Genomic DNA, 1,153,433 nt, shown 5'->3' on the forward strand with positions numbered 1-1,153,433 from the left:
TTTTTTCATTCAAACTTCTTATTGCTAATTTTCATAACATTGATTTTTTTCTGATTATGAATTTTGTTTATGGATACCTACTGATGTATAAGAGGAAGAAATAGTCTAGAATAGACTAGAATTAGAATAGAAATAGTCTAGAATTTTGCTCAAAATACTGCACCAAAAACACATACAATAAAAACAGTGTTTGTGTGTATGTTCATAAAATTCATCTGGCTTCCAGGTACATGGGAGTATACTATTTTGCTAATTTGTCTACTATTCTAAGTACCTGAAAATTTCTAAAGATAAAAAGTAAAGAGAATATTCACTTTCATTCAGGATGTGAACCACCCAAAGCCCTGCGAATCTCAGGCATCATGTTGGGCTGAATTGCTGCCACAGGCACATTCAGTGGAGCCAGGAAGAATAAGCAGGAACTAGATATGCTACATAAGACATGGAAGAATTCTTCGGAAGAAAGGAAGAGCTTGTGTGAAGATGGCACAGGAAGAAGTGATAGGATCTACTCAATGTCAAGTAGTGTCAATAGTGTAACCTTGAATATGACATGAACAAAGCCAAATGGTGAAAGACACAGTTGGAAAGGTGGACTGAAGCTTGCATATCAACCAATTGCACCATGGCAAGATGATGGCAGAGACACTGCCAGAGTGATTACAATAATGCAGGTCTCAAGTGACAGAATAACCACAACATCCTTGCTTTGCATGCCTGTACCCAGTATTGAAGATGATAGAAATCACAGAGATGAAACATCTAATCCTTTCATCTGCTCATAAGAAAGGTGCCATTAGGTGGGGGGGGGGGCGGGGGGGGGAGGCTGGGAAGGGATGGGAAGGGGAAACAAAGGAGGAAGCTACAATGCTTGATAAGAAATGTACTCATTATCTTGCCCATGTAATTGTAACCCCTCTGTACAGTATTTTCACAATAAAAAATAAATAAAAATTAAAAAAAGAAAGGTGCCATCTGATTAGATGTACAAAGTTTGTTTCTGAAATGAAGCACAGATTAAACCATGGAAACTATGTAAAAATATATGAAGACAGCATGAGAAATCTCACTGAAAGCTGTTGAACAATAGGATGTTAGGGTGGAGAAAAAGAGAGCAATAGAGGGGGGAGCTATAGTGATTGAAATATAATATATGCACATGTGAAATATCATAGTGGATCCCTTGGTACAAGTAATGTACACTAAAACAATGAGTAACAGGAGAGTATAACAGGTTCTTCTAGGGGGCACATATCAGCGGGAGGGGAGCGCAAAAGGAGGAAAGCATGAATGAAGGTTAACATGATCAAAGAGTTATATATGTCTATATGCAAATAGAACAGTGAAACCAGTTGAAATCATTTGAAGAAGAGAGTATAAGACAATGGAGAGTGGTAGAAAGGAGTAAATTGAGCAGAGTACATTGTACACATTTATGGAAATGATGCAATGAAACTTCCTTGTGTTAGTAATGTATGCTGACATAAAAAAGCCTTAATAAAAATGCCAAGGCTAGTAATAAACAAGACTAAGGAAAACTTAAGATAAAGGGGGACTTTAGCAAAATGTACACAGTGAACACTTTTACTAATGATTCCTAGCTTTGACTTCTTAATACAAATGGATACTTAGCCTATTAGAAATTTAGCAATTGTTATACATGCCATATACATAATTTGTGACTTATGCCAACAGAATAACAATTCAATTATATATAATACTCAATGAATTAAAAATAGTCCTGTGTTTCTACTGTCATTTTTTCTTTATCATCTAGATCTGTTTTTCAGTTATCAGTCCCCACCACAAGCCAAAAGATACCTCAAACCTAATGTTAGAAACATAATTCATCAGCCTACTCCAAACTGTTACTGAACTCTGCTAAAAAAAATCATCCATAGCCAAAATGGTCCCGAGTACTTGCTTTTCTGGATCTTTTGTATGTACTCAGCAAATTCTGTTTTGCACACAACAAATCAAAGAAAAGTTGGACAAATGGGATTGCATGAAGTTGCAGAGCTTCTGCATGGCAAAGGACATAGCTAGCAAGATCAATAGAAAGCCCACGGATTGGGAGAAGATCTTCACTAGCCATACAATGGACAAGGGTCTCATACCTAAAATATACTTGCAACTCAAAAAATTAAATCCCCCAACAACAAATCCTCAAAGAAACAACTGCCCAATAAATAAGTGGGCTAAAGACTTAAAGAGAAACTTCTCTGAAGAAGAAAGAAGGATGGCCAATAGACTCATGAAGAAATGCTCAACCTCCCTAGTCATAAAAGAAATGCAAATCAAAACAACATTGAGATACCACCTCACCCCAGTTAGAATGGCAAAAATCAAGAACTCTAATAACAACAGATGCTGGAGGGGATGTGGACAGAAGGGAACCTTACTGCATTGTTGGTGGGAGTGTAAACTTGTTCAACCACTTTGGAAAGTAGTATGGAGGTTCCTCAAAAGACTCCACATAGAGAGAGCTCCCCTATGACCCAGCAATCCCACTTTTGGGCATTTATCCAAATGTTTACAAACAAGACCACACTAAAGCTACCAGAACAACTGTGTTTATTGCAGCATTATTTACTATAGCTAAGATATGGAACCAACCCAGATGCCCCTCAGTAGATGAATGGATCAAGAAAAAGTGGTATATATACACAATGGAATTCTATGCCTCCATCAAAAAGAATGACATTTCCCCATTCGTTAGGAAATGGAAAGACTTGGAAAAAATTATATTAAGTGAAGTAAGCCAGGCCCAAAGAAACATAGGTCCCATGGTTTCCCTTATTTGCAATATCTAGTATATGTCTGGGTCACGCAGAAAAGGTCAGATAAGGTGATATAGGGAAATGAACCCTAAGATATGTATTAAAATGTTTTTTTTTTCTTTCATGCGATTGTTTCCAATGCATTTATAAGATTATTTCTTTGTTGCTTTGTATGTCCCTCCCCCACAGTATAACCCCTGCTTTCACTGTATTTGATGTCGGTATAATTTGTGGAGGGGAAGGGGAAAAACAAGTCATTTAAATAAGGATACAGGTGGACCCGTTGCAACAATGAGAAGTACAAGTTGTTATGTCGAAAACGAACTTCACAACTTTGTTGGGGGGGGGGGCGGGGAGGATTGGGTGAGGGGGGGAGGATGGGAAGGGGAAACAAAGGAGGAGGCTACAATGCTTGATAAGATATGTACTCATTATATTGCCCATGTAATTGTAACCCCTCTGTACAGTATTTTCACAATAAAAAATAAATAAAAATTAAAAAAAAAACAAATTCTGTTTGCTCCTACCTTCTAACTACCCCTGCAATCTTTCCATTTCTGTCTTGGCTGTTAGAACAATTATCTAACAAGTACCCTGCTTCTAACCCTCTCCTTTTCCACCTCTTCTTTACTCCTCCTTCAGGAGTCAACTTAAAGAATCACTTTCTTTTAGAAGACTCCTGGGCTGTGAAGTGTCTCCTATATGCTCTGAACTTACCCTTGCACACGTAATAATAAGCTTACTAGTGGAGATGTTAACTGGGATGTTATTTGCTGTCTTCCTCGCTACTCTAAATTCAAGGAAAGGACTCACAACATTGTTCTTCACTGCATTCCCAGCCTGGCCCAACACTCAAAAATTCAGTAGATAATAAAAAACTGCTGAATATTTATAGTAAATACCTTAAGCCATTACTATAAAACATAGTTATCCTACTATGAACCACCAAGGAGAAAAGAGACCTTGTGTTTGAAAAATAGCTTGATTTCCTACTACTCATAATTTTTCAGGTAAAATCTATTAGAAGATAGATTTGCAAATCTTATGGTAGAAAATCTTTTTTGAGACAAGAGGGACAACTTCTCTATAGCTACAAAAAATAAAAGAGGTAGTTAAATGTAGCCCTTTGATAAGCCCATGATATATATCATGAAATTATTAATGCATCTTCACAATTTAAATAAAGTAAATGCATTTAAAATGACTAAGTTATTTAACATGACTTTGAGGCCCATGCTTGTTTTCAAAGTCAAACAAAAGTAACTGAGGATAAAGAAAAAACCGATTAGTAGAACAATGGGTCTAGAGGGTCTAGGCATGTTGGTATGTATGTGTACTCCCAGCTACTTAGAAGATGGAGATAGGAGATTTGTACTTCAAAGTCTGCCCTGGCAAATTTGCAATAGACGTTATCTGGAAAACAAACAAAAAGTAAAAGGATCAGGGGTGTGGCTCAACTCAACAAATATTAGGCCCTGGTTCAGACCTCAGTACTGGAAAAATAAGAAAGAGAAAGAAAACTTAGAAGAGATATGAACAGATAATCCACAGAGGAGGAAATCAATCTACAGTTTGATGAAAACAGATAGTTATTCATGTAATTGTCAGGAATATGTTCATTAAAACATGGTACAACTTCATAATCAGATTTTTAGAACTTTCAAAGACATGGAATAGTAGAATTCTCATTGGCTTTTGATGCTAGTACATATATATATATATATACTTATATACATATATGTACATATATACATATATACTGTACATAGATATCTATGTAGATATCTATATCTATATATAAAGAGAGAAAGTGTGTGTCAAAAGCAAAGTACACATATAAAACAACAAAAAACAATTCTCAAGCCAGGAGACCTTCAACTGAAGGTGGTAAGAAGGTCCCTTTACAGCAGTTGCAGTCCAGCTTACAAAGCAGAAAGGAGGAAATACTTCCTTGTGATTGGTTGTTTCTACCACTTTTGCGGGGAAGGGAGAAGCAGAGCTGACTTGTCTGTAGCTGATTGGTTTAATTCACTGAATCTGGTTGACAAGGAGGAAAAGCTTTCATTTGTGGACATTTTATGATTAGAAATAACATATAATGAATTCAAGATGACTTAAGATTTTGTGTATGGTTGGCCTTGGATTATATCCAAGCATGCCTTTCCTTTTTATTAACAATTGGCAGACATGTTAGACAGTCATTTGGTTATGTCTGATAAAAGTGGAAATACATATATGCTTTGATAATTTATCCTTTGTTATATGCCATAAACTTCTACTAAGGCACACAAGGAGACTTTCAAAAAGTGTTTATGTCAGAAATGATTCTTAAAGCAAAAAAAAATGGAAATAAGCAACCTCATGGAGGTAGAGGGGTAAATTGTGACTGATTTCTACAAAATAGATACATTAATTTATACTCATTAATTTGTATCTCAAGTGTGTAAATCAAGAAAGATACACGTACTAGATATATATGAAATTCCTTTTCAAACTGCTCTACGAAAGGAAGTAAATTCTTTAATTTTACTTGTGTGTTTTAAAATCTAAAGTAAAATGCTCAAGATGTTAACTTAAGAACCACAACCATTTTAACAAATGGTGCTTGCAGAATTGGTTATACATGTGAAGAAAAATTGAAGCTAGATCCTTATATATCACCCTGTACCAGAATCAATTCCAAATGAATCAAAGACCTCAATGTAAGACCAGATACCCTGAAAATATGACAGGAAGGGATAGGGGAAACACTAAGGCTCCTTGGCATGGGTAGAAACTTCCTAAGTAAAGATCCAGAATCATAACAAATCAAAGAAAAATTGGATAAATGGGACTGCATTAAATTGAAGAGTTTCTCCATGGCAAAGGACAAAGTTAGCAAGATAAATAGAAATAGACCTTTTCTAGCTAGGCATCAGGCAAGGACCTCGTATCTATAATATACTTAGAGCTAAAAAATTAACACACTCCCAAACCAAATCCTCAATGAAACCACCCAATTAATAAATGGGCTAGAGACTTAAAGAGAGACTTCTCAGAAGAAATAAGAATGGCCAATAGATAGTCAACAGCTTTACCACAAAAGAAACATAAATCAAGACAACACTGAGATTCCACCTCACCCAACTTTGAATGGTCATAATCAAGAAAACCAACAATAACTAATGCTGATGGGGATATAGCAAAAAGGGAACTCTACTACACTGTTGGTGGAAATGTAAACTTGTTCAACTACTCTGGAAAGCAGTTTGGAGGGTCCTCAAAAGATTAAACATAGAGCTTCCCTATGACCCAGCAATCCCACTCCTGGGCATTTATCCATATGACTACAAACCAGGACACACTAAAGTCATCAGCACAACTATGTTCATTGCAGCATTATTCATCATAGCTGAGATATGGAATCAATCCAGATGACCCTCAGTGGATGAATGAAGAATGGAATTCCATTGTCATTGCCCCATTTGTAAGATAATGGAAAGACTAGGAAGAAATTATATTAAATGAAATAAGCCAGACCCAAAGAAACATAGGTTACATGGTTTCCCTCATTTATACTAATTAGAATGTTCCTATAAATCTACAAGTAAACCCAATGGAAAGTAAAAGACAAAGAAATCACACCTGGACATGATAAATTACACAGCATTCTAAATATTCACAGAGTGAGACCAGAGGAGAATATTCTTTGGAGAAGATCACAAGGACTCAATAGCTATGTGCTTATGATTAAATAAAATGAACTCCAAGAACAGAAACAAGAGTTTATTTTTTGTTTGTGTTGTTGTTTTTTGTTTTTTTTGTCGGTTGTGGGGCTTGAACTCTGGGCCTGGGCGCTGTCCCTCAGCTCTTCAGCTCAAGGCGAGCTCTCTACCACTTGAGCCACAGCGCCACTTCTGGTTTTCTTGTGGTTTACTGGAGATAAGAGTCTCACAGACTTTCCTGTGGAGGCTAGCTTTGAACTGTGATCCTCAGACCTCAGCCTCCTGAGTAGCTAGGATTACAGGCATGAGCCCATCAGCGCCCGGCTAACAAGAGTTTTTTTTTTTTTTTTTTTTTATTGTACAGTTTACGGTTCTTCTTATTTTTTTTCTATTTTTTCCCTTTGTTGTTATTTTTGATTTTGTACCCTTTGCTTATATGTAAATTTATCTGATTTGGAGAGAGGAAGAGGAAACAGAAATGGTGGGACAAAAGGTAAACTAATTTAGCAGTGATACTCACTAGATATTATGTTGGAAATGAAATATACAATTTGGCGGGTTGGGAGGCTCTGGAGGGGAAAGAACTGCAAAAATGAGGGAGGGATGACACTATGCAAAAATAAATGTACTCATGACCTGACTTATGCAACTGTAACCCCTCTGTAAATCACCCTTACAATAAAACTTTTAAACAAGAAATGCTTGAGAATTTACTATTTTAGGTTTTGAACCTTTATTATCTCTGGGCTAGTTTTAATATAACCCATCTAAACATTGATTTTAATGAAGAGTTTTAGTTCTAATAAAATAAAAAGGGCTTGTAGTTACTTATTGAGGACATTATGTGCTGCATACTGTTCTGTACACTTTATGCAGACTCACAATTGTTCCTATTGTTACACTTTTATTCTCCATATTTTAAAGATAAGAGAGCTGAGTCCAGACAAATCCAAAAAATTTTTCTAGGGTTTTTCATCTAGTGAGTGATGCAAAAATGGAACTTTGAGCGGGTTAGCACACCAACAATTATTTGGGTAAAGTGTAATATGATGTGTCAAGGAAACTGACTGGTTTTTAACCAGAATTAGCATGTGTGTAGCCTCAGAGCCAACTCCTTAGGGCTCTCTCTCCATCCAGCAGATTAACTTCTTTTACCACCTAATATATCTGTATGTCCAGTTTTCCATACAGTAAATACTGTGACTCCTGATGATCAGACAGTATCTGTGGCAGGCAGAGAAGACAAGGACTTTATTTGGAAAATGCCATGGTTTGGCTGTCACACTGTCTAAGACTACTAGTTGTCCAGGACACATAATAAATAAGGACAGAAACCCAGAGAAGAGCCTGATTGCATGTGCCTGCCATGCTTTGCAGCAAGAGGGAAGTGCTTATGCCTGTCCGTCCACCCACCACACTTATCCACAAAGTGCTATTAAAATAAACTTCAGTAGGGAAATCCATGCTTTGTACTCTGATCAAGCAGGAGGTTAGGTCTTTAGAGCACAAGAATGAAAATCTTTTCTGCTTCTCACTATAAAATAGATTTTCTTTCTCCTTTTCATGGTGATAACCAAATGAAAAATACATTTAGCCCAGATCTGGCACCCTGTGCTTTATGACTCAAAATCAGATTTAGTATTTTGTCAGATATTGATCTGTGTGAAACTCCTATGTGGTATCTGTGCTTAGTTCTGCTCTGTATAAATAATTAAATTTTAATAAAATAATTTTCATGTTCCAAGCAAATAGTAATATGTTTGGTTATAGCTATTGATTGGTCCAAGCTTCTCAGGGCATCTTTGAAGATGACATTTAAAATACATAAAACAGAAAAAATACTCCCTAGACTTATGCCTGTTACACAGTAGCATCTAATTACTGTATAACAAATGGACCAAAAAGCACAATTGAATATAATCTTCAAAGAAGCTAGAATCACCAGAATACAAAAAGGTGGGTTAGTTATTTCAGTTCTTCAGCAATCTAGCTACTGTTCAGTGCCCAGTACAAAAACAATCCACTCTTTCTCAAAGTAGCATTTCTTGCTATACACAGCCCTAATTTTCATCTGGCTGCTCGTGTTTCAAATATTAATTTCTAATCAAATTCCACTGTAAACTTTTTTTTTGTTTTAAAAGATTTGTAATACCTACAAAGTTAACCAATACAAAGATGAGCAACAAAAGTATAAGGCTTGAGAATGCTTTCAGCATAAAAGCAATGGTTTCAGTCATAGTTTCATTTAAAGGAAGAAACCTCTTCTGTGAAAATAATTGCCAATTAATTGGTAGCAATTAACTGATAAATGATAACATGAGCCATTCATTAGAAAGAACAACTTTAAACGACAGTTTCTTGACTTGGAGCCTAGACCTTGTGTCCAGTCTTGGTCAGTGCATCACATTGACATAAATTTCTTTGTGCTAAAGATTTTTTGTGTGAATTTATAGGGGCAGTCAAGCAAGGAAATCAACAAAAGCAAATGTAGATGACTTTTGTACTTTGACACTAATATCTACAAACACTTCTGGGATTGCTAACATAAGTATTCTTGTTCACACAGTATCTCTATAATTAATGTTTTCTCTGTTTCTTCAGGGGAAGCTGAAAGTCCATTCTACTCAAGCACAATGCAGCCAGCAACATGATCCAGCGATGAAGTTAAAGGTATGACAGGTAGGGAGGGGAGGGGCAATCATAAAGATTCTAAAGACAAATTAGCTTTCTCATTCTCCTTTTTTATGTATCAAAATAGAACAATTTATTCAAGAAACTGAATATGATCCATTGATTTTCTCTTGACACAAATGAACTATGACACAGTGATTTTCCTCCCTCAAGAGTGTAAGGTGGTAGTTTTGTCATTTTCAAGTATGACATCGTTGCTACCAATTGTTGGGATTAATTGCAATAATAAATAAATTTAAATAAATTTTTGTATAATGAAATTATCAGAGGATTCTAGTAACATGTTTATCTTACATAGCAACTATTTTTCTGCAGACTCTTCTTCTAAGAATTTATTCAGTTTAATCTTTAAGAAAGTAGATTTGGAGCTTGGCGTCTGTGGCGTGTAATCCTAGCTACTCAAGGGGCTGAAATCTGAGGATTGTGGTTCAAAGCCAGCCCGGGCAGGAAAGTCCTCAAGACTCTTATCTCCAGTAAACAACTCAGAAAACTGGAAGTGGTGCTGTGGCTCAAGTGGTAGAGTGCGAGACTGGAGCTGACGAGCTGAGGGACAGCGCCCAGGCCCAGAGTTCAAGCCCCATGACTGACCTTTCCCCTCCCCCCCCCAAAAAAAGTAGATTTGGGTTTAGTATATTTGATACTCATTTTTGTATTTTATAATAATGACCACCAATAAACCACTCATTTATAAGTCCCCATTCCTTTGCAATATAGTTAGCAAGTGGTAACAAGAGAGGGAGCCTACTTTCCACTCTTCCTGCATGAGAATCTCATTTTGAGACTTTCTTTGACCAATTGTGTAAGAGAGAATCGCCAAGCCCTCAGTGTTTAGAGGCCTTTTTCTGTCAGAACTAGTTCTAATGTTATGACATCCAGGCTAACAGTCTGGGAGAGAGGACATGAAAGATAAGAGATAACCTAATGCCACACATTACAGTAGACACTAGTCCTGAGTCCATCTTGGACCTTTCAACACAGCTCAACCAAGGCTAGCCCCCAAATAGATGTGATTAACTGAGTGACCCTAGTACAACACAAAGCAGAGTTTCAGCTGAGTCCTGTCAGAATTCTGACCATTGGAAGTGTGGGTAATAAAGTGACTGTTCTTTTAAACCTTTATGGCTTGTTAGGCAATCAATAACTAAGGCAGCATAATTTTGGAAATGTAATACAGTCCACAGAGATCAATAATTGTCACCATTGTTTTTTCTTTCTTTTTTTCTCTTAAGCAAGGACTTCTCTCATGTTAGGTCAATGTGTGTGTATTTGTGTGTGTGTGTGTGTGTGTGTGTGTGTGTGTGTATGTGTGTGCATGCGCGCGCGTGCACAGGGGAAAAATTCTACATTCACAATTAGTTGTGATTCAGGTAAGATGATCTGTTAGAATATAATACTTACAATTTTATAAGTAATGGTTTCTTAGTAATAAATACAATGCAAAATAAAATATCCTAAAGTCTTAAAAACTCATTTAAAGACAATGTGAACGTAGTATTGTATGAAATCTTATCACAATCATAAAATTGTAAGAAATAATAACAATAGCTTATGACAGACATGTTTCACTTGAATTAATCCTTCACAGAATTTCATGTTATTTGCATATAATGCTAACTATAAATATAGAAAAGTTTTATGTTGTATATTTTACTCTAATAGAAAGGAGAAATTTAAGTCACAGTATGAGAAGTAATGAGAAGTTAAGTTTTATAACAGCAATTTTTGTGTAAATTTTGCTTATCTATACTACACAAAATCTGTACTATATAACTTTCATTTGTCCACCAGATGTGTATTTTAAATGGTCCTTACTAATATATACCTTTAATCATGTGAGTTTTTCAGAGAAAATGCTAAAACTTTGTAATTTTATGCCTCTTGAGGTTACTCTCAATGTTATGATCTGCCTATTTTCCCTCTGCAACAGCTAAAGGAAAGATCTGCATCTATGCCATAGGCCAACCACAACTAGTTTAGTAAGACTAACATGTAGAGAATTTGGTGCAGGAAGCAGAGACAGATGTCATCTGAGGCACGTAAAGGAGTTTGGACTCAATTTGGTTGTCAATGAGAAGCTACTCAAAGTTTCTAAATGGGAAAGATTAATGATCAGATTTATGCGTTAGCAAATCTTTCTGGAATGTGTAGAATGGACCTGAGTAGAGAGGATTTAACACCTCAGTTCACCTCTCTAGAAATGGAAATATGCCATGGGCATGAAATGAAGTGTTGTACCATAGTTGTGGGATGTTTTGCTACCTCATGCACTTAACTTGTCAGATTTGTGTCTGTTTTAATTTTTTAATATATCACCAAGGGAGAATTTATGGAATTAGGAACATGTAAGAAGTAAGGAAAATTTAAAAAAAGAAGTAAGGAAAAATCTCACAAAGAAATCCAGAGAGAAACAGATAAACAAAGGCAATCAAGAAGATACAAATCCATAAGGTAGGAAGAAATTTGAATCTGAAGGAATAATGTAGGCTAGAATAAAAATGGGCATGTATCAGTACTAAACAAGGCTGGTAAAGAAGAGCTTGATAAGACTGGAGAAAAACAATGTGACAAGAGTTAAGTCCCCAAAGAGAGGAGGAACAATAAACCAACGTGCATCTGAACCAAGCATCCATGCTTTAAAAACAAAGAGGAAAATCATTAATCTTATGCTTTTCACATGCAAGGAAGAAGTTTGGCTGATGTGTAAATACTGATTACACATAATTTTCAGATGGCATCAGAATCCCTGTAAAGACCATCAATAGATGGGCAAGAGTTTGGATCTCTGCTTCCTTCTCCAGGCTGTTCTCCGTAGGCAAGGCTCTCCTATCCCCTACCATGAGGTCCTCCACTCTCCATTTCTTCAGTCTTCTCTGGTCCTGGCTAACTCTTTCTTGTTCACCTGTTTATGTTTTTGTTTCTTTTGCCTATTAGAGTATAGGCTTTGTCAAGAGTAACAACTTCTTCAAGATCACTAGTTTTATCTTCAGGGTCTAGAACAGTGGCTCATATCAAGTGCAGAATAAAATATTGTTTAAATGAGTTAACAAGCCTTATCTAAAACCTACAAAAGTAAAATACAGAGTTCACTGTATTTTGGAAGGGAAATTATTTTCAATTTGGTAGAGTGTATTCTTCATAAACAGCAAGCTCTATTTTATCCTTTTAGAAACAGGTAGGTTAAGTGTTTGGTCTATAGATTGAATCAATTCACTGCCATCATGCTCTCTTTCTTTCCTTTCATACTGGCTTTTGAACACAGGGCCTGAGCACTGTCCCTTAGCATCTCCACTCAAGGCTGGAACTTTACATTTGATCCACAGCTCCACTTCTGGCTTTTGGTGGTTAATTGGAAATAAGAGTCTCACAAACTTCCCAGCCTGGGCTGGTTTCACCCATGACTCTTAGATCTCAGCCTCCTGAGTAGCTACGTATGAGTCACTGGATCCTGGTTATGAAGCCCCCACCTTGTTTTTTGAAAATGCATTTCCCTTATTAAACAACTATTATTGGTAAAATGGATTCAGATTAGGATGACTGAGGATAGATTTATAATGTATCCAAAACTGATAGTGTAGCAACTCACCAAGTCAATGACCTTGGAGGGACTTTTTGGTGATGAGCCTAAAACACCACCGAGTGGTGCTTTATATAACTACAAACTCCTTTGAAGAAATGGCCCCTTTTCTGGATGCCACTTGCATGTACTTATTGTTTACAAATTCAGTACTTATTTAGGTTATCATAAAGAACATAAGGTTGTCCAATATTCTATACATTAAAATCTAAGCCCACTTAGATATACTTTCAAAAAATAACTTTTTACTATGAGAACATCACCCACTTCAATTTCAACAACATAGATACTGTTCACAGCTTTTATGTATTCTACAGAACCATGCATTCATGGTAATGCAGTTTGCACTTCTTAATTGTAGAAACAATGATTTATTATGAATATTAAACCCAGTGTCTTAATCCTTAATTTCATTGTCAGTATTAACTGGGGAAATACTAATTCTAAACTCTGAACTAAAGATTTTACACCTATTATTTAATCTTTAATTTTACTTCTTATACATGGCAATATGAATAATCACTTACCTATGATATTAGAAGCCTAGAAATCTTGAATGTAAGAAAGAAAAACATGGGAAAATTTGCCCTTAAATGATAAATGGATATCATTCAATATGTTGTCAAGGGGCCCAGGAATGACTATAAAAATTCTACTACTTAAAACATAAAAATAGGTGGGAAAGGTATAATTCATTTGAGTCCTCTGAATATCAATAATGTCCAGATCGATGATGCCCATGAATATGCATTAATACTTTGCAAGGTTCATCAGATTAGGCTTTCTCACTGTATGTTGAACTTGTCTGTTTTCCATTCAGGAATATTGACATGGAAGATCTTGTCTGTCCTGAAATTGATACTTGGCTAGTTAAATAGTTAACTGCACTGATCTCTTATTTCAAGTGGAAGGAAATTAAGTTAAAACCATAATTGAAAATCATTTAACATTTAATAGAGTTACTCCAAAGCTTCTCAAAGTTCTTTAAATTTCATTATTATAAAAGTGCTCAAAGTTCTTTTTTAAAACGTGCTTTTAGTAACCTTCTTGAATACCTTTTTTTTACTAAAAAAGTTGCTGATACATATTGTGAAATACTAAAAGTTGTTATTGCATTGTAAAATGAAATATATACTTTAGTCATAAAAAATAAAAATCTTTGCTTTACAAAGCAATGTTTACAAGTCAATGTTGGGAAGTTTAAATTAGAATTTTAGTAGATTTTACCTTTTCATTGTTAATTCATAAAAATTATGAGTTAGCTCATGAGTGACAAAAATTTGGTGGAGACATGGCTCAATTGATAAGTAGAATGTTAGCCTAGCAAGCACAAGGCCCTGAGTTCAAATCCCAGTACCGGTAAAAAAAAAGAAATATAACAATATGTGAAACATAATTGTATGTAACTATGTAAAATAGATTTTTATATTTCTTACCATTCATTTCATTTTTATTACTAACTCTCAAATACTGTAGAATAACATGATTTTAAGTGATTTTTTTTGATACAAGACTTTGCTATGTAGCCCAGGCTGGCCTTAAACTCATGATCCTCTCTCTTCATCCTAAGGGCTGGTATTTCAGATGTACATCACTGTACCGGATCCATACTTTTTTGTTATCAAAAGAAAAACAAAAAGACAAAGGATAAGACATTCTATTAGCTAGGCGCCAGTGGCTCACATCTATAATCCCAGCTACTCAGGAGGCTGAGATCTGAGGAGGATCACGATTCAAAGCCAGCCTAGGGAGGAAAGTCCACGTGAGACTCTTTTTTTTTTTTTTGGTAGGTTGTGGGGCTTGAACTCTGGTCCTGGGTGCTGTCCCTCAGCTCTTCAGCTCAAGGCGAGCACTCTACCGCTTGAGCCACAGCACCACTTCCGGTTTTCTAGTGGTTTATTGGAGATAAGAGTCTCATGGACTTTTCTGCCAGAGCTTTGAACTGTGATCCTCAGATCTCAGCCTCTTCAGTAGCTAGGATTACAGGCGTGAGCCACCAGTGCTGGGAGACTCTTATCTCCAATAAACCACTAGAAAACCAGAAGTGGTGCTGTGGCTCAAGTGGTAGAGCGCTAGCCTTGACCTGAAGAGCTGAGGGACAGCGCCCAGGTCCAGAGATCAAGCCCCACGACCGATGAAAAAAAAGAACTTGTATTGGAAAGCAATACTCTGATCAACAAATAACAAGTGGGATAATAGTGAATTCTCAACTAGAAGGCAACATATTTATAGTCTTATGAAATGCAAGCGGAAAAGCCTATTATGAGTGACATTTAATACTAAGAATGAAGGTAATGGACAACTTGCTGGCTAACTAAAGTATCTCTCCATTATGGCAAGTTGACTGCCAAAGCTAACACCCCTATCTGACTGTGTTAGGTGCTGTTCTGAGCACGCTGTACACTAGCTCATTTGGTCTTCACAATATTGTGAGGTAAATATTAGTTTTACAAGCTAGGAAGGGGGTCACTCAGAGATCAAGTAATTTTCCCCTGTAGCTAATATGTCCTAGAGTTGGGGTCAAAATCCTCACTGCTTTTGAAGTTAACTGTTTAACCTCTGGGATCTCAAATTGTTTTCTGATTATAGCGTTCACTACTGATAGCACAAAAAACAGAAATGGGGTTTGCTGAGGAAGGTATAAAATAAATGTATTCACACTTTCTAGAAAGCTTTTGTTTCTGCTATGTAATACAAGAACAAAAACTTATCCCCACCCATGGATCTGAACAAATCCAGATGCTCTTTTATTCCAACTCTTCCAGGCCCCTCTACAATCCCTAATCACAGACTATATCTCTGTTTCTACATCAACATCGTATTTTGTAAAGGAAATTTAGTAGAAAAAGATTTGTTTGTTCTTTTCTTATCATGAGAATAGTTTCTATCTGAGAAGACTCACATAAGCTTCAAAGTGGCAATTGGACAAGCATTATGGGATCCAAGCAGCATCCAATGTGTCACAAAAGCCACTGAAGAGTTTCATAAAATAGCAGAGGTAAAAATACAACCGCAAGGCACTGGTGGCTCATGCCTGTAATCCTAGCTACTCTGGAAGCTAAGATCTGAGGATTGCGGTTTGAACCTAGCCTGGGCAGAAAAGTCCCTGTGAGACTCTTATTCTCCAATTAACCACAGAAAAACCTGAAGTGGCACTGTGGCTGAAGTGGTAGAGTGCTAGTCTTGAGCACAAAGAGGCTCAGGGGCAGTGACCAGGCCCTTTGTTCAAGCCCCACAACAAACAAATGAACAACATTTTTGTACATTTCACATTTAATCTGATAAACTCCTCTACAATACCATATCAAAATAAAGGTGAGAAATTCCATTAAGTATCATCAAATCAAAAGACAGTGACTACTTGGACTAGTATTGCAGGATTAAAAACAAACAAAATTTCAATCCCTAGACAACAGGAAAGGTTTATTAAAGTAGCAAGAGCTCACTGGACTTTTTATAGTATTCTTTGAGTAGATATGGCACTTAACTGGTACCAGATCAACTCATTCTGATGACTACTGTCTGGATGGTTTCGTTTCCTGAGGCAGGATCGACAGATGAGGAAGTAGGGAAATTAAAGTTAATAAATATCCAAAGAGCCAGCCTCAGACATTAGAGCCAACAAGTAAACCAAAGCGAAAGAAGCAAGTCAGAGCATCTGGCAACTTCTCATCTACTTGTAGAAGTTACATGAGAAAGGGGTCAAAAAGGAACTAATCTGCTTTGTCCTTTGAGAAAAGAAGTTGTAAGGCTACTTGAAAGGGTAAGAGAAGCAGAAAAATGAGATGCATATCTAGGAAAAAGAAGCTCTAACAGGCACTTCCTGTCTGTTTTGGATAGTCCCAAATCACGTTTGAGTATTGGAGAAACACAAACAGCACCCATCTTGGCTGCCCGGAATCAGTATCTAATGAGAAGGTTGAGAAGGTTCTGACTTAATGATGTATCCCTCCCCAGCTTAGAGTACATAGAGTTTATAAGAGAGCTGCCATTTTTAAGTTTATCTTCTACCCCCACTCCTTGCCAAAAGGAGGTGCTCTTCCTCTTCCCTTGCTTTCTCCCTACTTTATCTTGTAATACCAAAATGAATTCCTTAATAAAACTTCTACTTTATGAGAATCTCCTTTTGTAAAGACGCCTTTGAAATGCTTGCTGTGTGTGGACCCCAAATACCTGTGATTATGAGTGGAAACTGGGAAGCTGGGAAACCTTTTCACCTTACATCTGGCGAAAGTTATGCCTGTTCTGGAAAAGCTGCAGGCACCAAAATGACAGGCATGTGCAATATGCACGTAGCCACTAGTGACTGCACACATCATGAGCTTATCATAAGCTCATTTTATTCTTACAGAAAATGTAAGACTTTTCAATGGGGAAAAGATCAGTTTATTGTACTGTGCCGTGTTTATCTTAGACAATTCCTTCATTGGAGAAGAGAATATGCTAATTAAATAGTTTGCTTTTGTTTTCTTATAAACAAACTCACTCTGTATGATGTTACAGGTCACACTTGGGGAAAGTCTTAAGTATAAACCTTGACTCATTCTGATAGGTAGCAGTTAGCTGAATGGGAAGGAAATGAAAAAGAAACTTAAAATGGAAGATGAGATCACAAGGTCTCTGAGGAAAAAAAAATACTGTAATTAAATTTCCCAACTCACGGGTGACCTCAGTCGTGTAGACCGGACCTGTGAATAGGAATTTCCCACAAGCAATAGCAGCGAGTACTCGCACTCCAGAGGCTACTGGCGTTGTTCTCACTCTAGAGATAACCTACTTTTAGTCTATTGAAAGTGTATCTGTACCGGGTCCTTCAGCTGTTTTTGTTGACATGAATTAACTAAAAACAGAAGAAAAGCCTGACATTTCTACCTCCATTTTGTCTTTCCACAGTCACTTTACAATCACCTTGGGCTCTAGAAAAGAATGGACTGAATAAAGAATATCTTTATTAAAAGGGATTGAAACTGCATCTAAGGAACAGCAAAGCTGTACAAGACAGAGCACCTATATAATAATAGGATAATTATTTATAATGGTCAGGCTGCACCCTAGCGCCTGAGGAATCATCCCATGGAAACCAGAAGGCTCCCCTCAAGTGATGGTCATGATAATGTCCCCAGAGCCCAGGAAAAGCAAGCTCTGAAACAGAAGCCCACCAGACCAGACCTGTAACTAGGACTCTTCAACTATGCACATCTGTCTCTCCTTCCTCTGTTTAAACCTATTTGTATCCCAAAGATGGCTGAAAATGAACCGAAGCGCCGTCTTCCTGTGGCATCATGCCACATAACGATCTCCTTTCTCTGCCATATTCATTCTTCTTAATCAATATTTCTATCACTTTGACTGTATTTCATGTTCTTCTCTCACCAGCAAGAACTGAGGTAGATAATTATGCTGACTTTCTGGAAGCAATCCTATATCTTAGTATCAACAAGTATACTTGAATAGCAAACCCTTCCTTCCACTACAGAATCAGGTACAACTAGGTTTAGTTATTCATAATTCTCTCCAGGTTGAGGAGAGTGAAGAAAGCATGAAGAACATTGCTTCTGTGGTCTCTTTAATAAGGAAATACTTATTTTTCTAATTTTCTTGTTGGCATTAGGACCTAGTACTACTTAAAGACTAGTCTTCATCACTTTCTGTTTTACTGACTGGACTGCACAAGTCAAGTGGATGTCAACTTGTACAGAAGCTGAAAGCACCAAAGAACTCTATGAGTATTGTAGGTCAAATGCAGAAGACAGAGTCAACTCTGAGTATACCCACACTGCAAGTTTAAGGGCCAGAGAGTGTCCCCAAACACCTATATTTAACATTTATTCTTTTTCTTTTAAAATGTAAAAATAATTTTAATCATATTACAATATAGACTTGGTGGCTTTAAGTCATTTGCATTGTTGTGTAATCATTATTACCACCCTTCTCTAGAATGCTTTCATCTCAAGCTGAAATTCTGTACTCATTAAACATTAGCACTTCATTATTTATTCCAATACCTCCTAGAAGCAGAATCCTTTTGTGTCTGACTTAGCTTAGTAAAATGTTTTCGGTGCTGGGAAGGTGGCTCAGTGGTAGAGCGCTTGCCTTGCACGCCTGAGGCCCTGGGTTCGATTCCTCAGCACCACATAAGCAAAAAAGAAAGAAGTCGGAGTGGCACTGAGGCTCAAGTGGTAGAGTGCTAGCCTTGAGCTGAAGAGCTGAGGGACAGCGCCCAGGCCCAGAGTTCAGGCCCCACGACCGGATCCCCCCCCCCAAAAAAAATGTTTTCAAAGTTCAGATTGGAATTTCACTTTTTTTCCAAAGTTAAATCATATCCTCTTTACTGAGTTACAATAATCAGACTTTTAAGGTCAGTATCTTTCTAAGTTTCTCTATTCCCATGATGGCTTTCTTCTTTGTTATTAGATAGAGCTGTTATTTAAACAGATTTCAGTAATGAACTGTGTGTATTTAAGTGTGTGTGTGTGTGTGTGTGTGTGTGTGTGTGTGTGTGTGTGTGTGTGTGGAGGGGGTGTAGGGGTGGGTAGGGAGACAGAGAGTTAAGAATCATCATGATTTCATGGCATGAAGGCAGAGCAGAAGGCTCTCTTGGCTGCTAAGGCCAAAATGTATGTGATAGAAAGCAGGCCCAAAGTTATGCATAAAGGTACAGACTGGAAATGGAAGGTAAGGAGCAGGGATGAAAGGGCAATGGGAGGATGGGGTGTTTATGGCTAAAGAACATTATCTTCATGTGTAAAAACATAACAGTTAATCTTACTATTTTGAACAATATGTGCTAAACAATTAAATGTCAAAAAATACAAGACATGATCTTTACCAGTTCCCTTTCTTTTCTGTTCCCTAAATAAAGAAGTTCCACCTATATCTAGTCTAATGCTTACATCTTAATAGAACTTTCTGTGAAGATAGAAAGGTTCTCTATGGAAACTGTTCAATACGGTAGCCACTAGCCACATGTGGTTATGTCTGACGTGTAATTGGTATGATGAGTGAATAGAAGTTTAAATTTAATTTAATTGCAATTTTAATGGTACTTTTTTTTTATCGCTTTCAGTATTCACTTTTTGTTTTGTGTAGTTATTGTCTTAACTATAATATATTGTGGAGGGGTTGTTTTCTGATCTGGTTTATTGTGTGTTCTAAAAGTCACTTTTACCTGAATAGACTTACCTTTTTCAAGATTTGGGAAGTTTTCTGTTATTATCTCTGTTGAATGTTTCCTATGGCCTCTTCTAATTTATGCCTATCATTTGGTAGTTTGGTCTTTTAATAGAGTCCTGAACATCCGGCAAATTCATTTCCTATGTGATTTCTTCCCCTGCATTTTCTTCTCCCTTTTTGTAGTATATCTGCTCTGTCTTCAAGCCCTGAAATTCTGCCTTCCATTTAATCTGTCTTCCATTTAATCATCAGGCTCTCCTGATTATTAAAGTTTTCACTTTATTTATTTTTTGACCTCTAGGACTTTGTTTGATATTTTTAATCTTTACTAGTCATTGAGTCTGCTTATATGTTTTCTGGAGTCCTCACCCAAGCTTCATTTTCTTTAAACCACACACCTAAGTTGGTCCTCAGAGACATGGAAAGATGGCTATCATCAATTCACCATTTTCCAACAACCTACTTTTATTTCATGCTTTCATTGTATCTTTTAAGTGCTCACCCATCTGGGATTTATTTGCCATAAAGACTTAGGTTTAATTTTCTCCAAACCTGAGGTTACGTCCTCTTGTTTATTTAACCTTTCCATATGCTTTCCTATTTTATTGCTGTTACAAAGCAATGGTCATACAGATTTATCAATTACATATTTTGTCTTTATAAGTTTCTACTTTTAGTTTTACTAATTAAATTTCTTCCTTTATTTGTTCTTTTACTATTTTCTTTAATTCTTGAATCATTATATTTCAATATATTACACAATTAAAATGCTTTCTCTGACCTGACTTCCTTAAGAAACATATGAAATACAAATTATAAAAAGCTAGTTTTAATTGGTTAAGAAATCACATAAATTAGTATATATTTCATATTTTTCTAATTTTCATTTTCTAAATGAATTATGTTACCATGAACTGTTACCATGAACAGTTTTCCCAATGGTGTAGAAAACTGAAGATAGCTTCAATAATTTATTCAAGAAACACTTGCTTGGGTACTTATTATTTGCCTGTTAAATACTGTTAAAACTGGAATTTGGAGTGGAAAAAAAATCCTATCCCTCCTGAAGTGTATGGTCTTATAGAGGATATAGAGACAGAAAACAGCATGATGAATAAACAAAAGCTGTCATATCATAAATAATGACAGGTGCTAGGAGATAAAGCATGGACTAAGTGGACATACCTGTGTCTACATGAGGAAGAGTTTGAGATTCAAACATGTGGCCAGGGAAGATCTCACTTAAAAGGTGGCATTTGAATTAAGATCTGAGTAAGAGGAACAAAACGAATAGGCATCTTGGGAACATCATTTCAGGCAGAGAAAAGAAAAATCGTAAGACTCTGTAAGGAAAGAGGGAGCCTGCTGTGATTAAGATGGTAAGAAATTCATCTTGACTTGGACATGGGAAATGAAGAAGGAGGAGGAAAAGTGGCAGCTTTACAACATTGTATTTTATAAGGCCCAAATCTAAAACCTTCCATGGGAAAAAAGTTAGGATTGGATAACTTCCATTTTTTTGTTTTCCAAAACTCACTTTCTGGAAAACTGTTAATAGTCTATCTTAATATGAAAAGTCATGTATTTTACTAAAGAAATATTCAAGTAGTGGGTAATAGGGTGCTGTTGCTGATTGTTCTGAGTGATTCTTATTAATAGTATATCTTCCATAGTACTTTTTAAAAGTCCCTCCCCAAATTGAATTTTGGAACCCAGCTGGCCTTAAGGACTCTGAATAAAGGATGTTAAACCAGTAGCAGAATGTTGAGAGGGCTCACAGAGTGCTAACATTATATTTAGTGTTTGGTTGACCACTGGAAATGTTTTGGCTTTTAATCTTTAGTAATGTCGAAAGCTACTGGGCTCTGATCAGAAATGTGACATGGATTCACTTGTTTTTTCATCATTGTTTCCTATCAAGCTACTGACACATAGATTTATAAAGTACATATCTTTTGTTTTATAATGTACTTTTAGAATGAGAATAGATGGGAACAGGGCAAGTGTAGAGGCTGAGGGCCAGCAAAGACTTTATATATATAATATAGTAGGTAAGGTAACGCTTGCCAGCAAGAGAGGTGGTAAAAAATGGTTAGATACTGTGTGTATTTTCAAGAATGATCCCAACAGAATTGCTGGTGGTAGGCTGGGAAGGTGGCTCAGTGGTAGAGCCTTGCCTTGCATGCCTGAGGCCCTGGGTTCATTTCCTCAGCACCACATAAGCAAAAAGAAAAAAGCCAGAAGTGGTGCTGTGGCTCAAGTGGTAGAGCGCTAGCCTTGAGCTGAAGAGCTGAGGGACAGTGCCCAGGCCCAGAGTACAGGCCCCATGACTGGACCCCCTCCCCGCCAAAAAAAAAAGAATTGCTGGTGGTAAGAGAAGATAATAGAGTATTCAAAGATGAAACCAAAGGTTTTGGCTGGAAAAACTGGAAGAGTGAAACTGCCTTTGAGAGGGGAGAAATAGGATTTGTAAGTAGATATCAATATTTAAATCTTGGCTATCCAGATCTGATATGAATTAGATCTTTAAGCAGAGATACCACAGAGGCAATTGTATGTAATGAGACTGTAATTCAAGGGAGAAGTTCAACTAGAAAAACTGAATTCAAAAGTTATTCACTGAATGTAAATGATTTAGTTATAAATTTGATAGATGTGATATAGGTGATAACACAAATGTAATATTAGCTATAATAATTATATTAGTTATTTAAATAAGTATTAAATTGGCTATAATTATTTTACTTATGGCTGTACGATATGATAAAAGTATACATAATAACTAAATTTTATGTAAACATATTTTGTTATAAATTTTCACTTGTTTCATTTCTCTTTTCACTCAGATTAAAGTCCATGATCAACTATAAACTCTCTTTTGAGTATATCTTGAACTTACCTGCTATGCCAACTTCACTTGGTTTAACCATGACTCTGGTTTAATGCAATAGTTTTTCCTGCATCTACTTGTGAAGCAAAATATGCCTGAAAAAAAAATCATGCTAAAGCTCACTTTTAATTTGTAGTTATTGAGCTAAATAATCTCAAATCTGCCCAATCATCATGTCATATTTTCATAGATTATTTATAAATTTCTAACACTTCCTTACCAATCTTTTTGGCTGGTGACTTTGCCTCCTATGTGAAGAAGAAAATAGAAACAAAGAGCTCTACAGGCTCTCTGCACATCCATGTAGCTCCCTGCCTATGACTGCAAACATATACATTCTAAGAGATGAATTGTTCCTGCTACCCACAAAAGTCAACCTTTCCTCCTATATATGCAACTCAATTTCCTCCCACCCATGAAAAATAGTCCATAATACTCTCCTCTACTTCTGTTCTACAATTTTTCATCTGTCTATTGTATTATTCCCAGCATTACACAAAAATGCTATTATTTCTCTCATCCTGGATGGCTTCCAGGATGTCCACTCCTTTTGGTTTCTCCCTGATCTCTGAGTACTTCTGGCAGTCTTTATTAGTTCCTTCCCATCGTCATCGTCTCAATTTCTCAAAATGAGGGTATCCTAGAGCTCGGCTCTTGAACCTTCCCTGTTTTCTCTCTGCTACCACTCCCTTGTTCATTCTTCTCTGTATCTGTGGCTCTAAATGTCATCTCACAATGATCAGGAAAGACTGACCATTTCTTAATTCTGTGCTCAACAGCCTTCAGAACTATGTTAGGGCAAGAAACACAGGCAAATAGAGAACAGTTCCTGGGACCTATAACATCTAATGATAGTTCTATTACCTTCATATACTTTTTTTTAATCCTATGGAGCAAATGTAGACTCCAGGGACTAAAAATACTGAACCAAAAGTGAAAGATTAACCATTACCACCAACTAACATCCTGGCCTTGCATACTTAACATGTCTGTGACTGGTTTTCTTCATCTGTGAAAAAGAGAACCATATTTTATTGGCTACTCACTATTAAAATGTCCCAGATCCCAAGCTTAACATTTTGCATAAATCATCTTACTTAATTATCTATTGTTATTATTGCTCTGGCTTCTAAGTGAAGAAACTGAAAGCTTAAGTAACTATGTGAAGGTAAACAACTACTAAGTAGCTGAACCAGGATTCAAACTCAAGCAGGTTAAGAATTTAAACCAGTGTTTTAACAGCAGGCAGGACTTAGAAAATGTCTTTTTAGTTCCAAGCCATATCAATTAGATACTTCATACTTCAGATAATGGGATTGGTCTGCCTATTTTACCTCTTTGAGCAGTGACTTCTTTCATTCTACTTGGTTAAAACAAATAACTGTTACTTATAGATAGGCTATTGAATCAAGGCGCTAAGAATAGACAAAAACCAGTAACTGCTACACAGTCATGTATTTAGAGCCCATCTGATAAACAGCATGTGTCAATGAATATTGAGCTCTAGAGATCATAGATCATAATACTATACCTTCATAAAACCACATTACTAATTCAATCATTCATTCATTAAGACATATATTGAACATTTCCTGTGAGTCAGGTACTGAAATGGAAACGTTTCTTACATTTTTCTCATTCACTGATACAGACAAAAATTTATCTAGATGTCTAGAAACTGAGTTATATCCAAAGTTGTAATACCAGGAGGTGAAAGAGTAGAGAGCTCAGTACAAGACTGTCCAGGAAATTAGTTTTTCATATTTTATCAGATTCATTATTAAGAAAATTATGCAGGGGCTGGGAAGGTGGCTCAGTGGTATAGTGCTTGCCTTGCATGCCTGAAGTCCTGGGTTCAATTCCTCAGCACCACATAAGCAAAAAGAAAAAAGTCAGAAGTGGTGCTGTGGCTCAAGTGGTAGAGCACTAGCCTTGAGCTGAAGAGCTGAGGGACAGCACCCAGGCCCCATGACCGGACCCAAAAAAAAGAAAAAGAAAAAAAGAAAATGATGCATTTTACTTAATTTTATGACAAATAATGAAAGTATAAAAGAGCCAATGTTCATAAACATGTTACTTTTAAAGAATGAAGTTAGCAGTAATTTCCAGTGAATAAAGTCAGTCAATTACATTTTGGATATGAACACACTTATTATTTTAAAAGAACTTATTATAAATTGTGAGTCTTACCTCTTCACGTGCAACCTAAAATTCTAAGCATCAAATTATTTTTAAAAATCATATAAGTTTTCTTGAACATATTTATTTATAAAGTCATCTCACCGTAAAACATTGAGATTTTCTTTAAAATGACATCACTTGAACATTTAAATTCTACGTCAAAAAGAACAGAAGAATATGTACCTCACATACCTTTGATGTCTAAACTGCAAATTAGTAATACATATGGTGTGGTATAATTCTTATGACTAGAGGCAAAAACTTCTGAGGTTTGGTTATTTTATTAGTAGTAATTTTTTGGTTTAACACAAATAGAGTCACTCTTGAAAGTAATATGAAGAATTTGAAATGCTACATAGTATATAATTGAAAAGTCATTTTGTCAAACCAGAATTTGACACTTTCCGTGTTTTTTCCCTAACACACTGAGAATAAGTATGAACCTAATGGAAATAGACCTTAATAAAATATGTTCTCAAGTTCAATAAATGAGCACATCTAATCTACCTCTTTTTTCTGTGTGACAATATAGCATACTGGTTATCATTACTGACTCTAGAGTCCAATATCTGGGTCCAAAAATTCTGGCTTTGTCATTTATTTAATAGTGTATCAACATAGGCTAGAAAGTTTTACTATTTCTTTCCTCTCTTGCAAAATAATAATGTTACTAACATTCTGGGCACCAAGCAGTAGAAGTATATAAACAAATTTACATTTACATATAGTTAAACAAACCCTTTCAGTATTAAAATATCTTTATGATATACTTCTATGTAATAAAAACTTGCCTTTTAAACTGTCTTGATTTAAAGTGATAAGTAATTCAATCCAGAAATATTCTAAGTTTTAAAGTGTTCATATAAGATATCTAAAAGTATTGCTTGAATTTTCTCTATTTGTTTTTTTCTTACCATAATAGCATTAAAATTTCAGTAATTTATGTGGCACCCTGCCTTCTTATACAAACCTTGTTACATTATGCAAGAATCAGCCTCAAAGAAGGTTATGAATCAGAGTGGTTTCAAGTCCTGGGTGCTTTGTCTGGCTGAAATACTTCCTGGCACTCACAGTACCCAGTCTGCACTGTCTAGAAGACATACAGTAAGTACAGAAGTAGAGATTTAGCAGCCATGGTTTGGGTGCATGGCACATCACAGGGGTACCCAGGTCATGGAAAAAGTATGCTCTAGAAGCTTCACCAGTTACAACTACATCTTTTCTCCAAGGAAAACTTAAAGAATCAATGTTTTCAGCCATGTCTGTAGGAAAGTCATGAACAGTGAATACAGCAGCAGCAGATTGTATCTTATGCGTGGCTGCATCCTAAGTGTCAAGTACACTGTCTAGAACATAGAATTTTAAAATTAAAATATTTTAAAATTAAAATACAAATAACAATTTTAATTTCCTTTTCTTTCATATTCTCACACAACTTTTCAACGAATCTACTACACTTAGCATGATAAAAACTTATTAGGCTTTATCTGTTAGTCTCCTCCATTAGACAAAACTATCTGGAATCAGGCCTGGTTTTTACTCATCTCTACGTTTCTAGCACCTATCAATAGGTCTATCAGATGCTTGGTCAATATTTTCCAAAGTCATAGCATTAATTTCATTGATTGCATATCATCTGAGACTACCATTCTGCGAGTAAAAGGCTCCCATGTTAACAATCACCCTTAGCAAGGACCAGATGCTGGTGAACCCACAGGAACTCTGGGAATCATAGCAGTTCTGTCTGAAAAATGTCACACAGAGGAGTCAAAAACAGCTTTAAAAGGTTCATCACAGACCCAACATAATATTCATCTCTCCCCAGTGCTTTAGCCTAGCATTACCTTCTGGACTTTTCCAACTGGATGCTCTATGTGAATTGTAAAAGTACCAATTCCAAATCCTGAAAAAAACCCATCTTGTCTAGAATCCTTCTTTATGCCTTCCCTGTTTATGTTATTAGAAATGTTGGTCTTTGAATACATATCTTAGGGTTCGTTTCCCTAACATCACCTTATCTGACCTTTTCTGCTTGACTCAGACATATACTAGATATTGCAAATAAGGGAAACCATGGGACCTATGTTTCTTTGGGCCTGGCTTACTTCACTTAATATAATTTTTTCCAAGCTTTTCCATTTCCTAACAAATGTGGCAATGTCATTCTTTCTGATGGAGGCATAGAATTCCATTGTGTATATATACCACATTTTCTTGATTCATTCATCTACTGAGGGGCATCTGGGTTGGTTCCATATCTTAGCTATAGTAAACAATGCTGCAATAAACTTAGTCGTGCTGGTAGCTTTAGTGTGGTCTTGTTTGTACTCATTATCTTGCCCATGCAATTGTAACCCCTCTGTACAGTATTTTCACAATAAAAAAAATGGAAAAAAAAGAAATGTTAGTCTTTGAATCATGAGCTAGATGTCCACATCATCCTTAATGATTGAAGGTCCTTGACTCCGCTATTTAATGAGTTGTTTGAGCTCTGTTGATTCTCCCTAGATGGTTCCTCATTCAGTTTTACCTGTTAGAATCACTGTCGCAACCCTCGGTGAGGATTCCTATCTTATTTAAAATATTGCTATCATCACCAGTTCTGTCTTGCATCATGCATCCTAGACAATACTAAGTCACATCACTGATCAGACTCCTCTCAAATATCTTCAATAAATAAAATTCAGAATATTTAACTTAGCTCAAAGACTCCCTGTCCTCTCCTTAGTCAACCTCAGAGCCTTAAAAATCCATGTCCCTTCATATCCATTGCCCAATCCACCTTCTGCAGCTTTGACTCAGGACATTCCTCCCACCTTTATGGTCCTTCCCCACCTTTCTCTGCACTAAATACTCTAAAATAGATAAATATACTATAAAAGAACAACTACATGGTAAGAATTCAACTTTGATACTGGTGAGCACTTATCTGACATGAGATCAAATAATACATAATTTCATTAACAAATTCAATATTATTCACTTCTGCTTCCATATTTCCAAAATGTCTGGTTAGCTCCATTTTAATGAATCTATATTGACTTAGAAGATAACTTGTGGATAACAAAAAGACAATTGAGTTTTCTCTTTTCACTAGAGTCAGTACATGAGCTGTTATAGACAATGGAATACTACTATTAGAGGTTTATGGAGTACATCCTTAATATCTTTACATGATAAATCACAAATGTATTTTAACAAAAACTTACTTCTTCTGAAAAATGTTTAAAAGTTTACCTGACAGGATATTATATAGAAAAGACAACCCAATTTGACATCTGAACAGAGTGGTGTGAGAAAGAGCTATCTGGAGACACAAATAAATGGAAATAAAGTCAGTAGAGATTTTGGTTCCACTAGGTAGCTATGATCTAGGACAGTGTCCTCTTTCTGAGTCTAGATGGTCTTTCTACAAAATCAGGACATCGAACCTTGTGATAGAAGATCCTTTGTGTTTCTAATATAGTCTCTGTTTTGAATCTGAAGGATCACTTTCATAGATATTTGAATAAGCTTTACTGGAAAAAAAAGACAAATTTGGTGATCTGTCTCACAGCTATGCTTTATCTAAACAAACAAAAAACAAGAAAATACCCCAAAATGGTTTGATTTCTTGGCACCTGTGCTGTCTCAGTGTTGATGAAAATAAAGTAGTAATTCTTGGTATCATCCAGAAAGGAACATCTCTTTTGTAACAGGATCTTGCATCATTGTGAAATGTTAGGAATGGAGACTGACTTTAATTGCAACTAAAACAAAGAACCAGTGTGCCTAGATGTGTAAAGAAATGTACTTATGACAAGTAAAATCTGAGATTTTACAGTGACATTAAAAGTTCCATTTCTTTGAAGCAGCAGAGACTGAAAATACCCTTATTTTCATTGTGGAAGATGATAAAGAAAAATAATAATAAGTTAAATACTTCCATTAAAAAGGAAGCCCCCTCTTGGGCTTTTCTTAGAGAAAACGCTAGTTATAAATAGGGACTTGGGGATTTAGGTCTGCCCTCAAGGACACTACAGTTTGGTTGCTGCTGTATGGTGTATGTACAAAGAACTCTAAAAACAGGTAGTAGATAAAATTTATGAGCTGAGTAGCAAGGAAATAAATCCAATGTCACTGGCAATGTTCAGAAGAGGTAGTATGACTATTTGGGGTGATGTAAGAGATTTATGCATCTGGTACAATGTTAAACTGCATGACCTTCAAGATTCTCTCCAACAAATGCCTTCTGGTTTCATTAAGTCCATCAAATCTATACTAAGGATTCTTAGGAACAGGATTTGTCTGATCTTCTGTTCTATTTACATCTCAGTTAGATGCTGACTTTTCTTTCTGAAATATTGTATTTTACACTAACAACTTCCAACATTAGTTCTTAGGAAAGTATTCTTAATGAATTTACCCCAAACTCACCTGAGAATGCAATCAGTTACAAAAAGCAAATAGAGAATATTACACATTACTTCTAAAACACAAATTCACACTTTTTTCAATAAATTTATGATGGAATTTTAAAAAATAAAGTTTATTTTATATAAGAACAAAATATAAAAACATGGGACTACTATAATAAAATTATGCATATTTATAGTTTCCATTGACTGTTCTCACTACTTCAGCTTTGAGATTAGTTGTTCAGAATCTTATTTCACAGTCACTCAACTTTTACTGACTTCAATACTGACAGACTTGGTACAACTTATAAAGTCTTATGTGTCATGTCAGAGAATGCCTATTGTCTGAGAAGAATGTAAACCCACATTAATTAATTTATTGTGGAAAAGCCTATTGGGGTTATTAATTACTTTGCCTTTGTCAGCAGCCCAGGTCAATGTTGAGAGCACTAGAGTTTCATCTGTTCTTCTTTGATGTGACTTCTATTCACAGTAAACTCATTCAACTAGCCTAATGGGTAAAAGATGTAAAGCCACTAGATTAAATTAAAAGAAAAATGCAACATTCATAGAAACATCTTTTATTTTCCATAACTACTCAAAAATAACTTTTAAAAGTTCCTAAATATCCCCCAAAGAGCTCACTGTATTCCTTTTGGTAGATGAGCAATGTCTGATCAAGGAGAGCTACTTGAGTAATCTCAACCATTGTTATCAATCTAGAAAAACATGTTGCATCTACCAAAACAGCAACAATATTCTTGGGGCCACTGATCTAGGAATATTTTCCTTATAGGCAGTGCTGGAGACAGGTTGACAAATTACTGTTCTTTGGACTCTATGGTTGTAAACCTCATATGTATTACTCTCCTTAATATAGCCTTTCATCATCATATCAAAGCTCAGGTCAGACTATGGTCATTTATTTGAATCGCATACAGGAGCCATCAGGTCATGGAAATAAGTAGAGCAGACTAGATGCCAGCCTAGGCATGAATCAGCAAAACATCCCAAATTAAATTGTATATCATAAGCCATGTAATAAACAAGTATGCATGACATTAGCAATTTTTGAAATTATAAATAACTGCATTGAAAAATAGAAATATCTCATTATCGAAGTTATTGAGATTGTCTTTCATAATTTCTTTTTTTTTTTTTTTTCCTTTTTTTTTGCCAGTCATGGGGCCTGAACTCTGGGTCTGGGCGCTGTCCCTCAGCGCTTCAGCTCAAGGCTAGTGCTCTACCACTAGAGCCATAGCGCCACTTCCAGCTTTTTCTGTTTATGTAGTGCTGAGGAATCGAACCCAGGGTCTCATGCTTGCAAGGCATGCACTCTACCTCTGAGCTACCTTCCCAGCTCCGTCTTTCATAATTTCTGACCTCTTCCATATCCTCTTTGACTAAGAACAGTAATTTGATTTACTCACTCTCATTCACCAGAGTTCACAAACATAATGTTACTTAACTTGCACAGACTCAAAGCTACAGTGATCAAGGGATTTATGATCAGTTCTGACTGTCCAACATAATTGCACATTATTGAGTTTTCAGTTACTTACTGAATTTGTAGTTCTGATTAATTATTAATATCAAATTAGAAAAGCAAATTTGAGCAAAATCAGTTTCTCGTGTGTGTGTGTGTGTGTGTGTGTGTGTGTGTGTGTGTGCGCGCGCGCGTGCACACTGGTTACTGGGGCTTGTACTTGGGGCCTAGACGCTGTCTGATTCTCACTCAGGATTGGCACTCCACCACTTGAGCCATACTTCCACTTTCAGGAGAGAAGAGTCATGGATCTTTCTGCCTGGGCTGGCTTCAAACAGTGATCCTCAGATCTGAGTAGCTAGGATTACAGGTGTGAGACACTGCACCCAGCTCATCTGTACAATTTTCACAATGTACTTCAGAGTGACATTTCTATTTCATAAAAATCATAAGGCTAATTAACCTGGTTATTCCTTGACAAATTAGTTTGCCATGAACATAATTTACTTAAAGCAAGCAAATAAAATCATACAATTGTTCATCTGTTTGTAAAAGTCTTCAAAGTCGATAGGTTATGACAGAATTACATATTCAAAGTCAGCAGGTTAAACTATCAAGAGAAAAGACCAAGACTGCTGTTTACTGTTAGGATCTGAGTACAGACTTTTTAATCCTATTTAGAAATAGCTGGGGAAGTGACTGTTGTGGTAGAAAACTGGCCTAATAAGAATAAGGCCCTGAATTCAAAACCCTAGATGCACTAAAAGTGTCTAGAAATAACTCTTGGTTCTCAGTCATGAAGTTTATGTATTGTAACAGGCAACCCATATATAATTCATGAAAAGATTCCTTATAGTATCTAGATTTTAGTCAGAGGGTGGTATCTGGTTCCTAGTGACAATGACTACATATTAATGATACTACATTTAAAATCATAGACACCAAACAATTCCTGGCAAATGATGCAATTAGAAAACCTAAATTCTATGTGTCTTGGAAAATGTTCCCTTCTTGAATTTTAAGTTTTTACATTAAAACATTGTTCATTGCAGGAGTTGAGTCACATTCACTTATTTTTGATGAAACACATTACATTTTGCAAAATGTTCTTTAAGTCAGTTATTTAGTTCCAGTCAGGGTATCCCATCTTCTGGGACGTAAGAATTCATATCCACATCATTAATTAAATATAGATAAGTAGGTGGTATTACTTATATCTGTGCTGCAATCTACTGAACTGCTTTCATACAACTTGTTTGTAAGGCTTAGCTATAACTTGAATATACTGGCCAGCAGCATTTCCAGTAAAACCTACATTTACAAATGCTTTTCTCAGTATAGGATACTTAATTTCTGCTGCAATCTACTATGCTCTTTTATAAATTTGCCATCTAAAAAGGCTTTTGATGTCTGGGAATTCTTTTTAACTTAATTTAGAACCCAATTTATGGTACCATCAGATATTTTATTCATATTCAGAGAACTGCCTACTGAAAGTTCATTCGTATTTTCACTTTAAATTCTTCATCCTTTGTCTTCTCCATATATCAGTCAGCTTTCTTATAATAGTTTATTTCATAATGACCTCTGAATTTGTAGTCCTTTCAGTAGTCTTCTTTTACTTGCATATTACACATGGAGGAATATTCCCTACTTTGTCAAAGAAAGAGCTCTTCCATTGTTCATGAATCAAGCAAGCTTCATTTTCCCACACTTGGATGATAAATGGCATACAGAAAAATCATCTATTCTAGGAAAAACAAGTGCAAGTGGCAACTGAAATCAACCTTTGTGTCAGAAATAGAATAGGGAGTAAAGATGCTTGGGGCTACTGAGAGCAAGTGCTCCATCGAAAGGGAATAGATGCTGTTGATTCACATAAAAGATGGTCCTGACTGCAGGGTCAGTATTATCAGAAATGATTTCTTTAAAGACAAGCTAAATATATGACTGCTTAATTAAAATGAAAGAACAGAGTTCAAGTCAATAGGCCAGATAGAACAGATAATCAAGTTAGATTTAACCCTAAAGGCAATCGGCATATAATTTCTTTATTAAAGTATTAGACATTTGATATTTCCCATAGAATTTTACTTTTGTAGAACTCCACCAATCACCTTGAGTAGATGCCACATATTCTAACACCTCAAATATTTGTCAAAATGTGTTTAGATAGTACAGTGCAGGTCTCATATTTTGGTTATTTCAGTAGGTTTTCCCACCTGGTGGGGAGGGCTGCTGTACAGTCCTTCATCCTTTGTCATGAAAATGATGTAGAGTAATGTAGCATAGCCATACCTGGGATTTAAGGATCACTACACAATCCAAGCCCACCCAGGCAGAATCTTACTCAAGTAGTTGGGAGATGACTTTTTCTCTTGGAGTTATAACCTGAAGGAATAACGAAGTCTAGAATTGTTTAAGGTCATTTTTGCCTCTGTTCAGGAACAATCCACCTGAAACTGATGCCAAAAAATGGAGGAAAACAGAACCAAAAACTAGAAGGAAAGAGACAGACTGGTTGCCAAATGACTACAGGAGAGAGTGACTCAGGGAAAGGATACAGATATGAAATAGAAGCAGGGATACTTAGCTTTGTTTTCCTGCTTTTAGCTCATTTTGTGCAGGAAAATCTGTGAGATTCTTATCTCTAATTAACCACCAGAAAACCTGAAGTGGCACTGTGGCTCAAGTGGTACACCACTCACGTTGAGCTGAAGAGCTGAGGGACAGTGCCCAGGCCCAGAGTTCAGGCCGCACGACCGACAAAAAAAAAAACAAAAACAAAAAACAAACCTGGTAGTAGATCCTCACATGCCACCCGCTCCTATTTACAACTTTCTGGACAATTAACTCCAACCAGAGTCCTGAAGCAACAAGTATTCCTTTTGGGCTATGCTACTATCCTGGAACTCTCCCCATTTTGTGTTATCCTGCCTCTATCTACAGCCACTATAGGCTCAATATAAACAAATATTGCCCCCTTTCCCAATTTTTCAACATAAAAATGTTCTTGATCCTTGGATCCAGTGGGCATATTTTCAACTGCCATCCAGCTGTGCTGCTGGAAGCTGCAAAATGTTCCCATCTGTTCCATTTCTTACTAGCATCTGTAATTGCTCACTAAACTCTTCTATTTCAGAGAAACTTCGGTTCAATGTTAGGCTTAACAATTATAACTACTTTAAGCTCAAAGAGTGAATCTGGCTTGTCACTATGTTATCAGCACTAATGGACAGTGACTTATACTAGCTCATCACTAATTATTGATGGATGAAAGAGGGCTCACGCACATATGTGCTCACTTGCACACACACACACACACACACACACACACACACACACAGAGTCATACCAGTCATTTTGTAAATTTAGTATAAATAACTACGGTTTAAAGAAAACCTTAAGTGTTTATCTAGTTCTCCAGTCCCTTCTTGTCCCTCTCATCTTTTTACCTCATTTTTGAATTGCATCAGGAAATTCAACCTTGTTTCTGTTATCAAGATCATTCTTCCTGCTTCATAGTGTCTGCTTCCAAACTTGCCTTCAGAAACAAATGAAGGTATCCAGCAGCATGGAGACTTATCCTACAATAGGGTGATCATTCTTCCCAATTCCATAACTGACATTCACAATAGGAAACTAGAGTTAGGAAACTCACATAATTGCTGGTTTTTCATATATAAAATGGAGAAATCTACTAAGACAATTTTACATTTTAAAGCTAATAGGGAAACATGGAGTAAATAATTTTTAAAATTGTCAAAATTTTAATATATTTATAAGCAGTTTTAGATTTTAAAATGATTAGCGTATATACCGAGTGTTATCAAGCCTTTTTTTTTTTTTAACCAAAATAGATCCAATTTGCTCTAACCATAACCTCTGTAACAAATCTCATCTTAAAATAAACTAGCCCAAGGGATTGCTGGAGGAAAACATCAACTATAACCTAAATAATTTTCATACTATAGTCAATAATCCCATAGTAGCTAATTCAAAGATACTAATACATGGAGAAGAAAAATAATACATAATTTTAATTGGTTAAAAATAAACTTAGCCACAGGGTGCCAGTGGCTCACACCTGTAATCCTAACTACTAGGGAGGCTGAGATCTGAGGATCACAGTTCAAAGCCAGCCCAGGCAGGGAAGTCCATGAGACTCTTAGCTCCAATAAACCACTAGAAAAAAATGGAGGTGGTTCTGTGGCTCAAGTGGTAGAGTGCTCACCTTGAGCTGAAGAGCTCCGGGACAGTGCCCAGGCCTAGAGCTCAAGCCCCACAACCAACAATAAATAAATAAATAAATAAATAAAATTAGCCAATCTAAATTTTAAAAATCATAAATTTATACTTTTAGGATATTTTGCTCTAGAAAAGCTTTGGTGTTTAAAAGTATCTTATAAAGTGATATTTTATTCTAATGTACCTTTCTCCCATTAACCTGGAAAATAAAGAGGCTTTTAGTTAAAACAAGTACCAGGTGAATAAACAGGAATGTATGATCAATATATACTATATTAATTAAAATAATAATATTCTCAAGTTTTTGTCTTTCATCCAACAATGAACAAGTCTCTGTGCAAAATCAATCGTATCTTTAATGTGTTGCTTAGCTACTGTTGCTAAGCTTTTATAAATTTTATTTTTCTTGGAAAGGAATATTGTGTCATATAATCTGTGGGCTCCTTTTTCCCTACTTGAACTTTTGATTTATACACATAAAACTTAAGATTTTAGAAGATGTATTTTTGTTTTCAGTAATCATACGTGGAAGTAGCTAGAATTTAAACTGTTTTAAATGTTTATAATTATCTGAAGCTGTAAATTCCTATAAATGAGAAATTTCAACATACTGGCCATCCTATTCAGTTGTTCTATTCATTCATGTCAATCTAGAAAATATTTATGTTAAAAAGAAAGTATCTGTTAGCAAAGGTAAGCCTATAATTTAGGAAATAGAAGATGAAAGTATATTTAATCATTTAAGAAATACAAAGCAGTAATAATTTGCAGTAATCTTCCTGTAGTTATATAAAGCCAAATGTTGATCTAAAATGAAACATTTTTCCTCTACTAGTCTTTGGGCTAAGAAGAACTCAAAGTATGGCCCTTTGCCATGCAGAGCTGGAGAACAGTTTGAGAATTAGTTTTGCTGACCTTCATCTTCCTTTTTGAGATTAGCCCTCAGCATTTTCCCACACTGGTTTTGCAATCCTGGGCCCAAGTGACATTCCTGTTTCTGCCTCCTGAGTATCTGGAAATCTTTTTAAGATGAGCTTTTTGGGAAACACTGATGGAGATGAAAGAATTAGTCACTTGTGTATGCCTCAAGATTTCCTTGATGGCTTTCCTTTGTGCAAAAGCCAAAGGACCCTGAAGTTTCTGGTAATTGTGGATGGATTTTCATAAGATCTCTGATCATTATTACCTCATTTAAATGAGCACATTTGACTATGAGAGTCCTAACATTAGACATTTTCAGAGATCGAAACTTCAAAAATGGAACCAGGAACTACATTGCTTCTAGTAAAGACCTGTACATCTGCTTCTACAATTCATTTTTGTTTTACATTTGATAGGAGGGGACAAAACTCCATTGTATTAATCTGCTTTCTGATTGTAACAAAGACTGAGACAACGAAATGAAAAGGTTTATTCTACTTCACAGTTTAGAAGATCATTGCTGTGGCCAGTGGTGACATTTTTATGGCGAGTGTTTGACAGAACAAACCAACTTCTTAGATCTGGGAAGTGGAACACAGGCAATAAGAACATGCCCCAGTGGTCCAAAGACCTCTCAGTAGGCTCCTAAAGACCCATTCCTGTCAGGACTGCCTCCTGAGGAGCAAGCCACAGAGACCTTTGGGGGATAGTAAGATCCAAAGGGTAACTCCATTAAGTTCTTCCTAACTGTAATCAGCAACCATGAGGTCACCAGTCAGTGAAATGACACAATTGGGCATCTTAATCAGTGAAGAACCATATCCTGACATTAATGTTGTCCATATTAATCAGGAAAGAAGCTGTTGCCTACAAACAGCAGATCACAGGAAACACATACATCAGAACACACAATGTCAAATCTAGCTCTGACTGTTACTATCTAAAGTTTTGTCTTTTTTTTTTTTTTTTTTTGGTACTAGGTTGAACCCAGGCCCTATGTATTCTGGAAACATCATGAGCTAGGCTCTTATTTTAAAGCTTTATATCTAAATTCAAGGATATAATGTGTACTTTTTATCCAGGAAGTATTATTATTATTATTATTTTGTTGGTCATAAGGATTAAACTCTGGGCCTGAACGCTGTCCCTCAGCTCTTCAGCTCAAGGCTAGCACTCTACCACTTGAGCCACTGCACCACTTCCAGCTTTCTGAGTGGTTTATTGGAGGTAAGAGTCTCACAGACTTTCCTGCCTGGGCTGGCTTTGAACTGTGATCCTGAGATCTCAGCCTCCTGAGTAGCTAGGATTACAGGCATGAGCCATCAGCACTTGGCTTCAGGAAGTATTATTTTGAATGAATCAGCCAAAGGGATGAAGACTTACAAATCTTACAATATAAATGATTGGATGTGAACATTTATGTGGCCTTAACTATGAAAGTGCCTTACTCAGAAGGCAGACAAATATAATCAGTAGCCCTCAGAAATGGTATGACTGAACTATGTCTAGTACAGTCCTTGGAGTCAAGCAACAGTAAGTTCTTTTTCACACAGTCTGTTGCATTCATCAGCACCAGATCTAAGGTAGCTAGAAATTGTGTAGAGAACACCTAGTCATGGTAATAGCTTAGAAAAAGTTCTTGGGAAAGAAGTGATTTTACCAAATAAGAATAAAGGTTCACAGTCTTGAGATGGAACACAGCCATATTAATATCTTGATATAAATTAAGAGGAACACTAGTGTGTAGGATTGAATGAATTGATATAGTTGCTTTCAGCCATTAATTTTGTGACAATTTGTCACAGCAGTAACAGAAAACAAATGAAATATATCACCATCTATAAAATATGCAAATTATACATTACAGGTTTATAAAATGTTATTTAAAATGTTAATACATTTTTTAATTTATGTCTTGGCATGAATTATTTTAATTTCAAAATAGCTTCCTTAAAAGGTTTAAATTTTAAGGGGAGTCGGAGGAATGAGTAAAAATGAGGAAGGGGATAACACTGGTCAAAAGGAAATGTACCTATGCGGCTGGGAAGGTGGCTCAGTGGTAGAGTACTCGCCTTGCATTCATGAGGCCCTGGGTTCGATTCCTCAGCACAACATAAGCAGAAAAAGCTAGAAGTGGTGCTGTGGTTCAAGTGGTAGAGCACTAGCCTTGAGCTGAAGAGCTGAGGGACAGTGCCCAGGCCGAGTTCAGGCACCATGACGGGCAAAAACAAAACAAAACAACAAAAAAAAGGAAATGTACCTGAGACCTTGCCTATGTAACTGTAGTCCCTCTGTACATCACCTTCATAATAAAATTTTTAAAGGTTTGATTTTAAAGTTCTATTAAGCAAATGTATCTCCAGAATGGGAGAATAGGCTATAAACAGCTCCCATGTAAGTCCCACAGTATATAGAAATGAAGCATTTAGTTTCATAAAAGATATTCAATGGTATAGACATATGAATAGTTTTTTAAAAATGGTTTCCAAGTGTTTCTAAGCTGTAAATGAAGCTATTTCTTTGTTCACAAATACCAAAACTATCTACCAGGAAGGGACCTAATAGTACCTTCTGGGATATAAATTAAGGATTTAAAATGTTAACAGATTTTCTAAAATTGTAGCTTAAATCATGATCTCTTTCCCTAATTTTATAAATTTGAATAATCCTTCTGTTAAATTTTTGCAATTTGTTGGAAAATTGTTTTGATTTTATTTGCATTTTAAATTATAAATGAGTTTGAGCTTCTTTTAATATGAATATTAGCTTTTGCATCTTCTCTCTTAATTATTAATATCCCTTGACCATTTTTGTATTATTTCTTTTTTATTAAATTTTTGAAGTTCTTTCTATATTAATAATGCTAATACTTTATTTATCACTTCAGTAGCACAGGCAGAATATTAGGCTGATACCATTAACCAATGTACCATCTGAGGTATAGAAGTAGTTTTATGAGTTGAATACCTACTGTGAGGTGTAAATGATCCCAAACCTTCTAAACTGTCATCTTGTTTTAATCACAAACAATAAATGATATTCGCAACAAGTGATACATAAAGGATTACCATTTTCTAGGCACATAGATGAGACCTCATTTCTACTTTGCTCCCTAGCCTAAAGATAATCACATATTCTGTTAACAAACCTGTTACATTATACCTTTGAATGAAATTGATTTCAAATTAAAGTAATTTATACTAAGACATATTCTTTTGCTTGAGAAACAAAAGTAAACAACATCCTTCAGAGCAAACTTCTTCAAAGGAACTAAGGTGCTAGTTAGGCCTGTAGTCAATGACTTATCCCTCCCCCAGGATGAAAAATACTGCATTCCTCCATTTCAAAGAATGAAGCATGTTCAAAGAATGAAGAATGGTGACATAATTTTCTGTACTCCCTTCTGTCACAAGGAAAAGGTTTTAGTGGACTTTTGCTTAGCTTGATCCAACAGACTTCAAGGTAAGAACATTTTCTGAAATTTGGTATATTTTTAAAAGTGTCACAGGCTCCATATGAACATAGATTAAATAAGTTATAGTTTCTGAGGAACTGAGAGGTCTGAAAGACAAGATATACAAATGAAGCCTCTCAAATGAGAGATCCTAATTATTCTTCTATTTCTTACTTCACCTTCCAATGACATCCTTCACCTACCAATGACATCTTCCTTACCTGTTTTATTCCCTCTTCAAATATCTTCATCTAAAGTTTTAACAAAAACAGTTTACTTCATTACTCATTTACTCATCAAACTGCCTTTAACAATTAACCACGTAGTAATAAGTTTTTTCCTTCATTTTTTTCACCCTTAGTTCCAAACACTGAGCCTCATGCAATTGTTGATACATTTTTGATGCATGAATATAAATTTAGGCGCTATGCTGAGAAGTTTGGACATGCCTCAGTTGTCCAATTTCTTTCTTGAAAGCTGTATTCCTAGACGTGACACTCAACTGTGTTTTTCTGTAAGTTCTTAAGGCAATCCTCACTAGTTCATTGCTGACTCTTCTTTCTCCAGTTGACCCTGAAACTTCAGTAGTTCCTTCAGGGACTCTTTCAAGCTTGTGTCTGAGTTTACTCATTCTCCTCATGCCAATTCATCTCCAAGTCTTTAATTATTGTCTATCAGTTGACAACAAGTATTTATTTCAAACCCATTTCTCTCTTAAATCAATAATCCAACTGCCTTTAGGTTTCTTCATGTGACTATCTCATGTTCAGAACTGTGAAGCAGAACTGCAATATTTCCCCCTTCACACAATATCTGTTTCCCATGCAACCTAATATTTAAGCTAAAAACCTAGAAGTCATGCTTCATTACTCCATCTCCCTCACTTCTCCCATTCTTTCTCCCTTGAAAACTACTAAAAAGTTCTCCTGATGTTAGTGCATAATTTTTTCTCAAATCCAACTCCTTCTAGTCATCTTACTATGACCCTAGTCGCTCGCAAGCCACTATCAATTTTTACCTCTTACTACTACAGTGGCCTTTGTTCTCTCTACTCTGCAGTTTTGCTTTTCTTGAATTGGAATTCCTTGTACAACTATTTTAAATCATTTTGATATGAAGAATAATTAAAAATGGTATTGTATCCATACACCCACTCATATGCATACAGGTTGGGTCTACAATTTTTGCCCAGACCAGCTTTAGTTCTAGGCTGCATATTCATATTCACTACACACACACACACACACACACAATTATACATATAGATGTACATATATTACTTAATGTATAAGCTGATCAGAGCGATTCACACCTGTGATGCCTCTATCCAGCAGGCCATAAGTAAGAATCGCTAGATAGGAGGCTGACCTATAGTGAAAAATTAAGACCTTACCTGAAAAAAAAACTAAAGCAAAAACAGGCCAAGAGTGTAGTTTAAGTGATAAAGCACACGTCTAGCAAGTGAACCCTAGAACTACCAAAAATTGAAATAAAAATAAATAAGAGGATTTCTTAGGGATCAAACTTGAACCCAAGAAATGATCCTTTCAATTTTGTTGAATTATCTTGCTCAATGTGGTACCATAGAAATCCAGCAGATGGCACTCATATATTTTTCTAAATATGGTGCAAAAAAGGATTGCTTAAACTTTGTATTTAAGAGCAGAAAAACTGAATAAACCATAGAAGTAAACACACTTCAAAATTTCTTATTACCATGGAGAAATAATGCTTTTAAGGTACTCTAATGCACATTCATAGCTTGCAAGCAACTTACAATTTTCTCTTTCTATTCTAGCAGTTGATGGAAAGGAAGCATTCATAACCATTATCTGTCAATCAACAGCTTGATAATAGAGAGCTATACATGACCGCTGAGAGACCCACAAACTTTTTCCAGGACTAGATGTGGGATCATTGTTTTCTTCTAGTTTGTTTCCAATGCTTTTTTTTAAAAATTTAGACTGGCTCTAAATTTAGGAAGGATTATCACCTCCATTATTATCATTTTTTTCTTCAGTTAACAAGGTTAGAAAGAGTAGAAAATCGGAAAGTAGGTAATTCGATCAAGAATTATTCATTAGACATTAGATTCATTCAATAATGAATGAATCCTCTCTAGAAAATTTATACTAACTCTTCAATTAATGAATATGATCAAAAAGGATAAATTATTTCAAATGAAATTTCAACACATATTTAGTTGAACATTTCCTATATGCCAGACAGACACTGTTCTAGGCTTCAAGGAAAAATGAGTATACAAAAAAAAATAACATCCCAGTTCTCATGGAACTTATATTTCTGTAGTGATAAACAGAATAAAACAAAAAAACCCGAGGAGTGTGAAGAGAGTTGAACTTAGACATTGTGTTAGATTTCTTTTTTTCTGTGAGGGAATAACTTACAGGGAAGTTTATGCCGGGTCATGCTCTCAGAGGTCCCAGGCCATAGCCAGCTGAATCCAGTATTTTGAACCTGAGGCGATGCTGAACATCATGGTAGAGCAGTGTGAGGAAAGGGAAAACTATTCACTTCATGGTGAAGAGACAGCAGAGAGACTGGGGAAGGAACTAGGGACTAGGTATGGCTTCAAAGGCATGCTTGCAGTGATCTACTTCATACCTGCAGTGATCTACTAGTGAGGCTCATCTCTTGAAGTTTTTACCACCTCCCCCAATAGTGCTACCAGCTGGGGACTAAGCACAAAACACACGAGCCTGTAAAGGATATTTCATAATCAAATCATAAAAGATGGGTTCTATAATGTGACTGTATGAGTATTTTCGATTGTTTAAAGGAGGGCTTCTTTGAAGAGGTTACACTTCTGGTGATAACTGCCTAATGGAAGTGGCCATGAAGGAGTGGGCAAGGGAAGAATTCCAGGCAGAGAGGATAGCTCCAAGAAATCATCCTAAGGCCAGAACAAATTTGGTGAGCAGACAGAAAGGCCATGTAGCTAGCGAGAAGTATGCAAGAAAGAGGACGACAGTATAGGAGTTCTGACAGACAGGAGCCGGCAAAGGCGAAAAAGCAGACTGAAAGAAGAAAAGGAAAGGAAAAGAAAATGATGAGCAAGAATGCTAAATTCAGGTCATTCAAAGATTCTTCTACCTTTTGATTTTTTGTAAGTTTTCTGTTAGTCAACATTCTTGCCTTGACAATTACGAATAATTATTTTCTATTTTAAGGCATTGTCATCCTTTAGTTATTACCTTAAATATCAGTGATCACAGGACAGTACAGAAAATATATCTAGAAAGCAGAACAAAGTAAGATGAATAGGTATTACTTTCAAGAAATATCCAGAAAGTGAATTCCCAATACTACTTGACTTGAGACTCTTATCCTGACTTACACTTTTCTCCTCAAGGCATGGGGGAAGATTTTCTTAGCTAATTAAAGAATCATATTTGCTGACTCTGACTAAGTCAACATTTTCTGGAAACAAAGGACGAGTTACACAATTCTAAATGTCTCTTTTCTTTTAATATTTTCTTGTATGAGATTTTATGGTAAGCCCATTTTTCAGAAACAATATATTTTGAAGTATGTTACAACAGAATTCCAAGCAATTAAACTATAAAAGGATCCACTGCTCTCTGTGACCTCACACAAATCAGATAATCAATAAAAAATTTTAGTTTCTTCTGCAGAAACTAAAATATATGCTTAGTCTCCAACTACAATATCAATAAAGAGTCTCCAGTTTATTGGGTAAAAACATTTATGTTAAATATAATCTTGGCATTTTACAAATTGTAATTGACGCTAGATTTAAAGCTGAGATTATGCTGACCCTATGACAACCCCAGGTCACCCATCCTCAGGAGCTAACTTTGTTTAATGTCCATCTACAGAAACTGTCCCAACAAGGACACTGCTCAATGGTGGCCTGAATTAGAAAATACTTTCAGTAATCACAAAGCACATGCAGGAATATTCATTAGTAACTGTATTTGCATCTATTAAATGTAGGTTAAGTGGGTTTTTATTTTAACAAGATTTTATTTCCTAACTAATTAGAATGACAATTTATTACAAGTACAAAAATAATTAATTTATATTCTATTAGGATAGTGTAGCTCTTTGGACTGTGCGAAGAGGGAAAAAAATTATCTTGTTATGTGGGCCTCATTTTTAATAGCTACTTAAGTCAGTAACTGTTATTAATGTCACATATATACTTACTCTATTTTCTGAGACATTTGAATTTTGGTGCTATTGATTTTATAAAGGCCATTTAAAAGATAAATTTTCTATGTATCAAAAGGAGTTGTTTAAATACGCATTCAATTCTGACAGCTTTGCTCTGGGTACTTTTCCTAGTGCAAGCTGGGAGAGCCCTGCACCAGTCATTGCTGCTGTCTTTGTTTTGCTTTGTCTCCTCCTCCCATCAGAGTAAGTATGGTCTAACCTCTATTAAATGGACAACAAACATCTCTCTTACAGAGGAGAGGAAAGATCTTATGTCATTCCCTTCATATGGTCAGTGATGTTTCAATACTTTGTGACATACTGGTAAATCAAATGAGAATAAATTACTCACTGGCTATTAGTACAAGGAAAAAAAAACTAATTTAACTTGAGAACATAATGTTTAAAAGCACAAATGCAACCATGTATATATTTCCATTCTGAACATTTTCAAAATTACTTCAGGTTCTCACTCTTACATCAAAATAAATAAAACCTGTTGTCTTAAGATAAAAAGTTCATGAAACTCTGAGACTTAATCCTTGTTCCAGGCTAATGATAATTTTATTTTCAGTTTTAGTTCAAATTCTGAAAAAAATTCCCTTGACAAAAAATGTTCAGAACTACATCCTGAAGTTTTTCAGGATGACAAAGGAGAGAAGAGGGGTCAAAAAAGAAATATAAAAGTTCATCTAGTATCGATCAGCTTCAAACGTTGATACTTTTAGGGATTTTGAACCACTTCAAATTATGAATTTTTTTACTACAAATATTTAAAGATAGAGCACCTTATCTTGGTATCCCCAGGATTAAAACTGCCTCATATTTATTTCTAATCAAGTCACTAAACTGCTACTGTTTTCTGGACTGCACACAAATGATTTATTCATCATAGCCTGACATAATTATTTATGATTGATTGGTATGAAATAGAAAGGGACTTTGTCCTCAGCAAAAGCATAGAACAGGACTTGTCCAGTGTATGATTTCTGTCCATCTGCAGTCAGCCAGCTAAATTACTGCCTTCCCATCTGGTAAGAGACTTAATAGATTTTTCACAGCATAATTCCTACTCCATAATAAATTATCAATCCCATTTTATTCTATTTTCTACATCCTAATTAATTATAATGACCTCAACCTTATCTTACACTTGTTGAATCTCATCATGGCTTCTGAAGTTCTAAGGAAAAATGGGAAGGCAGGCCAAGTACTATTTAATGTTTATTTCTTTTACAAAAGAAAGCAATGTAAAATAATTGCTATTGTCAAAACAATGGTACTATAGAAATCCTCCTGATTGTGCATTCCTTAAGCTTTCCCTTTTCTTTTCTTTTTCCTCTCTTTCCAAAAATAAGGCTGAGAAGGAAGAAAGGGATCTCAGCTCCAGTTCATGCTCTATATCCTTTTCCTCTAGCCAAATAGATCCATTAAGTAAAAGGAAAAAAGAAATAAGCAGCAATCTATATATCTCGCCATTGGGGCAGCTGACAACAAGGAAGTTGCTTCTGAAAGAACTTTGGTTAAATTACTATGGTGGCATATCAGGGACCAGAGTAGTTACCAGTATTACTCTTAGTTTACACCTTGATTAGAACTAAGGACATGGCTAATCTGATGAATTTATGTAGTGAACAAACTTTCTCTAGAGCCAAAGTCTTAGTTCCAGATTAATTAAATTTAGCCTGAGATGTATTTATACCCAGATATGACTTACTCATTCTTAAAAAAAGACAACTCAGACCTAATCTACTGCTAGTATTTTAGCTTTATACACTGATTTTTACTTTTTGTTATCTTTATTTATTATATTATTGTCTTTGCTTCCGAGAAGTTGTTTCTTTGGTTATAGTGACCCAGTTATTTTGATTGGTATCACATGTCACACGGATAGTGCTTTGTATTACTATACCATGCAGTGCTAAATAATCATTCATTTGATTATAGGAAAATGAATTTAAGTCTTAAAATACATATATTAAGCATTTTGAAATTAAGTATTTTTCTCAAAATCAACTCATGTGAATGTTGATCCTATTTTTAATATTAAATTTACACATTCTATGTGGCACATATGTGAAAAATAGTAGTACACTGACAGTCTACTTTGCACATATACCATTATACGTGAGTTGTACAAACAGGTAGCAGATTTTTAGTATACATCAATATTTTAGTTCCAAACCAGTAATGAACCAAAGCTACTAGCAAATATAAAGGGGTTTATGTATAAATTTATTCTGTATATTAATAATATGATATTACATACATTAAGACTTGAAATGTTGGTAGATAATTGGTCTAAAATAAGACAGAAGTGCTGGGTGCCACTGGGTCATGCCTGTAATCCTAGCTACTCAGGAGGCTGAGATCTGAGGATTGTGGTTCAAAGCCTGCCTGGGCAGAAAAGTCCTTGTGAAACTCTTATCTCCAATAAACTACTCAAAAAAGCCAAAAGTGGTGGTGTGGCTAAAGTGGTAGAGCAGTAGCCTTGAACACAAGAAAGTTCAGGGACTGTGTCCAGGCCCTGAGTTCAAGCCCCAAGGCCAGCAAAAAATAACTAAAATAAGACCGAACTGAAGTCATACTCAATCCCAATAACTATTTCTATTCTACATTTATGTATAAAAAAGATTACAACTCTGACAGATTTTTTTCTTAATAATTCATTAAAATATTTAAAAATAAAAATAGAAATAACTTCTGAACATGAAAATTAAACAGATGGAAATTGCTAGGTATCCCAAAGGAGAGTATAAGTATTCTTAGTTTTCAAAAATAAGGGGTGGAGCTGGGAAGGTGGATCAGTGGTAGAGTGCTTGCCTTGCATGAATGAGGCCCTAGGTTCGATTCCTTAGCACCATATAAGCAGATAAAGCCGAAAGTGGTGCTGTGGCTCAAGTGGTAGAGCGCTAGCCTTGAGCTGAAGAGCTGAGGGTTAGCCCCCAGGCCCAGAGTTCAGGGCCCACGACTGACCCAAAAAAATAATCAAAAAGTAGACATAAAACAACACATATCAAAAAAATCAGAAACTAGACCCAGGTATCAGTAGATTTTAGGTATTTGTGAACATTTCATATTGGACATTAAATGAATTCAGCTACAACAACAAAAAAACATGACTCTAACATTAAAAACTCAGTACTTTAAAATACAGCCTCTCCTAAGTGCATTTTGTTCCCTTTCCATCTCTGTCCTATATTAGGGTCTAGATGAACAGTTTCACTACACTTTTTGACACTGGTGAAAATACACTTTTCTAGCTAGTCAGGAGTAGTAACAGTGGGAAAATAAGTGATGTTGGAAATCTGATGCCAGTACTGTTTGATCCAAATATAAGTGCAGTTTCAGTTGGAGTGTTTTAGGCAGCCAGCAAAAATGAATCCCAATGGCCATAAGGTGATTATTTACCTCCCCAAGTAGATAACACGCTTTCATTCTAACCACCACTGACAGGAAGAAAACTGGCAGGCACAAATTGTTGGAAAACATCTGCAAGTGCCTCAGACTTTAGGTTACAGACTCAGAGAGAAAACGTAGGAAACTAGCTTTTACAGATGAAAGAGCTCAGAAGAAATCTGTCAAGACATTTTACAACTAGTAAAAAGTTAAGCATCTTTGTAGAAATGGCACTACCAAAATTTAGCCAATAATCAAACATTTCTTGCTATATGTGCCAAACTGATTTGTGATAAATTATAAGAAAAAAATGAAAAAGAAAATAGGGCTGGGGTATGGCTCAAGGAGTAAGCACAAGATGCTGAGTTCAAATTGCAGTGTCATCAAAATAAACAAATGAAAAGAATAGCTCAGAAAGGATGGATCCATTCAAAGGTTGGAGAATGATTAAGTACCCTGAAAACAGTGCCACTTTATTTTCTCTTGCTTTAGAATTAACATCGGAGCACACAAGAACCTTAATTAAAGTGACAAAACAAATATTATTTCAATGTGAACACAATTTTATATAGCAACAACTATGAATATTCTGGACCTTCTGTCTTCCACAAAACCAGTTGTAATAGATCTCAAACAAATCCATTGCAACAATTTCATTCTAAGATACTTTGGACAAGTATTAGATGGTTTATCAATTCAAGAAAAGTTATTTGTTCTCCTGAAGATCTTTCTGTGCCAGTTGCTGAAAAGGAAACATGTAATAGAAACGGAATTATTTTTAGTGCTGAGATACAACTCCAGTGTTGTGTATGCTAAGCATCTATGCTACCACTGAGTTACATCCAACTAAATTCTCAAAAAGGATTAAATAAAATTTACTAAAATTTAGCACAATGATAACTGGGCATTGCTGAATGATATTTTTGAAAGCCTGTACAGAAATTATAGTTCTATAATAAAAAGGAAAAGTAAAAGAAATTATAGTTCTAAACATAATTTAAGATTTTTTAAACAAGAAAATGTTAAAAAAAAAAAAAAAGCATTAAATAAGCTGGGCGCCTGTGGCCTGTAATCCTAGCTATTGAGGAAGCTGAGATCTGAGGATTATGATTCAAAACCAGCCCAGGCAGAAAAGTCTGTGAGACTCTTATCTCCTATAAGCCACTAGAAAACCGGAAGTAGTACTGTGGCTCAAGCAGTAGAGCACGCGCCTTGAGCTGAAGAGCTGAGGGACAGAGCCCAGGCCCAGAGTTCAAGCCCCACAACCAAAAAAAAAAAAAAAAAGAAAAAAATTAAATTAAATGTAATATATCAAATTTAAACTGTATTTTAACATTAAGACTATTTATATCTTGTATTAAAATGGAGCATAGAAACAATGTGCTTGTTTTATAAACACTCTAAATAAACAGTTTAAGAATTTAAAGTGCTCAAACATAACCTAAAAGTAAGTTTCCAATAATTGAATCAAATGTTTTTGAGATTATAAAAAACCTGTAATATGAAGTTTGAGAATGAAATAAAAGCATAATTTAGGCCTATCAAAAAGCTTTTAAGCATTATGATGGTAAAACTTCTTCAGCACAGTAATCCTCTAATAACAGAAAAGGTTTCAGTCAAGGAAATCTTGTGAAGTCATATTTGGATTTGTTAAAACTTAGTTTGAAATTGTATAAAATTCTTACTTTTTGTAACACTCAACTCTTCAGGAACTTAAAATCCTTCATAGATTTATATCCTGATTTTAGTTTTATTCATTGTTGCACTTTGCTTTTTATAGAAGTGCAAAACTCGAATTTCAACTTACATAGCTCAGTAAAGTCATTCTTATCAGAAATTAGAATAAATCTTAAGAGTTAAACCATGAGGACTTGCCAATTCCAGAAACTCGATTTCTGTTTGTAGAGCTTCACAGACACTTTCCATGTCATCCTCCTTATAAAGTTCTAATTCTTTCTTAAGCCTGTTTTAAAAGAAGAATTCATTTAACTGCTTGTTTCCAAATAATTTTAATTACACAGAGTATATTGTTTGCAGCCTCCAAAATCAAAATTTCTACTTAAACACAAAGAATTTAGAAATTTTTATTCTCTATAAAGCTATAAGGATCATATAAAAAATTTGAGGGAAAAATCTCATAAAGGAAATAAGGTACATGATAATAATAGGCACTCAACAATTTGATGTTAATTAAAAGATTGACACAGGTTAGTGAAATGTTTATAGTAGTGTGTCTGAAAACATCTGCTTCAGTTCTGGACACTAAATTGAACAAGCTTGTTTAAATCACTTAGCATCTTTGGTCCTCATCTGAAAAATCTTAAGTACCAAAAAAAAGCCTCTGCCATTTCTTCCTGCTCTAAAGTTAAATAACTTTGAAATAGACATATTTAAGTAAAATATATTTTGAGAGTTAGAATGAATGTTAGTTTCTTTTCTCCAAATAAGTCTAAATTCTTCAAGAAACTGAATTCTTTTAAAAAATATTTTATGCCCTTATTTGACAAAAGGACTGATTTTTCTTAAATCCTCACATGGTTGTACAAGGTGATTACAAATTAACATGTTCATTTATGTGTACAATACATCTTGATCAGAGTAGCCCTTTCCATCATTCTCCCCACCCATTAGTCTTTTGCCATTGGTCATATCAAGTTCCCCCCTTCCTTTTTTAACATGCATAGATTGAATATTATGACTGTATTTGTTCACTGTACCCTTTGCCATACATCCACCTTCCTCTCATTAGCACCTCGCCCCCATTCAAGACATATGTTTCAGATTCTTGATATTCATTTTGTTAAACCATCTATTAGTTGTTAAAAAGTTTTAGACCATGGAGTTTCACTTTGTTTTTCTGGGCCTGGCTTTCTTCACTCATTATGATTTTTTCCACTCAAGCTCCTGTAAATGACATAATTTCATTCTTCCATGGATAAATAAAATTCCAGTGTGTGTGTGTGTGTGTGTGTGTGTGTCCAATCATTGACTGTTGGGCATCTGGGCTGGTTCCATAACTTGGCTACTATAAATAGTGTTGCAATGAACATGAAAGTGTAGGGGATCTTTCAGTCTTTTGTCTAAATGATTAACAGTGATATTATTTGATCATAAAGAAGCTTTTTTTAATACTTTGAGGACTATCCATACTGATATCCATAGTGGTTGCACTAATTTACATTCTTTCAAAAGGAAAAACAACAGTACTCCAGGTGTTCACACATAGTGAGATCAAAGGAGGATATTCTTATGGGAGAAACACAAAGGGGCAATGCCTATGTGCCTCTGATCATACAAAATAATATTGATCAAAATGAACTTTATCTTTGGTTTGGTCTGCTTTTTTGGGGTCTTGTTTGCTTATTTATCTGTCTTTGGAAGGGTAAGGGAGGCACAGAAATGGAGGAGAAAAGGATGAACAAAGGCAGCAGTGGTCCTCATTAGGCACTATGCTGAAAATGAACTATATAATTTGTGAGTGGGAAAAGAAGGGAAAAACTGGGAAAAAGCAAGGGAAGGTAACATTCTCAAAAAAGACATGTATTCATTACCTGACTTATGGAACTGTAACCCCTCTGTATATCACCATTAATAACAATAAAAAATAAAAGTTTAAACGTAAGTGAAGGAAAAATATAATTATAAGCCATGAACTGTGGCTGGAGACCTAGAGCACTCAGACCTGATGATGAATAATGAAGAATTTGAACAACCCCCTTGCACACATACTAAAAGTATCATTGCTTTCACAAAGTTAAGCAACTCTTAGGCCAGAAAAAAAAGATTAAAAATTTAGATCAACTTGGACCTCTGTTCCAGCTGTTAAGGGAAAAAGACAAGGGATTCAGAGCAGCAAAATTCCTTGGATAACAGCAATAGAAAAAGAAAATTCTTTCTGAAAGAAACATTCACATATTTGGATTCATAGTTCTTTCCCAAACTGACAATGAATAATGAGTTTACAATAAATATCACAACAAGAAAACATAATGTAAGAAAAAGATCATTAGAAACAAGAAATAACAGATTATATCCACAATGTATAAAAAAGCTATAAATCTATAAGAAAAAGAAAACACAACAGAAAATGGGAATAAAACAAAACCCCCAATTTTTAAGATAGTTCACAAAAGATAACCAGTAGTTAATAAAAATATAAAATGGTGTTCAATTTTATTAGTGACCAGGGAAATACAAAGAAAAGTACAATGAAATGTCAAAAATGGTCACCATAATAGCTAAAATAAAATAATAGAATAGCAAAAATGCAAACTAATAGTTAGCAAGTGTTGATAAAGATGTGAAGAAACTAGATTTTAAGAATTCTGGCAAAAGATATTGCAGTCCCATTTATTTTTAACTTATCTATGGCTTTGTATTAAAAGGGATTTTTATTTTTTTTATTTTTTATTTTTTTATTGTGAAAATAGTGTACAGAGGGGTTACAATCACATGGGCAAGATAATGAGTGCATTTCTTATCAAGCATTGTAGCCTCCTCCTTTGTTTCCTCTTCCCATCCTCCCCCTGCAGCCCCACCCAATTCTCTCCCCCCACCACCAAAGTTGTAAAGTTCGTTTTCGACATAACAACTTGTTAAAAGGGATTTTTAAATAGAAAAGTAATGTAATTACCTCTGAAGTTACTGAAACAAGCTTTGAAAAAATAAAAAACATATACTTGATTAAAAACATTTAATAAAAAATCTGATTAATGGATACTATTTTTATACAATAAAAACATATGTCAGAGCAAAAGTAAGCACATTATTTGCAGGAGAGATATTAGAGGAAATCCCTTTAAAGTCAGGAACAATGATGCTCATTGCCTCTATTACTTCCTAATGTTTTGTTAGAATACCTTGCTATTGAAATTAGAGAAAATAACTAGAGTTATAAGAATTTGAGAGAAAAAAAAGCAAGGAACTTCAATTGTCAAGTGATCGGGCAATGTATCTGGAGAATAAATAATGAAACCCAAGGAATAAAATTATTTAGCAAAGCAACAAAATTGGCCTACAAAAATAAATAGCATTTGTTTTTTCTTGGATAGAAAATCATAAAATGTTAATAACACCAAGTTAAATCAACTAAATATGGTCCCATTTCAAATACTAGTACATTTCTATCCCTGCCACTAAGAAAATTACCCTAAGGTTCATATGAAAAGGATAAACATTCAAGGAAAGCTGTTGAATATTGTTCTTTGCAGAAGAGTCCTGGAAAAAAAAACAAAAGTGCAAGAGTACTTGCCTTGCAAACATAAGGCCCCGAGTCAAATATCAGTACCACTAAGAAAAGAAAAAAGAAAGAAAAACAAAAAATGGGGGTGACTAGCCCTATCAGATATTAAATCGTATCCTGAGTTCAAGAAACCAGGCCAGGAACAAAAATTATGAGAATTAAAACAGTGAAGTACTGGATTATTAATATAGCAGTAGGACATAAATAGAAATGGATACAAGCACAAATGACCAGTTAGTCACTAAGAATAAAAATACTGGACTTTCTAATAATGTTGAAGCAACTGCATACCCATTTGTAAACAATAGTGAATGTAAAAAGACATTCTGAAGTAAAATCAGACTTTAATTCACAGTACATCCACTCTAAATGGATCAAATATTTAAATGTTAAAAAGCCAAAACCATACAGGGGAAGATGAATATATAGGTAAATTACCTTAAAGGCTGGTTTTGGATAAAGAGTTTTACTATGGTTCAAAATGCACCTGTAGTTTTAAAGAATAAGATTTTAAAATTCAACTGTGCTAACAAGTTTGCAGAGCACAATATAAATAAAGTTGAAGATAAATTATATTCTGGAAGAAAATATTTGCTGTATATATAACAGATAGAGGCTAAATCGAATAAAGGCTAAATCTCATAGAGAAATTTTCTAGCCAAGGGAGAATAAGTCCGAAACCCTGACAGAAAAAATGGGGAGAAGTCACAACATGATATTAAAAAAAACCCACAGAAAATTGTATGCAAATGTTCCTTAAAGGTATTAAAAATGTTCAAGCTTCACTCATAATACTGATTTGTAAATACCCAGGTACATTTATGGTAATACTACCTGTAATCACCACAAAATATGACAAAGCATTCCTCAAAACATTAGGGAAAAAAAACTTTAGAAAAGTGGGCTTGGATGGTGGCTTAGTGGTAGAGTGCTTGCCTTGCATGAATGAGGTCCTGGGTTAGATTCCTCAGCACCACATAAGCAGAAAAAGCCAGAAGTGGCTGTGGTTCAAGTGGTAGAGTGCTAGCCTAAAGCTGAAGAGCTGAGGGACAGCACCCAGACCTAGAGTTCTGGCTTACAACCGACAAAAAAAAAAAAAAAAAAAGTAAAGAAGATCACCTCATATTAATAAGAGAGCAATCCATCAAAAGGATGTAATGATTTTAAACTTGTATGCAACAGATTCTGGTGTATCCAATTTCATAAACACTAGTGGATATACAGGAACAGATAGGTCCAGATACAATAATAGTGGTTATTTCAATACCTATTTGCATTGATAAATAATCCAGAGAAAGGATCAGCAAAGTCACCTCACTTCAGGGAAAAATTGCACTACAGATCAGAAGGACATCTATAGAACATTCCATCCAACAGCTGAGGAAGATACATTCTCCCATATTAACCTCCAAAACAGATACATTTTGGACCATATGTTAAAGTCTAAGAAATAAATAATTGAAATAGCTCTTACATTTCTCCAGACCATAATGGAATAAAATTACAAATCAATACCAAAAGAAACTATATAAGCACATGGGGACTGGACAATATATTTCTGAATAACCAGTTGATTACTGAAGAAATCAAGACAGAAACTAAATATTCCTAGAATCAAATGAAAATGAAACAGATGAATTAAATGAAAATGAAACAGAACCTACTAGAACTTAAGATTCAGTGAAGCAATGCAAGCTTATAGCTATGAGTGCTCATAGAGATATCAGATCAACAACTTAATGATGCACTCCAAGATCTTAGAAGAATACCCCCAAATTGATGGAAAGATGGAAAGGAATAATAAAGATTGGGGCAGAACATAATGAAATGGAGAGCAAAAAAACAATGCAAAAGATCAATAAAACACAGTGGATTAAAAAACCAAAACAAAAACAGATGAAAAATGTTAAGGTGGCTGCCAGTGTGGCTCATGCCTATAATCCTAGCTACTCAGGAGACTGAGATGTGAGGACTGAGGTTCAAAGCCAGCCTGGGCAGAAAAATCTCCATGAGACTCTTATCTCCAAATAACTAGTCAAAAACCTGAAGTGGAGCTGTAGTTCAAAGTGATAGATTCCTAGCCCTGAATTCAAGCCTTGGGACCAACAGCAACAAAGATTGGCAAACCCAAAGCCAAATTAACTAAAGAAAGAGGAAGATGACCTGAACTAACCAGAAAAAAATCATCCAGCCAATGATTTTTGTTTTTAAGGGCTAAGGGTATAGTGCAAGTAGAAAGGGATTTTCATTTTCATAAGGCCCTGGGTTCAATCTGCAGTAACACACACACACACACACACACACACACACACACACACACACACACAAATTTATTAAATAGGAATCAGAGTTGATTCCATATCTTAGCTATACTAACAATGCTGGTAGCTTTAGTGTGGCTGGGTTTGTGGTTAATTGAATAAATGTCCAGGAGTGGGATTGCTGAGTCTATGTTTAGTCTTTTGAGGAATATCCATTCTGCTTTCCATAGCTAAGATATGGAATCAACCTAGATGCCCCTCAATGGACAAATTGATCCAGAAAATGTGGTATATATATATATACACAATGGAATTCTATGCTTCCATCAGAAAGAATGACATTGCCTGATTTGTAAGAAAATGGAAAGACTTGGAAAAAATTATGTTTAGCAAAGTCAGCCAGACCCAAAGAAATATAGGTTGCATGTTTTCCCTCATTTGTAATAATTAGAATGTGCCTATAAATCTACAAGTAAACTCAGTGAAGAGTAAAAGACAAAAAAAAATTTCACTTGGATGATAAATTAAACAGGACTCCCAACATTCACACTGTGAGATCAAAGGAGGGTATTCTTAGAAGAGGATCACATGGGCTCAATAACTGAATGATCATATAAAATGATGCTTATCAAAATGAACTCCAAGAAATGGAAACAAGAAATTGCTTATTTTACTTTTTGTGTTTCTTTTTTTCTGCTTCCCTCCTTTTGTCACTGTTTTTGATTTCTGTACCTTTTGTCTTGTATGTAAATTTATCTGATTTGGGGAAGGGAAGAGGAGGCTCAGAAATGATGAGAGAAAAGGTGAACTAATTCAGCAGTGATACTCATTATGTTGAAAATGAACTATACAACTTGGGGGGAGGGAAGCTGGGAGAGAAAAAACTGCGAGAAAATGAGGGAAAGAGTGACACTGTTCAAAAAGAAATGTACTCAATACCTGACTTATGTAACTGTAACCTCTCTGTATATCACCTTTAAATTAAAAATTATGTCTATAATTTTTATCATGTCTATAATCTTAGATACTCAGAAGGCTGAAATCAGAGAAGAGAAATTTGACACCAGTCTGGGCAGACAATACTACAAGCCTCTTATTTTCAATTAACCAGCAAAAAATGTGGAAGTGAAGGTATGATTCAAGTGGTAGAGCAACAGCCATGGTAGAAAACCCAAAAGAGACTTCAAGCCCAGCACTGGAACAAAAAAAATATTCCTGAATGAATGATTAATTTACAAAGAGAATAAGTTGTTAATCACAAGTGTTTTAGTTTTATATTTACACAAGCATGAAATTCTTGTAATATTTTTAAAGAGTACATGAAAGTTATATGCTGAATTAACAATGCACTGTGGTTGGTATAATGTACCTAGCTGCTGCTATTACTATGTAATAGGCACACTTTAATATATTTACCTTTTCAAATAAAATAGTACAGATCTTTCTCACTACTATGCCATCAATACTTGCTCTTCCTTGTTTTAGTTTACATAGACAGTATACTCTCTAAGGTACTTTTTGCCCATCAGGACTGGGTAGTGACCACTCTCCATTTTAGTATCCTAATAATAAGCAAGAGAGTCTTGAAATTAAGGAGGACATTCAGAGCAAATTATAGGAAGCATTTCTCTATTGAGCATATAATCAAGATGTAGAATTTAGAATTGCACTTAAAGACTGCTATTCCCAGCTTTAAAATAGGCTAAATGATAATGGTATGAATATTAATATATTTGTAACTAGCCAAAGCAATATATGGTAAGCAGAAATCATGCTTCAGTGATTAGACTGATTGCTTAAAGGAGTTCCCTCAACAACTACACAATAACTAAGAGTTGCCTGCATTAGTTATTGTTGCTTTCATTATTTGAGTTACCAAATAATGTCTAGGATGAGTTAATATAGTTAGTTTACAAACACTATATTCTATGTAGTTTAACAAGTTCCTGCACAATTCCAAAACTATTCCCAGTTACCACTCAGAAAAACCTCAACAGTAGTACACTCTTTGTAGCTACTGAATTGTGTATTACAACAGTTTAAGAAGAAAGGACAAAATTCACACAAAGTTCTAGAGCTCAACCTCAAATGCTATTGAAGTTTAGCCATACTTTGTCTTTAATTTCCACATAATTGTGAGTATATAATTTTGGTTTCTCCTTTTGTTTCTTGTACCATGCAATTCCCCCCATATATTACATATGCTAACTAATATCATTTAAAATAAATATATAGTAGTCTAAATGGCAACACCACAGTTAACCTAATCATTCATTTATAATAGAGCATTTGAGTTATTTCTAATTCTTCTACAATAAATGACATTATTATGAACATTTCTGTGCTCAAAGCTTATTCTGCACTTAGAATAGTTTTCATTGGGACAGACATCATAAATAGATTATTGGGTCACATTGCACAATCATTTAAGAGATTCCCGTAATAATTTTTATGTAGTAACACATATAAATGTAATTTAAGTTTAAAAGCAATTTAAATTGCAGTCCAAATATTTGCAATATTTGCAAATATTTGATGGCAGAAATGTATTAGTGATCTTTGCATGGCACCTTTGGCCATTTTGAATATGGTCATGGTAAGAATATCTTTCAGCTGGGAGCCAGTGGCTAAAATCCTAGTCTGTAATCCTAGCTACTAGGAGGCTGAGAGAGACCTGAGTATCAGTTTGAATCCTGCCCAGGCAGGAAAGTCTGAGACTTTTATCTCCAGCTAACAATCAGAAAGCCCAAAATGGATGTGACTCGGTGGTATAAAGCTGGCCTTCAGCAAAAAAGCTCAGGTATCGCACTCAGTCTCTTGAGTTCAAACCTCAGAACCAGTACACACACACACACACACACACACACACACACACACACACACACACACACACACACGAGTTCAAACCTCAGAACCAGTACACACACACACACACACACACACACACACACACACACACACACACAGAATAGTAACATTAAATGCTTCAATTTGCCTTTCATTGGTATGCAGTATACCTAAATTACTTTGTTTTATTCATTTGAGTGAAGTCAGTAAAATACCTTAACAGTATATGATACAAAGGAGGTATTTAATTCCTGTTTGTTGAATGAATGCACAAATGGAAAACTATTTATGTGAATGTTATCGTATGGGTTTTATCAGTTGACTATGTGATAAGCTGTTATTTCTTGTTTGTCATAATAAATATACAGTTTACCGCTATATTTTGGTAACATTATATGTTGCTATTTTGGGCATATGAAATTTTAAATCTTACATGTTAATGTGTTAGTCTTATGTGTTCAATCTTGTCCTCTTTGCTTTACTTAATTACATTAGCTACTCAGTATGTACTACTTACTAAAGTAACAAATTTCCACTAGATTTTTGATGGCTTGATTTTCTTTTTTTTGTGGGGGGGGCCGGTTGTGGGGCCTGAACTCTGGGCCTGGGCGTGTCCCTCAGCTTGTCAGCTCAAGGCTAGGGCTCTACCACTTGAGCCACAGCACCACTTCTGGCTTTTTCTGCTTATGTGGTGCTGAGGAATGGAACCCAGGGCCTCATGCATGCAAGGCAAGCGCTCTACCACGGAGCCACCTTCCTAGCCCTGATTTTCTTTTTCTTTTTTTTAAATTTTTTTTTTATTTTTTACTGTGAACATACTGTACAGAGGGGTTACAATTACATGGGCAAGATAATGAGTACATTTCTTATCAAGCATTGCAGCCTCCTCCTTTGTTTACCCTTCACATCCCTTCCCAGCCTCCCCCTGCCCCCTCATCCAATCCTCCCCTCCCCCCCACCAAAGTGGTAAAGTTCATTTTCGACATGACAACTTGTACTTCTCATTGCTGCAACGGATCCACCTGTATCCTTATTTAAATGACTTGTTTTTCCCCTTCCCCTCCACAAATTATACCGACATCAAATATAGTGAAAGTAGGGGTTATACTGTGGGGGGGGCACATACAAAACAACAAAGAAATAATCTTATAAATGTGTTAGAAACAATCGCATGAAAGAAAAAAAAACATTTAAATACATATCTAAGGGTTCATTTTCCTAACATCACATTATCTGACGTTTTCTGCTTGACTCATTCATATACTAGATATTGCAAATAATGGAAACCATGGGACCTATGTTTCTTTGGGCTTGGCTTACTTCACTTAATATCATTTTTTCCAAGCCTTTCCATTTCCTAACAAATGGGGCAATATCATTCTTTCTGATGGAGGCATAGAATTCCATTGTGTATATATACCACATTTTCTTGATCCATTCATCTACTGAGGGGCATCTGGGCTGGTTCCATATCTTAGCTATGTAAATAATGCTGCAATAAACATAGTTGTGCTGGTAGCTTTAGTGTGGTCTTGTTTGTAAACATTTGGGTAAATGCCCAAAAGTGGGATTGCTGGGTCATAGGGGAGCTCTATGTGAAGTCTTTTGAGGAACCTCCATACTGCTTTCCAAAGTGGTTGAACAAGTTTACATTCCCACCAACAATGAAGTAAGGTTTCCTTCTGTCCACATCCCCTCCAGCATCTGTTGTTATTAGAGTTCTTGATTTTTGCCATTCTAACTGGGGTGAGGTGGTATCTCAATGTTGTTTTGATTTGCATTCTTTTATGGCTAGGGAGGTTGAGCATTTCTTCATGTGTCTATTGGCCAGCCTTCTTTCTTCTTCAGAGAAGCTTCTCTTTAAGTCTTTAGCCCACTTATTTATTGCCAGCCCTGATTTTCTTAATATTATTTCTCTACATTAATTCATATAAAATTGTTTTGGTGCTATTTAAACACAAAATTACTCTTTAGAAGTGAGTATAGTAATATCATTGCTCCTCTTTTATATATCATTTATTTCTGAATGTAGGTTTCAAAAATGAGTGTGTGAAATTACAATGAAAAAAATATAAAACTATGCTTTCCCACAATCCAGGTCACATATGGTGGGCAAGACCATTCACAGGTATACAGGCTGAACCAGAGGAGTCTTCTGAGGATCTGTAGGATGGAGCATTACTCTTACTCTAAATTCTGGGTTGGTTGGACTAGGCATGTCCTTTTACCACATATTTCCTGTCATCATCTCCACTTCCACACCAAAAGGGATTTGTTTATAAACATATGAAAATGAAGAAAGACCTGAATGATAATAAGATACCAGTGGATTTAGAAAATAATTAGTGATTATTTGTGTAGTACTCATTTTCTCCTAAACTTATGAAAATGAATTCGAATATAACTTTAAAAAATAATCAACTTAATCTATCATCAAAATTACCTCTGTATTTACTTAGAAGCTTTAATAACTGTAGCATGTGCCAAAAATTCACAAAACAGGAGATTTCTATTAGCTTGAAGGCTATATAATCAATGCTACAGAGATACTTCTGTGAGTGAATAAATGATGATCTAACAGAAAAAATGCAGAGTCAACAGAAATATTAACAAAATACATAGCTAAAGTTGACCCTGGAACAAAAATGAAGATTGTTGTATTAATAAATGTTTCTTGGCATATAAAAAGATATAAAAAATTAATATTACAAATTAATGTTATGGATTAATCTAGGACACATATATAATTATTTAGCATTTCAAGACTTTAAAGCAAAAATAATCTTAAACTTCTCCATTTTGAGTTAATTCTTATTAAAAATAGAGTCAAGTCAATAAGAACTATTTTTCTAAATGTTGCCTGGATAACAATCTAGTACTATATTATAAAGAATGTTACAGAAATACTCCTTATAAAATCTAACTTAGAGGCAGCCAATGATGTTTTTAAAATGAAGTTGATCAATGCAAACTGATGTGGAAAGTATCTACAACTGTTAAACAATGAAGCAAACTGCAGACAAGTACATTACCATTTTCTCATTTTTCTAAATAAACATGAACACACTGGCATGCATGTGCATGTGTTCATGTGCACACACACACAGAAACACACAAATCCTGACAGCATACACACCCAACTTTTAACAGTGTCCTAACTCTGGCATGCGAGTGAGGTGATGAAAAAGGAAATTCTGATGTTTTACATCTTCATGATGTTTTTAAAAAATTCAGTAAGTATGTTATGCTCTCATAAATATATGGATATATTTAATGAAATAAAAATACACATGTATAATGCATATTTATCAGTGTATCCTTTAGAGCGGTTGGGATGTTTTAGTACTATAACATGTTTATGCCTTTGTATAAATCAAAGGACCATCAATGTGACCCTTATGACCAGCTTAAGAGGATGACTTTTTCACAGAAGACGTAACAGCACTGCTTTACTACTACCTATAAATGCATTTGGGAATATTTCAGTAGCAGATGTAGATTAATTTTTGTACAGTTTCCATTGCAAATATGCCCTTCACACAACTGTACTACCTTTTAAGTGTTCAGAATGAAAATCTCCTGCTGTTGAATTTGCAGGTTTATTTCTGATGAAAGTTTCCTGTTGTATTAAATATACACAAAAATTGATTATACAAGATGTAAAATATCACTCTAGAAAGGAGCTCTGTAGTTATTAAAATGTGTAAAATGTTTAAAGTTGTCTCATATTACTATTTGCAGTAATTAAATTTAAAAAGTTAAAATGACAAGTGTAGTGACACATGCTTGTAATCTCAGAATTTCAGTCCAGTCTGGGCTACCTATAGAGAACCTATACAAAACCAAGCAAAACCAAAACTAAATATCCTATAGTCAAGAACTGTTCTAGTAACCCTGGAATTGAGTAATAATTTATTTGGGGAGTTCACAGAGACTCAACAAATAACAAACCTTCCTGCATCAAATCTGTCCAACTGAAAAATAATGAAGGAAGAAGGGGCAAAACTATCCCTGTTGTTATTGATATAGAAGATTCTGGAGAACGTGATTTATCTTTCCAGACCAGCATTTTCTAATATTAAAACCAGGAATTAGAATAACCTTCCTGCTATCATTCAAGATGGTACCAGACCCCATATGCTTTCTCTCATAGAAACCTACCACTGCAAAACCCACAACAGAAGGGAAAGCAACCTTTCAAAGTGAAAGGGAAAAGAAAAGGGCTTTACTCTTCCAAATTCTGGTCAGATTGAGTCACTTCTTATCACAAGATAAGGAGTATGGAGGCAGCTGGAATTCTGGAGAATTGCACTAGTAAAAATTTTCCATATTGAAGTAGGAAGACCATTTCATTGCCAACTGAAGCTATCTCGATAGAACAATACATCAGGACTTTGCAAATGTTAAAACAAAACATATGAAGTTTTATTTTTATTGAGTAAAAACCCAATCATATGTATATATAATCATCGGCTAGATGAAGAAAAAGAAAGATGAACACTCCAAGACTACTAAATAGACTGATACATGAACCATCATAGGCTAATATACCAGAATTACAGCCAGGTGCTGGTGGCTCACACCTATAATCCTGGCTACTCAGGAGGCTGAGAACTAAGGATTGTGGTTCCAAGTCAGCCCAGACAGAAAAGTCCATGAGACTCTTCTCTCCAAATAATCACAGAAAAAGCCAGTGGCACTGTGACTCAAGTGGTAGAGTGCTAGCCTTGAGTAAAAGGAGCTCAAGAACAGCACCCAGACCCACAGTTCAAGACCCAGGACCAGGAAAAAAAAGTCATACACAAGTTCTCTGTGAACACAGAAAAATAACTATACATATATATATATGCATATATATACATAAATATGCAATGCAATATGGAACAGGTTCTACAAAGGAAAAATACATAGTACTATTAGGGAAAATATATGATTTCAATTAAAAGTAAGAAAGAGCTTTTTTTTTGTCTGTTGTGGGGCTTGAACTCAGGGCTTAGGAGCTGTCCCTGAGTCTCTGTGTACTCAAAGCTAGCACTCTACCACTTGAACCACAGAGCCACTTCTGGTTTTTTAAGAGTGTTTGATGGGAGATAAGTGTCTCACAGGGACTTTTCTGTCCAGCTGGCTTCAAACCGCAATCCTCAGATCTCAGCCTCCTGTGTAGCTAGGATTACAGGCATGAGCCACTGGCACCCAGCTAGAAAAGGCTTCTTTAAGGAAACATTCTGTCTAAAAATCTAAGGATGAGTTTTGACTCATCAGGTAGTTGAGAGGCAGACAAGAGTGAAGAACAAATAATTTCAAGATTCAGAAAGAGGTGGGACCCATTGTAACAATGAGATGTACAAGTCGTTATGTCGAAAAACAAACTTTACAACTTTGGTGTGTGTGTGGGGGAATCGGGTAGGAGGGGTGGGGCGGGGGGTAATGGGAAGGGATGGGAAGGGGAAACAAAAGAGGAGGCAACAATGCTCGATAAGAAATGTACTCATTATCTTGCCCATGTAATTGTAACCCCTCTGTACGGTATTTTCACAATTAAAAAAAAAAAAAGAGTCAGAAGATAGCTGCAAAGCTTTTAGTTGAAAGAAAAGTTTGGCAGTTTGAAGAAGAAGAGTGAGAAGAAGACCCTGATGAAGATAACATGATGAAGGTGGTCAGAGGCCACATGGCGAAGAGTCATGGAGGCCACATTAGGACACCAAAGAGTGAAAGGAGGGTAGAAGAGATTTTTATTGAGACATAGGTAAAAGAGAGTCGTAGCTATAACTTACATAGAAGTAATAGCTAAAGAGAAGTAAATTCAAAACATGTATTTTGAAAGTAAAACTAACAAAATATGGTAAGGGATACTGTTTACTGAGAAAGCAGAAACAAAAGCTCATCTCCCAAAATTTCAGACATAGTTTATGATGAGTAATTGAAAACAAGGAAATGGAAACTGGATAGGAGAGGATAACTAGAGAAACAAGTTCATAGTGATGAACTGATATTGAAGCATTCTTGTGTAATGTCTTTCTTACTGGAGTTTAATCAAGGCAAAGGTGTAATAATAATCTTAAAACACGTTTTTCAACTAAGGATGGTTTTGTTGCCTTCCCACTCCTGCTCTGGAAATATTTAGCGATGTGTGCAGTCATTTCGGTTGTCACAGCAAGTTCGGAGGGGGATTACTTCATCTAGTGGACAGAGGCTATTGAACACCTTACACAGGCCAGCCACTCTCAACAAAGAATGGTCTGACCTAAAATTCCAAGTGCCAAGTTTGAAAAATTCTGTTTAAAAATAACACCTATTGCAATATAGGTCAAACCTACTAAAAAAATAAGAAAAATGCAACTATGATAACCTTCAATATACTTCTTAACACTTAGATGAAAAAGACTATTCTATCCCAGAATTTTAAAACAAAATCAATTTAATTTTGGCATTAATTTACATGTCACATTATTTATTGTCATCATTAGTTTCTTGTTTCACTAATAATAAGGATAATGGTATTTTTCTAGGAAAACCTTTATATACAGTACCTTAATTTTGTTCTTCATACTTAGGAAAACTTTTATGATGTGTACTAAAGAGAAACTAAGGACACATACCAAACAATTTAAAATGGGAATTGATAAAACATTAGTATGTCATTAATAAGTGTTTAAATCAAAGAATGGCTAGATAATAGACTGATACTCTATTCAAATTCGCTTTGTCACTATTTATGAAGGAAAATCATTCTCTAAAAGATTTTGTGTTTAATCCTAACTCAGGGAAAAATTATGATTGAGTGATAAACCCACAAAACTGGAGTTCATATTGGGAGCCTTCATGCAACTAAGTATAATGATACCAGTGGGCATGCCCATTTTTAAGAATGTGAAGAAATCAATGAGCAGATCGTCATTAAGAAACTCATTCTGCATCACACACATCACCCAAGAGACTGATATTTTATGCTTATAAAACCTAATATAAAATTAAATTGCAAGTATTTTCTCACTATCTCCTAAAATTATGGCCTAAGGCAACACACTGCTAATATGAAACATTTGTTCAGCTCTAGTGGACATATTTCCTATATGATTTATGTAAAAGAAGGCTTCATTTACTTCTTCATGGAGTCAGTAATGAGGTTTACTTTCCTCATATTAATCCTGGAAAGTAAAGGAATTCCTTAAAATAAAGCCAGAAAATATGACCATGAATAATCAATAATAGTTACATTTTTAAAAACTAAGATCTTTTCTTCTTTTATAAGCATGTCATTCCAAACATCAGCCATTATTACATACATAAAAAATGTAAATAATCAGCACCAAAAACACATTTCAATTATTTAGGAAGTAAACTAGAGTAGAAAATTTCAAGTAAAGCAATAGATTATGATATTTATCCCTGAAATATAGAAAGATTATTATAGTTTCAATTGTTTCCCCCTAAAAAGAAAGGAATAAGTAAAAAGAGTTAACTTACCTGTTGAGATACTAATAACAGATCATGAGCATGAGAGATAAGAAAAGGGGGAAAAAATGGTTTCTTTATTGTCAATCCAATGAACTTACATTGTACTTTCTAGCCAGTGAAATGTTAACTTTTTAGTTATCTCTAGATGGAACTTTAAATATATATTGCATTTGATTTTGTGATGAAATCTTTTAAACTTAAAAATTACCATATTTTATAGAAAAGTATCATAGCTGACTCTTACCTTAAACATTCAGAATCACTTTGAGGCTTTTTGTTGATTTTTATTTTTTCTGCTTCAAGAGACTTGGTAGTGCAAATGGCTTCATTCTCTTCATCTTGAAGAACTAAACAATTAAAAAAAAAGTCTCACATTCTTTAAAATTAAAAATAAAGGTTATTTGTTTTTCTCATATGCAAAATACTCTAATTTTTGATATAGCTTATCAAATACGCATAGTCTATTTCATAGTCTATTTCAATATAGCAATTAAAGACACAAAAAGATCTTCACAAAATTTGTGACATTAAGAATACTAGTTCTAACACACAATTCTGTGCTGTGTGTATTCCTTTTTTTATACCAATGTGAGCACTATATCTGAACTGATTAAGTCATTTTGAAAGAATATAACAATAATAATAATAATAATAATGTGTATAATGCAATACTGTCTTCAAAACGAACTGACTCATAATAAAGTTACCTTTAAGTTTTCTTTGGAGATTAAATAACTCTTGCATCAATTCATTCTTTTGTTTTTGAAGTTCATTTAAATGGTTATTATCATTTTTCATTAACTTTATTTCTAGAAACAAATATAGCAATATCCAAAAATTAGTTAGAGAGAAATTTAATCAGAATGGTAAAGATTTGTACACTGAAAACCATAAAATATGGATGGAAGAAACTGAAGAAGACAAAATTAAACAGAAAGTTATCCCATGTTCATGAATCAAAAGAACTAATATGGTTAAAATGTCCATGCTACTCAAAGCAATATATAGATTCAATGCAGTCCTTACCATGATTCCAATGCCATTCTTTACAGAAACAAAAAGCAATTTTTAATATAGAGAGGCAGACAGACATTTTTAGAAAGCATTTAATCTATTAATTTACTCTTATCTTATTAAGACAGGGCTTTTTTGTGTAATAAATTTTTTGTTTTATGATAAGAGTGAATGTGAATATCTCCAAGTTTTCTGTGAGTTCTTAGAGTCATTTACCTTCTACTTTTGTTCATTAGTACTTTTCCTTTCTACTGGTTCCCTTAACCAAAGACTCAAGGAGACTTGTATACAAATTTCTGTAACTTTTTCATAGTGTGAACCTATCTTCTCAAGTACACAGTCTTGAACATTCTAGTTGTCTTCCTGAACTCCAAACTAAAACAGCTGGGCACTGGTGGCTCATATCAGTGTCTGATACATAAAAGCACATGATAAATATCACTGAATGAATAAATGAATGAATGTACTAAGTGAATTTCAAAAATACATTTGTAAGCCAGGTGCCAAAAGCTGTTGCCTGTAATCCTAGCTACTCCAGAGGTTAAGATATGAGGATCATGGTTCAAAGCCAACCCAGGTCAGAAAGTCTGTGGGACTCTTATCTTCAATTAATCATCAAAAAGCCAGAAGTGGAGCTGTAGCTCAAATGGTAGAGCAGTAACCCTGAACAAAAAAAGCCTCAGGAAAGTGCCCAGTTTCTAAGTTTGAGCTCCAGGACAGTGACATAAAAAATACATCTGCGATAAAAATATAGCTCCTATCCCCACAGAAAGGTGTACTGCAGTGGAGAGATAGACATGAATTATTTAGTATGAAATTACATTGCTATGAAGAAAAACTATAGAAAACTATGAGAGACCATATCCAGAGAAACTGAGCTAATCTGGAACTCTTTTAAGAGCCAGTAGCAGGGAATTTCCTGAGGAAGTAACATTTGATCTGAGATCAGAAGAATGACCAACTTAACAAGATAAAAGATAAGAGGACTTCTGAATTTAAAGTCCCAAGGCAGAAAGCACTGCAATAAGGAAATAAGAGACTGGCCAGTGCACTATTAACACAAGGGCAAAAGCTGCTGGGCCAGCTTTTGGAGAGATAGTACACTGTAGGAAAAAGACAAAACATGTTGAGAAACTTGGTTTGCTATGTTTATCATGACACTAACAAGAGATTTTTAATAAAGCATAGCATAGGAGGCTTGATATAACAGTACACTGGTAATAATACTTCAAAAATAAATAGATGGTAATGTTCTAGAAATATTAAGGTGAAAACACTGGGGTTAAAAAAAACAATAACAAAGCTGAACACTGTTGGCTCACACATGTAATCCTAGCTATTCAGGAGGCTAAAATCTGAGGATCATGGTTCAAAGCTAGCCCCAGCAGAGAAGTCCATGAGACTATTATCTCCAATGGGACTACTCAGAAAAAGCTGAAGTGGCATTGTGGCTCAAGTGGTAGAGCACCATTAGTCTTGAGCGACAGTGGCCAGGCCCTGAGTTCAAGTCCCAAGACTGACAAAAATAATCAATCAATCAAAAAAAAAAAGTCTGGAAGTGGAAAAAAGCACTTGTGTAGTACTAAGTAATAAAATCAGCTATGAAGAGCTAGAGATTTTTTTTTTTTCAAAATTCAATGTAACTGGATGACTAATCAGTTACTATCAAAAGCTTGTGGGAAAGGTCAGAGGGAGAAGCCATGGGTAGAAGGGAGAGAGAAAATTCAAGTGTCAGGAAATAACATAGGTGGTGGCACAAATTAGTAGAGGGAATGGAAGAGTAAACACTGACAGGAAAGAAGACAAATGGAAACTAAAACTGCCCTGGGAGAACAGCTCCGAAATCTGGACAAATCTGAACAACTCCTTGCCCTACTACGGAGAAAAAGTCACCACAAACTCTTTCTTGAAGGAACAGATAATTTCAGTATTTTCATTTTCTAACTAGAGAAAGAAAACATTAAAAAAAACTTTGTGAAGTCAATATAATATATAAGCACAAGAAGACCAAGCTCACTTATAAATACTGATGCGAAAGTCTTAAAGGAACAATAACAATAGAATTTTGCCATATATTAGAAACACAAGGTTAATAATGTATTAGTTAATAAAATTTATAATTATATTAAAATAGGAAAAGGATATGATCATTTACAAAGATCTGGGGTAGGAAGGAAAGAGAGAGGAGTGGCTAATAATCTGCAGTTTGACATTATGATTACTTAACAGAGATCCTGAAGCATCTCTGTAAAAGTTAGTGATAAGCAAAGTACCATCTAATAGAGTTCCAAGGCATCAGCTAATGAAATTGGCTAAGAAAAAAAGAACAAGATAACTTTTTATAGAAAAGAGACTGGAAGCAAGAGGAAAGGGCAAGTGATACACCACACAGAATCATTTCCAAGTGGGAGGATGACTGAGATCTAATAGAGAAATTTCTAATATTTCTATAGCTGGACTTCAGAATCACTACAGGGCACTGACACTCCTGCTTTTTCCTGTATTTGCCCTTTCCGCAATGTGTCCCTGCAAATATCCTATGTCTAGTTATTGTAGTATACTGAACACTTTAGTAGATAACTGCTTTATATTGAGCTTTTCGGAGCAACAAGAAATATACTTAAAGATTACAAAGGAGCCTCATTTGCAATTGGACATGTGAGATTTTGGATTTTAAGCTAATGTTACAATAGAATTTCTCAAATTTGAAAACTGATTTATTTTGGATTTTTCCCCATCTCTGTCTAACTACAATCCTGCTATTCTTCCTAAACATTTCCTTAACTCACTCCCTTCTTTCTTTGGCAACTGATTTAATTCTATATGATCATAGACTGCAATAACTTTCATACTAGTCTTACTTAAGTAAAATTTGCCCTACTACATGCTAGTTTATTTTCTAGCTTATAATAGATTAATGGTAAGATAAAATTCAGAGCACCAGTCAATCCTAACCATTATAATACTTTATATTGTACTGTAAACACTGCCTCCATATTTGTTCCTCACACTTTTTATTTCTACACACCCAGGACCTAAAACAGTATCTATCAAATAACAAATAAGAAAAAAATATATATATATATACTGGGTGAAAGGTAAAATGCTTATATAACATGAACTTCTAAGAAATGTGAAACTGCTCACAATAATGTATATATTATATATACATCTATATAGATATTTATTTACATATATGTGCATATACATATATGTGTATATATTTATAGATAGGCTTGTACATGTATACATATTCATTAGGAAAATTAAGATAGAAGCAAGAGAATAACTATGCAACAACCCAGTCTGCTTATGAAGTTAAAATTTCTATAAAATTCATTCATTCATTCAAGATAACGTATTCCCATGAATGCCAAATAATGAGATAGTAGGTTTATTCATACCCCTTTCCAAAATTTCTGCTTGATTTTCTAAATCAGATATTTCAATCTTCGCATTTTCTTTCACCAAAAGATCTCTTTTCTTTGATATTTCAAACTCATTATTGAAGTCTGTAATTTCCTTAATAAATTTTTCCTCCTCGTCTGTCATTTTTTTCTTAATAGCCTCCTGAAAAATAGAAATTAGAAATAAAACACAAATGTTGGTTGCAGTATTTTTCTTTAATTATGTAAATTAAAATAGAATTATTAACAACAAAAGAATCAATTAAACTTTCTCATCTTACTACAAAAATGCTTACTGTTTTAGTATTTATTATTTTTTTGTTGGTCATGGGGCTTGAACTCTGGGCCTGGGCACTGTCCCTCAGCTCTTCAGCTCAAGGCTAATGCTCTACCACTTGAGCCACAATGCCACTTCCATTTTTTCTTTTCTTCTGTTTATGTGGTGCTGATGAACCCAGGGCCTCATGCATGCAAGGCAAGCACTCTACCACTGAGCCACCTTTCCAGCTCCTACTAATATTTTTTAAACTGAAGTTATTATGTAATAAAAAGGCTCTCCTTCAAGTTTTGAGGTAATTATTGAGATAGAAATACTATCAGTCATCATTATATTGAGCTTATTAGTGAATTAAACTCTATAATCATATATGCCATCATTACAACATCAAATTGGGTGGCCCAATAATGACTAAACTTGAAAATCTACTGAAAAGAATGACTGCTTTATTAGAAACATATGATCAAGCTAGCATATCCAAAGAAACCTTTTTAGAAATGTAAACTGATGAAGGCAAAGTTATATACTCATTTTAAAATAAGTTCTAACATAGTTTACATATTATTAAAAATCAACAAACCATGGAAATAAGAATTTTTAAAATTTGGACAATGCAAAAAGCTATACTTTTTTACAATGCTACAATTAAAATATTATTGGACTTTTCTATTATTTTTAAGAGATAACTAATTATGAACCACAGAAATTGGCCATGTTATTCAAAATGACTACAGTTTTTGGTATTGACATTTGAACTATGTTTTAAATATCATTAAATGTATTTTCTTTAAAATATCAACTAATCACAAGTCAGATCAAACCTCTGTCCAGTGTTGTTTCTGACATAAACTGTGTCAATCCCACATCTATTCCTAAAATGTGACCTCTTGAAATCTGAGCACTTTTCAAAGTCTTGCACTACTCTTTTTAGTCATATTACAACTACAAAAATTTCTTTCAGGCAGTTGTAGTTTACATCTGAAACCCTAGCTCATCGGAGAGCTAAGATCTGGATGATCACTATTCAGAGCCAGAATGGGCAGAAAAAAAACGCACCTAAGATTCCATCTCCAAAACAACTATTGAAAAGACCAGCTGGTGGTAGAGCTCAGCGCAGAGTGTCAGCCACCAAGCAAGCTAAGAAAGCACAAGGCCATGAGTTCAAACCCCAGTGCTGACAAAACAAACAAATTGTATTACATCCTTGCCAATAGAACTCTTTCAATTTATATTACATTACCACTAATTTTAAATAGGGCTTAGCATTTTTCCTTATTTAACTAGTACTAGCTGCCAATATGCAAACAGATAATTTTCTAAATGTGTACTTTTTAAGCATATGAAATAGATTTTTCTAAATGGTTGGAGACTTACAAAGGTTTGAAGAAGCATATTCCTTTGGTTTGTAATTTCACTGCACTGTCTTTCCAGAGCATGTTCATGAGTTTTTGAAAGCTGTAAGAGGAAAGATTTTTCAGATAACTGTTGAACCTTTAAAGTAAAGAAACAGAAATTAGAAGGAAGCAATTAATTAAATATCTGAACAGATACGTATAGTATAAAATTTCTTCTGTATTAAATCTTTAAACCACAGCATAAAATTCACACTAAACTACTTAATGAATATGTACCATCTTATAAGCACTCCATAATTTTTTTTTTGTCAGTCATGGACCTTGAATTCTGGGTACGGGTGCTGTCCCTCAGCTCTTCAGCTCAAGGCTAGAGCTCTACCACTTGAGCCACTGTGCCACTTCCAGTTTTCAGAGTGGTTTATTGGAGATAAGAGTCTCACAGACTTTCCTGCCCAGGCTGGCTTTGAACTGTGATCCTCATATTTCAGCTTCCTGAGTAGCTAGTATTAAAAGTGTGAGCCACCAGCACCTGCTTTTATAATTACAATTTTATAGCCTTTTTCTCCCTGAAAGACTACTGGCTTCTCAAGGAAAAGTCATGTTTTCTTTTTCCTCCCTATACTTAGCACAGTTCATTCCTTATAGACTAAAGCTTTCTCACAATATACAATAAAACTGCTTCTTCAAGTCAGCTCACTTGAAAAGAACACATGTATTCTCATAACTTATTATGGGTGGATAAATCATTCCTATAACTAACAAAATGAGTATAATATACAAAATACATGTAAAAAACAGTCATATGGTTATCATATCAAATAAAACTAAATTTCTCAAGGTTTGTTGTTGTTTCAACGGTACTGAGGTTTGAAATCAAGGACTTACTACTTGCTAGACAGGTGCTCTACCACTTGTTCCAAGCCCCAATCCTTAGAGCTTTAGCTGTTTTTTGATAGGGTCTCATACTCTTGCCCCAGCCTGGCCTAAGCTCACAATTCTCTTATCTCTGTTTCCCAAGTAATTGAATTGTGCCCGTCTTCAGATAGATTTGGGGAACTTATTTTTTACTTCATTTATTTATTCTGAGGGATCTTACTTTATTATCGAAGTCTGCAACAGTTAATTAGTAATGCTATATAAACCAGTTTAATTTAAAGCCATCTTACCTTCTAGACATTTAACCAACAGATTCCTTGTAAACAATTACAGCAACCAACAGAGATGTGTTTCATATGTATATGAGGAAAGAGGGCTTTTTCTATTCCCTAGTTCACATAAGAACTCATTTATTTTAAAACTTCACTTGGTTCTCAAGAGCAGGTAATATAATAAACATTGATATCAGATATGTAACTATTTCATTTGGACTTAAAAATGGTAGCTCCTGAGATATGGATATGAAAAAAACAGCCTGATATACAAAAGCTAAGACTAATGCTAAGCTAAAAATAATTTTTCTACAATTTTCAGTACTAGCCCTCACAAAAACACATCACTTCCAGTTTGGGGCTGTTCCCATCCCTACAGAGAAAAGAAGAAGGATATAAATTCACCTCAAATTGCAGAAAGCAAGATTTATGTTAGTTATAAGAACTTCTCAAGGTGAAAGGCAGATTGTGAAATCTCTGTCCGAGAAGATATTGAATAGTAAAGAATACAGGAATAGTCTAGTCTAGAAGCAAATGGTAGGTTTGAAGACACTTTGAAATATTATTGCTACAAAATCCTAAGAATACTGGCATTTAAAAAAAGCAATTGAAATAAAATAAAAATATGGATCTTATATATTAGAACACATCTTCTCACACCTACAGTACAAAGTGCTGTTCTCATCAACTCAATTTTTTTTTGTTATTGCATGTTGTTTTATTTTTTTTATTTTATTTTTGTGAACATACTGTACAGAGGGGTTACAATTACATGGGCAGGATAATGCATACACTTCTTATCAAGCATTGCAGCCTCCTCCTTTGTTTACCCTTCACATCCCTTCCCAGCCTCCCCCTCCACCCCCCCCACTCAATCCTCCCCACCTCCCTCGCCCACCCCCTCACCCAATTCTCACCCCTCCCCCGCCCACCAACGTTGTTGTAAAGCTCCTTTTCAACATGACAACTTGTACTTCTCATTGTTGCAACAGGTCCACCTCTATCCTTAAACGACTTGTTTTTCCCCATCTCCTCCACAAGTTATACTAACATCAAATACAGTGAAAGCAGGGGTTATACTGTGGGGGAGGGACATACAAAGCAACAAAGAGATAATCTTATAAATGCGTTACAAACAAATGCATGGAAGAAAAAAACATTAGAATACATATCTAAGGGTTCATTTTCCTAACATCACATTATCTGACCTTTTCCGCTTGACTCATACATATACTAGATATTGCAAATAAGGGAAACCATGGGACCTATGTTTCTTTGGGCCTGGCTTACTTCACTTAATATAATTTTTTCCAAGTTTTTCCATTTCCTAACAAATGGGGCAATGTCATTCTTTCTGATGGAGGCATAGAATTCCATTGTGTATATATACCACTTTTTCTTGATCCATTCATCTACTGAGGGGCATCTGGGTTGGTTCCATATCTTAGCTATGGTAAACAATGCTGCAATAAACATAGTTGTGCTGGTAGCTTTAGTGTGGTCTTGTTTGTAAACATTTGGGTAAATGCCCAAAAGTGGGATTGCTGGGTCATAGGGGAGCTCTATGTGAAGTCTTTTGAGGAACCTCCATACTGCTTTCCAAAGTGGTTGAACAAGTTTACATTCCCACCAACAATGAAGTAAGGTTCCCTTCTGTCCACAACCCCTCCAGCAGCTGTTGTTGTTAGAGTTCTTGATTTTTGCCATTCTAACTGGGGTGAGGTGGTATCTCAATGTTTTGATTTGCATTTCTTTTATGGCTTGGGAAGTTGAGCATTTCTTCATGTGTCTATTGGCCATCCTTCTTTCTTCTTCAGAGAAGTTTCCTTTCAAGTCTTTAGCCCACTTATTTATTGGGCAGTTGTTTCTTTGAGGATTGGTTGTTGGGGGATTTAATTTTTTGAGTTCCAAGTATAATTTAGATATGAGACCCTTGTCTATTGTATGTCTAGTGAAGATCTTCTCCCAATCCGTGGGCTTCCTATTGATCTTACTAGCTATGTCCTTTGCCATGCAGAAGCTCTGCAACTTCATGCAATCCCATTTGTCCAACCTTTCTTTGATTTGTTGTGTTTCGGGGTCTCTATACAGAAAGTTTCGGCCTGCGCCAAGGAGACCTAGGATTTCTCCTATTCCATCCTGTAATGTTTTCAGAATGTCTGCTTTCACTTCGAGGTCTTTGATCCATTTGGAGTTGATTCTGGTGCAGGGTGATATATAAGGATCTAGCTTTAGTTTTCTACAAGTAGTTAACCAATTTTGCCAGCACCATTTACTGAAGAGGCTGTCTTTCTTCCATTCTATTGTTATAGCTCCCTTATTGAAGATTAGATGGCTATAGGTCTGTAGGTTCATTTCTGGGTTTTCAATTCTTTTCCATTGGTCCTGAGGTCTGTTCTTATGTCAATACCAAGCTGTTTTGATTACTATGGCTTTATAGTAGAGTTTGAAATTTGGTATTGAGATGAGAATGGAAACATCACCACGGAAACAACCAAGATTCAGAACATTTTAAGGGAATACTTCTCAAAACTTTATGCTAATATGTTTGAGAACCTGGCAGAAATGGACCTTTTCCTAGCAAATATTTACATGCCAAAACTAAACCAAGATGAGGTAAACCAGCTTAACAGGCCCATATCAAGCATTGAAATAGAAACAGCAATAAGAGACCTCCCAGCTAAGAAAAGTCCAGGACCAGATGGTTTTACAGCGGAATAATACAAGGCCTTCAAAGCAGAGCTCACACCAATACTCCTCCAACTCTTCAATGAAATTGAAAGAGAAAGTTCACTACCAAACACATTCTATGAAGCCATCATAACCCTCATCCCCAAACCAGGCAGGGACTCATCAAAGAAAGAGAACTATAGACCCATTTCTTTGATGAACATTGATGCAAAACTTCTCAATAAAATTTTGGCCAATCGACTTCAACAATTCATCCAAAAAATCATACACCATGATCAAACAGGATTCATTTCAGGGATGCAAAGCTGGTTCAATATACGCAAATCAATTAATATTATTTGTCACATCAACAGGAGCAAGAATAAGAACCACATGGTTATCTCAATAGACGTAGAAAAAGCATTCGACAAGATCCAACACCCCTTTATGATGAAGGTTTTGGAAAAATTAGGAATCCATGGAACATTCCTCAATACAATAAAGGCTGTATATGACAAACCTACAGCCAGCATTATACTTAATGGTGAAAAACTAAAGCCACTTCCTCTTAACTCAGGAACAAGACAAGGATGTCCACTCTCTCCACTTCTCTTCAACCTAGGATTAGAATGCCTAGCTACAGCAATAAGACAAGATGTAGACATAAAGGGGATCCAAGTAGGGAAAGAAGAAATAAAACTCTCCCTCTTTGCAAATGACATGACCTTGTATTTAAAGAATCCCATAGAGTCCACTCCCAAATTACTCAAGCTGATTCAAAACTTTGGCAAAGTAGCAGGGTATAAAATTAACCCTCAAAAATCAATGGCTTTTCTGTATGCCAACAATGAGAAAAGTGGGGCTGAAATTAGGAAAGCAACTCCATTTGTAATAGCCCCACAAAAAATAAAATACTTAGGAATTAACTTAACCAAAGAAGTGAAGGACCTCTATGATGAAAACTTTAAAATCTTGAAAAAGGAAATCAAAACAGAACTTAGAAAATGGCAAAAACCTCCCATGCTCCTGGATTGGAAAGATTAACATCGTGAAAATGGCAATACTTCCCAAGGCTATCTACAAATTCAACGGGATACCTATCAAAATTCCAACGTCATTCTTCAAGGAAATAGAAGAGGCAATCCAAAAATTCATATGGAACAATAAAAGACCCAGAATAGCAAAAACGCTCCTTAACGGAAAGAACACTGCTGGAGGAATATCAACTCAATTTTTAAAAAGGTATTAATAGAGAAAAATACAACTTATATGATCAAAGGAATTGAACTAAAACTTGAAAATAATTACACAGTTGGTATATTACTATATGAGAAGACAGAAGTTAGAATACATGTATACATATCTATAAAATGACACATAAATTGGAACAAGGGAAAGTAAATGGTGATCATGAATTCTAAACATTTGTTTAGAATAAGAAATTGCACCCGGACTATTTATCTCTTAATATGTAAATGAGAATAAAGTCCAGAGAAGTACAATAATAAATGGTATACAATTAACTAAGAGTAAATCAAAGAATAAAATCTCTTTTGATTTCCATTTTTTCAAATTCATGATACTAACACAGAAATATCATAACTAATTCAAAGTAATGAAATAGTAATTGTGAAGGTATAAAAGGACTCCAAATAGAATAAGTTGAACTTACATAAATTTAGACCAGGGCTTAGTGTCACATACCCATAATGCTAGCTAGTTAAGATGTAGAGATTACATCAGACTACTATATGAGGGCATCCTAGGAAAAAGTTAATGAGAAAAAACAAGCCTGACTATGTTGTAGATATATGTGGAAGGATCATGGATCAAGACTGGCTTTGAGCAAAAATGTGAGACTCTATCTGAAAAAACAAAAAGGATTGGAGGCACAGCCACTTGCATGGCAAATGCAAAGCCAACAGCTCAAACTCTGCTGAAAAAAAAGGGAGACAGGGAGAAAGTAAACAGGTTTAAGGGACTTTTAGAAAAAACTATTAAATATTTGGTCCATCATTACTGTTTGCTGTGCACACCTAATTCAAAATTGCTATTGCCAAAAATGGTTGTAATAATAATTACTGTGTTAGATAAACATTAGTTTGTTCTATTATTTCAAGTATAATAATTATTATAAATATAAAAACACAAAATGATAAATATATGTATTCAAATGTTTTTTTTTCTCTCATGCGATTGTTTCTAACACATTTATAAGATTATTTCTTTGTTGCTTTGTATGTCCCTACCCCACAGTATAACCCCTGCTTTCATTGTATTTCATGTCGGTATAATTTGTGGAGGAGAAGGGGAAAAATCAATCGTTTAAATAGAGATACAGGTAGAACCATTGCAGCAATGAGATGTACAAGTCTATGTCAAAAATGACCTTTATAACTTTGGTGGGGCGGAGGGGGGGCGGGAAGATGGGAATGAATGGGAAGGGGAAACAAAGGAGGAGGCCACAATGCTTGATAAGAAATGTACTCATTGTCTTGCCCATGTAATTGTAAAAAGCGCAATAAAAATTCCCAAATTCTAATTGTTTCTAAAACTAATTTGTTATAAATGGTTCATGTCAAAAACCCAGAAAGGGAGAAAACATTACTTACCAAATGAATACATTTTAAAGAGATAAGCACAATTATTAATGAAAATCAGAAATGTTTTATGTTATGGATCAGTTCTCAACAACAGCTAAAACTACCCACTGAAAGAAAAAGAAAGATTACTTGGGAAAAGGAAGAAAATCAGTGGGAGGGAGATGAAGTTAAGACAGAAAAAAATGGACAGAATACAGTGGAAGTAAATTATATATTAAGATACCATCATGAACCACATTATAGCTATGAAAGACAATAACATATACTTGAAGGAAATGGACTACTGGGCAGATCCAACTGTTTTATCCCTTTACTTCCACTGGAATATGAGAACTGTGTATTAATAATATTGGGGTTCTGTTAGCTTCCGCAACCTTCACCAATCACTACCTTCAATCATCTGAATCTGTTCTTGTCTTTCCAGACTTCAGCTTTCCCAAACACTTGCCACTTTCTCCTCTATGATAGTATTTCCCTGACTGTCGAAGATATTTCACATGAAATATTTTCATTATGGATGTTAAATAAATTTAACGTTATACCATGACTTTTCCATGATAATTGATGCTATAGAAGTTTTAAAGTATTGATTAAAAGATGAAAATATCAGCTGGATGCTGGTGACTCATGCCTATAATCCTAGACACTCAGAATGCTACAATATGAGGATCATGGTTTGAATCCAGCCTAGACAGGAAGTCTGTGAGGTTTTTATTTCCAATTAATCACTAAAAAGCTAGAAGTAGAGCTATGACACCAATAGTAAAGTAGTAGAGTGGCAGTCTTGAGCACAAAGGCTCAGGGACAGTGCCCAGGGCCTGAGTTCAAGACCCAGCGCGTGCATGTGCACACACACACATACACACACACACACACACACACACACACACACACACACACACACAGATAATAATGTGGAAATAAAATATAGACAGAAAATAAGGTAGAAAGCAGGAATTCAGAGGAAAGAGACATAACAAAAAAAAGACCTTTCTATAAATTGTACCACAGTGGGTGGTAAGCAAGGGGTTACAAATGAATTAACTGAAGTTAACTGAAGTCTCTATGAAGAGCTCAAATAGTATAATTCTCTAGGAAGACTAAGTCAAAGCTCAACAAAGTAAGTACCAGGAATGGGTACTTGCAAGAGGGGAGGGGAGGGCCAAAGGGAGAAGGGGAGAAGAACAAAAGGGGTAAGGGGGAAGAAGGCTGGCAATTAATTATATTTACTACAGAATTGAGAAATACAAGGGGAGCAGTGGGACAAATAGGGGGAGAAGATGTTGAAGCAAGAACACAGATCAAGATGCGTTGCATATATAAACTGTTTTTGTTAAATGGCAGAAAAATTCAACACATAACCTAAAAATTAGAAGTGAGGGAAAGGGTGGATTGGGAGGGAAAAGTGAGCACTTTGAAAGAGGTGACATTGATCAAGATGCACTGTATCCATAAACTATTTTGGTGAATGAAAATTTCTTTGTATAATTACTTAAATAAAAATATTCACAAAACAAAAAGACCTCAAAACAAATAGGAAACACAGCATTTAGGGAACAGGGAGATTATGGATATATTCTTTTATGAATCTTCTGAATAGAAGATTCATAAAGAACTACATATTAGTTCTTGGGACATGTGTTTGTGATGAAATATTGCAACTAAGTGCCAATATGTCATATAGTTCTCTTTAATATTATTCTCCCTTTAAGACACTATGAACAATAGAGTTTCCTTCAAGATACCTTGTAAAGGGCACAACTTACAATGAATAATATTCTCAATAAAACATTCAAAATTCATGCAACATCCAAGTTCTGTGACTTCTGTAATTTTTACCTGGGGCCCCAAATAAATTATCATTTACCATTTGTTAGAGATTGTCTTTTCTCCCAATGTATACATTTGGTTCCTTTTATAGAGAATCTGATATCTGTAATCATGTCTTTTGTTCCTGGTCCTCTATTCTACTTTATTGATTTATGTTTGTTTTTGTGTCATGTTGTTTTTATTACTATAGCTCTGTATTATACTTTGAAATTAGGTATGATACCACTACTATTACTTCTTATGCTCAAGATTGCTTTCAGTATTCAAAGTCTATTGTACTTCCACATGAATTTTAGGACTGTTTTGTCCAGTTTGATGAAAAATGTTACAGAATTTTAATGAAAACTGTACTGAATACATAGACTGTTTTTAGTAGTATGGCAATTTTCTTATTTTGACAATCATTGAAAAATTATCATGTTTCTTCTTTAATTTTTTCAGGGTTCCTATAGTTTTCATTATTCAGGTCTTTTGCTCCTTAGATTATTCCCAGTTGTATTGCCTTTTTAAAAAGCTATATGGAGTGGGATTATTTCCTGATTTCTCCTTCAGTAAAATTATTATAATTATGCAGAAAAGCTACTAGTTTTGTATCCTTTGCCTTGGCTGAAAGTGTTTAACTGACCTATTTAGGACCTTATATATGGATCACATGATCTTCAAGTAGGACTACTGTGAATTTTTCCTTTTTTTTCTCTTTTATTTCTGTCTTGTTTTATTGCTCTTGCTAAAACTCACCATAATATTAAATAACAGCAGATATCTTCATATTATTCTTGATTTTAGTGGAAATGCTTTTTTGACTTTTTCTCATCAAGTATGTCAGCTATCAGTTTGTGTTTAGAGACTTTATATGTTGATATATATAATCATTCTATTCCTAATTTAAGAGCATTTATCATGATGAGATGTTGAACTTTGTTAAAGATATTTTCAGCAGCAATTGAGGTGAAAATGTGATTTCTGTTATTGCTGCTGTTTATATGTTGTATTACATTTGTTCTGTATGTTGAACCATCCTTGCTTTCCTCAAAACAAATTTACAAAAATATTTCAGTGAGAAAGTTTTGGGGACAACAATGTAATCAGAGTAGCCGGTCTATAGTTTCATTTTTCTGTTGTACCTGATTTTGGTTTCAAGGCAACACTGGCTTCATGGAATGATTTTGGAAGGGTTTGTTAAACTTTTCCAAGAACCAATTTCACTTCATCAATCATTTGTATTATTCTTTAAATCTCCATTTCATCTATATCCTCCCTAAACTTCCTTATTCCTTTCTTTCTTTTCATCAGGGTTTAAGACCTAGGGGTGTATGATTAGGTTATTTAGTTGAAATTTTAGTGTAGGCACTTAAAGCTCTAATGTTACAACTTACAACTTCATATCCCAGAGTTCTCGTAAAGTGTTTTCATTTTCATTTGATTCTAGAATTGTTATTTCCTCTCTGATTTTCTTCAGTGATCCACAAATCATTTTGAAGTAAATTGCTCAATTCCCATGTTTGTATAGTTTCTGGAGTTCTTCTAGCTACTGATTTTGAATTTACTCCATTATGAGCTGAGAAGTTAGAATAAATTATTTCAAGTATTTGGCATATCAATAGATGATTTATAGAAGTAAGATGTATTTTAGAGAGAGTTTATGGACTGTTGAGAGAACGTGTGTTCCAGAGCTCTTGGGTGGAATGTTTCATAGATATCATTAAAGTGCATTTGACCTATGGTGGAGTGTAACTCTACAGTTTGTTGAATTTGGTCTGGATAATCTATCTACTGATGACAGTGGGGTATTGAAGACACCCACTGTTGTTGTAACTGCACCTATCTGTTATGTTCAGTAATGTTTAACAGAGTGCACCTGTGTTTGATGCATATATATTTACAATTGTTAGATTGTCTTGGGGAGTTGTTTTCTTTCTTAATATGTGATGGTTATTTTTGTTCTCCTAATTTTGGCTTGAAATATGCTTTGTCAAATATGAGTCTTGATACTTTTGCTTATTTTCAGATTGTGTGTTGAGAGTATTATTTTCCATTCTCTTATTTCTAGTCTGTAGTCATATTTGTCAAAGCATGAGTTTCTTATGGGCATTAAACAGCTGAAACTTATTAATCAATTCAACCAGTGTACCATCTTTCATTTGGAGAATTAAGACTGTTTACATTTAGTGTTATTATTTAGAGGTATATATTAACTTCTCTGTTTAAAGATTTTGTCTTTCAGGGTTAATCCTTTCTTAATTCTCATTTATCTATTTGCCTCATGAAATTTATTCTTTCCTCAAGTCTCCTGATTTTTTATATTTTCTTCCCCTTCTCTGTGTAGTTTTTTTTAAATGTATTCTCTTTAATGTAGTTTTAGTAGCCATTAATTGCTTAAATTTATGCCTATTTTTTTTCCTTTGATTTTAATTATTTCTGGGTATCATAATGGTAGTCATCACTTTTTTTTCAAGACTTGAATTCAACAATCCATATTAGTCTTTAGGATTTGGCTTTGAAAGTAATGTGGCACTATTTTCAGAACTTCCAGTGTTTGTTCTTTAATTGAACTATAATTAATGTGGAGAGGTCATGTCAACAAGGGACTCTAAATATTTTCTACATTAATGTCAATTTCTTTCCCTCAGTCTGGGAAATTTTCTGTTAAAATTTATTAAATAATTTTTGTGTGTATTTACTCTCTATCTCAATTTCCTCCAGTGGTGAACAATCTTAATCATGTCCTACAATGGTTTTGTCTAGTGTGGCCATGTTCGTCCTTTTGTCTATTGCTTTCTGAATATAGTAATTCCTTGACTTACATTTAATTCCTGTTAGTTCTTTTTCTGTCTGATTTTGTCTATTGGAGATATTTTCCGTTGAGGTTTTTTTAAAAAAAAAAAATCTCTGCAATTATTGTATCATCTAGTGTTCAAAATTCTTCTTGGGGATGCATAAAAATGCAAATGAAAAGACTCAAAAGTCAAAATTATTCAACAAAGCCCAGCCTGTAATCCTAGCTACTCAGAAGGGGTGAAGTCTGAAGATCACAGTTCAAAGTCAGTGCAGCAAGAAAGTTCATGAAACTCTTATCTCCAATTAACCACCAAAAAGCTGGAAGTAGATCTGTAGCTCAGGTTATAGAGTGCTAGCCTTGAGCAAAAAAGCTCAGAGTCAGCACCCAGGCTCCGAGTTCAAGCCCTAGGACTGTCATAAAAAAAAGCGTCATTATGTAACAAAGCACTAAATCATAAAGCCTATAAAATTACAATAATACAATTTTCCATTAATTGATATACTGAGCTTTTTATTTCTATGTGATGTGGGGGGGCACTTAAGAAATGCAGATCTTGGAAATTCTTATTCATGTTACTTTTTTTCATGTCTAGGTCATGAATTGGCCTCTTTACTGACCTCATCTATTTATCTGAATCCTCTTTGAGGTCATTGCTGATTTGTAAGAGTAGACTTTTGAATTGTGTAGCATTTTTAGCATTTCAGTATCTTCAGATTCAGTTACTGAAGAGTTATTAACTCCTGGGAGATCATGTGGCCCTGCTTTTTCATATTTCATGTGATTTGTACATTTTTTGGAATGGGTATATCTCCAATATAATCTGGGAGTCTTCTTAGTGATCAGTTTCCTCTTGAGAGACAAATCCCATTTCCATTCAGGTAGAAAAAAAATTTGCTGTAACAATACCACCATAACAACCAGATTTAGAAATGCAATAGAAACTAATTAAAGACAACTACAATACCACTAATTTCCATAGAAAAATAAATGGTAAAAATAACATTGAATAAATTATATCATTAAAAGTCAATTAAGGGGCTGGGAAGGTAGCTCAGTGGTAGAGCGCTTGCCTTGCATGCTCGAGGGCCTGGGTTCGATTCCTCAGCACCACATAAGCAAAAAGAAAAAAAGCCGGAAGTGGCGCTGTGGCTCAAGTGGTAGAGCGCTAGCCTTGAGCTGAAGAGCTGAGGGACAGTGCCCAGGCCCAGAGTTCAGGCCCCACGACCGGACCCAAAAAAAAAAAAAGTCAATTAAGATGAAGGATATAAATATAATGAGCAAATGAAATAAAAGTAGTAGCAGGAAAGGGGAAAAATGAAACAAGTTTAATTTTTTTGGTGAAAAATTAAACAATAAAAAAGAATATGAAGAGAAAGATGAGAAAATATGATTACAAAATAAAGAATACATAAATGAAATTAGATAAAGGTAAGAAAAATAAAAATAGAAACATGATTTGCAATAGCAACATTAAAATATAGTTTAAAAATCATTAAAACCTGACAAAGACTTAAAGAAGTTTTTTCTGGGTTCTCCAATATTGGAGTCTGCCAGGTTGAGGGGATGTAGAAGTTAGCGAAGCTGGAAACTGTTCTTACTGTTTAGGTTGGTGCTATGTATGTATTAAAGGTTGGGGCAGACAGGGTCACTGGTTTGCTTCAGGACTGAATTGACCTTATAGATATCCCTTCGTGGGGTGTCGGCCTCAGTGAGCTTTGCAGCTTGTGGACCAAACAGGTTCCCACTCATTCTTGATGTCCCTATTTTGTGCACCAAGGTGATGCAAAAGTGCAAGCCTAGGAGTGTGTGTACCAAGTATACCAGAGAATTGGGCAGCATAGGTGCAATGAGATTTGCACTGGAGGAAACTTAGGAAACCCAGCACTCTGCCTGCCATTCTCAGTCCTTTAGGACCCTGCCTAGCAGTAAACTCCCTGCAGGAAACCAGAAAGGAAGAAAGGGATTTGGGTTCACAGTTCTAAGTCCTACCCACCCACAGCACAAGCACCAAAGAGATATCCCTAGAGGTCAAACTCAGAGCCTGCCAGTTTCCATAATAATTCTCAAGGAAATGAGGTTCGCTTCTGTACACAGACCCATCAACCCATTGTCATTCACAGCCTGTGTCTGACCCTCCTCTCCCTAAGACTGGTTCTCATGGCCATTTTCCACCCAGACACTGTAGCAAGGTATCCCTATACTCCCTGAGGTATAACTGTTCCTTGTTTTCAGGTCCCCAGAGAAACTCAAGTCTCAGACAAAAGTCTCCTCTCAAGTTCTAGACTGTATCATTCAGATATTGGGAATAACAAAATGGATTTCTTCTCCAATGTTGGCCTGCCGTGCAGGAGGAATCATTGTCTCACAAAATTCCTGTACTTGACTTAAGACCTTCAAAAACTATAGGCTTATCCTGTGGCTAGAACTGCCAGTATGTTGCTACTGATGCTGCCCTGGCTTGTTATGGTTGTGGCTTTGACTTGTCTTTAGGAATAGTTGGAGTACTGCAGACTATTTCTTGCTTTTCTCTATATATCCTCCTGTTTCTCACATTTTCCTGTCACTTCTTTCATAATTCCTGGTGCTTTTTATTTCTCTCCTTGGAATACAGTCTTCTCTTTATTTGACTCTTCCTCCTATTCAAAGGGTAAAATGGAAGCTGATAATTTGTCATTTTACCCCAGGAGTCTATACTATTTATTTTATTCCTTCCATTATCCCAATTTACTTAAGGAGTTTCTCATGCTCCTGTGTTTGAAAATCAGACCCACTAAATATATGTAAGTTCTAAGTAAATATTCAAAATATAATTCTGAATATACTGATATCAACACTTCACAGAATAAGTAGCCTTTAGAAACATGTTACTTCTTGTTACAAAGGTAATAGATAGGGATCATAATGGGACAATATAAGAAATATTACATTGTTTCATAAAAACTATTCTGAAACATATCTATTTGAATCAAGTTTGAACTGAAGCTCTAAAATAAATATGGTAGGTTGAACCATTTAATTTATAATAAATAGAAACTTCAACAATTGACTGTATACTAAATTATCCAAAAATCTCAGGGTCTACAAACAATGGAAAGAAAAAGGGTAGAAAGTTTCTCCAATGACAGGCATACAGATTTCTCTTTCTCATCTTTCTCTATCATCTGACTAGAAATGAAAATGTTTACATGCAGCCTTAAAGTTGCATTCTAGAATCAAATGGCCAAACTCTGTCAGAAAATACTGCTGTTTTAGGAAAGTTTAATTTATAGCTGGGGTTAATTCTGCTTCTCTCAGCAATAAAGATTATTTTCCCTTTCCCTGTTTGTTCCTCTTGGGATATTTGATTTTTTTTAACAGAACGTATAGTTTTCCCAGTGCTGACTTATCTGGTCAGCGAGGTCAGTTTTCAGTGAAGCTATGATTTGTGACTCTTCACTACTCTTGCTGCCTGGGTGCCTTTAGGTATTTTTCAACCAGAAAAATCTGAAAATTGAAAATGACTAAGGATTTTAAATTAATGTTTAGGTCCAAGTAAGCAAAACGTAGAGCTAGTCTTTGTTGTGGCTACTGCTATTAAAAATAATTTCATTCTTGAGGAACTGACATTTTGCCGATTAAATGCTCTGTGCAGGAGCATAATAGGACACTTTACATAAAAAAGCACAAAGAGAGTTATATAAAAGATTTCACATTCCTAAAATCATAACCAAGGAAACAAATACAATTATGACAAATGTGACAGAAGACATTGTAAACAGTAGGGCACATCAATGAATGTTCTATCCACAGCAGATATTAACACTTTCTAAAAAACAGATTTTTGTAAGTAGTATCTCACTATGGCACAGGAATTCTGATACAGTAAGCAAGGAAGGTTTAATATTAGGATGACTTTTAAGTCTTTACATTGTAACTCTTATCAACATTCCAATCATGTCTCCTATCAGCCTATCCTTGCTTCCTTCTCTGACTCAAGGGTATCCTAGATGTTCCTCAAATACATCACACATACTCCTTTTTCAAGCCTTTAAATATGTCCTTATCTCTGCCTGAAAATCTTGTTCCTCAGATTCTCCATGCTACTAGAAGGATATGACTTAAAAATCTTATAGTAGGACAAACTTTCTCAAACAGATTAAAGTGTTAAAATTCTAACAAGTCAAATAGTTATTATCTTTTCCTAAAAAAACATGCCCTGGCCAGGACTGGTAATACATGCCTGTAATCCTCCCAATAAGATGGAAGAGGCATCTTGAAACATCATTTTAAGGCCAACCAGTGGTACAAAGTAAGACCCAGTTTCAAAAATGAAATCCACAAAAACTCAAGATACAACTAATTCAACTTGCCACAAATGACAAAAAGGGTAATATGTAATATATAAATGCTACAAGTCAATAAGAAAAGACAAAAATTGATAAACATAAAACAACTACAAAAAATGAAAGAATATTGTAAGTTACCTTAAAAATCGAATTAAAAGCATAAAAAGAAGCTAATGGATTACACTTGCAATTCTATCCAATTCGTAGGCTGAGATCCAGAGGATCAAAGTTCAAAGAGCCTGGGCAGAAAGCCCACAAGACAGCCCTCTTCCCCAACAAAACCAAGCTGGAGATTTAGCTCAAGTGGTTAAGTACCAACTGAACAAGGAATCCTAGGTAGAGAGCAAAGGCCCTGAGTTCAAACTCTGAACTCAGGAACAGAAATAGGAAGATAGACAGATTAGATAGATAGATAGATAGATAGATAGATAGATAGATAGATAGATAGATAGATAGATAGGTAGGTAGGTAGATAGACAGACAGACAGACAGACTGACTGACTGACAGACTGACAGACAGGTAGGTAGGTTGGTGCTATAGATGAGCTAAGCGTTGGGGCAAACATGGTCAGTTGTTTCCTTCAAGACTGATTTGGCTTTATAGGTCTCCCTTTGTCAGCTTAGATGAGCTGAGATAGATAGATAGGTAGATAGAGATATAAATATATAGAAATGTGTGTGTGTGGTCTGTAACATCTGGGAAATGCAAACTGGAATATCCTTTCTTTAGGACAACTTCAAAATTATCAAAAGCCTTGAAAATTATATATTCACTGGCATATCTATTTGATTTGTAAGACTTACTCCTAAAAAGATTGGATACATGAACAATGATATTTTTGACTGTCATCACAATGATATGAACAGTAGTAACTTAAGATATATATTTACTGAAATACCTGATATAAAAATTATATACTATCCAAGATACAATAAAAACAAAATATTAAAAAATATGTACACATTTTAAGTTTGGAAGAAAATCTACTAAAATGTTAACTTCACAATGGAACAATTTTCATTCTGAATTCTTCCTGTTTTTATAATGTGTAATAAGCATGCACTGCTCTTATGAAATTAAAATAATAGAACTATTTTAATTTGGAAAAAACTCTACGTTCAATAAAGATAATGGTAGAAGGTCTTCAAAAGTTTCTAGAAATATAACCCACTCTTTCCCACAGGGAAATAAGCAAGACTAGAGAAGGTAGAGACAAACAAGAGCTCATAATGAATTAAAAAAAAAAAAAAAACACCTACTTTAGAATAAGAATTTTACCTATTTTTTCAATGTGATGGTCCTCTCTCCCTTTACTTCCTCTTTTATCTCTTCTTCAGGAAGGAATTGATTAGAATTTCACTCTGAAGAAGACTGTTTAATGCCGGGCACCAGTGGCTCATGCCTGTGATCCTAGCTACTCAGGAGGCTGAGATCTGAGGATTGTGGTTCAAAGCCAGCACGGGCAGGAAAGTCCATGAGACTCTTATCTCAAATAAACCACTAGAAAGCTGGAAGTGGCGCTGTGGCTCAAGCGGTAGAGCGAGCGCTAGCCTTGAGCTGAAGAACGCAGGATAGCGCCCAGGTCCAGAGTTCAAGCCCCACAGCCGACCAAAAAAAAAAAAAAGACTGTTTGGAACTTTGAATTTACCTTGAAATATGAATTCAGGCAATAATAAGTCATATGACATAGAAAACAAAAATGTAAAAATATGAGAAATTGTACCCAGAAGTTTAGGATTGTAGGCAGAGCATCCAGTTTTCCTTTTATCTTTTTCATCACTTTTTTGAATTTATCTGGTGTTCCAAAGTTCCTACAACCTAAATCTATCCTTCTTAGAAATAATGCCTTCATTATACCTCCTATTCCTGAGAACCTGTTGGTCTCAACAAGATATTAACTTATTAGGGAATGAGCACTAAGCAATGAAATTATGTGACGGTATTTTTTTTTTTGTCGGTCTTGGGCCTTGAACTCTGGGCCTGGGCACTGTCCCTCAGCTCTTCAGCTCAAGGCGAGCGCTCTACCACTTAAGCCACAGCGCCACTTCTGTTTTCTGAGTGCTTTATTGGAGATAGTCTCAGGACTTTCCTGCCCGATTTGGCTTTGAACCATGATCCTCAGATCTCAGCCTCCCAAGTAGTTAGGATTACAGGCGAGAGCCACTGGCACCCGGCCTGTGACATTATTTCTTAATCTGAAAACCTCTGAGGAAGTGCTTTGAAATAAGATGACTTTGAAAAAGCTGGAAGTGGTGCTATGGCTCAAGTGGTAGGGCGGGCGTTAGCTAAGGGACAACGCCCAGGCCCAGAGTTCAGGCCCCATGACCAACAAAAAATAAAAGAAAGAAAGACAACTTTTGTTACTTGAGCTCTAGGTGACAGTGCCTTGCCTATAACCTTATGTACCTTTTCTGTCAATGCAATGCTAAAGGAAAGGTTCTAGGTAAACAGGACTATACAGTTTCACTGATACTATTTTTCTCCTCATAATTAAAAAAAAACGGTACATACGCAAGAAAAAAGTCATCCTCACCTCATCTAAGTAAAACTAAACCACGAGAATACTAGAAATTGGTTGGGATCACATAAACTCATACAGCTTTAGCTCTGAGAAGACAATTAATTCTTCAAAAACTCAAGGAAACAAGAACAAGTAAAAGAACATGTTATTTATTTTATCTGTTGGCAAATGGTAAGTCTCAATGGATCTTACAGAGTAACAACATGAATCCAATGGCAGGAAAATAAGTCTGAACGAAAGGAAAATGAATTATTACACAGATTTCAAAGAAAGAGCACTACAAAATGTCAAAAAAAAAGTGTGGGTGGCTTTTTTGTTGTTGTTGTTAATCAATGGTTTGATGTCCATAAGATTCTAATAAAAGGTTGTCTATGAAAAACAAGACCAAGTAAGGGTAATAAGAGAAAAAAGTAAAAATAGAAGCTGAGATTAAAAGGAAGACAGAAAAAAATTTAAAAATATGAAAAAGAAGGCAACACGAAATTTAAATTGGCAGAAAGCACTGAATAACAAAACTATACTGTAGAAGGTAGAATTGGTATTAAGAGGTATAAAAAAATCTCTCAGATTGCTAACGATCAGCAATCAAATAACAGAAGATAAATATTCAGAAAACACAGAGATCTCAACTATGTAAGTGGAAGTACTTGAAAAAAATCAGAATTATAATTTTAATGTCAGGTTAAAATGGGAGGCTAATCCTTGTTCCAGATAAAATAGGTGTATCTATGCACTGAAATTGTAGATTTAAAAATTTTAAAGCAATCAGAGAAAAATTGAACAAAATGGTTTATCTAAAAATAATTTTTTAAATCAGGCTTTAGTACTTCTTTTCTGCACTAATAACTTTAGGAGACTCTAGTGCTGGATTCACAAATTTTTCTAAAAAACAGGTCTGACTCAATATTCTTTATACGGACAAATGCTGCACAAAATGTTTCACAAAGTATGAAGTTAGAAATAAAATTCAGATATTAATGCCTTAGAAACTATCATTGGCATATTTTTTCTGATAACTTCCCTAACAACTACACAGTTCACCAAATTAAAAATAACTCAAAAATGAGAACTATTTCAATGAACTTTTTATTTTGTTATAGTAAGATCTATTGGTCCACTGTGTGCTTTCAATTAATCTTTTATCCATGCAGTTCTGTAACACTATGTACTAGCCCACACCTCACTAGTTGTAGAAAGCCTACAAATGTTGATACATTTCATAATATAGTATCAAAAATAGCATTCATATTCACTAATATCACTAAAAAGCTCATCAGAAAAACAGTAAACTATTGGGAAGTTGTCAAGCCTTTAGTGGCATACATGGATCTACCACAGTTCTAATTTTTTGTTTGATAGAGTGAATTATCACCAGGAAAATAAATATAATAATAAAACAAAATACGGACCATGAATTACGAGGCTAACTTCATTTTTGAGAAACTTATGCCAAGTACCTGAGTCTAAATAATTACAATTTGTGTGTTAATTATCCAAATAAAAATGTAGAAAAAGAATTGCCACTGCACACAAGTGAATGCTCCCCCAAGTGTTCCCCAAGTGCTCTGAAATGCAGAAACATTTCAGTGAGTGAACTTCCATGTCAACAAATTCAATATTGAAAATACACAGACTCATGGGTCAGATTCAATAGTTAGGTTTTTTTTTTTACACCTTAACCATAAAATGAATTGGTGGTTTGTATTATCTTACTATAGGGTGCATAGCAGGAAAAAATACACTACTCACATAGTTTGGTTCTACTGTGTTAAGATCATAATCATTTTACTCACCACTGCTTTTGCATCACTAAGGCAGATTATTAGCACAGGGAAAATGACAAATAATATCTTTTTACCATTAGAAAAACAGTGTAACCTCACAGAATCTTAAAAAGTACCTTGGGATCTGAGTTCCATAAATCTGCAGATAATACTTTGAAAACCAACACTTTAAGGTGACGACTGAATATAGATGGCTAGGGTAATCAACCATGAGGATCTACACAAGACTGTCCTGGTATGAAGTCAAAAGTCCTGTCTCAGTGGGAGGTCTGGTTACCCCTACCAGAACCAAATGAAGTGTCCATGACACAATATTAGCAGAGAGGAGAAGCATTTTAGACAGATGACAGAGCAAGTACAAAGAGCCTGAAAGAATAGTTGATATATTCAAGAACAAAAGGGCCTCCTACAAAGATAAATACTCCTAGAAAATCATATTATTGCAGGCAGGTAGGCTACTGGATAGCACCTAATATGATACTCAAAGGACACTTTTTTTGGCCAATTACAAAACTTTGGATAATTACTCATGACAAATGTGATGAGGCTTCCTTTATAGAAATTACAGGGAGACGTAAAACTAATAAACTATTTTTAACGGGAACCTCTAAAGTTCTGAGTTTAAAGTGAGCTTTATACAGTTAAAGTTGCTTGATGTCAATTCTCTTAAGACAGGTATACAATTTATTTGCCGATTTTTATCATTAGATTTAGGAGTTTCCTAATGAATGTATATTGAGTGAATATTTATATAATGTATGGTTAGAGATATTTAGAAGTGAGAACAGAGTTAATTGGCTTTTCAAGCATCACAAATACAAAGTAAACTTTTAAAAAGACACTTGGCTAGGTGCTGGCGGCTAATGCCCGTAACCCTAGCTATTTGGGAAGCTGAGATTAGGAAGATTCCAGTTTAAAGCCAATCCGAGCAAAAAAGTTTACAAGATCCCTTTTTAACTGAGAATTAGGTCCAGTGGCACCTGCTTGTCAAGGTGTATCTCATCCAGGCACATGGGCTTGGGCAGGAAGCAAGACTCAATACATAAAATAATCAGCAAAAGGCAGGAAGCATGGCTTAAAGGTAAAATCATCTACTTGCAAGGATTAGGCCCTGAGTTCAAACAAAACAAAAAACCCAGTACTGAAAAAAGTCATTCTTTTGTACATTTTTATGAGAATACCAAACTAAAACCAAATCTCATGCTTTCTGCATATTGAGCACAAATATTGCTGTTCTGAGGATCATTCCTGGAATTTTTTCCCTATTTAAACATTTCAGATTGAACAATTTATTTAAAGAGCAGTTCTTTGACGAACCATTAGATTTTAAAATTAGAAACAGTGCAATGTATTCTACATTGTATTCTTCATAGACCCAAGCCAGAATATGTAAAATGTTTAGAATTATTAATACCTGCAAACAGAAATGCTGTTTCATTCTATAGTTTGCTCTAAACTGCTTTATTGTTTGTATATTTTCTTATAATCATGTAAAAAAAAGTTAAGAAAAAGGAGGCCAATAATGCTACACATGGTATTATGACTTCGCTTAGAAATGTAGTCATTTGAACGCTATTAATAGGAAGAAGAGTTGGTATTTCTAGGACAGGTCTCCTCATTAAATAATCACAACCAAGAATATGACTAATAAATATGGAGATCAGATTAAGAATAAACATGCCGAATGGCCAATAAATAACTGAAAAGATGTTCAATATCAATGATTAGGTAACTGAAACTATCCAAAGACACCACTAAGATGTCTTAAAATTTAAAAAAAAAAAAAAAAATCCAGAAAATTGCAAGTATCAAGTACCTAGAGACACTAAAATCCTTCTACATTCAGAGAGTTGGCATTTTCTCGCAAGATAAACCAGACAAATAATTACACTTGCACATGATCAATTAAACGGCACTCTAAACATTTACACAGTTAGAACAAAAAAGGATATATTTAGGAGAGGATCACAAGAGTTCAACAGCTATGTGCATATGATCATATAAAATGATACTTATTGAAATGAACTCCAAGAAATGAAAAGAAGAGGTTTCATATAGTACTGTTTGCAGTTATTTTCTTTCTTTCTTTTGGTTTATTCCCTTTTGTCACTGTTTTTTTTTTTTTTTTTCTGAACCCTATGTCTTGTATTGAAGTTTATCTGATTTGGGGAAAGGACGGCAAAGCACAGAAATGATGGGACAAAGGGTGAACCAATTCAACAGATACTATGTTGGAAATGAACTTTACAATATGGGAGTAGGGGTGTCAGGAGGGGAAAAACTAGGAGAAATGAGGGAGGGGGGTGACTGTTCAAAAATAAAAGGTACACATTATCTGGCTCATTTAACTGTAACCCATCTGCACATCACCTTTACAATAAAATTCTAAAAACATAAACCCAGTTATCAGCTAATGTATAAATTTCATTCTCACATGGAATACTCAAGAGATTTAAAATGTATGTTCAGACAAATACTTGTACATAAATGTTCAGAGCAGCATTATTTAAAATAGATAAAATGTAAATAGTGATCAACTGAAGAATGACACATAAAAGTGACATGTGTTAATGGAATTCTATGCCTCCATCAGAAAGAATGACATTGCCCCATTTGTTAGGAAATGGAAAGGCTTAGAAAAAATTGTATTAAGTGAAGTAAGCCAAGCCCAAAGAAACATAGGTCCCATGGTTTCCCTTATTTGCAATATCTAGTATATGTCTGAGTCAAGCAGAAAAGGTCAGATAAGGTGATGTTAGGGAAATGAACCCTAAGATATGTATTCAAATGTTTTTTTTTCTTTCATGCGATTGTTTCTAACGCATTTATAAGATTATTTCTTTGTTGCTTTGTATGTCCTTCCCCCACAGTGTAACCCCTACTTTCACTGTATTTGATGTCAGTATAATTTGTGGAGGGGAAGGGGAAAAACAAGTCGTTTAAATAAGGATACAAGGTGGACCCATTGCAACAATGAGAAGTATAAGTCGTTATGTTGAAAACGAACTTTACAACTGTGGTGTAGGGGGGAGTGGGGACCGGGAGGATTGGATGGGGAGGCAGGGGGAGGATGGGAAGGGATGGGAAGGGGAAACAAAGGAGGAGGCTACAATGCTTGATAAGAAATGTACTCATTATCTTGCCCATGTAATTGTAACCCCTCTGTACAGTATTTTCACAATAAAAAATAAATAAAAATTTTAAAAAGTGACATGTGTTTATATATATACATATATGAAACATGCATTATTAATACATTATATATTATATATACAACTATGAACAATATACATAGACAAAAAAATGTACTATATATACAATAAAATATTGTTCATATGTAAGAACAAATGAAGTACTGATATTTACAACAACATGGATGAACCTTGAAAATATGATCAACAAAATAAACAACTCACAAAAGGCTATTATTGTGCAATTCTATTTATTTGACATGTCTAGGGACAAAAATTGGATCAACTGTGGCTTGGGGCTAGTGGAATTTGGAGTGGGTTAAAAGGGTGACTATAAGATTTTGAGAGTGATTAAAATGTTTTGGAATTAGCAATTATTGCACAACTTTGCATAAAGACTACAAATCTCAACCCTGAAAAACTTCAAATGTATTTTGTAAAGTGACCTAGCAGTTGTGTCACCACCTCTAGCTTAAGAAATAAAGCTTTACCTAAAAGCTTAAATGCCCTGCATACCCTTCTCTGATTACAGCTATCTTCCGCCCGGAGAGATAATCATTATCTTGATGTGCTATCTATCATCCTCATGCATGTCATTATGCTTTTCCAATATTTATATATTCCTCACAAGATATCCTTTTGCTTTGCATATTTTAAATGTACTATACTTAGGCAACTTCCATAGTTTGCTTTAATCACATTATGTTTTAGAGATTTGTTAATTATTTTTAAGCCTCATTAAGTGACAACTAACACTTGAAATTCTGAGGTCATACTTTCAGGAATGATAACATAGTCCATTAAATGTCTTTGTCTTCTTTTTATCAATTCAATCAGAAGATTTCTCTAAGCATCTCAAATGACCATACTGTTTTATCCAAAGTAAGGGAATATATAGTACATTTCATGATTTGCAAAGCTTTTTAAGGACCCTAACATAAAATAACTCCTTAAATGAAGGTTAATTTAGAGTGAAATCTTGCATTATATTCTATCATATGTAATAAATTATACTGAGTAAATGATAAACCATTATCAGTAATGGAGCTGAAACATTTGAACCATCTACAGGCACTCTCTCCATGAACATTCTGATTGTAATCACAAAAACCTTTAAAACCTTTTCTGTAGGCAGTTTGCCTACTCAGATACAGACCTTATATCTTTGGTTACTAATTCTAGTATTTTAGGAAACTACCATGTCTGGATGGCCCACTGAATTTTAAAGATCATAGTTAATGGGTCAGATGGATTCATAAGTCACAATTTATGCAAATGAAATGGAAGAGAAAACTTATCTATCTGCTGAGAGTCTGGGAAAGGCAGGTCCAAGACTTTCCAGAGATAGCTTCTAGTAACATCCTTCTCTCTGATTTTGAACAAAAAAGCATGTGACCCTGAGAACTGATAGACCTACTTGGGAAACACAAGGACAGTCAATCATTATACTAGTCTACTTTAGTAATAAAACTTAAATATTATTCAGTGCAAAATAACATACTGTTAAAAATATACTTCCAGCTGGGGCTCAAAATGTAGCTCAGTGGTAGAATGTTTGCCTAACATTCATGAAGTCCTGGGTTCGATTCCTCAGTACCACATAAACAGAAAAATCCAGAAGTGTCACTGTGACTTAATTGGTAGAGTACTAGCCTTGAGCAAAAGAAGCTCAGAGACAGTGCCCAAGCCGTGAGTTCAAGCCCCATGACTCACTGAAAAATAAAAAAATATATATACATAGATGTATATATATGTATCTATGTATATATTATATATTATGTATTATATTATATATGTGTGTATATATATATACACACTCCCATATTTTATGTGGCAAAATTCAAATCCTAAAATGCAGGCTTAAGTCCTTGAAAAGGTCTTCCCTTCCCCTAAAACAAGATAAACTTGTATGAGAGAAGCCTTTTTGTTTCGTTGGTCATGAAGATTGGACTCGGCCTGGGTGCTGTCCTTGCCCTAATTCACTAAAGACTAGCACTCTACCATTTGGAGCCACAGCGCCATTTCTGTTTTTCTGGTGGTTAATTGGAGATAAGAGTCTTATGGACTTTCCTTCCTGGACTGGCTTTGAACTGTGCCTCAGAGCTCAGCCTCCTGAGTAGCTAGGATTATAGGCTTGAACCGTGGGCACTCTGCTGAGAGAAGCCTTTGACTTTCATCCTTTCTCTTTTTCCAGGTCAAATTTAGATATGGTACCTTGGATGAAACAGCACTTGTGTTTCATATGGATGAAAGACACATCATCAAAATGGTGGAACTAACGAGAGAATATGCTGTGGTCATTAGTATTTCATTAAGCGATTTAGTAAGTGGTCCTAGGTTGCCCTGGACTTCCTGCTAGACCAACAAATATAACACTTTTTTTTAATTGTGAAAATACCGTACAGAGGGGTTACAATTACATGGGCAAGGTAATGAGTACATTTCTTATCAAGCATTGTTGCCTCCTCGTTTCCCCTTCCCATCCTTTTTACTAAAGCTTCCATGGCTAGATTTTTGCAATCAGCAACCTGCTGCAATGACAATGTATAAATATGCTGAATTAAATGCTGTGTTTCCAATTACCTAAGTCAGTAAATTTCCAGTATCATTTAAGCCACTTTGAACTGAATTTCTATTACTTCCAACCAAGAGCACCCTAAACTAACAGAGCCTCTTTTTCAATTAATGTCAGTCATGGGGCTTGAACTCTGGACCTGGGCGCTGTCCCTCAGCTCTTCAGTTTAAGGCTAGTGTTCTACCTCTTGAGCCACAGGGCTACTTCCAGTTTTCTGGTGGTTTATTGGAGATAAGAGTCTCATGGACTTTTCTGCCTGGGCTGGCTTTGAACTGCAATCCTCAAATCTCAGCCCACTGAGTAGCTAGGATTACAGGTGTTAGCCATCAGCACTCGGCTTAAAAGAGCCTCTTTTTAAGACCAGGGTAATATCGCTATGTCCCTCAAGGACAAATAATACATACTATTATTCATCTTACTAACTGGCTTTCTGAAATGAGTCTTCAGTAAGGAGTAGCTACACAATTACATGGGAATCTTTCCAAAAGAATGTTAGTGTTGCTGGCGCCGGTGGCTCATGACTGTAATCTTAGCTATTTAGGAGGCTGAGATCTGAGGATCTCCGTTCAAAGCCAGCCCGGGCAGGAAAGTCTGTGAGACTCTTATCTCCAATAAACCACCAGAAACCCAGAAGTAGCACTATAGCTCAAATGGTAGAACGCTAGCCTTGAGCTGAAGAGCTGAGGGACAGAGCTCAGGCCCAGAGTTCAAGCCCCATGAGTGACCAAAAAAAGAAAAAAAAAAAAAAGAAAAAGGTTAGTGTTACCTTGCTTACATAAGAAAATTCAACTGACAAAACAGAAGAACAAAGAAATGGTACATGTTTATTAAAATCTACTTTAAACATATATGACACATAGTTACCAAACCGGTTGGCATAACAAGGCTAGGAGACAACATTCAGAGAGTCATTTATATCCTGTCACTAAGACTAAACTTCCCTGCGGCTCCTTTCCTTCTTTCCTTTTACATTGTAGTATAGTGCTTAAGGCTGAGGGATTTCTTAGGTAGCCAATACAGATGTATATGTACTATGTACATAGATGTACTAAGTATTATTTATGTGAACTCATGCAAATTCCTCTATTTGTCCAAGTTTCACTTTTGTTAGATGTCTTATGAGGATAATATTGCCAACCACATAGTGCTTATGTGCAGTTTATGAAGTGCTTAGTATAAGGTGTGATATAGAATAACTATTCACTAAATGTTCCCTATTACTTTTAGTTATCTGTCCACCAGTCTAAAGCTGTCTTATATTCTACATCTATTTCCCTTCTGCCTCCTCAGAGATTTTCAAAATTAAGCCAAATTACTTAAAGAAATTTAATATGAAGACATAGAAATTGTAGGGCAATAAAGTGTAACTTACTCCCCTAATTTTTTTATAGTTGTCTGTCAAGGGGCTTGAACTCTGGACCTGAGATCCTAAGATGTCAGCCTCCTGAGTAGCTAGGATTATAGGCATGAGCCACCGGTGCCCGGCCCTAATCCCAAAAATTTATTGGTCATAATCATTGTATACGTAAGGAATTTTTAAATTTTTTAAAGCAGTATTTCTACTTGGTTTTCTAAAATTCAGATTAAATACCTTAAATGTTATTTCTGAAATGCAAATTAGAGAAGAGAAATAATGCCATTGTTTTACTCATGTTTTAAAGCAAATTATAATCAATAATAAAATTAGACTTAGGAAGGATGTAAATTCTGCTCTGACCAAAAACAAATAAAGGAAGAAAACAATACTATCTTAAATACAAATTGTATTTCAGTACTACAAATTATAGTAACTTGTGATTTTGTACTTTCCCTAATTAAGTAATACTATACTAAAGGATATGACTTTGCTATTGTTATGATAAAGTTTTTAACTTCCTCTAACTAAAAAAGTGAAAACTGTATATTTCGAAGAAGAGAATGGAGCCATCTTGTTACTTCTCTATGTACTTTATATACTTTATTACTTCAACATTTTTGTAAATTATTTTTTATCACTGCTCTGCTACTTATGCAGTAAATTAAGATTGGAAGCAGAAAAATATTAAAAATCCATAGTCTCATACTGTCCTCTATTTTCTCTATCTTAAGGGAGTATGGAATCATATCAGACTTTATATAATACAAGGATAAAAATTAAATGCCCATTTTATAACTACATAACCAGTTTCGAAGAAAACATTCCAGACTCTTAAAAGAAAATACAATGGTTCTGTGAGTTTTTAATTTTAGTTTGCTGTTATCAATAGGGTAAAACTTTGCCTTGACTATCGGAAGCTATGGTTGTACTGCAAATCCAAGATATGTTCTCATCTTTCTGTTGGTTTTTTTTTTTTTGTATTACCAAACCTAACCAGGCATACTGTAGCTGTCCAATTCACAAAGTATTCATACTATATAATCTGAGACTTCTGCAACCATTTATTTTAAAGGACTCATTGAGCCCTGAAAGGCAAATGCTATCATTCAAGTTCTAATTACATGCTACCTGGGTTTTACAGAACAGAAACAAAAATGAATACTGTACTTCCTAAATTCATTTTTTGACCACAAGCAACCTTCAAAATAAATGCTCAAAATATCTTCTGAATATGACTGTGTAATAGCACTATGTATTAAGATTATCCTATTCAAATTATGTTGTACTTTTTCCTTATACTACTTCTGTTTGATAAATGGGCCAATAAATGCCAAGTCAAATAGTCAAGTTAATATATTTTCATGGTTATTGACAGACATAATTAACTCTAAGAATAAAAGAAACAAGAAATCAATTTTTGATTACTTCTTTAGTTCTTCCCATTAGTCATTTACATTGTAATTGTAGTTCCACTTTTTAAAATCTTTATACACATACCATCTTGGCTGTAATTATAAATCAAATAATTTCAATTACAAATTAGTGTTATATGAACTGTGCCCATCATATGTTAATTTTATTAGTATGATACAATTGCATTATTACCCATGTATATGAGCTGATTAAAAAGCAATGCACATTTATAAGCCTATATTAATTAGTAATTTCAACAAATGTTTCCAAGCAATGCTAGAGATGTGCGCTGTTTTCTCTTTAATGCAAACAATTGAGTCAACATTTTCTTTATGTGTGTGATAAATCAACAAATTAAATTTCCATTTTCAGGAAAAATAGGCTGCTATCAAAGAAAATATTACAAAGCAAACACTTTTTACAAAGAAATATTACAAAGAGTGCAAACCTTTATTTAAAAAAAAAAAAGTTACTGTCAGGTCAATATCTTCACCAACCCAGAAAAAAAAATGCATCTTATTCAAAAACTTACATAAGTGACCTTTAAAAAATATTGCTCTAGATGCAAGCTTTGGATATATTATTATATGTCACAAAGAAAAATGTTTAAAATGAGCTCAAGAAATCAGTTTTAAAAAAATATTATTTTCATTATGATAGTTTAATTGGTTTAAAACTATATATCATAGACAAGTCATTTAACCTCTCTTTTCCTCACCTATAAAAAGAGCTGATTAGGGTAGGATCCTGTTAGAATTAAAGTTTATATAGGAGAAGCATCGGGAATGGTACTCAACATGTAAGCATTCACTAAATATTCACTGAGTGTGGCTTACTTTTATATTTACATGCATATTGCTTATTGCTTCCATTAGCTTCCAATTACCAGTCATGACTGTATCATAATTATTTCTCAAGAAAAAGTTAAATCATGACATTCTTTGTGCTTTGCCCAGGTCACCAGCATTTAGCACTGTTAGTATGAGATAGTTTCTCGGCTATTCATAGGCAAAATAGGAAGTAAGGTCATATGGAGTAATAGTTCCAGATTCTATTTTCGAAGACAGCACTCCGTCTCAGTAGGGAGAGAGGAATTGATAAATACTGACCAATGCTTATTTAGTTGAAGTTAAGACAAAAAGAAAAAATCTGGAGTTCTACTGCACAAGATGATTATAAATAACAATCATGTACTATATATCTCCAAAGAGCTGTAAGAAGACGTCTGTAATATTTTTACCGCAATCAAATGATAAATGATTGAAGAAATATGCTTATCATAAACTGTAACTTCTAGAGAAACATAACACCCATCTATGTACAATTTTATGTATGTCAGTTACATTAAAAAAGACAGAAATTTCCTGAATATCTACCATACTATATTAATTCATCAAATGCACTAATGTATATTACACTCTAAGCAATAACTATAACAAGAATAAGAGAAATAAAGAAAAAAATCATAAATACGCAACAGAAAATAACCAAGGCCACAAACACATGTAACATATTTTTGTTTAATAATTAACATCTAAAGAGGGCTTTATGCATGATGTTTGACCAAGACATGGAAAGAAGAGCTGAAGCTAACCAGGTGAAGGCTTAACAATTATTCACAAAAAAAATCTGAATTTCCTAACGATAAGTTGAAATAGAAGTATTTGATAAAAATAAAATTGTTTAAACAGGCTAACCACTCAATGCTGCTTGTTTAGTTCATTATTAGGTACTATATAAGTATTTTAAAATAACTTTTCCCATCCATAGTGAATTCTTCACTGTGATCTACTACTTGTTCCCATACTCCAATTCAGAGTCAGAGAGATCTTCCTAAAATATTTATCACATGATCAAAAACCATTAATAATTTCACCTAATCCTAGACATCAATCCTCTGCTTTTGACTACATTTCACTTCAATGTGTCTGGACCACAAATGTTTTCTATTATTTTTCTGTTTATCCAAAATTTTTCCCACTCTTCAAAATTCTTCTCAGAGCCATCAGACTATCTTGTTCATATTTTAGCTAACAGAACTTTGCAAATGCTACAAAAAAGAAAAAATTGAAAAAAAATTTAAAAGTATATTTTTGGATAAAAGACATGTGCAAACAGTTAGCAAGCTGGAAAACTAAAGGCAGAAACTCATTTGAGAGTTACATTGAATCCATTACATCCACACAGCACACTTAAATTATTTATTATTCAAAATTTATATACCTCACTAACTACTTATTGAACAATTATTCTTTCAACGACATTATGCTCTTATAAAAACTTAACCATCCCACAAAATGGACAATGAATTCTCCATTACTTAAACTCGTTATTTAGGGTGAGTTCATGTTAGAACTGAAGGTATCTCTGACTGAACTTTAAATACCCCTGGACAGCATGCAACACCACCAAAGTCCTGTGCTTTCCAGTTGAAGAACAAGGAGTTAAATAGTGAAATATCCCCTCACACAGCCAAGGTAAAGCAGAGTTTTTCAACAAATAATTTGCACGCTTTATGCAGCCATACCTTAGATTCCAATTTGATTTTTTCTTCACTCAGCTTCTCCGTTGCCTTCTTAATGTTTTCACGACATCTTGTTATTTCTGACCTTACTGTAACACAAATTAAATCTGTAGTCACACTCATCTTTCTCAAGTCCCCACACAGGTAGCATTTGGTACGCCATTTCTCCAATGTTTTTCCTTTAGCGTGTAAAGCCAACTTTCCTCAGTGGCTTCTGACCATTCCTTCTGGGCTTCTTCCCTTCTGCTCCAAGCACCCACCAAACGCCCCCAGGTGAAAAGGCAGAAAGAAGCACCTGACCTTCTCGCATCACCCGGCGACTCTCTTCGGCCTTATGCTCGGTGAAGATAATGTGCTGGAACAAGGACTCTAAACTCATCTTGGGCCCGGGCTCCTGCGGATCCTTTATTTACCCTTAAATATTTTATAACCAAGTCTGAGGATCCTGGAAAGCACAATAAAGGAATGTTCTAGAGCAACGCCCGGCGGCCTCCAATTCCTGCCCCCACCCACCCGGCACAGGGAGCTGAGCGGGGCGCAGGGCCCTGGGGTCCACCCTGACTGGGACCCGTCCCCCCTCACAATGCACGGACCCGGGGCCTCTCGGCCAGGCCCCCCACCTTTATCCCGGCCCAGGCCGCAGCCTCCCTCCGTGTGTGTTTTTGCTCTGGCGGCAAGTAAGAACAGAGGCCTCTGGCGGCCCTTTCTATGACCAACCTTGTACCCCCAGTCCTCGTCTTCTTAAAAATGAAACCTTCGAAGTTATTTTGTCTCAGCAAAACCGAGCCTGGTAGCCGTCAACCCGACCCGAAACGTCTCACGCCATCGCCCGGGCCTCGATTGGCGGGAAGTCTCGCACGGTCTCGCGAGACCTTAAAACTACGGATGCGTTGGGGCTGGGAAGGTGGCTCAGTGGTAGAGCGCTTGCCTTGCATGCCTGAGGCCCTGGGTTCGATTCCTCAGCACCATATAAGGAAAAAGAAAAAAGCCGGAAGTGGCGCTGTGGCTCAAGTGGTAGAGTGCTAGCCTTGAGCTGAAGAGCTGAGGGACAGCACCCAGGCCCAGAGTTCAGGCCCCACCACCGGACCCAAAAAAAACTACGGAGGCGCTTTGGGCCCACTCTGCGGCCAGGGTGATTTCATCTAGGCAAATCCTCAAAGACTTTTGGTCTTCCTAGAGTTGGGGCTCTAAATCTCCAAGGCACAAACACTTCAAATCTTAAAATACCAAGTACCCATGATTCTAAATATAAACTTTTTCCTTTCAAAGTCTTATCCTTTGAGGATGGCAAAGACTACTATAAATGTGCAATGCCTGACATTCCGCCTTAATCATTCCTTTGTAATCAGGGCATATCTTTTTTGTCTCCTGTAAAATTAATCATTGCCTTTTGTAATCAAGCAGCAGTAATATTAACACTCAAATATCTGCACAATTTGTGTCAGAGACCAAAGTGGTTGATAATTAAACCTTACACAGGAAAGGCACCTTTGGGGCCTTTGCAGGTTTTTTATTTTTAATTAAAAAAACATATTTTTACTTTTAGTAGGTCAAAATATTGACATTATAATAAACATTTGACTTTATGTCTAATGTGAAATTACATTGGATACTTTAAGATGTAATTTCAAAATTAGAATTTATTTAGAATTAAGGTGAATGTAAATTATTGCCACATCACAATAAGCTTACTTAATAGTTCATTAATTCTATAGTATAATTGCTGAGAAATTTCAACATATTCTAAATTCCAATCTTAATTTCCATCAATTTGTATCTAAGATTTAATTTTTTAACTTTATTATAAAATAATACATGTTGAAAATTGTAATAAAACGGAAAAGAATTGCTCATAAGTATATTCAGAAGTAAATGTGAATTAAAGTTTGACTTGTTTTTCACTTGAAATTATTATGAATAAACAACAATGAAAAGTCATTATTTGCTTTTATATACTAATAATGATTAAGAAATAGTGTAATGGCTTGCATATTTGCTAATATTTTGAGCAGTTTACATACTTTTGAGATGAGTTTTTTTATTTCTTAGGTAAACAGAGGCACAAAACAATTTAATGAACAAATTGAATTTAATAAACAATTCTTCAATCACCATCTGAGAACTTGATGTATGTTCTTTTACACAACCCAACAATTCTATGAGGTCAATGATTTTGTTACTTGGGGGACTGAGGTAGAAAAAAATAAATAGTCTGTCCAAAATCATTTTCAATACTTAGGAAGAACTATTGAATCAGGATTTGAACGCTGTAGCTGATCTAGGTTGTATACCTAATACATGGCAGAGAAGTGAAATCAAGAAATCTCAGATTAGCCAGGCATGGTGATTCACACCTGTAATCCTAGCTACTCAAGAGGCTGAGATTTGAGAATCATGGTTCTAAACCAGCCCAGCCATGAAAATCTATGAGACTTGTCTCCAATTAAGCACCAAAAAAGCTGGAAGTGAAATTGTAGCTCAAGTGGTAAAGCACTAACTTTGAGCAAAAGTGTTCAGGGACAGTACCTAAAGCACTAAATTCAAACCCCAGGACCAGCACACGCACTAAAAAGAAATCTCAGATCACAAATCATGAATTTAGTTTTGGATTCTACTCTTTGCCCTTTCTTACTACATCACAAGCATTTTACCAATTCATTCAAAAATCCTTCAGTAATATATTTTTGTAATTTGTAATCCTATATACATGTATCTAATCTGGCTCTATAGAAAAAAAATTCATCAACTATACCTATTCAAGGATGGAAAACAAAGCTAGGATTTTCTTTCAGAACTTATTTTGATGCTTCTAAGCTATACCACAGTGACCATCAAAAAAAGGGGGGGAGGCTTCCAGAAGATAAATTATATTACTAATTAATATGGCTCCCTTCTGAATTATTTCCCGTGGACTTGCATAGGAAGCATCCTCACAAGGAGGCTGATTTTCAAAAGCATGATGCTATTTAAAATTCTAGTTTTATTAGTTACACTCAAACTCCATTTATTATTTAACATGCTCTTTCAGTACTGAAACTTGGCAGCATGAAATCTGGGCAGCCTTTGGAAACTCAGTCCCCTCACTCACACAGGAGAATGGAAAAGAGAGCTGCTGAAAATTCAAGCAAGGAATAATGAGAGAAATGGCATCCTCATGTTCTCCAGTTATCCTCTTCCCATCACAGAACATTCTGGTGCTTTTAAATCTTGTCAGAATCTTCTTAGAGGAACTTTAACTATAGCATACACATTAGCAGGGGTTTAAATTTTTATTTTGTTTATTGAAGCAAGCATAATTATGTAAGCCCACAGTCCAAGTTTTACATGTTTCATAAATGAATAGCTAACATATTAAGAAATTAAAGCATTGCTATCATATATTTATTTAGCTTAGAGCGGTAATATTTCCCCATATGTACCCATATGTATATATTTATATGCTGATTACAACCTATAATGAACATAGTATGAGTAGCATGACTTAAATTTATGCCAAATAAAAATGGTATATGACATGATAAAATTTTGTGGGCGTACTATTTTCTGAAAATGTATCTTATACATCTAAAAAGAAGGAATGATTCATTCAACAACTGTTTAATGAGTTTCTGCTTTTCATTCAACACTCATTCAATGAAGACTATTGAACATTTCCTATGTGCCATGTTAGAGAAACTACAAGATTTAATAAAAACAAAACTACATAAAAATACTTTTCTTTCCCTGGATAATTCTAACCTCACTGGAGAATTATTATATTTTCCAGCATTTTGGCAGTCATATAAACAACTTCTTTCAGATGTTTCAACAGATGTTCTTCAAAAAGAAAGCCAATTATTTGCATTATGATACCCACATATGATTCTTGGATCTATAAACTTTCCATCTGTGCATATTTCACTGAATTGCATACCTATACAATATGAAACATAAGATAAGATCACCATTGTCTCTCAACCTCATATTTTTGTTCATAATAACAGAAGCACCTGGGTTATGGAGCCATCAATAATTGCTTTGCTAGGAGGCCTTATATAAGGCTATATTGTTCTTGTGATTTAAAATTCATTTCCTCTCTTTTCTTAGATTGATGACTTCCCTAAGTTCTAAACCAGGCTTGCAAATACTCACTAGCCCAGGGCATATATATTGCAATGGGAAGAAGAAAAGTAATTCATTTATTTTATGTTTTTCTTAGGGCATCTAAACACACAAAAAATATGTGGGTTCAACCAAGTTTGACAATCATTTATTGAGTGTCTACTAAGTGTAGAACTCTCTTCTGGGTACTGTGTGTGATACATAGTTGAAAAGACAAAGCCACGCTGTATGTATTAAATAGGGGCAGAGTACATACAATAACTCCTGGGCAGGCTGTGTGTAAGACTTCCACCCTTGTACTATAGAAATATGGTAGAAAAGGTGAGAATAAGTCTAATAGAGATGATCTAGGAAGACTTATCAATAAAGAAATAAAAGGGGGCTAAAATTCAAAAGATAGAAGGTAAATGAGAGAAAAAGCAGGAAGTTTTGGTAGGATTAATATTTGGAAGACATTTATCATTTTTATATGTAATAGAGAGGACTGTGAATTTTTTTCTGATTCAAGGTAAAGTTGCCTGCAAATTCAGGTCTGGTGAGAGATCCTTTCTTCGTTCCTAGAATGTATATGTTCATTTCATCCTCACCAAGTGGGAGGGGCTAGCTAGTACTATGCAGTCTCTTGTATAGGGATACCATGTCAACTGTGGGGACCCTGCCCTTATCAATTATCTCTCAAACACCCTACTTCTGATAGTAACACTCTAGAGTTAGAGTTCAACATAGGAATAAAGTGGTAAGGAGATTCCAACATTCAGAAAATAGCTCTCACTGTGTGCCAATCACCATCTGAGAACTTAGCAGAAATGAATTCTTTTAATCAGTCTAACAACAACCTATGAGAACAATGATTTTGGAAATTTGGGGGACTGAAGCAGAGAGCGCTCAGTAACTTGTTCATGAAACACACAGTAGCTACTGTACTTTAACCACTTCACACTGCTTCAAAAATATAAACATATAAACATTGAAGGAAAGGAAACTATATGCCTGTCTCATTTCAAGATAGATATATGTTAAATATTCATTAAAAAGTAATCTTTTTTCTGAAAACCTTTTCAGGCTTCTAGAAAGTAGACTAGTGATGCTTTCCATCTGCAATGTATTAAAATAAAATGTTACCTAGAGAAAAATAGTGGAAAATGGATCACGCATAGTAGTAAACACCTATTTATCTCATTATTACCAAATTACCAAGTACTTGTTATAATCCTTAATATACTTTTTGCTTACCTAATAACTAAAAGATGACTTCTCCACTAAACCATCAGCTCTTAACAAACATTTAAACAAATATTTAACATATTCTACTCTACCTGATTTCTTATTAAAACTTCAAAGATTGAAGATTCCTGGACTAAAGCAGAGCCACCCAGTAGTGTATCTGCTTAGTATGCATGAGCCCTTGAGTTCAAGCCCCTGAACTACTAATAAGAAGGGAGAAGTGGGAATATTTCTATTAATTTGAGGGAATTAGTTATGGTGACTATTTGGAATATTAGATTACATTGTAATATTTCTATTCCTTCCATGAGTTATTCAGTTACTCTATAAGCTTAAATATATTAAAGTGTATATATTTACCTATATGTGTGTAAGCAGACCAAGTATAAATCCTTTTCCTTCTTAAAACACTTTGCTAAAATGCTCATTTATCAGCATAAAATTATATTATGCTTTCAATGTTTAAAATGACTTTAGTGGCCTTCGTCAAATGGTATTACCTTATAAAAACTAGACACTACCATTATTTTCCCTCCACAATGCCATAGACAGCTCAGAATATTTTATCACAGTGTACATGGCTCATAAACCTTATCTTTTATTTGACATTGCTGGTGTTGATAATAGAATATAGACAACCCTGTAAGATGATGAAAGGAAATAATTAGTTAGTATTTGAATAAAAGAGCCCACTAAGAATCCATTATTAAATCCAAAATACTCTGAATATCTCGTAAGGAATAATAAGTAGTTCTGAAATATTATGGAATAGATGATTTAAAAAGAAGAACACAAAGAATTTAAAGGCCTATAAGGAAATATCACAAAATATTAGAATTTCTGAAGAAGTTGTATACCTGTCATCACTTAACACTCTTACTGTTATGTACTTTCTTATCTCTTCATTCTACTTATAAAATACATACATATATAGATTTCTTGAACCATTCTCTAATCTACCCTTTACCATCTCTCTTTTCAAAACATTAACCTAGAGAAAACCAGGGAACAACTGAGATCCCATGTGGTATTATGGTTCAGCATCCAGTGAATAAATGCAAGGATTATGCACACACGATTCAAACACTCATAAAAAAGATTCATGGTGATATTCTTGGAGAAATTAATAAAACCAAAGAGAACTTGTCAGAAAAATGTCCTACAGATGATTTTATTTCAGTAATTGTTGTATTTTAAATGCTTTCATTTTCTTTTGTGGTATCCTTTATCTTACTTACAGATGCTATTACTCATTTCAGTCCAAAAGGCTGTAACTGTAAATGAAACATAATATTCTCATCTATGAGTAGATAAGGAGATTCAAATCTCCTATTTCACAGTATAAGCTGATTACCACAGAGGTCAGAAAGCTACTTTCTACTTCCTTTAAGTGTAGCTGTGATATTTTTTGTAACTGACCAAACATTTTCTTTTACTCAATTCAACATTTAGTTAACAGTCCATCTGAGTGGTTTACAAGATGGACTAGTCATTCTGTGCCTTGAGAGAGGTGTTTTGTGATGTTAGGGTCAGCCCATAAAAATTGACCATGGCCATCACTCAGTGTTTATTGAAAGCCTACTGTGTGCCAGACTCTGTGACTCGACAGGGGCAACAAGAAACAAAGTACACACATTTGTTCATTCCATACAAACCCAGTAACTGTAGGGGTCAAACAGGAACGTCTAGGGGAGGGATCTGCTACAACATAGACGATCATTTGTTTTTCAAATATTCCCTTGACTAGACAGAACTTGACATCTGTAGAATGGAGAAAAAGCCAATGGCATTGCTATACCAATGAGTTGTCTGTAGTGTCAGGGCCCTAAAGACAATTTAAAGAATTTGGATTTTATTCAAAATACATTGGAAGCCCCTAAAGAGTTGTGTGGAGGACTGATGGAATTTGGAGGATAAGATGACAATGAAATTCCTTTCCCTAAGGTAGAGTGATAACACAATTATGGACAAGATGAATTGTGTTGACACAGAGTTCAACTTGGCTGCATACTAGTTGTGTGGTCCTTAAAAAGTCATTGGCTCTTTTGTTTCCTAACTTCACTTATTTTTCAAACGGTGACAGGAGAAGCAGTGTGTTTTGTTTTGTCGGTCATAGGGCTTGAACTCTGGGCTTGGGCACTGTCTCTGAGCTCTTCAGCTTAAGACTAGCACTTTACCACTTGAACCACAGTGCCACTTCCAGTTTTCAGGTGGTTTATTGGAGATAAGAGTCTCACAGGTTTTATTGCCCAGCTGGCTTTGAACTGTGATCCTCAGATCTCAGCCTTCTAAGTAGCTAGGGTTACAGGTGTGAGCCACCGGTGCCCAGCTAAGAAGCAGAATTTTTAAAAGGGGATGAAATAGGAGAAAGGAAAGGAAGTAAAGACTCTATCTTTGTAGATGGAAATTTCAATTTGTAAGACAGAAAAATCATTGCCTTAGCAACTTTGATTACAAGAACTTACAGAGGAAAACAAAAGAAAGCAACAGGAGTCAGGACAGACTTTCCATCATATGCTTTAAGATTATTGAATACAGAGGAAAAATTCATTTGTATATTCATGGTGACTATATTGAAATAATACCACACTGGTTGTAAATAATCACTGCCCTTGCCTTTCAGAGCTGGGTCCCCACCAGAGACCCATTTCCACAACCATGCACACACACACACACACACACACACACACACATACACACACACACATCAACAACCTGTCTTACCTACAGAACTATAGCCATCTAATCTTCGATAAAGGAACTAAAAAAATAGAATGGAAGAAAGACAGCCTCTTCAGTAAATGGTGCTGGCAAAATTGGTTAACTACTTGTAGAAAATTAAAGCTAGATCCTTATATATCACCCTACACCAGAATCAACTCCAAATGGATCAAAGACCTCGGAGTCAAAGCAGACAATCTGAAAACATTACAGGATAGAATAGGAGAAACCCTAGGTCTCCTTGGCACAGGCCAAAATTTTCTTAATAGAGACCCAGAAACAACAAATCAAAGAAAGGTTGGACAAATGGGATTGCATGAAATTGCAGAGCTTCTGCATGGCAAAGGACATAGCTAGCAAGATCAATAGAAAGCCCATGGATTGGGAGAAGATCTTCATTAGCCATACAACGGACAAGGGTCTCATATCTAAAATATACGTGGAACTCAAAAAATTAAATCCCCCAACAACAAATCTTCAAAGAAACAACTGTCCAATAAATAAGTGGGCTAAAGACTTAAAGAGAAACTTCTCTGAAGAGGAAAGAAGGATGGCCAATAGACACATGAAGAAATGCTCAACCTCTCTAGCCATAAAAGAAATGCAAATCAAAACAACATTGAGATACCACCTCATCCCAGTCAGAATGGCTATAATCAAGAACTCTAATAACAACAGATGCTGGAGGGGATGTGGACAGAAGGGAACCTTACTGCATTGTTGATGGAAGTGTAAACTTGTTCAACCACTTTAGAAAGTAGTATGGAGGTTCCTCAAAAGACTCCATATAGAGCTCCTCTAGGACCCAGCAATCCCACTTTTGGGCATTTACCCAAATGTTCACAAACAAAACCACACTAAAGCTACCAGCATGACTATGTTTATTGCAGCACTATTTACCATAGCTAAGATAAGGAACCAACCCAGATGCCCCTCAGTAGATGAATGGATCAAGAAAATGTGGTATATATACACAATGGAATTCTATGCCTCCACCAGAAAGAATGACATTGCCCCATTTGTTAGGAAATGGAAAGACTTAGAAAAAATTATATTAAGTGAAGTAAGCCAGGCCCAAAGAAACATAGGTCCCATGGTTTCCCTTATTTGCAATAACTAGTATATGTCTGAGTCAAGCAGAAAAGGTCAGATAAGTTGATGTTAGGGAAATGAACCCTAAAATATGTATTAAAATGTTTTTTTCTTTCATGCAATTGTTTCTAACACATTTATAAGATTATTTCTTTGTTGCTTTGTATGTCCCTCCCCCACAGTATAACCTCTGCTTTCACTGTATTTGATGTTGTTATAATTTGTGGAGGAGATGGGGAAAAACAAGTCATTTAAGGATATAGGTGGACCTGTTGCAACAATTAGAAGTACAAGTTGTCATGTCGAAAATGAGCTTTACAACGTTGGTGGGGGGGGGGAGGATTTGGTGGGGGGGGAGGCTGGGAAGGGATGTGAAGGGTAAACAAGGGAGGAGGCTGCAATGCTTGATAAGAAATGTACGCATTATCCTGCCCATGTAATTGTAACCCCTCTGTACAGTATGTTCACAAAAAAAAATTAAATTAAATTAAAAAAAAAGAAAAGAAATGTAGTCATCATCTTGCCCATGTAATTGTAACCCCTCTGTAAAGTATTTTCACAATAAAAAAAAGAAAAAAAAGAAATCTGCAGACCAAAATGTGTCATAGCAAAAAGATAAATTATACAAACATCTGAGCCATATAGAAAAATATAAAAAGGCTCATGTTGTAAGAATGTTCTGTAACATAGTAGACTTTCAGTTTTCTCCTCTGAGATGCTAATTATCAGTATCAAATGGGTTGAATACTCTAAAGAAAAGAGTTGAGGCAAGGAGTGTGAAAAAAAATGTGAATTTCCTGGTAAGTCCAGATCTCATGTTTGAAAGACTAAGACAGATGAGAGACCTTCAGATGGCTAGATCCTAGCAAAGACAAGAAGAAACACCAACAGCAAGGATGAACCAATAATTCCCCACCCTTCCATAGCCAATTATCTCCTTTCCTGACCTGTGATTCAGAGGGAAAGTATCATGAAGAGATAGTCCACAGGAGATATTGTACTCTGCAAAATAATGCCCATGGGATTGGCTGGTAAGGCTTGGAGAATTTTGAGATAGATAAGAGATAGCATTTCTAGCTAGTTTATCTTCTCTCTGTATGCAGAAGCATATCTAATGGATCTTTGTATTTGGAACAGTGGCTTGTATGGGAGTAAATGTCCTGAAATAAAAATTCAGGAGCCAGAAATGTATGGGTGGGGGATGCTGTGTCTCTTTGGAAACATCAGATTCCCAGCTTCTGAAAGGGTCAGTCAAATACCAAATACCCAATAACTTTGTGTTGAATTAATAAATAAAAATAAGTCTATAAAAAGGTTTACTATAAATAGCATTTTTGGTGTGAGCAATGACCATTTAAGTGTTTCTTTTGATAGCCAGAGAAAGGTAATAACCAACACTCTCTTCAGCATATTGGTATTTTGATATGCCATATCAAAGCCTAAGTGGTCAAATGCATTTAAAGACCTGTAGTTCTGTCCCTCCCCCACAGTATAACCCCTGCTTTCACTATATTTGATGTCGGTATAATTTGTGGAGGAGATGGGGAAAAACAAGTCGTTTAAGGATACAGGTGGACCCGTCGCAACAATGAGAAGTACAAGTTGTCATGTCGAAAACGAACTTTACAACTTTGGTGCGGGGCGGGGGTGGGGGGGGGTGGGGGGTGGTGACCGCGGAGAATTGGGGGGGGGGAAGAGGCTAGGAAGGGATATGAAGGGTAAACAAAGGAGGAGGCTGCAATGCTTGATAAGAAATGTACTCATTGCCCATGTAATTGTAACCCCTCTGTAAAGTATGCTCACACACACAAAAAAAGACCTATATTCCTGTTTATAAGTAGGCTGGCTATTTTTTGGCAAATAATAGTGCAGAATGTCCAGTTAACGTTGGATATCAGTTTAATAATAAATAATTTGTATAATTATGTCCCAAACATTTCATTGAAATGTATTTTTGAAGTCATCTTGCATCATGTTTTAGGTAAATTGTATTTTCATAATGATATTATGTTTTTAATGTTGGTAATTAGGAGGAAAAAGGAGATACTTTCATTAAATAAGTATGCTCAAAATAAGAGTAGAGGATTGTGGAGACATGCTGTGTTATATCATGCTGTTTCTCTGTGTGTCCGGGCCCATGGAGGAAGACTGAAATTCTGCTCCTTATAAATTCTGTAGAGATACTGGGAACAGTAATCAGCAAGGATAAAATCTGAAGGGAAGGTCGGTGAGGCAGGTAAGCGTTACTGCATTTGTATTACCTTAGACACATACAATCCCACAAAGCAGGACGGAAAGGAAGCCGGGGGAAGGAAAGAATCACACCATGAGAGCACTGTTAAATTGCTATTTTATTTATGTTCATGTTACACTCAGTCCATTAAATGGAGTTGAGCATGTTCTGTGTACTCTGTCTGTCTTCATAATGCCTTGTTATCTATGAAGAAATACACTCATTTTGTTTTGCTTTGTTTTGTTTTTTGAAAGGGCATGGTGTTTCTGTGTTCACTTGTGCCTGATCCAAAGAATCTCTATTGATGCCTCCTTTTTAAAGAAAAAAAATCAGGCATTTACATGCTACCTGGCTCTTAGGCCTGAAAATACCAGATGGAGCTTGGGAGCAGATACTGTTGTCATAGAAACGAGATGCTATCCTCACTCTATGCAGCTGCCATTTTTTTTCCTTTCAATTTTTACTATGAAGAAGTGATGATAGAAACAAGTCTTGATAAAATATGGAGATCCATCTCCCAACACACACACACACACACACACACACACACACACACACACACACACTCACAAGTCTCTAACACACAACTCTTATCTACCTTGGAATAGACTCACTGCCAATAAATACATCCCTTAGCTTTCTGAGAACCTTTGGGGAAAGAGACTTGATTTCCAGATCTTCTAATAGGAGTATGACGGGTAACCATATGCTTTGATATCATCTTCCCTTAAACTATGATGATGCATTTGTCCCCAAATGAGAAAGTAGTTTTTGTGGCCAAAGAAGCATTAACATTCCTGGAAATGTTAAGTGTTTGTAATGGCTATGCAATATCTCTACTCAGCAGGAGAGTGGGGAGTGACCTCTCCTGATTCTCTGAACTCCCCTCAGTAGCTACCAGAATGCTGAGCACACAGAAGGAGAAGGAATTCTTGGTGTGGGCCATGAGCCCACACTGCTGTCTTGCCTCTTCCCACAAGGGAATAGGACTATGGGGGAGGTGTTCAATACAGATTGGAAGAGGAGGCAGAAACATTTTCTAGAAACTAGGTTGCTTTCCTGTCTGTCTAGAATTGGGATCAGGCTAAATGCAAAGACTTTGAAACTAGTTTAAACCCTTCTGTTTATTAATAAAGGGCTAGTAAAATTGAAGTGGGTTGAGACAATGGTGCATGTAATAATTACTTTTACAAGTCTGTGACATGCTAGATATCTTAAAACAATGCGCAATTATTCTGTATGTTTCGAAAGGTCAGAAGTCCAAAACCAGTTCACTGGACTAAAGTCAAGATATCAGCTGGGCTACTTCCTTCTGGAAGCTCTGGGGAACAATCTTTTTCCTTACCTTTTCACACTTCCATAGCCCACCAGCATTCATTGATGTTATTTTTAGAGTCAGCAGTCTAACATTTTACTTCCAATATTAACTTTGTGTTGTCTTGCATGGCAAGCCTGTCTGATTCCTTTTGTTACAGGGACACTTTGGTTACATTTAGATTCTGCTCAGCTAATCCAAAATAATCTTCCCATCCCAACATTCCTAATTCAATCATATCTGCATGCTGCATTATACCACAAAATATAGTTTACTAATTATAGGTTCTGGGAATTAGAACATGATATTTTGGAAAACAATTATTCAAGTAACAAAACTTCTCAAATCAGGAGAAAAGTACTTGTAAATCCTCTCAAGAAAATGAAGTTTACTGGGTCCTGCAATGGATTTTCCTATTAGAATTTCTTAGTGGCTTTTAAGACAGATACCAATAGCTCATGACTATAATCCTAGCTTCTCAGGAGGCTGAGATATGAGGATTGTGGTTTAAAGCCAACCCAGGGAAGAAAATCTGTGAGACTCTTATCCCTGATTAATCACTATCCTTGAGCCAAAAAACAAAACAAAACAAAAAAAAACAAACACTCAAAGACACACTGAGTTCAAGCTCCAAGACCAGTTCTCTCTCTCTCTCTGGCTCTCTGTCTCTGTCTCTGTCTGTCTCTCTGTCTCTGTCTCTGTCTCTGTCTCTCTCCATCTCTCCCTTTTTGTGTCTTTCCTGAAAACATAGCAGTGAAGACTTAGTAGCTGTGATTGGATTCTCCCAATCATGTTTAAGGACCTCTGAGGACAGGGAATGTTTTCAAAGTGTCTCTGTTGAAAAATTTGAAATGGTATAGCCTTCTCTGAAGGTCACTACACTTCCACAGAAGAGCTTTGGGAAACCAATAGTCAGGTCTATCAACTCCTCAATTCAATGGTAAGGATATAGAATTGTTTGATACTACTTTCCAGATTTTTCCACTGGCTGTCTTGGAATATCACTTTCCTTCAGCTATGCTGTCTACATTGCCTCAGAGCTCTGAAATTTGCCTATTTTGTCTACTTCAAGAAAAATGGCCGTCAAAGAGGAAAAAACCCATGCAGTATCTTTAGAAAAATTGTAAATATTTTATTGTTTTTTTTACTAAACATACATTATTAACTCTGTAATGTAAATATTTTATGGCCTGCGACTAGCAATTTTGGAATATATTGGTATGTTTGGAGAACTGTGGTTCAGTTAAAAAGTGTACACTGCGCACCCAGCTCATATTTAAGTTACACAACTCTTTAAAAAGCATTTAACTCTAAGTATTAAGGGAATAAAAGAATCTATTTTTTCAAAGGAGCCTTGAGAACCAAACTCAAAACCTGAGACAGCATATTTGTGGGGAAATGGAAACTTTCGTTGTAACAGCTCTGAATTTCCTCTTCTGAAGGGTGGCAGAATGATATGATATAATCACCTGTGCCTGAGTAGATCTAATTTTATCTGGGGCGGGGGGGGGGGGGGCTCAGAGAATAGATAGACCCACAACCACCTGTTTAGAATGTCCAGAATCTGGTAGGGAGTAGAATCTAAGAAGAGCTTTATCACATACTAAAAAGGCCAAAAATCTTCCCCTGCAGGTAAGTATTTGAATTGTGCACAGGACAAGAAAATCTTTTCACTAAAAACTTAGCTACATATCAGAACATTAAAACCACGTTTTCAAATAAAGACTCAATGTGTTTGGAGAATTTTTTTCTGTTTTAATTCCAGGGACTTTCCAATACAGAGGTCATAGAAGCTGCCATCATTCTAAATTACAGCCCATTTCAGAAGTTGGCTCTAATCCAGGAGGTTGCATTACTCCAAATTGCCTGTCAAAAGCTGTCAAAACACTGCCATTATCAAAAAGTAGTCCTTTTAAATAATTTTCTCACTCTTTCTCCTAAAACTTTACTGGCATTGAGCCTTAATACTGTATCTTATAGGCATAGTAAGTGAGAGGCTTTCAAATGAGAAGTGGCAAAAAATAAAATAAAACCCAGGCATACAACAATATACCAATGTGTAGGTAGGAAATTGAGTCCAATTTGATGATTCTGTCTCCTGCAAAGCAATAGCCACTGTTAATCTATGTACAGAATGGTAATGAAGGAATTCAGAATGGGTGAGAGAAAAAAGCACAACTTTTCCACATCTAAAAGTGTGAGAATTCTATAGTTAGGGGTTAGTCTCCATGTTTTACTTTTCTTTTCTTCCCTTTTGTTTCATACCAAGTTGCTAATGAACAAGGTCACAGTTTACAGATTCTCTTCATCTCATAAATATGGAAACTGATACTTGGAGATCCCCTTTATTTATCCAGTCTTCATGACAAATCTGAACCTGAATCCTGTATTCCACACTCTCACTCAGTTTTACCAAAGATTATTTGACAATTATAAAATCATCTATAAGGGTACCAACTTGATGATTCTATATAATTATGTATGGTACGATTATCATAATCAAGCTAATATACTGGCCACTTCATACAATACTTAATTTTTCCTTTGTGGTAAGAATACCCTCTCAGCAAATCTCAAGCACAAAATACAGTATTATGATATGGCTATAGTACTGTATATTGCATTTACAAAACTTTTCTGAAACTTTGTGCCCTTTGACTAATATCTCCTTTTCCCACTCACGTCCCTTGAAACTAGCTTTTACTCTGTTTTAAAATAGTTTAACTATTTTAAATTCTACATTTAAATTCATGTACTATTTGTCTTATATGTCGGGCTCATTTCATTTAACATTTCATTCAAGTTCAAGTATATTGGTATAAAAATGGCAAGATTTCTTTTCTTGGTGGTGATGGTGGTAGTTATGAGGTTTGAACTCATGGCCTAGGTGCTATTCTTGAGCTCTTTTTCCTCAAAGCTAACACTCTACCACTTTGAGCAACAGTTCCACCTCTGATTTTTCTGATGGTTAATTGGAGATAAAAATCTCATGGATTTCCTACCCTAGCTGGCTTTAAACCATGATCCTTAGAACTCAAACTTTTGAATAGCTAGGGTTACAGGTATGAGCTCCTGAAACCTGTCAGATTTCTTCCTTTTAAGCTAAAAAGTATGCTACTGTATAAATATACTATATATTCTTTATTCATCCATCTGGGCAAGGAATCAGCTTTTTTCTATGTCTTGATCATTGTGAATAATGCTGTAATGAAAATGTTGTCAATGGATACAGCCATTACAAAAACAGGATTGAGGTTCTTCAAAAAATTAAAAATAGAACTACTTTAAAAGTCACACATATCCAAACAAAATAAAATCAGTATCTTGAAGAGATAACTATACTTCATGTATTCTTTCTTAATACACATCCCAGTTCTTTTGTTAACTTGGAAATTCACTTTCATTATCTCTTTTACTTTGGATTTAACTCCAGAATTCTACTATTTGAATTAAGGAAAAAAATTCCACCAAAAGAGTAGTCTTGGCCACTAACATTCTCTTATAAACAGAACTTGATGTTCAAACTTCAGTTCTAGCAAAGGATTTCAGCAACTACCCTACTTAAGACCATTCATCTTTCAAGCAGTGTAAGACGACAAAATATTTTAGAGAATCTGCACTTATTCTGAAGCTTTGCAATTCAAGGAACGAATTAGGAAATCAACAAGGTAATTCAGTCCTACAATCATGGTGACAGTCTTATTTGTCAACAACTAGTTTTTAGAAAAAAGAAATGCAGCTCAAAGAAAATGCATAGCTTCCAAATTCAGACAAAGAGATACACAGAAATATTTCTTTATGCTATTAGTAGTATATTACAGAGAAAATTTAATGTGCAGGTGAATTCTTTCAAAAGGAAGACAACACTTTGAACAAATGTAGCATAAAGAGATTCCAAAAGTGAATCTGCAGCTTAAGAGGATGTCAGTAATATATGTAATGGTGCTTGATCTCATTAGCAAGCAACTCAAATTCTTCAGTTACCAGAAAATAAGAACCATAATCAGCATATTCTCAGGAGCAGTATATCTGCCTGACCCAACTTCTGCTCCGCAGTTAACAATTTTGTTTTATGATATATAAAAAAAGTCCCTTCTGGAGGTGAAGGGTAAACAAAGGAGGAGGCTGCAATGCTTGGTAAGAAATGTATGCATTATCCTGCCCATGTAATTGTAACCCCTCTGTACAGTATGTTCTCAAATAAAATAAAATAAAATTAAAAAAAAAAAAAAAGTCCCTTCATCTCAAAATTTGTGCAGAAAGAGCACACTTCTGCCTAGCTTCCATGTTGCATGTTATTCTATGTCCTTCAGCAATCTCAATAGGCTTGGGAAGTGTTGTTTTTCGAAGTCACTGACAAACCATAATTAACTCATTACCAAAAAGACATCCCTGGGGGCTGGGAAGGTGGCTCAGTGGTAGAGTGCTTGCCTTGCATGCTTGAGGCCCTGGGTTCAATTCCTCAGCACCACATAAGCAAAAAAAAAAAAAAAAAAAGACATCCCTGAGACCTTCCAGTGGAGGAAGCCAAATTCCAAGAAACCTCCCCCAAAGAGCATTTATTGAGTACTTTTGGGATTTTTGTCACCCTGTTATTTAAAAATGTACCAGCTTAAAATATTCAAACTTGAGAAAAATATATTAAGAAGTATTTTCAATCTGTACTTAAGGGAGCCCTAATTTTTCCTCAAGATTTTCATGTCTTACTTAAAAAACAAAGTCCATAATTCTATATGAAAAGAAGGTAGAAAATTGCATTGTATTGATACTCTAGAGACGCAGAATGTACATTATGAAAAGTTCTGAGACATCTCACAAGAAGGAAATCTGAAAGCCACCAAAGAAAGTCCAGTAACACATGGAGGCTGAACAACACACTGCTGAATCAAGAGTGGGTCAAGGAAGAGATTAGAAAGGAAATTCAAATGTTCATGCTATTCAACAAAAATGAGCACACAAATTACCAGCTCCTCTGGGACACAGCAAAGACAGTACTCAGAGGCAAGTTTATAGCTCTGAGTTCCTACATCAACAAATTGGAGAGATCTGAAACCAACCATTTAATGAGACATCTGAACCTCCTTGAAAAAGAGCAGCAAGATAAACCCCAATCCAGTAGATGGAAAGAAATAATCAAAATTAAATCAGAATTAAATGAATTAGAATCCAAAAAACTATAGAAAGAATCAACAAAACAAAGAGTTGGTTCTTCGAAAAAATTAACAAAATTGACAGACCCTTAGCAAATCTTATCAGAAAAAGAAGAGAACACACCCAAATAAATAAACTCAGAGATGAGAATGGAAACATCACCACGGAAACAACCAAGATTCAGAACATTTTAAGGGAATACTTCTCAAAACTTTATGCTAATAAGTTTGAGAACTTGGCAGAAATGGACCTTTTCCTAGCAAATATTTACATGCCAAAACTAAACCAAGATGAGGTAAACCAGCTTAACAGGCCCATATCAAGCATTGAAATAGAAACAGCAATAAGAGACCTCCCAGCTAAGAAAAGTCCAGGACCAGATGGTTTTACAGCGGAATAATACAAGGCCTTCAAAGCAGAGCTCACACCAATACTCCTCCAACTCTTCAATGAAATTGAAAGAGAAAGTTCACTACCAAACACATTCTATGAAGCCATCATAACCCTCATCCCAAAACCAGGCAGGTACTCATCAAAGAAAGAGAACTATAGACCCATTTTTTTGATGAACATTGATGGAAAATTTCTCAACAAAATTTTGGCCAATCGACTTCAACAATTCATCCAAAAAATCATACACCATGATCAAACAGGATTCATTTGAGGGATGCAAAGCTGGTTCAATATACACAAATCAATTAATATTATTTGTCACATCAACAGGAGCAAGGATAAGAACCACATGGTTATCTCAATAGACGTAGAAAAAGCATTCGACAAGATCCAACACCCCTGTAGGATGAAGGTTTTGGAAAAATTAGCAATCCATGGAACATTCCTCAATACAATAAAGGCTGTATATGACAAATCTACAGCCAGCATTATACTTAATGGTGAAAAACTAAAGCCATTTCCTCTTAACTCAGGAACAAGACAAGGATGTCCACTCTCTCCACTTCTCTTCAACCTAGGATTAGAATGCCTAGCTACAGCAATAAGACAAGATGCAGACATAAAGGGGATCCAAATAGGGAAAGAAGAAATAAAACTCTCCCTCTTTGCAGATGACATGATCTTGTATTTAAAGAATTCCATAGACTCCACTCCCAAATTACTCAAGCTGATTCAAAACTTTGGCAAAGTAGCAGGGTATAAAATTAACCCTAAAAATCAATGACTTTTCTGTATGCCAACAATGAGAAAAGAGAGGCTGAAATTAGGAAAGCAACTCCATTTATAATAGCCCCACAAAAAATAAAATACCTAGGAATTAACTTAACCAAAGAAGTGAAGGACTTCTATGATGAAAACTTTAAAAACTTGAAAAAGGAAATCAAAACAGAACTTAGAAAATGGGAAAAACTCCCATGCTCCTGGATTGGGAAGATTAACATCGTGAAAATGGCAATACTTCCCAGGCTATCTACAAATTCAACGCGATACCTATCAAAATTCCAACCCCATTCTTCAAGGAAACAGAAGAGGCAATCCAAAAATTCATATGGAACAATAAAAAACTCCGAATAGCAAAAACACTCCTCAGTGGAAAGAACACTGCTGGAGGAATATCAATACCAAATTTCAAACTCTACTATAAAGCCATAGTAATCAAAACAGCTTGGTACTGGCACAAGAACAGACCTCAGGACTAATGGAATAGAATTGAAAACCCAGAAATGAACCTATAGACCTATAGCCATCTAATCTTTGATAAGGGAGCTAAAACAATAGAGTGGAAGAAAGACAGCCTCTTCAGTAAATGGTGCTGGCAAAATTGGTTAACTACTTGTAGAAAACTAAAGCTAGATCCTTATACATCACCCTGCACCAGAATCAACTCCAAATGGATCAAAGAACTTGGAGTCAAAGCAGACACTGAAAACATTACAGGATGGAATAGGAGAAACCCTAGGTCTCCTTGGCGCAGGCCAAAATTTTCTAAATAGAGACCCGGAAACACAACAAATCAAAGAAAGGTTGGACAAATGGGATTGCATAAAGTTGCAGAGCTTCTGCAAGGCAAAGGACATAGCTAGCAAGATCAATAGAAAGCCCACGGATTGGGAGAAGATCTTCACTAGCCATACAACAGACAAGGGTCTCATATCTAAAATATACTTGGAACTCAAAAAATTAAATCCCTCAACAACAAATCCTCAAAGAAACAACTGCCCAATAAATAAGTGGGCTAATGACTTAAAGAGAAACTTCTCTGAAGAGGAAAGAAGGATGGCCAATAGACACATGAAGAAATGCTCAACCTCCCTAGTCATAAAAGAAATGCAAATCAAAACAACATTTAGATACCACCTCACCCCAGTTAGAATGGCAAAAATCAAGAATCTAACAACAACAGATGCTGGAGGGGATGTGGACAGAAGGGAACCTTACTTCATTGTTGGTGGGAGTGTAAACTTGTTCAACCACTTTAAAAAGTAGTATGGAGGTTCCTCAAAAGACTTCACATAGAGCTCCCCTATGACCCAGCAGTCCCACTTTTGGGCATTTAACCCAAATGTTTACAAACAAGACCATACTAAAGCTACCAGCACAACTATGTTTATTGCAGCATTGTTTACCATAGCTAAAATATGGAACCAACCCAGATGCCCCTCAGTAGATGAATGGATCAAGAAAAAGTGGTATATATACACAATGGAATTCTATGCCTCCATCAGAAAGAATGACATTGCCCCATTTGTTAGGAAATGGAAAGACTTGGAAAAAATCATATTAAGTGAAGTAAGCCAAGCCCAAAGAAACATAGGTCCCATGATTTCCCTTATTTGCAATATCTAGTATATGTATGAGTCAAGCAGAAAAGGTCAGATAATGTGATGTTAGGAAAATGAACCCTAAGATATGTATTTTAAATATTCTTTTTTCTTTCATGCATTTGTTTCTAATGCAATTATAAGATTATTTCTTTGTTGCTTTGTATGTCCCTCCCCCACAGTATAACCCCTGCTTTCACTGTATTGATGTTGGTATAATTTGTGGAGGGGAAGGGAAAAAACAAGTCGTTTAAATAAGAATACAGGTAGACCTGTTGCAACAATGAGAAATACAAGTTGTCATGTAGAAAAGGAATGTTACAACTTGGGGGGGGGGGGAGGATTGGGTGGGGGGGAGGGCGGATGGGAAGGGATGGGAAGGGTAAACAAAGGAGGAGGCTACAATGCTTGATAAGAAATGTACTCACTATCTTGCCCATGTAATTGTAACCCCTCTGTACACAATAAAATGTTCACAATAAAAAAAAAAGAAGGAAACCTGATACATGTGGTTGAATATGCTCACGGTTTATTTTTTTTTCCACAAAGCCCTTTATAAAGTGTATTCAGTTATGGTAGGGTCAATGATCTCCTGTAAAAATACAAATTGTAGTTCAAATTCTGGTATAAATTTTTGTTCAGGCAGCTATGGAAGCCTTGGTCACAGGCCATTCAACACCTCTCTAAACCAGCAGCTCCAAACGTTGTAATTCTCATCTATGTTAGTAAACTGCTACCAGTGGGACTAGAATATGTTTGTAGGACATTATTTTACTGAGGCTCTAGTTTGCAAAGTGACAGATTGATTCTAGTCTCAAAATCTCCTACTTTTGATTGTCATTTTTTCCAACCTGAGAATACTTAAAGCATACCACATCTTCATTTAAAAAACTTCCTTCAATGTCACTTTTTAGAAGGAAGAAAAATACTCAGGGTAGACATAGCCAAAGACCATTAGAATGTCATGGACAAATCTAATCTAGGATATCAGTATTTAATTATGAAATAGGAATCATTATTTTTACCTATTTTGTGAAGCCTCTGTTTCTCTGATTCTGCAAAACCTAACATGTCTATTATAATTTTCTGATTAAATATTATTTCTTATGTGTGACTTAATCCTGTTATTCCAACTTCATGTTGCTCTTTCTCGAAATGGGCTATCCTTTTTGTACTAAATCATCATTCCAAAAGAGAGATGACCATAGGGCCTATATTTTGTAACTGATCAGCTTCTTCAATAAATAATAGTCAACATATATATTTGGTATGCATATCTTTCATAAGTGAGCTTAAATATTCAGTCTATGAACAAAATCATGGAGAATTCTGCCTGTGTACAGCCCACAGCACTTCCTTCCAAGTGCTTATTTTCATTTTACATACCGGGTAACCTATGTCATCCTACATTATTCTTTGTGTATGAAGTTAACAAATGTACTAACAGTTCAAAATAGTTAATTATAAAAACGGGTCACAAAAAAGTCTATGTACTATGTAAATGTCCAGAAATCCTGTCATAATTTGTTTCCACATAAATTCTTCCATTGAAGAATGATTTGCGCCTTTGTAAGAAATCAGTTCCAAAGTCAAGAGCCCAATAGGCAGATATATTTTGAAGGCATGCAGCACTAAATTATGTGTACTTCTTAAGTGTAACATAAAGGGAACATTATGGTCACTTCTGGAGCAATAGCGAATCCACTGATACAACTCTATGCTTTAGTAAGAAACTTCTCTTATAAAGAGAATGTGTAGCTCAAGGCAAATGTCGAGCATTAGCAAATTTGAAGATTTAATGCCTACAAAGTGGTGTGTTGTATCTGAAGTATACTTTCAGATAACAGAAGAAATTCTGCCCTAGGGTAGAAGAATGGCTTATGTCATAGCCTTTGGGGCTCAATGGTAACATCATAGTAGGACTTCCTCTATTTTTCTTTACAATCAAACTCTTGTGATGCCAAATGGCCAGGGTTTCCAGAGAGTGGGATTCCATTTCCTTCTTTTTCCTTTCCACCAAAAAAATGGTCAAAATCACTAAAGGTCATCCCTTGACCATCTGGTGGTATCTAGCATGGATCAATGTCATAATAACAATCCCTAAATTATGTTAATGTCAACCTTTGATGAAAGAACAAACAGATGAGGTAGATAGTACTGGTTTACAATCCTGATATAATGTCTGCATTGTGCTTAGTACCAACACTGGAACAATTTGTTCTACTTCCTTTCCTCTGCTGATTTCTAAATAATACCATGTCCTCATCACTGTGTTGACCTTTTTGTATGGAATATTCTTCTTAATTCTTAAAACTATTCTAGGCTGTAGAGACTGTCACTACCAAAATCTAGAAACTGAGGCTGAAAGGCATGATTTTGTTTAAAATCAAATAGTGTACCATGTTGTTAAAATTCAAATGGAAGATTATCCAGTTTTTGTCATTTTAGTGCATTTTGTGGACTTTAAGTCAGAGTTTATTTTCCTTTATGCATACCTACCCATCTTGTTTTCACATAAATTTATAATCCCTCTTGTTGTAAGGCAAAAATTTAATGCTATTTAATCTTCAAAGGAAGTATTGAATGTCAACAAACTACTGAGACATTTGGGGAGACAGGATAATGGAAAAGAGGGCATAGGAATCAATTTCTGGAGGTGCATTTGATTTTTATTTTGATATTGGTAAGTTCTTGAAAAAGTATCTGAATTAATTCCCATCATTTTACCACACGAATTTATTAAGCTCTCAGAAGGCAACAAAGGCATCTGTACTTATATGATTTTTTCTGAATGGATTTTCTAAAGTAAAACATTTCCCTCTCTGCCTCAAAAAATGATAATCAAAGGAAAGAGTGGACTGAATGCAAGAGAGGAAAAAGGAGAAAGCCTTCTGTTTCCTTTCTTATAAAAGATAGTTTTGTTTAGTTGAATTCAGGTGCTGTGGTTGTGCTCTGTTCTGCCTAAATAATAATGTTTCCATCACTTAACATTGTGTGGTCTCTGGAATTAAGACTCTTTCTCTTACAAAAGTGCAGCAGTGGCCAGATTTCCATAGCCAGGAGAAAAGGAAAGATTGAGACAATTTTCTCAATAATTGCTTCAATCCTCCCTCTTATGTGGGCCTTGGAAACTTGGCCAGCTACTTCTATTAAGGAGTAATGCATTGATTTCCCCTTTCCCTCCTATTACTGCTTACTCTGCCTGAAATGCTAGTCTCCCCTAAGTTATACTCTTTCTCAGCTTTAGGTCAGATGTTGTTACCCACCCCCCCATAAAAACCTATACTGACTTCCCCTCTATGCCTCTTTCCTATCACTGCTCATTCTATTTATAGCAATTAATCCTCCCTCCTCGTTGTCCTTTTAACACTGTCATATCATTGTTGATACTTACCACATGGTACTACACATAGTTGGCTATTTGTTTTCTTTGGATCCCCTAAGAATTGTGAACATCCTAAAGGCAAAAAAATAATTAATTAATTAATTAAATTCTATATGACCTTATAATGCTTGACCCTCAAAAGATGCTCAGTTCAGATTTTTATTTGACCATGTTTGTACCAGAAAGGGCACCTTCATCTCCTTAGCCAAAGTGAAAGACAAAGTACATTTCTTCTCCTCATTTCTTGAAATAATTGCCAAGTTCACTGCTCCACAGCTCAGTCGCTCAGGGGTCCTTCCTGTGTGGAAACCTGGACAGGCTGGAGCAACACATTTGGGATGAGAAGGGAACCCATGGCACCGCAGCAGTCAGAAACAAGCCTTCCTTTTCTGCTAGAGCCTAGGGAGGGGATCCAGATTTGACTTGTTTCAATTGGCTTTCTGGCTCTCAGCTAAATCAGAAAGCTGGATTCCAAGGGAAAAAATGGCATGGAACAACCAACCCTGACCCTGCTCAGAACTTTCAGTAGTTGAGTACAATCTGTTTCTTGTTTCCATGTGGTAAAACAATTCTTTCCGGGGACTGCTTCCTATACCCCATTGTTCATGTAATTGATGAAGCTGTCCATCAAGAGATATTCCAAATCCCATGGGAGTAGACTATGTCCCAGGCCCATCAGAACGTTCTATCTACTGAGCATTGTTAGTGGCCAGGGTGGGGAGTTACCCAAATAGAATCAGAAGGTGTACAGCTTTGAAATTTGGTATGGATTAAGAGTAACATGGGGAGAAAGAGAATGAGAGAAACATAGGCTGCTGCTTTTTGAAATTCTAAATGTACAATCATGGAGCACTATAACCTGAGCCATTGAGGTTTTGGGGCACATATCAGTTTTTTGTAACAAAAGAGGTTCCAAGCAATATCCTGGGCCATAGTGCACAGTTCAGTACAATGATAACTGTAAGGATGTTTCACCAGCTAACTTTGGTTGTGAATGCTTGGCTAAGTTTCCTCCAAGCCTGCCCCAGTTCCCAGCAGCCCAGGGCCGTTTCACGTTGGTAACAGCCAGTTTGGGAATGAATCCATCATTAAGGAAATACAGCTGGGAGACAATGAAACAGATACATTCCTGATTACATCATCTAAACTCCTGGATCCAGCCTGACTTGAACTTTCCAATAACAGACAACAATAAATTACCTTTTTGGCTTAAGCTGGTTTGAATTTGGGTTCTATCACTTGCAACTGAAAGAATTCCAACTCATAGATTTTGCTAATCCATAAATCTGCTTCCCATTTTTCAGGCTAGGGAAAGAGCATTTCAAGTGCAATGATGCAGGACCATTGACTTAATTTTGATGCTATACTTGACCATTACTTTGGGGAAAATATTACCTAACGATGATTTTAAAGGACTTGGCAGGTTGAGAGAGCTCAGATTCACACTTTCATGTCTCACCCATAAATCAGAAGTTACTCCTGACATACATAAATACATTCTGAGTCCCTTAAGAGTGATTGCTTTGTCCTGCTAGGATTTCCATTAAAGGATGTCACTGTGTATGGATTCTACCCAAATGTGCACTTTTGCTAACATTAAAGTGAGTTTATATTCTGAGTAAACATCTCGCTACTTTTCAAGCTACAATAAAGGTGCTAGGTAAGAAAAGTATGAAGTTAATGAGATTTCATTTATTTTGCATTGGTGTTTTTTATATAACCTTAAGAGAAAGAACTCAAACCTTAATAATTTAAAATGATGATGGGCCAGTCAAATCATCCCTACATTTTCAATTTTCCTGTAATTTATCACATCTCCATTGAAGTGGACTATTATAGCTGCCTGAAAAAGTATTGTTTGATGTCTGTAAGCATAGTCAGCAATCAATATCTTGAAATTTGTACCATTTGTACCTTTAAGTCCTGGCACATCATTTTTTATTTCATTCAATCTGCTTACTGTTGAAGAAAAAGGATCTTGAACCACTGCCACAAAGCACATTTATGTGTGAAACAGGGTTCGTTTATATGGTGGGAAGTATATCATTTTGACATTTATTTGCAATATTAATTGTATATATTGATTCAATTTTTTTCAGAAATTGTAAATTTATTATAAATACTCCTAATGATGACCTTACTTTTTGTGAGACCATTCTGCTGAACTCAAAAAGGTTTTGGAGTTGTCATGAATTTTTAAATTCAGAAAGGCAACATATGCTGTAATATTAAATTAAAATTCCATGATCAGTTTGTTAGTCCAAGGACAAATGAGCAGATATCTGTCTTTCAAAAAATGTTCTCTTTACTGTGAGATTAAGAATGAATGATCCCTGCTGACCCTGGTCTTTATTTGTCTTCATAACTCGTTCTGATGTTTGGTCTTAGCCCAGATCCAAATACAGCATGGAAACTTAGCCCAACCATTAGTGAATCTTACTAGTATTTTAAGTTTTTCATCTGAAGAGCAGCCTGTAGTTATTTGCAAAGCCTTTCTCTGCCTTGTCTAAATGTACTAGCTCATGCATAAGCACTAGAAATAGTATTTGTAACATCTTTTTCCCCTACAAGTTTGAAATAGATGTTTACTATAAAGAGCCTTTATAAAGAAAGTCCGAATTCAGCATACCCAAAGGAATAAAAAAAAAAAAAAGCAAAGAGTTACTTCATAAGAGTTCTGGAAGCTTCTTTGAAAGAGGAAGCATAGAGAATGAGGAATTTTGTGATTATTGAAAGGAAGAAAAGGTTTAAGGTGTTTGGGCAAGCTTATCCCTACAAGACTGCTGCCTGCAAGAAGCACACTTCAGAGTGATTCATCACAGTCCACGAGAGAGAAGGGTACTCTAGACCTTGTTCTTTTATTTGCTTAAATGGACAAGTCTGTTATTTTGTAGGGTGTGGCAGTTTAACAAGTTTCCATCAAAGCATTTTGTGCTTGTCCTTTTATCAAGCTCATATGATGATGTGATAGAACTGCAGGGGACAGAGGGTTGGAAAGATGAAAGATGTGGCCCCTGAAGCTCTGAGCTTCTACCATGGAAGGATTATTAAAGCAAGTGTATGCCTCATCAAGATAATGTGGAAGGACCAGAGTGCTGAAGAGATGCGTAAAGTGCAATACATTTTTATAAGACAGAAAGTTGATATCTGCCCAGGAAATTCTAGACTTCATAAAGAAATGGGGATTTGGGTTGGATCTTGAGATATGGGCAAAGATAAAACATTAAAGGAAAGAGAAGATGCCAAAAGAAAGAATAGATAGAATATGTATATGTGTGTGTGTGTATATATATATATATATATATATATGTATATGTGTGTGTGTGTGTGTGTATATATATATATATATATACGTATATATATGTATGTATATACGTTCATGAAGAAGTAGAAGATATGACTGGAAAATGCAAGTTGGAGCCAAACAGGACTTGGCCTTTCCTCTGTAGACTCTGGGAAACCACTGAATGTTCTTGGGAGGAGAGAAAGGATCCTGGGTAGAATTCAGTGTGTTTATCACAGAAGTGAGGTCTCTGGCAGACTGAAGGAGGACAGAGAAAGAAGGCAGTGGGAGGGAGGCTGGTAGGGATAGGGCAGTGAGAACAGAAGGAAATAAAGAAATCAGGCAGACCTGGAAGAGAAACTCATCAAATCCCAACAATTAGCTCACTAGGAATACAAGAGACAGGGATAGAGGCTAAGCCTGGGTGATGAAGGATAGTGGGAAGTGACCTGTTGACTCACAACTTCCGGTGTAAGATTTAGGAGAGTCCAGCTGACAGCTGGAAATGTGTGTCTGGACCTTGGGAGAGAGGACGGAGCTAAGACAGAGACTTGGGAGTCAGCCACAGAGAGGGAAAGCAGAAGTCATGAGAACAGATGAGATCACCAAGGAAATGCCATATGGAGAGGAAGACAAGTACAGAAGAGCTGGGGGGGGGGGGGGGGAGGGTGGAGAGAAAAAGAGAGAGGTAAGAGGGAGACAGACAGACAGACAGAGACAGAGTCAGAGACTTTGGAAGACTAAGCAAGTGGACTCAGAGAATAGGAGAGGATTATTTGGAGCTAAAAGAGACCTCAGAGATCAGCAGGTCCAATCTGTTCATTTGACAGGAAGCAGAGACAAAAAATGACAGCTGGCTAACAGCTCTATTCTGGCTGTAGCTTAGTACAAATTGAGAAGTAGGCGAAGCCATTCCTAGCTGCCTACCATCCTTTCCCAGACCTGTCTTCTGTCTTTTTGTTATTTATAATAACACAAATAGGGGCTGGGAAGGTGGCTCAGGGGTATAATGCTTGCCTTACATACATGAGACCCCGAGTTCAATTCCTCAGCACCATATAAGCAGAAAAGAAGCTGAGTAATTAACCACAGTTACGCTGGGCAATCACTTCACATGAACAATGGCTTGATTTATGGATTAGAAATCTCTTCTAATTCTATACAATGTGATGTTCTGTAGAGTATCATTACCTCCCATCCCACGCATTCCTAGTGAACCAAGTGCTGAGACCAGATGCTGGCCATGGTGTGGAGTTTCTCCAGAGCGCAGTGTTCTGATGATGGAGATGGTTCCTCAAGTCCTGTCCTTACAGAAACTAGGTATCATTGTGAAGAGATTGCTGCCTATGAGCATTCTGCTTTGTTGACTATTTCCAAACTTAAAAAGTAAAGCAGTAGGAACCAATCATCTATCAGGACTGTATATGAGATGACATCACATGGTGGACAGAAGTTGTAATTCCGGCTTTGTTCCTGGTTCCATAAGACACAGTTCAGAACAAGCTGAAATGAACGCTATACACTGGATTTGGATTTGTTGACATATACTGTGAACCCCTGTCAGGTTTCAAATTTATAAGCATACTCTCCAGAAACAACATGCTTTAAGTTATAGTATGTCAGCCAAGAGGATTTTACAGTGTTTTTTATTTTTGTTTTCACAGAGTAACAGAAGGACTTGAAAATTTCTCCCCGCTGCCTTCTCAAGGTGTTTTTCTTGACTTCTTTTTTTTGGGGGGGGGGGGGATCTGGTCATGGGGCCTGAACTCTGGGCCTGGGCACTGTCCCTCAGCTCTTTAGCTCAAGGCTAGCGCTCTACCACTTGAGCCACAGCTCCACTTCTAGCTTTTTTCTTATGTGGCACTGAGGAATTGAACCCAGGGCCTCATGCATGCAAGGCAAGCACTCTATCACTGAGCCTCCTTCCCAGCCCCTCTTGACTTCTTATATTCTTCCTTTATCTTGTTAATACAACAACCCATAAATTACAAAAAATTTGACCTGGATGGAAGTTTCTCAAAATGTAAGTAGTAGAGTTAAATCTGGGTCAAAAAACAGAATCACTGGACAGTAGGAAAAAGAGGCCTGGGATATCGGCTGCTAACAATCTGTAAAAATAAACAGATTCAAACATTTTCTTGAACTCCTTATTAAGACCAGTGGAGCAGTGACATGTCATGGGACATGATTTTTGCTCTCAGAAATAGTAGATTGCAGATAAGCAGGTATGTGTGAACTTCAATATAAACAGCTTTGGAATTTTTCTCCCTAAAATAATCACCTATAAAAATAAAAATTATTTTTTAGAGCTGCATCTGGTGGTATGTGCTTGCAACTCTACCACTGAGGAGGCAAGCATCACTATCTTTTTCTGGAATAGCCTTTATATATACATATATATACCTATATAGTGTGTACATATATTTCAGATATATACATATATAGTGTGTACATATATTTCTGATCTATATAAACATATAGTGTATATATGTATGTATAAATGTATAGTATTTGTACATGTATAAATATGTAGTATACATATATATTTAAAGGCTATTCCAGAAGATTCTTCAAAGACATTAAAATAATTTTTAAACCATGATCTCTACTGATTACTGTTTAATTCACCCTCTCTCTGGAATAGACAGAAATAGATCTCTAAAACTTGAGCTATACTTCCCTTTCTATTTTCCTCTTCACCCTTATTTTCTATGCTTTTCCTTACCTTGTTTAAAGACCTGGTGAGCTATCAATCTGATTTATTGGAACACAGAGATGACAAAATACATATGTTTGCTCTCAGCTGTGTTGCTTCTCTTTTTTCTACTTTTGATGATCCTGCAATTTGAACTCAGGGTGGTGTGCTTGCTTGCCTTGCTTCAACTGTCATCCTTGTGAGCTCAGCCTCCTAAGCCATTAGGACTACAGGCATGAGCCCCTGGCTCCAACAGCCCTCTTATTCCAAGCAGTGCAAGGCACTCAACAAGTCTTAGCCTGGCCTGATACGTGTGTGGGTTGCGTTTCTGGACAGAAAAAAACCCATGTCTAAGAAAGGCTCTTTCTGAAGGTCTATTTTGTTTTCATATTAAAAATCATTCTCTTTGTTGCCTTTTCTAGCACAAAAATGTGCCCACTTTAAATAAAAGTTAATTCACTTTTGTGTCTTTCCAAATTACTCGTTTAGAAATAATATTTATTTCCTAGCATTGTGTTTTCATGAGGTTTCTAGTTTATTGTGTCAGTGTCCAGAACAAAATGTGATTAGCTATTTAGTAATCATCAAAGATGGCTCAAGTATGATTCCTACCTTCAAGAAACTTGCAATCCGGCAGGGTGAAATACTAACATAACACAAAATAGACTGGTAAGTATTGTTGAAGTTCAGTCATGTCGGTATTCAGAAAAGTGTTCTTTTCCATTTCATTCAGCTATTTGGCACTTGAAACTTTGATTTCTGACTCACAACATTTCAAATTATAAACCACCACACACGTTATCTAAAATCAGGACTGTGTGTGCACATATGCCCACATGTATTCGTGTGTGTATGTGTGTGTGTGTGATGCGTGCACACATGTGCACCTGTACTGGAGCTTGAACTCTGGGTCTGGTCTCTTAGCTTTTTTTCCCCTTAGATTTTTGGTTCAAGGTTATCACTTTATTATTTGAGCCACAGTTTCATTTCTGGCATTCTGCTGGTTAACTGGAGATAGAAGTCTCATGAGCTTTTCTTCTTGGATTGACTTCAAACTCTACTCCTCAGATCTCAGCCTCCTGAGTAGCTATGATTAAAGGCATGAGCCACCAGTGCCTGACTAAATCAGGTCTTGTAAAAATGATTTAGTCATGAAAGACTTCCTGTATTTTGCCTCTCAGAGAACACAGCTTTCTCTTCGATGCATTACTGTAGCCTTTATAGCAATGGGGAAAGTCTGGTAAATGGGGGAATCATTTGTCAATGTAGAAACTAAGAAATCAATGCCAATATATCATGAGTAGCAAAAGGACTGATTAATATAGAATAAAGAATTCCTCAAAAACTTAGAAATCATCATTGGTAACAATTCCCTCATTTAAAGACAAGAAAAAATTAATGCCATCAACTCAGGTGCTTCAGATAGGTTTGTTGAGTGTTCCCTGGTTCTTTAGCATTTTCAGCATCAGCATAGAGGGAAAATGTTAATTATAACTGGCCAATGTGGATTTTGTGAAGTATTTAAATTTATCTAGTGTAACAATTTCTATCATTTTCTCCTACCTGGAACAGCACCTGACTCATTGTAAGTAAATGGATAAATGGACCTACGCTACTTCTTGTACCTAGCAAGACACCTAGAAGGCACTCAATGCCAGAGGAATGATCAGTGAATAACTCTATTTTTTTTTAATTATGAAAATACTGTACAGAGGGGTTACAATTACATGGGCAAGATAATGAGTACATTTCTTATCAAGCATTGTAGCCTCCTCCTTTGTTTCCCCTTCCCATCCCTTCCCATCCTCCCCCTGTCTCCCACCCAATCCTCCCCCCCCCCCGTCACCCCTTCCCCCCCTCCCCCCCCCGCGCACCAAAGTTGTAAAGTTTGTTTTTGACATAACGACTTGTACATCTCATTGTTGCAATGGGTCCACCTGTATCCCTATTTAAACAATTTGGTTTTCCCCTTCCCCTCCACAAATTATACCAACATCAAATACAGTGAAAGCAGGGGTTATACTGTGGGGGATAACTCTGGTTCTATGCACTCAACTAAGCAATAATACTCATTTATAAATCCTAGCATTGATGACTGTCCACAATCTCAGTGGACAATTCCACAATCTCAGTATTTCAGGTCAAAGTCCAAGTCTACTTTGCTAGTCTGTAGTGGTCACTGGTATAAATGCCCTTCATCTGGTCAACTCCTACCCAGTCTTAAAAACACAGATTGAATGTCAATTTTACCGAGATCCTTGACCGGTAAGGCTACCATTTACGAAAATATATCACCCATGACCCACACAGTCACTTGGATAATTGTTAAAAATTTAGATTCTTACTTGAACTGATATTGTTACATTTTTATTCATAGCAGCATTGTTCACAGTAGGCAAAGGTGGAAGCAACCCAAATGTCCATCAACAGACAAATAAATAAAGATGGTACACACACACACACACACACACACACACAATGGAATATCATTCAGGCTTCAAAAACAAAGAAAATTCAGATACTTTGCTACAATTTGGGTGAACTTTGAAGATTCAATGCTTCTGGGAGAGGAGATTGGGAAGTCAACTGAACAAGTCAGAAGATGACACAGTTCCTGGAGCTGGATGGTGTGGATGCTGAACCCTACATTAAAAGGGCGAAAGTGGTCCATTTTTTACCTACCACTGTTGTTTAATTTTTTTTTAAGTGTGTAAGTCTGGTTCCCACTAGACTTACGAAATCACACCATAGAGAGGGGAAGGGTAACGGACCAGGTAGGAGCAGAGGGAGAAACTACATGTTCTCCAGAATTACTACAAATTCTCCAGAATTTGAACACATTTTGATACAGCTTGCATTAAATTCCTGCCACTTGACAACTCCACAGTAATGAATGCTTTCACTTTGTAACTACTGAAATTTGACTGAAGCCCCATGTTTTTTCCAGCACTGCATTTCCAGTATTTAGTAAAATACCTGCTTCAGGGTGGTGTTCATCAATATATGTACTGAGTTACTAAATCTGAATATAAACCTCATCTTCCTTATTTGAAATAAGTATAATAACGGTTCTGACTATTTGGGATGAAGATTTGAGATAAAGTATATAAAGCCCTTGGTCCATGCCTGACTCATACTATGTACTCAATCCCAAGATGTTATTTTTATTATTACTATTATTTCAAGGAGGAGGGGAGGGAAAGAGATAAGAGGTGGAGAAGGAGCCAGAAAAAGAAGAAGAAGAAGAAGAAGAAAAGGAGGAGTAGAAGGAGGAAAAGTAGGAGGAGGAAGAGTATAATTACTCAGGGTTTAGATTGGGAATTATAAACTCAGATCCTATAGACTCTAATCAGGTAATATGATTATATTCAGAGTGCTAGGATGCATCATACAATATGAAGTGATGAAAGACCATAGTGGGCAAAATTGCAAACATCTCATGGATGAACTGACTATGACCTAGCACTTGCCTATTGGTGCTGTAAAAGCACTTAAACCCAGACTTTGGGCATTTTCAGATGCAATACAGATTTTCATCTGGAATCTTCTAGTTTATATAAGTTGCACAACGAGCTGAATGGTTTTCAACCTCTGCACAAACCAAGTAAAACACATTTGTCTGTATCCTCTAACTCATCCCCATATTCTGGATATTGCAGGTCCCTGAGATAGATCTAGTTACTGAAAACTGAACTAGAATCCTTTACCCTAAATGAACTCACTGAATTTGAGAGACAGTCTAATTCAGATCAATCAAAACAGCAGAGGAAGGAGGAATAATGTTAGCCTAATAATTAACCTATCAAGAAGTTCAAGGTGGGAAGGTCCAGATAGCTGTTCATAGATGGTCACTGCTGTGTTGACTGTACTACCAACCCAAATGGTAGGACAATAGGGAAGAAGGATCATACTGTTTGCTTTCATGTTTTCTAGTAGGTTTTCATGGTGAGCTACTTACCCACCAGAATTATTTCCCACAGCTAGGGGGCTCTAGCAGTCCATCTTTCAGACACAAATGGATATGTGTCATTTGCAAATATAAAAATGAATGACTTCTTGTAATCTCTAAATATTAATAGATTAACCTACTCTAAACATTTTTTAAATCCACATGCAAATTTACTAATATGGTCAAAATGGTTTTACCCTTTTTCATTATTTTTTTTCTACTTGCATGCCTCTGGGTATTATGTTCAAAGTATTCTTCTATTAAATGATTAAACTAGAAAGTAAATATCTACTGATGTTGGCTATTACTGTCAGATGTTATATGCCCAGTTTCCCTTTCATTCAGATTTGTGTGTTTTAACCCAATTCTTACATAGCATATCTATAGGAAAACTCTGCATTTATAGTGATAGATAGCCAGATAAATAAATTCTCACTCCACAAAAACTCCACTTAAAACCCAAACAACTTTTCAACTCTTAGGGCTGCTCAATAAAAGATTTAAGTTCAGCATCTGAAGTTCTATCTGCCTGCTAGTCCTACTATTTTTCTGACATTTCCACCAGCAAGGCAGTAAAGTGTATTAATTTACCCCTAATTCCCAGTTTCTCCTTCTTGTGCCCTCCATTCTGCTCTAGGACATGTTTTAAAGGCACTTAGAGTCACTTAATGGACAGATTTAGCAAAATCTTCATCCTGTTTTCACAGCCCAGTTGCATACAGAAGACTGAATAAACTCTTTCCTCCTCCTGCCTTCATCACCTAAAAAATATTGATTGTGGTCAAAGAGGGAAGCAGAGGGCGATTTCTCTTGTGTGCGGGGGAAAAAATGATTTTTTTTTGAATTGGTTCTTTTCAGATGCTAAATGCTCACTTCCTCTTTCTTATCAGCCACTTTAATGTAGTACTGGAAATAACAGTACTTAAACAAGTATCCACACATATATTCAGTTTCCTGAGTATCTCAAACATCACTGTTCCCCAAATACACTCACTTCAACAAAATAGAAAATGCATTTTACCCCAGAACCTTCTTTCTAATTTGCAAACCCAAGAGAATTTAAGGGAAATGCAATCCACGTGTTTCTGGGCATTTCCACTCAAATGCATTTTTTTCTTTTCCTTTATGAAAGTAATTTGGCATCTGTGAAGCTTTTAAAATAAATCTTGCTGTTTGTTTTTTTACCTAAGGAAAAGGAGGTTTCTTTGGACAAGATTAAATTAATATAAACCTTTTAATATTTGTCTTTGGCTTTAAACTTAAGAATCACTTTGGTAAGGAGGGGTCCTGAATTAGTAGCTATCACATTACATTGCCCCTCATTTTGTTTTATAAATTTCTGCACATGTTGTTTCAAGTCCTTTTGTACAGTACATTATTATTCATTCATTCAACTAAATGTTACAGTACCTACTTGTATTTTTGGTTTGTTTACGGGTATAACATCTTGCTATATAGCTCAAGCTGGCTTCAGATGCGTGATTCTCCTGTCTCAGCCTCTAAAATGTGTGCTGCTGGTTTAATAATGTCATTTCCCTGGGGAGAATTCCCTGAGAAGCCCAAGATCAACCTCTGATCATCTGGGAACAAGATTCCTGGACATCAGACTGGGTGCTGACTTAGGACTCTGAGTTCTGCTAAGGGATGAGAAGGAGACAATGCTTACACAAATGAGTACACAGTTCATTCTAAGTTGTGAGTAAATTAACAACCCCTTAGCATTATTGGAACAGCCTTCTCCATAAAGGAACCTATAACAGGGAGAAGTTCTGCCCTATGCAATTGCTAAGCAAAAATGTCAAGTGGTGAGACAGTAAGCATTTGGTGTTACCAGATGTTTCACCCAAAGTATCACTTTGACCCAAGATCCAATGTACAATACAATACAAAGTTAAAGCAGCATTATGAATTTCAAAAAAGCCAACAGAAAAGCATTAAACTAAGTTCAGGACATTTTTAGACAGAGGAGCCTCATGCGGCTGCACAGATCTCATGGTCATAAAGTTAGTCTTGCTTTGGCTGATTCAACATAGTCCTGTACAATCTTACACGACTATCTATCCTTTCCAAGAGTTACAGCTAAAGTATTTTTGTGTTGAGGGGTCTCCAAGACCACATCTATATTTAATTGGCTTTCTAAGAGGGTTTACAAGATTCAGCATATAGTTGCATTTGTGGCTGTGATTTATCAAAGGGAAAGAAGGCACAGTAAGCTCGATGAAGAAAAAGGTACATGGAGCAAGGTGCAACCAACGTCACACTTCCCTGAGTCTTTCCACAGGAACCACACAGATGCACCTAAGGAAGCTTATTAAGATTTCAGCACCCAAAGTTTCTATTAGGAGCTGGTATACAATCACCCGCTGCCTAACATGCACTAAAATTTTAGTTTTGCTAAGAAGTGCTTAGGCTACCAGGAAATAGTGAGTTCAGGCAGAAATCAGCTCCGCTGGTACTTTCTCCTACTTGGGCTGAGAGGATTCAGTTGTCAATGAATTTAGATCCCTTCTGTTCAACAGAGTCTAGAAAGCTTATAAAATATAAACACAAGTGAGTGGTCCAAGATGAACCTCTGATAAATCTTTTCTGCTTCAAGAGATGTCTCTGGCCCAGACTTACCTCAGCATTTTGTCCTCATTGCGTTCACTCTCCACTCTTAATCTTTACAGTAATTATAGTGTGAATAACTCGGGTTAAGACAAATACTCCCTTGCCAAATATTTTGGCAAGACAGATAGGGAAAGGGTCTTGGGTAAGTCTCCAAAGAATTAAGATTTCTATTTATCCAGATTTACTTTTGTTACTACATTATTTCATGAATGGATTGATTAGATGATTCACCGATAATTTCTAATGTTAAATTATTATTTACCACTTGCCAATCCAGTGTGCTAAGGAAAGTCAGGAATCTTGAAACACATGGGAAGGGACACTGAACTTGGAATTTGGCTCTTTGACTCAGAAGCCACCTGGATTTGGACAACTCAATAGACTACTCTGAGCTTCACTTCCTCATTTGTTTTTAAAGGAGACACACAGTAAGTCTAAAGGTCAAATCACGTGAAAATGTTTGGCAAGCCATACATTGTATATATATATATATATATATATATATATATATATATATATATGTGCACATACACGTGATTGAAATACACAGGGAGGTGATGGCATTTAAGAAAACCAGCATGTTTAATAGATGAAGGCAATAAGCCACCCCATTATGAGGAGCAGTTACTGTCATCCCCTGCATCACTGATGGCACAATTAACTTAATTAACACATACCTCTGTGTCTGGTGAGTCTGCTGAAATAACACTTTTCCTTTTAAGATACCCATGCTTTGCCAGCCAGGCATCTCTAAGTCATGTATCTTCTATGTAGGGAGGCTCAAGTGTTAAATGGCTTCTAGTTGGTATGCAGAATGCAGTAGTCCACAATATCCATCTCATTAGCAGCAGTCCAAAAATCACCTAGAAAAATACTAGAAGTCTCACTGAAATATGCAGCATAGAGCAATGGTCAAAGCAACCTAAAGCAGAGATGTGTCAGTGTGGGATGGATAGGAGCCCATCAGAAGTTGTTGGCATCTAATCCACAAGGACAGCAACCAAAGAATTATAGGCATAGGCTTCTATATCCAGTTCAGAGTACTTTAGTGATTATGAATTCCCTGTTTCCAAGGATTTCTTTTTTTTTGGTCGGTCATGGGGCTTGAACTCTGGGCTTGGGTGCTGTCCCTCAGCTCTTCAGTTCAAGACTAGCGCTCTACCACTTGAGCCACAGCACCACTTCCGATTTTCTGAATGGTTTACTGGAGATACAGTCTCACAGTCTTTCTTGCCCAGTCTGGCTTTGAACCGCGATCATCAGATCTCAGCCTCCTGAGTAGCTAGGATTACAGGAGTGAGCCACCAGCACCCAGCCAATACTAGGTATTTTGAACCTAGGGCCTCCCACTTTATCTACCAAGTCCTGCACCAAAATCCTTTGTTGTTTATGTGCTGGATGTGTTCAGGTAGATTATCGCTAACTTTGCCTTGAACTAAGTCTGACTCATTTTCAAATCACTGTTCACAATAAGATATACTTTTTGCATGGCAACCCAATACAGGTACCTGAGACACATAGGAATGAAAATAAAAGTTTTGTGAGATAATACTTACCCTTGTTTTATGTAGCGTATCTCCACATCTTAAAAAAGCAAGTGTTGTTTGTGACTGATGAATGAGACATAGTCTGTAATTTGAAAGCTCTGCTATAGGAGAACAAGAAAAGAATCCCCCAGAGTATCTCCAGGGAACCCCACCAAGGGGGAAGGAAGCTCTCAGCCTGAGCTTAGGTGAAATAATTGACCTGCCTTGCAGCGAGCATCATGAGAGAGATACAGGAAAATAAATAAATCAACCAAGGAATCAATGAAATAGTATACTATAGATGTCTCTGCTGACACTTGGACAAAATATTGAAATCCAGAGGGTTCTTTCCTAAGAGATCCTCTGAGGATAGGAAGAGAAATTCTCTTTGTCTCTTAATATGTGTAGCAAGTAGAAAAGAATTTTTTTTAAAAAAATCCACTTATTGATGCTTCTGTATTTTAAGATTGCCAGATAATTCAGATCAAACTCAAATGGATCTAATTTCAAATCTCTGTCATTTATGAACCATGTCAGGAACAACATCCTATCTTCACTGGGATAGTGAATCTCTGAGGCTTACCTAATTCACTTTTGTGTTAGAGTCATCTGTAGAGCAGATTTGTCATTTCTTCTGTAGACTTCAAATTTGTGGCAAACCTCATATTGTGTGATGTTTTTTTCCTTGACAGTTTCAACTGACTTTTGTCAGATTTTTGACAGCAAAATATAAAACCAGCAACTCTAAGAACATTGCCTGTGTTTGTTTACAGAGCAACAGTTTTGGAAGACTTTAAAATGATTTATAAATGATGTCACAATAGACATTTTAGAATAAGACCCCAACTTTTTGTGCTACTAGCATGCTTGGCTTAATTAGCTCTGGTGGAAAAGGCCTGGTCATTAACTGCAAGATAATTGTGTTAGTAAGTTCCTACTACTATGGTTCTAGATGTTTTGGTTGTAGTAAACAGTACATTCCTATGGCACTTATTGAAAGAAGCCTGGATAAAAAGAACCATGAGAGTAGTGCCGGGCTACAGAGCTTCTACTGTTGTACATGGCTTGCAACCAGGATGCTCACCTCCCAGTGCTGAGTCACACTGTTGCTGCTATATCCCCATTGGGAGAGGCCCCCTCTCATCACTTCAGATCTGATGAACATCAATGGCAATGAGAACTTTTAACTGCTTTAAAGGCTGCTAAAAGGCTTCTGAAGAAGTGAGTCAATGTTTTCAGTCTTGTTTTCATTCCATGTCCCAGAGCTCATCTGTGTTTGCTGTCTGGGGGCGGGGGGAGAGACAGAGAGAGAGACAGAGAGACAGAGAGAGACAGACACAGACACGGAGACACAGAGACTAATTACTGGACAAAGCAGACAAAGCTGGAGACTGAGCTTCCCTTTTGCTCTCCCAAAGCAAGTCTACTGGATCAGGATTTAGGGCTTATTGGGAGAGTGAAGAGTTTCTTCTATGCTGGCATCCCCATTCTACCTGGATAAAGAGGAATGAAATGCACTGAGCTTTTAATCCAACACCTTGGTGACGATGAGAAAACCCTTGCAAGTCTCCCCCAAAGCTGGGTATCTTTCGCCATATATTCAAGCAGTAAGACATGACAGGTACTTTATTTCATCAGGGCCAGACACCTTATGCATTTTGTGGCAGAAGGCCAAAGTACAAATGACTTCAATTCTCACCAATATTCTTCCACAAATGCATTAAAATCCTCACACTGAGTTATTAGCACTACGAAATGAAAATTACCTGAAAACTAAGGAGGAAGAAGATTTTTTTTTTTTAAGATAGATTCCTAAGGGTCAGGAGTCCAGAGAGCCAATAAGAAACTTCCATTTGTAAATAATGTCTAAAAGCCATTTCTTAATATAGTCAGCCTAGAAAAGGATTCTGAAACCTGAGAACTGGCTCATTCTGTATGGCCAAAGTGTTAATTGTCAAAGTTTAGCATTAGAAGGCAGGATCTATGTCAGCATATAGGTCCTTATGCCAGCTTTTGGGTTTGGATGATTATTTTCTCTATGATGACTGCAAGAGGACTTTTGTATTTGTAGGAGAATTTTTAACAATTTTGGCCAATTTGGCTTTTAAAAATTCACCTTTGAAGATGAAGGCTCCAGGGTAGTTACAGTCTGGCCCTTCTCCCAGAGAGAGGTACATTTCTAGATGATTAGAGAAACTTCAGGTGGGAACAGTACTCTGCTGCTGGCTTTATGCCTTAAAATATGACCTAAGGCAAGCTATCATTTCCCAGAAATGAAATATGTCATATGTTACTATTAAAGTGAACCAGAAAAGGAGCATTCTATTACAATAATGGATTTTGTTTTTTTTTAAAAACATAAATGTCAAATCCCCAAAGGAATAATACATACTTGATACTATTATTGGAACCGAAATACCAGTAATTGTATGAAGTACTTATATTTAGTATTGTTCATAAAGTAAAGGGATTTCATGTAAAATTTTCAGTAAAATTATGGTGTCAGAGAAAATGTAAAAGAGCAACACTCATTATCCACATAATCAATACGTACTTATGGTGGGTAAGTGTGCGTCTGCCACAAGTCTAAATGCAGCAGCAGCAACAATAACAAAATGACTACAATGTCTTCCTGCCTTCAAGGAGCTCTTATTCCAACTGAAGAGACAAACGGAGCAACTAACTACAAAACAATGTCACCACAGATATGACTCAGGTTCCAGTGGGGCCTGAGCTAAACTGCAGGCAACTATTGGTTCTCACACAAGAGTTCTTTGTTCTATTACTGCCCTATTCAACCAAGCTGGACCTAATGTACCAGGCTGAAGCTCATAGTAGGCAGATGGAATGAATGGGCAAAAGCGAAGCGGCAAAAACTGAAACAAATAAAAGCATGGTGCATTTGATGAGGGCTTTTGTGTAGTTACAGCGATAAGCTTGTTAATCGTCTAATGCCAAATGATGGACTCTGATGAGCTAGCTTCTGTTAAAGAAACTTGAATGATATTGTGCAGTATAATTTTAACAGCATGATTATTTTTTACATCATATTCTATAGTGCCAAGACAACAACAATAAGTGATCAAATGATTCATGGCATGGCATTGTCATTCTCATGGACTCATCTGTTAACTTCTGAAAACATATTTACATTAAAAAAATATAAGAAGACTACTCACTTCACATGGCTTCCGGGTAGATGGAGCCTAATTTTCTAGCATTAAAATCAACTCTTTTTTTTTTTTTTTTTGCTGGGGAAACATGTCACCAAGGATTACATGAACTTTTGTAATGATTAATATTTGATATTTTGATATCACCTTTCATCCTAAGATCAGTCCTGTACTGTACATGTGGGAATAGCCGACTGTGAGGAAATCTAGGCAGTGCTAATATAATAGGTTACAGGGCTTTTCTACCTCCCACATTCCCAGGGTTTTCTGACCATGTGTTTCTTGTAAAGCACTGGTATTTTTATTGACTAGAACAAGTCAATAAAAGTACAGTATGGGACACATATTATTTGCAGTTCTCCTGGGGAGAGGATCTTTTGACAGATTCGTTTCTCTACTTCTTGGTTCTTTTGCTTTCTGATCTCATCCTATGTGGTGAACATAACATAAGTGAGCTTTGTCCTCACAGATTGTTTCTACTTCCTCAAAAGTATTATTATTATCTTCTACTTCTTTACCACCTCCATAAATTTTTTACACTTCCTCAAAAGTATTATCATCTTCTACTTCTTTACTTCCTCCTCCTCCTCCTCCTCCTCCTTCTTCATAACAATAACTCCCATTGCTTGGAAAGTACTCTCTATGCCTTTGCTAATCTAATGTTCTGAAAATTAATTAACTCTAAATATTAACAAATTTCACACCAACATTAGAATAGTGCTATCCACTAGAACTTTCTACGATGGTAGAAATATTCTACATCTATGCTATGCAATATGGTAACCACTAGTCACAGGTGGTTATTGACTAGTGCTACTGATAAGCTACATTTTTTTTTCTTGTATTCAACTTTAACTAAAGTCATTGAAATTGTTCCATGGCTTAGTGTCTCTTGTATCGGACAACACACAGGTGGTGGCTTACCCATTATTTTTAAATAGCAGTAAACATCAGTAAGAATGAGTAGAGTGAGCAATCGGTCTGAAATATTCTTGAAACTATAAGTAGTTTTTAAGAGAAGCCTCGTTTGTATTCTACAATTGGAGAAAACATAATCCACCTTCCTTCCACCCTATTAAAATTTAATTTAAAAGATTTCTGTGGAGCATATAGTGGAACATAGAGTCTTTTCCAAACAAAGAATACTTACAAAAGATGTCGACGATATCTTAAATGAAACTCATTGCCATCCAACCATCCTTAAAGGCCAGCAATAATATACACTGGTCCATCTATTGAAAAGGAAGGGGAAGGGAACACAGAATGATGAGACAAAGGACAAGGGGGAGCCAATGCAACAGTGATATTCACAATTGTCTATGTTGGAAATGATCTGTACAACTTGGGGATGGGGGAGTGGGGGGAGGGAAAGTAGGAGACAAATGAGGGAAGAAGTAACAAGTTTGACAAGAAACGTACTTAATACCCGACTTATGTAACTGTAACCCCTCTGTACATCACCTTGACAATAAAAAATGTGGAAAAAAAAAAGAAAATTAGAATTCTGATTATTGCCTTTCCAAAGAAATTTGCTTCCACTCTTGAAATGGAACAACAAAAGAGAGATTTACATTTGAGGGCTACAGATAAACTCTTTATTTCCCTTTCAGCCTATCACCAAACCCTTCTCCCCAGGATTTATGTGGTTTGTGTGTTTAAAGACGAGAATAAACGTAGTTAAGACAAAGAAACTGATTGGAAGATTTAATTACATGTCTGCTTAGTCCCGCCTGTAACAGTGAAAGAGGGAACTTAAGTAGCCCTTGGTTTTGAACCATCTGTCGCCAGAACGTGGCATATGTTTGCTTTGTTTACTCAACCACCAAGTGTAAACTGATACCCAGCACTAGAAATCTGTGTACAGTGTCTGCTGGGGAGGAGTTCCCAGAGACACCACTCTCTCCCTACCTGTCCCGGAGGACACGTGCACAGCAAAGAAGGAACTTGGATTGGTGGGATGTCCCCAGGGTTTGGGGACGCGCTGGGAGGCGACCTGCTCTGGGCACTGGGAACAATGCACAGCGCACAGGCTGGCAGCCAGCAGACGAAGGGCGCGTCTGGCTGATGTGTGGTTGAATGGGGAGCTACCCATCCCTCTCCCTCTTCTCCCCGCCCTCACACCCGGGCCCCCAACTTCTACCAAAGCCGGGTGCCCTTTTGCATTAACCCCCTCTTGTCTAAAGAAACAGCGTCTCTTCTCGGTCCGTGGAGCGCCAGCCGCTCATTGTCTGGCGTGATGGGTTTGCGGAGTTGACAGCTGGGGCTCGCGGAGCCTGGATTCAAATGCGGTTTCGCAGAGAAATGAACTTGGTCGTCCACAAAGATCTCCAGCACAAGTCTTGAGCGGCCGCACGGCCACCCACACGCGGCGGACTGTCCTCTAGACGGGACCTCAGGATCCAGGGTTAGACTTTGGGGCGTCCCCCCCCCCCGGCTTGCTTGCGGGAAGGGGAACGCGTCCTCACACGGGAAGCAGGAGCGGAGCCGCACGGCGGGGCAAGGCCGGCTCTGGAGGTTGGAGCCGGAGGGCTTTGTATGCGTTCGCCCCCTTTTTATTCTGTTTGTAAATTTACTTTTGAAACAGTCACGATGAAGGTCACCTTATATTTTTTTCCCCAAAGCTAGATCTGACTGGACTTAAATGCGGGGGGCGGGGAGGGGCTGGAGGCTACGCTTTTGTGTCATTGTCCAAGTTGGAGGAAAGACAGAGGCAGAGATGAGGTGTGCGCGCGTGTCCGTGCGAATGGGGGGACGAACGCGTGCGGCGGCGTGCCATCCCACGACGATCGCCGCGTCAGGGGCTCGGGTCTGAGTGTGTCTCTAACCGGCCAAGTCTTGAGTCACCCTCGCAAGAGACTGGGGGAGGGGGCGGGGAGAAACTTTGTGTTCAGAAGAAGGGTTTGGTTGGATTGCAGTGAGAAGAACCCTTGTGCATTGTGCCTTGTGTGTGTGTGCGTGCGTGCGTGTGTGTGTGTGTGTGTGTGTGTGAGAGAGAGAGAGAGAGAGAGAGAGAGAGAGAGAGAGAGAGAGAGAGAGACTGTCTGGCAGCGCCCACAGCTGGCTGCATAGCGCTGCGTGTCCTATGCGCGCTCCTGTGTGCGAATCAGCCCCGGTCCCTGCGCGACCAGCGAGTGTGATCTGCGGCTGCCGGGTGTGTGAGCTCAGGAGCTGGCGGGCAGTGCCCTGCGGGGCAAGATCAGGCCGAGGGTCCTCTGCCGCTCGCAATAGCCACTCAACTCTGCTCTCTAAAGATTACCGCATCCTTTTTCTCCCCCCCCCCCACCGCCCCCTAGCTCAGAGCAAGTGAGCCCGTTAAGGAAAGAGGGGGCGGAGACAACGTCCCCAAAGAATGAATAAATAAACAAATAAATAGTCTCCTCACCGCAGCTGGACGTGGTGGTCAGTTGAGACCAGGTTGGTAGCAATGTGAGTTTTGCGTTTTGTTTTTGAATTTCTTTTCCTGTTTTTATTCGGGAACCCATCGATCATCGCTTTCCCCCCTCAAACGCTCCACACCCCCCCCCCTTTCCATCTTGCCGACGCCGGCCAACTTTGGGGTCGTGGAGGGGTGGCACTGTGTCGCGGAGGTGGCCCCTGGCCGGGCAGCGCGGGCGGCTGCGGCGCAGCACGCTGGCTCCCGGGGCGGGCGGCGGTGTGGCCGCGCCCGGGTCCGGGGCGCTCGCCCGGCGAGTGGCAGCGGCGCTGACGCCCTGGAGGGGATCGAAGCGCGCGCGGCGGGTAGAGCTGGGGTGGGGGGCAGAATCTGAGATTCTAGCACGGGGGATGTTGGCTTCCTTTTGCCCGGCTGCCTGGGGCAAGAGGCGAGCCCGGGAAGAGCGGGGGGGGGGGGGGGAGAGGTAGGAAGGGGTGCGGCGGCGAGGGCTAGCGATTGGTGCTTTGGATGCAGAGGGCTGGCGGCCGAGCTCGCGCGCGAGCGGCGGGGCGCGAGGAGGGGGCGGCCAACTTCCCAGGAGAAAGGGGAGGGGGGGGGGACGACGGTCTTTCCGCGCAGGGGCTGGCTCCGGGGCTGGCACAGCCGCTACCGAGGGCTCGGACCCTGGGCATCCGCCGGCTCTGCGCCCCGCGCTCGCAAAGTAACGTTTATTCATTTATTTGCTTGCGTTCAGCCTCTTGGATTGCACTGATGGAGGCCCCTTTGGACTTTTTTTGGGGGGAGGAAGGGGTGTTCCGCGTCCGACCTCTCCAGCCTCAAACCTCCAGTTCCCCGCGCCTCCCTAGCCCTGGGAATCTAAGCACACGCACCGCCCCCCCCCCCACGCGGCCCGACTCGAGGGGGGGGGTGGGACCCGGGTGTGTGTGGGGGGTGGGTCCCTGGGTCCCTCCCCGGCGCTCCCAAGTCCACCCCCCCCCGCCGGGGGCGGGGGAGGGGAGAAGGCCGGGAGGGGCGGCTTCAGCACTCCGGGCTCTCATTTCAAAGTGCGCTCTGCCTTCCAGGTTGGGTCGGACCTGAACCCCTCAAAGCGGGACCGCCCCCCCTCCGCACCCCCCTCCCGCACCCCGCACGCCCGCCGGGAGCTGAGTCGCCGGCGGTGGCGACGGCGGCTGACAGATCGGAGTTTCCTCTCGCGCTGGATGGAGCTGAACTTTGGGCGACCAGAGGAGCGCAGCCGTCCGGGGATCGCTGCATGCTGAGCCCCCCCCTCGGCGAGACCAGGATTTTATTTTTTGGGGGGAGGCGCGGGACCAGCTGCGCGCCGGCACCATGTTCCTGGCGACCCTGTACTTCGCGCTCCCGCTCTTGGGTAAGTCGAGGCCGCTGGGAGCGTTCCTAGCCACGAAGGCTTTCTTTCTGTGGGCCACTTGCGGCCGTCTCCCCCCCCCCCCCAGAAATCGCTGCGCGGGTGCGGTGGAGGTTGGAGGAAGAAGTTTCGGGTGGTTCTTTTCTTGGGGGAAAGGGGTCCAGGAATCTGTGGATTTCAGGAGTGGTGACCACGCAGAGCGGGCAAGCATTTTCTGCCAGCTTTTCATTTGGCTGTGATTTTCAACCAGCCCAGCTTGCCTAGGCGGGAAGTGGGGGGGGGGGGCGCGGACCGAGCCCTGAGCCAGTTCCAAGGCGTTCGTGGAAAGCGCCCCGGGGCCGGGGATCGTGTGCGCGAACGCTGGGCAAGGGAGATCCAACTTGGAACCCCAAACTTTTCCTCCCAATATGATCTTGGAGCTTTCCGCCGGGCACCGCTCGCCCGTCTCTCGCCCACCGCGGGGCCCGGCGCCCAGTGGCCGCCCCAGGGGCTTCGCCATTCAGAGCCCCGCCGCCGCCAGGCCCGGCCAGGCCGGGCAAGTGGATGGTTGCCTTTGGGAGTGGGGTGGGGAGAGGGGGCGTCCGGGGAGGCGGGGCAGCCGCCTGAGAACCGAGGCTGGGGGCGATGCACGGAGCCGCGGAGACTCCTGGGCAAATCCCTCGCCACCTTCCTTCGCGGGACAGGGAGGCGGGGCGGGGGGGGGGAGCGCTAGGGGGGGGAAAATGGACTTCCCTAGCTTGCAACCTGCCCAGGGCGCCCCAGAAGGCAACTCCAATCACCATTCCCGGGGCACCCGCCCGGCGCCCCGCCCCGCTCCGCAGGACCTGGAGTCCGGTACCGGTAGGATCTAGGACCGTACTCAGGTTGGCTCTTTCCCACCCGGCAGATCTGCTCCTGTCGGCGGAGGTGAGCGGCGGGGACCGCCTGGACTGCGTGAAAGCCAGCGATCAGTGCCTGAAGGAGCAGAGCTGCAGCACCAAGTACCGCACGCTGAGGCAGTGCGTGGCGGGCAAGGAGACCAACTTCAGCCTGGCGTCCGGCCTCGAAGCCAAGGATGAGTGCCGCAGCGCCATGGAGGCCCTGAAGCAGAAGTCGCTCTACAACTGTCGGTGCAAGCGAGGCATGAAGAAGGAGAAGAACTGTCTGCGCATCTACTGGAGCATGTACCAGAGCCTGCAGGGTACGCCTCCCACTCGTACACCCCCCACCCCCCCCCCCCCCCGCCGTCCAGCTCCGGACGCTGGCGGGGCCCCTCGGGGCCCTGGCGGGCGGGGTTCAGCTCATCTTCCACTCCCTTCTCCCCCAGCTGCGGCAGGAGGGCCTTTCATTGGCCCCTGGGGACAGCAGCAGCTGGCGTTGGCTGCTGCGGCTGAGCCGCATCGGTGGGGCTGGTTGTTGGAAAACCCATGAGGGAGTGTGCGCAGCCCCCCTCCTGCCCCCAGGACCCCGCTGGACCCTTCTGAAACGCAGTCAGAACATCAGAGTGAGAATCCACTAAGAGCCACCCAAGAAACCCTCCGCTTCTCCCCAAGGAGAGCCAGCCAGAGATTTCCCTTGTCTAGCATCTTCCCTAGAGTTTTTCCTCTTCTCCTCCCTGGTCATCTATCTGACCTGAGATTAAGAAGTATAAAAGGTCTAGTAAAATCCATTTTCTTTTTTACACCCTCTCAAACTTGATCAGAGGCACATGCGTGACAAACCATTTGTCATCTGAGATTAGCTGTGTCTTGAACCAGCTGTTGTGGTTCAACCTTGGTTAACACAGAAGTAGCTCAGGGAAAGAAAGATCCACTTGTCACAACCCTCTAGTCCAATGGGAGATACATACATATTTGTGTGTGTATGTGTGTAGCTATATAGATGTGAACTTACCTGTCAGACGTGGCAGGAGTTTGTAAACCTTGCACAAACATCCCATGCTACTCATTTTCCACTGAGGCTCACGCTGAAACTTTCCAATATGCAGATTTGACATGTCAGCTGCCACCTCCTCCAGAAATCTATAAATGAAAACCTGTTTCTGAGATGGACTCTTGAATAGCCAGAGTACCTCATTTCTGACCACATGCCATGGTTTGGGAGCAGTCATGGGTGCCTCCTCTGGGTCACCTTCCTTCCATTGGCTCCTGGAGGCCAGCAAGGTTTTTGACGTCACTGGCTCTTTCTTCTCAGATTTCATTCCTTTGCAGAGTGGGGGAGTTTTCTGGCCAAGACCAGGCTGGATTGTGCTCCAATATTTTCATGGCCCTCTGGGGAGAACGGGACAACAAAGGCAGAGGAATAAAAAGAAATAACCATAGCCAAATACCTGCATTGGAAATCTTTGAAAGTTTTAGCATCTTTTTGTTACACAATCATAACATACTTAGAATTCAGACTGAGCAGTGAAACACTGCTACAAATATATGTTTTTCAGGTCTGAGCCCCATCTTTCTGTTTCTAGGAAATGATTTGCTTGAAGATTCCCCATATGAGCCAGTTAACAGCAGATTGTCCGATATATTCCGGGTGGTCCCATTCATATCAGGTAAGCAGATTTATACTTCCATTCTGATGCCTTTGTCAGCTTGAAATCTGTTGGTTTGCATTCTCTTTCAAATAGTGTATAATAAGTAGATACCTGAATGGCACATTGTTTCCAGGAAAATCGAAATAGGATGAGGATAATGAAGAAGAAGAATGCCTAGCAATGATTGTCTGACTTAAAGTAATGCTAAATGAAGTAATGTGGTGTGATGGCTTGAAAGAGGTTGGAGGGAGATGGCTTGGCTGCGTTCTTTTTCCACATTAAAATATGATTGGTTGACTTCTGGCAAAGGGAATGCCACTTCTGTCTGTAGGTGGCAATGCTATTCTTGTTGCTGCATACCTTACCCAGTGGCTCACCACTGAATGGCATTTGTTCCATTGATGCCACTTTCTTTAGAAGATGCTGAACAGAAGCCTAAGTTGCTGAAGAATTTTGGATAGACTCATCTGTCTGCCTTTGATTTTTTAAACAACTTAAGCTGTACCATTTGTTAGTCAGACTCCTGTTTCTAATTGTTCCTGAGCAACTGTGCATTTCAGAGAGGATATGATACTGCCCCACTGACCCCTTTAAAATGCCGCCTTGCTTCCTATGTCTGAGGTTGTCTTTCTTTGCAATTCTCCATTTGGTTTGGCAGTTTAGAATTAAGTTTTTCGTAATATCTGCATTCACTCAGCCTGTAAATAATGAGAAAAGTAGTACTTCCTCTTAATGACATACAGATTCCAGACTGATGTCTTTGCTTATTTACAGTTAAGATGCTTTCTCAAGTGTATATAGTCACTACTAATGACATGTTTCTTAGTGGTAAAACAGGGCGGTTAGCATTGAATTGGAATCTCTGAGATTATGGTCTGTTACCAATGAGAAAGTCCTAGTATTCCAAAAGCTTTTCCTGGTGAAAATCATAAAACCTGGTATGCAAATATTGATGTTAGGTGTGGATGTATTACACATACATCTATTCATTGGCCAAATACATAGTAGGCCAAGTGCTTACTGTGGTTCAGCTATTGCAGTTTTGGCAGTAAGCCAGGTATCATCTCTGCCCTTGTGAGTGAGAGGTTGCCAGCCACTGACATTTATTAAGCCTTCATTATATTCTAGGTCTTGTACTAAGAGCTTCACATTATTAACTTGTGTAATTCATCATCAAGTACTTCTTAGGTGTTATCATTTCCATTTTAAAGATGAGGAGACTGAGGCATAGTGAAGATGGGAAACTAGCCAAAAGCTCCTAAGTAGTACAACCAGTCTTGAATCCAAGATTCGTTAGATTCCAAGATTTTCTTTCTAACATCTACCCCTCGCTACCTGAAAGAATATATTCCTCAAACTGACAGCACCAACAGTGCAGACCACTTGAGACCCTCTGTTCTACATGATTTTGATCTTTGGTTTAGAGGAAAATGTGTGTGTGTGTGTGTGTGTGTGTGTGTGTGTGTGTGTGTGTGTGTTGGGGATAAGACATAAGGCTACATGTTTAGTGTTATTTTATACTGAATAAGTTCTACTTCATTGCCCTACTGATACTTCCTGTCTTGTCTTGATGGTTCAGCTAGGACAGTGGCTCAAGCAGTGGAAATGATGCACAGACAAGTGTATGTACCATCTGAGCTCTTGTATGAATAGATATGGTAGAAGTAGGGTGGTGTGTGGACAGTGTAGCACCAGAATGAACCTGGCTGTCCTGTGCTTTTGAGAGACAGAGCCTCTTGCCTAATGCCCCTCCTAGGAATGCTGCTTCTAGCCAGTATTGATGACTGGACAGGTAGGAACCTGTCCAGAAAAGAAAGAAGGTCATTTGGGTTTTAATTTCAGATCTGGGGCCTTTTACAGACTCATTTTTTTCCCTCTGTGAATCTCTCATTTCTCCTTGGTATAATGAGGCAATTGGAGTAAATATTCACCAGTCCTAACAGACCATGATTCTGATGGAAGGATTGAGGTCACCTCTAGACTCTCTCTTTTTGCTCTTGAGTCACTTTTCCAATCCTTGCATTCATTTCTACACTTGAAGTGGCAGGGTCAGTGGGTATCATTTGCTTACCTGAATATTTTTATAAGTGTTGGAAAAATTTTTCTGTTGTAGCCAAGTTTCACTCATTCACTTATTGGATCTCTCTTTTAGCCAGGTATCTTTTTACAGCAAATGTGAGCCTGAGTTTGTAAGATCTGTCTTATTGAGAACCCGAAAATTCATCATGAATTAAGCAGAGCCAGGAAGGCTTTGTCTGGAGCTTTATTTTATATCTCAAGGGTATTGACTTTAGGTTTCAGCACTAATAAGCTTTGACCTCTGACAGTGACTGTTCCTTAAGTGGGTATAGGAAAGCCAAATGGAGTCTTGAGAGATTTTTAAGTCATTGAATAATGTATATTACTCAGTTTGGTCTTTGTAGAATTGAGAAACTGGATGATAAATGTTTTTCTAGAACATCTCTTCTGTCTTGGAAATCTGAGGAAACCAGGACAACAGGGACTTTGCCTTTTACAGATGTGGTAGTTCTCAGAGTTTCCATATTAGGATGTCTCTGCCTAATGTGAAGAGTGTGTTTATACATATGCATTATAGTATGAGCGGAATCACCCCACTGAAGGAGACATGTTTGACTTTCTTGTATTTCCTCTTTCTTTGTATTCATCAAACCCACAGTCATGTTAGACATTATTTACTTGCTAACCTGATTAAAGCCATGTGAAGTATTATCAGTGACCTGGTGGAAACAAAGAAAGGAATAAAAATAGCAAAAAGTAATGTAGAATCTAAAAACTCCTCTGAAGCAAGAGAACAAAACTCCTGCAGACTTGTCAGGTAAGACTTTTAGATGGTTGTTGGGGCCTATTTCTGGTGGAAATTTAGTAAGCAAATCCTTCACCACTAAAGGCATGCTAAAGGACTTGTATGTTTACTGCAAGTGGTTGCCAGTTTGGTTATCTGGGCTCTGGAACATGAAATTCACAAAGGAAAAGGAGAGCCAGGAGGAGAGGATGTTGGGGTGGAAGGAGAAATGCTTCAAAATCCCTTGGGAGCCAACAGGGCAGAACTTGTGTGGGTGCTGGAGGCTCAGAAACTGAAGTTGCGATGTTCAGTTTAACATCTGCCTCTATCCTGGCCACAACCCTCTGCCCTTTAACCTCTGCCTTGCCTCCCTTTTTCTTCTTCACAAAAGTTCAAACAACAGCAGGAAGTAAATAGTGATTTGAAAGGGTGATGAGCCTGTGGGCAATTTTGTTTTGATTCTCCAGAAGGGGGAAAGAACAAAGCAGCAAGAAAGTTTGAAAGTCCAATGGACACCAAGAAAAATCCGAGGGTGGAGGATCTGAGGGAGGAGATAAGCTCTTCTTGAGCAGCAAGAGAAAAAGAACCTCCAAGGTTTCAAAACATTGACTGGGATATTGGATTTTATAAAGAGTCAAGGGATGCCAGGGTTTCTGCCCTGAGACTCAAAGATAATTGTATCACATACAGGAGTCAAGTATAGAGAAAGGAGGGAAAGAACCTTAGGATTGGAATAGCCTGGGCTGGATGGGAAGGACAGATGTCGTGGCTGCTTAGGCAGAAGTGTGAGGTCTTTCCTAAAAAACAAACTCATGAAGCAAAAGCACTAGTGGTTGAGACTTAAGTGGCAAGCACTTGCCTAATAAGTACACAAGTCTCCAGTTCCCTTACCCAAAAGAAGGAATTGAAATATCTTCAGTGTGATTTGGTGAAAGGCAACCTCTCACCTTTTTGAATATATCATCATACCTCTACCAAGTCCTAGCAAGGACTGAGACTGACTCCTGTCTCCAGAGCTGTAGGATCTTGAAATTGATGTGATTGGAAGTGATTTACTCTGAGAATAAGATGTACCGAAACTCCCTTGTGTCTGAATAAGGCTGTGCATCATCAGCCATGCTTAGCATTTTTATGGCACTATTTAAAAACAAAACAAAAAAATGAGGTCCTCAAAATCAGAAAGAAAAAGTAGGACAAAACACCCGATGGACATGTGAAAGGCCTTCCCTTCTCACCTAGCTTTTGAAACGGCTTTCTAAATGTGTTTGTTCTATGTTCAAGAACCATACTAACATCCTGTTTATCAGCTTTAGCCTAGGCCACTCCTTAGCAGGCTGAGAAAGGCTTGGCTAGCTTCATTCTTCTGGCCTTCTTTTAAGCTTTCCTGGAGCTCTGGGGTCAATACCATTTCCCAGGTATTCTAAGTGAAATCACTTTCTCAGACCTTTGTGCTTGGCCTTGCCTTTGCTTGGAAAGTTTCTCTTCTTCAAGACCAAGATAAGATTTCATCTCTGAGGGGCTTGCTGGAATTCCCCCAGCCCACCACTTCCTCTCAGAACTCCCTCCTGCTGCCTTGTACTCTTTGCTTTTATGGTAGCAGTTAATCACTCCACACGGGGAATGCTTATTTATGGGTCTGTCTTTCCTATTGGAAAGTCAGGGACTGGCTTGTCATGTTGCATACTGCTCAGCCACAAGCATTCTTCCTGGTTATCCAGAGCCGATAACCCATCAGCCATGGGTGACTGAATGTTAGAGAACTGGTCCATCTCTCTGTGTTTCCAGATTCTAAAATCAGAGAGGGAAGTGGTTTGGCTAGTGTCACACTCCTTGAGGGTAGCCACAGGTACACTTCCACACTGGAGGCCATTGGGGTCTTACTGAGACATTGTCTGGACACACCTCTCCCATTCCTGAAACCTTCCAGAAGTGGTAGATTCTACCACTTCCCAGAGTCTCCCTTCCTACTCTAGCCCTCTACTTAGTTACAGCCACCCCAGCAAGTCTAAAACAGATCTCCCCCTCTCCCCCCTTTTTCTCCTTATAGTTTCTCTTGCTTTTTCTTGGCTTATATAATAGCATTATCAGCTGTATGATTATCTGTGCAATCAACTCTGGAGTTATCTCCTTTCTGGCTGCCTCACTCCCTGAACAGGCTCATCACCAAGTCTTGCAGAGATTGCCTGCACTCTGAAATTGTACTTCTCTCTATTACCTGAATGTACCCACCTTGTCTCTTACTTCAATTTTGTCTTGGCCTTTGCTCCCTTGTGTCTGGTTTTTCCCAGAGCAATCCAACCTCCTCAATTGTGAGATCTTATCTGGATACCGCCATGATGCTCCAGTCCTCCTTCACAGACACTTACTGAGTGACTTCTATCTTGCTACTATTCACGCTGTGTTGTCTGCAACAGGTCAGATTAGCTAGACGGTGCTGTGGGAAGCTTTGCACTACCACCCTGTGCACATTCTTTGGAGGAAGAACATATACTCTGACTTTCACCCAATCCAACCTCTCCCAGCTAGGTCACCGTCTTTTCTTAGCAAGTCATTTGAGCTCAGTGTGCCTCAGCTTCCTCGTATGTAAAATGGGGTGATGAGAATGCTCACTTCATAGGTCTTTGTAGACTACTGATGCTTTATGTAAAATTCATACCAAGTGCCTGACATGTGCTTGGTCCTCAGAACACCTTGGTCACTTGAGTACTGAGGGCCTATTAGTGGCCGGCTCACTTCTGACTTCATTAGGCCTTGCAGCAGAACACAGCCCTCAATCACGGATTGAAGAAGGTTGCAGTCTCAAACCTTTAGGAGCCCTGCTTGTAAAAAACAAAAGCTAAGAAGAATCTTTCCAGTATTTATAAAGCCCTGGGGGAAGTTCTACCTCTAAATAACCCCGCTTGAGGCTTACCTACCCTTTGGAGAAAGGGCTCCCATCCAGCTGCTCCTTTGGACGCCTCTGTCCTCAAGCTCTTTGGGCTGAGGTAAGCTGTTGCAGCAGATGCCCACCTGGGGCAGGAGCTCTTCCTGTGTTTGAGGATTCTTGTGATAAGCCTTCCCTTCTCAGCTTCACTGATTCCTATTCTCCAACCTCACACCATAAATCTTCCCAGCACCCCTCACGGCAGCAGAATTACTGCTCCCTGAGAAGGGCAGGCCTTAAACCTGGGAGAGGCTTCCGTTTCTGAAGCTCACATTTCACTTTCACGGGCAGCTACTTTCGGAGCTTGATTCTCTCCCTCTCCTGCCCTCAGCGGCCCATTTCATTGCACAACAATAGGGAGTGACAAACAAGCCAAAAAGGAAAAGGAAGCACAACCACATTGACGGAAGGCTGGTCCGGGTTTCCCCTGTATACGTGAATATGTATATCTGTGTGGACACATAGATAGGTACACACCGGCACACGTACATCTTCTTTGACAAAAACAGGCTCTTGCTCTGCGCATACTCTGGCATTCCCTGCGTGATGACATGAGGACTTTTAGTCTTTCTATGTCACTCTCAGCTTCCTGAAGGCAACCATTGCTATCTCAGTAAATGTCAACTGAAAAATTTCCTGTCTAAAGCAATAGGAACAGTTCGAGTATCTAACTACTTGAAGGCTGTGAAGGTGCAGACAAATATTTTGTACAGAGTTACTGTGCGTCCTGTTATAGAGAAAGGGAGATAAAACATTATTGAGTGACAGGTAATTGCCTGAACTGAAGATTGTTACAAGGTGCAAAATTATTTATAGCCAATATGCTTGTCCCCATTCCATCTCCTTAGTCCTCTGAAGTATCTCTCTGCCATCTCTTAATTTTTCTGTTGTTGAAGTTTATTGTTTCTTTTTATTTCTGGGACTGAAATTCTCAAGAGAAGATAGCAAATCAAATCAAAGAGTACTGGTTAGTGTAGGCATTCAGCGTCTGTGTTCTGTTTCTAGCTTAGTCCCTAACTGGAAGGGTGACCTTGGGCTGGTGTTGGTCCTTCCTACAAATTATGTGCTAGTTTTACAATGTGGGAACAGTGGGCAAAGATAATCTCTTAGCCAATGTCTCCTCTTTTTGTTGGAGGGGGTCTGTATATTCACTTTTGCTATTCTGGGTCATCCTGCTTTTAATTTTTTTAAAAATCTTTTTCTTCAGACCAGGGATACTGGTGACCTTGGCATATATATATTTCTTATTAATAACATTTATGATTTGTCTAGTGTATGGCTTACTTTGAGTGTAAGTGTATTCAAGACATGTTATTTGAGTACATGGTAGAAGATAAAATAACAATAATCAGTAAATGGAGAAAAGAAGGAAAGAGGAACGAGTAAGAAAGAGAAGGAATCAGGAGTCAGTTTGATACACAAAAATGCATGCCATAAAATTATACTTGAGTGAATTAAATTATTAGAAGTGGTGTTTGTTTAATAGAGATAAATAAAATCACCAGATTATATGTGCAGTAGGACTTTTAGAGGTCATTCTGGTCCAGTCCTCATATTGTACTGATAAGAAAATGGAGAGTTCCATAAATTTGTAGTACAGGGGAACATAAATTGTCTAGGACGGTGATGACAAGTAAAATTAGGTGTGTGTTTGTTTTTAAATTGCTACTTGGAACTCTCCGTATCTGGGCATTTCCCCCACCTCCTTTCATTGCCCTTGATCTGCTCAGATCTGTGCCCCCTTCCAGACAAGACAGCATCTGTCTCACACTGAGTGAAGGGAGAGCCACCGCATTGAGGGCTCAGGTAAAGGTGTGACTGCTCACTGTATCTGATCAAGGGTTAATTAGAAATACTTCTCAGCAGGAACTAATGGCTGAATGATACTTTTCCTACTTTTTGTCCCCTTCAGAGTTGTCTGCAAGAAAAAAAAGAGAAATTATTTGTTGCCCTAAGTTCTCCCAGCCCCCAGACTTAAAAAAAAAACAAACCATAAAAAAAACTTTCATCTGGATTTTTGTTGTTGTTGTTAAAGAAGCTAACCACTTCCGTAATTTAGAGACTCAACTCAGTGATGAAAACGAATGGGTAATTTGCATAAAGGGCTAATTTATTATGTCCTGTGGGTATTTCTTTCATCTCTCCTTCCATTCTAATTAAGGTTCTAAGAGGGTCTATCACCATAACAGAAATTAGGGGTGAAAGCAGCCATTGTTAACCTTTAGTATGATGATTCCTTATCTCAGGGATCTTTTAACCATTTCCCTCATTCCCAGGCTTTGCACAGTAGGGCTATAGAGCCTGGGGAGAAATTTTAGGGGTATGCTTCTTTATGATCTTTCTTCAAACTGTAGACTGTAAAAATTAGAGCGATTAGGATCACTTTCCAGCCACAGGGGATTTGTAAAACACACAAAAGGATCTAGCCCTCCTGGCAGAATTGTTTCTAAATGTGAGCCTTTTAAAACATCTATAGAAATGTGTGTGTGTGTGTGTGTGTGCGCGCGCGCGCACACACACACACATCCTTCCTTGTGGGAGGGAGTGTATTTATACTGCTTTAGCTGTCTGTGTATCAAGCATTTTGCCTTGCAAAGATCTTCGTTGACATGTGTTCAGTTGGTCTGGCTGTGACAAAGGCAGCTGTACGAGAGAGTGACACAGCTGAGGAAAGAGAAGTAGCAATTTCTTCCAAAATCAATTGCAATTTACTCCTACTAAATTGGCCAAAGGTCCACTGTGTCCATGCATTAGCATAGGCCAGTCTTTTAATCACTTACCCAAATGGCCGATTTTTTGGTCAGACCACAGTTCCCTCTGGAATTCTGCCCATCCGCAGTTGGTGTAGTCCCCAAACCTGCAGACTCTTTAAAGGCCTCATGAGTGATATGTGAGGGGTCTCTTTGGTAACTACACAGAAGTCCTGCTGTGTGTCTGCCCCTCAGCTGCCCATGCACAGGAATGACTTCTTTTTGGTGACCCTTGTTTCCTGCTGGAAGGTCAGTATTATGTCTTCTGAGTTTTGAAGAGGAAACATGAGCTCAGAGAGGTTGAACAACTTCTTTAGGGTCAATCAACCAATGATATCTAGAAGAGCTCAGATCCACATTTCCACTCCAAACACAGTGCTCTTTCTACTGTTCAGTATGGCATTTTGCACATATGCAGGATCGTGTGTGTGTGTGTGTGTGTGTGTGTGTGTGTGTGTGTGTGTGTGTGTGTGTGTGTGTGTGTGTGGTCTCTAACTCTGAGGCTCAATTTCTCTTCCTTGGTCTTCCATTAAAAAAAAACAAAACACCGCTACTTGACAAATGGCTTCTAAAGTGGAAATGAAGTCAGTATCTATTATTTTAATACTAAGCCCTTCATTCTGGTAGGTCCTTAATTGACAACCAAAATCCAGAACAAGCACACTATCAAAACTATACAGAAATGCACATTTTAGCCAAAGAAGCAATTTGTAAGTTCTATCTTTTTTCATTTCAGTGTGAGACAGAAAACTTCTAAAGTAGAGCGGAATGCCTAGGGCCATTTTTTTTGGTCATGTTGTCATATAAATAGCATTACACAGTGGTAAAGAAAGAAATACATAGTTGAGTCCCACTTTAAGGTGACCTAATATGCTATTCATTTGTCTTCCGCCATCGCAGCTACTACTTTTCCTTCACATCTCTGTGACTGGCCTAAGAAATACCAGGCCAGCTGTTATTTCTGTTGCGCTTTGCACATTATCATTTTGTGTACACTTAATAATGTATGAAAATAGGCATCTATTGCATGCTTTGTAGGACTAGGCCAGCAGGTTTCCTAAAGCTGATGTTTATGAAATATTTCATTGATCCTCATTTCTCTGAGTTTCAGAGAAACTCTTGATCATCTCTGAATTCTGAGGAGTCCTCAATAGAGCCATTGTTTTTTGTTTTCATGAGCTTAAGCAGGGCAAGTGACATTTGAATGGGGAAAGGAGTGACCTGATTGGAAATGAGAGACACGTCATCAGGTGTTTTACATTATAGCATAATGTGTTTAGACGTGTTTAATCCTTGCTCAGTAGTAGTGCTAAGTGCCACTTGGTGGATAAGGAACCAGAGGCTCAAGTAAGAAACTGATCTAAAGGCACAAGCCCAGGGAATGGCAGAGCCAACATTCTTATCTAGGAAGTCTGACTCTAGAATTCATGTGGCATCATCAATTAGCATATGCATATGTATCCATCTATTTGCATATGCATGGAAGGGTGAATAGACGGGGAAAATGAAGTGCAAGAATTGTGAAGGATTATCAGATTTTATTTTTACTGAACAATATATATTTAAATAATGTCAATTATATATGTAACCTATGGTATGTCATATTTAGTATATGTTACTTATGTACCATATGTAAATATATGTGATAATGTATATGTTAGATATAGATATATATAATTTATCTATCTATATATAACGCATATTTATTTTGAAGAGAGACATTGGTCAACTTCTGGCCTCTCAACTTTCAGATTTTTTAGTGTGATAGAATTTTACTCCTGCCACTTCATTCATAAGATGCTATAAGAACTCACTATGGGCACAGTGGGAGGCCTCAGTGTCTGAGAGGTAAATAGGATCCCTGGATGCCTTTTAAGGATCCCCTAAGGACAGAAATGAACAAAGTTATCATGAATGAGTAGAACTCTGCTCATAGTATATGGCCCTAAAGAAGGAGTAACAGGCTGAGAGTGCAGCCCACAGGCTGGTTTCTAGGGAGCTCTGAAACTCAGTCCTCCCTGGGGCTTAGGGTGTGTTGATGTCATTGCTTCAGTGACTGTCTGGAGAGTTGGGGGTGAGGCACTCAGTGCCACCCTTTCCTGGTGCTCTCTAGGAGAAAGACACCCAGAGCTGGGCAGAGACTCCTCACATGGGCACATGGGCATGACACTCACTACCTGCAGTCCTCCTAGAGACTGGCGTGAAAGGAGACAGGAAGGGCAGGAGAAGACATCCTGATGGTCCCAGAAAACTATTTAATACACAACTGCCTTGGAGTAAAGCACGGTAGGGTTTGAATTCCGCATTCCAGCACTCACTAGCTGTGGGAACATGGGTAAATAGTTACTTACAACCTTCTTGGTCTGCTATCTGTAAATGGGATAATAATACGATACAGTTCCAGGGTTGTTGGAGGTAACACTTAGAGCCTATTTAGTGTGCTTGGCACTGCTTAACTGCTCAGGAAGCCGGAAACCACTCCTTGCCAGTATGTTTTTTTCACATGCCTTCTAACTTCTGTCTTCCTCCCTCAACCCACTTGCATGAAACAGGAATAGTAGATTGAGTGGATTTAGATGTCTTCTGCTCTGAAAAATTATTAAAAAAGAGGAAGAAGAAACATTAGTATCTATCATACCTGAAATGACAATCATCAATTCAGTTCCCTCCCAAGTATAGACATCTGCTGGGAAAGTAGCAGCAGCTCTTTCTTCGAGAACTTACTGTGTGCCAGGCACTGTGCTTGTTGCTGGGAATGTGATGATGAGCCAGAAAATGCAGGCAGGGTGAAGTGTCATACAGGTGGGAGGATGTGCCTAAGAAAGTTCTAGAAGACTTGGGAACAGGATTTGGGGTGAGCTCAGGCATGGTACTGGGAGAAGAAAGAGTATTCACCCAGCACAGAACACTAACATTGGAAGCCATGAGCCCTGTGTGTGGTGGTTTTTTTCCCCCCTGATTATCCTCAAGAATGTTTTTTTTTTAAAAAAATGTAATGTTTGCAAACAAAGTAGAAACAGTCGAAGCATTGTTTTCTATTAGTGGTATAAGGTTCACTGGCTCTGGGTATTTTTTCATTCTTGTCTTCCAAATTGTAATTTTAAAAGATGAGGCATTTCATATTCAAGAGTTTCCTTTGTCTGAAATAAATTATTCATTTCTTCCCTGTTTCAGAAACAATGAACATAATCCTTAATGCATCACAATTAAGCTGGTGTAGCTTCATAGAAAATTATGTTCTGTGCATTTTGGTGGCAAATAGAGCAGTGCACCCTATATCTTGCTGACATTTGTTCCTTAGCAGCGAAAGCATGAAGTGTCAGAGATCCAGAATGTGTTTTCTTCCTCCCATGGTGGGGGAGGGGGGACATTAGCCCCTGGCAGTCTTGTTTTTTGACATTTCCCAGCTGTTGAAGGCTCTGCCCCTATGCAGAGAAAGTGAGTTTTCTGGGACTATATTGTGCACGGGGTCAGGTAGGGGTCAGAATTCTTGAGCATCACCCATTTATCTTAGTTCTCTTTGTCTGGGCCTGAGATCCCTCTAAATTCCTTTCTTAGAAGGCCATTGCCTGGATGCAGCTTTTTTAAGGATTTGGTGGCCACTAGTTCCTGCATGGTGGCCTGTTGGTCAAATGGAGATGACCAATGTCATCAGGTCTCTGGCATCTGTCTCCAGTGACCTGGTTTCTTGCTGTGCAATGCCCAGCAAGGATCTAGATTTCCATAGAAATCTTCTCTACACTGGAAAGAAAATCTATGGTGGTTCTCCAGAACATTTTTGGGATGCCTCCCACTCAAATCCCAGCCCTGAGGTCAAAGTCAAAACCAGCTGTGGTTGCCAAAGAGCAACCGCAAAGATGACTTAATTGTGAAATGTCTGCTGGGTGCCCATAAATAGGATAAGTGATGCTTTCATAGGTGGTTTCCTTGAATTCTCACAGAAGCTCTGAGTGCTGGCCTAGAGAGGGGCTTTCACTATACTTTGCATTACAGGAAACCCAAACTCAGAAAAGCTGAGCGACCTGTGTAATACCACACAGCTTGTTACAGGGCAGATCTTGAAATCCAGCCAATTTTGCCCAGCCCTAGAGGCTTAGCTCCTGGCATGCCATCCTGCTTACCATCGTTTTCTGATTGGTCAAAAACAATCAAAAGCAGCTGAAGGCAAGATGAACCTATCAGCTACCTCTCAAAGTACCATTTAGTATTTGAGTGCAAATAGCTGTCTCTTATTGCAGGATATAGGTTAGGAAGGAGGCTCTGGATATGGCTAGCAGTTGCCCTGAAAACTGCCTTGTCCTTGACTTTGATTCAGGGTCTCATACCAGCACTGGCCAAACTGCAGTACCCTCTGTGGGTGTCCGCGCTCTTGAAATGTTTGCTTGCTGCTGGATGCCTATGACTTATACCTCCGGTGACTCCCACTTCGAATTGTGGAGTTTATAGAACTCCTAGGAACCAGTGGTTGCTTGGATTTGAGCAAATTTAAGAAGTCTTTCTTTGTAAATATCCATTTGCCTGCTGGGTACTTCCACTGAGGTATCCTGGCCAAAGCTCAAAACAAGTTCCATCTTGAACTTTGTCTTCTCTCTTAAGCCTAGGGCACAAGGAAGAGACAGACTGTTACTGAGAGGTTTTTAATTTGTGAGGAGTAGGGCTGTGGTGGAAAGAATGTGGACTTGGAGCCATACCTTGTTTGAATCCTGGTATCGCATATTGTAGACAAGTTGCTTAATTGCTGTTAACCTCACTTTCAGGACTTGCGGGATGTGGATAACACACAAGTTCTGGGAAGTCATTGTGAAGGCTGGATCTGTGTTGTAAGATCACATGTTGATGTGTATCACTGCATGGAGGGGACTCACAGCAACCTAAGTTCTTACTAAAAAGCAAGACTTAGGTAGGCACTGCGGTACATGCTTATAATCCTAGCTAAGAGGAAGGCAGAGCTCATGATTCAAAGCCAGGCCTTGGCTAAAAGTTTGTGATACTCCCATCTCAAACAGCGAAAAAACTAGATGTGCTGTGATATATGCCTGTCATACCAACTACATGGAAGACATAAGTGGAAAGATTGTGGGTCAGGCAGGCCTAGATAAAACACAAAGCCTTCTTTTGAGAAATAGAGCCACACCCCAGGGTTAGGGATATGGCTCAAATGGTAGAGTGTCTGCCTAGCAAGAACAAGGTGCTAAGCTCAAACCCTAATAACCAGCAAAACAAACAGAAACAAAACAAGGTCTGTCATCAGCCTCAAGACACCCTGCCCTAGGGCCTGCTTTCAGGGTGGATCTCAGACTTCCTGACTGTTTTCTGGATGCTTCTTTGCTCTTGGACTTGCCATCCTGAGGAAACACCACTGCTGATCACTAGGATTGCCTCTAACACAAAGTGACCCCACTCTCAACCTGAGTTGTTTTTATCTGCACCCTGGTCCTTGCCCTGTGCCTCCACACCCTTACCTTTCATTATGAGACGTGAATTGAGGCAGATAGAAATAGTCTGCCAGAAATGGCTCAGACATACCCTTGGCCTTGCCGCTCAAATTTCAGGTGAGGCTCGGGGAATGAAGGAAGACAAGGACTTCTGGGTTCACAGGCAGGTGAGTAGCTGAGTTGCATGTGTAGAAATTTCCTATTAAGAGCAGAGCCAAACAGCTTTCTTAGATAAATACTTGATTTGGGCCTCAAATGCCTGGCAAATATTTACCCTCCATGGAAAATATTCACCAAGTTAAATGTTTAGAACACACTAAAATAGAAAAATTTACACTCAGCATTTTATATTTCATAACTGTGGGAAGAAAAGCGCAACAAAGCAAAAGGCCAGCATTCTCCATGTACTGTGAGGCGCCTCTTACAATACAGCCATAAGGTTAGCGTGTCTTCCACACCTGCTTGTCCCTTTACCCTTGTTTTTCTTTTTGAACTAATGCGTGTTAATTGTACAAAGTCAGGAGTTTCATTGGGATAGCTGAGTAGGTGCAGGTTTGCAAATTTTTAATTTTATGACATTTTCATACATACATACAATTACTTAATCAAATTTGACACTCTATTACCATTGTCCCCCCAAAACACCTTCTCCTGGTTCTCCTTTTCAATAGTCCCCCTTCTACATTTGTGTCTTTTTTTTGTCTAAAATTTGCATATGTGAAAAAATGTGATTTTTATATTGAGTCTGTCTTAGATTTTTCCATTTATTTTTCTGCAAATGATAGAAGTTGGTTCTTCTTTATGACTATAACCTCCATTGTATGTATTTTTCATAGTTTATCCATTCGTTTGTTGATTGGAACCTATGTAATTGGTCTCGTTTTTGATTCCACACCCGCTTCTCAGACTTGAATGAAGGCGCTTTGGTATTTTTGCTCTGTAACTCTTGACAGTCTGTTAGGTGCTACCTCACTTGCAACTCTTCAGGAGTCTCGTGTGCAGAGGGTGAGATCTGGTCTTTGGGGATTGGGCTTTCCCAGAAGCTTCCAGGAGTAAATGAGCTCTAGTGACTGAAGGGTTGAAATTTCTGGGTGACAGCTAGATGATTTCCTTAGGAACTTTCTGGTTAGGACACACCATGTGTTCTCTGCTTTGTTGAGGGTCTTTGAGTGATTTCTTCCTTCCATTAGCCAACAGATACTCTCAAAGTTAACTTCCTGTCGTCTAGACATTGTGGTCCTGGGGCCACATATGGCACTTACATTCTGTTAGGGGTAACTACAGCATGGTCCAAGGAAGTTCTTTTCTATGGCTCTCTGTACCTGGGAGTCCAGCAAGATAGGGAATAGAAAAGAGAGGGAATCTTGCTACATGAGAAAGTCACAAAAGGAGGAAGTGACTTTGAAGTGAGACCTAATTGACAAAGAACTGGCTGGCTATTGTGAGTGCCAAGCAAAGTGTGTTGTTGGCAGAGCTCCAAGATTCAAGGTAAATCAGACCCGGGTGGTTGATGTGTGCCAGCAATGATGTCCTTCTGCCATCATGGACAGAGGGCCAGGTCACCACTGAGCATCAAGAGAATGCTAAGACACAGGGGTCATGGTGGTACTAGGCCACTTCAGGGTCATGATGCTTGGTTTGAGGGGAGAAGGTTCATATCCCTTAGTAGAGAATCCATCTTTGGTTGTGCAGATTTCTTTACCCTAGCTTCTTAGATAGGAGCAAATCTGCTGTCCAAATTGGAAACTTGGAATATGACTGAGTGAACCAATTTGCTCTGTTGCACTTCAAGTTTATGCGTTAGCTCACTACCAGTGGCTCACGCCTGTAATCCTAGCTACTCAGGAGGCTGAGATATGGGAATTGAGGGTTAAAGCTAGCCCAAGCCGGAAAACTCATGAGATTCGTACCTTCAATTAACAGCTTAAACAAAAAGCCAGAAGTGGAGCTGTGGCTCAAGTAGTAGTATGGTAGCCTTGAGCTATTTTTTAAAAAGCCCATGCTTTCTAGCCATCTCTTGTTCCTATTCTTTTCCAGCCTCTTAAATATATCAGACATGTTCTGCTATGTCTCATTTGCTCTTGTTTTTCCCAATTATCTAGAATATTCTTCTCTGTCATTTTCATTTGGCTGATTGCTTATCATTTTTGACTACAGGTTCTCCATAACTGCCAGTTAAATACATTCCCTCTTCTTTTATTGTTTACTACATTTCCCTATTGGTGACCACCATACAACCAACTCCATTTGTATCCTCCCCCTGCCCCCCCAGCCCTGTCAAGGGATATGTTGGAACTTCACTTCTCAGGCTTGCTTTGAATTCAAGGGCTCAAGTGTTCCCTCTTCATCCCAGCCTTCCAAGTAGCTAGGACTATAGGCACATGCCACCATATCTGGCTGATAACTTGTTTGGATTTTAGAATTTATAAGAAGTCTAGAGGTAGGGGAGCTTTCTGGCCAATGCTGTCACCAAGAGTATGACTTTTGGACCGGACCTCTAGCTCTTGGATAATTTATTTGTTCGTTTGGTTTTGCTTGTCCTGAAGTTTGAACTCTGGGCCTGGGTACTATCCTTGAGTGTCTCTCTTGCTTAAGGCTAGTGCTCTACCACGTGAGCCACAGTGCCATTCTGGCATTTTCTCAGTAGTTTATTGGAGATAAGAGTCTTATGGACTTTTTTGCCTGGGCTGGCTTTAAACTTCAATCCTCAGGTCTCAGCCTCCTGAGTAGCTGGGATTAAAGGCATGAGTCAGTGCCTGGTTCTACCTTTTATGTTGGAGATGTTCCTTCCAAAGTCAAAAAAAGTCCTGGCTGTTCCACAAACTCCCTTGTTGGTCACAAATGAGCCTAACAACCACTGTGGGACCCATAGCTTCACAAATGGACTCTGTGATAGAATAGGGACCAAAGCCAGACATAGACCCCTGCCTTTGGAGCTCATAGTTCAGCAGGGACAGGGACATCATGCAGAAGACTTCCAAGTGGAAAGAATGCTCGTGGAGAGAGGCAGGTGGTATGAAGAGAGCCTGCAACAGGGATCAAACTTGTCCAGAAGGGCAAAGAATGAATCCTACGAAGGAGCAAGTGAGAGGGGCCAGCAAGATGAGCCTGGAGAAGTCATCTCGGGCTGGTGGCAGCTGGCAGGAAAGAGTAAGGGCCCGTGGCAGCCAGGAACAGGCCTACAGATGCAGCCGAAGCCTGGGAATGCATGCTGGCAGGATTTGTCCAGCCTGCATGGTTTCCTCAGCCTGCTGTCGTCATTGTCACATTTGTGAGGACCAACCACACCCATCTAAGAAGAGCACAAGGGCTGGGGTAATAAGGATTTAACTCATTTACTTTGCAAAGAGAATCCCATTCTTGTAAACTGACCCCTTAACCCTTCAGCCTCAGTCCCCTTAGCTGACATTATTTTCCTATCTGGGCAGACATGGGGACAGTTTGGTGCAGACAAATAAGGACAAAGCCCTTGGCACATGCCAATGCCCTAAAGCAAGTCACTTCCAGTTTTGACTTTCCCTCAGCTTTGGGTGGAGAGCACATCCACTAGAAATAGTGAGTTCAGGGGCTTTTGAATAAGAAGGAGCCTGAGGGAATTTTGGGTCAACTCAGGAAGGCGAGACAGAAGTGTTGCTGTCTACCTGATGGAGGTCATCCCAAGGTCAGCCCCTCCTCCCTGGAGCATCCCCTTTGTGTCTCCAGAGGGAAAGGGAGCTGTTCCTCTTCTAGCTTGATGGGGGCACATCTGCTTGTTTCAGGGAAAACTCAGGTATAGGACTTAGGGGACTTGCCCAGCCTCATAGCAGGTGGAAGGCAAAGCTGAGGAGACTTCTTGTCTCCAGCCGCATTGCTGCCTCTTTGTCTCCCATTCCCTCTGCCCCACTAGCCCACCTTCTAGAAGATAAGCAGGGCCACGGATCTGCCAGGATTTAGCCTGTGGAACATACATCCAGATTTTCCACTGACTGGGAACTAGGATCTTATGTCAAACATAAAAATAGTTGAGAGGATTCCAGCAAATGCTTGAGTACCCACCATCCAAAATGAGGCAATGTGACCATTGCCTCACATCTTCCTTCCTTCCTTCCTTCCTTCCTTCCTTCCTTCCTTCCTTCCTCCCTTCCTCCCTCCCTCCCTCCCTCCCTCCCTCCCTCCCTCCCTCCCTCCCTCCCTCCCTCCCTCCCTCCCTCCCTCCCTCCCTTCCTCTCTTCCCTTCCCTTGCCTTCCCTTCCCTTGCCTTTCCTTCCCTTGCCTTTCCTTCCCTTCCCTTCCCCCTCGCCCCCATCTTTCTTTTTGTGCTGTTTCTAGGGCTTGAACTCAGGGTCTGGGTTTATTTCTGAGCTCTTTTTTTTTTTTTTGGCACAAGGCTAGCCCTCTACCACTGGAGCCAGAGCTCTACTTCCTGTTTTTAGTGGTTCCTTGGTGATAAGAATCTCACAGACTTTCCTGCTCAAGTTGAATTTGAACAAGGATCCTCAGATCTCAGCCTCATGAATAGCTAGGATTACAAGCAAGAGCCCACTGCGCTCTTTTTAAAAGAACGACTATAGTAGTTGATAGTGGAGGTCGTCTTCCCAAAATGTCACTGGATGATTAATCCTGGAAGTATCTTCGGAGCGGTGCCGCTGGGCCAGGTATGTTGGGGATATCAAGCTGGGAAATGTCCTTGCCATCACCACAGAGCCTCCATCCAGTCTAGAATAATACATGAATATATCATGAAGATAGAGTGGAGGGTGGGCCCTAGAGAGTAATGGGATGGATCAGTTTTAGGTGAGACATTAATGAGTGTTACATGCTTCGTGAGGTCTGACAAGTCTCTAAGACTGAGGGACCAGCCAGGGCTCAGAAGCGAAAAGGGCCTGTTGCCCAAGGAATGAGATAGCCAGGGCAAATGAACTGACAGAAAGGACGGGGAGAGCAAGCCAGAAAAATGATCACATGGCTGCGGGACTCTGGAAACCACCATAAGGCCTTCAAGTTTTGGCTGCAGCATGATGAAAAGCTCTAGTGGAAAGCAGGATTTTAAAGAGGAAAACATGGTGATTTGAATTTATGACTTGGAATTATCACGTATCTGTAGATGAGGAAGAAGAGAAAGACAGCAGTTACAGCCTCAGCTCCAGTGGTGATGGGGTTCGCCCTTGGGATAGTGACAAGAAGAGGTTAGATTCAGGGAATCGGCAGGACGCACTGACGGACTGGCCAGGGAGGAGAGGCAAGGAAGCCAGGAGGACTTCCAGGCATTTTGCAATCCTTTCACCGGAATGAATGATGGTGCCAGTGCTTAGGTGGAGAAGAGAAGAGGGGCAGGACTTGAGCGGTATGTTTCCTGTGGGAGGTGCATACTTAGTATATGCATGTTATCTCTAATATTCCTTTGCCCACGTGACCAGCTGTGCCTCTCCATAATTCTGTGTTCACAGAACCGAAGTTCATCCTGTTTCCCACTGTCTGGTTTGCCAAATATATTTCCCATAAATAATATCCTCCTCTCTGTGAGCATTTATGTTATTTCCTTGTTTTTGAAATTGCAAATAGTGCTGCAATGATGTTATTTCTCTGGGCCCTTTGTGAATATAGGGAGACATATTTTAAAAATGAAATTACTGGGTTATGAAGCATGCGTGGTTTTTGGTAAACAACCACATTGACATATAATTCATATACCTACAAAGGGATATACATTTTCACTTTTAAAAAATAGCCTTCAAAATTAGTTTTTTGTTTGCAAGAAGATATTATATCTTTTACTGTCCTACCATATTGACTGGTTTCTTTGCTTACCACTCAGGCCAATAATTTTTCTGTCAATGGAATAGTTATTTTATTACATCCATGTGATTATGACCTTTCCTTTCCTTTTTTTCCTAATGACTAAACTCCATAGTTTTTAGAAAAACTTTAAATCTACAGAGAAATTGACTGGACAGTACTGAGATCAAACAACCATTAGAGAATTGGCTTTAGTGTGATACATTTTTCACAAATAATGAGTTCATATTAATACATTGTTACTAAATAGAGTCTACAATTGTTGTCTGTTTCCTGCTTATGTTATACACTTCCATTGGCTCCCACAAATGTATAATGGTATAATATCTATCATGATCATACAGAATAATATTATGGCCCTAAAAATCCTTCCTCTTTCCCTGAGTTTCTGGCAACCACAGACCCTTTTAAAATCATCATGATTTTGCGATTTTGTGGTAGAGATGGAATCACATACTCTTGCAGACTGGTTTTTACTTAGCAACATGCCTTAAGGTCCCTCTGTGTCTTTTCGTTGCTTGATAATGCACTTCTTTCCACAACAGTAATTGTGTTGCTCTTTTTGGATGCTTTGGGTGCTAGAGGATTTTGAAAAAAGTTTTGTTGGATAGACTTATATTTGTAATTCAGTTGGGCCAAAGATCTAGGTGTATGATTGCTGGATTGAATAAGTGTATGTTTAGCATATTAAAAAATCTGTTAATGCCAGGTGCTGGTGACTCATGCCTATAATCCTAGTCACGTAGGAGGCTGATATCTGACCATTGCAGTTCAAAGCTAGCCTGGGCAGGAAAGTCTGTGAGACTCTTCTCTCCAATTAACCACTAGAAAACTGGAGTGGTGCAGTGGCTCAAGTAGTAGAGTGCTAGCCTTGAGCTGAAGAGCTCAGGGACAGTGCCCAGGCCCAGAGTTCAAGACCTACAGTTCTCCACCCCGCCCACCCACCAAAAAAAAAAATCTGTCAATTTCTTTCAAATTGGCTGTAGCATCTTGCATTCTCACCAGCCATGAAAGAGGATCCCTGGCCCTAATCACCTCATCGCCTGCTGGTATTGTCAGGTTTGTGTATTTCAGCCATGTTCACAGAAAGATCGATCATGTTGGTTTCATTCTACCTTGCAATTCTCTAATGGAATATGATATTAAACAGCCTTGCATATGTTTGTTTACCATCTCTGGCTCTTATTTGGGGAGATACCATTTCATACCTTCACCCATTTTGAAAACTGAATTGTGTGTTCTTATTGTTAAGTTTTAAGGGTCCTTTTCATATTTTGAATATAAATTCTATTCCAGATGGGTGCTTCACTGTCTTTCCTTGGGCTTGAAATGTCTTTATTGACTCTATATTTTGAATAATAGTTTTTTCACTTATTTGTTTTCAGCATTTTATTATTCTCCTGGAATCTGTTGCAGGTGTAAAGTCTGTTGCAAGACTAACAGTTATTTCTTTGAACTATCCTCTTATATTCCTTTTTACTGATCCTTGGCCTATTGTTTATGTTTACTGGTTTCAGCAATGTTAAGGCATGGTCTTTTGTTAATTTCTTCTATTTGGTATTAGGTATTAATTGTTTCTTTGGATATTTCTTTGTTTATTTCTAAAAAAAATTCTGTCATTTCTCCTCTAATACCTCTCTATTTGTTCAGTTTTCTTCCTTTCAAACTTTCATCAGACTGAGCTGATTATTATTTCTGTACTTCTCATGGATTTAGATTCACATTTTTTAAAATTAATTTTTATTTTTTTGTGAACACACTGTACAGAGGGGTTACAATTACATGGGCAGGTTAATGCGTACATTTCTTATCAAGCATTGCAGCCTCCTCCTTTGTTTACCCTTCACATCCCTTCCCAGCCTCCCCCCCCCAACCCCCCGCCTTCCCCTCTCCTCCCTCCCCCCCCCAACATTGTAAAGCTCGTTTTCGACATGACATCTTATACTTCTCATTGTTGCAACAGGTCTACCTGTATCCTTAAACAACTTGTTTTTCCCCATCTCCTCTACAAGTTATACTGACATCAAATATAGTGAAAGCAGGAGTTATACTGTGGGGGAGGGACATACAAAGCTACAAAGAGATAATCTTATAAATGCATTAGAAACAAATGCATGAAGAAAAAAAACATTAAAATACGTATCTAAGGGTTCATTTTCCTAACATCACATTATCTGACCTTTTCTGCTTGACTCATACATATACTAGATATTGCAAATAAGGGAAACCATGGGACCTATATTTCTTTGGGCCTGGCTTACTTCACTTAATATGATTTTTTCCAAGTTTTTCCATTTCATAACAAATGGGGCAATGTCATTCTTTCTGATGGAGGCATAGAATTCCATTGTGTATATATACCACATTTTCTTGATCCATTCATCTACTGAGGGGCATCTGGGCTGGTTCCATATCTTAGCTATGGTAAATAATGCTGCAATAAACATAGTTGTGCTGGTAGCTTTAGTGTGGTCTTGTTTGTAAACATTTGGGTAAATGCCCAAAAGTGGGATTGCTGGGTCATAGGGGAGCTCTATGTGGAGTCTTTTGAGGAACTCCATACTGCTTTCCAAAGTGGTTGAACAAGTTTACATTCCCACCAACAATGAAGTAAGGTTCCCTTCTGTCCACATCCCCTCCAGCATCTGTTGTTGTTAGAGTTCTTTGCCATTCTAGAGTTTTTTGCCATTCTAACTGGAGTGAGGTGGTTAGATTCACATTTTTGTTAACTTAATTCTTGGTGTACATTTTGGGTCAGGTGCTCATGTCTGTCTTCCTGCCCATTAAATCTCTTCTTCTGTGCCCCATTAAATCCCTGTGTTGAGTTTTAATTTTAATGCCTATGAGTTTTAGTTTTAAGATTTCTCTCTCTTTACTTTTTTTTTAAAATCTTGTTGTTTTTGGTGAGATGTGCTTTATTCCTTTCTTTATCTCCTAGATCATAGTTATTATGAAGTCTCCTTTCAGACTGACCTGTTGCTAGCTTCAATCTTCAGCACTACCATAAAACAAAACAAAATACATAAAAACATTCATAGTTTTTTTTAAGGCCAGTGAGCAGAGATACGGGCCTATTTTCAAGAGTGGTGGGTGGTTTTCATGCAGGGAGATTGGGCCTAGATGAGGGTCTATCACTATGTGCTACCTTTCCATTTATGTCCCTGTCACAGTTATTATCAAGATGGGCTTCACATGTTAAGTATCCTGCAGCTTCCAGTATCCAGACCTCTGGATTTTCCCACAGAAAGGAAAAAAAATGTACAGATGACTAAACCTGTGATCCAGCTTGAAAATTGTTGCCTTATAAGCACATCTTCAATTCCCAAGACTTTTTTTCCTGGCTTTCAAAAACATTTTTGTTGTTTTTGGTTATTTAGTATTTTTTCAGTTTGTTTTCTAATATTATTTTTTTGAGTGGGGGGAGAAGTATCTGTATACTCGCATTATTCAGTGCTGTATTTTAACCAGCATGTGTGTAGATAAAAAGATTTAGACAGAAGGTTCCAAAAGCCTCCCTGGGTTATTGAATTCTTCATGTGATTTTTAATTTCTCCACAAAAGATAACTCTTTTTCTTCCCGTGCCCTCCCCCCACTTCATTCTTTCAGCATGGGTGCTTATCAAATATCTTTAATTAAAATGAATTTATAGTTTGGGGCTGGATTTGAGTTAATGGCATTCTCTACTTCCTTGTGATACAAGTATTGAATCTATTCTGTTGCTGGAGACTATATTTCAAAATAAGTGAAATTTGAGGGGCATACATGTAGTGAGATTTTTAAATGTCACATAAGAAAATGATGAAAATATATGTTTTAGGGGTGACAGGTGGATTATTCAAAAATCAAGGTAAAAAAGTATTGGTTAGAAGGGAGGTAGTTTTTCTAGTTGATTTATAAGAACGTTAAATGAGTATGACAATTTCCCTAAGTTAGTGTGTATCCATACATCATATTGTACATCTTAAATATATGCATTAAGAAGGAAAATATATTTATTGTAGATGTGGTTTCTGAAGCAAATAAGGGCAGTTTTTTAAGGGAATTCTTTGCTATTAAAAAAAACCCCGTGTTTTCATGGCTCCTTCTCCCACAATGATAGGGCAGTTTTAAGGAAATGCTTTATATGGTTTAGCTTTTTGGAGAAAAAGGGAAATAACCTGCCTAAGTGACTTTTTATAGGGGATTGAGTTTTAAAGGAATTATCTCTGTTTATAGTCACATTTTCAAAATAGGCTTCCAAAACTTTAGAGCCAGCTCTGGTCTATGCTAGATTGCATCTGCATATAATTGCAAACCACAGACACTGGCGTCCCTAAATATAAGCATCTGTAAATAATTGTACTTTCAATTGCCAATGCTCAGGATGGGTTTGACGGGGTGCCCAAACAAGAAGAGTGGGGAGATGAAGCAATTATCTGGATAATTCAGGTCACCAAAAAAGAAGAGCCCCCCCCCCCATACTGTATCTTTAATTTTCTGGATATTTCACTTTCAGGAGTGTTTTGATTAAGGTCATCTGGGAAATTGCCTGAACTTTCCACTTTGCTTTGTATGTGTAAACACAGCTGTTCTATGATTGACAACTTAAAAAAATCCCCTTTTTGGAAATAGCCGTTATTTTTTCAAGATCACAACTCATGCTCAGAGATTGTGTACTTCAGCAAACTCTTTGGACCCTTAGCTGTTAGGTACTCTTCCCAGTGGGAATGGCTGGGTCCAGTTGTTTCTTGTATTCTTAGCATGAAAGAAACTTCTTAGTGACCTAGTGGTGTTTCTAGCTTGTCTGTAGACAAGTAGAGCACTAGTCCAGCCAGTGCTTCCCAATCCTGCACAAAACAGCAATGACAGTCTCCACCTGTGCCCCCCAAATCACAAGTAGCATAGCAAACACTTCCAAGTCAAGAACACCATCCAATTTGACCATCCCATCAGTTCCAGATGGTACCTGTATCTGTTGAACTTCTGTTGAGTTGCCAGAGTGGAACCTCGGCCAACGTTTGCTAATTCCAATCCCAAACTCATCTGCATCATGTAGCAATAAGTCCTGATACCCATGGAGCTGCTGCTTGGATCAGCTGGGGATGCTAATAAGGTTTCTGAGGGGGAGACTGTACCGAGACACTCAGCTGGAGGCCTGAGGGACCCCATGTTTTGCCAGAATGTGAAATTATGTGGCTGAGATATGTCTTGACAGATTTGTTTCTCCAAGGCCCCTCTGTTTTCTCAGTCTCTTCCAGGCAATTTGATATGCTTTGCAAGACAGTTAGAGGAAAGCATGGGGACCATGAACGTCTTAGTGACAGGTTTTTGGAAAGGTTTGGCTTTGTTTTCCTCCCTCTGGTTGTTGATCATAAAGGTTCTTTGGTTTCTTCTGGCAAAAAACACCGTCACTTTCACTATCTGATTGTATTGTTTTGCAAAAACCACACGTGTTAGAAATCCTATGTATTATGAAATTCCAGATTATCCACTGTGTGGAAAGTAGGTGCATCTTAAGGAAGAGCTTGTTTGTGAGTACTGGGAGCCATTTCATCAATCTCTTAAGCTCTTCCAGCACATGGCTGGAAGTGTAAGTCTGGAACAGATGGTTTGGCTTCAGATCCCACCTCCACAAGTGGTAGATGGATCACCTTAACCCCTTGAAGCCTCCATTTATTATCTGTCAAGGGGGAAGGACTTGATTAGGCCTATCCCATAGGACTGTATTGAAAGACTAAAATGCTTAGCATCACGCCTGACTCAGTCATCATTCTGGAGGCTAGCTAGAATTCAACTGTATGTTCCCTTCAGTCTGCAGACATTAAGAGAGTGCTTACTGGATATCAGGTACCATGGAGGTTGCCAGTTAGAGATACCCAAGGCTTAGCTTCTTTCCTTCAATATTCCTTCTTCCTCCCCACTGAGGACTAAAGGCTCACAAAGCAGGTAACATTGACTGTGATGCTTTGTGGGCAGAGAGAGTAGAGAGTGCAGGCTGTTGTGGAAGTAACCCCTTTCCTGTTTCCCAGGTAATTAATAGAGGGCTTTTGTGGAAGTAACCCCTTTCCTGTTTCCCAGGTAATTAATAGAGGGCTTTTCTCCAGCTCTGCCCATGAGTTTTATTCAGATGGCACGTAGGGACAAAAGCTCGGACTCATTTACTCTTTGGGTTTTGAGAAATGGTGGGATTGAGTTCTTGAAGCTATTCCATCTCTAGAAAAAAACAACAACCTCTGTAAATTTTATGTGGTGCATGAAAAAAAAATTACTGGGTATCAAGAATTCCGTCTTGGTTTTTACTACACAGTAGGAAGAACTCTAAAGACATTCAGCTACAGGAAGAGTGACCCATGGGTGAAATGACCAACTAAACGTGGTGTTGGAGGGCTTCTCCCCAGACAAGAATAGGAACAGCAGATACTTCAATCACCATGAGGAAATCAGAGGCGGGTGCATTAGGTCAGCTTGGGGGGAAACACTGGGGGCTTTGTTCTGAAGACTTGAAGATTCTACCAGCTGCTTCCTAAAATTCAAGAGTCACTAGGATTTTCTTGGTGGCCTGATAAACCAGATACAGAAATTTAAGATGCAGAGGATTCCTGAGTTTTGTATTACACCACAGGGAAATAGAATGAACACCTGCTTGTTGACATTGTTTTTTCCCCTCTGTGAAGTTCTGTGATGTCTTGGATCTAGTTAAGCTCCGAGAGTCATATTGGGACCTCTTAATCCAATGACCCTTCAGTTCTGTAATGAGGAGCCATTTAACAGGGCTCTATTGTGCAACACGTTCAAAATTGCTTTGATGATTTCACTCAAATTTAACTCTTCAAAAATTTTGCTAAATTCTCAGAGACTTGGCTCTCAGCTAAAGAGCCAGAGGCTTTTGTTGATATATATATGTATATATATATATATGAATTGAAATATAAATTATCTTTTAATCAAGAACAGCAACCTCCTTTTGTTGAAGATGATACTTGTCTATCACCAGATAAGTAATGACTTTAATTATTATGGTGGTGAGGGAAACTACTTTTTAGAAAGAATTTCATTCTAAATGTGTGACAGGCTAAATTAGTATTTAAGAAGTACTGAAAGGAATTCATTGTTAAGTTATGTTTTTTATCTTCCACCCTATCAGTTTTTCTTTCTTTAATTGAATGTTATTATTTTGGACCTCATAATATTTGCTGTGGGTAAAGTAACAATAACTCATTAGATTCACTGCCTCTGCATGAGATCAATAACAAAATTTCCATTATTTATTTTCCCCAAAGACCTTTAGACTCCACACTACCGGCATGGTATGAAGGAAAGGGATTTTATAATGATTTATTTTAAAAAGATTTTCACTTCTGATATATATCTGGCAAAACCCCACTAGAATTTCACTGTGATAATAATAATTATAAAACAAAAATGTCAAGCAATTGTTGCATCGTGATCTGCATTTTGACTATGTCTGAAGCTTCAGAAATACAAGGTTTGTGATACCTCACCACGTTTAGATACAAGTTTACTTGAGCAAAATTTATCTACAGGATGTGATAGAAAGGAAGAACCACAGATATAAATATTTGAATGGAAACCCACAAATGATGATGAACATGTGTGGTCATCGATTGCCTGGCTGATGCCTGTCCCTTTGCCCCCAATCTTGATAAAAATCCTTTTTTCTAGTTGTTTCTAACACTGGGAGACATGAATCTAATATCTAATGTTTCTAATATAGGTATACCTACTTTGAGATTTCTGTATATTTCAGTGCAAACTGAAAAGACTAACACAGAAGCTTTGGAAGTTTCTCCCTTTAGGGCAATTGTAAATACTAATTTGCATTCAGCATGAGCCAAAAAAAATCGAGATTCGTTTTGTATCATAGCATTTAAAAAGAATAGTCATTTGTTTTGTATGTCAATAGTTGAAACTTAAATGTGGCAGAAGGGATTTAACTACTCTGTCTCAGGAAAATCTGTAATGTCTCATAGATTTTTAGATTAAATGGACCAGATTAGAATAATTGCGGAAGACATTATTTCTTCATTGAGCAGATTACAACCAATTAAATTGTAATTCTCAGCCCTTGTTAAATAAATATCTCTTGTTATCAATCATGTTGGCAGAGTGTCAGAGGGATGACAGGTGTGTGTTTTCTGATCAGCCACTAGCTCTCCAGAATTTCCATGTGTGTACCTAACATGCACAGGCAATGGATACAAAGTATTGCCTGATGCATGTCCATATACATGGCATGCTCCAAAGTAGTTGAAGTCTGGCACTTGGGAAGACAGGCGTTTTGCGTCTTTTGAGGGTTGTGAAGGCTAAAAGCAGATGGAGAAAGTCATTGTGTCCTAACACAAGCCAGATGAAGTAAACTTTTCTGATACCTTGCAAGGTCACTGGGAGGTTACCTCGCAGGCGCCTTCCCCAGGCTCCGCTCGCTCGCTGAAAGATGTAGCTTTCCTGTTGTCAAACGCCATCTCGTTCCAGCAGCTGCTCAGGAAGAGCCTTGCAAAGACGTCAGCTGGGTTGGTGTGCACTTCATGTTGTATATAATTCCGGTGTGAAATTTATTGGAAGGCTGAGCCTAATGTAAAACACAGTGTAAAAATGAAGCTTCGTGTGTCAGCTTTCTGGCACATTTGGAAGGAGTTGAAGGCTTTCAGGATGTCGACCTCATGGAGGAAAACCGATGCTGCGAGCCCTGGAGTGAGTGGGGAGTGGAGCTTGGCTTCCTCACCTGCACTGGTGCTCAGATGTGGCCCTGTGGTGCCTGGGGAGGGAGCATAGGCAACCATTACCAGCAGGAGCCTCTTCTACCCATTTGGGACCTGGCTATGCAGGGCTTTGGGGCTTTGGGGAAGGGAGTTGATGCTTCCATCCATACTAGGATGTTCTTCAGGACTTGCTTAGGATTAGCTAAGTATACAAGGTTCCAGCAGATCTTTCTGGGATGTTGACTGGCTGGAACTACTTGTGTGTGTGTGTGTGTGTGTGTGTGTACTGAAGCTTGACTTTAAGCCTGGGTACTATCTCTTGGCTTTTGGGCTCTCTACCACTGGCACCACACCCAATGGACTTTCTTGCCTTGGTCCTAAGATCTCAGCCTCCTGAGTAGCTAGGATTACAAGCAGGAGCCTCACCAGCACTTGGCTGAAGTGTCTTTGCTCTACATGTCGATAGGACACACAGGATAGGTGTAGGTAGGTGCAGTTTTCTAGATAGGAATGATGAAAAACAACAGAGAAAGAAAGAGCAGAGGAAGCAGCATGCTTGTTTTATCTTTATTTTGCCACTCAGTTTGCTCATTCATTAATCTATTCAAGTATTTATTGAGTGTCTAACAGGCGTGTGCCAAGCAGTAAGTGTAGCAAGTTTGCTAGACTGGAAGCTAACCAACTTCAATTCTGCCACGTATTAGCTGTGTGACAATGGACAGGTCATGGAACATCTCTGAGCTCTATGTTTCTTATCCATAAAACAAAGTAACAGAGAAATCCATATGTCCATCCACAGACATATAGTTAAATATCATTAAACCATGGGGTAGAATACTATATAGCTGTTAAAAAAAAAAAAAAAAAAAAAGCCCAGGAGATAGCTGTGTATGTAAAAATCTCCATGTTGAATAAGTACTTCAGAGGACCCAGGGCAGTTGTGTCGAGGATTAACTGCACATAAACTACAGATATATAATGTTAATATTAATGATAGAGGTGAAGACCGGTGTGTGGGAACTTGGCTTGTGGAAGATAGAAATGTACAGGAGACTTTTTACTGCGTCTTTGTAATGCTTTTGAACCATATGTTACCTCTTATATAATAGCAATAACAGCTTTATAAGTTTTCTGTGGGGATTCAATAAGCTTAGGCTCTTGAAGCTGTTATCCCAAGGCCTGGCTCAAACCCAACACTCAGGTTATAACTTCACTTGCATTATTGTTGTGGTGATGTTGAAACATAGCTGCATAGAAGAAGTGAACAGATCCTGTTAAGCAGTGAAGATGGAAACTATCAGGATAAAACCTTTGCATCAGGGGAAGGAGAGAGCAAATTCCCTAGGAACAAGATGGTGTTGTGCTTCAGTTACTTCTTTTTTTGGCGGTGAGGAGGGAGGTAGACCACCATCTTCTGCTGGTGGTGACCAGATTTTCTCCTCTGACTTTCGTCTTTCTACTTCAGCTCCTTTCTTGATGAAATAAATGCATTCTTTCATTCAAACAGTTGCTCTGTTAATTCTAACTTGTCCTTCTCCTCATATAGATAGGAGTCATATAGAATAGCTCAATTGGTATATGCAATAGAGTCCATAAGTTTTTATCAATTGCCTGCTTTTTTTTCTTTCTGGGTCTGTGTTGGTCCCCTCCCCGCCCCCCCCCCTTCTCTCAAATTACTTGCCTCCTAGAAGGCAAGGATGATATTAATTCTGTTTTCCTTCACAGCGATTTGTTCTGACTTGGTGATTTTTATAAATATGAAATAGGAGATACTTCTCTATCTGAAAAAGTGCTGGTAATTTTTTTTGGGTCATAAAGGGGAAATTTCCACCCTAGGGACCTTCCTCTACTGAAAGAGACTTCTTGTTTCTCCTTTGATTCCTGGCAAAGGTTTTGACCTCAGGGCCTTTCGGAAATGGGGAAGTGATTTGGGCAGAGCAGAGTTGGCCAAATCAGTGATGCAGGCAGGTCCCCCGGGGCAACACAGGTTGAGGTCGTTATCCCCAGCAAACACTAGGGGGCGCCCATACTCACAACCGGCTGATTGAGGTCTTAAAGCAAACATTAAATGCAGAGAAAAAATTATATTAAGCAAAGTAAGCCAGACTCAAAGACACATAGGCTGCATATTTTGCCTCATTTGTAATAACTAGAATGTGTCTGTGAATCTACAAAGTAAAGCCTATGAATAGTAAAAGACAAAAAATTACACTTGGACATGCTTAATTAAACAGTACTCTAAAACGTTCACACAGTGAGAACAAAGGAGGCTATTCTTAGGAGAGGATCACAAGGGCTCAGTAGTTATGTGCATATGATTACATAAAATGTTGCTTATCAGAATGAACTCCAGGAAATGGAAACAAATGGCTCCTTATTGTACTGTTTGCACTTATTTCTTTTTTCCATCAGCTTATTTCCTTTTGTCACTGTTTTTTATTTCTGTACTTTTTGTCTTGTATATAAGTTTATCTGATTTGGTGAGGAAAGGGGAAGCACAGGGGCAGAGGGTGAACCAATTCAGTAATGATACGCACTAGACAACTGTGTTGGAAATGAACTATACAACTGGGTGGGGGCGGGAGAAGTCGGGAGGAGAGAAACAGAGGGAAGATGAGGGAGAGAGTGACACTTCAAAAATGAATATACTCCTGACTTGTGTAACTGTATCCCCTCTGTATATCACCTTTATGATGAAATTTAAATAAAGAAGAAAAGAAGCAACAAAAAAGTAAATTAGGGGTGGGAATATGGCTCAGTGGTAGAGTGCTTGCCCAGCATGCCTGAAGCCCTGGGTTTGATTCCTCAGTACCACATAAACAGAAAAAGCCAAAAGTGGTGCTGCGGCTCAAGTGGTAGAGTGCTGGCCTTGAGCAAAAGAAGCTCAAGGATAGTACCCAGGCCTTGAGTTCAAGCCCCAGGGCTGGCAAAAAAAAAAAAGTAAATTAAAAAAAAAATCAAAGATAGATTCTGTTCACTTCCTGCTACCATGGTTCCTGGCCTTTTGAGCACAGACAAAGCACACTGAAATTGACTGTGTCTAACCACAGTGAGGTATCATAGATAGGTTGGTGACTTAAATAACGGGACTTTATTTCTCTCAGTTCTGGAGGCTGGGAAGCTGCTAAGAAGGCTGTCAGTTTAAGCCTCTTTCCTTGACTTGTAGGTGGCCACCCTTATGGGGTGTTCACATGACCTCATCTTTGTGCATCTGTGGGGCTGAGAGAAAAGAGAAGTTCTCTGCTATCTCCTCCCATGAAGTTACAAATCCCACCAGAAACCTGAATAAACACCCAACACAGTAGAGGTTAGGACTTCAATGGATGACTTTGGTAGTGGGATGCTTATATCCCATCCAGGAGAGGAGGATTTTGGGAGCACACCATGTGGGACAGACAGCTGGGGACTTCCAGGAGAGGAGGAGGATGGTGATGGTGTGTCTCAATATGCAGGGGAACAATGGCTTTAGGGGCAAGACTTCCACAAGGCATCTGGATAGCCAATCAGATGCGGCCAATACCATTTTACTCACTGAAGAGTGAATATGCCATCTAAGACTTACTTCTTAAAAAGAAACTTTCAGATATATAAAAAAGAAACTTGAACAGACAAAGAATCCTGTAACTAAGTTTTCAGGCAAGATGCAGTGGCCTTTAGTGTCTCTTATCATCCCTTTGACTGACCATGGCAAACCAGCTCCAGGGCTTTGGTGCCTGCTTGTTGTAAGGGACTGGTGACCCTGACCCAGTGGTGTTCCAATGTTGACTTCCCAGTTCTGCCCAGGTTGGAACTGTAGACCTTTGTTATTTCCACTCCGTGCACTGTCTAGGTAGGGCTTAGGTTTGTGTATGTGTAGAGCCTCCACTACATAAAACACCGTTTCATTCTGTAGACCAGAATCTATCTCTGCTTTTTAAACACAGCGGTTACAGTTTAGAAACCTAGTCCCTACTTCCTCACACTTGCAGGAGCCATTTCTTCTCATCTCTCCCTTCATTTCTTAAGGTCTCTGAGATGCCATCCAGTTCAGGTAAGGTTTGACTCAAAGTAGCTGGGAATTGAAGGGTTTCCCATAGCGAGAAGCTCTTCCAGAGACCTGAAATATTTCACTGGAGGGAACTAAAAGACCAGCTGGTTGTGGACATTTTCCTTGAAAGCAATGAGTGAAACAATTCCACCAGCTGAACTCCGGTTTAAAAGGAAAATCTGCATTCATCAGGGCTGTAACTAAAGATAAATTCCACCTTCTCTCAAAGAGCAGAGAGATTTAAATGCTCATTCAAGCCAAGGGCTGAGGAAAGGGAAAAGGAGTCCTATCCAAACATGAATCAATTTGAAACTCCCTGTTTCCAACAACTATGGTAAGGAATATCGATTATAGTAAACAACAGCTTCTTCCCTAGAGCCATATTCAGTGGAATTTAGGGAACATGATTCTATTTTTACCCCCTTTTTTTTCTGTGCCTTAGTGTTTATACATAATTTGTGTTGGGGAGAAATGGAAAATCAAGTGTTTGTGGAAAGAAACTGAGGAATGTACTTAGAGTACTCTGCTTTGAGAGAGTTAGGCTGTTAGTTCAGAACCCACTGGAAGAGGAAGAGACTGATGGACCAGACACAACAACTGATAGGTGACCGCTCTTGGTGAGGTGGTGAATGTAGATAAGGGACACGGAAAGCAGGTAGGCTCTGTGTATCTGGAGCGACTGGTCTTAAAGGGGGAGAAGGTCCAGAAGAGGGTATTGAGCTGTAGGTACTTATAGCACACATGGAATGGGAACTCAGCATCTGCAATGGTCTAGGCCAGGCTGAAGCAGTATCTGCCTAGGTGTCTGTGTGGGGGAAACATTAGCTTGATAGCCCCCAACCCATGCTGGGAATCCATCCTAGGATTTCTCTCATGTAGGGGATCTTTATATGTTAATGTATTAATATGTTAACATACTCTCAAGCATATATAGGTAGAAAGCTGATTAGCTTAAAAAAATCATGCTTTTTAAATAACAAGGAAGACTTACAGATGGCTTGTTAGAATCCTGATGTAGGCCTAAATTTAAAATAACCTTTCTTTTGGCCTAACTTAGCAGACCTCATTTAATTAAAGGTCAGAGATATGGCCAGCTCCCACAAAGAGTTCCCCAAGCTGAGAAGCATCTGAAAGGGGCTCTCCAGCAGGTGTCTCTGAAGGGATTCACACAGGGGGACCTGGTTACACACTTAGATGGAAACCCTGGGAAGATCTGAAGCTTTGGAGCCCTGGGATTGGAGGCCGTCCCATAGCCCTCCCGATTACTTCTCAACACCTTTGAGGAATTTAATGATTAAAACGTGTTCCACTTCAGGAAACTTCAGAGCAAGCTGTAAAAAAAAGTAATTTGCCATTCTCCTTTTCTCCATATCTATTTTGAGTGTGGTGTTTAATTACTCTATAATAGCTTTTTGTTCTGGTGATTCATTACAAAAACAGATGAGTCCTTTATCATCATGAAACACCAGGATTAGTAATATATATGTTTAAAAATTAGGAATACTTAAATACTGTAAAAGGTTTGAAGAAAGATACTAGAGAAGTTTTGCGTGCTTTTTTTTCAGATGGGAAATACTCAGCACAATGCTTTGATATTTACAATAAATGGATTCATTCCCATGGTGTATGTTTAAAGAAGAAGGCTAGGCACTAAAATACTCACCTTTTTAAATCACCCAACTGTTATTTTAGACAAGACTCTGGAGAGCTGCCAGATTTTACTCTGCAATGTATATTCCCTGGGTGAATGAATTTTGCTCACCTAATTCTGGAAAGTATAGAGCATGCTTAATGTTTAATCTGTTTCTTTCGGCCCATGAGAGTCCATTTACCCTGACTTTGATGGTTTAACCTGAAGGGGCATGCCCTCTTGCCTGACCCACTCACAGGATGGCTCGGTCAGCTCTTCCTCCTAGGAGGATGGAGTGAAGAAATTGAAGTTCCTTTCTCTTTCTCCTCCCACCCTGGGTTCCCAAGTCAATCCCAGTAATAATGTCTACTTATCGAGAGGGCCAAACGATAAGAAAATTCTTCTAGAAGATTCCTCTTTTCAAAGAAGGAAGTGCTCTTGATTCACAATGTGGTTGAATTCATTTTAAGTAAGCTTGTGTGCAGAGGTCTTGATTTAGGTATTGGGGAAATGTGAAGTAATGCCTGTCACAGAACATTAGCTTTTATATGGTAGTTAGAATTTAAATTTATGGGTGTATTACAACAGATTATTTTTCTTCACTAAGCAGGTGAGGTAGGAAAAGGTTGGCAGCTGTTTTTACTTAAGAAAAAAGAAAAAGGTCTAGAATTTGGGAAAGGGAAAAGGGGAATATTTACTAAGACCAGACAAGGGAAGCTTTACTTAATCAGTGCACTAGTTGGAACAAGAAGCTTTATCTTGGATTTACTTAACACACTTCAAATAGTTTTGTATCACTTACATAATCAAAATCCAATGAGTTCCAAGTCATCTGAGAAGGATTTATCTCCATGCCTTTAAGTGATACAAGGGCAGGGCACAGCTTCCGTTCTATGTATAAAGGTCTGTTCATTGTTGGGAACATTTTGTTTTTCTGCTAGAAGTCATCATGATCATTCGTTAAGTAAATTTAAAATATCCATAAAATACTTTAAAAACAGAAAATAAATCCCAAACTCCCCTGAATGTTATCCTCAAAATCTTAGCCCGTTTGTTATCTAGCCTTGTCCTTCACAGCCTCCTCTCTCTTTTCCTTTTTCCTAAAGAACAAAGATGCTCTCCTCACCCAGAGGTGTTCAATAAGTGTCTATCCTGATTCTACGGAGAGTTGCTCCATTCGAAGTCTGCATTAATTGCTGTGGCTTCTGCTTATTTCGATAACACTTCACTACCTGAAGCTTTGATAAAGCATTTATTCTCTTTCATAGGTTAGAGTATGTGTGTGTACATGTGGGTTGTGTGTGTAAGGATGTGTCTATGTGGCGTGTGTGTGTGTGTGTGTGTGTGTGTGTGTGTGTGTGTGTGTGTGTGTGTGTGTGTGTCCAAGCCTGTGTCTAGTTTTCCTACTACTGGATAGAGTCTTGGTCTGTTTATGTTCATGGTCTCTGTCTAAGGATTCTTCAGTAAACATTGCTAAGGTCTAAATAGTCTTGTTTTATCTCAAGAACTTTTCCCTTCCTTAGCTAGAGAAGATAGACTGTAACTGAGAATTGACACAGGGCAGACTTTATATATGTGTGTCTTGACTGTAACCCTTTCAGGAACTTCTGAGGGATGGGAGTCTCCATGTAAGAAGGTGACTCAGCAGATGCAGATGAGCTTGTATTTTGGCCTGATCTAGACTTGATTTTGAATTGAGTTCTTTGAACTGTGACTTTGAACAGTTCGCCCAGCTCTAAAATGAATTCTTGATAGTCATCCTTCAGGGATGCCTTGAGATTGACATCAGAAAGCTTTGACAAGTGCTTTGAGGAGAGTGGTTGCTCACCTAGGAAATAGTGGTTGTAAGAGTTGCTGCAAGGTGTCAGGGATCCCCTGGGCAGGAATTACACCCTAGGAAGGTTTGCTAGTCCTCAACTATACCTTATAATTCAGTGATGTGTATGAAGTGATGAGATGACACTCAGACACACTGAAATGTTCAGAAAGTTATCAAATCAGTGGGTGATTATTCTCTTGGCCAAACCAAGCTCCTTGAGAATGCAGAGTTAAAGATGCAGCTAGGGACTGGCTCAGGGAATAACCCAAGGAAACCTAAAGAAACTGGTAGTCTTCCAGAAGGTGCTGGCATGGATTTATGACATGGTGGGACAGTCTCCTGGCCAAAACAGTTCTTTGTATCAGAGAAGATGTACTATATTATAGTCTTATCTAAGGAAGGAGAAAGATGTCCACCTATTCTTCCAAATGCCCAGCCCACTTGAGTCTCAGCACTGTAATTTTTGCTTGAGGCATGTGTTAGTCAGACCTTAATTGCTGTGACATGGCTGAGAGGACAATTTAAGGGAGAGCAGGATTACTGCTTTGGCTCTGGTTAAGAGGTTTCAGCTCATGGTTGGCCGACTCTATTGCTTTGGGCCTGAGGTGAGGCAGAACATCATGGTGGCAGGAGTATGTGGCAGAGGAAGCAGCTTACCTTCCTCTTCCTTACGAAGCAGAGAGAAGAGATGAGGACTCTGTAGTAGAGGGTGTCCTCCTTCTTCCCTGTTTGTTCTATCTGGACTCCTCACCTGTTAGATTATGGATGACATCAGTCAGGGCAAGTCTTACCCCTTAGCCCTGCCTGGAAATGCTCTCACAAATAGCAGAGGTTGGAGATCAAGAGTAATCAACAGAATGCAGGTATCGGAGAAGAGCCGGCCCCTGGAAGTACAGGTCTATATTTCAACGAAGAGGAAAGCTACTTCCAAATCTTCATGTGTCACTCGAAGTAGTTTGTTTCCATTCATGATTTTTACTGAACTTTATCATCTCACTATTTCACTGTGTCTGATAAGTATGTTTTCGATTGCCTCTGTAGCAAATGATGCCAAATTTAGTGCCTTAACTAATATAAATATATTAGCTGCCAGGTCTGTAGATTAGAGGTCCAGTCTGGATCTTACTGTGTTGAAGTTGAGGTAATCAGCAGCCCTGTATCCTACTGGAGACCAGAAGGCAGAATTCACCTGCAGTTTTTGGCTTGTGGCCTCCTTTCCTATCTTCAAAGTCAGAAGCAGTATCTCTCTGGCCCTTTTCCTGTCATCACAACTCTCTAGAGGAAGATTCTTTGCATTCTGATATTGGTGGTTAGGGGGAACAACCAGGATAATCCAGGATAATCCTTCATCTCATTATCCTTAATTGAGTCACATCTACAATGAGACTATACAGTCCCATTTGCCATATAAGACCTACTGTTTTCCATACATATATATATACATACATATATAGTAAAAATATTGTACAGTTACATGAGTAAAGACATGAGTACATTTCCTATCCAGCATTGTTATCCTCTCCTTTGTTTTTTCCCCTACCATCCCTTCCACCCCACCTCTTCAACTACTCCCTCCCCCCCTCCAAAGTTGTAAAGTTCCTTTTCAACATAGTGTCTTGTACATCTCATTGTTACAGTGGGTCAACCTGGATCCTTATTTCAGCTCTTTGTTATTTCCTTTCCTCTCCTCAAATTAGAAAAATGTATATACAAGATGCAGGGTACAACAATCAAATATAGTGAAAACAGGGGTTATACCATGGGGGAAGAACATACAAGAGAAGCCAAAAAAATCACGTAGTACATTATAAGTACATTAAAAACAACAGCAACAAAGATAAAACCTCTTGTGTCCCTATCTTGGGGTTCATTTCACTTAGCATCATCTTGTATGGTCATATGTATATAGCTTTTAACCTTTTCTGCTTGTCCTAGGCATATACTAGTTATATTCCTTTATTTTGTATATTCAGAAGTTCCAGGGATTACATTTTGTGGAGGTACGTTTGTGTAGCTGGGGGTTGAACTTAGAACCTTAAACATGTGATGAGCTCATTGATCCACATCCTCAGCCCAATATGTACTCCTCTCTCTCTCTCTCCTCTTCCTTCTTTCCTTCCTTCCTTCCTTCCTTCCTTCTTTCCTTCCTTCTTTCCTTCCTTCCTTCCTTCCATCCTTCTTCCTTCTTGCCCCCCCCCCCCTCTTCTCAGCACTGGGGACCCAGTACTTGCCCATGCTAGTTACCACATGAGCCATATATCTCACCCTTTTGCGTTAGTCATCCTTCAGATATCAACTGCTTTTTCCTGAGACTGGCTTCAGACAGTGATCCTCCTATCTATGCCTTCCAGTAGCTGAGATTACAGGCACATGCCAACCTATCCACCTTATTGGTTAAGATAACTTCTCATTAATTTTTTGCCTAAGCTAGTCTCATACACTAGTCCTCCCAACCTTTGCCTCTCAATTAGTGGTGATTACAGGTATGAATTATGAACTATCATACCTGGTCCCCGAACATGGGCTTTTTCCTTTTTGTTTTTTGAGGTTATGGGATTTGAACTCAGGGTGTTGCACAACTGAATATAGTACAACTGAATAATCTCTACAGTCTCCCCCCACATTTTTTTTTACCCTGATTATTTTTGAAATAGGGTTTTGCTTCCTGCCTGGGTATGTATCTGAGCTGCAATGAGCTCCTTTCATTTCCAACACCCAGAGTTTTTCATTGAGATGGACTTTTGTGGACTTTGCTGCCTGGTCTGGCCTAGAACCAAGATTTTCCCAGTCTCTCCTTCTGTATAGCTAGGATTATAGCTGAATCCTTGGTGCCCAACTAACATGAGTATTTTTGATTAGTGATTGATTTGCTCATGATAGCCAGAGACAGAGAAGGGGCTGTAGCCCCTGTGAATCCTTTGTAGCCATTCTGGCTACCAACTTAGCTGGAGTGCCTTGCGGGGAGATGATGAGACCTCTTGAAACTTCTTTCATCAAAAAGCCTCCAGACATCTGGTTCTGTCATCCCAAACCAAACCACCCAGGATGTTCTAAACCAGCCTAGTGCTTACTATCAAGCCTGGGAGAAAATGGGAGTGGTAGGAGGAGGAGATTGGAAAAATGAGAACTTTGATTATCCAAGCCTGAAAAGGCCCATCTAGAAATAGCCACTTTACAGCCAGTTTTTTTTTCTTGCAACTCTAAGTCAGGTACATTTTGTAACAACTGCTATAATTTGAAGACCTCTCAAGCCACAAACTGACTTCAGAAATGAGCTTGTTCTTTATAGCACCACAGAGCACAGGCCCCTTAAAATAACTTGATGGGCTCTAACTAAGGAACAGTCTAGAGGGCAGAGATGGTGATGCATTTTGGCTTTTGCCTTTGTTCAGCTCTGAGCATGGCGTGTGGCCTGCCCTGGGTGCTACAACAGGTGTAGTGCTTGGTGTGCTCTTTGTTTCTGAGCACGTAGAGGAAGTGGGTCTAATGGAACAGGAGATGGGATTAAGTACTGTATTTCCCACCTGGACCCATAGCGTGCTCAGAAGACATTAAGGACCTGGGATCTTTGGTCTCTGCTTTCATAATGCACAGAAGTGGAGACAATTAAGCCAATGAAACCGTCTGGAGATTCAGACCACACAGAGTGTCAACATGATTCTGGTTCATATCTTCACCAAAAAATTAAAGATAAAAAGATCACAGTAACTCAATGTACACTGCAGTGAGTTGTATCATGCAGCATGAGAGGGGAAACAGAGTAGGTCTGTGCTTGTGAAGGGCATTAACTTTGGAACTGGGCTCATTTAAGGTGGAATAATAAGTCTATCATCTACTTAAACTGTCATTCTTGCCACACTGGGGCACATCCATATCTTAACTCCTAACTCAGGTTACTTGATGAACTACTTTGGCTGAATAAGAAAGCACCAGACAGCCTGGTAGATCTCCCAGCTCTACTGCTCCATGCTAATGTCTGCACCATGAGGATCTACCACTTCTGAGATCTATTTCTCTTTACTCTCAGGAATATAGATATACTTCTGGATTTTTTTTGACAAATATACCCAAGAGTTAGAATTCATAGCCTGCCTCACAGCTTGGCCATGTTCTCATTGTCCTGGATATGTGTATCAAAGAGGATCCTGAAGAAAGAGAATCAAAAAGCCTCCTAAATGTGGCCTAAATGTGGCCTAAGGCAAACGCTTCCAGATTGATGTGCAAAAGGCTCTTTACTTGGAGAAGAATTATCCTTTCTGTGAGTAATAGTCTATTATCTTGTCTTTGATCATTAAGCATTTTCAAAAACAACCCTTTGATCGTGAGTGTTGAAGAGTCCAGGCAAAGTTTTCCAAGCCTGCCTTATTTGGGAAACATTTGTGCTTCATACAGATTTGGACATGCCGATATTTGAAAGGCCATGCCAAGCTTCTTCCACCCCTGTCCAGGGAACCAGTTGGCAGAGGGCAGCAAACAAGGAACCATTTGTGCCTCTGTAATTGCAGAGCAGAAGGCATTTTATAACTGCTGAGTGGACTTCAAAGTTAATTACCATTTAGAAGTCTGAATAAAATAATCTTCCAAAACACCAGGGATAAGGACAATTCCAATGTTTTATTTATTTTTAGAGATCAGTATTAGATCTTAAAAGTACATGAGAGATCAATAGTAGGTGGGTAGGACACTCTAGGCCACATATGTAATTTAAAATCTCCTAGTAACACATTAAGAAACTTTAAAAAGCACAGGTGAAATTAACTTTAATAACCTTTAATTCACCCAAAATATTTCTGCAAATCATTCAATATTTCACTATTTTTTGGGGGGGTGGGAGAGGTCTGACCAATGTTTGAAATCTGGTGTCTCTTTATACTGAAAGCATGTTATAATTTGGTTCATCTCATTTCACATGGCTGAGTCTACCTTATTGGATAACCTAAGGGGAGATGGAGGTAGCAAGCTGTAACCCCTGGAGGAGAGGTGATGTGGAACTTCATCTGGATGTAACCTTGTCTGCACAGAGTATGGCATCTCACATGGTGTGTAGCATCTGCATGTGATTCTTCCAATGTGTGATTTATAGGATGGAGAGCTAGGATGCAGTTGTAGGAGATTGATGTGCCCAGCTGTGGCTCAGAGAGACAAAGTCTGTCACCACTAGACATTAATAATGCATCCAGTTTTTGAAACAGTCCCATAGAGATATAATTCACATACATTATAAGTCACCCTTTTAAGTACACAGTTCAGTGTTCGGTAGATTCATAAATTGTATATGCATCCTATATCCCCCAAAGAAACTCATCACCCCTAACTTATACCCTTCCTCCCTCATAACCTCACATCCTCCATCCCTAGAACCAACTGGCCTATCTTCTATTTGCCTCTATTCTAGTCTATTTGCTTGTTTCTGTTGCTTGATATAAACAGGATCATTTAATATGTGCTCCTGTGTGACTGACATATTTTACTTGGCCTAACATTTCCAAGGTTTATTCCTATTGTGGAGGAAATTCATGTATTTTTCATGTAATCATACTTGCTAAAACTTTGTGTATTTTATAGTTAATAATATTTATAAATGAAATGGACTTTTGTCTATCTATCAGTTGATGAACATTTAGATTATTTACACTTTCTGGCTACCATAAATACTGTTGCTGTAAATATTTGTGCACAAGATTTGGTGTGGCCTATATCCAGGAGTGCAGTTGTTGGATGATACAGTGAATTCCACTGTTTTCCAAAGTGTCACAAACATTTCAAATTTCTCCATATAGTTACTAACACTTATTACCTTAACTCTTTAATTATATTGATTACTATTAATCTGTGCTATCTGAGTAGTTCAGAAGGACAAAAAGTTTATTTTCTCATACGAGAACTTCAAGGTCAGAGCACCAGCAGACTTTGATTTTCTAATCTTACTGCTTCTTGCTCTGAAGAGCAGACCTCTGTGTCAACCATGGTGTTGAACTCTATGTATAAATGAAGCAAGATTTAAAATTTTGTTAGGTTCGGTAATATTATGGAATTTCTTTTTTTCCAGAAGCTCCTAGCAAGCCAGCAACATAAATACATCATGAAAGTGACATGTGTGCTTCATGATTTGTGTAGAGCCAGTGAGTAATACATGTATCACACAAGTTTAGAATAATCTTAAACGGTCAAGTAGACTGTCTCTATTTTTTTTTAAAGAGGACACTTAAATGGAATGTGGTCTGTAGTAAATACATGACTTGCTGACTTTTACAGAGACGGAGAGATTCCAGATTAGGGTCTGCTCACAGCTGCAGAGGTGGTTGGTGAGGTGTCTTCTTTGGTTACTTTCCTCTCTAAATGCCTTGCTACAGAGGAGCCCAGCCATGTACAGCCATGATGAGAAATGATAGAGTTGGGTGGCTGAGAAGGAAGATTCCTGAATACTGATAGTTTATATTGATAACTTACTTCCAACCACTTCTGAGAAATACTAAGGCTTGGGGTAGTTTGGATTGTGAGGTAATGCTTCTAGGTTAAGGGCTTGCTTACATGGTAAACGTGATCATACTTCTCAAGAAACCCCTATGACTAGGAAAAGATGGATGGTCTGTAGCTAGTGATGATTTGTCATCTGTTCCCTGGGCTGCATCGGCCCATGCTGGAGGTGGGTGAGAATTTTGCTGGATGCCTTGGATATTTGAGTCTTGAGAGCCACACAAGTGCATTTTAATCCATCGTAATGAGCACAGTTTACAGGGTGCCAACTGATGTTATTGATCTTAGTGTGCTATCCTAAAACTTAATTTCTTATAATGCCTGTCGTAGATCTGTTGAGGATGTGCCCCATCGATGTGCAGAGCTCTGCTTGTCTTCCCACAGGAGCCTGATCTCTTGTGATCACCACACTAACACCACATCTCTGTTGTCCCAGTGTGGATTTGAAGATGCTGGGCCTGCTTAATGACATCTGACCTTCCCTGTGGCAGATTCAGATCCAAACACAAGCTTTCTGATTCTAAAGTCCACCCCCTCGTGGCCTGCACTCATTAATTTCCTGGTACTTCCTTCACGACCTCCCGCTTGAATGTTTTTCATGAACTTTGGTAGGACTGCAGCTGGCAGGGGCAGCTTCCCAGATCTCTGTGGCTCAGCCATCTCTCCTATCTTGTCTTGGTTTCCCTTGTTTAGACTCTTCTTGAACTGTTCTTTCTTCCATCTCCACATCCTTTCTTACATCGTTACATTATCTTTGCCCAACAACAGACATTGACCTACTGAAGTGGTTCCACTTTCTAAACAAGAATTTGTAAAGTTAAGGGACAAATAGAAAAATGTATACATCTGGGTAGTTCCTGAAGTGGGACCTCCAAATCCAGAGATGATAAATTACAGGAAAAAAATGTGATCGAGGGATCTAAAACATTGGGATCTTGATTCTAAAAGTCTAATGGATTTGGCTTCTCTGTCTCAGATGTTTTAGAAGAGATGACGCATATTTATTTGTTCAGCTTACTCTATGTATCTATTGGTTGGACATTCACTGAAGACAAGATAGTGTAAGATGGTCTCTGAGATCAAGCTGCTTCAGTAGAATTCTAGCTTTTAAACAACTTTTAAATTCTCTGGACCTATACTTCCATATCTGCAAAATCAGCATAGCAGTGATAGCTCTCTTTTAGGGTGATTGAGCCTATTAAGGCACCGACTATGGTTCCTTATGCCTATAATTCTGGTACTTAGGAAACTGAGGCACAATGATTGTGAGTTCAAAGTCAGCCTGATCTGCTACAATATCTTAATCCAAAAATGAAAAATCCAGAGGGAGAGAGAATTAAAATAGTCTGTGTAAAGTACATAAATTAGCACCAAATACATGAGTAGCTTTGAAAATGTATCAGTTAATATTAATAGACATCTACTGTACTGTCATGTTTTACCCTGGGCTTTAGAACAACAATGAACATAACATAATCCCTGGGCATTTTGGTACTTTCAGCTTAGTTGGAGAAAAAGGAGACCAAGATAATGATAAGTGTATATTCATGCACCCAGGAGATGTGCAGGAAATTGGGGAGCAATGGAGCAGAGGCTCCTAATGAAATAATTAGTAATTTTCAATGATAGATCTTAGGAACTGGGGTAGTTTGCCAATATTTTCTTGTAGAATCTCCCACTGAAACCTAAAGAACTTAAATGATTGGGTTTTTCAAGTTTATTCCAGTGATTTAGCATAGAGCCACCCTGAAACCTGTACATCCTGAAACTGAAGGCAGCCTGGAGTGTGTCATGTGGCCAGACTCGAGCCCATTTCATGATGATCAACAGTGCATGGTCATTGGGGATAGCCTCTCAGAACCCAGACTTTAATTGTCTCTGGCTCCTGGGAGCTCTCCTGATAGTAATTTATGCCAAGCCATCAGAATAATGATGATGGCCATTGTCTTACAGTTGCTTTCAAGTTGTTCATCTTGATAATGATCACCTGGCAAAGAAGAAGATATGTTCTGCTGGACATTTGTAAACACCCAGTTTGAATTTAGGAGACTGACTAACCAATCTGTTTAAAATCTGGACCTCACAGACCTGGCAACAAGATATATTTATAATCAAACTAATCAGTTGACTTGAAAATGGGAGATGAAAGAGCATGTTCTACAAGCATTCATTGGACATGTGGGCGGAGATTAGAAATTGATGCAAGAAGCCACTCTGCCCTTGAAGATTTCACCTGGCTTATAATTTATCTGTAATGGGAAAAATACTTTTACCACTGAGATAATATCTTGGGATAAATTTGAAATCACAGGCTGCATTATGAATGTGTTTGTGGATGGATGTGGATTGCTGGGAATACTTTTTTTTTCTTCAGTGAACATAATTTAGTAAAGATAAGATGACGAATATGCCACATTCGGTGAGAACCCATTTGATATAATGTGTGTAATTTTAAACTTAAAACACCACTTTTAGGACTATAAGGGACCTGAGAGATCATCTAATACAGAATTATTTTGCACATGGAGAAACTGAATTCCACAGGCTGTGGTGGCTTTGTGCTCAGTGGGTAGTGGAAGTCAGATATTCAGACTCCTGTTTGGAGACATTTTAGAAGATAAGGTTTGCTATCTGTGGGCTCACTTTTAGTATTTTCTCAATAGCAGTTTAATGTCATTGATAATCAGAGCTATAATGGCATTTTTTCCCCTAGAAGATGAGCCACCTCTGCAGTCTTTTGTGTAGATGGATATTTGCTAAAAATATTCCATGACTTCTAATTAATACTCAATTATGTAAGTTTAGGAAAGTTAGAATGGTGTTATTTGTCAGTGAATTCTTTTGTTTGCTCTGTTAATGTGGCTTCTCATGGTTTTTCAGCACACATTCAAAAGAATTCAGAGAAAGTCGTGTGTGCTGTTCTTTTCAAAGAAAAACACTGGCTGCTAGAGAGATCGAGTTTAATATAGTTTCATATCATAGCGATTTTAATAATGCAGTCTAAAGTATTTGTACATGAATTCATTAAGCCAAGATTAGTCTTATTATAATTACTCAAAAAGTAATTCAATTTAAGGGAAAACATTTTAAATGGATATAAAATACACTGTTAGCTGGGAAGCCATGCTGTTCTACTTTCTCAGCTTCATAAAGTACTAGCAGACTCGAACATAACTTTCATAGTATACAGAATGCAATCATAAAAAGTATTATTCCTAAATCTATTTTTTTATGTGCTTTCCGTAGTTAAGAGTTTTATCCCTCAGTGCTAAGAGTGAGATATACTAGGGATAGAAAGTCATAAAATGCTAGGGACTTTTACCAGCTCTTGTCTCTCTCCTGCCTCACCAAATCAGTGTCGGGTGATGGTTACAATCACAGGGCTTCAGATTGATGTTGCTAGCACACTCCCTAGAAAATGTAAAGGGAAGAGTCTTCAGGGCTTTTATCTTTTTTTCTCATCCACAAATAAAAGACATTTACTGAGCACTGAGTGCCTTCAGAGGTACAACAATGACAGGCAAAGTATTGGTCTTTATTTCTAACATGATAAAAGGTGAAGGGAGGCCAGGAGGAAGGCAAATGGTAGAACTTTCTCTGCCTACATCTATAACACAACTGGGGAGAAAAAGAAGAAGGAGGTAAAACATCCTGCAGCCTCAGAGAATGGACGGGTCTGGGACATCAAGGCTTTCCTCAAAGCTTTGGCTGTTCAGTTTGTGATGCCTGCTGGTGCCAGGAAGAGGCAGGAAGGTCATGGGTATGAGCTGGGTGGCCACATGGCTGTCTGGCTTTGGAGACAGAAAACTAATCATAGTCCGTGTGGTGCCACTGAGGCCTACCAAAACCTCTGGAGGAGTGCGTGACTGGCCACGCTCCAGCAGGAACAGACCTGCACCTGCAGCAGACAGGAAGGGGCTCTGCCTAAATGGTGTGGTGTGCTCAGACTCTGACATATTTGATAAAACAGTGGAACCCTTTTCTCAGGCAAATTCTCCCTAGCACCCTGCTGTAGGGAGCAGCGTGGTTCTCTTGGAAGTACTGACAATTCAGTTGTCTCCAGACCATTCTTACTTCTGTTGATCCTTCATCAAGAAGGATAGTGGCTGAAGGGGAGTATCCTTAACCCCTGGGGGATCTCGAGAAACAAAGACAGGGCCAGAGGAGGTAGATAAGAACAAAGGGATGAATGGTACCAAAAGGAAAGGCCAAGCTCTGGGTTTCGTTTCTAGAGCCTTTAAGTGCTAAAATGGATGTTTACCTGATATCTTCCTTCATTGGTATTTGAAAGCCCAGTGTCATCAGATCTTTGACCACAAGGCTGAAGAATGATTCTTTTAGGCTGGGCATGGTGGCACACACCTCTCATTCCAGCTACTTGCTAGGCATAGGTAAGAGAATCATAGGCAAGGCCAGGTCACTCTCTCTAAAAAAAATGAACTCAGTATTATCAAAAAAAAGAAAGAAAGAAAAAGAAGAATTCAGTCATTCATAAGATAATATATGAGAATTGCTTTGAGGTTTCATCATTGCATGTAGCTAAAGAATGACAAGAAGGATTTAAAATGATCATTTAAATGAATTTTTCATAGACTCCTCCCTATCTAGTACTGTGTAAGTCACAGTTATTTCAAATAGTAGCTAATCAATAAATTACATAAAAAATTAGAATACTGGTAAGTATTATCATTTGTAGAAACACTCCATCTACCAGTTATTTCACACTCTGGTATGCATTACTTCATTTAGTCTCCATGGTAGTTTATGAAGTTGCACACAAATTAGCTATGGTTACTTGCAGTTTGCTGATCAGAGGAAACCAAAGCTTGGGGAGATGGAGAGTTTGTTCAAGATCACACCCACAGATGACTTTGGCACCTGAACTTTCCATTACCCTCTTCGATTGCTTATAGTAACATTGACTTCCATTTATGAGGTTTGTAGCATCCACTAACCACCATGGACAGAGAGATTTATGCATAGGATCCGAGTGATGGTCGTGAGAATTCTAAAAGATAATTTCATTGCATTCAAAGGAGGAAACTGAGATTCAAAGAGTTTAACAGGTAGCAAAAGATGGCCAGAGATGTGCTGCAGCCAGGCTTTAATCGACTACCATTTGACTATTAAGTGCATGTGCTGATTAAATTCTCCAGCTTGATGTTCATGGTAGAGCTTGTCCGGCCTCTTCTCTTTACAGGTGAGAAGACAGGATGTAAGAGGTTGAGGGAATACCCTGGGTTCTACCCAGTAGGGAGCTGGGGGTCCCATCTCAGGTGTTTGGAATTCAGTGGCCATGATCATGTGCTAACTTACGTTGGGTCATATTTTGGAGAGAAGGAATTCACCCAATCCTTTTGGGGAAGTCTTATTTGTATATTTGTCCATTTAAAACAGCTACTCCAGAGTGCTGATACTCAATATGGCGAGGAAGGCAATGGTGGTCCCCACTTTTCAACATAAGATAGAACCCATTTCATAGACAGAGGTTGGCAGAACTAGACAGACTGAGTTCTGGTTATATGGGCAGAGATGGTTGGGTTTTGAAATTTGGTAAGGAGGTCACTAGGTTCTCCTTGAACTCAACTGTGGTGAACAGCCAACCTGACTCCTTTCAACAAAGTGGTCTTCATTCCAGGTGTTCCCTGGATCCTTAGCCCTGGTTATTTGGGTCCCAGTAAAATTTACAGTGCTTTACTGTAAAAGCACTTCTACTTGGAGGAAAAAAAAAAGAATTTTCTTTTTGCAGCTCAAACCACAGGAGGACTCGTAAGACAGCTGTCTCCCCAGGTGAGACTTCTTAAATGGGAGTTAAGTGCATGCATTTTCAAGAAACTAAACTCTCCTCATATATAATTTAACCTAGAAAAGAAAGCAAAATTGAGAGAGTAGTGTGATTACATTGTTTGAGAACTAGTAACTTTACCTCCCCCAGTCTTTGGGAAGCCAAGCACACTTTCTGTGTTTGGCATATCTTGAATGCTATGGGGTGTGTGCTAAGTGTGCTATTGTAATAACAATGAAGGGTTCTCTCACCATAGTTATGGACTGTGGATTGGAATAGTAAATTACTCCTAGCAGACTGAATAGGCAGTAAGACTGCCATCCACTTCTCCTCATAAAACAAAGCAATAGATAAATAAAGGAGAGCCAACTCACTTAACCCGAGTGGATCTGTGCACTGCTAATTATTAACCCAGGCACAAGGCAGGGGTTCACCCTGAGTGTAGTTAAATCATTTTTAATCGAGGTAAACACTAGCCATGTGGATAAGCAGCACTCAAGAAAGTTTTTAATCAGCAACGTTTAGGAATCACCCAGCCTAATTGCCATAACTTATTAATAATAATAAATAATCTAGTCTTTTTATGGCCCATTCTCTGGAGGACTCAGTGCATTAAAGATCTCTAGGGTGTGAATCTCTCAGTAGCCGTGGGGGAGGGGCACATTGCCTCCATGCTCATTTCTAATGGAATAAATGGGACATGGTGACTGAGAAAGGCAAATCTGAGCTCTTCGTTCCTTGTTTTCATCTTCCACCATCTTACACATGGCCTTTCATCTCTCTCTAGGACCAGAAGGGCTCCAGGGGCTGGGGGTCAGGGCTGGGAAACAGACTTTCTTTGTTCACTTGAACGATAGAGATTGAGGTTTCCTCCCTTGGGAAGTGAGTCTGAGCACAGCTTTGTCTCAAAGAGTTCATTTCCTCTGCACAAGTGTCCTTGCTGGTCCTTTGGGCTCAACCTGATTGTGGCTTGCAGTAGTAGTCATTCACTGCTCTCAGCTCTCGACTTTGGTTGCTGGCCCTTATAAGGGTGGAAAGATGCCACTGGTTTATCCTTAGCATGAATCACCATAGCAAGAGGGGAAAATGTTCATGTAAAGTACTTAACTTTCCCAACAGGAAGGCTAAAGGTTTCAACTAGGCCTAAGTTGACATGAAAGGAAATGCCAGTTCAGAAGGATTGTGATTCGTTATGCTGAAAGAAGAATATCACATTCAGATTTGGATTTTACAAATGGTGACTTCTGATGAGTTGGTAGGTGGTGATGGACCTGAGGACCAGAGTGGAGGTGGCTTCTATTCCTTCTGGAGCATATGGTTTTGAGGGTGGGAATGTCTACACTACACAGAAACTACCTTATCAACTATTTTCTATTCTTCGGCCCATAAATCATTTGGGCCTGAGCCTGAGTAGCTGTTTCCCTTGCAAAAGTGAAATGTTAAAGAAGGTACCCAAAGCCATTATTATACAGAGTGAAAAGCTAAAGGATGCTAAGAATGGAATAATTTATACCACAGAGGACAGAAGCCACAAATCTAGAGTGTAAATTACAAGACACCTCATGTGCAAAATTGTTGCAATATTTATACTTATGTTTATGTAGCTTTACATTTGAGTAAAAAGGTGTAAAATGTAAATAAGGCTGAGAGAGGTTTTTTTAAAAAAAAAAAATTTCTAAAATAGCTTCCATGAACATCAAGAGAGTTTTTAGAGTAGAAATTCTGAACAGTACTCTCTGCAAATTTTTCTGCTAATATGAAATGTACTATAGGACTGGAAGGAATAAAGTCATTGAATCCCTTCCTCCTTACTCACTGATGCTTTCCAATGATTCAAACCAGTACTGAATTTCCAAGGAAGTGTTCCTTGTCAAGATCATGCAGGGGAGGTTGCAGATTCTAGATGGATGTCGAGACTGGATCTGTATTTGAAAGACTAATCTTATTTCCCTGATGTTTTCAAGGTTGGACATTTCTGTCTCTCTTCATTAGAGGCGAATGATAAATCTTTAATTTGTTCTTTGCTAATAAGGGTGATGAGCTTTTGTGCTTCATTAAGGTTAATGAATGTAGTCCTGACTCAGTCTTGAACTGCATGTGTGACCTTAGGAAATACTTCCAATTTATCTGCAACTCAGTTTCCTTATCTGTATAATGAAGGGGTTGGGCCTGAGGAGGCCCGAGGCAGACTGGTCCTCTTTCTCTCCCTCCTTAGGGGTAGTAAACCATGCCAAGCGTGTGAGGATCCAAGGATGTGATCAAGACACATTGTTCTTGTTCCAAGGCTCTATATAAATAACTAATTGATATAAATAACTCACAATTCATATAGATAACTAATGATCAATTTCAACCTGCACAAATTACTCTAGGAGCACAGAGGTGGGAATAGTAAATTCCCTCTCTCTGGAGACAGACTTCACAGTGACCAATATTTGAAGATGTGTAGGCTGGTCAGACAATGGGTAATTCTGACTACGGAGTCCAGGAAGCAAACACTGGTGAAACTATTCTATTTAGAAAGCTGACCACTGTCCTTCTCTTGATCTCAGGAGTGTTATCATACTACTGGGTCAGAATTTGTACAAATGATGAATTACCAAAGCTATATTGTATAGCATGTACTGTTGGCCTTTGGTATCTACGAGTGATTGGTTCCAAACTCTGCTGATTTATCAAATGGCATAGTATTGGTATATAATGTATGCTTATCTTTCTGTATGCCTTAAATAACATCTACATAGTTTGTAATACATAATGCAATGTAAGTGCTATGTGAATAAGTTATTCTATATTGCTTAGAGAAAAATGACAAGAGAAGAAATCTTCACATATTTAGTGCTGATGCAATTTTTTGAGGGAGGTAGTGGTCCTGAGGATTAATCTCAAGGTCTTGATCTTGATAAAAAGATGGTCTACTACTTGGGCCATGCCTCTGGCCCCATTTTTTTTTATACCTGGGCCATAGGTTTTATACCTGTGCCAGCCTAGGTTCTGATCCTCCTATTTGTGCTTTTCACTTAGCTGGAGATAATAGGTGTACCACACCACCACACTTGGACACTGGTAGAGATGGAGTCTTGTGAACAACAACCAAGTTGTTGTTGTTGTTGTTGTTCTTCTTCTTCTTCTTCTTCTTCTTCTTCTTCTACTTCTTCTTCTTCTTCTTCTTCTTCTTCTTCTTCTTCTTCTTCTTCTTCTTCTTCTTCTTCTTCTTCTTCTTCTTCTTCTTCTTCTTCTTCTTCTTCTTCTTCTTCTTCTTCTTCTTCTTCTTCTTCTTCTTCTTCTTCTTCTTCTTCTTCTTCTTCTTCTTCTTCTTCTTCTGCTTCTGCTGCTGCTGCTGCTGCTGCTGCTGCTTCTGCTTCTTTCTTCTCTGTCTCCTCTCCTCCCCCTCTTTCTTATGTCTTCATCTTCATCTTTTTCATCTTCTTTGCCTAGAACGTTCTTAAACTGTGATTCCCCCTAATCTCCACCTTCCAACAATTAGAATTATTGCCTTGAGTCACTGTGCCAGGTTCATATGTAATTTTCAAAATATTTTCAATCTGTAGCTGAATCTGTGGATGTAGAACTCGTGGAAGCCTCATAAATTAAAGCAGGGTCACGGTTGTCCTGTAGTGGTATTACTGTGTCCCATTTGCATCGCCACTGTCTTACTTGGGTGTGGGAGAAAAGGTGGTATGAAATCTGCATTCAGATTTCCTCTTGCAATGTGGCACACTGGTATATATTTCCTCTGCACCACTCATGGACCCTTGGCTCATTGTTTTCCTTGGGAGTTGGGGTTCAGGGGACCACTAACAACAAAATCAGATGTTGATAATAGAATACTTAAGTTTGTAAAATGGGAATAACTTTGGTGTATGTGTGTGCGCATACTGGAGCTTGAACTCAGGGCCCATTTGCTATCCTTTAGCTTTTTCTCTCCAAGCTAGCACACTACCACTTGAGCCACATCTCCACTTCCAGCTTTTTAGTGGTTAATTGGAGGTAAGAGTTTCACAGACTTTCCTGCCCAGGATGGCTTCAAACCATGATTCTCCAATCGCAGTTTCCCGAGTAGCTAAGATTATGGCAATGAGACTGAGCTGCTGGCACGTGGTGAAACAGCTACTTCTTAATCCAGATTATAAATATAAGGCATTGTTACTAATTAAAATAATACATAAATCTTACAAAATATTTTTAAAAGCCCCAATTCCACCTCCTGTAGATAGATAATTGTGTCATCACAAGTCTCCCTTTATATAGTCATGTACACACACGTAGGTAGATAAATGGATTTGGGACTATATGTTCCATTTTGGCGTCTGTTCTATTAGTCAATGTGTGCAAAATCCAAATACAGGCAACATGTTTTTTTACTGTGTCAATAAAAGGTCATGCGAGTGGTTACTCTTAGGGGCATGTAACTGACTGCTTATCTATGGTTTTTGCGCTATTTATTTGTTACTAGTGAAAAACAGAACTATTGGCATCTACTAACCTCTCAAATATTTCTTGAAAAAAGGCAATCATATTTTCTACCTTTCTAACAGACTTTGATCTAGGATTTACTATGAGGACACACTTAATTATTAATCATGAGTTGAAATGTAAAGAATGCATGCACATTTTGTTTCTATTATTTAAATACAGAACTATATTTAGAAGTCCTTTTTCTGTTCTCTTATATGCCGTTGTTATTTGTGGTTATTTATAAATCCATCAGGCAGTGGGTATGAAAATAGGTTTTGGAACCAGACAGACCTGATATCAATCCTGAGCTCCTTTTTTCTTCTCTGTGCCCTTGGGTGATTTATTTAGCTTTCTAGTGACTCAGTTTCCCAGTCTATAGAATAAGAATGATTATACGGCCTATTTTATAAGGTCTCAAGGTGAACGTAGAAATATTAAGACTACTCACCAGTTTTTCTGTTTTCTATGTGCCAGGCACAGTCTGAGCCCTAAAAAGTGTGATAAAATGCTCAATCTCTCTAGGACTCCCACTTAGCCTGTGGTTTAGAGAACCGGACATCACAGAGTTTGCAAATGTGAAGGCAGGATTCAGACCCAGCTGGTATCCTTCCACAGCCTGAGTGTTCAACCATGCCTCCCAAGTTCAAGGGCACTATGTGTAGAGAGTGCACTGCAAAGACCATGTATGTTGGCTGGTTATCATGTTGTCTTTTCATCCTCACTAATGATGTGTTTCCCTTTCTCTCCCCCTTCTCTCCTCTGGTGTTCCACACTCCTGGCAGATGTTTTCCAACAAGGTAAGTCTTACTGATTCCTGCTGCTCTTCTATTGGCTGTGTTCTTTGACTTGTGGGGCTTTGCCCTCTTTGGGAATGTTGCATAGACTTTAGGGGGATACTATGACGACAATGGCCTTAAATGTGGTCAAACTTCCTGGGCCTCCGCTTCTTCCTCTGAACCCTGGCTAGAGGTTATATGTGGGGGAAATAGACAGATGGAACAGGGACAAAAGGCATCAGGTGTTTGGCTGTGCGAGGTAGAGGGCAGGGATGCTGGACCAGGGAGACCTGGGAGACCAGGGAGGCTGGTGAGAAGCAGGTATCTCTGGAGAGCTCAGGTACAAGCCCTCTGTTCATCCCAGCCACCATATCAAAGTGAACTGCTGCTCAGTTAAGGCTGTGACAGTACCAGGGGAAATGTCTTTGGTGAGAAAAAAAATATATATCTGTCACGGAGATGTGGTGAGGCCATGGCTGGCTGCTCTGTACCTTTTAATGCAAGTGTGTCTCACAACATGTCCAGTGGAATCTGTGAGTGTATCAGGGCCATGGGAGGGAGAGGCAGTGGCGTTTGTTTCCCCATCCAAGGGCATGTGTTTTGGAGTGCTGGAAATCAAAGTCTGATTCCACATGGTGTCTTCCAGTCCAGGTTTTAGATCCCACTGAAGATGTGTTCCCCTGCCCTTCACCCCCCCCCCCATCTGAATTTGGGGTCACAGCTTCATGGAACCTTCTTGACACATATGATGGGGAGACTGCCTTTTCATGCTAGCTTAAAACTGCTGGATAGACATGTCAGGTCTTCACTGTCTGTATTCAAGCTGGGAGATACGTTTAGAGCATACATTGGCTGCATCTTCCTGGAAACCTAAAGTTGGCTTAGAATAAAAGAGACCAGTTTAAAAATATACCCAGGCATTCCATAAATAACTCCCAAATCCTCTTACGGGCTTGATATTTTCATAACTGCTATTTCACCCCACACATGTATCGCGCCTGTTACAGAGACTATCTGCTCTCTGATAGAAATGCAGTTGTGGGTAACAATGAGAGCTCTGTTGTGTGGTCTTTTTAAAAGTCTGGAGTCATAGACCTAGTTTTATAAATAATTCATACATCCCAACAAGCTATAAGTAATAAGTTCCATTTGGCTAGAGACTAAGAGACGAGCAAAATTGAAAAGGTGCCGGGGACTGTTGGTGTAACAAGCGTGCCGCTGTCAGGCCCTGCTGCCCCAGCCAGTTCTCTGTCTCAACAAATTGGGGGTTCAGTGAGCCACTCTGAGAGGAGACTATTTTTCCCCCCATGAACTGAAATACGAGCCACACCTGATGACGAATTGCATTTGTTTCCTCAAAACACAACATACTTGAACTGGGAAAGTCTTTCTAGAATACGCGTTCCGATGCTTCTGGTGAAGGGTTAAAAAGAGAAGCATTATTGTATCAGGCCTGACTTTTCTAGACAACCTAGCGAACATCCTAGGGGCCATAATTAGTATTAAAAAATGCCTGTGGCTGCCTGTGTCAAGCCTGCCTTGTTCTTTCATCGGTCTTGCCATCTGATTGATGGGATTTGCCTGTCAGTAGCAATGATATTCAGAGCAAAAGTTATAATCATCTACAAATCACCGGCTATTGAGACTTAATAGCATCTGCCAGAGATGGAAGCCAATAGCTACCCATGGCTCTGTGCAAAGGTGGGTGGCAGCTCCCTAAAAGATACTGCTAGGGGTATGAATAGAGAGAACTGAACTTGCTTTGGTGAATTACTTACATATCCTGACCTTAGAGAGGCCCATTTTGTATGGAGACCCATTTCAGAAATGATGGCCAATGGTTCCCCATTTGGTACCTTCTCCTTGCCTTCATTTCTGGCCATTCTGCCTGGGAAAACAACGCTCTGTGTAATGTTCTGTCAAGTGACGGTTGTGCAAGACAAAGACACAATGTCCTGTGTCTTATAGACAGAATCTGATAACACAAATCTCCACAAGACCTTCTGTGGTCCAAATCACCAGAATTCTTCTACCATTGACCTGAAACTAGGAGCATGGTGAATGAGGTTAGAAATAAACAAGCTGAAAACTTGGGGGCTTCAGATGATTCAGTGCTACCTGGGTCATTTTCTGGGTTTCAGATGATTCAGTGCTACCTGGGTCATTTTCTGTATCCCAAGTCCATAATGGCAGCTCGCTGTGGCACCGCCCTCCTGAAAACACCCTGGCATTCAGGTTCTACTTGCTCTGGCGTGGCCAAGGAGTTGGCAGGCAGAGGGGAGATGCTGCTCATCCAGGTGTGCTGCTGGCAGTGAGTGGGGAGACCTGTCTGCCCACAACAGTGCCTGCAGGTTTGTGCTGCCTTGCATCGTGGCAGGCAGGCGAGAGAAGCAGGCTAACAGCTGACAACATCAGACATTCTCCGAGGAAACAGAAGTTATTTCCTCTAGATTGCATTATCTTTTATTTCACTACAGATCAATCTTGTTACAGTGGGTGACAGTGCAGCAGTCAGCGCAGCAGAGACTGCTGTGTATTTTGCCGCTGTCTCTGGGTACATACACGTGGGAGTGTGTTGCTACTTTGTGGCAATTGTTGTTGTTTTCATGTATAAATGCCACTTGCTCTGGTGCTTAGACCACAGGATCTGAGGATGGTCAAGCACCAGTGGGCCTGCAGCTGGGGCTTTACTAAAGAGGAGTTCTAGAGCCACAGGGCTCCATTTTCAAGTAGCTTTAATTGACCCACATTCCCTGTTACTCTCAAGCTCACGAGCCATTGGGTAGCTCTCAGAAGTTCCGAAGTGTCATACAATCGCTCTTCCCAGCATCACGTGGATTGGAGAAGCTCTATTTGCAGCTTCTTGAGTTTTGCAGCGCTTTTATACCAATGTTTTACTAATGAAGTCAGGACTCCATGCCCACGTGCACCCAGCCCTGCTCAAACACCTCGTTTGAAGTCACTGAAGCACTTTTCTTGAATGCCTGTCCGTAGATTCAGCCTTGATTCTGAAAATGAGCAGAAACCGAGTGAGTGGCTTGGAAATGAAAGCGGTATCACTCAGTGGAGCATTTTAAAGCTTAAGTGGGTGTAGTATAAAGATTTCACCATTGAGTTAATTCTCTCTGCACTGTCAACTATAGTCCCTGAAAGACTTGGAGACCGAACAGGCATAGTCTTCCCTCTTTCCAGTTCTTACCAGGGGCTGAAATCTTGCTAATGGAGAGATTTCTCCTCCCATTCCAGTGATTTACAGTACCTCTCAGACAGGAGGCACACGTTTTATTTTCTAGCTGCTAAACAGGTGCCAGGTACTTTTTGGACCTGGTTTTCTTATGGGGATAGGAGCTGTGAACAAGACAGCGAAGCCCCATTCTCATGGAACTTACAACTAAAAGTGGGGGACATTTGGTAGCCAAACATGCAAAATTAATTAACCAAGGAAAATTGAGAGAGGATTAAATGATCACAGGGCGATGGGCTAGTAGCTAAGAAGACCACTTTAGATGGTGTGGCCAGAACATGAAAGATGGATGGCTGTTATTTGTAGCTCTAGAAGAATGGGGAGGAGGTCACAAGGGAAATGCTCCTTGGGCAGGAGAGCACAGAATTCCAGACTTGGAAGCAGACAGATGTGGCTGCAGTTGGGGAGTGGAGAGCCCTGTGTGGAATGAGTGACAGAACAGGCAGGCACTGGAGATCAGGGGAAGGAAACAGGAGATGGCTTTTCCAAGAACAGTGGAGAAAATGACCCTTCTGGCTGCTGGGTAAATGCTTTGGAGCAGGGTGTGAACTTTGAAACCAGAACCAGGTCTGTGTGTCCAGTGGGTTCACTACCCTTCGTAAATCTCTTTGCGCTGGGGAACCAGCAAACCTTCCTAGCCAGCTTACTTGTGCTGAGTGCTGGCTTTCTGCTTACTTTGCTCATGGAAGGTCTCTTGCTAGCTCACATTCCCTTTCCTGAAGGCTGTCAAGTCTTGGTCTTTAAGGACATTATTAAAATATTCTTTAGGTTTTAAAATACACCTTCAGGCTTAAAAACCAACTTTTATGCAACACATGAACGTGCACACACACACACATACATACAAATGTACCATTTGTGTTATATGTCACATGCATGTTTTTACTCCAACAAATACAGACATTACATATGGACCTCTGTATCTGTGGCTCCATATTCATGGATTTAACCAACCACAGATGGGAGATGTTGCATCTGCTCCTGAACATTGGCAGACTCATTGTCTTGTCATTTCCCTCTGAAACAATTCATTGTAACAAATATTTATATGCCACTTAGACATTGTCTTCTTGTAAACCAACTAAAGATGATTTAAAGGATGCAGAAGGATGTGCATAGATTATACCCAGAGATTGTGCCATTTTATATAAGGGATATGGAAGTTCAGAGATTCTGTATTCTAAAGCTATCCTAGAGACCACTCCCAAAGAAGCTAAAGGATGACTGTATATGAGATCTAATAATACCTTATATATGTTTTTTTTTTTATCCTTAGCTGAGTATGATGTAGAGAAAGAATAACAAATTTCTAGGTCTTGAGGGCCTGTGGCAACAGGTTGTCCATAGTACTGTGATCGCTAAGTACCTTGTTCCCATTTATTTTTCTCAGCTCTAAACAATGAACAAAAATTTGTATCCATAGTTGACAGATACACAAGATTTTGCGAAGAAGCCAGTCAACAAATTGTGTGTAAACCTTTCAGTTTGAGTTTTTAACTAAAGCTTAAACAAATGAGCGAAAATGTATCTGTAACCAGAAAGGTCTCAAATCCATGGCCCTGGCTTAGGTCACCTCAGTTTGGCAACCAGTAGATTTTTCTGTCTTTAGTGTCTTGGAGAAGCTGATTTGTTCTCTGGCCTTAGTTTTCTCATCTGAAGATTGGGAGAATTGGAGAGAGCCACATTCTTGGCTTCCTGCCCTGCTTTATCTTGAGAAGTAGCAAGTGGATTTGAGTTTATAGCTTCTGTACCTTCAAGCTATTCTTTAGAGGATCTGGGTGAATGCAGAGGCTTCCTCTAGTGCCCGAGTAGGGTTAAAGAATGTGGTTTCAGAAGTATAGCCTACTCACAGAATCCTCTAGAAACACTGGCTCTTTCTCCCTTGAATGCATACTGGAATTTACAGTGGTTGGTGGGTGGCACTGCTTTTATTAATTTGAAGAGAATAATAAATCATAGTGTGGTTTCTGGCAGCTGAGCCAAGCTTGTTAATTGTTGAGGTGCACTGGTGGCAACTGGGGACCACTACCATTTATAATGAGCTTGACTTGACCTCTTTTGCATATTTCCAACTTACTGGTCAAACTGCTGGGATTGGATCTTAGGTTTTCCCAGCCACTTCAGAAAGCCCATCTATTATAAAGGAAGCTCTGACCCCTTAGCCATAAATTATGGTCCCCCTGGTAGTGTTTTACATTATGAAATATTGTTTTCTTTATGAGTGTGGGATTTGGGTGAATGAATTAAGTCTATTGTTACCATTTCCAGGCAAACATCTCAAGTTGTTATATATGATGGTTAACTGGCAATTGTATGTGGGGTGCTTTATATGAAAGTGGTGGGAAGTGGTGGGCTGTATTCTAATGTGTACTGTGCCTGTGCCTCAGCTCCTTAATCTGTCTGGAAGCAGTAGAATATTCTGCACCACGTAGGCAATGCATTCATCTTTCCAGCACAAAATGCAACAACATTGCTATTTACATAGATTCACTGAGTGTGTGTATGTGTGTGTGTGTGTGTGTGTGTGTGCGTGTGTGCGTGCGCGTGTGTGTGTACAGGCTGGAGAAAGAAGGAGAAAGAGAAGTAAAGAGGTAGGAGATGAAGAAGGAGAAGGAGAGGAGAGAGAAAGAGAAAGGAGAGGGGAAGAGAGAAAAAAAGAGGTGAAGAGGAGAGAGAGAGAAGAAGAGAGAAAGTAGCAGGGAGAGGCAGCCAGTGAGACAGACAGGCAGAAACCCTCAGTTGAAATAGTATTCTCCAATCTCCCCTCCACAAAGTTACTTCTACTCATACTTCATACACTGGAAGGAAGTCTACTCCCAGCTCACCTTTAAGGAGTGGGGAGTTGTATCCACTTCATTGAAGGGTAGAATATATGTCAAAAATATTCTTCTGTATTGATGTTTGCCTTTTCTTTAATTATTGATTCATTAATTTTGTATACTTGTAATCATTTTTATGTGTTATGACATATTTATGAAAATATGCATAGTGGCAACCAATATGGATTTGTGGATTTATTTATTTTGTACTTTAGATGATAACCCAATAATACTTATTCATTTTCTTTTTTAATTAATTAATTTTAAATTTAAATTTTATTGTAAAGGTGATATACAGAGGGGTTACAGTTATGTAAGTAAGGTAATGAGTATATTTCTTTTTGAACAGTATATTTCTCATTTTCTCCCACTTTCACCACCCCCAAGTTGTAAAGTTTTCATTTCCAACGTAGTGTCTAGTATTACTGTTAAATTGGTTCACCCTTTGTCCCACTGTTTGCCTTGGTGATCGGGAGCTCTTTCACATACTATACATCAGAACTATACTTTGAGCACTTAAATAATAAATTATGGTACCAGGAGATGCTCAAAGGTGTCTTGCTCACTCCAAACCCAATCAATCAATCAATCAATCAATCAATCAATCAGTCAGTCATCAGTCAGTCATTTTTTCCATAGAGTCTCAGTCTCTTTGGAACCAAAGTCTGGATGCTAGTACTGCTTGTTGCTACACAGAGAAGAAGTGCCATTTCTTTTAAGCCCTTTGACTAAGCAAATAATATAGATGCATATACTGACCTGTGCATACATACACATCTCTCAGTCTTTTATACTGAACCCAGTGTGCCTGGATTAAATTAAGCATGATTTCTACTGATGCCTAATTCTAATCCATTACCACATGGTCATTCTGACCTCTCTTGCTAATTTGGAAATTGTCATTCCTCAGTGTGATACCTAGGACAGAACTTTAATGCAGGTAATATGTGGCTTCATGTTCTTCAATCTACTGGCCCAACTCAACTACTCCCAGTGATGTAGATAGAATTCCAGACTTTTGACCCATTTTAAGGCCCAGCATGACTACCTGGAGGCAGAAGTATACATTTACCAAGCACATCTCTGCTTCCACCCCAGACCATCTGACCTAACAGCCTTGCTTGGCTTTGCAGGCTTGTCAGTGCAAAAGCCAGTTGCTTGGGCTCTTGTTTCTAAGTCTTATTGCCTGTGCAAACCAGCGGACAAGTCACCTGATTTATTCATAGCATCCCAGCTCTTGAGTGCTGTCCATTCCTTACATTGATCAATCCTCCATAGGAACCATGATAGAGCCATTCTTAAGTCTTCAAGTTTCCCTAAGGACAGATAATGAAGGTTTGGGATGCTTCTTTAAAAAAAAACCCTCAAGACAGGAAGTATGGTATATCTGAGTGGTTGGGCATGTTATCTGCTTGGGCCAGAATGCATTTATCAGCTCCTTTCCTTAGGTTTCTTGCCTGATGTCCATGCTAGCGCACAGCTGGCTCTGAGTTGCAGACCTACTGTGTCATCCACATTCAGCCAGTAGATGGGGAACTTGGGGAGACACAGGTGGTTTCAGCATTTTAGCGCTTCCAGCTTTCTTCAGAGTACCTGCTCTGCTCCAGCCCCGCAGTCTAGGAGTGGGGTGGACTGGTCTCTTGAAGCCAGTGAACATCACAGTTTGGCTTTCTGGACTCCAATAGAGCATTCCGAACAATGATGGTTGGTTCATACACATGTTTTGTCTGTAGATGACTAACATTTTTGAGAAACAATTTTCAAGTTGATTATATGTCCTTTATACTTGACAGTGAATGTGATGCACACGCTCCCCTGCGGAGGCAGCTTGCAGTTGACAGGTGTCATTCATTTCTTCTCAGGGGCACTGGGCAGACCTCTTAGAGTTGTGGCCACACCTTTATTTCTAGCACCCCTTCTTTATCTCACTTTGCCAACCTCATACAGTTGCCTTGGAATGATCCTATTTTTCCTGCATGCTCCTGTAGCCCTTGCCCTATTCTGAAGCAGCAAATAAATAGGCTGTGCCTACATGATCCAGCCATGGGTGCTTGTCTTCCAGTGTGTATGGGAAAATCTGCTCTCATTTTTACAGTCCTCTATTTTCCTCTCACTACCATACTCTCAGCCATTGTTATATTTTACCTAGAAATTATTGAGAAAGTGGCTCCTGCTTCCGTTCCAGATACACTGCTGCTCCTACTTTCTCTTCAAAACATCCTCTCTGCTAGGTAGGTTGCCCATGAGTTCCTGAGGCGAGGCCTGGAGCTCTGCCTTCAACTCTGTTCCTGCCTGTTGTCTTCCCTTGCTCCATCAGCCCTCTTTCATACGCTTATCCTGGTCACCTATTCATAGCATACTGAACTCCTCTACAGAAGGGGGTTGCACCTTTTACTTTGAATACCTAGCACTAAAGCAGTGCCCTGTAGATGTTTAATGAATACAAGTGGAAAAGCCAACAAAGCTCGTGGGAATCAGGGTTTTGTGTACAGTCCCGGTGGTTGTGTTCATGCATGTGCTTACGCACACGTGTATTTCTATTTTACATTCTAGGTCCTCTCATGAAGTTGAAGCACAAAGCTGACAGTGCAGTGGATAGTCATATTAGCAATCCTTATATCCCCTCCTTGAGTTCAAAACACAACTTCTTTCATTTTGTTTTCTCAGTGCTTTTTCTGTGTGTGGTGGTAGTGGTGAGTTATGTTTGGATCTGCAATGAGTCTGCAGGCATTCACCTGCTCATATTTGTGCAAAGTATAAACAGGGGTCCAGGAAGCTGAGAGTACACTGCCTCTGCCTTCCAAGAACTGATCACTTTTGCCAGAGACCCAAGATGAGTTAGTGCTATTCACCTCCAGTCCTGCCCAAGGTCATGCATTTTTGGAGATTTTTGGAGATGGTTTAAAGGATGCAGCAGGTCTGAGTGGGTAGAACAAGGGCAGATTTGACCTGGGAATGAGTAGGACAGGGGTGGAGAGTCTGAATGCAGATGGAGAGAAAAGACAAGCAGTGGTTTTTAGACTGTTCCTAGGGCAGTGAAGTGGACTGTGAGTTGGGCCGATTAAACAACTTGTTCATGGCTGAAAATCCTCCTTGTTTTCTTATGTCCCTAAACACTCCCAGTACGACTAAAAGCATTTTGTATACTAAATGATTAATATTGGCTATTGAGTTTCCCTACTATTTCCCACTCATTTTATTACTTCTATTGTTATTGAAGGGCTACAAATAAACTGTTACCATTGCTAATCAGTGAAGTGAGTGTTATGTTCCTGAACTAATGAAATTGCAGCCCATATCTATATAGTTAATATTTTAGATCATTTGAGCAATGATTTTCTTGTTTATTTTGAAATCTAGGCAGTAGAGTTTAGACTTGTTTTCGGAGCCCTCAACATGGCATTGTAGATTTTTGAGCTGAGAAACAGCATGTCCTATACATATCACAAAAGAGTCAACATTGAATGGTGAGTGGCTGTTGACAATGATCATCTCTACTTAATTACTTAGAAAGATTCTGGTTCAAGACCAATTTTCAAAAAGTTAGTGATAGCATCTCAACCAATAATTGGGTGTGGTGGCATATACCTGTCACCCCTACTGTGAGGGAGGTTAAGATTAGGGAGAATCATAGTTCAAGGCCCTCCCAGGCATAAAACGTGTCTGAGACTCCCATATCCACATAGACATGGGAGCATATGCCTGCCATCCCAACTACAAGAAGAAGTGAAAATAGGAGGATCATGGTTCAGGCTGGCTCGGGCAGGAGGTAAGACCCTACTTCAGAAATAACCAGAATAGAAAGGTGTGAAGGCATGGCTCAAGTAGTATAGTACCTGCCTTAGCAAATATGAAACCTTGAATTCAAACCCTTGTACCATAGAATAAACAAGTTAGGAATTAAGTAATTAATTGAACAAATGAATGCTAATCTATGATGTAAAAACTACCAGCCACATTGGTTGCTTCTGGGGAAATGGAACCAGAGATTGACTTGGTAGAGGCAAGTAGGAACCTTCTGGGCTGATGATCATCATCTCCAACTTATAGAGTTTGGTCTATACAGTTAGAAGCATATTCAAAACTCAGAAAATATACTTAAGATTTGTGCATATCACGTTTTGTAACATTCACCTTAACAAAGAAAGGAAAAAAACGGTAAATAAAAACAGACCCCAGTGAATGGTGTGTCCACTAAAGCATTTAGGGGCAAGTGCCCTCGCACATACCATTTATTTCAAAGGAAATAAGATGCGTTGATGGATGGATGGATAGAGGTGCGTATAGATGGAGAAATATGTGGTAAAGCGAGTACGCTACCGTTTAAGCTATGGTAGAATCTAGGCAGTAGGAATATGAATGTTAATTGTAAAATTCATTGAACTATACTTCATGTCTGAACAATCTCTTAAAATATTGAGAAAAGAAAAATGGTTGTTGGGGTCCTTCATGTAAATAGAGAGCATGCGGACCCTATAGTCATAAACACAGGCCACCCAGAGGTGAAACACTCCGGAGGAAGAGGGCAGGCCTGGAGTTCTGTGAGAGATTTAGGGACCAGATGGCTGCAGAGTAGGTAGTAGAGGCTTATTTAATACAACCAAAGAATTATTTTTAGTTCTAAAGATTATAAATTTGAAATCGAAGTGTCATCAGGAACATACTCTTAAAGGCTCTAGAGCAGGAATTTTCCTTGCTTCCTTGCTCTTTGCTAGCTTGTGGTGATTGCCAGCAGTTCTTGGCTTGTAGTTTCATCCTTCCAATGTCTCCATAATCACATGGCCTTTCCTTCTGCGTATCTTTGTGTGGTTGTTTTGGATTTAGAGCATACTGTATTATGACCCTTTAATTTTATCTCCAGAGACTGTATTTCTGTATTTACTCTCCCGGGTTCTCAGTCAACATAGTTTTAGGGGAACACTTCAACCACTGTAGATGGATAACTAACCAGTATGGTCAGAGATGGAGAACTAAGCAGAACAGAGAGAAGTCTGGGTCTAGAAGATAGAAAGGAAATCCTTAGGAGCTTGGAAAAAGAAATCAGATGGAATTCAACTGGAGAAAGGAACCAAAAAAAGCAAGTAGGTTTGCAGGAAAGGACGTCTCTATTTATCTCCTGAATATCTTAAAGAATTAAAATGTAAATCTTGCAAATTACATTCGCGGGTGAGTAGTATAAACAAGGAGGCTTTTAGAGAACACACAAAGCTGTTCTCCTTCCTCATTAAACCACCATGCTGGGGATTGGAGGACCTCATCTGTATACTGCTTGGGTTTTATTTGAGATGGGTTAAAGTCCATGATGAGCGGATATCTGATAGACTGCAGGTACACTTTTCACAGACATGCAGAAGTTCAGCTCCTTATCTGAGGCTTATCCAAACCCAAGGAAACAGTTTAGGCCAGCCTGGAGACTAGGGACCTCCAGCAGCTGAAAGTTAATATCCTGTATCAGGAAACAGGCACCTGTAAGGTATGGGAGGAAGCCTATAAATTAATGTACTCTCTGATCAGAGGCCTGCTGTGGTTTGGGGCTTCCTGGGTTTAGACCACCCACTGTCTTCAGTGGATGGATTACAAGTGCAGTCCTTTTGGCCCTTGTGGAGACAAAGTTAATGTAGCCTAGTTCCTAGGATCTACCACATTCAAATGTCACATCAGATTACGGGATCAGGCCTTAGCCACTTGTCACTCATGTCTTCCCCTTTTTTCTAGTTCCTACCCCCTGTCCCGCACTTGGTCCTATCACAGGCCTCTACGTGGCCTGTGTCATCTGTTTATTGATACCTCAGGGGCCCAGAATATTCTCCTAGTAGTTGGCTGCTGTTCATTAGACAGTCACCTCCTCGCTGCTACTGTTCCTGGGTAGACAGATGGATGAATAGCTGATAGCCTAACAGGTGGAGCAGCTGTAAAGAAAAAAAAACTTACTGTAGAATTTAGAAAGCACTTTGAAAGCACGTGTCAGTGTTCTGTTAGGCTCTCTGGTCACAACTTCTGTGTTTGTGAGGTTCAGCAATATCTCAGATTTTTTTTTTTTACTTTAAGAAGTTTATTGTTATTACTGTCCTTTTTTCAAACTCAGTTTTTTTAATTTTATTTTTTAATTGAAAAAGTGATGTGCTGGGTACATAGGTAAGACAGTAAGTACATTTATTTTTAATCATCATTACGCATCCCTCTTTATCTCTCACTTGCCCCTCCTTATCCCCGCCCCCCCAAGTTAATGTTCATATCCCACACCCCCCCAAGTTAATGTTCATATCCCACATAGTGTCAAGTGAGTATCAGTGTTGCTGTGGTTCATCCATTGTTTCTGTGATTCCCTTTCCCATATTGCACTATGATGCAAAACTTGAGGTACAGAATGCTAAGAGAAATGAAGAAAGTAAAAAAAATAACAATAGAGAAAAAAGAACAAAGTATATACGGGGTCTGATGAGAGCCTCTTGTTTCCATAGCATTTGGGTTCTTGAGATCATCTGTTAAGAGTATCTTCTACATATTCTAATTCTTTTTTTTGGGGGGGGGGGTCCGGTTGTGGGGCCTGAACTCTAGGCCTGGGCGCTGTCCCTCAGCTCTTCAGCTCAAGGCTAGCTAGCGCTCTACCACTTGAGCCACAGCGCCACTTCCGGCTTTTTTCTTTTTGCTTATGGTGCTGAGGAATCGAACCCAGGGCCTCATGCATGCAAGGCAAGCGATCTACCACTGAGCCACCTTCCTAGCCCCATATTCTAATTCTTACAAATGAGGGAGATCATGCAACCTGCTTTTCTTTGGATCTGGCTTACTTCACTTAATATAATTTTGTCCATCTTTCCATTTCCTTATGAATGGAACAATGTTATTCTTTTTGATGAAAGCATAGAATTCCATTGTGTATATGTACCACCTTTTCTTGATCCATGCATCTACCGAGGGGTATTGGAAGCCATTATCTCAAATCTTGATACCTGAGCCTTGATTCTTCTGTTTCCTCTAGCACCAAAGTATGGTCTAGTTCTAAGATCAAGGAAAAGTATAGATGCATAGTAGAAAATTCACACCACATCGATTGGCATTCAGAATGTGTAGCTTACCACTGTGACTTTAAGAAGGGCTCTTTTGATGCCTGCAGAAGATGAATGGAACTTCCATGTGAAGACTCACTCTATACAGTCGAATTCTGTAAGATGATGACTTCCCTTCACCTCTCTGCCAGCATGTTAAATTGTTTTACCTTGTGTCTCTCACTACCGTTTTGTATCTTGCCTCCTTAACTAGTCTTTAACTCTCCTCAACCGCTGTAACCTCCCTGCTGTTTTACACTTAAACTGTTAGTTTGTTTTTCTGATAATCATGAGCTAACTTTGCCCAGGCTGGCCTCAAACCACAATCCTTTTACTTCTACCTCCTAAGTAGCTGGGTCCTTGGATATGCAGTCACTCCTGTCTTGTAGATACATTGAGTGTATGGCTTAGCTTTCACTAGATACAGTTGACAAGTTTGGGCCTGAACTGAATTGTTGGGAATTGCACAGGAAATCCCTACTATAGATTCCTCTAGCTGTTCCCCAACACAGCTCTTAATCTTTCCTCTACAAGACTGTTAAGCAAATATTTAGAAGCTGTTGGTTTGAAGGGTTCAAAATTAGCAATCTGCCTTATTTGTTACCTGACTAAAGTCTGGCCATGAAATCATGACAAAAGAGACTGAACTAAATCAATTGGGCAATTTAAAGTAGAGAAGAGTTCATCAGAAAGGCAGTGAACAAGACTTCATTGAGGAAGGTGTTGTCTGAACTTAGATATGAAGGAAAAAGAAAGCATTACTTTAGTGCAGGGGGTAGAACATAGTGGTCTCCGGGCTGCCTGCTCTTTTGTAAAAGTAAACTTTTATTGGAATACAGTCATACCTGTTCATTTACATATTATTTATGGCTGGTTTAGCATGATAAAGGCAAAGTTGAACCGTTTCCTCGGACCTGAAAACTTTTAGTATCTGATCGTTTGAAAAAGAGCAAGAGAAAACATTTCCTATTCTTTGTATGACCTCTACTTTCCTTAGTCTATACAGTAGGAGTTTGGTCATCAGCCATAATCAATGAGACATTTCAGAAATGGTCCTCAATCTATGTAGTGAGTGAAGATGATGCTCATAATAGGGAGATGAAGAGAGTTTACCAAGGGCTCAATGGTGTCCCTAAATGCTGAGGTATCTAAGTCAGGCATATAACAATTTTTGATGCTCTGTTATGTGTAAGTTAGTAGACTAAGGTTTGAATTTGCAAAAAATTGTTTGATTTACATACTAATTCTTAAGCATTCGTGATCCATGAATGAAGCATAAATATATATATATTAATCAGAACAGTTTTTTCATCAATTCAACTCTTATTTTTTTCATGCTGTGTTGGCAATTGAACTGAGGACTTGCATGCCGTCTCTTAGCTTTTTGATCAAGGCTGGTGCTCTTCCACTTGAGCTACAGCTCCACTTCCATATTTATGATAGTTAATTGGAGCTAAGAGACTTATGTATTTTTCTGCCCAGGCTGTCTTCAAACTGTGATCCTCAGATCTCAGCCTCCTGAGTAGCTAGGATTACAGGCATGAACCACCAGTACCCAGCTTGTGCCAAACATTTTAATAAACCATTCAAACTACCCTTTTAAGTTTTTTTCTATGTAAGTCAGAGAACACAGTGTTTACTGGGTTCATTTGTAGTGAGGGGTATATTACAGACCCAGCAAGGTAATCTGGGTCAAGACTGAGTGACTGGAAATGGTTTTGTTTGCTTCACTGTCTTATGGGAAAGTATTCATGGAGTTATTTTTAGATGTTCTATTCTCATTTATCAGTCAACTTTGGCAACACTGATTTACCTAACAGACCCAATTCGTAAATAGTAAAACAAATCCACTGGAATATTTAGAAACTACTTTGGGCACATGCATCAGGTTGAAAGACAGCAGATTAATAGTAACTGGCCAGTCATCTTGCAACTTCTCATTTAAGGCTTTAGAATGAGCCGCTTTCTTCTTCTTCTTTTTTTTTTTTTTTTATAGAATGTTGACTCTCAACTTGGCCTTGGAACAAGGCTGGCCCAGGGAAGGGAGAGGCACAGGATCTGAAAGTGGGTCCAGATGCTGAGAACCAACACTAAGCTTGGCTTAGAAATTGCCTGTATGTCTTCCTAGGTCACAGGACAGAGAATTTTCCCATTCTGGCATGATTTGTGTCTCTTAGGACATCAACCCTTCTCTGCTAGCTACAACAGAAAGTATAAAACAGATGTGACTGATGGCAAGGCATGTTGACATTTCTGTGAACTCAATGAGACCCTTCGTTCTTTATGCCCAACATACAATGTTTTTTCCATTTCATCTCCTCAGAGTGTGTTTGGTTTTGTTTTCCTTTGAATGGTAAAGAATATGTTAATAGATATTTTTAAGAATCAACCAAAAAAAAAAACCACCCCAAAGTTTAGAAAAAAAAATCTTTTCTATTTCCTTTCCTTCCCCAAACTTTAATAGCCCCTGGAGTGGGTGTGGAGGTGGCGGGGGCCTTTTGTACTTCTTCAACCCGCTGTTTGTACAAGTGCCTGTTATGACTGCAGCAGTATAATTGCTCTTACAATGCCTCAAAGATAAAAAAATCTATTTTTATTTTGTAATCCTGAATCTCCTTGGCTTCCATTTTTTCCAAGCTGTGTTAGTAACTTCTGAAAATTAGCCTCACAAATAAGGCTCCCCACTTTGACCCATGAAGAGCTCTTTGTCAGGGGGGTTGGCGTGGAGGGGCCTGTGGAGCCGTGGAAGTGGGGGGGGGCCTGCAGAGCAAGTGGGGTTTTGATTCCTGGATGGCAGCTGCTCCTGCCTTCTCTTGACCATGCCAAAGGCAGCATAAACATAGAAAATACACTCCTTGGAGACTGCCTCCGCTTGCCCATGCTTTGTTGACAGAGAGGAAGAAGCATCGGCTATTCCTTGTTTCTTCCTGGCCCCTATAGCTCCTGTGTGGTCTGGCCAGTTTTGAGCTTTTGTGCTGTGGTGGAGACTAGTCTCATGTTGGCACAGACCTGTCTTATTTTTTGAACTGTGCTTCTGAGAAGCTGTGCGCAGTGTGGCCAGATAGATGAACAGGACCTGGTCCACTTTGAAAGAGAAGCTTCTCAGTGAGGCAAAGGTGCACAGGGGCCACCTTTCCTATTCCCTGCTGTGGCTTCTGTCTCTAAACCAAGCCAGCTCTGTGTTTGCATTGGATGATTTGTTATTCCGTCCCTCACCAGAGCACAAAGCACCTGTTATGATTTGGCATGAATGTGGGCCTGTTGGGGAGAATTATCTCAGCTAGGTGTTCAGGAGTTGGTAGTAACTCTCTGTTCCATGTAGCATCTCTATAGAATGCCCTTGACACTTGGAAGCCCGGGGTATCACTCTAGGAAGCCTACCCAATCCCTTTCTGCAGGCCAAGGGCCTCACCTGAACACCTGTAGTCACAACCTGCAAACCTAAGTGGTAATAAGGATTTATTTGTTTACATTAAGTATAGATACTCCTAGCCTATCGGGAAAAGGGCTGGGTGCCTCTCAAAACAAAGGTGTCTATATCAAGGCAGGTAAAAGGCCTCAGACCATTGAGAAAGTCAGTTGTTCCTTAGATCTTTGTGAAAAACAAAAGAAAGGCTTTATTTGGACTCTGTATCTCCCAACCATCCCTATTTAGCTGGAAACTGTTAGGTTAGTTCACATTGCTCTGATCACTGAAAATGCCAGGCCTCGATTTTTCTTTTCCATGCTTTAGCTCACTTTAAAATGTTTTCAGTATTTGGAGATTCAAAGAGACAGTCTAGTTAAAACCTTGTAATTTTTCCACGTGGCAGTGCATAAGCTGCCTCTTTGTGGAGACTGAAAAGGTATAGTTAAAATTCAGTCGGTTTGTGTGGAGCTGTTCCATTTAGCACATTGGTTTCTGACAATATAGCTGCCGAAAAGTTTATTGTCTGGTGCCAAAAAAAGTCATTGTGATTTCATTTTCAGAAGTCGAATTTCAAGCGCAGAACATACTTCCTTGGTAATTATGCTTCTTATTTGGCAACATATGGTGAAAATTTATACGACCTATCAATGTAAAAGAACAGGACTGAGGCTCCAGGCTTTTACCGTGATTACATCTACCTGTATGGGGGCTTTATATGCTTCCAATTTGAATCATTTATAGATGCACACTCAACAGAGTGCGAGCATAACTAGTACTGTGGGCTTTTTTTTGCTGACTAAATGATAGGCAAAGCAATTTCCAACAAATGTCTCCCAGTAGGCTGTCATCATAGAAGCTTTGTAATATTGCTTTTTAACCTTAGCATTGGCAGCCATCCAGAAGTTACTGCATTGATACCAAACTGCCTTGCACCAGGCAGTTGCCCTTTTCTCCACGGGAACCTGGTGAACTCTCAAGTAGATGCCTGTTCCCCCACCTGCACCCTTCCCTTGTTTTTATTTGAGGGAGATCTTTCACCTGTTCTCCCTCAGCTGTAGGTAGGTGAGCACAGCGAATGTTTAAAAATGTGGCAACCCAGTTCTCTGCGTTCAATGCCTCTTGTGCATTCAATTAGCATTTGGAGCTTTGTCACCAAATATGTGATGCACACTGGTGGAAAGACTTTCGTTTATTTCCTTCTCTCCTCAGGCAAAGCCAGACCCAGCTTTCTTCTCTCTTTCTCCTCTTCCCTCCCATTTCTTTCACTATTAGAGTAACTTAGAACAGGCTTTGGGGATTGGTAGATTATGAGATCATGAGTCTGTGGTTTGGGGAAGGATTTGTTGAAACTTCTGGGGAAAGACTGAATGAAGCAAGATGGGCAAGAGAGATTTGGTTGCATGCTTCGGGTGTCTGCAAGCGCTGCACCTGATGGGAGCTCCAGAGAACAGTGAGAATCCCACCTCCTGTTGGCCAGCACGGGCTGGGGAGGAAGCTGCCTTCCTGGGAACCCACTGCTGTAGCAAGAGGGACACAGAGCTTTTGATCTATGGACAGGGAGGGAGAGCATCCGCCCTGTGACTATTGGATGTTTGATTTCAAACACCACCAGGTTTTGAGTACATCTATCCTGCATCACGTGGGGCACTGTGTATTGGAAAGATTTCTTTGTAACTGCAGGGGAACTGGTAGCTATTAACACAGGGTTCAGCAAAGAAGCCAAGAAGTCAGTGTGTTGAATGAAGGGTTGTTTTTTTCCCCATCTGATGACACAATATTGTTGCCTCTGTGTGCCACTGGAGCTCTGGGCTCCTTCTTTGCCTTGCCTGGGCCTCTGTAAGACTTCAAATGCCTCCCCAGGGGGCCTTTGTCTTCTCATAAGAGCGCTATGCCCATCTTCACCTTCATCAGGAAAAGAGACCTTAGAAAAACCTCTGGCCTAATGCATTTGCCTTGACCTTCTGAAATGATGAGTGCTGTAAATGGAGAAATAGATAACTATTATACATCCATGGTTCATAGAAAATTTTGTCTTTTGGCTTAGAAAAAAAAGCATTGTACCGGATAAAATTAGAAATGTAAACTGTAATAGAAAATCAAACTCAAAAGTGATGAATAAAATCGTGGAAGTCAATGACTTTCAACCTACTTTGTTTCTATTGCATAAGAGATGTTTTATTCAATAGGAATACATGAATGAATGGTAGGTGCATGAATGATTGAATGATTTCAGATTTCATATAATATTTCCTTTATGAAAGCTAACTGGAAGACATTGTCCAAAAGAAAATATACTTATTGCCTGACTTAGGTCACTATAACCCCTCTGTACATTACCTTTATAATAACAATTTAAAAAGAAAAGAAAAAGAAAATCACAAAGCAATTCCTAACAGAAAACAAAAAGAAAATGACAGTTAAAATAGTTCATTCTTCCAGTTACAAGAGTAAATATTGCATAAAAGCGTAATCATGTTTGGAGTTGGGGGGGGAGGGGTCTAGTGTCTACAGGGAAAGAATAGACAGAAGGACAAGTTAAAGCAAACGCCTGAGGGCAGACTGGGGCTAAAGTGACATTATTTCTTTGGCCTAAGAGGTGCTAATGTAGGAAACTCCTCATAGGCAGGATTTCTTGAGCTATAGACAAACAGAATACTGTGGTGTCAGTGCCTCTTGATCAAGGCCATCTGCTATGTTGGGGCAAGATGTATATTCCATCTTGAAGTCTGGAAAGAGGAAGAGTCACTTCTTAACTCAAGGTAGATTCATTAACTCACACAGGGAGCAAGCTCCAGTATACTTAAAATGTCCAACTAAAATATTTGAAATACTATATGGAGAACACAGAATTTGCCATCTGTGGTAACCATTTGTGACATCTGTGGGGATACAGTTTGGTGGCACTGAGCATGTTCATATTGTTGTCACCACAACTATCATCCATCTCTAGAAGTTGTTCATTTTTCCAGACTGAAACTCTAGGCCCATTGGATAGACAGTAATTTCTCTTTTACCCCTACCCCACCCCCAACCCCTGACAACTGTTCTGTCTCTACTCTTCTCCTCCTATCTTACGGATTTCAGAGTACCTCATGGAAGTAGAATCAGGCACTGTTTGCCCATGTGTGCCTGTATTCCAATGTATTCCATTGCTGTTTGCCTCATGGAAGGCAAGCGAGCACATTTAATAGTCTGTGCAGCAGAGATACAGATTCTTCCACTGCACCTCAGCTCCCATATGCACCCTTGCTGAATTCCACATCTTGAAATCCTCAGATTATATGGCATTGTTGCCACAGAGAGCGCCCTCAACCATCCTTTTAAAGAGGAATTCTGTCTCCTTGCCCCTACAGCCTGTTTATTTCTGTTCATCAATTCTGTTACTGTGTGTATTACATACCGGTTTGTGGCTTTCTGCTCCCTGGCTGACTGTCCATCAGATTATGAGATTTGAGAGGCTGAGAAATCTGCTGTTTATAAAGTTGGTTCTGAGTAATCCACGCTCCTACTACACACAATGAATGTTCAGTGAACACTTGTTGGTGGTTAGGAGGTGTTCAGAGTGGCTGCATTTTGGATGCCTCAGAGATTAAATGCAACTTAACGCTGCCATTCTCATTAAGGTCTTCATTGTCTTCACATAGAATTTTCCCTAGAATATTTGGGTGCATAATAACAAAAATACATAAGGAATCTCACTAAAAGCTGTTGTACAGTAGGGTCTGAGGTGATGGGCTAAGAGAGAGTGAAAGAGGGGGATTAATCTGATTAAAATGTAATATATGCACGTGTGAAATACTGTGGTGAGAACTGTTGGTATAATTAATATACACTAACAAAAAAGAGTGACAGGGAAGTAAAATAAGCTTTGTTGGGAGAGGTACCAGCAGGAAAGGGGAGGGGTGAGCAGAAAGGGTGAGTGTTAGCAAATATGATCGACGTCCTTCACAAGCATAATATGAAAACAGAACAATGAAACCTGTGGAAATTGTTCTAAGAAGCAGGAGGGGATGGGAGAGCAAGATGACAGAGGTGCATTTGATGGATTGCACTGTATCTGCATGTGTGGAAATGTCACCGAGAAGCCTGCCTGGTACAACTAATGTATGCTAATAAAGATTTTTAATTAAAAAAGTTTGGGTTTAAAATGGCTCCCCCTCATAGCTAGGACAAGGTTCTGAACGGCTTTATTCTTGTTCCTATGTGCATGTGTGCTCAGAGAGGGTAAACAGATTTTAATATTAACTGAAATAAAACACAGTTAAAAGCTAAAATTTGCCAAAGAAAAGTCAATCCCTCTGTTATCGTATGTTAGATCAAATGGCTTTTGGATGAGCTTCTTCATAAGATTATCCACACCACTAACTCCTGGATTATTATGTTAATTAGACTTTATTAATATTAAAAATTCCACTGCAGTTTTCAGGTGTGGAGAATTAGAACATCATTCCTTGAAATAAGGCTGCAGTCATAGCCAGTTGGCTCACTGAACACCTCCTCCGACTCTCTTACAGGGTGAAGGGCATTTGACATCAGGGCCACCCAGGGTCCCCGAGAGACTGGCAGAGCAGAGAGCAGAGCTCAGGGCTATGTCTCAGGCCTCCTGTAGACATTTTTTTTGAATAGAGCAATAATGCACAAATGCTAAATAGTCACAGAATATTTGCATTCAGGAGGAGGTGAGTCATTTTCTAGAACCCACAGTGCCTTTATTAACAAACACAGGTATTACAGACACCATTCTTTATATCTCGTTGACTTTAAAGCCCCATCTTCCATTCACACCCAGTGCTTTAAATGACAGAATCATTTAAATAGCCCCATGATCTGAGTCCACCTCTGAAAACATTCCTGTTACTCCTTCTTGAGTCTGTAACCTTAAAGTTCTCAGGCACAGAAGTGGTTCCTGGACAAAGGACCTGGATGTCTTTGGGTGATATAGATCACCTCCCAGCGTTCAGTGAAACAACTTGGAGGGACATTGCTCAAGCTGAGGGAGGAAAAGTGCTTCCAGTTGGTTTAAAGCTTACTGGGGGCTGAAATACGAAAAGCAGTGAAAATGATTCCATTTCCTTGGAAGGAATATTATATTCCTTAGAAATACAGTACTCTTAATTTGCCAGGAAAAAAAATCTCATTTCTTTTATGCTCTGTTCACCTGAAATGCAAATAGGAATCTGCTTGCGATTAATTAAGCAGATAGATGACACTTAAAATGAACATTCAGCATCCCCTCCCCTTTTTGTATGCAGAATATGGAGATAATTGGAAGGGAAACAATAAGGCATTTAAATGTGGAATTTTTTGTTGTTGAGCCATTCCCCTTTGCCTTCTACAGATAAGAGATTGGCCTTTCCAAATTGTGCAATGTCACAGGCATGTGTACACAACAATCAGTTGTGCCACATGCCCTCATTTTGTAAGTGTGCATGCTCATTTGGCTGTTGGCAAAACCCTGCTTAGTGGTGCATCAGTAATTAGGAGCTGCCATCACCTTGGCGTGCAGTAATGTGGCTTTTTTCTCTTGGCACTTAGTTCCTCCAGGGCCTGCAGGGGAGTCACATTTCATCACTGGTTGTCTGGGATTGTGTTAACTACATTTTAACCTCCAGAAGTCCTCTTTCCCAGGACTATCACTGGTACCTAACACCTGCTGCCATCTCTCCTGGGCACTGGGCCCTCTCTTGCCATTTTTGGGGTCCTGCTCTGGGGGCCTGGTCAATGTACAGAATAGCTACTGATCCTGTGCTCCTAGCCCTGAAAAGAAATTTCCCTTTGATACCCTCTCTACCCAAAAGTATATGATTAAATAAAATAAAATAAGAGGAAGATCCACAGCTTGTCAGGAAGTCCATCAGAGTCTCTGCCTAGGACCCAACTCAGGGAATCCAGGCCTGTGCGACACTGTGAGGATCATAATAATAACTAAAATGGCAATCAGAACAATGGCACCTCGCCTGGATGACCTTGCTAGTGTTAAGCAAATTGAGGTGAGAACTCAAAAGCAAAGATTACTACGGAATGCCCTGCACTGGTGACTGAGGCCTGTAATCTTAGCTACTCAGGAAGGTGAAACTTGAGGATCACAGTTTGAAGCCAGCCTAGGCAGACATATCTAAGAGACTCCTTATTTCCAATTGACTAGCAGAAAAGACAGAAGTGGGGGCATGGCTCAAATGGTAGAGTGCTCGCCTTTAGTGAAAAAGCCAAGTGAGAGCTAGAGTCCCTGAGTTCAAGCCCTAGTACCAGGCCATGCTTGCATGCGTGTACACACACACACACACACACACACACACACACACACACACACACACACACACACACACACACACACACAGATTATTAAGGAAATCTCCTTGAAGAAACTACCAAGGTGCCAGCTAGAGGAGCAGCACTGACACAGAACTTAGGAGCAGTGCATAGAGCTGACGAAAGAGAATAAAAAGAGACGTTCTTCTCCATATTGTCACGATTCATAGACATGCTGTTATTATCCTGTCTTAACGATAGAGAAACGGAGGCCATGAGTGGTTAGATCAGGTGCCCAAGATCACAGGCTAGGCAGGTGACTGAGATGGGATTCGGACCCTGACTCTCTTTCTCTTCTTCCACTCCTTACTCATTCTCAGACCGCCATGTTGTGTGTAGTTGTAATCATTGTAGCCTATCTCTAGATCAGGGTTCTTTCCTTACAATCAGAATAGCCCAGCTCTAAGGACATTAAAAGCCTCAAGAAAAAACAATTGCTTCCATGAGGAAACAGCGTATATGCGATCCACAAAGGTGCTGGATGGGGGGAACTGACGTCGGAGGTTCCATGAGGGCCTGGGAAGGGCTGGCTCACAGATGTCTGCAGATGGACAGTCCTGAGAACATGTGTTCCTGGTGAAAGAGGCGTCCCATGAGGAGACTCCACAGTGAACTCTTCCTGGCCCAAAGGGCAGGGCATTCTGGTGTTCTGCTGTGCCAGGGCCTTAGTTAAACAGCCGGGCATTCAGATGACTGATAGGTCAGACGTTCCTGGACCTCTTGCGTTGAGCACTTGGAACAGCCTCATGTCTGGGCAGGACACATGCACTGAGGGGACCTCGGGTCTCCGCTGTGACCCTCTGAGGACACATTTCAATTAGAACGACAGCAGCTGCCCAGGAAGTCCAGCTGCAGTGCCTGCCTCCTCTGAGACCAGGGCCTGGCAAGAGAGGTAGCGTTCTCTGAGGCCAGATGCCACCCCTGGCCTGTTGGGGGTTGGCTTAGAGCTTTACCCAGGAGAGAGTCGCTGCCAGATTCAGTGACAGGAAACATATTGCTCCCTTGGGACAACAGGGTCATTCCTCCTCCGCCCATTGAGTGAGGGTATCGCTGAGAACCGTGGAAGCGGCTGGCATGGGAGCCCAGAGGGAAGGCTGCCATCCATCCTCCTCCATTTTGTGTGGAGGCCTCTTGCCAGGGCAAGATGTGACTAGCCCTGGTAACCCTTGATTTTTGAGGCTCCCTCAAGCCATCTGGGGGCCTTGGAGAGCTCCTCTGTATGCCCAGAGACTCCTCGAGGCTGCTTAGCTAACGGGTTGGGAACGCTGCCCATGCTGGCCAGTCTTTACAGAGTAGAGAGAATTAAAGGGCTTGGAAATGGCATGTCACAGCACACAAGCAAATGGCTTCGTGGGATTCCCAGGTGGGGCGGCCATTGTGGGCTGGGCATTGTGTGGTGTGAAAATGCTCCATGCCATTTCAGGAAGCCCACTCAGTAGCCAGCACTCTGAAGTGTGCCCAGGCTTGGCTGGGGTGGAGGCTCTGGAAGCTTCAGTGCCAGTCCATTTCCCAGGGGAGGCAGCTGGACTAGGAGGGGAGCATCCATCTTGGGAGCTGGGGGACCTGTCCCAGGTCCTGAGTGTGAGCTTATGGGTCTGAGAGAGGCTGAGGGAACAGACATGCTTCTGATGGTTCTGCTTATGCAGAAACTGGGCCTGATGAGTGGGTGGTGATGTGAAGATTGGTGGCACAGAGGATCTTGAAGGAAGCACACTGCTGGGCAAGCAGAGGTGGCCCCCTGGCCTGCTCTGGGTAAGAGACTCGGTGGACATAGAGCAGTAGTAAGTGAGGAGTAGGAGACAGGGAGAGGGAGTAGGAAGTGAGAGGAGACCCAAACACTGGACAATCTCACTTCAACCTGCCAGAGCCCCTGAGCCTCTCAGGAGAGGAGGGGCTAGAAAAGGGAGAATGCTTGCTCTCCACCTTCTTCTCCTGCCCCAATTGCTCACTGCGCTCCATCAGGGCTATAAATAAGGCAGGTTGGAAGTAGGGCCAGACAGCCTGACTTCACACTGCCCTGTGTTCACTGCCTTGATGTTGAGCAGATTACCTTCCGAGACTGAGATTCCTCCACAGAGTGAGACTAACAAAGGGCAGTTTGGGTGGGGGGGTGGCTGTTGAGATGGTTACCTGATATAAAATACAGCTAAGTGGTCAGAGGATTACATTTCCCAGTATTGGGTTTGGGAAAGCTGAAACTCTAGTGAAATGTGCTGCTACGTCACTCAGCTGTAGGCGAGACTTTAAGGTAATGCCTGGTAGCTTGCTTATTACTTCCTGCTGCCCATCTAAGCACCTTTCTGAGCAACGATGAAGACTGAAAGAGAGTAATGGGTCCATTGCGTGTCTTTCCTTGTGTGATACTTGGGAGTGAGATGAACTGGGTTTCTAGAAATCCGAGAAATCATATGCTGCACATTACCATGTGAGCTCCATAGCTCTTCCATCATGGAGCTGCTTCGGGTCATCTGATTGAGGAGATGGAGAACAGCTTGTCCGGGAGCTGGCCTTAGCTTCTAGGGGTTTTCTGAGTACAGACCTTTGAATGTTCCCAGCCGCAGGATCAAGAGCTCTTCAGATCTCCAAATCTCAGCAACTTTCCAAGGAAGTTGTTTACTTAGCTTGGGATTGCCGAGGTTTGGGGAAAATGGCCTAGAGTGGTTACAGACAGAGAAATATTCAAGCCAAACTGACACTTAAAACATGTTTGCTTTTCAACCAATATTTAAGATATGCTCCTTTGTTTGGTTTCTAAATAAAAATACAGCAACAGCAAAATAGTTCTTTATTATTATTATTATTATCATCCTCATCAAGTTGTAATGAGGATTTGTAGGGTGTTTCACTCACTGTTTTGGGAAGGTATAGCTCCTCTCTGGCTCATTGAGGATTTCTCCCTATAGTCTCCTCTACCTTTCCCAGGACTGCCCGGCTCTCATTCATATGTATTTCTTCTGTGTTTTTTGGAAGAGGGAGGTACTAGAGTTTAAACTCAGTTTGTATTTGCTGAGCAGTTACTTTGCCACTTGAGTTATGCCTCAGTCTTTTAAGCTTTGTTTATCTGTCAGGTAGGGTTTCATATTCTTTGCCCTGGCTGACTCCAATTGTAATCCTCCTATTTACACCACTGGATAGCTGGAATGACAGGTGCATACTACCATGCACAGGATTTTGTTAAGATGGGGTCTTGCTAACTTCCTGTCTAGGCTGCTAGTCCTCTCAATCTTCACTTCTGAGAGGTTGGGATTATAGGATCGAGCCTCTGTGCCTGGTTGACTTGTGTACATAGTTATATGCTTATCTTTGAGCAAGATCATCTTTAAACACTCATCTAAAAATGTGTGTATAATTGGTATGGTACTACAGAACTTGTTGGATTTCTTACCATTTTTAGAGATCAACTCATGTTTTTGTAAGCATTTAACTAGCTCATGGCCTCCGTTTCAAGAGTGAGTTGATGAAGTGTTGTTGGGATCATTTCCCAGACCTCAGACAGGACTTCTAGCATCGCTGGACCTTCCTCATGATCCCTGGCCTGATGCCCTGCCTACTACTACATAGTAACCTTGTATTTCTTAAGCTTCACTGTTGCTTGCAAAGAGTTTGAGCTCCACCATCGATTCATTGGAACAAGAGAATGAGCACCGGAGCCCGGGCTGCTCCTATCCCAGTCTACTCATCTCCCCGCATACCAGCTCACAACCCATTGCTACTTATATTTCCTACTCTTCGCTACTTAAGGAGAGATAAGAGTTCCTTCCAATTGAGAACAAAATATTACAACCATGTTATTATTCTTGTGGACATAAGAATAAATTCCTATAGATATAAGAATAATAATGCCTTTGTTCCAGGGTTCTCAAAAATGGCTTATTTCAATCCATTATTATCATCCACCTCAAGAGCTTCCTCAAAATTGACTATCAGGGAACACATTATTTATGGACAAGTGTAATTTGGTAGGATGATTGAGAAGGAAAAAGATTGGGCTTCTGCACACATGCCTTTCCTTACTAATATTGTGTTCCATAAAAGCTAGTCAGAAGTGAAACAAAGCTCCCAGAAAAAAGGATGTTTTCTACAAAAGGAAACTTTAATGTGGCACAGAGAAAGGTCCAGAAAGAACATTCTAAGAGAGGATGATGACGGTGCTGTGGAAGAAACTTTCAACCGGGAAAGAAAAAAGGAAGCTTCAGCCCCAGAATTCAAAACCCAAATGGAAGACCCAGAAAGTTAACCATGAGGAAGGAAGTAGATAGAAAGCAATTAGAAACAGGGAAAGTGGAGACAGTGACTGGCCACTGGGGGGAGGAGGGGTCAGATAATAAAGATGAGATCATTAGCTTTGTTGGCAAAAAAAAAAAAAATATGAAAAAGTTGGTGACAAATCAGAGTCAGTGGAGTTTTGAATGAAGGTTGATACACAACTTCCATTTTATCATTCTGTTATTTGTTACTCTATTATTACCACCCTTTTTATTTAGTAACTGAATAATGAGAAAGAGAGCTGATATTGATGAGGACCTTCAAGTCACAATATTTATCACGAGACCCAACTTTCTTGGAATATGTATCAAAGAGCATAGATTCACAAAAGCAAATTTCATATTTGTGAGGACAGTATAAGTATTTGGCTTTTATTTATGTCCCCACACGCTACACAAATAGGTTTTCTGTCCAGTGTGCTGGAATTTATGCTGCGGAGTCTTATTACAATATTGTAAATTGAGCTATGCATGAATTTTCCTTTGGAAATGCCATTATTTTTCCTGAATGTTCACCCAGTCAGGCACTTTAAAACCTTGGAGTCAAAAAGGTGTTGTCTGAATTAATTATGTTTTTGTTTGGAAAGAAGTATTTGCTGACTGGCACAGATTGGAGTAATGATTATTAAGAATCTAATTCACTGGACAAATTGTTGACTTCCAGAATTACAAGACTCTCTGTGTAGGAAACTAAATGTCTCCTTTCTTCTGGCAGCTTGGTGCGTGGTTCCCGGCAGTCTTGTTGCATCTCTAAGGGGCAGTGCACAGGACAGACTCTCTGGGCTGAGGACCCCAGAGACTTTAGTATCCGTACCTCCAGGATTGGGATAAGTGGTCTGGGGCCTCTACTGGAAGGCTTACCCTGTTCTTCTGACATTTCTCCTCAATGGGATGACTTCTTTCCTTGTCCAAGTCCCATTCATCGTTCCTTGGCCTCAGCCCAGTCATTCCAAATGGCTACCCTATCTTCTAATCCTTAGTACCAGCTCAGGCGTGTGATTGAATACAATACAGTTTATTGTGATTATGAGGAGCATAAGTTACAAACCCTGCCAGCTCACATTTAAAAACCATCTGTGGGACTTCAGGCTAGCCGCTTCATCTCCATGCTTCGGTTTCATCATTGGCACAGTAGAGATGAAAGGACTCACCTCTGAGGGCTTCCCAGAGGAGTTTAATATGTGCTGGGCTTCCAGACAATGGGCTTGATGTAGTGAATCAAATTTGGAGGGTGGGGCCATCTGGTACTGAGGCTGCGATTGGTTAGATCTTAGGTTGCTTTTGGTCTTCTCATTGGACTATGTACTGCTTGGAGGCTGATCAGTCTGTACTTCATTGTAACTCCCTTCTGCATGGAACAGAATACTCTGTGGCCCAGTGGGCAGGCAGTAAGGGAGTGGGCAGAGGGAGCAGATGCCAGCTCTGAGGAGTTCTGGCTTCCATGTGCGGACACATTCTACCACAGGGCAGATACATAGGAGCGCTCAGAGGAGGTGTGGGAAGGGGAGGGGGACTCTCCTTTCAACAACGGAATAGGATGAGCTGTCAGGAAAGGTCCCTAGGGAGAATGTGAGAGAAAGCCCTCTGTGGGCAGGAGAGACATGGTTTTCTGTGTTCACACTGCTCTGTGGTGTGCAGTGTGTTTCTCCCGTCCAATTCAGGGCACCCTTGATCCACTTTTAATCATTGACAAAGACATGTAGACCAGACATGGAGCTTCATTTGCTCTGGTGTCCAATCTATACCAAGTATAACTCCTTTTAGAACTCACTGCAGTTACTTATTGTATGTAAGTCTTCTGTACCCTCTATATTTTTGAAGCAGAATCTTGCTATGTATCCCAGGCTGATCTTGAACTCATTCTCTTCCCCTCTTATCCTTTTAAGTACTGAGATTGCAGGCATACATCACCATGCCCAGCTTCCTGTACCCAATTTTGAAATCTTGGATGGTTTCTCTAAACTGCTGAATTAGGGTCCTGAACTGGTGTGCTAAGTACCACTTTGGTAACACACCCAAAAGTGTCATTCTGCCTTGACATCTGGCCAAATGATAATTAACTAGTAATAAAAATGTAGTTAATTAACGGTACAAGACGATACTTACTGAAGGCATTAGGAGGAGGTGTGGCTAGCAGGCTGCAGTGCTTTAGGGAAAAGCTCTGGAAACAGCTAAGAATCCCATGTTCAGGGGATTCTAAACAAACAATTCACAATTCACCTTTATGCAGACTTCACAGTTTCCCAGATGTGAAGAAGCAATGCCCAAATAAGGCTTACATATAATTCAGCAGGAATATTGTTGTTAGAATTGTCACTGCGTTGAAGAGTGTATTAGTATCGAAGTATAAATGACTAACGTATGCACTTGTATATTCTAAGGTCACATTTTGAAAATACAATCATGGCAGTAACTGCTGGACATCATCGTTGGTGGAAATGACAGAATGGGCTTGGAGTCTGATGGTTTATCGGGCCCCTGGCTTCTGTCTTCAGCATGTGTCATGAGTCTGATCTCAAGGATGGACATGTTTCTTGGCACCTTTCTTTCCTAGCTCAGAAGTTGGAACAGTTTGCCAGAAACCAGTGGCTCATGCCTGTAATCCTAGCTACTGAGGAGATTGAGATACGAGATTCATGGTTTAAAACCAGCCCAGTCGGGAAAGTCCATGAAACTCTTATCTCCAGTTAACCATCAAAACACCAAAAATGGAGCTGTGGCTCAAGTGGTAGAGCATTAGCCTTCAGCAAACAAACAAACAAACCTAAAATACAGTGCCCAGGCTCTGAGTTCAACCCCATGACTAAGAGGGAGCTGGGACCTTTGGCTTTGTCCTCAGTATCTAGATATGCATACGAGTAGGAAGAAATAGCCAAGGAGTGCTCTTAATTGCTTCTGGATGCATTCTGCTAGGTCATTTCTTCTGCACGAGATTGACTTTTCCAGTTTCTTACTATCTCCCCAGCAGTACCCTTGGGCTTTTGGAGCATCAGATGCTTAGTGCCCATTTCTCTTTCCTGTGTACTTAGATCTGGCTGCGTGGTTTCCGTTACCTGCCTGTACTCTGCCAGTGCCACCCTGACCCAGATCCTCTTCCCAAGCTCCGAGCAGCTTCTCTCTGAGCTTCCCTGGGCTCACCATTGCTACCAACTCACAAGCAGGTCTCTTGTGATCTCCTGTTTCGGATGGCAATGCCTCTTTGGCATTGAGCTCATTCAAAATAAGACTCAAGGGGCTGGGAAGGTGGCTCAGTGGTAGAATGCTTTCCTTGTGTGCATGAGGCCCTGGGTTTGATTCCTCAGCACCACATAAACAGAAAAAGCCAGAAGTGGCACTGTGGCTCAAGTGGTAGAGTGCTAGCCTTGAGCTGAAGAGCTGAGGGACAGCGCTCAGGCCCAGAGTTTAGGTCCTCCATGACCAGCCAAACAAACAAACAAACAAACCCAAAAAATAAAATAAGACCCAAGTCTAACTTAATTGGTGCTCTTTTTTCTTAGCCCAAGAGCTTATTTTGCTTAGATATTATACACATCTAATGGGTCCCTCTCTCCCTCCCTCCCTCCCTCCCTGTCTCCCTCCCTCCTTCCTTCCCTCCCTCCCTCCCTCTCTCTCTTTCTTTCTTTCTCTCTCTCTATCTCTCTTTCACTCTTTCTCTTTCTCCTGCTTCCTGTTCTCTATCTTGTCACTAGACTCATCTTCCTAACTCCTAGATGCTCCTATAATCCTCATTGCTTGAATTTCCTGTTAGAACCTGTGATCTTCCTCGTGGGTAATTCTCCTAGACACACCTGCCTTCTTACCTGGTTTCAAATGAGTCAGATTCATTCTGTTACAGCACTGCAGACCAGCAAAGATCAAGATCAATTTTTAGAGAGTTAGATAAAGAAGTTTATTGCCGGTGACCCAAACCAGGCAAGTGCCAGAAAGAAGTTCAGATCCAGTGGGAGGGGAGACCTTGGGTTTTGTTCAGGCTGGTTGCACACAAAAATTCAGGTCACTAATCAGAAAGGCGAAGGTCAGCTGGGGGTGGCATCAACTCCAGGCCAGGTGTACAGTTTCAGAATTTCCTTGTGGGCTTTCTGTTATCCATCCAGATAACCCCACCTGGTGTGCCCCAAGCTCACATTCTGACAGTCAGCCTTACCTAGCCATTCTAGCAAAATGGCCTTTGCTGGGCACATAGTTACTAGGGAGGGGTAACTTTGTCCACTTCAGTTCCAGCCTCTGAACCTATCTGTTCCTGCTCTCTAGTGGTGTCTGCCTCCTGTGTTCCTGGGAAGCCCAGTTCACCCCTCAAAACTAGCCCAAACGTCATTTCTTTGTGAAGCCACATGCTGTGGCCACCGCCCCACCACTCTGCCTGCGCCAGGGGCATCATGTGGCAGTCACTTACCTGTTGTGCTTGCCTGTTCCTAGACATGAACTGAGGACTCACTGAGTCTTTTTTGATAACTCCAGAGCCCAGCCCTGATAGGCTTAACACTACTGGGCATGAAGAGAATTCAAAGAGTGGGTGGATGGATAGATGGACAGATGGATGTGTGGAGGGATGGATGGAAACTGGAATGAAAAAAAAGAGGGAAGGAGGGAATAAGAGAGGGGAGAAACAAATTCATTTTAGAGTCCTAAAGTATTAACCATATGGACACTTTATCTTTCCAGTTTCTAAAGGTATCACGGACGTTTTGAGAACACTGGCAAATAGTGGATTTTTAGTAAATATTTTTATCTGTGAAAGTGGTCTTAAGAATTCTCTGGCCTTAAGACATAAGTTAATATTCTTTCTGCTTTATAAACGAAAGATTCTGTAAGCCTTACTTAAAACAGAAACCATTGTGCTTGGTGTGTTATTTGTGGTAGAAATAGTTTTCCTACACCAGACATTAGTTGTTTCTGCTTTAAAAAAAAACAAAACTAAAAGCAAGACAAAAGGAAACAACATCCACTTAGAAAAAGCTCACAGAAGGCCATTTGGTAACCAGCTGGGAATTCCATGTCCTAGGCAGTCCTATTTTGTGTCTTCATGCACAGGCCCTGGAAAGTTGGAATGGGCACATTCTTTTGGAAAATAAAGTAGTGCACATGAAAAGAAATCCAAAAAGACTTTCCTCCTGAATTTGAAAAGGAGTATCACGGTGGCTGATTTCTTTCCATTATGATATTGGCATTTATATTTCGTAACTGTGGTATTATTTTAGCCTTCTAGGGTAAGACAGTGGTAGGACAATGTCAGACAAAGCCAGCTACTCCCCCCACCCCCCTTTTTGTAGTTTTGAATTTAACTCACAAAACAAAGCTAGCAAGGAAATTCTGGATGAAATTCCCAGGTGAAGGTTGTACTGAGCATAAGATCAACTGACATTAATCCCACCCTTTAATGATCTATGCATGGTAATCTAACATTGAGATTTTTTTCTATCTCTCTCCCTTTCTTCTGTCCTTGAAGGGAGCCTGCTGAGCTCTCGATTGTTCAGGCTTCTTGATAAATGTCAAACCATCTTTTGCAACTGGCATGTAGTTAGACAACTCAGAAGTCACACATTTCCTCCCAAGTCATCCTCTTTTCCGAGGATATGGCTCCATGTTGAGGATAAAGCTCAGGATTCATGTTGCACCAGGTACAGAACAAACACTATTAACCTGGGGAAAGCTGACATTTCTGCAGGCTGCCGCAGTGTTGGTATTTTATTTGCATCCCTTGGGGCCTGACTGTATCCAGCTCTTCTCTATGATGTACTCAGGTGAAGCCTGAATGCTGCGAACAGGTTTTCTAACAGGCTGTGGAAGGAGGGACACCCCCCCCCCTCAGGCTCCCCCTCCCCTGCCCCGCGGCTGCCCGGGTGTGCCTGAGTGAGATTTCATTTCAACTCCTGGGATAGGTCTGTGCACCTGCCAACCTTAAATTGATTAGGACCGAGTATTTGCAGGCAGGATCCATGGCTGAGTCTTTCTCATCAGTTATGGGGGAAGGCCGTGCAAATCTTTTGGAAAAAAATACAATAAATCCATAGCTCACTTAGAACCATTACATATTATGTTTTGCTTTTAGTGTTGAGAGAAGAAAATCGTGTTTTAAAGCTTATTAAAATGTTACCCATCTAGATAGTTTTTTTAAAGATAATTTATATTAGCACTGGTGCATAACCTTTTAAATTAATAATTCAGACCTGTGACTTGAGGCTTCAGTAATCTCTAGTAGTATATTATCTGACTGTTCCACTGAGAAATTAGCGCTTATGGACTAAGGTATAAAATTGAAAAATCTAAGCCATTTGGTAGTCTGTGCTCAGCTAGGAGAGCCTTCTTCAATGAAAACCTATTAGTGGGATAATTCTGATTTCTAGACTCAAATCTGTTTTAGGTCATTATGGGTTTTTATAAAGAAAACCTCTATGCCTAACAACACAGTGGAGTCTTAAAAGTAGGCAGACTATTGATTTTCAGCAAGAGTTTTACTGCCCCAGACACCAAAGAATGGTTCTCATGACGAAAATTTATAGGTTATTAAGGAGAAGAACGCAGGGAAAAGACTAGTTGGAAGATTCACAGAATTAGCTCATTTTATTTGTTAGAATTCACTTAGCACTCTTTTCTGAAATAGAGAAATAGCTGAGTCTATACAGTGTTTCTCAGTTACACGGTAAAGGTATACAGATCAAAAATATACTGGAAATGTATTTTAGCCCACAAGAACACAATTCACATTTTGGAGATTTGCAAACAAAGGGTGCAGTGAGTGTTTTGAAAAAGTCTAATTTGTCGAAAAGATCAGAATTGGCAGGTCTGGCTACTGACTGGCTTTTTTTTCAACCTAGGAAAAAAATTCAACCCAAACTAAACAGACAAATTGGAGAAAAGCTTTTAGGTCTCATTCCTCTAGTTCTGGTTGGTGTTGAATGCAGTATTTTGTTCTGTGACTTAAATCTGGATCTGTGCCTCAGTGTGGGAACAGGAGATCCTTTCTGAATCTCTTGGGGGTTGCAGTCTATCCTGAACCCCTCAGTGGGAGACAGAATTATTGGAAAGGCATTTCTGTACAAGGAGTAGGTGCATGCTTCATCATATATGAGTTAACCAATCAGTGCACCTTATGCCAGAGACTGAAGAGTATAGGTAAACCACTAGGCTGGGGAGGTCAGAAAGGGGGCACATGTCTCAGCTCCGGCGTTTGGAGAGAGTTACAGTGAATACCACAGTCTCCCTGTCCTCATCTGTAAAATGGAGCTTTAATAAGCACCAGTCCTACATCTGTCTTCTGGATAGTATTCTGGCCTTTCCTACCCAGTGACTACAGACAGGATTTGCTCAGCAGCCAGGACAAAGCACCTTCCCCTTAGGTGTCTAAGGGTGGAGGTGGGTTTGGGTATTTAATGATGCTCAGATGAAGACAAGATAAGATTGCCTCTAAGTACATATTGTTGTAAGAAATCAAACATTTCTCAGTTTCAAATATAAATATTTCTATATGATGCCAGACACACACGTTGTGTTATGCAAGTGTTTGTTGTGTGAAGTGAAAATCCATACACCCAAACGAAAAGTGTCTTTTTCCAAAGCCAACCTCTGTCAGCTGCTGCTGGCAGCGCAGCTCACCGAGGACATTTCGTGACAGTTTTACAGCCTCACAATTCCAGTGTCCACAACCAACTTCTGCCCAAGGGCCTCTGGGCCTCTAAGGAAGCCTTTCTTAGCCACAGCTCCTGCCAGAGAGACTTTGAAAGTGCAAGTCTGGGGGAATGGGTGTTTAAACCCCCCTCTCCTTGCCTGGGCACATGATCTGTATTTTCCACTGATTTTTTTTTTTTACTGATTACCCAGCTTTCTCCTCAAACATGCCCTTCTTTCCAGGCCGACTGGAGAGACTTCTCCCCAGGAGCCAGTCCTACTCCACCTCTTGTGTTCACACCTGCCTGCTCTTCTGCATGGTATGCCCACCTTCTAAAACTCTCCACATCCCAGCTCACTCTTCCTCCAAGAAGGGATGCAGGTGCTGTGTCTCTAGGAAGCCTTCTTCTGCTCTTCCTGCAGAATGAGAGTCAATCCTCAGCTTCCCTCAGCAGCTCATCATTTTGTACTCTTGGATATTTGGTCTCTCTCCTCAGTGGAGTCTGAATGTGTTGACACTAAATTACTAGATCTTCTGTTCCCCAACCCCTGTCCCCCCCGCCCCACCCGCCATACCACTTAGTAGGAACAGAGTAAAGGCTGCCGGTGTACACATGTTGGGCATGTGGGCACATAGATGTGTGGACATGGGTAAGCTTTTTACTTCTGGTGCATTAGTTGTCATGAGCAAATAGTATGTAGTAGGACTAGAAGATGTGTATTCTTTAGAGCTTTAGCACTAGTCCTCTTCCTCCTTTTCTTCTTCCTCTTTCTCTTCCTCCTCTTCCTTCTTCTCTAGAGTGCCAAAGCCTTTGTTTGCAAAGGTGATGGAATCTGATTCAGGAAGTTGAACTTGAGTTTCTAAGGAGTTCTCAGATCACAGACAAGGCTAGGGGGCTTAGAATGTATCCACAGAAAACGGGAAGCATTCAGAACGGAGCTGTTGGGGATCCTATTGGATGAGGGGATCCAGAAGAGAAGAGGAGAAGCTTGCAAGATGAGGACTGCAGCACTCACCTCTGGCTAAGCAAACCTCTTTCTTTGCTGTGTTTCCATCCGCTGAGTCTATATTAACTCCTGAAAACTAACCCATCCTGAGGACTGCCCTCTGAGTAGGAGTGAGGCAGTCGATAGAGACCATCAGTACCTCAGGTACTGTGGGCAGAGCTGATGGATGCTTGGTCTGAGCAGCAGGGAAAGTCAAGGAAAGTCACCACCAAGACATGCTTATGGTTTTGCATCTGCTCACAGACAGCATCATTCCAGCTGTATGTGTGTGCTGCTCCAGGAAGCCTAATAAATCTGGTGATTTAATTATACTAAATTACTTAATCAGAAAAAAAATTATGGTACAAATTATTACTTTAATAAACTAGAGAGAATAAAGAAAAATTTCTTGAATATCTTACCCAAATCAGTCTAGGCATCCATTTTCAATTTAATAACTAATAGCAGAGGAGATTGAAATAGATGTTATTACAGATTTTTACAAGGCAAAATATATTTAAGCAGGATCAGAAGGTTAATTAAAATTATAGTTGGGGCTTGTCATTACCCAGCCACTCTCTTTCTTCTGCACAGTTGCTCTGAGTTTAGCATCTGTTTGATAAAAATGCTTAAAATGGAATCCTCATTTAGAAGAGAATTATACTTGTATTATTTCGCGGCCTGATCTCATGTACCTGCGTCGGAAATAAATGCATAATTAACCCTTTTTCATGATAAATTAACATTCATTTTTCTAGGATTAGTAGGAAATAGCATAATACAGGGCAGGTTTTGCTTTCATTCTGATAGTCCCAGGAGACCTCTGACACTCTTAAAGGATTAGTGAAGCCTGTGATTCATTGTTTGTCTCTGTACATGAAAATAGAATGTGGTTCCTGCCTGTCAAGAGAAGTGAGAGTTCCCTAATTGACAGCTTTTGCAAGTAAACATAGAAAGATTTGCCTGTAGATGCTACAAAGATGACTTTGGAGACCTGGTCCGAGTATGTTCGCTAGGACAAATGTCCTGTGAATATTGAAAAGTTCCAGTGTGACTTCTTTTAGGATTTCTAGACATTAAGCACCAGCAGCTGCTGAAATTGACGCCCCCAGAGCACAGATATGCTTTCAGTAGAAGCTCTTTGTCTGGTGTCTGATTAGCCACACTTATGGGGGTTTCTTGCTTACATGAGCCCACTTTCATGAATCACTAGGTTTACATTTACAAAAACAATATGGTTTGTTTCACTCCCTTTACTTAGATCAGACTGAGCACAAGCAGAAGCCTATTGGGGAACGGGATTTTGAGCCTCTTTAAATCTTCAACTCAAAATTCCCAAAGTTTTGATGAGCAGAATGACATTGCCATTAAATATGTATTGTGTGACCAAAAATTTCAGGGGAGGAAGCTGCCATTTTAAATTCTTGAAAGAGGAGGTAGGTACTAAATAACTTCTGCTACTTTACTCGGTCATCAGTAGAGTATAGCCTTCCTTTGATTTCATTTAAAAGACAGAAATTTAGAAGAGTGAATGGGGCGACCATTTGTTACATAGGTACAAGACCCAGGTAGTATGCCAGGCATTTGACATGAAATACTCAATAGAGAGCTTGAGGGCCAAGGGTGAACATGTGAGCAGTGTGACCCAGAAAGATGAGGTTGCCTTGCCCCCCCCCCCCCCACACCCTGCTTTTTCACATACTTCGTAGATTCCAGAAAACAAAGAAAATAAATACCCTTTTTGGATTTGTCCTTTTAGAGGAATCCGTAGAAAGAGTAAGGCTCAGGGTCCTATAATGGATAACCTTGGTAACTTTCTTCCTGTGCTTATCTTACATTGAGCTCATTGGAGGCCTTTGAAACTTTAGGGTTTGCTGAATTTAGGGTTGCCTTAGGCTTTAGTCAAGGAGAAAGAACCCTGGTCATCTCAGGGACATGGGATGAGGTTGTTAAGTAGTTGTTCCATTGGGACAATGATCTCCCTTGGAAAGTGGCCCTGAAGTAACTCTTGTTTCCTGGAAGTAGAGGCAGGACACAGCTGTAGTAAGGAAAGCCAGTGAGGGGTGCAGGAAGCCCAGCCGGAGACGGTGACCTGGCCCATCACTCCTGCTGCAGTGAGGCTATACTCACTGAGACTGGGGCACAGTGAACTTCCCCATCTGGATCTTGTGTCTAAATATCACTGGGGCATTTTGTTTCTAAAGGGTTGCTATTGAAAGCACTTTGAAGTCCTGAGAGGTTGTTTACATAGCAGAGACATTATGGGTTTTCTACTTGAAGGAAAATCAGGTATGCATATAATCTGCATGCTGGCTGTGGATGGCATCAAGAAACAGTTGGATCAAATAAAAGTAATAATGAATAAAACAACCCCAGCAGCAGCCAATACCCATGAAAGATTCAGCACTAACTTCATAGCCTGGGTCTGACAGACAGCGGGAAGGGGAAGTTCCCTGAGGACTTTAAAAGACTCCCTTGCCCAGCCCCCTCAGACCAGACCAGGCCATCACTGACTTGAAGGGGACTTGAACATTTGCGTCAGCAGGCCAGCTTGGATACCCTGCGTTCTGAGGTCTGGAGAGCAAGTGCAGGAGGCTATGACTGTGGGGGGGTGGGGGGGTGGGGGGGGTGGGGGAGGTGGTAACCACAGCAGGTAGACGTTTGCAGAGGGAAATAGCTGACTCATAAGAACACTGGGCCAGATGCTACCCAACCCCCCTTCTCCAGGTGGAAAAGTTACATATGCTCTGGAAACGCTTGCATTTGGGCTAGTTTGAAACCTCCAGGATGTGCTTTTTCTCTCTCTTAACCTTAGTCCTTTCTTACAACCAGTGAAAATGGTATCATGGTGGAAGCAAGGAACTGGCCAAGTTCTTTAGGATCAGCCACAGGGAGAGACTGGAGAGCTACTCTGCTTGATTAACTCACATTCGGCTCTACTCCAAGTACTTAGAGGAGTGCTTTGCATTAATAGTACACGTATTAATGAGCCTTTGTTGACTAATAACCATAATTTCCTGCCTTATCTTTTTAAGAAATAATACTTGAAGTTTTGGATCACTGACTGGTAGTTTTGTTTTACTTTGCCTTTTGAGACGAGGCCTCCCTGTGTCTTGAACTTACACATTCAAGGGATGCTTCCTTCTGTCTGAGCCTACCTGCATTGCTAGGTAGGAACTCCATTGACTCTTTTTTTTTTTTTTGTCGGTCGTGGGGTTTGAACTCTGGGCCTGGGCACTGTCTCTCACTTCTTCAGCTCAAGGCTAATTCTCCACCACTTGAGTCACAGCACCACTTCCAGGTTTCTGCTGGTTTATTGGAGATAAAAGTCTCATGGATTTTGCTGCTCAGGCTGGCTTTGAACCGAGATCCTCAGATCTCAGCCTCCTGAATAGCTAGGATTACAGGTGTAAGCCACCGGTGCCCAGTGGACCATTGACTCTGAGTGTAAGAATTTTGTGAATCAGGAATGAATTTTTCACTTGACATGAAGGTGGACTGTCCTGGGAGTTAGGTAGCAACGGCTTTGCAGAGTTCACCTGTATAAAGCAGCATTCCTCAGAACATGTGGTCACTTGGATCACTGAATAAAAAATAAGAGGTTTGGGGTAGTCCCTAGACCCATTGCTTTCTGCTCTATAAAGGTGGAACCTAGAAATTTCTAGTTACTGTTCTATATAGTAAGGACAGATCTTTGGTCTTATACTTGTGCCAAAGGAGAGTCTAAGGAAGAAACTATGGATGAAAAATGACTTTGGTTACAACTATGAACATTCTGCCGAAAAACACATACCTGAAGTTGGGCTGATTTCAGAGAGCTTTCAAGAGGCTAGAGAGAGTCTCTGCTGACATTAGCCTAGGATGTGATCAGGGAGAGAAGAGGGGAATACACATAGCCATCAAGGAGAAGGTATGATGGTCATGACAGACCATGTGTTAGAGTTGTTCTGAGATGGAAAACTAGAGACAACAATGGGAAACCCTAATAGAACTGGACCTGCAATGATGAGTAGGACTAAAGAGTCAGTGGGAGTGGGAAGGTCAAGTTCAAGTCCTAGGGATTCCTTTGCCAAATTATTGCTATGGAAAGGCTTGAGAAGCTGTTGAAAAATTAACATGACCTTGAGAGTCTTATGTTAGGAAGAAACATCTATGGAGATGCTTAAAACAGAGCATCTTCTGCTACTTAAAGGTTAAAAAAATATGGTTTGAAGGGACACTGCTGGGTTTGAGGTTCAGGAGAATGTTAGGATCCATCAGAAATGGAAAATCCATGACAGATTTTAGCTGAAATTAGACTTGAAGGAATGAGAGGAGCTGGTGGCAGAGGAGAAGAGACTGAGGGTAGGCTCCTCTCTGCCTTTAGACTGTGGTCCTAAATTCTAAAGCACATTGGTGTTTGGAGATGTTGAAGGAAGATATTTTTATTTTATTTTATTTTTTATTTTTTTAATTTAATTTAATTTAATTTGTGAACATACTGTACAGAGGAGTTACAATTACATGGGCAGGATAATGTGTACATTTCTTACCAAGCATTGCAGCCTCCTCCTTTGTTTACCCTTCACATCCCTTCCCAGCCTCCCCCCTCCCCCCCTAATCCCAATCCTTCTCCTTCCTCCCCCCCCTAGTCCCCCCCCCCCCCCACACCAACGTTGTAAAGTTCGTTTTGGACATGACAACTTGTACTTCTCATTGTTGCAACAGGTCCACCTGTATCTGAAGGAAGATATTTTTAAGGAAAAGAGACCTAAAGCATTTATTCTCAGAAGAGGGTAAGGGAAGGAGGTGGAGGGAGAAAGGAAGAAGAAGGGAAAAGAGGGGAATGGAGTGGGGGGGTAAGGATGGGGACAGGAGAGATGAGAAGGAGAGAGGAGAAGAGAGGAGAGGAAAGGCGAGGAGAGGTGAGGAGAGGCCCAGGAAGTAATTAGGAACCTCATAAACACAGTGAGTTCCAGCGTTTTCATGCATCAAAAGAATAACAAAAGAATCCCCCAGATTTATCCTGGTTGGTAGTGACTTTATGGACCAGTAAAAATGCTATTCACAGCCATTATTAAATAGTGGCTCAGAGTTTACCATTTAAGAGATCTGGCCCTGTCACTATGTTTTTGTTGTTGTTGTTGTTGTTTTGTTTTGTTTTTGTAGGTCATGGGGCTTGAACTCTGAGTCTGGGTGCTGTCCCTGTGCTCTTCAGCTCAAGGCAACACTCTACCACTTGAGCCATAGCACCATTTCCGGTTTTCTGGTGGTTTATTGGAGATAAGAGTCTCATGGACTTTCCTGCTTTGAACTGTGATCCTCAGATCTCAGCCTCCTGAGTAGCTAGGATTACAGGCGTGAGCCACCGGCACCCAGCTTGTATCACTATGTTTTTCTCTTGGAATATTGTGTATTACAGGAGGGACATAGCTAGACACTTCAAACATAGCAGAGTGTCTTCTTATCCACAATAAGAGAAAGTTAGTTGTAGAGACAAAGATAAAGCATTGCAACCCAGAGTCTCCTTAGGTGTACGATTTTGAGCATTCTTGAAAGGTTTTGAGGAATAGGTGTGTTGAAGGCAGAATAAGATACATAAAGTTGAGTCATTGAGGGAATTAAGGCTGTGGTTTGTTCAAAACTTACCCATTACCTTGCCCATGTAACTGTAACCCCTCTGTACAGTATTTTCACAATAAAAAACTTACTTAAAAAAAAAACAACAAAAACTCACCCTAGACTCGGAGATTTCAGAACCTCAGGTTCTTAGAAGCTTGCTGTTTCCAGAGAGTTCAGTCTGAGAGATAGTACTAAAACTCAATAACATGTTATTAAGAACTGTCTGTCTCTTACAAGGTGAAACAGGAAAGCAAATATTGGAAAAGAGTGCTGGTTACATACTTAAAAAGAAAATGGTTTTTATGAGAAACTTAAAAAAATTGTTTAGATGGTATCATGAGCAGTGCTTTTAAATGACCTTTCCCAACAGTGATTATGGAAAGAAAATGAGGACTGATGTCTAAGGGCAACAGTGTGTGCTAGGGCTTACGGTCCACTATCAGAAGCACTGGAGTTGCTGCTGCACAAAAGCCAAGTTAAAAACCTTCTATTACAAGTAAAAATCACATGTGATGTTTATAGTAGGAAGTCTGTCAAGTACTTCATAGAATAAATTTGCACACAGTTTAATATAACAAGGGTACATTAAGTAGAATCTGGCATGATAAGACCCAACACCAAATGGGAATCTGAAAATAAATACTCACTTTCTCCCCAGAAACCCATTCACCCTGAGGCCTTGGGCATTAATTTAACCATATGAGGAAGCCACAGGGGCAGCTGTCGGGAGCTTATTTGATTTGTGAATAAACAATGCCTTCATTTTAAATGCTATTCACTCTTACCCAAGCCAAAACAGGACTAAGAGTACAAAAGAGACTAATTGGTTGTACAAAAACTACTGAAAAACAAAGCAATCTGTGATTTAGGGAGAGGGAGGTGTCAGTGTTCATTTTTTTTTAAAGGCAAATGCAGAACTCAGGAAGCTAATTTTTAAAAAGCCTAGCAAGTAGGATGGAGCCCCAGGTTGCATCCTGCTGTTAATTGATACGGTTCAGCCAGGCAGCCAGTAAATGAGGATTGGGGTACTAAGGTTGTCCAGTGAGGCCTAATCTTTGGACTTGTCAGCCTGCATTAGCTAACCTTCCGTCTGTGGTAAACAGAGCTCGTGTGACATGGGAAAGGACTAAGAAGAGTGGCCGTCCTGTGTGGTTCCCTCAGGGCCCTCCTGACCTAGCCGTTGCTGCCGACCTCTTCGGGAATAGGAATGGTGACAATTCAAACGAAGCCACAGGGGATTAGTAGCAGCATCTACAGAGGTTCCACAGGAAAACCCGCGTGGCATTGTACAAGGTCTGATGGCATTCCATATCTGCCATCACCCCAGTGCTAGTGTGGATAGGAAAGGCTGGGGGCAGAGAGCCAAGGGAAGTTCCTTTGAGTTAAAATCCCTGAGTGAATGGGGCAATGGAGAGGCTATCTTGGACAAAGTCAGAGAAGCCTGTGATCTTAGGGCTTTTCCAGACAAACCCTCCCCTCCCTCACTCCCATGAACTAGAAATTACCATGTGTATTTCACCCTGGAGATGGTGCTGAAGGAAGCGAGCCTCTACCTGGGGCCATGTGCTTTGTCCCCTGGACTTGCACTAGACCACGCCAGGCTGAATGAGGCAGCACAGCCCAAGGTGGAGAGAAGAAGACCTTATGGGAAAGGCAAAGGCAGGTTTCTGACCAGCAAATTGTATTTATTCATGAATCCACATGAAGTTCAGGATGCCACTTGGCTTTTGAGTTTGCACTTAGCAACTGACAACCCAAGATGAAATGGGCCTGGAAGGCACCAGGATGACACTGGAAATCTGGGTCTGTGGATAAATTGCTTTCCAACGACGTCTTCAAGTTGTTGAGCACAAATAGCCATGTTGACAATGTTGGGCTGTGCTTTGGCCTCTAGTGTTTCTCCAACAAGTGCCTGATGTGTGGGCACTCAGCTAGTACTCGATGAATCCAAGCAGCGCTGTTGGTACGGACAGAAAAAGAGGAAAGCATTGGCATGAGTACCCATGAGTAATATTCCTTCCCAGATCAAATGTGTTAGAGGAGCCTTGGATGATGCTTTCCTCGTAGATTTTTCATGGCATTTTCTTTTCTGAAGAGCTGGAGAACAACTAGAGATGTTTAGTGACCTTCTTTATGAGCAAGTTTCTCTTATGGGTCATTACAATTGATTTTTCGTATCCAGGCCTGGGGATATTAAGAGTGGGGCACGTGGCCTCTCCCATACTTGTAGATCAGAGGTCACCTGCCAACAGCAGCATGTGACATTAAAATGATCCACAACTGGGTGACCATTGTAATTGGCAAGTTGGCCATCTTCCCAACAGCTCCTACTTGCAGGTACATGTTAAGATGGGTGGCAGAGACCCCAGATCTGTCTTTGTCAATCTACTCATATTGTACGTCCACCAAAGGCCTTCCCAGCCTGTGCAAGGAAATCTTTTCTAAGTCAGAATCCTCTTTTGAGATATCATTGACTTAGCATGGAAGCCAAGCTTTAACAAAAGGAACACTTTCAGTTGGTGCCATTACCACAACACAGTCTCCTTTGGGATAATGTGTCATTTGCCTTAAAAAAAAATCTGTTTAGCTAGTTGAAAGTTTCCACCCTAGATTATTTGCTGTGAGTTTAGTTATTAGGTGAAGTGCCCACATGTGTGCATTCCATTCGCTAAGCCTCTACTGATGAGCTCCATTGGCGTGGGCTGTGAGGCCTGCCCACAAAAGCTTGGCCAGAGGGTTGCCCGGAGCCAGTCGATGGGGAGACATCCTATCCAGGATGCTGCTGCTCCTGGGTGGCTGCCTGGCTATGACACTCTAGCTCTCCCAGCACTCAGCTCCTAACCACCATTAATGCCATGCTCAAGCTAGTGAGAAGCACACCCCTGCATGCCGAGACTAGAGCTGATCGTACATGCCATGGTCAGCATTTGTGATCATCCCAGAAGAAAAAGGTCAGGAAAGAGAATCCTGTTCAGAAACCTTATGCTTGAGAGAAAAAGCTGGTAAAAATAAAACCAGTCTGGAAGAGGCAGGTATTATCTGGGATTAGGACTTGAAATGAGTCTGTGTTTTAAATGATCCTAAGTGCAGCTTCTTATTGGAACAGGGCCAAGTGGCCCATTTGCAGATTGACCCACGTGTGTTTCTGTACAAATAGCAGTCAAGTTCAACAGTAGGTGTCCATTCAATGGCATAGTTATCATCCACTTCCTTCTTGATGTGAGGAGCTTTGCTACAGAACTGCTACTGTTCCCAAACTGGTTCCAGTAGAACATGTCATGGAGTTCATGAAATGAGAATCTGCAGGTTTTAGAGTCAGAAAGGGTCATGGGAACACCTCCCACATCAAATACCAGGCGCAGAAGCAGAACTGTGGGGCACAGAAGGGACTTCCGTGATCACCCTCAAAAAAGCTAGAGTTCCAGAAGACCATAGATAGTTTGGTTGCGGTTTGACACTTTTCTAGACTGTACAGATATTACAGCACCCTTCTCTTCTGTGCAGCCACCTCAAGGATGAAACATGGGGCACAAGGGCTCACCCTCCATCTCCTGTTAACATGACAGTATCTGTTCTTACCCAGGTCTGTTCTCCAAGCAGAAAACCATCACATCTCCTTAGCCACCCCAGCGGCCTTGCCCAGAATTCTCCTGAAAAGGAGTAGTAAATCCTGATGTGTCTTGGTTTCCACTCATGCATGGATTTCCTATGAGCAGTTGAGTAGTAAATTAAGATCCTATAACCAAATTATTAATAATTCATAGCTGTTATTGACAGGTGTCCTCCTTTCTGAGTGTTTCAGGAGCCCACTCTGGCTTGTGTTGTAGAATTGAATGTGGCATGTGAGTGGATTTCCAGATCTATTCATGGCTGTGTGCCTGGTGGTCCCTGCCACTTGGGGGTTGTCTAAACGCATGATTTGTTAAAGGCAATACATCCTTTTGTGAAACTTATATTGCCCATTAATTGGTCATTGATCTCCAACCCATTTAGGACAGTTATTCTTACGGATAATTGTATGCCTTTGTCATGTTGTATAACACTGAATCATAGTTTATTGCTTGTGGATTATGGTTTCATCTCAGGCACTTGAATGATGTCTAATGATTTCTTACTGACATCCATCCAGCAAATATTCCATGAGCATCTATGGACTGTGAGAGAGATGAAACACTAAGGACATGAATACCCAGAGATAGATAAGTGATGTTTGCTGCCTTCGAGGCATTTTCTATCTGCTTGTGGAAATCAGACATATACCCAAATAACTGTCGTGGAAATGTGCTATACAGCTGTCTTCGGTAGTGTTGGAGGGACTATAAAATGGTTACAGCGGTTTTCTGGGAGTGATAGAACAATATATTTTAAAATTTAAAAAAATCCTCATCTTTGACTCTTCAGTCTTCTTTTTTGGCACTTAGGATTCAGAAATACGATGCAGGAAGACATAAATTCCAATTCCAGAATGTTCATTTGTAACAGCTAATAATAAAACCCCAAAGCCTTTTCTAACTAGCAATTAGAGATTGAGGAATAAGTAGAGGAAGTTGATTATGCAGATATAGGTCGTTCTCTATGTTGGCCAGGGTCAGATGTTCCTGAAAGGTTGGTGAGTTGCAAAGAAAATTCAGCTGATTCTGCCTTAGTTCTGTATTACAGTCTTTACAATCCCATTATCAGTGGGAGGCAGGATTAATTTTGTTCTTGGGGTTTATAAACTGTGAAAATGTAGGTGGGGTTCACTTTTGGCTTTCTGACTTGACCTGAGACAGCACGGGTGGTTGGGGGAGGAGGGAGGATGCGCTGGCCCTGTGTACCTGCTGGAGTGTCACCTGTGATCCTCACACTTGGAGAGCAAGTATGTGAGGATCGGCAGAGCTGGCTATAGCTCCGTGCTGGTGACAGAGCATGAACCAAGGAGCATGCACCACACGCAGTGCACTAAGTGCAGTGCTTGTTCCTGGGCAGCTCTGTGTGGCCTGACCCAGCCATATCCAGGTCCCTCTGTTTGTGGGGTCAGAATAATATTTCTGTTCTGCGATGTTCTCCAAGGTAAAAGTGAGGAGCTCAGCACAGTATACTGTCTTCCTTATCTGCCCCCCACCTCCACCCCACATACTGGAATATGAAGTTCTGGCAAGTTCCCCGGTGATGACAATTGCTCGATGCCATTTAAGTCAGGATGTCCCATTTATCTGATGGAGGTAACTTCATGTGATCCTCCATCAGTATCTCAGGAGCACACCGGAGGACTGCTGGGTTAGGCTTTAGGAGGGACTGGAATGGAGTGGGCCAGAGCGGGGATCCTAACTTCTTTCCCCTCTGTAGAAAGGCAGAGTCACAGGCAACTGGGGACCCTGATAGTTGTGTCTCTGAAGTCCTGTTAGAAACTGGTTTCTTTCTCCTCTGTCCTTTTGGCCCGTACTGATTGACCTATGCACATTGATTTTGTTTCATGGTTGGATTGCCTGTCATTGAATATAGCCAGGGTATGTGTTAGCAGTTTTTTAGAACTGAGGAGCCAGCACTCCCAACCCCTGTGAAGGAGGCAAAAGATCCTTCTAACCGGGGGCTGGGAAGGTTGCTCAATGGTAGAGCACTTGCCTTGCATGCATGAGGCCCTGGGTTCGATTCCTCAGTACCACATAAGCAAAAAGAAAAAAGCCAGAAGTGGTGCTGTGGCTCAAGTGGTAGAGCGCTAGCCTTGAGCTGAAGAGCTGAGGGATAGCGCCCAGGCCCAGAGTTCAGCTCCCACGACCGGACCCAAAAAACAAAAACAAAAAAAAAAAAAAAAGAGAAAGATCCTTCCAACCATGGCATATCTGTGGGCACACAGATGGGAGCACACATCTACACATGCACACATAACATGAGGCGTCTTTGGGCTACAAAAAGAGAGGATGGTCCTTCTTGGCAGCAGAGGCATTGCACTTAAAGGAAGCAGTGCATCGTATGGCTACACTAAACAAGTGTCAACATATGCCCTGGCTATAGTCAATGACAGGCGATCCAAACAGACATGCTGCTGTGGTGGTGCTATGCACAGTCTGTCTGGCAGGACTCAGAGGAAGCAGGACATTGAGGGTTGACAAGTAGAGCTCAAGACATAGGGACAGCATGTTCAGAAGCAAAAGCACGAGTGAGCAGAACTCTGAGCCCTTTTGAGGGAAAAGAGCACGTAGGTTCCTAATAGAGCAAATGGATGAGCAGCAAGCGGCCTCCTGCCAATGATCATAGGAATGTGGGCCATTCTCATCATGGCCAAGCCATAGTTTAGAAAGGAACAATTAACAATGTGTCTACTCCATTCCTACATTTGATACCCAGCTGTAGCAGCCTATGAATAGTGGACCTTAGGACAAAAAATCATGAAAATCCTAACTTTGGAATCTCCACCAAGGACAATTTGAGTGGAAGTTAACCAGCAGCATTTCCTCAATATACCACTTCCATATGTTCTCCTTCCAGAATTTTCTATCCAGTCACACCCAATGCCCAGAGAGCTATTGCCAGAGGAAGTGTTTGGATAGGCCTTTCCTTCACATCTTGAATGTGTGAATTCCTACCTTCTTCATACTACTTGAGAGAGCAAGGCAGGTTGTAACTGAGTCCATTGTCCTCTGATTGTTTGAAGATAGTGTAAGCTGCTCAATTCTGAAAAAAAAAAAAAAAAAAGAGAGTTGCGGGGCAAGTGAGGGAGGCTGGTTATAATTAGCTGGTATTGACAATGTTCACTTTATCAATGAAGGGACTTCTTGCAAAGCAAAGGAGGGAGGAGATAATGAACCCTCCTCCTAGTTTGGAAACACAATAGGTACAGCTCAAATTAAAGAACAAAAGGGAAACAGTGTAGAGCCTGCAATGAAATATCATCTCTAATTGGGTTTTACTTCCACAATAGCGTAGATTAAATGCAGAACATCAACTTAACCTTTCCATTTGCTGCCTTTGTCAGACAAAAACAGATGGTTAACATACTTTTGTTCTTATTGTAGTTCTTCACCATTTAATTGGAAATAGATTATCAAACTGTTTTGTAAACAACCCCAGAGTTGAGGTGTTTGTTTTTATCATAGGATAAAATAAATAAGGGATAAATGAAGTACATGTTCAGTTGAACATAAAGCATACCACATGGGAGATGGCGATGTGAGCCAAGATAGATTTTTGAAACAGTTCTAGTTGTAGCTGACATTCAGGCTTCCACATGCTTCTTTGCACATGAAAGCTTTGTAAAAACAAAACAAAAAAAGCATGTAAATATTATTTGTGCTCCGATTGAGACGTGCAAAATAAAATTCTGGGTAAATTCTTTAAAAAAAACAAAGAAAATAATTTAAAACCCATAACTTCATTTGAAATTACTCCTAATGACCTGTAATTTCCTCCTTTTGAAATGGTCCCATTACATTAATCAGATTGATGTAGTGGTGATAGATTATTCTCATTAAAAAGAGTATTCTTTTGTTGTCTTTCCCAGTCCACTCTCCAGCATCACTCACTGGGAACAGGGAAGAAAGTGATGGCTGTGTTCCCCGATGTTAGTGGCAGGCTTTGTTCTTCTTGGTTTGACCTGAGGACTCTGTGTGGGGCTTTCTTCAGGGGTGAGGGAGCCCCCATTGTGGATGGAAATGGCGTCCCCTTTGGTACCTGCTCCAGGTGAAGCTGAGTCATCTGGGTCACTAAAGTCTTCATTGGGGTGGTGGCCACTTTGTTTCCTAGCACTTTGATTCAGCGGGTGCACTGGAGAGCCTGCTGCAACAGAGGGTTTCTTCTTTCCAATTGGCCAGATTCATCAGCCAGAGCTGGTCTGTACAGCCATCCATTGTTCGAACCAAATCCATAAACCTCTGTGACTCTGGCTCTGTCTGCATCTCCAGCAGACGTCCAGTGCAATGATTGGCTGTCTTAGAAGCAGAGCCATTTACTCCCTGACAGCCAAACCTTCAATTTTTCATGAAGTGCTGGTGTAGCTTTGCATTTCATGTTCTGCTGGGCCTGACTGTGCTGGAAGGGTAAATGTTGCTCACTGACATGCAAAATTGTATTTCATAAATGTTTTATTCCATTCATGTTTACCAGTGTCTGTGCTCTGAGAGGCAGGTCCCTTGAGCCTTCGCTACATGTCTGTAGGTGAGCATCTCTTTCATCCTGGGATTGCTCATAGCATCCCAGGTGGATTGGTGACATTGTTGCTTGTGTCTTCCTTCTTCCACTAGGGGCTGAAGGATTTAGCAGGACACATACCCCTTTGTTTGAATAGTACTGCCAGTTGATAAAAGCATGTAAAAGCCTAAGGGATTTGATCTACCAGCTACCAGCTTTGTGACCTTGGACAAGTGATGTTTCCATTTTATCTATGTCATTATTTTTAATATGGGAAGAAACAATACATATTTCTTATTGCTGTGAGGATGAAATGAGATAAAGTTCTTGACATGTAAGAGTTCTGAGACATTATTAAGATAGCACTATTTTGCCAGGTGCTGGTGACTCATGCCTGTAGCCCTAGCTACTCAGGAAGCTAAGATCTGAGGATCACAGTTCAAAGCCATCCTAGACAGAAAAGTTTATTTGGCACTTATCTCGTTAACCAGCAAAAAGTCAGAAGTGAAGGTGTGGCTCAAGTAGTAGAGCACCAGTCTTGAGCAACAACAACAACAACAAAACAAAACAGGCAAGAGTCCAAGTTAAGCCTCAGTGCTAGCAACAAACAACACCAAAAAAGTGCTATTTTTAAAAGGGGCTAAAAACAACAGTTGTTTTAACTGTACTATATCTGATATATATATATACTCCAAAAGCCAGGCAAGATCATCTATTTTTCTGAAGAACTCCCAGCAGGGCTACATTGAATCAGCCTCTCTCATGCATGAAATTGTCCTCACTGATTAGTTCAGTGGCCTGGGGCACATAAAATAAAGACAACAAAGCTTGGAGGTCCACTTAGATAAGGAACTGGTCTCATGTGCAAGTATATCTGGGTTTTGCCTGTGATCTGCATGGTGCAGTTGTGCAGTCAGTGCTGTGATGAAGGTATTTGGGATCCCGAATTTTGAAGTTTATTGCACAGTGAACAAATCAAAACAGCACAGTTACATGCAGTTTTACAAAGTGAGCCCAGCTGTGTAACAAAGAAAGGCAGACATTACTGGGATCTAGAAGCCCCTTGCTTCTTATTCCTTCTAGCCACTGTGCCCTTAAAGCTAGCTTCTATTCTGCCTTCTATCAGCACAGATTAGGCTTGTCTGTTTGAACATCATGTAAATGGAGTGAGAGAATATGTACTTTTTGAGGTTGGCTTCTTTTCTTTAACTTTATGATTTGTTCATGGGACTTATCCATATCATTGGAGGTAGCAATAGTTTTAACTTTCATTGCTGTATGCTTTTCTATCATATGTCAGCATCATAAGTTATCTACTCTATAGGTTTTGGACCTTTGGTCATACCGAGTTTGTTGATGCAGTGAAAATCTTTGTGTCCATAGATGAACATCCATCCATATTTAAGTTGAGAAAAAACTGTTGGGTCATATGCTTACATTCAGCTTTAGTATTGCTTGAGATTCTAGTTTTTGGAAGTGGTTGTACCAATGAAGCACCTCCAGGAACTGTGAGAACACAGGTATTCTTTATTCTCAATCATGTTTGTCTTCATTTCATTGTAACTGTGTTGGTGTTGGTGGGGTATGGTGGTACCTTGGCATAATTTGTGTTGTCCTGATAACTAATGATGCTAAGTATCTTTTTATGTCTTTTCTCTCTCTCCACTTGAATGCTCTCTTTTATGAAGTGCATATTGGAGTGTTTTGCCTCTTGTTGTACTGGGTGCTTGTCTTTTTCTGTCTGATTCACAGAGAGCTTAGGAAAATCTTTGTCAGATAAATGTTTTACAAATATTTGCTCCTACACATAGCTTGTTGTTCACTTTTTACGTGAACAGAAGTTTGTGTATATAATGTAGTCCAATGGTGAGTTTTCGTTGTGCATGCACTCTTTTGTGTGTGTATACTGGTACAGGGGCTTGATCTCAGGACCTAGGCACTCACCATTAGCTTTTCTGCTTAAGACGGGTGTTTATCACTTGAGCCACACCTTACTGCACAGCTTTTTGTTTGTTAATTGGAGATAAGAGTCACAGACTTCCCCTCCCGGGCTGGCTTCAAACCTCAGTTCTCAGTTCTCAGCCTCCCAAGTTGCTAAGATTTTAAGCATGAGTCAATGGCACTGGCATTCTTTGTATTTTATTTAAGAGATCTTTACCCATTCTAGATCATTAGTACAAATCATCTGGGTTTCAGTGTGAGACCCCTCCAATATACCAAAAACAGACACTTTTCTGTCCCTTATATAAATGGACATAATATTTGCAGTTCATGAACAACTTCCTGTGAGCTTTAAACCATCTCTAGATTATTTATTTATCTATTTATTTATTTATTTATTTATTTTGTCGGTCATTAGGCTTGAACTCTAGGCCTGGGTGCTGTCCCTCAGCTCTTCAGCTCAAGGCTAGTACTCTACCACTTGAGCCACAGCGCCACTTCTGGTTTTCAGAGTGGTTTATTGGAGATAAGAGTCTCATGAGACTTGGAAAAAATTATATTAAGTGAAGTAAGCCAGGACCAAAGAAACATAGGTCCCATGGTTTCCCTTATTTGCAATATCTAGTATATGTCTGAGACAAGCAGAAAAGGTCAGATAAGTTGATGTTAGGTGTAATGAACCCCAAGATAAGTATTCAAATGTTTTTTCTTTCATGTAATTGTTTCTAACGTATTTATAAGATGCTTTCTTTGTTGCTTTGTATGTCCTTCCCCCACGGTATAACCCCTGCTTGCACTGTATTTGATGTTGGTATAATTTGTGGAGGGGAAGGGAAAAAAATCGTTTAACTAGGGATACAGGTGGACCCACTGCAACAATGAGATGTACAAGTTGTTATGTCGAAAAAATAACTTTACAACTTTGGTGGGGTGGGGGGGAGAGGGGAGGGGGAGGGGGAAGATGGGAAGGGATGGGAAGGGGAACAAAGGAGGAGGCAACAATGCTTGATAAGAAATGTACTCATTACCTTGCCCATGTAATTGTAACCCCTCTGTACAGTATTTTCACAATAAAAAAAAAATAATAAAAAATAAAAAGTCTCACAGACTTTCCTACCCAGGCTGTCTTTGAACCATGATCCTCAGATCTCAGCCTCCTGAGTAGCTAGGATTACAGGTGTGAGCCACTGGTGCCCAGCTTTCTCTAGATGATTCATAATAATTACAATATCATTGTTATGCAAATGCCTGTTTGTACTATATTTACTGGGGAAAATCACAAGATAAAAGTCTGTATATGTGTAGTACAAATGTAATTATTTTCTAATATTTCTTCCCCCCATACTTGGTTGAATCCACAGATCTGGAACTGGAGGATTTAGGTTTCTATTTCCTAGAAACACTATTGCTTATTTTCTAAGTTGAGAGAACCATTATTTTTAAACAACCCTGTAGCAAATGGGAATTAGCTAAAATGACATCGTAAGGGAATGAACATCCAATTTCTAAAGGAGCAGATATGTCAACCTATTAGGAACTCCAGGGTTGTGTAAGTTGGAATACACTTAACAGAACCTGTTGATGAGAGGCAAAAGCCTGACCCTCCCCCTCCCTTTCCCTTTTACTTTGAACCAGACTAGATACACATAGAAAGTTGCTTACTTTTCACAGCTCTCTAGCCCACCATTATGCAAGTTTGCTCCTGCTCTAGTAGCTCCAAGATGATATCTAAGGGAGGCAGGACCATGAAATGGGAGTACTGGAGCTGTTGGAAAGATTTGCTTTTCACCAGGTGCTTAGCAGGCCTCTGCTCACCTTTGTATCTACATGCTCTGAGAACCTTTGGGTCCACAAAAGGTGGACCTCTCTGGCCTCTCAAACTCCACAGATGACTGGCTTTGAAGTGTTAAATGCATCATTTAACTGTCCTAGCCTGTTTCTTGGTCTGAAAAATTGGCACAGCGAGGAGTAAGAGCATTTAGAATATTTTCTTTTTGGATGGATGGATGGATGGATGGTTGATTGGTTGTACTGACCATTAAAGAAGATTGAATTTATAACACATTCCAGGGCAAATACATGTTTCGGTACTCAATAAATTTCTTGCTGTTTTTCTCCCGAAAATAATTAGTTGCAATGTCACCAGTTTGGCAAATCTAGTACAGCAGATAGTAACATAAATTAAACTTTGGTTAAGAAGTCCACCGTGCAGTTTTTTGCCTTGTGGTTTTGGTAGCCAAAGTGCGTGATTTTGAAAATGGCCCCAAACCACAAAACAAAAAGCTACCACCTTGCAATGAATATGATGAAGCCTAGCAGACTGCTGCTGAGTGAATGAACACAGGGGAGCCTAGGGGAGGATTTTTAACTGTGATGATGAAGTTGATGCTGGGATTACACAGTGAGAGGCACTGACCCCCACATTGCTAGTCCTGCTTCCTTTCTGCCCTCACCTGGTCTGCCATACCCATCCGTTCTTCCCACCACAGGCAAAATGTCCACTGTAAAATTTGTATTGGATTGTGTCACTTCTCGACTTGGAACTGAAGCGATTTCCTGTTGCACTTAGAAAAATATCCCAATGCCTTCCTTGGCTGATGAATCTGTTCCTGATCCAGCCCTTGGCACCTCATTTCCTACGCCTGTCCCTCACACCTCCAGACACAATAGGCTCCTTCCTCATTTCTCCAAACCACCAAGCTTTTCCCTGGCCTATGCTTAGCTGACTTATCTCTGACAAGTGTCATTGTAACATTACTTTTCCCAAGTCTTGTTTCTGTGCTTGTTTATTTGTCTTGTTCCCTGCCTCCTTTGGACTAAACTGTATGTTTCATTTCTGGACCACAGTGCATGCAAAACAATCAAATAAATCAGTGACCATTCATTCTTAACCTTAGTCTACCCTGGATTTTTAAATCCAACCATCTGCCAGGTCTTCATTGTCTGGTGCCTGTCCTCCTGCTCCTACCCTCGTTAATGGCCCTTCTCTGGGCTCTGTCCTATTCAATGTCATTTGCAAACTCCAGATGTGCAGCTTTCTCTCCATCTTGGTTAGGAATTTGCAGCCTCCTGACACATCCATTGTTTCCATTCAAGCCTGTCTTAAAGCGCATTTTTATCCAGTGACAGAAGTTGCTACTCCAGCCTCATATTAATGAGATCTATGACCATCGGCGGGAAGAGCTTTGTGGTCTTGATACAGAGGAGAGGTTCCCCTCCACATTTGGCTTTCTAGAAGGTACCAGTGTTCCCCACCCCAGGGCTTCCTTAGGCCATCCATTTGACAGCAAAAATTACAAGGGCTTCTCTTCATAGTCAGTGCCTTTTCTCATTGTAACAGAAGCAGACTCAATTTGCCTAATTCGCAGAGGGGAATAAGAACCCATGCGTGTCCATGGAAACAAGAGTGCAGAAAGCACATTGGGGATTTGTAAGGGGCCTTCCCTTGATATCTGCTCTGGGACTAAGCCGTCTGCAGAAACCCCAGAGCCAGATTTCTGGAAGACGACGTTGAGTTGGTGCAGGTGGTGATCCCTGCCTAGTCAGATGTAGCTGGGGGGAGGGCTCCCCTGGGGAGCGGTTCCCAGGGAGCTGTGGGCCGCACAGACACCCAGAGGAGCACGCACAGTGCAGCCCCTCAGAAGCATTTCCATCACCCTCACCTAACAGCTTGCAAACCGGGCAAGAACAGAAACAGGAAAGGAATGGCAGCCTGGATCCGGAAAGTTCCTAAAGGAAATGCATTATTATAGTAGGTTTTCTTTAATGAAGAGCCCTGGGACAGCGAAGGAGGCATAAGGAAGCTGATTTCTCAGGGCCAAAAGAAGAAGAGCTATTTAGACTTCATGCCACTAGAGAAAGAGTTTTTTCTTTTTGTAAGTTGTGGGGTTTTGGCAATACTAAAACTCGAATTTAGATCCGTGTACTCTACCACTTGCACCGTGCCTTCAGGCTTACTTCTTCTTTAGTTATTTTGCAGATAGGGTATTGGAATTTTTGCTGAAGAGCCATTCATAGATCTTTACCCTCCTGCCTATGTCCTACGTCCTAAGATAAGTGGATACTACGATAACAGACTCGTTCGTTGAGATGGAGTCTCACTAACTTTTTATTCTACTATTCTGCCCAAGCTGACCTCCAATGCAGTGTTTCTGATCCCCACCTCCCAAGCAGCTGAAATTACAGATATGTACTACTGCGTCTAGCTCAAGATGGTTTAGATATGGTGGCCTGAGTTAGGGAAGCACACATGGACAAAGGATTACCAACTAGCCCTTCAGGAGTACAATTGACCCAGATGTTCTGCTCTGGGGACTGTCTGCTAGAATTCAAGTCCGGGCCCTATCACAGATCTTTTCAGGGATTTAGCTTCCTCATTCTTAAGGTGGGGAGAACAGAGTCAGATAATGAGGAGGGGGTATTTTACTTAGCTGATACCATAGTGGACATGTATTAGCTATTGGAGTAATCTCTGGAAGGCTGTGCCTGCAGGTTCAGTCATTCTTGGAGTGCTTAAAGTGCGATGAGAAAGGGTGCTTTTCCCTGAGTCCCACTTGGTTCTTGGCTCTTGACAGTAGACTGATTGGTTTGATAAATAATCAAGCACACTCATGTACCTGAGAAAAATTATAAATTGATACTTGATTTTATATAACTAGAAATATACTGGAGAGGAGAAACATCGTCGAAATCGTTGCTTACCATGAATCTGATTATTTGGGGAGACTGAGTCCAATAGCAGTAGACATCTGCCCAGACCGATTTGAAAGCCCTGGAAGTCGTTAAACAGTAAGGATGGATCAAGGGAAGAAAACGTTTCATAGGTGTCTTCTTGTAAGGAAGATGAGTCTCCTTTCTCCAATGTGCAGTGAGTGGTTTGTGTGTGCACAGCTCAGCAACCCCTTAGCTATGCATTCCCTTTGATCCTTAGCTTATTAAAATATGCAAATCTAAATTGTATCTTATTAATGTTATCCTTTGTGTTAAAGCTGGGGGGGGGAGGAGCTAAAAAATCCCATTTTCTCTAACATATTTGGATTTTTAATGTACGAAGTGTGATGAGAGCTTGATTTCCTGCAGGCTATATTTTCTAATCAACTGTTATGAAATTTTTTTATTGTGCTGCTATTTTTTGCTTTCTGGAAATTCAAGGAGATAAAGAGTAATGACCTCATCACGATACCCCTGATATTCTTAAGCACATCAAGGTCCTTATTAATCTGCTATTACTTCTCCAACATGATGGTGATAGTCTTTGAAGAGGACCCTGGAAGCAAGTTTAAGGATGCTAATGTCAGGGTAGTTGAATTTGCTGGTGATTCCTAGGCTAGTAGGAACATGTGCGGTGATCATGCCCAGTCACTCCCTTGTTTTTGGTTAATGTGTGCAGGTACTGCGGCTTGATTGAACTCAGAGCCTTGTGCTTTTGTTTGGCTTTTCCCCTCTCAAGACTGGTATTCTACCACTTGAAGCACAGCTCCACTTCTCGATTTTTGCTGGTTAGTTGGACCTAAGAGGTTCATGAACTTTTCTCTATGAACTGGGTTCAAACCTTGATCCTCAGATCTTGGCCTCCTGAGGTAGCTAGGATTACAGGTGTGAACTACAAACACCAGACCAGTGCCTTGTTTTGATGTCAGCAGCAGTCCATAAAGCCTGTGGGCTCTTGTGATTAGAACAGTCTCGTTAAGAAAAAAAAGGCATTTGAAATTCAATTTGAATCAAGTTAAAAATTGATCGCATTGGAATACAGATTTTTTTTTCTCCTTTGTCCCATTTCTAGCTCTCCCAGCTCCTCCTCCTCCCATCTTTCTCTCAAATAAGCTTCCTCATCCTGTTTAATGATTCTTTTTCTTAAGATCAAAGTTAATTATTGTATAAAAGCCATTGTTTTGAAATGATCATTTTATATTTACAAGGCTGTCAATATGTACCCCCCCCACCCTAGTACAACTCTTTCTGGATCAGTCTTGTGATAGGAGGAGTCCTGGTGAGGATCTAGTAGTAAGTGCTTGGTTAATGAGCAAACTACCATCAGCCCTTGCTCTGTGCTAAGCTACATTATCTCACTAATGCTGAAAGCAACCCACTGAGGAGGTTTGTACTTTTATGACCAGATGCCCATTGAACAGATGGTGAAATAGCAAGATTAAAGGCAAAGATGCACCGGGTCACATGGTTTTTGTAAGTCAGGGTTGAGGTATAGTCCTAAAGCTCTGGTTAAAAGGCTGTGCCTGAGCCCGGCACCAGTGAGAGTTCTATAATCCTTGCTACTCAGGAGGCTGAGATCTAAGAGTTACCATTAGAAGTCAGCCTAGGCAGACAAATCCTGGAGACTCTTATCTCCAGTTAGTCTGCAACAAAAGCCAGGAGTGGAGATGTGGGTCAAGTGGTAGAACAGCAGCTGTGATCAAAAAAGCTGAACACACACACACACACACACACACACACACACACACACACACACTTGCACACACACATGTGCACACCCACCCACAAGCACACATGCACAATATAATCATCACATACCTCTTATGTTTGCTGCCTGTAGGAAAATTTGAGTTTTCTTGCCTCTATCCTTTGCTACCATATTGCTCTTTTCCCTGATCTTTAAATCAGGATGTTGGACCAGCTTATTTCTGAGGCCATATTCTGCCCTGGAATTTCATAATTCTTAGTAATTATTTTAAAGTGTTCTGAAGTGACACCAGAAGACTAAAGCCCCTCCCTGCCCACATACACATAAATCAAGTTCTTTGTTTTCATATTGGAATAAAGCTCAATGAAAAGAACTTCAGCTGTCAAATCTTATCTTACCCTTCATTTTAGGCAGAGATTGTACAACTCATGTTCTAATAAAGGCTGCCTGTGGTTTTTTGACACCTCCCGTAGAGTCCCCAGGAACTGGGTATCTGGTGGGGAGCTCTTGTAGATAGAAACAGAGGAAGCTGTATTTTTAGCTGCCGATCTTTGCAGCGACCCTCCTCCGTGGTCTACAGTTCTAGGGAGATTTCAGTTCACTTTCCTTTTCAGACGTGGCATCAGGCTCATAAAGGAAACCGTCTCCTGGCTGCTGTTGAAGTGTTTTACAAAAAGAAGTTTGTTGTGCTGTATGAGAGGGCGGCAGGTGGCAGCTTTTCGTGTCATTCTGTGACATGTGCCAGCCGATGTGAAGTGACACATGATGACAGCGTCACGCTTCATACCAGTGACTCTTTTTGTCCTGATCAAATAGGTAGCACTTTCTATCCAGAGTTGGAGCCTGAAGCTGGTCTCTTTTGGGGAAAAACAAGTGAGCAAACAAACACATGAAGAATGCATCGCCACCTGTGTGTGGATGCGATGGTGTGGTGCATGCCACCAGCTCCAACCAGAAGTGCAGATGAGCTTGGCCTTGGCCTTTGGGGACCGACAACTGCCACAGAATCTGCCACCTCTCCCCACCCGCAGCTTTCTTCATGCCATTTCTATGGATCTCACCACAGGCCTCCTGCGTCCCTCCCTGAGACTTCGGGATGTAAAAACACTAAACGTCTCTTAATGAAAATATTCATATATATAAACAAATGTAAGCAGTATAAATGTGCATACAAATATCCCCAAACCCAGCTTTATCTAATCTTTGTATTTTGCCACATTTGCAATTTGGGTTGGAACTCTCTCTCTCTCTCTCTCTCTCTCTCTCTTATGCACACACACACACACACACACACACACACAGATAGATAAATAAATCATTACAGATTCCCTTTCTCATCTCCTGATCCCCAGGGTGGATTTACTGTGAAGCTAATGAAGTTTGAGATTCTGACCCCTTCCTTTCCACAATCTTTAAAGGAGAGGCGTTAGCAAGGTGTTTACATGGTTATGTTTTTGTAGACTTTGAAGAAGTGGGAGATTTTACTTGCCATTGGTGAAGCACTGTTGTCTCATTCCAGTCTGACCTTCCGTCTCACAACCCCCTCCTATCCAGCGGGATTAGACAGGTTTAAATATTTAATCGTCTAAAGAAAAGTTGAGGCTAGGGATACACTGAGTTTGGGCATAGAAAAGTTATTTTTAGAGGTTTTCCAGTGAATTCTATATACTGTGAAGTCACTGCTAGAAGTACCAGTGGGGCTGTGGTAGAGTGACTTTCTTAGGTGCTCATCAGCAACATGAACTAAAGGTACAGGGTCAGAGATCACATAGGGACACAGATGTATTTTAGCTCATGCAGACCTGATGTTTGTGAGTATTAGAGGAAAAGCATGGTTTGAAGTTTATTGAGCCAGAAGCTAGTCTGTGGGAAAATTTCAAGGATAGCAAATTGTAAGTGAGTGAGTCTCTTCTTGATAACTCCTCAAATACAAAGTGTTTTTCTTTCAAGAATGTAATTGACAGTCCACAATTTGGAAGAACAAACACATCACACTGCTCTGATTGAAACTTTGTATTCTCCTCATATTACAGGTGCTTTGGGCTCCAGGAAAAACTGGGATTTGCTCAATTATCAAGTACTGTTGATGATTCTCTTGAGGGTTTTTATGTATGTTTGTGTGTGTGTGCACACGCGTGCATATATGCATATATATACTCACACATACATATATTTCCCACATCTGTCTCTATATATGAATATACACATGTGAGCATTGTATGTGTATAATCACCTTTCCTGGGTTTTTATTATTCATAGAAATATTACTATTTCTGCATGTACTTCTACAACTTCCCTGTCTTTCAAGCACTGTTTGGACAACTATCCATCTTGGTACATTACAGCTCATTCATTCATTTCTGTGCTGTTTATAGGATTTCGTTGTGTAACTGTCCTCTCATTTATTTGTCCTGTCTTCTGTCAATGGATAGTTGGGTCAGAGTATCGACTACTTGTAAGTGAACAATGTACAATGAAAATCAGTGTTTATTCAGTTGTACACAAGGTCTTCTCTGGCTAGTGTCTTCAAACTATATGTATAGGTTAATCTCTTTAAAAAAAGTTGGGAAAATTTGTACTTCCTCTTTCATTTTAAAATTGACAACTAAAACATTTGAGCATAAGTTGGAGTCATTTGAAAGGATGGAATTTGCATAATATTGTAATATAGATATTTAAAGGTAAGCATAAAGATGACTTTTCAGTGAAATGAAAATTGGGTAACAAAATTGTTCTCTATCTAGCATATGTTTAAATAATATACCATTATGATTTTTCTTACTCATTAAAAAGTTGATCTTACTGCCTTTGCTGTTACATTGGAAATTACTCTCTTTTCCATCCTCAGAATTTGATCTTAAGGCAGTCCATGCTTATGTGTGATGGTATTTTATATTGATTACCTGATCATCTCTCTCCCCATTATACTAATCTTTAGGAGTGCTATATGATTACTGAAAATGATTCTCATTTGTAACTTTATATGTTCATTTATTTTTCCTCTGTGGCTTATCTTTTTGTTTTGAGATTATTTGGATTACAGTCTTTTCATCCTAATGCGATACATTTGTCAATCTGTTCCTTATGGTCTAGAAGTATGGTGTATCACCACCCAGTACTTGGCAGGTTGAGGCAGGAGAATCACAGATTTGAGCTGAGTGTGGGCGATTGAGTGCAACCTTCACTCAAAAAAAAAGAAACAAAGAAAATAAAACACAAACTCAAGGTTTCTCTCCTATCTTAAAATCATAAATATAATAACCTATGTCTTTTAAAAGTCTTCAAGTTTCAGCTTTCACATTTTAATTTTCCCCATTTAGAATTTATTCTTATCTACAGATGTTTTAAAAATCTAGTTTCTTAAAGGCGCTGCATAGATGTTACAAGGCTGTTTTTAAATAGCTCATTTTTGACAACTCATAGTTTTTACTAACCTCATATATAATTATGAATATATAGTGACATACATTACATATAACATTAATTTCTTGAGTATTTTTTCTTTGAGACTTTAATAAAAAAGGACTATATTTGTCCTTAGCTGAAATTGCCTTGAGGCTTTCATAAATAACAAACTTACATACTTACATCATCTCATTTATGTAGTTATTTTTTACTCACTTAAAATTCATTTGAATGTTTTTGTTTTTCTTAAGATAATAAGGCCAAAATGTATATGGTTGGTACTGACAGTACGCAGTGTAAATAATAGCAAATACACCATGAATAAATGAATGAATGATATGGTAGAGTCATTAAAGTATAGTTACCATAACTTAGATTACTGGCTTGCCTGTATTTTTTGTTCGCAGGAAGTTTATCTTGATGACTTCAGATGTCTGGGAAGCCATTTCCTTTTAGCACAGTGTATCAGATGTGATCTATTGGAATCACCTGGGAAAGGCGTGTGAAAATGACGATTCTGGGTCTTTCCTTAGATCTATTCAGACAGTACGCAAGTGAAATTGGAAGGTTCCTCGTGTCAGCATTTAGCCACACCTACAGCCCTATTTGCTTTGGTTTATTTTCAGTTAGGATCTTAAGCTTTTGCCTGGTGATCCTTGGTCCTCAAGCTTCCTACCATCCCCTCTGGAGTAGCTGAGAATACAGGCGTGTGGCACCACGTCTGCCCCCTCTTCTGAAGATTTTTATGTTCAAAGAAATTTAGGACCCACAGGTTTGTTAGTATATCATTGAGATGTTCCACAAAGAGAACAGTGACAAGGGACATTTAGGTCAGCATACCTCTTTTGGTACAGCCATGAGCACTAGCAAGTCATATACATTGAAGTAGAAACAATATTGGCCTAGGATTAAGATACTTGAGTTTATATTCCAGTTCTCTTCTGAGGGTACTGGTAAGTTCACCAAGTGACTTGTGTGCAAGTTTCTAACTTCTTTGTCTTTTAACTTCCAGCTTGGTAGAGAGTAAAGAGTTAAACTCACTACATATATTATAGGGGAAAAAGAGAGAGAATTAAGATCAAGAACAAGAGATTTGGGGAGCTGATATCTTCTCCTTCTCTCCATAAATCTAAATCTTCAAGTAGTAGTTACAACTTAGGGGTATTTTGTCATTAGCCCAGAAGCAAAATGACCTTTTCACAAATTTGGCTTGGAGTTCTAGCCAGGCTTCTGCCATGGCTGCTATTTGTAGGTTGTCTTGGCTACTCAATCAAATTGTTCCTGCACACTGCCTGAGGGTTAATGCACCTATCATGGAGCTAAAGGCAACCCAGAAATTTATTCAAGCTCACCTGTCAGTAGAGTCATTAGGCCTTCTAGGTATTTTTTTTTTAAGAACTGACAGTTCTAGTTTATTTGTGAAGTGCTCTGCCCAATGTTGTAAAAACTCAGCCTGAGGGGCTGGTTCATCACCAGTCTCCAAAAAGCTCCAGCTCTCCCGCCTTGCAGTAATTCAATGGCGATGAGCACACACTCGGAGGATATGAAGCGTACAACTGGTTTTAAGCAGGGATAAAGCTGGGTTCATTCGCCACCCCATCCTATAATGCAATCATTTTTTATTTCACTCTGCTCAGCACTGCCAGCAATTAAAGCTCCCATAGAATGAAACGTTTCATCAAGGAAGGCATTAAAAAATACCAGCCTGTCAGAGCAGGAAGTGGACCTGTACTTTACTGAAACTATTCTTCAGCTCCACTAGGGCATGACATGGCGAATAGCATTCATTTCATGCCGGGGGGGGGGGGGGGTAAGGCTAACTTCGCCTTTAATCTTTATTATGAGGAGTCTGGTCCCTGTTGGAATGTAATGAGTAGATGCACCCCATTTAGCTTAAAGTAACAGATCTATATAGAGTTGTTAATTTGTAGATAAATATGGGTTTTCTACTGCTGATGTTTCTTGATCCCCACAAAGTGGTTATATTAATACTGAAACATTATTAATCAATAGTTTGCTCTTTAAAAATACATCAGTAAGACTACCCAATTACCTTTAAGTACATATCAAAGGCCACAACGCAATCACACACACACACACACACACACACACACACACACACACACACACACACACACACACACACACACACTCAAAGTCCATTAGAAGCCACCAGACACATTAATTAAACTTTTTAGTTACAATGAACCTTACACTGTAGATAGAAATTTCTGCTTTTGGTAACAGTTCTGGGTTCGTGTGAAAAACAGAAATTTGAAAATACATTTGGGAGCATAGAATGGCCTTTGGAGGAGGATCTGGGTGTTAATGAGACCTGGGATGACTTCATTTAACTTGAGTCCAACCAAAAAAATTTCATTCAGGACTAGGAGCTGAAAGATGTGGACCACTTTCTCTCTTTCTCTCTCTGCTCTGTCTGTCCCTCTGTCTCTGTCTCTGTCTCTGTCTGTCTGTCTGTTTGTCTCTCTCTCTCTCTCTCTCTCTCTCTCATGTGTTGAAGGGAGGGTGAGACTTCTCCAGTGTGAAAGGAATGAAATTTAAGTAGTGCAGGTAAAAAATTCTCAGTTCAGATTAGAACACAATACAGGAAAAACATCAGTGTGCATGCAGTACAGTCCTTTGTCTTTCCCGCTGCACAGCTAGACATGGGTGAACTTGATCACGTGGCATTTTGCAAATACCCACCATGAATAATCCCACACTTCCTGATCATCGAACAGTGGCAGGAAGTGATACTCTCAGACATCAGTTCTCATTGCTAACAATCCAGTCACACATACATCTCTTGTCAATGAAGATCACCTGAACAGACTATTCACTATCTTAGTCCAACAGCTTGACTCTGTGTGTATGTGTGTGTGTGTGTGTGAGAGAGAGAGAGAGAGAGAGACAGACAGACAGACAGACAGACAGACAGACAGACAGAGACAGAGGAGACAGAGACAGAGACAGGGTGCTGATGACTCACACCTGTAATCCAGCTACTTAAGATGTTGAGATCTGAGGACTGTAGTTCCAAGACAGGCCAGACAGGAAAGACTGTAAAATTCTCATTCCAACTAACCAGCAAACAAGCTAGAAGTGGAGTTTTGGCTTAAATGGTAGAGTGTGATCCTTAAGTGAAAAAAAAAAAACTAAAGGATGGTGCCTAGACCCTGAGTTCAAGCCCCAGTACAGGCATGCATTGTACACGTGCACACACTTGGCCCCCCCCAAAAAGGACATCCATCCAAAAATGGATGGATGCTGTGTGCCACATCCCAAAGAGACAGAGCATAGTGTTGGGATTCCAGTACTGTGTTCCTTCACAAACCTCGACAACCAAGAACTGGATGCTCTAAGAAAGTAGTCACAACCAAAGTATGTACTCCATAGACTCTGACTTTTCTAACTGGGCTGCTTTGTCAGCAAGTGACACCTAAAGGAGGTGGCCCAGAGGAGCCCACAGTTAAGCATCATGTATTTGCACCTCTCATTTTGGAATATAGTGTTTCTCTACCTTCTTGGTGTCTATACCTGAGCCACCATCCAGCACTGGCCATCCATTGAGAATTGTATGAGGTATAAATGATTATCATTCAATGCAAGTGAAATCTTCAGGTGAGCATTAGTCACTGTTTGAGACATGTTAGCTTCAAGTGGAAGCAGTCAATTATAGACTAGAGGTTTTATGGCTACATTATTACCATCATACTATTAGGTTTTCAGCAGTAGCATTCTGTTTGATCGATCTGTGCCAGGACATTGATGGATGGCTTTGTTCTTCAAATGTCAATGGTGTGGGACTTCTGTACTTTATGTGTTTACTGACACTCTAATCTGTTACATACCTTCCCCTTTCTGCAGTGTTCAGCTCTAGCAGATAACTGGGCTTCCTCTCCTTGCCAGACTGTGCAGGACTTGTAATCACATTTATAATTTCCATTCTATTCTCTCTCCAATGCAGAAGTACTCCTGAGTTATTGGTGCTTTGAAGAAGCCTTCACCACATGGAAAGGACCTCTCACTGGCGTGGAGAAATAGATTTAGACATTCCCTCTTTTTCTCCCTTCTTTCTTACATGCAGGCACCACACTAGAAATAAATGACCAATTTCAGGATATATGTTAGATCTCTGAAACGCTGGCTTTGTGTTATCGTGCAATTTGACCTATCTTTCCCAAAGTCACATTTAATTTTCAGTGGTGGTTGTTGTATTTTTTACAAATGCTTCCCTAAGCCAAATCTCTGAACAGCATAGACCTCAGCCTCTATTACTTCAACCTCCAAACATCACTAAATGTGGTCCTACTTATAATATTGAACAGAACTTTTCTTGTGAAATCTTACAAGGGCAGCAGAGGACTCTAAGGGATGGATTTCCCTTCAGTGAAAACTAATAGCCCTTGCTAGGTATCGTGGTACATACTTGTAATCCCACCTATTCAGAAGGCAGAGACTCCAAGAAGGAAATTCAGAATGGTCTAACAAAACTCTGACTCAAAAATTTAAAAAAAGGCTAGGAGGGTAGCATAAGTGATAGAGCACTCAGTAGTATTTATGAGGCCTTGGCTTTGATTCTTAGTACTAGAGAAAAAGAACCCAAAAAACTAAGAGCTCAAAGGCCAGGCATTGGTGGCTCATGCCTATAATCCTAGCTACTTAGGAAGCTGAGATCTGAGGATCCCAGTTTGAAGCTGCCAGGACAGGAAAGTCCTTGAGACTCTTATCTCCAATTAATTACAGGAAAAGCCAGAAATGGTGCTGTGGCTCAACTGATAAAGTGCTAGTCTTGAGCAAAAGAAGCTCAAGACAAAAGCAAAGGCAAAAATCATAAACAAAAACAAAACTAATATTTCTAAAATATGCTGTTGAGATAATCTGTCCCAATCAACAAATCAGCTAGAAACTTTTCCCAAACCCTTAGTCCCCATCAAAAAATCCAACTGGATTCCTAGTTTTCTTTTTACTCAAGAACTTCTTGAAAGGCCCATTGTGGTCCCTGGAGGTGTCTGCTTCCTTCCCAAGCCATGCTGAAGCAGACCTCACCTCTGTCCAGTGACAACAACACCGTTTTCCACATCGACCTTCACGTTCCTACCATAGGAGCCACGGTCTGCCATCTTCCCCCTCAGGAGCCTCCTCAGTTCTCCTGGGTCGGTTCATTAGCCACTGCCCCAGGGAGGAGACTGTCTGATCTTTCCTGGTAATGGAGGCAGCTCTAGATGCATTAGGGGACATTGTCGGGATCATTCATTATTCATTTTTTAAAGGCTAAAGGGTAAAAGGCTAATGAGTACCTGTGTTTGACAATATCATGTTAGGAATGGGGAATCACAGAGATCTGACTTGCTGTGATTCTTCCTGTGTCTTTTTTTCCCCTTTTTATGGCTCTGATACTGGGACTTGAACTTAAGGCCTGAGTGCTGTCCTTTAGCCATTTTTCTCACTTCTGGCTTTAGGCCAGCTAATTGGAGATGAGAGTCTCACAGACTTTTCCACCCAGGCTGACTTTGAACCTCAATCCTCAGAGTTTAGCCTCTTGAATAGCTAGGATTGCAGGCGTGAGCCACGAGTACCCAGCATCTTCCCAGGCCTTAAAATAAGATCTCTGCATTGGTGAAGGGGTAGGAACACTGTAGTGTTTCATCTGTCTGTCAGTTCCCACTGGTTTGGCAGCATAGCTGGCCACCATTCTTCTGTCATGGCTGAGTGACCTAGACAAAGGGTGACCCAGTTCCTCTGGGGTGTTCCAGGGTTCTTCATTCAGTATTCACAGCTGGCCTGAACCTGGACACTTGCTGAATGTCACTCTGATCCCTCCTAGCATAAAGCGTGATGGAATTGTCTTGACCTCAACACTTGCATTCAGCTTCAGCCATGCCCAGGGTTAAATGTGACTATTCAAGTAGGCATTTCTCCCTCCAAAAAGCTAGCTAGCATGCCAGCCCTGAGCTCTATTAGGAAAGGCACACACTGTGAATCTTTGGAGGAGCGTGAAGCTGAATACATACATTTTGCCCAAATGACACCTGCTTTCAGCTGAGCAAATCGCTAGGTGGAACTGTCAGCTTCTCGGTGCTGGGATTGTTCTCAATTTTTGTGAGATCCATGTGTCAGGGACACAGCAACTGTTGGACATATGTGAGAAGCTGGGGAAAGCTACATCCTAGATGCAGTCCATGAATGGTTGGGCTACTTCCTTTCCTCCACCCTTCTCCACACTCTCACAACATCTAGGTGACAGTGCAGCACCCCCCAAGGAGAAGTGGCTTACTGCCCAGGACCATGAGGCTGTATTTATTCTGCAGTTCTTGCAGGAGACAGAACCACAGGTTAAGTTAAAGACATACAGTAGAGGTCCTGACTAAGGAATTTTAGAAGAAAAAGTCTGGGGTATAACTATGATCCTTAAGCTAACTGGTGTAGTTCATCAAATGGGGATCTAACAGGAGTTACATTGCGTCTCTCGGAGGGTCAGTGTGTGAATGCATTTGGAACCAATTGAAAGACTGAAACAAAATGAGCAGGAAGACTTGCCAGTAGCTCTTTAAAGTAAGGCACATAGGCTCTCTATGGCATGGGGATGGTGGCACGTGCTGGGGTTTATTCTGCCCTCTGCTTCTCAGCAGAGCAGGGGAGGCTGGGGTGGGCAGGTGGGTGGACGGTGGGTGGTGCTTGGTGTGCGGGAGTGGGGGGGGGTCTGCTATGTTTGTTTGGGTGGAGGACTTGAACTCACTGTCCCTGAGGCTGGCACCCCTCGTCCCAGGTGAGCTATAGCTTTTCTTTTGGCTTTTTGCTGGTTAATTGAGGGGGGATGGAGTCTTTCCTATCTGGGTTGGTTTCCAGCTGTGATCTTCAAATATCTATTGTGCCATGTGGTAAATCTGCATTAATATGACCTTAGACCTGAAACACAACAGAGACAGTTATCTGTTCAACAAGATCTGCACAGAATGAGGACTAAATCAATAAAAGCCTCTTAAGGACCACATTTCTAGGTGACCCAAACTAACTGGGACCTTAGGATTTACTAGGAAAATACCTAAGTGGTAGATGGAAAGAAAAAAAGAAAGGTTTAACTATGAAGACCAGTCGATTCCAAGACTGATCACCAACAGGGCTGGGAGCTGGGTAAAAAGACAGATTTTGAGGGTGATCACATTTGGCCACCAATGGCCACACATACAATTTTCACAAAAAGAAAAACAATAACCTGCATTACACGGACATAAGAGCCTACAATGAAACAAAATCCCATTAATTCTACTGGACATCAAATGCCTGAAAGCAAGAAAACGTGTTTAAATGTGTATATACCACCCATCCAGAATTCACATATCTAACTAAGGATCAGTCTTTTTCTCCTCACTTTCTGGAACACAGTTATGTTACTCTAGAATTTCTGCCCAACTAGTGGCTCTTTCTCTCTTTGCCATAGCTTCTGGCTACTGTCTTTTATATGCCCAGTACCTGCAAAGCACTGCCATCATTATTCATGCAGCTTTTGTTTATCTTTCCCAAAGAAACAATTGAGCTGTAGCAGAAGAGCGATGGCTTTAGGGCTGTGGTGAAGGTAAAAGCCACTGCAGGTGGAGTGGCTTAATGGGGTATTAATTGGGAAGCAGGTGAAGGCAAATAGGTAGCACAGCAGGTATGTAAATAGGCTCGTGGGAGGAAAGGCATTGAATTTTATGCTCTTTAACTAAAAATAAAGACCTGATATTTAGCTTATCTTTGCTGAAATCCACACTGTGAGGGCCCTGACAACCAGGACATCATCAGTGATTCATTATTATCTCAGCATCATCCCAGCTCCTTAATAGGATCTTCAGCCTCTTCACTCTTCCTTGTTTCAGCGGATTCTTTAGTTTTAGAAGGCAGATTAAAAAAATTCTCTATGTATAGGAGGCCAGAACATTTATTGGAAGTTGTATAGAATCCTTAGGTTTCGGCCAGTTTGAGGACCATAACAGGTATGCCACAAACTATGGATAAGGAGCCTAGCAAACACACACACACACACACACACACACACACACACACACACACACACACACACACACACACACACACACACACACACACACACACACACACACACACACACACACACACACACACACACACACACACACATCAAAGTTCTCTTCTACCTAGAGAAGCCAGTTGTTCTAGGACTGTCTTCGGGCAGTACCTTTTTGGGGATAGAACCCAGGACATTGCACTTGCTAGGCAAGCGCTTTGCCACTGAGCTACATCCCAGCCCCGGCAATACCTTTTTTAAGAGAGCCTCTTCAGGTGATTATTTTCAAAAGTGATTTATTGATCATTAAAAAAAATCCTTTCACATATTCAGCCATTCTTTTCTTTATTCCCCTCTTAAGTTTCTGCTGTGTTTTTTTCTGGTTTTGTTATCTTTACGTAGTGTACAAAGGAGTCGCCACTGGACAAGGCAGTTTATGTATGGTTGGTATAGGACGCATCTTGATCAGTGTCGTCCATTCCAGCTTTCTCACCCATCCCTCCCAACTCTCTCTTGTCCTCACTTTTCTTAACTTTGTAAGTTATACATTGAAGTTTGACTGCATTCTCCCCTGCCTTCTCTCCATTGTCATCCCTTCTTTTCTATCCTTAGGCAATGCCCAGTCTCGTCACTTGCATATTGAACAATCCTATTGTTAAATGACACTTGGCTTTTTAGCCCCCATCCCCAGTGCTCAGACTCAGAGTTGCTCAAGGTATTTTAGAGAATATGCCTCAGACATCTAGGAAAGAGTTCTTCAAAGGTGGGCTCTGGTGGCCCATACCTGCTGTAATCCTAGCTATTTAAGAGGCTGAGATCCGTTGATCAAGGTTTGAAGCTAGCTTGGCAGAAATATCCAGTAGACTCTTAGTTCCAGCTAAGCAGCAAGATGCCAGAAGTGGAGATACGGCTCAAGGGGTAAAAAAGTCAAGAGAGCAAGCATCTGTGTCCACTACCGGAACACACATACAGAAAACTTCTATGAGATGTTCAGAATGTTGACAGCCTCCTGGGATGGGTCCACTGTCTCAGTATGGCCCATATGTAAACATTCTGAAACTTGAGTATAGAACTGGTAAGGCTCAGCAAATCACTGTGAACCAGAGGTGGAAATAGCTGCTTAGAACTTGGAGAAAGATTATGAGTGTTAATGCTGAAGGCACATTGTTCTAAAGGATACATTTTATTTAGGGTAGCCTTAGAAAATTATTAAAATGAAGCACTCCATATCCCGTATTGCTCTCCCAATTAATCCTCTTTATCGCAGTGTGTTGATGGAAAGTCAGAGAGGGCTTGGAGTCTTTGTGATTTGGCTGGCCTACATTTGTTGCCTCCCTACCTCCACCACCTGAGGAGAAGTAGCACCTGCTTTGAAGATGTGTTTAGTCTTTTGCCACCGAAATGGCTCATATCAGTAGAGCTTATGCAGGCTAAATATTGGCAGAGCTACACTCGGTACCCCATAAAATGAATCAGATTTATATTATCATGTGGATCTTTTCCTGTCGTTGAAGTGCTCATTAATTTTACTGCTAATGAGATGTTAGCAATTAAATACCTTTAATTAATAGAAATCAGACAAAAGCAAGGGCTTCTCTGTGTGTCTTCATAAAAATAGGGAAAATATTTGCAGATTTCATTCGTTGTGCAGTTCATCTGCAGAAGCATCACAAATCTTAGCTACTTTTCTGGCCCAGAGAAAGCTATTAAAAGATTTCAGTGTTAGGAAGCAAAAAAAAGGGGGTGGGGACATGGTGGATGCTATAAAAATTACCCGAGATTGGAAAAAAATATTCATAACTGAAAGCCAGTCCTACACGTAATAGCAAATTTCATGGTTGAAGATACAACAGGATTGAGTACAATTAATAGTTCTGTAGCCGTCGTTGAGTTCTAGGGTAGGCCTCAAGCACATAATTAGATTATTAAAAATGGCCTGTCTTAGGCACACTATTACTAAATTGAAATCCAATTATGCTTTTATGATTTGGCTGAAAAATATTTAGCCGTTTTGCTCGAGTCCTCCTAGATCATTTCCTCTTTGCATCAGCCTGTGCACATGTCACAATACATTTTCCCAAACAAATCTGACCTCAATTATCTCCGAATCAATCTTACATTAGATAAAATATATTTTAATGAGTGTTTCATGTCTAATATCATAATTGTGCCTCTCCGTACTTGAAGAATTAAAAGATAGCAATCGAAATCTTTGCAGAAAATCTTTTGCATGGGAGGCATGCATATTTTACAAATAACTAAGTGGCATCACTTTAATACTTGGAAAGGCATTATGCGCAAATACGTGCCTGAGTGGGTGCTGTAGGACGCACTCCTTGTAGTGCTCTGTAATTGGCGCTGGAACTGTAATAAAGCAGTTGTTTGCAAAGAGATGGGCTCAGAAATTTCATGCACTCCTGCAGTGTGGATTTAAATGCTAAGTTAAATATTTATGAGCCCAAGATTTTTATAATTGATCATTGTATGATTTATACACTGTAATTATAATTAGGTTGAAAGAGATCTTAAAAAGCCAGTTTCCTGGTAGCCAAGGCCATTAAATAAGGCTAAGCTGCCAAAACAAAAATTAGGTGGGAACTCAGCCACCAAGTTCTTAGTGTCTGTCCCCATAACCTACTCAGGGTGAGGTGCCACACCTTACCTAGCAGGTTACCTGGCACTCTGGTGACTGCCTCCCCTTGATCATTTTTCCCTGCCTTTGTTTCAAACCCAGTTCAACATAAACAAATAGAGAACTTCAGTGATCCAATGTATAACACAAAGAAAAGGTGGAGGAGGTGGGAAAGGTTAATTAAAAATGTAATGATCCCATTTGCTGAGACAGCACTATTAATCATTGTGCACCAGCAACCATGTGACTTGCCCACCACTCATAGGAGATATGTAATTTTTTAAGGTATGGAAAGGGGTAGGGAGTACAGGCTGGCTGGTGACAGTATGTTTATTAGGCGAATGGAAATCTACCACATGCAACTACCCCCTTGACTTGTGGTTTATGTTGGAAACTATCTTCACCAGACAGAAGAATTATTTCTAAATTTGTAGATATTTGCAATAATTCTGTGGCTGTCAGCCTCAGGGAAAACTTGGGTATGGCTTCAGGCTTAATGTAATTCTGTGAGGTATGAAAAAAAAAAACAAAAACCACCCAGGACTGGGAGGAAATTCATCACTGTGTAATACAATAGTCTGAAACAGTGGCTGAGTGACAGATAGGGCTCCAAACAGCCAACACGTGTGTTTTCAATGTGATTTTTAGCACCCCATCTGGAAAAGGCTAAGCGCTTGAAGGATCTATTACAAGGGTCACAACCTGTATGATCAGATTTGCCATCTGATCCACGTGGCTATCAGACTGGACTGTCAACATGAGCTACCAGAAAAGCTTGCCTACCCCTGGGAAGATCTTGGTGCCCTTTGCCCACCTCCCCCTCTTTTTATTTTCTATTCACTAGGATAACACATTAGAGGGAGACTATTGGAAGAAGAGCAGTAGCTATATCAACATGGTAATTAATCAAGTCCAAAAGGAAGAGAGAACAAGTTGTGAATTCAATTCTGCAGCCCTAAAAGGAAAAGCAGAAAGGGACCCAGAAATTTGCAAACTTATAAACAACATTCTCTTCAAATGTCTTGAGAACTTGCTGCTTCATTCATCACCTTGCATGTAGATTTTTAATAATATTTACTGCTTGATCCCACCTCCTACTCTAGAGAAGAGGATTTCTACTTTGTTTTCATCTCTGTTTCGTCCTGAATCCTGTTTTCATCTCTGTTTCATCCTGAATCCCTTCAGTGGGTTAGCTGGCACTGGCCTTGGCCAATAATGGTGGCATTTTCTGAGTGTAAATAATGAGAGATTGCCAGCCACAGTGATAGCCTCTTTGATTTGGACACTGTGAGGATTGTATCAGGGCTGAAGGAAGTCCCTTGCTTCAGAGGATTTTAGAATACGAAAGCTTCTCTCAGCACATAATTCACCCCTGACATCTGCATATCTCATCTTGTGTTGCACAGACCTTTTGCTGTGCTTACAGGTTAGGGTTGAAATCACTGGTCCCTGTATTCACTGAGCATCAAACAGCTGAGAGACCAATGCCTTCAAGGGAGCAGGACCTCTGGCTGGAATTTTATTCTGTCCCTAGTATTGTTTTTGTTTGTATTTTGCTTTGTTTTATATGTATTAGCAAGGATTTATTTTCTTTAATGTTTTGGTTCTGATACTGGGGCTTGAACTCAGGGTCTGGGGCACTGTCCCTGAGCTTTTTTTTTTTTTTTTGCTCAGGGTTAGTGCTCTATCACTTGAGCCACAGCTCCAGTTCTAGCTTTTTTGGTGTGATCAATTGGAGATGTTTCATGGATTTTTCCTGCCCAGGCTGGCTTCAAACTCTGATCTTCAAATCTCGGCCTCCTGAGAAGCTAGGATCATAGGCATGAACCACCAATGCCTGGCAAGGATTTATTTTAATATAACAAGGTTAAAGTAGGAAGAACTAGAAAAAGAGAGCAAAACGTTTCCTGCCTCCTTCCCCATGCCACAAATGGACATTAAAGAGGCCCCCTGCCATTGTTTTATCAGCTACATGAATTGTAATCAGAAAAGGCAAATTATATGGTAACATCAAGAATTTTAAGGGTTGAAAGCACCTTACACATCTGATCTCCAAATGGGAAATTGAGCCCACAATAGACAAATCTGACTTATACAAAGACTTTCAGATGATTGGACCCAAATTCCTGACTCCTGATCTATTAGAGCTCTCTGGAAACACTTGACCCTTTAGCTCGAAGGTATGGGATCTGGTCCTCCAGTTTTGGTGAATGTGATCCCTCTCATGCCCATGCCCAAGAACTCAAGGAAGATGCAATGCCAGCTGGCTGGAGAGGGCTGCTGGGATGGTAAGGGAAGTAATCTGTAACCTGCAAAGTAATGACAATGACATGGCTGTGTCGAACTTTGGAAGGAAAAGCTGGTTAAATGGCATTCTCCATAATACTGTGTGAGCTCGTGCTGGAGAGGAACATTATCCAAACACAGCCCACTCCCATATGCACCGCTCCCCCCCCCCCCCCCCGGAGGATTTCTAGTAAACAGCCTTCATTCTGAGAACATTTCCATTCAGACAGCGTCCCAGACACTCTACCAAGTTAGAGAATGAATAACAGCAGATGGAGGCAGAGATTAGAGGTGGAGAGGAGGGGTGGGGGGGAACCACATTTAATGCTGAGCTCTAAAATGAGCGGTGCAGAGGACTTGGGCGCTGAAAGTTATGTTTAAGCTGTTCTGAAGCCTTCCCCAGCAAGCAGCAAGACCCTGTGCCCAGATCATAAAACACAGGCACGCTCCTGTTCTCACCCCTCAGTGTGCGAGCTGGCTGGGGGAGAGCTGGGTGTGACTATGTGCGAGTAAATCCAGCCATCCTCCCTCTCCTCCCTCCTCTGCCCTCCAGCCATGGAAGCAGCATTTTTGTGCAGTAGGGGATCCATTTCATAGGTATAGGGGATCAATCTTCTTACCAGGCAGACACTCCACTCTCATTTATGTGCCCTGTGATTTAAGTGTTTATGTTAAATGTCTTTGCAGCAGGATATGTGGCACTAGGGCCCAGGGGAGAGTTAGAAATGGGTTTATGAGCAACTAGGTAGGGTGGTGAAAGGGAGAGAAAAGCTGAGAGTTATTTTCCATATGCTGTACAAAACTGTCCAGGTGAGACCTATTTTAAAAGAGTAACAATAAGGTATACATGAGTTTATTTTCTTCCAATATTTTACTAGGAACATTTACAGACATATAGGAGAATGAAAACGTTTTCTAGTTAACACATCCCCAGCAGCTAGATTCTACCATTAACATTTGATGTGTCCAGTCCATGTATCCATATTTCTTAGTTTTTAAACTGGAAACATAATCACACCTCCTTTAAATGTTTCAGCATTTAAGTGTTTGATACTTGCCTCTGTGTGTGCGTGTGTGTGTGTGCGTGCGTGCATGTGTGTGTGTGTGTGTGTGTGTGTGTGTGTGTGTGTGTGTGTGTTGGCACTGTCCCTGAGCTTTTCTTTTTTCCTTTTTTAACCCTCAAGGCTAGAGCTCTACCATTGGAGCCACAACTCTGTTTTTTGTTTTTTGGTTTTGGTGGTTAATTGGAGATAAGAGTCTCATGAACTTTCCTGCCTGGGCAGGCTTTGAACTGCGATCTTTAGATATCAGCCTCTTGTGTAGCTAGCTAGGATTACAGGCATGAGCCACCAAGTACTCGGCAAATTTTGGCTTTTATTTTTAAAACAAAAAATGTGATGCATGTGACGGATCTTATATTAAATTTTATACTTAATGTGATGCATCTTGTATTAATTTTATATTTAATGTGAAGTAGGGGTAACACTTTTTCTGTTTTATTTTTCACTGATGACAAATTAACCTAGTACCATTTGTGGCAAAGACTTTTTCTCTTTCATTGGATTTCTTTGGTGCCATTGTCAAAAATCAAATGGTTCTACCTATTTGCTGTGTTTCTATATCTTGGTTCTCTGTTATTTATGCTTGTGTTATGTCATACTCATGATAACTATAACTTCATGAGTAAATCTTGAAGTCTTATTTGTGTAATTCTTACAAGTTTATTATTCTTTCTCAAATTGCTTTGTCTGGTCTATGTCCTTTACATTTCCATATAAATGTAAAAATCTGTATGCTAATCCCAAAACATCAGGATTTGCAGATAATTAGCGTACTAATAATGTTGGGTTTTCTGATCCATGAACATTGTATATATTCCTATTTTTTAAGTCTCTAATTTTTATCAGCAGTGCTTTTAAATGCTCACTCCAGAGATCTTGCATATGTTGTGTTAAAATTCATTTCTAAGTGCTTTATATGTTTATTATTTGGTATTGTTACAAATAAAATTACATTTCGAATTGTTATATTTTGCAGCTAGCATATAAAAGTGAAGAATATGTTAATTAGCTTGGTTTAATCATTTCACAAGGTCAAGTATATACCAGAACAACACTTTGTACTCTATAAATATATGCAATTATTATTTTGCTTAGTGAAAAATAGGCTTGTAAACTCAAAAGAGTACAAGTGAGTATTGCATATTAACTTTGCATCCTTCAACAGCTAAATTCACTTATTCATTCTAGTGGTTGCTTGGCAATTGCTTTTGAATATTCCAAGTCATCTGCCAATAGAGATGTCTTATTTTCCAGTTTCTATATCTCTTATTTCTTTTTGCTGCTTTATCTCAAAGGATAAGACCCCTTATCCAGTATTGAGTCTAAGAGGTTCTTAATGTTAGAGGAAATGGTATTTTACAATGAGATGTGATTTGTAGCTTTGGGTCTTTATAGCTTCCCTTAGTCAGATTGTGGAGATTCTTTTCTATTCTTAGTTTGCTGATCTGAGCACTTACTTTATTTTTCTGTGCCAGTCTTAAGGCTTGAACTTGAGGCCTGGCTACTATCCCTGAACATTTTTGCTACCACTTGAGCTCTTTTGGTGCTTATTTGGAAAGAAAAGTCTCACGGACTCTCCTGTGGAGGCTGGCATTGAACTCCAGTCATCAGATCTCAGCCTGAGTAGCTAGGATTACAGGTGTGAGCCACTGGTACCTGGTAGACCGAGCACTTTTTATGATGAATGTTGAAATTTATTGACTGCTTTTTCTTTGTTGACAAATAATTCTATGGGATTTTTTTCTGCACTCTGTTTATGTGGTGAATTACATTGATTTTTAGAGTATTAAATGAATCTTGGATTCTTGTCATAAGCCCCAGTTGGTCTCAAAACATTATCCTCTTATACATTGCTAAATACCATTCACTAAGATTTGGGGGAGAATTTTGCACCTGTATTTGTAAAGAGGATTATTCTATTGCTTTCTTTTTTGTGTTTTTGTTGGGTTCTTCTATTTGGGGTCATGCTGGTCTTATATCAAGTTGGAAGGATCACAAAAATGGTTTATATGAATGAGATTCAGATAGAAAGGGGGAGGCAGTTGTTGATCTGTGAGTTGGGAGTGAGTGCACTGGGTTTGTCCCACTAAATGTGCCAGGCAGTATGTTCTGGAATCTGTCAAAGGCCCTGAAATAATGGAACAAAGATAGTGCTCTGGTGAGGCTTATATATCGATGAAAACAGAATCAGCAGAAAGTGAAGCTAAATCATACCCTCTGCTAAATGAAGTTAACTTAGAGCAATTGGTTTAGACATAAAAGGGTTTGGTGATTCTATTTCATACACCGCTTTTCCTTTAAAATATTGCTTTTCTTTTTGTGATAACATCAAGAAGAAAAACTTAATTAATAGTTTGTATACTTTAAACAACTTTAAAAAGGTAACAACATTATGATAACAGAAAGGTACACTCACTCAAACTGAGACCCAGGAGAGAAAAGAAGAAAGCTACACTCTAGGCCAGTGTTTTAAGGCTTGCATTTTATTATTAACTACTTTCAGAGGAAGTAGCTGTCCTATGTTAGCTTGTTAATTTTATTATGTTATTTAAAACTTATGAACACAAAAGCCTCATTTTTCTACAAAAGTAACACATACAAATTCAACAATAAGCAAATGAAAGTTTGAAACTCAAACTAATGATACTAGTTTGAGGTCAAGGATGATTTGTTCTGCAAAACTACTTTGACGCTAACCGTATTGGTGTAGCCCTCTCCTCTCTCGCCAGTTTTCTAGCCTCTGGTAATTTTTCAACTGTCCTTGTCAACTGGGGTTGCATGTAAAAGAGTCCTTGAATCCACAGAGGGGCTTTAGGCCTGAGTGGACCTTGCTGGGCTGTCTGATTCTGCAGCTGTGTTTGCTCCACAATGGTCTGCTGCCCCTCTGCCTCTTTGACCCTCTCTGGAGGACCACTGAACACTTACTTGGCATCTTCAGTGAGCCACCTTTGTGGATGACTCTGGAAGGTTTCCATTCACATCACTCTCTCTGCAAGAAAACCTCTCTCTATAGGTCTGGAGCTTAATTCTTTGTCCATTCACTTGTAACTTTGCCATTTTGTTGTGGTCCTGACCAGCACATTGAGCCACCCAGTAGACTCCAGCTCCTCCATGCTCTTCTCTAGACTGGACTGCCCAAGAGCAGTCCCATGGTGGTGGGGTGCTGGTTTTCAGGCAGTGTAGGCACAGAAGGTTTGAGTAGAAGACAGCATATGCTTTAGCCCCTTAAAATTCGATCCCCAAATCCTAACTAAATTTTCCTCATTGGAAACTTCAATACTCAAAGAGCCGACGTTTTGTATGTGGTGTGTTAAGTGGTAATTGAGGTTTGCAGATTTTTTATTTGATTTATTCTGATTTTCTTCCAATGGCCTGTGAGCAGAAACTTAAATACAGCTTCGTTGTAGTTGCTTCTTCCTGTTTAGAGAGGCTGGCATAATATTTTGTCTTCTGGGCTCAAATAACCATGTAATTACTCTGTAATCATATAGTAATTAGTATGTACTATATGCATTTATTACATAATTATATTCCTGGAGGATTGCATGGCAATTATACTTTCATTCAGCATATCATTTTATATACTGTATCACGAACAAGTATATAATTTGTTGCTGTTTTCTTTGATCCTAATTTCAGTTTACTGGGCAGGAGCTGGGGCTGTTCTCCTGTCGCCTTGTTTGCTTGTAGCTGGGCAGGTGCCTGAGTCCCTCTGTCCTCACTCCATGGCTCCTACTTAGACACTGAAGCAGTACCAGGGGGCTTGTGTGCTGTAGCAGATTCCTAGCATCTCCCGCTCTTAACACACTTCCTCCTTGCCATGAATCATTCAAGTATTAGCTTCAAGATGCCTTGGAGTTCTAGAGCTGCCAGCGTGGCCCAGTGGATGCTCAGCTCTCAGTGAACGCAGAGCAGGTGTGGAGCCAGCGCCATGTTCACCCCTGTCTTTCTCTGCTTTGCAGTGGAGCATATTCCCAAAGGGAACAACTGCCTGGATGCGGCCAAGGCCTGCAACCTGGATGACACCTGCAAGAAGTACAGATCTGCATACATCACCCCCTGCACCACCAGCATGTCCAACGAAGTCTGCAACCGCCGCAAATGTCACAAGGCCCTGCGGCAGTTCTTTGACAAGGTCCCGGCTAAGCACAGCTATGGAATGCTCTTCTGCTCCTGCCGGGACATAGCCTGCACTGAGCGGCGACGCCAGACCATCGTGCCCGTGTGCTCCTATGAAGAGCGGGAGAAGCCCAACTGCTTGAATTTGCAGGACTCCTGCAAGACAAATTACATCTGCAGGTAAGCACGCCGGCAAGGCCATGATTAATGACGCTCAGCCCTGTTGGTGGCTGAAGCTGCCAGGCTTCAGCTCCCTGGGTGTCTCCCAGGCCAGAGGCAGTCCAGGGCCATTTCTCTGAATGCATTAGGAGATCTGACTTCCACCCCTCCAACATGGCTCTTATTTGTGGTTTGTTGGTTGGTTGGCATTACTCAATTTAAAGTTGTGACCCACCACTTGAGCCTTTTGTTTAAAGTAAGTGTTTCATTTTTAGATAAGTCTTAACACTTTCTGTCCTGGACACTATTCCTGGAGACAAGGCCATGCTAACTTCTTTATTTTTGAAGGGGGCAGGAGGTCCTGGGCTAGCTTCATATCAAAATCTTATCTCCACCTCCCATGTAGTTGGGATTACAGGGATGCATTGCCATACCTGCTTTAAAATGCATACTTCAGAATGAGTACTTCTCAGGTCATGGAGCCACCTGGGTGAAGAGAACTGCAGGCATGAGCCCATTCTTCAAGACCTAAGTGGCTTCCAGGGGTCAAGCAACTCAAGAGAAGAGTTATAGCCAGAGACATGGAGTCTCTCAAATGTTCAGTGGTAGAAAACTGGAAATAAGGAGCCAATGGGAGTGAGGGCTGTCTAGCCTTGGGGAGGGAAACATTGAAAACAGCCAGGTCTGTTCCATTTTGTGGCTAGAGAGATCATACCTTCCAGCTCAGCCCCTCTTCCAATCCACAGACCCCATCAGAGGCTGAGTATTACTGAAAACATACACTAATTTTTCCTTATTGGCCATTTATTGTTATATTTCAATGTGTGAAGAAGTCTGTGGACATATTCTTCATGTGGAATAAAAGAACGTAGGATTGGGGTGAGTGAGAAGTCCCCTTCAGCTCAGCACACAGGGGACCAGTGTTGTGTGGATCATTTGATGCATGCCCTTCAAGAACTTTGGGGTTGAGTTCAGTTGTTGATCAAAGCAAGTAGATTTTGATAAAAGATACCAAGCCTTTGCAGACAGGCTGTATTGGTGCCTTGTTCAGAAAAGCAGGCCCAATCCGGGGCCGGAGATTCAGGCAAGGCATCACATTCGCTAACACCTATTCCTCAGGGCAGGATCCAAGAGGCTTCCATGCCAGCCCTGACTTAATCCTATATGCTCAGTAATTGTTAGGCAGGTAAGCAAGTAGATGAGAGTGTAACTAGGCACTTGTTTTCTTATATGATCCTCATTGTTAAAGCCCAAAGAACATGTGGGCACTGGTGGCTCATGCTTGTAATCCTGACTACTCAGAAGACTGAGCTCTGAGGATCACGGTTCGAAGCCAGTCTGGGCAGCCAAGTCTATGAGACTTTTATCACCAATTAAGCACCCCCAAAAAATCTGGAAGTAGAGCTGTGGCTCAAGTGGTAGAACACTAGCTTTGAGTGAAAAGCTAAGGGACACCACCCAGGTCTTGAATTCGAAACCCCATATTGGCACACACAGAAAAAGAAAAGACAGCAAGATATATATATATATATACATATACATATGTATATATATGTATATACATACACATACATATATATATATATGTTAAGGAATCTGTTTTTATGAGTTTCTGTTCAGTTTGCTTTATTCTGGTATAATGAGGTTCTGTTCCTTAAACCAGCTCTAATAGTAACCAAAGAAATGTGAAATCCTCATTATCTGTACAACCCTCATTTGAGTGTGATGTTCCTTCATCTGGATTAAGAAGCTTGAGGCAGTGCATCTGCTGTATAAAGAGGGGCTCAGGTGGCCAAGCATCACATGGACAATTTGCATAGTAGGAGTCAGGTGTTCCTGAAGTGCAACTCCTCCAAATCCTCTTTCCTCTTCTTCTTTTTGTCCAAGCCCTGGTGCTTGAAATCAAGGCTTGGGTCTATCCCTGAGCTCCTTTTTGCGCAAAGCTAGTGCTCTACCACTGAGCCATAGCACCACTTCAGGCCTTTTCTGAGTAGTTTATTATAAATAAAAGCCTCACAGATTTTCCTGCTCTGGCTGGTTTTGAACCATGATCCTTGAATCTCAGCCCCCAGAGTAGCTAGGATTACACGGGTGAGTTACCAGGCCCAGCTTCTTCCTTACTCTCTTAGCCACTAGTCCATTCTGCTGTAGTGACTGCGGGCTAGGAGCATAGATGGGTGTTTTGGAAGTAATCATGGTAAGAGGCAGGACCTCAGCAAGCCTGAAATCCAGGAAACCAGTCAGCCAGGAAGTCTTAAGGAGCTCCCACCACAGGTGAAACCAATGAACAGCAAAGGGAGAGAAATTGGGAGCCTGGCTCAAGATGCACACATGGGAAGAAGCAGGGATTCTGAAAATCCTAGGACTCATACCACCAAATACTAGACCAATTAACCTTTATGTGTACATGTGTGCCAATACTGGGTGAACTCAAGGCTTTCATTTGGCTTTTTCTCCTTAAAACTGATACTCTACCACTTGAAACACAACCCTACTTCCAGCTTTTTTGGTAGTAATTGAAGATAAGACTCTTACATATGGAGGGAAGAATGGTAAGGAAAAACAAAGGAGGGGGTAACAATGCTCGATATGAAATGTACTCATTACCTTACTCATGTAACTGTAACCCCCTTGTACAGTATCTTTACAATAAAAAAGGTATTTAAAAAAGATTTTTACAAACTTTTCTGCCCAGGCAGGCTTCAAACTGAGATCCTTACATCTCAGCCTCTTGAGTAGCTAGGATTACAGGTATGAGCCCCTGTGCCTGGCTCTGTTAACCTTTGAGCAGAAGGAATTTCTCTTCCTGTAAGTAGGATTTAATTTCTAGAATCTTATTGGCTTAAATTCGGACAGTTTCTCTCTAAGATGCTCTCCTACTTACTGTTGTATCAGACGTCCAGCCTAGACTTTTGGTCCTACCTAGAGAAGGAAGGCTGTAGGGGGCAAACTGGAGCAGTAGATCAATTTCTGCCCATCCAGCAATGGTCACAAAGTGGAGAGATGGTAGAGCCTTGTCTTCTCACAAATGTATTATATAGTGACTCTAAGAGAAGATCTGTGACCCTCCTACATGGGTCCAAAGCTGATTCTGAGCAGTTAAATTGCATTCCCTGCCTTGCTCTTCTAAAAAGAGTCTCCTTAGAGGGTTGATATGAATTCCTTAAATCAGATTGCTTTCTTGCTAAGCCAGGAAGAATAGCTGAGAGTTTGGGGAATTGGAGGGTGCTGGTGGAGGAAGAAACAGGAACCTGCAGATAATAGGATGGTTTAGCTACTCTTCTGGGGGCTCATACTATCTTGGTGGAAGAACATTTTCCATGAATTAATAGAGATGCCCCTAATAGCAGGAATAGACCCACTGATGGGAAAGAAATGTAAAATGGGCATAAGACAGCCCTTGCATAGTAGCTGAGCATCTCAATCAAGTATCTTGGCATAAAGCAGACAGCAGCTTCAGGCAATGGGGTAAAGGCTTCCTGGACTGAGTTGTACCTCAAGACAGTGTTTGTAGTATGGTCACGTTTCTAGCTTTGGGTGTGACTGAGAGACTATTTGAGATCCAGAGCTAGGGTGCCCAGGGGCCTTACCAAGGGAAATCTGTCTCCATGTGATTGATGGGCTTTGTGTCCTGTCTTGAGTCTTTTCTGGGGAGGTAAATCAGGGACTTCTTTTGGTGTTACCCGTTGTTATGTTATTTAGTTGGTAATTTCTTTCCAGAGCCTAGACTTATTACTCATGATTACCCCCTCCCTGCCAAAGTGGTAAATGTAATTTGAGCTGCTAGGTTGGCAAGTGATGTTTTCTTCCATGAGATTTTTAGTAATCTTGTCTTTAATTTTATGCTTTTTATGCCCTCCCTTCATCCATCTCAAGGAGGCAGCTGGGTGGCTACCCAGAGCAGCGGCTGGTACTGGCAAAAGCCAGGGTTCTTCCAGTTCTCTGCTAAAGACCTTCTCCCCTCCTTCCTACCGCTATGATGCTTAAGGCCTCATCTGAATATTCCCAACAGGAAGAGATGGCAAGAGAGAAAATCGCATCCTAAACACCACGCTCTTTGAAAGCTCGCACTTTCCTTTTTAGCATCACTGCCTATCAAAGAACAGCTCAAGCTCATTAAAACTTCCCCGAAAGTAAGATTTTCCTGTTCTCGGGCCTTCAGGTTTCTTTCCCCAAGGTCCCACGGTGCCTCGGCACAAAACCCGGCTCTCCTCAGCCTTCTGCCTTCAAACAGATGAGAAACAACTTGAGCTTTTCCTTTTGACTTTGTTTTCTTTTTTCCTTTTTCTCTTTTAGGAAAGCTGACAGGTTCTTTGCCTCTTGGGGTGCTAGGGGAAGGCTTGAGCTTGACTGTTCAGGCCTCCAAGCTTGTCTCCAGCAAAGCACGCACTGAGGTGTTATTAGAAGGCTGTGATGAAACTTAAAAGCCTCACACCTCTCCCCAGGAGCACACTGTCTCCCCTGCCAGTTTTGCTCTGCTTGCTTTCCTTACTGCCTGGAAGGATGAATTTGGCCAGAAGGAAGTATGCGTCTTTGTTCCTGATGCAAATTGTTTCATACACATAGACATATGCCTTGCCTTGCTTTCTCCCAAACTCTGACATTCAGGAAAAACTTTGCACTTATGCACTGACTTAGGATGCCACAGATTTGTTTCTGTCCCTTTTATTTTCCTAATTAATCACTCAGATGCCATAGTTATTCAGAGCCAGAAGCCCTAGCACCTACCCCTAGAGCTCACCCCTTCTGCTTCTGTCTAGAAATCAGAAGTAGAGTACAACCCATTCTGCTTCCAATACCAAACAAGGCAAGAGCCTGAGGTTCACACCGCCTGGAGCCATTAACTGCTACCGAACACACTTCTGGTGGGGAACAGCCCAGTGCATGCTTAGTGGCTACTGTGGCTGTCTTGGTCATTCTACACGCATTCTGCACATCCTTGGTGGTTCCTTATACATGTAGCCATTGTTGCCCAAACTATGTGATATTACGACCCGGGGGATAGGTCCTGAGGAGCTCCAGCCTGAGGCAGCTGTCTAATTGGGGCATTAGCCCAGGCTCTCTCTTTCCTGGCAGCCTACTCCTAGGGGAAACCCAGTGTTGTATTTGCATCTAGCAGTGCTATGTCAAGGATATCATTCCTCTAGAAAGATACCGGTAATGATGAAGGTTAGAATGGAATGAGTCAGGAGCATGATGCCATCTGTCCCCAAGGCTTTGGTGGCCTGCTCGAAATCCCTCCTCTGCCAGCCTTTCTAGCTGTTTGTCCCTAGAGGCTTTGAACATTGTGACTTGATTAAGTCACCAAGGGTATTTTTTTCCTTTCTTTCTCTTGGGACCCAGGATCCTGTAATTGCATCCTAGAAACCTGGAGTGGTTTTAGCAGAATCAGGAAGGTGTCCCTTGATACAATTCCAGAAGAGTAGCACCTGAGATTTCTCAGCCTCTGCTCAAACCAACACCTCATTTGCCATTGTGGGCTGCATTCCTGTTATATGTAAAGGAAATGTATTACTGTTCATTTGTCAGCTGTATCAATTAGGGAAACATATCACACAATAAAGCAGTAAATTTGTGTTCTAATGGCTTATTTCGTCTGACAATAGGAGTGCACCTCTATGAGGTGAGAAATGTATTTTATATCCCTAGAATTAGACATCTTTTGCACAGCAAACTGGGGGTGCTCCGAAATCAAGAACATCTCCCACTTCTCCAGCTTAAATTTCGGCATCAAAACTAGATTTTACACACTGCATCTGGTCTCATCTTGACTTGTAGCAAGAGCAAGAGAAAATAGCCAAAGGATAATTAACATCTAAAACAAAATGGCTAGATTAATTTGCCACTTCATTTTCTTTTACATTGATTCATTCACAAATGGAGAGCAGCAATTAGACAATGCAAACTTTTGAACCATGGAAAGCAAAGGTTCGGGAGTATGAGAAAATACAGGCAGAACACTTTCTATTTCCAGTTCATTTGAGGAGTTTTCGTGGCCAGTGATGACCTGAGTTGTATTTTAGCAATGCAGCCAGCATGCCCAGTGGCCTGTTTTGAATGTCCATCACCGGTGAGCACTGCTTACCACCTAGTCTGCACTGCAGGGGAAGAAGAGTCCTGCAAACGTGACTGCCTGAGACTCATCAGGACCAGGAGAGGAGGGCAAAGATGTCCTCTTGACATCTGCTGCCACCCATGTCTTCCCCGGTTTTATCAGGTACACAAAGCATTCTTCTCGCTGAATCTTCTGGGCCTCCTCCCCCAGCCTGTGTCCCAGCACATGTGTGGCATTTAGCACCTCTCAGCACTATCAGAGCTCTATTGCTGTGCTCTGCAGTGATCTGAGCTGTGAATCAAGTGTGAACCAGTTGTAGCCTGCCCACCTCCTGGCCTTGTATCTCTCCTTATCTTTTCTTTGACAGAAGCTGGGGTGAAACCATTTGTCGGCTCCTGTCACTAAAACCCATCTGACTTAGATTCACTGTATTTCACCCTGTCTGTAGCTGGCCTCTCCTTGTGTCTGCCCAAGCTCTGAGCCTCTCTGTCCTTCCCTGCCCTCCTCTTCCAACTGTCCGAATCCCCTGAGTCACTCTGTTACTCTCAACTTGGAGACAGGTTTTTCTTTTTAAATTAAATTTTTATTGTAAAGGTGATACACAGAGGGGTTCCAGTTACGTAAGTCGAGGAAGGAGTAATTTCTTTTTGAGCAGTGTCACCCCTCCCTCATTTGCATATTTGCTGATTTGGGGGATCCAGGTGGGTAGATGGGCACCAGAAGTTTCTTTTTCTCTATTCAGATACAAAGGCAAAAAGAATAAAAAGAAGGGGAAAAAAGAAGGATGTCATCGAATTGGCTCTGTCAAGCAAGTCTAGAAGCCTCTGTTTCTTTGGGGGAACATCTCAGGAGCTGTGTTCAGTTCCTATCTCTGGGGCTGAGAGCCTAGAGGGCTTTCCAGGAAAAAAAAAGTGAACTCACGTGTAGCAGAAACAAGGCATTGAGGGCCTCTGGTGCCATGCTGAGATGTTAGCTTTTCTCCATCAAAGGCCTAGAGTGTCTGAGGAACCCATGTGGGAAAGAGTCTGGGGAGGTCTGGAGGCCAGACTGGGGTGGACTAGATGAGAAATACAACGGGAACATATGAACATATGGAATGAGAAAGGGGCGATAGGGGCCCTGAAACAGGTTCTCAGTGAGGGAACGAATACATTTGAACATAAATGGATCCCAGAGAAGAGGCAGAAATCCTGGTATAGATTTTGGAATCTGCCATACATAAGTTTGGTTTTGAAGATGCATGGTAGGTTTGTTCCTTCGGGAAAGTGGGTGAGAAGAGAAATAAGCCAAAGTTTGAGCCAGGGGAATCTTGGGTTTATGGTGTAAATGTCTGAAAAGATTTTAGAGTGGTCAGGGTTTGAACAACCAAGCAAAGACCTTGACAAAACTGAATAAGGAATGGATTCTTAAGACAAAAAGAAAGGGAAGTGGTCATCTGTCAGTTATTCAGGGACGAAGTTAGAGAGACATTGGATTTAACAAGTAACCTATCCCTCCATCTATACTTCTTCCCAGTTATGACTCCCTCTGTATCCATCCAGGAGTCTGTCTTTTCATTCTATCCACTTGTCTATCTATCCATCTGCTCATCTATTTATCTGTCCCTCCATCCCACCATCTCTCCATCCATCCATCCATCCATCCATCCATCCATCCATCCATCCATCCATCCATCCATCCTGTACTTATTGTATCAAGAATAATGGCCTGCTATCTCATTCATAGTACAGAGAAGAAGGCAAGCACACTCAAGCCAGCTGTGGTAGTCTGTGGTCAAGATCGTGCAAGGTGCTTTGTGAGAACAGTTAACTCAGCAAGGCTGCCTGGAGAGGTCACCGTGTGAACTGGGTCAGCGGATGAGAGGTGTGGAAGAGAGCAGAGTGGTTGTCACAGGACAGAAGCTCAGGGCTGTGCTGACAAGAGCAAAAAAGTAAAGTGAGCAGCCCTGGGCTACACACTGAACCAACACCATCCACAATCAACCCAGCTACTCTGTAAGAGGAGTCAAGGGAATAGGCTAGCCCAGCACACACAGCTTCCTGTGAAGGAGTTGAGAATCAAGCCCAGGCTTGCTAAGTCGGAGACATGGTTTCTATCACTAGTTCCAAATGACTGCCTTTCATGACAAGAATACAATGTTCTTATACTGCTCAGTCTTCCTACCTTTATTTCCAGACAGCCAGAATGATGATCCTCCGCAGCCGCTGAGCCCAGACATTCTTTATGGCTCAGTAACTAAGACAGCATCGGTTATAAAGACCATTTTCACAGAGCTAGGACATAATGTCCATCACAGCCTCTTAGCATCATTTAAAAAAAAATAAAAGAGCTACTCAGGTAATACATGTTCATTAAGTTCCTACTTTATCTAATTTCCTCTTGAGCGCTCGTTGCTTATTACGGAGTGGGTGCTTTGTGACAGCTTACTGGATTTGAAAGAGTTGTTTCTACAAATAGGAAAAAAATCCTCCCAGATCATACTGACTTTTTGATTATGATTATTATTAACTCACTGTTTACTCCAGGCACAATCTACATGACAGCCAGAGCCCTAGACGGGCAAGTCCCATGCCTGTCTTGCCAGCTTCAGGTTCACCCAGCTTGATCTTTAGCTCCTTGCTGCATTGCCATTTGAGTTGTAGAGTCCTCGTCTCTCACCTTCCCAAAGGCGGTGGGCACGAGGGACCTGGTCATGCATCTCACTCTCAGATGAATTCTTTCCTGTCTCAGAGTGACACCAGCTTTAAATAATCCGTGGTTATGTCCCTTGCTGGGATCATCCGGGCATTTGCCTTTCTGCCTTCTCCCCTGCCCTGTGGTCATTTCATTCATCATAGGGAAACTGTCTTCTATTTTGTGGATTACATCTCAATGGAGCACTGGGAAGGGATGTGGAAGATGCCTGGTGGGGTGGGGGGAGACATCAGGGTCTTTCCCAGAAGTGTGGAGAAGAGTGAGGGTGGGGAAAATCTTTCATTCTTTGGTCTTCATATGGTATTTTGATAAAACTGGTCAGCTGAGAGATACCCTGATCAATCTCTTCAGCTGCTCTGTGTCTTTCATTCCTCTTCAAAGAAGCCCTTCTGCCCTGCCCACCAGCCATTTTCTCCACTAGCAGCAGTGGAGTTTACATGCATAGAAAACCAGCCTCCTACCTCCTCCAGCTCAGATGTAAGTCAGCCAGACAGGTTTCATGCCTTGCCTCCCCCCAGTTCCAAGAGCAAGGGGGGCTTCTATTTCCTGCAGTCATTTTTTTCCCCCAAGCAGTTTCAACCACTGTGCAAGAGATCGGATTGGCTAAAGAGCAGGGAGAAGGGAAAGCCCAGTATTCCACAGGGATTAGCCCTTATCTGGGCCTGCAGGCCCTGACAGGGTCCCGCGCTGGCAGCACACTGATCCCTAAGCTCAGGTTGTGTTGGCCCCAACACAGGCAAGTGTTTCTTTTCTTTCTCTCTCTCTTTCTCGCTCTTTTTTGGTCATGCACATTTGTGTGTGGGGGGGTGGGGGTTGTGGGGCTTGAACTCTGGGCGTGGGCGCTGTCCCTGAGCTCTTCAGCTCAAGGTGAGCGCTCTACCCTTGAGCCATAGTGCCACTTCTGGTTTTCTAGTGGTTTATTGGAGATAAGAGTCTCACAGACTTTCCTGCCCAGGCTGGCTTTGAACTGGGATCCTCAGATCTCAGCCTCCTGAGTAGCTAGGGTGACAGGCGTGAGCCACTGGCACCCGGCATGGTCATGCACATTTTGTAATTCATATAAACATTCACACACACACAGTCCCTGACCCAGAGTAGTCTCCACTTCTTATCTAGAAGTTTGTCCTCTCTGGTTTGGGAGACTGTCATATCCTGTGTTTAATTAGCATCTGTTGACTTGAGAAGGACCCATTGATAGCAAGATTTGGCCAGCAAGGGCTCTTCTCATGCCAGGGTCCTGGCCCTGGGGGCCTGCCTCAGCCCTTCTCCACCACCTCAACCCCACTCAGGGTAGGGTGGGCCCAGGTCTCACAGACAGATCTGCAGTCCTGTTTCCCCACCCCCACCCCCTGCATGACCTCAAGCGAGGTATCCTGCAGGCGTGCTGGCAGGTGTATTTCCAGTTCAGTGAACGGGAAATGGCTCTGTAATTTCCAAAGGCAATTAATTATGCAGAAAATTTTGCATCCAAGGAAAACAAGAAATTTAAAAGAACCATTAATGTGGAAAGTCCCAAACCAGGACTGGAGGAGACATCTGGGGATTTCTCTCCCCTTCCGCAGGTGTAATCAATGGATGTGTCCATGAATGAAGTGGACCTAACTTTTTGCATCACACTTAATGATGGGGGCAAATTGAGCCTCAATTTCCCTTCTGTGAATGGAGTTAATGGCTGGCTCCATTTCCCCAGGGCTAGGTAAGCATTAAACGAGGCAAGTGCATCATCAGGTAGCTGAAACTGAATGCAGAAAACACTCTCCAATATGTTTCAATATCCTTCTCCAGAATGGAGAAAGATGTGATTCCAAGTATAACATTTCCCCCTAACAGTCAACCTTTAAAATAGGATTTGTGTGGTGGGGGTGGGGGGCCGGGGTGGTGGTGGTGGAGGACACAGATTCTTCTTGCTTCACACTTACGCACCCACACCACGGATGTGGAAATGCCAGTGCTGTTTCATGTGGCGTATTACTAAGCTTTATATATCACTCTTTGTACTGTTTGTGCCACGAGGAAAAAAATTGGCGGCTGGAGGCAGAGACAGACAAAGTCCAGAGGTATTTGGACCACGTATCATCAGAAGAATCTGTTCTGTGTACAATATACAATTATTGCTGTACCAAGCTACTCAGTACAATGTGAGTGGAGCTGGGCCAAGAGATTGCTGGCCGTGGTGTGGTAAGATGCTATTATTGAGAATGAATAGGGAGGACCCGTGGCAGCCTCATGGGCACGTGCTGCCTCAGTGACCCCCAAGTAGCCTTAAATAAGGGGCCGTTTGAAAGCTGGGTGTGAGTCAGTGATACGAGGGATCCGGCAAAGGGCAGCGACTGACTCAGGGAGGCTGACTGTGAACCTACCTCCTCCTTGGATGTGAGTCATCCCATCATCCTTTGGGAAGCAGGCCATACATGGGGGTGGAAGGGGTGGGGGGGGTGGAGGTGACGACGACAGACGGGCTGGTCCTATAGGACTCAGGCACTGAGCATGTGCAGAAGCCGGGGCATCATGGTAGGAATGTATGGGTGATAGTGGTGGGGAGGGTGGTCATGAGCAACATTTATTTGACATTTACTCTGTGCCAGGCATTGTGCTGAGCATTTTACAGCAGCCCGGGAGTGGGCGTTGTCTGATCCTCCCAAGTGCGTGAGGGTTGAGGAGGTGAGATCTTGAGATCCCACCACCTCACCCAAATGGTTTGGTGGGAATTTGAGCCCAGAAGGGCTGGTGGGCTGCAGAGGCCCTGTTCTTCAACACTGTCGGCCCACTTCTGTGGGAAGTGTGTTTGTCTTGTAAACCACCTACAGGACTTGCAGACCCTCTGGGTAATGGGATTCAATGCTGAAGGTGACTCTCTTTGGCTTTTCAGGCAAAGATGTTTAAGTGCGCTGCCTTGCATCTTGTCAAGACAAGACTTAAGTACTCAGCAGATACATCCCATTGCTCATTAAAGCAGCAATTTTCTAACTTTTTGGTTTCTGGTCTTATTTATACGCTTGAAAATCACTGAAGATCCCAAAGGACATTTGTTCATATGGGTTAAATCTATTGATTTTGGGCTCTATTAGATCAAAGCCAGAGGAATGTTTACATATCCATTACTTCATTAAAAAATAACATCAAGAAGCCCATTACGTGTTACTGTAAATAACAGAACCTATTTTTATTAGAAAAAAATGTTCCAAAACAGAACAATTTAGGGAAATGCACTGCATAGTTTTATACTTTCTCAAATCTAGTGTCTGGCTGGAACATGACTAGCTTCTTTTGATCCATTTCTGTGTGCAAGCCGCTGCCTTTTCCAAGTCATGTGGTCTCTGGGAAAAACTGCTGGTGTTCTCCTGAGACAGTGAGTGAGCAGGGTTAATGAAGTCTCTGAATGACTAGGAAAGGAGCCCACATTGGACCCCTCCACCCCCCACCCCAGTATGGCTGTACCAGGATGCCTGGAGATCTGAGAACTGTCACATTCAATGACTGAGATAATCTGGGGCTAAAAGACTTGCATGTGTGTGTACCTTTGTTTCTGAGATCTCTGAATGGAGACAATGTGAATGTATGTCTACTTTGTGCCCAGCCAGTTCAGCTGCTGGTCAGGACCATAAGGTTGTCTGCAGAAGTTGGGACACTTCCAGGGGGAAATAAATTGGGTGATAGGAGACCCACCAAGTTTCTGCCACGAGCCAGACTAATCACCGTGGCACTGCCTGGCAGGCACCTGGCTCTGCTTAGTGTCTTACTGGGAGAGATGCTTTCCAAACAAACACATTGATAGATAGTCTTTCTCTTCTCTAGAATGCCAAAGGGTGTCACCATAGTGCTATGGATAGCTCTGTTGGACAGAGTTGGACAGCTCTGTCCAACTGTTGGTTATGAATTTGTTGTCAAGAAAGACTCAATATAGCTTCTTTGTGGTGGGAGCCTGAGGGTCTTCCATAGGTAAGCCATAGGATGCTGGCTGAGTAGTGCACCTTGTTGTGAGCCATCTTAGATTCCAAGACCCCTTGTCCTTTTTTTTTTTTCTCTACTTCTCATCATTTGCCATGGTGAGAACATAGGGTTGCAACAGGATTATGTCCTGGGTCAACCCTTAGTATTGAAACTCTTTGTTGTTGTTGTTGTTGGTTGTGGGGCCTTAACTCTGGGCCTGGGTGCTGTCCCTCAGCTCTTCAACTCAAGACTTGCACTCTACCACTTGAGCCACAGCCACTTCCAGCTCTTTCTGCTTATATGGTGCTGAGGAACCGAACCCAGGGCCTCATACATGCAAGGCAAACACTCTACCACTGAGCCACTTTCCCAGCCCCTAGAGTTGAAACTTGATTATCCAGAATTCCACTGAGGACCAAACAGGTGGCCTCCCTATTAAAGAGTGAAATGGATCCATCCAGTAGGTGGGGTTTAGTTTAGAAAGCTGTGAGCACTTATGGAAAAGATTTCTAATGTCTAGGTAACAGCTTCATACATGCAAAAGATTGAAATTCTGTATACTATGGCTTCAACCACTTATAGATGGATCCATTCATAGATACCAGCTATAATAGGTGTGACAAGCTAATAGACATAGATTAAGAAAACAGTCACCTAAGCTGAATGGGTTCAGATGCTGTAATTAAGTCAACTATATTGATGTCGAATCTGCAACTGTGTCTCTTGCTACACAGGCTCTATTCATTTAACACACAATAACCTTCTGAGACAGGCTAATCTTAGTTCAGAGATGTGTGTTAGCTTTCCATAGCTATGACCAACATGCCTGAGAGAACAAGTCAAAGGAAAGAACTATTTATTTCAGCTCATGGTTTCAGAGGGCTGATTCTGTGGTTGTATGGTTCTGTCTGCATTTGTAGTGAGACAGCACTTTATGGTGGTGGGAACATATAGCAGAGATTGTTCACCTGATGGAGGCCTGGTGTCAGAGAGGTAGACAGAGAGAAAGGGGGCCCAGGGCAAGCAACAGCCCCCAGTGACCCCATAGTCCCAGCCTCTAAAGACATCCAGAACCTCTCAACTTAACGCCACTGGGACAGTTCAGATCCAAGCCATGCCAGTGTGGTAACTGTGATTCTTCTTGGCTGCTGCCTGGGCTGGCTTCATGATCCACTGGCATCTTCCCTCATCGTACGTGAGGACAAAGTCAGTCGGTTGTCCATAAATTGCCCTTGACCTGAGATTAGAATCCATTTGTTATGCTTGCAAATGCAAAGCTAAATGGGCAGTTGGGAAAGAAAATTCTCTTTCTGAAATCATGTTTAGAACATTTTCAACATAGTTTACTCAGTTCTTCTTGTTACTTTTGCCTTAGGGAAGCATCTTTGGTTGTCAGGAGGGAATGGAGGTAGGCGGAGCTAAAGCCTCCCTCTAGGCCACTCCCACTATTCCTTGGGCTGAGGAAGCAGGAAGGGGTGTGTTCTGAGAGCTCCAGGAGTGCCTACAAATTGCCTGTGACATTCTGTTACCAGCCCAGATGGGAGAGTAGCTCCCTGAGAGAGCGAGGCTGTGTTCCTGTGCATGTGCGGCAAGTGACACTGCCCCTTGCACAGTCTGGCTGGAATCTTGTTACCTTGCCAGGTGTGTCCTCCCTGGCTGAGTGTCCTGAGGAGCTCATTGGGCTCCCCCATACTGTCTCCTCCTGTGAAGAAGCAACATCCACCCTGTACTGGCTCCCAGGGCTATGATTATTAGTAGGATACAACTGGTTCAGAAAGCACTAGTAGTGGTGGACACAGCGATGATTACATTGGTACTTCACAGAGCACTAAGCCCAGTACCTGCACTAGGTGATGAATTTAATCCTGGGCTCTGCCTTGTGGAGGAGGTACCTCCAGTGAGTGCCTGTGTTTTGTTTGTGGGGACATGGAGATGCAGGTAGAAGGTGTCCAGCTCAAGGCAGTTGGGAACTGGTCTGACTGCATGGCTCCTGCCCTTCCTCTCCTGCCTGACTGCTCCTCCAGGGAAAACAGACCCCCAAAGTGATGTCTTGGCTAGGTCAGCCCTAGCCGGGTCCCTTCATGTTCCCAGCCTTGGAAATGGGCCTCTCAGTAAGAAAAGGCCGGTGAGAGGCTGACAGAGCCTCTCTGCAGGTATGGGGTCCCCACTGCCTTACATGGGGTTGTATTTTGGCATTCCTTGCTTCTGCACAGGACCAGATGACGTTTTGGCTCAGCTCTCACTGGTTTGCATTTGAGCTCTACTGAACAACAGTAACAGATGTTGTATTTTTATGTTTTTAAACTGTAAGCACTGTTAAATATAAAAGAATGTCCCCTAATTCCGTCATTACATTTTATTGGACCTAATAAAGATCACTTCTAGCTGCCTAAATCAGATTTAGGCTTCACAGGTGCATGGTTCATATCGAAATGGCTGCACAAGTCCAAGAGCTGACGTGAAAAGATTGAGCATTCATCCTTTTCAGTGCTGTGGGTTGAGTAGGGGCTTGAGAGTCAGTGGGCTTATTTTCCAAAATTGGCTCTTACCTTTACCAGCTCTGTGACTGGTTAGTGAGCTGGTTAGTGAGCCTTACTGAGCTCCCAGATCCTCATCTGTGGGCTAAGATTGGCCTGTCTAAGAAGGTTATTGTGCATTAAATGAGTAGAGCCTGTGTAGCATCAGACACAGTTGCAGGTTCAACCTCAACTGTTTGACTTAAGTACAGCATCTGGAGCCATTCAGCTTAGGTGGGTGTTTTCTTAATCTATGTCTATGAGTTTGTCAAACCTAGAATACCCAGGTATCTATGATTAGAGTCCATTTATAAATGGTTGAAGCCAAATCTACAGAATTCCAATTCATTCATTTACTCTTTCTCATTCATTCAGTTCAGAATTTATTGAACATCTACTTTGTATTGGTCATAATTGTTGAAGCTTACCTTTAAGGTGTTATTAAGACTACTGACAAAGTGAAGGTGCAAAACAAGGCATGCTACACCGTGGATGTAAGGCGGAAGCTGGCGCCCTGCTGCAGGCTCAGAGCCTTGCTAGGAAGGCTCAGAGATCAATCGAGATCCCTGTGAAGAGTCACAGGAAGCCTTCCGATCAGGGGCTGGCAAGAGAGAAGTTGAGAAACTAGTTTTTAGAAAATGGATTATAGAAACCAGCTCTATTGTGCTCCAAGGGGGAAAGGAATTTTGGTAAAATATAGAAAGTGAGCTAAAGGATGGGGTGCTGTTCCCAAGTGGATGTTGAAAATGAGAATGGATTACTGAGAAGAGCTCGAGATTCTTTTTTTTTTTTTTTTGAAAAAGAGAGCATTAGCATCTGATAGCAATGGAGTAATTTATTCTTTTGACATACAACACCGCGATTCCCTGCCTCCTGAGCAATAGTGATATTTTCTGTACCCTATCTCAGAAGGAAGATATTAGGGACTAGTTGTTTGCTAAGCTCGAAGTCTCTGTTGACTTTAAAACAACTTGCCTAGAAGAAATGTAGCCTAGTGTATATTTACTGTTGAATATAATTTTCTTTAGGAAGTCTGCAAGCCCATTAAAGATTAATAGGGGATCTTATTTTCATATGTTTCTGTTTAAGGTTTATTTGTGGAAGTGTAGATCATTAGCTTCTCAGACATCCATTTGCTCTCTTGGTTCCCCACACTTTCCCAGAACTCTCAGAAACGAGGTCCCTTCCACATGCATGGGACAGGTGAATTAACATTCTTCTGTGCTGGGGCTCCACAGGGGTAGTTAGTGCTTGCCTTTTGGGGTCAGGCACAAGAGGAAGCAATTTGCAAATTATTAAAGTCAAGAGAGTCTGTGCAATTTTAATTTTTCATTTTCTGGGGACCCCAGTGGATTGAGGACTGGCTGAAGGGAACAGCATTTGGGGAGAATTTCTAAAATGCACTTGATTTCTCCCTAAGCTGTTTAGAATTCAGCCCCTCTAACTGTAAACATCAGAAAGCTAAACTATCTCCCCTCATCTTTCTGAGAATAGTCAGCACCCTCTTCAAGACAGCATAGCCTTTCCGTCACCTGTCCAGTGGAGGGCAACCTATGTGGACCACATGCGGTGACCTGTGAACCTGCCTGGAGCCATTACTGGGCTGTGGTTTTATAAAATCAAGCACTGTTTTACGTGAAGATCCTGAGGAGTCAGTGGAGAAATCTTGTTGGTCTTATAATGGTAGGGATGAGCTCAGTGTTAATCCTAACATTATTAGGCGCATGAAGACCTTGAACTCAAGGATCTGTGACCTCAGGACAAAGCATTCCATGTGCCAAGTGATTGGCAGATAAATTCTAGAAAAAAAAGTGTCACAAAAAAAGGGAAAAAATACCAGTATGTTTATCTGTAACCTAGGACTTACTAGAAGTCCCAGGGTCAAGGCAGAACATCTGGGCTGGTGTAGAACAGAACAGAAGTGACCCAGCCCTTGTGAGGTAGCAGACAGGTATAGGGTGCTGGGTGTGTCCAGCCCTCCCCTTAACACTGGAAGACTTGGTGTCATTCAGCCTGAGTACATGAAATGTCCAAGGAATTTATAATACTTGCCCCAAATGGCGTGGTTAGTAAGCAGTTGAATTGAAAGTTCTAGTCCATCATCAAATTTGACATTCAGAACCCTTATTGTGTATACACACGGTCCAAGTGTTTTTGTATTCTACCCCTACTCTTAATAAATTACCACTTTAAACCACATGGGTGGTCCTCTTACGGGTCTGTAAGTCAGAAGTCTTCCATAGTCTCACTGAACTGAAATCAAGGTCTACAGGGCTATATTCCTTCTGCCAGGCCCACCGAAGGATCTCTTTCTTTTCCTTTTGCCTTCCCATATTTCTTGGCTCTTGCCTGGTCTTCTACCACCTCTTTCTTTTTTGTTCTTCTCCTTTCTCTCCTTCATTGTCTTTCATGGAAGGAAAGGTCTCTCACCTTGATGACCAGGCAGGCCTTGACTTTTCTGTGTTGCCCAGGCTGGCCTAGAACTCACAATTCCCCAGCCTCAGCTTCCCAAGTGCTGGGATTACAGGTGTATGCTACCTTACCTGGAATCTCTGAAAAGACCATTTGATCTTTGCTCATATTACAACACATTGACCTTTTTTTTCTTTAGTTGGTCATGGGGCTTGAACTCTGGGCTTGGGCACTGTCCCTGTGCTTTTCAGCTCAAGGCAAGCGCTCTACCACTTCAGCCACAGCTCCACTTCCGGTTTTCTAGTGGTTTATTGGAGATAAAAGTCTCACGGACTTTCCTGCCTGGGCTGGCTTTGAATCGTGATCCTCAGATCTCAGCCTCCTGAGTAGCTAAGATTACAATGTGGCCCTCAGAGCCTGGCCACATTGACTTTTTTTAAACTGCTACTGACTTTCTCTTCTAAAGAACCCAATAATTGTGCCCACTAGCCTAATCTAGAACAATCTCCTTATTTCAAGATCCATATACTCGATCCCATTTGCATAGTTTCTTTAGCCATGGAAGATAACCAATTTTCAGGCTCCAAGGACTCCAGTATCCATATACCAAAGGCCAGAGGTGGCCCATAGATAGCTGTTTAACCTGCCATACATAGTTGTTCTTGCTTTTGTTTAGGGATATGCCATGATGGTTTAGCTACTTACCTCTCTTCCTATTGATTGTTAGAACGCTCAACGCCAGGTACACAGGTACAATTTTTACCTCTGTCTCACCTTCATGGCCTCACATTCCTTCACTACTGTTTATATTGACTGGGGTGCATCGCAGCTTCATCTGAATCTATCTCACAGTCCTTTCTGAGGGAGCAAAAGACATAAATAACGAAATGACATCATAGTGAGAGCCTTTGTTACCCAGGGTTTCTAAGCAGTCAACATGGGTTTTTTTTGTTGTTTATTTCTTGAAGAGTTCTAGGAAGAATGGGAGGCGACTTCTGAATTTCCCTCTTGACTCTGGATGGGCCTGTGGAACCTGTGTGGCGTACATTTGTACCATGTTCATCACTGAGTATTGTAAAGCATAGCGCGACTGGTGAAAATAAGGTTGAACATCTCCATTTCTATTTCTGCTGTGGCAGGTTGTCACAAAACTGATTTATTCGAAGGGGTTTTTTTTTTTTGCCCTGAAAAAATGTCCAAGGCTTATTGGATAAGATTTATTCTAAAGAGTTCTAATATATTTGTTACCTGCAGCTATCCCTGCAGACAACTACTGGATAAATGAGAGCTTGATGTTGGCCTCATCACCCACAAAAATCTTCTATTTCTTTTTTTTCCATTTTTTTATTGTCAAGGTATACAGAAGGGTTACAGCTACATAAATAAGGTAATGAGTACATTTCTTGCCAAATGTTGTTACGCCTTCCCTTATTTTTCTCCTACTGACCCCTATCCCCAAAGTTGTACAGATCATTTCCACCATATTGTCTTGTGTTTATTGCTGTTGCATTGGTTTCCCCCTTGTCCTTTGTCTCACCATTCTGTTGTTCCCCTTCCCTTCCCTAATTCAGATAAACATATATATATATATATATATATATATATATATATATATATATATATATATTACCAGAGTACCAGAATCAAATACAACAGGAGATATACCATAGGGGGAAGAACATATGAAAGAAACAAGAAATCACATAGTACATTAAAAGCAACAACAACAAAGAAAAACCTCTTGTGTCTATGTCTTGGAATTCATTTCGCTTAGCATCATCTTGTATGATCATGTGTACACAGCTATTGAGTTATTCTCCTCATCTGATAAGATTATCCTAGACATATACTAATTATTGCAAATAAGAGAAGCCATGGGACCTATGTTTCTTTGGGTCTGGTTGCTTCATTTAATAGGAATTTTTCCAAGTCTTTCCATGTCCTTACAAATTTTCTCCTTCAATGTCTTCCCTTAGAAACAAGTACCATCAAAGCTAGATTTTCTGCAGTAATGGACATAGTTGGCCTGAGCAATGCAAAGAACTTTATTTGTTTGGGGTTTGGGCGCATATGGTTTTTGATTTTCCTGTGTCCCCCTTTGCCATCTACAGATTGCTTCTAGGGAACCATCAGTGTGTGCGTCGGGGGAACTGGCTGAGGCTGGTGGAGGGGCGTGTCCCAGCTGTCCCAGCTCTGGGACATCTGATCAGAGGCTGCCAAAAGGCTCGCTAATGTTGGGAAGGATTTCCTTGCCAATGCCCATGACTTGCGTTTCAAATTTGCTAGTGTGCAAGGCGCTGTCAAGCCCTCCATCCACCTGGTAGACCGCCTGGCAGAGGTTGAGTGATGGCTGCCAGTCTTCATACAAGTTAGCTTGAAACGGATATTGAAACGGATCTGATTCTGACCAGACTTCACTCAGGGGCTTGCCACACTGTGCTGGGATCAGAAAGGCTAAGGAGATAGTGCCTTTCGGCCCTGTAGCTGCTTTCACCAAAGTCAACCTAGAGAGAAAGCCCAAGCAGACTGAATGCTAGTCTCTTCTGGGATACTTGACTTCCTTCCCTGGTAGGCGAAGCTTTAGAACAACCCTGGGGTCCCAGATCAGAGTTCAGGGGTGGCCGATTTCTGTGTCCCATATGCAAGACTGACTGCAGGGAGAGCATGCAGCCAGGAACAGCTCCAGAGCCAGCCAAGGAGGGAGGGGAGTAACAGTGATCATCAAGCATCCCCGGGCTTTCATTAACTGTCTTAGAGTCTCGCAAATACCAGGATGAGGCTGAGCAGGAGTGGGAGGGGGGATCTGGGGAGAACAGGTGTTGATCTCTACTTGGCCACGGGGCCTTTCCTGTCTCAGGAAGCAAAGGCATCGGGGAAGTCTCTAAGGCTTCTTGGACTTTGTTGTGCTCTTTCCTAACAACATGTGGCCACCGTCTGGCCGAGTGGCCTTGAGTGCTTCAGTTGGCCTGGGTTTAATAATTCCACCGCGAGGGGAAAGCAAGGTAAGGGGCTGATGAGCACAAGATGTGGAGAGCATTGTACACGTGCCCTGGAATGTGTGGATCTGCCCCAGGGCCTTTGCTCGATGGTCCTCCATACTCCATCTTAGGTATTGGGGCCTGGGCTGAGACTCCCAGGCCGACACTAGGCCTTTGCTCCAAGAAGCCAGAGGGCACCACACAAAGTGACTCAAAATAACACCCCCAGCAATATGTATTTAATATGGGCTCTGATTTCCTGTAAAATGCTTTCCAGATGTGCGCTCCAGTAGGCTCTTGTAGAATCTGGGCTAAGGTAATTTTCTAAAAACAGAAAAGGGAAAAAATCTGTTTTGTGTCACTATCACCGACAATTACCATTCCAGTGCACTCGCTTTGTCGTCCCTGGTCTAATATTAGAAGCATGTTTTTCAAGTTTTGTTTTTTCTTTTATTTTTTTACTCCATGGAAGACGTTAGAAGTAGTAATGAACTTACAGATAAGTAGTCATTTAAAAAACATATCTTTTTTTCTCTATAACCCTGGGGAGGGGGTAGCTTTTCTTACAATGTTTATTTTGTGAGTTTGTACGGCAGAGAGACTTTCAGCAGCACTGTAAGATGCCTGGATTGGGAATTCTCCAAGTATATAAATGTCATATAGGAAGAAGACAGGCTCTAGGTTCAACTTGCTAAATACTAGAATGCACTTAGGAACTGGGGGAAAAGATGAAGGAATGAAACAAAATTGTATCGGGCAGCTAGTGTTGAGTAATTATATAATCACCATCTTCTTCCACCAATGATAAAGCTGCTCCTCGGAAAAAGAAGTCCAGGCAGACATTGGAAGCAACTGTCTGAAGCACTGGCCCCATTTTCCAGGAGAAGAAATTGAGGCTTGGAGAAGCTTAATAGCCTGCTAAGAAACATGAGAATAAAAGCATGAGCTAATCTATAGCAAGGGGAATTCTAGGCCTATACACCTTCTTACTTTTCACTCTTGGCTTCCTTGAACAGACCCTTTAGAAGGGTTTTTTTTTGGGAAACCAAATGATGTGCACTGAAATTTGAAGCTTTAAAAGTCCTGGCATTTACATCAAATTCAGAGGGAAAACTCCAGTGATTCCTTCCAGAAACAGATCAATGGCGGTATCTAGGTTTCTGCTGGGAAGTCAAGCCCTGCAATCTTGTGCATTCCTAAAGACCCGCTCAGAAAGGAGAGCCGAAGGAGGAGGAGAAATTTGAGGCCAACCTGGACTGTGTAGTGAGACCTTGTCTCACAAGCAAGCATATAAACAAAGCAAAAATAGAGTTGTGACGAGAGGTTAATTTACAGATATAGCCACCCACTCCTCTGTACCTGTGGGGCCTATCTCTGACGTGGTCCTGTGTGGTATCCTAAGGGTCTGCAGGATCTCCAAATGCAGAGGAAGAAGTGTCTATGAGCAGCCCAGGCTGTAGGAGGGGAGAGAAGTCTGTACTTGATGACTTCAGTAAAATCCCAGGGAAGTGAAAAATGGAATGGCTTCCACCCTTCTTCCCTTTGGGGCTGTTACAAGCAGATAACAATTCCTCCTTTAGCTAATGCCACCTCTGTTCACTGCTGGGGGCCACTAAGCAGGCTCTCAATCTCTTTGGCCAGCGGTTGGTGATGGTCTTGAATATGGTTTGTGAGGATCCACGGGAAAAAATTTCTACTTTCTAGATTCAAGAAAAAACAAACATCTTGACACTAAAACCATAATTCATGGAAGAATGGAATGTGAGCCTTGGTGCCACTGGCTCACACCTATAATCCCAGCTGCTCGGGGAACTGAGATCTGAGGATCATGGTTTGACAGGCCAGACAACTCTGACTCTCATCTCCAAAGAACCAGCAAAAAGCTGGGAGTGGAGCTGGGCCTTTATCTGTAGAATGCCAGCGTTGGATAGAAAAGGCTCAGGGACTGCATCCAGGCCCTGAGTTCAAGCCCCAATACCAGAAAAAAACAACAATGGAATGTGGATAATAATAATAATAGTTTGAAAACAAAAGTAGTTTTTGTTTTTCTAGCCAGCTTTAAGTATCCCATAGGCTGCATCACTGAGATTTCCAGAGGGAAATCCCAGAGCTAAGAAGTTAAGCAATACTCAGGAACTCTGGTTAATTAGTGTCAGAGCCTGGATCCCTTTCAAAATCTCACAATTCTAAGTCCAGGCTCAATTCCACCAACCACAGGGCCTGTGTCCAAGTATGAAATTTGTCCTAAGAAAAAAAACATTTATAGGATTATGATAATCTAGAAGGAACTAAACTAGGCATTACTGATATATGTTTTACTTGTTCGCCATAACGTTATTTTCCCAAAACAGTTACAGAAAAGTAGGGAAATTTCTCTCTCTCTCTCTCTCTCTCTCTCTCTCTCTCTCTCTCTCTCTTTCCCTCTCTCTCCCCCCTCTCTCTCTGCACTGTCAAAAGACCATCTGCTATTTGAGAAGACACTTCTAGGCTTTATCATTATAATCATCTTTCTATTTCCAGTTAGCAGTGTGCTTTCTTTAATATGATTTTTTTTGTACAAACCACTCTTTTTGCAGAGTTCCTAAGGCCATCACAGCATTTGCCAGTCTTCTCTTTCTCTTTAAGGCAGGGAGTTTTTCTCTTACTGAAGGCAATACGTTTCTACATTAGTGCCTATTCATTTCCTTTTCATTTTCTCGGGAAGAAAAACAATCAGAGCTCATCACTGCTGTAGTCATGGAGATTTCATGTCTCCAGAAGAAATCCAATTGCGGAATTTCTTTGTTAATCCCATACTGAACATTTAAGCTTCCTTGTTTGGGTCACAGCAGCCTAGGCAGGGAGGCTATTGAAAGCTATTACAGCATGATTCATAACGCAGGGTGTGCATACGAGGGGACCTGGGCTGCTGAGGCTTTCATACAGCAGGAGATCCCGCAGATACAGAGCCAGAGCTCTAACTACCTGCTGGACTTGGTTCCTCAGGATACCATGCCCTCAACCAGCCCCAACCAGCCACTGTCTGCCTTGCAAATCCATCCTCCACTGTCTTTCCTACCACCCTGATTCTTTAGGCAGTCTACCACTTCCTTTCTGCATCTCCACTTCTATTCCAGAGAAGTCCACTTGTCAGACATGTTTGTTTCTCCCTCTCCTTCTGTCCTTGAGTGCTTTTATTGCTATCTTATAGGAAACCACCCTTCCACCACTGGCCATTTCCTCTGTTCCCCATGGCTGCCCAATCAGGTGGATAGAGAGTAGGTCTTGAGCAAATCCTTGCTGATTAACTGAGAAATCTGCCATTTGCATCTAAGAATCTAACTTAGCTGCAAATGTGATCATGTCACTGCTTAGTTTAATATCTTCAGTGGCTCTTCTAAGTTCTTTGGAGGGTTTTTTGCGTTCCGTGGCCTGTTCATCCAGGCTGAATGGCCATCAGTGCTCCTGATAAGGAGTGTGTGGAGGGTCATAACTCTTGAGTCTGGTGGAATATTGCCATATTGCAGCTTCCTCACAGAGTTTGACAACCTGGAGGGAGTCATTTATTATCACTGGACCTGTCTCCTCATCTGTATAATGGGGCTGATAGTATCACTGCATGTAGGTTGTTTTGTGGACTGAATACATGAATGCCTGTGGAGCTCCTAAATCTATACCTAGCATATACATTCCTTCTACAACTGGGGTCTCTAAAGTCTCCAAATCATGGTCTTTTAAAAGCCAGCTTCTGTAGCTGTGGGCTATGGAAGGCATATATGCTACACGCAGAATGAAAGGTTTAAAATCCTAGTTCTATTACTCCATGTTCCAAGACTTGGTTTCCTAGATTGTAAAATTAGGATACAATTATTGTATCTACCTCATTAGAGCTTTTAGGAAAAAAGAATAGTTTGTAAAGCATATCTACCAAATTCTCCATTCATCTTTGGTGTTTTTCTAAGTAGTAGCTTTTCTTATCTCTTACAAAGAACTAGGCCCCATAATATTAGAATCCTTTTACCTATTCTCTTAGTAGTAGTATCTGAACTACAGATTATGTAAACCCAAGGACAGGTCTTTTTCATCATTATATCACAAGCACTGGACACATCATTGAGTCTCTGGGATGGACGGCAACCAGCTAGTTTGTTAGTATGTGTAGCCCTTTGCACATAGTGTGGTGGGAAGAGGAGAGTTTGTGATGGAAGACTCCTTTGAGCATGTCTCTTCTCTCTCTTTGGAACAATCTGAAGCCTGGAAGTTAATGCACACCATACCATCTCATTTGGCACTGTGTGAATGGCAGAAGACACATGTCCCAGAAGGGATGAGACTGAATCCCAAGACAAAATACATGCTTTCTCAGTGGGCCTGACTGTATCAGGTTCTTCAGCAGTGTTAATAGCTTCAGCCAGTTAATAGCTAACAACTTGTTCCCTGAGAGCAGTATGAAGCCCTGCTTTGTATCTTATGCTGATTGCCGTGGTGTAAATGTTCCCAACATGATACTTTCAGGCTACTACGGCAAAGTCATCCTAACAAAAGAAAATTCTTCATACTTAATCCACTCACCGGTAATGAGTTGGCTCCAGCACAACACTGTATACGCTTTTTATTTCAGTTTGTCCTTCTGCAAAATGGGAATTCTAGACTGTGACCACCCCGTCTCCACATTAACTATCAGGGAGAGGTGGGCCAAGTGTATCAAAGCTAAGCGAAGCCTGAGTGTGGTGACTGTGCCGTGGCTCGGTCTCATTTTGCAAGTCCCTTCCCATGCACTGGCTGGGCTTGGGCTTGGGCTGGGATCCGTGCCCACCATCTCAGCACACTGCGATCCAGGGTTCTGCTCAAGCAGTGCATTTTGTTTTATCCTCTCAGTCGGGACGATGCTTTCTGCCACAGACTGACTCAATTAGCCTTTCATTCCAGGGTCCAATTGTGAGTCAATTGGACTGAGGTTGTTAAGCAAAATGAGGCTGGTGGCATTAGCCTCGCACTGAAGGACAGTAATCCACCTCACAGTGGGGTTCGGTTAATAGTCTGCTTGACAGTCTGAGAAGCAGAAGACAGGTCTCTGAGGGATAAACAGGGACTGGGGGGGGCAGCCAGGGCACAGAGCTGTTCAACAGCCAGGTTGTGTGTAGAGCTGGGGCCCCAGCTGCCTGGGCTGGCTTTGCAAAGTTAGAAGGCCAGCACCACTAGATCATTAACTTTCATGACTGGGAAAATTCTTCTGAAATTAACACTCAATCCAAGCTGGATGCCATCAGAGCCAGTTGAGTAAACCCAAGCCACCTTCCAGGATTTCCTCAGAAGAAATAAATCCTTTAACTAGACTATAGAAAATAGCTAGGCTTTATATCCTTCAGTGTGTTTGGTGAAAAGCAAAAAAAAACACCAGCAAGACCCAGGCTGAGGTTGAGAACCAGCGTACACACAAGCAGCCACTGCTTCATCATTGTTGTTGTTGGTGGTGGTGATGGTGGTGGTGGTGGGGTTTGAACTCAAGCCTGGGAGCTGTCCCTGAGCTTTTCATTAGACTTTCTTCCCACAGGCTGGCTTTGAACCACAATCCTCAGATTTTAGACTTCTGAATAGAAAGGATTTAAAGGCGTGAGCCACCAGCATTCAGCTGCATCTCATAGATTTTTACCAGGTCTTTTAGCTTCAGCACATGGCCCTGAGTAGGAGGTATAAAGGCCTTTCTGAGGAGTGCCAGATACTGTGCAAAATAACATTAAACAGTAGACAAATAAATGAATGAATAAATCAGTAAATAAAGCATATCTCTAGCATATGCCCTAGAGCTCCACCATGATGGACCAGGTACCCCCAAGTCAATACAGATAGTTATTCAGCTTCAAGGAGAAAACCACACAGACTCCTATACAGCTTGTGCAGTTTACTTAGACATCTACCATTTGTCAGGCCTTTTAGCACCCCTTCTAGTTAAAATTGCAGGGAGAGATGTATCGTGTGCTTCCTCTGGGCCTTTACAGGCTTTCTGTCATCCTCACTCCACTCCACCCCCTCGCTGCCATGTCCACCTCCGTCAGCCCAGGCTTGTTGGTATTAAAAGTAGGCTTAGCAAATGCAATCTCTTGGGTTGGAGGAATCAGAAACAGCACTGGAAGTATCAGCAGCCAGCTCGAGTGAGTGTAAGATAGAAAACTGAGACAAAACCTCTCCATGTCTCGTAATTGCCAGATAATTTTAATTCCCCCCAAGGCCATTGTGTTCTCCCCTGGAACCAGAGCTGCCCTCTGCTGACATGACCTCAGAAGTGGCTCAGTTCTCCTTCAGGATTTCTCCAACAACATCTTTTTCAGATTGAGAAACAGCCAGCTGGCCACAGAATGAAAGCCTGTGGTTTCTCATTCACTTCTGAGTCTCTACAACTTCAGTACCTCCCAGGTCTTCTAGGCTGATCGTGCTGGCCACTGTAGAGATGCCAAAGTAGAGTCAGAGCTATACTTGGGCCTGTAGACTCCTCCAGACACTACCATATGCTCATGGCACTCACTGGGAATTGCACCCATCCCTCTTGCCTCTCACTTCTGGTCCCCAAAAGCCAGCACTTCAAGTGACACCAGGTTAGAAGAAATCACTGCCTCCTGAGCAGAGGAGAGATGCCTTAGGAGACAGAGACATGCATTCTTTAAGCTAGGAGGAATTACGGGAGCAGATGGGCTTTAAGATCCTATTTGGATGCCAGGAACACATTTCTGTATAAAGTAAATATTTTCCCACTGTGGATCTCTGGTGAGTGTGTATAAAAGCATCTTTCCTAAAGATGCAAATAAGTCTAGTCAGAAATAAATATTGAAAGGGAACTTCAAAGCCTCGTGGTTTCTCCAGTTATAGACCCTGAAGACTTCTCTCTAAATAAACAGGCACAGACAGGTGGACCAGGGCTTTGGTGGGGAAAAGGGGGTAGACATTTGGGAGGGTATAAAGAAGGATGACAACATTCAAAGAGTTTGTGCAAAAAAAAATATGCATGTGTGCATGTGTGTGTGTGTGTGTGTGTGTGTGTGTGTGTGTGTGTGTGTGTGTAAAGAGGCATACCAGCAAAGGAATAAAATTTATGTATGTCTGGAGACTTAGAATAGTTTTCCTCTTAATATATGTTTTATATTTGTCACTGAAACAATGTTATACATATTTATGGGCTGCAATGTGATATTTTAATATATATGCAATGTATAATAATTAGATCAGATTAGCTGGCTCAGCTATTTCTTCAAACATGAATATTATTTTCATGTTGATAATATCCCAAATCCTCCCTACCAGTTATTTTAAAACAGACAATTAATTGTTGTTGACCATTGTTTACCCCACTATACACCAGAAGTTACTACACCCCTGTGTCCATTAACCAACACCTCACTTCCCAGCTCAGAAGTTTAGGACATTTTAAAACATTTCCCCCTTTCTTCCTATTGTAGATCTCGCCTAGCAGATTTTTTTACCAACTGTCAGCCGGAGTCAAGGTCTGTCAGCAGCTGTCTAAAGGAGAACTATGCAGACTGCCTCCTTGCCTACTCGGGGCTGATTGGTAAGATTTTGGGGTGCAGGATGGGAGGAGAGTCTGGTTTACCTTCACCCCTCACACTTCACTTTGCAGCCTGATGATGTGTGCACAAGGGAAAATTACCCAGAAGCCTCTGGGTTGGGGTTTTAACAATAACCCCTTTGGTACACACCTGTAGAAAAAAAATAAAAGAGGAGGGAAAGGATGTAGATAGGAATAAGAGGAAGGAAGGAAGGAAGGAAGGAAGGAAGGAAGGAAGGAAGGAAGGAAGGAAGGAAGGAGAGAGGGAGGTAGAGAGGGAAGGAAGGAAGGAAGGAGGGAGGGAAGGAAAGAAAAGCAGAAGAGAAGAAAGATGAAGAAGAGAAGGAGAAGGAAGAAGAGGAGGTAGAGGTGGAAGAAGAAAACAAGCAAGAGTAATGGATACAGGAGGACGCAGAAAAGCAAAGGCAGGAAATGGGGATTATTAAGGCACAGAAAGATTGCAAGTAGGATGAGGAGAAAAGCTTCTCTGTTGGGAAACTGACCATGCAGAACAAAAACAGGAAAACAAGCCTGCCTACTTATGGAAGAAGAAAGCAAGTCAAACCAAGTTAATTGAATTTGGGAACTTTGGAAAGAAAGAACTTGGAAGTCATTCTGTCTGGTGCAATCAGAGAAGCTGTTTCCCAGAAGTAGCCCTTTGGAAATAAAATGCCTGAATATGGGATCCTTTTTGTCATTATCTGTCTTGGTATCCAACTCCCCATGTGCAAGGGATCACTTAGGCTAGTGTTTGATGGATTATTCTTTCCCCCCGAAAAAATACTGTTTCATAACAGAAGTAATACTTTTTCTGTCTTTTGAGACATCAAGCACTGGGCAAACCATGTTCTCAGTAATCAAGAGTACAATGCCATTAAACAAGGCACCAATGGGTTAAGAAAAAGAATGAGAAAGAGGCAAACGTGCACCCAGTGATAAACAGGGCTGTCAGGAGAAAGGCAGGTGTCCCAGGTATCCAGGTATGTTGACAGCAGAAGGCTTGGTGTCAATGCTCCATGAAGTTGGCATTTAGGAAGGAACATGCTGTCGAAAGTGAGTGAAATCACAAATTGTCAGAGTGTAATGACCCAGGCAGGGTGTGTGCTCCTGCAAGGTGTGTTAGGGTCACACACATCCCCAACAGGAACAACTTCACACCCAGAATGACAGCACAGAATAAGCTCCTTGTCACTAGAGTGTCCTCCTCCACAAGAGTCTTTGAGAAAATCAGTCATGGAATTTAATACAAGGGTGTTATTTCTGATTCTTGCACGTTTGTTACTCTTAACTTTTGGAAATGACACCTCTGCTCCCATGGGTGATAATTTAATAATATCTTAACCATTGTGGAGTTATAGACCATTTTTATTGATCTAACCGATGAGTGCATCTTCCTTTGTCAGTACTCTACTTCCTTAGCCATTTCCTTTTCCTTAGCCATGTTAGTCTCTCCTGGGGACTATTTATTCCAATGTGGAATTACAGAAATAACAAAAATGATCATCTCATGCTCACTGTTTAAAAGAAAATAAAAGGAAAATTAAACCAGAGAAGCTCTCAGAAGACAAGGTCAAGCTACACGCCCCCATGTAATTGCTGTTAGCACATAAGCCGGTGTCTTTCTAGGAGCGCATGCTCATTAACTCCTGAATGAGTGGCCAAGGCAAGGTGCAGCCAACACTTCTGTGTGCTTGTTCTAGGCTTGGCAAAGCGAAATAGAGCAGATGAGTGGTGGAAGCAATGTGTTATGGAACCAAAATTTCATTCTCTCTTGGGTGGATATCTCCTTCAGCAATGATTTCTGGGTCATCTTTTTTTTTTATTTAAGACAAATCTTGGTTTCTAATTCTTGGTGCCAGGGATACATTAGATTTATGGTTTTCACTCCCTATTTGAGATGCCCATTTCTTCCCCAGCTGAGTGAGAGGTCCTTCTATTCTAGGTGGGAATTTTCATGCCAAGGTAAAATGGATATTATTCAGTCAGGGCAAAACAATAAGGAATGGAGGATGAAGATAACATGGCCATGACTCAGAAGAGCTTACCAAAAAAAATCTTCTTTCTGGCTGGGAACCAAACATGCCCTGTGGATGATGGACTACATGACTGCTTCATCCCACAAGAATATCTTAACAGCCGAAAGCTTTGGGATACCAGTGGACACTGCCTATTGCCAGTGTGCACCACCCCAGAGAAGACATTTGGGTTGTATAAGTATGAATTCATTGTGTATTTGTGTGGGTCCAGAATTCACTATAAAAACCTGGAATGCCACATGATATAAGCAGAAGGGATCACCCAGCACCTCTCTGAGGAGATGTTTTAGGAGCTTCTAGCTCAGAGAGTTTCCCCTGTTTATGTCCAGTTCTTTCACAACGTGGAGGACTTTATTTAAATCAGCTGAGAATCTGAGGATCATTGACATTAATCTATAGGATACAGGATATGTGGTGTGGGGTAGGGGATAGGGAGGAGACACACTGGAAACCTCGAAACTTCCTTTTGTTTCCTTTGAAGAAGAAGTCATTTGCTTCAGAGGACAATGGATTTCAATCACTAAAATTATCTTTTTGAGATATGTAGACCCATTGCTACCTATTTATGAAGATGGATGACATTTTCAAGTTAATGCAAGAGATTTGGCGACTCATGCATTCTTGGTTAATTTGCTCCTACTCCATAACATCCGCACCATTTATGCAGGAAGAAAATACTCTAAATAAAGCTCCAGGAGTTTTGTTATAATTTTTTAAGTAAATGTGTGAGTTATTTTATGTGCTCAAGATTAATTGCCAAGAAAATGCACCGCTTAACAAAATTTCCCACTCGGCAAGCCCAGAGTTTGTAATTATCCACAGCGCATCTGCTGTCAGGGCAATGTGTGCTCCTTTTCAGGCTATGGAGAAGTCCCCCACCTCTACCCCCCGAGAATGAAATGCCTTGTTTTCTACTTTCAGGCACAGTGATGACCCCCAACTACATAGACTCCAGCAGCCTGAGTGTGGCCCCGTGGTGTGACTGCAGCAACAGTGGGAATGAGCTGGAAGAGTGTTTGAAATTCCTGAACTTCTTCAAGGCCAACACATGTCTTAGTGAGTTTTAATTAAAAAAATAAATAAGTAAGAAGCAGGCAGACACATACATGTTTTCCTCCCTGAGCGGCAGCAGACATCTCGTTGTCTCATGTCTGTTGCCTCTGTCCATCTCCCTGTCTTTCTCCTTCTTACTTCCTGTCTTCCTTTTTCCAATAGCGGATGGTGACTCTAGATCCTTTTGGATGTACTCATGTAGCAGGGACTCGAACAAGTGATTGAGTAATGTTGCCAAGACCCAATCCAAAAGCCTGAAAGAGGAAGAAATTCAAATACTGGAGGGTACATTATGTGGGAAAGAATCTTTCTACCCGCAGATGAAATTTTGATCTTGGCAAGCCCGTGGAAAGTACATTCCCAAGGTTCTAAAAACCTGGGCAGAATACACAATGTGAGAAACGCAGACAGATTAGATGGAGGGAGGACTCCAAGGACTCTCCGGGAGAAATTAGAATGTTAACATCAATAGCCCCTTGGATGTTTGTTGTTGGCTGGGAGCAGAAGCAACAAATCTTGAGTGAGGGAAGCTGATGATGCAGCCAGGAGACCAAGGGTATGGGTTATCTTGGGAGATGAGGTAAGCACTCGGGGGTGGAGGGGGAACGGGAGGGGGTCCTGCTGGGAAACGGAGCTGGTTATTGCTGCAGTGTTCTTTTGTCAATTTGGAAACAAAGAGGTGGAGCTAGAGAGGAATGTACAGATGTGAAGAGTGGATGTTCATGTGACAGACTCCAAAAGCAGGCTGCCAGGGCTCTGTCACAGACAGCCCCACTATGGCCACTCTATAGTTGGGACAGTAGAAACTATCATTCACTCATGTGGAAGCTACCATTTATGGAAGGCTGTAGCGTGTGTTCAAGCTCACTGTAGAGTAATAATGCGAAATCTCATTTGTACTATGCACCCGAACAGTATGAAACGCAGGTTTCATTATATCTGTCCTGCAGCTGAATAAAAACTGTCTTCACATAAACCATACATGGCAGAGTTAGTATCCAAAGCCAGGTTCTTTGTGCAGCCCCAAGCTCCCATGGAGGTCAAAACCATCCCAGGGAGAAAAATCTGTGGAACTCTTAATCTGCAATTAACCAGCAAAATGCTGAAAGTAGAACTGTGGTTCAAGTAGTAAAGAGCCAATCTTGAATGAAAAAAATAAGGGACTGTGCCCTGACCCTGAGTTTAAGCCCCAGTAACAGCATACGCTTTCATGCATATAACACACACACACACACACACACACACACACACACACACACACACACACACACACACACACACACACACACACACACACACACACACACACACACACACACACACACACTCCTATTAGACCACAGTGTAACCCTGAACATTATGGATCAGGTTTGAGTTCTAGGTGACAGGGACCATTTTCTTGGAATAAAGGTTCAGCTGTCCCCTACTGAGAGCCTTGTCCTCAATATAACAATTTCTCCATAACATTCTGCAGTATGTTGACTGGTATTTTTGAAGCATTAGCTGACAATTTGCCATATACACACAAAGCAGCTTTTGAGTATCACTCTAAAATCTCTCCATCATTTCTTTTGTTGCAAAGTAAAACCTAAGTCCTCAGGTGCTTCAAATAATGTGGCCCAAGTCCCTTGCTTTGATCCTCTTAAAAATAACACAAGCTTTTGGATTCTTAAGTGAAATTCAAACGCAGAATATTAGTCTGAGGATGGAGGCATTTGCCTAGACATTGGGTGTGTCAAGGAATTGCAACTGGGACCTCGTATTTCCTCTTGTCTTCTTTTTCACATCTTGCATTCTCCTGATGGATTGGAAGTTTTAAGAAGATAAAGCAATAACAATATAGTCAGCATGAGAAAATACACTGTCTGGAAAATGTACTTTTCCTCCCCACAGAGAAATTAAAGTTGTCCCTGCTTAATAACATTTTGGCATAGGGAAGAGTAGTCTGGTATCTTATTGCTAATGACTTTCCAATCAAAATAAATGCATTTGGTTGACAAGAAGGGCCAAAGTCAGCCAGCATTATTTTAGTTATGTGTTATGTGTCCTTGGGCTGGATGGGACACAAAGCATCAAAAACATGGGGCTGCATATTCAGTCTCTCATAAAGGCTCTAAACGAGAAGCAATTGGACTTTTTCAATTTGAATCCATATGGAGAAACTCAGTTTTACCAATTTCAAATTAAACCAAACCTCTCTTCAGTTGCTCTACCATGAACACAAATATAACCCATTGTTTACTTCTAGTTTTGGGCTGGTAAATTGTATTGTTTAAGCCAAGTATGTGGCAGATAGATGTTTGGAGGAAGAGAGAAGAATGGGAGGTGATGGAAGTGAGGGCTGAGTTGCATCACTCAAGTTTTTTCCAGAAGTCGTCTCCTCTGAGAGGGCTCCCTCCCACTTTACCCATCAACTTCCTCCTCTTTATCCCACCCCACCTATCAACTTCCTCTTTGCATCCCAGTGATCCTTGGTTGCTTCCTTTGTCTCCAAGCATTTCTCATCCTCTAGTCTATTGTAGGTTTTGCTTATCTGCCTCTGCAGATGGAAGTTGTGGTTGGGGAGAGACTGTTGTCTTTTGATGCTGTTGTTTACAATTATGTACCTAGCATGTGCAGCAGTCCGTGCCTGGTGCATAATTTCTATTAATGTTTGAATAAATGAAATGAATGAATGAATGAACATCTGAGCAACTGAACTCACAGGGACGAGGTAAACACTTAGGGAAAGCATAGATAAGACTGGTCTGGAACTCAGTATATATAGCTCAGGCTGGCTTCAAATGAGTGATTCTCCCATCTCTGCTTCCCAAGTGCTGGGATTACAAGTGTGGTCCACCATGCCCAAGCTCTACATTTCTAAACAGGAAAAAGGAAGAATTTTATTGTTCTTGTTTTGAGATCGTTTAGGGAAACGGGTCCCTAGGTCCTCCATTCTCAGCATTCCATCCGCTGGTTAAGCCATGCAGTGCAGCTAAGAGCATAAAAAGGCATTTGTATTAATTGGAAGTTGTTTCTTCTATCCCCCCAAAAGTAAAGTTGTTGAAAACGAGCTTCCAATTTGCGAAACTAAAAGAATAACAATTTTAGACAAAAATATCTGTTCTCGGGGCAAGATTAGGCCTGAATTATTTTGTCTTGTATACAGTGGGGAAACAATGCCAACTGAGAGTCGTATATTAACAATTTGCACATTCAGGCCCCAAATGGAGGAGTTTGATTTCTTATACAATGAGTATGAAATAAAAAATTCCTAAATCCTTGCCAAATCCCTGAAGACCTGATTAAAAACGGTTTTTTATTCATTTTGAGGAGGGAACAACACACAACCAATTTAGTTCTGCCATAAAAAACAATCTAATCCCACGAAATTGTAATAAGCTTTTAAAGTTTTACATTTTAAACTTTTCATTTAAACAGGGCTGCTTCTATCTAATTATGCAGATTTTGTTTGGAAGACTTGGGAGCAGAAAAGGAAAAAAAATTTTTTACTTGAATGTTCTCTAGCTATTGATGAGGTTTGAGGTAGATTTTTCTTTGAAAGAAACTGGCTACATTTTGCCTGCCTTAGTCTCACGATGAGGGATATACTTAAAAGAAAGAAGCATTCACCAATTTACTTTTAGCATAGAATTTTGACAAAGCTTAAGATTTTTCTATGAGCCCAAGTAAAACGTCTGAGGCTAGGTTTCCAAAGGGTTGACCTCTGAACAGTTCAGAGCCAGGGCCTCGCTCAGCACCTGTCACATAAATAGAAACACAAGAAATATTTGTTGGAGGATATCCCAGTGTCCATCTCAGTATTTAATGAGTTTTATTTTATTTTTTCTGGCCCTGGGGATTGAACTCTGGGCCTGGGTGCTGTCCCTGAGCTCCTTTCAGCTCAAGGCGAGCGTTCTACCATTTGAGCCACAGCACCACTTCCCGCTTTTTCTATGATTAATTAGAGATAAAAGTCTCACAGACTTTCCTACCTGGGCTGGCTTCAAACCACAGTTCTCAGGTCTCAGCTTGCTGTGTAGCTAGGATTACAGGCGTGAGCCACTGGTGCCCACTAGATTGAATTGATTGTTGAGCACCCAACCCAAAAGCTTAGCTCTGAACATAAGTAGGGTGGCTAGATGGCTGCTCTAATCAGAATTTCTAGTGTGCCTCTCTGGCCGTGTGTATGTATCCTGCCTGTTACATTTGCTGCTTGACTTTGAAATTGGATTTCCTCCTGTTTTACTGCAGAAAATGCAATTCAAGCCTTTGGCAATGGCTCTGATGTGACTGTGTGGCGGCCAGCCTTCCCGGTGCAGACTACCACTGCCACCACCACTACAGCCTTCCGGGTCAAGAACAAGCCCCAGGCACCTGCAGGGTCTGAGAATGAAATTCCCACACATGTTTTGCCACCTTGTGCAAATTTACAGGTGAGAGCTGGGGTGTAGACTTCCTGTCGGAGCTCACTTCTAGAGGACCCAAGGGTTTATTTTCTGAAATGCGCTCCGTGACAATGGCAAATGTTATTCAGATTTGAATGTGGAAGCTGCTTGGTAAATGCAATAAACGGAGAATGTGATGTGTCGTAGAGCGGAGAGACACATGGACAAGGAACTGACTCTGCCAATTACAAAGGATGGAGCTGTGGTCCAGGGCCCCTACATCCAGCTCTATAAGAGGAGGATTCTAGGACAGTGTACCCTTATAAGTCTTATTTGTGAGACCATACAGTTGGGTTGACTGCTCGTATGTGCTGCTGATTGCATGTTCTCTACAAAGCAATAGCTTCTTGAAAAGGAAGGAGTTGTCAGTTTGTCACATGCCAGTCACTGCAACAGCATCTGGGATGTTCGACTGTCTCTGATGTAAACCAGAGTCGGCTGTGGTTGGGTCCTCTGTGGAGTCTCGGAGGAGTTAGTTCTTCAGCAAGCAAAGGTGTATGTTTCCAGCAGCCAGAGGTGAGATGCTGGGTGCTGCCGTACAAAACCCCACAGCCTAGAAATTTCTTTGGGGTTCATTCAGATCTGCAATGGCAGAACCACAGTGTGCACATGATTTCCCACCTTTAGTTAAAAGCAGAATGTTGGTTTAATCTGCCTCGTATTGATTTTTTCATAGTAGTGAGTGCCCAACTATTTGGTGAGACATGATTGGTATGCTCACAAAGGATTCTCACTGACTTCACCTGGGTGGATGTTACCGCTGTAACGGTGGGGGGGACAGTGCTGGGACTATGATTTAGTCTCATTCTTTCCATGGTCTGCCCTGTATTTAGGGCAAAGTGGACACTTCTCTCTCCTGATATGCTGGGGGGAAAAGGATGTTTACTTTGCCTATGTGTCAAGCCCTGTGCTTTGACCTCATACTTATCCCTTCTGTCTCCCGGCCAAGGGTAAGGCTGGAATGCTCACCAGAAGCCTTCTTTGGCCACATTCCATCTTGATCTACAACTCACTTTACTCCCCAAAATGTGAAAGGAATGTTTTCCTACTTCTAATTTACTTGATAATATCTCACTCCACGGGCTCCCCTCTTCTTGATGTCTTATATGCCCTTCATTGACCTTTTCGTCTCTGTCCTCAGTCCCCCCACATCTCCATCCCAATACATAGACCCAGAGATACACAAAACACTAAAGAGAAGGCAGACAGGAAACCACACAACCAGATGCAACCTTATGTTCTTCAGACTTGTAAAGCCTTCCAGAAGCCTTCACCATCGCCAAAGCACTGTGCAGAGAATGTCTGAGCTAGAGGGTAGTTTGAGGAATGATCTTGTGATGTCTAACTGTCCTATCTTAAAGCAGACCCGGAGTTTCAGAGAAGGAAAGTGACTTAACCATGGTCTCCCAGCCTTGTGGAGGTGAATGTTGAGTCAGGCAGGAACTTTAGTTCGTCTCTGGTTAGGGTTCTGACCCTGCTTCTTCTTCCTGGGGCTTTGATCGTTCCTCTTGGGTCACTTCTCTGTGGCCTCTTCAGATGATGGATAAGGCCTTGAAATTACAAGGTAATGATGGGCCAGATGTGGTCGCTGGACAGTAAGAAAGGCAGTATCTCCCCAGCCCAACCAGTGTCTCTCTGCATACATCTAAGTACATACAAGATGGCAATTGAAGCTCCCTTCAGCTGGTTTATTAAATCCCTCCTTTCTGTCTTGGAAAGTAACTGGAGATGAGCACTCCAAAACTACAGTGTGCACTTTACTCCTCCGTGAACTCCAAGTATAGTCAGCAAGCTGTAGCTTGGCCGTAGCTCTGAATGGTCAGACTATGGTTAATAGTCTGATTGTCATCATAGAAAAACCATGAAATTCCAAGTTTCTGCCCATAAGTGGAGAGGAATCTGCCAACACCAGGACTTGTCCCCTGCCTCCCAGCCATGTCACCTTCCTCACAGATCCTGACTTGGGCCCTGTGGAACAAGGCTTGGCTTGGCAGTCCATTGCTGCCAACCTGAATCTGCTCTGTGTACAGCAGCATGGTTGTCCTGGCAACGCCGGGGAACACAACACATGGGCTCCATTCCCTAAGAAACCAAGCTTTTTGCCAGCCATTGTTAGTGATAGGCACTCTGCTTCATAAAGAGGGGGGTATGAGGTTCATCTCGGGGCTGATTTCTCAGCCATGGGGTGTGGAGAAATGAGGCTGGCCAGGAAGAAGGGCAGCCACACCTTTCCTCTCTCTGGTGTACTTTGGAGCTAACTGAATGGCATATGGCACCTCAGAAGATTCCAGACTTTGATGAGTCCTTACCTTGACTCCTAAGGCCTCTACCTGCTTAAGTCTATATCTGTCTTGAGCTTTGCAGCCACACCTACATCAAACCCTGCTCTTGTCTTCATTACCATGGTAGCTCTGGCTAGGGTGCTCACCTTAGACTCTCAGCTTCCCCATGCACAAAATGTGAGTATGGTCTAGCTGTTAAGAGCAGAGAGGCTTAGACGAGGCACTGAATGCTCCAGAATAACACTTTTTAAACATCCCCTGCAATGATTATCCACATGGCCCCTGTGTCGTGCTGGATCGTGATGCTGGGCCTTGCTTAGGAGTGGGAACTGGGGTGTACTGGGAGCTCTGCAGGTGTGAGCACTAGCAGGTGGACAGTGTGTCTGAATCCTTGAAACAGTTGGCATGCATTGCCCCTTTTCTCTTCACAACAGCTCTATGAGTCAGGTGTGACAGACATCCTTCCCTTTTACAAATGAGGAAACTGAGGCAGAGAGAGATACTGATCTCACCAGAACCATCCAGTATATCCTTGACAGCATGGTCCCATGGCCAGTGTGCTTTGGCTTTGTTTTATAACCCTTGGACAGCCAAGGTTCACTCTTTGTGTTAGCAGTGGACGGCAAGGAGGAAGTAAAGAATAAAAAAGGAGGAAGGAAGAAGCTAGATTTGAGATAACCTACTGCTCTCATTCTTCCCAGTGGTCATGGAAAGGACAAACAGAATTTACATTTTAGCCTGGGCTTCAGTCCCTGGATCCAGGAGACAGTATAGGAGGAAGACTGAAAGGTTAGCAGTAAAATATTTTGCAGCTTGATGACCTTTGAAGGTGACCTAGATGAAGAATGGTTGGAAGGATCATTTGAGGGCAGAGGACCAGAGGTGGCAGGGCTGATGAAGGGCCTTACCCTGTGAACGTGGTCTCTGGCTGATTTAGGACCCTCACTTGACTCAGGGCTCCCAGGAGGCTCATTCTTCGCATCTGCCCTTCCTTTGCCAGCCTGCTTGCCTGTCTCCAGATGAATTACCATTTGCCCGGGGTCCCAGAAATATCTTGGCATGACGTTTGTCCCTGCCACCTGTGTCATGACTCAGAATAGAACTAACTAAACCAACCTGGGATCCATTGGTAACAGATCTGGAGAGTCAAGGTCTTTGGCAACCTTAAAGTTCACTTCCCATCACAAGCACCCTCTTGTAATATTTTGAGGATTCAATAATAGGAGAAAGCTCTGGGGACTGAAGTCTCTTGTCTTAACATTTGGTATAGATCTCCCTTCCCTCCCCCCCTTGGAAGGGAAGAAATAGAAGAAACATTGTCACAAGCTGCTTCAAAGTGGCATTATCAGCAAAGCCACGGCCAATCTGCTCAGGGAATGGGTGGTTCTGGGTCTCTAGCCATCATGGAGTTCCTTGTGGCTCCTGTGAAACACTCTGCTTTTAAAAAAGAAAGATGATTGATTAGCATAAAATGTCATGGAAATGTCCAAATGCTAACCCCCCGAGGTGATAAAATGCAGGGTTTGGGGTAACCCGCCAAGGTCCCATGTCAGAATTAATTGGCAGTCATATTAGTAACAAGCGTGACGAGAGCTGTGCTATTGTTGGCATACTCCTTTGACTTGTACAAAGTAGTCACACACACGCACACACACACACACACACACACACACACACACACACACAAAGAAACCTTAATAATTCTACCAATTACTTCATCATCTGTGCACTTGAGTGGCCTGGTAACTGGAAAAGCTCAGAATATTGAAACCAAATGCACTGTACTTGTGACTTATTTAAAGTAAATATCTCCAGAGATGTAAGCCAGTGTTGAGAACGTCTATTTTGCATGCCTGAACACTGCTTTGCTTTGGTGGCTTAAGATGGAGACCTCTTAATGTGGTATTTGAGCACCTCTGCCTTCCATGTTTACAGAATACATTTGTCTGTCCCAGGATGTCTGCAGCAGTTGGTTCCAGGAACTCCCAAGAATACTGAAATCCATGGATTTCAGGTTCTTTGTATAAGATGGCACAATATTTGCATACAAACCATGCACATCCTCCTGTAGTCCTTAAATCATTTATAAATGACTTAAAATACCAAAAGCAATGTAAATGTTCTATAGCCAGCTATTATACTGGATTGTCCAAGGAATAATGGCAAGAAAGAATCTGTCCATGTTCAGTACAGATGTGGGCTTTTTTCTTTTTGTAAATATTAACCATCAAGCATGGATTGTATTCTCAGGACCTAGAGTTCCAGAAAGCTAACTGTCGGGTGAACTGTAACTGCAAGCTGGGCTCTGGAGTCTTGGAACTAGGTTTCGAAGCCCTGAGACGTCGTAAAGGCCTCCACCTCTTTTCCCTTGAAGGTTATGTACAGGTCCCACAGGGCATCCATGCAGAACCAGGGCTCTTAGGATGGCTAGAGAATGGCAAGAGGCACTTGATAGAGTGCTAGTGAACCGCTTAAGCCAGGCTTGTGTGTGTGTGTGTGTGTAGAGCATGTGGGGGAAAGACATGGAGGGACAGCAGGCAGCAATCCCAGATTTAGATCTCTTCCTCGAGGGACCTTGGAAGCAGCATCCTAGAAGGGAACCAGCAGAGCCTCCTGCTCAGTTGTAACAGAGATATGCACAGGGTCTGCATGGAGGAATGCTTTCTGCCCACAATAGCAATGTGGAAGTCAACTCTCCTGCCCTCACCTGTGGGCAAACACATCATTGTCTCTGGTGGTCAGACCACCTGGGCCCTAAAAAGCTCATAGCAGGGCCCCTGTGGGTTGGGAGTGGTAGGTACAGAGAACCTGAAGCATTCATCAGAGGTGACCCTAGGTCCACACCTCCTGGCCTCCCAGCAAAACCTCAACTCCTTTCCTCCTCATAGCAGAATAGAGTCAAGCTTACACTAGAGGCAAGGCCATTGACAGATGCAAACCAGAGTTTGCCAGTGGACAGGAAGAGTGGCAGAAAAGACACAGTCCCTCAAAACACCTCTATATTTTGTTTTAGAATATTGAAAATGGCCTAGATTTAGATGGCCTCACTCCCAACCAGCCACACTACCTCATGGCACCCAAATAATGTCTGTGTCTTCCACATAGGACTGACCACTCCAGAGATGATTTTAAAACTCTTCTTGGGATCCCAATCCCCAGAATCTAAAGGTAGCAAGAAGGTGATTATCCAGACTCGCTAACTACCCAAGACTTTGTAGGCTGTGGCCAAGGGAAAATTCTAAGTGTTGCATTTTCAAAGGAAAGCTGCCAATGGGTGTTCTGTAAATCATTTGTGCCGGCAGACTGACCCCATTATGTCAGCTAATCCTGGAAATACAGGAGGTAAATTTAAATCTTCGAGCATGAAGCACTTAATCAATATTCTAAATGTTTTTCTTGCAATTTATGCTTGCAGAGCAATGGGGTGCTTTGGCGTCCCGTTAATCTTCCATTGGAGAAGAGGCACTTGTGTGAGGGAGGCCAGGGTGTGGGTATGTGGGGTGGGGGTGGAGGGAGGGCTGCACTAGTGCCTGATGGGAGAGCTACCTTGGGGATGTGAGGGGGAGGAGTTTATTTCCATCTCTGGCAGGAGGTAGAAGTTCAAACCCTGAGGTGTTTCCTCTACTCTTTCTAGAAAGGTAGAATTGGCCTTGTTTTTAGCCTGTGCTGGACAGCATAGACGTTCATTTGTTGGGAAGAGGCAGAGCTATGGACTGAGTTGGGCCTGAGTGAGTATCCTGGTTCACCCCCTGTCATTCTGTAACTTGGAGCATTTTTAAATCCTCGCTCTGCTGTAAACCACCACTCATATTTTGAGTTCCTATGTGGATTAAACAACAGGACAAGTACACAAAGGGTCCGACCCCTGACCCTTGGACAGGGGCTGCAGTCTCATCTTGCACAGATGCCACTACAAAGGAGCCTGGAACAGCCGTTCCCAAGACAACAGAGGAGGAAAGACGCTCCCTGAGTTTTGTTTTCTTAATTTTAAAGAAGGCTATGAACCGAATGTTAGTTTGCCAGCTGTTAGATGTCATTGTAGGAAGTCCTGCAGAAGGAGGGGTGCATAGTTTTTGGACACAGATCTGGAAGGAAGGGAAAACAAAGGCAGTCAAGAAAGGGCTAGGTCCTGAGGGATTAGAACTGCTTCAGCTTCCATCTCTCTGTTCCCAGAAGGCATCTCTTGGGAGCCTCTTCCTGACAGTCTGCTTTTTGGAGCTGCCACACAAATCTAATCCCATCTAGCTTGGGTACCAGTGTGGGCCTGTCTGCCAGGGGCCTTGCTGCTTCTCAAAGCAGTGCTGACATTAGAAGCAGGTGACACACTTGTTCATAGGAAATGCTCTTATTGAAGAAAAGATGGTGTTTGGGAACCAACTCTGCCTCTTAGGTGTAAAGCCCAGGTCTTTCTTGTCTTCCTAGGACCAACCTTCCACTGATCCTAGTATATACTTGATACTCACCTTTAAAATCTTACTTATAAAAACTCATCTGAAGCCGGGAACAACGTGGAAGTCACTAGCTTAAAGTGCTACTCTATAAAAGTCAAGCTCACGCCTGTAATCCTAGCTACTCAGGAGGCTGAGATCTAAAGATCACAGTACAAAGCCAGCCAGGAAGGAAAGTCCCTCACACTCTTATCTCTAATTAATCACCAAAGAGCCAGAAATAGAGCTGTGGCTCAAGGGATAGAGCACCAGCCTTGAGAAAAAGAAAGCTAGGCACTGGTGGCTCACACCTGTAATCCTAGGTACTCAGGAAGCTGAGATCTGAGGATCATGGTTTGAAGCCAGTGCAAGCAGAAGAGTCCATGAGATTCTTATCTCCAATAAACTACTCAGAAAAAAGCTGGAAGTGGTGCTGTGGCTCAAGTGGTAGAACACTAGCCTTGAGCACAAAGAGGCTCAGGAACAGAGCCCAGGCCCTTAGTTCAAGCCCCAGTACCAGCACAAAAATAAAATAAAATTAACACAATAAAATTTTGTGTTTATATGCCACCTAAAATCTAGTAGTCCCCAAGCCCCACTTTGAGAAATACTATGAACAACCTAATCCTAAAAGAGATCCCAGAACAGTTTGCTTCAATAACTTTCACCACTTCTGCCTTCTATGGTTTTGTATTAATAAAGTAATGTGGAAACAGCATTTTCTGTGAGTAAGACTATAATAGCCCCAGGAGTTCAATACTCTTATTCTTGCATTTTTAAGACAAGAGACCTGAGACCTGAGATGTTTGATTCAGACAGGAAAAAGCAAAACAACATTCCTTCTCCATATGCTTTAAATGCCTGTACTGTATTACCTAAATCAGAGAGCACTTTTAAACACTTTGTTTCTGGATAACATTATACATCGCTATAGATGAAATCAGTCCCCTGAATTCTTGTTGAACATCTGGCAGACTGAAGTGTCAGATTGGTTCATAAACTAGCATAAAGAAAAGTAATGATGTCTATTCTGGCTCCAACTGCTTGCAACTGCAGTACAACTCAATTCCGATGCTAACTGCTCCATGCTAGTGTCAGATCACAGGTTACAAACATGATTCCCCAGCCAGGCTGCCTTCATCTCACATGCCTGCTAAGCCCTGAGGCCTCTCAGGCCACCTGCAGTTCTGATCACTTGGTTTCAGATCTCAAGTATTTTCAGGAGCCCTTCTGGTCAGTTCACTAGAATGACTCCCAGAACTCAAGAAATTGATGTAATGACAACTTGCTTATAAAGGATACAAAGCAGAACCAACTAAATGCACATAACAAAGACTAAAGGTCCTTCATTAGAACCCTTCTGTATCTTCCTTCCACAAGATCTGTCTTTTCATTGTTTTGTCTCATGTTTACCACCTTAGAAGCTCCACCAGTCTCCATTCCCAAGGTTTTATTGAGGCTGCTTTATTGCCAACTTAATAACTAAATCAGCAATCATGTGACTATACACCATTCTCAGTGCTCCCCCTCAACTGGGGTCCAAGTCCAATCTCTGTGACCACCCCCATCCTGAGTCCTTCCAGTACCTTCCATTCCACTGGACAGATATGAGCCAATAGGCTCATCATTAACAAAAACACAGTCACTCAAGATATTCCAGGATATTCTCAGGAACAGGAACAAAGCCAGTAATATTCTTTTATTATACCATAATACTTCTATCAGAGTTGATTGGGGTTTTTTGTTTGTCTTTGTGCCAGTACTGGAGTTTGAGTTCAGTCCCTAAGCTATTTTTGCTCAAAGATAGAGCTCCACCACTTGAGCCACAGTTCCACGTCTAGCTTTTTCTGATTGTTAGTTGGAGCTGAAGACTCTGATGGACTTTCCTACCTGGGCTTGCTTCAAACTGCAATGCTCAGATCTCAGCCGCCTGAGAAACTAGGATTATAGGCATAAGCTACCAACATCTGACAGAGATGATTGTTTTAAAACATAATTTTGAGCCTGGAGAAACATGTGAAAGCTCTCATAAGGGAGCTGGAGCTGACATTTTGAGCATGGGCTCATATCACTTATTAAGCATGAAACTGAGCAAATTACTCTCTGTATATCAGTTTCCTCATCTGTATGGTAAGGATAGTAATAGATGATGACCAAAGAGCCTTCTGGAGTGTTATGAGGCTCAATTATATTCTTGCAAGCAAGGCATGCTCAGAATTGGGACTGGGCAAGTCTCTATAGTTCATAAATGAGTTCAGGGGGTGCTAGCACTGAAGATCCCTGGCCACTTTGCCCCACCTTTGGTAACAGATTAGTCATAACGGGGGCCAGGTAAAGTCACACATCATTTATGAATCCTGTGGCCAAAAGGAATTCGTGGTATTGGTGACCAGCTAAGAAAAAATGAGAAACCAAGGGCTGGCAGCTCATGCCTGTAATCCTTAGCTATTCAGGGGATGAGAACTGAGGATCACAGCTTGAAGCCAGCTTGGACAGAAAAGACCATGAGACTCTAGTTTCCAGTTAACCAGCAAAAAGCCAGAAGTGGAATTGTGACTTAAGTATTAGGAGTGCCAGCCTTGAGCAAAAAAAGCAAAGCCAGAGTGTGAGTTCTTGAGTTCAAGCTCTAGTACAGGCACTGAAGGGAAGCAAACAATAAAACCTTGTGTGGTAGAGTGCTTGCCTTGCATGCATGAGGCCCTGGGTTCCATTCCTCAGCACCACATAAGCAAAAAGAAAAAAGCCGGAAGTGGTGCTGTGGCTCAAGTGGTAGAGTGTTAGCCTTGAGTTGAAGGGCTGAGGGACAGCACCCAGGCCCAGAGTTCAGGCCCCATGACCGGACCCCGCAAAAAAACAACAAAACAAAAACAGAAAAACCTTGTGACAGAAGCTTCTCTATTCAAAACCACTTGCTTCTCCTGACACTCTTTGCTGAAGGATGTGCTTGGCAATTTCAATGAGATTATTTAGTGACCGTGTGCTATGAGTTAAGTCAGTTCCTCTGGGTTGGGCTTACGTAGTGCTGGCACTGTTGGAATTTTAGTCAGGATAATTGTTTGTTATGACAGGGGTGAGAGTGGTGGCCCTGAGGGCTGTGGGCTCTTTAACAATATCTGTGGTCTCTAGTCTCTAGATGCTAGTAGCCCTTTTCCCCCTTTGTGACAGTTTAAAATGTCTGCAAACATTGCCAGATCCCTAATGGGAGACAATTGCCCTGGCTCAGAATCAGCACATAAAGGGAAGATGCCTCCAAGACCCTTTTCCTTTTCCTTTCCCTCAGCTTCTCTCTGTGTGGAAAGGAGCACTGGGAGAGGTCAGAACTGACTGGTACATGGGACTAAATCTTCCTGAGTATTGCAGGCAAGAACAATGCAAGGGCACTGTAGTTCCAAGAACCATCTCAGTTCATAATAAAATGTGAGTCTCAAATCACCGAAATGTATTCTTGGTTCTAGAGGCTGGGAAACCTAAGATCAAGACATGGGTAGATAGAGTTTCTGGTGAGGATTCTGTGGTAGGAGGCTGACTTCTTGCTATAGCTCACATGGAGGAAGGGAAGAACTCAGCAGCAGGGAACAGATCCATCTGGAGGCCCTCAGGATGTCCTCAATCTAATCACTTCCCAGAAACCCTACCTCCTAATGGCTTCACAGTGGGCAATACAGTGTCAACAGAGGAACTGGGGAAGACATACAAACACTCAGACCCTAACACTAAAGACCCACCTTAGGACATTATCACTTTAACCAAGGCAGCACTCTCCTGTCTGAGCGGTACCTGTGGATGATACTGTAGGTGATATCAGGGATAAGAAGTCCATGGGCTTCTGGGGTTTACACTGTCACCTCCTTCTGGGGGATGTTTGTATCCCTCTAGCACTCCAGAAAGTACCCTGCAAGGATCCTTAGTATCCAAGGATACCCTACAAGGAACACAGGAGACTCTGGTCATATGACACCGTGGGTGGAGAAAGCCGGTAGCAGGCTGCAATGAGATTCCTCACATCTGGACTGAGGGGTAGGGGAGCTTCAAGTGGGACGGGACTACGGGGGCTCCTAAGGCCAGCCCCAGACACGTCAGTGGTGAGCCCTTAACATATGCTTTCAGTGCAAGTGACTGTGGCTACATGAATACTTTGTGGAGCCATTGGTTTAAGACAGTAGTCTTGGGGCGGGCTGTGTGGTATTGATGGCAGTGTGGCTTTGTTAGGGTCTTTGTGAGATTTCCAGCATTTCTGTATAATTTTAGCAGAAATGGTGTCTTCCAGCCCTCGCCGTTGTTTTTGTATCATTAAGAAAATTTGCAGGGGGCTGAGAAGGTGGATCAGTGGTAGAGTGCTTGCCTTGCATGCGTTCGATTCCTCAGCACCACATAAGCAGAAAAAGCTGGAAGTGGCGCTGTGGCTCAAGTGGTAGAGCGCTAGCCTTGAGCTGAAGAGCTGAGGGACAGTGCCGATCCCAGAGTTCAAGCCCCATGACCACCACCACCACCAACAACAACAATAAAAAGAGCTGGGCTGATGGCTCATGCCTGTAATCCTAGCTACTCAGGAGGCTGAGATCCGAGGATTGTGGTTCAAAGCCAGCCCAGGCAGGAAAGTCCATGAAACTCTTAGCTCAGAGACAGTGCCTAGGCCCAGAGTTCAAGCCCCACAACCAACAAAAAAAGAAGAAAAAGGAGGAGGAGGAGGAGGAAAGAAGAAGAAGAGAAAGAAAGAAAGAAAATTTGCAGCTGGGTGCTGGCGGCTCACACCTATAATCCTAGCTACTCAGGAGACTGAGATGGGAGGACTGCAGTTAAAAGCCAGCCTGGGCAGGAAAGCCTGTGAGACTCTTATCTCCAATTAACTACCAGAAAACCAGAAGTGAAGTGGTGTTGTGGTTCAAGTGGTAGAGCGCTAGCCTTGAGCTGAAGAGCTGAGGGACGGCACCCAGGCCCAGTGTTCAAGCCCCAAAACCAACAAGAAAGAAAGAGGGGGGGAAGGAAAGAGAGGGAGGGAGGGAAAGCAAGGGAGGAAGGAAGGAAGGAAGGAAATTTGCAATCTTGGCCACCACTTCCTTTGCATAATGCTCTGCTCACAGGGAATTTATTTCTCCACCTTGCGAGAAATGAGCCGTGAGGGCTCTTTTCCGGGTGGCCTGTGGGCCTGTGCTGTGGCCACAGCTATCTATGCCCAGCATGGAGGCCGCCAGTGGCCTCCTTGGATTCAATCTGGGAAGATTGAATTGCAGTTGCCAGCAGATGATCTCAGAGGAAAAGCTGAATCCCAGAATCCTCCCACTCAGGCCCTGGGAGGAAAGAGTCGTAATGTTGGTGGGGTTTTGGTTTGTTTTGATTTTTTTGGAAATAACTGCTTATGAAGCATTTTCAAGCCCTTCAGCCAAGAGACTGCTTGAATTCAGAGCTTAAAACGGGGTATTAGTCCATTAAGACACCCATACCAAAATGCATTTTCAATCATATGCTTACACTCAACGAGGCAGGCAGAGTGTAACTGAAACCAAAAAAAATAAGAAAAGAGGAGGAGGAGGAGGAGGAGGAGGAAAATAGAAAATGAATCTTGGGGACCAAGCTTCGTCATGGGTATATATGCAGGTTGCATATATACTTATGGGAAGACAAGAGGAAGAATTGCTGTTATCATCATCCTTCCCTTAATCCTTGCAGTCCTACCAAGCAGCACTTGTGCTATCTTTATAAACTAGAAGGCCCTGACTCCTGGTTAGTTCTGTGGGGGAAAGGGTCATGAGAAAAGACACCTGCCGTGGAAGACAAGCTGTCTCAGCCAGGCTGCCACCGTCAGGTGCTAGGCTGTCTCTATAAAGCAGCTGTTACTAGATTGTGGGGCTTATCCAAACTTAATTCAAGTAATGATTTCTTTGTGATTGGCATGTTTGCCTTGTAACAAACTTCGGCTCAACATATTGTGAGGATGCATAATACTATAATTTAGGATTATTTTATCAGCAGTAAGGGCTTTATAATTCATTTAAAAAGTTGTAATGTGCTCGAGCATCCTCGGTATAGTTAATAATACAGCATTTTATAGCTGCCTGTAAAAATTTCAGATTACAGTTTTAGCAATTGTGTGATTCTGTGTTATAGTTTAATAATTGTCCAAATGAAGGAGAATAGAAAGTTAAAAAAACCAATTTAATGACTTAGAAAAATAGCTTTGTATCAAAATCTATTGCGCTCCTTTAATGAAGCCAGATGTCCCCTTTTCAACAGGCAGGTTCTGGGATCTATTCTTCTCAGCTGCAATATAGCCAGGTAACTCTCCAAATTAAGTCCACACAGTAGAGTAGCTCTTGAGTTACAATTTTCTCTTTTTTTTGACTCTTTTATATAATGTCCTACAAATAGAATAAACCTGTTCGCTGAGTGCAGGGTGAGGACCAGCTAGGCTAGAAGAGCATCAAGGGAACAGGCAGAGAATTGGTCCTCTCGAGAGTGGGTTTCTTTTTACAGAGAGACCCTTGATCAGACCACGTCAGTTCCAGCTCCCAACTCTAATACAGTCTTATTAATGCCTCCAAATAGCTCATTCTCTGCCATTTTCCGAAATGAGTAACAAACTGGAGAATATTACATTGTAATTTCCTCATGTGCTCTCATTATGAGTAATAAAAATGTTAGCATACCGTATGGAAGATAAGACACAATCTTGTGTTGTCAATTGGGATGACAGTTTTTGTTCTTACGTTTGTGAATTTTGTGAAGGGTATATTATCTGACAAGTGAGGTCAATAAGAGAGCTGGTCCTGGTTAGGTGTGTCACATGGGGCACCCATGAGAATTCAGACCCACGGCCAGACTAGCTGTAGCTCAGAAACTTGGTCTGGTTCATGGAAATGGTACCCACTAGAGGAAGTCCTCTGTGGTAAGGCTTTTTTTCTTTCTAGGGTTCAGTTCAAGTATGTAACCCATTACTCTACAGTGTTGTAAACAGGGGTAAAGAGTTGTGTTTACAGATTCTGTGTTCCTGTGGAGAATGGAGGCAATACTACCATTCTTTTACCCTTAACAAATGTGCTAACTTAGCTTGAGCAAAATACAACCATGAGTGTGCCAGTGATGGACAAAGAGATGCTGGAGACAGCAGACCAGCAGTGAGATGAGCACTCCTCAAAGTTGTATTTTTAAGGAAGTTAGGCCATGGTGCATAGCAGCTATCTTAGGAGAAGAAGATACTGAAAGACCAAGCATCTTGCTACAGGGAAATTCAGATCTTCCTGAAAACTAAGAAGGAAAAGCCTTTCATCTCTTTGATCCTTGGATTGTCATCTGTCTTGTGGGGATGATAAACATTACTTCCTAGGAGGCTTGTTATAATTAAGTAAATTGAAGTTCTGTAGCACAGTAAGTATTTTCTATCACTGTTTCATCTTCCTGGTAGTTTTTGTTGAGCATGAGATAGGCCCATAGTCTTTGCTGTGGGGGTACATTTGGTAACCTATACCCCAAGATTGCTCTGGGAAATGAGTTTGGTTTTTCATACAGATGTCTTCTCTTTCAGAAGCTGGAGTTAGGTTGAACTGTTTATTTATGATAACCTATTTATTCAGTCTTCTGCTTAGCAGCATTTTAGTTATCATTTTTCTAAAAAAAAACACACAACAAAACTAAGAATAATTTCCTTCAGATTGACAATGGGAAAACTGGCCTTTCCAGTGTATTCTAGAAGGAACTATAAGACCACCTGCACCTGTGGCCCAGAGGACAGTGAGGCTAGCCCATCAAAAAGTCCAGTAATTCAGCTGTTAGATGATTGCTTAACCCAATTGCTGGTAATAAACATGCTTAATAAAAAAGGAGTAGAATGCCTGTCCCATCTTGGCTATAAATATGCTCTCTTGTTCTGGGTAACCTATGAGAATACCTCTGAGCACACTTAGATCACATACTATAAATAAATCCAATTTCTCGTAGTCCCTGTTGACCTTTTATCCTTAGGACTTCTAACCAACTGTGCCTTCCCTGAATAATCAGCTCTGCCTTGTGCTGGGACCCTGGGACTCACATGTGTGAAGGAAAATGGCCCTGGTTCTCTTGTGGGGTAAAATTCAAGCAAGAGCTTCATTAGTCTTTGCTTGTCATATGTCAGACCCTAACAGGGCCACAACACAGATAAAAATACCTAGAAAAGAAACCAAGATGGTAGACACTGCGCAGATCACTGGGGAGTCGTTCCCTAAAGTGGCTGTCCCCTGCCTGCCCCTCATTGGCAGGAGCCTGGCTATGGTGCAAGGTGCTCACCTTCCCTGCTCTCAGGACAGCAGACACCAGCTGGCCAGACCTTTGGCTCCTGACAAGAGTGGCTTTCGAAGGAATTGCTCCTGGTGTCTAGAGTCAGGCTCCAGAGGTCCTCTTGTGCATTGGGCCCCATTGTCAGCCACTCATTGGTTCTGGTCTGCCTGAGTGAGCTTTGTCATGCATAGCCATCAGCAGGGTACAGGCCAGCAAGAGCAACTTCTGAGGTTGGGGTGAGGACTGTGTGGGTTAACGGGTGTAAGTCTGCTGTGTGGCAGTCGTTCATGGGGTTGAAGGCAAGGAGGTTAAATAAGTCTCATCTGAGCATGGCCACTCCACTTGGCCTGAGACCTGGGCCAGTCAGTCTCTCTGGACCCCTATTCCTGATGTGTATAAAGGTAAGAGTCATTCAGAAGGAACTATTTGGTTAAAAAAAAAAAAAGACAGATGAACCCCTTCTCAGTGCGAGGTTTCAGTAATAGTAATGACCATACCGTCATCTCTGTTAGTCTACTTAATTTTGCTATGTTTTCTAGAATATCTTTCTTTGGGTACACTAAAAGCACATTCTACAAATGAAAAACAAATGCCTTTGCCTTGCTTTATACACACAGAGAGTGTTCCTTCCTTAAACCAAAGGGGGAACAAAAGCTCCTGCCTGTTTTGTCTGCAGGCAGTGGAGATTTTTTTTCTTTTTATCAAATCTTAGTTACCACCATAAGTCACACAGCCATTACGAGGCCGCACTCAGCTGCACATAAATGCACGGGAGAATGAGAGGCTTAATAAATATTATCTGATGGTGAGGAGGATGCGTGTCTGATGATATGGCTTCCTGCACTTTTCATCGGGGACAACAATGAATCTTTTCTGTTGCTCTGGCACATTTGCATTTCCAACTGCACATTTTGGGAAAACAAATGTCTCATTTGGGGGCCCCTCCTCCCTTTCCCTTTAGACCATTGTGGCTGAATGTTTACTCTACAGAACAACTATACACATGCACGCATGTGCATGCATACACACAAACACACACACACAAACACACATACACATACCCCGAAACCAAAACATCTTTCACACATTGTTTGGCATCAGCTTATTGTTAATTGGGCATAATTTTCTAAACTACAGCTCATAATTGCTTCTTGTCTGAATATTTTACTCATCAAGCAAGTTAGCTATAAATGAAAACCCACACAGTTTTGTGGGTTTGCTCAAACATGGGGAAAGGAAGAAGAAGAAAAAAAAAAGACTGAGGATGGCCCTGCGAAGTTAGGGAAGGAAGAAGCGAGTGCAGCTGGAGCACCTTCTTGAGCTCCACACTGCACAGACTCAGACTACACCCCCCCACACACATACACACCATCCTGCCATTAGTGTTAAATTACAAGTTAAGGCTTTGGCATCCATTTACGGTGTAGGGAGACTGAGTGGCAGGGAGGCCCAAGGGATGGCTTAGCTAATGGAGGAGTGTTGATATATCTTGCTGGACTTGTCTCTTTCCCTACATCCATTTCTAAACCCAAGGATATCATGAACTGCTTCTCTTTGATGTAATGTTCATCACACCATTTAAACCTGAGAGTTTGCATTTTTTCCTACTTGGCCCCAACAAAAGACTGCCCAGAGACTAGGCTAAGACATTGTCAACGGCAACTTTGACTTAAAAAAAAATTACTGTAAAGATACTGTGCAGAGGGATTACAGTTACATGAGTAAGGTGAGGAGAACATTTCCTATCAAGCATTGTTACCCTCTCCTTTGTTTTTCCCCTACTGACCCTTCCCTCCAGACTCCTCCCTATGTTGAAAACTAACTTTACAACTTTGAATTTCAAAAAGACTTCCTTCTAGAGGATCACACTTGATTCTCACAACCACACAATTGTTTACGCACTGGGATAAGGATCATTACTATCATACCAATGGTTAGAAAGCCACAGCTAAAACCTTCCTAACCTATGTTCGTTTTACCTTACTGTATCAACCAAACCAATACCAAGAGGGAATCCTAAATGATAGCAGAAGCTGTCCATTCTGCAAACCCACTGCTTGGGAACCTGTGACTCCCCAACTTGGGGATATGCCTGGTTCTTCCTACTTGTTCTCTAATGGTAATGCACACTTACCAAGCTGTGAATGTTGGTTCTAAAACCTACTACTTCTCTTTGTCTATCCTCTATTCCCTCTTCCTCCTTGTCCTCATCCTCCTTCTCTTCCTCTTCTTCTCCTCCTGCTCCTTCTCCTTCTCTTCCTGCTCCTGTTCCTCCTCTTCCTTCGTTTGTGCTAGTACTAGGGCTTGTACTCTGGGCCTGAGCATTTTTCCTTAGCTTTTTCACTCAAAGCTGTAGCATTGAACCACAGCTCTACTTCTGACTTTTGATGATTCATTGAAGATAAAAATCTCATGGGCTTTTTTATCCTGGGCTTGTTTCAAACCATGATCCTCAGATCTCAGCCTCTTGTGTATCTAGGATTGTAGACATGAGCCACCAACACCTGACATTTCTGTGATGATTGTGTTAGTATTGTGATGACATCACAGTATGTGCATGACAGGAAAGCACAAAAAAAAAATTGTTTCATAATTGTTTCAATTAAAACTAAGTTGAAGACTTCAAAAAAAAGCACATTAACTTAAACAATATCTTTGCATTCCTTGTAGGCAAGATAACTGTAAAAGGCTGAGAAAATTTATTTATTTTTATTTTGCCAGCCACAGGGCTTGAACTCTGGGCCTGGATGCTTCCCTCAGCAATTCAGCTCAAGGCAAGTGCTCTACCACTTGAGCCACAGAGACACTGTCAGTTTTCTGGTGGTTATTTGGAGATAAGAGTCTCACAGACTTTCCTGCCTGGGCTGGCTTTGAACGGCGACCCTCAGATCTCAGCCTCTTGAGTAGCTGAGATTACAGGAGTGAGCCACTGGCACCCAGCTAGAAAATTTATTCTTCAAGGAGATGCAAAAAGAATTCCCTGAGATTCCTCTCTGGGCATCAGACAAATGCCACTCCTATTTTTTAAGGAAATCTAAAGTGAGAATGGCACATTGATAATTCCTACTTTATACAAAACAAAAGCCTGAGAACTCTAATCAGTAGTTTCTTTCTTTTACAAAAAGGCGACTTTGGTCATGTATCAAGAAATCAGTCAATGAAAGAAATTTAGATTTTTAAATTAGAATTTCATTCGTATGTAGCCTTTTGCAAATGTTTTTTTTTAATTTTCCTTACACTTAATTTCTCTATCCACCACTTAGGGACAAAGGATTCCATCTGCAAAGACCTTATGGGTTTCTGCTTTAGGCTTAGCAATGAGCTCAAGCCAAATAACACAATTAAATTCTGACTGCTCTGTGGGTGCCTGGACCCATGACCTTCTAGGCTTCAGAGCGTGTTTCTCTGTCTCCTTCAAGGTGATGACCCCACACAACCCAGTCTGGCCTTGAATCAGTTTACTATGCATGCAATGATGGAGGCCTCTTCTAAACAGCCAGACCATGCTTGCTGCTGGTGAGAAAACTCCATCCCAGGCCTCAGCAGCCTTTCCCAGCCCATCCAATGACCAGGCTTGGCTTACTCAGCCTGACTAAATTTGTTTTCCCCAGGGCTTTCTGGACCCTCTGATAAGTGGAGATTCTTTATAAGACCCTGAGTGAAGAAACTTTACAAGGCCTTCTTAGAACTTAAAGGAATGAGAACCTTTGCCCGAGATTCAGTCAGAGTGTTTTGAGGAGGAGGAAGTAGAGGAGACCTGCCAGTCCTTGGCTCATTGGTAGAAAAGCTACCTCAGGATCCCTCTTGGAAAGATGCTACCAGATTATCCTGTCTCCACTCATGGCCACTTATTTCCTCCTGGAAGAATTCAGCTTGAAAGAACATAGCTTGCCAACAGAACACAGGTTACAAAAGACAAACACAGAGGCCCAGGGGCTCTGAGCAGGTCTTATTTATGTGTTCACTTGTTTTACACAGTTGACTTTACGGCACATTATTCAGACCAGTGACTGCAAACAGTTGTTACCAAGTTTGTAGGAAAATCAAATCACCAGAAAGGTAAGGTGAGTTTCAAAATAGACAGAGGCAGGGGTTTTAGGGTAGGCTGGCCAATTGCTTGTAACCAGATCAGCAATAAAACCTCTCTGGTTCTCCCAAAAGTCAATAGCAAAATCCAAAAATGTGCAAAGTATAGAAGGCTCCAGAACATTGTGCAGCTCACCGTGACTTAGTGTCTATTGCAGGCAGCTCCTTTCTGTCTGCCTCCTTTTAATGTGCAGAAACTAATTTGGAGACATGGCCTATCAAGTACCTAATAGATTTGTCATGCAATACTTACAAACTAGACAGGCAGATTTGATTCAAATGGATTATGAAAAATGCAAATTGTACTTTGGAAAGCAGTGTTGAGGTTCCTCAAAAGACTCCACATAGAGCTCCCCTATGACCCAGCAATCCCACTTTTGGGCATTTACCCAAATGATCACAAACAAGGCCATACTAAAACTACCAGCACAACTATGTTCATTGCAGCATTATTTACCATAGCTAAGATATGGAACCAACCTAGATGCCCCTCAGTAGATGAATGGATTAAGAAAATATGGTATATTTATACAATGGAATTCTATGCCTCCATCAGAAAGAATGACATTGCCCCATTTGTTAGGAAATGGAAAGACTTGGGAAAAATTATATTAAGTGAAGTAAGCCAGACCCAAAGAAACATAGGTCCCATGGTTTCCCTTATTTGCAATAACTAGTATAAGTCAAGGACAAGCAGAAAAGGTCAAAAGCTATGTACATATGACCATATAAGACAATGTTAAATGAAATGAACCCCAAGATAGGGACACAAGTGTTTTTTTTTCTTTCTTGCTATTGTTTTTAACGTATTTAAAATGTACTATGTGACTTTTTTTTCTCTTGTATGTTCTTCCCCCATGGTATAACCCCTGTTTTCACTGTATTTGATTCTGGTGCCCTGCATCTTGTATAAACATTTTTCTAATTTAGGGAAGGGAAGGGAAATAACAAAATGCTGAAATAAGGATACAGGTTGACCCATTGTAACAATGAGAGGTACAAGATAGTATATTGAAAACAAACTTTACAACTTGAGTGGGAGGGAGGAGTTGGGGAAATGGGGAGAGAAGGGATGGTAGGGGAAAAACAAAGGAGAAGGTAACAATGCTCGATAAGAAATGTATTCATTACCTTACTCATGCAACTGTAACCCCTCTATATAGTATGTTTACAATAAAAATCATATATACATGATTTTTATTATATATTTATATATATTATATATGATTATATATATATATATATAAAAGAAAAATGCAAGTTGTGAACAAGTTGTTTTACTAGGTTACCCTTCAGATTAAGGGCACATACTTCTTCCTGTGTTTTGTCTTACAGGAGAACATCAGATTCATGTACCTTTCTGTATGTGAGTGCTGGTACTAGAGCTTGATCTCAGGGCCTGTGTGCTGTCTCTTACTTGTTTCACTCCAGGCTGTCACCCTACCACTTGAGCCATGGCTTCTCTTCACGGTTTTGGTGGTTAGTTAGAGATAAGAGTCTCTTAGGCTTTTCAGCTTGAAAATCTGCAATCCTCAGATCTCAGCCTCTTGACTAGCTAGGATAACAGGTGTGAGCCACAGGTGCTTGCTTACATTAATGTACATCTATATTGAGAAATGGCTTCTTCAAGTTTTGGGTGCTTTCATCTGGATTCTTTTGGAAAGAATTCATGCAATGGTTTTCCCTAGCAAAAGTCCTCAATTTCTGTAACAGAAGTCTCATATGCTAACAAACTGGTATTGACAAGCATGATAGATGCAGCCTAGTAGTTAGTGGGTGCTGGAGAGCAGAGTTGATTGCATTTTACAGTCTCTGTATTTCTCTGTTTATTGCTTGTATTCTGTCATTAAGCAAACAGGTTCCTAATATAGCAAATCTCTCTAATCAGTAAAGCAAGGGAGAAAAGAACCAGAGCATCATTAATTATGACGATTTGGCCTCAGCCTGGACAGTCTGTTGCTATTGGATTGGGAAGCTTCCTCTGATTTTATTTTCTGGGGGTAGAGCAGAGAACAGCTTTGCTTCTGCATGGAGGAAAGCATGAAAGCATGGAAAGGTTGAGCACCTTGCTCCTGCTAGCCGACAGCTGCCTAAAATCCCCAGATTAAACACCAGCTTCTACAGAAATGGAGTCCTCAGGCCAAGCTCTGCACAGGTGTGCTTTTAAGTCTCCAGTTCCATAAGCAGAGCAAACATACTGCTCCCAAATCTGACTGGTCCCCACAGCCCTAGAGAGCCTACTGTGGGAAAAATCCTGTGGGGATCGGACTGTGGCCATAAATTATGTGTGTGCCTGTGTGTTCTGCACAGGAAAGCCATTGGCACCAAGACTGGTTTTCCAAATGCTAATTGCTGGGGTAAAAGGCAGCAAGGCCCCACTGACTCCAGGTAGTAGAGGTTAACAGCGTCTAATGCATTTATTAACCCTCTGGTGCCAGGGACTGGTGAGGTCTGGCCTCACAATTACAGTGCCCTGGAAATTCTATTATGTGACGTGCCTAGACTTGCAGATTTCCACCAGTGACAATTTCATAACAGGAAAGCAACAGCTAGCTGGATGGAAAAGGCATTATGAAGAGCCTAAAGAAGATTTTGCTAGTTTTTCAGAATGAGAATGTAGGAAGACAGACGTGAGCATGAGCTCCTCAAGCATGCTTTCTTTGCCTTTTCCCATTCTCAAGAAACAAATCTCAAAGTCCTATATTGGAGGTGATGTTTCTCCAACACAGATTCAGGCAATTTCTCCTGAACTACACAACTGTAAATTAGCTGCTAAGAAAGACTCTTTCATAAAAGAAATTAAACACACTATTTTTATGTATTTGTGTTGGCTGCTTAAATCACCTGATTCATGTTGACTTAGATCAGTGAATGTAGTTTTTTTAATCTCTTTAATAAAACATATATCACATTTTGAGAAAACCAACTGTAAGGTTTGGGGTCCAGGTAGAGACAGCCTGCTAATCTCTGTATCAGAAGCCTGCATGTCCTGTCATCAGCAGGACCGAGTGTTCACGGAAAAGGCTTCACACCCCATGCTCACAGGTCTGTGACACAGGGTTGGCTTTCCTGGTTTGTAACGCAGCAATGAAAGCTACTCTTCCAATCGCTAATTTTCCTTACTCCCTATAGAGTCTCAGATGTTGTTGAAGTGTTTTTTTTTTCCTTTTAATTTTCCTGGAACCATCCTAGTTTTCAGCAAATGAGACAACATTTAAAGTAGGTAAGTACTCTGCAGTCATTGAAGGGGTTGGGAGTGGGGGTGTTACACCCTGTAATTTTATCTATTTCTACTTATCACACCTGACTAGCAAGACAGTGATTGCTTGATAGTATTTTCAAAAATACTGGGGATAAATGCCTTTAAAATGTGGAAATAACAGGTTTCTCCAGCTTCTAGAGTTAGCTTTAAGACCCAGATTTTCTTTCTTAAATACTCTTCATCTGCAGAAGTAGGTTTCTGACCTTCAGTAGTCTCTGGGGTTCACATGGCACACAAACTACTAAACATGTAACTAGCCATTACAGCTCAGAAGCCCAGTTCTGCCCCTCCACCTGCACATTTTTAGGATGCTATTTCTTGGAGTTGATGCCCTCCAGTTTAGGCATAGACCCACTATGGTGTGCGTCTTACCAGGTGAAGGTTTTAGTAAGATCTTATACCTGTGTGCAATCCTTTGCTCCCTTTATTATGTGTCATGTGCCATTCCTATAGCTGATAATATCACCTTCTCCTCTTCTAGTTAGCATCACAGACAATACAGTGACTTTTGATAGGTTAGGGAGACCCCGGGCGCTATTCTGATCCCTCTACTCAGCACTCATGGTGAGTGGCTTCCCGGGACCCTGAGCTCTCTGAAGGAAGCTTCTTTAATTCTTTCTAGAAGCAGTGTTCGGAGGCTTGCGTGTGCACTGTCCACCTTGTCTGGGTGTGAGGTCGGGAAGGTGGTGAGCAGGAAAAGAGCTTTCACTCCATATCAGAGGGGTCTGGCTGCACACTCTCACTGGACTGAGCAGCTTATTCAGTAATATCCACCAGGATAGTCCTCAGGCCACATGAGCTCTGGTAACACCAGTGACTGACAGGCCTGTCATATACTTGGAGCTGGTCTAAATACATTTTTCTTGTATGACTGGTTGACTTTGGCCCTTCCCAGCAGGAGGGTACATGCCACATGTTCACAGCTTATGTCTGGGTGTGTCAACCTTCTGGGAGACTTAGAAATGCTGAATGAAGCCTGAGACAGATGCTCAATGGTTCACAAGGGCCAGAGATGTAGAGCTACAGCCCGAGGCTATGTAAGAATGTTTGGGAGGACGGGCCTTTTCAAGTGCAGCTGTTGCAATCACTCCTTTATGACCAGGTTCTTGTAGTGCTGTCTCAGGTTCCTGCGGTAGAGGGAAGTACAACTGGTAATGAACAGTGAGCAACGAGCAAAGCCTTCTGCATATAAAATATGCAGGGAGAGATCTGCCTACTTCAATAACCCCCAGAGACTACCATGGTCCAGGACACCAAGGTTCAGCTTAGCTGTGACCATAGGCGTATGAACCACTTGAGGGCTGAAGGCATGTTGTCCTCAGTCCAGAGGGCCTGCTGCCTTCTGTGTGCAATTTGGTGAACATACCAGTTATGCAAAGACCCTCAGCAGGAGGTTTGGTCTTTTGTACATTATGGCTTAGGAAAAGAGTAAGCTGAATAAGATAGTTAGGCACTATTTGAATGTCTGGGCTCAATTCCAACCTCCAATAGGAGCAAAACATGTGAATTTCTACATGTTATTCTCTATAGGTAACAATGCAATGGGCCGGATTTGCACTTAATGTAGATTGAAAGTCAAATGAATTCGATTCTTCTCCCAATTTCCCCTCTGATCTTCTTATATGTAACATTTAGTGACCTTTGAACAACCAGAATGCTTCTCAGTACCTTATTCTCAAAGCCTGCTTAAAGGTTTCTATTTTATATTCACAGTTGGCATATGCAAATATAGGTAAAGATTATGATGCCTTCCAAGTGGCATTATGGTCAATAAATTACTCTTCTGAGTGAGCATGCCATCATTTCAACCTAGCATGTCTTCAGCGAGTTGCAGAGCACCACAGCAGGCAGGCACCCTGCCAGCACCAGGCACTCTGAGCCAGCCAGTCACTCCGATAGTCCTTGATTCAGGGGTGATGCCTGCCGGGCTCACTTTATGGGCAGGGGAGCTTTCTCTCTATTGGAAACATAAGGCTGCTGTGACTAGCGGCATGATGGGAGTATTGAGTTCTTTGTGTGGATTTGCAGGCGAGACAGGGAGAAACACTGTGATGCCAGAAAGAGTTCATCTACCAGAGGTTTTTGTTACATCCTGGCTCTGCAAGCCAGTTGCCATGCGACTCTGGACCAGTCACTTCTCTGCTGTACATTGTGCAACACAAGAGTGTTGTACTGGGCAGGTCGTTTGCACAGAGAAGCCCCAGAGAGTTGGTCCGCTCAGGAAGCATACAGCTTCACAGCTCAACTCCCTCACAACCCCCCAGAAGCAGTTTTTAAATTAGCTAGACTGACTCCTCGAGGGTGCTAATCTGAGTCATGCTCTGCGTCTTACCCCCTCACCCCTCCCCCACCCGCTCACCATCCAAGAATGGTTTTCTCATTAGCAGGGAGCTCTCAGATCCAAAGGACCACTCCTTTCTTTCCCCACCATGTGCCCACATTTGGGAAACAGTAGGAGCTCCATCGGGTACTATGTGTTGCCTGGAGCAATGAATACACACATGAACAAACAAACAAGCTTCCCGGAGACTCTGTCTATATTACCAAGCTGTGGGGATTTGTACTGCCACGTTTGTAAGCAGAAGGAAGTGCTTCCTCAAAATTAGCATTCTGAAATAGAAATGGGGTCCCCTCTTTTTGAACTGTTTCTTTCATAACCTCGTCCTGCCCTCTGTGTCTCCACTGGAGCCTGAGTGACAGGTAGCTGCTACTGAACCTTAAGATGCAGCAGGTCTGAATGGAGACATGCCATGGCAAACACCAGATTCTGACTTTGTATGGGGGTGGGGGAGGAGGGAGGAAGAAAAGAATATGAAAGTATCTCATTAATTTTTTATATTGATTACCTGTTGAGATGGCACTATGGTAGGTTAAATAAAATATATTATTAAAATTGACTTCACCTGTTATCTCTCTATTAGGTGACTACTAGAATACTGTAAATTACAGAGGAGCTCAGTCACAGCTCCCATATTTATTGGCTGGCAGAGCCTCACACCGCTGATTAATGACCATCAGTAATCACTCTTCACTGTTGTGTATGAGCTTTTTTCCCCCTTGTCTCTCTGCAGGCACAGAAGCTGAAATCCAACATGTCTGGCAGTACACACCTCTGTCTCTCTGATGTAAGTGATGTTTTAATTTTTTTGGTGGGGGGAAGGAGGTTTCCTGTCTTTATAGAGACATAGCTTTGAGGCCCTGAGGGAAGATAGGATGTCATTCAAGGCTCAAAGGCAATAAGTTTCAAGAGCAGAAGAAAGCCAAACACCCTCTCTATCTATTTGGTTTTGGAGAAAGGTGCAATTTGAATTCAGTGCACAGATGTTAGAAATGTGAAACTGGGGAATTCCGTCAAGGAGCCAAGCAGGCCCTAAGCCCACTTGGGCTCTGTGAGCACAGTCATGTAAAAATCACCCAGCACTGAGAACATGCGCAGCGGAAGTCTCTGCTGACTGCCAGTGCCCTCTCTGTAGCAGCTCTGACGTCCCCGTGAACCACAGGTGGATGAGGTGGGCGCAGCCCGCTCCCCAGTTCACAGTTGGTGAGATGGTGAGTTGTGCCCTGCACTGTCCCTCTCTGCACTTCCAGGAGTAGAGAGTCAGCCAGTGTGGTGAAGGAGTAGAGAAGTCCATCATGGGGCAGGCCAGTCATGCAGCTGGGGAGCCTTCAGCCTGGTTTCTGGATGAGACTGCCCCTTGAAGAGCTGGACAGAGCCCCCTTTCTCTTTCTGGGTCTTTATTCACACAGTCAGTTGTGGATCTGGTGACACATGCAGGGAACAATGACTGACGAACTCATCGCCACATGAGCTCTGTGTTCTTTGACTGGACAAGCTTTCTGAGGTAGTTGCTCCTGACCTCCTCCCATGGTGGGAAGAGAACAGGAGAATACCCTCTCGGCCAGTGAGAGGTCTTCCATGGTGCACATCTGTGGAAAGAGAAAGAAGAGCAGGGGATACCCAAGCCCAATAATTCCCCCCACCAAAAAAGGTGGGTTTAATCATCTATGATGAAGGAGTAAGCAGCAAGTAATGGCCAGACAATATATCCAAAAGACTGGGTCTCACTTAAGTTCATTGTTCCTTCTCGTAAGACTGTGAGTCGGTGAGTTCATGTCTCAGTGGTAAAAAAAAATCTTGAGCCAGCTTTGGGGAGGGAGTGGGGTGGGCGAGTTGAATACACTGCGATGGAGAGGCTATGTGCAAGCGATGACAATGGAAACATTTTTCCCCCCTTCCAGCGCGATTATGAAAAGGATGGCCTCGCTGGTGCTTCCAGCCACATAACCACAAAATCGATGGCTGCTACTCCTGGCTGTGGTCTGAGCTCACTGCTGGTTCTGGTGGTAACCGCTCTGTCCACCCTATTATCTTTATCCTGGGCGGAAACATCGTAGCTGCATTGGAAACACAGTATGGACATGTAAAAAAAAAAAAAAAAGACAAAAACCAAGTAATCTGTTTCCTGTCCTCTTGTATATCTGAAAATCCAGTTTTAGGAGCTCAGTTGAGAAACAGTTTCATCTAACTGGAACTTTTTTTTGTTTTGTTTTGAAAGAAAGCTTCTTGTGATCTTAGGGGCTTCTGTGGAAAAGCTGAGGTAGGGCTACATTCCAGACTCAACAAGGCTGTGGGGCATGCTGTGTTTTAAGGAAATGATTTGTAAATCAGAGTGTAAAGCAGACCAGGGCCATGTTTTTGTTTTTGTTTTTTAAATAATGATGATGGTGGTGAAGATGATGATCATGGGATGTGATGATGATTTTAACAGTTTTAACTCTGGCCTTTATTAGTTAAAGAATTAGTATTTCTAAAGATTCTTCCATAACTTGTATAATGGGCTTTGATTTGTAATTATGTAAACTGTAACCTAATGTGAATTACAAGCTTTGTTGTTGTTGTTTTTTTTTATCCACGAAGTGAAGAAAGTTCTCCTGGACTTTGTGGAAAAAGCTTGTACTAATGTTCACCTTTCTACGTGTATTTTCCACGTTAATGTTTATGTACTATAAACAGCTCTGCGTGCCCTCCTACAAAACAGAACAGAAGCACCACCTGCCATATCCAAGCGTAGTCTATCTTAGTCAAATAGAGACCTGTTCATCGGTTGACAGTTTTCCTGAGCCCTACCTGAGCGAGAAGCCCTTCTCTAACCAACAGGAGTTGTGAGTAGCTGAAGTCTAATTGTCATGCTCTTTACACTTACGAAGTTATATGTAGGGGAAACAATTTTTACTACTCCATTTCAACTATTGGCTTTCTATACTTTGAAAGTAATGATGGTATCTTCATTTTTTTTACTGGTTTAATACAAAATATGTAGAGCTTGTTTTCCTCTCATAAGTAGCTCTGGCTCCAATATTAACTTCACAAATACAGCTCTTCAAGCATAGCCCCTGAGGAGCCTCTGTGTGCCAGCAGAAAGCGCTGCATCGCTTTGTGTGGACAGACAGGGAGGACACAGAGCGACCGGGCACTGTCTTTTATCATGTCTTGAAATGCAACTGTGTGTAGGTGTGGAACTGGCGGCCGCTTGTGAAGGCTCTGCAGTCTAAAGGCACTCTGGCCAGTTGACAACTCAGTACCTTCGTTCCTGTGTTACCTGCCACAGGCAGCTTTGGTTGAGACAAGGGGCAGGGGAGAGGGGCTGGGGTGGGCATGTGCTACCTAGTCATTCACAGTTGATCCCTGCTACACGTAGTACACGGTTGCTTTCCTAAGGGGTGCCTGGCCTAGGCTTGTGGCCACTCTTTAGAGCAGTTTGGTCTACAGATCGACAAGAATCCGCCTGTTTCTTGTTCTGGGCCTTCCATGATGGCCAGGCTGTGACTGCAGAAGGCAACGAAGAAGGTTTCTGGATGGAGAAGGTTGGCATGAGGTCTGGGGATGCAAGTGGATTGACCTAGATACACAGAATGGGGTACTCAGGACTTGGATAAGCCATCTGGCTTTATTAGCTGCATACCATCTCCCTTTGCTCTCATTCTTAACTGCACAGACCCTAGAGTGCACTTGAGGTCTGGTTTTAGATTGTGAGATTCAGGATTGTCACCAATAGTCTATGCAATGGTGGGGTGGGGCACTGAGTTTGTCCCACACTGAACAAAGAAGAGGAGAGGGTCTCCCTCCGTAGGGTTTTGGAAACACGAGCCTTCTTGCCACGTGTTCAGGGCTGGAGTGAAGATCTCCGTGCACGTGATGGACAAACTCCCCTTGCCTGCTGAGGTTTATCTTGGAAGATCTCTGGGGAGGGAAAAAGGAGGAATCTATGAACTCTTAGAGAAAGACCCAGGCTTTTAGTTCTTCCAGTATTTGAAGTACATTTATACCCAAATGTTAATAAACACAACTGTGAAATACTCACTACCGATGTTTTCCACTTTAAAAATGTTTTCATGAGAAACGCGTCAAACACACGACTGTATTTGATTAGTGAAAAGCTCCATAAAGGCTCTTACTTTGAATAAACACATTAAATGTGTCAAAACATTTGGAATGCCAGTCATCTCTGAGAAGATATCTCTTACAGAGCATATTTTGTTTTAATTAAGGTATCTCGGAGTATCTCCAGCGGACTAATTGCACAGTGGTCTGATTCGAGGTGATCCACCGTAGAAAGCTATTGATTACTTCTGCAGTGCACAGCAGCTTTAATTAGCTTCAGATGACCAGAGAGGAAGATGGGTTGCCGAGGCTAACAAGGGCAGCCTTCAGCGAAGAGCGCGTGGATATAGAGCACACAGATTCAACTTTGAAACGTTCCATCACTAACAAAGATTCTCGGTTGTTTTGGGGTGTTTTTTAAGTGGATAAAACTATATTTAAGTTACCACATCCTCAATTCATAAATAAGTTACTAAGTAAACATGGGGATGGATTTGTGTTTATGAAACCAAGTCAAGCAAGTGGTCCTGTCATTGGGTGTGATCTTAATTGTTCATAGTGACCCCCCAAACAAAGTCACTTGTCCCAGGTTTGAGGCAAGTGAGTGAGTACAGTCTTTCACCCAGGTAACTTCTTCTTGGAGTATTTACAAGCAAAAGTGACTCATTACCTACTGTCATTCACTCCCTGTATTTTGGTGTCACAAACACAGGGATGGTCCACTGAGAAGGGATTCTCTTGAAGGAAGGATCTAATAGTAGTTGACTTAGCTAAAAGTATGTCCATGGCTCTCAGATCAAATCTCACCCTACACTACTTTGAAAGGGAGAAAAGGCAATAATGCCACACTGATGAGAAGCACATTCATTTTGGTCTCAAATACTTTTTGACCAATGTGTGTTTATCTTTTTAATAGAGCACATGAGGTATGAGGTGCACAATAGGGAAAGAGGATTCAGAATGCCCATTGAGTATTTATTTTTCACATATCAGATTGCTCCCAGCCTCTAGGAGAAAAAGTAATGTTGAGAAGGACACAAATTATTTTTCATTAAGTATCGCAGAGAGTGTGATAGAGTTCTGGTTTCCATTGTGTAGTGGTTTGTTGTTGTTTTTGAATGTCTTTGGTCATCGAGTAAAGGGAAGGAAGGGCTCATCCACAGCTGTGGTGGTTTTGATTGGTCTGTGATTGGTCTGTGATTGGACTGTCCCAATCATGCATACACTCCAAGGATGGATCACCCCTAGCTGCACCCCACTGCACCCCACTTGTGGGTTGCCTCTTTGTCCCTTAGATACTCATAAATACTCCATCTGAGGAAGGAGGAAAGTGGGAAAGCAAAGCATGGCTGTATCAAATGTTTGAGACAAGACATTGAAGACAAAGAGAGTGTATATAATTAGCAAATCTTTTCCTCAGAATCTGGCATAAATGTACTTCGGTTATTATTTACAGAACAGTGGCCACAGAGGAGCTGTCTTTTGGAAAATAAGTTTTCATTCATGTAGTTAGACATGCACGACTTGTTTGAGTCCATAAACCATGAGCCAGAAAAGAGCTGCTTAAATGGATGCACATTTTCTAATACTCTTTCAGTGCTGTTCTGAGTCTCCTGGACTCAAACCCCCATGATCTCTGTGGCTTTTGCGTCTGCTCTCTGCTGAAGCAGAGGAGACCATGAGAGCGCCATGTTTGCGAGGGAAACTATAAGCCACGGCAACAGATGGGAGTGAATGGCCCCTGGCCCAGGCCTCATAGCAGAAGGCCCATCTGCACTGAGCTTGGAGAGTTTGCAGAGATGAAGCAAACTCAAGGTGCAACCAGAGGCCATGTGCTGTAACTAGTGGGGCATGCGCAGTCCTCAATTCCCTACCGGTAAAGTAGAACAATTCTACCAAAACATCCAGCACTCCTTGAACTAGGGGGGTCTTTCCTTTATATGAAGGAAACCAGAGCTAACATCTGGATGACCAAAGAAGGACATTTTGGGGGAGGTAGAAATTCTTAGATAAAACAGCTGGGGATTCGGTTGGAAACCCTTACAAGCTGCACTTTTCTCCAGAGACAAAAATCTCATGTATACATCTGGCTGAAAACCATCGCTCAGTGCAGAGGCCTTCCATCTGAGGGCTTTGCCACCACGTCCTTCCCAGCAGGTATTCTGTGGGGTATGTCAGGTCCCTAGGACAGATATTGTGAGGTACTGGCTCATTGAGATCTCTGGTGCACTGATTATTGAGGCCTCCAGCCCCACCTTGTCCTTCCTTGCCTATATATTTAGAAGGGTCCCTTCCCAACCATTCTACATCCTCATCACTCTAAATAGAATGTTATCCATTCTGTTTATAACATGAATGCTATTCGTTCACGTTCTGTTGCGGAAATCATCCCCAAACTATCTAAAGATGGCAGCAATCTTCAAGGCGGAAGTTCATCTTCCTCACCTCCTGAGTGCCCTCTGCTTCAGGTTGCCCTGGGGACCGATGCCTCCACATTAGACATGTTTGTGTTGCACCCAGAGCTTTCTGATGAGCGTCTACAACTTCCAAGGGGCCGCTGGGAGGCGAGGGGGTGGCTGTGGGATGAGCTGTGCCACCTGCATCTCTGATTGTTCTGAGACCCAGCCCAGAGGGGTGGGGAAGGCATGCAAACCCTCTTTCAATAAACTGCCTGCAGAGCACCACAGCCTGCTAATGGTTGCTGAGGCCTCAGCCCCCTAAGGTCTCCAAGCTCATTTGACCAGCACAGCTGCGACTTGGGCTCTCTGCCTCTGGCAGGTGCCAATATCAGCATCTTGTCCCACTGCCACAGGGAGTTTATTTTTGCTCAGGGGCAGCTGCCAAGCCTAGCACTAGCATCAATAGAAGGTTTTCTCTGATTTTCTTCTCTCCATCACAGGCTGGGGCCTACTTACCAATCCCCACTTTTATTTTGTAAAGCACTAGGAGACTATAAAGTGTCAGGGGACCACACGGCCTCTTCCTCAGTCCTCCCATCCCCCTGCCACCAGCCTTCCCTCACGGAAAGCATGACACCCATAGGAGGTGCGTCTAAACTGGCAGTTGTGTAAGAAATGTGGGAACGCTGAAGGTCTCCATTGGTGACAACAGTGGAAGATCAGGCCATTTGTGTAGCTGTGTTGGCCAGGAGCAGGATTGACATTGAACTTGACCTGAGACTGAAGTTAACCTGAGAAAAAGGTCTAGGAAAGCAGTGATCGCAGCGACGTTAAGCCTGCCCATGGTACTCCCTGTAGAGAAATGAAACTCGAGCTCTTATCCCTGAAGGAATGAATGAGGCCAGCTAGTCCCAGTCACTCTCCTCCTCTGCCAGGCCAGTGAGTGGGCAGAAATTTTAATCAGCCTCAAGCACAGGGCATTGGCAAGAAAGCAGGGACGCCGGCTCCCCATCCACATCCCTTGCAGTGAAGTCTCGCGCGGATTTGTAGAACAAGTTCTCTGACTAGAAGAACCGCCATTTGCAGCTGAAGCTGCCCCATGAGTATCTTAAAATACCTCTTAAGAATCTTGGGCTTGAAGATGATTTAAAAGGAAATACCTATCTTTTTTTCTAGACTTCCCAAACTTTTCAGTTAACATCTTTATAAATAGTCCATGAAGCTGTTTTCCAGACTCAGTCTCTAAAAGGCATAGTCCCTGTCTCCATGGGTAAAATGGAGTCAGCTCTCTAGATGGAGGGAAAAGGTGCACCCACCACCCAGCCCAAGGCTACCACAGGGCTTCAGATGGCCCTAGGCTTGGCTGAACAGGCGAGAGGAGCTATCATGGCTGCCAGCAGCCGGCCACAGTGCAGTGGGAATGGGGAACACCAGACTTGGCTCTAGCCAAGGGCAGCAGTCAGCAAGGATGGTTCAAATAGCAGAACTCTGAATGTGCATACGATGTTATGTCTGCCCGCCAGATGTAATATAGATCCTAGGATGGGAGTAGAGTAGATGAAGAACTGGAAAATTCTGGGGATCTCTAGGGAAGAAATGTAGGGCATTTCAAAATCAGTGAAGTCCAGTCACCAGAGGTGAGGCCAGAGTATTGCAGGAATAGGTGAAGATACTCTTAAGTCTCTTAGGGCACTGGCATGTAAAGCACCATCTACTTTCTCTCCCTCCCTCTTTCCCTCCCTCCCTTCCCCCTCCCTCCTTTTTCTCTCTTTGTCTCTCACTCTCACTCCCTCCCTCTCTTTCTCTCTCGCTCACACATACACAACTACAGAGCTATATGATCTAGCATTCCTTCTGGTGTGTAATATATACTGACTCTGGCATTTGAGTTTTGATGGTTTAGCTTTAACTGAGCATGTCTACAAAGCAGAGAGAGAGAGAGAGAGAGAGAGAGAGAGAGAGAGAGAGAGAGAGAGACTATGAAAGCCTTAGAGCCAAATCACAGATTCACAGATTGCCCTGCCTTCCTTGGCTGTGGTCTTCTGTAATCAAGCGCTTCTGCTGTGCTCTTCTGGATTTAGAAATCGCTGATTGTCCTCAGAGGGTTGAAGAAATGGATTCAAAAACCTGAAATCCAAGGCCTTATATTTCTCCTAATTATCTTTTTTTCTCCTTTCCCTCATCCAAAGGAGCAGGGCAAACACTTCCTACCACAATGTTTGCCTGGAAGAGTTTCCCATCCTGTGTCCATTATCCCTTGATATTGAAATGATTTTCTCTGTGTAATCCAGCTCCTGCTGAGAAGCTGTGTGAGACTTGGGATGTGGGATTTTTCTCTTGTACGTTTGGATGGTGTTGCATATTTTACCCTTAACCCAAGGCAGTGTCTGTTCTGTATGATGTTAACAAAAGGTGGGAGAGGAGATGGCTTCTGATTTGGGGGGATATTTTTAGAATTCTGCCCCAAGCAAGGAGCCAGATTCCTTCAGAGCTGGGGTGAGGAGGGGGGCTTTGTTGAGAAGGGACAGCTTTCCTGGCTCCCCATGATACCGTGTTTTCAGCTTTCCACGTGGAGAAGATGATGCATTTGTCTGTCTCTTCATGGGGCGTCTGATCTCTGAGGACAGCCGAGTTTCTCATGGGGCTGTCTCTCAGTCCTTCTGCACACAGCTGTCTGTACCACGCTGTCTTGCCCACACCCACTGAAGAACAACTGCCGTCCAAGGTCAGACTTTGCCTTCTGGACTTTGGAAGTGGTTTTGTGATAGATTTTTCTGTTTGCCCCTTGCTCAAATTCTGCAGACTATGTATTCCTTCAGCCACCTCCACCCAGAATATCCTAATAAATGTTTTGATTTTTACAAAAGAAAATGTATCATGATGTCTTGCTTTTTTTATCCTAATTTATTGGAGCATTATCCTGATATCAATAATGCTCTAGTGATCACCCTCATCAAGATATGGGGGGGGGGGGCAGTAGGTTGCAGGGCCATGGCTTCCTGTTCTTGGCACTGTTGGCAGTCAGGGCAGATCGTGGGTGGGTAAGGCCCCCAGTAATGGGCAGGGGTGGGCCATTTTTAAAACCCTTCAAGCAGAAATGAGAGACCGGCTGCAGTGGTTTCCCTGGGGACCTTGCGGCTCCTCCCTGGGGGCTTTGAGTCATATTCTAATTGCCTTCTAAATACAAGCAAGTATCCAGAATGCAAATGATAGAAATGTTACCAGCTGGAACAAGAAATGTCTAATAAAACCCTGAGACAAATGCCATGAAAGTGAATCTAAACTGTGACAGAAGAAAAGATACAGAACCCCTTGTGTGGGGTGATATAAATAACGCATAAAGGAAGGTACAGACGCAGGCAAGGGTCACCGTAAAGTCACATAAGCTGGAGTGCTGGGCTTTAGCCTAGTGAGGCTTCTCCCTCCGAGGGTAAAAGGCAATGTGGGCATTTCACCTGAAAATGCTTCAGGTGAGCAAGAAATAGGGTTGCTCTCTTTAGGAAACTGAAGGGCAAATGTGTATCTTATCCTTTAAAATCCATCTCCCCTTGGAGCCAACAATTCCATTGCAAAATAATGATCTTGCATTCAAATGGTGTACCAAAGTCCATTTCCAAAGTACTTGCATCATAGGACAGCGTGTAATAGACAACTACTTGGAATGACCTGAATGTTCGCTGATGTGAACTGATCAAAGAACTTAGGGTAGACTGAGGGAAGAGAATATTAGGTAACTATTAGAAAGGTATACATAGGTCTGCTGAGATAAAGGTTGTACCAGGTAATGGAAATTATGATTCTATTTGTATATAATGAGAGAGACAGAGGGGATAGATGAATAGGTGCTGGCAGATGACAAATAGATACAGATCAAAGATAGCAATAGATAAAAGATGAAGTGGTAGTGATATAACAGATATTAGTAGATGACAGATTGACAGATGACAGCTACTAGTAGATGATGAAGGGGTAAAGAGGGTAGAAAAATGGATATTGATAGGCAATAAAAGGTAAGTAGATACCGACACATGGCAGATTATTGTCACAATATGGATAAACAGGTAACTATTAACAGATGAAAACAGATATAGATAAATACTGATAAAATAGATGGACCCAGCTGACCTACATAATAGGTGCAAAATAGATATTTCATAGATAAATGGATTTTTACTATGTCATTCTAATATCTGTGATACTTTGTATTTAGAGGATAAGAAGTAGAGGAGAGGCAAGCTGCACAACTTCTAGGACACAGCTCTGCCTCTGAGCCCTGTACTTTGAATCACCACTGCAGGATAAACTAAATGTCCAGCACTCCATCCATTGCACCACAGAACCGGTTCTGAGCCCTGCACTTTGAAGGAAGGCAGTGATTCGGCCCTGGCTCAGAGTGCTCTCGTGGCTAGAGCCTCCTGTTACAGCCCACAGAGCCTTGTGGGCCAAAGCAAATCTGAGGGCTGCTCCCCCAGTATGCCTTCAAGGTTAACTGCCTCAGTCTGGGGATGAGACACCTCTGTGCTCTGTGAACACTAGAGGGCTTGAACCCTCCTAGGAGAGGAGAGGTTCCTGGCATACAGGGATGAGGTGAGCCACTAGACAAGTGTCAGGAGAGGTAACAGATGTTGGTCAGAGAGAATTGATCTCACAGGAGCCCTGGGTGGAACAGATGGGCTCCAAGCAGAGTCCTCGCCACAACTCTGAGAGAGAATTAATTTCATTTCCCATTGGAGGAGGCTGACCCTCAGAGAAGGCAAAGGACCCAGGTAATGTCACCCAGCCATGAGGAAGCTTGAATTCTTTTCTCTAACATTACAATCACTCATTTATTTTTCTTTTCTTGCTGTGTATTACTGGCGCCTTGAACTCATAGCCCTCCTGCCTCAGCCTCCATGCCAGAGCCAGTGCCCACTTACATTCTTTCTGTGGGTTTCCAAGCCCTGTGGGAAGACATTCTTCCAGGAAAAGCTTCCAGGTGCACCCCATTTCCCATGTGCAGTCCATTTGCCTTCCCCTTCTTTTCGGGCCACTCTGAGAGCAGTCCAAGTCAGCATCCTGCGGCATGAGCTTGTCTTCCAAAGATAATTAGATTACCTCCCTCGCCTTCAGGAAAAGAACAACAGATTAAAAAAGAAATATGACAAGCCATCTGAGTGCCAGCACAGCTCCCCCGAGAGCCACGCTTCCATTTCCGTCCTTCATTCCAGACATGAAACCAATTAAAGCAGTTGCAACACACACAGTTAAACCAAGTGACAAAAGGCTGCTTAAGTGTTTTAAAGAGCTACTTTATCCCACAAGCCATGCCCGGAGAAATGTAGCTGGCTGTTGGCATGCAGCTTGGAAGCACCATTTCCATCTCTGACTTTCTGGGGGTCTTCGTGGCTCCTCAGATCCCCAGCAGCTCCTGGATCTCTTCTGTCTTCCGTCTTCTGGAGGTACTGAGTTGACAGAACTTGGCAAGGTGGCTGGCTCTGGAAAACCAATGAGTGGTTCATGGCTGACCCTAGATTTAACCACTCTGATGCATGCTCCTTAAGTAGATAACTTGGGTGGGAAGAGCCTTGCTTTGCCCCAAGAACTCCCTCTCACCAAACAGCCAGTGCCACTGTCAGAGAGATAGGAAAACCGCCAAGAGCATAAGAAAAAGGTCACCCCAGCCATACACGCTCTCATCTCAGCTTCCGGTCAACCCAAAGACAAGTCTCAGCCCCAGCATTTGGCCATGAGTAGCTGACAGCAGAATGGGAAGCCCACCACACTCCATCGAGTTGTGTTCATTCTTCACTCCTCTTATTCTTTACTTCCCTCCTTTCCCCTTCTCTACTTCTCTTCCCTTTCTCTTTGTTGCTTTCTTCATTCCTTTTTTTTTTTTTGGAGGGGGAGGGTAGTTCCTTGCCTTCTGAGACACTTTTGTTCCTAGAGGGTCCTTGGAATTCTCAGACAGCACCCCCTTTAGTTGGGGACCTCCTACAGGTTGGGGAGGGGGCTTATTACAGCCTTGTTTCTCCCTGGCTCCCACCAGGTCAGATGCTCAGCCAGCATCCTTACTCTGTGCAGAGGGGCCTGGCATGCCTTCGCCTGCTCAGGGGCGTAAGCATCTTTGACTCCTTGCCACCCAACGTTGTTCACTCCAGCTCACAACAGTTCCCTCCTTCAGTTCCCCATCTTCTTTAGTGGCATCTTTCAACTCACTGGGGAATTAGAAGGCATTTTAATGGCCTATCCACTTGGTACACCATATATGCGTACGTATTTCCTGTAATAGTGTATGTTCTTTGAATAATGCCTGCAGTAACTTTAGGGAGAGCCAGCTTCAGGTACTGAACACAGGGCTGTCAGCAATCTCACTGTGTGCTGACCACTATCCCAAACTCTGACACTAACAAACGGAGCAGAGAGACACAATGGTGCCTTCCTCATTGAATGCTAGAATGCCTCAATGTTGCACACCAAGGTATTGTGGGGTAGGGAGGGGGGTGGTGGTGGGGGTATGTGCTGGTAAATAGAGGGTGCCAGTGCTGCCCCCTAGTGGACCATTACCTTCAGGTGCTGGGTGAGCAGGGAGGCCCTACACCAACTTTATCTGCAGAGCCAAAAATGTCCAGTTCCCTCAGGCACTGTTAACACCCCCCACGCCCACCCCCGGTCCACCCCCGGTCTGGCAACAGCCTCCACTACTGAGTTCACTTCTGAGTGGGTCCCTGTTTGGTCTCTGTGTTTTCAGGACCAGGGTCAAAGTCTTATTTCTCAAGGGCACTGCTTTCTCTGACTGACATTCACGTTGGATGTTTCTAACCACCCTAGGAGGCCCCCCTAGGTGCTGTAATCTCAAATTTGCTGACCAGGAAATGGACTCAGAGAGTAAGTCACTTGGCAAGGTCCCACAGGTGAGAAGGGACCCCAGGTTATAGCCCTAGACAGCTGGATTCCGGAATCTGCCTTGTGACCTTGAGGTGACAGCCTGCTTCCAGAAGAGACTTCCTACGCATCCCTCCACTTGTCTGACCAGAAGGGATTCGTCCTGAAGAAAACCCCAGGAGGTAAGCAGGTATTCCTCTGGTACTGTGAAAGCCCAAGATATCTGCATTTTTCTTTCCTTCAGTTTTGGTTTTCTGAGAGTGAACAGAACAGGGCTTTAGGTGCTCATTTCACCAGCAATATTTTAATGAGTTCTGACTGCAAAGTTTGCCTGTCTTCACACACAGCTCCACTACCAAGAAGACTCAGTCCTATCCCTCTACCTTCTCTTGGCTGTCCACTCCCCAAGACACAATGAATGGAGAGGTTATTTCTTCCCTAGGTCTAGCTTTAGGAGCTACCCAGTGCTGTTGGTGCACTGCTGCCTTTCATGCGATCTCACTCAGCTTCCAGTGTCCCCAGACTCTCCAGAACCAGGGATCTCCTGAAAGCGCCTTCCTACCCAGATCTCTGTCCCTCCTCCTCCTCAGCCCCCTGACTCCCAACCTTCCTAACACACATTAATACTTACCCTGGGTCAGGCAGTATGAGGGTCCAGTGGAGGCCAAAGAAGACAGGGATTCCTTCACCAAGCTTCCATGGTAACAGAAGGAACACTTCCAATGATAAGAAAGTAAGAAAATGACCAGAAAAATATGCTGTTAATGCTTTCACCTGTGAACGGCAGGCTATAGCGGTGGCCCCTGCATCACTGGGCAGCACTGAGGATGATGTGAATGACCATGGCAAAGCGCTTAACCAACACAAGGTGGTTAACATTGTGAAAAGAAATAGGGTGCTGTGAAGACAGAACTTGGGGGAGGATGTCTCTCTGAGGAGGTGTGCTCTTATTTGAAGTCTAAATCCTAAGTTTCCAAAAAATGGGAAAAGAGAACTTGAAGCCAAGGAGTAGTATCATGAGGCCCTGCAGTGAAAATGTACAGGGCATATTGAAGAAAACTAAGCGGCCTGGCCAGCATGGGTGGACACAGAGAAAGACAGGGCTGGCAGGGACCTGAGTCCCAGGAGACGTCTTAATGCTGTGCACAGGAGAGCTCCTCTTATCCCCATGGGGCAGCACAGAGTCAGGAAGAACAGTTAAGGGCAACAGCCACAGCCCATTGGAGAGGCTGGGCACCGTGTATGTCCACAGAGCAGGAGAGCTGGAAAGGAAGATCAGAGCAGACAGGACCCGTCACCTGGCAGTGAAGGTGAACAAGGTCAGCTCCCAGGTGGGGCCTGAGCTGGAAAGCTGGCCCCTGTGCAGAGAGGGCACATGAAAGTCAGGAATAGACCCAGACTCCTTTTGTTAAACTGCTAAGATACCAGCCTCTGTCTTCACTGCTCTCATTGACTTGATCTCTCCCACTGGCCGGCAGGGCTCATCCTCCTCCATGCTCCTTACTGCCTCTACCCTCACCTGCTGCAGCCTTGGGCCTTCATCTGCATACTCATCCTCCCAACTCCACTGGCACCAGGACGCCCCCCACCCCCGCCCCCGAGTCTGACTCCAAGCTACCTCTCTACCTTGATTTCTTGCAGATTTACTCACTACCTCCTGTGTGCACCTGCCACCAGCTCTAACCCTCCTGTCACCCCCCTTGAGAAGCCTTTGTAAGTCACTCTGTCTTACAGTGAGCTCTACCTTTGGCTTCTCATGCCCCTCTCCTCCCCTCCACCCCCCCCCCACACTCCTGGCTTGCCAGGTGACCCTGCTATGGTCACTTAGTCTTTCTGCGTGCATGAGCCATCCTCACAAAAGAGAGGACAGAGTCCTCCGGGATCCTTCGTGTCCACGCTCTGGAGATGAAGTTGCCTGGCTTCTCTAAGCCTCAGTTTCCCAAGCTGTCAAATGGGGGTATTTAAGTGACCATTACACAAGGGGTTGCTTTGTTGGTGGCAGCTGCTTCCATAAGGAGAATGACAACAAGAACTAAAGGAGACACTGGGACCCAGGCTGGGCACGTAGTACAAGACTGATTTATTCTGGGAAGAAATATGGACTGACTTCTCCCCCAGCCTCGTCCCTTCCCCTGTTAAGGAATTTTCCAGAGGTCTACCATATCCTGGATGCCATCTTTGCAATAGCACGAAATATGATTCCCTGCCTTTGTGGAAGGTGGTGGACTTTTCTTTCTTCCTCCTGTCCAGACTTCCCTCAGGAGTCCAGACTTCACTCGTAATTGAGAGATTCCACCCCCACTATGGAGGCCCTCGTTCCAGCCGACGTGCATCCAGGTCACACAATAGCCCCAGGGCATCTAGAAGGGCAGCTGGGCCCTAAGAATGGGATTGAGATTCTTCTGTGGTCATTGCCTCACAAGCCTTCACCCACTTACTTGGTTGGGGAAGGCTGAAGTCTTCAAAAGATTGCCAAATCCCTGCCACCACATCCCAGATTCATTTTGGGACAGCTCTTACCCTCCGACGTCCTGCCGCCTGCTGCCTGTTTACGCAGCCAAACGAATGACATGGCTCCAGCACTTGATAGAAAAGAGCCATTTCCGTGCCTGCTCACATCCTGTCACTTAATTGTCATTGTGTAGGAGTTTCATTAACATTCCCTTAATCTGTTGTGAAGAGTTAAAAGGCTTTCAAATCTAGTCGAACTCAAAACAAGTTTATTTGCCTTTTATGATGATTGAAATGATGTGCACTGTAAATAACCTTATGTTCAACACTTGGTGATATTAATTTCACTTGACTTCATGACTTAAGGTCAAATATGTTAATCAAAGCTGCCATCATTAGTGCTGTTTCCTTTTCTATTAAGTGATTATGATCACTTACTATTAATGAGTTGTGAAGTTTTAATAAATTTTTGCTAGTGTGAAATTGCAAAACAGTAATTATGACACATACGGTGTGTATAGCTTGTTCCACAACGTAAATTTAGCCTAATGTTGGTAAAAATTCCCAAAGAATGGCAAACAATTAGTTGCTGCCAATGAACCAAAACAAGCTATCACCGTGAGAAAAATGAATGAAAAATGAGGAGCTTTTTAAGTGTCAGTAGTGAACCGCTTAGCACTGCAACCTGGGCCCTTGGAAAGATCTGATCCCTGGGGGGGGGGAGGGGAAATGACATCTTAAGCCAAAGGAGAAATGATTTTGTAAAAGATCTGGAGTTGAAATAAATATTTCTGGCATGGGCTGGTTATATGACAGCATGGGGCAGGAGGAGGTTTTTGAAATAAAATTAAATGTTGATACAGATGGATTGATGGGAATGGCACCAAAGAATTATAGTCTCAAGGTTATAGTTTCAAGGAGCCTGGAGAAGAATGGGACACACGAAAGACTTAACACCTGCATAGAGTTCTCTGCAGGATGCATAAAAACCCCTAGAGCTTATGATTGAAATGCAGATTCCTGGGCCCACAGCACCCAGAAATATAGGTTCTGTAGGTATGGAAGGGAACCTAGGCATCTGAATACTCAGGATTGTTGTGATGCATGTATCTATGGCTCTCTCATGCTTTGGGAAATAATGATCTACATAGAATGCCTAATCCATAATTCTGCAGAACTAGATAGAGCTAAGCATCCTTGCTGAGACCACATCTTGAGCACAAGATTGCAAAATGTTTAGACGAATTTAATATCCATTAACAATTATGATGTATACAAATAACAAATATCTCATAATCTAAGATTTTCTGAATGCTTTCTTATAAGGTCAGGCCTAGAGCCAATACTTTGGTATGTAGGATCAACCTTGGCCTCATCACAACACTATTTTGTTAAAGGTGGAAACTGAGTCCCAAAGAGATGGAGTAAATTGCCTAAGGGCACATAGCTAGCAAGTGGCAATGCCAAGAAGTGGGCTTCATTAGGCAGGCAGCGACAGTAAACATGCATATTTAGGTAGGGGAAAAACACAACTGAAGAGCTAAGAAAGACAATGATCATTGTGTACAGCAGAGTCAAAATGGAGCCAGCCAAGCCCTTTGGAAAGCAGTTTCCATTGTCCATCGAGGGAGCTTTCAAAAGGCCTTTCAGAGCCACAGGGGCTTGGTAGTGTGCCCCAGTGTTAATGCTATGGCGAGGTTTAGGTAAGGTTCACATTGAGTTGGGGATCCCTCTGGTCTCACTATCCTATCTCAGACAAAGAACTTCCAGAACGGGATCCCGGATGGATGGTGTGGAATAATGTTGAATGCTGGGCCCACGGTATTTAACTCACTGGTAAACAGTTTGGTAAGAAAGTTTCCCTGGAGGTCAGGAGAGAGGTTAGGAAATGGGGAGTGAGAGATTCGATGTGCATTTTGGAATGGTCTACATCCAAACGAATCATCCTAGAAGGCAATCTGAGCCAACCAATGTCCAAGCAAGACTGAGAAGGACTGTGTTCTGAGAAGGACCGTGTCCTGTGCTGGGAGCTGTGCTGGGGCCAGTAAGCCTCTATCTCCAGCCCTACGAGATCTCAGTGTGGCTGTATCCCTTGGGCCGAGAAGGCTTGCTGAGCGCATGCACTCACTGACATCTCAGCTGTCGCTGTCTGGACACCTTCCAGGTGCCAGGCACTAGCAGGGCACTTTAAACATCATCTCATTGACTCGTCAGACTAGGGGAAGACTCAATTCTGTCTTTATTCTACAGATTAGGCTAAAAAAAGTGCACTTTGTCCCAAGGGAGCACGTGGGGATCTGAGATTCTAATCACCGTCCTTTCCTCTCCACCTGTGATGACACAGATAGGACCCCAATCCATCTTTAGAATTAAACAACAAAAAGTGGAGCAGCTTTGGTTACAAGCGTGACCTGGACAGATGGGATCTGTCAGTTATGTTAATTTACAACACAGCTGGGCCATCCAAACACGTTTGAAAACCCACCCCAGCCATAGGTCACTACTTCTGCAAGGAGATGCAGATTGTCTAAACACAAGAATAGATAGGAAGGGTTCAAGAAGCAAAGTCCCACCCAAGATGGCCGAAGGAAGAGAAAAGGGATATCAAATCTGGTAGAAAATCAGCAGAAAATGTTCTTCTTCTACCCACCTGCTGGTACCTTGTTAAAGTGAACCATTTGCTTAGGAAAGATTTCATTCCCCTTAACCATTAATAAGTGCAGATATCAATATGAAGCCAACAATCTTCCAAGATCTCCCAAGAACCTACTCTTGACTCAGACCTCACAACTGAAACCAAAAGCCTACTGCCTCTCTCTGCCAAGACCAGCATTCGCCAGACTAGACTTGTTTGTCTCCCTTATTCTGGGCAAGACTAACATCATTTAGCTGTTATCTCCTTACATTTTTCTCAACCTTTACCCATCCAGCAAGCAAAACTGATAAGAGACTTGAATACAAGGCAGTGATAACCACAGAAACAAGAATAAGAAAGACACAACCAGCAGCTAGCTTAGGAAAACATGTTTCTAGGTGCGGGGGGGGGGGGGGGGGGGAGGTAGGGGTATGCTGCAATAGGCCCAGGGCAGAGCTCCTGTGATTGGGGCATTACCCGCAACTGGCTAAGGTCACTGGAAAGATTGGTTCAAGAGCATAAGAAGGCACTTAAAAAGCATGCTGGACTGACCATTGGCTTTACTTGAAGTGGTAACAAAATGCATTTTTTTTGTTGCACCCAACTTTGCATAGCAGGAACCCCACTAATTGCTGCCAGGAGAATCTCCTCTGATCGCTGCACCAAGATGCAGATAAGGCTGTTTCTCAGAAGGAGAACAGGCTGCACAGCTCTCACCTCCACAGGCACTCTTGGTTGGATTTGTCGGCATCTGTACCTCCAGGAGGACAATATAGCAGGGCTCTTTCCATTGGTAATACTGGGGATGATTGCTTCCTACTTTTCCTTACATTTCCAGTGCTCCAAATGAAACAATTGGTTCATGCAAGGAAAAGAACATTAAATTCTACGTTTAAAATGTGCCTATTTTATAGCTATATCAACTATGATACAGACAAACACGAGATTAAAAATAAATCTGCCCATGGGAAGGTGTGAGAAGCACCAAAAGCAGTGAATACACAGCTTTGGTGTTTGCCATTGGGTTTGAGATGGAATTCTTAATGAAGAGAGCCCAGGGTTCCTTGGGGGAAAAGCTGACTCCAGGACTGGGAACAAAGTGAGGCAGGCTTATTTTGTGTCCCAAATGAGAAAATACTCAGAGGAGCGATGAGGCTATGTGGAGTGAAAGGGCCACCCTGGCTACATCTGCAGAAGCTTTGGATATCAGAGTACACAAATAGGAATAAAGCAGGAAAATATTGGCCAACACCAGAAGTACTGAATGAATAAGTTGAAAGTTAGAGTGGGAGTGGGATTTCCAATAGTCTCAAAGAATGAGAACCTATTGCAGAATTAAGATGTTGTCAGAGCATGTCCCGAACATCTTACCTCGCAGGCAATATGAACCAACGCCTAAAAGTTTCCCATCATAGAGTACAGCCGTAATAATTTTAACTTAGGACATTTTTCTGGAAGAAAATCAAACGCCCACCTGACAGCACACTTCTGGCAGGCCCAGGGCATACAATATGATGGCCAAATCTCCATGAGCTAGTGGCCAAAATTAATGCCAGGAGAACTGAAAGCAGTGAGCTGCTGAAATGGTTTATTAGCTACAAAGAAGTTATTAATGAGCTTGATTCAGGTAATAATTAAATAGCAAGGCTAGTTGTTCCAGAGATTAATTAGAGGAGATAATAGAAATTGATTAATCCAGGTAACTCACGTGTCTGACTCATGATCCAGAGAAAACACCACTGTCATATCATGACTGTTATTATAATCATTATTATTATCTAACACCAAACGATCTTCCTGGCCTATTTTTCTCTTCTTCATTGCAAATAGGCACACTCTAAGCTCATTCAAAAGTGGCATGCAATCACTGTAGAACATGCTCAAAAGTTGTGGGTATGCCAGAAATTCTTTCCTCAATGCTGGAAATTATTAACCTTATAGCCCCTCAACCATTTGTGCTGAGATAGTGATTTACTCAGGGACATCCCAGTGTAAGTTTCAATAACTAAGAGACTACATTAAGTTCACACATGTGGCCTATAATTGGTTTCAGCCAGAGAGTCAAGGGCAAAGCAAAGGTCTGTAAAAAGAGCAATCTAAAAGTGTTCCTGGTTTATTTCTCCATCTGTAACTTCTTATAAAACACTGACCTGAGAAACTCAGGCTAGCTATGCATGAGCCTAAAACAGGTAGTTGGAAATGGCATGGCCAGCAAACTAATTGGTTTGTAACTAGGGAAGGAAATAAAGGTAACTCAATATCTTATTGCCAGCAAAATAACAAACTAGGTACTTTGTCCAATTTTCCCATTGCAAATAGCTAAAAAATACTGGCCAAACATTGCAAATGGTTTCCAAAGCACATTGATGAGCTGGCAAGAAAACAAGGAACACTAAGGTGAGAAAATGAAGTAAAGATGTAAACCTAAGAAGTAGGCAGAAAATTGAACAGGCTTTGCCCTGTGGGCATTAACAGAGCCCAGAATATTGAGCTTAGAGTTTCACAGCTTCCCATGATAGCAGAGACAAAATACAAAGGCCTCCTGAGAGGAGGGCATCGAATAAGAAAGCTTAGCTAATAAAACTAGAATCCCAGGAGCTAGATTCTCAATATAGGGTGAATTTAGAAAAAAAAAAAGTCATCCTCCTAATGATCAATGGGACTACCAAAAATTTAACCATTCCTTAAACACAGAATGGAGAAAAAGTAGAAGGGAGTTCCTGAGAATCAAGTCTGACAAGATGGACCTGAAATTATCATACTCAGACAATGAATTATTATGTTTATGGGAATGGAACGTAAACTTGAACTTATACAGACACAAAGACACCCTCTAGGGACATTTGACAATGTCTGGAGACATTTTTGGATGTCCCAATTGTCAGGGATGGTGCAGTTGGAGAACCTTGTGCAAAGGGCTATTTTGATATTTATAACATCATTCATGGGCCATAGAAAATTACTGGTCACAGGCAGCCTCAAGAAACCAATGAGAAGAATACAAGCATATCTCATCACTTGCTAAATGACTTTGAGGGCCTTACATGGCCTTCAGACCAGACATTCCCCAACCCTGAATGGACAAAATTTAGGGATGCTGTTAAACCCTCCCCAATCACAGGATGGCCTTGCTTAGCCAAGAATCAAGCTAACAGCATGGAGATAGAGAAATGGCTGTCTACACGAAGTTCCAAAATCAAAGTATAGTGGAAATTAAGCAAAAGCAATATTTGAAGACATCAAAGAAACCAATCCTAACTTCCATTAGGAATATTATGTATCCAAATAAGATACATAACAAGAAATGCACACATAGGAAACTAACAGCTGAAGAGAAGAGGAAAATACTTTAAAAGACAAAAAATGTATTGAAGTTCAGGACACTAGTCTGTATTCTTTGAAATCATCTAAATTAAGAAGTTGATTTTTTTTTTTAAGAAAAAAGAACATCTAGAGAAAAAAATCCACTGTCAACAAAACAAGCAAGACAAAACTCGTAGCTAATTGTTCAGCATTTAGAACAGAAACCAAAAGACAAAAATGTTATTTTCAGTACATTGAGAGAAAACAAAATAATGTCAACATAGAGCTTCACGCAAAGTGGAAAATCTATTTCCAGAACAAGAAAGCCCTCATTAAAAGAAATCATGGAGGGGGGAGTGAGGGCGGGGAGGATTGGGGGGGCGGCGGGAGGATGGGAAGGGATGGGAAGGGGAAACAAAGGAGGAGGCTACAATGCTTGATAAGAAATGTACTCATTATTTTGCCCATGTAATTGTAACCCCTCTGTACAGTATTTTCACAATAAAAAAAGAAATTCTGAAGTATCTACTTCAGGCAGAAAGAGATTCCACATGTAAGGTTTGAGATGCAAGAGGGAGTAGAGGAAGAAATGTGTTTAAATCTGAGCATTGACTTCCAAAATGATAATGATAGTAACCCCCCGGGGTTAAATTCCAACCAAATTTTTACTTGAAGAGAGCTACTGTATAAAACTCTACAGCAGCAGGATGCAGAACATGCATTCTTCTCAATGCACATGAAACATCTCAAACTTCCACCAGATACTGAATCATAAATAGGGCAAGAGGCATTTTGTTTCCTGGGACAGTATCATTTTTCACCTCCTGACTTAAAAATATCTACCAGGTTTAGCATTTATCCCAGACCAAATTTTTCTATTTGCATATTTAATTATATAATTGTTCTATCCATGAGGCTCATCCCAATAAATTTCAAATAACAATTATCATGAGAAGTATGTTGCCTCCATAGTACAACTAACTCAGAAATTGATAACTAGTGTAGCTAAGAAGTAGACTGTCCTTCCACAGAGCCCCAATTCAGGTGCTGCTCAAGATACCACTGAGAACACTGAGGCTTTCATCATCCCTACAGGTGGTGGTTCTGTGACACCACGGATAGCCCAAGAAGTACCAAGTCTACTGGCCTTACTCCCCTATCTAGTGCTCAGCTACAAGTAAGGTTGGCACTCAGAAAACTGCACCATTGCCCCACCTCCACCTCCACAGCTGTAGTACGGAGTTTTTGCCATCGAGTTGAAGCAGGCCATAAAACAAGGCTCCTTTTTTCTTTCCAATGGGACTGACTTCATTTGCAAGAGTGTAGGGGAAAAGTTCAAACTAAAGAGGTTCACAAAAACAAGTGGAGGCTGTGGTAACCGGCAACTGGGAAAAATTTAGACTTATTGAAGAATAGAGAGTAGATTGCTGAAGGGGCAAGAAGGAGGGAGAGGGACAGCTGATGGAAACCTTCCAGGTCAGAACAAACACCCCAGGAGCTACCTCTGCAAAGCAACATGGACTTGACTGAATTTTCTGTACATAAAACTAAACACCCAGGGAGATGCTGAAAACAACAGTTATTAACTTGTAATTGGAGCATTCTAAGAGATGCATGTGGCCAGGGAAAGTCAGTTTTAAAAAACAAACCAACAAAAACCACCTTAAACAACTTTTTCAACCCTGGGTGAATGTGGGTGCATCTAAGAGTGAGGCATCTGCCAACGGCCACACTGTGAAGTGAGGAAGAAAGGAGGAATGGAAATACTAGAATACTCTTATCAAGTCACTTAACAGGTAAGTCAGCACGTACAGCAGTCTCTCCTATCTCCCACGTACTAAAACCCCCAGTGGATGCCTGAAATGACAGCTAATACGGAGCCGTGTGGGTGCTATGGTTTCTCCTATCTATAAATAGCTATAAGGAAATTTAATTTATAAATTAGTCAGTCAGAAATGAACAATAGCCAGCAATGAAACAGAATTATAAAATACACTGTGATAAAAAGCATTTTATTGCACTGTGGCTCTTCTAGCAACCTCAGCATTTGAGGGCTTCAAATTGTTTCTTCTTCATTTATCAGAATTTTCACCTCTTCAGTTGGATGATGTGTTTTATGGTTTCTCTTTGGCATCCAAATTGCTAGTATTACTACTTGGATGCATTGGGATCAATAATAAGTAAAAAGATAGTTCTTTGAATACTAAGATACTAGGACAGTTAACCTGATTATTAAGATCAGTGCAGTTACTTTATCTGCAGAACAAAAAAAGAGAAGATGAAGAAATATGGATAGAACCGAGAGAAATATGGGATACCACTAAGTAAACCAATACCGATATAATCCCAGATACAATACCGATATAATCCCAGAGACAATACCGATATAATCCCAGATACAAGCAGGAACTATACACAGAAAGAAGCAACAAAAATGGTATTCAAAGTGTTAATGTCAGAAAATTTCCAAATTTGATGAAAAACTATCTGCATGCATATATGCTATTTACTCATGTATTATGAATGCAAATAGATTCACCACCATGTCATAGACAAAATGTTCAGAGTACACACAGAAAGAAGAATCCTGAAAAAACAGAAAGGGGGAAATCACTCATAAGACTGTGATGGGGGGCTGGGAAGGTGGCTCAGTGGTAGAGCGCTTGCCTTGCATGCATGAGGCCCTGGGTTCGATTCCCCAGCACCACATAAGCAAAAAGAAAAAAAAGCTAGAAGTGGCGCTGTGGCTCAAGTGGTAGAGCGCTAGCCTTGAGCTGAAGAGCTGAGGGACAGCGCCCAGGCCCAGAGTTCAAGCCCCAGGACTGGACCCCCCCCTCAAAAAAAAAGACTGTGATGGTTCATCTTATTATCATCTTGATTGGGTTGAGTGACACCTAAGACATTAGTAAAGCACATCTCTGAGTAAGCTTGTGAGGACATTTCCAGAGGTAATTAGGTGATGAGGGCTCTAAGCTAATCATTAGTTTAATTCACTGATATTCAAATTAGAGTCAATTATTGGGAGATGGTAGAGCTGTGGAAGGTAGAGGCCAGTTGGAAGTAAGTCATACCAAGAGCATGCCTTTGAAGAGTATATACCTCCGTTTGGGCATCTTTTGCTGCTTCTTTCTATTTTGGGTTGCCTGAGAAAAAAGCCTTCTCCTCCATACACTTCTGCTGCCTCCATGTTCTCCCTCACCTCAAGCCCTCAAGTAATGGAACCAGCAAACCTTGGAACCAAAAATACATTTTCGTCCCTTAAGTTCCTTTTCTCATATATTTTGCAACAGTGATGGAAATGTGTGACAAATGCAAAGATTAATAGCCGATTCCACACTAGAGACAATGGAGATCTGAAGTGTGTGATGTGACACAGTCAAAAGTAGGAAACACTTTAGAAACTGTCAACCAAGAGTTTCGCATCTAGCAAAATGATCTTGCAGAAATAAAGGCAAGAAGACATTTCCAGATAAACAAAAACTGAGATAATTTGTTGCTAGCAGAACTGCTTCTCATGAAATACTAAGGTTATTTCTTCAGGCTAAAAGCACAATGACTCCAGATGATAATTTAAATCTTTGTGAAAAAAATAGAGTGTCAATAATTTTGTATGTAATTATAAAAGACAATATAATTGCACACATCTTATCCTTCTTTTCCTTGACTGAACTCAATTGCATTGACTAAAGTAACATTGTATATAATTGTATTGTTGGGGGCTATAACCAAAGACATATAAAATATTTGACAAGAACAAATAAAAGGAAGCAAGTAGAACAAAAAACACATTGGAGTAAGAAAATGATCCTTGTTAGTCAAGCCCACAGGGAAAGCCATCCTAAATGAATGATGAACAATTTTCCAAATACAGTTGGCTTTCCATATCTACAGGATGTTCTCTGTGAATTCAAATGCTAGTAGATCAAAAATACATTTAAAATATGGTGTTGCTCTTGAACATGTAAAGACATTTTTATTCTTGTCATTGTCCCCTAAAATAGTAGAATGATTATATGCAAAGAATTTACTTTGTATTAAGTGTATACACTAATGTATACAGGAGAAGAGTTTCAGTCTTATGCAAATACTTTAGCTTTTTATGTAAGGAACTTGATCATCCATGGACTTTGGTCTCCATAGAGACTCACAGAACCATTTTTAATGGAATAGAAAATGTCTACAACAATAAAAAAAAGTATAACTACATATACTTTTTCAATTCTTCTGTTGAATGATTTAAAAATGCCAATTGTATTAAATGATATGCATGTCATTGTATTTTTAAGGTAACAACCTGTAGAAATAGAAAATATTTGACAATAACAGCTCAAAGAAGGTGGGTGGAAGAAAACCAGCCTGCATTAAGATAAGAAAATGACATCAGTTCATCCTGTGCAAATGATGAGCAATTTTTCAGATAACATAGGTTTTAAGTGAGGTGATTAAGAATGATCTCTGAAGAAATGAGGAGTGATTGCTGATGCTATTTCCTTTGTTTTGGGGGTGCTAAGGTGTTCTGTAAGTGCTGTGGTGACAAGAACACAACTTCATGAATACGCTGAAGTCACTGAATTGAACAACTTAGGTGGCAGATTGGATGTTACCTGAGTTATATCTCCATAAAACTTTAAAAAAATGAAAGTAAAGTTTTAAAAAATCAGTTACAGAGTAAAAAGGCAAGTCCTGGAGAAGAAGAAGATATTTACTCAACATATCACTGACACTGTAATAGTACACAGAATATAAGAAGAAATGCAACCAAAACATAAAAGGGAAAGCTACTACCTCTGTATGTATCATATGTTAATTTCTATTTCATTAACAATCAGGGAAATGCATATTAAACCCTAGTGAAACAGCCCTCCAAACTCACCAGATAGGCAAATGTGTCAAAGTGTCAGAAGACCAAGCTCTAACAAACAGCAAATCAGTGGAGGAATGTTAGCTTTGGGGGGGGGGAAACACAAATTTTGGTATGTCTAATAGAATTGCACACCCCCTATCCTGTGATGCAGCTATTCTAGTTTTATACATGGACTCTGAGACAAGGCAAATTCAATTCAGTATCCACTGGCAAACATGGGAATGTGGTAGTATAAATTGTCCCATGCTGTAAAAGTAAATTCCTCATTGAATGTCAGAGACATCATATGGGAAAAGATAATGTAAATTACTTCATTAGTAATTTTTATATTAGCTATATGTTGAGGTCATAAATGGTTTGGATTTATTGACTTACATGAAAATAGGTCATTAAAATTAATTTTATGTTGATACATATTTTTGGTGAGACTGCCAGGGAATTTATAATTACAATGTGGCTTTCCATAGTGAAGCACAATGTCCTGTATTTCTAGTAGACATTGATGCCCTAGAGACACTCTCCTGCAGGTGTATCTAGACACACATAAAAACGGTTCACAGCAGCATTGTTCACAGTAACGAAATAAAGCAAAAGCATAGAAATTGGAATAACCTAAATGCCCTCAGAATAGAATGAAAAATGAAATTGTAGCACATTCAAACAACGGAAGGAAGGTTACACAGTGGTGCAAACAAAAGAACCACAGCCACACAATTCTGCATAGATCTTTTTTTAGTGGTGGTTTGGGGTTTCGAACCCAGGGCCTTGTGCTTGCTAGGCCAGGGTTCCACCACTTGAGCCAGGCCCTTAGCCCTCACTTAGAGGAATCTTGAAAGGCATTCCAATTGGAAGAATGTAGTTTTAGTTATCATTTGCTCCCAAAAGATTCCTCGGATCTCATGGGTAGAAAGGTCCAAATAAATGAGGTGATGATGGTAAAGAGAATGAGTAACGAAAACATCAGAAGGTTACCTCTGGCTGCGAAGAAGAAGCGGGAGAGGCAGAGAGAGGTGCATGAAGGCACAAAGGGGGCTCCCAAAGCAGATGGCGGCACTCAGAACACCTTCATTACCTGGCCATACACATTAACAGGCTCTTCTGAAAGTGTAGCATACTTTACAAGAAAAAGGAGGAGGAGGAAGAGGAAGAGGAGGAGGAGGAGGAGGAGGGAAGAGAACAGGAAGAAGCAAGAAGCAAAGAAAGAAGGAGAGAGGGAGGGAAGGAGGGAGGAAAGAAAAAAGAAGAGGATGAGGAGGAAGAAGAAGAAAGGAAGGAAGAGGATGAAGAGGAAGCAAGCAAGAGAAAGAAAGAAAAAAGAAAAGAAAGAAAAGAAGGAAGAAAGAGAAAGAAAGAAAGGAAGGAAGGAAGAGGAGGAGGAGGAGGAGGAGGAGGAAGATGACAAGAAGAGGAGGAGGAGGGGGAGGAGGAGGAGGAGGAAGAAAAGAAGAAGAAGAAGAAGAAGAAGAAGAAGAAGAAGAAGAAGAAGAAGAAGAAGAAGAAGAAGAAGAAGAAGAAGAAGAAGAAGGAGAAGGAGAAGGAGAAGGAAGAAGAGGAGGAGGAGGAGGAGGAAGAAGATGACAAGAAGAGGAGGAGGAGGGGGAGGAGGAGGAGAAGGAGGAAGAAAAGGAGAAGGAGGAGGAGGAGGAGGAGGAGGAGGAGGAGGAGGAAAGAAGAAGAAGAAGGAGAAGGAGAAGAAGGAGAAGGAGAAAGAGGAGAAGGAGGAGAAGAAGAAGGAGAGGAGGAGGAGAAGAAGAGGAGGAGGAGGAGGGGGAGAAGGGAGGGGAGGAGGGGGAGGAGGAAGTGGAGGAGGAGGAGGAAGAGGAGGAGGAAATGGAGGAGGAGGAGGAAGAGGAAGTGGAGGAGAAGGAGGAAGAAATAATTATCTTGGTTGAAAAAATGAGTCAGATAGTCCCATTCTGTGAGGTTGGAAACCATTCAGTAGAAGAACTGATGAGCCCTGGGAACTAGACATCTTACCTGGGCATTTCTGGAGCTTTTACTTTCTGACCAATTACTTACTGAAAAGCCACACTGCTTGGCTCCCATCAGTTCTAAAGCAGATTAGTAGACTTCATTGTGTAACGCTTGGAACAGGCTTCCCTGGTATTATTCAGGATCTGGGTCAATCTAACCCAGACATATTCATGTCGGTTAACTCTGCCCACCTAAGTTCTCTTGCAATAGATGTGACCACAGCCTTCTCATGGCGGTTCATTTCACCGAGTTCTTTGAGGACATGAGAAATATCTGTCCAATGAGCACTTCTGCTTGTTGCTTCATCTGTATAGAGGTTGTTGTTGTTTGGTTTACTTTGTTGATACGCATGCTGTTATGTAGGAAAATCCCACGAAATCAAGTTCAAGATGTGGAGCTGCTGTTTCACTTAGGGCTTTGCTAAGCGATGGGTCAGCGATGATATTAGAAATTTCCCTAGGCACTGTCAGTTCTTTACTAGGAGCAAGGCAGCAATCAGGTGTGAAGGAGTTTGGTCCATTTCTTCCTGGTTCTTATCCTCCTGATGGGCTTTGGTCCGGTGATGGCAAGGATTAAAAGGAGAGAGAAATCACATCTGTAATTCTAGCTACTCGGGAGGCTGAGATCTGAGGATCACAGTTCAAAGCCAGCCCAGGCAAGAAAGTCTTATCTCCAATAAACCATTAGACAACCAGAAGTGGCGCTTGTACCTCAAGTGGTAGAGCGCTAGCCTTGAGCTGAAGAGCTGAGAGACAGCACCCAGGCCCAGAGTTCAAGCCCCATAGCCGACAAAAAAAAAAAAGAAAAAGAGAAAGAAACACTTCCCACCTGGTTTTAAATTCAAGGTGGTAGCAAGAAAAGGGAGAATGCCTTCCTTTAACAATTACATGGACATTTCTTTCTCAGCAGTCTTGGTAAAAGCACCTGTTTCAGAGATTCCAAGACAAAAATGACCTGAGCCCTCACCTTTCTCCTGTTTCCCTGGAAGAATTTAGGCTCTGGGAAAACCTTTCCTATCCATGTGGCGTTCTGTTCTACCAAAAGACCAGCCACGATGATAGCGCTGAGACTTCTGGCAAATTGAGTAATTTTTTAAAAAATATTTTGATAGTAAAGGGGCTTTCATTCAATACTTTATGGATGCTAGGTTGCTGCCCTACTGTGGAGTCATACCTCCAGGCTTTTGTACACTGTTTTTGTTTGCTTGTTTGTTGTTGTTGATGATGTCTGTGGCATTGGGATCTGAACTCAGGGCCTCAAACTGGATAGGCTGACACAATACCACTCAGCCATGCTTAAGTCACAGGCCTGCACCATCATCTCCAGCTTCCTTCCTTTGAGATGGAGCCTCACAGACTTTTCTGCTGGGGCTGACCTAGAAGCTCCATCCTCCTGTGCTCGGCTTCCCATATAACTTGGGGTGTCAGGCACTCATCACTATGACCAGCTATGTGTATGGACTTTTCTGCCTGGGCTAAACAATCCTCCTGTTCTTAGCCTCCTAAGTAGCTAGGATTCATAGGCAGCCACAGATGCCCAGCCTGCCTGGTTAGTTTTGGGATGAAGTCTCATTTCTTTACCTGGTACACTCCTACTCTGTGGTTTCCCATGTGCCGATATGTCTAGCTAATAGTTGCGGATGGAGTTTTTCTAACTTTGTTATTTTTCTTTTCTTTTTCTTTTCTGTGCTGGGCTTGAACCACTATCATCCCTATCACAGCCTCTGAGGAGTTAGGATTGGTGCTTGGCTTATTTTTCACACACTATTCTGGTGAGGTATGACAGGTAGACTTTGAAACCAAATAAATCCCTAGGAATAGGGATCTGATCACAGTGTTGAAATCAGACTGATCTTTTAAAAGGAAAAACCTACATCCATTTTTCCTGTGCCTCATTTAAAACAGCAAGAGCCTCTCACTTTCTGTCCACTCATCCATCCATCTGACCCGTATGTATTGCGCTCATTAAATCCTGGACCACGAGAATACATGGATGAACAGACTCTCTTAGCACTGATATTCCACTGCAGTCAATATGGACACAATCCAATTGCTACAGCCATAAACAAAACAGGAGAAATAAGGTAGTGATAGTGCTATGTGGCATATTGCTAAATGGTGCATTGACAGAAAAATCAGAGTGAGGGCTGGGAAGGTGGCTCAGTGGCAGAGCGCTTGCCTTGCATGCATGAGGCCCTGGGTTCGATTCCTCAGCACCACATAAGCAAAAAGGAAAAAGCCGGAAGTGGCGCTGTGGCTCAAGTGGTAGAGCGCTAGTCTTGAGCTGAAGAGCTGAGGGACAGCGCCCAGGCCCAGAGTTCAGGCCCCATGACTGGACCAAAAGAAAAAAGAAAAGAAAAGAAAGAAAAATCAGAGTTAGTTTGTTTTCCTGAAAACCAAGAAATCTGGAGTGAAAGCATCCCCGGGCAGAAAGAACACCGGGTACTTAGGCTCAAAGATGTCTCTGGTGTGCTAAACAAGATGACCAGGGACGTAAGAACAAGGTCTGGTTAACCTCCGCTAGGGTTTGGGTGCACCTGAGATTCACGAGGGAGGTTTCTGGACGGCAGCACAGCTACACAGACTAGGGAGCTGTCAGCAAACGGCCAGCTGAAGAGCCACAGGCTCCTTCCCCGGATGCTGGCATGGGGAGAAGGGGCGGGAGGATTCAGCCACATTGTCCACCTTAGGAAACAACTGACCGTGCTGTAAGAGGAGGGACTGTGCCTTTCTTGGTGTGTCCCTCATTGTGGGAAGTAATGAAGGATTTCTGGGAAAACTGGCCTTAATAACTCAGCCACTGCTCCCCAGGCTCCTCCTAAGACCGCTCCCATGTTACGATGCACCCCACCATGTCAGAGAGGAGCGATGGACATAAACTGCAGTGACCCCTGCTTTCTACAGGACCAGGGCAACTGACTCCACCCCAACCCCGAGCACAGATCAGGCCCCAGACTAAGGCCCTGCCAAGTGTACTAAACAGAGGCTGCAGCCAGCCACCCACTCGAGACATTTTTCCTGCAATTAGTGGACTGGAAATGCACAGCTCATGATCAGCAGGATCAAAGGAAGAGGTTTGCCCTTCGCAGGTGTTCCTCTCAACCACCATCTGCTGCTCCTGGCCTCTCTGCTCAGGGGTGCAGCATTCCAACAAAAAGAGCTACAAAGAGGAATCAGAGCAGAAAGGAACTTGCAACGTTGTCACAAAGCAATGTGGCAGTGGATGGGGTCTGGAGGGAGCTATGGAGTTGGGGTGCACACGAGGAGCTCTTATGAGCAGGTGGAGGGACTGGCCAGGCACCTCATCTGTCTCCAGCCAATAGTGACGACTGTGGATTGGCGATGGAGGCGGGGGCAGGCCTCATTGGGTGCCACCCTCAACCAACTTCCTGCTTCCTCACAATCCTATTAACTAAATAGCCAGTTAATAGGGCTCCTCCACGCCTCTGTAGCTCTACCAACATCCCAGACACCAAGGAACCCCAAACCTGACCCCAAAACTTGATATCCCCCCAGCGAGGCTGGACTGAAGTCTCAGCTCACAGATAGATGTGGGCTGAGGGACACTGGGCAAGTCCTCCCTCAGCTGCTGTCTTTCTTATCTACAGAAAGGATTTGAAGACAGCAGTCTTTCCTGGGGCTGTGGTGAGGAGCAGGTGGTACAGTGGAGGTGTGGGAGGAGAGCCGACCACCCTCAGCAAGAGCTGCTGTTGCTGGCAGCTCAGGATAGGACATGAGGACCGGGGACACAGGAGGCACTGTGGTTCCTACTCGGGAAGGCTGTAGCTGAGTGAGGTCCCAGTCTGCTGGCAGGCTTCCTTCCTGCTTGGGGAAGTCAGTAAAGAGTTCCATTGAGTGGATGCAGCCTATCCGCATGATGACGGGTCATCTGCTTTACTCAAAGTTCCTGGAGTTAAATGTAATCTCATCAAAGAAAAGCAATCAGCAACAACAAAGATGCATCTAGAATAATGTTTGGCCAAATATTCAGTACGAAGGTCCAGACAGATTGACAGTTAAAAAAAAAAAGCATCACAGGGCTGTCATCCACTGTACATCAACAACCATCCAACTGCTATGGAAGACCGCTGGGGATGACGGAAATGAAAATGTGGGCTCCTTCACCCAGAATGTCACCCGCATACAACAGGAAATTCACAGCGATCACTCGTAGGGATTTTAAAGACAAAGTAAGTGTGGCGGGTAGTGGGGCAGGGGGCAGGGAGGAAAATGCATTCTTTGGCAAGGAGCAGCAGGCTTGGTATCCGTAGATGCCAGAGCAGCATGCACACATAAAGGCCCAAAAGAGTAAATCGGTACCAGGTGGTATTTTTCTAGCTGATGAGAAGAGTGTTCTTTTCAGAGTGATCTCATATACTAAGCCACTGCCACTGCCGTCCCCTGGTACATTGTATGCAGCCCTTGCCCGAGAGAGATTTACTGCCATAAAAAATATTGCCCTGCTGGCCAGGAAAGCCGCAGTGCCTGCTGTACCCGTTGGAGGCCCGCTGCCCGCAGCCATGAGCACCAATCTAAGCAGGATTATTAAAGCATAAATTCCCATTGCCTGTCTCCTTCTCATTGGGCCCGAGCATCGCCATGTTCATTAGTGGGAAATGTGAGGTTATATAATCTAATTTTTATAACTCTCCAAGGAGACTGTGGGTCATACATTAGCCCGAGATTTCAACCTGTAAAAGATAAGGGGAATGTCATCTTTATTAAAAAGGACCACAAAGCAGAATGAAAATTATTACCCCCCCAAATAGGCAAAATAACCCAGAAGCCACAGAAAGCGGCGCTTAACGATTCTCTTGAATACTGAGGTCTCTGTGGCAGGAGTGAGTTTTAAACAGCACAGAGGTGTTTTCCAGGGCTGCCTGAGTGGGCCCCGGGGCCTGCGCAGAGCTCTATGAGTCTCTGTGGCTGGCCAGCTGGAGGCAGCCTGGGCTTTTCTATATTCATTCCTTGGGCCCATGGCTACTCCAACTCCCATCATTCTGCAAGAGCGGAGTGGGGCTCAAGAAACACCCAGCAAAGGAATCCAGTGCGGCCTGGGGCTCACAGGAGGAGGGTGGGCCCTCCGGACTGCCCCAGACCTCCAAGTTCAAGCGCAGGGCTCCCTCGCGCCCCAGATCCTGCCCCACCCCCACTCCAGCCACAGGAAAGCACTCTGGACTGAGAAGCCACCAGACAGGGCCCCCGAGGCGCCCACACCCGTCACCTGCCCTTGCTCTGCCTGCCCTTGTGTTCAGGGGCCCCCACACCTGGTTTCATGGTGACTTGATGGTGTACAGAACTGGCAGTGGTGGTCAGGATGTTCTGGACCTCCACAGTTTCAAGAGATTATGGAAGCACTGAAGAATCTAATGTTTTTACCCACCAAGGCAAATTTGCTGATTTCCTGGCATTCCCGGCCACGGGGCCTGCCTGCCGGGAGCGGGGTGGGGAGCGGCCCACCATGCTCAGCTGTGAACATCTCTCCTCTGACTGCTCCAGTCTCCCAGGCTCCAACCCTGCACACATGTGAAAACAGAATCCCATTTGGCTCTTCACCCGCCTTCCCTAAGGCCCTGGCCTCTCCTTGCTCCCTGCCTCCCTACCCCAACCGTGTCTTCATCTGTAGGTGGCATCTTTTCCTAGTGGATCCTACCTGCTCAGCTTTCCCTCTCTGAACTTGCTGGACAGCTCTGCCCGTGGCGTGCCGGAGTGGTGCTGCCCATGGCTGGCCTCTTTGGGGCAACTCACGCTCAGAACAGTGCCCAGTTTCCTGGTGCAGGTCTGTGTCAGCCTTTCACAATCCCCCCCCTCCCCACCACCAACACATTGCCGCAGAAATGCACGAATAGCAAGGGAGGAAATCAGTCAAGGTGCTTAAAATTCTACACCCTGCATGATCCATGATGCTGGAGACAGCTCCAACCCCCAGAGTGTAAGCAAGGAGAAGCTCAGTGCTCAAGAAGAAGAAGCCATAGTGGTCTGAAGACACACAAGCTCAGCTCTGGGCATCCCTCAAGTCCTGACGCTCCTATCCCAGAGCTAGACAGCAGGAAGTTCTGCTGTAGCAGATCTACATCTTTCTTGCTGCAGTTTAAGCCAATTTCCTGGGCAGTGTGATGCACTTTTCATCAAGGACACACGGGTGGCAATTATGTTTGAGAGTGGCTATTACAGGCAGGCTCAGCGGATGACAGCCTTTTAACTTTTCAGAAGTGTAAGTGTCTTTATCCCACACCATATGGACTTCCTGCTCTGTTGTTGTGCATATTTAAAAACCCATCTTCTAGCTTCTCTGAAATACGTTTAACCATTGAAATAGTCAGGACATCAAGCAAAATTATGTGGGCATCTTCTGATCAATACTCCTCCAAGGGGCCTGCTTTAGTGCCGATTGCTTACACTCCAACCTCAGAGCAAACCCAGGCAGGGCCCCTTCAGGAAAGTTCATTTCTCTACCTTCCCAACATCCAGAACTCCAAGGCGTTCTGATGAAAGACAGAAACAAATGCTCAGAACCGGGGTATCCTGACCTGGAAAGTAGGTTTCATTCCGACACCAGGTGTACTTGGGAAAAATGCCTTCCAATGGAGGGCACAATTGGATGATTGTCACTGGGTTTCAGGGGGCTCCAGACCCCAAAGCCAGACTCTGATGGAATAAATATTAATGGAGACGTCGTTGGTAAGCAGAACCTCATCTTATCTTTGCAAAATACCCTTCGTGAAACTAATTTTGGTTTTGTTGTTAAAAAGATTCCATGCTTTAAAATGGGTCTGTATGGGGAACTGATGCTTTAATTAGAAGCGTCTCCTCCACTCCCTATTTAGTGTAGGAAGCATGTTTTCTGCCCGGGTGGTCGGAATTGGGATGATATTAATTTTTCATATTATGTGCCTGCATATGGGAATGCCCTTCTTTGCTGTAATATTCCAGTTCTCATTAGTGCTTGTTCTGAGTAAAATGCTCAGTTTTAAAATGTCCCTGTCAGGCATGCAGGACAGACAGCAGCTCTTGGTGCATCTGTAACAGATCTCTGCTTCCCATTCAAAGCCAGGCATCTGTTCTGCAGGTGCCACCCCAGCAGGGCCTCAGGACTAGGTGCTGTCCCCTAGGCAGTGATGCCTCTGTTGGCAAGAGGGCTTTGTTGTTCACCCAGAGTCAGGGAAGGACATTTGGGGGTTATGGAATATTCATGGTGAACTTGTGGGTCACAGAATGGTCCCGCAAATCAAGAGCTAGAAGCATACTTACTTGTAAACTTTGTAAGTGACGGGGCTGGTCCCCTAATAGTTCCTTAAAAACAAAACAGCCCTGGAACAGTAGCAGAAAGAAAGCCAATTCAAGCCAGGAAACCATTGAGCATCTCAAAGGGGCTGGGAGAAAGAACGGAAATTGGTTATTTTCTTAATGGAGCACGAAAGTATTCTTCACTCAGCTATGACTGTTAAAGCAGACCACCTAATTGATATTAAAAACCAAAGGAGCCATTGGTCTCTTGGCAGACATGCTTGCCAAGTTAGAGATCTGAACAAATGGCCTTGGTTGTTGTCAGTTCAATGGATATCTGTTTCACTTGAGCAATGAACTTTGAAAAAAGTATGTTTACTGCGTAGGGTTTCCTTTTAATTTTCAACCATTTTTCTCTTTTCTTGAATGAGCAACAAATCAGCAGATATTAGAATCCAAAATTCACTTGGAAATCTTTTGAAAAGCCAAATGTGTTTTAGCTGTGGTGAGTTTCTCATGACTAAATCTGTTAATACAAGTAGGAAAATATTAAAATCAAAATCACTTTATGCTAAAATATTGCATTATTTTCCTCTCAGCCTCAACCCCTCCCCTTTTATCCTACTTTATTGTCTTTATTATAATAAGCACCCGAAGATATAAGATATGAAAGGAAAAAAATCCTCCTGGCACCAGACAGGCAATTGCATTTCCAAGCATAAGAATTGATCATCTACTCTTCCCATTCATGCTGTTCAAACTCATATTGGTCTTTCTAATTTTAACAGCAAAAGTCAGCTTAGAAAGAATGATTTTGTGCAGATTTTCACAATATGTTAACAATTCTAACTGCGAGGAGTCGATGGTTATGGCATACATCATAGTGACTGAGGTAGCATTAAGAGGAAATGATTATGAATGGAAAAATATATGTGATTTGTGTCTAATATCAGCTCTGGATGATGAGAGTTGAGCCTTGCTCATGAGAACACATGTTTCATAATTGAGCTCTCATTTTGAAGATTAATTGTTCAGTGACAGCTGTCTGAGACACACTCTTGTCACTGACAGAAAATGGATTCTCTGGAGCCCTGGGCTCTGGGAAGACAATACAGCAAGACCAAGGAGCCTAGTGGTGTAGTTTTGTAGAGGCCTTGCATCATGATTCTTCCTCCAGTCAAATATTCCCTCCTTAGAAATTCACTTTCCCATCAGACTATTAAGGCTGCTTTGGGTCTCAAAGGTGACAGATAAGATCATTTTAGGTGAGATAGATGTGCATTTTATTTTAATCACAGTCTAGTTACTTTCTTGTGTACTATTAAAAATACAATCGGCACATCCACAGGTAATTTCAGAGGTAGAATTAGTTATAATAAAATGAAGAAACAAAAATCAGCCTACTAAAGTAAATGCACATTCTCACAGTAAGGAGAAGAATAGCAGAGAGACTTCTCAGACCTCAGGAGATGTGAAGATGGTTTGAGGTGTAGAGACCAGGACACGAATCTTTACTTCCCAGAAAGAAGAGACAAAGCCTTGCCTGGCTCCTTTCACAGGAGTGGAGGGGTGGGGGCTTCAGGTGATGTGTCTAACACTCAGACTGAATACATCCGTGATCTCTAGTGAGCTTAAAAACAGCCCAAGTTAACATTCTCAGGGCTGTTAACATGTCAGCTTCAAAATTACAATCTAGACTTCTTGTGGCAAAGAAATGGAAAAGGCAAAAGCTAAACAATATGTGTGTCTTTCACGTGTAGGCCTTAAAAGTCTCCCAAGCCAAAGCTGGGCACCGGTGGTTCACGCCTGTAATCCTAGCTACTCAGGAGGCTGAGATCTGAGGATCATGGTTCAAAGCCACCCAGGCAGGAAAGTCCGTGAAACTCTTATCTCCAATAAACCATCAGAAAACCAGAAGTGGCACTGTAGCTCAAGTGGTAGAGTGCTCGCCTTGAGCTGAAGAGCTGAGGGACAGCGCCCAGGTCCAGAGTTCAAGCCCCATGACTGACCAAAAAAAAAAAAAAAAATCTCCCAAGCCCTGCTTCTGAGAATCTTGTTCTTTCTGAGATTATAGAGACCTGAAGGAACTACACAGCAACAATGCCTGACAGGCAGAGGCTCATTCCATTTTAAAGAGTAAGAAATTCCAATATGGAAAGCAGCTAATAACAGGCATAGAATGAACCTAGATTTGAACTCCTAAGCCCTTTGTGGTTATAAATGTTGTACTATCCGGAACGGTGGTCTCACTCAGTGCTCAATTCCCTGAACTATGGAAATTTATGATGAAGCACAAGTCCAGACAGCCAAGCCAGGACCACAAAGGGCCACACACACTATCTCCTTTTGTCTCCACTTTGCCGTCCCTGCTCCTCAAGATTGTCACCCTGACAGATCAGCTTTGGTCAAGTAGGGAGTGAAAGGGCTGGCTATCAAAAGAACAGATAGACACTTGTGTTCATTCTTTATTTAAATTTCCAGTAAGGAAGAAATTTAATGTCGGATAGTAGCATGATAACAAGACTTCTGACTATTACATCCTAACTTGATCAGGGAAATAAAGCTCTTTTCAACCTTTTCTTTTTTCAAGTTTGATCTTCTCCAGCAGGCTCCGTCACTTCAAGAGCAAATGTGTCTTAGGAGAAAAACATGATTGAAGAGAGTCTACACATCATTTCTCAGTTTTCCTCAGCTTTTCCCAAAGAGAGTGCCTGTTAGGAAGCACAGAGGTGATTTTTCACATCTTCTGTCAAATTACCTAGGAGAATGACTCTTCTTCTCAAGGTCAAATTAGTCTTTGACGAATATTTGGAATCACCAAAGGAAAATTACTTTTAGCATCCTAATGATAGGCAGGAGTAAAAGAACTCCTGTCCCCTTTAAAAACTATTATGAGAAGTAATGAAACTAAACTCAGACGATGAGAAAAATAAGGAGTGTGCAGAGAGGCACACATTGCGTGGGATGGGCCGCCTTCAGGCTTCATGTTAGTTCTGCTCTGAGGCTGGGCTAGTTCAGGCCAAGATTCTGACTGGCACACAGGAAGCTGAGAGGCCAAAGGTGATGGGTGTGTTTCCAGGCTAGAGTGAACTCTATCAAGCTAGGTTGCAGGGAACATATTTGTATTTACCCTGGGAACCAGACAAAAAACTGTCACATGGAAACACTGGATGTGAAATCTCTTTTCCCTGGGTCTGAGTGAATATATATATTTTTAAATTTTTTTTTTTGGTGGGTCGTGAGGCTTGAACTCTGGGCCTGGGCGCTGTCCCTCAGCTCTTCAGCTCAAGGCGAGCGCTCTACCACTTGAGCTACAGCGCCACTTCCGGTTTTCTGGTGGTTTATTGGAGATAGGAGTCTCACGGTCTCTCCCGCCCGGGCTGGCTTTGAACCGCGATCCTCAGATCTCAGCCTCCTGAGTAGCTAGGATTACAGGCGTGAGCCACCAGTGCCCGGCCTATTTTTAAATTTTTTTTTAAAGCAGACATGTAGTTAAAACATTCCGGCAAAGACTTTCTAAGACCAAACTGCTAAAAATCCAATTAATCTTTTGACATTGGCATTTCCCCCATTTTCTCCCTTTCTATTATCTCTGGGTCCGAACAGCACCAATCAATGCACCCTGAAACTTGGGATTTGGGGAGTGGGGGGAGTCACAGAAGGATGGGCTGGAAAGAAGGGTATAGCTGAGTTCGTGATGCTGAGGCTTCTTATTAAGCCAGCAGACTGACACCCCACAGACTGTCATTAAATCCCTGTCCCTTGTGGTTGGTGTTTCAGAGCCATGCTAACTAGCCCTAACATCCACATGCTCCAATTCATTCACAAATGAAGAATATTTTAAAAGCTAGTATCAATCTCATTGTCTGCATGACCTTTCTAGTGCCCAACACATAAAGAGAACTTTCTAGGAACATCTTGTGGACTTTAATCATCACTAACTTGACTCAGCTCTTCTCACGCACTAGTCAGCAAGGACTGGGGCAACTTAAAACATTCATCTCCACAGCTAAGAATCCCGTTTTACAGGTGAGGAAACTGAGTCACAGAAAGATCACCTTGCCAGAAGACATGCAGGTAGGCCCCAACTCTGATGTCTTGTTCCTATTGTAAAAAGTAACCACTGAACATAGTGTCTACTTTTATTCTGTTGGCCACTCCTAATGAGAGTATAAGCTGTTTGGCTTAGAATTTACTTCCGTTGTTCCCGGTAGAGTTGAATGTTCAGAACCAGATCATGCTTATCAGGGAGTTCATACATTTTCAGATTTAATGGATGAAAACGCACGCTTCTCAAGACCGCCTTGCCTTTGCTATAGGTCCTTCCTGAAGGGCTGGCACAGCACAATGATAGTTGTCAGAGTCAAACTCATTGCCAACTTCACTCAGAACCCACCTGGCCAGGAGTGACAGAAGGAACTCTGGAATCTGCTGGTCTGCAGCACAGTGAAGTGGAGTTGGGGGAGCAGCTCTGCCATGCAAAGAGGTCAGGAAAGCTTATTCACCAGGGCACTAACTAGAGAAATAAAGGAGGCGAGGGTGAGATTTATGCAGAAAACCAGAGCAGAGTTCTCCAGACAATGGGAATCTTGAGTATGAAGCCTCTGAGCAGGAGAGGGCTTGGAAGAAGATCAGGGAAAGATGGTTGGGGATGGAGGAGAGGTGACAGTGGGATTCCAATAACCGCTCACCAGAACACACACTGGGCAGCTGCCCTGAGCTTCAGGGCCTGGAGAATACATAGGCAAGCAATCCCAGAGTTCCAGGCTTCCATTGACTCAGATGCAAAACCCAGACGAGTTACCTGAAGATAAGACAGCAAAGTATCCAATGATTGGGAATGCAAGATAGAAGAGTAAGGAAAGATTTCCCCTGGTCCGAGAGTATCTGAGATGGTATAAAAAGAACCAATGCTCCTTAGCCTTTAAGGGTAGAAGAACTCAGATCAATACAGAAAATAGGGGGAAGGTCCCTATGCCTGGCATTTGGAAGATACTCTGTGGACACTTGTTGTATGGCAATAAATTAATCAGTGAAGAGGAAAACGGGAGGAGGTAAGACTGGAAGGCTGACTGAAGTCTGAAAGAAATTGAATACCACCCTATAGCATTCGGTAGAGAATGGTGTCTTTTTTGTTCATTTAGCCTTCAGAGACATTATTAATATACTGTATTAGTTACCTTTTCATTGCTGTGACCAAAAAAGGAAATATTTATCTGGGCTCATGATTTCTGAGGGTCCATGCCAGGCTCACTTGGTCCCGTGTGCTTTGGGTGGAGTGTCATGGTGGTGGGAGCCTGTGGGGGGGAGAAAGTTCACCTCAGGGCTGATAGGGAGTAAGGAACAGTAAAGACAGGGACAAGATAGCTCAGTCACCTACTTCTCCCAGCCCAATCCTACTTCCCAAAGTTTCTAGAACCTTGCAAAAGAGTGCCACTAGCTGGAACCAAACATTGAACGCATGAGATTCAGGAGCATTTCATATTCATGCTGCAATATATTCTATGTAAATTGTCATCTTATTTTTATTAATTAACCATTTGGCAATGGATTGTTTAGGTTGCTAAATCTAAAAAAAGATATCCAGTACAAGAGTTTGAATTTTTCTCTCATTGGCTTTGGCCCCACTATCCCTAATAAGACCAATGTATAAAATTTGTGATCAAATCGCACTTTCTGCAAAGAATTGCTAGGCAAAGCAGGGCCCAGATCTTGTAAAGGAGAAACTCAAAAATTCATAGATAATTGCTTCAGTAACCCCATATTCTTGGTAGTGTTAGAGATGCATGCCAGCACCGATTTGAAGTGCTTGTAGACCTGTAGTTTGGGGAAATATCGATAGTATTTTAACACAATTCTGTTGTACCAAGGCACTTGAAGGAGGCTAGTAAATGACTTTTCCTTGAAAGGAGAAATTTTGTTGTTGTTGATGTTGTGAAAAATGTCTCAGGGTAGGTGAGTTCTTCTATTAGCCCCTCAAGATCCAAGGCAGCATGCAAACTTGAGAAATGGACATCCACCTCCAGTTGTCAGGAGAATTGGTTTTGATGTGAAACTGCAATTTGGACTGAAGACCAATATCTTGCATGTCATATTAAATAAAACATCACATAAAGCTTAGAAGCTGTAGAGTAGAGGAGGTGGAGGGAAGTCTGAGAAAATCTAGCAGAGTCACAGATGCCGGTTAAACCCAAAACAGAAGTTAACTTCCCAAGACACTGTATAATGGCCTCTTGCTTCTAAAAACGAAGGCATAAACAAGTGAAATTAAGCCACCATAGGGCTAGGAACTATTATAGGAAAAAGTGATTTGTTTATTTGATCAACACAACTCTCTAACAGCAGCATCTGCACCGCAAGAGGTAATTCACAATCAGCATCACTTGGCACCGTTACTGAATTTATTAAATTTTGTTTAAAAAGTCATCTAGTCCTTTTGTCAACTTCTTAGAGAAAAGACCAAGGCTCAGAATCTCAAGTGTGTGTGTGTGTGTGTGTGTGTGTGTGTGTGTGTGTGTGTGTGTGTGTGTGTTAATAGCAGTTGAACTAGTCAGCTTTCCATTACTGCAATAAAAACACCTGGAGCATTGAATTTATAAAGGGGAAGGTTCATTTGGGCTCACAGCTTTGGAAGAGTCAGTCCATGGCAGTTGCTTGGGACTTGGGCTATGGTAGCACATCACAGTCAGATGCATGCTGAGGTGAACTGTCTGCTTCAAGGCTGGGCTGTAAAAGAAAGAGAGGAAGAAGAGATTGGAATCCCATAATCATCTTCAAAGTCAGGCCTTGCCAGTGACCTCAATCTTCTCATTAAGCCCCATCCCCGAAAGGTTCCTACCATCTTCTAATAGCACCAAGCCAAGCAACAAACCTGAGATCCAAACGATATCAACATTCCCAACTGAAGGATGAAGTGATAGCAGATCCATGCCTGCCTAAGGAATGTCTTCTACCCAATGCTTTTAACTAGGTCCATCTCAATTCTTGCCATCCCAAAGGCTTCGGTGTGAGATCACCCAGAATTGAGGTAGGATACTTTTCTTGTCACTTACAACTCCTTCACAGGCCGTCGGTCTGTGTGAGCACTTCTCAGACCCTGTTCTGGGCCAGTCTCAGGCCTTCTCCACCAGAAAAAGCACACAGCCCAAAGGAAAGGCTCCAGAAACAATGGAAAGATTAAACAGCTCCTATTTTTTCTTTGCTAGCACATAAAAGGCCAATAAATGGGCATCTCCCCCTTCTTCCCCAAGGCAATGACTCAAGCCCACGCTCTGAAAAGACAAGTTGATAGATTTCTGGGAGATGGGGGCTGGGGTTGCTGTGACGGAGCCTCAGAGCTATGGGTAGTCTGGCATGGGCATAGGCATACTTCCTGGGCTGTGATGACGATAGGATCTGTGCAGGTGCACAAGGAGAAGGAAAATTCCTCTGATCTGTCAGCTGACTGCATTATTAAAACTTTCTATCTTCCACCATTCCATTTCTCTCTCAATCTAGTGATCTTTTTTATTGGATGGTGAAGAGACAGCTTCGTTGCCTTAAACTTACGACCCATTGCCTCGATTTAGCATTCTACTTGCTCAAAAACATATCTATTGCCCAGACCCTCTGGCAATATGTTGGAAATACAGATGGGGAAAATATGACTCTTAATCAGCTTAAGTGCTCTGTTTAAAAAAATAACCCAAAGCATTATCTAGCAGAAGCTATCAGACATCATTTGCAGTGTATTGTATCCCAGACCCTTCCCCCTCAAAAAACAAAAACAGAAACCCATGATCAGGAAAGTGGGAAGTTAGCTAGGAATGCTGTTCCTGTATTTACCAAGGATGCAGGTGAACTCTGGATTGAGGAAGGGAATCAGAGGTATGAACTTACCCCTGTGAGTAATTCTTGTTCTTTTCTCTTTGATGCAATTGTCCCATTCACATACTAGCTTTGATGAAGTATCATAATGGCTCAGAATGGTATGAGAATGCTTGCAACATGTCTTTGTAGAAGGCTAATTTACTCATCATATACCCTCCAGGGAAGATGGCTTGACTGATGGTGTATAAGTTTAAAGCTTCTGTTCCCTCTTCTCTTGGAATATAAGTATGCATTTCTGTCACTGATCTATGGAGTCAGAAGTTCCAGGTAAAGAAATCCAATGAGGATTTCTTCTGCGGACTCTAAAACTTAGAAATGTGTGACTTTCTGGCGAGTTCAGTTGAACTTCTGGTGACCTCAGACAGAGAGGCAGTGGGTAGGGATCATGGTAACAGCCAGGTCTAAGGAAGCCAGGAACTTCAAGGGTGGCAAGGAGGAAATGAAACCAAAGAATCAGAACTCCTGGAGGCTGTCAGACCCCTGGTCAGCATCAGCTTTGACAAGCAGGTCTCAAGTTTTCACTGCCTGTGGTGGGAGGAGCTGTCAAAACAGGACTTTGTGGCTTTTATCCTTGCCCTCGACCTCCTGGTGATTACAGAGATAAACTTGCTGAAGTTTTCATTGGGGTTTACTTCTCCAACCGAGGTTTGGCAAAGAACTAGGGAAGAATGCTTGCCAAGACCCTTCCGATCCTAGAAGAGCTCTATCGACCACTTTGTTTCTTATTTGCTTCTTTTTAATTATAGAGTCAACTTTCCAGATCACCTTAGGGTTTAAGAAACACTAGTTAAAAAAAATAAAGAACACATATTTTCTGCCAAAACGTGCATGTACAAAAATACTCACATTATTTATATATTTTTCAAGTATTAGGAATTGAACTCAGGTCCTTGCCTTTGCTAGGTGGGTGCTCTTACCACATGAGGCAGTCTTTCCGCTTTATATTTTTTTAAGTTTGTTTTTTCAGATGGAGTCTCTCGCTTAACTTTGCCTTCATTGCCCTTAAACCCCTCAACTATCATTCTCCTACTTCTGATTTGAAAGTAGCTAAAATTATGCATTGTACCAGCACATCGGATCTCTATTCTATGTACAACCCAAGTTCAAGAGCCTGATTAAAAGGAAAAGGAAGAAAGGAGGGAAGGAGGAGGGAGGCAGAAGAGGAAAGCAGGAAGGGAGGAAGAAGAGAAGACCTTTGATCTCAGGCTAGAGCCCAGTAATATACTGTCTTTGGTCTGTTTCATTCTGAGAGGGGTGTCAAGCTAATTTAAGGAGAAAGTATAAGCTTTTAAACAAATGGTGCTGGAGTCACGGGGTTGCCGTGTGGGTGTAAAAAGATTTCAGCTTTTTCCTCACACAAGATACAAAGCTTCATTTAGAATGGGTTGTCAACCTGAATGCAAAGGATGAAATCGGAAAGAATGGGAAAATCTTCTAAATGCCAATGGATTTTACAGGTATTTCCTTCTTTTCAGTGTAGTGTAGTAAAATTGCAGTTAAGATGTTTATTTGGTATATCATCACGGTGTTTACAGTTGGTTTGGTATATTGTAGATACTTTGGGATTTAATTGTTTTTTTTAATTCATTTGTTGTTATTGTAATGGGGTTGCAGTTACATAATTTAGATAAAGAGTACATTTCTTTTTGAATACTGTCACCCAGTTTTTTTCTCCTGTACTTACCTACAAGTTATATAGTTCATTTTCCATATAGTGTCTAGAAAGTATCATGGCTGCATTTGCTCACCTTTTCCCCAAGTTATCTGTACTCCCATCTGACCCTCCCAAAGACAGATAAATGAACAAACAAGACAATAGGAAAAGCAAAACAGCAACAAAGAAGAAAATTATAGCATAGAAGAAAAGATTGGCAAAACATGTAGTCTAAAAAGGACTTAGATATTGCTCATATAAGGAATTCTTATATCTCAATAATAAGAAGACACAGAAGGTTCTACATCAGAGGAGATGCCAAGATGGCAAATAAGTTCATGAAAAGGTGTTCAGCCTCATTAGTCATTAGGGAAATTCAAAGTAAAGGCAAACTGTTATTTTATTATACACCAACTGGAATGATTAAAATTACAAAGCTTGACCATAGCAAGTGGAACATGGGGAAAAATACAATCACTTTGGGAGAACCATTTGGCAATTTCTTTACAATTTCCACATAAGGATACCAGATGACCTAGCCATTCTCTTCATACATATTGGTCCAAGAGAAATGGAACTGTGTGTTTACATGAAGATCCATAAAAACTGTTAGGAAAAAGTGGAGGGAGGAATAAGACTTAAGGAAAATCATAACAAAAGAAGTAAACTTATTCAATAGATACTGTATCTATCCACACAATTAAAATAATACTCCACTGGACTATTAATCAATGCTGATAAAAAATAGTTTGAAAATCCCATAAATAAACGTTTGTGCTCACTTTCTTTATTATGACCAAAATATTAAATGTCAGAACTGAGTATGTTGGGCTAAACCCACAGGTACATAAAATCCCAGTTTACTTGGAAAGCGAAACAGGAGAATCCACTGAGCCTACAAGTGTGAGGTCAGCCCGAGAAGCATACAGAGACCTGGTGCAAAACGATGGTCTATTTAGATAATGGAATATTACCTGAATAAAATAAAATAAAAGGAATAAATAGTTGGAGTAAACAATGTAGAGGGATCTCATAATAGTTAGGCTCAGCAGAAAAGACACACAAGAGTATATACCGCATATTTCTTTCTGCTCATATAAAATTCTAGAGAATGTATAAATTGTATCAGCTCTTTAGAGGGCAACTTGGCAATACATATTAAAAATTCAAAAGTCCCAGCTTTTAACTTGGCAACTACATAGGCAAGAATTTCCCTTATAAATATTTGTAAAGTATTAGCACACAAATAATAGAATTTTAGGAACCAATCTTGGAGTACCTGTCCAAAGAAGACATACAGATGGCCAAAAAAAAAAAGCCCAGAGAATGATAACTCAGCATCATGAATCCCTAGGGTAATGTAAATTGAGGCCACAATTAGATACCACTTTACTCTCATTAGGTTGGCAATAGCTATTATAAACAACAACAACAACACAACAGAAAATAATGTGTTGGTAAAGCAGGTGGAGAAATTTAGAACTCATATATAATGTTGGTAAGAATGTAAAGCAATAACCTTGCTATGGAAAAAAAAACAGAAGAGCAGTGGACAGAGAATTAAATCCAGATCAACCATATGATCCAGCAAATTAACTTTTGGGTAAACATAAAAAGAACTGAAAACAGAAATGTGTACACTCATGTTCACACCAGCCTTTTTCACCATAGCCAAAAGCTGCTGGGAACAACTCAGTTGTCCATTCTTATAGAAAACGTGGTACACAATACAATGAAATACTTTTTCTGAATTAAAAAAATGAAGAGGATTATGACACAAGCAAACAGGGAAGAACTCTGAGAACATTGTGCTGAGTGAATATGCCAGTCACAAGACAAATAGCATATATTTCCCTTTACAAGGTACCTAGGGTAGTTAAATTCATAGACCCAAAGTAGGATGGGGGTTGCTAAGTGTTGGGGAGATAGAAGAGAGTGGGGGGGTTACTGGCTTAATGGATTTTTCTACAAAAGTTCTGGTCATGGAAGTTACAAGGGTTGCAAAGCAAAGGGAATGTATATAGTGCCACTTAAAAATGCCTAATATAGCCGGGCACCAGTAGCTCATGCCTCAGGAAGCTGAGGTCTGAGGGTTGTGGTTCAAAGTTAGCTTTGGCAGAAAAGTCTGTGAGACTTTTATATCTACTTAACCACAGAAAGCCAGAAGTGGAGCTATGGCGCAAGGGTTAGAGTGCTAACCTTGAACAAAGAGTTCAGGGACAGTGCCTAGACCCTGAGTTCAAACCCTAGGACCAGCACCAAAAAAGAAAGAAAGAAAAGAGGAGGCTAACATGGTCAGTTTAGGTTATATCTATTTAGCCACAATTAGGATGAAAAAACGGTATATGTAAGCTCTGCAGTGTCATGTGTAAACAAAAGGAAAAGAAACACCTTAACTGCCTGTTAATTAAAGCTGTTACAAAAAGTACAGCACGTTTAAAAATTGTGCCCATTAAAAATAATTAGGTGGTTGTCTACTAATGGGAAATGATCTCCAAAGCGCATGAGTAAAATGAAAACAGGCAAGAGGCAGAGCAGTGCGTGCTGGCAATTATGTAAACAGAGGGGAGCAGGGCTGGGGCGCACACGCGTGTGCACCGCCGTGCGCGGCGCTGGCAGAGTCGCTGTGGGCGGACGGAGGAAAGCCCTGGCATCAGCAGTTACCTCTGGAAAGTATCAGAGAGGTAACTGCGTGTTCTCTGATCTTCTGCCGCACGCATGCCTAACTTTCTAATTACAAAAAGAAGTTCAATGAAAATCCCCCTGGTCACCTGAGCGCTAGAAGGTTGCGTCCTTTCATACTCCATGTTTGCCCAGCTCGCTGCTAACCGAACACAAGCCTCCTCTGAGGACTGTGCTGGGGTCTCGCCTTCCTCCAGGGGGTCCCTTCTCTCCTGGGAAGGTGAGGATGCCTGCTGGCCCCCCTCTTCCTGCCCCCCCAGCAGGGCTCCCCCCATCAGTCTCAGGGGCAAGTGATTTCTCTTGCTCCTCTAGATTGCTGCCTCTCCAAGCTTGGGGGGTGGGGGCGCTTTCTGCCTTCTTGCTAAATGCCAATGCATTACCTGGTGCCTCTGCTCTTCCCTGACTTGCTGGTAGCACTGTTAGTCTGTGAGGCGCTGGAGCGTTGATCATCACTGCCATACCCTCGAACCTGCCCTACAGCAGGGTAGATGTTTGGGCAATGAAACCAGCCCTCCTCCTGGCGCCATGTTTAAAACCATGTATGCCCTTTCGTCCGCACAGTCTGCTTTCTCTTTGATGCCCATGCTCTGCCCTTTGCCCTCTGCCCTCTGCATCGGCCCGCCCATGCTCCTTTCCCACCGGCCCACCGCCAACGCTCCCTTGGAGCCATCCCCGGAGCAGCAATCCTTTGCTCACTTGCGACTGGAGCTCACCTGGCCACGTTTCAGACTTTGATTGTGACTCCCGCAGGCCGCTGTGCTGCTCAGGTCTGCTGGGCAGGAAAACCTGCCACCCACCTTCACCCTGCCTCTGCTCTCTGCCACCTCCCTGCCTGGTACCAAGTTCCAGCCCTCAAACCCAGGGCCCAAAAGCTGACAGGCAGCTGGCCTTGCAGGTCCTATCTCTAGCCTCCTCTATACATCTTGCACATGGCCATAAGATTGATAAAATTAAAACGTGTTAAGGTTTTCCACTACTGAAAATGAAGCTATTTCTGTTAAAATTGTAGCTTAAGTGGTAGAGCACTAGCCTAAAACAAAAACAAAGACTCAGGGACAGAACATAGGCCCTGAGTTCAAGGCCCAGGACTAGCATGCCTACCACACACACACACACACACACACACACACACACACACACACACACACACACACACACACACACACACACACACACACACACACACACACGGTGAACTCCATGTCCAGTGAGTTTCACTTCAAAACAACCAACAACTGAACAGCTTGTAACTTCTTTCTAGTTCCTTTGCTAATTAATGAGTTAAATAAAATCCTGAATATGTGTTCATTTAAAAAAGATCTGACGCTACTTTACCCTCATGTAACCTGGTTAAATAGCAGATTCTTCCCCACGGTTTTCATGAGGAATTCTCATCAGGTTGACACTCAGCCTCCCAGGATTTCTAGAAGTTTCTGTGGTGGTGGAAAGGTTCCGGAAGTGCACCATCTGGTAGAGTAGCCACCAGACACTGTGGAATGCCTACAGAGTGACCAGTACAACCAAGGAACTGAATATGTACCACATTTAAATTAATTAGACTTAAATAGCAACACATGGCCACGACTCCCTTATTTGACAGCTCCATCTGATGGACTTTGTTTAAAACCATTTCTCCCAATTTTTTTGGGGGGGGAGGGGGTCCGGTTGTGGGGCCTGAACTCTGGGCCTGAGCGCTGTCCCTCAGCTCTTCAGCTCAAGGCTAGCGCTTTACCACTTGAGCCACAGCACCACTTCCAGCTTTTTTCTTTTTGCTTATGTGGTGCTGAGGAATTGAACCCAGGGCCTCATGCATGCAAGGCAAGTGCTCTACCTCTGAGCCACCTTTCCAGCCCTCTCCCACATTTTTGTGTGTGCTGATTCTGAGGCTGAATTCGGGGCCTAGGCATTGTCCCTGAGCTTCTTTTGCTCAAGTCTAGTGCTCTACCACTTGAACCAGAGCTTCCAGATTATTTTTTTTGGTGAGCTATTCGAGATAAATATCTCATAGACCTTCCTGCCCAGGCTGGCTTCGAACTGTGGTCCTCAGATCTCAGCCTTCTGAATAGCTAGGATTACAGGCATAAGCCACTGGTGCCCCAGTGATTTCTCCTACTTTTATCCAGTTTGAAATATTTTTTTGAAGAATTTTCAGCCAGGTTGGCCCCTCTTTTCTCTTCAGCAGGTCATGTCACGGATGGTTTCATCTTTGCTTACTCCTGCCCTCTGATGGCCCTTCCTGCTCCACACACCCGTCGCGGTGCATCCATCGCCACAGGTATGCCGTGTCACCTGCCTCCCACCCTCTCCTGGAAACGTGGCTGGCTGTCATGCCATTGCCCTTGCTCATTCCTGGATGCTGTCACTGCTGGGCCTCACTCTAGTGCTCCAGGAAACTCTCCTCTTGAAGCAAGAGGTCTTCTGGGGCCTGCCTGATAGACTGAGCAACTGACCAGGGATACTGTGTACCATTTCCCTCCCTTCATCGCCAGCTCATCCAAAGACTAACTCCAGACCAGAGCATGGCAGTGATGTTTGTAGCAGCAACTGGGACAGACAATGTTGAGAGCATTTCTCACCTTTTCGCTCACTTGGACCACCATGACACACGAACACACATGATGGTAAGATGTTCCTAAGCATCTATACCTAGAAGGAAAAGTGTTTGGTACTTTCACACTTGGTCTGTCTGATAGATGATTTCCTTCTCAGTTTGGAGTCCAGAAGCTGTTTAGTCATACTAATCAAGGTATTGGGCCGTGGGAAGCAAACCAACTCATAGCTGCAGAACTTAGAGCTATGCATGGAGCCAAGAAAGTAGCCTGCACCTAGGAGAGAACCAGGCAGAAGAGTTCAAGTGGGGAATTTTGTACGGAAATGAAGGTCTACGTACAATGAAAAGAATAATGCAGGCTCAAATGGAGAGGTTGAGGGTGATACACTTAGTAAAAATAAAGCAAAATCTGATGCAAAGTGGGAAAGCACACAGAGAGAATCTGAGAACTGGGGTGATGCTCGAAATGATTTCTCTGTCTCTGATGAAGTATCTATTCTCTGTTTTAGCCATTTCTGTTGAAATTTGTACCACTTATTTAGAGGCATAGAATTAAAAAATACTAAGACCCTCCTTAAACACCTCTACTAAGAGTTACTATCGTATTGACAAAAAGGTAGTAGAGAAGAAAGGAAAGGAGAAGTGAAGGAACTGAGAGAAGAAAGAAAGAAAGAAACATAACGTTAGAATAACAGTAGCACTCAGTATCATAACTGACTATAATGAAATGAGTTCATTTTCCCCTCCACACTGTAGTTTCAGAAGCCCTCAATTAATTTGTTGGGCCATCTTTGTAAAGCCTCCAGTGAAAGAACATTTCTACTCATTGTTACAGATAAGTATCTGAACTGAGCGGCCCTTTCTGACTTTGCAGTCAAAATTATAGTGCCCAGATCAGGGCCAAGCAGGGGAGCAGTGAATTCCCCTGCAGAATTGTGCCTTCAGACAGCTCATTCTTCTCCAGATAAGCGCAACTCAACGCCTTAGAAACTAGCAGTTTTCAAAGATAGTGAATCGTTCCTGTGGTTAGGGACCTATGTAACATAGTAATCCCCAACTTGTACGCCTATTATGAAGTTAGAGAAAATAGCCGTGTGGTGTATGGCTAAAGCTTAAGAAATAGTGGAGATGGGAATGCCTGCAAAGAACATGAAGGGATTTGGACAAGGAGCGTTCACAGCCTTTGTGACCTGTGACCTTTCAGTCTTGGGCCAGCTACCTGGGCTCTGAGAGGTTTTGCTAGGCCTGCCTCATGCCCTGCAGACAGGGGCCATACCACACGAAGGGGCATGGGGGTGGTCTGCTACAGTCCTCTTGGCCAGCCTTTGAGAATGGATCAAGCTTGCCATGCAATTACCTGCCACCCAGTGAATGGGAAAGTAAAGATAAGAGAATACATCAGAGACGTGGCTCAGTTGGTAGAGAGCTAGCCAGTGAGTGAAAGTGTCAGGTACTGAGTTTGAGTTCTGGTCTCGGAACTAAAAAAAGAAGAAAAAGAAAAGAATACAGAAGAAATGGGGGGGGGGCACTATGAAAGCTGTCACAAGGTCTCTCAGGCTTGGCTTCTGTTCTAGTGAACTACCTACACACACACACACACACACACACACACACACACACACACACACACACACACACACACACACACAGAGGAAAAAACCTGTTTCCAATTTCCAGCATCCCTTCCATAAAGAAGACCATGTTAGCAATCAGTAGCTTTTTACCATAGCTAAAATATGTAACCAACCCAGATACCCTCAGTAGATGAATGGATCAGGAAAGTGTGGTGGTGGTGGTAGTGGTGGTGGTGGTGGTGGTGGTGGTGGTGGTGTGTGTGTGTGTGTGTGGTGTGTGTGTGTGTGTGTGTGTGTATATATATATATGTGTATAGATAGATAGATAGATAGATAATGGCATTCTATGCCTCCATCAGAAAGAATGACATTGTCCCATTTGTTAGGAAATGGAAAGACTTAGGAAAAGTCATATTAAGTGAAGTAAGCCAGAACCAAATAAAAATAGGTCCCATGGTTTCCATTACTTGCAACAATTAGTATATGTCTAGGATATTATCAGATGAACAGAAAAGCTCAAAAGCTGTGTACATATGACCATATAAGATGAGGTCTTTCTTTGTTGTTGTTGTTTTTAATGTACTATGTGTGTTCTTCCTTAATGGTATAACCCCTGTTGTCACTGTATTTGATTTTGGTACCCTGCATCTTGTATATACATTTATCTAATTTGGGGAGGGGAAGGAGAAGAACAAGACGCTAAAACAAGGACACAGGATGACCCATTGCAACAAGGATACAAAGATACTATGTTGGAAATGAACTTTACAACCTTGGGGGGGGGAGGACGGGGGAGGTGGGGGAGGGAAGGGATGGTAGGAGAAAAACAAAGATGGGTAACAATGCTTGACAAGAAATGGACTCATTACCTTACTCATGTAACTGTAACCCCTCTGTACAGCATCTTTACAATAAAATAAAATTTTTAAAAAGAGAAATACATGTGTCTGCCTTGGTTATGGATTTCTTGAGAAGGCGACATTACAAAGGGAAGAGTGCTAATCAGCTGGCTGGTCAGAATGCCACACAGGTATAACGTGTGCCAGTTTGACAGGGAGAAAGCCGTGCACCAGCTGAACAGACAGTGGGCTTTTCCATCCAAACAACAAGCCAGGTGTCCGCCTGTGCCCGGACCCCTTCCCTCCCATCCCTTAGAGATGGGGAATGGCTGATCCTGGTCAAAAGCACATCATGCCTGCCAGGGCTGCCTGGAACAAAAGCCAGTGCTTGGCTCCTTCCCGCAGCTCTGAACAAGACGGAAGAGCTGAGCTGTCAGGTGCCAGGCTCCAAGTCAACGCTTTCATCCGTTTAATCCTGGTGACTACGCTGGGAGGTTGGTCCCACGTTTGCTTTCAGTTTCCAGATGAGGTGAATCTATTTAAGGAAGCCAAACCATTTTCCTGATCCTACAACTGCTGAGTGGTAAAGCCAGAATCTGAATCCAGGACAACTAGAGTTGAAGTCCTTGCTTGCCAGCCAGTGCTGCGCTATGTTGAAGGAATGACTCTCAGGGCTGTGGTGACCGCAGCCGCGCCCTCCATGTCACCCTGTGTGGAGAGGCTGCCTTCTGAGCTTGTCTTATGGACCAGACACACTCCCTCGCTTGCTCAAGGTTGGAAGATGGGAGGGGAGCTCTGCCTCAGTTTCTCTGCTGTGAGAGATGCTGATGCTTTCATCCCCATTTATAAATTTCTTGTCCTTTGTCCTAGGTTAAATCATGGCATCTGCTGTGGCCTATCTCCTCTGGGAACCATTCTTGGCAACTTATCTTGGAGTCCATTACCTCACTCATTTATCCGTCATAATTCAGTGCAAGAAGCCACTGTCTACATCCCGCATTAAGTCAGCACAACCCTCCACAAACCATCACACATCACACACTGCTCCTACCCCATGTGTGTGTTTGTGTGCGTGTGTATAAAACAAGCACAGATGGCTATTGAGCCCTGCAGTATGGTTAGAATGAACTGAGTTGTGCTATATGTAAAACATCTCATTAATAACTTGTTTGTGCATGATTTGTTTATACATGGTGACATATACAGGGCTCAATGCATTTCCACACAAACACATTGACTAAAGGAGGGTATACTTAGGGGAGGAATCCAAAGACATAGCGCTGTTGAACAACTAAAGTACGGTTCAGCAAAATGAATACCAGGAAGTGGAAATGTGTTTGGGGGACAAAGGGACACATGAATGGAGGGAGGAAGGGAGAGCAAATGCAGTCATCATATTAAATGTGCAGTATGCATAAAATAAACTACGAAACTTGACAGGAGGCACAGGAGGGGGAAAGTTGGGGAGTACAAAGAAGAAGTGACCTTGACCAAGAAGAATTGTTCTCATAATCCTTCTATACAATTACTTGATAATAATAGCAAATACATCTAAAATAACAATTTGATTGTATTTATCCCATGTTAAAATATTAATGTTCAAAATATTTCCTTAGATAAAATATAATGAAAATAATGTCCTTTATTTCTTTTCCCATAGTTACATAAAGATTCTAATTCCATATAACTTCACATTAGGTTTTAAGTAGACAGTTCTGATTTTGGTCTAGGCACCTCTCTACCCAAGCCCTACCATGATCTTATTCAGGCCTCTGATCAAGCATGCAGAATGCCCAGGGTAACAGGACATTTGGGCCAAGGAGTAACCCCCATGTCACCCCAAAAGGACAGCTTCCGGGGACAGTTAGCTTAGATTCTTTTGAACATACTGTCTCTATAGACAGAGCCAAGGAGGCACTGGACAGGACAGCATTGGGTTAAAAACCAGAAAAATCCACTAGAGGCTCTTACAAACTTTGAGTCCAAAGGAGATTTGAATAATGAACAAGGGAAATAAAAACTCAATTTGCAAAAATACCAAAAAAAAAAAAAGAGGGAGAGAGACAAATTAAACTAAATTGAAAAAAATAACTTCCCAGGGCCTTCTAACACCAGAAGAGAATTTGGGAAAACATATTATTGTAGTTGCAAGGGTTTACCAGATAGATTGATTTGGTGAGAAGGGGTTTGGAAAGCTATTTTCTCAGCTCGAGCAGAAGTTAACCACCTCAGAACGATTCAGTATTTAGCTCTGCTGCTGACAGCAAGCACTTGGGGGAAAAGCAAGATAAATGAATGAACATACTGGATGAGAGCCCCCAGCAATCTGTACAGCTTTGTCCGTGGGGCCCTGATTAACACCAAGGCCAGTTTAGAAGTCACACATTGTTATTCTGGGAGCAGGAGAAGAAACAAAGTTCAGTGACATGGAGCCCGTGCCAGAGCCCGCAAATGGACAGGGAAGCTTTAATTGGGTTTTTAGCCAGGCAGGCAAAGGGGGAAGGGAAGTGTTTCAGTTTACTTATTTATTTATTTATTTTTACTTTCTTCTATGGTTACTTCCTGCCCCAGGCCCTAAACCTCAAAATACACAGTCAGTTTTCCCTCGATTTTGTTCTGCATGGAGGCAAAGCAAACTCATTTATTTATGTTCCTTACCCTGAGACCCAGCCAGCACCACACTTATAAACATTTGTTCTTGCAGGGGGAAAAAAAGAGAGAAACCTAATTTCTTTTGTGACACTTGTACAACCCCACTGTGTCTGGGTATTTTTGAGACCAGCAATAAAAGCTCTGTCTTCAAAGACTGGTTTATTCTTGCCTTCTCTGGAAATGAAGATACTCTCAAAAACACTTTTAGAAAATGCTCACCAATTCCAGGAGGCAATTCCATTCTCTCTCCCTTCCCCCTGCCCAGCCTCCCTGATCACTAATTTTCCCATCAAATCCCAAACCACAGATAGACAATATTGTTCCTCCAGCCACCAGGGAAGAGTGGAATGCCTTTTATTAAAGGCCGATAAATACAAGTGACAAGTTGGAAAGTCTTGATGGAATTCACAAGTCTGAGTGTGTCCCTGGCTCTAGTCATTCTGTCTGCCCAGGAAGGTTGTCCTGACCTCTGTCTGACCTTGAGAATATACCAGAGCAAAATTTTATTCCTCATCTCTTCATCAATCAACAAACTCAAATGCAGTGGTCAGTGTATGCCTGCCTTAGTCCAAGAGGACCCCATGAAGCCAGGCAAGTTCCTAAAGTGGGGAAGACTGTGGTGAGCAGGCAGACCGGAGTTCCAAGGTTCCATGGTTGAACTTGAACACCAAGGGCTTGCTTGTAAGGCTGATCTGAGGAGTGATGAGGCTGTTCTGATCCCGATGGTTGTGTGTGACAAACACATACACCGTGTCTTCGCCACCGCTTCAGTGGTGGGCTCGCATCTCTTAGTCAAAAACAAAGTATACTTTGGGAGCTATAAATCTGAGACAGTAAAACACAGAAGCTATGCGTCTAATATCGATCCAAGGTCAAACGCCAGTTCCTGGAGTTACAGACTACGTGAGATTGAATCATGGGAATAGAGGAGTGGGGTATCTTCTCAATATGCTATTTGTGCATGGACAGAATTTGTCACAGTGAAACTTCTTCATATTACAAATGTGTCCTAATTAAGAAATAATTTTTTTAAGTTTACATGTGATTAAAAAAGTAAAACAAAACATAAAAACGTCTCTGAGCCAGACTGTGAAAAGACTAGCATTTGCTGGTATGCCAAGCAAGACTAAAAGCCACAAATGCAAACCATATATTTGAGATTAAATTTTCTAGTAGCAACACTTTAAGAGAATAAATAGAAATGGGTGACTTAAATTATAGTTTGTCTAACCCTATAGATTAAAAATAGCATCCCTTCAAGTCTTTAAAATTCTGCATTTTACATTTAAAGTACATCTCAGTTCCAACTTGCCATGTACTCAGTAGCCATATATGACTAGTGGCTGCCATATTGGATAGCACAGACCTGTGTGTTAAATTCAAGAAGCCCAGGTACATAGAGAGTATTGCACAAGTGGTGGTCATTATAACTCATATTCACAAGTCTGCTCAGGAAATATGTGGGCAAGGGAACTATGATTTCTTTTTTTCCGTGGTTCTGGCTAAACAGAGATAAGTCACTGGGACAGGATACCATGAGGAAGGGAGGGTTTATGTTGACTCACAGTTTCGAGGTCCTTTGCTTCTGGGCTCAGGCATAGTGGTGCAGAAGAAAACCAAGGCAGGAGCAGTGATGGAGGAAAGTTGGTCATCCCGTGGTGGACAGGAGATAGAAAAGGAAGAAAGGGCCAACAAATAGGACACCGAGCAACAGTGTGTGCTCGGTGACCTACTTCCTCCCACTCAGGCCCAGTCTCCAAGTGTGTACTGCCTCCCAAGAATGCTGTCAAATTACAGATTCATTAAGGGTTGAATCCATTGATGAATTCAGAGCCCCAAAGCCCTTACATTTGGGAATCAGCCCTTCAATATGTGATCCTTTTGAATCAAACCACAACAAAGGGCAAGTCTTATCCAGTTTCAAAGTGAAGTCCCATTGAGTTAGTTACACAAGTAGCTTTCATGAGAAGAGACGGGATGACCTGTAATCAGGGCCTGTCCTGTAATATCCAGGCCACATAATGGACAGGGCATGCCACAGCCCGTGACTTCCTTACCAGTGGTGGAGAAAGTTGTCATATGATGCTCTTCTTGAGCACAGGTTGAGGTAAACATTAGTAGAGGGTCAGAGAGAACCAGATCTTTGGGGAGAAGGCTTCAGAAGGCCAGCCGAACAAGTAAATCTCTGGCAGACATCTAGCTGTCTCCTGTTTCATTCTTTTGGCCTTTCTCTCTGTTTGGAGATGAAAAGGAGACTGTAGTGAAGACAGAGGCTCTCACTATACTGCCCTGGGTCCACAGGTGGGCTCGCTGGCGGCATCAAAGAACCCAGTTTGGGTATTTTCCTCAAAGAAACCTTTTACCCCTCAGGAGTTCTGACCCAACCACTACTTAAAAACAGTCAATTCAGGCTTTTGAAGGTTTGGGGGTTTTGTTTTTTGGTTGCTTTTTCTGCCGTTTGCCTGAAAATATTCCAAATTTTAACATCTTTGTTTCTGCTTAGATTCTCTGTGGTATTAATATAACTTTACTTCATAAATTCAAATGACTAAACACTTGCGAACATACTGAAGCCAGACAATGAGAATAAAGAGTTCGTTTAGATGAACATAAGAATCTGAAATCTAGGCTTATGGAAGAAATTGGCTCTCTTACATCAGCCTTCACATACAATGTTTGCGCTTAAGTTGTACAAAATGGAGGTGGAAAATCTTCATTTGTATCAGAAAAACGGCGTAATAATTCATGTGGCCACCTCAGAACAGTCTTCCATTCGACAGCAACAGCCAGGATTTTATTCAGAAAACTGGTCTGGTAGCACACGGGAACTCAGCGGAGGCCGACAACGTGTTAAAATTTAGTATAAACCAAATTTGTGTGTGCCGGTGTAATTGTATTACTGTTTAAAATATGTAATTTGGAAAATTAAATTTAAATTATTTACAGAACTCCTGAAGTGCCTCTGTGGAGCCCTAGGATTCTTTGGAAGAACATAATTAGAGAATCTCTGACCTACTCAGCCAGATGTAAGATCATCTGCCATTCCCTTTCCCCTCCGACCTCACTCCCTGCTGCCCCTACCATGTATACCGCCAGCTGCAAGGGGGCTCTGAACCCTTCAGAGCTCCTGGCTCAAACTCAGTGTTAAGGTGTTTTCAGGTTTCTATTTATGCTGCCCGTTGGCCTGGATTGCCAACTCTTCCCTGACACAAGGCCTAACCATTGTACAGGCATCCATCCATCCACTCCTACTTGTACCCATCCAGCTGGCTGGGTGTCAGGTATCTGCTGGAAACAGATGAGCAGAGGATGTCTACAAAGACAATCACTCACGGTTTTCCCCTGTGGAGCTCCCAGGGTCCAGCTCAAGGGAGACTCAGGAGGGAACAGGATAAAAGAATGCAATGAGGTTGCAGGCAGGGTAGAGGGTGGTACAGGCATCATATAGGTTCACAAATGAGCAAGGATCTGACTCCAAGATACCCAGGACTCTGGTTTCTACATTTCTGAACTTCAGGTTGCTCCTAGTCTTTCTTTTCATTGTTCATGGATTTGTTCAAAGACCTAAATTCTATCGCCCTACCTACCTCCATCCCCAAGTTGGACCTCAAACTCCATGTGTCCCTCAGTGCTGGGCACAGGATAATATAGACGAGTTAGAAAATGCTGTCTGCTGATGCCGCGGATGAACACAAGACGTGAGGATACGTGTAAGGTGGGGACAGAGGAGGGGAACACTGCAGGATGGAAGTGAGCCAGCAGTACCCAGAATGCTCTGCAGTATAGCACAGAAGGTCACATTGTGCTTCCCACTAGGTCACCCCCCACTAGGGACTATCATTTGTGCTTTTATCCCTGACTCCAGTGATGGTGTGATCTCATTCTGGCCGTTTTCTTCTCTCACATAGTCCTAAAGTCCAAGTAAGATTTGAGACTTTCTGAACAGATATGATTCATTAGCCTCTCAGAACCAGTGGTATTATGGTAGATGCTTTAATATAAAAAAACACGATCCGTGGCATTTGCCAATTTCTCTAGTGTCAATACTCCCAGCATGGCTAATTTTAAGCTACCAATATTTACCGAACAGGGAGCTGGGAAGAGATGTATGCAATTGGCCAGTATGAACTAGCCAAGCACGGCACTGTGCGGAGTTAACATTTCAAGCAGGGGCTCTCATTCAAGGAAGGTTCTTATAATCAAATAGGACATTCTGTCTTTGATTAATTTCGATTGTACTGTCAAAAATAGAATATACAAGGGCTTATTCATAGCACAAGGCAGAGAGACAGGCTAATGCCTCCCTTCCTTCTAACTGTCTGTTTTGATGAGTTAATGATGACTGACTGGCTTATAGATGAGCCAGATCAAAACCAAGAACAAGATACTATGCTTTGCAGGACTGTGAAGGTCCGGCTCCCGTGTGTCTCATTACATTTGTATTCCAGAAAGAAATCCCATTATAAGAACCTATGCCGCGTTTCTGCAAGCAGGGTCTGCAGAGAAACCTGTGAGGCTGTGAACTTGTGCATTTCAGTCCCATATCAACCCCATTCGCAGACTGCAGTCGTATAGATCTGTGAAGTCCTAAGGCCTGTGAAGAAACACCAACTTTAAGAACTACTACTTTACAGAAAGATTTGGGGAAGAAATGTGAATACTTACAGGAAATAAAAAGCCACGACAGGCCAGATTCTGCTCTGGATGCTAAGAAAACTGACAAATCAGATGCAGAACTTACAATTGAACAAGGACAGGTATATTAAAGTCTAGCTGGTTTTTGTCTCCCACTCATCTCTACTCACTCTTTTTCTACTCTTCTCCCCCTCAGACTGGACATGGCCTGTGTGGTCAATGGAGCTGAGAAGGTCCAGAGAGCAAAAGTTAAGGATTCCTTGGCCCATCAGCTTGGCATGGGGGATGGTGAGCATTGGAGACTCCAACTCTGAAGTCCAGCCATCTTCAGAGACGCATGCCATGTAAGGGAACAGGGCAGGGGTCTTCACTGATACATAACCATCTTCGAGGGGGCGAGATGAGTTCTCTTGGACAGTCTGTACCCCAGTGCCCACAAATGTCACCTCTTACAAGGTCATTGAAGCTCTTTTTTTTAAAGTCTCCTCATGTTTCCCTTTTTAAGGCTACCAGTGGGAGTTGATTCAGTTAGAATAGTTCAGTGGGCTGAAGTGAGTGCAAAGGGGGTTGGGGGCTCCCGACTCCACTCTGGTGCCATATTTATGAATGCTCTACATAGGCAACAATCACTGCTTTGACTGATGAGCCAACCTCCAAGAGCCAGGAGTAAAAGCACCTCCAGGAGAGATTTATTCCAGCCTTTCTTTCCATTGCCAAGGCACGTGTGAACTGACTTTGAAATGCAGACAGCAGACTCAACCGCTGTGCGTCCAGACCCTCTCCTTACCAAGGCGGTGCAGTCCCCTTGCCTGCCGTTGAAGGAAGAAGCAATTCTTTGAAGTACACACATTTAAAGCCCATCGGTTGGAGTCTTCCTCCGACAGGCTTCATGGTGTAGGCACTCCTAATTTATCTCTGTCTCCACCACTGCACCAACTCAAACTCATGAATGGGATTCCTTCCTTCGCTCCTGTAATTAATCTCTGTCTCACTGGGAGAAAAACTCAGTGAGCAACAATACAGTGTGTGTATCTGCAGGGAGCAGACACCACGCTTAATAGAAGTGCATGCACCCAGTTCGTTACTCCACCGTCAGCTCCCTCGGGTTTCTAAAGCCAAGCAAGCTGGCTACTTGTTGCCATCTGGGGAGAAGACAGGGTCAGTGAGCAGTGGACAGGGTACAGCAGGCCAGAGGACTGTTTGTGGAGTGCCTACTCCTGGGAGCCCTTTTCTCCTCAGCGTGAGTCTGCAGCCTTCAGCCACAGGCAGGAGACCGTGGCTCCCTTCTGTGTGTAATGGCCTCTCTGTTTTCCCTTCAGGAAGGACGATGAATGTGGTTGCCAGGCTGGTTTTGAGGAGGTGCCATTACTCTTCAGTGGGCTCTGTCTGTGCCCTTTGCTTGACCTGGGCATCCGCTCGGTGGTGGGCAGGAATAGCACCCAGCTTTGTCATTCACTTTCTTGTCGTCAATTTCTCTTCTCTTTTATTCTGCAGAAGTTTCTCTGTAATGGGCAGTGCAGGGACCCACAGTCTTATTCTAGAATGCCAGCCTTGGTGGCTCAGACCCTGCTGCTCTGGACTATGGCTCTTTCTAGATGATGCTCTGAGGAGAATCTCTTGGACTGGGGACTTCATTAAAGAAAAATATAGATAGGGAATAGGTAAGCCATGGAGATGGAAAGAAAAGGGATTTGTAAAACATGGATGTGGCTTGAGTCCAACAATGTGATCACCATGAGGATTGGAACAGAACATGTTTATCACCTGAAAACTCTCCGGACCTCACCTGCCTGATGCTGTAGGTGCCTGTTCTTTCTCATGCACCCATTCCCCCATCTTTACCTGCAGGATGCTTTTACTGCTGTAGAACAGCCTGCCTGCGGGTCTGACTGTGCCCTTCCTTATAGGATTAGGAAGTATAGATCATTTGAGGAAGTGAGTAAGCCACTAGGCCTCCATAAAGAGCATTAGTGCTCTTCTAAAGAGTTGACAGGATCAGCCTGCCCCTTCCACCAAAGAGGATGAAGCTACAGGGCCCCTAGCACAGAGAGACAGCCTTCACCAGACACTGAACTGGCTGGGGCCTTCATTTTGAACTTCACAGCTTCCAAAACTGTGAACAATGCATTTCTGTTGCTTATAAATTACCCACTCTGGGGCATTTTGTCATAACATTTTAAATAAACCAAGTTATTGCCTCAATCTGAGTGTATAAACACTGTCCTGGGTTTCAATCAGAGTGAGCTTCACACCTCATCATGGTAACCCCTGAACCTATTCAACACATACCGACTCTGGATAGACAGACATACATCTAGGTCCAAAACAAGTCATGTTAATTCATTTTTCTTGCTATTGGCTGATTCAACACCTGGCTTGTGGCCCATTCAGAGACAACAGCAGTTGAGGGAAGGGAAGTTTTAAAAAGCAGCATCTCATCCCTCTACTCATCAGATGCCTCCCCACCGCCACACTGGCAAACCAAGATCTCCCAATTATGGAGCCAATTCTAAAACCTCCATCCCCCCTTCTCCCTTCTCCCCCAGGCTCCAGATCCCTGTAACAGCTGCCTGTAGGAATCCAAGTACAGTGTGTCGGGAAAGGCCCGGGCTGACATTTAGAAGAATGGCTGTTCCAGAGGCTCTGGGAAGCTGTATATTGGGTTGTTCCACATGATTTGTTAACAGCCCAAATTGACTCCCACCTTCATACCCTCAGTCCCTAAAGCAATTAGCTGCTACTCTTCCTGCATCTCTGTCATAGAGTGTCTCCACCATTTTGCCAGTCACCAGGGCTGAAGTTTACTCCAATTCTGCCTCTCCTTTATTCTACCACATTAAGCTAGTTACCCAGCCAGTGTCCACCCTCCTAACCCAGTACGGATCCTGCCCCTGCCTGTGGGATCTGTCTCTTGGCATAACAGCACAAAGACAGCAGCTTAGACTGGAGATGCACAATTCTTACCTCCAAGCTGATCTACCACATGGATTGGATGTCTTCCTTCTGTTTAGAGATGTTGAAAGGAAACTCATTGCCTTCAAAATAACTCCCAAACTGTGGCCCCACATTCCTGGTTTGTGTGAATTGGCACTAAGTTACACCTCCAGCTTTATTACTTCATAGTCCCATTTTCTTGATGCATCCTTCAGTCTAGATTGTTTATCCCTCCTCTCTTCACATCTGTCTATTCAATATCGCCGAGTATGACATTATATGAGCATAGGGTTTGTGCAAATAGAATTAGTTAAATTAACATGAGTTTACAGGATCACAATGGTCCCAGGTCTGGTGACTATGGTCCTTATAAAACCTGGTGGTGGTACAGATAGACACAGAAGGAAACAGCAATGTGGCAGGAATCAGAGTTTTGGATTTGTAAGTTCTACAAGATCAACTAGGTGAAGTGGGTGACATTGTTGCTTACATCTTTTATATCCTTGCTGATTTTTCTGATCTTTGTTATGATTTCCTTCTCAAACTATTTATTGAGAGAGAGAGAGAGAGAGAGAGAGAATGTGGAGATGAATTTCCTGGTTGTAATTTCAGATACGCTTCTCTGCAGATCCTTGGATTGGGAGTGGGGTATGCAGGTCACAGACTGGGTGCTGCCCAGGCACCAGGAATTGAGAACCAATTACAGGAAGTGGCACTGTGGCTCAAGTGGTAGAGAAATAGCCTTGAGCTGAAGAGCTCAGGGGCAGTACCCAGGCCCAGAGTTCAAGCCCCATGACTTACAAAAAAAGAAAGACAGAGAGTGAGAGAGAGAGAGAAACAGAGAGAGAGAGAGAGACAGAGAGAGAGAGAAAGGAAGGAAGGAAGGAAGGAAGGAAGGAAGGAAGGAAGGAAGGAAGGAAGGAAGGAAGGAAGGAAGGAAGGAAGAAGAAAGAAAGAAAGAAAGAAAAGAGAACCAATTACAATGGTGATCTGGCTTGAGAAAATCCAAGGCAAGAAGGAACAAAGCAGGCTGGATGCCTGATACATACTTTCAAGTTCCTCTAATGCAATGATTCTCTAATAAGGGTGTGGTCACGATCGCTAGAGGACTTATTCAAAACCGGTGCCCGGCCACTCTCAGAGCTTCTGATTCACTAAGTCTGGGAAGGTGCATTTTTAAGGCCTTCCCAGGGGGTGCTTCCCAGAACCAGCCTTTGAGAAGCATTGCTGTGAGTAAGGCAAGAAGCCTTCCATCTCTGGGGGTTTTCCTCCCACTCTCCCTTTGTGTGGAACCCTGCTTACTCCCCACCCCCAATCCCCCGGCTTTGTACACTGCCAGCTTCCCTCATTCCTCATACCAGGTTAGTTGCTGAAATCCAGTAGGTCATCTGTCACATTAGACAGTCGCTGCTTATCACTGCCATCTTGTCTCTCTCCCATCACATCCCCGGAAGAAAGGTTACGTCTGCCTTTTTCTTCCTGGATTCCTAGAACCCAGCAGCTGCTCAATTGATTCACTGCACAAATAATGTATCATTCCACCAAGTGTAAGGGGATACATACAGGCTTTCCTGAGCTTTCCATACATTTTCGGAAGGTAGTGTTAATTTTAATGTCAGTATTTGAGCTATTGGCAAACTGAGCCCCTGCCTGTCTTCCTTTGCTTAGCGTTGGGGCCCTGTGCAGAACGGGGCTGGTGTCTGCAAGGGTCTCACCCAGGCCCCGTCCGTGCTGCGCTCCTTCTGCAGCGTAGATATCGCCTGTCACAGGCGCCGAGACTCCTCTCAGAAGAGCCTTCGCTGTCACTGCCTGGCCCTTCAGGGCATCGTCTGCTTTGTGTCGGTGGCAGCTGCCAGCTCTCAAGATGAATGCTCCAGGTTCCGCCTAGATGGATAGCTGCCCCCAACAAATTGGCGCATGATCTACAGAGATCTTCTTTAGAAAACGTGACAAATGGTGACAGACGAGGAAGGTGAGCTGCACTTTTGCTAGGGCAGACACCAGCTTTGAAGAAACTTTCTCTAGCAGGTGGAAAATAGTTCACCCCAAAGCCCCCAAGCAGGGGTAGGAGGGAGGTGAATAACAAAGCAGTTCACAAAACTAAGAAATTCTCTACTTTTGCTCTTTGCAGAGATATTCTCCTTAAGTTTTATAATTAACCAGTGAAATAGACCGGGCAAGCGGAATTAGTCCCATTCTTTTCTCAGACATAAAGTGAGACTGTTAGATGTTAAATTGGACTCTGAGGTCACCTGGCACACGGCAAAAGAGAGAGCCTGTGGATTTTTATTTGGTCTTTCTTCTGTTTCCTGGCATGAAACCCCAAAAATCCTTGGACTCTCTGAGCTGTTGATGTGTTGTTGCATGCCAGTCAGTTGATTGAGATCTGCTGGAGGGTCAAGTCACTGGAAAGACCTAGCAGGATTGGAGGGTTGCGACGTTCAGCCCCACGGCCCATCCTTCGGGTTGAGCAGAGGAGCGGAAGCTTGAATTGATCGCCAGTGGCCCATGATTTAATCATGTCAGGCCTATGTAAAGAAACATCCATAAAAATCACAAAAGGACAGGTTCCAGAAGCTTCCAGGTAAGTGAAACATACGAGTGTTCCTAGAAAGCTATGCACACAAAGAAGTACAGAAGCCACACACCCTGCCCACACCCTGCCCTGCGCACCTCATCTGTACCATTTGCAATCTCTTCTATAAGAACCTAGTTCCTGCGTTTCTCTGAGCTCTGGGAGCTACTGGGGTGAGGTCATCCTATGCCCACAGAGGTGGTGTGGGATCCAACGTCCACCTGTCTGTCAAAGGCACATGTGGCTCACCTGGGGCTTGTGTCTGACCTCTGAATGGTGGTCTTGAGGCCTCCACCTGTGAGACCTGAAGCTAGCCATCTCTAGGGGGACAGTGTCAGCAGAACGGACCTGAAGGACACTTAACTAGGCTCCTGCTGCAGAAGGGCTGGCTGGGGACGAGTAGACCCCCTTCCTTTTGAAGCCTTCTTATTGGGATATCAGAGCGAAAGCAGAAGACAACATTTGTTTTTCCTGTGTCAGGGCCACTTCCCACACACTGCCACCAACAGGGTGGGGACCATCCTGTCATCTATTTGATGACAAAGCCGTGAAGGAAGGCTGACTGGAGAGAGACGTTTGTGATCACACCATTGACCCTGAAATACGGGAGATGAATGTCACAGGAATGCATCAGGAGCTGGGAATTAAAGGGAAGGTAGTTTATTAGGAGCTGGGAATTAAAGGGAAGGTAGTTTATGTCGTCTCAGGTCCTCCCACATGCCACCTTACCCAGCAAGCCCGAGGTGGGCGGCAGGCAGGTGGTCTCTGCAACATGCCTTTGATGTGGTGAAAATCCAGGCTTTACTTCTAATGGAAAGAGACCTTTCAGAGGCAGTTCCTCTGCTTTTTCTGAAGAGCTACATGCTTAGCTTCAGGGGACAAAGCTGGGGACCATGTACCAGCCTCGGGCCAATTAAGCCTAAAACAAATCCTTTAGGCTGCCAGAGCACCGATTACACTTGAAGTGCTGCAAGCTCTGTCCCACAGTGCAAAGCCTGCTGGACATGCCCCAGTAATTGGGTTGATGCACTGGCTCATCATCCGAGCCTTCTGTAATGACCAGTGGTGCTGGCTATTTGTTTAGGAGCATTTAAAAAGAGAAAAAAATGCCAGAAAATACAGTCAGTGAGCTGACCGTGCCTGCCTAGCTACCCTTGAAACCATTTGTTGGGCACGCTTCCTGGATTTTTCTACCAAATCTAGGTGACATAAGTCAGGGAACAGAAACGAAAGGTCAAAGAAGCCAGAGCTATTCAAGCAGAGGCTGAGAGGTGGCCCCGCGTGCCCCGCAGCCTCGACTCAGGCGAGCAAAATACCATGGATTTTTCATCAAGAAAATACAAGCTCAGCATTAAAGAGGAAACAATGATTCATAAAGTCTTCATGTTGTAAATGCATGACCTCGCATCCCTTTGGGGAGAGATTCCAGATGGCTAATAGGTTTGGAGGTCATTAATTTGGGCAAGATTAGCTTCGTACCATCAATAGATCAAATCCATGCAGTTTAGAGTTCACAAAATGGTTACCCCCAGCATATCTTCATAAGTAGCAGGAATATGAAAATAAGAAAATAAGTCTTAAGGAGATAATCTCATCTATGACAGTCCACAAATATTTCCTGAGGCCTACTATAAGTCAGTGAAAGCATGTCTACCCAGAGAAGGAATAAGCTACTGGCTGAGCGCGGCACGCCTGTTATCAGGAGGTCTCCAGCAAGGGACGTACACCTAAATACATCCTACCAGAGCTGAGGCTGGGGCCAGGCCTGTGTGCTGCAAGAAGCCCTCCAGTTCCACCTGCATGAGGCTCACCGGGTCTGCTCATCATCACTCCCTTTCAGTGCAGTCCCTTCTAACCTGCTACCCATGTGCCAACACCAAGCAGATTATACAGCCTTCAGTAGCAAGCCCTGGTGAGAGACAGAGATAATTCCAACTGGGAAGCTCTGGGAGTGATTCTTAGCAGCAGAAGGATCAGAGCTTGGCCTTGACACATGGGTAGTGATGATAACAAGGATCTTATTACTAACCACACCTGTTTGTCCAACTCCTACTCCCTGGATCTTCAACCTCACTCTTGCCAACACCTTTGCTGACTGGAAGCGCTTCTCTCTCACCGGCTCTGATCAGAGAGAGATGATCTTACTGTAAAACTAAGGAAAATAAACAAAACACATGACTAGAAAGATGACAGAAAAATACAAATGGCCTTTTCATCTACGAGAAGATGCTCAATCTCATACACGAAAGAAAGATGAAAATCACACTGGGACACCATTTCTTACCTCAGAAACTGCCAGAGTCTCCTACCCTCAAAGCCATTGGGGACCCTGTGGCAAAATGGGGACTTCGGGGCATTTTTTAAAAAGAATAAGAACTAGTGTAATACACAGGCCAGTGATCCAGAAATAGCTGTCAGAATTTTAAATATGTTGAACTTATGATTCAGAAATCCTACATCTGGGTTTCTAGCCTTCAGATCCCCCCACCCCACGCACACATATAAAACCACATAAATACAATCAAGTTTAGTCAATGAAGCATTATGTGTAGTCATAAAAGACTGGAAACAGCTAAGAATCCATCAAGAGAGAATAAATAAATCATGGCATATTCACACAGTGGATCTACCACATTGCTAACAAAGAATCAAGAATCCATATTGACACTTCCATATTTTAAGGAGGAAAAAAAATTAAAGTGTATAATGTGTGAAACAGTGCATGAAGTATACTACATTTTACATAAAAGAAGCAAAACAATGCATGCTGAATTTGCTTGTGTTTGCATGGGCAAACACCATAAGAATTCTTGATGAATTAATGAAACTACATTTGAATGAGGCAGGAAAGGAAAGGTGTAAGAATGGATGTGAGAAAAGTTGGTGTATCCTTCCTTACCTTCTTTTGATTTTTGACCTATATGAATATACTATCTTCTCCAAAAGATTAATTTAAAATAATTCTCCATTGCATTTAGTCCAAACATACACCTGCACCCTCTGCTTCTTGGCCCTGCAGCTCTGGTGCTGAGCACTGCATAGAATATCCCTTTGGAACTTGGGACAAAGGTCAAGGCCCCTCTTGCTTTTCTTTGTCCTCTGGCTATTAATTAGGCTAACCCAAGGTTCACCCCAAAGAGATTTGGAGTCTTTCTCTAAGTGGCATCTGGAAGTGTCATGTCCCCTCATCTAATGAATCCTCAACCCAAAGTAAAGCAACCCCAAGTCTTTACCTCTTCATACTACCTCACTAATTATTACCTCAAATATTGGGAGTTGACACAGGGAAAAGAAAAGAAGGCAACCTTGACAGGCGACTTTCCAAGACTTGGACAGAAGGAAAGACTAAATCTAAGTGACCTCCATCTTCCTTGTATCTGTATCATAGCAACAGGGAGGTGGCCTCCTGGACAGAGGTGGGGACCTTAGACACTTTGGAAGGCCTGTTGCTCCTATGGCTCTCGGTGGTGGCAGAAGGTGCCACTGCTTTGTTCCTTGTGACAGCAGAATGTCTTACATATAGGATTCGGGGCTGTGGCAGCCCAAATGCACACAGGGTCACTTCCTCTCTCCGTTTCCATGTCCAGTCAATGTTCTACATGGGTTAAGCCACATTAGGACAGCAGAACTGAAAACAGAGAGGGTGACAATCCAAAACTGCCCCAGGATTAGGGACTGTCAAAATGAGAGCAACATAGCAGGCTGCTAGCCCATGAGAGCAGGAAGAATCTGGGGACAGAGAGTTTGCTTTAAGAAGCTAAAGTCAAGAAAAAGCCCGGAGTCAAGTGAAAACTGCAATTGTTAAGGAAATTCATGAGGAAAGAAAGAAAAAAAGCTGCACAGAAATAAACATTTTTTTTTCTTTTGACACTCAAAATTCGCCAAGTGTGCGGAGCTCAATGTCTGATTATTGTCCACAGGGAATTTGAAAATCAGGGGGAAAATAATGCACCGAGGAAAAAGTGCTTGATCAGGGAAATGCAGCAGAGAAGCCGCTGTGGGGCCTGGGAAACCGGTCATTACCGATGCAGGGAATGGAAGGTGTCAGGGATCAGAATATCATTTGGGAAGCTCCAGGGAAAAGTCAGAGGGAAAGACTGTGCACAGTCTCTTCATCAGCCTGTGCCCCTCCCCTGCCCCTGTTCCCGCAGCACGAGATGTGGTCCCAGAGGGACAGCATGGGAAGGGCATGTATCACTGAGGTTTACAATGTGGTTGCTAGTTCTTCCCAAGTCAGAGGAACTCGCTCTCCCTGAGAGCCCTCAGCTAGGACCAGACTCCATCTAGCCTCTCACTCCCAAAGAGCCCTTCATCCCTGTAAGCCTCTTCCTCTGTGTGTTAAGATGCCTCACAAGAACTATGCTAGACACTTGTTCCTGCCACGTGCTGCCTGAGCTATGCACCCCCAGAGCTTGCAAGCTGCCCTCTAGCTCATGATGGGGAAATGGCAGATGAGGAACTTTGCTGTCTTGCGTAGTGCCAACAAGTAAGCTGCCCCAACCAGAGCCTGATCACAGACATCCCACAATCACAAGTGACCTCAGCCTGAAATCATTCTCTAGGGTCAAATCTCAGCGTGAGAGGTAATCCTTTCCATTTCTCCCAGCCAGCCCAGGCTTCTACTGAATAAATTCTTAAGCAGTTGTCCCAGCTTTCCAACCGACAAGAGGATTAGAGCTCTGTAAAATAGTATCTTTCTATCTTTGCAGATCATCGTTACATACTTAATCTCGGGTGAATGGCTGGCATTGTTCTAAATGACTGCTGATTGAGCAGCAGTCAGATATTAGGAAAATGAATCTGACACTATACTGCAACAACAACAGACCCTCACTCAGAGATAGCATTTGTCTCCTTTGTTTTTCGGGCTTGCTTTCCTGGATAAGAAGCAGGTCCGTGTGGGTTGGTTCTGGGGTCTCCGCATGTTACTGCTGGCCAGCATTGCACCAGTCTTGAAGCCCACTGAGGCAGCTCAGTCATCAACTCCTTGGTTACCCTACAGGCCCCAGTTTTGAAAGATGGAGCTGAGATTCACTCAGAGCTACTCAAGACTCAGGGCTGCAAGTCCATTTTCTCAGGACAAGGCAGAGCAGAGAGGTCCACTGCCTTGGCTGGTGCAAAGGCTGGTACCGTGGGAGCCACGTGCTGTCCAAAGTCTTGGGCCGCATCTCACCAAGGCACTTTCCAAGAGCAGGGATGCTGGCTGTCTCAGAAGAGCTTCCGGTAGACTGTCTCTCTCCATGCTACATTTTCCTCTTCAGCTCAAGAACCATTAGAAAGAGCTGGAAGGCTTTAGCTATGAATCTCCTGGGCTGTCCCCAGGACCACTCAGCCTTTCCTGAAGGAGACAGAGGAAGGGTGCTCGGATGGGTGGGAACCAGGGAACCTGGGAACCCGGCAGTGGGGAGGGACAGTCTGGACAGAAAGCACAGCCTGGGAACTTCGGGATTTGACAGACCCTCTGGGCTCTCACTGAATGGACAAGGAGCTGAACTCAGAAGAAATTACCCAAGGGTAGGAGCAATGGAGGCCTTGATGCTTCTGCAGTGGGTCAACAAGCAAAGTTCAAAAAGAGCTACACTCAAGCCAGGAAAAACAACAACAAATGCTTGATGTAATGGGTGGGGACAGAGGGAGGTTGTTCATTTCGGTGGCTTCCAGGTCTTCATCTTGGCCCTTGCCCTCCCTTGCCAGTCTACAGAACCACACTGTTGCTAGAACCATCCCTATACATTTTGGCTTTAGAACCCATTTCCCATCACTTGCAGGATATAAGCCTTGCTCCTTATCAGATTGTCCCACCCCCCTCCCCAGCCTCTCTTTCATTAGACCATGTAATTCATTATCAAAACCAGGAGACATCTGAGTAAGAAAAGCATTACTAGAACTTATGAGGTGATCCAGGCCTATAATCCTATTTAAGAGGCAGAGATTAGGGCATCCCCAGCCTGAGAGAGAGAGAAAAAAAAAAGAAAGGTTCATGAGACTCCATCTCATCCGATGGTGGGGCATGGTGGTATGTGTCTGTCAGCCAAAGCCGTGGGGGAAGCACTGTGCACCACCCATCCCAGCAACACCAGGAAGTGCAAATAGGAGGATCACAGTCCAGAATGGCCCCTGTCATAAAGTAAGACACTATCTTAACCAATGTGAAACAGGGATGAGAAATTGGCTCAATTCAGCTCTGCTTCTCACTCCAGGTCAGGCTCCACCCTTCTGTTTGGCTGAGTCTGGAAAACAAAAGAGTCAGAATGCTCTCAGACAGCCACATTGCCTCCTCTGCCTCCTCTTGGAGGAGAGCTCCAGCCCAAGATTCCTGAAGATGATGCCACAAGGTTGAACAATTCTTTTAGGTTCTACACCTTGACGGGCAAATCTCTAAGATGCGCAGAGCACTGGTATTTCCCCACACCAGTCGGTGCAGGTAGAAGCTCTCAACTGCTCACTGTGACGACGTTTCCCAGTACTTTGCCACAGTATACCGTAGATAGAGGGTCCCTCCATCAAATAACACAAAGCTTAAAGCCATGGCGTCTACTCTACCACCCTGGGTACTGTCTTAAAGTCTTGAGTGAAGAATGGACTACACTGGAGGAAGGAAAGTAGCCTGGTTGACCAGTTCAGAGGCCCTGTGATGCAGGAGAATCCATATAATATATGTCAGCTCCATAACAGGAGTTGTGGAGGGAGGGGGAGGGATGGGAGAGGCAGAGTAGAGGAGGACCAGTGAGGAAATGTAGACTTGGTGAAAACGTCCATTCAGAATCTCTCCTTCCGACCCTTTTTCCGGCCACTGCATCTCCGTGTGCTGTGAGCACCTTAGAAAGACGCCTATGTCATTATCTATAATTATTGAACATTTCCCATCTTTTGGCGCATCTTGTCTATGTGTTGAAAGCCCACTGAATTCCACATTCGTGGCTCTTCAACAGCCTGTTCCATTGGGCCTGATCTCAGCTGATCTCCATAGCGTTTCCAACCCACTTCGGCTACCCACATCCAGTAGGTTAGGCCAGTTCAGAGGCCAGTTTTTCTGCTCTCAAATCACCACCGACCACACAAATACCTTAATCCAAAAGAAGGGAGCAAAAGAAAACACACGGAGCTCTGAAGGGAAGCTAAAGCTGTTTTCTATTTTGCTAAAGCTGGAACAAGGGAGCTTCCTTCACAGAGGATAAAAGTGAAAAATCAATCGGTTGTGTGAAGATTCAAGTCTTGTTTTATTTCAGAGGAAAAGTCCAACAGGAGTCAGTTATTCCAGTGTCTCCTTATGAAATTCAATTCAAAGATGTCACTCATGCTGGTGCTCAAGTGGCAGGGGCTATTTATTTGAAGGATATTTGATAATCCATTTGTTTATTGACTTAGCTAAGCAGATGTATATAACCTGTTTACGTAGGAGAAAAAGAGGTCTTATTGTTCAATGATAGAAAAAACAACCTGTTGATTTGTCCCAAGTTGCGGGGAGGGCAGAGAATGGGGAGTAATAGAGGGGCTGGGTTTGATTGAGGATCGTACTATGCCTACGTGGGAACATCACAAGGAAACACATCTGCACAACCAATATATGTTCATGGAGAGACAGCTGGGGTGAGTTAGGTGGTAAGGTGCGGCTTCCCCCCTTTACTTTTTCAAGTGCTGGAAAACAAAGACACACAATGAACCTAAGGAAATTTTCAGGGGTTATGAATGTGTTCTTTGATGTGCTCTTTTTAGAAGTATTGCATGTCATAATATCAGAAGTATACGTGCATATCCAAACTTACTCAGACACTCATTAAACATGTGTAATTTTTATACAACACTTATACCTCAAAAAAGCTTGAAAACAAAAGGAAACAGAAAGGTATGGGTACACGTGGGAAGGGGGCGGGTAAATAATGTCAAAACACTTCATTTGCACGTGTGAAAATGGAGTGGAAGTGACTGAGCTGACTTGGGCGTGGGAGTGACAGGAAGGGGCGATAAAAGCACTGTGTGTGTGTGTGTGTGACAGGGTAAGCTAGTCCTCCTCGCACAGCTAACTGATGCGAACTTAAACCTATGGTGGTAGAGACCCATAAAAGGAAAGAAAGAGAAACTCTGAGTGGATTTAAAGGAGTGCTGTTAAAAAGAACAGTTGTTTGGATAGAATAGCCAAATCAAGGGCGGCCTACGCTCTCAGGAAATTCAGAAGAAGCCTCAAAGTCAAGGGGGGTCCTATGCGCGTCAGATTCAGAAATGGAGGCAAAAGAGCCCAGGTGTCTGCGAGTACATGAATGCGGACGCAGAGGCCACAGTTTCGCGTCTGATGCCAGCAGAAGGCAGCTGTGGATTCTTGTCAGAACCCCAAGAAAGGAAGCTCAGACTCGACCTCACAGAACCTTCTTACACTCAGACCAGAAGAAACCTTTAGTTGATAAAGGAGGGAAAAATCAAAGAGCTTTAGAAAAATCCAGCCATTTCCTAGAACAGTTTCATTTCTTAAAACAACAACAACTTAAGGACACAGAGCCACGCAGACAAAGTAATCAGCTCTTTTCAGACATAAGCGAAGACTTCTATATACCACGTCTCTGTAATATTGAATGGCGGTCAACCATGATGAAGAGCCATCATGGTTGCATGAAAACCCTTTAGCTACACTTCAGGCTTGCTTTGTCTTCAAGCATGGGTTATCCAGAGCCTTCCAGATCCTTCCAGGCAGCTTTCTTACTTTTCCCAGATGGCAGTCATTGCAGCTATTGTGATGCCATGACAAGGAGTGGGCAGTGCAACCCCCATACAGTGCTGAGCCAGGAGGCTTGCCTGCGCTTCCTCTTTTCCCTGAAGCCACTCAGCGAATGCCAAGGCCACACAGCTCTCCACATGCAATCCTGCTTGTGTATCAACACCCACCCTGATCCCCACCAGCCTGCCCCTTATATCCTCTCACTGTGTACTTGGGTCCATTTTTGCCTTTGGCCACCTTTTAGTCTCTATTCAACACAGCAGGCCAGAGTCGTTCTCTTAACATAGCATTAAAGGTGAATGGCATACCTCCTGGTGTCTCCTCAAAAGATATACCCATGTCCTCCTGGAAGACCTTCCCAGAAATGCCTGTAACAACACAATCAGAGTGAACCCCAAAGAGCCTGTTAACTACTGAATGGATGGAGCATGTTCTATGTCCCCTCACTCCATGTCACCGGACGCACCCGTCTTCACTGCGGGAAGAACAAGTCTCCTCAGATGCTCACTTTCCCCCGCCCCCATGAATGTCACAAAACAGAATGTTGAACAAAGGAAACCAGAGATGAATGATACAACATCGCACCATCCATTTATATGATGTTTTAAGATAGGCCAAATGAATCTGTGGAGATGGAAGTCAAGAGAGCCCGTATCCTTGGGTGGGAGCAGAGCAGCAGGGGGAGGGGGGACGCTTCGCGGTGGGGGGGGGGGAGGGGGGCGCTGTGCGCTGCGCTGAGGGTCCTGGTCTGATCAGTGGCAGAGGCTTGCGTGCTTTGAGAAATTTCACGCTGACTTTGAAATTTCATCCGGCCCGAGCTCTCTTGATTTGCCTGCTTTTCTGTATATATATGCTATACTTCAATAAAGGATGTAACCTTTCAGATAATTGCATCTAGAAAAATTAAAAGTAAACATTAATGAAGATCATGAAATTTTCTGTTTTATATGCAATAAGCATATGGGTTTAGACTCAAATTTTGAATACTTCGTGTCTGTATATGAAAGGAATATTTTTTAAATTAGAGCAGTTCAGGGTTATAAAAGAACATTGGTACTGGTATTACACATTTCTACATATTACATAGTACAACGAATGGTTTTGGTATTGGCATTCATGTGTATATATACCTCTCTCCATATAGAGGTATATATATATATATATATATATATACATATACATATAAATATGTATGTATATATATGGTGTTAACACTAGGGTTTGAACTTAGGGCTTTGCTCTTGCTTTTTGCTCAGATGCCTGAACTATAGACCTCCTATTTACACCTCCTGATATATCTAGGGCAACAGGCACATGCCACCGCATCCAGCTTTTTCAGTTGAGACAGGATCTGGAGAAAGTTTTGTCCCAGCTGTTCTAGAACAGTGATCCTCCCAATCTACCACCCTGTCCATTGCTGGTAGCACTGCTATGAGGCTCCCAGGTACCCGAGAGGGCGCTGAGTGCTGAAAGTTAAACTGGTTCTCTTCTCCAACAAAGGAGCCAAGGCCCGGGAATCTGAGTGTGCAGCCAGCACAAGAGGTAGAAAAGTTGGTGTGTGAACTTCATACAAACCAGCGGTGGAAGAAGGGCGAGGGTGGGCTGCCCTTGATTACTGCCATTTAGAAGAACCAGAGCTCAGGAACAGACTTCAGGTCTGAGAGCACATTTCTGAGAAGAAGCTGTGCTTGCAAGATTGTGACAGCTTCTTCCCCCTCCTTCCCAGCAGTGAAAACAATTATTCTTCACATTAGTCTCCCTCGGTTCAGACCCTCATCCATCTCCATCCAAATGGCCTGAGATGAACACTGTCCAAAGAGCTTCTTTAAAAGCTTCCATCAGCACAAATGTGCCAGGGCCAGGACTGGCTCCTTCTCCTCGCAGAGGTCAGGCCTCCCTTTCACAGACTTACGGCCTCCATCCTGCTGGCCGGCGCTGTGGCCTCTGCCCCCTCAGGCCACCATCTCCATTTTGTCTGAGACTCCCCAGTCCTTCTCGGTCCTCACCAGCATCCTCCAGCATCTCCTCAGTGCTGCTGATGACCCCTGTGCGCATCCAGGGGTGTGCTTAGTCTCCCCAGAGTGGCTTCTTTGTCCTTTCTCAGTCTTTATTGGCTGTCAAATAGTTTTAAAGGAGAAAAGGACGATTTGTCCTGCCCATTATAGAATAGAATCTGGAAGGCATATATCAGGTTGGTTTACTAATGGTGTCCCTTTCAAGGCAAGCTGTGTGTGGCAAATTCTAGGTCCTCCTTCCGGTCACCGCCTGCCCTTGCTGCTTCTGGGACGGGGGTCTGCACACATCACTACCAAGGCATTTGCTCCCCGCAGGCTGAATCCTGTTCCATCTCAAAAATGGCTTAATTTGAACAAGGTCTAAAGGTGTTGAATTTTTTCCCACATGAAAATTACATTAAAATAATTAAAAGGAAATATTCCTGACTGTAAAATTCTGGGGAAGGGGCTCTAAGAAAATGTATTCGTTTATCATGGCTGTATAACAAGTTACCACAAGCTTGTAACGCTCTAATTGCATTCTTTTACACATCTGGACTCCAGAAGTTTAAAAAGAAAACCTGTAGGGCTGACCTGTCCAAGTCATGGCAGGTCTGGCTATGTCCGGAGACTTGGGGGGCAGTCGGCTCCTTGCCTCTCCCAGCTCCACGGCGTGTGGCAATGCCGTGCAAGTCTTCACACTGGCGGTTTTTGCAGTGCCTTCTCTTCTTCTGCAGTCAAATCTCACTCTGCTTCATTCATAAGGACATTTGGGATCACCTGTAGGTCCAGCTGGATAATCCTGGTTCACATTCCAGCTCCAAATCTCTACCTTAACCATATCAGCGGTCTCTTTTGGCACATGAAGTGACATACACAGATCCCAGGGTTTAGGACACGTTTAACAGCCATTTTCTAGCCTGTGGCCTTGGACTGTACTCTTATGAAGTTCCTTCAGGTGAAGAGATACTTGGATTGGATGAATTCTCCTGCCATCATCACAGTTCTGGCGCTCACAATGAATCACTAAACCATGTATGTTTCACTTCTCCAGCCCCTCCTCTCAGAGATATCCATGCATGGCTTCTTGGTGTGCTTACTTCAGAGTGGTCACACCGTGGATCCAACACCCACTTTCCCTCAGTTCTGTGCCTTGAAATGATCAGCTGCATGATTAATCCTGACTGTGATTTAAACTATTTTATAGAAAACCCCAGGCAAATAAACACAAAATACCTATTTTTTTCTTCCTGAATTGTTTGAATTCCCTCACCAATATCAGACTTAATTATGCATTATCTGGGAAATACACAAACATCTGCCATTATATTTCAGAGGGTATTTGAAAGATCAAGATTTCAATGCCCTGTGAGCTCTCAGGAACGTGTTGGACCTTCTTCAGGTAGAGGGAAGAAGGAAGAAAGAAGAAAATAAACTTCTTTATTCAGATACTATGAAATTCAAAAAATGACACATAAATGAAGGAGTAGGATGTTGGCTCATTGCATAATATAGAATTGAGGAGTGATGCTGATTCTTCTTTTAAGAAATAAATCTTAAAAGAAGTCATCTTCCCCTTTGAGACATGGTTAAAAGATTCCTATAGCACTGATTAGCTACATACCTTTTAATCTAGAAGGCTACTAATTTGCCTGACAACTTCCCTACCATCCGGAGCTGCCCTTCTCTTTTCTGAGTCAGCACACTCTTCCTAAGAGGAGCTGCATCCTGCCGAGCTGTCATTTCTATCAAAAACAAGGCCCTCAGGGCTTATGCTCATCATTAAAGAAAGAAACACTTGTTAGAGTATTAGCCAGGCCCAGCGCAGTGCTGTTAAATTAATTTTAGAGATGTATCTAGGTCAACGTCTATCTGCATGATGCATACAAACACGGCAGCTAGTTATCTAGTGTTTGCATGTTTCAAACTGGTTGTAACCCTGCTTGATGGAGACTTATACTTGATTTTGGGCCCCAAGGGAGAAAAACAGCTATTCTTCTTTAAAAGAATCATGAGGTAATTGTGGTGTTTCTTCTGTAAGTTGACCACCACAAAAATGATTTTAGAAGATTTTTTTTCCTAAAGGGCATTAACATTCCTGTCTCCATTAACTAGCTGTTCTTTATACAGAATCTTTGATGCCTAAATAATTTATGAATTCTCCACATCTCATTTTATCTTCTGACTAGAAAGATTGTATTTCACTAAATCCCTTCAGAGGTAATGAAGTTTCAACACACAGCTGAGACAATGAAGTTACAATATGCTGTCCTTTGGGTTGAAATTAAGCTTCATTGAGAAATAAAGTAAGAACCTAGTATTTTGGTGTGGTGAATAAAGAATACTTGAAATATTTAACATGCGAAGATTCTCAGTAGGGAAAAATGTAAAAATTCTCATGTCTCATCTTACACAAAAGTTAATTTAAAATGGACCAAGGATCTAAATATGTGTCCTAAAACTTAGAGAAAAACATGGCCAAGATCCTTGAAAATACTGGCATAGGTAAAACAAAATCTGAATATGTCTCCAGTTACTATGGCTATAAGAGCCAAAATTAACTAATAGGATTAAATTAAATTAAAAGGCTCTGTACAACAAAGGAAACAATTTCTAGAGTCAAGAAACAACCTACATAATGGGAGGAAATCCTGGACAGCCATTCATCCAAATAGGATTAATATCCAGAATATAGATAAAGCTCAACTAAAGAACAAACAATCCAATTAGTAACTAGACAAATGAATTAGACAGTTTTCAGGAGAAGTATAAATGGCCAATGACTACATAAAGAAATGCTCAACATCTTTAGTCACAAAGAAAATGCAAATCAAAATGACACTGAGATTTTATTTCACCTCAGCTAGAATGGCCATCATCAAGAAAATAAACAACAAATGCTGGTATGTATATAGGAAAAAAGGAACGCTTATATCTTGTTAGTGGGGATATCGGTTAGTTAGGATAGCCATTTTTAAGAACAGTATGAATACTCATAAAGTATCTAAAAATAGAGCTACCATATGATTTCCCTGTCCTACTCCTGGGCATATATCAGAAGGAATGTAATTCAGGATAAAATAGAGGCATATGCACACCATGTTGATTATAACACTTCATATTAGCCAAGCTAAGGAATTAGGTGTCCATCAACCAATGAATGGATAAAGAAGATTACACACAGAGACACATACAGACACAGACACACACAGTCAGCATTAAAGAGAATGATATTATGTTGTTTGTAGAAAAATGGATGGAACTGGAACTCATCACGTTAAGTGAAACAAGCTAGGCTAAAATGTCAAGTAGCACTTACTCTTTCTCATATGCAGAGTGTAGACCAAAAAGAAAGTGTAAAAATTGAGACTAGGAGGGCAAAGGCTGTCTGGGGATGGTAACCGGAGGGAGGGATGGGGAAAGAGAGGAAGAATATGAGTCCAGCACTTCATGCGCTTGTATGAAAATGGGACAATGAAACCAGTTAGAAACTGTTCCATCAGGCAGAGAAAGGGATAAGAAAGAATAACAGATATGAATTTGATCAAAGTACCTATATATATATATATATATATATGCAGTAAAATGCCACAATGAAACCCCTTTGTACAATTAATATACATTAATTAAAAAGAGGAAAAAAACTTCAAAAATGATGCACAATGTTACAACCTAAAAAGAAAAGAGGAAGGAAAAATCCACAGGGATTCAGCTGTAGCTATTTCTTTCAATGAACTATGATGCCAATCCAGGCATAATCAGGGTTGTCTAACACTGTAACTGAAACCTGTGACTTGTCAGTGGAACCCAGGATGTGTCACTGATGCGCCACCAGCGAAGCTGAAGTCACTGTCAGTTCACAGCCATTTCATGAAAGGTGAGGACACACCAGCGAGGTACACTAGCACACTAGCAGCATCTCCAGGTAAGAATTTGGAGAAGCACTGTGCCCTGAGCCGGGCCTGTGTCTGACAGATGAGGAAACTGAGCAGGCTGCTTAGTCCTATGAACAGATTTCCACACACAAGTAGTGAAGTCAGTTCCTATCACTGTGGGGTCTGTGCAAAGAGAAAATGAAATCCTTAGAATGGAAGATTTTCATGCCACTCACGCAACTTGTGATTTGGACTTGCTACAAGTGTCTCCTAGAGACCCCCACCTGTGCTTTATTTCCTGAGGCTGACTGTCAGGGGACAAGTCAGATAGAACCCAGCTGACTGCTCAGGACAGGTCTGAGGAGCAGAGATGAGTACTGTGCTTCACACTACCCAAGTGAAGTAGCAAGAAGGGATGGCGAGTCATCATAGCAGCCCTGACCAACAGGGAAGTCTAGAGGCTTGTAAGTCCCAGTGGAATACTGACAGCATGATCACATCACATCAATATAGAACTCCAAATTGCAAAAGGCACCTTCAGTTAGATCACCTGCACATTTGTGACCCAATGACATGACAGGAGTAGGTCTGCAGCCAGCATGCATGACGATGATATGTGATTAATTAGGCCAGTTTGTGGGCATGTGGGTCACGGGCATCTGGATATCGGAGACCACCTGGAACTGGGAGAGTTAGAGCTCATTCCCTTCTGCAAAGAGAACCAGGACAGCTTCCAACGGAAAGACTGCTCCTTAGGAAAGGAAAGCAGCCTTTCAATTACAAGGGTTTCTGTCATTGAAAAACGCGATCTGGGAATGACTGTCAGAGTTGCTGACATTGCTTCTCCAGTCACTGCAGGAAGGTTTGGTGTTAGGTAAGCCCAGCAGGTGCACAAGAAGCAGTGCACTGTGGGAGTCTTTCCCACATCTGTCACTTGCCAGCCACGTGAACTCAGGCAAGTCAGTAAAACAAAGACTCTACTATTCTGCTGTTACTGGTTGTAACCTGGGGTAGAGCTTGCCCACAGTAGATACTATCACATATCAGAATGTTCTAGAACATCTCACAATAGTATTTTTTAAAAATATTTGTTGCCTGTTAGCAATTAATTCCATACTTACAAATTAATTCTAAGGCTAAGTTACCTCCAGTGAAATAACTGCATACCTCCCACCCCTCCCAAGCTACTTTGTGATATGAGAGTTAGAAAACAGCAGCTCTGACAGACAAGAAACCAAATCATACTTGAACTTGTCATGCTATGTGACTGTGTATGGCTGAGAAACACACAGGACCAGACCATGTCCATGAAGACGCATCAGGAGATGCTTGGGCTGAGGAGGTCAGCTGAGCCATGGGGGTCCCCACCCCAGACACAGGCTTTGTAAATGGCTTTCCCTTGGAAGCTCTTTCCAGATCATTTTAGCACAGTTCTAAGGAAAAAACTTGGTTTTTAGATAGAGTGTTCCATTATTGTTGATTAAGAATAGTCACAAATGCTGGATATGAAACATGGTGAAAAGCAAACTTTCATTGTCTTAAAGAATTAGTTGGGGGCCCTTACTAGAAACAGACGCCAAGAGAGCCCCATATAACCTTACCATCAGGACCAGAAAACATCAGGCCGTTCTGGTGTGCTGTTCTACAGGCCACTTCGGCTTGTAGTGTGGTCCATTAGAACAAGAGGACCAGGCCACCATTCCATTGTTTTTCAAAGGCTTGTAATTCCTGCAAAGAGTTTCAAGGGGAATCTCCATGAATAAAACACAGGCTCTACACTCACTCTTCTTACACAAGCCCATCTCTTAGCCTTGCCCATCTAGAGCCTGAAGTTCCCCTGGAAGGCAATGAGGAGGTGCATGAAGCTACAGACTTTTTGATGGAAAACCTGGGGACAAAACTCTAGAACATTCCAGGAACACAGATTCCTCCTCCAGAGCTGCATTCACACCCCAGCTACCCTGTGCTCCATTTAGTCCTAACAAGAGTTCTTGAATTGAGATCCCAGAGTCCCAGCATTACCTGAAAAGTAGTCTGACATGAAGATTCTTGAGATTTCCCCCTCCCATCCTATCAGAAATGGGTTTATCAAAGCCTCTGTCCTCCAGTTGATTCTGACAGATCTTACAGTTGGAAACTAGTTTTTATTTTAAAAGCCCATTTTCCTACTTACTTTAATCGAGTGAATCAGTAAGTTTTTGTTTTTTTTAACTAGGTAGGCCTCCTGAGTATTTGCTGAGATTTTTCTACATTCAGATAGTGGAAGGGAAAAAAACAAACCTCATTTTCACACGACCGACTTCTGCAAAGTTGATCTGAGAACTTGATGAGGATTGCAAACCTAATCATTAGCAAGGAAAGCAAGGGGTTCTGGCTTCTCTCCTTGAGGGTTTACTTTCATAAGGCAAAGTCACCAGCTAAAGTCACTTTTTAAATGAAAACTATGGTCTAATCATGATGTAATGCAATGTCTCCTTAGCTTATAAATGTTTCTGTGTATATAATGCTTTTTTTTTTTTTTTTTTGTCGGTCGTGGGGCTTGAACTCTGGGCCTGGGCGCTGTCCCTCAGCTCTTCAGCTCAAGACTAGCACTCTACCACTTGAGCTTCCGCGCCACTTCCAGTTTTCTGGTGTTTTATTGAAGATAAGAGTTTCACAGACTTTCCTGCCTGGGCTGGCTTTGAACCTCAATCCTCAGATCTCAGCCTCCTGAGTAGCTAGGATTACAGGCATGAGGCACCGGCGCCTGGCATAATGCAATTTGATTATAACTGCTCAAAGTCTGAACAGTATATACAGAGTCTGGTGGATACAATGAAGGGTGAGAGGCGTATGTATGAAATGTGTTCTCTATAGAGAGAAATGAAGATTGTGTTGACTTTGCATGGAAGAAATTGGACATCACTGCGTGTTCACAGAAACATATAGCACAAAGTGTGCTGTATAATGCAACGTTCGAGATTTGATCATCTCAGTTGATTTACAAAACAGAAAAAACACTGTTAAATGGAGGGATTGAAGGCATGTGATAAATGTGTCCCTCACAGCCTTCAAATCTCTTCCACTTGATTAAAAATTCCTAGTTCCTCTTCACTGAATTGTTTAGAGTTTGTGAGCAGCCTCTGCCCTGATTAAAACAAATTAGCATCAAAGATCCCCTGTTGAATGAGAAATCATTAATTGAGAAACATGCAATGCTCCTTAATTACCTTTAGAACAGTGAGAGAACAAATAATCTCAGGTTCCAGTGGGACCTGCCTACTCTGCACTGTGGGCTCATTTCATGTAGCTGCTGGAATAAAACTCCAGTTGCAAACACTACTGGGGAATATCAGTGCAAGCTTCAGTAAACACACTGTAGATTGTTTATCTAAAGGAAAAATATCTAGGTAATGACTAACAGGAAGATAGGAAAATGTTTTGCTTTCTTTTGTTGAAAGCTTTAGAAGCATTTTACATGGGCCCATAGTGACAGAAATCACGTGAGATGTTTCTGATATAAATTTTAATGCTTGTATAATATCTTTCATTTATGTAGTTACCTGAAGAGATTTCAGATGCTTGTGGACAAATGAGCAACTCTATCATTCAACAGGGGGACAGAAAGTGTTAAACTTCATGAAACCGAGTTACAGATGGAAAGGTAAATTGTGATATAATGCACCCATCATAGCCATTTAATCACACACACACACACACACACACACACACACACACACACACACACACGTTTACGCCAATATAATAATGACCACACTTCAGTAGGTCACTTGGAGCTGAGGTTCAGAAGTTTCTGGAAGCACATTCCTCAACCCTCTCTGGGAAGAAGCAGTTTTTGCCTTTCCACAGGGAAGGATAAAGCACAGTTAGCTCAGTTCCACTAACGACAGGCTCTTGGTTTCATTTTAGTTTTCCCATGTGTCCATTTCAACTACCAGATTGGGGTCCCCCAACATGCTTTGAAAATATTAACCAAATTGATTCAATTGCTATTTCCTTAGGTATTTTGGTTTCCTGTATCTGTCTATATAGCAATATACAGACATATACATTGCTGTAACACAGAATACTTCAGATTAAATAACGCATCAGGTTCCCAAACAAAGATGCCATTTTGGATTGATAGGAATGTGATTAAGTTCCAAGTTTGGGAATCTGCATTTAAATTTATTGGCGTGAAATGACACATTACAAGTTGAGTTAAACTTTATGCTGATGGACTGAATACATTTCAAATCTTTCAGCAGTTATTGATCATTATTCTTTATCAAGATGATAGACTTGACATTGCTCAATCTTTGTAAATATTATAAACTGTCCCTTTGGCCAACATTATTCAGATAATTATCAAGACACCATCAAGAATTCTTAATTTGGGGGCTGGGAAGGTGGCTCAGTGGTAGAGTGCTTGCCTTGCATGCATGAGGCCCTGGGTTCCTCAGTACCATATAAGCAGAAAAAGCCGGAAGTGGCGCTGTGGCTCAAGTGGTAGAGCATTAGCCTTGAGCTGAAGAGCTGAGGGACAGTGCCTGGGCCCAGAGTTCAGGCCCCATGACTGACCAAAACAAAAAACAAAAAACAAAAAAAAAACTTAATTTGTCCCCTTCACCAATAAAAAAAGAGTGTTACTATGAAATGTATTAATGTAGTATAGAGGATTATAAACTTGGCTTTAATATTTTAAAACACTAAGAAAAATTTTTTCTCCCAAGGGGTTTCTATAAAGGAATAATATGAATTTTTAGATACTCTACAGTATAATTCTCAGTTCACTACTATGCAACACCAAAATTAATCAGCGATACTAATCAGGGCCAGGCCTAATAGCCCATGCTTGTAATCTCAGCTACACAAGAGGTAGAAATTCGGAAGATGGTAATTTGAGGTGAGTCCAGGCACAAAGTTCATGAGACTCTGTCTTTATCAATAAGCTGCGTGTGGTGGTGCCTGTCCACAATGGTGGCTTGAGGAGGCTGCCAGGGGAAAAAATGAGAGCCCTTGCCTGAACAAATAAGTAAAAGCAATGAAAAATAAGTAAAAGCAAAATGAAGACTGGGTGGGGAAGTGTGAAAACGCCTGCCTAGCCCCTGAGAGGCCTGACTTCCCACCTCTGGTACAGCAAAACAAAAAGAACTACAAAGTTAAGAAATGTAAGAAATGTACTTATTACCTTCCTTAAGTGAACTGTAACCCTTCTGTACATCACCTTGACAGTAAAAATAAAACTTAAACAAATTTGAAAAAAGTGGCTACATTCCCAGCTTACGCATCTTGGCCAAACAAGAGCTGTGTCACTAAAACTCTACCTTTTATTCATGGAAACACAACCCACAAATGACAACCCACAAGCACAAGCCTCAACTCATTACAAAGGCCAGACTTCTCATTTGAGAAGGCACAAAATGGCACTATTCAGTGGTTTCCTTTCCAGAACCTCTTCACCAGCCCAGCGGGCAGCCTTTTGCTTTGGAAGGTCACAGTGGAGCTCTCGCTGCAGACCAAGGTGTGTACCCTGGATGCTGAGAGCCCCCCTCCAATTGTTCACCTGCACACAGACACTTGGAAACCCGTACCCCCCCCCCCCCTTTTATCCTCTCCAGGCAATGAGCTTCGATTGAACTTGGAGTTCTGACTCTGAGAACTTGATAAGCAGCACATCCTGTTTGCCATTATCTATTTGTGGTGCAAGGTAATTCATTTCAGGTTCAAATCAAATTGTCTTCAGGAGAGCTAGTGTTTTTATTGGTGTCCTTCCAGCTGGCCTTCCCTTTTAAGTGCCACTGTATTTCAAACAAGCTGATGTAAAGGAAAAGATTACTGCAGCTAACGTGCATTGTCACAAGGGAATGGAGATGTGCAAGGCCTATTGTGTGTTATTTATTTGTTTTTAAAAGCATTGATGGTGGCGGTCAACTGGGTAGCTGGGTTGACTTGTGGACCAAGGGTCAGGAGATGTGTGATGATGGGAAAGAAAATCCAACACAATTGGTTAGGATATCCTAAGAAAAATACCATTGAAAATGAAGTAGATAATATTTAAAATATAAAGCAGATATTTAAGCAATCCTGAAAGGTGAAACTCTGAATCACTAGGAAACACCCATGATTGGTCTCAACTGTAATTATTTGTGAACTCTGGCACATAAATGCACTAATAGTGATTTACTTTCCTCCCCTCAAAAAATTCAAGGGTGATATCCATTCACTGAGTTTATTTTTAGACCTTTTTATCATGAAATAGAATATTTAACCATTTGAACAAAAACAATAACCACACCAAAAAATCCCATTATAAAACCTCAGTGGAGTAAATGAGTGATTTCTAAGTTACTTAGAAATCATCTGGACAACAGGCTTAAGGTATTAAAAAAAAGAACTAGTATTTAGGTTTATGTTAAAAAAATAACATATATGACTAAGAAGCACAATATTTATAACATTTTGAGGAAATAAAGGGTACAAAAGCCAGAAGGGTTGTTACAAGAATTTACTCACTAATGCTATTTTCCTGGGCAGATTTTTCTAAAGCAAGATTTCCTGACCATGCGTAACTAGTTTAAAGAAGCTTAGGCTTAAACAACTGTCTTGCCAGAGTTAAAATAACACTTTTGCCCAAAATAACATTGGTCAAATCTTTTTCTGGCTGCTGGTGAGTAGGATGTAATATTTATGAAGGGCCTGGTCTTTTGTTCAGTTAGAATTGGTCCACACTGGGTCTTTGCATAGGGGAAATTTACTTCCTCAACGGAGGGTTTAAGCACTGGAAGGTAGGCAGGTAAGAAGTGAGAATGGGAAGAAGGTTCATTCATAATTACAATGTCGTTTCATATTGGGAAGCAAAATAATACTATCTGTGTCACTGTGGGAATAGGGCAACAAAACTCACAGTCTGTGGGCTGCTCAGGGACTCTAGGTACCATTGGTCTAAACAAGGGAGGAGGCGCTATAAAATTGGGAAGGGAATTGTATGCTTAGCTAAAGAGCTGTGAGGTGGAGCTGAACTAATATTTGATGTTCACATTCACCACTCACATTTCTCAGAGAAACTCCTGCAAGTTAGAGGAAAAATCAGTTTTGGGCTGAAACCCCCCAATCTTTGTGCAGCCGTGAATCCAGCATCAGAAGAGCGAGTGCAAGGCTGGATTCAGAGCAGCAGCGGCTTGCTGTGACAAGAGAAAGGGGAATCAGCCAGGCGCCAGTGGCTCACGCCTGTAATCCTAGCTACTCAGGAGGCTGAGATCTGAGGATCAAGGTTCAAAGCCAGGCCGGGCAGGAAAGTCCGTGAGACTCTTATCTCCAATAAACCACTAGAAATTGGTAGTGGCGCTGTGGCTCAAGTGGTAAGAACACTCACCTTGAGCTGAAGAGCGCAAGGACAGTGCCCAGGCCCAGAGTTCAAGACCCATGACCGACAAAAAAAAAAAAAAAATAGAACGGGGAACCAGGATGCCACCTTCAGGTCCACCTTCCTCCAGGCTCTTCTCAAAGGCCTCTTTTCTAGAGCCCTGGTGAATATGTGTCCCAGAGTTGGCAGGACTTCGTACCCAGCCCCTCCTTGGCCTGACCCTTGGAAGGTGTGCATCTTGGAATGAGGAAACACCATTCTGTTCTGGGGCAGAGGCTGAGACAAGTTCAGTGTGAGGTCTCAGGTCAGGATCATGACCAAAGACCTTGGAAACCCTGTGCCCAGGAAGGGAGATCACTACTTGACCTTCCTGTGTGGGGGTGGGGGGTGGGGGTGGGGTGCTGGGGAGATGTGTGGCCTTGGGTCCTTGTTGGTTTTCTTTTTCCCAGCAACACTTGCCTGAGGCCTGGCCCCAGATGACCACACAGAAACACCTGAGGCTTGCCCAAGAATGTGAAGGCTTTTCTCAGAAACTCGTCAGCCGTGCCATGGGTGCCCAGGGCTCAGAAAGCTGGCTTTTATTATAATGAAGGATAAGTTCTGTAAACACAAAACAGAAAGCATGTGCAAAATGTTAACTAAGCACACTATCCAAATAGTAGGTGGACACAAAGGTCAAGGAAAATCAGGGTAAAAGGAAAGTGTATTTTGAATGTGGAAACTGACTACTACAACTTTTATCAGCAAGTATTACATGGGGAATATTTTTTTCAGGTCCCTGGAGTATTTTTCCTGCCTAATCTTGGAAGGGGGAAAAAATCAAGAGTCACTGGGCATGGTGGAAACACTGGAGATAGTTCAAAGGCAGTCTGGGAGATACACAGTAAGACCCTGTCTCAAAAAAACAAAAAACAAAAAAAACCAAGTCTAAATCAACACCCCTTTTCCTTAAAAAATAAGTCAAGAACAAAGCTGCATTTGGCAATGAGAACTGGAAGAGCCAATGTTTTTATTTCAATAACTAAAGTCTTGATTAATAGCACAGTATATCCTCAAATGTTGGCTTTTTAAGGCAGTTTTGAACTTTTATACAATCTGTTCTAAACTCTGGCATGCACACCTGGGTACATCTATATTGACAGTAACTGTGATTCTAACTCTTATTTTAAAAGAATCTGATAAAACTAAAATGTTAAGTGCGTACTATAATGAAAACACGGATGAGCACCAACCAGATGGCTTGTATTCCTTGGGAAATTATTTAAAGCTTTTTGAATTAGAATGATAGCTTCATTATCTAAAGAACTCTCTCTGACTAGAGATAAAGGCTGCTCATTGGTCCAGTGTGTCCCCAAGATTCACTGGTAAGACTCATCAAGGCAAGAATCATCATGGAGCACAATATATTACTCTTCAGGGTCACCCTATTTTCCTACTGAGTGTGAAGAGGAGGAATCTGAACTAATCTGGGGATTTCTTATGATCACGTTCCAAGCCCATCCTAGTAAACAGCAAATGAGTTTTGGAAACATATCTTCTAAAAGGTGTAGGTGGGTAAAATTACTTCATTTGGGGCTTGAACTCTGGGGTTAGGCGCTGTCCCTCAGCTCTTCAGCTCAAGCCTAACACTCTACAGCTTGAGCCACAGCACCATTTCTGGTTTTCTAGTGGTTTATTGGAGATAAGAGTCTCACGGACTTTCCTGCCCAGGCTGGCTTTGAACCGTGATTCTCAGATCTCAGCCTCCTGAGTAGCTAGGATTACAGGAGAGAGCCACTGGCACCCAGCTTTCAGCTGTCATTTTTAACAACCCTTATAAAAATACAAAACACTTAAAAAAAAAAAAACCCAAGCCAGGTGCCAGTGGCAAACGTCTGTAATCCTAGCTACTCAGGAGGCTGAGCTCTGAGGATTGCGGTTCAAAGCTAGCCCGGGCAGGAAAGTCCGTGAGACTCTTATCTCCAATAAACCACTAGAAAACCGGAAGTGGTGCTGTGGCTCAAGCTGTAGAGCGCTTGCCTTGAGCTGAAGAGCTGAGGGACAGCGCCCAAGCCCAGAGTTCAAGCCCCATGACCGACAAACAAACAAACAAACAAAAAAAACCAAAACACTTTTAAAACCAGTTTCATGCCAATGGAAAAAATAAGATACATTCCCTAGGACAACAACATCTGGTAAGCATGACTCTGCCTTGGCTAGTTTGCATGTGAATGGTGACAACCTATGCTTCCTTCTAAATGTCAACAGGGAATTTAAAAAGGCTTAGCTAAACTGTCTAGATTTAGAAAGAGTCAAAGCTCAAAAATTGACTCAAATGTCAACAGTACTTTTTTTTTTTTTTAAAGAAATCCCTATTTTCTAGAAAGATAGGAAAATAAGATATCCAGGAAGTTTTATTTTGTTGATTTTTTTTTTTTGCAAAAAAATCTACATGTGGTGAAGAATTGGATGAAAATTAATAGATGGGTGAATAAGTCAGCTGGGAGGAAGAGCAGCCATGACTGTAACACCTGCTGTACTGCCAGGTGGGCTGGGGCTGGGGGGAGCTGCTAGCATCAGGACAGCTCTACCAGGTGCACCAGCACCTCCCTTCACAGGTGGGCCTTCAGTGTCCAGCATCCCACACCTATAGGCTGGTTCCAGTGTCTGTGTCTAACCTGTCCACCAGGTTGTTCTCTAAATGACCTCAACCACATAATCACTTCTATCTTACTGACACCAAACCAAAGTGAGATACGGAAGTAGGGCAAGCTGACTCTACTTAAACATGTCCTACCTAAAGTTTTCCTATGAGAACCCCAATTCTCATAAAGTACATTAAATAAATCTACAAGCAGAAGCAGATTCATTTTCACCAAGAACTATCTAATTGTCCAAATAGTGTCTCCAAGTTAATTTTTTTAAAACTCCATTCTATTTTAAACATTTTCTTTTCGTATTTATGGAATAAGGAGTTGTAAAATGTGAAGGTTTTTCAGTCAGCTATACTGAAATGTTCAGAATTATATTCAACTAAGTTTTTAAGTGAATGAGCAAATTAAACTGATAACTTCTCAAAAAGTATCTGTCTAGACATGTAGTCTGAGTTCTTAAAAAACAAAAGCATCAAGTGTAAAATGGTTGGAATGTGTGTGTTTCGAAGGGGCAAGACACAGATTCAAAGTGATTATCCTTCACCTTTGAGGCGTTGTTAATCCACTTTACCTGAGGGTGAAGAGTTTTATTTTCTATCAATTATAAAAAGAAAAAAAGCCTTGGTAAGAATATATTGCATACCTAGCCAGAATTAGCAATATGTGTCCCAGAAAGGTATAGAATGTAGAATGACTTCAATGAACAGGTTCAAGATGGATGAAATTTAACAATTAGTAACTTGACATAGCTATTTGCTTAGCCTCTAAAAATATAGCTGAGGCAAGAATTTCCATACACGTCTATATGTATCTTTGCAAAGTAAGCATTCTCTAGTGATAACTGATAGAGAATTAAACAAGTTGGGTACTTGCTTTATTTTAAAGTAATTATGTCTCTGTAATAACCACTTTTGTCAATTTATCTTTCCATGAGAAAACTCAACATTTAAAGGGCCCAAAAGGAGGTTGATCAAATTACTTGATTTTTTGGAGACATTCATAAACCTAGCTCATTGGTTTTGTGTGAGAGAGACAATGTCATAGAGAAGTAAAAACAATCAGCCCTGCCCCTCCCAGACAAGCCACAGCTGGAGATAAAATGACTAAAACTATTCTATAGATGTGTCTTATTTTTAATGCATAGAAAATAGGAAAACTGTCATGCCAACACATGGAACATATACTACAATTCATAAATGCCTAATTATCAAAATAATGATATAGTCATGGCTAGATGCAATCTAAAAATCTAAGATGCAACTACATATTTTATGACCATTCCTTTTATATATTACAGTCAATCCTCATCAAAATTGGCTGACTATGTATAATGGCATTTGAAATAAATATTTAATATCACAACAGGGTCATATTCTGCTACTGTACAACCAGGGCATGCATAACTAGGCATGAAGTGTAAGTGTCATTACCTTCCAGTAAGCCAGAGAACATGAGAGTACATATGCAGTACTAAACATCAATTAGGGTTAAGTGACGTTCATATTAAACAAAACTATATCATAGATAGCAGCTGAGGATATCTCTGTCATTGTTCTTAAATATCCTGTAGTCAGTCACCTTGAAATTAAAAACTGTAATTCCAAACCAGATCTGTTAATGCAACTGAGCTTCTTCGGTCAATATTAGGACACAAGTGATTCCGTATTCCAGTGTGGAAGCTGTTTGATTTGGCTTTTCCTCTCTGCGATAATTCGTAGTTCTGAGTCATTCAAGAGTGGGTTGAATGTGGCCAACAATAACCTTATTTTGAAGCTGCAGACTTCCTTCGTGACGCTGATGTGTGCGTGTGAGAACAGCAATCTTGCTGCTTGCAGACAACACTCGTCTCTGCTCCAAGTCCACATGGAGTAGGTGGCAGGAAGTAGCTTGGAAAGCATGGCCTCTAGAATACATTTCATAACATTTGTGAAAGGTAAATGAAATCTAGCAGCTAGACCCCAAAAGCCAAAAGAAAAGGTGATGTTCCTATAAGAACGCAGGTGGATCTTTTAGGTCTAGGCAATTAAAAATGACCACATTGGAGCAGCAGTTCACTCTCCAGTCACCATTTCAGCTCTCTTTAGGTCATGATACTGGAGGCTGTTTTGGGAAGGAGGGAGAAATTCATTGCTGGACAGGATTTCCATGCTCCATCAGCTCTGATAATGAGTTAGGCAGTTGGCACAGATGACAGGAATGTCCTCTACATCAGAATTCTAATAAACCTCCTGTAAACTTGTGCACATTTACCCAAACGGACTCATGCAGTCTATATTCCAGTTAGATGGAAACTGTTATGCTCTCACATTGAGTCTGGGCATGATTTGGTCATGTGAAATACTAAAACACTTTACCTACATCCTACCAAATCAAAATCTCGCTTTCACATTTACAATGTGATAAAACAGCATTTAAAGTCATTACAATTTCTTATTTCCTATTCATATACAGGTAACTTAAGATTACTAATGAGGCAAAAACTGTACAGTTTTCATTATTTCAGCATTATAAAATGTCTTTCCTTAAAGTCTTGGGATATAAACAGTTGATTTATAGGAAGTACATATCTTTCATCTGTATTAAGAAACAATATACATCTTTTTTTCCAGAGTAATTTAATGTTAGCTATGATAATCCTAAGATATTCCAAAAAACGAAAACAAAAAACCAAAACCCCTGACTTTGTCACCTGTGACCTTCAATACTGTTACTTTTATAAAACTCAGGAACATTCTTTGGCCACTTGGGACACTGCCCAATCAGAGGGAACTGTACTTGGGCTCTGGATCATAAGACACTGGCCTCTGGAACCTGAGACCACAGAACAGCTTTAACGGAAGCCATTTGCAAAGTAAATCAGGACAGAGTCTAAGGAGCGCTTTCCATTCTCAGACACAAGTTCCTTGACGTGTAGACAGATGTTTTCGATTTCGGACACCCGAAGTCTTGTCTTTATTATCTGAAGGCTTCTGTTGTGAAATGTCTATCAGGGCACTGGCAATAGCAAGGCCTAGAAGGAAAGGAGAAAGGTGTTTCAATGTTTGCGTGGACACTGCTTGGATGGTGACAATGGTAGCTTTGAGGTCTGCTCCCTACGGTTTTTACATTCAGTCATACAATGCCTAGTTATACATTGGTCATGGAGCAAAAACTCACACATGAAGAAAAGGATGTAACAAAATTAGTGCATGGTAACCTTGGCCAATCAAATTCAAACATCACACTCAGCTGTGGCTATGGCCTCACACTTTAGTTTCTACCTCTGAATGAATACGAGTTTCTCCAGATGTACCAGGAATTTTTGGTGTGACCGCTAAGACTCATTGTATGAAGATTTATTTCTAAACGAAGAACAGCTTTAGTCTTATGGAAAAATTGAACTAATATCGATATGTGATTGTCAACTGAAGTCAATAGTCCACGCTGGGGTTTAGTCTTTGTGTTGTATAGATCCGAAGGCTTTGGTGAATGCATAACGCTGTGTACCCATCCCCAGAGTGCCAGTCAAGAGCTTCACTGCCCTGAATCACTGACTCAGTCCTCCCCTTCCCGAACCTTCCACCAACCAGAGATCTTGGTTTAAAGACTATAGTTTTCCTCTTCTCTGGATATTATACAGTTGGAATCAAGAAGCATATGCAACCCCTCAGTCTGACTGCTTTCACTTTAAAACACGCATTTGCTCTGCTGTGGACATACAGTGTCTCAAAGGCACACGTGTGAAAGGCTTGGCACCTAGAGTACTGCTCTTAGTGGGAGAGTGTTTTGGAGATGAGCCTAGGGGGAGGTCCTTTCTAGACCATAGTGGTGTACACTTGAAGGGACTGAGGGGCCCAGCTCCTCTCTCTTTTTTCCTCTCCTTGGCTGTATGTATGGTGGCAGTTCCCCTTCCCCTTGCCATGGGATCCCCGCAACAAGAGGCCCAAAGCAATAGAAATGTCTGATCTGAAACATCTAAAACTGTCATTGTTGATTAACTCGTGTTGCCTATATCTGTTTTGGGGGAGAGAGGGGGCTTCATATCTCATTTTCGTTTACCACTGTTGTATGGATATACCACAACTTGTTGATGTTTTCCTCTATTGGAGTGCCTAATTTTAGCGATTATGAATAAAGCTTTTTATAAATATTCACTTTGAGATTTTTGTGCAGATATACGCTTCTAGTTTATGAATACCTATGATTGTGATTGCTAGGTCACATGCTAAACCCATGTCATACATTTCTAAGAAACTTCCAAAATGTTTCCCAATGTGGCTGTTATATTCTAGATTCTGACCAGCAATGAGAGAAAGTTCTTGTTGTTCTATGTCCTCACCAACATTTGGTGTTTCCAGGATTCTGGATTTTAGCAATTCTAATAGGTTTTTACTTCCAATTTTGTAATGACATGTTATGCTGAACATCTTTTGATACTTTTTTTGGCATCTGTTTTTCTTCCTTAGTAAAGTGTCTATTCAGACCATTTTGTCCCTTTGTATTGGGTCGTTTTCTTATTAAGTTTTAAGAGTTTGTTGTACATTTTGGATACCAGTCCTTTATCAGACAGGCACTTTGCAAGTATGTTCTCCCATTCAGTGGCTTTTCTTTTCTCAAGATGTTTTCAAAAACAAGAATGCACTTTGAGGACACTATTGTGGAAGATAAACAAGTTGTTAAAATTTAGCTGTGTTCTGAAATATAAAAAAAGGACTTTGAGGATCATATAACCACAAAAGTGGGTCTGTAGCTATTATAGGTAATTAAAAGAACATTGTCATACCACTTAATTTTGTAGCATTGTTTGTTGGTTGAGAGGCACGTTCAGAACATGCTTAAGAATAATAAGGACTTTATCCAATTTATAAAGGCAATGGTGTAACAGATTTCTAGGCTTATCATAGCTACACATGAAACACTTTAGTTTCTGTTGAATCCCAAAATTCTTGAATAAAACACGATGTCTCAAATTTCTTACTACACCCAGGGCCAAACTGTGCAGGCCGTTTCAGAAGACTCTGGCTCATTTTCTTACTCCAAGGTCTTGAACACATATTTGACTTCAAAGTAAGCTGACCCTGTGACTGAGGCCTCACAGACATTTATATATTTGTTGCTTTAAGAAGAAAACACTTATTTTGGATTTTAGCCCATGTAAGATGTCACTATATTCTTTGGTTATGGATCAATTTATTCTACAGAAGCTTTAAATACAATCTGGAGAGAATAGAATCTCATAGATTTATGAATAGAAAGAAATGCCTATGTCAGCCAGGAGTACTATAAGAGGAAGGTCCTTTGGGCTAGCAGTGTTGGGGAAATCCTGAAAGGGTGGGGTTCAGAAAGTCTGGAAAAGTCACACTTTAGCCAGCAGAGTAAGGCCTGCTTCCAGAGACTGCCAGACTTCTTCACAGAAAAGTCTGGTGAGCTTTGATTCATTTCTGTGTGTAAATGACAATAGAAGCCTGAATGGTAAGCAGGTCCATGTTGACAATGGTTAGCAATAAAGAGATGTTTATCCCTATAGAGAAGGAGCAGTGACAGATGAAAATACCTGGATGCGGCAGCTATGAGTACATGTTTGACATCAAAGGAAAAAGAGAAAAGGAGCCTCAATTACATTTGAAAACAGAAGAGAAAGTATTTGTGGAGAAGGAGAAATTTATGGTATTAGAGAAGGAAGGGATTAGGAAATTACAGTAATCACTGGCTAGGCTAATAATTATTCACACTTTCCTTTAAGAGTTTGCTCTCAAAGTAACTCTTTCAGAAAAGAGTTTATTAAAGATAAAACATACTCAAAGTCTAAATAAAAACTGCATTCTCACCCTTTGACAAGCACTGGGAACTTCTGAAGTCTTAATGCAGATGTCTTAACCATTTACTCTGCTGCAAATAGCTATTTTCTTGTTTCTTTACTTGATGGAGGGGAACAGCATGAACAAAAACTACAGACCAGCTAGAAGTATGTTGACTGAAGGTTCACTTCAAGCAGACCTTAAGTTTCCACAGAACTCTTGGCATACTACTGTGATAATTTCCAACTTCCTGCTAGCTCATCCGTGGCCCCCTCTTGCCCAGAGACAGCCAAATATGACTGATAATATATATCTCCTTTAATGTGGACAGAGACCACTTACACTAATTTCAATGATCACAAAATCCAAATATGAAATCATGTTACTCATTAAACTACTGTATGGATTTGTCCAAAGAAGCTTTGAAAAGAACAGTTTCCATTTACACATGGCTGCAAATGCTGTTTCCCTTACAGAAGATAAAGCTCCAGAAAACAAGTAAACAGTTGGAGTTGCCAAAACAGGAAATTCTATGCTAATTCGCCATGGTCACAGTATCTTTGTGTTTTAGGGTATATGAATTCCATCACCTAATTAAAGCTCTGGTTTGCTCATGATTCTGAAGCTTAGAAATAACCCTCATAAATCAGAAACCATATTGCAGTTCTTAATTTACAAATAAAATTGGAAATCATGCTTATTTTTAATTATGTCAGCTTGTTGTGCTTTCCTGTGCAGATGTAACAACCCAGTGCATTTTAGGTTCCTGTGAACAGCCGTGGGGATGTCAGAAACCTTGCTCCCCTCTGGGCTGAGGTCACCCTGTGTGCTGGAGAGGCTTCTCAGTGTTAAGTTCCAGCTCTTTACCAGACCCTGCTCACGTGATTTGTGCCTACTGCTGCAGCAGCACAACCTGCACAGATCACAACCACTTTTTAGAGAGGATAAAGGAGTCTGCCGGCCACACGAACCAGGCTAGTGCCAGAAAGAAGTTAGGATGGAGAGGGAGGGGAGACTCTGGGTTTTATACCAGCTGCTCACACACACACACACACAAATAAGGTCACTAATCAGAAAGGTAAAGGTCAGGTGGAGATAACATCAACTTCAGATCAGGTGTGCAACTGCTAACTTACCTTGTGGGCTTTCTGGTATCCATCCAGATAGCCTCACCTGGTCTGCCCAAAGCCCATATTCTGATGGACATCCTCGCCTAGCCACATTCAGGCAAGAGTGGTCTTTGCCAAGAACTCAGTTACTAGGGAAGGGTAATTTCACTACCGTGAGTTCTTCTTGTAAATCTTGAATTGAATTATAAATAGCACAGTAATCATAATAAGTGTGTGTGTATTAGCCTCACATTTCTACATCTTTAATACACAGTAGGGTTTGTTTACAACTACCATGAGAGGGTCTGGAAACAAAAGTGAAGAAGATGCACAAGGCCTCTTTCTCCCTGAATTGCATGTGCAGGGTGGACTACTCATTACAGGAGGTAAGGGGTGAGGAAACTACCTATAATTTCTTAACATTGTACTTCAGCACATGGTTATTTTTAAGGAACCTTGTTTTTCTCAATAGTTAAAAAATACAATCAAGATAGTAGCTCTTTGGAAAAGACAATATTACCTCCCTCAATCTCTTATTCATAACACCAATATGCCAGTGAGACATGGCCACATGTACTTAAAAATAGGACTAGATCAGCAGCAATCAGCTCAGAAAAACAGCCCTTTATCTTCCAGGAGCAGCCCAGAAGCCAGCCTTCTGTGAGTCCCACTGGTAGGAATGAACTTTGGGCATCCAAAAGAGACTACAGACTACTACTGTTGTTAGTCACTACTATCTCTAGTAACCATCTATGGGTGAAACACTTAATCTAGATCTTCATGTCTACCAGCTCTCCTAATTCTGTCACACTCAACTCATATTCACCAATCTTCATGTTAACCAGTTTGACAGCTTCCTAAGCCAACATGCTCCCATGTAAACAACCCCAAACATCTTTCTCTGAAACTTTTCTCTGCCTGCCCTCTAGTCTTTGCCAAAACATAGATGGTAGTGACAGACTCCCTTGCTATGGCAAGGTGGGAAGAAACAGCTTTTCATTGTTTCCATTTTTGTTGGTTTTGGTTTATTTACAGACAAGCAATGCAGAGATAAGATTAATTGGAGATCTTTCCCTGGTTTTAAAAGATGTGAAATAGGTTCTTTGTGCTGCCCCTTGCTGCCTGTGCTTTCTTCTGCTGTGGACTCCTCCAGGTTTTTCCCAGTGGGGAGTTGTGCAAGGACGACTGAAGCCTTGTGCCATAAGAGGAACCTGGCTCCTTCCCGGTCAGATTCAGCGCAGCGGCGTGTGCGGACTGCTGCTGGAGTTCCATTAAAATCAGGTCACTTCAGAAGATCATTTTTCAAAACGTCACACAAATCATCTGATGAAATCCACTTATTGTGTTCTCTAGGCCTAGCATAGTTTCTTGTTATCAAAGCAATACAATTAACTGGGGGAACAATTCATTATTTTAGACTGGCGGTCTAAAGGAATTTCATTTACCATGTCAAGATGATGCACCATCGCTGCGGGCTAGCAGAATTTACATCAAAACATACAGGTGGATTCAATAAAAATGCTGGGGCTTAAATATTTATTATAAGCTTTACCTCTTTGCACTTTTAATTCTTAAATACCAGACACTATGACATTTAGATTATTTAAATATGAAGTATAAGCCACATAAGCAATCTTCTGTGTCCTATTGCATTGCCCCTGGCCACTTATCATTCTGTGCTTGCTCCTTGGTGATGTTTGCATTGGGCTGTTTGCACTGGATCCAAGGTGTAACATCACCAACGGCTGCTCTAGGCTGCCCAGGGCCGGGCAGGCTGGGAACAAAAGGAATCCATCAGGATCCCCTTCAACAAATGTCTCAACAGGGATGAATGACCAGTTAAAGCACAACTATTTTGTAAATAAATAGAAAATGCACTAAAAAAATTAGACCTTTACTTGATACTTTATAGAGAAAAATTGTGGATATATTTGCCTCCTGAAGCTAAAAAATGTTGTTTATCCTTAAGTATGCTCAAACATGTACTAAAGAAAAAGGAAAGCTAAACACTGGGGGCTCATGCCTGTACTCCTAGCTACTCAGGAGGCTGAGATCTGAGGATCACATTCAAAGCCACCCCGGGCAGGAAAGGCTGTGAGATTCTTATCTCCAATTAACCACGAGAAACTGAGAGTGGTGCTGTGGCTCAAGTGGTAGAGTGCTCGTCTTGAGCTGAAGAGCTGAGGGACAGCGCCCCGGCCTAGAGTTAAGCCCTAGGACCTCCCCGCCCCCCCAAAAAAAAGGACTTTAAATGTCCAACAGCTAAATATTTCAATGGCAAATATACCTCCTTAAGTTACGACATTTGCCACAAAAACCAGCAAGACATCAGTAACTTCGTCATTGTTAGTAAAACTAGTTTTCTCTAATGGAATAAAATGGTAATGGTAGACTGCAGGCAGTAACAATCAAATCATAAAATTACTGATGTGTGATATTTTTTACAATTATGCAGAACAATTAATAAGTACAGTAATAAAACATAGCATATCAAATGAAATTGCTTTGGAAAGAACATTCCTGCTTTATATACAAACATAGCACTTCCCTGATACATTGGAACAAAAGGCTTAGAAAAGTCATTCATTTTGAAATGCTCTCCTCCCAAGTCTGTGTAAAAGCAGGCACCACTATATATTTTAATTTTCCAGGAAAACAGCTTCATTAGGCGTGAAAGGTTAATTGCAGGTTTAAGTGGAGTTCAGGGAACGGTGCGGGGTCTGTAGTGAATTGCACAGTCTGCTTCAGGAAGACTGAATGAGTGCTATAAACTGTTTGCCCTGCTGAAATGTTTTACTACCTCATTTACTATCTGTCTTCTTTTACTGCTTGTATTTGTAGTTCTTCTAAACCTTTAATGGCTACAGTTTTATTTCACTGTAATCAGATTTAAATGGAAATACCATGCTGGGATGTTTAAATGTTTTCTCTCTGATTGTATATAGCTACATGCTAGTGATCAGAGTCTTGGCTATCCTTCACATGATTAAGAAAGTGACTTTGGGAAACTTTGATGTTCCATAGACTCTCAGCATTGTGCAGACTCCATTTAGCATTCAGAGTGGCCAACCCTTGCCAATGTGAAGCTAGGCTGGATGCATAATTAGAAAATATGCATTTCCATTTTAATTTATCTGTTGGAAGGCTAGCACAACTGAAGTCATTATTAGGCAAAATTCCAAAGGTTACATTGTTGAATAAAAATTGAAACACTTCAAGTGCTCAAGATACTGGAATGACAAATGGACTAGTCATATTTGACTGGGAGTTTAAAGTGATGTTTCTTCTCACCTACTAAAAACCACTGAAGACTACAGATGCCAATGTTTAAATGAAAATGATGATTGTATTCAGGTTATAAAATTTTGTTTGACCCTTAATGTGTCAAAATATTTCATAATTTTGTTTTAAGACACAGTGTCCAAGTGGCAGGAAATGTAATACTAGGAGCACCACAAACATCTTATTCATCAGTCTGTGACATGGCTGCAACGTGCCAAGTGAGTCAGGCCCAGTTTAAAGTGAACCCTCATCATTCATAAAGCTCCGTTCACATCTCATCACTTCTGATTTTAATCACATAGTAGAAAATTTTTCCCAGCTCACTTAAAATATTTTGTCTTTTTTTAAAAAAACAATAGAGCTACAAACACAAAATAAGAATCATCCTCTATCTTTCCACATTGGAAAGTAAATTTGGAACTCAAATGAGAACTCTTTTTCTAAGCCAACTGGGAAGGCATATTCTAGTATCTTCTTCCTTCAATTAACAACATTGCTGGTGCAAAGAGTACATTACTTCATTCAACAAGCATTAATTGCGCATCTACTGTACGCCAGGCACTGCTCTTATCCTAAGGGTTTAGCAATGAACAACACAGACAAAATATCCGAGATTCTGTACCTCATGGAGCTTATATTATTATGCAGCAAGTACATGTATGATTTGACCAAGTTATGGTAAAGATGAAATGTAAAGGACTCAGAAAAGTGTGTATGGCATATGAGCTCAAAATGTCAGTCATCATCATCATCATCATCATCATCATCATCATCATCATGAAGTGAAAAGCGCTTGGAGCAAAATAGGGAACACTAGACAAAAAAATGAACACTGAAAGGGTTTGTCTTTATCCTATGATATCACTCATTCAGTTCATTTATTCCAATCCCAGGATACGACTGTGGGCTGGAATTCTAATGAGAGAGGAGAATAGATAGAAAGATAGACTCAAAGATTCCCAGACAGTATCAAGCCAGACAGCATTGCCAGAAAGCTGACACAATGTTCGGTTCTCAAGGCTGAATTATCTTGATGCTGCAATAATATAATTGGGAATGAGCTTGTGAAGATATATATGACTTGATGATTTATATGTGCTGCCCACTCACTAGGAAATGCGAAAATAACTGAAATTAGTGGCAATGGCTAAACAGAGGGATGACAACATTCCACAGAGAAAGCAATATTTATATTAATTCTGCTTATGTTATTAGAAATATGACTAATAATTTCTAGAATTCTTAGAGTTGAAACATGCCTTCTTCATTCATTATCTAGGTTGTTCCCCAAAACTATTTTACGGAAGTGGGTCAAGGGACTATTTTTATCTTAGTTTCACAGATGGCCACAATGAGGCAGAGAGTGAGTAAATGACTTCTTCAGCTCACACAGCTGGTGGAATGCCGGGACACAAACCCACGACCCTGGGTCCCTTGAGTTGTGTTCTTCTCACTTTGCAGCCAGAAGAAGGAAACTGAAGCTTGAGCGCAAGTATATAGCACTGAATTTTGAGCCCAAAGCAAAAGAAAGACAAAAACTGTAGAGATGTGAAATCAGTAGGCTCCAACATTCATTCATGCTGATGGAAATCAAGCAACAATAGAAAAAGAGCTGGTGAGCTAGCATCGACGGAGGCTTGCGAAAGCCTGCACTGCCATAGGGAGCAGGCATGGAGGGCTGCACTGGCATATGCAAACAGGAGTGGTGGCAGTACGGGCCGAACTCATCAACACAATGAGGAGTATTCTAGGAGGTGTTGTGGTGCCTGGTTGTCTTCAATGAACATTAAGCTGAGAAAAAGATGGAATAGGCTCTGGAATTTGCTAATAATTGCCCAGGCACAAAGAAAGATAAGAGTAAGACCTAAGGCATGAATGTGAGTCACAGATTCCCACACAGACTGATAGTCTGTGAGCTGAGAATGAAATAATGAGAAGGAAGTAGACACACGAACAGTGGCATGAAGGCATGGCATGTTCTGGATAGAGGGAATGCACAATTCAACAGTAGAAAGGAAACGTATTGGGGAAGCTCCAGCATGTTTGCTGTGGGCAGAGCAATGGGAGAATATGAGTGAGACGAAATCAGAAAAGTAGGCAGGAAGGGTCAAACTAGAATGTGGGTTTTTAAATTTGCAAGCCAGAAAGTACCATGGAATGACTAAATTACAGAACGACACAATCAGGATTTTATTTCAAAGAGATACCTCAAGTACAGCATGAGGGTAGATGGGAGTGAGGGGTGAGATGACTTCTATGAAACTAGAGAAGGAAGCAGCAATTATTAGTCAGATTTCTAAACTAGAGAAGGAAGCATCCCCTGGAGAAGGGGCTGCACAGGAAAGGTATTTAGGACAGATTCTGGCCTCCATGTGTCTGGCTGGTAATTCAAATATTATTGATTGGCATATAATGGAAAATAAACACCAGTGGGGGAAACAGGGGCTCCTTTGTTTGATTCTAGACATAGAGAGTTAAATGACCTGAGAACAACTCCGTGAGGTTGTCTAATTGGATATGCAGAGGTAGAACCCATGCGTGAAATCTATCTCAGAAATGTAGGATGGCTCTGAATACTTGGTAATTGTATGCATGGGCAATGCTAACTGTTTCAATTGTCAATGCTTACAAACTCAGTAGCTTCATGAAATCAAAGTTTGTATCTCAGAATAAAGAGACACCTGACTCGTGTCAGGGTGTATGGAGGTGGGGGAAGGAAAGGAGCTTGGCTCTCCATGCTATTCAGGGACTCTGATAGGTGACCTGTTTTCCATCTTCAACCCAGGCCTTCCACAGTTGCCTTGAGCATTGATGTCTAGGTTGCAGGTGGGATGTGGAATGCTGTGAAGGTCCACTTGTCTTTGGGCCAGTAAAGCTCATTACAGTCTTCCAAGGCCATGGTAAGCGCTGCTTCCTGCCAACAACTCTGCTACTTGGGTGGGGTTGGGGTGGCGTGTTCAGAGCAGTGGAGAGCAGCAGGCTTTGGGCTGGTCTTTCCCTAGCAGAAACAAGAAAGTAGAATACAGGAGGAATCAGGGGAATGCAAGTGGAGAGGGCTGATGATGTTCAGCACAGGAGCTCCCAACAATCCAGGAGACAGCAAGATGGAGATCCTGTTTCTGTTTGGAGCAAATAGCCCCAAATTCCATGGCAACTCTAAGCCAGCTGAACTCGTGGCTTCCAAATTTTTCCTGACTTGAAATTCAGAGCATCCCTTAGGAGATTTCTCTTGGAAGGACGTTGGAGTGGGTGGTTGCTAAGGTCACTTCTGGCTTTACAAATTTATGACTGCAGCTGCAGGCCCCAGACTTCGTGGCTGTCCCCCTCACGTGTGCTCTCATGTGGCAGCAGAAGTCAGGGGCTGATGGGCTCAAGAAATTGCATCTAGAAATGTGCATTCTGTCTTGCTAGTTGAGAACTTGGGAAGACTTAATATTCTTCTATTAGAGTGAGAACCACACTAAATCATGTTGGAGGCGGTAGGGTAGGGTTTCTATGATGCCAATGCACCAATCAGAAAATGGACTATGAGTCTTAGTTCAGAAAGGCAAAGAGGCTGGTTGGGTCAAAGTGCAGGATAGATCTTGATGTTAGGTCAAGGAACAGACTGGTAGTTTTTGTTTATTTTTAAATCTAGTGTTCTGATTCTTTACATTTTAGTTTAATTTTGTCTTTATAACTCTACTTACTTTTTTTTTGATTGTGATGCTTTTAAAGTAAGGATTTTTCACTTTTATGTCCAAATTTTGTGTATCTTCAGTAAGATAAATGTTCAAAACAATGCTACTTGAATGAGAATGAAAGAGTACACAGAGCTATGCTCTGGTGCAATCACAGATCTCAGGGCTAAGATTTGCCCTAAAGGTATTTAGAAAAACTAAGCTGCCTTGGTAGATTTCTCTCATCCCTTACTCAGAGAAGCTAAGCAGGGCACGGTAGAAGTAGGATGGACTAGGCGCAGGAGTTCCAGCATCAATGAGGCTATAGTTCATGTTGTCCAAGAAGGGACCTAGAAAGCTAATCTTCCAGGTACAACTCCCAATCTGCTAACTCCCTTCTGAAGGAAGGCACAGGCTACACCCAGAGAATGGGAGCCCAATGAGGGTGCTTCTGGCCCACTATCTTGATCCATATCACTTTTCAGCAGATTTCAAAATCTGGGGTTGTGTGTATGAGATTGACAACAACCAAAAACAGCTGACACACTGGCTTGGTGTCAAAGCTAGTAACTCAGCTCTCCCCAGATGCCCTAACAGAGGCTTTTAGTATTTGAAACCAACTCTAGAAAGCCTAAGTTCCCTTAGCTCCTGAAGGAATGGATCTAGTTCACCTTCTGTGTTCTCATCTCTCCAGAAGTTTCTGCAAAGTTATAGCCATCAGAAATCTATGCATTTAAAAATTAGACAATAATATTACATGAAGCTTTGATTGCATCACTATTTTCTGCAGCATTTGTATGAGTGTAGAGACAGACACAAGGCTTACTCTTTCCTATAGTACAGGCAGTGCACAATGAACACTGAAAGATAAGCTATGAACTGCACCAATGAACCTTCTGATTTCCCAAAGGAGTGGTCCTGCTCCTTTAAATTCATAGCAGTCATATTTTTTAAAGTTCAGTGATAAACAGAAAATAACTATCTCTGCAAAGTCAGAAAATTATTTTTAACAAACTCTTTTATTTTATGGCTTTTATAGACAACAGATATGACTTTTATATACAATTTTATGGCTTTTATATGCAATAGATCATGGGAAAAAATGGGAGGTTAGAAATTTAGGTAAAATTATGCAAATCCTTACTTCTAGCCCTTTAGATAAAACAGAAGGAAAAATGCTACAGAAAATTACAATTTTTTCCATTCATAGTATTATAAATTGTTTGGACCTTACCAAAAGTTATTACAGATGAAAGCCAAAGGCATTTTAACAAAAATGGAGGTGTCTTTAGCCAAAATGATCCTTTATAAATCTCCTGTGCTGAAAGACAATGCAGCTAGTTGAATAGTGTATTTCTCAAATCAGACTTGAAACCTTTTCTGTTACCTCATCCAAAACCTTGATAGTGCATATACTTTCCAGTAACTCAAAAAGGGAACTTCTTTGAAGTCGTTTGTTTAACAGACCTCCTTTAATCTAATAGAAGATAGTAAAAAGAATTCTTCATGCTCTGCAGCCAATTTGAGAATCTGATTGAGTGGGTCTCATAACCACTGACCCTTGTGGATGAGAAACAGTCTCATTTTGGTCCACTTTGCCACTGGGAACAACAAAAGTGGCCTCTGAGCTACTACAAATTGAGAGCCAGCATTGTTGGGCATCTTTCAAACTCTGCCGGCCAGTACATCATAGAGAAATCTAACTTCTGAGTAATCTGAACTTTCTCATGTTATGATCAGGGGGATAAACACTGCCCTGTGCTCTCTCCCAGCTATCTCCAGGCATGAAGAGAATCTCACTCATGGCTTTCACTAGCTCTGCAAACCACATCTCTAGTAATTTTCCAAGTGCACCTGCAGAAGGAAGCTTGTCTCACTGCAGGTTCCTCATAAAGTGGCAGTGAAATGGGTTAAGAGATGGACGAGACCAGAAATTCATATTAGCAAGTGTCATTACAAAATACCACTGGGAAGAGAACCAAAATGTCATTTGTGGAACAGAGACTTTGGTTCTTTATTAGGCATATTAACTTTGGATGCCATCTACCTACTTTCAGTAAATGCCTTAGCTGGCACAAAGATGAAAAAAAGTGCTTTCAGGTCAATAAAGGAAATTTCTTGTGATCAATGGTTGATGAGAGCAAGATCTGACCACTAGGCTCTGAGCTGTTCCATAAAGGGTTTTCAAATTAGTCTTTCTCTGAGGACTGGGCAAGGGTCCAGGATGCCATCCAGCTGCCTTCCATGTTCAGCCCAATGGTTGATGAGTTCAAAGATTTTTTTTAACAGATAAAAGACACACATAATGCCATTATACCTTACAAGTATGAAATCTAAGGAAGTGGAGTAAACAGTATGGCACCATCAGTCTTTGAAAACTATAATTTTTACCAGATTTAGTTTCACATGTTCTGAATCTAAATTTTCTCTTAATAAAGGTAGAGAAATGTGGATTTAAATTTTTATTTGCAAAGGTATTTGTAGCTTGTCTAAATAATACAAATGAGCGATTTTTGAAATGACAAAAATGGCTTATTTACAATCAGCTGGTAATTTTCATTCTCTTATTTTCTAGAAAATATCATTTTTAAGGCATTTTGACAAATTGGGATTATAATCATTAGAAAACATGCATGTTCAGTATGAATAATTAGACATTTTAATTAATTATATCTTATTATTATTTAACTGATGGCAGCAAATCAGTTGTTTACTCTGGTGAAGTACTAATTCAGAGAAGAGGATGGAGACGTAAAATATTGATCATAAACCAATGAGCCAAAGCACCAAAGGTCTACCTATTATTTCTAGAGATTTAGAGTAGCCTGCCAAGATTGAAAAATCAGTGTAAAGAGGAAGAGCTTAATATTCATGCCAGAAGCTCACTGTCTGTCAGCACAACTTTCAGGACTACTCTGAGCTGGACATTTAGAGCACTCTGTATGTGAGATTATAAACAATGTCTCCTGTAATAAATGCTGGATGGGGTGGTTGAAATGAAATGTGGTCACTATGTCTTTGTACAGAACTACTTTTATGATTAGACTGGCCCAAATGAATATTTTAGCCAAGCCTACTACATTCAGAATTTAATTTTAATTCATATAAAACCAAGGATTGAGTTTTAGATGACCAAAAACTACCTGGTTATCAGACTGTTCGGGTCAGTTGCAGTGAGATTCATGAGATTCATGGCATGTCTGACTAAACCATCTCCTAATGTTTATGATTTAACCTGGATCTTCCGAGCATAGCTTTCATTTGTGTGTGCAATTCAATAATGGCAGAGGCAACTTCTGGGAAAAGGAAAGTCTAACGAATTTCCAAAATTACCATGGGATGAGATAGATGGTTTGGGAATTTTAACTAATTTCGGGGAGAGGCCTGCTTAGAAGAAGGAAACAAAGTATATATCACATGAAAGTAACTAAAATATGGAATGGTTCAAATGTGAATTGGCCATGATTAGTCAACCATAGTCATGTCCCCAGAGTTTGGGGTAGAGGACATGCTTTCTATACTTCCTACAATGAACATGGGTGAGTGTGCAAGAATCTCAGCCATGCCCATAGAAGGACTTTAGGGCTTCAAATGGTGCTTCTTTTTACAGTTTCCTTAACCTTTCTCAAACATCCACATTACATTGGCATTTGAAAATTAAGGTGAACTAAAAACAGAAAAAATGTGTTTTTTATGTATAAAAGCAATCTGCTCAATTTCCCATCTTAACATATTGACATATGCTTTGTTCTAGTATTACTCAAAATTAGCTTTGAGATAAAAGTTCATATTAATTATCCCATAATGTAGCCTAATCACTGCTGACATTTTGAAAGATGTTAAGTCAGCCAAGCTAAAAACTAAAAAGTGGGCACAAAAATATTACACATGTTCATCACAGTGCCTATAACCTTCCTCCACAAGTTCATTTTCTCTAAAAGTGAAAACCAACAGTGACCACAGATCGAGGGAGAAACAGATGGACTCTAACTTACTTAGGCCAGCCCTGGGCTCTGCCATACCTCATACTTTTCTGGTTCACAGGTGTATGAAGCAGAAAGACTTGGGGGTATACTTCAGTTTAATTTAATTGTATTATTAGTTTTGATGATCATCTATATGACATAAAAATAAGATAGAATGCATCAGACATTTATGCTCAAGATTTCTCAATTTAATGATTAGACAGGGTTGAACAAACATTAAAGCCAATCAGGTGTTTTGCTTTGTATTCAGCAAACATGACAAATTTTAATATTATGTTCATTGATAGGTCAAATTAATATTGTGAAAATGGCAATCTATAAGCTAAACACAATACCCATCAAAATCCCACTGTCATTCTTCACTGAGATAGAGAAACCAATAAAAAAATCCATGTGGGAACTGCACAAAACCCCAAATAGCCAAAGCAATTTTAGGCAAAAAAAGCAATGCTGAAGGTATCACAATTTCAGATGGCAAAGTTTACTACAAAGTTATAATAATAAAAACAACTTGGTACTGGCATAAAAATAAGACTGAAGATCAAAGGAAAAGCCTAGAAGTCACAGAAATAAATCCATACACTTATAGTCATTTGATATTTGGCAAGGAAGCAAAAAATGCACGTTGGAAAAGACAGGCTCTTCAAAGCTAGTATTTGGAAAACTGGATGATCATATACAGAATTGGATCCTATCTGTCATCTTGCACCAATATCAACTCAAAAAATAGACCTCAATGTCAGACCAGAAACTTTGAAACTATTACAAGATGGAGTAAGAGAAACAGAACTTATTGGCTTAGGCAGAAACTTTCTGAAGAGAGTTTCAGGGACACAGCAAATAGAAGAGAGACTTGAAAAATGGGATTATATTTAAGTATAAAGTTTCTGTACAGCAAAGGACATAGGTACTAAACTAGAAAGACACAGGTTGTGTGTGAGCATCTTTACCAGCTATACATCTGACAAGGGTTAATACCCAAAATATAAAAGGAGTTCAAGAAACTAACTCCACCAAAAATTACCAACTCAATCAATAAATGGGCAAAGGAGCTAGAGAATTCTCAGAAGAAGTAAGAATGACTAATAAAACCATAGGAAATGCTCACCATGCTGGCCATAAAAGAAATGCAAATCAAAACAACACTGAAATTCCATCTCACTCTGGTAAGACTAGTCACCATTGAGAGTTTGAATAGTAACAAATATTGGTGGGGAGGAACCCTATTATACTATTTGTGGGAATGAAAACTTGTACAACCACTCTGGAAGATGGCTTAGAGATTCCTCAAAAAAACCCCCAAACCTAGAAATACTCTATGATCCAACTTGGGTATCTACCCTGATTCTTACAAGTCAGAATATGGCAAAGACATTTGTGCATTCATGTTCATTGCTTCAAGATTCACAATAGCTAAATTATGGAAATAGTCCAGATGCCCTTCAATGGATGAGTGGATCAAGAAAATGTGGTACACATATACAGTAGAATTTTACTCATCTGTCTGGAACAATATTATTTCATTTGCAGGGAAATGGATAGACCTAGAACAAATCGTGTTAAGTGAAGCAAGCCAGACCCAGAGACATTCATTGCATGTTTTCTCTCATATGTGGAAGCTAGAACTAGAATACAACCATGCATGGTACCATATACACAATGGGCTCAACACAAACAAACTGACTAAATGAGCATATACTTAGGGGAGAAATCAAAAGCATTATCTCCTCTGAACAATTAATGTACTGTTTATCAAAATGAATACAAGGAAGTAGACACTTTTGGGGGGACACAGGAATAGAGGAAGGAAAGGTGAGTAGATGTAGTCATTATATTTAATGTTCAGTATGCAAAAAATGAACTATGTTACTTGAGGGTAAGGATGAGCAGGGCGGGGGGGAAATAGGAGGAAACAAAGGAAGCATTGTACCTATAAGCTGACTTAGGGAATTGTAACCCTCTTGTACAACTACTTAAGAATAAGTTAAAAATAAGCATTTGAGGTTATGTAAGAAACCCTAAATTTTAGTAAGAAATAAGTATAATTAAATAAATTTAATTATAAATAAGCATACATTTATATTTAAATTTAATATAAATTTAATTGTAAATTTCCATTTCACAAATGTGAGAATGAACTTGTCTCTACAGTTCATTTTCAGCTAGTATAAAAGGTGATATCTCTTCTTGTTGAACTGACTGAAAGGTAAGCATAAATGTATTGTGACACAAAAAGCAAAGGAAGACACTGGTTTTATTTCTCTTATGTTCTTTCGGGTAAGTAGGCAAATGGAGCTTGTGAATAGTTAATCAAATAGTCCACAGGTTTGAAAATGCCTTTGTTCCTTACAAGTGAATACAAATTATCTTAAAATTATAAGAGATTCAAGTTAACAAGTTTATAAATAACCTTAAATCCTATCCTAGTAATAAAAATTCTTTCTATACATACAAACATACGCATATGCATAGTCTACATAGGCACACATAGTACAGTACTATGTACCAACAAGTACTATGAATCAACAAGTTGCAAAATATTCTATCAAACTTATACTGTCACTCTTATTAATGTGACCTAACGGAAAGTATTTCCCTACATTTTGAAAATCAATCTGTTTTAATTCTGATTTTGATGAGAATATTTAAATAAGGGAAAATGACAGCCATCATCTAAATGAAACCTGGGACCCTTGATTTGAGATAATTAACAAATCAATAGACAATTCTCCTTCCTAAGAATGCACAGAACCAGACCTTTATTAAGAAACTTTTCAGACCTTCACATGAGGTAATTAATACAACCTCCACTATAGAAAATTACATTTTAATGACTTTCTGTTCAAGTTACATGATTTTATGTAAGGAAAAGCTTATGAAGTCTAAGATTTTCTTTCTACCCAAGTTATTAAAATTTGTGTTTGAATATAGTTCCTTTCATTAAATCACTTAGCTTTAATTTATGATAAAGGACTGCTAAGTTTTACCACAATAGTTTTCACAGCTTTAATTTGCATTCATGAAAAACACAATAAATTAATTTTCTTTTCTTGGAAAGAATTTGACAAATGCATTAATCATGAAGAAATTGGATTCCGTTTTCTTTACTCTTTCTCACAAAGATAGATGTAGATAAGAGATTACTGATTTAACATTCTTTAAGCAAAATGAGATATAATGATAATAATAGGGATATTCATACAACTAAAGAATTGTAGAGCTGGAAGGATCCTTAGAAATTCTCTAGTATAACTAAGAGGAATGAACAACTTTGTTTCTGAAATACTTTCTTGTTTTCTCCAAAGTTAGAGTGATGAAAGTACTGACCACATTGGCTTTTTCCCTCCTGATACTGCAAATTGAGCTCAGGGCTTCACACTTCATATACAGGACTCTACCTCTTGGACTTTATCTCTAGCCCTTTTTGGCATTGATTGTTCTGAGGCAGGGTCTCCCTTTATGCTCAGGCTTGCACCACTGTCTTCCTACTTGTGCTTTCCTGTGTCACTGGGGAATGCAGGCAAGCATCACTGCATCCAGACATGTGCTTCCTTAGGAGTTGGGATAACAGGAATAGGACAGCACATCCAGCCACTGGGTGAGGTGGAGTTTGGCTAGCTTTCAAACCCTAGCTGGCCTGAAACTGTGTGTGTGTGGTGGTGAGTTCTCAGGTTCCCCTTTGATTTTGGCATGCCACAGAAAGGTGCTAGGAAGGCAGGAAGGGAGATCATATTCATTGAACGTTCACACGCTCCGGTTCTGTCACTAGCAGCAGTACACCGTTCAACCATAGAGTCACCCCACTGCATCCTGTCGCTAGTGGCAACACAACTGCTTGTATCCTTTCTAGATGAAAGCGGCATTTGTTCAAGGATGGACACAAGGCCATGCCTGCGCACACAGTCTAAGGCCACAAGTAGGCTTACCTAAGGTAGTGCATGTGTTCATGACTCAAGGTTACATGGATATGCTGAACCAACTAAATCCCAGTCCTTGGGCAATATAGATCCAAAGCCCTTGAGAAGTTATGGTGAGAAAAGCCTGACATCTCTATTTCTATCATGATACCCGGTCTCTGCTTCCCATGTCGCTAGGGCCACAGGCTTGAGCAATCAGGCCTACCTCCAAGTTGGCTTTTAAATTATGTCATTTCCTCTATTGCTCCTGACCCATGCTACTTCTCAGCCCTAAGATTTGAAATATAGTTTGAGATCAGAAATGATGTTGAATCACAACATGAAAAATATCCTGCAAATTTTAGACAAAAATTATCGTATAATAACAAGTCTAATATTGTTCCCACACCTGCACTCAGCACTGATTTTTTTAATGCATATCTACAGAAGAATTTGTTCATTTCAAGCAGATAATAGTGCTAAAACAAAAGCCTAGTGAGGTGGTGGGGCTAAGTTCAGAGGAGGTTCAGGCCCGGGAGCTGTGTCAGGTCAACCTGATGCTCTGAGGGTAATAAAAGGACTGTAGCTGCAACCTCTACCTGCTTCTCTGGGTGAGCTAACAATCTCAAAGGGCAGAGAAGCACACTAATGGTTTGGTTAAGGAATAATTTCACTCTCAGGTTTCAGACCTAAGAGTTTTTGGTGAACTTTGAGTTATCCACTGAGTTATCAGTTAATCAGTTTTTATTTTGTAACATTTGAAAATGTGGGATTGTAAGAGTTATTGAACTTGTGACAATTTCATTTAAAAACGAGAAGATTCATCCATATTTTCTATTGACAAAACTTAACAAATCAACTACCACATGAAGTGAGATTCAAAGCCTTATATTTCCCCTGGGACAGATCATGGCTGCACCTTGGGTGGCATGTGTAGCTTTTTCACAAGATCTGAGCCATCTTTTTAACACTCAAACCACAACAATGAATAACAGCTGTAGCTAGAAGGCAAGTGGGGAATGCAGTGTTAAACTTCACTACAGTAAAAACTAGGAATGTGAAGGGTGGAAGTTAAAGTAATGTAAGAACTTTTATGTTAAAACTCATTGTAACTAATCCTTAAAAAATACTAATCTATTAACTTTTTAGAATACCGCCTCACCAAGACATGATTGACATACCAAAATCTAAACTTGCAATTTTTATTCTTTAATGCATTTTAGTTCACATGACTACAACTTTTATCCATTTCCTTTAAACTATGTATAATTACTTTTATTTTTGAACTTACTATTTCTTTGCTTTTTTTTTTAACCATTCCCTTTACTTCCTAGCTTTCTTTAGTATAAAAAGTAAGTAGGCGGGGCTGGGAAGGTGACTCAGTGGTAGAGTGCTTGCCTTGCATGCCTGAGGCCCTGGGTTCGATTCCTCAGAACCACATAAGCAAAAAGAAAAAAAAAGCCAGAAGTGGCGCTGTGGCTCAAGTGGTAGAGCGCTAGCCTTGAGCTGAAGAGCTGAGGGACAGCACCCAGGCCCAGAGTTCAGGCCCCACAACCGGACCCAAAAAAGAAAAAAAAAAAAGTAAGTAGGCGGTAGCTGGTATTTGATATTTTTGATTAAGTAATTGCATGATTAAAACATTTATTCTTCAAGACTTTTGGTGAAATTACAAATTATGTATTAAAGTTTTTCTAATGCCATCTTCTATGAGCAAAGATTGTTGTATTATTATCTGGTATGTTGAGATATAGTAAATTTCAGATGTTTTCAATAGCCATTTCTATTATTATGCTATTCCTAACCTCATTTTAGTATGAAATTTACATTTTAATATTTCCTACATATAAACACCAATTATAGGAAAAACAATGATATCTTGAAACTTTTCACATCTTCATTTTTATCTTAAAAGCCTTTCTATGATTTTAGCACTATTAGCCAGGGATATTGAGCTTGTGTGACTCCTTTGTATGTGTACTGATGAGAAGAGCTCCTTATTTAATTAATGTTTCCATTATTTCTATGAAGGTAATAGTTTTAAAGCATGATGGAAATGAATCTAGATTTTGGTTAGTCACTGAAGGTCACTTCAAAGAACAGTGTAAATCCATTCCATGAGCTTTGGAGCTGCTGTTTGTGTTCTAAGAGCTGCCCTACTACCATGGCAATTCTGGCTAGATGGTTTTTGTGCCTCTCATATTTTGGGGTTCTGTAACACAGATAAACATTTATTTCCAGGATAATTGTGTCTGAATCTCATCTTTTTTTGGGGGGAGGGGTCCGGTTGTGGGGCCTGAACTCTGAGCCTGGGCACTGTCCCTCAGCTCTTCAGCTCAAGGCTAGCACTCTACCACTTGAGCCACAGTGACACTTCTGGCTTTTTTTTTTCCTGCTTATGTGGTGCTGAGGAATCGAACCTAGGGCCTCATGCATGCAAGGCAAGCGCTCTACCACTGAGCCACCTTCCCAGCCCTGAATTCCCATTTTATTGTCACCCAATGTTGCTTACAACTAGCCTTTTGTGGTCTTTTTTTTTGGTCAGTTGTGGGGCTTGAACTCTGAGCCTTGGTGCTGTCCCTGAGCTCTTCAGCTCAAGGCTAGCACCCTACCACTGGAGCCACAGTACCACTTTCGATTTTCTGGTGATTAATTGGAGATAAGAGTCTTGGACTTTCCTTGTCCTGACTGATTTGAGCCGTGATCCTCAGATCTCAGCCTCCTGAGTAGCTAGGATTACAGGTGAGCCATTGATGCCAGGCACCTTTTGCATTTCTTTGGGGGCATGAATTATGGCCTGCTGGCTTGAATGTCCACCGAAGCATCAGTGGTGAAACACACTCCACATTTATGATGGGAACAGAACAAGGATCTGGCTACCAGTCACCATGGAGAACACAGAATACAGCACACAACAGATACTCACCCAAAACATGCAATGTATCATTGTCCTCTCGTGGACAGGAGGAATATGGACAATGGCACCCAGGAATAATTAGTTTCCAAAGTCATTGTCTCCATTATGGTTTTGGTGTGGGCTCTTGTATGGCATCACTAACAATTGTTCTTTGCATCAGAAATACAGTTGATAGCATTATTCTGTTGGAAAAAATGTGCTACTTCTAAAATTACAATCTTAAGACTATTTACTTTCCTCTTAGGCTAAATAAATAATATCTATAACTCATTGCATTTGCTATTGTTATTTTTAAGCAAAACTACGGGTCACTTTTAAGCTTATTTATATAATTTTGGGCAGGAGGCCTCTGCTCTGTACCACACAGGCCTCTCCACAGGTGAATGTGCTCATGTCATGGTCCCTGGATTTTTCCAGAGAATGTAAGCCCAAAGAGAGAGAGAGACAGAGACAGAGACAGAGACAGAGATAGAGACGGACCAGAGACAGAGGCAGACAGAGACAGAGACAGAGAGAGACAGAGAGGAAGAGAGGGAGAAAAAGAGAGCGAGAGAGTGCTGTTTTATAATCTAGCAACCAAGATTGCATTTCATAACTTACATTTTGATCCATTTGTTAGAAATAAGTCACTAAGTGGGCCATTAAGCAGAATGCAGCCCCATGTTTTGAAGGAAAACTGTCCCTGTTTAGGATCAAAAAGACCTAGAGATTTAATAGAATTACCATGACTATAACATGACAGGGGCATGGACTAAAGGAAATACTGTGAGGAGAATGATGTCAGTGAGTCTAGGTTTCTGCTTGAGTTAGGAAGGACAGGACTAGAGGAAGATGAGGACACAGGCATACGAGACAGTCTTATAGAAAACCGTAGATTTCATCCTATATTTTTTATGGAAAGAAAATCAGATCTTAAAACCCTAATTGCCAATGTGATGGTGTTAGTGAGTGGAGGCTTTTGGAGGTGATTAGCCCATGAAGATGAATTCCTCTCAAAGAGATTTCTTGTTGTTTTTTTTTCTATACATGAGGACTCAGAAAGAAGATAGCATTTATGAACCAGGAAGAAGATGTTCACCTGACACCACGTCTGCCAATGCCTTGACTTAAGATTCCTCAGATTTCAAACCATGAAAAGTAAATCTTTGTAAGTGAAGTCACTCAGTGGTATTTTCATTGTCACACATGTACTTAGAGTATATGGATATAGACAGGCATGTATATATTTACTGATAATAATGTACATTCAGATTCGAGTCAACCACAAAGAACCCTAGTGAAGTGCAAGGGATAACAGTCACCATGTTCTTAAATGTTTGTACTTTTCAATGACAGTGCAGGAGATAATTAGACATGTGGCAAGTTTCCAATAAGCCGTCTGTACCTATCACTGTATAACTCTGATCTGCGCTCATAATGAGTAGAGCTCTGTTAAAAACCATTCTCCATGCTGCTGCACTTCCTCCAGGCTGAGTGAACCCGTCATTTCTTACCAAGGATGCTCTATTTTGCATTTCAGCCAGCTTTCCAATTTAGCTAACTTTCAGGTTCTCGTGTTAACTTATTTACTTGAGCTCCAACGTAGATCTGAATACCTCATTTGTATAGTCACAATCTGTTGATTTGTCATCTGGTGAACACTGGCATATGCAAACTCAGGGCAGTGCTGAGTGCCCATGGACAGGTGGGCCTTGGGGAAGCATTTCTGCTTCCCGTGGGGTGATGACGTTTATGAAGTTTTACTGCTGAGTAAAGCCCAATATTTAGGGGTTCGTAGTTAAGTTCTTAGGTTTACTAAGTCTCTGGAAATATTTGTGCCCTCATACTGTGAATGAATCATCCAGGCACTGTCTGCTCATACCTGTAATCTCCTTAGAAGCTGAGAACTGAGAATCCTGATTTGAAGCCAGATGGGGCAGGAAAGTCCATGAGACTCTTATCGCCAATTAAGCAGTAAAAAGCCAGAAGTGGAGCTGTGGCTCAAGTGATAGAGGTCCAGCCATGACTGAAAAAGGTAAGAGCAGCACCTAGGCCCCGAGACAGTATGGACATTTAAAACAACTAAACAGATGCCTCCTACGGATCAGAGGTTAAAACACTTCAGAAGCATGATTCAGCTACCTCTCCTTTCCATAGCGGACTTTCGTTGGTCTCTAACCTATGAACTATTGATGAGCAATGAAACCCTTAAGAAGTGGAGCCACATGGAAGGATGTTAGACCATTAGGAACTTCCGTTCTGTTGCATTGCTTTCCAACCATCATCATGTGGGACGCCTCCTCTGCTACATATCACTAACATGATGCACTGTTTCACCACAGGCACCCAAGCAATAGGCCAACTGACTGCAAACCTCTAAAACTGTGAGTCAAGATAAACCTTTTCTTCTTATAATTTGATCATCTTAGGCATTTTAGTACAGTCACAGAAAGCTAGCACTACCCAAAATCTGCTAATTCTGCCAGGACCATTCCAAGATGTGACTTTCTGGCAGCTCATCTGAAACCTATGTGACTTAATTCTACCCCTGGTGTTTGTGTGTGTGCCAGTGCTTGAACTAGGGCCTGGGTGCTATCCCTGAGCTTTTTTACTCAAGGCTGGTGTTCCACCACCTGAGCCACAGCTCCACTCCTGGCTTTTTGCTGGTCATTTGGAGTCTTATGAACTTTCCTGCCTTGGATGCTTCACATCACTATCCTCAATCTCAGCCTCCTGAGAGCTGGGATTACAGCCATGAACACCAGTGCCCAGCTCCTGGTGTTTGTATTATACCTTATTGCTTTATCAGTTAAGGCAGAAGAGAATCTAGATGTGGGTTTTTATTTTCCCTTAGCATCCTTGAGTCCTACTATATCTTTACTATGTAAAGATTCATTGATTAATTTTAAAATCTAATTATTTCTTGAGTTACTGAGGTAACTGCTTGAAATTATTTAAGCTTTTCCTGGATATTTTTTAACCTTATATTGAACAAGGAATGTAGCTGGTACTACTTGTCAAACTTTTTTGCAATTTACAAGGCACAGAAGACATCGGAAAATAAGATTGCTATAAGCTAGGACATATTGTATCCAAGTCTAAATTAACTTATAGCAAAGCAAGAAACATTCTGAAAGAGTTTAAACATAATATTAATCATTACTTCAATTACTAGAAATGAGAGTTTACATAAGAAAAGTTGATCAACCAAAGAATATATGCTAATAATTATGAGAGTAGTGATTTTCTTGTTCCCACTTACTTTGTTACATGGAAATATCAGGCAAGAAAGCACTGAGCTGACCTGGAATAGTAAGAAGCAAGCCTGCAGACAATACCCCTTCCAGCATTAATATTAACAAAATATGGTTGTAACTGTCCCACAGGTTCTTTGTTTCTTGTGAAATGGCAGGTGACAGAAATAAAGAGATGTTTCTCCATTAAAATATTATTCACATACAGATGTCACCTCCTTGAATGAAAATGCAACAAAACAAAACAACCAATCAAATGAAACAAAAGACACACTTCTCAGAATCCCACTACACACTAAGCAGACTTTTGGCATACTTGGTTATATTTAACTTATATAATCACTCTAAGAGGTGAAATAGCCTTATACTTGAGGAAGAAACTAAGATTTTCAGGAATTTCTAAAGGTCTTGTAGCTACTAAACTTGAAGCCAGAATTAGGACCCACTGCAAAGTCCTGCTAATGTTCCCTTTGCTGCGCTGCAAACAGAACATTTGCAGCATTACCCAGCATGGCTGTCCTATGAGACCTGGCTGGGTGAATGCATCACCTCTCTGCATTGCTAATGCAAAAGTGGAAACTTGGAGCCAAATCAGTGTGCCACCTCTAGAGCTACTTGTGAGCCGGGTCTAACTAAACATAACAAATACCCAGCAAAAGGAAAAGGAGGGCTGTCTGGCATCAGGAACTCAGGATATCTTAAAGTATGGGAGAAATATCTGTCTTTGGATCAGAAAGAGCTTCTAGAAAAAGTATTCTCAGTGTTGCAACTAGAATAAGCACCTTTGTTTTCTGACAGAGAACTGGTAGGGCTCTGGGGCTCTGGCTATCTACATAAGAAGCATCTCTCCCCTAAAGAAGTTCTCAAATAGCCAGGCCCCGGTGGCTCACGCCTGTCATCCTAGCTACTCAGGAGGCTGAGGATTGTGGTTCAAGCCAGCTCAGGCAGGAAAGTCTGTGAGACTCTTATCTCCAATAAACCACCAGAAAACAGGGGCGCTGTGGCTCAAATGGTACAGCTCACCTTGAGCTGAAGAGCTGAGGAACAGCACCCAGGCCCAGAGTTCAAGACCCACGACCCACTGTATCCCACCCTCCCCCCCCCAAAAAAAAAAAAGAAAAAAAGGAGAAGTTCTCAAATAAAGATTTTCACAGATTCTAATGTACACATTCTTATAGAATAGATATCAGACTTGTTTTAAAGAAGTTTTCATACAGCCAAGTGCTATAGGACAGCACAGAAGGGGAGAAACAGCTGAATCACAGCACTGAGCTAGCTTTCTGCTTTAAATGTTATATTGACAGCTATTTTCCCCTTGTCTCTGTGTTGGAGCATGATCAGTAGACTGAGACTATTTCAAACAAAAGGTCTCTGATGGTGAGGCTATGCCTGCCTGACTTGCTGTGAGGAAGAGTCATCAGAGCCCAACAGGCATTGTAAGAATTTATAATGTTATTTAGGGTTGGCAATTATGATTAAGCCATAGCTTAAATCTGAAGCAATTGAGCAGTAAAGTCAAGACTAAAGTGTGGGGTCACTGCCTTCCAGTAGTCACAACCAAATTACTGGTGCATGGGTATGAGGGTATAAGGAAGGAGCCCGCCCTTTAAAATGGCCCATTCAAACGGGAAAGCCCCAGGACAAACTTGAAGGAGCTGATTCACTAATGTGCCTGCGGGTGCTTTAACACCATTTTAAATGATGCTCTGCTTTGAACAGATAATTGGCCCAATTCTTCCCTTCTCTGTGCCTGTAACTCTCATTGAAATCAATGAGAATTGCATATTCAAAAGGGACCAGAGAACAAAGTTGCAGGTTGAATTAATGGGATAAAGGACTGCAGATCTTTTAAAGCTTATGCAATTAAATTGTGGCCTCACACAATTCTCTAGGGTCACCAGCAATTTGCTGGCCTAGGAAAGCCAGCTGACTTCACTTTCAGATTTATAGAATGCATTTTCTTAGACATTGACACGTGATCCATCTGAGCTCAAAATCTACCTCCTGCTCAAATCTTTTTAGAAGTTGATGCTTTAGAGTCTGGGATTCATTCACGTGCCCTTAGCGCCAGCCTCGATCATCAATCACTCAAAAGGCATCATCTGCACTGAATAGGCATGCCCATGAAAGCATAAATGAATACCTTAATTTTCTGTAAAATCTCTATTCAATATACATGCTGCACATGTTGCTTCTTTTATAAATAGTATTTCTTTGTGCTACACACACATGTAAACACACACATATGTGTTTATACTCCTAATCTGCTGGAAGCTGTGGAAGGCAAGAACTCTGCCTTGTTAATATGAAGGCATAGCATCCTGCCTCTTCCTTTCCTTCCTTCCCTTTATCCCTCTTCTATTTACCCATTATTCTGTTTGCATGCCTTCTGTGCTAGATCAATCTCCTTTGAATATATAACCTTCAGAAGCCCGTGAAGAGAGAATTCCAGAAATAAATGACTAAAAATTTCTCATAATTGCTTAGCTTGATTTGCTAGAACAAAACAAAATAAAACAGAACAACAAAAAAAACTTTTCTGTCATTACTTCTTCAGCACTTGAATTGGTTATAGTCATCAAATAGTTCAAATCATCAAAATATTTATGATCATACTTGAACAGATACTCACAAAGCTGTAAGAATGATATTTGGATAGCTGACTTTATTGGCCATGTGTTAATTTCTCTCTGAATATTTTTTTTCACTGAATTCTCACAGGAGTGGAGTGGAAGTTTGTGGGTTTTTTCATAGATAAAAATGGGGGGCAAGAGAAATTAAATAACATTGTATGGACACAGAACTAGGAAGCAGTAGAAGTGAGGTTTGATTCTTCTTCGGACTCAGTTACCCTTTGTCTCACTGATTGGCACTTGAAAACGGACGAGACATGCTTATGAAGTGGAGGTCTCATCCAACCAGTAGAAATGTAAACGTGATTGTACTGTGGCCGTCAGTATGCCGTAGTGCAGAGTAGGTTCCAGATGTGACAAAAAGGAGCACTGTGACAATTAGTTGCTGACAGAGGGGCCTTTGAGATGGGTGATTATGTGGCATAAATGTGTGTCCAGTGGCTCTAACAATCACAGCTTGTTCCAGACCTCTACACTTCTGCTCTGGGCTCAACATGAACTCAAAACACTACTGCTTCCACAAGTTTTATGGACCTTATTAGATGTCTTCCTCTTCCAGATTTCCAACCATGGCTTGGGGGTGTCCATGAGCATGTTACATGTCCACAAGAAGGTAACCATTATTGTATGTTCTGCTGCCCTGGCCTCTAGGGGTCTGCTCCTTCTCTTCCTCACTGGACTGTGTTGGTGTGCTGCGGAAAGCATGGGCACTGTTCTGCACACGGATGCGGAATGCCACTTGTGAGGCAGAGGCAAGCGTGATGATACATCCTACCCTGAGTTGGTTACTCTGCACCTGCCATTGTGCTAGCTAAGCCCATAACTGTATTATTCCATTATTATTCATTATTATTCTATTTTATTCTAATCTGCCCATGACCCTTATGAGGGATAGCTTGCTGACCATATTTCATAGTACAGCAAACATATCTTTGCAGTAGTTATGCACCTTGACTACGGGTGCAATTTGAATATAACAAAACTGGGCATTGAGCCAGGTGCCCTGACCCCAAGGCTGGTACTCTTCAATACTTCACTACCCTTCAGGGCTCTGAGTGTTATATGTCATCCCTGATAGCTGGTGCTTGTAAGGTTGACCATCGGAGTCAGGACAGTGTTGATGGAGGCTATCTTCATAATTAAGCAACTCCAGTTATGTTTAACATACTGAGGACAGCTGGGATTGAGTGTTCTCCATTTAAAAAGGAATCTATGAAAATACTCGTAGATTGCAGTTTAGTCAAGCACTTCCACAGTTGATTATCCATCTCACTAAGTTCTTCTCTTCTTCATGGGCTTCACTCTGGGCCAACAGCAGTGGCCATCTCTGTTTCTTTATCACATCATTTCTTACTTGGCTAAGGTAGGAGAGGGGAATCCTGGGGGTAGTTAGGAGCTCTGGGAAGTTGTGACTGGCCAGAGCCAGTAAGATAGTCTGGTAGGATACAGCAGTCAGGTGCTTGGTGTTCAAGCCCTGCTTTGGGTGTCCTCTCAGTTATGGAGAAGTTGCCTATCACTTCACAATGGCTACCACAGGAAGAATGATTCATTCTCCCAAGCTTTTTGGTGAATGAACTGTGGTTAACATTTGTCTCTCCCTAAAAGTTCTTTGTATTATTATGATAGGTCATGTAGCTATGTGACAATTCATTCAAATTAATCTTGGATGCAAATTATTTACTTAAGCTTTGATTTTTTGCTTCTGTAAGTAATGTTTGAAAATCTTTGCTTTTGAGTATTAGACCAAATTTCTGATTTTTTTTTATGATAGCATCCTAAAAATGAAATTAGTAAATGCCTGAATAGGATTATTGTTGAAGTATCTGATACACAGTCCCAATTTCTTTTACAGAAGGGCTCATTAGACCATCTCTGTTCCAGCAGAGCTGGACATGTTTGTCATTACACAACTCTCCACATACAATATATATTTATTTTTCACTAATTGTGCAGGCAAGGATTATTGTTTTAATATAGATTTTACTGAGTATTAGCTAGACTATTAGCTTCTGATACATTTTATTAGTTGTTAGTCTATTTATCAAATGCTTGTTGATTGTTAGGTTATCCTCATTGATTTGTGTAAGCTTTTCCTACAATAATATAATCCAGGGGCTGGGAAGGTGGCTCAGTGGTAGAGCGCTTGCCTTGTATGTATGAGGCCCTGGGTTCGATTCCTCAGCACCACATAAGCAAAAAGAAAAAAAGCCGGAAGTGGTGCTGTGGCTCAAGTGGTAGAGCGCTAGCCTTGAGCTGAAGAGCGCCCAGACCAAGAGTTCAGGCCCCGCGACCGGCCCCCCCCCAAAAAAAATATAATCCATGTTTTATTGTTATCTGCACCTATAATATTCTTCTGATTCTTCTCATGCTTTAGCTGCTTTTCTCTCTCCTCATTAGCAAGTGATGACTCCTAGGGCTATAGTTCTACTCCTGTAGCTTTTCTAGCCAAATGCTTCCTGTCACCCCAATGGGTGAGAAGCTGTTTAAGTGAGAAGAATGAGATTAAATCATTTAATAGTCTTACGTTAGCACATGGTGCAGTTGTGAGAAAAATAGTACTTAAAGGAAGCACACCATACGGGGCTCTATTAAGGTATGCAGAAGCAGGAAATGAATCATAAATGATGACTTTCCAGACTTCAAACTTTCCAACTGAGCATGCAGAGTTAACTAAAATAATAGGCAGCTCAAAGAAGAAGGAAAAAAGGGAGGAACACAGGATGGTTTAAAGGAAAAGCAAAGTAGCAGTTCCTTGAGGGGACTAAGCAGAGCTTAAGTTATCTGAGTGCTATTTTGACATAATTATGGGCCAGCACAGGACAGCTGTCTGCTGAGGGCTGGTTGGAGAATGACTGGTAGACATATGACCACATTTCTCTTTCCAGTTCCACACTGACTGGCTCTCCAAATGAAGACAATTCACCTCAATTGATAAAACTGGGCTTCGGTTTCATCATCTACAAAATGGGCACTTCAGGACTATTAGAAAAACAAAATTTACCATCATTTGCATTTTTATTTGTAAAGACACTGAAGCACAGAAATATAAGAATTTGCTGAGAATAGTAAAGGTACTGGCTCTGATTTGTTATATACTCAAGATCCAGTGAGTGGTTCATGCCTGGAATCCTACCTACTCAGGAGGCTGAGATCTGAAGATCTTGGTTCATAGCCAACCCAGGCAGACAAATCCAATATACTTCTTATCTCCAATTAATCAGAAAAAGGCAACAGTGGAGCTGTGGCTCAATTGGTAGATTATCAGCCTTGAGTAGAAAAGCTAAGGGACAGTTAGATGAACCTGAGTTCAAACCTAAGTACTGTCTTTCTCTCTTACGTATGTGCATTTGGGCACGTGCGCATGCACACACACATACATACACACACACACAAAGGCAATGCAAGTCAGGATTATCAGTGGAAATTTTGCTATGGATATTCAGGATATTAAGAAAAATTTATTGACAGGCAAGACCAGAAGTGTAACTTTTCTCAATAATTATTCTGGGTTGTTACCCTTCTCCTACCTCTACTCCTGCCCAAACACTCAAATGACCCTAACAAAAAATGCAGGCATTTAACTTGATTTCTATAGCAACCTGCATAGCCCACTAAACCAGATGTTTTGATAAAAAGTCTGAAGGAAAATTCTTAAACACATACATTTCGTATAGTACATAAAGGTTAGCATACAATATTAATAATTTAATGACCTTTCCTTGCTGAGTGTACTAGGGTGTGGTGGTTTTTAGGAATGCTTCACAGATATGATGTGGAGTGCTGACAATCGGCAGGAAATGCCTGGGGTGAGAGCAGAGAGGCTAAGAGGGAGGTTCAATTACTGGGACAGCACGTGCTATGGCTGGAGGTATGAGTTGGCATGATCTGAGAAAACTTCTCTGAGAGGTAAAGATGGGTGTTGGTGAAAAACACCCATCAGCAACTCATCTAATCCAGAACAATTCAAATGCAATTGAAGTTAGAAGTAAGAAAGATCCAGGCAAAGGGTAAGAACAAAGGATAAAACTGAGAATGCATTAACAATGAGCTCTTTCCTCTGTCTCAGAGCCCTATCCCTTAGCAGATGGTCCACATGGTTTAGCACTGCTCTTCCATATGGGAATGACCTTGGGATGATGGCCTGTCAGTGCCCTTTCACAGGTTGTATTTGGCACCATTAACTGAGAGGACCAATGAAAATGGGACATAGAAGCAAGCCAGGAAGAGGAGAAGAGGAGAAGAGAGGAGAAAGAAGAGAGAGAAGAGAGAAGGGAGAAAGGAAGGGACAGAGATAGTAAATCTGCTATCACCCAGCTTTGAAATATTTCCTTATACATGGACATTTTCTGATTTCTGATTCAGAAATAGTAAAAATCCAGAAATAAACATCAGAAGGAAAAACATTAATTTGTCTGCCTGTTGCTCTCTCACTCTTCTCTCACATACACACACAGACCTATACACCCCTAAAGACACTGTTCCCCCAGAGCAAGTGTATGTACCACACAATATCATTACCAAGGAAATAAAAGGAAGATGGTGAATCAAACAACTTCCCTATCATTATGTTTAAGAAAAAGTAGTCCACAGAAAGAGAAGAAGCCATGCTTTTAGAAGCAGAGAGAATGTGTATGTATTAGGGAAGCCACAACAGAACAATGAGATGAATCGCCCTGCCTCTGAGAATCATTCGTGGAATGCACTCAGCAGTGGCTCAGATGCTCTGAGGAATCTATTCACTTGGAGCCTGCCACCTGTATATATGGTAGGTAGGCAGAATAGTGACTCCCCAAGGATACCCACACACTGATCGCTGGAATTTATCTTATATAGCAAAAGGAATTGTTACAGGCGTGATTAAACACTTGATACGGAGAGATAATCCTAAGTTATCTGAGTGGAACTCACATAATTACAACTATCCTTAAAGGTGGAAGTAGGAGGCAAAAGAGGTCAGAGTGGTCTGATGTGAGATAGACATGGTCAGACTTCATCGCTGTGAAGACAAAGGGAAGAGGCTATGGATCAGGACTGAAGGCAGCTTCTAGAAGCTGTCAATTACACTCACAAGGAATGGAGTTGCTCAGACCCATTTTAGATTTCTGACTCTCGAACTGTCTGATAATTTATTTGTAGCATTGCCAAGATGCCTGGCTTATACTAGTTCCTCAGGAGCATCACTAGGAAGCGAATACAACATCCTATATCCTCAAAATTGTACTAGGCGTGAAAAGGAGCCATGGGATGTTAAAAATCAAGCAAATGAGCTAAGGGCTCTGGTTATGAGTTCATAGAAACTCAGTTTTCTGCTCTTTATTGTGTCTTGTAGGAAATATTTCTCAGGATTACTAAGCCAGAAAATGGAGATGGAAGAATAGCTCAGGCATTTGAATGGTAATATGTAGGGAAATTGCTATTATTTTTTAAAAATTGATTACTTAGGAAAACCACAAATAAGATACACTTCTTCTTTGCCTAATTTGGTATGCCTTCCTTGTCTACTTGATAAGTAGGCAGCTTGCTGGCTAGTTTATGGAGGACTGAACTAAAGTGGTGCTAACAAGACCTCTTTAAGACTTCATGAGCCCCCTCACATTTCCCTCCAACACCATAAAAATGTACTCACATAAAATATAATCTTTATCATTAAACATTTGGACATTTAAGAATAATTAGTAGATTTAAAATATTCACTATAAGTTTCTTATAGCATATATGTCTGGCTATGGTTATTCTTCCAAAGAAGAAATTTAAACCTACATATTGGTTGGAAGTTTATTGAAGTATTTCTGAATAGCTTACGTCGTGTAGCTACTTCTTAATTTCAATTTTGTAGATTTTTTTCCTTTTAGAATAAAAATACAATTCCAGCTCTCAAGCATTTTCATGTGCCAAGGCCCTTTGCTCATGCATGGTTTCTAATGTATAAAATGGTCTGGGTCGTAGAAATACCAGAGATACTTTCAAACAGTTCAGCCATAGGAATGCTTCTTATAGAATGCGTACATACCAAAGGCAAACGAGTTAAGGTTACTATAAAAACCACAATACAAAAATCATAGCACTGAATTATTATTCCAATCAGTTTGCCACTAAAACTTCCTTTTCTATAATGATTAACCTTTTAATTAATGGGAAACAGCATCAAGCCCAAAACAGGAGAATAGACATTGAAGTTGGCCAACTTGAGCTCTAACCTGGGTCCATCACTTATGAGCTCAGTGTCCTTGGCCAGGTCACTTAAACTCTCTATGATTTGAATTTTTCATCTGTGAAATGGGTAATAATAATACCGCTCTTAGAGGATTATGAAGAATAAGGTAGTTAATATTTACAAGAAATTACAAAGTGACTGGTGTTTAATATAGTTTATATGCATGCTACTTGAATTAAAACAAACAAAAACATTGTTAAGAATTTACTGAGTTCAACAGTATAGCCCTCACTGTGAAGAGGAAGAAGGTCCTCAAGCTATTCAAATTCTAGGGCAAGGCATGTGACAGAACCAAGATAAAAACAAAGCAATTTGAAAATGCAGAAGACATTAGCTAATTCTAATAATGAAAACTGTCTTACCCAATTATAGTTAAAATTGCTTAATAATTAAAGTGCCTCCAAATATTGATAAATAAAATTAACGAACACATTTATTAAGGGCTTATTTTGTTGCACGCCTGTGTAATCCACTTTGTATAAAGGTATTTATGAACAAAGGAAAACAATAGAGAGGGTTCTCTGTGCCAGAGACATTTTGCCTGTTTTTAACTCTCTCAATGATCATACAAATGATCAGTAATATTTTACAAAAGTTACCTGAGTCATAAATATATTAGGACATAGAGAAATTCCAATCTGAATAAAACTCACAGGTTTACAGCAAATTTTATTTTCATGGAACCAATGGTTTTCACATTATCTACAGAAACAGAGCTAAAATAAATTTGTTCATTGTTAAATATATTATTTTATTAGTACAAATATATTGTGTTTATCACTTTTTAAACCAGGTATTATTATAACAGTATTTATCATAAAGTCATTCATTCTATAGGAGTAATGAGCCTTCCTGATAAACATAGAAACTGGAAATCAGAGGCTACAGATGATAGTCAAGTGAAGTTGTTCTTCGAGTCTGATTTGCTTCTGGTTTTATTTTCATTGCATATAGGGGGAAAACAGAGGAAGAGATAACAATGCTCTATAGGAAATGTACTCATTACCTTACTCATGTAACTGTAACCCCTCTGGTACACTATTTTCACAATAAAAAAGTATTTAAAAAAAACCCTAGCTCCTGCAGTTACACATCAACACATATTTTTAATAGGTCCCCTTAAAAGCCAGGATATTCTTCAGATAAGCTGACACAGAATCCTGAAGGACACAAGAGGGGATCAAATTCTACCCAATGCTATTTTCTTACAACAATTTTGTATCAAGCTCCTCCTAACATGTTTGGCAGGATGCTGAATGCCAGTGTGCCCATGATAGCCACAGTCCAAGGTAAGTGGAAGTATGGGTCAGGAACATTTATCTGCTGCAGAGGAACACTTACATGGTTGGATTTTGCCCCATAATTACAAATGTACAGGTCTAATTATCCTCTATGGGGAGATTTTTATCAATTGCCTTTCTACTCTGGTTATGGATACTACTGGGCATACCAGAGTGACTGGTATCTTATAAAAGTAAAACCAAGATTTTCTTTACCACCTGTTCTCCCTCCCTCCCTTCCTTCTTCCCTATGGGATCTCTGCTGCATTATTGATAACCCTGGGTACTATGATATTTACTTTAGGTGCGAGGAACTAGCTGGGGTAAGGTCAAGGATAGGGTTGTAAATATTTTGACATTTTTGTAGACTTTGGGCTCTTTCAAAATTGGATCCTAATTTGTAGAGCTCTGAAGGAATCATATCCATCCACATGATGGACACTCTAGGCTGATGCTGCTAAAAAAATGTAGCTCCCTCTAGTTATCAAGAGTCCACTGAGCAATAGAAGAAATTGGAGAGGATGAATTTTGGATTTTCCTTTTGAAGATTTAGCTCATTATGTAAGAGTACTTCCTTGCAGACTATTTCCTTTTGTTTTTCATTTGTAAAGTGAATAAATGTTTAATTAGGCCCACATTTCTCTTTAGGAATTTGGAAGTGCTAAGGGGCCTGTGTTCAGTTGGGGTATCTTCATGGTGGCAGTCTGTTCTTAACACATCTTAACAGTGTTTTGTCTTTGTACAACGTGTTATGTTCTGTATTGGAAACAGGATTGGACATAATTTGGGATAAGGCACAGGATTTTCAGCCTTGAAGCTAATCTACTAATACCCACCTCTCATCACTTTCAAAGCTTTTGGGAGCAAAATCTGTGCCCCATTAGTGATCCCATGATGATTGTGAAAAAGAGGATAGACAGTGCTGGAGGAATGGTCAAGTCTGGGGTGGATGAGTGTGTGTGTGTGTGTGTGTGTGTGTGTGTGGTGGGGGGATAGTCACACTACAGATAGGCTAAAGGACATCAGTCAGGTCTCCCAATGATCCCACCTCTGACTCCTCTAGGTCCAGCACCATGTTCACTGCTGCCAGGTTCTACCAAGCAGTCCCAGCCAATGCTCCCTAGGGCAGGGCTAAGTAGGATGGGACTGAGCATGCAGACCCTTCCTGTTAATGAGTGTGGGACTTCTCCAGCTGGTGATTGGCTGGAGGACTGAACATCTACCTGTCCAGACTGCATCATGCCTACTTATCACTCTTCCTTCCCTTCACCCATCACAGGTACTAGACAAACATCCTTGTCTGAGCTTTTGTTTATTCTGCTTCTGCACTGTATCCTTCACAGGTATTTTCTCAATAAAATACTTGCACGTCTAATCTCAGAGGACCTCAGTTAACACACTAAGGAATGCCAGGGCATGAACAGATTATTAAAAAGCACAGTTTGAACAAAATGTTTATTAGGACCACCTTGCCATTTCTCCTCCCTCTTCCTCTACCCACCTCAGGTTCCTTTGGATACATTTTCAAACCACCCCACAATAACCACCACAGAAAAATTTAAGAAGTCTTTTTGCCATTAGAATAACAATAAAGATGACTTTTTAGGAAATTCTGACAATAGTGAAGGTTAAAATGGATCCCAAGACAAAACAGGACATTAAAGGTGATAAACAGAAAGCAGAAGTCACTTTTTAAGCTTAGATAAAAAGAACTTTAGCTAAAGTATTTGAATCTCTTGGTTTCAAAGAAAGTTGCAGGTGATGCTCCAAAGCAGCCAATTTTTCATATTTAAGAAAGGAAGCAATTAAAGTGGGAAAATATCTCAGAAGTTTTTCCAGGTCAGGGTAAATAGTAACAACATTCCAGAGTTAGTGCTTACACGGTGTCAGAAGGGAAGAGATGTGGGGGCAGAAATAATGCTACCGAACGGGGTTCTGGCAGCTGAGGAGTAGAGGACAGATGGAAAGATGCCAGGGAGAAGGTTGTTGCTCAGAGGCTGCTTCTATCTTTGAAGTGCATTTTCAAAGGTTAAAACCAACTGAACTTGATGTCTACCAGATGTAAAACGAATGGGTCCATACTAAAAAAAAATTACAATAGCACAGTGAGCTTGCTGCACCTTAAATAACTCCCAGGTAATTAATCCAAGAATGAAATGATAAATGAGAACTTTGCCTGTTTGGTGTCAGATAATGTTAGGCTGAAATTTAAAACTTTCATGAGGTGCACAGAGGGCCAAGAGGTTCACAAGTCCAGAGGCTTCGCTTCAAGTCAGAAGCAGTTTGCAGATTTTGATAGATTTCAGGGAAGATATGTCAAAAGAGAAGCTTGACACTGTCAGCCTGTCTCCCTTGAAATTAGGCTGGTGTGTAGAGAGTTCTTCAGGTAACCAATTTCTCTCTCACCTCTGCTTCTGGAAGCAGCTCTCCCAGGACTGCCCTTCAGCAAAGACCTGTCAAGTCCCCAGGTTGCTTTTCATTACTGAATTCCTTCTGTAAGTTGTGTCATTCATCTTAAAAATAACAAATTCACACCTACCTGATTTCTGAAGGAAGGGACTGCTTCCAAATTATTCACTAATTTTCCTTAATAGACAAACAAGCAAAAGCAAAGAGGGAAATACAATTGTGAGTTGAGCTATTTGCTTTTTGTGTAGCTTCGCTTGTGAAATACATGGTAACATTTATTCCAGACTTTGCTGTTTCATGTTCTAATATGTTAGCTCCACTCATCTCTATGCAAGTGTTTCCTTTCCTTTAATGTTAATGGAAGTCACTCTGGTGTATCAAGGGGAAAATAGGCCTCTTTGTCTTTTTAATTGGTCCTATAAAACTCACTATGAGAATTCTATCTAGAAATAAATTTTGGCCTTCCATACCATGCTTCTTTGAAAAGGTTTTTTATTTATTTTTTTTTTTAAAAAAAAACAAGATATGTAGCTTCCTGGTTGGACAGTAGCTAGGAACCAAGCCCATAAAAAAGTACATCAAGATGAAAGGGATAATAGGTAATTTTGTTCTTTAGGGAAGATGATGTTACTAAGTGTGTCTGCAGAGCATGGGGCAGAATACAAAGCACAAAGAGCCTGTTAAGATGAAGCAATTGCAACTGCAATTTAATGGAGGACAAGAAAGCAATTAACAGTGTAAAGTCATTGATGCGAAGGATAGACCTCGAGATTAGAATCTTATTAAAACAAAAGCTGCTACAACTTGATTCTAATGAGTTAACTTGAAAGATCTCCAAAAACAATCTCGTGCAGATGTGGAAAAGAAAACATAATTTACTCTGTTATTATTATACTGTGGGCTCAAGAAGGGGATGGTAGGATCGGGATCTCTTAAGAGGGAACACTCAACCAAACTGGCCAGAAGCTATTGCTGGACTGAGGGAATTGAAGGTCATTTGCTCTCTTTCACCACTACCGAGTCAAAGATGATGTTACAAGCATAATTATTTTTTGTGTGCAATGATGTTAATATATTTGTCAGTCTATATTCTGTACAGAGGATGGAGGGCTGTCCACATTTTGGTCCTCATTCCATTCTGGGAAGCAGCCTAACTGGCCTCAGTGAGGAGATGTGTAAGTAAAATGCTTTGTAGATCTAATTTGTACTTCACTGGACACTAGTGAAATTGTCTTCTTTTTGTTTACTGACTATTAATACATCTAAATGGCCTGTTATATCTTTTGCCTTTTCTTCATTGTATTCCTAGTCCTTTTGCTGTTGATTTATACATATTTTAAAATATTTTATATATTAACCTTTACTAATATGGCTGAGTCAGTATAATGTCGTTTTAAAGTGATTAGAAGAAGAGGTTTTGCAGCTGGCCTTTGTGGATTTTATTCCCAGGGGTTCTGCTGTGTGACTTGATAAGTTTCCATGGTTCTCAGTTCCTCAGTGTCACCCATAAAGTGGTTGAAATACTGATTGCCTCACAAGGTTGTTTCAAAATTACATGCATTAATATAGGTAAGGTACTTAGCACAAGAGCTGACAGTAAACAATAAAATCACTACATATTATCCATAGTTAATACTAAAACTATTTATAGTGTTTTAAAATATTATAATTTCTTATCTTTTTGTTCTTTCTTTTGATGAACAGAAGTTCTCAACTGTAATGTCACTGAATTAATTCTTTTCAAGGTTTGAGATTTATATCAAAGAAATCCTTCCCATCCTCTAAAGTCATTAAGATTTTTGAAGACTCTCTCCTAAATGTTTTATATTACCTTTCATATTTAAAATTCTATGCCATGTGGCATTAATTCTGAGTTATAATGAGAAGTCAGGGCCCAACTTCCATTTTCTCCCTATGGACAACCAAATTTTCATCGTCATTTACTGGAAAGTGCTACATTAGTCTGCAATGCCAACTTTATCATGAATTATTTCTGATATGTATATATGCTCTACTTTTCAAATATTGTGTAATTACCACAATATATATTGTATAAGTACTACAAAGTCTAGGTAAAAATGGCTTATAAAAATTCTTAAAGCCTTGGTAAGAAAATCTTCACATTGGATCTTTTCAGGAGTATCTTGTTTAGACCCAGCTCAACACTGGAGTTTTAAGGATAACCACTTTTTTGAGAGAAAAAAAAATTCCAATTGGAACATTTTATAATACTTTACTTTGCACTTAAGCATCTCTCTCATATGAAACGTTATTGTATTTTTATAGACATTGTTTATTACAGGATATCCAAAAATAAAGGAAAGAAGAAAAACAAGTAACCAGTATCTCAAGTCCCTCATTTCAAGATAATTTCGGTCAATAAGTTTCATATCATCTACATTTTTCCTTACATTATATACCTATATGGAAACAACAATATATACTTTACATAAAGACTTTCATATTATATATTCTACTGTGCTGCTTGCCTTTCCTCTATTCAGAAACATTACTGAGATCTTTTCTTCTCTATAGAAATTGTATTTTTAATTGTTGTATTATTAATCAACAAATTAGTATTGAACCTAATAGTTCACTGACTTATCACCACAAATATTTACTTCTCAAGTGCCTGGTCAGTCAGGGGTCATTTGCTATGGATCTGCTTTATATGTCCTTTCTTTCCAGGAATTGGTTATCTTACATAGAGTAGAGGGATAAGTGGAGTGAGACACATCATGGTTTTCAAGACTTCTTAGACATACTAAGTGACCTCAACCTACAGCTGTTTGACCAAAGAGAGAAACATGGCTGAACATGACATTAATATGCTGGAGATGCACAGAAACACTGCTTAAGTTTTACAATTGTATGAGTGGAAGGCAATGTGGGGGAGTTAGAAAAGTCTACCATAGTGATGGTCATACATATGACTCGATAGTGTTTTCCTTTTAAATTAAGCTTAAGAACCTGGGGATTACCTGCTCAAATTTTAATTTCCAACTTCTCACTCCAGAAATGGAATCTGGAGGTCTGGTTTGGCATTACCCAATGGCAACAAATACCTGTTGCTGAGAGCAGCTGTGCCTAGTGAGGATATGCTTCCATTTTCTACAGTCCTCATCATTTCCTATTGTCTCACAGCTGCAAGTTCCCTCAGGGAGCAAGCTCTGTAATGCATTCAGGCATTTCAGCTACCTGGAGTTTCCTAAACTATCTTCTGAGTTAAGACTTAGGATATTTCAAAATGTTACTATATAAAAAATGCATTGTATCAACAATCTTAAATGTGTGTTCAAATGTCTTTAATTGCTAAAAGAGAATAAAATACTACTATTATTCTAAGTTTTGGTAAAAAGTTGCCAGATTCACCCTCCAACAATGCATGAGCATGCTTGCTTACTCAAGCATGGCTGATGCCAATTAAAAATTTATTTCTTCTTCACTTATCTAATGGTCTTTAATTACAGTAATATCTTGCATCTACAAATCAGCAATGTTTTATATATTTTCATATTCATATAGGCTATTTTTTAAAGTTTATATGTAGGTGAGTTGCCTATTCACTTCTTTCTTTGCCTAGTTTCCTGTTGGCACAGTTATATAAAAATTTAATTAATCAAGAGTATATTAGAAATATTGATTCGGTTACAAATATTATAACTAGTTAGCCAGCTATAAAATTTATATGCCAGTATTAAAGTCATCAGCTATTACTCTTTCCTTTTGTGGCCCTGCAAAAAGTTTTCCTCGTATTTTGATTTAATGTTCTTAAGTATCACTTTATGATACACCATTTGGGATTTGGCCCATCAAGAACTTATTATAAAAGGTGGTTTGAATTTATAGTTTTTGAACAGCATCTAGTCAACTGTCTTTATATTACTATAGAAAAAACATCCTTACTCCACTTATTTTATATTCTTTATTTATTATTGTGCTAAACTTGTATCTATTTCTGTATTTTTAAAAACTTACTTATATAGCTAGCTTGGGCTCCATGTTGTTTAATCTCTTTATTTTATTGTTCAGTACATAGAACAATTATTCCTTTTCCATTATTCCTTTCATTATTTTTGTCCTGGATATTTACTGTTTTTTTTTATCATTTCATTATTTTAAATAAGCTATATAAACCTTTTAAAGACATCCTTTTACCCTATTAGCTTTGTTGTGTTTTGACTTGAGAAAATGCTAATTTCTTTCTCGATGCTGAAACTGTTTAATTAGCATAGTAAAATTTTTGTCTTGAAGTTTTTAAAAATTTTTAGCTATGAAATCATGTGGGCCTGGCACTATTTAGGTGGCATCTCTAAAATAGCCTTCTAAAGTTACTTTGTGGGTTTTAAAAATCAGTTTAAGATTTCCAACTGGTGGGTCATGAATTAATTACTTTTTAATTTAAAAATCCAATCTGAATAGAACCCCAATAAAAAGTACATATCATATATGAAGAAGATAGCACATCACTAGATCCACATAAAATATTTTAAACCAATATCCTGAATGCATAGGGAAAACTGGGAATATGTCTGATGGAGATGATAACCATGCTAGTGAGGGTAATGTAGAGAAGGACTCCTTTCTATATTCCCTTTCTTGGATATGGCATCCTTGTCCATCTGTTAAACGTAGTTAGTAAACACACAGCCATCATTCATATCTGCTTTCGCATGCCTTTCCTGTCTGTTGGTGTCACCATCCCATTTGAACTATCTAACAGACTCCTTAGATTTTTCCGGACTCAGTTTATATCTCAGCTCCTCTGTGTAGACCTCTCTGTTCTTCTCCCAATTAGGAGACCCCTCTTCAATTAATATATTTTATTATGATGGCTTATCTAAGTGTCAGTCTCTTTCACAGAACATTTACGTCTTTAAACAGAGATGTCATCTTTCTTATCTTTATCTCCCTGGACTTAACAGTGTCTGGTACAGAGTAGATGTTCAGGAAGAGTTTGCTGAACAGGGGAAGGGGTCAATAGGCAGGCAAAAGACATTTTCTGGGGATTTCACAGGTGAAGGGTTCATAGGCAAGAGGAAGTGATTTTAAGCTCTGATAGAACTTCCATGGAGCTGAAAATAACGCCTTCACATTAGAACAGCAGGATGAGCACAGCCCACGAGCAGTGTACTGTTGAATGACTCACCTTTTGGAAGCTGGAAGTGTATGGGGCTATAGAACACTCAATGGCAACAAATAACTACAAATTATTGAATGGTGTCCCTAGGGATCACAGTACACATATTCACCTTGGACTGTATACCTCCTGTTTAATTTTCTGTCACTCAAATCTCTACTTATGCTAAAAGTTATAATGGCAAAAATGCCTTTTTACTTTATTTTTAAAGAAATGGTCTTTGGAATAGCCAAGAGAACATTAACAATATAATAGCAATTTAAACTGAGAAGCATTTGATGAAATTGTATTAATTATATAGCCCATGTTGGTATACTTCAGTTTTGATTGTTATTCTGGATCACATGCACGTAGCAATTTGAGTTTTACTTAAGAAGTAAACTGGAATTACTGCACACAGCTTGTGAGTGAAACCACAGTTAGAACTGAGTGATTTGGAGCCATCTAATTAACCTGAAGGTATAATAATTAACTACCAGGGGATGAACTAAAAGCTCATTTGTAGACTGCAAGTGTTTCTACACAACCCCCTCCCCCCCATGCTAATTCAGTCTGACAGAAGCAAGAGCCATCATGGATGCTTTCGTGTAAACGGAAGTGGGTATTTGTGGTGGATTTTGAAAGAACATGCCACCATCCCTGTCCAGGTTATGAAGCAGCATATACCACATGCTTTTGCTGACAACTCACACAAATCAGATAAATATTTCTCTATAAGAATCTATCTCTATATTGTAACAATATAACAACAATCAATATCTTGATAGCTATTTCAAAAGCTATTTTTCTTTGAAAAATTTTAGGTTATTAGAACATTTATATTACAACTCTAGCATCTTTTAGAGCTCTGGAAAAATATCTTTGTAATGTTACAGAAGGAATAGAAATTCTCTTGGTTACTATTGCTTTATATACATTGTACCTGTCTGAATCCTAATTTAAAGCTCTTACATTTTTGGAGAGGCAAGACTAAAGCATTGCTTAGGAGATATATCATTAATGACAAGGCCAGAAAATTCTCAAACTAAGCTCAAGATGATTCGAAGAGCAAAACTAGGGAAAAACAACACAATGCCAAAGTTTCGATCTTGTCAATTATATAACTTATAGAGCAAACAATGATTATTTCACCATCTCATCATTTCAGTTTCATCATTTTATTTTCATTCTTCTAACTACTTTGTGGACAGTGGACCATCAACAATCTCTGATCTGTGGCAATTATGTTCAAGGCTGGAGGCTTTGTATATATCAGCTTCCTTGCCTCCTGGCATTTTACTGGAATTCTCCTAGGTCCCATTGAGTGACTGTGTTAGGTTTCTATACTGTGATAAAATACCTGAGATAAACAACTTATAAGGAGAAAGGTTTAATTTAGATAACAGTTTTAGAGTTTTCAGTCCATAGTTAGTTGGCCATGTAGCTTTTGGGACTATAATGAAGCAGTACATCATGTTGAGGTGTTCATTTTATGGTGACCAGAGAGCAAAATAAAGAGAAGGGATTAGAGTATCAGTACTCCTTCTAGGAGCACATCCCAATGACTTAACTTCCTTCTGTTAGGCTTCACTTTCTAAAAGTACCATCACCTCCCAATGATACTACAGGATGAAGGCTAAACCTTTGTTGAACATATGGGACCGAGAGACATTCTGGATTCAAACTATAGCACTTCTAAAGTACAAATTCTTTACAAAGAATTTTGTTCATTATAGTAATCATTTTTTTCTGAATTCTGCTTCCTGAGTAAAATCTTCTGCCCTTTGAACTGGGCATGAAACAAAGGTCCACATATGGCTCACAGTATATCCACATGGTGAAATGAGTATTTGGAGGGTGTCATATTTCTTATCATGCCAATCAACTGTCTCGATTGCTGGCCTTCCACATCCCACTGTTGTCTTTGTTACTTAGCCCCTGCTGCTGAATCATTTCTAGGAGTGCCCAGGACTCCATATTCTGAATCCGGGGTAGGTAACTCAGCTTTTCCCCACGTGTTTATACTAATCCATTAATGTGCTTCGAAGAACACAAAATCTTCCTGTTAGACAGGGTTTACACTCCTTTTAGGAAGAGTGAATATTATCTACATTTAATTTCATCCATCTAAACATCTTTGAGTCCTGCATCATGATTTTAGTTTTGTAGAAGGAACAGATAGATTCTCCAGAGACAAATATATTGCTTAAAGTTGCACAGTTAGGAAAGCAAAGGCTTTCCTCTTTTCTTTGTACCATATTCTTTAAAAGCCCTTCCCAGTTATATGCTATCAAATTCACTCTGACTTCTTCCTTCTTCTCCAACTGGTTGTTGAATAGTCCACACAGTCTCCATATCCTATTTTGGGTTTATTATCTTGAAAACCAGCCTTTGGTCTCATTCATATAATAGATCTCCAACTGGTGGCTTGTGAGCTTCCCAAACCATGGTATTTTCATAGTCTTATATTCATATTCTTGAAGCATTGGCTCTCAATGGAATATACTCTTAAAATCCTTCCTAGATTTTCATGACATATATGTTCAAATGGAGTTTAACAGCAATTTTAAAAAGCAACTTATCTTAATTGTATGTAAGGCATTATAATCACTTTTAACAGGAGCAACATATGAGTTTTTTGTGGTTTATGGAATATTTAATCATATAATTTCATTATAATGCGGTATAAAAATATAAGAATTACGGTTATAATTACAGTACACAAACAGACTTGTGAAATAACTTGGTTATTCTTTTGTCCAGGTGGTCTGAATAGTCACCAATCTTGGAGGAATTCAATCACTTGAATCCACAGTGTAGTATGCAGTGTAGGTAGCTTGCGAAGCTTAGGCCTCTTATAATATCTCTAAATGTCTGTACAGTATAGTTTAAATGTTGTGCTTGTTCTTGTTTCAAAGAGGTCATAGTCTGACTATAAATGTATTGTCAGTATGAAACTCTGTAGCTCTGATTATCTATTTTTATTAGAAGACAATAAACAGCATCATATAAAAGTTCTCTTAAAGAGTTTCTATTAATATTGAAACTATTGGTAGATAAATAGGACAGAAAGTGTATTCTCAGATGTATAACCTACAAAGAGAAATCAAAGAATTTGTCTTACATTATAATTTTAGAAAGTGTAAATGTCCCCTTTATTAAATACACAAATTTCCTATACTACTTTAAAAGGAAATATTAACTGACTCTATTTGTCCTGTGTAGCAAATCCCTTAACAAAAGCCATCAAATTCTGATTTAATGAAAACTACTTTTACAACATGATGAAATTTCAAATTAATCTTCTTGGGGGAGGGAGGTGGTATCATGTGTCCAATTTTAAGCTAAATATATATAGCAGGAAAACAAAACAAAACAGAACAAAACCCACCCAAAATGGACAGAACTTTAGCAGCCTCTGTCAAGTCTTACCCTTACTCATGGTGACATTATTCTGACTCTTGAGAACCATGGAGTTGGTTTTGTTTTCTATACTCTGTATTTACCATTCATGTGGGAGAATCTATACCACTTATTTGTAATGTATTGATTTACTATAGAATATTTACAATATGCAAGGTTGGTTGTCCAATGGAACAAAACTTTATAAATCCTATTAAATTTTAATCTTATTAAAGGTTAATTCAAATTTACTCCAAAAAATATTAAAGCTATCCTTTCTTGTGATAGTTGAAGGTTCCTGTCCATTTTGAGGTAAGAGATTCCCTTCAAAAATGAAATGAGTGATTTTCCAGTATTTAGAGAAGATGGAATTTAAAATAAAAGAAGTTGAAGAATGAATGTATAGTGAATGTGTCTAGGACAGAAGAGTGACTGCTGGTAAAACTGCTCAAAACATGACATAATTTACCTTAATCCATTTCATTTGGTATATTGCCCACATGGCATTTTTCACATCAAGCTAATAAACTATCTTCTTATTTATGTGACAAACTCTATTATTCCCAAGGAGAAAAACTAAGGTAGTAAAGCTGCTCTATGCTTAGATGAAGTTCAAAGGCTTGGGCAGCTGAGTGACAGCAACTGGACTTCCTCACACTCTGCCTTCTCCCCTGAGTTTCTTCTGCCAGTGCCAGTCAGGTATGGAATACAATGGGACCTTTTCCCTCCACAGATTGTGAAAGCTTTCATTTACTATTAAAACAACATGTTTAAAAATAAGATGAGTGTGTGGTTGATTTTCTCATTTTGTTAAATTTCTAACAATAGAAGATAGAACATATTTTGTAAAAGAAAATGTCTGTTAATGCTGTAGCCAGAAGGTGCCCACACACCTTGATTAGCATCTTTAAAACAAGAATTTCTTACATATTTCCTGAGTCCCCAGTCAGCATCAGCAGTAAAAGGTACTATCAGATATAAACCAGAATGATTACCTCCAACTTGACAGCTATAATTCTAATATCCATACTGAATATTCTTTCCATCAGAAACCTCCCTCAACACTCATTTGGCACAGAGGCAAACAGGCCGTTGAAAAAACCTGGTGTCAGATGCTAGAAGGTACCATTAAACTGATAAAATATCTCTTCATATAAGTAGGTATCATTATGGGGCTATATTTCTTAGGACCTAAAGTTTATTGGCTCATTCTCCAAACCTGACAGTGTCCTTCATGAACTATCAAACATATCATAACACAAGCTATTAAAAGAAACAGAAAGTGTATGTTTCTCTAAATAACCTTTTTCCATAGCAAGTAAACTTAGTGCACTTGAAAACAAATAATGTGAAGTAATAAGCAGTAGCAATTTTGAAAGGATGATCAGAGAAACAAAGAATATTCTAGGCACTGTGAGTAACATAAAGGTCTTTTACACAGTCCATTTCTGCAAATTTTAACACAGATACAATGAATATGGCTGATGAATGAGTCGTAGAAAAATATTCATACTATTAACCGTATTAGAACTGGTGAAAAATGGAATTCTTCAACTCCTTATTCCACAGTTAATAGGTTCCACATTCTTAAGACACACTGTCCTTCAGCCATATGTGCTTTGCTGCTCTACGGCTCACAGTGATCTGGGTGCATACACTGAGATAAGAGGGTTTTGGGGGCTTCTCTGGATTTCTTTATGATGGACACCTAGAGAATTTAATGTTTTGAATTTCTATAAAGCTAAGCATAAAACCAAAGACTAGTCTTGTTTGTGCAAAAAAATATATCAATGGAAGAAGTGTCCAGAGACTTTATGGTAATAGTCCCTGCTGGAATGTACTCGCCTCAACCCCTCATCAGAAACTACATTATCCAAAGTGACAGTGACCAATTGTGAGAATATCATATTGGCTTTATAATATGTGATCTAGATCTCCAGAGTTTGGCCACAGTGTGCACACAATTCTACAAAGGTGTCCTTCCTCAGAATCTATTTTTCAAAGCTAGGTGACAGGGATCAAAGTGAATAGATTAGTTACACGATTTACACTATTTACTATTTTTAGTATTGGTGAATAATTGGTTTTGGGGAAACTGTACAATGTGGTATTGAGGGCAAATGTGTAAGTTTTAGAGCCAGATATTCTAAGCCCACATTCTGAGCAGGAACTCAGAAGATATAGGGTCCAAATGAAGGCACATAAGCTCAGAAATATGAATGCCTCATAATGTGGAATGGCTGAGATAATTACTATTTAGCAATATATGTAAAACATCCTGGCCACTATCTAGCACATGGTATTATTCTGGAAAAAAGTTAGTCTCATCATAATAGAAAAAGCCATGATATCTCAAAAACTGACTTTTTGGTGGGGAGCAGGTTATTATTGGTATTGGCGAGCAAGGCATAAATGTGCATTAGTAGTTAAAACAAACAGCAATGAGTAATGAAAGTAAGGATGTCTGCAAGTGTTCTGCATCTGCATTTCTTTTTCTCTCTGGTTTTGTCTTCTACTTCAATTTTATATTCTGGATTCTCAAGCACTCATGAAAACAGCTATTTGCATTGTCAAGTACATGAAAGGTTGCATACATCAGTGTAACAGCAATTCAGACTTCCAGGTTGTGGTAGTCAGATATTTTATTGCTGTAACAAAACACCTGACAGAAACAAAAAGGGGGGTATAATGTGTTTTGTCTCATGGTGTCAGAGGTTTTAGTCTATGGTTGGTTGGCCCTGTGTGTCTAGATTTGTTAGTAAGACATAATATAAGAAGGGCAAGGTGAGGAAAGTTCCTTGACTCATGGCATTTAGGAAGCAGAGCATGCCTACCTGTGCTAACAGACTTCCTTCTTATCTTTTATTCTACCTGGGCCTTCAGTCAATTGGATAGTGCTGTCCATTTTCAGCAGGTATTTAACCACTTAGTTAATTATCTCTACAACTATTATTATAGACATACCCAAAAGAGTGTGCTTTTTACTAATTTCCTAGGCATCTCTCAGTCCAATCAAGTTGATATAGACCTTGTCCCAGTTTGAGTTTATAGTTTGGTACAGTTTATTACTTTTCTCTTATCTTGGTTTCTATGAACCTTCCTTGATATATGGTACACTGTTCTAGTCACTTATGAGGGATCATAGTGTTGGTTCCAGACTATGAATAATCAGACATTTAAGAGAGTCTGAGTGAGGCATGTACATGTTCTGCAGCAACTTTGTCAGTTACATTCTAGGAACATGGAATAATAGAAAGGGAATCTTTTAAGGTATTGGATAGAGTGCTTGTTTCAGTTAAAACATATTGAACTTTTATCTTTTGTATCAACAAATAATTACTTAAACTGATTAACACACAGAAAAAATTGATGTATACGGTACTAATAAATACCATGTAGATTGAGGACTTCAGCTAGGAAGACTATATGGAGGAAGTGCAATTTTAGTTCAAGCTTAAAAAGCCAGGTATTATTTTGCTAAGTGAGAAGACCATTCCATTCCATAATAGGAGCTAGTCATGAATAGAGGGAGAGTGGTAAAAAAAAAAACAAAAACCTACGAGACATCAGGTCCTATATACCTTGAGCTACATGATAGGATTTTTACAGAGGGGAAAAAAAATCATACACGATTCTGGCATTTTTGAGTTTACTGTTGTATGATGAAAGTCAGATATTAATCAAGAATCACAAAAAATGAATATACAACTGTAGTAGATACCTAGTAGAATATAAGTAGTGTATTATGGAATTAGAGGAGAGGGGGATGGATCTTTGAGGGAGAAATGATTAAGCCAGGATCTCAAGAAGAACAGAAGTTTACTAGGTAAATGGCAGGGTCATGGAAAAGTTAAGTGTGTAGAGAATGTGACTTAGAATAAGTCTGGAGAGGTAGGCAGAGGCAAGATCTCATGTGACCATATCACAGATTTTCATCATCATCCTGAGAGCTATGGAAGGTCATTTTGATGTTTCATGCAAGATGGTGGCAAGGTCCAATTGTACCACAATTTCTTTTGCAAAGTACACTGGAGGGACATAAGGCTGAAAGAAGGGGAACTAGTTAGGAATTTATTGTACAACATCCAGGAAATAGACAATGAATAGCTTAGATAAAGATGGTGGCTATGGAGAGAGGGGGAAAAATAAAAGGATAAGCGTTGTGAATGTGATGAAAAACTAGACATCGTGGAGCCCGGCGCTGGTGGCTCACGCCTGTAATCCTAGCTACTCAGGAGGCTGAGATCTGAGGATCATGGTTCAAAGCCAGCCCGGGCAGGAGAGACTGTGAGACTCCTATCTCCAATAAACCACCAGAAAACCGGAAGTGGCGCTGTAGCTCAAGTGGTAGAGCGCTCACCTTGAGCTGAAGAGCTGAGGGACAGCGCCCAGGCCCAGAGTTCAAGCCCCACGGCCGACCAAAAAAAAAAAAAAAACTAGACATCGTGGATAAAATAGAGGATGAGTATTGTTTTATATGAGAGAATGGATGGCTATCTCTCTCTCTCTCTATCTATACTGAGATAAGAAAAAAAAGAACTCTGTGCAGTGAAAAACCATGGGTTATATGCCGAACCCTGCAATGGTCTTGATGCTTTTGTCCCTTCTCCCCTAATTCATACATTGACACCAAGGTGATGGCCTTAAGAGGCAGGGCCTTTAGGAGGCTATTTAGTCATGGGGGCACATCGGAAGCCTGCCTTGTCTCATCCCGCACATGAGGGCACATGAGAAGATATCCTGCTAAGAAATAGGAAAGCTGTGCTGGTAGCTTTAGTGTGGTCTAGCTTGAGATCATTTGGATAAATGCCCAGGAGTGGGCTTGCTGGATCATGGGGGAGTTCTATGTTTAGCCTTTTTTTTTGTTTTTAACAAGATAGATCATTTATTTCAGAACAGAGCTTATTGTGAAATGTCTTTAAATAATGAACAACACTCAGAGATTTAAAGCATAATTTCATAGGAGTCTTTTTTATTTGTTTTTGTTTCCCTTTACCATCCCTTCCCATTTCCCTCCCCCGTACCAAAGTTCGTTTTCGACATAACATCTTGTACATCTCATTGCTGCAATGGGTCCACCTGTATCCCTATTTAAATAATTTATTTTTCCCTTCCCCTCCACAAATTATACCAACATCAAATACAGTGAAAACAGGGATTATAGCATGGGGGAGGGACATACAAAGCAACAAAATTTTTTTTTATAAATATGTTAGACACAATAGCAAGAAAGAAAAAACATTTGAGTCCTTAACTTAGGGTTCATTTTATGTTTAGTTTTTTGAAGAACCTCCATACTGCCTTCCAAAGTGGTTGAATGAGCTTACATTCCTACCAACAGTGCAGTAGTGTTCCTTTTGGCCACATTCCTGCCAGCATCTGCTATTATTTGTTTTCTTGATAATGGTCATTCTAACTAGAGTGAGGTGGAATCTCAATGAGGTTCTGATTTGCATTTCTTTTATGGCCAGTGATGTTGAGCATTTCTTCATGTGTCTAAAGGCCATTCTTATTTCCTTTCCAGAGAAGTTTCTTTTCAATTCTTTAGTCCACCTATTAATGGGGTGGTTGTTTCTTTGGGGATTTGTTATTGAGGGAGGTTAATTTTTTTTAGCTCTAGGTATATTTTTGGTATGAGACCCTTGTCTGTTGTATGGCTAGTGGAGATCTTCTCCCAATCTGTGGGCTTTCTATTGATCTTGCTAGCTATGTCCTCTGCCAACCCAAATGCCCCTCAATAGATGAATGGATCAAGAAAATGTGGTATATATACACAATGGAATTTTATGCTTCTATCAGAAAGAATGGTATCTCCCCTTTCATAAGGAAATGGAAAGACTTGGAAAAAATCATATTAAGTGAAGAAGCTAGACCCAAAGAAACATAGGCTCTATGGTTTACCTAATTTGTAATAATTAGTATATGCCTAGGATAGTCCTGGAAGAGAATCATAATAATTCAAGAGCTATGTGCATATGGCCATACAAAACGATGCTAATAGAAATGAACTCCAAGACATGGAAACAATAGGTCTTTTTTTTCCAGTTATCAGCCTTGATGTCACCAATGTACTGTATCTTCTTTTTATTTCATTTTTCTTTTTCCATTGGTTTATCCATGGCAATCTCTGTCTTTGGTTCTGATACCCTCTATCTTGTATATACGTTTATCTGATTTGGGGAAGGGAAGGGAAACAACAAAATCTTGAAAGAAGTACAAAGGATAACCCATTGCAACGAGACACTATGTCAGAAATGAACTTTACAACTTTGCGGGGTGGAGGGAAAGGAGAGTAGGAGAACAGCAATGGAGCGAGTAACAATGTTCAACAAGAAATGTTCCTTATTCATGTAACTGTACCCCTTTGTACAGCATCTTTACAATAAAATAAAATAAAAGAACTAGGGAAGCTGCTGCTCAGCAGGAACCGAATCTGCTGGAGCTTTGTTCTTAGACTTGTAAACCTGAGGAACTATTAGAAATGTCACTCTCTTGTGTGTAATACAGGTACTGCTTATTATACAGGTACTGTTTTGTTATAGTAGCTTAGAATACCTTGAATACCTAGAAATCTTGTATTATATGATTTACAAAGAAATTGATGGACCTGGGAAAATTTATGGCAAGTGAAGTAAGTCAGGCCCAGAGAGAAAAAGATGTATGTTTTCTCTAATATGTAGAAGCTAGTATTAATTTATAACTGTAGAAGTTATAAATTAACTTGTGTTCAAGTGTACACAATGTATTAACTGAAGTATAGTATTTGCAGGGAAGAATTCAAATGGTGTAATTCCTTAGAAAAACTAAGAGTCCAACAAAACGAGTAACAGGAGACTGGCACTTGAAAGGAATATGTAGGGGTCAAAGGGAGGGTTAGACGAATGAAGAGAGGAAGGGAAAAGAATGTACTAATAATATTCATGCATATCCTTCAAATTAATAAAATTAAGGGGACGGGTTGAGTTGGGAGGAATGAGGGAAAATGATGAAAGGAATGACATTGATCAGGATGTATTGTACTGCCGGGCTCCAGTAGCTCATGCCTGTAATCCTAGCTACTCAGGAGGCTTGAGATCTGAGGATCTTGGTTCAAAGTTAGCCTGGGCAGGAAAATCCGTGAGACTCTTATCTCCAATAAACCACTCGGAAAACTGGAAGTGGCGCTGTGGCTCAAGTGGTAGAGCGCTAGCCTTGACCTAAGAGCTGAGGGACAGCACCCAAGCCCCATAACCGACCAAAAAAAAAAAAAAAAAACCAGAAAAAAGGTGTATTGTAAACTGATTTGTTGAATGGTAACTCTTTTGTGCAACTATTTAAAGATAATAAAAATAATTAAAAATGCACATTTTGATTCAGTAGGTCTGAGATGAGTCTATGATTCTGCATTTCTAATGTATTCACAGGCAATGACAGTGTGTGCAGCCTGCAATGGGAAGCACTCAATAAATATTTGTGGAAATAAATACAACTGTGGAAAGAACACTCCCCCCACCCAATGGTCAAAATAAAGGAAAAATATTAACTTGAAAAAAATCTATACTCATATCTGATAGAAACATCAAAAGCCTTGGAATGTTTGTAACATTTGACAGTAATTTTACGTCTAAGAAACTAAGAAAATAGTTTATTCTAAAGATATGTATGAAAACAGTATAACCTACACTGGGAAAATGTCTGGATCATTTCAAAAGAAAACAGCAATGTTGACGTAAATTATTTTTCACATTACTTAAACGTGTGAATATGTGAAATTACACCACAGTTCTGTATGGTTATGGTTCTTATACAATCACACAACTGAAAAAAATGTAAAACATCTACAGATTAAATACATTTATAAAACTTCTGATCAACAACTAATTTAGGGTGGCTGGTGATATTTGCTCACCATATGTATGTGACCTCACCCTCCTGAGGTTCTTCTGAGTTTGATGTATTCTATGATTTCCTGTGATTTTCAATATCTTACGAACATTCTCCAATGAATTTTCATGCACAGGCTGTGTTCAAATAAAACATTTTTGTTTAAAAGTGAATTCTTATGCAAAACATGTGGTACAAACTACTGGACTTAGTAGCCTAGAGACAGTTCAGTAAGACAGTAAGGTAATTTATAAGCACTTGTTATTTGTCCTACCTCTAGAGAAAAAATTCAGTGCAACGCATTGCTGGTGGCAAGATGAACCCCAAAGGGCATCTTCCAGACAGTAGGGCAGTAGTATCATCTCATCTCCAAGGAGCTAGTGATATTATTACAAATATTTCAGGTGCTGAGCAATCTCTGACAACTTATGAGGTTTCAGATGAGATGTGATTCTGTGATTCTGCTTATTTATTTATTTTTTGGATATGGTACATTTTAAATAAGTACTCTCTACTTATACAGTCACAGTTCATCATTTAATTATAGAGCTAAAGCCATGGATTACAACTGGGAGTGCACAAAGATGTAATTATAGGATAAGTGCCTGGTAATTTCTATTCTCTAAAGTGAAGATTGAATGTTAATTAGCTTTAAGCATATTACAGTAGGAGCAATTATCAGGTAATCTTTGGGAATGTGTACTTTTTGGATCAGCGTTTATTACGGAAATTCCATGTAGTTACTGGGGAATATGACTTTTTTTTAAAAACGAAGCTTCAGACCATTGTGCATGGACAGAAAGAAAGATTAATTAGAGATATCAATTTCACTGTTACTTTAGTGGTATTACTCTATTCCCATTGTTCTCATTAATTCAGTCCCTCTAAATGCTCAATTATTCACTATTCCTAGCTACCTGGGAAATTTGGAAAATCTGCACATGTAATGCATATCTCAGTATAGCATGCTTGAAGAAGCCAAGTCCACCAAAAGAACATACCTTCAGCAGTTTTTGCATTAAAATATGAAATCATAATGAAGTGTCCAGGTGGCAAAATTCTTTGCTCCAGCAGCTGCAGCAGTGGCTCAGGAATTCAATAGCAGAAGCCCAACAGATTAACGATTCCCCATAATATTATCTCTGTAACATGTAATTTGTTCTCAATGATAATTAGATATTTAGAGAGAGACATAATTAGAAAGGAGCGGCTTAATGCTTTTTGTTGTTGTTTTGTTTGCTGAGAATCTCCTGATGGCCAGAGGATCTACTCTGGGAGTAGTATAATTCTGGTCTTGGAATTTGTAGTTACTTGGGTAGGTTGAGATACAGCTTAAACATTCTGTGTAGTGAAATAAAACTACCCCAAATTTGGGCTTAGAAGTTAATTGGTGCATCATATCTACTTGCCTTGAAAATAGGCCAGAATCTGTTTATAAGTGCTTTATCAACATGGATTATGAAAAGAAATATTGAACCTGATATAAAGAGAAATGAGGTAATAAGCAATTTCACATTCGTTTTGGAATGATGATGGCTCAAGAAGCAGGTAAAGGTGAAGTCCAGGTGGAAACTTTCTCCTGCCTGTTGATGGCAGTTACGTTCCCTCTTCAACTCTAGTATTGCTGCCACAACAACCCACATTTATATGGATACTTTTTCCTTTGGAATTTTATTTCAGAATCAATAACTTAGTTTCTTCCAAGTACACTGGATACCAACTTCCTTAAGATGTCATTCTCCAGGTCAACCTCCAATTCCCCACCATAAGATTTAAGCCGATAGTTCAGAAAGATATGTTCTTCCTCTTATATCCATCAAGTCATTTCTGAATGAGTCAGAGATTCTTAGCTAAGTATAAGGCTCAAGTCTTAGTCACATCTTACATTTACCCCCTAAAAGTTACAGTTCTTTTTTTTTTTTAATGATTTTTTTATTGTGAAAATACTGTACAGAGGAGTTACAATTACATGGGCAAGATAATGAGTAAATTTCTTATCAAGCATTGTAGCCTCCTCCTTTGTTTCCCCTTCCTATCCCTTCCCTTCTTCCCCCACAACCCGCACCCACTGTCTCTCCCCCCTCCTGCTCCCCCCCCAAAGTTCGTTTTTCAACATAACGACTTGTACATCTCATTGTTGCAATGGGTCCACCTGTATCCCTAGTTAAACGATTTGTTTTTTCCCTTCCCCTCCACAAATTATACCAACATCAATACAGTGAAAGCAGGGGTTATATCGTGGGGGCAGGACATACAAAGCAACAAAGAAATCTTATAAATATGTTAGAAGCAATCACATGAAAGAAAAAAATAATTGAGTACTTATCTTGGGGTTCATTTCACCTAACATCAACTTATCTGACCTTTTCTGCTTGTCTCAGACATATACTAGTTATTGCAAATAAGGGAAACCATGGGGCCTATGTTTCTTTGGGCCTGGCTTACTTCACTTAATATAATTTTTTCCAAGTCTTTCCATTTCCTAACAAATGGGGCAATGTCATTCTTTCTGATGGAGGCATAGAATTCCATTGTGTATATATACCACATTTTCTTGATCCATTCATCTACTGAGGAGCATCTGGGTTGGTTCCATATCTTATGTGGAGTCTTTTGAGGAACCTCCATACTGCTTTCCAAAGTGGTTGAACAAGTTTACACTCCCACCAACAATGCAGTAAGGTTCCCTTCTGTCCACATCCCCTCCAGCATCTGTTGTTACTAGAGTTCTTGATTATAGCCATTCTAACTGGAGTGAGGTGGTATCTCAATGTTGTTTTGATTTGCATTTCTTTTATGGTTAGGGTGGTTGAGCATTTCTTCATGTGTCTATTGGCCATCCTTCTTTCCTCTTCAGAGAAGTTTCTCTTTAAGTCTAAATGTTACAGTTCTTACATCTAAATTCTAGAAGATCTCCCTTTGATATTTCCTCCCAGGTATCACTACTAAACTGATGGTTTACTGATTATTTTTATAAACTATGAAAATGGAAACACACAGTATATATTCTTTTGTGGCTGCCTCTTTTACTCTCAGCCTGATTGATGTATGTCAGACTCATCTGCATTGCTGCATGTAACAGTTTATCCCACTTCTGAATGCTATTCTTGTGTTTGAATTCTCCATCCATTCTATTACTGATGACTATCTGGATTATTTCCAGTTCTTAGCTATTACTCATTGTGCTGCCCTGAACATTCCTGTACAAGTACATTGTTACATATATCTTCCCATTTCTGTGGGGGTAGTTACCTTATAATTACCCTATTAATTCCTGACAGTTGTAACTTGCTCACTCACATACAGGAGAGCTTTGTTTTTTGTAACCTAACAGAAGAGTGTTTTATTAAAGATAGCCTCGGGAGGAGTGTGAATAGGGGCAAATATATGTCTGCTATCCTCCCTAGAGATTTCAGACTGAATGTGACTCCCTCTGCAGAAGAGCAAAAATGTTCTTGGGTGGCTAGGAAGTGATTCTAGGGCTCAGAGGAGGCACCTCTGCCACCTGCCAAGCCCAAATCTGCTTGGATTACTTACTACTACAACTGGCTTCTGTGTGCTCATCCTTGGTAGGTATGGTAGTGAAGCATCTGTGCAGATTTTAAGGGCAAGGGACGCAGACAAGAGACAGCAGCACCAGAGAGTTTAAAAAGTGCTGGTAAAAAGAGTTTAAAAAGTTGTATGGTAACTTTGACTTATTTCTTTGGAATGCCTAGAAATACTCACTGGCCCTTTGGGAGGCAGAGAACTCAAAAGGCTTGCTATGTGATAGAGGTTGAAAGACCTTAACCCTATGGGCATCTGGCTATTCATGAAACTAATTATCATATAAAATGTTATAGGAGTAGACGGGCGTGCATGTGTGCATGTGCGCGGGCACACACACATGAAAGTAGTGGGAACAGATGCTATTCCATTCCCTACCCTGTTTCTCACTCCCCAATTCTGATTATAGAGCCATGAAAGAGAGTTCTCATACTACCTAAAAGTCTTCACAGTAGAGGTAATAATGTATGACTCAGAAGAATAATATTTTTTTCAAGTGACAAAAACTCCAGGAGGCAGAGGAGGGAGCATGGTTAAAGGGAAGGACTACAGTGTAGTTCAGTCAGACTCCATAAATGAGTAACGACATAAGTGAGTAGCTCTTAAATCCACTCATTTCTGTAGAGCATGGGTGAGGAGGACCTTTCTCTCAATGTCTACCTGGGTTTGCCTAGGTTCCCTGTAAGCATTAAATACCATGCTCATCTTCTCAGCTCTCTATTTATTGGTAGCCTCCTGTGGCTGTTTCTCCATCTCCAAATCCTCACATGAGAGTATACCTGATTGGAATGCTGAGTGCTGTTCCTGTGGCAATTCCCAGTTGCTGTTTGTGTCTAGGACATTGGTGTCTAGTGGTACTGGAAGTGGGACTGAGACTTCTGAAACTGAGCATATAAAGGATATATGTTCCCTACTAAGGTACATGAACTTTACCTTGTTAGATCCTTAAGTGACAGAATAGGCTATATGCATTTGAAAAAATTACTTCTAACATTATTGTGAAGGATGGACTGAAGTTCAGAAAGCCATCTAGATATAGGTCCTTGAGCAAAGTGATAAGCACAGTGCAGTGCAGGTAAAAGAAGGAGTTTCGAATTAGAGTAAAGCACATGTGGGTAGGTATTGCTTAAATAGCTTTAGAACCAAGGTTCAGAATGACATCAAGCCCTAGTTTGCACATGTATAAAACGGCTATAATAATAAGAGTTCCAAAGTGCTGGAACAGAGCAGAGATCTGTTGATGTTAGCTCTGTTGGTTTTTGAACCACAGAAATTGTTTTCGAGAAATCAGACTGGATGTTGACTAGATATAAAGGTATAAGAGGAATCAGAGATGACCCAACATGCTGGTTAGGCAAACCAGAGGAAATCGGGTGAGCAGCCCTCTCGAGTGATGTTTTAGAGTGCTGACATCTGAGTGCTCATGTATGTTACCAGGTCCAATGGGAGCCACCCTTAGGGTGCTACTAATGGCTGCAAAAAATTCATGATTGTCTCCTGGTTAAGGGGTGAGCCCAACTAAATTTCTGTGCCAAGCAATGGACTTACTGGATAGCTAATTGTGGCTTTGGAAAGAAGACTACAGAGAATAGTTAGAAAGTGAGCAGCCAGCTTATCCACAGGGGTAGACTCAGACCCCAGTTAACCAGACCTTTCAGTAAGCAGTAAGTTGGCTGCAGTGGGAGCAAGATGTCCCTTAAAAAGATAGGCCATTTCTCCTCCTTTGTTTCCCCCTTACCATCCCTTCCTGCACCGTCCTCCCCACCCCCTCCCCCCCCCCCCCCCCCCCCCCGCACCAAAGTTGTAAAGTTCGGTTTTCCACATAATGTCTTATACATCTCATTGTTGCAATGGGTCCACCTGTATCCCTATTTAAACAATTTGTTTTTTTCCCTTCCCCTCCACAAATTATACCAATATCAATTACAGTGAAAACAGGGGTTATACCGTGGGTTTATACAAAGCAACAAAGAAATCATCTTATAAATATGTTAGAAACAATAGCAAGAAAGAAAAAAAACATTTGAGTCCTTATCTTGGGGTTCATTTCACCTAACATCAACTTATCTGACCCTTTCTGCTTGTCTCAGACATAAGAACTGTACATTACCTTGCTCATGTAATTGTAACACCTCTGTACGGTATGGTATTTTCACAATAAAAAAAGAAAGGAAAAGAAAAGAAATAAAAGAAAAAAAAAAGATAGGCCAGGTGTAGAGGGCATTGCTATCATTTGAGGGCCATACAGCTCCACAAATAGGGAGGGATTCCCTTTCCCTGAGTCATCATTTCCCTAGGGGGATTAGGAGATTAAGAGACTCAGCAAAGTCAGTGTCAAAGTGGAGGGAAAGACAAGTAATCATCCTGAGGTCCTTGTTTTTGGTTTCCCAAAGATAAAACCATCCCCACACTTGTGATTCACTGATGTTCCCCCTTCTCTTCTGAGGCAATCCTTTCAATATCACTCATTCTGATGCATCATAGCAAGATAAATCTTCCAGCTACAAAGATTTTAACTACCTTATGACTGTATGTGCCCAAGATTCAGGATGAAAAGAAGCCAGTATTGCTTAAATAAATGACAGAGGCACAATTGGACAAGGGTATTTTACAAAGGCTATCCCATTCTCCCACGCCCTTCCAGTTCCTCCTCTTTCTGCTTATCACATACAAGTCTTTCTTCCAAGTTGTCTCTTTCCTGAGTTCTCCTTCTCCCATGGCCAGGGTCAAGTTGATCCCACTGTTGCAGATCTCCAGATCCTTGCAAAAGCAGGTTTTTCCCTTCTGAGTTACCTCCTCAGCAGCCAAACAGCATCTCCCAGCTTAGGTAACCTTCAACTGGCCCTTTACCACTCCAATTACATCTGCTCCATTCCAGTACGTATCCCCTCTTCCTGCAAGGAAGGAGGGGACACTGCAGGATGACTATTATGACACTGTTTGATTTCCAGGTACCTCCCACCCAAGATAACAGCCATGCATTTAATGAGGCCCACCTAGTACCAAGTACAGTGCTTAGGAATATGCTCATAACCAGTGAATATTTTTGAATGCAAATAAAATATGAAATCTACCTATCAAGGGAAAAAGATTACAAATCTTAAGAGTTTAAACCATATGGCATTTCTATAGATAGTTGGCTGAAATAATTCAAGTAAAATCTAGTGACTATTTATACTTAATAAGATTTAAATATTGTCAAACAGTGTTTTAATTTCAAAGTCCAATAAATACACATCATCCAGACCTAATCTAGGTGATGTACATAAGTGACAGTATATTTTGCCAACTTCCTGTCACTACTCCATTTCTGAGCCATGCTAATACCCATATGTTTATAGGCATAGACCCATGTTCAGGTTTATTTGCACAAATATAGTATTCATAAGGACCATCCAGATTGGGCCCACTCACGCTTCCTCTATTCTGGAGGAAGAGTTAAGGTTTCATCGTCTCTCACAGACATTTTTGGCCTGAGAAAATCTACATTCCACTGAGACTTCCAGAACAGTCACTGAGACAGATTTGGGGAGACCTAAGGTTATTCAAGTAGGTTCATTTCTAGTATATTGACCACTGATTTTTAAAATTTTATTTTATTTATTTGTTAGTCCTGTGACTTGAACTTGGAGCCTGAGTGCTGTCACTGAGCTCAGTTTGCTGGAGGCTATAACACCACTTCTGGTTTTGGAGATAAGAGTCTTAAGGCTTGCAAAAAAAAAAAAAAGAGTCTCAAAGACTTTCTTGCCTAAGCTGTCTTCAAACTGGGATCCTTAGATCTCAGCCTCCTGAGTAGCCAGGATTACAGGTGTGAGCCACCAGTGCCTGGCGGATCTTTTTTTTTTTTAACTCAGGCTACATTCTCAAAAGAAATGAGTCTCCATTCATATTTGTAGCAAAATAAAATGACTGCCACTCTATCTAAAGTTAAGTACAATGCAGCTAGCATTGATGTGAGATTCAATCAGCTAGATGTCTTTGTCTCAATTTTGTTCTCAGGCTTCTAAGAAAGCCGGAAACATTCTGTGGTAATGGCAGTTCAACCCAGAGTCTATTATGATATACCAGTTACTCATTTTAGTTTGCAATTGCTTATAAAGCACAAAAGTTGTATAGTTCTTGGCATTAGTCCATAAGACAAAATTTACTGCACTCTGCTTCTAATTGTCTACTATTCCTTTTAAAGTGAAAAATCATTCTAGATAAATTGTTTAGCTGAAATGCTAGAAATGTTTTAGACAGGAAAACAGGAAAAAAAATGTTTTCTTTCCTGGAACTGTCAGAACAGTTTTCTAATTAAAACACGGTAAACTTACAGCTAAAAGAATAGTCAGAAAGCATCAAGTTAGAATTCGGTTCACTAAACCATTTAAAAGAACAACTTACGGGGCAGGGAAGGTGGCTCAGTGGTAGAGCGCTTGCCTTGCATGCCTGAGGCCCTGGGTTTGATTCCTTAGCACCACATAAGCAGAAAAAAAAGCCGGAAGTGGCATTGTGGCTCAAGTGGTACAACGCTAGCCTTGAGCTGAAATGCTGAGGGACAGCGCCCAGGCCCAGAGTTCAGTCCCATGACCAGACCCCCCCCCCAAAAAAAAAGAACAACTTACAAAAACACTTTAAGATTATTTTTAATGTACATTATATTAGTAATTAATTATCTATGCCTTACCACTGTCTAATCTGTATAATTAAACAGAAATCACTCATTCATCAATTCTAATTGAGCACACCTTCAGTTTGATGTCTGAGTAAATTTATTTACTAATCCTTGCTTCTCTAATCTGGAGATTTCACTTTAGAAATTCTCAAAAATACAATTATAAACTGAGCAATAACACTAAAAGAACTTTTAAATGGGAGAGAAAAGGTTATTAAGTTCATATACTTTACTAGGTGTGTAGATGTCTTTATGTTATTATCCAGATAAATTCAAGCCAAATGGGAGAGCAAAAAAACAACTGGTGACATGTAAAGTAGAATGCAACTAGAACCTCAGCTTCAATGGATAGATGCACATATTTTCCATTCAGGTACTGAATTAAGCATGGTATATACAACTCATCTGAACCTTTCAAAATTCCCAAGGTGTTAGAACTATTATTCCCATTTTAAAGACTGAAAAGTTAGTTAGGAAAGGCTTAATTGTCTTCCCAGGGGCAGAAGGAACGTAGGAAGTTGTCTACATTCATAGAACAGACAGTCTTTCTTTTCCATTCAACTTGTTTTTGTAGGTCTGGGCTCAGGATAAAGGGCAATTAATATTTGCCTCTGTTCCAGTTTTACCTTGTCACAAACTGTAAGTCAACTCTCATTTCTACTCAAGATTACCAGAGTTTGATCTTCTATTTTTCCCTTCACTGTCCCAATTACTGAATCTTGCCCAATGGAAGACCCTAGTCTTTAATGTTTGGATTATTCAGGCTTTGGACTCAAAAATTCAGTACTCTCAATGAACCCAAATGTCTTGACATCTACCTCCCAATCCATCTGCCACATCTCTGGAGAGTCAATGGAGAGCCCTTTGGCTCTTGCAAATCCCTGGCCTCATTCTTGCCTGGAATCTCTTCCTTTGAAGTTTTGTTCTGGTTAATTTCTGGCCATACTTGGAGGTTTCTGCTGGAATGTTCTCTACTCAGGGAGACTTCTCTGACTGTTGCATCTAAATGGATACTCTGGTTGATACTATTGTTCTACTCTGTAATTTTTCTAGCTCAAAAGTTAAAGTTTGTTTGCTACCTCTCTCTCACACCAGCCAAAAGCTCAAGTTCAGGGATCATTCTTGTTTTGTTCACTGCTTCAGTTAACACCAAGTTAGTCTTCTACATACATAAATAAAAGAAACAATCTATGCCCAATTCTCAGAACTCAAACAGGTGTTCAGTACCCATTAGTAATATTAGTATTTATGAGGGAATAGAAACTAAGAATCTTGGATTTTTACCCTCATTTTAGGAGCCATTTTTTTTTTCATAGACTTGTATCTTGGTTTGGCCATTGTTTTGGAGTCTCTTTCCTGATTGTTCTTAAGAGAATTTGACTCTGAACTCCTTTCTCTATTTGGCCCCCAAAATAACCTAACCTCAAGATTCAATCTGATATGGCAAACCCTCTGTCTCTCTGAACTAGTTTATACTCTAAATGTTTTACTTATAGATTACCTAATATTTAATGGTGCCAGATAATGATGCCAGTGCTTCTTTGTTTACTAAGATCTTTAAGGAAATTCCAATAGTTCACTAAGTTTATTCAATTGGAAAAGAGTTTTCAAATTAACTTACGTTAAAGACATTGTTATTAACATAAAAATCTCTTTAATGAATACAGTGGTAGAGATGTATAATGCTGAGATGCACAAATAAATAATTCATTAGTGAATTTAATTCAATTTTGTCACTAAGTTCCATCAATGTATTCTTTGCAAAAACTCAAATTCATCAGATCTTCTTTTCTACAGCTATCAAAACACTTAACCTGCTTGGATTACTGCAAGTTTTTTTTTTTTTTATAACTGGTATTTAGCTTTCAGCCTTTCTCTTTTTATAACTGAGTTATGTACAGCAGCATAATTAATTTCTTCGATCTCTACATTTTAAGCTTAGAGCCTTACTCAAAAACCCATTATGTTGTTCTCCCAATTCCCATACATCAAATTCAAACTCATCTTAGAAGGCAGTACCTCTTCTGTCTGCGTCAGTGACCCCTCCCCTCCACTTCCAAAGACGTTAAATTTTTTAGTGTTCCATGTTCATGAAACTCTCTGATCAGATTGTCCTCTTGCTACACTGCCTGCCCAAGTTCTATCCACCACTTGCACACTTGCAAATAACTTGCATTAATCAGTGTTCTTTTTTTATATAAAAATGAAAGCTTCACTTACTTATGGTCTGACTGAAGATAGTAATTTCCTGTGAAGAAATTATCTAAAGTTTCTTTTGTATTTCTGATGTTTGTATGTAATTAACATAAATTTCTCCACTAGTGCCTAACACTTGAGAAATGGATTCCCAGGAGACATCTGTAAAAATACACAGGTCAGTACCAAATGACAACTTAACACTCGTAGAACTGATTACCAGTAGGTGATGCTGTCTCTTTCCATCAGTGCTGGCCAGTTGTGAGTGGAGACTGTGATACAGAGGTGAGGAAATCAGGGCACCAACTTCAAGCTGGAAAGACTCATTTCTACAAACATGGAACTCAGTTGGCTTAGATTCTGCTTTCTAAGAAAGCCACAGGGGAGAGCAAGATTATGGGAAAAGAAAGATTTTGCCTTGCCAGAAAAAGCAACAGATCCTCTCTGGCCACATCTGTCCCAAGTTGAGTAGCACAGATTGTGCCAGAGAACTGGAGATGGGAAAGATGAAAGAGTGAAGTGCTCATGAGGAAGGATAATAGATGAGGTCACAAGGAAATCACTTTTAACTACAGGAAAAGAGCCACACTCAAAGTTAAACACAGGAAGTCAACTAAAAAGCAGTTGAACTTTCCTCCCACTATACCTCTCAGAGAATAAGTTACAAAGACTAGGAGACCTAAAAAATGCATACCTAAATTTGCCTCCTCCTTTGAAATAGCAAAACCCCATTAACTCTGTAAATGGGTAGAGACAGAAAAGTGAGAAGCATATCTGAGAAAATGAATTCTTTGAAACAACCTATTGTGCTTTTTGTTTCAAGGAGCCCCCCCCCAAATCCCCACATTTTAGAATAATAAATAGCACCTATTTTGGACACCCAGAACCATAATCTAATAGTTGGGGGCTGCTAGAGGACTTGACCATGTGTATTCTCCTACCTCATAAATAAGTACACAAACAAACAGAAAACAGCGACCATCTAGAGGTTTTAACTCTTATTTTCTACAAAAGGAGCAGGAAACTTTTTCTACAAAATTTGTCCCTACTATAACCCTATTATATGAAAATAAATCCTTCCTAAGACTTTTACCTTATGAGATTCTCCTTCTTGTGAGATACCCTAAAATGCTTTTCCTGCATGAATCTCAAGGACCTGCCATTTTGCTTGGCAACTGGGAAGCTGTGGGAGTCTTCCTCTATCCTCCTGTAACCATGGGGCCACATCTGCCTGACATTTTGATACTCACAATTACTACCTATAGCAATGTCTAGGGTGTCTCTAGCACCTATAATCAGCCACGCTAGTGGCTATTTGCATCACAGTTAACAACATTGACTGATCAATAAATTTTTTTGTTCATTTTTTATGCATTTCCAATTAACATCTCAGTTTATGAATACAATATTTCTTGAATGTCACGGCTGCTTCTAACATTCTCATCCATCCCTTCCTACCCACTCCTTGCTTCACCCTTCTTAATTTTATAGGATATATGTTGTATTATTGTCTGCATTTCCCCCCTCTTCTCCTCTTCATTTGTCTACCCCTTTCCCCTTGACCCCACTTCATCCTCTTGGAGTATCTGCTTCCTTAAGGAAATATCAATATAATTGCTCCCACCTGAACAGTGAAATAGCCATTAAATAAAATATTGGGAAACTGTCAATAGGTGTTCTATAGCTGGCCTTCAAATACATGACTAAATTTTCCTCTAACATTTTGATTAAAAATGAAATGTTTAGCTAATAAATAATAAGATAGATAACAGGTCAAAGCTTTGGAAGAACAGAATGTCTTCTTAAGGCACAAAGGCTTAACCCTCTCTTTTCCTAGCCAGAAAATAACTTAAGACAGGAGTCTAAATAAACAATATCTACTATTATGTTAATAAAGTTCGAACCAAATAAATTAATATAGAATTGTAGCCCTGAAGAAGTTAGGAGAAGTATTTCATGGATTGACTAGGATTATAAAGAGAGAAAAGACAGCTCTAAAATTATTACAAGTATGACATTTTACTGTAAAGTAAGAGCTTGTATATTTTTGAATCTGACTCAGATTCACCAAATTCACCTATTGGGTAAATCTGAATAGGATATGGAATATTTCCAAAAGACTCTCCCATTGCATATTTAATACTTTGGGGGTATAGGCTGTCCTCCATCCTGATTATCTTTACTATGGCAATACTTGCTCTCACTGCCAATAACTAACAAAATTAGCCTCTCCATGAGCATGTACACAGGAGCTCTATGAAGGTTACAGTCAAGCAAACAGGTACAGATAACGGAGTTTCTTTCTAAAGGCAGCCATATCTGGCCATAAGGTCTCAATTGATTATGTTCAGCTGTGGCATGGCTACTATCTTATATTTCAGGGTATTTATCTTAGTAGGGTGAAAACAATGAAAGGCAAGTGAAATATGATCTGAACAATCTTCATAAATGGCAAAACAAATAGTGCTCATGGCTAGAATTTAAGGAAGAATAGAGATGTTGTAATCTTTAAAGGTTCCCAGAAAATCTAAGCTTCCCAGAATTGTGGGCTGATTTACATAAACAAATCAAGGAAATGTTTTACTCACAGTTCCTTTATTATTTCTCTGACAAATGCTAGAAAAACTGGCAAACTGAAGCAGCTGCCTGATTTACAGTTGCTCTTTTTCTGGGACTCCTACGGTCAAAATACAACAACATCTCCAGGAAACTGCAAATATTCACTTTATTTCAATTAGTTCTCTCCCCATAGTCCACTGCCTCTTCAGTTGGCTCAAAACATGACTTTTAGCATTGCTTAAGCTGCTTGACTTATAAGATAAGCGCTGAACTCCTACCCAGTCATTCCCTAGCAAGATTGGCTCCTTTGTGTCTTATCAGTTTACCTACTGGTATTTATTTAATACCATTTGTGATGAGCTCTCACTTTTTTTCCCCAGTCTGTTAGAATTTTGACTTGATATTAATTTATCTTTATCTTCAGATTAACACAATTCTACCTTTGTGACCCTAGAGTTGAATTTTTCATTGAATAGGCTTGTCTAAATACAAACCTTGGAATTGAACAGTGCCCACTTTCAAATATGACTTTTAAGCTGGCACAGTCCCTATTAGGCTTTTGAACTTTTAACAAGAGAAAGCACTGACATCTCTCTGTCAACATTTTCCTGAACTACAAATTGCTCATGCATTAGAAATTCTCTAGAAACGACATAAAAAGGCTGTGAAACCTTTTTCTGACTGCAGGTCTGCAAGTTAGGATAATTTCAGAATATACCACATAAGCTGAAAAGATGGCAGATGCAAGAATTGGATTTAACCATAGATGATAACCCAATTTTCCTCATAGCTCTGTAACTCAATAAGTCTTTAATAGCTGCTTAGATAAACAGATGCATGTCATCAAAAAGCACAGGATGATAAATCTGGTTGATGTCTGAAGAATTTGCACTGCTTTTTACCCAAAACAAATAGCAAGAGAAAAATGGTAGATTCCATACTTAAGCCCTGGCATGAGTTTCAATTATTTGATTAGAAACAGTTGTATTTTCCCGGTGGCACAATATTGAAAACAACTAGAATGACAAAGCCTAAAGTGCAATATATCTCTTTAATTAGGATTCTTCTTTTGAAGATTTATACTATTTCATTTAGCTGTATTTATTCTGATTTACTTGACTCAGTTTATTTTCATACAGATTTCCAAATATTCAATTAAAGCCCTTTAGAAGCTTATGACTTTCAATTATCCGTGATGGCCTAGTTTATAGACTCTCAAATCCATGACCCAATTTCTGCTGGACAAGCAATTCCTGAATCTTTGAACTCTTTTACTGGGATGCTGTTCGTTTAGTTGACTCGTTCATTAGCATCATGTAGTATAATTAGATTTCAAATGGTTCATTGGCAGAAGTCATGTGCATATATGTACATATATTATATAAATTCTTTACCTCAGATGGGATGTAGGGATAGTTTTTTTTTGAAATATCTACTAACAAAGTATATAAAGTATATAATTTCCGTTTATGTAGAGAAAAAAGTTTTAGATGGGATGCTAAAGTCAATGGTCTTTGTCTTCAGTATAAGATACTGCTTTCAAATATTTGAGATTCAAAAGTTCACTAAACAGTTGTGACAAGGAACTGTTTTCCAGAACAGAGCTAAAATATTTTCTTGGGAATCTAGGTAAAGAAGTTCTTTTATCTGCAGAGTTCAAGTGGTTGCTTTAAAGTACTTTTTATTAACTGAGGTTAGGTCCTCTGATTTGAAATAATAATAATAACTCATTTAGCAATTGCTATGGGTCTGATACTATCCCTAAGTACATGTATCAAGTCATTCACGCTTCATGACAAGTTTGAAGTAAAGTACTATTATTATCCTGAATATAAGAATGAGAAAACAAAGGTACAGATAGATTAAGTAACCTGCCTAAAATCACACAGCTATTAAATGGTAGAGCTAGGAATTTAACTTCAGACAGTCTGGCTCCAGAGTCTATGCTCTTATGCATTTAAATATTTTACTGCCTTTCATAAAAGCTTAACTCATGTACAAAGATATCCATGATATTATCAGTAATCAAGTCGAGATGGATTGGTTAGGTCACAGAGAACATGGGGTAATAATCTCTGCTTTGGAATCTGGTTATTTAGCCCTGTGGCTGGGGCCTTAGGGGAATGATTTAGGAGAAAGTTGAGTCTCAAATAACTAGTACTCACTGCATATACTTTTAGAATGCAGGCATGTGTAAAATAAATGAACTATGTATTTCAAAAGCACTTAATATATATTTATTGGTAAACTTTCCTTCTAGTACTTTGTGAGCTAAAGAATGGTCCTGCCTTATTTTCAGATGACTTTTGCTGTCCTCTTCCTCAACAAGGCCTCTGCTGAGCTTCTGGTTTGCTAAATGCAGGGGCCTGTAACTAGTCAACTGCGATCAGCCCCTTGATTGCAGAATCTGACTGTCTCCCAATGTCCCATGGGCATTCTCATTAAGATGGGATGTGGTCATAATTTATTACAGTGTTTTCATGACATTCAAAATGCCTCAGATGTCTGAACAAACTGGTAAAATCTTCCTGAAAAAGCAATTTAGCAATAGGTATTGAAAACCTAAAATGACTCATATCTTATAGTTAAGGAGAGTAATGTAACCTAAGGAAATACTCAAGAGATGCAGATAAAAATTTTACATAGGAATCCTTATCACAGTATTATTTACAACATTAAAAAGGTCTGGGAACAATATAAATACTGAAGAGAAAAGTAATTATTAAGTTTATGACACAACCATAAGATATAATATTTTCTAGTCATTAAAATTATGTTCCTAAAGAATTTTTAATGACACAGAGAAATACTCATTAAATAACATCCAGTGAAAGAGCAGAATATAGGACTTCATTTAAAAACTGATGCCATTTATGTGAAAAAAATAAAAATCTGTCTGAAGTCCTGAAAAAAAAATGTATTCTTACTGGTTGTCTAGATGGGTTGTAGACTTGTATTTTCCTTTTCCAAATTTTTTAAAAGGAAAAATCATTAATTTTATAATCAGAAAACCAACCAATAAAACTTAAATACTGTGAACTCCAAAGAGAAGAATTGGCAGATGTTTGGTGGTAGGAGATGGAGTAAGGGAACAGGAAATGAAAAATACAGCCTCCTCTTTCAGAAGAAATGTCCTGGTCGTCCTGTCTGCTCCCATCCTCCCATCCCTTAGCACCCACGTGTGTATAGGTGTATTCACATGCACACCTGTCAATGGCAGTAGTTTGAAATTAAAAACTATCGATGTAAACGGGGTCAAATCATCTGAGTATTTTTGTGCAAATTACATTAGCTGGTAGTGACCATATTCTGGAACTTCGGTTCTTTATGCTAAAAAGCTAGGCAGGATAGGCTTTCCATATAGTCCTTCACACATTTGGCAATGCTTTATAGGCTGTGACATTCAGTATCTAAATATTTATTTAGCTACTTAGTAAATAGCTTCTTTCCTTGTTTAGGAAAGAAGGTGAACTGAGTTGGGAAGGACTGGGGATTTACTTAGTAAAGAATATGAACTGAGGTGGGAAGGACAGGGGATTAACTTAGAGGCAGTGAAGGGGACGGGCCCTCCTGCAGAGAGATCACAAGCTGTGTCAGTAGCAGGGAACATTCTGTTTGTTGTGGAGTGAGGGCTTTGCAGGTCTTGGAGAAAGATGGTCCAAGGACAGACCTTAGAGACTTTAGGATGATCTAAAAATGAAGCCACCAATCAAAGGAATACATATTTGCTACCATATATATTCAAAAGAATACACCATGGTCTTTCAAAGTGATATTAAGGAAGCCAAGCATATTTTGAGTCATATAAAAAATATGAATGCAATTGGCCTGGGAGTTAGGTAATCTGGAGTAAGGTACTACTTCTGTCAATGATCCATTGTCTAGCTTTGGATGATTTCATGCCTTCTTCAGGGCATGCGTCCCTGTATGTGTAAGGTTGAGGTCCTGTGGTGGTATACTGTGCTGGACATAAAAGGTATTATGATAAAACAAGTTTGTAACTTCAGATTGCTCATAGGTTAGTTAGGCAGAAAAATAAATAACTGCAAGTGCAATGAGTAGATTAGGGAAGCAAGAGTTCTCCAAATTGCTCACATTAAGAGGTATAGATGTCACTAGTGACCTTAGCAGCAGAGTGGTAACAGAATTAGATGCTGAAGTCATCCTGAGTGGGCTAGGGAGTTTCCTCTATTTAATTTATGAAAGCAGTGATAATTAACACTAATGTAGGAGTTTGGGTGAGGAAGATGGAGAAAGGAAAATGGCAGAAGGCAGAATGAGTTTCAAGTCACAGAGTCCTCTCCATTTCTAAAATACAAAGACATTATCATTCATGTGTATTTAACCTTCCTACGTAGCAGCCTTGGATGGGGCTTCAACCACTACAATGTAAAAAAAGCTCCAGTATGTTTGCATAAAATCAATCACACAGTGGCTGCATTCCAAATACTAAAAGGAAATTAAGATTTGGAAGTTATTACTATGAGAATCTGTGTTGTCTCAATCTGTAGAGATGTTAAAAATATGGGATGGAAGTTGTTCAGGACAGTGGACAGAAGGAGATGGACTCTCTATGTCTGATCTTGTTATGCTAATGATATTGTGAATGGAAGAAAGGAAAGAGGACAGTTCACTATGAAAGACGCATCTCAGGAACCTTATGCAGCCTTGTAAGCCGCTCCTTGCAGTAAGGAGGCTTTGACCTAAGTCCACTAATCTCTTCTGACTGAAGATACTAGAAATATATGGGAGCTTCCTTTGACTATGTGATGTGAAGGAGAAGTTAATGATCAAGCAGATAATTGGAATTCTAGATGTGTTATCAAATAATGACATGAAAGCCAAGAAGTGACACATGGAAGTTTGTTGTTTTAAGCATATGTAACAATTGAATGAAATGTTATGCTCTAGCTATAATTTTCATTTAAAATTTCTAGCAATTCTTACACTACCAGCTCAAAAGTTTTATAAAATGTTTTAAAGGTAAATACATTTTTAAATAAAAATTATATATTTATATTTACCCTGGTAAATGACAGGGATTTCAGGAACACAGTTACATTAATCCTATGTTTAAAATTCACGGTTATTCAGGTAAAGATTTGGATTTATTTTCTTATTAGCATTTTATCAATTGGACCAATTAGTCTCAACAAGGCTGAAATTCTCACTAAAACTGACATCTGTGCTTTAAGCCGCTGGCAACACACATGATGCAAATTTACCAATTACCGGACAGTGGCTGACGCACACCAGCAGTCTTGAAACCTTGGGTTTGAGTCTGAAGAGCTCAGGGACAAAAGAGAAAATCATGCTTGATCTCTGAATTGCTCTTTAAAATCTCTTGTAGTTTCCCTTTGCTTTGATTTTTTAAAACCATGAAACAGAACAGATTAAATGTGAACATATTTCCTGAACATGTCTTTTTTCTTTTTCTATGTTCTATGCTGTGTTTAATAGTTCATGTTCAGGAAAACATTAGAGTACCAGATTAAAGGCATAAACTTTAGAGGGAAAAAAGGCCAAATTTTGATTCTTTCCACTGTGAAATCTATAATTTTCTTGGCTTATAAAATAGGGAGGATAATATTTATCTTACAGGATTATCACTGTAAGATTAAATGAGAAAATATAAGAAGACAATAGTATGAGTGACTGACTCACAGCAAATACGTAGTCAATTATGTTGTTATTTTGGTTTTGGTTTATTCTGTGTATATGTTTGTTCATCTGGATATAGATCACTTGAACATACTATCTATGCTGAACAAAAAAGTTGTGACAGAAAAATCTTTGCATTGGAAACCCCACTCCTTAAGCTAGGTAGGTGCTGGCGGCTCACACCTGTAATCCTAGCTACTCAGGAAGCTGAGATCTGAGGATCACAGTTCCAAGTCAGCCCAGAAAGAACAGTCCCCATGAGATTCTTATCTCCAATTGACCACTCAAAAACTGGAAGTGGAGCTGTGGCTCAAACTGGTAGATCACTAGCTTTGAGCACAAAGCTCAGGGACAGTGCCCAGGCCCTGAGTTCAAGCTGCACAACTGACCAAAAAAAAAAAAAAAAGACAGAGAGAGAGAAAGAAACCCCAGTCTTTACAACTAACTGTTCATTGTTAATATGTGCATGTCCACATAATGTATGGATACTTTTTGTTTTTGTCTAATATCATCATTTTGAATTCCTTAATAATTTAAGACATTTAAGAAATGCACAAGAATATGGTAATATGTGGAAAGCATAATATAATTCAGTAAATATATTTCATCCTTTAGATTCATGAACTCTGCTCCTAATGTTGGATTAGTTTTATGCCTTCTGATTTATCTATCAAATGCAATTTAAAAGATGGAAGATAGAATTATAGACAAAATCCAAAAATTATATAAGATTCACTATGTTCAGAACAAGACATTCTCATGAATAAAATAATTAAGGGAACAGTACAGGGGTATATATATATATATATATATATATATATATACATACATACATACATACACACATATACACACATACATACATATATATACACATACATACATATATACACATACATACATACATACATATACACATACATACATACATTTTTTGATTGTGATAAAATCTATTTGGTTTCTCCAGTAGAAACATATTTTTTTGCCTTTGTAATAAATACATGTTGAAACATACTTTTGAGACTATATAGATATGTTATTTTTCTATTTTAAAATACAGACTTACAAATACATACATATATATATATAGAGAGAGAGAGAGGGTTTGTTCATTTTTAGTATCATAAGTCTGAGACATTTCAACAGGGAAGCTTAGCATGTGGGGTCATGGAGACCTGCTTTAAAGTGAACACTGCAACTTGCTTGCTCTAAAATCTTGAGTAAATCAACCTGCTGGAATTTCACATATTTAGCTTAACATAGGGACACATCCCTTGCCCCCCACATTGGAGCAGAGCTATAGAATATTGTTTGTTCTAGAATACAGTGGAACTAGTAAACAAGTAGAGACACATATACTAAAAAATTCTAGGTTAAGTAAGCTTTTGAGAGCTGACCTAGGAACCATAAAACTATATGAGTATGATTTTTATAAGAGAATAAATTTAACTTATAATCTATAGTTAACCTTTGGAATATGACCTACTTGTAAAAGAAGCTTGAGAAAATTCCCTTCATGATCTTTTTACCTTGGGATAATTTTAGACACAGAGAAGTTACCAAAAAGAACAGAATTCTTACTTGCCTTGCCCAACTTCCCCTAATAAACACATTTTACATGATTAGTAACTGATTAGTAATTTTAGGGAGTAATCAGAGACTTCAATGAATGTTACCAGTTGCATCATTAATGTATTATGTATTAATGTATTATCTTGGACAAAGACTTAATCCAGGACCCCCTGCATATATGTTATTACCGTCTAATCTGTATTTATTTATGTATCACATGATTTAGGCATGAACAGTTCTAATCATTTTGTTTTGTGGATTGTTCTTCAATTTACACTTGTCTGGTGTTTCTTGTCTTGGTGTTAATCATTTAACAAGAATACCATGGAGATATTTTGCCCTTAGTGTAACATGAGAAGCAATACATGGTTTCTTGTGCTCTAGTATTGCTCATATTAACTTTGATTGTGATAAAACCTATTTGGTTTCTCCAGTAGAAACATATTTTTTTTCTTTTGTAATAAATACATGTTGGAACATACTTTTGAGACTATATAGATATGTTATTTTTCTATTTTAAAATAGAGACTTACAAAATGTTTGAAGAATCTGTCTTGATGAACAACTGTGATCTCAAAGCCCTCAATAAAGAAAATAGAAGGTAGATAGCAAAGCAAGAATCAGAAGAAGCCAGCAGAAATAGAGTCTGGTGACTGACACCTAGAACACCAAGGAAATGGCATGATCCTCTTTGAAGCTCTGAAAAACAGAAGAGTCTATGAAATATTAATTTTTTAGAAAAGGAGAAAATGAGTTACACAATACAGATATGTATGTGTAAGTATAAGCAGGTGGAAGAAAACCACCTATTACAAAATAGTAAGTGTGAAAAATAGGATGGGACTGAAACAACAGCTCTAGTTAGTAGTGAGGAGTAACTTTAAACAAAGTTGAGGCCAGAGATCAATGCTTTGAAATTTTTAAACGTGAGAAGTACCTAGAATTAATCTATAATGAAGTTTATGATAGAGCATAGTAGAAAGTCTGAATTTGCACCTAGCATATTAAATGTAGGTGGACTCTGGGAAGTTAGTCACTTGTTGGTATAGGTGAGCAGCAAAAGGGGAAAAGCAACTGGGCAATATATTGACATTCTACAATGCATTTACTGAGAAGCATAGAATCATAAGGGCAAAATTATTTCCCTTAGCTTGCTTGTAATGGGATAGAGACAGTGTAATAAAAATTTTATAGTACTAAATGAAAAGTTAAAGTTTTGGACTGAGGATGGATAGAGATGGGGACAAGCTCCAAAGAGGTGCTGCTTAATCTGAGCATTCTCTTGGTGAGAAAGAGTAGCGGTGTAGGGTGCTGGTGGGAAACATCCCAGGCAGAGGGACTGGTACATGCAAAGGGACAAAAGCATGATATCTTCATAACAATTGGTTTTGAAGTCACTGCTGGAATCCAGCACCACAAGGCATTAGACATCTTCCTAAAATCGTTGTACTCACATATAACCTCAAAAGGGTCCTAGCATAGAGAATGATGTTTAAAATGATAGGATAAACTTAAAACATGACCTTGGAACATCAGAGAAACTAAAAAATAACTGCTCTCTCTTCTTGGTAAGAAAAACAGCAGGCATAAATACAAAATGTGAAAGGGCAGAAAGGGATTGAGAAGTTCTGCCAGCAGAAGTAGCCAGCAGGACAGGATAGTTTAGTTTTAAAAGAGAGGTTAGGCACTAAGAAACACATACTGACAAAAAAGCCACAAGGCCTTTGGCTGAAGTTTCCAGATAGCCAAGGGAAGACTCCTTATTTGTCAAACAAAGGGATAGAACTACCTCTAAGAACCCTTTTATTCCCGTTTCCTTCCTTCCTTCCTTCCTTCCTTCCTTCCTTCCTTCCTTCCTTCCTTCCTTCCTTCCTTCCTTCCTTCCTTCCTTCCTTCCTTCCTTCCTTCCTCCCTCCCTCCCTCCCTCCCTCCCTCCCTTTTCCTTTCTTTTCTTTCCTTTCCTTTCCTTTTCTCAGTCATGGAGCTTGAACTTACCAGGGCCTGAGGCTGTCCCTGAACTTTTGTGCTCAGGACTAATGCTCTATCACTTTTTTGTCAGTTGTGTGGCTTGAACTCTGGGCCTAGGCACTGTTCCTGAGCTCTTCAGCTCAAGGCCAGTGCTCTACTACTTAGCCACAGTGCCACTTCTGGTTTTCTAGTGGTTTATTGGAGATCGGTGTCTCACAGACATTCCTGCCTGGGGCTGGCTTTGAACTGTAATCCTCAGATGTTAGCCTCCTGGGTAGCTAGGATTACAGGTGTGAGCCACTCCCTGCTCCCATATTTCTTGAGTCAATGATAATTGGGAAGCTAGAAGTACTCTGGGAGTCAGAGATCACCAGCCTAGATGAAAGACCCTTCAACCTTCAAGACACCTGGGGAGGGACTAGAGTCATGCTTTGAACCTAAAGTGAATACTGGGAAGTGATTTTGAAACTGCCTTGGTAGATTATTTAGGGAGCACAATTAGCTGTTCTCTATTTCTGGAGAAATGAGAAATAGGAAGAGAACAAAAGAAAATGGGATCAAATTGCAGTGAAGACTGTTAAATAACAGAATGATTTAGTCCCGGAAGTAATAAGCATGTGTTTGGAGGAAGTCTTTAGAAACAGTCTGTCTGTCCAAGATGATTCCGGACAGGGTCACCAGCTGTGACTGCAGGCGGTTGGAAGAGCCAGATGTCATTTCGTTGCTCTTCCTAGCTCCGTGTTTTTGCAGTTGCATAATATTATGCATAAATAGAGTAATACCAAATTACCCGCTTTATACATTTTATATATCTATTAATATGGACAACAGCTTCCTTTCCATTTTACCAGTAAAGTTTTGAATACAAATGGAATTCAGCCTCTCTCCATTACAGCTCTGTCTTCAAAGCTAATTGCTTCTCAGAACACTTAAGGAGTCATTTTTCATTATGATGGTGAGCAAAGGGAAGGCAGATGGCACAGTCATGTTATTGATTTGATGATCCTTGCCTGGCTTGTTGGATAAATGGAACTGAATGTATGGTCACTGCATGTAGACTTTTAGGAGCTTTGATTCAAATTATATCAGGCAGCAGGTTCAGGGGACAAGAATGCATGTATTCCCCAAGACTCCTAAATGATGATCCCAGAGACTCCTCAAACTGCCTGCCCAGAGTCCTGTGGACCAATTTATGTCTTAAGCAAGAGTGAGCTCTCACTCTCCAAGTTTTGCCACTGCTTTTCAGGCATGACAGCCCAGTACATGCTGCTCATCAATTAAAGAAGTCTGCTCAATTTGCATGGGCTATGCTCATTTGAAAATTATAAGGTGAATAGATGGAGATAAATTACTTACTTTCCAGAGGGTCATTTTACTCTTTCCCTAAAAATCCTTCCAGAAAGACCACATTGGCTTTAAAGAGTTAATATAATTATAGTCAACATTTACTTTTTGTAGAATTACATTTCTATTGCTGGTGTTTGCTACTTCAATGGGACTTTCATTAAGAATAAGTAAATATTCACACTAAAATACATTTTGATATATACTATGACAACCTTGTCATAGTAGAACCTGAGCTTCAAGCAGGAATTTTTACCAAAATTTCCCTCTGAGGTGGTCCTAGAAAAATATTTATGTGGAAACAAAAGATTCTTAGGGCCTCAACCTACATTATAGTATTATAATAGCAGAATTTTCCCAGTTTTGGAGTACAAAGCTATATTTCTTCACACTACCTAACTTCCATTTTGGTCAAGAGGGCTCCCTCTGTCATTTATGAGCTCTTTTAGCCAAAGGTCATAGAGTATTGCTTATTAAGAGGCAGATTACATTTCTCTGGTTAGATTTTTCAGCATGGTATATAAAATGAAGGACTTGTAAAGTACAGGGATTCAGAAACCATTGTTCTAGTCTCAACTCAGTACAAACTTTACCCTAGTCATGTCTCTTTCCATTTCTAACTCTGTATGTTTCTTTGTCTTGTCTTTTCTTTTTCTTTTTGATAGAAATAGATTACTTCTAATGCCATGCATCCATTCTTCTTAAGTGAAGAAAGAAGTTCTTATGGATTGAAGTGAGTGTTGGTGTCCTTTCCCATTCTCCACCAGATTCATATGGTGAGCTCCTATTTATATGTTGCAATTTAATGGTAGTGGGGGAGGGGACTTTTAAGGAGAAGTGCTTACTAAGATAAGATGAGGCCTTATGATAGGATTTGTACTTGCATAAGGTATTAGAGCCCTTTCTGTTTTTCTACAATGTGAAAATGAAAGCAAGAAGGTGACTATTTGTAAGCTGGGAAGAAGATTTTCATCAAACCCTAAATCTGCCAGGTATGTTCTGGTCTTGGTCTTTCTGACTAAGGGTAGCTTTGGGGAACACATTCCTGTCTGTAAGGGGACAAGAAGACTGCATTGCATAGAGGAGAGGGCTCTGCAGCCATGACCTTTCCATATATTCTAAAAATAGGTACCCAAGGTAGAAGGAAAATGTTTCTAGATGCTTTGGAGGTGAGGTAGGGTATCTAACAGTCAAATGCTCCAGCAATGTAATGGCACGTGGGAACTGAGGAAAGAATATGTTAACAACTATGACAATCACTCTTACCACTGTAGAATAACATTAAGCTTAGCAATTGTATTTCCATTTCATCTCATCTTACCTCAATTATTTGCTTGTAGCACTACAAATCTGAAGATATGGCTTCATTTGCATATTTACTTGTTTATACTGTTTATGTACATACAAGCAGGAACCAACAAGGGTGGGTTCTCTTCATTGCTATAGGTCCAGTGCTGGCAGCAGCAAACACTTTTTAAAGTCATTTCAATATAAGGTATTTTTTGAGACAGAGTAATGTTTATTATCTTTATGGCTTCCTGAACTCTACCTAAATTTGTATTTCACTTTATCATACATAGTTTTTTTTTGTCTTCTTTATGATACACACATACTGATTGCAAGCAGCATTTGAATTTGAGGGTAAAAGAAACTAATACCTGACATTTTGATAGTGAAGTTGTGATAAAATTCATCATTTCTATTGCCCACTCCAGTTCTCTCTCACAAAAAGGTGCTAAGATTAGAGAGATGTGTTTCTATAAGTGTGAAGATATAGTGGCAGAGTTATGAAGAAAGAAGAACCTGAAGGTACGGAAACTCTAGAGACATTTGGGAAATGAAAATTTGGTTTCAAATACTGGCTTTAGAGGAGAAAGGCCTCATCTGAGAACCGTCGATCTGGATGGAGCCTGTGCCTTGGATTATGGAGAACATTCTGTCTCTCATAGGTATTTGGAGATTTGTCTTTTTCATAGACAAATATCATAGTGTCTCTATTGATAGGGACAGTATGAGCTATCTATACCTTTTAAACATTCTAAAAGACTGGCAACAATACTTAAGATTATTAAGATATTTTTAAATTTAAGGAGTGATGCAATTTTTTGGTCATGCACAAGGAATGCATAGGAAAATATACTTTTCCTAGGGAGTTAGAAAGGTAAGGCATCACTTGTAAGTGAGCCATTTGTTATCCTTATCTGAAGCTGGTGTGACAGCATAATTTTAGCAGAACTAGACAATGGGATTAGAGCAAAGTACATTCTAGAAATGTAGCCTGATTTTATACAGGAGAAAATAGGACTTGCCCAGATACTAAATGACTTGCTCGTGGTTACGTAAGTAGTAGCAAAACTGGCCTTCTACCTCACAGTTACATCCCCAGGAAAGAAAATCCATCCTCTTTGCCATCTTATGTCCTATGTTTAGCAAAGTCCTTCTAGGTCTTTCCTCATTGGCTCTGAATTTAAAGGCTTTTCAGGACTGACAATAATCTGGAATGTCTCTGTCTGTATACTGGACGTAATAAAATATTAGGTGATAATCCAATGGTCCTGGGTGTAAATTCTAGCTTACTCACAAGCTGTAGTGAGTGAAGTTGTCCCTGGATAAGTTATTTAACCTCTGTAGAGAACCAGCTTTCTGATAAGTAAAATTTGGTTGGCATAACTTGCTTCACTGAGTCATTAAGGGTCAAAGCAATGATGATATATAAAACACCTAATACAATGTCTAGAATTATTAATTCTCTTTCCTTTTAATTAAGCCAACTTCTTTATGTCATTTGTTATAAATAGGAAATCTATTCATGATATTGTTGAGTAGATTATAATTTTAAAGATTTACAATATTTCTAGATGATCTCAGAAATCTGATCATTGCCCAAACTTCTAAACCTAAAGTAGAAAGTAAGAAAAGCTTAAACTTTCTAGTATTCTCTTTGGTGTTGTTAGAATCAATCATACAAGAGAAGAGGCCAGGTCATGGCATGTTTTTACCTTCAGTTGAAGCATGGAGCTTCTTTTTAGCAATGGACATTGGATTTTCTAATCCAGTGAGAAAAGTTAATCTGCTTCTCATTAGAAAGAACCAATAAACTGTAAAACCCATAATCTTCCATCACAAAGTGACAGCAGTCATTATCATTTGCTATGTGTGCTTCTGGAGAGCTCTACTTGAAAAGACTTGGGATAGTGCTGTCCACGGTGACTAGAGATATGCTTGGTTGTTTTGTTTTATGCAACTGAGTTACTTCCTGTTTTCATGAGAATATCAATTTTGCAACAACTTTGAAGACAGGGATTATATGCCAACAGTGGAGATCTTACATCAACCCAAGAGAATCTGTGAGTAGCACAGGCTGCTTACAGGAAACACAAGAGGGAACGGTAGGTCTGCTGAGCAGAGGGGTAACAGTAAACCCAAATAATTAAGAACCGGTTTTCTAAGCCATCTAAGAGAGCTGCTCACCTAAATTCATTAAAAAATTAAAAGATGAGTACATTGGTAATATAAGGGATGAGTTTGCACAGATTCCTTTTTGATCTCTGATAGGATGAGAGCTACAGGAAATGAAATTCACACATTTTTAGTTAGATACTAAAAGGACAATGTCTGTTACTTATTAGATATTACTAAAATAGTTGGTGGAAACTGAATAAAATCCATTGAGAATGCCATTTTAAAATGAAATATATACACTAGCTCCCACTGAAAAGAGATAGGGAAATGAACGACTGTATGCTAAATAACTCATTTTTTAGTGCTGAAATTCTGTTTTTGAAAGAGAAACAATGTGATGGTTGATTTTAGTTGTCGACCTGACTAGATCAAGGAATACCTAGAGATCTTATGAAGAGTTATTGCAGAGTGTGCCTGTGAGGCTGTGTGCAGATAGAATACAATGTGAGTCTGACTAGACTGAGGAGGAAGATTCAACCTCAGTATGGTATCCAGGACCAGAAAGAACAAAAGAAGAAAAGGTGAGTGGATCTACCTAGCTTCTGGAGTTGGTATACACAGTTCTCCTCTTGGATATCAGAATCATAACTCTCCAGCTTTTGGATTCTAAAACCAGTGAGTTCCAGATTATGTCTTGGGATTGGGCTGAGAGTTGTACCATCGACTTCCTGGCTCTGTAGCATTTTGACCTCGACTTTGTCACACTACCAGCAAACCAGAGTTTGCCAATTTAGATGGCCTATTGGAGAACTCTTTAGCTCTCACCATCACATGAGCCACATTTCTAAGTAAATTCTCTGTCATATATCTATGTAGATCCTATTGGTTCTGTCTCACTGGAGAATTAATACTAAAACAATCATGCTAATTGGTGGTCTGGCTAAATCTCTTTCCTAAATGTTTCTATTTATTCCAGTGAAGAGTTCATTGTTATTTAGAAAGATACATTATTAGAAAAATGAGATTGTGCAAAGTATTTTAAGAAGGCTTTTAACCTAATAATGAACAGTGATTATATAATCCAAAAGTGCCTCTAATATCTGGAGACATAAATTGTCTGAGCATTATATGAAGACTCCTAGTGCTCAGTCTTTCACCCCGTGAGTGAGGGAAGTCAAGTGTCTGTGTAAGAAAATCCACCTTTATAATACCCTCAATCTCCCACTCTTCACCAAAGAGTCTGGGAAATAATTGATGAATTTTAGTCCAATCAGACATTTATTGACATAGATAGAAGTGCTTGCTCAAGGTCACACTTTCCACCTCTTCAATCCATCAGCAGCATCACCACCATAAAGAATATTTAGGTGGCTCATGCCTGTAATCCTAGCTACTCAGGAGGCTGAGATCTAAGGATCGTGGTTCAAAGCCAGCCCAGGCAGGAAAGACTGTGAGACTCCTATCCCAATAAAACACCAGAAAACCAGAAGTGGCGCTGTAGCTCAAGTGGTAGAGCACTCGCCTTGAGGGACAGTGCTTAGGCCCAGAGTTCAAGCCCCATGACCGACCGAAAAAAAAAGAAAAAAAAAAGAATATTTATGAATATCTATTTTAGGGAACTGTGATAACATATAATAAGTATATATGCATTTTTGTTAGAATATTTATGAATATCTTTTTTAGGGAACTGTGATAACATATAATAAGTATATATGCATTTTTGTTAAAATATGATAAGGCAAACTTTAGCAATGAAATACCTAATGTCAACATTTCCCTTCCAAAACCCATTATGGCAGTGGTTACAAAAATCCATTTCCTTTCAAATATTGGATGACAGCATGTTAAGTTTTAACTGATATGCACACCCCATATTTTGATGACGAGTGTAGTTTGCATACTGGATGTCAGTATTTGCATTGTTCAGAGAAAACATAGGTGATAACAGCAGAATGTTTCTCTTGACAGACACTGACTTTTAGTAGCAAAGAACTTTTAATTATCTTCTTATTTAAAAATGAAATAATGTAGCAATGTTCAAAGAATTATGTAATGGACACCAATATTTGCACTATCTAGGTCTACCACTAACATTTTGATTCATAACATACCTGCCCATCTAATATCTTACTATTTGTTAATATAGCATATATTTTTATGTATTTCAAAGTAGATGCATATAAGAGATAATATTGTGTCTGAAGGAGCAGAATCAAAGATTTTTCTTATTCCTACAAAAATAGCTAAAAAAATTATTAGATTAAGAAAAAAACATGAGGGCTGGGAAGGTAGCTCAGTGGTAGAGCGCTTGCCTTGCATGCCTGAGGCCCTGGGTTCGATTCCCCAGCACCACATACGCAAAAAGAAAAAAGCCGGAAGTGGCACTGTGGCTCAAGTGGTAGAGCGCTCGCCTTGAGCTGAAGAGCTGAGGGACAGCGCCCAGGCCCAGAGTTCAGGCCCCACAACCGGACCCAAAAAAAAAAAAAAAAAGAAAAAAACATGAGCCCTCAATTTTATACGCAGATACTCATGGTCATTCCCTCACAGTTTAGGCTCTAGAAAAAGCATAAGCTACTTGAGTGTTATTTTCTTCCTGATATCAGCCCAGTAGACTTTGATACTCATCCGAATACTGAAGATATGGGCTGTCAACTATATAGAAGTAAGATGTCTGCTACAGGTCATCAGAAAAAAAATTCCTGTTTTTACCTCTACATTCTAATATCCCTCACTCCAATAATTCCTTGAGGTACTGTACTTTTTAAATACTGTACTTTTTAAACCCCATTCCTCTCATTAATAAAATGTTTGTGTATTACTTATTTCACAGCCTTGTCATGAAGATCAAATAGAACACACTGTAAATATTACAGTGCTATGCACATCTCAAGTAGCACTGTTGATACTAATTTTCATGATTTATCCATAAAACAAACAAACAAAAACAGCTGAGGGAGTGGTCCACACTGCTCCTCAGTTTTTTCAGATTCATCATAAAGGATTTCAAAGGTCAAAGGGAGAGAATATTGGCAGGTGCCTTTACTCTCTCCATCAGTAAGTCATCTTGTCAAGGATCTAGAAGAACCTTGGAATATATTACATGGACTTGTTTTCATTAGTGAAGTGTTTGTTTTGGACATCATCCCAGATTTAAAGCAATGCTTCCATTAGCTGGGCACAGTACCTAAAGTTATCTATCTCATCTGACCGTTGCCAAACAATTCTACTTTCTGCATCCATTTACCGCGCTGGTGCTGAAAGGAGAACAAGACATTCACTCGATATGTAAGAAGACACAGAGTGTTTACTTCTTTGAAGTAACATATACAAATATATTTTGGGTAGAAATTCCTATAACAAAACATAACCAGGCACTACACATGATGAGTCTAAAGGTCATATAAACCTTCTGTTCCTGTAAGTGGGAACAGTTCTGCTACATGAGTATCTTAGGTTTACAAGGCATGAAGTAGTAAATTTTCTATTTGCTGTGTCTGGATAAACAAATCTCAAGAACATGAGGGGGCAAGATCAAAGCTGACTAGGGTACTGAGAAAAGATAAAATAAGTTAGGAAGCAAGTTCATGATCAATTGTTACTGAGAACCTGTCATATATCTGGCACTTTTTTATGCTTAAGGGACTTGAAGAGAAAGACTTGAATCACCCTTGCCCTCAAAAAGCATCTGTTCCACTAAGAGTTAGATGGAGAAACAATTGGGAGAAAGAAAACTACAAATTGTAAATAGATGAAATAAGATGCGCAAAAAGAGAAAAATAAGGGTGCCATGTGATTTGAATAAATATTAGTTATGTTTACAGTGTGGACAATATCATGGCAATCAGAGAACCCCCTAAGAGGATACATACAATTACCATCAAGGCAAAAGCATGCTTTTTAGGTAGGCAAAAGAGGATCAAAATGCAGGCTCATAGCCCATTAACTTCAACTGTCTAGAACTGCGATAAAGAACATATCTTATTGATAGTGAGATGGTTGCATTAAGCTAACATCTTCTTAACATTCTGAACACTCAAACATACAAGTACACTAGGTTGGCTCCACATTTTTTATGCAATTTTTAAATTATATCCATAATTTGTCTTCATATATGATATACATACTCAGGAAATAAAAACTAGCCAGAGTCAAGAACTTACTTGTCCTGCTAGAAATTAGAGTAATACACATATAGGTGTGTATTATCTGTAAACATCCAGATATTCAATTGTGCATAAAATAAAAACATTGATAGATATGTTTAGTTTAGTGCAGTTGGCTCCTTATTCATCATACCTGACTGCCCAGGAGGTGGGGCACCAGATGAACCTCGTGGTAGACAAAGAAACACAGTCAGAACGGCAGCTCTGTTTCCAGCACATGGTTCAATGGCTATTGGTTTGGGCGCCCCCTGGAAAAGAAAACCCAGTGTAAGTTTGCATAGGTGATATGGTATTGCTATTTTATTTTTTACTTCATTTATACTTCAATCAGCTCAACTACATTCTAGCTGTAGGGGAATACTATGTGTCATTTAACATTAACTCCTGGCAAGGTATAGATGTGCAAGCAGCCTTCATTTGGACACACTATTTCCTGTAAAACCACAGTTATACAGCTTTTATGTTTACCATTTCAAATTATCTCTTCTCACTAATGACATACCCCTTAGACTTCATCTATTTAAAGGATTGCAATATCAGTCCACACTGTTTAAATTTTTTTGTTTTGATGTATGTTTGCTATTTAAGCTTAAAGTATAAAACATGTATATATAATGGCATATATAATGGCATATATATGTATACATATATAATGGCATATATAATGGCATTATATACATATATGTATACATATATACATATATATGTTAAAGTTGCTACCACAGTCTAATAAATGAACACATTCATACTTTTACAGTTACCTTTTTCTCTTTGTGGTAAAAGTATCTAAAAGTCTACATCCTAGCATAATATCACTGTATAAATACAATATAATTAACTGTAGCCTTCCTGTCACTTATTAGACCTCTGAACTTATTCAACTAAACTTAAGTTTGTACTCTTTGACATACATCTCCATGTTTTGTCTTTCTCCCTCCTCCTAAGGACCATCCTTTGACTTTACTCCTATAACTGACTTTACAAAGAGACATATAAGTGAGTTTAGGTTGATAATATCTTTAGTGTTCTTTACTAGAATGCATTTTATTTTTTTTTTTTTTTTTTTTTTTTTTTTTTTTTTTTTAGAATGCATTTTAAATAACAACCACAGATGCACTTGCATAAATAGATTTTAAAAAGTAAATGAGTATGTAGTAAGAAAAGTAATAGTGTTTTATTAAAGTCTTACTATGGATTAGGTATTCAAAGTGCACACACTTACATGCCCCACACATATTTTCCCACAAATATGTACACAGAATTTGAGTTTAAATACACAACCTTTAATACAGTGAGGATATCATTTTAGCCTAAGAAGGTAGTTTGGGCTGTGTCATTCAGAACTACGGGTGAGACATGGTTGATATATCAAAGCAAAATTAAATAGAAGAAAGGCAAAATTAAATAGAAGAAAAACGCTGTACTTTTAATTGTTTGATTTATTCAGTTTTTTCCACTGATATTTGAACTTTTCATAAGAGATATAGACATATGTAGTCATTCACCCAGAAAATTCTAGAAAATTGTCATTTCCAGAAAGTTTAATGAGGCATTAAAAATAAAATATGTCCCCGTTCATGTAAAACTTAGACTGAAATTTCTGGTGACAACGGTTTTATGTGGTTATAAAGGATTTCTTCTCTATAGCAACATAAATCTCATGTTTTAAAATTATCCTCATACAGATAGATACATTTTGGGAGTTTTCAATACAAAGGTGAAAGTGGTCATGATGATGGGCACGAAGGGCATTAAAATGTTTTCAGAAAATGTGATGAGGCTTGTGGTATCCCTTGTATCAAGTTCTATGATCTATGATTTTATATTTTAAAGCTTATATTTAATTTATCAAACTTGTTTTTGAAAATGTTAAGTCAAAATCAGCATAAGTACATAGATTTTTATCCAATGGTAGAAATATTTAGAGGATTGGCTTGTCATATTACAAGACTAATTTAAAATACTATGAGCATCTATAACCATATTTCTAGGCAACTAAAAGTTATTTATTAATAAATGCAAAATATTTGTAAAGATCAGTTAGTTAAAATATGCTAAGAGAATGTAAAATTAATCCAAGGTTTGAATGATAGGTTAGAAATAAAATCCTCTCACCCCTTTGAACAAATAATTGGTCATTTTTGTAGTCATTTTGTTTGTTAGCACTCAATTAAACAATTGACACTACTTTGAATCTTCAAACTCATGTTACAAAAATATTGATTGCAAAGATTAAGACAGTAGAATTGTATGATGTTGAAAATAATGTTGAAAAACAGTATCTCTTGGCTTACGACATTTATAAAAAGTAAATGATTTGGTAGTACATTAGCCAGTCTTGTTGCCAGGCTACCTTCCTGTTTTTTAAAACCAGCAGGAAAGGTTTTAAATGTCAAATACTGCTGTTTAAAGATCAAAAGCATCAGCTGAAAGAAAAATTATTTAAAAAAAAACCCCAAAAACCAACAACTGTAAATTTCCAGTGAAATAGGTGGGGTATGTCCTAATTATGTACCACTTTAAACTTCAGAAGTTCAGCAATGGAGAGTGAGGTAAAATATCCACAGTGTAGGAAATTATGCCCACAAATAAGCTAATTCTGTAAAACTTTATAATATTTTTCTCATTACTTCAATTGTTATTGTAGAAAAACATTTACAACCTCTTTCTATAGATAAACTATATAAAAGGAGATCATAATTCTATTTAAAAAAAACTGGCTTATAACTTGGTATATTGTATAAAATTATTTCTGAAGAATGTGACAAATACCACTTTCAATACATAATTTTAAATTAAAAAATACTTTATAGTACTGGAATTTTACAACAGAAATAACAGACTCCCACAAATGATAATATTTTGAATACTCTGAGGTTTGCCAGTTGTTTTGTGATAAATACATAACCATGAATCAAAGTCAGTTCACAATGACATTACATGTTCACTGAACTATGCAATTTATCATGTATTTTCCATGGCTGCCTTTGAAAGAGATAAGGTTTGGGTTTATTTGCCCACAGCATTTGGGACTCTGATTTACTTCTAGGGTTTTTCATATTTGTTGTACGTGTATTAGAAAGCTGATATTAGACTGTGCCAGAGAACATCATTGGCAGTTAAAATTAACAGTCTTTGTTTATTAAGCACACAGCATTCTTATAAAAGACTTATTTGATTCATTTTAATGTTTTTGAAACTATTATATGCTTATTTTCAAGATTTCATTTTGATGAGCAATGAATTTTGTATTAAACTCTTCTTTTTATCTATTAAAGACTATACTAGAAAAGCTTCTGGAATCTTAAGTATTTTCAAGGTTAAAGTTCTTAAAACCCAAAATAATGTATTGTGAAAGTGAGATTTCCATCGGAGGCAGGATCTGTTTTACAAAATCACTATGACATGAATCACTGCAGGATTAGGATACTCCAATGGACAGACCTAGCTCTGGGTTCCTTCTTCACTGGCCCCTTCCAAGGATGAGTGAGTGGTTTGCTTAGAAATCATATATAGGCTCATCACTGCAAACCTTCCATTCAGAAGTTGAATAGTTAACAAAACTATCTGATGTCCTTGAACTAGCTATGAGAATTAAGGGAAGAAAATTCTATTACTCAAAGACTCAAAAGATTAAAAAAATATTACTTTCTGTCTTGGACTCTTCCAATAGTTTCAAAGTAGGGTTTGAAAACACAAATTCCTCTGAGGCCCAGATAGGTAACATATAGCCAATGTTTATTAAGTGCTTACAATATGTCAGTATTATAATAAACATGGTTTTAGTCTTACCCTATGCAGTAGTGACTATTTTCATTTTACAGGTGATGAAGCTAAAGCTAAGTGAGTTTAAGTAACTCACCTAATGTTGTAGACCCAGAGGGGGCATTAGGATTTGAACCAAGTGAGCTTCTACGTTTGTACACTTATAGTAGGCTGCCTATAACAGGCAAGATGACTTAGAATGAGACTGTAAACAGTGGTAGGCACTAGCTGGAAAGTGTATGACTTCTTTTAAGACAGTACATCTTAAAATATTTGCTCACCAAAAGAAATATCTGTGGGTCAAAATGTGAATGAGGGCTGCCATATTGTACTCTCTGTGGACTGCAGTCCAAAATAGCAACCCAAGGTCACCAAACTTCTGTCTATCCCATCATCTCATGCACCTTTAATTCTGCACAAGATTCATGGTTCATTCAATGTAAAGGCTCACTGTTTAAAATCTGTATCCAGCAGTTCCAGAAACTGTGATCTCTTTACTCATAATCTTTCTACTGTCTAGAAAAACTTTCTCATTGTCTTCTACTTTTCTTTCTTTCTTTCTTTCTTTTTTTTTTGTCTTGGGGCTTGAACTCTGGGCCTGGGCACTGTCTGTCAGAAGTTCAGCTCAAGGCGAGCGTTCTCCCACTTGAGCCACAGTGCCACTTCTGGTTTTCTGGTGGTTAATTAGAGATAAGAATACCATGGACCAGCTGGGAAGGTGGATCAGTGGTAAAGCGCTTGCCTTGCATGCATGAGGCCCTGGGTTCAATTCCTCAGCACCACATAAGCAAAAATAAAAAAGCCAGAAGTGGTGCTGTGGCTCAAGTGGTAGAGAGCCAGCCTTGAGCTGAAGAGCTGAGGGACAGCACCCAGGCTAGAGTTCAGGCCCTACAACTGGACCCAAAAACAACAATAACAACAAAAACAAAGAATACCATGGACTTTCCTGCCCAGGTTGGCTTTGATTCATGTTCTTCAGATCTTAGCCTCTTCGGTAGCTAGGAGGCGTGAACCACTGGCTGCCTTCTACTTTTTTAATCTTAAGCCTCTTAACAACTCAAATCATCTCATTGATGAATTTGTTCCTTGAAGTTATCTCCTTTTCATTTTTCACTTATACCTCTTATGTCTCTCTTTTTTACAGTAATAACAGGTAAGTTGTCTCTGACTCCTCTTGTTTAAGCTCCTGAATGACAGATTCAGTTTGTTTTTTCTTCTATATTTCTTTGTAGTGCTGTGGATCCAACTGGAACCCTGCACATGCTAAGCAAATTCTCTACCACTGAGTTACATCCCTAGACCTTGTGGGTTTTTTTCCCTTTTTCTTATTTTTATTTACTTCCTGTCTTTGAGATGCTTGACCACAGTGTTAACCTTTTAGGACTGCCTCTCCCAATCTTCTTCTCTTTTTTTTTAAAAAAGGTTTTGATGTATGTCTCCAATCCTTCGAGCAAACATCAAGTTACATTGTTCTTTGTCCTACCTGCAGTATCAACTAGAGTCTACTGCATATGATAAGTGAAAGGATGACTAAATGAACAAACTTGTCACAGAGTTACATTGTGAAGTATCTATAAGGAATAATAGTTTCTATCCCAATTATGAATATTAAAGGATAATAACACACTGAAAAAATCGTATATCTAATATTAGGTGCCAAGTTAAAAATTTTATGAGCATAATTGTGTAAAGTTTACACAACAATCTAGTTAGGAGAAAATTTTGTTTTTCCACTTTATGTATATGAAATGATGATATTCTCAGGATAATATAGCTAAGGAGTTCAAGATTCAAGATTGGCCCTCCACTCTGATTCTAGTATGAAGGTTCTTATCTGAGGTTCTAGCTATATAATATTGCTAGGTTATGCTATGTTCTAAATATATAATAGTACTATAACTATAACTTAGGAATCAAAAAAGCTGGACATGGTGGCTCAGGCATTTAATTCTACTTACTAGGGAAGCAGGGATTGGTTTGAGGGCAGCCTAGGCAAAAAAGAAGTATGTAAGATTCAAACCTCAACCAATAGTGTGCTACTACATCTATAAGCCCAGCTACAGGGGAAGTACAATGGCTAGGTGCACTGGCTTAAAGTGAGACTCTACCTCAAAAATACCCATAGCAAAAGGGACTGGAGGTATGGTTCAAGTGATATGGAGGTATTGCTTAGGAATCACTGCTTCCTTCTCCAACAAAAGTTGAAGGAGAACTTCAAATATAATTAAGAAATCAATTTAGGATTTCAGTTACAAAAAAATCATATGTATATATGCCCAGCATTCAGAACTCCTAAGTCCTAGGATCAGCTTTGCCACTGCCTACCTTTGAGATTTTGGTCCTACTACTACGTCATTTTCACTGAATGGAAAATTAACAAGTAGTTGGATGATTTTTAGGAGCCCTATCTTCATTAATATTATGTAACTGATTTATGGGTAATTTCCAGAATCTGTGACATAGCAATATCTAATACTCTGTCTAAGTGTGATGAGATTTAAAATTTCCCATCCTTAATAATTTTTTTCCTGCTCAGGCACTTTAAATGGCACATTTAATTTTAAAGAACATTATTAAACCCTATGATGAATACATCACACAGGACTAAATGCCACCATAGCATGCCAAAAAAGCAATTAGAAAATTGAATCAAGGAATTAAGGATTAATGTGGGTATGTTATACCTGTCAGCAGTAATAAGTGTTTTGACAAGAGCAGAATAAAGTCTGACAGTATGCACAAATACTAATCTGATATATGAATGATATATTAAAAATGCAAACAAGTGAACATTAATCATTCTAACATTTTCTTCTAAAACATGTTTAATGCTATTCTTATCAGAACCCATCAATAAATAAAAATGAGTCCTTTCCAACAGTTTGCATGACTTGGTATTTGCAGTTTCGTAAATGTTTTTATTGACATGAAATTTAGTTTTTACTCACATTAGTAAAATTGAATTAATTCAGAGAGTATCAAATTAAGTCAGCCAATGGCTTGGTTCACAACTAATCAGGTACACTTGGTTCTACAGGATCAGCAAATACCAAGATTTCAGATTTCAAAAACAAAACCTTCCCACTTCATTGTTTAGACCTGGGAAAGAATAAAAGTAAAAATCACATTCTTCCTTTATTTTGTTTTCACTTTACACAAATGATAAAGTAGAAAAATACATTAGTTAGCTTTACTTGGTAGGAGAACCCATATTAATAAATTATGTTCAGCTGGTAGACATTCTCAAAACAGGGTTAAATTTCATTAGAAGCCAATACAAAGAGAATAAAACAATACATGTGAAATAGGAAAAGCAATAAGACAATATTTCCAGAATTAGTGGGCTGTGCCTGAGTTTTGAAGGTATTCTGACTCTAAACTATTTTGATATCATATCAAATGTTTTTCCTTTGTTGAAATGCCTCCAAATCCAAGTTCTGTTCTTAAACTGTCACATGCACAAAAGCATGCATACATACTCAAGGTATGATATCTAGGTTAACTAAGTTTTGCTCCTATCTAACTGTACGGCATTAATTTGGAAATGAAGAAGCTGGGTTGGACTAGCAGCTGCACTGTGGTAGATTATGTTTTTCTAAGATTATTAGATCCCAGAAAGTAAAATGAAGACAACTCTCTTTTTAAAATATCAGATAATCATGCTTTGCTGTGAATTAGTTAAGTATTGTCAAATTGGTGAGCTGGTAATGATAAGAGAAGGAGATGTTGAAGAGATGAAAAGTTATTCCTGGTAGTGGTCTTGAAGGTTTTGATAAGTTTATGAAATAGTTTCTATAATTGTATTTCCAGGCATCTGTACTTTTCTCCATAGTCCAGAGAACAAAGTAACCACTGTGCTTTGTATATGAGGTTCAAAATCAAGACCATCCTTTCTGGCCTTAAAAAGTACTGTGTGAGAAAAAACATCTGTCTAATCATTTGCTTAACATCCTTTTCATTAACAAACTTCTGCTTTTGTTCAGGCCATTCTATCCACCAAACTGCTCATAACAGCTTTCTTTTTTTTTTTTTTTTGTAGGTTGTGGGGCTTGAACTCTGGGTCTGGGCACTGTCCCTGAGCTCTTCAGCTCAAGGCTAGTTCTCTACCATTTTGAGCTGCAGCACCACATTAATTGGAGATCCTGCCCAGGCTGGCTTTGAGCCTTGACCCTCAGGTCTCAGCCTCCTGAGTAGCTAGGATTACAGGCATGAACCACTAGCGCCAAGCAAGGCTTTCATTCTTGTAAGACTCAGCTCAAACATCTCTGAAAGAAAATTAAACCAGGTCTTCCTGGGCCACTCTAGCACTTTTCTCATGCAAGAGTTATAAGTGCTTCACTCTTCCTCTTAAAACCACTGGGAGTATAATGGAGTGATTGAAAGAATCGTCCATGGCATCTAGCTAATCAGATTCAAGTTTGTACTCTCATCTAAGTGTGAGTACAGTCAAATCACTTAATCTCTCTGTATCTCAAATTTCTCTTCTGTAGAATAGATCTAAAATTATGTACTCATTGTCCTTTTTATAAGAAATAAAGGAACTTTATGTAATATATATAGATATAGTATGCACTTGATAAGACTCAGCTATTACGATGGTCTCACTTTGATTTGGAATTATTGTTCATTTGATGAGACTCAACTCAAAAGCAAGCATCTAAGGGAATGAATGTTTAACGATACTAGTAGTTTAAAATGAATTAAGGAATTCAGCCTCCAGAAGAGAATTCTGTTGATGACATACAGTATAGGAGAAAGCAGATCCTCATTCCAACCTTCCTAAGGGTAGTATATAACACTGGCACTGAATAGTTCATGTTTCTGATCTGTGAGCCTATGCATTCATACAACAGACCTTGACTGGCATCTAACATTGAGTTATTCAACAGATATTTCATAAAGAAGTGGATATTTGTCTTTTTTCCTTTACCAGAGTATAAACAAGGTAAATCTCTGAATTTTGTGGCAAGAAGTTATGAACATAATCTCATTGTACAGCAGGCAGATATAAACAAAAGGAAAGTTAAATCTTTTTAATGCAATGCATATTATGTACTTTAATGCAAATGTCACCTTAAGAACTTAGTGGATAAGCTAATTCTATTCAAAAGGAAACACACTAGATAGTAGGAGAGATTGCCGCATAAGGTGTAGCATCCTTTCATTTGAGTGTGCCCTTGAAGGGTACATTCTATCTGGACTTCTCTCTGTGCTATTTAATACATTTAAAGCTGAATGCTCTGGCACAGTACTGCATCCATCCCTGGGGGTAGGAGTTCAGGTGGTGGAGGATGGTGTAATGGGTGCCAGAGAAGATCTTCACTTTGTACAGGATGACTAGGAGTTCACTAGAATGAGAAGGAAGCGCATAAATATAGAAGTATAAAATCAGATGCCTTGTCTTCGGAAACTGATAGCCATTCAGCAGTATTCCTTTGAATGAAATTGTTAATACAATAGAATCTAGGAAGACTGTTCTGTATAGAGGAAGACTGGAGCCCTCCAAAAAGTTCAGGATCTGCATCAGCTCCTTACATTCTTCCTGAACTTGATTGGCATTGCCACCTGTTTAAACAGCATGTTGAGATGTAGGACAGAGCCTACTAAGGGCAGCACACAGTGAGGTTCTGTGCCACATCATGGAGATATGATGCAGTTCATCTCAAACAGACACTGCAAACTTCTCTCTATCAAGAATTCACAGTGCTCTTTTATTAAACTATTGGTAAAATCTGTTAGACTGCATGCACATTAAATTAAAACACTTACTTCTGAAACTTCAATCATAAAAGTAAATCAAGAAGCACTGTGAAAACTAGGTGTCAGCAGAAAGAATGAAAGTGCAGATTTGGCAATATTTTTAATGAGGAATCAAATGTTAATAGATCTAGCATAATAAATGACTTTCTACTATGATTATTATACCAATCACAGTCTATTCCAAGTAAGAAAAGCCTGAACAAATCTCTGAATCAAATGGCTTATTTAACTTGTTACAGAAATATGTGTGTAACTTCTGTAGAGTAAAACCTACCTAGATTTCTTAGCAAAAGTGATACTGGATGGCAGTTTTCTCACAAAGCTAAACATGAACTCTTAAGAATGAAAATTCTGCTATTTAGAGTATTTTAAAATCAGTAAAATCATCTCAAATAAATTTTCCTTTCTTTGTTTCTTGATCAACCTAAAATAAATTAAATATTATTTAATACCATCTTGATGTTTCATGAGCAACATTATAAATATCCTTGAAGATACATAAAGGTGTTAACATATGACTCAGTGTGCTGACAGCTAGAACTCTAGACTTTCTTTTCTTCCCTTCTGTTTACATTGCCTCAGAAACCCCCAGTGCTAGATGTTTGGTTGTTTCTTTATATAAAGGCAATCTAATCATTGGGCTTCCTCCGGTTGGTAACAGGAAGGCTTTCTGTGAGATACATCAGTGCTTAGAAAATTGAAATTCTCTTCTTGGGGATTTACCTTCCACAATTCTCCCCCTTTCTCTGTTTCTATGGCTGTGTTGTGACATGTTAGCATCATTTAAAGTATTGCCTAACTGACGTGACCAAATCCATGGACCACAGACATCCTCTTGACAGTTTGTAATAATCCTTCTATGTCACTTGAAGTCCAAAGTCAGATTAGCTTTCTATTGTTTGCTGTTTTTTATTGTCAAGGTGATGTACAGAGAGGTAATAGTCCCATAAGTAAACTTGTTACAAAAAACTTTTGTTACTTGTTACAAAAAACTTGTTTTTTTTTTTGTCAGTTATGGAGCCTGAACTCAGGGCCTGGGCATTGTCTCTGAGCTCTTTCGCTCAAGGCTAGCACTCAACCACTTTGAGCCACAGCTACACTTCAAGATTCACTTTTCTAATTTCAGTATTTGGGTTACAGAATTTGGAAACAATCTTACTATAAATTTAGACTTTAATGATTTTATTACATGTGACTCAGACTTGAATTCAAATCCTATGAGATCTTAGGCAAGCTATTTAACTCTTTTGTGCCTCAGACTCTTCATGTGGAAAAGAGAGCATACTACTAATCTTGAGTAGTTATACTAAGAACAAGAAAGGATAATAGCAAAATATATGATATGATGCTTGACAAAAGTTGTTATTTAAGTTTTATATGAGATTAAATAATTTACCAATGTAATTTTTGTTAGTCAAAACCAATGGAGTGTATCAGCAATTTTCTTTGGTTCAACACCTTAAGAGTTCTCTTTCCCTTCCTGTTTTGGTGACTTACTGTAGGGAGTTAGTGATGTGTAATGTCAAGATCCTTTCTTATCTTTCTATTCTAGGTGTTTTTACTCTCTCAGATGTGGCCTCAATGTATAAAACCAATATGCTAGTGACTGTGCATTAAAGTTAGAACCAAGTTTCAAGTTTAGACAGCCTATTATGGAAAAGACGATCATCCATCAAAGCAAATGTTAAAAAGTTCAGAGGCAAAAAAGCATTTTAAAAGATACATATTGTACTGGAACCTTTCTGCTTGCACAGCAAAGAGAAGAAAGTATTTCATAGATTGATATGCTCAGACCTGGTTTCTAGGATCCCAGTACCTCTAGGTAGCCTGAGAAGCCTCTTTTCTGCTATCTCACTCCAGACTATTTGTTAAATTAAAATTTCCTTAATTTTATAATCAATGTACTGAGAGAAAAGAAAAGAAGACAGATGACAGAGGCCGAGTCTGATTATCTGCTTTCAGCAGGATCATGATTCCTTTTGAAGTATCTGCGGTATGCCCAGGCTCTCTGGAACCTACAAAATGGCATTTGCTACTGATCCCCCATGACCTGAGGTATGTGGAGTCCTCCTGTGGGTAAACTCAGTATATTTAAATATCATTCTTTGTGATCTTTTCTTCAAATAATTTAAGTGTCTGACCTTAATTACCTCATCAGAGCTTTAGAAAGTATGGGAGATTAAATAAAATATCTCTCCAAATCTGTTTTTTTCCCAAGGCTCCTTTTTCAATATGACTTAAAATTAATGGTCAGAATCTGTGTAATGATCCTTCCCCTGGTTTACTCATGCTGCTTTACCAACTCCCTCTTGGTGCTAGCAGTTATCTAATTGATTAAGCCTAAGGAGCCTTCTGCCATTGAGTGTGATCCAGTGCACACATCTGGCTCAATATGTTTTTTTAAAAAAGGATGGAGGGATAATTAAAATGCCCATATAAAAAACACAGGTACCACAATGAGGTAGAGCCTGGTTGTTTCACCACTTGCTCTTTGTAGTGGGTTAAAGTTTACCTCGAAGTTCTCATCCACCAGAACTTCGGCATGTGATCCAGATTGGAAGGAGGATTCTTAATAGTTGTAACTGACATTTCTCCCTCAAACCCATAAGTTGGAGATTTGGTTTCTAATTAGTAGTGTTTAGAGGTGAGGCCTTTGGAGGTGACTGAGTCATAGGGGTCTAACCTCACCAAAGGATGAATACATTGATGGGGTTATAGTTTAATGGAGTGTTGGGAAGTGGTGGAAATGTTAGGAGGTTGGGCTTGGTTGGAGAATGTGGTTACTGGGCATGCCTGTGAATGGCATATTTTGTCCCTACTCCTCTCTTTTTCTTTCTTGGTGTGATGGGGGGAGCAGTTTTACGCCATCCTCTTCCTAAGGTTCTATCTTGCTACAGGCCACAGCAATGGAGTTGGCTGACTATAAACTAAGACCTCTGGAATTGTGACCCCAAATTAATCTTTCCTTAAGTCAATTTTCTCAGGTTTTTGTTACAGAGATGGAACTACAACTAACATGAGAGCTTGTGCTCTCTCTAAATATATTAATGATTAAGTTTAGTCAAGCTGTACTGGATTAGGGTAGACCTGACATTCATTTAAGATGAGTCCATATATAGATAATACACAGATGGAAAGAAACATCACAGGAAAAAAGGCACTAATGTTTGCTGGCAACCACTAGTAGCTAGGAGAAAAGCAATAAACTCTCCTTTGGTCCTTACAGAACTACCTCTGCCAGCACCATCATTTCATAATTTTGGCCTTCAGAAGTGTTTTTTTTTTTTTTTTTTGGTCCGGTCATGGGGCCTGAACTCTGGGCCTGGGCGCTGTCCCTCAGCTCTTCAGCTCAAGGCTAGCGCTCTACCACTTGACCCACAGCACCATTTCCAGCTTTTTTCTTTTCGCTTCTGTGGTGCTGAGGAATCAAACCCAGGGCCTCAGGCATGCAAGGCAAGCGCTCTACCACTGAGCCACCTTCCCAGCCCCAGAAGTGTTGTTTTAAGCCATCAAGTTTGTGGTAATTTGTTGTGATGGCTTTTGGGAACTAATAGAGTTTCCTTAGTCACAAACCAATCTCTAATAGAATGACCAGAAAATTGCTTGCTATCATTTCCTGATGTTTTGGAAATGATAGCATAATACTGAAACTGTGGCTAACCCCAATAACTCATTATGTTTCCTCTACTTGGGAGTCATTCAAGCCATTTTCATTTGAGAAATAAGCAAAATATCATATAGAATGGCAAAGGTCAATGGAGAAATTCACTTTTATGAGTTTTGTGATACAATTAATGACAATCATAAACTTGGAAATAGTCATAATTGCTTCTTGTGTTGTATGTCAGGGTCCCTAGAAAACAGATCTGAAACTGAGATGTGTGCAGCAGGATTCATGGGAGGCAGCCTCTTCCTAGTAACAGAATAGAATCTGCGTAGGAAGCAGAAGTGTAGGGAGAATGTTACTCTGATGCAGAAACCTGTGCCTGACCTGCGTGTGCCTTCCAAAGGCTTTTCAACTGCCCCGTGGAGGGGCTGTACTCAGAAAGGGGCATGACATTGGGAGAGAGAGCTTTCTGGAATAACTCTTCCCTGAGTTGACAAAGATGAAATTCCCATTGAATCTGAATGGAGATTTAGGCAGCACACTCTATAGACATTGCAGTATTTGTAATCTTAAATAAAAATTTCTTAATTAACGAAGTGACTTCAGTCAAACCCAATACAATATGTTCTGCTATAGATAAAGTTGTGAGGCATCTACAGATTTGTTTCTCACAAGGTGTTGTGAAGTGTCCCCAAGAAGAATGTTTGCTCTTTAGGACCATAAACTTTAATTTTCCTACCTTGATAGCAACCCTGATAGTCACTTTTCTCCTCAGAAAAGGGAAAAGTATTATTCAGTGCTAGCTCCATGGCTAGGTTAATAATATAAAGAACTGAGTAAGCAGAACTGTATTTCAATTCTCATACTTGGTATTCAAATGATTCCATGTATTTTGCCTTCAGTTAAGTTGTGACACTTCCACAGAAAGCAGCCAACCTTATTTTTTTTTTTTAATTTAATTTAATTTTATTTGTGAACATACTGTACAGAGGAGTTACAGTTACATGGGCAGGATAATGCGTACATTTCTTACCAAGCATTGCAGCCTCCTCCTTTGTTTACCCTTCACATCCCTTCCCAGCCTCCCCCCTCCCCCACTAATCCCAATCCTTCTCCTTCCCCCCCCCCCCCCCCCCCCGCACCAACTTTGTAAAGTTCGTTTTGGACATGACAACTTGTACTTCTCATTGTTGCAACAGGTCCACCTGTATCCTTAAACAACTGGTTTTTCCCCATCTCCTCCACAAGTTATACTGACATCAAATATAGTGAAAGCAAGGGTTATACTGTGGGGGAGGGACATACAAAGCAACAAAGAGATAATCTTATAAAAGTGTTAGAAACACATGCATGAAAGAAAAAAACATTAAAATACACATCTAAAGGTTCATTTTCCTGACATCACATTATCTGACCTTTTCCGCTTGACTCATACATATACTAGATATTACAAATAAGGGAAACCATGGGACCTACGTTTCTTTGGGCCTGGCTTACTTCACTTAATATAATTTTTTCCAAGCCTTTCCATTTCCTAACAAATGGGGCAATGTCATTCTTTCTGATGGAGGCATAGAATTCCATTGTGTATATATACCACATTTTCTTGATCCATTCATCTACTGAGGGGCATCTGGGTTGGTTCCATATCTTAGCTATCGTAAATAATGCTGCAATAAACATAGTTGTGCTGGTAGCTTTAGTGTGGTCTTGTTTGTCAACATTAGGGTAAATGCCCAAAAGTGGGATTGCTGGGTCATAGGGGAGCTCTATGTGGAGTCTTTTGAGGAACCTCCATATTGCTTTCCAAAGTGGTTGAACAAGTTTACATTCCCACCAACAATGAATTAAGGTTCCTTTCTGTCCACATCCCCTCCAGCATCTGTTGTTGTTAGAGTTCTTGATTTTTGCCGTTCTAACTGGAGTGAGGTGATATCTCAATGTTGTTTTGATTTGCATTTCTTTTATGGCTAGGGATGTTGAACATTTCTTCATGTGTCTATTGGCCATCCTTCTTTCTTCTTCAGAGAAGTTTCTCTTTAAGTCTTTCGCCCACTTATTTATTGGGCAGTTGTTTCTTTGAGGATTTGTTGTTGGGGGGTTTAATTTTTTGAGTTCTAAGTATATTTTAGATATGAGACCCTTGTCCGTTGTATGGCTAGTAAAGATCTTCTCCCAATCCGTGGGCTTTCTATTGATCTTGCTAGCTATGTCATTTGCCCTGCAGAAGCTCTGCAACTTTATGCAATCCCATTTGTCCAACCTTTCTTTGATTTGTTGTGTTTCCGGGTCTCTATTCAGAAAATTTCGGCCTGAGCCAAGGAGACCCAGGGTTTCTCCTATTCCATCCTGTAATGTTTTCAGAGTGTCTGCTTTGAGTTCAAGGTCTTTGATCCATTTGGAGTTGATTCTGGTGCAGGGTGATATATAAGGATCTAGCTTAAGTTTTCTACATGTAGTTAACCAATTTTGCTAGCACCATTTACTGAAGAGGCTGTCTTTCTTCCATTCTATTGTTTTAGCTCCCTTATCGAAGATTAGATGGCTATAGGTCTGTGGGTTCATTTCTGGGTTTTCAATTCTATTCCATTGGTCCTGAGGTCTGTTCTTATGCCAATACCAAGCTGTTTTGATTACTATGGCTTTATAGTAGAGTTTGAAGTTTGGTATTGATATTCCTCCAGCAGTGTTCTTTCCATTTAGGAGCGTTTTTGCTATTCGGGGTCTTTTATTGTTCCATATAAATTTTTGGATTGCCTCTTCTATTTCCTTGAAGAATGAGGTTGGAATTTTGATAGGTATTGCATTGAATTTGTAGATAGCCTTGGGAAGTATTGCCATTTTCACGATGTTAATCTTTCCAATCCAGGAGCATGGGAGGTTTTGCCATTTTTTAAGTTCTGTGTTGATTTCCTTTTTCAAGATTTTAAAGTTTTCATCATAGAGGTCCTTCACTTCTTTAGTTAATTCCTAGGTATTTTATTTTTTGTGGCAGCCAACCTTATTTTGTGTGCAGGTACAGAGGAGGATCAGATCATTTGTTAATCTCACTGAGCTTCTACCAGGTGTCAAAAGGAATTACAGAAAAGACACCTTTTCCTTCTGTTTGCCTGCTAAGTCACATTCTTTTTGAAAAATGCAACTTTATGTCATTTCTCTAATGACAATGATAAGGCCAACTATTATTTACTGGCATTTATTACTTCTTGAGGGCTCCCTTGGGCAGGAGTGGTTGAACTAAAAAGCAATTTCTGCACAAAGCTAGCTACAAACATGTGCTACAATCATTAGCAAGATTACAAGATGTTTTGAAAACTAAGAACATTATTAAATCATATGAGTTGTGAAAACTACTGTGAAACAGCAAACAAAATCCATTGTGGGGGGATTTTCCATCAATACGTTTAGGATATTGATTTCTATCACAGTAAGATGAGGAGCTACATATCACCATATGTATCATCCTCACCTCCAAGATGGAAAAGACATGGACAGGAAGTAGCAAGGTGACAATGACATAGGAGATAACAAGACTAGTCATATAATGTCGACATTCCATTAGAGAGAAAAATAAGGCACTTTCCTAATACAGATTTCAAAAAGAGCACTAGCTATGTCTGCTGTGATTCTCCTGTTTAAAGCAAACTACTACATTACTTAAGAGAACTAGCTGGCAGAACAAAGCAGTAGATAATCCAATCTGCTTTTCCCCAGAAGAGAAATGAAAGAGAATGTGGCACGAACTTTCAAAAGAGTGACCATGCTCTAATGGTACTCACAGTACTGAACTCTGATAGTACCAGACAAGTGGAATTTATTCACAGGTGTTTAACTTCAAACTTTGGATAGGAAGTTAATTTTAGGAATTAGGCATAGAGTTTCCCTTTATGAAAAGGGAAAAGGATGATTCAAAAACATGTGTAAAAGGGTATCAAAAAAAGAAGTATGCTGGAAGTGAGGTTAAATTAGTAAGATGTTTATTTAGCAAGAGTAATGCCCTGAGTTCAAAACCCCACTACGACCACAAAGGCAGGGGTGGTGTGATACACATGTCTGTAATCTCACCAGTACAGGAGGACCTTGGTTTCAGGCTAACCCAGGTAAAAAAATTAGTAAGATTCCAGTGTAACAAACAAGCTGCATGTGGTGGCTCATACCTGTAATCCCAGCTATTCAGAAGGTACCCACTGTGGGTAGATCTGAGCTAGTTAGGACAAAAAGTTTGAGACTATATCTGCAAAGTAACCAAGAGAAAAAGGGCTGAGGGGTCATGGCTCAAGTGGTAGGTCCCTTGCTTAAGCAGGTCTGAATTCAAATGTCTGTACCACACATTAATATAAAAAGACAAAGAAGAAGAAGAGGGAGATGGAGGAGGAGGAGAAGAGAAGAAAGAGGAGGAAAGTACCACATTAGAGCAGGTTAGGGAATCAAAGGTGATGAGAAGGGCAATAGTGGAAAGGATGATCAGGAAAGCTCTCTCTGTACTTGGAGGTGAGCACAATCTGAATAAACTGAGGTGTGAAGTCAGATGAAGATCTAGAAGCCAAGAAGAAGTAGTAATACAGGCAAATCCTCAGGGAAGGCTAGGATTGGAGCATTTAAGCACTAGTAGAAGACTAATGAGCAAGAGGACCAGTGGGCTAACAGGAAATGTAGGATTTGCCAAAGTGAAGTGATGAAATTGATTGTGTGTGTGTGTGTGTGTGTGTGTGTGTGTGTGTGTGTGTGTATGTGGAGGAGGGTGTGTTTCTGTACTCTTGTTTTGTTACTTGAGGGTAGAACAGGAGTAGAGACAGAACAGGCAAGATGGGTTTAACCAAGGCTATAGTAATTATGGGAGATGAAAGGGAAAGAGGGAAGAAGAGAGGAAGCCAAGAGTATTTGGGGTATAGACAAGAAGAGATAAGAAGGTCTTGGAGAAAAGGAAGAGGGTGATTATCACTATTGAAAAAGTGATCAAGTTTACGGAGGTTCCAGTAGAGAACCAAGACTCTTTGGAGCAGAGGTCACTGGAGTGAGCCGGAGGGCGGTGGAGCAGAGAGCAGGTGGGGAAAGGCAGCATCAGGAGGCCGTGGCTATGAGCTGCAAGGAGCTATAGAAGTTCACATCTTGCTCTGTGTGGAACACCACTTGAGATTGCTTCAGGAGGAGTGGGCTCATCAGAGAACTCCCAGGCTTCCAGGAGAGCAAGCTTTCAAAGCACAGATTTCAGTTGGCTGGAGAGGCTGAGAATGTAAGCGCTTTGCCTAATAGACTGTATAAGTTCTGAAAGTATAGTGATGAGCCTGAGGGACAAGTCAGGCAGCTAAGGTCAGAAAAGAAAAGGAACTGAGTCTATGAATTCCAACAAGGGCGCAAGATCTTGGAAAGTGGCTTTCAAAAGTTCAGAGCAAACATAGCTATAACCCCACTTCTATAGAATCTAAAGTAAGATGGCTCAAAGGATAGGGAGCTTTAAAACGGGTTATCTAAAATACAATGAAAAAGATAAAGAAGGAAACTCATGGTTGCAGAAAGAAGTCTCTCATGGGATGGCAGTAGGATAAGCTAGAGCACAATTCAGTGGGAGCCATGCAGAGGAAGAAGCAAAGATGTACAGAACATAGGTGTGAAAGACAGTTGGCTCAGGCTTCTCAGTAGCATCATCAGATACAACTGCAGCTGGAAAGATGGCCAGTCACAACATGGTACAAGGTACAAGGCAATAACGATGGAGGCAGATGGTACAGGACAGAGGTCAAAAGAATGGGCTCGTGTACAGCACCATCTCAGTCCAGTTCCTGATTCTGACAATTATTGTGTAAATCTTGGCATGTTTCTTAACTAACTACATTTAGTTTTCACATCTGAAACATGGCGATAATATACTACTTCACCGAGTCACTGTGAGCATGAAATAAGTTGATAGTTATAAAGCATGTAGGATACTGCCTGGAACAGCACAAGTGTTCAGAAAATGTTACCTATTATTATTTATTTCATTGTGTCATTAAAAAATTTTTGTTTACATTACCATACATTTTAACTATAATAATTTATTGATATAGCCTAAATTTCTGGGCTATAGAATTTTTCAGGGCCATATGTATGGCTTGGTATAGACTTAGAGGAAGCTCTTAAGGACAGTTGTAAATTTAACACAAACTTGAGTTTGAATTTTGGCTCTACAATTTATTGTGATATTAGGCAATGAGTCTAATATGTCTAGGCCCACCAAGAATAGTCACCTGTGAAATGAAGGTAATAATAGTGTCATAGCTTATAGAATGCTTGTAACAGGTAATTTACATAAAGTCCATGGTATATGGTGTGGGATAGAGCAGGCATTCAATAAATAGCACTTATACTTTTATTTAACTTTTTTCTTCCCTAATTAGATGCTTTTAACTTGCCTACTTATTACAATTGAACATCATAAATTCCTAGGTTGCTATTTCAGTTTCCCTTTTCTTTCTTCCTTATATGTCCTGAAGGAATTAAAAAACAAAATACCTAACTATAATGAAATATGGAGGCATGAAAATATTGGTGATGCTCATTTTCTACTCAAAAGGGAATTAACTTACTGCTTTAACTGTCTCTCTCCACCACAGATTTATGTGTGGAGGCTCTAACCCCTGCTCTGCACATCCTGGCTAAGGCCCAGTAGTCAGAGGTCAGAATAGATGAGAGGCTAAACTAGACTCAGCATCAAGGAACAGCTGTGAAGTCAGCAAGTCCAGCACAAGGGAAAATGGATTTAACAAATGATATACATAGTAATTAGGACCCTGTCTGAGTTCCTAATGTTTCCCAACCTGGTGCAAGAGAGTGGAAAAGTTAGCATTTGAATCCAGGCCTGTTGTGATTCTAATATGCACTAGAAATCAGTGGCCATGGGAGATAACCAGACAGACAAGTGGGCAATTCAAGATCAGAATCCAGACATTCTATAAGACTTAAAGGAACAAAAGTAAGAAGAATGCAAGGTAATAAAGAAGTATACACAGAACCTCTAAATAGGAACCTCCAAATGCCCCTTCTTTGCTTCTGCCTTCTGATTCCAGGTACAAGAGCCAATTTTTCCAGGACCTGGAGTTATTCTAGCTCTGCTGCTGACTCAAACTACAATCTTGATTTGAAAAGAACCATGCTCCCCTCCTTGTATTTTCTGCAGAACCTAAATGAATTTTTAAACTAATTTCTCCAATTCTAGCATCTACAAGTTCACATAACTAACTTTCTCTCCTTTATTTACCCCATAAAAGAGATGTTAGGACTACTATGGTCTATAAACACATGCACATTTTCTGAATCATCTCAAAAGATTATTTGAATTCAATAATATTATTTTTTTAAAGAAGTGTTGGTTGTAAAGTTTCATGATATATTTAGTTAATAGCAGGTAGATATAGACATTTTAGTGTTTCTTTCAGTGGTACTAACCTCTATAGACTTTTTTTTGTCACTTGAGAGTTGACAAAACTCTTTTAAAATCTCACTGGAAAAAAAAAATTTAAAGGAAGTCAATTGACCCTTACAGTTACTGTGTGAGATGGTTATAGTATTTACTTTCTAAACTTTACAAATGACCACATTAGGGCAGCTCCTAATTATATGTATCATTCCAGTTTAAAGTGGGTCAAAAATTGCCCTAAAACAATAGATATTTAACTTACCTACCCGCGCCAATAAGCCATGCACTAGGGGTACAATGTACTCCCATCAGCTTCTCCTACCCTTGAGACAGTGAGCAAGGGGAACAGAAAGGTGGAGGGTTTAATGTTCCTGAGCTATTTTCTCCTGAAGTCACTTCATAGCCATCTTGAAATCCAGGAAAGGCCATCCACCAGCCAGGTATTAACAACTTATAACAAGGCCTTACCTGACCAGCGCTGACGCAATGGACTATCTGCCTGCCTGCCACCACCCTTAGTGGCTAGGAGACTATTTTAACTATGTATGCCTTATTACTGCCCCCAATTATACCCCAGTTAAATGTTGAAGGCCAGTGTCTATACCCCTGACAATAAGATGGCTGAAGATGGGCTGAATGCTGTCTTCTTCTGGCATGACATACCATATACTTTCTCTTCCGTATTTATGACTTAATAAAATTTCCTATCACTTTTACTATGTTCATATCTTGCCTGAGTGCTTCTGCCAGATGCAAAAACCAAGGTAGGTTACCTGAGCTGAATGTTTGGTAACGATATGAAATTGAGGTCATCCAAACTGTGAGTAATAATGGGCAAAAATTTGATGGAGAGGTATTCTCAAGAACCTATCTTAACCCTCATGGCCACGGGCCTCTCAGGTCCATGAGAAATGACCAGAAAGCTTTAGTCAAGATTCCCCAAGGGAAAAGGCTCAATTGTGACAGCTTCTTCCATTCCCGCATTTTCCTTGTTCACCTCAACACAAAAATAGTTATGCCTTTTGCCTTTTTATTTGACAAGCAGCAGATTTCCAGATACTGCCAAGTTTTCTGACAGAGGGTCTATGTCTATCTTGAATTTTAGGAATTGATGAACTAACATCCAATTCAAACTATCATTGTCACAACTCATCCCACTCAAGCAGATGGCCAGACTAAAGCCCCTACAGCTTATTGCTGAAGTCTTGGTAACAAGGCAGTCATTCAATAAATGTTTATTGACCATGGCCTATGTGCAAGATACTGTGGCCATGCCAGATTCCTTATTACTCAGTGTGCTGCCCCATATAATGAAAAAGTTGGTCTAGCTGAATTCCTAATAAAGAGGAGCCTGAAATCGTACTTCAGGAGCAAGCAACAATTTATCCTGGTTATAGCTCTGCCTCTATTCATTGTCATTGGGCAGATATTAGCTTTTGCTGTTTTGCTAAATTTATTAAAACCTTCTGTTCACAGGTACATGTATCAAATATTTTGCGAGATCCTACAATGTACTAGGCAGTTAGTACTGCAGGTTTTGGGGCAGGGTCAGGTAAGGGAATTTTGCAGTGAAACAAAGACCTATTTTGTTATATGTCTATTGATTAAGTAATGGTTGCTTGCACTTACTGTAGAATAGGGTCATTCTTAATATCATGTTTCATAGAACATGAAGATGAGCTCCTATAATGTAATAAAAGTTATGGCACATTCATCACATAAAACACAGAGAAACTGGGGTTAAGGTAGCCCCACATAGGTCCATAGGAGGGAGAGGCAGAAAAGGAAAGTTAGGGCAAGACAGTAGCCTGATAGAGATAATGTCCCCTCTTCTTCCTGAAGACCCTGGGAAATGGACAATGACTCTGACAGAAGCAAAGCTCCTGATGACCCTGGAGCAGACCTGTCCAGGGGATTAGGTATCCCTTCCCTTTGGGTGATGTGGAATGACCCAACCACATGCCAGAACAGCTGAAACTTGCCCAAAAGAGAGACACCTCCCCCCAAAATACTACAGCAAGCTACTGATTTCTAGGCCCTACTTTTTGCTCTCTTACATGGAGAAGTCTTTTCTCCCCATCCTCCTTTTCCTTCTTGCCTATGAAGCAGATGGACAGAAATACTTGTACAGCATAAGGTAGCCTTCCTATGTGAAGTCCTAGTTAGATGCTAGTACTAACTTGCCAATAGCCAAGAGGCTTTTCTCAACTTCCATGGTGCCTTATATTCACTTTCAAATAAACTTTGCTTCATAATGCTTATTTGGTGAGGGAAAAAAACCCAAGACCAATAGACAGTATCACTTAGGAACTATTCTTAGGGCAAGTAAATATGACCCTGACCATTAAGAAAAGGACTCTAGCATTATCTCATGTTGACCATTTTCTGCTTTAGTTCTTTAGGGACAGCCCAAAATCACAGAGGACAAAGTTTCATGTGGTCTGGAAAATGCTGGCATGGAATTCCTTGGTGGCATCTGAGAGAGGGAATCCAATAAGAATCTCCTTAAAAGAACATGTTAGCTTTAGAGGAGAAAGAGACTCTATAAACGGTGGGGTTTTCAGCTGTTCAGCTCTGGATGAAAATGAGAAATATTTTGCTTTCTAACAGATTTGAACTTCTAAAAAGAGAGCCTACTAAAATCTTCTCTTCACACTACAAAGCAGAAATCAACTAAACTTGATTATAGCCTTTCTAAGAGTCCTCTTTATACAATCAGGATAAAGAGGACTCTTCATCTTATTGTTACCTCTTTAGCTCAAGTACTAAAATTTCTTAGCTCTCATCTATTAGAACTTGAGTTGGACTGGGTCTGGTTTCCTCTCATATTCTGTTCTACTATCCTCCTAAAAACTCTCATGCCCTCAACTTCTATCTACCATATATTTCCTTTGCTCCTCACCCCGCAGAGTAGAGCAAAATTTCAAAGACCAAAGGACGCTGTGTCATTTCTTTCATTCCCGCCCCCCATAAATATTTGTAGCACTTGGCAAAATTGGTTAACTACATGTAGAAAACTAAAGCTAGATCCTTATATATCACCCTGTCCCAGAATCAACTCCAAATGGATCAAAGACCTTGAACTCAAAGCAGACACTCTGAAAACATTACAGGATGGAATAGGAGAAACCCTAGGTCTCCTTGGCTCAGGCCGAAATTTTCTGAATAGAGACCCGGAAACACAACAAATCAAAGAAAGGTTGGACAAATGGGACTGCATAAAGTTGCAGAGCTTCTGCAGGGCAAATGACATAGCTAGCAAGATCAATAGAAAGCCCACGGATTGGGAGAAGATCTTTACTAGCCATACAACGGACAAGGGTTTCATATCTAAAATATACTTGGAACTCAAAAAATTAAACCCCCCAACAACAAATCCTCAAAGAAACAACTGCCCAATAAATAAGTGGGCGAAAGACTTAAAGAGAAACTTCTCTGAAGAAGAAAGAAGGATGGCCAATAGACACATGAAGAAATGTTCAACATCCCTAGCCATAAAAGAAATGCAAATCAAAACAACATTGAGGTATCACCTCACTCCAGTTAGAACGGCAAAAATCAAGAACTCTAACAACAACAGATGCTGGAGGGGATGTGGACAGAAAGGAACCTTACTTCATTGTTGGTGGGAATGTAAACTTGTTCAACCACTTTGGAAAGCAGTATGGAGGTTCCTCAAAAGACTTCACATAGAACTCCCCTATGACCCAGCAATCCCACTTTTGGGCATTTACCCAAATGTTTACAAACAAGACCACACTAAAGCTACCAGCACAACTATGTTTATAGCAGCATTATTTACCATAGCTAAGATATGGAACCAACCCAGATGCCCCTCAGTAGATGAATGGATCAAGAAAATGTGGTATATATACACAATGGAATTCTATGCCTCCATCAGAAAGAATGACATTTCCCCATTTGTTAGGAAATGGAAAGGCTTGGAAAAAATTATATTAAGTGAAGTAAGCCAGGCCCAAAGAAACATAGGTCCCATGGTTTCCCTTATTTGTAATATCTAGTATATGTATGAGTCAAGCGGAAAAGGTCAGATAATGTGATGTTAGGAAAACGAACCCTTAAACATGTATTTTAATGTTTTTGTTTCTTTCATGCATGTTTCTAACGCATTTATAAGATTATTTCTTTGTTGCTTTGTATGTCCCTCCCCCACAGTGTAACTCCCGCTTTCACTATATTTGATGTCAGTATAACTTGTGGAGGAGATGGGGACAAACAAGTCGTTTAAGGATTCAGGTGGACCTGTTGCAACAATGAGAAGTACAAAATGTCATGTCAAAAACGAGCTTTACAATGTCGGTGTGGGGGGGGGGGAGGGGAGGAAGGATTGAGTGGGGGGGAGGGGGGAGGTTGGGAAGGGAGTTGAAGGATAAACAAAGGAGGAGGCTGCAATGCTTGGTAAGAAATGTATGCATTATCCTGCCCATGTAATTATAACCCCTCTGTACAGTATGTTCTCAAAATAAAATTAAATTAAAAAAAAATATTTGTAGCACTTTACTTTCAGGCTCAAAGTATTTTATAAATTACTTTCTGTGGATTCTAAACCTCACCTGATATGTATGGAGGGAATTTCAGCAAATTTCAGATAATGGAGAAAAGTATAACTCTTGAAAAAAAATGCCCAACTACAGTAGTTAGGCCTTTATCTGTAATCCAAGACTCTCTCTTAAAAAATGTAAACTATATTGTAATGCAATGTAACATCAATGAAAACTCTATTGTAAACTCTTGAGACTTCTAATAATCACAAAAGGAATTTGGAAAAGGCTAATGACTATGATATTACGTTCTTTTACAAAATAAATTTAGCTTAAAAACCATACAAAAGAAAGTTAGCAATGCTCTTTAAAATTTATCAGAGATCTCTTAGGTATATTCTGTGTAGAGCAACAAATGCACGAACTTCCTGGAGGTGATATTTGGTTGTCATTCAACAGACTATTGTGAAGGTTAGATCCACAAATAATTCTCTCTAGACTGCTAAAATAGTAATAAAATTGAGGGAATTAAATATAAGAACTAGAATTTGATTTTTCCTAAAATTATTGAAATGTAAAAACATTAATAAAATCCTGATAAATGAGAAAACATTAACAAGCATAAAATAACAAGCTGTCACTAGGCTATGCATCAGAATGAGAAGCAAACATTGTGACTGGCTGGACTATTCAAGCCTTTCATTGCAAGTGAAATGTCCTTTAGAGTAAAATAATTGATAAGCCACGAAGAATCTCCGCTTTATTTCCTTGATTTCCATTTTCCACAGTGCATTTCTACACAGCCTTAACAGCTGCACGGTCTGTTGTCCAAGTCCCAAGCTAGGCATGATGTGTCTTGAAGCATTAATTCCATTCTGCATGAGTGAGGGACTTTGTTGATATCTCTTCCCTCCTCAGGCTGCTATAGTTCTCTTTGGTCCATTTCTCTTGGGTGATGAGCAAGAAATAGCACTGGGATACTTCCTTTAGAGGAAAGCTCCAGGGAACATTCCTTAGCTATGATTTCATTGTGGCCACTGCTTAAGGTTAGCCTGGGTGTCATGTTTGACCACCTGCATGCGCACTGAGTCCAGTATAGTTCCCTTGTGTCCTCATTTGACAACTGTCTTTGTTCTTATGTCATCTCTTACTTATGCCAACATGTGGCACATTGAAGCCATTCTGATGACAAGGAAGCTCTCATTCCTTCTTGGATTTAACATCTATCCCAGGCAGCCGTCTGGTACAGCTGTTAGGAGGTTGTCAAAATTCCTTTGTCCATAACACAAGTGAAACTCACACCAGATTGTGCAATGAATTTATGATGTGGTCATTCCTTTGGATAATCATCAACATTAAAATCGACCAATATCCTGTTTCTAACGTCAAAGGGGTTCAAACTGATGTAACAAAACATGGGAAATACAGCCCTAGGGACAGTCTGAAGCCTGCCAACATTCTCTGCTACACTGGTATGTGTAACCTTAGATAACATTGATTGGGGGCAGTGATCATTCATATTTTAAGCTGTGAAATCCCAGAGTACAGGCTAACATTATGACTCTTCTATTCACAAACAGGTTGCAGGGATATGGCCGATACAAAAGGAAGCCTGAACTGAAATAATTTGGCTCTTGTTTTATGCATTTGTACACTTTTCCTAAGGCTATCAGATTTGGAGGCTGTTGGTCTTCCTGTAGTTTGGGACACTGTCTTCTTGAGTTCAGAATCAGGGCATGTTAACGTCCTGTTATACAGTTATTAGAAAGGGAGTCATAATGCTCATCTCATCCATTTTTGCAAATGAATCTATGTGGAAGTTCACACTGATAAAGTGAACTCCTTTCCTGTGAGACTCTTGAACAGAGAGTGCCAGTGTCCAACAACTTGGGAGAAATTCAAAGGCAAAGGGAGCCGATAAAAACTGAATAGTATATTTCTTGACATTTCTGAAAATGTCTTGAAGATATAGTCATAATTAGTATGACTGGTCATAGATTTCCAAGAAACAGCTCTCCAAAGGGCTAGTTTTTAAAAAATCAGATGTGTATATTTCATCAAAGTTCAACCTTACAAAAGCCTTTAGGATGTATAATAAATAACCAATAACTGAATAAATAAAAGTTCAAATCTCATGTCTATATAAACTGATTTCTGTTTATAGCATGCATTCCTTATTCATTAATGTACCTTTTATGGGTTAGACATCATGCTAAGCACAGAATTGGCCATGCAGAGTAGTTTCACTGGGAAGCAAAGAGTTCTTTTTTTTTTTTTTTTGTCAGTTGTGGCGCTTGAAATCTGGGCCTGGGTGCTGTCCCTCAGCATTTCAGCTCAAGGAAAGCACTCTACCACTCGAGCCACAGTGCCACTTCTGGTTTTCTGGTGGTTAACTAGAGATAAGAGTCTCACAACTTTCCTGACCAGGCTGGCTTTGAACTGCAATCCTCAGATCTCAGCCTCCTGAGTAGCTAGGATTACAGGTATGAGCCACTGGCGCCCAGTGTTAAGGGTTCTTAAGGAAACAAAAGGTCACCATGAAAAAAAATGTGAGTTGTGAAAGTTTGTAGAGCCTCAATAACTGTAAAAGGTGTTGACTGACAGATGGTGTCTTCCCATGGAAGATGGCATGTGGCCTGTGATGTGGGTCTGAAAGACCAGTTCTTATCAGTATATGTGAGACTGAGAGAGAGCTTGAACATATTTAAAATAGATGGATGATAAATAGAAAAAAGTGAATAATTGAAAAGACAGACTGTGGATGTAGATAGATCTCAAAGGATTTATGTCATTAGTAGGCAACGATTATATGAAGGGGTAAGGACAATTTTAAAATATGGGTATACAATCTTAGTGCACAGTGTACAGAAAGCTTATTATTTGTAATTCACATTTCATGAATAACCATATCCAGATGCTTTCTTCTTCCCTTTAGAAAATGAGGCACAGAGAAGAGAAACAAAGCTAGTCTCTGACAGACTGGGAGAATCTGACTGATGCATATACTCTTCAACATGATTTTGTGGTCCTCTCAGACAAGGATCTGGTGAAGAACTGAAGGAATGGGTTGGAGAGAAAACACTGGAACCAGAGCCTTTTGCTCTAATGGACTGTAGTAACTGGAAGTTCAAGTCTACCTGTTGTCCCTAGAGAGTAACAACAAAGTATCATATCAGGTGTTCACTCATGGAAATCCAAAGTCTTGGCATGTACTGCAGAAAACACAATGATTTCCCTCAAAGACATCTCAGTCTCCTTTCTGGACCCTGTTGAAAGAACTGCATGAAACACTGCAATTCTGAGAGACGCAGGCAATGGGACTTTCTCCAGTAACTCCTATAGGAAGCTGAAACTACAAAGCTGGAGTAAATCAATATGCTTTTTAAAGTTGACACATAGTAATTGTACATATTAGGCTCAATATAATAGTTCAATACATGTGAACAATGTATAATGATAAAAATACGGCAAGTAGCACTTTCATGTCCTCATCATTTCTTGTGTTGGGGGCCTGCTGACTTCTTTCTTGGACTGTTGCAAACTATAGTCCCCTTGCTCTGCTGTAGAAACATAAAATTTATTCTTCACATGTAAGTGTATTTGAATACCTGCTATCCAGGAAATATACATAATGGAACAACATTCAGTCCTAGAACAGAATTAAGCTGGGATTTTATGGTTCACACTTGTTATCCTAGCTATTCAGGAGACTGAGATCTGAGGATCGTGGTTTGAAGCCAGCCCAGGCAGATAAATCTGAGACTTATCCACTATAAACTTGCAAAAAGAGGTATGACATACGAGGCAGAGTACCATCCTTGAAAGAAGAAGCCAAGTAAGAGCAGGAAGCCCCGAGTTTGAGCCTCATTACTGTCATGTATGTTTGTGTACCCACCTACCTCTCCTTCACAGAACTGAAAACAGCCTTTGTGGTAACATTGATAAAACTGGAGGACGTTATCCTAAGTGATAAGTCAAACACAATGACAAATATCACATGTTTCTCACTCATATGTGGAGGCTACAAAAGACAATCCCAATTTATTCTATTGTAACAAAAACTCTAATTATACTAAAGTGAATTTGATGGGAATGCTTGAGTGTGGTAATGAAAAATGATAAGAAAAAGGAATATCATGTAATAATTAATCAAATTTCTGTCAGTTATTTTCAGAGTAAGGCTCAAAGGAAGAGCCTCATTGGGTTCAAGCGGGATTTACAGACGTGGTGAAAGGATGGCCGCTTTGCACTGAGGAAGACTTCCACATGTGCCTGAGCACTCTCTGGTTCCACCTCCATCAGAAGAATGACACTGCCCCATTTATTAGGAAATGGAAAGACTTGGAAAATATTATATTAAGTGAAGTAAGACAGACCCAAAGAAACATAGGTCCCATGCTTTCCCTTATTTGCATTAACCAGTATATGTCTAGGATAATCTTACTAAACAAGCAGAAAAGGTCAAAAGCTTTGTACATATGACCATGTAAGATGATACTAAGCAAAATGAACCCTAAGATAGGGACACGAGGGGTTTTTTTTTTGCTATTGTTTTTAATGTACTTACAATGCACTATGTGATTTTTTTTGTTTCTTTTGTATGTTCTTCCCCCATGGTATAACCCCTGTTTTCACTGTATTTGATTCAGGTGCCCTGCACCTTGTATATACATTTTTTTTTAATTTGGGGAGGGGAAGGGAAATAACAAAATGCTGAAACAAGGATACAGGTTGACCCATTGTAACAATAAGATATACAAGACACTATGTTGAAAATGAACTTTACAACTTTGCAGGGCTTGGAGGGGAGTGGGAGGTATGGAGGGAAGGGATGGTAGGGGAAAAACAAAGGAGAGGATAACAATGCTTGATAGGAAATGTACTCATTACTTATATAACTAACTCCTCTGTACAGTATTTTTACAAATATATATATAATATATATACATAAAACTGGAGATATAGAACTGGTCAGAATACTACTCTGACCTCATGGAACTTGGTAGTGAAAATACGCTCAGTGGCTAGTGATGCAATTATCCAAGGAAAGTGAGGTGGAACTAGAATAGGTCAGTAGGACAGGTATTAAAGCTATCAGTAGAATTTTGAAAGGTGCAGCTTGAGGTGTCAAAATAACTTTAAGGGGGAGCTGTATGACAAGGTTCTGGCTGATGTGGGCTTGCAAACAGCAAGAACTAGCATCACAGGTACACAGATGGTGGTAGAAATCTGAGAAAATGAGACCACAGCCAGAGGGCAGGGAGAGCCAGAAGAAGGCCTAGAGAGGAAATGTGAGAAATGATAATGTGGAATTTCAGGAAACAGCGTTGAGCAAAAACTGTGGCAGAGAGGTTTGAGAAGGAAATAAAACCTGGGTAAAATGACATCATGAAATTAAAGTGAAGAGAGTTGTGCTTATAATTGCCTGCTTTCTTTGAATCTGCCACTGGTCACTAAGTTTCGCAAGGGCAATGACTCTGACTATATTGTTTACTTTTTCTTCCCAGTGATTCATGACATATGGCACTTAGTAAATATTTTTGAATAAAAATCCACAGTATGAAAAGTGCTGGAAAGCATCTACTGGACTCGCCAATTAGGAGATTCCTGGTAATGTGTGAGGAAAGAATAGGTTAAGTGGCTCAAAGGGAAGAAAGAGAATAAATGCCACTGGCTTTAAAAAGATTAGAAATGTGATGAACCATTAGGGAGGGTATAATGAGCATAATTTCTAGAAAACAATTGTTTGTGACGATCATTCATTAAACTAGAACATATTTACTTGTTAACTGCTAGACTAATGGAAAATAGAACATACAATAAAATTGTTATGATATACTTTTAAAAGTTAAAATAGGGCAGTTCAATTTTAATATAATGCAAAGGTATTTTTCAATATGAAGAATAGAGTAAGGTAAACAAGGCTTCAACAGTTGGTTGACCTGAAAGCAGTTTAGGAACAAACAGGCAAGACTAGCTTTCATTGTGGCTTCTCATGCCAAGCAGAAATCTCTTCTGTAAGCTTCAGTAGCTCTGTCTTATTTATTCACAGAAACTAAAACTAGTAAATAAACAACTGGCCAATGGTCAAAAGAATTGAAGATCAAATAAATCCTGGATTTTAGCTTGGACTTAAGAAAATTTGTATCTAAACAAGCACTTAGAAGGCCTGGAATGCAATAAAACAAAAGGCAATTTGCACACTAATGGAGCAGCTAAAAGGGGAAGGAGTGCAGAAGGGCACTGTGTAATGCAGGGCAAGTTTTCTTCTAGAATTTGGTTATAAAATAGTCTCTCTGATGATCAAACACTCACTAATAACAATTAGAATTTTCTGTTGGAACCAGGATGACGAACAAGTATGCATGTCTATACTTTAAAGCAGATAATAATGCAATATAAAATCAATGCCATGAGTTAAAAATTTTGTGTTTGAAGCCGGGCACCAGTGGCTCACGCCTGTAATTCTAGCTACTCAGGAGGCTGAGATCTGAGGAACATGGTTCAAAGCCAGCCCAGTCAGGAAAGTCTGTGAGACTCTTATCTCCAATAAACCACTAGAAAACCAGAAGTGGCACTATAGCTTAAGCAGTAGAGTGCTCGCCTTGAGCTGAAGAGCACAGGGATAGTGCCAAGCCCAGAGAGAGTTCAAGCCCCACGACAAAAAAAAAAAAAAAAATTGTGTTTGGAGCCAATTGACAGCAAGACTAAATAAAGCACTTTTCTGAACTATTTTCTTTCCTTTCTCTCCCCACTTCCTGCTCCTTCACATATGCATATATTTGGCCTTACCAACTATATGTGTATATTGAATCTTACAAATTCTAATGTATCTAGCACACAGCACTTATTTTCACTAAGTAGTTGTTGAATAAGTGATGAATGACAAAATACATTTGATTCTTAAGGCAATGAAATGTTTGACACAAGTTCCCATTTCTTACCATCACTACTATGAAACAAAAAACAAAGGAACTTAGTGATACAAGGTGGTCAAGCCGCCTCACAGAACAAATGGCAGACTGTGAGGAGGAACTGCAGCTGGAATCTTTTATGTGACCAGAGACAAAAAGAAATGGAGCCACTTGGAAGGCAGAATTGTATATGAAGTGATTAACTTTAGTGCTTACTGAATTGTAGTGACAACATAACTGTTTCTTAACTTCTATTGTCAGAATGGAGAGAGGCTTATTTTTACTTAAAATGACCTTGCTTAGTTCCAAGACACTAATGCATTGAATTTGCTTCTGGACAGTGCTCCCAGACCTCAGGAGTCCCAACTGCATGCTTATGTAGAATAGTACTCAAGACTCATGGAATCAGCTTTTTCCTGATTCTTCTCTTACCCAGCAATTTGAGATTGAAACATGATTTTTTACAGTAAATACAAAACTTCCAGTATTATTCATGGTTCCACCAACTTCTCATGTGCCAGGCTTTCTGAAATAAATGCAGATATAGAATCTTCTTGGAACACATCTATTTATGGACATACATATAATTTTTTTTTTGTTAGTACTGGGGTTTGAACTTAGGAAGTAACACTCTTGTTGGGCTTTTTGCTCATAGCTAGTGCTTTAGTACTAGAGCCAATGCTCCAGTTTTGGCTTTTTGCTGATTGATTGTAGGTAAGAGTTTTGTAGATTTGTATTCCTAGGTTAGCTTCCAACTTGATGCTCAGATCTCAGTCTCTTCAGTAGCCACCAGCACCTGGATTCATATTTTTTGTTTTATAGCATTCTTCCTGGTAAAGACCAAAGAAAAAAGAATTAAGAAAAAAATCTGCTTTGAAGTCAAACTCCACTTGAGGATTAGTCCACTAAAATGAACTAAAAATAGAAGATAGTTTTTCAGCTAGGTTAGTAAGGATGTTGGGCTATCTATCAAATTCTTACAATTTGAGTACTAAAGAAAATAGAGTAAAAACACATAAATTTAGCATATCTATACATATAAGTATGTGTATCTATAAGTTTAAATACGATATGTATAAATACGTATTTGTATACAAACATACATGCCCACAAATTCATATATCATTTAACAATGGGGATACATTCTGCATCATCAGACAATTTTGTTCTGTACACATTACAGCGTGTACTTAGACTAAATGCTCTGCTGTCACTAACAATTTTATGTTATGGGACTATCATAGTATATGCATTCCATTGTTGACAAAAATGTTGACAAAAATTTATTATGCAGTGTATGACCGTATTCAGGTTCAGCATGACTTATCTGAAATACATTGGACAAGTGTTTGGGATATGGAACTGTTTTTCAGATTTTGGAATATCTGCATGTAAGTACTGGGATATTTTGTGGATAGTCTAATTTTATGAAATTTATTTATGTTTCATATGTACCTAATACATGAAGCCTGGAGGTATCTTATTTTGACTATAATCCATAATGTGAGATTAGGTATGGAATTTTCCACTTCTGGAGTCATGTCAAAATTTCAGGCACTGGAATGTTTTTGATTGAAGTTCTCTCTGGGGCTGACGGGATGACGCAAGTGATAACACATAACTTGAAATGTTTGAGGCCCTGATTTAAAACCCTGGTACCAAAAGAAAAAAAAATTATGTGTGGGCACTAGTGCTTTACACCTGTAATCCTATCTCCTCAGAAGGTTGAGATCCATGGATGGCACTATGAAGCCAGTCCAAGCAGGAAAGTTCATAACACTCCAATTAATCACCAAAAAGCCAGAAGTGCAAGTGTGGCTCCAGTGGTAAAGAACTAGCCCTGAGCAGAAAAACTTAAGGGGCAGTGCTCAGGCCTTGAATTTAAGCCCCAGTACTGGCACACTGTGCGCACACACACACGAAAATGATGCTCTCTCTATACATACACACACATAAATATACGCAGGAATGACTGTCTAGATCTGTGGTAGTATAGGTGATAACAACTTCATTTTTAGACACAACTCAAGACATGAAAAAAGTAGTTCTGTTGCTTTCAAATCACAAAACTCTTTTTCTATAATGCAATGTTCTTACAGTTTAGGATAAGGTTCTTGGCCCCTACTATTTTCTTATGAGCTATTATTTTCACATAAAACTTAGAGTAAATTAAGTCTTGAAATGAGTACCAGAACTGTCTAGATTTCATTTATCATCAATGAGAGACAGATTTTTTTTCTTTTTGGTGTCTATTTGCTTTTTAATGGCTACTATCAACTTATACCACAATTGTGAAGACAGATTATCTTAGGAATTGGCTTCTCAAATTTTCTTATGAACTGACTGTATATGTGAATTATAACGACAGTTTATACTATGCTTTGGAAAATTGTTTTTTTCTCATGATTATAAAATTGAGGTAACAATTTTTGAAGTAGATATTATGATCATCTTTTCAACAGATGAAAAAAATTGAGGACCATAGAGGACTAATAAAGTTGGCTCCAGTAACTAGTACTTAAAAGAGTGGGAACTCAAACTCAGATCTCATTACCAATTCCTGTGGACAGTAAGATAGAGGGAATGAAAGTGTTTGGTCAGTGGTCATGCCAGTGCCATCTCTCTACTTGTTTGTCCTTTTGCCTGACTTTCACAGCTACCACTCCATCTCAACGTCCTGAGTTCTATCATGACTTCAAGGGCATGCTGAAAACACTAAATACAGCAATGGAAAAAATTCTGTACAGACCATTGAGCAAATTGATCTTATTAATACTTGAATCTCAATGTGACTGGTAGCTTTCTATCACATATATCTACATGTCTGGAATGCTTCAAGGACTTTGAAATTTTATTTTGAAAATGTAAACTTTTCTTAAAAATAAATCCTATAGTTACATTTTTAATAGCATTTACTTAGATAGAGTAAAATAAGGACATAAAATCTTTGTTAAAGGAATAACAGCAATATTTTGATCTTTAGATTATAAGCTTTGAGAAATCTCTTTGGAAATAATTCTAGTTAAAGATGGCATTTGGGGTGAGGCAAATTATTATCAGTGATCATATTAATATCATGGTATTTTCTACAGTATGGCTATTATGACTCAAGTAGGACTTAAAAAGTATTAACTAATAGACAATTTTTACTTTCATATTTGCTCCTTTATTTGAAGTTTAGAAATATTTAGAAGACTGAACATAAGCTTATTCAGTTACTTCACCTTACAACTATATGATGTTAGAGAGTGCTATGGGTTCTAACCTAACTCATTCATTTTTAAACAAGATACGTTTTATTTTCTTCCCATAAAAGGAAATATAACGGTTAACTCCCTAGAACAAAAATAAAGGAAATGTGATAAAGTGCATCCTTAAAAAAATAATCTCACCAGGATTACATTTTTAAAGTGTACTTCGTTGTCAAACAGCATATTTTTGTAGGCATAAGATGCTCTATGAATGTCTGAATAAAGTTAACTAAAGGAAAAATAAAAACATACACTTTAAAATGTCTGCTATAAATATATTTTCTATAAAAAACAAATCATATTTTCATCAATATCTATTACTAAATTTGACTTGTAAAGAGTTTACAAAACTATATACTGTTCTTTAGATATTGATTTGTTTATTATTTGGTAATAATTTCTAAATGTTGCTAATTTGATGTTTTAATGGTGCTATGGAAGATTTATAAACAAATTTTAATACGGTTATCTAAATGTTCTGTGGTAGATAATGTAGAAAGAATGTTATGGGAAGAAGCCAAAGAGCACAAGCAGCAGCTATCCCATTACAAAAGCATAAAATCAGTTTTGGGTACTTTGCCAGTGGTACAATTCAGTACTATCAGATACTAACACCATGACAAAATGTTCATTAACTCAGCTTTAGTTTTCTGGACCACATGTTTTGAGTTTGATAAATACAGAAATTATTTGAAGGGAAACCTTCCTATGGGTTTTAGTGTCAACAATTAGTGAAATAATTGCACAACACTGCACTTGAACACACTATATGCAGAAAGTTAAGTTTAATTCAGATGACTCCATGTAGGATAAGCAAAAGAATTCTGCTGAAACACCTCTGAATAAAATTTTCAGCAGTTTGGTAGAGGGGCCATTGTCTTGGCAAACTGGCTAGAAGCCTTGCTCATCAAAGAGAAATATGTGCTGATTGGTTCTCTAGAACACTCTTTTACATAGGGCTCAAGTTAAATAAATAGTATTGATATGGCAAACTCTAAGTGACTAAGACTATAAGAAAGGACCCAAAGAAAGCCCCTTACCAAAAAAATAATGTAAAAATTATTAATATTCATTTACAGATAATTATACTAATAGCAAATGGTCTCAGTGAGGGATGATAGCTCACCATAATCCTAAAGACCAGGGAGGTGACAATCAGGAAGCCTGAAGTTTGTTCAAAGTCAGCCTGGGCAAAAAGTTTTCAAGACTTCACCTTAACCAATAATTAAAAAAATAAATGGGTACAGTGATGAATGCCTTACCCATCTAAGAAAAAAGAGAAGTAGGAGGATCATCATCTATCTCAGCAAGATATACCTGTAAGGCCCTATTCAAAACAAAACTAAAACAAAAGTCTAAGAACAATGGCACACAACCTGGTAGAATTTAAGGGGAAACGGACAAGACCACAGTTACAGATTTTAATACTTCATTCTTAATAAGAATCAATTAAAATATAGAATTATAGTTATCAATACAGATATAGACATACAGAAAAAATACAAACAGAAAAAATACAAAAAATTTAAAAGAATGGAAATCATATAAGAATACTTTCTGACTACAACAGAAATATGCCACAAATAACCAATAGAAGATATCTAAAAATTGGTCTGGGAATGTGGCTTAATGGTAGCGTGCTTGCCTAGCACTGATTCCTCAGTACCACATAAGCAGAAAAAGCCAGAAGTGGCGTTGTGGTTCAAGTGGTAGAGTGATAGCCTTGAGCAAAAAGAAGCTCAGGGACAGTGCCCAGGCCCTGAGTTCAAGCCTTAGGATTGGCAAGAAGAAAAAAAAAAAGGATACCTAAAAATTAACAAATATTTGGAAATTGAACAGTATACTTCTTAATGACCTCTAAATCAAAAAAAGACTAATAAGAAAAGTTCGAAAATGATTTGGGTTCAATGAAAGAGAAAACACCTCAAATTAAAACTTATGCAACATAACTAAAAAATGTTCAGAGGGAAACTTATAGCATTAATGCTTATATTGAGCAAGAAGAAAAGAATTAAACATGACAAAGTTTCTTTCTTATTACAAGGACAAATACATGGCAAACTGAATGCAAATGAGAAAGGGAACAAAAAAGACACAAATATCAATAGCATAAAAAGTAAAAAGAGGGGATGGGAAGGTGGCTCAGTGGTAGAGCGCTTGCCTTGCATGCCTGAGGCCCTGGGTTCCATTCCTCAGCACCACATAAGCAAAAAGAAAAAAGCTGGAAGTGATACTGTGGCTCAAGTGATAGAACGCTAGCCTTGAGCTGAAGAGCTGAGGGACAGCGCCCAGGCCCAGAGTTCAGGCCCCACAACCGGATCCAAAAATAAATAAATAAATAAATAAATAAAGAGAAAAAATCCATAAATCTAAAATAAATTTCTAATAAAATATAAGTAAAAGTGATAAACTTATGGCCATATTGACTGAGAAAGAGTGAAGTCATATCAGGAATGAAAAATAAGGTATATACTACTACAAATCCTACATAATAATTTTAATGAATAAAGCTGCAATATGCATATCTATGAACATTTAAATAATTTAGTCATTAAAATTTGAGCCATTTGAGACATAGCTCCACTTCTGACTTTTTGGTGATTAAAGTGGAGATAAGAATCTAACAAACTGTTCTGCCCAGGCTAGCTTTGAATTTTTGAGATCCACAGATTTCAGCCTCAGGATTACAGGCATAAGCCACCAGAGTCTAGCTCTAATATTTTTTAATAAAATTTTTAGCACTATAATTTCTACATTATTGCCTTATAGTATTATTAAAATTACCATGAACGAAGGTCAATATATCATATATAAACTAACAAGTTCTTTGCTAGCAAATGAAAATCAAGGAATTTTTAGTTCAAACTATCTCATAAGGAAGAAAACAATAAAATGAAAAAAAAGAAGAAGAAAACAAGGCTGATAGAGCATTTCTGGGCAAATATTAGCCTTTGGAAAGATAGTACCACATTTGTACTGTAGAAGAGACACAAAATTGAGATGCCAATCTCATCATATCACACAGATGTGATTTATTATCATCTGAATCATGATCTCAAGCAGTTTTGTTTTGCTTTGTTTTTCTAAGAAATTGAAATGCTAATTCCAAAATTTACATGGAAATAAAAGCAATCTGGAATAAACAAAATAAATATGAACTAAAAGTACAACATACCACACTGCACTAAGATTTCCTACCAAGTTATGTCAATTATGATATGTTGGGAATGGTATTATGTTTAACTTAAGTATAGTGGAAGAGAATGAGGCCAACAAATAGAACCACATGTATTTTTCAACTAATGTGTAATTAAGTGGTTGAGGTAATCCGGTGGGGCCAAGGCAAGTGCTGAAACAAGTAAGTTTTCTTAAGAAAAAGAAGTTCAGCCTTTACCTCACATCAGTACAGCAAGCATAACAAAAAAACCCACTCTAACATAATAAAGACCTAAATTTAATAATAATTTAATAAATTTAATAATAATGTCTAGAAGTAAATATGAGAAAATCTTTATGGACCGTGAGTTAGGAACACTTTTTAAAAAATGTCTTAAAAGCCAGAAAAGGAAAAAAAAAATCACTCAGCACTGAAGATCATCAAAATGAACAGACATTATTGTCTATATTAATTATATCAATTGGCAATAAACAAATGAAAAGATGTCCAACACCAGTAGTCAAATCATCATAAGACACTCAAAAAAGTGGCTAAAACTAATGTCTGTTTATTTCAAGCGGTTACAGGATGTGGGACAACTGAAACTTTCATATATTTCTGATGGGGATACATATTTATTGCACAATATAGCAATATCATTTCTACACATTACCAAAGCGAAACAAAGACATGTCTCCACTCTTTTACATATAAAGGTATTAACAGATTTGTTTATAATAGCTCCAAACTGAAAACAAGGCAGAAGTCCTTAAGATGGGGAATCAGATAATATGGAATTTCCATGCTGATAGACTACTTACAGAAAAATCTGCTTGGAATAAAACCTTTCCATTTCCAGTTATGGATTAAATAAGTGTTGATTAATGAAAAAAGATCAACTGGAATATGTAATCAATATCATTCCTTAGAAAAAAATCGCTACATTTTCCCAGTGCCTTTCTCAGTATATTCCATTTAAACCAGTGTTAGAAAGGGAAAAATACTCAAATTTTGAAGGAAATCTTTTTTTGGTAATTTTAATTTTTATTTGCTACCCTTACTCTTTCTTAAATTAATAGTTAGGTAATTTATATAGCAAACATAAGTCACGTAAGATAGAATGATAAATGGCACTAATCTCCCAACTTGCTTTCCTTTCTCCAGAAAAAACTCTCAAAACTGAAGAGTTTGCAAATGTAAGGGAAACTTTTAATTCAGTTGGGATATTTAAAAAATGTCTTTGATTAAGGCAATGCTGGTAACAGGCATGCTCAGATGAGCAAATAAGCACATAATAATCAAGAATAAGATGCTTGTTCAGGTATGCCATAGACCTGGTGGCATTTACATGCAGTTTCAAGTGAAGCCAGAACAGAATTTGTTAATGCTACAACTATATAAACAATAGAGTCCAAGCAAGATAGGCCTTAATTCCATGTTTTATTACATCCTTATTTAAACTGCAATTCATATTTGCTATAGTATGAGCATAATGCATAACTATGAAAAGGCAAACACTTTGAGAAACCTGCTCTTCTTACGGACCAGTCTGGGTTACAGATCTTTGTATATCCCAGTAAATTGCTAACATTCTGAGTATTTCCTCAAACAGTTCTAGAATATCATCAAGAAGAGTGTTCATAATATTAACTTAAAAGTATGTGAGCCCAATTACATGCAGTCATTGCAGAATGGTAAAAAGCAAGCCAAAGCATGTTGAAAATCAGTAAGACAAAAGTAGACATTATCTTTAAATTTCCTGACTGAACATTTAGCTTCAGTGATTGTAGAAAAAGCTAAATTAAGAGTTGATTTCTCTTAAATTTTGATGGTCTTTAAGTTTTAATGCATAGAACTTTCTATATTTCCTAAATTATACATATTTTGTTTAATTCCCACATCAACTCAATGAGATAGGTATGATTTCAATACACGTTCTAAACAGAAAATGGTGCCAAAAATTAAGTAAACTGGCCAAAGTCCCATTGCTAGTAATGAAACACATAGAATGCAAATTCCCACTGTGTCTCAAATCTATTTCATTTTATTTTTGTGCTGGGTTTAGGGTTTGAACTCAGGACCTGAGTGAAGTCCCTGAGCTTCATTTGTTCAAGGCTTGAGTTCTTTCACTTGAGCCACAGCTGCATTTCTGGCATTTTGGCAGTTAATTGGAGAAAAGACTTTCATTGACTTTCCTGCCCAGTTTGGCTTTGAACCAGTCCTCAGATCTCAGCCTCCTGAGTAGCTAAGATTACAAGTGTGAGTCACTGGCACCAGGCTCATATCTAGGTTCTTAACAATTAAACTACACTGCGTAGAAAAAAAATTAATTTAAAGTTTTGATTTAAATAATGTCTTTTGTGTATTATTTTAAATCTGACCACAAATAGGCTGTTGTTCTTTCTGTCTTGGCATCAAGAATTGAGAAATTTACAGAGTATTTTTTTTTTTGTCGATCGTGGGAAATTTCCAGATAATTTTTTTTTTAAAGAAAAGCTGCATAGCTTAATTTATTCTGATGAATTTTAGTGACTTGCAACTCTAGCATGTATTTATTCTTGCTGGCCACCCCTCTTTCATTTTATTAATTTCCTACAGGAAATTGCCAGTTAATAGGAAAAGCAGTACTGGAACTGCCTCACATCCTATAGTTATTAATTAAAGCACAGTCTGGTTCAGTAACTTGGGATACTAAAAATATAGAGTTAAACAAAGCTGACTGGTTCTCGAAATGAAATTTCAACTTCAATAATCTGTCTAAAAATTTATGCATTAAAATCCACATCATCCCTTAAATAAATTCTCTACAAAATGTTTAGTGAATAAAGAACTCAATACCTGACCATTCCTCACTAAAACTTCAGAAGTGAAAGGAATCCAAAAGCCACCAAAATAATTACTGAAGTTTATCTGTTTCTTTTAAAAGCAGTTAGTCACATCATTCTACTATATTCCCATCTACAGATTATTGCCCACAATCAATAAAGCAAGAAACTGTATAAGCTATCTTATTAATTTTATATAATGGTTAGTAAACTTTAAAATACTGTCCTATAAAACTTTTAAATGTTTCTGATGGTTTTAGAGCACACCAAATAATTTATCGTTTTATGTGGCATAAAGTGTTAGATAAGTGGATATCATGCTGGGAAAATGCACATAATTTCTCAATGTAGAAATCCATTCTTTTGTAGAGTTTTCTTACATGATATAAGGTTATTATTAGGATGATTTTAGAATGTAGTTCCATAAAAGTTTCTGACAACCATGCCAGAAATGACGTTAAGCCACACAGGCTGCCTGTGTTTCGTTCCCTCTCTCCAGGATTCTGTCAATTGAAGGTGCATTTTGGTCTGTCATATTACAAACTCCCTTGATACTCTCTCACTAAACCAAGCACAACAGAGTGTGAGGGTAGAATGGGATGAAGCATATGGTAAGAGCTTAATCTAATATAGCTCAAACACGAGTGAAAGTTTGAATGTATCTAGCTATTGTTATTTAAGCATTTGTGAGAACCTGCCTTGAAGATTTACAAATGGTGAACACAGAACAGACATGGAGAAGTGAGCAACTCCAAGACATAGAAGAAAGTCACATCAAGATAATGGCAGCGTTTAAAACATTTATTACTATTGTTGTTATTGTATTGTTATTATTTTGGGGGTCCTGGCATCTTAACTCAAGGTCTTGCACTTACTGGAAAGGCACTCTATCCATTTGAGCAATACCTTTAACGACTTTTTTGCTTTTAGTTGTATTTCAGGTAAAGCCTTGCATTTGTGCCTGTGGATGGCCTCAGAATGAATCCTTCTACCTATATATCCTATGTAGCTGGGATCATAGATGCTGCTACCTTGCATGGCTTATTGAGTGAGATGGAGGAAGGTCTTCCTAATTTTTGCTGGGTTGGTCTCCAATTATGATGTTAGCATTCTCTGCCTCTGGAATAGCTGAGATCTCAGGCCTGAACCATCACGCCCTGCCTAGGCATCATCTTAACACCAAAATAATTCATTTTTACTGGTGAACAAAGCAGTGAATAAAAGAAAACCTCAGACTGTGCTCTTTGGAGGTTGGCAAATCTTCCTAATGTACAGGCAACAGGATAGACTAATAGGGTTGTATGTAAGGCCACTCTGGATTGTTTGGCCAAACAGAAAAAGAACATCCTTTTCTTTTTATACATTTTTTTAGTGTGTATCACTTATAAAAATAATGGATATCAGCTGGGAGCTGTTGGCTCACGCCTGCAATCTTCAGAGGCTGAGATCTGAGGATTGCAATTCAAAGCCAGTCTAGGCAGGAAAGTCTGTGAGACTCTTGTCTCCTATTAACCACCAGAAAACCAGAAGTGGTGCTGTGGCTCAAAGTGGTAGAACATTAGCCTTGAGCAAAAAAGTTCAGGGACACACAGAGTTCAAACTTCAGGACTGGCACGCACATGAACACACACACACACACACACACACACACACACACACACACACAGAGTCACACACAATTAATGAGTGTCATTAGGATATTTTTCACATATGTATTAATGACATATCCATATTATAAACACCAGGAACACATAAAGACAATTTGAAAATTAGTCTCTAGACTTACATTACGTATTTTATAAACCTATATACCTACAGTTAAACTAAGTTTCTTAAAAACAAATGGAGATATACTTCAAAGAAGTTGTAAAAATAAATTCTCTGTATACTAATAAATGCTCTCAACTTAATTTGCTTATCATTTTAATATATTTCCCATTTAAGGAAGGTGTGGATGGTGGGAACATACTCCTCTATATAACATCCCAACCTAATCAAAAGTCTGGCCTTTATATTAAAATTCTTTTGTATTTGTTCTTTGTGGTATACAGTGTTTCACTCCATTTGGGTTATAACAGCTTACTTGCTGGGATGGATAGTAACAGATATTTGTTTCTCACAGCTAAGGAGGCCAAGTCAAACATCAAAACATGAGAATGAAGATCTTATGTGTGGTGAGGATATTTTCCCTGTTTTCAGAGAACTTTCTGCTCATGATATCTTTACATGGTAATTATACATCTTTTCTAATAAGGCTAGTAATCTTTTTTGTGAGAGCTTCATCTCCAGACCTAAAGCACCTCTCAGAGTCTTCAATTTGGGACCTCAACATACACTTGTTAGAGGATTAAAACATTCAAGCCACCACAGAATAATTTCAGATATAGTGTGTTCAAGTATTTGTGTTCCCGGAAAGTGTTAGTCAAGTGGGCAGTCAAGATAAGTAACTTTAAAGAAAACACGTTAAAAGAGCTAAGAGCTATAGTTAGGGAGTGGTAGGTAATTGTGGATTTAAGTATCAGATACCTTTTACTTACTGAATGTCTTTGACCAACTACTTCTCCAACTTTAGTTGTGAACCTCTGTAATGATAACAATGGTTCCCATAAGAATTATGACCATTAAATGACCTGCTTACCACATAGTGCCTGATACATAGTAAAAACTAATTAAATGCCAGCTGCTGCATGAGCCCAATGCATTCATTTAAAACACACAAAAGAGAGAGTCCTACTTTACAGCATTACCCATTATTTTTATATTTACTGGCAAGGCCTTGATGCTTGATACTAAGAAAATATTCATAACTAGAAAAACACAAGACATAAAACCAGAGAAAGTGAATCTGTCCAAAGACTACAAAGCCAATCATGCTTTTCAGGTGGAAGATCTTTTTTGGCCAATGTTTCTTAAAAAAGAAAAAGTATAGTTGCCTCTACTGACATTTTTATTAGAATTCTATTTTTTTAGAATTCTATTTATAGTAAAGAAAATGCTTTCAGTTATGTAAAATGCCTATTGTTTATGAAAATATTAAAATGAAACCACTAAGAAAAAAGTCATTCCAGAGTGGAGTTTCTCCAATATTTCTAGTGGAAACTATATGTCAAGATAGACTAAGAATAGACTATAATTCTGAATGTTTTCACTAACAGTTTACCTAGTGATGTTTTGTTCTCAGGGTCAGAAAATAGTGTTAAATGTGGTCTACGTAAAATGTATTCATTTGATATTTTAATAATGAGCTAATTGACCACTTTTTAAATGATGTCTGTTAGGTTTCTTGTCATTGCAATATATTATATACTTCAGCAAAAAAAATGATGCGTCATTTAAAAATATTAACATATAAATGTTATTGTATGAGAATTAGGACCAAAGTAATCTTGCCAAATTAATTTAAGTAAGTATACTAGATAAATAAATCAGCACCCTTTTACTTCTAAAAGCACTTCAAGCAATTTCAAGTCATTAAAATTACTTTTAGCCTTTTACTATGTCTTAATGGTTGCATGACAGCATCTCTACTGTGGCTTTTATGATGTCCTGTTGGCAGCAGCGTTTTGGAAAACTACAAAGAAAATGAAAATCAGGAGTAATTTTTGGACAAGATTTCTAAAACTGTTAACTCCAAAATGACATAAAGGTTGTAAGCTCTTATAAATTCTAATTTTATACATTCCTTTTGCTAAACATTCAATAGGAGATGAATCCTTTCTAAAAGAGCATATAAAACTCATATCAAATTGTGAAGGGGTCCCTGGGTAGTGCTCCAGGAAAGTTTTACCCATTTATCTGATTTGCTGATTTATGAACTAGCCTTATAGTCTTGTGACTTAATTTCTCTTAAGTCTACAAATGTCTCATATAGATGAATGTCATTATGTTTCATTTCTATTTAGATTAAAAGTTAGGTCCCACAAGGCAAGAGGCAGTCACTTATTTTCATTTTATGCTTTTATTATGAAATATTGCTGTTTTTCAAATGTACTTCTGGAGACGAAGAATTGTTCACCAACACATTTTAAAGTGAATTTCAAGTGTCTGAATGCCAGACTGAAAAATAATATGAGCTCAAGATATAACTTCAAATGAATTGTATTTATTATGATTTTGTAATTTTTCCCACTAAGTTTTCTTTGACAGAAATGATTAATTCTTTCCCTTTCCATTTCTAGGCTATTACTATTGTATACTTTCAATGGTTGGCATAGTTTCATTTTTTGTTTTTTGGTTTTTAAACAAACCTGAAAAACTTACACATACTGGAAAGTTTTTATTACCGAGCCAGCATCAGACCTTTAATTTCACAAGCTTGATAGGAAATGGCTTCCACTGCTTTCATGTGGAATGGTAATTTTTTGTTAGCTTTTCTGAAAGACAAGCCAAAATAAGCTTGCTGTTTCCTCTCACAAGATAGGTAACTTCTTGGACAGACTTAGTAGTCTCTAGAAAGTAGGAAGGCCAACAGTAGAGTACTTAACTGAATTTGGGGAAGGAATATATTTCTAGTTTGAGACAGGTCTTTCAACAGGGGAGGGTTGGTTGGTATTGGTGAAGGTAGTACATAGTGACAAGATTAGTGGGCATACAAAGATGTGAGGGTTTTTAAAATGAATCATTGAGAGTTAACAGTCAGTTATAGATTCTATCTGCTGAAGGTAGATTTGTTTAATATTCCTTTAACTGGATTTGCAAAAAGTTCCTGAGAGGAACAAGAAAGTTATTTTCAGTCTTTATCTTTCTGGGCAATAATGTCTTGGAACAGTAAAATCATGTTGATGAAGACAGTTAAAACATGTTAATGAAGACAGCTAAAAAAGTAAAGTCATGTTCTTATAGACACAAAGCTGTGTGGGTGTAGATCACTTTGGTTCTTAACCAATATAGTCCAAGAACAATATCCCTCATCCACAAATTAAATAGGAAAGTGAACAACGGTTAACTACATAATTTTCATTTCAAATATAATAATGCTCCAATATCTTTACTGCAAATAAAGGGCAGAGTGGTTTATTAAATACAATTAGAAGCAGAACAATTCACTGAAATTTTAGAACCTTCTCCACAAAAGTTTTTTTTTATATAAATCTTTCCTCTTTCTCACTTTGTTTCTTCTCTGTTAAGATTTTTCAAGTAATCATCAAGACTGTAGTTTCTAGAGAGTTCATGTTTCCCAAAGGTAAAAAGAGGTAATTATTTAAAGTTTGACAAGACAAAGTGGCAACAAGCTTACCATTATCAGAGGTCTGCTTAGTGAAAAATTCAGAGCACCAAGAAAGAGTGGAGGGGCTATGTTATATTTTAAAGAGATAAGTACCAGTGTAGAAATACAGATAGGAAAGTTTTGGGCTGAGTTGTGGACAATGACCAGGAGGACAAAAAATTTATCACAAAGTAGCATGAAAACCTACCTAATCAAGTAAAAAACCATTCAGTTGCTTTTTTACAAAGAGGAAAATTGTATTTGCCTACTTGAAGTGTTATAGCATGTATTGGATCACTTAAATAATAGACATTCTGAGATCAGGGTAGCAATATGGCTGAGTCATAGTGAGGACCCTTTTTCTCTTTGCAAATGGCTGTCTTCTGGTATATTCTCACAAGAGAGGAGAAGCAAGAAACTCTACCTTCTTGAAATAGTCAGAACCTACTTACTTCTCAAAGGTCCCACATGTTACTACCTGAACATGGGGTGGTTATTAATATATGAATTTTGAGAAGGCACAAGTCTACAATGGAAGTACCGTGAGTCTCTGGTGTGGGAATAGGGAGGGAACAGAGAGAAAGGAACAAGCTAGAAGCATCTTTCCTGGGTAGAATTAGACCTTAAGGCAACAAATATGTTTCACTTTCCCCCTTTATTCTCTTACTGTTTCTTTCCTCCACTTTTTTTTAAACTTTCTCTAGATTCAATTTGAAGTAGAATAGAATTATTAAAAGAAAATGAGTATTAGTGTCAGACAGGACTGAGTTCAATCTTTTGGTCTGCCACTTTGCTGTATACTCTTGGGCAAGAACTTCTCTTCTCTTAGCATAAGATTATTTTCCAACAGAACAAAAACTGTTAGTACTCATCACCTTACGGTTGCCGTGACCATTGCAGATATAGCATATAAACTGGTTAGCCTGTTACATAGTAAAATCTTAGGAAATGGTACAATAAAACTCTACCACAATGTCATAAAGAATCAGCTATATAAAATGCAGAGTTGTGTTACTATAAGGCTAAATATCTTAAGCTTGTGCAGGTAGTTACTAGGTAATGCAATAAGGCCTTTTGGTTCAAATTACACTTATCCAGGATAAGGTTTGGTGCCACCTAGTGATAGTTACTCTACCACTACATGAATTTTTTTTCAGATCCTTAACTTGCTTTATTTTTTATGTGATGTTGACAGAGGGGCTACAGTTACATGAGTAAGGCAATGAGGACATTACTTGTCAATTATTGCTACCCCTTCCCTTGCTGTTGTCCCACTATCCCTTCCCTCCCCCACCTCCTCCACTTCTTCCCCCAACCCCCTCCCCCTCCACACACCCAAAGTTGCAAAGTTCATTTCCAATATACTTTCCTGTGGGTATCCTTGTTGCAATGGGTCATCCTGTATCCTTGTTTCAGCATTTTGTTATTCCCTTTTTCCTCCTCAGATTAGATAAATGTATATACAAGATGCAGGGTACCAAAATCAAGTACAGTGACAACAGGGGACATGCCATAGGGGAAAGAACGTACAAAGGAAACAACAACAAAATAAAATCACATGGTACATTTAAAAATAACAATAAAGACAGACCTCTTGGGTCTATATCTTGGGGTTCATTTCACTTAACATCATCTTTTTTTTGGGGGGGGTCCAGTCATGGGGCCTGAACTTTGGGCCTGGGCGCTGTCCCTCAGCTCTTCAGCTCAAGGCTAGTGCTCTACCACTTGAGCCGCAGTGCCACTTCTGGCTTTTTTTCTTTTTGCTTATGTGGTACTGAGGAATCGAACCCAGGGCCTCATGCATGCAAGGCAAGCGCTCTACCACTGAGCCACCTTCCCAGCCCTTAACATCATCTTATATGGTCAAATGTACATGGCTTCTGAGCTTTACAGCTCATCTGATAAGATTATCCTATATGTATACGAATTATTGCAAATAAGGGAAACTGTGGGACCTGAATTTCTTTGGACTGGGTTACTTCACTCAAGATGATTTTTTCCAAGTCTTTCCATTTCCTAACAGATGGGGGTGGTTTCATTATTTCTACTGGCAGCATAGAATTCCATTATACACACACACACACACACACACACACACACACACACACACACCCCACATTTTTTTGATCCATTTATCTACTGAGGGGCATCTGGGCTGGTTCCATATTTTAGCTATGGTGAATAATGCTGTGATAAGCATAGTTGTGCTGGTAGCTTCAGTATGGCATTGTTTGTGATCATTTGGGTAAATGCTCAGAAGTGGGATTGTTGGGTGATAGGGGAGCTCAATGTGGAGTCTTTTGAGGGACCTCCATACTGCTTTCCAGAGTGGTTGGACAAGTTTACACTCCAACCTACAGTGCATTAGGGTTCCCTTTTGGCCATATCCCCTAAAGCATCTGTCATAAAAAATTGATGGAGACAATTCTGAGCTTATTAAGCTTGTGTGAAACACTAGTGTTTCCAATGATGTTCTGGAGAGATGATGAGTATTTTGTTGGCCAGATCCTAGAGAGAATAGGCTGGGCAAATACTGGGGAACTATAAGTCTCTCAGTCCTGAGATAGGATTACCTCACTTTTCCCTGTCTAGTCTCCATGTTGCCCTTTCCTTCCCAAGGAACTTCAAAGAAAAGGATGAAGAAGAGTGCAGGAGCAAGTTGCCAACTACTCCACATTTGGATTCGGGTTGTTCTCATTTTTATTATTGTCAGATGAATTATTTCAAGAATTACCACTATTATAATTATATATTATATACATATGCATGCATATATAATATATAAATGTATATATACCCACATATATAATATGTATAGATAGACACACACACACACACACACACACACACACACACACACACACACATACACACATATATTTTTTTGGTGGTGGTCCTGGGGCTTGAACTCAGGGCCTGGGTACACTCCCAGAGCTTTTGGTTCAAGGTTAGTGCTCTTGAGCTAGAGCTCCACTTATGATAATTAATTGTATTATATTAATATTAACTTTAGCAAGTAAGTATTATGTACCTAATTAATTATAAAGGAGAAGTACGATGATTTTAGAGATTAATGAATTAGGATCTTGGACATAAAGCAAGTTTATTATCCAATGGAGCAGAAAGATCATTAGATAAAACTAAACCATGAAAGTATTTCTTTCTAAATGCAAGGATCAAAAAATTTTTCATGAAAGGAACCTTACTTCATTGTTGGTGGGAATGTAAACTTGTTCAACCACTTTGGAAAGCAGTATGGAGGTTCCTCAAAAGACTTCACATAGAACTCCCCTATGACCCAGCAATCCCACTTTTGGGCATTTACCCTAATGTTTACAAAAAAGACCACACTAAAGCTACCAGCACAACTATGTTTATTGCAGCATTATTTACCATAGCTAAGATATGGAACCAACCCAGATGCCCCTCAATAGATGAATGGATCAAGAAAATGTGGTATATATACACAATGGAATTCTATGCCTCCATCAGAAAGAATGACATTTCCCCATTTGTTAGGAAATGGAAAGGCTTGGAAAAAATTATATTAAGTGAAGTAAGCCAGGCCCAAAGAAACATAGGTCCCATGGTTTCCCTTATTTGTAATATCTAGTATAGGTATGAGTCAAGCGGAAAAAGTCAGAGAATGTGATGGTAGGAAAACGAACCCTCAAATATGTATTTTAATGTTTTTGTTTCTTTCATGCATGTGTTTCTAACGCATTTATAAGATTATTTCTTGGTTGCTTTGTATGTCCCTCCCCCACAGTGTAACCCCTGCTTTCACTATATTTGATGTCAGTATAACATGTGGAGGAGATGGGGACAAACAAGTCGTTTAAGGATTCAGGTGGACCTGTTGCAACAATGAGAAGTACAAAATGTCATGTCAAAACCAGCTTTACAATGTCGGAGGGGGGGGGGAGGGGGGGGTATGATTGGGTGGGGGGGAGGGGGGAGGCTGGGAAGGGAGGTGAAGGGTAAACAAAGGAGGAGGCTGCAATGCTTGGTAAGAAATGTATGCATTATCCTGACCATGTAATTGTAACCCCTCTGTACAGTATGTTCTCAAATAAAATAAAATAAAATTAAAAAAAAAATTTTCATGAACTTGAAGATATGGAAACAAGAGGTTTTGTTTTGTTTTTAGTGTACTATTTGGAGTTATTCCTTTTTCTTTCATTTTCCCCACTTCAGTTTATTCCCTGTTGTCATTGTTTTTTATTTTGGTACTCTTTGTTTTGTATAAAAGTTTATCTGATTTGGGGAAGGGAAATTGCAGAAATGGTGGGCAAAGGACAAACCAATGAAACAGGGATACTCAGAAGGCATTTGTTAGAAATGAACTTTATAACTTTGGGAGGAGGGGAGACAGGAGGTGGGAAAGCAGGAGAAAATGAGTGAAGGAGGAACATTGTTTGAAAAAAATGTACTCATTACCTTACAATAAAAACTAAAAATAAACTTTTCAATGAGCTAATTCTGAGTTGTAAATTTTCAATAATGTGAGACAGAATGAAGATACCATAGGATGACTAAAGGCAAAGAGGTACAGTTAGGCAGGTGGTAGTCTGTAATAGGACAAAGGTAGGCTGGCTAGAAAACAGGACATTATGGAGATTCTGTGTGGTCCTACATATCTATATTTTGGTGACATGTGGTTATCTGAATGAGGACCTAAGAGGATGTATGTGACTGTAGCTCCAGAAAGCAGGGAAAGAAAGATCTAAAAGCTAGGAGTTAGAAGCTTCTTATAATAGATGAGAGAAAGCAAGATCTCACCTGGCATAACTAAATTGGGAAAGGAAAAAAATGGAACAAATTCCAGAAACAAGGTTAGTGGTGTGAGAAAAGACTAAGTGAAGGAGAGAAGTTGAAGAAGATTCTGAAAAATTGGACTTCATAACTGAAATATATTTACTGAAGAGAATATGAGTTTGTTCTCTCTGCCTGAAGTATTTTTGCCCCAGATATCCAGATGGTTGGTCCCTCTTCTCTTAATTCTTGGCTTCACATTTCCTAACTTTGTATTTGAGACTGCAATCTCGCTCGAAGTACACTAAACCTTGTTTTCCTGCTTTTCTTTTATTGTCACACTACCTATTAGATAACACACATGATGAGTCTAGAATGTACATTCCATGATGCAGAGACTTTTCACTTGTTCTGTCAACTCTGGCATCTCCAATATTAGTCCCACAGAGGGCAGGAAGAAAACCCCACGACATGGCACACACCCTATGCCTCATCTCCTTGCCCCAGGTGAGCATCCAGGTGCCTATAAAGATCTACACTAGAGGCTGGGAAGGTGGCTCACTGGTAGAGTGCTTGCCTTGCATGCATGAGGTCCTGGGTTCAATTCCTCATCATCACATAAGCAGAAAAAGCTGCAAGTGGCTCTGTGGCTCAAGTGGTAGAGCACTAGCCTTGAGATGAAGAGCTCAGGGACAGTGTCCAGGCCCAGAGTTCAGGCCCCACGACCAACCCCCCCCCCCAAAAAAAAAATCTACACTTGCCCAGTATATCCTCAGTGCCTAAGGATGTGTGAAATTACACAGCAAATAAAGAAAAAGTCATACAGCTCAAGAAAAAGGAAAGTTATCATATTTTAGTACTTTTGTAATTTTATAGTTATATATTAATTTTATATTTTAAGTTTATTTTTAAATGTAGAAATGGTGTTTATTGTGATGTTCCACACGTGCATATAATATACTTAGATTACAGATACTAGATTTATTACTATTTCTTATATTAGTTCCTTTTAATAGTTTCTAATATGTGCTTCATCAATCTATTTTGATGTATACATACAGTATTTCAATCATATTCATCCTCATCACCTTCTCCCTTTGTCTCCCAACTGCTTCTCCTCCCCAAATATCAAACAAAAGTAAGGAATATTTTAGTGCTTCAATTGAGAGGTACTGCATTTTCATTTTTCCCTGAGCCTCACAAAGTAGGTAACAAGTCCTGTGTTGTCTAATAACTATATTTTTAAGAAATGAATACATTATCTAGAAAGGAAACAAATAAGACTCATTTCTACCAATTATAAGAACTATAACTAAAGGCTCTATATTTCAAAGTATACCATCTACTGTTGTTATTCTGATATAACACTTAATTCCATATATCATTTACTTGAATTCTCTTTGTTTCCTTCCATTTTTTTCTACTTCTCGGATCAGCTACAAAACTGAGCATATATTAGAACTTAAACTACTTATATATATTGTGAAAACAGAGGAAATAAAATGGAATTCTGATCACTTATAATTTTTATACTAAGTAAAAATAAAAGATAAGCATCTTACTGCTATTTAATTGATTATTTCAAGACAAGCAAGTTTTGATCAGAATATTGTGCATAAGAAATTGAGCTCCTGTGAAAAACAAGTACATTTTGTGGTTCTCTTAGAATTATGACCTCTATGGAGGATATCTGGGCAAACTGCTGATGATTCACTGGCCTCAGATTTTCCTGAGATCACTGATAAGAGCTAACACCTAGAATTATGTAAGTTTGTAGCTTTTATGTGGCTTGGATTAATTAAACAAGCATTTATTGAGTTCCTACATCTATGTCAGATACTCTGCTTGAAATTACAAAAAGATGTAAACAAAAAAGTGCTCCTTCTCTCATTAACTTTGGTCTAGTAAGTGAAAAAGATGTAGTTAAAACAAAGTGAGATTTCCCCTCTTCCCTTTCTCTTTCATATCCTTCCCTTTCTGAACAATTGAGTCCCACAGTTGCACTTAGAATATTTAGTTCACAATTCAGCCATTAGTTGGCACAAAGCAAATGTCAATATCAAGGAGAAAAAGAGAATCACCATGTGCCCAAGGAGGGTATCAGAGAGTTGGTGGGGCCATGGTGGGGCCAGGGGGCATGCTCACCCAGGAAGGGTGAGGAAGTATCCATGTGTGGGAGAGACATGGAGTCAGAACTTGGGGGAAAGGGCAAGGAAGACATCCAAGCTATTTCCAGCAAGATCAAGAGGGTGCCTCCACAGAGAGGCAACCAGGTCAGACGTAATGGAGGAGGGGATGGATTGTGGGGGAATCCTTAGTTGAGAAGTATGCACATGCAGGAAGATGGCTCTGCATGGAAGTTTGGAGCCTAGCTAGGAAGGCAGATTGAGGAGAGGTCCAGGTGTAGGAATGGCCTGGTATATAGTCTGAGAGCACTGGCAGAATGAGAGGGACTCATGTTGGGGAGGGATCAGCCAAGGCTGGAGTGTTGGACTAAGGGGAGGCTGGAAGCTGTACTTAAAAAAAAGAATTAACAAACAAATGAAAGAGAGAGAGAAACAAAGAAAGGAAAGAAGGAAGAAAGAAAGATTGTCATCTGATTAAAGAAATCAGTTGTAAATACAGAAGGAAAATGAACCCTAAATTCTGGGTTGGAATTATAGCTATTGGTGTAAACTGATGGTTTTCACTATGCAATGCAGACAGAAAAATAAGTACATAAGTTTATATGCCCATACAACATATGCTTTCCTAGCTCTGTCAACTAAGATACCTTGGGGCAGTCGCACTTCAATAGCAATGAGCATGCCAATACAAGACTATGACTTCTAAAAAGCATATTCCAGTAGAGGGAGCAGTGACTAATTCGAGAAATAACTGAACAAGGAAATATAAAATAAGACTGGAACATCATGTGTCGTAAAGCAAGTAAGTACTCAAAGAATATGGACATGCCGAAAAGACTTCAAAGTCATCTTAAAGGAGTAGTCAATTTATAACTGGGATAATCTCAGCACCAAAAGAATAATGGTAATATTATTATTCAGGAAAAGAAATAGGAAAGTGCATCATGTAAGAAACTAAATAGTAAATTTGAAGTTTAGAAAATGAGAAATTGATGCAGCTTTAAAGAACCCTTCAAAAATATTTATTAGTTATAAAAATAAAATCTTATGTTGAAAAGCCCTGAAGATACTACCTTACTCAAATGATCAACATCATAAGCAAGTGGAAATTGTATACATCCTGATAAGATATAATAAGAAGAACACATGCTCACCTCTGCTAATGTGAATATTACTGGTAACAATTATATTACCTAAATAAAATTATGAGGAAACAGAAGACAGATCTACAGTGAGTGACATTCCAAAATCCATTATAAAATAATTATTTGTGTCAGCACATGAAAACTAAACACAAACATTTCTGAATATATGTATGTAACTTGTGTATTTTTGTAAACTTATTTTTTAAAGCATATTGTGTCATAAGGTTTGAAGTTTTCTGCTCCTGTAAGGTAGAGTAGATGCTAATCTCAAATCCAAATAGCCTGAGTTCTTTAGGACAACTTCATAAACTGATGATGACTACTGGTCAAAAGAGGCTGACTACAATATTATCATCAATATCATGAAGATATTACAATTTTCCATTAAGAAATCATTGTTTTCCTGGAAAGAGTTAGTGAGATATGATTCACATATCACATAGTGCACTAACTTTAACCATTGGATTTATGGACATTCAGAGAGTTGTACAACCATCATAACAATCTATGGAATACTTTATAATTTCTCTTCAAATTCTCACAGCTAGTAGCAACCATTCTCACAATTACCATCCTTACTAATTTTATTTTTACAGTAGTTAAATTTCTACTGGAAATAAATATGGTGTGTAGCCAACACATATTTTGTAGATGAGTGACTGATTTGGTGATACAGCTCTGTATGACTGGAATATTGCTTTCCACTGGCTATTTTTTATATTTTTAGTGAAAACAAAATGGTCCTCAAGCAACTTGTTACTAAGTGAACCTTTCAGCTTCTTGAAGGTCATTTTGTAAAAATCTATGGTGGTGGTATAATCTTTATTTTGCATTAATAGAACATGGAAGATGAGCTACTATTATAATAATATGTTTTGAACAGGGTCAGGGTCACTTTAACACATATCATAATAATCAGCAGACTTGAACTTACAACTTCTACAGCACTAAGAAGTATCTATTTCTATGGTTATAGACTAAATAAAGTTCTTCCAGTGTAGGAAAACTTTATCACACAATTGAATTGGAAGAAAAATACATAAAAGAAGATACTTCTTCATACAAAGCCTTATGGAAAAAAAGAAGTAGAGATACAAATAAAGACTAGCCATCAATTACTTTTTTATATACTCTATTTTAGTTTCACTGTAGAATGGCATCTATACCTTCAAGATCAATTCAGGGTAAAATCCTCAAAAAGAGTCCTTAAAATTTTATTACTCATCAGGATACAATAATTTATAAAATTGTATTCTTCCCAACGTTTATTCTAAATATTTGGTAGTAACAAATCTCTCAAAGAATTACATTATTTTTAAACCAAGTAGACACTGTCTCTAGAAAGAATTATATAATTTTTATTTTTTTCTCAAAGAGTAGATATTTGGACGAACACACACACACACACACACACACACACACACACACACACACACACACACACACTTTTTTTTTTTTGGTCAGTTCTGGAGCTTGAATTCAGGGCCTGGGCACTGTCCTTTTGTTCAAGGCTAACATTCTACCACTTGAGCCACAGTGCTACTTCTGGCTTTTTCTGTTTCTGTGGTAGTGAGGAATTGAACCCAGGCATTCTACACTAAGCCACATTCCCAGCCTTGGTTATATTTTTTGAAGCAAAGGTTTTATAGCTTATTTAAACTTAAAATTATTAACTCGTAAACTTATTATATATTATAATCCAGATGTCTTTTAAAAAACTGTTTTTTGGATAAAGAATGAAATATAAAATACTGAAGATAGTAAACAAGAGAACTGAACTAAAAATAGTTTTTCTTACAAAATTCAGTATTTTTTCCTTTATCAAGTCTTAGAATATATATAGATAATCTATTTCTCCACAATTTTTGTTTCTATTAAAATGCAGCCAATGTGGAGAGAAAGCTGAATATCAGTATCAGGCTGCCAAAAGAAGTTAACTTAGATACATATATTTACATTTATTGCATATTACTTTGTATAGGTAAAATGGCAATATTCTCAGCAGAAGATTTTGATGCTACACCTAATATATGTTGATAGTGTAGTGATTGTTGGATCTAAGAATTCATTTCAGGGGCCAGTGACACAGTGATTGCAGCTATTGTAGAACTCAGAATATAGCTGAATGATGCATCTAATTCTAACATAAAAGAAAATGAGTGTGGTTCCCTGAACTCTAGAATGTACAAAAGAAAGGTGGACATTGTTCCACTGAAGGCTCTGTAGAGGAGAATAATAGCTAACTTCAACTACATGAGAATGAAGGATGGTTACAAGTAAGAAAGGTCCTAGTGATGATAGAGTTTCATTTGCATAATCCCTGATTGCTCATTTTGATTGTATATGAAATGATTGGGTACATTATCAAAACAAAATGAGATCATCTGTGAAGCAGTATGCTTGCTGGAATATTTAGAATAAATCTAAATGGAAATTGTGGCTTGTCTATGTGAGAGCCCTAAGCAAAGCAAAGCCATTCTGGGGTTTGGACCAAGGAATAGAGACTTGGCTTTCAGCACAAGTCTGAGATTTTTTTTTCTTACTAGAATCGGTAACAACTATCAGAACTTCTATAACCATTGAACTTCTAAAAAATGTATGTTATTGTAGAGATACTGTACAGAGGGGCTACAGTTACATGAGCAAGGTAATGAGTCCATTTCTTATTGAGAATTGTTACCCCCTCCTTTGATTTTCCCTTACCATCCCTTTCTTCCCCCCCAACTTCTCCTTCCCGCTCACCCCCTGCAAAGTTGTAAAGTTCATTTTCAACATAGTGTCTTGCACTATGTATCCTTATTTCAGCATTTCGTTATTTCCCTTCCCCTTCCCAAATTAGAAAAATGTATATGCAAGATCCAGGACACCAGAACCAAATACAGTGATAACAGAGGTTGTTCAAGAACATACAAAGAAACAAAAAAAAAATCACATAGTGCATTATAAGTACATTAAAAAGAACAACAAGAAAAATAAAATCTCTTGTGAACTTTTAAATTTCAGAGATGAAAAACTTACCTGCCATTTTCCCAACAGTTACTTTAGAATCTGAGAGGCTGAGGGGCTGGGAAGGTGGCTCAGTGGTAGAGTGCTTGCCTTGCATGCGTGAGGCCCTGGGTTCGATTCCTCAGCACCACATAAGAAAAAGAAAAAAGCCGGAAGTGGCGCTGTGGCTCAAGTGGTAGAGCGCTAGCCTTGAGCTGAAGAGCTGAGGGACAGCACCCAGGCCCAGAGTTCAGACCCCACAACTGGACCCCCCCCCCAAAAAAAAAGAATCTGAGAGGGTGAATTATTTTCAGCAAAATTGAATGCCTTGGTCAGTTGATCCTGACTCAAGTCAAAAGTGAAGATTTCGCTGCTAAGGAAATTGAAGGAAAATCTAAAAACATCTAGTAAGACTGAATACCTACAAAAGGTTGAAGTAAATGCTGACCTAGGGAAGAAAAATCTGAAGGGGTGCAGTAGACAGAGCTGAGATGCCTGGTGAAAGGAGTTAGTGTGGCTATGGATGAGTTTTAAGAAGCCCTTGAAGAAGTCCAGAAAATCCTTTATACAAAGAAAGTCAGATATCATAGTGTGTCTTTTAAAATACTTGTAAGTTATGCATTGTAATTATTATATAGATGTACAGATATGATAAAACCATAAAGAAAGAGAATGATTATCAAAAGCTGAGATAGAGATCACCTTTGAGAAGAATACATACTTATTTCTATATTTTAGTTCAATCACTAGGCTTGGTTGTACAAATGTTCACTTGTACAGGTGTTTGCTTGAACAAAAAAGACAAGTTGCAAATTTTTACAGCTACATGAGACAAAGTATTTCCTTTACACTCCCTGTTTTTACTTCCCAACTTGAGCTTAATTTAGTATTTATTGTTCTTAAACTGATACTAAGTAAGCTAAAAGTCAACTATAAGAGGAAGGCCTTTGGATGCCTTGCAGACTTAGGGAAAAGATTTAGCACAAGATATGTCTGAGAGATGGCTGTTTCATTGGAGTCAGAACCTTCCTAGAGCAGGTAGGAGGGACAAAAAATAGTGTATAAAACTTACAATGAAGTCAATTCAATTCAAGTCAATACAATTTTTTTTTTCAACTAACAAAGCTGCTTGGGGAGCCACTGGCAGGCTGCATGACCATTTGTCAGATTGTCCTGCCCTGGGTACATATATCGGCTACAGTAAATGACATTTCAGATCACATATTTGATGGTTCCCAAACACATAAACACACCATGAAATCTGCTCTGAAAAAGTAAGTAAAAACAAAGAGAATCTGTTTAATAAAATCAACCAACTTTAATGGAATAAAATTTTCACTCTGGCTAGCTGGACTGTTTTATACTCATTTGAAGCAATTTCAGCTTCTTTATCTGTTGAGTAATTAACGCCTTTAATCTTTCTGTATTATCCTCAATCACTGCTAATTTCAAATATAACCTCTTGGTGGGCTATTTATGTTGTATACCTTTTCCCAGGTTTTAATCCTTAATTCTGCTTCAGCATTTAAGTTGCTCAATCATTATAGCAGATTTGCATTTGTTTTTATTTCTACTTGAAGGGAAATTTTTCCCACAGTCCTGGATATTTAGCCCTGGTTTTCAAGGCTGGCAGTTCTGATTAAATCAAATGATAAGGGTGGACAGGAAGAATGATGGCAAAATACAGGGCAGGGCAAAGAAACTTAAAAATAGAAAAAATGATACAGATATTTTCCCTTTTAAATCCTTGTTAAATTATTAATTCTTCTGCCACATGTGTTCCATTTAGAAATCTTGACCTTCTGCTCCTTAGCTCTTCCAGGCAACTATTTGTGTACAACCCACACAGCTGAACCCTTTTAGCAGTGGTATTTGAGCTCCAAGAGGAGTTTTGGGTACTATTACCACCAGCACCACCAAGCACTCTGTAATTTGTGTTGTGTATACCCATTTTGAAATGTGTCAGGAGATGTAGTGATTCAGGCATTTTCACTTTACTTGACAGATTTAATACTTTTTAGGTACCAATTTTCTCAATAAATTTTATTTTCTTTTTGCTTGAGAGCTAAATTGGTTGGCTTACTGTCAGATAAAACAAATTTCCCTTTTTCTGCCTTTTCTTATTTACATGGAATAACTAGTTGAGTAACAAAGAACAAAGCACAGTCAGAAAATAAGAGGCATCATCATGCATGAAACCTACAGGAAGCAAGGCACTGGAGGCTCATGAGCCTGTAATCTAGCTACTCCAGAAGCTGAGATCTGAAGATCCTGGTTCAAAGCCAGCCCAGGCTAGAAAATCTGTGAGATTCTCATCTCCAATTAACCACTAGGAAACTGGAAGTGGTGCTGTAGATCAAATTGGTAGAGTGCTAACCTTGAGGTAAAGTGCCTAGGTATTATGCTGAGGCCCTGATTTCAAGCCCTATGGCCTACAAAACAACAATAACAGCAGCAGCAGCAACAACAACAAAACCCTGCAGTATTTCAACAACAAAACATGCTAACATCACAGGAAGCTTTCTGTGAATTCCTTGTACTATTTAATTGAAGTTCTGATACTTGAACCAGTCAAGTGCAGTTGGAAAACAACCCAAACAAATGGTGTTTCCCCTTTAAAACCTCTTAGTCTACCACTTGTAGAAATGGATCCTGATAACACAATCAAAAACTCACCACACTAAAGCCCGGTGCCGGTAGCTCAAGCCTGTAATCCTATCTACTCAGGAGATTGAGATCTGAAGATTGCAGTTCAAAGCCAGCCCAGGCAGGAAAGGCCATGAAACTTATCTCTAATAAACCACCAGAAAACTGCAAGTGGTGCTGTGGCTCAAATGGTAGAGCACTAGCCTTGAGCTGAAGAGGTGAGAAACAGCACTCAGGCCCAGAGAGCTCAAGCCCCACAACAACAACAACAACAACAACAACAAAATCACCATTCTAGAATGACCTTCATAGTACATTATTTCCAAGGATGTTAAAACTTTGAAGATTACAACACTCCTGACATGGCTATGAGTTTATGTGCAGGTTTTTGGCATGTTATTACTGGCAATAGGGAAGCTTCTCCGATTGCAGCCTTTGGCGGTTGTAAGAAAGGCTCCTGACAGCCTGTCAAGGAAGTTTCTTAAGAGATCAGGTAGGCCTCATTGGTGATTTGTTTTATTGCCTGCCACTATAATATTGCCAGATGCACTGAGACTCCTGTCACTTTCCAGAGATTGGTTTTCAGCCCAGTAGACATTGGTACCATTTTGGTGGGTACAATTTTCTTCGTTGTAATTAGTTGTGGGTACTACTGATTGCCTTTCTAATTACCTGCTTGAGCATCTCAATTATCTCCTTGCCCCTACAAAAGCATATGTGATTGGCTAATTAGACCTTCAAGTCAGCAACTAGAAATATAATTAGCCATTTGAGAGAACAATTAGTAATTCCATCAATTTTGCACCTATAAAGGAAGGGAACTTTGGTTTAATCTGGTTTAATTTGTAATGTGGAATGAAGACTAAACAGAACTTGAGGCTTTATAAAGGAAGATGAATGTTTACAGAAGGAAAAATACACAATTTAGGCAGGGAAATATGTCTCCAGTTTTAAAAACTAATCACTGAAATCATCTCCCAATTTAAAAGTTACTTCTGTGGAAAAGCTCAGAGTTAATTTTGATAGCTAGGTTAGGCAATATATCTAAGGTTTGAGGAAAGGGAGTTTACCCAAAACTCAGAATCAACTCAGAGGATGGGCATCCCACACAGAGATACCGAGAAACATAACTGTTCTATATGAATCTATCAAGTTATTATATTTTTGGTAGGACTATAAAATAACTCATATATCCCAAGGGAAAATGTTCTATACCTATATTCATTTCCTGAAGCTGCTTTAATGAATTAGTCCAAACTGGGTGGATTAAAATGATAGAAATTTATTTTCCTCACAATTCTAAAGGCCAAAGATTTGAAGTCAATTTCACTGGGTTGAAATTAAGGGGTGGAAGGCTGTACTCTCTGGAGATTCCTGAGGACGGTATGTCCTTTGCCTTTGGCAGCTTCTGGCACTCCTTGGCTGGCCTATACCACTCCAATCTCTGCCTGTACTACCATAGTTATTATTGTTTTTCTTCCCCTGGTTTATTATCAAATCTCCCCCTTCCTTTGATCACAAGGACACTCGTGAAATACTTAAATCTAGTCAGATGAGAAAATGCCTTTATGTCAAACAAGGGAACATTCACAAGTTCCAGGGTTTAGGATTCAACCTTTTTTTTGGATGTTAAGGGGTGGGAAGAAATGTTTAGTCAACAAACAATCCAAATAAAATAGCAATAAAGAGTAAGTTTTTTATCAAGAACCTTAAGAAAAAACACTATAATAGAGTTTATAATAGTATGAGATGTAATTTCAAAAGAAAATGTCCCTAATATATGGATTGCTATAAAAAACAAGTAAAGTGTTACAAGTATACTGATGAGAACAGGAAATACACTAAAAGAAAACAAAACAGTATCATTTGCTGGATGCCATTGGCTTATGTCTGTATTCCTAGCTATTCAGGAAGCTGAGATCTAAGGATTATAGGTCCAAGCCAGCCTAGGTAGAAAAGTCAATTAACCAGCAAAAATCAGAAGTGGAACTGTGGTGCAAGTGGTAGAGAGCCAGCCTTGAGAGAAAAAAGGTAAGAGACAGCTCCGGGGCTTCCCCAAGTTCAAGCCCCAGGACCAGCACACAAATGATGGTATCATTTGACAGGCTTGAAATGATAATATGGATAATATATTTTCTTTGAGGCAAGCACATTCAGAATAATATTCCCAGAATTAGCTGCATCAAGTGAAAATAATTAGAGCAATCAACATAAATCTTAGTAGCCTGAATGAGCAAGCTCAGTTACATATTGATGCTCCAAATCTCCATTCTCAAGAACTCAGGTAGCACAATGAATTTATGGTCTTCATTACCATTCTTCTCTTAAGAATGACCTTCAGTTACAAACAAGGTACAAGACTATTGAATACGAAGATACTTCCAAAATCACTAGCAGCTTACATATTGACTTTGCCATTGATTGATATGTTAAAGTAACAAATCCCAGGCTAGATAACAATGGCAGACCATGTATTAAATATCAATTCTCAGAGTATTAAATATCAATTCACAGAATCTCATAAAGAAATGTGATATTTTTAACTTGAAAAAGTAATTAACTATGAACATAAACTAAGATTATTATTTAACCACAGTGCAGTCAGATATATTAATCAAATGAACTAAAAACAATGCTTTACTGTTTCTGACCTCATATTGGAAAACTTCCCATCTCTAGACAAACATAATGTTCATATTTCCCAAGATGTTGCCATCAGTCTATATGTCAGCTTAAAGGTTTAACATTTAAGAAACCGTTTGCAAAGAAATAGGGGACTAGAATGAAGACAGTAGGTCAAATGAATAAACTATCACCACAGAAACTTAATATTAGTGTTGTCAACAGAAAAGATGATGGTAGGGAAGAGATTTCTAAGAACTCACACTAAGTTTAATTGTATGCACTTCCCTTAAATTCCTATCTACTAGAAACTTAAAGCATGCATAGCCTTTCTTGGAAAGAGGGTATTGCAGATACAATTAATATAAAGTTATACTAAAATAGGATGGGCTTTGAAGATGAAGATTTGTTTCCTTCTAAGAAGGCTATATAAAGACATGTAAGGAGAAATGGCATGTGATAATGAAGGCAGAGGTGGGAATGATGTAGCCATAAGCCAAGGAATGATGAGGATTGCTAGGAACCCGTAGAAGATAGGCAGAGGCAAGGAGGAACACAGGAAGACCTACACTTCAGACTACAGGCCTCTAGAGTTCTAACAATACAAATATCTGTTGTTTCAAGCCACAGGTGATTTGTTATGACAGCATGGGGAAACAGATTTGGGAATCAAGAAAGGAGTGTCTTTGTAACAAAAACCCTAATCACTTACAAAAGACTTTGGAATGGAGTCATGGGAAGAAAGATTTCTTAGACATATAGCAGATTCCTACATGTCTTGGAAAGACTGTTGGTGAAATATTAGTGTTCAGGATGATTCTACTGAGGGTCCAAGAAGATGTGAGAAGAACTATAGAGAATTTTATTACCATTTTCAGGAATATGTATGTTGCCATGAACAGATTGTCCATTCTTTCTAAGCATAGCACATGAAAGCACACAGGGAAGGAGTCCATGCGAATACCAAGGTAGAAACTGCAGCAGTATAAGTATAAGCTAAGGAATACCAACAAATTGCAGCAACCACCAGAATCTAGGAGAAAAAATGCAATTATTTCTCCCTTAGAATCTCTAGAAGGAACCAGTCCTGATGACATTTTCATTTTGTGCTCCTGGGAATATGTTTCTGTTATTTTATGTCACAATGTTCACGGTGATGTGTAGTAGCAACCATAGAAACGTAATACAGAGCCCAAGTGCGAGTCTTACTGGCACCTCTTGGTTTAGGATGGTATTATATAAAAAGTTCTGTCCCATTCCATCCCTCCTTGTGTGCTTTGGGTATACCTTTATCTTGAGACTTAACATTCTATATTGGCATTATCTCTTTATATGTTATTCCCCACAAGAGTCTGTAGATCTGAAATCAGAGACTCAGTCTTTTCCTAGTACTATGCCTAAGAACAAGTCATAACAATCCCAAGTGCTAATAGGTCCTGTGTGTTATTATTATATAGATAATATAAGTTTTTAAAGCTTATAACACCATATAGGTTTATTAATCCAAATTTACAGAAAAATATATCATAAGTTAATCCCCTAACCATAAACAAAAGAAATGACAAAGTGAAGTTTTCAACACAATTTTGATTTAAAATAACTTTATATCTTCTCATTACTGTCTCACCTAAGGAATTCCTGCCTGATACATGTGACTAATTCACTTACAAGACCCAGGCAAAGAATAACTACTTTATGATAATACATAAAATTGTATTTGAACGTTAAACCCAAAGGTTATCTCAGTAATATCTATCTTACATTTGTAGGTAGTTTGCAACTTATACATATTTTAACATTTATTACCATGTTCAATAACCCCAACATACTCTTAGGAATAATTTTTCCAATTTTTGAATGAGCCTGCTGAGACAAATGAAGGTTAAATATGGTTTGCCGTTAAAGAGACTTGAATCTGTACCTCTGTCTCCAAATCTAAACTTTTTATTAGAACCCAACTGTGCCCCATAAACCTATGCATCTTTATTAGTCTAGATTAGAATGTGAAGAGCACTTACTTTTTCCTCTCATTGCGTGCTCTTCATGCACACTTGAATGTGTGTGTTTAGTATTGTACAGGCAGGGAGATCTATAATCTCTCACTTTTCATTCTGTTCATAAACCAGCAAGAAGGGACAGAAGTTTACTATAGTATGTATACAGTCCTTAGACTTTGGGTGTAAATGTTACACCCAATTACACCCAATAACTAAGAGTGTTAAATACACTCTTCGTTTGCTCTTAGAAGAAAATAAATAAATCCATGATGAACTATGCGATCCAGATCCCCAAAGCCATTTTGAACAGAATATCTAAGATTTGAAAACTTTGGTTATCAAATGTTAAAATGTATATACTGCCTAATACAATTGCCTCTAATAAATACATCTGATCACTTGACATACCAGCACTCTGGAGAATCTTTCATCACTATCCTATTTTTAAAACAGTGTGTAGAAAAACACTTGTCCCAAGAGTAAGGTGCTAGAAATCATTTCACTAGTTATAATCTTATATTTTTATGACTGTTGCTGGGTTAAAGCCATTAGTCAAGACATTCCACTGTCAACAATTATTAACTTACAAACTGAAGAACAATGGTTATCTTAGAAACCCTAAATAGTATAAACAGGAGAATCAAAAGTGCTGAGGGCTATGCTGTAGGATATATTCTCACACATTTCCCCCCCAAATTGGCTTACACATAAATGAAATCAGTTGCTTAATAACAAGGTAAGTGGATGATGCAGAGGTGACCTCAAGAATTAACAAAACAATAAATTGTGATTTTATTAACATTTCTTTTCTCTGTAATTATTTTAACTGGATCAATATTTGGTATTAGGTATAAATTAATGCTAACTAAAAAAGGGATATGACCATTTCCCTCTATGTCTTTTAACCAATATTTACATATGAACCCTGAGAAGTTGAACATGGTAGTTCACTTTTGTAATCCTATATACACTTGGGAGATAGAAATTAGTAACATCATGATTGGAGCCAGCCTGGGTTGAGATCCTATCTGAACAAATAGCTTGGTATATTGCCATACCCCTATTATCCTGGCTATTTGGGAAGCATAAATAGGTGGATCATGGTCTGAAGCCAATACCAGGCAAAAAGTGAGGCTCTATTTATAAATAATAATTAAATAAAAATGTTGGGGGTATATAAATCTGTCTATCTTATGGATAGTCATAAAGATTATCTATCTATCTATCTATCTATCTATCTATCTATCTATCTATCTATCTATCTATCTTCTATCTATCTCTCTAGTTGTACTGTATTGTGGTCTTAATTTGTTTTCCCCTAATAACTAATGAAATTGAGGCCCTATTGCAAGAATTTATTTGCAATTCAGAGATTCTTTTGTGAAATACGTGTTTTCATCCAATTCCACACTGTCTGAATGAACAGTTTCATAGTAGGTCTTGATATTGTGTATTATTAGTTCCCTTCTGTTTTATTCTTGGTGATTCTGCAAATTTTGTTAAGACTGGTTTATCAATTTCTACAAAAATACCTTCTAGTACTTTGATTCAAATTATATTGAGTCTCTTTTCAGTCTGAGGAGACTTGACATGATCATTATTAAAAATTCTGAGTGATTCATGAACGGGCATAACTTGATTTACTAAGACATCTTTGACTTTTTTAATAATGCTTTTGATTTTCCATGTAAAGTTTGTGTTGCATTTTTTTATTCATAAGTAGTTGATGGTCTAGATATTAATACAATGGGAAAATTAAAATTACATAGTATGTTCACATCTGTTTTGTTATAAAATCTCTATTTTGTCTCTGTTATTTGGAGTTTATATGACCTTTCTCATTATACTGTTCTATTCATTCTCATTCTTCTCTTTTAGACACCTACTCAAATATCTGATAATATATTTATATAGGATGCTGATGATCAAATGCCGGGCCTCTTGCTTGCTGGGAAGCATTCTACAACTGAGTTATCTATCTCTGTCTCTCTTACTCTTTATCTACCTATCTGTATCTACACTTAATATCATATACCATCACATGGCAACTATTATTATGCATAATTTATCCTGACTACTTCCCTAAAATTCAAAACGTTTTTGCAACAAAACTCATACCAGGACAATTAAAAATTGATTGAAAGCAACTCCAAAGCCCTAATAGGCAAAGTACAGAGATTATTTTATCACCAATAATTAAAGCACTTTACCATTAAATGTAGTTCTCAAATTCCTAGCAACCAAGATCAAAAGAGATATTTAGTGCTAGACCAATGGAACAATGTTCCTTAAGAAAAAATTAATTTTTTCAAGTACATGCCACATATAACAGACAATGTGTTCAATTTTAGTTTTACAGGTTATGTACACATTTTCTATATACTTTCTTCTTATTGTCTACCTATCTTCCAGGAATGCTAAAGTGCAGTGTTTCCCTATAAATCATTAAGAGTATTTCTTTAGGATGTTTAGTTCTAATATAGGCAATGTAAACCATTTTCTATTATTTGAATCATTTTCAGGTTCAATTAATTAATTGCATTAATTATGTTGCAATGATAGCTAATAAAATGATCCATTTGCAACCTTCTTAACACGTAACTAATCTCAACAATACTTTTTGTAGTAACTGAATAATTCTAAATAACTGTACATATACTATTGTTTAATGTAAGATCCATATATCTCAATACCAAATATGTAAATGATACCGTGTACAATGAATTATAAATAGTAATTCCCTCAAGCTAGAAGCATTCCCCTAGACTTAGTTGCCACTCTAAGCTGATGGCTCCTGCCCCTTAAATATGTGCCCTGATGTCTCAGCTGAACTTGTTCATCCACTTTCATATTTCTAGTGCTACACATAAGCACTACATATCATTAACTCACAATGTAGCATGTAAAAATTGGAACAACCTCAAATCTGCTTTTATCTTTCCAATTTTCATTTCTATTAAAAAGCACCCTCAAACTTACAGGTGCTGAGCTTGAATGTGGGACTTCTTTTATTGATTCTAGCCCATTCTGAGTTAAACCATGGTGGGAGTCAGTGGAAACAGGTTGGAAGGAGCTTTGTGAGAAATTTGGGGACAATAATGAAACTTACTAGAGATTAGTCTGTTTCCTAAAATTCCTATGTCCTGGAAATTCTAAACAATGCTAGTCTTCTACATTAAGTATCACAGTACTGCTTACCTCTGGCTGTTAACATAAAATTCATTCCAAACTTATGCCCTTTTATGTTCTGGCATAGCTGCATTCATGTCTCTCATTCATGCCCTCATTACCTGTGGTCATTTTGCCTCTAGATCTTTCTTCTTCCAATTTATTCTTCACAAACTATCAGATTAAAAATGAGTAAGGAAAGAGCTCAGAACCTTTATTTTCTCAGATGGTAATCCTATAATGGCTTCATATTGCCAGAAGAATGAAGATCAAGGAGCTTAGTTTGGTACTCAAGGACTTACGGTCTGTTTAGCCTCCATTTTAACCACCTTTCCTTACCCTGTATGTAGTACAGCTGCAAAGAACCACATATTCTGTTTCATGCTTATTCTCTACTATTCCTCTAGTTCATTCCTTTTCTTATTTTTCCACTGATTCTCAGTTCACATTCTATTCATTCCTCTTCATAGACCAACTCAGTGTTAACCTCCTGCATGTATACTTAACTTAGCCTTCATTATAAACTCCAAGAACTCTTTTCCAGATTCACTGGTGTTTTTTAAATTGTAAATATAAAAGTGATGTACAGAGGGGTTACAGTTACTTCAGTCAGGTAAAGAGTACATTTTTTTTTGACAATGTCACCCGTTCCCTTGCTCTCTCCCAGTTTCATCTGGAGTTTTTGACAGCAGTAGCCAATTTATACTTTGTCTGTTACAGATTTTGTTTTCCTCCTAATTTTTCTAATGGAGTGGAAGCCTCACTAAGCTGGTGCACACTCAGCATGTAATAGCAAACACTTGTTACTACATGTGCTTCAAGCTCCTTGATATTAGGCTGTCTCCCATTCACATTGAACCTCATACTTGTTCTAGTGCTTTTAAACAACTAGACAGACACTGAATACTTCTCAAGATGAAGTTAGAATTTTTAGCTATAATTATTTGCGGATTGTTGCTATTTCTCGTTGTTCCCTTCTGTCCATAATTCTTAGACAAAAATCTGCTCCTGAATATTCCTGTGTCTTCCACCAAAACCACACATTTCAAATATGTTTCCTTCATGTTAAATAGTCATACAATCCCACAAAATACTCATTTCAAGGCCAAGATGATTTTTTTTCTTCTTCTGAACTTTCAGCTCAAAATATATGCATTATTCATAACTGTTCATCATTAATGTTACATTTTTTTTTAATTTTTAAATTTTTATTTATTGTGAAAATACCATACAGAGGGGTTACAATTATATGGGCAAGGTAATGAGTACTGTTACATGTTTTATATTATTAACTCTTCCATTGTTCTTTTTTTCCCAAGGGCTGGATATTTCACCCTAACCACACCGAAAATCATTTGTGTAAGGCTCCATTTCTTTCTCCACAGCATCTAGCACAGGGCTATGTGATGTTGAATGGACTGTTTTGTTGAAAAACAGCATGCTCAGCTAGAATTGTATACTGGATATCTGCACTCCTGTAGTAAATAGAGTTGAATTTAAATTTTGTAAAACTAATCTTAAAATACATCAAGTATAATGGAATTTATGTCAATTATTTTTCCTGAATACTGAATTTGGAAGTCTATCATAGGAAATGCATTATTTTTGTTTTTGGTATTTTTTTTAACCTAGCAAGGTATTTCTTCATGTAACAGTTAAATTCCTATTTCCTATTATGAAATTAATGGATTTAATTTAGAAGAGCTCTTAAAGGATATAGATATATAAACAATTTTTCTTCAGATATTTCAGCATAACTTGCCAGCACTTATACTTCATTACCTTTAGTACACATTACTAACTAATGTTCATGCTTGTTTGTTTTGAGATTCCAATTTGATCAGGAGGAACTTTCCTTGAATCTATAGACATTTATTCTTTTTTTTTCTTATTATTAAAAAGAAATGTGTCGAGGGCTGACTTTCAATAGATCACAGCGAGGGAGCTGCTCTGCTACATTCAGAAGCAGGTCATCTAGGAATGGTTTAGCACCAGGTTCCGCAGGAATGTGTTGTGTGACGCGAGTGGGGGCGGCCGCACCGGTCCGGATATGCGCTGGTGGGGCGACAGCGGACGCGAGGGCCTGGCTCCGGGCCTGCGAGGACGAATGGGGGACCGCCTATCCGAGGCCAACCGAGGCTCCTCCGGCACTTAGACATTTATTCTTTAGAAACATTCTTAGTGTAGCAATTCAAATATGAAAACTTCATCTACTGTTGCTTTCAAATACATATGTTCATAATATAAGCTATAATAAAGACAGTGAAAAACTATTCTTCATTGCTTTTGAAATGAGTCATTCTCCTGCTTCTACCAAATTTAATCTGTAAAGTCCAAGTGTGAACATTATTCCCCTTTAGGTTGTCTATGTTTAGTCTATATTTTAATTTTTAATTAAAAAATTTATACTAGTACTAAGCTTCAATTTAAGACCTTGAGCTCTTATTTGCCTTTTTTACTCAAGGCCAAATAAAAGCGCAAGGTCAAGGGAAGGGAAAAAAAGGGAAAGGAAAGGAAAAAAAGAAAAGAAGAAAAGAAGGAAAGAAAGATAATACAATGGCTTTTTGGTTGTCTCATTTCTGAATGAAATCTAGAACATAAATAAGATTGGGTATTTGTGTTGATAAATTTCCCAGCTTGTGGGAAATAACCCTAATACTAATAACCCCAACCTACACTCTAAAAGTGCTTTTAATAACATATACAAACACATCACTCTTTCAGACTGATTTGAATTCCTCGGTATTTGTTTGTGTTAATTTTTAATTTTTTGGTATATGACTGACAAGTTTCAACAAATCTTTCTACTTTAAGTGATTATGGGATAAGAAGGATAAGAGAAAGGGTTGCTATAATCCTTTTTCATCGGTGGTAAGCAATATCTATGCTGGTACATTCATTAAGACTATCCACAGCACTGGTGGCTGTAATTCCAGTTACTCAGGTGGCTAAGATTAGAAAATCATGGTTCAAAGTCAATCCAGGTTGAAAAGACCATGGGATGCTTATGTTTAAGTAACCACCAAAAGCCAGAAGTAGAGCTATGGCTCAAGTGGTAGAACACTAGTCTTGAGCAAAAAAAAGCTGAAAGGCAGCACTTAGGCTACTAGTATTGTCATGCAAAAAAAAAGAATTAATATCCAATCGATGCATGTTATTAGACATCTCTATTCATTCAACAGATGGCTAGATTTCATATTTACAATAAAATACAATACTTCTTACCAGCCTTTCAGAATGTAGATGGAAATAAATATAAAATAAAGATTCCATGTATTTTATGAGTTGTACAGTTTAGGAAATGGAGAAAGAAATTCCAGTTGTAACTACTCAGAATACTTCCACAAAATTTAGATTTTTGTCTTTTATTAAGTAGTTTTCAAGAAACTAAAAAAAAAACCTTTAGACTGAGAGATTAGCAAGAGCATGGCACAAAGGCACATTCAGGTTTAATATAGTTGAAAATAGAAGATTGGCCTAGAATTGCAGACAGAGATAAGGCTGAAAAGCATGGATGGTATTTGACTTCAGAGGCATTTAAATGCCAAGGTAAGGTTTCTGAACTTTAGTAGGTTCTGGGGAGCCCTTTGAGAGGTCTGGATTAAGAGAATGATTGAACAGCATGATCAAATGGCATTTTATATCTCCAGGAAGATATAACTAGATGAAAGAAACCCTATTTAAAGATGTTCCTCTACCTAGAACAACACAATAATATCTTAATTACCCTGACTATCCATTTGTGTACTCCTATTCAGCACATATTCAATGCCGACCAATGACTGGTTCAGCACTTGCCATAGAGCAAACTGTTTGGAATAGTGCACATGCACCTGCAAAAATTCACAATCACTATTCTAAGGACCAAGTATGCCACATTCATCCTGCCCTTTTAAAAAGGGACTATCCTGTTTCCGTCCAAAGTGAATAGGGGAAATTTCTAAATGAAAGATGAAGGCTAGTTTATACTGTCTTGTCAAATCTCATATTCTTTCATATCTTGGCTCTTTATCTCTCATGCATTCTTATAATGCTAAGCACTACAGCAAATTCTGAGATGCAATTGAATATGTAATTTGGACTGGGACAGGCTCAACTTTGAGGATCTCTTCCAAGATAAATGACTCACTCCTATACCTAGTATGGTAGTGCTGGCTATCAGATGCCACCTCAGCAAGGATTGCCAGTAGGGACTTGGCTCCTTTTCACAAAGTCCTCTTCATACATTGGGATGTAAGAGCTTACTTTGATGATGGCACTTTGGTTTGAACAGTACATGTACCAAAAACAGGAGGGGAAGAAGCTAGAATCTTGCTTGTTTTGAACTCTACCAAGAGGCAAGTTTCATTTCTGTTTCCTTCTATGAGTCAAACAGTTACAGATCCTACTTTAACTTTTTAACTTTCTGTTGGAGAACATAAAGTGTGTCAAAGGAGTTGTTGAAGCCATGTAATATAACAAAAAGAGATAAGATTATGCATCAATTGTATATTATTATGAGTCTTGGCATTTCACTAGGACATACTTTTTCTGGAAGGCCAAATGATACTTGTGTAGTTACCTGTAATAATACTCCATATCAGCATATTGGTACATGGAAACGAAGGTCTAACTTTGGAGCACAGACTAATTCTGGTACTGCATTAACTTACTAGATGATACACTATGTATTCTTGAACTATCTCATTTATTTCAAAAATGTTATCTTACATTTATGTGATCTAGTAATGAATTGGTTGTGTCACCAAGAAAGCAGACATACTGTACAGCGTTGAAATTGTTCACTTAGCATACCAGAGATCTGCTTATAAATGAGCATCAACTTTTCTGTAAATTCATTTCCTCTTTCTTCTTAAAAAAGGTTGCCTTATAAATATCATTTTCAGATTCACAAATTTCAACATTATCATAGTACTGATTTCTTCTCAGAGCTAAGTGTACGTAAAGATGGATTAGTAAATCATATATTTATAACAGTTATTAGCAAACTAAGGTAGTGTTTTCAGCTTTCAAGTAGATTTTAAGAAAGTACAATTGGTATTTGGTATGTTTTTATTTTGTAGCCACCACCATACAGGTTTCTTTATTGGTACTTAGCCCTGTTGAAATGGCTTGAAAAATAAATCCTTGGTTTTCTGGCTTATTGTGTAGAGAAGAAAGTTATGACTCACATTGGACACATAACATATATTCAGAAGCCATGTTAAGAGTTTTGTTTTGATAATTCTTTGCTTTAAATGATTAAATATAGAGAAAATATTTATTGGTTTTTGTATCCCTTCTTCCTGATTTTTATCTTGAATATGGCATCAAGAGCAGACTTACATATATATAAAAGATTATTCTATTTATGGGATTGTTTGGGGGAAAGGGAGAATAAAATAGAATAACAAATTGTAAGTTATACCATGAAGATGGTAACAGTCATCACACTGAAAACCATTGATAGTAATTAGGAGATAGGATGTGTGTAGAAAGAGCAATAGACTCCCTTATTGTGATAATATGTTTGAAGCTGTAAAAAAAAATAAAGTATTTCTTCCAAAAAGGAAAAAAAGGTTGCTGTAAATTATTTCACTAGCTCCTTTAGGTTTCTTATATATTTTGAAGTCTATATAACATATTTGTATTTTTAAATTCAAACATTACAAATTTTCATATGGCATTATATGGCTTTCTTTCCACATTTATTTTGTTATATTAGCCCATAAGTTGGAAGTTATAAAATCTTAAAAATATCCAATTTAGAGGAATAATCCAACACTATAAAAAGACTTACTGGGTAAACATATGCTACTGAAGAAAAAGTATTATTTCTAAAGTCAAAGTAATCTACTTATAATAGAATACTTTGTAGATAATAAATTGAATTCTAAGAATGAATACTGTTTTAAGTATTTTATTTATAAAAGATAAAAAACTAATATTTTAAAATTTTTTAAAAACACAACGAAGTATTAAAGGGCTGACTCAATGTTTTAAAAACTAAACTACTCAAATTCACATACCACTATGCTGACAAGCGAAGGCTGTGCTGTGGAAGGAATCTTGGGAGGCAAGCCTTTCAAAGATGTGCACTAAAATTGCACTAGACACAATGTAAAAGAGGATGTTTTTAATGGTCAGCTTTGCTTAAAAGCAGAATTTATCATTATTTCTGAAGTAAAATATTATAAATTTAAAAAGCTGATCATTCAAAATAGTACTATTCATTTTTCAGCTAATACCTTATTACTATTGGTCAATAGCATAAAATGCCATTGTACCATTTTCATTTTTGTTGCTATTTGTGGGATGTGGCTGGAAGGGAGAAAAACAGCCTTACATAAAAAGAATGGACTTGGTTACTCCAAATCTAATTTAATGAAAGAAAAGTGAAAAGAATTCTCAGTGATACCTACTGGACAGAGAGAGAAAGAGAGAAAGAGAGAGAGAGAGAGAGAGAGAGAGAGAGAGAGAGAGAGAGAGAGAGAGAGAGAGAGAGAGAGAGGGAGAGGGAGAGGGGGAGGGAGAGGGAGAGGGAGGGAGGAAAGAGGATTTTCTTACAATTATAGAGGTAATGCTAAACTACTTATAGTGATATGTCAATAAATGACACAGAATGAACAAAGAAAATTATAGAAGAACCAAAAAGCACCCAACTATTGGCGCATTGCGTATTGTGACTAGAGCTGAAACATGCTAGAAAGGAAATCAATACTGACTTACATAGAAACATATTACACTTGAGCTGTATTGTGAATGAGAAACTCAGAGATTTTTTTTTCTTGTCAGTCACAGTGTTTGAAATAAGGGCCTGGGCACTGTCCTTGAGCTCTTTTGCTCAAGGGTAGTGCTCTACCACTTTGAGCCACAGCACCACTTCTGTTATTCTGGTGGTTAATTGTAGATATGAGTCTCACTGACTTTCCTGACTGGGTTGGTTTCGAACCACAATCCTCAGATTCTCAGCCTCCAGAGTAGCTAGGATTACAGGTGTGAGCCACTGGCGCTCGGCCAGTGATGCTTTTTCAAGCTTAGATTACCAAGATTCTAATAGGCTTAATTTCTCTCATATCTGAGCTTCTAGACCACCATGCCCGAAACTACCCTCGTTTTCATTAATCTACTTTTAGGGTTTGGCACAGCCAGGTATCCTCTATATCCATTCTATGCCCCAGCCTGGGGATGGGAAAATGGCTGACTATTCTAGGAGGTGAGCTGGCTTAGGAAACAATAGATGGCAGCCATTGCTACTTGCAGCTGGATACCGCATGAGTTACAAAATAGCAAATGAAGAGTAGGCTTTTGAATATCAAGTTGAAAAGTGAGATAACTAAATCCAAACCTAAATAATATGGGGAGAACTTATTAATCCTATACATCACTATAGATATATAGATAAGGAGAAGGAAAACACAAAAAAGAAGAGCTAAATTAAATTTACTGATTTCTAAAGTACCAAATAAACCTAAAAGCAAATTAGGTCCAAATTTTTCATATTAGTATTGAGGGTTTACAAATCAAAATATTTAAGTAATTGCTATACAAATGTATTATTCAAATTTAGAATTCATTATTTCCACCACTATTGATGGTAAGCTCTCCAATTCTACAAGGCCTTATTCTTAGAAAGGCTCAAGCTTGGGTGGATGATCTGGTGAAATTCTGGAAATTCTTGATAGTTTTTTAACAATAATATTCATATATACATTCTGCCTCATAGGTTTTGTAGCCAACCCTGATAAAATTCACTAGGACTAGATTATACCCTTTATTTGCATAGTGAAGCATAAATATTGAGTGAAGTTTAGTGTCGGTTTACATTTTATACCCTTCACTTTTTTTCAATTTTATTTTTGTGGGTATTGAACCCAGGGACATGGCCAAGCCCAGGGACTTGCCCAATGTTAGGAAAATACTCTCCTACTGAGCTATACCCATAGCAGCTGACCTGCTTTTACCCAAGCTTAGTCTATTTCCTTCCTTCCTTCCTTCCTTCCTTCCTTCCTTCCTTCCTTCCTTCCTTCCTTCCTTCCTTCCTTCCTTCCTTCCTTCCTTCCTTCCTTCCTCCTTCCTTCCTTCCTTCCCTACTTCGTTCCTTCCCTCGTTCCTTTCTTCTCTCCTTCTTTTTCCATTACTTCCTCCTTGTTTCTGTTTTCTTCTCATCGTCTCTCACATTCTCTCTCACACCCATTTTTCTCTCAAACTCTGTCTCATACACATTCTCACACATTTTCTCTCTCTCCCCCATGTATACACTTTTCTTTTTTTTCTTTATACAAACTCCAGCTAGGAAGGTGCATGATGCAGGAATACTTCAACTCCTGGGCCTGGAAATTTTAAAGGTAACTGATGTGGGAACTTACATGGAATTCTAGAAGGAATGAATATCTAGCTAATGATGGATATTTCTGGATTTTTCTCAACTTTTCTCTATACGCCATAAGCACCTGACTTATTTTTAATGCTCAGGCTGAGCAATATTAAAAACAATCCCTTTGTACAACTAAATATAATAAAGAAAAAGTCATTCACCCAGTTCTTCCTTTCTAGTTTGATTTCTGAAAACAAACATCAGTTTTTTTCTGCTTCCTCACAATAGTTTCTTTACTAAATTTTCTCTAATATTCTTGCTAGTTCTCTTTATAAAGGGTGGCAAGAAATATTCCTCTCCAATTAAATGTCAATTGAAACTTCCTATTGACTGTGGTTGTTTTTCTCTGTCACTCGCCATAATTTCCAAGATAATTTCCCTTTATGCCCTTTTACACTACTCTCTGGAATAATGAATCTTAATGCTGTTGAATCATGCAGGTCCGATTTAGCTTGCAAGAATGTCAGTCAAAGCAAGCAAGATGTATTCTTTGGCCTTGAGTGCTTTAAGCTGCTATGAATCACAGGTTTAGTTTTCTCAAATGAAAAGCAATTTCACTGGCAAAATAATATTTGGGGAGATTCTTAAGGCTTTCAGCTCATGAGAAAAATCTACTAAAATTGTCTAGGGAAAGAGAATTTGCATATGTATCCATACTTATTATTTATATACAATCTTTTGTGAAATCAAAAGAAAGAGATCATTTACTGCATTTGATTTCAATTAACATCATTTTCTGAGCTTCATCAAATAGGTGATAAACATTAGATAACAAATAGCTTCTTCAATAACACATTGACCATGTCAGTGAGTTATTAGGTAAGGATTCAACCTTTTTTTTTTTAAGGGAATCATTCAGAGAACTTGGTAAGAAGGAATTTGTAATTGGTTGCTAAAATAGTATGTAATATATTTTCTTCTAACTCCTACTTCAGCAACAGGCACAATATAAAATGCCAATGTGCATATTGTAATCAATAATTTTTTATTTTTTTCTTAGGAGAAACAGAACTAAGAAAAATTTAACCTTGTTTTCACCTTGGAATTCACATTCCAGACTGCAAGCTTCGTTCTGTTACTATGGCACTTCATCTCTAGCCACAGAACACCTGTAATGGTCAAAGGCGCTTTCACTTCTTAAAAGGACTGTCTGTCCTGACTCATAAAGTGCAGTTTAAGACACTGTTCAATATGTTCAGTCTACACTAGCCTTCAGCTAATCTAAGACTGCTCTAAACAATGGTTATCTAGTACAGTGGCAGACCCATTAAGCTGTCTAAAACATCTCATCGTATTTTTTTAACCAAAGATTGTTCTTGTTATGAACAATTTTTGTGGTGTAGAAAAGAATCGTGAAGGAGTAAGCATCTCAGATAACATTTCAGATCAGGCTATTATAGTAAAATTGAGCATCCCATTCAAGCCATCAAGCTTCTAAACAGATTTACTACATCTATGATCTTTTATGTTTTTAACTATTTGGAAAAGACAAAAAACTAACTGATTTCTTTTCTGAAATCATTTGTAAGAAAGGAAAGCATAAAAATGAATAAAGCTCGTACATTAGATTCACAATCTGCTGAAAAAACAATAAAATTGTATTTTCTAAAAATGCTGAGATGATGAAATCAAACAAAATTTAGAGGCAGAGAAGAAGCAACTCTCTGGGGAATGCTCCTGCCTGCCACTGTAATGTTGGGAAACTTTCTTAATTCTGAATGTCTATAAAATGGGAATGATGTTTCTCATCATGGTGCAAGAGTAACACATTTGGTGAATAGTAATTTTTTTCTGTATGAACTACTCTTAAATTTCGGTAAGGCTGGCTTCCTTACACTTTCCTAACAATACCCTCTGTTTTATAAGACTGAAATTATATTTCATTTATTTACTTTTTGTGCCTGTTATGGGACTTGAACTCGATGTTTGGGCACTGTTCTTGAGCCTTTTTTGCTCTAGATTAGCACTCTATCTCTCAAGCCACAGCTCCACTTCTGGTTTTGGGGGGTTAGCTGGGAGAAGAGACTCAGGAATTTTCTTTGCTGAGCTGGCTTTGCACTGTAATCCTCCGCTCTCAGCCTTCTGAATAGCTACTATTAGAGAAATGAGACACCAGTGAAATTTTATATTTTTAAGTAAATCACTTTAAATACTCTATTTTAATATATCTTTAACAGACTAAAGTTTATTAAAATATACTTTATTTTAAACTCTTGGAGTTTATTGTGAAATACACACAAATTGCTTTTGCACATCAAGGACATTTTTTATGAACTGTTTTGCATAATATGTTTCATACATACAGAGAATGTAGGTATAATGGAAAAAAAATCCATCAATATACTTTTTTAAAAAGCTAAGACAAGTGATGTACATTACAATTATTTCTAGTGGTTTTATTAGGATTATAGGTAAAACAAAAAACTGATGTCATCAGTAAGATCTCAAACTGTCTCTCAATATGTTAAAACTAACCATTTTAAATTTTAATATACCTATTTATTTCAATTAAAGCTTATTTTAAAAAAACAAGCTTGACATTCATTTCAATCTCAGTTTCTACTACTGAAAATATGTGTAACAAATGTTTGTTTTAAACTTGTAGGAAAATCTATGCCTCAATATGCATTTGATGTACTCTAATTTGAAGAGGAGGGATATTCATTTTGAATAAGTTTAATCAGTTAATTTCTCACTGATATGATAAAACTATTTTCCTTTCATTCAAAAAACTGCTTAGAAGCTGGATGCTGATGGCTCATGCCTGTAATCCTAGCTACTCAACTGGATGTATTGGGAAGGAGCATCCTTTAAAGGAGGCCCATGAGATTCCATTGCCAATTAATCAGAAAAAAACTGGACTGGAGGTGTATTTTAAGTGGTAGAGAGTCAGCTAAATGCAAGAAATCTGAGTGAAAGGAAGAGGTAGTGAGTTCACACCCTAGGACTCACATATGCACACACAGACATGTAGCTGAAAAAATATTGTACACATAAAATTAGACAATATTAAATAATTTGCATTGCATATTTAAGTTCCCCCTAATTTTAATTGCTTACTATGCCATTTTTACTTGCAGCAGCATCTGAATATGCACTATAGAATTAATGAAATTTGGTCCTGAAATATCTATTTAATATAAATATTTCTACAAATGTTTGTAGCAATTTTGTGTCTTCCTTGATGTATCTGTGGAAATTTTCAGAAAAAGCCAGCAAACTTTAGGGTTGTATAACTTAAATGCAAGTTCTGTGGAGATGGTAACTTTGGGGTGTATTTTTAAAGAAATATAAGGTAAAACCAAGAATATAACAATTCATTTTTATTAGTAAAAAAAGATAAAAATAAACATTTAAAGATAGAGAACCTATAGAGCACCGGTGGCTCACGCCTGTAATCCTAGCTGCTCAGGAGACTGAGACCTGAGGATCTCAATTCAAAACCAGCCTGGGCAGAAAAGTTCCTAGGCAGAAAAGTGAGACTTTTATCTCCAATTAACCATTTAAAAACCGGAAGTGGAGCTGTGGTTCAAAGTGCTAGAGCACTAGGCTTGAGCAAAAAAGTTGAGCGCCCCCGAGTTCAAGTCCCACAACCAACAAAAAAAGATAACGAATCTAATAATAAAGGTAACACATTTTCTCAATGGGACACAATAAATGAGTCTAAACTCCATAATATTACAATTACATTAATTTCAAAATTAAATGAAATAAAAGGATTAGATGTGCTAAATTAACAAATAAAAAATTATTTCAAGTGCAGTTAGGATGAATACAACCACTTGACCATGTCAAATGGATGGTGATTTTATGTGAATAAGATACATAAATTCAGAAAGGGCATTTTTTTAAGAGTTGCTGTTGACAAATATAAAAGCTATAATGGTGCCCATTCTCTTTTAACCAAGGAAGCAGTCGGTGAAAGTGATTAAAACATGGAAGTTCATGTGCTATTAAAATAAGAGCATGTAATTAGACCTAAAAGACATAAAAATTTCAGTGCTCTGATGAGACCTTAATACCCTATATTTCCTTTATTCCGAACTAATATAAATAAATAAATCTACAAAGACATGAAAAAGAAAATCCTAAAGCAGGAAATGAAAAGAAGTTCTAAATATCTCTGAAAGAGAAAAAAGGACAGATTATATTAATAATAATTAAAATGACAGGTTTTATATGTATGAATTCTATTTCTCAAAGTACTTAGCAGCATATTTATTATTATTCCCATTTTACATATGAAGATATATGGTGCTTAAAGAGATTAGGTAATTTATAATGTCACAGATCCAGAAATAGAAGAAGTGGAAGACAAATCACAGTCTCTGGAGAAAATTAGTAAGAAACATTTTGATAACCATGCTATCATTCAATCAATTAGTGAATATATACCTTTACTATCTTGCTACCAAAAAACATATAAATTGTTTAAGAAAAAAAGAAAAATGGAGTACTTAACATAGCCATGAACACGTTCAAACTACTCTGCATTAAAATTAGACTGATCAAATTCAACCCAGATTTAGAATCTTTAATGGTTGTTCTGTGATTATGTGACAAGAACACATATCTAAAGTGATTCTGATGTACAGCCAGGATTGAGATCCACAATTACACCATATATGAAATTAACCAAGAATGTAAGAGCAAGTGATAAGAGATCAGAATGAGCTGATATGTCAAGAAATGGAAAGTGTGGAGGAATAAGGATGAAACAGACCATAAAAGATAGGGATTGTTGATTTACCTGTAAATCAACAGGTAAAGAAAACTATAAAGAGAATGCTATGAACAAAAATGAAAATGTTAATGAGCAAAGTAGTTAAGAGTAAGAACTGGTGAGACTGGTAGGAAAGACTGCTAAAGAGAAATCTTCTGGATTTAATGTGGCAGCCAAGGGAGGAAGCCAAGAGAGGAAAGTTGGCAGCTTGTAATGACAGGGGAAGGCTGAAGAAGGTGCATTCTACCACTATAAGTCTGATTTGGTGTACAGGATACAGAGAACAGGGAGGCAACTGTTGACAACTCTTGACTAGATTAATGATGGCATTGACAAAAATGGGGCTACGGGGAGAGAAAAGCAGTTTGAGAAAGGATAACGGCACTATTTAATGAACACCAAATAAATGAATGAGTGAATGATGAGTACATCTGGAATATGCACCGTTATGAGAGGAAATAGTACTGTAATGATTTAAGGCTACAGAGCTGAAATATGGAAAGGGTACGAAATGCCTGTGTTTAATAAATAAATGAGTGGGAACAGTCTGAAGTGATTGCAGAAGCAGGGAGAACAGAGAAACTCTGGGGACACTATGAGTCACTAGATAAAGCAGTGAGCCATAAAACCTTCATAATAATTATCATAAGCCCTTGCATTTGTGAGAAGCTTTGCAGTAGAACAAAATAATTCTTACAATAACTCAGTGATATAGTGAGAGTAAATGTTATTATCCACAATTTTCAGATGAGTAAATTGCCGCTCAGAGTTTATGTGACTTCCCCAAGGTAACACAGCCAGTAATTAGGAGAGCCTACACTGAAATCAAAGTCTTTTGATTACATATTTTGGTCACTAATCAAGACCAAGTTTTTAATTCTAGAAGATTCAGACCATGAATGCATAATAGACTGAAGATAAAAATTACAGGACTTAGACATGCTAACAAAGAAAAATAAGAGTGAAAGGCATTTTCCTAGTTGGTTATGGATTTTACATATGCATTCTATCCTTTTTCCTCTTCATTGACAAAAACAAATTTGCATACATCATTACAGTGTACAGTGCTGGGTGCTTGTTATAGCAAACAAATGCTTTTGTGTTGTAGCAAACAAAAATTCTATCAAAATATGAATCAAACTATGAGACAACATTTTTTCTGTTATATTTTAAAAAGCAAATTACTAAAACATACTTGCAAGGCTGTGAGGAAAAGTCCTCATATTAGGTGTCTTAGACTGCATATAACATCTATAGCAGTCAGTTTTTAATCAAGGACATTTCTGGTCAACATAATGGGGCTACTAGTAGCAAGTAACAGTTAGAGACAGGAGGCACTGCTAAATAGCCAGGAGTACATACTCATCCATAACTAAAATTGACTAGGACTATGTTGTCAGTCAGTATAATGAAGGATGAGTTACTTGGTCCTATGAAGATTGTCTTGACACTATGTGAAAATTATCTATCTATCTATCTATCTATCTATCTATCTATCTATCTATCTATCTATCTATCTATCTATCTATCTAATCTTCTTGACCAAACTATTTTATGTCTATGACTTCTTTCCTAACATAATTTTGTAAAATCCATTTATTTAACAAATATTAATTGAACAGAGAATGTGTGAGAGAGAGAGAGCAAGTGACAGAGAAAGACAGGAAAAACTTTTCAAAGAAAACCAATGAAACTGGTAGACTGAAATGTAAAATGCAAATTTACAAAACTCCTGAGGATAACATTGGAGAAATCCTTGGTGACCTGGGTTGTGATGACAACATTTTAGGTATAGCTCCAAAGGTATGAGTCATGAAGTAGAGTGAGAAATTAGTCTTCATTAAAACCAAAAACTTCTTCCCTGTGAAGGATAACTTAAAGAGAGTAAGTAGATAAGCCACAGACATATGCCAGAAACATAACAAGAATGGTTATAAAAATGCAAATTAAACTTCTAAAACTCAACAATAAGAACATGATATGCTAAAAGCTTTAACAAGTACCTCACCAAAGAAGAAGATACACAGATGGAAAAGAAATATAAAATGCCCCACATACTATGTCATCAAGGAAAAGTAAATTAACAGAGACCAGAGACTCTGCTAAATAGCCAGAAGTACACAATCATCCACAACTAAAATTGACTAGGACCAAGTTGTCAGTAGAATGAAGGATGAGTTACTCTGCTAAAAGAAGAACCACAAATCTATTAGGCTGGCCAAAATTCAGAACACTGATCACACCAAAAGCTTGTACTTCATAAGACAATTTTAGGATTCTTACAAAACTAAGCCCCCTCCTCTCTCTCTCCCTCTCTCTCTCTGTACAGCTACCAGGGCTTGAATGCAAGGCATTTCTCACTTGGCTTCCTTGTTCCCAGCTGGTGCTCCACTACCTGACCATGCCTCCAGATAGGTATTTTGCTGAATAACTAGAATATGATCCTCTAAACTTCATCCTGCTGAATAGCTAGGATTACAGGTATGCACCTTACAAAACTAAGCCATTCTTACTATATGATTCAGGGACCGGTACTTTCTGTTTCTTACTAAAAAGAGTTGAAAACTATGTACACAAACACCTACATGTAGATATTTGTAGGGATATAATTCATAGCTGCTGAAAGACAAAATTAACCAATATGTTTTTAAATAAGTGAACAAAAAACAAAAAATAAGCTGTTTCATTCAAATAGTAGAACATTATATAGAAATGAGCTGTTAAGCCCTAAGAAGATATAGAGGAAAGCTCAACGCATATTACTACACGAAGAAGCCAGATTGCAAAACATATAATCATAGTAATCATAGTAATATATGATTCCAACTGTAGAACATTATAAAAAAAGGAAAAGCTATGAAGAGTGAAAAGATAAGGTGGTGTCAGAGGTTGGTGACAGGGATAAGAATACAAAGGCTGAGCACAGAGGACTTTTAGAGCAGTGAAAATATTTGTTTGTGGGGGGAACTCATGGTCATTGCACACGTCTTCAAAGCCCCAATGAACAACACCTTATAGGGAACATTACTATATGATATGGACTTTGGTGACTGTGATGTGTCAGTCAAGCTCATCATTTGTAACAAATACACCACTCTGTCGGGGAACAGCAATGACGGGGGATGTCCTGCATGTGTGGAGGCATTGGGCACAACTGTTGTACCTTCTCAATTTTCCTGTAAACCTAAAACTACTAGACAATAGTTTTATTTTTTTTTTAATAGGTGGTTCAATAAGTGCTGCTGTGGAAATACCTAGTAAGGCGAGGAACTATATATATAGTTATATAGTTACATAGAAGAGAACACAAATACTTGCATTGCATACAATACCATTGACAAAACCCACAAAAATCCTGAAAAGCAGATGGCTGAGACAAAGAGGGGAGTATGGCTTCAATTTCATTTTTACTGTATCCCCTTCGGTATCTTTTGAGTTTTGAACATAAATGTTATACAATAAGCATTTAATACCTATCTAAACAATTCATTATTTTTCCAAACCTATCATCTATTAAATTTTGAAATATATAATAAATATAATTATAATACATAAATACATACAAACACTTGTACCTAACTACATGCACACAAATGTCATACATAATTTTTGGACTTTATTAAAAAGCACAGCATGATGCAAAGGTTCAAAAGTTCACCTAGACCAGAGATAGAAAACCCTTTTCTATCAATGGCCATTTGGATATATATAATATCACTTGTAAGCAATACAAAATTATCAACTTAAAAATTATCAAAAAAATTATCAAAATTAAAAATTGGTCAAACTAATTCACTAACTCATCCTTAATGTCATAAGTGAAACTGCTTCTTTTTGGTGAGACATATATTGTTACCTGGTATTGATGATGTTCACCTGGCTTTGTCTGCCTGGGTTGGCTTTAGATAACAAACGCTTGAGTAGATAGGATTACAGGTATAAGCCACTGGCACTCAGCAAAAGTTCCTACTTTTAACTGCTTTTCAAGTTTGCCCTGGTCAAGTTTGCACTGACTCTTTGCTATGTTAGTTTTGAAAAGAACTGCAGCAGAAAGATGTTCTGAACACAGATGCATCTTAAAATACTTGTCTCCTCAAAGTGGGAAATTCATCATTGTTCCTATAACACTTACAGAACCGAAGCAGCAGTCGGTAGGAGTATGTAGCTTTCAGTTCATCATGGTTTTCAGTTGAAGGATTTCACATTGTAGGTTACTGGGCATATCAACTGGTTCCACAATGCAGTTTAACAAAGATGTTTAATTCTAATTTGTTTACTTTTTACATCCTTGAATCCATTAAATGTTGCAATTAGTTCCACATATTCACTAGCATGTTTAAATTTCCTAGAAGTGTTTTTATTTCTTTCCAGAGTAGGGAAATGCACTTAGTTATTCAAAGTGCACCTTCCATATTTTACTTTAGCTTCATGTTTGAAAGCATGGAGCTGAGAAGCTGCTTGGGCCTGCAGCCTGATGTTCAATACTGAAAAGTACCTGGTAATGTCCACAACAAATATCAGCACAGATACTTTCTTTGAGTTTCTGACAGTTTTCCCCCTCATCTCTATTAGCTTCATCTTCCAGTTTCTGCACATAGTCTTGGTGTATGATACAGTAGCATATATTTAAATCACTTGGATCAAAAATGAGATGACTTTGCTCTTTCTTAACAGATGGAATTAACAACACTTTTGGCAGGCCAACCATGGCTAACTCTCCTTCTGTGGTAAGGCCACTTAAATTTTCAAATATTCCCTCATTTTGTCATTGATAAAACAAGTTACTCCAGTAATTCCTCACCTCTTGTAGGGCCATGCATGACTTCCAGGAACACAGTTCTTCCCTCCTGTTAAATTCTGTAGTTATCCCATGAATAAAAATGCCATCTGGGCAGTATTTGTCTCATCACAAACAAGAGAGCAAATACTGGAACTCTGGAGAATACTTCAAAGTTTTGTCAACACCTTGTACTAAAGTCAGTAATTCAATCTGAGATGGTTCTTTGAGGCAGATTAACTCTGCAGCAACTTTACTTTGGTCTAATTTTATATACCATGTACTTTCTTTGTTGTTTGGTTGGTCATGGGGCTTGAACTCTGGGCTTGGGCGCTGTCTCTGCACTCTTCAGCTCAAGGCAAGTGCTTTATCGATTGAGCCACAGTACTACTTCTGGTTTTCTAGTGGTTTATTGGAGATAAGAGCTCAGTGACTTTCCTAGCCAGGCTGGCTTGAACCGTGACCCTCAGATCTCAGTTTCCTGAATTCCTAAGATTATAGGTGTAAGCCACAGGTGTCTGGCTTATACACCATGTACTTTTATACAAACTTCCCCCTCTATGTAAGACCTCAGCTTCTTCGAGATTAGCTCACTCACTACATACCTTGTCTGAATAATGCTGTATCTTCACAATGAGGCCTAATGAAAGTGAGGTAGGACTCTATACCACTGAAGAACACTGACTTTTATCTACACACATTTTTCGGTCTTCCAATTCATTTAGTTTAGCATGTTTTTGAGCTGTAAGAACACTCCAGATTGGCTTTTTTCACTACCGCTAATACATTACCCAAACTAAGCATACAGGTTTGTCTTTAAATAAAAAAAAATCATTTGTTCACCTCTCTTGGGAAGACTGATACCAGGCATACATTTCTCTCTGTAGCTGTATTTGAAGGGTATCACACAACATAAGTTTTAATAACTACCCCATTTCTCTGCTACCAGCAAAGCAATTATTTTCCTTTAATTGCTATTCTAATCCTGTATCTTAGATTTGGAACATATCCAATGTTCATATCATTTTTTTCTGTGCATTGTAATTTCCTTAATCTTCATCAGAGATTCAGTTTTTGTAAAGATTGTTGATGTTGGAACTGTGGATAAAAGTTAGATTGTAGTTATCATCTATGATAACATCACCCTCAATCACTGAAGGGAAGACCATCAACTTTGCAAGGAATCATTTCACCATATCTTGTCTCATCATCATTGGATTGCTGTAGTTTTGTTGCAGTGTGTTAACACTTTGGCAAGGTATACATTTCCAGCTTGCCTTGCACTGACTGTACTTGGAATCAGTGCATTACAGGTAGGACAGGTTTCAGAAACCAATGAAAAGCATTTTTGTCTGTCTGGTCAGGTGGTCTGTCCTAGCCCATAGTGGACATTCCTTGTGTGTTTCTCAAAATTTATGTTTTATTCTGATTCATTTGATATAAATTTATGTTGCTATGAAAAGAGCCCCAAGGTTTATTGAATTGTCAAGTTTGCCTACAGTTGCTTTGGCAGGGCCAGGTCAGAAGGATGGTTTTCGGGGCCTGAAGGTCAGATGTTCCTCATCCTGACCTAAATGTATCTGAGTCCAAGATAAACTTATGAAAAAGAGGTCCCCTCATGCTGAGGCAAAATCCAGAAGCACAGGAATTTTCTTTTTCCAATCCTGAATTTCTAGTGCCTTAACTGTCTTGGCTACATGTAGCCAGAATCAAATACTTCTTGAATCAGAGAATTAGTGGATCATAGTGTGTTAGCATTTATTTCTCCTTGGCCCACAGTCTCCTTATAACTATCTTTGCCTTCAGGCCTTTTCCTTGCAATTTATCTCCTAGAATATTGCCAGAGGGTTTTATTGAAAACACAAAGTGTACTTAAAACTCAGTTTCTCAGAATTTTTATGTCCACTTTACAATCACCTTTCTTGCCTCTCACCATTTTATTCCAAGAATCCATGTCATCGCTGGACCAGTCCCTTGTGTGAAATGGCCTCTTTTCTCTACATGTCTTTTGTAAAGGTCCACTCGAATACCACTATTGCACTGGAAGTATTGCTCCACTTCTCTGAGCATAATTAGTTCCCTGTTTCTTTCTATGAATTTTTGGGTGTCACATTATGTCAGAGGGCAAACTGCTGGTCTTTCCCTCACCCATTGTATGTTTCAAGGGTGAGACTTGGGTTTTATTATCTTTGCTTATCTAGATTTAGCACGTCAATAATAAATAAAAGAATATTTAATAGCTATAACAACACCGTTGACACAAATGCCATTCATCATTAGATTTAAATGTACATGTGAAAAAAAATTTCATTGATAAGAATCTGAGTATTTTACATTTATTTCCTGATAATTCCATGGTAGCCTTTTTAATTAACTTTATAATCTACACTTTGCAAAAAATTTTATTTTTGTGCTATTTTAAGTGCATTTTAATATAATAATTTTATATTTTTAACTATTGGTGCTTCTCGAGACTCAATTTTTATGTTAGCTGAGGCAGAACAGTTGAATATTTTAAACAAATGTGGGTAAAGATATTTTAGAGCAATTAAAAAAATTATAAGCTTTCATTTTAAGCCACTGAAGAATTCTACATTAATGTTGTTAGAGAATAATTACTTTAATGACTAACTAGTTACATTTACATTTTCAATAGTTAGAATCTATCAATATGTTAATAGTTACTTTTTAAAGAATAGAGTAATTTTTACTATTTTATTTTTATGTGGTTTGAAAGGCTTACTTTTAACTGAGATGTAAACACATCCTTTCTCCCTCATAATCAAGAAAGATTAGGTGGTAACTTTTGGTGGGATAAGCTGATTTTTGCAACAAAAATTCACAAGTCTTGAGTTTTGTATTACTGTTTTTTTTGTTTTTTCCTTTAAGGATTGTATTATCAGGGGGTCCCTAAGCTAGAACTTTTCATTATTACCATAAAGGCACCAGAATTCCTGTATTTCATTGACCTATCTGCTCAATGTACTTCCCAATAGTGAGAATGATGGGCCCATGGCCACAAAACGGCCACGAAATAATGTGGTACACAACAGACAGACAGGTATGCTTCTTGTTGGCATATGTGGCTAGATGCCTGATTTGATGATTTTTATATGGCTGATAAATAACGTTATAAATAGCCAAATGACCTGTGGCAAAAAACAATCCTACACCTCTGCATTATCATGGAGGAGGTAGACTAATAAAGCTGCCAATAGACAGCAGCAGCAGGCTTTTAGAGAAGTTGTATTACACCTGAAGGAAGAAACCTACCAGGTTTAACAAAATATGTACTAATAGTGCTCAATCCTGAAAGAAAGAAGGAAATTTAACTTTAAAATTTTCCTTTTTCAAGTAACAGAGGTCCTTCTGCTGGAGCAGAGCCACAACAACTACTCATATTCCTCAGATCCTGTGGGAGGTATGTTTCCTGGAATAGATGCTAAAAAAGCTTTGATGATTAACAAATACTGCCAATGGTCCTGGTATGATTCTAGGTACTTTATTATTCTAGTGTTCTTACCCTTCATGACAAAAGGTAGTCCTTATTATAACCTGTTTTTATCTAAGGAAATACAGTTTAAAGAACTTTGGCTTATCAATCAAACATCATGTACCAACAAACACCATGTTATAGGAAAAGCTACGCTTTATATTCAAGCCTGTTTGACTACAAAGTTTATGCTAATATTTTACTATCTCAAACACAAAAACAAAATAAATCCCAAACTCTGCCAATGAAACCAATACCACCAACAGCAGGTATACTTATTTTGTCCCTTTTATTTAAGTAACTTTAAATCCTTTTGGAAGATAGGCAAGTACAGAACAGTAATGGAGAAAATCTTAATGTATACAAAAAGCCATTGTTCCTCAATATTGTTTGCACAAATGGAGAATTTAATTGCTGGAGATATTTAACAGATACTTAACATATTTAAAAGTATGTATTGTTTTTGTGTCTCATCAACAGATGCTCAGGGATCATCAGTGGTGCAATTAGGACCATAGCACTAACAAATGTGTACAAATGCTTGTCTCACTTAAAATCTATGTCTTCACTACCTCTCAAATTGTTCCACTAGAGATGACAAAGGGTGCTGATAAACAGGCAGACTTACAGTGTAATTATTGTCTTTTTTATATGTGTTTTAATATTATTAGAGGCCAAGTCCTAGGACTTCACATAATGTATTATTATAATAGAAGAAAAGTTTTTCTAATAAAACGAGTCTTTTGCTATCATTTTCAGCTTTCTTTTGATAATGTGAATTGATTTTTTTAAAAAAGAGCTCCAACAGCTCAGTCTTTGAAATGTTACCTCAAATAGGTCAGAGTCTTACTTTCCTGATTGCGTTGTGTAGCATGAAAGGCTGCTTGGGTTTTCTCAGGACTTTCCCCCTCTAGGGACCTCCCATGGATCATTTCTCTTAGTAGAAAAGAATCCATTGACTGAGCCTATCCTAAAGCTAACAAACTGAGCTTTCCATGGGGAAACAACAGCAAATTGAGTGCAGCTATTGACCAGCCTTCTGTAGTTAAAAATACAACACACTATACTTTGTCTGATTCACTCTTGAATTACTGGTTATTTTCATGCTTTTCTGGCAGTACTTAGTACTTGATAACCTTTCAGACAAGTAAGAATAAAATATACTCTACTTATTGGCTGCTTTCTTCCTTTAGTTTTTGCTGTGTTTCATCATATAAACATATACACACATTTATGTATGTAGATATATTTCCTTTACCCTTAGCTAATAAGCTGCTGTTCCGACAGCATATTAAAAACAGTTCTTAGCAGATGGCTCACATCTATAATCCTAGCTACTCAGGAAGCTGAGATCTGAGGACTTCAGTTTGAAGCCAGCTTGGGCAAGAACGTCCACAAGTCTCTTATCTCCAGTTAGCCATCAGAAATATGGACATAGCACAGTGGCTGAAAGTGGTAGAGCTTTAGCTTGAGCGAAACAGCTCAGGGTCAGTGCCCAGGTTGTGAGTTCAAGCTCCATGACCAACAAAGAACAAAACAAAAAAATTTCTTGTTTCAAAAGAAATGTATTTAAAATTCAATGGCTTATTACATGAAGATGCCAAATATATTTATTTTCTCTCAATATAGGATAATAAAGTCATACGAAAAGATATATCCTAATAAATGATATGATTGCACTATAAATCAGTTTGTTGAAGTATGTAAAAATTGAACTAATTATTTAAGGAAGGGCATTAAAATTAGAAGTCATTCTTGTTTAAAATTCAGTACCAAGCCAGAAGTGGCACTGTGGTTCAAGCGGTAGAGCAGTAGACTTGAGGTGAAGAGCTGAGGGACAATGCCCAGGCCCAGAGTTCAAACCACATGACCAATCAAAAAAAAAAAAAAAAAAAAAAAGTAAAATTCAGTATCAGGCAGGTGCTGGTGGCTCACACCGTAATCCTACCTGTTCAGGAGGCTAAGATCTGAGGATCACAGTTCAAAGCCAGCCCAGGCAGGAAAGTCCGTCAGACTCTCCTCCAACTAAATACCAGAAAACTGGAAGTGGTGCTGTAGCTCAAGTGGGAGAATGCTAGCCTACAGCTGAAGTACTCAGAGATGGTGCCCAGGCCCAGATTTCAAGACCCATGACCAACAAAAAATAAAAATAAAAAACTCAGTACCAATGAAAAATTATTTTTCATTCATTCATTTCATTCCTGAAAGACAAAAATATGTCATTAAAGGAAGAAAATCTACCAGATCATATTACATGTAGTAGCAAAAATAAAATAAACTTTTATCCTAATATTTAATCAGCAATTGTTCAAAACAAACCTCAAGAAGTAAAGATCAAAAGCACAAATATATTTAGCACAAGCTGAATCTATTTTTCTTGTGTTGTAAGAAACATAAGGAACTATGTATTATAGGAAGCTAATTGAACAAATCATTGGAATGACTTCTATGGAATAATGAGTGTATATAACTATAGAAACCTATAATTATATATGTAGTTTCCTTTATTTGGAGTAAAATTCAGATTGTTTTGTTTCTAAATCTTATTAAGTAACTTTCATATGTTTACAATTAGAAAATTCTATGTCAAGTATTTACTGAGTATAGCATAAGATAAAAAGTATCAGCTTAAAAAACAAACCGTTTAAATAGGGATACAGGTGGACCCATTGCAGCAATGAGACTTACAAGTCGTTATGTGGAAAACGAACTTTACAACTTTGGTGGGGGGGAGGAGGAGGGTTGGGTGGAAGGGGGTGGGGGGGAAGATGGGATGGGAAGGGGAAACAAAGGAGGAGGCTACAATGCTTGATAAGAAATGTACTCATTATCTTGCCCATGTAATTGTAACCCCTCTTTACAGTATTTTCACAATAAAAAATAAATAAAAAGATATTTTCAAATTTAAAAAAAGTATCAGCTTTATATTTTAGTAAAAATAACAAAACATCAAAAAATTAAGAACTTTACTATGCTATGGCTTAAAATTGGCTCTCATTTTCTAAACCCATTTATTTGGGACATGAAAATGTTTGGAGGAGACATTTCATTTGTCACAAGTAGAAAATGGGTGTTACCCATCTAGCTACCTGCTAGAGGGCACAGGCTAGAAATGGTGCTTCACATACTAAAGACGAGAAGGCCTCAAGAAATCTGCAGCCAACTTTCAGGAAGCCTATTTAAAGATAAAGGTAAATCAAAAGATAAATTGATTTTTTTTAAAAAAAAAACCCAGGTTCCTAAAGATGTGATAGAATGCATGCCATCTTAATTACTCAGACCTGTATCTACATAAAAAAATGTAAGAGGAAAAAAAATGTAGAATCCTGTATACAAGCTCAATTTATTCATCCAGGGATGAAAATGAAATAAATTCTGTATTAATAAATTCTGACTGTTGGAATCTCACTAAAATTCATTAAAAATAATAAACAAAAACTGGACAGGCTACAAAAGCCGAAAGAGGATCCAGGTTAGTGGCCCAAAAGGGGCTCCCCACTTTGGGAAAAGCCATGGACTCCAGACAGGCCAAAATCCCAACCATGCCCAATCTCAGTCCAAGCAGCAACTAACTACAGTCTCCAGCCACCTCCTCCTAGCTGGGCAAAGGGAAACAAAACAAAACTAAACTAAAAAATCAGACTATGATTGTTAGTCTGGGAATAAGGTCATAAAGACCCCAAGTTTATAAAGCAGAACTTTTTTTCTGTGCACCCAAACAAGCTGATTTGAGAATTCAACCATACAACCAGGAAAACCAACCACTACAAGCAAACCAAAGACACCATGAAGGGACTGGAAGGCAGACTTAGGGGAAACATATGAGCCCCCAAATAAATAGAAGATACTTTTTTTCCTCTTTTCTGCCAATTACATATTCTTTATTTTTTTCATTTTTTAATTTCTTTAAAAAATGTTTTGCTCCTTCTCCTCTTTTTTATTTTTTGCAAATACTTTAACTCTGTTACCTTTTTTTCCATCAGTATTTTTTTTAATTGTGAAAATACCGTACAGAGGGGTTACAATTACATGGGCAAGATAATGAGTATATTGCTTACCAAGCATTGTTGCTTCCTCCTGTTTCCCCTTCCCATCCCTTCCCATCTACCCCCTACCTCCACCCCCTCCATCAGTTTTTTAATGTGTTTGTTTTTAGTTTTGTTTTCTTGTTTTGTCTTTTTTACAACAATCCTGTTGTTTTTTTCTTCCTCACTGCTATTTTCTCTACAACAGGATACACAGCCTAAAGTGACCAGTGGGCTTCCTCCATAACTGTGTATACATTTAATTCAGAGTATAAATTGATTACCCATTCCCTAATTCACAATATTAGTATTAATTTTAGTATTATTACTTCATACACACATAATTGTTCTAATTTTTATGTATATTTTTTCTTCTTTCTTGTTTTTTGTCTTTTCTTTTTTAATTTTTCTTCTCTTTCTTACTTAGAAGTTAGGTCATAACTTTCCTCCTTCTGTTCCTTTCCTTTGCTACATCCCTCTAATCTAATTTTTCTACTCTTATATTTCATTGGGTATTTTAATCTTTCCTCTAACTACACCTAACCCATTAACAATTATTTCTACTCCTTAATTCCCTTTTTGCTTTCTTTACTCTGTTGATTCTCCATGTGTAAAACACTGAGATAAACTATATCCACAGTCAGTGAGACTCTGGCAAAGTGTCTCAGGGTGTTATCTCTTTGGCCCAAACCATTCTAAACCTCAGAACAAAGCTACTCATTGATTACAACTGTTTATAATCCCCACTTCTGAAACACAATTCCCCTCTCCCCTGTGCAGCTGGGAGGAGTATTGATGTGAGTTCTACTTTGAAGGCCTTGTAGAAATTCTTCCATTTCAGTAACAAATTACACATTCTTCTCAGCAGCACATGGAAACGATCAAGGTACAGAACATTATAAGAAAATATTTCTCAAATTTATGCTAATAAGTTTGAGAATCTGGATGAAATGAAAGAATTTCTAGTAAATATTGATATGCCCAAACTAAACCAAGATGAATCAAACCAACTTAACAGACTCATATCAAGCATCAAAATAGAAACATCAATAAGAGATCTCCCATCCAAGAAAGGCCCAGAATCAGATGGCTTCACTGCTGAATTCTACAGGGACTCAAAGCAGAACTCACCCCAATACTCCTCCAACTCTTCAAGGAAATTGAAAATGAAACTTCACTACCAAACTCCTTCTGTGAAGCCATCATAATACTCATCCCCAAACCAGACAGGGACTCATCAAAGAAAGAGAACTATAGACCCATTTTTTGGATGAACATTGATGCAAAACGTCTCAAAAAATTTTAGCCAATCAACTTCAACAAGTTATCAAAAAAATCGTACACCATGATCAAAGAGGATTCATTCCAGGGAGCAAAACTGGTTCAATATGTGCAAATCAATTAATGTAATATATCACATCAACAAGAGCAAGGATAAAAAAAATCCCATGATTATCTCCATAGATGCAGAAAAAGGATTTGACAAGATCCAACACCCATTTATGATGAAAGCTCTGGAGAAGCTAGGAATCCATGGAACATTTCTCAATAGAATAAAGGCCATGTATGACAAACCTATAGTCAGCATTATAATTAATGGTGAAAAGCTAAAGCCATTTCCTCTAAACTCAGGAACAAGACAAGGATATCTACTCTCTACACTTCTCTTCAATTTAGTATTAGAATGCCTAACTAGAGCAATAAGACACGATGCAAACATAAAGGGGATCCAAATAGGGAAAGATGAAGTAAAACTCCCCCTCTTTGCAGATGACATGATCTTGTATTTAAAGCACCCTATGGATTCCACTCTCAAGCTACTTGAGCTGATTCAAAACTTTGGCAAAGTAGCAGGGTATAAAATAAATCCTCAAAAATCAATGGCTTTCCTGTATGCCAATAATGAGAATAGCAGAAGCTGAAATCAGAAAAGCAACTCCTTCTGTAATAGCCCCAGAAAAAATAAAACACCTAGAGATTAACTAAAGAAGTGAAGGACCTCTATGATGAAAACTTTAAAAACCTGAAAAAAAAGGAAATTAATTAGGGAGGTGATTCAGTGGTAGAGTGCTTACTTTGCATGCAGGAGGCCCTGGGTTCAATTCCTCAACACCGCATAAGCAGAAAAAGCCAGAAGTAGTGCTGTCCTCAAGTGGTAGAGCGCTAGCCTTGAGCTGAAGAGCTGAGGGACAGCACCCAGGCCCAGAGTTCAGGCCCCGGAAAAGAAGAGAAAAGAAAAAAGACAAGAAAAGAAAAGACAAGACAAGACAAAAAAACAGGAAATTAAAGCAGCAGAAAAACCTCCCATGCTCCTGGATAGGGAGGATTAACATTATGAAAATGGCAATACTGCCAAAGGCTACCTACAAATTCAATGCAATGCCTATCAATATCCCAACCTCATTCGTCAAGGAAATAGAAGAAACAATTCAAAAATTCATATGGAACAATAAAAGACCTGAACAGCAAAAATAATCCTTAGCAAAAAGAACAGTGCTAGAGGAATAACAATAACAAACTTCAAATTCTACTACAAAGCCATGGTAATCAAAACAGCTTGGTACTGACACAAAAACAGACCTGAAGACCAATGAATAGAACCAAAGACCCAGAAATGAACCCACAGACCTATAGCCACATAATCTTCAATAAGGAGCCAAAAAACAGAATGGAAGAAAGTCTCTTCAGTAAATGGTGCTGGCAAAATTGGTTAAACACCTGTAGAAAACTATAATTAGATCCTTATATATCATCCTGCACCAGAATCAATTTCAAATGGATCAAAGACCTCAAAGTAAAAGCAGACACTCTGAAAATATTACAGGAAGGAATAGGAGAAACTCTAGGCCTCCTCTGCACAATGCTGAAATTTTCTTAATAAAGACCCAGAAACACAACACATCAAAGAAAGGTTGGACAAATGGCATTACATGAAAATGCAGAGCTTCTGCATGGCAAAGGACATAGCTAGTAAGATCAATAGGAAGCCCACAGATTGGTAGAAGATCTTCACTATCTATACAACAGACAAGGACCTCATATCTAAAATATACTTAGAACTCAAAAAATTAAATCCTCCAAAAACAAATCTTCCAAGAAACACCACCCCATCAACAGTTAGTGGGCTAAAGACTTAAAGAGACTGCTCTGAAGAGGAAGTAAGCATGGCCAATATACACATGAAGAAATGCTCAACTTCTCTAGCCATAAAAGAAATGCAAATCAAAACAACTTTGAGATTCCACCTCACCCCAGTTAGAATGGCTATAATCAAAAAATTTAATAATGACAGCTGCTGGAGGGGATGTGGTCAAAAGGGAACCCTACAGCATTGTTGTTGGGAATGTAAACTTGGCCAACCACTCTAGAAAGCAGTATGAAAGTTCCTCGAAAGACTCCACATAGAGCTCCCCTATGACCCAGCAATCCCACTTTTGGGCATTTACCCAAACAATCACAAACAAGGCCATACTAAAGCTACCAGCACAACAGCATTATTTACCATAGCTAGGATATGGAACCAACCCAAATACCCTTCAGTAGATAAATGGCCCAAGAAAATGTGATACACACACACACACACACACACACACACACACACACACACACACACACACACACACACACACACACACAATGGAATTCTATACCTCCATCAGAAAGAATGAAACCACCCCATTTGTTAGGAAATTGAAAGACTTGGAAAAAATATATTAAGTGAAGTAAGCCAATAACTAGTATATGTCTAGGACAAGCAGAAAAGGTCAAAAGCTATGTACCTACTATGTACCTATGACCATATAAAATGGTGTTAATTGAAAAGTACCCCAAGATATGGACACAAGAGGTCTGTCTTTATTGTTGTTGTTTTAAATGTACCATGTAATTTTATTTATTTTGTTGTTGTTGTTTCCTTTTTATGTTCTTTCCCATATGGCATATCCACTGTTGTCACTATACTTGAGTTTGGTACCCTGCATCTTGTATACCCATCTGTCTAATCTGGGGAGTGGAAGGGGAATAACAAAACGCTGTAATAAGGACAGGATGACCTACTGCAACAAGGATACCCACAGGACACTATAGTGGAAACAAACTTTACAACTTTGGGTAGGGGTTGAGAGTGGGGAATGGGAGGTCAGGGAGGGAAAGGACAGTGGGACAACAACAAGGGAAAGGGGTAACAATGATCGACAAGTAATGCACTCATTGCCTTACTCATGTAACTGTAACACCTCTGTGCAGCATCTTTACAATAAAATAATTTTTTAAAAAAATCCCAGGTTCCTAAAGACATGTGATAGAATACATGCCATCTTAATGACTCAGACTGGTATCTACATAAACAATGTAGGATGATAAGCACTATTTTCTAGAGTCATGTGTATGAGCTCAAGTTGTTCATCTAGGGGATGAAAATGGAATGAATTCTGTATTATTGGTGATTGAATAGAGCATTTAAAAACTGTAACCCTGAACAAATTCACCATTATTGAAACTAGTAAAGAGTAAAACTAGTCTTATTAAACCATATTTTATTCTGTTATATACTCCTTAGTAAGATACAAAAATGAGTCATGTATTTTAATTTTTATGTGAAAGTAAATGAACTGCAGTATAAAGGGGGCTATAGTACATACAGAGAAAATTTTATTATTGATAATATGAATAGTATTTCAACTATCATCTAAATTTTATCTGAGTTCAGATGGCATATGTTATTAACCCTATGTCCTAGATGGAAAAACTAGGCTGTGAATAAACTAGTTCACCAAGTCTCTCACCACTATTAGGTGAGAAAGGGTATCTACTAGATTGTTCCTTAGCTTTTGACCATTCTTTTTTTTTTTTTTGGGGGGGGGGTCCAGTCATGGGGCATGAACTCTGGGTCTGGGTGCTGTCCCTCAGCTCTTCAGCTCAAGGCTGGCACTCTACCACTTGAGCCACAGAGCCACTTCCGGCTTTTTTCTTTTTGTTTATGTGGTGCTGAGGAATCGAACCCAAGGCCTCGAGCATGCAAGGCAAGTGCTCTACCACTGAGCCACCTTCCCAGCCCCCGAGATTTTGACCATTCTTATGACAGTTTATCTTCATATAGAACAGAGAAGTTCAAATTTTTTCAATGTTGAGAATATTTTGTTTTGTGGAATTTCACTGGCAAAGCAAGTCACATTAAAAGGATAACCTCCATACATTTTGTTGAAAAGATATCTTGGCTACCAGTGAAGACTCTCTATTGGCCAAAGATCCCCGGTGTGGTAGTACGAAGAATGCTCAGGCTGGGCTCCAGTGGCTTAAGCCTGCAATCCTAGCTAGTCAGGAGGCTGAGATCTGAGGACTACGGTTCAAAGCCTGCGTGAGCAGGAAAGTCTATGAGACACTTATCTCCAATTAACTACCAGAAAACTGGAAGTGGCACTGGGGCTCAAGTGGTAGAGTGCTTGCCTTGAGCTGAAGACCTGAGGGACAGTGCCCAGGCCCAGAGTTCAAGCCCCATGACAGACAAAAAAAAAGAAAAAAAGAAAAAAAAGAAAAGAAAAAAAAGCTCAGCTAGTTTAAAAGTTGTTTAACCTGAGTCTTTATAGGGAGCAGAAAATGTTTCTCTTTTTCCCTTCATTTCTGCCTACCTTAACCCTGCTATACTAAAGTAAATCTTTGTTTAAACTTTGAAAGAAAAAATCTGCTAAACCTCACTATTAACAAAGGAGCCTAGAAATTCTTTTGGTATCAAGCATTATATAAAGATAAGCCAATAGCACAGTTTGCTGTATATATAATACATCTGTTCTATTGTTTTTCAAATGTATTCACTTAATAATGATATAGTTAATGGTAAATTCATTTGTAGAAGTAGTAGTAATTTTATTCTAGCATTCAACAATTATGTTTTGCTCAAAATCTTCAGTTTTCCCTTTTTGTAGCATTAATAAAATACAACTACTATTGCTGTTAAAGAATCTCTGGAGAAGAAAACAAATTATTTTATTTAACAATAAAATCTTGAGTTTTAAGACTACTATATGACTGAATAATTATTCACAGTGTCACATAATTAAATTTTATTAATCCATTTTAAATTTATGAGTAAAAATTTTTAATGTTGTAAGATTTATGACTGAAATTATTTTTAAGTTTATAAGATACAGATATGTTGATAAATAGACAAGTTAGAATTTATGAAATCTCTATAAATGTTTCCTTAAAGTGATATGACAAATAATAATATTTGTTTGTCTTACAGAAGTGCTATCTACTCAAAAAATAATATAATCATCTAAGACATAATTTTTCAGAGGCTGGACAGTTATGACTAAGTACAAAATAATTATTAGCATTAAATGGCATAAATGTATCATTTTCTTATCTATTTATAGAAAATAAATATTCACTGAGTACTTGATGTTTTTTCAGTGCCCAAAATAATGTCAGTTCTACAGAAGCTTCTTAAAAAGTAGTTATCATGTAACTCACTTTTGGCTTGCAGATATATGCCTCCATGGCAATGAACTTGGGTGTCTTGGTGTTGGCATTGTGCATCAATAGTGATAGCCACATAGTAAATGTAACGTTAAATTCTTACTTAAAAAAAAGTATTACCTGTTATCTTCATCTTCACCAGACTGTAAGCGCTTTGTTTGTAGTATTGTTCAATTGTTTTAAAAACTATATACTCTAGTGTAACACACTAGTATTGTAATAGTGATTATTATAATTATAATACTAGGAAATCAGTAAATAAATATATGAACGAATAAGTGAAGTAAGAGTTGTTCTTATTCTTTACATGGAAGTACTCTCAACTTTCTCTAAAATCCCATCACAACCTCCTTTAGATGTTTGGTTTTACCTTGGAATGTACATATTTATCACCAGGTTCACTTACTTGATTGTGTAGTGCTATAGGATTCTGAATAAATATTTCTTAAAAAGTTCACTCAATTTTGAGAATGGATTCCTATAATTTATACTATCCTCATAAACTCATTCATTTGTATTTATACTTACTTCCATACTAATTTTACTTTTGTCTATTTATTCTTGGTTTCCTTGAGTCACACATTACAGTTATAATACATTTAGACCCAGATCTGCAAAATAAACTACAATTAGGGACATCTACCTCCTATCTTGCTCTGGTTATGAAGTTCGTTTTCTAGCCCTATGAATAACTATTTACCATATTCCCAAAAAGGAAGGTGTCCACGACTCACATCTGTAATTCTAGCTACTCAGGAGACTGAGATCTGAGGATTACAGTTCAAATCCAGCTTGCACAGGAAGATCTATGAAATTCTTATCTCCAATTAATCACAAAAAAAAACAGAAGTAGAATTGTTGCTCAAGTGGTAGAGCACTAGCCTTGAGGACAAAAGCTCAGGGACAGCACCTAGACTCTGAGTTCAAGCCCCAGACTGACAAAAACAACAGCAACAACAAAAGTATGAAATGTTAGTTCATCATTCATGTTTTTAGAAACAAATCTATGTATAATTCCATTGTAAAACATGCAAACATTTCCTTTTCTTCTGGTATTATGAAGGATTGAACTCAGCTTCATACTTGCAAGAAAAATGTAGACTTTTCTTGCCTTGGTTATGACCAGGTCAGTTTAGGGTTGTGATTCTCCTATTTGTGCTTCTCTATGTCTGAGATGGAATTCTCAATCATGTATTTCTCCAAGTGGCTGGAATAACAGATGTGTACCACCATTTGAATGGACTCTGGGCTAGCCTTGAACCACAATCCCATAATTTCCACCTCCCAAGCAGCTAGAATTACAAAACTGAGAAACATTTCTTTTTATAGCTTCATAATACAGCCTAATATTATACTCCATTCAACTAATAACTACTGACAGATCGTGGGGCTATCTCAAGTCTTTTCAGCTCTTACAAATAAAGCTGCAATAGCCGTTATGTCTATTTTTTATATTTTTGAGCATGACAAACACGGGCTTGTGGAAATTTGGGTTAAATATGTATATTAATAGAGTAAAATTCTACAAAGGAGCATTTATATTCCCAAAAATATATGAAAGTGTCTGTTTTCTCACAGCTTTCCTCTTAGATTAGTTATCTATTGTATGGTAACAAACTGGCAAAAATATTAGTAGAATAGCACAAATTCAAGATCTTATAATTCTGAAAATAAGAGTCTAACATGAGTCCAAGTGAGGCAAATTTAAGGTATTGGTAGGGTTAGGCTCTTTCAAGAGGCTCTAGAAAACAAAAATCTCTGCTTCTCGTTCAACTTCAGGAAACAATACATGACTCTGTTTCATGGTCCCTTCCATCCTGAAAGCCAGCAATCATAACAGTCTGCTTCCATCATTATATCCTATATACCTATATACTTATCCTGGCTCCTCTTTACATGGTAAGATACTTTTTGATTACATCCAAGTAATTCTGGTAATCTTTATTTTAATCATGACTTGAAAGCCCCTTTTCCATCCTATCTCTATGATGTGATATCTTTGAGGGTCATTTTTCTGCTTATCATACCTTAGTTGTCTTAGATTTTTTCAATATCAGTTAATTTTAATTAACATGTATATTATGACTGAATTTGAATTATCTTCCTGTGTTTAAGAGGTTTTTTTAAATCATATCTTCCCTTGTGGATTGTTTGCTTATATCTCACATCCAGTTTTATAATGTTGGAATTTTCAATGGATATCAACCTTTGGTCTATGACACAAACTAAAATAAAAATGTTTATCATAATTTTCACTTTTTAACATTTTGAATGATGGAAATACTTGATTTTTTCATTTAGGCAATTTCACTAATTTTCACTGAATTTTCAATCAGTTAGGAAACTTGACAACCCGGAGGTTATTTTCCTTATTCTAGAAACATAATAGTTCTTACACTTACATTTTGGATCCTTTATAATTTTATTTTATTTGGAACAAATATTTTTGCTTTTCTATATAGTTTTCAGCTATTCCAATACCTCAAAATGAGCTCATCTTTTTTCCCTACTGATTGAAGTATAAATATCTTTAATGAACTAAATTTATGAACATTAGGTGATTTTTCTAGATTTTAACCCTTCTTCACTTTAGTAATTTCTCTTAAACTATAATAATATCTTTTTATTATGTTATTATTTGACAGATTTGACAGATAATTGACCAGCAACCTAACAATTAGAATCAATGACTGAAATTTAAATATTTTTATCATCTTTCATATGTCCTTCCCCATTAGAATTTAAGGTATTTGAATATTATCTTATTTTCTTTTATTTCACTAGAGTAGAGTAGTATTCCTTGCACATTTATAATATCAATAAGTCAATGGTAAAAACTTATAAATGAAAATGGCTGGCAGTAAGTCTCTGTAAAATACTTTGTTTAGATAGCAATGGTAAATTTGACATCTGAAAGTAGAAACAAGATTGAACAACAACTCCAGGTGGTAGGCATAGAAAGTATTTATTTATTACATATTTTATAAATGAGAAACTTGAAACTCAGAAATGATTAGGTTACTTTATTAAAGTTGATATAAATTAAAAATAGAAATGAACTACATTAGGTCTTTCAAGCACAAATTTAATGCTCTATATAGAGGAAGGAAGATAAAAGTATTTTTTAGCTCTAACTTTATTTCTCTTTAGACACTGCCTTTTCAATTTTTATCTGAGAGATATACACATTACTAAGGACTAACTTGATTGATAATGTGATTAATTATTTATTGTCTACCAAAAGAATGTATAAGCTGTGAAAGAATATTTATAAAAGATCAGTTTTCAGTATTATTCTGAAGGTAATAATACTAATGACAGTCTAAGTTAATAAACAGTGAAGTTCAACATTTTTACTATATAAATAAATTTTACCCATTTTTTACCAGGTGCTGGTGGCCCATACCTGTAATCCTAGCTACTCTCTAGGCTGAGATCTGAGGATTATGGTGTGAAGCCATCCCAGGCAAAAAAGTCCACGAGACTTGTACCTCCAATAAACAACTCAGAGAAAGCCAGAAGTGGTGCTGTGACTCAAGTGGTAGAGCACTAGCCTTGAGTGCAAAGAGGCTCAGGGATAATACTTGGGTGCTGAGTTCAAGCCCCAGTACCAGCAAAAATTTTTTTTAAAATTTTTTTTAAAAATCTCTGTTTACATTTAAGAAGATGAAGATAGGGTATATCTCAACTGGTAGAGTGCCTGCCTGGCAAGTTGAGACCCTAAAATCAATACCCAGTACTGCAGAACAAAAAAAGTTGAAGATTTGATAGTATATTTTAGTCTGTTAGATAATATATTAAATAACTAATTTAAGGTCATCCATTTGCTACTTGACTCTGTAGTTCATCTTGATTTATGTGATATTTGTAAATTAAGTCAATTTCATTTTGATTACATTTAAAATCATAATATATTGATAAAAAGCTTTATACATTTATTGCTACACTTAAGGACCTATAATTTAAATGTATATTATATAAGCTAAAATACATTTGCATTTCATAAATGAACATTTCAATTCTAGGTATAATTCTCATTTCCAGAATTAAAGTTCCTAAGGGAAAGAAGAAAATTGCTGCTTATAGAAAGTAAACATGATGCTGTTTAATCGATTGACGTGCTTAAAAGACATCAGCCATGCTCCCTTTGATGATAGATTAAGTAAATATGAGAGTAGACAGCACAATCATTAGGGGTATTATATAACATATTGTAGTAAAGACTGAAATTGGTCACACTTTATAGCAAATAATATGGATGAAAACACTTTTTGAGAAATGTATTTATAAAGAACTCAAGGAATAATGTTTACATTAACTATATAGTGAATAAACAGTGATGTAAAGGGTGAATTAAAACCAAAATGGTCTTCAAGCTTTCCAGAGGCAGAAAATCAACCTAAGACCTTTAGAAATACCCACAAAATCTTCATTTGACAGTGAAAGAGGAAAATTCAAGTGAACAATAAGAAACTATAATCCCTAACAATTTACAACAGAGAAGCAAAAAGATGTAGTTGATTAATGATATTAGTTGCATTAATTATAGAATAGATACACATAAGAGCCTTTTAGCCAGCGATCATTGTATTAAAGCTTCAGGATATTGCTGGCTGTCCTAGTAGGGAGTGGGTGGGGCTGGGGTTTCTCTGTTACAACACACTAGGAAAGCAATAATAAGAGCATGTTGTACTTAATAACAGGCATTACTAAACAGCAAGTATACTAGTATATATGATACTATATATACTTGGTATAAACACTACAGGAGTGCTCCATTTTCGAAGCTACAAAGAATAGATAGCTATTGCTATGGTTTAATGTTTCTGTTTGATAAAGTGTGTATGTGGAAACCTAAGGTGAAGTGTTTAAGAGGTAATTAGTTATAAAGGCAAAGTCCTAATATTAGTAAGCTTATATCAAGTTTGCCCCTCCCACCATGTGAGGACAAAGTGAACAGCCCCTTACCAGACACTAAATCTGCCAGTGCCTTGATCATGGACTTCCCAGGCTCCAGAAATGGAAGAGATAAGTTTCCATTGTTTATAAGTTTATGGTATTTTTAAAATAGCATCCAAAAGGAACTAGGCTCCCAGTTACAGTATTTTCTCCTCTGATCTTGTTGACCCACAAGTGATCTTCATTAGTTCTCACTCCGACTACTCTAAAGTAAAAAACAAGGGCATGTCTAATACAACCAAAAAAGTATGGTGCAACAATGGATCATATTTATTACATCTGAATAAGCCCAATAATTTGAATATATTTCCTCTATCACTACTGAGTTGCTGATCCCGTTTTCCTACCTGTAATGTGGGCTGAACAAGGATGTGACTGACAGCAAATGAGAAAACACACTTTTAAGCATTTGGAACAATGAATCATTCTTCCAAATTATAGAATTATAGAAATCAAAACTTTTCTGGCTGCAAATGGGGTGATAACAAGATAATTGTAACAGCAGTGAGGGAGAGTGAATAGAAATGAATTTGAACTCAAAGCTGTTATCAGTATAGGTGACATAACACAACACAGAAAGGCTGCAGGCTGTATTTTGTTTCCTTTCCAAATAACTCTGATCCTCATAAAAATGAATGCCAACTCCTACTGCTCATTAAGGCTGTCATGTTTTTCACAGTCTCATCTGCCTTCTAATTGAAATTCTTATTTTAACAGCATTATCTTAATGTTATTGCTAGATTTGGAATGTCTTGTGAAGAGTGCAATGTTAAATTTAATTTGGCCTTACATCTTTGGTAAGAGATACTGTCTGAAATATAATAAACTTCAGATACTCATATGTGGACTGAAATATGTCAAGGTTACTTCCCCAATTACTCTAGTTTATTGTAAGTGACCTCTAACATGGTTATAATTTCTCACTTCTGACTAGTCTCATATTCTTCATTTTTTCCCATACAATAGCAAAAATCAGAATTCCTAATGATGTGAAGTTTCTTTTTCTTTAATGTTCTTATTCTTAATTAAAACAACTTATGCACTGAATTGAGCGTCCCAGTGAGAAAAATTAGATCAGTATTATAATAAGGATTAAGAAAGTACTCCTACAATTATAGTCAACGTGTAATTTAAAAACATATAATACAATAGTTTAAAAAAAATCAAATGGCCTATATTGTTAACTTAAGTGGCAACTTCCATTAAGCAAAAACTGCAGTTGTTATAATTTAATGTCTATACAGTGCTATTAAAGAAACTATACCACAGTATGCTAATAAAGTAAAACAATTTCACTTAATGAGCTTTTATTTCCATTCAGGTGTTATGATTTCCCACTGCATACTGAATAAGTGCACATTGAAAATGCTTCATGTATAAATAGGTCAAACCAAGATACTTCTAAAACATGAGCAATTAATATTAGATATTAATTTTTAAAATCTAAACATTGTAAAATAATTATTTTCAATGTTATAATGATAAATCAAGAATTCCAATTCAATTAAAAATGTTGACATCTGGGATTTGCTTCAGAAAAATCACTGGTGATGGTAGAAAGAAGAGATGATGGAGATGAAATAAGATTGGCCATGAATCAACAATTGTAGTGATCTGATTAATTTCTCTTTCTATGTATGCTTAATTTTTTGTCATGAAAGTTAAAATTTAATATTTAACATTAATATTTTATTTCTTATTCAATGGAATTATTTCACTAAAGATGGCCTTACAGGCAGCTGGAAAAATAGAACTATTTACTTTATGAGGATATTTTTTCAAAATTACAATTTTGGATTTATCACATAAGCACATGAAAGATGTTCCCTGCTATTATTCCTGCAAATGTCCAAACATCAAAAACTTGATGCCCAGGGAAGGGGGAAGTGGTAAGGCCCTTGAATGGTGAAGCCCCTCAACAGGTCTTTAGGTTACTGGGGCCATGTTCTTGAAAAGATGTTTGATTGTGGTGTCTTGGTAGTTCTTGAATGACTGCTTGAATTCTCACAAGAGAATGGTTATAAAAGGAGAAAGTGTGTAGTACCCTCCCACTCTGTTTCCTCTCTTTTCTTGTTGTGATATTAGTACTTGCTCTCATACAAAAACCTGTGAGCTAAATAGATGTTTTCTCTTTAAAAATTAGCTGCCTGGAGCATTTTGTCATAGTAATTCAAAGCTAACTAATATTATCCACTTTTTATTTTAGAGTATCCCTCAGTTAATGTCTATGTGTATATGCCTATGGCAGAATTAAAATTTGAAGATATATATTGGTGTAGAGTACATGAGGCAATCAGGCACTCACGTTGGTAAGTAGTTAACATCTCCATAAAATAAAAAACAACCAGAAAGTACCTGCATAGGCCTACTAGATTGACAGAAAATAAAAACCTAGTGTTGATAAGAATGTTCATTTATTAGAACTGTCATATAGGCTGATAAGAAGAATATAAATGTTATCCACTTTGAAAAACCTGTTAAGTTTACTCTGTGTGACCCACTCAGATTTCCTACTATAGGATGTAACTCAAAAGACATAAAAATATATTTCCTGGGGCTGGGAAGGTGGCTCAGTGGTAGAGCCCTTGCCTTGCATGCATGAGGCCCTGGGTTTGATTCCTCTTCACCACATAAGCAGAAAAAAAAAAGCCAGAAGCAGCACTGTGGCTCAAGTGGTAGAGCGCTAGCCTTGAGCTGAAGAGCTGAGGGACAGCTCCTAGGCCCAGAGTTCAGGCCCCACAACCAGACCCCCCCCAAAAAATAAATTAAAAAATATATATATATTTCCTTAGAGAAGACAGTTTTCAAATATTAATGATAGCTGTATTTACAATAGCTCCAGACTGAAATAATATATCTATCACTGGATTAATTAATTGTGGTGCATCTTTATAACAAAATACAGAAATAGAATTAACTACTGATGCTTGTAGTTATAGGAGTATATCTCATTAGAAGTATTATTGAGTACACATTCACTTACACTTACTTTTCTCCTAGAATACAAACACATAACATACTACTTAAACCATATTTTTATAACACCTTAGTCTCTTCACTTATAATCAAAATATTCTCTTTAATATTGGCTTATTATTATTTTTTATTATTTTTCAAATGTGAATTAAAGTTTCATAAGAAAACTACAAAAATGAGTAATTAGAACACAAGCTTACCTCATCAGAAATATTGAACAAATGTGGAAAAGTCAGTCAGTCCTCATTACTTTCTAACTTGTTACTTGCAAGAGCAAAAATTACATTTCTAAATTACTTTTACATCCTTAGTGCATAGTGGGTGGAGATACACAGTGAATGCTAAATTTGAGAGTAAATAATGAATTAACAAATGAATCTCAATTCTATTCCTTGCAATGCCCACACTGTCAACCAGAGATACTTGCCTTCAATATCCTTCATTTTCTACCTCCAGAAATTGAAAAGGTTCTCATATTAGTATCTCTCAGTTGCTATCGTGCTTCATTCTCTATTCTTACTCAAGGTCATCATCTAACTAAATCTCACTAATTTCTTTACTTCTGGTTATACTTTGACAACTGTAAGACAAAGTAACTCAACTAAATTAGATTCAAACTAGAATATTTTGGATTTTCAATATTAAACAGTATCATTTTTGTCTTAAGACAATGTTTATCATTCATTTATCTCTTATTATTTTTTTAGATTTCAAAACAAACTATACCACATACACAGGTTCAGGAATATTAGTTGCGATCATGTTATTAGGGTAAAATGGCAAAAAAACTATTAGATAGGAACGTACCAGAGGGGTTGCAGGGTAAGGAACTATGGGGAGCCACTGGAAAATTTTGACCAAGACCATATGAATGGATTTGTATATTAAAAAGATCACTTTAGGAGCAATGGGGGAAATGGCTTAGAATAAGAAGGTAAAACAGCAAGGGAACCAGTAAGGAGGATAATATAATAGTTAAGGAAAACTCTCACAAAAGCTTAAAGTAGAGTCACAGTTAGCATTAAAAGACAAATTTAAAATATACTTAGGTACAGAGAGGGCTCAGTGATTGGTAAAAAAAAAAAAAATGGTGGAATAGGTGAAAACTAACTATTACAGCTGTTACAAGTATTATGTGTATTTACTATTTGCTTCCTTTAACTTTGTGCTTAAACATACAATATAGTATCAGGGTTTATCATTGTGCTAATTCCAGAGATAAAGTATATCTTGAGTTTAATCATTTCCTTGCATATAGTATAATTTCATTCTTCTTTATGGATAAATAATATTCCACTGATACGTGCCACTGGTTTCATGATTGATTGTAGAGTACCTGGTTTGTTTCCGTAGCCAGTTAATTGCAAATAATGTCACAAACGTGGGCATCAACTGCTTGTAGTAGATTCTGACATATTCCTTTGGATATATGCCCAAGAGTGGTTTCACTGGATCATATGGTAGCTCTATTTTTAGTTTTCTTAAGGAACCTTCGTGATGATTTCCATAGTGGTTGTCATAGTTTTCAGTTCCACCAACAATATATGAGTGTTCCTTTTCCCTAGCATCCTCACCAGCATTTGTGTTGTTTGTGTTCTTGGTGATGATCATTTTGAATAGAATGTGATAAAAATCTCAATGCCATTTTCATTTACATTTATGACTACAGATTTTGAGCATTGCTTCATGTATACAACTGGCCTCTTCATTTGCCCAGTTATTAATTGTATCATTGATTCTTTGAGAATTCACTTTTTGAGTTCCCTATGTATTCGAGTTATTAATTCCTTGTCAGATGTATATCTAACAAAGATTTTTTTCTCCCATTCAGTAGGTCAGCTCTTCAGTCTACTGGGTATTCTTTAGCCACGCAGAAGTTGTTAAGCAAATCCAATTCCATTTTTGTATATATGTTTTTACTAGCTGAGCTTTAGACTTCTATTCATGAAGTTTCTGCCTATGCCAACAAGTTCCAGTGTTCTCCCTATTCTTTTTTTAATAAGTTTTTAATTGTAAAAATACTGTACAGAGGGGTTAGTTACATGAGCAAGATAATGAGTACATTTCCTATCAAGCATTGTTGACTCCTCCTTTGTTTTTCCCCTACCATCCCTTCCCTCCCACCTCTACAACTACACTGCCCACACCCTGTCTAAATCATAAAGTTCATTTTTCAACATAGTGTCTTGTATATCTCATTGTTACAATGGGTCAACTCCCTATTCTTTCTTGCAGTAGTTCGAAAGTTTCAGGTCTAACATTACAATCTTTGATTCCTTTTAAATGGGCCTACAAATCATCATTATAAACAAAATAAGACTGGTTCAGAAGGACAAATGTGACATGTTTTCTCTCATATGAGAGAATAGAGATAGAAGCCTAGTGTCAGTTTTCTGCATGTGTATATCAATATTTCCAGCAATATCTAGTATGTTTTGGAGTTCTTTTTCAAAACGTACATGACCAAAGCTGCATGGATTTATTTCTGGTTCTTCTATTCAGATCTATAGGTCTTAATGTTCATGCTAACAATCTCCCACCTTCTTTCTCTAACTCAACTGTTTGCCAATATTGATGATAAAAAATGTTGCAGTTCGAGTTCCACGAAGATGGTGGAGGAGAAGCTGGAGGCTAAACAAGCTCTCTCATAGAAAGCAGTTTTAGTGTTCCAGTGAACAGTCCTAAGCCTGAGAATCACACCAAGCGTGCCATCACTGTACAGAGAGTTAGGCCAGAGAGGGAAAATCCAGGTAAGGAGACAGAGTTGAGCACTTGCCAGCAGCCGCACTGCTGGCAGCTGTGGCTGCAGCGGCGGCACCACCATACCTGCAACAGAGAGACTGGGACAAAGGTGCCATATGCGACGGGCGAGCGGATTCTACTCAACACCAGCAAGAACTGACGTGGGACAGACATTTTCATCCTGCAGATCACAGACCAGAGACGACCAAGGAACCAAGACTGTCGTGAGTAGAAGCCTGACATCCTCATTCCTCAGGAAGCAGAGGAGGGAAGGCCACCCTCCCCCTCCACTATCAGAGATCTCCATCTTTGATACTGACAAAGGCCTGGCTGAGCAGCTAGCTGCAACTCAGGACTTAGAAGAAAACAAAAGTCATTTAGCAGGTCACAGGAACCTAACCTGACCTGCCAGGCTCAGCTCCACCCAGGGAAAAGTCACCCAGCTCAGGCAAGCTCCGCCAGGCTCAGGAGTGGCTTTCTTTAAACAGAGGCTGCCCCTCCCTATAGCAGCCTTGACAATCAATTGAAATTCAGTAAACATAAACCCTGAGAATGCTCCAGCCTGGGCTTTGTGAGTGTCTCAGAAGCTAGCTCCTCAGGGAAAAGCTTCTGTTTGCTGAAAGACCTCAACTCTACCCAGAACCTAGCCTCAACACAGCATCTCCAAACTAGAGGAAACAGCCATCTCCCTCTTTTGTGATACTCAAAGCAGAGCTCCCTCCCATTGAACTAGCCTGGGAGGAAGATCACAAAATCCTGGGTAAAGCAGAGCATTTTTCTGCCTGCTCAAACAAACTGACTTAAGAAACCAACTAAGCCACAGGAAAATCAAACACCACAAGCAGACCAGACACTCTACCAAGAGACTGGTTACTGACGCAAGGGAGATACAGGATCTTCCCATCCCCTCCAAAAACAATCAAAGAACTCTTTTTTGTACCTTTTATAGAATTTTTTTTTAACTTTTTAAATTTTTAACTTAAAAAATTGTTTTTTATTAACTGTTTTTTTCTGCCTCTTATAATTTTTATTTTAGGGGTATATATGTATGTGCTTTTATTTCTGTTATTTCTTTTTTTTGTTTTTGTTTAGCTCTACTGACTTTTTAATCCTTTTTTTTCTTTCTCATTCTTTTCACTTTTTCTTCTCTTTCGTTTTTCTTTGGGTGACTTAATTGCTGCTCTGCTCATCCTCAGATATACCCATAGTCGATTATTAACCCTTATCCCCCATTGTGTACACACTTAATCCAGAAATTTATTACTCAATTCAAAACCACTTAGACTTAAATTCCTTAATAGCAGTACTACCTCTTTATACCTATATAATATTTTAAGCATTTTTAAGTTTTTCACGTCTCCTTTCTATCCTTCCCCTTCTCTTATCCTATTCCTGTTCTTCTCTGAATATTATGTTTTTAAAAAATTTGTATAATTTTTAAGTGTTTCACTTTTTAATTTTTAATTTTTGTTTTCCTATTTTTTCTTGTCTTTTTTTCTTTCTCTTTCTTCTTTTTCTCTCTCTCTACTATTATTCTATGCAATCTATTTCCTGCTTTGAAAATTTAACTTTTCCTCTACCTTTCCACATCCCCCTATTCCTATTTTTACCCTAAACCTAATAATTTCTGGTTTTCCAAATTCTTCTTTGCTGTTCGTAGCCCATTAATACATAGTTGTTTGATGCTGAACAGATATATCTGTTGAACTAGATTGGATCTGCAGACTTTTGACTGTGTAACTACAGACTTTGGTTGATGCTTGCCTTAAGATAGTGTTCTAGCACGAAGCTGGTGTTACTTTCATCCCAAATTGGCAGAACAAGCTGGAAAAACACAAGAAAAATAGCAAGTCCTGGTATCTCAACTCCCACTCATGATAATCAGGGGACAGAACAGATAATGAATAATCCAGAGGAGAGTTCCCAAAGAGCTCTACAAAAACTACTGGTAAATATGGTAAATGAAAAAATTGAAAACTTGCAAAGGACTCAGTGTGAGTGTGATAGGGAGAGAGAGGAGGCAAACCAAAGGTCAATACAGGAATATCATGAGCATGAGGAAGCTACTCAAAGATTGATACAGTAATTGCGTGAGCAGCTTGAGAACACTCAAAGAGAAATAAAGGAATGGCGTGAGCAGGCTGAGATCAGTCAAAGAGATAGACAGGAATTGCAGGAGCTGGCTGAGAACAGACAAAGAGAAAGTCAGGAATGGCGTGAGCAGGCTGAGAAAACTCAAAGACAACTACAGGAATTGCGTAAATGCGAGGAAGCTAATCAAAGAGTAATACAGGAATTGAGAGAATGGGGTGAGAATAGACAAAGATCAATAGAGGCATCATGGAATCCATGACCAGAGAGCTGAAAGAAGTCAGGGAGACCACAAAGGGAATGCTGAATGGAACCCAATAGAAGGAACCGGGAGTTCAAGGAAACCATAACCAATCAACTAAGGGATCTGAGAATAAACACTGAACACCAAATTAAGGAAATAAAGAAGTTCATACAAGATCTAAAACAAAGCTCCAACAAAGAATTAGAAGCCATCAAAGCCGACCAACTAGAAGGTAAAGATATAAAAAAAGTAGAAAGTCTTGATAGTCGGTTAGACCACGCAGAAGATCAAATCTCAGGGATTGAAGACAGCCTAGATATTATAGAGAAAGAACATACAACCACCTAAGACAAATCCAAGAAATATGATAGATCTATTCAACACTTGGAAGACACCATGAGAAGGCCTAATCTGAGGATAATGGGTGTAGAGGAGCACCTAGAAACAGAAGTTAATGGTCTAGGAAATTTGTTTAACAGGATCCTAGCAGAGAACTTCCCAAACATGGAAAAAAGATAGGCCTATTCAAATACAAGAAGCTTTTAGAACTCCAAGTAGACCAGACAAGAACAGGACATCCCACAGTCACATTACAATCTGCACAGGATCAATTCAGACCAAGGAAAAGATCCTTAAAGCTGTCAAGGAGAAAATATCAATCACCTATAACAGGAAACCAATTAGAATCACTTCAGATTTCTCTGCAGAGACAATCAAAGCAAGAAGAGCCTGGAATGATGTATGCCATGTCCTAAAGACAAACAACTATCAACCAAGAATACTGTAACAGCTAAACTCTCCTTCATAACTGAAGGTCAAATAAAAACCTTCCATAGCAAAGAAAAATTGAAACAATATATCTCCACCAAACCAGCCCTACAAAAGATTCTTTTTTTGGGGGGGGAGGGGGGGGAGAAGTCCGGTCGTGGGGCCTGAACTCTGGGCCTGGGTGCTGTCCCTCAGCTCTTCAGCTCAAGGCTAGCGCTCTACCGCTTAAGCCACAGCACTACTTCCATTTTTTTCTTTTCTTTTTGCTTATGTGGTGCTGAGGAATCAAACCCAGGGCCTCATGCATGCAACGCAAGCGCTTTACTACTGAGCCACCTTCCCAGCACACAGAAGATTCTTAAAGATGTCCTATACATAGAAAACCAACAAGACCACAATAAAGGACAACAAACCGCACCCAAACTGAGAATCCTAGAACCATCAGAAGAACCCAGTTGTCACAACCCCCAAGAAGGTGGATAAAATGGCAGGAACTCCTAAATACCTCTCAGACCTATCTCTCAACATTAATGGACTTAACTCTCCAATTAAGGGACATAGACTGTCCAGTTGGATTAAAAAGCAAGATCCTTCTATCAGCTGCCTTCAGGAGTCACACCTTGCCCATAAAAACAAACACATTTTCTATGTGAAAGGCTGGAACAACATCTACCAAACAAACAGGCAGGAGTCCAAATCCTAATATCAGATAAAATAGACTTCAAATTAAAATTAGCCAGAAGAGATAAAGAAGGTCACTACATACTAATTAAGGGATCTCTCCTTTAGGAGGATATTACAATTCTAAATATCTATTCGCCAAACAACAGAGCACCCAAATTTATCCAAGAAACACTACTTCCCTCAAATTCCACATAGATCCAAAGACATTAATTGTTGGGGATTTTAACACACCACTTTCCCCACTAGATAGATCAACTCAGCAAAAAGTCAACAGAGAAACCACAGATCTAAACACCTGCATGGATCTACTAGATGTAACAGACATCTACCGAATATTTCACCCAGCAGCATAAAAAACACGTTTTTCTCAGCAGCACATGGAACATTTTCCAAAATAGATCACATTTTAGGCCACAAAGCAAACTTGCTCAAATTCAGAAACAATGAAGTTATATCTTGCATTCTCTCAGACCACAAGGGAATAAAATTAGGACTCAACACCAAAAGCCACCAAAGAAAATCCTGTAACACATGGAGGCTGAACAACACACTGCTGAATCACGAGTGGGTCATGGAAGAGATTAGAAAGGAAATTCAAATGTTCATGATATTCAACAAAAATGAACACACAAATTACAGCTCCTCTGGGACACAGCAAAGGCAGTACTCAGAGGCAAGTTTTAGCTCTGAGTTCCTACATCAACAAATTGGAGAGATCTGAAACCAACAATTTAATGAAACATCTGCCCCTCCTAGAAAAAGAGCAGCAAGATAAACCCCAATCCAGTAGATGGAAAGAAAGAATTAAAATTAAATCAGAATTAAATGAATTAGAATAAAAAAAACACAGAAAGAATCAATAAAATAAAGAGCTAGTTCTTCAAAAAAATTAACAAAATTGACAGACCCTTAGCAAATCTTATCAGAAAAAGAAGAGAACACACCCAAATAAATAATCAAAAATGAGAATGGAAACATCACCACATAAACAACCAAGATTCAGAACATTATAAAGGAATACTTCTCAAAACTTTATGTTAATAAGTTTGAGAACTTGGCAGAAATGTACCTGTTCCTAGCAAATACTGACATGCTGAAACTAAACCAAGATGAGTTAAACCATCTTAACAGGCCCATATCAAGTATTGAAATAGAAACAGCAGTAACAGACCTCCGATCTAAGGAAAGCCCAGGACCAGATGGTTTTACAACGGAATTCTACAAGACCTTCAAAGCAGAGCTCACATCAATACTCCTCCAACTCTTCAATGAAATTGAAAGAGAAAGTTCACAATCGAACTCATTCTATGAAGCCATCATAACCGTCATCCCAAAACCAGGCAGGGACTCATCAAAGAAAGAGAACTGTAGACTCATTTCATGAACATTGATGCAAAACTTCTCAACAAAATTTTGGCCAATTGACTTCAACAATTCATCCAAAAAATCATACACCATGATCAAACAGGATTCATTTCAGGGATGCAAACCTGGTTCAATATATGCAAGTCAATTAATATATTTCATCACATCAACAGAAGCAAAGATAAGAACTACATGGTTATCTCAATAGATGCAGAAAAAGCATTTGACAAGATCCAACACCCCTTTATGATGAAGGTTCTGGAAAAATTAGGAATCCATGGAACATTCCTCAATACAATAAAGGCTGTATATGACAAACCTACAGCCAGCATTATACTTAATGGTGAAAAACTAAAGCCATTTTGCCTCTTAACTCAGGAATGAGACACGGTGTCCACTTTCCCCACTTCTCTTCAATCTAGTATTAGAATGCCTAGCTAAAGCAATAAGACAAGATGCAAACATAAAGGGGATCAAAATAGGGAAAGAAGAAGTAAAACTCTCCCCCTTTGCAGATGACATGATCTTCTATTTAAAGAATCCCAGACTCCACTCCCAAATTACTCAAGCTGATTCAAAACTTTGGCAAAGTAGCAAGGTATAAAATTAACCCTCAAAAATCAATGGCTTTTCTGTATGCCAACAATGAGAAAAGTGTGGCTGAAATTAGGAAAGCAACTCCATTCGTAATAGCCCCACAAAAAATAAAATACCTAGAAATTAACTTAACCAAAGAAGTGAAGGACCTCTATGATGAAAACTTTAAAAACATGAAAAAGGAAATCAAACAGAACTTTGAAAGTGACAAAAACTCCCATGCTCCTGGATTGGAAAGATCAACATCGTGAAAATGGCAATACTTCCCAAGGCTATCTACAAATTCAGTGCAATACCTATCAATATTCCAACCTCATTCTTCAAGGAAATAGAAGAGGCAACCCAAAAATTCATATGGAACAATAAAAGACCCCGAATAGCAAAAACGATCCTCAACAGAAAGAACAGTGCTGGAGGAATATCAATACCAAATTTCAAACTCTACTATAAAGCCATAGTAATCAAAACAGCTTGGTACTGGCACAAGAACAGACCTCAGGACCAATGGAATAGAATTGAAAACCCAGAAATGAACCTACAGACCTATAGCCATATAATCTTCGATAAGGGAGCTAAAAGAATAGAATGGAAGAAAGACAGCTATTCAGTAAATGGTGCTGGCAAAATTGGTTAACTACTTGTAGAAAACTAAAGCTAGATCCTTATATATCACCCTGCACCAGAATCTACTCCAAATGGATCAAAGACCTCAGAGTCAAAGCAGACACTCTGAAATCATTACAGGATGGGATAGGAGAAACCCTAGGTCTCTTGGCACAGGCCAAAATTTTCTTAATAGAGACCCAGAAACACAACAAATCAAAGAAAGGTTGGACAAATGGGATTGCATGAAATTGCAGAGCTTCTGCATGGCAAAAGACATAGCTAGCAAGATCAATAGAAAGCTCACGGACTGGGAGATCTTCACTAGCCATACAACAGACAAGGGTCTCATATCTAAAATATACCTTGAACTCAAAAAATTAAATCCCCCAACAACAAATCTTCAAAGAAACAACTGCCCAATAAATAAGTGGGCTAAAGACTTAAAAAGAAACTTCTCTGAAGAGAAAAGAAGGATGGCCAATAGACACGTGAAGAAATGCTCAACCTCCCTAGCCATAAAAGAAATGCAAATCAAAACATTGAGATACCATCTCACCCCAGTTAAAATGGCTATAATCAAGCACTCTAATAACAACAGATGCTGGAGGGGATGTGGACAGAAGGGAACCTTACTGCATTGTTGGTGGGAGTGTAAACTTGTTCAATCACTTTGGAAAGCAGTATGGAGGTTCCCATTAGTCTGCACATAGAGCTCTCCTATGACCCAGCAATCCCACTTTTGGGCATTTACCCAAATGTTCACAAACAAGACCACACTAAAGCTACCAGCACGACTATGTTTACTGCAGCATTATTTACCATAGCTAAGATATGGAACCAACCCAGATGCTCCTCAGTAGATGAATGGATCACGAAAATGTGGTCTATATACACAATGGAATTCTATGCCTTCATCAGAAAGAATGACATTGCCCCATTTGTTAGGAAATGGAAAGACTTGGAAAAAATTATATTAAGTGAAGTAAGCCAGGCCCAAAGAAACATAGGCTCCATGCTTTCCCTTATTTGCAATAACTAGTATATGCCTGAGTCAAGCAGAAAAGGTCAGATAACTTGATGTTAGGGAAATGAACCCTAAGATATGTATTCAAATGTTTTTTTTTCTTTCATGCGATTGTTTCTAACATATTTATAAGATTATTTCTTTGTTGCTTTGTATGTCCCTCCCCCACGTTATGACCCCCGCTTTCACTGTATTTGATGTTGGTATAATTTGTGAAGGGGAAGGGAAAAAACAAATCGTTTCAATAGGGATACAGGTTTACTCACTGCAACAATGAGATGTGCAAGTCGTTATGTCGAAAATGAACTTTACAACTTTGGTGGGGGGGGGGGGAGGGGGGGAGGGGGAATGGGGGCGGGGGCTGGAGGAGGATGGGAAGGGATGGAAAGGGGAAATAAAGGAGGAGGCTACAATGCTTGATAAGACATGTACTCATTATCTTGCCCATGTAATTGTAACCCCTCTGTACAGTATTTTCACAATAAAAAAAAATGTTGCACTATATTTTTTCTAAAATAGTTATTAAAACAAGAAGCTTTTGTGTGTCATTGGCAGTTTGTTAAAACTGACCTCCCTGATAGGCCCCTCTACTCTGTACCTTAAGCCTCAGAATGGCTTGCTCAGTCAGCTAATGCCTCATATTGTCTTCATAGACTCCTGACTATGTCTTTCCATGTCCTTTCTCATACTTCTGCCAGCTTGGCATTCACTTTTCCTGACTCCCATACCAACCATTTTCCTTAGTTCTAACTGTTGACATTTTACCTATTCTTAAAGGCCAAGATCTACTGCTATACTTTATGAAACATTCAGAAATACACTGAACAATACATTATTTTCTCCTTCTTTGTGCTTATTGTTTTTTAGCAATAGTCACGGCATATATTTTATTTTTTGTTTGCTCATCTGTTAGTCTATAAATGGCTGGAATTTGGACACAATGTTTCTTTCATATACATCTCCTGTATTGCTCCTGGCACATGCTAACTATGGTAAATATTAGTAGAACTAATTATTTTCGGTTTATTTCATTATTCTTAGTTGGAGGTACTGGAGGTTAAACTCAGTGTTCCACATTTGCTAAGCAGGTACTCTATATCTTGAGCCAAACCCTCAGTCCATTTTTGATTATGATCTTTTGATAGTCTAGTGTGTTTGCTGGAGGCTGGCCTTGAACAATTATACTTTTTTTCTGTGCTTCTCTACACAGCTGTGAACAAAGTCATGTGCTACCATGCCTGTTTTATTTGTTGAGATTGGCACTTGCTAATTTTTTTCAAAAGCTGGCACTGACACAAGCTTCCCAACTCCTCCCCCTATGCTCCCTTGTAGCAGAGATTATAGGCATGCATCATCAATCCTGAAAACATTAATCTTTCCAAAGTCAAACTGACCATTGTCTTCTAATACATATTGGGCAAAAGGGAAGACTCGGAGAAATAATTCTTGTATGATAAGATGTACTAACATTATACAAAAAGGAGATTTAGTTTGCTATCTATTTTGTTGGTTTTGTGTGCATGTATGTGTGTGTGTGTGCGCGCGCACGCACACGCGGGCACACTCGTGCCAGTCCTGTGGCTTGAACTCAGTGTCTGGGTGTTATCCCTTAGCATTTTGTTCTCTGGGTACTGCTCTACAACTTGAGCAACAGGCACCACTCCCAGTTTAGAGAATGACTAACTGAAGATAAGAATATCACAAGCTTTCCTGACTCAGTAGGATTCACTTTTGAACCATGATCCTCAGATCATTCCAACCAGAGCCATCAGCACCCTACAGAGTTTGCTCTAATTTTGTATACCATTAATGCTCAATCAAAAGTCCTTCTTCAAAATCCAAACAAAAACAGTATTTCATGTGAACAAAATTCAAGATATAAACACAAAGATCTATGGTATGAAAAGGATAGAAACTGGGGCTGGGAAGGTGGCTCAGTGGTAGAGCGCTTGCCTTACATGCATGAGGTCCTGGGTTCGATTCCTCAGCACCACATAAGCAAAAAGAAAAAAGACAGAAGTGGGGCTGTGGCTCAAGTGGTAGAGTGCTAGCCTTGAGCTGAAGAGCTGAGGGACAGTGCCCAGGCCCAGAGTTCAGGCCCCACAACTGGACCCCCCCCCCCAAAAAAAAAAGAAAAGAAAAGGATAGAAACTATGACAATTTAAAACAACTTCAATAATAGTTGAGGTAAGTTTTTATATTCAATACCCTAAAATTTGACCTAGATGTTATTTTATTTTCTAAAGTATAAAGCAAATGAAGATGTTTGCTTTGCTAAAAAAATTCATTATCAGTTCTGTAGCTTTTACATCTCAAATTTGTAGCTCCACATTTCCAAGATTTCTTATTTTACTTTATAAGATTTCTATTTGACCTAACTAAATTTCATAGAATTCTTGGTTATTCCATGGAGGCTATAAATTTGATGAGATTATCTATTAATGTATGTATTGAAAAGAAAATACAAGTTCAACTACTAACTGATTTTGTAGGAGATGTAAGCATAAGTATATTGCAAACTGATTTTTATATGAAATGTAAGCAAAAATATATTTAAAAAATCATAAATTCAGTTTTAAAGCAATTGTCTTATGGAATAACTTAATAAAATATTTAAGCAAAATCAAAAACAAAAAACTGCTGAAGCAAATCAGATGCCTAAACAACTGAACATATTGGAAAAATATTCTGATTAGCCTTTTGTTTGTACTGATAAATCTGTATTAATATTAGTATTAATTAATCCCTATTAACTTGTTAATGGTAGTACTAAAAATCCGTTTGAATAGTACTTGTTTATATAAATTTATTTAACATATCTTAAACATGAATAGGAGGTATGTTTCACAAACTGAAATATTTTGGTTGCAGCAGATGGAATTTTCTCATTCTTTTGAAAAAAAGTAGTGTGGATGAGTTTAATCCATCTTTTTTTTTCTTTCTGTATATGTGTAAATTCTGGGCTTGAATACAGGGCCTTGTACTCTTGCTCAGCTTTTTAACTCTAGTATTTGAGCCCAGCTTCCAGTCTGACATTCTGTGGTTAATTGGAGATAAAGTCTTGTGTACTTTTCTGTTGGAGTGAGCCTTGAAACTTGATCCTCAGGTCTTAGCCTGTTGTGTAGCTAGGATTACAGCCTGTTGTCAATGGTGCCAGACTACTTTATGCCTTTTATTTTAGAGTAGTAGAGGTGGGGGGGGCGGGGCAGGTAGTGTTTGAAATTCAGTCTTGTTGCCCAGAGCTGAAACCCTGTCCTAAGAATATCTAAACTATATGTAGGACTTTTAAATAAATTATATTATTGTTTTACTCTGCGCAGCAGCTTTCAAAATGATTTTCCCACTTATTCTTTGATTCTTTTTTATTTTACATGTACATATTTATGTAATACATGTATAAAATGTATGATGTTCAATTCAAGGTAAATAATATTTTTATCTCCTCACTACTTTGTGGTTAGCATCTTCAAGCTTCTCTCTTCTAGTTATTCATAAAATATATTTGACACCATTACGAACTATAATCACCCCAGTTTTTTACATACCAGATATGAGACACAATGGCAGTATTGCTTGTTTCATGTCTTCTAATAATGTTTCCCAGTTCTGTGCATTTTTTTTCAAATGATGGCTGAATAATATTCTATTGTGTGTAGGTCATTTTTGTTTTTGCTTTGGTTTTATTGAGATACAATCAACATATTATAAAATTCATGCTCTTAAAAGAATAAAATGGCTTTTAAGTATAATCATAAAGGTGTGTAACCATTATCATTATCTAATTTTAGAATTTTTCATCACCACAGAAGTATCTCCTAATCACCTTATCTTCTTGACCCAGCAACTGCCTAATATTTTCTAGGTAGGGAATTTTGCTTATTCCAGATATTTCACATAAATGTAATTACATAATTTAAGGCCCCATTTATTTGGCTTTTCTTACTTAGCAGGAGATTGCTAAGGTTTTTCCATATTATGGCACATATCAGAACTTCATCCTTTTAATGCCTGAGCAATAAATGTTCTACTGTATGAATTTACTATCTTTGTTTATCTTCATATTATCTGAAGGATATTTGAGTTCTTTTTTAGCTATTAGGAATAATGATGTTGGATTTAATCATGTTTATACTTTTGGTTTGTTTTTCTTGCTATATACCCAGTAATGGTTATATGAAAGACTGTGTTTAATCATTTGATGGGCCATCAAATCATTTTCCAAAGTAGATGTTTAACAAACAGTTTGTGAAGGTTCTTATTCATTTAAATTCTCACCAATACATTGTCTTTTCTTTGTATTAAAATAGTCTTAGTTGTTACCTAGTATTACCTTTATAGTTTTGATCTGTATTTCCATCATTACTGATAGTGAGTAGCATTTGAATACTTATGCTTCATATACTTGTATATCTTCTTTGGAGAAGAATCATTTGCCTATTTTTCAATTGAGTTCTTTTTATATATATATTCTCTAGGTAATACACCATTGCCAGTTATGTGCCTTATCATTATTTTCTACTATTATGTAGGTCATGTTTCATTTATATAAGTATTCTTTGAAGCAAAAATGTGACTGAGTTTCTAATCTAGAACAAAGGTCTAAAGTTCCTATAACCTTGGATTCCTCAATAGCAAGAAGGGCAAAAAGAATCTGATTTGCTTTATTAAAACATTGTTGTTGTTGAGAGCTGGTGGCTCAAGCCTATAATCCTAGCAACTTAGGAGGCTGAGATCTGAGGATTCTAGTTCAAAGCTAGCCCTGGCAGAAAAGTCCCTAAGAGACACTAATCTCCAATTAACCACTCAAAAAACAGAAGTAGCACTGTGGTTCAAAGTGATAGAGTACTAGCCTTGAGCAAAAGAGCTCAGGGACAGTGCCCAGGCCCTGAGTTCAAGCCTCATAATCGACAAAAACAAAAACATTGTCATAAAGCTCAATAGTGTAGATATATAAATGTTGAAAAAACAGAATTTTAAACTTGATTTAAACATTTCCCATTGTTGCTATGACCAAAGAAGATGAAATTCCAGCTTTTTATCTTGGTATATGCAGCCTCATTTATAGTGACATAGACTTCTCTCTTGAGTGTATACTTGATGTACACCTAAGCAGCCATCTTCTACCATACACTCTAAAGATTATCTATGTTTTCCAAAATTGGACCGTGAATAAATTAACCACAGTGGATTGCAAGGTAACACTGAATTAAAGAATAGACAATATGCATAATAAATTTTGTCTCCTAAAACAGTTATTGGAAACATTCGTTTTGAATACATTGCAGTATTTCAAACATTTATATGTGCTAAACTAGTATAAGAGATTAAGACTTTCATTTTAATTTTTTACATTCTCCTTGTTAATAAAAAGAAGTATGTGGAATTACAACAGATAATAGAGATATGCAAAAAGAATAATCCATATATATCATAAAATCTCTTATTGTTTGTCACTAAAGTAGTTTCTGGTTTTCAGTATTATAAGTATCACAGTAAGAATAATGGGTTAAAGCCAGGAATAGGTCATATACCTGTAATATTAGCAACTTTGGAAGATTGAGAGAAGGATGAGGCCAGCATAGACAAAAAAGTTCATGAGACCTCATCTGAACCTATATAAGACCTTGGCACATGTCTATAATACCAGTTACCCAAAAATGTAAATGGAACAATTTTGGTCCAGATTGGGTCAGAAAAAGAGAAAAAGACTACTGAAAAAAATAATAAAAACAAAAAGGGCTCAGCGCATGACTCAAGTGGTATAGTGAATGCCTAGCCTGTGCAATGCCTAGTCTGTGCAAGCCTGTGTGTGGCTGAGTTTCAATGCCAGTATCGGGAAAAAATACCAAGTAACTGATTAACAATTAACAATATGCTGGAAACAAGGAACAATATTTCATAGAAAACTGAAAAAAATATTCATCTAATGTTACAAAGCTGCCAATTTTCCTCTATTCTTCCTTATCTCCTTTGGCACCTGCCCTCAAAACCATGAATGGGGAATTAACACTCTCAACATCAGCATCATTTCAATTTAAGTGACTGTGAATAACCTGTTTGTGACCAAATAGGATCAAATCTAATCAAAAACCTCAGATAATTTAAGTCAGTTGAGAATACTACATGCTTTGCCTCTGTTTGCTTCTTGTTTTTTTCTATTAGTTATTAAAGAAAAATGGCCTGATATTTCAGTGGATATATTATGAGAGGATCAGACTATTTTCCATTACTAACTAGAACAGTATATTCAAGGTTCTATAGCTATTATAGTGCCAAAAAGAGAAAGTCAGTTCTATCTTTCTACATGGACCTTACAAACATAAAATTACTAGAAAACCATTCAAAACGAAAATGTTGTACTCATAATAGCCTTACAATTTGGTCCAGAATCCAAGTTTTCTGTCACAGCTGAAATTCTAGCACTTGAAAGGCTCTGGCAGAGAGATCATAAATCCCATTTGAGCTTCTTAGAAAAACTCTACCTCAAAACAAACAAGCAAACAAATACATAAATATTTGGCCATTTCTCATGGTTACCATTTCTAGTGCCCTAGTCTTGTCACCATGATCTCTGGCCTGGATTTCCTTCAGTTCCCACTAAGAAACTTGCTTTCTGACAGATGAGTAAAATTCCAATATGAATATATACACCACATTTTCTTGATCCACTTGCCCATGGAAAAACATCTGGACTGATTCCATATCTTGGCTATGGTAAACAATGATGCAATGAACATAGGTATGATGGTAGCTTTAGTGTGGCCTTATTTGTTTCTATCAGATAAATTCCCAGAAGTAGAATTGCTTGGTTATAGGGTAGCTCTATGTTTAGTTTTTGTGGAACCTCCATATTGCTTTCCAGAGAGGTTGAACAAGCTTACATTCCCACCAACAGCCACATTCATGCCAGCATTTGTTATTGCTAATATTCTTGATATTGGCCATTCTTACTGGAGTGAGGTAGAATAGAATAACAGTGTTGTTTTGATTTGCATTTCCTTTATGACAAGATGATGAACATTTCTTCATATTTCTATTGGCCATTTTTATTTCTTCTTCTGAGAAGTCTCTCTCAGAAGTCAATAGCCCATTTTATAATTGGGTTGTTATTTCATTGAGGGTTTATTTTAGGGGGGAGGTAATTTTTGAACTTTTTGCATATTTTGGATATTAGACCCTGGTCTGATATATACCTGGTGAAAATCTTCTCACATTCTGTGGGCTTTCTATTTAGCTTATTTGCTATGTCCTTTGCCATGCAGGAATTTTAAACATTTACTGCAATCCTACTATTTATCTAGTCTTTCTTTGATTTGTTGTGATTCTGGATCTGTTTTTAAACAACTACAGTTATCACCTCTCTACATGTGAACTTATTTTTTCTTCTACAATACAAACTGCAAGTTTTCAGGGTTCTTTATTGTGTTACCTGATATTCCTCAACACCCTGTCCTTAAACAGATTCTGATACAAGCTTCTCATAAAAATATGTCAAACAACTACTATAAATTCTCTTGCTACTACTTGGAAGAAAAATGACAAATATATTCAATGGAGCATATGATTGCTATAAAAATAATTTTTTCAAAGAAAATTTAAAATCAACTAATAAATTGTGGTTTGGGATAAATTTGCATTCCAAATGAATTTATTGAAATTTTTAATTATGTATTTTAATTTATCACTATAATATAGGAAAACATAATGCTAAAGACTTATCAATGGATAATTTAGAGCAGTTATCCATAGTGTATGTTATCTTTATTTGCTTACAAAAGGTGTGTGGTGTGCAATAAAGGTACAGTAAAGATTCAACATACAATTAACTACAAAAGAGATACTAAAGGAATACATTTGCTTCACAGAATAGACATAGTTAATTCATTTCTCATTGCAACTTGCATTTTCCTCATGACTATGCAGACGTGAAACTCAAAAATGACAAAGGAGGTTAAATTTAATTGACAGAAGAAACCCAATCTTACTGGACACAGATATAGCTCACACCTGTAATCTTCAGGAGAACTGTAGCCTAAATCCAGTCTAGGCAAGAAAAAATGCAAGACTGAAAAATAGAGCCAAGCTTGCTAGAGGCATGGCTGAAGTAGTAGCTTGAGCTAGGAATTTCAAGGTCCTAAGTTAAAACCTCACTACCATTACAAAAAAAGATCCCTTAACTTACCACCTTTTTGTATAGAGTAGTAGTGAGCTAATCCAAGAGTCTTATGTTGGAGCTAAATTCTCAATTTTAAGCAAAACTGAATCTCAGAATTAGTGTGATTATTACATTGAGGTAACACTTTTCTGTAACTTCAAAACAGGCCTAGGCTTCACAATTTGCAGGTAAGAAAAAAAATCAATAAACTACATCATACTAAATTATACATTAAAAAGGAGATGTGAGGCACATTCCAATGTTCTGCAGCAATGGATAACGAATCTTACAAATATGTGTATATATGTATGCATATTCATATGTATGGAGCAGCCAGGTAGTTTCCAGTTAGTAGTAATTACTACAAGATGCTTAGCAAAGCAGAAATAAAATATAATTATAAACATTCTACTTTTACCTGTATTATTTTCTAAAGGATGTCATAGCAAGAAATTAGCAGTTAGCTACTGAGATTTACTTTGATGTTTAATTTTAACAGGAAGAAGTAAACAACCAATTAAATTCTAAAAATATCCAGAGAATAATAATGTTTTCAACTTGAATTCATTAAAATTATTCTAAGGTGTCAATTCACTTGAGATCATTGGACATATATGGCCACAGGGATCTTTAAGTATCAGAAATCATAATTACTTGCCAACATGGAAGAAATCTGGAACTAAATTAAGAATTCTGAGTACAAAGTACAAAATTATTCAATTAACCAAACTACCACTTGAGGTCCCGTGAGGAATCTCATAGCCGTATTTGCAGATACTTAAATAACTCTAAGCATTCACTTCTGCCTACCTTGATTGCTGACTAGGCAATATTTTCTATAACTTAGGGGCAAATTTGAATGCACACATATATACATGAACTTATATATCCATCTATTGGCAAATTTAAGAACATTGAGAATTAAGAGTAAGTCTAAGATTGCAGGAAGAAAATGGAGATTATATGCAAAAGACAAAAACATCGAATTTACATGAGACATGAAAGAACATAGCAAGATTTTTAAAACTTTGAAAAAGGGAACTTTTAAATTTGAATTTTCATATACAATTCTATTGGTATTCCATGTAAAAAGCAAATAAAATATGTTGACAAGCATTCAATTTCTCAAAAAGAATGCCACATATAATTGTCCTAGAAAAAAAAAAATCTCTCAGATGGTTTATTCTAGTGAAAAACTAAAGAAATCCATGAGCAAAAAAACTAGAAATAAAAAGGAAAGAATGTTGAACATCTTGAACACTGTTAAGAAGCAACTGGAAACTATAATGGGGCATACCCACGTTACTTACATTCATGTTCATGTTTGATTTGTCATGTTTTCTCTCCTGTCCTATGTATGGGTTAGTTGCTTTCATTTTTCCTGTATTTGATTTTCAGCAATATTTGAAAACATTTTAAACAGATGGAGAGAAGAGAGAATTTGTACTCAAATAGTCCAGGTTTTCTGTTTGGTAAAGGTTTTGCACTAATGTTATTTGAAACAAGGGGCCAAAATGCAGCATTTGCTGTACTTTCATTTCATCATCTCTTTTCTAATTTCTCCCCAAGTAATTGAAAATACACACATAAATTTCCTAATGCTCCAAGCTTCCATGGCAACATGTGAGCTAGAGTAGTAAAAAGTCAGACACAAAAGGTATATACACACACACACACAAATATTCATTCCCTCTAAAATCTGGCCCTTTGTATACTACCTACAAGGTACATGTTTTATTTTTTTCTTGAATAACCAAAAATGTAATGAAATCAACTACATTAGTACCTAGGGTTGAGGAAGAGTCTTATTTTTATTCTCCTTGCTTCTCCTTAAAGAAAAGCAAGATCAGAAAATAACAACATATAATTAGTCCAATTAGAACATGTTAAAGAGGGAATAAAATATTTCAATTGTAGAGTCTCTGAATTTTCCTACCTAAACATTGTACCATAAATAAAATTACAAGCATATAATTAAATTAGGATGCCTCAAAATTCTTTGATTAGTCATTAATCACAATCTGTGCACTTTTCCTCTTTTGGATTATTGTTTTCAGAAGCCATGTCAGGCATTGTTTCGGGATTTGAATACCACATTTACTTGCACATGATTTCTGATTCACTGTATTCTATTTCTGTACTTGTAACAAAGGACTATGATAATACATACTCCACAAAAAAACTATTCACTCTATTTTATACTTCTCACATTCAAAAGCAAAACTACATAACTAAAACGCAGCTCATCTCCACCTAATTTTGTAATATACTTTATTAAGAAGGATAGTATTACTGTTAACTAGGGGACACATGGTACTAAATACAGGTGATTTTTTTTCTCTCATTGTAACTATATCTTAAATTTCTTCAGCTCCACTCTGTCAAGCAAAAGCTCCTAGGTGAGCAGTCTGTCACTCTTGCCTAGGCTAATAGATTCTCTAGTGGCTTTTGTTACAGCTCATGTCATACCATTAAAACTCTGTGCCTAGCAAGTGGCATAGCATGTGCAGCAGAATCTTATCAACTCTAGATAATCAGACTGTGTGGTTTCACAAGCAGATGCAGATTAGAATAGCAATGTAAATATGTAAATCACAGTGGTCCCTTTTCAGCACCACTGTTCCTACCTCTAATGACCCTCGCAGAAAGTCTGTTTGTTCAGCTCCTACTTCCAGTGCTACATCAACAGAAGCAAAGGGACGGCTGGCCATCTGCTGTCGTTCTCGAAGTAGTTGCTGGAGGGGGTTAAAAATGATTTGTTTAAAATAGGCCTTAAAATCTACTAAACTTAACAATTTCTAGTTTCCTTTTTAAATAACATGACCCTGAAAAGCCAGGAATCATTTCATACACATATTGATACTTAGAGAGGAAGATTACCTTCTCCAGATGGTCTGAATTATATTTCTACAAAAGCATCAAATGTATAGTACCAACAAATAACTTTTCCCTGACTGCCATCCCACAGATGCCATAAAATATATTCAGAAGTACAGTGAAAACTCGGGTGAGAAGTGCTACTTAAATAAAAAGTGTTTTTACCATGATGATTATGCCAAGTTTTCCCACTCAAAATAACTCATGCTTTTGTCTTAGGTGAAAAAAGTAACAGTGCCAATGTTCAAGAAATGATAATGAAAAGTTGTCAAAATGCATTAATAAAGATTAAAGGCACATATACCTGCCAAGACTATAAGTCATCAAGAGCCCCTGTAGTTGCTATGGAATCAGAAGGAATTCTTACTGGGAGGGTTCAAACTTCATTGAAAATCACTGTGTTCATTATTTAAAATCAGGAATGACTAACAAGTTACTGAAATTTTGTGCCAGAACTTCTAAAGCACCTCTAGATATTTATTTCTCTTTTCTTGAGACTATTCTGGGATTTTCCCAAACTAAAACCAATAAACTGGGAAGTACAAACCACTACCAAGCTAATTTATATTCTATCTTTTCTTGAAATTATAATATTCATTAAGTCATGATAAGAAAAAAATTGATGACCAGGACTTGATATTACAAATCTTGGGACTCTCATTTTTACAGATAATAAAATTATTATTAAATATTAAAAGAGGATGGGTGATGCAATTTAATACTCTTTCAAAGGAGAAGAAAATCATATTGCTGAAAAAGGCAAAGTCCTTGAACACAATTAGTGATGCCATTATTTATAAAGATTTTTAAAGATTCACTAGCATTAACTTACATTAATGATCTTTGAATGTAAATGATACAGCACTGTGATGCAATCAGTCAAATAATTCACTTGTAGATGATAAAGAAACAAAGGAAATACACATATGATACAGGGAGGTAACTTTGTTCATGAAATGAAGTTTAAACTATAATTTATAATTCGTTAGAAAGAGAATATGTGGGATTAAAGTTGTATAACTCTTAATGAGTAATAATTTAGCTCTATAAGGTATATTTTTCCAAGACTAGTAAGTTCATAGAAAGATATAAATTAAAAGTAAAAAGGAAGTCTAAATTACCAAATTATTCACATTAATATAAATTCAAAATTTTATTATTAAAAATATAGCTGTTATCAAATAGAATCTGGTTTGCCCTTCTTTCAACAGATGTGGCAAATGATCTGAAGAGATTAGATGAACAAAATGTAAACTGGGTTGTTTGTATTTCAAATGTCAAGTAATACTGAAGATAGAAGGCAAAGTGCTCTTCAGCTTTGGTACAAATCTACACACACCTATTTGTCCAGACAACAATGTATAAGTATTTTTCCCATAGCAATATAAGACAATTTAAATTCAAGTTTGTATTTAAGAATAACTTTTCTAAGATTGACAATGATTATCCTCTGCTTACAAATGGCATCTCATGACTAAGTGATTTTAAACAAATGAATACCTTGTTTCCTCATTTGACTATTTCTGTATATCCAAAAGTAGAAGGCCTACAAAATATAAGCACTAAATATTGGCTACTACAGGTTGTGAAGCAAATGGTTAAATATTCCAATTTTATTGGCAAATACTGTATTCCCTAGAAGAAAAGATATTATTTAAAACATACAGTAATCACATGCAGAATAATTAGTGACCCATAGTTTTAAACTTTTAAAAGCTTATTTGTAGAGTGTAAAACTTAGGGCTTCATGCTTGCTAGTCAAGTGCACTACCACTTAGCCATACTTCCTGTGTTTCTTTGAACTGGTTGATAGATTCTTGCTTTCTGCCTGTCTTGTGAGTGGACTATGATCCTTCAATTTTATATTTCCTGGGATGATAGGCAATTCATGCTCAGCTTCTTCCACTGAGATGTTGTCTTGCAAACTTTTCTTGCCCCAGCTAGTAATAAAATGGTGATCCCTCTGATCTCAGCTTCACATATAGAAAGTGTGACAGGAGAGCTCTCGGCGCTCAGCTATTGGTTGAGATCTGGCCAACTTTTTGCCTGGGTAGGAAGGAACTGTTGTTCTGAACTCAGCCTCTTGAGAACTTAGAATCACAGGTATGAGCAATTGTGCTCTGTCTGCAAAAGTATTCTTTTTTAAGATTTTAGTGTCTTCTGAGCTTTGTTTTCTATCATTTATTTTTAGGACTGAGTGTCCACTAGAGTACTTTCTGCAATGAAGAAAGCACACTGTTCCTGCTCAAACCTTAGCAGCATAATTTGTAAAATAAAACTTAGAGAGCACAAAATAGGGTATCAGAACAGATACATATAGGGAATTGAACACATGAATTCAGACTGACCATACAGCAGAGGAACTAGTTACTGAATGTTTGCTTGCATAGATGAGTTTCTTTGGTAGAACTCAGACAAATGTTCTTACTTAACATTAAAGCACATAACAAAAACACTGAACATAAACTAAGAGCAAATTTCTTTGTTCTGAAACAATTTTTCTTAGGTATGATGTCTGTAAAGGAATATGACAGAAAACATTTCAATTATTTTCATTGCTGATTTCTGTCTCTCAATTCTGTCCTTATCAATAGTGTTCCTTCCTGCCAGTTGACACCTGAATGCATTGCTTCCTAAATGTTGTCAGAATAAAAGGAAATGACAATAACATGCTTACAACTTCAATTTTGTCAAAACAGTGTAATTACTGACCTGCAACACTATATGACTTTGGAGTTAGAAGAACCTGCATTTGAATTACTCAGTGTCTCTATCTCTTAATTGTTTGACTTTACCAAATTATTTAGACTTTTCTAAATCTTCTTTTGTTCTCCTGCATAAAGTGGTGTTAATAACATTATCCACAGAACTTCCAAGGACCTGTTTTGAAGTCTAGCTATGCTAGCTATGCTGTTGGAGCAGAACCAAATTACTCAGACTTTTCTAATGTTCTACTTTCTCTCTATAAAATGATCATGGTAGTATTATCTTCAGGTCACATGGTGAGTACTAAAGAGATGATGTAATTAGCTCAGCATAGAGGTTGGCACATTGTAAGTACTCAATAACTGTTTACTGGTACAATTATTATGTTGAATTTCAAGCACTAATTTTATCTTCAAAGATAGCACACTAATTATCACTGGCCCATTTTCTTTAACACTGGTGACACATTTTGCTCTACTAGCCGCTCTTTTACCAAATGTTGCAAATTTATGAGACAGTTGGAAAATGTCATTATTGTGGTAGAATGAATTTAGATTTGGAACTGTTATCTGCCATTTGTGACCAAAAAAAGAATAAAAACTCAACCTGAAACTTAGGGGAAAATACACAGAACTTAAAAAAATAATTTATTTATTTTCTGTTATTTTTTGCAGAAAATGAAGCTTTAACATTTGTACATTTATAAGAAGCCATATAGCAGATACATCCATTTTATAAGTAATCCACTACTGATAATTGCTGTGCAAAACAATTAAGGCAAGAGGACTACTACTACTACTACTTCAAATATTGCAATGACTCCTTTGAAAAATTAAAATATTATTTATCAAGACACATTTTGGGGGATGGACAAATGAGAGGGCATGGACAAATGAGAGGAATGGAGAGAGGAAGGGTAAGAACATGTACTCATCATATTCAATGTACATTATGTAAAAAATGAACTATGTAACTGGGAGAGAGAGAGGGCAAATGAAGGAAAACAAATGAGGGGTAACACTGACCAAGAAGCACTGTACTCATAACCGACTTATAGAATAGTAAATGCTTTGGACAACTACTTACTAGTAACAACAATAATTAAATAATAGAGAAAATCCAGTTACACACCTCAGTAGTCACCAATTCTACTATATATGTACATATATACATATACACACGCATATATATGGGTATAATTCATTCATTTAATACGACTAGTTATTGACTAATTATCTAAGTTCATAGTAGCCATTTTTCTGTATACTGAAACTCTCTAATAAATGTTAGGAAAATAACCCTTACAAGCACCTATTAAAACAAAAGAGCAGGTCACTTTGTCACCAGTTCTCCTCATGCCTACTTCATTATGTTATGTTTAAGTTCCTCATATATCCTCCTCTTTCACCTTCAAATGTCCTTCTAACTATGTTAGAAATGCTTACTTCTCTTATAATCTACTTATTTTATTGGGATAGTACTACTTCTTTATAACCCCATGCCTTTTGGTTTCAGTTTTAGCTTTCAGTGTTACTGGGAATCAAACCCATGGCCTTGTACATGCCCAGGGATGCTCTACCACTGAGCCCTACCTCCATGTTTTAGTTAAAACCTATATTTAGTTGTTTGGAATTGCTCATAGCACTTAGTATTCCAGATAGCATTTGGGCAATAACAAGTGATGTCTGAATAAATCAAAGCATAAAATTTTTCCTCAGATGAATGTGGTAAAGGCAAGCTGAGATAAAATTGGCTTTAATTATGAATAAACTTTAAAATGTATGACATGTACTTTCATCCTATAGAATTCATATCTGATCCTCCTGAGTAGGTAGACATTTACATTTTTGGAATGAGAGCAGCTTTGTAAAACTGTATTTCAAATCAACATTAAGTTCCATATTGCTCCTCATTTCCCTTATTGAATACTATAAAGAGTATCAAAAAAAGCTGCCATAAAAAGTCATCACAATGACTAGATGAATTCTGGTGGCTCACTCCTGCCATTCTAGCTCTCAGGAAGCTGACTAACATGAGATTATGGTTTGAACCTGGTCCATCTCCAATCTAAAACTCACATATAAAAAGACAAAATACAGCATAAATAATGTTACTCACTCGATAACAATAATGATTAAATTGGTGTGACCATACAGTGTTTTCATAGATTTTTAAACCTGGAAAGGATCTCAGAGACCCCGTAAACAGACAATCATTTATTACACAGGTCATATACCACTAAAAGACAAATTGATGAATACTGGAAGGTCTATAAGCCTAATACTAATATTTTTTCTTTTAGAAAAACATTTTTAATAAAATTTCAAATATTCCTAGTGTTTAGTTTATTGCTATATTCAATATCTAACTATGACCCACCCAGAACCAAGTAGCTTCTGCCATTTCCTTAAAATCTTTCAGTAAATATATGTAAGAATTTGAAAATTATCTTGGAAGTAAAATGGGTTCCAAGTTTAAACATCTAATTGGAGAATTTTCTTTCTTTCATCAAACTCAATGTAGGTTTAGGCAAACTCTGGTATACATCTAATGCTATCCATGCTCCATATTGAATGGGCTTTACAAGATGTAAGACTTACATATTGATTTTACATTATAATTTCCATGTAAAATTAGTTTCATGGAACTGTTGAAATTGTCTATATTAACCAGAGCTGTGTGTCACAAACTATATGGCCCATAGTGTTACATCATTTCCATGTAACAAGATCTTTAAAAGCTTTCTACTGACAGAAACTTTTTAAATGTATTTCATTTTAATAACTACGATTATCTTAAGTAGAGGTTATCTTTGTTCAGGTTAACTTAGAAAATGTCAGATAATGAAGCACTCTTATCTTCCTCCTGTTTACATAGTAATTGTCATGCAGTCCTAAATAACAACATGGGAACCAAAGTTTGCACTTCTTTCATGGATGATTCTTCCTAAAGCCAAAAAACACAAGGGAGTACCTAACAACTGTCCATCAATGTTTCAAATACCATACATCTTTAAGGAAAGCAAACTGAGTTTGAAAGGAATAAAATTCACCAAAACGAGACTTTTTTTTCTCCTAACTGTACGTATCCCACAACACTGCTTCATAAGTTTAGTCTCATCATTGGCTAGACCTGGTAAAACTATTTGATTTGAAAAGAACTGATCTGTGATATGGAGCAAATAAAGAGTAAAACAGTATTTTTATCTACTCTGGAAGTGGTAAATATTTTCCAATTTTTCTTTTAATTCTAAATTAAAGTTAAGCAAATTTGGAAATAATTGGAGGCTTCACCATTTATCTTTAAGTGAAACCCTAACATATCTCAACATAGCCAATTTCTGGGTTTCTTCAACTGTGTACCTACAGACTTCAATCACAACAAATCTCAACCTGTGAACACTTTTTAAAAATAACATAATTTATAACTTCATTAATGGCAAAGAGTTAATAGTCCATGTAAATATATGATCATACAGACAATGTGTCTGTTTACTTTTGATCTCATGCTTTGTAGCATAGTCTACTTGGTCCACTATTAAAAAATAAAGCATAATACATAATGTAGCTGATGCCTTCATTTATTAGTGACAAGATAATCACTCTCAAGTCTCATTACCTCTTCAAAATATCTTATTAGGCTTTGGAAGCAGATTAGAAAGTTCTTTATTTGGCTTTACAGAGGATAATCTGGAGGATAATTTAGACAAAATTCTGAGTACATTTTTCTTTCCTTTTGTCTTTCTTTCTGAAGTAAAAGAAGTACTTAGATAGTTAGAACAATCTGAATTTGATGGACAGTTCCTTCTTGGCCAGATTTAATTCAATGGTTGATTTTATTGTAATCACTTATTAATTAAATAATTTTAAATGAGATGCTACTAGGTAACAAGAACTGATTAAAGAGGTAACTTTCTTGATCTATCTGGCAACCTTTTCCATGCTTGTACAAAACCATACGAAAGACTTGTGAGAAACCTCTGAAACTCTGAAGGCAGACTACTGGCAGACAATATATTTTGACATAGGTGACAAACTGATATAGCTTGGAGTCAAAGTGACAAAGCCTTCTACAATCCATGTCGGACAAAAGTCTGACTCAATGTAAAATGATTGCAGAATATTTTAAAGGTCACTCCACCCAATTGTTAAATTCAAATGTGAATTCCTAATACATAGATAGCATCACTGATATAGAATTTGCCAAAGATGATCTCACTCAGAGTAAAAAAATATATATACAAAATAGATTCACTCAAGAATAATTTAAAAAAGCTGCCATTGCCTGGTATAAGGCAATCCTCTCTGGTGAACAACAGGAAACACAATTGACCTCTTCCAGACAGTATTTTTGTCTCTTTTTTTGGCACTTGTTGACATTAAAACAGAAAGTCAAAAAACAAGTGCTTATTTCCGATTTAAAATTAATGGGATATGTGATGTTTGTTCAAAAGCTGATTCTTATAAAATATTACTACAATGGAGAACCATCAGCTATTTAGGGGAAAGAAGTACTTTAGATAGGGTGGTGACAGAAGGTCTAGAAAGGAGTGGCATTTGCCTGAACCATGAGTACTCAGTCAGAGTAAGAAGCATCTTCCAAAGCTCAGTAGGTTAGTGCAGAAAGGTTCATTTTTCTCACATAAAATATACAGATCTAGGTAACTCCTCATGTGTAATTGAGCAGTACAAGACTGTTTCAATCTCATGGATGTCCATCTCAACCCAAGTATTCCCACAGTATCATGGCAACAAATAATTTTTAAAAAAAAGGAAGGACCAGTGCCTACTACACCAACCTTGTAATGCTTTTGCTTAGGAAAAATACATATCACTTTCTAGAAACAGTCACACAGCCCAAACTAATTACAAAGAAGCTCGAAAAGTGTAGAGGGGTATTGGACCCACTAGCTAAGTAGGAACAAAGAAGCCAGAAAAAAAAATTTCAGGAGGATGATTAAGTATGAAGTTTCTCAGGAAAGCTTGAGCTTAAGGCTTGCCAGACATAAGAAAAAGGCTACTGTAATAAGTCAGAAGGTAAGAAGCAGTTTGATCCCGGGATAACCTGGACTCCACCAGGTTAAAAGAAATAAAAACAACATCTGTAAATCATTAAGCACATAGGAAGTAAATAAATCAGATTCATTTTTAACATAATTCCTTTTTACATTGCTTAGAGTCTATTCCTATGATATTAGAAGTAGCTTAGAATATAAAACGATTGAGAAGAGGCTTTATCATTCTCAAATAAAGTAATTTAATACATAACCAAGAAAACAGCAACAGCAGTTAATCTCAAATACAATGAACCTAGCTCTCCCAATAAGTATCAAAAGGTCAATTTTATATGTAACCTTCTTTAATACAAAAGGCCAGGTGGCTGTAATTTATCTGAGCAAATCAAAATGAGCAAAAAGATGAGTACTGAAAAGGTCATTTAAAAGCTAGATCCCCACAATGGATGTTTAATACATATGACTACTCAAAGAGCAAAAATGAGAGCCTGGATAATTTCACATTTTGAAAACTGTGCTTAAAAAATATTCACACCAAAATACCCTCACAGTCATACTGTGGTTGATATATATTACACTCTTAACTTGGCGGTTTTATAAGTTGTAAGAAATGCTTGTTCTGGTCTCAGGAATGTTGTCTTTGATGTTTAGGACTTTCACAATATGAGTAAGGCAACCTTGAAAAGTGGGAATACAAATGGAGCTGATTTCAATAGAAACAATTCATTTTTTTTTAACTTGGCTGCCAATAATTTATGACTGGAAGCTCTTTTTATATTAAAGCTTAGATCAATCCCTTCACCAGACATCCTCCTCCTCTTATGGCATAATTTACCAAAGGGTTTTTTTTACCTGTTGATTCTGGGAATGAATACAATGTTCCAGACTCAACTTCAACTGCATCATGCTAGCTTCTAGGTTAAAACATTCTATGTGCAACATAAACCAATTAGCTTTTTTTTAATTGTGAAAATACCGTACAGATGGGTTGCAATTACATGGGCAAAATAATGAGTATATTTCTTATCAAGCATTGTTGCCTCCTCCTTTGTTTCCCCTTCCTATCCATGCGCCTCCCCCCACCCCCCGACCCGCCCCAGCCCGCCAAAGTTGTAAAGTTCTTTTTTCGACATAACGATCTGTGCATCTCATTGTTGCAATGGGTCCCCTGTATCCCTATTTAAAAGAATGATATTGCCTCATTTGTTAGGAAATGGAAACGCTTGGAAAAAATTATATTAAGTGAAGTAATCCAGGCCCAAAGAAACATAGGCCCCATGGTTTCCCTTATTTGCAATAACTAGTATATGTCTGAGACAAGTAGAAAAGGTCAGATAAGTTGAAGATAAGGTCAGATAAGGTGAAATGAACCCAAGATAAGTATTCGAATGTTTTTTCTTTTATGCCATTGTTTCTAATATTTATAAGATGATTTCTTTGTTGCTTTGTATGTCCAATTCGCTTTTTTTTATTAAGTAACTAAAAAGTTTGTGTTGACCATTTTAGTAGTTACTTTTGAAGGTATCCAAAAAGAATTTAAATGTTCATAAATGATCCAAATGCTGGCAGTTTTCTCTTAATTGATATTTTAAAAATATATTTCCTTTAAATAAAATGCAATTATTTTGCTATTATGATGAATGGGGTCACTTTTAGTTCAATATTTAAAGTCTTTAAAATTATTTGTAAAAGTTCTATTGTTAAGTAAGGCACATACTAATTATAATTTTTTAAACTCAATTCTGGAACGTACCTATAATACTCATTGACTGGTGTGATAAATTAACAGGATATTATTTTCAATATTTTCTGAAAGGATCATGATATAAATATTTTAAGAAAATAATTTTGATAATTTGAATTTGTAAATGTTAAGAGAAGTTTGGTGTAGCATAGATTACTTATGACTAATATTGGCTTTTGGTTTTTGGTTTTTGTCGGTCATAGGGCTTGAAAACTCTGGGCTTGGGCATTATCCCTGAGCTCTTCAGCTCAAGGCAAGTACTCTACCATTTGAGCCACAGTGCCACTTCATTTTCTAATGGTTAATTGGAGATAAGAGTCTCAAGGACTTTCCTGACTAGGTTGGCTTTGAACCCCGATCCTCAGATCTCAGCCTCCTAAGTAGCTAGGATTACAGACATGAGCCACCAGCACCTGGCTAATACAGGCTTTTTAAGGCTACTTAGAACTGTGTCAAACCACAAATATCAGAATATAAGAAAATCAGTAGTCCTAAGAGACTCCCTTGATTATTGATTCTCATATTTTGAAAACAAACAAACACCTCTCTATTATCTACTCTCTATTTCCATTAAAGTTGGATCAAAGGTGCTATGATTTTTCTGGCACGTGATCATTTAGCCATGGTAAATACGTCCAGCAAAGTAACCACATTTTAGCAAGTCAATATTACACTTTTCATTATATTAAACAAAAATCATTTGGACATGATTAACGTTAGGCAGAACACTTCTAACTTCATTTATCAAAATTTCTTCAAATATATACTAACATTTAAAAATTCTCTCACATCTTCAAGTTAAATAGCCTTAATATCTGAACATTTTTCTTCATTATTTATGCAGCAAACATGTATGAAATATTCCAGTGCCTGGGAACAGGGCCAGATACCAGGCATAAAACATTGTCTTGTCCTCCAGGGATTTACTCATTAGTCTCATATGGGGACATAACTGTTTCTCATATAACATAGTTTTCCATTTTCCATGTCCCTCTTAAAATGTAAAATTAACATAATAGTCTAGATGGGATCTGACTAATATAGAATATGGCAGAACTACTTTTCTTAATCAAAATAAAATTAAATTTTTCCCTTTTTCAAATTAGCTTTTTGTTAATTTTACTTTGAGGATCACTTTATGTCATTACCCTAATCAACAGGTACAGATCTTTCTGACATGAACTTTGATCAAAACAAGTCTTCTCTGGTAAGCATGTTTAGAAGAGAATATTAAAGACGAAATTCAGAATATTGGGATTCATATTTTTTCATGTTTTATTGAGGGTATTATCTTGCTCTTCCTTGAATGTGAACTGTTGTTTGAGTACTGAACTCCCAATCCAGGAAATTAATTCTCTCTACCCATATTGTCATTAGCATTGATCCCTACTTCACTCCTTTGATGAGATCAATACCTTTCCCTGAAAGTAGGATGCCATATTTGCTGGTAATACAAGGCAAATCAGAAAAGTTACTAAGAATAATTTTGACCTGTTTATTTTACAGGGTTCATCCCATATAGTGATTTCAATATAGACAGTAGATAAGGAATATGAATTTTAAAACACTGAGCTTATTTTCACAGACTATGTCTACTTTGAAGAGATGAGCTCTATGCAACATAAGAAATTTCCTATCTAGGAAATCAGGTTTACTTTCCTTTATTTTAAAATCATGCTTTGTTCACTGATGTACACACAGATTATGAAGACTGGATCCCAATCTTGGTGCAACAGAAGTGCCTTATACTTCAGTCTCACTGTAACTGGTTGCTAAGTGGCTTTCTTGGCTCATTCAGTCTCATAGTCTAAAAGTGCTTTGACTAGAAAACTCTGACTCTTAAAGTTCATTGTTCATCTATCAATTAGTACTTGTTTTCCATAATCAATTAACCTGTACTATATTCCTAATGCCAAACCATATATGAGAAAACAGTTATTTAACATATGCCCAATAAATTTTCTTTCCTAACCAAATAGTAATTATAATTAACAACTAACGTATGACTTTTCTCTATACCTATATATTTCCCTTCTATTAACTTTCCCATAAATCCCTAAATTTTATAATCAATACATTTATGTTTTGGTTGATATAAATTTTAAATGTATCAGGGAAAATAAATGAATTCTTTATTAGCTTTTTTGCTAGCAATCAACAATGAATCTATTGAACTGGTGGGGGTCTCTGATAAGGCTTTTATTAAACAGGCATATCTTTTCTGCCTGGGATTCTGAAAAAGGTTGGAATATAAAATGTGGAGATATAAGGCTCAATGTTTCCATTATTGATACTATATATTGATCTAAATTTACAAATTAAGTCATTATACTTCCTAAACAGTAGAACACATAAACAGGCAACCTGACAAAGATAATTGTGGTCTGGGTGCTGGTAGTTCACTCCTCAAGAGGTTGAGATCTGAAAACCATGATTAGAAGCCATCCCAGGCATAGAAAGTCCTTCAGCCTCTTATCTCCAATTGACCACATAAAAGCCAGAAGTGGAGCTGTAGCTCAAGTGGCTCAAGACAACCTTAAAGGGGTAAAATTCAGGATAACAGCCAGGCCATGAGTTCAAACCCAAGCCTGGCACTCACAGACACCCAGACAGAGACACAGACACAAAGACATAGTCAGAGACACAGACAGACAGACAGACACACACACACACACACACACACACACACACACACACACAGAGATAAGTCGTGGACTTCCAACTACTACCAAAGTCTAAGGTACAACTTATTATGTATAGGTACAACTATTCTAAAAGAGAGTCTATAAATTTTTGTTGTGCAAAATAGTACTGTTATATTAAAATGCAAAAAGTCAGCTTCCACATATATATTATGAAATCTCAGTGAGTTTAAGATGGATAATGTTAGGTTTAAGTAGCTGATTCTATTTATTTCTATTGCAAATACTATTGTTTGCTAGTCATCCCATTTAATTTTCACTTTTACGAACAAATACACTCTCTCCTCTATTTGTTTTTCTTCGTTGAATTCTTTACCATCAGACATGTTAAATATTGTGTTTATTGCTTATTTAAAATGTTTCCTTGTTGACAGAAATTTTTATATATGTCAAAATCTCAGCATCTAAGAAGTATATTGTACATGGCAGATGTTCAATAGATAGTTGCTAAAATAAATAATTCATTTAGGACCAAGAAAAGGTCTTATGATAAATCTTAGAATCAAATAATTTGAACACAGACTTGAGCCTGTGTTTATTCACTCTCCAACAGGTTTACTAAGACTAAGTCTTCTCAATTGGCTAAATTCACATGAGAAAAAATTGTTTCCTGGGAAATAAAGTCCATGAATGTATGGAGTAGCAATCACTACAGTAAAAGTAAGACTGAAATAACTGACTGCTAGTCACAAATCACTGTGGATGCTCTTTTTCATATTCAGTCACTCTCAAATTGTAGAATCAGGGGGATAGAAACTAAAACAAACTGAATCTGAGTATAATGTGCTTCGGACATACACCATTATGAGTTTCTAACTTTTGCCACATTGCAGCATTGATTTAAATATGCACAATACTACATAAGCCATTTGCAGATGGCATAGGCAGTAACTTCCTGAATAGAACTCCAATAGATCAGCAAATAAGAGGAGAAACTAACAAATAGAATTGCATTAAGCTAAGAAGCTTGTGCACAGCAAAAATCATTGCACTAAAGACACAACTTACAGCTAAACACTGACAAAAGGATTAATAACCATAATATATAGATAGCTCAAAAAACTGAACACCCAAAGAATCAACAATATAATTACTGAGTGGAAAAAATGAACTGAAAAAAAACAATTCTCTCAAGAAATACAATTGGCAAATAAAAACATGAAGAAATGCTCAACATCTCTGGACGCAGAGAAAATGGGAATCAAAATGACATTTTAGGTTTTTATCTCCCTCCAATCAGACAGGCCATCATCAAGAACATAAACAACAAATGTTGTCCAGGATATGAGGAAATGGAAATCCCTACCATAGATGGGAATGTAAACTAGTGCCACCATTATGTAAATCAGTATGGACATTCCTTCCAAAATAAAAGCAAAGCTATCGTGCAATCCAGTGTTAGCACTCTGGAGTATTTACCTGAAGGAATGTAAGTCAGGATATAATACAAAGACCTAGCCAGGCACTGGTGGCTCATGCCATCAGTCCTAGTTATTCAGGAGGCTGAGATCTGAGTATCGCTGTTCAAAGCCAGCTGGGGCAGAAAAGTCCATGAGACTCTTATCTCCAATTAATCACCAGAAAACCAGAAGTGGCGCTGTGGCTCAAGTGGTAGAGTGCTCCCCTTGAGCTGAGACAGCGACCAGTCACAGAGTTCAAGCCCCACGACTGACAAAAAAAGACAAAAACAAACAAGCAAATAATATAAACAATACAAACACCTGTACAAGCATGCTTACTGCGGCACTATTCATAATAGTAAAGCTATGGAAACAGTCTACATGCTTTACAAAGTGATCCAGAAAATGGATTCATACAATGCTGTTAAATGGAATGGAATGCTGTTAAAAAAGAATGAAAGTAGGCTACTTGTAGGGACATGGATGAAACGAAAGATCATCATGTTAAGCAAAGTAAGCCAGAAGGACAAATGTCATGTTTTCTCTCATATGTGGATAATAAAACTGAAAGATAAGTATATAGCTAAACCTGTAGAACATATTCATTATCATGAAACTGAATGAGAAGATTAAGAAGTTAAAGAGGATAAGAAAATGTTAAGAGGATGAACAATACTAAAAAGTATTGCCTCTGTAAATGAGCATAGCACAACTAAGGTCATCAAAGCTGTTGAATAATAGGAGTTATAGGGACTGAGGAAAGTAAGAGTAACCAAGGTCAAACTGATTAAAGTGATGCACATACATATGTGAAATTCCAAGGTGAAACTCCTGTAAACGCATAACATTCCCTCTTAACAAATACAATGCTGGTAAAACAGATCTTGTCTGGAGTATGGATCCCAGTAGGAGGTGAATGAAGAGAGAAAGAGAAAAAGAGAGAGAGAGAGACAGAGACACACAGAGAGATTTAGAAGGATAAAGGAAAATGAATATGTTAGATATATTTATGCACATATATGAGAATGAAACAATGAATCTTATTGAGAAAGAGTAGAGTGGGTTGAAGAAGAATGACGAAGGAAGGGGCATTGGGTACACTGCGTGCATATATCGACATGTCAAAATGAAACTCTTGTATTGCTCGATTTTAATAAAAATGTTAAAAAATTAATCATTTGCTTAGATTTTTCCAACTTGGATATAACCCACAGTTCATGAAATCTGGACAATCTGTAAAGGCTGATAAACCTAGAAGTATTCAACCAAGATTTTTTCAGTCTACCTTTCCTCATATATCATTGAGTCTGTTATAGAATCTACAATGAAATCTATGTGTAAGCCAAATGATTATGCTTGAGATCATTTTGTTAAAGGTTTCTCTTGTCATAGATTGGCCTCTTTCCTAAACTTGGTCAATATGGGGCCATTGTTGTAAACTTTTCTGTGTCTAAAATTTCACTCTTCCCTGATTTTTGTTCTTTAAAATAGAGCAATGAAAGGCTTAGCATTGAGTTAATACAACTATGTTGACTATGGAGAATTTCATCCAATCTAGTAAGTTTAAGACCATTCCAGATAATATAATTATCAAGCTGTAGATAAATTTGAATTTTATTCTAATTTTCCATCATAATTTATTTTTTATTTTGTTATTGTCATTGTAAAGGTGATGTTTAGAGGGTTACAGTTACATAAATCAGGTAATGAATATATTTCTTTTTGAACAGGGTCCCTAATTTCTTATCTGAGAAGACTGCCCACAAGGGGCACTGTGCTTAAGTTCATAAAATCTGCCTAATTTGGGTTCAGAAATAGCATTTTCATTTGGTACATGAGGTCAAGTCCTTCAACATGATCTTTTTCAGTAATAAAGGTACTATATTGGCTAGTATTGGACAAATTTAATGTATATTTGTCTATTACCCAGAGAAGAGTATGCAAGCATGTACCCCCTAAACCATTAACAATTGATAGGGGCTGGGAAGGTGGCTCAGTGGTAGAGCACTTGCCTTGCATGCACGAGGCCCTGCGTTGGATTCCTCAGCACCACATAAGCAAACAGAAAAAAAGCCAGAAGTGGCGCTGTGGCTCAAGTGGTAGTGCGCTAGCTTTGAGCTGAAGAGCTGAGGGACAGCGCCCAAGCCCAGAGTTCAGGCCCAATGATCTGATCCCGAAAAAAAAAAAAAAAAGATAACAATTGATATATTATTATGCAATGCCTGTATTTGTATCTACTCCAAAAGAACATAAAATATTCTTAACTGCCTTGCTGAAGTCAAGACACATCAAATCTGTGAGGTACTCTTTCCTTATTAGTTATGCTATCCTAACACAAAGAAAAAAAAGATCAGTTTTGAAGCATTCACACACTTTTAACTTTAGTCTTTTATAATCAGTGTTTTTATTTAATGAATGGATGAATGAAATACTAAACTAATTAAACCCTAATTAGTTTATTTTTCTATCACTTGCTATGGGAGGCTTTTTCTTGTAAACATTTCGAAAACAATCTTGCTAATTCTAGGGTCTGTATTTTCCTCCCTCCTGTATTCTTCTTCCTTGTTATATACAGTAAAATGCCATGTTCAATCTTCTCTCTCCCAGGACTTCTAGGTTTCTCTCATTATTCTCCTTGTCTTCCCCAAGTTTTAGAGTTGTCAGCAAAGCAAAGCAAAGCAAGAATACTTCACATATTTCTTAAGTAAAGCAAGAATGCTTCACATCTTTAGCTTTCAGTGAAATGTACACATACTTCTTCTATTCTGCTACAATTACTCTATCTTGACTCAAGGCCTGTTTTGTGACTTGTTTGTGATAAAAAGACAATTTATCATAAGTTATCATTACATCAGCTCAAAGGAGATACCTGGAATTAACCTAAGTGTGGTACATATTAGAAACATAAACTCTACATTGTAAATAATCTGATTCATTAATTTCTCTTTCATTTATTGTACTCCAGTCAATATTATCTTGGCTCAGAAGCAGAGATCTGTGGCAGGAGTATCACATGACTAAGATTAAAAAAAACTTGATGGTATACATGTTTCAGTGATTCTAAATTCCATCCAACTCTGTATGTTTTGTGTTAATTTGTCTTTTACTCTTAAAATAGTGTAACTGCCTTTTGTTAGAAATTTTACATATTATGCTCAATCATTAGACAATTAAGATCACCCCACATTACTAATAAGGATATATAGACTGTAAAGAAATAAAATAGCACATGTTTTCAAGATTTATATCATACTAAAAAATTCCACATCTAAAGCTCAAATGTTAATTAATATTGGAAGAGGTTAATGACAGTAAGTCAGAAATGTGTTATAATTCCAGAAAAAGATACGCCCACAGATTGGACTGGCTAGAAGGCATGATTAAGTCTGTGAGATGAAGATGACCAAGCACTTAAGCATTTGAATAAATACATTATGATAAATAGATGGCATTTTGGTACAGAATATTTCACTTATCTCACAAGTCTCTGTTTTTTTAAAACTGAATGAAGCCCTTAATGCTGCTTCCTCATACTAGAAATTCTTGTAATTGTTTTTCTCATTTGTCAAGTTCGATGCTTTTTCTTTATTTTCAAATCTCTTCAAGTTTTTTTTTATTTCTGAAACCCTCAAATCTTTGTTCAACCTGTTATGTTCTGTTCTGTTTTGTTTTATTTTTTTGTCAGTTGTGGGGCTTGAACTCTGGGCCTGGGCCTGGCTGCTGTCCCTCAGCTCAAGGTGAGTGCTCTACCACTTGAGCCACAGCACCACTTCCATTTTTTGTGTGTTTTATTGGAGATAAAAGTCTCAGAGACTAAGATTATAGCCTAGGAGCCACTGGCACCCAGCCTAGTTCTTTACTTTTAATTACAGTAATTGCAAGAAGTAAATTTTTATACTTTATGTACATGGGGAAAAGTTCATAATACGAGTTTTTGAAAAACCTATGTTTGTGTCACTCATTTATTTTACATAAACCTTGATCACCAAACATTAAAGGATAGAGTAATTGAACATGCAAGGTATCTAAATATGTAACATAACAATTAAAATAATTCTATTACTATAGAGAATGCTTTAAGCTTCTTAAATTAAGAAAGCATCTTATGTTCATGACAATTTGAAGGCCATGTAGGGTACAAATTCAAAGAAATATAGAAATCATTGGAAAATGGATGAATTTTTATAAATATTATTAAAATACTTATTTTAATAATGAAGTTTAAACTGGCTTTCATTGCCTTTCAACCAGCTCTCTTCTTCATTGGTAACAGAAATAATGGATGTAGCATTAATTATTACTCAGTCCACTTAATGCCATGTACAAAGAACTTGGATGTAGTTCCTTTCTGAGACTCTAAAGTAAACAATTATAATTTACTTTCCCAACTCAGTGCCTACTTACTTCAATAAAGTGAGATAATAAAGAAAAATTTATATTTGTTCTCAAAGAAATCACCTAAATCCTTATTTTTATTTAAGTAAGAAGCTACTGTTAGCACATCAGCCAGAGTATTACATATCATAGATATTAGCAAATACACAGAAGCCAACAAGTGTTTAAGTGCTACTCTTTGCCAATTCATTTGTTAACATTCAGCTTGAACTTATAATAACATTTATGCTAATTTACTATATGCTTCTGACTTAAAACATTCAATTGAAAAACATGAAAACATACCTTCAGAGAATAAGTTATTAGGTCTGCAAGACTTTCTCTAATACAAACAAAAGAAGAGGAATATTAAATATAACATCATTGAAAATAATGCCCTCTTCCTACAAAAAGATCTTTGGGCCTGTTCAAATGAATAGTATTAAAATGGTAGCAAAAGTTTATGAGTTTTCAGATATACTTTCTATTATCTATTTGTATACCTTTTGTAAAGCATCCATTTTCTTTGGGAAGACTTTTAAAAGGGATTATATCTTCACAATTGTGAGCTCAGGCTCCGATTTTCTCAGGTAAAAGCAATCAGATCACTATTTACTAATAGATATCTTAAGTGAACATATTTCTGACCTCCACTATTAGGACTCTATAATAATAAAATAATGAGATAAAAGCAAGATTTATCAGTTCCTACCAATGCGTAGTTAACAACTCTAAGAAATCAGAGACAGCCAGGGCTGGTGGCTTATAATCCTAGCTACTCAGGAGGCTGAGACTCTTATCTTCAATTAACTACCAGAAAACCAGAAATGGCACTGTAGTTAAAAGTGGTAGAGCACTAGCCTTGAGCAAAATTGCTCAGGGACAGTACACAGGCCCCTGAGTTCTATCCCCACAACCAGCAAAAAAATTAAAATTAAAAAAAAAATCAGAGACAATTTTGTCAATGGGTTAAACAAACTGGAATATCAAAATGATTATATAACCATTAAGATATTTTCAAAGAATTTTTAATGGCAGTGAAAAAGTCAGCAGTAATTACAGAGGATAATACATACATAAAGTCATATATATTATACAAATAAAATTGAATGATGCTTTAGATTTATAAATACAATGAAATGGAATGGAATGGAGGAGGACCAAAATAATAAATCTGATATTTTCCATAAGATCCAAGAGAACAAATTATCATTATAAAGAATGATCCAAATTATGCACCTATACTTTTACCTTTATGCCTGAAAATGAGAAAATTTATTTCTAGAACATGAATTTTAATTCATTTAAATTTATATTTTTCTCAACTTGTTTCTAAGGCGAAAGGGAGAATATTAGCTGTCTTGTATATTAGTCATTTTAATTTTTACATACCCTTAGAATGAAAATAAACACAGTAGAGTAACAAATTAATAACCTTTGCTATTTTAGAAACTAATATATATATTATTTGCATTATATGTTAGATGACATTACAAGAAAAAATGTTTAAGACTGAATTAATGAAACAAGCTCTGGGTGAATTCCTGTAAATAAATAATTACAATGGAGATAAGTAAGAAACTACACTCAATAACATTTAGGAAAATTAAAAGAATTTACTAGAAAATAGGAGAATGTAACATTGGAAGAATCTTCTGTGAACGCATACATATTTAATTGTTGATTTCAGCGCTAGATAAAGTAGCTATCTGTTTCAGAAGCTATTAAAGCAACTCACAGGAAAACTCTTAAGATTGTGCGTTGTTTTCATCAAAAATGATCTAGTAGGGAAAAGATCTCAATGTATTCCAAGCTGTAAGGAGTAATGAACTCTTAGGTCATCAATTAATGAAGAATGTAGTGACTCATGTTTGCCATCTGCTGGTCAGTGTGATAGAAGGAGGGTGTCTTCATATACAAGGTCTTATGTGGAAATTACAAAATAGGTTCAAAAATATAAGAAAAAAATATAAGAAAATTTTAGATACTAGATACAGGCTGAAAAATGTCCTAAGATACCCAGGCACTAATTCCTGGGACCTATTAAAGTCACTCCATGTTCTAAAAGTGATTCTGCAGATGTGACTAAATTAAGAGTGTAGAAATAGAAATATTTTTATAGCTTCGTTTGAATGTATTCTAAATGTAACCACACTGTCCTTATAAGATGGAAGCAGACAGCTAAGGCAATGGAGCAAGATGGGAACAGTAGCCATGGAATAAAGGAAGCTAGTTTCAGAAACTGGAACAGGCAACGTAAGAGAACGTATCTTCTAAAGGAGGTCTGCTCTACAGACACCTTGATTTCAACACAATAAAACTAAATTTAGACTTCTGACCTCAAGCACTACAAAGAAATGAACTGTTTTAAGACCCTGAGTTCATTACTTAAGTAACTGTATTAGAGAAAACGTAGAGAACCAGTACAAGAACCTAAAGACAGAATGATAGAAGATGTAAGAGCTGGGCATGGTAGTCTGGAAGTACAGGCAAAAGGATTGTGAATTTAATAGTAGCCAGGAAAACGGAGAACCTATCTCAAAAGCAAAATACACTATAACTCATGCTTACACTGTATTTGATGTTGGTATACTATGTGGAGATGAATGGCAAAAACAAATTGTTTAAATAGGGATACAGGTGGACTCATTGCAACAATGAGATGTACAAGTCATTATGTCTAAAAACAAACTTTACAACTTTGGCTGGAGTGGGGGGGAGGGGAGATGGGAAGGGGAAACAAAGGAGGAGGTAACAATGCTTAATAAGAAATGTACTTATTACCTTGCCCATGTAATTGTAACACCTCTGTATGGTATCTTCACAATAAAAAAAAGCAAAATACAAACAAACAGATCCATGAACAAAAGTCTATGGTGGCTTAAATGGTAAAGTGCCTGCCTAGTATTCATGATGATTTCTTTATGCATATGTATATAAGCAAGAGATGTGAAAAATTAATGATGCCAATAAATAATATACTCTTCAGATAGTATATTAATTGTAGTACTCATTTTTAAGATTTCAATATCCCCAACATAAAAACCTACAGTAACCCACCAGAAGTAATAGGAATAGAGCCCTCACAAGGAACTAAACTGCTAATATCTTAATCTCAGATTTATAGTCTCCAGAACTGTAAGAATAATTTTTTGAACTCAGGGTCTTGTACTTGCTTGAGGCTTTACCATTTGAGTTACACCTACTATCTGGCTTTATGCTGCTTATTTTGGAAATGGAATCTCAAGGAATTTTTCTGCCTCAGCTTACTTCCAATTTTATCCTCTTGATCTCAAACTACTATGTAATTAGGATTACAGGTATGAGCCACCAGTGCTCAGTTTAAATGTCTATTGTTTATTTAAATCACAGTTTGTGGTACTTTAAAGCAGCAGCCCTAGGAAAGCTATGCAATTATACATTTTTAAAAGTCATGTACCAAGCTGGTTACCAGTGGCTCATGTCTGAAATCCTAGCTATTCAGGAGGCTGAGATCATGGTTCAAAGCCAGAACAGGAAGGAAAGTCTCAGATACTCTTATTTCCAAAAACACCAAAAAGCCATCAGTGGAGCTGTGACACAAGTGGTGGAATGCTAGCCTGGACTGGCACACACACAAGTCATGCACTTATCAATTGCTTTAGATCAATAACCAGTATCATGAAACCCTATGTTCCCTTGCCAAGTTTATCTCTTTCCACATGAAGTCTTTATCTGAGTGGTATTGTGGTAATTTTTTACTTTATTTACAATGGTTTTAATATATGTGTGTATAGTGCTAAATGATATATGGCTCATCCGTGGCTGGGGTCTTCCTTTACATGTCCTTTCTATTATTATTTTTCTACCTGAACGTAATTCTTTTTTGAGGTTAATTCGTGGTGGTATCAATATAGTTCTTTTTATACTCATAACATTCCAATAAATGTATAAATCATAATTTATTTGTAGATATCAGGACTATTTATATTTTCCATCAGAAACAGTATTGCCAAGAACACTTTCCATACTTTCCTAATACATATAAGTGTATATGTTAGGAAGTATATCGATATATACACACACACAAACACATACATATGCACACATACACATGTTCCTGAACAGTGGATACAAGAGTGCATTATGTATATCCACAATTTCTCTGGTGTATTTTTTGTTATCTAGTGTATTTTCATGTCATGCCAGTTGCATTATTATCCGTACTGCCTAACTTTAAACTTTGTCTTAATACAGTATGTGTAAAATCATTCCTCAACGTTGCTCTGCCATGCAATTTTAATTGGAAGATTGTCTTTTCATAATTTATAGGCTTCATAGTTTAAATATCTATGTTTTTGTTTCTGTAATACATGACTTTTGACATCCTTTGTCTATTGTTCTATTGAGTTGTCTTTTATTATTACCTTATAACAACCATTTAAATAACCTGCAGCCAGCCAGGCACAGGTGACTCATGCCTGTAATCCTAGCTACTCAGGAAGCTGAGATCTGAGGAGCGCAGTTCAAAGTCAGCCCAGGGAGGAAAGTCTGTGAGACTCTTCAACACCAGAAAACCAGAAGTGGCACTGTGGCTCAAGAGACAGAGTGCTAGAGGAGTTCCGGGAAGATGGCGGAGGAGAAGCTGGAATCTGAACAAGCTCTTGCATAGAAAACAGTTTCAGAGTTCCAGTGAACAGTCCCAAGCCAGAGAATCATACCAAGTGTGCCATCACAGGACAGAGAGTTAGTCAAGAGAGGGGAAGCCAAGCAGACACATCTGAGAGCCTGCCAGCAGCTGCCGCTGCGGCAGCAGGGTCGCAGTGGCGACCACCGCCCCGGGGGCATACCTGAGACACAGTCCGGGATGAAGGAGCCAGACGCAGCGGACGAGCGGATTCTACTCAACACCAGCAAGAACCGACAAGGAGCGGACAACTTCATCCTGCACTTTGCAGACCAGAGACGACCCAGGATCCAAGAGATAGAGTGCTAGCCTTGAGCTGAAGAGCTCAGGGACAGCACCAAAGCCCAGAGTTCAAGACCCACAAATGAAAACAACAACAAAAAGATATATATATATATATATATATATATATGCATATATATATATATATATATATATATATATATATACTGCATCCATATGTTCAGAATATACCTTAAAAATGCCTTCTTCCGGTACATGGCTAATTTTTTCTTGATTCCGTTAGTGGTTTTATTTATTTTTTTTTTTTGATTAACTTAAGTTTTTAGTTTTGATGCAATTGTTTCCACAGTTCTTATGTTATTTACTTTTGAATCCTAAGAAATTCTTATGGGCAAAATGCTCTAAGATACTGTTCTATATTTTTTTAATGAAAATTGTCTTTTATTTTAAATGCAAGTTGTCTTTAATATATCTGGAATTAATTTTTGTGCATGTGCAAATTTGGATCTTATTTTAAAATTTACAGATAGATAATCAATGATTCCATCATATTAATTGAATACTCTATGCTTTTCTGCTGATAAAGAAATAAAATTTTCATTTGTTTGGTATAAGATCCAATTATAGGCTTTCTATACAATTCCATAAATAATGCATCCTTAAGGAAGCTCAACAGAATTTTTTTTCCAGTTGTTGGTCTTAAAGTCAAGGCCTGAGCTCTGTCCCTGATCCTGTCTGTGCTCAAGACTAACACTCTACCACTTGAGCCATAACACCACTTCCTGATTTTGAGTGGTTAATTGGAGATAAGAGTCTCAAGGGGACTTTTCTGCCCGGGCTGGCTTTGAACCATGATCCTCAGATCTCAGCCTCCTTATAGCTAGGTTGCAGTTGAGAGCCACTGACGCACACAATCAACATAAAATTTTGATGTCTAGAAAAGAAACTGACTCAAATAGTTTTATTTTTTTCTAGTTTATCCCAATATAAATTCATTTTAAAGTATGTCTGACATACACAAGAGAGTATAAAGGTTTGTATAGATTATGTACACATATGAATCTATATAAATAGATATTAATATCCATTAACTTAGAAGCTTAACATAATAAACAGCTGTAAACTTATCATGACCTATGTACTTTTCTGTTTCATTTCTTTTTGTTGTCTAACTCCAAAGGTAAACACTAGCTATTGTAAACATCATAAGAGTGAGTTATTTGATATATTTATAAAAATGGACTCTCTAGCTATGAGCTAGCTGTATTTATAACTTTCATTTTCATTTAAACTTATGCTTATAACTTTATGCATAAAGCCACATAAATTTAATTCAATTTATCCTCAATGATTTTCATGGACATTTACATGTTTCCAAATCTGTGTGCATTTATTGTTTACCTCTATATTCTCTTCTCTTGATCTAATTTGCTAAACTTATATACTTACATGATACATCCTTAGTTACCTAGATTTATAATAAGCCTTGATATCTTATTATTCTTGGTCTACAGCGTCTTGATACTCTCCAAAGAAATGTTATAACTGTAGTTCATGTTCTAAAAAATCTTATTCAATAAGAATTTCATTAAATCTGCTGGGTGCCAGTGGCTCACACCTGTAATCCTAGCTACTCAGGAGGCTGAGATCTGAGGATCAAGGTTCACAGCCAGCCCAGGCAAGAAAGTCCTTGAGACTCTTATCTCCAATTAACCACCAGAAAACTGGAAGTGGTGTGGTGGCTCAAGTGGTAGAGCGCTTGCCTTGAGCTGAAGAGCTGAGGGACAGCGCCCACGTGCAGAGTTCAAACCCCACAATTGACAAAAACAAAAACAAAAAAAGAATAATTTCATTAAATCTATAGGTCAATTTGAGCAGAACTTGTAACTTTATTATATTCAATCTTCCTGTCCATGAAGATGCTATTTCTCTTAAACTGGGTCATCATTAATACTTTTTAATAAAGCTTTAAGAAACTGTATTTTATAACTTTATAACTTTTATATACAACTTTAAACATGTTTCATCATGACCATCTGTTATCTTGAACATCTGCATTTTTGGTTAAAGGGATTTTTTTTAATTCCTACTCTGCTAGAATTATTTTTTAAATCACAAATGATGTTGAACTTTCAACATCTTTTGAGATTGTCATATGGTTATCTTCTATAAATATAATAAACATTAAGATTTAGAACTTTGGCAATGAACCAATAAGAAAAAATAAACATAGGTCTGGTATGAAGTTACAGAAACTAAAGAAAAAAATTTCAGATACTGTTTTCAAATGTGGCAGACATACTCTCCCTGATTTTTTACTGTGACCTTTAATATCCCGTGTGACTAAATGAGTGCTTTTTATTTCCCTGGATATTTTTCTTACATAGGATTGGCAACATCACTTTTAAAATGCGTTCACTTACTAAGATCATCCCCCAGTGTTCAGGAACTTCAGCAAAAGTTTCAATTTCTTAAGGAATAGTCCATAATTTATTTTCTATTTCTTGGTTTAGAACTGATTTTGTTTTATTCCTCTTACAACAGGTATGTAATAGGAAGGCTAGGTCTCTTCTGAGTTTTCACAGAAAGAAAACTAAAATTTCAGTAGGTTTTAACTGACTATGGAAAACAAGCTCTGACTACTGAAAACAGTTCTGACAGTCCAGGACTCTTCATTGCTTCCCATGTGATTTAATACAATTATAATTCCTATTTAAAAACAAAAATAAAATACAAACAAGCAAATGATAACAAAAAAGAGATTACAGAAGATTTGCAGTTCTATCTATAATGGGTAGCCATGTAATATTTTGTTTAAAATTTGTTTTTCTACTGAATGCAACTCATCTGCACTGTGGAAATATTCTGTTGTCTATTACCTATTCAGTCTAATGATTAACAGTGTTAGTGTAGCCCTAACACTTCTGCCAAGAAGTAGAATAAGGTATAAGACTTCAGGCTAAAAAGTAATGATGCTTTTCTTTGTTCTTCTCTGTTGCCTACCTGTCCTGCAAAGATTTTGTGAGCAGAAATCACAGTTATGAGCATGGCCAGTGTTGAAGATCTTTTTTGAAATAATCAAAAGAGTGCTAATACATCTTATAAATGAAACTTTTCTATAGTTACTAATGCCTTGCCTTACCACATTTCTTTTCTCTTCTTTTTAATTTTTTTTCTTTTTTGCCAGTACTTGAGCTCAAACCTAGAGTTTATGCTTTCTAGGCAAGAATTCTATCATTTAAGTCAACCTCTAGTCCAACATATCTCTTCTGGCTGCTAATAATAAGTACAGCTTTTTTTTTTTTTTTTTTTTTTTGGTCAGTCGTGGGGCTTGAACTCTGGGCCTGGGCACTGTGCCTCAGCTATTCAGCTCAAGGCGAGAGCTCTAACACTTGAGCCACAGTGCCACTTTCAGTTTTCTGAGAGGTTTATTGGAGATAAGAATCTCACGAACTTTTCCTGCCCAGGCTGGCTTTGAACTGCAATCCTCAGATCTCAGCTTCCTGAGTGGCTAGGATTACAGGTGTGAACCACGGGTGCCTGGCTAAGTACAACATCTTCTACATAAGAACTCTATTAATAGGCCAGTTGCTAGAAGATCCATAATGTTTAGATGTCTACATTATCCAATACCCTCTTATCTTATAAATTTTGTATCAAGGGCAATCATCTTCATCAAAATTCATAAAAGTCATGGGAGCCACATAATATAGTTGCATCTTTTACTTATGCCTTCCCTTGAGTGTTTTTTTTTTTTTACATCATTTAACAACAGTATTAGTATCAAACTGTTAAGCCTTCCTCCCTGCTTCAGGAAACATTTCTCTCTTTTTAATACTTGCTCTGATAGTGTATTTATTGGGTATTTCCTTTGATTTTTATATAACCAAATACAAAGAAATAATCAATATGACATTTTCAATATCAGTGTGACAAAAGGATAAATAAAAAATTCTTCCTGGTCCTTTAAGCTCTACTCAATATATTTGAAAATAAAAAGTGGTACAATTTAGAGTTCATCAATTATATCACATTAAATTAGCTTCCATCATTGACTTGGCTCAACAGCCTTCATCTATTTAAATTTACAATGAAAAGGACAGCCAAGTGCAGGATAACAATGACATAGTCAAAAGGAACTCTATTTCTTGGTTATAAAAACTGTCTTGCTTTTGTGACACTAAGAGAGCATTGAGGTAAATTCTCCTAACTCAAAAAATGTTTGAAAACACTATGAAATATATATCTTAGAATGTTTACATTAGTATACACTAATAGCATTTTAAATCACAAATTTACATAAAAATGTATAATACAGTTGTATTATAATGTACAAATGATAGCAATAATATTGTATTTATTATATACACATCTTTGCATTATTCATCATACAATTCTTACAGAAACAATATTTTACAAAAATTATTAGATGATGGATAGCTTACTGTGACACTGAGCACAACTTAACAATTTACTAGAGTTGTAAAGGTAAATGACATACTTTTTGAGAAACTTAAATAATTGGTCACAAAATAATAAGTGGTAAGCATAATAAGAGAGACAGGACCCAATCTAGATCTCCACACTATATTAAAATATTTATTTGATTGTAATCAAGAATTACTATTTTTATGAGAGAATTAAGGAATTAAATTGTAATAGTTATCATATTTTCAATCAGAGAAGACTGATTGAAAATATTTAATAAATGTTCCTTTGTATATTAATGTAGATCTTATAAAATTCTATCTGTTCCTTATAAAATCCTCAATAACTTCATTCTATTTCTTATGGTAATAGTATTTATAATGTTAGGATGGAAATATTTTCTTTTTTGTTTTTTTTTTTTTTTTGGGTCCAGTTGTGGAGCCTGAACTCTGGGCCTGGGCACTGTCCCTCAGCTCTTCAGCTCAAGGCTAGCGTTCTACCATTTGAGCCACAGCGCCACTTCCGGCTTTTTTTCTTTTTGCTTATGCGGTGCTGAGGAATCGAACCCAGAGCCTCTGGCATGCAAGGCAAGCGCTCTACCACTGAGTCACCTTCCCAGCCCAAGATGGAAATATTTTCTAAAATATGTGACTCACAACTTTTGCTAACTGGTCCAAGTGCATACAAACAAGCATTAACATGCTTACATATCCTCATAGATAAGTAGTGATTTTCCATAACAGAATTTTCTCAGAAAGATATGTTTTTAAACACTATACTAACTATACTAACACTATACTAATATATTCAAGCATTTTTTATTTTCTAAACCTAAAAACTAATTATCTATTCTTAAAGCAAACTCAAATGTGTCATTGGGGCTACACTAAAATATTATTTTTCCTTAAAAGTCTTATTTCCCGTGTTTCTGATTTCCTCTTAGTATTTCACTTTTCATGAATACTTTTTACTTCTACAATACATAGAAAAGTCAATACCATGAATATGTACTCCATGTTAATGTAGATCAAAATAGGAATCACATTTATTCTTCATGGTTTCAGAATGACATTTTGTTAGATTTAAAATACTGAGTCTGGACTGAATGCGAAGAAAGTTAAATAATTACTTAAATGTTACCGATTTCACCTTCCAAAAAATAGTTTTGAGCTATTACTAATTCTTAATATGTTTCAGAATAAAATTGCTATAAAAATAAGCTGTATTATCATACTATTAAATTCTCAGTGGAGTTTAAATTCCTAATCTTGGTAATGGTCCCTTGAATTCAGGCTGATACGTAGTATAGAAAACTGTCCTTCAAATTCATAATGTTTATGTTAAATTTCGAGGATGTCATGCTGCTGATGACTACTTTTTTCTAATTAGGCAAGGGATTTTTTTTCCTACTTCGTTTTTCATCAAATCTTCTTGCACACACATGCATATATTGTTTTGTTTTATTTTTTGCCAGTCCTGGGGCTTGAATTCATGGCCTGGGTGTTGTCCCTGAGTTTCTTTGCACTCAAGGCTAACGCTCTACCACTTGAGCCATAGCACAATTTCTGGCTTTTTCTGAGTAGTTTACTGGCGATAAGAGTTTCATAAGCTTTCTTGCCCAGGCTGACTTCAAACCATGATCCTTGGATCTCAGTCTCCTGAACACCAAGGATTGCAATTATGAGCCACCAGCACCCAGCCATATATTTTAAATTATCTTTAAGCAGTTTGTACAAAGGAGGTACCATACAGCAGAACAGTTTATGACTATAATACATCTTGATCAAGGTCACCCCTTCAACATTCTCACCCCACTCTAACCTACCCCTTCCCTTAGTTTTCTTAATTTTGTGGTATATAAAATGAATTCTTGATTTCATTCATCCTTCCTCCCCTTTTATTTGTCTAGCCTTCTCCCATTGCCTCTGCCACTCTCTTGGATGTATCCATTTCTTGGTGCTCATTTTGTTTTGCTTTGACCTAGTCTTTCTAAAAGATCATACTTTTCTTTTGGTTGGTCTTGGGGCTTGAACCCAGGGCCTGGACATTGTCTCTGAGCTCTTTTGCTCAATGTTATCACTCTATCACTTTGAGCCACAGCACCAGTTCTGATTTTCTTGTGGTTAATTGGAGAAAAGAGTTCCATGGGCTATTTGAGCTCTCCACTGAGTCTACTATACTTCAGTTTATTCATATGTAAAATAAAAAATTGTATTAAATGACGTAAGCAAGACCCAGAGAAACAAAGGTTGCATGGTTACTCTCATTTATGAAAGATAGAATGTACCTATAAATCTAGAAGTAAACACATTGAGATGGGTCATAGGCGAGGCTTTGAAATCTTTGTTTTTCTTGTTTTTCCATGTTCTAATAATTTGTCAATTGTTCTATCTCAAAGGAAAATATTAAAAAATATTAAAAGCATTTTATTTAATCAAAATATTATCTTTTAAATTTTATGAATTAAACGAAAACATGGTCCACAAGTTCTTTTTTTTTTTTTTGGGTCCTGTCGTGGGGCCTGAACTCTGGGCCTGAGCACTGTCCCTCAGCTCTTCAGCTCAAGGCTAGTGCTCTACCACTTGAGCCACAGCTCCACTTCTGGCTTTTTTCTTTTTGCTTATGTGGTGCTGAGGAATTGAACCCAGGGCCTCAGGCATGCAAGGCAAGCGCTCTACCACTGAGCCAACTTCCCAGCCCCCCACAAGTTCTTTTATCTCTAAGGAGTCACATAATGGATGAACACTTACTCTGTTTGTATATGGCATTTTATAACATTTACAATGAACTGGACAGAGTTTATTCAATCACTTGACACTGTATTTTTGCCAGCCTCCTCCACTCTCCCAAAATAAAGCAAGAAAAAGTGAGTCTACTATTTAGACAACTCATAGAAAATGCCTTATTTAAATATGTGGAAATCTTTTTAATACACTCTTTATTAAACAGTATTTTTTGTGTTCCACTCAGATTTCATTAGTTGTATTGAAATATCAAACTATGTGTGAATAGTACTTCCCAAAATATCATTGCGTCTTATCAAAAATTTAAAAGAGTATCAGCAATGGCATTCAGATGACACAAAATAGACGTAATGGTGGAATAGCACTTTATATAAAAATTCAAATGTCATGTTTCTACATAGGTATTTATGTTATGAAAAGCATCCTGTTACAACAAAACTACCTGAGTTTTACTTTAATCAAGGTATCTACTTACTATTCCTAAGAACTAATCCTCAATAGTCATACAATGCTGAAATACTCAAGCACTCATAATTAATTGTATTTATTGAGTACATACTTTTATACACTAAATATTTTCCTAATTCCATGTATGTACATGTCTCAGTATTTTATAACTACAAATATGGACATATTCACAAACATAACCAATTATAAGTCTGGCTTTATACCATGGGATGGGAGGAAAAGAAGGTGACACTGTCAAATAACAAGGTTTGGGTTTGCTGTTGTTTAGACATGTCACTATTCATCAATGGTCTAACTAGGTGAAATAAAATAGAGATAATATAAATAATGCCACCTATCTAAGATTTTTTTATGTATAGCAAATAAGCTAATTAACTTTCCAAAATTTAAGTAATTTCAGCACTGTCTTTGTACTTTGTACTTAACTTTTATCTTCTTATATTTACATGAGTAAATCTGTTTCAAACTAAAGCTGCCACCAAAATGAGGCTTTCTCCTTGATATTTCAACTGAATTTTAAAACGTATTATTTAAAAAGCATAATAAAACCCATAAAAGTCCTGTAAAAGAGCTTTAAGAAAAAAGCTCTAGCCCAGAGTGGAGTGACTTGCATAGAGAGCAAGCTTGAGCATAGAACTGCTGCCAGAAAACAGGTAATAGTGAGGTTCATTTAAGGAGGGGAAACTGATAAGAGATGGAATCAATTTCTTCTTAATCTACTCTAAAATACATTTCTGATCTGATTCTTGCTACATAAGATGTGTTTAAGAAGTTCAAAGTGATCATGAGTGAAAATGTGTGCCTGTGTGTGTGTGTCAGTGTTGTTGCGTAGATTGTGGAAGGAGAGAGCAGGAGTTGGAAGTGAGAAAGAGGAAAGTGACATCTCAGAAAGAGAAATGTCAAAAAGACAGATGCGTAGATCAGAAACCAGTCCTGTGACTGATTTAGGGATTATAATTAGGTTACCATATGGACAGTCATTTGGTACTATGACAATATATTTTATGGATAGTCATTCAATTTACACGTCATATTTTGCATTCAAATACCCTTTTGGAGTGTGCTTGGGTGATAGAGATATGAGGATGAACAAGTAGGAGGGCAAATGGCAAAGACTGGCAGGACTCTCATCTCATGCATCTCACCCTTTCAACTGGAGCATTTTTCTTATATTTATTTTGGCATCTGGGTTTGCAGTGGCTTGGTTTATACACAGGGTACTGAAGTTACAAAATGTACAAAAAATGATGCTCTATAAAAATGTGAAAAAGTCATCAGATAAATAAATTTGTTTGGTCCAATAGCTCTGCAAATCTAAGCCAATGTTTGTTTACATTAAGTAATAATTCATTCAGGCTATTAGAATATTGGTAATAAACTAAATTTAATTCTCAGTTCACCTCTACCCATAATAGGACATTAAAATAAAGTATGTGTAAAATATTTTGAAACAACTAGTTACCTCACAGATATTTAAGTAGCCACAAAACTATTACTATACATCAAAAAGAAAAGGTTGACAAAATACCTTTGCCCAAATAAAATCTTCCCATTTTACTCTATTATATATTTAAAATTCCAACTAAATGAAGGCAGAAATATCAACAGAAATTGTTCCTTAGAACACAAACGCATCAAACTTACATGATTTTGTTAAGTTCCTTATTAAAAATATGGTTACTTGGAAGTAGCAATGCCCACATATAAAAAAAAAGACACTGCATTTAAAAGAAATGGAAAACAAGGAATCCTCCTTGCTTATGAATTATGACCCTGGTCAATAATAATGCTATACACTAAATAAGCACTACAAAAAAGATTTTTAAAACATTAACCTGCTTGTACCTACTGTTTTGATAGTGGGTAACAATTTTCTATGTTACTTATGTTGTGAATCAACAAATTAAAATTATATTCTAAATAAATATGCAAGTTTTAAAAATACATTCTATGAGCTCCTAGTAGAACTTCTTTTTAAGAGCATGTGAAAATCTACATCTGTTGTCAAGTTAAACATTGCAGAACTCATTGGCTCATATATGTAAGAGTGGCTTTCACCTATAACAAATCTACTATAACACACAGTTAAGAGTTCATGGCTCCTGACAAAAATTTCATAACATTCAGAGCTAGGCAGTAATTACTCCGCAAATTTCTGCACTGTCTTGCTCATTTACAATTATTCATGAACTACTGCTTCACAGGTCTCATAACAGAAGAACAGTTTGGCTGCAACGAGATTCTTAAAGCAATAAAGTTTCATTAGGCACCTATCAGCTTCACACATTTTTAACAAGTGTTCTGCTATTTGTTAATAACCAAATCTGCTTTACTGTAGCTGAAGGAAAGAGTGGTTCTTTAATTGTTAAGGAACTAGGATTTTAAATTATATCATTTCACTCTAAGCAAGAATTTCTGAATAATATGAAGTCCAAATGCAACAGTGGTGAAGTTCAGAATTTTATATATAATTTTGGCAAAATTATCTTTGATAAAACATCAAAAGCATAAGCAAAAGGCAAAATGACACTAAAAAAACTTCTGCAAAGCAAAAGAAATAATCTATAAAATGAAATGGGAGAATGGGAAAAGATATTTGCAAACTATGAATCAGGTAGATATATCATGTAAAGGGGTTCATCTTCAAACTACATTAATAGTAAAATTATACACACACACACACACACACACACACACACACACACACACACACACAACAGGTAACCTAGGTGAAAAATGATCAAAGAAACAAAACATTTTTAAAAGGTATACAAACAGCCAAAAGGTATATGACAACTATTCAACAGTGATAGCAGGGAAATACAAATTGAAACCACAGGAGAGGAGGTGGCTCTGTGGCTCAAGCGGTGGAGTGCTCACCTTGAGCTGAAGAGCTGAGGGACAGCGCCCAGGCCCAGAGTTCAAGCCCCATGACCGACAGAGGGGAAAAAGAAAAGAAAAGAAAAGAAAAAGAAAAGAAGGAAGGAAGAAGGGAAGGAAGGAAGAAGGAAAGACAGAAAGAAAGAAACCACAGGAGATACCATCTTAGAACCATCATATGGATATTATTAAAAATGCAAAAGATAATGTGTTGGTAAGGATGTGGAAGATGGAATCGTGTACATTATAGGTAAGAATGTAAATTTGGGTGCAGCTATTATGGAAACCATTATGGAAATTAAAATTTAAAATGGAACTACCATTTGAGCTAGTAATTTCATTTGTAGGCATATATTTAAAGGAACCGAATACAGAACTTCAAAAAGATTGTGTCTCATTTCAGATGATAAACACATTAACACACAATGTAATAATACTTAAGTCTTGTTAAAAAAAAAGGAAATCCTCCTATTTGTAATAATAGAGATGAATATAGAAGATTCTATGATAAGTAAAATAAGTCCAGTACTAAAAGACAAATATTCCAGGCTATACTTTCATGAGGAATCTAAAATGGTCAAATTCTTATGAGCAAAGTGTAGAATGGTGGTAGACAGAGACTTGGGGAAGGGCTAAGCAGGAAAATAATAAGAAAAAGAGTATAAATGTTCTGTTCTACAAGAGGAACAAATTCTAGAGAACACTACATAGCATAATTTCTATAGGCAAAAATAATTCCTTATGTACTTAAATTTTTTCCAAGGCAAATCTTACATTAAGTGTTCTTTTCAGATAAACAATCCAGAAGGAAACTTCTAGAAGTTAATGGAGAACTTGATGGCATAGATAGTGCTGATGATTTTATGTGCATACTTACTTCAAATTTATTCATTACCTAAATAATACATGCATTTTGGATATCAATATCTCAATAAAAGGATTTTGCAAAATGTTACGGTCATTATTCAAAAGACATACTCGGTTAAACTGTGCTCCAAATGCACCAGAAAAGGATTCTTCCAATTCTGTAACATGCCTAGTGAAAAATGGGAGAAGACAATTTGGACCTCAAATCTTTACATGTGAAACTTGGATTAAATGACTCACTTGAAATTGAATGTTTAAAATGAATTACAAATGTGGTATGTGCTGTTTTGCTCAGTTGAAGCCTATTCATATTACAAATGCACATTGAACACATACTAATGTCCCAAGCATCATACCAGACACAGTGGTGAGGAGATAAATTAGACGTAGGACCTCTCTGTCTTCGTCCACTTTGAACTGCTATAACTGAATATCTCAGATAGGTCCAAGGTTGAGGAGGTCTGTGTCTGGCAAGAGCCTTCTTACTGTGTCTTCATAAGGTGAAAGACAGAAAGATCAAGAGGGGATGAGAGGATGAGAGCAAGGGATCAAGAGATCAAGCTGACCGCTTCAGACCCTTTGCAACTTACATTAATGCACTGACAAGGATGAATCAAGCGTCTATGAGGGGAACACCTCGCTTGAGGCTCCACTTCCCACACTGATATTTCGAGGATTAAAGTTTCAACACAAACTTCACACCACTACTGCTTAGATTTCAACATTTTGGAATGTTATTTTGTGATTGCTGCGAAAGTACAGATTAATGAAATTCAATGGCAGCTTGCAAAAAGCCCTCATTTCTCTCAGAAGGATAAAGGTTGGGGCTGGGAAGATGGCTCAGTGGTAGAGTGCTTGCCTTGAATGCATGAGGCCCTGAGTTTGATTCCTCAGCACCACATAAGCAAAAAAAAAAAAAAAAAAAAAAGCCAGAAGTGGTGCTGTGGCTCAGGCGCTAGCCTTGAGCTGAAGACCTGAGGGACAGCACCCAGGCAGGCCCACAGTTCAGGCCCCATGACCAATGTTTCCCAACTTAGAAAAAAGTCAGATGGTGTTTTTAAGTCAGACTAGAATTTTCTGCAGAACTTAGTCTGTAAGAAAGCAGTATTTTTGATACAAAGAGACTATTTGCTACACTATTTCCTTCTTCCAAAAGCAATGGTTTATCTTTAACCATCAAAACATATGGATACAACTTCTTTTTCCCAGAGTATAGCCCAGTCAAAAAGACATTTTAATATGGAATAATTAGATGTTGACAGGGTATATTTGAAATTTTTCACTCTAACTTCGTACATACTTTAGCAATGTTAATATTTACCAATAATAACATTATGAGAAAGTACAATTACTCCCTATCCTTTTCCATAGAAGCGGACTTGGGTCACTAAGAGATTAAGTGGTTTGCATATAGGCATATAGCTGGCAAAAAGCAATGGAAAGATGCAAATCCAAGTCCTTTCATTCCAGATTCTGTGCTTTTAATCTCTTTTCTAATATTTGTACTGTTGTGATATTTAAAGAAAATTGTAATCCTTTTATCGATTTCTTTGAGGAAACTCTAACTTAAAAGTCTAAAACTCCCAGGAGCTTTCAGCTACAACTGTGTTGTTCTGGCAAAGGGAGATTCCACTCTGGAAACATCAGAACACAAAAGGAGAGAATTAACTAGCTCTTCTCACATGAGAATTATCTTCATCATCACATATATTGTTATACGTCACTACATTATAGGTGCATATCTAAGCAAATATACAATCACTACATTATTCCCACAAAAACATAAGAATACAAATATTCTTCTTTCTACTTAAAATATTAGGAACCAAAGAAATGAAATTATAAAGTAATTTGCACACCTTCACACAGTGCTTCAGTTGTGCGTGAAGATGCGAACCACACAATTTAGATAATCTACCTAGCTAATCAAAGAGAACAGAACAAAGAGATGGTTAAATCCAAGACTTTTTATTCTTAATGACAGAGTTAGGCACAGAATCATAGGCAGTCTGAAAATATCACTACAACAATTCATTATTTGATCATAAATTCTTGATTTCTTAAACACTATATTACTTTTCAGGATGAACTGATGATAAATCTACCTAAACAATAAGTATATTCCTTTGTATGTATGCAGAAAAAAATTACCAATATAAATCAGAGCAGGGTGTTGTAAAAATGTGAAGATTGGGAAAGTCTGGAAGCCAGTGGCTTATGCCTGTAATTCTAGTTAATCAAGCAGCTGTAATCTAAGAATCACAGACTAGGAAGGAAAGCTGTGAGACTCTTCTCTCCAAACTGTGGCTCAAGTGGTAGCATAGCCTTGAGCAAAAAATTTAGAGACAGGGCTGGGAAGGTGGCTCAGTGGTAGAGCTCTTGCCTTGTATGCTTGAGGCCCTGGGTTCGATTCCTCAGCACCACATAAGCAGTAAAATAAAAAAGCCGGAAGTGGCACTGTAGCTCAAGTGGTAGAGTGCTAGCCTTGAGCTGAAGAGCTGAGGGACAGCGCCCAGGCCCTGATTTCAGCGCCCCCCCCCCCAAAATAAAATTAGGAACAGTGCCCAGGCCTTGAGTTCCAGGCCCAGGACTGGCACACACAAACAAATGAAAGGTCTTTTTTTGATTCATTCACTTAGGCAAATGTTGGAGTGAGTGAGAGTAAAATGAAGAGAGTAAGAAAAATATATGAGTAGCTTGAAAAATCCCCCCTTAGTGGACTATAAAAACTATTGATTTTTATCAATCAACAAAAATACGTTCTCGAGTTCCGGGAAGATGGCGGAGGAGAAGCTGGAATCTGAACAAGCTCTAGCATAGAAAGCAGTTTTAGAGTTCCAGTGAACAGTCCTAAGCCAGAGAATCACACCAAGTGTGCCATCACAGGACAGAGAGTTAGACAAGAGAGGGGAATCCAAGACAAGGAGACACATCTGAGCGCCTGCCAGCAGCCGCGGCGGCGGCGGCAGGGTCGCAGCGGCGACCGCAGCCGCGGCCATACCTGAGCGCTCACACAGAGAGTCCAGGACAAAGGAGCCAGACGCAGCGGGTGAGAGGATTCTACTCAACACCAGCAAGAACCGACAAGGAGCGGACAACTTCATCCTGCACTTTGCAGACCAGAGACGATCCAGGATCCAAGACTCGGCATGAGTAGAAGCCCAAGGTCCTCACTCCTTCTCAGGGAGCAGAGGAGGGAAGGCCATCCCTCCCCCCCCCTAGCACCGGTGATCTCCATCTTGGATACCGACAAAGCTCGGAGGAGCTGCTAGCTCCAACTCAGGCCTTGGAATAAAACGAGTCATTTAACAGGTCACAAGAACTTAATGGCGAAGTGACCTGCCAGACTCAGCTCCATCCAGGGAAAAGTCACCCAGCTCAGGCACCAGCCATTGGAGTGGCTTTCCTCACTGGGTAACCAGAGCCAGAGGCTGCCCCTCCCTCTAGCAGCCACCACAATCAATTGAAAAACAGAAACCCTGAGAATGGCTCCAGGCTGGGTGCTGTGAATTTTTCACAAAATAGACCCAGGGAAAAGCTACTGTTTGTTGAAAGGCCTCAACTCTACCAGAACCTAGCCTCATCACCCCTCTTTTGTGATTCTCAAAGCAGATCACCCTCCCAGTAAACTAACCTGGGAGGGGGATCTCAAAATCTTGGGTAAAGCAGAGCATTTTTCTGCCTGTTCGAACAAACTGACTTAAGAAACCAATCAAGCCACAGGACCTCAAGCTGACCAGAGACTCCAACAAGAGGCTGGTTACAGACAAAAGGGAGATACAGGATTCTTCCCACCCCTCCCAAAAAAATCAAAAAAAAAAAAATCAAAGAACTTTTTTTTCTTCTTTTCTTTTTTCTTTTTTTGGTACCTTATATATATAAATTTTTTTTTTCCTTTTCTAAAACTTTTATTAATCTTTAATTTTTGCCTTTTTTGAAAAAATAATTGTTTACCAATAACTTTTTTTTCCCTCTTATAATTTTTATTTTAGGAATACGTGAATGTACGTTTTCCTTTCTTTTCTTGTCTTCTCTCTCTTTTTCTTTCTTTCTTAATTATCTTTTTGTTTTTTGTCTAGCTCTACTGAACTTCTGATCTTTTTTTTTCTCCCTTTCTTATCCTTTTCACCTTTTCCTTTCTTTTGTTCTTCTGTATGTGACTTAACTCTTGTCCTGCACATCCTCAGATAAACCCATAGTTAACTAGTAGACCCTATCCCCCATTGTGTACACACTTAATCCACAAATTTATTACTCAATCCAAAACCTCTGAGACTTAAATTCCTTAATAGTAGTACTACCTCTTTATACCTATATAATATTTTAAGCATTTTTTAAGTTTTTCACATCTCCTCTATCTCCCTCCTGTTTTCTCATTATATTCACATTCCTCCCTAAATAGATGGTCTTTCAATCTCCATAACTATATTAATTTTTACGTTTCTAATTTTTTTTTCTGGTCTCTTTTCATTTCCCTTTCCCTTTCTTCTTTTTCTCTCCCTCTCTACTTGCATCCTACCCAACCTATTTCCTGCATTGAGATTAGGACATAGTTAACTCTCCCTGTGCCTCCCCACACCAATCTATTCCTAATTTTTACCCACATCTCTCCCTAACCTAAAAATTTCTGGTTTTCCAAATTCTTCTCTGCGGTTCGAAGCCCATTAACATATAGTTGTTTGATGTTGAATAGATGTATCTGTTGAACTAGATTGTATCTGTAGACTATTGACTGTATAAATGCAAACATTGGTTGATGGTTGCCTTAAGATAGTGTTCTAGCACAAAACTGGTGCTATTTTCATCTCAAATGGGCAGAGTAAGCCGGAAAAACACAAGAAAAATGGCAAATCCGGGTATCTCAATTCCCAATCTTGATAATCAGGGGTCAGATCAGATAATGAACAATCCAGAGGAGAGTTCCCAAATAGCTCTACAAACACTGGTGGCAAACATGATAAATGAGAAGTTTGACAACTTACAAAGGACTCTGTATGAGCGTGATAGGGAGAGAGAGGAGGCATCCCAAAAGTTTATACAGGAATATCATAAGCGTGAGGAAGCTACTCAAAAACTGATACAGGATTTGTGTGAACAACTTGAGAATACTCAAAGAGAAAGGGAGGAATGGCGTGAGCAGGCTGAGAACACTCAAAGAGAACTGCAGGAATCCCACGAACAGGAGAAAAGAGAACTGCAGGAAACCCACAAACGGGAGGAAGCTAATCAAAGAGTAATTCAGGAATTGAGAGACCAGGTAGAGAACACACAAAGATCACTAAAGGCATTCATGGAATCCATTAACAAAGAGCTGAAGGAAGTCAGGGAGACCACAAAGGGAATGCTGAATGGAACCCAACAGAAGGAATGGGAGTCCAAAGAAACCATAACCAATCAACTAAGTGATTTGAGAACAAACACTGAACACCAAATTAAGGAAGTAAAGAAATTCATACAAGACCTAAAACAGAGCTTCAACAAAGAACATGAAGCCATCAAAGCTGACCAATTAGAAGGAAAAGAGATAAAAAACAAAGTAGAGAGTCTTGACAGCAGGTTAGACCATGCAGAAGATCGAATCTCAGGGATTGAAGACAGCCTAGATATTATAGAGAAAGAACATACAACCATCCAAGACAAGTCCAAGAAGTATGATAGATCTATCCAACACCTGGAAGACACCATCAGAAGGCCTAATCTAAGGATAATGGGTGTAGAGGAGCACCTAGAAACAGAAGTTAATGGTCTACAAAATTTGTTTAACAGGATCCTAGCAGAGAACTTCCCAAACATACAAAAAGATAGGCCTATTCAGATACAAGAAGCTTTTAGAACCCCAAATAGACCAGACCAGAATAGGACATCCCACCGTCACATTATAATCCATACAGGATCAACTCAGTCCAAGGAAAAGATCCTTAAAGCTGTCAAGGAGAAAAGGGGAATCACCTATAAAGGGAAACCAATTAGAATCACCTCACATTTCTCAGCAGAGACAATCAAAGCAAGAAGAGCCTGGAATGATGTATGCCATGCCCTAAAAACAAACAACTATCAACCAAGAATACTGTACCCAGCTAAACTCTCCTTCATAACTGAAGGCCAAATAAAAACCTTCCATAGCAAAGAAAAATTGAAACAATACATCTCCACCAAACCAGCCCTACAAAAGATTCTTAAAGATGTCCTTCACATAGAAAACCAACAAGACCGCAACAAAGGCCAAGAAACTGCACCCAAACTGAGAATCCAAGAACCATAGGAAGAACCCAGTTTTCGCAGCCCCCAAGAAGGTGGATAGCATGGCAGGAACTCCCAAATACCTCTCAGTCCTATCTCTTAATGTTAACGGACTGAACTCTCCAATTAAGCGACATAGACTGTCTAGTTGGATTAAAAAACAAGACCCTTCTATCTGCTGCCTGCAGGAGTCACATCTTGCCCGTAAAAACAAACACATTTTCAATGTTAAAGGCTGGAACAAAATCTACCAAGCAAACGGACCCCATAAACAAGCGGGAGTTGCAATCTTAATATCAGATAAAATAGACTTCAAATTAAAATTCGTGAGAAGAGATAAAGAAGGTCGCTACATACTAATTAAAGGATCTCTCCTTCAGGAGGATATTACAATTCTAAATATATATTCGCCAAACAATGGAGCACCCAAATTTATCAAAGAAACACTACTTTCCCTCAAATCCCATATAGATCCAAAGACATTAATTGTTGGGGATTTTAACACACCACTCTCCCCACTAGATAGATCAACTCGGCAAAAACTCAACAGAGAAACCGCAGATCTAAACAGCTGCATAGATCAACTAGACTTAACAGACATCTACCGAACATTTCAGCCAGCAGCATCAGAATACACGTTTTTCTCAGCAGCACATGGAATGTTTTCTAAAATAGACCACATTTTAGGCCACAAAGCAAACTTGTCTAAATTCAGAAACATTGAAGTTATACCTTGCATTCTCTCTGACCACAAGGGAATAAAATTAGAACTCAACACCAAAAGCCACCAAAGAAAGTCCAGTATCACATGGAGGCTGAACAACACACTGCTGAATCATGAGTGGGTCATGGAAGAGATTAGAAAGGAAATTCAAATGTTCATGCTATTCAACAAAAATGAACACACAAATTACCAGCTCCTCTGGGACACAGCAAAGGCAGTACTCAGAGGCAAGTTTATAGCTCTGAGCTCCTACATCAACAAATTGGAGAGATCTAAAACTAGCAATTTAATGACACATCTAAACCTCCTTGAAAAAGAGCAGCAAGATAAACCCCAATCCAGTAGACGGAAAGAAATAATCAAAATTAAATCAGAATTAAATGAATTAGAATCCAAAAAAACTATAGAAAGAATCAACAAAACAAAGAGTTAGTTCTTCAAAAAACTTAACAAAATTGACAGACCCTTAGCAAATCTTATCAGAAAAAGAAGAGAACACACCCAAATTAATAAACTCAGAGATGAGAATGGGAACATCACCACGGAAACAACCAAGATTCAGAACATTATAAGGGAATACTTCTCAAAACTTTATGCTAATAAGTTTGAGAACTTGACAGAAATTGACCTTTTCCTAGCAAATACTGACATGCCAAAACTAAACCAAGATGAGTTAAACCAGCTTAACAGGCCCATATCAAGCATTGAAATAGAAACAGCAATAAGAGACCTCCCAGCTAAGAAAAGTCCAGGACCAGATGGTTTTACAGCGGAATTTTACAAGGCCTTCAAAGCAGAGCTCACACCAATACTCCTCCAACTCTTCAATGAAATTGAAAGAGAAAGCTCACTACCGAACACATTCTATGAAGCCATCATAACCCTCATCCCAAAACCAGGCAGGGACTCATCAAAGAAAGAGAACTATAGACCCATTTCTTTGATGAACATTGATGCAAAACTTCTCAACAAAATTTTGGCCAATCGACTTCAACAATTCATCCAAAAAATCATACACCACGATCAAACAGGATTCATTTCAGGGATGCAAAGCTGGTTCAATATACGCAAATCAATTAATATTATTCATCACATCAACAGGAGCAAGAATAAGAACCACATGGTTATCTCAATAGACGCAGAAAAAGCATTCGACAAGATCCAACACCCCTTTATGATGAAGGTTTTGGAAAAATTAGGAATCCATGGAACATTCCTCAATACAATAAAGGCTGTATATGACAAACCTACAGCCAGCATTATACTCAATGGTGAAAAACTAAAGCCATTTCCTCTTAACTCAGGAACAAGACAAGGATGCCCACTCTCTCCACTTCTCTTCAACCTAGGATTAGAATGCCTAGCTACAGCAATAAGACAAGATGCAGACATAAAGGGGATCCAAATAGGGAAAGAAGAAATAAAACTCTCCCTCTTTGCAGATGACATGATCTTGTATTTAAAGAATCCCATAGACTCCACTCCCAAATTACTCAAGCTGATTCAAAACTTTGGCAAAGTAGCAGGGTATAAAATTAACCCCCAAAAATCAATGGCTTTTCTGTATGCCAACAATGAGAAAAGTGTGGCTGAAATTAGGAAAGCAACTCCATTTGTAATAGCCCCACAAAAAATAAAATACCTAGGAATTAACTTAACTAAAGAAGTGAAGGACCTCTATGATGAAAACTTTAAAATCTTGAAAAAGGAAATCAACACAGAACTTAAAAAATGGCAAAACCTCCCATGCTCCTGGATTGGAAAGATTAACATCGTGAAAATGGCAATACTTCCCAAGGCTATCTACAAATTCAACGCAATACCTATCCAAATTCCAACCTCATTCTTCAAGGAAATAGAAGAGGCAATCCAAAAATTCATATGGAACAATAAAAGACCCCGAATAGCAAAAACGCTCCTCAATGGAAAGAACACTGCTGGAGGAATATCAATACCAAACTTCAAACTCTACTATAAAGCCATAGTAATCAAAACAGCTTGGTATTGGCATAAGAACAGACCTCAGGACCAATGGAATAGAATTGAAAACCCAGAAATGAACCTACAGACCTATAGCCATCTAATCTTCGATAAGGGAGCTAAAACAATAGAATGGAAGAAAGACAACCTCTTCAGTAAATGGTGCTGGCAAAATTGGTTAGCTACAGGTAGAAAACTAAAGCTAGATCCTTATATATCACCCTGCACCAGAATCAACTCCAAATGGATCAAAGACCTTGAACTCAAAGCAGACACTCTGAAAACATTACAGGGTGGAATAGGAGAAACCCTAGGTCTCCTTGGCTCAGGCCGAAATTTTCTGAATAGAGACCCGGAAACACAACAAATCAAAGAAAGGTTGGACAAATGGGATTGCATAAAGTTGCAGAGCTGCTGCAGGGCAAATGACATAGCTAGCAAGATCAATAGAAAGCCCACGGATTGGGAGAAGATCTTTACTAGCCATACAACGGACAAGGGTCTCATATCTAAAATATACTTGGAACTCAAAAAATTAAATCCCCCAACAACAAATCCTCAAAGAAACAACTGCCCAATAAATAAGTGGGCGAAAGGCTTAAAGAGAAACTTCTCTGAAGAAGAAAGAAGGATGGCCAATAGACACATGAAGAAATGTTCAACATCCCTAGCCATAAAAGAAATGCAAATCAAAACAACATTGAGATATCACCTCACTCCAGTTAGAATGGCAAAAATCAAGAACTCTAACAACAACAGATGCTGGAGGGGATGTGGACAGAAAGGAACCTTACTTCATTGTTGGTGGGAATGTAAACTTTTTCAACCACTTTGGAAAGCAGTATGGAGGTTTCTCAAAAGACTTCACATAGAGCTCCCCTATGACCCAGCAATCCCACTTTTGGGCATTTACCCTAATGTTTACAAACAAGACCACACTAACGCTACCAGCACAACTATGTTTATTGCAGCATTATTTACCATAGCTAAGATATGGAACCAACCCAGATGCCCCTCAGTAGATGAATGGATCAAGAAAATGCGGTATATATACACAATGGAATTCTATGCCTCCATCAGAAAGAAAGACATTGCCCCATTTGTTAGGAAATGGAAAAACTTGGAAAAAATTATATTAAGTGAAGTAAGCCAGGCCCAAAGAAACGTAGGTCCCATGGTTTCCCTTATTTGTAATATCTAGTATATGTATGAGTCAAGCGGAAAAGGTCAGATAATGTTATGTCAGGAAAATGAACCCTTAGATGTGTATTTTAATGTTTTTTTTCTTTCATGCATGTGTTTCTAACACATTTATAAGATTATCTCTTTGTTGCTTTGTATGTCCCTCCCCCACAGTATAACCCCTGCTTTCACTATATTTGATGTCAGTATAACTTGTGGAGGAGATGGGGAAAAACCAGTTGTTTAAGGATACAGGTGGACCTGTTGCAACAATGAGAAGTACAAGTTGTCATGTCCAAAACGAGCTTTACAACGTTGGTGCGGGGGGGGGGGGGGGGGGGGGGCGGGGGGGGGGGGGAGGGAGGGAGAAGGAGAAGGATTGGGATTAGGGGGGGAGGGGGGAGGCTGGGAAGGGATGTGAAGGGTAAACAAAGGAGGAGGCTGCAATGCTTGGTAAGAAATGTACGCATTATCCTACCCATGTAACTGTAACTCCTCTGTACAGTATGTTCACAAATAAAATTAAATTAAATTAAAAAAAAAATACGTTCTCAAGATGATTCACTTCAGTGATGCAGTTAAAGCACAACCTTTTTTCATACTAGACCAGAAGAAAGGGACCAGAAGAAAAGTAGAAATTAGAAGTGTAGTCTCTTACAGTCAAGCTGCTTTTTCTTGGAAAGGAAGCATGCTCATTTTTTGTTGTGTTTTTTTGTGAACTCAGGTAAAATGATGAATTTACTGCCATCAGTTCTTATATCTTCAAAGATTAATAATTTTATTATCTCCATCGGTTATAAAAATAAAAGACATAATATATATAATGCATAGATGCTTTCTCCATGATAAGACTATTATGGCTATGTCCAATATTTTTGTATTCATTTTAATCTATTGACTTTTTAGTGTCTTAGCCTATAATTAAGACCAAACTACTCCTTAATGATCATATTAATATTCAAAGCTAAATTTTAAATTATTTAATTTTGTATGTAAGAAAAGTAGGTTCATCATAATCCTTCCTTTGATAATATAGAATATCTCATTACATATGTCTAGAAAGTGGTAGATAATACAAAAATTGGTAATTACAATGGTGCATTATTCAGACTGTCAAGTGAAACAGAACTACATTTGACTTCAAATCTGTATACACTACAGTTACAAATCACTTCTCTTGATACACAAAAATGTGTGCAGGGTCACTATTGTCCTCTCCAGTGCTGAAGCTAGTCAAATAGATATCTAGGTGTTTGCCAGTTGGTATTATCTCTCCAAAGATAGACACCACTTCTTTGTATATAACATGAAAATAGAAGTTGTATATGATATATGACTAGAAGTATGTTTTACTACATATCTTTTCTGATCAGAATGTATCATTTTTCTCCACATTATTCTTTTAAAAGCTTAAGTATTAGTCATTCACTAAAAATAAATTAGGTTTCATTGCTGTGGAAACTCTAAGACTGCAGATAGAGATTCCTAGTAGCACTGGAACTACAGATTTGGCAAAAGCATACAGTATAGCCTTTTATTTATACATATTTTTCATAAACTTACATCTGGCCCTCCCACTTTTTCTTCCCACCCCACTTCTCTTCTTTTCCTCCTACCTTTACTGTCAGGTAAGATCTCACTATATAGCTCAGGCTGACCTTGAACTTACCCTACTCCTGCCTTGGACTTCCAAGTATAGGGATTACGGGCATGTGCCACTACATCCAGCTTCTGTACTTTATTTGTGAGAAATAATGTAGCATTCATCAAATATTTCATATGATCCATATATTTACTTGGAAATTACAAATAGGCAAGGTTATGTGACTAACTCTGTTGAATAAGTTGTGAGTAAAAACACCTCCTCTCTCAATTATGGGTAAAGAAAGATGTGAATTCTTCACAAACTCTACATCTGTCTAGTTGACCAGTGAGAATCCAGATGTACAGCATCTGTTAGTCTAAGTACTATGTGGAAAAATACTTGACCTTTAAATGATCTGAAGTAGGGGTAAGAACTGAAACTTTGTCATATAAAGCCAGTGAAATTACAAGGTTAACTTGCCATTACAAGTTACAATGCCATGCAGCATTGCCATTAGTCAGGTTGTCAATATTAGAAACTGGAGAGAAAACAATCTGTATTATCAAGTGCAAAAATATTTGGCTGAACGTTGTTTCTGATGGAGGCAGATCATGTAGAGATTATATATCTTATTCTTTTATGGTGTAGAGAAAAAGTTTAGAAAACAGTATCACAGAGTGTGCTGGCTATATTTGGCAAGATATTAAGGGAAAACCTTTGATAAAGAAATCACTTGCAGGGCTGGGAAGGTGGCTCAGTGGTAGAGCGCTTGCCTTGCACGCTCAAGGCCCTGGGTTCGATTCCTCAGCACCACATAAGCAAAAAGAAAAAAGCCGGAAGTGGCGCTGTGGCTCAAGTGGTAGAGCGCTAGCCTTGAGCTGAAGAGCTGAGGGACAGCGTCCAGCCCCAGAGTTCAGGCCCACGACCGGACCCAAAAAAAAAAAAAAAAAGTAAAAAAAAAAAAAAAAGAAATCACTTGCAAAGAAAGATGAAATAGAATGAAGAGAGGCTAAAAATTTGAGGCTTTAAACAGTTAAGAAATAAAGCTAACTAGATGACTAAAGTCTATTAAAATTTAATCTATACCAAAGATAACATTAAAGTCATAGTCATAGTCATACTGAAATTGTTAAGCTCATTATAACACCACAGGGCAAAAATAAAATTAAGAATGAGCTACAAAGAAATAATCTTATAAATGTGTTAGAAACAATCACAGGAAAGAAAAAAAAACATTTGAATACATATCTTAGGGTTCATTTCCCTAACATCAACTTATCTGACTTTTTCTGCTTGACACAGACATATACTTGTTATCGCAAATAAGGGAAACCATGGGATCTATGTTTCTTTGGGCCTGGCTTATTTCACTTAATATAATTTTTTCCAAGTCTTTCCATTTACTAACACCCCCAACGCTATAACCCCTGCTTTCACTGTATTTGATGTTGTTAAATTTGTGGAGGGGAAAGGAAAAAACAAATCATTTAAATAGGGATACAGGTGGACCCATTGCAACAATAAGACATACACGTCGTTATGTCAAAAACGAACTTTATAACTTTGGTGGGGGTGAGGAGGGTTGGGTGATGGGGGCAGGGGGAGGATGGGATGGGATGGGATGGGAAGGGGAAACAGGAGGAGGCTACAATGCTTGATAAGAAATGTACTCATTATCTTGCCCATGTAATTGTAACCCCTCTGTACAGTATTTTCACAATAAAAAAAAATAAGAATGAGCTACCCTAAAAACATTTCAACTGGATAAAATAATTTTGGGCAAAGGTCAAATTAAAGTGGTTACTGTTCCACAGAAGACAAATATCTCAATGAAGTATTCATTAAATCTAGAGTGAGCATAAGGAAAGAAAACGAAGCAATACATAAAGTCTGAAATTTATGGGCCTAAAGAAACTACGAACAGGGTTACTGGAACATGGGACATGCTGAATTACTAAAGGGCTTTTACTGTGAAAGGCATTATAAGCCTGTGATTTTTTTTTAATGCTGTCACTGTTCAAGACTTAAATCACATTTGGGTGCTAACTTTCTTTAATACAGAGAGAAGAGGAAGCTTCTCAGTGCCTGTGTCAGATGTGGCAGAGGAGGACAATGCAAAAGAAATGCCTTCTTGAGAGTACCTCCAGGGAAGGAGATAATGGTGCAGGAGGAGACTTTAGCTCAGATGTCTAATGCTCAGTCAAGGCTCAGTGGATTGTGAAATAGCTTATAATAGGCTAATGCATGCCTTAACCTGCCACTCCTTCCATTTATGCGGGAGTCTTTACTGTGTTCCCATGTTCCTCTTCTACCATTGTTTATTGTGTATAAAGTGAGTACAGAAATTTTTCTTTTAGTTCACAGGTATCAATATCAAAAGAGCTAAATAGAAACCTATTGAAAAGACACTATTATATCATCTAATATCTAGACTTGAGCTAGACACAGTGACTGGACGAGGATTTCGGTGTTCCCCCTTGGTGGCATCTATGATATATTCACTCTTAGCTATGACATACACAATTTACATGTATTTGCAGTATTTAGTGTATGATGTAAGTATCTTTTGGGAGGAAGCAGGTAATATATGACAAGTGTAAACTTTTGTCTTTAACATCAAAATTTACCAATTATATGGATAGGATTGATTAGAGGTACTAAAAGGATATTGAACATAATTACAAACTATATGACTAAGAGAATCTACTCTGAGTTTTTCTAATAAGAATAGTAATTAAAGAAATTAAAATTTATTTTTCCAAGAGTTTAATTTGCTTTAAAAATCACTATATAACTCATTTTTCTTTAACAAAAGTGGGACAGTTTATTTCATAATCAATTTTGAAAAAGATTCAGTTTATTATTTAATCTATAGAAATTGATATTTATTGCTCAAGTATGCTTTTATTGAAACTCAAATCATAGAGATGGTTGCACATTGTGTGACTATACAGTGATGTAAGCCTCTTTTTACTATGATATAATACTTTAGCTTGCTGTGCTTGAAGACATAAACAATATGAAACACTGATTGATAAAAGCAATAAACTCACTTCCTTTTGTGCTTAAATCATCTTTTATAAATGAGCCAAAGATCATTCTTATATATTGATCACTAGGTTATTTATTTATGGCAGGATTAAACCTGGTAGTTCAAAATCTATCAGTAGTAAAGTCAAAATGTAACATATACAATTGCTTTAAACATAGCCTAAAAGGAATAAATGTTATCTTTTTAGAACTGTCCTGCTTTGCAAAGCTTAGGAAACTGTGGTCAATATCCAGGGGTAAATGTACTCATTACCTTTCTCACGTAACTGTAACCCTCTGTACAGTATTTTTATAATAAAAAAACGTACAAAAACTATCCAGTGGTCCTAGGCTATATATTACTCTAAGCATCCTAGGAATTTTTTGAAGCTTTATAATCAAGATATTCATTGTGATGACGCTAAGAAACATTACCTAGAGAGCTATGTACCCTTCTAGCTCTCTCTCATCTAAGGGTTTTCTTATCATCTTCTTCTTCTGAATGGTGGCTCTCACATCATAACTTCTTGGTAACAATTACATGCTAGAAGAAATGTGTCCTGCATGTAAACCTGTCACACTGTCATCTAATAAACCCATATGTGTTACTGCCACCTTGTGTTCACATCTTTTTCACTGTACACACCACGAATTATAGAAAATAATTCACAGAAATGATCTCATGAGACTAGATGACCCATGAATAACTCCTTTTCTCCTATTCATTCATGACTTAACTAAGTAGATTTTAATAGATTCAAAGAATTATTAATTCAGTGGATAGTAATCTAATATTTAATATACATAAGACACTATACTAGGTGCTGAAAAAAATAAAGATAAATAGAACATCATCACCTTTCTTTCAGGTTCGTGTTGGTCCAGCCTTATATGTGATTTTGTTTTCTGAGGTTTCAGTTAGCGGTAATTTTATCGCTGCATTCAATCACGTTCAAAGACAGTTAAATAGAAATTTCCAGAAATAATTCCTAAATTTTAACTTACATGTCATTCTGAGTACAGTATATGCCTGGTAGACATTTAGTAACCAAATCAGTTTAAAGACTTGTTCCCAGTAACTATATTCAAGTAACCCTTACTTTGTTTAACAATGGCCCAAAATATGAGTAATGATACTAATAAACTTATGAAAATATATTGCTAAAATTGTTCTTTTATATTATTAGCTGTTAGCTGTTAATCTTTTATTATGTTTGGAAAATATATATGGACTTAGGTACTTTGCAAGGTTTCAGGGATTCAGTGCAGGTTTATGCCCTTTAGAAACAGAGATATGCTATAAAGGTACCTAGCAAAGAAACAAAAAAGTAATTATGGCAATGAAGTAAGTACTGTTTTTATTAAAAAGAAATGTATGTAGCCAAAATGATCATATAGTTCACTTAACTTTTGTCTCTATTTTCTTTAATCGAGGTACTGGTAATGGGTATATTAGAAAATGTTAGAATCCAGAAATAAGTAATATTTACACCTATCTGATTTGATAGGATATTCTCTACCCAACAGGTACAATAAGTTATCAGATACTGCATATTTACCTTCTCTATTTTCTTATCTCCTTTGATACCTTTTATCCTGATTTCTTTTCTCCTACTCTCCATGCTCCTTTCCCTCTGACTCTTTCCATCCTCTATAACCAAAGAGTCAAAGATTCCAGGACCTCCAATAGATTTCTGAAACTTGACATTGTACTAAAATCTTTAATTTTATATTGTTTCCATCTTAAGCACTTACGCATCATGGCAACAATTTTTAAATATGTTTTTCTTTTTTTATTGTGAAAATACGTACAGAGGGGTTACAGTTCCATGAGTAAGGTAATAAGTACATTTCCTATAGAGCATTGTTACCCCCTCCTTTGTTTTTCCCCTACTACCCCTTTCCCTCTACCTCCCCAATACCTCCTCCCAGCTGCCAAGTTGAAAAGTTTGTTTTCAACATAGTACCTTCTACATCTCATTGTTGCAATGATCAACCTGTATCCTTGTTTCAGCATTTTGTTTTGGGCCCAGTGGCTCACGCCTGTAATCATGGCTATAATTTTTGCAGTTTGAAATTTAATAGCAAAACTAATACATGTTTCTTTTCTGTTCTTCACAATTTCAAGGACAGAAATTTTCTTTTTAATGACCACCGTTAAAAACCTCAGTTTATGATTATTTTGCTTTGGTTAAAAACTTTTACTTGCACACACTTAAAATAAGTGTGTGTCAAATGCCAGGAAAGTAAAACAGGTTCTGTTTTAGAAAAGGAAAGCAAACAGAGTAAATAGGAATGAATATGATTGAAATATTGTATATATGAAAAAGGAATAATGAAAGATTTACATATAAGAAAATTAGAAAGGGGAAGGGTGGTAGGAAAATAAAAAAATGATTTGGATTGTGAAATGTTAGTGAAATCCCCTTGTACAATTGAAATATGCTTATAAAAAAACTCTGAAAAACTTTCCCTTTTTCACTTTTAAAGGAAGTACTGTGTAGCTTTTCATTGGTATATTCAAGCGTTCAATATCACTCCTTTATGCTTTGATGCCATTATTAAATAAAATAACGGTTATTTAAACACAAGCGCCCTAACACCTTGAGAACTGATTTATTAACCTACAAAGCTACTAAGTAACTATTAATGAGGACAAGTTGATATCATCACATTCTGCAGGGTGGTATACAAAGTAAAACTTATAAATTGCTTACTTCTGGAATTTTATACTTAATATTTTTAGACTAAACTTGACTCGAAATAACTGAAACCAGGGGAAGCAAAAGCAGAAATAAGGAAGGGCTATAGTATTGACATTTCTATTCAGTTTTCTTTTAAAAATATATTTGTTGTAGTATAAATAGAAACATTAGAAGTTAGAAAGTTGAGTATTGTAGTCTTAACCTCATGCTTATTGAACTATAGATGCAGGATATAGATATACAATATTAGTATCTCTCTAGTTAAAGAGATATTAATAACAATATTAATATTGCTCTAGAGATATAGATATAAATATCTATATAGATATAAATATATGTAGGTATACATTCATACATATGTACACACATACAAGTGTTTGCATATATATCTAAAGTGATTGTGTGTAAATATATATGTGTGTCATTCTTTTTTATTTGAAAAGTAAAGTCTAATAAAGATTACCTAGCAAGTAACTCCACTGAATTGTGTATATAATGAGTTTTACAAACTGTTAAGGCAAGTTATTGCTGAATAAATACTAACTTTTTCAGGAACAAATTTAAATGTTCTTTTCTTCAGTTTTTTTTATATTTTTTTTTATTGTGAAGATACTGTACAGAGGGGTTACAGTTACATGATTAAGGAAATAAGTACATTTACTATCAAGGATTGTTACCCCCTCCTTTGTTTCCCCCTACCATGCCTTCCCTTCTCCACCTCCCCAACTCCTCCCTACCCCCCCGCCAAAATTATAAAGTTCATTTTCAACATAGTATCTTGTACATCTCATTATTACAATGGGTCAATTGTATCCTTATTTCAGCACTTCGTTATTTCCCTTCCCCCCACAAATTAGAAAAATGTATAAACAAGATGCAGGGCACCAGAATCAAATACAGTGAAAACAGGGGTTATACCATGGGGAAAGAACATACAAAAGAAACAAAAAAAAAAATCACATAGTACAATATAAATACATTAAAAACAACAGCAAGAAAGATAAAACCTCTTGTGTCCCTAACTTAGGGTTCATTTCGCTTAGCATCATCTCATATGGTCATATGTACATTGCTTTTGATCTTTTCTGCTTGTCCTAGACATATACTAGTTATTGCAGATAAGTGAAACCACTAGATCAAATGGTGTTTTATTCCTCAAAATGTTCTGTCTTTGAAAAATAAAGAATAGAAGTAGTAATGAATTAACTAAACAATGAATCTTAAGAGTTACTATGTCTTATGGAACATCTGTTAAGAGGATCTTCATAATTTTGCATTTCCAGGGAAACAAAAATGTAAGAATAAACAGAATTCTTTCTAGATAAAATAAAATGGCCCAAGATATAAAATGAGGTTTTGTGACAGAAACTTAAGAACCTTGCATTAGACTTAGTTCCCATCAAATGTTAAAATATTTTACCTTCTGAAGTTTTTTTGTATTTCAAAGTCACTGTGGAATATTTTTGCTCATCTTTCTCTTTACAATACTCAGCACCTAGTAATTAATTTTGCTCATTTAAAAAGTATTAATATTAAATCAATGAATAATTGATAATTTAGGTAGCCAGGTTAGATTGGTGTTTCAATGTAAATGTTTATAAAGTATGGTTTTCTTTCAAATCTTTCTTGTCATTTGAATAACAATATTATAGCTTTCCATTTATAATCTTAATGTCAAAGAAGAGTACTAGAAACCAATTATCAGCTATTTACATTTTATCAATTTCTCACGTACTGTTGTAAAGTAATAAATGGACAAATAAATAATTATTTAGAAAAAAGTCACCCTAAGATGCTAAGCTCTGAGAATTACATCTATTCATTTTTCTATATCTAGGACCTAACAGGCATATGGAAGGAGCTAAAAAAGTGAAATGGATGAGTAAGTAAAATGTAATAATGAAGAAGGTATGTTACTCAAGAGGAGGCAAAGTAACTTTAAAATCATAGTAGCTTCCTATAAGTTTCATAGCACTTGCGCTACCTGCCTAACAGGACTGACAGGTTTTCTACTCCATGTAATAGTTTAAGAATCCAGGTTATCTACTGTCTCCGAATATAGGAAATGTCACAGCTTATTCATAACTGATCTTTCTGCTATGGGTGAGAAGTGTTATTCATTATGCTACTCACAGTCTATTTTTCAGTATTGTTCAATCCCAAGTAACTGCAAGAAGGCTATGAAATATAGGAGAGAAACAGAATATTTGGTGAGCTTTACACTCATCACAGTACATCATTCTAGTCACCAAAATATCTTTGCTTTATTCAATGCACACAAAAAGAACTTCACTTACAGATCTAGTACCTATAGTATGAAAACTCAAAGGCTGGGATGAGTTAGATGAGTCAAGTGGAATACTTGCATGTGACTTTTCATGTGTCCTGCACTTCTAACACCAGAGATGCTTACAAGAGAAAAGTTCCCCATAGCAATTATTCCAAGATTCTAGAATAGCAAGAGAAAAGCGACAAGTCTTTTGACCTAGCCTTAGAAGAGAGACACATTACTTGTGTTACAGTCTGTTTCATAGGTGAGTCCATATTCAGGGGTTAGAGAATAAAATAAGGTCACACTACAGAAGAACATGTAGGATAAGAGATATTGTGGTCATCACTGGTAAACATAATCTGATACAGATGTTAGAATTATATTAATTTGGTTTACTTTGAGCTAAGCTGGTATTTGATTACATATAAATCTTGATCTTAACTACACTTGATGCATAAATTACTAGTGTAGATAAATGGCCTATTCTACCCTTCTAATAGCTTCTATCACCAGAGTTACTACTACTTTCTAGTAGTAGCAGTAACTAGTAGTCAGACTCCCATGTCTGACTAATATTGAAGTACAGCAATTCTTGTTGCAGTCACATTTGCCACTGGGATATACAAGACACTCACTTAATCAAGAATAATTCCACTCTCATTCACATCAGAGTAATCAAACTTGTATTATGATGCATATTTCCCGGAAATGGTTAGATTCTACTGAGTCACTAGCACTGTTAATACAGTTTAAATATATAAATTAAATTTATAAATAAATTTAAAATCTTATCCACAGAAAATGCACTTTACATTTTTAAATTAAATCATGAATTAACACTGACTTTTTTATTATCTATTAGATTATAACATCTATGGGTGCCAGACATTTGTCTATTGATCACTACTATATTCCTACAACCTAGATCAAAAACATGTGTGTGAGCTGGGTGCCAGTGGCTCACCCCTGTAATCCTAGCTACTCAGGAGGCTGAGATCTGAGGATCTTGGTTCAAAGCCAGCACAGGCAGGAAAGTCTCTTATCTCCAATAAACCACTAGAAAACCAGATGTGGTGCTGTGGCTCAAGTGGTAGAGCACTCGCCTTGAGCTGAAGAGCGCAGGGACAGTACCCAAGCCCAGAGTTCAAGCGCCATGAACAAAAAAAAAAAAAAAGTGTGTGAGTGAATGAAAGAATAATTGTGCTTATTGTATATGACATTCTATATTTCTATAATGGTTTAGTAGTTTTAGGGAAAGTTTCAATCTTAAAATGGTTTATTGTTATAGCAGTTGTGTCTAATGTTTACTTTGATTAATTAAAATTAGAATTGCATGAGGAAGGAATAAATTAATTCCTAGGTCCCTAGAACAATGAAAGTCAAGGGAAGTATAAGTGGAGACAGATATATGTATGGGAGGACTAATAGTTTTAAAGACTTATCAACAAATAGCCATCTGAGATTGTTCAAGAATAGCTTTATTACACAAACTATGAAACTATGTCAAGAAAAATTCTCTAAAAATATAAGGGATTGGAGAAAGGAGGCTTAATAGAGATTAATATGCACAAAGAATATTATATGCAGGTATAGAAATGTCATAGTGAATCACACCAGGTGTCCACTGGACATCTCCCTTGGAAGGCTTCCTAACACTTCAACATCCGTAGCTTTACTGAGCATGCAGAGAAAAGGAAATTGCAGGGATACCTTTTTGAATATAAGGAGAACACGTTCATCCTTAAAAGTAGTAAAATGACGGGCTGGGAAGGTGGCTCAGTGGTAGAGTGCTTGCCTCGCATGCATGAGGCCCTGGGTTCAATTCCTCAGTACCACATAAGCAGAAAAAGCCAGAAGTGGCACTGTGCTCAAGTGGTAGAGCACTAGCCTTGAGCTGAAAAGCTGAGGGACAGCACCCAGGCCCCACAACTGACTAAATAAATAAATAGTAGTAAAATGAAAGAATAAGTGAGTTGGAAATGGGAATTCAGTCAAGGAGAAGTGACAGAAAAGAGATAATGTATTAAAAAGGTGGAATGAAGGTGGAAGAAAATATACTAAAACAAATTGAACAAAAGGACTACACAAATTACTATGAACACAACTTCATTGTGTATGGAGATTTAAAGGGATTTCTTTTTAATATTCTATTTTACATTTAAAAAGATAGACACACTATTAAGAAGTACAAAAATTGACTACTATAATTCCGCTTATTCAGTAAGTTGGAGACATTAGAACCAGATGACTAGCCTATTTTTTAATTAATCAGTACCTTGCATGAAATGAATACTTTGCTATAGGAATGGTTATTACTTTGATCATCTAAGATGGTTATATTTCCAATTTAATATTCAGTTTAAATTTGCCTAAATTAATACTATTGCCTTGAGGTATTTTTATTATCTTAATCATCTTCTTCGCACCAGTCTAAATGTTTCACTTTTCTATATGCCATATCCTAAAGTGCTATAATTTAAGATTCAATTTGGGAAACTAGAAATATAGAATTATTAGGAGATGCTTTTACAAGTAATTCCTAATATAAATCATGTTCTTTCAAAGGAAAGTTGGAAACGTAAGTTGGAAAGATAGTAGGCTTTAAAATCACTCAGATTGATTGATATTTAAGCACTACCATTTCATAGGCTGTAAGATCTAGAGCACATTGTTTCCACACTTATCCTATTCTTTAAAGCAGTCTTTCTTTTGATTTTTTAGTCTTCTTTAACAAATGACAGCAGTAATTGTTACTTTTATCAAAAGCCTAATATGTTTATTTAATTATACAATTGGTTTTTACATTATTGTCTTATATTGTATCCACTAGGCTTTCTTTTCTTTAGATTATATTCTGAAGCCATTATCATTCCCACTATTGTAAGCAGGAAAAGGAGATGCATTTGAAATGCATCCAATCATCTATAAAATTCTTTAAAATATTCAGATAAGTGATTTTTCAAAGTGTAGCTCCTAGAATGTCTTTTGGATCCTACCAATCTGACCACTAGCTTAAATCACTTCAGCCAAATGCAGCCTGTTTTATGACCATGAGGTCCATCTGTGAGGTGATGTACCAATGTAAGAACTGGCTGGAGGACTGGAGCACAGGTGAGTGACAGAGGGCTCAATACTCAGTACTAGAGGGCTGGGAAAAGAGAGGTGGGGTGGTGGGAGAAAAGAAAATTACCTACAGGTTATTTTCCTTTTCCCTAAACATGAACATTTTCTGTAGTACCCATTCATTTCTACATATGCACAAAAGAAGGCAGTTAAATCCTCTTCAGCAAGGTAAAGGTAAAGTTGTTTTCTAAGAACAACAATTTATTTCAATGATATTTTCATTACTCAAAGTGGCCAACTGGATTCTAAAATCTACTTGATTTTAACAATAATCATGATAAGACAGAAATAAGCTGACTCACAAATGTAAGCAACCAGCACAACAAAAATAATGGCAGAGCTGGGTTTAGAGTTCAAGTGTTCCTCCTCCTCTTCCTCCTCTTCTCCCCTCTCTTCTTTCTCTTCCTCTCTTTCTCCTTTTTGCATTCAAGATGCACTGTACTTATAAAATGATTTGTGTAACTACTTAAAGATAATAAAACTAATTTCAAAAAGCCTCCTAGTAAAAGTTTTTTGCTCATATGTACTAGTTATACAGAGTGGAGAGAGTCATTGCAACCATCCCTACATACATAAATACAATGTACCCCAAACAATGTACCTGCTTCACCTCTCTTCATCTCCCCTGCCACTTCTAAAAACAATGTCAACAGGTTTAATGGTTCTATTTTGACACCTGCATATAAAGTCTTTCCAGTATATTTCTCCTACTTGTCATGTCTATTGGCCCTCCATCCTGTCACACATTTACTTTCCTGTGATTTACTTCCTGTGATTCTTGTGATTTACTTTCCTGTGATTCATTTTCCCACTTTTAGCATATATTAGTTATATAAAGGATAGTCACCATGATAATTCACATTTTTATATCTTACAATTAGCCATATTAATCTCAGCTATTGCTTCCTACCTTCTATTCCATCGTTCAATGGCAGTATCTGCCTCCTTGATTTAAACCATATAACTCATTGTCAGAACATCTTAAGTCTCAAGTCAAGGTGAGAAACAAAAGTATCAAAAATTGTGTTTAAAGAGCAATATGAATATGATATTCAGAAAATGAAGTGGCTTTAAAAAACCACTTGCTTAATAGTTAAGATAATAATTTATTTAGGTAAGGACGACATGAGTCTCTGGGAATGGAGATACTAGGTTCACAAATATTACTGAGTGTGAATAATATCGAAACTTAATGTGTCTATGTATGAATATGTCATAAGAAGATCTACTGAAAGCTGTTGAAAGAATGGAAAGGGAAAGAAGAGAGTGCAACAGAGGTGGTTAAGCTGACAAAAGTATAATCTATACGTGTAAAATATCACAAAGAAACTTTTTTGTCTTGGAAGAGTAATACCAATTCGTAATACCCAAGCACCTCATATGTGCATAAAGTAATACACAGACTGAAAAGAACCCCAAAGACAAGGAAACAAAGAACCTCTACTTAATTTGTCTTATCATTTTTAGATGACTCTGTATTCTTTACTTCATATATGATGTATACACATGCACATCTGAGGGAAGCTGGGAGGAGGGCACAGAATCAGTGGAAAGTGGGTGAAAAAATACAGCAGAGGGGCCCATAACTATACTGCACATTGATGAAAGTGAACTAAGCAACTCAAGGGTGGTGATGGGAGGGAGGGAATAAGAGAGAAAGAGGGAACAGGTGGTACTACACAAAAGGAAAAAAATGTACATATGACGTGATTTGTAAGAAATAGTTTTATTGTTAAGGTTTATAGAGTTCATAAGCTTTGTAGATTAAGATAATGATTATCATTGTGAAGGTTAAAATGTGTTTTTGACTTGAGCTAAGTATAACTATGCCACAGTATTGTGAAATTTATACAGTCACTTAATCCCTATAAAAATGTTTGGAGAAAAATTATGTAATATTAACGAAATAGCATTGAGGAATGTCCTTGCTTAGGGAGAATCAATGGCCTTGTTCTCTACTCATTGTTTGTTATCTACAGACAAAAAGGAAAGGAAAATGTTAAAAGCTCACAGGCTAAAGATACAGTAAAATGCATACAGAAGATTTATATGTGTTTAATCATTGTTTTGAGAAAGTGTTAATTTTGATTTTGCTTGTTACTTCTGTTACACAAAACAAAGAAAAATACATTTGGTAAAAAAAGAAATATTTTAGAAATTAATGTACAATAATGAATGACAATGTGAACCAGGTTTTGTTGCAGGGTGGGCAATGGTAGGAGAGGGGAGGGCAGAGAAGAGGGTGAGGGGGTGAATATGGTCCAAGTAATTTATATACATGTGTAAAAACAGAACAATGACACTGCTTGAATTGTTTCAATAAGGGGAAATGGGAATAAGAGAGATTGACAGAGTTGTAAGTTTGAGCAGGTACATTAAATACTTTCATGGAAAAAAAATCACACTAATCCCCCTGTTCAATTAACTCCCTTTACAACAAGATATATGGGTATCATTCCCAATGAAGTAAGGAGGTCAAATCTGGCCGGTGCCATATTGGCGACATGGTAGATGGTAGGGTCCGGCATTTTGTCTTCATGCTGGAGGAAGAAACTCCACCTCCCCTCCCCTCACCAATCACCTGCCTCATTTCAAGTGAATATAGAATTATTGAGAGAATAATGAATTTGCAAAGTTAAAAGGCAGTTAAGATGCACAACTTGGGTTAAAAACCCAGACTACATGGCTTGAATCTGAACTCTTAAGCAGAATGCAAATATATTACTCAAAATTATTTTATGTTTTGCATATATCAAATGCAGAAATTTTCATGTATATAACACATTTTGAAAACAAAGAAAAATAACAAGTTATAAAATTGGGAAGCTGTTAAAAATAGTTCTGAGTAATAAACACCTCTTCTTTTTCTCAGTTTTCATTTTTCAGCCAGGAATTCAGGTGAAGAACTTAATAATGTATATATGGTATTCAGGGGCAACATTATGTATGGGTATTAAATACCTGAGATTTTTACCAAGGATATAGGAAAAAGGGCATTTTTAAATCAAAATCTCCATACAAGAGTATCACTTTTACCTGTTATATTACTGAAATATTTTTTGCTCCAGAGACCATATAGATGATTTATTGCCTGGCAGAATGTCCCTGGCCTATTGTTATAAAGTAATCCTTTGTTGCACTTGTATTATGTCACAAAAAAAAGCAGCACAGCTCACAAGAGATTCTCTCATGAAAGGAAATGATGGGAATATGTCAAGAGCACAATGAACCTTAACACAGAATGCCAGTTTCAGAAAATGATGGTTAGCTTTTACCTTATGATAAGTCATACAAATTTATTACAGCTGCAACAAAGTATCGTAGTGATGTGATCTCAATATTAGAAATCTAGCATTTCTATGTATCTAGAAATGTCTCAATTCTAATGTTTGTCAAATTAAAAAAATATATCTGCTCTATTCCTATTAACATCATATATTCTCTAGCCTTCTAAACCTTCTCTCAGAAATAAGAGTAAAAAACAAAACTGTAGAATTTTGATGAATACTGAACATAAATATCATTAAATTATTTAATATAGATGTCCTCATAAATCTCAGGGTACCAGTCTAAGTATACTGGACTGAGCAATGAAAAGACCATCTGGTTTTAACACCAGGTATTCAAATAAAAATCAATCAAAGTCAGAAGAGGAATAAGATACACTGTTGAGAATAGTGAGATTAGTGAAGAAAATAAATTATATTAAACATGGGTGATAACAAAAGGCAAAACTGAAATGTTAAGTGAACTGCTAGAGATACAAAAATAAAAGTAATTTTTTGTAATTCTAGAAAAAAAGTGGATGCATTAGTATACCGACATTAGCATACTGACAGAGAATTGAGTCATGTAATAAGATACTGGCATCCCTGTCATTGACGTTTGAAGATGGTACCAAAACCATATGGAGTGAGAAATTTGAAAATGTATTTATTAGTTGAACTTAATGTTCATGCTCAAACAAGATTAAACCTTGACAGAACAAATCATATAAATGTAAACTTAACTAGGAAGAGAAAATTCTTAAATACTTTATGATTGCTAATTGCAATTGTTAATAGAATAAGCATATTCAGGTATAAGTTGGTAGTATAAATAACTTCATTAAATATGCTAAAAAGGATCAAGGAGAGAAATGGCATTTCTGTATTATGAAGTTAAATATAAGCGAACGCAGGGATTGACAGGTATAGGACTTTCAAATAGTTAATTCAGGTCTTTGGGAGAGGTACTTCATTCCTTGGCTTAACTAAGAGGAACAAAGAAAGTGAAGCAGAAAATACTTGCAAAGGAAGTGGCGCTGTGGCTCAAGTGGTAGTGCTCGCCATGAGCTGAAGAGAGATAGCGCCCAGGCCCAGAGTTCAAATCCCATGACTGACAAAAAGAAAAAAGGAAGAAAGTACTTGCAAAGCACACAGTTAACCAAGACTTTGTATGGGAATATATGAAGACCTCTCCTTTTACCTTTGTTGTTTAAATATGTATGTATGCATGTATGTATGTATGTTGATTTGTAACACACATGCCATAGTGCTTTAAAATGTACTACATTCTAAATGCATAACATTTTTGCTATACATTACTCCAAGAGGAAATCTGTGTTTCTTGGAAGTCAATGCACTCCATCCATTTATTCCATCTCAGCTCCCCAGCAGCCACAAAGAGCAGTCTCTTGTGTGTTTCTTTACATTCATCTGTTCTGAAAACTTCATACAAAACACACAAACACACACACACACACACACACACACACACACACACACACAATTTGAGGTCTCCTTAATTAGCGGAATGTTTCCAGGTTTATCCATATGATAGCATTTATGAGGAATTCCGTTTGTCAAAAGGGAACCTCATTCCCTTTTATGACTGAATAATGTCATAGAGATGCCACATTTTGTCCATCCATTTTTCAATTAATAAATGTAGCTTTCTGACTCTGACTTTTAAACATTATTTTCTGATTGACAATAGAAAACCCTCTCTCCCTCTCTTTATAAATATATATAATCATGTTTATACCATATATACATGATATATAGGCATATATATGTACATGTGCATAGATGTATATGTATATGCGTCTACATGCCATACATACATATATTTGGTATAAACATGATATTATACATATATATGTATATATATACATATATATATACATATATATATATATATACTGTGTGTGGCTATAGCAAGCTAATTAAGTTATGCATCACTTCACATATATCATTTACTTGTAGTGAAATACTTAAAAATCTACTCTCAACAATTTTCAAGTATACAACATGTTGTTATATAGTCACCATGTTTTACAATAGATCTCTTAAATTTGTTCCTCCTAACAATGAGTATATTAATGGAGGAGGAGAGACATCTAAATAAAGTCTGAAATTAGCTAAGGTACCAGTGTCAGTTTCTTACTATTGATACATGTAACCTGATACTGTAAGATGCCAATTAACAATGGGAATTGAGTATGGGAATTTTCATACATTCTTATAAAGCTAAATTTAATCTACCTAAGGCTGGAGTAAACATCAATGCTTATTTGTGGTATCAAAACTATTAAGCTCACTATTACAATATTCATTTTCCACTGAAAATAAAGAAAAGAATTATTTTGTCAATCTAAAACTCCAAAGCTGCTAAATGAAACATTGGCTACTTGGGAATCAGGGCTATTTTAATGCAGTGTGTCCTAAGTACTTGAGTGCTTCTGGCTATGGCACCAAACATATTTTGTCTTTTAGGCTGCATTCTCTGGATTAATGAGAAACTATTAGATATATCTCCATCTGGTCTTCAGTTTCAGTGGCCAAATTACCAAATTGTTAGAATGTTTCTGGGATAATGTCCTAAGCCGTACCAATTTATCTGTAGCTTTGAAATTAGATAACAAAAAACCTTCTATTTTTATATCTGATTACATAGATTGTTTTAAATAGAGACATAGCTAAGCAAGGGAATAGCTTGACATAGGGCAAGGTGACCTTGATCCTGTAGACTTCACCATTAGATAAAATTACAGTTAGGTAAATTAAAAAGAGAGCATTAAGAGCAAATACTCTCAAGTGGTTTGGGTTCAAATTCTAGAAGTGAAAAGAGATGGAAATATCTAAGTTCTTAAATATATCCCAAAATAAAGCTTGAATGTGAAGAGAGAATAAATTTGTATCTAATTATTTATATGACAATTTTCATACATTAGAAAACAATTGCAAATCTTTGTGTTAAAAATAAACTAACTTTAAAATGCTCAATTATTTTATGTCTGAATTTTATTTTATGGTTTAACATTCAATTATTTCAAAGTGGTATATTTATACACAATGACAGAACAAACTTAGTAAGCAAAATAATGGCCTATTTAATTAAAATATTCTCTTTTCATTTAAGTATTATAGTTTAAGTATGAGTTATAACAAATTAAAAATAGAAATTATCAAAAACTTACATATTATCCTCATAAAGTACCAATGTTCAAGTATAATAGTGGTGCCAGAAAAAAAAGTGACATTTAGAACTTATAATGGCATCATGATCCACTGCCTTTGTTTACCATGCCTTGTGCCTTGTCATGGTCTTAAAATTCAAGTTCAGAATATCTAAATCTCCAGGGGGAGCAGAACATAATGCCAACTGTAAAGCTTCATGTAAGTACCCACTGGGGGTTAATCAGAGCTAAGGTAGATGGCCTTGAATTAAAGACAGTAAAAATTAAGTCATCTCTTCAGTGGAGAACATTTGTAAAGAAACTAGAAAGGTAAGCTCAATGTGGGAACCATAGAAGGATGCTATAATAGGAATGGTGCCTTTGGATAAGAATGTGGTAAGAGGCTGGGAAAGTGGCTCAGTGGAAGAGCGCTTGCCTTGCATGCCTGAGGTCCTGGGTTCGATTCCCCAGCACCACATAAGCAAAAAGAAAAAAAATTAGAAGTGGCGCTGTGGCTCAAGTGGTAGAGTGCTAGCCTTGAGCTGAAGAGCTGAGGGACAGCGCCCAGGCCCAGAGTTCAGGCCCCACGACTGGACCAAAAAAAAAAATGTGGTAAGACTCTCCAGGAGGAAATCTAATTAAGGCAGGAGCTGTGGGAAAATGCCATGAAACAAGAAAAGAAGCCGGGCGCTGGTGGCTCACGCCTGTAATCCTAGCTACTCAGGAGGCTGAGATCTGAGGATCGCGGTTCAAAGCCAGCCAGGGCAGGAGAGACCGTGAGACTCCTATCTCCAATAAACCACCAGAAAACCGGAAGTGGCGCTGTAGCTCAAGTGGTAGAGCACTCGCCTTGTGCTAAAGAGCTGAAGGACAGCGCCCAGGCCCAGAGTTCAAGCCCCACGGCAGACCCCCCCCCCAAAAAAAACAACAAGGAAAGAAATTTGTCAGTGGCAAGGTGGGTACCTTCAGACCCAGAAAACTATTAATCCTATTCAGTTTTAGAGGTCCCTTCATAAAGCAAATGGATCTTATTATGTACTTTGTATATTAAAATCAATTTTAATTATTTTATTCCTCAATGCTTAGAAGACATGTACTCCAACAAGTATTCCTTAATGACATAAGCTGAAATAACCTATTCTCTTTTAGATTTCTATAGAAGAAATTGGAGCTCTACGATCTCTAACAAACACACATCTTGAATATTATAGCACATATGACATTATTTAGTAGATAGTTTGTCCTATGCTGCCCATTAATTATTCATGGATTTTATCCTTTTCCATATATAGTGAAATTCCTTCACATCAATGGATAATGTATTATGTATGGTTTTAACTCCTTATGTTTAGTGCTATTTTGCACATAATGACAGGTATTACATATTGTAATGTATCTGGAAGATACAGATATAGCTGATTATATTTATACATGCATAAAACAACATTTAAAATATGCAAAAATTTCTTTAAATTGCAAGGGTCAGAATATATATAATAAGGGTTAACAGTATGGATTTCCAAATCAGACAAACCCAGGTTTAAATTATTAGCTTGGGACAATATAAAGTTATCTAAACCCACTCACGCTCCATTTACCCTCTGATGAAACAGAGGTAGTAATTCATAATATAGCTGTAGATTAAATATAGTAATGTACATAAATGACTAAAGACAGGTCTGGGCATACAGTAACCTTGTTACAAAGAAAAAAATCAGTTAAAACATTAAATTTTAATTTATAATTAAAATTTGACTCATTGGAAGAGATAACAATTTAGTTTCAATTTAGTTTGCATGTTTAAAATTACTTACATCAGATGCTAACACAAACTATCTGATTTCCACAGTAAGTGTCAATATGTATCAATTGTTTCCTTTTATCCATAAGTATTTTGAATACATAAATTTCAGTTTATATAAAACCAGTGGAGAAAAATTACTTAAAATATTAATTTAGAATTTTATTTTTATGATAGATGAAATATTAGTTTGGTATCAATTCATTAATTATGTACTTGTAACTAGAATTTTTTTTCCATCACTTAAAAATAATGGTTACTAAAAGCTCTCAAAATCTGTGGTAAAGAAAATATGATCACTCATGATCACTCAATAAGCTCTGCAGCAAAAGTAGTACTGCTGCTTGAAGTACATATTCCACCACCACAACACAATTTAAGAAATGTAACTTTAATCAAGTCATAAAAGCCAGCCTCCGTGGCATATATCATGACTTTTTTTTTTTATAAATCTAGATTACTTCTGATCATTCATTAAATTTGAGAGCTTAGTATTTCAGAAAGCCATGTGGCTGTATATAGTCTAATCTAATAAAAACTGACTAGAGCCTAGAGTCACTTAAAATAGGATCAATCAATAAAAGAACAGCTGAGATATAGGAACACAAAAATAAAAGCTGTCTGCACGGAATTACCTTACTCTTATCTCAAGAGCTTATATACACTGAGAGAGTCTTTATCACATATATTGATATGGTTCTTCAATTTGTATTATTAAATTTAACAATATTGATCTAACTCATTTTTTTATTTATCACTTTCTTTTTTCAGTTAGCACTGAAAGTGTACATAGAACTAATTCAAAATTATTGAAACTGTTATTTAGTGTCCAAATAAATCATTTTAAAACAATTTTTCACCCATTTTCCTCTGATTCTGTGCCCTCCTCCTAGCTTCCCTATTATGTGCATGTGTATATACCACATGTGGGGTCAAGAACATAGAGTCATACAGAAGTGATGCAACAAATTAAGAAGAGGTTCTCTGTCATTTTAAAACATTGTATAGGTAAGATGCATTTAAAAACAGCTTTTGACAGTTCTTGGATAAGATATAATGATAATATTGGTCAAAGACCTTGGAAGAGTTTTGAGGTAAATTAACTTTATTAGAACCCTACTTTTCATTTCAGCAGTACCTTTTCTTTTCAACCAAAATATAGAAGATTCTAATATAGCATAAGTAGTGTCTTAGATGCCCAAAATGAAAAGAAATGTAATAGCACCTGCCTTCTCAAAACCCAGGTTATTAGAGAAAAATAAGTTTATAAAATTAATGTTCCTTTCCAACCATCCCTGAATCTAAGTCCATTGATGACTGGGTTTTTTTTCCCCCTATAAATTAATCCAGTCTGTATATCAGTGTTTTGTTTATTTATTTATTTTTGTATGTCTTGGGGCTTTAACTCAGGGCCTGGTGCCTGGAGATACAAGGTCATGGACTTTCAGGCCCCAGCTGGCTTCCAATCAGGATCCTAAGATATCTACTTCCTGAGTAACTAAGATTACAGGCCTGAGCCACCTGTGCTCAGCTTATATATCAGTATTTAAAGCTCCTCCTTAAGACACCTCCATTAACAAACATAAGACATATATACTTACATATGTAAAAAACATGTATATGTAATCCATAACCCAAACCCTCCCCCCATATCCATAAAAATCCTGTCTTATCTTTCACAGAAAAAAAAATTCTGAGTCATTCCTTCTGGCTCTACTGACAGACTTACAGCCACCTAACTTTCTGGCTCTACTGCCAGACATAAAGCCACCTAACCTTTGATAAGGGAGCTAAAAAAAATACAATGGAAGAAAGACAGCCTCTTCAGTAAATGGTGCTGGCAAAACTGGTTAAACACCTGTAGAAAACTCAAGCTAGATCCTTATATATCACCCTGCACCAGAATCAACTCCAAATGGACCAAAGACCTTGAAGTAAAAGCAAACACCCTGAAAACATTACAGGAAGGAATAGGAGAAACTCTAGGGTTCCTTTGCACAGCCCAAAATTTTTTTAATAAAGACCCAGAAACACAATCAATCAAAGAAAGGTTGGACAAATGGGATTGCACTGTGAACTTTTATATGATTAGGACATATTAAATTAAATAAAAGCTGCCTATCTCATAGCACAAAACTGCCTAACTAATTTTGGCATAACTTAAATAGGTATATGTTTCATGAGAGCCCAGAAAACTTACTGTCACTTAGTGGATGCATAATAAATATATATTAAATAAGCTAATAATTAAATGAACAGAAGAGCTATGTGCACCATGTCACTGGAACAACAAGGAGAGAATTTAACAGTGACAGGAAAATACATAAGCCAGTGCCCTAACAGAAAACAGATGACACACTCAAATTAGGATAATTAAAGAAAGGCCTATAAAAGAGTTATTTATGAGAATACTAAGCAAAGTTTAATTTGTTCTGCATACTTCAAGGCCCAAGGAGGAGAAAGAGGCTATTTGAAATGAGAAAAAAGTTGTGTAGAAAGGAATTCTTTGAGTGAAAACAATGTGGATAGCCTGAGGCAACTTCCCAAGGAATCACCTGAGGATGTAACTCTTGCCTCACTAATGTGTGATTGATACTGAAAGTTGGTAATAAGAATTGATGTCTCAAGGATATGATACTCCTTGATAGTATCTTTCAGTTAGTAAAGTTGTTAATATGAAACAAATTAATAACATTTTATCAAATTATTCCTGTTATTTAAAATGTGTTAAAATATCCTGGAGTCATAAGTATTTACAAAAGAATACAAATAGCCTGTTTTTTAGTAAAAACATACTAACAGTCTGGTTTTCATGCACTCTTAACAAATACCACATGAATTTAACTATTCTAGGTAAGAGACCTCTAAATTGAAAAGTCTGCACTTCCCCTATGTGGTTTTGTATTATTATATTATAAACAAATAAAAGAAAAAGAAACTGAAAACTAAGAGTAATAAATTGGGAAGTATATAATATTATGAACAAAATTAAATTAAAAACACAGTATGGTATTTGTATGTCAACATTTGTATTTACAAAATATTCCTGGTAAGAGATTTTATGAGGAGAATGTCATTATTATATCTTAGGTTTGACAACATGTTGTGCTATGATAAGTAGGATATATATGTGCTAACCAAGGGAATTCAGGACAACAACTATCAGCAAAATATGGTTCAGAAAAAAATGATAAAATGTAAAAAAAGACTATTTAAAACAAGTTCTTCATTGGTGAAGTGCCAACCCTTACTCTGGATATTATAAAAAGATGCTAAGTTTGTTTCCTAAGTGTGGGGGTTTTCAAAATGAATGGGGAAATAGCTGGGTGGGCATCTCACAGGTTGAAGCAAATGATTCCAATATTCCTGTAATAAATAAGCCACTTACTTCCCTCACTATAGATCATCCTAATTCCGTCAATGCTTTCAAATACCTAAACCAGAAATCACCTATTTATAATGATCTAAATCTCAATTCAACCATATTCTTTTTTTTTTTTGGGGGGGGGGTCCATTATGGGGCTTGAACTCTAGGTCTGCACACTGTCCGTAAGTATTTCAGCTAAAGGCTAGCACTCTACCACTTCAGCCACTTCTGGTATTCTGGTAGTTAACTGGAGATAAGAGTCTTATGGACTTTCCTGCCTGGGATGGCTTCGAACCGTGATCCTCAGATCTCAGCCTCTTTTATTTTTGTTTTGTTGTTTTTGTTTTGTTGGTAATGAGGTTGGAACTCTGGGTTTGAATGCTGTCCCTCAGCTCTTCAACTCAAGGTGAGCGCTCTACCACTTGAGCCACAACGCCACTTCCGGTTTTCTAGTGGTTTATTGGAGATAAGAGTCTCACAGACTTTCCTGCCCAGGCTGGCTTTGAACCAAGATCCTCAGATCTCAGCCTTTTGAGTAGCTAGGATTATAGGCGTGATCCACTGGCACCCTGCCTCAACCATATCCTTACATAAGCATCAAGTATGCTTTGTACAATTGTTATTGACAGTAAAATTTCCACAATGCAACTACCATGCATTTTCTGAGAAGACTGCCTTTTCCTTCGTTCTTTAGTTTGAGTCATATTCTCAGAAAAACATGGCACTGTAGAAATGCTAGATGAGTCAACACCACAAAAACCCTCTATCTCACAGAATCTGTAGCTATCATTTGTGTTAATTCTATGAATAAACAGAAGCATTCAACTCATTATTATGTTACATAAGTTATATATGCCTTTAATAACTAAAATATGTTGATTATGCTTTTATTTTGTGTCTCTTACATTAGAGCATTTTGTTTCTTTATTAAATATGTCCATATACATATATGTTATATTGGTGATAGGCTGCATGTTGATAAAGGAGATAGTATTATATATGTGTAAATATATATGCCATTTGTTATAATAAGGATACTATAATATATATATATATATATATATATATATATATATACATATGTGTGTCATTTGTTATAATGGCATATAGCTGAAAATCACTAGTTTAAATTCTTGGAAACACAAGAGTGACATTAACCAATAATACTATTAGAGATCAAATAAGTATAATAGAATGCTTAGATGACCCAATAGTAAAGATATCATTTCCAGTTTTCTTGGTCAGACAGTCCCTGACTAATGCTAAAAAATGTTACAGTAAGAAAAAGTCATGGGAAAAAATAGAGTATTTAAGAATATCACTACATAAGGTCAGGCTTGCTTTCTTAGTGCATAATCTAAGCTAGAAGCTCGAAAGGTGATTTTTATATTAAAGAATAAATAACAGAAGACTTAAGTTATTAATTATGAGTACTAAGCCTAGCAACTCAAATGACAAATTATGAGTACTAAGCCTACCACTCAAAATGTTTTTGTTTCTTCTGAAAAGATCATTATCTGAGTAACTAAGTTTTCATGAATTCACATTGACTTATCATTTTAAGCATTAATCAGTAATATCTGACATCAAAAGACTAAATTTATAAATCATAGATAAAGTAGAGATATGAACTAAAGTTGCAGAAAATCAAGTCTATAAATCACATATAAAGAGGAAGAGATAAAGACTAAAGGTGCAAAAACCTATTCAATAAAATAAGAGCAGAAAACTTTCCTAACCTTGGGAAAAAGAAGTTATCTAGACACACAAGATTTATAGAATACCAAACAGGCAAGATTAGTAAAGAAAAAGAACTAGACATATTATAGTTAAAACACCAAATACACAAAAGAAATAATATTGAAAACTGTAAAGGAGAAGCAAGTCACATATAATGATGAGCCTACCCCTTAAAATAATAGCAGTTTTCCAACACAAATTTTAAAAGCAAGGAAGGCATGGAAAAACATATTTCAAATCTTGAAAGATACAAATTGTCAACCTAGATTAGTATGAATAACACATTTATTTATTTATATATTTGCCAGTTCTGGAGCTTGACCTCAGGGCCTGAACATTGTCCCTAATGCTTCTGTTTGCTCAAGGCTAGTACTCGACCACCTGAGCCACAGTGCCACTTTAGGCTTTTTCTGTTTATGTGGTGCTGAGAAATTGAACCCAGGGCTTTTCTCATGGTAGGCAAGAACTCTACCACTAAGCCACATTCCCAGCCTAGCACAATTATTCTTAATAATCCAAAGTGAAATAAAAAACTTCTATGATGAATTCATTACTACTACATTGGCACTGCAAAGATACTTAAAAGAATATTACAAATGAAGACAATCCAGAACAGTATAGAAGAAAGAAATAAACACTACTAGATGAGATTAGCAAAGAAAGACTAGGAATAGAAGCAAGTATCACAAAAATCAACAAATAAAAATAAATATGATAAACCTTTTTATATTAACACTCAGTGCTAATGTTCTCAAATTTCCAGTCAATAAAAACAAAACAAAACCAGGTACCAATGGCTCCTGTCTATAATCCCGGTTACACATGAGGCTAAAAACTCAGGATCACCTTACAAAGCCAGCCCAGGTAGGAAAGTCCATGAGACTCTTCCATGAGATTCTTATCTCCAAATAACCAAGTCAAGCTGTGGTTCAAGTTAGAGTGCTAGCCTTGAGCATAAAGCTCAGAGATAGTTCAGACCCTTAGTTCAAGGCTGGCACAAAATTAATTGGGTAATGCATTAGTTAATTAGTTAATGGCTCAACCATTTGTTGCCTACAAAAGACATACTAACAAATACACAAAGACATATTGGAAAGATCTTTCAGACAAACCAACTCTGAAAGCAGACAGAAGTAGCCATTTATTTTAGATAAACTCATGCCAAACCGTTATTGTCAGAAGAGAGAAATAAAGACACTTCATATTTGTAAAGGGAAGAATCTATCAAAAGGAAATAAGTTTTTAATATATACGCATATCAATATGCCCAAGTTCATTAAACAAACACTTCTGAACTTAGAAATGCTAATAGGCCAATGGATAGATCATCCAAATAACAACATAAAAGAAAAACAAAGACATTTCCATTGTAACCATTAGAAAAAGTCTTCGTAGAGCCACTCTGGACCAAGGGAAGAGAACAAAAGCATCACTTTGTGAAGAGTATCAAAGAATTCTAGTTATCTTAATTCTGCCACAATCTGTTTGAGGAAATAATAAAAGGGACTCTACTCTCTATCAGTAATTTTATTTTCTTTTGACACTGAATATAATGATTTTTCCTCACCCTTCCTCCTTCTATTCCATCAGTAATTTTTATTGCTCAATCTGATCTATTAAAAAAAATCAGTCCCTTACTTAAAGGAATCAAAATATTCACTAAAACCAAAACATGTCACTATAAGGAGTCATAGTACTAGTTTTTCATGTAAATCTTTAAAGTAGTCAATGAAAAATCATAGAATAAGAAAAGTTCGTTCAAGCCCCATGACCGGCAAAAGAAAAGAAAAGTACAGAAGTGGAGCTGTGGCTAAAAATGGTAGATTGCTAACCTTGAGCAGAAAAGTGAAAGTACAGCATCTAGGCCTTCAGTTGAAGCCCCTTTCTCCCCACTGCTGCCCAAACAAATGACAATTTAAAAAAAGGAATAAGAGACACACCTATTAGAAATATACAGATTTTTGGGGAAACAAAGGAGGAGGCAATGCTTGCTAAGAAATGTACTTATTATCTTGCTCAGGTAATAGTAACCCCTCTGTACAGTATTTTCACAATAAAAAATAAATAAAAATAATAAAAAAAGAAATATACAGATTTTTATTCAGTCTGCGATCATAATATTAATCTCACAAATGAACAAGAAACTGGAAAACATTCAGTATTTGAAAAATGTCATTGATGAGGGTTTTAACAGCATACATTCTGAGGATAAACACATTGTCAGAGACAAATAGAATGGATTATTTCAAAAAGAGAAACTAGCGATAACTAAATTTACCATTACTATTCATAATATATTAATCACATTCAGATACTATGTATATAAAATATGTGATCACAGGCACATTTAAGATTGCATGTATGGGTTGACCTCATGTACAATCTTATTTAATAGGCACTAATACAACAAATATTGTCTGCTATGTGGCAAGGTTTAGTGCTATAGTTCTTTGGAAATGTAAAGGCAAATAAAATATATGCATAGGCATGTCATGTAAATAAAAATACTAGCAAACAATCATATACGACTTCTGAAAATGGGGGGGAGGGGGGAGGCTGGGAAGGGATGTGAAGGATAAACAAAGGAGGAGGCTGCAATGCTTGGTAAGAAATGTACGCATTATCCTGCCCATGTAACTGTAACTCCTCTGTACAGTATGTTCACAAATAAAATTAAATTAAATTAAAAAAAAAAAAAAAGAGGAAGTGGCCGAGTAAGAACCACACCACGCACGTGGTATTCAGGTAAGGGAAAAAGAAAAAAAAAGACTTCTGAAAAAGTCATATCAGAACTAAAACATATAAACATGTAAAAGCTATTACATTTAACCTTATAAATATGAAGGGTTTCCTTTATGAGACAAATGTACTTTTTTAGCTCATTGCACTTATTGTATTACCTATGAATTTATTTTAGAGTTTCAATTCTATAATTGTTTTATACATTGACACGTTAAAAACTATTATTTTAAAACTGACTAAATGAAAACTTATGTTATAATTTCTAACAAGAAACTACATACCTGAAATATTTAAATTGACAATAAACTATATTCTACCAAATTGAAAGGAAATCTATATGCACTATGAACTTGTAATACTTTACCTACAATAACTGGCAAATCCTAGAAAGTGAGATAACTGCCAGAAATTTCTACATTACTTTATCAAATAAAATTTGAATGAACAAGCCTTTCTTACACAGGATGATAGGCCCCCATTATGAAGGTTTGAATATAAGATTTAAAATATGAGACTTGAATATATATTTCTTCTTAAAGAATCTGCACTTTAAGAAACACAAAACTATTTTATTATCAATTAACATAATAGTTATGTACATGTTTATATTTTTCTGGTTTGCCTAAATATTTCCTCCATTTTAAAAGCCATCTGTCCATGTAGACTTGCCCTGGCCAAGTGAATCTCATGAATAATTCACTGGAAAACAGTTATGATATTGACATGGCCCAATGTGCATCAGGTCTATAGTTACTGGTCTACAATGGAACTTTCTAGGCATCTGTCCTTTATCACATAGTGCATTCAATCAGTAACTTTCTAGTAACTGAGAATAACAAATTATAAAGTAGAAAAAATTCTATCTTTATGTCTATATCTACTGTATTAGTCTAGGTGTAAAAATAAATTGTCAAAAGTACATTTTAGCAGAAAAAATTATAACAAGTATCCTAACTGCTATGAAAAATATAAAATTATACTTAGAAACTGTGACTTGTAAATCTCTAATTATAATTCTGTAGGGCTCTACCTATAGCACAAATTTATCGAAACTATATAAAAATTAAAATTAGATGGTTCTTTAGAGTATAGAACAAAAATTTCCTCTATCATATTTAATAAATTATTTAAACAAAAAAATCACAGTTTCTTTTATGATCATGAACTAAACAGTTCACCCTAGCATGTATGTTCTATAGTATCGTTTTGTTGGCCATTTGTACATTCTGTATGACATGGTTTTTATATACTATTGCCATAAGAAGAGTAATACATTCAGCACCAATTTACTGTTGCTAAAGAAGATAAAAACTACAAAATGCAGCATCAAAATGAATATGGAAAGTTAATCAAAGGAACCATTTTATTTTCTATTGAATCTCATCATATTTAATAATCACCTAGCAAGTTGGTTATATAGTGTCCCTTCTCCAATTTCTCAAAAACTGTATTAATTAATGAATGTCTTCAAGCATACCTTTTCTTCTAATTCACACCAACTTTAAGTGATCATTCAGATCACTACTAGACAGTACATGTTCCATAGGTGCAGATTAAAATATGTTCATCAAACTGATTCTATTCTTCCTAGAACAAGTATATACTCTGAAGTACAAGTGGATACTATTAGACAGTACATGTTCCATAGGTTCAGATTAAAATATGTTCAAGGTTACCGATTAAAGGTTTATATTCCTGATTGGTTGGAAAAAATATATACTATAGAGAGAACTTATTCAGCCAGGAGTAATTAGCCAAAAGGCAGAAAAGTTATAAGACAACTAAGAGGAAAATAAAGCAAGCATTTTGTTAAGCTTGTTTCTTTTTTTTCCCCCCGGTTGTGGGGCCTGAACTCTGGGCCTGGGCACTATCCCTCAGCTATTCAGCTCAAAGCTAGCTCTCTACCACTTGAGCCACAGTGCCACTTCTGGCTTTTTCTGCTTATGTGGTGCTGAGGAATTGAACCCAGGGCCTAATACATGCAAGGCAAACACTTTACCACTGAGCCACCTTCCCAGCCCCAAAAGCTTGTTTCTTATGAAGCAGCTTTCACATTGTTCTGAGGATAGCGGTTTTGAGCATCACTTAATTATTACTGGAAAAAAGGAAGGAAAATGATACAAGAAATATTGAAAAATGTGATTGTAAGCCCTCTGTACAGTATTTTCACAATAAAAATCTTATAAAAAAAGAAATATTGAAAAGAAGACAAAGCAATATATCCAGAAGGAATTTTCCTTCAAATTTCTTACTATTTTATATAACATATGGTCAATTTTCTTATTCAAGTGAATATTATGTACATGTACATAGGTGCACTTATTTGTTTTGCTTTTATTTCATTAAGTATCAAATTATCAGCCAGAATTGAAAACCCCATAGTCAATAATAAAAACTATCTTTAAAAAAAATTATACCTTCCAATAACTTCTCTTAAAGACTATCTTCTGACCAGCAAGATTTTATTCATGTATCACTTCCTATATAAATTATAATAAACAAAAATAACACAATACCTCCATGACATGAACAAACAACTTACAGACTGAATTACCAAGATGTTTGGACACTCATCAGTTCAAAGTATGTGGCTTCAAAGTATTTGGACATATTGTGAGGAAGATCATTGAACAGATTTATTCTATATGTATACAGCTTAAGTACTATAATAAGAAACCCCATTTGCTTTAAAGAAAATTGACCAGTATTAAGTTGCTAATGGCCATTTTAATAAGGCTTTCCACCAAACTTTCCTGATCATACACTATTAATTTATTTAGTAATTCTAAACTCACAAGAAAGGAAGAGATACTTTCTAAAGAAACATTGACAATTCAAGAAGTCTATTGTGGTTCTTTATAACAATAGAGCTTTTAGTTCTGTTCTCTAATTTACTGTCACTATCACTTTTATCTTCCACTTTAAGTCTGTTTCTTTATTGGACTATCTATTCAGCTGATAATTCATTTAGACTTTTGAAGTTCTCTGACATAAAAACTCCATTTAACTGCTTCCTAATGGTAGTTAATCTGCACAAATTTTAAATTTGACCTTAATAGAATGTTTTATCCCAAAAGCTATTAGAACATTGGAAAAACAGATCATGTCCTTAAAAGTGGATGTGTTTTAAAGGTATGTTTTTCATTCACAAAATGAATTTTGCACAGAAATATTTGCAATGTGTCTCCTTTAACAATAAATACAGAGTAATTTCTCACTTGATTTCCAACTACACAGTACAGATTTTCATTCAAGCATCAGATGAGGTGTCAAAGTTCTTTGTTAACAAACTTACTTCCCAGATGTGAATGGAACAGGGACAGAAGGCTCAAATGATCTAACATACCTAACAATTCAATTACAGTTATCTTATAGTGCCATCACATATTTTTCTTCAACAATCAAACAACCTCAGCTGGAAACCTCTAGCAATAACATAAATAAAGGACCATCTGGCTAGAATAATTAAGGAAGCCTGGAAATAAAACATTAATTAGTGTAGCAATTCAAACGACCTTCAGAGGCCTTATTATAAAATTACATCCAAAACAGGTAATCATTTATTTCATGTTGCTGTTAAATTTAACTAGGCACAAATAAATATAAATACCAAATTTTACTTTCAATGAGGACAGTTCACTCAAAATAATGATGTATTTCTTTTAGTATAATTAAATGATAGTAACATATAAGTGAACAAAAATGCCACTACAAATTAAAAACTTACATAACACAAATATCATACAATTTTAACATTGAAAGAACCTTTCAAGATCATACTACCTTATTTAGCATCCTTGATTTCAGGATGAGAAAACAGAGTCAAGAAGATCTTTACAAGGTCATGCAAGTAGAGCGTGATAGTGATTAGAGGTGGATTACAGGTGGAATTGGTTCTTATAAAAATACTATTTGTATTGGTGATGAGAATTTATACTTAAATATTCTAGCAAAAAAATAGAAGTGACACCTAACATAGTGTAGGGGTTGTTAGTTTGCCAGTTCACTGAATTAAAGTAAAATTTCATAAACCTGCTTATAATCTAAAGCCCAGAGAATAAGACAATATCAAAGGGTAATTGTTATCTAAAGAGAATTTTCACCAAGAATAACTAGGGACCCACCATAGTTCACATACCTTGGAGAGGAGCTGATCCTAGGAAGCAGATGTCCAAAACAGAACTACATAGAGCTCAGCTACCTTGCAGCCAGGAATGACTATTGGATTAAAGAAATATACCAGATGTGTAGTTTGTAAGAATGACATTGCCTCTCCGCTGTCACCTTACCATTATATTAACTGTAAGACTTAGAGAATGTGAGAACTACAAAAGGAAGAAGAGGTCTTTAACTCACTATAAGGAAGAACAATGTTTACAAGCATAAATGTCCATATTAAACTGGTCCATTTGAGATTTTAAAAAATCCCTCTGATCATTGAAGTTAGTATTGCTATATTATTTTTAAAAGAGCTCAAAATAGATACATACACAATAATTTTCATACCTCAGAAGCCACTATGATAAAGTATTACAAATGTACAGTTTTAAAGAAATATAAGAATAAAGTTAAGACCCATTTTTTTAAAATCAATAAAATTTAAGTCTCTTTGAATAATCATCACATTTTAAAAATAGCATAGATCATTGTTGATTATTCTTTGATTATGTATATATAACATAAAATTGTTTTATTTAAATGCTGGTAAAATACAGGACAGTTGTGTATTATGAGTTTCGTGGCCCTTTTAATTAATGTATTAAGTTTGAAAAATACACACACACAAAAAGATGAAAGGCGCTACCTAGGACATAGCATTGATGAAGAACAGGACCTGAAAGGCAGAAATCTGATTTCAAGTTCTAATTTTGCCTTATATTGGATGTAATTCCACTAGGTTTAATGGACAACTAGATTATGTAGATTTTTTGACATCTTCTTTACTTATATGGTAGCAAATTAAAGCTATTGTTGTAGTATTGATTTTTTCATCATAAAATATACTATATTTTTTACCAGAACCTAAGACTAGTACTATCCAAATGCAGGTATCATTATTCTTAGGACTATCTTGGAAATAGGTCAGTACTTAATATGGTTGATTGAACTCAAGGGATTATTATAAACATTAATAAACTGTTACTATATATCCTGAATTGGAAAATGTTTCATTATGGTAACTTAGAAAGTGGTAAAGATAATTTGGAAAAGAAAATAAAATACCTTAATAATAATGGTATGAAAGATGAAGTAAAACTCTACCTCTTTGTAGACTCAATTCCCAAGTAACTCAAGCTGATCCAAAACTTTGGCAAAGTAGCAGGATACAAAATTAACCCTCAAATATCAATGGCTTTATACCAACACAGATGTTGGTATAATTTGTGGAGGGGAAGGGAAAAAATAAATCGTTTAAATAGGGATACAGGTGGACCCATTGCAACAATGAGATATACAAGTCGTTACGTCGAAAAACGAACTTTACAACTTTGGTGGGGGTGGGGGTTTGGTTGGGAGGCGGGGAGAGGACTGGAAGGGATGGGAAGGGGAAACAAAGGAGGAGGCAACAATGCTTGATAAGAAATGTACTCGTTATCTTGCCCATGTAATTGTAACCACTCTGTATAGTATTTTCACTATTTAAAAAAAAATCAATGGCTTTTCTGCATGCCAATAATGAGAAGAGCACAGCTAAAATCAGGAAAGCAACTCCTTTTGTAACAACCCCACAAAATATAAAACACCTAGGAATTAACTTAATTAAAGAAGTGAAGTGTCTCTATGATGAAAACTTTATAAAAAACAGCTTGGAACTGACACAAGAACAGACCTGAAGACCAATGGAATAGAACCAAAGACTCAGAAATGAACCCACAGACCTATAGCCCCTAATCTTCGATAAGGGAGCAAAAAAAAAAAAAAGAAGAATAGAAGAAAGACAGTCTCTTCAGTAAATGTGCTGGCAAAATTGGTTAAACACCTGTAGAAAACTATAATTAGATCTTTACATATCATCTAGCACCAGAAACAACTCCAAAGGGATCAAAGGCCTCGAAGTAAAAGCAGACACCTGAAAACATTACAGGAAGGAATAGGAGAAACTCTAGGGCTCCTTGGCACAGGCCGAAATTTTCTTAATAAAGACCCAGAAACATAACACATCAAAGAAAGGTTGGACAAATGGCATTGAATAAAACTTCAGAGCTTCTGCATGGCAAAGGACATAGCTAGCAACTTCAGTAGGAAGCCCACAGATTGGGAGAAGATCTTAACTACCCATACAATGGATAAGGGTCTCTTATCTAAAATATACTTAGAACTCACAAAATTAAATCCCCCAACAAGAAATCCTCAAACAAACAACCGTCCCATTAATAAGTGGCCTAAAAACTTAGACTTCTCTGAAGAGGAAATAAGAATGGCCAATAGACACATGAAGAAATGCTCAACTTCTCTAGCCATAAAATAAATGCAAATCAAAACAACACTGAGATTTCACCTCACCCCAGTTAAAATGGCTATAATCAAGAACTCTAATGACATGCTGGAGGAGATGTGGCCAAAAGGGAACCTTACTGCATTGTTGTTCAACCACCTTACAAAGCAGTATGAAGGTTCCTCAAAAGACTCCACAAAGAGCTCCCCTATTACCCAGCAATCCCAGTTTTGGCCATTTACTCAAACAATCACAAACAAGGCCATACTAAAGCTAACAGCACAACTATGTTTATCACAGCATCATTCACCTCAGCTAAGATATGGAACCAACCCAGATGCCCCTCAGTAGATGAATGAACCAAGAAAATATGGTATATATATATACAATGGGATTCTATGCCTCCATCAGAAAGAATAACATCACCCCATTTGTTAGGAAATGGAAAGACTTGGAAAAAATTATATTAAGTGAAGTAAGCCAGGCCCAAAGAAACATAGGTCCCATGGTTTTCCTTATCTGTAATAACTAGTATATGCCTAGGACAAGCAGAAGAGGTCAAAACTAAGTACATATAACCATATAACCTGATGCTAAGACAAGAACACAAGATTTTGTCTTTCTTGTTCTTTTTAATGTACTTACAATGTACTATGTGATATTTTTTGTTTCTTTGTATGTTCTTCTCCCATGGTACAATCCCTGTTGGCCCTGTATTTGATTTCAGTGCCCTGCATCTTGTATACTCATTTTTCTAATTTGGGGAGAGGAGAGGAAATAACAAAATGCTGAAATAAGAATACAGGATGACTCATTGTAACAATGAGATGTTCAAGACACTATGTTGAAAACAAACTATACAATTTTGTAGTGGGGGAAGGAGGAGGAATTGGAGAGGTGGAGAGGAAAGGGATGGTAGGGGCAAAGGAAGGAGGGGTAACAACGTTCCATAGAAAATGGACTCACTACACCTTACTCATGTAACTGTAACCCCTCTGTACAGTATCTTTACAATAAAAAATATGTATTTATAAAAAATAATATTGGTATGAAGTCCATTTTAAAAGCTGACTTTTAGATGAATGAATTTAGTTTGGCTGAATTCTTCATAGATACAGCTCCACTTCCAGCTTTTTGGTAATTAATTCAAGATAAGCATCTGACAGACTTTCCTGCCTGACTTCAAACTACATGTTAGACCTCATCCTCCTGAGTAGATAGGTGTGAGTCACCAGCACCAGGCAATATTGGTATTATTTTAAGATGAATTTCAGAAGTTCCAATTTTTACTGGGCATCAGTGGGTCACTCCTGTAATCCTAGTTACTCAGGAGGCTGAGATCTGAGGATCGCGGTTCAAAGCCAGGGATGCAGGAAAGTCCACGAGACTCTTATCTCCAATAAGCCACCAGAAAACCAGAAGTGGCACTGTGGCTCAAGTGGTAGAGAGCTAGCCTAGCGCTGAAGAGCTCAGGGACAGAGCCCAGGCCAGAGTTCAAGCCCCACAACTGACAAAAAAAAAAGGTCCTAATTTGTTCATGCCCTTTCAACTATGGGCTAGAATTAGATATGGAGATACAAATGAAGATAAACCCCTAGGGCATGGCAGAGAGTGATCCTCAGTATATGAATGATCTCATGTCATAAAATGGCCTGTTTGCCCCACAAGCATCCAACAGCCTTAAGACATGATAGAAATCATGTTGGGTTTGGGGGTCTACATTGCAGCAGTCTCCCTATATTTCAACTAATATGAACAATATATGTACTCTGTGATAAATAAAGATCCAATTCAGGTCCACTATTATTAAATAATTACATGATGTATGAGCAAAATACCAAAAGTTCTTCATGAAGAGATAAGCATTTCGCAAACAAAACAGTATTGCCTAACTACTGTTTTGAAGATTTTTCTGCATCATCGCATAGCAGTACTTCCTTTAAAATAAGAAGCATCTGTATAATAGGAGACAGTATTTTATAGAATTTATACATGTTGCTTTTACCTCTTTGGGGACCAGCAAACTTTTCTTTTCTATATAAATTCTAATATGATTACAAGAAAAGCAGAAGAGATCTAGAAAAATCTTATGTTTTTTTTCTATACAATGAGATGACCTAGGGATTTTGAGAAAAAGTTCTATATCTAACAGTTATTTCCTCTGTGATATTAGGAAAATCATTTTCAATCCGAGTCCATTTGATCCCTTAGATGAGCACATCATTTACTCAATCAGGCTTCAATGGCTATAATAATGTAGGCCAACAACAATTGTTACTTGATCAAGCAGGTCTTATATTAACCTCTGCTGGCCCAATAGTTATGACTTCTGACTTGTATCTTAGATTCAAACAACTTTTTAAAATGCCTTTAAGTAGTTATACAAAGGAATTACCATTCCACATTGGTTCAAGAATACAAGGAAGCTGGACTGACGTCATCCCATTCTTTCATCATTCTCCCCCATTATCCCCCTCTTGCCTTTGTTTTCAAATCAATGGTAAAGAAGAAAGAAAGCTAGACAATCACTAAATACCAGTAACATAACTAAATAATTATTAGATACCATCTTTTGACTATTAACATTGTGCTAATTATATGTCTTACTTCCTTTAATTTCTACAAGAACTAAACAAGGTCTTTTATGATTGCTTCATTACAGAGAGGCAAATAAAGGCAGATTGGCAGTACTGCTGTTGGAACTCAACTTTGTGATGATGTTGATAAGTGAACATATGCACAAGAATATTGATCTTCACAAACATATCGAATTGTTTTATCAGAATCAAGACTCAAGGAAATTTGGGAAATAAAGTACCTGCTCATTAATTTATATTGAGATCAAGTAAATGTGTAATACTGTCAGCCTAAATCTCATGCCTTCTTTCAATACTATCTTCATTACATAATTACTATTCTTTAACATTCAAATTGAATATCACCTTCATTGGAAAGCTGTAGCTGATCCTCAGTCATATTTCTATGTATTTCTGGCACTATCCTCTTTTGTGTGTGTGTGCTGGTCCTAGGCTTGAACACAGGGCCTGTGCACTGTCCCTGAGCTTTTGTGCTAGCACTCTACCACTTGAGCCACACCTCCATTTCTGAATTTTCTGGTAGTTATTTGGAGGTAAGAGTCTTACAACTTTCCTGCCCTGGCTGGCTTCAAACTACGATCTTCAATTTTCAATCTCATGAGTAGGTAGGAATACAAGTGTGACCCATCTGTATCCAGCTCTCTATGCTCATTTTAATCCCCAAAAAATTCACACCTTAAGGAAACAGAATTCTACTTTTAAGCTACAGTAAAAAATTATAAACTTGTGAGCTCATGTAAAAAAAAAAAGGTAACTCAAGAATTCAATTGGCTGAGCTAGTGGTTCAGTGTTCCCACCAGGACTCAGTTCAGTCTTTATTCTGCTTGCAGAATAGCACCATTATGGAACACATTTCTGCAGTTTCCATTAGGAAGAGTTTCCTATGGCTCTCTCATATGAGTGACAAAATTTAATACTTATCTAGGAGTCATCATAACCTTTCCAGGGGCCTAGTTATGCCAATAGTTGAAAAACAAAATCCTTGGCAAGGGGAATAGGGTTGATGGTCACTTTAGGGTCATCTTGAAGGCATAAAACACACATACACATACAACAACATACTGTGTTTTGACATCTTCTAAACGTCTCAATCTCAACATTATCAGACTAAATCTAAATCGTTGATGTAATTATGTTGGTTCCATACCAAATAGAAAGTGCTTTATTGCGAGTAGGACTTATTAAGCTTTATTTTGCTCTGCCTAGCACAAGGACTTCAGTGTAATTATCTCTATAAATTATAACTTAATTTTAAATTATACTTATAAATTTTAAATTGAAATAATATACAATTTCTATTGTACTTAAACTTGAAATATTTTACAAGGATAAATATATAGGCCTGTAACATAAAAGTGAGGATCAAGAGCTTCTGAACTCCAGCTTCTGAAGAGGCAGAGATAGGAAAGTCAGAATTTGAGGCCAATATCTTAAAAATTAATGAGACTGTATCTCAAAAACAAGCTGGATGTATTGCTATGTGCTTACAGAGGCAGAAAGTTAGTTCAAGACTGTCTGAGAAACAAACTATAGAAAATTAGAGCACTCCTCTAGAAAGCAACAGCCTAAGTTCTACCAAAATACTAACACTGAACTTTCTAAGTTTAAACCATAATAGTAGGGGAGGAAGAAATGGAAGGAGACAGGAAGAGAGAGGGAGAAGGTGCTAGAGAAGGAGATAGAAGATCTACTGAAGTGTAAGGTTCACAGAAAGGAGACCAACATGTGGGTCAGGCAGAAAAGAGTTTATTGGGAAGAAAGAAAACTGCTGGACTGCACAAGATGGAGAGACAAGAAAAGAAAAAGAGGGAAGGGACTGTTGGTGAGTGGGATTACATAGGGAAAGGCAGGAGGTGTGACCACAGCAGATGTGGAAGTGATCTTAGAGCCTGGGGAGCCTTCACTGTCCAAAGAGCATGAGTGGGGTTCAGGGAGTGACCTCAGTGGATGAAGAAGTGACCTCAACAAAGTGACCTTTGCTGACTGATAATTACTGGTTTCAGGCTGGTGAAGAGGAAGGAGAGAGGGATGTTCTCCAGACCTAACAAAAAGGAAGTAGAGGAAGAGGAAAGGAAGGAGGGAGAGAGATAAAGGTAAAGAGGGAAAGAAAGGGAGGGAGCACAGAGGGAGGAAGTAAAAGAAAGAAATGATAGTCCAAAGTTAAATGTATACATTAATAGTCCATTTAGATTAGAAACCGGACCAAAACTGTTCATTTGTGAAACAATCTCTTTCAAAAATGGCACTAGCAAGGATGACAGACTAGAGACAGAGTGATACCAGAGTTTCTGCTCAATCAGAAATACAATCCAGCTCAAGTGGACACCAGGGAAAGGCAGACAGGCAGAGATTAATGTCAATCAAGAAACATTCAACTTACAAGTCAGGAAGAGGAGAAAAGCAGATAAAGCAACAAGTCCATATAACCAGGGTCCACTGCAGCCTGTGGAGCTGCAGCAGGCTGCTCTGTGCAGATTACAAAAAGACAAACTGGAGGCATGATCCAACTGGTAAAACACCTTCCATGGGCAAGAAAGCCAAATGAGAGCTGAAAGCTCTGAGTTCAAGGCCTGATACAGCACACACACACACACACACACACACACACACACACACACACACACACACACACTCCTACAATTAGCTGTCCAAAAGCAGAGTGAGGAGAATTCTGATATGCATGATCATCTTGTGCTATATATATAAATATTTGTACTGTGAACCCTTTTCAAGCTACCAAGATGATGTGACTAAATGCAGAGCTAAGAAAGATGTTCATAATAGGCTCCTATAAATTTGAGCAAACTCCTATATATTTCACAGTGTTTTTATAACTTATGTTAAAAATAGAATACAGCCCTAAATAAGACTTCAAATCTGATACTATTTCAAATAATGTTAACCTCCAAGCTATAATTTACAAATGTATGAAATACAAAATTATTGATGATTACTTGTGATAACATTTAAAAAGTGATTCCTAAGAGGATTTTTATAATATTTTATAGTAATATTTTTATTTTATGCTGTTGAATACAGGACTACAATTGACTTTTTTGTCTTTGATCAAACCATATACACACAAACAAAAGTGAAAGATATTAAAAGAAATGTATTTTATGATTTTTATATAAAATACTATTGTCTGTGTTTATCATTATTAATTATAATGTTACCCATTCTTCTTCTGGTGATAAAAGAAATTATGAGTCATGTATTCCAAAAAAAATTATCCGGAGTACTAGGAATTGTGACTTCTATGCTTAATAGATATGTAGTAAATTTATAAATATATTATTATACAAAGTATCTATTTTTGTTTTATTTTGTTTGTTCTTTGTTTGTTTGCATTTTTGAGGCAGAGTAGGCTTTCAATGTGCTATGTACCAGGCTAACATATATTCCTAAAAGAATGTCCAATAACAGATCTATCAATTTATATGTTCTAATATGTTTAACTCTATTGAACTTCAAATGTTACATTTTAACAACGTCCAATAAATGATATATGAACAAGAGCATCAACTGAGATAAATAAAATAGGAATTTCTCTCCAAATGAAGCATAAAACAGAAACTGAGTAAAGTAAAATGAGAATTTCTCTCCAAATAAATATATTTTATAGGCACCAAATACTACCTATAATTAACTGTACATTAGAAATAAAATTATTCTTCCAGTCTTCTTATTATGTATCTTCTTTATGTTACTTACATTAGGCTGCTTAACAACTCAATCTCATGGACAATTAAACAATACCCACAGAGGGATACAAATGTCCAATCCAATCAGTTCCACTTTATTAAGCTCTTCTTTCACTATTGCATAATATCAAAAGGCACATGATATTAAAAAATCATCTAAAGTAACTGTGCTAGTTTTACCAAATTTGTATTTTGAACTTCTAAAATTTGTATAATCTTCTATCAACCTATACAAAGTTTTAAAAGACTAATGCTTGTGTTTGTCATTTTTCTATGACTTCAATACAAGATGATGGAGGAGAGAATGGACCTAGAGAAAATTTGCTTTGTGAGGCCCAGAGAGACAAAGGACGCATGCTTTATCTCATAAGCTGAAGCTAGACCAAGCTATAAACGTACAAGCCAACACAATGGGGTTGGCTGCAAGTATACACAAATGATTAATGGAAATATGGTGATTTATAGGGAAGAAGTAAAGTGGTATAATCCAACAGAAAAACTAACTCAAAAATCCAACAAAAGGAATCCTAGAAAAGTAGGAGAAGGTCAAAGAAAGGGTTAGACAAATAAAGAGAAAGTGAGTAGAATGTAATCACAATATTCAATGCATAACCTACAAAATTAAGAAAACTGAAGTGAGTGGCTAGATTTGGAGGGATAGTCGGGAATGATGGAAGGGGTGTCGACTACCCAAGATGCATTATATTCATTGATTTGCTACATGGTATCTTTAAGGACAAATACTAAAAGATAATAAAATCTAATTTAAAAATAATAGTCTTCATCTTGTTTTAGATTTTGCTTAAGTATCAATTTTAGTTAAAATTGAATTTTGTTAAAAGATAGACCTAACCTTGGTTTTTAAAACATGATTTTCTTTTTTTTTCTTTTTCTCTTCTTTTTTTTTATTGTGAAAATACTGTACAGAGGGGTTACAATTACATGGGCAAGATAATGAGTACATTGCTTATCAAGCATTGTAGCCTCCTCTTTTGTTTCCCCTTCCCATCCCTTCCCATCCTCCCCGCCCCAGGCCTCCCCGCTCCCCCGCCCCCACCCGGCACCAAAGTTGTAAAGTTCAAAACATGATTTTATTCTTTTTGTTGTTTTTTTTTTTGTGGTCATGGGCCTGAACTCTGGGCTTGGACACTGATCCTCAGCTCTTAAGCTCAGGCAAGCACTCTTCCACTTGAGCCACAGTACCACTTCCAGCTTTTTCTGCTTATGTGGTGCTGAGGAATTGAACCCAGGGCCTCATGCATGCAAGGCAAGCACTCTACCACTGAGCCACCTTCCCAGGCAAAACATGATTTTCTTAACTTTAATAATTACTAGATCATGTATATTGCATACTTTCAAAAGATAAGCACTGTTCTAAGACCTATACATGCATCAACTTGTCTATTCTTCAGACAAATACTTTAATGGCTTAAATACTATGATATTCCCTAATTCACAGTTAAGAAAACTAGGCATGAAGATGTTGAAATCCATGACAGAGTTTTAAACTCAAACAAATTGGCTCTGAGCTGTCATAGTCATTAACTCTACTAAAGATTAATCATAACAAAATTAATTTAAATATAAAACAGAAGTAGAAACACTCGTTTTTATAATTTACAATCTTTGATAGACTGACTAGCTAACATTATGCTTAAGTGTCCAGCAGATCAGACAGAAGTGGCTTTCTTTGGACTGTACTGGGAGCCTCTCGGGTCCTCCACAGTTACTCCACTGGCACACTCAGCTTGCTCCACAGAATGTCAGCAGCGTTCAGTAGCACTAAAGGAGAGTGTTGCTCACAGAGAAAACTATGTGATTTTGGAAAGGTAAAGCTCTAAAGACATTACAATCATATACTGTTTCAAAATCCTGACCTTCAGGCATTGGTGTCTCATGTCTACAAATCCTAGCTACTCAGGAGGCTGAGTTATCAGAGGATCATGAATGAAAGCCAGCCTAGGCAGAAAGTATGCAAGACCCTCTCAAATAAACAGGAAATAGCTGGACTAGATGTATGGCTCAAGTGATAGAGTAACAACCATGAGCAAACAAGACAAGGGAAAATGTAAGCCACCGAAATTAAGCTGCAGTACTGGCATAAAAAGTTTAGGCTTCTCACCAACCACAACTCATATGAATTATTATGCCACTTAATGAAATAAAATAATCATTTCAATTTAATTTTAGCTAATATTTAGCTAATATATAATAAGCCAAATCAAGAGAATATATAATATATAACATGTATCATATATAACATATAGATAATAAAACATATAATACAGTATAATATGTATTATATATAATATAATAGTATATATAAAGGTAGTTTGTAGTAAGGGTGCCAGTGGGTCATTCCTGCAATCCTCAGGAGGCTGAGATCTAAGGATTGTGAGACTCTTTATCTCCAATTAACTACCAAAAAACTCAGGAGTGGAGCTGTGGCTCCAGTGATAGAGTGCCAGCTAGGCTCAAGCACCAAAGGTCAGGGACAGTACCTAGGCACTGAGTTCAAGCACCAAAGCACCAATACTTAGACACAAACACACACACACACACACACACACACACACAATTCATCTTTTATAAAGGTAGCTTGTAGCTAGAAACAATATTGCTGTTAGAACAATAGTCTAGATTGCTTACCATTAAACCAATACAGATATATTATCCCATGGAAATATTTATATTCAATATGTGCTGTACTCTCTACAATAAGATCCGCTAAAATAGATAACCATCCATAAACAATGGTATCCCTGATCTGAATATGTCTAAAAAAGATGGTGATTTACATGTATGAAGGAGGAACAGATTTGGCAATGAGCTGGGAAGTGACACCAAAAAGTGAAGCCTTAGAAGGAGTAAAGGCAGTGAATATTTAATTGGTAAGTTTGTTACTTTATAAAAACACATTATATTATCAATGCCAGTGATATGCAAACTTCAGATTCTCAGTAATATGAGCAAATATAATGGAATAGCAGAAAAGAGTTTAAAATTTAAGTGTGAGTTTAAGTTGTCTGAACCTGGCACTAATATTACTCAGCCTAATTTTCTCATCTGTAAAGTAGGGGTAAAATTTCCTGAACACTTAACATTGTTATAAGAATGAAAATAATTGTAGCTGTGAAAACAAGTTACAAACTTTAAAATATATAAATAAGAAATGACTTCTGAATAAATAATATGAATTTCTGGACACTAAATAATTATTTTAAAAGTATTTTTCATATTCAGAGATTATAAACACAAAAGGATTTCACATTGGTAAGAGAAATTTAGTTTTAGACTTCATTTTATATAGGTTTTATATCTATATATTTATATATAGATATAGGTAGCAACAAATATACTAAATGCTGTTATATTTATTTTTAAAGCTTTAAAGAACTAAAATATCAAAATTGATTTTGAAAAACACAGTTAAAGGTAATATAAAGGCAAAACTACCTTTTCATTTCAATATATATCTACCTCAAAACTTAATAAGCTTAAAAACATATGCTAAATAAAAATAGATGGATTTGCAAATCAATTGTTAAAAAAATACAAATGAATCTCATTATGTTGACCTTGAGTATGAGTCTTTGGGAAGTATTATCAGGACATTAATACATTTAGCAGTGCAGAAAGACAATGTCCCTCACATTTTATCATGCATCACTGAACTGTAACAAATGCTGACAGTTAAAGAGCATACCTCTAAACATTATGACCCAATCTTAGTGACAGCTAAAGAAAAAAACTGACTATAATCATTGTTTCATATTTACTAGAACAGACATGGCTAGAAAATATAGAAGTAAACTGATTTAAAGCATTTGGATAAACATCTTTACTTCTGGCCCAGAACAACAAAAATGCTGGGTGTAATTTTTTGGTCTTTTACTACAAGCAATTTATCTTGGGGTCTTATGTATAATAATGTCATAGAAGCATCTATTTAAAAAGTAGTGCTCAATAACCTTGCTCTGTTACCATGCAATTCATGACAAAAGTCTTTTATAGAAGCAATAGTATTTGCATAATAATTACAAGCACAGAAGAAAAGCTTGAAATGGTATAACTGTATTCCCAGAGTTTTCCTTTTTATAAATTAAATTTTCCCAAAAAAGGACTTCTAAAACCCAGTATTTTTGTTTGTGATATTTCTTCTTTATCCATTCACTTTTAATGGAATATAGTATGCTGTTTCTGTACCTTGAAAATGAAAAGAGATAAAACCATTTCTTAATGAGTATTTTTGACTGTATATATTGAGCAAGAAGGGATGTGTTTCAGTGTAGCAATAAATTAAATATACAACTCATACTAACCTTTTGATGGCAGCTGTGCATTTACTCCATTATTACTATGCTAAAATTATACACTCCTAAAGTCAGAAAAGTTTAATCTGTAACTGCTATCTGACCTTTTGCCACTCAATAAGGGTCTGTGAAAAATATTTATGAAAAATGTCACATTAAACATTTACAAAAATGACAACCAAAATTGCCATTGATACACACTTGAATGTATTCAGAACAATCAGTGTCAGTGAAGGGATTTTGACTTTTAACACATAAGAATATGATCATCAGATATAAATAACAATAGGTCCTTTCTATATTTACCCCAATTTTTTTTCTGTTCTGTGCAACTCTCTTGCTGATGGAGTAGAAAATTATAACATATACAGGATATTAATCTTTATAATTTAAAACTAAAAAGAAGTTTGGGATACTGAGAAAAAGATAAGAAGAGATTAAGTAGTGTGCGGAATGAAATCCTGCTGAGTTTGCTTATGAAGTTTTATATGTACATAGTAAAAGACACTTATCACCCTTGACTGTTCAGTTTCCTTGTTCTATATTTCTGGTTTCACTTTGGTTAGTTGGTTAGTTAGTTACTGGTTTTTGATCATACCAAACTGTTTGGATTATTATAATATTATAGTCAATTTTGAAATGAGATAGTACGATATACTACCTTGGTTCATTTTTACCAAGATTGTTTTCATGGCTCAAGTTATTTCGTAGTTTGTAAACTTCAATTGTGATAAACATCAATGGAATTTTTCTAGGAATTGAAGTTTAATTTTACTAGTGACTTTCCAGACACTGGTTAGGGTAGATATTTTAAAAATATTAATCTTTCCAATCTATAAATACAAGACAGCAAGGGGCTTTTATCAAAAAAAAATATGAAGCTTTACATTGTTGGTAGAATTGTTAGTATAGTCATTATGGAAAAGCTTTGTCAAAAAATTAAAAACAGAACAACCAATTCAATGCTTCTATTCTCGTTAAAATACAAAGAAAATAAAACCACTATATCTGTTATCTCATGTTCCCATTGAAGCATTATTATCAATAAGCAAATGGTTGAATGAGTAAAGAAAATGTGGTATAAATACTCACTGTAACACTATTCATGTCATTTGTGACAACATAGGTGAACCCTGAAGGATGTTAGGTTATGTGAATGGAGGCACAGAAAGACAAATACTGTATAATATTACTTATATATGAAACCCTAAAAAGCTGACCTCATAGAAGTAGTGTATGTAATGTCCTCCAGGGATTGAGGGAAATTATCAGGTAGACAGGAGGAACAAGTTACAAACGATGTACTACTGCACTGGAGAATATGGCTAACTATAATGTGTTGTATTATACTTACTTACTAAGGCAGGTTTTAAATGTATACATGTGAAGTGCTATGTTGGATAATATAAATGAGTTATACCACAAATGTCATAAATATCTAAAATACCTTGTACTACTGTAAATTATGCAGTTTTTATTTGTTAGTATAAAAGAAGATGAGTGTACACACATGAAAACTATATTCTATTGGTACATAGTAACATAACACTAAAACTCATTACTACATTGTTGTAATCAGAAGTTTAGAGTCACCTGATTGAGTGAGAACATCTCTAGAATGAGGTTAAATTATTTGCTCTCAATGCCAATTGAACTATTTAGTCAAGGAAATATACAGACTGGCACACATTCAGTGATTTGTAATATCCTAAAATGGTTAATGAACTAATGTCTCTTAATGGGTCTCAAACTATTTAAGTAAATAACATCATAGTGCTTGATTCAGACGTTAAATAAAATTTTAAATATTGATTTATCTTATTCCTTGTAATCCAATCATTTGCAGTGTTTTATCAGCTATGTATCAGCTCATATTTGAAAGGGAATTCTGATTCATCATACCACATTATTTACCTTATAAGTAAATATATTAAATGTAGTAGTAAGCCACATAGAATACCTATTAAGAAACTGCCACTCTCAATTTTTTTCCTAAAAAATGAATTGCTTACTGATAGAAAGTAAAACAAAACAAAGGTTTTCTTTCTTTCTTTAGCATATTGGTCAGAATATGCTATTGGTCATAACTATTGGTCATAACTATTGGTCATAACTATTGGTCAGAAATACTCTTCCAGGAAATAAGAATGGCCAATAGACTTGAAGAAATGCTCAACCTCTCTAGCCATAAAAGAAATGCAAATAAAAACAACATTGAGATTTCACCTCACCCCAGTTAGTATGGCTATAATCAAGAACTCCAATAACAACAGATGCTGAGGGAATGTGGCCAGAAGGGAACCTTACTTCATTGTTGGTGGGAATGTAAACTTGTTCAACCACTTTGGAAAGTAGTATGGAGGTTCCTCAAAAGACTCCACATAGAGCTCCCCTATGACCCAGCAATCCCACTTTTGGGCATTTACCCAAATGTTTACAAACAAGACCACACTAAAGCTACCAGCACAACTATGTTTATTGTAGCATTATTTACCATAGCTAAGATATGGACCAACCCAGAATCCCCTCAGTAGATGATTGGATCAAGAAAATGTGATTATATGTGTGTGTGTGTGTGTGTGCGCGCACGCGTGCGCGCGTACACATGCACACACTCACACACACACACACACACACACACACACAAAATGAAATTCTATACTGCCATCAGAAATATTGACATTGCCCCATTTTTTAGGAAATGAAAAGACTTGAAAAAAATTATATTAAGTGAAGTAAGCCAGGCCCAAAAAAACATAGGTCCCATGGTTTCCCTTATTTGCAATAACTAGTATATGTCTAGGACAAGCAGAAAAGGTCAAAAGCTATGTACATATGACCAAATAAGATGATGTTAAACGAAATAAAACCCAAGATAGGGACAAAAGTGGTTTTTTTTTTCTTTCTTGCTATTGTTTCTAATGTATTTATAATGTACCATGTGATTTGTTTGTTTCTTTGTATGTTCTTCCTCCACAATATAACCCCTGTTGTCACTGTATTTGATTCTGGTGCCCTGCATCTTGTATATACATTTCTCTGATTTGGGGAGGGAAAGGAAAAAAACAAAATGTTTAAATAGGGATACAGGTTGACCTATTGTAACAATGAGATGTACAAGACACTATGTTGAAAAACGAACTTTACAATTTAGGTGGGGGGGGAGGGGAGAAGTATAGTTGTGGAGCTGGGAGGGAAGGGAAGGTAGGAGAAAAACAATGGAGGAGGCAAAAATGCTTGACAGGAAATGTACTTGTTACCTGGCTCCTGTAACTGTAATCCCTCAATTGCGTATTTTTACAATAAAAAAGGTATTAAAAAAAAAAAAAGAAATGCTCTTCCCCACAAATTCTCTAAGAGTACTTTTTTCTTACATCAGTGTTTGGCTTAATTATGTTAGTTGTTTGGCTGATCAAATGTGTGGAGACATGATTCATGCCTTGTCCTTACAAAAAGTATAAATGCAATTGCACAGTTTGACTTGACATGTCTTACTGCCCTTTTAGCTAAAAAGAGTGTATCTCTTCAGATAAGGATTCCTCCAAGAATAAAAGTCTTTGAATGAGATATACACAACAGCCTATATCAATCTTTGGCCTGGAGTGGAACCACATCCACCTGTTCTGACTATCATGTAATACAAATGGCATTTGGCAGCTCTTATTATTTTGTATTATTACAATAAAAATCTAATAAAAGCCTCTAGCTACTCAGAAGGCTGAGATCTGAGGATCACAGTTCAAAGCCAGCCCAGGCAGGAAAGTCCATGAGACTCTTTTTTTTTTTTTGGGGGGGGGGGGGCCCGGTCATGGACCTGAAGTCTGGGCCTGGGCACTGTCCCTCAGCTCTTCAGCTCAAGGCTAGCACTCTACCACTTGAGCCATAGCGCCACTTCCGGCTTTTTTTTTCTGGTTATGTGGTGCTGAGGAATCGAACCCAGGGCCTCATGCATGCAAGGCAAGCGCTCTGCCACTGAGCCACCTTTCTAGCCCCCATGAGACTCTCATCTCCAATAAACCACCAGAAAACTGGAAGTGGCACTGTGGCTCAAGGGGTAGAGCACTAGCTTTGAGCTGAAGAGCTGAGGGACAGTGCCCAGGCCAAGTTCAAGCCCCACGACCAAAAAAAAAAATCTAATAAAAGCTGGAACTAAGATTCTGGGTGCTATTACACTGAAATATGTTGTATCAATTTCAGGGCTAGGAATAACAAGAAAAAACTTATTACCCAGGGTGCAGGAAGGGAGAGAAAGAGAGGCGTTTCCTGAAAACAACTACTAGTAGGCACATGTGGCTGACTACAATTAATGAATAGACAGCAACACCACCACAACATCTATGTTTTGAGGAGGTTTTGCTTCTCAAGTGTCATCATCCTATATAAAAATTGACTGTTGAAGGAATAAACACTATGATTATTAGTATTCTCAATAAAGGGGAACAAAGTGTTGATACAGATCAAAATAGAAATAAGTGCTGAAAATGCTTGTTAATGAAAGGTACCAGTCATAAAAGTTCATATATTGCATAACTTGACTTAAACGAAATGTTGAAAACAGTCAAATCCATAAATACAGAGTAGAACTATTTCCAAGGGTTTGGGTATTTGATTATGTAGTGAAATGGCGATAGGTAGAACTACTAATGGACAAGGATTTCTTTCTTTTTTTTGGGGGGGGGGGGGTGGTCCAGTTGTGTGGCCTGAACTCTGGGCCTGGGCGCTGTCCCTCAGCTCTTCAGCTCAAGGCTAGCGCTCTACCACTTGACCCACAGAGCCACTTCTGGCTTTTTTCTTTTTGCTTATGTGGTGCTGAGGAATCGAACCCAGGGCCTCAGGCATGCAAGGCAAGTGCTCTACCACTGAGCCACCTTCCCAGCCCGGATTTCTTTTTGTGGCAAAAAAAATTCTAAAAATTTTAACAGGTATTAAGTAGAATTTTGTAAATACAGTAAAATCAATAAAATGTATACCTTAAATAGGTGAAATATATACTATATGAATTGTATTTCAATAAATTAGCTATTTTAATAGCAATTGCAAAAAAAAACCCAAAGTCATTTTTAACTAACTTTACCGATAGGAAACAGGGTAAGAAAGCTTCCAAATGATAAGAGATACAGGTATTAGATATATCTATATTTCTGCAAGATCAGGACTTTCTGACACAAATTATCAACCATAGGTAACTGAATAGAAGATAACTTTTAGAACTTATAGGCAGAGATCTTCAAAAAAGTTTAGGGAAAATCTCTCAGAGATCCTTATTTACCTTTCAGGGTGATGAACTAGACAGATACAGGGATACCTCTATCTCCAGTGGAGAGGAGAGACAATGTGTCTGATACGTTTTTTTAAACTCCAGAGTCCATAAACTTTTAGAGTTTCATTCCTGTGGTACAAAAATCTACTGAATTTATGTATTTTTTCCTGCAGGAAACTGAAGAAGAGGTAAAGAATGCAAGCTGCTATTTAAGTAACCTGTTTCTGATCCAGATTTCTTGTTAATATGTGTATGCATCTCTGAGGATGGATGTATTGCATATGTTATAACATATGTATATAAACATACATGTGCATGTATAATGACATCTAGACAACTTTACAATTTCTGATACAATATCTAGATTCCAAAGAAGACACAGTCTCTCTATTGCTCTCCAGATATGAACATGCAAGGTAAAGGCTATACAGGATATCTCACAGTGCAGAGCCAACAGTCATGAACACTACTACAGTAGGGAGTAGTTCCCAAAAACCTAAGTAAAAATGTCCTCCTCAAGGGGAAATACCTGACCAACAGATGTTCAAAAATATTAATGCCTTATACATTATATAATTTTGTATTAGAACTATTTATTGTGGTTATCCTGTTGCATTTTACTACTGAATGTTGAATACAGGAAGCTGGGTGCTAGAAAACTAGCACTTCTTTAAAACTTCAAGATCAATAAACAAAATGAGATGTTTTTACATTATTTCATGGTAGAAGGGGCTAAACAATAATTATATTCTATACGCTCTTCTCCTTACTCCACTGCACATTTATAGTATATCGTCTTCTTATTATTTACTTGTTTGTTGGACTCTCAATGGATTTATACCACAAACAACTGAAAACAATAAAAATGTATTAAAATCCATGAACTTAGCCAAGTAAAAGTTAATATGCACAAAAACTTTTAGGATTAAGCTAAACACAGGATGATAGTGAAAATGCAAGCCAGTGGTTGAATATGAAGATCAAAATACAATTCATGTGCTTAAATAGGCCAACTAATCTTGTTAGATATCAATTCATGTAAAATTAGTCTTTGCATATCTGTCTAATAGCACTTAAAATCTTTTTTGCTTATGGCAGTAAAAACTTGTAATCATTTAAAAATCAGATGCTGGGGCTGGGAAGATGGCTCAGTGGTAGAGCACTTGCCTTGCATGCATGAAGCCCTGGGTTCAATTCCTCAGCACCACATAATCAAAAAGAAAAAAAAGCCAGAAGTAGTGCTGTGGCTCCAGTGGTAGAGCGCTAGCCTTGAGCTGATGAGCTGAGGGACAGTGCCCAAGCCCAGAGTTCAGGCCCCATGACTGGAACCTCCCCCCCAAAAAAAACAGATGCTATAATTCAAGGCTAGTAGAGTCAAATTTTCAACAGAAGCAGTAAAACTTTATAAAAATGTTTTATAAAATTGTGGATTTGATATTGTTAGAGTATCTATATATATTAAGACTTATTTACAAGGAACCAACCCAAAGCCATGTGAGATGTAACTCTATTTTACATAGAACATGATGAACAGCAGCAATGGAGAGGGCCTACTACCACTTATCTGATAAGTCTGTTAATGACCTTGGGCTCCTGACCTTTCTGTTGGAAGTATATAATATACCATTTTTATCCAAAATAGAGAAAATTGTGTTATATGCGCAATTTTAATTCAAAACAATGTCATTCAAAGTTAGAATAAAAAATGATGATGGTTGCTAAATCTTTCTTCAGAATTATTGCTAAAATATCCACAGTGTAGATCAAGATCCAAGCCTAGAAAATATCTTTTCCAAATGCTCAACTTCTCTAGCCATAAAAGAAATGAAAATCAGAACAACATTGAGATTCAACCTCACCCTACTTAGATTGGCTATAATCAAGAAATCTAATAAAAAACATGCTGAAGGGGATGTGGCCAAAAGGGAACCCTACTGCATTGTTAGTGTGAATGTAAACTTGTTCAACCACTTTGGAAAACAGTATGGAGGTTCCTCTAAAGACTACACATAGAGTTCACCTATGACCCAGCAACCCCCTTTTAAGCATTTACCCAAACAATCGAAAACAAGGCTATACTAAAGCTACCAGCACAACTATGTTTATCACAGCATCATTCACCATAGCTAAGATATGGAATCAACCCAGATGCCTCTCAGTAGATAAATGGATCAAGAAACTGTGATATTATATATATTATATATATATATATATGTATATTATATATATATATATATATATATATATATATATATATATAATGGAATTCTATGCCTCCATCAGAAAAAATGGCATTGCCCCATTTGTTAGGAAATGGAAAGACTTGGAAAAAAATTATATTAAGTGAAGTAAGCCAGACTCAAAAAAACATAGGTCCCATGATTTCCCTTATCTGCAATAGCTAGTATATGTCTAGGACAAACAGAAGAGGTCAAAAGCTATGTACATATAACCATATAACCCAACGCTAACCCCAACTGAACCCCAAAACAGGAACACAAGAGATTTTATCTTTCTTGTTGTTCTTATTAATGTACTTATAGTGTGCTATGTGATTTTTTTTTTGTTTCTTTGTATGTCCTTTCCCCATGGTATAACCCCTATTGTCACTATATTTGATTCTGATGTCCTGCATCTTGTATATACATTTTTCTAATTTGGGGAGGGGAAGGGAAATAACAAAATGCTGAAATAAGGATTCAGGATGACCCATTGTAACAAAGAGATGTACAAGATACTATGTTCAAAACAAACTTTACAACTTTGCCGGAGGTGGAGGAAGATGGAGGGAGGAGTTGGAGTGGTGGGGAGGAAAGGAATGGTAAGGGAAAAACAAAGAGGGGTAACAATGCTCAATAGGAAATGGACTCATTACCTTGCTCATGTAACCGTAACCCCTCTGTACAGTTATCATTACAATAAAAAATAGATATTTAAAAAAAGAAAATATCTCTTTCCTATCATTCACATCATAACAAAGAAGAGAGAAAACGTCATTCTCTCCTTTGAAAACATTTGAAATTACTTTTTGTACAGTAAGCATTTAAGACCAGCTTGAAAAGTCAGGTACTGTGACATAATTACTGTCAAAGAACCACAGAGAAATACAGTTTCTATGACAATCCAAGGTAGTTATATCATTAAATGAATTAAAATACAATGACAAAGCAAGAATATAATTATGAAAAGTTGATAATAAGTGTGATATTCTAGCCATACAACAGACAAGGGTCTCATATCTAAAATATACTTGGAACTCAAAAAAGTAAATCCCCCAACAACAAATCCTCAAAAAAACAACTGCCCAATAAATAAGTGGGCTAAAGACATAAAGAGAAACTTCGCTGAAGAAGAAAGAAGGATGGCCAATAGACACATGAAGAAATGCTCAACATCCCTAGCCATAAAAGAAATGCAAATCAAAACAACATTGAGATACCACCTCACTCCAGTTAGAATGCCAAAAATCAAGAACTCTAACAACAACAGATGCTGGAGGGGATGTGGACAGAAGGGAACCTTACTTCATTGTTGGTGGGAATGTAAACTTGTTCAACCACTTTGGAAAGTAGTATGGAGGTTCCTCAAAAGACTCCACATAGAGCTCCCCTATGACCCAGCAATCCCACTTTTGGGCATTTACCCAAATGTTTACAAACAAGACCACACTAAAGCTACCAGCACAACTATGTTTATTGCAGCATTATTTACCATAGCTAAGATATGGAACCAGCCCAGATGCCCCTCAGTAGATGAATGGATCAAGAAAAAGTGGTATATATACACAATGGAATTCTATGCCTCCATCAGAAAGAAAGACATTGCCCCATTTGTTAGGAAATGGAAAAACTTGGAAAAAGTTATATTAAGTGAAGTAAGCCAGGCCCAAAGAAACATAGGTCCCATGGTTTTCCTTATTTGCAATATCTAGTATATGTCTGAGTCAAGCGGAAAAGGTCAGATAATGTGATGTTAGGAAAATGAACCCTTAGATATGTATTTTAATGTTTTTTTCCTTTCATGCATTTGTTTCTAACGCATTTATAAGATTATCTCTTTGTAGCTTTATATGTCCCTCCCCCACAGTATAACCCCTGCTTTCACTATATTTGATGTCAGTATAACTTGTAGAGGAGATGGAGAAAAACAAGTCGTTTAAGGATACAGGGGGACCTGTTGCAACAATGAGAAGTACAAGATGTCATGTCGAAAATGAGCTTTACAATGTTGGTGCGGGTGGGGGGGGGGAGGCTGGGAAGGGATGTGAAGGGTAAACAAAGGAGAAGGCTGCAATGCTTGATAAGAAATGTAAGCATTAACCTGCCCATGTAATTGTAACAGTGTGCTCACAAAAAAATAAAAATTACAAAAAAAATAAGTGTGATATTGTCCATACTGATGTAGAAGGTAATCTTGAAACTTGATCACAAGATATTTTCATGTGTAATTAATTTAAAGCAGATAATTTAAATATCTCTAGATTTATATAAATAATAACCACTTCACAAAATTCCTTTATTTTATTGGTAGAAGTTAGATTAAGTTTTGTAGAGTACAAGCGTTGCAATTAATTATATGTTGACTGATTTTACCCCAAATTATTAATTTTCCCAGTGCCATCATCACAGCAAATACATATTTCCCTTATTTTTGTTTGCCATTCAAAATAACACTACTATAGATTTAAAATCAGACAGAATCACAGTAATTTCTTTAGCATTCATTATTAATGTCTAACCACTTTTTTGAAGGGTCTACAAGAAAATACTGCAAATGTAAGGCAATTACTTACATTTGTTTAATTCTATCTAAGTCCTGTAACTGGGATCTTTAGGAATGAGGTCTGCAAGATGGTAGAATTGGTGCTTCCTCGCTTTCTATTAGCCAAGGCTGCATTTGGTAAACATTTTACATATGTCAATTACCTCTGAGAGGAAAATGAACCAATCAGAATGAAGCACATGTTTTTCTCAAAAGATTCAGGAAAAAAAAATTGAAATAGCTCAACATAAGTTCTCTTTCCTTTGTATTTTCCTTTTTGGTTCTGGGGATCAAACCCAAGACATTATACTTGCAAGGAAAGCATTTATCACTGATCTACATCACAACCCTAACAATTTCTTTTTTTTTTTTATTGTGAACATAGTGTACATGGGCAGGATAATGAGTACATTTCCTATCAAGCATTATAGCCTCCTCCTTTGGTTACCCTTCACATCCCTTCCCAGCCTCCCCCCTCCCCGCCACCCAATCTTCCCCCCCCCACCAAAGTTGTAAAGTTCATTTTCGACATGACAACTTGTACTTCTCATTGTTGCAACAGGTCCACCTGTATCCTTATTTAAATGACTTGTTTTTCCCCTTCCCCTCCACAAATTATACCGACATCAAATACAGTGAAAGCAGGGGTTATACTGTGGGGGAGGGACATACAAAGCAACAAAGAAATAATCTTATAAATGTGTTAGAAACAAATGCATGAAAGGAAAAAAAACATTTAAATACATATCTTAGGGTTCATTTTCCTAACATCACCTTTTCTGACCTTTTCTGCTTGACTCATACATATACTAGATATTGCAAATAAGGGAAACCATGGGACCTATGTTTCTTTGGGCCTGGCTTACTTCACTTAATATAATTTTTTCCAAGTCTTTCCATTTCCTAACAAATGGGGCAATGTCATTCTTTCTGATGGGGGCATAGAATTCCATTGTGTATATATACCACATTTTCTTGATCCATTTATCTACTGAGGGGCATCTGGGTTGGTTCCATACCTTAGCTATGGTAACAACCCTACAATTTCTTGATAATCTTGTTCTAAAACAATTTTAATGAAGTAAACATGGAAGGAAATGTCCTCAATATATGGAAAAAAAACTTTAAGAAATGCTCAAAACTGGAGCGGGGACCAAGATGGTGACGGGGCAGTAGGGAAACGCCACAGCTCTCTCCAACCAAAAAGAGAGTTAGAGTTCCAACGCTTAATCTCCCCAAGAGACCAACAACAACAAAAAGACGAACACTCAGAGAAAAACCAGAGGTGGAAAATAACAAAAAAAGAAAGAGAGGAAAAGAAGAAATTCAGAACAGAGAAGAGCGAAGACCCCTCCCCCAACCTTTACTGGCCGCGCGGCAGTGTGCCAAGCCGCCGGCCAGCCGGCCCGGCGGGGGCTGCCGGAGCCACAGAGACACAGGGGCTGCTTGCAGATCACCAGGTACCGGATTGCAGAACAGCGGATCGCCAGGAACAGAGAAACCTACCAGCCGGGAGTCTCCACGAGGATCCCACCCCCACCCCTCACTCTCCACCCGAGCGGAGAGGCTCCATCCCGCCAAAGCCGCCCGGCACCAGCAGTGCGACAAAGGGACCTGTCGGCAGACCACCCGCCCAATCGCGATCGCAAGGACCCGGCGGGGGCCGCCCAACCCAGCCCGCAACCACCCCAACTGAACTCGGATTGCAACAACAAGTGACGACCTACAGGGTGAGTACCCCACAGGGGACACTGAATCCATCAAGGGAGACCAGAGCTGGAGGGAATCCCCAGACCCTGACCTAGACTCCCTACCCCAACACCCGGACCACAGGACCCACTAAAACTGGGAACTGTTTGAGAGCTCCACCAGCCGGTGGAGCACACTCTGCTGGCCAGGCCAGAGCAAGAGCGCCCCTGGAAGGGAGCTTAAACGCCCAAGCCAGGAACAGCGCCCCTGGGTCAAGACTACCAACAGTAGAAGAAATTTGAACTGTGTCCTCCAGGCTGCATAACCTAGGTGGTATACACATTAGCACAGGCCTAACAAGCGCGCTCCAGGCTGGGGCCGGAACCAGGCCCGGGGACCGGCGCCTGAACAAAGCAAAAAGGGTCAGAAGTGGGGCTGTGGCTCAAATGGTAGGGTGCCAGCCTTGAGCTGAAGAGCTGAGGGACAGCACCCAAACCTAGAGTTCAAGCCCACAACCAGCCCAAAACAAACAAACAAAAACACATCAGGAGCCCATAGCAGACTCCAGTATTTGGGAGAGTGCATCCAGAGCATCTGATCTTCCCAAGAGCACCCGCAGGAGCAAACACAAGCAGTCTAGGCTGCTCAACCCTTCCAAAGGCGGGAATTGCCAGCAATCTACAGCAGAGAGCTGAGAATCCTAAGTAAGTCAGAATAGCAGCTGGAAATAGGCTCCCAACAGAATCCAGATCAGGCACAGACTCTCTCTACCAATACAGAATCAGCAACCAAGCAAAGACAGACACACCAAAACAAGATTGAAGAGCAGTCTCCTGAACCCCCATGCGAAAATCACAGAGAAAAATCACAAGGTTTACCACTACCCAGGACAGCAAGCTCACCTCAAAAGCCAGCAGCCACGCAGGGGAGAGCCCCAGTGGGAGCAAAGCAGGAATGGAAGACAAAAGCTACATCCAAGGGTTGCTGGAGGCAATGACTCAAGAAATAAAGCGAGAAATGGATCAGAAATTGAAAGAGCACAAGGATGAACTATCAAAAGATATACAGGATATCAAACAAAAATTGGATGCAAAAATAGAAGCTGCACAAACCTCAGTAAGAAGTAAGATAAATGCCAACTTAGAGGTAATGCATACTGATCTCACCTCATTGAGAGGTGAGATCAGTACTCTGAGAACCAACATTGAATCCATAAAGGGATCCATTTCCACCATGCAAACCACAATAGAAGCCACGGTCAACAGAGTGAATGAAATGGAAGGTAGAGTGTCAGATACAGAAGACAAAATACACCAACTGGACCAAAAAGTGACAGATATGGAAAAATCACTCAAATTAAACCAAAGGGAAATTCAAGAGCAAGCAGATAATGCTAAAAAATTTAACCTTCGCATAATCGGAGTGGACGAAGGTGAGGAATTCCAGAGCAAGGGAATGCAACACCTATTTAACAAAATAGTCAATGAAAATTTTCCCCACCTCAAAAACGACCATCTTAACTACATCACAAAAGCTTATCGAACACCCAACAAGCAAGATCCCAGGAGAAACACTTCTAGACACATTATAGTAAAAATGATGGATCTGAATAATAAGGAAACAATCCTGCATGCAGCAAAAATGAAGAAGGAGCTATACTACAACGGGAAAAAAATTAGAATCACTGCAGATCTCTCCACACAAACAATGAATGCAAGAAAAGCCTGGGAAAGCACCATACGAGCCCTGAGAGCCAATAACTGCCAACCCAGACTGATATACCTGGCAAAGCTAGCATTCACATTCGATGGAGAACTGAAAACTTTTAATAGCAAAGAAAAACTAAATGAATACATAAACATTAAGCCAGCATTACAAAGAATTCTAAGAGGGGGGACACAACCTGAAGAAAGCAACCAGGAACTGGGACCTGCCCCAAACAGGCATTACTCAAAGTCTAACTGAGCAAGCACAGAGGAAAGGAAAAAAGAAAAACTTAGGAAAACGGAATGGCAGGGACAACAATGCATCTCTCTATACTTTCTCTTAATATAAATGGGCTGAATTCGCCAATTAAAAGAAAACGAACTGAGGATTGGATCAGAAAACAAGACCCATCCATCTGTTGCCTTCAGGAGACCCACCTCTCAGCCAAACATACAAACAAACTCAGAGTGAAGGGGTGGAAAAGGATCTACCAATCAAATTCCCCCAATAAGAAAGCAGGTGCAGCTATCCTGATATCTGACAAAATAAACTTTTCATTAAAATCAGTACAGAAAGACAAGGACGGACACTACATATTAATAAAGGGAACAATCCAAGAGGAGGATATAACCATCATCAACTTATATGCCCCAAATATCGGTGCACCCAGATATGTTAAACAAATGCTCTCAAACTTACAGAATAAAATAGATCCCAATACGATAATACTAGGAGACTTTAACACGCCACTCTCACCAAAGGACAGGTCTACCAACCAGAGGATTGGCAAAGAAGCTACCGAATTAAGTGAGGCCATACTTCAAGCGGAATTAACTGACATCTACAGAGTATTTCACCCTAAAACAACACAGTACACATTCTTCTCAGCAGCTCATGGAACTTTCTCCAAAATAGAACATATCATAGTTCATGCAAGGAACTTAAGCAAATACAAAGGGATCGACATAATCCCCTGTATCCTATCTGACCACAGTGGAATCAAGCTAGCTCTCAATAACAAAGCATACCGCAGAAATTTCTCTAATACATGGAAATTGAACAGCACACTCCTTAACAAGGCCTGGGTAACAGAAGAGATCAGAGAAGAAATAAAGCATTTCCTACAACTCAATGAAAATGAAAACACCTCACAGAGAAACTTGTGGGACACAGCAAAAGCAGTCCTGAGGGGCAAATTTATTGCCCTCAGTGCCCACATCAAGAGAATGGAGACAGACCAAGTAAATAATCTCATGTTGCAACTAAAACAGCTAGAAAAACAAGAAAAAATGGGACCTAAAGCTACTAGACGAAGCCAGATAACCAAATTGAGAGCAGAGATTAACCAATTAGAAAATCAGAAAACCATAACCAAAATAAACCAACAAAAAGCTGGTTCTTTGAAAAAATAAACAAAATTGATGGCCTGTTGGCAAGATTAATTAAAAAAAGAAGAGAGGAAACCCATATAAATAGGATTAGGGATGCCACGGGAAACATCACAACACGTACCCAAGATATCCAAACAATTCTAACAGACTACTTTCAAAAGCTATACTCTCTAAAGGAAGAAAATCTGGCGGAAATGGATGCATTTTTAGAGAAATACAAGTTACCCAAACTGAGCAAAGAAGAAGTTAACCAATTAAATAAGCCAATATCCTATAATGAGATACAGGAAGCTATCAAAAGTCTTCCAACAAAAAAAAGCCCAGGACCAGATGGATTCACAGCAAAATTCTATAAGACCTTTAAAGAAGAACTAATACCCATACTCCTCAAGCTCTTCAGAGAAACAGAGAAGGAGGGAGCTATCCCAAACTCATTCTACGAAGCCAATATCACACTCATCCCCAACCAGGCAAAGACCCAACCAAAAAGGAGAATTACAGGCCAGTCTACTTGATGAACACAGATGCAAAGATCCTTAACAAGATTCTAGCTAACAGAATCCAGAAACACATAAAAAAAATAATACACTATGATCAGGTAGGCTTCATCCCAGAGACACAGGGATGGTTTAACATACGTAAGTCAATAAATGTAATCCAGCATATCAACAGAGCCAAGGTCAAGAATCACATGATTATTGCCACAGATGCAGAAAAGGCCTTTGATAAAATTCAACATTCATTCATGCTAAAAGCTCTGGAGAAAATAGGAATAGAAGGAACATTTCTAAAAACAATAAAAGCCATTTATGACAGACCAATAGCCAATATTATACTTAATGGGGAAAAGCTACAACCAATCCTCCTAAAAACAGAAACAAGGCAAGGATGCCCACTGTCTCCACTCCTCTTCAACATAGTCCTAGAACCCTTAGCCAGGGCAATAAGGGATCCGCATAGGGAAAGAAGAAGTTAAACTATCCCTTTTTGCAGACGACATGATACTATACCTCCACGATCCCAAAAACTCCATCCCCAAACTTTTAGAAATCATAAGTCACTTCGGTAAAATAGCAGGATACAAAATAAACCCACAAAAATCAGTTGCCTTCCTATACACTGATAACGCACAGGAAGAGAGGGAAATAAAGGGAGCAACCCCATTCACAATAACCTCCCAAAAAAAAAAATATTTAGGAATTAACCTAACCAAAGATGTAAAAGAACTATTTAATGAGAACTATAAAAAGTTAAAGAAAGAAATTACAGAAGACACTAGGAAATGGAAAGACCTCCCATGCTCCTGGATAGGCCGACTTAATATAGTAAAGATGGTGATACTTCCAAAACTAATATACAAATTCAATGCAATTCCTATTAAAATCCCAATGACCTACATCACTGAAATACAGAAAACAGTCCAAAAATTTATATGGAACAACAAAAGACCTGGAATAGCCAAAACAATTCTAGGGGATAAAGACAATATGGGAGGGCTATCCATGCCAAACTTCAAACTCTACTACAGAGCTATAATCACAAAGACAGCATGGTACTGGCACAAAAACAGACCCGAAGACCAATGGAACAGAATAGAAGATCCAGATATAAATCCACAGGCCTACAGCCAGCTGATATTCGACAAAGGAGCCAAAGACATACAATGGAAGAAACACAGCCTCTTCAACCGTTGGTGCTGGGAAAACTGGGCAGCCACATGCAGAAAACTAAAAGTGGACCCCAGCCTATCACCATGCACCAACATCAACTCAAAATGGATTAAAGACCTTAACATTAAACCTGAATCTCTGAAACTACTGCAGGACAGAGTAGGAGAGACACTTGAACTAATAGGCACAGGAAGGAACTTCCTGAACAGAGTCCCAGGGTCACAACAAGTTGGAGAGAGACTCGACAAATGGGACTACCTTAAAATAAAAAGCTTCTGCACAGCTAAATCTATCGCAACTAAGCTAGAAAGACAACCAACTAATTGGGAAAAAATATTTACCAGCAATATATCAGACAAGGGGTTAACATCCTGTATATACAGGGAACTCAAGAAACTAATCCCTCCCAAACCTAACAAACCAATTACTAAATGGGCAAGGGAACTAAAGAGGGACTTCTCAAATGAAGAAATAAAAATGGCAAAGAAACACATGAGGAAATGTTCATCATCCCTGGTGGTGAAGGAAATGCAAATAAAGACAACCCTGAGATACCACCTTACCCCAGTCAGAATGTCCCACATCCACAAATCAGCCAACGACAAATGCTGGAGGGGATGTGGAGAAAGAGGAACCCTATTACACTGCTGGTGGGAATGTACACTTATACAACCACTTTGGAAAGCAGTCTGGAGGGTCCTTAGAAAGCTAAAGATTGACCTCCCTTACAACCCAGTCATACCACTTCTAGGCATCTACCCTGAACAACAGGAACCAATATACAAGGACACGTGCACCTCCATGTTTATTGCAGCACTGTTCGCAATAGCTAGGATATGGAAACAACCTAGATGCCCCACCACAGATGAATGGATCCAAAAATTGTGGTATCTATACACAATGGAATATTATGCAGCCATTAGAAATGACAAAATAATGGCATTTGCAGGGAAATGGATGGAGCTAGAAGGAATCATGTTGAGCGAGGTAAGCCAAGAACGAAGAGACAAACAGTACATGGTCTCCCTCATAAGTGGATGCTAAATCCAAAAGGTTAGGTGATACGACAAAACTAACAGGACTTAAGAAACAAAGAACTCCCGCTCATCTGGTTGAACCACTACTAAATATCCCCATGCTGCTGATCACAAATATGGTATATAACATGTAAACACTGTTATATATTACAGACTGTGGTAGACAATTTGCTCCAGGGAAGTTAGAATGAACTTGTGACTTTGAAATTATGTAATCATTTAATCACAATCAAAAAAAAAAAAAAAACCTCGGGGAAGGGAGGGAGGGAGGGGATGGTAGGGGGAAAACAATGGAGGGGGTAACAATGTTCAAGAGGAAGTGTACTCAGTACCTCACTCATGTAACTGTAACCCTCTGTATAGTAGCTTTACAATAAAAAAAAAAAAGAAATGCTCAAAACTATAACCATACTTAATTGATCTAACAGTGAATTTTTCTTTACATAATAAAGTTCAAGATAAAGATTTCTAGTTTCTCATTGCCTTTCTTTAACATAGTACTGCAAATATTAGCAGGAGCAGTTAGAAAAGAAAAAGAAATTATAAGTATCCAAATAGTAAAGGAGAAAGAAATTTTCCTCTTTGCTGATAGAATGATCTTATATGTAAAAGCCATAAAGATTCCCCATCTAAAAAAACTACTAGTTAGAACTAATAAACTAATTCAGTAAAATGGTTGGATACAAAATCAACATATAAAACTGGGTTTTTTCTTTCATTTAATTTTGTTCACATATGTATATATCTGTGTGCATATATGCATGTATGTGTACATATGAATATTTATAAAATGCAACTGTAGCAAGAAAGTATTATTAGAAAGCAGAAAGTGAAAGTGTTCTAATACTTGGAATGGGTAATGGTTATGTGATCAACAATGAAAATAGAATAAAACCTCTGTTATGAATTAAGTTGAAAAATGCACCAGATGTCAACAAAACAAAAACTTCAGACATTCAGAAAACAAATGCAACAATGTACACAGAGATTGTTTCTCAGTTTAATCCTACCTAGGGCAGGAGTGCAACACCATTCACTGGTACACTGCAAATGGATGTAAACATTCTTTAATGCAATTCATTCTGTTTTAAAGGTTTTACTACATACCCAAATGCTCAGATCTCAGTTCTAGCTTAGTAAACAAAATGACTTGAGAGTGGATGGCCCATTAAGAATATGTATTTTCTAAAACTGAACATTAAGCAAGAAAAGAAGAAGATGCATAATGTGTTCTGCTTAAATCAGTTTCCAAGCTCTGATGTTTTAAAAAGTGTATTTTGTAAATTCCTAAAATAAAAAGCATCTACACACTTCCTATTAAAAACACCAAGTTTAGTGTTTTTTAAAAAGCCATGTTTATTATAATTATTAATTAATAATTAATTAAGTAATATTTATAAACTCTGTTATTCTCATTATGTTAGCAATAATGTTCTATACAGTTTTGAAATCTTATTTCAATAAATTTCCACAAGTTTTAGTCATTCCAAAATTCAATTAGAAGGCATTTATTTCATTGGAATATTATTGGCAATTATAATAATTTTTTTGAAAATTGAACAAGCAGGGCATACTTTTTCTTCATTTGTATAAGTACATTTGGTTATAGGAAGTTTGCTTTTTTTCAAGTTTAAGAAAAATGGGATCAAGATTTTGTAATTAATAATTGCATTAACAAGTTTTGGAAAAATTTACTGCTTTAAACTGTTTATATACTTCCGTGCTTCTCATTTCTTTTTCTATCACAAGTTGTCCTACAATCAGACAACCAAAGTATTGAAGCATCTTTCAAACCTTTCTTAATCATGCATTCACATTTGATTATTTAATACTTTGAAAGCAATAGATACTTTCACATCTTCCAGTATTTTTGTGGCATTTCCTGTACACACATTTATTCACATACTTATCAATTTCTCCATCCAGCAAAAGTTTACCTATTCATAGCTCATATACTATTTGATGAGGTCTAGTGTAACCAACTGTCTCCACCTAGTGGTGGAATGTAGAGGTTAGTGTACTCCCAGTTCTGTGCAGCATTATGAGTTCCCTACAGACATTGCATCCTTTGCTATAAGGACAACCCCTCGCAAATAGCATTTATAATATTCACCTAGTCTTGGTAGTAATTTTTACACTTAGGCATTCAGCAAAGATTTAGTTCTTCTGTTCAGTGGACTATATGAACTTTCTCCCCTTTTGAATATATTTTCCACTTTTCAAACATAAGGACATCAAATAATGATCATGAGTGCTCCCTAACTTCCTTTCTCCATGTTCTACTGTCTCCTCGTTGTAATTTCAGGTTAGGTTATTATGACATGCTCAGTGGTTGAGGGAAAATTCCTATCTTACTGAAAAGTAGTATTTCTCTCACCTATCACATACAAACCTATAAAATTTACCTATTTTTAAAATGCCAAAGTGGCCAGCGGCAGGAGGCTCTTGCCTGTAATCCTTGCTATTCAGGAGGCTGAGATCGGGGAATCAGTGTTTGAAGTCAATTTGGACAAGAAAGTTTATGAAACTCTTATCTCCAGTTAGCCACCAAAAAACTGGAAGAGCCTTAATCCAAGCAGTGGAGCCTCAGCCTTGATCAGAAAAGGCTAGGGCAGCACTTAGGCCCTGAGTTCAACCCCTACTACCTGCAGAAAAGAAAAAAACAACAATGGTCACATCTTCCCTTCCAGCTTTTTGCTGGAATACTAAAAGGCATCACTTCCAGCTTTTTGCTGGAATACTAAAAGGCATTTCTAGGTAAAAATGGGGGGAAAGTTCATTGCAATCTTGGACTAGACAGAGCCTAGTTTCACACAATGAAATACTATTAACCTATGAAAGAAGGAAAAAAGAAAGTATTCAGGGAAAAAATATTCAGGTAGATTATACTGTGAAGAAACAAGAGTAATGGAAACAGGAGCTAAAAGCTAAAGAAAACTATGAATAGATGTGACACTGTTCAAATGCCTTGAGCTCTAACTTTGAAGTATTTGACTATTTTATTTTGAACACTAAGTTTAAGTAAATCCTGACATTTACTAGCCAGGTGCTGGTGGCTTACACAGGTAATCCTAGCTACTAGGGAGGCTGAGATATAAGGATTGCAGGTCAAAGCCAACCCTAGAAGGGTAGTCCCTGAAACTGTTATCTCCAATTAACCACTAAAAAAAAGCCAGAGTGGAAACAGGGCTCAAGTTGTAGAGTGATAGCTTTGAGCAAAAATGCTCAGGTACAGTGCCCAGGCCCTGAGTTTAAACCCCAAAACTAGCACACATGCAAGAAAAAAAAAGATCAAATTTGCTCTGAAAGCCTTTCTCAAAAGATTCCTCATTGGTGTTTTATTCACCTATTCCTCCCCTCATTAAGATAAAATCTGTGCTTTGTCCAAGCATTGAGAATATGGTGAGAGCTTTATATTTAGTCTAAATTCTGGCCAAAAAGTTACACACCCAGTGTCTGTAAATATTATTTTATGATCAATATTAACTGAAATACTGCTACCATTTAAAAAATTTAATCAAACAAAACTCTAAAGCATGCCTTAAGTAATTTGATGTTCTATCTTCAAAGAATATGCCTTATTTTTTAGCATTCATGTATTCAGATTAAGTTCACTTTCAATATTAAATTTTTGATATTAAAAAATGAAGCCAATTAGAACTTATACTGTTTCTTGTGAACTTCAATATTGAAAAAAGGATTTATAATATCCTTTTTTCTTCTAGCTGAAGTAACACATAGACCAAGATTTAATAGCCTGTACCAAGTGAGATGGCCACTTACTATGTATGACAATAACCTCTGCCAGACGTGATTCTATGTAACCACATGCATTCTACTGTTATCGTTAACTGCCAGCTTTCAGTATCAAAGTCACCTTCATTTGAAGTTCAACAAACATTTATTTTAAGAAAAATAAAAATTCTAAGCACAATAATGAGGCATAATAAGTAGACTAACAACTAGATAAAGGATGATAGTAGTCAAGCTGCCACTAAGTATTTCACTCATCAAGAAGCAAGACTGTAAAGGTTTTATAAAGGTTAAACAAAAAAGGATAATAGATATTGTGACTGTTACTTATTATGCATTATTCTCCTTGCCAGCTTTGTCTGGAGAATTTGATTTTCACCATCCTAATTAAACTAATAGCTATTAAAATACCTCCTTCTTGTTCACTAATGAGCAGGCAATTTGCTAATTAGGAGATGTAGAAATAAGAATTTTAACAAAATAAGGAAAATATGCTTGTGCACTGCTTTAAAATATCTTAAAATACAGTTTGAATCATAAACTATTAAATTTCTTTGAGTTAAAAATAGACAAAACTATCAACATATTCAGCAGAAATGAAATAAATCTTAACCATTCTTAATTGTTTATAGATTGCTAGCTTTCATGATATCCTGGTCACATTATCTCATGTACTTCTAATTCATATAAATGTTAGTAATAAAATAGGTCCCATAACACTGAATGAAAAACAAATTGAATTAGATAAATAATAATTTTGATTTCTTGAATAAAATAAAGTTTTCATCTAGAAAAAATTACACTACTATACCTCAATGAAAAATTAAACCACAGTACTCCATTTTATCACACACAGTAAAGAAAATTTTAAAGAAAGATATGCTCTAAATGGCACTAATTCTAATTTGTAAACTATTAAGATTACTGAGAAAAATGTTGTGTTAATATTCTGTTAATGTTCTGGAAGCTAATCAAAAATTTTCCATATTCCCTGAGGCACTAAATTCATTTTGCTTTACAAACTTATGAAATCCTTCATTTTGAAACTAAATCCATCAGAGTTGTTTAGTTAATATTATTTACTTGATTAAAAAGTATTTGCTAAGCTGGGCACTGGTGGCTTATATTTATAATCCTAGCTACTCAGGAGGCTGAAATATGAGGATCATAGTTCAAAGCCAGACCATGCAAGAAAGCCCATGAGACTCTTATCTCCAAATAACCAGTCAAAAACCAGAAGTGATGCTGTGGCTCAGAGTGGTAAAGGGCTTAGTCTTGAGCTGAAGAGCTCAAGGACAGGTCCCAGGCCCAGAGTTCAAGCCCCACGACTGACCAAAACAAATTATTTTTTGCTAAGCAATTAAGCAACTAAGAGGTTCTTCGTAAATATGCTTATTATGATCTAGCTAGATAAATAAAGATACCATTTTCCTTAAAATTGGATCATGTTGCCAGTAATTGGAGTTGGATTACCCAATAAGTATATCATTAATGGCCATAAATATACTGATATCCAGAGTTCATGGACAGCTTGAGAGGACTTGCATTAAAAGCCCTGAGCAGAACACATACAGCCTCAGTCAACATCACCTACTAACTTCACTGTATTTTATGAATTTATTCTTCTAATAATTTCATTTAAACAAAAGGCTAGAGAGTCTAATTGGCATAACAGAGTAACAATAGCATTATTTCTAAATAGAGTTAGCGTAAAAAAATGCAGTGCTCTAAGTACTTTGACAGTTTCATTTATTTCAACAGATTGATTTAAAAAAAAAAAAGAAGCCTCTGTAGATGACTTAACAGAGGTTGTAATTTGGCTTCCTTGTGCACTCCATTCAGACTCCTCAAATATTCACCATAGTCTCAATCATATTATTTTAGCAGCACAACTGTCCTAAAATAATAATGCATTTTGATTATATTTTGCATTTCAAAGCACTTTCTATATAGAAAACAATTTCATGCAACTTATATGAATACCCTAAGATAAAAGAATAGCCAAAGGTTATATGTAAATTACTAGTAATCTAAAGGAAACAAAACTGATTTACTGCTTAATTTATGTAGCTCATCAGCCAGGCAAATAACTATTCATAAAGTAATAATAAATTGTCCACATCTATTTGAGATAAATGTTTCATATTACATGACACAAACCAGTTTCTAAGAATAAAATATTTCTCTCACATTGATTAGAAACATGATTTGTTAAAGTTACTACAACTTTATATATGGGTTTTAGTTTATTTTTAACCCAAACTCCTGGGTGATAATGATAAATCCAATCTAGGTTTTATGAAGAATGTGTGGGAAATATGCAGCAAAGCAGAACATTAAGAATACAAAATCAATCACCCCTAGTACACTGTCTTATCTCCCAGCATTTAACATGGACTGATTGTTTCTAATTGAAAAAAAGGAATTTCATCTCTTTCAACTATTAACATATCCTTAACAGTTTTGCCCTCTTAGTCAAGTATATGATTAAATATACTTATTGCAAAGAGAAATTACATTTTATGTGTTTATGCTACATACCAACTAAAATTCAAATTTTAATTTAAAAATTAAGACTTCTGCATGAACAAATGCAGCAATAGTACTCATTGGATACTACATTGAAATAAACAAAACAACTTGTGGGTGGAGATGGGAGGGAAAAACTGGGAGAGAGCAAGGAAAGGCATGTCCAAAAAAAATGTACTTTTTACCTGACTTACAATAACTGTAAGCTTTCTGTATATAACCTTTATAATAACAATTAAATTTTTTTAATTAAGACTATTAAGCATGACAGCATGTCAGTAGACTCAATTTAACATGTTGGCTCCAAATATTTCAGGAATATGACATTGAAGCTAATGTTTTCAATAACTCTATTAAAAACCACAAGCTAAGGGCTGGGAAGGTGGCTCAGTGGTAGAGTGCTTGCCTTGCATGCATGAGGCCCTGGGTTTGATTCCTCAGCACCACATAAGCAGAAAAGGCGAGAAGTGGAAGTGGCGCTATGGCTCAAATGGTAGAGCACTAGCCTTGAGCTGAAATGCTGAATGACAGCGCCCAGCCCAGAGTTCAGGCCCCAGGACCGACAAAACACACACACACACACACACACACACACACACACACACACACACACACACACACACAAAAGCTACAGTAACAATTTCAGACAGCCTTAAAGAAAGTTCTGTATCTTTAACAGTGTTATCACAGAAATAAAGTTAAGGCTCATATATGAAGGGATAATATCAAACTTTAAGACTTCCATAATTCCATTTTTAAGAGACAATTCTCAGAAGAATTATTCAAAGTGAATAATATTAAAAACAGACCTCTAATAATTAAATTATATCACAAAGAGTAGGTGTATGTTTATAAGAACTAAAGTGTCAAATAATTTAAAAGAAGTATGTTTAATTTAATTTCTGTGGTTAACTTTTTCCAAAGTTTATTTTCACCTTAAATAGTCCTTATATTTATAAAGGCAAGAACAACTACCACTATAACCAAACTATAAAATTCTAAGAATTCTTATAAATAATTTTCTTTTTCTATTATAAATAAATTGCTTTTCTATTGATTATATGTGTCTTTTAAGTCTTACAATTAAAAAAATGTTTCAGACACAAAAAGACACAGTAACATACTCACATAAGCAAAACTATAAACCTTTTTTAAATTGGGCAACATTAAAGTTAAATGAAGAGTTCAAATTAAGTAATGAAAGACAGACAAATAAGATATTTTGCCTCTACTCAGAATGTCTATAAATGAGATTATCACATTAAGTGGAAATAGTGTGTTTAGAAATCTTTGGGGGTTCATTAGACCAAAATGAGATATTCATCTTTCTATAATACAAATTATTTTCTAATGATAAACTTCTGACAGTCAATAGGCAATGTCATGTCTCCTTTTGACATGAACATATTGTTATCAAAGATATTTACCACTTTTCACTTATGAGAATTTAATAAAATTAAATTTTTCAAACTTCTTCAAAATACATTTCAACTCATATAAAATATGATATCTAACAACACTGATTTCTATTTTGGCAGAGATTATCAAGTTAAACATAAACACTTCTATTTTTGTTAACAGAAAGAAGCATTACTTAGATTAGTTTTGGGGGGAAAGGGCACTTTTCTGAGTGAGTATGCAAAAGACATTTATATTTACAAACCTAGACTGGAACTGATAAGTCATTTTTTAGTTCCAAAACTAAAGCACTATCATTTCAACAGAGTATCTATTAATATGTAACAATGGCATTATTAAGTGAAGTGACACAATTTTAAGAAGAATAAAATTTGGGTTTTAAGTATGAAAGTAAGTAAATGAGAAAATGAGCTATTCATATTAGTTTCCAAATATTAAATACCTGGTATTGATTCTAAACTTAACTAACACACATAAATATCTCTAGAGTTCTAAAGATTCCAAACTGGGAATTGGTTATACAGCACAAACATTTTTTTTAGAGATAAGGAAATTCAAAGAGACTACCAATTTATACTCCGATGCCAGCTGATAGCCAAGAAATATTTATCATTCACAATGTTACACTTACAAAGTTCCATTTTAATAAAGTATAGAGATTAGATATGTAGACAATACTTGTCAGGATGCAGCAGGAAGACCTCCCTACAGAGTCTTCTTTTCTGATGGCTACAGACATAAATTGTCATTAGTTCTATTACATTATGGAAGGTCTTCCTATTGCCTTCAGACTTTTTTAAGTTCCTGAATTTATAATTTCATTCTAATAGGTTATCTAGTATGCCCAGAAGGTAGTTAATCGACACAAAAATTGCACTTCTTGCAAAATAATATTTTGCAAGCTGCTATTAAATGAATTAATTTCATCATGGAGCCACATCAAGTAAACTTGAAGTGATATTATTCTGATCATATACAGCATCATAAATGCTGTAATGAAGTAAATAATTTATTAGACAGATGGAAGACCTCAGGCTTGAAAATATATTATATGTGGGCTCTGTGACTTGATGGGTGCTTAAAATAAGATACCTAATTCTATGGCTTATAATATTCTGGACTGTTTTTAAATATCTTTATTATCAATTTATATTTGTAAAAGTATATATACTTGGAAATACACAATAAAATGATATGTTAATACTATAAATGGTACAAATAAAATTAATACTAATATTAGTAAAAACAGAATATGAGTACAAAAGTAATGAAAATAGAAATCACTTTCTCATTATGAGTTAGAAAATAATACATCTACTAGATATTTCACCACTCAGATGACTGCTTCCCTGGGTCTTTCTCCATAGTTGAGAAACTAATATATATATATATATATATATATATATATATATACACACACACACACATATATGTTGTACATATGTATATCTACACATACAAATATATCATCATAAATATATGTATAGCACTTAGAGTATACACTGATATCACTATAAATATATTAATATTTATATCAGTTGTCATTTTGTGTATTACTGCTTTTATCAATCTTACAATTGTAAGAACATCATTGATTCTGATAAAGTAACTTATGAAATGAATGACCTTTTTAACTAGAGTTGTATTACCAATCAGAAATGGAAAAACATTGATACTCACTCCAAAAGAATAGTACAATAAATTTCTAAAAGATAAATTTTCTCTAAAGCCCCAAATAAATGTTTATTGTTCAAAACTTTCTTTTAAAATGCAAAACATACCAACAAACAGTAAATTATGTCCCTACAGAATAACTAAAGTCCTAGAAATTGATTATTTAACTAACAATATTTGTATTTACAATCAATTTTAACACTATAATAAAATAGCAACTAGCAAAATTTTCATCAGATACTGTCTTATTTTGACAATGGTAGTTTAATTTGAAGCTATAAATATAATACTGTTCAAAAACAAAAAGTAAAATTAATTTTTAAAATGTACTCCAAAGAAATGTATTATTTAAGAAATAAAGATTCATTGTGTTCAGTCAAACCTTTAAATAATATTATCAATACCTCTCTCCGTCTAGAAGCCCAACAAGTTTGCTTGATCTTCCATACAACAGCAGCCACAAGTAATAAGGATAAAAAACAACTGGAAAAGAAAGCACAAAATAAAACATGGACAATTGAAATATATACACATATAATCCCATTGTCTAGTAAGTAACACAAACAAAAAAACCTTTCAAATTTACTCATTTAATTTTTTATAATCTGTTATCTGGTGAGTACATTAATAAAAATATTAATAATAACTAATATTTATATAATATTCAAACTTTTAGAGGACAATTTGCTCAGAAATTTTTTTCAATCAACATTCATCAGAACTTTCTTTTTTAAAAATTTTATTGTCAAGGTGATATACAGAGGGGTTACAGTTATATGCATAAGGTAATAAGTACATTCCTTATTAAATATTGTTACCCTCTCCCTTGTTTTTCTCCCACTTTCCCTTTCCCACCCCACCCCAACTCTCCTTCATCAGAATTTTCTACAAATTAAATAAACAAGTATTTATTGACAAAACATTCAATCTTTGAAACTCTTCTAATACTTTTTTGAGGATAGGAGAGCCTTCAAAATTAGGCTACATTTCAGATTCCTTCTATGAAATTATGGACATCCTTGAAAACTTACGATTAATTTGTCAAAGCTCTTTTGCTCTCAAATAGAAAGCCTCAGTTATTCTCATGGTTTCAACTATGACCTCATTTGGAAAGATTTCCAAATCGTATATTTAGTTCTGTCAAACATGACAAGATTTATCATTAAAAAGGATCCAAGAGATTATCTCCTTCAGATTCCCTCTTGGAAAACTCTAATAGTGATGAAACATCTATTTAAGTCTTTTTCTGAGAAACTGGTGACACAACTCAGTGCCTACCATGTTAAATCAGATCAAACTATGAAAATGTTATTTTATGAATTGTTACCAACTTCTGTTTTGCAGATATAACTGAAGAAGTTTGGTATGAAAAAGACTACATGATTCCTTCCTCTCCAGTGCTTCTCAACTAGGAGAGCTTTGTCCTACCACTCTTCCAGGAGATATCTGGCAAAAACTAAAGGCATTTTTGATTATATAACAATGGGTATCTTGTATGATGGTTCTAAATAACCTACGGCCTGAACAACAAAGGTTTTGGCAATCCAAACTGCTAGTAGTACCTAGAATGAGAAACACTGTTCTAGCCTTGGTTATTATCACAGGGGCTACACTCCTTCATACTGTCAGGCTAATAGTATAAATGTTAAAATACGCTACTGAGAGTTGATACTTTCAATAAAGTTTGAGGATCTTTCCATATGAATTCCCATGAGATCATCATAACCTTAAGAATTAGCAGAAGAGATACAAAGTTATGTCAAAGCTAAACACATTTATATCATTCATAATAAAAGCAAAAGACATCTGTTAAATACTATATACCAATCACTATGGTATATAAGTTAGAAGTATTAACTCTTCAATTACCACAAACACACATAATGTACATATTTTCTGTCATGTATTCATGTAAAAAATCAGAAAGTTGAGCTTTAAAGAGTTTAAGTAAGCTCATGCTTCACAGGTCTTGACTTGAAAGTTCTTTCCCCAGACTTTTTGTTTCACCGTAACTGACAATTAAAATGTAAAAACATTTAATTTTGTCACTTTATACTCAGATACCAAATCATGTCAAATATTTCTTCCAGAATGATTATAAAAGTAGACACAACAGTTAAAACAAAATTCAGTTATATTTAATGATTAACTATGAATGTCAAAGTATATTTTGATACTGATAATCACAATATTTCCTCCAAAATAATTGCATGATATTCACTTGTTATGATAAAGACAATGAATTTCTCCAAGAGCTCAAATCTTATCTGATTTAAATCCCATGACTCATGAAAAGTATCACATCTATCATAATTCAATATAAAGTAAATAGTATTAACTATTATAAATTCTGAAGAGAGATGCATGCTTAGGGAGTTATATCAAATATTCTGTAGGCTAATTTCTATTAGATTAGCAATAAAGAGATCATGATAATGTAAACAAATTGTCTAATAAATCAATAGTTTAACAAAATATTTTTAAATGATATTTTAAGTCTTCAGTAAATACTAAAGGCACAACAAAATATATCTCAATACCTACACCATAGTAGCTGTTAAGAAACTTTTCTTAAATGAATAGGATTAATATTTTAATTCATTTGAATATTTTTTCCAGTCCTGGGGCTTGAACTCAGGGCCTGAGTGCTGTCCCTGAGCTGCTTTTGCTCAGGGCTTGCACATTACCACTGGAGCACCACTTCCAGCTTTTTCTGTTTATGTGCTGCTGAGGAATTGAACCCAGGGCCTCATGCATGCAAGGCAACCACTCTACCACTGAAGCCACCTTCCCAGCCCTCATTTGAATGTTTTTCTGACATTTATTAGACATATTATCCTTCCACCAAAGTAATACTATATAAGCACTCTAAGATTTCTAAGAGATTACATGGCAAACAACATTGACTTGCAAGAGATTACATTACAAACAGTTACAGACATTTTTAAATTAATATTAAAATGAACTTAATATTTGTTCTATTAAAATCAAAACACGGAAACAAACACACAAATGAAGACTTTCAAGTATGTATAGCACAACTGAAATGTTACTTTCATCCTTTGGTGAGTAACATAAAAAGTAATCCTAGAATCCTAAAGAATGACAATATTTTCACCACCTACACTTCTTGAACGACCATTTTGAGCAGTGTTCTACATACTCTTTTCTGCCTGCTTGTCTTTACATGCAGAAGCAAAATTTTATTACATTAAATGATAGATTCTAGGTTTATCTTTTGCTTTCTCATACTATATTATAGACTAAAAGTTTTAAAAGATAACATCAAATAAGTATGCTTTAATTTAATTTTCGGACAAGTTTTAAGTTTTTACTACTTTCTTTATGGTCTTTTTTTCCCTTTTATACTACAAATAGCTTCTATTGGCTTTTTCCACAGAATAAGTATTGGGAGAACAGATAATTAGACTTTCTTTAAAAAAAGAAAGAAAGAAACTGCTATAGAAATGTAGGACAAGAGATTTGTAAGGTTCAACACTCCTCAGGTATAATGCTCCCAATGGAAATAGGAAAAACAGAAAGGAAGTATATAAGCTAATTACCTACAGAATAAAAGAGTGAGTATGAAAACTTAGGGAGAGATATGCTCAAAATCCAATTTTGTCCTTCATAAAATGGTCAAAAATATTGAGTGAAAAAGAAAATAACGTGAAATTTACAAGTTAATATTATGAAGGGAAAAATAAAAATACTTCAATAAAAGTAGCATCATCTGATACAAGTTTAGATCATAAAATCAGCTTTAAGTGACAAAAAATTCTTTGGTAGAAATATCGTTGTCAAAATGTAAAAACTGGGACAACAGTGTCATTTTTATAGCAATTTTTGAGTATTCAATTGTAGGTTTCAAATATCCAACTTTTTTTGCTAGTCATGGGGCTTAAACTCAGGGCCTGGACATTGTTCTTGAGCATTTTTTGTTCAAGGCTAGTACTCTACCACTTGAATCACAGCTCCACCTCTGACATTTTTAGCAGTTAAGTGGAGATGAGTCTCACAGACTTTCCTGCCCTAGCTGGCTTTGAGCCATGATCCTAAGATCTTAGCCTCTTGAGTAGCTAGAAATACATTTGAAATTTTTAAAAGTAGTTAGGGTACATAATTTTTATTTCATTGAAAACATCAGAAACTAGGGTATTCTGTTAATGAAGAAATACATGTCAAATAATTTACTTTAATTATTTGTTAAGAACTGATAATCTACTTGAAGACTATTACTTACTAATTAAAATGTTTTCTTGTTTTTTTTTTTTCTTTTTCACTTTTTTTCTTTTTTTCTTTTTTGTTGGTTGTGGGGCTTGAATTCTGGGCCTGGGTGTTGTCCCTGAACTCTTCAGCTCAAGGAAAGCACTCTATCACTTGAGCTACAGCACCACTTCCATTTTTCTGGTGGTTCATTAGAGATAAGAGTCGCAAGGATTTTCCGGCCTGGGCTGGCTTTGAACCACGATCCTCAGATCTCAGACTCTCGAGTAGCTAGGATTATAAGAGTAAGCTACTGGTGCCCAGCAAAAAATGTTAACCAACTTAAAATGCAATTTTTAAGTTTTTATTAAATACATTTATGTTATTATGGTACAAATATATTTTTAAAAATCTCACTTAGGTTTCACTGACAGAGATTAAAAACTCAATAAAGATCACTGGGTGAAACTGGTGAAGTAATATGCTTATAGCTAAACAGGCACAGAATGTAGAGTGTTTACTCAACAGTTACTATAGGCTAAGAATATTGAATCTTACGATCTATAATTGAAATGCTCCAAAATGCATATGGTTTGAAGTGCTGACCTGATGTTTATAGTAGAAAACTAGTCGGCATGTCCAAACAGGAGCAATGGGAATATGGTTCAGTTTGGGGGCATGGTAGAATTTAAAGAAAGACCGGATTTAAGACCATATAAATAAGATTTTAGTGAATTTTTTTGTGCCAGTCCTAGGGCCTCAACACTGGCCCTGGTATTTTGTGTTAAAGGATAGTGCTCTACCACTTTGAGCCATTTCTCAGCTTTTTTCAGTATTTAATTGAAAATAGGAATCTCAGACTTTCCTGCCTGGGCTGGCTTGGAACCATGATCTTCAGATAGATCTCAGTCTACTGAAGAGCTAGGCATAAACCACTGATGGTCAGCTTTAGTACATATTTTTTCCTAAACCAGAGATATATCCTGAAGTTTAATGTATATTTTCAGACAAGGAGATGATATAAACTTGTTAGAATGATTACTCAAAGCCAAGAAAAAAATGATGAATAAAAAAAAGTAAAGTTAAAATGTTTGAATTGTACTAACAGATAGAAGAGAAAGAAATAAAGCTTCAAGAGATAGTATGTATGCTGGAATTGGCATACTATGTAAAGCCAGAACTACTACCAGACACTTAAACTCCATGGGAGAGCCCAGAAGCCACACCATTGACTTTAGAGCATTAGGAACATGTTCATTAGAGACACTCATCATAAAGATTAGTTTTAGCTTTCTTCTGCAAACCAGAGCTGAAAACGGAAAGGTTAATATAGGGCTGTATGCTAATTACTATAAATTGATGGGTACCCACAGTGATAAAGGACAGTTGTCAGAATTTAACTACCAGAATTCAGAAACTACAATTCCTGTAATTACATGAACAATATTGTAGGAGCAGCCAGTAGGATGGTCCACAAGATCTGTAGGGATGATTGTATCCTGAAAGAAAAAGCAGGTTGGCAGCCCAAGGTGGTGCTATTTAACATCTAGTTTTAAGTAATAATGAAGGAACAGGAGGCTGAGTAGTTGCTTTAATAGAAAGCCATAATCCTCAAATCAGTTTAAAATCTAGAATCCATCAACTAAACAGATGGATGAAGCCAAAAAGGACTAATTCAGAAATATCTTAAAAACTGTGTGTAAAATGATCCCCAAAGGGATTTAACACCATATGCTTCCATATATACAGATGTGTACACATTGGTAAATATACAATGTAAGAGGAAAAAGCAATAATTTGAACCTTATTACACAAGAGGTCAGAAACAATACAGATAACTAAGAATTCAAATGTAATCACAGCCTCTTATTATAAGGAGATTTGGGGAAAGGGAAGAAAAGGCTCAATTGTGGCTCATAATGGTTTAATTGTATCCATGAATCCATACAGTAGTAAATTCCATCATTAAATATATAATTAAAATCGATATACAAAGTAGTTGGAGTAACCACTACATTATATCCTTGTCATTTCAGGTAAGATTAACAGACCAAGTACAACTTCTCAAACTGTATCTACTTGACAAATATAGCAACTATTCCTAGTGGTACAGTGAAAATTACTGTCAGCATTAAAAATTACCAACCAAACCTCCATTTAACTATTCCATTAGAAGAATTAATTCTGACATTTCAGATTCAGACATAGTTTTCCATTTCACATAATAAAAACTACTTGAAAATAATTTGCTTCAGTAGTAATTTATGGTATTATGTCACATACTCTTAACAAGAACAATAACAAAAGCCCTTTAATTCTACATATGAAATGGAACTCTGAAGAAATCAGGTAACTTAAGGTGACAGAAAAAAAAAAAAAACTATGATCAGAACCAAGCTATACCTATAAATTATCTCTTAGTACTGGCCCAGTTAGATTTACCACAAAAAAAAACCTGTCCACAATATAGAAGTAAAATACCTGACAGAGTTGGATAACTAATACCCATAGAACTATGACTAAACTGAAAATCTGACACATTCACTCACCTCTGGTACCCTAATAGCTGGATTAGATGGCCTGATGGAAGAGTGACATCCATAAATGTTCCCTGTTTAAAACTTTTACAATTTAGCAGTGGCCTTTTAAAAAATAAATAATAAAACTTAAAATATTCTCTTCATGTTTTTTCTTAACAATGAAATGGTTTTTAAATTACCTAATTTACATTTCACTGCTAGAAGAAATTTAAATGACAAAAGGCCTATCAAATACATTTGATCTCATACAATGACTAGAATATTTTACTTCATGTTGTCCAAGATGAAAACTTAATAAATAGGATCATCTCTAAGACATGGTGCACTTTAATACTAGCTTTATTTTGTTTAATAAAAGAGTTATTACTTAAATATGCACACAGATTCAGAAGCTTAAAATAAAACCCTAAACATTTAAATATTTACATATATATTCAACTTCATGAATTTTATACATAAGTGAATTTTATATTTCTACCAATACTATTTTACATCAAAAAGTTGTTTTATCTCCATTTATTAAATAATGCTCATGTAATTGTAACTTCTAGTGCTCTCTAAAATTACATTATATCTTCATTAATAACCTTAAACTCATTTTATTAATAAGTATAAAATATAAAATGTAAATATACTAAAAAGATGTTTCTCAAGTTTTGTCTTTAAGAAACAATATAAAATATTAGTGATATATCATTGATCAAGATTCATTACATTCATAATCTGAGTTCTGGTACTGAAACTCCTTTGTACCACTATGTAATAATAAATAATAGAATGAGAAAACAAAAAAAGTATGAATACATTGTTTACAAATATTAATGGTAACTATTACATTAAGTTCTGAAAAGTAAAAACTTTTAACATAAATTATTTTATAACAAGTGACTAATATGTAAAAGAAAAATGGATAGATGAATAGGAAATAAGTAAATCGAAGAACTAAATTTAAAAATCTGAAAGTGTATGTACGGTTGAGAAAGTAAACATATTATGTATGGACCCATATGGGTGAATTAAAAGAAATATTATAAGAAAATTAATCTCAGTTAAAAATTATCTAATAATAGAAAATGCTACCTGTAGTATTCAATAAAGGATTTAAGTCATAAGCTGGATCACAAGTTGGGCAAATTATATTCAAAAGCCAAAATCAGCCTACCAGATGTTTCATAATAAGAATTTTATTGGATCACTGCTTTTTCCATTTGTTTCCATACTGTCATTAATTTCTTCTGTATTAAAGCAAGAATGATTCATAGATGTAACAGAGACTATACAGATAAAAAATCTTGAAACGTGTATGGACTGGCTCTTAACAGAAAATATGTGCAGACCTCTCTGGAAAAGGTAATCGGAATTCTAGTACAGGATGGGAAGGAGGAAAATACACGAATAAAAAAAATAGCACACATTGTAAGGTTAGGTAATTGATAATTTGTTTAACAGATTGACAGAATATATACCAGCATATGGCCTTAACAGGTCAAAAGTCAGTAAAAGCAAATTACCTGAAGAAGGTGACAAAAAACTGCACAAGATCCATGATTGTATTGTGTTGTGAGAATGCAATCTGAAAAATCAAAATAAAATAAAATTTGAAACCTGCTGAACCTAAGTTCACCAAAATGTTAATGCTCCATCACATAATAAAACATTTGGAATCAAACTGTAAATCAAATATATGGTGGCATTAAAACTTTACCAAGAATATTGAATATATTCAACTACTAACAATGATCTTTGCATAGGTTATGCCATTAAGTGCTTAGAAACTACTATAAAATAATTCAAGAATGTGAGCCAAGAATTCCATGTGAAATGCTATAAAATAGGAAATGTGCCTAAAAGATAAGAGTTGAATGTTTTTACTTAGTAATCATCATGGTTTCAATTAATCAATATGACTAGTAGTTCTTTGTATATCAAAAATAAAAAGCAAAACTTTTACTCTGTTACAAAAAAAAGTCCATTTCTTGCCCAATCTGAGATCAGATTAATTCCAAAACCCTTGGGAAGTTCTAAAATGGGCTAGGAAATTTGAATTATGAATTTTCATAAGCAACCACTAAAATTTCCACTTCTGGATAGGCCTCATATGAGGAGAAACATGAAAATCAAAATTATTCATAAACAGAAACAAGGAAAAGAATAATCAACTAAAGAGGTAAAGAGAAACCAGGAAATCTCAGAAAAATAAATAATACATTTGTAAAAAGAAAAGCATGTTCATCACTAAAGACACATAGAAAGACACACAGGCACACACACACTCTAATATTGCTAATTCCTTTGTATGCTAACAGCTTAACTCATTATTATACTCCCTCAAATTATTTTTCATTTTTAACATATAAAAGTTTTATCATTCTTTTAATTGCTGAATAAATTTTTGGAATAACCAATAATGTTAAAAATAAATTCCAATGGGCAAAGAACATGATTCAGCTGCTACTACAAAAACTTATTATACTAGTACCTAATATAGTTGATGGTCCAGAAAACTAAAGTAGCTGCCTTCCCCACCTACTCTATACTATAGTATGAACCTTTTTTCCAAAAACACCGTAATCAAAAATTATTATTATTATTATTATTTTGTCGGTTGTGGGGCTTGAATTCTGGGCTTGGGTGCTGTCCCTCAGCTCTTCAGCTCAAGGCAAGTGCTCTACTGCTTGAGCCATAACACCGCTTCTGGTTTTCTAGTAGTTTATTGGAGATAAGAGTCTCCCGGACTTTCTTGCCCGGACTGGCTTTGAACCGAGATCCTCAGATCTCAGCCTCCTGAGTAGCTACGATTACAGGCATGAGCCACTGGTGCCCGGCTCAAAAATTATTTTATTGGTGAACATTTCTACTGTCTTTGTATACAAAAAATATATGTTCTTTAAGAATAATGACCTTGTTAGGATTCTTCACTTCACAATTCCAACACACAGAACAATATTTGGGTATAGTACACAGAAAGAATTTAAGTAAATTTTGCTGAATAAATTAATATATTAATGGCAAAAATACAAGAGTATTCCTTAGGCTTCATACCATCATTTTAACAGCTATGAGAATATGATAACAAATATTTACAATTTATTTATTTGAATTTATTAAATAAGAATAATTGCTGGAGATAGCAAGTACTTTGAAGCAGAAGATCACAATGATACATTAGTATTGTGTGTGTGTGTGTGTGTGTGTGTCTGTGTCTGTGTGTGTGTCTGTATCTGTGTCTGTGTCTGTGTGTTGGTACTAAAGCTTGAATTCAGAGCATAGGTACTGTCCCCCCCTCTCTCAGGTCTGGCAGTCTACCACTTGAGCAACAGCTACACTTCCATATGCAACAAGTTAAATAAAAAATTCACTTATTACCTTACTTCTGTAACTACAACAATTCTGTATATCACCTTGACAATTAAGAAAAAAATCTCATAGGCTTTTTATCTGCTTGGACTGGCTTTGAACCTTTATCCTTACATATCAGCTTCCTACATAGCTATGACTACAGGCCTGAGCTACCACTGACATCTACCCTTGGATGATTCTTTCTTATAATACTTATATTTAATAAGAAGTTAAGCTATGGAAAAATAGACACTTGTGCATAAAACCTTTTCTGTTTTATGACACATTTTTGTTATAATGGAAATAAAATATTCAAAACCAAGACACTGGCACTTCAGTTTCTTAATTTCAGCAAAGGATAATAACTATATTGTTCTTAAGAAATTTCCTTTAGAAGGTGATTTATATCTGATTAGATCTACTTTAACTTAAACAGCACAACATTATGTCTTTACCTATGGAAAACAAGTGAGATTGTATTAAACTAATGACTACTTAGGCAAATGCATTTAGAATATAGTTAGACAAATAACAATATACTAAATTTATAGTTTTCCTGAGTTATTTCCTTATGAGATATAGTATTTCTGAGCTTAATATATATAAATATCTAGTTTAAAAGGTTTCTATTACCTAATATCAAGGCTACAACACAATATAAACAACGTTTTTCACTTTGGTTCTGTAGTCATTCCCATAAAAAAATAATTAACATGCCTATGCAAATCACATGTAAGCAACTAGCCAGTATAAATGAACTTCTTAAATTCCCTAATCTATAGTGTTTTACTCATACTATTCACTGATTATTAAAAGAAAATAGATAAAAATCAAGAGACCACTTAATGGCAAATTTTTACAATATCCAAATTTCTCCCTATTGTTTAAAAAGTCCTCCAAATAATTATTGTCTACATGCTCTAAACGTAAGTTCAAACTATACCAGGTGGTGGTAGCTCAAACCTATAATCTTAGTTACTCAAGAGGTTGAGTTCTAAGGATCACAGTTTGACAGACCTTGGAAAATGGCAAAACCTCCCATGCTCCTGGATTGGAAAGATTAACATCGTGAAAATGGCAATACTTCCCAAGGCTATCTACAAATTCAACGCAATACCTATCCAAATTCCAACCTCATTCTTCAAGGAAATAGAAGAGGCAATCCAAAAATTCATATGGAACAATAAAAGACCCTGAATAGCAAAAACGCTCCTCAACGGAAAGAACACTGCTGGAGGAATATCAATACCAAATTTCAAACTCTACTATAAAGCCATAGTAATCTAAACAGCTTGGTATTGGCATAAGAACAGACATCAGGACCAATGGAATAGAATAGAAAACCCAGAAATGAACCTACAGACCTATAGCCATCTAATCTTCGATAAGGGAGCTAAAATAATAGAATGGAAGAAACACAGCCTCTTCAGTAACTGGTGCTGGCAAAATTTGTTAACTACTTGTAGAAAACTAAAGCTAGATCCTTATATATCACCCTGCACCAGAATCAACTCCAAATGGATCAAAGACCTCGAAGTCAAAGCAGACACTCTGAAAACATTACAGGATGGAATAGGAGAAACCCGAGGTCTCCTTGGCTCCGGCCGAAATTTTCTGAATAGAGACCCAGAAACACAACAAATCAAAGAAAGGTTGGACAAATGGGATTGCATAAAGTTGCAGAGCTTCTGCATGGCAAAGGACATAGCTAGCAAGATCAATAGAAAGCCCACGAATTGGGAGAAGATCTTCACTAGCCATACAACAAACAAGGGTCTCATATCTAAAATATACTTGGAACTCAAAAAATTAAATCCCCCAACAACAAATCCTCAAAGAAACAACTGCCCAATAAATAAGTGGGCTAAAGACTTAAAGAGAAACTTCGCTGAAGAAGAAAGAAGGATGGCCAATAGACACATGAAGAAATGCTCAACATCCCTAACCATAAAAGAAATGCAAATCAAAACAACATTGAGATACCACCTCACTCCAGTTAGAATGCCAAAAATCAAGAACTCTAACAACAACAGATGCTGGAGGGGATGTGGACAGAAGGGAACCTTACTTCATTGTTGGTGGGAATGTAAACTTGATCAACCACTTTGGAAAGCAGTATGGAGGTTCCTCAAAAGACTCCACATAGAGCTCCCCTATGACCCAGCAATCCCACTTTTGGGCATTTACCCTAATGTTTACAAACAAGACCACACTAAAGCTACCAGCACAACTATGTTTATTGCAGCATTATTTACCATAGCTAAGATCTGGAACCAACCCAGATGCCCCTCAGTAGACGAATGGATCAAGAAAATGTGGTATATATACACAATGGAATTCTATGCCTCCATCAGAAAGAATGACATTGCCCCATTTGTTATGAAATGGAAAAACTTGGAAAAAATTATATTAAGTGAAGTAAGCCAGGCCCAAAGAAACATAGGTCCCATGGTTTCCCTTATTTGCAATATCTAGTATATGTATGAGTCAAGCGGAAAAGGTCAGATAATGTGATGTTAGGAAAATGAACCCTTAGATATGTATTTTAATGTTTTTTTTCTTTCGTGCATTTGTTTCTAAGGCATTTATAAGATTATCTCTTTGTAGCTTTGTATGTCCCTCCCCCACAGTATAACCCCTTCTTTCACTATATTTGATGTCAGTATAACTTGTGGAGGAGATGGGGAAAAACAAGTCGTTTAAGGATAAAGGTGGACCTGTGGTAACAATGAGAAGTAGAAGTTGTCATGTCAAAAACGAGCTTTACAAAGTTGGTGCGGGGGGGGGGGGGCGGGGGCCTGCTGGGAAGGAGGAGGCTGCAATGCTTGATAAGAAATGTACGCATTATCCTGTCCATGTAATTGTAACCCTCTGTACAGTATGTTCACAAAAAAGTAAAATAAAATAAAATTTAAGAAAAAAAAAAGGATCACAGTTTTAAACTGGCCCAGGGAGAAAAGTTCCTGAACTCTTATCTCTAATTAACCACCAAAAAGCCAAAAGTGGAGCTCATATGATAAAATTCCAGCCTTGAAAGAAATATCCAAGAAAGAATGAAAGGCCCTGTGCTCAACTCTCAGTACCAGCAAAAAACAAAAAACAAAACTACAGTAAAGGTGATAATAAATTCTTTTGAGTCAAATCGAAATGCAAACAGGCCCCTCAATCAAAAACATTAACTTAATGAAATCTGTACTTTACTAATTTATGACAGTATTTTGATGTTTATGATTTGAAGAAAATGCAATGTAGGGTTTATTTTCATCAAAAAGTAGATGAATAGCATGATATTTACTACAAAATGACAGAATTTGTGAGAGCAGTAAAGTCCTTGTTTTAAGGCCAAATTGATGTGTTTATAAAAAATATCAACTTGCCATACATATTTCTGATATAATATTACAGATAAACAAAAATGGAAATATAATGCAAAGGTCTGTTCCAAATTTACCAAGTGAATCTAACAAAGACTTTTTATAGTCTTTAAAAATACTTTCATAAAAGTATTATAATCATATCTAAAAGAAAATTGGGACGTTTTAGGGAACAAACCTGTGAGTTCATTAGTGTGTAATCTTATTCTTTTATAAAAAAACAAAAATAAGGCTGGGAACTGGTGTCTCATGCCTGTAATCCTAGTTACTCAGGAGGCTGAGATCTGAGGATCATGGTTCAAAGCTAGCCCAGACAGGAAAGCCCATGAGACTCTTATCTCTAATAAACCACCAGAAAACTGGAAGTGGTGCTGAGGCTCAAGAGGGAGGGCGCTAGCCTTGAGTTGAAGAGCTGAGAGACAGCACCCAGGCCCAGAGTTCAAGCCCCACAACCGACAAAAAAAAAAAAAGTAGGTAATAGTGCTTAAATTAGCAATTTTTGACTCAGATAAACTGTGACCAATATTCCAGACCAATATAAACTTCCTATAGATATTGATAATAATGTTTCAAAACATATAGTAAAATAGATTATTGTTTCAAAATAGAAGGAGGAGAATTACAGAACCGTCTTTTAGTTTATAAAAGCCTAAGTTATCAGCAGGATGAAAAAATGACAGATAGTTGTAAGAATGAACATAAGGAGACCAGATAAGCTTAGGTATAGTTCAGGAGGGAAGTTGTAAGTACCCTCGTTCTTATTTTTTCTCAAGTAAAAATAAAAAGGCTTACTTCTCAAATTAGCAATTTCTAACTAAAACTATGATAATCTATTCCAATGATTTCTATACAGAATAAATTCTACATAAACATTGCATAAAACATTTCTATTATAATTCCTAAAATATTGCTTATAAAGTTTCATGATTGAAATTAGTTTAGAGCAAAGAATGTCCTTAATGAGGTGTTCTCCCAATGACAAAGAGAAGAAGAAATAGGAAAATCACTGTCCAAGCCAATTGAAGATTAACATGAGACACTTGAGCAGCAACCCAAAAGGGAGTGGCAGATTGACTGAAGGGTTAGAATGCCTGCATACCAAGATTTTAAGTCCCAGTACCACCCAAACCAAAAATACATTTGGTATTATACAGACAACAAGAATACATTAGCTTTTGAAATAATTAAAATTTCTAGAATATACTTAAGAGCTCAAAAAAGTAAATCCTCAAAAATTAAAAGCGTAAAGAAGCAACAACCCAGTTAATAAATGAGAGAATTCTCAGAAGGAAAAACGGTCAATAAACATATGAAAAGGCTCAACATCTCCGGCGATAAAAAATGCAAATCAAAACAACATTAAGGTTTCATCTCACCACAGTTAGAATGGCCACTATCAAGAAAATACACAATAAATGCTGAGTAGGATGTGGCCAAAAAGGAACTCTAATACTCTGTTGGGAGGAATGTAAGCTCGTTCAATCACTCTGGAAAGCAATATGGAGATTCCTCAAAAAAATTAAATGGAGAACTACTCTATGACCCAGCAATCCCATGCCCAGGCATTTATCCAACAGAACACAAACAAGGATACACTAAAGGTACTAGCACAACCATGTTCATTACAGCACTTGTCACCATGGTCAAGATATGGAATCAGCCCAGATGACCTTCAATGGACAAATGAATCAAGACAATGTGGTATATATACACAGGAGGAATTTAATTCACCTATTATAAACAATGATATTGTACTATTTGTTAAGGAAATGGAAAGACTTTGAAAAAATTATATTGTCAAGTAAGGCAGACCCAGACAAAGGTTGCATGGCTTCCCTCATTTGTGATAGATTGTACCTATAAACCTATAAGCAAACACATGGAATGTATGCAAGTGGTTACAAATGTATTAACTAAAGTGTAATAGATGCTATGGAGAGGTGAAAGCCCAACAAAATTAGCAACAGGAAATGGGCATATTCAAGAGGTGGCGTTGGAGTCAAGAAAAGAAGGGTAGACAAATGAAGTCAAGAATTCATCATATATACAAAAAAATTTTTAAGGTAAGGAGTGGGTCAAACTGGGGTTGAGATTATTGAAAAGGGTGACACAGCTCAAGATGCGCTGTATTCATAAACTACTTTGTTATATGGCAGCTCTTTTGTACAACCACTTAGAGATAATAAACAATTAAAATCTCAAAGGACAATTAGCAAGATTTTCTAAATTACTACTATAAAGAAATGAGAGAATTCTGCATGAATTTATGTTAAAGTTGAAGAAGTTCATCCTAATATATTTTCTGAGAAATATAAATTTCATCTTATCTAGCAATGGCATTGCTTACAAAAGAATAGTATACGATAATATTTAAATATTTCATCTCATCTAGCAATGGCACTGCTTACAAAAGAATAGTATATGATAATATTTAAATATTTCATTTTATCTAGCAATGGCATTGCTTAGAATAGTATATGATAATATTTAACATAAAGTCAACAAACATTTTCTATAGTCAGAGAATAAATATTTTCAGGTTTTTGATCAATACGGGCAGGTTTTTTTTTTCTTTTGGCATCTGCCTCTCTGACTCTCCAGAAGATTTGTAACTAACAGTCTGATTCATGAAAACTCTCATTTCTTTCTTTTTTTGGGGGGGTCTGGTCATGGGGCCTGAACTCTGGGCCTGGGCACTGTCCCTCAGTTCTTCAGCTCAAGGCTAGCGCTCTACCACTTGAGCCACAGAGCCACTTCTGGCTTTTTTCTTTTTGCTTATGTGGTGCTGAGGAATTGAACCCAGGGCCTCAGGCATGCAAGGCAAGCAGTCTACCACTGAGCCACCTTCCCAGCCCCTCTCATTTCTTTCTATTTTAAGTTCTTATATACTACTGGCATCTATACTTTCTCACTAGAATATTAAATATAATTGAAATACTTAATAAATTTAAGTAACAATTTTAATTATCACTCTTTAACTTTATTCCAAAAAGTTTAACACTTTAAAAAGGCATTAAATAGAAAAAGCATTTTTAAAAATGTTTTCACTCATATGCAGAGAAATACATATTTATGTGTATGTATAGTGTATAAATACATATACACACATATGACATACATGTATATACATATGAATTATACATTATATATTATATATACACACATACATATTAAATAAACATAAACTTACTAGACTATAGTAATTTAGACAGTAGTAACAAATAATTATAAAAGTAAAAGTGATAATATAATTATTATATGTCCTATAACATAATGAAAAAAATTAATTATTCCTTACATTTCAAAACATACACAAAACATAAAACTTTGTCTTTCCTTCCATATTTGTTTTACTAGTAGCTTATCATCTTATTTTATGCTGAATGACTCATCTTCTATGTTCAAAATGCTAATTTATCTGTGATAAAATTTTATAAGTATCATTAGGATTTGGGGATTCTTTCATTTTGTTCTGTAAAGCTTAAGTAAGGGAATATCACTAGTCTATAATGGAAATTAGAATTGCAAATTGAGAAAGATCCTTAGTATCATTTTCACAAAAATACCAAATCTAAATTATGACATAAGTTTTCAGATTGACTCAATAATGAATTGGCAAATCTCATTTACACAGAAACAGGTAATTTAGATTCAATCTAATTTAAGTTAAACTGTGATATACAAATGAGTAGTCATATTGTTGGACAATACAAAGGACTTAAGCACAATGCAGTATTTCCATTTTAAGTTATTAGCATTATAACTATAGTACTATATATTTTCTCATTTTATTGTCAAGATTCACTTGCATGGCATTATAAGTCATAAAAAATTTTACCAAATAAAATTTCACTTCAAAGTCTCATGATAATCAACTTAGAATACTAGCATTCTTAAAAAAAAAAATACATGTCCCCACTAAATTACCAGGTTATTGCACATTTATTATATAACAGTGCTGTGTGTCTGACAGTCACAACTAGATATTTAAATGAGATAATGTCTGGCAATGTTTGCCATCATAAGCCGTTTACAGATAACTTTATATAAAATTATAATACTTTAATCAGCTTTCATAAAAATACAAATTCATAAGAATACTAAAATGGTAAAGAAATTCATTTACTAAATTAAATCTGATTAACTGTGTAAAACTAGCTACCTACTTAAAAAACTACCTATTGCTGTAGGTATGTCATTCATTAAAAATAAAAACTATTGATTTCTATAATTTTAATAATAAATGTGACTTACACTTCTGTACTTATAATACATGCAACTCAGAGCAAGTCAAAGTATTGGCTTAGCATTGTAATACTAGTTGGGCACCAGTGGCTCACACCTGTAATTTTAGCTACCCAGTAGGCTTAAATCTGAGGTTCAAAGACAATCTGCTCAGGAACATCTCCAAGATTCTTATCTCTAGTTAAGCACCAAAAAGTGGAAGTGTAGTTCAAGTGACAGAGAACTATCCTTGAATGAAAAAACTTACAAACAGTGCTCAGGATCTGAGTTCAAGCCCTATTATTAGCACAAATAAAAACTGAAATACTGACTACAAAAAACTAAAACTCCTCAACTAAGTTATTTATTACTGAAGCTTCATAACCAGAAAAAAAATAGCATCAGTGGATTTGGGCAATAACAATGCTAGTAGAATAAGATGACAAAATCAGTCTTTCAGGTAAGTGATTGCTACAACCTTTACCATATTAAGTTTTTATTCCATTATAGCTGTTTATTTATCATGCAATTCAAAATATGTTTTACTGAATAAATAAATGTAAATATTAAGGGACTGTTGAGGACAAACAAGAATCATAAAAGAAATGGAAGATATTTCAAAAAGTAACTTGATAAAATATATTTTATTAAAGAAACTAATAAAAATTTAATAGAAATACAAATATGTTTACATTCAAGATATCTACTACAAAATCAAACTAGTTTGAAGAAATATTTGTTTATTTTTCTTACCCTAATTTATAAAAACAGAATAGACACAATTGTAATGTTTTTATATACAAGTTTTACAGGTAAAATCTAATATACAGTCACACTGATTCCAAAAAAGTCTTAAAAGTTTGGGGCTGCGAAGATGGCTCAGTGCTAGAGTGCTTGCCTTACATGCATGAGGCCCTGGGTTCGATTACTCAGCACCACATAAACAGAAAAAGCTAAAAGTGGCACTGTGGCACTAGTGGTAGAGCGCTAGCCTTGAGCTGAAGAGCTGAGGGACAGCGCCCAGGCCCAGAGTTCAGCCCCCACACCAACCAAAAAAAAAAAAAAAAAGATCTTAAAAGTTTTACTTTTATGCACATACAGCAATCTAAACTACTTATATTTATAGATTCTCACTACCTACCTAAAACAGAGGAAGTCAGTCATATTCCAAAGCCTAACAAGAATCTTCATCAAACCAATACAAAAGTTACTGCAAGCATTCTAATAACAATTAACATACTTTCCACAATATTTTGGACTGTAATAAAACCTTAACTGCAAGATTTTTAAGTAGAGAGCTCCATTATCACATCTGGGAGGCTTATTCTGTGGACAACTCATATTCATTAGAACTTCTGTCTTAACTTGCAGTCTAATTCCACCCTCCAAACTTATGATATCTTCTCAGCTATAATTCCCTTTTTCTAGATACATTCCAGTTTATCAGCATCCCAAATAATATGTGACAAACAGTACTTCTGCTACAAGTTTATAATGTAATGGTCTAAATCAGGTGCCTGAGAAAAATTATATAAATGTTGCATTTGAAATGGCTGTTAAATAATCATGGGACAGGGCTGGGAAGGTGGCTCAGTGGTAGAATGCTTGCCTTGCATGCCTGAGGCCCTGGGTTCAATCCTCAGCACCACAGAAGCAAAAAGAAAAAAGCCGGAAGTGGCGCTATAGCTCAAGTGGTAGAGTGCTAGCCTTGAGCTGAAGAGCTGAGGGACAGCGCCCAGGCCCAGAGTTCAGGCCTCACGACCGGACCCAAGAAATAAAAATAAAAATAAATAATCATGTGACATATTAAGAAAGTAGCTAGATAAGTAAGACTAGCCTTGTAAATTAGACCTGGTTGAAAATAAAATGGGAAATATAAATTTTCTATCATTTTGGGCTAGAAAAGATGCAACACTGGTCCCAACTATTTGTTTTTCTTTTTTCTTTTTTTTTTTTCCTTGGTTGTGGGGGCTGAACTCTGGGCCTGGACGCTGTCCCTCAGCTCTTCAGTTCAAGACTAGCATTCTTGAGCCACAGCACCACTTCTGGCTTTTTCTGCTTATGTGGTGCTGAGGAATTGAACTCAGGGCCTCATACATTCAAGGCGAGCACTCTATCACTGAGCCACCTTCCCAGCCCAGTCCAAACTATTTCAATAACAGATACTAAACTATCCCAATAATAGGTAGCTGAAAATAATTTCATACTTGAGAAAAATGACATTTTTGGTGATTTATAATTAAAACCCAAGTCTATCACAAGAGCAAAAAATCCATTGGTAGAATCATTCATGAGGCAAGCAACACTGACAAGCAGATTACATTAGATATGTCAGAGCTCACAGGAAACATCTACAATAAAAAATTACTGATTTAGCCAGGTGCCAGTGGCTCACGCACGTAATCCTAGCTACTCAGGAGGCTGGGATCTGAAGACTGCAGTTGAAAGCCAGTCCAGGCAGGCAAGTCCTTGAGACTCTAATCTCCGATAAACCACCAGAAAACCAGAAGTGGGTCAATTGGTAGAGCACTAGCCTTGAGCTGAAGAGCTCAGAGACAGTGCCCAGTCCCAGAGTTCAAACCCCACAACCAACAAAACAAAACAAACAACAACAAAGAAACTAGCTAAAAATACAGACTAACCATGTATGAATGTAAAATAACAATCAAAATCAGTATTGTAATATTAGAAATAGTTCACTACCTAAGTGTCAAATATCTAGGACCGATTCTGAATAATATAGGCATAGAAAGAATTAGAAAAAGAAATACTTTCAAAGTAAATAAAACTTGATGAGAAAGAAAAGCAGAAAAATATGCAGTGAAATATAAATGAAAGGAATACTTTTAAAAAAAGAGGATAAAACAATATTGTTGATGAATGTTTAGCTAATATTGAAAAAATAAGTGGAAAAATTATGTCATTTATGATCTATATATCTTAGTAGCTTGCATGAGCAGAAAGATTAAAACTTATATTGAAATAGAATGAGAAATTCATAAGTTTTTAAGGAGCAAAAAGGTTAACTATACATTTCCTTCTAATATGTAATAGTGTGCTTCAATACCTTGACATACAATTAACACTTGACTTGAATACAAAGAAACTAAAAGGCAAACAACATTTTAAATCAGAAATATTCCTAAAAAGAAGTCTTAATTCCTTATATGGGTATTAGAAATTATTCAATAATTTGGACAATCTCATCAAATGTATGTGAAATAAAAGTGTATCTTTTTTGGTTTTCAATTTTTAAAATTTTTGTCTTTAAGTAGTTATTCAAAGGAATTGGTATTTAACAAAGTAGTTTGTATTATTATTATTTAATTTTATTGTCACAGTGATGTATAGAGGGGTTACATGCATAAGGTAGTAAGTACATTTCTTGTCAAATTTGTTACCCCCTCCTTCAGTTTTTTACTACTTTTCCTCCTCCCCAAACACGCTCCCCCGAACCCCCACCCTGTCCAAGTTGTATAGTTAATTTCAAACATGTTGACTTGGGAGTATCGCTGCTGCATTGGTTTATCCTTGTCTTTTGTCTAATTTATTGTTCCCCTCCCCTTCCCTAATTCAGATAACTTTACATATAATACCTAGGATACCAAAATCAAATATATCAACGGGAATAAACCATAGGAAAAAAACACAAAAGAAAAAATAAATCACCTCCTACATTAAAAACAACAACAACAAAAAAAACCTCCTTTCCATTTCTTGGAGTTCATTTCACTTAGCATCATCTTGTATGGTCTTACGTACATAGATATTGAGCTATTCTGCTCATTTGCTAGGACTATCCTAGACATATTCTAATTTACAAATGAGGGAAACCATAGGATCTATGTTTCTTTAGGTCTGACTTTCTTCACTTAATATGATTTTTTTCCAAGTCTTTCCATTTCCTTATAAACAGGGCAATGTCATTTTTTTCTGGTAGACACATAGAATTCCATTGTGTATATATATACCACATTTTCTTGATCCATCATCTACTGAGGGGCACCTGGGTTTGTTCCATATCTTAGCTATGATAAATAATGCTGCAATAAACATGGTTGTGCTGGTTGCTTTAGTATGGCCTTATTTGTGGTCATTTGGGTAAATGCCCAAAAGTGGGATTGCTGGGTCATAGGGGAGCTCTATGTTAAGCCTTTTGAGGAAACTCCACACTGCTATCAGAGTGGTTGAAAAACTTTACACTCCCACCAACAGTGCAGCCATGTTCCCTTTTGGCCACATCCCCTCCAACATCAGTTGTTATTAATTTCTTTGATAATGGCCATTCTAACTGGGGTGAGACACAATCTCAATGTGGCTTTGATTTGCGTTTCTTTTATAGCCAGAGATGTTACATATTTCTTCATGTGTCTATTGGCCATTCTTTTTGGGGGGGCAGAGGGGGGTCTGGTCATGGGGCCTAAACTCTGGGACTGGGCGCTGTCCCTCAGCTCTTCAGCTCAAGGCTAGCACTCTACAACTTGAACCACAGTGTCACTTCTGGCTTTTTTCTTTTTTGTTTATGTGGTGCTGAGGAATCGAACCCAGGGTCTCATGCATGCAAGGCAAGCACTGTACCACTGAGCCACCTTCCCAGCCCTATTGGCCATTCTTATTTCCTCTCCAGAGAAGTCTCTCTTTAAGTCTTTAGTCCATTTATTAATCGGGCAGTTGTTTCTTTGAGGATTTGTTGTTGGGGGATTTAGTTTTTTGAGTTCTAAGTATATTTTAGATATGAGGCCCTTGTCTATTGTATGGATAGTGAAGATCTTCTCCCAATCTGTGGGCATTTTATTGATCTTGCTAGCTATGTCCTTTGCCATGCAGAAGCTCTGCAGTTTCATGCATCCCATTTGTCCAACCTTCCTTTGATTTGCTGTGTTTCTGGGTCTGTATTAAGAAAATTCTGAGCTGTGCCAAAGAGCCCTAGTGTTTCTCCTATTCCTTCCTGCTAAGGTTTTCAGAGTGTCTGCTTTTACCTCGAGGTCTTTGATCCATTTGGAATTGATTCTAGTGCAGGATGATATATAAGGATCTAATTTTAGTTTTTTACAGGTGTTTAACCATTTTTGACAGCACCATTTGTTGAAGAGACTGTCTTTCTTCCATCCTATTTTCTTGGCTTCCTTCTAGATGATTAGGTGGCCATAGGTCTGTCAGAACAGCAGACCTATTTTGCCATTCTGAATGTGAAACATTTCTTTTTAAGATGTACAGCATAAGAAAATGCGCACAACTACAATGAAATGTATAAGATGCTATGTCGAAAAATGAACTTTACTACTTTGGTGGGGCAGGGAAGGGGGTTGGAGATGGGAGAGCAGGGATGGTAAGAGGAAACAAAGGAGGAGGCAACAATCCTTGATAAGAAATGTACTCATGGCTGGCAGCGGGGGGGGGGGGGGGGGGGGGGGGGTGGCTCACACCTATAATCCTAACTACTCTGGAGGCTGAGATCTGAGGATCACTGTTCAAAGCCAGCCTAGGTAGGAAAGACCATGAGACTCTTATCTCCAATAAGCCACTCAGAAAACCAGAAGTGGTACTGTGGCTCAAGTGGTAGAGTTCCAGCCTTGAGCTGAAGAACTGAGCGACAGCGCCCAAGCCCAGAGTTCAAGCCTCATGACGAACAACAACAAAAAAGAAAGAAATGTACTCATTATCTTGCCCATGTTATAGTAACCCCTCTGTACAGTATTTTCATAATAAAAAACTTAATAAAAATAAATAAATAAAAGAAAATATGCACAACTTAGCTTTAATTTCAGAAAAATGTTCTCCATACCATTCTTTTTTGCCAAATTAACAATATTTTCTTTCTAAAATATGTGCTTAATTAGCTCTTTCAATACGTTACAATTTGTTTCAAGCAAACTTAACTATTATACTTCATCTCCTCTTTTTAGCACAAGAAATCTCCCTTACCATCACTTTCCTTCCATATATCCTGTTTTCTAGCTATACAAAACTTTGTTCTCTGATGAAAATTATTTAATCACAACTTTGCAAACTGACCCTTGGTCTAGAATTGTTATTTGAAATATTTCTTTGCTGATTCTTACTCATCTTTAAATACATTGCTTCAATACAATGCTTATTGAGAAACTTTCTTGCTTTAATGTCTTAACTGCAACAGTCACAGAAAGTTTTAGATAACCTAGTCTATACATGAATACTATTTATACATATGCCACCCAAAACCAATTCTCAGAGAACATTTTGTGATCTAAATAAGTCCAAAATATGTCCCAAACACTCAGCAAAAAACTTACTTTTTCACTTCTACTTCTCCTATAAACTAAGTTAGAATGCTATAAACTTAACTAAAATAATATAGAATTGAGTCAATATGTATGTTCAAATAGAATCTAGAGACAGAAATGGATATTATATTCATCTGTTCAACAATTAGTAATATGACACCATACAGAAAAAGCAAGCTACTGTAGCTCTGTTATCTCTATTATCAGATAGCTAAATTCTGTATAGCAATACCAGAAAACACTTAATTTTAAGAGTTTTAATTTGATATTTTGTCATATTCTACATAAATACTAACAGGAAAAGTTAAATACCATGAAATTAGTTCATATTTAAGATTTGTTTTTTGACATTTGTTAATTGCCTTTTCTATAATCTAGTAATATGAAGAATGTAAATATTCTTATAAAAATTAATCCTTGTACAGCTAGGAATTTATAGAATTTCTTTTTCTTAAAATCTTGCTAAAATTTATGGTGTAAATCTAAAGACTAATGGAACTAAATATTAAAAATACTAAATAGTAAATTATGTAATAAAAAGATTTTTAGTATAAAAAGAATATGAAATCACAAACTTTAGAAAACAGGATTATACTATTCTGTATAATAACTGCAAGTTTATTATGGTTCTTCAAATAAGAATATAGATGTGGATGCTTGATACTTCCTCAAGAATAATGAAGTGAGATTAATAAGGAATACAAAATAGATTCTACTCATGCTGCTCATCCCAATGGTTTTCCATGATATACTATTACAGAAGAGTGAAGTATTTACATTTTAGTACAGAAATTCTAGTTTGGCATACAGAAGAAATATGTTCTAATGAAATCAAACATAGAAAGTTGATTGCCAACCATTTAACTTTTTGTGTTTGTGTGCCAGTGTTATACCTAGAACTCAAGAGTCTGAGCACTGGCATGGGTATTTTTACTCAAGCTAATGTACTAACAGTAGAGTAACAGTTCCACATTCCACTTTTTTGTGACTAATTGGAGATAAGAGTCTCAGATTTTCCCAGCTTCAAACAACAATCCTCAGATCTCAGCCTCCTGAGTAGCTAGGATTACAGATCTGAATCACTGGTGTCTGGCCAACCCTATAACGTTTATTAACATTCAAAAATAACTGTAACTTGTTTAAAGTATAATTATATAACCAAGAAATAAAGGTCAACAAATATTTTTATATATAACATGGGTATTGTTATCACAGGGATATCATAGGGATGAGATTGTTAGCATATCCATTTTAATTACTATTTAGTAAGCATAGCATTCTATAGAATCCCTTTTCTCTTTATTCAAATCACAACTGAAATGAACAGAGTGAAATCTGAATTATATTTATATATGTGTTTTAGAAAAGAAGACTATACATCTTTAAAAGTTTTCAAACTACATAGGTATATTTCTGGTCTTTTAACCTTGTACACGTCCTTTTACAACCTTTTTAGATACTCTAAATTAGCACTTAACTCAATCACTATATCATAAGGAAATAGATCTCACAAATCATTTTCTATAACTTAGTGTCATGAGTAGTAGTCATTTACACTAATATTGTTAGATGATTAAGTATTTTAGAGTAAAATATCCTAGAATAGAGAATGGCATTCTATGGCAAATGAGCTCCACTTCTGGTTTTCTGGTGGGTAATTAGACATAAGACTCACAGATTTTCCTACCTAGGCTGGCTGTGAAACCTGATCCACTGATCTCAGGCTACTAATAGGATTACAGGCATGAGTCAGTGCCCAGCTAGATTCAGGTTTTTTTTTTTTTAATGTTTTAGTATTATTCAAGTCAAAAAATGTTTCTTTCACAGTTCTTTAGAGAAAATCAACATTTTTGTAGTGAAAATTTCAATGATCACTAGAAATAAGTAGTCTTAACACTTAATATTCTTAACTCTTTCTTACCTGTATCTTAATAGGCCAGGAAAAGTTGCTGACGTAGACATAGAATGTAATATTAGGATTGCTTCTAAAGTTAAATTTTTCATAGGAAAAACTATCTCTGTATTCTTTTATATTAGTCTTGGAAACTATAGGAGTCTCTTCCCCAGATATTGTTCCACCTAAAATGTAAATGATAATAAATTTAAACAATTCATATAGGAGAGATCTTTATTTTTAAATTATATAAGTGTACATGCTCTAAATTTTCATTAGCATAAATTAAATACATAAGAGACTGTGATATTTACAACAGGACTTATCAAATTCCTATTATCTATATTGTTCTTTCTTAAAATACCTTTTGTCAGGTTTCAGTGGGTTTCATTAGCCTATTTCTATTCAGATAGATAGATGGGCAGACAGACAGACAGACAGACAGACAGACAGAGTGGATACTTCTACAATATTCACCCCTTCTATCCTTCTTTGCTCTCCCTTTCTTTTGGTGGTACTGGGATTTGAACCAGAGCCTTGCAATAGAGAGGTGTAAGGCAACTTCCAATGGAGCCACCAATGCTGTTTTAAAATGCACAATACAGTCAATTTGTGAAATACAACTATCATAATACACTCACATTTGCAATTTGAATGACAAAAAATAGCTGGGCATATATAAAATAAAATTATTTAGTATAAAACTTATTTTGAAAACTGCTATCATTGACTGCTGTCAGGCAATGACTTCAAGACTTGATAGTCTGTCCTATTAACAATTTCACACTGTAGGCATTATCACCTTTTTTTATCAAATTCAGAAAAATGAATGTTCTTGCTCCAAATCTGTAGCTCCAAGTAACCTCCACTTTGGAATTTAAAAATGCATGGCTTCAGAAACTAGGATCCTTCTTCCTACTCCACAGACTCTATTTAAAAAATGTATTTTCACATGTCTCAACTTAATTAAAAAACTGAAAAGAAATCAATTTTTTTATCTTACCATAAATTGAAACATCACTAATTTTAAATAAATTTGGAAGAAGTCATAATTTAAAACATGGCCTAAATGTTAAATTAGTCAAATATATACTGGGTACTCAATAAATATTTATTCAAGCTAGCCTAATGAAACAATGCATTTCCAACTACTTTAACAAGACCTCCATCTTAATGAACATAAAAAAGTAATTAGAATTTATATGCTCAGATCAATTTCCAATTAATCTGCTATACCAAACTTAGCTAGCATACTTTCTTAAGATGCATATTCTCTAACCCAGGTACTGGTACTTCACACATGTAATCCTAGTTACTCAAAAGGACAGTGGTTCCTGCACATCTCATGCAGGAAAATAGTAAGACATATCTTATTAAAATTATGAGACTTACCTTCAACTAACCACCAAAAAAATGAGACTAGAGTTCTGGATCAAGTGGTAGAGCACAAAGCCCTGCACTTAAGACCTAGGGCTACCATTAAAACAATTATATATTTCTTCTAGGATAATGAGTGTATAATTTCACAATTCAACATGTGTTTGAACCTCTTCTAAGTCATAATCTTTAAAAGCTCTTTCAATTTACACAACTTATTATGGTATATTTATACAATTTCTTTTAAACTCCTCTTAGGACTGAAGGTGACAAGAAGAAATTCGTTCAATTGAAAATAATAGAAAAGATACTACTTGTTTAAGTATGCACAGAGAATGCTATAAAGCTTTATGTAGTAATTAAATTTATGCCTTCAATAATGAATAGGTGAATAGTCACTCACCAGTCACTGAAGAAGTAATCTATCTTAATTAAAATCACAGCATTTCACAATATTACCATTTTTAAACTTAAGTATTACATAAATATTTTAGGCATCAAATTTTAATTCAATGAGACAGTTAATTAAAAATAATAAATCTTTATCAAAACTGCAACTTATAACTTTTATCAGAGACAGAATAATTATGGAACTTTTTGAATTTTTTTATTTAAATGAGCAGTAAAGCATGTTAAAATAGCTTCCACATACTAAAACTTGAAGGAGACAGGATACTAAAATAATTTTACCTGTTGAACCCATTGACCATGTGATGTTGAGATTAAAGTTGTTCGATGCATTAATTGAAATATCCAAATTTTTGTTTGACTACAAGAAAAAAGATTAAAAAGCTGAATATACACTAAATATATATAATTAAGTCTCATGAGTTAACTTTTACTAAAAGTGATCTATAATGGGTTAGAAATTAAACATGTTGTCAAAACGTAGGATATGTATAAATAGTCAAGATAAATATTGTTTATTACTGTTTTCTTACTGGATAAGCAGAAAGCCTTAATCTTGAATGCATGTTAATTTTAGAGATTGTGCCCAAGTGAATAATTTTAAAAGAGCAAGTAAAATGATAATATAAGCATTCTTAGTGACATTTGTGATAGTTTAGGATCACTACATGTATATAAGCTCCTGGATTCTACTGGGAAAGACAGTTGAAAATAACACTGAATGTTATTACATTTAAAAACACTACATATTTATGTCCACTGAAAGAGAGGCATTAATGTTGGAAAAGCAAACTAGAACAATAGCTAATCTAAACATGTGGAGTTTTTTAGAAAAGAATATAAACTCAAATTTCGAGTCAGATATTACACCTACATTAGATTTCTTAGAAACTCCAAAAACCCTATAGATTTGGAATAATTAATAAAGAGCAAGAAGTTCATGATGAAAAAAAAGAAGTTCATGACAAAGAATGAGATTCTGAAAGATAAATTATATGTGAATTTTGGAAATATTATGTTAAGTAAATTAATGACAATATACAAAAGGTCAAAATTTCTATGGCTACATTTATATGAGGTAGATATAACAAACAATTCATAGAGACAGAAAACAGAATTATAGAACCTGAAATTAGAGAAAGGAGAAAATATGGAGTTATTATATAATAGATGAGGAGCTTATACTAGATGTGATATGGTTTAGAAATAGTGATATTGATTGAACAGTATTATAAATGTACTTAATCCTATTGATCTGTACACCTATATTCATTCTAAAGTGATTAAAATGGGACCATCTAATGTATCATCACAATTAAAAGTAATGATTGTAATGTACTTTGAAGTATTTATTAGCATATTAATAAATACTGTTACTGAGAATATTTACCTTTTTTGTATTTTATTATCTTTAAATAGTTCTACAAAGATGTTACCATTCAACAAATCAGTTTATTAGTACAATGTCTCTTGACCAATGTCACTCCTTCCATCCCATTTATATCTTCATAGAAAGTCATTAAACAGAAAATTATATTTGAAAGAATATATCTTGAAAAGCCTTATTAAAATTAAATAAGTATGTCTCAGTGCATAGTTACTCCTTTAAAATCTAGAGAATACGTAGCAATACAGAATAAAGTATTCTATAGAGATAGAATGCTATCCAATTGGAAAAGAATATTTTAATATATTATTTGCCAGAAAGTACAAAGATTTATCTTAAAAAAATACACTATATACTTTTAGAATATATTTGATAATTAAAATATATGGCATGATTTTAATAACATGGATTAATAATCTATAGTCATTCATCAATTTAATATAGTTTTTTCATTTTGAGTAAGTTGTTTTAACTTTAATAAATCTAAAATTCAAACAAAACAAACTACATGTCTGGTATTTCCATTCCTTTAGCTTATTAACAAATAGAACATAATAATACATGTATAATAATTACAGATCTCCTTAGAGCCTTTTATTGAACTTAGGCATTGGTGTTAACATTTACAATAATATTTCACACATGTAAATTTAGAAGATTAATAAGGACAGCATTATAGAACTCATAAAAACACTGGATTTAGAAAACAGATCGGTAAAACTAAATACTATGGAATGTTTCTTTAATGGTGGAATACAGTAGTTTGAATTTATGTGTTTTATTTTTCAAATAAAAATATTCTACCTTTGTGTATAAGTATGATCATCAATTATATAAAAATATATATAAGGATTTAGGAATGTGGCTTAGTGGTAGAGTGCTCATCTTGAATGCATGAAGCCTTGAGTTTGATTCCTCAGTATTCCACATAAACAGAAAAAGCCACAAATAGAGCTGTGACCCAAGTGGTAGAGAGCTAGCCTTGAGCAAAAGAAGCTCAGGGACAGTGCCTAGATCCTGAGTTCAAATCCCAAGACTGGTGAAAAAAATGTTTGTGGATATATATACACACACATAGTAACATAATTTAAATTATAGTACTATTTGTAAAAATTTTAAACATCAAATTCATATATTCTCTGAAAAACAAGGATACCAAACTTACATGAAGAGAAAATTAACATATGTATAATTTTCTATAAAAGCTTTATAGTTTAATGATTCTGAGAGATAAAATCATAATAAAAAATAAAAAAACTTAGATCCCTTGGTATTACAAAAATTTCATAATGAAAGATGATATTCCTTACCTGTTCTGGGTTTGCTATGAAGTTTATGGCAGTATGGTGTCGATCATCTTCCTGCAGTAAGCTGAAGGTAAACTGATAGTCAATCAAAAGGCTGTCTGTAAGAAGAAAAAGTAGAACCCTGACACACATAATAAAAAACACTTTCTTCAAAAAGAAAAGGTGAAACTATACAGCAAACTATAAAGATTATTTACATTAAGTATTTGTAGCCAATTCAAGACTATCAAGATATTGTCATCAAGCAAAGAATGAAGTGTCTTCATTACTTAAAAATTATATTTATTGTTCTTTCAGACGTTACAAATGACTACGTAGACACTATGGAAACAATATAACAGTAAGATAGTAATGTCATCTATACTTTTTCATCTAACAAGCAATGTATTTCTATTTTGGTGCATTTTTTTCTAGCTAAAATTCTAGGAAGACACACTTTTAGGTGTCCTACATTCTCATAAAGTCACGTTTTTCCATTAAATAGTATTTCATAGTCTACTATAATATATTTACTTTTGTTCATCACAAAAATCCTAGAAGATGGACATTGGTAGCTCACGTCAACAAATGAAAATCAATAATATTTCTGTGCATCAGTAACAAATAGAATAAAGAAAAATAGGAAAACACCTTCACTGATGATAGCTACCAAAAAGAAAAGAAAAGAAAAGAAAAATATAAGAAGGCAAAGTCCTCTAGAAGAGAAAAATTGAAGAAGACACCAGAAGATGTAAAGAACTCACATGTTCTTGGACTGGCGGAATCAACATTGTGCAAATGTCCATATTGCCAAAGGCAACCTACAAATTCAATGCTATGCCCATCAAAACTCAATGTCATTCTTCACAAAGAAAGAAAAGTAGTACTAAGCTTCACAGGGAAGAACAAAAGATCTGATATAGCCAAAGTAATTTTTTAACAAGAGAAATAAAACAAGAAAAAAGAATTTTTTTTTAAAATGCTGAAAAGTATCACATTATCAGACTTAAGGTTTACTACAAAGCTATAATAACAAAAGCAGCTTGATCCTGGCAAAAAACAAAGTATACCCAAATAAAAATGGAACATACTAGAAGACAAGAAATTAAGTTCATGCATTTATAGCCAACTGATCTTTGGCAAAAGAGCCCAAAATTTACATTGGATAAAAGATAGCTTCTTCAACAAATGGTATGTATATACTAAACAAGATCTTAATGCAGAAAATTGTAGTGTCTGCTTTAGTTCATGAAAGACTTAACTATACATGGTGAATAGATTGTTAAGGTACATTGAAATTGTAGTGTTAAAATGTCTGTGTAACTAGGCACTGGTGGCTCACACCTGTAATCCTAGCTCCTGAGTAGGAGATTGAGATCTGAGGATCACAGTTCAAGTCCATGAGACTCTTTTTTTTTAATAAGTTTTTGTTGTGAAAATACTGTACACAGGGGTTACAATCACATGAGCAAGATAATGAGTGCATTTCTTATCAAGCATTGTTGCCTCTTCCTTTGTTTTTCCCCTACTATCCCTTCCCTCCCATCTCCACACCTACATTCGCCAACCCCCCCCCCATTACCCCTGCCTAAATTATAAAGTTCGTTTTTCGACATAGTGTCTTATATATCTCATTGTTGCAATGGGTCAACCTGTATCCCTATTTAAACAATTTGTTTTTTCCCTTTCATTCCCCAAATTATACCAACATCAAATACAGTGAAAACAAGGGTTATACCATGGAGGAGGGACATACAAAGCAACAAAATATCATGTGGTAGCTTATAAATACATTAGAAACAATAGTAAGAAAGAAAAAACCATGGGCTGGGAAGGTGGCTCAGTAGTAGAGCCACTTGCCTTGCATGCATGAGGCCCTGGGTTCGATTCCTCAGCACCACATAAGCAAAAAGAAAAAAAGCTGGAAGTGGCGCTGTGGCTCAAGTGGTAGAGCGCTAGCCTTGAGCTGAAGAGCTGAGGGACAGCGCCCAGGGCCAGAGTTCAGGCCGACGACCAGACCCAAAAAAAAAAAAAAAGAAAGAAAAGAAAAAACCACTTGTGTCCTTATCTTGGGGTTCATTTCACTTAACATCATCTTATCTGACCTTTTCTGCTCATGAGACTCTTATCTCCAATAAATCACTCAGGAGAAGCTCAAAGTGGAGCTGTGGCTCAAGTGGTTGAATGCTATCCTTGAGCACAGAGGCTCAGGCCCAGGCCCTGAATTCAAGCCCCAAGACTGCAAAAAAAAAAAGTGTGTATATACACATTTTGTCTTCAAATTAATATTTTAAGTCAATAAGACACTTGTCAAAAATACACTCAGAATCAGGCACACATAAAACAAAGAAGTTGAATATATCAAGTTCCTATTCTCTTGATGCTTTCATTATAAGTGAGAAAGCAGAAATAATCAATCTTAAGAGCATGATATACTATGAAGATAGTAAGGAAGGTGATGTGATGTGATGGAATGGGTACTGTAGTAGTACAACTGCAGTAATCCAATTTTGGCCCGCAGTTTGTTTTATAAATAAAACTGTAACACAGGTACAGCCAATCATTTGAATACTGTCTATGATTGCCTTTCTCTTATATTCCCATAATTGAGAAAGCCAGATAAATACCATCTGGCTTATCATGTCTAAAATACATATTATCTGGCCTTTTATAGCAATAGTGAATATATAAAGCTTATAAATCTCTAGTATAGCATGGGGCAGAGTATGCAGAGAACATATGAAGCCAGTCATTTAAACAACCAGTAGAATAAATGCCTAGCAAAATGAGTAACAAGTACAAAGATTTGCTTGAGCAAAGAAAAAACTTCCATTTTCCTTATAATAATGTTTGGAGAATCATAAAAATGTTAGTTCAGAAAGTAGGCAACAGGTATATCATAGAAAACCTTTGAAAGGTCTTAATCTGGGGAACAAGACAATCTGATTCACATTTTTTAAACATCATTCAAGTGGTAGACCAGAAAATAATCCAACAGGAATCAAAACTGAATGCAGAAAGATTATTCAGGAGGCTTCTCAAAAATATACCAACCAAAACTGAGAATGCTTTAGACAAGTAAGATAGAGAGGAATGAAAGAAAAAATATGTTTTGGTATAGATGTTATAGGTTAATAAAATGGTAGTATTAAATGTTACTGAGGAAAGAGGGAGAAGGCAGCATCAGAGATGTGAACAGGATAGGAACTAAAGGTGACTCCTATATATTTTTATACAATCATATTTACTACATTCACTGAAAATGGAAAGCCTATATGAAGATCAGATTTTGCAAAGTGAGATAGAAACAAGAGTATGGTTTTGAACATTTAATTATTACTTTGATAATGGAATGTATAAATGGTGTTATTAAAAAAGAAAAAGAAATATGCAGCTCAGAAAAAATAAGAATACTAAAAGTTTGGGAACAATAATATTTGTTGACATTTTTAAAGGAATTGAGAACACCTAGAAAAGAAGGTCTACCCATGGAACACTATAGCATTTAAAGATCAAGGAGAGAAAAAAAGACAAAGAATAGTAAAAATGTAGTAGTAATAGAGTAAGATGGAAAGTATGATGTGGAAGGCAAGGAAAAAAATAAGTGGAAAGTTTTATAAAAGCCATCTATATGGACACATGGGGACTGAAAATGTTTGATACATTTAGAAAACTCTTTTTGAGAAATTTGACTGTAAAAGGAAACAGAAATAATACCATAGCTGATCACGTGAAAAGCATGGAGGAAACTGTTTTGTTCCATTTTGGGGTTTTCTTCATTTTTTGTTTGAATTTTATTACTAACATGGGTAACACTAGAACATACTCATATGGTGATTGAAATAATCTACTTGAATCACAGCAACTTGTTTTTTAAGTATCAAAAGAACAAATTCTTTTATAGAGTGAAAGGAATTTAATTTAGAAAAGTAAATTGAGAATTGTCTTTTGTAGAAACAAGAGTCATTCTTTCCTAGATAACAGACTGAAGATGTAGACAACAGGTATAGACACAAATAAGCTTGTTGATTTGGGACCATAGACAATGAGAATATTCCCATTTATTTCTTCTATTTTTTCAACAAGTTAAAAACCATCAGTTGGTCAGATGAAGTTTTGAGAGAATACAGACAAAGGTGGAATGGCTCCTATAGTCTTCTTCCAAGGCCTCAGTTATGTGCTAGCTGCCATAGCCCATCTTTGTCAGTATCAAACATGGAGTTCTTCTCAGGTGATGGGGGAAGGGCTACCTTCCCACCACTGCTCTGTGAGAAGGAGTGAGGATGTCTTGGGGTATAAGAAGCCTTTAGAACCCCAAAGAGACCAGACCAGAACAGGACATCCCATCATCACATTGTAATCCACACAGGATCAATTAAGAGCAAAGAACAGATCCTTAAAGCTGTCAAGAAGAAAAGATCAATCACCTATAAAGGGAAACCAATTAGGATAACTTCAAATTTTTCAGCAGAGACAATAAAAGCAAGTAGAGTCTGGAATGATGTATGCCATGCCCTAAAGACAAACAACTATCCACCAAGAATAATGTACCAAACTAAACTCTCCTTATAACAGAAGGTCAAATAAAACCTTTGACAGCAAAGAAAAATCGAAACAATATTTCTCCACCAAACCAGGCCTACAATAGAGAATCCAAAAGTCATAGGAAGAACCCAGTAGGCACAGCCCCCAAGAAGGTAGATAACATGGGAGGAACTACCAAACACCTCTCAGACTTAACTCGTAATATTAATGGACTTAACTCTCCAATTAAGCAACATAGACTGTCTAATTGAATCAAAAAGCAAGATCCTTCTATCTTCTGCCTTCAAGAGAGACACCTTGCCCACAAAAACAAATGCATTCTGAAAGTGAAAGGCTGGAATAAAATCTACCAAGCAAGCGGCCCCCATAAACAAGTGGGAGTTGCAATCCTAATATCAGATAAAATAGACTTCAAATTAAAATTAGCCAGAAGAGATAAAGAAGGTCACTACATACTAATTAAGGAATCTCTCCTTCAGTAGGATATTACAATTCTAAATATCTATTCACCAAATAATGGAGCACACAAATTTATCAAAGAAATACTACTTTCCCTAAAATCACACATACATCCAAAGACATTCATTGTTAGGGACTTTAACACACCACTATCCCCTCTGGATAGATCAACACAACAAAAACTCAACAGAGGAAACAAATGCATAGATCAACTAGACTTAACAGTTATCTACCAAATATTCCACCCAGCAGCATCAGAATACATGTTCTTCTCAGCAGTACATGGAACATTCTCCAAAATAGACCACATTTTAGGCCACAAAGCAAATTTGTCCAAATTCAGAAACATTGAAATTATGCCTTGCATTCTCTCAGATCACAAGGGAATAAAATTAGAATTCAACACCAAAAGCTACCAAAGAAAATCCTGTAAAAAATGGAGGCTGAACAACACACTTTTGAATCACCAGTGGGTCATCGAAGGGATTAGAAAGGAAATTCACATGTTCATGATATTTAACAAAAAATAAACACACAATCACTAGCTCCTCTGGGACACAGCAAAGGCAGTACTCAGAGGCAAGTTTATAGCTCTGAGTTCCTACATCAACAAATTGAAGAGATCTGAAACCATCAATTTAACAAAGTACCTGAAGCTCCATGAAAAAGAGCAATAAGCTAAATAAACCCCAATCCAGTAGACAGAAACAAATAATTAAAATTAAATCAGAATTAAATGAATTAGAGTAAAAAAAAAACAAAGAATCAACAAAACAAAGAGTTGGTTCTTAGAAAAAATTGACAGATCCTTAGCAAATCTTATTGGAAATAGAAGAGAACACACCCAAATAAATAAACTCAGAGATGAGACTGGAAACAGTACCACAGAAACAACCAAGATTCAGAACATTATATGGGAATACTTCTCAAACCTTTATGCTAATAAACTGAGAATCTGGAAGAAATGGACAAATTTCTAGCAAATACTGACATGCCCAAACTAAACCAAGATGATTTAAATCAACTTAACAGACCCATATCAAGCAATGAAATAGAAACAGCAATAAGAGACCTCCCACCCAAGAAAATCCCAGGACCTGATGGATTTACAGGTGAATTCTACAAAGCCTTCAAAGCAGAACTCACACCAATAGTCCTCCAACTCTTCAATGAAATTGAAAATAAAAGTTCACTACCAAACTCCTTCTATGAAACCATCATAACACTCATCCCAAAACCAGGCAGGGACTCACCAAAGAAAGAGAACTATAGATCCATTTCTTTGATGAACATCGATGCAAAATGTCTCAATGAAATTTTGGCTAATCAACTTCAACACATCATCAAAAAAATTATAAACCATGATCAAACAGGATTCATTTCAGGGATGTAAATCTGGTTCAATATATGCAAATCAATTAATATAATTCATCACATCAACAAGAGCAAGGATATGAACCACATGATTATTTCAATAGATGGAGAAAGAGCATTTGACAAGATCCAACACCCCTTTATGATGAAAGCTCTAGAAAAACTACGAATCCATGGAACATTCCTCAATATAACAAAGGCTGTGTATGACAAACAGCCAGCACTATACTTAATGGCAAAAAGCTAAAGCCATTTCCTCTAAATTCAGGAACAAGACAAGGAAGTTCACTCTCTGCACTTCTCTTCAATTTAGTATTAGAATGCCTAGCAAGAGCAATGAGACAAATTATAAACATAAAAGGGATCCAAATTCGGAAAGTTGAAGTAAAACTCTCCTTCTTTGAAGATGACATGGTCTTATATTTAAAGAACCGCATGGACTCCATTCCCAAGTTACTCGGCTGATCCAAAATTTTCACAAAGTAACAGGATACAAAATTAAACCTCAAAAATCAATGGCTTTTCTGTATGCCAATATCAAGAAGAACATGGCTTAAATCAGAAAAGCAACTATTTTTGTAATAGCCCCACAAAAAATAAAACCTAGGAGTTAACTAAAGAAGTGAAGGATCTCTATGATGAAAGCTTTAAAAACATGAAAAAGGGAAATTAAAGCAGAACTAAGGAAGCAGAAAAACCTCCCATGCCTCTGGTTTGAAGGATTAACATTGTGAAAATGGCAATACTGCCAAAGGCTATCTACAAATTCAATGTGAAACCTATCTATATCCCAACCTCATTCTTCAATGAAATAGAAGAAGCAACCTAAATATTCATATAGAATAATTTTATGACCCTGAATAGAAAATTCAATCCTTAGCAGAAAGAACAGTACTGGAGGAATATCAATAACAAATTTCAAATTCTACTACAAAGCCATAGTAGTCAAAACAGCTTGGTACTGGCACAAGAACAGACCCGAAGACCAATGGAATGAAACCGAAGACCCAGAAATGAACCCAAAGACCTATAGCCACCTAATCTTCAAAAAAGGAGCTAAAAAAAGTAGAATGGAAGAAATACTGCCTCTTCAGTAAATGGTGCTGGCAAAATTGGTTTAACATCTGTAGAAAACTAAAGCTAAATACTTATATATCACCTTGTACCAGAATCAACTCCAAATGGATCAAAGACCTCGAAGTAAAAGCAGACACTCTGAAAACCTTAACAGGAAGGAATAAGAGAAACTCTAGAGCTCCTTGTCACAGGATGAAATTCTCTTAATAAAGACCCAGAAATGCAACAAAGCAAAGAAAGGTTGGACAAATGGGATTGCATGAAACTGCAGAGCTTCTGCATGGCAAAGGACATAGCTAGCAAGATCAATAGAAAGCCCATGGATTGGGAGATCTTCACTAGCCATAAAATGGACAAAGGTCTCATATCTAAAATATACTTAGAACTCAAAAAATTAAATCCCCCAACAAGAAATCCTCAAAGAAACAACACCCCATCGACAAGTGGGCTAAAAATTTAAAGAAAAATTTATCTGAAGAGGAAATAAGAATAGCCAATAGACATATGAAGAAATACTCAACTTCTCTAGCCATAAAAGAAATGAAAATCAAAACAACACTGAGATTTCTAACCCCAGTTAGAATGGCTATAATCAGGAAATCTAATAACAACAGATGCTGGAGGGTATGTGGCCAAAAGGGAACCCTACTGCATTGTTGGTGGGAGTGTAAACTTGTTCAACCACTTTGGAAAGCAGTATGGTGGTTCCTCAAAAGACTACACATAGAACTTCCCTATGACCTAGCAATCCACTTTTGGGCATTTACCCAAACAATCACAAACAAGGCTATATTAAAGCTACCAGCACAACTATGTTTATCGCAGTATTATTCACCATAGCTAAGATATGGAACCAACTCAGAGGCCCCTCAGTAGATGAATAGATCAAGAAAATGTGATACACACACACACACACACACACACACACACACACACACACACACACACACACACACACACACACACACACACACACAATGGAATTCTATGCCTTCTTAAGGAAGAATGACATTGCCCCATTTGTTAGGAAATGGAAAGACTTAGAAAAAATTATATTGAATGATGTAAGTGAGGCCCAAAGAAACATAGGTCCCATGGTTTCCTTTATCTGCAATAACTAGGACAAGCAGAAAAGGTCAGAAACTATGTACATATGACCATATAAGATGATGCTAAGTGAAATGAACTCCAAGATAGGGAAACTTTTCTTGCTGTTGTTTTTTATGTACTTATAATACTATGGGGTTTTTTTTGTTTCTTTGTATGTTCTTCCCCATGGTACAACCCCTGTTTTCACTGTATTTGATTCTGGGGCCCTGCATCTTATATATTCATTTTCTAATTTGAGGAGGGGAAGGGAAACAACAAAATGCTGAAATAAGGATACAGGACAACCCATTGTAACAATCATATGTACAAGATACTATGTTGAAAATGAACTTTACAACTTTGGAGGGGAAGGGAGGAATTGGGGAGGTAGGGAGGAAAGGGATGGTAGGGGAAAAAAAAGGAGGAGGGTAACAATGCTCAATAGGAAATGTATTTATTACCTTGCTAATGCAATTGTAACCCCTCTGTACAGTATCTTTACAAAAAAATTTTTAAAGAATGTTAACCTTGAGCACAAAAGCTCAGGTACAGCACCCAGGCCCAGAGTTCTAACCCCAGGACTGGCACAAAAAAAATAAAAATAATAATCCAAAACATTATGTCAATTGCAAGGAAATGGGTGCATCTTGTGACCATTATATTATTCAAAGTAAGCAGGTTTAGAAGAAACAAAGATTACATATGTGGATGCTAGAACTAAAAGATAAACTATACATGAACACAACAGGAATATATATATATGTATATATATATATATATATATATATATATATATATATATATATGATAAACCTGATTAAAGAACCATATATGTGTGTGTAAGGTATTATGGTAAAGTTCCTCTGAAGAACAAGAATGCACTTTAATAAAAATGTGTATCAGAAAATTTTTTTACTGGGGTGTAGATACTAGTGTGAGGGGAGTGGGAGAATGGAGTGATGAAGGAGAGCAAATATGTTATGTGCATGCATGGAAATAGGATAATAAAGGTATTTAGATTAGTTTGGGAAGGAGGAAGTGAGAATGAGAGACAGCAAGAAAGAAAGTTTCTCTTATCAAGTTGTATGCAAGCCAGGTACTGGTGGTTCACACCTGTAATCCCAGCTACTCAGGAGTCTGAGATCTGAGAATTGTGGTTCAAGGCCAGTCCAGGAAAGTCAGTGAGACTCTTATCTCAATAAACTGTGAAAAAAGGAGCCAGAAGTGATGCTGTGGCTCAAGTGGTAGAAAGCTAGCCTTGAGCACAAAGAGACTAAGAGATAGCATATAGACCCTGAGTTGGAGCTCCAGGACCAGGAAAAAAAAAAAAAGGATGCAAAATAAAACCCTTGTACAACTAATTGATGTCAACAATTAAAAGCCAAAAATAAACTGATGAGTAAAGCACTACATAAGAAAAATTTAGGCAAGTAGTATTAAGTAAAAAGGCTATTTGCATAAAAGTTTAGAGTCCCAATAATCTACTAAACATATGCTTAATTGGGAAGTGATAATTAAAAACATATAGAAATGATGTTAGAACAAGAAATTCACTTATGAAGAAATATTCTGAGAATATTATATATTTGGGATCATAAATAAAAAGTGTTGCATATCTGATACTTGTTTTACTTTTTCAGCCAGACATATTCATTATTAAGAAAATAATATGCAGCAATAAAAAGAATCGGGGTGTTTATTGTAAATACCTGTATGTCTGTGATCCAAAATGTCAGTCATGCCAGGATCACCAAGTCAAACATCTTGATTTGTTTATGCTACCTCAATAGCAATGCTAATTTCAGCTCATTTGTAAAGCAGAAGGCTTGTAATGTAAATTTTGTTTGAGAAATTTTACATATAAATAATTTAGAAGGAAATCTTACTTTTTCACTATGTTTATGATTCAGTTAATAATGTCTATCACTTTGAAGTTAGTATTATCTACAGCATTTAAGGAGATCTTGATCATAATCTCCCAAATACCAGTTGGATTATCTTATGAAAGTTAATTACCTAATGAGACTCAACAGCAAAATAAGGATAAAACTCATGATAAGATATAGGAATTGTGTGTGTGCAGAAGACTTCCATATAAATAAAATCATTTAATGAATGTTATTCTACTTTCTCATTCATGGCATTTGGCTCAGAATGAATTCTCAAAAATTTTAAATATGCGCATTTATTAATGAGTTTGTGAACATATACTTGGCTAAGCTGAAGAATCTAAAAAGGATTCACATAAGTGTTGACAATATCAGTTGTGTTTTAAGTAATAGTATGTTTATAAATATAAGTACTTACTTAGAAAGTTGTTTTTAAGTAAAGCATGTAAGTTAAGAATATCCATAGTTTCAATGTGTCACAGTAATATTTAACGATTAGCTCCAGGAATATGCCGCAGAAAATAACTAAAACTGGTGTCTTTTGTTTTCTATTCCCCACCAAACTGTCTTAAAAATTGTAAAGAGAAAAATTTATTTTTAAAATGAAATTTAAAATCAGTCTCTTTTTTTTCTTTATGTCAGTTATGGGGTATTGAACTCAGGGCCTTATGCCCTCATCCAGCTTTTTGTTTGTTTGCTCAGGGATGGTGCTTGCCACTACCACTTGAGCTACACCTGCAGATTCAGTTTTTTGCTGGTTATCTGGAGATTGAAGTCTTACAGATTTTTCTGCCTGAGTTGGCTTTGCGGCAAGATTTTCAGATCTCAGCCTCTTGAATAGTTAGGATTATCATGTGCATTCTGCTGATCTCATAAACCTAACCTCTGATTGTAATTTGTTTTGTGTTGCACTGTTACTGGCTATTGATCATTTATTAATCATTTATAGCTATGCTATAATTAAATATCTATGAAAGCTGACTATAAGCCATACATACTTCAAAGTGTGAAATCTCAACAATAAAGTTCCTTGTGTTTACATAATTTCCATTTAACAAAATTTTATTTTACTTGAAAACATAGACTCAATTAAATAAATGAGATAACTTCATATAGTATGAGTATTAGGATTTGAAAAAGAGATATGTGGTAGCATTGTTAGTAAATCTTAGGTAAGGTTTGAGATGTTTGTGACAGGATATTGAGACAGTAAAAATTCTTATAAAAATAAAAATGATATATAACATATCTTAGCTCATTCCATGCTATTATAACAGGTTTTCATGGACTGGTTGTTTATAATGAACAGAAATTTGGGGACTCACAGTTCAGGAGGCTAGGAAGTCCAACTTGAGGTCAGCATATGATTGAAGATCTTACTGCTATCTCATCCCATGGCAGAAAGCAGATATACTCATATAGGTTTTCTCTGATAACTTAATAGATCCTATTTAGCCATTTCTACTTAGTGGTTAAAAAGCCATATGAACCCTATACTGGCGTTATGAGGGAAGCAAATTGCTCATACTAAAGTTAAATGGCATTGTTTTGTAGTGTAGTCACCATGGTGGTATCAACTTCTGCTGGGTCATAGGAAATAAAATATAGTCACACTGACTTGTGTTTAGGGGATGAATTCAATCAAACTGGTGCACAAGTTCTTACCAAGTGGCATTACAATAAAAGAGACAGTTTTTACTTTAAAAAAGTCATATGAAACAAAATACATTAGTTTTAAAAAGTAAAATTCTGTCATTTGGATTTAGAACCAAAAAATTCATTAAATGAAAGAATTTACTCGTTTTATTGTTCACACTATTTGAATAACGTTGCCTTTTTAGTTATTGAGATTGGCATTTAGTTTTTAATGTGCAGCAATAATCATCTATTAGATGCATTACCACTCATGTACCAAAGAAAAGAAAAATAACAAATCTAAAACATAATATACTTATAAACAATGGCTTTTAATAAATGCTAGATTAAATCAAAACAACTGAAGGGCTTCAAGTAAGATAAATAGATAAGCAATCTAATCTTGTTTTTCTTAAAATAAACTTGGGTAAAATGTGATGAGTAGCAAAGATTAGTCTTTAATATAAATAGTAATTGAATTCCTTACTCTCCAAACAGGTGCATATTATATTACCAGAAAATCTATCCTGACTTTGAAGGAACAATAGAAGTAATTGAAAGTAAAGCAGTCATTTATCAAAGATCAAGATATAAGATGATTTAAAAAGAAAATGCTCAAAAACTGCTCTAGTTAGTAGTTTGGACATTATAGTTACAAAATAAATGCATAGTGATATAGAGTAGATGCAGAAAGAGACTTTAGGTACTCTAATTAGTTCTGTTCTTGGAAATATTTATATAACATTTCCACAATGCAGGTTAATATTCTATACTTAGGTTTCTTTGTTAAAATGGTTATTATAATTTAAAAGAATATAAGGAAAAACTTTTCTATTGTATAGCAAGTGTTTTTTTAAATTTACTGATGATACATTGAGTAATTTGAGATCTACAAGAGCCAATCGAATCAGATATCCTTAATAGAACCTTTTTGCAATGTGCATCAGGACAACTTGTAAAGTTTGAACACTTGGTAAGATTGTGTTCAGAATATAACTGCTAATATATTAAATATCAATTAAATTAACACCATTTTTCACTCATTTTTTAAGTTACAGTGCAGAACTACATATTAAATTCTGATCTAATCTTTAAATTACAATACCTCCCAGTAGCACTATTGCAAGTTCTTTCAAGTTCTTAAGCTATGGTGTCATAACAAGTAGCAACACTGCCATCTAGTGTTCTATATTTTTAACATTTCTAAAAGGGAATATTGTAACAAGAAATGTGTTGTTCCATAAAGTAGACACTGCGTATATGTGGCTATTGAATAGTGTATATATGCCCAAAAGATATGACTATTCAAAGCAGCATGCTTGAAATAGCCAAAGCCTATAACTAATCCAATGGCCATCAACTTCTGTACAAAAAAGTATTATGTCTATATAATGATTTTACCATTCATTAACTTAAAAAAACTAAAATCAATATATTAGCAAAGTAAAATACAAACTGCTATGACCATATAAACTGATGGTGAAAATATATTACAAATGAAATACTTATTGCCAAAAAATGATCAGCAAAGTAGGAATATAAGTTTCTTCAAGCTAATGAAAGAACTACACCATTCTTAAAGGGGAAAAATAAATGCTTTCCTTTTAAAATTAAGAAGACAAGAATGAATATTTGCATGTTTATGTATTTTAACCTAGCATTAAGAGATACTAGCTATTGCTGTAAGGTAAGATATAAAAGGCCGCCAGATAGAAAAGTAGAAATCAACAGTCATTATTTCTGAAACATAATAAGCCTAAACAGAAATTCTGACAAATATACTGAAAAGGCACTAGAATTAAAATAGGAGTTTAGCAATGCTATAGAACATGTTGATATAAAACAATTAGAATCATACTTTCTTAAAAAACAAAATGTATTTTTTTATGTGTGTGTCTGCCAGTTCTACGGCTTGACCTCAAAACCTGGGCACTGTCCCTGAGCTTTTTTGCTCAAGGCTATAACTCTACGTGAGCCACCATTCCACTTCTGGTTTTTTGTGATTAATTGGAGGTAAGAGTCTCAAGGACTTTCCTGCCTAGGCTACCTTCAAATTGCAATCCTTTGATCTCAATGTCCTGTGTAGCCAGGATTACAGGTATAAGCCACTGTACCCAGCAGTAATGTAGTATTTCTATAAACACTAACAACAAGCATCAAATATATGTGATAAAAAATGAAGACTTGTATAGTGAATACTAAAATATATTACTAAGAATGATAAATGAAACAATAATTTTAAAAAAGAGTTCTATCATGTCCATGAATCAAGATTCAAAAGATATAAATTTTAAAGATTCTCTCCGTTCACCTGTGAATTCAGCACAACCCCAATTTCAATCTTATAAAGTGTTTTTGTGAAAACTGATAAAGAGTCTAAAATTCAATGTAAGTCCAGAGGAAATAAACAAAAGCTGCTCATAATGAAGATGTAGAGGAAAAAAGAATGTTTTTACACTGTTGTTGAGAATATAAATTATACAGCAATATGGAAATCATTATGGGGCTTCCTCAAGGAACTAAAAATAAAACTACCATATGATCCTTCTACACTTTTCATGGGCATATATATATCCAAAGAAATATAAATGAACATGCAAAAGAACTATCTGTTAACTCATGTTTATCGCATCCTTCTAGCCAAAATATAGAAAATGTTAATGTTCAACAACCAATAACTGGATAATGAAAATGGAGGGTATGTATGATTGTATGTATATGCCTATACATGTATATATATATGTATTTATATATAGTATTATGCATACATGTATATATAATGGTGATGTATTTATCAGTAAAGAATGAAATTAACTTGTGTGCAGAAAATGGATGGAACTGGAGACTCCATCCATCACCATCACTGTGTTCATCACAATAAGCCAAGCCTATCACATTTCACTTATATAAGGAATCTACCCTAAATAAATTACAATAATATGACATGATTGCAAACAGGTAATGTTGTGAAAAGAACCAGTGGGTGACAAGGTGCACAAGAAAGGATGATGGAGTGTGAATATTATTAAAGTATAAATGTCTGAATATAAAACCATGAAAACTGTTAAAAGGTAGAGAGAGTAGGGAGAGTACAACAGATGGGGTAAATTTGATGAAAGTACAGAATATCCATGTAAATTATTCTAATAAAAATAAATTTCAAAATTCTAAAAATTAATCATAATGAAGATGAAATTAAAATTACAAGGATACATTCAAATCCTGTATTTTCTTCATGTTCAAAAAAAGATTTATTTTGTTTTACTTTTTAGAGTACAAAGTATGCACCAAACAATTCAGAGAATAAAGCAAAAAGATAATGCCTATCTTTAACAATGTATATGCTAATGACTTAATTATAAGATTTAAGAAACAAATTATTAGATGGTAACAAACTATTGTTATTCAAGATTACCTTTATCATCTGTAACTAGTAATATGAACATGAATAATTATTTTGAATGAAAATATATACTCACAATAACATGTTCCCCTAAGTGGATTGCCAACATAACGATTTTCAGAATCACATCTGTAAAAACACAAAAATTCATTTACTATTCACGTAACTCAAAGGCTAATTTGTGAGTGTTTTGTTGTTATAGCTGTCACTTTGATTGGGCTATGGATTGGGGAAGAGGAAATACTAATGATAAGTGGTCTAACACTTGAGCCACGTCAACAGTCCATATTGCATTGGTTATTTCAAGATAACTTCTAGTTTTACATCTGGACTGGCATGGGCTTTGACCTTCCTACTGTGCTTTCCTATGTCACTGGGAATGATAGATGCCAGCCACTGTGCCCTGTCATTGTTTAAAAAGGAATCTTGAAAACCTCTTTTGGCATGCGCTGACTTCAAGCAAGTAGGATTACAAGCTGTAGTCATTTTTCATTATGCCAAGAAAGTATTGAAACTATACAATAAACATCTTAAAACCTACTATCACTAACTTAAAAAGTATAATTTATTCAAAAGAATAAACTGTAGCAAAGCTATAAAGGAGCAAGTGTGATGAAGGACACTGTGAAGTACAGGAAGCTGTTCACTATGGCTCAGGTAAGAAAAGGGAGTTGGCAAGATGCAAGATAAGCATCTGCACTCCTTTTACCAAGTTCATTTTCCAATCTCCCATTTCTTGTCCATTAAGGAAGACTACTTTCTATCACAAACACTGTTAGAAGACTGAGGAAGAAAAACTGAGAGTAACTTCTTTACAACACTGCAAATGAGCTTAATAATATGAATCATTATGCTTCACAAGATGCAAATATGTTACCAACACATTGTAAAAATAAGAAATAAACAAAAAGATGTTTACTTTTTTATTAGCCTTCAAAGTCTGTGTTAAACCTCAATGGTATTTTCTTAGAAAATACCATCCCACTGGTTATATATTTATGATGTATAGTTTGATTGTATTACCATTTTTAACCATATTTTCAGAATCCATTGTCTTTGGCCAAATCTAAACAAAGAAGTATCATTCATTATGGCACTCCTTTGAATGGATATTCTAATCATAGTATTTGTGTTTGCCCAATATGGATGTCACTCCTTTTTGCCAGCTGACAGCACAGGAAATGCTTTCTTAAAATCATCTCTAATTTCTTCCATAAGGAATGACATTGGGGGGTAGGAGGGTCTAAAAGTCCACCATAGATGATCAATTTTTATGGCTTCATACTGTATGTACTTAACTGCTAATTTATTAACCATCCAATCTAATTCTTATCCCTTTCCAGATGGTTTTGCACAGGATAAGCCAATGTTCATGTCTCAAGTCCCACTATAGGTTCCTATTCTTTTTTTTTGTTTGTTTTCGGTCAGTTGTGGGGACTGAAGTCAGCCCAAGGCTAGCGCCCTACCACTTGAGCCACAGCACCACTCCCAGCTTTTTTCTGCTGAGGAATGGAAACCAGGGCCTCATGCATGCAAGGCAGGCACCCTACCACTGAGCCACCTTCCCAGCCCCAGTTTCTATTCTTTTAAACCATTGTTTACTTTGGGGTCTCAGTTCAAACATTTCAAGACCCACAGGAATTATAGTTTGCCCAGCTTTTCTTCCTTTAATTTTAAAAGTGGGAGCAATATTCTTTCTAGTTACAGAAACTGTGAATGCTACAGCTAAGTTCATTTCTATTGCTTTGCTTTTAGTAATGCTATTTCCTCCTCTTCTTTTTATGTTTTGCTATTGTAAAGATGGCATACAGAGGATACGGTTACATAAGACAAGAGTATGTTTCTTTTTGGATAATATTATCCCTTTCCATGCTCTCTCCCTTCCACACACACCACCCCCCCACTCACAAGTTGAACATTTCATTTTCAACATAGCATCCAGTGAATACCATTGCTGCATTTTTTCACCCTTTGTCCCTTTTTTCTGTACCTCCCTTTATACTCCCAGAGACGTAAAATGAATAGAACAAAAAGAAAAAAAAACTCGTTTCCATTTCCTGGAGTTTGTTTAGTTAAATATTTTATATGATCAGATTGCACATAGGCATTGTGAGATACTTCTAAGAGTATCCTCCTTTGGTCTCACTGTGTGTGAATGCCTATAAACCAGTATAAGTTATATCTTACATGCTTCCACATGCAAGAAAAAACATGTGCCATTTGTTTTTGTGAGCCTGGTTTACCTCAGTTAACATGATTTGTTCTAGATCCATTCATGTCCCTGAAAATGACATAATAGTATTCTTTCTAATGGCTGTGTAAGCTGGTTCCACATTTTTTGGATACAATCATCTTTTGTAGGCCAGCTGAGCTGTTTCTACAATGTGGCTATTGTGAAGAGTACAGCAATGAACATGATGTGCAAGTGTCTTTATGATATCTTGGCATGTGATGTTCTGGTCTGGTTAGATGTCCAGGAGTGGTATGGTTGGGTCATAGGGAAGCTCTATGTTTAGTTTTTTTAGGAAACTCCAGACTGCTGTCCAGAGTGGTTGTACAGTTTACATTCCCACCAGCAACACAGGGTTCCTTTTTCCCCATAACCCTGCCAACATTTATCGTTGTTCAAATTCACAATGTTGGCCAATCTAACTGAGATGAGATAGAATCTCAGAGTTGTTTTGATTTGCATTTCCTTTATGGCCAGATCCCTGAGAACTCTTCTTCTGAGAATTCTCATTAGTTCCTGTGTCGTTTTAGTAACTGATTTATTAGTTTGAGGAGGGGTTAGTTTTTTGAGCTCTTTGTTTACTACCTTCTTAAACTAGAAAAATTTTACTCATTCCTCAAGTCTCAGCTCAAATAACCTCTGCTTAAAATTTTGTTATCCTTCCAAGGTTAATCATTCTTTTTAGTAATCATTAATAATTTTTCCTTCTATTCCAATAAGTACATCTACTGAGCACTCAGAATGTGACACTGATGCAATGTTTCCTCACAAGATTCGCTCCAATACAGGGTAGGGACAAGTACACAGTAACGGAACAAAGGAATTGGCAGACAGAGAAAGAACCAATTTCACTTTGCAGAGATTAGAAAAAATGGGATGTATGATTAGTACACATAATGACAAACAATTTATCTAGTGAAATGGGAGGAGCTCATAGGCAAAATAAATCAATAAAATAACAAATTATTGATGAGAACTACAATACACTACTACTTGGACAAAAAACATGTATTATTGTTTTTCATTAACAGCATTAAGCACTAATTATAGTTTACTGGTATAAATTCATATCTCTGCTTCCTAAAAGACCACTTTTACAATGAAAATGTACTAGCAAATAATTGCATTAGTGAGGACTCCATTCTTTACAACCCTACAATGAACAAGAAATAATAACAAATTCTATCTACAAATAATATCTACAAAATATTCTTTACAACTTAGTATTTCATTTATCCCTGTTTATAAAGAACCATAAGAAAAGAAAATATACATTTTCGTTTCAGAAGAATACATTTTACATATTCTATATATGTATATTAAACCTTGCAACTTCATTATCTAAACCTATAAGTTCTGATTTAAACAATTAAACACTGTTGTCTTTTGTGTAGAAACCAAAGTATGTCATTGCAATACTAAATTATGCAAGAAGTAACTATTTGGTAAGTTATAGCTATATCATTTATGCAAAATACATGATAAAAATATTTAATAATTCTAGAATTAATATAATAATTAATAATAATTTAATGATAATAAAAGTTTGAGTTTTTCTGATCAGAGAAGAAATCCATAATTCACTTTTGTCTCATATGGTCTATAAAGAATATTTTTATTACTGGTACATAACAAATATAGAATTTAATCAACAGACATAGTGTTGCTTATGATCAGAATTGGTATATAATTTGAGGAAGTGAGGTAGGATGATGAAAGTCAAAAATAAAGAAGTGGGTCAAAGGGATGTTGAAGTGGTGACACAGACCAAGATGTACTGTACACATCAACTGCTTTTTCAGATGGCAATAAATTCAACACACACTTAAAATTAAGAGAAGGGGACCAGTTATGTAGCTTAGTGGTAGAGTGTGTGCCTAGCATACATGAAGTCCTGGGTTCAATTCCCCAGTACCACATAAACAAAAAAAAAAGCCAGAAGTGGCTCTGTGTCTCCAGCGGTAGAGTGCCAGCCTTGAGCAAAAGAAGCTCAAGGACAGTGCCCAGGCCTTGAGTTCAAGACTGGCAAAAAAAAAAAAAAAGATAAAAGATGAGATGAGCTGGGAGGAATGGATGAGAATGTTGAAAGGGGTGACACTGATCAAGATGTACTGTATTCATAAACAGCTTCAGCGAATGGCAATGCTCCTTCATACAACTACTAAAACCAATGAAAAGATACTCAAAACAATGTAAGATTCACATCTCCCCATTCATAAGGAAATGGAAAGACTTGGGAAAATTCATATAAGTAACCCAGACCCAAAGAAACATAGGCTCTATGGTTTCCCTCATTTGGAATAATTGGTATTTGTCTAGGATAGTCCTAGAAGACAATCACAATAACTCAATTGCTATGTACATATGACCACATAAGATGATGCTAAGTGAAATGAACTCTAAGATATGGAAATAAGTGGTTTTCTTTGTTGTTATTGTTTTTAATGTACTTGTGAAGTTATTTCTTCTTCATTTTTTTCCTTTTGGTTTATCCCCTGTTGTTACTGTATTTGATTTTGGTATCATGTGTCTTTTTTTTTTTTTGTCAGTCAGGGGGCTTGAACTCTGGGCCTGAACTTTGTCCCTCAGCTCTTCAGCTCAAAGCTAGCGCTCTACCACTTGAGCTACAATGCCACTTCTGGTTTTCTGAGTGGTTTATTGGAGATAAGAGTCTCACAGACTTTCCTGCCCAGGCTGGCTTTGCACCTCGATCCTCAGATCTCAGCCTCCTGAGTAGCTAGGTTTACAGGTATGAGCCACCAGTACCCGGCCTGTGTCTTGTATACACATTTATCTGATTTGGGGAAGGGAAGGGGAACAACAAAATGGTGAACACAAAGGACAAAGGGTGAATCAATGCAACTTTGATACTCATAAGACAGTATGTTGGAAATGAACTTTATAACTTGGGAGGGGGGGAGGGACTAAAGAGGTAGGAGGAGAAAAATGAGAGAGGGTGTAACAATATTGAACAAGAAGTGTACTCATCATACATATGTAACTATAACCCATCTAACTATCACCTAGACAATAAAATTAAATTTTATTAAAAAAATTAAGATTTTTCAGGATGATGACAAAGCATTAAAACAAATGGAAATTGGTATCCATGACTACCCAATAAGGTTTGACTTCATCTTTGGGGTGGTAGAAAGGGCTGGGGGGGAAAGAATGTGACATTCTTCAAAGAATCAATTCCATGTGAATCTTGTGTGCCCTGTGCAAACTCATAGGCCACATAATAATGAAGTTTTCTATACTTATAATATCCAAGCTTTATTGCTGCAAAATATTAGAGGCCTTCTTTTATCTCACGGTATAGAATTCTGATTTGGTTTGATTTTATGACTTTCCTTAGTAGGGGTATCCCCAAGGTCTAAAGTACTTTGAAGTCACTTTTAACTTTAGTGACTATGGAAAAAGAACAAAATTGAGATGTGTTTTCCTAAGCTTGAAAATTTGTATTACTTAAGTGGTTAATGAAAGACATGATTATCCTACCTTGAAATTTAGGAGATAATTTATAGCAAAAATATGTTTAATATCTTAGGATATATTATTTAAGAATAATTTTAAAATAAAAGGTAATTTCCTGTGTTTAAGAGAGGATCTACATATAAATGTTATTTATACTTCTAAAGAATTCTTTATTAAATTTTCCTAGAATAATATCATAATAGTACCACTTGTCAAATATTGTATATGTAATAAAAGCACTGTATTTGCACATAAAAATAGCTGAAGTTTAACTGGTAAAATACTAACTTAAAAGAGTAGCAATTATTTCTACAGCATAAATTTAATCCATAGAAGTTCTAAAACAAAAAAAAAACACCCAAACACTTATACTTACAATTGGCATTGATCACCTTTTATTCCTTTGGTTGTACAGAAACATTTTCCTGTATGTAGATGACAAATATTTGCATGGCCACTACATGTACAAGCTATAAGGCAAACCAAAACATTATTACATTATTATAATTATTATGTCATTTCCTCATGTCACTCATAACCATATGGACCATTTATTATGTTATTTTAATGAAAAGGAAGTGAATTTTATTTAGTGTATCTAAGTATGTATCAAATTCTTCTCTTCTTCTCTGGGCAGTTTTGTATATGTGATTGGTACATCTACTTAATTAAATAAGTTTCAATAGTTCGGGATGAAATAGACTAGCTTCAAAAGTACATTTACAATGCCTAACTATGTGACAATTTACTTACTTGCTCTAGACTTAACTTCTTCATCTACAAAAGAATGATAGTACTTAACTTTCAAGATTTATGTGAAAATATTGTAACTTAAAATAATACATATCAAGTACTCATTAAATTCTATTAAGATGCCACTGCTACCAATACTAAAAATATCTATGTATTTGCCAAAAAATTATCATTTAATCTTCTGACATCATACTTAGTTCTATTACTTCACATACTAAACTCATCCCATAATGCACATGGATATCTCGTTAAGATAGTCCCCATGTAAGAATCATTATCTAATTTCTCTTACTAATACAGTCATACATTGGATCTCTATGTTCAATTTCAAGGTTATAATTTATTCTCCAATCAAATGACATATTCTACAGTGACAAGGCTGATCAATAACCTTTTCAAAAACCTTTTCTACAACAACTATTGTGTTCTTGCATACAAGCTTCTAATAAAACTATTCTACTGATAATATGAAATAATATGGTCTACAGGGCACACATCAAAATAAGCTATACTCACTCAAATGTTCCCAACATTAAACATCATTATTCATCTTAAAATATCTGGAGCAACTTTAATATGAATACCACTTAACCAATGTAACCTGATAATCACATGACTACCTCACCTGAGTCTCCAAAATAAAATGGATCTTATATACCAAAAGTGGAGTTCAAGGTTAATTTGAAAATTGCTTTGTTCTGAAAGAATACAATAATAGTTTAAGGTTTTTAGTCTTGCCTTACTGAACTGAAGTTTTATTGGAATCTTTTATAGTAAAAAAGAGTGAGTAAGGAAATAATTAAGTTAGAACTGTCATAGGAAATTATTTCAGCACATATATCCAATATCCTAATGGAGTGGCAGATTTTCCTCTGGTTCAAATATCATGAGAAGAACTTCACATGATCTCACTGGACAGCTTAATATTAGTTGCCTTGAACCTAGGTAGGATATTAAAGAGACTCTCAATTTTTATTAAGGTAAGAATAGGTAAGGCTACTGAACTGATGTGGTAGACAAATATAAACAGCTACTGTTAGGCAGTGCTATCATTTCTGATAAAACAAAAAAAGAGAATAAAAAAGAGAAGTTGTAAGCACAGGAACAGAGAATGTATTTTCTCATCTTTGAGATCTGTACAAGCTGCAAAAGATCCCAAACACCACCTATTTAATATCACATGTATAAGAAAGGGTCAGAAGTTATTCATCTCTTACACAGAAGACCTTAGCCACAACTATGACATCTATACTTCTCACACAATATTATACAATTTTCTCCATTTTATAAGAAAGATCAAAACCAGCATCTAGAAAGGTAAGTCATCAGTAGAGCATGTTCTTATCATGTAGATGGTGCTGGGTTCAACATCCAGAACCAAAACTACAAGTTATCAACTCATTAAAAGATGAAAATTCTCAGTTTAGAAAAAGAAAAGATACAGAGGAAGAGAGAAAAAATGTTGATTCAAAGTAAGTTTAGAAGTTCGAATTCTATCTAATCTACACAATTATTGTTTTTATTTAAGTATATTTTTTAATTTTTATTTATTTTTTATTGTGACAATACTGTACAGAGGGGTTACAATTACATGGGCAAGATAATGAGTACATTTCTTATCAAGCATTGTAGCCTCCTCCTTTGTTTCCCCTTCTCATCCCTTCCCAGCCTCCCCTTGCCCCCCCACCAAAGTTGTAAAGTTCGTTTTCGACATGACAACTTGTACTTCTCCTTGTTGCAACGGGTCCACCTGTATTCTTATTTAAACGACTTGCTTTTCCCCTTCCCCTCCACAAATTATACTGACATCAAATACAGTGAAAGCAGGGGTTATACTGTGGGGGAGGGACATACAAAGCAACAAAGAAATAATCTTATAAACGCGTTAGAAACAAATGCATGAAAGAAAAAAAATTTGAATACATATCTTAGGATTCATTTTCCTAACATCACCTTATCTGACCTTTTCTGCTTGACTCATACATATACTAGATATTGCAAATAAGGGAAACCATGGGACCTATGTTTCTTTGGGCTTGGCTTACTTCACTTAATATAATTTTTTCCAAGTCCTTCCATTTCCTAACAAATGGGGCAATGTCATTCTTTCTGATGGAGGCATAGAATTCCATTGTGTATATATACCACAGTTTCTTGATCCATTCATCTACTGAGGGGCATTTGGATTATTTAAGTATATTTTTGTGATGTAAATTCTTCATAATTCTTTATTTTAGCCAAGAATGAGTCCAGAAAGCTGTGGCTCCAAGTGGTAGGGCACTACTAACCTTGAGCAAAAGAGCTCAAAGACAGCACCCAGCCCCTGAGGTCAAGCCCTACAACCAAGAACAACAACAAAAAAAGAATTTACAAGAGTGAGTCTGGGATTCCATACATGGTAAGGAAAACACTATTCCAGTGAACACATTAAAGAAACAATAAGAGAGGAACACTATTGTGTTTCAATTACATATTATTATTCTTGGTAGTATATCCTATAAACTGTTTATGTTACCAAAAACAATAAAGAAAACAGAGCAAGTGCTGTTATTATTTTGTAAAGTTGTTTATGGTGATAACTTTCAATTGCCTATATAAATACATATATACATATATTCTGCTTACAAAGCTGTTGGTAACATAAATAGTGTGATGGATGCAAATGAACTACTCCAGAAATATTCCAAAGCTACCAGTTTTATCAATCTATGTGGTGCTTGTAAAGTAGCTTACCACGTCCCCCATCCATAATTGAACACTAGACTAAATTTTGTATTCATCAATTTCCTTTTTAAAAATAGTACACCTAAACAACTTGCATTAAGTCTTCTATTAGTAAATGAAAATAGTTACAAGAAATTCCCATGAATAGAATCACACAGAGAAAAAAGAGGTCTCTACATTTTAAGAGAAATAGGCCAAGCATAAAGCTATAGAAAATAAGGCTGGCGGGGCTAGGAAGGTGGCTCAGTGGTAGAGTGCTTGCCTTGCATGCATGAGGCCCTGGGTTTGATTCCTCAGCACCACATAAGCAGAAAAAGCCGGAAGTGGGGCCAAGGCTCAAGTGATGAGCGCTAGTCTACAGCTGAAGAGCTCAGGGACAGCACCCAGGCCAAATTCAGGCCCCACAACCAACCAAAAAAAGAAAAAAGAAAATAAGGCTGGTTAGAGAAATGAGAATGCCCAACCTTAATACACACAAGCTCACACACTGAAAGGCCTGACTCCCTTTGTAATGTGACCACACTAGGATCCACATGAGTACTTTCACAAAGGTGGCTGCGTTTTCAGAAATGCACAGATGTGAAAGTGAACCCAGGTCCCTTCTTCTTTCCCCATGGAATAACTATTGCACTGGATAGTGGCCATTACAGAAGCAGCCTAGATCTCCATGAGATACTTAAATGACACTAAATTCACTCAGTACCTTGGACAACACCTCGGACAGCACCTCGGACAGCACATCAAGCTGTTTCTTACCAAGTTCTGATGATCATGGCTGTCTACAAGTTTGGCTTTCACTGCCCTGGGTAACCCTGCTCTGATACAATTGAACTTCTATTGACTCTTGCTGCCTCTCTTCACCAGGCCCATGGAAAGCTGCTCCCAGCCTAGCATTCTACAAACATCCACTCGTTTCTATAAAAACTTTGTTGAGAAAAATTAAAGACACCACAAGTAAATTCATATTTTGTGTTCATGGATATGAAGAATTAATATTAGTAAGATAAATGAAAATTTGATGTACATATTTAATCCCTATCTGAATCCTAGTTGACTTCTCTGTAGAAACAGAATAGCTGATTGTAAACTTTACATATATCACAAAGATCTTTTTAAAATAGAAAATTCAGACATTTCCATTTCAAATAATCCTGTAAAATGCAAAATAATAAACACATATAAACCTGGCATAAATGTGTATCAGTAGAATGGAATTGAGAGTACAAAATAAACCATTGTCCTTATGGTGCTAAAACAGCTTAGATATACATATACAAAAGAATGCAGTTAAATCCTTACTTCACACCTTGTACAAAAATGCATTCAAAATAGTAGGAGAAAAACAAAGGAGGGGGTAAAAATATTCAACAAGAAATGTACTCATGTAACTGTAACCCCTCTGGTACAGAATATTTACAATAAAATAAGTTTTTTAAAAAAATAGTAAGAGACTTAAATGTAAGCACTTCTATTTTAAAAAAAAACTTCTAATAGAAAACATACAAATAAATCTTTGGACATTACTTTTGTCATTTGTTTTCAGATCCAGCCTACCAAATTTAAGCAACAACAGGAAAAAGAAAACTGGAATTCATCAATCTTAAAAACTATGTTTATTCACTAAATAAAAAAACAATAGGACAAATGTTTTAGAAATTATGTCTAATTTTTATACAGACTATAAAGAATAATTCAATAACAGATAAATTGCTCAACTATAAATTAAAAAATATCTAAATTAGCATTATTCCAAAGAAAACAAAAATAAATAACCAATAAACATAGAAAAGGGTAGTACAAGTCATTAGGGAAATGAAAATCAAAATCTTAATTAGATACCATTTAACACTTACTAGGAGATGGCAATAAAGGCAACAGTGTTTTAAAGAACGTAGAAAACTGGAACCCATGTGAACTACTAGTAGAAATGCAAGCCAGTGTAGCTACTCCTAAAAATATTTTGGCAGTGAATCAAAACACTACAGAGTTAATATATGTCCCAGAAGATCTACTTCTAGATACCTCCTCATGAAAAACCAAAGTGTATTTCCATGATAAAAATCTGTAAATAGTTGTAGTAGCGTTTTTTATAAATAGCGAAAAGTAGAAGCAATCTAATTAACTGTTAAGCAGATAACACAATATTCTATAATGAAACCACTGAATATTATCAGAAAATAAAAATGAATGAGTTTTGGTAGATGCTAGAATATGAACTTTTAAAACATCTTACTATAAGACAAAAGATAGTTATCAAAGATCACATATTCCATGACTTTACCTATACAAAACATCCAGACTAATAAACTCTTAGAAAGTGGATTGTCAATTTCCTATATCTGTCATAGGCAGGTTTAGAAGGCAGAGGAGTAAGGGAAGTGACTGCTAATGGATATAGGTTTTTTTGGAGGGGTGACGAAAATGTTCTAAGATAAAACTGTGATTATGGTCTTTAGAATATATGTATTAGGCCTAAAAAAAGGTGGTTTAAGTTCAAAATATAGATCACAAAAAAATACCACATAGATCATAAGCTTTTGCTAGCTATTATTTCTTTGGAAAATAACAATTGATATAAATACATTCAAATACAGAGTAAGTTTCAAAACAGATTTCGAAGACTGGTTTTTACTAGAAGAGATTTGTATACAAATGCATGGTTTTATTCTTCATAAAAGTTATTTAAATAAATGTGAATAAATTCTTTTGTTTGTAGAATTAATTATGCAAATACAAGATGATGAGAATTGCACAAACAAAAGATATGGTGTGGAATTGTGAGAAATAACAAAAATTAATCTGAATCAATAAAGGGCCATTAAAATATATTGATAATATGTAACTTATTAGATAATGAATAAGTCATTACATTTTTTAAATTAATCTACACAGCTTAAAATTAATAATGATTTATATTCAAAAGTTCACTTTAAAAGGTACAATTAATGTTTTTAAATCTGGATAAACATTTTTATCTTTTATTATAGAACTTGATATGTTTATGCTTTCAGAGTTTCTTAAAAGAATTATTATTGTATAGTATCTTTAATAATTTCTGAGACAAAAATGCATTAAAATACCTTTTATGTGAGCTCATTTTCAGAGAATTCCCTTATGGCACTATACTTCAGAGTAAAATAGCACAAATACATTTTAAATTCAATTGTTTTAAATTTATACTTCATGACAGTTTTTAAATTATTCTGTTGTTGTCAGCATTTGAGACTGTTTTTATGCTGAATAAGCACCTATGAAATCATCCTACAGTGGCCTTTTGTTTGAGAAATTTTATATGATGATGACTTTATAGTCTAAATATACTCTAGAGAGACATAACATGGTCATGTGATTTCTGTCTCCCCCTACAATGTAAAGTTGTAATAGCAACTCATAAGCAAAACTAAACAATAAAAATAAAATATGTCATAAGATTCTACCAACAAGTTACATATAAAAACATACACTTTACAAACATGAATTCAGACCACACATGGTAGTTCTAGCACTTGAGAAGGAAAAGTAGTAGACTTGTTTGTTCAAAGCCAGCCTGGGATACATAGTGAAACCCAGTCTTAGAAAATAAAAGGAAATATGGGCTGGGAAGGTGGCTTAGTGGTAGAGCGCTTGCCTTGCATGCCTAAGGCCCTGGGTTTGATTCCTCAGCACCACATAAGCAAAAAGAAAAAAGCCGGAAGTGGTGCTGTGGCTCAAGTGGTAGAGCACTAGCCTTGAGCTGAAGAGCTGAGGGACAGCGCCCAGGCCCAGAGTTCAGGCCCCACAACTGGACCCAAAGAAAGAAAAAAGAAAAGAAAAGGAAAGGAAATAAACATGAAACCAAAGAGTAGGCAATGGCAGTACTTGTTTCAAAGTCAAGATGTGCCTATTCTCTCAATATCATATCACTACTGTCACATGCATGTCACATTAGCTCCTGGACGTTAGTAGGCCATGTTGATTTAATTGTCTTTAAATTCTCCTAGCATAGTTATATTTCCTGAAATATAATTATATTATCTATTAGATTTTAAATATAGGAAGAATTTTGGGAAAGACAAAAGTGTAAACCAATAACCACATGATTTAAACTTCTTAAGGACTGCTAAGAGACTCATCAACCATGTGACAGTTTGGTTGGAAGCCCTGAATTTCAGCTTATGCACCAGGAATAATTCCATGTCCAGGACATTGATAAAGGAAGATTCACCTAATGTGCTACTGTGAAAGGCTTCCCAGACTCAGTTCCACAGCAGACCCTAAGTACAGCTATGGAACTTGTCTCTATTCTCTGCACAAGCAGTTAGAAACAATTCTGCTCAAACACACACCCACTAGGAGACAGGTCCATTTGAGTTCCTAGGGCAGGCTTACCAACCTAGGTTCTCAGAAGATCCTAAAATGGCTGTGGATTTAGGATGCAGTGTTTCAGTGTTAGAATAGTTCAGTGGCATCTGAAGGGGTATATGTGTGTCAGTCCCCATGCAAGATGACCCATTTATCTCAGTCCTACTCTGAATCTTTAAAAAGCTCAGTCAATGTACACCAGCCCCACTCAACTGTGATGAAAGTACATCTGTCTTCCAATTATCCATCCAAGAGGCATGCATATCTATTACTCCAGATCTTGGATCTGCAGCTGTTGATCCTGAACAGCACTGGGACTCATTTCTAGATACTTTCTCACACAAACTGGGCAGTAATGTCAGCCCAACGAACCCCACATAGATCTAGCAGGAACCCAAAGGAAGCCACATCAGTCTGAATACATAGTAACAAGCCTGCTTCCTGCAGAACATAAACTAGATCCTTGTACAGCACAACTTCACAGTCCATCAAGGGCCCAAAGAGTATCTGTGGATCTAGGGACCACTAGAAGCTCTGATGAGAGGCCCATCATCTGTGAACACATTGTGGGCAAAGCAACAGTCACATGATCAAGCTCCAAACACAATCCACTGTAATATAGCTTGCCTATGTGCAATTCCTGTAACAAAATTTAATTTGAAATAACTGAACTCAATTTAAATTTAGCATAGAATTACCATCCCCAAAGGGGAACAAATTTCTCAAAGCATTTTTCCAGTTAGAACAATAAAACCTACCCTATTAATTTTAAAAATCTGTTCCATTTTATCATATGAACAAAATAGTAAAATAATCATGGCATTGCACTTGGCAATAGATTCTTAGGTACAACACCAAAAGTTTAAACAACAAAAAGAGATAAATAAATATGGCATCATCCAAATTGAAAGCTTTTCTGTTTTTAAAAGGCAACTACAAAATAGGAGAAACTATATGAAAATCATATATAATAAAAGCCTGCTATCCACAATATACAAAAAATGCTTAAAATCAAACAGCAAAAACAAAACACAATTTAAAAAATAGCACAAAAATGTCTCTAACAAAGATACACAAATGAAAGATACACATGAAAATAACCATGGACTAGACAGTATTTATAACATATATTCACAGAATTACAGTGGCCAAAAGGTAGAACAAATTCAAGTATCTAACAACAGATAAATTACATAAATGAGTAGGTAAAAGCATACAATGGGACATTACTCAGCCTCAAAAAGAGAAGACTTTCTGATACATGCTACCAACTTGAATAATTTTCAAATATATTAAACTTAGAGAAATATGCCAGTCACCAAAAAAATATATAAACATATATAAATACATATGTATATAATCTGTACATGTATAAATATATATTATATTTCTAAACATATACAGATAGATATTCTCATATGAGATACTTAAAGCAATCAAGTTCAGAGACATTAAGTAGAAAGGTGGTTGCCAGGAGCTAGGACAGGGAGAACCAAATGAGTTTTCAGTTTTACAAAAGAAAAATGCTTTGGGGGAAAGAGGGTGATGATGTGCACATGACAAATGAATAAACTTAGTATCATTGAGCTGTAAAGTTAAAATGGCTAAAATAATTCCATGGGATGCTGTACTTTACCACAATTTTAAAAATTTTCTAATGAATGAAGTATTTGAGACTACTTTCCAAGAAAATATAGCCAATACACATCAAACAACATTCAACATCATATAGTAATTGCAGAAATGCAAAATAAAATACAATGAAATACCACTTAATTGTGATGAAAATGAGTCAAATAAATTTTTTAAAAAGTGTTGGTGAGGGTGTGACAAAACGGTCATCTGCATTGCTGATAGAAATACAAAATGTTGCAGCCACTATGGAAAATAATTTGGTAGCTCCTAAAACCCATAGACATAGGCTAGGTGGGAGAAACTCATGCCTGTAATTCTGGCTACTCAAAATACTGAAATCTGAATATTTATATTAGAAATAGGCCACTGCAAACAAATCAATGAGATTCATATCTATAATTAACCAGCAAAAGGGTAGAAGTGTGGTTCAAGTGGTAGAATACTAACCCTGCGTAAAAAAGAGTTAAGCATATGGTAAGGCCTTGAGTTCAGGTTCCAGTACTGCTCTACCACCAAAAAATTAAAAAAAAAAAACAACCACAAACTTTCCACATAGCATGACATTTTTCTCTTCATTTTCACTGAAGCAAGTACCACTAAAGTCTCCAAATTATAGATGTGTGCATCTCTTGTTGCATGTTGTCCCATAGCTTATCTCCTGTTTCCCTTATTTGCAATAACTAGTATATGTCTAGGACAAGCAGAAAAGATCAAAAACTATGTACATATGACTATATAAGATGATGTTAAGTGAAAAGAACCCCAAGATAGAGACACAAGTGGTTTTATATTTCTTGCAGTTGTTTTTAATCTACTTATAATGTACTATGTGATTTTTTTTGTTTCTTTTGTATGTTCTTCCCCCATGGTATAACCCCTGTTTTCACTGTATTTGATTCCGGTGCCCTAAATCTTGTATACACATTTTTCTAATTTGGGGAGGGAAAGGGAAATAACAAAATGCTGAAATAAAGATATATGTTGACCTGCTGTAACAATGAGTTGTACAAGACACTATGTTGAAAATGAACTTTACAACTTGGCGGGGTGGGAGGAGCTGGGGAGGTGGGGAGGGAAGGGATGGTAGGGGAAAAACAAAGAAGGAGGTAACAATGCTCAATAGGAAATGTACTCCTTACCTTACTCATGCAACTGTAACCCCTCTATACACTATTTTTACAATAAAAATACAGGAAACAAACTGGCTGATTGAGCAAAAAAAAAAAGAAATAGGGTCTCTACAACAAGTACCTCTTTGTCAATTTTCATTTTTAAAAGAACACTAAAGTAAAAGACAAAATATTCACCTGTACATTGTCCACCATTGGTTGGGTCTCCATAATAACCTGGCATGCAGTCTTGGCACTGTTTTCCCGTGGTGAGATTTTTACACTGTTCACACACATTAGTATTGATACAAGTGCTATGTCCATTACATTGGCAAGCTAAAGGAAACAGCAAAAAACATAATATCTAAGTAATGATAAGAAATAAAACAGTTGTAAACACAGAATTTATTTTAAAACTTTGGATTCTATCAATGTGATATTTACAATTTTCTTAATGTGTAATACATGGATTAATACATTAATGCAAAATGATATATATAACATATAACAAACTGTGTGCTAAGTTTTGCTTATCCTTTATAAAATGTAAAACTATATGTAACATAAAACTATACCTAAGAGAAAATACTTAAAAATAATCCTTAAAGAATGTAACAATGCATCTTAATTATATATACATGTAATAAAAAAAATCAATAAACCCAGAAAATACATGCCAGTAGATTCTTGCTTCAAGAAAATGAACAAAATGAGAAAATAGCAAAATGAACAAAACATTATTTTAATTAACTTGAATAAATATGTATCTTCTTTAGGCAAGAAAAGTTTGAAACATTAACAAATTCTACTCAAATTTTAAGTAACTAGAACCAGATTTACAATATAGGTTATTTTTATGTGTTGATGAATGAGATTTTTACTATTTGTTTTCATGTTGATATTACAGAAAAATTCCTCAATTTCAGGTCAAGTTCATATATGGAAACTCATACTCTCAGTGGTCAGTGGCAATTTGGAATAATACTGACATAGTTTGGTAGATGCTTGATAAAAGTATCATAGATATATGCTAACAAATCATCTTTGTGAAATTGAGAAAATTTTTGTTTTAAAACTACATTACATTTTTAACAATTAAAGGGAGATTTAATGCCAACAGAAAAAGTTATGTTAGATTAAAACAAGGTACAAAACATACTTAGGATAGTCACAATTCTGTTTAAAAATTTTATTAATTTCATGAGAAAGTTAATGATGGTAAACAGCCTAGTAAGATTATTCTGCATCATCAAAAACAAATTTATATTACTTTTATAAGAAACATTACCAAAAAATTTAACATTTAATACTATACTTAAGAAAGTTGTTACTGGTTGTAGCAACTTTATAATACCACTAATTAATTCACTTAGGTAAAAACAAAATGTATTGAGTGTTCATTGTATGTAAAGTATTAAACAAAATAAGAAATAGGTAATTATATAAGCACTTTTGTAAAATTTCCCACCCCATTTAAAAATCATAGAAAAAAGTGCCTTAGCTTCTGAATAAGAGGGCTGATATTAGCTCTTATATTTAACATCTTTTTCATGTATTTCCACTGAAATAATAGAGAAATGTGCCAGAAATGGGCACATTTAGTGTTAGCTACACAAACAAAACTAGACAGTAGTAACCTACAGTATCTTTCAAAATTAAAAGAGAATGTTAAAATAAAATCAGTCTGTCCACTTTCCCTGTGCCAATGATATAAAATCTGAAGACAAAGATTAGAGCACAAGGCAGTTGGGAAGCACATCAATGGGAAGCACTTCAATATGGCTGCTGGAAAGTGTCATTCAGTACAGTTTCATATAGTGGACACATCAAACAGAAAGCTAGTATAAATTAGACCTAACTTGTGGAAAAATTTCTAGCAAAGAAAACAACTGGACAGTTTTATAGCTAGAATAGTACCAATGCAAAAAAAAATATTATACAGAAAGCTGAACCCTGGCAGGATGGTTCTATCAAATAAGAAAAGAGAAAGAATATGCTAGTAAGCCTATGATTATGTTTCATTAACCACAACTATGAGAATGCTGGGCCAATATGTAATGTAAGTTTATATAAAATAGTTTGTCCAGGACTCATTATTACTGCAAAGGTTCCAATACCTCTAGTAATAGAACATGAATAAAACTAAAAGTAAGGCATCTATTAAGTTTGAAAGCCCAGATGGCTCTTCATTTATAGATACACAAACAAAAAAAATCAAAATAAAACACAATGCCAAATTAAGCTTTGATATACAAATTAAGTACATCATTTTGAGAAATGTGAACTTTCTAAAACAAATGTGCAACACTTAAAAATATCAACATTCTCACTAAATTTCAATAATGCATTGAAAATCAAGACAAAAATTTATCTAATATAGTTTTTAGGAAAAATCCTTAAAACAAGGAGACTTAAGACAGGTTAAGAATGAAGCAAAGATTCAAAACAATAATGCAAAATGTAAATAAGTAGTAAAATTTCACTATACACGAGACAAAAGAGCACTACAAAGCATGGGTTTCAAAATCCAGCAAGGACAAAATATATAAATACTTCTGTCTTCAAAGAAGAGAGCTAAACTGAACCATTTTCATGAAGTGAAGCTATGAACTGTAACCTCTGTCAAAAACTATTCTAACAAGAATAAAACATATAGGATAAAAATTTCCTGCCTTATCACCTCTATTCATCATGGTACTAGAGGAAATTATGAAAAGGAAAATCTGACCATGGAAAATAGGTAACAAAACAAAACAAAACAAAAAAAGACATTTGGGTAAAAATTAAACAGAAAAAACTGCTGCATGCAGTGGCTTAAGCCTGTAATACTAGCTACTTAAGAAATGAAGAGATCTTACATTGAGGCCAGCTCAGTCATAAAAGTTCATGAGACTTTACCTAAACCAATGTCTGTGTGCAGTGGTGTGTGCCTGTTATTTCAGGCTACACAGGGAAGCACAAATAGGACTGAAGCCAAAAGTAGCCCTGGCACAAAGAGAGACCCTATCTCAAATAGAAGTAATGGAAAAAGGGCTCAAGGTATCACTTCAGTGGTACTACATGAACTACAAGTTCAAGGCCCAGAGTTCAATACTAAGAAGCATACAGAAAAGACAAATTCCAGAAGGAAAACTATTTGCAGATCACATGGTCTTAAAAATAGCTAGTGCTAAACTCTACAAGAATTTATTTTTATTAATAAATTAGTTAAATGGTGTTTTAACAACAATCATTTATAGAGAAATAACTGTATTTCTATACACTTGGATAGAATAATAGTGAATTTAAGAAAAAGCTCCATTGGCAATATCATTGAAAAATATAAAACACAAAATCCCTATAATCACATTTAACTAATAAAAGTCAGGGCAGGGCTAACACTAAAAATACTTCTAAAACAATAAAAATAAATCCTGAGCTGGGAGCCAGTAGCTCATGCCTGTAATCCTAGCTACTCAAGAGGCTGAGATCTGAGGATCACCATTCAAAGCCAACCCAGGTAAAGGAAGTCCATAAGACTCTTATCTCCAATTAACAACCAGAAAACCAGAAGTGGTGCTCAAGTGGTAGAGTGCTAGCTTTGAGCTCAAGAGCTGAGGGACAGCGCCCAGGCCCAGAGTTCAAGACCCATGACCAACTAAAAATAAATAAATAAACAAATAAATAAATAAATAAATCCTGTGTTCACGGATCTGAAAATAAAATTGCTAGTAATAACTCAAATCAAATTGACATACAAATTCAATGCAACGCCAACCAAAATTCAATAATTTTTTTCCCAAAAATAGGCAAGCAGACTTTAGAATTAAAATGAGAGATACAAAGGACTCAAATAGATAGAGCAGTCTTGGAAAGGAAAAAATAAACTTGGAAAACTGACAATTTCCAGTTTAAAACCCAACTACAAAGACACAATAATGAGCACAATGTAGTACTGGTATTAGGGTGGAAAACAAAACATTCTTTTTCTTAAAGACTACTATTTGAGAACCCTAGACCATTCAAATCCTTGAAGACCCCAGCTCCAATCATCAGAAATAGAAGTTTATCTTTCTGAGACCATACATAACCAATAGTCTGTTAAATAAGTCTGAGAAGCCAAGGATATATTATAACTGGAACAGATTTAAAGCAAATTACAAACATCTAAAAAAGGAATTAGTGAAATGAAATATCAAAAGAGATACAAAGATATATAATACAGAGCTGAATAAATAAAATTAGGGGCATACTGAAGAGTATAATGTAATCAAAGTAAATGCCTCAAAACAGAAGACAGAGTGACACAGTATCCAAAAGCCAATAAAAACAGTGGGAAACTATAAAAGTAAGGAAAAATACAAAGCTAGTTAGTGAATCAATAATTCACAATCTATAAAACTAAACTTGATATTGAAGTACATAATACTAAAGTTACTAAATCCAAAAACTAAAAAAATGTCTACTTAAAAAATCAGAGGAAAGAATAAAAACTTACTGCGTTTAAAAGAGAAAGAATAAAATGATAATTTTTAAACAGTAAAAGCCAATATAAAAGGAAATCACCTTGTCAAATTACTAGAATACTGTTGTCAATTTAGGGCACATTTTTAGCAAAAATATCCTCTAATTATAAAGAAACAGATATAATGCTAAAACTACTTTTTAGATATATAAATGGTCATAAATATATCTATGACCAAAATTGAAAAGTGCAGTTCTTTTAAATATTTTTGAATCATCAGGCTAAAGAAAAAAACATACCAGAATGGAATCCTACTTTTAAGAAAAAATTCAGATCTCAAGATATTGTCAATATGTTTATAAATATTTTTACTTATTTTCTTATAGGAAAGTTGTCCTTTTTCCAAGTTAAAAGTAATAATGTATTGTGTGTTTGTAACATGTAGAAGTAAAATATATGGCAATAATTACAGCAGACAGGAAAGGAAAAATGGAATTACACTGTTGTAATATTCTTACCTTGTATATGGAGTAGAATAATATTGACTCAAGGTAGACTGTGATAAGATAAAGGTGACTATTACAATCACTACAGCAGTCACTAAAAAAAACACAAAAAAGGATAGCTAAAAATCCAATAAGGGTGATAGAAATTACTAAAAATACTCAATTAAACCAAAAAAGGAAAAAAGAACACTGAAACTTTAAAAACAGATGATAGAATTAATCTCAATAATAGCAGTGTCATACAAATTAAAATTGGATAATATTTGATTAAAAAGCAAAGATTGTCAGATAAGATTTTAAAAACAGAAGGAAGACTTATATGTTCTTTGCAAGAAGTTCTCTATAGCTAAGTGCCAGTTTACTCAAATCTATAATCCTAGTGACTTAGAAGTCTGAAATGGGCATTTACGGCCAACTGGCCTGAAAAGTTCATGATTAACAAGAGATATTTTTGAGGCAAAAAACAAGCTTATAGTTGGGTACAGTGGTACCCACCTGTCATCCAAAATTACATGAGAAGCTGAGATTGGGAGGACTGTAGTTCCAGGCCAGCCCAGACAGAAAGATCTGCTAGACTCTATGTAAATGTAGAAATGTCAGATGTGGTGATTCACACTGGACATATGAGCTATAAGAGGAAACTTTACGTAGGCATTTTTGTGGTTCAGGCTCAATTTAGGCAAAAAGAAAGATCCTACTTCAAAAAGAATCAGTAGGTCATACACCAATAGTTCATGTGTGTAATCCAAGCAACTCAAAAAGCTGAAAAGTCAGCCTAGGCAGAAAATTCCATGAGATTCTATTTCCAATTAACCAGAAAAATGCCAGGGTGGAGGCATGTTCTAGTAGTAGAATACCAGCTGTTAACAAGAAAGCAGAAAACAAGAGGCTAAATTCAAACCTTAGTATTACCTCCTACAAAACATTAGATTCACTATAAATAAAAATACACAAATAAACATCATCCACTGTTGCTTATGAAGATTATCCACTCTGAAAACAAGAAAAGGAAGTAAACTGTATGGAATAGCAACTATTTTCAAATAGAACAAGCAGCACATTAATGAAAACCCTAATAAAATTAATGCAAACTAGCTGAATCCATGACTTCTCTGTCTTGATGGCCTGTTAGCAGAATTGAGAATGCAGTCAAGGGAAAAAAAACTAAACATAGGCTTACAGTTCTCTTAGATGAAAAATATAGATGGCTATAATCTGAAGAACAAAATAGTAGAGAAGAGAGAGCTACAAATGGTAATGTTGTATAATGAGTTGGTATGAGACACAAGAAATCTGGAGGAAAACCACCAGAGATAAGAAGGTAAACAAGGCCAGAGCTCACAAGAAACCAGAAATCATTTGTATTCCCACTCACCAGGAGGACCTCATATCTCAAAGGATGTTAGAAGAAATAAATAATGATTTAGTAGTCTGAAATAAATTAGTATTAGGCTTAAAGCAGCTATGTATACATTCTTATAAGCCTTATTAAACATAATTTTTGTGTTCATCCAGATTTCAGGTAATATAACTGCATACAAGAACAAAGTCCAACATTTTACAACAATATCTCACAGTGTCCAGGATATAATAAAAAAAATGCAGCCAGGTGCCAGTGGCTCATGCCTATAATCCTAGCTACTCATAAGACTTGGGACCTGAGGATAGGAGCTAGCCAGGGACAGCAAATCTCCAAGACTCTCTTATTTCCAACTAACCAGCAAAAAGGCAGAACTGGAGTCATGGCTCAAGTAGCAGAGTATAAGCTGTGAAAGAAAAGTAAAGAGAAGAAAAAAAGAAAAGAAAGAAGGATGGAAGGAAGGCAGACAAGCAAGAGTGCAAATTCATGCATTCAAGCCCCAATATGAACACAAAATAACCATAATCATCATTTGTGGGTCAGAAAATCTGACCCACAAACAATTACATAAGTTAAATTGAATATCAACCAGAATGAAAGAATGGTACTAAAGATGGAATTAGCAGAGAACTATTTTAAAAGAATATACTCCCCATATTCAAGAATATAGAAGAATTATAATGGATCCCTACCTCATACTATATAGAAAAAGTAACTCACAATGGATCAAAGTCCTAAATATAACATCAAAAATATAAGAAACAATAGGAAAATAATGTGTGCTTTAAAGGACCCAATAAAGAAAAATTTCATATATATAGATATAGCTACATGAAGACCCAACGGAGTTCTGTTCATAAAGTATAAATCTATGTAACTTGCAGAAAACGGATAATGCTGGAGAGCATCATATTGTGTGAAGTAAATCAGTCCAAAAAGACAAGTATAATATAATTTCTCTAATATGTGACATCTAGATAGAAATTAAGGACATGAAAGTAAAAGGAGGAGTTCTGGGGAGATCAAAGATGAACAGAAAGAGAAACAGAAAAAGAGCCAGGGGCCAACACCTGTAATCCTAGCTACTCCACTCTTTTCAGGAGGCAGAGGTTGGGAAGAAAATTATTTGAGATAAATTTGGTATAAAGTTCTTAAGACCTCATATCAAAAACACTATGCATGGTAGAACAAACTTGTCATCCCAGCTACTGCAGTAAGTGTAAATTGGAGAACTGTGATCCAGGCCAGCCTGAACCAAAAAGCAAGAGCCTAGCCAGGCACCAGTGGCTCATGCCTATTATCCTAGCTACTCAGGATACAGATCAGAGGATCATGCTTTAAAGCCAGTACAGGCAAGAAAGTATGTGCGACTTAACTACCAAAAAGGTAGAAGTAGAGCTGTGGCTCAAGTAGAAGAGTGCTAGCCTGGAGCAAAAACGCTAGAAGACAGTGCCCAGACCCTGAGTTCAAGCTCCAATACTAATGCACTCGTGTGTGCATGTGCACATGCACACAATTTCAAAGAAATAGCCAGAGAAAAATGGACTGGAGTCATGTAGAGTAGAGGCAAGCAGAAAAGTATCTGCCTAGCAATTTCAAAGCTATAAATTCATACCACAGTATCACCAAAAAAAGAAAGAAAGAAAGTAGTAATTGAGGAGTAAATATGATTATATTTATGTATAGTAGATTATATTTATGTATGGAAATGTCATAATTAACACTTTGTACAATTATCATATGCTAATAAGAGAAAATGACAAGTCAGCCTATTCAATGGGAATGGCTGCAAATCATTTCTTGGATAAGAGTTCCTTAAGTTCAATAATTTAGAAGTGTCCCCAATTAATCAATTGGCAAATAATATGGATAAGCATTTCTCCAAAATAAGATGGTCCAAAAAAGCACATGATGTGGTGATTAATATCATTAGATTTCAAGGAAGTGCAAATATGATGATCTCCAGTTTTATCCACGTTCTGCAAATTACTCTGTCTTCATCAAGAAAGAGTAACTGGAACCCTGATACACTGCTGCTGACACTGTAAAATAATGTAGCAGCTTTGAAAAAGTATGGCAGTCCCTTAAAAGATAAATGTATAGTTTTATGTGACCCAAAATTCCATTTCCAAAAAATGGAAATATATCCACACATAAACATCTACATAAACATTCAAAGGTATACTCTTGAAATAGCCAAAAACTGGAAACACAAAAGATTCATCAAGCAATGAGCAGATAAAATGTTGCTTCACTTTATTTTTGTTTGTTTTTTGTTTTTTTATGGGTTGTAGGTCTTGAACTCTGAAGAGCTGTCCCTCAGCTCTTTAGCTCAAGACTAGCACTCTACCACCTGAGCCACAGTGCCACTTCTTCCTGTTGCTTCACTTTATAATGAAGTATTTCAAAATATAAAAATATTGCTACCTTCTACATGAATAACCCTTGAAAATAATAAAATATTAAATATTACTATTAAAATATTAAAAAGTCAGTTAAGAAGACTAAGTTATTGAAATCTGTTTATAAAATCTACAATATGACAATTCAGAGATAGGATAGTGATTTCCTAGAGCTGGAAGAATGTGGCATTATTTGTGAATGACTGTTAATGGGTATAGGATTCCTTTTGAGTAAGATAAAAATATTTAAAACTTACTGTGGTGATGGTTGTACAATTTTGTTAATATACAAAAAAATCTGAGTATTACCCATTAAGTGAACAAATTATATGATATATGTGAATGAGAGTAAGACCTGTTTGCTTAATCAAACATTAATCTAAATATTGCTATGAAAATATTTTACAGATGTGGTTAACATCTAAAACCCACTGACTTTCAGAAAAGGAGATTATCTAAATACGAAAAGTAGGCTTCATCTATCAGGTAATATCTGAAGACCAAAAGTGAAGTTTCCTGGAGAAAAAGATACCCTGTCTGGTTTTCTTGAATGCTGGCTCATCCTAATAGTATGAGACTTTTCAATCTCAGATTTTCATAAATCAATAATTTAAAATATCTTCACAGGGGGACAGAACATAGAAGAAAGTATAGGTGATAATAGATACAAAGATAGATACACAGTTGAGAATATATGTATAGAGCATAGACAGACGGATAGAAATATAGATTTCTGCAAAAAAAACAGACAACTGGTATATACTTCTTCCTGTTATCTTTATCAGACTTAGAAAGTCATTGTTCTACAGTCTTACTAGTACATACAGATGTAGTATGTGAATATATCTCAATAAAAATTTTACAAAACAAAAATGCGATGTAAACTAACAGCAGATTAAGTCTATGCAAAAAAGTAGGTGGGAGAATAGATATGATCTGTGGTAAGCAGTATTCCAAAATAATTCACAATTAAAAGCTTTTCACATAATCTCTTCTCCTTATACAGTATCAAGTATAAGATGGACTTGTAACAACAATGGGATAGTCACTATGTTGATTAGGTTATATTATATGACAGAATTGATTTTAAGAAAGGGAGATTATCCTGGATAGGCTTAATGCAGTGATCCCTTCAAAAGAAATGGCTTTATCTGAAGAGATTCAAAAGGAAGGAGGATTAGAGGAAAGGAGGGAGTGAAGAAGGAAGTTCTATATGAGTTATAGAGCCTCTATGATACTAGTTTTGAAGATTTGAAGATTAGTGTGTTATGTGTGAATGCATGAAAATATCCTCTAATAGCTAGAATGGGTCTCTTATAGACAGCTAACAAGAAAACAGTCACCTCAGTGCTATGACTGTAAGGAAGTGAATTTCTCTAACAATGATCTCAGTATCTGCAGTATCTCATGTAAGCCTCCTTTAGACACAGTTGTAGAGTTTATACTTGTTCATGATCTCCCAGGAATCACTGGTTTTTGTTAGCCAATATCCAATGTCTTGAGAACTATTCACTTATTCTAATTAATTTAACTATTTCAGGTAGGAGTAGTTACCTTGAATCCATTTCAGGCTAATCCCAGTTCGCCCTAAACTAGTCCAAGTTGAATAATAAAAAGTCCCACAATACTCCATCCAGAGCATAATCATCACCCTAGTCATTGTTATTACATTTTTGCTTGATACTAAAGCAACATTCTTATTTTTAAATACACTTAACAGATGGCCAACTACTTAAAAGAAACAAAAGAATACAATGGAGTTTAAAACATTTAAGGGTAATACATATTTTAAAACAAATACATATTTAATAATGAATATATATTTAATAAGTAATATACTATATGTGAAGTATATAATGTAAATATAAATGGTAAGTTAAATTCTAAAGCAAACACAAAAAGATATAATCTGCTAAAATGAAATAAAATACAACTACACAATATATAGAATAAACTTTCTTTTAAACAAAGATAAGAGGAAAATAGTGACAAAGAAAAAGATTGAAAAAAAAAAACAGAAAACAGATAACCAAATGTTCATTTTTAGTAAAACTGTATGGATTAGATTTAACATGAAAGGCACAAGCAAATAAATCACAAGTCGGGTTAAACAGAAAGAACCAAGAAATATACTTTAAAAATGACATAGATGGCTAAATGCAAGACATAGATACAAATTCTTTTTTAAAAATTACTAAAATCAAGTCCAAAAATGACTTGATTTTAGTCATTAAAAATTAAATAAAAATTGAGTAAATCATCTTTACCTGATATGATTACAAAAAGAGGGAAAAATTAAGAAAAAAAACTGACATATAAGATGGAAAATATAAAAAAAAACAAAAAGCTGTCCAAAAGATCAATGAAAATAAGGTAACCACATTAGTAAAATGAAAGAATACAAATTATCAACATTTAGAATTACAGGGAACATCTCTAAAATTCATGTGACTCCCAAAATGGAAAATTAAAGACAATTCCCACCACATAAGTTTTGTCTTCATGAATCTGAAATAAAAGTATAATGTACATTCCTAAAAAACAAGGTTGGAAATTTAGAAAGGCAGGAAAGGGGGGCTGGGAATGTGACTCAGTGGTAGAGTGCTTGCCTCACATGCATGAGGCCCTGGGTTCAATTCCTCAGCACCACATAAAAAGAAAAAGCCAGAAGTGGTGCTGTGGCTCAAGAGGTAGAGTGCTTGCCTTGAGCTGAATAGCTGAGGGACAGCGTGTAGGCCCAGAGTTCAAGCCCCATGACAGACAAAAAAAAAAAAAGAAAGAAAAGAGAAAAAGAAAAAAAGAGAGAGAAAGAGGGAGAGAGAAAGGCAGGAAAGGGACTAGCAAAAGACTAGACAATTAATGACCAAAGGATATTCAGAAATACCAAAATTTAAAGCAATGAAAGAAACATAGGGAAAATTTCATTTAAGTGGAGTCCTCAGTAACTAGTCCTCTGAACACTCCTGTCCAGTGGTGGCCATCACCATACACCCCCTACTACTACCATTTGGCATCATTACATGGCATGAGCTACCAGCTCTACTTTGCAAATAAGTCCATAAAGTCCCATAGTCGGTTAGTACAGAAGAAAGCAAACCTGCCTATGAATAAGTGGGAGCTACCCAATGTCCCTGAGTCTACTGCACAGGGAAAGGCATAAACAAACACAGGGCAAATGAGATAGGTACACTTAGCAGATTGGTCCCTACCCTACTACTAGCTGTGTATGGTGGCTGCTGCAGTCAACCAAGATTCTGCCAGGCACTCCTTAAAGCTACCTCCCTCCTACCTATCAGAATCTCTGCAATGGATCAGAGCTGTCCCATTCCTGGAAATTCTTGAATTATGTCACATAATTGCAAAACACAATGACCCAAAGTAAGCATTTCCATCCAGAAAGGGAGAAAAGAAGGCACAGAAGAACATTTATAATTTGGCCATACAGCCCAGTATGATGGTACAGAACTGTAATCCCAACTACTGATGAGGCAAAAATTGAGATGATTCTGATCCAATACCAGCCCAGGCAAAAAGTTAGTGAGACCCAATGTTAACAAATTAATTAGTGTCAGTACACACATCTTAATCCCAACTGTCAGCTATAGGAAGAGGTTGTAGGAAGATCACAATCAGAGATCTTCCTCAGGTAAAAATGTGAGACACTATCAAAAAAGAAAGCCATAAAAGGGCTATGAGAATGGTTCAAGTGGTAGAAAAGGGGCCTGTGTTCAAGCCACAGTACTACCAAAAATTAATTAAATCCAGCCATTTTCTGGGAATCAATAGGTTCATTCATTTCATTGTTCATTTATTATTTCATGGGCTTTGTTGTCATATTCCCATGGATCATCTAGTATCAGTGCTGTACATTCTCATTGCATGTTCTGCAATGATTCTTCTTTTCTGCTTTAGGGCTTTCACTGGGCCTGCAGACAACTATTAGTTAGGCCAGATGGTGCAAGAAGCACACGGGAGTTAATACCCAGGGGATCTCACTCAAACAGTAGGGATAAGAGGCAGGGGGAAATGTCTTTTCTTAGTAGTTCATAGAATTACTCCAAGAAACATTTGGCATAGTTCTTGATAGGTCCCCAGTAAGTCTGACTCCCAGTTTCCTGGTATGATAGCCACCTTGATAAATCATATTATTGATTTCTAGCTCATTTTAAAAGCTCTCCCTATTCCTGATTCACTTATGCCTCCCAAAATCACTTTCCAATAACTCAAATATTTGTATCATCAGGCTGCTTATTCATTACCCAATCATGACTCGTTCTTTCTTTTTCAGGTGTTCATTAAATTTTATTTTTCACTAAGTTCTCCCACCAATCTATTTCGTAGAGCAACTCTTATTACTCTTCCATAACTATCACTGATCACCATTTAGTTTCATTTATATGGGTTACTAATTTTATTTAATTCAACCAAAATACAAGCTCTATTAATGACAAAATTTCACACTAATTTATTGTTACATTTCTAGTAGCTAAAACATTGTTTAACACATAATAAGGATTCAAGAAATATATTTTTAATAAATTAGCTTCTTACAGAAGTTGATTTTATTCAGCAGAAAAACAGACTTCCTATGAAGAAAGCTCCTAAAAAATTCAATGATCTTCAAAATCATTTGATTGGTAGTGAATACCAAAGGCACTTCTCAAAAAAGACCAGAGGACTTCTTAATAAATTACATACTTACCACAAAGTTTCAATAAATTGAATGAATTGCATGAAAACTCTAATGTAATTCATTCTTAATGTTATTAACAATAAAAGATTAGTCTATCTTTGTGACAAAAGCAGAAATGGAATTGTTTTCATCACATTTTTATTACCTGGACATTGGATAAAGGACCACTCATAGTTCTTTTCTTTGGGGCAAAGATTGGTGTCAAGAATCATCTCACTGCTGTGCATCCCAACAAGTTTCATTGGTCCCCTTGAAGACCCTTCAATGCAGTGTCCTCTTCCTGTATTACTAGGATCGTTGCACCAGCCACAACCAGGTTGTTCCAAACATTGTCCACAGGTTCTCAATCCAGAACAATTTTGAGCTGCATAACAGAAACATTTGAATGACTGCACTCTAATTTTTAGAAAGTTCTTAGTATTATTACAACTTGGGAGACTTTCAATTTCCCCATATAAACTATTTAAAAGTGAAAGACAATACATGTAGAGTCATAGTATGAAACTAATAAAATATTGTAAATAAACATAAATTTCAGGCTGTAGCTGCACATTTACAAGTAGACCACTGCCTCCTCTGTGCAATTTCCTCATCAGTATCTCTTATCTCCCAAGAGTCTCTACTATCTTACATTTAGAAGAGTAAGTTTTTGCCTTACTACATAATTTTTCCACCTAAATACGCATTCCTAGACAATATACCATACTTCTGTTTAAAACCTGACCTAAATGGCTTTGAACTGTGTTTAATTTCATGTCTACCTTCTGAATGTTAACATTTGTATGGAGACAAACATGACTATCAAGGTAGGAGAGGTTGTGCAGTCTCTGTTCTTCACTAGTCTCTGGCACTAATATTCAATTCCCCTAACATCTGGCTCCTAGTCCTTATATGCTACAAGCTAGCAACTATCTACCTGCCTATACAAAGGCAAGAAAGAACAAACGAAAGGAAGAATGAAAGAGAGAGGAAGGGACGGAGTGGGGGAGGGAGGGAAATGAGGGAAGGAGGAGGGAAAGACAGGAGAGAGGGAGGAAAGGAGGGAAAGAAGGAAAGTTGATTAACCCACAACATATCCAGTTATATCCTTCCTATCCCATACCGCAGATCCTGGAGAAATAAATGTACACTGCTGCAGTTGGAAATGCAAGTCTATATTGTATCACACTGTCTCAGTTCTTTAAGTAATACTGGTATCCAATCTTGAGTAAGTAATGGTTTTGAATAGATTCCCATTGGAAGGAAATATCTTCCTTGTGAATGATAAAAGGCATGGACAGCCACAACTGCCTAAGCAGCTGGCTACCTATAAATGGCAAAGTACCTTATTCAAGCAAGAAGGACAAAAAGTAACTGAACTGACCCTGTCGTCTGAGGTCAACTGGATCTAAAGAATAAGTAGGACACTTGGGCTTCAGAATAATATCTTCAATACCAAAAGGATTCTAAGAAGTAACATGTAAGTAACTGCTAACTTCAACAGCTGCCTTTTTACAGACAAATAAAGGAGGAATGTTAGACAAATACAGTCGTAATATTAAATGTACATATGTGAAAATGCAATAAGGAACTTCAGGAGATTGAGAGAATGATGGAAGAGGGGACACAGATCAAAATGCATTGTACTCACAAATGGGCATATTAAATCAGAACCCATTTGTGCAAATATCTGAACATAATAAAAAGAATCTCAAATAGAAAAGGAAGCCCAGAGAAGGGAAGGAAGAGTAAATGGTAGGCAGAGTGTGTCACTGCTGGAATGGCTGTCCATACTTCATCATAGGGATGTTGCCAATGGCCTCTTCTATGGAGAAATACAAGAAATATAAGAAACCAACAGTCTTACAATACTTAGTGAAATAACAGGAAAATGCTAGGTTATGACCACATTCCCAAGAAACTTCCTAAGGGATCCTTCAAGGAGGGGAAGGAACAGAAAAAAACAGTGGACTAGCAAAAATATGGAATGGATCCAAGGGTCCAAAGCTTAAAATTATCATTAGGAGGAAGAAATTATTATTAGAAAAAATATTTTCTGGAGAGAATTCCCTTACAGAAATAAACTACTTCTTACTCTATTCTACTGAATAGATTTTAGAAATAGCACATGCCTTAATTTGACAGATACTGGACTCCAAATGTCTGTTTTGTCTCCTTTGACTTAATTATCCCTGCAGTTCATTTGGTACCTGCATAGCACACCATTGTGCTCTTGGGCTTACTCTTTTTCCAACTGAGCTTATTGTAAAGTTTGGGGAGAAAAAAAATAATTAAACTATTGGTGAATAAATGAACAAGAGTTTTTAGTCAGCTTCCTAAACAGTCAAGAATTGAACGACAGAAAGCTGCAGAAGAATTAAAGCAATACTTCCACTTTATGTGTGAATATTAAAACCACCAAGTAAATAGATGTTTCACTTTGTTCAAAGCAAGGAATCCTGGATGAAATCAAATTTGAATACAAAATCAAAAATTCAATCAAGTGTATCCTCATCTTACTGTTCATATAAAACATAAGGCCAGCAAGACTGCATTCTGCATTTGTTGCAGATATACCAACACTATTAAGATAATGTTGCAAAACTTAAATGTTTGACTGATCTAATCAAAAGAGAACCATTAGAAAAATATAAATTGAGAAAACAAATGATTTTAGTCTTCAAAAACATCAATCATGTAAGAAAAATGAGATACTAAAACTATAGTAGGCAAAGGGGCACATTAAAGCATTATGTGATCCTTGAGATGAGAACTATCATGATACATATACAGTCTGTAATTTACCCCAACTTCTGGGGCTGAAGAAACACAAATGTGGCAAAATATTCATATTTAAAACAAAACCTCTTAGTGGAATTCAAGTAATAATATGTTGCAATCACAGGCTTAACATAAAGCCTAGAGATGACAGTACTTTTTTCTCATTACTTGAAAAGTCTTAGAGTATTTGATTCCTCTTTCCATTACAGGAAATTATTTGTGTTGCTGTGGAGTGTAACGTCACTCTAAATAAATACTTACGAGAGCAAGTGGCAGTTTGCCACTCCAGACATTGTCCATATGGAAAAGAGATTATGTAAGCATTAGAGTCAACACATCGCTTTGTACTGCTGCACCACATACATTCCATGCCATTGCTTGTACAATTGGAACATGTAGTCCTTAGAGAGCATGGTTTTTTACATGGCCTTGCATTTTGGTTTGGACTAACTGAAATAAATCAACAAATACAATTATTCATTCCTAACTTCATTGTTTCACAAATATGAGATTCATTTGCTTTACTATATGTGAATACATATAGTGTGAATACATGAATGAAGCCAACTTGCATACTCTAATACCAAGGTAAAAAACAATAAAGATAACATCTTTATTTAAAAAAAGGTAACATCTCTATCCTACTTAAGTTTATTTTTAAGTTAGGAAACTTGTAATTTCTCCAAATTTTAAATTCTTTATAATAAATAAATTGTATATTGTTGAAAATCATAAATAGGAATAAAAGCTATGACTTCATTTTTCAGGAGTACTGTGTACATATCATTTTATGTTTTTTGTAAACAATATATTTTCCATAAATATAACATGCATACTCAAAGTAAAAAGGTCCTGTTAGTGATATCTTTGATATAAACATAAATGTAATCTATACAATCATACCGACTATACAATATGTGTATGTATTATAATGAGTTTTGGAAACTAGAGAAAGTTCTAGAAACACACTAATGAGAGCTGCATGGTAGTATGTATATGCTTAATGCCCCTAAGTAGTGATTAAAGAGTAAAATTTTTACTAATTTATATAAGATTTAAGATTTTTACAGTAATATAATATTTTAAAAGAAAAGAATTCAATGTTACTTTCTCATTTGAAAAAAGTAAATTTTTTATATTTCATTTTATTGTAAAGATGCTGTACAGAGGGGTTAGAGTTATATGAGTAAGGTAATGAGTCCATTTCTTGTCAAACATTGTTACCCTCTCCTTTTTTTCCTACTATCCTTTTCCTCCCACCTCTCCCCCCACCCCACTCCACCGAAGTTGTAAAGATCAATTCCAACATAGTGTCTTGTGAGTATCGGACGTAACAAATATACTTTTAGTTGGCAACTGAAATAATACAGCTATAAAGTTAAAATGAATCTCAATCTTTAAGGAAATCCCATTGAAATAAAATATCATGATAAAAGAATTAAAAATTAAGAATTTTTTGCTATGATGTAACTATAGCCATGTTACAATCACAACTGTAACATCACTTAATATCACAACTTAATCAAAAATACATATTATAGAACATATTTTATTTTCACAAGGTAATACATAGATTAATAATGACAGATTAGGAATTGGATAAAATAAATTATCAAGGAATCAGTATTACAAGGACAACATGTTAGTCTAGTCAGTACCCTGAAAGAGCTGTTGGCAAGAAGATTTCAAAGATATTTTTCTACAATGGTAACTTACTGGATTACTTACCAACAGGCTTTTCACAGACAAGGCCATCTACCATAGATGTACAAGGATTTGCTTTTAAGCCAGCCACAGCAGCCCTTTCTAAATATGCACAGAATCCAGAATCATTAGGTTCTCCAGGAAGCCACTGTAATGTTGTATTTGTGAAAGGAGACATGTCTTCCCATCCCCAATAGGATATATTGATTTTGCGCAAGCCAACCCAAGGTGATATTTTCTATAAACAATATGATAGGAAAAGAACTATTGTAAAATTTTAGATGTAAAACTACTGTGTCTTGTTATTACAAGTAACTCATTGCACTAAGAATTATAGTTGAATATACATAGAATTACATTTCCACTCCTTTTTAATGTTCCATTTGTAAATCATAGGTTACATGGCTGGAATCATTTATTAAGCCCTTTTTTCACTAATATAAACTGTGGGAATAAATATCAGATATAAATTTCTACATTAGACAAAAAGTAGTATGTTGGAAAAAATAACATACTACTACAGCACTGATATTACAATTAGTGCTATGATCAAGTCATAGGGTTAATGTTTCATGTGATTAAGAATCTAAAGACACATTGTCATCATCTGCACCATGCAAAAATAGGAAACAAGGGCTGGGAATGTGCCTTAATGGTAGAGTGCTTGCCTCCCATGCATTAAGCCCTAGGTTAGATTTCTCAGTACCACATAAACCGAAAAAGCTGGAAGTGGTCCTGTGGCTCAAGTAATAGAGTACTATCCTTGAACAAAAGAAGCTCAGGGACAATGCCTAGGCCCTGAGCTTAAGCCCCAGGACTAGAAAAGAAAATAGGAAACAAACTCTGCATGAAGACATCATAGTAAAACTTCACAAAAGATCTAAGACAAGCCAGCCACCGGTGGCTCACACCCGTAATCCTAGCTACTCAGGAGGCTAAGATCTGAGGATCATGGTTCAAGCCAGCTCAGGCCAGAAAGTCTGTGAGACTCTTATCTCCAATAAACATCCAGAAAACTGGAGTAGTAGAGTGCTCAAGTAGTAGAGTGCTCGCCTTGAGCTGAAAAGCACAGAGACAGTGTCCAGGTCCAGAACAGAGTTCAAGCCCCACAACCGACAAAAAAAAAATCTGAAGACAGAGAAAAACTGAATCTCTCCAACCTTAGACTTATACTACTATTCAGACTTTTGTGCAATTTTATAAAAACTGATGACATCAACTTTCATTAATACAGAGATTGCAAAATTTGGTAAAATCTGAGTGTTTTGCAGAAAATTTAATTAATAGAGGTTAAAAAAAGCCATACAGGGCTGGGAAGGTGGCTCAGTGGTAGAGTACTTGCCTTGCATGCATGAGGCCCTGGGTTCAATTCCTCAGCACCACATAAGCAAAAAGAAAATAGCCGGAAGTGGCACTGTGGCTCAAATGGTAGAGTGCTAGCCTTGAGCTGAAGAGCTGACGGACAGTGCCCAGGCCCAGAGTTCAGGCCCCACGACCAGACCCAAAAAAAAAAAAAAAAAAAAAAAAGCCATACAACCATCCTAAAGGCTCTTGCTAATATTGCAAAATTAGCTTGATATCAAAATCCAGTTTGTATTTATATAATATTTTAATTGTAATTCAGAAACAATAACACATTCTTGATCTAATGTCCATCCTTATAAAACTCTATTAGATTATAAATACATCTATTTTAATAAGTAATATTTATTGTCTATGATACTAAGTTACAAATAGTTATTACAATGTAAAATGTTTCAATTTGCCACATCACTTTTTTACCTTAGAGAGAACTAAAGTATAGAAAAAATGTCCCTCCTTCTTAATCAATGAAAAATAGAAAGTATTCATATCCAGTGTTTATTACAATTATCTTACATAAATGGCTCTTAAAGGCTTAACAAATTATGTACAGACCTATAAAACTGTAAAATGCATAAATACAAGAATTTCACATACTAAATATGCAACAAATATTTCTTAGATAAAACTGAAATACCTTATGAATTTTCATTATGACTGTAGATATTATATTGTTAATAGAATAGATTGTACTTAGTTATTAATCAATAAATTTTGCAAATAAAAGATCATTAGAATAAAAATGATTACCTTCCACCATCTGGCACATTCCCAAAGACAGAGGTAGTACTTAATAAACAGTGTATTTAATTATGCAAATATACATACTTCTTCACATTATAACTATCATATATTTTACAATTATTATAAAGGATTTTGATAATAAACCATTTTTATTAAAGTTCCTGATAATAACCACAGCTGGATAATCAAAGCAACATAGATATTTAAGACTAATAATTTCATTTCACATTCAGCAATTCTGTCTATATTTTCTAGCTATAGGAAAGAAAGACAAATCATTTAAAGTGAAATATTACTTACTAACTCATTATGATAAGAATCTGAGAGAAAAGAAAGAGAAGCAGATGAAGTCACTGATAGGACATTTAAAGTAACTATTACTCAGTAAATGAACCAGAAAGCAGTTGAAAATGAAAGATAAATTGCTATATTATGAAAATTTTCTGCAGCACACCATAAATCATCGTAACATTTCATTAGCCATTTTCGATAAGTAAATGATCATTTGACCCAAGATATCTCCTTAAAGTACATGAATTTGTTGATCTTTATTTGTCAAAGAAGGGTTATCTCAAGTTAGTGTAACTGCACCGACTTAGGTTATAATTCATTTTATATAAAGATATGCTTAATGGAATGTCACTTTGCAGAAGTTTCCACTTTGAAATTCTCCTAAAAGCTCAGATTTCTGATAAAACAAAACACCCTATATTTATAGGACATACAAGTCAGAAAATGATCAAGTGTAAGTTTATTGCACACTCAAAATAATCGTAAGACTTTATATAATTATATATTGTTGATTTGTAATGTATGCCTATTTATAAAAGGCAAGAAAAATGAGCAATTAACACAAGAAATCATGAAATACACAACTTACATATTAGCATACTTCACACTTACATGATAATACCTAAAAAATATTTTTATGTAAGGATAAAGCAATATAGCTTACTGTAAAAAAAAAAAATAGAGTACTTTCTAATCAGATCAGTACCTGTAATCCTAAACACTCAGGATTAAGAGGCTGAAATCTAAGAATCAAGGTTCAAAGTCAGCCTAGGCAGGAAAGACCATGAGACTCTTACTTCCAAATAACCAAAAGCAGATATGTGACTCAAGTGGTAGAGTGCTAGCCTTAAACAGAAAAACCCTCAAAGACAGCAGCACCCAAGCTCTGAGTTCAAGCCTCAGGGGACACACACACACACACACACACACACACACACACACACACACACACACACACACACACACACACACACACACACACACCATTTTTTTAAAGTTTGAGGGAAAAAGAATAATATGATTGTAAAAGAGGTACAGAGTGGGTATGACAGTACACTCTCCATTTCTCAGGGAATGGAGGATGGAAGGATTATTTTAGAGCACAGCCTATTAAAATTATCCAGAACCTCATCTCAACAAAAAACTGCTGGTAGTAAGGTACACATTATAATTCCAGCTATCCAGGAGGTATAAGTAGGAAGACTGCAATCCAAAGTCAGTCCAAGTAAATAATCATAAAATCTTATCTGAAAATTAATTACAGCAAAAAAAGAGCTGACAGAATATCTCTCAAGTGTTTGTCCCTGGAAGTACAAAATTTGTTAACTTTTTTCTATTGAAAACTATCTCTGTGACATTATTATACTTAGGGGAGATACAATTATTAAATTAAATGTACATATTTGTAAGTGACTTTGAGATGACTTCTTTGTAAACAGTAGTTTATTGGATGAGGCATGAGATAAGTAACATTCTCAAATACACATAATAAGTGCTCTCCTAGGGTACTTCTGAAATAAGGTCCATTTTTATAACCACAATTTATTAAAAACACATTTTCCAGGGGCTGGGAAGGTGACTCAGTCATAGAGCACTTGCCTTGCATGCCTGAGGCCCTGGGTTTGATTCCTCAGCACCATATAAGCAAAAAGAAAAAAGCCAGAAGTGGCGCTGTGGCAAGTGGTAGAGCACTAGCCTTGAGCTGAAGAGTTGAGGGACAGTGCCCAGGCCCAGAGTTCAGGCCCCATGACCAGACCCAAACACACACACACACACACACACACACACACACACACATTTTCCAGAGGAAAAAAAACAGAATGAACCATATGAAAGAATGAGTTTATCATATCATACATCCATAATATTAAAAAGTATAAGGGTTACCTGTTGTGTATACTTCTGTATTTCATCCAAGACAAATTCCACTTCTTTTAAAGTTGTTAATGAAGCAAGATTCCCACTAAGATTATAGCAATAAAGTTTTGCATTATCATAGCTTTCTCTACTGGAATTGATTCTAAGACAAGCATCCCCAATATGATTCCATCCTTCTCCACAAAGATGAGCTGGTCAAAGAAAAAAGAATTCTATCATTTTAGATTAAGAGTACATGCAGTATTCAATTATTTCAGAATTATAAATTTGGCTTCCATGTATAAGTTGTTCTTTTTGAGTATACATATGACAGTATTGGAGCTTCAACTCAGGGCATGGGTGCTGCCCCTTTAGTTATTTCCCCGAAGGGTGCTCTACCACTGGAGCAACAACTCTACTTCCAGCTGCTTCAGTGGAAATAAGTTTCATGGACTTCCTGCCCAGGCTGGATTCCAGTCTCAATCTTCAGCCTCCTGAGCAGCTACAATTATGGGTGTGAGATGCCAGAACCTAGTTATTATTCTCAAATATGGCATTTTAAATATTTCAACATGACATTTAAAACAAAATATTTCTAACAGTTTAGTGGAGAATTAAAACAGTGGAGGAGCCTGCTTTTTGTTCTTCAATTTTTAAAGATAAGCCCTGGCATTACAACATTTATTAAACTATATTAAGAAGGATGACAATGAACAACATGTATTGTACTCATAAACTGATACACTGAATTTAAACCCCTTTGAATATACTACTTACTGATAAAAAACTTTAAAATGAAAAAACAAGATAATTTTAATTTTTTAACTCTAAAAAGACAAATAAATAAGCCATCCTGACTATTGTCAAGGTTTTATATGTAGTCTGCTGTACTTGTACCCATCACAATAATGACAAGTTTTGAGAAACATAAGCATACAAGAAAAACAATTTCAAAGCTTTTCCTAAGGAGCATGTCAACAACTGATCTTATAATCTAATTTTAATAGTAATATATTGTTTAGATACTAGTTCAATTCTTCAGTTATGAAAGTAGGGCATCCCATCTCAGTAGTGTTTAGTGGAAAAGCTGTAAACTTGGTTTCTAATGACTATTTTTATGTAGTTATTCCGTTCATTTTAGAGGTTACACATACTATTTAGCAATACCAGTTTATTCAGGGACTCTAAATTGAACTGTAAGGACCTATTTTCTTATGCTTTCTTTTTTCTTTTTTCTTTTTTTTTGTTGGTTGTAGGGCTTGAACTCTGGGCTCAGGCTCTATCCCTAAGCTCTTCAGCTCAAGGCAAATGCTCTACCGCTTGAGCCACAGCGCCACTTCTGGTTTTCTAGTGATTTATTGGAAATAAGAGTCTCACAGAATTTCCTGCCTGAGCTGGCTTTGAACTATGAACCTCAGATGTCAGCCTCCTGAGTAGCTAGGATTACAGGCATGAGCCACTGGCACCCAGCTCATGCTTTTTTACTTAAAAGGAAAAGTACTTAGGCTCTACTAAGACTTGAAGCCACAGTTTACATTTTTAGTAGATCCTAAGTACTTTTCCTTTGATCCAGTTTGATTTGATGCTGGTGCAAGGATCTAATTTTAGTTTTCTATATGTGGATATCCAGGTTTGTAAGCACCATTTGTTGAATGCGCCCAGCATGTTTTGGCTCCCTTATAAAACATTAAACCTCTTTCATTTTTAAAAGTTTTTACTTTAGAGGTCTTTCACATCTTTAGTTAATTCCTAAGTATTTTATTTTATTTCAGGTTACTGAAAATGGAGTTCCTTTCCCTATTTCAATCTCAATAGTCTCATTGTTGGGACAGAAAAGCTACTGATTTTTCTAGGCTGAATTATACCATACTACTTTAGCAGTTTTGAATTAGCTCTAGTAGCTTGGGGGAGGAATCTATAGGGTCCTTTAAGTACAGGCTAATGTCATATGCAAAAAAGAAAAAGAGAGAGAGAGAGATACTTCTTCCTTCCTTATTTGGATCCCCTTTATGTTTTTCTCTTGCCTTTACTGCTCTTGATCAGAATTGCAGCACTATACGGAAGAGGAATGGAGACAGTTGACATCTTAACTCATTTCTAATTTTAGAGAAATGGTTTTAGTTTTCAGAATTAAGTATAATATTGGCTATAGTTTTATTATGCACTGCCTTTTTTATATTGAGAAATATTCAATGTACTACTAGCTTCTCCAGAGCTTTAATCATAAAGGGGTACTGGATCTTGTCAAAAGCTTTTTCTACATCTATTAAGTGTGTGGTTCCTATACTGCTTTTGTTGATGTGTTGTACTACATTTATTGATTTACATATGTTGAACCAGCTTTGCATCCCTGGGATAATTCCATTAGGGCTCATAGGCACAGTTCTACTTTCTGAGTAAAGATCCAGAAGCACATCAAATAAAAGAAAGGTTTGATAAATGGAACTGTATCGAAGTAAAAAGTTTCTGCATGGGAAAGGACATAGCCAACAAGCTAAAAAGACAGTCTATAGAATGGGAGATTGTTGCCAGCAAAATCCAGAATATACTAAGAACTTACAACACTAAATGTTCAAAAAAACAACAACCTGATAAATAATGGGCTAATCAACTAAAAAGAGTCTTCTCAAACGAAGAGATAAAAACTGGGTGCTGGTGGCTCACACCTGTAATCCTAGAAACTCAGGAGGCTGAGTCTGAAGATCATGGTTCAAAGCCAGCCCAGACAGCTAAGTCCATGAGACTCTTATCTCCAATAAACCACCAGAAAACCAAAAGTGGCACTGTGGCTTAAGTGGTAAAGTGCTAGTCTTAAGCTGAAGAGCTAAGGATCAGCATCCAGGCCCAGGCCCAGGCCCAGGCCCAGCGTTCAAGCCTCACAGCCGGTCCCCCCCCCCAAAAAAAAAGAAGAAGAAGAAAAAGAAGAGATAAAAATGGCCAATAGACACAGAAAGAAATATTCATAATTTCTGGCCATAAAAGAAATGCAAATCAAAACAACATTGAGATTCCACTTAATCAGATTGGCCATTATCAAGAAAACAAATGTTCTTCTGTAAATCACCTTGAAAATAAAAAAAAAGAGAGAAAATAAATGTTAACACAAACTGGCAAGGATGCAGCCAAAAGGGAATCCTAACACATTGTTAGTGGGAATGTAAATTTGTTCAACCCCTCTTGGGAAGCAGTATGGAGGTTCCTCAAAAAATTAAACATATAACTACCCTATGATCCAGCAATTCCTCTGCTGAGCATTTAATCAAAAGAATACAAACCAGGATACAATAAAGCCACCAGCACAACCATGTTCACTGCAGTACTATTCACCATAGTCAAGGTATGGAATCAGCCCAGATGAATGAGAAAATGTGATATATACAAACAATGGAAATTTACTCACACATTAGAAAGAATGATATTGTACAACTTGTAAAGAAATGGAAAGAACTGGACATTATGTAAGTCAGGCCCAGAAAGACAAAGGATGCATGTTTTCCCTTATATATGGAAGCTAAATTTAGCTTATAAAATTATAAGTAAATATGTTGAGTGGTATGCAAGGGTGTATAAATGGATTAACTGAAATACAGGAGATTCAAGGGAGATCTCAAATCGTGCAGTTCCTTAGAAGGGCAAACATCAAAGTTCAGCAAAATAAAATACCAAGAAGTGGGTACTCAAACGGGGTATGGGGGTTACAGGGAAAGGGGTAGACAAATGAAGAAGAGAAGAATGCAGTCGTGAATCCAATGAATATCCTACAAAATTAAGAAAAGTAGAGGAAGGAGTTAGCAGAGGAGGGATGGGTGAGAATGTTAAAAGGGGTGATATTGATCAAAATATAATATTCACACACAATGGAATTCTATGCTTCCATTGGAAAGAATAACATTGCAACATTCATAAGGAAATGGAAATACCTGGAAAAGATTATATTAAGTGAAGTAAGCCAGACCCAAAGAAAAGTAGGTTGCATGATCTTCCTCATTTGTAAGAACTAGAATATGTATATGATATTCTTGGTGTATGTATAATAAGCATATCAACATGAACTCCAATATATGGAAACAAGAGGTTCTTATTAGATACTGTATGTAGTTCTTTTTTTTCTATTGTTTTATTTTTTCTTCTATTCTCTTAGTTTTTTTGTATCTTGTGTTTTGCATATAAGATTATGCAATAGGGAATCAGAGAAACAGGACAATGGATGAACCAAAGCAACATTGACACTCCCTTGATACTATGTTGGATATGAACATTACTTGGGGGGGGGGGGGGGGAAGGCGAAAGTGGAAAATAATGAAGGACAGGGTAACAATAATTAAAAACAAATGTACTCATTGCCTTACTTATGTAACTATAACCCCCCTGTTCATCACCTTTTCAATAAAAAATAAATTTTAAAAAGATATATTGTGCTGGGCACTGGTGGCTCACGCCTGTAATCCTAGCTACTCAGGAGGCTGAGATCTGAGGATCGCGGTTCAAAGCCAGCCCGGGCAGGAGAGACCGTGAGACTCCTATCTCCAATAAACCACCAGAAAACCGGAAGTGGCACTGTAGCTCAAGTGGTAGAGTGCTCGCCTTGAGCTGAAGAGCTGAGGGACAGCGCCCAGGCCCAGAGTTCAAGCCACACGACCAACCAAAAAAAAAAAAAAAGATATATTGTATACATAAATTGCTTTGTTAAATGGCAACTCATTTGTACAACTTAACAATAAAAAGAATGCAAACTGTGAAATTACTTTTGAAATTAAATATACAGTGGTTTGCACAATTTCATTTTCATAAAAGTAGACAGAATTTATTATAAATGTCATTATTTTTAAAAGCAATCAGAAAATATTCTTGACCATTTTAAAAATAACGTGAATTTTTAAACAAATCAAATGTAAGAAAATTTTACTATTTGTAAAATATGGATATTATGTTTAACTGTTTATTATTGTCTGTGTTTTCAAGATATGATTGTTTAATTAAAAACCATAAGTATGTCAATAGTATAGTAAGCACAAAGGAATTAAAAGCAATTTACAATTATAAAACTTTTCTTATAAAAACAATGCTATTAATGGTCCAATATTATATTTTCACACTTGCTACTGATTTACTTTTAGAAGATGTAACATTTATAGTAAACACACTATAATACCATTCACCATTCAACCAAATTTTGAAATCTTTACCTGGCAAAGCCTGGCATTCCTGTTGTCGCTGATCCCACTGGCAATTCAAGTTTAGTGAACAGCTTTTACAGCTTGTAAGTTTGTTACAAATCTGTTCATTTCTCACATGACATTTGGTATAGTTTCTGACAGACTAGAAAATCAAAAGACAAAGTATGTTATTCTTTGCCAGTGTAGAAGTGAGAATTCGTGTGTATCTGTGTGTGTGTGTGTCTGTGTGTCTATGTGTGTCTATGTGTGTCTGTATGTCTGTCCATCCGTGTCTGTATGCCGGTTCTAAACTTGAACTCAGGGCCTGGGCTCTGTCCCTGAGTCTTTTGGTCAAGGCTAATGTTCAGTTACACTTCTGGTTCTTGGTGATTAATTGAAGATAAAGAGTCTCACAGAGTTTTCCTGCTCAGGCTGGCTTCAAACTTTGATCCTCACATCTCAGCTTCCTGAGTAGCTAAGACTATAGGCTTTTACCACCAGTTCCCACCTAGAAGTGATAATTCTTTAAAATATAAATTTCTAACTAAAAATCCAATTCTACTGAATTTAACTTTTTCATACTTATTGCACTAGTTTGTTAAATGTCTTTAAACACAGAGAAATTCAACCAAGGTAGCATGGAACAAACTGCAACTTAGGTGCAGTGGCTCATGCCTATAATCCTAGCTATGTGGAAAGCAGAAATTCAGAAAAACCAAAATTTGAAGTCAGCATGGACAAAAGTTAGTGAGAACTCTATCTCAACAAATAAACAGGGCATGGTGGTGTAAGCTTATCATTTAAGCTACACAAGAGACCACAGGAAGGAAAATTGCATTTTAAGGCCAATCATTGACCAAAAAAACACAAGATTTTATCCAAAAATAACTTAATAAATATGCCATACATAAAAAATATTACTGGGGGGCTGGGAAGGTGGCTCAGTGGTAGAGCGCTTGCCTTGCATGCCAGAGGCCCTGGGTTCGATTCCTCAGCACCACATAAGCAAAAAAGAAAAAAAAAATATTACTGGGTATCAGTAGTAAACACCTGTAATCCTATCTATTCAAGAAGCTTGGATCTAAGGATCTTGGTTTGAAGCAAACTCAGGCAGGAAAGTCTATGATATAGTGATATAATGCAGCAATGTTAACCACAGCATCATTTACCCTTAAATACTAACCACACTGCAGTTACTGTTTGCTGAAATACATTTCTTGTCATCACACCACTGGCATCCATTTGTATTGGCAGTACAGCTGGCACAATCTGCATATCTGTAGCATCTGTCATCAGAAGCAGCTATAATACAAATGGATTTAAAACACATTCAGATGAAAAAGAAAATGCTATACTTCTTACTTCACACATTTGTAACACCTATTTAGGTATTGCTAGGACTATAGGCCAAATAAATGACCTTCAATATTAAATAAGTTATCCAATATAAAGTCAACTTTGTATTTTAATTGTGCTTACAGGATTCTAAATACCTTCTGTCTCCATCTTAAATTATGCTATCTCAGTATTATTAATGAATCCTACATTCATTTTAAATTTATACATCTAGCAAGAGAAAAAGAACTCACAGTATTTTATTAAACAAATATATTAGTAGTAGCAATAATGCATAATATACTATTTTACATCCAAAAGAAACATAATATTTATTACTTCATTACTCTTATAAAATATTTATAGAGGTTTGAATTAATAAAGCGTAGTAAAACTTGAAAATGTTTATTAATTGTAGCATCAACAATGTATGAAAGCTTTCACCCATTTAAAGCAATCATTATCAAAATCATAAATTAAAATAGTGACTGATAAATTTAAATTTTTATTTATTCAATCTTGTATAAGAAATATAAAACTACAACACTGAACATCAAATTATAGAGTTTGTTTTAACTTTATGGGTGTGGTCTAACAATAAACAATCTAACAATAAACAATAAACAATCTCTAATCAGGTACCGAGTTCAAGTCCTGGTTTCGCAAGAAAATAGTTCATAGAAATGATGTATTTGAAAGTATTTCAACTAAGAATTACAAAATAATTTATATGTGATCCTGTTACATATAAAATTTATATAGTAAGTTTTCAAAAGTAAAATTAAAACTAACCAAGATAACAAATTATTAATCACTAATCACTGTTGAATTCAAAGATAAGAATTTCTAATTAGAGGATTATGAATGTTTCATTTCTTTTTTTTCATTTTTTTTCCTTTTTTATTTTTTTATTGTGAAAATACTGTACAGAGGGGTTCAATTACATGGGCAAGATAATGAGTACATATCTTTTTTTTAATTTTTATTTTTTTTTATTTTTTGTGAACACATTGTACAGAGGGGTTACAATTACATGGGCAGGTTAATGCATACATTTCTTATCAAGCATTGCAGCCTCCTCTTTTGTTTACCCTTCACATCCCTTCCCAGCCTCCCCCTGAATGTTTCATTTCTGTAATCTTTTTCCTATCAGCAAAATGCATTTCTACTACTAGTCAAAATGGGTAACTTTTAAACAAAAAACCAAGAAAAGAAAAAAAGAAACCTAACCTGTTTTAGAAGGGCACTTTGCTCTAAGAATATTATTTCCAGATTCCCAAGATTCACAATGATTTTTATTCCAAAAACATTTTATTCCTGGCCCAGCATTTTTACAAAGTTCTTCATCTCTGAAAGCTTTACAATTTGGAGGCTTGTAAACAAGGATATCATTAAGTAGTACACTAGAAAATCCACCAAATATATACATGGACCTGTTAAAACAAAACATAGTCTTAAAAAAAATTACCAAGATATTCTGTCTAGTAAATTACTTTTTAAAAGAAAGACAACTATTTTACATTATTTTTAAATATTTATATCAGAGCCATTTTTAAAATATATTATTCCTAAAATAGAATATGATATAAAAACATCAGATGAATTATTATTGTAATAGTTCTTAAAAGACTTTCCAGATAAAAGAAAAAGAAACATATCTTTTAGGGAGAAAGGGAACACAGGAATGGAGAGAAGAAGGGTGAGTAAATGTAGTCACTGTATTCAAAGCATACTATGCAAAAAGTGAACTATGTAACTTGTAGGTAGGAACAGGAGAATAAAGGGGGGGCATAGTCCAAGAAGCATTATACTCATTACCTGACTTATACAATTCTAACTCCTTTGTATAACTCCTTACTAATAACAATTTAAAATTTTTATAAACAATAAAAATTTTAAAGAGAAACTTTCCAAGTAACATCTGAAATACTATATAATTTTTTGTTTTTAAGGAAAGACTCTTCCCAATATATCTCTTTATTACTAATGGGAAAAAAGTGAAAATTCGAGAATTAAAATTTTTATCAGAAAAATAACTGCTCTAATAAAGCATGAAACTATTAAGATAACAGTAACTGCCAGACATGGATTTTGGCTTTTGATGTTGAAGCTGGCCTGAAATAAATGCCCCTCCTGCCTCCTGCCTCATGAGTGCTGGGATTTTTATTACTGCTCAACCATACCACGGACGAAATTTCAAAGGTACATTCAGAGTTCTCCTTGTATTTCTTAATCTTTTAAAATAAAATGAAAAGCAGGAGTAAAATATTCAAAAAACTTACTTTCACGTTCCAAGGAGTTTAGATAATACTAAAGTACTTAACACAAATCAGTAACAAAGATATGTGACACATCCTCAAAATAGGAAAATTGTTATGTATAAAAATATTATTAAATATGTATAAAAATATTATTAACCCAGGTGCTGGTGGTTCACACTTCTAACCTAGCTACTCAGGAGGCTGAGATCTGAGTTCGGTTTGAAGCCAATGCAGGCAGCAATCTGCGAGATTCTTATTTCTAATACACTACTCAAAAAAGCTAGAAGTGGCACTGTGGCTCAAGTGGTAGAGTGCTTGCCTTGAGCAAAAGAAGCTCAGTGACAGCACCCAGGCCAGAGTTCAAGCTCCAGGACCTAGGTGGGCGAGGGGGAGATAAAAAATAAATAAATATATATATATATATATATATATATATATATATATTATGATAAGGGAAATGTTCAGAGAATGCTTGGATATTTTTGTACTAAACAAAATAAAAATTATTTTTTATATAATTGTCGTAGAGAAGTTTAAAGGTTTTGTTTCAGAATAAGTTTCATTTATTAGTATTTTGGGAAGTCAATGGATATCAGTTGCAACTTTTCATTGTGCTTAAATTTTTGTATGGAATAGTAGAGAACTTTTACATAATTAGGAAAAGGTAATAAACTTAATAAGTTTAAGTTTCACTGAATTAAACACTTTATGTTCATGAATAAGCTGAACATTTTCTACTGTCACATAAACTCAAATTATTAAATTTTTCTAATGGAAATAAAAATAGTACTAACTTAAAGAAAGATTACTTAATAAACAAGTAACCTAATTCCCTCACAAACAAGCACGATACTAAAGTTTAGCGATGTCAGGAAACTTGATAAAATTATAGAATTAATTTGTAATAGAACTAGAACACAGATCTAATTCTCACTGTCTTTATTCTTCTAGATAGAAACAGGAGGCAAGTCTCTATTACTGCACTTAAATCTTTAAAAACCTTCATCAGAGCCAGGCGCTGGTGGCTCACGCCTATAATCCTAGCTACTCAGGAGACTGAGATCTGAGGATCACGGTTCAAAGCCAGCAGGGGCAGGAAAGTCCGTGAGACTGATACCTCCAATAAACCCCTAGAAAACCAGAAGTGGCTCAAGCAGTAGAGCACTAGCCTTGAGCTGAAGAGCCTTAGGGACAGCGTCCAAGCCCAGAGTTCAAGCCCCATGACCAACCAAAAAAAAAAAAAAAAAAAACCTTCATCAGATAAATATCTTCACCTGCTCTCTAGTAGAAGAAAGAAGATGACTTTAAGAAATAAATGAACTCTTATCTCAGTACTTTTCCTTGGCAATAACTATAAACAAGAAAATATATTTTAAAAAAAAGAGTAGGGCTATAAAAATCAAATGCCATTAACTATAATAATTTCAAATGATTTTCAAGAAGAATATCAGTAACTGTAACCCCTCTGTACAGCATCTGTACAAGAAAATAAAATTTAAAAAAAGAATATCAGAGTGTGTGACGAATACAAAGTCTTGTAATATTATCGTCCTAAGAATTCAAAATGAGTTTCATTTACCCATTAATGACTACGGCAGAATGTCCAAATCTGTTAACATCTCTATGAAGATTTGGTTTTGGTAATGTTTTCCATTCATCACAAGCTAGAAAAAAGAAAACAGAAAAACAAAGAATAAATACAGGAAAAAACATTTAAAATGTGACCAAATTAAAGATATAATACTTAGAATCAAGCAGCAAAAAAGACTTACTAATTTAATTTCCTTTGTATATATACAATTTGTTGAAACAATGTATAAAAATAGGATCATAAGAATAAAATATGTAAATTTAATAATTTGATATATTTAAAGAATAGCTTATTTTATGTAGAATGGAATAATTTCAATTGCAAAATCTGCACAAATAGTGAAATTGCCTAACTCATCAGAAAAGAAAACTGGGTATGAAAATAGTGCCTCCAAATTGACATATATGGTAACATACATTCGGAGATTTCAAATAATTCAGCATTCACTGACCAGACATTCTTAAGGTACTATATTAAGTATCATCTTCTTAAATATGCCACATGTTAAAAGACAGGCCTTGTATTTAGTTTGGGCATAGATGAATGGATCAAAAAAATGTGGTATATATACACAGTGGAATTCTATGCCTCCATCAGAAAGAATGACATTGCCCCATTTGTTAGGAAATGGAAAAGCTTGGAAAAAATTATATTAAGTGAAGTAAGCCAGGCCCAAAGAAACATAGGTCCCATGGTTTCCCTTATTTGCAATATCTAGTATATGTATGAGTCAAGCAGAAAAGGTCAGATAAGATGATGTTAGGGAAATGAACCCTAAGATATGTATTCAAATGTTTTTTTTTTCTTTCATGGGATTGTTTCTAACACATTTATAAGATTATTTCTTTGTTGCTTTGTATGTCCTTCCCTCCCCCACAGTATAACCCCTGCTTTCACTGTATGTGATGTCGGTATAATTTGTGGAGGGGAAAGGGAAAAAACACATCGTTTAAATAGGGATACAGGTAGACCCATTGCAACAATGAGATGTATAAGTCGTTATGTCAAAAACGAACTTTACAACTTTGGGGGGGGAGCGGGAGGATTGGGTGGGGGAGCGGGGGGTGGAGAGGGGAGATTGGGAAGGGATGGGAAGGGGAAACAAAGGAGGAGGCTACAATGCTTGATAAGAAATATACTCATTATCTTGCCCATATAATAGTAACCACTCTGTACAGTATTTTCACAATTTAAAAAAAAAAGTTCAGAAGCTCTTCTACATAAGAAAATAATCTTTGAAAGTCAGTTTTTAGATTTAAAAATCTTTAGATGTAAAAGTTAAATTAATTTTAATAAGTTTTCATGCTTATAACAAAAAGAGAAAAAAAAGTCTAAACAAGAGACAGTGTCAAATTTGTATCAGACACCCCCACCATGTTGTTATAGGAATGGAAATGACATAGCCTGCCAGGTACCCATGGCTCATGTCTGTAAACCTAGCTATTTAGGAGACTGAGAACAGAAGAGCAGTTCAAGACAAGACCTGGCTGAAAAAATTCACAGGACTCCTTTTCAACCAGTGATGCATGCCTGTCATCCTAAGTTATATGGGAGACTGAGAATTGAAGAACTGTGGCTGTAAGTATCCTGAGCAGAAAAGTTCCAACGATTCCATGTTGACAAAGGGAAGCTGGACATGGTGGCACATTCCTGTTATACCAGCAATGATGGAAAAGCTAAAATAGATGGGTCAATAGCCCAAACATGCACAACAGAGTGATCTGATCTCACAAATAATCAGTGCTAGCTAAAAAGGGCTCGAGGCATGGCTGAAGTGGTAAAGTACTTGCCTGGCAAGCGTAAGTTACTGAGTTCCAACTACAGTACTAACAGAAAAAAAGGCACAGCCTCTGCGAAAAATAGTTGGCACACCAAAAACTTAAGCAGAAGTAGTAAATAACCAAGACATTCCATTTCTGGTTATATATATTTAAAAAATGTAGAACTTAAACAAGTACACATACATGTATATATTTTTACATACATATATATCATCATATATATATATATATATATATATATATACAAAATACTCAAAAGACAGAAACAAACCAAATAAATGCTCATCAACAAGATAAATGAGTAACAAATTCATATATACATACTATGGAATATATTCCAACCATAAAAAGATGATGTACTGACACAAGGCATATCATGGATAAACTACAAAGACATATTAACTGAAAGAAGCCAAACATAAAAGGCCACATATTATATGACTTAAGAAATATTCTGAACTGTACAACCAAAATGATAGTAGTTGTCGTCAATGAATGAATGAGGAGAGACTGCTTAATGTGCATGGGGTTTCCTTTTCAGGCAATGAAAATGCTGTAAAAGTAGAAGTTATAGTTAAACAAAACTGTCAATATGATAACTGCTACCAAATGACTTTTTAAAATAGTTTCATGTTGCTAGGCACTGGTGGCTTACACCCATAATCCAAGCTACTCAGAAGGCTAAGATCTGAGGATCATGGTTCAAAGCCAGCCCAGGCAGGAAAGTCCCTGAGACTCTTATCTCCAATAAACTACTCAAAAAAGCTGGAAGTAGTGCTGTGGCTCAATGAGTAGAGTGTTAGTATTGAGCACAAAGAGTCTCAAGGACAGAGCCTAGGTCCTGAGTTCAAACTCCAGGACCAGCAAATAAAAAAAAATAGTGTTAAGTGATTTTCACTGTAGTCAATGTAAAACTGCTCACAAGAGAAAAACTATTTGAACTATACCCCTAAAATGAAATGACAAGCATAATTGATGTTTGCCCAAGTCTATAAAATAGTCAGCGAAAATCAACTGATCAAAAACTTGTCTACTTTTTGTTTTCCTTTCTTTTCTTGTGGTGCTAGGGATAGAACTCCAGGCCATTCCCATGCCAAGAAAGTGTTCAATCACCAAGCCACACCTCTAGCTCATCAAAACATACAACTAATATGAATGAGCAAAGCTCAACACTCAAAAAAACCTCCAAGATATTTTCTTCATTTCAGTGAGTTTCATCTTAGTAAAATCATATTTGTTGGCATATTTTAAAACTGTGAATGTCTCAAATAGCCATGCTAAAAATTCCACTAAATGTTCTTTAAAACACCTATTTATAATAGTATACTCTGAAATAGGATCAAGAGTAAAAGAGTAATAATGCTGAATGTCAGTGTTACATCCTATTTAATTCTCAAAACAACTCTGAGGAATATTCTTGTCATGTTCTTATAGATATCAAAACAAAATCTCAGAGGTTAGTAACATCCTCATTGTCAAGAATAGGGAAGAAATAAAGAATAAGATAGAATTTGTGAACTGAACCACATATAACCAAGCTAGCAATGAGACACTTGTCAATATGGTTGATATAACAAAGATAGCCAAAGACACAGATGCCCATCACTCATTTGCTGAAACTTAAAGCTGTAGCAAACTGGCCAGGCACCAGTGCCTCACGCCTGTAATCCTAGCTACAAAGGGGGCTGAGATGTGAGGATCACAGTTCAAAGCCAGCCTGGGCAGGAAAGTCCATGAGACTCTTATCTCCAATTAGCCACCAGAAAACTGGTAGTGGTGCTGTGGCTCAAGTGGCACAGTGCTCGCCTTGAGCTGAAGAGGCAAGGGACAGTGCCCAAGCCCAGAGTTCAAGCCCCACAAATGACAAAAAAAAAAAACTGTAGCAAATTAAGAAAGTATGCCACTCATCTACTGAGAGTTCCATATATGGAACCAACCCAGATGAATGGATCAAGAAAATGTGATTATATATATATATATATATATATATATATATATATATAAAATATAAATAATGGAATTTTATGCCTCCATGAGAAAGAATGACACCGCCCCATTTGTTAAGAAATGGAAAGACTTGGAAAAAATTATACTAAGTGAAGTAAGACAGACCCATAGGTCCCATGGTTTCCCTTACTTGCAATAACTAGTATCCATCTAGGATAAACTTACCAGACAAATAGAAAAGGTCAAAAGCTATGCACATATGACCATGTAAGATGGTACTAAGCAAAATGAACCCCAAGATAGAAACTCAAGAGGGTTTAATTTTTGTTGTTGTTGCTTTTAGCATAATTATAATGTATTATGTGATTTCTTTTGTTTCTTTCATATGTTCTTCCCTTGGTATAACCCCCATTTTTTTTCACTATATTTGATTTGGGTACCCTGCATCGTGGGGAGGGGAAGAGAAATAACAAAATGCTGAAACAAGGACACAGGCTGAACCATTTTAACAATGAGGTGTACAAGACACTATGTTAAAAACGAACTCTACAACTGGGGGGGGGGGGTGGGTAAGGGAAGAGTTTGGGATGTGGGGAGGAAAGGAAAGGCTGGGAAAAACAAAGGAGGGGTAACAATGCTCAAGAGGAAATGTACACATTACCTTACTCATGTAACTGTAACCCTTCTGTACAGTGTCTTTACAATAAAATATATATATGTATATATATAAAAGAAAGTATACCATGGTAAAGGAATATTCTAGCTAGTACAATATATCATATATTTGAAAAGTAAGTGGAAAATAGAAAACATAACCATTTGTAACCATAAACCACAGGAATTTCAAATCTACTGCTTAGCTTAGCTTTACTGAATTTTAGAAAATTAAAATGAAAGGTTAAGATAGAGGTCTCTTTTGCACCAATTAGAAGTTTGTTGTTCCAAGGTCAAGGCTCCTAAGAATATGACCCTGACATATGGAATAAAATATTCATTCCTCCTATCTCAAATTTCAAATTTCCAATTTTTCCTGCATCTGACACTTTTCACCTTACCTTCCTAAAGGTAGCTCTCACAATCTGCATGATACAACACAAAATCTTCTCTTTCTTTTTGCTTTTTTCTTTTTGCTTATGTGGTGCTGAGGAATCGAACCTAGGGCCTCAGGCATGCAAGGCAAGCGCTCTACCACTGAGCCACCTTCCTAGCCCCCACAAAATCTTCTCTACAATAAGATATGTGCCTTGCTCAGAATGTATTCTCATCTCCCCTACAGGCCACTGACCAGATTCAGTGGTTAGGCTAAGTTAGATATAACTCATCCAGGTACATGACATGCTAACGAGAAAATATAACTCAATAGATCTAAGGATAACATATATTAGTAGAAACTGGGAAGCACAGAAGCAATCACATTCAGAGGGGAACCTGATCAAGGTAGCAACAATCTCATTACTGAATTAGTTTACTCATCTGAGAGCACTCTCCAAGGAAACAGGATTCACTTCTTTGACAAGGATGCAAAAGATGATACAAACTTGCTGTTAAGACTGACTTCTAGAAACATATAAAATACAGCCATGCTAAGTTAAGAGTAAAATGCAAAGATTTCTATAGCCAAAAGTAGAGCCAGAGATTAAAAATCTAAAAGTAAGCCAGGCCCGGGTAGCTCATGCCTGTAATCCTAGCTACTCAGGAGGCTGAGATCTGAGGACAGCAGTTCAACACCAGCTCCAGCAGGAAAGTCCGTGAAACTCCAATAAACCACCAGAAAACCGGAAGTAGCACTGTGGCTCAAGTAGTAGAGCACAAGCCTTGAGCTGAAAAGCTGAGGGACAGCGCCCAGGCCCAGAGTTCAAAAATCTAAAAGTAAGTAAGTATTTGCTGGCATTGATACATTATTTAATGTCAGAAAATCTACCAGATTATTTTATCTATATAAAAAAAACCAGAGATATGCATTTACAAAAGCCAGAGAAATGTAATAATGGAGGGAAAATGGCAGATCTAAGACTGTGATGGCTAAAACTGTAATGGCTCTCTACACTGACAGTGGGCAATGCAACAAAACATCACAATATAATGCAATGTTATAATGTAAGCCACTTCTGAAATGAAGAACTGATTGTTAGTAATGATCCCCACCTCTAGTCCTCAGTTCCACCCATACCTGAGCTCCTCCCTGCCCTGGAGCTCCTGACATACAACTGACCACTCCCTCTCCAGACACACCTGAGCACACACCTACCTCACTTCCTGCCCCCAGATCTTCCTGCTACCTGGATAGGGACAGGTGCCAGGTGCTTCCTCTCCCAGGGAGATATGGCCCCTCTAATAAACCTTATAATAATCTTCCTCCTGTGCCTGATTGACTCTACATGGTCCCCTGGGATTCCTTTGTCTGATAAAATTCAAAACTCTGAGGCCCAAAAAGCTATGTAAATATGACCATAAAAGATGATGTTAAACAAAATTAACACCAAGAGGTTTTATCTTTGTCACTGTTGTCTTTAATGTACTATGTGATTTTTTGTTTCTTTTTTATGTTCTTCCCCCATGGTATAACCCATTTTCACTGTATTTGATTCCAGTGTCCTGCATCTTGTATATACATTTTTCTGATTTGGGGAAGAGAAGAGAAATAACAAAATGCTGAAACAAGGATACAGGCTGATCCATTGTAACAATGAGATGTACAAGACACTAAGTTGAAAATGAATTTTACCACTTGGTGGGGAGGAGTTGGAGAGGTGGGGAGGGAATGGATAGTAGGGGAAAAACAAAAGAGGGGGTAACAATGTTCAATAGGAAATGTACTCATTACCTTACTCATGTAACCCCTCTGTACAGTATCTTTACAATAAAAAAATTCTGAGGCCCATAAGAAAGGACCTTGCAATACCAAACCAAGTATACGTAAGATTTTCCTCAAAGTTATCCACATAATTTCAGTGGGTATGATAGCCTAGAGATAAAAGGCAATGCAAATATTTCAAGTACTGTTGAACACAGGATCTGAACAGTCATTGACATCTGGAAGTGTGAAGTATCATCATTACTTTCTTATACAAACAAAGATATCAGGATATGAAGAAAGAAATGACATCCTGGATAAATTCTAGCAGAAAATGGGTCCACAGATTTATTTATTTTTTATTCTTATTTAGTCTTTTTTTTTATTGTGAAAATACCGTACAGATGGGTTACAATTACATGGGCAAGAAAATGAGTGCCTTTCTTGTCAAGCATTGTTGCCTCCTCCTTTGTTTCCCCTTCCCATCACTTCCCATCTCCCCACATCCTGCCAAAGTTGTAAAGTTCGTTTTTCGACATAATGATTTGTACATCTCATTGTTGCAATGGGTCCACCTGTATCTATTTAAACGATTTGTTTCACAGATTTATTAAGAGATCATTTCTTCAGTTCCTGGATATATATTTAATTAAACCTAATGTGGCAAATGCCAAGAGTCCTTACACATTTTTCCTCATATGTCATAGTGAAAACATCTAAGACTGTTATATCTAGACCAATATAAAAATTCTGAAATAATAGTACATTCCAGAGAGAGTGGATAACATGAATTAGTATCACCCTAAAGAACCTAACAGGATAACGGATAGTGGATCTCATCAAACTTTCATTTTAAAAATTTGTTCCTTTAAATTAAACAAAGATGACAATCAACTACCAGCAAGACAAAGCCTAAAGAGTAGACACCACACAAAATACTCATGATGGTTAGAACAGATTAAGATGGCTGTCAAAGTGACAAATGTGTTTTTTTACTAATCCTATCAGAAAAGTTGATTGAAAAGTTTTTCTTCACAAGAAATAGTGAGAGCAAAATATAGAAATATTATATACTCCACAATTTTGCCTCAAGATAATATTCACTCCCCTTTGTTTTGTCATAACAAAGAATACACTTGATCTAATTGGCTTCCTTATGTTGTCCTTGCCAGTCTCAAGGCCCTAAACTCAAGCAATTCTCATTTTTCTCTCAGCCTTGTGAGTTCTGGACTTTAGGCATCTGCTACCACAAGAGGCTTCTCTTTTGAGTTCGGAAAGCAGTACATTGAAATTTTAGGAATACTAAAGGTATTAGAAGGTAATAGAAGACAGTAAAAGTTGTCAGCTCTGGTTAGATGCCAGGAAAACAGCTCTGTTGAGAAGCTAGTATACCCTACAAGCAGCCATGTAGCTAAGGCCACATGAACCAGTACTCATGCTGGCTATTGGTGATGTCAAAAGTAGCATGACAAGCCTCAGTAAAAGAATCACAATAAAGACTATATAAACATGTCAAAAGACATACCATCTACAGTGGAAAACTATCACTATGTTGTTCAGCACATAGGAAATATGAGGTCACAGGTAATCAAGTGACCATGTGTTCAGAATCTTCTATCATTAGTTGACTCCAACACCATTAAGAATAAGCAGGTACTGCAGACCCCATGTCATCCACTACTCTTGCACCAGCATCAAACCCTCATCTTACACTTATGGTCATCTGATGACTCCTCTATGTTCAAATAACAAGAAGAAGAAAATGAAAGTATGTCAGCTTGACCTTTAGGTACTAATAAAAGTCTTAAAATAATAATACGGTAATAAAATTTGTTTACATGTAGGCTATTCGCATTCTTACATTACAGTCTCTTTGATTAATTAATCTGTTTGACTACAATCTATAATTATATGTCCTTGCAAGAAGAAAATACACTTCTGAAGCACACAAAGTCATTATTCATAATCTGTTCAAGCCTAGACAAATGAAAGCAAATTATACATAGTGAATGATATCAAGTAAATTGACACACAAAATAACTTCCATCCTAACCAAAATCACATAATAATAAAGCTGGAGTAAAACACACTCTAAAATATGGGGGTTTTTTTACAACCCTATGATACAAGGTACTTAACCATATATTCAGTACACTTAAAATCAAATCATTAGAGATAATAGTCTCTCATATTACATTACAGCAAACATCTGAAATCTTAAAACCAGAAAGATCCATCTAATTACATTAAGAACTAAAGAATTCAGATATTGGCTTATCAACTGTACAAAATGATGCAGAAAGAAAACACATTCATTGGCTAGTTTTTCTATAAATTCTTATTTTTCCAAGAAAATCTGCATCAAGTATACTTTAAGGTCACTGCCTGAGGTTCTTTTTGATATTCCATAGTATTCATTATATCAGTATTAATACCTAAGGACCAGTACTTAAATCAGTCTTAATTAACTGGCTGAAAAGTTTAAGAAAGCACAGGTAATACATACAAGAGTCAAAATAAAATGACAAAGAAAAACCTTAACCACTTCAATACTTTTAAAAACTAAATTTCTGAATATTGACTAAAATCTTTTTACTTACCTCTTAAACGTTGGTACTTATCTGGAGTTTTGTTTATTCCTTACCTGAGGTCTAAACTTCTGTAATATTCTAAATACACACAATGTCTCTTTGTCTACTTTATTTATAACTATAGCTTTTTCTCAGGATTTTGTGCCTTCAATATTTATGGATTTTTTTATAAATAGCTATGCCAAAGTGGAAATACCTATTTGATTCACAGTGTTTCATTTTTTGTTTGCTTTTGCTCTTGTTCCTTTTGATTCTAAAAAGAAATCAGGGTTTCACGCTGCATCCCATGCAGGCCTGAAACTCATTATCTAGACCAGTCTAGCCTCAAGATCACATTCCTCTTGCCTCTGACTTTTAAGTGCAAGAAATACAATCATGTACCACAACACCTGACTAATGATTGTACAGCATTGAACATAAAATAGTATTTCCTGTTGGCTTCAATAAAGTGATGGTATCATAAATTACATTATTAATATCTTATTCACTAGAATAAATAATTTTTGGTCGCAGTTTATTATATTTTGAATTGTTGCATTCAATCTGCTAATAATTTGCTTGAAATTTTTTATTCTATATTCATGAGTGCTTTCCTCTGACTTTTCACTCAGGGATTTTAAGACCTTTAAAAACTGCTTTTAGTGGATACATTCTTTGGAGAATTTTTACATTCTTTATCTAAAGCAATACTAGAGACGTGTTTAAAAAGACAGAAATCTATCATCACATTCCTTTCTCCTTGATTTATGTCTTGCAGTCACTATTTTCTTAGCAATTTGCTGGAAATTCAAATATACCTCAAAATATTAAATCTACTAATAAAATAATTTTGAGTATCTTATTATGCTAATAAATGCCCTCTTCTGGCCCAAAGACTATTCAAAATTTTTCCTGTTAGATCAGAAGAAAAAAAATCAACAAATTCCCAAAGTATAATAGGATATTGAATAGGAACACAGTAAAGGAGGTAAATTTTTCAACATGCATTATATAAACATATGGAAATATTACAATAAAACCCTCTCTACAATTGTATGTTAATTCAAAAACAAAATAACTTTTTATGACAGTCCTGGAAATTGAACTCAGGACATGTGTGCTATTCCTGCAGGGTTTTTTGCTCAAGGCTAGTGCTCTACCACTTGAGCCAGCTCCACTTCTGGCTTAACTGGAGATAAGAGTCTCACACACTTTCCTGCTCAAGCTAGCTTCAATCCAGCCTCCTGAGTACCTAAGATTACAAGCATGAGCCACCAACACGCGACGAAATATTTTTTAAAAAATAAAATATGAACATAAAAAGGAGGAGGGCGGAGAGAAGGAGGGGGAGAAGAGGAGCAGGGAACAGAGGGGGAAGAGAAAGAGGGGAGAGAGGAGGGGGGGGAAAGGAAGGGAGAGAGGAAAAAGGAAGAGGAGGAGGGAGAGGAGGAGGAGGAGGAGGAACAAACCAAGAAGAGAAATGGAACATGGGGGAGACGGAGTGAAAATTTGGTGGGTGAGGAGCAAAGAGATGCTATTTCTTCCATTAACTACCACGGACAAATGTTGGGGTATGGGGGGTAGCTTGAGCAAAAGTCACAATACTGCCTAAGACAATCAACAAATACGCAATAAATTAGAAAAGATGTGTGGATGATTTTAGGGGTTTTCTTGACCTACAAAGAAACACACTAGCTTTTTCTAGTAGCCAGGCAACTGGAACACTTTATTCACAGAAAAGTGCTGATAATTTCACAAAAGACATTGAGAAATATTGACTAACAGATGCAGAAACTAATAAAATCACATCCAGAAAATGAAAACAATTATGAAGAGAAAAAGTTGGAATTTTCAGCATTTTGTAGAATCATTCAAAAAATCAATTAGGTGATTTCACTCTTACATGAGTTTGTCATGACTTTGTATGCCTTACAAAACTTAATCCATTCTACATGCATACACACATAACTCTCCATAGAATTGAAAAAAACTCATATATTCTATGCTTCATAAATAGTTATATGTAATGTTTTATAGGTACACTGAGCTACAATTATACTAATTACAAACTATTAAGTATAAACACTACAATACAATACCAATTAAAATTATATTACCTCTTCAAATATGAAATAACGTTTTGGTTTTTATTGATTTTGTTTTTAAATAATCATCTATCAACAAATTAATTTCATAAATAAAACTATCATGTTCAAGGAAGTTAGTTTTTAAATTATATCATTAATTAAACCTAATTTGAAAGTTCAACTCTTCTACTTTGTACAAGATACAAAGTATCTCATATAAATCCTATTCTCTCCCCACTTCTGAGATAAAATAATTCAGGAAATTACATTTTCGTATTCATATTATTTCCTATTATCTTTATGAAGAAAAATGTGGTGAACGGGTTGTTTTCATCTTGTTTCAGAATTTCACCTGAATTCTGAATAGAAAACAATGTTTTCCAGAACAATCTTCTTAATCTCAAGAAAGATATCATGGTGGTTTTCTGAAAGTAATAATACCACAGATGATAATAATAATAATGTTAATAGTTTTCAGATTCTAAAAGCTGACTTCAATCTAGATTTACAATTAGCATGTATAATGCATCATACTATATGATACAGGAGATCCATAGTTATTCACGAACTCTTGCTCTGCTATCAACTACATTTCAATGAATAATCACAAAGTATCTGATTATGTAGTCCTGTTAGATTATTTTTCCCCAACTACCTTCATAGAAGATACCAAGATAGAGACATGACTGAAAACCACCAGTATATACCATCTATATCAATCATGTATAATATAGTGGGAACTGTGAAGGCCAAATTATCTTCCTAAATATTCTGGATATTCATTTTATGAAAATTACTATAACAGTAGGGGTAAAAACTGTACATTGTACAACAGGAAAATTTAGCATTATCGCATATATTCCAATTTGCTCATAAATCATATATATAGCACAAATTGGCTAAGTGTTCAAGTATTTTCCAATTAAATACACCAAAAAGGTAAAAAAAAAGTCTTTGCATACCATACTGAAAAAAATAGCAACATAACATTTTCTCCAAAAAAATCACATCTGTTTCAAAGTTGGTTCATTATACAATGCCTATATTTATTTTCACAAACTACCTAACGGCAATGATTACTTTGAAAAACACTTTCTTCTATATGAAAAATATTTTTAGAAAATATTGAAACATTTAATGTACCAAAACAGAAGGATAATGATCCTATGGAAGAACTTTACTGGGAACTCCTACAATCAAATGAGAAAAAACAATTTTAGACTATGTTGAATTATATGGCTGTCTTTATGAGTTTGTTGTTCATATTTTCACAGAAAAGAAATTTAAAATCTAAAGCTATTTGAAACATATTATTCTTCCTTCAGTCTTAAAATAATTTATTGCAAAAGAGCAAAACTGTTATTTGCCTCTATCCATAAAGGTAAAAAATAAATACTACTAAGTTTAAGGTTTATCATATTAAGAATTTAATAAGGAATTTGAAACATTCTAACTTTTAGGAATAGTATAAGCTAGATCTACCCTTTCAGCTACATGATTTTGGATATGTTTTTATTTCTCTTTTCTGTTTAATCTTTTAAAAATAAGGATAGAACACTTTGTTACATGACCTTTGGAGTAGTTACACATTTTGTATATAAATCCCTTTACATAGTACCTATCAGTTAGAAAATTTGTGGCAATTACACTATTTAATAATCTAATCTCTGTTCATCTTTTTTTCTTCCTTTCTGAAATATAACATCTACTTTATCTTAGTAATTTTTTCAGCCACATGAAAATCTGAACTATAATTTTCAATAATATGGAAAAACATAAATAATTACCAGCATCAACTACCAAACAGCTCATTCATAAATTTTTTTTTTTTTGGGGGGGGGTCCGGTCGTGGGGCCTGAACTCTGGGCCTGGACACTGTCCCTCAGCTCTTAAGCTCAAGGCTAGCGCTCTACCACTTGAGCCACAGCTCCACTTCTGGCTTTTTTCTTTTTTGCTTATGTGGTGCTGAGGAATCGAACCCAGGGCCTCATGCATGCAAGGCAAGCGCTCTTCCACTGAGCCACCTTCCCAGCCTCTCATAAATTCTTTATCATAGTACAAATATTGTATGGAAATTCTGAAAAAGCTATTACAAAATTTCAAAATCAGTCTGTGGATTTTTAATAACAACAATAACATTTCTATCATTTTCTTTAAGAAAAATGTTTCATGGGAGAAAAATAGTTGAACAGGAAAACATAAAATTTACATCCACCACTACAAAAATCAGCTCACTGTCTCATCATCACTGCTAAAACATTACAGTGACAGGCTGTTGTCTTGACAGTAACAGAACCTAATAAGGCTACAGTTTTTACTCAGTGCTTCATTCAAACTATTTTTCCAGGCCTCAACACTGATGAATGAGTTTTTAAAAGCTACACAACTTATGGGCAGAGATGGAAGGGAGAAACGGGAAAAGTGAAGAAAGGGGTGACATTGTCCAAAAAAATTAATGTACTCTTACCTGAATTATGAAATTGTAACTCCTCTATACAACACTTAAATAGTAATAATAAAATTATATTTCAAAAAAAGAACCACTGCCAAAAAAAGCTAGACAGTTCTACATTCATCATAATTTATCACTTCAAATTACGATTTCAAAAAGGTAAAGATTTAAATTATGAAAGGTCAGTGATTTGTCACAGATTGAAACTCATAATTTAGTATATTTAACTTTATTAATGAGAATTTATTGTCAAATTGAAACTTGCATAAAGACCAAAGTGTTTTTTAATTGTCATAATTTTCTTTACATGCTCCCACTTAAAATAATTTACCAAAGTAGATTAGGTACATTTATGACCATTAAGATCAAAAGGATATTTCCTATATCTGTTAAGTGTGTAATTCTGTGACCTCTTTTATTTTTATTTATCAACATGCTTCCTTTTACTTTTGATTTTGGTACATTACTTGCTTGCACCACCAATAAATTATCATCTTAGGTACCACTAAGTATATTATAAATTTCAACTACACGTTATCAACAACATAAAAGCACTATTTTCACTGATCTATTGGAAAGCTATTTTCAGTGTTTCAATGACTGTATTCACTAAAACATTCAGAAGCCAGTAAGACTATAGATAGCATGTACTGTATTTCTGGTTCTCTGGCAAAATCTTATTCAGTTACTACCATTCCTAAGTACAAATGCTTTTCCATTTTATCTCAATTTTACTTTTTTCTTCAAATTCCTTTCTCTAGGTTTATCAGATTCTCTTATGTAGTAAATATTACTATAATTTATGTAAGTGGAGTTTGGTTCAGTCCTTCTAAACTTATGTTTGTATTCCTGTTTGTAATTTACATAATTTAACAGCCTTCATATCTATCCAGTAACAAAACAAACATAATAACAAACACAATAAACTGGTATATTGCTGACATGTTGATACAATATTCAAAAGTCTTTAAAAGGATATTAAAATTTATGACTTCCCAGTTCCTCGATCTCTACCAGTAACTCACTCCAGTACTTTTGTTCTCTTGCTTATATACTATTACTGTTGAAATTAAAGAAAATGCCATTCATAATCTATCACTTGAATTTATCTCTAAGGTGACATATACACATTTTATCAATTTATTTATTTAAGATTGCCTACACTGAAATTTAATATTTCCTACTTTGTATAATCCTAACAGATACATACCTATGTCATATGCCAGGAAATCGGCAGAAAAACATTTTGCACCGTTACTCAAGGAAGTATCATTATGGGTATTTCCTCCAAAAATAAGCATAGCTCCATTGATAAGAACAGCTGAATGAAGGTATCTGGCAAACCCACTTTCTTTCAAAATAGTCCTACAGAATAAAATTTTAAAATATATTACAGCATGCTTCATTGCAGATGAACTTTCAAAACATAGTACTAAGTTCTTAAGATCAGAAACAAAAAACTACATTTCATATGAATTTATTGATGAAATGTTTAAAATAGACTATATAGAGAAAAAAAGTAGCTTAGTGGCTGGCAATGACTAGAAAGAAGGGGTAATTGGTAGTTTCTGCTAAAGGCTTTAGCTTCTCCATAGATGGTGGTTAAATCTACCTACTAAAGACCACTGAATTGTGTATGACAAAGGGTGAGACTTATGAGTGTTTTAGTCTAATAACACAAAAGTACAACATGAAATACTGTATTTAATTCTGAAAGTCCATAAAGACACTATTTGTAAGGAAAAATGTGTTATAAAGGAAAAAAGACCTCTCTGACTATATATACATTATATAAATGGTTAAATATGCATGTTTAAAATATGTGAATTTCCATATATCCCCTTACAAATAATCTCCAAAAAAACCCTAGAAATAAAGTTATCTTAGAGGATGAAAGACCTCTACAATGAAAGCTATAGAAAACTGAATGAAATTGAAGACATTGGAAGAACATAAAACATGCCATATTCATAGATCAGCAAAATGAATATTTAGTCATATTAGTCAAATCAAACTACAGAGTCACAAAAATAGAAAAAGGAATCCAAAAATTCATATGGAATTACAAAAAAAGCCTAGTCAAAACAATCCTGAACAATTAGAGCAATATTGAAGATATCAGAAAACTTGAAGAACTCAACAAAACAACATGGTACTGGCACAAAAACAGAAACATAAAACAATGGAATAGTACATACATGAGCTCATAAAGCTCTAGCAATAGGATTCTTGACAAAAATACCAAAAAACATGCATTATAGAAGACAGCCACTTTCACAAGTGATGCTAGGAATATTGGATGTCCCTATGCATGAGATTCAAACTAAAAACCTACTTCTCATCTTGTACATAATCAATTCAAAATGGATCTAAAATGTTAATCTGAAACTTCGGAGTTTTCCTAGTAGAGGGAAAACAATAATTCTACCACATTTTCCTAACCCATTCACTCTTCCTCTCTTTTAAGTGATCATGTTGTATTTCTGCCAACCTTCCCATATCTCCCACTCAACTAACATTTCACTTTCTATTTCACTATGAAAATCAAAAGAACCAAAATATTCACAAGTTCTCATACCTCTACAAATATACCTTCATTTGTATTCCTGTAGCCTGCCTTCTTTCCTATTCATATGAATAAAATTGCCATGAAGCTGCAAGGTAAGAGTTCCTATTTGTTCCCTAGAACGCACTGCTACTTGAGTTCTTAATCATATCTCTAGCAAATTCTAAAACTTTTCACATCTTCTTGATCACTCCTGTCAGGCTACAAACAACTATTTCCTTAAACATTTATAAACTCTCTTGGGCTGAAAGTGTGGCTCTGGTGGAACGGTGCCACCCATGAGCAAGAAAACCCAGTAAGTGCAAGATCCTGAATTTAGGGATCTATACCAGCAAAACAAAAACCAACAAATCCTCTCATACAATCCCCTTACCATCTATTCCATTATTTATATCCTTCCCTTATAATTCACCTACTCAGAAAAGCTATGCTCTTCTCCCATCTTCAGTTAACCCAGGAGAACTAGAATCTTTTACTACCTCCACTCTGAAATTTCCCTTTTTGAGATCAAAAAGAAAATCAGTTTTCCAAATCTCCTGATCATTTCTCAATTTCATACAGGTTGTCTTTCTTACTCAAATAGTTGTGCCAAAGTGTTATAAATTTCAGGGTTTTGAGATCTGGGGATATTTGCAAATATATAATGGGATATCTTAGATATGAGGCCAAAATACAGACATAAAATTTATTGTTTCATATATAGCTTACAATAACCTAAAGCCAACATTATACAGTTTTTTTTAATTTTTCACTTGTACTGATGTGTTGACACTCCAAAAGTTTTAAAGGTATTTCAAATTTAGCACTTGGGTTTGGGGAATTCTCAATCTGTATTACTTTGCCTGTCTACAGCTTCTAACAAATTCTCTCTTTTAAAATGTGTTCTTAGTCTCTTGATTTTCTTATTAACTCACTAACTGTTCATTTTCAACATCCCTTTCTGGTTGTTTCTCTTCTCTGTGAGCAGAAAATTAGGGTCTAGATACTGAAACATATCCACTAAGAAGATAATAAGAATGTTAAAAGTATCTACAGTTGAGTTTCTAAATTTTCCCCTTCACCAAGCAAACTTCTTGGACAAAGTTCTACCAATTAATGCCAATCCAATGTTTTTAGGTCCTGCGACCAAAAGTCGATTCATGTATCACTCCTTTCTCTCTCTCACGTCAACCTCATCATTTAGCCAATCCTTATTAGTTCCACTTTGGAAATACATTCAAAAGCCAACCAAGTCTCATCACCTTCACAGTACATCACTGATCCCAGATGCTACCAATTCTTCCTTAGAATAATATGGTTTTCCTATCTCTACTTTTGTGTTATAATTAAAATACATCAACCAAAATACTCCTAACCACACCTAAGTCAGAGCATGCCACACTTATATTCTGAACCCTTAGTGAACCCATGTGAAAGTAAAAATATGACAATGACCTCTGATACCCTACATGGTACCCCTCATAATATTTCCTACTACTTTCCCCACCATTCTCCAGCACATTCTCCTACAATGATATCCATGCTTGCATTGTTCCAAATGACAAAAGCATTCCTGTCATACGGATATTACACTAGGGACAAAGCTGCTGTCCCTATTCCTAGAACATTTGTTCCTCAGATATTTACAAGGCTCACCCCCACCCAGGTTTTAATCAGCTGTCTGAAGTGAGATCTTCTCTGACCACTCTTTAAATAAAATTCAAAAGTTGATTTTTTTAATTTCTCAAAAGGAAGAATATAAGGTTTAAACAATATGTATACAGTACAAACTGAGACATACTAGTAGGCTTGCAAATACATATAAGAAGGGTTAAAAAAAAACCTGTAAGGTTTAAGAAGTAACTAAGACAATATTAAATGATGGCTATATCTCTTTGGGGCTCATGCAGTGTAATACCATCCAGAAGAAATATATGAGGACTTCTGGGGTATTATAATATCTTATCTCTTAGTTCAGCTGAACAGATGCACATTTTACAAAGACTCTGAAAATACATATGCATGTTTTCATGTATTCTTTGTCCACATGCAATATTCCTCAACTTAGGAAAGGAACTGTTTAAAATAACTATTAAAAAGTAAAATTAGCTGGGCACCAGTGGCTCACACCTATAATCCTAGCTACTCAGGGGGCTGAGATCTGAGGATCATTGCTGTTCAAAGCCAGCCTGGGCAGGAATGTCCGTGAAACTCTTATCTCCAATTAACCACCAGAAAACCAGAAGTGACGCTGTGGCTCAAGTGGTAGAGTGCTAGCCTTGAGCTAAAGTGCTCAGGAACAGTGCCCAGGACCAGAGTTCAAGCCCTACCACCGACAAAAAAAAAGTAAAATTATAACTATTTCTTTATTCTATCAAAATGTGATTTGAACTAAGTATTTAAAAAACCCAAAACTCAGAACATATGATACTTACAAAAACAAAAGTCCTTCTTCCCTATATAAAATTTTGTATTTATTTTTTAATAAATACTGCACTATTTTACTGTATATAGGTACAAATATATGTATATATTTCTATTATTTTCCTCATTAATATGTACCATTAAAATTTCACACTTTAAATTATGTATCTCCATTGCTGGAAACATATTAGAATTATTCTCACACAGAGCTTGAAAGAATCAATAAAATTAGTGAAAATATGTCAGACATTCAATAGTCAAAGAAATATAAAAAGATGAACAGCATGTCATCAGTATTTGTGATTTAATGAATATTTTAAAAATTGTCCTATATCATTTTCCAGAACCTCTGATCATAAAATTTCTTAGAGAAATCACAAGAATTCTAATAACTTCTATATTAAATTAAATTAACTTGTACTAAAAATAATTGCTACTATATTAAAACTAGGAAAAATCATTTCATACAACTAGGTTTCATGTCATAAAAATATTTTTTAAAGAATATGTTACTTCTAAAACACTATGTTGAAAATGATGAACTATACAATATTGGGGGAGGTGAGGAGAGGTTCAGGAGGGAAAAACTGGGAGAAAATGAAGGAAGAGGTGACACTTTCAAAAAGAAATAATTATATACAAATACAAAATAAACAATATGTGACTTGAAGACTTCTTAAAAGTGCAGAATATAGTATCATAGATGTGTTCTCTTTACACTTGTTACTTTACTTTTTACTTTTTTTTTTTTTGTCGGCCGTGGGGCTTGAACTCTGGGCTTGGGCGCTGTCCCTCAGCTCTTCGGTTCAAGGCGAGTGCTCTACTGCTTGAGCCACAGTACCACTTCCTTTACTTTTTAATATCTTTAAAAACATAGTTGAAAACCTTTTTCTCACATTAAAGAAAAGGCTAAGCTGGGCACCAGTGGCTCATACCTATAATCCTACTCAGGAGGATGAGATCTGAGGATCGCGGTTCAAAGACAGCCAGGGCTGGAAAGTCCGTGAAACTCTTATCTCCAATAAACCACCAGAAAACCGGAAGTGGCGCTGTAGCTCAAGTGGTAGAGCGCTCGCCTTGAGATGAAGAGCTGAGTGCCCAGGCCCAGAGTTCAAGGCCTACAACTCACCAAAAAAAAAAAAAAAAAAAGGCTAAAAAGCACTGAAGCCAAGCAATGTTGATCATGCCTAACTACTCAGTAGGTGAAGATCAGAAACACCACATTTCAAGGCCAGCCAGGCAAAAAAGTTGTCAAGGGCTGGGAAGGTGGCTCGGTGGTAGAGTGCTTGCCTCACATGCATGAGGCCCTGGAATCCACCTCAGCACCACATAAACAGAAAAAACTGAAGTGTCACTGTGGCTCAATTGGTAGAGCACTAGCCTTGAGCTGAGGAGCTAAGGGACAGTGCCCAGGCCCAGAGTTCAAGCCCCATGACCGACCGACCAAAAAACAAAGGTTGTCAAGACTCCAACTCAACCAATAAAAAGCTGAATGTGACATTGTATCTTTGTCATCCCAGCTACAAAGAAAGTATAAATATGTGTATCAAAGTCTAAGCTACATAAGCAAAAATGTCAGACCATAATTGAAAAATAAATAAAGCAAAAAAGGACTAGTGTATGGCTCAAGTGGAAGAGTGGCTTACCAGCAAGTATAAGGTCCCTGAGTTCAAACCTCGGTACTACCAAAAAGAAAAATAAGTTGAAATTTCTACTGCAAGATTTAAATGATAATGTAATATATTGTACACACATGAAACTTGTGCTTTATCAATAAAAGACCAAGAAAAGTTGAGGTTTCTATTACTGTAGAAATAAAAAAGAAAGAACAGTGAAGGTGTATGTAGGCCTCTTGTTGTAAGTTCTATAAACTTGTGCAAAACATTCTGAAAATGTTGAAAAATGTCTCATTTTACAAAGCCCTTAAACAGTAATGTTTAAGTTTCAAAGTAAAGGGTAAGATCAATGAAATAAACACACTAACAATATAAGAGGAATCATTTTTCAGAAACGGGAGCTCTTATAAACCAAGAATGCTATTTCTAGGCAAGGCACTATGGCTTATACCTGAACTCCTAACTACTCAAGAGGCTGAGATCTGAGGAACACAAATCAAAGCTAGACTGGGAAGAAAAATCCCAGACTCTTGTTTCTAATTAGCCAGCAAAAAGTCTGAAGTGGAACTGTGGCTGAAGTAGAAAAGTAACAACTTGGAGCAAAAAAAAAAAAAAAAAAAAGCTGATTTCAAGTCCTAGATCTGGCAAAAAAGAAAAGAAAAGAAAAGAAATTCTGCTTCTTTTTTAGTCTTCAATTAAAAAGAAACCAGACCTAACTACTTCTCAAGTCATGAGAGAATAGCAATATCTTTGAGTAAATCCTGAATTTTTATGTCTCAATCCTTTTCCAAAAAGAAATATATATTTTAATTGATGAACATTAAAAGTTAACACTCTATTGGGATGCCAGAGTATTATAATCTAGTAGCATACAATTTTAATCTGAGAACTGAAATCAACATAGATTTCTATGTTAGATAAATCATGAAGAATGACATATATACCAAAATGTACAAAAATCTTGTGTGTAATTCAATGGATTACACACAGTGAACACACATGTGTAATCACTTAAGAAAATTTCCTTCTTACCTCTCAGTTACTGCCTGATGCTTTTCAGACAACACTTAACATGATTTCTAAGGATAAAGGCTAATAGTTCTTGGTGCCAAACACTGGGGTTATAAATAAAATCTTATACTGTGTATTCTTTTGTGTCCAGTTTATGTTGCTTAATATTATATTGAAATAATACAACTGTGTAGGTTCATACAGAAAATTATTTCATTGTTATTGCTGAACAACTTTCTAGCATACGAATATACAATTAATTTATCCATTTGAACTGTTGTTGGACATTTCATTTGTGTCTAGCTGGTGACTATAACAAAGAGCATTGCTATTAATGGACTGACCATATAACTGTAATAGACACATGTTTGCTGGATATATACGTAAACATAAAATTATAGAATATATGCATTAGTTACCTATATATGTATTCACATTGAGCAAGTTCAGTCTAAAGTTTTTTAAGAGTATTTCTACCACTTTATACATGCTGAGTATTAGCAATCTTAAGTTTTAGCAATTTAAGTGGATAAGTAGCGGTCCTATTATTCTGTCAATTTTATCAAATAATGCTTCATTATAGTATTTATGCAAACGCAGAACTATTCTAACTTTGAGGTTGATGCTTGACTTAAATTGTCATTTTCCTGATATTATAAAATATCTATATTACCTACAGAGATAGATAGATAGATAGATACACTAGATATATATACATATATATGCTATACTTTGGTTTAGTCATTTGCTTTAGTGATTTAGTAATTTACTTTCAATTTTTCTGAATATCTTTATTCAAGGTCTATCTTTCTAAGCAACAGATGGCTAAAATATGCTTTTAACTGAAAGTATTTTCTTAAAAATTAGGAAAATTAGAATACTAATTTTCTTTAATTCAGAATAATTAATAATCTGTTTGAAGTTAAATACACCATCTTATTATTTTCCCATTGATATATCTGTTTTGATCCTTTACTATGTTATTTTTGCCTTTGTGCAGATTCACAAATTATCATTTATTATTCTCATTTTCTCAGCTATTAGATAACAGGTGCTTATTAGACAGCAGGTGTTTTACTATTATTTTCATTTTTACTTAATGATTACAAAACAAACCCTTTGCCATTAGCTAATCAGCGGATTTTATTAATTATCACATGATACAACTCTCACATATTTACTAAACACTCATTTACCTCTCTTCCTAAATAATGTGCCATTATTTTCATGTTTAAATTATAGATTCAAGTCTCTTGCAATTATATTTTATATGATAATCATTCAGATTTCTCTTCTTTCTGGAATCATTTTTATTCTATTTCAATTCATTTTATTTTTTGAAGGACTGTTGTTGTCAAATTCTATCTTTATTTGAAAACATCTTTGTCTTGTTTACTTTTTTTAAGGTTTTTTTTTTAAGTCATTAGTATAGAATTAGGCTGATGTTTGCTTTGAACCATTTGCATCATGCTTTCTGAATTACTTTTTTTGTTTGTTTGTTTACTTGTCAGGCTTAGTATTGTCCCCAAGACAAGAATGTTTTCATTTTTCATGTTTTTGTAAGTTTTATTACTTTGAATGCTTTGCTATTTTTGTTTTGTTTATTCTGGTTCATGGGACTTTTACTTAGGACCTGAATATTGTCCCTGAACTTTTTCACTCAAGGCTAGTGCTTTACCACTCTCGGCCACATTTCCACTTCTGGTTTGTTTTTGGTTTTGTTTTGTTTTGTTTTTGATGGTCGTGTGGTTTGAACTCGGCTTGGGCGCTGTCCCTATGCTCTTCAGCTCAAGGTGAGCGCTCTACCATTTGAGCCACAGCGCCACTTCCGGTTTTCTAGTAGTTTATTGGAGGTAAGAGTCTCAGGGACTTTCTTGACAGGGCTGGCTTTGAACTGCGATCCTCAGATCTCAGCCTCCTGAGTAGCTAGGATTACAGGCATGAGCCACAGGCACCCAATTCCACTTCTGGTTTTTTAGAGGTTAATTAGAATAAAGAGCCTCACAGACTTTACTGCCTGGCTGGCTTCCAACCACAATCCTCAGATCTCAAACTCCTGAGTAGCTAGAATTACATGCATGAGCCACTGGTATCCAGATCTTGAGTGTTTTTACTTGAAGAAATGGTAAAACTTTGAGAAGATATTTATCTAAGCTGACATAAATGTTGCTCAATGTAAAATATATCAAAGTATATAAGCATGTAGAATTTTTGAAATTGTATGCACAGCTAAAAAGTAAATTTAGCTTCAATTTTAAAAATATAAATTTTACAATAACAAGTCTAAGTCTGAGTGGTTTTGTTATACTTATCCTCTTTAGTGTTTATAGAAATTCTTCAGTCTGATGCTTGGTACTTTTTGGCACTTTTGAAATAATATCATGCATATCCCAAAAGAAAAAGTTTTATAATTTTATCTTTTTTGCAAAAAAAATAGAGAGTTAAAGTATATATATGAAAGTGAAAGAGTTAGAACAAATCACAGTTTAGTGGAAAAGTTTTTCCTCAAAATATCTACAGGAACTTCATGCTAGAAGTCCAAAAGAGTTTATACTGTCTAAAATAAAAGTCATTTCTCATATTTTACAAAGGAATGAGTATAAGAAAAATTCTGCATTGACACTTCAATATCTATAAGTTCAGTAAGTGAAAAATTAGTAATATATAATCATAAAAAGAATGATATGGATATAAGTAGGAAACTACAGTGCATTGTATTCAGAAATTGACATGCTGAGCTGAAACCCATTTGAACAAATATTTAAAGATAATGCAAATAAAATTTGTAAATGACAACAGATATATAATACACAATTCATAATCCTTTGGGAAAGCACACTGAAATATTAGTAAGATACCCTAGTCAACCCATCACAGGCAAGAGCAAAAATCCTGACAGTTATCAAGCAAGTATTAAAGAGAATACAAAGAAATATGAACGCTCATACCTTGCTGTAAATAAAGTTTTGTTCATTTCCTACACAATAAATTTGAAAGCACTAATACACTCAGACATAACAACTGCACTTTTAAATATATATCATAGAAAAACCTTTCCATGCACATGTGATGACTAGTAAAAGGTATGTAGTGTAGTAGTTTTTATAGCAACAAAAAGGGAAAACAGACTTTAATGACACAAGTTATGTATTTCATGAGAAGTTAATCAACAAAAAACTTTTTTATTAACATAAATATTAATAAAAGTATAACAAAGAAGAAATATGGGGGCAGATGATATCAAACTTAGAACTGTACTAGTAAGCAAATTTACTCACTAAAATGAATGACATCATTATTTACTATAAAAATGTATACATATTTTATGGCATTATAAACTATTCTAAAATGAATCCATTTGTAGAGATGATAGCTACACATTATTTTGTACTGTTGTTAAATGGAAGCATGCACTATAGTTGCAATACAGACTTTTTAAGTCTAAAAATTTTTACTGTGAAAGTATTTACTAAATACCACTACTATACAAATATAAAATGCAACTATTGTCAGATTTTTCATCATACTTATACACCATCTACTCACCAAGTCTTAGTGTTAACTTCATACTTATAAAGATCATCTACCAATCCATATTTATTGCCTGGTAATGCTTTATAGCCTCCATGAACATAAATGGACTTCGTTATTTCATCATACACACTTGTATGGCCATATCCACCTTGTACAATAGCTCCTTTAGTTTCTGGAACAAGCCAAGTGTTGGATGCTATAAAAGAAAGAAAGTAAGCCATGAAAATTAAGTTGGATTTAAAATGATGAGTAATGTTATCATCAAACTACCAACAAGTTAGTTCTAATGACACACTTTATGAGCAAATACAGAATACCTAGCATTCATGTATTAAAAATATGCCTCGTGCTATATTAGGTGCCAAGACTGAAACAGAGTAGCACTGGTTCTTGCACAAATAAAATTAAATTCTGAAATACTGAAAATATTTTTGTGTATGCAAGAAAAAAAGAGACTTTAATCCTATATACTATGTCCAAAAATAGCGCTACATAAAATAACAAATATTTAATAAATACTTTTTGAGAACCTTTTGTGTGACAGTTTAAGTTAAATACTAAAATTATAAAATAAAAATGATAAGATCACTGCCCTTGACAGACTAAAATCAACTGAACACGTTTAGTTCTGTGCTGGTCCTAAAAACTGAATTTTTATTATTTGCTTTACAACTTCATTACTCCATCAGTAGCAAGAAATTACAAAACAAGAAAAAGAAATGTTATTCTGCTTTTGTTTATAGCAGCAGGAAAAGTAAGGTAACTAGCATACAAAATGACTGTGGTGGTAGAAAGTGGCACCGTAAGTGTTGGGGAACCAATGTAATCCTAAATCCCTGATTATATAACAGCTTCAAGATTTCCAGGCGATTCTTCCCATTTGGTGTCTCTAACCCTTCTAGCAACCTTGTAATTAATCTACTTGCTTTAGCTAGAAGACACTTTGATGCTGCTAAAGATTCACTGATATGCAAGGCATACTTCAAGAATATGCAGATAAGCCAGGTGCTGGTGCCTGTAATCCTAGTTACTCAGGAGGATGAGATCTGAGGATTACAGTTCAAAGCAAGCCCAGCAAAAAAAAAAAAAACACTCTGATATCCAATTAAGTACCAAAAAGCCAGGAATGGAGCTGAGGCTCAAGTGTTACAGTGCAAGCTTTGAGCATAAAAACTCAGGCACAGCTTCCAGGTCCAGAATTCAAGCCTCAAGACAGGACCCAAAAAACAGACATTTATTTGAACTCCAAAGAGTATATAACTTTTAAAAATTACAGAAGTAATAGTCAAAATCACATAAAATTAAAATGGATGCTAAAAAATTAAAAGTTCATATAACGTGAAAAAAAGGGAAAACATGGAACACAGACAAACCTTAATAAAATAATACACTTAAATTTAAGCATCAATAATTAATGCAAGGAAAATGATAACAAAAATTAATTATGTAAAATCTCCAATCAAAAGCAGATAGTAAAAAAAAAATGAGAGAACTAGAGAGCAAAATCAAAACTGCATAGTTAGACCAAGCATATTGATAATTTCTTTAATTACAGATGTCCTAAACACACCAACTAAACAATATGGCATACCATATATAAAAAAGCCAAATCCAATCATTTGATATCAAAGATATGAGACAAAAATATACAGAAATATAAAACTGAGTACACAGACTGAAAATAATTCAATAATGGCACATAAATAATATAGCTTTACTACGAATGTTAAAATGCAAAACTATTTGGCAAGTGTGGTAGCTGAAGCCTGTGACAGTAGTTAATCAAGACATTTTGACTTATTTTCACAATAAAAAATAAATAAAAATGTTTTTAAAAAAGACATTTTGACTGAAATTGAGAGGATCATGGTTCACGGTCAACTCAAGCAAAGATATGTATGATCCTATCTCCACCTATAAAAATCTGGGTATGAAAGTTCAAGCCTACATGAAAGCTCAAAGTTACATGGAAAATGGAATTAAGAAGTTGCAAGAAGCAAAACCCTAATCAAAAGATAATGAAAGCAAAAAGGACTGGGGATGTGGCTCAAGCAGTAAAGTGTCTGGTAAGCAAGCACAAGACTCTTAGTTCAAATCCCAGTACCACTAACAACAACAACAACAAAAAAAAAATACTTAAAATTCAATGAGCTGCAGTAATTTGGTAAGGGGTATATAATTCAAAGACACCTAAACCATGGCATTTCATTCTTAATAGGTACAATTACACCATGAGCAATGGGTACTGACTTACTGGAATTATTTTTAAATTAGAAATCCCCATTACAAATTCCTCATTCCCATCTCTAACACATGTGGCTTAGAGATCTGTATTTTCAGATATCATTTTGTTAAAAGTCAATGTTCAATTTATACTTAAAGTTCACTCCAGACTTTGTTTTTAATATGTGACATTAAAATCATAATCAGGTAACAGAGACTGAAACCATGGTTTTAGATCAGCCTAGGCAAAAAAGTCAGTGAGACCCCCCCAATCTCAACAAATAATCTGGGCAAAAACACGAGATCCTATCCAAAAACATAACAATAGCACAGTTACCAAAGAAGCAGGTATAAAGCCCTAAGTTCAAATCCCAGTACCATTAAAAAAAATAGCTCAAAGTCACATACAGTCACATTTAACAAAGAAAACATTGCCTTGGTAATAAAATTTTGTGTGTGTGTGTGTGTGTGTGTGTGTGTGTGTGTGTGTGTGTGTGTGTGTGTGTGTGTGTGTGTGTTTAGTACCGGAGCTTAAACTCATACTCTCACTTGGCTTTGTGCTCACAACTGGCACACTACCACTTGACCCATACCTCCAGGCTAGCACAAAACATTTTAATTGGAGATAGAGTCTGCAGACTTGTTTGCCTGTGCTGGCCTCAAACCTCTTTCCTCAGATGTTAGCCTCCTGAGTAGTGAGGATTACAGTATGAACCATTAGCACCTGGCAAATCTAATGGTCTTCAAATCTGCTTTAGTACTGGATTCACAAATACACTTCTCATATTCTAAAAGCATGAAAAATACTAAAGCAAAACCTTATATTCACCTTGAGACTCACATTGAGATTCTTGGAGAGTTTATGAGCTATTGCCAATCTAAAGTGAAATAAATTTCCCTCAGGACTAACCAAGAAGAGTTTTATGGTACAAGTCAGTAAAACCCTCCACATAATTCCCCCTCTGAGACTTACAGATTCTCTAAAAGTTCTAATTCTAAGTTTAGCAAAAGAGGACAAACAAATGTTTCTGGTACTGCAGCAACATGATCATAGTTTATTTCTGAATCTTCCCATTCTCCTAAGGGGAAACATATAACGCAAAAGGAAAATGTGACAGAGTATAGTGACTTAGTAAAGGAAGGGAAAAACAAAAACAAAACTAAGAGAGTTTAAAAAAAAATTCTCGCCAGGTGCCCGTGGCTCATGCCTGTAATCCTAGCTACTCAGGAGGCTGAAATATGAGGATCATGGTTCAAAGCCAGCCAGGGCAGGAAACCAGAAATGGCATTGTGGCTCATGGGGTAGAATGCTAGCCTTGAGCTGAAGAGCTAGGGGGACAGCACGCAGGCCCAGAGTTCAAGCCCCACAACCGACAATTTAAAAAAAAATCTCACAAACTACAGATTGTGTTTGAATGTTAAAAAACATTAGGATTACAGGCTGCTGCCTGTAATCCTAGCTAGAAGGCAGAGATCTGAGGATAGCCTATTTCAGCCAGCTTGGGCAGGGAAGTCTATGAGATTCTTATCTCCAATTAACAAACAAAAAAACAGAAGTGGAGCTGTAGCTCCAGCCTTAAGTGAAAAAAAAGTTCAGTTATAGTGACCAGGCCCTGAGTTCAAGCCCCAAGACAAACACAAAAAGAAAGAAAGGAAGGAAGGAAGGGAGGGAGGGAGGGAAAGAAGAAAGAAAGAAAGAAAGAAAGAAAGAAAGAAAGAAAGAAAGAAAGAAAGAAAGAAAGAAAGAAAGAAAGAAAGAAAGAAAGAAAGAAAGAAAGAAAGAAAGAAAGAAAGAAAGAAAGAAAGAAAGAAAGAGGCAGAAAGAAAGAAAGAGGCAGAAAGAAAGAAAGAGGCAGAAAGAGAGAGAGCGAGAGAGAGAAGAAAGAGAAAATAATGAAACCAAGAGAGCCATATAGAGACAGCTAGGTGTAAAACTGAAGATGAGAAACAAAGGAAATGGAAGAAGATAATGGTGGCAGATCTCAAATATTACTACAATCAGTCCATAAAAAAAAAAAAACTGGGGTAGGATGAAACACAAGAGTTCTAACTAATAACACAAAGGACAATAGTGACTTTCAAAAATAGACATGTATAAAAATGTACAAAATAAATGAAAATCACACTACAAAAAATGAATTTACAATACAATGGTTTTCAAATGCTAAATAGAAACAATAATAATAAAAAGGACAGGCAAAGCTATAGTAGGAAAAGACTAACAAAAAGAGAGGACACAATGTAAACATTAGATGAGCTGGAATTCAGAAAAAAAAATTAGCAAGCAAGTAACTTTGTTAAAAACAGATAATGGGGGGGAGGCTGGGAAGGGAGGTGAAGGGTAAACAAAGGAGGAGGCTGCAATGCTTGGTAAGAAATGTATGCATTATCCTGACCATGTAATTGTAACCCCTCTGTACAGTATGTTCTCAAATAAAATAAAATAAAATTTAAAAAAAAAAAAAAGAACAGATGATATTTTCATATACAAAAAAAAAAAAACAGATAATAGTTGCTGATGTACATAATTGCAACTTTCATAAAACATAAGTTGCATACAAGAAGAAATAGAAATAGTGTAAATTTTTTAATGAATTCAACTTTCAAAAAAAATAGATCAAAATACAAAACAAAAATCAGAAAGCTTAATCAATAAAGTGGATTATTGTACATATGTAGTATATATATTATAAATATAATATATATTAACATATATTATAAAAATAGTGTTGTATACTAATATAACATATTAATATACTAACTTCTTAATCTAAAATAGCAATCTGTTATAAAATATATTCATATATTATATATTACATTCTACATATAAATATTATATATTATACACTAGCATGTTTCATATAATATAAATGTATAATATAATATAAATGCATAATACAAACTTATGTATAATATAAAATATATTTATAATATATATGTATAAAATATATAAGGTAAAGTACATCTTATATAAAATATATTTTATCATATACAATATAAATATATATACTTTATATACTTTCTTTTCAAGAATTATTGAATATGAAGAAGAGTGAACAATAAAGAAAATTTCAGAAAGTTACAAGGAAGTAAAAATAATACCTATAACATTTCTTGAACACTATAATTAAACAAAGTTTACAACAAAATCTAAAACCAAAATAAAGCTTCTACATAGAAAACTTGAAACTCTTAATGAATCAGCTCCTGGGCCTATCTGAAAAAATAAGAATAACTCAACTATGTTTACTTCAAGGTTATCATAAGTTAGAATAATAATTTATGCAAGCAAGCTTATTCAATGCTGCATTGAATTAATCATTATATCCCTACCCCAAAAGGTTCCCATAAGTGTAAGTATATTCGGATGGCTTCTATTTTCTCAAAAAATGGTAAGCAAGGTCATTCCCTGAAAGTGATAACAGAAAACGAGACAGAACATGGACAACAATACCTATCAAGTTTCCGCCACAATGAAGATTTCCAGACCTGAGATTGGTGATTATGAACAGAACATTGGGAAAGATTCAAAGAATGGGCAAGAGAGAGATAGTGGGAGAAGTGAAAAGAGACTCAATAGACAAAAGACCGTATTAAGGTGAATAACTGTAACTGTTAGGATGTAGATACATTTGAAGGAGTAAATTGGAGAATTCAGTGCAAAAAGGTAGAACAGAAATTATGGAACTCTGCAGGTATTAAAATGACAATGCCAAAAGCACGGCAATGGAAGAGTAAGCTAGATTAAAAAAAAAAAAAAAAAAAAACAGGATCTTTGATAGGAAAATCAAGAAATGAAGAATCCAAGCATTTGAAGAAGTATTTATTTATTTACATATTTAACCCCCCCAAAAATCTGACTATATATACTGGACAGAATAACAGTAAGCCAAAAGCTGTATTTTCCAAGAAATAAACATAGTGACCTATGGGGGAAACAATGAGTTCAAGAAGGTGGGGTAATAAGTTGGGGCCCAAAAACCTAAGATTAAAGCTAAGTGATTTAAAGGAAGAAGAACTGAAAATAGATTGGAAGTGGCAATAAAATATTAAAGGTATTATATATCCCATTCCTAACTCTGACACATAGAGGACAGGGAAACAAAATACCCATTATTTGAAACAACTGGAGGGAATATACAGAAGGGCAGTTCTTCCCTGCAAACATAAAATCTTTTGCTGTTGCCAGTGATGATACATAAGTTTCCTCACCAAAACTGCACAATGACTCTACATAGTTGTCTATACTGAAGTTCATACTGGCTAGGTGTATGTTTTCCACCGATCAACCAAGGAGAAGGGGGTATATTTATACACAACTTAAAACCAGCAAAAAGATTGCCACTGCAACCAAAAAAAGGCTGTCATAGGAATGTAAAAAATGAAGTACCATAAAAACAAAACTGAGTAAACACAGAAAATAATATATAGTTTTTCCCAGTCACTTTCACATACTAGTATTATCTCTTAGAACTTACCAGGCTACCTTTGGGAGGTTTACATTAAAGGAATAATATATGCATAAAGATAACATAATAAGAATAAAAAGTGTTTGAAATTGTAGAAAACATAATTAAGAGATTAATTTTCAACATTTGATCTGATCCATAGCACCATCTATTGAAATTTCTCATATATTTGCAAATCTTGGAAAATAAAAACAGTATATAACATTCTCCTCACTGGGTTAGCATATAAACTTAAATAATAAAAGATAAAATCTAACATAATCAAAAGTTTGTATTACAAATAATTAATTCCTGCCTTACAATTCCAATCTCAACTCACCACTTTGATATAGTTCACATGAAGATTTTACTAAAAAATAACTATTTCTCAACCAATAAGGTAATTACATTTTTAAAGAAACTCACAGATATGGTATTCCTGTATGCTGCTTGTATAACCATAAATTGAAGAATATCCAAATATGATTATCATTACAACATCTCTACTGTCCAGCTCCATAATATGTGCTGAATGTCCCTCCACAGCATACTGCTGACCATGTCCAAGAACAGTAGGAGTTTTTGTGCTCCAAGACTGACTATGTATGTTAAAAACCCATAATTCATCAGTAACGTTGCCATCATTTGTTTCAATTCTGCCTCCATACATAAAGATGTTTTCCTGCAAATTAAAATATACAATAATAAACAAAACAGTGATCTTTACAATATTTCATTAATCACAAATAAATATATTAAACAGTGCACGTTAGTAACATTCCACAATACTCAAAAGGCATAGTTCTTATTTGTAAAAAGTCAAGCATCAAATGGAATGCATCCATGACAACTAATGTTTTTACAAAAAAAAGGAAACATACCCTTAATTCTAAAAAAGTTATTTAATATACTTTATTTTAAATGGTTATATGGTATAGCTAATTAAGACATTTTAATTATAGTTATCCTATTGGATAAGTTCCATATCAGTGCAATAAGATTAGAAAATACAAATGACTGTGAAAAATGCAGTGATATGATCAAAAAGTTAAATTTTGAGACAAGGTCTTTTTTGGGGGGGGGGAGGGGTCTGGTCGGGGGGCCTGAACTCTGGGCCTGGGCGCCGTCCCTCAGCTCTTCAGCTCAAGGCTAGCGCTCTACCGCTTGAGCCACAGCACCACTTCTGGCTTTTTTCTTTCTTATGTGGTGCTGAGGAATTGAACCCAGGGCTTCATGCATACAAGGCAAGCGCTCTACCACTGAGCCACCTTCCCAGCCCCAAAAAGTTAATTTTATAGATAGTAATTCTATAACTAAATATGTAATCATAACTCTCCACTACACAGCAGAAGAGTAATGAACTTGATGATAAATAACACTTTTATACAGCTTTTCCAATATTTTAATGATCTCTCTAGTTGTTACATTTGAATTTAAGCCATCTATATGAATTGTTTTGCAATAGTATAAATTACTCAATGTTTTCATCATTATTCACCACGAAGTTATACTACATTTACATATCACGTGGAGTATATTTTTATCAGCGTTTCTCATGGCTAGGGAATTTTTTTTTTATTTTTTTTTGGGGGGTCTGATCGTGGGGCCTGAACTCTGGGCCTGGGCGCTGTCCCTCAGCTCTTCAGCTCAAGGCTAGTTAGTGCTCTACCACTTGAGCCACAGCGCCACTTTTGGCTGGAAATTTTTATATACCTCCAGTTCACCCTTGGTAAATCTTTATTCCACTTAAAAATTATGCAAATAACTTCAATCACATATGACTGAAACAAAGTAAAATAGAAATAATATAAATCATCACTATTTTTCAAACTAAGAATAGAAGGAATTTCTTCAAACTGATTAAGGGTAATTAGGTAATAATTATACATACTGGTGAAATACCAGATGCCTTCCCTTGAAGTCAAGAAAAAGGTAAGGATGCCCACTTTTGCTGCTTCTATTCGACATTGTACTAGATGTTCTAGCTAGAACACATCCAGCAATAAAGAGCTAATAACTTAACTCATCTATACTACAGGAAACAAGATCAATACACACAAATACAATGTTTCTACACATTTGCAAACATACTGAAATCTGTTCCTAGCTAAAATATATGTCTATGATAATTCCAGTTATGATAGCTCATATAATTGCTTGTTTTCATTTGTGTTTGAAGTAAATTGGACAATATTTTCCCTATAGAGTAAACTCTTAAAAAAAAAACTGATTAACTGGGCACTGGTAATTCACGTCTGTAATCCTCAGGAGGCTGAGATCTGAGGATCTTGGTTCAAAGCCAGCCAGGGCAGGAAAGTCCATGAGACTTTCCAATTAATCACCAGAAAACCAGAAGTGGCATTGTGGCTTAAGAGGCAGAGTACTTGCCTTGAGCTGAAGAGCTCAGGGACAGCACCCAGGCCCAGAGTTCATGCTCCACGACCTACCAAAAAAAAAAAAAAAAAAACTGATGAAAAATTTATAAGCAGGCTGGGAATGTGGCTTAGTGGTAGAGTGCTAGCATGCATGAACCCCTAGGTTCAATTCCTCAGTACCACATAAACAGAAAAAGCTGGAAGTGGTGCTGTGGCTCAAAGCTCAAGTAGTAGAACGCTAGCCTTGAGCAAAAGAAGCTCAGGGACAGTGCCCAGGCCCTGAGTTCAAGCCCCAAGACTGGCAAAAAAAAAAAAATTGTAAGCAGGAGAAATACCTGATATAAAGCAAGAGAGTGTCCATATCTCTGTAGAGGTCCCCTTGATAAAGCTCCTACATTCCATATACTGCTTTCTAAATTGTAACTAAAAAAGAGAGAGAGAAAAAAAAGAACTTCATAACCTGATACGTGTTCATTTTTTTAAAATTTGCAAATATACTTTCTTCCCTTGCATCAAAATCCTCATTAAATTTAAAAAGAATAAAAACTAATAAACTCATAATTCCATGTGTTATAATAGAAAATTTTAATGCTTAGGTGAGAAATACCTCTCTAAATTAGAATTCAGCTTCTTAAGATGTATAACTGATGAACTTGAATAGGACATTTATTAATAAAATTAATTTGCCAAATTGCCTTTTATAATTTCAATGACCTAACTAACTTGAAGAATAGTGAGATCGTCTGTTTTCATTCAAAAACACTAGTAGTTCAAGCATGCAATCATAGCTATTTAAGATATAATATCTGAGGACTGATTTTCTTTTTTTTTTGAAGAGATAATCAATCAAACTTTTAATCTCCCTTTACACATATTAACATTCCTATTATAAGGCATTCCATTCACAAATATTAAAGTTTTTAAAAACTTCACACACATATCCCCAGAAAGTCTATAACACATTCAGTCACTTTATTAAATCTTTTAAACAATAAAACTAATAAAACATTATCATAATTCTCTTAAAGCAATAAGGTCTGAGGCACTGTGGAAAAGATGATCTCCTATAAGTGTAATGGGTCAAGTCATCGATACTCAGTAGTCAAGGAGACTTTAATGACAATGACTTTATGATCTGATATGTCTTAACGGATACACTTCTATTTGGACAACTGCTAGAAGGAACATAGGTTTCAGGCAGCTGAGGCATTTCTAATGAGGAGCTTGCTCAACGATGTGTGTAGGACGTGGGCTTCAGCATACCAGGCACAGCCACAGTACTTAACAGGTTCCTTTTCACCATCACCAGGTCTAATGCCCAGAACACCTAACTCATTGTGCTCACAGAAGGACACTACAGCTTTCCCATCATCCCACAGTGTATCCATCGCCCTTCTCTGTGCATCTTCAAGGCATGCCCTTGAAAAAACAGGCAGCTTTCCACCTCCTATTTTTGACCGATGGAAGTTTGAAATCGCCTTGTATTATAAAAATCCTCATACCCTACAACAGCCAGCCACCACCTGGCGTGCGGCTACTTCTGCCCTCTAGATGTTAAGAAGCCTGACAATCTGAGAGTACAGAAAGGAAGAGGCAGTTTTCTTTTTTTGGTTTTTAAATCACTTGTTTTGACAATAATCAGAAAAGACTACAGCATTTGGTGTGTGTCCTTAAGAGTTTGTTTTGGATCTGAAAAAGCTGAGGACTGATTTTCAAAGCCAGTTCCAACAGACAAGTCCATAAGACTCTTCAGTTAACCAGCAAAAAGCTAAAAGCAGAGCTATAACTCAAGTGGTAGTTGTGAGGGAAACACACACACACACACACACACACACACACACAAGCAAGAGTATGAGTCCCTGAATTTAAGTCCAGTACCAGCATTAATTAAATTAAAAATTAAAAGCCAATTTTTATTTATTTATTTTTGTTGTTGTTGGTAGTGGGGCTTGAACTCAGGGCCTAGGTGTTGTCCCTGAGTTTTTTGCTCAAGGCTAGTGCTCTAATGCTTTGAGCCACAGCACCACTTCTGGTTTTTGAGAGGAGATAAGAGTCTCACAGGGACTTTTCTGCCTGGTTGGCTTCAAACCACGATCCTCAGATCTCTGCCTCCTGAGTAGCTAGGATTACAGGCATGAGCCACCGGTACCCAGCAAAAAGAAGGGTTGTTTTGGTTCTTTTTTTTTTTTAATAGTACCAGGTATCAAACCCGGAGCATTGCATCTAAGGAAGCACTTTGCCACTGAGCTACAGCCGAGACCCCAAATTTTTTTGAATTAGTAAAAACTCTTCCCATTTTTACAATAGTCACTAAAGCATTTGTGCTTATCCTTCACAAACAATTAAAATTAGATCAATTAACCAAGAAGCATATATTTCCTAAATAAATCTCCTTATCTATAATTCTTTTCTGTAAAATAAATCTCTTGATAATCTCCTGAGGCATTTCTAATGAGGAGCTTGCTCAACGATGTGTGTAGGACGTGGGCTTCAGCATACCAGGCACAGCCATAGTACTTAACAGGTTCCTTTTCACCATCACCAGGTCTAATGCCCAGAACACCTAACTAACTGTACTTGCTTTTATTCTTCTTCTCAATTCCTATATTGTCAACCAAGTGGCCAAGTGACTGTTTTAAAGTATAATTTAAATCATGTTTAAATCTTCCCATAATTCCCACCCATGATTCCTAAAAGATCTACATCTATGTGATTTCTCTCTCAGCTATCATCTCTCAAATTTCATGCCTCCCTCACATATATTACTTGCAAATCACATACGCCTCCTTGTTGTTACTTGAATAATTAAAAAACAAAAACAACCCTCCTACTTTACAGGTTTGGTCTAGCTCTATTCTATATCTAGAGTTAATGACAATGCCAGTGAGTGTGCTAACCTCCTTTAAGTCTGCTCAGTTTTCAACTTTTTAATGAAGCCTAAATTGACCACTATATTAATAATTGTGAAGGCCTCCTTTCTGGCTTATCAAAACAGTGACTTGTCCACTACTACCTCTATCTATCTATCTATCTGTCTGTCTATCTGTTTATATTTATCTATGTTTGTATCTATCTATCTACCTATATATCTATCTATCTAGTCTATCATCTGTTTACCTACCTGCCCACCTACCTATGTACATGTGCATGATGTACTTTGGTCAGTATATTTATTTTTCATTGCCAGACTTTCCTCACTAACTTCACAAGGACATTTGTTATATCAATTGACATATCCCAAGTACCAAAAGCATATATTAAATGTTTATCATGCATATACTAACAAGTTGCTATACTCTGAATACACACTAATTTGACTGATGCCAATATGTATGTATTCTGTAAAATAGTCTAACTTCATAGATATTAATACAGAACTTGTTTTTGAATTATTTTTGTCTTCAAATGTGACCTCTACATCCAGTAACTTGAGTTTTGACTGACATTATCATTTCTAAAAGATGTTTAAACATTGAACATTCACAGTGGTTTAAAAAAAAAAAAGTGATCTCTGAAGATAGCCACAAATTTATTTCTCACTTCATTCCTCATAGTTTATATCTATATAAATTTACAAATATATCTGTGTGTATAGATACATTAATGAACATATTCTTCAAATACATCCATGCATATATAAAAATGGTTTATATTTAAACATAAACACTGTTAACTAAAACAACCAGTTTTCACTTAAAAAGCTAAGCTGCCTGGTTCAAATAGAAAAGTTTTGAATGTCACATAATATTTATTTTAAATTTAAACATATATTCAACTTGGATAGAACACAAAACTAAGATTTCTGTTTCCTTAACAATTCTGTATTCATAGCTCAACCTCAGAAATATAGCAACTTCAACTCAAAGGTAAAACTCTATTTTCATTTTCTTTAGTAATAGTTAATTTCCTTTTGGTTTCTCTGTTTTGGGTTTTTTCATATCTTAACAATTCATTCTGATCACACTAAGTCTTTCAGTTCTACTACTTTCTCATACATTATATTACAGAATTCTAATATCCATTTAAGTCTTGAAAATTAACAGGCTAATATATTCTGGGGTAGGGTTGCCCAGTTAAGAGATTTAACTGGAATTTAATATGAAATAATAACCATGCAACATTTGGAACAAAATAAAATATTCACAACAAGGGGCCCTTGTCCTGAATATTGACCTACTAAAACTAACAAATCTACTGGGAACACACTATTATGGCCCTAACTATTCAGGGGCAACTCTGATGGGCCGATATATGAGTTACATTACATATTATGAATATTATCCTGGAGAACAACATCAGTAATCAAATAATTCTTTCTGTTTCTTCTTTCACTGTTATTGATTTACATCACAATCTAAAACAAATCCATTAAAACTCATTCGTTTTAGTTGTGCTTACTACTCAATCAGAAAGAGAACAACCTCCATTGCAAGCAAAGTAAAATGACCTGTTTATAATGCTAGAACTGCTATCCCTCCACCAATAAAACTTCTAGAGTATATAAAGTATACATTTTGTTAAATCAATTACAGAAAAAAGTGGTGTTTTTGTATTCATTCTGAACCATAAAGTGACAGGATTTTTTATGTTTAACAATCACAGACAAACTTTACATGAAATTTTTTAATTATAATTCTTTAAAAATAATCTAGAATAAAATTTCTGTACAGAACAAATTCATATGTACAATAACAAATAATTGAACTATGGACAAATTAAAACCACATATTCCTTAATAACTCCCATTTAGCAAATAGGTACAATCACAAAAAAAATAGCCATTTATATATTTGGGCAAGAAAGCCTAATGTGAGAAAAACAGATTGTGAAGATCAAAAATACTTACTTCAAGACCATTTGAAAAGAACTGTAGTTAAAAGTATATCCACCAATTACCCACATGAATTTCCCATGTAAAACAGCTTTATGTGAAGCCCGACCTACAGAAGGACTGAAGGGTTTAACATTTGGCAAAATCCAGTAAGATTCAGTAGAAGGAACATTCAAAGAGCAATCAGGACCTATTTAAAAAAATGAAACAACACACCAGATTAACAACCTTACATACAAAGACTATATGACTGTGGAACATTTAATAATCCAATATTCACCATGTTAACAAATGTAGTATACTGAAGAGTCCAAAATAAAATTTACAAGGAAACTAACAAATACAATGCCCAGATTGAAAAAAAATCAGATCGAAATATGTTTAAATAAATTTAATCTAAAATTTTATTTAAATAGTAGTTTCTAATTTATTTTAGTATGCTATTGAATATTAAAGTAAAAGCCAATATACTCAAATTCTAGTTCCATGACATACTAGCAGTGTGACCTGGAGCAAATCTGTTTGTCTATCCCATCATCAAGCCTTCATCTCTATAAAATGAATATAAAATATAATTCCAAGGAATATCATAAATTTGTGTGTGTGCACATGCATGCACATCCTGGTGCTTGAACTCAGATCCTAAGCACTGTCCCTGAGCTTTTGTGCTCAAAGTGCTCTAACACTTGAGCCACAGCTCCGTGTTTGGCTTTCTGGAGGTTCACTGGAGACAAGAGTCTCATGGACTTTCCTACCTGGACTGGCTTCAAACTATTAAGTAACTAGGATTACAGAATGAGCCACCTGTACCTGATTTATCCTACCTTTTTATTAATTTTTGCAGTGGAAATGAAAGCATTTACAAATTATAAACTATTAAAAATCTGAAAATAAAGAACACATTTTTCTTAGCATCATTAATTACCAAACTGGCTTCCTTCGGTAGTCTTAAATATCCTCAAAATAAATGATATGCATAATAAAATTAAAATTATCTTAAAAGCTATAGTTTTATAAAAAACCATTATTAATGCAGAATAATTTCAAAGATCATAAAGTTGAAAACATAGCTTTGTCAGACACAGTGGCTCATGCCTATCATCCAAGCTACTCTGGAAGTAACAACCAGGAGAACTGAAGTTCATGACCAGCCCTGACAAAAAAGTTAGTGAGACCTTATCTCAGTCAATAAACTGGGATTGCTTGTTAGGTATGGGCATGGTGGGCATGCCTGTGATTCCAGGAGATTAAGAGGATCATTGTCTGAGGCAGCTCTAGGCAAAACTGCAAGCTCCTACTTGAAAACAACTTAAACAGAGCCAGAGATCTGGCTAGAGTGGTAAAGCACCTGCCTACCAAGTATGAAGCCTTCACTTCAGTTCTCAACACAGTTAAAGGAGGGAGGAAAAGAGAAAGGAGAAAAGGAAGGAAAAGAGACGGGAAAGGAGACAGGAAGGGAAACACAGCCTGAGATAGGGTCTACTCTACACACTGACCACTCTGGGCTGTATTCCTCCTACTTATGCTTACTAAAGCGCTGGAGATGACACAGGAGCATCATTGCACCCAATCAGTGTGCTTCCCTTGTATCTGGGATAAAAAGGTATGTACCACTAAGCCCAGTCATTTGTTGAGATGGAGTCTTGTAAACTTTTGTGACCAGGTCAACTTCAAATTATGATCTCCTGATATCTACTTCCCAGTGAGCTAGAATTGCAGGCTTCGGCTACACCACATTATTAATTTGTAATTTTCTGCACGCACACACACACATACCCACAAACACACACAAAATAGAAATAGAAATCTTCCTTTGCCACTAATAAATCTTATGAAACTTATAGCAATTACAGGATTAGAAGGAATGTTCTGTTGCCAAATTCTACAAGTTGCTTTTATTTTACACTCAATTAACAATAAAGATGATGAAATTTATGTGTAAATTAAAAGCTTAAGAAAAATTAGATGTCTTAATTTGTTGCTTTTAGTATCATATAACCAAAATTAGTAAAATGCAAAAAAACTGATTCATTTAAAATACAAATAACTATAGAGTATTGCATATATATAGACCTTCCCATTGATTAAAAATCTAATAATGATATTTACATTTAATGCTAGCCAAACCTCTAATTTCTATAAAATTAAGTCACTGAAAAAAGTCTTCTAACATTCCATAATCTAGCACTTCATTAAATATGCCAGCATAATTATCTCTGTGTAACTTCTCAATTAATAGAAAAATTTCCTTCAAATAACAGACATCATCTACAATAAACAAAATGGATATAAAAAATTCACATTACAGTAGGTTTTTCATAAAAGTGCAATGTACTTTAATATACTGAAGATTCCCCGGCGGTTATATGCACTTTAATAATCCAAAGGACATAAATGCTAAATTGTAAATATTAGTGGCAAGCTGCTGATATTTAGATTTCTTTTTTAGGGAAAAGGGCTTTTCTATAATCTCAAAATAAAATTATACTGATTCCTCCCAAAATTATGTCTCTAGACCCACCATTTCTCAAAACGTCTAAATTAATAGAGTGCAATTTAGATGTTTGAGGGATTAATCCCAAGCACCAACACAAAAAACAAAATACACTGATTGTTCCTCTAAAACATTCATATTCATAAGTGTTTACTTTCTCATTTAGTAACATTTCCATTCACCCAGTTTTTCAGATCAAAGACTTGGGAGCTATATTTAAGCAGGCTCAGAACAGGCAGTTATTAAATGACTGAACCAAACAATCAGTCATAGATCAATGAATGAAGAGCTTTTGAGAACAGGATTAGGAGCATGAGCTATGGAATCACATCTAGCTTTCCTATTTACTAGCTGTGAAACCTTGAACAAAGTAACAACTTCTTAAGCTTCAGTGTAACTGCAGAGATTACAACTAGAGCATAGGATTTTGTGAAGATAAAATGAAACTTTACATGAGGTGCCTAATATTTAACACCACGCAAAGCTTTACAACCTTAAGTTATTATTATATCAATTCCATCTTTAAAAAAAAAATATGCTGATCCTGGGTTTAAGTGCAGGACCTGGGTCCTGTCCCTGAATTTTATGCTCAAGGCCAGTAGTGCTCTACCACCTGAATCACAGCTCCACTTTTGGCTTTTTGATGGTTAACTTGAGTTAAGAAGCTCATTGACTTTCCTGCTCCCACTGGCTTTGAACCCCCAATTCTCAGATCTCAGCCTCCAGAGTAGCTAAGATTCTGGACATGAACCACAGGTGCCGAGCATCTTTCTTCATTTCTGAGGTACATATTGTAAGTATTCTGCCTATGAAAATTGTTTCTTAAGGAAATATCTCTGTTTTTAACATAAAAAATCAGCACCAAAAAAAGTACTTGCTCCACACCCAGTAAATTTATATAACAACTTAACTCCCATAAAAGAAGATATATATTTCAAGTCTTAAAAGAACCTGCAATTCCCTAAAGGTCCTTGAAACTTAGTAACAGATTTACATACTAATTTCAGTTGTTACTAGAAAAACCACAATTGCTATATGCAAAAACAGAATGGAAAACATAGCTGTAAAATTTTACCAACAACTAAGCAAATGAGTTCTCCCTTTTACTGATTTATTTCAATAGCAGCCTTTTGGTTTATAAAAACAAGAACTATTTAGAGTGCAGTATCTTCATATCATGCTAAAATGTAAAATCATTCATGAACGTAGAAGGTACTAAAACCAATCTACTCAAATAAGGAACTTCAAGAGGATAATGTTTGGCAGCTTATTTTTTAATTTATATTAAGTCTTTTGGTTAATGATTTTTTACTATTAAAATAGTAGATTTATTTTCTTTTTGTGGCTCTAAGAACAAATATTAATAACTGTGAACTATACCAAATCCAAATTGATGTTATAATCCTATAAGTAATTCTACACTACAGATACTACTTTTAGTATTTTAAATAAACTCAATAGCTAAAGAAATAAATTCTCTAATGGAGTTTCTATGACAGTAAATTAGTTAGGTTTCTGATTCTAACTGATAACTAAATTTAGTTAGCTTGAGAAAAAATTGAAACTTACTAGAAAAATACTGAGAAATTCAGAGAATTTTTTTTAATCGGAAAAGTTTCAATAGACAAGATACCTGGATTAATTGTGGCTTTGAGATTACTCTCAGTTAATAAGAGATAATTTCCTAAAACGAAACTGGATTGTTAATAAGGAGAAAATATTCTGGAAAGGAGATTTTAAGAAAAATATATAGTTTATGTAATCATTCCAGAAATATACTTATGACTTAATATGTGTCCTAAAATCTGTAATTTGTTAAGAAGCAAGGCAGGGAACCAGAAGATTTACATCTTTGCAGGGGTGCTATCTTCTATTACCATTAGAAAACCTTGGTTACAGCCAAGTATTCTAAACATGTTCTGGGCTCATAACATTCCAAAATATAGGTGTCAATTTTTCTGTATTTTAAAAGCACACAACTACTTCACAATGTTAGCTTTACAATGAAATTAATCATTATAATAGATCTGTAATACTAGTACTGTGCTAGATCTGTACTAGATTTCCCTAAATTTTTTTTCCTGGTAATCTCATTAAATCTCAAGATTTTAAGTAATATTAATGAGAAAAGAGGAAAAAAAAAGGCAGGGCTCTGGCGGCTCATGCCTGTAATCCTAGCTACTTAGAAGTCTGAGATCCAAGGATGGCAGTTTGAAGCCATCCTGGGCAAAAAAGCCCCATGGGACTCCTATTTCCAATTAACCCCTAGAATACTGAAAGTGGATCAAGTGGTAGAGTCTAGCCTTGAGCAAAAAAAGCTCAGGGGCAGCACCCAGGCCTTCAGCCAAGTTCCATGACTGACAAGAAAAAGACAAAAAGTAAAGTTAATGATTTTTTTCTTTGAAATGAGAATATGTCTTGCTATATAGCCCAGGCTGGGTCCATACTCTCAAACCTCTTTGCCTTAGCCTCCAATGGCTGAAACTGCAGAAGAGCAATATTGTGCCCAGCTTCCCAGTTTAATATTCTTTAAGAAAGCACACAAAAAATAATATTCATGGTACATACTTCTCTCTGCCTCATTTATACAAATGTCTCCTTCACATTTCCTTCCAGATGTCTAAAATACATCTAAGAACTGATATACCAGACCCAAACTGACCTTCCCCTTAAAATCTCCCTCATTTAAGTTCAGAACAATTCTTTCTAATTGCTGAAGCTAAAAACTTTAGTCATCTTTAACTCTTCTTTCTTTTTAGTTAAATATATCCAACTTTATTGAATCTGCTTAAAAATTAACTTCAGTATTCATGCAATGTCACTATCCATGCTGCTATTATCTTTCTGAAACTTTACAACTATCCCTCTTTCTATTCTAATGTATTTTTCCATGGTATTATCATCTCCTAATACACATAATTTGTTTTTTATTCATGGATAATCTCTCCTATCATGAATGTAAGTTCCACAGTATCTTCACCATTCCTGTTCCATAATATATCCTAAGTAGCACTATGAAATACTTAATAGAAATACAAAAAATATTGCTACTTGAATGAAAATAAATAATTTTTATTGTTTTGTTGGCGTTTGGGATTTTTTATTGTTATTGTAGAGGTGATATACATGGGGGTTACAGTTACATGAGTCAGGTAATAAGTACAACTGTTTTTGTTGTGGTGGTTGTTTTTGGTTGGTCGTGGGGCTTGTCTGGGTTTGGGTGCTGTCACAGCGCTCTTCAGCTCAAGGCGAGCGCTCTACTACTGCTTGAGCCACAGCACCATTTCAGGTTTTCTAGTGGTTTATTGTCGGGAGTCAGTGACTCACGCCTGTAATCCTAGCTACTTAGGAAGCTGAGATCTGAGGATCACGGTTCAATGCCAGCTCAGGCAGGAAAGTCCTGAGACTCTTTCTCCAATAAACCACTAGGATGTATCCTTCATTTTCCAGGGTCTAGTAAGTACCATAGTTGTATTTATTCACCCTTTGTTCTACCTTGTCTCAAGTGGCTCTCTTACCCTCCCAAATAAAAACAAGACAAAAGGAATAGAAAACAAAAAATCTAAAAATCTCATTTCCTTCTCTTGGAGTTCATTTCATAAAATATTATATGATCACATCCACATAGCTATTGAGTCTTTGCCACTCCTATGCATAGCCTCCGTGGCCTCAGTGTGTAAATGTTTAGAGAGCTGTATAATTTATCAAGTCCCAGTGTGTATGTGTGCATATAAATTCTTAGACAAAACTTCTATCATATATATTCTCACTATTACTTTTGTAAACAATCAACTTTTTACATGGGTTAGGAATATTTTTTTGGGGGGGGGAGGGGGGTTCAGTCATGGGTCTTGAACTCTGAGCCTGGCACTGTCCCTGAGCTCTTCAGCTCAAGACTAGCACTCTACCACTTGAGCCACTTCCAGTTTTCTGAGTGGTTTATTGGAGGTAAGAGTTTCACAGACATTCCTGCCCAGGCTAACTTCAAATCACGATCCTCAGATCTCAGCCTCCTGAGTAGCTAGGATTATAGGTGTGAGCCACTGGCGCCTGGCTAGGAATAAAATTTTTATTGACTTACAGAAAGACAGGTAAGTTCAATATACTTAAGTGTAAGTAATTGAACCAGTAATTTAATATCTCTACACAGAATTTAAAATAAAATTTAAAAGTAATGTTTATTATTAAATTTTTAAAAGTAAACTACTTTGTAGATTTCCTTAAGGAAACCTATAATCACACGTATAATTACATGCTATCCAAAAGTAGCTAATTATGTACTAGCACATTTTCTAACACAAAAAAATACTTTAGGGCAAAATAAGTTTGAGTTGAAGAATTTAATATTTTGTAAATTAAATAAAGTCATCTAGCTTGCACACCTGAATAAATCCACAAGGGCATTTTCTAATAGTAAATACTGCCACCCACTGGCAAATGTTAAAATCTAAAACCAAGGCTTGAAACATTACAACTAAGAATCCAAGAACCAAAACTTGAATAAAATAATATTATAAAGGTTCTAATATGATTTTTAATCTTTGTGTATATATATACTTTTTCATCAGTACTAGGGTTTGAACTTTTAGCCTCATGCTTGCTTGACAGGTGCAATACTACTGAGCTATGCCTCCATCCCTGTTTTTCACCGATTTTAGGTGATCTTGCTATTTGCCCAGGAATGTACCTGATTTATAATCCAGTACTTTATGCTTCTACTTATGGAGATACCAGGCTTGTGGCAACATGTCCATCTTCCCCCCAAAGAGATAGAATGTCGCAGACTTTTTCTGCCTTGACCAGTGTAGATCTGTGATCCTCCAACCTCACATGGCTTGGAATGACACATATTCCCCTGCACCCAGCTTTGAATTGTGTGATCCTCTGGTCCTCAGCTTCCCAAATAGGTAGGATTATAGGAATGGGCCTTTTTTAGAGCTACATTTTATGCATGTTATAGTAAACTATAAAAATATTGAATATTAGTCTTCTAAAGTATTTATAGTCAAATAGCCACTTAATAGTCTACTTATAAATTAACAAATTTATAATTCATTCTTTCAGCAAAATAAAGGAGGTGGGAGAGATGGAGGAAAGGAAAGAAAGTGGAAGGAAAAAGGAAGAAAAAGAGGAAGGAAGAAAGGAAAGAAAGAAGAAAGGAAGGAAGGAAGGAAGGAGGGAGGGAGGGAGGGAAGGAGGAAGGAAGGAAGGAAGGAAGGAAGGAAGGAAGGAAGGAAGGAAGGAAGGAAGGAAGGAAGGAAGGAAGGAGGGGAGGAGTTGGGGAGGGAAGGGGAGTGGAGGAGACAAAACTATGCAGACAGGAAAACTTCCAGGCAGAACTTTGGGTTAGAGCAACTATTCTGTATGATATTGTAATGGTGGATATGTGCCATGATACATTTGTCCAAATCCATGGACTCTAGAATAAACTATGACTTTGGAGGATAATGATGTACAGAGAAAGATTCATCACTTGTATCAAGTGGACCATTCCAGTGGATATGGATGAGGGAGGCTATGCATTGTAGGGGCAGAGATTTCTAAAACTTCTGCCCAATGTTGCTGTGAACCTAAAACTACCCTCAAAAAATGAAAATACTTCTTGTTGTTGGTAATGGGGCTTCAACTCAGGGCCTTGGCTGTGTTGGTTTATCACTTTAAGCCACAGATCTGCTTCTGGTTTTCTGGTGCTTAATTGAAGATAAGAGTCTCACAGACTTTGCTGCCCCAACTGGCTTCAAACTGCAATCCTCAGGTAGCCTCCTGAGTAGCAAGGATTACAGGTGTGAACCACCAGCACCCAGTTAAAAGTATTTTCTTTAAGTCATAGAAGTACATGACTCCATACAGGTGTGTATTAGTTTAGTAACCTATTTCATATGTATATGTAATAATTGTGATAACAAAAATTACAACAAAATTAAACATTACACAATAAGTGTATGTGCTTTTTAAACTGCTATATTTAGCATTTTCCACATTCTTTACTATGTCAGCATTGTTTTATTTGGGGGAGAGGAGGGTTAGTACTACAAGAAAAAGGGAACTAGTGGCTTTAATAATGCCAATCTATTCTTAAAGAATACTCCTATGAGCAGGGCCCCAGTGGCTCACACCTGTAATTCTATCTGCTCAAGAGGCTGAAGTGTGAGGATAAGGAATGTCTTTAGACTCATACCTCCAATTAACTATCAAAAAAGCCAGATGTGAAGCTGTGGCTCAAGTAGTAGAGTGCTAGACTTAAGAACAAAAGCTCAGAGACACCAGGTAGGGACTCATCAAAGAAAGAGAGCTATAGACCCATTTCTTTGATGAACATTGAGGCAAAACTTCTCAACAAAATTTTGGCCAATCGACTTCAACAATTCATCCAAAAAAATCATACACCATGATCAAACAGGATTCATTTCAGGGATGCAAACCTGGTTCAATATATGCAAATCAATTAATATAATTCATCACATCAACAGGAGCAAGGATAAGAACCACATGGTTATCTCAATAGATGCAGAAAAAGCATTTGACAAGATCCAATACCCCTTTATGATGAAGGTTCTGGAAAAATTAGGAATCCATGGAACATTCCTCAATACAATAAAGACTGTATATGACAAACCTAGAGCCAGCATTATACTTAATGGTGAAAAACTAAAGCCATTTCCTCTTAACTCAGGAACAAGACAAGGATGTCCACTCTCTCCACTTCTCTTCAACCAAGTATTAGAATGCCTAGCTACAGCAATAAGACAAGATGCAAACATAAAGGGGATCAAATTAGGGAAAGAAGAAGTAAAACTCTCTCTTTGCAGATGACATGATCTTGTATTTAAAGAATCCCATAGACTCCACTCCCAAATTACTCAAGCTGATTCAAAACGTTGGCAAAGTAGCATGGTATAAAATTAACCCTCAAAAATCAATGGCTTTTCTGTATGCCAACAATGAGAAAAGTGCAGCTGAAATTAGGAAAGCAACTCCATTCATAATAGCCCCACAAAAAATAAAATACCTAGCAATTAACTTAACCAAAGAAGTGAAGGACCTCTATGATGAAAACTTTAAAAACTTGAAAAAGAAAATCAAAACAGAACTAAGAAAGTGGCAAAAATTCCCATGCTCCTGGATTGGAAAGATCATCATCGTGAAAATGGCAATACTTCCCAAGGCTATCTACAAATTCAATGAGATACCTATCAAAATTCCAATCTTATTCTTCAAGGAAATAGAAGAGGCAATCCAAAAATTCATATGGAACAATAAAAGACCCCGAATAGCAAAAACGATCCTCAACAGAAAGAACACTGCTGGAGGAATATCAATACCAAATTTCAAACTCTACTATAAAGCCACAGCAATCAAAACAGCTTGATACTGGCACAAGAACAGACCTCAGGACCAATGGAATAGAATTGAAAACCCAGAAATGAACCTACAGATCGACAGCCATCTAATCTTCGATAAGGGAGCTAAAAAATTAGAATGGAAGAAAGACAGTCTCTTCAGTAAATGGCGCTGGCAAAATTGGTTAATCACTTGTAGAAAACTAAAGCTAGATCCTTATATATCACCCTGCACCAGAATCAACTCCAAATGGATCAAAGACCTCAGAGTCAAAGCAGACATTCTGAAAACATTACAGGATGGAATAGGAGAAACCCTAGGTCTCCTTGGCACAGGCCGAAATTTTCTTAATAGAGACCCAGAAACACAACAAATCAAAGAAAGGTTGGACAAATGGGATTGCATGAAATTGCAGAGCTTCTGCATGGCAAAGGACATAGCTAGCAAGATCAATAGAAAGCCCACAGATTGGGAGCAGATCTTCACTAGCCATACAACGGACAAGGGTCTCATATCTAAAATATACCTTGTACTCAAAAAATTAAATCCCCCAACAACAAATCTTCAAAGAAACAACTGCCCAATAAATAAGTGGGCTAAAGACTTAAAAAGAAACTTCTCTGAAGAGGAAAGAAGGATAGCCAATAGACACATGAAGAAATGCTCAACCTCCCTAGCCATAAAAGAAATGCAAATAAAAACAACATTGAGATACCACCTCACCCCAGTTAGAATGGCAAAAATCAAGAACTCTAATAACAGATGCTGGACGGGATGTGGACAGAAGGGAACCTTACTTCATCGTTGGTGGGAGTGTAAACTTGTTCAACCACTTTGGAAAGCAGTATGGAGGTTCCTCAAAAGACTCCACATAGAGCTCCCCTATGACCCAGCAATCCCACTTTTGGGCACTTACCTAAATGTTTACAAACAAGACCACACTAAAGCTACCAGCATGACTACGTTTATTGCAGCATTATTTACTATAGCTAAGATATGAACCAACCCAGATGCCCCTCAGTAGATGAATGGATCAAGAAAATGTGGTATATATACAGTGGAATTCTATGCCTCCATCAGAAAGAATGACATTGCCCCATTTGTTAGGAAATGGAAAGGCTTGGAAAAAATTGTATTAAGTGAAGTAAGCCAGGCCTAAAGAAACATAGGCCCCATGGTTTCCCTTATTGGCAATATCTAGTATATGTCTGAGTCAAGCAGAAAAGGTCAGATAAGGTGATGCTAGGGAAATGAACCCTAAGATATGTATTCAAAGGTTTTTTTTTTCTTTCATGCGATTGTTTCTAACACATTTATAGGACTATTTCTTTGTTGCTTTGTATGTCCCTCCCCCACAGTATAACCCCTGCTTTCACTGTATTTGATGTCTGTATAATTTGTGGAGGGGAAGGGGAAAAACAAATCGTTTAAATAGGGATACAGGGTGGACCCATTGCAACAATGAGATGTACAAGTCATTATGTCAAAAATGAACTTTACAACTGTGGTGAGGGAGGGGTGGGGTGGGAGGGGGGAGCAGGGAGGATTGGGGGGCAGGGGGAGGATGGGAAGGGATGGGAAGGGGAAACAAAGGAGGCAACAATGCTTGATAAGAAATGTACTCATTATCTTGCCCATGTAATTGTAACCCCTCTGTACAGTATTTTCACATTAAAAAAAAAAAGCTCAGAGACAGTGCTCAGGCCATAAGTCCAAGCCCCAGGACTGGCAGAGTTATATACATATATGTATGCATAATATATATGTATATATACACATGTGTGTACATATATATGTATGTTTGTGTGTATATAAACTCATGTGAATTAGGGAAGGAGTAAAAGGGAGGGGAAAAAATAAGTCTCTGTTAAATTATAAATAACCATGCCTAGTTTACTTCCAAAATTAATTCCATTTTTTTCTTTACTTGCTGGTACTTGAAATTGAACTCAACCCATCCACTTTAGCCACACCAGCACACCTTTTGCTTTGGTGTGTTTTTCAGATACAGTCTCAAACTTCTACTACCTAGGCTGGCCTCAGACTGTGATCCTCCTATTTCTGTATTTCAAGTAACTAGCATCATAGTTATTGGCTACCACAAGGAAAAAAATGAATGATTATTGTACTCAGATGTAAACTGAAACTCTTCAGTGTAGTCTGAAGTAAGTCTCTGATGACCAAATATTTATCAAAATTATTTTAAAATGGGTATCAATAGCTCACACCTGGAATTGTAGCTACCCAGGAGGTTGAGATATAAGGAACTCGGTTCAAAACCAGTCCAAGCAGGAAACTGCAAGACTCTTATCTACAATTAACCAGAAAAAAAAAGCCTGAATTGGGGCCATGATTCAACTGACAGAGTGCTAGCCTTAGCCCAAAGGGTCATAGACATTGCCCAATCTCTGAGTTCAATCCCCAGGACTGGCCTGCTGGCGCACTAGCACACAGGCAGGCACACACACACACACACACACACGCACGCATGCACGCACGCACACGCACACGCACACACCACACGCACTAAGAATTTTTTCCAAAGACTCTTTTACAATATGCTGCTGAAATAGTCTTATCTTACACTTTTTGAAATACTCCCTGTTCATCCAAAAATGGCCACAAGAGGTCAGGCTTTCCTAAGAAATAAATTTAAAATAATGTAGGCCCCCTGCATTTGGCTTTACAACATAGCTTTTGCTGCCCATTATAATCAAAATTGGAAACACCACATTAAATCCATTGAAACCATCAAATCTTCAGAGATTTGACCAAAGAAAGTGTAAAGACCATAATGGTCACACACCTATAATTTGAAGTTTCATATATAATTTCATTCAAACCGGAAATGGTCCTGTGGCTAAAGTGGTAGTGCACTCTCCTTGAGTGCTCTGAAGAACTCAGAAACAGTGCCCAGGCCTAGAGTTCAAGACCCATGACCAAGAATAAGTAAGTAAATAAATAAATAAATATTTTTAAAAAATAATTCAACTCTCAACACATAGCATGTCCAGAAATATCAATTCTACTTGTGAGAATACAGAATATTAAGAAGTCCATTGTCAATATGAACATTCTAAAAACAAATCCATGTGGTTTGGGTACAAACTAACAAAATAAATTAATGTAGAATTTTTCCAAAATAGCACACCCCCACATGCTTACCTTGCCAACTATCATTGCAGACACACAATTTTTCTCCTGTTAGATCACAATAGCCATGATCTGGGCTGCCACAATTGGCTTTACAGTAAGGAATGTCACATGCTTCACCCTTCCAGTATTTATCACATTCACAATACACTTGACTTGCAACAGAGATACTAGTTGTACACTTCCCATGACCAGAGCAATTGTTAGGGCAAGAATTGATTCTGTAAAATATAATTCATATATACCTGAACTCAAGATAACTGAGAAAGAATTTTTGTTACTTTATAAACTTTTAATTTTCATGTGCTTATTTAGTAAAATCTCATAATCTTCTTTATTCTACCCTTTTCTCTTATGCAATTCAATTAGCATCTATTTTATTATTCTTTGTTCATCCAATAAATACTTTGCTACAAAGATTCCAAATATCCAAGGATTCACATTCAATATCTTCAGGATCTGTACAGTTCTAAGTACAATGTATTATAAAGACTTAAGTGAAAATGCTTTTGAAAAATAAATTCATAAGTATATGAAAGAAAAGCCAAGGTATAATGTAATTCTATGTTAGGACACTTGTTAACAGTTACATACCCCTATAAAAGAGCATACAGATATAGAGACTACAGGTATTAGTCAAATGTGTATTGTACAAGTGTTCAGTATGTAGGTAGTAGCAGTGCTCTTTAATTGACTTTTTAATTTTAGACTTTTGACTGTGTTCTACTATATACCTATACACTCTTATGCACAGACTTACAGACATTCTAGGACAAAGAAGTCCTACAACGAATTGCTGAATCAAAGGTATTTATAATACTTTATTCTTGGTTTGAAAAAATTCTTTGATTATCAAAATCTGTTTCATAAAGAAGAAAAAGCTCTATATGTAAAATCCTCTATATGGCCATTCCTCTAAAAGTACCTAACAGCTAGCTCTTCTGGCTACTTCACTTGACCCCTGGATGTCTAAAAATAGAAATTTATATAAAATGTTAGGCATATAATTGGTTTTCAATGAATATTATTTTTCTTATTTTAGAAGAGATAGTGGAATACTCATGTACTTTATCGCCTAAGTCAAAATTTCCTCATACACAAAATGAAAATGAAAATTTCCATTTTACAGAATTGTCATGAAAGGAATTAAATGATAGAATATACAGAAAATATACAACATTCTACAAAAACTTAGCTCTGACACCAGAGTTCAAATTATTTTTAACTACAGAAAGGCAATTCAGGACACCTTGCAATACATGCCAGTTGTTACACTCATGTATGTTTACTTAACCATTTGTGAACAGTTTTAAATTTGCAGTTGATTTTTTCAACATACAACCTGCTACAATAACATTTCAGACTTAGAAATTATAGTAGCACCAGCTCAGACACCAATTTATGATGAATCATTAACATGCATGCCTCTTAGGAAAAGATCCTATATAATGTGAAATTTAACATACCAACCTGTTCCTGATATATAAGGCATCTATAAAGAAAAGTTGTTATAAGAAACTATTACAATATGAAATTTAAAAAATACTTACGAATAAAAAATGTTGAAACCAGTTAGATTATATGCAGCATCACTAAAAAAGTGTAACAGTGCATAGCCAGAGGTTGTCACAACTTCAGGCACAGTTTCATTTCCCCTTACTTCAGGGACTATCAAACCACTGAAAAAAAAAAAAAAAGCAAAATTGGACATTGCATATATTCACAAATAACTTCCTAGAAAAATTTCTCAAATATACTCTCATCAGAATCAGCAAGTATATACATTATGAGGACAAGTACAAGGACAATAATTCAAAAAGTAGTCCCTTTCCCTTTCTAACTAGTTAGTTCCGCTACTTCTGATATATACCGAAAAGTACTCTATGTCACTTCACTGCTTTCTTTCCCCTTTATCACCATTTAGACTGTAATGTCCCATTTTTCTTTTGTTTTCCTGTACATCCTGTCATACTAGAGGGTGGTCTTTCACGTAAGGCATCACTCAAAGCCCATTGCTACTCTGACAAATGAAAGTATAACTTACTCTTTCCCACTGATTACAAATTCCAATGAAGCCAGAAAGAACAGACTATACCAGCTAAGTGCTTTTAATGAAATTCTAGTTAAAGTTGTGCATTTTCAAAACACTAACCTACATGTTTCAGGTAATTTTAAAATACATGTCTTCATGTTAATTTAAAGTTTTACATACTTATACATATTACTAATATATAACTATTCCCAAAAAGAATGTTGCTCACTTAGGCCTATTTGCATACAAAAAGGGCAGAATAGAAGTAAAGATTAATAAATTTACAAAAAAGCAAGAGTTCTAAGTAACATACTCATTTCTTGTCAGTTCTAGGGCTTGAACTTAGGGCCTTGCTCTCTTGCTTGTTGACAGATGATGCTCTACCACTTCAACCATATCTTCATCCTGGCATTTTTGCTGGTTAGAGATGAAGTCTCATGGACTTTTCTGTCCAGACTAGTTTCAAACTATCCTCTAGATCTCAGCCTCCTGAGAAGCTAGGAATACAGATATAATCCACCAGCACTCAGCTCTGATATTCTCTTCTAAAGTACTTGTTCAAAGAGAAAAATTATGTATCTTTTTCTAATTATAGTATACTAACCTCTCTAAAATTAACAAAAAAAATGTCATAAGAAAAACTAGCTGCTAACAAACAAAAGTTATAAAACTCAAAGTCAATCTTATCAAACAAACTTAAATTCATGTTTAGGAATCACTAGGAGCTAAATTTCTACAAGTAAATTATATTGACAAATAAAATATATTCAGTTTCCCTTTCAAATATACAATGAAATTAAAAAATAATCACCTCTTGATTTAATGATTAGTAGCTATTATACAGCATAGGATTTTTCTGGTTCTAAGAAAATGAAACAGCCAGGTGCTGGTGGCTCATGCCTGTAATCCTAACTACTCAAGGAGGCTGAGATCTGAGGATCATGGTTCAAAGCTAGCCAGGGCAGGAAAGCCCAATTAACCACCAGAAAACCAGACGTGGCACTGTGGTTCAAGTGGTAGAGCGTCTCCTTGAGCTGAATAGCTCAGGGACAGGGCCCAGGACCAGAGTTCAAGGCCCACGACCGACCAAAAACGAAAAAGAAAATGCAAGATTTTAAAAAGAGTCTTGTAAGTAAAAGCAAATTCTATAATACTATTCTTTGTTAAAAATATAAACATATTTTTCACAGTAGTGAGACTGCATCAAAGTGAATATATTGATAAATAATATTCCCAGGTCTTTATAAGAAACATTCTTAGCCTCTGAGATCTCTCTGAAATAGAAAAACAAACAGGGTGCTTGTTTATAAGTGTTTATAAACAAAAGGATTTCCAACTAATGTACCAGGCAATTTGTATCAATCCAAACTGTAGTATAATCCATAAATAGCTGGTACTTAGAAAATGTTTTTGCTAGAAGCACTGACTCCTCACTTTCTCCTACAAATGTCCAAAGGGTAACTAAAAGCAGGAAAAATAAAAAAATTTAAAAAAAAACTTGACAGTTCTACCTTTGCTTTGTATCTATCTTTGTTCTGAGCAACCACCTTGGAATCCAGGAAGAACAGTACTAATCAATAGCATCTGAATCAATAGCAGCTGAAGCTTCCCCCAAGGAAAAGATCAGCAGAGCCTTACTGTACAAATCACAGCCAAAATGATTTGCCCAAATGTTGCCTGTAATGATGAGGCTGAAGCAGGAGTAATTATGCCACGGGAACCAGACTGTTACTCTCGAGTGAAGACAACAACAACAACTTCCCTAGAACCCCACACACAATGAGAACTGAGATTATGCTGAATGAGGCACTTAGGCCACACTTAGTCCAAGACTCCCTTCCTCAAGTCTTTCTCTATTTAAACCCAAGCCATGTGGACAGCCCATAAGTGTCTACTTCACCTCTGTCTACACCATAATCATGCAATATTAGCAAATCTTTCTTTGCCCTTCATCACTGCTTATCCCTATATGGCATGTTGGGGCAAGTGGCCAGGCTAACATGTAGAACCTGGAGTTGGACTTGAGACCTAGAACTCTGATTAACATACAGTACCTTTAAGTCAAACCCTCCCTAAGGATAGCACTGCAGCTTAGTTATGAAGCACCTCAACACTTCAAGTTGGGTTGAGGTAACTAAGGACTTCTAATGTCTCAGATCTCTCTATACTACACTCTAAACTCAGGGACTTTAGCTTGCTCAGCTGGTGCTCTATCACTTAAGCCACACCTCCAAAAACATATCTTTCTAGGCCTCAAATAAGTTTCTTTTCCAAACACAAAACCCAACTATCCAGCACATTGAAATTTAAAAAAATCAAAACTTCTAAGCTGGGCGCTGGTGGCTCACACCTGTAATCCTAGCTACTCAGGATGCTGAGATCTGAGGATTTCGGCTCAAAGCCAGCGGGGGCAGGAAAGTCCATGAAACTCTTAGCTCCAATAAACCACCAGAAAACCAGAAGTGGCACTGCAGCTCAAGTGGTAGAGTGCTAGCCTTGAGCTGAAGAGCTCAGGGACAGCGCTCAGGCCCAGAGTTCAAGCCCCACAACCAACCAAAAACAAAAAAAAAATCAAAACTTCTAAACCTTCTCCACTTTCTAATATGAGCTGCTGACAAAGATAACTCAATTTCTTTAAATGCAATATACAAGAAGCAGAATTAGAATGACTGAAGACAACTCTTGACTCTCACCAGAGAGGCAACTCGTGGCCACTCAAAATCTTTCTGTGCTTCAGTTCTCCATTTATATATGGCTAAAAATCATACCTCCTTAAAAGGTCAATGTGAGGATAAAATCAATCAGCAGATATAAAAAATTCTTACATTTTGAATGGCACAAAATCAGTACTCAGTAGAGGATGCAGATTGTTGTTTATTGGACAATCTGGCTTCTATTTAAACCTTCAACATGACTTTTGATGAAATTTTTCAAAACTAGTTACTAATTTCTGTAGTGTATCAATACCTTTATACATGTCCTATTTTGTCCCAAACTTTGCCTGTTATTTTTTAATTGCGATAAAATTCACCACATAGGACTGGTTACTTCTGAAATGACATAACTCCCTTTCATTACCTGATTATAATCTGTGAAAAATCTGTTTCTTCTAGAACAAGACTATGTACACTAAAGAATTTGGCTTGCCTTTGTTGTCAGTTCTTGGAATGCAGCCTTTAAATACTTCGGATTTCTCAAGTAATAGAGTGTCTTTGTTTCTCGTGATATGTCCTAACAGTTTATGCCAAGGCAGACTCAAGGAAGGTGCTCTTAGAAAATTTAAAGCTAAAGACATATTTCTGGATGAGAGACGGTCACACCAGTAAGACTAACAATGTGATTAAAGAATTAAGGCCATATGAAGAGAGGAGGAAAGCTGGAGACATGATTTCAACTTCCTCATAGCCAGAGTCAACTAAACAGGCCTACAGAAGAGATATCAAGAGTGAACATCTAAGTGTCCTACATTGATGTGCTGAATGGGTAACATCTTGAGGACAGGAACCTCTGCATTTGTGAATCATCCCAACCACTCTTTATTTGGCTGGTTCTTATTTCTATCCTTTCTTTCTTTATTTTTTTTTTTTTTTTGGCCACCCATGGGGCTTAAACTCAGGGCCTAAGTGCTATCCCTGAGTTACTAGTACTAAGGCTAATACTCTATAGACCACTTTGACCACAGTGCCACTTCTGGTTTTCTGGTAGTTAACTGGAGGTAAGAGTCTCATGGACTTTTCTAGTGGGCTGGCTTTGAACTGCAATTCTCAGATCTCAGCCTCTTGAATAGCTAGAATTACATGCATGAGTCACCAACACCCAGCTAATTTCTATTCTTTATAATAAAACCATAGTCATAAATAGAGCAGTAGTCTGAGTTCTGAGAATCATTTTATTGAACTACAAGGATTAAGGAAGTGTACAAATCACCAAACGTGTAGCCAGATAGTCAGACGTGAAAGTGGGACAACTAGTGTCCAAAGTGAGGGCAATCTGGTAGAGGACTACACAATCTAGGAAGTTCAGACTAACTCCTGGTAGTTGCTATCTGAATTTATCCAAAGGGCCTATGCCTTATTCCTTACTATTTACTCCAGATTTATTATATCTGTGGAATCAAATCAAATATCAGCTGTTTGTTGAATAATAAATATTTATGCAAGTAATATAATTCAAACATAATTAGACTCTAGTTCTTAACAAAGTGAAGTTAAAACAATATGGGCTTTTAAAGAAATTGCAGTTGAAACACTAATCCTGACTTATCAGATAATAGAAGTAAATAATTTCTCTGAGTCTCAATTTTGTTCATTGTAAAATGAAAATAACAGTACTTCTCTTACAAGAGCTTTGTGAGGATAAAATGACATTTAAACTGTCTACCGCAGAGCTTAGCAACAAATGGATATGCAAACATGAGTTTTTCATCTTCCTCAGGATAAGTAACAAAACACTTGCTATAAAAAAAAAAATCACTAGTTCCATCTTCACAGTCATGTACTAAATCCCTTCCTAATAATTATCTTATAAGTGATTCCTTTAGTAAAAAGAAAGGATACTAATGTATGAACTAGTGTCAATTAATGCAGTCATTAGGTTACTAGAAAGGAAATAAGAAGACTAGAAAAACAAATGAACACACCTGTGAGTTAGTCAACGATGTTACAAAAATAGAATGATAACAAAGTAATGTCTTAAGTTGCTAAATATAACTGTCTGAGCCTAGCATCCTGCCTAATCATAATGATGAGTTACCTTACAGTACAATTATACATGAGAATCTGTATTTTCTATTGTCATAAATATGTAACTACTTGTAACATGCTTTCAAACAACTTAAAAAGAAATTCTGAAAATATTTTCAGCAATATCACAGACTAAGTGTCAAAATTCCTACTGGTTTACTATAAAATAACCATAAGAGCACAGTGATAAATATCATAAAATTGAAATACAATTCTGTAAATTTTTGTCAAAAATGGTAGTGTACATCCCTGGTAAAATAGGATATTTGCAACACAAATAGCAAAAGAAAAATTAAAATTTTGATGGGAATAGTAGCTTTAATCTATACCTAAATTTTCAACAGTGACAACTTGACAGATTGTAAAAATAAAAGTAAAGAAAAATGTAATGTGTAACTGGTCAACAATGATGTTGGTTAAGTTAGACAGAAAATCTATACTACATATTCATAATTTTTGTATGTACAATATATTTTTCTCCTACTCGTAAATTTTTATAATAATCTCTGCATATAAAGCATTTTCAAATTGATACTAAAGGTGCTATAATGGTTAAATACCCTAACTGGCTACAAACAAAAAAATACCAATTTTGAGAACTGGTAAAAACACTTTATTAAATCATTGCACAAAATATAAGTTAGCCCTATTTTTCAGATTGTAAAAGTTCATCATTTCACCAAAATGAAAACTAGAAAAAAATGTATCTTTCCACTTGTTTGTTCATCAGTGTGAACTCACCCTACTCTATCCAAGTGATTACTTCTGGAAATATATTGAAATAACTTTTAAGATACAGTGAGATTATTTACTTACAAACAAGTCTATAGTTTTAACGTAGTACCTATTCATCTATGCCACATCAATATTTGTATTATTGTATACAAATGTGACAGTCACAATATACAAAATAGTATTGTAATCATCATGAAATTTAGCCATCATTATCTACACTAAATATATTCTGAAGTACAGATCGATATATTGCAAGTTAACAAGTGATATATAATTATTCAATTTCCTATCACTTACTATAGTTCATCAATTAAATGTAACTACTCACCTGAGTACAGCTATTAAAGGTGCATATATTGAATCTCCATCATAAACATACATATGATCCCAGCTACATTCCGTAGCAAAATGATTAAATCTTAATCTTAACACTGCATTTGGACTGAAATAAATAAAATTATTTTCAATGTATGTTTTATCATCTCCAAAACACAGTTCAAAATAATTTAGAATATTTTATTTTAAAACTATTTATGAATATTTTTCTATGAATTCCTAAATCACCAGAGGAAAAACCTGTTAAGCTGTGGAGATACAACTGTCAAAATTAATAGACCATATGCCTGTATCATCATTTCCTATACAATATAATTAACAAGAAATGTTTTATGATTTACTTAATGCAAAGACTTCAGTTTATATACACTACTGAAACCTGAATTGTATACTAAAAGATGATAGCATTTTATGACAGCAAATTATAGTTAAACCTGAACTGTATACTAAAAGATAGCATTTTATGACAGCAAATTATAGTTAATAAAATTTATTTTTAAAATTCAATACTTAACAACTATTCTCATTGCTACAGAATTCTTAAGTAGAGGCACTAAGATCTACAAGTTTTCCTCAGAGGTCTCAATCTGATACACTGAGTAAATAAGCAACACAATAAAGATGCATAACAAAAAATTGATAGTGTTTAGATTTAAAACAAATTTAAAACATTGCCAAAGAGTATGGTTTCCAAATATACTCTAAGAATTACAAAACGGTTCAAAAGAATTACTATCAATTCATTTATTATTTACTCATGATTAAATATACAAATTGTTTCAAGCCCTAATTATGAAAAATACCCCTAAATGAATAACATTTACAGAATGTTCATCTTAAAATACCCTTATAGAGCCAGGTGCAGTGTAATCCTTGCTACTCCAGAGGATGACATCTGAGGATCACAGTCCAAAGGCAGCACAAACAGACAAATCCAAGACACTGTAACCTCCAACTAATAAGCAAAAAGCCAGAAATGGAGGTATGACTCAAGTAGTGCAGTGCAAATCTTAAGAGGAAAAGCTAAACAAGAGTATGAGACCCTGAGTTCAAGCTCCAGTATTGCCACAAAAAAATACTCTTAAAACTAAAATCCTGAGTGGTACAAACCAGTTCATAACATGAGAAAGTATTTGTCAAACTCAGCATGAAATATTTTTATACTTTCTATAGAGATTTTAAGTGCCATAACAATGTTTTTGAAAAGTCAAAAACTGCCTACTGTATTTAATAGCACAATAGCATAATTTAACAATAAAATATACATAAATTAGTCTATTATATCACAAGAGGAGTACTATAATTTACATTTTCAAATATAAAAAATATATAATTGGCATCTTCTAAGAAGCAATTAAACTCTAACAGTAGTCATTATGCTTATTACTAATGAGTTCCTTTATCATTTCAGAATAAAATTCAATTTGAATTGTATACTTACTAGCCTTCAATTAGCCATGTACATTTAGTTTTATACTTATAGTTAATTGGACCATCTGTTAAATATCCAGAAGGTTCTGTTAACCTGGAAAAGAAACCATGGAAATAATTACCTTAAAGAAACTTTAAGATGTATAGCAGCATAAGAAAATTTAAAAATCATTCAGTCAAAGGAATGAAACACAGTAATATCCAAAAATAGTGTTCATTTACAATATAAGAAAAGTTTCAGGGCTGGGAAGGTAGCTCGGTGGTAGAGCACTTGCCTTGCATGCCAGAGGCCCTGGGTTCAATTCCTCAGCACCACATAAGCAAAAAAGAAAAAAGCCAGAAGTGGCGCTGTGGCTCAAGTGGTAGAGCGCTAGCCTTGAGCTGAAGAGCTGAGGGACAGCGCCCAGGCCCAGAGTTCAGGCCCCACGACTGGACCCCAAAAAAAAAAAGAAAGAAAAACGAAAGAAAAGTTTCAAGTCTCTATATTTCTCTACATCTGAAAACAAATTTATCTTCACATCAGCTTCTCGATGCCCTGCCCCCTCCAGTGGGCTGGGCCAGGCGGCCATGCTGATTATTGAGGACCCACTGGTTATTACATTATTTCATTTAAAAAACCTCAAAAGCCCTATCAGATAGGAATTAGTAATCCTGTGCCATGGATATGAAAAGTAAAGCATAGTTTAAATAATGTTAATTAACTTTCAACCACACTAGATGAGGGAATTCACAAAAACTTTCCACTGATGACAATGCAAAAAATTAAACTTTTAACGTTTTAAATTTTAAAATCATCAATAACAAAATGAAAAAAGAAAATCCACCTACAAGCCAAGATCCAGAAGCTACAAATTCTTTCAAGTAGAATCAGACATTCAAAGCTGCTTTTGCTCTTCAGAGCTTGGCCTACAGAGAAGAAACTGCCTTGTGGTCCCAAGAGAAAAAGGGAGAAAAATGGAAGGCAGTGGCCTAAATTAGAAAGGGGTTCAAACACACAACATAGCACTTTCACTTGTCCATGATGCTCATCAGGATAATGGTGTACCAGAAGTAAACCAGCCTCACTGAGCTGCTACCTCACTGCATGTCAGTTGGGCAGTAGAAAATTCCAAACGTTATAACTGGTGTACAGTAATGCTAGAACCTGTAGTGAGCCAGAGCTCCTAAAAGAAGTTAAAGAATACTCTCTAAAGAAAGATAACATAATCCCAGGTCTCAAGCAATTTTCACCAATATTTTTAATAGAATGTGCAGCATGATCAAAGATAATGAAGCATAAAAAAATATAACCAATAAGAACCAAGATAATGGGAATGGGATCAAAGATATTCTATTAATGTTTTCAGATACACTCATTAAAACATGTTTTACTATGTTCAAAAAGACAAAAGGCAAGCTTCAAATTTTCAGTTAACTGAAAACTGAATTAGCATCATTCAGAAATGTTTAATGAAAATTTTAGTACTGAAAACTACAATAATAAAATTTAAGATTCTAATGGTCACATAGAATCATAAGTTAAATACAGTACAACTGAAAATGGAGAGAGATTTAGAAGATAGGCTTATAAAAAATATCAACAAGATAATTTAGAAAAATCATCTTCTGTGTTTGAGTCTAGCCACAATGCCAGGTAAAATTATAATAACCAAGAAGATGTGAAATCTGTGACTGTGACTGAATATGAGTAATAATTAATATAACCAATAATAAATCCAATGACTTTGGGGACATTATTTCTTTATTTTTGAAAAATGTAAGTACCATTCACTTGTAGTGTTATCTTCTTAGCTAGAAATATAGTGGTTTGAGGTTTTTGTTGAGGAGTTTAATATGTTTAAGAAAGCTGGAAATGTTGTACAGTGGACACCTGCCTATTCATTAGGGTTCATTAAAAACCTTCTCCACAACTTCTAACTTGAAGTTTAAACAAATGGTTAAAATCAAAACAATGACTCATGCCTATAATGATAGCTACTCATGAGGCTGAGCTCTGAGGTTCAAAGCCAGCCCATGCATGAAAGTCCATGAGACTCTAATCTCCAATTAACCATCAAAAAGCCAGAAGTAGAGCTGTGGCTCAAGTGGTAGAGCACTAGCTTTGAGCAGAAAAGCTCAGGAACATTGACCCTGAGTTAAAAACCCTAGGACCAGGCTGTGAGTGCATACACATATGCATTCACATACACATACACACACACACACACACACACACACACACACACACACGATATTAATTTTAATAACTTCCAAAGTCGAGTTAGATTTAATACTACAAATTATAAGGTGTCATTTAAAACGTAAAAACAAGATTCAGCCTGTATGTAATAACTGTTCAGTGCCACAGGGACTTAATTTTATAGAAAATTCTAATTTGTTCCATGACCCTACATAACTACTTCCATTGCAATTTCTTTTATAAAGAATAGAAGTATAGCAGGGCACTGGTAGCTTACACCTATAATCTAGCTACTCAGGAGTCTGAGATCTGAAGATCATAGTTCAAAGCCAGCCTATGCATGAAAGTCTGTGAGACTCTTATCTCCAATTAACCACCAGAAAACCAGGAGTAGAGCTGTGACCTAAAGTAGTAAAGTGCTAGCCTTGAGAAGAAAAAAGCTCAGGGACAGCCCAGGTGCTGAGTTCTAGCCCTGACCAAAAAGAAGAAGACGACAAAGGAGAAGTATAATATAGTCAAATAGCACCTTATTATAGAGTCAAGAAATATATGGCTCTTTTTATAATAAAAGAAAACTGGCAGATATCATCTACAATTTAATCTGCCATCTTCCTGGTTGGGATTATCTCCCAAACCACATATGAGAAAATCATCTTTCTCTACAATCACAAAAACCCATTCCGTAGCATCACAATATTAAATAATCACGATGCTCCAATTTATCCTTGACCAATATTTCTGACTTATGGTTTATTTTTCTGCGAGTCCACTGCCTAGTTCTGCCCTATATTCTTCAAGTCTATTTAGGGGCTCGTGGCCCACACCTGTAATCCTAGCTACTCAGGAAGCTGAGATCTGAGGATGGCAGTTCAAAGTCAGCCCAGGCGCGCGCGCGCGCGCGCACACACACACACACACACACACACACACACACAGCACCAGAAGTGAAGCTGTGGCTCAAGTGGTAGAGTGCTAGTCCTGAGTAAAACTAGCACAGGGACAGCAGGGACGATGCCTAGGCCCTGAGTTCAAGCCCTAGAACCAACACCAGCAAAAATATATAAATAAATAAATCCTCCCATCCTCAAGGATGGGAGGTATACACTCTAGGAACTACCATAATAACCTTTCTTTCTCCCCACGAGGGTACTATTTTGGCCCCCCAACCAATCACACAACAGGAGTATTTAAAAACTACACACTCTTGAGCGAGGTAAGCCAAGAACGAAGAGACAAACGGTACATGGTCTCCCTGATAAGTGGATGCTAAATCCAAAATGTTAGGTGATACGACAAAACTAACAGGACTTAAGAAACAAAGAACTCCCGCTCATCTGGTTGAACCACTACTAAATATCCCCATGCTGCTGATCACAAATATGGTATATAACATGTGAACACTGTTATATATTACAGACTGTGATAGACAATTTGCTCCAGGAAAGTTAGAATGAACTTGTGACTTTGAAATTATGTAATCACTTAATCACAATCAAAAAAAAAAAAAGAACCTCGGGGAAGGGAGGGAGGGAGGGGGTGGTAGGGGGAAAACAATGGAGGGGGTAACAATGTTCAAGAGGAAGTGTACTCATTACCTCACTCATGTAACTGTAACCCTCTGTATAGTATCTTTACAATAAAAAAAAAAAGATTAAGAGAAAAAAAATGGGAAGAATTAGAAATTAGAAGTGTTGTTCATACCAAATAAACATAATTCTAGTATAAAAAAAAAAACTACACACTCTGTTCCTTTCCATTTCAGTGGTACAATTACACAGGAGTTCATGGAAATAACTCATCATAGTCAGTGAATTTCTTCCTTACCTTCTTCTACAGCACTAAAGACACTATTTATTGCAAAAAGGAATTCTACCCAGTGTACTGTAAACATGTGAAGCTGCCAACAACCAAGGAAAAGAAAATAGAAAATCATCAAGATACAGGAGTAAGAGAAGAATGCACCAGTTCTATAATAGGAACTTACTCATCTTTAGATCTCAATTGCGGGGGGTTGGGGGGGGGCAGTACTGGGGTTTGAACTCAAGGCCTCTATCTCCTAAGCTATGTCCCAAGCCCTTTTGTTTTAGTTTATTTTCAAGGTTAAGTTCTAATGCTTTTGCCCAGGCTGGCCTCACATTAAGCTCTTCCTATCTCTACTTCCTGAGAAACTGGGATTATAAGCATGTACCATTATACCTGGTCCCTGACCTCTTCTCAAATCCAAGAACCTTCATTTCCACACAACTTGAGCAAAGCATTCTTATTACACACTTTAGACTTTCACAAGAAAGAACTATTCCTCTAAAATTCCAAAGTCCAAGACTATACCCCAACCACAAATACCTACTTTTCAGCTTATTCACTCTCATTCTCAGTACATTACCACTTCGTGGAACTCCTCAAAAACTAGAAAGCATACAGTTCAACCATGCTAAAAAGTAAAATAGGCTTCTTTTATGACAACTATTTATTATATGTCTAAAATGTAAACTGAGTTTCAACCCATTTACTTATTTTTTGTAATTCTATAGCACTCCTCTTCTTGAACTGAGAACCATATGGTTAATCTAGATCATTTCTCCTACAACTATTGGCCTACTGTTGCTTTGTGAAAGTGAAGTTTATTGGAACACAACTACACTCATTTATTTACATATTGCCTAACATTACTAACATACTACAAAGACAGAGTTGCCAATAGAAACCATCTGTCCAACAAAACCTAAAGTATCTACTGCCTAGCCCCTTACAGAAATAGTTTGCCAGTCTGTAACTACATGCCTGCCCATTTGCCTGGTCAACCAATCACCCATTCTATCTGAAACTGCCCAATCCACTGTTTCTAATTAAATAAGTATGGTAGGGTATTTGTAACACAAGGTGGTAACTAGTAAATGCAGGAAAACAAGTTCTAACAACAAACAAAACTAAAAATTAGAAATGCTATTTCCTATCCTAAGAAAACAAGCTTTAATTCATATATTTTTTAAAGTAAATGAAACAACTGTCTCTGAAACAATAAATCCTGCTTATCAAAGAATATGTGTTTATCACTGGCAACTATGATCCAATCAAGGCTAGTCCTTTGTAAGCTATGCTCACAGGGAAATCTTCCTCAATAAAGAATTTTTAGAAACACAATTTGTCACTTTATCAATTCCTTTTTGTAGTTTACATGTGTTGGAAAATAATAAGTGTATATATTTAAAAATATAATTTGATATTTCAATATATATTTACACTATGAATTGAGTAAATTCAGCTAATAACACATACCACTTCACATACTTACTATTTCTGTTTGATAAGAACATTTAAAACCCTCTTTTAGGGTTTGGGGGGGTGGTGTTTTGTTTTGGTTTGATTTTTGCCAATCCTGGGGCTTGAACTCAGGGCCTGGGTGCTGTCCCTGAGCCTCTTTGTGCTCAAGGCTAGCACTCTACCACTTGAGCCACAGCATCACTTCTGGCTAGTAGTTTATTAGAGATAAAACTCTCATGGACCTACCTGCTGGTGCTGACATTTAACTGCAGTCCTCAGATCTCATCCTCCTGGTAGCTAGGAGCTATTTTTAAATATACATTATGAGCTAACACTGCTATCCCATTGTCTATAATCCTAGATAATCAGGAGACTGAGATCTGAAGATCCTGGTTTGAAGTCAGGCTGGATAAGAATGTCTGAAATTCTAAAAGACAGAAGTAAAACTGTGGCTCAAGTGGTAGAACACTAGCTTTAGACAAAAAAGCTAAGGGACAGGTCCCAGTTCCTGAGTTCAAGCCCCAGGACCAGCACATACATATACTTATACACATACCATACACATACATTCTCTCTGTGTATGTGTATGTGTCTCTGTCTGTCTCTGTCTCTGTTTCTCTGTCTGTCTGTCTGTCTCTCTCTCTCTCTCTCTCCTCCTCCCCCCTCTCTCTCTCACCCACCAGGCACTGGTGGCTAACACCAAGAATCCTAGCTACTCACAAGGCTGAGCAGAAAAGTGAGACTCTTAGCTCCATTAACCACCAAAAGTCAGAAAGAGGGGTATGCCTCAAGTGGTAGAACACCATGTTGTGTAATGGAAATCTGGAAATTCCTCCTCCTATCTAACTGAAAATTCACATCCTTTCACCAGCACTTTCCTTTTCTCTATCCCCTCTATGCCCCTCAGCTCCTGCTAACCACCATCCTACTCTTATCTCTGAGTCCAAATTTTTAACTTCCACATTTAAGTGACATCATGAGCTATTTAATTTCTGCACCAGATTGATTTCATTGCCAATGATGTCCCTTAGATTCATGCACGTTGTCATAAATGACAAGATTCTACTCATCTTTTTAAAAAACTGAATAATATTACATTGTGAATGTCATTTTTTAATCTATTCATATGTTGATAGGCACTTATATTCTTCCCAAATCTTGGCAATGAATGTGGGAGTGAAGACATCTCGTCGACATACTGAATAAAATCACAACAGTGGCATTGCTAGATCATCAGGTTTTTTGTTTTTTGCTTTTTGCTTTTTTTCACAGCATCCCTGGATTCAAAACAACTAAACTAATAGCACACAAAGATTCTTTTTTCCCCACATCCATGCCAATATTTGTAATCTTCTATCCTATTGATACTAGCTATGCTAACCAGGTGTAAGGTGATAATTCCTCTGATTTTAATTTATATTTCCCTAATGATAAGTGATATTGAGAATTTGCTATATAGTCTAATGCCCTTCTGTATTTGTTTTTAAGAAATTTATATACAAATCCTTTGCCTAGGAGCTGGGAAGGTGGCTCAGTGGTAGAGCACTTGCCTTGCATGCATGAGGCCCTGGGTTCAATTCCTCAGCACCACATAAGCAAAAAGAAAAAAGCCAGAAGTGGCACAGTGGCTCAAGTGGTAGAGTGCTAGCCTTGAGCTGAAGAGCTAAGGGACAGTGCCCAGGCCCAGAGTTCAGGCCCACAACCGGACCCAAAAAAAAAAAAAAAAAAATCAAATCCTTTGCCTACTTTTACATAATTTTGTTAATTTATTTTGAGTTTCTTAAATATTGTGGATATGAGCCCCTTATCTGATGTATAATTTATAATATTCCAACCTGTGGATCTTATCTTCATGCTATTATTTGCTACATTGTTTTGAGCAGAAGCTTTTTGGCTTTATTCATATGTCAATTTTTTTGCTTTTGCCTCCTATACTTTGGGTGTCATATACAAGAAAGAAGTCAGCTTTTTCTCAGGTTCAGGTCTTCACATTTAAGTCTTTACTCCATTTTAGATGTTTAAGAGGGGTAATAAAGGTATAATTCTATTCTTCTACATGTGGCTAGCCAACTTTTAGAAAAACACTTATTAAAGAAACTGTCTTTCCCTCGTTGTATGTTACTGTCCCCTTCATCAAAATCAACTGACCATAGGTTTATTTATTTCTGGGCTTTTTATCCTATTGCATTGGTTAATGTGTCTATTTTCATATTAGCACAACAATGCTTTCGTTGCAATAACTTTGTTTTTTTTATGGTTTGTTGTTCTGGATCTTGAACTCAGGGTCTGGGTGTTGTCTGTGAGCTTTTGTGCTTAAGCCAAAGCTCTGCCTCCAGCTTATTTTTTATTATTATTATTATTCATTAGAGATAGAGATAAGAATGTCTCACAGACTTTTCTGCCTGAGCTGGCTTCAAACTATGATCCTCAGAGCCTAGTCTTCTGAGTAGCTAGGATTACACAGCACCCTGACTATGCATTCATTTTTAATTAGGGGGAGATTTGGTTGTTTCATTTCCACATTTACAATTTATTCCAATCAATCTCAAATCCCTCCCCCCATCATTTTCTCTTGCCCCTTTATGCTTCCCAAAACAATTTCAACAGGATTAATTGTTCTACTTTCATCATTGCAAATCAGCTATCTCAACCACTTTCAACCTCCTTTGTCCTCCCTGTTAATTGCTGTAACTTTCTAATATAGCTTGATGGCAGGAAGCATAATACCTTTAGTGTTTTTGGTTTTGATCAAGATTGCTTTGTCTAGTCAAGGTCTATTAGGAAAATTTCAGTAATGTTTTTGTGATTTCTATAAAGCAGGACACTGGAACTGATGGCAGCTACACTGTATCTGAGCATTACTTTGGATAATAGAACATCTTAACAATAATAACTATTTCAACCCATGAAAACAAATTATCTTTCCATTTATTTGTATCATTTCAATTTCTTCCATAAGTATTTTATAGTTTAAAAAGTATAGGTCTTTGACCTCCTTGGTAAAATGTATTCCTATATATCTTAGGTTTTTATGGTATTATAAATAAGATTTGTTCCTAATTTCTTTTTCAAGTTCATTATTAGTGTATACAAATACTACTGGCTTTTATATATTCATTTTGTAACCTGAAACTTTACTGAATACATTCATCAGTTCTTAAGTTTTTTGATGATGTCTTTAAAGTTTTCTACTGTAAAATCATGTTATCAGCAGACAATTTCATTCCTTGTTTTTTCTTGTTTTTCCTATTTGGTTGCCTGACTAGTCTAGCTAGAACTTCTAGTACTACATTGAGTACACGGGATGAAACAGGGCATTTTGTCTTATTCATGATCTTAGATGAAAAGTCTTCAACCTTAAGAAGACCTACCTCTTTTTCCCTCCCCTGGGCACACTGATATATTATTGTATCATTCTGTGCAAAGCATGCATTTCTTCTTGTTCCCTTCACAATGCAATCTATATCTGCTATTCCCAAGTCTTCATTCTCTGTTTACCTGATGGTTCTAATAAAAGCTTCAAATGACTCAGTCTGCTAGAGTAGCTGTCTTCAAATCCAACAGTAAAAAAATTTTGTAACATTAACTCAATTACTGGTCTGATATATAAATAAAAATCTATTCATTAAAATACTGTATATATCATGATCCTAAACTTGAAAGAAAAGTAAAAAATAGTATTATTGTTCATCCTATTATCCTAGCTACTCAGGAAGCTAAGGAAAAACTAAGAAATTTATTTAAAAAATCGCCAGAGATGGAAGGATAACAAGACCTGGGAGAGCAGCAGCAGCACATGATGCGAGGTAAGCTCTAACAGCAACTCTGCCCTCACCCAGAATAAATGAGAAAAGGTGCTCTGCAAGCCAGAGTGTAAGGGGAATCCACATGAAGGGAGCTGAAGAAGACGCTCTATTTTGTGTATGAATCCACAGAAGACCCCAGACTAAATATGAGCTGCTCATGTGAAACAGATTCAAAGCAGCTTAATAAAAGCTTTGAGAACTGATCTAACACTTAAACACTGCTCAATTCTCACATTAATCCCACAGTGATACCTTATATTCAGATCCAAAGGTACTGAAACAGATGAGAACCAGAAGTCACAGAAAGCAAGAAGAAAAAAAAACTTGCTACCCAAACCTCGCTCTAGCTTAGTTGCCTATTAAATATATTTTTGTGATTTATTTATTCATATTTTTCTTTTTCAGTAGTACTACAGTTTGAACTCAGGGCTGTGTACTTACTAGGTAGTTGCTCTACTATGAGCCATGCCTCAGACTAATCCAGAATCAACACAATATATTATTTACAACATTGAGAATAAATCCAAAATACAGACAGCAAGGAAAATGTAAACAACTTAATCCTACAAACCCAGAAGTTGAACTCATCAAACAACTTTTATAACCAGAGATGAACTTTTATCAGGAGGTAGAAGTTAATCTTACCTCAATTGTTTATCATAACAACCTAACACCTGACATTCTATATTCATTATGCAGCTTTTGGAAACAGAATAGTCCAATCTGGTGCCAGTGGTTCACACCTATAATCCTAGGTATTCAGGAGGCTGAGATCTGAGGATCATGGATCAGAGACAGAGAAGTCCACAATTCAGGACCAGCTCAGATAAACAAAACTGAGAAAAAAAAACCTAGGAAAAAAGCCAGAAGTTGAAGTGTGGCTCAAGTGGTATAGTGCCAGCCTTGAGAAAAAAATCTAAGCAAGAATGTGAGATCATGAGTTCAATCCTCAGGCACAAAAAAAGAAGAAAGAAAGAAGTGCCCATTGCATTATAAATATTGTAAAATTCAGTGTCCTAAATTTGGATAATCTAAAGTTTAAAAAATATATTTTTATATATACATATAATAAGATTTAATAGGTGATTTTAGGAAAAAAGTCAATGAATGCACAATAATAATTGTATATTTATAAATGATTCACAATATGAGATATTTTCAGCTTCAGAGCACTAATTATAAGAGAAATCATAAGTCTCAAAGCCACATGAAGCAAGACACATCTAAGTTTAAGCACCACAAATAAATTGATAAAAATACAAACCAAGCAATGTACTACCTTACTCGAGTTGCTCCTTTAGTCTAGCTTTAGCTAAAGATCATTGTCATTTTTTTATTTATGTAAGGAAGAACTTCTCATTTTAAATGTTTTATTCAAGTAGAGACAGAAGACTGGGATCTGTGCTAAAATAACTGAAATATCATTGTTGACACTATATTTGCTTCTGCATTTTCCCCCAACTATTAAACTTCCATTGTAAAGAAGCGTTTGAAAACTTTTATTCCCTAATGAACCTCCTATAGTAGAAAAAAGTATGGAACCAACCAATTAATTTTGACACCTGCTTAGCTAGAATGATTAATCATTTTTATGTCTATTTGTAAGATTGCCATCTATCATTTAGTTCACTGGAAAAAAATGAAGTGAGAATTTTTAGTTCTTTCCCACTGTGTTAGTACATCTTCAAATACACTTTTCACAATGTACCATGTACTTTACTTGGAAAAATTCTTCTCTTTAAAGCATTCTTCTCTTTAAAATTAAATGCCTGAATTTCTTTACCCCTAAGAGTATACATTAGAAAACACAGTAGTATAGTTATGTTTACTCTAATTAATAGGTTGTATTCCACAGAGAAATGAAATAACATTTGTCAAGGGTACAATAAATCATAGGAAATAACAGCTTCCAAAGAAATGATGAACACTAATAATTAGCTCAAGGTTATTGTTACTTAACTATATCTACATTTTTTAAAAAATCTATTCTGCTTTTTACTCAATATTTTATGAACACCATCTCTCAATGTTATTTACACTACTTTTAACTTGATATGTGACCTCTCTTACTAAGTGGGACATCTGCTAGTAAGGTCACAAGCTGCTGATCCTGCTGAATAACAAGTTCCCCTACTATAAAATGTAGACATTGTATGTACTTAAAGGACTGCAACAATTTTGTCTTTTTCAGACAAATGGGATAAATTTGTTCACACAAAAGCCAATATCCCCAATTACAAATGGATCAAACAAATACTTATGTACAAAAAGATGTAAAAATTAATAATTCCTTTTGATTATGGCTCTCAGTTAACTCAAAATTATATCTTGCTAGATAAGAGGGTTGGCTGCTATTGTCTTGTCTATAGAATTTAAGAATATCTAAGTAAATAAGACTAGTAACAAGGCACAACTCAATAGAATATATGTTCCCATTTTAAGGCCCTTTTTAAACTTTTAATTAGCAGTTCTCACAATGTATGAAATGTATTTTGAAATCTATGATACAATACTAGCTCATACAAGTATGGACCCTGGAAACACTGCAACTGTTACTACAAATTAAGTTCCTAAAACTTTGAGATTTCACTTCCACAAACCAAATAAACCATTAAAAATCTATTTAAAAAGTAAACATGTAATTTTTAATACATACATTTTTACTTAGAGTTTTATGGAGCATTGTTTTAACTAGCAACAATACAAAAGTAGAAAAAAGACAGGGAAGGAGGGAAGGAAAGGAGAGAGAGAGGAAGGGAGGGAGGGGAAGGAAAGAAGGAAGGGAGGGGAAGGAAGGAGGAAAGAGGGAGGGAGGGAGGAAAAGAAAAGAAAGAGAAAGAAAGAAAGAGAGAAAGAGAAAGAGAGAAAGAGAAGAAAGAAAGAGGAAGAAAGAAAGAAAGAAAGAAAGAAAGAAAGAAAGAAAGAAAGAAAGAAAGAAAGAAAGAAAGAAAGAAAGGAAAGAAAAGCAAGCAAGCAAGCAAGCAGGCAGGCTAAAACTCCATAGAAATTATCCTATCAAACAAATGAACCATGTTTATCTTTGCTTCGGATCCTATTGACAACATATTGACAACATATCATATTGACAACAAATATTAGCAGTCTACATATTGTAATTTCCTTGGTACAAACTCACCAGCAAACTTCATATTAAGGACTTAGGGGGATAAAGGCTGGCTTTCTTAATGAGTGTTACCTGCAAATTGTCAGACTGCTACCCTACTTACCCCTAATTTATCTGTTACTCCCCAGCACCCACTCATTTCTTTCTGTAACAGGAAAGACTATAACAAACACCAACCAATAGGGAGAAAGGAAGTATTTTTTTTTTACCTCTGTAAAACAAACTCCTTAGTGCCCAGTGCTTCAGAAAAAAAAAAAAAAAAAAAAAAGGTGAAGTTACTACAAAATAACTGATAGCTAACCGATTAGAGAAATCCATCGTCTCCACTACACACATCAAAAGTCACCCCTATACTTCTCAAGACTGTTTCAGCAAATTCAGCGAAGCAGGTCGTTGAAAGTAAAAGTGTCCATTCTGGAATAAACATGTCAGATTTGTAATGACGACTCAGCGTTACTGTGTAACCTTGAGCAAGTTACTTCAAGCCTCGATTTCTCCCTGCAAATGCAGTTCAGGAATTCTGGTAAACCCTCGTGATGAGCAAATGAGACAGTCAACCTACGGGGCTTACAACAGTATTTGGCACCCCGTAAACGCATCGTCAACACTTCTAGTTAGGATCTCGGATTACTAGATAAACTGTTACCAGGGGGTCACACCGCTGGAGGGGGGGGGGGGGGGAGACGCTGCTGCGGGCCACAACTTCACTTTTGTTTGAATTTTCATAATGAGCAAGTATTGCACGAGTTACAGCACCATCTCTGATCGCTTTTAATAGATACGTAGAGATACAGACACTAGTGATGTTGGCACCATCACGGAGTGTGAAATGTTCTCTCGGGGTGTGTGTGGGGGCGGGGGGGGGATGCGAGGTCGCTGCGGGCATGAGCGACGCTCCAGAAAACGCTTCGCTCGCTCCACACTGGCGGGTGCTGGGCGCGGGCTCCAGTGGCCCGGGACGCCGAGGGCTGGAGCGGGTGCATCAGATCGGTGGACAGCTCCCTCCGGCTCCGTCCGAGCGCTAGGGTTCGCCCGGGCCGCCCGCCCCCCTCCCCACCCACCCAACCCCCCGGGATCCCAGGCCCCGGAGGCGGGGTGGGGAGGGGGGGCGGCGAGGGAGAAGCGGAGACCCGGAGCGGGACAAGACGGAGGTTCGGGGTCCGGCGGAGGCACTTACTTGAACCTGCCCTGGCAGTGCTGGCACTGGTCCCCCACCCAGCCCGGGTCGCAGAGGCAGGTGGAGTTGACACAGCGGCCCGAAAAGCAGGAGCCGGTCCTCTCGCAGGGCTTGGACTGGGACACCTGCGCGTAGAGCGCCAGGTAGAGGAAGCCATAGCACAGCAGCCAGCTGTTCCCGTCCGGCAGCCAGGAGGAGGCGCCGCCGCCGCCGCCGCCGCCGCCCGCCGGCCGAGTCCTCCACAGCCCGGGGGCGGCCGGCTTCGGGATCCCGGTGCGGGCCGGAACCCCCGGCTCCATGGTCCCCGCCGCCCGGGCCCGGCGGGGCTGCGCTCGCGGGCGCCCACAGGGATGCTCCGCAGGGGAACTCCGGCCGGAGTCAACCTTCGCCGCCGCCGCCGCGGCTCCTCACCAGCGCCGGCCCGGGTCCCGCTCCCCGGTCCGGTGAGACAGAGCCCGACCGCGGCCGCCTCCGCTCGGCTGCCTCCGGTCGCACTCGGGCATCGCCGCCCAATCTCTTGACCTTGTCCTCAGCGGGCCAACCCCACAGCCGCGGCGGCCGGAGCAGCAGCGGAGACCCGGGCGGACGGAGCAGCCCGCGCCCGGCGCTCCGGAGCGAACCTGACGGGGCGGGGAGCTGACGGGGAGCGGGAGGGGACCCCGCGCCGCCCCGCCTCGCCCGCGGCCCGCGCCAACTGCCTGGGCTTCCGAGCGAGCGCCGCGCGCCCAGGAGGGCGGGGCCGAGCGGGAGCGCCGAGGTGGGCGCGTCCAATGCGGGAGGAGGGGGGGGGGGATGAATAAGGGGCGGTCAGCCTCGCGCCCGACGCGCGGCCACCAGCGACCTTCCGCCTGCCATTTTTCTCCTCAAACCGTTACCCGACGCGTGAGCCGAGACTGGAATCCACCGGGCCTGGGGCTGCCTCCACGTCCCCGCGAGTATCCACGTCCCCCCTCCCACGGCCCGGCGTTGTGGTCTCGCCCCGCCCCTGACAGGGACCTGGGACTCTCCCCCCCCCCATCCCCTGCGCGCGCCCACCCCCCGCGGCCCGGGAGCGGAGGGGAGGCCGGCCCCCAGGTGTGGCCCGCGCGCCCGCCGTGCCCTTCCCGCCGCGGGCGGGGAGGGGGCCCACCCCGGAGTCCCCCGGTGGGGACCGGCTTTGCGGCTTCGGCGGCCGAGCAGCCGGCTCCGTCCCTCGGCTGCAGCTGAAGTGCAGCGCTTTCCCCCGGCGCTTCCCCTTTCCTCCACCCCGTCCTCCTCCAGCTTCTCTCCTCCTCCTCCTCCTCCTTCTTCTTTTTTCTTAAAACGGAAAAACTCCTAACTACACACAAAGAGCTGAGCCTGTGCTGCGAGCCAAAGTCTTAAAGGCCCCGCAGTCCGCCCCCGCTGCGGGTCCGCCGGGACGGGGGGGGGGGGGTGGGGGAAGGCGGGACGGGGGGTTGGGGGGGCTGCGAAGGGTCGGGAGCCCTTTTGGGGCGGGTCGTCCCCCGGGAGGAGCCATGTCTCCCGTGGAAAGTGGGCGCTCTCCCCGCCCCCCAACAAAGAACTGCGAGGCTCTGCGCCCCGCGCGCGCGCGCGCCGCCCCTTCCCAACGCTGCCTCCGAACCCCACGCATCTCCTTCCCAGCTTGTCAGGGTTTCCTCCTCCATCTGGGACCATATTCTGGCTCGAAAAAGAAAAGGGGGAAAAAAATGGCAACATCGGGGCTTTATTATTATTATTTCTGCACATCAGAAATGCTGCCCGGAGCCGTTTTCTCTCCTCGGTGGCAATCTTTCTTCCTTGGGATGACTTTCCAAGATTTGGTGGCATACACTGCAGAGATTTTTGCTTTGTACTTTTGTGCCTTTCTCAACACAGGCTTCTAATTTGAACCCTTGAGAAAGGAAGACTAGCACAAATTGCAAGCATGCAGCCTCGAGTTACAAGCAGCAGCGTTGCTGGAGCCCTACCGAAGAGCAGACAGTCTGAACAAGAATGTGAAATCTCCCAGACATTTCTGCCAGCAAAGGGAGAAAAGTTTGGGTTGCAACCACACAGTCATAATATTATTGTTAAGATTCAACTCATGTTTATTTGGGGAATGGTGTACCCACGTCATCTCTCTTAATCTCTATCATCCCCACTTTCCAGATGAAATCCTTCATTAACCCCATTTTGCAGATGAGGAAAGAGAGACTCAGAAAGGTTGAAATACTGGTCAGTGACAGAAGTAATGAGCAATGCATTAAAGGCAAGTTCTTTGAGTTCGGTGCTTTTTCCACTAGTTATTAGACTGCTTCTATTAGCACATGCTTTGTTCTCCTTTTGGTGAATAAATGTAAGTGCTGGCTTGGTTTGTAAATACCTCAGCAGTGATTTAAGACCAAAACAAAGGTCCAGAAAGAAGTGGCTCCTTGCAAAGTAAAAAAAGGAAAAAGCAAACTGTCATTCTCATTATTACAACACACAAATCATAATTTCCACCCCATCTTACTACCAATAATGCTATCATATAATGCTGCCCCTTTCTTCCATTTCTTCTTACAGACTTCTAGAGAGACCAAGGAAGTGAGAACATTCTGCAAAAACCCAACAATAGGGAAGATAGTATACTGCTCTAGAACTCTTTCTAGTGTCACACCCATGTAGTGACAATCTCTACTGCTTTTCACTTTCTGCCAGCCACAGTTAAAAGTCAGCCACATCTTCCTCACATCTAATGCAGAGTCACTTGCAGACATGTGGAAAGTGGCTAAGCTCTTAAAACTGCCAATGAGAGAGAAGGTAATTCAAAGGTTACACTGGAATCACAGGCTGACAATAGCCTATATTTGCCCATTAAAAATACATGCCTTTAGCTGGTGGCTCATGCCTGTAATCCTAGCTATTCAAGAGACTAAAATCTGAGGATCACAGTTCGGAGCCAGCCTAGTCAGAAAAGCCCACAAGAATCTTATCTCCAATTAAGCACCAAATAAAAAGCCAGAAGAGGAGTTGTGGCTTAAATAGATTACTAGACTTGAACAAAGAAGCTCAGGGACAGCACACAGGCCCTGAGTTCAAGCCCCAATACCAGTCTACACACACACACACACACACACACACTGTGTGTATATATATATATATATATAATATACACACACACATACCCTTTAATTGTCTAACCACTATAATCAGTTTAATAATCCACTTTATGCTGAACATGCATTCCCACATCTTTAGAATTGAATTAAATTTATTAAGTTAATATAAAATTCTTATAAGGATTTCATGGAATTTCCTTTGCCCAACATTGTACTTTTCTTTCAAATTATTTTAGTCAACATTTTCTGAGTAACTCTTACAAGTTTAAGAAAGAAAAAACAAAGATAAGTAGTTTGATCTCTATACTTAAGTTAGCTTACATTCATTCCTTCAGGCTCCCTTATTGTGAGATTCTTAAGACAACTGAGTGTTAATCATTTTACAAATGCAGACTCAGAAAATGTAAATGATTTTAAATGACCACACAAAAATCTTGCCTAGCATCTTGACTGATGCTTCAGTATCTTCTATGATCGAGAAATTTTAAAACTCCCACATTATCTTTTCTTTTTCCCAAAGCAGTAGAGTCAGCATCCTAGCAGTGTTATACAACACTAAGATAATTCATGGTATTGGTAATAGCAGTCATAAATCTAGTAGAAAGGTGAAAACTGGTGAAAAGTGGTGAGGGGGAGGTCAGTTTTACTACAATAGGATATGATGGTTAAGAATTATGTATTAAAATTTCCTCCAGGGGAAAACATTAAAAAAAGTATACTAGTTATTGTTTAGGATCTGGCTCCTATGAGGCTTCTGAAACCAACCAAAATAATAAGATCTACAGATAGCTTAGCCCCAAGAATCAGAAACACTTTAATTCAAAGGACACAGTGTAAATGGAGCAGCATTTTTAAGACACTAATAGAACATGAATGGTCTGTGAGTTCAGAAAGCCAAAAAAAATCAAGTTTAGATACTCATTAAAAATTATTGATGATACTAATATATATATTGTTACAATCTGAAACACCACTCTCTACAACCAAAAGCTAACATTTTGCTCCCTCTTTGAATCGTTCTTCTCTTCCATCAGTTTCTCTTGCAAACACACTCATCCCTCTGCCAATTTTTGCACTAGACACATTTCAAACATATTGTTACAAGTAAATCCAAGTAAATAATTCCAAAGAGTCAAAATCACTGGGCTGGGCCAATAGTTTTATTTAAAAAAAAACTACTGGGAAATAAAATGATCATCTTTAAATGTTTCTCCCTAAATATTAGATGTGTTACCCCAAAAATGTTGACTGTCAATAGTCAATTTTAGATATGTGTCTTCCTGAAATGTCATTTAATTGAAACATATGGAAGGAACTCCTGATGAATATAATAAATCAAGTATGTGCATTTAGCCAAGCATTCTAGCTCATATCTGTAATCTGAACACTGGAAAAACTGAAGCAAGAGGATCTCTACTTGAAGGTCATCCTGAGGTACATAGTGAGACCTTGTCTCAAAAAAAAAAAAAATTGGCGGGGCGCTGATGGTTTCTGGCTACTCAGGAGGCTGAGATCTAAGGATCATGATTCAAAGCCAGCCTGGCAGAAAAGTCTATGAGACTCTTATCCCCAATAAACCACTAGAAAACTGGAAGTGGTGCTATAGCTCAAGCGGTAGAGCGCTTGCCTTGAGCTGAAGAGCTGAGGGACAGCGCCCAAGCCCAGAGTTCAAGCCCCACAACTGACCAAAAAAAAAAAAAAAAAAGGTTGTATTACCAATGTACCCTCTACAAAGTCTACTCATATGATCAAAGAGAAGACCTTTTAGTTTGTTTTCTAGTTTTATTTTGGTTTTTATAAAGGTATGAAAAAATGAGATAAGATCACATATGTAGATGAGAAGTGGCAATGTGTTTGGAAATGTCAGTGAAGGAGGAAAGTAAATGGAGAAATGACCAGCAAATATATAGGCCTGCAGAGACAAGAGACAAGAAAGAAGCTTGAGAGCCAAAGAAAACCTCAAGAATCATAAGAGAAGGAGAGTTGGGGTTCTAAGATGAAAAACAAGGATATAGTGAGGGGCAGAGTTTAGATTGCTGTACTATACTATGTAACCATAACTATAACTATACTATAATTCCCTTACCAGAAGAAGCTAAACAACTAAACAAGAGGTTTAATCTCTTGGGAAACTGAATCAAGGACTTCAGATTTTAGGTATTAGTCAAGAAGCATTAATATACACAGCTAAAAATGGTGACATCAAATAAAAAAACTATATAAATAAAATTTTTCTGCTGCCTTTTCCTAGAAGACTTACAACCAACCAAAGGGTACTTATCTACAGAAAATGGAAGAACACTTCCTGCAGATCTTGGAAAGTTCAAAGAGAAAAGATATTGTCATTTGGAGTGACCTAACCAATGGATGAGCAGTCTTTGGATTATCCCACAAAGAAGTCAATAAGCTTTACCCTGATCCATTTTTCATAATTATCTTTCAAATGTAAATAATAAAGCTTTACTAAACATAAATGGTAGAAACCAAAACAAATAGAAAAAAGATCAGAAACAACAAAGCCAGGTCTTATGGAAAGATCGCAACCATGAAACAAAAAGTGATACTCTTTAAAAAATGACAAGACAATCAGAAACATAATTAATTAATTAATTGAAAATATGGTGACTAAAATTAAAATTTAATTGGGATGTAAAATCACAGAAACTGAGAAATTCAAATTTTCTTTTTATCATGAAAGAAAATCTAAGATTAGAGGATCCATTCACAATTAGGTATAATAAATATGTTTTAAATTAATCATATATTATAATATTTAACAAGTACATTTATTGATGTATTAGAATGATACACAATGTACATACATAAGAGCAAAATAGTTCATATCAGATCATAAAAATATTAACATGGAAATTTTCTAAAAGTGGCCTGATTCTCCAGATAAAAGATCCAGCCTAAAGCAGTGAACAAAAAAGTCTTGAGGGCTGGGAAGGTGGCTCAGTGGTAGAGCGCTTGCCTTGCATACATGAGGCCCTGGGTTCGATTCCTCAGCACCACATAAGCAAAAAGAAAAAAGCCAGAAGTGGTGCTGTGGCTCAAGGGGTAGAGTGCTAGCCTTGAGCTGAAGAGCTGAGGGACAGTGCCCAGGCCCAGAGTTCAGGCCCCAGTACCGGACCCCAAAAAAAAAGTCTTGAAAGGCAAATGCAATCAATTGGAAGAAAAAAATAGCATAAAAATTCTCAATAGCAAAAACAGAATCCAGAAGTAAGTAGTTATGTAAAGAAAATTATTTTTAACTAAAATTCTGTAATCATCCTAGATACCTAAAAACTGATGAGTAGATAAAGTAAATTTGATAGATATACACGTACAGGAGTATAATTCAGCCATGAAAAGAATGAAATTATTTTATTTTATTAGAAATGAATGGAAACAGGGCTGGGAAGTTGGCTCAGTGGTAGAGTGCTTGCTTCGCATGCATGAGGCCCTGGGTTCAATTCCTCAGCACCACATAAGCAGAAAAAAAAAAAAGCCAGACGTGACGCTGTGGCTCAAGTGTTAGAGCTCAAGACCCCATGACCAGACCCCCCCCAAAAAAAGAAATGAATGGAACCATAGGCCAAGCTCAAAAAGAAAACAAACATCACATTTCTACTCACATTGCAGAATCTAGACCTAAAATATTACTACTAATAAAATAGTATTAATGAGTGTAAAAGGGAAACTATCTGGAACAGTAGGCGAGGAAGGGAAAAGGAGAAGGCACTAGGGAGTGAAGAGGATAGAAGTAAGTATATTGTGTGTGTGTGTATATATATGCATACATAGATATAGACATATAGATTAAAAGGAAACCCACCAAATAGTGTTAGAAAAAGTGGAGGCAGAAAATAAGGAACTTAGAGACTATAAAAGAAGGGGTTAACTGGCTCAAAATACACTGTAGTACAATGTAACCCCCTTGTAGTATGAATGTATGCCAATAAAAAATAAAGATAAAATTAAAAAATATACATACCCAGTAAAGTTATTGGTCAAGCATAAGGATAAAAGATATTTTTAGATGGGTAAAAATTCCTAAAATTTATCTCAAAGTGCATCCTTTTAGGACACTACTAGAAAATGCTATCAAGAGAAGGCACTGCACACGAGAGCATTGTGAAGGAATATTCCATGCTGACGAACAGCTGTGCCCAGTCGAACAGAGCAAGTGATTCAGCCAGGAATCAGGAGAGGGGGCCATCCAGGAAGATAATAGATATGCATATTTGGAACTATGTGTGCTTTGGGGAAGAATATTAACAAGATGTGACAGATCTTGGAGGATTTGGCAAAAGTGGAATAAACAATAAAACCTAGGACAATGAACACTATGAGGAAACTGTTATCTAGAAAAATGAAGGAAAGCCAGTATAAAATGGCTCAGCAGTAACTGACACTTACATGGCCATAAGAAGGTATGCACAGATCACTGATTTAACTACAAAATTGCATCCATTTTTAAAGATGAAACTAGATAGACAATAATAATAAGTTTATGGTTCCTAAGTAAAAAGTAGTAACAGAGGGAAAGGGTGACATTGTCCAAAAAAGAAGTATTCTTTAGCTGATTTATGTAACTAACTCCTCTGTATCACCTTTACAATAAAAATTTAATTTAAAAATTTTTTTTACTCCAGGGGCTGGGAAAGTTGCTCAGTGGTAGAGCGCTTGCCTTGCATGAATGAGGCCCTGGGTTTGATTCCTCAGCACCACATAAGCAAAAAGAAAAAAGCCGGAAGTGGTGCTGTGGCTCAAGTGGTGGAGTGTTAGCCTTGAGTTGAAGGGCTGAGGGACAGCGCCCAGGCCCAGAGTTCAGGCCCCAGGACCGGACCCAAAAAAAAAAAAAAAAAAAAAAAAATGTTTTACTCCAAAAAAAGAAGTAATAGCTGGGCACTGGTAGCTCACGCCTATAATCATAGCTACTAAAGAGGCTGAGATCTGAGAATCGCAGGAAAGTCAGTGAGACACTTATCTCCAATTAACCACCAGAAAACCAGAAGTGGCACTGTGGCTCAAGTAGTAGAGAAGTGAAGAGCTGAGGGATAGCGCCAGGCCCAGAGTTCAAGCTCCACGACCAACAAAAACAACAACAGAAGTAATACCATGTCCTAAATTGATAAACTCAGATATAGCAATATAATCATACTTCACTGAAGAAAAAATGTGAAACCTGCTTCCTCTAGGGAATAAGGAGGAAAGGTAGGACATATAGCATTTTATCAGAAAGCTTTCAGTACTGTCATATTTATTGAAAATTAAAACTTAACTTATGGCAAACAAATAACAGGTAAATAAAAGTGTGCATTTGAAAGAAAATTAAGACAGTGTCCTGATGCTTAAAACTCATAAAAACCTTGATTTCTAATTCTACCACTTAAAGGCTGGTTACCTTTCAGTTATTCCTTAACTTCTGTGCCTTAGTTTGCCCCACATAAAATGGGAGCTGTTAAAATGCCTAACAATATCCCCATAAGGGCTGATGAAGTCCCAATCAGAATAATATATGAAAACACATAACAAATAACAAAGCCCTAAACAAACTTTGATGTTCAATATTGGCCAAAAATTATTCCTAGATACAGAATTAATTCTACTTGAGGAAAGGATTCTTGAAAGGAATTTAGGTTATAAAAAATAGTAATAATAATCAGTAGAGCTATAAGAAAACCAGATAATTTTAAAGATATATCTAGCCTAAGTTTTTCACTGTATAAATGAACTATTGGAATCTAAGACTATGAAGTATATCTAAGTTCACATAGCTAATTAGTGGCAGAGATAGGCTTAAACCTCCCAGTTCCCCTGAAACTAGATTGGTTGTTTTTGTCCTATAGTATACAATTCAGGCTAATAGAAAAATTCAGGTTAATAATGCCAGTACCTAATTCCAAACAGACCTTCCACATCTCAGTAAAGCTACATGACTTGCCCAAGGTCATATATCAAGTGTTAGCACAGGCAAAACTAAACCTCACAAGAGTATAGGCAAGTGTTGAGTGTTGAACTGAAAATGCAGAGCTGAATGAAAGTCATAAAAAGCTAAAAGGTATTCATTGGAAACTAAGCTGTCTGCCAAATAACAGATGATCAATTCATATCATTTGACTATCTGTCTAAAATTCCTGTTAAACATACACAAAAGTCTTCAAAACCATCCACACAAACCAACAGTTAAGAAGAGTCAGCCACAGAATTTCTCTTGAAAATAGGACGTAAGAATTTGATTTAATTGACTCAAAAGAGGGAGTACAAAAAAGGACAGAAACAAAGGGCAAAAGGCATGGTCCAGGACTGATAAGTATGTCAAGACAGAGTGTCTGAACTTGAATCTGTCTAACCTATTGCAAGATATCTAATAGGCTTTCCTATCTTCTTTCTCTTTGGAGGATTATTAAAAGAAATGAGTGTATGGGGTACGTAAAATGATAAAGGGGCTTGTCTCCATTCTGCACAGGAAGTCACTTGCTATCGCTTTCCTTCAGGAAAAAAAAAGAACAAAAGCTTTTATAAAAATACAGCTGTGTTGGGCTGGGTGTGGCTCAGTGGTAGAGCATATGTTTAGCACATGCCCACCCCCCCCCCCCCAAACTTCCAGTCCCAGCAGCAGAAAAAGAAACAAAACAACTCCCACCCTAGCACTGTGAGTAAAACATTTTTAAATCAACTTGAATAACTTAAAAAGACAATGACAACCCCCTATTTTATTTTCAGAAGTCATATAATGTTCCCTTAATTGATTAATTCTAAATTCCTGAAGATTGAATCACAGCGCTGTGTTATATCATCTCAAAGCCAAATACACCAACTTTAAGAAAAGTCATACACTTATAAATAGTGCCACTAAACACATGCTTGTGATTTTGAGACATATGATTGTTTTGGTAGTAAGAACATTCTAACTACTACAATCAAACTCTTACCGCATTATCTACCTATAAAGCAGATCTTAAAAAATGGTATCGCTAGTTAAGTTCATCTCACAGACCCTGTTTAAAGAAAAAGTCATGATAAGAAAAGCAGGAAGTACTTGAAAAACAAAAGCTCTCAAGCAAAATAAACTATTCATAAGAACAATAATATACTAGCTTTTAGAAAGCTGCTTGGAGTCCTGACACAGGAAAATATGTTTATGTTTACAAGGAAAAGAGCATGAAAAGAGAATTATGGACCCTTCTCACACAGGAGAAAGGAAGGAGGAGGAGGAGGAGGAGGAGGAGGAGGAGAAGGAGGAGGAGGAGGAGACAATGAGGAGGAGGAAGGAAGGAAGGAAGGAAGGAAGGAAGGAAGGAAGGAAGGAAGGAAGGAAGGAAGGAAAAAAGAAAGAAGGAAAGAAAGAAAGAAAGAAATCTAACAAACGATAGCCAGGGCCCACAAATCCCTGATAACATGACATTCTACTTATTAAAAACATCAGTCTTGGAAGACTCCAGGCACAGTAATTTTTAAAATGTACACAAGTAAATTTAAAACAGGCTTATGATTTTTCTTATTGTAAGTCCCTCACCCATATTTCTCTGCAAAACTAATGTGGAATTTCAAATGAAATGAAAAAGGAGTCAACATGAACATTGCTAAAAAAGTTTTCCCTTTTTTAATTGGAATATAATCTGAAAGTCTTTCCACACATGAAGAGGATACATTACTTTAATAGGAAAATTGGTTCCAAGGTAAAAAGAGAAAATGTTAAATCTATACTTAGAGGCATGTGTAAAAGGTTAATTTATCTGAACCACTTGGTAGCAGACATTTTAGGATCAGGTTTATGGGCTCATTCTTTATTACTGGACACAGTCCTTTCATTTGTGGGAAGTATGCAATCTAGTGTCAAAAGAACTGGACCAAGAGCCAACAAACCCATTCTCTACAACTGAGCCCTAGCTGCCTTATTGTCTCTTGGACCTTTCATTTGTTAAACAACAAAAAACATTGGCCTTCCATGAAAATTACTGGGAGACTCAAATTTCCAAATGAGGTAAAACATGAAACTCACCTTACGAACTACAAAGCCCCGTCCAATTGTGTCAGCTTCAATAATTTCTTCTCTACGGTGCTACACAAGGGCTCCGCAGAGTTATGTGACTTTAGACAACCATAGAAGAAGCCCAATAGACCCCACATTGACTGTCCATCAGGGGCCAGTAACTTCATAGCCTATGTTTTATGCTTAGGTAAGGTAAGAGATCACATACTTGCGGAGCCTTTCAAAACCTCAGACATACACTGCCTTCACATTATCGCTAAAACTCAGCATTCCATCATTTAGCTTAAGAGTCTGGGAATGGAGTAGGGAAGGGATAATTCCCTCTATTAAGAGTACCTGTGAAATGCTTCACATTTTGTTTGTATCAGTCATGACATATGACCATGAATTACCTGATCCTTTGTCCTTATTTGAGTGCAGTAGTTAGAATTGTCTTACCACCAAAACACTCACATTTTTCAAAATCAGAAGCACGTGTTCAGTGGCACTATTTTTAAGGAATATAAGAAAAATACAAATGGCATTATTTTCCCTCCAGCACTCATATAGTGCATACATAACCTGATGGGTCTTTGTTATCCAGCCTATCAGAGAGAAAGTGAATCTGAAAAATCACTAACATCCTTTTTGTGATTGTTGCTCAGTATCATGTTAATAGGAGGAATGTTTATAATTTTTTTTAAAAAGAAGACCAAAGGAGGGAATGAAAACAAAGGAATTAAATACAAATGATGGGATCTTAGACAGATTGGCTGCTGACTGAAAAATTTGACACACACCTCAAGTCAGTTATGGTGGGTAGCACTTTTGCTAAGTGGAGATCAGACTAAGCAGTGGAATTTTGGCATCTCTGACTATATAATGAATAGATGTAATAGGAGAATTAAAAATGAAAGGTTAAGTCTTCACTGAGAAACACCCTCCCCAAACTCAAGGCTGGCAGATATCATCAGCGACAGCCCTGACTATTTTTAATGGCTAGGAGGATACTAAAGGAAATGTCAATCGCTAAGATTATCCCGTCTCCTCTGCATAAATAATAACATCATTACCGACAGATTCTTGGCTCAACCAACCTTCTTTTAAACATGCAGACTAGTCAAAATGAAATACTTATTAGAGAAAGATTGGAAAGGGTAAAACTGGAAATGATCACTCAAAATAAAGGGGGGGGGAAAGCCTCATTAAAGGGAGAAAAAAAAATATGGGCATTCAGAGCTAGCCAGACACCAAAAATCCCTATGAATAAACAGCAAAGCAGCAATACGGTGTTGATATGATTGCCTTCGAGGGTGCCATGACTCAAAGGAAATCACTGAAGAAGCTGGTGCCAACCCCCTAGCACACACTCAGAAGGTTTGTAGACGCCCAGCCATCCCAGAGGGTTGACAATATTAGATCCAGTGGGAACATTTCCTGTGACTTATGATCAGTGTATGTGCCCTGAAACCCCAAGACTGCCTACTGCTCATTATTTTTATGCTAACTCTTTTGCTGCAAAAGTTTCTCTCATTCACACGAATGCCTAATCTTTCAGAGTCATCCTGAAGTATCGATGGCAATTATGACACAATTAAATTTCTAAAGTTCATTGTTATGATTAAAAAAGAGTGGTAATTTTACAAGTTTGAAATTTATTAGTTTCATATGAAAACATCTGTTCATTTTATCAAGTGTCCTTTAATCCTGTATTATTAAAAAACATAAATAAAACATCCAATTATTTTTCTCTTTAAGATTTGTTGTTTTCTACTTTTTCTTCCAACTAAAATGCCTTCGTAACTCATTCCTGGGCTCAAACTTAATACACTGACTGTAATTTTCTTAGCTGAACATTCTTAAATTACTTCTTGTGAGCTAAGTCATTTTTAAAAGTAAAGATGAACATTAGGATGTGTACTTTGTAAACATTAACATAAATTAATCACATTTTTCTACAACCATTTAAGCCAGAATAGCCTCTTATTTACTTGTTTGAGCACTATGGATTTTTAAGAAGGTATCATTTTTGAATTATACATAAGGGTGTCTTTATGCTTCTCAAGTAAAATTAGAACTCATTAAGTTCTCCTGGGAATATGGTTCAAATCATTTCCTCCTAAGATACATTAGAATCAGAGAATCTCAAGGTAAATTTCTGTCTTTGATGTGTTCCAAGTACCCCTAGAGCTTCATGACTTTGGGTTTGAAGGATTCACTAATTCTTTACTATCTGTAGTAGATAATGAGAGAGAAACTGTTGACTATTAAGTTAACTATCTTGCCCACATCTTCCAGCCATGTGTTATATGATGCTGATTCCTGGGTTATAGATGATTAATCCAGAGGCAAGCAACAGCCTATCAGCAGCTAATTCTTAGGTTCACCAACAACATTACAAAGTGACCTTGATTCAAAAAATGTTACTCAAAGATACACTGGGATAATCAAATTCTCATTTTGGAGAATTCAAATTAGGACATACAGAAAGAGTTACAATTAAGAACAGGAACCAAGGCTGAAATTTAGCACAAAAAGAAATAAACCATTTCAGACAAGAGAGACCAAAACATAAAAAAGGTCAAAGTTATGAGAAAAAACAGATACTGGATGAGTAGCAATAAGATATAAAGCAATGATAGGATAGAAGATAAAGAGACCTTTCCCTCTAATGCCTAGACATAAGAGGACACATGGAGAATTACTGAGGTATATTGCTAGCCAAGTAGGAAAGATGCATCACCTTCTGGTGCTGCACATTCAAAATAGCCATTAAGCTCTAGTCTCTGCAGTTTCCATTCTTTCTATTTTCATGAGACTTTCTTTAATATAGATCTACACAAAAACTCTATACCTGCATTGGTTTGAGTGAGTCTGTGCTCCTTGGAACCCAAGAGACTAACTTTGGTATTTGCTCTGATTTGTTCTAAGGTTACCTTTGCTCTTAGTGGCTTTTCCAAAATCACATTATCTGTCCTTGCCTGTGCCCCTTCCCTCTTATTCCCATAATAGTCTCCTCAAAATATTTATCTCAAGGAAGTGGCGCTGTAGCTCAAGTGGTAGAGCGCTCGCTTTGAGCTGAAGAGCTGAGGGACAGCGCCCAGGCCCAGAGTTCAAGCCCCACGGCCGACAAAAAAAAAATATATATTTATCTCAATATCATATATTTATCATAATAATAATATCTACATTACTTCACATTATATGATCCTCTTCCCTAGATAGCCTGTAAGAGGCACAAAATGCCTTGGTCATCTTTCTTGTCATTAAAGTCTTAGTGCCCAAGAACTAGTAGCACTGATATTTATGAATTTATTGAACAAATGAGGGAATCTACTCCATATTTTAATATTTATACTCTTCCCGATAACATATGAATATACTAAGCTTGGAAGTAAGCATTACAAACATAATCAAATTCAAAAATAAGCAAAAATTTAAGCAGATTCCTCACAAATGCAAATATACAAATGGCCAATAAGTATATGACAATGCAATTCATATCAATAGTCATCAGAGGAAATTAAAACCACAATAAAATATCATGAAAGAATGATCAGAATGTCTACAAATATGGAAAAACTAGCAATACTAAACACCCAGGAGACTCCATTAATAAGTATGTGAAAGAATTTATAATATCCTAAAGAATGAAAATGTACAAAATGAATAAGAAATACAACATTTACTTATTTATTTATGTATTTATTTTTGTCAGTCATGGGGCTAGAATTCTGGGCCTGAGCACTGTCCCTCAGCTCTTTAGCTCAAGGCAAACACTACCACTTAAGCTACAGCACCACTTCAGGTTTTCTGGTTGTTTAGTGGAGATAAGAGTCTTATGGACTTTCCTGCCCGGGCTGGATATGAACTGTAATCCTTAGACCTCAGCCTCCTGAGTAGCTAGCATTATAGGTGTGAGCCACCCATGCCAGGCAAATTATTTTAAAACAAGAAAAAAATAATTTAATAAAAGATTTTGTTTATTCATCTTATTTATTTTTTGATAACGCTCTAAACCCAACACAAGGCCTTGTACTTGCAATGAGCTATATCCTCAACCCCATGATTTTTCTTTTCAATAACTCAAAACTAGAAATAACTAAAATATCTATCAACTGTAGGTCAAATACATAATACATACAAATGTATACACACCCACATTTATTTGTTTGTTTGTTCTTGTTGGTCATGGGGCTTGAACTCAGGGTCTGAGTGTTGTGGCTGAGTTTTTTTCCTAAAGTCTAGTGCTCTACCACTTTGAGCCACAGCTCCATTTCCAGTTGGTGGGTTTTTTGTTAGTTTTTTTTTTTTCTGGTGATTAACTGAAGATAAGAGTCTCACAGACTTTCCTGCCAGGGCTGGCTTTGAACATCGATCCTTAGATCTCTGCCTCTTGAGTAGTTAGGCTTACAGATATGAGCCTCCAGTACTTGTCTATTAAAACACATTTATTAATCATAATACATTTATGGAAAAGATGACAGAGCAATTAAAAATTAACTACGAATATTTGCATCACCACGACTTACTTAATGATTTGATAATGAATACAGCAGGTAATATAGTGCAGTATTCCTTTTAAATGAAATGCAAACTAAACAAAAGCTAACACATAATAACCATGGAATAATGGTAACAGCATTAGTGTAAGGGTGGCTAGCGGAAGGGAACTCTGGAATACTGGGTATGCTGTAAGACTTGATTCATTGAACTATATCTTTAAGATGCAAACACATTACATGTATGTTATGCTTTAACTTTTTTTCTGGCTCTGGGCTTGAACTCAGTGACTGGGTTTTGGATTTATTGGGGTGAGGGAGGAGATTGCTCAAGGCTAGCTCTCTACCATTTGAGCCACAGTTCTACTTCTCAGTGATTAATTGGAGATAAGAGTCTCACAAACTTTTTCTGCCCAGGCTACCTTTGAACCATGATCCTCTGATCTCAGTTTCCTGAGTATGTAGAATTATAGGCATGAACCCACCAGCACCCAGCTTGCCTTAACTATTAAAAAGGAAAAATCAGCACTGGACTAGAAAGAACATATTTTTTTCCCTAGGAAATGTACTCTTGTTAGTATGTTTACGGATTTGGTTCATATATGAATATATAAACCTTATCAACTGTGCTCTGCTACAACTGTGCTCTGCTACAAAACATTGTTTTTCACTGGACACTGATGAACATGAACTATACTACTGATGGGCAGAGATGGGAGAAACTGAGGGAACAGAAAATGTTGTATGAAAGGAAATGTACTCATTACTTGACTCATTTAATTGGAATTCCTCTGTACATGCAGTACCTTTCAATAAGAATAAAGTAAATTAACTTTAAAAAGTTTTTTTGCTAAAAAAAATGGTACCTATTCCTAAAACCCAAACTGTAATGAGTTGGGAAGATTGGGGTTAGAAGACCTGTATTCTCTTAGTATATAAATGTGGTTAATCTAATGAATCTGATTTTCAACTTTCTTCACTCTTATTTTGCTGCTGTAATTAGAAAAAATAAATAAACAAGGCTAGAGAGTGCCATAAGGTGATAATGCTAAAAAGAAAATGAAGTCAAGAAAGGAAATGGAGCCGGGTGCTTGTGACTCAGGCTTGTAATTCTAGCTACTCAGGAGGCTGATATCTGAGGAGGGTTGTCGAAAGCCAGGCCAGGCAAGAAAGTCTATGAGACTCTTATCTCCAATGAAAAAGCAAAACACTGGGAAGAGGAGCTGTGACTTAAATGGTATAGTTCTAGCCTTGAGTGAAAAAAAGTGCCGAGGTTCTGAGTTCAAGTCTCAGTATTGGAAGATGGAAAAGGAGAAGAAGGAAAAAACAATGAAGAGATATTTATTTCCATGAAAAGCCATTAGGAGGTTTTGAATGTGACATAATCTTATTTGTGATTTTTTAAAGTTTTAAACCAAGGCAAGGGAAAACAGAAACAAAAACCGTAAAGGAAGCCACGTGAGGAAGCTGCTACAATAATAATCCAAGACAGTTTAGACTAAAGTGGTAACTATAAAGAAAACTATGGTAGAAAAGTAAGAGTGAAGAATGAATAAGGAAAGTTAAAGTTCAGATTAATTAACTTAAATTCTGCGTGTATGTTGAAGACAAACATATCAGAATGTGCTGATAAATTTGATGTGGAACATGAGAAAGAAGTCAAGGATAACCCTAAAATTTCTCACTTGAGCAGCTAGAAAGAAAACTGGGGAGAAGCAGGTTTGGAAAGGAGGACTGGAACTTCTGGATATGACAATCATGACGTGCCAATCAGACGTTCAAATGAAAATACACAATAGATAGGTGAATATTAGAAGTTACTAAGGTTGGTATGGCATCTTGAGCCCTAGGTCATGGTGTCAACAACCTTGTATTAACTCCATTCAGTAGGCACTCGATAAACATTTGCTTTTCCTCCTTAATATTAATTACTTTCATAATTACTATGAGAAAGACAATAGCACAAACATAAAAGGGAAGGCCTCTTGACAAATGAAAGGTTGACTATTCTATTTGTCCTTTATTGTTAAACCAACTCCATTTCAATTTACATGCAAGTTCGAACACCAAAATCAACAGTGAAAGAAAAGAGTGACAGAGACACAGGTGAAGAATTCATGGGAAAGACAGGGAGGGAAATATGTGCAGGTCTATTGGCTTGTCTATGATAGATATAATAAAATCTAGACAAGGGCTCCAGGAATCATTGGGAAATATATAGCAAATGCTCTGAGGCACCACTTTGGGAATCTTACCCAACAAGAGCCCTAATGGACTTGGTACTGACACATATAGAAGGAAAGAAAGCAGGTTCTAGCTAGCCATTCCCAAGCCACTTAGCATACTGACTCTGAGCCTTAAATACTAAGTTCCTGGACTGCTAAGGTAAATTCTAACCAGACTTAATCAGCTAATCCCAATTGAGATATGGCAACTGATGGATCGGATAACTACACTGTTCCATTAACTCCTACAGTATTTGTATTTTAACTTCAGTTTGAGTCATGTATAGCTGAACCTGATGAGACACTATACTCCCTTCCACCCTGAAATCCCAGCACCATAGGTGTCACCAAGGTATCTACCTAGGATATTTGAGATTTATTCCTGTCTTCAGCCTAGAAATTAATGTACGTCTTAGGTAGGATTGTAAGTGTCTGAATGCTAAATCTAACCATTTCTGATAACAAGTTTGGGGCTTTCTGGTCATTCATGACGTAACAACAATAATACTAATTTGAGATAATTAAATAAAAAAAGATAAAAAAAGAAAAAATATTTGTCTAATGTTTCCCATTTTTAAAGGATGAAAAAATCAGCTATATATACTACATTATAATGAAGAATGAAGGAATGCATTTCTCCTTTCTGAAATAAATGTAATTGTTTTCAATGTGGACTAGAATTTCAATGTATTAATCTTAGCTATAATGGGCTACATGGGGTGGTTTTTTTTGTTCTCTCTTTCTCTCTCAAAAGCAGTTTGTGAAATAATGAATTTTGGATCAGATTCATATCACACAAAAAATTAGCATGGAGCCGGGCACCGGTGGCTCATGCCTGTAATACTAGCTACTCAGGAGGCTGAGATCTGAGGATCATGTTTCAAAGCCAGCCTGGGCAAGAAAGTCCATGAGACTCTTATCGCCAATAAACCACTAGAAAAACGGAAGTGGCCCTGTGGCTCAAGTGGTAGAGTACTCACCTTGAGCTGAAGAGCGCAGGAACAGCGCCCAGGTCCAGAGTTTAAGCCCCACGACTGACAAAAAAAAAGGAAGGAAGGAAGGAAGGAAGGAAGGAAGGAAGAAAGAAAGAAAGGAAGGAAGGAAGAAAGAAAGAAAGAAAGAAAGAAAGAAAGAAAGAAAGAAAGAAAGAAAGAAAGAAAGAAAGAAAGAAAGAAAGAAAGAAAGAAAGAAAGAAAGAAAGAAAGAAAGAAAGAAAGAAAGAAAGAAAGAAAGAAAGAAAGAAAGAAAGAAAGAAAGAAAGAAAGAAAGAAAATTAGCACGGGACCCCTTATAGGACCAAAAGAATTCCTTAAAATTAAAAAGAACATTTCAATAATCTGAACTTTGATTTTTACAAGGTGAATAAATACTCTGTCAGTCATTTTAAAATGCATTCTGTTTGGCGTTTCTGTCCTCTAACACTGTGTTAGTGTTTCTGTTCCTGTGAAAAAATGCCTGGGAAAATCAAACTAAAGAAGGAAAGACGGAGTTTTGTTCATGGCTTCAGAGCTTTCAGTCCATGGTCAGTTGTCTCTATCACTTTCTAGCTTTTGGCAAAGCAAAAACATTGTGACAGACAGGCATTGAGGAGGAAAACTGATCACATCTTAGCAGTCAGGGAGAGGGAAGCAGGAAGGGGTCAGAGATAGGCAAAATACCACCATATACCCTTCAAAGGCATGCCTCAGTGATCCACTTCCTCTAAGAAGATTCTATCAGTTATGAACTCATTCAGTTATGAACTCATCAGTGGGTTAACCCATTGGGAAACCATAATAGACACCACAGTTAAAAATGCCTTTGAGCCGGGCGCCAGTGGCTCACGCCTGTAATCCTAGCTACTCAGGAGGCTGAGATCTGAGAATCGCGGTTCAAAGCCAGCCCGGGCAGGAGAGACCGTGAGACTCCTATCTCCAATAAACCACTAGAAAACCGGAAGTGGCGTTGTAGCTCAAGTGGTAGAGCGCTCGCCTTGAGCTGAAGAGCTGAGGGACAGCGCCCAAGCCCAGAGTTCAAGCCTCATGACCGACAAAAAAAAAAAAAAAATGCCTTTGAGTGTTCACTTTGGCAGTGCACATACTACAACTGGAATGGTACAGAGAAGAAGGGTATAGTCCCTGTACAAGGAAGATATGCAAATCTGTGATGCATTCCATATTTTTAAAATATGCTAGCTAGGAGGCAAAGGAAAAAGAAACATGCACTGTCTGTGGGAATGTACATTAGTACAGTATATATTAGTACATACAGTATATATTAGTACAGTATATATATATATATATATATATATATACAGTATATATATACAGAAGTCAAGATGGAAGATCTTCAGTAAATCCAAAATAGAACATGATCCAGCCATACCTTTTCTGAATATATACTCAGAAGAATCAAAGCAATCTCATTGTAGAGATACCTGCATACTCATGTTTATAACAGTTCTTTTGCAATAGATAAATTATATGATATCAGCCTAGGTGTCCATTAACAGATGAATGGATTAAGAAAATGTGGTAAATACACATCATGGGATTTTATTCGACCCAAAAGAATGGAATTATGTCATTTGCAGGAAAATGAATGGAGACTATCCTATTCAGTAAAATAAGCCAGAGTGAGACTCTGAAAGACAAGGGTCACGTGGTTTCTCTCCTCTATGCATATGTTGGGAAGCAGGCTCATGAAAGTAAAAGGGGGGCTGCTAGGGATGTGAAAAGAGGAGAGAGGTTAAAAAGGCAATAAAAAGGGTGGATAATATTAAAGTACATCATATACATGTATGAAAATGTCACCATGAAGCACATTACTTTGTATAATTAACATATGCTAATACAAAATCGACAAAAATGCCAAGTATAAATAGAATTCTTTTAAAGGTTCATCTTTTAAAGAGGATTAATAAATACACTGTGTCTACTGGCGGTTTTAAATTTTTCCCACTTTTGCTAACTCTGTTCATTGTCCATTCCTACGGTGATGGGTAGAAGACACAGCTTACAACCAATATCTGTGTCCCCCCAGCATGTTGGCCTTAATTAATATCTCAGATCTTTATATCTTTGTCAACACACATTTTCCAGGAGCCGTGTCAAGACTTAGCTGAAAGTAATATTTTAGATCAAACAAACAACAAACAAGAAAACTCTTCTTTATTGTGCTGAAAAAAATAATCAGAACCTTTCCAATACAGTTTATAAAAAAAAATCTCCAGATGTGAACTTGACTTCAGAAGACAGACTGTTCCTAGTTTTAAGGGATCTGATTTGTTTTGCTTGTTTTACTGCAGAAACAAATTTCCCTTGGCAATCAGAGTTGATATTTCCTTAAACTAATTTTTTTCTTATTTTTTCCTGTGAAGGGAGAACTATTTTAATTGACATTTATCACCAGACAGAATAAGAATCACTTCAGTTCTGAAATTTTGGAAGAAACATTTCCCATCTGTTTCAATAACCCAACTGGCTAATTACATTGCCAAGAATAATTTGTCACAAACGGAAAGACCATTCTTTGGGGGAAAACTCTTATTGCTTTTTCTTACATCACATACTGATTGATGAACAATTATGAAAAACTTATGAAACTAAATTATGCCATGAATTTATTCTACAAATTACATTCCAAAAGGAATCACAGAAGGCTGGTTGATAATTTACATTGCTCTTCAGGAGTGTAGGGGTCGGGGGAGGGCACAGAACTCAAGGGGAAAAGGGTGAACAAGTGCAACAGTGGAGCTTACTGGACACTGATGAAAGTGAACTGTACAACTCATGAGTGGAGATGGGAGGGAGGGATTGAGAGAGTGAGGGAAGGGAAGACACTGTATGAAAGGGACTGTACTCATTACCTGACTCATGTAATTATAATCCCTCTGTACATCATCTTTAAAATAACAGCAAAGTAAATTTAAAAATAATTTATATTTCTTTTAAAAAGAGGTAAATAGAGTCTTTTGATTGGTTTATATGGCAAAAGTCATCTTTATTAGATATACCCTGACTTTCAGGTAGAGGCCATTGAAGTATGAATGTCTTGTCTCAAAAGGGAAGGCTAAGCTGCAAATAGTAAGTCTGCTCTATGTGTCACCGCCTACTGTGATTCTAATGGCAGGGGGAAGTAGGTGTGGGACTCAAGAATATTTATCCCCTCCCTGGCTGGGAAGGTGGCTCAGTGGTAAAGCGCTTGCCTTGCATGCATGAGGCCCTGGGTTCAATTCCTCAGCACCACATAAGCAGAAAAAGCCAGAAGTGGCGCTCTGGCTCAAGTGGTAGAGTGCTAGCCTTGAACTGAAGAGCTGAGGGACAGCGCCCAGGCCCAGAGCTCAGGCCCCATGACTGGCAAAAAAAAAAAAAAAAAAAAAGAATATTTATCCCAGTTACAGTGTTCACATATTTGGTAATACTTTTTTTTTTTTTTTTTGTCAGTCGTGGGGCTTGAACTCTGGGCCTGAGCGCTGTCCCTCAGCTCTTCAGCTCAAGGCGAGCGCTCTACCACTTGAGCTACAGCGCCACTGTGTTCACATATTTGGAAAATTAAGTGACTTTCTGGTGCCTTAGATTCTTCATCTGTAAAGTGGGTAAATCCATAGTAATGTTAATTTTCTCATTGTTGAGTATTAGTTAACACATTTAAAGCAAATAATATTACTAATATGATGATGATTGTTGGTATTACTATTGTTGAAGTTATTATTATTATACTCTTTAGGTATTATTAGCTTTCTGCTCTTCAGATCCCCAGGAGAAGCAAACTCCCCCTACCAGGCTCACTTCTCAAGCCTATTAGTGTGGCTCTCAATTTTTATTTCATATTAGAATAATCTGGAAAATGTAAGGGAGTATAGGGGATTCAATATGCAAAATCTACTAGGAAGAGATCCTAAATTGGAAACAACCCTGCCAAATAAACCCACTACAATTTATTGTTGTTTTTAGATCCCCAGGAAGTTCCTAGTGCATAGCAAGGGATTTTAAGACAGCTGAATGTCATCTGGGAGAAAAAAACTTAGGAGCAACCATGCTAACACTAGGCAAGACAGACAGTAAGAAAAGGCTGAACACTAAGACAACAGGAGAAATTGGGTTGGGAAAGCCTCTTAGTATTGTCCAGGAAATGCTTACATGGAAAGCTCCTACTAGCACAATTATTTCTTGGTGTGGCCCTAAGATTAGGTTTAACAGCTAAATTTTCTGGTGACCTCTAACCTTTCCTCTACCTCCAATCATGTATCTTATTGAAACTTGGTTATCACATTTAAGAAGCATCAAAACCCATCCATAGTATTCAATTTGTAAATTCCAGCAAGAAGACCTTAGTGAAAATTTATACCCCAGACAGATCAAATGTAGTTATTGTGATGAAAGGTTTCAACACAAGGAACCCAACCACTAAATAGATGTGTTTGTTCTTCTAAAGGAATCAGAATCTCTAAACCATAAGGAGGAACAAAGTTGTTTTTCTTGTTTTATAAGTGGTTCAAAAGCTCACTTTACTCTTGACTAAAAAGAGAGAAGACAAAGAGAAGATAAGGATAATACCCACATTCAAATAGAGAAATAAGACATAAAGAAGCAGGAAAGAAAGTCTTACATTTCTGATGCTTAAAAAGAAAAAACCTGAAATTCCAAGTGATCTGACCTTTTCATTTCTGTCTTTATCCCACATAACCAATTCAAGGTACTGTTTGAGGATTTGAGGAGTAACAGAAGATTAAATATATTTCAAGATCAAATATATTTCAAGATGACACAGATTTGTACAGGAGCTTTCTATTTAAACACGACACTGTGCAAGAGATACAAATTGGATCATATTTCCCTCAGAAAATCATGGGATTAGGCTAATGAACATATACACTAGTCCAGGCCACCATCTCTGAAGCTCTAATAATGTCTTTGGTTGATTCTTTTTTTAAATGCTAGTCATGGGGCTTAAACTAAGGGCCTGGGCACCGTCCCTTAGCTTTTGCTTTGCTCAAGTCTAGCGCTCTACCACTTGAGCCACTTCCCTACTTCTAGCTTTTCTGGTAATTAGTTGGAGATAAGAGTCTCTAGAGCTAGTTTTGAACCATGATCCTCAGATCTCAACCTCCTGAGTAGCTAGGATTATAAGCGTGAATCACCAGAACCCAGCTGATTCTATAGTGGACTTTTAGTAGCTGATTATGATTTTACACACACACACACACACACACACACACACACACACACACACACACACACAAAACACTTAATAACTATCCTATAAACTGGAAGACTAAATACCTTCCTTCTTTTCCCCAACTGTCACAGAGATTATATTAACACACATAAATGGATATTTTTAAATAAAATTATCATCCATAACTATATTGTCAAAACACAGTAGTTCTGCATATTTTTCTTGATCTATAGACTCGCTAAAAAAAAGTCAATAAATTTATTAAAAGAGTTGAGTACAACAGGAAGCTGAGATCTGAGGATCGGAGTTCAAAGCCAACCTGGGCAGGAAAGTTTGTGAGACTCTTATCTCCAATAAACCACCAGAAAAACTGGAAGTGGCACTGTGGCTAAAGTGGTAGAGCACTAGAATTGAGCTGGAGACCTGAGGGACAAATCCCAGGCCCAGAGTTCAAGCCCCATGATCAACAACAACAACAAAAAAGAAAAGAAAGAAAGAAAAGGAAAAGAGTTGAGTGTAGTGACCAACATAATCTTTCTAGGAGCTGTCTTAAGGGCATAGTAGAGACCAATATGCTGAAACCATGGCATGGTGGAGCTTCAGAAGCCTTAGAAATTATGTGTCTTAACATCTGCATTTTAGCCATGCTGCAGTGTCAGTATTGTCAGTATTGCAAGTAAAGCAGTTGCTCCCATTCATTCAACATCAGGAATATGTGTTAGATACTTTACAAGTAATACTTCTACTCTTCCTGGCAATATGCAAAGGAGTGAATAAAAATGATCTGGGTTTGACAGCTAGGCGTTAGTGCCTCATGCCTTAATCCTAGCTACTCAGGCGGCTGAGATCTGAGGATCCCTGTTCAAAGCCAGCCCAGGCAGGAAAGTATATGGTACTCTTTCCCCTTTCCCCTCCCCCCTTCTGTTGTGGGGCTTGAACTCTGGGCCTGGATGCTGTCCCTCAGCATCTCAGCTCAAGACTAGCACTCTACCACTTGAGCCACTACTTCCAGTTTTCTGAGTGGTTTATTGGAGATAGGAGTCTCACAGACTTTCCTGCCTGGGCTGGCTTTAAACCACAATCCTCAGATTTCAGCCTCCTGAGTAGCTAGGATTACAGGCATGAGCCACCGGACACCTGGCCGTGAGACTCTTACCTCCAATATACTACTCTGAAAAAACCAGAAGTGGCATTGTGGCTCAAGTGGTAGAATGTTAGCCTTGAGCAAAAGAAGCTCAAAAACAGTGCTCAGGTGCTGAGTTCAAGCCCCAGGACTGGCAAAAAAAAAAAAAAAAAGATCTGGGTTTTAGTCCTATAGTTGAGAGAGACAATAATAGCACCAAAACTGTAGGGTTAAAAGGAAGATTAATTGAAGTAAAATATATAAGTCATCTGGCATAGAGCCTAGATATTTTTATTAACATCATCTATTTTTAGGTAAGGAACTGTTAAATCATGGCCCTACAGTTGAATGTACTTCATTGTTTCACTGAAGTTGATCTAGTAGCTAGAACAATATTTTATAACTATACTCAGGGAAGCACATGCTTCATAGTTCTCTGTGGTGCACGGTGAAAATTTAGTTCCCAGCTGGGTGCCTCATGTCTGTAATCCTAGCTACTGAGGAGGCCTGAATTCCAAAGCCAGTTTAGGCAAAAAGTTCTTAAACCAATAAAAAAAAAAAAAAGCTGTGATTGGCCACACACACTTGTCATTCCAGCTACATGGGAAGTGTAAACGGGAGGATTATAATCCAGGCTGGCTCAAGCAAAAATGCAAGACACTATTTGAAAAATAGTTAAAACCAAAAAGGTCTGGGTGTGTGGTTCAAGTGCTAGAGTGTCTGCCTTGCAAGCATAAGGCCCTAAATTCAAACCCAGTACCACCAAAAAACAACAACAACAACAAAAGCAGGAGCAATAAAAATATTGTTTGGAATTACCTTCAGGCTATGTATATTTAATATCCACATAAGAACTTTAAAAGTTTTGTGTGTGCTCAAGAGACAAGTCTTTCAAACTAGAACTCTGTAGTTGGGACCAAGTATGAAATATTGCTCATACTCCTCATGTTTGAGCCCTGAGTGTTTAAATTACTAACAAAGTTTGTGTTCTTTCACCTAGATCAATTTAAACTGTAAATAACCATGGATATAAAAAGTAACTACGGGGCTGGGAAGGTGGCTCAGTGGTAGAGCACTTGCCTTGCATGCATGAGGCCTTAGGTTCTATTCTTCAGCACCACATAAACAGAAAATGCTGGAAGTGGTGCTGAGGCTCAAGTGGTGGAGTACTAGCCTTGAGCTGAAAAGCTGAGGGACAGCGCCCAGGCCCAGAGTTCAGGCCCCATGACCAATAACAACAACAAAAATAACTACCTAGGACCTAATGACCAGCATCACTACAAATGTTTAAAAGTCCCTTGGCTCCCCTGATTCTCCTCTGGCAGGTGTCATGGTCTCCCTTCATCACCCTCAGCAGGAAGTAGCTAGAAGACAGCTCAATGTCAACCATGTGCTGACAGCAGTAGGGAAAACTCAGAGGCAGGAAATGAAGCAAAATATCACAACTGGCACCTGTGGACACCTCCCAGGGCCTCCCCTGGGTCTCAGGTCTTGCCATAACCCAGGCCACCTCTCCTACAAGCCACCTCCCAGAGGAGGGGCTGGCTTGTTTTAAACAAACCAATCACCATGCGACAAACTGCCAAGAGGGAGGGAAACAAAAAGGTGGGGAGGGACAATACAACCCATCCAGGAGCAAAAGGACAGATAACCTGTTTTTGGTCCCACTGCTCATTCTCCTGAATGATTTTTACTTTCTCCTCATAGAATAAACTACAATTGTGGGGGGAAAAATGTGTTTGGACTGGTGTCCCATCCCCAAGATAATTTTTTTTTTTTAATTTAATTTAATTTTATTTGTGAACATACTGTACAGAGGAGTTACAGTTACATGGGCAGGATAATGTGTACATTTCTTACCAAGCATTGCAGCCTCCTCCTTTGTTTATCCTTCACATCCCTTCCCAGCCTCCCCCCTCCCCCCCTAATCCCAATCCTTCTCCTTCCTCCCTCCCCCCAGCCCCCCCCCCCACCAACATTGTAAAGTTCGTTTTGGACATGACAACTTGTACTTCTCATTGTTGCAACAGGTCCACCTGTATCCTTAAACAACTGGTTTTTCCCCATCTCCTCCACAAGTTATACTGACATCAAATATAGTGAAAGCAAGGGTTATACTGTGGGGGAGGGACATACAAAGCAACAAAGAGATAATCTTATAAATGTGTTAGAAACACATGCATGTAAGAAAAAAACATTAAAATACACATCTAAGGGTTCATTTTCCTGACATCACATTATCTGACCTTTTCCGCTTGACTCATACATATACTAGATATTACAAATAAGGGAAACCATGGGACCTACGTTTCTTTGGGCCTGGCTTACTTCACTTAATATAATTTTTTCCAAGTTTTTCCATTTCCTAACAAATGGGGCAATGTCATTCTTTCTGATGGAGGCATAGAATTCCATTGTGTATATATACCACATTTTCTTGATCCATTCGTCTACTGAGGGGCATCTGGGTTGGTTCCATATCTTAGCTATGGTAAATAATGCTGCAATAAACATAGTTGTGCTGGTAGCTTTAGTGTGGTCTTGTTTGTAAACATTAGGGTAAATGCCCAAAAGTGGGATTGCTGGGTCATAGGGGAGCTCTATGTGGAGTCTTTTGAGGAACCTCCATACTGCTTTCCAAAGTGGTTGAACAAGTTTACATTCCCACCAACAATGAATTAAGGTTCCTTTCTGTCCACATCCCCTCCAGCATCTGTTGTTGTTAGAGTTCTTGATTTTTGCCGTTCTCACTGGAGTGAGGTGATATCTCAATGTTGTTTTGATTTGCATTTCTTTTATGGCTAGGGATGTTGAACATTTCTTCATGTGTCTATTGGCCATCCTTCTTTCTTCTTCAGAGAAGTTTCTCTTTAAGTCTTTCGCCCACTTATTTATTGGGCAGTTGTTTCTTTGAGGATTTGTTGTTGGGGGGTTTAATTTTTTGAGTTCCAAGTATATTTTAGATATGAGACCCTTGTCCGTTGTATGGCTAGTAAAGATCTTCTCCCAATCCGTGGGCTTTCTATTGATCTTGCTAGCTATGTCATTTGCCCTGCAGAAGCTCTGCAACTTTATGCAATCCCATTTGTCCAACCTTTCTTTGATTTGTTGTGTTTCCAGGTCTCTATTCAGAAAATTTCGGCCTGAGCCAAGGAGACCTAGGGTTTCTCCTATTCCATCCTGTAATGTTTTCAGAGTGTTTGCTTTGAGTTCAAGGTCTTTGATCCATTTGGAGTTGATTCTGGTGCAGGGTGATATATAAGGATCTAGCTTAAGTTTTCTACATGTAGTTAACCAATTTTGCCAGCACCATTTACTGAAGAGGTTGTCTTTCTTCCATTCTATTGTTTTAGCTCCCTTATCGAAGATTAGATGGCTATAGGTCTGTGGGTTCATTTCTGGGTTTTCAATTCTATTCCATTGGTCCTGAGGTCTGTTCTTATGCCAATACCAAGCTGTTTTGATTACTATGGCTTTATAGTAGAGTTTGAAGTTTGGTATTGATATTCCTCCAGCAGTGTTCTTTCCATTCAGGAGCGTTTTTGCTATTCGGGGTCTTTTATTGTTCCATATGAATTTTTGGATTGCCTCTTCTATTTCCTTGAAGAATGAGGGTGGAATTTTGATAGGTATTGCGTTGAATTTGTAGATAGCCTTGGGAAGTATTGCCATTTTCACGATGTTAATCTTTCCAATCCCAAGATAATTTTTGTATACGTAAATATTCTAAACTCAAAAAAAAAATCAAAATTCAGATCTGGTCTCAAACATTTCAAAAAAGAGATACTCACCTGTGCTCTTGTTTTCTCTCATTGTTTAACCCACATCCCTAAACATATAGTCACCGGGCCTCTCCTTGTGCCCTCGTTATACCAGTCTCCCCAGACGAAAGTGATGTCGAAAGCTAACGTTGCCGCCACTGACATCAGGTATGACCCTTCGCTGTACTTTTTCCTTGCCTACAGCAGTCAAGTCAGTTCCATTTGTCTGTGGATGACTGGAAAGCCCACCATTTGCTAAAGAAGTCTTTGTACTTGGTGTTTTATATGTGGAGCTATTAAAGTGTGCCTGACATTTTCTTTTCTAGATATGTGATTATGAGTTAAATCAGCACATAATCAAACTCATCTACCTGGCTAATGTCCTTCTTCATAGAGCCACTTTTGGAGAAAGGAATATGAGCAGCACAGAAGGAAAAAAGAAGAAGCCTAGAAGCCATAGGAATACAGAATAGCAGGTGAGTCATGGGAAGCACTGGACTAAAGCCACAGTAAGGATGGGCTCTGGTGAGACGAGGCAGGCGCTGTTTGCTTCCCACTCTCTCCCACGAAGCTGGCCTCTCCATAGAAACTTCTCCCAATGAGGATGGAAAATTTTTTAGCATGAAGAATGTGGGCTTTCATTTGCCTAAAGGAAAATTTTCAGGTCCATCTTGGCTCTGAGTGCATGGTTTCCAAGGCCCACGCATTACCAGGTCAGTGAAGATCTTTTTCTGTTTAACTAGCTCCTACTATGTACCATTTTTATGGGTCTTGTGCAAGTATGAAGTGCCCTGCTCAAAGAGATTTCTCCAAGGTTGGACATGAAACCCAAAGTGAGTTAATAATTGTTCTTCTCTGAGATTTCATTTCCTCTCAAGTGTGAAGCTGGAGGAGAAGCAGCTTTGCATTTCTGCTTACCGAATTAGAAAGGTGAGACTTAAGAGATGTCGGTTGTCCTCACAAAGAGGGAATGCAGCCATGCAGAAGTCAGGAGAATTGGGACTAAGAGGAAAAGCCTCACCCGCAGTTATCCCATCTTAAAAAAAAAATCTCTTCTGACCCCAACTAGAATGAATTTGCTTTCTGACCCTTGCAAACCAGAGTTCTTAATCTTCTGTCTCCTTGTGCCATACCTGGATGCACCTTGTTCATCAATTTCAGATCCCAAATCTGTAATAAGTCATTGCTACATGTTCCTTATCTTGACGAACCACATTTTGGGAAACACTATGTAAAAGCTCATAGAATCAAGGAAACTCATGAAGGATCCTGGTTTAATGTTTTGTTTCTCCCAGGATGTCATGTAACGCAGTGTTGCCACTACAGGTACCAGTAACAATTACAATGGCTACTGTTTGTCCAGTGTCAGGTATTCTGTTAATACATTATATATATGAATTCAATTACTTCTTATTTTATTTATTTATTTTTTTCAGGTAAGGAGTAGGTTTATTCAGTAGACCTGCTAGGACCAGGCAAGGTTGGCACTCCACGTGGCTGGGAAAGAAAGAGGAAAGAGAGAGAGGAAAGAGAGAGAAAAGAGCTAGAAAAGAGCAGAGAGAGAGCTAGAATAGAACAGAGAGGGAGCTAGAATAGAACAGAGAGCGAGAGCCTGGGCCTGCGCTAGGCCTTATCTAGGGTATAATGAGAGAGAGCTGGGAAAGAGAGGAAAGAGAGAGGAAAGAGCTAGAAAAGAGCAGAGAGAGCAGAGAGAGCAAGAAAAGAACACACAGAGAGAGCAGAGAGAGCTAGAAAAAGGCAGAGAGAAAGCTAGAAAAGAACAGAGAGAGCTATGTAGCAGAGAGAGCTAGAATAGAGCAGTGAGAGCTAGGTAGCAGAGAGAGCTAGAATAGAACAGAGAGAGCTCAATTACTTCTTATAACAATCCTTATATTTCTGTTTGATAGGTAAAGAAATATGTGGTAGTGAGAAAACTCAACAAAGAAGACTTTCAGTAAGATAACTTCAGGAACTGTAACTAGGAGTTACGTGTTCATTTATGCTCAAATCTATATTACCATCCACACTGTAAAACTCGCTATGTATAGCCAATCCCCAGTGAAGAGGGAACAGGATTGGCCCTCTAATTTGCTTTTTCTCTGGAGACTTAACAGTTAAGGTTGTCGTTCAGTATTTTCAAGATAGAACGGAAGGTCATACACCATCTGCAAAATACTAGGAAGAAGCCGACTAGAAGGCAAGGAACCCTGGCCAAAAAAGAGTGAGGCAAGAGAACATTCATCAGCAGCTATCATCCATACAGTAAACACGTGGTTGAATCACTCCCCAGGGCCAAGGGATCGATGATGTTAGGAACGTGGTTCAGAAGATGAGCCAAGGTTTTGTAGTTAGGCCTCTTGCAAGACTGATTTTTGCTGAGCTTAGGAGCAGGGCAAGCTCTTCTCAGTGTATTCTCCCCAGCTTTCATTCAAAATTTGCCATGAACACAAAGGATAGGAATGATCAAGGACTATAAGGCCCAGGTCCTATCATTAAGAAGGTTATTAACTAGCAAAAGAACAAGATAGACCCATGGGAAACCATATGCATTTAGATGCTAAGAAGTATGACTCAAATAATAAATGTCCCCCGGAGGACTTAATAGAAAACATTTCATGGAACTGATGGTGCTAGAACTGTGCTCTGAGAGAGGGAAGAGATGTGGTAGGGGGAAGCAAGGTGTCCAAGGGAGGTAGAGGCGGAGGGGGAAGGGGACAGCATGAGTCTGGCCTGGGAAGGAGATAGGCCAGTCTGGCCAGAGTTTGCTTCTTCCTGGGAAGTCAGCAGATTAGAAGGTTGAAGGGTCTCCTGGGTCCCATGAGATGAACTTGGGAGGGTGAACTTGATCCTGGATCATACTCATGAGGCCATCCACTGGAGAACAGCACACTTTTGATATGTTCTAGGAAGGTTAACTGCTCAGTACAGGCAGAGGAGATGATGGGAGATGAGAGTCCAAGAGAGTAGAAGTGGGAGATCATCATGGTCACATCCATGGGCACACGTGGGCCAACAGAGAACTAAATAGAACTCTATAGTAAGGAAGAAAAGCTGACTATAACAAACACTTAAATTTTTTCTTCTACACGTGGTAAAATACACATCACAAAACTTACCATCTGACGCATTTTTGAGCACTCAGTTCAGTAGTGGTAAAGTACATTCATATCATTGTGCAAGTAAGAATTCTCCCCAAGTTTTCATCTTGCAAAAAATCAATACACTGAACAATAACTCGCTGTTCCTTTCCTCCCCTCAGCCCAGGCCAAGCCTTATTCTACTTCTAGCAGAAGTTCTAGGAGAAATTTTATGTCACTTACCAACTGCTTAGGTTTCAAGAGAAAAAGATAATTTAGGTTAACATGCAAAGAAGATAAAGACTTACTGCAGATTTATAAGATTATCATGATGCTCCCAGACAGAAAGCACTTGGATTTCTGAACTGATTCAAATCAACCAGGCTTCTCCAAGCCAATGTCTGCTGCTCTAGCTGCTTCTTCATGTTCTTTGTGCAGTCTGGCTTCCTCTGCTTCTCTCTCCACTTGGCAGAACACTATATTCCTAGAGCTGACTTCACATGCTATAGTTCTGGCCACATGTAGAGGCAAAATAACTGTGATTATCAATTTGTAAAGAGAGAGAAGGGAGAAAGAGAGACAGAAAGAAAGAATGAATTTAGTCTATCTTGCTACATTGTTTATCAATGTTTTAACCAGCTATTGCCTCAGAAAGAGTCACAAATCTGGTATTTATGGAGTATATGATATATATGGCTATTAGTGAGAAGCCAGGGTGGTCTCTATGGACTCAGAAGACTCCCTAAAAGATGTCTTACACACTGTAGAAAAAAAGAATTAAAATAATCTTGGGCTTGGTACAGTGTTTTATGCCTATAACCCCAACTATGCCAGAGCCAAAGGTGGGGGGTTTGCAGTCCAAGTCTGGCCCTGGACAAAAGCACATGACCCTATCTGAAAAATAATTAAAATAAAAAGGGCTGGGAGTGTGTCTCAAGTGGTAAAGCACCTGCCTAGCAAGTACAACAAGGTCCTAAATTCAAACACTAGTAAGTGCAAGGCTGAGTTCAAAATCCAGTAACACACACACACACACACACACACACACACACACACACACACACACACACAATCTGATAAGTAATTTTTGGAATTGTGGGGCAGAGAAGTGGCTGAGGAGAATACCAGAATAAAAGATTTAGTTGCTGGCTAGAGGTAGCAGAACCTTGCTGTAAATCCCAGTATTTAGAAGGCTACATTAGAGCCCAACTTGAATTGCATAAGGAGACCCTATCTGAAGAAACAGAACAAAAAGATACAGTTGCTGCCGGCAAGCATGTCAGGCATAGCCTGATCTGTTATACAAGAAACATTCAACTCCAAGCTGACCACAAAGAACTTAACCCATTGGCAAAGTAGCTTTTCAAAGTTACTCCTACAAACTTGGAAATTTAACAAAAGATTATTGGTGTGGGAAAGTGCATCATTTACATTCTTTCATGAAATACAGAAGAGAAAGTGTGTCCCCTCTAGGGTCATTGGAAAGGAGAGTGGACAAACCTCAGGCTTCAGCCTAAAAGCTGAGTGTCATTACTCCTGAAGTATGCAATCGCCTCTGAGGTCAGGAGTATTTCAACGGCTTTTCTGCAGCCAGGATTTCTGGGGAGATTTCTGCAAAGTCACAGTTTGCTCCTATTACTAGTGGGGACAAAACAAAACAACAAGATGAAAATGAGAAGGCAGAGTTGAGAGAGGACCCACAGTTAAAAACAATATTCAAATCACATCAGTCTCGGATACATCCTGGAAACCTCCCACAAACCATTCCAGACTGTGTTATCAGCAGATCAGCGACTCCAGCTGCACTTAAAATGCAATAAACATAATTAAATAGAGGCTTTGAAGGGATAAAGTGATAGAGTCACTAAGCTACCACAGGCTTCCTTTCTTCACAATATTTAAGCGCTAGCTTCTTTAAATTTAATTTTACCTGAAAATTTCAAGAGACCAGTTGGACTCTGAGATTACATATTCTGCTTTAGATGAAAGCTGAGTAGTTCGGTGAATTGCGTGTCAACTCATTTCTCTAGACATCAGTTACCAGAAACCCTTTTTAATGAAAGCTTTGAGGACTGGCTGTCCATTATGCTGCTAAGGAGCCTGAGTCAGCAAGCTCATTCTGATTTAAAAATTTAACTGGCTCTCATCCAACCATTAATCAAAAGCTAATGCACTTTTCCAACCTAAGTCTTCTGCATCCACGGTCTGGAGAGGATGCTCGATACCACATTCTATCCAGGAAAACAATTGGTGCAGTACGCTACCTACCATCATGATTGTGCTGCTGTGGTGCTGCATGTGCCTTTGTGTGTGTGTGTGTGTGTGTGTGTGTGTGTGTGCGTTTCTTTAGAATGACTTGCAGAAGGTCTTCACAGTCATGGAGCATTAATGAGACTTTGTGAGGTCAGCCTTGTAACAAATGCGTTTTCTCTGGCCCTGAAGATGAAGCCGGCAGGATGTAAACCCTGTGCCCCCCTGTAAGTGCTCCCAGAGTGTACATAGAATTAACAGTTGAATGGGTCTGAGTAAAAACAGGGAAGTGCTTTTGTTTTCTTTTCTTTCTTTCTTTTTTAAAATTACCTTTAAATAGTTGTACAGAGGGGTTTCAATCCAACCAGGACAATGCATCTTGCTCAGGGTTCCCTCTTGCATCATTCTCCCGGCTTCCCAGCTATCCCAACTCCACCCATCAACCTCAAATTTCCTAGTTCCATTTTCACATATGTACATTGCCTGCCTTCTCCCACCATTCCTCTCGCCAGTCCTCTGCTCCCCTCTCCTTAAGCTCTATCAACTAAGGCAGGGAAGTTCTGGAATCCAAGTTCCTTTCCTCAAAGAGCTTTGAGGGTAAGAATGAGTTTATCCAGAAAGGGAAGAGAAGTTGAATACTTAAATCCCTGTAGTTAGATGAGCCCTATAAGAGCAGCGTTGAGCACTGCTAGGACAATACTGAATAAATCAGAAAAGCAGCCACTATATAAAACCTTGGAGAAATGAATTCCTGTGAATGGAAGAAGAGGTTCTCAAAGAGAGATACATTTATTCTCTGGGGTTTTTAAGAGCTGGGTACTTAACTCAATACCTGTTCCTTGTGAGATTTTTGTGGCAAAGCCAACTTTCTGCTCAGATACAAAAGCCAAAGAAGTGAGCACTGCTTACTGCAGTCAAGATAATTTCAAAAGAAAGAAAGAAGAAATAAAGAGAAAGAGAGAGAGAGGAAAGAAGGAAACAAAAAAGAAAGAAAAAGGAAATCGAATTTTAATGACCTGATTGAAGAAATGCTTTGTCTCTCACAGTTGCTTTCATCTTGTTTTTATATTAAGCAAATCCAGCTGTTCTTTTAATTGCATGGGTTATACTTTTTTGTTCTTTAGCTAATGTTCTTCCCTGTTCTAAGTGAGCACAGAAATTGACAGAATTCAGCCAATCTTGTGAACTCTTTATATACGGGAGTTATAGAGAAAAGATTCCTGGGTCACATTGTTCAATATCCCTTTATATGTAAGCCAAGAGCCTTCACGCATATAAAACATTTACACTTGAGAAGCACAGTTCTCATTAATAGATATGTAGTGGAAAAGCCAAGTGTTGTATGAGAGGGAATTGTGTTTGAATGACTTACAGGAAAATTGGACAAATTATCAGTGGGTTCAACATAATTATGCAGTAAAACTAAAGCTTGTAAAAGCAAGGTTTATCTGAAAAGTTCAGCTTTCATAATTGCATCACAAGCTTCAGAAGCTCTGGCAGAGGAGGCTTTTGGGGACTGCCAAGCATACTGACTACTTTAAGTGATGGTTTGAGGATTCAGGCACTCATGTTCCTTTGGGAGATCAATAGAAGACTCTGCTGACTTTTGAAGAAAGAAGGGATAGACTCTGAAAAGAGATTGATTCTTTTTCTGATGCTGTAACAGATTGGCTGAGGCTTGATAACTTAGAAAGAAGGAAGTTTATTTAGTGCTTGATTCTAGAGGCCCAGTTGTCTAAAAGCATGGTGCTAATGTGGTGAGTACCTTGTGCTATCTCATCTCATAGCAGAACACTGAAAGGGAATGCCTACAAGAGAGGAAAAAAAAGTCATAATGGAATTTCTTTATAACAACCCCCTCCTGCAATAACTCCTTCACCCCAATGGGAACAGCATTAATCCATTCTTGAGGACTCTGTTCCCATGACATAACCAACTGTTAAAGCCTGTAATCTCTGGGGACTTTCACATTGGCAATTAAACTTCAACATGAGTTCCAGAGGGGGGAAAATCATATCAGAACATAGAAACCAGTATGAAACTAACTCCATAGATAGCATAGACTTCATGGTGCTAATTTCAATGCTTCCCCCTTGTAAGGTGCACTCCTGGATGGGGAGCAGACTCCACCTCCTTGAAGCCTTGTGGCTGTGATTCCATGTGGCCATATCTTTCTCCCACCTGGTCCCACCTCCCTTTACCTGGCCACACCTTTCCCCACCTCTATTCTAGATAAGGCCTAGCCCAGGGCCAGATGCCCTCTTTCCCAATTACGTGGAGTGCCAACCTGTCCTGGTGCCAGCTGAATGATGAATAACCCTACCCCTTACCTGAATGCCACGTGCATGGCAGTGTTCTTACTTGGCAGCATCTTCTTTAAAAACCTAACACCCCTAAACAAACCTCTTAGAGAATATATAAAGTCTCCAAAATATATACACCTCCTGAATACTGATTGCTCTGACACTGTATGGTAGCCCTTGTCCTTCCACATCTGCTTAGCTCTATCCTTACCTCGGCACACATCCCCAGCTAAGACTCCCTCTCACACTATCACTGTATCAGAGACAAATAGATGATGCACACTGGATTAACTCTAGACAAGCCCATTTCTCCATGGCTGCCCTGTGAAAAACTCATAGGAGCCAATATATTTTCCTTTTTGACATAGTTTCTGTCACTTGCAACCCCAAGTTTCTAGATTTCTTTTTTTTTCCTCATATAACTAAAAGATGTGTTTATTATTAACACACACCAAAATACTCAGTGTTTAGTGTAGTGATGAGATTAAATGGCTGGTTTTATTTTTTTATAGCTAGCTGCTCCTCTATAGGAACATAGGATGGGGGTAAAGGAAGGAAGAAATAATCAAATAATAGATCCCATGTGCCATGAGATATCAGAAAGCCAAAATACTTGATAATATAGCAAAATTGAAATGTGCTTCTCTGGGTCTTCTTTTTTATTGCTGTAGGGATAAAAACATAGTTACAGGTAAAGCTAAGTGTTTTCTCCAGTAACTCCATGAAGATGTTTGAAAAAAATTGTGGAATAGCTAAAGATAAAGAAGGAGAAAATAGAGCTATCAATCAAAAAGTGTCTGTCAAGTACTTCCTTTGTGAGAAGCACTGCAAGGTGCTGTATGATATCTACAGATGGATAGAACATGATCCAGCATCCTTGAGAAGACAACATTCTATTTGTGGAGACATGTACACAGCAGTCAATTACCCAAATAAAGGAAGAAAACACTAAAGATCAGTAGGTGGAATAGACAGGAAATGCTGCATAAGTTTGGAAGCAACACAGATCGTTGCAAGCTGGTGTTTTATTAGTTCTTGGCTGCAAGGATACTCTGGCCAACTTCAGTCAAAATAGAAACTTACTGAAAAGACAGCTTTTAGGACTAAAGTTAACAGTCAAAACAATAGAACATCAAGAGAAAAGAACTGAGGTGGCTCCAAAAGACTTCCTCAGTGTTCATGATAAGGGTGGACTTGAAGGTTAAGGTCAGGGTTTAATAGAGAGAGAGTGAGGAGGAAATGGGGAGGAGGCAAGGAGATAGGTATCTAAAAGTTCTCCTCTCTAACCCTGAGAGACTTTGTACCAATCACTCTTGGAGACTAGAAAAGGAGAGCTGACCAGCTATAACTGATACAGGGACCTCAGAGACTGGGGAAAGATTTGTGTACACTGAGGACAAAAATATCTTAACAGAATCTCAGCCATAACTAAGAATTCTCCAGACTCAGATCAAAGACCAGTTAGGGATTTTTAACCACTTAAGAACTCAGAGTATTATTCTAAAATTGACTGTCCAGAAAGCCCTTCTGCACTGAGCAATCTGATTCAGCAATCAGTATGCAGGAGGGAACACTTGGCCTTCTGGCTTTATTGAACACTATTGACAGGCCCAGGTATCCATGACAGCTAATCACAAAGTTCCAATTAGCTCTTGTCTCCTAATGCCCTTCCACAGAATGTAGGCTGTCCAAAATGAGGCCTGAAGGAGACCCCACAGACAGGCAGAGATAGCAAGCAGCCCAAACATTGCAAAAGAGCTACAGCAGAGAACAGATGTCCATGCAAGAGTTTTGACATGGAGCTGTATTTTATAGAAGCCAAAACTTTTTTTTTAAGAACAGTTTAAAGGGAGTCTTCTGGCCACATAGTGGGACGTTAAGGAGTAGGTGCAGAATTTACAATATCTTATGCAGTCATCACAGATGGCTTCCTTCAGCTTAGCTAAGGAGGAGGCGGAAAAGTTGAGAAAGACTCCCCAGGATCCTTGTAAGCGATTTCTTATTACTAATACAACATGGTGAGTCGTCACTGTTAATAAAGTAGCCGTATTCTCCCAAATCTCCTAATTCCCAAAAAGAAATCCAGAAAGTAAATCTTGTGAGGAGAAAACAGTCAATTTCCCCCCTCCCCACATTCTCTCTCCCTCCCCCTCTCTCTGTCCCTCCATCCCTCCTTCCCCCATACCTTCTCCCCCCTCTTATTGGCTTTGTCCAGAAGGAATTATGTGATTGTTTACTTAGAAAGGAGGACCTGATCAGCTATGGCTTAGTGCCTTTTGGTGAGGATTTGGACTACTATGGTGATGTGGCAGGTGAGTTTGCTCCCTCACATTCACAAATTCATTAGCCTCTGGGGACCAAATACTGAAGCTATATTCTCTACTCCTGCTGTCATTTTCCTTCTCATGTATTGGACTGGTGTACATATATTTAGTCACTTCAGAGCTGAAGGAAGTAAGGGAAAAGTGGATGTTTCAGGGTCCAGTATTCTTTATGACTTCTAATAGCAGCCAGAGATATTTATGGTGTGTGTTATTCTTTTTTTTGGGGGGGTGGCCAGTCGTGGGGCCTGAACTCTGGGCCTGGGTGCTGTCCCTCAGCTCTTCAGCTCAAGGCTAGCACTCTACCACTTGAGCCACAGCGCCACTTCTGGCTTTTTTTTTTCTTCTGCTTATGTGGTGCTGAGGAATCAAACCCAGGGCCTCAAGCATGCAAGGCAAGTGCTCTACCACTGAGCCACCTTCCCAGCCCTGGTGAGTGTTTTCTAAGACAATCATAACTCTGTGTGTGTTTACAACACTTTCCCACATTATCTCTATGTTCCTCACCGAAGTTCTGTGAAGTAGGCAGACCAGATATTTTTATCTTAGTTTCATGGATTAGAAAATATTCACCAGGTGCCAGTAGCTCACATCTGTAATCCTCACTACTTCAGGAGGATGAGATCTGAGAATCAAAATTCAAAGCTAGCCTCAGCAGACGAATCTGTGAGACTCATTTCTAATTTACCAGCAAGAAGCCAGAAGTGGAGGTATGACTTAAGTGGTAGAACACCAGCCTTGAGAGAAAAGCTAAGGGAGAGTGTTCTGGCCCTGAGTTCTAGCTCCAGTACCAGCGAAAAAAAAACCAAAGATTCACAGAAGTTGAATCAATGCCCCAAGATTGTTACTAAATTGTAAAGTCAAAACTCCTAAATTCTGTAGGAACTGACAATTGAGATAGTTTTATAATAGCTTAAGAGTCAAACGGATTTAAGTTCTAGCTTCACTACAGCCCATTTTCTCCCCCTTAGGAAAACTTACAGGCCTGTAAGTCTTCTTTTCTTACGCTATACAATATCAGTAGAATCTTTTTGATGAGTTCTTTTTGATGCTTATTAAACATGAAGCAAGTGTCAGCTTATTTCAGGTATAAGTCAGTTGAGGGCTAGGGATTTGGGTTTAGTGGTAGAGTACCAGCTTAGTGGCATGAAGCTCTGAGTCCCAAATCTAGTGCTACCAGAAAGGAAAAACAGGGCTGGGCAGGTGGCTCAGTGGTAGAATGCTTGCCTCACATGCATGAGGCCCTGGGTTTGATTCCTCAGTACCTCATAAGCAAAAAAAGCCGGAAGTGGAGCTGTGGCTCAAATGGTAGAGTGCTAGCCTTGAGCTGAAAGGCTGAGGGACAATGTCCAGACAGAGAGTTCAGATCCTGAGGGACAAAAAATAAAAAAGGAAACGAAAAACAAAGTTAAGTCAGTTGAATAAGCAATCAGTTACGAAATTAGGCTTGGTACAGATCAACCTATAAATACATGTTGGGATATAATTCTATGTGATCCCATAAATAATTCAATGAAATTATTTTAAAGCTAAACTTACAGCACTCTATGTTCCTAATTTCAATTAGTTTAGCTGTATCATCTGTTATGAGGCCCTATTGAACAGAAGCTAATTTTTGTAATATTTTTCAGTAGTACTTTCTGTAACATATAATACAAAATGTAAATTGGTATAATCCTCTTTTAAAAAGCTCTTGAGCAATTTATACTAAGAACCAGAAAAAATATTCATACTATTTGACTAAGTAATTTCACTTGTGGGAAATTATGTAAAAAACACCTTATCCATACATACAACTGCCCATCACAGGCGTATCCAAAAAGATAAATATAAACAAAATGCCCAGCAAGGAGTCTATCATTGAGAGTTTTTCTTAGCTGCAAAGGACAGAAAGCAACTTTGACAATCCTTAGCAAAAGAGACTATTAGAAAGGTTAAGCCATCCCTTGAGTGTCTGTGTGGAATGCCATGGGCAAGGATGGGTGCCATGATCTATCTAGAGGAGAATTAAATTATGAAATCTTCATGGATAGTCTTTCTTGATGAAGGATTAAGATGCCCCAACTCCACTTACCTTCTGCTTATTTTCAAATGAAGCTTGATGGAATGATAGTATGCTTCTAATATCTGAAGATTGTGTCAAGTTTGGCCTTGAGGCTCTTCTAAGTGAGTGCCAACAGTGTGACCAATTGCTCTTTCCAGATTCTATACAAAAAAGGAACATTTCCCTAAAGCCAAAGGAATTGTACAGCAGGCAGAATAGATTTCTATCTACCACTAGGGCAGATGGCCAAGTAAATTTTTGTATGCCAATTGGATAATACTTCATTTTTCTTAACAGGATAGTTACAGAATGTTTATTATGTCGTTTTAAATGAAAAGGCAAGATATTCAAATGTATGTGTGACTGTGTGGTTATACCTGTGAAAGAAAGAAGATATTTGGAGGAAAATCTGGAATGAAATTTACCTAAATCCTATGAAGGACTGTATTTCTATGTGATCTAGACTCATCTAATAGGAGCACTTGCCTCTTAGACAAAACCAAAGAGGTCTGGGGTTTGGAGTTGGTTCTCTAATTTTCACTGTGGCTGGAGCCAGAAGGCAAGAGCAGACAGAGGTAAGGAGGATCAATAACAATCTAGCCTGACAGGTCAAATAAGAGTCTAGGATACAAATAGAGACAATGCCCCAAATCAAGGGCTCAGACCAGGTTGGAGGAAGTCATTGCCTTATTTCTGAGCATGACTGTGTTACCCAGACTTCCCTGTTATGTAGGGGTAGGGTCTGATAAAAAAAAAAAAAAGGCCAAGATTTGAAGGAAATAGGAAAAGGGGAAACTGGTTCTTCTCCCTTCTTCCTTTGTGACCATTTAAAATTTATCTGTGATGCTGGGAGTGTAACTGAGTGGTAGAATTTTTAGGTTAGTATATATGAGGCTCTGGGTTTAACCTCAGTACCTCAAAAATGCATATAAAAGAGGGATGAATAAAAAAACACATTGTTTTTAAATTATTGATTCATTCTATTTATTTCCTTCTTAAATGTCTAGTGTGACAGTTGCTCTATTAGCACTCTGAGGAAAGTTTTAAACCTGGGATGTGTGAGAAGTCTATTAAATGCAATTGCTGTCAGTATTCAAGAATTGTAAAATATTACTTATTTGACTTACAAGTTGCCTAGCTTTCTCTGGCTCTCAGAATGCAATCTTTTTATTCTTCTATAACTTAATGATCCAAGGGGAAATTTTGCTTATGGTTGAATGTAATGACTTCAGGATTGGTTTTCCTGTAGGTTCAGTAATCTGTTTGTTTTTATAACTCCCCAAAGATTCAGGGAGGAAAACATTGCCTAGGGCCTTCTTTAAAATTTCTCCCAACTCTCCCTTGATAATCTAAGGACAAGAAAATTGTGAATAACAAATTACCTTGCCCAAAGAGAAACACATCTCTTTAAAACAAAGTGAGAAATAGAGCTATAGGATTCCTTATGTCTAGTTGGGAATATAGCTTCCCGATTTCATCTCAGTGATTAAGGGAAAAAAAGACATTTGTTCAAGTTTCAAAGTTTCTGGGAGGAAGAATTATAAAAGGAATGCATGGATAAAAAATATTCTTGAGGGGCTGGGAAGGTGGCTCAGTGGTAGAGTGCTTACTTTGCATGCCCTGAGGCCCTGAGTTCGATTCCTCAGCACCACATAAGCAAAAAGAAAAAAGCCGGAAGTGGCGCTGTGGCTCAAGTGGTAGAGCGCTAGCCTTGAGATGAAGAGCTGAGGGACAGCGCCCAGGCCCAGAGTTCAGGCTCCACAACCGGACCTCCACCCCCCAAAAAAACATTCTTGATTAGGTAGAGGTCAGGGATTTTGAATAAAAAGTTTAAAAATATGTTCTCTGACTGTTGATATTCACATTTTGCAGTACATACTTTAGAGCAGGAGATGAAAAAAACTTCTATTTCACAGATAAACTGCCACCATTCCTGTATAGAGCTATTTAACACTTCTAGGAGGAAAAGCTGTGTTGTAAGTCAGATGAACTTCAAAAGTTGTATCATGAAACTCCCTTTCATATAAAATTGTATCCTCTCTTCTCTGACATTCCTTAAACCAGAGAACTTTTTCTTTTAAGAAAATCTTACAGAATATAAAAAGAATATTAAGAAATACAGGTTATGAAACAGAAGGAAGCCCAAATATGCATAAAATCTTTTGCAGGGTTGAGAACATCTTGAGGAGAACCACACACTTTAATCTTCAGTGCTGTCATCTTTTCATGATGAAAGCTTACAGTCTTGAAATGCAATCCAAAAGGTTCCAAGGAAAATTAATTTGTTAAATTAGAAAGGAAAAAAAGTCAGCTTGTCATTTGAAATAATGAATGCTATAACTCAGTGCTTACATGATATGTCCTAGACTTGCATATGCAAATATATCCATTGGGTTTCGAATTCAACTTTCATGCCAGCTCAGCTTTCTTCGCTCAAAAATGGAATAGGAAAAATACAAGACAATCTTCTTCATCTCCCCTCCATATTAACTGTGGTATACCGTGTGCCTAGGTAACACTGAACTAGACCAGTCTACCAAGGCTCTTCCTGCCTCTTCCTTGGACCTGTGAATGAACACATTTGCAGACTTTTATCCCCAACTTTTCAAGGTGCTCTTAGAAAATACAAAGAATCGTTTAATAAAATACGGTCTACATAGATTTAATGCTTGAAATATTGAATCCCAATCCAGTTACACATTCTGATGCTTTCAAATTCAATGTTCAGTTTTAGAAGGAACTCATTTATCCCTGATACCCACAACTCAGGGCCCTGGCAAAGGAGATCTGCAATTGAAGAAGAAGGAAAATCTGCTCTGTCTTTTGACCTAGGATTTCTGGTCCACTTCTTGCTAACCATAAGGTTGGAGAGCAAAGAAGAAGAGATAAGGGGATTGGCAAAATTCTTACTGGCAAGAATGCTGATTACTGATGGAGGTAATTTAGTATAAATTTTTTTTCCCCTCTACTCTTCCTGGAGATTGAACTCAGGGGGCTCAGGCTTACTAGGTAAGTTCTCTACCACCTGAGCTGCAACAATAGTCTTTTACTTTTAGTTTGTTTTTCACATAGGATCTTGAACTAATTTTTCCCTAGAACTACCCTTTTCTTTCCCTGAGAAGCTAGGATGATAAGTGTGTACTATCTCTAGGTTTGCTATATGTTTACAGAAGAAATGACATATCAGTAGCTCAGCAAGATGAGAAAGTAAGATGGCAGCACAGTAATATTGAAGTGAGGAAAGAGGGACTAAATGCATAGGAAATTCAAATCATGAACCAAGAAAGAGACAACCAATCAATGAGGTCCACAAAATGGAGACAGTGAATCAAAAGGAGCCCAAAACCACTGATCCAAACCTCCCTCAATACTGCCTTAACATGCTATATTCCCTTGTCTATCTGCCCATCATTCTTCCTTCCTCTACCACCTCTTTTAAAGGAATACTAGTACTAATGCCATTTTTCTCACTCTCCAAGTTGGGTAAATTATCTGACTAACCAAAATCCACAATGACTCTGTGTGTGTGTGTGTGTGTGTGTGTGTGTGTGTGTGTGTTTGGTGGTAAGAAGTAGTAATTGTTAGAAATACCCTAATTCCCATCACTGGGCATCTTTACTTTGTTATTTTCTCCACCAGGAGAACTGAATTCAGTGAATGAACATGAATCTAGGCTCTAGTTGGTTGCTTACACACTCCTTCAACATTCAAGGTATCTCTTGATTCTCATTGTTGCTTAGAATTCATTCCTCCAAGGGGACCTTCTTTTAGACAAGGCCAAAGTAGAGCTGGAGATGTGGCTCAGTTTCTCAATTCAAGCCTAGTACAACAACATCCAAAGCCCTGACAAGACCCAAGCCACCCTGGGCAGGCCCCTTGCGGACTCTACAATGAAAGCAAGCAGCCAGTTAACTTGTCTCTTCTTTGCTGGGAATTAGAACTAGACCATTTCATCCCCGTAGAACATTAGATTCACAGACTGAGGTACATTTGTTGAGGTAAATTTGGAACTGTACTTAAAGAGAAGGACAGGCCTCTTTCTACCTGCCTCCATAGAGATGGGGCGGGATTTATTCAAAGCATATCAATATCTCTTTCCAAAAATATCTGCCATCTAATTTCCAACTTTCTCCTTTATATACCCTTACAAGGGGAGAAATGCTTAAGGGCTATAACACTGTTTTCCCTGACCTCTTTCCAACCCACACAGATGTTTCTTTTCAATTTTGTCTGGCTGTCTGGCATGCATATTGGAATAGGGTATTTTTTATTGCTTTTAGTCTTAAAGAAAACTTCCATTTTAATATCTTATATGGATACTCCTAAGAATGTTCTATTTCATTCCTAAGATTTCAGAGAATGCAGCTATAGGTCAGGTATTTGATGCTCCAGATTTTAATAAAAGTTATAGATCTTCAGTATAACCCAAAGTTAATACAAAGGTGAGGGCTGATCGATTCAATAATGTAAAAGAAAAATGCCAGAAAGACAATGCCTGCAAGTTACTAGGGTGTTGCTATTGTCATACCAAGCTAGTCAATATCAAAGAAAAAAAGTGTTGAGGCCAGATCAGCTACAGAAATTATTTACTTTTATCAAATAGCCATTGTTTTCATGCCTGCCCGTTCGTTTTCTTAACACTGTATCTGCTGCTTCTCAGAAGCTGCTTTTGCCTCGCCAATTACACACTCACATCAAGGCCAAGAATAAACTGTTCAAGCACAATGCAACAGCCTGTTTCTTTTGAAGCAAATAAAATAGGGCCATCGTTTTCAGTCTTCTTTCTTTCTTTCTTTTTTCTTTATTTTGTCTGAAAAGTGACAGGATAAGAATAAGGCTAAAGAGAAAAGCATGAAGAAACATTTTCTTCCAGAAGGCTGAGCAGAACACAGTTAACAATACACTTCCCTATGGGGAAGCAGTGAGTTCTTTTGTTTACTAAAATACCTCAATCAATTTTTCTCTTAATGACTTTCATCGCCACTACCTACAGGACATTTTCCTCCTGAATCTTATCTCCCCTCGTGTTCTTTATTGTTCAGAAAAAGCACACTCCGTGGTCATGTGATTCCTTATTAGCTGTAACTGAAGCTTAACGGATATAATTAATGGATTATTCCAACCCTCTCTTTAGTTCCACAGTTCCTTTCATTCTTAAAGAGATGAATTCTAATAGGGGCTTTATCAGATTCTAAATACAGTAGAGACACATTAAAGGAACGAAACGCCCCTTCTAACCTACCGTGTGGCTTATTGTCGTAATAAAATAAATGCCCATCCAGGAGGATGATGTCAGGTTTGAGCTCTTCCCCATGACTCTTTGCTGCAGTCTAGAAATCTTCTTCCAGTAGCCTCCCGAGGCCCTCACTAGCTGTGTGAGATCAGCAAACAGTTTATCCTCTTGCTTATGTCATCTGCAGAATTACCCCTTCAAGAATTGTCTGGCTTTAACTTTCAGTGCTAACTTGTATTCTAGTTCTTCCCTAGTGCTTATTCCTACAGGGCTAAAAAGAAAATTAGAATGCCTGATACAATTATAGGTAATCTTTTCTTTAACTCCTTAGCTATTTGGGGGGTTTCTATCAAGTCATATGAATTCATGTTAGTATAAGAAAATATGATTTGCCTGGTGCCAGTGGCTCATGCCTGTATTCCTAGCTACTTAGGAGGCTGAGCTCTGAAGATTGCAGTTTGAAATTAGCCTGGGCAGACAAATCTAAGAGATTCTTATCTCTACCAGAAGTAGAGGTGTGGCTCAAGTGGTAGAGCATCAGCCTTGAACAAAAAAGCCAAGCAAGAACACAAGTTCAACCTCTAGTATCAGCATGGGTACATACACACGCGCGCGCGCGCACACACACACACACACACACACACACACACATATACACACAAAACATTATTAACAAAAATGTATTTGGAGGATTTGGCATGGTAACATATGCCTGGAATCCTAATACTGAGGAGGCAGAAGCAGGAAGATTAGCTAGCCTGGGCTATAAAACAAAAACAGATGCCCAAGCCAGAGTTCAAGCCCCACGACTGACCAAAAAAAAAGAAAGAAAGAAAACAAAAACAGACAAAAAAATTTAGAGATCTTATCACCAAATTTCACCCATTTTTATGTTAAAAAATTCATGTGTGCCAGGCATTGGTGGCTCACATCTGTAATCTTTGCTACTCAGAGATATGAGGATCACGGTTCAAAGCCAGCCCAGGCAGGAAAGTCCGTGAGAGACTCTTAACTCCAAGTAACCACCAGAAAACCAGAAGTGGTGCAGTGGATCAAGTGGTAGAGTGCTAGACTTGAGCTGAAGAGCTCAGGGACAGCGCCCAGGCCCAGAGTTCAAGCCCCAGGACTAAAAAAAAAAAAAAAAATCATGCGTATTGATCACCATTTTTATTAAATATAATCAAAAGATTCCAAATATAAGGTTGTATTGATTTTAATATAGTTTATGAACCATTTACATGTGGAGAGAGCATATGTGCAAAAAAGCATTTTAAAAATAAAGCATAAATCATATGCTATCCTAGTTCCCCATAAATTGACAATTTCAAAGTATACCAGACTGTGATCAGAAAACCTGAGTTCAATTCAGTTTTGTTCATCCAACATTTATCTAGTTCAAGGTACTGGAGACAGAAGATGAATGAGGAGATTATGGCACAGGGGACAACACAGATATTTAAACTAGTCAGACTGGCAAACATGCTAACCCATCAGAAATGCTGTCTGGAAAGCACTGGGTCATGCTGACTGAGATCAAAGCCCCGTGTGTTATGCTAAGGAGCTTGCATCCTATGGTGGTCTGCACTCTATGCTCTTTAACAAGTTATTTAGTTTCCCTAGCCATCTGTTTTCCTAGCTGAAAACCGATGAATTCAGATTTTTAAATTTCAAATCATATCAGCTGTAAAATTTCAAGAGCCCCTGATTTTGTTATGACAACACATGACAAGGATATTTTATCTTGTGGTTCTTTTAACTTCTTTGTACAGTCTCCCTGATCATTCCCTCTTAAATCAAGGCTGGGTTTATACCTCTCTCTATTCCCCTTTTGTGACCCAATTTGTAGATAGGAAATTCAGTATTTGAAGTAGGTGTGCACAGTCTTCAAGCAAATTTGGCTCAAAACTTCCCCTTCTTTGTTCTTTCTCTTTAAGGATTACTAATTAAATGCTAGTTGGAGCAAAAAGCAAATATGAAGACCTATTAAATGAGCCATTTTTATAATGAACTCATTTGGGCTGTCATTCTAATTTAAAGGGGAGTTCATACTTTCTTCTTAGTCATAATGATTTTCCAAGATCCTGTAAATTTTACACATTAACCTTGAAGTCACATGTTTTTCTGACATTCTTTGAATTCTATAAATAGATGGGGGGGGGGTAGATTCAGGGCTGACTTATTAGCATTACGTTTTCAGCAACTTATACTTACTCTGCCTTATTAAAGAGCATTATTATTGGATCCACTCAAAGAGAAAAACATAGTTACTTGATTATCCACTCAAGACAAATACAAGAACAAGTTATATATATGAGAAGCCATCCTCCTGTTATTTATTAAAACACATGTGGAATTAATGCTTTTCTCTATGCACTATTTAATTAAAATATATTTTATGGAACTCCTGCTATGTGAAAGGCAAAACATTATCAAACAAAATGACCCATCCTTTTCTGTAAATTTGCTTTTCTTGTGACATTAAAATGACTCAGTAAGCCGGGCACCAGTGGCTTATGCCTAGCTACTCAAGAGGCTAAGATCTGAAAAATCATGGTTTGAAGCCAGCTTGGCAGAAAAGTCCATGAGACCATTATCTCCAATTCACCACCAGAAAACTGGAAGTGACACTGTGGCTCAAAATGGTAGAGTACTAGCTTTGAGTGAAAAAAGCTCAGGGACAGGACCTAGCTCTTACTTGCAAGCCCATAACCTACAAAAATACATACATACATACACATACATACATACATACATACAAATGAAATGACTCAATCACTTAAAAATTCAATCTTTTAAAATCTCTATAGTCTCTTGTGGGGGGAGACTGCTGAATGAACCCTAATGCTGAAAGAACTATTACTGACTAGAACAGAAAAGGCAAACAGAAGCTCATAGGGTTTCCTCCACTTCTGAGATACTGATATTTTCCAAACCAAAGAATTCTTTGTGGTAGGGGATGGCCTTGTGCATTTCAGGATGCTTACCTGGCCTCTACCCACTAAATGCCAGTAGCACCCCACCCACTCCCACCCCTAGCTGTAATAAGCAAAGATATCTCCAGACATCACCAATTGTCCCCAGGAGTTTAGTGCACTCCTGCTTAAGACTCACTGAGCTAGATAAGTCTCTGTTAATGTGCCAATCTGTACTTTACGTTCCAGAGATGGTAACAAACCCATGTCCTTCAATGTGTGTGCACTGAAACATGATATAAAGCAAACACCATTTCTCTGTCTCTCTTTCTGATACCATCATATATCATTAGATACATTAATTATTGTATAGGGTAGTTCCCTCATGAGAGATAGTGTTGGCCTGAAACAGAGTTAGAACTTGGTTTGTCTAAATACAGATAAGTTTGTGCCAGTATAGCTTCAGTATCTTGTACAGTCTTTTTCTTTTTGCCTTAGTTGCTTTGGGCTGATGAAACAAAATAACAACAGCTTTGGTGAAATAAGGATACTGGGTCCAACTGGTGCCATCTTGGCTTCTTGGTGGATGAAGGTGAAGTCTAGATGGGCATGTGTGAAGTCCTAGAGGCAGGGGCAGGAACTTGGACAATAGGTTGCTGGATTTGTCAGACCTCCATCATGAACTCTTGAGCCTCTCTGTGACCTTGTCCCCTGACTATGACCCTGGTTAGGCCCCAACCAGCTCAACCATCATTTTGCACCATGCTTCCTGCTTCCTGACTTCTCAGGTCACCATGGCAACACACTTCAACTCTTCATTAGAATTGATCAGGTTTTTTGAGATTGTTTTTCTGCTCTTTCTTTACTCTCCTACCCTCATGGCTCGGTATTCTAACAGTACTGGGTGTATTTGAGGCTGCAAGTTTTGGGGGGACATGTGTCCACTCACAGTCACGGGCTTTCTGATAAAGACTCCCAATTCAAACTCTCAAAATGTGGCTTCTCTGTATGTCGCAGTCAAATTCCTGTGAAACACTGAAAACTGGAAGAACGGTCAAGGGCCAGCATGGTCAGGTTTTTTTTCTAGCTCACAGATTGCCAGTTTCTCACTGTATCTTTACAGGGCATAATGACAGCCAGAGTTCTCTGGGGTGCCTTTATAACATACTAATCCTCTTCATGAGGGCTTCATTTACAGGACATAATTAGCTCCCCAAAGCCCTACCTCTTAATCTTCCCACAATGGGGGTAAATATTTCAACATGAATTGGTGGGGAAAATAAATACTTAGTTCTGAATAGCCTTCATGACTAATATGTGAACACGTCCAAAATATGGGGCTGAGGTGTGCTCATTAGGCCCTGAGCTCAAATGCAAGCACCAAAAACTGACCTCCTCCCCATAAAAATAAACAAAAATAACAAGACAAATAAGACAAATAACCCAAATACTTAGGGTATATAGGTACATATACATTATATATAAATATAAATACATAGTATATACATATATGACATGTGTATATGTATATATAAACACACATATTTTATAAATGTATATATGTACACACACATATATATCTATATCTGTAGATAAATAGATAGATAGATATGAACTCTGAGCTTGGATGATACAAATCCTTCCTAGAAAAATGGCTGTATTTTCAACATGCTGAGAAATCCATCTCTTAAGTCTAGGAACAGATCTGAATTGTGGTAAATTAATAATAGTAAGACTAGTAGAGTGCTGGTAAAATTTTAACCAAGAGCTCTCCAGGAAGGGGGTAATGCCAATGTTGTAGCAACAGCCAATCTTCATGGTACAAATAGGTTCACTCCCACTGTGCAAGCTATTCAGTAGATGACAGGCAATGGGAAGGTGAGCAGGGAAACCTAGTGCTTCACATGACTGCTACCAAATGAACACAGTCAATGCAAACAATATCAAAGCCCAGACAGGAAAGGAATTAGCAAGGGAAAAGGGGGGAAGATCAGAACTTCTATTTTCATTTTAATATTTTATCTACTATTATTGTTAGATTTTAACAACCAGCTCACAAGATATGCGAAGACTTAGCAGTTGGCACTCATGCACTAGTACAGCTGGCTCCAGGATCAGTTGCTATGGTTAGGGTGAGCAGTTCCTCAGATAACACATCTGCTTCAAAGGCGGGTGTTCTTCAGGGTTTCCACATGGACATAGAGCAGGGTCAATCTTATTAAGCATTCCATGCTTAAAATCATCAGCCTAGTCTCATTAATTCCTCAGATGTGTGTAGTCTTCATATTGAGAACAAAGAGCTTTCAGCAAGTCATTCTAACAGATTTTTACAACCACCTCATAAATGGAACGTCACAGATACTATTCTCTTCTATAGATGAACAGACTAAACTGAGAACCTAATCACTTGCTCAATGGTTAACCAAATAGTATGTGGCAGAGCAGAGAAACAAGACAACTACCATTTACTGAGTGTCAAAACTATAAGCCAGAGCCATTGACATCTTGTCTAATTCTCAAAGCAGTCCTATGAAGTACATATTATTGGACCTACTTGGAGTGCCAGGAAACTGAACTCTGTGAGATGATGTGTCTTATTCAAGATCATATTCCTGGGAAGTGTGTCTAAGTGAGGATCAGCTACATGATGCTTCTCAAACTCTAAAGTATATCACAATCCCAGCAGAGGGGCTAGAGTACAGATTTCAGGGCCCCACACCAGAGGATTCTGAGTTGTTGAGTTCAGGATCATGACTAAATACTTATTTTCAAATAAGTACCTTGAGAATGTTCAGAGATACATTAATCAAGGCATCACACTTTTTTTTTCTATTTTTAAAAATGGTACTGGGGTTTGAACTTTCAGCCTGATGCTTGCCAGGGTGCTAAGCACAGTGTGGATGTCACACTTTTAAATTGTTCCCTGGGAACCTAAGTGGGCTCCAGCTGGGTTTGTAGTTCTCTATCCTGCCTACTGCAACACACTACAGTTTATTCTGTCTTCTAAACCCAGAAGTAAAGGCTACCATGTGCGTTTCTAAATACACATTTTCTTTTAGTCAATTGACATAACAAGGGGGAGGGGGCGGTTCTGAGCTTTTGTATGACTTGATGTTATAACGAGAACCTGATTAAACCAGTTAGGAATCTTTCATTGAGGTTCTAGCCATTCCCAGTTGTAGTCAAATTTTGCTGCCAATAGTCCGTGTAGGAAACAAAAAATATGAGTTCATTGTGAACCCTCTGGAATCATATATTTCTAAATATGTGATTTCCAAATTTCAACTTTGCTTCAGGGAAAAACTGACTTCTTACTCAGCGGATATTTATATTTAGAAGATCTATATGGAAGCAATCCTTAATGATAACATTAATTATAATATTTATAAGACATCTTTTCATGAGGCTCTCAATTGCAGTCATGCAATCTTTCTCTCAGTGTGGGCTCAAGATAGAGATGAAATTATCATCTTCATCTTTAAGATGACAAGCTTACAGTTCTGCACAGATGTTACATGTCTTTGTGAAGGTCATTCACAGCCTTAACCGCCACAAGAAAGCAAGAATCTAGCCCTTGAGAATCCTAGTTCAGAAAGCCTAACTCTGTACCCAACCACTCTTTAACAGATGCAAACTCTGCACCTGAGGGTCAGGAAAACTATCTATTAACAGTGAGATTCCACCCCACCAGTGTGGTTACTTGGTAACAGATTAGGTAAAAGATGAGAAAATGGAAAGTCAAACTCTTGGCTAAAATTAAAGCATTGGTTTGAATTACTCACTTCTTTCAATTTCCTGGTTGCCATGGAAAATTTTGAGTCAGTATTAGTTCTTTATGTTGTACTGAAGCTGACTTGGAGAACCTGCTATCATTCCCGGAAACTGATGCTTTTATTAAAATAGCTTAAGTTCAGCATATCATATTTGTACACTAACAATTAGGAAGTAATTCACTTTCAAATAATAAGGGCCCATGAGTGCTTGTCCAATTAAAAGGATAATTTAATTATGTGAAATTATCACATATGATGGGAAGAAATTTATTTAAAGACTTCATTCATTGTATTTCTCCCTTTGCCTTTCTTTAATAATACCAAGAATTCCTGGTGAGGACTCATCTCTCCCTGCTCAAGAATGGTATATCAACTGACTGTAATCCAGAATGCTCATTTCATGGATGACTGGATACAGCAATGCTTGTTGTATTTCAAGTGTTCTACCCCATCCAAATGATGAGCAGTTTTACGAGTTGAAGAAATTGGAGTATTTTTTATTGTTCAGATCTCCGCTGTGACTAAAAATCCTAGTTATCATTCAAGTTGAAAAGTCCAGGCCTCACATTACTGCGAAGTCGCCTTTCTCTACTTAGTAGAAGCTCAGCCAAAGAATTCCCTGAATTCCTAGGAATGGTCTAGAGGCTCATCCATTGGAGCACTTGGGAGAATGGGGCTGAGCTCTTAGGCACTGATGAGATTCTCCCTTAATTCTGGCTCTTCTGTTCATCCCTTGGTTCTGATGCAGGCTCGTATTACATTTAATGTGTGCCATGCTCAGCACATGGCCTGCACTACCATAAACATCTTGATGCTATTGGTTTTCTGTTGCTGCAGTCCATCCATCACTTCCCAATTCCATTTCAGTTTCCTCTGTTCCAACACATCTACTCACAGGCTCTGCCCAGCTGGAAAGCTTCACTGTTCTGTTAGTTCAACCAGTGTCTTGGCAGTGCTCACACAATGAGATGTTCAAGTGTCAATCCAAACCTATGAGATCAGGCTCTTTATGAGTTGGGTATGGGGATCTGAAGTTAAAACAAGCTCAATAGGCCAAGTCCTGGTGACCCACATTTGTAAACCTTGCTACTCAGGAGGCTGAGATATGAAGATCAAAGTTGAAAGCCAGCCCAGGCAGAAAGTCCATGAGACTCTTGTCTCCAAAGCTAGATGTGGAGGTGAAACTTGAGTGGTAGAGTGCTAACCTTGAACAAAAACGCCAAGCAAGAGCATGAGGCTTTGAGTTCAAGCCCTAATAGGAGTACACACACACACACTACACACACACACACACACACACACACACACACACACACACACACACAAGAGCTCTACAGGTATTTTTATATACCCCATCAATAATTTAATACAGAACATTGATATACAGAATAGTATTCATATAGTTCTGTGCAATCTTTTGTACCCCTAAAACCTGACCCCAGCCACCACATTCTGCCATACAGAACCACTGATACTCTCCTATCAGGAAGAAATTGCAAAAGACTAAAATGAGGGGGGAAAATATCCTAGTTGCTATGTCTGTCATTCCCTTCTGGGAGTCTCTATTGTTCATTATTTTTAGCCATTTTACAACAGTTAGTTGTAGAAAATTGCTAATGATGCAATCAAGTCCAGTCTATAGTCATGCAATTGAGTCATGTTGGGTAGAAAGTAATTGATTATTTCTCTGTGCGTAAATAAGTTTTATATCTCCTTGTACATTCTTGACAGCATTTCTAATTGCTTTCTGCATATGTAGTTCTTGGGGGAGGGTGGACAAGTTTTTGGATCAGCCTTCAATGGACACCACACTTGACTGTCATCTTGAAAAGCACACTGTTACGTGGGTTTCACTTTACATGGCTTCACTCTACAATGAGAACCTCAGAAATAGATGAGATTTGTTGCAACTGGTAAGATTTGGAGAATACACTGTGCCTGCAGGCCAAAGAGGGTCCCTAGTTTAGTATTTCCTTACTGATTTTTCTCCCTGCCTACCCTCTTCTGATACATGTGAGGCAGGATTTGATGAAACAATTAGCACCCTTGATACATGGTGAACATTCAAGAAGTATTCTGGGAGCACAGCCATGACTGCTTTCACCACCAGCAAGCATGCTGAGCAATTTAGCTAGAAAAAGGAACACATGCCTCACCTTTGGAATTTCCTCTCGTACCTGCAATATGTCCTTTGGGACTCCTGCCAAGTTTGACATTTCCAAGAAGTGAGCCAAGAGATAGAGCATTGCTAGCAGGCGATCCTTGACTTCGAGTCTGGGCAACCACCCTGCCTCCATATACATTTCTCTATTCCTGTCCTTCCAATCTGCTCTGCCTGCAGTACCATGCATAGCTCAATCCTCAAAAGGCAGTGCCTGCTCCCTTAGATGCTAGGAATGTAGGGTGGGGATCAAAGACCACCAACCCCAGGCAGGAACCTTTCTATTTGATTTCCTTTAGAGGCTTGCTTCTACCAGGCCTTTTACTTGTGCAAAGAAAAAGGCATAAAGCAAGGTCCCTGTGATTAAGAGCAAGGCTAGTCAGCACGATTTCCATCACAATGAGGTTTCTTTCCACACAGCAAAGAAGCAACTCTATTACTGTTGGCAATGAATAGATTGCCTACATTCTCCTGTTCATGCGTGTGTGCATGCGTGTGTGTGTGTACGTGTGTATAGACAGAGGAGACAGAGATAAAGACAGAGACAAGCCTGTGGGAATGAGAAAAGATGGAATAAATGACTGCTCTGTAAAATGAATATAGAAAACCTAAGTACTTTTTCACAAGCCAGTTCAGGTTCAAACGCTGCATTCTGAGAACAGACTTGATCCTCCATGAGCATTTCATTTCCCCAGTCTGCTCAGCAGATATTTGACAGCATTTTCCAATGCTGTAAGCAGCCCAAGATACTGCTCTGTGTGCCCCTAAATCACAAGTCAGGAACACTGAAGGCTCCTTGGCAGTCTGCGTGACAGGTGTTCACAGCAGCTCCCACCCACACCTTGCCTCAGCTCCTGACAACTCTGGCCAGTGAATAAAGCCCTGGAGTCGCCTACTTTGGTGCAACAGGTATCAGAAGTAGACAGGTCAGGAGAATCCTAACCCACATCACTAAACCTGCTGTGTGGCAATGTAGACCAAATGGTCTGAGTCTGATCTGTCACCCAACATACCCAGGCAAGCAAAGTATAGCAGAAAAGTTGGCATTCAGTTATCACACATTCTAAGCACCCAAAATATTTACTTCAAATCATTTAGATCATCATCAATAGGTAAGAAGAGGTGAATAAGTATTTGTGTTTTCTCATACCATAATACATTTCAAATACATTCATTAACTCATGAAGAACCAAACTGTATTCACATGTACCTGGAGGAACATGTCCCATAAAAACTAATGGTGTAAATTACAGGTGAATGAAGGCACGAGGCGACCAAGGATGAGGGGAAGGACAGTCAGTGGACAAAGACCACCATAACTAAGGAATTCAACAGGAATCAAGGTGAGAGCTGAGGGCAACCGCTCAGGGTCCTGCAGGTGAAAGTACCAGGGAAGGGATGAGGTCATGTGAGGCAGGGCCAGGAGACATCTGACTGAAGGAGAAGCAGCCACCTGGGGGAAGGCGGAGAGGGAAGTTGGTAGGTTGTGATAGTCAGGAGGGAGGCAAGTCAGAAAGGAGGAGAAAACAGGAGCATGTTAGGCAGCTTTCCCTCTTTGTAACAATGCACCTAAGATAGCCAACTCACTAGGAAGAACGATCTGGCTGTTATGCAGGTTTCGCTCCATGGTCAGTTAGCTCCATTGCTTTAGGGCCTGTGAGGAGAAAGCACCTCACAGCAAGAGGCAGAGAAAGCTGCTCACTTCATGGCAGCTGGGAAGCAGAGAGAGACAGAGAGAGAGAGAGAGGAGGGGGAGGGGACTAGAGTCACCCAACCTCCTCTATGGGCACGCCCTTATTGGCCTAATTTCCCTTTTCACTAGGTCCATTATCTCCCAGGGAGATGGCCCCAGGCAGGTGACCGACATTTTAACACATGGACCTCTGAAGACATTTAAGACCCAAACAAGAAGAAACAAGGACACATAAGACCCCTTTCCACAGCAGGAGTGGATTGAAGGAACGTAACTGTACTGTGGAGGAAAAAAAACAACCAAAATTGTCCAACAGTGTGAGACATCCGAATGGAATGGATTTGGCAGGCAGAGAAGTTCCAACAACCAAGTCTCAGCTCTACTCCTCTCAGAAGTGTGATGTGGGCCCGGAGTTTGGCTTCACAATGATCCTTCTCACATTTCCTCTGGCTAAATCCAGCGTCCTCGCCAGCCCAAGGAGCTCTCTACAAATAAGTCAGCCATCAGTGTTCTCATCGAAAGCCACAGATGCCAGTGTGACTTCCCCAGTTCCAGCCAAAGCCCATTCATAGAACTTGTATTCATGGCCAGGCGCTGGTGGCTCACACCTGTAATCCTATCTACTCAGGAGGCTGAGATCTGAGGATCGCAGTTCAAAGCCAGCCCGGGCAGGAAAGTCTGTGAGACTTTTATCTCCAATAAAAAAATACTCAAAAACCAGAAGTGGCGCTGTGGCTCAAGCAGTAGGGCGCTCGCCTTGAGCCGAAGAGCACAGGGACAGCACCCAGTCCGAGTTCAATCCCCATGACCGACCAAAAAAAAAGAACTTGTATTCATGAAGATCAGGATATAGAGGTGGGGAAATCAAATTTAATTTCTCAATAGTATTAACGTGATTCAATTTGTGTGTGTGTGTGTGTGTGTGTATACACAGAGTCTGGATACTATCTCTAAGGCTAGTGCTCTACCACTTGAACCACAACTCCACTTCCAGATTTTTGGTGGTTAATTGAAGGTAAGAGTCTCAGGGATTTCCCTTCCCTGGCTGACTTCAAATCACACTCCTCAGATCTCAGTCTTTTGAGTAGCTAGGATAACAGGCATAAATCACCAGTGCCTGCTAAAGTAATACAATTTTTGTTCCAAAGAAATACTTTTATTTTTTATGCCAAACCCCTCCCCCCCCGAAGTGGTTCAGTGTGCATGGTATCTTTTCAGCAATAGCTTTAGCCCATGGCCCCTGAGAGATGTTAAGAAGCAGATAAGTTCACTTTTCAACTCATCACCACGGGAGAAAACTGTGTGATAACCTTTGTATCCTTGGTTCCTTTGTGGTCCAGAGGCAGTTGTGTGTTGCATGTTGTTGATGATTTTTTGTTACTATTTGAATGTTCCTATTTAAGGAAGCTGGGCTGAAAAAGCTGGTGTTTTAAAGAAACGCTTCCCTGAAGCATGGAAGCACAGCAGGAAGATCCATTTCTCTTTGGAAAATGTGGAACATCCAGCAACAGATCGATGTGTTTGCTCATGGCCCAAGTCCAGCTCCATCTCTTCCTGCCATGAATCACCTGGAGATGGGAGCACTTAGCTCTGGCATCTTCTCCCTACATGCAAGTGCTTAGGATTTTAAAAAATTTATTCACAGAATCAGAGAATTGGGATCCCTCTCATAATAACCATGTTATTTTAAAAACCACAATTTCCTGAAAATCCTGAAGAATTAGAGAAGGAAGCCACCAAGGGTGCCCATATCTGACTGTGACATTGTCGACACAGCCTTGCTCTCAGGGAGCCTGCTGCAATGAGTCTTGATTCTTACTGTCTGTCACAGAAGAGACTGAGTGAAAATAAACACCAGCTAGTACTTGAAAGGGGTGGGGAAGGATCAAAGGGAAAGGAGTAGATGATCGAGGAGGAAAAGAAGGGGAGAATGCAGTCAAGAATTCAATGTATATCTTATAAAATTAAGAAAAGTGAGGGAAGGGGTGGAGTAATGGGTGAGAATGCTGAAAAGGATCCCATTGATCAAGATGCACTGTATGTATAAACTGCTTTGTTGAATGGCAACTTCTTCGTACAACTACTGAAAGATAACAGCAATAAAAAAGAACAGGAATTCCAGCAAAAGACTTGTGATCAAAGATCTTAGGATCACTTTCTGTTAGATATTCCAGGCCTGTGTTAGATATGGATGCCTATGCATCCGTAGGATGCAGCCACAGCTAGTTCCATGTGATCCAGTTCTTCAAAACATGGTCCTCAGCCAGATTTGAGGATCATGGTTCAAAGCCAGACCAGGCAGGATCAAAGTTTGGAGCTAGCCGTGGAAGACAAATGTTACAGAATCTTATCTATAATTTGCTAGCAAAAAGCCAGAAGTGGGTATGTTGTTCAAGTGGTAGAGTGCCAGCCTTCATCGAAAAAGACCAAAAGAACCAAACAATGAGGTCCTGAATTCAAACTCCAGTACACACACACACACACACACACACACACACACCAAAAAACACGGTCCCCGTGTCACCAGTTCTAGATGTTATATGGGTAGGAGATGGGTTTTTCATTTGTTTAGTAGCTTGTATTACTTCTACTAATGGAAGTCCATTGTAATATTTCTACATAGTCATGCATCAATTACATCCCTTTATCTCCCTATCCCATTCCACTCTGCCCAAAAGATTTTAACAAGTTTCATTGTTCTATTTCATACATACGAACAAACTACTTTGACCAAATCTATCCCCTTTCACCTCCCACTGACAACCCTCTCCCCAAGTGGCCCCTATCATCACCCTTGATGAAGCCTGCCTCACTTTCCTGTCATTCAGTTTTTCCATTTTTAATTATTAATTGTATCATGAGGCTTCATCACAGAGCTTACGGTATGCATATACTAAACCTTGTTTAGAACAATCACCTCTACTGCTTTTTCCCTCCCTACTGCCCCAACTGCTCATTGATCAACAGCTTTTATTGAGCCAACTTATACCAACTTCATTCATAGTTGCAATGGGTTATTCCCTCTGGAAGGACTTCTTTTAGGGTGAGATGTTTGGGCTCTAGACCAACTGAGTACATGAGAATCTCTGAGGATGGAGGCCACCTATTTGCTTTCTTTCATAAGCTACCCATGTGTCTTTTTAAAACATGCTAACATTTAAAGCCACTACAATCATTTTTTTCTTAGAGGATCACTTTTGTGTATTTTCAGTAGAGAAATAAGATTAAGGACAACCAATTAGCATTTATTCTGGGTTAGGCATACTTTCATTAGTATATTCACCAACAAATTAGTAGCGCTTATTAACAATTTACAAATTACAATTAACAAATTACAACAACTTGATGAGGCAGGTATCCCGTAATTTCTGTTTTATAGAGCAAAAGCATTTTTCATGTGGTTTATCCATAGGCCCAACATTAATTCGAAGGCAGCAGTCTGTTTCAGACTCTACACTCTGACTCCTCACCTGGCTCTTGCCTATCTTGGCTTCTTATCATGTGGCCCTAATCTTTAGGTCCTACTCACCTAATAAACAACTCCTCAGCTTTCAAGGCTACTAACTTAGCCATGCTTGCACTTTATCATTCTACTGTGACAGGAGAAATAGACATAGCAACTGATAAAGCAAGAGAGGTAGGAAGTGTCAGTCATAGAAGGTGAATTAGAGCAGGGTCTGGGAAAGGTGCATTGTTCGGAACTATGGTCATAGTTGGTGAGATTTCAGTGGCCAACCTGGGTGATCTGCCTTTCAGATTCATCCTTGACCATATGATACATGTCAATGGCTACTATTGTCCTTGAAACCATCTAGGTTAATAAAGAATAGCCCAAGCCACCGGTTCTGTCAATGAATGAATCAGACTGCCAAGCCATGAAAATCCACACAAGACTCCTAGACATGAAATGAAATTTCCCATTACTGATCAGAGCAGCTCAGAGTCTGACCTGCTGGACGTGGCCCAGGCCAATGTGCCAGAACCCTACTAAGGCAAACCCACATCTTTCATCATCTTCCCCAATGCCCAGGACAGCACAAGAATTGAATGAGTGGATGAGTTCTGAATGACATCATGTCATTTTCTGGTAAACCATCAGTAGAAATATCAGATCCAGACCAGCAAGCTTCCTGTCCTTATCACACCTCTCTGCCTTCAATTCCAGTGACCCTGTTTTACTTTGGGGGATGATTAGATTTCCTTCACAACTGGAAGTTTGCCAGTAATGCCTCATCTATACCAAATGCTTTGACCCCAAGAGACTGTGAACCCTTCTCAATTATCTGATTCATACCCCAGTAGTGCTAGGAGTTAGACATTATCCTCATCCTCATTGTATATGCAGAAGCAGCTGACCTGAAGGAAGGTTAATGACTTGCCCAAGATCACAACACATGAATAGCCCCACCAACCTGAGAAGCAGGCTTCCTAACCCACCAGCTGGCCTGGCTCCATCCTGCTCTTTTTTGGCTCTCAATTGCCATTTGCTGCAGTCCACATCTGTGATCGCTGGTCACTTACATATTCCCTGGTATTTGACAATCTTTCTCTGCCCACCAAATACATTTCCAGTGTGACAATTATTCCATCAGTCACTTCAAGCAGGAGAGTTTGAAAAGAGGGCTGCTATTTTCCATGAGTGCAATTATTTATGTGCACAAATAATTGTGCACATAATTGGCTAATGGAGAGTGCAATCGGCCACATGTGGGCATAATTAGCCACTTGCCCCTCATTTGGAGGGTATAATTATCAAAGCAGGCAATTTTATATCTGTGGATAATTGTACATGCAGGAGAAAAAGGCAGCTAGGAAATCCGGTTCTTAATTACTTTTCACATCCTTATTTCTAGAAAAGCATTTTAAGGTAAAGGTAACTTTCTCATTTCCTTGCCTGCTTGGGTCAACATCAGCTCTACTCATGGAGAAGAGTCATAGAGCAGAGCGTGGGCAAGAATGAGCCAAGGTCTTGAGATGACACTGAGATCGGAATCGTCCTTGCCAGAAACGCCCCAGCAGCCAATTACCCTGGACGTTACACCGAGGCCCTCCTGGTGGTCAGCCATCTGCCTCCGCAGACAATAAAGCCCCATTTTGCTCATTCTTTCTTACATTGTGTATCATTTTTGCTTTTGCTGTTTTAACATTTCCTTCATTCTGAGGTTTTATAATCTCAGCAATGCCAGTTGGCTTGGCTCAGTAAGTGATTCTGTTCGCGGCAGGAAGTAGGTCATTTAAAATGCTTTAACAATACCTTTAACTAGTCATTCATCCAAGGATGTACATAGAATAACAAATGGAGAACACATCTCCCTGTGAGTTTTTCCAAGACCTTAGATGGCAGAGATTTTACAGCCTCTCTGCTGTGTGCCCTGCATTCTGGTTTAAACAGCTCTGTAAAACTTTCCCACTCTCCCACTCAATCACACAAAAATACACTTGCTAACAGCAGATCCTAAAAATACATGTCACATGCAAGCACAAGGAAGATTTAAAAAAAAAAAAACATGAATTGACTCTTTAGGAATATGCAAGCTGAATGTGTTTTTTCCCAAAAGAAACTAAATATCTGCATTGCATTACGCTCATCTCTGTCAGACTGCTATCTTCTAGAGGAGGCAGTATAGCACCATGGTTAGGGGACAGGCTCTTTGTTATTAGATAGACCTAGGTGCCAGATCAGGCTCTACCACTTGAGCCATGCTTTCACTTCCAGCTTTTTGATGGTTAACTGGAGGTTAAGAGACTCATAGAATTTTCTGCCTGAGCTGGCTTCAAATTGTGATCCGCAGATCTTAGCCTTCTGAATAACTAGGATTACAGACGTGAACCACTGGGTACCTAGCTCCAAATCAGCTCTTAAAGGTCCCACCTCTCAAGGTTACTGCATTGGGATTGACTCCAACAAATGAAATTCGGTGTGTGGTGGGGGTTGCGGGGAGGAGGACTTTAAGCCATCATAGACATAGAATATTGCCCTCCAAGCTGTGCCTTTTCCCCCGTTTGTTCTACTTTCCTAATCTTTTATGAGTAACCTCTCATCTTCTTTCTCTGATCCTATTTATTCCTGCTGATATCCGTCTCTCAGTGACTCCCAGTGCAATCTTCACAGCTGATACTCTTCACCTTCAGCCCCTGACGCTTGTGTGGAAGGCAGTGTTTTCAATACAATAGACCACTCTGTATTTATTGTACAGATATTCATAGAATCTCTTAAAAAAGAGAGAGGGGGTCATGTGGAGGTCTTTTAATGGCTGGTCTATTTGTCCCTTTTCTAACCCAGTTTTAATACCAATGTAACCCTTCAGGAAGTGACTTTCATGTGCTATTTGATGATTTCTGCAGGCACTTCAAAATGGAATTCTTTACTGTGCAACGCGACACAACTCTTAATGTATCTCAACCTTGAAGTGGTGGCTAAAAAGGAGCTAGCTCTTCCCTGAGAGAAGCAAATCATAAATATTGCCTTGTTAAAATTAAAAATCTACAAGGAAGGGCTTACCACAAGAGCAGTGGGTCTGAAGGGTGTGCAAAGTCCACCAGCAACGAAGACTCTGTGCTCCCCCACCGAACGTCCATTGAACACAGGCTGGGATGGGAAACGTTAAAGAGAAGCAGGAAGCAGGAAGGTGGGAAAGGAAACGAAAAAGAATCATCATGAAGGGCGCCTCTCTGACTGCTTGGCACACAGGCTCAGCAAAGGGGCTGCACACTGAGCTGGCAATGTCTGACCTACACATTTCCTCATGGGAATGTGAGCGATTTTACACCAAAGTTGAGATTTCTGGCTTCTCCTGCGCATTCTTCCGTATTGGCCACACTGGGCCTGCATTTCTTCATCAGAACACAGTTGGCTGGAAATGAGGAGCAGCTGCTCCCTTTAAAACAGGCCATGCTGTCCAGCTGGAAACAGTCCTGCCCCTCCCCAACAACCCAAACCTACACCTCTGTTTAACACTCAGAACGTGGGTCCTTGATGTCAGCTAGGACCCTGAAGGAAGCCCTGGAGATGAATCCTCCTTTATTTATTTATTTGTGCAGTGATGGTTTATAGGAGTGGTGGAAGCTCATTATTTTACATACTTCTGAACCTCCAAAGTGTGATATACAAAGTAGATGCTCATCTAAGGGGAAGGAAGTGCTCACTGCATGAGAATGGGATAGCAGATGTCTGAGAAGAGATTCAAGTATCCTTGAAGCATAATCCGAGCCCACTCAGTGGCCTTGCTGACACCAAGGCAAACTACTGTTGCTAGGACATGAGATGAAGACTCTCACCCACAGCATGTTAGGCTCTGTTCTTATGGCTGTGAAGAAAACTCCTCTAGAAGTTATATGCAACATGGGATCTCTGTAGAGGAAGGGTTAGAACCAGTCTATCCAGAAATCTCCTTTTATTGGATAAGTGCATTACCAGATCAAGATCCCAGTGCTTAATGTATAGGACCATGGGGCACTGGTTGCTTGTACCTGTATAATAGGTATTCAGGAGGCTGAGATCTGCAGGATTACAGCATGAACCAGCCTAGTTGGAAAAGTCCATGAAACTCCATCTCCGAAATAACCAGCAAAAAGGAGAGTTTGAGGTGTGGCCCAAGTGGTATAGCAGCAGCCAGTCAAGCACAAAGACCTGAGTTTAAAACCTGGTATTCCATACCAGGCTAATTGAAATGAACTCCAAGGTCTGGAAACAAGAGGGTTTTTTGTTGTTTTTTGTAATGGACTATGTAATGTTATTTCTTTTTTCTTTCCTTCCCCTACTCTGGTTTATCCCATGGTCACTGTTTTTGATATTGGTACCCTATATCTTGTATATACATTTATCTGATTTGGGGAAGGAAAGGGAATAGCAAAATGGTGAGACAAAGGACAAAGGGTGAACAATGCAACAGTGATATTCAGAAGACACTGTATTGGAAATGAACTTTACAACTTGCGGGGGGAGGGAGTCAGGGAGGAGAGACTGGGGGGAAAATGAGGGAGGGGTAACCATGTTTGATTTAAAAAATGTATATACTCATTACCTTACTTATGTAACTATAACCCCTCTGTACATCACCTTTACAATAAAATAAAATAAATAAAACCTGGTATGGGCAGGAGAGAGAGAGAGAGAGAGAGAGAGAGAGGTCGATAGACGAACAGAACCAGAAACATAAAAATGAATAATTAGCAGTGTGGGCCTCAGTTTCCTCGCCAAGACAACAAGGTTTTTGGTAGAGTAAACATGCTATACGATCCTGTTCTGGCTTCTTCCAAGAGTTAGTAAACTAGAATTATCCCCGCCCTTCCTAGTAGCTGTCTTTCTAATTAAGCTTGTTCTTCTTTTAAAATAGTATTTGTAAATTCCTAAATTCCAACAAAAAGAATCGTTTTTGTTCTTCCAGTATAGAAGGAAGCAGAAGAGTTTGAGAATGTTGTTTTTTACTCCCCATCTTGCTTTACAGTGCCTAGCTTAGGCTGCTGGGCCCTGTGAGCTGTTTTTTCTGACTAGACACAGTGGAAGCAAAAGTCCTGTGCAGAGATTCCTGCACAGAGATTGATGAAGACCCGGGTCTCCCCACCTTCAAAGCATCTGCCTGCTCTCTAAGTCATGCATGCGCTAGCTCATACTAATTAGAGCGGAACAAATCTGGTGCCTTTCCTTTTTGGGAGAAAATTTGAAACCAAGAAACGGTTTCCCCCTCTTTTGATGTGACCTGCCACTGATGTACAGATGACGCATGCCTACATTGCCATGAAGGAGATGGGCCATGCCAAGGTGCTAATTGAATTCATGTCTCCTCTTCTCCCTGAAGCCAGGAAAGCAACAACACGGTTTTAGTTCTTAGAATCTAAATGACCCCAAACAGGCCCCTTCTCTTAACATCTTTTAAAAGCATCCAAATCTGTTGCCAATCAGATATGAGGATTTATATTGCTGTAGAAAAACTGTTTCCAGGGAGGAAATTCCCAAAATAGATGCAAGAATATTAGATCAGCAAATAATCTGTTTATCACATAGCCAGTGACATAAAAAATATCTGAGAGCTTAATTAAAAACTGCCGGAAGCTCTTGTATCAAATCAAAGTTAAAAAAAGATGAAAATATTACACGAATATAGATCTGACACATTTAGATCACTTCAAAGTTCTTGAATTATTAAAAATATTTAAACATATAAATGTTTTGAACTTACTAAAAACCAATGATACAAACTAACTCTGCAATAAATGGTTAACCACATGCGCTATTGCATATCATGCCGATTATCCCTCAATCTTTGCAACCACCACTACTTCATGTCCTTTAAAGAGAGGCTGAAGGACACTAAAGACTGAGGGTCATTCAGGAAATGGCAGCCCTGGGATCTGAATCCACACAGACTAATCCTAAAGTTCATGCTGTCTCTTCAAGTAATAAATGTTCAAGATTATGAATTTGACAGTAAGTACAGCTTTGACTGCATTTAAATTTAAAAATTCACCATTCATACTATTTTCTTAATTGCCTATTATGCTTTTTATGACTTCCTTTTTAGGCATATCTCTTGAGATCTGAATGTTTTAAAACTGCAGGAAGGCTGGCTGGACACAGTGGCTCATGCCTGTGATTCTAATTACTTAGGAGGCTGAGATCTGGGGGCCTGAGATCTGAGGATGGGAGTTTGCAGCTGGCCCTGGCAAACAAACCAGAGAAATTCTTATCTCCAATTCACCAGCAAAAGGCTGGAAGGTAAGGTGTGGCTCAAGTGACAGAGCACCAGTCATGAGCCAAAAAAGCAGAGCAAGTATCTACATATACACACATACAAAATTGGAAGTTGTTATAGTGTTAAAGTATCAGTTTTTATGTTTATTGTGTGTGTCTACCATTTCTTTGCATTTATCAATATTGCCTGTCAAAATCTTCTCTCCATTCTTGTATCCTGCTATTTTTGTTTCATTTTGGATATGAATAAACAATTAAGACATGATGAAAAGGTATAACATTTCAATAAACTCCCCCAAATGAAGAAAGCAGTGATATTCAAAATAACACAAATAAAAATAAAAGGTATTATATAGATAAGGCAGGATAGATGAATAAGAGACAGAGAAAATAAATTAACAACTATTAAAAGAGTCAGGCTCAAATATTAGAAACAGGTAGTAAACTGAAAGCGAACAAATGATCAAACAATACTTTATTTCCTCCCATTACCTGATATCTGCTTGGAAAGTATGAAGAGCACCATTTTGAGTCTTTGCTCCCATTTCCTTTGTGGGGAACAGCAAATGTTTCTCCCCCTTTTTTGCTTTTTCATTCCCCTCCCACTTTTATACCGTTATACTAAAATAAATCCTTGTTAAAACTTTCACCTTGTAAGATTCTCCTTTTTGTGAGACACCTAGACATACTCTCCAGGTGTGAATCTCAAGTTCTGGTGATTTTCTGAGGAAACTGGGGCATGTAGGAAACCCCTTTATCCCTCATCCAGTGACATTAAATAGAAAGGGTTTTGAGGACACAGTAGGGCAAAAGTTTTTAAGAATTCCCAGGTTCTCTTCTAGCTCTTAGCAGTGATAAATGAATTTTATTTATTACATGTTTAATTGTGGGAAAAGAAGCCATTCTTCTCTGATATAAGACCTAATCAAATCCATGTGTAAGCCTGGAAAGAAAAACAGACTCAAAATGGCAGTGATATTTATCTTCATGGTCATTTATAAGCATTGCTAAATTTTTTCCTAATATGTTTTTTGTACTTGAAAGTTGACCTTTCAGTCCCTCTGTCTACCAAGTGAATAACTTAAGGAAATTTACCAAGTCCTACTTTAATAGTAGCCCCCATGCCTAGCACAATGCTCAATACATAGCTGATGCTGGACAGGTTTCGTTGAATAGATACACAGTAACTGGAAATCCTCAATCAATCTGGGCTATGAATTGCTATTAGTCAAGGTCCAGGACAGTTTCCAAGCCTTCCAGATTCCTAGTGTTAAGCTGTGACCTTAGGCTCCTGCAGACCTACAGAGGGGTCAGTTTATCTTGCAGTTTCCTCAAAACTATTTCCAGATGCCTTCTTTTCTCCATCAAGGTCCCAGCAAGGTCCCAGCAAGCCCTGCGTATGAGGATGCATAATTCCGGTACTTACTGTGCAACTGCTTAGAAGATACCTAGGTGAGCAGTTGCTTGGACGCTGACTGGGGTGGAAATGAGAAGTCTAGTGTCAAAGCTTGCAGGAAGGAAGCAGCCAATTAAGAAGAGAACTTGACAAATCCCTTTAGATTTGCCAATTAGGTTGGAGGGCATTGGTAATCTTTGTCATATAATTTAGCAGATGAGAAAGTAGAAACACAAGGTATTTAAAGAAAACTATTTAAAGCCTTTAGTGAAGAAGAAAAAAATAGGATCTTAGCCAGCGGGGAAAGCCAGGGTCAAGGACAATTTTGTTTGTTTTCAATTTCCTTGTTTAAAATAGTTGATAACGGAGCAATAGAAAAAAAAAATCTGGAACAAAGTAAAGATGGGTCCCCTCACCCTTAGCATTCTCGTTTAAAGAGGCCATGATAATTTAAAAAGTGATTTGAAGTCAGCCATGACATAACCTTCAAAGATTACAAGAAATCAGAGGGAGAAGCAAAGGCCTTAGAGAATGTGAGAGAATACGAATTCAACTTAGTGTCATTTTGACAGCTTTTTTTTCTTGGAGGTACATTTAAGATTATTTGAGTTGTCATTTTCTCTAGGAAGACTTCACTTTAATTATACAAATATTGAATTTTTTCGAGATAAAAATGGTAAAGAATCAGCTTTGAAGTCTTTAGCCTTCAAATGCTATTACGTGAGATCCTCACTAGAGAAACAGGAAGAGATCTGGGAATAACCATAGTCAGGCCTGAGAAATAAACGGCTGTGAATGCTAATGGTGCACTTTTACTGAGCCCTTTTAAAGGGCCAATGGAAGGCTTTATTAAATAATTTCAAATACCACAGGACTGAGATGTTCCTAAAGGAGATAGTGATAAATATTGGTAAAATGCTATAAAGAGGGCACAGCAAAAAAAAAAAAAAAAAAATCCAAAAATTTGAGCTGGCCATTTAGAAAGCTGCCTAACCTTTCATTTAATTGCCTTCTTACAGCAAACTAGAAATAAGATCTAAACACCAAGTGTGATGCTTACCCCTGAACACGCTTTGAAAGATCTGCTGTGAGGGGGTTTAAAGTGCAATTGCTTTGCTCTCAGCTTGCGTGCAACCAACTGGGGGAAAATTGAATTTTGTCTGCTGGTGGATGGGGGCAGAGGGTGTCTCTCTGCACAGGAGTGAAAGTGACAGGCGGATGGGCCTCCTCAGAGGTGTAGCTTGGAGGAAGGGAAGACACAGTTCTGGCTTCGTCACTTGGCAGCTGAAGATCCTGCACAGTTTACCCATTTCCCACGGCTGTAAACTGATTATGTGAATATCTAACTTATGGAGCTTCAGTGGGGACTGAAAGTTGGACAGTACATATTCAATACATAGCATTCCTACGTGCTGGACACTGTGGTAGGCACTAGGAATATGACAGGGCAGATAAGAGGCAGATAAGATTTTAGGGCAGAAGATAGAAGCCGTAGAAAGTACCCGAGTCAATAGCTAAGCAAAGCTGCTGCTGAGCATTCAAGAGAAAGTTCTCATTCCTGGCAACATTATCTCTCATACCCTCAGGTTCTTGTTTCCACATGACTTTGACCCTTCCCCACTTGAAAGGTAGACTATTGTTCTCTCCCCTTGAAACTAGATGGATTTTTTTGTGTGTGTCTTCTTGATCAAATTTTAGAGTCCCCACAGGTGATGCTATAATTCCTTGGCTGGGTCCTGTGAGAGAACACAGTAGCCTTTTGCTTGTGGGCATACTCACCTTCAGTCTTCACCCAGCAGGTGAAGCTCGCTTCTGCCCTGTGGCCAGCATGCCTGAGGAAGTTCAAGGTAGCCCCAGTGGAGAGATCGCCTGAGGGAACCCAGCGCCAGCTCCTTGAAGTCTCACTTCTAGCGGCCATATGAACAACCATAGGTAGAATCTTCCAGTGGACCCTCAGTGGACCACGAGAAAGAAAATGATGGCTGCTGTTTTAATCCAGCAAGTTTTAAGGGTGGAGGAGAGAGACAAAGACCTCAGTGGGGTATCTGATAAGTGAATGAGTGAACTAAGGCATGAGGGTCCGGAATGTTCTAGGCAAAGAGAGTGCCTAGGAGCACAGCAAGGAGACCAAAGAGCAAGGGAGGGAAACTTGTTGAGCAAAAAATCAGGTAGGTTGAATTTGAGGCGGCGTGGGTTGGGGCAGGCCCCTGTGACCATCAGCTACTACTCTGAGCTGGGAAGCCACTGGATGGTTTGCGCAGGGAAAGGACAGGCTGGGATTCATGTCTATTAGGAACAGTCAGCATGCTCTGCTAAAATGGACGCTTTAACCGTTACATCCATGGCAGCATCTCTAAAAAGCAAAGGTAAACCACTAAGCTAGTAAAGGGAGCAACGGGATGCAAACCCTCATCTCTTCCAGCTCTTAAGGACACAGCTTAAAGGAAAACCATCCCCACCATATGGTTGGGACTGGCAGCTGCCATCACCCTCAGCTCTCTGTGGGCTGGCTCCCATGGAAAAACACAGTATCTGGTGCCAGGGTGAGTTCAAACCTGGCTCTGCCTCAATTTCCCCATCTGTAGAATGAGGATAACTGCACTTACCACCAAGGGATCATGTGAGGGTGAACAGAGAGCCTCTTAAGGCACTTGTCCTGTATACGACACTTTCCAGGAGTGCGCCATCACTCATCGCCACAAACACAGGCGACCCGCCTGGGTCCCCACACACAGCTTCTTCAACTCTGAGCAAACTCCCCCTCTGTCCTCACAGCCCCGCTCCCTGCCACCTCCTGCTCCCACACGCTCCCTACTTTGGGGCTCACTAACACTGCCCCCCACCCCTGCATTTCTCTCACTCAAACTTCAAATCTCATTCTCTAGGTCCTGAGAAATTCTGAAATTTCGGCACTGTGATGTCTAACTCCCCTCTATCACTATTTGTGTCAAAACCTCCTTAGGCTGGGCATGGTGGTTCATGTACAGAATCCCAGCACTTAAGAGGCAGAGGCAAGAGGATCTTGAGTTTGAGGCCAACCTTAGATACCTATAGCAAGACTCTGTCTCAAAACAAAAACCAAAACCTCGTTAGATCTGCTGCCATGAGCCCTTCTAGACGCTTCTCTGCCGCATGTTAGTGGCAGCTCGTGGCCCAGCTCATGGATAGCCCGCGGGCCTCGCTGGCCCTCTTCTACTTATCAAGCCCCTCTCCTCTTCCTGCCACGCAGTCCTTGGCTCTGCTGCTCTGCTATGCTCTGCTGCTTACATGTAGTGCTCCCCAGAGCCAGGCTCAGTGCTCCTCACACTCTCCATTGTTCATTTGTATCACAGGGGCACTTACACTGTGGTTCCCCGGGGTCCTCTGAGCAGCCTCCCCTCTTGATCTGGGTGTTAGAGGGAAGGATGCCACCCTTAAAAGCCATTGCTGTTGCTCCTTGGGGCTCCATGAGCACAGGCCACTCTCCCTTTCTGAGCCTGGGTTTGCCTCTGGAGGAAGAGGATGATCCCAGGAAAGTGACATGGATCTGGGTGCTTGTTCACCTGTGTGACCTTGAGCAAGCCATGGATGGTTTCTGAGCTTTATTTATTTATCTATAAATTGAGGTGACACGAGTAAATTGTCTTTGACGATTCCTACATGTAGGACAATTTTAACCCCCCCAAGATTGACATTGTTTTTGGCCCCCTCTTATTTCTTGGTCTACCTCTTCCTTACTCTGCCCAGAGAAGCTTTTTTTTTTTTTAATTCATTCTCATGATGGTCTGTGGGGCCCAAATTTGACACTTCCATCTCTCCCTGTGTCCTACACGGCTCCCTTAGTGGACCATTTGCAGTTTCCAAGGTACCCATACCCTCTCCCTCTCTCCTTTTGATTTTCAGAATGAGTTTTGTCCCCTTCAACACAGCTCTGCGTCTCCTCCATAATCTAGCTTGGGATTCCTCCCTGACGGTCTCTCTAGACACCTTGTCCTGGCATCTCCTACCACCTCCGTAGTGCCCTGCTTATCTGACCTGTCGCCCCTATGTCATGAGACTATTTCCTCTGCTCTGCACCCTCAGAGGATCTCATATCCCCAGCTCCCAGGAAGCAGGGCACTGCACAAGCAGTTGGTGAACTGCTATGTGGTGAATGAAGAAAGCCACATGTGTCATCCAGGCCTGTGCTGCAAGACTTGCATTACGCAGAAAGAAGCAAAGGAATATGTCTTTTAGGATGTCTCACTGATGTCATGCTGTCTACCTTCAAAAATCGAATCCCTCTTCTCTACCAAGACCACCCAAGCTTATTGCTTACATTTAAAGATGCATCTGTTTTTCTTCTTCTTCCAGTATTGGAAACTAAACTCAGACTTCATACTTGTCAGGTGCCTTACCTCTAGCCCTTTGTGTTATTTTTGATATAGCTTCTCACTCTTCCTAGGCCAGCCTGGACAGCAATCTTCCTATTTACTCTACTTCCTGGCATAACTGTGACAACAAGCATGTACCATCACACCTAGTTTTGTTTTGTTTTGCTTTTCTGTTGGGATGGAGTCTCATGAACTTTTTTTTTTGCCTAAGCTGGCCTCAAGCTATAATTCTCCCAATTTTAGCCTCCAGAGGACCTACAATTTTAAGCATGAGCCACTCGTGTCTGTTAAGAAGCATTATCTTCTAAAAGCTAAGATCTTGGACCCAGCTTTGATTTCTGCCAATGACTCTGTCTTATTTTGTATTTCTATTCTGTAGTTCTTCTTTCCTAAGGGTTTCCTAATGGGCCTTCCTGATTCTAGCCTCACACTTGAATATACCTTACAGATTAATCTTCCAAAAGTTCAATCATGATCGTGTCATTCTTCCTTTCAAGTAAAGCCTTTTCTGGCTGCCTAATAAGATCCAAATCCTTTAGCTCTCACTTGAGCCTTTTATGATCTCCTTTTAACCTCACTTTCTGAGATCAGTGTTCTGAAGAAGGCAAAGAACAATGCCTTCAAAGTTGAGGGCCTTTAGTTGGGTCTTGAAAAATGGGTGGAATTTATCTTGGTTTATTGGTCAGAGCTACAAAGATGTGAAGATTTATAATCACCGTTCTGCCACTTATTATTTGAATCACCCAGATAGCCACTTTGCTTCTGTGGATCTAAGCTTCCTTAATTGAAAATAAGAGACCTGTCAATGTTCCTGGATTCTTTGGGGAAGGGTAAAGTGGAATTTGATATGGGAGCATGGAGTCTTCGCCTTCTTATAATCTAATCATTTCCTTGGATATCCAAGTCTAATATATATAGGGGTACAATTTGTTGATTTGTTTCTCTTTTCTCCCAAAGGAAGTTCTCTGTTGGCATCATCAGAAGGTCTCCTTGAGGAAAATACTCATTGGCTAGTGAATTTTTTGGCTGTTGCTGTGGCATATGGAAATGCAGGGCAAGTATGGCCCTACTTTCCTAGGCAAAGGTATATACAATGTGTTTTTCCTCACGGTGTCAGAACTACCTCCATCTAGAAACTTTGGGAAGGGAAGTTTGCATAGCAGAAAGAATACAGGGGTCATTTTGGATAGAACTGTGTGCCCCCAAAAGGCAACCTCAAATCATTACTCCCAGAATTTCATAAGGTGGCTTTATTTGGAAATAGAGTTCTTACAGACATAGTTAGTTGAGGTCAGATTTGAAGAGAGTGGGCCTGGAAGTCGATCTAACTGGTATATTCATTAAGACAAGGAGGAGGGCCCAGAGACAGAGACAGAGGGTAAGATCATTGAGATAACAGGAGATGGTGGAGGCTGAGACTGAAAAACTTCAAGACAAGCAATGTCAAGGACTGCCAGAGAACCACTAGTAGCTAGAAAGAGACAATGGAGGATTCTCCCCTACAGGTTCAGGAGCATGGCCCTGCTAACATCTTCTGGCTTCTAGAACTGGGAAAGAATGTCTATTGTCTTAACACATTCATTTGTAGTACTTGTTTTGGCATCTGTAGGATGTCAAGGAAATAAAGGAATTTTGTCTCTGTTCTCTAAGATTGAAAACCTTGTAGTTCATAAAAGTAAAAAGATCCTTGAAATAAAATACCTTGAAGAAAGTATCTCAAATGTGACCTAACTCTTCCTCAAGCATGGAGGAGACAGGCTAGCTATGTGGCCCTAGCTGTAAACATCTCTAGACTCAGCCAGTTCTTCACAGTGGGGTTCTTTGGAGAAAAAGAGTTGGCTATAGACATAGAAATTAGAAAGGGCTATTGTACAGGACTGATCATCAACTGATATTCTCTACAGCTCTTCTGTTTATAGCTATAGTTCATTTTGATTGTTTTATGCCCATGCTATACCAATATTAAATATAAATCATACCTCCTGTCATTTGATATGATCCAGATCAGGTTATATAATTCATATCAAGAAAGATAGTAATCTTACTATAAGCTTACTATAGAGATACTATATGCCCATGTTCATTGCAGCACTATTCACAAGTAGCCAAGGTATAGAATTAACCTAGGTGCCCATCAATAGATAAAGAAAATTTGGCACTGAGGTTCCTCAATGGAGAAATACATATGGGGTTTTACTCAGATATGAAGAAGAATGAATTTATGCCATGTTCTGGAAAGTAGATGGGATTGGAGACCATCATATTAAGTGAAATAAGACAAGTTTTGTCTCATTTGTTTTGGAAAAGCAAAATGACAACAACAAAAACAAGGTCATGGAAATATAGAGGAGACTTGATGGAACTCCTCACTATATACAATATGTTCTACGCCAATGAAATATTTTAAAAGAAAAAGTTAGACTTGGGCATATCTGTATCTTAAATTGTCTGGCAAAAAGGCCACAATAAATAAATAAAAGGCTTATGGGGTGCAATTTGCATGCTGAAATCTTTTTTTTTTTTTTTTTTTTTGGTCGGTCGTGGGCTTGAACTCTGGGCCTGGGCGCTGTCCCTCAGCTCTTCAGCTCAAGGCGAGCACTCTACCACTTGAGCTACAGCGCCACTTCCGCATGCTGAAATCTTAACTACCAAGGTGATGGGAATAAGTTGGACACATGGGTAGAGTCCACAGATATAGAATTATTGTTCTCATGAAAGAAATTACTACCCCTCCCCACCCCACCCCACCTCACCCCCGCCTGGAGGTTTTTACTCCTTTCACCATGTAACAAATGATACTAAACCATCTGTCTTTAAGGAACTGGGACCTAAATAGACATCAAATCTTCTAGAGCTTTCATCTGGGACATCTTTGCTAACAGAATTGTAAGGGATGAATTTATTCAGAGTGATGTCCCTCAAGCTATGGAAATTTGTTATTGCAACAACCAGGGCCCACGGAATCACCAAAGACCAGTTTCTGGAAGTGACATGGTACAAATAATTAGGCTACGGTTCTTTTTCTTCTTGGCTAACACCTTATATGCTTAAACTAGACTGAGAAGAGGCAGTTCTCAAGAACATACTGGACTTCCTGAGAATGAGGAAAGGGGGGGAGAGGGGAATCAAGTAACTAATTAGAAAAATAAAAGAGATTTTGTTCTATTTATATCCCAAGTTGAAAAGCAGGTCAAGATGGCAAAGAGAACACAGTGAACAACAAAATTTATCTACATGCTTGACTGTGAAGGATGAGGTGTTCCAGGAATAATAGATGAGGAAAAATCTATAGTTGGAAGGTTCAAAAGAGATTTTCTGAAACCTATCGTCCAGGTTGTTGAATCAAATCTCTGAATAGACTTCAAATAAAATCTCTTTTCTGCAGAAGTGAAGCTATTACTCAAAATCAACCAAGAGCAAAAGCGCCTCATAACAGTGACGGAAACTGGTCAGCTGTTTCCATGCGGAACTGAATTCAGAAAAATATCCATTTTCTCAGAGACAGCTTGTCATCAGTTTTCTAGTTCTGCTCAGAAAGCCAAGGGATGTGTCCCAGGCACATGTTACATAGATATAGCATGGATGCAACTGCCATTCCTCCATGAGCAAGACCAACAAGCCAGCAAAATGTAGGATTAAAGAAACCTAAAGGATGCTCAGCTACTCATGCCACCCCCTTCAGGGTGTGGTTGGTGGGATCTATAGATTTTCTGTAAAGTGCTCAAAGAACACTAACTATTGATGTTATTGAATGGGCAGAGGGGACTTTAAAAAGAACGATTAAAATCCTAAGGATCATGTAACAGGATATCAATACAGTTTTCCTATGCACAAGGAAAGGTCTTTACTCTAGAATCACAAAAAATTAAGAGTCACCAACTGGGAATATACTTTTAATCCATTCACTATTTTCTTCTTTTTATGATTCTTTGTGTTGTTTTCTCTTGGTCTCTTTTTACAAGAATATAAACTGTATGATTCTTTTTTCTTTTCAACAAGTATTCACACTGACCTCTCCAGAACAGAACACAGGAAAACAGGTTTAGTTATTCACTCTTCAAATGTCTACACATCCTTTTCTATAAAAACAGAATTCTTTAAGAGTTCATAGGCATTCAGAAAAAAGGGAAGTTCTTACTGAATATGAATGGGGTTGTAAAATTTAAACCAGTTTGCTTATTTTATCTATCTATCTATCTAGAATTGTACAGCCAAGGTTTGGTATTGAACTTGCAATTAACTAAGCTAGCTTTTTAAAGTGAGAGATGAGGAATGTGGATATTGCTCAGTGATAAATCTGGAGGCGGAACTCACATTGGAGGCCGAGTACAGGACACTGCAGGAAGAAATGCTGGCATGAGCTGCAACATAACCAGGTGCCAGACTGGATTTCCAGGGGTGGCATAAATGGGTTGTCTGTAGTTAACACACAGGATTTCAGACTAGAAAGCCTAAGGAGTTCCTTAGGACTTTACAGAGTACTCTGCTAAGAAATGCATTGTGCAATAAGCAAAGTTAGTGCTGTAAAATGTTCCTCATCAAGGGGAGAGTGAGCTCAGGGTAAATATTCAGAAGCCAACTTTGTCATTATTATTAAGAGACAGACTGGACAGGAACATAGAAAAATAAATGCATGGGCCTAATATTTGTACACAGTAATCAGTCAATACATACTGATGAATGAAAATAGTAAGGAAAAAATTATATAGAGGCATCATTATGAAGTAGTACATCACCCTTGCTCCTGATTGACTATGGTAGACAAAAGAGAGAGTTAGGATGCAAAATTCAAAGCTTCAAGTTGTCTAGGCTCCCAAGAGGCATGGAGGAATAACATTAGGAGTGAGAAAAGCTCAAGAGGAGCTGAAGGTTTGGGGAAGATTATGCATTGGAAAATTAGCAGGTTAAATACATTGGAGAGATATTTGATTTTAAATGTCTGGGGATGTTTGAAATGGGAGGCTGGGAACTTAAGAGAAAGACCAGAGTTATTGACATCGATATGATAATTCAATAAAGACACATGTGAGGATAAGATGACCTAGAAAAGTCAACACGTTGAGGAAGATTCTGGGAAACATGGACATTTAGGGGAAGAGGAGAGGAAACTAAAAAGATAATGAATGACTAGAGAGGGGAAAGAAAAACTGCAATCATTTTATCTCATAAAAACAAGTGAGAAATGTTAAGGGGTAGGGATGGGGTGGGTGCAACCCACAAAGTCAATTCCTTCAAGGACACAAGAAGGAAGATAACCAAGAAAAGGTCAAGGCATTTTGCAATTATCCATTTTCTTCCAGAGATCAAATTCTGAGTAGTGAGGAAGACAGCCTGATTATACCAGATGATGGTAAAGACGAGAGAAAGGAAAATAGGTGGGGGAATACACTGGCCTAATGTTTGTACTCAGTAAGTAGTCAGTTAATACTTCATGAATGATAATAGTAAGGAAGAATATGAAGATGAATGGTCATGGAATAATAAATAACACTTGCTACCAGCAAAGTGGGGAACAAAAGAGTAGAATGATGGAAAAATTCCAGGTTTCAAGTCTGCATCCTGGGAGAGGTACAGGAGCAATATCAAGAAGAAAAGCAAGAAAAGGGGGGGGAAAAGATACTGTACAGGCCACACCTTCAAGAAGCCCTGTAATGGGCAGACTAATGGAGAGAGGAAAGGTGAGTGAACATAGTTAGAATAGGCAATGCACATATGTGAAAAAGAAGCAGGTAAATTGAGGGAATGGGTGGGGTTGAGATGGATGGGGCAGAAAGATAAAAAGCGGTGATATTGATCAGAATGCACTGTACTCACAACTGACATGCTGAAGTGAACCTCCTGGCACAACTACTTAAATACTAATGAAAGAGAATCCCTGTGATGAATGGGACAAGGGGATGGATGGTAACAGATGTGAACTATCCTCTCTGCTGGCTTCAGGAGGAGCATACGTATGACGGCAGGGTAGGGTGGGGGTGCAGCGGGAGTCAATAGAAGGGAAACTAATGGTGAAAAAAAATCAAGCAAGTCATTTTCTGAGTGACTAAAACAAAGCAAGCTGGAACCATAGTTAGGGAAAACAGAATGCCTGAGATACGAGTGTAAGTCTTATAATTGGACAATTATTGCATATAAGGTTTCATCTTAAGAAATCCCATGAAATATGCTTTACCTGGAAAAATGCTGGTGTGTGCGCAGTTAGTCATCCAGCAGGAGGCTCAGCAGCAGCTCTTCCAGTTGCAGAGAAAACAGAGATGTTTATTACCTTGAAACACTGTTAGGAGCCATCATAACATTAGGGTGTTTGTATAAGGGCTTAAAATATTGAGCTGTGATTTCAAAGAAACCATGCTAAAGTCCTCAGGCTCTGCATAAAGTAGATTAAAACTCACTCCTAGCCAAGAAGAGTCAAAGGAGACACAAAAATGGAATGGAATGTGGTTTCTTGGATACGTTCCTGGAACAGAAAAAGGACATTATGTTAGACCTGAGGAAATTGCAATAAAGGAGGGATGTATCAATATTAGCTCATGAATTGCAATCAAATTACTATTGCAATGTATGATATTAACAGTTTCAGAAACTGAGTGTGGGCTAGGTAGATTATCTTCTTAGTCTTTTTGTAAATCGAAAAAATGCTCCCAAAATGAAATCTATTAAAAACGAACTCAAAAATATTAGGTCTAGAAACTACCTTTGAACACCACTCATTTTCATTCTATAGACACTTAGAGATACATATATGCACCATGCTATGTGGTTTGGATATGTCTGAGTGTCCCTCCCTTCCCCCCCCCCACCAAAGGTTCATGTGTCAGGAAGCTGATCTCCAGAATGGTGTAAGAGGGCCATGGACCTTTAAAGAGGTAGGGCATACTGCAAGGTCCTTAAGATCAACTGGGAGTGTGTCTTCAGAAAGGACTAAGGTATTTCTGGTGGGACTGATTATTTTTTTCACATCTGGTTGTTATTAAGGCTTGCATCGGGTACCACCCCACCTCTCTGGCTTTCTGTTTGGAGAAGTGCGTCCTCCTCCCTGGCCTAGTGCCACTGTTCTTCCATTCAGTCATCACCAGAGTCATGTTGACACTAGGCCTTTGAACCTCCAGAATTATGAGCTAAATAAATTTCTTTCCTTATAAAGCTAGGCTGCCTCTGGCATTTTGGTATAATAACGAAAGCTGGATTGGCCCAAGGTACCTGGAAATGAACTGAGATTCACATGAGTCGAGTCTGTTCATTCTCATATTGTTTCTCTGCCTTGGGATTTGCTTAATAAAGTGAGGCCTGCTCACGCTCCCTTTTGCTGTTGAAAGACGCAGAATCAGATTTGTGGCTCACTTCTGGCAAAGTTGACAGTGCACACAGTGTTGTGATTAGTTGTATGGGCTCTGGAGCTGAGGTTCAAACACTGCTTCCACCACGTTAGCTATGGAATCAGGCTACTAGCTGCTTCTCCTCCCTTGGTGTGCTATTTATCTGTAAAATGGAGATCTGCCTCAGCAGGTTGCTATGAAGATTAAATGAATTAATACAGTCATCTCCCAGAAGGACTTGTTGCAGGACCCCCTATGGACAACAAAATCCATGCATGTGCAAATCTCTTACAGAAAAACACATGTATTTGCACAGAACCTATGTAGCCCTCCGGTATACACTAAATCATCTCTAGATTACTCACACCAAATGTAATGGAAATGCTATGTAAAATAACTGTTGTACTGTATTGCTTAGGGAATAATGACATAACAAAAGTCTGTACAGGTTCTGTTTAGGCACAGTTGTTTTCCAAAAATTTTCATTCCATCATAGATTGAAATGAGGGATACAAAACCCATGTATACTAGGGGCTGACTATACCAGTAAAGTGCTTAGCAGACTACACAGTAAAAGCTTAACAAATGCTAGCTATTTATTTGGGGCATCTTGTGTCCTAATCTTAGTCCTGGATTCATTCAGTTCCCAGACCTCATCTTGCTTGTATCCCAGTATCCCAATTACTTGCTCTTTCTTCCTTCATGTTTGCTTTTGATATATTTTCTTTAGGCCATCTTGATCTCTAATCATATTACTTGTCCCTCACCCCAGGTAATAATTGATTGTGGAACCATTGATTCTTTTTCAGGTTGTGTTTTTGTTGTTGTTGTTGTTTTCTTTTGGCCTGGGTGCTGTCCCTGAGCTTCTTTGTGCTCAAAGCTAGCACTCTACCACTTGAGCCACAGCAACACTTCTGGCCGTTGCTGAATAGTTTATTAGAGATGAGAGTCTTGCTGATATTCCTGCCCAGGCTGGTTGAACTGGGATCCTCAGATCTCAGTCTCCTGAGTAGCTAGGATTACAGGTGTGAGCCACCAGCACCCAGCTATCAGTATTTTTTGACAAATAAAAAAATATAAATAAGAAGTGGTTCTGAGCCAAGAGGTTGAGATCTGAGGATCGAGATTCAAAGTAGGTCTGAGAAAAAAAGTTTCTGAGATACTTATCTCCAATAAACTACTCAGAAAAAGTCAGAAGTGCCATTGTAGTTCAAGTGGTAGAGCACCAGGCTTGAGCAAAAGAAGCTTAGGGATAGACAGCTCCCAGACTGTGAACTCAAGTCCCAAGACTGTCTCTGTCTCTCTCACACACACACAATAAGTGGTTCTGAATTTTGAGCTTTAGGATTAGATTTTAATAGAATTTTCAAGTGTGTGTGTGTGTGTGTGCTTACGTGCATTTTTAAAATTAGCCTGTTGAAGAAAATAGAATAAACAAAAGATACTACTTTGTTAATGTAAAGCAGCAAAAAAACTTCCAATGGAAACTGCATTGATTGGTTCAAGAAAACATTTTGGAAAACTGGGTTCCAATTATGGGGCCCAATTATCTGCACCTTTATTTGACTAGTGACATGGTGCCTCTAGCACATAGTCTAAACATTTTTTGAAAATACATTTAGCATACACAGAAATTTTTCATCCAATTTATTGAATTTTTTATCCTCCAATTTATTTAGCATAAGTAATGAGGTAGGGAATAGGCTTATTTCTTCACCAGTAGCTACCCAATTATCTCAATACCAATTATTCATGATCAGTTTCCCCTTACTAGTTCACCATTCCCCCTTATTTTATACTAAATTATCTTATGCATTCACAAGTCCTCATTCTGAGACTTGTGTGCTTCATTGACTATTCCTGCACCAGTTCTGATTTAATTACTTTAGCCTCCTAATACATTTTAATATTTTTGTATTTCCCTGTGCAGAAATGTGATTTAACATTTCCTGTGATGAGGATGCTTTGCTGTACAACTCTGGGAAATATCTAGAATAAGAGATAGGTGAGGAGGAGTTTTTACATCTCTTACCGCACTAAGCTTTGCTTTTTAACAGAGTAGCTTCCATCTTCTCCATCTAAGACAGTTGTGACTTTGTAGAGTGAACAGTATGTAATCCAATGTGTTCTGACATGAGCTGCCTGCTTTTTCTCTCATTCTGTCTTTTCAAGTCTTCTGCAATCTTTGTTATATTAAAATTGGGTCTTAAACACTTCATCATTTGGAAGAGATGGCCAACCATTCCAGAAGGCACAGCACCTGTTATAGTTGATTTGCATTCCTTTAAATCTTCCTTTCATTTTACTCACAACTCTCTTTATTCACAAAGGACCAGATTAGATTGCTTTACACATTTATTCCATAGGAATATACATGGTTATAAACGATATATATTTTCACTGATACTTAGTTTCCAATAAATTGATCATTTAGCTGATTCTTCTTTTTTTCCGCCTCCTTGACCTCCTTTTCCTCCTCCTCGTCCTCCTCCTCTTCGTCTTCCTCCTCTTCGGTTGCTGCTGCTCCTCCTCCTCCTTCCATTCCTGCTTTCTCCTTCCATGGCATCTTCATCTCTTGTATCTCAACTTGCAAATAAGAATGACTTTCTAACACATTCCTACGCCCCCAACTCTTACTTTGAGAAGAGGGAGAGGAGGGGACCTTGTAAAGATGGAAACATCCTTGAGTAACAAGGATGATAAGGAATCATACTTGAGGCAGTTTTTACAAGATGGACTGAATGGCCTCTGGGTGCTTCTAGTAAACCAGTATCTGAGTAGAGGACTGTGACCATCTTTTCCTAGGACCTGATTCTATGTTGGTGCAACTACAGAGAAGACATGGCAGACGTGGGCCTTAAAGATGGTCAAATTCCCTCCCCAAGGAACATCCGTAGAGAGCCAGGAGAGTTGACTTACAGCAGGCCCCAGCTGTCAGCTTCTTCCAGAGAGCCGTATCTGGGTCCCGGTAGTGGCTGAGCTCCTTCAGTCATGGCTATCCAGTTCCAGTAAGGGCTAACTTCCACTAGGCAAGGCTCTTCCATCATTCCTCTATGCTGTAGTCATAGATTATATCTTTCTGCCTCATGACTCTTTGGAGCTCAAGTCCAGTGGCCCTATTGCCCATCACTAATGTACAGAAGGGGGTCTCCCTTCTTTTCATTTTTCAAGGTACTTCTGTTCATGTTGGCCATATATTATCCTACCATACTATACTTGAGGATTAATTGCAGGCATAGAGTAAGAGTTACTGTGCTCTGTGTTATATTTTGAGGAGTCTAAACAGTTACTAGTTTGTTATTGGCAAATAGTTAGAAAATAAAGCAGATTAGAAAAGAATGTTGGAAGTTCTTTATTAGAATAGTCAATTAAACCTACAAAATGATGAGACCAGAAGTTCAATGACAAGAAGTGAAAACTAGTCAATAAGAATAAAGCATTTATTTAAATCCTACATTATAGAAACGAATCATTTGAAAGATAAATAATGTCAGCTAAATTGAACATTTTTTAAGAATAAGAAAGGAATCAGAGGCTTTTCCAAGCATAATGGATGCCCAAAGTAGTACTTAACAAAAAAAATGCTACTTTCTGGGGCTGGGAAGGTGGCTCAGTGGTAGAGCGCCTGCCTTGCATGCATGAGGCCCTGGGTTCGATTCCTCAGCACCACATAAGCAAAAAGAAAAAAGCTGGAAGTGGCGCTGTGGCTCAAGTGGTAGAGCACTAGCCTTGAGCTGAAGAGCTGAAGGACAGCACCCAAACCCAGAGTTCAGGCCCCACGACTGACCAAAAGAAAAAAAAAAAAAAAAGAACTTCACCACTTTCATTATACGTGGAGCTTGAATTCAAGGCTCCCGGCTCTTCCTTAGCTTTCTCCACTGAAAATTGACACTCAACCACTTGAATCGTATCTCTACCTCTGTATTATACTGAGGTTGGAAGTATTTTCATGGAGGATGACTTGGGAGTTACTGTACAGAATATTATAAATGCAACGTGACAACTAGTCTTTTAGAAAAAGAAAAGAAGAAAATTTATTGAATCACATTCATGTAGGAATAGAAATGTAAAGGGCAAGAGTTAACCTATATGTTCTGTAGAAAGTCTCTTCACTTTCACATAACAACCAAAGATCAGCGTACTGTTATTGTGACAGGAACTCCCAAACTAAGTGAAATACGTCAGAATGACAGTAGGGATGTAACAAAGGTGTGAACCACAGTTCAATGTTGCTTGGGCAATACTAACACATCTCAGTGTCTATCTACTCCTCACTAGGAAATGGGCAGAACTGAGATCATGTGACTATCCCTTGCTTCACCTCTGTGGCCATTGAAGATGTGTCTCTGCTCTGAAGCTCAGTCTTTCCAGCTTCCCTTTAGAAGGGTGAAGTGCAGGCTTTGGCTGAGCACAAATTCAAGAGGAACTCGGGCCATCCTTGCTTCCATACCACGATTCATCCAATAGAAGGGAGGGGAATGCACAATGCCTGATTATAGCTCCTTGAGGTCTGATACTAGGTGATTTACAATTGCCTAGTAGCTAGCTACAATCTCACTTATTATATCTTCTATTGTAATGGGATTACTTATTAAATCCCTTATTGTAATTCTGATGTGTTTCAGACAGTCTGGAAGTGACTGTCACAATGACAGTATACTGCCCTTAGGTCATAGCAAAGATCAAATGAAACAAGGCACCCACTGCACCAAGATCTGAGTTTTGCATAGGGTGAGCACCTAATAAAGAGGTCAGAGCCATGGAATATTCTCTAGAAATCAGAACCAGCAGACTAGATAGATGCGTACAAGTGGGGCTCTTAAAAACCTACTTGAGTGGGGAAAAAAAAGAGAGCAAAAGATAAATAATGCAGTACTATTAGAGTGATAATATAAACTTGCACGAGTTGTAAGATCATATACAAATAAATAAATGTCAAAACAATTACCCGTGGGTGATGTAGGGGGATGGGGTACAGTGTCAGTGCGCAGGAATGAGGAATACATACATGAAACTAGGGACTGAGAGGGATAACAATGAAAATGTGCCATGAATGGAGTGGTATAGTAAACACAACTCTCTGCAAGGAGGTTAAAAAATTTTTTTAAATAGCTATTATTATTACTCCCAATCTTTCACTGCCTCTCAACTCTGCAACACTAGAAGACCCTCAGACAGAACCTCCTTGTCCTTGCTCAGGCAGAATTCTCCTCCAGCCTTCCAGGGAGTAAGTATATAAAAGGACACAGCGCTCCCCCGTGTAGTCTGTCTGGACTTCAGAACTAAATGGCAAAGTTGGTTGCATGGATGTGATTTCATCTATGAAACTAGGGCAAGGAAGGAAACAAACATGGGGGAAAAAGTGAATTATTATGTCATTTTTATTCCTTACAAGGGAGAGTCAGTTCCTCTTTTGGTCCACAGGGTAAGTCAAGACAAATGCAACATGGCTCTTATCAAATCTCTTCAAAGGCACCTTCTTGTCCTACCACTGCTGGAGTCTTGCACATCTCCGCTCGTACATCCAGGGTTACACTGCGTGATTGTGGCCCTGTGATGGTGCACACTGCCACTTAGTGCCATCCTTGCTGGCACAGAAGTACAAGAGGGACTGGAAAATGCTTGGATGTCAAAGGTAACAAGAGAATTTGGAGGACAAGCCCTGGCCAGGCGTCAGGGTTTCAGCAGCATAGTTTGTTCACTGTCAGTTGAGCTGCCTTCTGTGAAGCCTTTCTCCTGCTGTCCTCAAGGTCAGCCTCAATTCTAATATTCGGTTCTCTTAGGACAGTCAGAAATGGATTTGGAAGTTTAGGGTTGTTGTTCTGTTATTCATCATGGTTTAATATTAGGTTTCCCTGCCAGGTTTTCTGCTTGTGAAAATACTCCTTATGTATATGTGAATATTACCACTCAGGTGAGCAGGGACAAGATCCCAAGGGACCTCTGTCCTACTACAGACACCTGTGCTTAGCTGAGACATCTCTCTTCCTGGGTCTCTCTGCTGATGTCCTGTCTCCACCCCTTCTCAGTCTCTTTGGCTCTCTTTTTCATAGTTCCCTTTGTAGGAAGAGAAAGCTCTTTTCACCTGCCAAGTCAAGAATTTTTTATGTGTGTGTTAGGGATAGGTGAATGTTGTTAGCCTGTCACAATAGAACCTAGAGCTAAGGTATGGTTCTGTGGTATTGTGTCAGCCTTGCAAGTGTGAGGGCCTGAGTTCAAACCACAGCAGCATCAGCACCACCAGAACATGGAGCTGAGTAGTTTGAGCCAAGTAGCAGCACGCCCCATTTCTTTGATCTCACTCACAATATTCAACATGACTTGTATTATCACCAACCTTAACGGAGGCAGTGAAACTCCCTTTCAAGAGAAGGGGTGCTGGTTTGTCACAGAGGCAGTGAGGACATGTAAGAAAACTGTTGGTAGGTATTTTCAGAAGGTTAATCCCAAGCCAGTTACTAGGTCCCTGTCTCCACTGTTGGTGGGTCTCTCTGTCCCCTTCACACACTGACTCTTCCATTCCCAATCTCATCCACAGTTGTGTCTTTAATTTTCACTTCTATATAAACAACTCCTAATTCTGTATCTAAGAAATTCCTTATTTGCAACTTCCACGATTCCTCTTAGTTCTTTTCCCCTTACCCCCATCCCTTTCTCTTTCCTTCCCCTCCTCCCTGCCTCTTACTCTTTATTCCTCTCCTCCTTTTTCTCCCCCAACCCCATTCTCTTTGTGAGTACCAGTCTGGTAATTAATAGCATAATTGATGGGGTTCAAATCCTAGCTCTACGCTAATTAACTGGTGTCACCTTAGGCATGATACTTGATATGTCTCCACGTCTCCAGGTCCTGCATCAGATAGTGATGACATTTAACTCCACAGCACTGCTGTGAGAACTGAATGGGGTAATACATGGCGCGCAGCAACTATTCAATATGTTTTGTTTGTTTTTGGACCTTTCACCTGGAATAATGCATAGAACAAGAAAAGTTTGCAAATAATTTCAAAGAGCTCCTTACATTTCTCTGTTCAAGGTTACTAATAAATTCAAATGCTCTAAATCCAACGGCTACATTTCTGCTTTGACAATTCTTCTTCCCTCAGTAGCCCTGGCAAGTCTCTCCTGCTGGATCAATGTTGTCTCTCAAGTCTCAGGGCTCCACTGAGGCTTCCTTCTTATCTCACAAGCCCGATTCTTGAATGATAGAAGACTCAGAAACTATTTGCCTTCCTATAGTCTCCCTAGAATGACAGCAGCACTATATACTCTGAGTTTAAATACACAGATGAATCTCAGATCATCAGCTCTCATCTCTCCTGAGCCTCAGGCTCACCTACTGGCCAGTTCTAGGACATCTATCCCTCTCCAAACCTAACACATCCACAAAGGTCTTCACTGCCTCTGGGCTTCCAATCCTGCCTCTCACCCGGCCTCAGTGACCTCTACCAGCAGTGCAGATGGTAGATCCCTGAAGGAAGAGACAGGAATCCACCTGTGAGAATGGTCTGTGGCTTTGGGTTCCCACTGGTGGCAGTGGAAAGATGTGGCAGTGGCCATGTACCAGTTTCTTCAGGAAGGGGTGGGGTTAAGAAAATGACATACCAAAACTAAATGTTTGGGTGAGGATAGAAAGGCAGCAAATTCCACAGCAAAGGTCATGGCAGGCTAGCAATGGGGAGTGTTCTGGGAACCAGCAGAATGTGCATTTGTGCTGCGTACCACTGAATAGGTGTGGGAGAAAGACGGGATGAGAGTTTTAGGAAGCCAGCACAGTTCAAGTGAGTGGGTGTCATAGAAGGGTAAAATGAAGGCATTAAAGGTCCTTCAATGGTCAGTTCCCAGATTCTATAGTCTCATAGTCCTTTTTCAATTAAAAAAAATCAGAAGATAGTCCAAACACACAAAACACGAGACTAATGTTACAAGAATCTTCCCTATTACCTGGTTTTAATGTCTGTATTCATCTGACGGTACTTATCTATGTGGCATTGGGTTATTTTCTTTTTCTTGTGAATTGTGGAGAAGGGCCTTTAAGGCAGGGCCTTCCTCTCTTGTCTGCATCTCAGAGACCGAGGCTCCCTGCATACACATGTGCCTTACAGACACTAGGTCCTTAATAGTTGCTGGATCGAATAAAGTTTTTAAAAGACTTCAAGGAGACCTCACAGATTTGAAAAGCCGTAGCTATTTTTAAGGGATGTTAATTCAAAAAGAATTAGAATAAGTGAAAATAGGGCACTAGCTGTATCTCAGGGAATAGGATACCAAATACATTCCATTTGCCATCATCCTTGGCTAGTTATTTCTGATTCAAGAATCAAGGGCATGAAAAATCCAAATCCTAGCTTTCCTTGGTAGGCTACCAATTGCTGGCTGTCCTCCAACATCTAAATTCATTGGATTGGTTAAGAAAGATGTTTAGCCAAGAGCAAAAGGTTACTATCAGCTACCTCAGGCTTTTTATTAGGCCATGTCTATGATCTTTGTCTGGTCCCAATTGGACAAAATCTTCTTTGCCAATAAGCCTTTAATCTCACCATGAATCCAAGAAAGTGACGCAGTGACTAAATACTGCAATCCCTACCATCTTGTTCCTTGACCCTGAGCCACACTGATGACTTTCCAGGATTTCCAAAGGAATTTGCTACCTCCAAGGTAAACAAGGCCTTCAATATTATGAGGTCTGGCGTGCATGGTCCCAGAGTGTATCTGTTGTAGAGCAATGCACGTTCCTTAATTATTTTAGCACTTCTCATTTTCTGTCAGAAGAGTCTCACTTTAAATGATAAATTACATAACAACCTTATTAATCCCCCAACCTAAATGTTGTGCATCACAAAACTGATTTATTGGATGGGACTTTCTTTCTTTCTTTTTTTAAATTTGTGCAGCGTTCTGTCAAACAGATGAAACAAGAACCTTTGATTTGTTATAGGAAGCCACAGTAGAGATCACAAACAAGACTTCATTTTTGGCATGCTTTCTGCACAGAGCACAAACTAAAATGAGCCCGTTCACCCAGATGTTGCCAGCTAAAATTGTGCTGATGCAACAAAGCTGCTTTCCCTGAGGAAGAAGTCAGCCTCAGAAAATAGTAAGAATTAAAACCTAAATTATATAGTAAAAAATGCTTAACATTTGAAGTCTAGGACTGTTCACTGAATTTAAGTGAAAACCAGCTTAAAAATTTCAAAAACAACATGCATCCAGGATGCCTTTTTTCTTTCCATTATAGATTGGATCTCTCCCTATCTCTTTGTCTGTATTATCCCAGCAAAAGAAAAAAAAAATTACATTAGAATAATGTGCACTTATAACTATATTTTTAGCCCAGCAATTTCAGCCCAATTTTCAGCAGTAATGTTTCATTAGCATCAAACATTTCTTCTATGGTTTAAAAACATGGTGAAAAATCTGGCACTTTGGGGAATACAGCCTAAACTTCTTATTTTCCAAGAAAACTTAACATAAAAACTAAAGCAATGCCCCCCTCCACAAGGTTCCTAAAATGAAAAGAATAGAAACTCAACCTGCTGTACACATTAAATAATTCACATCAATGATCCTTTTAAGCCCTTAGCAAGGCATGAACCAATGGGGAAAGCAATCTAATACTTCATGCATTTAGGGGATTGCATTAGAAAGTCTTTTAGCCTGATTCTGCTTTTATAAATGCAAATGTATGCAGAGCAGACAGATTGGGATCTGTACAATTTAGCAATGATCGAAACTTGTAATTTTTGAAAATGGGACAGATGTCCAGACTCGTTATATTAAAATGCTTTTTATTGAAGAAGAAACCAAACAATCCAATTCCACCTCCTCCTTTAAATGGAAACAAATAAACAAAGCCACCACAAATTAGAATAAGTTATATATCATCTTGTTTCTTTCATAGATTCTTGAAGTGGAGAGGCAGCTTTGGGTAGTGGAATAAATATTTCTAGCATGTATCACTGCATTATTCATCATCCTGCCCTTAAGACACAGAAATGTTTCCCCATTCAAGGACTAAAGTAAACTAAAGTCTTAAGTGAGGTGCTGTGGAGGGTGTTCTTGGACCAGACAGGAAAGCAAGGGGACATAATACAAATTATGCATGTGCGAATAGAGGTCATCTCATTTTAGTCACTCACTTAAACAAGTATCACTGTCTTCTGTGCTTTGGTTCCCAAGGTTTACTTGATAATATTGAGTGCCTACAACATGGAAAGTACTGAAGAAATACAGATGAAAGCCTTGCATTTGCCCTCAAAGAACCCATGGTCTGGTGGGGAAGGCAGACAAGTAAGTAACTTATTAAAATGGGGTACTAACTGTAGTAATGAGCCTATGTGTGAGGTGCCATGATAACTGAAATAAGAATGGATTAATTCTGACCAGGGCATGTAAACAGATGTTGCTACTATAAAGTTTGGTGGAGTCTTGAACAGCCACTGGTGGATGCTATGGTTTGAACATGATTTGAGTATACCCCCAAAGGATCATTGCTAGAAACTCAGTGTGATGTTGGTAAAGTGATGAAACTTTTAAGAATTGGGGGGACTTATTGGAAGATTGTGGCACTGGGGGACCACCTCAGAAGAGATGGTTCTCATGAAAATATAGTCCATTCTCCTGAACGCAAGCAGGTTGTTATAGAGTGAACCTGTCCCCTGGATCTCTCTTGCATATTGTGTGGCCATGTGATTGCTTCCTCTTATACCTGCTTCTACCCTAATGCCATATCCTACACTGTGATGAAGCCAGTGCTAAATAGATGTGGGCTCCCTGCTCCCAGATCTCCAAAACCATACACACTTTTTCATTAAACATTACCTTATAACAGACTAAGACAGTGCACAAGGGAGGGAAAGCCACCTCTGGACAGAGGCTAAGTATGTATAAAGGCCCAGAGAGAGGTAACTGGTAGAGTAGTAGGTTCTGAGAGTATAGCCATTGGTCATGTCTTCATTGAAGAATGTCTCTATGCCAGACAGAGGGTGTAGCACAGAAAAGTTAGTGAAGAACAAAATATTGTCCTTGCCATCTTTATTCTAGAGGAGCAAGGAACTTGAAGGGGAATAAACCTTTGAAGCTGTGTTTCAGAAGGGAACACTGGAAGCAAAGCAGAGGACGATGGTGGAGGGGAAAGCTTCCAGGCTGGCAAGCTTAGCTGTAGCTTCTGGATCCGCTCAGATAAGAGACAATAGGCCCCAAGACGGTAATGGCACCAGAAAAGAATGATACTGATTCCAGAGATTCAACCAAGCTTTTATACTGTTCAGCCTCTGCTTCCCTTTCAGTCAGCTACAGTGGTCATGGAGCCCAATTCCACCACGCCACTCTTACAGCCATTTGCTGGCCTGCGTGTGCACTCTGAAAAATTTCAAACATGACAGCTCCTCGGATAGCAGGCTTCTGTGCATGCTTGATTGCCACCAGCAACATTCACATAAAATATTTATATTCTTCTAACAAACAAACAAAAATGACAGACTTAAGGCATACAAAAGCGCTTAAATTCCCTTCCCTAACATCCAAGGCAAGAAGGTGAAATCAGGTCTTCCTAGAGAGGAAAGAGATGTTCACTTCTGAAACTCTCTCTTTCCCCTCTCATACTGCTAGGACCAAGCCCAGAGCCTTGCACAGACTAGGCAAGTGTTACTGAGTGACACCCGCAGATCAATTCTCCCTTTAAAGACTTTCACATCATAGGTTTTGCTGAAAAACATTCCCTTGAAGCTTGCCACAGCAGTGGTAATGTGGCCTGTAATCACAACTAAGCAGAAAGATGGCAGATTCAAGGCCAATCCTCTCAAAAACAAAAAACAAAAATTTGAAATTCCCTCCTTTCACTTATTACCTTTCTTGCTTCCCAAACTGAATAAGGGGAAACCATCTCTCTATTCAAAAAAACCATTTTTTTCATTTCAAAGATACTTAGAACTTGGCTCAATGGGCAATATTTCCCATGAATCAGGGAAGTTCATAATTAGTAATGGTTCAACAACCATCACTTCTTTTCCTTAGAAGTCCCACTGGGAGATACCCGCAAAAGATCTACAATTCCAAGACTTTTCCATGTTCAGTAAAGGTCCTGCCACTCAGCCCAATGGCCATCTCCATGACAAGAGAGTAAATTAACCCTCCGTGGGTCCCCAGAGATGAGCTCCTGGGACAGCAAGGCTGATCAAGCCACGGAGCCCAGGGATTCATAAATAAAAGTGAAAAGAGTAAAATGAACTCATATTGTCTTCCTTCAGAATTCAATCAAGATTTTTGCCACTTACTTTTCTCCTTTTCATTCTCTGATCCTGATGCTCATCTTCTCTTCCTTTGTCCTTATATTCTTTTCTCTTTCTTTCCATTTCCTTCCCCCTCCATTCTCCCTCCTTTCCTTACATAGTATTTACAGCAAGTCTCAACATGTTCTGAACTTAAGCATAGGTAACTCTGGAAAAAAGACATTTTCTTCTATAAACCCGAGCTCACTGTCAAACTTGACCAAATGAATAATAATTATCTCACGTCATATAAGACCTCGTTCCCAAGGAAGTTTTAAAAATCATAAGGCTTGGGCTGGGAAGGTGACTCAGTGGTAGAGCGCTTGCCTTGCATGCCTGAGGCCCTGGGTTGGATTCCTCAGCACCACATAAGCAAAAAGAAAAAAGCCGGAAGTGGCGCTGTGGCTCAAGTGGTAGAGCGCTAGCCTTAAGCTGAAGAGCCAAGGGACAGTACCCAGGCCCAGAGTTCAAGCCCCACGCCCGGACCCAAAGAAAAAAAAAATCATAAGGCTTGAAATTTCTATTGGTACTCTAGAGAAAGGTTGTGCCACAGATGGCCTTAATAGATTCATTATCAGGGAAGTTTTCTGTATGCTCCGCTTAAGATTTCATCCCGTTACTGCACATTGGGCCCCCGTGTATCATGTTAAATAACCAATCTCTCTTTTCAAGGTCTACGTACTTCAGAAATCTGTGTGCATTTAGCTGATTTTGCCCTCATCTTTGCTGAGCTGAGCTACACAAATTCTATTCTTTGAATTGTTCCTGGTAAGTCAACCCATCAGCCCTTCAGTCACTGGGAGCTCCTCTTTGAACCTCAGCCAGCTGGTTTCTATAAGCCTAGTCCTGCATGGTGGGAAAGCAGATGCAAGTGTCCAAGAGTGCTCTCACCTAAGTAAATAGCCGCCCAGTCCTCCCTCTGCTCTTTCCCCACCACAAAGAGCCTTGTCTTCTGTCACATTAGAATGAAAACAAATGCCGTTTTCTGCTTTTATTCCGTTATTTTTTTGGCACGACAACATGTGCTTCATCCCTCCCACTGAACATCTGTGCCTCAGAGCAATTTTCCCCAGATGTGAAGCAAATGGCATTTTAGAATCAGAAATGTACGACCCAGCGCTGCCACTGTAGTCAGGTGACTCCTGGTGAGTCACTAAGCCCCCAGTGCCATTTCACCTAGATAGTAGATAAGGCAGATTCTACAGCCTTCACAGGACTGATGAGATAATGTAAGTGACAGGGGTTCGTAGTAGTGCCCTGTTTGTAGTAGTTTAAGACATTGAATAGGAAAAAGGTGAACATCTACACTCTTTTTTATTCTTTTGGTCAGTTGTGGGGCCTGGAACTCTGGGCCTGGGCTCTGTCTCTCAGTTCTTCAGCTCAAGGCTAGTGCTCTTACCACTTGAGCCACAGCACCACTTCTGGCTTTTTTCTTTTTGCTTATGTGGTGCTGAGGAATCGAACCCAGGGCCTCATGCATATAAGGCAAGCGCTATACTACTGAGCCACCTGTCCCAGCCCAAACATCTACATTCTTTAAAGACATTTCCTAATTGTATCGACAGCCTATTTCACCAATAATCCTTATGGCAGGAAATGTCATTTTTTAAAAAATATAGCAGGACTTTAATTCGTCATTACACAGTTCATGTAACAAATGAAAAACTATGTAGAGAGGCTGGTATAGATAAGTGATAGTTCGTACAGGAGCTGTCAACAAACAGAACTGCATGGCTTCTATATTAAAAGAAAGACATGGTCTCATTGATCCACTCTGCTGCCAGGAAATTCTTTGTTTCAGTTCAGTTCCTCTTTCCACAACAGTGTCTTAGAAAGGTTCTTTGAAGTGTATAATCTGAATCCATAAACCATGAGAACTTCAAGTTCAAACTTCTCTTTTTTGCATCTAAATCAGGAATGAGGTATTTGCTTGTAAATATTCGCTGCTTCCTAGGTCTTAAGAGTCGTGCAAAACACTTTACCTGAATACCTGATTTAGGCTTCATAATTGTGTCAAGTAGATCTTATGAACTTACCTAAAGTTAATAATAATTGATAAATAGCAGAGAGACAAAAATCTCTAACACCAGCTCTCTACTGCCTGCATGATTTAGTATTTCAAACAGTAAGTAGGAAGCCATAACTGTGGACCAACTCCAACAACCTCCTCACCTGCCACACAGCTGGGGGAGAATGAAAAAGCATGGTCTTTTAAGAGCATCATGAGGGTGGCAATCACCATCACAGGCAACCATACCAATTACCCAAACTAAGAAATTACTATTCATACAATATTTCAGATAGGTTTTCTTTAAGAAAAATTACTTGTTAACAATGGTTATCTCCCCCCCCACCCCCCAACACCAATTCCACAACTTTCAACTATCAAGTCAATCACTAAGCACCATCAATTTTCCTTTATGGTCCATTCAAACACTCACTATCTATCTGATGGTATTCTGATGGGAGTTGAGTTTATAACCTCTGTCCTGAGTTACTGCACCACATTTGTTTCTAACTGGGCTCTGCGCCTCTGATTTCTATCTACTCAGTTTTTGACACACATCACTGCCAGTGTAATCTCCTTAAAATAAAACTTCCATGTGACCGAGCCCCCCTCTGGAGCTTAACTCAATCCTAGCTTTCAAGGCTCCAAAGGATGTAATCCCAAATGATGCCAATCCTGTATCCATCCCGACCAGTCTCCTCTCTACTGACCGAATCTGCCTTGCCCACTGCCCTCTATGCTGGGCTGCTCTCCCCTCTTCTCTGCTCTCCTCTCTTAAGTGTGGATATTCTGTTCAAGGCAAGAGCCTTTCTCTTCTATGCAACTTCCCTGATCACTAGACACATTGTGCCGTATCCTTCCTTTATATTCATGCAGGAGTTCCACAGATGTTTGTGGAAATGAATTATCATTCCATTACTCATCCACTGCTCTTTTTGGAAATAATGCTCATTGACATTGATGTATTGTCCTGGGCTGTGACTTACCTGCTTATATGTATGTTTCCTTAATTCTCAAATCAAGTTAAGTGAAAGCTTCTGAATGGCCTGGACCATGGGTTTTGTTCCCTTACAGGGAGGGAATCTGTGACTATGTGACAACTGACATATTTAAATTATATAGAATAAAATGACCCAGTCCTCCCTTTTCAATTGAATAGCCAATTTTGTGAGCCCAAAGAATACTAATGACAGAAGCTATCTGGCCTCCAAGTCCTTAGTAATGTAATACTTTGGAGTTGGGAAAAGTCACTTCCCTAAGCCCCAAATTGTCCTCCTGTAAGGGAAAGAATTGAAGTCAAATAACTTCAATGCACTTGAATTCACAAATGCTAATTGATTAAATATGTTGCCATTAACCCATCTCTTGAAAGATTACTTTCAAGGGATATAGAATTAACTATAACAGTATAGTTTTGCAAGTTAAGTTCATCTATTTCAACCACTCTTAAGATGAGAGTTCCATTTCTAGCAAGAATACTGCAAAAAATAACCTCAAACCCCAGCGAAACAGTGGCTAATGTCTATAATACCAACAACCCAGGAAGCAGAGATAGAAGCACATACTTCAAGACCAGACCAGACAAAAAGGTAGCAAGACCCTATCTCAAGGAACAAGCTGCGTGGGCATAGTCATATACATCTACAATCCTAGATACATGGGAGGTATGAGTAGGAGGATCACAATCCAAGGCCAGCCATGGGAAAAAAGTGAGATCCTATCTGAAAAAATAAGGCAAAAAAGGATAAAGGCATGACTCAAGTGGTAGAACACTTACCTAACAAGTGCAAGGCCTCAAGTTCAAACGCCAGTACTGTAAAAAAGACAAAAGCCCTCAAAATTCTCTCTTAAATGCTGAGAAAAGCATTATTTAGGATACAAATTTTCACCAGAACATCGATTCTATCCTAACAGCGAGAAAAGTTCTTGAGGCCAAGAGAGAGTTGAGACTGTAAGGTAAGCTGAATTCAAAATGGGTGACAAGACTCTCCAGAGATGGAAAAGATAAACTGTTTTTTCTGGCAAAGGACAGAAGGAACAGATAGACACCATAAAAGCAGGCTTATCAGTCACCGTTCCATAGAGAAACAGGACCAGTAAGAAACAGTTGGATGAATAGATGAGTACATAAAAATATAGAAGAGAAATAACAGAGATAGATGATAGATGGAAGATGGGCAATAGGTAGAGATGTAGTAGGTGAGAGTGGGTAGAGATGAGTAATTCTTCGCATTAAAGCATCTTTAAAAATATAATTAAATGTGTTCCAGGGATAGGTTTATCAGATGTATTCTTCATTGGGTTGAGAACATTGAATTTGTTATCTAAAGGCATTTTTGTAGATGGTCTTCATCTGGTTGAAGAATTTCTCTTCAGTACCTAAGTTACTGAAAGTTTTCTTGCTTTTTTTGTTGTTGTTATTTTTGTCAGTCCTGGGGCTTGAGCTCAGGGCATGGGCACTGTCCCTGAACTCCTTTTGCTCAAGGCTGTCACTCTACACTTGAGCCACAGCGCCACTTCTGGCTTTTTCTGTTTATGTGGTACAGAGGAATCGAACCCAGGGCTTCAAGCATGTTAAGCAAGTACTCTACCACTGAGCCACACTCCCAGACCCTTCTTGCTTTTTTTAAAATCAGGAATGGACTGTTGTCAAGTCCTTCTCTATCTATTGAGATGATCATATGGTTGTCCTTTGTAGGCTACTGATAATGGTGAATTATATCAATTACTGAATGTTGAGCTAACTTTGCATTTCCAAGCAAAACTTTACTTTTTCATCATGATTACCCCTTTTATATATTAAGTGCTTGGTCTAGTACTTTGTTTTATGTGTAATTGAGAGACATTGACTATACCTTTTCTAAGATTTTAGTCTGTTCCCATTTTAGTCTGTTGCTAGGGCTTGAATTCTGTGCTTGCTAGGTAGGTGCTTTATCTCTGAGCCACCCCCAACCCAGCTCTTCCACATATTGGAAATGGGGTCTCATTCCCTAATCAGATACATTCCTGGATCATGACCCTCCTATTTTATGGTTCCTACCATAGCTAGATAACAAGTACATGCCATGACACCCAGATTCTTCCACTGAGAGGGCTTCTCATGGGTTTTTATGCCTGGAAACCCAATCCTTCTAATCTCAGCCTCTCAGGTAGCTTGGATTTGTCATGAATCACTGGCACCCAGCTTCCCTTACACTCATAATAGCTATAGCAGGGTCCCTCTTTAATTCCTCACAATTTCTAATTTCACTGATCTTTTCAAGTGATCCATTTTACCTTCATCGATTCTATCATTTTTCTGAATTCTATTTTTCATATATGTTTTTGCTTCTATCATGTTATTTCCTTTGTCTCAAGTCTAATTTGCTCTTTTTCTAGTTTTAAAGTGGCAGCATAGGTTCCTTTCTGATCGAACATAAACATTTAATGTTTTTAAAATTCTTTAAACATTCTTTAGCAGTGCCCCATAAATGAGTTGTGATTTAATTTAAAATAACTTCCCTTTTGTTCATTAGTTATTTAAAAGTTTGTCACTTAGTCTTTAACTCTCATTTCCTGCAGGAAATGTTTCTCTCACTGTTTCTCCCTACTTTAACCCTGTGATACTAAAATAAATCCTTGCTAAAACTTAAAAAAAAAAACAAACAAAAAGTAAAATCCTGTCATTTAATTTTCAAATATTAGAGACTATCTCAGATATAGTTCTTTTAATTGGTTTCTTAATTTCTTTGTTAAAAAGCATGAACACAAAATATCTGGTTTAAATTCTTGCATATTGGATCATTCTATAAAAAGAGTAGGTCATTTGGTTTCTAGTGTTGCTCACCATTTTTCCTTTATTTTTATGTGGTACTAGGATTGGATTCAGAGCCTCAAGTTTGCTAGACAAGTGCTCTGACACTACAGAGGCACAACTTAGTCCTCTGCATTTATTTTTCAGACAGTCGTAAACTAACTTTACCCAGTTTGGCCTTGAACCATGACCCTCCTATCTTTCTCCCAAGGGCCTGGAATTAGAGGTGTATATTTGCTAAACTTGGCCTATCATTCCAACTTTTCATAACATTACTGGGTTTTGTTTTGTTGTTAAACATTCAGTTTGTGTACTTTGTCTATTTCAGTTTGTCATTTGTAGTGAGAAAACTTATGTCTCCAATTATAATGGTGGATTTTGGGGGGTCTACTTCTCCTTGCAATTCTATGCATTTTGCTATATGTATCTGGAAAATTCATTATTAGGTACATATACCTAATATGGAACAAGTGGATCTCTTGTATGCCTAGCAGAAACACATCTCAAAACCTTTCTGGAAGGAAAATATGGAACTAAGCAAACAGATCTCTACAAATAATGTCTCACTGAATTAATTCACAATCCAAGTTTGTAACACAAACGACATGATTTGTCTCAGATGAGAATTAGGAGATTCAACAAATAATATGAGCACATACTTGCCAAGAATTTCATGTCATTGAATTAATAGAAACCATTAAACAGCGAATTCAAACAAACTGATAGAGGAATAAAAAATAAGATAAAAATAAACCACAATGTGATACTCTGAATATTCACCTATAATGGCTAATATAAAAATGCAGTATATTTAGTGCTTCAGAGAATGTGGAACTGCCAGAATTCCCACACACTTCTGGAATAGTAAAACTGAACAATTACTTCCAGTATCTAGAAAAACTTAACCTACATATACTTTATGATCTAAATTCTACTGAAATACCTAAGAATGCATGCATATTTTTTACCAGAGACAAGAACTAGACTGCTCATAGAACCAAAAATCAAAAGCTAAGAACCTATCATTAACTGAATGAACAAAAGGGGTAGTACTAAACAGAATAGCATATTATACGATGATAATGAATAGCCTAAGACCATAGACAGCTATCACAAACTGACTGTTTATGTCCCCCTAAAATCCATGTTGAAGCTCAGCCTCGATTGTGATGAGATAGAAGGTAAGGCCTTTGGGGATAATTAAGTTTAGAAAAGGTCATTGAGTTTCAAGCTCCCATGATAGGGTTCATTCCCTTGTAAGAAGAGAAATGGACTGGAACAGAGTATAAATGTGTGCAGATCAAGCCAGTGAAATCCCCCACCTGTATAACTAGTATAAGCAAAAAGAAAACTTTAATTTAAAAAAGTAGAGAAACAACAAAGTTTCATCTCTGCTACAACAAAAATGTATTGAGCTAGTACATTGGCTTAGGCCTGCTATTCTAACTACCTGGGAAGCAGAGATCAGGATGTCATGGCTTGACATCTGTCCAGGAAAAAAGTTCTTAAGACTCCATCAATGGCTAAATGTGAGTGATGTATGATGCACTTGCCGTTCCAGCTCCATGGCAAGCACATACAAGAAAATGGCCCAGGTAGCAAGGTGCTGGTGGCTCACACCTGTAATCCTAGCTACTCAGAAGGCTGAGATCTAAGGATCGCAGTTAAAGCCAGCCTGGGCAGGAAAGTCTGTGAGACTCTTATCTCCAATAAACCACTAGAAAACCAGTAGTGGCACCATAGCTCAAGTGGTAGAGTGCTAGCCTTGAGCTAAAGAGCCCAGGGACAGCACCCAAGCCCAGAGTTCAAGCCCCAGGACCGAGAAAGAATGAAAGAACGAAAGAACGAAAGGAAGGAAGGAAGGAAGGAAGGAAGGAAGGAAGGAAGGAAGGAAGGAAGGAAGGAAAGAGAAAGAGAGAAAGTGGCCCAGGTATAAATAAATACATAAGCCCAGGCATAAATAAAGACCCAATTCAAAAAATAATAAACAAAAAGAATTGGGGCCATAACTCAAGTGGTAAAGCATCTGCCTAGCCAATGCAAGGCCCTGAGCTCAATGCTCAGGACCATAAAACAAACAAACAAACAAACAAAAACAGAAAAAAGACTTCACAAAGAACCTGACCGTGCTGGCACTCTAATCTTGGACTCTCTAGCCACTAGAACTGTGATAAATACACATCTGCTGGTCAAACCACCCAGTCCATGGTATTTTTTAAAATGGTATTTTGTTATAGCAGCTCAAGCAAAGAAGACACCAGAACATGATCTCATAATTTCAAATAAAAGAAGCAAAGCATTAAAGACTATATATTGTATTCATGTATTTATGTACAGTAAAACTAGGCAAAATTGATTCTACTGTTATAAGTGGTTACCCTTGGTAATAGGACAGGAGTAGGTCACTAGGGACTGAAAGAGAGACTAGAGAGTTTGGTGGAGGTGAGGCATGCTAGTCATGTGCTCTTTCTTGATCTGCTGGATGGTTACTTGCTTTGTCTGTGAAATCCATCAAGCTATACATTTATAACACAGAAATTCTGCTATATAGCTCAGTGAGTGCTTGCCTAGCATACACATACACACATACATAACACACACACACTTTTTTTTTTTTTTTTTTGGGTCCAGTCGTGGGGCCTGAACTCTGGGCCTGGGCGCTGTCCCTCAGCTCTTCAGCTCAAGGCTAGTGCTCTACCACTTGAGCCACAGCGCCACTTCCAGCTTTTTTCTTGTTTTGCTTATGTGGTGTTGAGGAATCGAACCCAGGCCTCGAGCATGCAAGGCAAGCGCTCTACCACTGAGCCACCTTCCCAGCCCACACACACACTTTTTAAAAAAGCTTATGTTCTAGAAATAAAAACAAAACACTAGTGACTAAAATAAATGACTGATAAGCAGAAAACAAAAATGTCATGAAAAGGAATTTTTATTTGAAAAAAGACTACAGGAAATTCCTCAGGATGCAGCACAGAGGGATAAACAGATATATAAAAATTAATTATTCACAAAGACTAAAATACAAAGATGAGACACATACAGGATTACTAGCTGGAAGACATGTGGTATACAAAGAAATGGATGAGAATTAATGAATAAGATGAAAATTCCTGTTTGTGACAAATTTCTGAGCAGAATAATTATAAGTTATCTATATTTGGAGGTTTAAGAATTGGTGCTGGAATTTACCCAAATGATCACAAACAAGGCCATACTAAAGCTACCAGCACAACTATGTTCATTGCAGCATTATAGCTGCAATACCATAGCTAAGATATGGAATCAACCCAGATGCCCCTCAGTAGATGAATAGATCAAGAAAATGTGATTACACACACACACACACACACACATACACACACACACACACACACACACACACAATGGAATTCTATGCCTCTATAAGAAAGGATGACATTGTCCCATTTTTAGGAAATGAAAAGTTTTGGAAAAAATTTTATTAAGTGAAGTAAGCCAGACCCAAAGAAACACAGGTCACATGGTTTCCCTTATTTGCAATAACTAGTATACATCTAGAATAATCTTACCAGACAAATAGAAAAGGTCAAAAACCATGTACATATGACCATATAAGATGATGCTAAGTGAAATGAACCTCAAGATAGAGACACAAGAGGTTTTATCTTTGTTTTCAATGTACTATGTGATTTTTTTTTTTGTTTCTTTTGTACTTTCTTCCCCCGTGGTATAACCCCTGTTGTCACTGTATTTGATTCTGATGTCCTGCATCTTGTATATACATTTTTCTAATTTGGGGAGGGGAGGGAAATAACAAAATGCTGAAACAAGGATACAGGTTGACCCACTGTAACAATGAGATGTACAAGACACTATGTTGAAAATGAACTTTACAGATTAGAGGGAGGGGGAGGGAGGAATTGGGGAGGTAGGAAGGGAAGGGATGGCTGGGGAAAAACAAAGGAGGGGGTAACAATGCTCAAGAGGAAATGTACTGATTACTTTACTCATGTAACTAACCCCTCAGTACAGTATCTTTACAATAAAATAATAATAATAAGTTGACATTAGAAAAGTTCTGAGAGATGTTTCCTTTGTTTTAAAGGTGAATAAAATAAGGGCCAATATAACTAAGTGATTCACCTAGGATCAAAGTTCTGATTAATAATAGAGTTAGAGCCAGGCGCCACGGCTCACGCCTGTAATCCTAGCTACTCAGGCGGCTGAGATCTGAGGATCGCGGTTCAAAGCCAGCCTGGGCAGGAGAGTCCGTGAAACTCTTATCTCCAATAAACCACCAGAAAACTGGAATGGCGCTGTAGCTCAAGTGGTAGAACACTAGCCTTGAGCTGAAGACCTGAGGGACAGCGCCCAGGCCCAGAGTTCAAGGCCCATGACCGACCAAAAAACATAACAATAGTAATAGTTAGAATCCTAGTATGTTGTATTGTCAAGATAATGGTAAGACTAAAATAAAAATAATCTCAGCAGGGTGCTGCTGGCTCACACCTGTAATCCTAGCTACTCAGGAGGCTGAGATCTGAGGATCGCGGTTCAAAGCCAGCCAGGGCAGAAAAGCCTGTGAGATTTTTATCTCCATTCAACCACTCAAAAACCGGAAGTGGAAATGGTGCTGTGGCTCAAAGTGGCAGAGCATTAGCTTTGAGCAAAAGAGCTCAGGGACAGCAACAAGTCCCTGAATTCAAGCCCCATGACTGACAAAACAAAAACGAAAAACAAAAAACCCAACCACAAAAAAACACAACAACCAATCTTTCTTTCTCTTCTCCTATCCCCCCTTTTCTTCCCTCCTATCCCCCCTTCTCTTTTCTCCTATCCTCCCCTTCTCTTCCCTCTCTCACTCATTTCCCTCCCTTCTCCTTCTCATCCTAGAGCTTAAACTTAGGGCTGAGGCCTGTCCCTGAGCTTTTTTGCTCAAAGCGAATGCTCTACCACTTGAGTCACATCTCCACTTCTGTCTTTTTTGATAGTTAGAGATTAACAGTCTCACACTTTCCTTAACCTTGAATATCAGATCTCAGCTTACTGATGAGCTAGGATTACAGGTGTGAGCCACTGGCATAAAGTAATTTCTGAATTCAACATTCTGTCTGGTATCACGAATATAACAGAAAGTTCATAAAATTTAGGTCACAAGTCAACAAATGAAGATTATTGCATGCACATGGTATTTAATGAACAATTATGGCAAGTTAGAGTTGCTCACGTATAACTTTAAAAAGAAATTATATCAAGGCAACCCTGCTTTGTAATTTTAAGTATTAGGCCATTATAAACAGTTCATTGCCTAAACTTCCTATTATCTCCCTCTATTTAATGATGGTTTGAGCATTTTGGAGTAATTTGAATCATACTGTTCTATTACATACATCATGACACAAACAAAATTATTTCCTTCCTTTAAAACAGAACAATTTTCTAGTTACTCAAGAGGCTGAGATGTGAAGATCCTGGTTTGAAACCAGCCTGTGCCAAAGTCAGAACTGGAGATATGGCTCAAGAGTTAGAATGAAAAGCTTGAGCTAAAAAGCCAAGTGAGACATGCCTCTGAGTTTCAGCCCTAGTATCAGCCCCCTAGTATCAGTATGTATGTGTGTGTGTGTGTGAGTGTGTGTGTGTGTGTGTGTGTATATATATATTATATATATATATAAAATATATATATAAAATTCACCTCCTAACTGAATCTCTAAATGCTTATTGTAAGTCTGATACACAAATGGTTAGAAGGGCATAACATGTGCTGAGGATCTGATATCAAACACTTTTCTTATATGGATAACTTTGGAAGAATAATACTGGGATTTGAAATCTGTACTTTGCTAGGTAGACATGCTACCACTGAACCATGCCTCCAGTCCCTTTTTGCACCTTGCTAATTGCCTGGATAAACACTTGGGACATATTTTGGCTTCCCCTTGAAACTAGGACGACAAATCCATGTACCATACACCCAGCTTCTTCCACTTAGATTGAATCTTGTGAACTTTTCTGTCTGGGCTGGTCCAGAATTATGATCTTAGCCTCACAAGTAACTAGGATGACCAACATGAGCCACTGGTGCCCAGTTTAGATAGATAATTTTTGATAATGAGTCAATGGCTTGTATTAATTCAAGTTTTTAAGAAAACTTGAATTAATCAGTTTAAGAAAATGGGAGTTATCTCTTGTTTACAATTTGCAATTTTGAATTTATAGAAAGCAAACTTCTATCATTTTAAAGCTCTTAGATTTTTAAGAGCCACAAGTAAAAACAATTCTACGACTACTTTTGACAACTGTTGGTTAAGGAGGGTTTCTTTGTTTTTGTTTGGTTTTGGTCTTGAGGCTTGAACTCTGGGCCTGGGTACTGTTCCTGAGCTCATCAATTCAGCTTTCAACTCAAGGCAAGCACTTTACATTTGAACAACAGTACCATTTCCAGTTTTCTGGTCGTTAATTGGAGACAAAAGTCTCACGAACTTTCCTGCCAGGGCTGGCTTTGAACCGAGATCCTAGTATGAAGCTCTGAGTTGAAATCCCACGGAGAGGGGGGTTAGAGGGAGATAGAGAGGGTGAGGGAGAGGGAGAGGGAAAGGGAGAGGGAGAGGGAGCGAGGGGGAGGGAATTTCTAAGTTACTCTGTTTGTGGGTAATAACACACCGTCATCGCATCATGGAAGTTTTAGACCTAAAATATATAAAGCATAGACTTTTCTTAATATAAAAGAGTTGGAATTTAATACAAGACTTTCAAAAGACATTCATTTTTCTATGACTTGACCTCAAAGCAGCTTAGTTTCAGATTGTGAGAGTTAAGAATATTTTATTTTATTTTGAGTCCGGTCGTGGGGCTTGAACTTTGGGCCTGGGCGCTATCCCTCAGCTCTTCAGCTCAGGGCTAGCATTCTACCACTAGAGCCACAGCGCCACTTCCGGTTTTTTGCTTTTTGCTTATGTGGTGCTGAGGAATCAAACCCAGGGCCTCATGCATGCAAGGCAAGCGCTCTACCACTGAGCCACCTTCCCAGCCCAAGAATATTTTAGTTATAGTAAGTTTTAACTGCACACACTGAAACACCTGACAAAGAAAGGGAAAAATTACTAAAATAAGTTTAAAGTTTGGATAACTAAAACAAAATACTTCTACCAAACATTTGCTGTATAAATAACTCATGAAAATGTATAAAGAAACCATTAAGACATTTATTTATATAAATGAACAAAGTTATGCAGATGAATCATACAAAAACTTTCTCTTTTACATTTACTAAATTAGTAACAACATATAAAACCCCTACACAAATAGTGACATTGTAAAATGCTACAAATCTTTGGAAATACAAGAAGGCAAAGAAACCATAAACATTTTCACATTATTTCATTTAAGACTGCCATTCTAAAAAGTTGCCTAATTAAACTGAAAACCATTTCAGTATTCAGTAACAGGAAAATGATTTAAATGAATTGTACGTATAAAATACTATGGTTAAAATAACCATCAAAACTAAATACAGGCTGGACTCTAAGGCTCATGGCTGTCATCCCAGCTAATCAGGCAGGTGAGATCCGAAATCCTCAGATCTCAGTCTCTTAGACTCCTATTTCTAATTAGCCACAAAAAGCCAGAAGTGAAGGTGTGGCTCAAGTGATAAAACACCAGCCTTTGCTCAAAAAAGCCCAATACTGACTTCAAGCCACAGTACCCATACCAAAAAACAACAAAAAACAAACAATATCAACTAATAGCCAGTAATAAGTATAAATGCCATAAGGCTGTCATGTGAAAAATAATGTGAAAAAGAAAAATAATATTAAAATTATAATTCCTAATGGTTATACATAAGGACTATGAATAATGTTTCCATGTGGCAATTTTTCCCAATGTTTTAAATATAAAACATTGGCTATCTTGATTTTGAGTGTGTGATACTAGGGTTTGAACTCAGACTAGGCTCTTACTCGATTTGCTTGTTTAGCTTGAGCTCTACTACTTGAGTCACACCTTTAGGCCAGCTCTTTTAGGTGTTATTTTGGAGATAGGTCTCAAAGACTTCCCTGCCTGGGCTGGCTTCAAACCTTGAGTAATCCTCTTGAGGATACAGGCAGCTAGCACCTATATCCTTTTTAAAAGTTATTCATCTTTTCAAATAATCACTATTCTTTCCTATTTGCAAACTATGAATCAATATTTCAATTGAAAAGGAAAAAAAAGAGAAGAAAAGCCTCATTATGCTCCAAAATCTAAATACTCCTCTATTTGGATTATCTGGCAATGAATGAATTCATACTGCACGCTGTCCCATTCCAACAGGCAGAGATAGCCACACTACTCTGGTCAACACAAACCACAAGTTACTGGATAAGAATAAATAAAATTACACTTTCATTTTATAAATTTATTGTTTGGTATTTAGGTTAATGCATCACATTAATATTCCTTATTTTCTTTCTCATACTAAGAGAAAGCTTAATTTTCATTTAAAATAAGTTGCCAATATGTTTCTGAAACCTCTAGCTTGTTATATTATTTACTAGATTAGCTCCAGTAAAACCATTTTAGTTTGTAAATTTAAAACTTTTGAATTAGAGGTTGAACACAGCAACTACCTAAAGAAAGGCAATGGAGCCAGGCACCGTGGCTCACGCCTATAATCCGAGCTACTCAGGAGGCTGGGAGCTGAAGATTATGGTTCAAAGCCAGCTTAGAAGAAAACTCCATGAGACTCTTATCTTCAATTAACCACCAAAAGCCTGGAAGTGGAGCTATAGCTCATGGGGTACAGTATTAGTCTTGATCTTAAGAGCTAATGGGATAGTAGTTCCCAGTTCCTGAGACCTGGGACACACACACGCACACACGCACGCACGCACGCACGTACGCACGCACGCACGCACGAGAAAAGGCAACTGAAAAAAATCAAGAAACTCCTACTTTGTGAATTTTTAGTAAGTATTCCTTTTGAAACTGTGTTTCAGTAAATGAATAGGGATTTGAATGCCTTTATGACTAGCTGCACAATTTATCACTTTTCTAAAACAAAAATATGAAACCCTCACATGAAATACTATTTTGCAACATGACAACATTTTCAAAATTATGGTAAAAAGGGATTCAGAACTTCCCCAAAGCTCTTTGAACGGAAACATTTGAAAATCACTGTTTTAAAATATTTTGAGCAGAAGAGATTAGCTAGAAATGCAGGGCAGCTCTCGCCCCATGTCTATAAATACCACTTGAAAGAACAAACCACCAAAGAAACCATGTCATGGGGATTAATGTCCTATAAAGAAATACAAATAAATGCTAAAAAAGGACAAAGGAAAATTTTAATTCAGGGTCTATTCTTTAGTTAAAATTTTAAAAATATGCGGGGCACTGGTGGTTCACGCCTGTAATCTTAGCTACTCAGGAGGCTGAGATCTGGGAATTGCTGTTCAAAGCTAGCTCGGGCAGGAAAGTCCATGAGACTCTTATCTCCAATAAACCACTAGAAAACTGGAAGTGGCGCTGTGGTTCAAATGGTAGAGTGCTCTCCTTGAGCTGAAGAGCACAAGGACAGCGCCCAAGCCCAGAGTTCAAGCCCCATGACTGACCAAAAAAAAAAAATTTTAAAAATATGTCACTTAGTAAGCTGCTACAAAGTAGCAGACTGTTGATAGAAAGAAATAGCTCATAGCTGCCACGATACAAAGCCACAGGAGCTCAGTGACCCACTCTAAAGGCAGAGGTGAAGTTAATTAAATATGAATTTTCTATTTACATACTATTAGTAGTAATAGCCATAATTTGCTCATTTACAAATATTATAAAACTTCATTTCCAAGATCTAAATAAACATACTCAGTACTAGATGAGTACAGTCTTATCGGCTTAATGTTTTTAATAATATTGAACTCTCCAAAATAAAAGAGATCAATAATGGCCATTTCACACATACTTGAAGAATTTCAAAGCATTGAGACCACCTGGAAAAGCCTGAATAAAATTAAAATGGCACTTCTATGAAATAAAGAAACATGTAAATCATACTTCTTTTTTCTTTAGTTAGCATTGTTGTTCCACTTTTTCACAAGAAAAAGACTGAAGATCAAATCCAGAAAGTTAATTTTCCTGAATCCAGTCAAAGTCTAGTTTAACTACATAAAAACATCTTCAAAAAACTGAATGAGTTCAAGGCTATACATCACATATAATACATAAACTGCATGCTATAAGGATTATAAACGATGGTCATTTTTCTTCATGCAAAAAAAAATAGTTGTCAAGTTCTTTGAATTCTGCATCTTTACATAGGATTCAATATCAACCAGGAAATGATACTTCCAAGCCAAACTCAAAGTGTCTTAATTCCATCATCCTCTCCTTTTGTCTCATTTAGGGTTATATATTCACAGCTCAAAACCTGCTCAGGTTTTGATTTTTTAAGTGCCAACTCTGCAGGGAGAAAGGATGAACAATGCTCAAGGCATTGGGCAATGTCATCAATCGTCCACTTGTCTTCGGGAAGAGCGTGCTCTTCCAGGGTAAATGGTCCCTGTTTGGTTCGGGTCAGCTCTAGCACACTGGCACAGGAAGAGAGTTCTACAGCAATAAAATAAATTCAGGAGATAAGTACTTTAGTATTTCATGGTCTAAAACTTTTCAAATGACAGAAGAATGTTATTCAGATCTCTCAAAACTATAGTAAAACTTAAAACTGTCATATTCAAATATAACAAGGTCCTTTAGATAAACAGATGATTAAGAAGTAAAACCATGCTTAATAATTCATCTTAGACATAACACACTGCTTTAAAGTATACAAAGAACTTGCACAGATTTTTTTCTTACTTAACATACCCTTATCAAGAAAAATATATTTTAGGACAATTATTTTTAAAAAAATCCTTACTTTGAGTTAAAATGTTTTGTATTTTAAAAAATGCTAACCCTCATCTCTGTCATTCCCATTCATTTTCTGTTCCTCCTTTTCTCTTCTTTCTTTCCTATTCTAAGTCACTCACTGCAGCTGCTGAAGCAGATGTGGCAAGCAATCAACCAACAATGCTCCTCAGGATAGAACTCAGAAATGAGAAAAAGAAAATTCCTTCTCCTCATCAAAAGTAACATTGCTCTCTAAATGATAACTCATAATTCACTTTCTGCTTACCTCTGCCAATGTCACTGACCAAGCTTCTGATATAAAAACCACCTCCACATTCAACATCTGGAATGTGAACAGTGACATGGTAAATTGCTAACCTCCTATGAAATCCACTTTACATAGAAATAATGCCCCTCAACAAATGTAAAAATGCACTATGCAAACAATCCAGTTATAAAATATTTATGTGCTAAAACATAAATTATTCATCCAGCAGCATATGTGTTTGCGAGATTGAAAAGTCAAAGTGTGGAGAAAGCAAATAGCAGAAACTCATGAACACATTTTAAATTAACTGGCAAGTCACAGCACTTTAATACTTCAGTCTTGTTCATTTAATACATTTAAATAGTTAGAAATCTGTTTTTTCTATTATGAGCTATAGATGCTAAAATATTTCCAGATTTGTATTCTTTGCTCATTTATTAGGTTTTAAATAGCTAGAAATCTTGATTTTGCTATAATAAGCTATAGGTTTTAAAAATATTCTCAGATTTATGCAATGATTAAAAATATAAACAATCAGCAAAACCTTCCTTTCATAATGATAAAAATTATGTTTGGGATACTATACTACACACAAAGAGCTCAGGATAGTTAAGTGCTCTCTTATAAATATTCCTTAAAAATCATAAAATTAAATTGGACAGTGTGATAGAGTGACTGACATCTGAACATCTTCTTACACAGCATCAAGTTTACCAGTTGAGAGCAGGTCTCTTTATTTACCAACAAGACCCGAGAAAAGAGCTGTCACATTCCCATATTAGAGGACTACATTCTAGCTGTTTCTAGTCCTGTTGAACAAATAGAGAACGTGGGGGAATTAATCAGATTTTAAACCCACATGAGATTTTAGTTCCTTTTTAGTTACCAGCTTCTAGTTGAGGCCAGTGCTGACAGAAAAGGATGTCAGGATCAAGTGGGTGAGCTGGCAAGTTAACATTATATCTGACTTTGTTGAGAACAGTTCTTTGGGCCCGTGTACTCTCCGGCAAACAAAATAAAGCATTTATGACTTGATCAGAAAATTTTGAGTTTTCCTTGTTTTAGAGATATCTACTCTGCCAGTCTAGCTGCTATGTGCTCACAGGATACAGCGAAACACACTCTAGAGTTTGTTCATTATCTGTCCCAATAGCCTAGAATCCTGGAAAAAAAAAAACATTTTAAGGACTTCTTTTTAAGATTAAACAAAATCATATTCTATAGGAATTTAACACAGATTAATGTCAATGAGAAAAAGGAGCTAAGTTAGTATATAGCTTGCAGTCAACTGGGGGGGAGAGGGACAGCGTGGGGGGAGGGGGTGCCAACACTCCACTCTCAAAAATTTTTACCCAAAAACTAAATATACTGTTTTCAAAAGGACTAAAACTAAATATGTTAGATATAAGCCACATGGAAGCAAAAACATCCATAAGATAAAATTTAAGTTTTGAAAATATATACCCTTTTGCCTACTCTTCTTTGTACAGATTTATAGTAATGTACCGATATCTTGAGAGTCTAGGGCAGAAGGATTATGCTTCCCAGCCAGCCCAGGGAAAAGTTTAAGATTCTTATCTCATAGGAACTATTCAGTCTAAATAGATGGGCATTTCTAAACCTTCATGTACCTACAGATAGTTCATTAAATGTGTCATCAAATCACGATCTTCCTTAAATTCAAGTTTTTTTTTTTTGTTTGTTTTTTGTTTTGTCGGCTTGAACTCTGGGCCTGGGCGCTGTCACTGTGCTCTTCAGCTCAAGGCGAGCGCTCTACCACTTGAGCCACAGCGCCACTTCCGATTTTTTAGTGGTTTACTAGAAATAAGAATCTCATGGACTTTCCTGCTCGGGCTGGCTTTGAACCACGATCCTGATCTCAGTCTCCTGAGTAGCTAGGATTACAGGCATGAACCACTGGCGCCTGGCTTAAATTCAAGTTTTTTACAAAAATTTTAGTATCATAGGGATTCATTAAAATTACACAAAATTTATTTGCCAAATACAAAATAAAGGTACAAGTAATCACCAATGATTTCAAATTTCTCCATCTTACCTAATGTGAAAAATGGTGGCTGGAATTTTTGGAGGGAGATACTGTACACAGTAACTGGCCTGGCAGGTTTTGCTTCTACAACCTCACCTCTCTTCATTAAAGTGGAAAGTCTCTGTCCATCTTTCTTTAGTGCTGAATAGCTTGCAAGAGAAAAAGAGAGAGGCAGGGAATGAAAGAGGATGATGTAAGGGGATGCTGAGAAAGGAAGAGATGATAATTCCAGATGGCATAGAAAGGATCAAAGGCTAGCAGGCCTTTGCATTACAAGCCATTCCAGAAACAGAACTATTTTCCCTTACAATCTACTCAACAACCTCAACATGGATAGAGTTCCTAAATATCTTTGGGCCTAATGTGGAACTCAGAACAATGTTGTCCACCTTGCCCTTTACTTTCCTTGGAGAGGGTCTGTTCCTGTCTTCTCTTCACTAGTCCTCAATCTGTCAAGGGCATAAAGAACTTAGCAGTAGCTTCTGGCTATAAAAGTATCAGTTAATTTTCTTAAACAACTCCTATCATATTTTTATATAAAAGTTACTAAAGTGTCTCTTTAGAGCAAATATGTAGATAATATACTCAATAGATCTTAGTTTTGTGTTAATTTTAGCAGGTTACAAATCCTCAGATAACCACAGAAAAAAAAACCTGAAATGGTTCTTATAAATTAATATAAATATATTTAATTTAGCTTAACAAGGATCCAAAATGTTTATATGGTCCTTGATAAAATTTCTAAAGCTTTACATTTGAGGAAAACTTTATAAATCATGAGGCAAATCATTCAATGCTCTTGAGGTGGGGAGGGGGAACAATATTTAAAAATATGAAGAACTAAAGGAATTGTCAGTAATATATCCTGGCACATCTAGAGCCATTCAGCACTTTGTCAGTAATATATCCTGGCACATCTAGAGCTACTCAGCACTTTAAATCAAAAGAAATGATTTGCATGAAAGGATAATGTGTACACAAATATGGTTCTATAGTGTTTTGATCTGAATGTTTGTGCCTCTCCAATGCCTAGGCTGAAATCCTTAGTACCAGATGGTGGTATCAGGAAGGGGGCCTTTGGAGGGTGGCTAGGTCACGGAGTACAACCTTCATAAAAGCAACTGATATCCCTTCACCATATGAGGACATGTATGAAAGTACCATCAATGAGGTATCAAATCTGCCAGTGGTTTATCTTGGTCTCTCAGCCTCCGTAATAATCAAAAAGGCCTTTCTGTCATTTGTAAACTACCTAGTTTATGGTATTGCATCATAAATGAACTAAGGCAAGTGGCAAATGGTTAATATTTTCAGTAAGTTGTAACTCTCATCTGTTTATTTGTTATAAAGACTTTGGGCCTGGAGGCAATGGGAATAATACTTGACAGGCAGCACACATTGGGCTCTACCTTCCTAAACATAGCCCTTTCACAGTAATTTGGGGGAAAGTGACATTTCTAGACTTTAAAATTGCCCCGATATCTATTAAACAGAATAAAAAAGCTGATTAACACCTAAATCTGGTCCAAATCTGGCTCACCTCTTTTGATCATTAGACACATCAGATTTAAAGCTTTTCTCACTATAGGACATAAGTAAACCTATTTTACTTTAATTAGAATGATGTTAACCAGTGGGCAATAAAATGAAACATTTAGTCAAATTCAATAATTGTACTTACAGAGGGGGTACCTGCATTATATTCCCAGTAAATTTCTGTAGAATACCTTCAATATCTTCTTGTGTTATTTTATCTGCCAAAAATGAACAAAAAAATGTGACATAGCCATAGATGTACATATGCTGTTTTTAAAGCACTGACTGCTCTGAAAATTCACTTAAAAATAACCAAATTCCAGAAGTGGCGCTGTGGCTCAAGTGATAGAGTGCTAGCCTTGTGTAGAAAATCTAAGGAGCAGCTCCCGGACCTTGAGTTCAAGCCCCATGAACCCCATGACCAACAACAACAACAACAAATTCTACCTTTAGCCAGGTGTCAGTGGCTCACACCTGTAATCCTACCTACTCAGGAGGCTGAGATCTGAGGATCACGGTTCAAAGCCAGCCTGGGCAGGAAACTCTGTGAGACTCTTATCTCCTATAAACCACTCAGAAAACTGGAAATGGTGCTGTGGCTCAAGTGGTAGTACACTTGCCTTGAGTTGAGGAACTAAGGGACAGGGCCCAGGCCAAGAGTTCAAGGTCCACAACTGAATAACAACAACAAAATTCTACCTTGTTAACAAGGATAAAATACACCTTAATGAGATAAAAAGAAAAGAAAATCTCATATTGTTCTTTCAATCCCCAACCCCATAAAAATTGCCCAATCAATGCATATGGATTTAGGTGGTTCTGACCCTGGCATTTAGAAGACCTACAGAAAGCATCACATTAGCTATAGAAATAGTCTGACAGTGGTCAATAGGAGGTGACTAAAAAGTAGGCAGAAAAAAATTCCATAAATTCTTTGTCATGTTTTCCTAGGCATCAAGAATGAACAATAACTTACTGTGGTACTAAAGATTACTAAGTTTTTTTCCATTTAAAATTTTATCTGACAAGATTTCAAAACTATTCTATGTTGCAGCATAAATTGTACCCAATTTTATAACAACTATCTCAAAGAAAGGCTTGTTGATTTGGCTCTCCTATCCCTTCTCTGTTCTGCAGATTTCTCTCCTCTTAGCTAAATACTCAACTGGCACAGAAAAAGATCACACAGAGCAAGAACTTTAGCATGCATGCTCAGCACTCTGAACAATAATTTTTAGAAAATATGAATGAAGACTTATAAATAAAGCTTTCAATATCAGTTAGTCATGTTTACAATTTTTGTTTGGTACCAAACAAACTGATGCAATATTACAGTATAGTTAAATGTTTTAAAAACAGAAAACTACGGTATAAATTCAATGCTTGGGATTTTCATATGTTACAGATAAGGATACATACTTTGCATTCAATAATAAACTAAGTCTTGAAAACATTTTGGAACTTGGTTAGATCATAGTCAATGGAAAGAAATTAGTGTTTCTATGATTTTGAAATAATTGTATTTAAATCTTTTTTCCTGGCATTTGATTTTATTTGAAGAGCATTCTACAAAAATTTTTAATGTGCTTTGAATTACTATTCTAAAGCCATGATAAAAATTTAAGATCATGGAATATCCAGATTTAAGCAGCAAACCAGTCTTAACCTCAGTGTAACTTCGGTTCTTCTTTTTTTTTTTTTTGAAGTCAATAATTTTTGGGGGAAGGAGGGTCCGGTCGTGGGGCCTAAACTCTGGGCCTGGGCGCTGTTCCTCTGCTCTTCAGCTCAAGGCTAGCACTCTACCACTTGAGCCACAGCGCCACTTCCAGCTTTCTTCTTTTTGCATATGTGGTGCTGAGGAATCGAACCCAGGGCCTCATACATGCAAGGCAAGCACTCTACCACTGAGCTACCTTCCCAGCCTGAAGTCAATAAATTTTTATTTAATCATTTTCACATGTTGTGATTCCTTTACTGCCCATCAAAGTGAAGCTCAAGATTTCTCTTGAAATCTAAGGCAGCCCTTTTAGAAGCAAACAATTCAAGCCAGTGGTACCACTGAGTAACTTCAGTTCTTATAAACTAAACACAAAGGTAGAATCCACTCAACTCAGACAGTGAAGAACTACAGAACTCAGAAGAATTTCTGTATCACTAGCACTCCCAAATCACAGGTTGCCAGTAACAATTCTACTCACATTGCTTCTCACACACACACACACATGCTTCATGGCATGGGTAAAGATCTATCCATGAAAAAGATTTACTCTACTGCAACATCAAGACACAGCTACTAGTGGTTGCTATACAAATCTTGGTTTTACAGTTAGTGCTACCAGGAAGCTGGTACTTGTTTGAGAAAACTCTGCCATAGCTGATAAAACTGCAGTAATTCCTAACTAAGCCACACATTTCTTAAACAAGGCCGAAAGCTGACATGATGGTGCATGCCTGTAAGCCCAACACCTGGAAGGAAGAGGCAGAAAGTCTCCAGGTTTGAAACCAGCCTGGGCTACCGAGTGAGAGCCCTGTCACAAAAATAATTTAATTTAATTAAAAATGAATAGCAGGGAGCCGAAACAAGTTCTGAGGGAGGGGGAACAAGAAAGGGGACACACAAATTGAGGAAGGGTGAATAAATGCAATCATTCAATGAACACTATGTAAAAACTGGAACTATGTAATGAAGACAGGGATGGAGGGGAAAAGACGGGAGAATAACGGAAGGGGTGACGCTCATCATGATGCACTGTACTCATAATGTGACTTCTGGAATTGATACTCCTTTGTACAACCACTAAATAAAAATATTTTTAAAAATTAAATTAAAAAATGTAAGACTAAACAGCTTTCTAAGTCTGCTAGTCTGGTCTCTTTCCTGACATTTCTGCAATTGGGTACTTCTTTGTCCTAGTTCAGTGGCATCTTTCACTACTACTCCCCCAAACACACACACATATACATTTTACTTCTGCCACTATTGTTTCTTTAATTTAACATCTCACACATTTAGGGTGTGCTATTCATTCTGAATTAATCATACACAATTTTAAACAGCACTTTAAGGTATTATCTCATCAGTGAAATCCTGAGCTTTTGAAAGACAAGGACAGTTTTCTTAGACAATGTACACTAGTAAGATGGCATTCAAGACATTAGAATCTCAAGGTCAAAGGGCATTTAAAATCCATCTAGGGCAATCACTTATCTGATGTTTGAATAATAAAAACTAAGGCTGTGATGTAGGAGTACATATCAAAGCATAAGTGCTATATCAAAAACATGGTAGGGCTGGGAAGTTGGCTCAGTGGTAAAGTGCTTGCCTCTCATGCATGAAGTCCTGGGTTCAATTCCTTAGCACCACATAAGCAAAACAAAAACAAAAAATCAAAAACATGGTATTAATCTAAGCCAAATAATAACTTTCTCTAAAATGTAACACCTCTACCTTTAAGCAATTTTAGAAGAAATGAAGAACAAAATACCCAAAAGAAGTACATTTGATAAAAGAAGTTGGGTATGATACAAACATAACAGAATTTGGATAGCAATTATTTGTTCAATAATTAATAAACAATATATTGCAGTATTAATCTGAAGTTTATTTTTTAAAGTTGGGCTGTAGCTCAAATTGCCTAGCATAGACAACATCCTAGGTCCAATGCCTAGCACTAAAAGAAAGAAAATAGAAAAAAAGGTTGTTCTCTAAAATCATACATATAAGAATACATTATGTATCATTACTTGCTTAAAATATACTGCCACAAGCGGGGCACTGGTTTGAATTTGAAGTCTACTAAATCAATGACTTACTTTCTCATTTCTCTAAGCTAACTCTGAGCTATCTGACACAACTGCTAAAAATATTGTCTAGCTGAGACAAAAAGACTTAAAAATATTCACTTGCCATTGATGGTAAACTGCCTTATTATTTCATCCACATGTCAGCTGTTTGTGGAAGCTCAACAGATGACTGAGTGGGGTGGCAGCACCAATGGCCTTTTTTATGTTGCTGTTTTTTAGTTTTGTTTTCTTGTGATGCTGTGGATCAAACCCAGAACCACACACATGCTAGGCAAGCACTGAGCTACATCCTCAGCCCTACTAGTGGCCTTTATGGGGATGCTAATGACCTACTATATGCAGGACCAGAGAACACAAGGAACTGTCCTTGGTACTGCCTGATTTCTAGATGTATGCCCTAAATGGCTGCCAGATACAACTTGATATAAAGCCTATTTATTACAGATACTGAGGTTAGGATTTATCTCTATTTCATATTTAAACACACAAAAAATTTGGCCAGCTTTATATTTTCTAATTTTTTAATTATCAAATTTTCTAATTTTCAAATACCAAATCTTAATACAATACTACCTATTATAGCATGCATTTATACTTGTGTCATTCACAGGGACCTTTGTATAAGTGCAAATATCTGATTACTTCATGAAGAATTTTAATTTAGTAGCAGTAAATATACAAATGTGTGCATTTACATATCAATATAAAATTTTACTATTAATTGTGATGCCTTCATTTACTACATTAATCTAAAAAATAATCTAAAAATAATTTTATTTCAGGATCATAATGAAGGCATAGAAAATATTGGCTAGAGGCTCGGAGACTGAGTTTTCAGAGAGCTGAGAACAAAGGTCAGAAATCCCCATTAGACAGCAGCTCTATAAGGACATACCTAGCTCTAGTCCTCATTTATCTTCCCCTCGGTTCCTATTACAGCTTCAATACAGTAAATACTTGATCATTTGCTGAAAGCACATGGAAAATCATGCCAAGCTGCAAAATTCTCTGAGCTCTCATTTTCTAGGACTATAAATACTATTCAAATATTATATGAAGCTCTTTTGTTCAGAGCCTGAATAGTTATTTAATTTCTCTATGATTTATTACAACATTATCATGAGATTATTTTGACAAACAGGACTTTGTTTAAGGTAAAAAAATAATAAAGCTACAAATTATCCAATGCAAGAATAATTTTTAGAACTTCAAAATGCTAAAGGCTAGAAAGAAAGGATATGTGTAAGGTTATGTTTTTGTTAGCTTGGTCTTCTTCTAGTATCTCCTATTCAACACATTGCAACATCACGAGACCTAATAACCTAGGTCATGATTGATTACTTTCTTACTATCCCCATTTACTCAACCAACAATCAGTAAGTCTCACTAATTACTTACTAGACACCACAATGCCAGTCCAAGTTACCATCATCTCTGCTTAGATTCCATTATCCTATCCTCCTTTCATTTTAAAAGCCTTGGGTTGAAGGTTATAGTTGTGCTTCAGTTAAACAAAGGTCTGCTATTTGCTAATGTTACAATAATTCAAAGCGTAGTTCAACAGCTATTTTTTAAAAGATTTAGAAGATATGGGTTTTTTTTGTCTGTTTTCATCTTGCTGCTTGATTAATTGAGCAAGATTCCAAACTATATGTAAATGTTAACAGCATAAGTGAAGCCATTATGAGCAAGAAAAAGAAAAGGTTGGCCTGGCTACTGGGGCAATTTATAATATATAATAAGGACAATCAGCACAAAACGTAAGGAAGCCAGATGCTAGACTGTCTATAGACAAATTAAGAAGAGTTAACATTAAACACAGTAGGAAAACCTGGAATGCTCACAAATAATTCACAATTGGTGACACAATAACGCATGTGAACTGACAGGCAAAACTGCAACGAGTGCATTATGAATAGTTTGAGCACTGTGAGAGTTGCTAGGAAACCAGGTTCATTTATCTATCCTTCCTTAAAGTAGTAAAAGAAGAAATGGCAGAAAATTAAGGTGGGTCCCAGAGAGTTCTATTTTACTTGAAAGAATCAGCTTTCTTCTATATTTTCATTCCAAAAACAGAGGAACATGATGAGTTTTTAAAGAACTAAAGCTAGGACATCTATTTCAATAGTAGAAAAGTAATTTTTTAACAAGACGGCATCTCTACTTTGTTTCTAGGGAAAACATCCTAAAGCCTGGCTACACATGTGTTTGGCAAGAGAGCTACATGGAAGAATAACTCTGAACATCATGAAAATTCATTATAGAAAAAAAATCAATTATAAAAAATCTGTGTGCATAAATTTATACCAAATATGCTACAATGTGGTGAGAAATTTTCAATCTTTCTAACCTAAAGAAATATACCGAGAAGTAAAATCAGATAATATCAGTAAAAGATTTACATTTAAATTTTACATTTGCAGAAATTTTCTCTAAAGGCTAAAGAGAACACCTGAATTAGATGAATTTCATACCGTAAGGTTTCTCTTCTGTTACTTTTCCTGTAGAATCTAACGTGTCAGTAGCTTTCCCCAGCTCTCCGATGGCAATATACCTCTACAGGAAGAGAGACGAGAAAAAAAAATGGACCATGGGGTAAGGAAAAACTGTTATGCATGCCTTGAAATTTATGTAGAATTTCACTAACATTACTGAACTGGTAAGAAATGAAGGCATACATGACACACTGATTTTTTTGTTGGTTTCTTCCTGGTTTTTGAAAAGCATTTGCATAAGCTGAGGAACATTCACAAATGTCCCACATCTGCCAACATGAGAAAGAAAAAAACTCATGTTACTGCAAATTTCAACCCCCCCCCCTTAATATTGGGTAGTTTGTTTCATAAGGGAAAAATAAACCCAGTTGATTCTCCATATTGTGAGCTCTGAAACAACAAATTCAATCAATCGCAGATTAAACATGTTGTAAAAAAATCACATCTGTGTGGAACTTGTACAGACTGCTTATCATTCCCTAAACAATACCGTGTAAGAACTATTTACATAACATTTACATTGCAGTAGAAATTATGCAAAATCTAGAGATTATTTACAGTATACGTGAGTATACCACTTTATAACAAGGACCTGAGTATTCATGGATTCAGGGGCCTCCACAGAGGCCCTGAACCCCCAAGGATATTGGGGAGTAGAGAGAATGGTACAATAACTACAGATAGCTACCACACCAATCAGTAATTTTTCCAGAGTTAAAATTATTCTTAAATAAACCAATTTATTACTTTTATATGAAACATAAGACCAATCTTAAGACATTAATTTAAACAAAAAAATATGTAGAAAAATGTGAGAAAATCTAGTATAGCAAAGGTAGTATACTTAACTATTGCATGTGTTTTTCAGTGAAAAGAAAGGGCTACTAGAACATTATCCACAAATAGTTACTAAGTTTCTAATGGTCACTAGACTTAATTACTAAAAGCCAAACTGGTACCTCTATTTGAAACAACTAAGCAATCTTAAGGGACTCCTGGCCAGTGGGGGAGGGGGGGGGGAACAGAAACAGAGGCTCAAACTCAATCTGGCTGGGTTTGAGCCAATTATGTCAGTCTTAATTGCTCTAGCATCAGCTCAGCCTAAAATGAGGGGAAAGAATAAGTACCTCAGGAAAAGAAATTGAGTTTAGGAAAACAGTATCTGGCCTTAGTAAACAATGGATAAAAATTATCCATCTATTATCATTATTATTATCAAAAAGCCTCCCAAAAACAAAAGGAAGAGTGATTCAAGTTAAAATGACTAACCTGGTTACAGAGTTTTAATAAGAAACAGTCAAACAACAAAATAATAAGGTTTTCCCCTTAGGAGTCTGTTTAGCTGAACAGAAAAGCACAATACATTGTGCCTTGAATTCATCTGCACTATTCTGCTCTATGATACATTTGAACTAGGGGCCTTAACATGAATGCCAAAGCACAAGGCCCAATCTCGTGTCTGGACTAGGGATGTCCTGTGCTTTGGGACATGCTACCTCTGGCTTTGAGCTCCCTCTGTTCTCTAAGAACCATACCTATTTGTATTTCAAAGCCATCCTATTGATGCACTTCAACTCCCAGCCACTCCAAAGGGACAAGAGATGTTCAATACAAAATTTAGTATATAGTAAGAATGGGTTTTGCCAGGCACGGGTGGCTCAGCCCCAGAGGCTCATCTGTAATCCTAGCTACTCAGGAGGCTGAGATCTGAGGATCGAGGTTCAAAGCCAGCTTGTGCAGAAAAATTCCCGTGAAACACTTATCTCCAATTAACCACTCAAAAACTGGAAGTGACACTATGGCTCAAGTGATAGAGTGCTAGCCTTTAGCACAAAGAGACTTAAGGACTGTGCCCAAGCCCCATAACCAAAACAAAAACAAAAATAAAGGTTTTTTTTTTAATTATTTTTTTGGGGGGTCCGGTTGTGGGGCCTGAACTCTGGGCCTGGGCGCTGTCCCTCAGCTCTTCAGCTCAAGGCTAGCACTCTACCACTTGAGCCACAGCGCCACTTCCAGCTTTTTTCTTTTTGCTTATGTGGTGCTGAGGAATCGAACCCAGGGCCTCATGCATGCAAGGCAAGCACTCTACCACTGAGCCACCTTCCCAGCCCTCAGTCATGACTCTTAAGAACTACAAATGTACCAAGTACTATCTAAAGTGTATCTGAGAAACAGAGAGATGACAGACAGGCTTCTCGACCTCTAAAAGTTGCAATGTAAGAGGGTAAAATATTATAATAACTTAAGAAGGAAATGCATGTATGTATAGCAACAAGGGCTGTTACCAATGTCCCAGCTCAACCATACTGCACATAATTATCTGTGCACGTCCACTGTTTTTCACAACACATACTGCTATTGTGTTCCTCACTAGATTAAACATTGTGTCAGCTTAATAAAAAGTTTTAAGTAATATATATGCTGGAGAAGTTCCAATGGGTGTGACTCTTCATATTTCACCATGGTTTTGGACATCTAGTTTGTATCTTCCAAGTTTCAAACCACTGCAGATTCTGTAACAATCTTGTAACAGGCTATATGCTATATTCTTTTTAGAGGAGATAATGTCTACCTCAAGCAGTTGTCAAATATTTTAGTTTCAGAATCCCTAATGAATTTAAAACTAATTGAGAAACCTTGGCACTTTTTTTTAAATCTAAATATTGGCTGTATTAGAAGTTAAAACTGAAAAATGTTTAAAATATATACACTCATTTACCTTCCATCAGCCATCAGAGCAATTGGGTCATTGCAGATCTGACAACTTTTGAAAATTCTACTGTTTTTTTTGTTTTGTTATTTATTTATTTATTTATTTTTATTGTGAAAATACCATACAGAGGAGTTACAATTACATGGGCAAGATAATGAGTACATTTCTTATCAAGCATTGTTGCTTCCTCCTTTGTTTCCCCTTCCCATCCCTTCCCATCCCTCTGTTTTCTGATGGTGCAGTTACAAGTAAAAAAGATAAACCTATGAAAATTGTTTTGCATCAATAGGGCCCTGAAAAGAGCCTCAGGAAGGAGTCCCTGGGACATATCTTGTAAACTGGTGATCTAAACCATAGCTGTTTTCTAGTTCTATCTTGTCTCAGCCACTATTATTAAACAATTAACCCTTAAGTCTTCAGTTAACCACAAGGTATTTGGAACAGCCCACCATACAGATGAAACAAAACAAAAAGATATGGGATAGAGGTAAAAAGTAACAGAGATGACACACAGAGAACCCTATCACTTCATTCTCTGGTGTACTGTACTCTCTTTCACTGGCTTAAATTAGGTTTTGGAGTTGCTTTGTTTTTAAATATGCATACCTGGGAGTTGTAAATTCTATTACTGCATTCATTACAACCATAATTCCACTACAACAAAACAAATGGAGGCCCCACAGAGTTCCACTGAACTGAGTGCTCTTTGGGACTTGTGGGTTTTTCTCACTAATACTACTCTTTTCTCTACTCATCTTCAAACTCCCTGAGTCCCACAGCAGATATTAGCTGGGCATCTCTAAGAGCAAATGAGCTTTTGTATCCTTCAGAGGAAAGGAAAATATTTGTATTACAGAAAGAATACACAATCATTTCCATGTCAAGTAACTGCTTTTGCTGAGGCTCGATTTTTAAAGTTTATAATTCAAACTCTCACAAAGACTAATTGGGAGATCATTAGGATGAGGAAGAATGTTTTTCAAAACCCTTCCAAATGAAAACCATGCAGCTTTGAATGCCTTTATTTGGAAGGAACAACTGTTTAGACTTTCTAAGCCCTTCAAGAAAATTCAATATAGTGCTGACAAAACATTTGAATATTAACAGAGGAACAGAAGAGGTAAAAACTAGCCTCTGTAGATGATGACTAGCATAAAAAAACGCTGAAATCTTAAGGAATTGGCCAAGATTCATAGAGTATTACCTAACCCACTCTAGCAAACTCAGGACTAGTTAACCTTACTAAAAATACTAGTGATTTTAGAAGTTTCTGTCCTCTGACCCCATCCAAGGTGGAAAACTTCATACTCCAGTGATAACAAGTTCAGTTGCTGGAGGTGATATAAGCTTTTGTGGGAAGAAATGCTGGTTTCACGGGCAGGTATGACTATGTAGTATTTCCACATGGCTCTGGGGTAGTCTTTATGTGTGGACAATGCTAGTTGGACTCAAGTTTTCTTAACAGGACAGCAACTCTTGTATCTGGTCACCTGGTTTCTAAACATCTTTAATTTTACATCAACAAAGAATATCAATGAGGATAGCACTTCAAACCTCACTGCTCTATGACACATTTGAACTAGCTGCCTTAACATAAATGCCAAGGAGCATTCTCAAGTCTTGATTGGGGATGTCCCATGCTTTAACAGATGCTCCTTCTGTGGCTTTGAGCTTCTTCTGTTCCCTAAGAACCAGACCTATTTATCTTTTGGTGATAAAGAACCAGACTTATGGTTCTGGAAATCTCTCAATTTCGTATAATTATGGTTGTTTTCCTTCATTATTTCACCAAAGATTGCTTCATCAAGGTATAGATGCTATGTAGCTTTTGCTAAGTTAATAAACTCAAGAAAGTTTAATTGAAGGAAGTTGTCAGAGGACCACTCACTTCCCTTCAGTAATCCATGCTCTGCTCTTACATCAAGACAGGCAAAAGGAACACAATAACCAAACAGCTCAGAATCATCTTATCTAAATTAATGTACACAGATCTACAGATGTTATAAACTACATTGAGAACCACCATCTGTCATTTAATACACTTTATTGTACAAAACTACTTTCTGTTTTCAAGTCCTAAGAAATTGCCTCATAAAGACCATGCTTTTTTTCTTTCTGATGAGTATTATGTTTTATTTATAGCACCAGAAATCTTAGGAATAAACAAACCAAAAGAAAAAAAAAGGAAAGAAATTAGCAGCACTCAAGATTTCTAACAGAATTTGCTTAGGTAAAATTATACTTTGGGGGGCGGGGAGGAGGGTCTATGAAATTTGTAGTTCAGAAACCTAATAGGCCTGGAATTCAGAAGAGAAAGGACTCAGTAATGTGTGAAATACTCAGTAATAATAATTACACTATTTATTGAACAATTTCTGTATAAAAGCACTATAAAGAAAACTTACTGGGGCTCGGAAGGTGGCTCAGTGGTAGAGTGCTTGCTTTGCATGCATGAGGCCCTGGGTTCAATTCCTCAGCACTACATAAGCAGAAAAATCTGGAAGTGGTGCTGTGGCTCAAGTGGTAGAGCACTAGCCTTAAGCTGAAAAGCTGACAGTGCCCAGACTCAGAGTTCAGGCCCCATGACCGACCAAAAAAAAAAAGGAAACTTACTTTTTACATATATAATGCACACAACCTCAAAAGAGAAAAAAAACAAAGACTCAAGAGAAACATGATCATTGGAAGAACAAAGCTTACTATGAGACAAAAGAGCAGGACACTGAAGGACACAGAGCTGGGGATCTGTTCCTGTTCAACCTGATCTGAATAGGAGAGGATGGGAGAACAGTCAGATGAGGACAACACGCTGTAAGAAAGCACAAATTAGGCCACATGGAGAAGCCACCTACAGGGACTGGAGAGATGCATGAAGAAAGCAGGGCTTCATTCCTCCGTCTACTGCACCTGCCTGAGACATCTCCAGCCAAAATCATCCAGCTGAGCCCTTCCCAGATCACTGACCCACAGAAACCACAAGGGAAATAAAACAGTGCAGTGATTGTAAGACATAACGTGATGAGGATGGGGACAGGAGGCGTGGCTCAAGCAGTAGCACACCAGCTGGGAGCAAAAGGAGATGATAGTTTGGACTTATGTAAAAGCTGAACAGGAGGTAAGGGCTGAATACATGTATTCATTTTATTTTTTAGAAATAATCTCCAATTTACAGAAAAATTGTGAATACAGTGAAGAATTTTTCCCCTAAACCATTTGACATGCCCTATTGTCTTGGGCATTTTAATATGTGTTATCCTCTTATATACTTGGGTGTGTATTTTCTACAAGCAATGACATTTTTGCATAATCACAATATAACTTTCAAAATGAGAAAAATAACATTAGTACCTCATCTCAGGCTCCATTTGGTTTTCCCCAAATGTCTCATTAATGTCTTTCATAACGAAAGTTAAATAATACATTCCATTTAGCGATGTGACTTTTCAAAAATCACATAGTGAAGTTGGTTACATGTCTTGTTTCTCAAAAAAAAAAAAAAAGAGCGAGAAAAGAAGGAAAGGAAAGAAGGAGAAAGGGGAAGGGTGGGGAGGGGAGGGGAGAAGAAAAAGAAGCAAGCAAGGAAACTAGAAAACAAGAGAGGAAAGGAAGAGGAGAGAATAGTCTCTAGTCTTTACAACGAAAGCACTCAAAAATGTGGGTCAATAGCCAGCATCTAATACATAGTCAGTTCAAAAAAGCATGGTGTTTAGAAATTTACTTGGCAATTGGACATTACTATTATATTTTCATTGTATTTTACAAGTTATGAATCATCAATTAACTGAAAATTCCTCTTTTTTTTGCCTTCCTTCTCTCCCTCCCTTTCTTCCTTTCTCCCCTCCTCCTCCCTTTCTCCTTTCCCTTTTCCTTCCTATTTTCATTGCCCACCAAATACCAGCTATTACCACTGGGCCTAATTGTGAATCTGAATACACAAATCATTATCTTTTAGATTTGGAAGAGATGCTATTTCTAGGAAGGTTAACCATTTTGACATTCTGACTTCCATTTCAGTGTTTTCCACCTTGCTCAGTGTCCAAAGCAATCCCACAGGATTCCAGACTCTCTTGCCTCAGTACAACTTTTCCTCTCTTTCTCCTATTAAATGTCTGAAACAGTGTTTTTCAATCTGATCAAGGCTATTTTCATGGGCTGGATATATAGCTCAATGGTAGAACATTCACCTAGCACAGTCAAGGACCTGGGTTCAATTCCCAGTATCGCCAAACCAAGCCAAACAAAACAAAAGCTATGTTCACAGATGACTAATATAATTTATCATCATGAAGAGTCTCCTTTTTCTTTAATAATGATTTTTATAACCATTGAACAAAAGATGCCTTGGTAAAGTGTGAAATTTTTTATAAATTCCTGGATTCAAAATTCCAATAGAATTTATAACCTACAAGTTCCCTTTCATCAAAGAAATATAGTTATATTTTAAAGATATTAATACAAATAAACTATAGGCATTGTAGAGTTTTTCAATATATAGTCTCAAAATTTGAGCCCCATAAGCATACACTAATTACTAGGAATGACACTCGTCCTTGCAGTTTACAGTTTACCTTTTAACTGATGAAATTAAAAATACAGGATATTTAGAAAAATGTTAAAAAAAAAAATTCCAGTATTCTTACCTTAGACCCTGACAACATACTGGTCAACATTTTTGTTCCCCTTCCAATGCCAACCACTAGAAATCAAAGAAAGAAAAATTATGACATTCTATTCTGAGAAGCAGAATTGGCTTTAATTTCTTGGCCTGTGCAATGAAGTTGGAAAGGGAATGTATTTAACATGACTAGAGGGTGCACATTACCCTAATCAGCTGAGCATGACATGCAACTGAGCAATTCTGAAGGGGGAATGGAGAGAGACCTTTCCCCCAATTCACAAAGTATTAAACACAACAGAAACCTTAACCTAGCCTATTAGACAATGAAGTTTTAGGACAAGCTCAAAAGAACTCACTGGAAATTTATAATGGGCATTGGTGAAAAATATGGTACAATTAACTATGTACAAGTATAGGATGAAATAATGACAGAGTTCATTATTAAAGAAAAAGCCATCAGCATAGCTAATGTGCCATTTAAATATGATTTGAATTCAACAGTGTATAATCAAGCAAAGAGAAACAAAATAAATCAACCTAACACAAAACTACAAGCTAAACTGAGGACTCAGAGAATATGTTTTAACACAAATCAACTTTAAAGTACATGGCCTACTTTGCTCTTCAATTTCAAATATTTATCTTTCTAACACATTTCACCAGATGAGTGAAGAGTAGGCAGGTGTTTAGAATAACTAAAGCATTTACCATTAATAGATGTAAGTTCAAATATAGCCACACAATTCAGAATTGAGGAAGCAGGAATGACTGGCAAATTGAAAAGATTAGTAATATTTATATCAGATGTTATCCAGTGAGTGTACCATGTATAAGTTATACTACAAATGCATTTCATCCATTATCTCATTTAACCCTTGTAGCACCCTTTAAATGACATAATTGTACCTATTTTAGTCTCTCAGTCCCACAGAGACTAATAAAACTTTGTCCAGCATTTTATAACATATATAGTGAAATTAAAATGCAAACCATGCTGTGTAGTCTCCTTTTCATTCCCCCGTCACCTGATTTACGAAGGCTTTTCTCTTACTGCCACCAACCTAACCTATTGCAAATCTGTTTTACACCATTATCTCTTCCTTTTTCTTTTATGCCGGTGCTAGGGCCTGAACACAGGTGCTTGGGCATTTTCTCTGAGGTTTATTTGTTAAAGGCTAGCACTCTAAAACTTGAATCACTGCTCTACTTACGGCTTTTTGGTGGTTTACTGGAGAAAAGAATCTCATGGACTTTCCTGCTCAGGCTGCCTTCAAACGGTGATCCTCAGATCTCAGCCTCCTGAGTAGCTAGAACTACAGGCATAAGCCACAGACAACTCATTCTTCCTTTTCAATTCATACCATTTCATAAGTATTTCTGAATACCTTATTTTGCCACTATAGAGTCCCTAGTAACCTTAAAGTCCCAATTTCTACTATACCAATTGCTTAGTATTCAAAGTCCACCCTTCAAAGTCTAGTTCCAATTATTCATAAGATCTATTCCAAACCCCCTCGAAACTTTTATGCTACTCATTAGTATTTTAAATAATTTGTTTTATTAGTGAAAGGACTGTTCAAGTGAGGGGTCTTATTGATAATGATGAGGCAAAAACTTTGTAAAATAGTAACAACAAAAACTCAATGCACTTTGATTCCACTGAAGAGAATGCTTAGTTTGAACAGATGCTATGCATATAGTCCAAAGAGGATGGCTTTTAATGCAGGAATAAGGAAGCCTTAGCCACATTTCTTGACTTTGAAAGAGCTTAAAGCTCAAGGAAAAAACAACATACAGACAAGGAAAATCATTGTACTCAAAAATTGTTCTCAATTAATGAATGAACAATGCCAAGTAACAATATGTACTGTATAATTGAGCATCCAAATGAACATTTGGATGTTCATTTGGATGCTCAATTGCTCTAGGAGGCTGAAGGAAAATGGCTGAAGCCAGAGAATACTTCATTTAACCTTCTCAAGGAAGTGAGTTAGGTCTTGAAGAATGTATAGGACTTGAACAGACAGAGAAAAGAGAATTATATTCTAAAGAAGAAACTAAACTGGGTGCTGGTGGCTCATTCATGTAATCCTAGCTACTCAGAAGACTGAGACCTGGATGAGTGTGGTTTGAAGTTAAACTAAGCAGAAAAGCCCATGATACTCTACCTTCAATTAATCACACAAAAAAAATCTGGGCAGAAGGTGTGGCTCAAGTGGTAGAACACCAGCTGAACAAGTAAGCTGAGAATGAGAAGCTGAGAATGAGAACCTTAAGTTCAAACCCAGTACTGATCAAAAAGAATAAAAGAAAAATAAAATGGTAAGCTAGATGCAGCTATAACTTCATCTTCTCAAGATAATCTACTGGGTTGTGGTGGCACTTGCCTACTCAACACTAAGAAGGCTAAGGCAGGAGGATTCTGAGTTCAAGACCAGCCTGGGCTACAGAGCAAGATCCTGTCACAAGAAAACAAAAATAAGTAACAAATAATAATAATTACTCTGAGATTAAAGAAACATGCTCAACTTTCTTCCTGAGTTTTTTCCTTTTCCTAAAATGAAAAAAAAAGCTGTCTATGTATGCAATGTTTTTCTTGGGGAAGCTCATTAGAAACTCAGTGCCTTAAATTTTTATGGGGGGATGGTGGTGGTAGAGGAGACTGGTGATTGAGAAAATGGTAACCCAGACATGCTCTACTAGACTAGAAGGAAAGTGGGGGGGGTCAAGTCACAGCAAACCACTTTTATCAGATAGAAGAGCAGGAACACTATTGAAATTCAAATTCTAAAATGTCAGACAAGGGTCAGCTTTGCAAGCAGGCATTTCTAAAGACAGTAATTTCACATCTCTGTGGTAACTGTCTTCTGCATAGACATAAACCTTTACTCAAAGTCCCAGCTACATATAAAAGTGGCTACTTCTGATAGCATTGTGTACTTTGTACCACTGAAAAGTTTCTTCAGAAGATAGCACTATAAATCCAGTAGAACTGAAACATTCCAAAGTAGACCGAAAATGGCATGCTTTATTTTGCATTCAATCAATTTTACTTCCTGATATTCAGGGACAGTTCTGTTATACTTCCTTTAAGTCTCTTACCTAGAACGCCTTGGGCTGCACTATCTAGAGTGCCTCCATGCCCAATTTTCAAAGTTTGCTTTTTCCTCTTGGTCCATTCTGGGGAAGGCATTTCAGCTTCTATGAGAGTAATTGGGATGAAAAACAAAAGATAATTACCACAAAAAGTACAATCTCCACCTATATTGAAAGTAGCCTATACATAATAAAAATATACTATAAACTTAACATATTAAGGCTGTTATATTACTAGCAAAGAATTATTTTTAATGTACAGATACTCCCTAAATTACCTCCCCAAAAAAGTATATTCTAAAATTAATTGCCTAGAATTCATTTACTAAGAAAAATATTCTTACTAAAAATTCTGAGTAGTTTAAAAACTCCTTTATTTTAGTCAGGCACCAGTGGCTCACACCTATAATCTTAGTTACTTAAGAGGCTGAGATCTGAGGATCATGGTTTCAAAGCCAGCCTAGAAAGATAAATCTGTGAGATGTGAGACTCTATCTCCAATTAACCAGCAAAAAGCCAGAGGTATGGCTCACAAGTGATAGTATACCAACCTTGAGCAAAGAAAGTCAAGCAAGAAAGAGACACAAGCCCCTGAGTTCAAGCATCCAAAATAAAAAATTAGTCCTCAATTTCTATTTGTAATTTCCTCCATTTTTTCCTCCTTGGTGTTCTTTACTGTTACTTCCAGTTATCTGGAGTTGTGCTCCTATTGGAACTACAACTTAAACAAGTTCACTTCTATGTTAATCTCAAGAGGTTAAGTATGTTAACAATTAAACTGTTAAGTAGATTAACAGTCAACTCTTCTGAAGAGTTTATATTTTTTTTTAAGAGATGAGTCTCATTTGTCTAATATTTCTGTCACAAATACAGTTCCCAAACCCATCAAAGCTTCTTTATCACCACTGACATGCAGGAGACAAAATACAGTGACAGGAATGAAAACACAAGATTGATAAGGAGAAAGCGAAGCAACAGTAGAGATGTTGAGGTCCTGTCTCACAATATGACCATCCCACTGAATTAAAACGATGGTGATTAAAACATTGCCATACTTTGAAGAACTTGCTGTCCTGTGTTGACGAAAACTTCACCCCTGCTCTTCCATTCACAAGCCAACATGATCTCTCATTCACGAATTTCTGAATTTTTATGGAGAAACTCTGTTTTCAACTTGATACTCCAAAAAGGCCTCAGAAATTTACTGTGTTCTTTGTACTCAAACTTACTTCTTTCTAACTTGCAGCACACTGTATTAGTACATTGAATCTGGTTCACTCCACTGAACCAAATATTCATGGATGACTGTTTATTAAGGTCTTTCCTAGCTATAAAATTTTAATGTCTCCGGCCTTGAAGAATTCAAGCAGAGGAGTGGAGATTGTAAAATGGTAGGAAACAATGTAAAGACAGGCAAGTAATATTATCAGAGCCATGACCATTGATTGTGGCTTAAACCAGTACTTCTTGTCAAACTTGGCCAACATCAGAATGCGGGTATTTTTTAAGTCTTCCAGGGTAATTTTGACTAACCTAGCCAGTTAGACTGAAATGCCATTTGAGAATCCTTAGTGTGGCTTATATAAATATACAATAGGCTGATGTCAAGTCTTACAGAAACTATGGTAATTAGAGGTAAACATGTAACAAATGGTTTCCAGAAAATGGTCCACCAAGTCTTTAAACAATCATTTTTAACCAAGTTATGACACCAAACATCAGTGCTTAAAGGTAGCTTAACCAGAGGGCCAGGGCATAGCTTAGATTCTGTCAGAAACTTGTCTGAAGCTGGGCACTGGTGGCTCACGCCTGTAATCCTAGATACTCAGGAGAGATCTGAGGATCATGGTTCAAAGCCAGCCCAAGCAGGAAAATCCATGAGACTCTTATCTCCAATAAACCACCAGAAAACAGAATTGGCGCTGTGGCTCAAGTAGAGCCACTAGTAGAGAGCTAGCCTTGAGCTGAAGAGCTAAGGGACAGTGCTCAGGCCCAGAGTTCAAGCCCCATGATCGACAAAAGAAACTTGTCTGAGAAAGAATAGTAGTCACTAACTTGAGGATCAAAAAAGCCAGAATGTAGCTAACAAATCAGGGCAAAACAAAGCAATTCTATGAAGGGAAAAAACAAAAACAAAAAAACTTCTTTGACAACACAGCTTCTTCTTAATGTAATACATGACTTCAACAGCACCTAATAGGAAATATAAGGAAAGCTTGACAAATACAAGAAAGTATAATACTGGAGTCAAACATCTGGAAGAGTATACCTATTTGCCAATAAATGTTTAAATGTGTATTACACAGTTATAATGAACAAATTCCCATCAGAATAACTTGGTTTTGTGAATTCTGCCACAGTATACTAAACAATTTAAGAAGTTCCTTTGCTGGTTTAATGGCAAAATAGGCTAGGATCAAACTCTGGAGGACCTTGACCTTGTCAGCTGACGGCTATGGAAATTATTAGGCCTATGGAACCTAGGGAAGGGAAGACACGGTATCTTTCATCTTCATGTTTCTACAAGACAGAACAGATCCAACTTTTTAAATGTGGTACCCAACACAACTAACGTTCTCTGATGTTACTGTCTGAAATGATCTTCTAGGCTGATGAACTCTGATCTTTCAGGCTTGTCTATTATCTTTCCAGTGTGTAGGAATAAACAAAAAGAGAAACTTCTCAGATCAATGGCCAATTTCTAGTTAACATTTACTGAAAGAGAGGGTCATTGAAGTAATATGGTGGTCAACAGATTACTTAATCTGAATCACTTGGAGCAACTGTTTAAATTGCAAGTTCCCAAAAACATCTTAGACCCTTGGAATCGCAATCTCTTGAGAGGTATTAGGAATCTGCATTTGTATAAGAAACTAACTTTCATGTCCACTATAATACGGGAAAAACAATATTGTGAAAAAACGCTGTAGTAAGTCTTGGTTTATTAAGTCTCTGTTTTTCCACTTTATCTCCAAGGGCCTAACTTTAGGGGGTGTACCGAGACAGGGTAAGTTTTATCCACAGGGAGCAACTAAAAAGCCTCCTGAGGGCTCAAATAACAGGGGGAAATGTCTACAAGCTCCAGGGCGTGCGGCTGGTTCTGTCCCCCCGCTGGAGGACGTCAAACGCCGGGGTGTTTACAGGAGTTCGGCGCGGCAGGTCCAGGGCTGGGACAGCCCCTCCTTCGGTCAGAGTTAACACGGGGTCGCTCTCCCATCCCCTTCCTGTGTGCTCGGGGGCCCAGGCGGCGCCCCGCTGGGGCAGGCGCGGGCCGCGTCCCCCGGGCCGCCGTACCTGCCAGCAGCTTCTCCTTCAGCCGGTTGAGCAGCTCGGCCGAGGTGGGCCCCTTGGGCTTGCGCACCGCGAACACGCCGCTGAGCGACAGCAGCTTAGCGGCCAGAGCGGCCTTGGAGACCCTGGCTTCGGATCCGGTCCTGGCCGCGGCCGCGATCGCCGCGGCTACTGAGGTAACAGCCATGGCCGAGGCTGTCTTGGCAGTTTCAGAGATGGAGACTGTGTCTATTTTCAACGTCGATGAAGACACCGCCGCCGCCTGAGAATCTGCCATGCTTTCACACGGGCAAGACCTGTTAACGAGAGGCGCGTCGAAATGACGCACACAAGTGCGCCAGACAGCTCCCCAGGCTACGGATAGTAAGGTGTGCGCGCGGGGTTGTGGGAGTTGTAGTCCGTGACCTTCCCGAAGGCTTGCGAAGGCACCTTAGGGTTGCTTTGGGCAGTCTCTCTTGTCTTATAATCCTTTCTGCTTCTTTAGTGAGTTAGCTCTGTGCCGCAGAGATATTTTGGAATTGCAGTCATCATAGCGAACTCTGAAGATCCCGGGCCTACTTAGCCCCCACTGTTTCATTCAAGTTATGTGCTCTTGGAATCACAGGATAGAATTAAAATACACCCAAATGTAAGTGTTAGGTTTTTAAAAAGAGGTAGCCGAGTAAGAACAGCACCAGCACGCACGTGGTATTCAGGTAAGGGGTAGGTATATTCAGTAGACCTGCTGGGACCAGGCAAGGTTGGCACTCCACGTGGCTGGGAAAGGCCTGGGAATGAGAGAGAGCTGGGAAAGAGAGGAAAGAGCTAGAAAAGAGCAGAGAGAGGGGTAAGAACAGTAGCACTCACGTGGTATTCGGGTAAGGGGTAGGTTTATTCAGTGGACCTGCTGGGACCAGGCAAGGTTGGCACTCCACCTGGCTGGGAAAGAGAGAGGAAAGAGCTAGAGCAGAGAGAGAGCAGAGAGAGCTAGAAAAGAAGAGCAAGAGCAAGAGAGCCAGAAGAGCAAGAGCAAGAGAGCTAGAAAAGAAGAGCAAGAGAGCTAGAAGAGCAAGAGAGCTTCTGGGCCTGGGCTAGGCCTTATGTACGGTATGGGCGGGGAAAGGTGTGGCCACATCAAATTCAGATGTGACCTCAGCTGATGCAGATGTGACCTCTTCCAGGTGTCCCAGTTGCCTAGGTAATGCAGGTAATGGGTGGAGACTTTGCTGCGAGGAGGGTGGAGTCTGCTAGCCATCCAGGAGCGGACCTTACAGTAAGCTCAGAGCAAGGACCTTGTTGCTGTATCTGAACGCCTCACACATGTAGTAAGTGCTTAAATATGTAGGAATTAATCAATAAAAGTTCTTCAAATCCCATAAAGAAACGTCTAGGCCAAGTCAATGGTAAATTTCTTGGGCTTACTGTGATTTCTTTCATGTGCCTTGTTCCTCTGATTCGCCCACATCTTCCACTGCAATTCTTGCAATCAAGATTTCCCCAGATCATGATTAATCGGGAAAGGCAAAAAGGATCAAATGTGTAGGCCTACCCTGTCTTACACCTGGGCAACCTCTGCACAGTGGCCAAACTATTTAGAAAGGGTTAATAAGGGAGCGCTGACTTTATGTCATCTAGTAAGTAACTCAAAACTCTGACAACTTCCAGGCTGTCTTCATCCAAACTGCCCAACTCACTCCTTGAGGTGTAATTCACACCTGGCTTTCTTCCAACTCTTCCTGCACCTGGGCCAGTGCCCTAATCTCATACACTGCACCTCATACTCTTGAAACACCTCATACACTGGTTACCAATTCAGAAAACTACACCCAATAAACCTCAGCAACATTCTAGGACAAGTTTCTAGGAAATGGTGGTCATAAAATGGCAGAAAACATTTATCAATGAATATTTATCAAGATTCTATTCTGTGTAAGGCACTAGAGATGGAAGAATAAGTAAACAATCACAGTCTCTGTTTTCACAAAATTTGAAATCCAGAAAACTCTGTGCTGGATGTACCTGAAAGGTAGGTTCTACCCTTAGAACACACAGACACCCACACACTCTTTCTCCCTTTCTCTCTCTCTCCCCTTTTCCCCCTTCCTTCCACCCCCCCATCTGTCCCCCTCTCCCCTCCTCTGTCTCTGTCTCTCTCTGTCTCTGTCTCTCTCTGTCTCTCTCTCCTGTCTCTCTCTCTGTCTCTCTGTCTCTGTCTCCGTCTCTCTCTCTCAATGGTACCAGAGTTTAAACTCAGGATCTCATGCTTTCTATGCAAGTACTCTACTACTTAAACCATACCACCATCACTTTGTTGCTTTCATTTATCTTTGTATAAGGTTCTCATATTTTTGCCCTGAGCTGGCCTTTGACCATGATCCTCTTGTTGATTTCTCCCACATAGCTGGGATTACAGATTTACACCACTGAGTTGCCCTTATTGGTTGAGATAGGATCTAACTAACTTTTTCAAGGGAGCCTTAATCTTGATCCTCTTGGTTTCTGCCTCCCTAGTGGCCTTCAGATCTCTTTAAATAAGTCATATTATAGGAATGTAGTCCAACCTTTAATAACTTCATTAGATTGAAAAGTAAAGGAAATTAGTAGTCTTGGATTATGTTTTGATAACGTTTATCATGATGAAATGAGAGTATTGTAAGGTAGATGGACTAGCTTTTGAGAAAAGATGATGCTTAATGGATTAATGTCACTCACATAAGAGATTTCTAGTGTAGAGTGAATAAAAGGCAGCATCTGAGTGAGCCCCTGACTTGACTCAAACTTTGGAAATATAGAGCTGGGCGAACCTATACAATGATGCATATAGAATTTCCCATTAGCAAGAAGATGTGGTGAGGGGGAAGGAAATGCATTTGAGGACATAAAGAGCTTCCTGAAAGATAAACTTTGTGCATTTACTGTGCATCGTGCCCAGTGATGAGCACAATATCTCATTTAACCCACATACAACTCATTTGCACACCCAAGAAATGGTATCACCATGTCAAGATGAGCAAATTGAGGTCCAAAAGGATTAGGTACCTTGTTGAGGCTCCATCAATTAGTAAGTGACAGTAAGGTTTTGTTGAACCCAAGTTTGATTGAGTCTTAAGTTCATAATAGACGCCCCCCTACACATACACACACATAGGCTGAAGAACTAGGCTGAATTTAAATAAGTTTTTTACAGATATGGCCAAAGGCTCCTGGAGTTGAATGTTCAAAAACAACATTTCAGGCTGGGAAGGTGGCTTAGTAGTAGAGTGCTTGCCTAGCATGCATGAAGCCTTGGGTTTGACTCCTCAGTGCCAGATAAATAGAAAAGGCTGGAAGTGGTGCTGTGGCTCAAAGTGGTAGACTACTAACCTTGAGCAAAAAGAAGCTCAGGGACTGTGCCCAAGTCCCAGGTTCAAGCCCCAGGTCTGGAAAAAAAATTTCAAGGGCATAGTTGTTTTTTTAAATAGTAGATTAAAATAGTAGATTAAGTGAGAAAAGTCTTTGGATTAAGTCTAGATTAAGCCTTACATGATGAAACACACTGATCTACTACAGGAGTAGTATGGCAAAAAGCAAGATTGTAAGTCTTACAAGATCAGGTATCTGGTGGGCAGGCATACCCCAAGAGGTTGAAGTAAGCAATTTATTCCCTCATCCACACAGTTCCTCATTGGTTGTATACTGTGGGGTATACATTCTTTCCCAGACATTCCTTAAGTTTCATTATGTCCTATTTGATCATTCTGGTATGTGTATCTTTTGAGAACTGGTTGAATTTTAGGAGCCATTTTTGGCTGCCTTCATTGTTATTGTTCCCTTGTGGCAGGGTAAGAGCTTTCTAGTACATACCTATTTCCTATTTGTATTGTGGTCCATTCTTCCCCTTGCTATCTAGCCCCATTCTAATGTTCTGTTTATTTACCGTGTTTGCCTAGGGGCTTTTCCAAGCGCAGGAACTTTGCCATATTTTCAAGTTGCTATACAAATAAGCTGCAATCATTTTCCACAAAGGGTCAAATGCCTTGCTTTGAAAATGGACCACCACTGACTTTGTTCTAACATACAAGTGCTTTATGTAAATATAAAATGACCAAAAGTGATGTAATCCTGCAAACAGTATTAAGAAATATTAAAAATGATCATATCTAGGATGAGAAGGATGGTATCATGCCCCAGTAACACAGCCATACTTTTTATTCTAGATCTTTCCCTGATTCAAAGATTTCTTGTTTTCAAGGTCCCCAGTTTGATGAGAAGAAAACCTGACAAACTATCCCAGGAAAGTATTTTGTGAACCAAGCAAAACTGCTGCTTTTTGCAGGTTAAAACGTTTGGATGTCAGTCTGTTTAACATCTCCGGATAGGGTCATCACCCTGCTCCTCCAGGGCTATTTGTATTTTTAGCCAAAAGAATCCAAGAGAGAATGGTTCAGATTAGGAAGGGGAGATGCTGGCGACCCTGGAAATAACCTAAAGCTTTCCAAACCACACCATACCCAAAGTACATTTTCTTCACAATTTGTTCCATTAAGCTATACCAGTGCCCTCATCCAGCACTGTCAACCCTTGTCCATTCAGAGAAATAAATGTTACTATCTCCGCTGACTCATTGACAGTGAAAGCTTGCCAGTGCATTAGCTGGTGCACACAACCTATCTATCAAAAAGCATTCAACATGTTTTTGTATTAATAACCCAAAAAGAAGTGGCATGCTCTCCCTCTCCTAACCTAGTTCAGAGCAAAACAAACATGAACATGTTAAAGAGAGAAGAGCTAGAAAAAGGAGCTATCTTACAGAAGGGTCTGGGATGATAAAGATATTTCACAAAGCACAAATTGAGTACATTTTTGGCTTTAGGGATCCTGCAGAGAGGGGGGAGGGGGAATCCTCTAATTATTCCTTAGCTCTCGAACAGTATTCAAAGGGCATAATTAATTTCAGCAAAGTACACAATGTTATCAAAGGGCATTCAAGACAACAAAGTCCTAAATTAAACAGATAGATCCAATTATACATATTAAAATTGTATTAACAGTATAAATATTTATAGTTCAATACAAGTGGCACATAGGTGATTATGCATTTGATTACTCATGCAACAAACTAGACTTGAATTGGTCAAATGCTGTCTTAACAGTGCCAGAGCAACACTGTAGACCAGGTTGTTTTTTTATGTTAACATTCATTTGTTCATTCATTTGTATAACAAATGTTCATGATGCACCTGCTTGGTAATGGCACATAAAATAGATTTCATATGGACCTCTGCTGTTATAAAATGCTTAGGGAAAGTACATCAGATTCGCCTTTTAACTAGGCTCTGAGGAGTTGGAATGTTTGGAACCACTTTATATTCACATAGCAAAGATAATGTACGAATGGTCTCCGTTGATTAATCTGCAGTATCATGAGCCAGGGAAATGTCGTCCTGTGACTTCAGTTTTTGTTAAGCGTTTAATAATGTTCTCCACTTGCAGAAGGGCTTCAGGCTGGCTTCTGAGACAGAGGTGATGGATGCATCCTATTACCAGGTTGAATGAAAAGCCTCTTATTTAGCTCAGACTATGCCTGGAGGCTTACCGAGAGAGAAGACTTTACCTTCTGTCATTTGTTATCTCAAAAATTCTGAAAGCTTCAACCTTTTCTATTACTACTTAATTGAATTTAGAAAGGCATGATCTTCTTTCTTAATATTTTACCCGCTTTTATATATAAGATTGATTTGGAGGGTAGAGGAGGGTGGAGAGCACTCGGACATGTTCCTCTTACTCTGTGATTTGGTATCTGTTTCAAAAACCTGATTATTTCAGTCATTTTAAAAAAATAAAAATAGGTCCTCACTTTTGCCTGTGGTTTTAGATTCTTTAGGTTAGCCTGAGAGATGGAAACATGTTTCAAAGAAAACACAAGGCTTGTGCATGTACCTGTGAATCCTAAAACTACTCTTCAGCATTTTATATTAGATGGTGTATGGTATACTATGTACTGATCACTTTGCATTCTTTTCAACAGGAATTACAAACAAGGCCTCACCTTCACTTCATCTGACAGCCACAGTAAATGTTATCTTCCCCTTCTTTTCTATTCTACTCTACTTTGAACATTTCCTAGTTAACCATCATCATCCTCTTCTCAGAAATAAAATCGCTTCCACTTCACAGAATTTCTAAAGGGAAAAAAGGCTTTCTTTTTTAAAATAATTTTTATTGTGAAAATACTGTACAGAGGGGTTACAGTTACATGAGCAAGTAATGAGTACATTTCTTTTTTTTTTTTTCTTTTGGGTCCGGTTGTGGGGCCTGAACTCTGGGCCTGGGCGCTGTCCCTCAGCTCTTCAAGGCTAACGCTCTACCATTTGAGCCACAGCGCCCACTTCCGGCTTTTTTCTTTTTGCTTATGTGGTGCTGAGGAATCGAACCCAGGGCCTCAGGCATGCAAGACAAGCGCTCTACCACTGTGCCACCTTCCCAGCCCCATGAGTACATTTCTTATCAAGCATTGTTGCCTCCTCCTTTGTTTTTCCCCTACCATCCCTTCCCTCCCACCTCCACAACTACAAACCCCCTCCCCCAGCCTATATTGTAAAATTCATTTTTCAACATAGTGTCTTGTGCATCTCATTGTTACAATGGGTCAACCTGTATCCCTATTTAAACAATTTGCTTTTTCCCTTCCTCTTCCCAAATAATACCGACAAAATACAGTGAAAACAGGGGTTATACTGTGGGGGAGGAACATACAAAGCAACAAAAAAAAAAAACACATGGGGGCTGAGAAGGTGGCTCAGTGGTAGAGCGTTTGCCTTGCATGCCTGAGGCCCTGGGTTCGATTCCCCAGCACCACATAAGCAAAAAAAAAAAAAAAAAGCTGGAAGTGGCACTATGGCTCAAGTGGTAGAGCACTAGCCTTGAGCTGAAGCGCTGAGGGACAGCACCCAGACCCAGAGTTCAGGCCCCATGACCGGACCCCCCCCCCCCAAAAAAAAATCACATGGTACTTTATAAATACATTAGAAATAATAGCAAGAAAGAAAAAAACCACTTGTGTCCCTATCTTGGGGTTCATTCATTTCACTTAACTTTATCTTATCTGGTCATACATACATAGCTTTTGACCTTTTCTACTTTTAGTTCACTTAAGACCACACTCAAACTCAGTGTTGCTGGGTTTATAATCTGTTTCTTACTCTGTAAAGTAGGAATTTACATATCTCGCTTATGAATTTCCTGATTCCTCAGTCAATGGCTGAACTGATTGTTTTAGCTGATTTACTAAAAGTTTTATTTACCTTCTATAGTAAATAATTAGTCTAGGAGGACATCTCACCCCCCAACTTGCCTTTTCTTTTTCTCCCTCTCTTTGTCTCAAATCTCTATCTATATAGTTTTCATCATAAAACTGAGCTCCTACTATCTATATTTATTGTGCATTTTCCCCCAGAAATTTAGTATAGATATGGTTTTTACAAATCTGCCCATCTATGCAATTCATTCAACAGAAAGACAAGCACATATATGAAGTTTTCAGCTCAATCCATTTCAGAGTTTAAATCTAAGCTAGCTCCATTAAACATGTGTGTGTAATATTTACAAATTTTGTGTGCATCTGTTTCATTTGCCGATGACTGTGAAAGGCTATTTTGCTTGCATTCCAGCCTGTCACAGACAGCACTTGTAGAACATGGTGTCATTTTATTGAGAGACTTTTCTCTGATAAATGGCTTTGAAGCAGCCGGGCTAGCCTTCCCCTTTCCTCCTCTCCTACACCTCGTTGAGTTAGTCAGTGCACCTTTATAACCTGCCTGAAGAGAATTATAATCTGCCGTGTGACATTGCTGGCCGTTAATCTTCCTCCCATTTTCAGGGTCTGAAAGAAGAAATCCCTAGAGCATGTTCTCCTCTGGCCTCTGAGTCATCCTGTTACCTCTCTCAGTCACACTTAAAAGAGCCGGCCCTGTATTCTCACAGCTGGGCTCAGGAGGCAGGGGCCAGCCTTGCCACTTGTTTCCCCAGGCTTCTGTGTGAAGGATTCACGCCTGTCATCATCCAGCAGAAAATCAACCCTATCAGCGCCGCAGTTCAGGTATCGCTCTAAGCAAAAGATGTTTTCACAGCCAGGACACAGCTCAGAAAATAAGGAAATGACACATGCAATCGAAATCTTAAATGTATTATCGTTCTGGGTATGGCGAAAGAATTCTTTTAAAAGCTTTCATAAAATAACATTTTCTGCCAGCAGCTGCATTTTATCACCAGTTCCAATAATTGGCTCTTTAAATGCATGGCTTCCCTTAGAAGTCATGAATAAGCCAATCCTGATTCCTGAGTATATAAATTGTCCCAATGTCTCATCCAAGTACCAGATTATATGTCTGTCTTCTAGCCAGAGAAGAGCCCTGAGAGGACCTTGTCACGTTGTATTACTCCTTGAAATATTCTTCCATAGTGGACTAAAGACACAACTTTCAATCAATGTGGCGGATAAATTACAACACTTAAAAGAATCTTCCACACCTGCTGCCAAATCCTGTGATCAGAATTACTGGATGTTCACTGTGTCCACACTCAGTTTATTTCCCTGAAAAATACAAATTTAAAACTCAGGAAAAAATATATATATATACATATACACATATTACCTCATAGGTCACCAGTCACTAATCTGCGCATGCAATATTTATCAAACATTCCTAAAAGCAGAGTGTTTCCTCCAAGTTCTGTGGTGGAGTGGTTCTGAGGCATATTTACTTCCAAAACGCCCTCCTGTTCGGAAGTCCAATCGTAAAAGGCCCAGGAAAAAGGAAATTATTTGGGGCAATCATAGTGATGTGACTAGAACATCATATTGGTGACTTTATATTAGTTACTTCTGCATCATTATGAGCAAACACCTAACACATCAGTGTAAGGGAGGTTGGCGTAGAAAGCTTTGTCACCATTTCAGAGCCTTTGCTCCGTCGTGGATGGCTCGTCCATTGCTCCTCGGCCGGTGGGGAGGCCAGCATGGTGGCAGTGTGAGGATGCGCAGAGGCTGCTCACCTCAGGGTGGACAGGAAGTGGGGCGGGAGGCGGGAGGGTGGACAGGAAGTGGGGCAGGGGGCGGGAGGAAGCAAGGCATAGCGGGACACCTGTCCCGGTGAAGTGCGGCCCCAGCTAGGCGACACATCTGAAAGTTCCAGAACATCCACCTACAGCACCACAAGTGTGACCAACCCCCAACAGGGGCCCTGGGGGACATTTTGTAGCCAAACTAGAAGGTATTTAAAGGTATTTTTCTTTCATGCATTTGTTTCTAACGTATTTATAAGATTATTTCTTTGTTGCTTTGTATGTCCCTCCCCCACAGTGTAACCCCTGCTCTCACTATATTTGATGTCGGTATAATTTGTGGAGGAGATGGGGAAAAATAAGTCGTTTAAATAAGGATACAGGTGGACCTGTTGCAACAATGAGAAGTACAAGTTGTCATGTCGAAAACGAAGGGGGGAGGGTTGGGGGGAGGGGGGGGCTGGGAAGGGATGTGAAGGGTAAACAAAGGAGGAGGCTGCAATGCTTGATAAGAAATGTACGCATTATCTTGCCCATGTAATTGTAGCCCCTCTGTACAGTATGTTCACAACAAATTAAAAAAGAAATGTACTCATTACCATATCTATCTATATATCTGCAAGCCCTCTGTATATTACCTTGCCAATAAAAGTAAATTCTTTTAAAAAAAGGTTAGAAATTTGTCCCCCAAATGGTGGAAACTGACAGATGTTTCTCAAACTACTTGTGCCGAAGGAATTGTGTTTTAAGATATCCACTCCATTGCACATCGGTACTTCCATAAAATACGAGACAAGTAAAAGTTAAACTTAAGAAAGCCTAGAATGTAGTCTGTTTCTTAGTGTACCCTGTTAAATCACTGTAAAAGCTCTTAAATGGTTACTCTCCATTTCTGCATTTATCTCATCATAGACCAACAACCCTGGTGCTGCTCTACAGATCAGAATGTAAGAAAGGCTTATTGATCTACTGATTTTTTTTTGTTTTATGTAGCTTCATATGTCCAAGTGTATGTCTTTATATATTGAAATCAAACTGAAACACCAACTTTTTCAGTGAAATTTTCCCTCTGAAGTGGAAAAATAATCCCTGCGTGGGGAGGGGGGTGGCGGGGTTAAGTGCTGCCCAACCTGGAATTTATCTTTTCCTTTCTAGAGACAGAATATTATTGTGGAATAATACAGGTTTGGGTTCAGATTAAGATTCAAATCCCCATCTATCACTCACTTGCTGTGTGACCTTGGGCAAGTAGCTAGCCCCTCTGAGCTTTTTTTCTTTTAACCTATAAAATAGGATGGTCATGGTGACTTTTTATTAAGAGTGCTATGGAGATGACATGCAATAGTATAATACCTGGATCAAGTAACTATGCGATGGCTGGATGGAAAGATCACTGCAAATGTTCACTCCTCTGAGGCAGCTTGTAGGGAAAACCACACCTATTCTGTGTCCCACCTTCTAGCTCAGTGCCCAACCACACAGAGTGTGTGAGCATAAAGAGAAAGAGAAGTCAAAGAAGGGGAGTAATACAGACGGCAGAAAGAGAGGGGGAAAGGAAGAAAAAAAGAGACAATGCCGTAGTATTAAAGCAAGGTTATTGTTGTTTTTCACTCTTCAATGGAGTTCTGAAAGTACTTCATTATAGCTTGTGGAAATCAGAATGAGGAAATTATGGTTACTCACCAGTGAGGGATTAAAACAAGATCATGGGCCTTGGGCATCACACTGCAGTCAGTAACATGATCAGCCAGTCAGCTGTGTTCGACTCTTGCACCAGCACGATGCTGTGCAGGCAAGGTATGAGGTGGGAGGGCATTGGGGCATTCCTATTTAATTAGTGTGTGTGTGTGCATGTGTGTGTGAAAACCACAGCTTGTTAACCATCTTGAAAACTAGATACCGTTCATGATTTCAAAAAGTCATTCTTCGCAGTTTTTTAAAATGAACACATGAGCAGTGACAGTGGTTTCCACCGTGTGATTTCTGTGGGGTCGTGTAAGGCGGGTCCGTGGGAGCAAGCTTGTTGTGCAGGCCTAAGTGGCCTTGGAGGTTGAGCAAGGTTGTTTCTAGCGGCCACCCTGGCAGGATTGCTGACGCGGATGCAGAGCCCGATCTCCTTTCAGATGACGTCAGCTGTTTGCTGTGTGTGCTTGGAACATGATCTTTCTCAAAAGCTGTGATCCAGCCACAGATGTGATAGGAAATGATATTGGTCTTTGGCTTTTTGTGATTGCTGTAATAAAATCTCTAATTGGGTATTAGTGCTGAATGATTCAATTTAAGACCACAGCTTTTTCCCTCACTCTTCTTTTGCAGGAAAGAGTTACCACGGGAGAGGCTCCATGTTTACATTTTTGCAAAGAAAGAATCCTGTTTGGTTATTTTCAGTCTTCCCTAGAAGTATATAAAACAACTTGTGCTCTCTCTCTCTCTCTCTCTCTCTCCCCCTCTCTCCCTCCCTTCCCCCCCTTAGTAAGTTGAGCTTACTAAGCAAAGATGCAGTGTATCTCTATTTTAGCTGCCTGATGGCTGCCATGTCTGTAGGGTTCTGATAGGAAGAGCTCCCACTGGAGGTCTGCTCAGGGCTGCCTTCTACCTTCAAATAATTCTTCAGGCCAGGCAGCTGTGGCTCATGCCTGTAGTCCTAGCTACTCAGGAGGCTGACCTCTGTGGATCACAATTCAAAGCCAGCCTGGACAGGAAAGTATGTGAGACCCTTATTTCCAGTTGGCCAATTGGGTGAAGGTATGGCTCAAATGTTAGAGGGCCAGCCTTGAGCAAAGAAGTTCAGGGACAGTGCCCAGGCCCTGAGGTTCAAGCCCTAGTACTCTCTTTCTCTGTTTCTGTCTCTCTCTCTCTGTCTCTGTCTCTCTCTCACACTTCTGCATACAGCTTTTCTGTAGTTTTTTTTTTTTAAGTACTTAGCTTAGTATTTCCAGTAAGAGCAAGATTTTGGTTTTTACTGAGGTTAAAGTATAATATTCACCTCACAGCCATAATACAACGCCCTGTGCTATGAGAATACTTAGTATGGTAATTACATCTCTGGGTAGAATTGATAATGACCATGGTTCTCTGAAGTAATTCTCTTATTTCTAGAGATGAGTAAAAGAAAATATGTAGGCCTACCAGTGCACTAAGGGATTGGTCTTCATTTCTAAAAGGAATTCTAATTTCCATCATATTGAATTTAGGAAGTTCTTTAGAATCTTTTGTGATTAAAAAAAAAAACTCTTCAATTGAATAAATCTAGTTAAATGGAAAGCAAGAGGACACGAAATCCTGGAAGCTGATAACCTCAAAACTTGCTTAATAAAGACCTATTCCCCTATGATGCATTAAACATTTGTAAGCATCAGAATTCTATGTATGTCATTAGTTACATACAATGTAATTTCTCATCATGCATATCTTCATAGTTCAGCCCATCAAAGAAAGATAGCAGGCAGGGACTGACATTAGAAGAATCAGACTGCCCAGGAGAAGAGGAATAAAATACATTTTGCTGTCTTTTGATTTCCTCCTAATTCACTGGGGCATTGATTCCTGGATTAAATTTATGAGATTTATTATCACTCTCTTCCCAATAAAAATACACTCATTTTTCAAGTAGGAATATTCGAATTCAGAATTGAGGAGGAAATGGCTGAGACACAAGGAATTTCGTGCTTTTAGAGGTTTCATAAAATTATCAACATAAGCAACTTGTTATTTAGAGTTGGTGATGGATCTGTGTATGTTCTGGCAAGATATAAGAGAAAAAAAATAACCCAGAGTTATTTTTCTTTGTCAGTGATAAGCAACGATGGAGATTAGGACCTACACCAATCACAGTGAGTCTTATAAAAATACTAGCACAGAATTTGGCTCTGTACCGAAACTGCAACAAGCCCCAGATGTATGTGTTAAATAGCTTAAGAAAACAATATCCTGTGTTTAACCCTATCTCTCAGTTTTTCTTTTTTGAGTCAGGATCTCACTATATAGCCCAAGCTAATCTTAAACTCACGATCCTCCTATTTCAGCCTCCCCGAGTGCTGAGGTTACAAGTATATATAATCATACCTAACTCTCAATATTTTCTTTTTGTGCAAGTCCTGGCACTTGAACACAGGGCGTGAGCTTCTTTGCTCAGGGCTAGAGTTCTACCACTTGAGCCATAACTCCACTTTCCACTTTTTTGTTTTTGGTAGTTTTTTGGAGATAAGAGTCTCACAGATTTTTCCCCCCTGGGCTAGCTTTGAACTGTCATCCTAAAATCTCAGTGTCCTAAGTAGCTAGGATGACAGGTATAAGCCACTGGTGCCCAGCCAGTGGCTTTGATATCCAAAGACACTTTCACTGTGTCTGTCTCTTAAGCCTTCAAAAAATGAGACAAAAACCTCTCTGAGACCTAGACTTGGCTGCTTCATTGCCCCCAGAAAGCTGAACTATCCCCATAAAGATGTATTTTCATGCATTTTGTTCCTTCCACTAGGACCCCAAGAAAGATGAAACTTCATGCTTCTGTGCTTCTTTCCATGGCTGATGACTCACATCCCTTCAACTTCAGGAGCTTCTGTCCTTTCATTTCTCCTCACCTCTCATCAATCTTTGTGTTTGAATTTCCTTTTACACTGAGGTTCATAGAACTGAGAATGGCCCAGGTCAATGAGTTTCATTCACAGTATGTATCAGAGTTACATGAGGAGTTAAAATCTCATGTGGTCTGGAGCTATTCCAGACTTAATGAATCAGTCATTGAGAGAGAGAGAACCAAGAATTTTGATTTTTAGAAAGCTCTTGGGCATTCCTGACTAAGAATTATTGACCTTCCATTAGAACCTGCATCTTAATAGGTTCAAAACCTGTAACTAAAGCCTCTATAATCAATGGAAGAATTTGTAGCGGTCTAAGCCGGTAGAAGGCACTGGCATTTACATTCCTTGCCTAGATCAATTAGTATTTTTAACAATTAACAAAATTTGCTAAATTTTTTTTATCCCTGACTTAAAACTGAGTGTTCTTTACAGAATATGAGAAATAATATGAAGGCATTGAAAACTAACTAAGACACATTTAACATTTTAGTTGTCTTCCAATTGTTACTTTTTAAAAACATTTTTATTGTGATTAAGTGATTACATAAATTTCACAGTATTGTGAGATAGTGATACTTAGTTAAGGTCACAAGCACATTCTAACCTTCATGTCTTTATTGTAGTCTATAAAATTCGTGAATTATATGAGCTCTGACAATACAGTTATTTCTTCCACATCTGGTGATATGCACATTTCTTTCCTTTTGCTTAGTGTCAGCTAATTGTTACTTTAAAAGAATATTTTATTATTTTATTCTTATGTTTATTTAACAGAATTAGCTTCATCTTTTCCATACCATTTTCTGCAAGTTGACATCCGTGTTGTTCTAGAGATCTAAGGGTCTGTATGTCTTCTGTGTGTCTGTCTGTCTGTCTCTCTCTGTCTCTGTGTGTATGTGTCTATATGTGTATGTGTCTGTCTCTCTCTCTCACACACACGCATATACACACAACCTAACAGTGCTTGTAATGTTTTATGTGCTCTGTAAATATGCAGACACTGAATAAATTTGGTGACCTAGTTTAGAACTCTTTTCTGAGTGTTCATGGAAACTTAGTAACAAATTTCACAATGATTTCTCTTTGTTGCTTTCTTAGTCAGCTTCAAAAGTATTTTAGGACACTTATGGAAAAAATATAAAGTAGAATTATTAAACACCATGTGAATAGCTCTTTGAACTTTCAAAATAACTACATGGGAAATTTAAAATTTAAAAACCTGCCTTCTAAGAAACAAGATTTTTCCTTCTATCATTAATTTCTTTCAGAAAGGATCACTTTAAATGTCATTTGGCAGCCGAAGCAGTTGGGGTAAGGTTTGCTGTGTACTTCAGGAAAGGCAAAGAAGAGCAGCTTACACAAGACAAAGGCCAAGGCTGGCATGGTGAATCCATGGGCAACCAGAAACTCGCGTTTCTTTTATCTTTTTGCTGAACTTTCTTTCCTGCATGGTTCCCATCCTTAAAGTTATCTTCACTTATCCATGGTTGCTGGAGCACCACCATTTACATCCATGTTCCAGGCAAAGAGACAAAGATAGTGTCATTCTTGTTGTCATTCTGCACATGCTTTAAAAGCAACGCTGCCCAGTCTTACACACACACACACACACACACACACACACACACACACACACACACACACACACACACACACACACAGGGCCCATGAGAGTGCGAAGCACTTCGTGGAAAGTCTGTAACCTGTGGGGCTTTCTCTTCTTCCGGTGCAGAATGAAGAGATCACGTCTGGAAGTCCAACACCATCTGTTCAGCTGGAGGCTGGGAGTCATTCATGCACCACTGCACCATTGCAGAGCTGACATGTAAGAAGACCCCAGAACATTCTTGATGACGTTCCAGCTCAGGAAGACTTCCATCTAGAAAATAACCCTCACTTGTTTACCATTGTAGTTGGCTGGCTGTTACTAAAAGAGGCATTCATCTTCTAAGCGCTTCATCCTCATAACCATCTTGGAAGCTTTATTATTCCTGATATCATTTTTTTCCCATGATGAGAAACCAATAAATCCTAGAGTGTATTCAAATATATAGTTGTCATTGTTATTCTGTCTGGTGCATCAGCCTGGACAGACATGGTTAAGCAGGACAGAAAGGAGAAGCCTAGATGCAATAGCAAGAGTCAGATAACCTTAACCCTTGGCGGACTGTGTGTATGTAGGAGTGTGGCTGTGGGTGGCAAGAAGTCACAAGGCTCAACAGCGACAGTCACGCTGAGAAAGCTCTTCTATTGGTTGATTTTCAGACCTGACCATTGAACCTGAGGTATTTCTGAGCTCGAAACCTCAAGTCAAAGTTAGAATATGCAAACAGTTTGCTAATTGAGTTCATTTAGATGCCAATCCTGATAAGTCTCAATGAAGAGATTTTGATCTGAATTAACTAGTTTAATTGTCTGCGAAGTCCAAATTGACCAAATAATTGCAAGTTAATCCTTTCATTTAATGCTGTGTGTAACCTCTCGCTCCAGTTAGAAATGGGCTGTTTGTATTCTTGGAGTTCACAGCCGCTGTGAAACAGGTGTAGTTCCGTTTACCAGCCAAGAGTGGACACTTTTGGTTGTTACAGCTGAGTGGTATTACTAGCATCCAGTGGCAGAAGTCAGAGACGCTGCTAAATCCCCTATAGGGCCCCGGGATTGTTGTTACAACACAGGTGTATCCAGCTCCAAATGCCAATATTCTAAGAACCTGTGCTGTAGTCATACTGTACTTAGTACTTAGCAAAAGGAGTATTGAGCACTTTGACTTGTTAAATGACAGTCCAATCAGTTATTTCAAGACCCGCAGTTAATATTTAAACTTGTCCCCTTGATTGATCAAATTAAGCAACCAACAGATCAGACTTCATTTTCCTATTGTAGGCATTGCCAAAAAGCATAGCTGATAGATTTACTAAAAATCCTTTATCTATCTGTGTCAAGTCTTTGTGTTTACCGGAAGGTCATTAAATTGCTTTGCTTTTGAACTTCATTTATTACTTCTAGATCTAGTGCAGTCTATTTAGCTTTTCTTAATGCTGCCTTGTGAAACATTAATGAGAATCTCACGCATAGTCATAGAATTTGTCTGATTACTTCATTAATTTTTAATGAGTTTGCTGCTTACACTTCAGGATAACATACATAAATTGGATAGTGTAATTCTTTCTAAGGGGAGTGCCCCTAAATTTAGCTCTAAATTATTAATGAATCAGGCTGAGGACATTAAAAGAGTCTTTTGCCCATAAATTTGAATCTTTGACTACATCATTTCTATCAATATAGTCTCTTCCCAGAAATTTCTTTTAATCATTTGCTTTTCCTTTTTGTAATTGAAAACATCCAATTTTCTTCAGAGGAAACACTTTGAATTTAAGATCTTGAGAAGTGAAATTCATTACGAGTCAAATTGGAAACGATTGACAAGAAACATAATCACATCAGCTTCTTAAAAAGGAAAGTGAGTCATAATTTTAATATTAATTGTGGTTCTAGGTAGTATCTCTAACTCAATATATGTTCCTAGGTCTTCTCAGTTTATTATACATTATTTTAAATTTTTCATCGTATGGATTTTTGACACATAATTTTATAAATACCCTACGAGGTTCACAGCTAGAGAGCAAGATATTAATGAAAATCAGACCATAAAGTATTATGAAGATACCGCTATAGTCCTGAGTATACCCACATTACCATGCCAAACAACAGACTAATTCCCTTCAATTCATGAGAACCATAAGCCAATTTAAGTTGTGTCCATGTGTTTAGCCTAGCATCATTATAAAAAAAGTCCAAAAGAAAAGTTTCACTGTATTAATCAGCCTCAGCTCAACACAGGAGTACAATCCAAGTGACTATCATTTCCCAGCCTCTGCTTCAGACTTTGTTTTTAAGATTATTTGAAATCTATTATTGAATGGCTGCCTCAGACTGAATTGAATAATGTAAATTCATCAAGCAATGCTTTGTTGTGGAGATGACTAGATTAACGCCAACTACTGAGTAAGTCTACAGGGTCTCCTTAAAGGAAAAGTTTAAGATTAGATACTTAAATAACAGTATGGTAAAGGAAGCTTGGAATTTCAAACAGTGGTTCTCAACTCGGTCTACACTTTAGAATTAACTGAGGAGCTTTGAGAACTAAATTTTAGGGCAATTCTACTCCAAGAGTTTTTGTTCTTCTTCTGCTTTTGATTGTTCTGTTTTTTGTTTCTTGAGACAGTATCTTGCTATATAGCTCACGTGGGCCTTAAACAGAAGTTCTCCCAGCTTCCTCTTCCCAAGAGTTGAGATTACAGGTGATTGCTGTGACACCTGGATTTCCAGAGGTCTTAAATTAACCGTTCTAAGGCATGGCTCAGATACCTATATTGAAGATTCCCAGCAGGACCTCCAAACTTGGTAAAATGATCTCTCTTGACAGACGTGGCCCTATGCCAGCCACGGGGGCTTGGCTCTGGCTGAGTCCCCAATACCCTTGCCAGCCCTTCCTCTATCCTCAGCAAGGTCTCTTTGGTCACTACTATCACCTAAATGCCACCTCCATCCTCTTTGGTTCATAATCAGTCCTGAGAAGTAAATTAACAAAAGATAGATAGGCAGAAAAACATACAGATGTATTTCACAGTATTTTGCAAGGCTTGGGAGCTCCTCATAAAAAAAAAAGACCCCCCTCTTAAAAAAAAAAAAGAAAGAAAGAAAAGCAGCAAGAGCTGGGTGTTGGTAGCTCAAGCCTGTAATCCTAGCTACTTAGGGAATTAAGATCCGAGGATCATGGTTTGAAGCCAGACCAGGCAGGAATGTTCATGAGACTCTTACCTCCAATTAACCACCAGAACACCAGAACTGGAGCTGCAGCTCAAGTGGTACAGCACCAGCCTTGAGCACAAAGAAGCTCAGAGACAGCACCTAGGCCTGAGTTCAAGCCCAGGACTGGCAAAAAAAAGAAAAAAAAAGAAAATAACTGCATGACCTTGTAACTGTAGAGTCAATCGCTCATGAATGTGGGAAGATGCTGGAAAGACCCTAAGGAAACGAGTCTCAGAGTGAGGCAATCAGGAGTGGCAAACCGGGAAAAAGAAGATGAAAACCAAGCTCAACTTCCCAATTTTCCTTATGGACAATTCTGACAGTACCTTCCCTCTTCTTCATAAAGAGCAGCCAGGGAAAATTGAGATGACAACGATGTTTTTGGGTTTGTTGTTGTTGGTTTGGGGTTTTTTCATAGAGCTAGGTTCCATTTGAAGCAGAATACTAATGGTAAAAGGCTTAGTATCTCAATACCGCCCCATGGGCATGTAGTGCCCCAAACAAATATTTGAACAGATCATGTTAACAGGTGTTATTTTCATTCACCATTCCACATGCATTTTCATTAAATCTTTCACATCATACTAGTGCATCAGAGTGAAATTTCCAACTATTATACAGAGATATTTTGGACCATTAAATTCGTACAAACTTTTTTTTTTTTTTTTTAAAGGAGGGGAAAAAAAGAGCAGCTTCCTTATTGATTTACCCAGGATGGGCAGCACAGTGTCTAGATTTTTTCCTGTTTCTTTCAACTCATTGAGTAAAAATAGACTGAGGCTAACACCAGTTTTGTCAGAATCTTGCTTGCTGGTGAACTTGAGGTCACCTGGATGGCGATCCAAACGACTTCAGATTGCCAAGCTTAGAAAACTTTTCTCCATTCTTTGAAAGTCTGTCTTCTGTGGGGGTGGGGGGTGGGGGGGACTTTAACCTCTTTCTGACTTCTAATTAGCTTTCCTTCAATGACAAAAAGTTCAGAGGAGAGTGAAAACAGTGGGAGAGACTGCCTGGGGCTCAGGTACAAAAGTAATGGGGGCTTTCATCCTCTCTTCTAAGGGGGTTCTAGGGATTAAGACCGTTGTCTTTAAAGTATTCTTTGGATCCAAGCCTCCCTGAAGAAGATATTGATGCATACAAGCAAACACAATCCCCAGGGCCCTCGGTTGATTTATGATGTCCCAGAACACCTCTACTGTCACAGATTGGTTGTCAGTGTCAACCCTTACAGGATGAGTTATTCTTACTTGGACTTCTCATAGTTATTTTTGACCTTTCTGAACCCTGGTAGTTAGGGTGTTCTGGGACTGAGGTACTTTTCCATTCAGTGAGGAAATCTTTTTCAAGTAGAATCTTCCCTTCATTTCAGACATGGAATTAGAATGTCTGACAAAGACTTACTGTGTTGAAAGGCTTCAATGAAATATTAGTCTATCCTCAAAGATATCTTTATCCTTTGATTCATCCAACAAATATATACCCTGTGTCTGCTATGTGTCAGGAAGAGGTACAAGGTTTAAAGTTTAACTTCAATTCTTGTAGAGCTGACATTCTGATTTAAAAGACAGGTAAAAAGCAAAGATACAAATAAACCCCAAGTGTCTAGCACTGTTGGGGTTTTTTGTTGTTTGTTTTGACAGGGACTGTTGCTGTGTTTGTGGCCTATTGCTATATATTGCTATTGCTAGGCTGGTGTCAAACTCCTGAGCTTAAAATGATCTTCCTACCTCAGTCTCCTGAATAGCTGGGACTCTCAATGGGCACTACCATGGCTGGCAAGGAAATTTTATATGAAGTAATGATATATCAAGGCCACTATGAGAAAGTTACATTGAACTGAAACGTAAAAGATGAGAAGACAGTCATGACAAATCTAGGAAGAGTCTTAGAGGCAGAAAGTCTATCAAGAGCGCATATCTCAAAGCCAGAAAAAGCAGAAGTGTCCTGAACATAGAGTCAGCATGGTGGACTGAGGGAGAGATGAGGCTAGAGACATAGGTGAGAAGCCCGGCCCTGGTGGCTCACGCCTGTAATCCTAGCTGCCCAGAAGGCTGAGATCTGAGGATGGTGGCTCAAAGCCAGCCAGGCAGGAAAGTTTGTGAGACTCTTATCTCTAATTAGCAACCTAAAAACCAGAACTGCTGCTGTGGCTCAAAGTGGTGAAGTGCAAGTCTTGAGCAAAAGAATTCAGGGACAGAGCCCAGGCTTTGAGTTCAAACCCCATGACCTACAACAACAACAACAATAACAACAGAGGGCATTGGGAGAGGGAGAGAGCTCCTTACTGTGGGAGATGTGGTAGGTTGTATGCTCAAGATTTTCTAAGAGGCCAGGCATGGTAGCCAGCCTATAATCCTGACAACTTGGGAAACAGAGATTAGGAAGACTTAGGTAAAAGTGAACAAGACCCCAAACCTCTACTTTTTGGTGGTGAGGAAACAACACTGCCTGCTTACAAACTTAAATTGGCCTTTTTAGGATTTCAGTAATTATAGCTGCAGAAAAATTTGGGGTCTACTCTCAGCCAGGTATCTCTTTGCATATAACTTCAGCAAATTTATAAGATGCTGTATTTTTTTGTTAGACTTTCAGAAAGGCTTTGGGGGAGGGGAGGTGGGCTAGTATTGGGGCTTGAACTGGGGATCTGGGTGCTGTCCCTTGGCTTTATTTTTTGCTCAGGACTAGTGCTCTACCACTTGAGCTGCTCCAATTCTGGCTTCTGAAGAGTTAATGGAGATAGGAGTCTCATGGACTATCCTGCCTGGGTGGGATTCTAGGTCTGAGCCACTGGCACGCAGCTCACAAAGACTTTGAAAAAAAATTTTCACTTATTACAAATAATCTGTGGGATTGAAAACTCAGTCATGAAGGTGAATGGCCATATAATAGAGAATTGCATTTATTACTGCTTCTCATTAAGTGTCTTCCTGGAGTTTTTTTTTTTTAATTTTTTTCCCCTCCAACAAAGTTCCTGGTATACAGCCGGAAGATTACCTAAAATGCTGTTACAATTGTTTGATTTTACAATTTAAAAGTAATTTAAAAATCAATGCCCCTTGCCATTTACTCTGAAAGACAGTTACTTGTTTTGTCTTATTAGGAAATGTGGTCAGTCTAGAGCAGTATTCTGTGGCCTTCACCATCCTGCAAGTCACAGGTTATACCTGCTTCTCACTAAAGTTCACAGGTTATCTCCACTTCTCTTTCAAGGTCCATTTTATGAGGATGACAAATATTTTTTGTCTTTGCTGTCTTCTTTCTTTTTTCAATCTACCTTTCTGAAGAAATGTTAGAAGTTGCTTCTGAATTTTTGCCTACCTTAGGCTCTGTATTGTCCAAATGTTTCTATTTTTTCTTGTCCTTGTTTGTTATTTATACAAAAATACAGATTTAATGGAGGCTATCCTAATAAAAACTGGAACAATAGCCACTCTACATAGAAAGAAACTATACTTGAAATTTTAGTTTTACCTTGAACAGAATGCACCAGAATAGCAAATTATTTGGCTTAAACCTTTGTACAACAAAGACGAATATTTGGTGCTGCTGGTGGCTCACGTCTATAATCCGAACGACTCAAATGGCTGAGATCTGTGGATCATGGTTCCAAGCCAGCTTAGTCAGGAAAGTCTGTGAGACTCTTAGCACCAATTAACCACCCAAAAGCAGAGAGGAGCTGTGGCTTAAATGGTAGAGAACCAGCCTTGAGAAAAAAAAAAAAAAGAAAATAAAAAGCTAAGTGAAAGCAGTACCCAGGCCCCTGAATTCAAGTCCCATTACCTGCACAAACACACACACACACACACACACACACACACACACACACACACACACACACACACACCCCAAGTCTTTCCTTTGAAGAGGATGACTTCAAGTTTTTCATCGCTGTTATTAATATTTGAAGGGTGACACAGATTTTGTTTTTAAAAATGAGTGCTCTGGTGCGCTAGGGCTAAGGTCCCTTACCTCCATAGATATTGTATCCTAAACTCTAGCAACTGTTATTTATATAGTGTTATATTTATATAGTTATTTATATAGTGAAGAATATTGCAGACATGACTAAATAGGTGGTTTTTAAATGAAGGATTTTCCTGGTTTAACTAGGTGAGTCCAATGTGCTTATGCCTTTAAAAGAAGGAAGAAGGAAGGTCAAAACTGGAAAAGGAGATGTGATGATAAAAGCAGCATTTGCAGTGGCGCCAGGGCTGGAAGGAGGCCAGGAGTCAAAGAATGTGGGCAGCTCTTAGCAACTGGGAAACTCAAAAAGCTGACTTTCTCCTATCTTTCCCAGGGAACCCAGCTGCCCACCGACCACTGCTCTGACCCCCAGGGTTGCACCATAGCTCATAAAATTGTACTACTTCAAGTCACTAAGGCTGTGGCAATGTGTTAACAGTAGCAAGCGGAAAACTAGGATAACTGGACTATAAAAGAAGACTTTCAAACTGGAGATGAGCAAAGTATTTTTGAAGGAATATGTTCACCTTTTCTGACATTAAAAAAAAATCAGCAACTGCACTGTCATTCTTTGTAAGATCTCTTTCCTTTGGGAATTTGGCTCCCAAAAGAAGCAGAATTTCAGGGACAGCTAGGCAAAGTTAGACTCTGAGAAGTTTCCAGAGCATCAGGCACTAATCCAAGCAATTAAAAGGTCTGAGGCTTCATTGTTGGATCTGAGTCCTCAAAGTGTCATTAGTTTTCTCTCCTCAGCCTTCAAATTCTCTTCCATATGTTAAGAGTTCTGGGCCAAAGAAATCCAGTACACAGATAATTAGTTTAGGAAACTTCTGAAGAAATAGGACTGCTGTAGTAGAAAGGTTCCCCCTTCCCCCCCCCCCCAAAAAAAAAACCCAACTGACCCAGCTTGGTTCACATGGACCATCTGGATCTGTCACTGTAGCCAATAAGATGATACACTTGGTGGGGCGGCTAGATGGAGAGATGACATGTTCTGATTGGATAGACTGGGAAAATGACATACCTTGATTGGCTAGATTGGAAGATGACATACTCTGATTGGCTAGTATTGGAGCTGTGCATATCCTGGTAGCAGGAGGTTGAGTTAGACCCAACTAAACTTAATGGAATGATTCCCCTTAGAAATCAGGGCGTTACAAAGTGAATTAGAAGTGTCTCCCATTTTTATTCCATGAATTAGAAGAGTTAGATAGCAAAGGAGAGACTATATACTGAAGAAGAAAGTATGAGTACCAGAAACAAAACAGATGGCAAAACAAAATAAAAAAGAAGAGAAAAAAGGGAACAAGTGGAAGATGAAAGAGAAAAGCTAAATAATCCCAAACTTCATTCCTTCCTCCCTAAGGGTGGGGAAGAGAAGCCAAAGATGAAATTGCAAGGTAAACCAGATGACCTTAGCAACAGATTGGGCAATTCTAGCTGCCCAGTAAGTCTATACTCCATGTAAGCCTTAAAACTAGTGCAGGATGTGGAGATGGAATGAATACTCAGCTGTGAAAGGGTATGTTTCTTGGATAGCTGTAGCAAGGTGCCACCTGGAGAGGAGAGGTGCCTATTGAGACTGAGCTATTCAGGGGGCTTGAAAACAAACAATAAGCAAAGCTATTAGAATCATAGAAGGCCCTGCTGGGGAAGAGATGGCCATAAGAGGTCAAGGAGAGGGAAAGAGTCTGAAGTTACCCTGTTGAAAAGGTTAAACAGTAGAGCTCAGTCACTTGAAAGCATGGTGGGCAGAAGCCCTGTCAGAGGGCCATGGTAGAAACAAAGCACTGAGCCTGTGGGCTAGATAGTATTTGGCCTGCAAGGCCTATATTCTAGCTACGTGTGTTAGCTTCTAGGTACAATGGAGACCCCCAATCTCAACCCCACACCCAAACAAACCATGATTTCTATATCCATTTCTCCCGTAGAGTGGTAAACAGCTGAGTGGTATCTGAAAGCACCAATAGCCCCACTTCCAGAAATTGCACCTAATATACTTGCTGCTCAGGGGAGCTCAGGCCCTCAAAGTCATGTGAATTCCACTGCCTCTTCCCAGAACAGAGTAGTGGGACTGCCAGTTGGAAATTCATTCTATCAAGGGATAGCTGCAAGGTGGGATGGAGAATCGTGAGCCCAGGCCCTCTGAATCTCATGATGTTCACAGCATCTTTTCTGCAGAGAGACATCACTGAGACCAACATACAGTGTGCCTCCATCCCTCAGCTCTCCCTCCGCTAGTATAGAGCTTAGTGCTCTACCCTACCCCAGTGCGTTGCTTGCTGCCCCTAGAGTCACAAACCGGGGCTTTTCTGTGGCCATAACAGCTCTCAATACAAAAAGAAGGGAAGCTCTGTGGGGAAAGAACTCCAAATACAGACAATCGACTCTCTCTTCCTCAAAAGACTGTAATCTAGTTTACTGCAATCTGAACAACTAGGGATAGGGTCTGGTGCCCTGACTATGTGGGTGAATGCTTGGCTATAGAACCATTCCTTCAGCCCACTGGCAGCAAGTAACACTGCAACTCTGACAAACACTGTCCTGCCTAACATTTAGAATACTTCAAGACTACAGGCAATTAAAACTCCTGACCAATGAATGTGTTGAGATGAACAAGTCCCAAAACAGAAGCATAAGAAATATAAAAATACAATGCATTATAGCTCTAGAGGATACAAACTGCCTAAATAGATCTATGATATTGAAGCAGTAATAGAGTCTCCCAATAAAGCAAGTCCACAACCAGATGAAATCGTTGCTGAATTCCACCAGACCTTTAGGGAAGAACTAACATTAATTCTTTTCTAATTATTCCACAAAGTAGAAAGAGAAAATAGGCCATCAAACTCATTCTAGGAATCCAGAACTACCCTGATTCCAAAAGTGGATAAAAATTATAAACCAATTTCCTTGATGAACATTCATTAAAAAATTCTTGATAAATACTTGCAATCCAAGAATAATGGCAGGCCCCATTATTATACTCATAATTGATCTATGGCATTGCAACCTCTTTGTACAACTATTTAATAAAAATAATCTGAATTACAAAAAAATACTTGCAACCCAAATTCAACAACAGATTATAGAAATCATATTACAGTATTCAAGCTGGCTTCATTCGGAGGTATAAGGATGGGTCAAATCAATTAATGTAATACTGTTCATAAACAGAATACAGGACAACAATCATATGATCATATCAATAAATGCAGGGAAACCCTTTGGCACAATTCATCATTGTTTCATGATTTAAAAAAACTTCAAAGATCTTAGGAATAGAAGGAATATTCCTCAGCATAATGAAGACTATGAACAAGAAATCTACAGTTGACATTATACTAAGTGAAGAAAACCTGGAACCAAAGAGAACTTACCTCAGAGTTACTAGCATCTACTCTCTCCACTCTTATTTAATATAGTTCTCAGATTCTTAGTCAGAGCAATAAGGCAAGAGAAAAAATGCAAGCCAATAGGAAAGGAATAAATCAGATTGTCCCTATTTTCAGAAAATATGATTCTATACCCCAAGGCCCTAAATACTTCACCAAAACACTCTTAGAACTGATAAATACTTCAGGCAAAAAACAGCAGAATATAAAAACCAACATATAAAGTCAGTAGCTTTTCTACATACCAATGACAAACATGCAGAAAAAATAGTAAGGAAAATTATTCCACTCATATCAGTGACATATACAAAACAGCTCCCAATTTCTTTTGAGACAAATCCCCTGGTTTTGGGTGAGCCTGTGTATCTTCTTGTTCCTTTGTTGTTGTTTTTTTACTAACCTTTGCTATATATCATGGGCAAAGGTATTCTAGAGAATGCTGTGTCCCATAGTCCTTCCTGATGCATTGTGTAGCAGAAACTCAATTTCTCCTTGGTAATTGGGATCAGTCATTCTAGCCAATAGAGTGTCATCTTTTCCTGATAGTTAACCACAGGTGCATATGATCTTTTTAAGGCATGGTAATTCAAATAGATCAAACCGAGAATCAGACACAAAGCTACAAGATCTAGGTCTGAATTCTATCCCCAGCTGAGAGGATTAGAATGAGAATTTAATGACTTAAAGGTCTAAGAAAGCACTATGAAAACTCTAGCAGACTATACAAAGCTAAAGGCATCATTATTAAGGATGCATGGTAGAAACTTTACTACTTACTGCTTACTTAGAAAATTGTTATTAATTCCTCAGTACCTCTTAAGTTTATGAAAAATGGTTTTTATTAGGGGAAGTTGCCCCAAATGGGATGAATTCTATAATCAGCAAGGAGGATGGAGTGAGTGGGCACTGTCTAGGGTAGTGGAAATGGATAGAATTCCTTGTACCAGTATTCTCTAACCTCAATTATTTTTGCCAAATAGTTCTTCTGAGTCATTTTGGGAATGGCTCACTGCCTTTTTCTATTTTATTAAATCTAAGAACCTCATTAAGTCAAACTATCAGCGATACATTGTCAGCAGGAAGAAAATGGGGGAAATCTTTCAGTGTTTCATCATGAAAACCTTTCTAACAAACCCGAGACAAACACACTCTCCTCCTACTGCCTATTCACACGAGATTAACTATTGTGCCATTCACAATATTCAATCATCATTTCTTCCTCATTTAAGAGCAGCTTGCATGAATCAGGACACAGAGAACAGCAGGCTCTAGGTCGTGTTCCCCACTCTCCACACTAGAAATATGGCTTAATTAAATGCAGTTAGGACACACACACTATTTTTATTAAGAGAAGAAGCAGTTAAAGCTCTCCTCCTCTAAAATAAAAGAAACAATAGTAGGAGAAATTAAGTTGATCTGCTACTCTCCAAGACCCAGTCCAAGAGGCTGTGAGATTTTGATGGATGCACATTATGTGGATCATTCGTCCCAAACCTGCCTAAAAACACCTAGAATTCATCTTTGGCCCTCCCTTATTATGTTGACGGTCCTCTCTAATAATGGGCAGTTGGACATGTTTGAAGGGAAGAGCACAATTTCATGTTTTTATGAAAATGTGCTTTTCCCACTTAGGTTTCAGCAAAGACTTACATCATTAAAGACTACCTGCTAAAAGTCGGGTGCCAGTGGCTCACATCTGTAATCCCAGCTATTCAGGAAGCTGAGACTTGAGGATCACTGTTCAAAGCCAGCCCAAAGCCAGCCCAGACAGGAAAACCTATGAGACTCTTATCTCTAATTAACCACCAAAAAACCAGAAGTGGCACTGTGGCTCAAAGTGGTAGAGCACTAGCAAAAGAGTCCAAGAATAGCATCCAGGCCCTGAGTTCAAGCCCACAACTACAACAACTACCCACTTAGAACCTGTCTCTTAGTGTCTAATTTAGTGTTTGCCACACAAATGCACTCTAAATATTTGTTGAGTTAAGACCTTTAGAGTCATCCATCTTGTGGCCTATTTTTTTCTTTTCCTTAAAACAGTTATATTTTATTATCTTTAAGCAGTTGCACAAAATAGTTGTACAAAGTTAAACACATCAGTTTACTTTTACAATGCACCTTGATTAATTTCACCCCTTCACCATTCTTTCCCAGCCCTCCCAGTAGCCTATCATTAATGCAAGAATCCCGTAAGATCTGAAAGGTGGCCCTAAATGATTGGGGGGACATTTAAAATTAATTCGTTTGGAGCTATAGTGCTAAACTAAGTGCTTTTTTATACAAAGAATCATTTCCCCTCTTCATTATAACAATGATAAATGGTCAGTGTAGATTGTTTAAAATAAGAAAAAATAAAGATGAGGGGCTGGGAAGGTGGCTCAGTGGTAGAGCGCTTGCCTTGCATGCCTGAGGCCCTGGGTTCAATTCCTCAGCACCACATAAGCAAAAAGAAAAAAGCCGGAAGTGGCACTGTGGCTCAAGTGGTAGAGCACTAGCCTTGAGCTGAAGAGCTGAGGGACAGTGCCCAGGCCCAGAGTTCAGGCCCCATGACTGGACCCCAAAAAAAAAAAAAAGAAAGAAAGAAAAAGAAAGATGAGAACGGTCCATAGTCTTTTTTTTTTTTTTAAATATATGTAACATTGTGATATTGTTGACTGGTTGGAATTTAGAAGTGTCCCCACTGGACTGACTTCCTGGTTGCCTGACTTTCAGGCAGACTGCCAGTGATTGGGTGCCACTGCTTTCTTTTCCTTTGAACTCTGCTGACTCTCTATCTCCAATCTTTTATTTTGTTGGTCTCATCCCTTCTGGAGAGCAGCAGACATCAGCAATGGCAAGAGTGGCCTCATACACACCAAAGACTGACAGAACAATCTCAGATCTACTGCTAGTTTACCCCCATGTGTCCTTAATACCAGTATCAGCATGTCATATCACTTGGCACCTCCAAAATCCAACTCCAGACCTTGTACTAAACAGTACCTATTTTGTTGAATGCTTCATAAAAAAATTATAACAAGCAAGAGAGTCACTCACCTTCAGTGGCATCCCTGTCTCCATGTGCTAGAATCTGCTTCTTTATGCTTTTTCATTATTCTCTATCTTGGACTATGTCTTAAAGCCCTCTGGAAGCTCTGCCTTTTGTGTCACTTATTTGTTCTTTCTAGAATGTTCTTCCTGCCTACATTTGCCCCCAAATAAATAATTCCCACCAAGTCTAGATTAGGTAACCCTTCCTGTACATTCCCCTCTTAATCTCTACCTTTATCCCTCGTATAAGTCAGGGGCTCTTCAAGACACAAATGGTGCATTCAAGTGGTTAAGAAGCCCAACAAGAATCCATCTCTACCCCTAAGCCTGAGGATCAAAGGGGTAGAATGTGATTGATGCCGTCAAGAGCTGGGACCAGGGAACAGGAGTTACCCAATAGAACGTAGCCAAAGAAGATATAAAGTCACTGCCTAGTTGAGGGGAAGAGAGAAATGCCCTGATTTCTTTTTTCTTCTCGGTATCCATTCATGGTTATATCTAACCAGAAGTCAAAGGATAAGAAAGCCTCGGTCAGTGTCCTGGGGCATTCAGTTTGAGAAGTGATGGTAAATGTACAATAGCCATCATATTCCTATTGTAGCCTTTTATCACATAATGATAAATTTGCTTGTTTGCTTCTTTCCACTCCTTGGACATAAATGCTCCATTTCCAGAGCTCATACAAGATGCTCCATACAAAAATAATAAATAAGTATTTTGATTATTCATTATGCATATCAAGTGAGGTAATACACATGATTAATTCACATATTAATTCCCATTGCCTAGTGTGTGGTGAGAGGAATAGAACTAACATTTCTCAAGTAAGCAATGAGAGGCAATTTCGGGCCTTGCTGAGAACACAGACCCAGTAGCCACATGGCCTAACTCCAGGACTTGCTTTAACACTTCCTAGCTGGGCACCATTGAGTGAATTGTTTGTATTCCTGTGCCTCAGTTTCCCGATCAAAAATGGAAGTAATAAAAGACCTCCTTCTTCAGGGATTTTTGTGAGGACTAAATGATTTAATGTATGTGAAATACTTAGAACTTCAGGCACATAAGAAGCATTCTTAAATATAAGGTGCTTATTATTTAGTGAAATAATAATATAAAAATATAAAGTATTATAAAAATTGGTGTTATTAATCTATGGCTATAAAATTGTGGTCCAGGGGTTGGGAAGGTGGATCAATGGTAGAGCGCTTGCCTTGCATGCCTGAGTCCCTGGGTTCGATTCCTCAGCACCATATAAGCAAAAAGAAAAAAGCCGGAAGTGGCGCTGTGGCTCAAGTGGTAGAGCACTAGCCTTGAGCTGAAGAGCTGAGGGACAGTGCCCACTCCCAGAGTTCAGGCCCCACAACTAGAACCCCCCCAAAAAATTATGGTCCATCTTGGAAAGGATGTCTTTCCAATATCAATGTGCTTCTGAGTCTTGAGGCTGGTATTCTCCCAACAAAGTAGTTGTGGTAGTGGGTATATATAGGATAGGATCTACTTAGCCTGGTGCATGTATCTTAAAAGGAAAGTGCTATAAAATTTTTATAGAAAATGACTAAATGGTTTCCGTGTCTACTGAAAAACTAGCAACTGTAGAAAATGTGTGAAATTATGACCTTTGCATCAAATAGACTTGTGATTCAAGATTCATCTCCTTCACTTAACAGCTGTACAATCTTTTTGTGTGACCTTTTATTCTGGAAACTGGGGTTTAAACACAAGGCCCTGAGCTTGTAAGACTGGTGCTCTACCATTGAGCTACATCCCTATTCCCACTTCTTGCTGGATATTTTGGAGATGGAATCCAGCAAAGGATTTCTCTCTCCAGGCTGGTTTTGAGCTGTGATCCTTGGGATCTCAGCCTCTTGATTAGCTAGGATTATAGGCAGGAGCCACTGGTGCCTAGTTTCACTGTGTAATCTTAATAAATTATTTGTGTGGTCTTATTTGAACAGAGAAAGCTGCATTCACTTTGTGAGGTTATTCAAAAATTAAAGGAGATAAAGCATGTATTAATGTACAGTGCCAAATCTGGCCTACCACACATTTAATAAAGATTCTTTTTTTTTAGTTTGAGAAATTTTTAAAAGAACATTTTGTTTCATTTTTATTAAAAAACAATTACCCAATAATCTGAACTAGTCAATTACTGAATATCTATGGCCACACTATCCCAGACTCCAGAGTCTGCTGCTGATGTATGAGAGCCAGGTCTCAGCTTAGTAGTGGGTTGAACGTTGGCAGGTTGTTTAAACTATGTTTCAGTTTCTTTATGAGTGGAAGGAGGAAACCAGTAACCATCTCACAGAGTTTTAAAAACAAAGTAATTTGTGATGTGTACCACATGAAATGCTTATAGAATGTCATGCGCCTATATGCACAGAATAAGCTTAGCTCTGCCTCCCCCTGCTCTTCATCCTCCTTTTTGTATTTGGTATTTGATCCAAAGTACTAAATAAACAGTAGAAAAGATACTAAGATACTTGAGATGATTCCCCTAGCATTAAGAAGACTGTGATTTTTTTGTTTTGAGAGAAGCCCATTTAACGGAAACAAGTCCACTTGAGGTCTTTTTATGTTGCTTGGATGACCTAAAAGATAAACTCTCAAGATAAACAAAGCCTAGAGATTTCTAAGACCTGTTTGTCACAGATTTCACTCAGGCCCCTGTGAAGGGAAAGACTGATCTTTCTATACCCACAAATCAGAGAAGAGAAAAAAAGGGGAGAATTATTCCTGAAGGGCTTCAGAAGGAGGCATTGAACAATGAAACCAACTTGATGATGGGGTGAGCAGCAGAAAAAACATGAACAATTCAAGTGGTGGCTATGTTTGCACCACAGATACTTGATTCTCTCTTTGCTGGCATCACATCCTAGTGTTAAAGAGCCAAGATCATGAGTTCAAACATGCTATAAATGTCCCAGGTCTGTTAAAAGCAAGAATAATTCCAAGCAGGGACATGAAAACAGGATAGAGGAAGGAAGGTCATACTTGGAAGTGGGGTGAGCAGTAAGGGAAGGCATTGATTCATTCAGGGCTAGTCTCACAGGGAAACCAAACAATCACCAGAATGTTGATCACCGTGGCTGACATTTACAGAGCTCTTCCCATCCTGGGTCACTTAACACGGGTGGTTAATTCTCATTCCCTAATGCGTGAGGAGAGGATGAAACTCACACTCACCATTCAGCGGGAACACGGGGAACCTCTGGCACCATGCTGGGTTTTTATACACACATTGGTTAAATTCTTACAAGTGCTAACATCTTTCAGGTGGAGGGAAAAAAAAAAGAAAAATCCAGAAAGTTTCTAGGTCTTTGCTAAGGTCTTAGCAGACCTAAACACACTAAAACTGATCTTTTTTTCAAAAAAAAAAAAAAAAAACCACATGGTTCTTCTTATAACATTAAAGAAACAAGTCTCAAAGCTTACACACTAGGTGCATAAGTTCTGCACTGACATTTGTCCTGAAACTGTTTCCATTCAGAGAGAACCAGGGCTTGATGGAACCCTGTGGTAGCTAAATACCTCCTGACATCCCTACTCCTCACCCCATTGGATCATGATTCTTCCCAGATCTGAGTCTGTTTCTTAAACTAATTCAAGTTGAATTCCTGTCTTACCATCCAAGATAGCCTAATTCAATCCCCACTGCTTTATTTATTTATTTAGAGACAAGAGTTTGCTATGTAGCTCAGGTTGGCCTACAAATTACTATGTATTCCGGGATGGCCTTGAATTTAAGATCCGCCTGCCCCATTCTCCCAACTCTGGGATTACAGGTGTGCACCTGTAACACATGACCCACCCCCATCCCTGTACTTCTATTTTTAGGATGGGGGTGGATTTTTATTTATTTTGAGCAAATAAGCCATTTGCACCATAGATGATGGACTGTAATCAGATGGATGTTTGTGTTTGGAGGAAGGAAACCAGTCTCTTTCCTATGTGGCTTTTCTGAAGGAAGTATGGCTTGACTTGTGTTAGAAGGGAAAAAAATCTACTGTTTACCATATTGTGCTGGGATGGAATGTTCCATATATCTTTATCCATGTTAAACCAGTTCGATTTTGTATCATTTTTATCTTTTTCCTCATTAAGAGTTATTTAATAGTAAATAGCCAGGGCTATATTGGGGAGGGGGGAGGATGATGACTCTCTCTGAGTTCATGGAATTATGGTGTGGACAGGAAATTAAGCTACATAGATGTGGGAAGACAAGCCTTAGCGCAATTGGTACATTTGGCCAACAGCTCATGAATTGGTTGGTTTTGCTCCAAGAATCCTTTGGAAATGGACTTGTGAGAGCTGGACTATTCCTCATAGAAAGAATGTGATAGACGATCCCCCCAGTCCAAGTTTCATCTACAAAAAATGATTTGAGCAGCATCCTATCACCAGCTTTGTCTACTATGTTATGCTGGCCTTCTTTCAGTGCCCAGCACCCCCCCCCCACAAGCCTGCCCCCCCAGCCCTGCCCCCACTTCTGTTCTCCACCATCCATCCCCTGACTGCACCCCTGTCACCAACCCTCAGTCACCCTGGCTGCAGCCGGAATTTGACTGGCTCTGGAGATGTTTTCTGAGCGTCAGATAAATCTTTCACACTCTCCCACCACACACAGCACCAGCAGGAACTTCTTTAGTGTCTGTCTCCTCCCCCCAGAGCTATTAGCTCATCCCTGTGGAGAGCACTCACCACCAGGGCTTGTGAGGGCGGGGAGGACAGGCTGCAGGCAGCAGAGAGCATGTGCACAGCAGATTCTCCAACAGGAGAGATCCTCTATCCTGCCAGAAAGCACACAGGGCGGGGCGGACCAGGCCTCATGCTTTGTGTTGCAGCCTCAGCCCAGGTGGCTGCTCCAGTAGACTGAGGACAGTTGCTACTAGGCTGCAGCTGCTCAGAAAAAGCCCAGGAGCATTGCTTCTGTCCATAGATAAGCAGCAGGCAGGGCTGATTCGGGTCAGTGAGCCCTAGCTTAACTGCTGATGTGCCCTAGCTTGTGTGCTGGCCAAAGAGGAAGGACTAAAAGCAACCAAAACCATTGCAAACAAGCAACACTCCCTCCCCTCGCCCCCCACAGGAGTCATGAGCATGATGTGATCACACACACACATGCACACAGTCATGAGCATGATTAGATCTCTCTTGTGCACACGTGCGTGCACACACACACATACACACACACACATACACACACACACATACACACACACACACAGGAGTCATGAGCATGATGTGATCACACACACACATGCACACAGTCATGAGCATGATTAGATCTCTCTTGTGCACACGTGCGTGCACACACACACATACACACACACACACATACACACACACACACACAGGAGTCATGAGCATGATGTGATCACACATATACACATAGTCTTGAGCATGATTAGATCTCTCTCTACACATGCATACACACACACACACACACACACACACACACACACACACACACACACATCATGAGCATGATGAGATGAACAGGGCTTGACCATTTTGGAAATTGCTTCACTGTTTGGGCTTTCCAGAGAAAGAGAGAAAGAGAGACAGAGAGGGAGAGGAGAGATGGAGGAGAAGGAGGGGAGGAGGGGAGGAGGGGGAAGATAGAGGATAGGGAAGAAGAGAAGAAAGGGAAGGGAGGAGAAGAGAAGACAGGAGAGAGGGAGGGAGAGAAGGAAAGAGATGCCCTAGGATGGGGAAAACTCCCTGCTTAGCCATGCTTGAAATGTGGAGATCTTCCCCATTCTTCCTGCTGAGGCCCAGCGGGCAGCGAGGCTCTGTCAGAGTGAATGAGTGCCTCCGTAAAGCCAGCCTCTGTAGCCAAGCAGCTGGGCAAAAAAATTCTCAAGTGTCTTACATCCCAGCACACCTCTCTAAAACATTTACAGCCAGCAGGCAGCACGGCAAGCCCAGGGCCTTGGCAACCTGGGACGAAGGCCCAGGAGGAGGTGACCACAGGCCAGATGGGTCATCTTGGGTGAATTTTTTAATGTCCCAGAGTCTCTTTTCTTTATTTGCTAAAAGTGGCCAATAAAGCCTGTCTAGCAGCTCATGATGTGAGGGCTTGGAGCTGAGACACTCCATCAGCATCTTGGATCCCTGCTAAAGTAATAAACCACTGGGATTTTTTTTTCCTCAAATATGGCTCCTACTTCTCTTCCCAACCCTCAAATGCTTTGGGGAAACTGTAAGAAGCTTCGCCTGAACATCCAACTTGAATTCACTTGTTGAGATGCTTCTGTCATGCAAAGGCCTAAAACAGGACTTAGCTAAGGGAAGCTGGGGGAAGATCAAGCCGGGGGGGGGGGGGGGGGGGGGGGGGGGGGAAGGGGGCGGGACTGGGGGGGGGGAGCAGATCTGGAGAGGCCCAGGGGAATTTTCAGGCATGTTTGCACCATTCGGACCCCTCATAGGTTCCTGCGCTGTGACTGAAGTCCTCAAGGCCCTCCTGTGAGTAAATACACTCTAGCAGATGAGCAGTCTGCAATTGTCTGCAGGGATTTCTGTTGCTTTCATATTGGAAAGTTGTCCTTGGTCTGCATAAGAATGAGATTTCCATATAATAATTGAATCAGGCTTGACAACAGGAATGCCTTTGTGGCTACTTCTTTCAGAAAGATGGATGGACCAGGAAATGCATGAACAAAGGCAGCTTTCTGTCTTGTCTCTGATATGGAACCTTTCATAGGGGTCCTCACATATCTGTCTGATGCCTTGTACACATCAGAATCACTAGGAGAACATCCTTAAAATACAGACATGATGCCCCACCCAAGACCTCTGGAGTCCTGGAAAAGGTCCTGGCAACCTGAATTTCTAGAAGCCTACTCCAACAGGATGGAGTATTCGGTGTTCCTGTAGGAACTCAGAGACTGCGTAGTGTAATCCAAGGCCCGCCCTTGAGGGTCCCAAGAAGTCTGGCCATTTGGCCTCCTTCACCCCAGTGTTCCTTGTTGCCTGTAGAGCATCAGCCCTTGCCCCAAACTTGCGAACTTTGCTCTGCCACACATGCAGCGTGATTCTACTCACGTGGAATGCCTGAGATAAACACAGCTATAGAGGGCTTTGTGGCTGTCTAAGGCTGGGGGGCTGAGGTGGAAGGATTGGGGTGATGACTAAGAGCTTGTTTTCCTTGGGGTGGGGGTAGGGTGATAAAATCTTCAAAAATAAAATTGTAGAGATACAAGCACAGTTTCGTGAACAAACTTAAACCCTGAACTGTATGATATAAGAACTACATCTTCAAACTGTTCAACATAAACCTTTCACTCTGAAAATCCCAAACCCTGTCATTAGCCTTGCCTGAATTGAGTAACCATCTGTTGATATTGGGGGATGGAAGCGGAAAAATGTCCTTTTCCAGATATTCACTGAATTTTGTTAGGACCCAAAAATCTCAATTCTGATGTAGGCTATGTACACACAGTACTTTGGAATGCTCTATTTCCGAGACTATCATTGCCTTCCATGTAGCATGTTAGTGCCCTAGTGTGTGTGTGTGTGTGTGTGTGTGTGTGTGTGTGTGTGTGTGTGTGTGCGCACGCGAGAGAGAGAGAGAGAGAGAGAGAGAGAGAGAGAGAGAGAAAGAAAGAAAGAAAGAAAGAGAAAGAAAGAGACAGAGACAGACTTACAGTGTCCTTACAGATTAATTTATATGCGCTTTAGTGTGGTTGTGATATGGCTGCATTTTATAGAAACCAATTTTCTTCTCTAATTTGGCTTTGAGGATTACTCAATCAAGTTCTAGGGGAAGGAGATAAAATAGGGGCTAAAGGCTTGGCTAGATTTTTCTCAAGACATTTTAAGATGATGGTGAGTTTGCCCTCCAGATTACATGAATTCTGGAACGCACTGGAACTGAACCCTGGACAGTGCCCGGTCCTGGTAGGGAGGGAGACCGTTTGGAGATATCGCCCTCCAGTGGTGGCACTTGGTAACTATCTTGAACCTAGGTTCATCCTTTCTTCTCATTGTTCTGTTTCAGTCTTGCTCATCAGACAAAGGCCTCTACACACTTCTTACAGCCAGTGACTGGCTGAGTGAGGTGGCTGCCCTTTGAAAGTATCCTAGAGCCGGTGGGTGCCCCTGCTGGCGATGTCAGCAACAGACTTGGAACCTTGTATCTGGGGCAAAGTTTCCAGATTTGTTCTGAATTATCAGAAGTAACAGCTGCAGATAAAAGCTAGAATTGCTTTTCAACACTGGGAATGCTGAACTAAGCTGGAATCATTCCAGAAACTTCCTATTTAAAAAATCACATTAATGGTAATAGGATATGGAAAGGAAGAATATATATATATATATGTGTGTGTGTGTGTGTATATATATATATATATACATATATATATATACATACATATATATACATACATACATACGTGTGTGTGGGGGTGTGTGTGTATGGGTCAGAAGCCTACTTTAGTTCTTCTGGGTAGGGGGGCAGAAGTCTAGGTAGATGGGGATGGGGCACTCTGTAGGAAGGAGGCAACTAAGGACAGAGAACAATGGACCATGCTGAGACCTGGTTTCTGAGGCTGGGGTGCAGGGAATAACACTGTAAAAGAACAACAACCAGGCACCAGTGGCTCACACCTGTAATCCTAGCTACTCAGGAGGCTGAGATCTGAGGATCGAGATTCAAAGGCAGCCTGGGCAAGAAAGCCTGTGAGATGCTTATCTCCAATAAACCACCAGAAAACCGGAAATGGTGCTGTGGTTTAAGTGCTAGAGCAGCGCTAGCCTTGAGCTGAATTGCTGAGGGATGGCACCCAGACCCAGAGTTCAAGCCTCACGACTGACAAAACAACAACAACAACAACAAACCTCATAGTCCATCAGAAACACCTGGGTGGCTTGTCTAGTGATCTGTGGGCAGGGCCCAGTCCTCCTTTGACAGTTCAGGAGGCCTAGGAGCCAGAGGGTTTGGAGGAGCTCTAGCAGGGCCTACTGCTCACCCACCGAGTTGTTACAAACTCTCTGAGGTGGCCAAAACTATCTCCAATTTACAAGAGGAAACTGAGGCATAGAGAGGTAGCATTAGGTTCCTAGAGTCTCCCAGGTGGGCAGTGAGGGCTGTGGTGTCATGCTGGGAATGCAGTTGTTGACCAGAAGCAAGTGCCAGGAATAAGACAAATCCTTAACTACTGGGCCCGGTGCCAAATGGAGAGCCTGAGGTGCTAAGCTAGGTTGAGAGCTGAGTTGCCAGACTCCTTGGGGACCCTCGGTTCTTCCTGAGGAAAGGGCAGGGGGCGGAAGGGGGGCATAGAGAGAAAGCAGAGGGTAGAGAGGAGGAGGAGGAGGACCCAGAAACCAGGCAGAAGGCTGTGGAAACCAGGGTATAATATGGAGGGGATGGAGACAGGAAATTGGTCAACTGTGAAGTGGGAGACTGGGATCTTGGGTTTAACTTCATCCTTTTCTCTCTGAGCTCCTGTCTTCCTTCTAGATCTTTCCATGTGTTTCTCTCTTGCATTTCCTATGTCCTTGCTTCTCCTCTTAATTAGAGGAGATTTTTCTCTTCCCTCATGTATTGGAGACATATCTCAGATCATGTCATGTACTGCTCACTGGATGTTATGAAGCAATCAATTCTTTGTAATCATCTCGTTTTTGTGATACAAACCATCCAAATCAGACAGATCTTTGGTCAAAATCCACACAAGTGTCAGCACGGCGTTCACCGTCTCGTCTGACCAAAGCCGTCCTCCACCCCGCACCCCTCCTTCCCTTCCAGCAGAGCACATTCCGGGTTGCGAGGAGCTGCCTGCAATCCCCGGTGGGGAACTGTACTTATCTGCTTCTCATGTTTAATGCAAGAGAGCTTCTGAGACAGGAAAGCTTTCAAGATCCAGCCTAAGATACATAAGCGCTGCCCTTTGCAGAACAAACACAAGTGCGCCCAGCTGACCTGGGTTCTCCAATTTATAGTAATTGTGTTCTCATCCATACAGATGTAAGCAAGCCACTTCTGTCAGAAGAAAAGAAAAATCTATATACAAGGGCTTTTGTGGCCTGGAAAGGCCTGGATTCACCTCCACTGTGGGTAATTTCAAGATGAAGAAATGCCAGAGTCTATGTTATAAAAATTGTAGTTCATTGTGAATGTGTATTACTGGCAAGTTGATACACAAAAGTAACAACACAAAGGGGACAATGCAATATAATGCTGCTAGCTTCAAGCTAATTACAGGGTTGGCAAAATGGAATTATTCATTGTGCACCAGTGGGACACAGGTGTAATGCTGCTGTATTCTGAAAAGCTTTCAAGCCTGTCAGTATGTGACTTGCTGGGAAAGAAACGGAATCTTCCATGTGGCCATGTTCTTACAGTGCTGGTGATAGTGAAACCTTTTGCTTCTGTTCTTCTCACTCAGAGCAGTTCTCTTAGCATACCAATATCCTTTCTCCCGTCTTAAGCCAATGCAGGTGGGAAGAGCTTCATAATTGCCATATATTCAGTCCAACAACCTCTCCTAGACTGTTTGAACCCAAAGCAGCATGTCAAGACAACATGCTGTGGAATTCCATTTCTAAATGCTTTGAATACGACTTAGGGGAATGGCTGGTTCTATACCGAATGAGCCTGGAGTATTTTGTAGTCCCAGAAAGACACACACACACACATACACACACACACACACACACACACACACACACACACATTGACAAATGTGTCAGAGACAAAGGAAGACAAATGGAAGAGATTCCAATGAGCAAACCTGGACCTATGTGACCTATGAAGTCGTACTCCGTTTTCTTTTAAGCACTGAGGTTTGAATTCAGAGCCTTGCACTCACTAGGCAGGTGCTCTAATCACGCCTCTGATCATGCTGGTTATTTTTGAGCTAGGGTCTAGCTTCCTGCCTGGGCTTGGGCCTGACTCTTGGTCTGTCTATTTTAGCCTTGCCTCATTGCTAGGATGACAGGTGTGTGTTCCAGATCCAGCTTTCCTTGATTGAGGCGGAGGCTCATGAACATTTCTGCCTAATCAGGCCTGGTACTGTGATTCTTCTGATCACAGCCTCCTATGTAGCTTAGGATGATAGGCACACGTTACTGTGTTCACTGGTGGGGTCTTGAAAACCTTTGGGAAGGTGATCTTATAACCCATTGAGAAGGGGTCTTGGAAACCTTTCTTCCTGGGAAGAACCACAATTGAACCATAATGCTCCTATTCCCAGCATCCCAAGTAGCTTGGATGACAGGTGTGAGCCACTGATACCCAGCCATAACAGATTTTTTAACCCAAAGTCTAGTCAATGAATGGGCAGGTATACATTTTCTTTGTGGAGGAATCCTGAACAATTTATGTGCATCCTCCATATTCAATAAGGAGAGTATCAATTCACTCCTGAGGTAAATGCACAGTGACTTATTTCTGGAGAGAACAGTATAGAGAGAGGGAAGAAGGGGAGGAGAAGTTCTATGCTGGAGTGATCTAGCGGATATGACCTCATCAAGGTAGTCAAGGACATCATCATGTTGAAATACCATGTGTGATTTCTGCTCTCCTATCTGAACTCTGACTGACACAGTGTTTGGTACCAGGAAAGGATACTGTGCCATAGGGGATTGGGGTTGGTTTTATCATATCCTTGGCCTTACATGCTGAGCTGTTTTGTCAATGGGAAGTGCTACTTGTACCTATGTGTGCAAAAGCATAGTTCAATTATCATTGTAATTGACTGGGTTATGTCTACTGAAATGAGTGCTCTGTGGGTTACTGTAGTTTTTCATTTACAGTAGAAAAGGAAAAGAACAATAGGCATAAATGATCACTGTTCCTTGGGTACCCTAAGTTTATTATTATGCATACAGAGCACAGGAAAGGGATGGTTTGAACCCATGAAGAGTTTTCAGAAATTACTAGCTCAAGGCTTTAAGCTGCTACATTCAAGCCCACCAAAACACAAAGAACCAGAGAGATCTATGGCAGTCTTAACAGGATTTAATTTCTTTAGCCCCAAAGCCAATCTCATACAAAAACATGACCAAAACTTAATTGTCTAGGTCACAGAATTTAAGTAAATTGAACTCATGAATCATAACACTCATGTGAAAATGTATTATTTGTGAGAGTGTGACCCTGGGATTTATTTATTGTCAGTTATGGGCTTGAACTCTGGGCCTGGGTGCTGTCCTTCAGCTCTTCAGCTCAAGGCTAGAGCTCTACCACTTGAGCCACAGTGCCACGCCTGGTTTTCTGGTGGCTCATTAGAGATCAGAGTCTCACCAAGCCTGCCTGTGCTGGCCTTCAACCACGATCCTCAGATCTCTGCCTCCTGAGTAGCGAGGATTACAGGCGTGAGCTACCACATCTGACAACATCTGAGTAGACTTGATTGAAGCTAAGAATCTTGAACCAAGTCTTATATGTCAGTGGTAACATTTGGCTTCTAAACTTACAAGGTTAGAATTAGACCTCAGCTTGTTCTAGGGGAGAAGTCTGTTTCGAAAGAATGGCATCGTCTTGCTAATTTATAGAGGGAGAAATCTGAGTATTATTGTGGAAATGGAACCCAAAGAAGATAAATATAAAATTAAATCAAATATATGGACTTGGGTGCACTTACCAGAGTTTGGATTTAAGGTTTCAGTCCATCCAGCTGGAAGATGGTGCTGTGGTTTTCTTGGCTGAATTACTGAAATGTAGACTCATTGGTGGCTGACATCCAAGGAGCTGAGACACCAAAATTACATCGGAAAATGTAGAAAAAGGATCCATAGATTACCTAGGTATTAGTGGCTTCACATCTATGCTTCTAGCTATTTAATCTAAGACCTGAAGGATCAAGGCTCAAAGCCAGCCAGGGAAGAGAAGTCTGTGAGACTCCATCTCCAGTTAACTAGTAAAATGGTAGACTAGTGGCCTGGTTTAAGTGGTTAAGCACCAGCTGTAAGAAAGATGAACCTGAGTATGAGATCCTGAGTTTAAGTTTCAGTACACACACACACACACACACACACACACACACACTCACAGAAAGAAAAAGAAAGGAAAAATGATAGACAGAGATTACTCATCCATCTTTCCTGGAGGCAGGTGACAATATTTTTATTGACATACTACTTGCACCAATGTCCCTAAAAACTGGGGAGGGGCGGTCACTCATCCAGAGGCTAGCAGCAACAGTTGGACCATGTTACTACATCGCTGTCACATGTAATACATTGTGGACCTCTGATCTCAACATTCTGTTATAGGGCTTCATGTGTCTAGTGCAAAAGATTTTCTCTAAGCAGACCCATTTGGGAATCTTATCAGGAGAACAAAGCCTACCTCTGGGTCAGTACAGTGGCCTCTTGCTGTTGATGGCTTGCTGACTAGTGGTCCTGAACAGTTCAGCTGCTCCTGAAAAACATCTTTTGAAAAAATCATTAAGAGACAGAGATCAACTTCCATAGTGATGTGAGAATCCCATATGAAGACTTTGCAAAGAAAGACTGATTCAGGGGGTTCAGAACCTTCTTTGTAAAAAGAACCCAGGAACCAGTAGAAAAGGTCTCTCTCTTCCCCTTCTTCCCCCTCCTCCTCTTCCTTCTCCAAATAAGATGCCAGGGTTTCTTTTCTAAAAGGTCAGTAGTAGCTGAGCACACATTTCCGGAGGAAGGACCCAGACAGAATGGTCTTGTATCTGAAGTCACAGCAACAAGCAAGCTGCAAAATGAGGACAAAGAATTTTTAATAATTCAACAGCCTTAAAATGGTGTTGATATTGAAATGCTCAGCCCAGAATTATCTATGTCAAATTAATTACACTTCCTTAGTCTTTTTCTTCTCATTGAAATAAAAATGATAATGAGCAACACTGCTGAGCAAGATGTATATCAGCTTTTTCTTTGAAATACTCCAAACTCCAATGAATATCAATTATGTTATATGCTATGCATGAAAAACCTCCAACCATTAAGAGTGGCGCATGATTATTTTTATTTCAATGTCAAATTGCAAAGAAAAATACCCAGAAATTGCTAGGCACGTTTCAACTTTTATAGCTTTTATTTTTAGGATGTGGATCTGAACTCAAATTCCAACGAGTCACATATGTTGTTGCTAACGGCATCTTTGGGGAAAGGTTTATTTGAATCTGTACTACACTGGATCATTTTATAGAAACAAAAGCCTTCTATAAAATGAAACCTGCTATTGTGGAAGAGTCCAAGGCACACAGATTGCTAGGATAATATTTACATCCTAAAAGATACTTTCTTTGCAATTTCTATTTCTGTACTCCTGTTGGAACCAAACACCAAGGCAGTTTAAGATTTTCTAATCGTTTCAACAACAGAATGAAAATAAAGATCATAACTGAAGCTCCAACAAAGATCACAGAATGATAAAAAGCTGGCTTTCTACATTGTTGATAAGAGCGACCGAATAGAGATTTAAGTACAAGAGTGTATTTTAAACATGCAAGAATAATGTCTTTTAAGAACATTTAGTTTGTTTCTACATCTAGAAAGCTTCAGTTCCTGCTCTGTTTTGGAAAATTCTAGGCAATTAAAACACTACACACTGTTCTGTTCGTGAATGGAATAAGGAATACATTGCTCCTGTTATTGCATAAATGAATCTCATCCTCAGGGCTTTGAAAAATAGCTTTATTCCAACAATAGTGAATCTGTGTGTCATCTCATCTCTCTGCATTACAGTAAAATTGATTTTATGATTCCTTTCTCATAAATTGTAGGCCAGAGGCAATCAGAGCCTTCTTTGGAAATGCTTTTTTGCTTGTCTTTCTTAATGTCACTTTTTTTAAAATTTACATTTTATTGTGAAGGTGATGTACAGAGGGGTTACAGTTACATAAGTCAGATAATGAGTACATTTCTTTTTGAACAATGTTACCCCCTCCCTCATATTCTCCACTTTTTCTCCTCCGAACCCCATCCCCACAAGCTGTAAAGTTCATTCTAACATAGTGTCTAGTGAGTATCACTGTTGCATTGGTTCACCCTTTGTCCCACAGTATGATTTCCCTTCCCTTCCCCAAATCAGATAAACTATATACAAGACAAAGGTTACAGAAATCAAAATCAGTGACAACAGGGAATAAACCAAAGGAGAGAAAAAAAAGAAAAAAGAAATAACTACAATCACTATTTAAAAAAAAACACCCACCTCTTGTTTCCATTTCTTGGAGCTCATTTTGATTAACATCATTTTATATATAGCTATTGAGCCATTGAGATCCTTGTTTTTTGTTTATTTTTTATTTATTTGCTTTTTAGTGATAGTATTGAGGCTTGAGCTCAGGATTTGTGCTATCTCTTAGCCTTTTTTGCTTGAGGCTGGTACTCTACCACTCGAGCCATAGTTCTACTTCTGCCTAGGCTGACTTTAAACTGCAGTTTTCAGATCTCAGTCTCCTGAGTAGCCAGAAGGACAGGTATGAGCAACAGTGCCTGGCTGTCTCATTTGCTCTTGAACCACATTTACTTCTCTGAGCTTGCAAGTGCAGTTAGGGTCTTCATCAGTAACGTATGTCTGTGAAACCATCGTGGGATGTGCATTTTATGGGCTGGGTCTTCTGAGCCGAGTATCATTCCTCAAGCCTTGAGCACAACATAGGGAAAAAGGTTGTGCTAAAGAATCCATCATATGGACACTGTGCAAACGAACACACATCACATGGGGACCATTATATATACTAACAGTTACCAAATCAAAGAGTGTGTTCTCCATCTACGCCTGCCTGACCTGACAGCAGAACCTGCCACGGCATTCAGATTTCTCAGTCTGTTGGAATGCCGTACTTTCATGCCATTAGGACTTGGGTTACTCCACGAAGAATATTATAACCTTAATGCTTCTGTGTGTGTGTGTGTGTGTGTGTATGTATGTTTTACAGGATACATAGACTAATCTACCTAGAGGGAAGCATCAGGTCATAGGTCATATTAATCAACACCGAGTTTCACACCAAGTTTCCTTACATCCAACTGGAAGCCTGGGAATGGAGAACACAGAAGGCATACTTCTTCATCTTGCTCAGGGGCAGCTGTGAGTACTGTCTGTGTGGGATATGTGAGATGAGAAGGGGCTGTTTACCCATTCCATGTCTCCACACACACCCAGTAAGTGGCCTATCCCCCCCAACCTCAGTTGGTTCTCTTCAATATGCAGCTGCTTTGTCCCCAACCCAAGGGAGAAGACTGTCTCTGACAGTGCTGAGGTAAAACCAAATCTTAATCTTATCTGATCTTTTGGGTTTGTAGTTGTTTTGTTTTGGTTGTACTGGGACTGTGGACTCAGGCTTCCATGCTTGTGAGGCAGGTGCTCCACTGACTCCAACCCATTTTTGTACTGTGTATTTTTGAGACAGTCTCACTTCCAGCATAGGCATGGGCCTGGATTGTGATCCTCCTGTTGTAGCTGAGATGACAGAAATGGCCTTCTGCTACCCCCACCCCCACCTTCTGTGGAGGGGTCTCCTGGGCTCTTCTGCCTGGGTTTAGCCTGGAGCTGCAATCCTCCCAGTCTCAGCCTTTCAAGAGGTTGCCAGTCTTGAGGACTTTTCTGCCTGGACTGGCCTCAGGCTCTGGTCCTGGAGATCCTTATCTTCTCAGCCTCCTAAGTGGCTAGAATTACAGCCATGAGCTGCCACACCCAACTTCTTCAGGTCATTTCCTGAATCTTTTCTTTTTGATTTCAATTATTTGTCTTGCTTGTAATACTGCTAGAAAATGCTTCCTTAAATCAGGAGACTAAGTTGCTATTTTACTAAAAAAATACAGGAACCCAAACCTAATTGTTTGGGAGGAGCTTTATGTCAATCTCAGGATGCAGTGAAAGCGGGCAGCATGCACTCCACCAGGGGGCAGTCTTCATTTTTTGCTGAGCAGACTTAAATATGGCTATGATTATGTAGTGTAATCAACAGTTTAGAATATAACCCTCAAAATAATGTACGCAATCTAGAGCTGTAGATGAGGCTATGGGTCTGATCTCCAGCCCAACACATACAATCTATGTATGTATGCATCCATCCATCTATCTATCCATCTATCTATCTATCTTCCTACCTACATGTTTAAAATTATGTATGTGCATATATATATAATATACATGTGCTAGTTACATTTATCTTAGTATGTCTATTATTAACTATTGACTATAATAATACCCAGTTAATAGTGGAGCTTGTTTTTCCCTTTTAGATGATCTACAATACTATGGACCCTGCAGGGTACTGACTAATTACTGACTTAGTCTGTCGGGTACTGTTTCTCTGCTTACCACATAATGTGGTTGTGCTTTTTTGGTATAGACACAGTGAACTTTCATAGAGACTTCTTGAGGGCAGAAATACCTTTTTCCATGTTTTTCAGGAACTCCTGGTTTAGAAAAAGTTCTCAGTAAGTATTTAAGAAGCAAAATTCTTGTTTTCAAATGAAACTCATGTCTTATTTTTGGTATATTTGTATCAACAGTACAGAAAAAGGTAACACACAGAAGATCCAAATTCTAACAAGTAAGTGTGCATGAAACAGGATTAGATGGGATTGAGGCAGATTGTAGGGCATGTATCAAGTGAAGTTAAAAGCCTAGCTTGAAGCCAGCCTGAGCAAAAAGATTAGCAAGATTCCATCTCTACAAACAAGCCAGGCATAGTTTTATACCTATAATTCCAGCTACATAGGATAAGTAGGGCAGTGGTTTGAAACTGGGCAAAAAACTGAGAGCTTAGCTGGGTGCTGGTGGCTTATGCCTGTAATCCTAGTTACTAAGGAAGCTGAGATCTGAGAATCACGGTTCAAAGCCAACCTGGGCAGGAAAGTCCATGAGACTCTTATTTCCAATAAACCTCTAGAAAATGGGAAGTGGCACTGTAGCTCAAGCGGTAGAGTGTTCGTTTGCCTGGAGCTGAAGAGTGCAAGGACAGCACCCAAACTCAGAGTGCAAACCCACAAGTGACCAAAAAAAAAAAAAAAAAGAAAGAAAGAAAGAAAGAAAAAGAAAAACCTGAAGCTTATCTAAAAAGTAATTTAAGCAAATAAAGGATGGGAGTATGGCTCACGGTAAAATGTTTGTCTAGCAAGTTGAAGGTCTTGAGTTCAAACTCCAGTACTGCTACAAAAAGGAAACCCTTAACAACTTTCTCTGTGGGCCTAAGACACACCCCACCTCTTCTGTGGCCCCTTCAGTATCAAGCAGAAAGACAGGCAGGGAATTTCTTTGCTTCTGGTTTTGGGATAAAGAGACAGAGCTTTGACTGGAGTTACAACAGCACACTATGAACCTTCACAATTTTAGACGAATTCTTTAAATCCTTTGAGATGATTAGTTTTCCACATAAAACTGCAAAATCCTGAAGAGCAGTCCAAAGGAATTTGGAGTGGGGTTTTAGGCATTCCTCACGTGCATTTTCCTCTCATAGAGGCTCTGGTCTAAGCGTTGGCCTGCCCATCCCTTCATCCTTAGATCCTCTTTTCCTCTTATGGCTATTCTGAGAAGCACAGGCTCCAAGATGACTTTTTCTTTCTGGTTGAGCTGGTGGTCCATGCTTCTTCAGCTTCCAATTAAGGGACTTGGGAAAATACTTCCGTGGATGTTAAAAGTCTAAAGTCTGTTTCAATGTCAGCTGAAAAAAAAAAAGACTCTAAAATGTGTTAAGAAAGCATGCTTAGCGCCAGGTGCTGGTAGTTCAAGCCTATAATCCTAGCTACTCAGGAGGCTGAGATCTGAGGATCCTGGTTCAAAGCCAGCCCGGGCAGGAAAGTTTGTGAGACCCTTATCTTCAATGAAACCAGAAAACCAGAAGTGGCACTGTGGCTCAAAGTGGTAGAGCATTAACCTTGAACAAAAAGAGCTCACAGGCAGCGCCTAGGCCCCAAGTGCAGGCCCCACGACCAACAACAACAACAAAGAATGCTTCGAATGAATTGTTTTTCTAAGGGCCACAGAAGCATTCTTTCCTTTAGAGCAGTGGTTATTAAGGACACAATGGAGTATATGGTATTTCCCAGGAAGCATACCTCCCCCCATACTCATATGCACTCCTTTGGTTCTCTCTAGCAGTACTGGAGTCAGTAATAGAATGGCCACTGATTCCCTTGTGCTACTCTTTTTGTATTTAAGATGTGAAGAACACTTCCACTTAGAGTTGTACAGAAATAGAAGACAATATTTTGCTTAAATTACATTATTTATTTAAATTATCCCTCTTACTCCTGCATGCACTGTTAGCACAAAAAGTCAACCTTGGTCACCACCTCCTTTGAAGAGGGCACAGGTGGAGGAGCAGCGTTGGAAGAGATTTTCCACAGATGGCTGAGAGCCTCAACCCCACGCTGTGGTAACACTGCCAGAGACTTGCACAACGTTCATAAAAAGTCCACCCAAACTCCTGTTTAATGTAAACAAGGCAGGAGGCGCACAGACTATTACATGACACTATTTTACAGGGCACAGCATGATTACCTATCAGGTTTTAACATAGCCAATGCCATCATGACATGCGTATTTCCATTTACTGGACAACCCAAAATACAACTACCATATAATTTGTGGTTTTAATGCTTTGCTGCAACTTCTTCTGTCAATATCTATGAACATCACAATTAGATGGTAAATGCTTAGTAATTCAAAAATTTATGAAATGTTACTGTAAATTTATGAAACAACTGTAATTTGTGCCCCATAAAATTAAGCGTAACAATCTTTACACTAGCAACGGTGTAGCAAGCTAAGGATTTTGGTCCTTACACACACACACACACACACACACACATATGGTACATATATAGTAAAGATACAATTAAACCAAAAGTCATGAATCCAGGCACAGCTTCCATATTGCACAGATACATTGTGAGAACATTACATAGATCTATCTAATGGGAGAACTTAATGATAATTGACTGAGAAAAATCTGAGTTCTATCAGATAAGGAATGTGGCTCCTTACTAAAACCCAAAGACTACTCTGTTAGAAACTTTGAAAAAAAAATGTGCATATCTATTTATAGCAATGTGAAGGAAGGGCAAAATTTAGTCTGCAAGTTGCTATGGCAACTGGTTGTGAAGGGACACTTTTCAACCAACACAGTGCATCTGAGTCACTGTTTCTGCAAGTACCAAGTATTGGAAACAGTCAGCTTAGGGGCCATGGTGAGGAGAAGTGATGTCCATGTGTCCTAACAAGGCCAGCTCACTGTTAGTACTTGTGCTGGCTCTGGGTCTGAACTAAAATACATAAACAGGAAAGAAACTCATAAGAGGAACAAATTAAACTTTAAGCTTTAGCTGGTTACAAATCAAAGCCACAGTAACTCTAAAGCAGCTTCAACACAAAGAAATAAAAGAGTTAAAGCTTTTCTGTGCTTGGTTTCCTGGCTTAGCTATAGGGTCCCATTGTGAAATCAGGGATAAAAGAATATTTGGTTTGTGAGGTAACATCACTGCTATTCTACTTCCTAAGCATGATGAACACATTAAGAGCTATCTAGCATCTTGTAAATGCCTTATTTTGAATACAGCTACATCCAAGTGACTACATCTAAAATGGAGGTGATGCAGGGTCCCTTGACTAAACTAATCAATAAATACAATTCCTGTTATTCAAAGTCTCTGCTGGGGATCATGCATGAAGAAACTGCTTCCCAGTTTTGCTGTCTCATTGGTTGGCTTAATGAACATCTTATGATGAATTAAGAAAGAGTTGCATTATGTTTGAAGTTTTAACAATGGTGAGCATTCCAAAGTGGAGACTATTCATAATCTTCTACTATTTTATTCTCCGCTGGGCACTGGTGGCTCACGCCTATAATCCTAGCTACTCAGGGAGTTGAGATCTGAGGATTGCAGTTCAAAGCCAGCCCAGCAGAAAAGACTGTGAGATTCTTACCTCCAATTAATCACCAAAAAGCCAGAAATGGAGCTGTGGCCAAAGTGCCAGGGTGCCAACCTTGAGCAAAAAAGCTAAGGGACAGCACCCATGCCCCAGGTTCAAGCCCCAGTACTGGCATCCACATAGATGCCAATTCTCAATAAATAGCCAAAACTAAGTATAAATTAAATCAGAAACATGAATACAACAAGCAGGCAGATGCCTGTGGGCATTCTTTGCACAGGACAGGTGCGGTGACCACACTGCAAACACGCTTCTCAGTGTCTCCTCCAAAGATCAGAAAGTGGGAAGGTAAAGTGGAAAGTGCTGCTGCTTAATATTTCAACTTAAAATAAAAAAGAGCTTATAAGCAACATTTGAATGATAAACATCAATGACAGAACAAACGGGAAACACAAGCTGTCAACCACACAGAGCAGGCTGGACACAGGACAGCTTGGCTAACTTAGATGGTCCTGCCCACCTGCCTAGTCACATGACGCCTTCCCCACACCCTGTCACATGTAAACAAAACATTTAGAAGGCTGTTTTCTTTAATGTCTTTAGAATGTTTTTTACGACAAAAGACTGAACACAATGAAAAAAATGTAAACATTAGGAGGCCCTTGGCATGCTGATTGCTACCTAGGTGTTACCAGCCAGTCGTCCACCTAGGCACCACCTTGCGCTTCAATAAGAAAATCAATTATAAAGCAAGTTCATAAAGCAATTTTCGGAGAGGGAGAGAGGAGGACGAAAAAGGTTCTCAACTTAGAACATGTTAATTAGCGTAAAAAAATACTATTTTAGCAAACATCACCAATCACGAACCGATATTGAATGCTGTTGCAAAAGTGACAGTTTAAATAAACAGGAACCCATACGTGAAAACCAATCACTAACATGGCCGTATGCACAAAAGATAAAAGAATGCTTCTTTAAAAATATAGATAGTATATTAATCAAGAATTTATCATATTAAATTGTTATTCTTAGAAAAACTGAATAAAGTTATGCTGCGCTACACATTTTTATCTCCTATAATCAATATTAACATTAATAATTCACTTGATGGTTCCTGAATAACTTCTTTCTCATTTACAGTTTTTTAAATATTTTGTTTGATAAGAACCTTAACCTTAAAAAGTTATAAAATTAGTGATTTTTTTTGCTACTTATTAATCCAAAAGAATATAAGCATTTGAGTCCCAGAGAAAGCCAAAATGCTTTGCTACCCAAAGGATATTAAAGTAACACAAATATCCTCAAAGTCATGACATCAGAAAATTTGTAGCTTTTCAGTCATTAGAAATGCTTATTTCCTGAAGTTCCTTTGATTGTATCCTGGCTTTGCCAGCATGCAATTCTGTGTGGGAACCATAGATAAAGCCAATGAAAACAACATGTAGCACATTCTGCTGAGTGGCTACTCAGTTGGTTCTTAATGGTTCCGTCCAGTTTATAGCAATACTTCATTTAAAAGGCGGTTTGTCCTCTCCTGTGGGGAGGGATAAGTCTTTTCTGATGAAATGTCCATAATGGCACAGTTCCAGAGACCTGAGAGATGGTATTCATGGTGTGGAGGAGGCGTGGTATTTCACAAACGCAATGGCTGCCAGCTCCTTGCAGAACTCTTCTAACACAATCACACCCTCTAGCAATGTGATGTGGTCGATACTGGAAAAAGCAGACATGGAAATCAGGACATCTGTGAGCATATCACTTACTGCATGTGGTGCAAGTTTTGGATAGGAGAAGGTAAAGCACTGACTTACATGGGGCCTTCAGGCTCCAAACCCAGCAATCGCTTTCTGACTAGTAGAAGCTTGGGAGTGAAGTCTTGAATACGTTGAATTCGAACCATGAGGTCTCCAACAACCTGCACAGAAACAGGGAACTTGAGGTTCCTGAAATTGACTATGTAGGGATGGTCTTGGATACAGATAACTTCCTGCTCTACCTCTAAATAAAGAGCCTTGGTTTTCATTATTCCATGGCCATCTCTGACCAAGGAGTCCTATCAATTCTTTACAATATAAAGGTTTTATATAAGGTTTGTTTTTATGTATTTTTTTGTCAGTCCTGGGGCTTGAACTCAGGGCCTGGGTGTTATCCCTGAGCCTCTGTGCTCAAGGCTAGTGCTCTACCATGTAAGCCACAGGGCCAGGGCCACTTCCAGTTTTTTTGAGTAGTTTATTGGAGATAAGTCTCACGGGGACTTTTCTGCCCAGGCTGGCTTCAAACTACAATCCTCAATCTCAACCTCCTGGTGGTGTGAGCCACCAGCATCTGGCTGGTTGTGTGTGTGTGTGTGTGTGTGTGCCACCAGCATCTGGCTGGTTGTGTGTATGTGTGTGTGTGTGTGTGTGTGCCACCAGCATCCGGCTGGTTGTATGTATGTGTGTGTGTGTGTGCCACCAGCGTCTGGCTGGTTGTGTGTGTGTGTGTGTATTTTTAAAGAATGAGCCCCGCACGTGCAACAGATCAGAATGTATGGTAACAGGTATCTACTATTTTCTATCTGACTATGTTAACCACATACCATGACAGGAAGATGTAACTGGGACAGGCTTATCATTCCTAAAGAACAGAATGGAACTAAACTCACCCTGACGATTACAGAAAACAGGGATCGACAGCCAGAGGCAAGGTTCACATAGGGATCCAACAGGTACTCGTGTGTGTGTGGATGAGGGAAGAGGGAGAGTCTGGACAACACCGAGGTCACCTGTAAATTCACATCGTAGGGCTGTGGGGAGCAAAGGACAGAAAGACAGGCAATATCATTTACTGCATACACAATGTGCATTCAACTGATCACTTTAATTTGTCTTATCAAGAAAGGAAAATCCTCCACCTGCTCACCAAGATGTGACACATAGAAATATCTGTTTTATGCAGGTTGAACTAACTAATGAAACAGTGTTTAAGAGGTCTCACACACACACAAAAAAACCAATGTGTCATATAAAAGTCATATAAACACAGCCAGTCACCCGTGGCTCATGATTGTAAGCCTAGCTACAAGGGAGGCTGAGATCTGAGGAACATGGTTCAAAACCAATGTAGGCAGGAAAATCCATAAGATTCTTCAATAAACTACTCAGAAAAAGCCAGAAGTGGTGTTGTGGCTCAAGTGGTAGAGCGCTAGCTTTGAGCGAAAGCAGTTCAGGGACAACACCCAGGCTCTGAGTTCAAGCCCCATGACAGGAAAAAAAAAAGTATTACATACAAACCACCAGGACATATTAAACTAAGATCAAAGAAAAGAGTAGGCATTTTATCCCTTACATACAGAAACAGATGCTAGGATTAGTTCCCCCACAAGGCGATGGCTGTCAGTTCCTAGACAGTTTTGGTATGTGATACCACATGTTTGGCAGGCACTGGTAACTCATATAATCCTAGCTACTTGGGAGGCAGAGAAGGGGAAGTTTGTCAGCCCAGGCAAAGAATCTCCATCTAAACTGACAGATGGGTGACATATCCTATACTGCCATCCGTGCTATAGGAGAGGTAAAGATATGAAGAAGCACAGTTGCTGGCCAGCTTGGGCAAGAGTTTGTGAGACTCTATTCTCAACAAGAAAGCTGGGTATGGTGGGGAATTCCTGTCATCCCAGCTATGGTGAAAAGTATAAGTAGAAGGACTGTGTGTGGTCCAAGCTAGCCTGGGCAAAAAGAGAGACCGTATCTCAAAAATTAGAGTGAAAAGGGCTAAAGATGTGGTTTACATGGTGTGGTGCTGACTAGCAAGTGCAAACCCAGAGCTCGAAGTCTTGTACTGCCAAAAAAAAAGCACCAAAAAACAAAACAACAAAAGAAAAAAACCTCAAAACTAGAAATCTAGTTGTTAATTTATTTCTCCACAGAAAGCAACTTGGAAGTACGTTCCAGAGTTGGTCAACATAAGAACAAAAGGAACACTTTTGTATACAAAAAAGCTTCTGTTAAATACTTTCACCAGAACCTCTCATGCCTTACACTGTCTTCTTCTAAGCAGCCAAGGAGACTGATTGGTGGGAACAAAACCCACAAGCTGGATGAGGACTCTATTCCCAAATTCATTTCTCCTAGCAGCTGGTGGCACACACAGCCACCTATCAACTGAGGGCAATTCTCATCCACTGTTAAAGTAAATCAGGCCCTTTATGCCAGCTCTCTCCCTTACATGTTCTGGAGCAAATTCATAATTTTTATGAGGCCAGAGTGGCCAAAATTCAGTTTGCAATGACATTTTAGACTTTCTGAATTGAGCCCAACAAGTTTTATTCTACTGTGTCTATATTAACCAACTGCTCTCTCTCATCACCTCCAGCACTGTGGCTAGCATGGAAGCAAGGCACTTGTCTTCAATGGCTGTATGGACATCACATAATGCCCTGCACATATGGAATACATCAGAAATCCACCAGGTGGGGACAATAAAGTTTTATGAAAAAGTCATCTAGTGGAGAAATGAAGAAAATAAAGGTACTTGGCTGAAAACTTACACTAAGACCTGCCATAGTGAATGGTAGCACACCCACACAAAAAAATGGAGAAATTGGTATTTTAAAATGTTATTACCTGATCGAGAATTCTTCCCATTCTGTCAAATAAGACTTTCAAAAAATGACCTTCAAAGAAAGCAGCTTCTAAATTACACTTTTCCAGTGCTTTTGGAGATCCAGGCCACTCCCATCTTAAGCAGATAGCACAGTAATCCCGGAACTAGGGAGGAAAATGTTTAGATCATTAAAGAACTACCAAGAAACAGACTGAGATGAAATAGAAATGCTTTGCTCCAACAAGTATCTGAAGACCGCTGGCTTCAGAGGGGGCATGATGGGGCTCAGCGTGGTAAAGCCCATTATTTAGGACCTAGGAAGCAATGGCTTCAAATTTTTATCTTTTTTGTCTTGTTTTTTTTTTTTCTTTTTGCTTATGTGGTGCTGAGGAATCGAACCCAGGGCCTCATGCATGCAAGGCAAGCGCTCTACCACTGAGCCACCTTCCCAGCCCTTGTCCTGTTTCTAACATTTCTGTAATGATTATAATAGTTGCATTTGTTATCACAAAATGGAAATGAAGAAACGTTACATAAACAATAAAAGCAGCTAAACACTCAAATGCTATTCTTAAAGGTAGTTTGTTATTAATTGTGTGACTTGACTAGCATGTGAACTTGGCTCATCCCAGTAATAAGTTACAGGTCAATGTAAACTTAAATTCTGTTTCAAGTACTGGTGGATTAACTACATGCTGAGGAAGATGAATTCTATGCTAGCATGCTTCAACCTAAAGGATTTCAGTGAAAATTATAATTCTTCACTTAAAATTTTCCTGATTTGAGAAACTTTGAATTTGAAAACTCCATATTTTGAAATTTACTTTTAAATACTGAAATAGTCTAGTTGCTTATTCAACAAATACCAAATAGGTATAGTATTGTAAAACATACACAGCCTTAAACTACATGTACTATGGGACTCAATGGTAAATCAAGCACAAAGTCAACTCTCAGAGATCAATTACCTTCTAACCCTAAACAATAATGACAACACAGGGCATTAATAGCTGCAGCAATGTCACAGAGAAGGGGAATATCATTCCCTTCTAGGTGGGGACGAGGACAGAGCTGCTAACTTTCCTGCTGGAGAAAATGTTAAAGAAAATAAACCAGGAGAAGAAGCCTTGAGGAGTTTCAAACAGAGACCCAAGCAAGCTCAGCAATGTTGCATGATACAAGATTAAGACACAAAAACCAACTGTATTTCTATACATAGCTATTAACAACTAGAAAATGAAATCCACAGAATATTTCACATATGGTATTATCAAAAACAATAGCCAAGTGTGGTGGCTCCTTCTCCGTAATCCCAGCTTGGTGAGAGGTGGAGATTAAGCTAGGGCAAAAAGTTAGTGAATCTGCATCTTAACCAACAAAGCTAAGGAAGGTGGCACACACCTGTCATCCTGGCTAAGCAGGAAGCTAGGAGGATCACGGTCTAGGCCCACCTGGGCATAAACATGAGACTCTATTCAAAACCATAACTACAACAAAAAGGGCTGGCGGAATGGCTGACATGGTAGGCCACTTGCCTAGCAAGCGTTAAGGCTCTGAGGTCATACCCAACTATTGTCACGAAAACAAAACAAAAACAAAAAGACCCCGAGGAATAAGTTCAACCAAGGAAGTATAAGACTTGTCCATTGTTGAATAATACCAAAGTCAACCTGTGCAGAAGGAAAATAAGTGGAAATCAGAGAGAGAGAGTTCAGTCAGAGAGACTGAAAACACATTAGGCGCTGCCAGCTGGGTTAGGGAGGTGGGAGGAAGAGGTACCAGGAGCGGGAGGGCCTGTTCTGTTTCTACAGGGCTTCTTTCACAAGTGACAAAAATGTTCTGGAATGAGCAGTGATTGGTGACAGTGGCACAACACTGTGAACATACTAAAACCCACCAAATTGTACACTGTAAAAATTAAAATGCTGATATACTAAGATAAATCTTAGCATAGATTTGGTTAAAGGAGAAACGAAGTATTTAATACCTGTTTGTTTTTAACATTTTCCAGTGAAAAACGCTACAGAGCAAAGACAACACTAGCAGACCTTGGAGAAATCAGCATCTGTGAGGCAGGCAGTGGAGACAACACTGACTTCCTGTCTGCACAGAACTGGGGAAAAAGAGGACAGGAGCCTGTGGATGGGGCCTGGGTAGCTGTGGGAGGCTGAAGATACCAGGTCTAGGATGCATAGGGGAGATGGATCCAAGTGAGATACAATTCAAAGTGAAAAGTCAAACACCACAGATGATGAAGCAATGTTGAGATGGAGACCCAGTTAGTGACATGCAACTCAGGCTACCCATACAAGCACAGCCAGTGCCAGCAGGGTACAGGTCTTGTTTCTGAGGAGAGTGGACTCACTTCTTTGTAGTAATGACTGTGGGCAACTGGACAATGTGATGAGGCGTGTGCCCATTCTTAGATTTCATGGCCAATAATGATGTCACTTACCTGCCTATGCGCATCTCGGAGGTAGGTGTCATATCCAGTGCCCTCAACATGGTATGATGATTTTGCTTCATCTGGTACCAGACACAGAAAACTTAAAGGAAAAAGGCCATGATCACCCACACAAATACTCTTGGAATTCAAGAAGATCTTTCTCCAGTAAAGTAACTAGTGGTATTTTCAGTTTAACTAAAAATACAAACAATGGAAACTTGAAAACTAAAACTGAGTGTTGTCTTTATCTTGAATTAACCTTGTAACTTACTAAATATTCTTTCATTATTTTCAAGGTCTATTACAAAATTACTAAATCCATTTAAAATAGATAAAAGATTTTTTTCCGTTTAGATTACTAGGCAATGACAGACTGTCATATTTGTTAATTTCCCAGACAACTGGCCCTTCAGTAACTGAACTTGAGAGAACTTTAGATACAATTTTGCATTTTGAGCCAGATACAATTTTTTAATATTAACTGACTTAGGCATGACACTGACAGCATTAAAGGGAAGAAAAAAATAAGAGAAAATTTTCACAGAAAAGACACTGAAAGAAAAGTACAACTATGAACTGAAGAAAATGTCTAGCCCTATGCCTAGTCTACGTGGCAATGCTCAGTGTGGTAAATTTTGAGAATTACTTACAATTAATTCATTTATATAGAGAAAAGCTTGTGTACTTTGAGGGTTTACTCAATCATATTATTAATTTTTTTTACTTTATCTGCTTTTTTTGTGTTTCCTTTTTTGTTCTTTTATTATTATTACTATTATTAGCAGTAGCAGCAGCAGCAGTAGTAGTAGTAGTAGAAGTAGTAACAGTAGTTCAACTACTGCTGCTACTATTACTTTTTAAGGTCTTTTTCTTTATTTTATTTTTCTGCAGGGCTGGGCATCTAACCCTGAGGGTTAAACACACTAGAGCTACATATACCCTACAAAATAGAAAATGGTTCTATGAAGCCTTTTTTCTCCTGGTCCAACTGTTGCCATTGCTGTCACCTGTTATATAATCAAGGTGAAAAAGTTGACTCAACTCAACTCAACCAGAAGCAGAACTGGTATATACCAAAAGAAGTTTAAAAAAAATGTATACTGCTACTCACCTATTTACAATTTTATGGACTTCAGTCTTCCCATCATTTCTGGGGTGATCTGGACTAGTAGAAGGTGAAGAACTCAGCCACTCTTGGTTTGACAAAGTGTTATCTGGTGAAATGTCAGTAAATAATGGATCTTCTTCCAGATCTCTAAGTTTAATTTAATGATGTACAAAAAACATTTATTACCATGTTTTCTAAGTCAAAAGAGTCTCTGCTGTGTTTGAAGAAAATATTACATAATTTTCTAACAGAAAGACTTAAGATATAATGTATTTATATTACAGACGATCATTTTGTGGTAATAATCTCAAGTATCTATGCATTTTGTTACTAGGTTTAAGAAATAGGTAATATCTCTTGGAATTTAGAATGATAGTATCAAAACATTCGATTTTACTTTCCAAAACTTTCAAACTTTTAGAAATTAAGAGAAAAATTATTATCATTAAGCACAACAGAGAGAACTAAGAGAAGACAGAAAGTTCTAGCTTTATGAAACATTGAAGTCCCAGATTTGGACAGACACTTACACTGCTCCGGCTATTAATCCATTCTCTACCACATCTTTGTCTTCTGGACACAAGGGTTTGTATTCTGTATAATTTCTTTCTTCAAGATTTCTTAGGACCAAATTGTAAAGAATGTGCTCATTGGGTTTTTGCAGAAGATGTTCAAACATTCTCAATGTCATTATGCTTATCTGAAATCAAAATTGATCCAAATGAGTTGAAAATAACTTTATAAAAGTTGTTCTTATTGCCATCTTGTAAAAGTCATGCTTTCAGCCTTTCAACACAGTAAAAAAAAAAAAAAAAAAAGAGTATTTCAAACATTACAAGTATATTTAAATTGGTATTTCCAAGAATCTAGTATGGTCATTACATAGCTTACCTCATCAGATATGTGATTACAATGTTCAATTAACCTATGTCTTAAAGGATGTCTGCTAATTTCTGCCAGGGTTTCTGGTTCCCTCTGTTCTCCAAGGATAAAAACCACCATTTCTTGAAGCAAGACATCAGACGTCACTTGTCTAACGATGCGATGGAGCACGGCAGTTGATGTCAGAATTCCTATCTCAGAACTGAGCACAACACACTATGGTTAAATGGGTAGGGCTGGCAGAAATGGTGTCTTTTGTCATCATGTGTAAAGGAATGAAGCTACTCACGCTTGCATTAACTGAGGTTCCATGACACCAATGAAAAATCTCTCATGGACAGCTTTGGCAAGAGCAACAGCAGCAGTCTACAACACAGCATGAACACTATTATTATTTTTTTAATGGGAAGAAAAGTCTAATTTGTAATTTCAATATATCAGTTTCCATCCTCCATCTTAATTAATGTGGAAAGAAAAAACTGCCTGCTGACCATAAGTTAGATTAAGTGTTAGCTATTGGGCTATATACATTAAAAAAATTTTTTTTTCATGAATAAGAGGAGCAGGACAAAAATTATCCCAACAACTTCAAAGTACTAACAGGAGAACTGGAGGGAAGCCACTGATATGAAGTCAGTGCTTGTAAAGCATTGTACCATAATAGGACAGAACTTGACTACTGAGCTTTTCCAAAACTGTAAATATCACACACACACACACAGATACACACACACACAGACACACACACACACAGACACACACACACACATGTTCATTACACTATATAAACTATCCTAAGATGATTAAAATATATTCAAAAATATTAACTAAGAGTTCAAATTTTACTTAGTAGAAACTTACATTTTAAAATTATCAATTAAAAAACAAACATTATCAATTAAAAAAACAAACAAAACAGTTCTAACCTTTTGTGCTTCTTTAATGAGCTGATCACAATAATCAAACCAAGAAAAAAAGGAAATTAAGGCTCGTTTTCCTGGGAATGCTGAAGCATCTTCTTTATGACTGTATGAGTCCAAGCTGCAGACATGGAAGGCAGACATGCCACGTCTAAAGTTATCGAAAGCCAAACCCCATTTTTTTTTTGCCAATCCTAGGGCTTGAACTCAGGGCCTAGACACTGTTCCTGAGCTTCTTTTGCTCAAGGCTAGCACTCTACCACTTGAACCACAGAGCCACTTCTGGCTTTTTCTGTTTATATGGTACTGAGGAATCGAACCCAGAACTTCATGAATGCTAGGCAAGCACTATACCACTAAGCCACATTACCAGCCCCCCAAAGCCCAATTTTATATACAGAAAAATGAAGCCAAGTAGGTGAATACTCTCAGAACACATAGTATGACAGAGATCACAATCAGCAGACAACTGATCAAAATAGCCAGAGATAAGAGAAAACCTTTTAAAAGATACAAATCATTTTCTCTCCTTAAGTGCAAAGAGTGAAACTAAAATAGAACAGAGCAGCAAGAGGAAAACCACTTAGCTCCTCCCTAGATTTGTGCTATAAATTTGACCAGGAAATTAATCACAATGGCAAGGTAACAGTTCTCAGCTGGCAGGATTCAGGAAAAGGCAGGCAAAGGAAGACTGAAGAAGAAACAGATTGGCTGGCTGCTCTTCCTTCCTGCCTTGATGCACAATACTGTTAACAAGATTAGCTAATGGACGTTGGGAAATGTAGTTTCAGAGAAAACAAGAAAAAAAAGGAAGGCTAAACATTTGGAGAAAACAACAAGGAAATTATATCAAAATTTCAGGCGCTGATAGCTGGCCAGTTTACGTACAGTTTTATTTATGGTGCTTTATATTTTCTAGTACATAAAATTTCTGTAATAATCATATTTTCCTATGTGAACCAATCAAAGTTGGTAGAGGGATGAAAGAATAAAGGAGGAGAGATTTTACGCAAATGGTCCACAGAATAGAAGTCTGCTCTAAAGGTTGTGCAAGTTATTTATCAGAAAGGAAAGCCCCTCTTTTTATAAAATAATTAGATGAAGTGATTGGTTTTACAGTAAACCCTTAAAAACAGACCTGTATAAAGCTGGGCACACAAGAGGCACAGGCAGGAGGAATGAAAGTTCAAAGCTGGTCTGAGCGATATATCAAGACTCCTGTCTCAAAAACATCAAGGACTGGATGCAGCTCAGTGGTAGGTTTTTTAGCATGTGCAAAACCCTAGGTTCCATCCTCAGCAACATCCCCTCCTCCAAGCATCAGTATAATGAACAAACTATTATAGCTAGACTGATCCTACACCAATTCGTTGCCAAATTCGTTGATAAATTTAATAAAATACTCAAGAAAACATTTCCTTTAAGATCACTTCTAGTGTTCAATTTTTTAAAGGTAAAGATTCAAAGATTTCCATGCTTGTAAAAACTGAAACAGACTTTAAAATGTAGGCAGAGGGGAAAATACAGAGAATGGTACTTACCCCCAGTTAATTGCTTCTACAGATTCAATATCTAATGGATCCAGTGACCGAGGTAGGGCCTTGTACAGAGAGGCGAGTCTGTCCGTCAGCAGTCTGCACAGGCAAGTGCTCTGGGTAAGGCACTTGGCAGCTGCAGGCTCGGGCAGACTTACTAATAACATCAGACCCTCGCAAGCTTTCACAGCTATTCGGCCATCCTGCAGAGGGGAAAACACACCCCTTCAATCCCGAATTAGATACCCACCAAATTAAATCCAACATAAAAGGATTAAGTGTGTTACTTTAAAAGATTAGGGTTTTTTTCCCTACTTTTAAGGCCTTCGTTTAAAGTGAGATGATGACTCACAGGACTTCTGGTGAGATTCAACAAAGAATTCACTAAGTTGTAATCCTGGTTGGGCCGCACAACCGAGGCCTCTGGCAGTGAGGTGACGCTGAGGTCATCCAAGCTTGTAGAAAGGTCATCCATCTGATGCGGGGGCTCCTCCTCTGGCTCCAGGTGCTCCACTCCAGCAGCAGCACACAGAGCCTCTGGCTGACTCGGGCCTCCGGGATCAGCTGATGAGGAATCCTGCCCTTTAAATGTGCTGTCAGAAATTACACTGGCTGTTCCCTTGGAAGCCAATGATTTCATCTTGTTCTGAAAAGGAATCCAGGTTTGTAATGTTTATGTTAGGAACTTTATAAACCAGAACTTGTATTTTCATGGGTTTTTCTATAATTACTATTCCATATGCCTACAGTAACAGTCAGTGTTAGGCCGAGTGAAAATATTCTAATTTTTAACAAACCATATTTTAGAGAATTTTACAAACACATTGAAATTAATACTTTTGTATGATTATACTGTGTCTTACACTGACCATAAGTAATGAGCAATATTAGAAATATCTACTTGATTACGGCTAAAAACAACTTGGTGGGGAAAAACATTTCAAGTGTAATTAGTGTTTTCTCTTCACTAGGTTATCATGAATATAATCATCCCAATGTTAATTTTCCTAAGATCACAAGGGAAAATGTAAACTCATAAACAAATATGCTTTAAAGTTCAAAAGTTACCAGCATTACATTTACAGTTTTCACAGAGTCTTCAAATTTTCTTCAATATACAGGTACTTTTCCTAAGTTTTTTCCCTTATATTTCTGCTTTCTAAAACCCAGGAAACTCCTCTGAGGCCATTTTTATGTGTGTTTGAGAATGATTTGCTTGAAACACTAAAGCACCCTATTCATACATACAGAATCTTACCTGATACAAATTCTTCATTTCAGGGTAAACCTGTCTTACTTTTCCATGTGAACTTAAGAGCAATAATCAAATTTCACAACCTTATTTCATCATAAACCAGATTGTCTACCAAGCCTATCACAACCATCCATTCCGTTATGGCCTTTACTCATCATGGAAGCACATGAAAGGGTAAATGAACTCACAGTCTACTTCCAAGGCTACAGGAGAATAATTAGAAACCACTTCTACTGCTGTTAAACACATTTTCAGAAATGAGTTCACAACGTGTATGTTTAAAAACAAAACAAAAACAGGGCTGGGAATGTGGCTTAATGGTAGAGTGCTTGCCTAGCATGCATGAAGCCCTGGGTTCAATCCCTCAGTATCACATAAACAGAGAAAGCCAGAAGTGGTGCTGTGGCTCAAGTGGTAGAGCACTAGTCTTGAGCAAAAGAAGCTCAGGGACAGTGTCTAGGCCCTGAGTTCAAGCTACACAGCTAGCAAAAAACAACAAACAAAAAATAAACAACTCTATGGAACTCAATATTCCAATTTCCTACAAAATCAACTGCATTATCAGTCTTTATGAAAGTAAAAGTTCAGTCCATCTAAAATTCTAACATGATTTCAACCCTGCTGAACTCTGGAGCCAAGGAATTTGTACTTTGAAAAGTTCCCTAGACCAGGAGAAACTGCTATTTTAACCTTTGCACTTTGCTTTCACCACAGATGCCTGTAGTGAAGACATCCATCCCCACAATTTGAGCACTGAATACCTGAATCTTTTAAACCCAGACTTCTCTCCCATACACAAACCTACAGCACTCAATACCAGCTCGCTGTATCCATCAGGATACCAGGAAGACTCAGGGAATCCAGAACCAAAATGCCATCTTCCCCTCACAGCAAGCTTCCTTGGGGCTCCATCCCTTCTCTGTTTCCTGCCCGCCCCCAGTAGCTACATAGCACACAGAACAGACCTCCAGCCCCTTCAGTACTAGAACCCTCTTTATCTCACCCTCCCCTACCTGGCTTCCCACTAACTACAGTCCTTGCTGGCTCCTTTTTGTCTGTGGGACTCCATCCACAACCAAGCTGGTCTCCCTGCTTCTGTCTCTTCCCAAAGGAGCCCAAAAGTGTACACCAGATGCTGCTAAGTTCTCAAGGTACAAATACTACTGAGTAATTACCTGCTCACACCCATTGGTGGTTTGCCAGTCTATAACTAAGCTTGAATCCTGTCCTACCATTTGAGACAGTTCCTAACCTGTCTGCTTAAGCTCTTTTTTTTACATATTCCAATTATACTATTTCCTCAACACACTTTATTCCTTATACTCATCCAGTCGCATCTAACCATCTGACAAGGCTTATTCCTAGTATCTTGGAACAGATGTCATCTCTTCATCTTACAAACACTTTAAAGTCATTTATTTTGCATCATTCTTTATAATTCTCATCTTATTTTACAGTTAGATCACATCTAAACAGTTTGAACATTCTTCTTACCCTCTTCATCAACTATAAACTCCTTTGGGCAAAGACTTTCTAACTCATCTACCATATGTGCTTAACCCACAAGAGATATTTATGTTGGCTTACATAAGTGAACAGACATTAGACTTTAGGGGACACATTATTTTTGTTCTTCTCTATATTTAAAGTAATAAAACTGCATTTCTCTAAAGATTTATTCATTCAGCAAGGTTAATTAAGCAGTTGTTATTATGTATTGTGCTATATATAAGAGCAACTGAGGAGAGTCAAAGATTAAGACAGAGTCCTTGTCTCAAGGAGCTTAATGACCAACAGGAGAAAAGAAAAAGCACATAAAGACTTCTAATGCTGGGGGCGGGGGCGGGGGGGGGGGGGGGAGGTGAAGGGGCAGGGCGGGGTGCGGAGATGGGAAGGGTTAGGAAGGGGAAACAAAGGAGGAGGCAACAATGCTTGATAAGAAATGTACTCATTATCTTGCCCATGTAATTGTAACCCCTCTGTACGGTATTTTCACAATTAAAAAAAAGACTTCTAATGCTAGGGAGAGTCTAATAACCAACAGTAACAGCTTGTGAATACTCTTCTCCAGGCAAAAGAATAGAGATACCTCCCTTCCCACTTTGGACAAGTAGGTGCTATAAAATATACATCAAGCAAACATGTCATGGTTCTGAAGGGTGTTGTTTGTAGTAAGATTAAACATAAATGTGTCTCAAGACAAATACATTTCCATTAACACATATAGGCCAGCAAATTTCCTCTGCTTCTCATCTAGGACTATATACTTCTGAAGCCAGTTTTAGAGATTTAGTGGTAGAAATCTATCAAGCTTAAGTTTCAGGAAAATTCTGCACATCTAAAGTACACTAAAAAAAATGAAAAATGAAGTACACTAAAGGATCTAAGATAACTTTAGGGGAAAAAAGGGAATAGAAACACACCATTCTTAGGAAACTAATCTACTTTTTATATTTTAAAAAAACCCTAAAAGAATAGTGATGTCCACCTGATGTGAAAGAAATAATTTGTATTGTCAAAGCTCATAGAATTCACAAACTTTATAGACCATGATAATGACAATTTGCCTTGTGAAGGTTAAAATGTGTTTGTGACTTTAATAAGTATCACTATTTCACAATACTGTGAAATATGTGAAATTTATATAATCACCTAATCTCAATCTAAGAGATGGGATGGGTTAGGAGTGATGGGTGACAATGTTGTCAGACACCTTATATTCATATATTGTTTTGTAGAATGGGAACTTCTTTGTACAACTACTTAAAAATATAATAAAAAATGTAAAAAAAAAAGAATAGTGGTATCACCTTTATTAACAAATCTTTAGAAATCTGAAATCATAAGACTACTTGAACCATTTTGAAGTTTAAAAACTAAGATACAAAATATGATGCACATCATAAGAAATGTGTCCATAGACTTTAACATAAGCTATAAACTTAATTTCATGCAATTTTGTAGCTGAGCTGCTCACTGTACTTAATAACATCCTAAATTGTTTATTCAATAAGATGAAACAGAAGACAAACCCACCTATTAGACTGACTAACTTTGAAAAACACTCGAAACTAAAAACCTGACAATCCTGGATGCTGGCTGAGGACATACTCACTGAGATGCACACTGATAAGGCCAGGTTGGAAGAGAGTTTGGCAGTTCCTTATGAAAATAAACATATACCTACAATATAATCTAGTAATTTTATTACTAGGAATTTTCCCAGGTGAAACAAAAGCCTAAATTTATGCAATCTGCATGGGAAAGTTTACAGAGTACTGGGTTCTGGGTTCCATCTCCAATGCCTCAAAGAATAAAAATAACAAGCAAAAGGCTTATTACAATCATAACTTTGCCTAAGAAAATACTTTTCGAACAGAAAACCTAAGTTAAGAGGACGGAGGATTAGAAGAGCATAAGGCAAGGAGATAAAACTATTATAAATTTTGACTGCGGTGGGGTTGGGTTTGTGAAACTCAAACTTATAAAATCAGTAGTGGTTAGAAACAGTCTCACCACCTGCACAGGCTCATGTGCTGAAGGCCTGGTCTGCAGAGTCAGAGGGGACTGGGTCATGAAGGCTTTAACCCACTGGGAACTCATAGCTGAATAAACTAGTAGGGCCCAACTGGGGGAAGCAGGTACAGGGGACACGTCTTTGAAGGGCTCATCTTTTCCCAGGCCCCTTCCTCCTCTCTTTCTACTTCCCAGCTCCCACAGGTGAACAATTCTCCTTACCACATGCTCCCTGCCATGAAGCTCTGTCTCAACCCAGGCCCAGAGAAAACAGAGCTTCCCATGGACTGAATGACTCTGAAACCATGAGCCCAAAAAATCTTTCCTCTTTTAAGCAGGTGTTTTTTAACAGCCAAGAAAATTAACACAGAACTGCAAATTAAAAACAGGATTAAGCCAGGCACTGGTAGCTCATACCTATAATCCTAACTACTCAGGAGGATGAGGTCTGAGGATCACAGTTCAAAGCCAGCCCAGGCAGAAATATCTGTGAGACTTACCTTCTATTAATCACCCAAAAGCCAAAACTGGAGCTGTAATTCAAGTACTATAGCATTAGCCTTGAATACAAAAGTTCAGTGACAGCGCCCAGGCCCTGTGTTAAAGCCCCAAGACTGGCACAAAAACAATGGATTATACTGCATGTAACTAGAAACAAAATGAAAAAGAAGGAAGAAGGGTTTTGTTTTTTTTTAATGCTAGTCCTGGGGCTTGAACTCAGAACATGGGTGCTGTCCCTAAGTCTGGCTGGAAAAAAATTTTAAACTAAAAAGCAAGATGGTGGGGAGGGGAGGGGAAGAAAAACCTATTTTTTTCTAATCTATTAATAAATTATTTTGCTGATAGAAAAAAACAAGAAAGTAGATGAAAGCAGAATGCCTTTTTTTTTTTAACTTTTAAAACTGGAAGTTTTAAAGGTGGCTCAGGCCTGTAATCTTAGTTACTCAAGAAGCTGATATCTGAGGATCCAAGTTTGAAGCCAGCCTGAGTGGGAAAGTCTGTAAGACCTTTTACCCACAATTAGCCACCATAAAAAGCTGGAAGTGGAGCAGTGGTTTAAGTGGTAGGGTACTAGCTTTAAGCAGAAACACTCCAGGGTAGCACGTAGGCCCTGAGTTCAAGCACCAGGACTGGCAAAAATACAAACAACAATAACAAAAAACCATCAGGAAGTGAAATCCAAAGCACTAACTGACTTAAATCAACTATGACTTGGTGATTAGGACTTTAAAAGCAGAACAAAATATGAATCCCAATCATCCTACTGGACTGGATGGTAAACCATGACTTTGTAGCATGTTTAGATTGGCACCTGCCATGACCCATGCTGCATGGTAGAGCCAGCCTACCTGCTGTTGGCTCTACCAATCTGCTAGCTTGTTCACCTATAATTTCTCTACCAAGCAACTCTCTGTCCAAGCCTCACCTTTTTGCCTGTCTAGGCTCCGTACTGCCCCAAAGATCTGGCTCAACCACATTCTTTGAACATCTCTTTTCCCAGGAGATTTCAAGTTAGAATAAATGGTGATCTTAAATGTAAAATAATTCTGGGAAGTGAAATCAGCTCTGATAACTTACAAAACTAATTCCTCCCAAGATTATTCATAGAATTCAATTTTCATAACGATTTGAATGCAAGCATGTTTTGAAGTTTGAGAAGTGCAGGTTACCTCCAGAAAAAAGTTCACCAGGTAGGGATCCTGTTTCAGCTTTGCACACACGATACAGAGAAATTGAATCTCTTCATTTTCCGTTGGTGTTGCGAGCACTTCCCCACATAATCGAATTAATTTCTGTCAAAAAAAACTTTTTTAACTTAGAAAGTAGAACAATTTAAAATCTTTAGCCATCTGTTTGCCTTCAGGATATTAAAATTTTCAAATGATTCAAATACTTCACATTAATTAGATAGAGCACTAACGATACACTCATTTATACTAGTAATCTCTTCAAGTTTATTACCATAAAAGTTGATGAAAGTATGGAAGAAGCCTTTAAATAGAACATAAATACATGAAGTACATGTGATACAATCACATATAAAAAAAATTCAACTATTTGCTTACTGGCATGTTACTTTTTAGGATTTTTGCTTGTTAACTTTATTCTTAAAAAACAGTATGACTCCTTTTAAGTGTTAAATAAAAATAATTATTTGAAAAAGACAAACTGAAATTGACTACAAAGGTAACATAAGCTAATTGTGATAAAAAATATTTTCATTCTAAGAGAAATCAAACTGACTATTTTGATTAAGGGGACAGAATACCTGCACTGGCCTGTGTACATTGATGTGTGGGAGCAGGGGCTGCCGGATTCTTCCCAGAAGTTTTGTATAGAACACCAAGACCTGCTGTTTCATTCCTGGAGGACACTGGGAATAGAGGCCGAGAAGGAAAGCAAACAGGAGAGGAACAGATAATACAAACTACTATCAGTGACTGGCATTCTTAGAAGTACAATGACATACCTGAGACCACAGCATAACGGGGGGACCATGGCCTCATGTGATCACAAACAACATGGTGCTAACACGCTGCTGTGATTAGAATGTGAACAGGCAGATGATAGTGTGGGGGGGGAATAAGAAGAAGATAAAGTATGTTCCCTGCAGAGTAAAGGCAGAACCTTATCATGCTTGTTGACAGGCAATCAATAACTTCCCATCATCTGTTCAGGCCTCCTAATATATGCAAATACAAGTAAATAAACAAAAATAGTATAAGCCATTATAATTTATTCTAACAACTGTTTTAAACTATTTGCAAAAGTTTTTACATGATCATTATTATAGGCAAAGAACAGAAATTTTTAGAGCAAGTCAGTTATTTTGCTGTAAAGTAGGGTGACCTGATGATTATTCACACTATGGAGAAAGTACAAACCAACAATTATTTGTGCTATAATTAAGCAGATGATATGGCCTCAGTTAAAATACTCTTACAAAATGAGTATTTTTGAAGTACTTTCACAGACATGCTGTCTGAAAATATAATATTATTTTTAAGACAGCAAATGCTTTACATTATTTCAATAGTTGTAATACTGTATTTACAACCACCTATATCACAATAAATTTACTAGTATAATTACTAATTTTGTTATAAACATCAATGAATATTATTCAACTTCTCATTTTATAACCCCTCTCCAAAGGACAGGGAAAAAAGGGAGGATGAGAATAAGTTACAGGTTAATAGGAAGATTTGTTGCTTAAAAACAGAAATTGAAGCCAGGTACTGGTGGCTCACTCCTGTGATCTTAGCTATTCAAGAGGCTGAGATCTCAGGATCATGGCTCGAAGTTAACCCAGGAAGGAAAGCTGATGAGACTCTTATCTCCAATAAACTGCTCAGAAAAAGCCAGAAGTGGTTCTGCGGCTCAAGTGGTAGAGTGCTAACTTTGAGCACGAAGAGGCTCAGACAACACCCAGGGCCTGAGTTCAAGTCCCAGGACTAGCAAACAAAAAGAAAAGAAATTAAGTGCGTTTAACTTAAAAATGAGTTATAACATTATAGAATTAAAAGCAAATTGTTCCATAACCTTATTCAGCACAAAATATGTCCAATAGTTTTGTGTTTTAAATTTTCACATTATTATAGAAATTCACAAAACAGACTTCATGACTTAGGGAGGCTCATTAACAATCACTTCCTTACATGTGTGTGCGCGCATGCGTCCTGGGGGTTGAATTCATGGCCTTAGCTTTTATGCAAAAACCTAGTATTGTACAACTTGAGCCATAGCGCCACTTCCAGCTTTATAGTGGTTTTGGGAGCTTCTTGGAGATAAGTCTCATGGACTTTCCTACCCAGGTTGGCTTCAAACTGTGATCCTCAGATCTCAGCCTCCTGAGTAGCTGAGACTACTGATGGGTGCCACTGGCACCAAGCTTCACTTCCATATTTTTAAAGATGAACCAGAGCTTCACCAATGGTCACAGGGTGTAAATATCAAAGTCTCCCAGTAGTCTCAAAGTGGGGCCTCTTAGCCTGGACCCCAGCTCCTCCTCTTCCCTCCCACCACCAAAGGCTCTGAAACATTGGCTTTGTAAGTAGACATGTACCACATGACAATGTTTAGTCCACAGGGCCCATAATCCTGCAGGATTATAATGGAGCTGGAAATTTCTTGACATTTATTCCTGCTATACCTGTTCTATGTTTAATATGCTGTCTCACCCTGCGCTACAGTTGCTACTGTTGAGCGTAGTGTCGTGCTGTACAGCCCAGGTATACAGCAAGCTGTGCCATCTAGGGATATGCTATGTGCATGTGTGTGTGTACGGTGACACATCACACAAGGACAAAATCATCTGACACATTTCCCAGCATATCCCTTCTCACGAAGCAATGCATGAGTATCGCCAGCAATGCTGCAGTACACATTATTTATGTGATAGTAGCTTTATAAAGACTTTTCAAAATTTATCACACATAAACATTGAATTGTCGACTCATCAGTTCACTTATGGTCAGGACATCTATACTTGCAGGACTACAAAAAGTAATTTTCCTAACTCATTGTTACCAGGTGTTTCCTCATTTCCTTCCATTCTGAGCATCGGGGCTTAGAGTCACTTTCATAAGTGTCTGCACGGAAATTCTAAGCAGTGTAGGTATTAGTTGTTGTCTAGAGCATTTGGGAGCTTTGCTATCTCAGAAGATGTATGTGTATAGGCCACACAATTCTTTTTCCTAGAATCTTGACTTCAATCTTGTCATGTATAGTATGTTCCTCTATAACTAAACTGAGCATACTGCTAAGACATTACTGTGTGTGTTACATGCAAGAAGATGGTATAGATTAGAAACTCACATCAGCTTTCCCTAATGTATATAATGTCTCCAAGATCTTGTGATGCAACAAATATTCCATACATGGGCCTGTCTCTCCAGATTCTCGTTCATTTTCTTCTTGAACCAGTATATCCAACATCTGTTCCAGATGGGATGGGATGTTCGTATCAGTCACTGGAGCTTTATCGTCTACACAACAAAAAATGCTCATCAAAAACATTCAGATATCCTTAAGCCGCTCGTCTGCAACTGTAACACCCTCGATGCCTCCCCACTCCATTCCAACCGGGACCTATCTGAATCACGCGCAGGAGGGTGATAGTCATGGAAAGGCTATCTTTGCTAGAATTGATTCTTTTGATACACTCTTATTCCAACAGTGAATCAATGCTCTGAAATACAGTTAGTCAGCTAATATTCACCCACAATAATTTAGAAATGAGAACCAGACAGGAGCAAGGTCAGGAAAATATCTGAAACATCAAAATTTTCTATGTACTTGTCAGTAAAATTTTTTTTCTCCACTTAGTCATTTCAAAAGACTTGAATTTAGCTGGGCGCCGGTGGCTCACGCCTGTAATCCTAGCTATTCAGGAGGCTGAGATCTGAGGATCGCAGTTCAAATCCAGCCCAGGCAGGAAAGTCCGAGGGACTTTTTTTTTTAAATGTCTTTCTCATAAAACTTTTTTTTAAATTTTTTTTTGTGAAAATATCATATAGAGGGATTACAATTACATGAGCAAGATAATGAGTACATTTCTTATCAAGCATTGTTCCTCCTCCTTTGTTTCCCCATCTCCCTCCCTCCCACCCTCCCTACCCCCCCCAAAGTTGTAAAGTTCGTTTTTCAACATAACAATTTGTACATCTCATTGTTGCAATGGGTCCACCTGTATCTCTATTTAAACGATTTGTTTTTTCCCTTCCCCTCCACAAATTATAACAACATCAAATATAGTGAAAGCAGGGGTTATACTGTGGGGGACAAAAACTGGAAGCGGCACTGTGGCTCAAGCGGTAGAGCGCTCGCCTTGAGCTGAAGAGTGCAAGGACAGCACCCAGGCCCAGAGTTCAAGCCCCACGACTGACAAAAATAAAATAAAATAAAATAAAATAAAAGACCTGAAGTCTTTTAGTATAGAAACAGGTTGGCACAGTGACCTAGGCTACCTGGAGAGGGCAGGTTCTGTTTTTGATTATATTAACTTTAGAGCACTGGGAAGTCGGTCACTTAATGCCCTCAAACCATTTTCATCAATAAGTCAGAGAAGCCAAAATGAAACCTGCTATTACAGATTCTGCTATCTCCTCTCATTAACAGCGGCTACCTCAAAACTTTTTTTAAAGTTGCTTCTCAAGAGAATTCTCACTAATACTAAACAGTTTCAAAAACAAAAGTTCACTGACATTGGAAAACTAGACTTATCAAGATTTCCTTATCGTATAAGGGTTAAGTTACTTTTAATAATAAAGTGTAAAGGTTGCAGAGTGATCATCTTGTGTCTGCATTCGCTTAGCACGTCACAGTATGTGGCATATCTTTGTGTGCCGTGCACGGCCATCTTGCAGTGTCTGTTCACATGCACACAAAGAAGGGGAAACCACGACACGGAGCTTAGTGGAGACAGCAGTGGGATAAGGACGCATGTGGCTAATGTGATGCAGAATGCTGTCTAGTCAAGACAGCCTGAATTCAATTCGTGGCTTTGGTACTTGTAGCTGGATGATCTAGTACTTAAGCTTCAGTCCCCGACATCTCTAGTATGAACTAATAAGTGACAGTACCTGCTTCTTCTGTAGGATTTCTGTGATGTAATACAGGTGAAGAGTCTTACACACAGTTACAATTTGCCATATGTTAACTTACTAGCTCTCATTTCATATTCTGCTAAAATAAGTAGCCTCATACTAATTAAAGGTAATTAGTAAGTAAGCTTGTAATTTGCTTTTTAAAAATGGTATTTTTCCCCTGCAAATGTATATAAACACTCCAGGAAAGAATCAATGTTCAAGCATACTTTGATTACAGTTATTTATGGGGAAATAACTATAAAGAGATGATTTAAATTAAAAAATAAACTAACAAGCTAGGCTTGGTGTGCACACCTGTAATCCCAGCTGTTCAGGTGTTGGAGACAGGAGGACTGTGGTTCAAAGCCATCCTGGGCAAAGGTAGTGAGCCCCTATCTCAAAAGCAAAATAAAAAACAAAAAGACCGAGAGTGTAGCTCAAGTGGTAGTGTTTTCCTAGCAAGCCCAAAGCCCTGGGTTCAAGTCCCAGTACTTCATAAACAAACTAATGAATGTGAATTTGATTTTACAGTACTTAAACTTCCCAAATAAATCAACAAATATATAAATCCCAGCTCCCTGGAAGACAGGGAATAATAATAATATTGGCATATTATTAAATGTACCAAATGATGAATACATGTACATACTGTAGTTTGGTCACGTTCTGCCATGTGTCCCAATCATTCCTGAACTACAGGTGACTGTGTGCATTTACATATGCTGTGGGCTTGGCCTGAAGTGCCTCAGTCCATTTTATCCACCTCGGGAACTTCTATTGATCCTGTAAAGCCCAGGCCGGCCTGCTTCCTCCTTCTTCATCCTCTCTGTAAACTCATACTCTACTGGACTCAGCCTCTACTACTTTTCCCTCACTGAAATGCACACATTATTTTTCCTACTAGATGGAAACAAATCTTTTCAAGCAAGAACTGGCACATTTCTTTAAGATCTCTGAGGAGGGGGGGAAAAAACTCACAGGGTTAAAAATAGTCATTTAAAAAGGCAGCTCCTTTCAAAATCTGCTTCTATAGATCTGCCAGCCAAATGCCAGATTAAGTTTTAAAAAACAAACTGTAATCCAAACATATATAAAATCTAATTTTTACTTGTTACCTAAATATAAAGGTCTCTTTCATGGTGTTACTGGGGTTTGAACTCAGAGCTTTACGCTTTCTGGGAAAGTATTCTATCACTTGAGCCATGTCCCAGACCTTTTTTTGTTTGATTTTTCAGAGAGAGTCACAATCTTCCTACCTATGCCTCCCATGTAGTTGAGACCATAGACATGCACCATCATGTCCAGCTTGTTTGCTGAAATGAGGTCTTACAACAATCCTCTTGATCTCTGCCTTCTCTGGAGGAATTATAGGTGTGAGCCACCTGGATTTACCAATCACCTAAGACCCCAGTGGCTTGCCAAAGTTTCCTTTTTCTTTTTTCTTGTTTCCTTTGTTAAATGATATATGTTTGAACTGTATGTCCACCAATATTTCTCTTTAGAGACCTTAAAGGAAATTCCATCCAGGTCCAGCTTTATGTGCTGACAAAGATGCTCAGTTTCCTATCTCTGGCTTACACCTTTGCTCTGAAATCCAAATATCTGTAGCCAACTGGATGTGTGAAATCTCAAACATGACCCCAATCCTCTTCCAAACCAGCTGACCCACAGTACCCAAGTGATCCAGAAGTAGCACACGTGTGTGTGTGTGTGTGTGTGTGTGTGTGCGCGCGTGTACGCGCACGCGCACGCCTGGGGCTTGAACTCAGGGCCTTGGTGCCATCCCTGAGCCTCTTTTGCTCAAGGCTAGTGCTTTACCATTTGAGCCACACCTCCACATGTAGCTTTTTTGGTAGTTTATTGTAGATAAGAGTCCCACAGACTTTCTTGCATGGGCTGGCTTTGAACTGTGATTCTAAGATCTCAGTCTCTTGAAGTAGCAAGGATTACAAATATGAGCCACTAGTACTAAGCGGTAAGTAACACTTCTAATCTTGCAATTGCTTAGGCCCCATACTTTTGTTACCTCTGCATCTTGTCCTCTATATGTAATCCAAATTCACTCAAAATAACTTCTTACCACTGTGGCTCAAGCCACCATTATTTCTCTTGCTTGGAGCACTGCAAAAGTTCCCTAACTGTTCTACTAGTATTATTGGGTATCTCTTTAACCTAATCTTTTTCATAGAAGCCACACTGGTAGCCTCAAAACAGATTATGTTACAACTCTACTCAAAACCCTCCAATGCTTCCCAGCCCTTATGATGACTTAGAGGCCCTGATACCTGTCTTCCTGTGTAGTTTCTGGATCTGCCAATCAGAAAAGCACATCGTTCAGTCCTAGGGATGCTTAGTCCTCCTGGGACATTCTTCCCTAGGAGCCAGCAAGCCTAGTTCCAGTCTGTTTTAGATTTCAGCTCAGAAGTCACTTTGGACAATGCGTCTTTTGCTAACCTAAAGCAGCAAATGGCTATATTCACCCCAAGCACACACTTCTATTCTCCTTTGCCTGCTCCACATGTATCACCTGGCATGCTTTCTGTGTTTGCCTCCCAGATACATTGCTTTCCCAGGACAAGCATGTTAATTGACTGCTATTTCTATCCTGTCCCTCCAAAAACAATGACTGACAAATAAAGGCTCAACAGATACCGTTTCAGATGAATAAAATGATGAACAAAAAAGATAAACTAAAGATAAAATTGTTTAAAGTATAAAACAACCTTGAAACTTATTTTGAAATAGATATTAGTACTTCACAAGTTTTGTTGCTTTAGTATCAGCATCGTTCCTTACCTGAAGTCTCTATGTAGTAATGGGTAATTGCCTTCCAGTGATAAACAAAATCTTCTTGTAAAGGAAGAGAAGGTGCAAGCTACACAAATACACACAAAAAGGGCACAATTAAGAACATGGCATTAGAAGTTTTCCCAAAAGTGTAAGTCTACTTTGTCCATTATAATGCAAAAGTAACATAAAATAAGACTTTGGCTTTGACTTGATTCAGTAATGCGAATGTCAAAGACAAAAAAAATGAGATGAAGCCAAGAAAGTAAAAATGATTTATGATTATAGATCATAGGCTTTATTATTATTAACCTTTTTGTGTCTGTGTGCATGCCTGCCAGTACTGGGACTTTAACTTAGGGCCTTGCACTCTTGCTCAGCCAGCTTTTTCCACTGACGATTGGTGTTCTATCACATATCTTCACTTACGGCTTTTTGCTGGCTAAAAGGAGACAAGAAGCTCCCATTTAGCCAGTTTTGTTTACATGGGTTGGCTTTGAACCTTGAGAGTCTCAGATCTCAGGTGCCTGAATAGCTAGAATTACAGGCATAATCCACCAATGTCTGGCTTTTATCAACACCATATTAATTAGAACACTGGCCTTTTCCCTCTCAAACTATCTGGCTCTAAAAATAACTTAAATCAAAACACACTGATATTCTACTACTGAGGTATCTAAAATTACTGATAACAAGAGATCTTTGTACCTAGGACTTTAAAACGCAAAGGGAAGAGGTCTGCTCTGCAGCTAGTTACACATCACCACTATTATGACACATAGCCAAGTCAATGCCATAATCAGATTAAACTGTTCTAGGCTTTCAATGACATACTGATGTAAATCTTTTCTTCTTTAAGCCTGGATTAGGCCAGTGTATATTTTTAGCAAAATAACTACATGGACAAGACATTACCAATTTAAATTCCACAAAGTCAAAGATGGTTTGTGTTTTAAGTTTTGAAATTCACTTCAGAATTTTTAAGACCGAATTATGACCCTTCAGCCATCTCACTGCAAACCAGTAAGTATTTTCCAAGTATGTTAAATGGGTAGAGAAAGATTTGGCAGCACCCACTCCAACATCTTTTCTTAAAAAGAGGAAAGAAGGAGAGCTCTCCTAGTCACTAACATTAACCACTGGTGAGAAAGTATAGTGCTTACCAGCTCAGCCTAGATAGAAAAAATAGGTTCTATTCTGGGAATATGGGAAAGGGCAGGGTAAGCTTCCATTTTCATACCCTTCATCTACACAGATGACCTAAAGGTCAGGTTACTCCTGTACTTCCACTAGCCCACTGTTGACATCTTAATGTCCTGGGCACTGACCTCAAAGTTACAACCCTGTAAAAACAACTTCCAAACTATTGGGCAAACTGTGTCCACTGGGGTCATGGAGACTCAAGTGTTTCAATCCAGAAAGTGTAATGACACGAAAAACAAATGATTTGAAAACTGCTCAACACTCCTCAGCATTTGAATACCTGCTCTTCCTCACCTGCCTCTTTGTACCACTCTGTGTAGAAATGGACTAAGGGATTATAAATATTCACTTCCTTTTAATAAGATGCTATGAAATCTTCAAAAAGATGGAGAAATGTTCAAACCTCTGGGAAGGCTTAGTTTTCCACAGTTAATGTATTATCAAGTGTTACAAACACAAATGAGCATAGCTGTTTGAAGACTCCTACCTAGTTTTTAAAGAGTAAATGCAGTGATTTGTTCAATTTTTCCAACCTCTATATTTTAGTGACAGAATTACAGCACCTTTTCCCACAGTATTTCACCTGTGAAATGGACAGTAAGTCACTAGACCACAGAGGTACCACAGAATTTGTGGGGTACTTCTGTTGTAGGACACAGCCAAGTAGCAGGGCATTCATTACTTCAGGAATACTTCTCTCCCAGGAGGTAGACAGATGCTTATTCAAAGCTGAACAAATTTCCTTACTTAGTAAACTTTTGTTACTAATTTTAACATGCAAATTATTTACATATCATTGCATAAAAAGTTTAATGCTCTGGGTTAAAAAATTATCAGTGAACCAGCACCAAGAGATTCTCATTCAACTTTAAGCTATACAGAGATTAGATGTTTAAAATGTCATACGATCACCATTCCAACCAAAAGTGGATGGGAATACCCGAGACCTCCTTCTGTTTGGGGAAGCCTTTCTCCTGCTATAGCTTCAACTGGTGCCATTCACCAGGTTGCGGCCCTGCCCCACCCTCATTTTACTTCTGTTCTATTGAGTTGGCATCTCCTCTTTTTTATGTTCCTTTTTTATGGCCAGTCCTAGGGCTTTAACTCTGGATCTGAGTGCTGTCCCTGAGCTTTTGTGATCAAGGCTAGATAGAGCTCTACCACTTTAACACTTCACTGGAATCCACTTCTGGCGTTTATTGATTGATTGATTGGAGGTAAGAGTCTCCCGGATTATTCTGTCTGGACTGGCTTCAAACTGTGATCCTCAGATTTCAGCCTCCTGAGTAGCTAGGATTATAGGCATGAACCACTAGAGCCTCGCCTTTTCTTTTTTTCCTTTCTTTGTTCCTTCTTTTTTCCTTCCTTCCTTTCTTCCATCCCTCCCCCTTCTCCTTCTTCTTTCTCCCTTTCCCTCCTTCCCTGCTGGTACTGACTTGAGACCTGAACTCAAAGGCCTCCCATACTTGGCTTTTTTCATTCAAGGCCAGTGCTCTACAATTTGAACCACACCTCCACTTCCAGCTTTTTGCTGGCTATTTGGAGATAAGTGGCCTGGCTTCCAACTGTGATCCTCAGATCTCAGCCTCCTAAGTAGCAGGCCATAACTCTCTTATCATCCTTTGCTATCTTCCTGCTTCTCCATAATCTAGTTCATCTCATTTCTCCCTGAACTTTTTTTAAGTACTCCAAGATGCCCGCTTCCTTCCTCATATAGATCTCAATGACCTGCCCAATCATCCAAATCTAAATTGTCCAAATACTAACAATAATCCACATCTTTTGGGTATCTATTAGGTTCTGGCCACTGCTTCAGGCATTTCCAGCACATCTAATTTTAATCTTCACAATGGTTTATGAAACAGATCTAGGTATTTCCATAAAAATGGAAATGAAGAAAAATAACAAAAAAGACAGTAATTTGTCCGTGGGTAGAGGTAAGAGACAGAGGCTAAAATGCAACCCTATTCTATTTGGCTGTAGGGGTTAGATCACATTCTTGTGTTTTGTTTTTGTTTTTTTTTTGGTTAGTCATGGGGCTTGAACTCTGTGCTTGGACGCTGTCCCTCAGCTTTTTAGCTCAAGGCTAGCACTCTACCACTAGAGCCACAGTGCCACTTCTGGTTTTCTGGTAGTTTATTAGAGATAAGAGTTTCATGAACTTTCCTGCCTGGGCTGGCTTTGAACCGTGGTTTCAGATCTCAGCCTCCTGAGTAGCTAGGATTATAGGTGTGAGACACCGGTGCCCAGCCTTCTTGTGCATTCTTGCATTTGATTGGACTTTTCTGCCTTGTGTTCTTAATTAAGACTGTGAGCATTGTGATAAACAACACATGTACCTGGCTTCCCTAGCACTGTGCCATGCTTTCTTGGTAGCTCAGGAAAACACTTGCTGAACGACAGAAGGACTGAAATTAGAGATCACTAATTGGAAAAGAATACAGACCAGTATATACTTATAAATATTATTTTTCAAGACATAATATGAACTGTTTAAAGTAAAATGATCTTTTATGAAGTAGGTAATTATAAACAGATATTAGGACTGTTTTACAAGATGTTTATGTATACAAATTCCAACTGAACATTCTTTTGTAAAAATTAAATAATTTCTTCACATTAAAAAAAAAAAAACAAACAGCTGGGAAGGTGGCTCAGCGGTGGAATGCCTGCCTTGCATGCATGAGGCCCTGGGTTCGATTCCTCAGCACCACATAAGCAGAAAAGGCCCGAAGTGGCTCTATGGCTTAAGTGGTAGAGCGCTAGTCTTGAGCTGAAGAGCTCAGGGACAGCACCCAGGCCTAGAGTTCAAACCCCATGACTGATGCATCCCCATCTCCCCTTCCCCCGAAAAAAACAAAAAAATAAAAACCAAAAAAAAAAAACAAACCCCAAAAACCCTACTTCACATGTTTGAGGTTTAATTCCTCAGAGTAGATTTTAAATAATAGCTTGTCCCAGTAATCACCATTACTCTTACCTATAATTTAAAGAGAATACGTAATACCCACATTTTGAAGGATGATTTCCACTGAACTCCATAAAACATATAAAACTACAGGGACAATGCCCTTTATCCTGTGGATTAAATCTGCCCTCAAGGTGGAAATGGCTGGAATTTAAGAGGAGATAACCTTTAGCTTCGTGGGTGACTCGAGAGGCCTTCAACAAAAACAAAGCTGTACTAAACACAGAGTGTGTTGTTTATCCTTTGGAAAAGTTGTGCTAAAAGAATCCCATTGAAACTTGAAATTACTGTAAAAGAGGCTTGATTTCAGACTTGAGTTGTGTGGCAACTGGTTAAAAGGACAAGAACATGTTCATTGTACAAGACTGGGCAAAGACTGTCCTTCTGGAAATGGAGGCAAGAATTACATTAAAGCTCTTTGGGTTTTGTTTTGCTTTTGTGTCAATACTGGTGCTTGAACTCGGGGCCTCACTTTCTCATTTAGCTTTTAATGGTTGAAGGTTGGCACTCTGTCCATTGTCTTACACTCCCATTTCTGGCTTTTAATTAACGGTAAGTATCTCTAGGATTTGTCTGCTCAGTCTGGCTTCAAACAGTGATCATCAGATTTCAGCCTCCAGAGTAGTTAGGATTACAGGAGTGAGAGACTGGGCCCTCAGTTTACATTAGAGCTCTTGTTTTTAATCCAACTGAATTTATCAACCACACTAAAACAAAGTCTATTAGCTTACTAACACATATTCAAATATTAGTCTTTGAAAAACATCTTCATTATATTTTTCTGTTTGTAAGTAGTTAACAGGAAGAAAGGAAAACAATTAAACAATACAAAACATAATGCATCTAACCTCATTTACATGAACATGTATCTGGTCAACCATACTAAACCAAGCCATGGAAAGGCTGAGCCAATGGAATACAGAAACGTAGCCAGTGACACAAACTAGGTTGGAAAAGCCTTGCTGTGCAGACTCACACAACAACAATGCAAAAAGGCCTGTCAGCCTCCAGGTACAGGAGTCCTTCCTACCCCGGCAGAGCACTGATAATAAGTTATTTGGAAGACTGCAGGAGAAATTAAAAGAAGTACCGAGAAAAGCTAATGAGCTGAGGAACAGTAACATTTATTTATAAAGAAACTATCAAGCAAAACAAGAGGAATAACTAGAAATGAATCTTGGGTTATGAAAAAAACATTCTTCAAATACCACAGGAAGGCTTACTTATTACATATGAGTTCATTCCTAGGCAGAACGTGAAAAGGTGAGGTACATTAAACATTTTAGGGGAGCCAACCACAGCAGACACAGGTATGATTCTTCTCTTCAATTAACCAGCACATAGCAGAAAGTGGAGACATGGCTCCAGTGGTAGAGCACTAGCTGTGAGCTAAGGAGGTAGGGCCCAAGGCCCTGAACTCAAATCCTAGTACCAGAGCCAAAATACATACATCGCAGGATATGTACCTCCCCTTAGTTAAACTGGGCCGGGTGTCATCACAGCTGGAGGGACAAGCCCTGAGCAATTAAAACAGTGCATTTCTAAAGGTAATGCAGTCATTTCTAGGACCAGATGATAAAATCTACTCCAACCTTTTCTCATAAACTTTAGCAAAGTAGAGAACCTGAATATTACAGGATCAGGCAGACAACTTACCTAACAATGTGGTACACGCGCATACTATAAATTAGTTATGAAATTATGAAATGATTAAGGGGACAGAAAACACTGGCCTCTAGACAAAAATAAGCTTGTAAAAAAAGAGGACAAAAGCCACCTAATCCTCAGTCTTGTAAATGTCAGCGTGATAAAGGAAAGTGATGAATTATTTTTTGTGTGCTAGTCTTGAGGCTTGAACTCAGGGCCTGGATGTTGTCCTTGAGCTTTGTGCTAATGGCCAGTGGTACTCCAAGGCTTGGGCCACAGCTCCACTTCTGACTTTTTGGTGATTAATTGAAGATAACAGTTTAGTGGACTTTCCTGCCTGGACTAGCTTTGAAGGGCGATCCTCAGATATCAGCCACCTGAGTAGCTCGATCACAGACCTGAGCACTGGTGCTGAACTTCTGGATTGTGATAAATTCTTACTTCCAATGCAATGTGAAAAGTTAAATGATTCTTAATATCTTGAAGAATAACGCAAAATATCAATTTCATTGTTCTTATAAATTTTAAATTCTTTTACATAATGATGCTGTAAACTGCCTGTGTATAACACAGTCAAAAGAAAAGCTGTGTCGCTAAATCTACAACTGGAGTAACATTGATCAAGATGTACTGTATTCATAAACTGACATTTTAAATTTTACACCCCTTGTACAATTAAAGATAAGACATTTAAAAATGTGATCAAGATTAATCATCACAGTAATGAAATAAATTTGTTCTTAAAAAAACAAAAACAAACAAAAAAAACCACCCAAACATTTGTTATCTCCTTAATGGGTCCTTCATTCATGACAACCTGTCTTTCTAGATTTGTTGTTTCCTCAACAGTTTGTCTCAGAGCTGGGTTTTTGTTTTTAATTTCCCCCATTTCACTTAAACAACAATCGTGCTGAAGTGTTCTTTTTTTTCCATAAGCCAAATTAGAAAGTCCTCTTCTGTTACCTGACTATAAAAATAATTCTTTTTTTCAAATTGAATTTTAAAGTGCTGTATCACATAATCGGAACGTGAGAGACTGCCATTTGAAAAATGAGCAAAGTAACTGTTTTCTTCACAGAATGCATTATTCAGTTTGGGCAAGTCTCCCAGAAGAAAGGAAACAACTGAAATAAAGCAACAGCCCCCCCTTATTACTAAAACACAGGAAGACATTCTCTTTTTAGGGTTCTTTTGGCTTTTCAGTCTGTTAGGATATTGAATAATGTCCCTCTATTGCCAGGGTCTATTTCCTCAAAAGAGCACAGTTTCAGGATATACCCAAGAGCGTCCAGGAAGCGCATTATTAGACAAAAAAGGAAACAGATGGCTTTGGCCTGGTGAGCTTGGAAGCTGTTGAAAGCAAACTCCATCGAACCCACCAATCTCCTACCGCCGATCAATCGATGGGGGTAGGGGTAGGGAGGGGTGCTGGGGTGTCGCCTGAGGAAGCAGGAGCCAGCACGGCCATGAAACCGGCCGGGTCGGCCCCCTGCGGCCCCCCATAACCAGACTGCACCTCTGCCCCTCCAGCCCCTCAGTCCAGCCCCCCCAACCTGACCGCACCTCTGCCCCGCCAGCCCCTCAACCTCCAGCCCCCCCAACCTGCCGCACCTCTGCCTCCTCCAGCCCCTCAACCTCCAGCCCCCCAACCTGCCGCACCTCTGCCCCGCCAGCCCCCCAACCAGACCTCTGCCTCCTCCAGCCCCTCAACCTCCAGCCCCCCAACCTGCCGCACCTCTGCCCCGCCAGCCCCCCAACCTCCAGCCCCCCCACCTGACCGCACCTCTGCCCCCCAGCTAGCCCCATCCCCCTAAAAAGCAAAACAAAACAAATCAGGCGTGTGTGGTCGTTGGCCCCCGTTTTGCTGAACGCTGACCACCTTCTATTTTTAAAGGAGGTTAACGGTCTGGGAGCCCGGGGGCGTCTGGCCAGGTGCTCCCCGATTCCCGGTCCCCGTCGAGGGGAGGAGGCGACCACCGGGTCCCGCCGGGAGGGCCGGGCCGCCCTCGGAGCCACCTTCCGGGAGGAGGGAGGGGAATGAACAGGTTCAGGCCGCCGGGAGGAACGAAGGGGGGAGCCACCCGGGCAGGGCCCGGCGCCCCCCGGGCCTCGATCTCGGCGCGGCCGCGTCGCCGAGCCCCGGGCCCGCCCCGGCCCGCGGGGCGCGTAGGCCGCCGCCATCAGCCGTCCGTCCCCGGCCTGCCGTGCGCCCGCGGCCCGGCCCGGCCCGGCCCGGCCGCCGAGCGCCCGCGGCCCGCGCGCGGCCTTACCGCCTCCACGGCGTGCTGCAGGATGGAGGTGAACTTGGAGAACATCCTGTCCCGGGACTGCAGCAGCCTCTCCCGGGACGACCTGGAGAGCTCCTCGATGCGCCGCCGCCGCCCCTGCTGCGGCTGCCGGGGCCGCTCCAGAGTGAAGGCCGGTGCGGGGCGGGGAGGACGAGCAGAGAAGGCCGACGCGGGGCCGGGCCCGGCCGCGGTCGCGGGACGGGAGGCGCGGCGGCTGCGGCGGGCGCGGGGACGCTTCGCACGGGCGGCGAGGAGGGCGCTCGGCTCGGGCTCGGGCTCCGCGGAGCTCCGGCGGTGGCGGCGGTGGCGGCGGTGTTGGCGGCGGCGGCGGCGGCGGCTAGGACACGGTGGCAGCCGAGCTCCAGTTCCTTCCGCCCGCACTGCCGGCCGCCACCTGCAGGGGGCGCCGCCGCCGCCGCCGCCGCCGGACCTGCCTGGGAGCCGGGCGGGGCGGGGCCTCGCCGCGGGGCGGGGGAGGGCGGGGCGTGCAGGGGGCCTCAGCCGGCCTCGGGGCGGAGCCTGCCCGCCCCCGCCGGCCACCACCGCCCCTCGGCGCCTCCCATTCGCTCCCGCCCCTCAGACGCCGCTGTCTCCCTCGGAAACAGTACTAGGCCCACGTGAAGCAAGGCCTGACCACCCTCATAGTGCTCGTAACATCCGACGGTCGGCCTTCCAAGGACACGGTGGGAAGCCTGGTAAGAAAATACAGAAACGGACCAGGGGTTTCTATGTAAGGAAGTGGAACAAACGCCAAACCATGCAGGGAAATGGCTTTGCTGACTAGAATAACCCCATTGCCAGGCCATAGAGTGGGGGGGGGGGGTCCCCTAAACAACTAAGTTAATCATGGACTTGATATGTGCACAGTCTGGTTAGGTTATCAGATGATCCTGGAAAATATTGGTGAAGGAGAGGAGCAGAAGAAAAAAAAATGATAGGAATTGTCTGGGATTCGGTGAAGACAGGGGGGTCAGCTGGCTCAGGCCTGCAAGCCTGACTGCTCAGGTGGCTGAGATGGGAGGATCACGGTTCAAAGCCAGCCTTGCTGCAGGAAAGGAGGTGAGACTCTGGATCTCCAGTGAAGCAACAGAAGGCCAGAAGTGGAAGTGCGGCTCACGTGGTAGAGTGCAGGCCTTGGCGTGGGAAAAGCCAGGTTGGAGTTCTAGCCCCAGTACTGGCACCTAACAAGCCACCAAACAACAGCAAAACCAAAAAGCGATGTAACAGAGTAAGGTGTCCTCCCTCACGCCTGTAATCCTGGCTACTCTGGAGGCCGAGATCTGAGGATTCCCTTTCCAGGCCAGCATGGGCAAAAAGTTAAGGAGTTCCCCATCTCAACCAATAAACACCTGGGTAACTTTGCCCCTTGTCTTTGATCTTAGCCTTATCCATGCCCTGGTACCTTGTGTCTGCCATCCCCCTCTGATTTAAATTTTCAGTCTTCCTTATTATTCAATAATTCCACCTTTCAGCATACCCAGACCTTACACAGATTGTCTAAACCCTTTTGACATAGACTCTAGACATCTGCTTTACTTCACTACAAAGTTCAAGGAAAGGTAACACACATTGTAGTATCTAGTATCACCATCAGCCTTAGTTTATAACAGCTTTTTCTCTTACTTCTGCTATTTTCTTTGTTGCCTAGCTGCATATCTGGCCCTGGGCTGGAGAAGCAGCTCAGACAGAAGTCTGCAGTGTGTTGGCCTTATGGGTATCAGAACAATTGCATGCTTTCATGGTGCTGCTCAGAACTACCATACTTGAATTTGTCTACCACAGCAAATCCCTG

The 1,153,433-nt window shown here is 38.2% G+C and overlaps 5 protein-coding genes and 1 non-coding gene across 7 annotated transcripts; 2 read left to right on the forward strand and 4 right to left on the reverse strand.

Moving 5' to 3' along the window:
* Positions 1 to 47,801: 47,801 nt before the first annotated feature.
* Positions 47,802 to 102,056, reverse strand: Ccdc172 (coiled-coil domain containing 172). Its single transcript, XM_042689692.1, has 8 exons — positions 101,978 to 102,056; positions 101,681 to 101,766; positions 70,976 to 71,092; positions 69,322 to 69,487; positions 65,611 to 65,712; positions 65,148 to 65,250; positions 48,971 to 49,058; positions 47,802 to 47,837 (listed from the first exon to the last, which is right to left on the reverse strand). The coding sequence occupies exons 1-8, from the start codon at positions 102,054 to 102,056 to the stop codon at positions 47,802 to 47,804; spliced, it is 777 nt and encodes a 258-aa protein (XP_042545626.1).
* A 45,531-nt stretch (positions 102,057 to 147,587) lies between these two features.
* On the forward strand, positions 147,588 to 347,288 carry Gfra1 (GDNF family receptor alpha 1). 2 transcript variants are annotated; one of them, XM_042689528.1, is made up of 10 exons: positions 147,588 to 147,672; positions 148,556 to 148,849; positions 150,113 to 150,196; positions 203,543 to 203,557; positions 282,662 to 282,998; positions 310,993 to 311,102; positions 314,057 to 314,191; positions 318,422 to 318,603; positions 343,994 to 344,047; positions 345,162 to 347,288. In XM_042689528.1, the coding sequence occupies exons 1-10, from the start codon at positions 147,633 to 147,635 to the stop codon at positions 345,315 to 345,317; spliced, it is 1,407 nt and encodes a 468-aa protein (XP_042545462.1). In that variant the 5' UTR covers positions 147,588 to 147,632; the 3' UTR covers positions 345,318 to 347,288. The 2 variants fall into 2 exon arrangements, with proteins under 2 accessions (XP_042545462.1, XP_042545463.1); XM_042689529.1 differs by lacking the exon at positions 203,543 to 203,557.
* An 87,368-nt stretch (positions 347,289 to 434,656) lies between these two features.
* Positions 434,657 to 936,507, reverse strand: Atrnl1 (attractin like 1). Its single transcript, XM_042689560.1, has 29 exons — positions 936,209 to 936,507; positions 922,672 to 922,755; positions 921,223 to 921,336; positions 914,936 to 915,064; positions 913,398 to 913,606; positions 900,413 to 900,587; positions 895,902 to 895,989; positions 893,618 to 893,873; positions 886,533 to 886,716; positions 876,601 to 876,755; positions 861,748 to 861,832; positions 859,138 to 859,340; positions 857,756 to 857,874; positions 856,603 to 856,735; positions 851,447 to 851,628; positions 847,187 to 847,400; positions 845,720 to 845,908; positions 842,844 to 843,062; positions 829,492 to 829,629; positions 819,108 to 819,201; positions 813,101 to 813,153; positions 797,578 to 797,672; positions 795,163 to 795,241; positions 793,123 to 793,280; positions 775,513 to 775,574; positions 767,660 to 767,738; positions 649,900 to 650,007; positions 521,517 to 521,631; positions 434,657 to 436,549 (listed from the first exon to the last, which is right to left on the reverse strand). Exons 1-29 carry the CDS (start codon positions 936,505 to 936,507, stop codon positions 436,428 to 436,430), a joined length of 4,140 nt encoding a protein of 1,379 aa, XP_042545494.1. The 3' UTR covers positions 434,657 to 436,427.
* A 19,509-nt stretch (positions 936,508 to 956,016) lies between these two features.
* LOC122116062 lies at positions 956,017 to 956,119 on the forward strand. The gene has a single exon (XR_006148879.1). It is a non-coding gene; the product is annotated as a U6 spliceosomal RNA (small nuclear RNA).
* An 87,035-nt stretch (positions 956,120 to 1,043,154) lies between these two features.
* Positions 1,043,155 to 1,068,581, reverse strand: Trub1 (TruB pseudouridine synthase family member 1). Its single transcript, XM_042689681.1, has 8 exons — positions 1,068,306 to 1,068,581; positions 1,065,018 to 1,065,116; positions 1,061,938 to 1,061,993; positions 1,054,564 to 1,054,645; positions 1,048,431 to 1,048,503; positions 1,046,759 to 1,046,898; positions 1,044,721 to 1,044,777; positions 1,043,155 to 1,044,152 (listed from the first exon to the last, which is right to left on the reverse strand). The coding sequence occupies exons 1-8, from the start codon at positions 1,068,577 to 1,068,579 to the stop codon at positions 1,043,905 to 1,043,907; spliced, it is 1,029 nt and encodes a 342-aa protein (XP_042545615.1). The 5' UTR covers positions 1,068,580 to 1,068,581; the 3' UTR covers positions 1,043,155 to 1,043,904.
* A 49,453-nt stretch (positions 1,068,582 to 1,118,034) lies between these two features.
* Fhip2a (FHF complex subunit HOOK interacting protein 2A) lies at positions 1,118,035 to 1,151,846 on the reverse strand. Its single transcript, XM_042689615.1, has 17 exons — positions 1,151,624 to 1,151,846; positions 1,143,545 to 1,143,623; positions 1,138,977 to 1,139,146; positions 1,136,428 to 1,136,532; positions 1,135,829 to 1,135,951; positions 1,129,740 to 1,130,033; positions 1,129,394 to 1,129,590; positions 1,127,859 to 1,127,973; positions 1,127,222 to 1,127,298; positions 1,126,942 to 1,127,134; positions 1,126,581 to 1,126,750; positions 1,126,054 to 1,126,197; positions 1,124,952 to 1,125,042; positions 1,122,517 to 1,122,660; positions 1,120,557 to 1,120,697; positions 1,119,724 to 1,119,827; positions 1,118,035 to 1,119,625 (listed from the first exon to the last, which is right to left on the reverse strand). The coding sequence occupies exons 1-17, from the start codon at positions 1,151,666 to 1,151,668 to the stop codon at positions 1,119,520 to 1,119,522; spliced, it is 2,298 nt and encodes a 765-aa protein (XP_042545549.1). The 5' UTR covers positions 1,151,669 to 1,151,846; the 3' UTR covers positions 1,118,035 to 1,119,519.
* Positions 1,151,847 to 1,153,433: the final 1,587 nt, after the last annotated feature.

Source organism: Dipodomys spectabilis, unplaced genomic scaffold (assembly GCF_019054845.1).
Source record: "Dipodomys spectabilis isolate Male_0828 unplaced genomic scaffold, ASM1905484v1 ptg000125l, whole genome shotgun sequence".
Lineage (NCBI taxonomy): Eukaryota > Metazoa > Chordata > Mammalia > Rodentia > Heteromyidae > Dipodomys > Dipodomys spectabilis.

Excerpts from the sequence above, each read along its gene's own strand:
- Atrnl1 (XM_042689560.1), bottom strand. The coding sequence starts at position 936,507 with ATGGAGCCGGGGGTTCCGGCCCGCACCGGGATCCCGAAGCCGGCCGCC. Across the intron at positions 859,341-861,747 it reads TCTGCCGTAGTCATTAATGG|GTCCATGTATATATTTGGTG; the intron begins GTAAATGAAACT and ends TTGTTTTAACAG. Across the intron at positions 767,739-775,512 it reads TTTTTTGTCACCTTCTTCAG|TTGTTTTTTATCCTTATTAC; the intron begins GTAATTTGCTTT and ends TTTCTTTTCCAG.
- Gfra1 (XM_042689528.1), top strand. The coding sequence starts at position 147,633 with ATGTTCCTGGCGACCCTGTACTTCGCGCTCCCGCTCTTGG. Across the intron at positions 282,999-310,992 it reads AAGACAAATTACATCTGCAG|ATCTCGCCTAGCAGATTTTT; the intron begins GTAAGCACGCCG and ends TTCCTATTGTAG. Across the intron at positions 344,048-345,161 it reads CACACCTCTGTCTCTCTGAT|CGCGATTATGAAAAGGATGG; the intron begins GTAAGTGATGTT and ends CCCCCCTTCCAG.
- Fhip2a (XM_042689615.1), bottom strand. The coding sequence starts at position 1,151,668 with ATGTTCTCCAAGTTCACCTCCATCCTGCAGCACGCCGTGGAGGCG. Across the intron at positions 1,129,591-1,129,739 it reads TGAATCTCACCAGAAGTCCT|GATGGCCGAATAGCTGTGAA; the intron begins GTGAGTCATCAT and ends TCCCCTCTGCAG. Across the intron at positions 1,119,828-1,120,556 it reads TGTTTTCTGTAATCGTCAGG|GTTGTTGGAGACCTCATGGT; the intron begins GTGAGTTTAGTT and ends GTTTCTGTGCAG.
- Ccdc172 (XM_042689692.1), bottom strand. The coding sequence starts at position 102,056 with ATGAGTTTAGAGTCCTTGTTCCAGCACATTATCTTCACCGAGCATAAG. Across the intron at positions 71,093-101,680 it reads AAATCAAATTGGAATCTAAG|GTTCAACAGTTATCTGAAAA; the intron begins GTATGGCTGCAT and ends TTTACTTTAAAG. Across the intron at positions 47,838-48,970 it reads AAATCGAGTTTCTGGAATTG|CAACTGGCACAGAAAGATCT; the intron begins GCAAGTCCTCAT and ends TTTCCTTTTCAG.
- Trub1 (XM_042689681.1), bottom strand. The coding sequence starts at position 1,068,579 with ATGGCAGATTCTCAGGCGGCGGCGGTGTCTTCATCGACGTTGAAAATA. Across the intron at positions 1,054,646-1,061,937 it reads GTATGTTGTCAGGGTCTAAG|AGGTATATTGCCATCGGAGA; the intron begins GTAAGAATACTG and ends CTCTTCCTGTAG. Across the intron at positions 1,044,778-1,046,758 it reads GCCACCATTTTTCACATTAG|ATGTTGAATGTGGAGGTGGT; the intron begins GTAAGATGGAGA and ends TTCACATTCCAG.